Consider the following 1,113,458-nt stretch of genomic DNA (forward strand, 5'->3'; position numbering starts at 1 on the left):
CTGGTCGGGCTAATGCTTATGCTGGTGCTTGAGAAGCCGTTCGCGGTATCGACTGCGGGCGCTAACCATTGAGCCGGCGGACACATGCGGGGATCGCACTATCCTGGAGGATTACTTCAGTGATCACTTTGATCTCCTTTTCTTCACTAGCACCTTTTTTTTTAGATTTGATTACGCATTCTCGCTTATAAACTTGCACTCTCGGACTTTGCTTTATATCAACCGCACGATTCGGAACAAAACACGATTACGCACCACTGTAGATTTTAAGGGATAGCGCTATACAAAACGGAAATTAAAGCACACGCGCGCACACACTCACAACTGGCTGGACACACAACACGAACAGAAAAAGGGACATTCGCACACACCGTCACGAAGAACTCTTGCAGCTCCTAGTTTAACCCAGGTTTCACTCTGTTTTGCACCGCATCTGCACGCAGAACGTGTGTGGGGATTATCGTTTGAGAATTCTAGTGATGAGTTGAGGTGTTTGTGTGTGTGTGAATTTCTAGTATATATTTTTGCTGTAAAATAAAACAATGTGTAAGGAAAGGATGAAAATTAAGCCACAAACAGAAAACAGAAAAAAATCATCAAGCGTATCCGTCGGTGTGAAGATGGATGAGGTGTTGGGCATAAGTGGGCATGTCAGTGATGAGAACCGGTTGCTACCACCATTTCGCGGTACATAAACACATCGCTCGCACATTACTCGCTTTGCTCGCACACACTCTCGCACTTGGCCGTGGAAAACTCCCGCTTTATCGGATAATGACACGCGTTAAACAATTTACCCGGCGGGCTAGCGACAAACCCCATCCCGCGCGAGAACGAAAGGCACGCTAGACAAGAATTTTCATCCTTTGCATCAAAATACCAAGACGGATCAATCTTGCCGGGGCAATCATTTTAAGGCACACTTTTGCACACATCTTTTTTCCATCTCTGCTCACTTTAGCCTAAACCCGCAGCAAACAACGACACACTCGCACTGAAACACACACACAACGAACACAACGCATACTCTTTTTTTCCTATCTGCCGATGCTGGTGGCCCCTGTTACTTGGCAATATCCTGGCGAAGGATAGCATCCTGCCATTGCCGGTCTCTACCAGAGACGCCGGTTCTATGAATGCGTGTGCGTGGCTGTGTATACACTGCGTAGATGTTTGTGTTTATGTGGTGTAAAAGTGAAGTGACTATACAATCGACACGGATTTAATTAAATTTGCTACAACATCTCGTAAAACGGAACATTAGGAAGGCTCATGAAAGTGAGTGTTGTTTAATTGTAGCTGGACCAATTTCGCAGGGAAGCTAGCCCGGAAGGGGGCGGGGTAGAGCTTGTGTCCGGTTCCAGACTTCCAGTTAAAGTGGAAGATGGTTTGATGTTCCGGTGTTTTTCATCTGATGTTTGGTGTGTTTTGCAAATTTTTATTGCGCGACTTTGTTGATTGAGCTGCCACCATTTAGTGTCTCTTTGATTGTAACCGCTTTGTTGGGCGATCTGTCAAGAAAAAGAAAAGAAATGAGAAAGAAATTAATGGGTTTGTTAAGCATCCTTTACGATAGAGGAAAATTTATGAAGAATTTAACTTAGAGGTTGGTGGCGTAAATGGTAGTGGAGTAATAATTTTATTTGTCGTTCTGAAACTTAGACAAAGGAGACAGAAAATTCGTTCCAACGGTGGTATTTTGACTGATTTTGAGCCCATCATCCACAGACTCTTAGCTCCTGACCACAGCAGCTATGCATTCCTCTATCGAAGGACAGTATTAGATATTCAAACATATTGCAGCCCGGAGACGGAGTTCAAGACTGATCATCAAGGTCTAGAGAAGTTGGAAAAAAGTTTCGAATTCCATTTTCTTCAATAGTTAAGGACCCGCTGTTAGCTACAGTAAAATCACAACAGAATAAATGCCATAAGTTAATGGTACATTCTTCTTAGACGTAGAAAACGTTCAGAATTCGATGTCTTTAATTTTAGGTTCTTGTTATACTTTCGCATCCATCTGGAGTCAGTTTAGTTTTCATCAGATGCATACATTAAATACAAGTCTAGTAAGCCTCTCTCTGGTTCATCTGGTAATCAAAAATTGATCCCGATTTGCTTGAAATATTCAAATCATGCAAAAATATTAATAAAACTAAATAAAAGGAAGCATTTAGAATAATTCAAGGCTACATCAGGAAAAAATGGCACAGATACAGACAAAACATACATTTCAAAAACACTTACTTTGCCCTTAAGCAAGAAATCGATGCCAGATTTTAAGTTTATTGAGGAATTCAGCATGGTCCAAAAATCTTGAATTATTTAACACACAACAACAACAGCAAATTATGGAAGTTCGTGTGAAAGAAAAGAAAAAAGTGAAGATATAAAAACACATTTCCAAAATGCTCACTGTGCCACCGCTAAACCATACAAGCCCTATAGGAAATTGGGTAGCTGCAACTGTTTCAAAGTTCTTTCAGTCAAACCCCACCCCAGGATCAATTGCTACTGATTTTATCAAACCTAAGGATGTACTCAAAATCATAAAAGCAACTAAAACTAAATCCTCTTCAGGACCAGACAATATAAACTATCAAACCATAAAGCAGCTTCCTATGACAGCCATAATCTATATTTCCTTAATTTTCAACGGGTGCTTGAAACTAGGATATTTTCGAAACAGTTGGAAACAATCCCAGAAAACCTTTACCAAAAATTGGTAAAGATTTAAGACAACCATGTAACTACAGACCAATAAGCCTATTGAATTGCCTCAGCAAAGTATTTGAAAAAGTTATCGCATTGAGACTAAGAGCACACTCTGAAATATTTAGCAATTATTCCGAATTCCCAACTTGGTTTTCAACCCGGTCTCTCAACAACGCACCACATAACACCGACTCAAAAACGATATAATCCACTATCGGCACTTGAATAAATCCACTGGGCTAATATTATTAGATATGGAAAAAGCTTTTGACACTATTTGGCATGACGCCCGTTCATAACTATTGATCATTAATCCCTCAATCCCTTCCCTTTTCCAATGCCCACTCTAATCACTGTTTCGATAGCTAAGAATAGGTTTAAGCTTGACATCTCTCGTAAGCTGATGTCCTTCTGTAAAACAAAAATATATAACAATTTTTTTCTTTTTGTCCTGCGATGGATTTTGCTTATTTTTCCACCCAAACCAGTCTCCTTAAAGGAAAATATATTACCACAAAAACAGTAAGGCTAGGCAATTATTCAAAGATAATGAGGAAAGCAAAATCGAACCCATTGTAAACATTTCAACATATTCAATGTATACTTAAATCATTGTCAATAAAGAACATTACTACTACTACTACTACTCAAGGGTACATTAAAAAGCATTATGGGAGAATTTCAACTCTCCATTACAATTACATTACATGATTGATAAGAAACTTGTTAACAAATATCTTCAATTCCAAAAGCTCATCCGCATTTCTAGTACAGCATTGTTTGGAAGTTTTGTAAAAACCACCCCCAACAATTACGAATAATATAAATTTAATTCATAACGTGGTAGCATTCTCCCTCCCGTTTGCTCTCAATAATACATTCTCTCGTGGCAGTAATCGTACACATTCCGTGACAAAAGCTGTAGGTGTCCGTGAGTACGTGCGTTTATTTTATTGTTATTGCGTTATTTCACGTTCGTTTCATTGTGCTCTCACCCTTATCCTAACCATTACCAACACACCAGCGCCGTAACACAACAAAACACACACCACCGTCATCGAAAACGTCGAAATAATCGGCTCGAAAGCATTTAAAAATCCAATCCATGACTTGCCGTCGTCTCATGGTGGGTCTCAACACAGTTGGGATGTTGTGTTCTTTGGTTTCCTTTTCAAGCTTCTTTTGCATTCCTTTCTTAAAGCTGTATACCAATATTATTTACCACCACCACCACCACCACCATCATATGGTGCTTCGTCACCCTCTCACAAGGGTGCAAGGGTGTGTGGGTTTTTTTTTTCTCCTCCCAAATAACTTTGCTCCCCCTTCTTCGAAAAACTCATTTGTTGTTAGCTTAAGGCTTACAGCGATGTACTACGCTGGCAGGCTGGCTATGCTCCACGCGGTGCTTATCCTCGCGTTCATCGTTCCGTGGTCCCACCATCATCCCCTACCACTGAACCCTTTTTCCCCCTTCGCAAGGTTTGGGGAACAGTCGCGAAGGAGTCGATCCGAGCGTCTGTCGAGGCACTACCAGAACCATTTTTAGCTCCACAAACGGAAGGAACATTCCCGTGCCTCATAAAGGACGCGGAAACAACGACAAGAACAGAATAGAGAGAGCAATAGAGAGAGAGGGAGAGAGAAAAGAGTGCTGGCAACAACAAAAAAAGCAACATAACATCCCAAAAAAACAACCTTCTGTCTGCCTAGTAAAGCTTTTGTTGCGGAACAGTTGGCATCCGTCGCGATTATGGAACTTTTTTTTGCTGCTGCTGCTGCTGTACTTCTTCGCCACTCTCTTATTCCCACTGCCGTCAACCGACACGATAAAGAAAACCGACAAACTCCTTAACAGATGACGTTCGTTCGGCGGTTGGAAAACGGAAAAATAACAAGAGAACCTCTAACCATTTCCCCCTGCCCCACTGCTCCAAGTGAAGAAGGCTGTTAGCTTTAGCAACCAGCCAGCAAATGAGAAGAAAAACGGCCGGCGAAATATGTTTCGATACAATGTCATTCATTAATTCTTCCGCCAACCGGCTAAGGAAGCCGATTCTAATCGGGGAAGGAAGTCATCAATATGACTTCTGGTTCAGTGTTATAATTTGTTGCTAAATGGGAATTGAGTATACACCGTCATTATTCGCTCCTTGCTAGACAAGTGTGGCGAGACTAGGCATTGACTTTATGTCGAAGAGTGGTGGGTGTTATCACTTGAAGGAGTACTCCTTTTTCGTAAAAATCTACTTATTCATCCCGTTATTTCGTTATATAAAAATTGAGGATTATTTTTCCCACTTGAAAACAAAAACACCAACACTTTCTTACACATTTTCCACAAAAATTCCCTTATACCTGAATGAACTGTCTTTGTTTTTGCATCAAGAACAAAAAACCATTCACATCCACGTTATCGTCCTTGAAAATGGGAATCATCAAACGGAGAAAACGAGTGATGAGAAGGAAAAAAAAAACCCTTAAAACCATTCTTATCATCTGATCACACATCCAAGGGCAGCAGCAGCAGCAGCATGGCCACGTTGAGACCCTTTAGGATTTTACTATTCCAGGTAGGATCAGCCATCAGCAGCAAACCGGGAAAAGGAGGTGAACTAATTCCCCGGTTTTTATGCTGGGCCCCTTTGAAATGCTTTGACATGGCGTGCCCGGCTTTTGTAGTTCTCTTCTCCTCGGTTTCTTCCTACTCCCTTTTTTTTTGCAGCCACCTTCTCCCTGTTCGTTAAGGGTCCCTTGTATTGCTTTTCATTATCATCCTGTTTGTTTCCCCTTTTTTTGCTGTTCTTGTTCGCTTCCATGCGAGAATTCCAACAAACCTCCGATTTCAAATTCCGACTCACGACTCACGTTTGTTATCGTAAGCCGAGCGAAGGAAGGTAAGCATGATGATTTGCGACGATTCCGTTGCATGCCGCCAGGGGTATGCAGCTGGATGAATGCACCAGCCATTGTATTATCATGGTCTATAAATAGGTAGATTCGATAGTTTGCTGCTTCGAGGAGATTACAATAGAACAATGTCTCTGTCGCGCACACAAACACGTGTAAATGCACTGTAAATGGTGTTGCATTTCTTTTTAATGTGCTAGACATGTGATAATTACTATCTTTCGTAGTTTTATTGCTATAAAATGAAATTAGCTTAAAAACTTTTTCAAGAACGTTCAATAGGCACACGAAGCTAGCACAGCAAAGACGTAGATTACATATCACTGCTCACCAAGCCCTATACACTACACAAACAACGATGTCTCTTACACAATATACGAGCGAGATCAGACTGTTCCACCAGGTATCCACCAGCTTGTTGACTCCGCCATTCATGGTCTATATTAGCATCGCACCAAATAACACTTTGATACACACCCTACTCTTGACACGAACCAGATCCAACAGTGATAACGTTTAGGGGTGGCACAAAATAACAATAAAACAATAGACCAAACTGAAACCGCGATCCGCCAAACGAAAAACTCGAACCGTACGACCGCACGGGAAGGTTTAAAAACAACACCAACACTACCCGGACGACCGGTTTCGAGAAACTAACAGTGCACGCCGCGCGCCATACGATATCAGAGGGTGGTTTTTGTTGTCTTCCCTACCACGGTGATGAAAATGCGTGTGAGATAGACGACACACACACACCAGCAGCAGCACCACCCGTGTACGCGATACAAACCCTCTCTGATATCGCTGTACAGGGTGAAGTGGAGTTTTGCTCACACAAACACATGCGCTTACGGCGAGTCCGTGAAGGTACACGGCGTGATATCATAAACCCAAAGGAACATGCTGAGAAAAACTTTAAGAAAATAGAGAGAGGGAGAGAGGTGAAGAGACAGAGAAAGAGAGAGCAAAGAAAATAGATGCCTAGCGCAAGAGAGGGATGTTGGACGGAATCCATCTCCGTTTCGTTCAATGCGGCGATCAACGTTAAGCATGGCGCACATGGCCACAGCGCACAGAACAGCACCCCTAACGCACACCGTCGTCATCTCGTTCGTCATCGGAACACCCTGTTCGTACCATCCGGCTCTACTCCACCTTAACGTTTCGATTACCAAGCTCTCTCTCACACACACCCCGCGCAATGGTAGATCGCTTCTAGTCGGAGGCTGCAACTATTGCTGCCTCTCTAAAAATATCTCACACCGTATGATCGTTATCGGTTAAGGCAGCAGAGCGCACGCACCACCGCCGGCAAAGCAGCGATACCAACCTAACCCAGCCCGTGTCCTTCTTCTTCTGCTGTGGAAGTACTTTCGATTCCTTCTCGTTCGCGTACCAACGCGCTTGGTGTAGAATGGACAAGGATGGCCGAAGTCGAAGAAGTAAGTCGCGCATTAGGGCAGTAAAAATAAACTAAATCCACCCATCCACCACACGATGGTTGGGAGTGGGGGGGGGGGGGGGTTGCATGCATGTGGCACATTGACTTGTGTGTACTGTTTACCAAACAACACGACGAAATGCGGAGTATTCGTTTCCCATCGATCGGTTGCATTTAACGTTCGGCATGGGCGTTCGGTTCGAGCGAACGCGAATTTAAATGCATTCGTATCACGCTTAACTGCACCAGGCGAGAGATGCGACCGAATCGAACTGCTACTTAACCTCATAAAAACAGAGGACCACCAACACACACACACACACACCAGCCGTGACAAACCCCAGGCCAATGAAACAGGCCACACGAAGAAGCCAAAAACAGAAGACATCATCAATTGATAAAACAAAACAGGAGAAACCATCGTACAGCGAATTGAACTGCAACAGTGCAGTGCAAACACACCAACACAGCTCTATCGCACCATACGCTGGCCGAATGCACTCCTACTCACACGCCTACGCACCGGCCAGAATGGCAGCACGGGAAAGAGACACGATGGAATAAGGCTAATAATAACAATAGCAGAAACCAAAGGCAAAGGAGCGTCAAACACGGGCTGCTGGGAGGAAGCGGGGGCAATGGTGGTAACACACTCTGCTGCAGTCGTTGGTGCAGCAGTGTACACGATGCAGTATAACGTGCACCGAAGAAGGAAGTAGAAGGAAAAAAAAAACGGAACGAAGCGAGAAAATTTACGAAATGAATCTTTTGCCTTTAACGCGAAATCTTCAACTGGCAGAGAGTTGTTTACTTGCTTCCTTTTTTTGCAAAGTTTTGTTTTTAATTTTTGTATGTATGTTTTTACTATTCTTAACCTTTCTTGTTTCCTTTATTACTTTGTTATTCTAAATGAAAAAAGAATTTTTCTAAAATTTCTATTCTAGAAAGAAAACTAAATTTTAACACTCTTCAAGTAATACATTTTCTACAATCCTTCCTAAAGCCAGTGGCGAAGATACATACGATTGACGATTTTCATAGACTTACACAGACCATTAAATCTCGTCTAGAACAAAATAAGAACGATTGAATGACGTACGTTGAAAAGGTACATAAAAAAAAAGACAACGCAAAACTGTCTTTTAGCTCAGCGATAGAGACCATCCCCATGTACGAATAGTCTGGTGGACAATTCGGTATAGCGCATAGGACGAGTGTGCTAGAATATCGCATCAACCAGACACGTCTCCCTCGCCACAGGACAGGCCATCTTGGTGCACGGTATGGCAAAATGAACACAAAAAACCATCAGACGACAGAGTCCAGATGCAGTGCTCCCGAGGTGATGTATCTTGCAGCCGCCAACGGTCGTACCATGAAAAGAAACGCCTTTCAACGTCACTTCCCATTAAGCTGTACCTACTATCGTGCACTAGTGTGCAAGCAGATGAGTGACCTTAAAGGCGCTGCCGTGTGTCGGTTGGCTGGGGGGGGTGAAGGGTGAGACAACGCTCAAGGTTGCCTCAGATTTATAGGCTTTGATAAGATCAAACGATGAGTTATATGTCATGTTGATGAATGGAGGTCGACAGATTAAATCGTGACGATTGTAACCAGAAGTAAAATAGCCTTTGGCACAAGAAAAAGGTACAACTATCAATAACACACTTGCTACGTGGAAGATTTGTTTCCATACCTTTTGGGTGTAATGAATTTCTTATCGGTTAGGTGGAAAAGAAGGTTATTTTTTTGCAAATAAATTATCACATTTTAAGAATATGAACGGTGATTGAGGCCGACAGCGACGACGGTTCTGCTGTGTGAAGACACAGCAGAAACGGACACAAATCTATCCGAAGAGGACTGACTATCCAAGAACGTGGTATCAGCAAGTCCTGTAAGTTATCAGATGGCCCGCGTGACTTTGTAAAACGAAACGAATTTCAAGAAGGGCAAGAAATTTCGTGACATTGAAACGATGCATTTTTCGTTAAGCAAAATTAACCTAAACTGAGCACAAGAAATCGTAACTAAAGTAAGCAAACAACAGAACTCACATAATATATGCAAATGTAGCAAGAACATCCGAGGTCGATGTAATTCTAAATCGATAAATGGAATCACTGCCCCGAAGACGCCCAAATTCACCATCTCTCTTCACAGCACGGTGTGATATTTCACAACTTACCGGTCCCTTCCATACCGGAGACATGGACAACTCCAAAACAACGAAATTAATGCAGAGAAGATACAAGAAAAGAAAAAAAATAACAGCCCCTAACACAAAATCCCGTACAATCCCGTCTCGTTCGGGGTCAGCGTCGGACGGAGTACAGAACCCGTCTGGCCAAATACGTTCGGGACAGGTAAGTGACTTGCGCTCGGGGAGACCTTCGGACGTCTTTTGCAATCATTCCCCTACCGTGTACTGTGCTGTGCCTGGGACATACTATCGGCCTCCTACACACTATCCGAAACGGCACCTTCGAGGCCTGACCCGGTCTGCAATTTCTTCTGCCGCAATCCGATGTATCAGCTCGCCCCGTACATGGGGAGACAACAACAGACTTTTATCAGCAGTACCAAAGTCAAAAACATTGGCACAAAACTTCATGTAAATAACTGGCTGTTCGGGAAATGCTTCGGAACCGTACGCCGGGCCAACACTAATGAATGTGATTTGAATGTTTCTACAAAAGTGTCTCGGTTTGGATACGGTTCAACTCTACCAAGCCCTACCCAAGTGCTAACACACATTTCCAGTTCAAGTTAATGTATGCTCAGTGTTCTTCGGTGCGAAATATTTGTTTCCACCACCACCCTCCCCCTCCCCTCATCCCCCCGGCCAGTGTGTCACACTGATTCTAGCTAGCCCAAAACTCCCTTGATAACTGAACAAAAGAAATCAAAAATGGAGAAAATTTCTATTCTGCAAGCAGATATAGCTCAACTTCAAGAATATAAAAAAAGACACCCCACCCTTCTGTTTCGCTCCTGTGAAGGTGATCAGGAAGGATGAACACAAACAAAGAGACAAGCGACACAACTTGGCGAACAAACTAAAGAAGAAGAAAAAACCATACTCAAAACACTGTGTTCTCTCCCTTTGACATCTGCTTTCCAAATTTTCTTAACCTTCAGCCAAGGGTAACTAGGCAGGAAGGGAAAACATCTTCAGCTCACCAATACTATGCCATTATTGTACATCTCCCTTGGTCTTTGCACTTTTCTTCACTTCTCGTTCCCAGCCGACCTAAAAAGTACCGTAATGTTGCTGGTGAACGATTTTCGTTTCATTCCTGCAGTGTGTGCTCTATTGCTGTTTGCAAAAAAGGTCCTGACAGTTCCTGCCACAACCACAAATAGCGTACAGTCCCCGCTCCACATTGCCTTGCGCCGGGGCAACTAGGCAACAGCCTAGTACGACCACAACCACACGGCAAGTACTCTATCGGCTCTATCGCAATAGGAACAGAACCTACCGGCGGCCAGAAAGCATTCGGGTTTAATCCTCAGGGTACCTTCTATCGGTACTATTTGTCCTTACCGTAGGCACAGGTATAATATTTACCTCTCGCTTGCTAGCTTACTTACCACCCGTACAGTCCCCGTACACGAGTTGGCCGGTAAAGTACCGAAAGAACGATGGATCGAATGAAGTACTCGGAGGGATGAAATAATGTAGAGCAAAATAATCTAACAGCACCAACAGCATCTTCCTCCCCCACACACGTGGTCAACCTTCTTCGGTTTCGTACGGAAAATCGTATTTACTTCCCTGTCCAGCTCCCATTGTTTTGCAGTGTGCCTGACAAACGCCGTTTATTGATATTGCTATCGGTACGAATTGAAACCATTCACCGCAAGCCCTAAACAAGACATCCCGAAACCGTACTCGGTACCACGCACGGTAACTGGATCTTTATTGGATCTTCCTTGGGGCAGTGGAGTGGATGGTCGGTATGAAACTAGGTTAAACGACAAAATGCGAGACGTACTTTTCGATTTCCCCTGTAGAAGCGGTGAATCATTTCATGTTGTTGGGAATACGTAGAATAAAATGTTGCTGACGATGGCAATGTTTTTGCTTGTTCAGGTGTCGAATCTTTGCTTAACGGTGGATAGAGTTGTTGGACATTATAAACTGCATTTATAATCGTTGGCAGAGTTAACATCTCAACTAACTATAAATTATGAGCCTATACTGCTTACCTCTTTCACTTTCACTTACTAGACTTGATTCTAATCGACAAAAAAAAATAAGTGCTCAGATTAATGATAAGTCAGGCGACTCCAAAACGTCCAAAGTTGGAGAATCCTGGAGAAGTTGGAGTGACACTTCACGAGTTCCAGGAGCTGCAGTGAGACTTCTGGAGTTGGATACGAGAATCAACCGAATTTTGAGACGATTTTAGTCCAGGAGATTGAGTAACAAACTCGGGACTGAACTTCATGAAGCTCATCAGATGATGGCAACCAACTATTAGGATCTTAATATTTTCTCCACAAGGATATCCTTCGTTGCCTCAAACTAAATCTAACCATAGTGATAATGAAATGAAACTGATATAAGGCTTGATTGTGAAACGCAAACGCCTTCTCAAACGTCACATAATTGTCACTTTGGTATTATGACTTTCCGTTTGGCTATTCGTTTGGCTAAATCAGACGTTTAAAAGTCGATGGCAGATCTTTGTTAGACCAAAAGTTTTCTGTCAGTGCAAGTGCAAAGGAAAGTATAGTTTGAATTGATAAAAACCATGTTTAAGCGTAAATCGATAGAAAAGTGTATAAATTTTACGTGGATATGTTATGACAATCATTTTGAAGTCGTTTTAGTTATTTTATTTCGTGGTTTGTAGGAATTATTCTGAAGCAAGAACCACGAAAGTCCACCACAAAAAGTATTAAACCAAACTAATTCACTAGTTACTGATTTTATTCTAAATTAGCTATTAAAGATAGGTATAATTCGATTGAAATCATCTGTGAATGTATGATCAAAGCTATCCGTAAAGGTACGAATGTATGCAAAAAGTCGACGAAACATTCGTCGACTCTAACGGGAGACCGTTTGGTTAGTTTCCGTTTGGTTAGAGACTTTCCGTCGGAAAGTTTTCCGTTTGGTTTTGACAATGAGGCCTATAGAATGACTATCAAGTTAGGCATCAAAGCATTATAATATAAACGAAACTGTCTCTACAGAATATCTGAATCGTCTATGCTGAATAGTTCCCCAAAAAGAAATGCTTAGTTACCAAACTATTATACTTTTGCTCCTGCATTTTTCCAATTATCACTGACGAAAGAATTGGCTACATTCTACTTGGATAGCTGAGTAGTTTCGTATCAACCATCAGACGTTTATTTGAACGACGAACCATTGAAAACAATATCCACTCCGTTTAAGACCGAGTACTTAACACAATCTCTTTTAAAGCAGCATTTGTTAACCGGATCCGGATGCGCCGTCTATCAGGACGCTTTATTTTCCAAGTATCAATTTCCCAACAAAAACCTTTAAACGACACTCGTCCATTCAACGCATTCAGTCGTACCTATAGAGTAGTACCCATTATTGGCCATATAACCTCCTCAGACACATTACCGCTTTGTTAGTTTTTAGCACAAAACCAAAGCTTCTTAGTCGCCAAAAAACAACAATATCCTACCATTAACGTCAGCTCCCGGGCATCATCGTCATCCTGCACAAAAATCCTCACACTTACACCATTAAAACAAATGGACTCTTAGAAGAAAAAAAACCCTTACTGCTGCCGGATTTTCACTTTAAACCCCAACCGACCGATTTGTCGATACCCTGATGCGGGTGCGTGCGTGGGTGGTGAAAAAACATTAGCTATCTTTTGTCCAAAATCAACATAGCAAAATGCGAACAAAACACACCCGTAGAGTGCAATCATTCAAGACACATCTTTTGCCTCTGGAAAAGTCTCGCCAACATGCGGAACCGTAGCAGTTTCCCCCAAAGGGGATACATGCCTTTCCACAGCCACACAGACAGCCACACACCGGAGGTTAATTTTAAATGGGGTGCCGAGCAACCATCCCGAAGCTTTCGTTATAGACCGTTCCGGCGGGTGACAGGGCTCATTAAATTTTCACGATAAATACGGCACTTTGCTTGCGCACGGTTGCGTACAGGAAAGTCGTCCGGAAATGTTGTTGCAGCCAGGTTTCGATTTCTTCGATTAAAGTGGTGCTTCCTGTGGTAGGATGGTGGGTTGGTGTCTTGAACCATTGTCCCTAAAAGTTGACGACCAGCAGCATGTGAATTTTTGTCCCGTTCGAATAGTGGCGCAGTAGTCGATAAATGATTCTAGACTAGTTCTGATTCTAAGTTGCGCAAAAGCGTACAAAGAAAATGCAAAAAACCGATAATGCTTCAACCGTAGAGATGGAGCACAATTTTATTATCAACCGTAGTAGGATACGTACGATCGTGCAAGGTTCCTTTCCGGCGCACAGACACGACATCAGGATCTGCTTTTGCATGGCTTTAAAGCGCAACCGTCAACTATGGAAGGAGATAGTGTTGCAAGAAAGTGCCTAAAATGCCTTTTTGTTCAGAAAAGCGCACATGCATACACTCACACTTACAGCAGGCCACAAGCCATAAGGGCACACTTACATCTTGTAACCATCGCCACCCCTTTTTCCCCTTTTCCTACATTATCCCTTTCATTCTTCCGTTTCCTAAAAGCCCCAAAACGACCGAACATAGAAGTAACAAGGTTTATCGTTTTACCCAACGCCCGCTGAATGGTGAGCATGAAAGGAAAAAATAAAATTTGCTGGCACATGAAGCACGGGGCACAAGTTTTTACGATATCATTTCGAACGCGCGCCAACCACACACACACACACACAATCCGAAGCTTGGAAAATGGGAAGCTTTGCGAAGCCGTGCGAACGATCGGCAAGGAAAAGCATCGAAGAAAATCCAAAATGCCACAGAGGAAAGAAAAAAAACTAAAGCAAGATTCACACATTTTACTTATAAAAGAGCCAACACCAATGTTCGGTTTACAGCTGATTTCTTTGCCTTTTCCCTTAAACCAGAGCATTTAGATGTCTGCTGCAGCTGACTTGGTGCTGAGCAGTGGTGCCTGGTGCCACCGGGAGAAGGTTGAACCGAGCGAAAAACGAGTTTTCCTTCCTTCCTAGCAGCCGATGAATGGGGAAGAGCAAGCTCATTTTAGATGCTTGGCATACTGGGAAACAACAACAAAAAGCGGGGAAGAAGAGAGTTTTTCCTGATGCGTTTTTTTTTTTTTTTTTGCTTTGCCTGATGTCTCACTTAATACAACCGCACGCTGCTGGATGATCCTTTCTGCTTAATCTCGATGCAAGACGAGAAGCAAAGCTTGCACCGGTGCGCTACTGTAACTATCGCAGTTTTGTAGCCGTTAGCTTTTCGCACAAATTATTCAAGGGATCTCAAAATAATCGAAGGAATGAGAAAAACTGTAAGGGATTGAACGAGAGAAAAAAAGTCCCAAACAACACTCTTGGTTTGAAGATTGCAGCTGCAAATTGTACCAATTTCGTTCAGCTTACTGTATTACATCTTTATTTTATTATTCTCCTCGTAGTGTTGGTAGCAACTTGAGTCACGGTAATGCTAAAGTATACAGTGGTTGTTCAATTATATAAGCTCATCATCATAATTGTAAAGTGTGTGTGTGTGTGTGTGTGTGTGTGTGTGTGTGAATTTAATGCATTTCTTCAAAACTACATTCGCCTCTTGACATTTCGGACATACATCGTACCAATAATTTATCTCTATGTAAAGGATGCTTTAATTCCAGCCTCCTTTATCCACCAGATAATATTGGTTGCTCTCACAAAGTGCTCAAAAACTCATCACCAAGACGCCACATACTTTCCCTGAAAGTTAACATAACCCGGAGTACTGAACATCTGCGTTAAAGAACAAACAATGGCACAGTAAAAGATTTTAGGAACCTTGAGTACACAACAAAGCTATTTTTAGTTGTTTTAAGATCAATTTAATAATTAAAGAATCATTAAAAAGGAGCGCTATCTCAGATATCAACTAAATTTGTGCTTAAATAATAAAAAAAATACAAAAAATGTTGCAAAAAATATGTTTTATCCAGATTTGAAATCCTTCAACCAAAACTTGAAGTACAGCCAGGCATTGTTGATTACCTACTCATTTTATTTTGTGTAAGTAGGTCAGCTCGACGCCGTATTGTCAGATGTGCTCTACGTCGAAAATTTATTCTTTTACAAGCAACATTTAGCGGGAACGTCTCTTTTAAGTCTAAATACTTAAGTATTTGATCTTTACTTATCTTTATGCTCTATTTTGCTGTCATTGATTTTTTACTATATTTAGATCTTTGTTTTATGTAATGCCATCTCTTATCAGCAGTGCTCAAGGAAATAAAAAAAGGATCATTGTTTTATATTGTTGACCACCACTGTAAGTGTGCATTATGCTGGAAAATCTGTTCTCACGCCGGTTACGCTCTTTAAAGCTAAATTTCTATAACAACCAAAACCGTTCCAACAATCTTTTGCTAACAAATACAAAATGGGTTAAATATCACAAACACTGTGTGATGCATCACCTGCTCCCATGACTGAAAATCCGCTACCGTATCTCGTCCACGCGCCAAACCGCTCAATGAATCACTGTGCAGTAGCGCACAGTCGACGCGACGTGGATGATATTAAAAATTGTCCCTCTGCTTGTTACAAAGCAAAAACAAAACCTGATCATCTTTTCGTGCGCTCTAGATCTCTGCAGCCTGATAAAATGAAAAACGCACTCGGCAAGCGGCAGTGGACTTAAAATAGCTTTCATAAACATCTCGCGCGCAGCATTTGGCGGTGCTCGATTTGGTCGTACCGACCGAGCTGAGGAAACAGAAAGGTTATCCCAAGTGACTCACGTTTGACGCTGCACAAAACCGACAGCAGTAACGCATGATATCAGAAAGTGTTTCCCCGGACGGACCATCCCGGTGCGACCCAGCATCTCCACTTCTCTCCAACAGAGAGTATCTTGTTTCGCGGTTTGTGCGCCAACAGACTTATCACACCAGCACCAGCAAACAGATACAGTGAGCAAGCCCGACAGCTGCCCATCGAGCGGATTAGGAAAGTTCCATACAATAAATACGTCATCGGTTATTAGATGTTAAATGTACGCACTATCGCAACACTGCCAGATATGAAAACGATGCACGATCGCACGGAGGCACACAGACGATCAGGCCGGAACGAGCACACATGAGCGTGTAAGCGTGATATACGCCGTGCGCGATCTTCCGCGAGCGCTCATATGGGAAATGTGATTTATCTCTACCATCATCGTCCACCAGAAGCAGCAGCATCAACGCACGGCAGCAGCAGCAGCAGAAGAAGGGATGATCATCGTATGTGTTGTTGTTTTTTTTTTCAAGCCTCCCTCTTCTTCATCCTTTGCATACATACCTTCATCCCTCGGTCCCCGCCAACCTTACGGATCGGGAGCGAACAAAAAGCAGCAGGGTAAATCGTGCGCTTAAAAGCTCGCCCGATTCGTTCACCTTCATCTCTTTCTACTCCAGCGCGCGACGACGCGTACTTTAAATGTTTGCTCGATCCATACGTCGATCCCGCAGTCTCGTCAGCTTCAGCATACCACAATGTGTAGCTTCAACGGCAAAGACAGTCAAAGACAGAGAGAGAGAGAGAATGAGACATGGGGAAAAGTTCGTCGCTCGAGTGACGGATTATGCCGACGTTCTTTCCATCCAACCCAGGCAACATCCCTTCCCTGGTGCTTTTCCTTTCTTTTTTTTTTTCAACTACAGAGTACACACAAAGAGAAGAGATACAACAGTAGCGGGGGAGGAGGGGTAGGAGGGGTGGGGAGGGAAGGTGAATCGAAAGGGTGCTCGAATCGAACGTTCACCTACGTTTCATTTGGATCGATCGTAACGAGAATAGAGCCCTGGCACCATGACTTCGATTGTGATTACATACGGTGTGACGTCGATGATGCTTGTCTCTGCTGTGTGTGCGTGCAGTGGCAGGCGAGATTTGATCGATTTTTTAAATATATTTTTAACCAACATAGCATAAGCCACATTGTGGCTGTCGCAAACAAAAGTGGAGAAGAGTCATTGTCATTTCGATGAAATTAAGGTTGATTAGATGGATTTTAAAATGACTAGTTTTGTTCCGTTTTTAACTAAGCTAATCTATGTTTATGGTTTGAAGAGTTAAGAGGAGATGACTAAAGTAATAGACTACTAAAGTTTTAAGTTGATGTCTGGAAAAGAGACCTCATATGAGATATCCTCATTTTTCCATATTTATTCGACTGTTTGATCTTATTCTAATGACCATCATTGTGAGTCGAAACGTCAAATCATTCGCTGGTAATTTCTATTGGTCAAATCTTCATTTTCTTAATCTTAATACACTCTGCCTGCCTTGATTTTTGACCGGCCAGAAAATATTAAAACCCTCAAAAAAGTCTTTTAAGAAGCGGCTTTACATTATTCTAGAACTTCTTCTTTTAGGTCACGCCTGACATCGAATTGCTTACTAGACTTGCTGATACCAACTTGTTGGGTGGTTACAGTCCTCAGTAGGGTGCAACGGTCCGGATGAGATTTGATACCCAGTTCTGGCGTGTGAAAACATGCACCGTATTCGCCTCTAGCACCGAGTCAACAGAATACTTTACAGCTCTCAATACCCAATAGTATCGCTTCAACAATCTTTACAGAATCTTTACAACTGAGAATAACTAATCCCTCAGTTGTGAAATGGATTTCACCTCATTTAGAACATCGGTCAATGTGCACGAAGCATAAATGCGCCATACGGCATAGAAAGAACATTCAACTGTAGTTTTGTTGGTAGTGAATACTCTCCCATAACATTTGCTGGGTGTTTGGTTACGATGTATACTCACACATTCAAATTGCAGAGACAACCGTAAAAACCAAATCCCTTAAGCCAAAAGCCAACATCTCTCACAATAACAACAGCAACATCATCAACATTATCATAAAAAAGAGAGAATGCGTTGATATCGAGTGGCCGCTTTGTGTTCACTTTTTTGTTTATCTCCACCACAACACTCGTTTAATCATCCCTCCCTCCCCACCCCCATTGCCGAGGGTAAATGTTTTCCCCTGTTTCGTTCTCAACGTAACCTCCCCCATCAACGAACTCCACTACGGATCAGAACACTCATTTCACTGCCCTGTGCGCGTGTGTGCGTTTGGTTGACAGGGGGGGGGGGGGGCTGTTGGTTTAAATAAAATTTAACAACAACAACAACAACAAAAGGCACAACAACCTCAGTCCACCACCACAGTTCACGGCATCAATTCATTCCAGTCACGATCGGTTCAGCCATTTCCGAGTCCGCGGGTCCCGCGAGCACACCACCGAAAGCGCATGATCACACACGATCCATTGTACAACACCGCCGATCGGCGATTCGTGATCCGTGCCGCTCTTTGCAGCTGGAAACCACGGCGAGCGAGAACGACGCAACGCGAACATCACAGCAGCAGGCCGGGCGCGCGATTCGAAATTCTCATGCACGCGCAACTTCGCGACAACAAAGAGCAAGAATCAGGCGTCGGTGACTCCTTGTGAGGGGTTTTTTTCTTTCTTTTTTCTCTCTCTTTACCCGTGACGATACATACACACAACCCCGCCAAACCAGCCGCGAATGTGTAAGCCTTGTTGGGTAAATGGATCGGGTTTTGGATCCCCCCGCATGGATGGAAATAGGACATACATTTTGTATCCCGTGCGGGTGGGTTTTTTTTTTTTTTTTTTTTTTGTATGCCTCCGTAGTGGTAGTTGTGATTGAGTGGGGTAGAATTATTTTTGGAACAACTCCAACACAGCCAGGCGGATGAGATGGGAAAACAACTTCACCGAAAGTAGAGCAGCATCAGGGCGCGTGCGGACCGGTGTGCGTTGGTGAGATGATCAAGCTAGGCTAGACATTTGATTGCAAGTAGAAATATTGAGACTTGCAAAAGGACATTTAATTGGTTTTGTAAAATTAATGTTACATAACTATCCTAATTGAAGGTAACATAGCTTGAAACTATCAAATTTTCGATGGAAATCCCCAATGAGTCATCATCGTTTGCTGCATGAATCACAAATGATGCAACCGCCGTAGAATTTGGCGTGAGCCAGCATAATATGAAGGCTTCCAAACAGCGAGGACTATTTCTGTGTGGAAATGTGACATGTCTGCAACTTCAGTCCCACAAAATCGCAACAAATTCTTTTATTAACTCGCAAACCTTTCTCCCTTCATTTCATTTCCTTCCCATTATTGATATTAACATTTTCACCCACATTGAAACTGCAGCGCAACAATTTATTCATTTGCATTGGATAAAAATGGCACACACGCACACACAAAGACTAAAGGAGAACAAAACGCACGATGAGGTACCAGACCAGACCAGGCACAACCAAACTTTAACTAACAACAATACACAATACTTCTCCCACAATGTTTCCTGCCTGGTGATGTGCGTGTGTATTTATGTGCGTTGTGTTCCAGTTGTGTGTGTGTGTGTGTATGTGCCCTTTGATCGTGTCCCGTGAAGCGTGCTGTTCACTCGCTAGGAACGAGAGCCAGGAACAAATAAACCATTGCAAGACGACGCAACTTCTCAGACAACTTGCAAACAAAACGGTTGGACGTTGATGACCCCGAGACGAGACAGCGCACCGGTCCCATTTCAGTGCGCTTCGTTGTTAGTTGCTTTTTTTTTCCTTAAGTACTTCCCCGCTAGATACTACCGAAATGAAAAGATTGTACGAAAGGAAGCTCCAAAAATCGAAACAGAATCAACCAAACGTCCGGGAGTACTTCGCCAAAGTTCGTGAACTTTTGAAGCTCCTTCGCAAGGTTGCCAGGCTACTCCCCAAAAAGGGCACAGCTTTCTTCCAAACAATCTTGAGACACTGGGGACACAAATTAAATACAATTTCGATGTCGTCCGTACCAATTACAATCACACTGGGTGATGGAGAGACACGCTAGGGAATGGAACGAACGAATCGTCAAAATCCCTGCTATTAAAGGATATGAGATATCACGATGACTAAGAGTAAAAGGACGCAATGCGGAGGATAGCATCATGAAAATCACTAAATTGGATCCGAGTATTGAATCTCCACTCAACTAATGGAACCGTTTTCACACACTTTGGAGAGGTCTTTGGAGATAGGTACGAGTTTAAAGTGACGTATCAATCATGCGGATTGGAGAGGTATTACTCGTCTTACCTGTGAATTTTTCTCTTTAAAAATAAGAGGGGGATGAAACTTCGTCCCCAAAACAGGACTACACATTAGTACCAAACCTTTTCTCGTACAGTTATTATCCTGATACGAATCAGCAAAACAACCCAGCAAAACTGGTATTTTTTTAAAGAAAATGTTGGAACAATTTCAACACAAGGCACCAAAACACGATACTGCGGCATCATCTTGCGTATCCTGTTCTGCTTTGGAAAACCGCACACACTAACAGCCAACAGCAAGCACCACCCCTTAACAACACTGGCCCAACATTCGTTCATCTGAATAATTTGTTTTAATTCTTCGTTCGACACCTCCACTAGGTACCCCAAAACCCCTTAGAGCCTGAGAACCTAACAACTTCTCCAGTACAGTCCAGCCTGATGGTGTGTCATGATGATGATGTTCCTATGTCTGTATCCTTCGTGCACTTCGAAGCCTAGCATCCTGAGTGTGGTTGGGCGGAACACAGCAAAGATAGATATTCGGAAAGTCGTTCCGCAAAAACTTTTTCCTAATCACAAGCCCACTTCCCGGGGTTTGCTGTGTTTGTGTGTGTGTATGTATAGTCTCTCTTCCGGCGTTAGCCGACGATACCCGGGGGCGGACGATGATGATTCATAAGGATATCGTCACCGCCGTCATCGTCGGCAGCGTCGGTACTACAGCAGCTTGATCAACGCCAACGGCCACAAACACGACAAGTTGGCGTTAGTGTTGTGCTAACAATGTACGCCTTTATACTATCCACCTTCTTTTGCCTGCTGTTGTTACCATCCGGCGCTCCGTGTTTGGTTGGTCCTTTGGCCTTAGAGTACCAATTAGCACGCAATGTTTTCCGGGAGCCGGTGGAGCCATCATCCAGCGGGGTTCAGGATCGTGAGCGCCATAACGACACGCTAACCAGCCCGGGTTATGTCGCACCGAAGGCAGTGGCAGTAAGAACGGCGGCAGTTGTGAAAACAGAGGGGCAAAAGCGAACTCCAAACGCAAATGGTAACGGTGTTTGATGTGACGGTATTCGCGGGCAGGACATAACCGCGAAAAACTTACCATCGAACCATGTGGTTCGAGTGAAGAAGACGAAGCAGACGGTACAAAAATTCCGCATTTTATCGGATAATCTCACCTGAAGTGAAGTCATTAACGATTCAGAAGCCGTACAGTGGCATACAGAGAACCAAACAGCCAACAGAGTCGGTGTACGTGCGGACGGCGTTGTTGGGCGGAAAACCCATACGTATCGCAGCGCAAAACGCTCGAATGACACATCGAATTGCTTCGTGGTGTGAAGGATCTTCGATTTGGGGGGTGTTTTTTTTTTACTTCGTTTTTTTAGTCTAGCAACAAGCAAAAAAAACGACGCACTGAGGCATAACAAAAATCTAAACGACCAAGCATGATCGATCGTCGTATTGGCGTGATTTTCGCCACTTGCGTCAAACCTTCATGCAAACATGTGGCGCATTTCGTCTCGGTGGGTGGAACAAACGGGTAGTTTTCATTTGATACGGTAAACGCATGATAGAAGTAGCATTAGTACGAGTAGTAGAATAATTTCTTTGCCTCAAAATTGCCTCTTTTGAAACGAATGGGGAGTATCTTTTCAATAGCAAAATGCCTCACAAAACATAAAATGGCTGCCAACTAAGCAATACTGAAGTCCCCGATACAAACCCTGACTTTACCACCGATAAGATAAGAACGCTCCAATACGAGCTGAATCAGCCCGTGTGCGGCTCACTCGCTCGCTCTGTCCTTGGACTACGGTGGAGCTCACGTTCGGTCCATAAATAATTACAATCCAGCTGAGTCCGGGTGTGCTTTTTATCCTATCCCCAACCACACGCGCTAGCAGAAAACATTCTTATCTTATCGGCACCTCTCGCAGGAAATGGTGTCTATGGGAGGAAAAGGTTGGCGTTTTTAAAAACAACTTCCCTCGCACACCTTCGCCCTTGGCCGCCATTGCCAGTCTGCGATGCTGTTGCGCACCAGCCAACCCGGGGAGGCTGATGACAGCGCGATATGGCAAGTGGGCTGCTCCGAACCGAGCACGGGTACCGTCCAATCGTAGCCAAGCGATAAGACGAACAAGCGGACGGACGGACATCAATTGAATACGTGTGTGTGTGTGCGCGCGCAAGGGTGAGTGGGTGAGTTAATAGAAAACTTCCATTGCAATCATCGATCATAAGATGCAATGAAGGAATGTGTAGCTATTGCCTCGATTCAGTTTACTTTAGGTACAAATGAAAGATTAATCGTAGCGATTCACTTCCATGCTTTCGTGAATTTACAATGCTTCTGAGTTTTTATCCTTTTTTTTGCGGTCACACGGTCAAACTAACATCGTATGCCGATTCAATTTTTCAATTCAGAAAACCAGGTCTTCACTGTAACTGCAGACAGCCCTAGGACTCTACGAGTTGGATCGTCCGGTGTCAATCTCATGACATGACCAGCTCACTGGAGCCTTACGTCAAGCATAAATCATACAGAATAAGTCAAACATCATTCAGACTAATCTCGTCTCAAACACTACTAGGAATCAATTTTGGATAGAGTCCTGAGATAACTGAGACTAAAAATGAGACTATACTATTTCTGGTTCGTCAACCGCGGCAGGACGCATATCAGCTATTTGTTGTTTTATATTATGACTTCAGACTTTTTTTTGTTACTTGATCGATCCTTTAGAAAGCTTCTGCTGTCGCTTAGGAGATCCTCTAATCGATTTTATCTGCGTCATCAGCTAAAGACTTGACGCTAGGATCCAAAACGTCCTTTTAGAAGACGGTTCTTAACCAGTGTCAGGATAACGAGGAGACGGGTCAGGTTCATTCTTCTGACGCAGTCTCGTGGGGATAGCAATGCTTCACCCCAAATGAGATTTTTTCTTCCTTCTTTAATTGACATAAGATGTTGTGTTGGGGTGGTTTGATGACAGAGCCGACAGCAGCGAAGATCTTCAAATCGCCAGGACCGTATTGGGGTCTGCCTATCCAACTACTTGATATCAACAAGTCTAGTAAGCCATTTGATGGCCGCTGTAACCTTAGTAAGTTGATAAGCCAAAATGGAGAAGATTATGTTATGTTGTTACATCCAACCTTGATAGACTTGCCCAGAAACTTCTGAATACTAAATTCTCATAACGATTTTGATATGATAAGATTTTTTTCGCGGAAAATCCAATTAAGAATTTCATATACACCTTAAACGGTGCCAGCAAGCGAAATCGAAATCATGAATGAAATGCCTCTCCAAACGTGCTCTGGTTAATTTCTTATGGTCAAACACAAATAGGATATTTCACAATAAATGTTTAACTCAATTAACGAAGAATGAAAAAACCAAACGCCGTCCGGGAGGGTTGCAATTTGTTGTCTCAGCTGTTTACGGTCCGAGAACCAGCGTGGTCGATCGCGGTCTGTGTTACTTGGAATTAGCTGCTTCTACTTCTCCACCGTTTACTGCTCCCACCGGCTGAAGGTTATTCGAACGCGATGGCCTAATCGAAACTGCAAAAGAACTCCAACAAAAAAAAAACGCCATGATAAAGCGATCTCGATTCATTTCTCTCTTCGTTCTTGATTCTGTTTCTCCTCCCTTCAAGCTTTTATCAATACCACTGTATTAGCCCCCCCCCCTCCCCCTTCCCCCCCCCCCCCCAATTCTAATCTAGTGAAATCGAGAAAGAAGAAACCATTCTTCCCAACATGCCGCAGTTGACTCGTCATCGGAATGGATCGTTCCGCACGCAATCGACAGGAACCGGCCAAATGCCTGGTAACAACGCCTGGCTTTCCCAGCAGCGGTGGGCAGGTGTCACACTTGCATTCTAATGTACACACCACACACACACACACATAATGGATAAAAACGCGGATATTGCCGGCGCAAAGGAGCCAAACAGGCAAACAACATAAAACCCGAACGCATTTTGCCGCATTTATTGGAAAAGTAATAGCAGACCGTTGGTGATGCCCCCTACTTCGTCGCCCAGCCCCCTAACCTGCTTCTCCCTTCATCAACCATCACATACATAACTATCTTTATACACAACCACACGCGCAAACACGTGTCGCACCAGACGGAAACCTCCTTCTCCCCTTTTCAACAGAACTCACGCACACACACAGACGCAGACATTCGTCGCCACCGTCTAGGACGAAAACAGCCCTCTATACCTTTGCGCCACTATAGAAACCGACGCCGAGGTTTGTCCTATCAATGCTGCCCCGCGTACAGACTTAATTAGTGTCCGTTGCACCTGTGCGTGCGTGTGTGTGTGTACATGTGTAGGTAGAAGGATGAACATCACATCGCATACATTGAGTATTCACTAGGTCTCCCACCCTCGCGTATCATTCGCTGAGGAAGCTATTTTTGGACGGTGATTGTAGATAAAACAAGCATCGCGTGCCAGAATGATTCAGAAAATAGAAAGAGAGGCATAATGGCAAAATAACATCACCGCACGGAAACTAAGGATCTTCCCTACCCACGGGGAGCAGCAGCGCATCTCGGGACGGACGAGAATCTTTTTATCAGTGAACGTCGCGGAGTATGCAAACGCGTGAAGATCGACGGATAGCATACAACACTGCGAGCTACAGCATGCATATGCGTGCGTGAAAAGGACACAAAATCAGCATGAACGAGCATGTGTGCGTGTGTAAGAGTGGGAGAGTAGAGACCGTATGGAGCATGAGAGAACAAAAAGAAAAACGCATCGCAAGAGAGTCGTCGCATTGCTTTACACGTGTGTGGTGAAAGCAAAACCTAGCGAGCTCTCTCTCTCTCTCTCTCGCGCTCACCTGCTCCTTCTCTTTCGCACTCGAGCTGCGGTAGCAAAACATCATCCGCTTGTCTGCTCTCTTTCTTTACTCGGTTGGATACGCGGGTGGATAAACTCGCTCAACCACACGGATCGGCCCTTCTCCATTTGTTTCCACCGGTGCACACGCACACACACCTTGGCTACTTCGACAGACAGCGTTTACTTTTTACCAACAGAATTTTCCCTTTACATTGCGAGCCCTTTCGCGTTGCACGTTTCGATGGTAACAGCAACGAGACAAACCGATCTTAGTACACACTGGAAACGGTGATTGTATATCAACTTGTGCAAAATTATATAGAACCCAGCCATGTTTAATCTCTTATCAAAAAATAATCTTTTTTTAAGTACTCACCGGACTATATTACGATATCAAGAATTATCCTCTGCTTCGGATTAGACGCGATGTCGTCCAGAAGGCGGAAGACGCAAAGGGTTTTTCCCCAATTAGTCATCGTCCGCAGCGTCCTTGGTGTGATTAAAACCGGAAGTCGTCCTCCTAAATGCCTTTACCGCTATCCTTTGGGCTTCTACTGCCCTTTCCCTTTCGTGCAAAAAAACACACACACGCACACGCACTTTTTCACACACACACACACACACACACACACACACACACACACACACCAATCATTATAGGCCAGACGATTACGCACCCGATGTTTCAAGGTCTTAAGCGGAACAGCAACCGGCATCGTTGGCTCGGTTTTCTTTTCTTTTGATTCACTCTATTTTGGACAATTATTGCTTCCACCTCTCTGTTGTATCCCGCCCAGTGAACGGTGTGTGTGTAACAAAACGGAATGTAATTGTAATTTTTTTTAACGTGTAGCAAATCGTCTGTGAAGCGTTTTTCACGGCCGGATAATGCGTTGCTAACGAACTAAATATGACAGACTAGCACTAAAACACTATCCCTAACCTCTTATCCACTGTAGCCGGCGAAAGTCTTGGCAAATCGATAAATCTGGTATTTGAATTTAATCTAAGAAATCACCTCAAACTGGCCAATGTTTCTAAAATTTACGCAATATTCACGCACTGCACCAAAAATCGAATCCCCCGGAACGACGGTGAACGACACGAGCACGTCTGATTGGGTTGTAAGTACCGGACAAACTAGATAATCAACGGTTGCTTTGTTTCTTGAGCATTGAATAGCAAACGTTGGCAGTTGAGCGATATACGATAGATTCATCCCAAAGCAACTTCAAAACGAAACGCATCCAGAAAATGCTTGAAACACTTTCGCACATATTACGCACCAAATTAATTCCGGACCCTCACTAGACACTAGTTCCAGCCAGACAGACACCTATTATTACCACACAAAACCGCTGTATTGGCAAGCAAATGGCTACCGATAAGCTGATAGATTTAGGCCCTGCTAATAAGATTAGGACGACGGATACTGGACGGACTGTTGCTGGTACACACCGCACACTAAACCACACGGATTGATAGGTCTAAGGCCCTAAAGGGTATTTCCTCAAACCGTTCTCCCAAGAATCCGTACTCTCCTCACCACACCGAGATTGTGCATTGACCGGAGGGGCCGATGAACGCCGCCGCTCTTATTGCTGGATAACAGTGTGGACACGCAACGACGTTGTATCCGGCGTGACATTTGGGGCCGATTTTTGAATCGTTCTAGCGCCACGATTTCGATGTTAACCATACAATAATATCTGCGTATGGACGGAGGCGAGAACACACAACGCACGGGCACAAACAAAAAACACGGTAAACCAAACCATCAGGTAAAAGTAAAAATCACTGACAATTCGAAATACCGAACGAAAACAACAGTGCGCGCGACACATAACCGGTGTGAGAGCGAGAGAGCAAGCGAGCGCGAGAGTGTGAGAGAACGAACCCCTCGGACGTGTGTGCGTGAGCGAGCATACGAGAGCAAACACTACGTGTGTGGTGTGTTCGGGAAACGCACTGCAGCGCGCGCGTTCATACGTGTTGCTGTGTTAGTGCGAGAGCGAAACACTGTACACAGGTAGATGTAATGCGTGTGTGCGTGTGTATGGTTTGTGTGTTTATATCGGAAAGGGAGAAGGGAGAGGAAACGAGACATAGGATTAAGGGATGGACAGTGGAATGGAGAGGGGGAGGGTGGTAGTTCAGACCGAAGGGATGCACGCACGGTGAACAAGAATAAGAAGAAGAAGTAGTGTACAAAATACTAACAGAAGCAAAAAAATGCACCCCAACACGTACAGAAAAAATAACACGCAAAGAATAGGAGAGCAATTGAAACACGCGGCGAACGAACAAACAGGACGTACGAGAGCGCGAGGACACGGCACGCACGTGTTAACGGACCGGTTGATGATTTGTTTCTCAAAAAGCACGGCACGATACAACCCCAAACTGCACTCGCGACGCGAACACCGTTTTCTGCCGGAGCTTCGTGCCGTGCCGGACATGGTATGCTTCGGGCTGGCTTCGGCGTGCCGAAGCTGGCCGGTTCACGCATGTATGCGGTGCTGTACAGTGTGGGAAAGTGAGACGGCCGATGGTAGGGATAGCCGGTTCGCTTCACGCCAAATGCTTCCCCCAAGTGGGTTGGGGCTGACAGAAACCCCTAGCGCGTAGGGTAAAGCTTTTCTTTCGATGGTTTCGATGGTTTTGAATAGAAAAAGGGGTGATTTTTTTATGCTTTAGGGGAGTTTATTTTTAAAACAGGATAGTTCCTTCTTAGTTCTCCGTAGTAAGGATGACTATCCAACTACGTGGGATCAGCAAGTCTAGTAAGCCATTAAACGAGTGCCGGGTTGCCCTTAGAAGGTCGTTAAGTCAAGAAGAAGTTCCTCCCGAGTTAGTCGACAAATCAAACGTTCAGAATGTCTTCTCTTCTTGGCTCTATAACTTATTAAATCGCACCGATCGTCAAATGGCTTACTACTGACTTGTTAACAACATGTAGTTGAATAGTGAAGTTGTAGTTGAATCACCCGGTCCTGCCGTCCGAAGACCAGCGCGGCTGTCGCCTGTACCATCGGGTCATCATCACACGCATTATGACTTAACTTAGCCGATCAACAAGAGTCCAACAGGTGATCTACGTGCAAAATTCGATACAAAAATTAAAATCAAAAATATCTTCCAGATCTTAACTAAATTCGCCCAGCTGATCCCCATTGTACCGCCAAATACACGTCCCCTCTGAATCCTGAAAGCTTCACGCTCAATTAAATCATCAAATGGCACTCCCGTCTAATGTCGCGGCTTCGTTACGATCGAAGATTTTCACAGTGCCAAGCCTTTATAAAGCATGCTAGCAGCAACATTGTTACGATCCAACCAACTCTCCAACTTTGTTTTGAACTATACACAACAAAGAAACTTCGGCGCTTTTCCACAGGTAAAATAAGTTACTGTTACAATCGCGAAAACAAGGGCCCACCGACCAACCCAGCGTCGACGAGAAAACAAAGGGCCCACCGAAATAATGCCGATAAAAAGGAAGTGATAACATTTTTCTCCCGTAAGCTACACTTTTACATGAATGCGAGTGTGTGTATGTTGGTTGGTGGAAAACAAAAACGATGAGATTCCCTTTTCCCATCGTGTCCAAACTCCAAACCGCGATTGAAAGAGAGGGGCGATCGTGCAATGATCAGATCATACCCTTTGTCTATACACCCATTCCCACCTACAAGCACGGCACACACACACACATACACGTGTTTTGAGTGGGATGTTATGTACCGCCAGCATAAGACGCTGGTTGCACATGCTTTTCTGTGGATCTCTCACTCTCTTCCTCCTCTTATTTTGTCTGTTTAATCTAGCTATAGCTCGATCTAAAAGGGTAGGTGATGAGACTTCATCTAACTAAAAGCAACTCGTATCTATAGGGTTGGTTTCTCGGTTCGATCTATTGGTAGGGTTGGTTGATAAACCAGATAAACATGCTCGGCTGGATGAAACGGTATGGAAGGAATGATTTAAAAATAAAGTTACGAGCACGTGATCGGATTCGTTTAAATGATCGCTTAGTTAATATTGTTCGCGGTTGTCATAAAAACCATAATATTGATTTGAATTTGAATATACAAATATTTACATTAAATATAATTCAATATCTTGCTTAGAAATTGTGCATTTTTAGATTATATTGAAGTGAACCGTTGGCTCAGTATTAGCTGCTCCACATCCTGCCAATGGCAGGAACGGGCATTCAATCCTATCTTTATCGCCTAGGAAAATTAGTCCTAGGCCAATGCCTCTCGAGGTTTTAGCGCCAAAAAATTTGAATAAAACAATCCAATATTTTCTTTCACTTCTTCTTCTTCTTTGTCTCCATGCTCCATGGAACACGTAATTGAGTTGCAGATAATATCTCCCATCCGTTTTCAGGAAATTCGGCCCAGAGCTTGATCCGATTTTTTATAAGTCATCAACTCGTATTGATCCAACCTGAAGTTCGTTGTGGTTGCATTAACGTCTCGTGACGAGCAGTATCACGTGTATGAGCTGGTTCAATCCTTCTCCAAACGCCTTACTCGCATAAACCGACAAAGATAGTCCTTAGAGCCCGAAGCTAAAACACGGCAAGTACAATGACGCCCTCCGGATTACCACAAGGCGTAATTGTCTGCCTCCTACTCGGATTCTATCACCGCCACATAACTTCTGTTAACCCGATACGTAGTCTTCGTTTTGGATTCTCCCTCTAATCCTAAGGACCTCGTGTTTCAGTCTCAGGCACGCCTCTCTCACCGTCAGATAGAAGTCAAGGATTTAGAGAAACCCGACGAACATTCGTAGTCCGGCTGAAAATTTCAAACGTAACCAATAGCCCACAAGAAATTGAAATTAAATGTATGCACTAACAAAGCATTTGGAGCTTCTTTTCTGTATTTACATCCTTTTGTACTACTTACATAGTTTGAGCTTTCCAACGTAGTAGGAATTTTAGACTCCCCCAACATTATGCATAATTTCAACTGCACACGTTTATTTAGCGCATCTACAAACGGAAGTTCGTACAAACAGTTAACATACGGAGGATTCCACAGAAAAGATCTTCGATAACATATAAAATATCTACAACAGTAATGTAATGATGTTTCGGCGTGATTTGAGCATACGATAATAAAGCATTGAGCAACTTAATATAGAAAAAAAGAAGAATAAAACAATGAACCCTGAGTTAACCTATCATCGTTTTAAGATGGCTTCATTCATCGAAAGACTGTATTTATCCCTTTGCTCTGAGATAGAAGACTATTTGTAGAGCTCGTTACAGCCCGATCATTATCCATGGCATCTATGGTTTTTCTCACAGGTCCTTTATTACTCGTTCAGTTCTCTTCCTCCTCGCTAGATCCCTGCAATTCTTCCGACTCGTCCTCATCGTTGCTTATGCTGGAGTGTACAGTGTCGTACTCGAAGCACTCTTCATCCATCACGTGCGGTGAACCTTCCACAAACGATGCGAAGCGAACCGGATCACGCAGCCTCATCATCGTCGTCCACTGCTTACACTCCGGACTGCGGCAGTATTCACGCAAATCTTTAAGCGCCCGATCCGTTTCGATCCGACCCTGCTCCTCGAACTCCTCGACCGTAAGCAAACGTCGGCGTCCCGGGTAACGTTTGCGAAACCGACCCGTTATCCAGCGGATCAGTGCTAGCGGTGTGGCGTGATAGTAAGCCGCAATAACGACGAGCACAAACCCGGTGGCCAGAGTTCGCTGGTAGCTGCTGAAGAACACCATCGTCAGGGCGATTAGTTGCAGCGTCCATTGAATAACCCGTTTGCTCCGATGATCCTTCGGTGGACCAAGCCGATAGCAGACGAAGAAACTGATCGATCCAACGATGGCCAAATACCAAAACACGTAATGTTGGTAAAGGACAAAGATAAGCCGCAAGTTTTCGTACATCATCTGCATGCCGTAAAAGCCAAGCGTCCATCCGCCCACCATCACACCGAGCATGAGCGGTCGGTAGGGCATCATTTTGCTGAACATATACACGAGCGCTAGGGCGAACGAGGTCAGTCCGATGAGTATTCCTCCCGTGTAGTAGAACAGAGGATTTTGGCTCATCGGTAGGGCGATGAAAAACAGCAGTACGCCCAACACCAGCAGGCTAATGCGCCACAGATCAAACCGATTAAGCAGTACCTCGATTTCATACTTCCCGGAAGAAACCACACCGAGACAGCTTTGGTTAAACGGTTCCAGCTCTACCTGCCGTCGTTTTCGTGAAGCAAACACATTAAAGCTAAACAGACTCTGTTCGGCTTTGTAGTGCTTCTTCACCTCTGCCGGAGCACTGCCCAGGTACTGGTTGTAGTTATCATGATCGCAGTGCATTCGTATCGAGACGGTACAGAAAGCGTTCAGCAGGGTTTGCTCTTGGCCCGGGTAGCAATACATCAGCAAACCGGGCCTAGAGATGCTCCACTCATCGTACGCGTACGAAACCAAGCGTCCCGGTTGTAGAAATATCACTACGGAAACAAGAATTTGATGTTAAAATCGTACCAAAAACACTACCATCTTCATCACTTACCGTCTTTCTGTTCTTCGGTTTCTACAGCGCAGCTGGTAAACTGTAGAAGGCTGCATGCTACCATAACCGTGGTCCAACAAACGATCCGCAACATCACGATGGTTTGTGCTACCCGTGATTCAGCTACAGATTTTGTTCCTCGAAATACGCACTATTTGATAACAAACACAAACGGTCCCGTACGCTGTCACGCTTGTACCGGAGCACTTTCTATAAGCATCTTAAGCTAACTACAACTAGAATGCAATGCAGAGCACCGAAACGCGCGTACCGTATGAGGTAAGCATACAAACATTCAAGCAAGCGGCGACCGGTAATCTATGGCAAATAGCGAGTTTTGTTGTGACAGCTCGTTTTCGCCCGCGTATCCGATTTCGCCCAGAGGGTATTTTTCGACTTGTTCTGGATACTCAAGGTGCATAGAGGGTGTTTGAAAAAAAATCTAAATTTTAAAATTATTGATGAATCGGTTGTTGGCTGCTACGGTGGGTTTTAGTTAGAATATTTTTTTGATTGGAGCTACAGCAAGGACCATAGATGACTGCCTTGCCGATAAACTGTTGGCAGTAAAACAAAGAGGCAACATTTTCTCTTCAAAATGCAGCAACGGAATAATTTATTTCTCATTCATACAGAGATCGTCAAAAAAGACCACCTGCTATTGCACATCAGGCAAAAATGAGATTGTGAAGCCGATTTCCAAAACACAACAGACCATAAAATAAGACAACTCATCATTTTTTAATTGAAACAAAAAACCTGCTAACTTTACCTGTATATAACTTAGGATAATATCATCCAAAGCTATATCCGTATGCACATTTTTCTAGAGTCCTATTTCGGGATCGGTAAACAGCTGTGATACAAATGACTTCAGTAACACACGACATGCATTGTCCTTAATGGGCACAAATTACGTGGCCTGTGCTAGCATAGAATCAATTTTCGAACGGCGAGTACTAAATGCTATCTTATGCTGTGTCCGCGAACTGGTTGGTGCGGACAAAGAATCACCAGCTAGCTGAACTTTGTTGGCGGTCCAGATATCCTACCGGAAGTCAACACCGAATCTAAACGAGGAATTGGGCCCTGTGATGAAAAACCCAGATTCTGCACGGTGACGATCAATTCGGTACGAGGCCGCAAGGAGTAAGTGGAAAGTGCTTCCTAAAAAACCCTGCCCTGTATTGAAGCCCTGCCCAACCAAACAAAACAACGAAAGAGAGAAACAAGAGTCCTCATCTCATTTTGAACAAGCGAATCAAGAAGAAAACAATCAAAACCATCAACCAAAAGCTCGAATTCAATTAAAATATACATTTATTTATTATCCACAGTTTCACACAGACCACACGTGTTACTTCTTTCGCTTCCATTTTGTTGACCGGGCCTCGTTCTTGATAAGCTTAACCTGCTCCGTCAATCTGTAACCAATAATGTCGCCAAAATTAGAGCCTTTGAAGCGTGATTCGTCAAGGTACTTCAACATATGGACTTTAACTTTGCACGTTAGCTCCTCCTCATCTTCCAGCGGGGGCAACTCCGCAGATGGTGGAAGGTCCTGTTGCAATGTTGTAAGTGTTTGTGTTTCATCTATTTCGCTATCCTTACCATTTCGCTGTGCGTCGCGACTCGCTGTGGCCATTTCGTTCGTACCATTGGTCTCGATGGATTCTTCCAATTCGCTTTTTTTAGATTTTTTCTTCTTTTTTGTTGGTTCTTCAGCGATGGCTTCACCGATTTCTTCTTTGGCCATCTCATCGATAGCAAGTGTTCCGTTAGTAATATTAACCTCCAACGATGCATCTATTTTACTTTTTTTAGGTTTTTTCTTCTTTTTCACAGGTTCCTCAGCTTCAGCGAGATCTTCCTTTCCCATCTCATCAGTCGCATCTACAATCGATGATTCAGGATCTTGAATTTGTTTAATGGATTTTTTCCTTTTTTTCCCGACCTCAGACAACTCTTTTTCCGGTTCAATTGGAACATCCTCCACGGCTGCAGCTTCCTCAACCGGCTCTACTTTTTCTCGCTTTCGTTTATGCTTTTTTAGCGACACTTCTTCACTGGGCACAGTGTCCTCCACAGGAATTGGTAAAGATTCTTCATTTTTGTTCTTGCTTTTCTTCTTCTTAGGCATACTAGAATCGACTTCAGGATGTACCAGCTCTTTGGTAGATTGTTCTTCGCATTTTGTCCCATTACCACCAGAACTGGACAAACTTTTTTGTTTCATCTTTTCCTTGAAGTACTCCTGGATCGACATGCTCGCCTTGATCGTGGACAAACCTAAAACGGGCCGTTCTTGTTGCGAATCTTCGTCACTCACGTTTCCGGACGAATTATTATCTGCAGGCGCTACAACCGGCTTATTGATCTCGGCAAAAGAACGTTTGCCAAAAATGTTGGCAAGATCTTTTTCGTTCACTTGGCTCAGATCCTTCCCACGGGTAAATTTCTTGTAGTGTACCCGGACACGCGACGTCTTCGACCGTTCCTCAAGCGACTGGAGCTGTGCTTTTGGATTGAGTTCGGTGTCACAAGGATCGTCTGGCACGTCTGCTTCACCATTCAGCTGTTTCAGTAGATCATTAAAACCAGCATCATGCTGTGTCCACTGATCATCGGGTCCACCAACAAAGCCAACACCTTCGGTGTCCCGCTTAAATCTTTGTGCTACCGGTACGGCAATGCCGTTTTCGTGCTTACCCAAACCTTTACCTTCCGACCAACCCAATTTAGCAAGCATGCGAACACCAAAATTACTGGAATCTAAAACCGTAAGAAGATATCATCAGCTGTTCTTTTGCGTGTTTGTTTACGAAAAATCATACCTTCGTAAACTGGCCGGTGCCGCTCCTTCTGTCGCTCTTGGCACAGTCGTTTCTGGCGCTCTTTCATGCTAGGAACCGCCACAGAACTCAAAAGGCCTTCCATTGTGCGGATAGCCTTTGGGATGTGGTTAATTTAACAAATTTTAAATAGAAATCGCGTATGCAGCAGACAAATTTGTTGCGGCGCACGTGTGTTTGCGATTGACGACAGCTCACAAATGTAAACAATTTGACAGTTTCGATTCCGAAGGTAGCTAGAACATTGTGTTACAAGCATACGGTTGTTTATTTTAAAAATTACCCTTCTTTTTGAGAAAAGAATGCAATGATAAATCAAGAAAAAAAAACAAAAGAAACTATTACTTATAAAAATGAATCCGAAAGCAATGTCTGCAGCATTTTCATTAAATTCTATTTCACGGTATACATCTGCCTGCAATCATCTTGATCGATCGAACTGTCATCCATCCTTCAACATGTTGAGAAAACGTGCAAACACACAAACAAGCATTTCTTTGTCGACACTTCGTGAGCTCGCACGTGCAAAATTTAGCTGAATATACGAGTTTCTTCAACAACAGGTAGCGAAAGAATAAGTATTTGCTGTGTAAAAAGATTTCCTGCGCTAATGCACCCCTTCTATAGGGCCTTTAGATGGTGTACCTTGTGTGCGGCTCCGCAAAAATTTACCCCGGCACATAATCTAACCTAACAATTTACTTGCAGCCACGCACGATGACTGAATCAGAAGTACAATCGGCTACTGTGCCAGAGGAAAAACCAGAAGAGAATGATGCGAACAGCAGTGCCGTAACCGCAAACGAGGCAGCAATCATCCGCCAGCTGGAGTATTATTTTGGTGACGCCAATCTGGCGAAGGACAAATTCATGAAGGAACAGCTCGAAAAAGACGATGGCTGGGTGCCGCTCGATGTGTTGCTAACGTTCAAGCGCCTGAAGTCGCTCAGCGAGGACAAGAAGGTGATTGTGGACGCGATCGCTAAATCGGACGAGGGTTTGATTGAGATCAGCGAAGACAAGGAAAAGCTGCGCCGTCATCCGGAACGTCCGCTGCTCGAAATGAACGAGGAACGGCGCAAGGAACTGTACGCGCGTACCGTGTACGTGAAAGGGTTTGCCCCGCAGGGTGGCACCACCATGCATGAGCTGGTGGAATTTTTCCAACCGTACGAGAAGATGGTCAACATCTTCATGCGCAAGTATCTGGACAAACCGACGAAGAAGTATCTGTTCAAGGGCAGCTTGTTCGTGACGTTTGCCGACAAGGAGGCGTGTGCAGCGTTTCTGTCCAAAGGACCGCTGAAGTACAAGGGTAAGGAGTTGCTTTGCATGATGCAGAACGATTACTACGATACGAAGCGGAACGAGCACAAGCAGAGAGCGGAGAAGATTGAGGAAAGGAAGCGCAAAAAGCAGGATGCAAACAATCACTGTGCAACTGTGCTAGCAGCACAGTTGCCGACCGGGGCGTGCGTGTTTATGGAAGGGTTTGGCAGTGAAACGACCCGCGAATCGATCAAAGAAACAATTCGTAAGCTTGATGAGACGCTCGAGTTTGCTTACATCGATTTTCATAAGGGAGACAAGAACGGTTACGTGCGATTTAGCAAGCAGGACGCAGGCAAACAGTTTCTAGACAAGCTGACGGATAAAAAGGTGCGTAAAATAGATGACAAAGAAGTGTGGAATATTTTACACACTATCCTGTCCCATTTTATTTTTAGCTAACCGTCGACGAAGCCGAGGTAACGGTCGAATTGCTTGTTGAAGAGAAGGAAACTGCCTACCTGACGAAGATTGCCGAAGAACAGGCCAAGTGGAAGGGCAACGCGAAACATAAGGGTAGAGGAAACCGGGGCAATAATAACCGCAATCATCACCATTACGCAGGAAACAAGCGTAAGCGGGACAGGGATGGGGACGGTGAGGCTCCCGTTAAGAAGAGCGCTAAGCAGGACTCGACGGTTGAGAAGCAGGCCACGGGAAGCGAAACCAAAGCCGCCGCTGAGTAGGGGAGGAGGTTATCTGATGTTGCGTTTTACTGGGTATTGATTTGAATTCGTATCTGTAAGGAATCGTACTTTTATCGCTACTACTGTAAGGATAATTTCTATTTTACATTTTATAAGACGTTTCACAATGGAGGAATTTCTCGTGCCAGTCCGTGTATGATGGCACAGGGAGAACAAACTGTTGAGTATAATAAATGCGTACACTGTATCAAAAAAAAAAAAAAAATGTCCATACAACAGTATGGATTAGGATACAAATTATTGGAAAAATTGTTTTCTTTGTATAAAAACATAGTTATGTAAGATGATATTTTTTCCCATTCTTGCATGAGAAAATCCATTTCAGTTAGTTTTTGTTCTGAATCAAGGAAGTTTTAAAATTTTTCAATCCAATTGACCCCATGAATCCACAATTCGATTTTTAGCGCTCTCTAACCGCTCGTACCGACTTCGTCCGTGCAAAGTAGCCTCAATATCCTTCTGCATGGATAACACTTTGTACTGTTCGTCTTACTTAACTTTGATATTTGTGCAGGGTACAGTGTCAGACTGTCTGCAAGTTTTAGGATGCTAACCCTTAGATTTTGTTCAATTTTCTGTAGGATAATGAGCATGTGAAGTTTGGTAAGCTTAATTTTGCGGGCTCTAAGGTATGGAGTCTCCAGGGATTTTGTCTTCTAGAAGGTATGAACCATATTTTGAACTAAAGATAGCGAGCCATTTACTACACCTGCAATTCGGACAACCTTTTGCCTTCGTTCCTGAGATCAATGTCAAAAAGTTTCAAATTTACTTCAAAGAAATCTTTTCATAGCGTAACATTGTACTAGAAACTTTTAGAAACAGTGTATATTCTAGAGCTACTAAAATCTTTTTATTGAGTTTCTGGGCTGTTTTCCGTATTTTCCGTCTCATTTGTGCTCTGCGATTGTGCCAGCATGCGTGCTTTTCGCAGTTCTAGGGCTTTCAATCGGTTTGCTTCAATCTTGGCTCGTAATTCTTCGTTTATCGATGGCGATTTCATCACCTGCTGTGTGTCTTTCAAGGCATTTGCGTGAATGTTGCTCTCATCCTGTCGCACCGCATCGAACGCCGTATCGGTGGACAGATTTCCAATACCGGATGTATTGTGGGCAATCGAAGTTCGTCCCCTCGAACGAGCAATCTGTTCTTCCAGCATACTGTCCAACGGATCGAGCGGTTGATTCATTTGCTGATTCTCATCCGGCTCCTCTTCCTCACTCTGTACGGCGGCCGCTTCATCCAGTTCCTGCTGCAACAATCCCGACCGATATTTGTTCATGTACATCTGTACCTGCTTCTTGTGGCCGAGCTTCTCGATCTTAGCCATACAATCGTCAAAGTGAAACTTCGGATATAACCGATGGGCCCAGTGTTCGTAGAGGCGCATCATCCTGTTCAGATCGGATGCTTCGTGGCCTTTGCCGTGAAATTTGAAACCCTTGAAATGATCCTTCAGCGCTATTATACCACGCGGACCACATAGTTTTGCTTCGTTGAGCATGTTTCGGGGATTACGGACAGTTTTTTTCTTCACCTCCAAAGGTACCGGTTTGGATGGGCCGGCCGCATCGTCACCATCGTCATCGCCGTCTCCGGCATCTGGGAGCTCATCATCGGACGGAATGATGCCATCGTTTTCATCCTCCACTGTGCCACTTTCACTGAATAGATAATCTTGTGGATGGGCCATATTTTTGGAAGAGCAACACAAAACACCAATTTTAAGTTCTGTTTGTATTTACACCGATTGCCACAGCCGGAGCAAAAGCGCGCCATTCGAAAACCAAGATTAATAGATCTATCTGTTTTCAACAATGTTAGCTAATTTATTTTTTTGAAAATTGTGGAAGATTTTTTGAAGAAGGATTAGATTAAAAAGGAAAATCAAATCGTTCAAAAAGAAACATAAAAACTTATAAACAGAAAAACTTATAAAAATGTAAAAAAACACGGTTTGTAATGCTGTGAAGCTTTGAGCTTGGCTGTATAAACACATATCAGTTTGTTATTAAATTTTGACAATTCTTCAAAACAAACAAACGCAACGCAATTCGAAGTAAACAAACCCAAAAATTCTACCGCTCTATAACAAAACCAATAATTGTAGGTGAAACACATCTTTTAAAACATGTAAAATATCGGCATTTTCGAAAAGCAAAACACATATTTAAATAGGGTGGAAATAAGTTAACGTTACATTCAAAATTCAAACGTTTTGTATAACCGCCAAACCCAAAACAGGGAAGTTACGCATGCATGCATCGTCTATAAAAAAGCTATACACGGCGGCTCTAAAAATACACCCCATTCTCCCCGATAAGTAGGTAATATTTATGCATTTCACTGGTTTGTCTGTGTCCGTACGAGAGAGACGTAACAGATCCTCTCGCGGAACGGCAACAACAGACCGTCCCAGACTACGGTATCTATTTTCTGTATTATGCGTAGTTCCAGCACATTAACAACACAACCACCGCCGCCATACCACGACATTGTAAGCCGTACAAGCGTTATTTTTAAATTTCGACCACCTTTGGGAGGAGCTAATTAGAACGTACACGGCGGTGTGTGGCGACTACTACCGGGTTGCGTGCGGGAGAAAACATAAGAAAGTGTTACGGTGAGCTCTCTAGTGCTTTGGGAGGCATCTATTATTTGGCTTGTTGTACCTAATCTGGTGTGAAGCTCGCCTGTTCTGTGCTGGGGTTCTGTTCATCCAATTCACTATGAAGAAATTAATCTATCGACGGGGAGATGTAATAATGCAGGAGAAACCGTTTGCCTGCGTGCTCGATCCACGGTACCGTGATTCAAGATGTGACCGGTGCTTTAAGGAGTAAGTTCCTGGTACTTTTATATAGCTTCAGTTAGCTGTAATTTAAGCATACATTTTGTTTTTTTACAGAACGAAGGTGATGAAATGCTCCAACTGCCTCTACGTACGATACTGTGGCCGTTCATGCCAGAAAGAAGCATGGTCGGATCATAAAGAGGAGTGCGAAAAGCTAAAGGCATTGCCGGCGGGTCTCGTCGTACCGTCTGCAGCACTGATGATGGCCAGAATCGTTCGGCGGCTGCTTAAAGGCGGCGATACCTATAAAGGCTACTACACCTCTAAGCTTTACCGCAAGTTCGGCGATCTTATGCCGCGTAAGTAGTGGAGAATCCCTTCAGCAGTCGATTGTTTGGCTCTTTTTCATCAAATTCACCTGCTTTATTTATTTACCCTTTTATTTTCATATTTTATCATACTTATAGTCCGTGTAGGTTTCGATTTCATTGCTCATCGTTTCGTTAAAAGGCACAAATTGAAAACCTCCAATAGCAGAACAAGGTAGTTTATAGTGAGCATCATTAGTACCACTTTGACTGTTAAAATTCGTTTTCTAATTCGGTGTTTTGTATGCGATTATTGTGTAACAATGCTGAAGGAAAGTTGAAGGTTACTCACGTCTCCCGATGTCCCATGTCTTTATAACGAGCGATTCCATTTTTTTAGTACGTACTAGTGATACGAACTTCGGAGTAGATTTTGGATATCCACTCTGAATCCAACGTATAAAAACCGAATTCAGCTCCGGGAAAAAATCCTGGGTTAATTTCGAAATAATCTAGAGTTAAGTTCGGAGTAATCTCCGATATAATCTCCGGAGTGCACTGCGGAATCAACTGTAGGTTGCTCGGGATTACTCCGAAGTCAACTGCGAATTACTTCGGATTCAAAACCGTAATCGAGTACATACAGTTTACATCCCATCTTTGAATAATGATACAAACATTCCCGAGCTATAACTGCATCATCCTGAAAATGAGGGGAAACACTTGAGACGTAAGATGAGCGTTTCTGTTGCGTTGCGTTCAAATTGGTTTTTCTTGCTATTCCCTACATGATCGCGTGTTTGCATTTATTTTCAATTTACTCTATGTCATTTAAATGAACTCATTAACATACTTACGTGTGAGGAGAACGTTTGGCACCGAATCCCGGAAAGAAAGCTAGATGCATCCTCGTGCGCCTTTGTTGTGAATATATGTGATTGTTTTTCCTTTCACGCTACCCGAAATACTAATCGGATGATTCATTTTGTTTCACGCGCAGATGAAGAAAATATCCAACAAGACTCTAAAAGAATGGACCACTTTGCGACACTTTTTGTTGTTCTGCAACGGTTGTTGGATGAAGTGGCAAGACCGAGCAAGATGGAGCTGCTTCGAATTTATGGCAAGGTTTGTAGTGCAGTTTTCCAGGAGTAAATTGATCGCGCTACAAAATCTGCCTATTAAGGCAAATTTGTATTGCAAAAAAAACCCGCCGCTATTAAGGCATTTTCGTCGATAGGGCGGATGAACACACAAACATTTTTAAATCTCATTTTCAGATGTGCATCAACACTTTCAACATTCTGGACAATGAAATGAACACGATCGGGACGGGCATGTACATCGGTGCCTCGATCATCGATCATAGCTGTCGCCCGAACGTGTGTGTTTCGTTCGACGGTGAAACGCTAAAGATGCGCCTGCTGGAAGACTATCCCGAGCAGGAGCTTGATTTTAGCAAACTGTTCATATCGTACATCGATCTAATTGATACGACGGACGTAAGGCGGGAACAACTTGCCGATCGGTACTACTTTCATTGCGACTGTGAGCGCTGCCGTGATGAGATGGAAAAGCAATTTATGAATGCTGCCGCTTGTCCGAATAGAAACTGCCAAGAACCGATCAACATGGACGATACGGGGCTAGAATGCTGCCCTGTTTGTGGGACGTCTATCACTAAGTCTGATCGGGATACGTTTGCCGAAATAAGTAGCTTAACGCGGGACCATTTAGCGCAGATGAAAAGTGTTGCATGTAAGTTTAAACGAGCACTAACGTGTGTACACGAACGATGGGTTTAAATTCTTTACTTTTCCGTTACTTTCTTCCTAAGCTACAGATTTGGACGTTAGTCGGTTGTGTTTGAAGAAGCAGGAACACGTGCTTCATCGCTACAACGTACACCACATCAAAACGCTTGATAACGCGATGGAAAGTGCACTTAATATGGAAAAGTGGCGAGAAGCGACCGGATACGCGTTGAGACTGTTGGACGGCTTTCGCCATTATTATAACCCGTACCATCCGATGCTGGGATTGACGTACTTGAAGATAGGGAAACTGCAGCTGTATGAGTGCCAGTTTGCGGACGCTCTGAAGCATTTGCAACAGGCGGCAAAGATTTTGCGTGTCACGCATGGTGAACAGGATGATCTGTATAAGCGCGTGTTGGTACCGTTGCTGTGCGATGCATCACAAGGTGATCTGGGACATCTTGCAATTGCACCGGCTGATTGAAGTCTAAATATGATAAATCATTGTTGCTTCCGGATCGTTTATGTGCAGTACCATAAAGATTACTTTAAAACATTGGAAAAAAAAATATTGCAAGAATCTAGTCTACATAATTTATCAGGAAAAACAGTCTGTACGGGGTAGTCCTAACCGCCGAAAACTGGATAGGAGGGTCCATCTGGAAACTTTGCAAGAAACTCAACAACAGGTTCCTGGAAAACCTTTGCGGGCTTCGACATCCGGGGCACGATTTTCTCCCGATCTTTACAATTCCTTGGCTTGGATGCAACGAAGACAAAATATCTGCATACCGAGGGCTCTGACCGTGGTAAAGCCCGATCCGGAAGCAGAGTATCTCACAAAGAACAACCGGAACTTGCATCTCTAAGACGAGAAAATCCACTTCTTCCCTGAGAGCTTACAACCCTTAACAGAATAAAAGTATAGAAAATCAACCATATTAGTAATGTTATACCAATCAATTTATTACCCAGTCTGCTGTAATTGTTCTACTATCGGTAAATTGGTTTTGGTTTGTTGTCCACTGCTGGTTGGGACGCCTCTTGCGGTGTCTGGGCATTGGTTCTTGATCGGATTGACATTGCAAACACTTACACACACGCTAGGTGGTGACAATCCGAAAAAGGAGTTCATTTATCACCGAACCGAAAGATTGATTGTTTAGCTCTCGTTCCGCAATTGATACATACTCTGAAACTACTATTATTTGAATTGGGGTAGAAGGGGTAGGGTCCGCCGGTTTAACCGTGTTTGCGATGGAAAACCGAAAGGAAAGTGAGCGGGATGGGAAGGTTTCTAACCAACAACAAGGAGACCATCCTCCGGGAACTCGTAATACGGCACTTCCAGGTTCAGAGGCGCTGGACCCTTGCGGATACGGCCGGACGCATCGTAGTGGGAACCGTGGCACGGACAGTAGTAGCCACCAAAGTCACCGGCGTTTGCAATTGGCACACAGCCAAGATGCGTGCACACACCGATAACGACGAGCCATTCTGGTTTCTGGACACGCTCCTAAAAGGATTAAAACAACAGCAAGCATTAGATGTAGCTGAGTATTTTCTCTCGCTCAAGGACCTTCAACCGTACCGTATCGTTCTGGGGATCACGCAGGGTAGCGACCGCAACCGACTGTTCCGCCTCGATTTCCTGTGCGGTACGGTGGCGGATGAACAGTGGCTTACCGCGCCACTTGAACGTCATCGACTTGCCCTCTGGGATGTCGGCCAGCTTGATTTCGATCTTGGACATGGCCAACACATCGGCGGACGCGCTCATCGAGGAAACGAACGTCGACACGAGCGATTTGGCGACGTACGCCGTCGATACGGCGGCACCTAGAGAAATTAAGTTAATGTAGTGGATGTTACTACGAACCACACATGGGAACAGGAGAAGCAAGTACTCACCTCCAACCAGAAGGTACGTAAAGGCAGCACGATCATCCGCGCTGTCGTTTTTCGCATTCGGGCGCTTGACCTGATCGCGACGGTAGTCCGAGAAATCCGGCACACGGATGTCGGTGTGAGCGCATCGGATCTGTGTTGCTCCTGCAAAGGAAAACAGAGGAGATCTCCTAGTATAAGCTCACAGGGAAACAAATTACACATTGAAATCCGATAGGGAACGGGTTTTGGTTCGTTTTGTTTGGATGATTCCGTGTCATATGGCGCAGTGTACTTGATATGCTGCTTTCGGCAGGAAAAACTCATTCTGGATGCTAATTTCACAACAAAAAGCATATACCAAAACATTGTGGACAAATATTACGTCCTTTCTAACCCCATTATGTGGGAGTTTTAGCATAAAAGGGACCATTTGGCAAGGTAAAGATTGCATTACATAACGCAAGATTTTGCACCGATTTTTGTTTTTCGCCCGATGACTGGGTCCACACGGAGAACTGTCAAACTGGCGCGACCGTGCCATCGTCCTTCGGTAGAACAATTATGCAACACACAACTTTTGATCATTTCTCTACACTACGCCGGAAACGCACAACAATCAATGATATTAACCTGTAACGCCAGAGACTACCCGAACATTGTTGCTCGGAAGGCCAGCTGCGGATGCGGCCGAAACGACGGGGATCGCACCTGCGGCAGAGGCCGATTTGCTTTCCGCTTTGGCAGCACCGACGACGGCTGGTTTCAGCCCATTGGTGACGGACTGCGACACTCCGCGGACAGCGGACAGCTTGGCCAGATTGGTCAGCATTGTCGGGGCGCGCGCGTATCTTCGGCGGGGCAGCAGCAACCAACGGTAGGGGGCTTAAAACGGATTCCCGGACACGACGGTACACACTTTCCCGTTCGCGGTGGTTTGGCAAAGTTTTTCGACAGGAGATGGGTTCGTTTTTTTTGCTGCTGGTGCTGCTGCTGCGATGTGTCAAAACGGTTGTCAAATATTTGACGGCCCGTGTTTGACAGGTTCGAAAATGTTAAGCCGAGCCTAGACGGAGAAGCTTTCGACGGTTGCATTACGAAAAAGCTGTGAACTTGCGAAAAAGTTACTGATATGTTTTTTTTTTACGAAATCCGTTATTAGAAATACTTAGTAACAACAAAAAATCCATAATGAAATTGCTCTTTCTGGTGTATCTTCGGTAGATTCGTCTCAGAGAGAGAGAGAGAGAGAGAGAGAGAGAGAGAGAGAGAGAGAGAGAGAGAGAGAGAGAGAGAGAGAGAGTCCACGTTCTACAAGTCAACCCACATCATGAAATATGTTGATGATGTAGATACGGATTTCTCAGAGTATTTTTAGGATCTTCCGGTTTTTTCTTATGTTCTCGAAGTTTTTGCAAGGAATTTTACTACCTTCCTACAAATCCTTCAAGCCATTATGTTGTACGGTGAGCCATGAGAACAGCAACGGATTACTCAGCACGCGTGCGTGGTTCGAATCTTCTGAACTAGACTTTAGGATTAGTTCGAAGTCTTGGGTCCAGCTTGCGAAGATTTCATCTGTATGTTTAGAACACAATGGTTCTGCTTCGTCTTGGCTTAAGGATGTCCTGGGTCATATCGGCCATCTTGTAGATACTACGTAGTTGGATAGTCAGTCTTCACTACGGGGAACCTCTGGATGGGATTTGAATCCCGGTGTTGCAGTGTGACGAACGGCGCTAGAAGCTTAAGAACTTAAGTAAGCAATCAATTATAGTGTTTTTTATAGTCCACGAGCTTTGGTGGTAGTTTTTACCAAATACAAAAGAGTTTTGACATAATTCGTAATTATCGTAAGTCTGGTATTATAAGCATAACTGAGGCATTATAAAATATGTTCCAGTAGTTGTATTTTAGTCTTCCTCGTAGTCGCTTTCAAACCTGATGGACGAAATGATAACAAAGGCCAAAAATGTATCGTTCGTATTTGATCGCTCAAAGTGACGTTGCATACCAGATGCTTCTAAAAAAACCGCCGGGATATCACCGTTTAACCGTCGTACACTAAGCCACGTGCGAACGTTTAGCACTTAAAGCGCAAACTACACGCAGGATCGACAAAGTTACACTATTTTCGTGTAGAGTGATCATGTTTAGATAGGTAACATGTAGATATTTCAGTACACATGAGCAGAAGTTCAGGTCCAGCCAATCACTATAAATACTTACCTGCATGATTAGAGCTTTTCCATTTATTTGATGTCTGTGGTTCGGAAGGAACACATTTCTAATGGATGGACACGTTACGTTGAAAGTGTTTGTGTATGCTGTGTGCGTCGTTGGTGTGGTTAGCTATCACGTCATGTTTGAAAGTTTCGTGCAAGAAGCTGGATTTGAGATAGCATTGTTCAATATACGGGTGCGAAAGTTTAACCGTACATTATCCGTAGTGAATGGATCGGTTGTTGTACATGATTGGGTTAACAACAGCTTGGTGGTAAATGCAAAAAAACCCAGAAACAATGCAGATTTTAGCTCAACATCTTAGTAATGAAGTGTACGAACAGTTTTCATTGGATTTATTTCACAGTCGGCTCGGAAATCAGCAGTTTAATCACTATCCAATGAAACTCCCATCGTCCGGTTGTTGCAACTTTATTGATCACGTTCACGACTACTATGGGGAGTATTTTGAATCGGTTGAAAATTTTCCCGCAGAAGGCGAATGTCCATTTTCCCCGCGAACAATCAACGTGTATAATATCGCTTTCCCTAAGGATGTAGTGCCATTGGTAATGCCCAGGGGACTCTGGAAAGCGCAAATAGTCGGAAGAAGCGATGGGCAGATCGCGGTGTCTTACTATATTCTTGTTAAATTTGCTGATCATATGTAGCTGTTTGTAGGAGATTCTTATATTGGACGTGAAATTGTATTCTAGGTTGTGATAAATAAATAAAATTAATTTATGAATCATAATTTTCAAAGGCACGATTTTTATTTCTTTCATTGAATGTATTGCGTATTTTGCAGAAGAATACTTAAACAACTGAAATTATACTGCTAAAGCACTGATAAAGAACGACTATGTTGCTTGAACGTGATCGGCGCATTAATCGTCTAGTATCAGGTTATATTGCTGCTTGTTTACTACACAAAACAATAATATGAAAGATAGCTTACATATCGATAAAATAAGATGCAATCAGAAGCTCGTGTTTAATAGAAACATGTGACCTGCCATTTATGTATAACGTTTGTGAGATAGAGTGGGATATAATGCTCAGAGTACTTTGGAGAGGGCAGATAACCGGGGGACGGGATGGCCAGATTGTTGAGGCTTGTTATCTTCTATTTAAATTTGCTGATTTTAAATAGCTATTCGTAGGAGCTTCTAATATCTGATGCAAGATTCTATTGCGTATTGTGATAAATAACTAACAATAATTTATAGTGCAGTATTTTCGGAGATTCGTTTAGTGAGTAAATTTCGCCTTCTGGAGAAGAATGCCTAAGGAACTGGAATCATGCTTCTGGACAACCCAAAGGATCTCGTTGAGCTACCATTCTGCCTGCTTAAAGGAGCTTGATCCACTGCTGAACATAAGTTGTCAGACTTGAAGTCGTTAGCATCAGGATATTTTTCCAGGATCTTGATCTTTGTTGAATTGGTTGAACTTGTCCCAAGAATTTTAATAATTAAGCGGCGCCGGTCTTCAAACGGCACGTCCGGGTTTCACATCCCATCCGGACCGTCCCCCCGAAGTGAGGACTGACTAATCAACTACGTGGTATCGGCAGTAAGCCATTTCGATGGCCGGCATGACCTTAGAGATCGTTAAGCCAAGAAGAAGAAGAAGTATTAAATGGATTAGGGTTACTAGGGGTTAATTCTGGAATTACGATATTAGTTAGAAGTTGGTTTACAGTAAGCTGAATGTTTAAACTTCTCTTCCCAGCTCCACCATTTGGAGCACCATTGTATTATTTTCTAGATTTTGATACAATAACAATTTTTTTTGCTAATCTTTGATGTCTAGACAGGCGCCTGACAAAAAGTAAATTGTTTCAAACCACGTGTTGCACGCCATGCTGTGAGAGCGAGCCATAACGATCGCCTATAAATGTTATCTTACCTTCCAAGCTCCATCCCATTCGTGTGGTGTCGCTAAAGGTAGCCGGAACCTTTGCAGAGTGTTTCATAATGTTAAAAGTATTCCTGTACGCATTGTTTATCGTTTCCGCAGTTAGTTTAAAGGTAGTGTTCGAAAACTTCGTACAATTATCCGGTTTCGATATAGCGCTGTTGGATTTACGCGTGCGCAAGTACAACCGTACGATGACCGTACTGAACGGGTCGTTCATCGTGCCCACATGGATAAATAACAGCTTAGAGGTAGTTCACAAGCAATACACTACGAAGCGATACAGCGAGATGCGAAGATTCGCAAGTGACACTGAGTCGTTTAAAAGCTCTCGTTGGATTTATTTCACAGTCGGCTCGGAAACCAGCAGTTCAATCACTATCCGATGAAGTTACCATCGTCCGGTATTTGTGACTTTCTGGACAACTTGCAGATCACCTACGAGCGGCAGGTGGCAACGCTAGAACACTTACCAGCAATAGGCGAGTGTCCGTTTTCACCGCGTTCTATCAATATGTACGATTTCGCCTTCCCGCAGGAAGTAGTGTCACAGGTCATGCCAAGGGGCCTTTGGAAAGCACTCGTTACGGGAAAGCTCGATGGACAAGTTATAATTACTTACTATTTTCTTGTTAAAGGATATGACGACTTTTAGGTGTTACTGTATTCTTTACATATGATAAATGCACACATATTAAATAAATGAAGCAAAAGAAATTGTGATTGAATTTATTTAGCCTGTTTATGATAGAATTGCTAAGGTAAAACTATAGGACGCGTAAGGATCTTGTGGTTGGCTGAAAAGGCCCATGCAACAGAGGCGTGATAATGTGTCCGAAGGATGTCCGAGATAATGGATTTTTAGACGACATTACTCGACCGCAAAGCGGTTGTAGCGTTCAATATGTTAGTAAGTAATATTTTTATTAAAACAATCCGAGTTGTAATACAATGTCCATATTGTAGCTGAGACTCAAAATAAAAAAAAATCCTGCATTAACAAAGCTTATCAGTTACATGTAAAGGAGAAATTAATCTGCCAAGCTCACGAATACATGATTTTTCCGAATAATAATCATACAATAAACCTGCATTAACTGTACTATAAAACGAATATGGCGATGCACGTGCCGATAAGCACCTTTGCATTTTGACGACTATACAGGTAAAAGCTTTAAAATGCATCATTACATTACCAGTATCATATTTAGTGTCCCCGGATGCAAGCTGTTTGCGCATCATTTATCAATGATGCCCACATTATGGATCGTTGCTGTACTCTACGGTTGCAGTTTCACGGTGCACTGTTTGAAACTATCCTTCGAAAGCTTTGAGCAGACTTTTGGAGAGGATGCGATGTGGTGCGATGCACGGGTACGCAAGTTTAACCGAACGACGAGTGTTTTGAACGGCACGTTCCACATTTTTCATGACACCAGCAACGATGTGCAGGTATGATACGTTCTCGAGACTGCATGCTAACCATATTTATACCTTATTATTAATTTTTTTTCAATTGCATGCAGTATCAACTGGATATGTACTACAGCCGGCTTGGCAATCAACAGTATAATCTGTTGCCGATGAAATTACCGTCGGAGGGAATATGTGACTTTGTGAATAATCTCCACACCTACTATCCGGCCATGACGGAGCTGTTTACAAATTTCCCGCCCAAATTTGAGTGCCCTATTAGCACGCGGGAAATACACGTTTTTGATAGAGAATTTCCAACCGAGATATGGCCAATAGTGATGCGAAAGGTGGGTCTGTGGAAGCTAGATATACGCGGTGTGTTAAGAAACGAACCCCATGTTGCATTCAACTTTGCGCTGAAAGCTTCCAATGACTGAGAGCTTCAATGTGGTAATTTAGTTTACATTTGATCGTGATACCAACGAAAAAATGGAATACATGGTACAAGTAATGAACGATCTTGAGCTTACTGATTAGTGGTGGAAAGTAAATGAACAATGAACATGACTTTAGTTACTTTGACGCACGCTTTAAGACACTGTAGATCTTCATCTTGCGATCGGGGGCCTTTAGTGAGGCAACTAACGAGGCCCTAGGTGTATCATAGACGAGACTCTTAATTGTTTCACAACTGCTCTGGCTGAGAGGAAAGGGGGTTAATCATTCTAAGGCTAAAGGGTTACTCTAGCCGACGGGACAAGCATCCTGGCGACTCCACCCATATGTTAAATGGATTTTTCTTTTCAAACCGCTTGCGTTTTATTACTTACTTACTTATCAGGCGCTACAACCGCTTTGCGGTCTTGGCCTGCCGCAGCAGAATCCGGAATCACTCACGGTCCCGCTCCGTTGTACGCCAATCCGTTATCCCGGCCTTAATGACAGATGATTCCACGCCATCCTCCCACCCCAATCTGGACCTGTCACGCCTCATCTGTCCTTGTGGACGGTCTAAAAGGACTTTCTGAGCTTGGTCGTCGACGGCGTGGTCGAAATACAGCTCGTCGTTGTGGCGGCAACTCAATTGTCCTTCCACACATACGGGGCCAACGATCCTTCTGAGCATCTTTCTCTTGAAAGCGGCTAAGAGGGCTTCCTCTTTTTGGGACAGGGTCAATGACCGGCTGGCCGCCAGCATTCTAGCGCGTAACTCCGTCTCTATGCTATTTCCGGTGGAGACTTCTGGCCCGAGATAGGTGAAGTTTTGGACGACTTCAAATTTGCGATCACCTATCCCTACATCACCCCCACGTAGTTGGTGGCACGTAGGTGCCACCATCAATTTGGTCTTTGCCTCGTCTTAGTCTTTGCCTGCGTTTTATTGATGTTTATGAAGGTTATCAACCATTCCGACGCATTTTCTGTACAACCGATTCAGAATAAAACAACACCTAATAACACTGAACAGAATACTGTACTCCATACGGTTGCAGTCCGCGCGGATGGCTGCTTACGTATGGTTTGGGCTGCGTACTTTAAATTTTTTGGTTGCGTACTGTGATATTTACATTTAAATCGTCTGAACCAAACCAACCGTATTGGATAGCCAATTCGTGAGCGCTGCTGAAGCTGCTTCAAACGCATTCGGAGCAGTAAAAGGGCATCGACATCGGCTACGACTTGGAAACGAAAAAAAGTCCTTTGTACTAGGTGAGACGCAGCTTCCGACACATTCACCACCGTCCGTCTTTTCAACCAGTTTGCGGAGAAATTGCAAGACGGAATGACGTGTATCACGAAAAGAAGCATTCTCCGAATCCTAATGAGCATTTACGATCCTATGGACTTGTTCGGGCTGTTCTAGACCATGCTGAAGATCAAATGTAGATTAGATAAATTTCCTGTGCTTATAAATTATTATGAAATAAAACGAATATGGATAATTATGCACGAGATATATTTTCAAAATAACGTACACATTGCCATCTTTGATGAAGTACGCGTGAACGAATTCATCTAAAAAAAATCATTTTTAGCCTTGATAATCATTTCGAAGCGAATCACCTCGACATCGTTCAGCGAAGAAATAATGAAAACCTTCCAGAGGCCCGGTGGGAAAAAGGGCGGCACCGCTTTGGTCGGAAAGACCATATTCTTGATGTAGACAGTACGTGGTAGGATTGGACATTCGCCTGCCTTAGGTATGTTGATTATATCCTGCAAGTACTCTTGGTAATCGGCGTGTAAGTTGATCATAAACTCACATACGTCTGTGGTGGGAAGCTTTACCGGATAGTGGTTGAACTGTTGATTTCCAAGACTGCTATGGAACAAATCGGTCGATATCTGGGTTGGGATTGGAAAACACTGCATATAAGTAATTCTAAAGAGAACACGCACAGCTTCCTCATTACATACAATTAAGCTTTTGTTGAGTGTTGCAAGAACATCCAATGTACCGTTGAGCATTACTACTGTGCGGTTGTACTTACGCACTCGTACCGTACTGTTATAGTAATCGAACCCCGAGAGCAGTTCGAATCGTTCGAAGTCTATTTGCATTCCTTGCAAGGATATCACGATCAGTGTGAGTGTAAACAAGGTGAGCAGCATGTTGGATCTGGTAGCCAGGGTATGTTGAAGTATGGCTACGAACGAATGGTTTTACTTCAAAGTGTCGTGTGTGCAATGATCGTTGATCAAGAGCGATATATCAAGAGCGGAACAGTGTTGTACATATTAAATGATAATCAAACATTGTTTGCTATGAAATTACATTCTTCTTCTGCTCAGCCCTTCACAGGGTTGGACAAGTAGCGTCTGTTTTCCATGTTAGGGCGGCTGGTTGTCCTTCTGACCTGGCATCCTAAGGGACTCTAATCAGCTAGGACTACCCTCAATCAAAGGACACCAAGAATTTTTGAAGGAGCATATCGAATCGAATCTGTTTATTACTTACAAGTGCAAAGCAATGATTTTACAGAGTGATAAAATTAAAATTAGCGGATCAACACGAAAGAATATAAAATTTCAACTATAAATAGGGCATCAATCATCGTCCGATCTGCAAGAAAACGCTGTCCGAAGAAAGAGCAAAAGAAAACTCGTGTTTTTAATGATTGTGTTCTCAAAAATATGACTACACCATCATAAAATTTTGCTTCTAAATAAACTTCTTTGGCTCATCTCTCAGCCTAGACGTTGCTGATCTAGGTAAAATATGTTGATGTAGTAAAAAGACACAATCATAAAAGATATTTTTTATTAATTGCGTAGTTTAACCTAATATTTGGTAAGATCCTTTTGTACATCGAACATCGCACAATTTACATCAACAAAAGCTACGTACAAAATCATCAGATAAGATCATTTTTAGCCTTGATAATCATTTCGAAGCGCATCACCTCGATATCGTTTAGCCAAGCGATTGCTTGTGCCTTCCAGAGACCCGATGGGAAAAAGCGAGGTACCACATGGGATGGAAATACCTTATCGTTTGCGGCAATAATAACACGTGGTGCGATTGGACATTCGTTTTCGCTTACCAGATTAACTACATCCTTCAAGTGTTCACGGTATTCGGTGTAAACGCTGTTCATAAACTCGCACACGTCTTGGGTGGGAAATTTTACCGGATAGTGATTAAACTGTTGATTTCCACGGCTGCTATGAAAGAGAGCGGTCGACACCTGGTGGGCAGATTGATAGCAATAAAACGTGAAAATAATTATACAAAGTACGGTACAACATACTTAAATTACTCACTATGATGCTTTTGTTGAGTGGTTGCAGCAGTTCCATTGTACCGTTGAGTGTTACTACTGTGCGGTTGTACTTACGCACTCGTAGCGTACTGTTATAGTAATCAACCCCTAAAAGCATTTCAAAACGTTCGAAGTCGACCTGCAATCCTTGCAAGGATATCACGACCAGTGTGAGTGTAAACAAGGTAAGCAGCATGTTGGATCTGGAAGTTAGATTATGTTGCAGTACGTCTACAAACGAATGGTTTTAATTCAAGGTGTCGTGTGTGTAATGATCGTTGATCATGAGCGATGTATAATTGAGCGGAAAAATGTTGTATATAATAAAAGATAATCAAATATTGTTTGCTATGAAATTACATTGGTTCAGTTGGAAACGATCAACGGGTACCAGTGTAATCAAATGCTCTGCAGGCAAGTGTCTTTCCTTTGGGAGCTCACTAAGCAGGTTTCGTTTCGCTCTGGCTATTAATATTATTTCCAGCAGTTTTTGTGATAGAACGTACCAGGAAGCATGATATTTTCTGGATATTCTGGCTTATTCTGGCGATTCAAACCCTCAATTGGGTATTGTCGGTTCTATTTGAGCCTTGTGAAATGTGGCCATCTTTGTGTAATTTAAAACTATCTAACGGCTCAGGCAAATTCCGTTGAATGGAAGATATTTCCTGCTCCCACCATTAAAATACACCTTATCCCGGGTAGACTAGGTTGATAGCTTTGTTGCCATTATGCCTTTCTCTGGTTGGTGTGACGTGGATGTTGTATTTGGATTGTCCCTTCTGCTTGCTGCCAGTTTCCCAGGATGACGTTTATGACTTTGGTGGTGTATTTGAAGACCATAAAGACCACATAAAATAAAATAAAAAAAAAAAAACATTGCTATTTTCCTTGGTTCATAGCACAGGCGCTGCAAATTGGGGTGGAACACTTTAGTAAACTAACGGGGTCGGCGCGGTAGTATACTCTAGTAAACGCCAGGACCTTGGCCCAAATCCCATCCGGAACGATCACCCGTTGTCCAAGTCTAGTAAGATTAAGAACACTATAAATCAGAAACATACAAGCCAAAACATTCGTATCTTCTTTGCATACAATTACGCCTTTGCCGAGTGGTTGCAGCAGTTCCAATGTACCGTTGAGTGACACTACTGTACGGTTGTACTTACGCAATCGTAGCGTACTGTTGTAGTAATCAACCCCTAAAAGCATTTCAAAACGTTCGAAGTCGACCTGCAATCCTTGCAAGGACAGCACGACCAGTGTGAGTATAAACACGGTGAACAGCATCATGGAACCGAAAGCCAGGTTATGCTGCACTACGGCTACAAACGAATGCTTTTAATTCAAAGTTTCGCGTGCTTAATGATCGTTGATCATGAGGGTTGTGTAATTGAGTGAAACAGTGCTGTACATATTACATGAAAAGTGTAGGATTTTCACTGATCGTGATATGGAAGAGACTTGTACTATTTGCGCTATGTCGTCAATGATCTTGCGGGCTTGCCTTGCAGTAAGTTATTGTTTTATTCGTTTGTCCGGTTTACATTTATTTATTTTTTATTTACAATTGAATATGACGGTCCAGTGCCGTATTGTCAACACCACTTGTGTTGAAAAAAAAAATACAATTATATTGATAAGGCATTTCCTCCTTATTCTTTGCCTTATCCCGGGCATACTCGGTTATGGTTGTGGTGATGGTGATGATGATGGTGATGATGATGATGATGATGATGATGATGATGATGATGATGATGATGATGATGATGATGATGAACATGTATTCATGGATGATGGTCCGGTTCTATTGCTGTGGCTATTGTAATGATGGTGGTTGGTTGCATCCAAATTCCGGCTATAGTGGTGTTGTGGCCGTTCTATTGTTGATCATTTTGCTATGGTCTGGACTGTAACGAACAAATAAACATCGTTAAGACAGCACGAACATTCATTTGTCTGCGTACAGTGCTCTCCAGTGCATTCCAGCAATGATATTCCAAGCTCAATGTAGTCAACGTCCAATCAAAGGATGATCGACAAGCTCTATCCCGCAGCAGCGAAAGCGACTTCACTACTCCCGAGACTGAGCCCGCCAAACACCCCGAACCCGACGCCAACGCTGTCAAACTCAATGTGCCAAAACTGGACTGGAGTGGAGAACACTGCACTTTCAACAACGCCTGCCTCCCTTTTACGGCAGTGTTGGAATCGCCCTCGAGTGCTGTTGCCCAGTCATCGGATCACCCGTGGCCCTACAAAAAATACACTTAAAACATAGACAACACAACATTTAACAAAAAAGGAATTGGGGAATACGAATAAGGATTGGAAGGATACTTGGGATGTGGAATCATAGGACAAGACCGTTGTCTCTGGCGAATCGGTAAATGATCCTCATGTAGAGGAGGTCCCTGGTAGCCAACATTTCTCTGATTTCTGTACCCAGGCGTCTGCCGACATTCTCGACTGCGCTCAACAAGGAGGGTCTTGCGGTTTCAAATTCCACGCAGGACCACAGAAGGTGTTCCACATCGTGGAATTCTTTGTCCGGTTTACATAATGTTTAAGAAAACCATGAAAATAGTTCGTACTTCACTGTTGGAATTGATTGATGATAAGCCTGGTGGTTATCAGTTATTCCTTACTTTGCTATAAATATTCAAACAACCATAACCATAATTGTTTATGGACACTCGACGCTGTAGTTTCAGTCCTTGAGCTGATTTTGTACATGTTTCTTTCTTGTAGTTGGTGGACTTCCCTAGGTAGGTCCGCTTGGCCCGATTCTAATGCTGTATCTCTCATGTATATGGAGGTAAGCCGGCTTACGGGAGGGAGAGCAGTGACATTCCAAGCTTGATCAGGTCAGTTGGAGAATAATTTCCGAAGAGCCTGGTAGCCAACACTACTTTGATTTCAGTCCTCGTTCGTCTGCCAATATGGTCGATTGCCCTCAATAAGGAAGGATGTGGAGGTTTTTGTAGTCCAGACAGGACCACAGAATGTGATACACATCGTTGAATACGTCACCGCAGCAAAACACTTTAGACTGAGCCAGAGTAATGTGCTTCACAGTAAAATTGTAGTGGAATGTGTTTCTGATAGGGATGGAATATGCTGCATTAGAAAACGAAAACGAAATCCAATCTCGATAGATATTTCTTTATTATTGTGCTATTTAACATATTATTTGGTAAGACGCTCTACTGCTTCGATTTACCCACATTTTATTAAATAAAATATTACAAAACTTTCCATGAACGTATCAAATAAGATCATTTTTCACCTTTATGATCACTTCGAAGCGCATTATCTCGACATCGTTTAGTGAAGAAATAGCGTATACCTTCCAGAGACCGGCCGGAAAAAAGGAAGGTACTGCTTTGCTCGGAAAAATCTTATTATTTAAGACAATAACGCGTGGTGCGATTGGACATTCGTTTTCATCTGGTAGGTTAATCACATCCTCCAAATATTCTCGATAATCGGTGTAAATGGTGTTCATAAAATCGCACACTTCTCTGGTGGGAAACTTCATCGGATAGTGGTTAAACTGTTGATTTCCAAGGCTGCTATGAAAGAGATCGGTCGATACCTGTGAGGGGTTTGAAAACAATATAAATCACAAACAAACAAGCCAAAACATTCGTATCTTCATTACGTACAATGACACTTTTGCTGAGTGGTTTTAGTAGTTCCAATGTACCGTTGAGTGTTACTGCTGTGCGGTTGTACTTACGCACTCGTACCGTACTGTTATAGTAATCGAACCCCGAAAGCTGTTCGAATCGTTCGAAGTCTACTTGCAATTCTTGCAAGGACAGCACGACCAGTGTGAGTATAAACATGGGGAACAACATGTTGGATCTGGAAGCTGGATTATGCTGCACTACGGCTACAAACGAATGGTTTTAATAAAAAGTGTCGCGTGTGTAATGATCGTTCACATTGCAGTTTCGGATAAAGGAGTTTGGAGACCCTAGGCGGGATGGGTATCGAGTTGACCAGAAGGAGAGAGGAACTAATGGGGTTCTCTGATATGCGAAGGTCCCTTCCCTTCCGGTGAGACCCCTGGTGTCTGTAAACTCCATAGCCATAGGTTAATCCGCCACTGTGATCATGAACATCAAATATACGTCATAAAAGTCAAACACGTGTAAACATTGTAACTGATAATCAAACTCTGTTACCTGTTACCATGTTACAAACTGCAATAACAAAGTTTGAGTACAAAACAGACTTTTCAGTTCGAAACGGTCAACCAGTTTAGTTTATCGTCAACAGTACCGTTCGCATCGACAAGCTTGAAATCACAATAGTATGGTGAACGCTTTCAAACTCATAATTCTGTGCTTAGCAGCAATGGATGGCAGAGTAACATGTTTGGAAACATTGTTTGAACAATTTGAACAATTCAGTGGTTTCGAAATCGTAGATATGAAACTTCGCGTCCGAAAGTTTAACCGTACAATGATGACACTGAACGGTACGATTTACATTCGGCAGCCAATGAATAATGATTTGGTGGTAAGTTGAAACGCAAGGCAATCCAAGTGCACAGCAATTTGATGAATCTTGTTTTCGACTTTACTTCTTTCACTCAGTTCCACACGGATCTGTTTTACAGTCGGCTGGGAAATCAGCAGTTCAATCACTATCCGGTTAAGATGCCCACGAGTGGATTTTGTGACTTTTTCGACCATATGCATAACGTGTACGAGGATCATATAAAAGACATTGTGAACGTGCCGCAGCTAAACGAATGTCCGGTGAAGGTACGGCAGGCGCACATCCTTGACAAAGTATTCCCATCCTCCGTCCTACCCGCGTTTTGTCCAACTGGCTTGTGGAAAATTATCATAAGCGGCCGGTTGCACGAGGAGGAAAAGCTAAGCTATCATATGGTGTTGAAAGTCTACGAAAATAATTATTTTGGATAATTTTTGAAAAGATTTGGTGCTGGATACTTTTCAGAAGAATTTGCTATAATAACTTATGTTTTTATTTAAAATAAAATGTTAGTTAAGAGGAATTTAACATTATTTGAAAAGCCTAGAATATCAGCCTACTAGATCCTGCAGGAAAAAGCGTGTTTCACGTGATCTTTGATTTTATTTTATTTTTTTGCTACCAATATGATATCTTATATTGCCTGTTCGATACTTTAATGCTGAATTGCCGGAGTAAGCTTGGAAAGCATTAAGAACACTAAGACCTATTCAATAAAGAAATGTCTCAGCTTTGACATCTTGATTTGAGGCGTCTGGCGTATAAGACTCACGATCATACAGTGCTTCTTGCGAGCCCTCGGGTATCTGCTTCTCGGAAACGACGGTTCCCAAGTTTGCGATAATGCTCTGATTCTATAGACAGGAGTGCTGAAGATTCACCAAGATCTGCCATGCGTGTTACCGTCTTGGTCCCAGATGCCTGGTTACAGAGCGTCATGGATTATCGTAGGAGAATCCATGAATCCATGGGTTCACCCAACAAATGGTCCCTGCAGTCGAAACTCCCGTGTTCAAGAATATGCTGAATGCAGGCTACTTTCCCGCTGGCATCACTACTAAATGGGAGTCAGGCTTTACCAGCCAGCTTAACTTCATCTTGTGTTATTTGTATTGCAAGTCACTTTAACGGCCGTTCGTCGTTTCGATCATCAATTCTCGTACCAATGCAGAAAATTTATTGAAAAGCTAAATCACACACACTCTCTCCCTCTCTCTTCCTGGCTTAACGACCTCTGAGGTCACACCGGCCATTGAATGGCTTACTAAGACTTGCCGATACCACGTAGTTGGGTAGTCAGTCCTCACTACGGGGGGACGTTCCGGATGAGTTTTGTACCCCGGTCCTGCCGTTTGAAGAGCGGCGCCGCTGTCGCCTAAATTACCGGGCCGCCCCGGTTTAATAAAACACTATTTAAATCAAGTCTGTTGGCAAATAGAGTAAAGTGAATGTAAAAATATGAAGAAAAATTAGCAAAACAGAAGTTATATTCACATTGTTGGCAAAATGATAATTGTTTGAGTGGCGACGCCTATTAGAGAGTAAGATAAGTAGAAAATATTCTGATACATTCAGATTTCTCATTCGTTTTTTGAAGAATACTCTGTTCTTGATTTCTTTTCGCGATAACTGTAGCGGTAACGGCATACCAATCATAATCGGGTGGATGGTTGAGGTGTAAAATAAGACGTGCAAAACTAAAATCTACAATCAAACAAGCGACAATGGTTGCAAGAATGTTGAAAGACTTCTATCACTTTCTATTTATGTTTTATGTTTTCATACGAATTACAAGCGCTGATGCGTAGCAAATGAGATATACGAAAGCACCAACACGTTGTTATGTGTTTACTAGCTCCAACGCTTGTTTGCACTTGGCCATAATCAAGCCACGTGACATCTTTACAGCACACAAAAGTGTTAAAAGAAATAAACACTAATGGGGATAATTTGGATGATGGTTGCGCGATAATTGAGCTTGATCATGAAAAATATTATACTATCCTGTATAGTATAAATTGAAGCACCGCGCTAAACACCAGTTTTTATACAATGTCTGGCATTTGGCAATGGTGTTTAATTTTCTTTATGGTTGGAGTGCCCGCTGCCCTAGCGTTGAGGGCAAATTTTGAGCGTATTGAACAGTTGGACGACAGGGAATTTTTAAACAGTGATTTGCGCGTTCGTAAGTACAATCGCACCTCTATGGTCCTCAACGGAACACTCTACGTCAAGCGAGTCGTAGATAGCGCAATTGAAGTGAGTTTCCTTACCTTTGCTTGAAGTTTTGCAAATAACGCACCATAATCCTTTCCTTTACCACCAGTTCACAAGCAACGCGTTTCTTAGCCGACTCGGTAATCAGCAGTTTGTGTTTTCTCCGATTCGTGTCCCAGCGGCTAACATCTGCGAGTTTCTAGACTATGTGCATGACGAGTACGAGTCTGTGATATCGGATATTGTGAACTTTCCGCAAAAATCGGAATGCCCAATAACGGAACGAGCCATCCACGTTAAGGATAAGCTGTTTCCGGTAGAAGTGTTGTCGAAGCAGTTGGCGGTCGGGCTGTGGAAGATGGAATTCACCGGGAAACTGAATGAGGTTGAAATTATAAAACTTATGGCCAGTATTCGCTTGAGTGACGATTATACGGTGTTTTAAATGTAAAAATTACAACGAGTTTTTTGAGTTCGTATATGCAAATTAACTACTTTAAATAAAATGTCAAAGTACTGCTTCAATAGCAATTTAATTGATGACATAAATTCGAAAGATTAATTTGAAAATCAATGTGTTTATTCACTGTGTTATGTTATTCACTGTATTTGAACATAATCTGATTGACTAAAATGAGTTCTATACTTGTTTTGCTTGGTATGGTTGGTATATTAAATTAGTTGTTTCATTGACTTTGAAATCTTTATAAGTTATTTTATTACCTTTTAAAATGTTTTTTTTAAATTTATATTTGAATAAAATCTCGATCTGCAAATATTATTAAGTTTCTTTCATGTTTTTTAAGTTGTTTCATATTTATTAATTGCTTTTTAAATAGTTTTCTAGCCAATTAGGTCAATTTGAGCTGAAATCAGCGAGCCATAACTAAGGCAGAAATGAAAAGTATTATCAAACCAACGTATGAGTTTGTTCTATGGACGATTTTAATTGTACAGAACTGTTGATAAACGAGCAATTACTAAGCGCTTCAGGGCTTTGCCAATGTACACGGAAGATCAGAGATCATCGGCACGCAACACCACATGATATATCATAACCTGCACCAGCAGTCTTCGAAACATTTACGATGTACGTTTGGGAGCACTATATACTGTTGTGCATGGCAGCTGCCTGTGTTCAGCCGATTTTCAGTATAAAAGTATCATTCGAACGGTTTGAGCAGTATTTTGGCGATGAGTATATGCATTTCGATCTTCGCGTTCGCAAGTACAATCGTACTGAAATGACACTCAACGGGACGATCTTTGTGAATCAACCGGTGGATGATACGATTATGGTAAGAAGCTGTAATAACATCATAATGCACGAGATAATCCACATCGAAAACATTCTTTCTAATTAGTTTGCCAGTGACATATTTCTCAGTCGTCTCGGAAATCAACAGTTTCAACACTACCCGCTACACCTGCCCACGAGTGGGCTTTGTGAATTTAAAAACCATTTGCATGAGGAGTATCCTTCGACAATTGCAGGTATTGCAAATATGCCGAAAATCGGCGAATGCCCATTTACTCCGCGAGCTATGCACATTCAGGACAAAACCTTCCCAACGGAGGTACTTCCCGATTCACTGTCGAACGGTTTGTGGAAGTTGGTGATCTCCGGTATATTAGATGAAAAGATAGTGTTGCGATACATGATAAGCGTTCGCCTAAATGATGATTATTTGAGTTTTTAAGACTTGGCAGCTTGGAGTATTTTTACAATAAAAACGCAACAACAAAACGGTGAAGCACAATAGAATGAAGAAGTGTCTTGGAATGACTTAGCACATTTTTTTCTACTTGAGCCTTACTAATCTAGCCTGAACCTTTATTAGGTGCCTTTTATTATTAGGCTGCTTTGCAGTACCTTAAGTAAAAGTTAATCAAATTTTAATCATATTTTTACGCATGAAGCTAAACTTCCAAAACTACAGAAACAGATAAGAAAAGGGCAAAAGTTGTGCCATAATGGCAAAGCGCGTACAGCAGCAAACAAGGGCAGTCGACTGTTGTTGTTGCTGGTTTAAATTTATTCCCCTTCTGCGTTGGGCATAGTTTCATTCCGTTGAGCTCGCCGCATCCCATTCCCCGGTTCGGCCGTGTATCGCTGTGCTGCGCTGCGCCACTGCTCCAGAAGTCAGCAGAAAACCAGCGAAATTTGGGTCGTTTCCTGCACCGATGTGCCGAGCAACAGTGGAGCACGTGGGCGAGCAGTGTAGTGCGATAAATCAAGTGTGAGCTAGAAAAATAATATCGAAAAACAGCCTACTCGACGACTTTTCCTCGGTCCGTTCTTCGGGGTTTTTGGGGTATCGCGCGTACCCGCGTTTCGCTAGTGCACCCGGGCTGGCTAGAGAGTGCCAGTGGTTGTTGTGTTGTGCGTTTCCGTTTTGCTGGCAAGTAGCGAAACCGGGTTCCGAGCCCGAAGTTGATGTAAAGATGTACGAAAAACAGCCGCCAGCACGGTAGTGTAGGTTCGGTATGGGAAGATGAGCAAGTAGTAGGTGGGAGAAGAAACTCTCTCAAGGATATTCTTCCCACCCGATCGAACCGGTCGAACTCTGCAAAACGTTCATGCTCTTCGATTGTCCCCACACTCTTACTCGAAAAGGATGGCTTATCGTAGATTGGCGTGATGCGACGACAGAGGTTTTAGGGGGAGAACTGGTAAGGTGGACCTTGTCCCAGCAAGGCATGCCTCTTTTCGCAAGGCTTGCTAGAGTTACAATCCCGCTGGAGCACCGGAAGCAACCGTTCGTTCGGACGGGATGATCTACTATTTCTTAAGAGTTCCCGAGCACGAGTGGCGTCATTGGAACGTGGATGGGCCGTGGCATTGTTGCTATGGTAGCTGTGGAGGTGTGGAATATCCATGCTCAACCCCATTTGTTCTCCGGGACGTCTCTGGAAGCTAGTCTTTGTCATCGTGACGCTATTGGAAAGCAGTTTTTCAACCAATTTAACAAAGTTGGCGGAAACAGTGGAAAGCTTGAGGTTTCATCCATGACAAACTTATTATTTCAGAGAGCTCGAGATGGAGCAGCTGAACTGAAATGTTAGTAAATAAAAAATAATTACTATTTTATTATTTAGTAGGACGTTATGAAAATAATTGTTAAATAAAAAATAAATAAAGCTTTTGTGTAAAAGTTGTTGGATATAAAAGAACTTATTTTTATGAAATACAGAGCAACAATAATTTAAAAGAAAAGAAAGATTTGTTAGAAATAAATAGCGAACCAAAACCTTCATAATAGATAAAGACAAAGCTAAATATTTCATTTGCAAATGAAAAATAAAAGCATAATACTAGGAAAACGGGACAATACGATGGAGAGCCGTCATTCTCAAATATAAATTTCAAAAATGAACAAAGAAAACTGAACTATTAAATGGAACAATGTAAACAATATGATAAAAATAAAGAAATCGTTAACAATCAAGAAAGAAAAAAATGTATAATTTGTAAAATGACTTTGAAAAAACGGCACACAAATTAGTTAATACACAACTGACAACGAACAAAAGCATTATTTAAGAATCCTCGGTATTGCTTCCATAAAATTCCCTTCCTAATGGTACCGCACGCAACCGGTATGCGATAAAACTTGCACGAGGTTTGTCATTTTACAGCAGCTTTTCGCAAACTGTGAGCGCATAAAATATGGAGCAGTGACGTTTGCGAGCCTTCCATAAACATGCTCTACCAACTGCACTATGCATAAGTAGTGGTTCCGATGTTTGTTTTGTTCAGTTCGGCCAACGAAGCAACGTGAAGCAACGTGGTGGTAAAAGGTCAAACTTTTGCCACATCCTTTAAAGTGTACGACACTATCCCGTACCTTCTTGTTGGGCTGAAACGCTCGCTCGGTCCCGAAATGGTGCTAAGTGACGAGCAAAAAGGCAAAGGCTTAGTTTCAGCTTCGCTCAGTTTGTTTTTACTCTAGCACTTTTAAATCCATTTCGATACAGCAGGGAATGTATTTCTTGCTTGTTGTCTTATTTTGGTGTTGTGCCATTTTTCTTCAACGCGCTCGGTATACACGCATTCTCGAATCCCCTCGGGAAGAATGAAAGATCAGCAACTAAAGTTTCCGATCGAAAACTCTGGCGGCTGCTGCTACACGGCAAATGTTGCTTTTCCTTCATTCCTTTTTTGTTGCTTTTCCTGGATGGGGCAGGCCGTTTTTCCGGGCAAGCTTTAGCTTCGGTTACTTTCCCGATTAAATGTTTTTTCAAATTTTCCATCTTTCTTTTTGCATCAACGTTTTTCCCAGCACAATCGTACGCATTATCTGGCCGGGGGAGTAGGGTAGGATAGTAGCCAGGCCTGGCCTAGTGTGAAAAGGGCTTCAAGGTTAGGGGTGGCTAGAATTTTTCATAAGATTTTCCATTTTTGCACGCTGCATAAATTGTTAATAAATTTTAAGCTTAGAGCCATGTTTTTCGCTTCCCAAAAGGATCGCGTTGCATTTGGGTCGCGGTGAACGTGGTGAATCTGTGGTGGTCTGTAGGAAGGATATCCTTGCGAAAGGTTACGCGTTACGGTGTCGTCGTACACGGAGAGCAGATAAATATTCTATCAACGCTGCAGCCCTTCTTGTGCTGGTTTCGGATACCTTGAGCGATTTCACCGAGCAGCAGAAGTAGAGTGGATTGAGACGGGAGTGAACTAGAGCTGACTATTGCCAAAGCACCATGGTAACGGCGCCATGAACTAAGCCTCGTTTGGGAAGCGGTAGGTTCGTTTTTCGTGCCTTGGAGGCTTTCAGTGCTGACGCCAAAGTGCGCTTCGCCAAAGTGGTTCGAGACCAGAGGTGCTGGATAGAGAAAGGGTATTTGGGAAAAACTGGTGGATTGAAAAAATGATTTCCAGCCGACGGTAAGGCAATGGCAGTGGCAGCAGCAGCAGCAGCAGCATCAGCAGCAGTGAAAGTTGTTTAAAATTTCATGTGCAAACGATTGTATTGGTAAGGAGGCTGGCTGGAGGCTGCACCGAGGCTGGCGTCGGGGAAGACATCGACAGTACCACTTTGCCTATTCACTCTTGAAAATTAGTTTTCAGGGGTTGCGGTGAAACCGGAATTTTCATCCTATCCCGACGAGGCTACGACGAGGGCGAGCGTGCGGTCGGCAGAGTAACGGGTGCGTTTGCATGCAGCGGTAGCGGATGGAGTGATGGAGAGGAATGGCAATGGAAATGGTGCCAGCTAGAAGAAGGCCCCGAAAGGCACGAGGTACAAAACAGTGGCAAGCAATCCTTTTTGTGAAAAGGTAAGAGCGGGACGTTGGTGACTCCGTTTTGGGGGAAAATCGGTTCCTCGGTGCAAGTGGGAACTATGTCAGTGGTGTGTACTAGTGCCGCCGGCCGTACCACATGCAAACATTGACTATGTACTTGGTATAGCCACACATACACACACGCACATAGAATTGTGTCTAGCACACACTATAGAGCAACGCAGATGGGGCCCCACACTAACTAGCGTAATGGTGGACAATTTTCTTTACAGCGCAGTGCCTGTTTCGGTGCTAATTTCAGTAAACGGAGCGTTGGGCGTAGTACGTAATTGAGCTTTAATGTACAATTGTGATTTTCAGCGAATTTAGCGTACGCGTATTAAAAGCGAGCCAGAAACACGAGTAAAAATATTAATGCGATTATTTGAGTGGTAAATTTTTATTGCGCCTAAATTGCTGCAAGTAATTTGTTGCACGATTTTTGCACCGAATGCAGTGAGGTATCGTTTGTTTTAAAAGGCTAGGTGATGGTGTTACGTTGTGAGAAGAATGAATTTTAATAGCTGTTAAAATGATAAAGCTCTAGCAATTGATTTAACGAGTAGCGTTTGATAATATAGCTGAGGGACTGCAATTTAATATTAACATTTCTGTAAGAGTAATGACGAGAAAATCTTATAGTGGATTCTAGTTACTGAGCAGTGTTATAGAACCCTTCTAATGCACTCGAAGTCGGATGGTTTTATTATTGAGAACATTGAATTCAAGGATCAGGAGCGACATTCAAGATACAACCTAGTTTAGTAACGTTTAATTGCAAACTTTTAACCTGTTTTAAATTGCAACAAAACCAAAGTGGTGACAAATACCACGATTGTGTTCTATATTTGAGGATAAGGTTTTAACAATGCTCATGCAGTCCTAAGATGTGTAAGGTATTCATGCACTCACATCTACTTTTGCATGCCTCACAATTGTTTATAGCAAACTTTATTGTCTTATCATTCCACACTTTCAGCAATTAAATGCTCATGTAGTCGTCCGATAGGCGTATGCTAATCATGTATCGTAACACTGTCTTTTCGTCCAATATACCGGAGATGACCATCTTCCACAAACCGTTCGACAGCGATTCGGGCAGTACCTCGGCGGGGAATAATTTGTCCGGGATGTGCATACCTCGCGGAGTTATTGGGCATTCGTTGAAATTTGGAGCGTTTTCAATATCTGCAATTATCGAAGGGTACTCCTCATGCAAATGGTCAAAAAATTCACAGAGCCCACTCGTGGGCAGATGTTGAGGATAGTGTTGAAACTGTTGATTTCCGAGACGACTGAGAAACACGTCAGTTGATAGCTAGGATTAAAGGAGAATCATTTTATAAGGATCAATTGACCGAAATTATGGTCTATGATAATGCTTTCTCTCTGTGGAATTGCATCAATACTCACCACCATCGCATCATCCACCGGTTGGTTCACAAAGATCGTCCCGTTGAGTGTCATTTCAGTACGATTGTACTTGCGAACGCGAAGATCGAAATGCATATACTCATCGCCAAAATACTGCTCAAACCGTTCGAATGATACTTTTATACTGAAAATCGGCTGAACACAGGCAGCTGCCATGCACAACAGTATATAGTGTTCCCAAACGTACATCGTTAATGTTTCGAAGATTGCTGGTGCAGGTTATGATATATCATGTGGTGTTGCGTGCCGATGATCTCTGATCTTCCGTGTACATTGGCAATGTTGAAGCCCTTAGTAATTACTTGTTTATCAACAGTTCTGAAATTCATACATGAAGATACATTTTTTGATAATACTTTCTATTTCTGTTTTGGTTGAGTTTTTTGATTTATGCGCCATAACAACACTTTCAATTCAATTAAGGAATATTAGTCGAAACTGTTTGCAGAATTTTTTATATACTACGTTATTATCGAGTACAGCTGCATCTATCTGATCACTTACGGATTGTTCCCCTGTAGTTATGTTTGACTTGATCATCGAACTGTATAATAAATAAGTATTTTTATTTTTATTTATAATTAATTATGACGGTCCAGTGCCGTATTGTTATAATAAATAAGTATTTGGCTGTAAAAATAATTCTAGTGACCTTCTGGTTGGCCGGTGTGCCCTTGAAGTTCATTTAGCCTGGATGAAGCAAAATAAAGATCTTGAAAGCCTTTATGTAACCTTATTCCGGCTTCCTATACTTGATTCTTTAATATAAGTTTGATCTGCGAAAAAATTCAAGCCCGCTTTCACATGGCATCATCAACACTAAAATAATTGTTTCATTTAATTACTTACCTAAATTACCTATTAGATATTCATACGACATATACATACAATTTACGCTAAAGTAAATATATCTCAATTACCAAGCAATGGGATATTTACTGCTAACGAAATATTAATCATTCTATTTCACTCATTTAAAATAGCCGCATGGTGCAACAAAATTGTTCATTAAATTCTGCTCATTTATTACAACACCTCGGACAGCAAGCTGACGCTTGTGTACGCATTTTATTAGATGCTCCAAATGGTGGTTGTGTGTGTGTGTGTGCAAGTTAAACTCCTTCCACTGACCTAACAGGGAAGCGTAACAGGGAAAACGGCAAAATTACACCACATCCGGCTGGAGTTGCATTGAATTATATCCCCATTACGGGCGGCGGGAGGCAGTGAATCCGTTTTTATTGCCTTTTCCGGGCGACCGAACGAAAATTCCAGACGGAAAATCGTTGATCCAAACGCCCCCAGTTCACCCCGGTTTTTCTTCTCTTCCTGTGCTGCGCCGGAAACGGGAACGTGCTCGACCGACTAACCCGCTCACGGGCAAACGGTTTTCCGTGTCACACGCACCGTGTGCATCCCTTCCCGTGTCTTCGACCATTCGCTGCAAACATATTTCCTCTTTCACCCACCATCCACCCCTCCCCAACATCTGGTTGTATTTTCATCTTACTGCCAAAAACAACCACCCGTTCCTAAGGCACCCACCGCGTTTTCTTTCACTCTTACGAGCACGGTTTGATCGTTTCTCCATTTCCATCGCACACTGGATCGGCTGTTCCCATTCCTCCCAGCGAATGATTTCCCTCACCTGCGACGCCGTTGTCGAATAACACCCATTCCGTATGAACCACCGTTTTCCCATCACACCACCGGTGCCACCGTCCCAGTGTCACGCCAAAAAAGGGCACCTTTTTTTTTCGCTTGCTCGGTTAAAATGTATGTTTCGGGAAAATTTATAGTCTTCGAAATTTCGGTGCTTCCAGCACCGGGCGCATCAGCGTTTCTTTGGCGACCTACCGAACTACATTGGGCGGTCGGCCCATTCCCGTAGCGCCGACGTGATAAGGAACGGCGAAACCGTCAGCTCTTGCATCACTTGCCTTTGCTTCGATCCCGGCAGGAGATCGGTACCGAATGCTTTTCCCATTGCATAGCGTGTCATGCCGGCTACACGGCTACATAGGACACCGCCAGGACCAGCAGCAATCACTCACTCACACAAACGTACGCTGTAGTGGTTGGGAAGAGCGGTCGCAAGTACATAAGACAAACCCCTTCCAACGTGCCGGGACAATCGAGAACGATGGTAGTCGGTTGGAGTCGGTGGGTGGGAGGCGTGGGAGGCGAAAACCAAGCGATCGAAAGTGAAAGTCTGCCCTTTGTCGTGCACATACACACACACACACACATTGCTGGGCGAGAAGGAAGCGCGGGAAAAGGATCCGGGTGGTGAACGGTGGTGGTTAAGAAAGAAAGACGCTTCGTCTTCAGAATCCCCCGAAGGGCAACCGACACGGAACGTGAGAAAGTGAAAGTGAACTTTTTGGCGCCATCGCCATCGTGCAACGGCACGGTGGGAAATTGTTGGGAGCAGGTCCTCGGCAAAAGCTTCCCCATTCGGGAGGGGGGAAAACTTTCTTTCTTACGCAAGCTCTCCTTCTCGAAGCGTTACCAGAATCGTGCACTCTTTCCCACTTACGCGCTCACCGTATTTCCAATGATTTTCGCCACACTGGTAGTAACCTCTTTCGCTGGGGCTAGTTTCACTTTCACCGTTGGCAGTGACGTTGGAGCAGGAAATGAAAAATGTCGCTACCCGCTGTTTCTACTTGCACACAGTTTCCATTTCCTTGACCCCCTCACCTCCTTTTTGGACGTCCCATCCTTCAACTTCCGGCCAAGACATTTCGCCAAGAAGCGCTCGTTCCCAAGACGCTCGTTGTCTAGCATTCGGGAGGGGTTTTGTACTTGCGGCACGGGTAAAGGGAAAACATGGGAGGGAAGTCGGAGGGCGGACGCACGGTATGTACAAAACGGACGGACGTCAGTTCTTTTCATCCCCCAAACACTGGGTGGGAGAAGTGCTGCAAAGAGCACTGCAGCAGCAGCAGCAGCAGCAGCAACAACAACAGTAATGGTAGCGGACAGTGCGAGGGTAAAACTTTTCCCATCGGAAAATTGCACAGGACACGGGAAAATTCGTCGTTCCTTGGGTTCTTCGTCTTCGTCGGCTTTTCATCGTTAGTATCGTGTGTCTTGATGCTGCGTTGGGTTGTGTGGGCGAGTGCGACTGGATAGGGGAAGAGGTTTCCAGAAGTTGGTATCGGTCTTGGTTGTCGGGATGGCTGCGATGGGATGGGATGCGATCGGTGTCTTGGTGCGAGTTTTGCGCTCGTCTCGCTTCTTGAGCGTGTGCGGATGATTGTTATTGTTGCGGATGGCGCGACGAACGGGGCCTCGATAAAACTGTCATCGTTTTTCGCATCGTGCACGGCCGTGCTCTGGACGTTGTTTTATTTTCCCGCGTCCACCGGTACGGACTATGGGCGTAGTAGTTTGTCGCGTTAACGGGGATTTACCAATGAAGGAGCAATTTTTTTGTAAAGTTATTGCTGAAATAAACTGCTTCACGATTTTTCTTTTTATTTTTAATACAACATGTGATAATCAAATGGCTTACAGGAAACTTAGCATTCAATTTTTTCTTGGATGGCTCTAAAATAAAAGAAAAAGAATAGCTTATACTTTACCAGTCAATGGTCATTTACTCATACGAGAGATAACATATATAAGAATATTAAGTGGTCTTAGCTACTTTAGAAGCCATGTTTAATTTTTTTCTGAACTTTAAGAAGAATTTTAGATGCATAAATAATAACTCAAGAGTAGAGCGATATTTAGTTAAGCAATTTTTATTCTTTGGGTTTTCAAACTTCAGAGGTATGTCATTGCCCTACCGCTTCAGTAACCAGACTACTCCATGAGGGCCTAGTAAGGTAATAATAAATTCCACAAAGGGTATAACGAATTAAATGATAAATTTCTACACCCAGTATGTACTGTCAATATTAATATAAAATATTTATTTGCCCAAAATGAATACTTGGTGGCCGTAACACACAATCATTTGCCCATTGTGTTTATTTGTTTCCAAGTGTAGGCTAGTCGCACGAGACGATTCCGGTCACGATAACGACAGCGGGCGGCTCCCTAGTGGTAGGGGTCGAATTTCCTACTTTTCCATCCTAGCGGACAGGAAAACGCGTAAGAACTGACAAAGCGAAAAGAAGCACGTTGGTGATGCTGGTCCTATTGCCGCTGCTGCTGCTTCTGCTGTGCATCTCGAAAGGCTGTACGTGTATTATGTGGGTCACCAACGGGACACGGGAGAATCTTAGTGGGTGGCACGTCAGGATGTGCGCCGGGGAGGTTTTTTTTTTGCAAAAGTGGAAATGTCGGCCAGGAAGCAGGGTTTGTAGGTGACTGGGTTCGCCCGGGGATGAACAGGGACAGGTGAAACATAACTTGAGTACGAAAGAACGGCAAAGTCTGAGAAGCGTTGTTCGAACGAAAGTAGTGAGATGGTTCAAGTGGATGGCCAAAAAGTTGTCTCCGAAGCTGGGCTAGGTTTGCTGGCTTGCGTTTCCGTATCAGGCTTTCCATTGTAGGCTAGCGCTGCCCTACCGTATTACCGCTCCCCGGCACTTCGAAAGACACCTTTCTTGATCGTTCTGGTTGAAAAACGGAACGGAATGATGATGATGCGCTGGAGTAAAAGCGTGGTGGTGCGGATGTACGCTTGAAGGATGTTCCAAATACATTTGGTAGAAAATAATGTACACGAGCGACAGTGTCACATGATGTCAAGTGTAAGGACGCTCGAGCTGGCAAAAATGGAATCCCGGGATGCATGGATGGGCGATGATGATGGTGAAAAACTTTAGATGAAATCAACAGCATACAGCACCGGTCTGGAGCTGTGTCACCGGTTTGAAGTGGAGCAACAACATTGCAGTTAATGGAAGTTTCTTATGTTTTCTATTGAAAACGTTCTCAACGTTTAGGCTTACTTGTTGAAATATTTTCTCAAACAACTCGTACAAAAGAGATGCAACTGACAATTGCACTAAATAAATTTTCAGATTAAATTTAACAGACAATTTTTCTTGAAAATCTCCAAAACTTATCGTTCAATTTGTTGCCCTCATGCGTCTGCTTGAAGCAAAGCTGCTTAATCGAATTAATCCCATCGAAGCCCGATTGACGTGCTTATGTCTTTTGCCCATCATTTTAATCAAAGCCAACGAGCTGGCTGCTCAAGTGTCTCTGTTTGGGGCATTTTTTGCGTCCGCATCCCCCATCCCTTTATTATGATTGTGCTCGAAAGGTATATAATTTATCTCCGCCCGGGATAGCGCGCGCACCTCGGCCAACCGCCCCAAACTATTTCATTTTAGCTAACCCCAAAATCGAGGCTTGATCGAAAATTCGTTCAGGGTTTGGTGTTGGTGGTGGGAGGTTAGGTGGAAACAATGGTTTTGCGATGGATTTAAAAACTACATAACGAGTCGGGGAGGATTGCTTCGAGGAGTTTGGTGCGTGTATTTACTTCCTTTCTCGCACCGGAAGTGTACCTCGTGCCAGCTAGCGTTTCTTTGTGATTGTACCATTACAGAATGGACAGGATGGATAGGACGCTTGGTAGAAAAGGATTAGTGGGGCCGGTGGTGAAGGGAAGGATTCGAAAATTCATCTCGTATCGGGTAAATTTCGCTAGTAAGCGGTAGATAAACGTTTAGAGGCGAATTTTAGAAGAAGCCTACCTTTTTTTTTGGGGGGAAAAAAGGCTGATGCACATACACCGGATCGAAACCTGTTACCCGATATCACTCAGCCCCAGTCTCACGGGACAAACGGTCGATAGTCTGTGCAATCAAGGCGTACGTGTGCGTGGTTGTGTCCCCCCCGATACAATGGGTGGCTTAAATGCCTAGCCTACCTACGCCTAGATGGTCTTTGGGTAAATCTCGAACACTCGTTCAATCAAGAGAGCATTTTGGTTGAGTTTCACCGAGGTTAGACCATCTCACGCACTGCTGTGCTGAAGCACATGCGAAACTCATCGCACGTACTGTGGGACAGGACGCAACTGGATCGGTACTGAGTCAGCAGCATGTTCCGTTCACTCGTTGTGCGGCAACCATTTGAGCCCGGCGCATCCTTTTCTAGCATCGATACGATGGTCTAATGGCCGCCATGAGTGCGGTGCGTGGCCTGGAAAATCATCTTCTATGGTACTTCAAAAATCATTAAATTGTATATAACTACAAGGCCGTTGGATGGGTCGTGGGGTGACGTGGGGACGGGAAGTTCTGCATCGCTCCTGTCGTCCTTACGCAGTCCTTACATCCGCTTCCACTCGAGCGAACAATAACGCATAGCGGAAAGTTGCTGATGCTCCCGCCTTATATCATTCGCCACCGGTATCGTTTTTCACTGGTGGAAACTTTCACTTTCTTCGACGCTGAGCTGCTCGTTTGCCACTCTGTACCCATGCCGCCCAAATAGCAGCTGTTGCAAAATCCTTTTCCCTAGCCGAGCAGTACACCTTGGCCGTAGTCTCGTTCGCTTCGCGGCAAGGGAAAAACGTCTCAATCTTCTCGCATGCGAAAACCCAAACCGAAGTCCTGTATTTGCGACGACTTTGCTGATGATGATGATGATGCACGAGTGATAAGAAGAGGAAGAACCAGGTACAGTGAGTCGAAACCCTCTGCAATAAAGGAAAATGTGTCGTGCCACACTTTTCCAACAAACAGACCCAGAGATGGATTCTGGTGGACTATTTACTCACGTTCACGTTAGCTCACGGTGGGATCCTGAGTGCTGGCACACTCATTTCTTGGCACGTGTTGGTAGTTGGATGGGTGTATGGATGGGATGTTGCATGTACACCATCCTTATCAACCGTACGCTTCGGACTAGTTTTTCCCCCGAGAGCAGACTGGCGATGCCGAAAAGAAAGTACAGACAGTGCGTTTTAGCTAGGATGGACGAAATGACGTACGGGGGTCGATGATGAGAATGAGGATGACGATGACGGTGGTGCTGGGGTGCGGCACGGGTGTGGACCGGAGAAAAATGGAACTCAAGATTCGCTTCACATGAACTGGTGATTAGAGACCGTTTTCGGGGAAAGTGAAACAGGTATAGGCGGAAGGATGGCGTCCCCTGCTGGGAGCTTGGGTGAAAGTGAAACGATATATAATTACGAAGCGATGCGTTGCTATCGGTCAAGGGCTGGGTACGGGCGCGCCGGCACGGTACGGAGCGAGGTCGTTTCCAATTACGATAAGGGGCGCTTTTTAAATTGCGCGTGGCCTACACCGTGGCGCTCGAGTTTTGGGAAAACATTGCATTAAGGATGGATTTTTTTTTTGTGTTGGGCAGGTGGTAGAATTTAAGGTATGATTATTCTGTGCTTGTAGATTGCATAATGTGAATTGCAGATTTTGTTTTAGGAAAAAGCTACATAGGATGTTGTTAGCCTTACGCGTACAGTAAATACTGTAGAAATTTGTTTTAGGTAATGGTATTAAAACTTGATTTTGATGCAAGTGGTTGTTTAAATGGTTTAGAGAGACTTTGGCCGGTAAGGGTCGGTTCATTCGTCTTTATGATTTTGATGAGCTTTAAGTACAACGCTTATAGCACAATGTGTATTAAAATTGTAATATTTCGTAGAACACTAGAATTTTGCTCATATAATACGCATAACATTTATTAAATATCCAAATAAAATTTGGTATTACCGCAGAAATAGTATCGTATGCTGTGAGAGATATTTTTTATTGTTTTATGATGCCTTATTATACCCTATGCCTTTTTATGCTTTTGTTATATATTTAGCTTATCTTTAATGAATTTCATAATGACGCTTTTTTGGTGTTATTTGTGTGTAACTATAGTTTAATATAGTTACACACAAATAACAAGAATCTTACTGCTAAAAACCAGTTCACTGCTTCGGTGCATGAAGATCTGTTATTCCGTTCAATGATTGCATACATTTAGGCGCTTTCATTGAGATGTTTCGTGCGTTACGTTCGATATAAAATATAACATTTTAAAGAAAACTAACTTAATCATGCTACATGTAAATGCACAATATATTTTGCTCTCATATGAACCACCTCATTAATTGCCTTTTTAAATATTATTTTATTTTAATTTATTTTTCATAAAAAATACCTACAATAAAGCAGGAAGATGAAAGTTAAACATTTATCAACTGTAGACATCGACGTAACACTGACACGCCTAGCCACATTGGAACAGTAAATATAACTTGCATAGAATGTATGTGGAGTGTTTGCTAAGAAGGAAGATGGTCATTCTATTGTGGAATTCGCGGACGGGTACTTCACGTCCCCATTTCACGCAATCACTTCAATGGCACTTGATCTGCACAAAGATTGAAGATGCTTGAACGTATGTATGCAAATGAACGCAAGCTTCTGAAGGGTGTGGGACAATCTAGCCATATTCTTGTGTTCAAAGTATAGACAAGAAATGATTTTTTTTTCTGTTGGTTGTAAGTAGTAGTAGATAATTGTGAACTTGTAAATCTGTAGCTTTAATGCAGCTAACAAAAAGTACCGGTTTTTTCATCATTTAACAGCATGCTTAAAAATACAACAGAACGTACAAAAATAAAAATTAAAAAGCAAACAAAAAAGCGCACAAAAATCCCTTAACCACAAAATGATTGAAGAAATTTCCGGTTTTATTTCGCGCGGAAGCGTATCGGCTCCGGCTCCGCCGATATTCATTGGGCATCGCGAATTAGACACGCAAAAGAAAGCCAAATTAGTGAAGCGAGCCGCTAACGCGAGAGTGCACGGACGTTGAAATGGACAAAAAATATCATTGCGATTCATTTGTTTTTCGCTTTCACGGTTATGAGGCTGTCCTGGGCACTTCAATGGTAAAAGGTTTTTTTTTGTAAAGTTCTGTCTCGTTGTTTTTTTCCCCTTTCGATATTGCCGTACCTTAGGATATCGTGTCATTTTTTTTTAAAAAGCAAAAAGTCCATGGGAAAGGGTTGCCCGTGTTTATGCTGAAAACCGGAAAACAAGGTTTGGGGTACTGGTAGATAATAATGGTTACGGTTGGTGAAACATGAAACGGATATCCACCGAATTTGGTCGAGCCATAGGCATAAAAAAAGGACACCGAATCATCCCCGTTCTAATCGAATCGAAACGTTTTAGGATATTCTCCGCGGCATGCGTATTGTTTCGGTTGCTTTCCATTTTTTTCCGTTGATGGGTTTGTTTTGCTTTGTATGTTCTTTTCCATTCGCGAAAATAGACGAGTGCACGGTTTGGCCACACTTTGGTCAAACGATTGCTAGATTTTATTTTTGGTGTACGATCATCAAACAGGGTGTGTTTGCGGTAAGAGACAGAGAGAGGGAGGCGCATATCCTGCGAATTAATCAATGCATGAGTGTGATCTACGGTAGGTAGCAACTTATTAAAAATTTTGAATAAATTTTAATTTTAGATCTACTTTTTTACTTACAAGTAAAGCTTTATCAAATGATTTTTGTTTCCTAGATCTGCACTCAAAATTTAGGATTATTTCAAATGAATTGAGACATGATGTTTACGCCTTACGGTTAGGCTATCCGCACGCATACACCAGATTAGGAGGAAGATTGGGTGAATACGCCAAAATAAAGTAATAGGATCAGGGACTAGGATGAGGACATATTATTAAATGAAACGCTTAGAACGCTTTCTTACATGTGATAACAATCTACGAACCTTTTTTCATTTGCACAAACAATTCAAAAGGGAAGGTACACTATTGCGTGATTTTTCTGACATGTTTTTTCCCGAGATGTTTTCTTCCTGCATGTGCACAAAATTAGGTACTTGCATTACGAATAACGAACCCGTACGCATTGTTCCCTACGTTCTAATGCCGGTACATCCTTAATTTGAATGCGATCGTCCTGCTTCGGGCATGGAACATCTCTATTCTAGAAAGGTGCAATTTTAGGGTCGTGAGAACTATTTTCGCGCGAAATGGTGACGATGCGAATCTTCTTTCCGGTCCCGAATTCTTTGAGACCGGTACGGTTTACGAAGGAAGCTTGCTTTTTTTGTTTGCTGCTGCTTTCTACATTTGAGAAGCAATGCTTGCTGCAAATCTAGTGCGAAACAGGTTCTGCAACGGTGGTTTTGGTTTGTTTTCTGCTAATTCCTTTCCTATTTTTTGGCATTGTTTTTTATGAAGATTTTCAAGAACGGGGACTTCAAGACTTAAAATCGAGACAGAGAGGGACTTTCTGTAGATAAAGAGATGCATTTCGTTATGGCAAAACAATATGGTGACGGACAGTCATACTTCATAATAAAAAGTAAATGAAATAGTAAATTGAAACAACTGGAGAAACACAAAAAAAAAAACATAATATGGGACAGATTCTGGGCATATACTGGGTGACACATGGATCTGGAATATTGAGCACCTGAATGTCCTGGAAAAGATAGAGATTGTAGTACAAAACCTAGCAAATAGCATTTTATGTCTTAGACGATAGATAACTCATCTAATAGTTGGTCTGAATCAGTTCGGGACAGCATTCGTGGGTGCCTCTCTAAGACACCTTCCATATCAACCAGACGATTTTTTGAGTTTTGCTGTGGTAGAGATCTAATCCCTTGGAAGATGTTGTTAAGCTTTTACGAGGGACCTTCTTACTTCCTTCTTGATCATCATTTCCAGTGTTTGTTTCTAACTCTTTGATCCTTTTCCAGATTTGAATCGCGACTGATCGCTCGCTCCCTCACTGATACCAGGGCAAGCTTGCCCTGCCCTTTTGTGACTCTTCTTCCCTGTCTTTTCCTCTCCTGTTCTAATATTTTATTTGAAACTTTGCAACTGATGTCTTGAAAAAGAAAGACAATAAATGATAATATTTTTATCTTTCTTACCTGGTATAGTTGCCAAAAAAGCTCAACACAAAGGTTACAATATCTGCGTCATATATCACGATGCAATAGTAATGAAAATCATACCTCGTCCATACCGGTCATTTACGTGCGTAACGTTAGTAAGACATGGATGAGTACCGACCGGTGCACATGTGTGGAAAATTTGTTTTTCTCACGTACTACTGAAGATGTCGATGGTACCGCGCAAGCTGTTCTTCCTCCACAACCGAATGATCTTGGTCTCGTCGGTTGTTTAATGACATTCTAATCGAAAACGCATGCGGACAGGTGGAAGTAGTTGGGTTTTCTCTGATGGGTCGCTCGACGAAGCACTACGACGTCACCGTGCAATGGAGGCTGGGCGGGCTGCATTGACGTAATTTTCCGGCGAAAGTCGTCTGGGAAACGGTTCGATTGTCAGCACCGAGGCAACCGTGCGAATACGTGGAACTACGCTAGAACGTACGGTTTTTGCGTAGCTAGTACGAGATCCCCGTTGTAGGTACAAACACACCTACATCGCATCGGTTTGCTAGTTCGAAGAAAAGAAAGCATTTATAAATCTATGCGCTCAAGAAGGTGAAAGTTGCTACGCATGTGGGTAAATGGATTATAATTGTTTAGCAACCAATTAAGCTGCTATACATCACAAAATCGATAGAAGTTTTTGCGTAAAATTTAATAAGAATCACCTAAAAACTATACGAAGAAAAACATCCAAACAAAACAACGTTATTTAACATAAAACCACGATAAATCTTATCGTAGCACGGTTCGAGAACAATTCCATGCAAACCGTTACGGTAGGCAAATGGAAAATTTTGTTTTCATTATTCGAAAGCGACCAGAGCGTCGTAATGTTAAGAAGCAGTTGTAATAACCCTTGCGTGACATACCCTTCGCATTTGCGTGCAATCGCGAAATGACGAAACCGCCTTCGGGCACACCATAATCACGGCATCGAGACCGCATGTTTTTCCTGCTTGCATGAGGGAAATAAAACTAAACGACTTGCGTACATACACGCACACACCGGTGGCACCGGTGATCGGGAGTGAGTGAAAGCTTTCTTTTTAATTCCCAGGAATCGAAGCACCACACAGCAGACGTGGCAGCCGCAGTAGCAATGGCGCGTAATATCACACCACCCGAATGGTCTATCCGCGAAGGATCATTGGATGTGTTTTTCGGCTTTCTTTTCATGTATGATTTGAAGGGTCTTCTGCACCAAGTACCATCGGCAACAACAGACTGTTTGTTGGCAGGATTTCCTATGCCACACCGTATCGGTGCGTTTCGTAACATGGCGCACGGCGGTGGTGGAGCATCGGCCAATCTTATCCGAAGTGAAGTTAATTACACTGATGAAGTGCGTAACATGTTTCTAATAACAGTTAATTACTGTCACATAAAAGGAAATTTCTCCGTTTTGCGACAAGGTTTTTGGGGCAGACGTTGTGCAATGGTTGAGGTTTACATTACGGCAAGCGAAATGTGTAAGTTCGTTGAGATTGCAGCCAGCTAATGTTTGGCTTTGGTGATGTGTTTTGGGTTGGAAGTATTTAAACATAGAACTGTAAATTAAAGCTCACAACTTAGGATTGTAGTGTAACAACACAGAAACAGCCTTCGATAAATGCATTGTAAATCGTATTAGTTTACTCTTGACCGTAGGAATTTTATCGAAGCTCCGTACTGTAAACGTGTTTGTACTTTTCTTAACTGTGCCTGCGTGTGATTTGATTAGATTGTAGACAAATGAAGAATTCTTCTATAGTAAAATGAATAAAATAAGTCAAAACGTAGAGTTAGATCATTGTTTCATAAACGTTATAAGTTGTAGAAGAGGGCTTATCGATGATGAGGTCCTTAAGACTGAAAGCTCGCTTGGTAGACGAAGTCCCTTGGACGATGAGACTGCTACGACTTCCAGATCATGTGGCACGACGTGGTCCTTCGGTATATGATACCAGGGGGGTTAGAAAATGAATACTTCGAGGATGGTTTAGTAGACTGAGTAGGTGAGGCTTCTTGGAAGTAAAAGTGCATTGGATCACTAGCGCCCTTAGACGACAAGGAATGGATTTTTGGCTTTTGGCACGGTTAGCTTTAAGCGATCCTTCAACATCGACAATCTCACGTGTAGTGATGTCCTGATATTCTCTATTTTCTCTTTTTAATGAAAGTTTAACATCAATAACTAAAAATAATTTTCAATTTTACACAAGAAAACATTCACATTTTCTATGTATGATTTATTTCATAAAATTGTATGCCCAACATAAATGAGTACGTTTAGATCGTGCGTTTATTCGCATCATGTCGAGACTTATGTCGAACCATTATGCGATGGATGCACATCTTCAACGTATAGGTAGTGCCGACTCCAAGGTTTGTAGCTGTAGCAACGGATACCACGACATTAACTACATCCTCTGATCATGTGTGGAGTTCGATGCGGCTATACCCGGACTCTTAGCAGCCGTTCGGGCATCAGGAAGATCCCCGGCGGCACCGATGCGCGATATCCTAGGACAGAAGGACTACGAATATGCGCAGATTCTGTTTGACTTCTCCAAAGAGATGGGAATCGTCCTTTGATCCCTTCCCTTCTCCCTTCCCGTAGATTGTACGCACTAGCGTCCTATTAGGCTTTAATGTTGGGGGAATGCGTGAGTTGGATGCTACTGCAGTTTTACAAAGTTGTAGTGGCTTTCGGACTCGTGCGTTCTGGACGGGGTTTTCTTGGGAGACAATTGTCCCGGGCACGATACACCAAAGAGGCGCCAATCCCTTAGCAGACATAGAGAGGGCAACTTTAGAACCATACTTGGCAGTACCAACTATACCTAACTATACTAACTATATATATATATATGAATCCACAACCGAGCTCTCCCGGGATAAGGTGCACTTGATTTCAGGGAGGAGGAAATGTTTACCCTCCAAATAGGATATAAGTTTGATGGATTGTTAAGCTAGATATAAGATTAGATTTTGAGGAATACGGCCGGCCATTACGAAATAAAAAAAAAAATAATAATACGTACGTTGAAACTCACTCAAAATACTACGTACCTAAAAACTAAATTTGTAACAGCCGTTGATAACAACGACACCCTGCACAGCCCCTCAGGTTGGAAGCTATGTGCCAAACAGGGGCAGGATCCAGCATTACCGGCTGGAACAGATTCACCAGTCATAAATCGTTTTAAATTGTTTTTGCAACATTCAGTATTAAAGCAAGTCTTCTGAGACGTTAATCACCGGTAGTGTTACGAAGGCATGGTGAATGCATTTTTAACGGCCCTTTTAACATTTCATCATGTGACACAGTACAGCGTACAGGTTTTAAAGGTTTTCGTTACGCAGCTTCTTACATTACATTGCACGCTTACGCTTAAAATGTAGTACCGTGAGCAAACCATGATTAAATAAGAGAATTCTACTGTAATCATTTCTTTCACGGTATTTGCAGCCTTCTTAAACACGTGGTTTCATCTTCATACTATTCCATATGCTTGCACAAAATTAACGGTCATCTACAATGTGCACGTTTTCATGCTGGTCGTTGACCATCGCCCGTCGTGTCGAGACGTTCGTCAGTTTGCATCTGTTTCTGCTTGTACTGTCCACTATCCATGCGTTGGTCCATTTTGGAAGCGTCCAGAAGGAAAAATGAGGCTAATGCCGAAAAACGAATAATGCTAGCCGAGCGAAACTAACTGGTGCTGTCAGTGATGCGCCATAAGGTGATTAAATAATGTTGCAGAGCTTATATTATTCTAAAGAAGAAAATAAAGGAGAAAAACAAGCCATGGTTGGTCTCTGTTCAGACACAATTTTATGCTTATTTATGCTTATGCTTATGCTTTTCAATGAAAAATGCAGAAGATTTGAGGAAGAAAAATGCAAAAAATTTGAGGAAGATTTGATATCGTAGTGCTTCGATGGAAAATGCAGAAGATTTGTACATCCAATTCTTGGAAAGCAAGGATCACTATGACCGATTAGGAACTTTACATCCAACATCTTTGTTTAAAAATAGTTCTTGTAAAATAATCTAAAAGATCTCACCATAGATCAGACCATACAATCTCAAAAATCTACTTTCAAAGAAATCAAAGACTTTTGATTCAGAAGGCGTATCGCTACTTAGGGTCAGTAACAATATCATGAATACCGCACGATGGCGATCAATCGTTCATACGAAATTCCTCATCACCGATTGCCCACTGCATGCTTAGAAATCACGCTGCAAAGCCGAACAAACCTACGTACCAGATGCAGAAATACGAACCACAAAATACCCCCTCACAGGCATATGACCAAAATAAATGCCATCTCGCTGTGCTTCCCGTGTCAATGACCCCCGTTGGGGTGTGTATGCGATTTTTTGTTTTGTTGGTGCGCCTTCACTTAGAAAAAAGATTGCTGTGTGCTCTCGCATCTTGTCCGCACCCGCACACACGGAGCGTAAAAATTTCTAATCTTTTACCCTGCCAGCATGAATTGCAAACAGTGGTAAAGGTGGACACGACAGTAAGGGTAGAAGGAAAGGAAAAAAGCAACAGACACACACATATATACGCGCCCATAACGCGGGAGAGATAGATTTCCAAAAAAAATGAGCAACGATCGCACCACGCTCGCTAGTAGGCGTCGGTTTACGTGCAGTTGCACGGGGTTCCTTTTTGCAGTTTTCGGGCTGGCCACTGGCAAACGACGGGTGAAATGTTTAGCTCAAACCCCACGCCATGGGCACACGGTCTTCTATCGTACGGCCGAACAGGGCATACATACACACACACACCCTTCGACACCCTTTCGTCCGACTCACGATCGACGCTCGATCAGTTCGTTTGTCGATTCATAGCGTGTTACATCATTGACGAGCGTACGAGGGCAATATTCGCGGTTTTTTTTTCTTGTTGGACAATGATCTTATTCTCCATTCTGCAACACGTTCGGCTCGTTGGGCGGTGTATCATTTGAGATGATTTTCTTTCTGGATGTTCAGCATGTTTCTTTGGTGTTGGTTATGAGATTTTTTCACACCATTTTTTTAATGGATTTGATCTGAGATTGTAGAATGCAAACTGCAGAAAAGGTTTTAAAGGATCTTACTGGGCGTCCATAAATTACGTAACGCTCGAAGGGGGTGGAGGGGGTACCCTCCAGCGATACACCACCGGGAGGCCTCGAAAAAAATTAAAATATTACTCCAAATTACTCCAACATTGTAATAGAACTACAAAATTATAATATTATTTCATAATAATTGAATCGATAGGGGGGGGGGGGGGGGGGGGAAGAGAAGGTCAAAAACTCCCGATTTTAGCGTTAATTAATTTATTATACATTTTTTATTCTGTTCTTGTGAGTAAAATGTTTAAATGATTTAAACTTTCGCATTGATTTATAATATTATTGCAACCCATTCCCTTACCAATGATCGCCGCTACCATGGAAACTATCTTTGACCAGAAAACTGGAGCTGGAAATCGTGGGAAGGAGACCGATATCAACCCCATCCACAGCACAAGTGCAAAAAGCAGATTCGCGAGAGTAAAATAAAGAAACCCACACAAAAACGGAACCATTAGCACTCACGATCATCGTATAGCAAAACGAAACTAAACTCGTGTATGCATTTTCAGCTTTCGACATTCTTCCCATACGATGATGATGATGGTTGCTGGTTCTCTTCACTTAAATTTTCTAGCACTATCTTTGCAACCATCTTTCTAAGCGCACGGCCATTCCCTCAACGACGCCATCCCCCCGAAAAATTTAGGTTCTGCATGTGTTCCTTCTTTTTTTTGTGGAGAATTCGCCTGCATCGCGACTTGCGTCGTATCATTATTTTTTTTGCAGTGGTGTACGTTCGTTCGCTCGCTCCGTTTCGTGGTTTCTAAATTTTCTATTCTTCCAATCGGGGTTTGGCGCACGGGAACTACGGACGCAGCTTGCAGCACCACGCTTGCACACACGCTTGCAGCCTATCAGTATGCGGTTTGTTCGTTGCTTCGGTGCGCTGAGATGCGTGTGCAATCGGGTGGCGGTGAGGGTCGCGGTGTTGTTTAGGCCTGTTCACATCGTGGTTCAACGACCCCACCCAACGATGGGAAGGCAATTTCTTCTAAGGTTTATTTATGCTTGCTTCTATTTCTTGTCAGTTTTGGGGCGTCTTACTCCTTTTTGTTGCTTTTGCTTTGCGCACACAAGTTACTTCGTCTTGGTGGTCGCATTTTTGCATTGGATGCGTTCCCGCGCGAGAGAAACGCGCGCGGCGATCGCGTGTTTGGCGATTTTTTTATGATGTTGTTGTGTTGATGTGCTTTTTTTTCTTGTTGTTTATTTATTCGCTTTGCTGTGGTGCTATAGGGTTAGGTTTAGAATGCGATTTGGTGCTTGGATGCAACGAGGAGGAGCTGTGGGGAAGGGAAATCGGATGTGATGGGATCATTAGCGTGCAGCAGTTCGAGGGGATGCTTGATGTGTGCTTGTGGGATGTACGATGATGATGACAAGCATGTGCATGTGAAGTTGCGTCAGAGTGTTAGGGTGGGAATGAAAGTCGAAGCAAAGAATCGTTTCAATGTCATTGACCTTGTTGCACGACTCGCTTCACGTTGGAAAGCGCTGAACGCGATGCGACGACCGTTGAAGTCGATGGAGAAGCCTGGTAACTCGTAGAAATTGGTTAACAATTTGATGAAGTATCGCAAATCATATATTATTTGCTTTCTTCTTTATTCTTTTTTACATTGCTAAAATTTATGTAACGAATAAAGTTAGTTTGCATCTGATTTCTTCTTCTTTATAATTGGTTATTTCTAGCCTCTTCGTTCAGTATTCGAATTATGTTAATAAACGTATCCAAATTTTGTGAAGTTACATTTGTGATTACGTAAAAAATCACATAAAAAGGTATCTGGTGAAATTGGCTCATATGAATATTAATGTACAAAAAAAAAAACTGTGTCGTTAAAGTTAACCTCGAAATTTTAAAAATTTTAAAAGAAAACTTATTTTGAATATCAATGACATAATTTATTAGGCAATACTCGCTCTTCATGATAAAAAAAAAATTGGCAGGGAAAACGAACTGACATTTGACTGTCTTAGGCAATTTCGTAGCTGATTAAATATAGCATGGAAATCATCTTTCAATGCCAGGTTAAGAACTTGATGTCTGTTAGAATAATCGGAACGTCAAAGATCTCTATTGCAATCTAGCATAGGAAAATATACTGTGCTCTCAGAATCGCTTCACAAAACATCACATTCCTGAGTAATGCTACAGATTCGTTCTGCATTCGTGTTTCTTTAGTTGCATTTTTTTCCATAAATCACTTCACATCGTGTGCATGCAAAATCCAATTTCCCTTACACTGTTTCTATTCCATTTTATTCAGGTGTGTAGGCGTGTCGTGCACTGATGGAATTCTGGATACGTGTCCAGCAATTTACGCTTGGTTGCTCCATGTGTTACCGTACGCGACGGTGCGTAATTGAAAGTTTGATGTCAAAAAAGCAACGAGGGCCAAGGTTCATAACGAAATCAATCAAACATTGTAATGGCATTTGCACAGTGGGTAAGATTGTACGGATATAAGGATTTGAGGACATTTTTGGGAAAACATTTGTTTATCAGAAATGATAAAAGTTTAATTATTATTTTAATTTTTGTCAACGATGAAACCAACAGTCCAAAAAATGTTAAATATTTTGTTAGGTTAAATTTTACTCTAGGCATGCTCTGAAAAGTAATCCCTTGGTGCACCAGTGCCTCCCCATCAATGTTGCAATACTGTATCGTTGTTTGAAGCAACTGAAGCAACTTCACCCATCGACAGTGCAAGATTTATTCCCCATTTTATGTTCACTAGCAACACGCTTCGCCACACAACCAGTCGGCCGGTAGTGGCTACAATTTTTGTATCAATAAAAAGGGCATTTAATTGAAGGGAAGTGGATCTGGTGGACATACGGAGCAAACGGAAAAGGTTCCGTTTGCAAGCATCTGCATGCACGATCTGCAACCAGCAAAATGCACCATGCTGCTACGTTCGATGGCAGCTTCAGTGTATTTTCACCCCACTCAAGCATTCGTTTCCCTATCAAACCGGAAGGAAGGAGGACGTTCCTCGTCTAAGCGCTCCAGTGCTGCAAAAGGGCATTACGCAGAGTATGAGACATCAAAAAGCATGGCAAAAATTGTTCATCAAACAGGGGCACCCCTAAACGTGCGACAAATGGCGATGCTTTGCAAAACGGGCGTACGGTAGCATCTCAGCAGTGGTGGCATGCACAGGAAATTAAAAATGTCAATCACAGAAAACGGTGCGTGGAGGTTTTTTTGTGTGTGTTTGTGCATGTGCGAGTATTTGGATGTGTGATGTACAATAAGATTTTTTTTAAACAGTAAAATACAGTGACAGAGTGTTGTGGAGGGATGGAATGTGAATAAAGTAATAAAAAAGCCCATTTTTCCGATGTGTCAAGAGTGTAAATGAATTTTACACGAAAAACGAGCACACCAGAGCTTTAAACTAACGATCTTTATTATGAAGTTTATATACCTGGTTGGAATCTAGTCTTTTGAGTGAATTTTCTACATTTTTAAAATATACCTTGCATGCTCCAACGCATTTCACAAGTTGAGAGACAGCAACTTAGCCTCAGCAAAAGTATAATGTATCATTGCTTCAAGACGGCTTCGAGACACACCTATGCTGCACCTTTCTCCGAGATGTGTTTGCATATAACGGTAATAGCACACAAGCAACCGTTTGAGGACAATGCAAATTATTCAAATGGTATTATTGAATGGTGATGAGTGGCATTTGGGCCAGCCAGATGGTGAACCAGTCAGTTGAGTGAAGAGAGGAGAAGAATGAGCTCTGAAAAATATGCAAAATAGTCACGTCTTTTGTAAATGTCTTGGTGATAGTTTAATTGACTTCACATAACTCATTCATTATTTTATCGGACGGGAGTAGCATGCATGCATACGAGAGAGAGAGAGAGATTGATGAATTGATTATTAACAAAATTATACCTATGTTAAGAGAAGGTTAGTCTAGCACATAGCTGTAGTGTATAACAAATGGAATTTTTGGTTATTTCAAGCTTTAAGTTATTCAAGAACAATTATATTATGCATAGACGCTCAAACTTCAGCTTGGCGAACGGACAATTCTTGCCAAACGTTTGACCACTGCAGACACCGAACCGACGTATACAGAAATGGCATGACTGATGGTAAATGAAGCAAAAACTGCCAGAAGAATGACGCTTGAATAGCAAGAAACATGTGCCAAAGCAGGAGAAGTCTTAGACCTCAACCTACAGGTTCGCCAGTTACGAGATCTATCGACAGTCGCATGTGCGGCTGTGACGTGACGGGTCGTAACGCTCAGAATCTGCACCGCTGCTGTTACTGCTGCTGATGCTGCCGCTCGTGTGACGAAGAAGCGAACGTTTGATGGACGGCCACTTTTCGCCTGTATGTGTGTGTAGGTGCCCCTGCGGCGGTTGTGTTGCGCAATTTCTGGTTGCGAACTTCGACTTCGAGCAAGAGCATACTGCAAAAGGTAATGGTACGCGGGCTGAAGTTTATCCACCCATCGAGAGGTCATTCACACTCGTACGAGATCTTATGGGACTGATCTTGTACTGGCGGGCGCAGGATCGTCAACATCGCACATGGGAAAGGTGCACAGCTCGTACGATTTGGTATGCTCGAGCAAACTTACACTGACCGTGGTCATTTGCTGGACGATGGAGGAGGGGATTTGTGCAGCCGTGGCAGCCGCAGCAGCAGCAACCGCATTCTTGCCTATTTGGTAGGTTTCGACTAACGAGCTATCCTATTCTGTGGTTCGCTTTTATGCGCTTTTTTCCAAGCAGTGAGGCTGCGAGATGACTACGATGTTTCTCTATTCCCTATGTTCCTGAAAGTCTGCGACCATGGCGAATTTCGTAGGGCACAGCGAGTAGAGCTCCTAGTGCACAGCGCACATAGGTTGAGGAAGTTTGCGGCTTCAGATAGAAGAAATAGAATAGAGAGTAGCAACTATCCGGTTGGAGTGGTAAGAGTTGATTACATACGGTGATACAACGGACCGTTTGTCGTTTCGTTGAACATTAACTTCATGGGTTGGACAGAGCTTAAGGACAGAGAAGAAGGATAGATGAACACAAGTTATGCATGATAATTTCAAGCACATCACGAAGGATAGAACTAGTACTGCCCCATGATCTGGGCGCGATGACGGAGATACATTTTGGCTAGAGTTATGGCAATCCCAAAATGAGGGGTGTCATTCTTTAAATGAAATCTCCAAATACCACTGCCAAATCGTTTTGAGACTTAAGAATATTCTAAGCAAATGAATGGAACGGGATGAAGAAGGCTAATGGATGGGGAAGCTTATCCTGCATACAAAGTGTTAAAATGAGAGCCCTCCGAATGAGTCAAAATCACCTCTAGAATAACCTATAAATCATTTCTAAAAAACCCAATTTTTTACGAACATTAATGGTATCAAAACCACTCTCAACCACAGAGCAGAAATCGCAATCGCAGCAGAATCGAGCAGGTTCTTCAGCGGGTCGTAAAATACTTTCACCACCAAAACATTTGCATCCTTGCCAGAGCTGGCGGCTTATGTTTGAGGTTTGGCTAGGCATGGATTTGGCTTCGAATAATCGGAAACTAGTTATGCTCATTCGGCATTACCTTCCTTCTAGCGCAACGTTTTTTTTGTTTAGTTCTTTGGTTCGTGTTTCGTAAAATCACACTTCGATTGGATCGTAAATTGGTCGCCGTCGTCGTAAAATCAGAAACCCCGCCAGAATGATTTACAACAGCAACGGCTCATCGGTCAGTCAGGGATATAAAATTGGAATGTCCGGCCGATGAGAGGGACGCTGGGTGGACGAATGGGTGGACGATGTCGGTAGAATAAAGGCGCGCGCTGAGGGCAACATCCGTGCAATGACTTCTGCAAAAATCTAAGCGCATTGTTTAGCAACTTTAGAAACGATATGTAAATTCCAGCTCCAGGGTAGCATAGTTGGAGAATAGAAAACTGTGCGCTCTAGGAAGCTCTCCACATTCTAGCTCAGAATGTGTGGACTTTTGTAAACCTGTTCGGGTTTAAAGTTCAGATCAGTTCAGTCGCAAAGAAGATGGTAGATAGAACATTTGAAATATGATACCGTGTAACGTAGTTTACTAATGTATGCAAACCTTGAGCTATTGCATAAAACGATCTGCTTCTTTCACTCCTCCAAAGTATCGCTAAAAACAAATGGAGAGCATATAAATTGCTCATTTTTATTGCAACTACACAAATCTTCTGGAGCCTTTTTTTTCGGGCGTCCACTCGCCTAGCCTCGAGTTAATGATGTCTTGCACACATCTGTAGGTTGAAAAGGTCTAAAATTTACATAAAATTCCTATATCATCCTGTTCGCTGCACAACCCTTAGGGGATGCCTTTGCCATGTGCTAGGTAGAGGCATAATTATCAGCGACTATCGGGCGCACAGTATCGCAGCACACCTCCACGGTATGTGCTGGAAACGAAAAAAGAAGGGCGAAAGAAGATGCAAGCGTTGCAAATGACGCTTGGCGATGCGAGGTGATGGAGAAACCTAGCCTGGGACAAACGAGCGCGTTCCCAGCGTAAAGAAGGTGTAAAATAGATGAACTAGCGAACTTTGGATGCTACGAAGGAAAACGAAATAGATTTCAACGGGCGCATAAGAAGAAACTGTTTTTTCAACATTTCAGTTGTCTCGCTGCGCTAACGATTTGATCTTCAGCATTAGATCGGCTGGCTAGAGTATGGCGGGAGAAGCGCAAGGATCGGTGTAGGTCGATAGAATAGGACGCCGCAAGCGAAACATGGGAATAGGCAAATGAACAAATTTGCAGGTGGCACTTTGTACCGGGGTGTTCGGAGGGAAGGCGAAAAGTGAAAAATGAAGCAACGAAACACATAAAAACATGAAACAAACATACACACACACACACACGCCCGCACATAAAGAAACATTAAAATCTTCAAGAAGAAAACACATCAAAAGCACTACAAATGAGCAAAAGCAAAGTTGAAAAAAAGCGAAAAACGAAACGAGCAAAGTGGCAGTAAACAAAAGGCAACTCTAGACAAAATGATCATAGCCCGTAAGCGAATAGTTCAAAACGCAACACGCAGCCAGCGAGAGGACAGCGCAAGGTACGCGACGCATGGCACACAAAGCGCAGCAAAGAACGCAACCCCAGCAGCAACTGGGTTCGGAACAGGTTTGGGTGGGGTGGGGGAAGGGTATGGCGAAAAACATCCAAAAAGCAACAAGCGAACCTAGAGAGGCTAGAACTAGCCGAATGATGCCTAAGATCCGCACTAGCGAAGAAAAGCAATTTTGGAATTGGCCAAGAAGCCGGGGGGAAGAAAATCCGGCCCGCTGTGAGCATAGCATTAGAATGATTTAATAATTTTCGGATTCCGGCACTATCCATTCAGTTCGCACGCCTACCGACCCCGGGGGCCTTAGGTTCTCCCGTCGCCGTCATCGTCGTCGTCGTGTGGATCCATTTTGGTGATCGTTTTTTGGTTTCTTTTCGCTCTCTCTCTCTCTCTCTCTCTCTCTCTCTCTCTCGCTCTATCTTGCCTATTTTGCGGAGTTGTTTGTCTAGGCATTAGAAATGTGTGAGAGTGTTAGTGGGGAGGGCAGTATTCCGCACATCCGGGACGCCGACCGCCACAACTACCTTGTCTCCCGCTCCTGCATTCACATCGTTACGTGCAGAAACACTTCATCCACAGTGCGCTTTGCGGTGGATTCGACATTAAGCCTCTTCCTACTCTTTAACCATCTCCTTAAACTCTTCACCATCGAAGCTGCTTCGTCATTTAAGCGGCGCACTTCAGGTGCGGCAACGCTGCCCCGTTCCATCTCGCGACGACCTGTCCGCCGGATATGACTATCCTAGAAAACAATTCTGTCGTAGAAGTGTATCTCTAGGCCGTTGCAAAAAATGGCAACTTCACTTCGTTCCTGCAGTCGGTCCCATCATCATCATCATCATCAGTGTGCCCCGTGCCTTTGACTTTGAAGACTTGCGCTTCTCGTCTGCTTTTTCTCCGCGAATTCGCTCTTACCGACGTCCGGAACTGGGCTAACACCGTGCCTTCTCCGGTGCTGGAATACTGGGTGGTGCGCTTTTTTGCACTAGGTTTGTTTTTTTGCACACAAACCTCCTCTTCATTCGCCTTGCCTCCTCTGCTCTTCAGTGTTGCACGCGCGTGTGTGAGTGTTTATTAGAAGGATTAGATTTCTGGAATGGGAGACACCGGTGGCTAGAAGTGGGAACCCTTCCAGCGCATCGGTAGCAGCACACGGTTGTGGTGCTTGGCGGAATGGCGCATTGATTGCAGCAGAATAGTTTTTGGAGTATGCTTAGCCTGCTTTCTTGCCCCCGTACTCGTCCGTCTTCCCTCGTTTCCTCCTTTTCTCCCCGGGTGAAGTTGTTTTGTTTGGCACAATCTTCGCGAAAAGTTTCTGCTACCGCCCGTGATTGGCGGGATGTTTCGGCTTTTGGTTTCGGCTGGCTTCTTGCTACTTTTCCTAGCGATGAGCGTTGCCTTTGCCGCTGCTACTGCTATTTTCTGCACATGTTTGACCTTCCAAAATTTTCGTGGTCATGGGCTTGTTGCGAATTTGATGATTGTTGGATGATGGAGGTGCGACCGGTGGTGGTGTTTGTTGAGATGGAGGATATTTCTTTAAATTCTCGTTTTGCTTTCCTAATCTATGACAGGAAAGAAAGAAAAAAGCACATTTTACGTTGATCTAGAGGTTTTGGTACGCTGATCGTTAGGTTAGGTATGCTTCGGACGGAAATGCTTATCGAATGATTTAGACAATCTTGGCAGATTTGTGGAGAAAATGCAAAGTGAAAGGAAATAACTCTTGGAGAAATTAATGATAAGATATTAGAAAATTAATTGCTGGATTGAAAGGGTCAGTTTTTGGTTGGTAGTTTTGGTTCTCGCATTTTATCTTTTGACTATCGAGTTTAAGTAGATAAATTATTAATAATATAATAAGTAAAATATTAACTTAACTTTATCATCTCGGCTTAACGACCTTCAAAGGTTACACAGGCTGTCTCATGGCTTACTACACTTGATGATTCCTCGTAGTTGGATGGGATTAGAATCCAGGTACTGCTGTACGAAAACCGAGGCCGTTGTCGCCTCACCACCAATTAAAATAATTGATCCTTCCCGTTAAAATTCACTTAAAAATTTATTTAATTTTTAGACATATTCTGAATATACCTTATCAAAAAACGGCGAAACAGTATTTGCACCGTTTTTTGATAAGGTAGAACCTTACAGGACAAGGAGGATCTAATCCCGTTTGGATTGAAACTCGGATTGTTTCGACAACTGGGCTCCCTTGACTTGATTGCACCAGGAGCTGTAGGGTCTGTCCTGCGTACAAAACCCAGCAACCTCTGCAAAAACATTAAGAAAATAATAAAATTATTTTTTTGCAAAAATCATTGTTACTCGAAAATTGCTAGTTGAGACTATCCAAAGCCTTAAAAATCTTTGAATTTTTAACATTTTTCCCTTGTTTTATTTTAATTCCAACGAACTATTTAACGACCTTTGCAAATTAAATAAAAATGTGTTTGTTTTATCAATTTCATTTAATTGCACTTATAAAACCTGTCTCACTTCAAAAACTAACATTGTTTTCCCTATGAGCCCTCAGCATGCCCTTTCTTATTACAAGCAAGAGTTATTGCTGCAACGTTCAGCTTGCCATTCCCTCACAAAGCTGCACACAACCAGTGTGACCGGAAAGGAAGGGTGGAGCATCAACATATCCTATACATACAAGCCTCCACGAAATGACTCTAGCAACAGCATTAGAAGCTTAGGCGATAGCATACATATTCATGGTTGTGCGGCAAAATCCTTGAACTGGGTCATCAACATAGTCGGTTTCATTGCACTCGGCAATTTGGTGCGTGTGTGTGTGTGTGTGTTGCGTTTTTTATGCGTTGATTTAGTAAGTTCCAGCGCGCGTCGTTAGTGTGAGTGTTTCTATGCGAAATGGTCGATTGAAAAGGCTGCACGATTCATGCTTCTTTGGGCCGGTTTTTTTTTCTTCTCTCCACTGTTCTCCACTTGCACGCTGTCCCGGGATGCAAACACATAACGAAATATGTATATAATGCGCTCTAGGCCTATGACGACGAGATGGCGCATTCGAGCAAGAAGTTAAGCGTTGTGTTCTTCTTTTGTCCAATGCTCTCCTTGTATGTTGTTATGCTAGAAACGCACACCGTGCCGTGGTAGCACAGGGTGATCGGACTTCGTCAGGAGGGGGGGGGGGGGGGGAAAGAAAAAGTCAAATTCTTAGACACGTTGCACAACAGCACCAACGGCAAGACCCTCCGCATGGTTTCGCAAGAAAAGTTAATAGTATTTCATCCCTGTTTGACACAGCACGGCCGCAAGACGTAGGAAAACGACAATAGTGCTATGGGATGGGTGTTATTTTGTGAGCCGAAAATAAATCACCTTGAACCTAGCCGGGATGGAAAACTGCAACACCGTGCCGAAAACTATCAGTTTCGTTCGCTAGCTCGGTTGGCATGCGGTGATCGTCCCTTGTAATAGACCATTCCCCGGAAGACCCTAGTATGCACGGGTTCTTCGGATTCTATGCTATGGCATAGCGAAGCATTTCAAGGTCAGTTGCGATGCGCAAAACGCAGGAAAGGTGTTTTTTGTTGTTATTGTTGCTGCTTCTTGCTACGTCCATCGTAGTATGAGAAGCTGCTTTGGCTTGATCGTTTCATTTTGATGGGTTTTCTGCTACTTTTGCTTTTAAAAATGTTTGATAATTTCGTTTTCATTTTCTGTGCATGGATGGGATTTTTTTTTCATTTGTTCGTAGACGATGCAGAAAAGGAATCGAAAATCATCCGATGATTTATGGGCAAAAAAAACATTCGATCTTCTGTGGCTCTTGAAACCAGTTTAGATGTCGTGAATCGTATAGGTTTTGTTGGGAGTTTTAAATTTTCGCTGTATATTGAATATCAGTTTTTCGTGATTTATTATGACAGTTATTAAAGATTTCAATATTGATGAATACCAACATTAAATTAATCCTAAGTCTAACTAGGAGACACAAAAATTTAAAAAATTTATCAACATTTTCTTGAAATTAGTTTGAAAACCGTCGTATTGAAAATAAAAACACTCGTCACTTAATACCCCAACTAGACAAACATTAACCTCAGCCCTGAGAAAACCAGGGCCCACGAAAGGGAGACACTGTCTGTACAGCTGGCGTAGGCTTGCATCCATTTGTTTTAGCACCAACCGTCGCCATGCGACATTCAAAACTGCTTCCAATGTCAAACGCACGAAACTAGTTTCGGGTGCGTATTGTTGAAAGTAGACAAAACGGCTGTGCGTCCACGTACGCACCGATGCGTTTGATGACGCAGTGTGACCTCCATCGCTGGAGTGGCTTTCAATACGATTGCACTGGGGGTTAGTTATGGGACATACAAAAAAAAAAAAAAAAAAACTCCACTGAAAATGATGCCGCGTCTCATGCGCACCAGTTTGGGGTTTTATTTTTTTTTAATGTCAAGGCGCTCGGTTGAAGGGCTCGCGAGCGAGTTTGTGTGTGTAGTGTAGCGTTAGGTTAACTCCCTCCAATTCTTTGGAAGGGCCCAATTTATCGGATTGTTTGCGCTGGTTGGTGTGTTGGCGCACACGGTTGCATACGGGCGGTTTCGGTAGTATCTCCAATGTTGCTTGTTGCGTAGGAATGATTCGATAGACAGACAAAACACGGAACTTGTGCGTAAGCATAAAACTGAAAACCCCCTTTTGATTTGGCTGCATATTTTAAGCTAGTTGACATTGATCCACGGTCAAGTGTGTTGTAAAATGGCATGACGTTACAGGGCGTTACGTGGTCGCTAACGTCGGTTGAGCGACACCTATCAAATAGAAACTTCCACGTGGAGTTTGAGGTTATAAAAATCGCATCAGTGTTATGACGATTTCCATTTATGTAAGCTACAAGTTTTGCCTTCCAATGCACAGCCACACTGTCGAAAAGAAATAAATAAAAATTAACAAATAAAAAACCATTGTCTTGTAAAACTTCCAAAAACTTGTGTCGGCTGCCAAGGTCATGATACTGATACTGTTGTAATGTAGCTGTGTTGCTGCTACTACTCCTTTACCGGCATGTTACACCCTTAAGGGCTGAAGTATGCAGGCCGAAAAGGGATGGCAAATACAAAATATAGCAGCAGAAGGGCACACAGCCCCGTGTGCCGCGCTTCGGACAGAATGCGGAAGTGCGTGCAAACTTGACGTCCATCAGTATGGTGAAGCGATGAACGCGAATTGCAGTTGATAAGATAAGAACCTCGCGGCCAGCAAAGCATTTAGAGCCGATGGCTGTTTAGAAGAAGACCGGGAAACTGAAATATGCTGCCACCCTAAAGCGCTAGCATAAAGCGTTATCTGCTGTTGCTTGGAGCAATGCTTCGTTGGTGTTTGACGAAGGTCCCCACACTATATGTTGGGGATGTGGTTGAAGACGTATTCAAATATTTATTTGTATCAGTGATTCTAGAAAACCTTGAAGTATACATTTTATATAGTGAAACTCTAGGATGAGTTTGATGAACAGGACCGATGTCATAGAATTTATATATAAATTAAGAAAGTAAATTATACATACACAAGAAACTAACTTACTCAGAAATATCAAATTTTCGCAAACGACAATGTTTTTAAATGTTTAAAAATTGTTTTAAAAACCTGTAAAAAATCAGGAAATCAATGCACTGTTCCATGGATATCCGTACTTCAAACTCGTAAAGCACCGTTATTAGACTTTTATTGGTTTCCATTCAAATTACTTACCCTCTCCCGTTTGAAAAACGTTACAGAAACTAGATCCGAAACCATATTGTTTCTCATCCATGGGACATTGAAACTCATACGACGAGCCTGGCCATTTGAACATTGAACGTCCGCTGCACAAGGCCTATTGAACTGTCCGCTAAGGACTGGAAGTTGAAAATAGATAGAAAAGGGAACTAACCGTCCAGGAAAGCATAAACCATTACGACTGGAAGGATGATAATGGTACTAATAACCAAACGCTGCAAGTCCCTTTCCCGTTAGGCGCAAGGGTCCGGCAATGAATCATTGAAATGCGTTCGATGTGTATGAATTGTTTTTGGCATTTTCTTTAGGTAGATTTTATGTTTGAAGCATTAAAAGTTGAATATAGAATGCATGCTGCTGGGGCACGATTGGCCGTGTGCTCGTAAATAGTGCAGCATTTGGTCAATATGTCCACGGTTCATAGAAGGATGGAGCAATTTATTGCAAATGGTGCCTTCGGGGTAACGATTTGGGACTTGTTGGGCGTTCCGGGGAAGCAAATTGCAATTGGGACGATGAAATATGAATATCGACCGAAGCGATATCAGAAACAGGTAGCAAGTGCATAATCTCATTGTCACGTTTACACCTACTTAATTAATATTTCGCAGTTAATTATTTGTAGAAAAATGTTTCGTTAAGTTTATTTAAATTTGCTTGTTTAGTAAACACGCTCAATCTTATCCAAAACGTCTGTTTCACCTCAAATGCCATTCAATTGTTACACTTTCAAACAATTTATAGACCATTTTCGGGGCTTGTACCGAATTCTTGCATGTCCAGCGTTAGTAACACGGAACATGTAACCATGTCGCTAACAAAAATACAACAACGAAAACGCGAACCACCAAGACATACATTAGAGGATAAATTATTGCGCCTCATTAACAATCGCCAGAAGAGAAGGTGCAAATGCCGGTTCGGGGTTCGACATTTAGCAAGGGGTGAAACCTTTCTCTCTTTCGCCACCAATTTATTAAGAAATGATCATTGAATTTCTAAGCAGATAGCGTAGACATGCAAATGGGTAAACATTAATCCAGGGCTCCTGTTACCAATTTCTAAATTGCATTCAAATATTGGGAGGTGTGATTCCTCAACTCTCGCACGGATAATTATTCGCAAAATATTACAAGATTCGATAAAATACTGCTTTATATAGCAGCACCTACAGCTAACACTTCCTGGCCATGTTGATTAGCTGAACCGGCTACTGCCTTATGGACCTCACCAATCATATTTTACTCGGTAATTTCGGCAGCTCTATGATGCTATTTCATTTTGTACTGTACTTTGCAGCGGTCAGAATGAAGGCAACAAAAATATGACCCCAACTAAATCTTGCAATAATCCACCTCCCGTACCCTGTCGGCCTCCCCGAACCGGATGTAGCAACTTTGGGGTACACGCATTTGCACGCAGCAACCAGTACGGTGCGTATGCGTTTGGCGAGCGAAACACGCAACGGCACCGTTTGGCGTTCCAAGCGAACGAAGCATAATTAAAGGATATAAGATTTAATAATACCTGCAAGCGGCGGGATCGTTCATGTGTTGGATTGAAAAGAAGGACGAGTTTGTTCCCAGGCGCCGCAAATAAAAACGTGCTAGGTGCTAGAGTGAAAGTACCGAAACAAGCACAACCGAAAGCAAGTAGAAAGCGCAAAAGGGTAGATCCTTCCCGGCCGGTTGGAAAGTGGTCGGTTGATTTCCGGTGCGTGCGAGAGGGTGCGAGAGTACAGTGGTGGTCCCATGTTCGAATCCTGTCGGTGGGGGCGGTTCGCTACGTCCTGAGACCGGATGTGGCCATTTGCATTTCGTAGGTAGCAGAACATGTTGGCAAATGTGTGTGTGTGTATGAGTTTTTTTTCTCAGTCCCCGTGGGCTTTGCTATCGTGCTACCGCTGCTGCTGTTGGTGGCACCAAAAATACACCTAGCGGCAAAGAATCGTGTTAGGCTGGATGCTAATTTATTCTACCGTTTCGTTATTCGGACACGTTCGTAAAGTTAGCATGGGAAGAGATTTTTGTGATGGAAAAGGATGTTCTGGCCATGTTCACGCATTGCACTGGGTGGGTGTTTTATGTGACTGTTGCTGGAATTTTGATACGAAAAAGTTTTATGCATTTTAAGTGATAGGATTCAACTATCGTTCAACAATTCTATAAACAAAGCTATTCCTAAGTTTTTTTCATTATCCGAAACAAATAAAACCACTGTCAAGAATTCAAGAGGGACCAATAATGTTCCTCACTTTGGTAAATGTTTGTTTTGGCCAGTAGCGAGTCAAAGGATATTTTGTGGTCACGGCACGAGTCATCCTAACGCACCTTGAAACAATAAAAAATAGCAACAACGTCCCCCACGTACCAAAACAAAAAAGCAAACCTCACAATGATCGATCGGGGTGAGGAAAATATAATTACATGGTGCATGTTACTGAATTGGCCATACCTTTCGGAACCGATTGAAGGGGGAGAAAGAACATATTTTAGGCATTTGAAGCTTGAGTTTGAGTATTTTTTTGCGTTTGTTTCGTTTGCTTTCGGCACGGAAAAAAAGCATTTCCAACTGTACGCCGCACAGGGAACGCAAATTTCACGGCCGCGACAGGTACGCGGAGTAAACCCGGGAAACCGTGTGGGAAGGAGGGAAAGCATAAACGCACGTAAAAATATGGCACAGAAAATACATCGAAACTATGACCCACTGGGCGGATAACTTCCGAGAATAGTAAAGCTAATATTTATTCTACAATTTGCAATTCAAGAAGGCAACGCGTGGGGTGGCGCGCTGGCGTGCGGGTGTACCGAGCGTGAGGTGAAAATTTTTGGAAAACGATGTTGATGGAACGCAATGTTGAAGTTCGTGATGCGAGGCCATGGGGTTTTACTGATACGCCTAACGTACGGGTTTTGGTTCTGCAATTAATCGGGACCGGTGGCGCTTTGGTGCGAAATGTGTAGAGAGCTTTGAAAAATAGAAGTGCAAGTGAACGTGGATTGAAAAGCGAGAAGTTTAATATTTTTACACAACTTTTATAATGCGTATAGTAGTTTGAAAGCAAAACATTATTCTAATTTGAAAAGATTTTGTCAAAAGATTTATAAAAGAATTGAATGTTTTAATGAAAAAATTGTCTGTTAACAAAACATTCACAAATATACTGAAACGAATGATTCAGTCGAATTATACGTTAATCACGCGTATAGACAGCTTCATTATATATTAAAAAGTACCTTTTCATCTGTTTTTAAGAAACAAAAATAAAAGAAACAAGGGTATCAATGATAATGACCGATACTTTGTTCTTCCTGTCACTGTGAAATAGCTCAAATTACAATTTTGCCCATTTTTTTAGGTTCTACTCAAGTATATTGAAATAAAATCAAGAATATTTAATAAATTAGTTGCAAAATTTAAATCAATCGTTACCAATTTTTCGAATTTCACATTGTTTGTAACTAGCCTTTGCTGTGTTTTCCGATTGATCGCACATGAAAAAGCCGAAAAAGCGTTACGAAACGTTACGAGGCGTTACAATGAAATATTAAATTTTTGACCGAGCTTATTCTTGTTGTTTTTCGCTCGGGGATGAAACTGATGTAAACCGAATATCTTGTTTGATTAAAATATAAGAAAATGCCAGAACACAACAAATTTAACAACTCAAAATCGTTACAACGAAAATAATTATAAAAATCAATTAAAAATTCCTTCAAAGCTTTATTAAACTCTTTCTTTTTAATTTGCGAGTTTATGTAGGATGTTTAAAGTTTATACAAGAAAACATTGTGCGTGTATTTTTAATTTTTTTATATAATCTTTAACACTTCTTTACCATTAATTCTTCTGCGCCCAGCTACCATAACGATCCTTATTCCTCTCACTTTTCAACCCATATCGCACATGCACATGAACGCTTCGCCTTCCCGCGGGGGTCCAAATCATGATAATGGGTTAGTTAGTTTTTTTTTGTTCCTCCTTCACACTCTCTTCCTCCATCCCTTCTCTCTCTCCACTACACATCATTGCTATGGTTTATATTCGCATTTTTTTCTTCCCTTTTGAAAATGTTGCTGCTTCCAGATTCGGAATTTCTTTTTCTTCCCGTGCTGGCCCAAAATAATTTATAGCCCAATTTCGTTCACCGGACCGTCATTTGGTGCACGCATCGGGAGCACACTGGTCGTTACACTGCGCCACCGACAAACTGGCCGCATACGCATAATGAGTGGGTGGCCACCCTCGTACTTACGTTGCGACTGCTGCTGACTGGTGTGGTGTGTATTCTGGAGGTCCTTTTTTCCACTCTTCGATTGAGAAACGCACCGTTTACAACCTTCGTCCATGCACAAGCAGAATGGGCTTTATAATATGTTGCCCCCATTTTTGGAGGTACGAAGCGAAACAAGAACATTGTTGAATGTGTTGCTAGATCCGGCCCGATATGCTGGTTGCGTTGCGTAATATAATGCAAATGAATAAGGGAATAATCAGCAAGCTGCTGTGGCGGGGAGAGAGAAAGAAGGGAAGGGGGGGGGGGTGGGTCGTCAAAGGGGTGGAAATATTTTTCGGACATTTGGAAGCTTCTAATGGTTGTGATTGTGGGCAGTTGATTTTTGGCTTTGCTCAGTAATTATTGATGATTAATGGATGTGTATGAGCTTTCATCGTCACTGCCAAAATGCAGTCATACTTTTATGTCAAACTTTGCACAATTATAAGAAGAGCCTTTGCCGTTAGAAAAACATTTTCAAGCAGCATTTACCGAGCGTTCCGTAATCTACAGCCACTACCCCAACCATGCGAAGAAAGCCCCCAAAGAGTGGTGAATAAATTTCATTTTCATTTCACCCGATCGCATGGATCGCTGCCCAACCAATTGGCGACAGTGATTTATGTGGCCCGTAGCCCAAAGGCGGCCGGGGTCTTTCTAGCTGCTTCCGAAAGAAAAAAGCAAAGCACCAAAAAAAAAAAAAGTTCTTATCGCAACTCAGCTGCTGGGTGCAAATGGGCTGCACGCAAAATTCGCACCAAAGCGCGCACATGAGCGCTACGGTGGCAAGGAATGCCATGTGCCAAAGGAAAGCTAAAACCGCACCGATTGCGTTTACGATTGCGATTATTCATTTGCGATGACCGCTGGAAATAAAGGTGGTACGGAAAAGCCGAAAGTGGGTTGTGACAATAGCGGCAGCAGCGCCGAGAACAAAAAAAAACGCCCTCATAGTCGACTGAAAATCGGCTTCATGTGGTTCTGACCGGACATTTGCGTAATTTCGTGCGATGTGGTACTTTTGAAGCTTAAACTTTTGTACTGGGTCTTTTTTAGGGACGAAACACAAAAAATAGCATCATTTTGTGAAATGTTTCCATTGCGTTTCCCTTGTGCGAGTGATTATCGGTACGATTTGATCTTGTTCGCACTCGGGTGCGTGGTTGGTGCGGTGAAATGAGGTGCTACCGTTGCTTTTTCTCTCTCTCTCTACAAATCCCACTCAGTTCAGAGTGAGGCAAGGTCTTACGGTGGTACTTAAGTCCCTTTGAATACTTAGCCCTTATCGGTAGCACGCACTTTAAGGTCATTTGTCCTTCTGCGTCGCTTCGCTCAGTGTGCACGGGAAATCGTTTTGGCGTTCCGAGCAAACGATGATGCCCGCCGGTATACGACGTCAGCGCGGTCATTGGTCGTTGCGTAAAGTCCTTGAAATGACCATTAAAAGCCAGCCAAAGATTCAAACTGTCGAGTTGAAGCGAATGCTACCTCCTGCAGTGGCCGGCTGAATGGATAGGATGGATGGATGGTAGTAGAAGTCGATAGTTTTGTTGCCCCAAAGTTCTAGAGTTCTCTCCGCTGCTCCCATCACGACTCGCCCTATGTGCATGTGGACTTTAGGCATTAGAAGCGTACGGAGAAGAGAAAGAAGAATTCTCGAGTACGATCGCCAAAAAACCAGCGAAAGATCGCTAACGAACTCACACATACCCACTGGTAGTCATAAATTGCGGCACTCAGCAGGCCGGAGACCGGATCTATCGGTGCGTTTGTCTAGGTCTAAGCGCTTTATTCAACCGAAGCTGTAGGAGTATGAAACGCAAGACGAGCGAAGCTAAAAACAAAAAAAAAAAAAGCAACGTGGTGGTAGAAGTTCTAAGCAATCTCTTGCGTTTCTCGTTTAGAATTTCAACCGACCAAATTTGTTGAACTGTGGTGAGGAACATCCAGTGCAGAGCATTGGCACACTCACACACATGGAAGTGATGGTCGGTTCACCTATTCAAACAACTTCTAAGAAGTCTTAGAAGTTAGACCAAGAATGAAGGTAATAAAGAGGAGGTTTAGGAGAGAGACAGAGAGACAAGGAGAGAAAGAGAGAGAGAGAGAGAGAGAGAGAGAGAGAGAGAGAGAGAGAGAGAAAGAGTTATGGACTACAATCTTCTTGCAGTTTGCAGCAAATGGTTGTTAAAAGTTGGCGATCACCAGGAACGAAATTTTGTGGGGCAGGGTGGTTGCGGAAACGATGAATTTGCCCGATTTCCATCCATCCATCCATGCACCACCGTCCGCCCCCTCCTTATTGTGGGGTGAGGTAACCTTGAAACATTCGGTACACCTTGGCGTTCCTCCAAATGATTTGGACGACGCCAATGCGCATAGTGGCATTATGCATTGATCAAATTTGATGTGCTGTTGCGGTGTGGTAAGAGTAAGAACATGCCACGAGAAAAGCCTGAAATCTTCCAGCACCACCACCACCACCACCTCCACCATTATCACAGTGCAAAACAAAACGCAAATAATAAACTGTACTGCAAAGTGAGGGGAACAGATAATCTACAAAAGCAAAAATACCATTGCAGTGAAGACTTTGAAAGGCAGCAGCACAACGGATCGGGGTGAATGACCGTGGCCCATGCATTGCACGGTTGTCGTCATGATGTGTCGTTGTAGAGTTCTTTTTTTTTTTTTGGTTCATTCGGTGTTAGAGCTGTCAGTTCAAAACGTACGATACGCTGCGTTATCACTGGGCAATAAGAAGCAAAATAACAGCTGCCTAGCTACATGATAGGATAGATTTTTGGGGTGTGAGAGTGTTTAGAAACCCGTATCTCAATGGAGGTGCGTTTTCAGAAGAAAAAAAAAAAACATCTTGAAGACGCAATATGATGTTTGTTTGAAGTAATAATTTGAGCTGCAAATTGTATTATTTTGTACTAACTTGTGTTCTTATAAATGTTCATTTAAACTCTTTATTTTCTTAAACTGCGTGTGGATGGCATTTGGTGTTTTCTTTGCTGAAACCCTTATTTCATCCCTCTTATTGTACGATCATCGGATGCAACCTCGACGGTATGCGTAAGAGCGAAAAGGGAAGTTTATTACCTTGGTGTTAGTTTTTGCTGCTCCATTCTTGTGGTAAGATGTTTTTGTTCGCTTATTTTTCACTTTTTTTCTCTCTCTCTTCGTTTGACTGTAATGATTGCTTTCTAAACTCGAAACCCGCAAAAACGCATACAACTACAGCTGCTCACATGGTTCCCGTGGGTTTTGTAGACAAATTCTTCCATCAGATCTTCCCCACTCATCTCATCTCACCACCACCGCATCCTGCAAACCTTCCTGCAATGCTGTTTGTCCATCCCTTTTCATTCTTCATGCCTCCCATCACTCTATTCCCACCCATGTCGTGGCTGGTTTAGAAAAAAAAGTGTGTGTATGTGTCAGCGTTTTTTTTTCTCCTCCCCATACCAGCTCACACACTCTTACTCACAGCTGTGTGTACGGGGTTGTTTAAAACCAAGAGGAAGAAAAAAAAATTCTAATCAACCTAGCAAACATATGCCCCCGCCATTCGCTAGAGCACGCTACGATATGATCGTGTGCGTGTGCGAATTAGAAATAGACACCGTCTCCGTCGCCAATGTTTTCCGCTTGCTCCACCACCCGGCACCACGGTCAACACGGTAGCGCTTTGTAAACGAAGGACAGAGAGGCCCATGCGATGCCGAGTGTTCGGGCGTGCAACATCCCGGTGCGACACGAAATATCGTCGTGCAACATTTTGCGTTTCGGCACTGCCGGCTGCGTAAGCCACTTACGCGTGTGGTCTGTTTGCGTTCGGATCGGCGCTGGTTTTGCTGCGTAGAGGAATTTATTTGCGGCGTGCATTAATTTTTTTTCTGGTGCGATCATTCATTAATGTTTAGCAAAATTATTTATTGGCATTTTTCAGTATGAATTCTGTTGAAAATTCTACAAAAGGCTCACATGAAAAACTAAAACAATATTAATACATTATTTATAGCTAAAAAACATGTTTAATGTATTGATTTGGTTTCGCAATTTATCTTAAAATTTAATGCACATTTACCTATAATAATAAAGATATGTTTGAAAAGATTTAATCACAAGCTACATTAAAATATTTTTTAAGGGTAAAAGCTTTAAAAATAAATTTATCTTTGATCAAATATTTGTTGTTGCGAAAAATAGCCTTCGTTGAATTAAACAAAAACCAATATTGTAACAATTTAGATAAAGTACTAGGCGCCTCCATTACTACCATGTACCAAGATTAATATTTATTTGGACGTGCTTAACAATAACGTATTAATCCGTTAATGTTCTCAAACTTATTAAATCATGTTATGTATAATTTGTTAATAAAAAGCCCATTTTGATGGGTGACATTCAATGCATCGCTTCGTTCGTTCGTTACAGGTTCGTTTCATGCACTTCGGTGCAGTCATTCTATTTAATTCGAGAAGTTGTTCGCTTTGTCAAACAATCTAATAATCAACTATTAGACGGTCATTGTTTGATCAATTTAAATGGATTTCATTTGCAGCATGATCGGCAGCAAGTGGTTAATGGCCATTTACTACGACCTTCACGTCTGCAGCTGATCTATATCGGCGCTTCGTCTAACGTTTTTCAATACTTTATATCGATTTGTTGCGTGTATGTGCTATTGCAATCAAGCTGTGAAGCTTAAGACGAACGGTGTTAAGGAAGAGCAATAAAAGAATCTACGATGAAAACCAAACAACGCGTTCCCAAGCGCAGTAACGCAGCTTGGTAACGTTGCCGCTGTTAGCCGCGGTGCGTGTACCGATCATGCGTAACCATGAGATCGACACAACTGGGAAACCAGTTGGCGGGTACGGTAGTGTTAGTGGCAACTAAAACGATGGACAACACCAACCGTCGAACAGGTTGATGTGCGAACTTGAGTGAAGGTTTTTGGCCCACCTAGACGGTGGACTTTCCGAACGATGGTTTAAAAATATATTCAATAAAGGTACAGCTGGTTTAGCGTCATCAGGGTCATCATGGCAAGCAAGAATTCGGTGGAACCCTTCTAATAAATATCGGTAATATCAATGTAAAATTTTTTTTTGTCTTTAAAAATGACTTTCAAGTTGTACAAATAAAACAAAACCTTAGTAAACGCTTCACTTGTTAGCTTAATTGGTGGTGTTAATAAAATACACCTCAAAAAAGGATTATGCTGGGCCGGGCAGTGAATTGTTTAGCAAACGAATGGTTGATGTATTAATAGACTACGTGGCAGTGGAAGTCTTTTACCGCGCATATGCGTTCTAAGGCTGCAAGACATTTTACGCATTTTCAATGTGTTCTCATACCAAAAAAGTAGTTGAAAATAAATGTAATTTTTTCCAAACAAAAACCAGACACTGAAAGAGGGCTGACGAAAGCATACCGATGCGTTTGTGCTAGTGCTCATTATTGGTTCGTTGTTGCGTCATCCAAGCCGATAGTTGACACAGTATGGCAAATAACATAAAGCCAATCAAAACCATCAGGGGCCACGTTTTTAGATTTTTCGCTACAAAAGGCTAGACTTCAAATGCACAATAGATGGTTCATGCATTTTAACAGCATCGGTATGTGGCGGTTTTGAGATAAGATACAACAGGTATGTTGCAATCTTCATACTACACACACTTTTGGTCGCCAGGATGAGTTGCCATTTGATCGGCAGAGGTGTTTATCGTTTGGTTTCTGCGCGCTGCATAAAGCGCAATAAGAGCGCACAGTGTTACGTGGCACGTTTCTTGTTTTCGTTTCTTGTAGGTTTATTTCTGTTGAAGGATTTTTTTTTGATAACGCAAGACCGACAACTATGTTGCTACTTTGTTGTTTTTCTTGATTTAAAATATTTAGCACAAGTGGCGAATACAAAGAAGGAAAAAGGGGGAAGAAGGCCCAAACGATACGGTGCGCAATGTTCGATCTACACACAAACACATACAGGACTTGCTTGAATGGATGCAACGGTGGATCAAAAGTCGCGATTGGAAAGTGGATGGAATCTAGCAGTTGGGCACAGAGGCAGGAGCAATGGCCAAAAAATTTACTCTTATCAGTCATTCAACCGGGAGTTGGTCGGGTTGATTGCACTCTTTCGAATGCAAACAAAACCCAACTGCCCTCCGGTTTGTCAACGTTTGTCTTCCGCCAGCGGTTTCTTCTAAACATTCCTGCCCCTTCAGCTCTTCATGGCTGAAAGTAGCCTTCCCATCGTCTAGTTTGAACGAAATGTTTCTATTCATAAGCGACCGTAGAGAGAGGTGTGATTAGCAAGAAAAAAAAAACCAAACAACTCACACATACTCATCCGGAATCGTTCCGTCATGTGACGTTGATGATTGTGCTTCTGTGCAAATGAGTTAGTATTGTGCAAAAACAAAAAAAAAACAAAACAAAAAATCCGCAACCAACCAATTCATAGAAAGAGATAGCGTGAGGGAGTGTGCCCGAAACCGAAAGAGAAAAAGGGGAACAAACTAAAATTCGCTCTAGTATTTCGCGTCGGTTTCGATTTCGCAACGTGCGTATGTGTCTATTTGGCTTCCACTTTCGCACGCCTTGGGCCGTTTAAAGCTTGTGCGTTTGTGCTCTAGTGTAGGTCGAACGGTTGGTGCAACCCGGGACATGTAGCGCTTAGTTGTACTAGTTCTAAAAGCGCAATTGTTTGTGCGGTAACGATAACGCAGGGAGGAAAACACAGTCCACAGAGCAACTTTCGTTTCTTTGGGTAGATCGAGAGTGGCGACGTGGGTAAACAGGGACGGAGAAGAATGCTTTTTTCACCTAGACTGTCGAGGCATTTGGGGAAGGTGGAGGTCACCACACGTCAATGTGTGGTGTGGAGTTTATTTACCTCCTGCCCTCGAAACACTGACTTTAGGATGCAGTGTTACGTGGATGTGTGTAGTACAATACGGCGATGTTCAGTTGGTGTGAAATATGATTGTTTGGAGAGGTTGTTGCTAGAGGACCGAAGAAGCATATGGGAGTGGGTTTTTAAAATTTACACTGACTACGTTGCACCATGAGCCATATGGGTCGATGTACTCGATGAGGAGCTTTTGGCTTGGCACAGAGTGGGAGAAGTCGGCAAGGGTACAGGGTCGAAACCGATCCTTGCAAAACTGATAAGAGATTGGCATGAACTTGAACTTGTTGCAAAAATAATGGCTTTTTTGCTGGTTGCTGCAAGTAGCCAGCAGAAGTTAGTGTGGGAAAAATGGATCTTTTTAATTATTTTTGAGAGCTTAAGTTCCTGTAAATAAATGTTTTAAAAGTGGATTTGTCTTGTACATGCAATCGAAGCCTTTTCGGAGCTAACCAGTGACATGATAAAATTTAATATTTGTTTAAACGTTTTTACTAACGATTTTGCAGCGTTCAGAATATCTTAATATTTGGTAAATAAATATAAAACCTTCACATATAGCTGACATTCATGACTTTGTATAAATTAAGTAAAATACTTTCCTATTACAAAAGGGTTTTTTATGCAAGTTTTTGACTCTCCCATCTCAAGCGGCTAAAATAGGGGATGGCCGCCATTTTGAGGAATTAGAAAACGCAGCTTGTTGCAAATGAAGAATGCGCGATACAGAGGGCAAAGCGAACAAAGAATAGCACCAGCAACAGCAACCGCATTGAGCGTAGACCTATCATCACCGACCTACGAGTTGACCGTTTTGGGACACATTCGCAGGGTATCGGTTGTGGAAGCAACGGGAAGTAGCAGGACCATGCGGTTGTTAAATAGACGAAATCTAACCTATGGCAGCAAGATGCGGAATAGAAGAAAAAAAAAAAACACGCGTCAGATCGTGCGATTTTGTTATCAAAAGTGTATGCGTGTGCGTAGAGTGGTACGCGCGCGCGCTTGGCGCAACACAAACTTTCCATGAGAGTATGTGGTGCTTGTTCTTCCTTCCAAGGGGTTCTTCTTCTTCTTTTGTCCATTTCTAAGCAACCCTTCGCGGCGTCCGTTACCACCGCACGCCGATGAAGATTTCCGCAACCTTCACCACATCCGAAGTCAGCAGCAGCAATAGCATTGGCCTATTAGCCGTCGCCGTCAACTTGTTCGTGGCGTTGGTCTCCCGGCTCACCCTCCCGCGTTCCGTGCATGTGATCGAATACCCATCAGCGAATCGGTCCCTAATCGCTCGGGGGGGCTCACAGCAAAATGCGTTCCGAATGCGTGACGCTCCCTATCTCTGTGTGCGTGTGCGTATGGATCCCATCGGTCGAGCGGTGAATGCGTTCCGCGGGTACGGGGTTTTGGGATTGGTGGTAGATTAGAAATGGGACCTGGGAAGTGAAGGGCACGGTCGGTTCGGGGCTGGTAGCATTTTGGTGCGTAGTTGTGTGTGACTGTCTCTGGTAACAAACTTCTCGCACACCATGATCGGCATGCCGAGATCTCACGCGTACGGGTGCGTTTGGATTTTTCTTTTGTGTGTTTCTGACGCTTGCTCGTTACTTCCCAACGTCCACCTTACTGTACATTGAGAAGATGATGTGTTTGTTATCGGTAGATTCAATTCCTAGAATTCACCGACAACATCACATGCATGCAGCGAAGGTTTGTTTTTCGTTGCTGAAAAAGAAATAAATGCACGGTAATGTTCAAAATAATGGCGTCATTAGGGAATTTTGAGTCCTAGTAGGGTATGCTCTCATCCAGGAATTGATTTTCATTGGTAGAAAACTGAAAAAAGTAACAGAAATCATGTAAATGAAATGCAATAAAATTTATTTGTACAATGTGAAGTGCACTTGACTGCAATTGGAAAGTCAATATTGGGCACAGGGAAATTACTTTACATAGAGCCCAAAGTAATGTCCCAAAAAGCAACTTCAAAAACGAAAAACTATGTCATTTGTGAGACAAAAATGACAGATTCAATTCTGTTAAATTGTCCATTGCCATCTCAAAGCAACTTACCAAGCTAGGAAAAAATATTTCAAAAGTTAACCTAATTAATGACCACGCAGACGAATGAAAGAGGAGATACTTTCCAATAAAGGCATTGGGATAAGATATGCTACAAAACTATCACTTACCATGACACGTATTTCCTTAACCCTTGGTGCCCTTTTCTGAGGAGTTTGCCTCCAATTCCAGGAAGTCACTCGCTAAAGGTAAAAGGGTTTTTGAGGCCTACTTTTTGTTCCTCCGTTTGCTGGCTTCACAGCCGCTTGGGTGAGTAGCAATTTCCAGGAAGACCTTACCCATTGTCTAAGATCAGCCCCTCCGGAAAGGGGTTCCGTGGGACAACGCACAAAATTACGCACCGCAGACAAGAATTGGAGATATCGCATGGTAGAGATGATCCACTGGTTATGAATTGAAAACCACCAGCTCCCCATAGAAGAAGCCATCCACCAACATTTTGATCGATTAAGGCGCACGTTTCATCGTGCGTAGGGAACGGCACGTCCCTAGGAATAACAATCTAACGATCAAGCGGCAGCGAAAGGATCAGTTTGATCCTGACCCGGGTGGTACAAGATTTATTACGAAGGTCTTCCCACAGGTCAGTGAACCCTTCGGCTCAGCTAGCGAAACACGCATAATAGACGCATTTTGCGTAAAGTTGCGTGATCTATCCTGTGCGTTAAGCGATTCCCATCTGAAGCAACGAGTCTTCCTTTGCAGAATCATTTTCGAGTTTCAGTATTCAAAACATGTGCGTGCGGAGTTCGAAGGAGCTCACTGTATGCGCAAAGCGAGGGGAATAGGCAGGCAAAAAAGAAACATGTTTTTTCCCCTACTTTGCAGTCACACCCGTGGAGGTCCATTAGGAATAGGCAAGTGGTGGTTAGCATATTTTTGAACGATGCTATTTGCGTTTTTGTTTTGCTATTCGATTAGGACCAGCTTTTGAATGGAGCCAGCCGTGCAGCTAATTAACATGTGGGTTTTATTCGTGCCAATCGCACCAGTGCAGATGTGCGTTGGTCGAGTTGCGGTTGAGAAGGAGCGCTAGAAACAGGGGTGCGTGCGAGTTCTAGGAACTGATCGCTTTAGATTTTGTCTTTTCGATGGATCGATATGGCTTGAGCGTTGGGGCTGGTTTGCATTTATAAAGATGACCGTACGCACAATGTATTTGGCTGAAGCCCCTTAGAGAATCCATATACCTGGCGCCAGGAGGTTTTTTTTACCCCTTTGGATGGAGGAGTAGGTAAATATGTATCCCGATAAAAAACGCGAGCCTTTTGTTCTTGCCGACGTGAGTGTAAAAACCTTCTACAGTATTTTAGAGAATTAATTAAGAAGATACAAAATGCGTGAGACTACACAGAGATTAATATATGATTGGAGTTAAAATTTCCTTCAAGATATCTCACAAGAACTTTAACAGACTGCTCACTTCTATTAAACTTGCAAAGAAAACTGTTTGCTACGTTGCTAAAGCAGTATTGACTAAACGAATATATTCCCGGTATTGATTCGCAAACGTGCACTCCAGCACAAAACCGTTGATTGCAGGGGAATTTAATGATACTGCACTTTTCATGCTCTGTGCGTACGGCTCGTTACGCGAAATATGCTCTTTGAAATATCACCCCAAATCACCTCCCGGTACGCCACATTGGTTGAAATTGAATTTAGCCTCACCGTTCCGCTACCGTACGATCCCAGCACGGTACCGTCCAATATCGATTAGGATGACCGTGATGGTCGCAGCAGTACGCAGGACACCTTTTGCTTTCACAGCGAACCATTACATATTACCGCCCATAACTCATAACGTTCGATCTGTGTCTGTTGCGTTCTGACCGTAAATCATCGTTCGCGACGGTGATGTGTTGGGTGGTTTGAAGGTTTGAAGGTACGTTCCATTTTCTAAACGTCCTTTCGGTAGCTTCCGCTACAATCACGGCGCGTAAAAGAAGGAAGCGATCCTAGCACCTGGGGTAGCACCCAACGCCTGATGGAGACGCCTAGTGCTCGTGGTTGGGTGAGGCTTTAGGGAGCAGAAACGTGAATCAAAAATCACATCAAATCACTCGACTTGCAGCACAGGGGGAAGCTTCCCATACCTTTTGCAGGTGAGTGGAAGGACGCGTCTAGTTGCGTCCGCGTTTGTCATCTTAATTGAAAACTCGCACCAGCCCGTTCCGGTCGCACCTGGATGGCTACCGTAGAATTGATTCTTCATGTGTGTAAGCATTTTTTGTACGCATTTTTTTGTTGCTTCAGGCAGAAACAGAAGCCAGCCATCCAGCCAAAGCAAAAGTGTTCGGAGCAGAGTGAATCGAGTGCTTTATTTGTCAGGGGCGAACTAGAAATGACACGTACGCACAGCGCAGGTAGGTACGGAAAAAAGTAGAAAAGCAAAGAAAAAAGAAGGACTATATACACTCAATCATGAGTAGAAACATAAATTTAACGAGAACCAACTTGAAACCTGATAACGCACACCGGTTACTACTAAAGTTTACCGATGGTAAGTGACATACCAGATGGTATCCAGTAAAGGTGCACAAGGACACACGGTGCGTCCGGTAGGCCTCGTCAACCGATTCGATGCGATGGTTATAAGACATGAGACTGGGGTAAATTTAGCAAACATAATTGAATGGATCAATAAGACGTGAAATGATATAAAAGCACTTTAATTTAATATAGAACGGTCAGATGGTTGAGGAATATGATTGAGGTTCAAATCGCATCTGGACCATTTCTCAGTAGTGAGGATCGATTATCAAGCTATATGAAATGACCATGTCTAGTGGTCCATTTATTTACCAGCGTTGTCTAGAGTATCGTTGAGCAATAATATGACTGTTAATTATTAACTGCAAATTGTAAGAAAAACATATTAACAGTTAAATACAAATAAAAAAGCTTTACCTGGTTCTCTTCACTCAAGTATTCGTGTTTTGTGCATTTATGCTCATTCAACGCAAAAAATAGCCACCAGATAGCATTTACTTGACACGTGAAAGCCTAACCAATTCTCATGAGAAATGGGATGCAGACATTGAGGAACATCCCAAATGAAGAAAGTGTACGCATTCCATTAGAAGTAAGAAAGAAAAAAAAGGGAAAAAAGAGCATCGAAATAGAGCTCAACAAAAAGCAAACCAAACCAAGAACAAAGCAAGAAGAAAGGAAAGCTGAAGAATATACCCAGAAAAACAGGAAATGTAATCTAACAGCAGCAGTATGTGCGTGCGAAGCGAATTTCAGGCATCAGGGCACGATAATGACGCCAAGAAAGCATTTTGCATTCTTCACGACCAGTGAAATGCTATTCCCGGTGTTCCTGATCGTACGAAGGCGGTTTCGTTCGCTTTGTGATGTCCCCTTCAGCCCCATACCCCCCCCTCAAGTTAGGGCGACGAGTGAGGCGGGATATCCTTTTATTGCGTACACAACCGAACCGGTACGCAACGCACTGCCGGGGTGGAAAAGTAAACGGGAAAGTGTGTCAGGCACTGTGCAGGCCTGTGTGGCCCACCGAACAAAGCCGACCCGTGGTAAGGATGATGCAAGGAAGAGAGAAAACAAAAATCTAAGCGCGTTCTATTGTCTGCAAATATCTTAAACATTGAGTACCTACTCGCGCGAATGGTGGCGCAAGTGCCGGTCGGTGGCGGTAGTCCTGGTGGACGCGTCTCGCGTCTCAGCTCGGTGCTGTTGCGCGCCGAAAAAGCATCCGGCATTATTTGTCTGCCAACCGTTGCCATGGACACGACGTAAATGTCTTTGTTGCGTATGATTTCTTTACGGTGCGTTTCACTGCGATGATGATGTGGCTGCCCCCGTACGCTTGCTTCGCTCGAAATCCTTCCCATGGTCATTGCTCCTTGCAACCTGTATTCAAGGTCAGTTGGTTAGTGACCCGGAATTGCGAACTCCTCCCTGGCGTCCAAAAGTTCGTTCCTTTTTCGATCGGGAAACGAATTGCGAGAAGCAAAGCGGCAGTGTGGATTGGAGAAGGGATTTTTGTTCGCTCTCTGTGTACATGCGTTTCACATCCTTTTATGTTCGGTTAGGGCAGGACGCTCACAAACAGGCAGTTGCCAACATTGAAGGAGGAGCCTTCAGTGCGATGCGTTTAATGTGCCTTTACTTATAGTGCGTGAAATATGTTCCGACAACGTGCGGGCGTACGATGGATGGCGATGGATGCTGGACTGGAGACCGCCGTTACCCGGGGATGTCAAATTAGTAACGAGCTGGAAGCCAATACTCCTGGATGATGTCACAAAATGAGGATGAAATTTATCGCTACCGTAGGGGCAGGAAGCGTTGTGTGCTGTAACTCGTCCAACTTGGGGGAGAATACAGCACCAAAATGGAAAACGTGGAAACGCAATCGTTTGCTAAATGCCACCACATTTAACCACATCTGACATAGAAGGCAGGAGGAAAAAAAAATCCGGGGACTCAGACTCAAATCTCCTTGGAATCGCTTTATGTGCGTAGTTTGGGAATGTTATTACTATGATTTTTATTTTCCTTGTTATTAAATCGCTTAACCAAAACTATGACCGTGACCATGAACTTTGGGAAGCTGTAGAGTATGTAGACTGTTTCTGGCATGGGGTATTACATTGCACGAGGTTAGGAACGATGTACAACGGCGAGGGGTGATTATGATGACAATAAATATTGAATTAATGAACATAAAACCCGAGGGAAATAGTGTTTGGTTGTGCGTTAGGTAGTTCGAACAGCGAGTTTTGGTGAGCCGTGTGGTTAAGGTGCTGATCTATCAAATTTTCTTTCAATTGTACCGAATACACTAGGGAGAATCTGTGCTCAGTAGTTTTATTAAGATATCCAATTTACGACAATGTATCGTTTCTAGCTTGATTAGGCATAGCGGTTTGCAGAGTTCAAGATACGATAGAATTAACACGTGAGGCAAATTGTTTGATGTCTTGCTTATTAGGTGCAGGAAACACTGTAAAGCTTGTGATGGAAATTCAAATTCATTGATGAAGTTTGAACAAGAAAACGCGTGTTGAATATTTCAACAGCACATCACTTCATTATTTGAACTCTTCTTACGCATTAAATAATGATGCAATAGAAGCGGAGTAGCAAAAAAAAAAAAAAACACGAACCACATCCATCTCCCCATCAAAATCACATTGACCCTGGGACTGGTCATCAGACTCGTGACCTTGAATTAATGTGCGGTGCGCTTGCGTTCCGTAAGCGCACGCACTAGCTAACGCACCATTTTTAAAAATAAAATGCGTTCCCACACGCATTTGCACCGGGACCACCGTGCTGCCGAAGAAACCAAAGATTATTCTTCTTGTGTTTGGTTGTGATCGAAAATGCGTGTGCAGCAGTTTACGGGCCAGCACCAGCAAAGCTGCAGATGTGGCCGACTAGCTGTAGCGTATTGCAGGGTTACTATCCCACATGTGAACGGACAAGGGGAGAATATGTTGTGTTCTGTAGCTAAATTTGAGGAGCTGTGAGTTTGATAGTAGTTGTAAAAATGGACTCCAAAAAGAAGGAAATAGTGAGGAAAACATCGAAAGAACATCTAGTTTAACCTTGAAATAGCGTGCAGGTGGAAAGAGCGACTCACACAACCAAGATTGTTTACGAAATTGGTTGCAGTCAAATACAAAGACGAATGTTGAGAATTTTGCATTCAAAGAGACGACATAGAAAATAACAAAAGATACATGAGAAGAGCATACATTAATGAGCCGCCATCTTAGAATTAAATAAGAAAAAAAAAGATTAATAAGTAATGATACTCCTCCACGAAAAGTATATAACATCTCAGAAAATCTCAAGTAACAACTGTTGCTATAATTGTTGATCGAAACGTTACAATCTTTCGTAAATTTCTAGAAATACAGCAAATTATAAAAATACTTGTGCGCTAAAAATACTTCTATTTATTCAAATTTCTATAAAATTTGTTAGAATACGTCAATACAACATGTATTAGCTGTAAAAAAAATCTTGCTAAATTGTTAAATTTAGCATCTACCACCGCTTTTGTCCACAAAATACGCCTCGCAGACAGGAAAGGCATCGTTACATCCGATGTTATCTATGACCTTGAAAAGACCAGCACAATGCGTTAATTGCAGCGGTGTCATGGGTTATTATTTTCGGCTGATTTCAGAGCAACACCCGAAAGTTAGTACCAACACTACCAACAAACAGCAGCGGACACCATTCCTAAACCAAGCATGGCGGGTACCTCCACACTGCTTCCAAACCTCCACAGATTCAACGCCTCAAGTCGAAATCTCCATTCGAACGCATCCACAAATTTACACACGACTCGCGATACGCACCAACACATCTAGTTTACGCAGTATGCGCGTACAAAACTCCCCTCACTTCCACCGACAGCCAGAGTTCCGAACAGTTGGATGCGCCCAGAGCCAACCACGCACCGCCAAAACACCGAGAACTCACATGCCGCTGCGGCTGAAGTACATCGGATCATAGTATACGTGGGTCCGAGTCATCGGTCGATCTAATATTGCGATTAGAAAACTGCCTAAGTGCGTGTGCAGATGTGTGTACACAAATGTCAGTTCCTTCCCCTCCTCCGACCAACCTAACCTAACCTCCCACCACCGGACAACTTTCCTCCAACCCGGCCTCTATCCTACACCCTCCAAACCCTGCATCACCACCTGAAGTCAGCAACGATCTTTTTGTTGCCGTTGTAGGCAGGAAATGGAATGACTTCTAGCGTCAAACGTACATGGCTCCACGATTCTGTGACCAAAGTCACACACAAAAACTTGCGGAAGACACCAGGGCCTCGCCAGCTCCAACATCTTCCTATCCTCAGACGACCCTGCATGTGCAGTATGGCGCACTATGGCCAACCGTGCTGCTCCAATCCGAAGGCGGCAAGCGAGTTGTTTTTCGAAAAATGTGCTAGGTTGGCTGACGTGAATGTACCACAGCCGCTGCCGCCTCTTTGATAGTGTGTGTGAAGCATTTTTCAAGGTTAAAAATGCTCCCCACCATACAACACTTCATCACCGCACTCAGCCGCACCAGCAGCCTCAGTTGCCCTCAAAAACCTCTGGTCCAACCATCCTGAAGATCCAACAAACAAGTTAACATTTAGACGGCAGGCGGGCATCAGGAGGAACACAGGCAGGGTGATGACTCCACCGAATGCCATTTTTTGCAGTTGACGTCGCATCACATTTGGGGCTGGGTTGGCAACAGTGCAATAGCTCGAAGCTACCAATGCCCCGACGCCATTATGGCCGCCTAAAGTTGTGCACTCTTGCGCCGTGTATGAAATTTACGCCCAAAACGTTCGGATCGCTCGGGAACACCAGCGTACCTCGTAATACTAGGTCCGCACGTGCAATATAGCTGAAATCTGACAGTACATCTCACTAGACAAGTGCTTAGACTAGCTGAAAGATACAAAAGATCGAAGCTGAAGCAAACGCACCGCTGTACAGCCACAGTCTAGGGTGGCGTGGTTTAGCCTCACTGAAATCGCTCAAACTGATAGGCAACCGTTCGGGTGAGCTCTCGACATGCTCGTCGAATGGGGGAAAGGAACTCATTGGGGGCAGACACTCATTGAATCGTGCGTGAGTGCGTGTACGCACCCGGCAACGCATCTACGCACTTACGATCACAGCTACAAACTTCCCCAAAAGTTGCTGTAGGGTGTCAATATAGTGTGCGTGTAGAGCAGAAAGCCAAGCCACGAAAACGCACCAAAAATCGCATACCGTATTGCAGCGTTGCCATGATAGTATTTCATCAAAAGTTGGAAAAAAAACCTTGAGACTGTTTTTTCAAATAGATGACGCAGACGTGAAGTCCTCTGGGCACAGTAAATCTTAACTTTACGGTTAATTCCCAACAATGAAATACAGCCTGCATATAATAAGATGTGATGGTGACGTTGCCCAACACGTCTAGAGTGTTGGTCGGTGTTAGAGTGCCCACATACTGCATGCGGCAGCTGCAAAATCGTGCCCGATCGCTGCAGTCGTAGTTGTACAGCAGAAATCTTTGTCGGAACAGTGTGTTGGTGTGATAGTAGGGTTGAAAATTCAAGGCTCAATCAGTTAGAAACGGTTTCCTTCTTTCCGTATGGCGGCACAGTGAAGAAGATTGTAGTTGAGGTGATTTTTTTGTCTTGTGCCACCCAACTCCTTGTAGACAATGCATAAAGAATGACCATGGACATTCATTGTGCAGCACCTTTGGCTGAAGGTTACCATCGTTAACTTCCTGGTTCTGGAGGCATTAAATAATTTTAACCAAGAACACTCTCAATCTACGCTGAGAGTCATGAAACACAAACATTCTACTAGATCACCTCATTTGTAGCTGTTAAACTACTAGGTACTGTTGGAATTCAACCAGGCATCACACTTAAGGAGTTCTCAGAGATGTTCGGAAATTTCGGAAATTGGTCATGCTTCTGATGAACTCTTATGACATATACAGATGCAGATTGAATTAAAGATCTTTACGCATAGATCACAATTAGTGAAATACACAACGTTTCATAAAAATGAAGTGAAATAATATGTTATCTGTAATACAACCCAAATTTCTACGTAGTTGTAGGGTCTATCCTCACTATGAGGAAACCTCCCGAATGGGATTCGATTCTCAGCCCTGCCGTGTGAAGACCACCAGCACAGTCTTCTTTAGTTCAGCTCTTCAGCATTTAAAAATCAAAATTTCCAACAGGTTTATTTTCCATCTTGTATGCGTGGCATTCGCTCATTTGACATTTGTCGCTTTGACAGGTGACGCCTCTTTAGATTGACTACAAAGCATCATCACGTGTAATGATGAACAATCTGAAGATTCTCTTGTGTTGTGTGAATTCTCAATCTTCCAACAATAAAAATCTTGATGGTAAATGAGCCCTAAAAATCTGTATATTCTTCAAGCATCCCTACCAAACTTCATACCAACGCTACTACAACCTCTCATCAGCTGCTATAGCTAATACTTGAGCCGTTCAAGTAATACTGCTAAGCTGTAATGAGAAAGGGTTGACAAGTGGCGAAGAACATGCTTGAAGCAGTTCTCGGCATCAAGGACTCGGAATGTAAATGAAACCTTCCCTTTACATCATAAATCACTTGAAATTAGGGCTATCGATTCGTTTGATCGAGCGCCTTAAGATGAAGGTTTTCACGCGACAAGAGTTACGGGTTGTTCTTTTTCGAGTTTTATTTTTTCCTCCCGCTAATGTTCTTTTATCTCTCTTAACATGCCAGCTCGTTTGTCTAGGGACGCGACTAGAAGTTTTGCGTTTGGCGAGGAATAAAACTAGCCAGAACATCACCCAAACCTGTCAAGTGACTTTACCGGCCCTCCTGCCGCGTGCCTTACCAACCTTCCCGATCTTCTGGTCAAATCCGCCAAAGAAACCTGCGTTTCGAAAATCGTATGCCGAAATAGGATAGGGGACTGGTTTGTTCGTGCTTTTTTTTTTCTTACTGCGTTGTCTGCATGTGATCTAGGCAGGCCTGTTTGAAGGCGCGCCTATGCGTTGCGATGCGTCTATCCTTTGTTCGCGAGCACGATCGCCTATGATCACATTCGGTTTCCACCCCGCACGCCACAATTTTCGCCACGTACCAACCCACAGTTGTCTAGGGACCGCACAAAGCTGCCAACACGCACATTCCTACGCACCGCAGAACGCACGCACTGTGGCAATGGTTTGCACCCTAGAAAGATGTTTAGCTAAACAGCCGAAGGAAGTGGATAAGAAGGAAGCTAGAAAGGGAAAAAAAAGGAAGAGTGAAACAAAAAATACGCCGATCCCCACAAATTCTTTTGCTTTTCTATGATCTGCAGCTCGGTGCTGCCTGGTGGCCCGCAAATTGGGGAATTGGCCGAGCCGGAGCCGTTTGCTCAGTTTGTTCCTCTTCTTAGACGTTATGCGCAGCGTCTACGCACACCGGCGCATCGCACGCAACGGCCTCCATTCCTATTGCTGTCCACCAGCGTTTCACCACCACCGCAACTCCCGCGTCGAGCTCACCCACCGAAGCTGATTAGTGAAACATCTTGAGCCGAGTGCGACAAGCGCGTTGTGCGTCCACTGCTTCGCGCTGGTTGCTAGATTGCGTTTTCTAAACGTGCGTTGTTGGGGCAGGAGGGCACACGTGGCACGATGCGTAACGAGCAGAGTGGTAGGGGGTTGACTGTGCGTGTTGTGCGTTCGGTAGTGTCAATTCGGCTTGAGGTTTGTCTTGCTTGGTGGGGCAGTTTTGCAGCGACATCTGTGCTGCGCTCGAGTCGGTTGCGTATGCGTGAGTTTTGCGTGTTGACTATACGCACCAGAGGTGGAACAAGTGGTGCGGGAGTTGAGTGCGAGTCAGGGGTAGGGCTAGATGAAACTTGGTGCCAATAAATTTTTCGTTGACCGGTGCGTATCGCAGCGGTCTTAAAATGACCAGAAAGAGTGGCGGATAGTTAGGAGCGTTCCTAGGACTGTGCTGACAGCGGTGGTGCCGTTTTGCTTCTCAGCCTATTCCCCAATGTGGGATGGTTTGCAACCCCAAAGGGGAAGGGATCGTTTCGTTGATTCAATGATAGGTGAAATATTTTTAAATGTTAATGTTTTTGTTTTGCCTGATGACGGGCGGGTCTGGTGTGTTGGACTGAGATGGTGATTGTGATGGCGATGGTAGAAGCATATGCTGCTAGCAGCTGTACCACGCAATAATGCATCAAAGATGTTGGTGGCACCCATTTAGTAATTGTAAAAATTACAGTAAGGGTTTTTATTGGTCTTATCGATTTTTTAAAATTGTGTTTACAATATTTTTACAGGATTTTTATAACAAATTTACTATACTTTATAATGTAAAATGTTAGTAATACGGCCTGGCCTGGCCGTTTTATATGAATAAAAAAAGTATAATGTCCAATGTGTATTGATTTTGTCATTGATTATACTGATTATTACGTATAATTCTTTGAATGAAATATTTATCAAATTTACAGAGATTTGATGGACCAGAACTTTTTTCTAATGAATTTCTGAGAAAACTAAAATTTTGAGTATTAAGAATTCTAGCCTGAAGCGAGAAAATATTTTTATTTTATTTTTATTTGTTTTGAGCGCGACGTGTTTTTGTCAACACCGCATAACAACGTCGTAAAAAAGGATTTAATTACTTCCAAATTTAAGCGTATTGGTACAAATGTGTCACCACCGTGAGTGAATGTGTCCCAAAAGCCCTCATGTAACAACGATTCATTTGATCCGTCAAAGGCGATAAGCGGCTTGCCCTGTCGACAGCCATTGTACACTGAAACATCATCGACCTAACAACTTCACATCCGCTTCCCATACTAATGATGCGCGCGCTAATGGCGAGCCCTTCAATCCTACCTCGAGTGCGTAAGGGCTTAACAAGTCTGCACGATCACCACACAACCGTTTGAAGCTGGCTGCACTCACAAAAATAAAGCTAATTCGTAACCATGCGTACGAAAAGCAGTTTTATTATATTTAGTGCGTTAAATTTTGGCTTCAACTAGCTACGAACCGCTCAAAGTCAAGGCTATCTTGTAGCAGCGACTACGATATGTAATTTACAGCCGATTATCGTACCCGAGGTCGCGCCAACGTGTGATGTAGCGTCGAACTGGTTGAAGTCACCGCAAGCTCGGTCCACGTGTATCGATGCTTGACGATGCGGTGGTGGTAGGTAACGCGAACAACCGATCGCTAGTGTTGCGCTGGTGCGTACGTTTGGTATGTGGGTTTACATGGCAAAAAAAAACAGACATACTGAGAAGGCGGTAGGAAAAGAAACAGGTGGAGCACCAACAGCGTCTTAGGTGTGCTAGAACGTTAAGAACGCTTCCAATCGAGCCTAGTTGTGGTCCAAAGTTATGGTCAAATATATGCTCCCTTGGGTGTTTTAGCTTCTTTAATGAATACCAAATTTTCGATTCACGCCGATCCACCACGATCGTCACCGGCCCGGAGCTTTGCTTGGTTTCGGTTTTTAGCATTTATTTAATTCGTTTTTGGGATTTTATTATCGGTCCCCGTATGCTGACTGTTAAGGGTGTCCAGTTTTTTTTTCGGCCGCTGCTCTTGTATTCTATTTCATCCAGCGGACTAGTTGTGACTCTAGGCATTTTTTTTTCATCCACATTTATTATCAATCCTCCAACCATTTCGCTTGTTTCATGATTGAAATGAGAAACAGGGAACCTTTGGCGGGTGCTGTGCGTAGACGCACATTTTTCATCAAAGTTGAACCTTTTTTCTGGCCTGGGCGTTTCTTTCGGTTCTTTTTTTTGCGTTGGTTCTTTACAGCCAGGCCGATCGAAATGTTGCGTAACTTGTAAAGGTTCGTCCGGGGTGTATGGAGCATAGGAAATGGAGGATCATCAAGATTGCGGTCGTATCGAGCAAGCGACAAGGGACGCGATCGTTGCTAGCTACGCATAGGCTGCGAAATCGCATCAGGTTCCTTGGGGAGTTTCTGTCGGAAATGGAACAAGAGAAATCGTTTGAGCTAACAAGAATGGACGGGGTAGAAGGGATCAGTTAGGATTGAACAAGGCAAGGCAAGCAAGCAAGCAAGCAAAAAAAAAACTCAAACTCCAGATCCTCACCAACTGATCCACACGATACGCATGTTGTTGCGTTGGCGAACCTGTTTGCCAGCTCTCCCGGTTCTCCCGGCATCCCGCCCGCTATGTTCCGGATCTTCGAACCGATCAATTTGCTGCCCTCCACGGTGAGACCCTCCAGCAGGGCAGCGGGCAGATGACGGTGAAGTTTGCGATGGAGATTAGGTGCAGCGTTGCCAGTTTTTTGCTCTTCGCATTCGACCAATGCTGTGTCGCTTGCCTCTTTAGAACTAGCTTCATGCCCGAGCTGTCCCGGGGGCCGAGCGGTTTGAGTTGCACACTTCAGTGCGTCTACGCACCGCACTATCATCGAAGTTTAGCACAAAAAAAGGGCCATCGAAGTGTATTGAGGAGGGGTGGTAACGATTGAACAGAGGTCTAGGCACAAACAATAACAAGAAAAGGAAGAAACCGACGAATACCCTACGGCGACTAGTAGCGCGAGAGGAGAGCGAGAGAAGGAAAAAAAACCCTAGACAACGCACAAAAAAAAAACCTGCCAGGCAAGATTGTTTGCCAGAGTCAACTTAAAATAGTGTGTGGTCTAACGATGGCCATTTGCCGCACCGCTTCCATCACCCGTCCCACGAAACCCTTTCGCCGACAATCACAGCCGACCCTGTCATCTTTGCAGCCCTTTTCCAATGCCGTGAACTTCCACGTTTTGAAGGTTAAGTGGTATCCGCAGTGGGCAACCACCGGTTTTGTAGGTGGTTGTGTTGGTCACCACCGTTTTATTACGATGCGCCTGTACAAAAGCCTCAACACACCCTGTTCCACGAAAGCTCCGCGGTGGTAGGGCCCTTTTTAAGTGGCCTGAAGGGGTGGAGTGTCGTGTGGCAAAAGGCTAGCCGAGTATCGCGAATCTTCATGTTGTTTCAGGGGCGGTTTCGTGCCGATTCGTAGGTGTTCCAAAGCATATCTTGGGCTTGGGATCTAATTTATTATCCCCGGTATCATATGAAGCTAATTGTAGGTTATTAAATTATACAATACTTGCACCAAGCTGGTCTAGGTTCGCGGCGGCCGCGGACGATTCCACTCAGTTGAGTGAGCGAGCGCATCGAAGCAGTAAGCACCAGGAATGGCTTCCGAAATTTACGATAAGATGAATGAGCGTACGGGGTCAGTGCGGGTGCAAAGCTGTGGCAAAAGTTGATGTTTTTGCCGCTCTTTGTTTGGTGTAGTGCGATAAGAGATAGTTGAAGGAATAGACGAAGTAGTAGAGATACTGTATTTTGTTGTTTTTTGCTTGAGTGTTTAAAATGTCTTGAAATGCTCAATATACCGCATAAAATATTTGAGATAAATCGGTAATTAAGTTCGTTACCTCATGCACTTAAATTGTATAAAATTATTTTCTTGTTACTATCGAAAACACAAAGAAAGCTAGAAACAACCTGATAGATTCACTCCCTTTAAGTGGTCAGTTACGAGCACTTTGTTCTGTCCGTCTTCTTGATGGTTTTATTAGTTAAATATATCACATTGCGCAACCGGAAAACGCACTACACTAATCCGAATGCGCAACACCGAATGATGATGGTCGGGCATCGTTTTACGAACCGCTGATGTCTATGTTTAGTGACCGCTAGCATGATATGCTCAGGAACTTCTAAATCGAACCGCATGTTACCGAAAAATGTAGAAAACGAAAGCAAAACCCTCTATTTCTAACCATTTTGCGCCAAAGTTAGCGTCTCGTGTCGCGTGTGTCGATCGGCAGCAATAAAACGATGGTGAACTGAAAGTAGCATCACATGTTATCAACACCCCATTGCTCACTGAATGGCATTGTCCCGGGCAAAAGTGTGGCAATGGTTTACCATTCGTGCATAAAAAACTTCTTGTTTCCATAATATCTTACACGACACAACGACCAAGCAGTCAACACATTTTCGAATGCTGTGCTTCGTGCATGATCTCGTGCACAGGATGCGAATAGAAAGAAAAAAAACCCGATTTTCTAGCCCTGTATTGGTGAGTGAATGCGAATTTTTGCGGTCAACGCACTGTGGCGATTACGCAGCATAAGCAAACAAAATTCACAACAGCAACAACAAAAACGTCACGGTTTAGCATGCTGGTTTAGCAGCTTTTAATACTTTTTCGCTTTTGATCTCCTTTTGACCAACATGTTTTAAAAATAATCTCAGAACAAAACACAATAAAGTACACGCTTGCTGTCGGTGCGACGGAAAGTGATCGAAAATGCGAGGATCGAATAGTGATGGAGACGCCTGGTAGTTCACGCGATTTTTTGGGGATGATTGTACAAAAGGCTCATTTGCATTGAGTGTGGCCTTGTAAATGATAGTTTATTGTATTTTTTTTTTAAATAAAATTGAAAGTAAATTGAAGAACCAAGACGTTATATTTTACAGGAAAGTAATTAACAAATGTAGTTAAATTTACAAAACATATAATAAAAATAAGGCAAAATAACAAAAAAAATGTGGCTCATTCATCTCTAAACCTTTTTTTACTTGTATAGTGCAGAACAATTCATGTGCGAAAGTTTAAAATTCGTAAACACGATCATTTAAAACATCAAAACAGCCAAACTTGGGAGAGGTCGGGACAACTTCACGCTTTGAAATGGGTTTCTCTACCACTACTGCCCAACCGCTGCTCCTACTATTCTTCCGAGACGCGCGCGAATGTATAAGAAACAAATCAAAGTCTATTAATAGCGGCCTTCTCCACTGTTATTCCTTCGTCGGGCCCGATCTCGGATTAGTGTAACAAAATAGATTAGGGCAGTATCATAGTGGGTGAGCCAGATTTTTTTCTTCACCCACAATTTTCCGCTTTCCCTCGAAGGTTGATGTATTCTGCGTTAGAAGAAATGGTTCACGGATGCCGTTTGAAAAAAAAAAACAAGAAAAAAGAAGCAAAGCGCAATGGGGAATGAAACAAGCAGCGCTCTAAATTTATTTCGACGCAATTAATAGTCGACGAAATCAAATCGAATTTTGGGATGGCGCCTAACGTGATTTGGGAGGGAAATGTTGAGAATAGTATGATTCACGGGATGGAAGAATTTTTCAATGATTATTCCCGCCTAAAAAAATAAGCCTACAAAGTGTAAGAGAACGCGGGATGATTTGAAGGAAATAAGTATCATCAGCCGCTTGAAGCGTTTGCGCCATGTTTAGTAATTTGACAGGTGAACCGATTGAACTTTTTACCCAAATTTAGTCTCATAGATACGTATTCCTATAAGAGAGTTATCACACTTATGCATTGGATCGTGCGAAATGATTGATGAAATTATTATATTTTAATCCTCGAGTTCATTGAGCAGCTTTAAGCGATGATATACTTCCGCGCTGTGTCGCTGTCACTCTAGCCTTCAAGCCCGGAAGCATTCCGTAAACTGATAATCGATTCTTCCCATTTGCTTCCAGTTTAAAGCACGAGGGCACCGGGCCACAAGCCCTGTCAGGTACGTTTCGCATAAGATTCGTTATTAAACTACACACTTACGAACCTTCTCGGTGGTGCGCTTTCCGTCTCATGCCGGTTTGTGATTTCTTCACCAGCAACACCTGTACCGATTTTCGTTCAATTCAATCAAATTTCGAACCCAGCAAGCCCTTCTGAAGCTATGCTATGCGAGCTGTCCCACTGCTCGGTGTGGGCTTCTTGCGTAATTTGATTGAAACTTTCGAAAACTCCTCACTTACATCGGAAAAGCGCAACGCACCAGGACGGGAGGCAATCTTAGCCTCATTTACCACCACCATCGGCTGCTTCATTTTGCCGCTGGATTATTGGAAACATTCCTTCAACCCGAGTCCTGAACTACGAGTGCTCCCCAGATTGCGATTGATTTGCGGAATCGGGAGACGAAAACTTTGGGGAAGACCGGGAACCGGGTCTCGCACAGTACCGCGGTGAACATGAAACCAGCCACCTACCACCGCGCAAACCTCATCTGAACAATCAATCTAGAACGGCTTATAGGGTTGATCGGTCGTGCGTTAGAAGAATTTTCGACAAATTAGAAATTTTCGGCACAAACGGCGCGTAATTGCTTGAGGAATGAAGCCAAAGCGTGAAGGTTGATGGGATCGAAGGATATTGTAAGGAAAGCGAATTGAAATTGAGGCGCAGAAGTACGGAGGTTCGTAGTGAAAGGATGTTTGCTCTGTTGGTGGGGGGTTCTGAGACATTAGAAAATGAAGAAGGTGAAACTGTAAGCACTAAATGATGTTCGCATCGAACTTTGGTTCTATTGAGTCTTATTCTACTCGCTTGCTTTTATTTATTTATTCTTTCTTGGTCTTAACGATACGGAAGCTTCAACCTGGACATAGTCCGACAGATTTTCACTTATAATCATTTGCCGGCTAAAATTTGATACTGTTTTCTACAAGTTTCCTTTAGTTAACTGATATCGTGAGTGAGTTTTCTTCCTGTAGACATTTCAATGGAGTACCCGCTCAAGGTGCTGGCCGTCAACCAATCCTATTATAGCTTCAGGAAATATAAACTTCTAAGACAAGGATTGTGTTTTATACTAACAAAACGCTTTTCGCTGAGTTCGAGAGGATTTTTTCTCCGTATGCAGTGAATTAAACTCGCTATGCTTCAGACTTCAGGTCACGAGAATGATTCCGGACGACTCTGCCAATTAAGTTTTTTATGCCATCCACAGAGGAGGTATGGAAGACTGAAACGCCAGGAAAGGTAAAGGTAATGGATTTGTAGACGACTGCATTGAAATCCTGACTGGGTTAAATCGAAGCAAATAAACACAAGAAGATTCTTTAAGAATATAAAAATATGTACAGTTCCTTGATATTTAATGAGAGTTTATGAGACATTTCTATGCTTGATTAAAGTACGTTTTATTGTGTGTTTGAATCCGCATTTTATTAAAACCTTGCCCTCTACTTTACGTCTTACTAGCTTAAGTTTACGCACTGCTTTCGTACAACATCTAGTGCTTGATTTATTGCATTATTTAGTTGAAAGATAATGAGCACCACCGCAAACCAGCACTAATTATTTTACTTGAATGCTTGACATTCTAAAACCTCCTGCTCCAAACTAGCGAAGGCAGCGCTTCGGCGATCGGCTGTATTCATACAGCCGCCAACTAGTGCCGCCGCTACTCCTACATACATTCACTTGCATCATCCACAGACGGCCGCTTGTCGACGTCGTCATTGAAATCGCACCCATTGCCACGAATTCGACCGCCGCTACGCACACCGCACGCACCATCGTACGCATCGCGCCCCCGTTGTCAGATTTTCGACTGTCTCCGTCTCCGCCGATACCCTTGGTTTCGTTTCGTTCGTTGCAGCCGCCTGTTCCTAAAAAAAAACTGCTGATCTCTTGTGCGTGGTCGGTGGCAGCTTCCTCGCGCGACACGTTTTACGGGTCTCGTAACGGGCAGGGAGACCTGGGAGAGGAAGCAAATGGTGGATGAGATGCTAGTGCGAAGAAGTGAAACACCAAATCTATCATAGAGCTAGTGCTGCTGCCGTTGAGCCTTATGTGGGACGGAGAAGGAGTTAGAGATAGCGAAAAGACATGCTGAGAACTTAGAGCCCTTGTGCATGCGTGTAGGTTTTTTTTTTTAAATTATTGCTGGTTTGTGGATTTGAGTTTGTTTGGAATGCTGTTTTTGGTAGGTCGGAAACTTACGAATGTGCCAAATGGATGTGTACGCAAGTGTGTGGTGCATACGCGCTCCACTTACTTATCTAAACAGAGTGTGATAGATATACCGGCACAAACGCCGTAACTGGAATGAGTGAGACGAACGAATACGGTGATGGTGGAGGGATGAAACGAACTCTAAAGGAAGGAAATAAATTTGGTAAAGCCTTGGAGCTGAAACCGTTTTGATCTTCGGTTCGTATCAACGAACTGGGCCTCGAGCGAGCAAGATCGCCGTTCTCTGGAGGCCCTTTTTTTGGCACAAAACCTCGCGGAAGGGTTTTGCTGTACGAAAATCACGTGGGGTTTTAGGGCGATCGAGCTGAAAACACACACAGCGTGTTCACAGTAGAAGAATAGTGCTGTGAACGATCAAGATGACCGAAATGTGGTATTTTAGCCATGTGGTTTTTAATTAAAGGCAGACTAAATGGGCATAAGCAAATAAATTTCAACCGTTCTTATCTTATATTTCAATAAAGAAATTAGAAAAAAAACTCATAGCAAGTGATTCCTTAGCATGCAAACATATAAGCTTCTATTGACTGCAAAAAAAAAAACTGTAGGGCTTGTTTTTATTCTATTCGCTTTGCGATCATAATTGCTGATATCATCAACGAACGCAGCTCAAAGTACCAACGCCGGGTTACGGGTTGATTGCTTGACCTAAAAACGACCGATAAGATGTGCGTAAACGCACACGGTCCTAGCTCAACGTGTGAATGCGTTTGGAGTTTTTCTTATCATGCTGGAAATTTGGACAGCAACTACACGCAGACAGTAAAGCGTTGGTAGAAAAAGTAAAGAAAAAAAAAGAAACCTCACAGCTAAAATAAACATAACAATTAGGCAAGCGAAAGCGAAGATTGCACGAAATTGAGTGATGTTCTTCAGTGCATACCAGCAATGCTCGATTTATTGTCACAGAATGTTTGTAAAAATCTAAGTGAAGACTTTTTACACTTTTTAAAAACCATGCGTTTTTTATGGTAGCTTCATGTAATCAGCAATATGTTTTAAAACTCAACGATTATTGAATTAAATTAATTCATTCAATTATCATTGTTTGCCAGGGAACGACCGAATCGTGTGTTTTATATTCAATATCAATGAAGCCCGTAGATTTGCTTAATGTTTTTGATAACAATCATCCGATCATAATCATTTAAAAACCACCAATTTAGCAGAAATCTTCCACAAAACACCACTCACCCACTCAACTACTCACCGAAGCGACTGAGCGCCGCCAAAGGGGTAGTTCACGCATTTTTAACCGTCCATCTTTCTCGCTCGTACATGCACGCTGATGGATCGCCCCGTGAGCGGTTTTGCTTTGCTACGCGCTTCCGTGTTTGGTGGTGCACCCGTGGCGACCCGTGTACCACAGTCCCCACCACACGGGAGTGTGTGTTGGTGTGTTGCTGTGCACAAACACCAATGCTAGCGCACTGTGGAGGGAACGCACGCACGACGCAAGGACGCACGATGGAACTGCAATTGCGATTGTATGCGAATGTGCGTACGCATTCGATCGGTGAAGAATTGCCTTTCATGGCGTGGATCGTAGGACGGGTAAGGCGGAAGAGGTGCAGGGAAAGGCGAGGTTAGGGGTGTTAGTGCGTTTGTGTTGACGCAAGCCATTTAAATGCATTTAGGTGGCCGTTTTTATTGCGATGGAATAGCCTTATGTATTGGATAATGTTGTGTTATATTCGCAGAAACTTGAAATGGTGGTACAAATATTTGTTTCATATTTTTATTTCAAAACTATTCCACACCGATAGGGCAATGCGTTGCAATTTCTAAGCTAATCAAACGACCAACCAATAGTGTGAAAAGGGGATGATTTGCTCGTCGAATGGTGATAGATACGGTGCATAGTGGTAGTATTTGTACAACCAGGCAAAAGCAAACGAGCCGAACAACGCGATTGGAACGAAAAACAACCGAAAACTGTCCAATTTTATGTCCACCCAAAACCGACCGTAAATAAGGGTTGAAACTACTAGAACCGAATGAGCGAAAGAGCCAAAAGGAGCGAGCGAGAGAGCAAGGAAGCTAGATTCTAGTTGAAAGTGCGTACCAAACGCACCAGAATTGCGCTGACACGCTGCACGACTAGCCGTGCTACGGTACCGGTGTGTTGGTGCACTTGTTCGTGTGGCCTCGTCGCCTTGTACCAGGCCGGAGAGCGCAAGCGAAATAGGCCTCCCTCAATACGAGTGCAGTTTTTTCTCACGCACCAACACCGACTAGCCGTTGGAAAATTGCTTTATGAATGAGGGAAAACTCGCTGGTTGCAATAGCAGCGGGAAGGAAAATATATAACACCCCTTGTGAGTGCCGGTCCCTCGACCATTTCACCGCCCTCCCCATTCGAACAGCGGTGGCCGTTGTGCAATTGGTGAGCACAGTGTTGCTGTTTATGCTTGCCTTTGCTGCGTGAGTGACAGCTGAGCGAGGAGAGAAGTTATGCTACCGGGGGTGAGCTACTCCCCGTGAGTTGCTTAGCTGGGGAAAACGCTCACGCGCGCGTTTGCTGTCACTCATGGGCATACAATTTTGGGTGTTTTTTTGAAGGCTCTCATCAACCTTGACCGATACGCACAGTGGGATTAGGGGTGGCTCACAAAATGGTGCGTGAATATAGTCGGAACTCTCAACTGCTAGAGCTGTGGTGAGCAGATAGCAAACATTTTTGAAATTTAGAATGATTTGGTGAGGCTGTCAAGATTTTGAAAGAGTTTTTTGAAAACAAAAATGCAATATTAAATCATCCAATTTGGCCTTGGTAATAAATTATCGTGTTTATTTTGTAAAAATTGTCGGCATTCATTTGCCTTATTTGTAAAATGTTATCGAACATTAAAATGCGATTGTAAATTTATATTTTCAAAATGGAAAATGGGAAATTCCAGATAGGACTAGTAATAGCCTACTATAGCTAAAAAGCAACTAACAGTGTCTAGATGAAAGCGAATCGCTACACGACAGAAGGTGCACTCACGGCTCATATAACCGCACACATTAGCAACGAACGCACTTTTTAGCAATACGCAGCTACCCAACGAATGTGTGTTGCTGCATCCCTTTCGAGCAACCCCTTCAGTGTGCGCCTGTGTTCGTGTGCGTGAATCTACCCGCACCAGATCAAGAAAGGAACGTGGACACAGTGGAACGCAGGGCGCAGCACGTAGGAACTCATGGGATCACACGGAACCTGGGCTGGCAGAAAGGAATGGAAGCATAATCTCCCAACAGGGCTGGTGGGTGAGCAAAAGAGGGACAAAAACTCCCAAAAATTATGTGCGGTTTGCATCTCGCACGCAGCCCGCAGCTATGGGAAGCGTGTGGTTGTTGCGTCGCTTTCGCTCCTTTACGGCGACCTCACTCTTGCGCTGCATGCGCCGTACACGGCCTACTACGCTGAGTTTTGCCCCTTTCGTTGCGTTGTCAGTGAGTGAAAAAAGCGAAAAAAGCGTACGCGGCCTATGTTTTTTTTTTGTGTGTGCTGGGGGATGTATTGCGTACACAACACAGATGCAGGTTTTTTCGGCGATCGAGCGAGACAGCGCTAGTGGGTGCGAACTTGGTATCATGAGAAGGATGGAGATATTGAGGTGTAAGGGTAGTTGTTGGAATATGGGGTGGTTGGTTCGATGCACGGGAAGGGGACCATGGCAGCAGTAGCAGCAACATTCAGCAACGCACTCACCGACACACACATGTACAAAAATTTACCCACACAAGCGCAGCAATAGCAGTCCGCGGGCAAACTTCCTCAAACCAACACAGTGACACACGTTGAGGGGTGTTTTTTTTTGTCGGTTCTAGCGACCAGCGAAGGGGGTTTTGCCGAAAAACGCAGCGCCAGACGTTTTCATAATCGTCTCTGTTCGGCTTTTGTTCGGGCTAGGCTTTTTGGAGGTGCTCGCGAGCGCGTCGAGCAGTATCGTCATCAAACAACAAACTAACACCGCACCGAAAGACCGCGGAGCGAGCGGGCCAAGCGAGCGAACGTGCAGCAAAATTTTTCGGCGATTCCCCCGAGATCCCCGGTGGTCGACCATTACTGTTTCGAAGTGACTACGAAAGATTCGAGAAGGAAAAACAAAATCTACTGCAAAGTTTTGTGCATGGAAAAGAAAAACCGTGTGTGTGTGTGAAAATCTCGGGTGTTTTGAAAAGGAAAGCCACACAAATTCGACCACTTTTATGTATACCGAAACATCAGCAACATAACGTAACTCTCAGCTCCAGCAAGGATAATAATAATACATCTTTGCTGTACGTGTCAGCAGCAGCTTTCAGTGTTTAATTTGCTGCACAATTTGTTCGGATCTTCTGGTAAGCTAACTGGCATCAGTGGGGTGTAGTGGTTCAGTGAGATTGCAACCGTACTAAAACCGTTCGTAGTGTGGTGTTTGGTTAGTGTGCGTTTACTAGGGACTATAAATTGTTTCACTTTTTTGTGGTTATGATTGGGACTTTGTTGCAAAAATAGCGAAAATTGTAAACTCTACGCTGCAGTGCATCAGTGCTTGTGTTGTATCTAATAATTGGAAAGCAATCAATACACCGGCACTAGTTGAACCATTTAATAGACTGTTGAAAGTGATGTGGAAAATGACTCTGAATGAATAGTTTATTTTTATTTTTTAGTTATATTTTAAGTTAAAAATTCAAATTTCAACAAAAATGATAAAGTCGAGCCTTGAAACCTAACATTAATAACAAAAAAGTCCTTGAAATTTAAAATCAGTACACAAAAAAAAATTAAATAGCATTGTTTTTTTTCGTACGTGGGAAGGAACTCTGCAAAGTGCAAGTGCAACACAGACTTTTCGATTCGCGCAGTGCAACCCATTACCTCCTGTGCTCAACATAGAATTTTCCCTCTACTTGACCTTTCAATTAAGTGGCAATGCAGTAGTGCAAATGAATAAACTGCAATTTTCTAATCGATTATTTTTCCTCTTCTTTTTTCTCCCCAATCACAACGATTGTGTGTGTATGTGTCTGTGTGTGTGTGTGCAGCAAAGAGCTTGCGAAAGCGCATCACTTCCGGCATCAGCGATTGCGAGCAAATTTCCAGTACCGTGGTCAATCGAAAGGCAGAAAAAAAGGAAGAGCTTCTTCCCGGTGAGCGATCCGGCCCAATCCCGGGTCGAGCGGGAAAAACAAAGGCGGCAGTGCATTCGGATGAGTGAAACAATAGGATCGTGCTGAATGTCCGATTGCTGTGTGCGTGAGAGTGAAAACACGCGAGAGTGAGCAGGAAAGGTGACAGAGAGTCCTTGTCCGGTGTTGGAAAATTCTGCACGTGAGCGTGAACGGTGAAAGAACTGTTCCTTTTCCACATCGAAAAAGGAAGACAAAATAGACGCTTTTCCTTTCCCATCCTTCACCCAGCATTGCGCGCTTCTGTGCGGTGCAGTGAGCCCGGGAGACCGGGGTGGAAATCTCTCCAGTACGGCAGCGAAAGAGGCTTTCTCTTTTGCTCGGAACCCCCGGATGAAAAACGCCGGCAATTGCATAAGAGAGTGATTCGACGAAAAAAAAAAAAATTAATACGGTGCAACAGAACGGTGCAGTGCAGTGCAATGCAGTAGTAGTGATTCGGTGTTGCATATTGGTGCATTTCGTGTCGGGTGCAAGGACTGTCCTGCACTCAACACCCGTTAGGGCAAGGCCATATCGAAGTGACTAATCGACGAGCAAACTGGGAAGTGTTGAGTGGGCCCAGATTTAGCCGAAATAGAATTAAAAAAAAAACCCCAACCGTAACACAGCGCGAGTGACAGGACTCGAGCCAAAGCTGTGGTTTTTCCCCGTCGTGGTGTAATCCTGGCGTGCATTAGCGTTGCCCAGATGTGGTGCAGTGATGATGGTGGATTAGTGCAAACGCCCGAACGTGGCGGGAAGGACTGCAGTAGTTGCAGTCGGGTACGGGCTCAGTGTTTGTGAGCCTTCCCATAGTTTTGCACGGTGCAAAGGCAACCCTTGGGTGCGAGATGTGAGATCAGTTACGGAAGCGCTAGTTTGAGTTGACTGCATCAAAATTCAATATCCAACCGGTTCGGTCGTACCGATTTTCGATTACCTCTTTCGGCAGAACGCAGCGCAGTAGCAACGTATTTTCGGTTAATTTTTCGCAACAGCACTCCTGGTCTGGAAAATCGAGTTTCTCGGTAGCTCATTCGACTGATCGTACGTACACGGTGTGGAAAGCAAGGCGAGTGAAATTCGTCGTAAAGCAGAAAACCATTGCGCCGCAGCTACGCGTAACAGAATTTATCAAAAACGCCGGCAAGAAAAAAACTCGAAATTTTTCAAAATTCAAAAATCAAAACGAAGAAAAAACGGCGCCACAAAAAAAAAACCGTACAGCCCCAATTTGGTGAGACAGTTCTAAAGCGCAAGCACAGGGTAACCGCGGTGGAGTTTTGTGTGAAGGGGAAAAAAATTGTTCGTGAAAAAAACAGCAAAACCCGCGTACGGAGTGCGAACAACCTAATCCGGCAAGCGTTGTACCACCGTTTGGAAATTGTGTTTAGTTCGAAATTGTCCATTTTTTAAACCTCCATTCACCGAGAGTTTCGCGTGAAGGAGCAATTATTTTCAACACACATACAAAAAGCAAAAAAAACCCCTATGTAAAGAGTTACTATCTTGTGTGTGCGTAAAAGTAAAAGAAAACGCGAAAAGTCACAACAATAAAGTAAAAGCGGGATCGAGCAACAGGGGAGCGGCACGAAATGCATCAGGATCGTATGAAAAGTGTCACAAAACTGTGCAACGGACTGTCACTGGCAGAAGGATGCAGGATTCGACCGTCGTGCTAAGCAGTGTCTGCAGAATTCCTTCCGGTGGGTTGTAGTACCCGTAGGAGATGGGAGACACATAAAAAGTAATTGCCAAGGGCAGATGTGAGCAGTGTAGTTGTGTGCATTTCCATTTCGGATCATTCGGATCCACCTCTTTGGCGTGTTTTTGGGCGTAAAATATAAGATTAAAATTCAAAAGTTTTGTGGAGAAAAGAATAAAGAAAGTTTTAAATGCAAGAAAAAGAAAAATTCGAGCTCGTGACAAAAATTGTTCTAAAATAAAACAAATAATACAAAAAAAAACACGGAAGAAAAATATCAAGAAATTCGAAGCGAAAAACAGGACAAGCTAAAGCGAGTGAACAAACCGTGTAAACTTTCCTCCGGCTCATCGGGAAAAGAAACGAAACCAGAAAGCAAAAGGAATCGCTCATGTGAAGCGTACGGGAAATCAAGCGCGTATTGCATTTTACTCAAAATTAACACTTTCGGCATAAATACAAAAAAAAACGCGAAACGAAAATCCTTTCTTTGACACACGTCTGTGCGAAATTAAAGTTCTTTGAGTTTAAGAAAGTGTGTTGTGCGTGTCTGTGGGCACAGTTCAGTTGATCTTCGGTTTGGTGCGTCACAACTGTAAATTCAAGAGTAAATTCAAGAGAAAAGAAGAAAAATTTTGGCCAACACGCGAAAACACTTGTGCACAGCATTTTTTGGGAACTTGAAATTTGCAACAACAAAAAAAAAAAAAAACCCTTTCGAAGCAAACCGTTTTCCATTCGATTACGTTGTTACGTTTTGTAAGCAAACGAGTGCGTGCGCGCGTCTGTATCTACGTGAGTGAGTGTGTGTATGTGTGAGAGTGTACGTGCAGTGTGTGCATTTGTGTAGGTGCGTGTGGATGCGTATCAAGGCACGCATAATTAAGCGTGTGCATCCGAGTGAGTCCAGCGATCCATTGATCCTTTAGAAGAAGTCGTAACGTACGAAGTAAAAGAACGTCCTAACTAACCGAGACGAGCCACGGTTAAGCTTTGGGTGGGAAATTCGCGTTATCCAGCAGAATATCGGGCATAGGAAATCATCGACGAGAAAGGTAAGTTTGGAACATGATTCTAGCCGGAAGTTGACCAGTAAACAGTAATAAATTAAAGATTGCCTTTTAAAATCTTAAATTGCAAACACTGGCAACACACACACACACACACACCAAGCTTTTGGGTGGTGTAGAATCGAATAAACAGTTTACCGTCTGCACCGTACCGCGAAATGTTTATGCGTTGCGGGGGTCAGCCGAACATGCCGACCAAACTCACCCACCCACTGCTACACCCGGCCGAACCTAACGGTCCGACCCGGGGGATAGAAAAGAAGAGATGGTGGTGGTAGTTTGTTAGGCGGTAGTTATGCAATTTTCGGCGGTACACTGTTTTTTCCTACTGACCGAAGAAAGCCGTGCTGCAGCTGCTGTGTGAATCGAACGAAAAATAACAGCAGCAGCGTACAACAAAAACTCGAGAAAAAAGCGTAAACGAAACACATAAACAAGAAACAGAGGGAGAGACAGAGAAAAAGAAAGAGAAAGAACGCACAAAAAAAAACAATACGCCAATAAAACACGAAAATACAAATGAAAAAAGAAATGAAATCACTTAAACAAATCGAAGAAGAATAGTGAGCATTGGAAATGAATTTTAAATTATGCACAAAACAAACAACAGCAAGAGCAGTGGGAGCTGCGTGCCTGTGTTGTGGGTGAAGTGAGGGCAAAAAAAAAAAAGCGATGCCAAATAACCGGTAACGGGGACTTTAAAGCTGTTGTTGTGTTTGTTTCGTTTGTTTGCTTTTGTGTTTTGATTTTTCGCTACAGAAATGGCAAATATGTTATCCGGTTTCTGTTTTTATTTTATTTTTGTATTACTAATGCATCATCAATGATGCACTAAGGCTTACTGGAAGATTTTTATACTAACTTGAGCCCTTTTTCAACCAGTTTTGGATTGGATGGGATTTTTGAGTACACTTTTTAAACTTAAATCATTTTTGTTTTTTCTTGGTTGAGGACTTTTTTGACATTTAACGGATTCTGTGCCTTACAATTATTTTTTTTGTTAAAAAAAAAACATGTTGAAATCTGTCAATCCAAGCGAAAGGTTTGCACTACATTCCAGTGTTTCTCAAGCGAGATGAAAGAATATAGCAAATAACTGTTCAATCTAGTATAGTATTGTTGTTTAATTCAAGACATTTAGCCTAAGGTTTTCATGAGTTACAATTTACGACAAACATCTTGTTTGAGGAATCCTGAAGTTTGCCAAAAAGTCGTTCTGTTTGACGAGATTGAAAAATAAGACTTAATAAAAAAGAATTGTACAAATTGAAAGAAGTTCAATTCCCAGCTGGTGTATTCATTTTATGCACAATAAGGACCTTTCTCATACAAAAACCATGCTTAACCTTTACCTTTTAGCTTCCGTTTCGCATTTCCGCCTTGGAAAATTGCATCGACAGTCCAAGTCTTCCTAATTGGTGCCAAAAAGTTTAACCGGAGTTTTAGCGAAGATTTTGCTAGAAAAAAAAGGCGCATCTTGCTCTTACTTTCCTTTAGATATTTCGTCTAAAAAGCAGACAAAAAAAACGAAAAGTTGTATAAATGCAGAATAGACAATCAAACATTTTTCCCCTCTTGACCCAGGCGCCAAAGCGCAGCAACGTGGCCTTCGCCGCGCGGCTAAGCACGCATCGCTAAGCCGATTTCCGGTTTTCCTTTCTTCTAAGAGTTGGTTCTTTCTTTTCGCTTCGTTCACGCTGCTTTTCGCGTACTGGGGTTTTCCCTCTCAGCGTGACCACTTTCCCTTCGGCGAACGCGCTGAGGGACGCCTTGCGCGTCCTGGCGACTTCCGCGTGCGTACACGTATGTGTGAGTTTGTCGCTGGCTTCTTTGGCTAGTCTTTTTCCTTCACTAACATACATTGCGTTGGTTTTATTTCCGCGTCGTAAGAAATTTGCATATGAATTGATCTAATTTTTGAGTTCTGTTGTGTTACGGGTTTCTTCTAGAGAGCAAGAAGGGTTAGTTTTTTTTTGGTGGATTTTTTTTTCTTCTAATGGTTTGTTTGCACAAGTGTTAGTGTAAGTGCTTGGTGTTTTATGGTGAAAAAAAAATTATACATGTTGCAATTTTATGTTAGCAGCTCTTCAGTGACATTGAATCATTCCTTTTTGATTCAAGTAGTTTGGTTTTGAGCGTTGGTAGAAGCGTTTAATAGAAAAATAGACACATAACTATTATAAATATAATTTAAATGAATAGGAATAATTGTGCTTCCAGAACATTGTGCCAAAATCAGGTCAGAAATAAGCTTTGTTATATAGATTTAAACAATTAAATAAATTGTTAATAGGCGTCACCACTATTTTCTCTTATAGTTACTTAGTTGTTTTCCAGCTATTCATAGGATTGTTTAGAACTAGCACGATTTTATTTTACTTTTACGCATTCAATAAACTCTCTAATATCTAAATATGTCAGCAAACCCCTGGCGGTACAGCCCTTGTGCTTAGGCACGATATTTTTTCCGCTGCTTTCGCGCACTGGTCAGTGAACTCTTGTTCCTTTCTATTATTACTTGTAGGATCGCTTTGACGCTGTCCCTCTAGGGAGATTACACCGTGTACACAAACGCAAAAGAACCCGAACGAACAGAGAGAGAAAAAAAAAACGCATAATAAACGTGCATCCAGTGACAACCCTTGTGATCTTTCACCATATTAACTTTTTATCCCTTTTGCTGCATTCCACACCCCCGGGCGAAAGGTGAAAGAGGAAAGCGAACAAGGAAGGGGGATAAATTTTACTTTCACTCTCACCCGCCACAGCAGGGTGCACGTGTTGGCCATATCCCTTGCTTATCCTTGCACCGCCGGCAGGTCCCTTTCTGTGTCGCACACTGCTGCACATCGCAGCATTTCGTTGGTGTGTGCAGTAGTAGTCCTCCTTCGCTTGCGCGCGCGCGCCTGTGTGTGCTGTGTAAAAAGCGACCATCAATAGGTAAAACAAGAACCCTTCGGTCGGCTTTTGGAATTGGTTCCGGTTCGCTGGTATATCGCTTGCTGGCAATCGCGGCATTCGTTAAATCACAACCGTGCTCGGCGTGTGTGTATGACGGACCGAAATGCAATTTTCCCAACCGTTGCCCTACGCACCAAAATATTGGCTGCAGCGTTGTACGAAAGGCCTACCTATTAAAATGGCGATAGAGAGAGAGAGAGAGAGAGAGAGAGAGAGAGAGAGAGGGAAAGGGAGAGCAAACAGGACAGGGCCGTTCACCCTTGATGCAGCGTTGATTGTCCTGTGCTGCATTAGGGGTTGTGCTTTGTCTAGTTCAGGGTGGAAACTGCATTATGCATAGCACGTGTAACGGCGGGGTGCGAGTGCAAAGGGTGTGCGATTGCATTACCAACCTCCTAGACGAGGGCGATCCTTTCGCCGCGGACAAGTGTCACTGCAGGCTGCAGAGGGCAATGAACGCACGCGACGACCCTTTTTCGATTTCCTACCGCTGCAAAAAGGGAGCGTTTGGTTTGAATGTCTCTGTGGAAGGATGAGTGTGTAGGACGATAGCGCAGGAAGGATGTCTGGCCACGGAAATTGAGCAGTTGTGTTAGAAAGTTAGAAAATAATTGCTTCAAAATAATTATTTACAAATAAAAGAAGCCAATTCGAGAGGGGCAAGCGGTTAAAAAGACAATTAAGTATCTCAAAACAAGTATGAAACTTTAACTGTTTAAAAGAGTAAATAATAAAATTTCTATCGCTGTGTAAGCAGTGCTATGATAACAACAATGCAATGATTAAAAGACTCTTTTAAAAACAATAACTACCAACAACAGTATCAGGTGCACCGACAATTAGCACACGCCAGGAAGTAAACATGCAGTGTTGCAACATGCAAAATTTGTGACAGTTTGGAAAATTGGGAGAAAAAAGAGCACCCTCTATTGAGCTGGGCCGGCTCGCGGATGCGATATTTTACGTCGTTTGCTTACGCACTCTTACGATGACAAAGCAGTAATGGTTTTGTGCATGCGTTTGCATCAGTTAATTTTAAACATTGAGCCTGTGCCATCGGTATATTGCCATAACTTTAGCGCACACACTTTTGCAGACGTAAATAAAACAATGCACAAATGTACTGCGGAGGCAAATATGGTATAAATTTTACTGTCCAAGGATCTATGACGATATTGTTGTTTACATCGCTAGGCTTTTCTAGTTTTTGTTTGTGAATTTATTTATGAAAAAGAAATAGGAAAATTGTTTTTGCACTACACTGAACAGCACAGTCAAGAAACAGTCTTATATTTGGATTTGGTACCAATCTTCAAAATGTTCTAAAGCGTCATTTCCACCTCAAGTCAGGCCTCGAGACAGATCTCGAACCGGGATGACAAGTAAAACAAGGGGTAACATACAAAAGCCTACATGTTCCTTGCACGGTACATGGGTTCAAGGACGAATAGAAGAGCAGAAAAAAGTATGCTTCACTAGTTGTCTCCCTAGTTGCAGATGGTGCACAGGACAATTTAATTGAAAAATGGCTAACTTTTTTGTTCTTTCCTTCACTAAAGCCTGCATACCGGTGCACAAGAAAACACGTGTTTTGCTACGAAAAGAACCGTACGCAAAAAAAACAGACACACAAAAGATTCCTACAAGGATATCCGAAAAAGGTAAGCTGCGTCACAACACGTGAAGGTCCTCAAAAGCAGCGGCATTAGTCATCGTGTGGTGCGCGTAAGAACCGGGAGAAGCTATTCCTAGGGGCTTTTGCTGTGCAGCCAAAACCAGGACCCCCGAGGGTAACTTTTTTTTTCGCTTCTTTTGAGCTGCTTCTAGAAAAACGCGACGCTGAATGAGACGTCCCGAAAGTTTGCTTCCCCAAGAAACCGATTGCGTTCTAGGGGGAAACCGAACGCGGCTCTACGACTTCGCGTAGCAACGCTCACTCGCATGCGACGAGTTCAGATTGATTCCATGAATGAAAACGTGAAACGGAGCGAGACGGCGAGTTATGGCCTTGATGCAGTTTGTAATCAATCGGATTGAAGCATTGCAGAGGGCGAGGTTGGACGGAGGAAAGTAGGAGGAACATAATTCAGAACATAACAATAGAATTTATTAGACGAATGTATGCTTGTGCATGGTGTCCCTCTGCCTTCCCATGGCATGGCATCATCTGTGTCAATACTGGTAGGCAGCCAGCTCAAGCGGCACGCATTTGTTGCAAAATAAAACGAGAAAAAATGGGAAATTAAACAGGAAACAGATCGATTTTCTCGCACGTTTCCTTTGGCGATGCTTCAAATTGCATACATTTAGGCGCAATCAGGAGCAACCGTGCAAATCTACGTGTTGCCATTTCTTGCCCGCTTGCCGATGGGGACGCATGGTAATGGACGAATGGAATTTCGATACATGTGTGCGTGTGTGTGTTTGTGTGGTGGTGGTGGGGCAACTGTTGCGTATTAGTGAGTGCAACCGATAAGACGTAAAGGTGGTCCCGCTTTGATTACAATACTGACCCACTGACGTTATCGGTGTTGCGAGTTTGTTTCCTTCATTTCCGTTCGTTGGCGTATAGGTGTCAATTGGTTTTCGATTCCGATGGTGTCCCACGATTTGGTACATGCTTCAAAAATTTAATGGTTATTATTGATGTTTTAATGTCGCTTGCATACTACCGACTTTGTATGTTAAACTTTATGTCAATAATTGTCATTGAAAAACTCTTCTAAATAGCGCAACTATCCATCTTATCAATCGCCCTACAACCGCACTGTTACGTGCACATAGCAGCTCCCCTTCATAATACCTCCCTATCTCACGACCAACTGACACAATGTACTTTAATACTACGCCCGTAAGTACGCTCGGTTGGCACGATTGTCAAACTGCGAAGTAATGATTCAGTTCATGCCGAGTGCGCAAAACAACAACAGAATACCAACGCACAAACATGCACACATGGTGGCGTACCTTAAAATGCACAGATGTGATGGAAAACAGACGATAGAAGGGGGCAAAAAACAAAAATAAAGCAACAAGCATTACACTCGCAAAAGCGCAAATAATCATACACCTCACCATTGAATAGCGCTGTTCCAGCTTTATCGCGAGATTTCGTGCAGTGAGTTATGGCTCTGAATGGCGGAACGGAAATGCCGGTTTGGTGGAGGTTGGAAACATACAGGGAAGCATATTCGCGAACAAAAAACCTGGTCCAAAGTAGTAAATAAAATGTGCGAGCAGAAATGGAACAGTTTGTGTGTGTGTGTGTGTTTTTTTTTGGCGATCGTCATAATCGCGGGGTAAGACGCGGTTCCCGAGGCGGGAAGCTAGATTGCTTCGTGTCGGGTATGTACCGGTAAACCGAGCACACAAACATACGAAAGCATGAGGACATTAAAACCAGCTCTCCACCCTAATATTTGTGAGCATAAGACGCTCGAGCAAGTGAGCGATAAAGGTGAGAAGATGATGGTGGTTTTTTTTTGTATTACACGGTCAAACACATTTCTATTCCTTTTCTTTCGCGTTGATTGTGAGAAGCACACAATCTCACTAGCAGTACCAATCCTGCGATGCATTTCTCACTCTAGAGCGTATTGCGTACCAGCAGTGTGAGTTGCGCTACAGTGTGAGTGAACGGTGAGGGAATGTTTTTTTTTCCCACTTCTTGCGCTTGGGAGGAAGAAAGCTGCCGAGAAAATGCGACAACACCCGGCACGGATGGGAATGGATGGGAATTGGGGGTGAAAATATGACCTTGAAAGATACGATTTGGCAACGAGCGTAATCGCGGTACGACGAGTCGAGCAGCGGGCAAAAAGGGGTGTTTGTAGAGATTTCTTTTCGCCGAAATTTGCGTTTGCTCCGGTTTGAGGTGGATATGGAGTCTTCCTTTTTTTGTGTGTATGTGATGTTGTGGTACGTTGTTGGGATTAAGAGTATGAGCGTTGCGTTTCGAGCTCGAGCTCGAGGAGAGATTTATTCGAGTTTGAAAAGGGTTCGTGAGTAGATTCACTCGAAGGCATTGGTTTCTCACTTTCTTTGTACGAGATGAAGTGTGAAATAGACATTTCCTGCTTTACTTTTAAGCCTTTTGTAAGAGGTTTTATCAATGAAATCAAGTTGTATGATAAGATTTGTAATGGTGCTTGTTAATGGTTGAATGGGACGGAGCGTATCAGAAACATAAATATTTATGTCACCTTTAAAAAAAAAACAATCTTTTCCTTGAGCCAAAACAGATGAGCAGAAGAATATGTCACGACTCCTCAAAACTACAGCTCAAAACAATTATGCAAATGCAAATGGTTTTTATGAGGCAGCGTGTGCAATGATTTAAATTTTCTACCCAATTATCGATCACCGCCAAAAACCGAAAATGACCCAAAACAAACCCCGACCCGGTGCGGAGAAACCGGTGCACGTGACGTAGCTTCGATTTGGGCCGGGTTGGTTGCAAACATTCAACATCCGTCCTGCCCGCGCCCTGGACCCGACCGTCCAACGAGCACGGTGTTGTTTTTTTTTTGCAACCTTCGCCATAATTTACGATTGTGCCTACCGACCATCGAATGTGGACAACTCGGCCCTAAAGATGGACAGCATTGGATGTGGCGTTCGTGTTTGTGGTTGTGATATTTTGGATCGGTTGTGTGCTTGTGTGTAAGCTTACGCTTTAAAGACCTTCACACACAACAAAACAAGACAACAACAGCAAAAAAAAAAAAAACTATGCACACTGGCAGCAAATTGCATCGATGCAGGTTGCGCGAGTGTGCGTTTACGAACGAAGGTTCAATAATGTGGTTCAGCGTTGATATTTGATACGCTTCACAAAAACACATACCGTGGCGTTGAGGTGGGAGGGTATGTGGCGCGATCGAAACCGGGAGAGGTCTTTAAAGTAGGACGGATGAAACCCCCGAATGGAATAACATTCGCGTGTGTACGGATCGATAAACAAACATTATGCAATCGTGTGCATTCTGGCGTCCGATCGAGGCTAGGGGCCAAATTGTGATGATGTGGTGTTTTCGGCGATATTTGGCATGGAAGCGAAATAAAAGTAAGAGTGAATTTGATTTGAAATGGGAAAGAGCAGCGGAAACAGGAAATAAGTTTAAATTAAAGTTCAATGATTCTCTGCGTTGGTTTTTTACAATCGGCGAATATTTTTTTAAAGGGTGTTCCATCTCTTCTTCTTGGCTTAATGACCTCTAAGGTCATGAGGGCCATCGAAATGGCTTACTAGACTGCCGATACTACGTAGTTGGATAGTCAGTCCTCACTACGGGGGGACGGTCCGGATGGGATTTCAATCCCGGTCCTGCCCGTTTGAAGACCGGCGCCGCTGTCGCCTATACCACCTGGCCGCCCTCGGAGATGGAAACGGGTGTTCCATCTCTAGGCATACAATTTGCCTTTAAAAATCGTAAAAAAGTTTTTTATTATAATTTTAGCAGTTAAAGAGCCGATAAAATCTCTTGTTTTTGTAACCCACCTGTCGACGAAATTGTTTCACATGACGCAATTTCACACACAAACGATCTAAGTGACCGCTCTTCGATGATCTTCTAAGCATTCTTAAGGCTAGAAGGTAATTTGCGTTTAAAAAAGGCCTTTTTTCGTTTATTTATAGAGGCTTTGATTCTCTGACTCTACAATATTCGCTTCACTTCTGTTAAACAAAGCCTCATAATTCAAGGTGCGATTTAACGGTATTGGTGTTTTCAAAATTTTAGAACCAGAAATCCATGTCATACATTGACTTTCAATGCTGAAGGGTGTTGCAAGGATTTTTGATGAATTAATATGGTTTATTGACAAGCTTAAAGCTTAAAAATTTCGGGTTCCCGCGGCGCTACGCTAGTTCAAGAAAAGTTTATTAAATAAGAATATTTATCGGTTAACATACAGCGAGAGTTTTTTATACCATAATGGTGTTATACACGTGAACGAAGAGTAAGATAAGAAATCAGCTTTGCACCTGGACCGGAGCCGGCGCCTATGGCATGAATTATAAATCAGTTAATCGAAGGGAAGCTAGATAACTTAACAATCAAAATATTGATAACCGACAGCAAACTCATTGCAACGCGAATTGGGTTGCTCACAACTGCAATATAAAATGTTTCCAATCTACCTTTCCTTTAGTTGAGCTACACACACTTCCGTGGTAAATGGGAGTATCTAAAAATGGGGCACATAGAGTTTGTGTAGATCGGGTAATGCGGTCTTAGCACCTTGAGTCCCCCACTCGACACTTACTGGGATAACTCAACCCTAATAAACCTTGGATTCTCTTTGTAAATAAAAAAATATATGCATCCCATCATCAATAGAGCTGATAAGCGATGCTGAGTAGAGAAAATATTTGCCCCCCGTTTGTGCGTTGATAAAAACTTTCCCAACTTTCCGCATCCGCATCGGTAGCGGTCCGGAAAATCGTGTGGTTTAAAAGATTTGTTACAACTCTACCCATTCCTTCACACCCTTGCACACCGAACCGGAGTTATGATTGTTTTGTTTTGGTAGAAAAAGTTGCATGTACTGTGTATCGTTCGTGGTAGCCCCTATCTTGTTTTCGATGTGCCATCATTCCGTGCCACGACACTTTTGTCAATGACACGCATGAACATTTTTTTGTGTGTGTGCAAAATTAACATCAACACCAACAATGACAACCAACAAAAAAGACAACAACACCAATAATATTGTTGCGAGTTGGTTTAGCCATCCGAACGCGGGCTTATGTGTTGGTGTGTACCGACCATGCTTCTAGCTCATTTAGTGAAGCTTGCGACCACCGGGGGCTCGTTTCATCCGGAATCGTTTGTGGTGCGTTGTTGTTTGGTCGAAGCATTTCGACGATCGGTGTGCAAGATAGACCTGAGCGCTAGCTGTGGGGGGGAGGATTGATGGTGTTGGTATAGTTTTAGTATTTTTTCTGGCAGGAGCTGGAGAGTTGGAAGCTTCAGAGTCGCCGTTCGGAAATAGCATAGATTGTTTTACAACCGTCCCTCTCTCACTCTCTCACGGATGGTCGGGACAGGATGGGGGCCTTCGGTGAAGCAGAGGGACATTGCGTAAACAAAACAACGGAACGCTCAGCCTGGTTACCCTTCCGGGAACTGCACGCCTTTTTGTTGTTGTTCGATGTTGTATGGAGCAGCAGATAGGCCCGTTTCATTCTTTTGTGCTGTGGTTTGGTGCTGTTTTTGCTCAACGATATCAAACAAAATCGTGGCGTTTTTGCACTGTCTGGCGAAGGGTTGCACAATTCGGAGCAGTGTGCGCTGGTGTTTTTCTCGTACCACCGTCAGGAAAATGTGCGAGCTCTTCCCCGTTGGCTCCATGCTACAACCATCATATCGACCCACGGGATCGGTCGGGTGAAACAATCTAAATGCGCGGGTGAATGCCGTGGGTAGAATTATTGGTAACGACAACAAACAACAACCGCGCGAACAACCGATCGGATTACGAACGCAAGGCTAGAGGGTGGGAAAATCGAAAATAATTTTCGATTCTCTTCCCGCCACCTTTCCTCCCTTCCCTAGAACCGTTGGTACACGGGGGAGGATTTTTCCAGTAAGGATTCACGGTTGTGCGGTGGGTTTATGACGATGAAACACGTAGAAGCGAGCAGGCTGGTGACGGGGTTTTTGGGCGGTAGGGATTATTATATTGCAATCAAGATACGCGGAATTGATTCATTACCTTATTTGTTTGTGAGATATTGGATGGGTTAGGACGTAGATGAGAGATTTCCTTTCGGTTGTGGTTTTTTTAGGCTGTTGACTGCTTGAAACTTCAATAATTTTTGCAGCCAGGCACGCGGAACTTTTACGGCTTTAATTTGTACCGTTAGTAATCTAAATCAAGTTCTTCTGAAATACGCCAAATATAATACGTATTGTAAAGGCTACACAGCAACAGAGAAAAAAAAAAGACAAGCTGAAGAATATTAGGAAAGGCTTTGTGAAAGGTTCGTCGCTTAACTTTCAAAACTTTTTTCTGTCACTTTTATGTTTTTAACTCACATTTGCTTCCCAGTCTCATTAAATCACTTTTTATTATTACGTTTCTTCTTTTCTACTATAGTAAAAATTCAAACACTCTGTTTTCTCCTATCTAGGTATACAAACAGTGTACACTAAATATGACAATATTTTGTCATCTCGTCACCATGCTGTGATGCACCGTTGCATAAAGATGAAACCGATTCTATGCACGCTACAAACAGTTTATGTGTGTGTGTGTGTGACGGTGTATTTGTGACCATTTCAAAGCGTGTCGCTTACAGATGAACTGAAAGCCAAGACGCGACCGGAATGAATTATGGCGAGATAATGGGATGATAATTGATGGTGATTAGGTGGAAGATAATGCGTCGAAGGGCGCCTAAAGATTAGTTTTCACTTCCTGTACCAGTGGCCGCCAGTGGAAACTTTTGGGGAGAATTTTTCTGTTGGGGGGGGGGCACCAAAACATCAAACACCAAGCAACAAAAAAGAAAAAAAAAACGAAGGGCTTAAGACAAAAATTTAATTGGTACTCTTTTCCAGCACAACCCTTTCTCGGAGAAGGTTTTTGGAGTGGTGGGTGCGTGCGTGTGTGCGTGTGTGTGTGGGGATGGGGAGAAAAGAGGAAGAAGAAAGTATCTCCGTTAGGTCATTAGATGGGATTGTCTGCTGAGCTTTTCTGCCTGTCTGTCGGGCACTTACGGACGGAAAATGCACATTCATCACCACGGGTTGTGATTCCCTGGCTAGGGTGTTTGGATGCAGTCTAGATCTAGATCTTACGGTTCGAGATGTATGCATATGTGCCAGGTTTGCTGGAATGCCCCGTAGACGTGAAGGATGTCATTATGTGCTATTAGTTAGCCGACCGTTGCAATGGTACAAATTAGTAAACCTCTTCTATTGAGATTGCATTTATCTTGGAGATTTCTTCGTACGAATGGAAATATTGTAAAATCCATGAAGAAATGTTTATAAAGGAGGTTAACACTATGTTGTGGTGTCTTAAATGTTTTCCTAAAGCGCCTATAACTAAAAAAGAAGCTCAAAAAAAGGCAACAATAATGATCTTACCAACGTTCAACGCAACTGACACAAGAAGTTAAAAAAAATCTCTAATGCCGTCCGAATGTACCACAATTAATCACGGTCTTTTGCGTAGCTAATCGATGCATCGTTCCCCACAACAAAAAAGAAATGGGGGCCTAAAGCGATCGTTCGTGTTTTTGGTGTTAGAACATGAACTTTTCAAGTTAACCTTTGCATGACGTTGCTGGGCCAGATGGCGCAACACTTTCATGTGCGTTGAATGCGCATTACTAACGCTTAATCTCCATTGCAGAGATGATCTCCGTCTTCAACGTGGTGTGCATTGTGCAGTGAGCCGCGTCTAGTCGCGTATGCGTTTTTAAATTTAATTCCATTTTTGGTGTCAGGGAATAGGAAAGCCAGAGCAAAAAAACTCCAAAAAATAAAAGCTTAAGAGCCGCCAGGTTTTTTTTTTTTTTTGGTTGCTTCTCTACCAGGTCGTCAGTGCGATGATGATATGCATACGAACCTACAAAACCCAATTCATGCAACCATTAAAATATGCTTTTACCTTCACCTCGAACCCATCCTCGTACACCGTTGGACGAGCACTTCTTGCACTTGATTGGTTCCATCCACGTTTGCACCCTTGCTGCAACGATCTTTCTTTCTCACGTGGATCAACCGCCACCGGCTTTGGCTAAGAGTCGAGTAAGGTTTTCCGAAGGCAAGTTTACCGAGGGAGCGCCCAATGGCAATTACTTTCATGCGGAGTTTCTATCTATTACTTGCGGAGCGCTGTGATCGAACGCAAACGAAGATTAAAGGTCTGTGCGAGACAGGGAGGGAGAGAGAGAGAGAGAGATGGATTTCAAACCTCAAAAATGCACCTCTGCAGCTTCACCATTTCATTTCACCTGATGGACGCAGCACTGAGGTTATGTGAAACTGCACCGAAAGTGGCTGAATGGTGGAAAGGGATCGATCGTGTCGATCATCGATCGGTGTATGCAAGTACGGGCAGAAGAGAAACGTACCGAAGGGATAGGGCGCACACCAACAGCATGCAGCGTAATGATCAGCATCAATCAAAATGCAGCAATAGAAGCGCCAAAACCGAAAGAAACCTTCAAAAGGCATACACCAACAGCAAACTAAACAGCTAACACACACAAAAACAGTGAAATACTCCCTCTAACCAACGTGCAAGTGAGGTGTGTATGTGCATTGTGTAATCGAAATGGGTGGTACTGTCCCTTTCCCTCAGCCAACAGTGGTTTAAGTTACGTTTTTGGGCCTTTCTTTAGAAAAAAAAGCTCAAGGAGGAGGTTGCCGGCCCTGATGCTGTTGCATATGGGTGAGATGATTTTATGTTGAAGTAAAGGAGTAGTAATTTCTATCTCACTCTTTCTCGATCGGTCAAAAAAAACTGGGTGCAACGGTATTGCGGAATGGATGTTATTTGTTTGTCCACGGTAATGTAGGGCTTGCAGGCTAACTAGCCTGCCTTACTTATGATACGCATGTTTAACAATGAATGGGTAGTGGATGAACTATACGATTCATCATTAGTAGGATCGATCGGAGAATGTGCTTTTTTTAAAAATAAAAATGAAATGCTTTGATGGGGAAATTTGGAGCAACTTTAAAGAGCACAAAGGGGGTGGTGGTTTTAATAGGAAAAAATTCGTATAGTGTGTGTTTGTGTGTGTTATACATCAAATAACAAGATTCGAATTATTTCTGCACTCTATTAAAGATAGAGACTCTGGATTCTGTAGCATTTTCAAGAATAATTCTCAGTTTCACAGGAATATTTATCGGAATTCATAGACAGAAAGAATTCCAAAAAATAGTACAGCAAAGCCATACATGAGCTCTATCAGTCCAGACTTCAAACGGCAAGGCCAGGGTTCAAATCCCATCCGGACCGTCCTCCCGTAGTGAGGACTGACTACCCAACTACGTGGTATCGGCAGTCTAGTAAGCCGTTCGATGGCTCTCATGACCTTAGAGGTCGTTAAGCCAAGAAGAAGATATTTTTGGAACTCATTTAAATTATTTGTATTTTTAGTGATACAGCACAGTAAAGATTAAATTGTAAAAGATTTTTATTCTACATTTTACCTGTTCTGCATTAACATCGCTCATAAAATTATATATTGCCTGATTTAATATTTATTAGCAGTGATGAAAACAGTTATTACTTACATGAGCACTAACCATCCGTATCATGAAGCGGAACATCTATATAACAAAGCATAAAAATAGACGAATATAGATATGTTTCTATTTTATGTACATTTCATGTGACTGCACCGTTCATTTTATTAATTTTATTGCTCTTTTTCTTTTCTTCCAGGTACGTGTATCTGATGGTTCATAAAGCTTGTTCGCAATGGAAGCCACTTTTAGCTGGTAAATATACAAACAACGTCTTCTACTTTTAAAAAAAGGGAAATCGAGCATACGTTTAATGAATCTTATTAGGCATCGTAACCGACTCACAAAAAAAAAAAAAAAAAAAAAAAAAACAGTGTCTTCGACATATTCAAATGCAACTTCTCCCGCTGCGTGTGCAATGCATGTAACGCCGGGTCCGAATCTCGTGAACCCCGAAATACCGTTTTCCCACCTGAAGTGCCCGTGCCCGGTGAAGTCGTTCGTAGGCTTCCCAAAGGCCATCATTCAACCGAACCGCAACCGCAACCCGTCTTGCTGCGCCTGGCTTTGACACACACCATGACAGTTTGATGCGTTTCGTTATGCTCCGTGCACCGGCGGGGAGGGGTCGCTCGAGGGTCGTGTCCATCATGGTGCAACAGCTACGCACGCATGCACGTACGCACAGACGTTCGTCCCGCTCGTTTTTGTCCCCCTACGACTTGGCCGGACGCATAATTTGGCAGTTTCCACCTTCACGATTGCTCTTCCACTATCCCTCTTCACCAACCGGCCTCTAATCCGCTTGCGAACCTCCGCCGAGAGACTCCGCGCTTAGGTTAGTCATGGGACCTTTTGCTTTGCCTTGTCCTCCTCCTTCCCCAAAAGTATGCAAGTCTCTCCCCATTCAGCTAGTTCTGTTTCGGCATTTCTTTTATTCAAACCATCCACCTCGCTACTCCTCCACATCGTCTTGCTCTTGGCAAAGGAGGTCTTTTTTATCGTTTGTTTTGTTCCAAACAAACTCCACAAAAGCGAACACCCGTTCCGTTTATCTCGCTCGCACTCATGGCAGAGCCGTTCCCGTTGGTGGTGGCTTTTGTTTTGTACTCGGTTGGGCACGGGCGCCACGGGAAGATGCGTTTCACGGTTGCATCGGCTGTCGCACAATGAGCAGGCTAAAGGGGACGCATCCCGACCCGAATGCTGTTTGTCACGTTGGATTGTTTTGTTTGCTGAGAAGGAGCAAGGGTGAGTGGACGGTGACCCTTTTGAGGAGTGTTTAGAAAATTGCGCCATTTTTTGTTTTTCATCAATTTCTTGTAAGTACTTTCTCCTCCATTTCTTTATCTTGGTTGATCTTTCCTTGACTAGTCTGTGGATGGTGCTGTGTGGGGTAAGTGAAAATGTATGTAAAATACCTGCATTTGCAATTGTTTGAAATGTGGTGTGTAGGGCCGCATTGTAATGGACACTGAGGGGAGTTTATACACTCGCTTTCTTACTTTAAACGCGGAAGATACGGATACGTTATCATAGAAAATGGAAAAAAGATAAGCCTGATTAGAGATAGTTGCAAGCTAATGCTGCCTTTGAATGTTTAATTTCTTGAAGACAATTTTCGGGCAATTTTACTTTCATTTTGATTGCTAAATTTGGAATAGAACCTCTTGATAATATAGACTAGACTCTAACTGGTATTAAATCTCATCAAGATCAACTAGATTCTGATTCTGGCTGTCCAACTACGGGCGAAGTAAGTCATGGAAGCCAAAAATGACACCCAAACAAATTTCATTGTTATAATGCTATTAATAAAGAAACTTATTTTGATTTTTTAATTTTTCTATTAATTTTTTTTTGAGATATTCGCTTGGGGCAAGGAGTTATTTTTTAAATTTTGATACAAATACAGCTATCTTTCTCAAAGTTTTCTAATACCTAACATGGCTCATTTTATAAATGTTTGTATCGGTAATGGAACCGAATAAAACAAACTACTCAATACAAATGCATTCCATTGATATCGTCAAAACAAGAGCTACAAATGACCCGCGTTTGGGCGCGAGGGCCGTCCATCTTCCATGACCTTCGTCGATCAGTCGAGTGGACGCTTGACCACGATTAATGATGAGCGAGATGGCACCACAATGAATCGCCGCCGTGTTGCCGCCCGTAAAGTGTCGGAAAGTGCTCACAAAGATAGATTTGATTATAAAGCAACAACAGCTATATCACCACACAACAAAAAAGCCCTCGATAGAATGGAACGAGCATCCCGCGTGCATGTGAAACACACCGCGGGAAGGGGTACGGGTCACTCGCATAATTGTGCACTCAACAAAATTCCTGTAATTTTGGGCCACTTCAAACCGGCCAGCATCGCAGCATGGGATGCAGTCCAGTCGGTGGTGGTTTTTAACGGACGCACCGCGTCTTTCACGTACTGTGGTCCCGTTCGAGGGAAGAAAAAAAAAGCACCCCACTAAGCGAAGAGAAACCGTAGATCTGGTGGAAGCGATAGGTAGAAGGTAGTTATTTTGGAGAAAAAAGGGGATAAAAACGCACATATCTTGTCCAACGTTTCTAACACACTTGCTTTCCTTGCTGGTACCTTGTACGCGCGCAGATCTTCTGCTAGACTTTGTTTATCTATTCCTGGAGGGCGAAAAATAAAGAAGAAATGCATCGATGCGTTTAAAACAGATTCATGTCCATGGCAAGCGCTTTTATGCATAACTTCAAAACTTTTTTTTTTACAGAAAAACCAAAAATGAAAAGGAAAAAAAGAAACACAATGAACCATTTTTATCGCCCTGTAATACGTACGCATAAGAAAGGGTTAGTTTTGGTAAAATGTATGGTCTATTAGGAGTGGTCGAAAAAGAATGGGGCCCCAAAAAAAACTCATCTCTGCACCTGTAAGATCAGCATCTGAAATGCAAAGCGAAAGAAGGTATGTTTTGGGTTCGCTTTTCACTCGTTACAATTCACCTAGCTTGAAACAAACCCTTCCGCTTCGTCACTGGTATGAGTTATGATGTCTTCTGCCGGGAAGTCAATGTTAAAGTTTCAATGGTTTGGCGGCGCGGTAGTGGCATTTTTGGAATATTTTTCATGCCAAACGCTTACGCTTGTCCGCGTGCCCGCGGTGCATCTTAATGCGCTGACGTTTCAATTACGGTTCCATGCGTTCGTCTGATTGCTGTTTGTTGGCTGTTGGCAATGGCAGATCGTGCAGATAAGTTTGTCAAACGCTTGGGGTGCAGTTGAGCGTTAGCTATTAGCAGAAGATTTACAGATTGAGGGTTCCCCAAGTTACACAAGTTGAACTGTTTCTATTCGGATCGCCGGTCTTGAGCTACACGATCTGGGCGATAGATAATCTGGTTCGTCCCTCAAGACCGCTGCATCATCAACATGCACTAGCCGGCGTACCTACCGGTGGTCTAATATTGGATCATTTCGATTTACGGCACCTTAATAGACCTCTCAACAGAGGTCTCTTCAGTCATAAAAATGCCCTACAAAACGGAACAAATCGTTCAACTTTGCTGGCATGGCAGCCTTCCCTTTTTTCTTTTGAGGAGTGCATCTTCCAATGCACCCGAGTGCATCGGATGCTTACGATGAAAGCTTCGTGGGAGAGAGATTTCCGGGCGATACAAAACAGACGAAAAGCTGTACTGCCATCAATCAAATCGTACCTCGAAGCTGGTGAAATTGTACGTCTATAAAACTACTCTACCCCCAGCAGCATGTTCTCTGGTGCTCCCGATTGTTTGCAGGTTGTAATTATTTATTGCTTATTTATGAGTGAAACGGTAGTTCGATGGTTTGTTAGCACCGGTGTAGCCAAACCTTAGCGCAAGCTTAGCCATTTGCTCTCTTTCTCCGTTCATTTTCAACCATTGACAAACTTTTGCTTCAAAACAAACGGTCATAGCGGGTCGAATCCCTGGCGTCTGATAGTAATTTATGTTAAAAGTGGTTTCACTCTGTGTACGTGCACGCTGCACCACAACGCTCGTCTATCGTTATGTTGGGTGATGTTGCACAACAAGAGCCATATAATGAAGGCTCCCCAGAAGAAGCTGGAAGAAGAAGAGCGAGAGCGAAAAACAAAACGAAAATAAAACACCACCAATAGGAATAGGAAATTGTGGATTCGGTGGAAAGAATGACGGACGAAATAATGATGCACGTAAAGTAGAGCGGTTGAAGAAAATGGTTAAATTTTCGTATGCGAGGACGAGGGGAGGACGGCCGTGTGCCACGAGAAAAATAGAAAAGCAACATTAAGAACACAAGGCAATGAGCATAATAATGCATACGCGCGGGGCCTAGAATTAAGATGCACGAATATCATTCGCCAGCCAACAGCGAGTTCTCTTTTGTGCTAGAAAACCAACGTGAAAAATGGAACGTGAAGCGGTGTGGGGCGGGCGTGGTGGCTGAAGATGCAACCACGGATGTTGTATGCGTACACGATGCTAGGTGGAAGTGGCCATAAAACTGATTAGAGTAGACAAATGCGTAATCATTATTTTTACTCCACTCTCTGGGCTTTGGGTATTGCGCTTTCTCGCTCGAGCACGAATGCTTGCAAATGGGGCAACCGGGCTCTTGGTGCTACTGCTGGATCCACATCGGTGCATACACTGCCCGGTGATCAACCCCGAACAGTACGCACTGACGATGGTAAGGAAATGCCTTCGCCCCTTAACTGATTAAATCGTAATAAAAGGAACTCCCCGAGGTTCGCCGTAAGTTCTCCGGTGAGCAATTCAAATCATGATTTCAAATGACCGGAGGTGATGTTTTTAGTTGTCTTTTTCTTCTGCCACAACAGCTTTTCGATGCTGTCGTTGTTCCTCTCCTCTCCATTTAGCATGTTGCTTGGAACATAAAACTGAAACGACGCGCATCGAACCATTCCGGCCGAATGACAATCTTTCAAGGAACGAATAAACCGCCACCGAACGGACATACCTCTCGTGGAGGAAAGGCTTACTTTTGTTCAATTATTTTCATCAATTCTTCTGTGTGGTTTTGGGTGATGCTTTGGGTTAGCATCGTCGTCTTATTGGGCGAAGGAAGCCACAAAGTGCATTTGTGCTAGCTCATCCTAATCAACCGATAGAAAAGCTCGAAACAGGCGTAATGCTGTATTTAATGCACCGAACACATCGTTCGCTTTGATCGATTCGTTTCAATCCAAGAAGGGGTACGTACGGTGGGCGCACAACGCAGAAGGAATCGCGCTGATGGTGTCTGGAGAAATGGGACGGAAAATTACCACCCCAAGTATCGGGGCCATTCCGTAGGTAAGTCTGTGTCTGTGGTAAAGATGCTTTCCTGGAGGAAGTTGATTTGACCGGGGGTCTATCCTCTGTACCATTGGGGGTTTTTTTTCGGGTTGCGTTTAATGTGACCCTCCACGCTTTGAAAGCTACGATGCGGACAGATGTGCAGTGCACATTGAACTTCCACCAAACGTCCCATCCCAGGAAGTGGCGGTGGAATGCTGGCAAAGGCGACGATTACTTCCCGTGTACCATTTTGGTGATGTGTCGTCGTTGAAATCATCATTATCAACCGTGGTCGATCTTGGGGAATGGGGATCGTAAAAGACTCTCCATGCGGAAACACACTTTTCTCACACGGGGTTTTTTTCCAGTTGCATGTTGTGACGCTCAAAGTATGTCGCAGTGAAATGGAAGAATGGTGTGCTGCCGACAATTAGTGTGGCATCTAAGGGTGAGTCTAGATCTCAAACCCTTGCGGACGACACAAAGCGATTGCATTATCGTCGATCGTGGTAGAGGACGATAACACTTCGCTTTCACAAAAAAGTAAGAAACCGATCCCCAGAAACTGATGTTTGTAGGAAGGTTGAAACGAAGCGTGCCTAACTCTATGACTAAACTGCATTTTGGGGTATCACAGGTCATCTTGGATTGTGTAGAAGTAATTTTTCGCTCATCTTAAACCGTAAACGAGAACCTTCAAGGATGAGAGTTCCGCACCAGAAGGCGATTATCTAATCCGTTTATAACCACCAATTGCAGAGCATTTGTCCCCGAAGGGGTTTGCTTGGTGAAAGACGGAAGATTCGGGATCCATTTTTTGTACTTCTTCCCTACAACTGAATGTGTGTCCTGCACGCACACCCCCATATCTCCCATTCTCAGGATATAGCTCATCTCAGGTGTTCTTGAGATGGGTTTTGAGGTGCTTCAATTTTTCCTGCCATGTTACAATCGCCCACGTGCGTTCTGTTCTGCGTGCTTGAAGCTCGTTGGCCGCAATCGGTAGGAGGAAGAAGCATTTTCTGGAAGCAAGTCAACCTGAACACAGACTGTGGCACGGGATGGAACCATACGGTACGGTATCCCATCATTTCCCGATTAACGAACACGTTGAGCATTGAGGGAGCGAAGTAACGCATGCGAGGCCATACGCACCTTATGCGTGCGTTCGGTCCCGGTGTGTATACGCGAAGATTGCATTATTATCCATAATTTCCATCTAAATTTTCTCTAATTCTTTCTGCCTCATTTGCTCAATTTCAACCCAATTTCCGTGATTATGGTGATGGGTCGGGGTGCACAAGCATCCCTCGCTATGGCAGCATCCTCGTCGAATCGGTACCGGGCCACGGGTGGATGCGTATGTGTGCGTGCGTGTTTGAAGGAAAGCAAACGTTCTCGTAAACGGAAACAGCCACCTAACGTGCTACGGGTCGTTTGCAGGACATTTTTTTTCTTTGGGTTTTGCTTTTCGCAAAACCACAAAGCCCCACGCACTTGGCGGCTGTGGATGCGATTGCACAACGGAGAAAAGGTGGCTAGAACTAACTAGACAGCTTGGCACATCACCATTAAATGGGGAGGGCAATCAGGCAACGAGCTTTAATGTTGTGAGCTGAATTTTCTTCCTTTTTTGTTCTAGTGCAGTTGTGCTCTTTACGGGTTGGAACAGATTAAAAACTTTTCCACCAAACATATGCATTTGAATGAGGATGCAAAACTGTGTAGGCTTCTTCATTTGCATAGCTATCACTTTAACTTAGGCGCTTACTTTGTGGGGTAGCTAGGGAAAACAGAAACATATTTATAGATTAGAAAAAGCTGATTAAAATAATAAACGAAAGGCACACATAAGATGCAGACAGGTAGAAAGCGGAATGCTCACAGGACAGGAATCAGAAGGCAAAGCGTCTCGTTCTTCTCTTTAAAGTAGAGAATGTTTTACTGTCCTTGTGGAAGTAAACCAGCTCTCGAAACATACTCGTAACATACGATTATAATGGATAATCATACCAATAAGCAATTGCTACGGTTTTGTTTTTCTTTTTGTTAACAATCATAACCTTCACATGTGTGAGTTAATTTCTTGTTTATGTGTTTCTGTTTTGTGCTGTTTGATTGCATCTGTTTTGTTCCTCTTCTCGTCAGCTCTTTAAATCAATTAAAGTGTTTGGTGCTGGCGCTTTTGTTTTTCTTGGCTTTTACGGTGTGGGGTTCTGTTACTTTCTTCCTTGTGATTGTGTTCTACGCACGCACAAATTGCAGAACTCGCAGATAACAGAATTGTGTCTGCTTCTGTTATGATCTGTGAAATCTGTTGCTGTTAGCACGGTTAAAAACTAATGACATCTGGTGGTGGTTAGTATGTTTTGTGGGCCATATGCTACATTTAAAATGACACACAATTTGGATTCTTTAGGTGAGAGTTTCGATCGCTGCGCTTCGATGCTTCATAAATGTTTAATATTTTTCATTTCTTTTTTATTGCAACGCATTCTTATTTGATTTTCCAAGTGTTTTATGTTGCTTTTTGTCTTTTTCGGTTATTTAAGTTTTTTATTAGCAACTTCATAACTTTAAAAACAAATTTTCGACTTGTAGGTTAGTTCAGTTTTTACGTAAGGCTTGCGTTTGAATGTAATTGAACGTATTGGGAATTATCTTTCACATTTTTTTTACCGAATCTCTTTGAAATTGTTTACGATTTTAGTAATTTCATATTCTTAGTCCATACACGCCAAAGAACGTAACAAACAATAAACTTTGAGATCAAATCAGCACAACCTGTCTAAAGATAAAATCAACGATATTCATTCTGCACAACTGCAGCACGAATATTACGCAAATACAAAATAATCCTTTAAAAAAGGGGCAGATAAAATGCTGCCTGCTGCAAAACACATTGCAAACATTTGCCAGTTGATACAGTCGACAGTGTGTGCTTTATGGAAACAAAACCCTCCCCAAAAAAAAGGAGAAGCAAAAAAAACTTCAACGCGACCTTCAAACGTTGCCTCTCGCGCCATGATGTCATCACACAAAATGCAACCGACGCTACTGCATCCAAACCTGCACACTGCACACCACCACTGATCAGAAGCGAGACACTGAAACCGAAATTTTGCAATAAAACGGCGCCTGCATGCATGCCACGGTCACCTTCAGCTCTTCCTGCTTTCAGCGCTGCGGCTGCTGCTGCTGCTGCTGCTGATAACGAAACGACTCTAGCGCGAGGGAGTAGCCAAACGTGCAGCGTGAACGCGTCCCATTAGCCAGCAATATATTAACAACTTAACTACCCTGTAGTGCACTCAGGACGGCCACTTGCGGCCACGCGGTCCTCGCAGGAGGGGGATGCAAATGCAAAATTAAATTTCGGTTTTGCAGACCGGTGCCGCCGACCGACCGACCGTGATGATAAATCTTTTCCACCGCACAGAACTGCAGCATTATTTCGTATTTGGGTTTTATTATCTCGTGCTTTGCCACTTTTCAAGGCCACAAGCACTTGTGGTGCGAGGTTTTTTTTTTTTTTGGGTGGGTGGACGATTGCATCAGCTGCACCGACGATAGCGCTCAAGTTCTTGTGCATCAAAAGCACACGATTGTTCCGTGCCCCGGGGCGTGAAATATTGCCACCATTTTGCGTTACTTTGGAAGGTTTTTTGTTTTTGTTTTTTGAGTTGTCGCTATTGTGTTTACGATGCGATTGTCATTACGGTGGTGCGTTGCAGCATTCTGAACTTGACCTTGAGCCGAGTGAGTTGGCGCATTTTGGTTGGCGCAAAAATGCACCTTGCAAAGGTGTTTTGGGATGTGTTATGTGGTGCAATGGCGCATTTAATGTCACAACACAAGGGGAGAATCCAAAAGGATTAGCGAGCTTCTTGGTAACATGCAAAACAAACACGATCACGGCATCGATCTGCATAGTGGTTCTCCTTCAGCAACACAGCACAGCCAACAAACAAAAAAAAGGCCACACCACGAGTCATCCTAATGCCGCTCGGAAGGTTTTCTGATTAAAGGTGCATTCGTTTTGGTCCCGGAAATGGTTCGAATGCGTCCATTTGTGTGTGCGGTGCGCGCCGAGGGTGAAGAAAGCTACAAAATTCCCATTAGTCATTGCCGTCAAGCTAGCAGCGAAGCGAGGGAAACGACTGCTCTCGGACAAAGGTGCCTGGTGGTGCATTGCATTTGGCTGCCCAGTGAAAGGAGGCGAAGAGTTGAAGTGTTTCGATGATGTTACGGCGTGAGAAATAGTTGTTGTCGAAATGTTTCCGACTGACTTTTTTTTCCCTTTGTTGCTGGACGCAGAATGCGGGAAAGAAGCGGTTTGTTGGAAGGTTTGAGGAAATAAAAACACACACCGCCGTATACGTACATCGTAGAAAAGTATAGTTTAAAAGTCCAACAAGATGAGGTGAATGCTAGAGGGCTGACCGCCAACACCCGATGTCGATGAGCTTATCGGTGAGAAGCATCTTCCGGAGGGGCTTTTTTGGGGGTAGAAAATAAGAAAATAAACCAACTAAATTGTGCCTGTAAATACACAACTTAGATTGAGAACGTTTTACGGTAGAAACTGCACTGAATTCCGCTTTGTCCTATCACAACCAAACCAAACTCAACCCCTCAAGTGATGCAATCCCGACGCGGGCGCGCCGTTTACTGTGTCGAGAAATGGCCAACAACAATCCGACACCTTTCCGGTTGACCGTTTGATCCGAACGCAACACGATAGCATCTAGTTTATGTTGCCTGTTCGCGTTTTTTTTGTTTTTGTGTTGTTGCACCTTCCTTCCACCAGTTCCTTCTTGAACCTTTTCTACCATGAGAGTATGTGAGACTCGCCGATCAAACCGAGATCGAGAGCGCGCTCGTTTGAAGACACTTTCCGAGAGTAGGGAAGCCCTTACGACCCGCGCGGTCCGTCTGGGTATGGATGGGTTTTCGTGAGGAAAACAATGTTGCATTGAATCGCATTCGTCACACTACGGGGCGATGTTATTGACCTGCTTTTGGGCCCGGTGGCAATGGTGTTGCATGTGAGATCGATTTTTGAACTTGATTCGGATGTATGATTTAAAGGGCACAATAGTTGATTTGTTTTTCCGTTTTGAAGTTGTGAATCTTTTAAAATATTGTTAAACGAATTTGAAGACAAAGAGGACACACAGTGAGGCGCTTCAATCTTCGAGATCAAACCCAAAAATTTTGAATCGGAAATGTAAAAGCGTCTTTGGATTGCAAAGGTTTTTATTAAACAGTGTCACTGCCAAGTCCGGACAAAGCTTATAGCCTTCTTTAATGTTTAGATTACGTTCTTTAAAATGAGTATGTTATAGTTTTACGCTTTGCTCGTAGTGCGAAAAATTTGTTAAATGAGGTTCATCATTTTGAAGGTAAATATAGTAAAATTTACAAACGATCTTTGATGGAACAATACCCATTATGGAGAATTTTCATTCCAAACTTTTCTTCCCCACTGTGCTGGAAATGCAGCAAAGTCAATAGTGCGTTTGAGTTTCCAATCCCAAATCCAATCAGAAGGATCACAAAGCACGAGCATTCTCAGCAGCAACCAGTGAGGAAACAGCCAATTGAAGCCTGCTCGGTACAGTGCCGGAATGGAAAATCTGTTCCTTTTCCATCAATCTCCCCCGTCCATCCGTCAGCCCGTTTAACTGACCACTGAGGCGCATAATTACCTTCCCTGCGCCGTCACTCCTTCACAGCGCTCCCAATGTCCAAGCTCAACACTTCTGGCCGATGCACGATTTTCTACGCAGCGGCACCAAAAGCGCGCCGATGCATCTCACCGTTCTAGTGAGGAGGATAGCAAAGCAAGAGCAGAAAGAAAAAAAAAGGGTAATCTATTCTCATCATCTGCTGTGCGGCTGGTTCGGCCGCTTCGTCGTTTGCCCTAGCAGACTCTCTATTTTACCTTTTATTTTTGTGTTCGTTATGTTTTGCGCTGGTGCGCTTTCGGTTCATCCTTCTTGGCGCGATGCCCTGCATTACCTGCAGGATGGGCCGCGCACGGGGACCGAGCGAGTTTTCCACTCTCGGAAGGTGCAGCAGCCACAGCCTTATGCATATGGCCGCGCACGCTACGGTTACGGCGCATTTTGTCCAATTTCTTTCATTAACGCACAATAATCGTGTTTAATTATTTCCTGAATCTTCGTTTTCGGGACCAGCGGCTCGCTGCCGCTGCGTCTGAAGGCACGGGAAGGTCAACGAGCTTTTGGACAGTTGATACGTTTACGTGCGTGGTTTTTTTCTTCTCTCCTTTCTTAAAAAGGTGCACAACATTCTGGATCGTTTGGTAAGCGTAAGCTACATTCCCTACCTCTCCGCACGACAAGGGAATGATCTTTGTGCACATTAACTCGTTTTTTTTTCACTATTCATCCACCGAAGTATGTGCTCCATCCACTTGCACCGATTGTGGCAAGTGAGGGGCAAGTGCGTTCTTCAGCTGCACCGGTGAGAATGTGTAGTGTTGAGTAGAGAAAAAGAAAACCACTCTCACACACAAGCACACACCGACGATCAACTGGAAAATGATGATGCCAAGGGCATTAGGGATGCTAGAAATCCATCAATCTTGCGGAGTTGCGTACGGAATCTGGCATTCTAAGCGTAGCCGTAGATGATGCCCCCCGCAGTAGGTGAAAGCCATCTTCCAAAGTGCATTCATTTCCAGCCAGGGCTTTTATGTTTGGGAACTCCAGGCGTGAAAACGAAGCAGCGGCGCTCAATACTTTCGAGGCAGAAATAATTACGGGAGATAATATCGAACGTAACAGCACGGGAGGTGATCTTTTGGGGGAGATATATTGGATGCGTAAAGCTTGGTAAAAAATGTGCATCGAATGGAAATCGATCAATTCTGAGATGGGTAGTTGAAAGCGGGCCCAGTGTGGCATCTTTCGAAATAGTACTGCCATCACTGCCGTAAGGGATAATTACTCTTGTGGAGTAATTTGTACCGAGTGTATGTTTGGGTTATCTACTAACCATCTCATGTAGTTGTGCTGATGTCGATCAAACTTCAACTGAAATTACCAACAAAATAAAATTTATTTCTATCCACCATTTTACAGAAAGAAACCTCTTTTAAATACACCGATAAAAGATATTTTTAAAATAATTTTTCTTTGACATCAAAAGCTGTTTGGATTGATATTGAAAATCTAGAATGCTTAGGTCCAATTTAAATATATTTGAGAAAGTCTTATAAGCTGTGACATAAATTCTAGAAATCTCGTAAGAACCTCTTGAAACAGAATAATTTAAATGTATCTGCATGAACATGCATCAAAATACTTCTAGCTGTCTTGAAATGATTCAACGTAAAATTTTTTCAAACCCAAAATGTGAACAACTTTCATCAAAATAATCATCCTTGCTAAGAGAAAAAGTAATCGTAAATTGTTTGCGTTACAGTTACTGCATTTTTTCGCGTCAACCTTGAATCATATCGCCAAGAAACCACAAACAAAATACCCAGAATCCCATAAATAGTCTAGCCACATCATAGTATTTCTTGTTCAAATAAAAAAAGCACAAAACACACATACCACAAAAACCTAAAATGAAATAATAGCACAAAAACGAACGACAAACACAAATGGTAATTTATATTTTGCCTGCACGTCATTTCCACCAGCTAAGGATGCATTCAGTAACGCACCCGTCACGATCACGAAGATGCTGGCCACCAAAGTGTTACGTAAATGCTAGTTGCCAGCGTCATCCATGCGGCGTGTACCGCACAGCCATCGAATGCACGCGCCGAATTTTTTCGACGCGCGAAATGACCTCGAAATGCATTAGCTTGGTGAATAATTCGGGGGTTAGGGGGGGGGGGGGTAGGCCTGTGAGAATGGTTCCGGTGGCCACAGGGAAGGTGTATTTGTTTAACACCATACACCAACACATGCAGCAGCAATAAAACGCAGATAACAAGACCGGAGGATCGCCGAGCCGGCAGGGCGAAGGAAGCTGGTAGAGGAAGCGAGTACAAATCGGTAGGGTAGAACAAACAACACACACTGAACGAAACTCCACGCGCCAAAAAAAAAAAAGACAAAACCAACCTACACGAATTTCAAACTCAAACAAACCTTCCCCAAAATCCCACTGACACACATATTTTGGTGCCCGCGGCATCCCATCCCTACCGGCCGCAGGTTGGGGTGGGGTTTTAGCTGCAGTTCAGTTCGCCTCTGCTGTCCCGGTGCAACACTCCACTTGTCAACGCATCCCGCATCGCATGGTCGTGGACGATCGGCATTCGTCCGCCAGTCGCGATAATGAGCCTGTGTTGTGCTAAATAGCGACCGCGGAAAGAATAAAGGAAGCAAACGAAAAAATGTTCCTAAAATTTATGCAAGAACAAAAAAGCATCTGCACGCCGACTGCATGGCGTCTCGCGGGCCAAAGTCTTCCGTTGCGCTCGGGTCATTAACGAACACATCTTCTGCCCAGAACGGCAGACGCCAACACAAAAAGCGCCGTATGGTTATTTTTGGGGTGCGCACACCACTCAAACACAGTCAAGCCGCGGCATCGCGGCTACTGGCCGACATCCACGGCGAGCGCAGCGTCATTCGCACTTTTGTAGGTCTCGGAGCTGCATCGACACCGTTTTGTGGTGCGCTGCGTTGTGCCACTTTTTTTTTTTTTGCCAATCATTCCACCAGTATGATTGGAGTATGAAAGTGGGGTGGTCTTTTTGCTTTTTTTCATCTCCCATTGGCCTACCTTTTTTGTGCCTGGCAGTTGCATCGCAATTCAGACCAATGCAGAGCATGATCAGGAGCACAGGATCGTTGGTAGTGCTTCGCAGGGAGTAGCCCCAGCAGCGAACTCGAGCGACTGTGTCGATGTGTGAGGGTGGAAGCGATATCACCCACCCACCCCGGACCAACTTCTTCACCGTAGCTCTTTTTTTTTTTGGCATCTTGTAACGTTGGATGGTTCTACAGGAGCTAGGGGCGAGGGTTTAAGAAGGCGCCTGTGCACTCGTGTGAATGTTTTGCTTTTGCCACGAGAGACCAACACTGCGTTTTGCGATGCGCGTTGAGAATGTTGAATGGATTTCGAATGTGCTTGTGTGTTTGTGAGGGGAGGCTTTGCTGCTGCTACTGCAGATGTTTCGTTACTGATTATCGGTTGCACAATGGATGATAATTTCGGTTCGGACGGGGTTGATGTGCATACCGAATGACGCAATTCTTTGCTGAAGGAGTATGAGAGGAATTTAATTAACAATTTTGCAAAATTATATGAAATAACACAGATATAAGAGCTTTTTTATTTTATTTGGAAATGATTGATTGTTTGTTAAATTTGTATGGTTTTTGAACGCATTCCATACATGATTTTCAGTCAAATAAATATTCATGAAATAGTAAATGTAGTATCATTAACCATTTTACATGAGCATCGATTTTTAAACTTATGATTCTTCAGTATAATTTATTTACAACAGATTTTAAAGCGAAAGCGTTGCGTAAAAAAACTGCGTAAAAAAAGCAGTTTTTTATGAGTAGTTCACAACTAATTTCAACATGGAGTTGAGTTTTTTTACAATTTCTGATAGTTTGACAAGTTTCTAAATTATTTAAAAAAAAATCTCGCACTCCGGGACGGAGTATCCCTATATTTGCCTCCAATGACTATTTGTTAAAATGTACCAAGCGCCTCCATTACTGTTGAACTAACTAATCTGGTGATGTCTATTTATTCATAAACCATAACCTATTTTTCAGTTCTTGAAATGATTTTTGTCATTGAAGTGAAACTTTTTAACCTGCATTTGCATATAGAAAATTATCGTAAAATGTTATTTTTATCGATAATTGTATTATATATTTTTTCCATTCTCGAATGCATTCAGTAACTGCGGTTGAATGCAACCGGTTACTTTTAATATAAAGATGGCCGTATGCTATTCACTTATACCAAAACCGTCTGTCACAGAGCTCACAGCGCCAACACCGATAAGACGACACGCAGCGAAGAGAAACCGAGCGGCGTGTGGCTGTGGGTTTGGTTGTTTGTCTGAAATTTTCATGGTCAAGTTTAAATAGCGGTGGATGGGATGAGATAAACAAAATAACACACAACAAAAAGTCAGAAAAATTTAAAAAAAAATACTTCTTCACATCTCTCTCTTCTCAGTCAACCCTCAAACATCGACGTAACATTTTGTGTGCACTTTTTTCTGTTATTTTGCTGGCGCTGTTAGCTCGTGCTCATTCACAGCATGCACACACATATTAAGCGTGTTGGTTGCTTTTTTCATACGTTCTGTGTCGCTTTTTGTCCTGCGCACACACACACACACACACACACACACCGAGCGCTCATGGTGCAGTTGGTCGCGATGCTGCTGACGTTCGACGGATCGGTTCGGAGGACGTGTAGCGGAAACTGGCTGCATTCTTCGCGAATCGTTTGCATCCGTCTTATGGCGCCGCCATGGGTTTCATCTTCGGCATCGCACCGTATCCATTTAGCTTTTCACTTTCACCTTCAATGTCAATCTTGGTTGGTGGCGCGTGGAAGGCGCAAAGGAAAAAAACCGCCGCCGCCAGTTACGCAAACTGCACTGGCTGCAGTAAAGATTCGCTTTCATTTCACGGCCCGTCCTTCGAGACAGTCGTGATGTGTCGCGTGAAATAATTTTCTTCTCGTTACGAAATGATGAACCTCAACCACGGTTGCATTTATTTATAACAAGCCTCACTGAGTAATGGCAATAAATTGATGTCCCGCTTTTCGTCTGGTTTTCACTTTCGTTGCAGGTACGAAACATCGCGAAACCGGAAGAGCTAGACCAAACCGGCAAACAGTCATTGGGGATTGAATGCTTCCGCGTCCCAGACGAAAATGTGCCCATTGTGATGATGAGCTAACGAGCATCGGTTCAAGATCGGGAGGGGGTTCGTATGCAACCGTGTTTTTGGTGTGTCTCGCCGGGAAGCATATTTTTAGCGTGACGTTTTAATGGTTTCCAACTAAGCCCAAGAATAATTTTGCAGTGTGTGGCAAAATTGATCTGATTCGTCTAGCAGACACGATGTGCTATTAGTCGCTGCAGGTGGAACCACTGATGGAAACTAGTTCCGAGAAACGGATGCTGCATGTGATGATGTGGTGAGAGAGGTTAATGATGTCCTGCTGGGGAATCCAATTTGTATATTGGATGGGTTATTTGTGCGGCAAATATTCTACATATAATTTATTATTTTCTGTATCTTTGTAGCTTTTATAACTTTATTAAACTGTTACAAACTATTACAAAAAATATTTGGATCGCTAATAGTTCTCTATTAGCGATCCAAATATTTTTTGTAATAGTTCAATAGTTCAATCAATCCACGAAAACTTATTTAGGCAGTTCTGGGAGACCAATTACCAACCCATATTGACTTTAGAATTAGAATTTAGAATTAAATATTTCAATGCCGATAAAAGTTTTCGAGTTCTCATCTTGTCCGAGTTATTGTCGTCGCATTCACGGCTTCGCCTTTAGCATAGACAGTTTGGAAGTTTACACTGATACTTGGAATCATGTTTCACAAGGGTCACAAGCCTCATTTTGTGCAGGATCGGTGACAAATACGGTAATGGTACTGATCTTTACAAGGCAGGACCTGGTATCGAGTCCTGTCCGGACCGTTCCCTTCAGAATAAGCTGGACGAGCTATCCAGCTGGGAACAAAACCACAAATCAATGGAAATAGTAATGACAGTTCTTCAGGGCCTCTTGAGAAGAAGAATGACTCAGTTAAGTTAATGTGTGTCCTATTGTACGTATTTATCTCTCTACAGAAGTGAGAATCGGATACAAAATTCGTATTTTGCAATCAAAATTCAATTATTAAATAATTCAAATCAACATGAATTTTTAGAATATTCTACCCACATAGCTGCAATAAAAATAATAAAATTATAAACAGGCTGTAACTAATAATACCTAATAAGGGATACCTGGATATTCCTGAAATTCTTGATAGGAAACACAAAAATTGCTTGTCAGTCGCCTTTTTGCTTTTTTTTGCTGATTGAAAAGTGTTACACGTTAAAGAAAAAAACAAACAATCCAAAAATGCATTTAACCAACGCCCGAATGTGCCGTTGCTGCTCGTAAAAATCAGGCAGCAAAGCTCCTCTTCCGCTCCCCCATTTTTATAACAACCCAACGCGGGGCACTAGCTCGAGAGAGTTCACATTCGTCGAAGCCGTCGAGCCCTTATCGACCCGCATCATAAAAGGCTCCAAAGTTGCATCCATGTGTGTGTGTGTGTGAGTGTGACCGAGTTGGGCCGAAAGAGAGCGAGCGACGTCTTTTCAAAATAAATAACGCACCCGACAAACCCGGTGGGAAAAATCGATTTTTCGCAGTTTCGTTTTCATTTGTGCAGAGAGGCAGCAATGGAGCGTTGCAATTTTCGATAATGATTTTTTTTTCTTTCAAAGGACATTTGAATCCTCCTAATGAAACGGAGTAAAAAATCATTTGATGGTTAAGAAATATATGCGTTTTTTTTTGTAAAATTTACCCAAAGGCTAGTACAGCAAAAGCATTTAATTTCTTATCTCATTTGAACCTCCGCAAGGTTCCGTCCTTCTCCGGGACCGCATCGTAATCGGTGTGCTGGTGAACAGGAAATAATAACAATAAAGTAAAATCAACCGAACAACGAATGTGCAAACACGACCTAAACGGCCATGTTTTCCCCGATCACCGAACGCGCTATCCGAAGCGCAGTCCGGGCTACCACCGTGCAGATGGCACACATATTTTTCACGTACACGACCGAACGTGCAAGCGGGTGCACACCGGACAACCGGACCGAGCAGCGGGAATGGTTGAAGGCGCCTGCATATAAGCGAAACCAGACCAACTCATTCCAATCAAACTCGGGCAGGATAAAACCTTTCGTTTCCGCAATTCCGGCCACCATCACCAGCAGCAGCAGCAGCAGCAAGCCTGATGTATATGCTTCATCCCCGTTACACCGTACAAACAACCTGCAGTTTCCAGCTACACACAAACACACATCTACACTAACACGTATAGAAAAGTCGGTCCGTCCTTCAGGGCCATCTCGGTCGTTATACCCTGTGCACCATGCGTCCGCTTCTCCAGCCGCCATTCTTCCACGGCTCTTCGTTCTCTTCCTATTTACACGAGGGTTTTATATGGATGAAATTCACTTTCACTTTCACTGCATGCCGCGAACCTGAAGGAAACGTACCCATTTCCTTTTGCCAGCTTTTCCCCGCCGCGGGGATGGTTTTTGGTGGAAGAAAAAGGAACGGCGCCACCGATGCGTCCTCACCGATTCGAATGCCTCACAGCAAACACACGTGCGCCTGTGTTGTCTCTGTTTTGTATGGGTGTTTGTGTGCGCTTGTATGCTGGAAATATAGCTTTGTTGCATTGAATTTTCCCTGCTTCCTTCCCCGATCCGTTCCCTCGCGCACGCACGCCCTATGTTGGTTGCGATTTTTCCAGCTGCGTTTTTCCACTGCAGTGCACCCCTTCTTCCTCCACGTTTGAAGTTGTGTTGGTGTGCTGTGTATAAGCGCTCTTGTGGTCTCGCTCTCTTTCTCTCTCTCTCTCTCTCTCTCTCTCTCTCTCTCTCTCTCTCTCTCTCTAAGCACACCTATACCACTGTCCATATTGAGCAGCGTACACTTGGACGAAATTGCATGAAGATGTATTATTTACCCCGTGTTTTCCATGCCTGCTTGGTTTGTGCGCCTGCTGTAGGATGACCGTTTTCTGTTCTCCACACACACGGCTTATCCTTGTTACACACGCACACATCCGCTCTCAGCTGCATGCGAAAAAAGGATGCTTTTTCCTGATACTATAGCGACCATTGAAGGGAAATGGGTTTTTGTCTGGTAGAGTTTTCCTAGATCAGGATGGCTCTATTTTGCCTGCTCAGGGTTTTGTACGGTGACATTTTCTATTTAATCATGCTTTCACAAACAGCATCGATAAGCTGAGCTTAAACTCATGTTTGCGTGTGTGTTAGAGAGAGTTTTTGTTGTGGTCCATTCGTCGATGTGATCCCCGAATGCAGATTTAGGGCCCAGGAGCCCCAGGAAAAGTGCACGCGGGGCAGGCAGTATGGCAACGATGTGCAACGACGTCATTGCTTCTGCGCACCAGCAACGCATGGTGCACCTTTTTTTTAGCTACCCTTACGCTTCTGGTGGTGGTGGTGGTGGCTGGGACGTTCAATGGTGGGAAGGTACCATTGGAAACGCAACGCGAAGGCAATTTCCACGAAGCGAACGAAAAAAAAAACAAACCGACCCGATGCAAGGGATGGAACGGCGCAAACGGCTGTTGAGTGACAGCATACTTTCGGGTGGGCCAAAAATGTGGGCCACGCACTCGGGGATCACGAAGAAGACGAAGAACAGCAACAGCAAAAAATGGTGCGTAATGCGCGTTCTTTCTTCCTTCCTGCAAAAGAAAAAAAAAAGAAACTGGAAAATATAGCCGTCTTTGCAGCTTTTTCTTTTAAAACATTGCGACTAGCGACCGTCGCCGCCGTTTGCCTGAAATTGCGTTTTCTGTCCATTTTTTCTATGCCGTCCGGGAGCATTCGTTTATATGCCAGCGAAGGAGATCGTTACTGGTGGTTCAGCTGTCCGTTTGCAAGTGCGTTTCTGTATGTACGCGCGTGTATGCGTCTTTGTATGCGTGCTGCTTCTTTGACGATGCGTATACGCATGGAATGAAAGTTCAGCGTGTTGGGTTGGTTGCACTATGTAGACGGACTGGAGTGGCGGACTCGGGGATTGTCGAAACGTGAAGTGGGGGAAACGCGGCGAGTGATTTACATAATCGATTTCCTACCGCTCGGCGCAAAATTCCTGCTGCAGGGCGACATTTTCCAGCAACGCTGGCAACATGCAGGCCCGAAACCGACGAGGCAGATATGGCCACACAACTCCCGGACGCCCTGATGAATGCAGTGAATGTGACTGAATTTTTCTTCGCTATTAGAATGTAGATTAAATTGTGTTATCGTGCAAGATATTTGCTTGCGCTATTTGCACGACAGACATAATCAATGCTGCTTGTTTGTTGGTTTATGCTGTCTTTGTATGCTTCCTGGTACATGGGGCTGTTCGATAATCCAGATGTAGCAAAGCCTGTATTTGACATGGCTGAATCTTGTACCCAATTCCATCCAGATCGAATGTAGGTCCAATTATCCAGACAGAAGTAACATTTAGTGAATAAATGAATAAAAAAGCTAATTTTTCCCCAAAAAATTATAAAATACAGTTTTCCAATTTGTACTAAAATAAAGAATAACACATCCACTTAAAACAAATCGGGTTGAATGCATAATACGAGCATCGTTCAATGCCGTATAACTAATTCAAATTAAGCCACCGTACCAACCTCCATCTTCAGCGTCCAAACCCCAAAACTGGATTGCTTCCGGTACGCGCACACCTCAGGGTTACCCCCCCCCCCCCCTCCCTAAAAGCACCCAGGAGAGTCTCAAGGACCGCCCGAAAACCATTTTCCAAAGTTTTTGGATTTTTTTGCTGGTTGTTTACGGCACCACAAAACAAAACCACCAAAAATCGTATCAAAAATAGCCTTAAGAAATGAATGACACGGATGCGTACGATGCGGTGGCGGACAGGTGTGTCGTCGTTCGATACGTTTATGTAAATGAAGCAACATCGGATGCAAAACTGGTGGGGCCTTACATCATGGCCGGTCGTTTTAACTTTAACTAGTTTGTTAACGTTGGACCACACTCGAGCACCAAGGCACTAGACTGACGAGGGGGATAAAGGGGTATAGCCGGATGCTCTGGGTGGGACACGTTCAGCAATTCGATCGATGTCCTTTAACATTTTTGGGAGAAGATTTTTTTTTTTTGGTTGACCTGGTTGATTGTAAATTATAAATCACCATGCACGGCGTTAAATTACACGAACACACATTCAAAAAAAAGGGCAGGAAAAAAGCTTCGAAAATCTGGAACAAATGTTGAGAAGTCGTGAATATCTCACGGTAAAAAGGAAACAAAAATAACACACACACACACACACACATACACAAAAAGCAACAAAAATAACTGTTTGACCAGGTGTGATATTATTGATTTTCCACCCAAAGCTTCCCATGAATGTCTTCCACTAAAAAGTCATCCTCTGTCACATAATAAAGACACATTGGAAAGTTCCTTAAATGACAACACACTGCATGCGTCGTTTGGTAACGTTCCTCTTCTTTCCCAGTGGGATTATTCATTATTCAAACTGGTCGCAGCAAATGGGAAAAACGGATTAAGTTTCCCGCTTAAGCTTCTTCGTGGTCAGAGAGTCCTACGGGGGTCATATGTTCAAAGAAATGTACAAAAGAAAAAAGTTTCGCAGAAAAAAAACCCTTTCAATTTAAAGTCCCTTTGTGAGGTAGCTGGGCTAAGTGTTCTAGGGAAGGACTGGTTTCAGTGTGGTGCAATACGCATTGCTTGAAAGTCCTTTAAGAAATTGCGACAAGCGGTTTGCCAATCGATGCTTCCGCGAATCGTTACATTGAGGTGTAAGACCTTCAACCTTTCCCGGAAGGTGGAAAATCGATGTTGTTTGTGTTTCGATGACGATCGTTGTAGTAAAATTGCTGTTCTACTACAAGACAAGTGCACACATATGCATTCTTGCGATTGCTCAAAGTTTGTAGAAATTGTTGTATTTCTCATCAAATTTATGTATTTCTCATCATAAAATAAATCGTAAACGACCTTTGCTGTTTCTTCCTAAAAATTGCTGTAACACTTCCGTACACAACAACTACAACAGCACAAACGGTTATCATTACTACGAACAACCAGAAATGTCCTTTACCCGGCCCGATTCCATCCGGTTCGATAGCACGGAACAAGGACGAAACGCCACAGAGTGAGTGAGTGAGTGAGTGAGAGAGTGAGTGTGTGAGAGGGAATACAAACGCGATCACTCACGCATTCAACTCCACCGTCGTCACAGGGAAAAGACGTGTCCCAGTGTGTCCCCTGCAGTTTCACTTTCACTTTCCACTGCACCACTACTAGCTCACATGGCACGGTTGTGTGGCGCGAGGGAAAAACACCGGCACAGTTTTACCGCTTGTGCATTCCCCCGCCGCCCCACCCCTCCACCAGCACGGGCTGGGAAAAGCCGCGGAAAGGAACGAAATGGGCTGGTATTTGTGAATGGTATCGTCCGCTCACGGGCGGGAAAACAACCAACCCCATGCGAAGAAGTGAGATAGTGAGTGAGCAAGAGTGAGAAACACTTTATATATACATACATTCGCCTGACCCGTGAGGACCTTCACCGTGTAAAGAAGGTTCACCAATACATGCTCACCCCAACCGAGGCGGAAGGCGGCAAAGTGCAGGAACACCATTTGAGAGGAAAATTGTGCCAAACTTGTGATGTGGCTCCGTTGCTCCAACTGCTTCGCTCCGGATGAGAGTCGAGTCGTTGCGCGAGGTTCTCTGTGCTGGATGAAAATTCTCCCGAATAGCTGGGGTGTCTCTGTCTTTCTTTAATTTCTTCCCAATTTTTCCCAACTACCTTGTTGCAAGTGGGGAGAATACAGGAACGGTCGGTCGGCTACTATGTGATGCGTTCCGAGTGCCTGGTAGTGTATGAGTGTCTGTGTATATAAGCTAGAACTTGCATCCATCGCTCCACTACCGCAAGGAAATAGAGAAACGGCAATAGCAGCGAGATGCCATTTTTTGGTACATATTTGTATGCCGTTTTGGGATGCCCGTTACCCGAGGAAACGCGGGGGGAAAGGATGAAGATTGCGTGCGTGTGTTTGTATTGGATCAGGGTTTGCTCTTGAACTATAAAATACACCCGAGCGCACAAACGAAACAACAAAGAAAGCATTCCGTGGGGCTTCCGCTAGGGTAGGTAAGCCCGGTTTCGGTTCGTTGCAGTGGAATCGAGGTGGTGAGAGAGCTGTAGCTGCTGCTGCTGCTGCTCTATATACCACATAGTACATCATGCTGTCATCGTTTTATTCGGGTTTCCGCGAGGACGAAGGCGGGACAGGCGGGCCTTTTTGCTCGCTGCACATGGTCTCCGTTGGTGCGTTTGTATTGCTCTGCCAGCGGCCACCAATCTTATCGGCGGATTTGGTGGCAAAACTGGACGCGAGGAAGGAAACGCGTTCAAATTGGTGAATAAGAGCGGACGACCGCATGCCGGAGGGCAGGCGATCCGGGTATGTCCTTGCCCGGGGTACATGGAGCAGCGCGGGTGGGAACAAAATGAACTCACGTTGAAAGTGAAAGCGACAGCAGCCAGCAGCAATAATAGCAGCAATGGCAAAGGACTGGCGCTACTGTGCCAGCAGGGATATAATAACAGAGATCAACAATGGACAGAGAGAAAGAGAGAAAATAATAAGAAATACGTACAACATTCGAAGTCAGTTGCGTTGGTTGTTGGTTGAACCAGAACGCGAGCAGGACGAATAAGCGTGGCAGTGGCAAACGGTAGCAGCAGCAGCAGCAGCAGCAGCATCATCATCATCAGGAACAGCAGCAGTAGCAATTCAGCTGCGTTTCCTCATTTCTCGTTGTGGCCACACCAAGGGGTTCGGTGCTGGGCCGGAAGCAAACGGAAGGAAACTTTAGCTTTCGTTAGAGGCTCTTGTTGATTTGTTGGTTGATGGTGCGTTCGTGTTCTCCCAACCCCAGATCAGCGAAGTCGAGCGAAAATGTGGCACGACGAATTGGAATTGGGTTGCGCTGCGTTTGTATATTGAAAGGCTAGAGCATGGCTTTACACCGTGTCTCCACACGTTGTATACCCAGTCAACTGGTTCAGGGCTTATCACCTTCAAGGAGGAAAAACCCCCAAACGCTTTTCTGTTCCAATTTTGAGGATGCGTTGGATTCCATTTACTTTCGGGATGCCTGCCATGTGTTCTTATTTCGTGGTTTATTTCTGTGTTGTTTCCTCTTTCTCTATAAGTCGAGTATATGATGGTGGAGCAGCAGTGGCAAACAAAAGTCCTCATCAACCAAAGACCTTCAGCTGGGAAAATTTTGAATTGCTGATGTCAACCCAGAAGAACGCAACCAAATAAAAGCTGCATGCAAATTCGATCTCTGGTACATCCACAGAAACAAAAGCTGCTTTGCTTGGTCCTCGAAACACGGAAAATTCACCACCCGAGCAATTCTTTCCGGTTGGATTAGTATGGTACAGCGCCCAGTTTTCAATATCCGTCTAGCTTGCGTCGATGCTAGCTTTTAATCAACAAGACTTGTTTAGAGCACGATCGATGTTGCGTTCCGCTGTGTTTTGTGTCCGTTTCGCAGCAGCAAATCGTGCTTCGCTACTCCCTTGCTGGAAGGTGAAAATAATTTCGCTTTAGTTCTAAATATTACAAAACGGGAGCCTCCTGCTGGCATTGCGATAGGCGCATATTTTGGGGGAAAGGCAGAACAACACACAATCTGCGCTCCCCATCGCCACCGGTACACACGCTCACAAAACCCGAATTGGAATTTGATGGAACGAAAAGATGAAAAATATACTTTACTTTTAACTGCTCGGTAACCGGGTGCCGTCGAGAGATGGGTTGAAATTTGAAACTTGCGGCAGTTCGGCTCGGAAAGGAAAGAATTAATGGCGTAATGGGGGTGCTACTGCTGTTGCGTTACGCAACCCCTTTGTCCTTGGTTCGTTTTCCATTTTACTGGAAAATGGTAAATTCGGGAAGTTTTCCATTTTTTTTTGCACCGCTAGCGCAACGTGCATCGACGCGATTGGAAGTTGTGCGGAGAAAGTCGCGCGCGAAAAGGGTTGAATGTGTGGGGTGAAGCGTTGTTTTTGTACGGAATTGAATGGAGTTGGAAGGAAGCAGGATTATGTGTGGGTACTACGTTTAATGGGTCTTCACGTACACCTTTCAGAGGGGTTATACAAGTTGTGTGAGAAGATGATTTATTTTAAAATTCACAAAAAAAAACATTCCATTTAGAGTGGCCAGAATTAATCAATTCGAATATGTATGTTTATCCCTCATATCAAGAATTAAATTACGAGATCGTTATGCTCGGTAGCACTCGTCCTCATTATGTCCCATTCTAAGATGAGTAGGTTAACAGGTTTTCCAAATCACAGCGAAGAAATAACTTTTGCTCCTGGAGGCCACTCGAGAACCGCCTAGAGTCCTTTTTCTGTGCCGAAAGTATGTGTGTTGCTCTTTTAAGAATGCTTTCTGCGTCACGCATTGAAGTACCGACTGAAATTAGAAGGAAAAACGTTCCACTCACCAACCATTAAAGAGTCCTGTAGCCATTCGGCTGGTAAGAACTCGGTACGTATTTCATGAAGGACAGGAAACTGCTACAGCCATGCCTAAGCCTAGCACGGGGAGGGAAAAAGGTTCTATGTTTTACCGTTCCGCCCGAAACTGACTGCAAAGAAGAGGTAGCACACCGCCCGGCCCGCTGAAGTGCAATTGAAACCGTTGAAATAAGGATGCTCCAAAAAACCGTTCGCTGACCCGCTCGACAGATCCTGCCTACGACTACGACCGTGTGAGGTGAAAAAATAAATAAATGTTGCATTTCCGTTCCTTCTAACAAGCGTCAAGATTATGGCTTGTTTCCCTTCCATCACCGAAACCGCCCAACCACGTTGGCATTTGGCTCGTACCAAAGCAACAGCAAAAAAGTTTTCGCGAAGGACACGCAGCAAGAAAAACGTCCCATAATTTATGTCCTTTTTTGCAGCCCTTCTCTGCAGCCAACCCCCAACTGAAAGGGAAAGTTTATTCCCGGGCGGTTCCGTTGTACCGGCTAACGGGGATATTCCAGACCCGCTTTTTTGACCCCATGATTTTTCGGCAATAGGAGCAGCAGTAGTTGTGGTAGTAGTAGTAATTCTAGTAGCAATGGTAAACAGCTACGAACAGTTCGGGAAGCTATTACATGTTTCCATTCCGACTTGTGTACCCCAGCTCAAAGGGATCGGTCTCGTGGTTACTCCCGAAAGAGTTATATTTTAGGGTGCTTCGGTGCGCGTTGCGTAACGAAATGACTCTTGAGAGCGTACGACAAACGTCTTCCCAATGCCCGGGAGTTTTCGGCGCACAGTTTCAAAACCGAACCATGATGGAAACGTGAAAAATGGTAGCATTTATTTGGTTTGGTCGTTGCAAACTTCCACTCCCAGAAGTTAGCACAAACTGCACGGGCTGTTGGTGTGGGTTACTGGGAAAGTAGTTCAAGTCCACCAGAACCCGAAAAGTTCCATGATCGGTTGTTTATTGCAGCGTGTGTGCGACGGAGAACTTCGTGCAACATTAACGGATGTCGCTGTCGTAGGCGATTTTTCTAAATTTATGTTCAACTTTTTCGGTTTCTCCTTCCTTGGTGGCCATTTGAGCGTGGAATCGAAGCGAAACTTCACAGACGCCCAAATGCGAACCAGTTTATGCTGACGGAAGTAGGGAATTTTTCGTAGAATGTTCGGTTCCGGACGGAAGTAAGCATTTTGGAGATTCAAAATATTTATTGTACAATGAATAAAAAAAGCACAAATTGTTTCTTATCAACAACATTCCTGATTTACGCACTTATAGTATATAATATAATTGCTTTGTTACTGACATTGTTTCATGAAAAGGTCATACAAACGCATGCTCTAGTTCTGTTCTAGTGAGAGACTGTAATAATAAAAACAACACGCAAGTCCTAGCGGCAGTTGCATGGTGATAAAATTCATTAGGCGTCTCCATACAAAGGCGCACGAAGCCTCGGTGGCTTCATGAAGCTATCTCAGGTGTATTGTAATACTAGATGAGCTGTAAATCTGGTACAGCTACCGAGGAACAATCTCCCGAGGCATAGTGCTTAATGTAACGGTTCAGCAAATGCCAAAGGTTACATCGACCCAGGCCACCCAGTGTGAAAATACGCTGGCTACGTCTTTTCCCCAGCCCAACCCAACCCAAGCAAAATCTGCCGTCACTAGTAGTGCAATAATAATAAAAGTAATTACCTCTTTTTTTCTACAACATGGGACTCCCCCCCCCCCCCCATACCGGAACCGGGATTCGGAGGAGGGAGTGCTTGCTGGTCCACCACCAGTAGCGCTGTAAATGTTGAAAGCTTTTGTACAGTCATAAAAATTAGTTTTAATAACCGAGGGCTGCTCTGGTGGTGCGTTTTACCATAGCTATATAGTGCTAGTTGGTCGCCGCTCTTCGAAGGCTTTGTGCGTGAGCTGTTAGTTCTTGGGCCCGGGTGAAGAAGTACTTTACGGTGCTAGTAGGTTAATCGGGTGGGCTGAAAGATTCTGGGGGTGCCGGTGCACGCCACGCAAAACATACACCACAAAACCGGGCCAAGCGTTTTTACGAAAGCTCTTCCTAATCAGACATCCGGAGGCATATCCGATTACGACGATTGCTACAGGATTTCGGGACAGCTAAATTAATCCTTCCTACGGGCACTTCAATTCATGCTACTCGGTGTCGGAACCGGCCACCCGGCAGACTCCTGGCATGATGGTGTGTTAGTGAGAATTGACGGTACTGTGGGATGAAGCTCTGAGGTCATTTGATATTAATTTGCAGAAGCTTAATTTTAACGCCGTTGCACTATACTAGCTAGAAGAATGACGAGCATGGTGCGTTTCTTGCGAGTGGCAACGGTTTACAGGACATTACTGCTCCCCCTGTACGCAGGACACACTTTGTGTACTACATGGGAGGAACATTTCGTGTTAATGGAAACGTTGGCTAAGCCTGTGAGCCTTGTTCTTGTGTTACGTTTTTACCTATTTTCCAAAACCATCATAGGTAAAAGTCAGCCGCTTGTGGGGGTGCTTTAGTAGAAACCTTTGGTCGGGACGATGGACAGAGCTAGTTTGAATAGCAGTTTTTTTTTTTGTAAGTTAATTGCTTACGGAAATCCTTTGAGATCGGTTAACATATGAGTTGGACATTAGTTTTCAATTACGCACTTTATGCCGGACCATGCATCAGGGTATGGATCGACCGCTACAGCAGGAACTGGAGATGGTTTTTAAGGTTCGACTTTTTAAGACTTGATGGAATCGAGCCGAAGCTGTAAATGTAGTAAAAACAATAAATGAATTATGATCCCAGGGGTATGGACATTCGATGTTTTATGAAAAGTAGCAGTAAAACATCTACATTTTCTAAATCAGAAATTCCATTTTTTTCCCGAAGAAGAATAGGGATTTCAGTTTGCAAGCAAAAAAGTAAATAAGAGGTGTTTTGCAAACGATAGCAGTATCAGTTGTTTGGCAACCCTGTTTTAATGTCAAAAATTAGGATGCGTTACACAATCGTAACGTTGGTAGTCTTTTGCAGCTTGTGGCAAATAATTGCACAATTTTCATGAAAAAATATTCGTTTTTTTCTGGGAACTGTAGTGAGTGACTCATTTGCATAACTTTAATTTAGAATACAATTACAAAAGGTGATGAATCTTGATTGGAGCTTGGGATCGGAACTAGTAATCCGATCAGCGACGTACATAGCTGTCATTTGATAAAAAATGGCATCATTTTGTTTACCTTTTGCCAGCGAAGTAATGTCAACGCGGAACAACGACGGGTGCACAGTTACCGCGTAAATCACACGCCTTAAAATAGTGCCTGCAAAAAAAATTATCAATTACTTTTCTAAGCTAATAAGATTAAGCGCGTTCTTTCTGGGAATCGGTTCCCAAACGTTTGAAGTGAAGTGGTAGTGCACGGTTGTGGTGCTGACGCGATCTTTTCGGCGAGGACAAACCACCAATTCGTGGTTTGCAATTCGTAGCGGGTGCCAAGCAGTAGTTGGATGGTGCTGTTTGAGGTTGGAATCCAGTGAGGCAAAGCTTAAGAAAATTCCAATTATTGTTTGGCGATATTCTTCCGCTAGCGCGATATTCATCTCATTAATCAAAACGTTCAAGGAAGCTAACAGACTTTTTTCTCCTATTGCTCTCTATTGCAGATCTCATCGTCGACGGTGGTGCCCCCGCTAGTGGTGTAGAGATAGGTAAGCCGAATAGCGTACGAATCTGGATGAAATTATAAACGTTCTGGTATCAATTGGTGCCAAGAACCATTGACAAAATTGTTTAAAAATAATACAGTCGGCCGAAAAGGCAACATTCACACCTAACGTGAGCGGCAAAATTAGCTGAGAGTTGGAAATAAAATGCGATTAAAGATTAGCATAACATGGCGAAAAGGAAACACGGTACATGGTACGGTCGCAAATCGAATCTTTTTGCTGACGACGGCACTAGTTTGCACTATGGGTAAGGACACGCTGAGAGAAGCCGTTGTTCTCGGTGGAAAACCTTCCGTATCCTCTTTTTTGGTTTTCGGAAGGATTGTTTTGTATGTCGAAAATTGAATCACCTACGTGAATTGCGTACCGTGTGACCCATTCCGATAGAAACGATAGAAAATCGACATGGAAATAAAATGGAGCTCAGGAAAACGTCTTTAATAATGAATAATGAATGAATATTCCCCATATTCCACAAGCGACTAGCGATTCTTTTGCGTTTGCCCTTCAACATTTGTATGGCGTTTGGAAGTGTCTAGTAAAATGCCTTACTAGTTGTCCTCCCCCAACCACAGGATATGCAAAGAATATCGCTTAGTCAAACACGTGAAACGTGCTGTTAATGATGATTGTTTCTTTAAGTTTCAAGTTTTAATTACTGCGCCAGCGTCACATACATATATACCCCCTCCTTGTGGGTATGTGCAAATGGAACTCCTTTGACTGTTGGACAGCACAACCCTGCGCCACCGGGTGTTAGTTTTCTATTGACCCAAGCTTGGTGCATGTCAGACATCCATTAGAACGTCGGCGGAATGAACCGTATTGCCCAGCGCGAGAGAGAGCGAGATTTCATTATTTGATAGCTAAGTTTTTGGAGATTTGTTTCACGCTTTCCTGGCTCCGGTTAGGCCACACGGCATTCATCCGTGCGGTTGCATTATTGTTCTTACACTAGCACCGGGTGTTGGTTTTAGCGCGCCCGAGACGTTTGTTATCGGGGTTTTGTTTTTGCTAATGTCTAACTATAATAAACTTGCACCAATAGAAGAAGTTTAGTGTTGCACAGAATGCTTTTACCAGAACTGATTGTGAGTTTGTTGAGTTTTTAAACTTGCAAGCATTTGGCCCGCAAATCCTTAGTTAGTTTTTCCAACGCCTTATCGTTTGAAGTTCCCATTTCGTTCCTGTCAAACGCAATCAGCTTTCTAATCATTGTCCACGTTCCTAACGCGCACCCTTCAGGGTTTTGTGTCCCCTCGATTTTTAAAACCTTATGTCCAATTAGAAGTCCTTAATTTTACGCACTAAGAAGGAGCGCATTTTCCAGCACCAATGGAACTCTCCATCCACGAGGGGTAAATCTTTACACGAAAGGGGCGCAAAAATCCGGTTTTCTCTTCCAGCCGCCAGGTACTCCTTTGACAAATCTTGCGACACAGAAGGAGGCCGCACGTGTCCCGCTCTCGGTGTCCGGTGGTTCGGGTTCGAGCAGTTGTAATTACATCGTTATGCGTACGGTGGACAAGCTGCACGCAACGACGCATCGTGCGCATTTTTCCTCCTGTTTTCTACCATGTTCTTATTTACCCAGAGAAGCCGCCTGCGCCGCTCGACAACGGGTATCGATCGACGGAAGAAAGTGCAGTGGACGCAGAGGCCTGGAGAGGGCAGTAACCTAAAACTGATTCCTTATCGCCTTTCTAGTTGCCCTGGAAGGAGGATTTTCCTCATTCGCCGCATGGACACGTTGCACCAAAGTATGTGTAGCATGTGTGTTCAGATTGTGTGTGAACCAACCTACTAACTGTACCGCGTTGGAAAGCTTCGCCGCTGCGTTCCCCGGCGTGCTGTGTTCCATTATGCATTTTCTCATTTCCGGTATTTGCAAGCGACGCGGTTTACGCACGTCCCCGCCATGTCAGTAGCGCGCGCGGTAAGGAAGGTATCTCATGTCCATGGTTGGTTAGCGCAAGTATAATTAAACAAGTAGCTAAAACGAGTCAAAAACAACATATCTCCCCCCTTCGACCGAGCCACCGTGTGTAACAACAGCGCGGAACAACGACGGGTGCACGGTTACCGAATGCGTGTCGTCGTTCTTCTTTTTGGGTACATTTTCTTCCGCGGTTTGGTGTTTTTTTTTTTGTTTCGAGGGCACAGTTATATATACATATTTAAATATTGTCGCTAGAGTCAGCTCGTGCTGCGCTTTGACGCATTTTCTCCCTTCTCCTCGCAGTTCAACTCCGTTCCGAATAGAACCGGAAGGTGCACTCTGGCTGCGCTAGTTCGTAGGGAAGCGGATAGAGCAAGAGAAGAGAGTTCACACATAGGCCAAGGCGGAGGGTTGGGAATTAGTTGCGTATAATTAACCTAATTAGCAAAATAAGGGGAAAAATGCGCCGCTTGTGGCACAGTGTGTACGCAAATGAGCTCGTCGTTGCACAAGAGCGAGAATAAAACCGAAGTTAGACATCGTTTTTGACTAGGGAAGGTGAGACTAACATTTGATACATATTTTACTTTAAAAACAAATAAAATCCTCAACGATAAAACTGCATAACTACATACATATATATACCCCTGAAAGAAGATGGAAACCTTTTTATCTTGCTCCAGTGGCATTCCTCTAAATTCACATACAGACTTACAGTTTCGCTCACTTTCTCTCTTACAGCAGGAAGCTTAAGATTTGGACACGCATATTTGCACTTTCTTCTGCTTTGTGTCTTCCGGTGCGTGCATTTACCATCCCTAACACGAACCCCGGATGCTCGGATGCTCAGCGTGCGTGATGAATTTTTCCTCCCTCCCATGAAAGGAGCCCCTTACGGGCTACGCAATTTCCTACATAGCAAGGTTTGTGCGTGCCTGCATGTCGCTACTGCCAGAATGGGACAGCGTGATTAGGAAATTCGAGCAAAAGGATAGAAATCCTCCCCCCCCTCCGCCTTGCCATCGGAGAGGAAGAAGGATTTGTGTCGTTGGCAAAAACCCGAACGTCGACGAACGGTGGTACCATTACCTAGTACCATATACCACCGACTGCAAGAACCAGGCACTGTTGGTGAACGAACGTTGGTGGCAGTAGTAGTAGCAAGGAGGGGTGGATGTGCGGTCTCTCGTACCATGGGAATGGGAAACGCACTCTCGCCATTGCGAATGCGTTTGAAATGCGCATGAACCGATAAAATGACGCACAAAAAGCACCACCACTACTTTTGCAGCAGGACAGGGAGCAAGGTGCGATTGATGGGAGACGGAGGGGCGGAGGTCATCGAGTGGTGCAGGAATGTAGGCAGCAGGAGGAGGTGGTTAGATTTTAGGTAGGCCTAGTCAAGAGAACTGGATCGCCTGGTGGTGCCATGGTTGGCTGCTCGTCGTCGTAGCCGCCGCCGCCATGCTGGTTGCTGATTTTCGGGAAGGCTACGAAGGGGCTAGATATGGTAGCACAATGGGACGCGGTACTCTTGACGCCCCACCACCCCACGGGTGTGCTTCATGCTTCTAGCTCCAGGAAAAAAAGCGACACAAAAAGCCATTCGCTAGGGATAGCCCTATTTTGTCACGAGCCTTTTGCAAGTTCTTGTGGAACCTGTCAGAAAGTTTAGCCGGGCTAAGAAATTGGAAACAGAATTTTTCGGTTCCAGTACATACTGTATACATCTGTTGTTGGAAAATCTATCACATGATGCAACGACCGTCGTTATCCTAGAAAGAAACGGTCCTTTAGAATTGTTTTTCTCGTTACGCATTGTTCTGGAATTTAGCCGTGTCCAAAGTTGCGTTCGTCTCAAGTACAGTATCAGAGGCAGCTCGTTGACTTGCATTGTTACGCATTGTTACGCATTGTCCGCCAAGATAATACTCTCTAGGGTACATCGTCGAGTGTTCCTTCGCATCAGAACAATGATAACCCACGTATCGTAACCCACCAGAACACGTACCTAAAGAGATGTTTCCTTAAACGCTACACAGCCCAAACAACCCAAATATCCTAGAATGGAGGTAGTACTGACATGAAACAGAACTGGGGAAATTTTAATGGGAATCGTCATCTGCCAACTGCATTTCGGGCTTTTGTTCTGAAAGGAGTCAAGTCTCCATTGGTGCCAGTGGTACTCTATCTTCGGCCCATCGTACGAAAGCCAGTACGCACCACCAAAGCGGCACAGGCACAAGGAAATGCTCCACATCAGCCGCATCATTGTGGCCAAGTCATCGTTTCGGTTATGGGTTTTTTTTTTCTTGGCGTTGTGGAACTGTGTTTTGGTTGGTGGACCGTTTCTGCAGCACCGTGCGTCGTGTGCGTGTATAGTGGTTTTCTTTGCCCTCAAGTCCTATTTTAGTGTGATTTTTTTTATTATTGGATTTTATTCGGTTTGTTTGTTGTGTTTCGTGTTGCTGCAGCTACCGAGCGGTCAGTAACCACCGGTGGTTGTGCTATTTTGTAGCGTTGTTATGTGTTTTTGTCTATCACCCCTTTTTTGCTGCTGTTATAGTTTGCAATACTGCAATTGTAGGTCTGTCCAAATACGTTGCGTCTGCGTATAGTTTTCCCTTGGAGTAGAGCTTGCTGGTGCAGTGTCTTGCCATATAGGGAGGCCATTTTTTTTTCCTGTGTCCATACGCTGAAAAGCTTTCCTAATATGGTTAGGATATGTACGCATCTTACCTACCAGACAAAAACTCATTTTTGGACGGTTTTAAATGCAATCATCTGACGGACGTGTCCATTGTAGCTACTGGAAAGGAATATAGAGTGTAACAAAAAAAAAAGAGCTCTAAACAAAAATGCTTTTGTTATGTGCAACGCGTTACGCGTTAGGCCTGTGTGCGTAAAAGAAACTGATGAGTGTGTAAAATAATAAACGCTGCGTGGCGGGCGTGTGGTGTTTACTTCCAGATTTCTAGAGTTCCGTTTGAAGAACGGCTTCTTATCTACGTTAGTGGCACGCACGTCTTACACGCGGCTTCTTACGGGAGCAGGATTTTTAAAGCACACACACAGACACATTATGAGCACAGGTTGCAATCGAAATTAGCAATTAGTTGAGCTGGGTTAAATCAGATCAGGCTTTTGCTGCTGGTTTTTCTCTCTCCTTCGTGGATTTATCTATTTTAGCCACTTTCCCATTACCTTGGTCCAGTTATGTTAAGGTTATTGTGCGTACGGTAGGAAAAATGCATTCATTTCATACGTTTGCCCCCTTTAACGGAACTCTCTGCCGGCGGTCGAGTTGAAGACGTTGAATGTGGTCTTCACGGTTGTGTACCTTTTTGGCGAAGGTATTTTGCCAACGCGATCATTGTGCGCGAATAGAGCACACCAAAAGTATAAAAAAGCGGTGCCAAGGCCGGAAAACTTACGCACCCCAGACAGACAGACCCACCATCCCATCCATCCCAGACTCCACGCGTGGTAAGGTTAACGCAATGTTTGCGCCATGTGGCTGGGAGGAAATGGAAAGGGAAATAAAATTGCGAACGCATTAAATGTGTTCCGACGGTTCGTTTGCTTCGTTGGTGGCAACTTGATGCATTTGTGCGTAAGTGTTGCGTTTTGGGGAGGCATAAAAAAGGTAAGCCGGTTGAGCTGACTAAGCAACTGAGTGAGGCTGTGTGGTGGGCAGCAGGTAGGGAGGAACGATAAGCCATTTCTCCCCACTACTCAAAATCCAAGCCGCCGGTCTTCCATGGCACAGATTGACGATCACCCTCTTCACAATCGGCGACGAGCCCTCCTCAAAACGGTGATCGCGAGCTATGACTCAACTGATTTTTAGGTTTCTGTCAGGTGGTGGTGATGGAGAACGGAAAGTAAATATGTCTGGTCTGGCATCGGAGCCAGACCGTGGTGACGGTCGAGGACACGACGCACCGTGAGATGAAGGTGCGTAACACGCACTGTTGCAGCTGCGTCGACTTTGTGCGATTTTTTTTTTCGGCATCAAAGAGAATAAAAGAGAGACCTCACAAAAACCTAGCTGACCTCCCCCGTATATCTGCCCATTGTCTGTCTCTATTGTGGGCCTTCCAATGGGTCGCAATCGTACGCACGGCAACAAGCACGTTTGCTGAAATAGGAAAGCCGCTAGAAACGGAAATCCTCCACCTACCCCTCCCATGATAACCGCTTCTCCATCATCATCATCATCGATATGCTATTGGCCTCGATAAAAATGCGTTTCGGGTCTGGATCTGTTGTGTGCGTTTGAGCTTTGTTGAGCGCGCGAGGTCGATGTCTGGCCATCGTGGTGTTTGTGTGTGCGTAAACGCAATGCGTGAGCCGTTAATTTGGCCAAAGGTGTCTAGCGTTTTACGGTAGAAACAGCAGCACAAAGAAGACCAACGTAAGGCGAAAAAAAAAACGAAGCTGAATGCGTGCGTAACGGGCGAGATTGGACGAAATCGTGGTAGAGTTACGGAGAGACAACGGAAAGATCAATATAAATTGAAAGTCGCATAGATTGCGTTTGATGATCGATCGTTTTTTTGTGCGTGTTGCAAATTTTGTTAGCAGCTGATGGTTAATGTATTGATTTACGCATTTTAATATCCTGCCTTTGGGTTTTCGCGTTGTTCTTTTATTTTTTTCTGGGCGACATCACATTTTATGCACAACGGATTTCGCCTGCTGTCTGTAGCCGGCGCAAGAAGTAGTTTATGGGCTCGTCCGTTATGTCTTAGGTTTTTCGGTATGATGAGATGACATTGGCTGCACGCATTGGAACACCTTTCTTAAGGTTTTGTATTATCCATGTGTGTCAGAATTTGCGACGAAAAAATCAAAATAGGTATCCAAAGAAACGTAAAACAAAAACTCCTATCTTCTCCCAACGCTTCTCCGTTGGATGGTTTATAATTTAAAACGTGCGTATAAATATTAATGGCCTTTTTCGGCCATGTCTAGTTAAGTGCGTACGGTGTCTTTGTTTTGTGCTTCTTTTAATTGTCTTCTTGCCAATTTTCTGTGTCTGTGTGTGACTCTCGGGAAGAAAAAAAAAAAAAAGGTTCCAGTTGGCACACTCTCATTGATACAATCAGAAAATAGGTATGTGTCCCGGCTATAAATGGAATTGACTGTTGCTGTTTGAAATTGGCAATACGTTTTCCCTTCTGTGACTGATGCCTAAAAGCTTCCCGAAATCGATCGCTCCAGACATCAGTATATGTGAAAAGCGACAGAGTTAGAGAGGCAGTCAATCTCGGGGGAAGCATAATTGCGTACATTGCATAGTGTGTGCGTAGCTGGTAGCATAAAGTTGTACGATTTCCGCTTTTCTTCCAGGTAGCATTAAAAAACAAAGGAGGACATCGAACTGCAAACTATAAACCCAATAAGTCAGCTAGTCGTTTATGATGGGAGTCGTTGCAATAAATGAGTTATTAGACCGGCAATTCCATCCAGTCGTCAGCATCCCGTTTGCAGCCGTCATCCATCGATTGGCTCGTTTTCTGCTCGTAGCCGCGAAACAGGGCTGAAAATTGCAGGTTCGCAATAAACGCAACAACACCATCGTCGTAGAAATTTGAAAATAAATAAAAGAAAGAAGAAAAGAACAACGGAGAACCAGCCAAACCATTTTCCGATCGCTCATTAGTGCGTGAGTGCGTGCGTGGGCCTTTGTTTTCGTACGTTGGCTATCGGTTATGGTTATTGCCCTTTTTGAAGTTTTGTTTTAGTTTTTATTGTTGCGATGGAGCTCAAACATTTGGAAGCTTTTGGAGCGGTGGAGTGATTTTAAAGCAAAAGCTAACGAATAAATGAGTGCTGGTGGGTAGATTGATTCTGTCTTTCTGAGTTAAAGCATCTTTATCCGATCCATATAAGCGATCTGTCAAGCAAGCTTGGGTTTGCAATTAGGTTTAAAACGTTCGCGCTTATAAATTCCTTGCCGCCGGAAGCTGTCTTTCATTAGTGTTTATAGTATTTTTTTTAAATTGGAAGTTTGTTCTTCTTAGTCTTGTCTATTGGATTGCTTAATTTGATTTCTCTTGTTGTGAAGACACATGTAAACGATTAATCTGCAAAATAATAACACTACCAACACGCAATACATGTCTGCTATGTACTTGATTTAAGAAATAGAAGAACCTCTAGGCAACTCCATAACATCAACGGCGTCCTTTTCATCAACATCCTCTCAGAAATGCAATCATTCCAAAAATAATGTCTTCAGCATTGCAACGACTAAAACGTCCACATCAAATCCAGTAGAAGATGCTGTGCACGTTGTCATGAAAAACAATCCCCCTCAGGCTTCCTTGTCATCCGATTTTCCCCTTCAACTAACTTCGCCCACAGCTCGCGCGGAGAATGCCATCCATCATCACAACCGGGGTGTTCCGCACACTTTGCCCAGGATCTTTGGTCTCCAAGGAATTCCACGTAGTATGTCCACCTCCGGGTTGGTGGCGGGCACGCAAAGAGGGTGTAAATTTTATGTTTTTAAGGACCAACGATAAAATGCAGTTTTATGAAGCAACATTTAGTGCTGTTGTACCGGGGGTTTGTTTGTGGAAGATTGCTTGCTGTACTTCGGAATGAATGCTTCTGACGGATATATCGGGGTGTGTATGTGACGTCCGTAATGAGATCACAGACACGGGCTCCTGCCAGGGATGCTGGGCATCGGTTACAGTACAGTGCAACGCATTTTACTACGCTTTGTTATGTGCCGCTGGCCATCGTTAAGCGTTGTTCGGTCCTGGTTCCCATTCGAACGGAGAACAGGCTTCTTAAATTATATCCCCGTGACAGTAGCAGCCGGTTGAGAAAAAGGGTGCACTAGAAGCACTTATCCCCTCCCAAAGAACTGGTGCTGATTCGCGTTGGCGGTAGTGTAGTAATTTTCTTATACTTCAGCTCTCGAAATGCGTTTAACCCTTTTTTATGTCATTCGCAAACGAAACACCCCCGGGCTCGTTCCGAAATTGCTCGAAGGAAAGCTGACGCCTACCGCGCAATGATTGTTGTTTTACGAACGCATATTCTTGTGCGCAAGAAGCGCAATAAAATTTGCTGCAGGCCTTTCGATGGTGGCGGAGTCGTAAAATCGGTACTACACCCTGAAGTGTGTGTGTGTGTGCCGACACAGCAATTGGTGCACCAGCAGTGCGTGGTGGTGTGGAAATTAATGCTACTACGGTCCTTTCCTTGCACTGGTTGGCAAAAATCTAGGATGCGCTGTGAGTGGGTATGTGCGGTAAAATCAATACCTGCCCGGAGGTTTGGCTCAGGGATGGTCCATACTTCCCTCCTCTGCTAGTGGGAAGTAACGAAGATATAATAAAATGTGCATGTGGGTGCAAAAGAAGGTCCGGTGCCGGGTGGAAAAAAGGTATAAAATAGTATTTCGTCGGATCGTCCGGTATGGGGTAATGGGGTTCTTCTCCAACATGCAATCGGCACCCGTAGCACCACCTCGCCGACGACGGTGTGTACCGCCTTTGCGGCAGCTATTATATGTGCAGGGTTTGTGCACGTTATACCGTTGGGAAGCGCCGGCAAAAAGCCAACGACCAACACATCCACCGCCGTGCCAGTAAGAAAGTGAAAGTGAAACGTGTGCACCATTTGTTGTTTTGCCAGAAGGGAAGCCGAACATTGCAGTGCAGCTAGGTGGTTCTTTCGTCCTTCCATTCGCTTCATTTTAGTGCACCGCCGGAAAGGGAAATGGCGGCATGGAAGCTCCTTTCGGGGAAATTGAGCAGTAGTGTTGCGGAGTCTTGCAAACGGCACACGATACTTGCAGTTGCGCATAATCGCAAGCCGGGCGGGAAAATGCCGGGAGAAAAATGGTAAAAGAGCCGGGGGGGGGGGAGGTGGTTCAACGGCGACAGTGTGGGTGCGAATGTTTTACGATTTCACTTTCACTATGGCAGGAGCATAGTGAAGCAGGCCGGAGAGAGGGTAAGGAATGCAGACGTAGGCATGCAGCAGAGAGTGAGTGTGTAGGACACTTAATTTTATGCAGTACTCTAGTGCCGACGACGACGACGACGACGACGACGACTACTGCTGCGACTAATAGCATGAAGCATAGGAAGATTGCGGACTTTTAGGAGCGATGCGGTGTACGGTTGCGGTACTGTGGGTGTTCGATGCGGTTGTACGTTGCAACCAGCGGAACTGGGAGAATGCGCTGTAGAGGGCCCACCTTCCAACATTGCTTGCTTAGTCATTCTTTTACGACGTCAGTATATAAAGAGCCGGCACTGACACAGGCGCCAGTGGTAGGAACTGTGCCTTGGTAATGGAATTTCCTCGCTAGCTGCAGCTGCTTATGTAAAAGGCACTTGTGCAAAACGCATGCTAATGCTGCCCCCTCCCGGGGAGGGTTGTTGGGTAGGTGTGTGCGTGTGCTATAAATTGTGGTGTAACCTATGCGTCTTCTTGCAACCGAAAGATAGCAGTTCGAAGAAAATGTATCCATTTTGTGGGTGGGGGATGGAAAATAAAATGGACCCGTGTTTTCCTCTGTGCGCTATTCAGCTGGGAAAAATGTTGTTACTGTCGAAATGGCAATGCGTGCGGGGTTCTTTCTGCTGAGGTTATAACAAGACGAAAGGATCTGGTATTAATGTAGGGAAAATAGTGCCGGAAAACACCCCTTTTTCGTTCTTGTTTTAAAAGGAAAAAACTCATCGTAAGCTTCGTGATGGCGTTGCAGGAGGAATTACCAATCTATCCTGCACACGCGGAGAAGCATACATTATGCAGGCATGTAAGAAGAATACCGGTACTGGTGTGTGATTACAAGAGGGATAGCCACGTAGTGTATAATACGTTGCATAAGAGAGCGCCAGTACCGACCGGGCGCATAACACGACCGTAAAGAAAGGAAGGCCCGGCCAAAAAAAAAAAAAAAAACCACTCCCCGGTAGTATTATGCCTCGTGTTTTTGCACTGCAGTCCTGCCAAGTTGCTAGGTAGGGTGGGTCCGTCTAATGCAAGTTTACTCGCACGAGAGCATAGAATGAGCTCCGGTTGTGCTAACGTGGCAACTTCTTGCTTGAATTAATGAATCTTTCGCTTTATATGGGAGTCCTGCATTTCGTAGCACCAGCCGCATCACCGTTTTTGTTCCCCTATGTTTGGCCCATTCTATAGTCAAATGCAGCTTCTTGCAGATGCGCTTTATTGGCTGGTGTGGTGTGCATGTGTTTTTCCAACGGTGCCTTACCATTTTCATGTGGTCTGCAGGCTGGTTTTGTTTTTATTTTCGCTTTTTTGTGTAAGGATTTTTCATAAAAGGGGCTCTTACAAAACAGTTTATTGATATTTTTCTTCATCCGGCCTGTCGTGCTAAATGCTAAAATGTTGTTTTTTACTTCTCTTTCTGGCTCTTCTATGCATGCTTAATATATTGCATGCATTTTGGGAAATTACAATCTCTTTGTATATCCTTGCCACAGAAAAAAGGGGAGTGGGTTTTAGGCCATGGAAAAGAAAGGAAAAGATATGGGAATTTCTAATTACTTTTGGGTTGAGTCCTTGGTGTATTCATTCATTGTCAAGTGTCAGTTGCAGGGCGGTATTTTGTATGCTCTTGCTGTTATGGTTGATATGAGAAATTTCTATTTTACCAAATGTAATAGCTTATCCAAAGATTGTTTAGCGGAAACGAAAAGACAGTTTAATACTTACTTCAAATAATAACATTTAATACTAGTAAGAAAAATATAATACTACTGAAAGGTGAATAACATATTAAGGTTTTTAATTTACAGGAATAAAACGTTCAATATGCATTTGACAGTGTTAGCGATCAGTCATTGTTTCTTCTTGGATAAACTCCTCGAAAAGAGGTTGCTGCTTAGGTCACTAGGAAGTCTTTTCAGAGTATTTGTTATATTTACAGATTCATCTCAGACGTGGATGACGTGTTTTATCTAACGACGGTTAGTCAGCTGCTCTCACCCCCAAGATTCACTACAATAAAACCAGACCAGACAGTAAAGTCTTGTTTTGCTCGTAAATTTCTGCATTCGAAGGGTTTTACATCACTGTAGGGTAGGGTAGGGATGCTCAGAATTTATTCCTTTTTACATTTCTATCGCCTTTCTATAGAACTTAGAAGTTGTATTTTTTAAGCTGGAAGCATAGTCGGTCATCATGCGTGGGTTCAAATCCCGGTAGTGAGGACTGACTATCAAACTATGTGATATCAGGAAGTCCAGTATGCCATTAAATGGCCGGCCTGTCCTACTGGTCGTTTAGCCAAGAAGAGAGAGGGGCTATTTTATTGATATTTTATACAAATTAATAGATGAGTACGTAGTATTTTGTCTGTACCTAAAAGACATGACACAAAACTAGCGGATCACTGCTAGGATACAGAACCATCACATAAAAAATCATTAAAATCAATCTATTTTTACAATGCTTACGTCAGTATCTACATACGCGACTACTTATCTAATACTGCCATTTGAGCATAAAAATCGGATGCTACATTTAAAACAAACCTTGCATCACACACACGCACATTTAGGCTTTGTTTCGTTAAATTTACCCACCTGTGGACACAGACACAAAACATGTGACTTTTATATTAAGTCAATGAATGAACCCGTTTGGTTGCTTCTTTTGCATTTGCCTTCCGCTTTTGGGCAACGTTACTTCCGACATTGGCTTTAGGCAGGGCAGGTGTTACATCCGCTGGCATTTTTGGCATCGGTGCACAAATGGTTCTTTGCCGGCAGCAATCGACAACAAAAACAAACTGACCGCATAAACCTCCCCCCCCCCCCTCCTTCCACCGCACATTCTTCTCCCCTTTTCCTGTGAAGTTAAAATTCGGCAATCTGCTTTCAGCAACATACATTGCTTTGTGACCAGTCTCGATACCACCACCGAAACAAAATGCCGAAAATGTGACCCGAAAAGCGGAGTGAACGAACCGTACGTTAAATGCAGCAGCACCATCAGTATGTATGTGGCCTGCAAAACAAAGGGAAACAGCCACCGGCACTGCGTTGTTGCTAGTCGGATGCGTCCCGCGTTTCTACGCTCACGCAGCAAAACATGTTGCAGCGAACGGCGGTGGAGCTCATGCATTTTTAATTGCTGATTAACGCATTTGCCTCGCAGCGGACAAAGGAAGGTTCGGGGAAGCGGGACTGCAATAGCGACCAATTTGAATTGTACGAAGTGATGTGTCCAGCAGAAGCAGAAGCCGCATTGCACCGAACAAAAAAGCATCTCCATTTTCGGGGCAGGGAACCGTTGATGCACGACAATTAAGCAACGCAGTTTCGGGTGACTTTAGCCTGTGATTGACAGGGCGGGTATAAATCTGTGTTCAAAAAAATGCATTATGAATCAATTAATTAGTGGATCTGCTGCATTGGTTGGGTCAAGTTTTGATCTTTGGTAGCCTAATTTTGGATTTCTTTTCTGCTTCTGCTTAACCACCTTGTCCCTGCAAAGGTTACCCGTCGTAAGTGCATTCCAATGAATAGAAACGCACTTCTAAAGCACGACCCCGAAGCGGCGGAAGTGGCAACAACAGGGCGCAGCCCTTGCGCCTTTCTAACCCACAGTGTTGGTAACAGCGGTTGTCTGTGCGCGTTTGATGTCATGTTCCCAATCCGGTTGCCTTGCCACAAGGAGGGAAAAACCCCCGTGTACCGAAAAAAGCGCAACCTCGGACGTTACTGTGGTGCGTTGCGTGTGTGCTAGCGCTTCTACTAGCTGCTGCACAATGTTGGTACCAGCGGGGGTTTTTGTAGGTCAAATCTATTTAACCGAAATTTCGACAGTCGCGTATTGTACGCGGCTTTTTACAACGCTGCATCACCGTCGTGTGTGTGTGTGCGTTTGTCGTGGGTAAACGCAAGTGCGTTCCGGATCGGATGCGGCCGTGGCTTTGCAATGCTAAAGTTTTGGTAACGCACCGGTTGGAGGAAGAAGCATTTGGGCCTGCTGACGATGAATATTTGGTTGCATGTTGTTGTTGTGTTTTTTGTTTGCCACTAGAGGAAGGTATATTGGAAGTTGAAGGGGTTTGGGTTTTTTTTACCCTCACGCGGTGTGTTATTGAATTTAATCAAACACAACGCAAACGTATGCGCACGCCTTTGACATGCGTGTATGCAGTGGGGGAGCTCGAGGGGACAGAAGCTATGAACACATTTAATCCATTTACCTCGAAATGTGATTGTTTCGTTTTTTTTTTGGGAGGGGAGGACCGCACGAAACTGCATCGTGTGAGAAAAAGAAAGAGCAGAAGCAATGTAAATTTTATGCACATTGCGCTCGTTTTGGTGAGCAGCACACGAACGCATTAGAACGCCTAATTTCCATCATTAAAACACCGGAACTTGGGATGGGAGGGGAAAAAAAGAAAGAATTGGTGGCTTCCGTGGATGGCAGTGGCTAATTAGCATGGCATTTGTGCATACTGCATTATTTTTGGCGTTCTGTATGAAGTATTGTGCGGCGGGAATCACATGGAGAATCGAAAAAGGGAAAACAAAAGATATGAGAACCGAACAGGAGATTGTTTACAAAATATAGTAAATGATGCTGAGATTTTGATAATTGTACAGTGACAAATGACGGGTGTGATTTTGATCCAACTACGTGGTTATTATTTAGTCAATTATGCCATAATATGTCCCGGATAATCTCGAAGGTCGTTCGAAGACAAGAAGATTATTTTAATCAGGATATTAAGCAAAAGATTAAAATGATAATTCTACTTTCATAAAGTACCAACTATCAATATTAATGTCTCAAATTAGATAAAGATAGCTGGAATTTAAGTCATGTGCAGACGAATACATAAATTGTCGCTGTTTTTCAACTCTTTGCTGGGCGTTGGCAATCAGTTACTACTCCGTCTTGGGTTCTTCTGTGCTTACTAGACTTGCTGATACCATGCAGTTGGATAATCAGTCCTCACTACGCAGGAGTGGTCTGGATAGGATTTGAACTCCGATCCTGTCATGTGAAGACCGGCATCGCCTCCATCACCGGGCTGCTCTTGGCAGAGATTCATTGAATTTATCTTTTTTTTTTTCTTTACCATTGGGACGAATGCTCTTAACCATAGAACACCAGTTAAAGAACGTTAAAAATATCATGTACTTCCATTTCCTGAACAGCCTGATGTATTTCAGGTCAGATTGAAACTTAAGGTTTGCTCAGGAACTGGCTATAATTCTGGTCCGTTTTGTGTAACCCCTGAAAGATAGAAGATATTGTAAGTGGACGTCAAGAAATGCTTCGCCAATTACAACATCTTTACTGAGAAGGAGAATGAACAAAGGTTTTTACTATTGGCTGCCAATTAATTGATAATGTAACATTCTGTCAGTCCATAAAACTTTATAGTTGACTCATGATTAAAGAATCCTTTTCACTGTAACAACTAGTTAGATCGGAAAAGGGAAGAGTTAATAAAACTTCCTAAATATTATCAACTAAAATTTGTTATGTGGTCTTAAGGATTGTTTTCAAATTTATGTAATACTATAAAACATGGATTAAACATTAATAAACTGATCACTGAAATGTACTAGTGAAGTGTTGTTTTTGTTTTGCTTTTCCATGCAAACTGGCGGCAAAACCATGTTAAGAGACAAAAATCGATCGCACCTAAATCGCTTTGTAACTTTTTTTTACGAGCCCACAGAGGATTTGTTTGCGGTAGCTTCTGTTGCTTACGGTTTAGGACGCCAACCACAAAACCAGGGCAAAAATCCGTGCACTAGGCACTTCCCTCGAAAAAAAAAAAAGCAACGGAAGGATCCTTCTTCCTGGGTTTTGAGCTGCTCGTACTACTCTACTCAGTTGTTATGCTTCCTACGGTACGAACGCTGTGGAAGCAGCGAACCTACCATCATTTTAATGGATGGTTTGTTTTATTCTTCCTCGCTTTTTGTTTTGCTAGATGCGTCGCTTTCCTTGCATTCTCAAGATTTATCGTCGAGTTGTTGTTGTTGTGGGTTGCCTGCCGCCTGGTGACGTTGGTGGGATGTTTTATATTTCCGTTTCAAATGTAAGCCGAATCGGAGGCAAGCGCTCCGTTTGCGACCTATGGGTTCTGATCGAAGATAAATCAAAGATTTATGTGGAACGCGTGTAAAGGCACAATCGTCTGTGCTGTGTGGCCTGTGGGTGCTTTTTGTTCGGGGTGATTCCGTTTTTGTTTTACAGAGCAACTCCAACTCCTGCAGCCCCTGTACCCGCCGCCGGTGAGCTTTTGCGCCTCCGTTTGTTGGGTGTGTTGGCGGCGAAAAATGAATTGTCCTTCCAAGTTTCGTTTGATTGCTATTTTGGTAAACGATTTTCTAACCTGCATTCTTGATTATTTCCCATTTCCAGATCGTTCACGGGATAGCAACGAACGGGCGTCAGCGAGAACCGCATCAGGAAGCATCACGGCGTAAACGACGGCCACCGATTCTAATCCGTTTAAGCAATTCAATCCAAGACGGAGGACATATAGTATTCCTCCGATCACACGTGCGGCCCAGCGTGTGTGTGTGTGTGCGCGATAAAGTATCATTCTTTCGATCGCGGGAAGTGTCACTGTCGTAACGCTGTGTCTACGAAAGGCAAACGGCACCAACATGGATCAACAACAGTACTGCCTCAAGTGGAGCAACTATTCATCCAACCTGGCGGCGGCCTTCTCGAACCTGTTCGATTCCGCCACACTCACAGATGTCACGTTGGTTTGTGGAGGTAAGTGTCCACATAGGAGAGAATTTTTATTTATAGAGAGTATGCAAAAAAATAAATTCGCTATTCCCGAAGGTGGTAAGCCCGCGAAAGGAGCTAGGATGAAGGCGTTAGAAGTGAAATGACCATCGGGGTTCTGTTGTCAGACTTGAAAGGATTTTCACCGTTTCGTTGTGTCGGGATCTGCACGTACCCATTATCGCATTCGGTTCCATATTCTGTACTACCGATGCGTGGAACCGGGGTTCGTTCGTTTGCGATTAATCGAAAGGAAAAGCCTCCTCCCCAGACACACACACACACAACACACGCACATTTCTCGCAGTAGAAACGGAAATGTGAAGCGGATTTTCAAAGGATTAGACATTTATTTTAAATTTTCATTTTACCATCTACTGCACACGGTGTCGTCAGTATGAGGCCATTCCGCCACATCGTGTGGCGGTCGATGATACTCGCGGGTATAAAATTCGCGTTCGCGATTTATTGTCCTACGGAAGTGGTGTTTTGTTTGTTGCTTTCAACTCCCTCCTTGATGCTTTTTTTATGCGTGATCTTCTGACGAGACTGCTGCCTAACAAGGGTCAAACCTTCGCAGTATCGTAGATGGACAGTGCGCGTCCGGAATGAAACGAAGCGTCACCGAGTCTGTTGTCGGTGAAACAGTCTCCCGGGCGCGTTTTCTTGTACATGAAGTTGGCCGCGTGTTGTTGGGTCTCTTCCCTAAGGAAAAATGTGTTATAGAAGTGTTGTGTAGTAGAGCAGCGTTTGAAATCGTCCTTTTTTTGTTTGCTTTCGGTTGTAAATGCTTTGATGAAATGTTGATGTTTTGAAAATAAAATTGTTCAACAATTTCTTCTAAAACAATGATTGAATTATTTTTAAATCTTCATGAGTTGTTTTTTTTTGTATAAGTTTTAACTAAAGTTTTTATAATTATCGTTAAAATATTGAAATCTTACTGTTGGAATTGCTCATAGTGACCATGTCCTCCACATCTAGCTTTGGCAGGTTGTAACATGAAAGCAAAGGGCACCATACTTGCGGATCAAATATCTGCTGGAAGAGGTAAGAGCTGCTGCTAGGGCGAGGAAAGAATGGGGATGTTGTGTCACAATCGCGGAAATTAATTTTTCTCGCGACACATATCGTCTATTGGGCACGCTGACGCAGGAGACGAATGGAGTGGATAGGTTGCTTTTTTTTCCTTTTTTGTTTGTTTGGGCGTTGCCTACCATCCCAGTGTCCGGATAGGGTACCGTTTGTTTGCTTTGTCGTTTTATATATTTTAAAAATCATCCACAACTCCCTAGAATGATGTGGCAGGAGTTTTCCGTCCACTTTGGCCAAGGGTGGTGGATTGTGAAGGAAGGCTGAAGGAGTCACTCCACGTTGGCAAGGTCTCTCATCTCGATTCGGGATGTGTTAGGGGTGTTCTTTTTTTGTTGCTGCTCGTCTACTCATCGTAGTTTCCGGTTTCCTGTTGACGACTTCCTTTCGCATCTACTACGGTGGGAAGGTGAAGATGAGAAGGACGTAGATCCGTGCTGTCTGAAGGACGGACAAGCCTTCCAACGGGTGGTCCTTCGTGGTGGTTCGTGGTCTTGGTGTTCTTTATTTTCTGTTGTCGTTGTGGATTTGTTGTTAACTCGCGGTGCTCCATACGAGTCCTCTACACTTTTTTTTTTGCTTCTCCCGCGTACTAATGCCACCATGCATCACCCTAAGATACGGGAAATTGAGTGGAAGCTTCCCCATCCTCCGTGCGCTCATAATACGCGCCGCGCATCATCGGCGTGTGGTCCAGTTAGTATTTTGTTGTTGTTTTGTACTCGCGCTTTATTTGTCTAAATCGTGTCGACCTGCCACTACGCTCAAATATAGTCCTTCCGCAGTGGACGAGTGCGCACCGCGGCGCTGATGCCGCGAGTGTAGCGTCTGTGAATGCTCGCGGGAACAAAATTGAGCTAGAGGATTAAAATTTAATAATGTTTGGCCGGTGTTTGCTTGCTGCGTTGTCACTTGACAATCCCGGTGTTTACGAATCCTGCGAGAGTGAAGCAACTTCAAACTACGTTTCGGCTGTACCCGATCCCTGTCCATTTGATCCGGCTTGACTGCTAGAATTTTTTTTTGGGGATGCCAGCAGTTTGCTGGTTTTGTTATTTGTTTCACATTTCATTCCTGGTCTTTGCGCGATTCTCCATATCAGGAACAACTTGTACTCAGCGGTTCGGATAATTCACCACGTGATAGTCTCGCGAGGTCGTTTTGGGATAGAATTTATGATAATTTTTATTATCTTGTGGCTTTTTTATTCCGCGCCTGGGTGGACAATTGTCGAGATTTTGGAGTGTGTAGCTGGATGTGGTGATCGTTATTGCTGGACCTGGGCTCACTGGAAGGCAAATATTGCGAGTTTCGCTAAATAAGTAGATAATTTCTTGTGCTGATCTGGGCAGAAATATGAAACTGTTTCTGTTGGGCTCCTCTGTGCCGGGATTAAATTTACTTTAAACGGTGAAGGTAGAACATCGAATGCGACTTTAAATGTTGTGGCACTGTCTCAGATATTGCAGATGACCTAGAGCTAGAGCAAGCATTTTGATTCTTGCTTATTGTCAATACAATTATTCTTTCTAATCTATCGTCAATCTAAAGCTATCAATCTATTAGAAAGCGTCAAACAATTCTGCTTCTGATTTAAAAGAATCAATCAACAAAATCACATAGGGCCAACGATGATAACGTGAAACTCAAAATTATTATAAAAAGCAAATTAACAGCAATGGAAACCAGAAACTGCGCAATATTACAGCTCCTGCATACAGTGCAAAGCGTGAGATGTTTAATAATTACCAGTTCGTGACACTGACACGGTTTCGTAAACCTCCATCGGAGAATGGGCACAAACTTTGCAGTCTTTCGGTACCCACTGAGCACAGAACAATTACCGCGGGGCAGATGTCGGAGGGAAAAAGCAAAACGACGGGTAAAGTTGATTCCCTGCCTCTGACGTTGGAATCGGTTCATATTACGTCCATCCGCTACTTATAAATTATATAGATGCCACCTTTTGCCAGCCAGCAATTTAGGCTCGATAAGAAGAGAAAGCAGCAGTGGCAGCAGCAGCACCAGCAGTTTGGACAAGTGCGCACGTCAACACAATTCTATGTCGGCTGTGGACGGCGGTACAATCAGGGAGCCGGGAAGTTGGTTGGATTATTTTAGAAAAATAAATTTATGAACAAAACAAAGCCAAACGAAGAAGAAGAAAGAAAAAACTAAACCACCATCCTGTGAATCCTTCCAAAGCGTCCGCAGAGCTCTGATTGGATGTGCTGGTGCTAGTCGCTTGTACCGTTGGTAGGATGCTATGGTGATGAAAGTTTTAGTCGTAGAGTGAAAGTAGATTCATTGAGATGAGACGAGATAGGGAAAGCGCCACGCTGGTGGTCGCCGTGGTGTTCGCGTACAGGAAGAGGAATTTTCAGAGGATTCAGGAGGAAGATGAAGAGGTGGAGACGCTTGAAAGGAACAGGAAAGAGAAAGGATATTTCAGTTTCAGCACAAAATGCGAACCGAGGCACCGCGGCACCGAACGCGCACTAGTTGGTAAGCGCAGTGGTGTGGAGTACAAGTGAGGCTGGGCGGTAAATAATGAATCCTTTGCCCTGGAAATTCACTTTCGTTGTGTTTTTCTCTCAGCAAGGACGAATCAGAGCCTCACGCGTCGGCGGGGCACTAGGGCACAATAAGGGTGTGTGTGTGTGTGCGAGCAGTGGAGGAGCAAAGGGCGGAAGAGATGCGTGCTGGGAAATGTTGGATGTTAGTGTGTTGGCAGAGTAGTGTTACAGTGTTGCCATCGTCGGGGGCCGCGGGCGGAAATGATAAAAACCGACACGATTTTGAAACACGAGAAAGTTTTCTGCCGTGCCTGCCCGCGCTGCTCCCGCGAACATTCCCATTTAAACGCTCTATCCTTCAACCTGTCCACCATGTTTCTCGTTTACCCTCACACCGCTAACAACGATCATTCCTCATGGCGCATTTTGTCGTCAAAGCGTTGTGTTTTCGTCTGTCCGGGCAGGTCAGGCTGTGCAGTGTAGTGGTGGCGCGGTATTGGTGTGAAAATGTTCTCGGTAAAGCGCACCGAGTGAAGCTCGGGAGAAGGTTTTGCCGTCCATATCCTCGTGCTGTTGCTACTGGTGTCGTGTCCTGCATCCGGCCTATTAGCACACAAGGCTCATCCTTATGTATAGACGGTGTATATATACGCGTGATGAACAGACCTCGAGTTATCCCGAGCCTAGGATCGTTTGGCCCACTGTGTCGTGGCTGCTCTTATCAGCGAGCAGAAGTGCGGTAGCGCAGGAGGTACATCCCAGCATCTCCCTCGTTTCAATGTGCTGAAAAGCCCTCCGGTTGGCCCGTTGTTGAATCAAAAACGCAACTAGAGACGGAAAATAGATGGATGGGGCTAGCGGATGGATGTTTTCTCCGGATGGTGCGTTATCAGTCGCTAGCGTGTCTACGTCCATGGCTCCAGATGCGTATCGTATTCAAAGAGCAAAGTATATGCGCTTGTGTCGTTCGCGCCACGCACCCCAAACCATCCATTTTCCCCCCGTTTTCCGATGGCACTTCAATATAAGCTGCCACTCTTCTGGTATAATTATTTTTCATCTTCACCAATTTCTCTCTCTCTCCATCAGTTGGGAAAGGATTGTTGATCGTTTCCAGCAAGTGGAGCACCACTCTTGGCAGAACGCCGGGGACGCATGGTGTGCGCCGGGTGGCGATGGGAAAAATAACAAACAATTTCACTCCCGCTGAGCTGCCTTGTGCCTTGTGTCCTTTTCGTTCGTTCAATGTGCACCACCACCATTCACGTCCTCTTTTCCTCCACCGCTCCCTATTTCACTATGTCACTTTCACGTTGAAACGTTCCATCCAGGCGTTCCGTGTGCGCGTCCATCATCAGGATCAGATATTGAAATTTCCATCCCCGAATTGCGTGCTTCTGGTCCGAGACTGCGAACACATGACAATCCTTTCTCGCTTCACCTCACTTTGCAAGCAACTCAACACCGAAACGACGTCCGTGGGCTTTACGCATTTTCCGCACACCACGCCAACCATGAATCGTGCGCTTGATTGAAGAGCCCCGATGGTGTGTGGTATGTTGATGAGTTGATGTGAGCGCATGTATGTGCCCACGGAGTGCGGGTATGGTAGCCACGGGGTTTGCGGAAAATGGGCAACAGTGAAGAGGGGTTTTCAAGGGGAACCGGGCGCGAGTAACACAATATTCACACACACGAAACCAATTCTGGCACTCTGGGAAGTGTATGGCACGTGAAATAGTTGTTTCTTTTCGCTCGTTGTTGTTGCTGATTGCAGTGGTGTTTGTAGTCCTTTCGCTGCTAATGACATGCCCGAGGAATGCCGGGTCGTTGATAATATTTGATGCTTTCCCTCCAGAAGGAAGAATCTAACTTACCTCGTCCTCTTGCATCATGCCCCGTGCTGCGGTTTTGGGTTGCCATGCGTCATGATGATAACGCAGATGCTGATCGCTAGTATTTGTGAAACAAAGGTAGGATGTATGGCACAATTGTAGTCATGGCTGGTGCTAATAGTTGTAGAACGAGAGGGCACGAGGACGCGCAGGTCCTGGCGAGCTGACGCCGTAGGTCGTTGGTCTGGTGGCTTACTTTCACTCTCTAAACCTGGGAATATATAATGCTCCAGACCGCGTCGATTTGAATAATGGTGCGAATAAATAATGTGCAGTCTTTCCGGTCGATAGATTGTCGCAATGGTTGTTTGTGTCCTCGGTTGAATTTTACAATGAGTTTGTGATCGATTTTATTTCCTCCCCAGGATTCACGATCGTTTCCGGATGGTGTTTGGTGGATATGTTTGATACCAGAGACTGGGAACTGTTGTTATTTTGAACGTTATTTCAAGTACCAGTGACGGACTACCGCAGGACCAAAAAAAAAAGAACATAGTCCACGGAATATCGTTTAACCTATCCAGAGTTTCATCTATTTTCCAGCCTTGGTCATATAGATATGGATATTCGTTTTTGCTGTTCAGAATTCGATAGAGTTCCAATTTTCCATTGATTTTGAGTGTTGGGAAAAATATTGTACATACTGTGCAAAACAAAACAAAAAACTCAAACCACCAAAAAGCGAATGAAAATGTCAGCAAAAATTCATATTATCCGCTCGCTTCAGCTTCAGTTCTGCTGGTGATTGGAGGCCACCAGAAGCCTGTGGCTTTATATGTTTTTTTCACAACAAAATGGGGAAACATACAAATGGATGGCGCAAACGGTTGAAACGGTTGAAGGGGTGGAAAGTGGTCGAAGCTAGAGATGCCAGTTTTTCGCTCAATATTCTTCATCATCGTTCGGCTGTTCTCTGATACATGCTGAGATGCGTCGAACGGCGGCTATTCTGCGCCGTGTGATGATGCTCGTTCTGTTTTTCCCATTTTCATGTGGAATAAAAAAAAATTGGAAGCATAACGACGACGACAAACACGGCTGGATGGTGATGGTGGGTGGGCTTCGATGCTGTTCTCGTCTGTTTTAGATGAAACTGAGTATCCGGTACTGATGTGATGGCTGGTGGGTGGTAGTAGTAGTAGTAGTAGCATGGCGCATCAGCAGCCATCGGTATCGGTTGTTTTGTTTTTCCGTCCTTTCTTCATCACTCAAAAGCCGCGCACTCAGCAACCGAGCGGGTTGCCGTTTGCTGTCGGTGGGGGCATGAGAAAATGAGAAAACCCCTTTTTTTGTGTTGCAGAAAATGTTGTTTGTTTTCCCGCTCATTGTACGAAGGCTTGACTGAAGGGTTCGGAAGAGGCATGTATGGAGCTGGATGGAACCGGTATCCACGATCGATTGTGTAGTGTACTGTATTCAAACAAGGTTTCCCCTGCTTGCTCCAATGATCATCAGGGAAGGCTTCTTTATCGTGCTCGGGGAGGATCGTGCTGGTGCTGGTGAAATACTTGCAGAACCAGCAGCAAATTGAGCAAAACCTACGCGTACCCTAAACTCCCAAACTATGTGCCCTGCCTGCGGAGGAAACGCTCCGCACCACTGGAACGGCGTTTGCCCCTTACCTTTAGGGCGTCACACGAAATGTGATATTTGCTTTGATGTGGAAATTTATCGAATATCATTTTGCCGAACCGCTGCAAGGCTCAATATTCTCGTTTAGCTTATTTACTCCGCCGAATGTTGGGCGCGTATTTTGCGTAGCGTAGCACTGTTGGCTGCTCTGTTGCGGTTGGGTGAACCAAACGCAAGCGAACGAAACTTTAAAGACCACAATCCAGATCGAAATATGTACGCGGAACTGGGGAATTGTTCTTGGTTCGCAGTTTGAATACGATTTGGAAACGTTTCTGCACGATTGGTTAAGGACATCATGTTTTGGCATAAAATTTTAATTCAATTTTACCCTTCCAATATCAAATCAATGTTTCCTTATAATAGTTTTGCATAGATGTATGTTTTCTAACTTGATTATAACCTGCATAAGCTATAAATCTAAAAATGATTTTATTCGATTTCTTCTACGTAAAATCTAATAAATGTTAGCGAAGGAATAGTAAAAATCGGATTTTCTCTATCACTTCACTTTGAAATCTATGTTATGGTCGTATCCAACCGTCCCAGCCAAACCAATTGATAGCTGCGGTTTTCGTTTATTTTCTTTTTAGTTGCATCTGACAGAATTCCATGCTTTTTTTCAAGGCAACCAAGCTTCTAGCGGTGGGAACGGAGCTGGGAAGGAGGATATTGTGCTGTGGAAAAGTTTCCCTACATTTTAGCAATTTTCAAAGCTACCTACACCCGTACAGCTATGGTGGGTTTAATTTTCCAAATTGAATTCAACTTTTTCTCGAACCTCCGTTCCGGTGTGTTTGTCTTGCTTTTGCTGTCGGAGAAGCCCATTCCTGCTGCTACCGTCATCCGTCAGCCATGTTTTTCTATGTGCTGTTCCGGTCCCGGTGTTTCTCTAGCCTAGCCTTCCACGGCTAGGATGTAGTGGGTTTTTTTTGCTTGTCGTTTTGCAGTGTGTTTGGCATAATTTTCTAATTTTTACTCTAAATCTACCTTCTGGGTTGGACCCACCGAGACGGGGATGGATTTGGGCTGGACGCGTAGAGTATCGTTCTGACTTCTGGTGGCGTATTCCTGTGGCACACTAATTCCTTTCCGCTTCCATTGTACCCGTGCCTCGCCGAGTGCGTCTTCCTTCCTTGCCATCATGATCATCATCGGGCTCTGAATATCAACATGGGCGCACTGCTGCTGTTTGATGCTGCGACGGAAATGGTGCTTGCCCCGGGACGAAGTGATAGCTGACGTCGTCGTCGCCGTCCTGTGCATGTCACTGTTTTGGTTTCGGGGCCGTCAGGTTTTCCTATTTTTGGGGAGCGAAAAAAGTGAAGCCAGGAAACTTTTCTAAATGATAAACTTTTCCCACCGTCCGTCCCTCGGTGTGTGTGGGTGGGTGGCCACGTTTTGCTGATGTCCAAATAAGTATGGAGTAGTGGTTTTGCTTCACCCACGCCCCTCTCCCGTTAGGTTTTTCTCATCTCGCAACCGTAAGCCTCTAAATTGGGAGCTTGTTTTTAGTCGTTCCGAGGGACATCGAGAACGAGCAGCCTCTGAAATGAAGCCTTCTGTCAGGGAGAAGTATTTGGGTGTGGTGTGTACGTACACGCGTTCAGCTTTTTTTATGTGTGTGTGAGAAAGTGTGCAGTTCGCTCTCGTTCGACGAAACACGTCCATTCGTCCTTATCATGAACGTGCGAGTTACTTTCGATTAGGCTCCACCAGATGTTTACACACCGGCCCGGTCGGATCGGTCCTACGCTGCGTGGAATGTGACAGGAACACAAGCGATCATTTTGCCTTTCCATCTTCATGTAGCTTTTTTTTGGTTGGTGCGTGTGTGTAGTCGGCATTAGATACAAGCGGAGTTCCTCTTGTCGCTGGACGAATGATGGAAAATTTCATCCTATTTTAGACTTCATCACTCCAAAATGGCAACTTTCGCTGATCGGTGTGCTTGTGTGCGACGGAAACAAAAAAAGGGCTCTTCCTGTGTTGGCAAAAAAGTCACATCCGGTAGATGGGTAGGGGAAGCGGCGCATAGACGGAGGTTCGAGTTTGCTTGTACAGTCTAGTCTAGTCGTACTATTTTTCCGAATTCCTTGAAATCTGTCGTGCAGCAAACAGTCCTGCGAGTTGGATTCCCTTTAAGACGAAGAGACGGTGCGAGTTTTCCACGGAGAAGAGATTTTTCATTTTGCTGTTAGTTACTGTTCCCTCACAAATTCGTGCAAGAAATAAATTAGTTAAGTTTAGTTCTTTCACTCCGCACTGTTGTATCAGTGAGGTAGCAATTGAAAGTTCCCTTGCAGGAGAAGAGATAACACGGTGGAGCGGCACATGGCCCGGTATAGGCAACTTAGTTTGCATTTTGTTGTGTACCATTTTTTCCTAATGATGATGTGTTTTTCCACTAACGTAGGGAAAATGTACCATGTCGTCAGTGAGCGTTGCTTACCATCTTTTTTTTTTTTTTTTTTGGGACGGCAAGCACACTGGACCCTTTTAGAGATGACGAGAGATGCGTGGCAAGATGCTACTAACTATTCCCCGGGCATGTGGTAGGGTTCGTTCGTAAATCTATGCGTTTGGTGGCAAAAACGCACGGTGTATGAATAATGAATGTGGAGTCATACGAACGGGTTAATGAAATAACAGGACGGATGCTTTACACCAGCAAGGAACCCCGGGCTGAAGGAAACAGCAACTCTCAATGGCATGCGTATGTTATCACGAGTGGCTTCAGGCGTGTCATTCTGTGGAATAGTGAGAACGAGATATGTTTGCACGATGAATAGACGTGCCATTTTTCATCTTCTTGATGCATGGTCGATTAAGGTGTAAGACTACTGAGGGTTGATGTATCAAAATGAAGAGCATAGATTAAGGTACGAGATATGTCAGCTAGGGCTGGATTGTTCTGCATAATGATCTATGATACTAATATCGTTCAAAGATAAAATCTATAGTAATAGAAGAAAGAGCTTACTAATTTCAATTATTTCAAAAGGATTTCTATTTCTTACCCTGCAAAATCAGATTCATTCGAACATGTATGAATATCCTTTTGCGACAGCAAATCACAATAGGATTCGCTTCTTCTGCACGACGTATTTCCACAGCTTTAATCGCCCTAAAGAGGCAACGCGAACCGCAAAATTGACAACAAGAATTAATCCTTTTTTGTCGGTCAGCCATTTTCTGATCCTAATCCTGTAGGGTTTCAATTCTTTCACTTTCCCTGATGATCGTTGTTAGATTGTTACTTTTTCGTGTGATCGACGCATAGATATTGGTGCAGTTTTCACATCAAACATCAATCCTGACCAATCCTGGACAATGATGATTGCAGTGTTTAACGTATTTTCCGCATTGCTGGTAGCCTGAATTTCGGATTCCTCAACGTGTACCAGTTTTGGTCGGTTCGTTTAATACGATCATGGTAGTTATCAATGATGGAAACTTTTGCTTGACGTGAAGTGAATACTCCGCAATGCTACTAAGGCCATGCGTGTAATACTTCAAACCATCAAGCAGCTTAATGTGACGATGTTGCACGAGTGCTGGTTGATTAAAAGGAGGGTTTTGGATAGAATTCTGTAGGCAGCAAGTTTGCCTATACCATCGAGATAACTGTGGAGAAAAAAAGATACCCTACAAAGCTTTCCTGGTAGGATAATCAGAAACATAGAGCGAGCCACATGAAACTATTCCTACTTTTTTTTGTTGGTTTTCGTTACGGGGAAATTTTTTTCCTTGCTAAAAACGAAGCCGTTGCGGGGGTGAAGATTGATAAGAGCAGACAAGAAGTTCTCGCATTGGTGCTGTTCGAAATGGTGAATCATTTTCTGCATTTTGGCCGCACTCTTTCCAGTGTCTCTGAGTCAATTTTCACCGAACCTTATCTTTTGAGGACCTTCTCTTGCACTATTTGTATGTACATGGTTCCATAATGTTTTTGGAGCCACTGCTGTGTGGTTCTATGTACAGAGCGCTTCCATCAAAGACGCTTCATCACGCTTGGTGTAGTTGCAAGGATACGGTAGCAAACAAATAAATAAGTAAGCGGACGAACTGCTGTCGCTTATTTCCATTGCGATGGTACATTTTTCAGAACATTTCACTATTTTCACTTCTCCAGACCCTAATGATATTACTCCCCGTACTCCGAGTGGTGAAGTAGTGTTCTTTTTTATATTTGGAGCGCTGTCTTCTTTCGGTATGTTGTAGATAAATATTGGTTTTCTGCCCTCATTTTCGCTGCTGTGCGTAAAGTTGAGGAATATCGAAAGCAATTGTACGTTCGAAGCTTATAGGCATTTGTGTCCAATAATTGGGAAAAAAGGCCGATACGTCTTCCATAGCCGAAACAAAAATCTTCATTTTATTTTCATTTATTTTGGCGCCGTTCGCTTGGTGCCTTCTGTGTTTTAGTTTTTTTTTTGTTACTCCCAACACTAGACTACTGCGCTGCTAGTGCTTCATTGCCGTTGGGAAGGTAATTGGAGGAAGAAAATTCATCAGATCCGTCGCTGGCAAGGAATGACGACGGAAATTGCGTATGTGTCAAATGATCCAAGGTATCAGCAACCGTACAGATGAAATTCGCCGCCGACTCGCTTTCATTTGCTCGAAGGGACACAGTTTTTTTGTAGCTGCCTTTGGTGTGTGTGTGTGTCGATGGTCTTACTGGATGCTGCTGATGCTGGTGGTGTCGTAGCAGCTAGAACGTAGAGTAGCAGCTAGAACGTGGGGCGAAAAACAACCAACGAGACTGTAAATTTTTCTTCATTCGGACTCCTCCGAAAATGGGCAGGAAGGGGACAGGATTGTGGAAGGATCCGGGTGAAAATTATGGAGGCTGTGCGTGTGTTGTTATGTTGCCTTCGGTTGTGAGTGGATGAGACTCACACTACCCGTGCTCGGCCTTCGCTTCCGTGCGCGCAATACCGATAGACGACGGATGTGCTTCTCGGATGCGTCTGTCAATTCCGTCCATCAGTCGACATTTTGAGCCCTGTGCTCTGTATGTGTGTTTAATTTTCCAAGCAAGTTCGAGTGTGGGTGTGTGTGTGTGTGTGTGTCCGTTCTTCATGTGTAGATTGATCTGTTCGGTCGAAAAATGGACGGTACCCGGAGAACGACCGGGTTTAGAATTGATATTTTCGACAACAGCACACGGTAGTTGTGAGTTATCGGTAAAAATCCAGCCAATGTCCTTGTCGCCAACATTCCGTGGGGAGATACCTTGGCGTAGAGGACAAATAAAACTTTTTTTTTGTGCAAGCAAGCAAGTGGGTGGCTGGAGGGAAGGTGAAGTTGAATCGATTCAATACCTCCGGCTTTTTGTCCCCAGATTTTCCCGATTCCCGGTTCGACAAGGATTCGTTTTTGGCCGTCCCATTCTGCGGGCCCGTTCATCATCTCTACCGTAATGGTGGCGTCGCAGCCTTCTGCTGCCAAATGAACATCGTCCATTTGCAGACCCAGATTCCGCCATTACGTCTTGCTCTCCTTCCCGTACTCGAGAACGGTGGTTTGATGTGGAAATGGAACGACCTCTCCCCGAACCGGATACCTTCGACGACGATGTTTGACTTTACAATTGACAGTGATACGCAATGGGGGTTGTTTTATTTCCACTCTGCTTTCCTTACTGTATGTGCGCTGCTGTGGAATGGTTTCTTTTTTTTGTTGTTGTTGCCACCAGGACACGTTTTCCCAGGACGCTACACTCGGACGTTTGGGGGAGGATTTGATTGGTCAAGTTTTATTTTTCTTGCCATCGGCTCTGATCCACATTTCGACTCGAGTCCGGGTTTCCTATTCGGTAGCAAAAGTGCAAAAAAAAAAAAAATCGAATTGAGTAAAGTTTCATTGAAATGGGAAAATTCCTTTGCGTGCGTACGTGAGTCGTGGGGTGTGGTGTGATGGTTTGGTTTGTTCAGCATCAGTAGCAAAGAGCTCTCGTGTAGGAAGTCTCGCTAATGAGTGAAGGGAAATACTCGTACTGCCGGGACACAATGGACAGTCGCTTTTCATTAGAGATTTATTCCGGTGAAATGCGTTTTCACTTTAATTAAACAACGAAACATTGTTTCTTATCCTGATACTAATGTCGTTTTTTTGTTTGTTTGTTTGTTTTTTCTCTTCTTAGGTAAGCATACAACGCACTTTTTTCTAATCCGTTGCGATGAAGGACTATAGAAAGAATCATTCGAGAAAGGTTGTATTCGAATCTTTTTTCCTCATTCATATTTGTGATATAGCTTTTTTTCTGTGACAATGTAACTTGGTTGTGGATGTTTCACGTATAATATATCATAGGTTTTATACGGTATTGATGCTCTGGCTATATGACTCCCTCTGACGCCAGCATAAACCCACACGTAATATGTCCTGCTTTCTTTGCCTGTCCATTTTTCGCTCATATGATTTTCCTTCCCATCATATCTCGAACGTAACCAAGCTCGGTTGGCGAATCTTCGAGTACAGGTTTGATTGTGCCGACACCCAAACATCCACACAGACATGTATATTCCCACATGATCCTTTTCCAGACGGTGGTGGGTGTGTGGTATGATTGCGCACGGAATGGTGTGCGAATGTGGCACAGGACACAAGGATGTGGTCGACGGCGCGTCTTGAAGATTCAATAAAGCCGTCTTCATTATTCCAAACAAACACGCATAAAAATTCTTCAACTTCCCGGACCTGCTCAAGATGTAATAAAAGGACCAAAATCACCACCACCACTGGCAGCAGTGGGAAAGGAAGAAAGCGAAACTCATTCGGGGTCGACCCGTGTGGTGAATTTTTCGGGGGTGATATGGCGACGGCGTCGTAACTGAGAAAATCGGGGCTCGACCCATAAAGACGGTCTTTTGATGGGAAAGAATGGGAAGGACACAACGGCGAGAGGAAGTGTGTGTATTACGAGGAAGAAGCAAAAGGAAAAAATCTTCAAGTTGTATCGTATGCGCAGACTGTTTATACATTTTTCCTTTTCTTCGAGTGTTGTGTCCCAGTATTTCGTTCTGTTTGGCTTCATTCAGCCTCGATTGTGCGTCGATTGGCTCGGAAGAAAGAATTCGATACAGACCTTAGCGGGCTTGCCGCCTTCAAGCGTCCGGAAAAGGCCGTGCGACGTGAGAATCCAGGGAGCAAAATAAAGAAAACATAAAATGTGAATAAAACGTTACAATTTCCCCCACAGCATCAAGAGGACTGAGCCGATCGTTGAGCATGAACCTTAAGATGGGCTACTCAAGATTGGGGAGGTGTGCAAGAGGACTATAGGGCATGATAGTGCGTGTGCAAGTGAAAGCACGACTTGTTTGTATGTCCTCTAGCCACTTCAGAGTGGGACAACAATGATGGGGCACGCGAGCTTTAGCATTTTGCGTAAAGCAAATCAGCGTGAGGAGGCTTTTACGATGGTGATGGCTGGTATCTTTCACTTTAACAAAGCACGTAAAAACGAGCATTTGTTTGTGGGCACGTGTTTGTGTCCGTTTGGTTGCTGTTGTCCTATCGTTTTGTGCAAGATCCTCAACTCGCGCTCGACTCTTAATGCCCTCGCAGCTACCATCACCGTTCGGGTCGTCCTGCCCGAGTTTCGACGGTGTAGCTAAGTGAAGATATTTATAAACATATGTTTCTTTTCCTCCTTGTCACGCGGTGCTCCTTGTTGTCGTCGTGAAAGCCGGTCGGTGTATTGTTTGCTATTCATCGATTTTATGGCATTAAAGGTGTGTCGACGGGTCGTAAACGTGCGTTTATGCTTATGGAAGTTGTTGGGGGGGGGGGGGGGGGGGGGAGAGTGATGATGCTCTCGCCCCGGTACCGTGCCGTAGCGTAGCGTGGCCATGTGTGTATCGAAACCCAAACAAAGCGTAAAGCGATTGTGTGTATGGCCCAGTTTAGCGTGTGAAAACTGGAAGGACCGGAGACATCTCCATTTTGTGTCGTCGCCTTATTGATGATTTTATCTTTGGACCGTGAAATCAATGAACGCGGCTCCCTCGCTCCGCCGGGACGCTCGTTTCCAACGCTCCACAATGACGTTAATGTCTTTAAGGTCACCAAAGACGGTGGAGTTACGTTGCTTGCCTGGTGGTACTGCGCCACAGGTGTATAAATTTAGATATATCGAGTAGATGGTGGTATATTAAAGTCGAATCGTATTGATCGATGTTTTTTCGACATTAACGAGGGAATGTTTACTAATATATAGAGTTTAAATCACTATTTTGAAGTGAAAATGCATGTCACAGAATCGAAAACAACCCCTCAAAAATTGAGCTAACGTTTTACTATTTTTTCACAACCCTCTTCGGTGCCAAACCACACAAAAACACTTCTCAATTGTTATGAAGGCCTAATGCCTCAGGAATTTACGCCTACAGGACCGCAGTGCTTGGTGGTTTTTTTTTTTTTTTGCTGCTCTTCTACTTGCACTAACCCTCCCATCCAGGCAACTTTTTCAACGTGCCTTTTACTTCCCTGGTACGTTTTCTTTTTTTCCTGCTATTTAGGACGTTTTCAGCGTTTCCAAGTTAGGCATAATCGTGCAAGAGCATTTGTTTGTTCGTTGTACAAGTCAAATCTACGAATCTACGATGCTCGGATGGACAACTCGACGTAGCTGGATGGATACCATCACTGTCAAAAACAAAAGCAACATAACGGAACTAGTGGTGAAGATATTGGCTGCTTTTGCAAGAATACAGATCAGCAAGAGCATTCGCTTCGCGCAAGGGAAGCTAAGTTTTGAGTTGCAAAGATAACCAAAAGAAAAAAAGAAAAAAATGATGCAAAACTCTCATATCGCATCTCTGACATAGCATCTTGCCTGCCATGCTTTTCTTCCTGCACACACGTCATCTCATCGTCGATGAATGTTCCCCAGCCACATTCCGTTTGGGAAAGGGGTTTAGTGCGTGAGCGACGTCCATTTTTTGGGGTTGGTTGGTGCGTTTTGCTGTACAGTTGCGCGTACGAGCCGAGCATGAATACTGCTGCAGTCCTCCGTTTGCTGGCAGCTAAAAACTGCTTTGCTTGATATTTATTTCGATTTATATTCATTTTCCATTTTCATGGAAATGTATGTATTCGGAATTTATTTGCCATCGTGCTTCAGCCGGAACGTGCTTCGCTCTGTCTCGCGCTCACCTACACCCGGTCTTTGGGCCATTTTTCCTACTACAACACTCGGTGCGTTCTATCTGTCGTTATCCTGGCGTACTTTTTTGTTTGTTTGTTTGTTTGCTATTGGCTTCATTGTGGACCTCACAGCCAGTTGAATTCAGGTTCGGTGTTTTTTTTTCCTCGATGCATTGCGTTGCTACGTAGATATACTTTCATAATGAAAAGGATGAGCACAGGATGCTCGCGGGGACGACAAGTGTTCCTGGGGGTAAAGCGAGCGAGAGAGAGAGAGAGAAAAACGCACAACTCCGAGTGGTGACTTCAGTGCAGGGTGGACGCTATTTCCGTTTCGTACATGTCCTGCAAAATGGGGCTTCTTCCTTCAAACCAAAAAAGAACACATCGGCAGCATTTTGCACGAATTTCATTCGGATCACATGTTGTTTGATGGGGGGAGGGAAAGAGTTGAACCAGTAGTTTGGTTGGTCTCCCCCTTGCTTGTCTTGCATCATTTGTTGGTCGATGATGGAATGAATCCCTCTTCGGTGCGTTTTCGTGTTTTCCATTGAGGGAAAGAGGCAAAAAAAAAGAACTCTGTATGCTAAGCTCTCCCCGAGGACCAGGAAATGTTGGCTCAGTATCTCCTGAGGTTCTATTCTCCTCCATCCATACACCGATGCGCTTGATTTGATTTTGAATTCAATCGGGTTATGCTTGCCTATCGTGTTTGGGCGAGCGATGTGTTACTCCGTCGCTGCCCGCGTTTATCATCCAACAGGATAGCCAGGGTATCACTTTCCATTCCAATAGTGCCAAAGATCCTGGTGGTTTGTGTAGTGGCTAGCTCGGCTTCCACTGGCCCATTTAGTCTGGACTCTGTTCCCACAAGCATTGGACATAGTTTTTTTTTTTTTGCAATATCCTGTTTTGCCAGTCCTCCTCTCGAAGCACAGAAGCCACTCATCCGAAACCATCAGCTAAATGAATCCTAGTTTTCACTCGCACGGAGCGTTCTCTCCTAGCAGCAGCGGCAGGACTGCGACATACATCAACCGGTTTGACATTATTGAAAATGGCCAATATTGGTTCGTTATACGGGAGCTAATGGATGCCGCAACGATGACGCCACCGGGACCAAATTGTGTCCAAGCAAATGTCATCTACCACCCCTGTGTTGGCACCTTTCCCAGCCTTTATTGTACCACGAGCAAACGTACGCATGAGTGGTGCACTCCTTCGTATATGGTTGCTGCAGCGTGGAAAACGAAAAGTCATACCAGTTTTGCCACACACACGCACACTGGGGAAGGCAGAAGAAGCAGATAAAGTGTACAAATTGAAATTGATGACTATTTGTAAAATGCTAATTTCATGTATATTGCCGCTATCTGTCATTCATTTGATCGAGCTGTTTTTATCGTTAGTCGTCCTTCCGATGCGATTGAAAAGTGGCTATCGGTTGGTCAGTTTCGTAAGGCAGGCATGGTGATTCTACAGACCCTCTGGAACTTCGATGTGCGTTTGATTCCTTTCACCGGAATTGCTGTATGACGCATTTCTTGGAACTTGAACGACTAAATCCTTCGGGATGCTGCTGTCGCAAGTTATGCAAATGTTGATCAAAGTGAAATAGAAAATGGATTCTGATTAATCAGGATGCTTTCCAGCACAAATATGAACGTGTTTCACTTAATTTATTGCTAAAAGAGACACAAGGAATGATTGCGTTTTCCCTTTCAACTGTTCGTTTTATCTTTAAAATTGTATGTAGAGTGATTTTTGTTACAATTTTCATACTTTAGGCTTTTCCCCATTGTCTATTGGCAATTGTAACGAGATTTTCCCTTTTTTCCGATGTAAAATCCTACCGTCAGATGCACTTGTCTTTGCTATAGATGCGTATGATTGGTTTGACGAGCAAACGAACGTGCTCTTGAACACACATGTCCCTGAATTCCTGGACTGGGGTACAGCGGAAAGATATCGTTAGCTGTGACGAGCTAACACAACCTAAATGAAAGTGTTTGCCGATGTCCTGTTCCCGCATGTCGCAAAGACAATGCCGATGGTCTGATAAAAGCAAAGCAAGCAAACATTAGTGGCCACTGATTCTTCGTCAATCTGCCAGTGACAAAACTAGCCGCATTGTTGAAAAGGGAAAGCAAAAGTAGTAGTTAGTGGCTGGGACCAGCGAAAACCGACGGTGGAATCAATTGGAAAGCGAAATTAATCAACGGGGTTTTGCTTGCACTGCCGGATGGATTGAAAGAACGGGTAATAGAAGATCAATATCGTTTCATTAGTTTACACAGCCATGATGGACGGGCGTGACAAATGTGTGGCAGCTACCACCATTATTGTCGCCGTGTTGTTTGTCCTGCATATAACGCTCGTCATGAGGGGTCTTTGGTAGTTTAAAAAGGTACATTTTTACCTAAAAAAAGGTACATTTTCTTCACAATTGTTCACAATTGTGTAGTATAGTTTTTATTAAAATAAAATAATTCTAAGCTTTAATATCAAAGTTGATTTTACCAAGCACATGTGTAAAGACATCCAATCATATGTGAGCATGTAGTTACAGTTTTTATTGTGCATGTGTCCCTCCAGGAAGAAAAATTGGAAATTAAAATAAAAAGATCGAGGATTTATGGTGCATTCATGATTGCCATCATCGCGTTTGGCTAATTAAGTCGTAGCCTAGGGAGTACACTTTTGTGTTTGGTCGCATGATTTGCCTGCTTACACATCCATCAGTACGGTAAACAGAGGCTTCCCAGGCTGGTGAGCAGGACAGGGGAAGGCGGTGTAGATTTTTGCTTTGTGTCGACGTTTCCTGAAGTGCACGTGAAGGGAGCTTGATTCATTCGAGTTCGTAGGCCCTCCCAGCACAGTTGCTTCGGCATTGTCGTCGTACGCTAATAGTACACTCTGTAGGCGTGCAATGTGTTGTGTTTGGGGGGCGAGTTGGTTGGTGACACTCGGTAGAGTTGTTTTCCCTTTTTTTTTTGTTATTTTTGTTAGGGTCCTCCTTCAGTCACCTGTCTAGAATCTATCGGTTAGGTGTGTGGTAGGTACAACGAATGTTCGGTACCATTCGATAACTCTCCGTCTCCGCCGGTGCTTTGGCAACCGAAGCGAAAACAGACCGCTAGCGAAAACACCGTTTGTATGACAACAAACGAAAACTGAACGGAAAAAATCGAACCGTTTGTTAGCGAGCGCGAAAGACAGGCGGAGTCCTTGCCCGTGGTGTAGCTTCTCGCAATACCGTGTAGGGGATGCAAACGTGAAGCGAAGCACGATAGTAGAATCGTATCTGAGTTCAGTCAGTGATTGGCACAGGGGCAGGAGGAGAGGCCCTGTAGCGAAGTGTGTACCAGACGATGGCGCTCTAGCAAGGGCTACGTTTGTGCCATTATTTCCATATCTTTCTCCGCTAGCGTACGCCATATTGGGTAGCGAATTTTTTTCTTGTGCTGGACCCTGAGAAGGTACACAGTAACTGGACTTCCGCCTTCCACCGAGCCTGATTGTGCCAGTGGCGCGGGTCTCGGTGCAAACGAAAGTCCGTAGTCCACTTCAGTGCCAGACAATAGGGGCAGGGGCTCGGAAAATACGATTTGTGGAAGCACACGGCGTCTGTGTGTGTGTATTGAGTCCATCGATGCATGAAAATCTGCCTGAGAAACACCGGCCCGCGATTCACAACTGCTCTCTAGCGTAGGCCTTTCGAGAACGAGGTTTTGTTCGGGATATTCGGCTGACTGGTTTGCTCTGGGGCCAGGATCGGTACTTGATCGAATTGAAGCGTCCGGTTAGTTTGGTGTGTGCGTGTGTGAGGTAGAGTGTTTTTTTTTGTGTGTGTGTGTGTCCTCGACTCTTGGACGGTGGAGGTGACGTTTGGAATGTGTCGTATGTGTGGGCGCTGTGGCCACATATTCTTACCGTGCGATGACCTGTGAGGAAGCTGATTCCAGGCGCGCGAGCGATGTTGTGCGTTGTAGATTGAATTGGAGGAATATATATTTGCCCGAATGGTAGTCGGGTCGACCGACTGGTCTGGCCTATGATTTGTACAAACGAGGCGAGTTCATTCCCTCGGCAGGAGACTGGGAACCATCAAACCTGGCCGTTCGGAAGCCGTACGATATATTGTAAAATATTTATCATTGTTTCTCCACTGTTCTGTTCTGCTGTTGGAAACCGAAACCTCGATGCACACGTACGGTGATCGATGGATTTTACGTAGAAGGGGTCAACAATTTTCCTCAGTTGACTGATTCGAGAAACGGGGGGCATATACGGCGGGACGGCTTGCGCAAACATTGCCGGGGAAACTCTCCCTTATAGTGCTGCTGTTGCGGGTTGTTGATGGTATAAAAAATGGGCTTTCGCGAGGATTTCGATTGTGCACCAGCGGCCGCCGACGATTCGGTGGTGGTCGCCTCCCAAGCGCTCTATGCTCTGTTGTGTGGACAGGATTTGAAGCATACGTCAATCAATTTGGTCAATCAGCGAATATCCCCGCCACTGGTTGAACAGAATCGGAACAGCGACGGGAGTGTATGGATGGCCATATTTTTCAGCTCACCAGCCACTTATGGGGTTTTGCAGTGGTTTTGGTTCTTTAATTTTTTTGTTTGTGTGTGTGTATTTTTTGTGCTTCGCCCAAAAAGTAAATTAAAACTTTAATCCAATGTTGACGGCGTATTATTTCATGGCATTTGTGTGTGTGTGTGTGTATAATGCATTGAATCGACGTGAATCCTTGTGTTATCTTCGTTTTGCAGGGTATTGAACAAAGGATAGGTTTCGTTCGATGTTCAAAAATAATATTCATTGATTCTAATCACCTTACCACAAAGAACGCTCTTCTGCTAGTAGAGTATAATTCATCACGTAGAAGTTATGAAGGTTCGATTTACTTCATAGCATTTGTGAATACTGTGTTTATGAAATCTCTCCCGGAGAAAATATTACCTTGACGTATCCTTCTGTGAATTTGAGCACCGAGCGAAAGTAATGCCGAGACTCATAAATCCTTCGAGTTATCACCCTTCGCAAATGACCTTGACATAAGAAGATGCTAAGAGGCTCCTTCGCTTCAAGGGAAAACTGCCGCTTATAATAACAATACCAATAGATGGATGGATGACAGAAACAGATACACACACACACACACAAACCCAAACAATGTCGGAACCTTTTTTTCCCAACCCGTCGCTCGCAACCTTTCCATTCCCTTATTATTAACCGCACGGCACTTCCCGGAAGAGCCTGGCCCTCTATTCGTCGTAAATGTCGTCTGCCGCTCGTCTGGAGCAGCCGGAAAACTCCAACTTGGGACGGGAAAATCCCACCCCCGATTGCCGAGACGATGGCCACAAGACACGGGGTGAAAATATGCGGGAAAGGATATAATAAAATAAAAACCTCCAGTATGAGTTCGCGAAATGGAGGCGCCCGATACTTCTCGTCCCGTTCTGGTGGCGGGGTTTGTCGCAATGTTTTCGTACGCTCGTTTGTTGGAGCAGTAAAACGGTGGGTTTTTGTTGATTGTGTACTGCCTTGCTGGGAAGGGGGGTAGGTTTAAGCAAAGACTGAGTAAAGTACAGCCTCTCTGTATGAGAATGTACCACCACTCACCGAAGGACGAAAGAAAACAAGGCAGTATAGGATCACATCCATCTTATTTCCGTGTCTTCCTTCCACAGGCATTTGCCCTAAATGTGTGCTCGTATAATTTCGGGGTGTGTTAGTAGGGGGGTTGAAAGATATAAGTATTTCCTGCGAATATGTAGCAAAACACACAGATTGTCGTTAAAGCTGAAGCTTCCTTCACTTTGTCGCACCGAATAATGCGCGGTTTGGAAGAGAAGTGTCCAAACAAGTTTCATTGTTTTACCTTTAACCTATTGCTCCGTATGCTATGGAAACTTATTGTATTTTTGAAGGTCGAAGGATAAGTATGTCCATTATGCAGAACAAAAAGAAACGAACTCCACCCCTCATGAGCTTGGAACGAAGGAGAAATGTACAAGGGCTCCGTCTCGCACCCGGTCACGTCTTACGCATTTTCCTCATCATGCCTCTCTCTCTCTGTGTCTCTCGACCCACTGACACCGAAAACAAAATGGATTTTCTGTTGTTGTCAGTAGCGTTGGTGGTGGTGGCGAGTAAATTAATCAAATAATACCTAATTCTTCTGTCCGGACCCTTCGCAGTCAACGGAACGTTTGCCTGTCGCGGCGTGCTTTGTCTTGCTGCGACTGATATGCCGGATGAATGAAATTAATGAGGGAACTCATGAGCTGAGATGTCGAAACCGGAAAGTGTAGACACAGCGGGGATCAAGCAAGGGAAGCGAGCGCTAGTGCGTCGCCACTGAAAGGTTGGTTTTCCGTGGTCAGTTATGGATATTGAAAAGGCGCCATAAGAATAGGAAAAGGAGACGCAATGTGTGGTGGGTTAAAATATTTTTCCAACGAAATTTGGAAAAACCTTTTCCGTTTGTTTTTCGGTCGGATGGATAGATCTGTAGCGGGGGTTTTTTTCCGGGTTCCGGCGCGTTCGGGAAGGCGAAAACCGTGTCAACAAGATGGCACCCGTCGCACACCCTGCCAGCGACGTCGCAACTTAAAGATTGTGAATCTTTTTAGGGCATAAGGAAATAAACAGTAGAGCAGGAGGGATCGTTACGAGCTACAATCGGGAAAAAGGAACGAAAATAAAAATAAAAACAAACCCACTACGAAAGGTTCACAATTGGTGTTAGGTGTGGCGCATATTGAAACGAACAACAGACAGGAATAAAATTATCCGCGTGATAAAAGATATGATGAGGGAAAGGGTTTTCCTTTTTTTTTTTTCAATCGCTCTTCCCACTTCCTTGTGAGCTTAGACATGGCGTGTTTTGTGAAGGCAAACGTAAAAAATAGGATGAAATTTACGAACAAAACTGACCTGCCCTTACGCGCCGAGCTCGATGTCTACGCCGGCGCCTGCTGCTGAAGATTAAGGACGGCTTTTTCGCTTTCAAATTTGTACCCACTGAAACAAGAAATTTGATGGATGAAGGAGCAAAAAAGGAAATAGATTGAGGTGCGTTTAAAGTGGTGATGATGATGATGTTGTCGTAATTTTCTACCGCAAAGATTAATGTTGCGGCTCTTGAAAATACAGAGTAAAACATATTTCTTAAGCTATGTGATGCTAACAATGGGATTACTAGCTACTAATATTTCATGATTCTTATGTGCTTCTTTTTATGGGTGAAACCATGGACTAGATAATGGACATTTTTGGTTTTCTACTGAAAAAAAAAACTACAAAAAAAAACTGTTTGAAAGTAAAAATATTGCAACTCCGCTTTGACTTGCACACGTACCCATGCTCAAGCATCAGGCAGCGTTGCGCCATTCAAATGTGCATCGGACAGTTGTACGCAATCGCCAAGACGGCGTTGAGGTTCCAAACAAGCAACAGTGATGCATTAACGCACTACCAAAAATCAGCCCCAGCTAGCTCTGTCTAACCGTGTGATGTACAAACATATGTGACCCATCTACGTATGGGTCTGCGAAGCTACGAGGCAGTGTGTACCGAGAAGCGGGAAGGTTGCGTGTTTGTCTCAGTGCGTGCTCTTTTAATGTTGAATTTTTATGTTGACCGAACCGGACGAAAGAGATACGGAATCGTCTTGAGAAAGAGAAGGGGAGGCAGTACGGTCAATGGGACGGATGCCATGCGCACGCATTTAACGATGGGCAGCGCATCGTGTTGCCGTTTGACGCTCACTATCCAACGGGGATGTTTGTGCGTGACACATATTTTTCACACTTTTTAAAACGTTTATTCCGTCGTTTGGATTTGTTCTGTTTGTATGTATGTATGTATGTGTGTGTGTGGCTTTGTGCGGAGGAAGGGAAGCAAAGTGGGTTGAAACCCATAATGTGTAACGCTTATATGCGCAACACGCGCCTCTAATGCACCTCCTAAAGTTGCTCACACTGAACCCGAATTGCGAAGTCGCTGTGAAGCAACAAGCGTCTGTGCTGTAGCGGATCGTTTAGGCAAAACGGTTCCATGTGCGCATGTGTTGATGGTGCGCACATATGCAGCGATTAAGAACTCCGAGTTGTGTGCATGCGTCTACGCAATTTCGAGGCCGTTAGAGTTTAGAACAGCGTGCCTTACTGGCGACTTGCAGCGACCCGTTTTCGTGGTTGTTGTTTTGTGGGACACACTTTGAAATGTGCGTGACCTACTTTTTTTCGTAGTGAGAACGATGCAACCGTAAACATCACGCATCACGGCCGGAAGAGACGGTCTTTACTCAATGTGCATTGCCCCACATCGCAGGGACGCGGCTTTTTAATGTGTATGTTTGGCCTATGCGCGTTTCTCAGACAGTGCGTTGTATTGATACGTACGCAGTGTGTAGCTGAAGACAATGTTTTTGACTTGGGAACCGTTTTGGTTGTGGGGTACAGTGGACACACTGAGATTGAAAGTCACGAGTGTTGGGTGTCGGTTGGAGATGGAGTGAAAACACTTTCACTGATGAAGAGCATGTTGCAACAAACCGCATAAAGTCTTTGCATTCGTACGATCGCAGCACTGCACAATGTAAACAATCGTTTTACGATTGTTGGTGTCTATATGCGTTTTTGCCAAAGGAAGCTCTATGACGCAAGCTGCACGATCGGAAGTATATGATCTCTGTTTCGTAGAAATTTCGGAGCACTAATAACTTCAATATATTATAGGCGTGAAAAGCCGACAACGGAACCAGTTTTCACATGGCAGAACCGCGGTTCAATCCTCAAATTGATTGTACCCCGTATTGAGGACTGACTATTCAACTCAACGATATGGTATCGGCAAGTCTAGCAAGCCATTCCATGGTTGACATGACCTGCGAGTTTGTTACGCCAAGAACAAGAAGAATGTCTCTAATAAATAAAAAAAATAAAATTTACTGTTATAGTTTTGGTCTTGGTTTGGAGTTCACATGCTGTTAAGAAGATAATTAAGTTGACTAATTTTTAAATTTTCAAACCGTGATTGAGGTTAAATTATCCCAAATATTTCTTGTTCATGGTAGTTGTTGACACGAAACAAAAGCATGGCCAAATGTCACAAACACAAAAACACATTGAATCTGAAACCACACTAACCACATCCATCGAAAGTTCTTGTACCAAAATGCTTCTTGCATCAAAGCTGTTATCGGTCTGATTGTAATGTTGTGAAATTGTGTTTGAAAAAGAATTGTTAACTTGGTTACAAACGATTGATGATTTATTTTTATTTTTGTTTATAATTAATTATGACGGTCCAGTGCCGTATTGTCCAAACGATTGATGGTCTTTGTTAAAAAAATTGTTTCAAAATTGGTGGTTACTATAATAATGCTAATTAATTTAAGAGCCAATCAACGCTCACGTTGACAAAAAATAAATAAATTGAAACATTGTTGATAATTTTCAATTTCAATATTCTTTATATTTTTATATGTGCATTTCCATAGAAGAATCTACTTGAATTTGTTTTTCTTCGTAATATTCAGCATCTTTATTCGACGTCCGGAAGTCGTATTTCCCACAGATCACCACAGTGTTCGCATTTTTATGGTTCGATAGGCGCCATATGTTGTGCTCAAATATGCTCCAACGTTTCAACATGTTCCCATGATGCTCACCAATAACATATCCCAGCAGTGTAGAGGCCCTGCTGTGCCATGCAACGATCATTGTGATGATGATGATGTCATAGCCGCTATCGCGCTTTTGGGCGCCCATTTTCAAGGTCTTCCTGACGATAGGCCTAGGGGGGCAGTTACGATTCTGCCCTTCCCGGTCCAACCACCTTGCATCGGGGAGGGTTAAAAAGAGCTACAAAAAAAACCTACACATTCAAACATCCAGAATTAGGTCGGAAATCGAATGCATTCTGTTCACAACTGCGCCATCGAATTTGGTGTAGGGGCGGCCAAATTTCTTGCTTGCGCATGACCCATTATCAAACCATGCATGCACTGCTGGTTAGTAGTGTGCCTATGTGTGGTCGCTGCCCGTTCTAAGCGTTATTTATAGTAGCGACGCTGTTTGGAGGAGCTGCTGGGTACCCTATGTTTGATGAGTGTTTCTTTTTTTTTCCTCATCTTTGTTTTTTTTTTGGTTCCTAAGCTTCATTTCTTGGAATCGCTTTGAAACACACAATCTTGCACCGATGGTCGGGTTTGCGAGAGATTGAGCGAACGGAACAGAGATTCGTCGTACGTGTAAGCTTGTGTGGCTGTAAAAATTTCGTTGAATTCACGATAACTTTACCGCCACGATGCAAGCCAGCCGCATGTTGCAGACAGTGTGTGTGTGCGGTAAGATTAGACACACGAAAATAGGTCAGTCAGTCAGCCCAACATCAAGCACGTTAGAATATTCATGCTGGTCCGCGTAACATCACGCAACTTGCGAACAATAAATCATGCGCTAGGAAATGGATGGGAATGGCGATTTAACAATTGCAGCTGCAATTAACGTTCTGTTTTTTTAGGGATTAAGCAAATAATATATGAATCTTACTTTGCTTCGTTTTACTGATTATAACGATTTTTCCTCTGCTTTACAGGGACCGTATTCAATGCACACAAGGTCATACTAGCGGCATGTTCGAAAAACTTCGCCGATCTGTTCGAACGGGCCCCGACCGGCACGGGACAGATATGCGTAATGTTGGAAGCAACCTCCGCCGACAACATGCACGCACTGCTCGAGTTTATGTACAAGGGCGAAGTACACGTGTCACAGAAAGCGCTGGAAAGTTTTCTGAAAGCGGCTGAGAATTTGCAGGTAAGTGCATTTCATCCACCATTTCGCTAGGAGGGCAAAGACAAATGCTACATTGCCCGTTACCCGATCACTGCAGGTCAAAGGACTCACCACAGAACATGGCCGCTTTGCGAGCGCCAATGCCAGCCAACCGTCACAGTCGCCCTTTCACGGGCCGCCAAACGATCTGCCATCACCTGCCATTCGCCGCCAGCAGCGCAACAGTCTCTCGTCCTCGATGGAATCGATCAACCGAGCGGTAAAGCGGGAAACCGATAGTATAATCGCAAGCAGTGGTGCTGGTGGAGCTGCTGGTGGCAACGGATCCAGCCACGGTAGCGGTACCGGTGGAGCTGGAACAGGCAATGTAAGTAGCGGTGCGGATCGAGGCAGCAGCGGCACGGATCGAGCTGGTCGAGGAAGTGATCGAGGTGAGGGCGGAGGTGGTGGTGGTGGTGGAGGAGGCGGTGGTGGTGGCGGTGGCGGTGGCGGTAGTACACCAGCATCCAGTTTCTCGCCGTACCTGCAACCGTCGTCCTATCTGCCAGGATCTTACGAGAACCGCAAACGATCACTACGAAGTCCATTCTACGAGCATCAGGAAGCGACGCGGGACAGTGTATTACGAGATGGGAAAGCAAGCGCGGGTAATGGCAGTCCGGTAAGTGGTAGCAAAAACTATCGACCGTCCAGCAGTGGTTCTTCGGCGACACCAACGGAAGCAGACACTATACACACGGATCGGGATTCACCGCAACAGTCCAAGTGAGTTTGGTTTTAGTTGGCTAGTCTGTGTATGGAGGTCGCAGTATAGAAATCATGCTCTGTTTCATTTCTAGTCGGTATGAAAACCACAGTCCCAGCACAACCCACCATGGCCATGGTAACGGACCGGTATCGTCAAACACAATGGATCGAGAGGATCGCAACGATCACAACGGCTCAGTGGATCACAAAGTGAAACACGAAAGTCGGGAAGGCAATGAGGTATCCCGAATCGTGCCAAAAACTACTATCAAAGCGCTCCGATGGTTGCTTCTTAGAGTCGTTGCCGTCAAATTTTGGTCTTGAAGTAATGAATTTTTGACAAAGCGCATCAGGTTTTGTCTCAAGGGGATCAATTTTCGGCTCTTAGCCATCAAATTTTAACACATCTAAGCGACATTTATTTTTGAGTGTAAACTATTAATAATAATGTGCACTCTGTCAAAAATTGATGCCGTACGGACAAAAATTGATGAATACTGTAAAAAATTCCTGACTAAGAGGCAAAATTTAACGGCAACGACTTTAAGGACATTTACTTATCCGATTTAACGTTTGCGTCGTTTTTGCAGGCTGGAGCGGAAGATTTGCGTGTAAAAATGGAAATGCGACCCATCCAATCGCCTCTTAGGTCATCGGCACCATCCACCCCAACCACACCGTTAGGGTTTATTAATGTGAAGGGCGGTCTGGAGGCAGCGATACCGTCAGTGGATATGTTGGGCATGATCAGCACACCGCGGGAAAGCGTCACGACGGCGGACGGTAAGCTAGGCTTGTTTTGCCACCTGAATCTTGTGCTGCGCAAAGAACGGACACGGATTTCACTCATTTAAGGTTTGCTCTGCGTTCCAGGCAAAAAGCTACAGTGTCCACTGTGCGATCGGCAATACGGTTACGAAACGAATCTGCGGGCGCACATACGCCAGCGGCATCAGGGTATACGCGTGCCATGCCCGTACTGCAGTCGAACGTTTACCCGCAATAACACCGTCAGAAGGCATATCGCCCGGGAGCACAAACAGCAGACGCAGTTTATGCCCAGCCAACTGCACAGCTAAGTGCAGCGTGCGTTGCCGGACGTCGAAGTTTGTTGCCCGCCTGTGTCTCCTTTATCTCCTCAACCAATGTCCCTTCTTCATCCCGCTCTCCCACTAAGGCCCAGTTAAGACGGATCTACCGTGTTGGCCCGTTGTTGTTCCTATAAATTAACGAATTGTTGCGGATTATCGCATTTGTAGCCATACCTCAGAGCCCCGTTCTTTGAACGCCATCCAAAGATGTTTCGATACAGCCAGCAGGCCAGCATGCTACAGCCATCTCAGATATCGCACATCCATGAAGAATAGCTGCTGCTGCGGCTGCTGCTGCTTGATCAGCATATCAGCATAATTTCCATCATCAGCATATAACATCATGTTCGGAGTGCAGCTGTCACAGCATACGCGCAGCCAACTTTGCCGTGAGGTCACCAGATTGAAATCCACTTTCCTCATTATATCATTTAAATCGATAAGCGCTGGGTGCGAAGGACCTCCGTGAATCGTCCCAGCTTTATTACTATCGATGAGGATTATTACATTGTCACTACAGTTATGGAACGCTCTGTTCGAATAGCGAGTGAAAAGGTGTTAGAAGAAGAGCGAATGTATCAGAATATCGGAAATGAGTGAAACATTTGGGATGGCATGATCGTCACAATACTTATGAGATAATGGAATACGTATATGTTACAAATAGATGGATTGCAAAATCTAATGGAAATCGAAAGTCAAGTATAACTTGAACTGGATTGGTAGAGAACTGATAAAAGATGGAAATTCAAATCTACGGAAATGGTTTCCAAAGATAGCTGAGATAAACAGAAAAAAAAACATACTATCAACAAGAAACTATGGAGCCCAAATTATTCGTTACAATATCTACAATGGAAAGGAGTTTTGTGAATTAATTATAAATCAGAATCTTTATTTTCTTCAATTTACATCTGCACTATATTTTGCATTTAAAGTATCGTGAAACTTAACGTCAGTTAATCTTTAATAGTGAGCAAAAGCCATTAACTTGCACGTACAATTCTTTTTTTTTTTCTTTTGTAATAGAGACACAAGGCACTACTACTAAACTGTGACACCCAGCAATTGACGGACAATAGCTTTACTTTACACAAGTTACACATGTTCCGCGAGAGATTATGGTTGTTGCATGGATTGACATCCCCTTTAGTCATGCTGAGCGAAACGATTTGCTTTAATTTTACACTTATATCAGCAACTATATTATTACAATCACCACAAGTGTCATTATTCATCCATTATCTTGAGTAGAAGAGATCGTTTCTCTACGAGAGCCGTGAATCAAATCCCATCAACCTGGGATTTTTTTCTAATAGAATCTTGCTTATGTTACAACAATACAAAGCCACAACAGACAGTAACTATAAATCGATACTGATACATATATAGATAGAAAGGAAGGGATTAGTGTAGTAAAAAAGGGAATATATGATAGTTGATTATTATTTTGTTTTTTTTTTATTTTGTTTATTATTTCTAATTAAAATTCACTAGAACGCATCGCAACCAACCGCGGGTTGCATGCTGTTTTTGTTTTTGATAGTATCAGATTTGCATTTCCTTTGAAATAGACGAATTCAGGCGGTTACATTTCATGCTTCATGTGTGTTACATGGCTTTGATTTGCCGCCATTCGTCTTTTCGCTTGATAGTAGTGGTTTTCGTTCCGGGGGTTTCTTTCGCTATTGGGAAAGCGAGAGCGAAGCATTGGTAAGGGAAGTACATGCATATATCCCATATATGCATGTCTTCAATCATGTAATAGTATCCTAATTTAATAACAAAGAAAAAAAAGAGAAGAAACAACGCAACGGATGTAGGAGTAATGCATACTTTTTATGAATAATACAAATGTACCTGCAATGATAAAGAAATAGGGAATCAGATATAGAGGAGAGTTGAAATCGATAGCTTAATGAGAAATATTTAACTATGCATATATGTGAAAGTATATTTAAACCTAATCTACAAAAAACCGATACTACATGTACTTGAAATGTCAGAGCAAACGGATACGGCTTGATGGGAGAGCGTGGTGGATTGGGGTGCTGTTGCTGCATGTGGCATGTGCCTGGATTGTGAGTAACACTCTGCATGCTCAGCACCTGATATGAAAATCTACCAACTCAAAAGACATTAAACTTCCCAGATCAGGTTAAAAGCCTGACCTGACGTGTGAACAGTACCCTCGAGCCGTATGTATGCAAGCAGTAGTGATTTAGTGATAAACAACTAAATTCATGCAAGAAATCAGATTCCCCACTGCACTGATTCGCTGCTGGAATCAATCCTCTGTCAGTAAACAATCTTCAACCGAAGAGAGCAAATCCTTATGGAACAACATGCAATGGAAACTTGGTGCCTATCAAATAGAGAAGATTCTAGTTTAAAAACAATACACTTATTAATGCAAATACTTCTACTACGACTTCTACCGCTACTTCTAAACTAACGTTAAACAAAACTTCTTTTGACTATGCTAAGGTTAATTTTGTTCAGGTTATTCACACGTGCTTTTTTGTCAAGTGAATGTAATAGTTTAAACGCAACAGACATTATTTGCAATTTTTGCCATAATGATCCTAATAGCAAACAATATAATTTACCAATTACCTCAATTTGCAATAACAATAATGAAACATTTGTATTGATCTCATATGCTTATAGCATTACATGGATTCAGTGATCGCACTTTGTAACAATTATTTATCAAACACTTCCTCGTGGCGGGAAGAACCAAACCAATGCAAAGGTCAGAATCTACCAGTTCTATTCAAGTTACTGTGGGTCAAAATCATTCATCAGTGAATAAGGAAATTCCCGTTCCGGTTTTACGGGATGGAGTTTTCCTACTTTTTGGCGAATAAATTTGACTCGCTGGACAATACCGATTTACCGATGCAATCCATCTTTCATGCGTTAATAATAACGATATTCAAAATGTGGTGTAATTTCTACAATATTGCGACATGCGAATGGTAATGAGCGGAGCAGAGCTACAGCTCACAAGAACACAGCTGAATGTATTAAAAAATGTGGACATGAAAAAACAAAGTGTAGCCTTTTAATGATGCAACAAACGCATCGTGAGAGGCACAAGTGCAAGGACATGAACTAGACAATTGAAATGAATGCAAGTTTAATCATTGGTGCAAATATTTAAAAGAGAGAAGAAAGGATAGTAATACAACCGGAAGAACGAAACACGGAAAATGTTCATGGCAACATTTTCAGCTTGGGTGGAGTTCCGTATTTTTTTTTGTTTGTTTTCTTATTTGTATAAATACTACCATTTTTACTGTTGTAAGCAAAAACCGAAGTTACCGCAACATAATAATGAACATACCGGAAAGGTTAGTAGAGGCAAAACAGTAATCGAAAAGATGCTATCAATGTTTGTTATCATTATCGTAGTATAACACAGATGAATTTTATTTTTCTTGTACACAATAGCTTTGTAAGATTTGTTTTATGAGTTTTCTCAACGTTTGTTTATTTTTTCTTTTCGTCTCGTCTCCTGTTTCCCAACAGTTTATTATAGGCTGGATTCGTTTGAAATTTTCATTCGACGATTTATTTAAAAGTGAAAAGTGAACTCTAACACCCACTGAAAATGAAGAGAAATAACATTTAACAAAATATGATGCTTCCCTCGAACCTTCCCTTAAGTATGACGTCAAACGCTTAAATGAAATAGAATCCGTTAGTTCAATTTTTAAAAGAGAAATCATATAGTTAAACACAAAAGCCACATACGCGAAGATGTGTCTCTCATGGTGGAGCGATTGATAATAGTTGTATTTAGCGCAGAAATAAGCTGAGCCGGGTAAGCGCCGCAATATAAGACAAATCTGAAAAGGAAACATCTCTTGCACAACATAATTGCAGGATGCAAAATGCTACCCAGCAGGAATTATGTTTCTTGTTAACAAATAGTGTTTCTGTTTCTGTTTCAACGTGCTACAAACAACTACTGTTTAGTTTTGAATGCACATTTTTTGTCCCCATTATCCTTATAAAAACTGTTTCCTCCAAACTGTTATAAAAAAAAAGAACAAGCGCGACAAAGCCGAAGAAGGCCAGATCGGGTGTATAAATATTCATCGATGAATATTGCAAGCAATTTACAAGAAATGAAAGACAACTGCCAATTAAAACGGGTCTATTTTTTCCGCTCGGGCATTCGCGTAATGCACCGTAAAATGGGATCTATTTTTGTTTTTAATTTATACAACCACCACAACACAACAACTGCTAGGTATTATTCGTTGCGATGCGATGTAAAAAGTTTTACTTCCGATTTCGTTTTCATTCGTTATCACAATCTGGTATACAACTGGTTTCTTCCAAAGCGAAAGCATAAAACAAAACTCTAAGATAAGTCGCAATGATAGAAAACGAAGAAGTAAAAGCATACAGAAGAAGACAAACATACTTTGAAACAAACTCGAAACATAAAATATTACTTAGCCTATGCAGCGATACAAAATGAGAAGACGAGAACATAAGTAACAATACTAAAAACAAAACAAAAAATAGGAAACAAACGAGCAACATTAAATAATAAACGTAGAAATATGAACACGAACGAAAACAAAAAGAATGAACACTGAAATCAACTACCTCCACGTACTGTAGAAATAGTGAAATAGGTGCGTTTAGCAGAAACAAAAAAGGAAAAACGCCATTTTATGTTAATTTTTAAATAGCTCTTGATTTTAAGTAATAAGCACGACGTGTAACGGTCGGAATCAATAATATTACGTACTTCTTCAAAGACATTTACAAAACAGGTTAAAAAACAGCTAAGCAAATCAGCAAACGATAAATAACAAAAGTCAAATATGGGGTTTAGTGAAGCGTAAAGTCGCAGTGGAATGCGAAACTACACTGCAGGACTCAATATTAAAAGAGCGACGATTAATTTGAGATTCCCTCACACCAACCCAAACAACTCTGCAGTGCAGATGGACAGGCACATTTCAATGCTAAGAATCAATCATTCTCCGAATCGTTCTAATTTGGGGATAAAATGTCTTCAACAGGTTATTATTTGAATATTTCGTAAAACACATTGATTGCTCCCATCCCAACCGATTGATAAAATTTGGAAGATGTCACAAATATTCGTTTCGGAAACAGAGAAAGGGTTAAGAAGAAAAATTAAATTGCATGCTGGCGTTAAATGCTCGTAATGAGATTCATGAAGAAAAGGAAAGTGAAATTCAAATGCAACTCACTCACTGCAGATGGAGACATAAGGTTTGGCAAGTTCAAATTCAGAAAAAAAAAAACAAAAATGACGATACTTTTCGCGGACGGCAAACAAATATCGAAGGTGGCGAACGAGAGAATATGATTTGGGCGGCAAAATTTTCGACAGTATATGTGACAAAAAGAAGAAAAAAAAAAGGATCAATGGAATATGAGCGATGTATGTGTGGAAACGACGTGTGTAAAATGTGAGTGAATGCAAAAAAGCGCGAAATTGCGAGCAAATGTTTTCGGAAAGGAAAAGAAAAGCTGATAAAACTCTAAATTTACGAAAAAAGCAAATAATGTTGATAAAACAAAACAAACAAAAGTATAACATATTCAATGGGAAGGCGGAGAATGAAAGATTACACTGAGTGCGAGCACTTTAAAAATTTAGTTTCTAAGACCAAGACAGGCAGGCAGGCAGATGGGCGAGGAAAAAATTAGAATGGAATAATCTCATGTAAATAGGAGGCGTGTGTAAAGGTGTGCAGCAGCGTGGATGTGGAATCGATGGCGCACGGGTGAAATGCACACTTCAATGGGAGATAAATCCATTGCGATTGCGAATCCCGTGATCGCTCGAGTGATCGTCATCATCATCCTCCAGTACAACAAAATGTGGAAAATGGCAAAGCAAATGCGAAAGCTATAAAATAGCTTAAAAAGAATAAAATTTAATGAAATTAAATTTTCGGCAGGAAAAGAGAGGAAAGATGAAGATAAGAGTTTCGGCTATAACCTCTAAAGGAAAAAAAAAAAGAAACCCGCCCAGCCGTGAGATTGTAGAACGAAAGCAAACAACCACTACCAATCGTAACTGTGGAAGCAAAATTTAGTCAGCGGTGTAAATTTCTCTTACGAAAAAGCGTACGAATAGGAATGCAATGCAGAGATGGGTCGGCTTATGTAGAGATGAAATTAAAGGTATCGGTGACACACAGACACACCGGATTAAAATTATAAATGATTGATGGAGCGGGTAGATTGCGAACCGTATAAGAATCATGCATGACGATGATTTAATTTTTGGACGTATCCATTACATACGCAAGATGTGAAGAAAAAAAAACAACAACTTCCGTATGCATCATGAAATTTAGTTGGTATACACGCAAAAAAGCACTTCACCTTTTTGGCAATGAATGTAGAGGAAAAGAAAAAAAAAACACGAAAGTTATTGTGCAAAATGGTGAAAGGAATCTAAACACTATTGTTTGTGGTATTCCTTAAGCTAAAATGTACATAAGAAACGAAAAAAAAAATGATGTGAAAAATGTACCCTTTGAAAGCAAGTGTAAATTAAAATACTGTTTGGCGAAATAATATGACAACAAAATTAAATGCGTAGATCATACATATATCTTGAAAAACATGCAGTAATACACTATACGACAAAATTGAGTGCAAAGTGAAACGTGCAAAAAGAGCCAGACAAACCACACTCGCGGCCCGTGCAGGTGCGCAGAGGATAACAAATCGTCAACCGGAAAGCGAGACAGTAATTAAATTATTGTTTGTTTCTCCGCTGCATGGATTGATGCTTATTGAGGTTTTTTTTGTACTCTTCTTAACGTGTATGAGTATAGACAAAAAGAAAGGAAAAATAAGCTCTACAGGCGCTTCTAAAAATCTTTTGGCAGATCCCCCCTTTTGGCAACTATTACGAGAAAAAAAATTAAATAAGTGAATTTAGTTAGTGCAAAGTATAAACAAAAAAAGTAACATAAAAATAACACGTGTTTAGGCAATACCGAAAAAAAACCCGTTAGGTTTTTTTCAAAATTATTAAGCAAAATTTCTAAGCAAAATTCTAAATTCAATTAGGAGCGCACGTACGCGAAATGTAAGAAATGAGGAAGGATAAACAAATGATCGTTTTCGTTGCTGTTCCTTTTTCGTTGACGCTAGTACGGATGAATTGATACGGACGATGGCCGGGCGGACACACAGGGGAATCACAGGCGAGATTCTTCTCAATATACGTAGAGCAGTGTAGCAAAAGCAAGCTGCAAGCAACAAAACTTTTAGGCAATTAAGACAAAATTCTGCAGGTTAATAACAAGCAAACAAACAAAAAATCTATGTATTCGATAAACATGTAAACAAGTGTGTAAAAGTGAGTGTGAGTTTGTTGGTTTGTGTTTTTCCTTGATCCAAAATCAACATGATGCTTATCGTAAAAAAAATACACGTTTTCAAACAACAACAACAAAAAAAAACTATCATGCAAAAGCCATTTTAGTAAGCTCGATGGTTCGTAATCTAGGTTTTTCGGCTTAAAACGTTTAGAACACATACACACATAGAGCACCCTTACTTTGGAATAACGTATTTGGCGAGAAGAATGTTTGGATAAGTTGAGCAAAAGAAGTCCCCACAGTGATGATGGTTGATCGGTTCTACTATATCTGGCCCCGTGGGTTGGATAGGAGCACAAGATTATCTGTGCGCCGTGCGAGAATGGGTCTGTTTGGAACAGCTTGTTTTAGGAATTGTACTTGATTAATATTGTTTTATTCCCGTTAGCTTTTTGTTCATTGAAAACGGTAGCTTTGTGCTATTATTTGATATTACGTTTATATGTTTGCGAACCTTGCTGGCGAAATCTTATCGAGAAGCTTCACTCAGGCAAAGAAAAAAGCAAAAAACTCACGTTTGTGATGTTTATGGGCCAGAAAAAAAACCTTTTACATCAGGCAGATAAGTTGAGGATGAGGCACAAGGAAAGTAAAAGTAATTGAGAGGCAGAAGCGAACAGAACATAAATAATATTGATAAGAAGAAAGGAAAGTGAGTAGTAACGAAGAAGGGGGATGAAAAAAACTCAGCTAGTCACAAGTGCAACACACTCAGGTACAATAAAAATGTAACGAAACATTGTAGAATTATTTGTAGCATGTATGTAAAGCTGTCGCAATTTGCTCACCGCGATTGCGATGCATGTAGAAAGTCTAATAAGTGGCACGGGCTCAAGGAACCAGCATACACCCATATGTGTAGTCTCCATAGCAAGCAAAAGGCACGTGGTCCGTTGGCCAATGTGGCGAAGAAACACCAGACCAGCATATATTGTTGTTGCTCGATAAGATGCTAGGATGATAACAAAAACAAAGGCGAAGGTTTCGTATTGATTTTGTGGCATTTTTAGGTTTTTCTTTCAATTTTTTAGCTCGACAGTTCCTCAGGCTCCAACATAAGTTACTTTTATTATTTACCATGTTTCGTTTGTTGCCGCATCAGGAATCTTTCTCGGCAGAGAACAGTTTGACCGATGGTAGAGGAACCGTAAAAATGGAAGTAAAAACACAGTAAATTTGCGAGTGGAGAAAATGGGCAAAATTAATTTTAGATTTATATTATACTACTACTATCGTAGCGTGTAGTGAAACGAGATATACTTAAAAAAAAGGGAGGGAACTCTACTGTTGTGTGTGCTTACACACACCCATGTTTGTAAGAAATTTGTAAAGAAAAAGAAAACCCTTTTGCGTCAGCGGTAATGTTACGGAACGGTACACGGGACACGAGATACCGGTACCGGGATGGTAAAACCCTGGGAAAAGAGATACGTAAAGTTATGTGTTTTGTTTCTCGATTTTTTTTTTGTCAATTGTTTGTGTTGTATTTTTTTGGTTTGTTTGTTTGTAACAAAACAAAAATTAACATTGATCTTACAGATCGCGACGAGATACGATACAAACAAATCAACTAAAGCTGCACAACAAACAAAGTGCTAACGCAGTGAGCAAAATACGACACAAGAGATACGGATGTTAAACAAACTAAAAAATTCAAAATTCTTCAAAAACAAAACGATTTTCAAACCGCTTAATTAGAAGCCATTTTCATTATATTTGTGCAAGAATCGCTTGAAACAAACTTGCCCACACAAATCATACGAGACGCGTATACTTTTGGAATACTGTTTTTGGATTGCTTTTCGTACATCAAACACACACACACATACACCATACAATCTTATCTCTACATCAACGTATACCAAAACAAACCAACACACAATGCGTTATCCTGTTGACGGGGACCCACAAAAATGGGAAGAGGAAACACAAAAGAGCTAGGTTGCCGCTATCAGCCCGACCCCGAGCGGGGCGAATGGAAATTCTACGATGTTTCAAATGTATGGCTTAAGGCCGCCACTCCGGTACTATCGATCGAGGCTAACAACAGAGAACTATTCGAGGCTAGATCAACAGCGAATGAGGCTTTCAGATGAAGATGAACACTAAACAACCAAGGACCAGACTTAAGTTAGTCTGCGCATCGTAGAATTGAAAGTTCGTCCGGCTCGCCCGGTGACGGTAGCACCCTCGGCTCAAGGATAATACGCACTATTACCACACAGTAACAGAAACAGTGTAAATATTTTACCATTTTCCGGTCGCTGCATCGCCTTATGCACCGACAGTGGGGTGATAGGCGCTGGAAAATGGTACACTTTGCAATAAGCTAGTCTAATATATTTTCATTTTCAAACGCTGATTATACGATGCAGCGTGACAACCACGTTGCTCGTGTCAGCAAACTGTAAATGAAGGTGTGTACCACAGTGTATCGGAAAGAGGAAAGCTATGTGTGCCATTGCGCTTGGAACAAGGAAGCCGAACTTACCGCCGCTGTCCGGGTGGACGGCGCCCACAAAACAGTGCCGTGGATTTTTCATGGAAGCCGAACCGAAGAGACTGTTATTTATTGTTACCTCAGTAGATGTTAATGTGTGTAAAGGTGGCGCAAGGCAATAGTGGGTAGGAAGGTTAGTTTTTATTCGTCGCTTACGATTATCGTTTATTGTTTGATTTAGTATTCTTCCCGTGTACCGCACACGGGGTGCCCATTAATCTGCAAACACTGCAAACCAATAGTTGTAATCGAACACCACACAAAAGGCACAGACATTGGGGCGCCCCCCTCCCAACACGGTAAAAGCGTGTAATATAGGCAACACCACCGGCGAAGTGCGCACATAGTATTCCTCGCTTCTTGCAACTGGAAACCTCCACCTTCAGAAAGGCCTTATGAAACGAAGAGAAACCAGAACAGTAGTAGCAGTTAAGTACAGTATTCCGAATGTTACATATTATGTTTATTAATTGTGTACGTTTAAACCCTTCCGCCTGATGTGTCGCCTTGGCTTGGAGCTTCTTTTTCGGCCACGAAAAAGAGGTGCACGAGAACGACAGCACCGTTGGCACATCACGAAGGGGGGGTACGGACACATGGATCAGTTTCAGCGTTGACACAAAGTTGAACAACGGTATAAACGGATGGGTATACCTTTAAAGATTATATACACAAAGTAATATAGCAACGATAAACTGTGAAATAGATTTTTTGCGGATAAGAGGGAAAGCGCGTAAAACAAATCGTTCGGATATTGCAAAATGGATGATGATAAGGCCACAAACAATATCAAGCAGATAGGAAGCAGATTATTTATTTATTTAACACACGCGGTTTTTATTGCCCTTTCGAAAAGGGCACACAGGCACCCTCGTATACAAGTACCGAATTCAGGAAGTTTAATATTTTAATTTGCAGACAGGAAAACCCCGGAAAAAGCGCAACACTGGAAATCAGGAGCAAAAGCAAAATGGAAATCATTAAACTTATAACTCACGTAGGAGAATTACTATTTACAGCTGTATAACAAAAGCTACAAAACTGAAAATAGAATATACACAGAAGACCACAGGACAACAATTCAAACAGTACCCTTTTACAGTACTGGGAAAAACAAGGACGAAACGCAGGACGGTTCTGTAAACGATAATGCCAAACAAAACCGTTCGATGATTGGTTCATGTAGATTATTTGCCGAATTGTGTTACATTTGCCTCTAATCCAATGTCCATATTAGTTGAATTTTAAAACTCTGTACTAAAAAAACGAGAAACCCGAGCAGGAATGCAATCGGAAAGAGTGAAGGAAGAGTGGAAAGGAAAAAGGGCGAAGAGAAAGTTAAACGAAAAAAATAGGAGAGGAATAAAGGATATCGGATTCTTGCATTGATCGTACCGATCGTTCACTACTGCATTCACGAAAAAGAAAAAAAAAAAGATCTGATAGAACAGACTTGAAGTTGGCCAGCGTTCCGGCTGGTCATCCAGAGGAAGTCAACACACAACAAAATCCCTGCTTAGAACAAGATTCATGCTTTGCTTTAAGTCCATATCAACACCCGATCATTTGTTTTTAAAAACAAAAACACAATTTCATTCACTACTTGAACTATTCTTAAATAGTATAAGCGCATTACAAATTACAAGCCATCATTTTTTTTTATTTGTGTTTCTTCTTTTGCGTTTGAACATTACTGCGATACCGATGATTGTAAATTGTTCGATGTGGTGTAAAAACACCCGAATCCCACCGTTTTAACGTTTAAAGTAATCATCTAGCGTTTATGAAACTAGTTTAAACACACTTTTGTAATGATACCCGGAATTATTCCCCCTTCACACACACACACATACACACACTCTGTCTCTCTTTCTCTCTCTTACCCCGTATCCGTTCATATGCACTTGAAAGGGCAAGCATGAATTTTATTTTTCCGATCAAGCGTCAACGTTAGTGTCCGCCCTCCAACGAATTATTCAAATTCAAAAAGAAATCCAACAAAAAATCGCTTAATCAACTCGTTTCGGCTTAAAGAGTAGCATGTTTTTGTCAAAATTTAATTATAGCAAACCAACGCACCATACCGGTTGCGACACGGTATCCTTACTAGTTTGATAGAATGTACGTTGGGTTAAAAAAATATTGGTTTTGGGTCTTTTTTTTTTTGTTCTAAATTTTTGATAAGAAATAATTAAAAGGAGAAGAAAAAAACGTAACGTGACAACACACAAATAACGCGCAAAATGAATGCAACATAAGAAGCAAACACAAACAAAGCTTTGGATACAAAAAAAAATTACACTAAAAAGAATACATTAACATAAACTGAAAAAGGCAGAGAGAGCAACAAAACGTATAAGCCTCGGTGTCAAACATCGTCAAGAAGGTGAAAAAGATAAAAATAAAGCGGGATTAATCGTATATCACTCATATAGTTACCATCTTATAAGTTGAATGCGTTTAGGATCACATCATCATTCGGTAAAAGAGAGAAAAAGGATGGATGATGGATGTTTTTTTTTTAATTTAAGCTGCCTTTAAACCCCGAGCTAAAGGTAGAGGCACTCGGTATTGGCAAAGCAAAAGCAAGAAAAAAAAAGCGGCCGAAAAAGCCATTACAATTCGCCAGCGAAAGGAAGCATTGCTCTTCCCCATTACATATTACACACACGCTCTACCTTGGTTATTATTATTATTACTATTGGTTCGTTTTTGTTTTATAAGTTCGCAACTTAGGCACGATGATGATGTATTTGGTTTAAAATGATTGGGATTAATATTGTTCTAGTTTTGTTTGTGGTAAGCTGTTTAGTGTGTACTACTGTCTGCTAAACGCGTAAGCTAATTCAGTAAGCATCTGATAAAAAATGTGTTAATGTGTTAAAAGTATGATGGTAAGGTGCGGAGGGCGAATATAGAAAGTTTACAAGAAAACAAACTACCAACTACCAAGCAAAAAGGGGGGAAAATTGTATTTTGTTTTTCTTCTACTTTATTTTCACTTTGTACAACTAAAAACGATCGGAGTGCGCGCGTGCATAATCGGTATCGCAACGCTGGAGCAAAGTTTATAACGTTATGAAAAGAGAATGAATTTATGGAAGAAAATCAAAGGCAAGAAGCAAAAAAAAACCGTCAACACGAATAAAACTCAATTTTTCGTATATTCTTTTGTTTGATTCGTTTTTTTTTTTGATTGCTTAGTAAATTTCATATTTTATATCGTTTTATTTAGCGAATTTATAAGTTCGATGACATGTGTTTTGTTGCATTTAAATTTCTTTTTATTTCCAATTATCATTTTGACGGTAAGTATATTTTAATTTTTTTTTTGTTTTCTTATTATTGTAGTGTTTTTTTAAATAATTTTTTACTTATACTTTTACAGAATTTATCTTCATGGCGATGCGTGACTTTGAGCTAACGTGTAAGGGTTGCTCTCGAGCAGATACAAAAAACAAACAACACGAAACAACAAAAAACTATGCTTCATCACAAAGCGATCTTCTTTTTTGTTATAATTTCATTCATAAATGGAACGACTCCAATAATATAATCTGAATAAGAAGTGCAAACCGTCCAATGCCCCTAAAAAAAACGAAGATCGAAAGCACAACTCACGTGAAGTGAAAGCATTAATGAAAGAGGGATTGCGTTACAACATTTTATGTTGATTTGACGTTGATTTAACGCTACAAGACGATGGGTGAACGGAAAGCTTCTGTTTGAACCGAACAACACTGTCTCTCCTACAAATACACCTAACGTAAGAACTTTTGTGAGCAAAAGACAGAAAGGGAAAAAGCCACAATCTGAAGGAAGAACGTAAAAATTACTCATATTATACCAGTCAAAATTGTAAAACAACTTATCTTTAGAGAACGAAGGAAAAAAAAAAACATACAAAAACGTATAAATATTAGATCTAAAAGTATATAAGAGTAAGGTTTTTCGGCACGTTTCTTACTCTAGCCCGAAAATAAAATGATAAACTTTAGGCATGTACGTGTGTGTGTGTGTATAACGGTGGCGTTAGGTGTGTATACTTGTGCAATGTTCTAAAACTCACCCCCCCCCCCCCCCTCCCTTTAACTAGTATGCTGTATGTTCACTACCACCAAGAAAAGGAAGTAGGAAACTTCAATAAGAATGCGCAAAGTGAGGTATTGTCTGGCCCCCGGATACCCGCAAACCGTACCGAAGTAGTGTTGGTAGAAAGCGAAGCGCGTGGTAAGGTGCAATTTTGGATTAACATTTTAATTTATATCGTACTATTAGAAGGCGGCAATTTTTAGGCAACTAGGATATATTTTACGTATAAAGATGGAGTAGATGTGGGGAAAAAATTAAAAAATTAAAATTAATGAAAACCAGCAACTATATGAGCATAAGGCGAAGGATTTTCCAAAAAGAAGACAAGAACAAAATCTAGGACATCTCTTGACAAGCTATACCATTACCTATAAACAATATACTCTACATACATCTGCAAAAACCACACACTCACGCACATACACCAGGTGAGAGCAGCTGGAGCTTCTTAGAAGAGGTTATCCCCTGAAATACGCTGTAGAAAATACGAATAAGACCAGTCAGTGTTAATTATCCCTCGTTGGGCGGCATTCCGCTGACGATACGACGATGAGAGGATTTAAAATTATATACCTATATATGATATATATATATACATATATACATATACACATACTTCACGAGAGATACGATCAGAAATATATTAAGGAAAGAGTAAAAATGCGGCAGAACGGTGGATGGAAGTGCTCCCGCCGCCCGCCCCAATTGCTCTCTGTAGCAGAATCTTTCTGGGGCGTTAAGGAGGATATTGATGGTGAATAGTTCAAAATTCGTGGCGGTATACCAGTTATAAGAAAAAAAAAGCATTCTAGAGCGTAGCACTATACACTTTTAGAGTTGAGGTTCAAAATTCGAAATTTGCATCGTGTGTATTTCGTGTGCAAACATGTGAGTAGAGCAGAGACAGCGGGAAATAAGTAAGGACGAGCGTTGCTGAAAATGGGAGGTGAAAAATATTGTACTTAAAAATTATTCCCTAGATGTTTTGGTGTAGTTCAAACAACGTGAGCAATCAGTGTGGAGAAACTTCCGTTCGGGGTGTGGCAAGCATGTGAGACAACCTTTTTCTAATACCGTGTACTACTTCACACAATCATACACCTGCAAACAACATTTTTCGAAGAACCGTTTTTTGGAGAATAGTCCATTCGGTTTCCTCACATTACAAAACCAACACCTAGACGTCATCACATCACCCTTACTATTGACACAAGCTCACGGACGCTTTTCATTGTGGTAGAGATGTTTGGTTTTAGCTCCAACACTAACAAACACGTAGACAAAATTAAAACACACAAGAAAGCAAAGAAAAAAAAGGTAACAAAAGCATGTAAACAATGCAATGAACGATGTTAGCGCTGCTGAATGGCACCATAATCGAATACAAAAAGTACAAAATTGTTTAGGAACAAAACATGATTCTCCTCTAAGGAGAGGATCATTCAAATGGAAAAAAAGAGAAACAAACAAGCAAAACAAACAAATGAATAAATAAATAAAAAAGCGAGAGTTATATTAAGCATAAGACAAACCGATTGATACAAAGAAAAATAGAAAAAAACAGTAACAAACATCACAAAGAAAATATAATGGAGCTTAGCTAACTACTGCTGTAGCTAACTAGCAGAGACAGTGCTGCTTCAGTGCGGAAATGGTAAATTCCACAAACGTGTTAACCACTTTCACATTCAATCATCCCCTCAAAAACGGCTCACAGCAGTACATGAAAAGGTGAAAAACTACAAGCAAATAGTTCAAAATCAAACGAAACATAATACATACTTTTCGGAAGTACAAAATTTCAGGGTTCAAATTAAGAGAAAAAAAAACAAGCTAATAACAACATTAGTCAGTAAAGAAAGAACAAAGAGAAAGAGTTGAAGTACTGTAACAAAAATAAGACAAAAAAACGAAAGAGGTTAATATAGACGAAAGAAAAGAGGAAAACAAAACACATACACACAAACATGTAAGAGAGTAAACCGACAAAGTACATTTACCTTAAATGTAAGTTATTTGTAATTAACCTAAAAAAAAGAACAACAAACAAACCTGATGAACTGTAAAATTGCTGTTGGGAATAGAACAAGTATATGTTTGTAGGGTGAGTGACGTCTGTGAAAGTGGTAAAGGAAATTTATAAAAAGAAGCACGAAACGTATCAAGCAAGAGGAACACCGTGAGGAACCGATGGAAGAAAGATAAAAAAAGAAAATAGTGAATGGAACCATGTAAAGAAATGAAATAATAAGATGAAAAAAGCAAAAAAAAAAAAAGAAACGAGGTAAGCGACACGGTACAGAAGAAGGACTGTACACACGGCAAATGGAAGCAAAGCAGTAAAACACAATACGTAAGATGTAACGTTTAGAAACTTTCAACCTTTGGTAGAGAAACAAAAGTGAAAAAAGAGGAAGTGTTTAGTTGATACAAAAATATATTTTTGACAATGAACCGGGTCGGTGTAAGAAGGGTGTAATACATTTTCCCCAACAAAATAAAAGGGAAAAAAACAAAATGATACAAAAAAAAACAAAAAAAAACCACTCTCTCTTACTCACGGAGCTCACAAAACACATACACAAAATTGTAAAAGAACTTTAGGAAAGATAAGACCGTTTAAAAAATACGAAAAGCATCCAAGACGATCGATCGATAAATGGAAGACAAGATAAATGATTACGTTTGGCCAACACCACGGCAAGATTGGATGGAGTGATTTGGATTAAGTTTGGATTAAAATTTGGACTCATTTTTCGGATCACTATCACCATCAAATCGAATGAGAGAGAGAGGGAGAAAGTGAAGTAAACAGCGGAGGTCCCGAAGGAAGAGCTAAAAATGGGACCCGTTGTGTTTTGTATGTAAAGTTCTGATCCTTCGTAAGCATATGCTCATATCTTTGTTTCAAAATTGTTTAAAGGAAAAGCACCGAAATTGCGCATTCGTTTCAGAACTAAGATCTCTGATAGGGAAGCGAAAGCGACTAATGCTAGCATCAAACACACCTTCAACCGCATCTCATCGTCTGCAAAACGGAGCAAAAAAGCTTTATACAAATATATATGAGTTGTTTAATCAGTCTCTACTCTGGAGGAGCAGCATACGAACGTGAACGTTTCTAATACACAAATGGTACGCGCGATACGAAATCAATATACGCCAATGTCTCTTTTAATCCCCACAATAGCCCCCACCCCGATGCGTGTTACGTCATCAAACAAGTCCATGTTGTGTTATCCTTTTTTACGTTTCTTTATGATGCTTTTGTACGAGTTAACGGTTGGTTTGTGCGAATTTGTGAAACCTTTTTTTAAAACGCACGTGTCCCGGTGCGTGTGGCAATTGCGCCAAGCAACTCGAAGCCTCACCAGCGGTACTGCTGGAATACAGAATCAAGCAGTATACTTAAATTTTCTCTGTATACGAAACGTAATCAATATATTTCATATTGGAGTACCTCTCGGGCCTTACGTTGACGAACATTGTAAACGAACGTGTTATCATACGCAACCAAGATGTGGCATACCGTGGCCCCCATCAATGGTGGTCTTTAATGGTGTTGGCTTTCGAGCTTTGTGAGAGCGAAACCCTTTTTGCAAAGATTTTGATTTCGAGTCGTCTAAGTGCATACAACAATTTTAACTTTTAACCCAAACCCAAAAATAGTATTTTTTCCTTTCTATTTATCTTTCTTATTTCCCTTGTGGTATCTCTCCCCCACCTGCCCACAAACCAACTGTTCAAACAGCTGTGAATGAGAATTATTATTAAATAATAGATTGTATCTGTGATTTTAAATACAATGTAATTAAATTAATCGATGACGTGTGGAAACAGACAAAACTGATCAGATCACAACCCCGGGGAGTTTAGTTGGAAGCGAAACGGAGAATGCAGCACACGAATACGAATACGGTAAAGGGTTCAAACACATTTGCTGTTAACTGAACAGAGAGAATGAGAAAGAGAGAACAAGAAAGAGAGATATGAAACAAAGAAAACGAAAAGGAAAACAACAAACATACTTCAGTTCTGCTTCGGTACAGCGCTGTACGATTGCGTTTCGGAACTTTTTGAGAGAAAATCCCTAAATTATTGTCTTTGGAATGCTTATTCAAAACTATACTATACTTCTTACCTTATCCTTTTTCCAAACAAACAAAAAAAAAACGAGTGGGGCAGAGTGGGAAAAGCTCTCCCATCCCTCCCCACGCATCATATTCGGAAGTCAGCAGCAAAGCAAAAATACTTAAAATTAATACTTATTTAGATGCTATCGATGAACAAAAAAAAGAAACTATTAAGAAAAGAAAAGAAAAGTAAAAAAGTGTGGTGGGAAAAAGTTGCATGAAGAAAACGTAAAAAAGTGGTGTGGTTAGAAGCGTAGAATTATGTGTAAATTTCAAGCAAAATTCACCTCTTTGGATTAATCTAAATCTTAGTTTCGCGTGTGTATGTTTGACAGCTGAAGCAAAAAAACCAAAATACGGAACGATCTTCCGCCTGATCAGTGAGTGGGCCGGCAGGATCAACGGAACACTTTGGAGAATGTAAAATAATTTTGGCAAAAACCCATTTTTTGGTAGTAAAACTCCAGCACAAGTACTTAGTAGGAGAAAGCGAAAAAAATTTAACAAAAACACAAACACTAACACAAAGGATGCAACACAACACTACAAAAGAGAAAATATAGAAGGAATGACAAAAACAAAGAAGCTAAACTACGTACAGTCCAGTGCGCGAAGAGGGTAAACTGATGGAGGACAAAAAAAAAAAGAAAAATAAACAAATACAAAAAAAAAGTGACCAGAAAATAAAACGATGGACCGCGGCACAAGCCAGCGAAACAACCCCGGGAGAGAAGCGAGCGAGAAAGAAAATGAAACAAGTGAGACAAAGAAAGGGGGTTAGCGATAATGAACAAAATGGTACAGTGGGATGGAACAACCGAAACACACTACAATATGATAATTTATATATAAATATTATATAAATAAAATTAATTTGTTGCTAATTGTTTGGTGGCTTTTTTTTCTCAGTGCGTCAAGTCAAAATATCACATTGACATATTGGTTTGGGAACGAAATTATTTCTAATTCTTTATAATATTTTTTTTTACATTGCGGTTGTATTTTGCAGCAAAAATAAAAAAATCTCTTGACTCTACGGGTTACGTCGAAACTGGTAGTCAGTTTTTTTTGAAGAAAATTTTTCAACCAACCAAATCTCCACTCTGCAGTAGATCCCCCAGAAATGTTAGTAATATTAGATCCCCAAGTATCTTCTCCTTCTTCTTCTTGGACTGCTCAGGGTTGCGCACTTTGCGCAGACATGGCCAGGTTGCCAATCAGTTTCCAGGAAACACGGTCTAGGGCTGTAGTCCTTCATCCACGGCTGCATCCGATCTCTGACAGGTTTGACACCACTTGATCCAGCCAACGAGCCCGCTGTGCTCCTCTACGCTCCTCTACGAGACCAGCATCCTCATCACGTGCCCCAGCCAACGTATCCTACCGGTCCTTAACACAGCCAAAAATAGTCCTTAGCATCCGCCGTTCGAAAATGGCAAGAGCATTGGCGTCCTCCGTCAGTATAATCAAGGACTCGTACCCGTAGAGGACTACCGGACGTATCAAGGTGCATCGTGCATCTCGGTTGCTGTTGAAGTCTTCTGAATCGCAGGAGTTTGTGGAGTCCGTAGTAGGCACGATTCCCCTAAACATTGCGCCATGTCCCCATTATCTGTCAAGTTCATTTACTTCAATGCGGATTACGATGGCATCGATTGGATTGGAGCATTACGTAGTAGTACGGAAACATCCAGATAAGGTAAGACATTCGATAGAAAGGTCTTCGAGACCCACCGCGAGTTTGCAATTAGACGAACACAACGTTTCTGCATACAGGGAGGTCTGGTCTAGGTCTAGTAGGACTAGTCATGTGCTATTCTGGCATTTGATGTTGGTGATTTTTGTTTGTTTTTTATTAGGACAAGTTCTTTGGTCGCTGACACATTTGTCCTGGAACAGAGTCGTGTTTAGTCATTGAAAACGATAATAGAAAAAAATCTGTTAAACGATCTGTTCTTGCCTTGGAAAGTAAAACTTAAAGTACAGTAGCGAGCACGTCTACTGATCATCCTCTTGATCTAATTGCAGCGAGAATAAATTGAGCAGTACACACGTGCTGATAAGCTGTTTTGCTGTTGATAAGCAGCGTAATATGAAGGTGGATAGGTGATGAAATGGTGGTCGTTAGCAATCCAGCGTAGCGGATTATAGAAGGTTCGTTTCGAGTATCAAATGGAGTGGTGGGAATTGTCGAATGTGTGATACAATTATGGCTGGTGGAATACACATCTGAACCGAGTTTGCTGGAGCTTGCTATTTCTCAACAAGTTATAGTAGAAGGCTCACTCAGTTTTACACAAAAATCATGTGGCAACCTTTGTTTTTGCAGTGGCATTAAAGCAAACAGAAAAGCCAGTCCTCACTGTGGGAAAAATGATCCCTCCTTTGTTCTACCGCACATTTTTCTACATTAGACATTGCAATTGTTTGCAAAAAAAAAAAAACAAATTTTCTTGATTTTTATTTTAAAAATATCCCAATACTCTCAGTGCGCAACCATTAGCTCGAACACGGGTGTACCATGCGTCTCCATCACATCGCGTTATATTTTTAACGGTTTCAATGTTTCGAACCGAACAGCTGTGATTGCATACAGCTTTCGCCTGCTACCATTGCTAGGCAACCGGAGTGAGTGACTGAAAGGTGAGCGAGGCATGGGATAAAATCTCACAGAATGACTGTCATTTTCCCACCGCTTTTCACCAGATGAGCAAGTGAGTTGCGAGTGGGTGAAAAGCGGGAGAGAAGAGCGATAAAAATGCTTTCCTCACAACGTGAAGAACCTCGCGCCCGGCACATTCTATGCCAGAGTAGTTTATTTTCCGATTTGTTTCTTTCTACCCCATCTTATCACCAGCTGGTTGGTGAGTAAATAAAAATACGAACGGCTTTTACTCTCGCTCGAAAAGCTCTCGCTCACTGCTCAGTTCTCTGTAGTGTCCCTCACGAATGCGGGATGTTCTCACCGTTCGAAACCTTGTACTCACTCACCTGACATGACATTGATGTTTGATGCTGTGTGCCTCCGCCAGTTCGCAACCGACTACGTAGCCAAACGGTGGAGCTTTCCTATTCCGGTGTACCATACTGCAGGAAGTTGCACCGCAGGACGCGCGCGCCAAACGCAAAAGACGAGACAACAATCGCTACGTTACTAAGTGTGGTTTAGTAATTATCTACCAAAACCCAGGCAAAAGGATACGACACTGTGGTTTGTTTCTCTCTCTCTCTCTCTCTCTCTCTCTCTCTCTCTCTCTCTCTCTGTCTGCTTAAAGCTGCTAATACAGTCTGCTGCACCTGGATGGCGATTGTTTGCAATCTTTTACTAGAGTACGTCGATCGCAATCGATGTACCGAAGCTCACATGTGTGTGCATACACATGAGCATCCCAAGCGGTATATATTTATGCACAAAAAAGGGAAAAGGATTTCCGGCCTCCCCTATACGGGTTGTGCTGACGCCAGTGGGAGGAGAGGGGCTATTTCTTTATTTTTATCTTACACCCTTACCCTCTCGTGGATGGTTGGTTGCTGTTCTGGACGGGTTTTCGTCCAATTGTTCTCAGTCTCGGATACCGATCGGGTCGAAATAGTTTTCCCTACATTTGCAGCTTCTCTCCTCTTTCTATTCGTCCTATTCCGAGGGCATTCCGATGCAAAAGAGAGTAAAGCTTTTGGGAATTTTGTGTATTCGGTGTGGGTTGGAACCGTTCCAGAATTCACCATTAGATGATGGTTTCATTTTTCACTTTTACCATTTCCCGTTTTTCTTTCTCGAAAGCCGGGGGAAGTGAGGTCCTTTGGCAGCTTGCCTTTCATGGACAATACATCCATGCGGGTGATTTTCGATAAACCCTAACGAAACGAGCGCATTTATTTTATTTTTTTTGTGGTGAACGGAACGCTTTGCTCCCTGTTCGCTATTTTTACTCATTCTTCTTTCCCTATTCCATCATCCTTTTGATATTCCAATTTTATTGTTTGCTTGCCTTTATAGTTTTCCTTCGTCTCGCCAATTTCTTCGCAAAGGAATGCAGTGGTAACGGTGGAGTGCATTTGAAAGGATTTGGCAGTACAAAGTGAGCGAAATGTGGGTCAGATGTTGGTTTATTGACGGGGTAGAAAATTAGTGTGAAGTAGTGCTTCGCGGGCGTACAATCTATTACTAGCGTTCGTCGCGTGTGAAGAAAGTGTTTGTAGTAAAGCTTCAAGCACTGGTAGTTTTTGGTGCAATAAAAGAAAGGAAGAAAATTGGCCTACAAGTGGGATAAAAATAGTGTTCTTTAGTAAAAATATGAATGTGAAGTGAATGTTGAAAAAAAGAAAATAATGCATAAAAAGTGAATAATAAATAGAAATAAATATTTCGATTGTGCTTTCGTGTCCAATATCCAACCCAAAAATGCTCAGAAAAAATCGTCGTGCCATTAAAATAAAATCCATCTGTAAATGAAACGCTCCGATTCCCCACCCAGGGAAAACAGGCTTTAAAAGCAGAAATAACAGTACTCCAAAAATCCCCCGGAGGTGAGTTACCAAACAACCTAACCAAACCGAACATTTCAAAGCTTGTGCGGTTTGGTTCTGCTCCGTACCAACCTGTGCGTGTGCGTGTGTGTGTATTTACCGGTGACCACAATCGCATTCGATTTCACACCCACCCCGAGGGAGCAAATGAAGGGTTGGTTAGAAGCTACAACAAAAAAAGGCATGAAGATTTAAACCGACTCTTGGTAGATGGTTGAAATTTCTTTCCCGGAAGCTGAAGAAAGAAAAGGGGTGAAACGTGGTGGTGTACACGCACACACGCCTCATCCTACCAGGAATATCGGTGAACCCAACGGACGAGCGAGGGCGTATGCTTCGGAACGGTGCAGTTGAAAGGATTTATTTTGAAATTGAAAAACGGACACAATCCCACGATTAGGTAAGCTCATTTATTGAGATGTTATAGCATTGGGTATGCTGGGCAAAGCTTCCAGCTGAGTGGGGGAAGAGCTGTCGAGGAAAGAGGGAATAAATTCCGTTTAGTATGGGAAGGTGCTTCATCATGTAAAACGAACGAAAGAAAAATCCTTTACCTCCCCATTTACCAGGGCTTCACCAGGGAGCTTAAAGCGAAACCGAGACGCCAACTTACCAACAAAAAAAAAACAAACAAAAACCAGATGGGTTTACCTACCAGCTGACGGTTTGAGGGGGCTCTTGGAAGCCCTTTTGGAGCCACAGTGTTACCAACCTGTATGGCAATCGGGCAAAGGACAACAAACATGTTTTCCGGACAGAAACGCGCCAAAAAAATCAAACTGAAACAATTTCTGTATAAAACAGCGAGCTCCCACCGTTAAGCACCATTGTGTATGTGTGTGATCCGCTCGAGTGGGTCACACAAACTTTCGTCGAGTCTCGTTTTTGAGTGTGAATTTTTTTTTGCTCCATGTTTTTGATGGGAAATTTACTGCCCAGCTTTCCAGAGGTCCAGTGTACCCCTCCCCTCCCCCCTCCCCTCTATACACTAGCAAAAAGGGGTGTCCTTTCACCGTGATGAAGCTTTTCGTAGGTCGTGCTTTTTTAATTTACTCTCCACGAGCATCGTATAAATATTTGAACGAAAAACGGCTACAGTTACACAGGATTCGTCTTTTGGGTGGGCTTGATGTTTTTCCCTTTCCAGCGCTGTGGTCACTTGTATTCACATTCCTCGTTCGTCGGGCGGGCGATCGTGACACAGACGAATGCGTAGAAACACGTACGTAAGGGACAATTTAATCCTTTCAATCGCGGTACGGCAAGCTCATTTCCACCGGTAACAACACGGCGTTAGGCGCTTTGGTTTTTTCGCTTTCCTTTTCCTCATCCGGGCGGTGCAAAACATTTTTATAGCATTAAAACGAATGGTTGCAAACTGATTAGATATAAAGGCTCGGGTTGCAACTAAAAACCTGGCGGAACTCGTTCAGCTCAACAGTTGTGTGCTCCGTGCGGCAGGACACTGTGGCTGAAGGAGCATTATGGGCCACTAAACAAGTTTTATGGCTATCCTGTCCCTCTCGTTCGAAGCCGGGTGGACCGGTCTCGTAGCGTAATGTGTAGTGAAATATAATTGCGAAATAGTTTTACAATTTACCCCGTAATCTGTGGTCTCGCATGTACTGGAGAAGACCCGTTTGTATTGCTTCATTTACGAAAAGGAAAAAACTGGATTGTGCAAAAATAATAAAAGAAAAACATCAAAAGTACATAAAAAGAATTGCCGGGTTGGGTTGGGTTGGGAATGCTACAGCTTTGCTCGTTCACCATTGCGGTGGAAATGCAATTTTGTTGCAGTAATACTTTCTTCAAGTTGGTCGAGAGCGCGTACAAGAGAGACCTCCGATACTAACAAACGACGCAGTATGCAGGTTGTACTGCAGGAGGTTTTAGAGGAAAATGCAAGCATAAGGGATAGAGATTAAGGATATTAAAGTTTTAGTATCTTTCCATTCGGTGGAAGATTTGCTCAAGAAAGTACAAACGTCCCGAGAGCAAGTCCATCGAACAATAACGATGTACGGCGACTAAGCTGGCTTTTGTACTAAAACATATTTTTATGGCCAGTTTTCACGACAAATCGTGAACGTTGTTTGAGCAACATTGTATCGCGTTTGTGGTACATTGTTGTTAAACGTTTGTTTTGCATTAAATGGTAAAAATAATGTGATTGACGATTTATAACATAATTACAGGCCAGGCCGTTATTTATGAATAAAGCAAAACGACTCATTCTCTAGCCATGTGTTGAGGAGAGTCGAAATTAACTTCTTCTAAGTGGCGAAATTATACTTTAAGGGGCACAAAGTGGAGTGGAAATTGGGGTCATTCTAACACATCGAATCTACGTTCGGTAAGTTTCCGATTGTCCACTATCCATGCGAAGCCATGCAATCGGATTTAAAACTAACTCTCCCTACAGATACTATTTTAATCGGTTCGAAGGAAAGATCGGTTGAAGTTGTTCCACAAAAAGATGTGCGACTCAAAGACGCATCGAACAGTATGCAGAACGTCCCGATCTGATCAAAATTGGCCCCAGAAACTCCTGGAAAATTCCACCAGCAGCATTCCCGTGGAATCCCGGCGATATTTCCCTCTTTTTGGTCTGATCGAGGCATTCCGCATACCGTTGAATGCGTCTTAAGGCCGTGCATCTTTTTGTCCAACATATCATCCCGATTCCTTCACCATCCGCCCAATTATTCAACGGAAAAGGGAGTTTTCTGCTGAAAATTTGCAGTAACTTTTTCATTTTCAGCCCGATCGAGGCGTGCAGCATACAGTTGAGTGTGTCTTTAGCTGCTAAGAAATTCCCAAAATGTCTCTGAAAATTAGCCCGTTGAAAATCAACGAAACTTGCTCAGTTTTGGTTTTGGTTTTGAGATGATTTTCTACTGCTTATACTATAATTTGGACTGGTAGTAAAAGGAGAGTATCCATTCGAAGAGTAACTGGTATCGTGCTTAAAATTTTAAAAGTTCGTGCTTACCGGTTCAAATGAAATTTGAACCCCGGTTCTGCCGTGTTTAGCCTAAATACATGGCTAACTCAGCCTGCAGAGCAACGGTAAGCCCATGGTCTAGTACTTCTTGTTTTTGTGGACCGGAATTTGTTGCTTGAAGCCATGCTCGACCTGACCCAATAAATTTTCGATAAATCGAATTTATCGCATTGCAACGCAATTTATCAAAATTAGATTTAGAAAGCAAATTTATTGATTTGCTTGCCCGTGACAAAAAGATAGTGTTTCATTCACTAATTATTTGAAATACTTTCAAAATGGCAAGCGAACTGCGCAATGGGATGGTCTGATAGCAAACATCATTCCATGATTTCTTCATTTGTCAACAAAACCAATTCTGTTTAGTTATGAAATTTTTATTCTCTTTTCCCTAATGAGGTTCCATGCGGGTCAATGTGGGTGAATATTGTGGATTTTTTTCTATTGAAGCTGCTCTAGAGTGTCATCTACTAAACTTTTCATATTGCAAATATCGAATACAAAAGCGAGATTTATTTATTTATTTATTTATAATTAATTATGAAGGTCCAGCGCCGTATTGTCAACACCGCTTGTGTTGAATAAATTTTATAATCATATTGATAAGGCATTTCCTCCTTATTCTTTGCCTTATCCCGGACATACGAGCCCGAGATTTCCGAACTTTTTTTTTGTTGGTTTAACTACATGCTAAGTCATGCCGGCCATATATTGTTCTTACTAGACTTAGTGATATTATGTTTTAGCGCATTCAGTCCTCATAGTTTGGGAACGGTTGTCGTGAGATTCGAGCCCCGGTCTTGCCGCCTGAAGACAGTTGCTGCTGGTTAAAACATAAAATTTATCATAATTAAAAGAAAGATCTTCCACCGGATATTACACTAAAGAAATGTCATCATAAGTGATTGAAAACGTCATAGATTTTTTTTTATTTTCCTTATACGTTATCGAATGAAAACGTAGCAGGGGCAGAACATAATACTTTATTTCATCGCAATAGTAATCTCGAGTCACGCCCCCATCTCTTTCAAGAGGTGAGGGCACGCTTCAAACACAGAACGGAACAAGAGAACATAAATTCATAAAAAAATCATATAATAGAAAGGAAAACTTAAGTAGAGACAGTATCGAAAGACGAAAGGATACGGGCGATGGGAAACAAAGTACGTAATACTGCAATACTGTTCGTCAAAAAACGCATTAAATCTAATCAAGCTAATCAAACAGAACAAATCTGAGTCAATCGAAATGGGGGAGGCGTGCTGGGGAGGCTTCATTCGGGGATGCAGTTTGCTTGATGCGCCACTCCCTCTAGATTACGTGTGCGTGTGTGCGTATGGCCTGAGTCGATGAGTTGCATCGGGGGTCCTTATCATCATCATCGGTTTTGCGACATCCATTATCTTGCTCGTTGGTCCTCGGCGTTGTTCCTATCGATCCTTAGTGATGGTAAAGGGTGTGCGAGAGGACGGGCGCATGCGAGTAGACGGGGGCGTGCGAGTAGACTGGAGCGTGCGAGAGAACGGGAGCGTGCGAAAGGACGGGAGCGTGCGAGACGTAGGTGGTGGCAGCCGGGGCGTGGTAGGCCACTGGAGCGTGGGCAACGGCGACAGCCGGAGCATGAGCCACAGCGACGGTCGGTGCGTGGTAAGCGACGACGGGATGGGCAACGGGGGCGGCGGCAACAGTCTTAACGACGGCGGCATCGGCACTCTTGCTAACGACGGCGTTGAATCCGTTCACGGGATCGGCCGTGTAGTCCACGGTACGACGAGTGCCATCGGGCTCAACGAGCGAGTACTGAAAGTAAGGGTCGGTTGCATGTTGTCAGCATGGGGTTTGGTGCACTTCTTGGTGGTTTTTTGTTCGCGGGCGCAACTTAACCTACCTGACCCTGCACAACATCTCCGTCGCGGGTTTCGTGCTGCTGCTTGTTGTCGCCGGTCAGCGAGTCTTGTACGTCGTAGCTGAAGCTGTACTGTGGGTGAGCATCGTACTCTTCCGTCTGGAAATTGATGGAGGGAAAAGGAAAAAAAAGGTACGGACTATGAATCAACCGATAAGGAGGATTTTTTATAAAACCACTCTTGAGAGTGCGTTTCTTGGATGGTGCCGGTGTTAAGAGCAGGACTAAAGGTACGAACTTTCGAAAAGGTCCACAGTAAAAGATGAGAATTCTTAGAAAAATCACAAGAAGTCACTTGATAGTTAAGTGAGGTACACATCGAAGAACATTTTAAAGTGTGGCATAAAACCATGCTTTGATTGTTTGATTTTGATTGAATGAAATTGTTTACTCTTTTTGCAATTATTCTTACAAATCTAAATCCCACAATTTATAGCCACAAAAGTTTTTCAAGTTCACTTATTTCGATTAAAATGTGAAGAAGATTTCAACTCATTAATTATAAGTCAATTAAAGCAATCACGATCCTTAAATCGATCGATGCTTTCCGTGATTATCTCGTTAAGCGACAGCATCCGATGCCTTCCACTCAAAGCTTCCACAAACCAGGACCACTTTCCGCAGCGAAATCTTCATCAAAAAGGTGGTGTAAATTAATTAAAAACTTTCCAAACGAACAAACACGCCGAGCGCGTTCCAATGGCGAAACAATGGTCACATTCCCTTTGATGCAATGTGCGGAGGGTGGGGGAAAAACGCGGACGGTAAGGACAGTTTACTTTGGCTTACCTTTACCAGTGCGGCCGGGGCGGCGACTCCGATGGCGACCGAGTTGACACCGACGGCGACGGCGGCCAGAACAACGAATACCTGTTGCACGTTGGGGATGGGTGGGTGTTTACATTGCGGGATGTAAATGTCAAAAACAGTCAACACCGGAAAAGCGAAAGGAGGGGAAAGAGAAAAAAACGGGAAAGAAAATAAGATAATGAATGAACATTTAATGAAAGTAAAAGGTTTAACAATGGTGTGTGCAGTGTTCCGTGTTCGGGTCCATTCATGGCACAGTAATGGCGGTGACAATTTTGATATTTGGTTTTCCTTTTAGTAACTGTGCTTTTCGAGATTCAATTCAAGTGATTGAGGTGTAAATGTCGATGAAAATGGCACCATTTTCGAGATTGGCGGTTGTGTTTGCGATATTTTTCGTTGAATTTTCCTTTTGTGGAATAAGATGGGAATGAATTGATTAGAAAATGTTGTATTTTCAAATTGATTTTCATGCACCAGAAAATAATACGACTGTAACAGCATTGGTAGTATTGTGGGTGGAAAATCTGTACAAAGATTGCTATTGCTCGATGGTGCTTCTATATGCTAACCAAGACCAAGAACAAAAGTTTACAGTCCGCTGCTTCCTGGGCGTTAAGGATTTTTCCTATTTTTTGCTTATCTTCGTGTTTTTTCTCTTCCCAAAATCTGACATTGATTGCGCTTGTAGCATACATTTTGAGGGCAGGAATGTTGTGTTTGCCTTTGAAGCTAACAATAAGAGCGTATAACAAAAGGCGGTATTCGGCTTCGGCAAGTCAGCAGTTGCAAAGTGCTTGAAAAGTAAAAAGTAGCCATGCCCTTCCGATGTGTTGAAGAAAACAGCCAGAAAAATAAACAGCACCTGCTATCGACACGTCCTGTACTTGATGGGAGTACCGGAACAATGTGATCACAATTGAACGTGGGGAGTTTCAATTCTCAAGAACCTAGTATTCCCTCGTCTTTAGCAAAGATGGACTAAAAATGAAGATCGAAAGAAACCATTTTCCCCGAAGCTATTGGTGTAACAGTAGCAAATAATCACCATTATTAAATAGGCCGACACGAAAAAGCGTTTAATCACTTTGGCAATACTCTATCGATTACTAAGGCCGGAAGGAAATTTTTGCACCAAAGGAAAAACTTTGCGAACGATTCGCCGAGAGGAAAGCGTCTGGAACGATGGGATTGTGGATTGTGAAGCTTAAGTTAGTTAATAGACAAAGTTTGGATGGGTCAGCAGGCAGTAAGCCGAAGCTTAAAATATATTTAGTTGACAAAGTTTCAATCAATAAGCTAGGGGACGAACCGAACACGAAAAATGGCTTAAGTTGTCAAACAGAAAACTAAAAGAAAAGGAAGCGATTGCCGGATGTTTCAGCGATCCAACACACACAACTGCTCTTACTCATTTGTGTTGCATTTTTTTTTTCGAGAACTGCGGTGTAATTAGCTTCGGGGAGTATTTTATTTTGCGTTACTTTTCGAAGTCACTTTAGTTGACATTAATGTGCCTTAGGACACCTGGCACACTTTTGCTCATTGCGCTTTGTTCCGAGCTGCTCTTTGCCTAGCCTCTTTTCAAAGTACCATAAGTAAAACTGTTAAAATTCCTTTTTAGAAACTTTTTTTTTTTCTTTGTGAAGTACTTTGAAGCAAAGTGCTGAAATGCTTCATTTCCTTCGCAAAGTGATGCACAAAAAATGGTGTGCAGTAAGACAAAAAGCACCTTGTGAAGATTTATGGTCGTTAGCCACAGTAAAGGGACACTTTTTTAGTACATTTTTTGCACGACAAAAAAAAGCTCATCAAAACTTTCAATTCACAAACTTGTTCTTGGTTGAAACGTGTTTAAATCCTGTGCCTGCCGATAAATTGGAGTTTGATGCAATAGTTTTTTAGTGTGTTGTTGTGGTTTATCGCTCACCCGAAAAAGCATTGTATTATTTTATTTTTAATTTGCTTTTTATTATCGTTTTATTGAATTAAAAATCCCAAAACAGCGCATAAAATGCAGCTTGAAGGACAAGCAAAAAACCTCATTGCAATCGATGCCAAAATCGATCGATTGGAATATTTCGATGAAGGCATTAAGGACCGCCAACAGTAGAAAAAAAAACGCAAAAAAATCGCCCGTTGAGCGATAAATGGATTAAACCTATCCACGCGTAAACAAAGATTCCGCGATTTCGGACTACGGCACCGAATATTAAAGTGAAAGAATCGCAACGCAAAACCACACAGCAGTATCCATCCCCAAAAGTAAGCCACGCTCTGGGAAGGAGCAAATGTTTGGCCAAGGCATTAATTTAACGTGGCCGTGGGAGACAAGGAGAAAGAGAAAAAAACGGAATGGAAATCATTGCCCAGGGGTGGGTTTTTTGAGCTGTTTTGTTGTATGATTTTTGATTACGAATCAGTCCACCGATTTGGCCGCATTCATTTTCACCGTTTTGATACACAAATTAGTACTGAGAGGGAGAAAGCGAGACAGGGAATGCCATTTGAAGTCTCATCCGTTTGCACGTTCGCTCAATTTTGCCACTCGAAGAACAGGATGTTGATCGAGAAGCACAAAAAAGGCACCCGAAGCTTGATAATTAAATTCATGTAACGGTTCAAATAGTTGCTCGTGTTTGATGTGAGCGAAAACTCATATTTTTGCATCCCATCCCGTCTTGGCGCTTCGCAAGGGGATGGGAAAATCGTATCATTAGCATTAATGTCATTGATCTGATTCGCTCGTCTAAATGGTAATCGGTGAACCTCAGTTACACCGTCCAAGCTGTACTTTCTTATTTTTTCCTTTCATCAGGAAAAACTTTTCCCTGGTCTCTTGTTTCTTTCCCAATTTCTGCTTTCTTGTAACGCAATTTATCATTTGTTACTTCTGTCACTTTTAATAAAAAAGACTCGAAGCTGTGGTTTTTCCTTGTCTGTAATTGTACAGTGCTTAACGAAAAAATGGTACTCAATTTTGAAGGGATAAAAAAAAAAGAAATGCTTTCACTTTTTGTTCTCGTTCTCCTTTCTCATTCCCGTGTCGGTACGGTTTGTACGTTCCATTGACCGATTGAGCCTGGGGTGGGCGTCGTGAATGGAACGAATTCCATTTCGAAAATGCACAATGACGGTGCACATGATGGATTCGGAAGATCATGCTTTTTTTAGAGCTTAATCTCATGTGTGCGTGTGTGTGTCTGGCATTTTTTCCCTAGTACTTTTGTACGAGTTCATTCCAAATAGCTCTTTAAAAGCACGGCGAACTCACAATAGAGGTACGAAACGGTTTTGGGAAAATTGTGGTTCTTAAAATATGTTTCCCCGTATGAATAACTCTTATCTTCGATTCCCCCGAATAAGACGAGAACTGTAGAAGTGAATGTACATAAGTGTGTCTTGGCGGGACGACTGTGTAATAAAAGGATTACCAAACCGAGCGTACGAGGATTACGTGCCAACCAGAAAAAAAAAGAAAGAAAAGGTTCGGCTATTACAGTTCACCACCTATGCCAACGATTTTTGTGTTCGCTCCATCACCCACAAAGCTTTGCTCAAGCTTTTTCAGCATGTAATGGGATTATAAAGCAACCTTCATCGTGTGGGAAAGCTGAGCCGAATTCCGTGCCAGAATTCTGTGTGGATGAGGTTTTTTTTTTTTTATGTGCTTGCGAAAGAGTGGGCTGCTTATCCAGGTGCGCTTCTTCCTACGTGGCTCAATCATTCGCCAAACTTCACTTAAAAATGTGAAGGTTTGTTTTCCCCGAGAGAACGCGACAGCAAAAGAATAATTCGGTAAGACACAAAACATAAATCCCGTGGGCCGTGTCGCGTGTAGATTTCTACCTTCATCACATGTTTGCTTGAGCGTTGGATTCAAATCGATCGATCGACAGTCAATCATAGAACCACAGTCGGGCAGAAAGAAAAACACGACACAGTTTGGAGGGTTACGTGATGGAACTGATTTGCCATCGACATGCAATCGGCGCGATTTGTATGGGTGCTTTTCGTGCCAATCAATCGAAAACTTCGAAACAATTGCACGCGATTCCGTCGACAGGGAATAAATGTGTAAGGATGCAGGCGGTAAGGTTCGTTTGTATTTGTTCGTGCGCTCGCTGTGCTTCAATTTGGGTAATCGAATTGAATTGTGAGTGATGTGCTTACGGGTATGGATACCGGGCTTCGTTGTAATGTATTGAGCTGTTTATGAGCAGCGTTAGAATTGATGATGGTTATGATTGAACTGTTTGTGCCTTTCATTGCTTACAAACCACCGGCACTAACCCACTAACGCGAAGTAGCAATCAGCATCACCAGCACCGTAGTGTGTGAAGATTACGATACTTGTTCCTGTGCAGTATGACGCCATAATTGACGGATAAATAATTCATCCCTATAATACGCTTCCAAACTTGATGATGATGCTACCTTGCGTAAAGGTATCGAAAGATTGCTACCGGGACGCGTGATTATGGCATATTGGCGAAATAACCTCAACAGCATCATAATGCCGGGCATCAACAATAGTGCCCCAGCTGCGCTACAAACTCCATTAGAAGAGTCATCGAAGCGAATAAGCTCGCGCATGGCCGCTTGGTAAGTATTTTCACCACCAAGGGTGACCATTAAACCATCCGCTTCGTAACAGACACAAACCCGGCTGCTCCGGGAGATCGTTACGGTGGTCCAAATGGACCCTCGTGCTATTCTTACCAGCACGGTAAAGGGCATCTCCTAATCCCGGTTTCGTAACAAACCGTACATATTGATGCGATACCATTGCTGTGCACGTCCTTGCTGGCAGCTGGCCAAGAATCGCTCTCACGCGCGACGGACAGGGAACTGTGCTGTGACTGGCTAGTGAAAGCCGTCACAAATGCCATTATCGAAATTCTCGCGGCAGTTTTAGCCGAAAATAGCACAAGACAAACTGCCACCACCACCGGGTCTGGGTTCTGGTGGTACATTTAATGACCTTCGTTTCCATTCGGATGATGAGCTAAAAATGAGCTTTCGCTTGGTAGGGAGCGAAAGTGTCCTTTCGGTAAGGGACGTCACATTAGCAAAGCATTAACGGAAGCAGTTTCGGGATGGGAGGGTCCTGATGGAACCCGGAGTGCAGCTGTGCGGTGAATCGTATTAACATTCCGGAGAAGATTACTGATACGAGGGTGGGGATTAAAGTTGTTGTTCCTGTAAGGTCTTCAACAATGTAAGTTGAAGCCACCCAATTGTAGGAACGTTGTGTCCTGCAACTGTTTAGTAAATCGTTCATTTGAACAGCTGCGCCAACAGGGAAACTTAAATTTTCCTTAGTTTGGGTAACTGCTAGTACAGCCTGCAATTCCCGATGCTTCATCCTCTTCTAGAGTTCTCCGGTATATGGTAGGGGTGAGTCGTTGAACAAGTTCAATTTAGCTGCAATACACCAATGGGTATTACTGTTTGCAACCGTTCATCCGGACACCGTTTCCTGCCAGCCCGCGCTACAATTTCTTTCAACGCTAGGTGTGAGTGAATTAAATTCTCAACCTCACCACAACCAGGCGTCTCCATCGCGCGCGTTGCGGTGCTTTTGTGCTGTGGGGGGGGAAGAAAATTGAAAAGCTTGCTCGTGTTTTCCACTGTTTTTTTGTTCGTTATTGCCCCCCCCCCCCCACCCTTTCATCGGTTTTACCCATTTGTACATTTGCTGCTTCGGCTATTCGTTTTCGTAAGAAAAGCGGTTGCGCTCCATTAACGGAGAAGATTTGTATCGGATAAAGCCTCTCGGACTGCCCGAAAGCTTCATCCTCGCCTCGAGTCCGCTCCGGTTTGAGATACACAGCATCGGGGAAAGTCAACATTGAGTTTATTGCATTGCAAGCTTCTTGGATCGATGATTGAAATAAATCGAATTCCATTACCATCCCATTTTTGGCACCACCTTCGAGCATGCCGAGTTCGAGTGGTTCGTTGAGCTTTTTTTTGGTTTGAATGTTAAAAATAAAGCAAGCGAGCGTTGCACTTCGTTTAGTGGTATTTTGGGGTTTTATTTGTGGGTGGTAAGATACAAGGCTTTAGCTTTCGTGGGAGATCGAAGTTTTCAACGCCTCAGTACGAAGAACGTATCTTGCTTCGTTTGTACTGCAGATCGTATAACTATCATTGGGAAATGGGAAATTGCATTCCATAAATTTAAGTAACGAGCAGTAGGAATCTTTTCTGGGAATGGGAATCAACTACTGGCAGGACCACTGTTCCTAGGCGATCGATACCTTCCTCAACCAGGTGCAACATTGTCCTCTGTTCGTGTATATCCTTCCACAACGCAAAGGAATCATACTACGCTTTCTAATGAGCGAGTGAAAATTTAATGAACAAACCATCGAAAAGTTGGTTTCCGGCAAAGTGGGAAACCACCAACCAACCGGTAGAATTCAAGATTACACCGGTGTCGATTGTTTGCCGTCGGTTTTCTACAGTAATCTGCATAAAAGGCAGTAACGATGTAGCATCCTCGGGACACAGGATTTCCAAGGGAAAGAACTCGGATCCCGGTCACGGGACAGCAGAGAATCACAGGAACCTCCACTTGAGGTTTGGTTTGAGTGTACGGTGCAAAGCGAGCTTCCTTTCATCGATTTCTACACGGGGCGGATATCGAAGAAAGCTCGGCACTGTTAACTTAACGGGATGGAAGTCAACGACGTTGCGAAGTTGGTAAAATTTAGTAAGAGCATGACGAGCGACGCCGGTCCGGTGCGCCTAGAAGTTTGATTAGGATGCTCCGAAGTGGAAAGCAGCCAGGCTGCCAACCTCTTAATGAGAGCTCATGCAGAAATTGTGCGCTTCCACGAGCGTTTCGGGACAGCGCTTTGTTCGCGTCGGAAGTTTTGCCTTTACCTGGTGAAGAGACTTCTGAGTGTGTTCGTGATACACACTCGGGAAGCAAATTAACCGGTGAAGAATTTGTTGCTTCCTTTACGGGCAAGCAAACTTTTCCGCTTTATTTATTGAAAAGCTTTAAGAAAACGCTTAACAAAAGCGTAACGATGCAGATTTTAGATGCTACAAATAGAAGACATGGCATTGGGGAGGGGGAATTCGGGAAAATGATGAACGGCAGTGGTGTGGAATGGAAAACAATGCCACCCATCGCTCGGTAGGATTATCCTTCCGATAAGCGACAGAACAGCAAATGGATTTGGCTTCTTTGGCGGGTGGAAAAGCTTCATTCTTCACGACGGTCCCGGTGTTGACCTTTCTAAGCTTCGCGCTATGGGCGCTGGGACATTCCGACACTAATCCGACATTGATGTGTCGTGTTGTGGAAAGCGTTTGTTAAATGAAAAATTCCTTCACCAGTTGAGCAGATTCGCTAGCAAAAAACCAAACGAGAGAGCCTTAAGAAGGGTACAAATCTCTTCGACTCTTCGCCCAACAGCCTGTTGAGTGTTGGATTGTCGGATCTGCTAAACACAGCTCATGCAGGGGGAATGGTTGGATGCGCTCGTTGGATAGCGATTGTGTTGAATTGTTATTATATTTATACGCCACGAATTCGCAACGAGATCACGCTTACCAGCGAGCGGTGTATGGCGCAAGGAATCGTTCTTATCTTGCGAACGCGAGTCGCGAGCAAATGCGAAATGATTTACGGCTGCTTTGCCATGGTTTGTTACGTTCTATATTTGTCCTGTCAGCAGACTTCGTTTGCCCGAGCGGAAACGTATCCAAGACCACACTGCGAAGGATCAAATCCAGCATCACCCGATGCACAAATAGAGGTGCAATGGTTGCACAAAAAGTACAGCACAACAGACAGAACCGTTTTTAAAGCGTTCTTCAAGGACTTCTATTCAAGAAAATGAATTCTCGGGGGATGGAAGACTGCTCGTGATCAAATAATTATTCATCGACTTTAGCAGGTAGCACACTGTACAACCGGTACCGGGCTGTGACAAACTATGTCAGACTAGTTCACCGCTGAATAATGAAGCTCATTTCGTAGCCGGCAAGCAGTTGCTTCTCACGCGATGAACAGTGAAGGGAAACTTTAGTTTTACAAAAGGGCCAACTAATCTGATTATTCAACACGTAAAGGGGAGTGGTTGGGAATGCTTTACGTTCGCTGGTTGGGGAACGGGATAAGGAGGTAAATTTTAAATAAATTTATTTGCATTACAAATAAGACAGAAACTTCTTCTCTTTTTGCGTTGCGAATCAACTTTGATTCTGATTCTTTCCATTTCTAATGAATTTAAGAATGATTTGATGGAAAATTGCTGTTTCACTTTAGTTTTCGAAATGTATTAAATTGTTCTACAATAATTTATGGAAGAAAATTCAATTCCACATAGACATACAAGTGGAAAGCTCTCTGATCCCAAATCACAACATATGCGATTTTTTATTAAATGATGTTATTAATAAAGCTCATGTGCCCATTTCATTCCATACACATGGAAGGATTCTGTTTCTTCTTACATATTTTTTACTCTAATCAATCCTTCACGATATCCACTCGGTTCCAGCCCAAAAAAGGAGTCAAATTGCAAAGTTAAAGCAGTTTAATTCAGCCCTTTTATCTGCTTATTTATTTAAATTTCCACTCACTCCTTTTACATTTTTGCACACATCTGTTATCATAATGCATTTCAACGCTGTGGTGGCTGCGAAAATTTCATACCACTCTTCGTCACACTCCCACACACACGCACGCAAGGAAAAGTAAAGGCTGTAAAAACTCAGTTTCCTCCCCCCGGGCCTTGCGTAGGGGAGCCGTTTTTACGTTAAGGTGCAAATAAAATCAACATCCTGCCCACCAAACACGCTCTAAATCACGTGGATGAACAAAATTAGATTTCCTTCCCCATCGTACCCAACCGAGCTGAATGGCCATTGGCATTTTCTGTTGCCTGTGTTCTATTGCTGTGTTTTAGTGCTTCTCTCGCTGCCGGTTTTACGTAAGGAAAGCGTTTCACTGGTACTTGGAAAAGTTGGATCAAAAAAAGCAAAACGAGAAAATCTTCAGCCAGATTCGGGACTATTGGGGCTTGGTAACTGGGTTCCATTTGGCTAACCCTCTTTTTGCTACGATTCGTGGCAAAAGCTTGAGCTGGAGTAAAACTTTTCAACATAGGGATTTGCTTTTTCATTTGCTTCCCGTCGTAGTTGGGCAACACATCCGGCCCGTGGGAAGGATATCGACCAAAAAGGGTTTTTCGTGTTTGTGGCCGTGTTGGTCTTCGAACTGGAGGGTGAATTTTCCTGCTCAACAGCCACACAAGGGTGCCACTTGTTCGCAACACAGCGCAAACATTGTACGGATGCGTACCTAAGACACAACAATTGTGACTCTTGACCTTTTTCACCTCTTCACTTGAATTTCACAAGCTATGCACTGTTACGTGTGCGACAGTTGTCCAAGAGGAGACCCTTTACCTTAGCGAACATTTTGTATGTGTTTTGTTGCTGTTTAAGCCGTTAAGCACGATTGCACTGCACTAGCACACGACTCGAAGTTTAAGAGTTGTGAATGAAACGAAAGCAAACTTAACTTTGATACCGTTTCGCTGCAATCGGCACACTATATATACGCATGCCCTCCCTTCGGTGGGGCGGTGCGCGACCGACGACCTGCACGCACGCACGTGGTGCGTCGATGCGCGTACGCTAGCGAAGGAAGCAACACGAGGAAGCAGGATAGCAGCTGCAGACCTGCACCCGAATGCGTTTGCAATGCGCGTACCACAAAACCAAACCACGCAATTGTGCGCACGTTGGGGAAGTGGTGCGGACGCTGGGTTGAGCATGCAGAAGGGGACAACCAGACAACGATATGCTGCGTTCGGGTGCGTAAATGTCGCTCGATTCGATCGTCATAAGGAACCGGGAAGGGTTGGTAGCAGCTGCAAGGTGAGTGCATTCCGTGAGGCATTTATGCGTCCGCGCCTTGCGGGACCCTTGACATGCGTAAGTTTGTCCCAAGTTCACTGCGGTTGTTGTTGTTGTCTGGCTGGGCGGGGAGGTCACGGGAGATCGAAGCTGGATCGCGAAGCTGCTTCCATTTGCCCGAGCATTGCGCAGGCGTACTTTCGGGACGGCCGATCGCTTCTCCGTCTCCCACCGGAGCTGACTGATTTGGCAGCCGTTAGTGATGCTGTACCAGGCTGGATCGGTGAGTTTGGATGGAGTTATGGACGGCATTGAATGTGACAACCCCAAAATGCATTATCATGCTAGCAGTTGTATTAATCATCGAGAATAATGCACCACCTAACCTTGGGCCAGTGTAACGAGGTTTACATTGCTTCTTATAGTTTCGTGTGAGCAGCTTGAATTAAGTAAATTGAAGACTTTTCTAACTAGAGCGCTAAGTTAGATTCAAATAAATATAATGTAAATAAAAACGAGTGTATAAATTATCTTCAGGTAATTGTTTATAATTTTTATTGTATTATTTTTTCAGTACTCGGTGGAGAAGGCTGTAAACCAATAAAATAATAATATTTATTAATAGAAAAAACATCGAAGCCAGGGGTCTAACGAAGCAAATTTTTTTTTCTCTCCTTGGTCTACGGCCTAGCGCTATCGTCTGTGAACCCTATATCCGGTGAGAACTACATCTAATCTTCCAATATTTCTTTCTTGTGATAATTGTTTCCACGCTTAATTGGTTAGTTACTACCTCGTAAACGGTGTACTAGCAAACCTATTCGATATCGCCACAAAACGATTATTTTATTATTTATGTGTTAAAAGTTTATATGAAAATAAAATAACAAATCAATGGAAGAGCTTCAACAAAAAGACGTCAACTTCCAGTTTCATTTTCAGCAGATAGTTGGATATATAAATTGCGGATGAAGTAAAATTGATCCATCTCTGTTTCTCTCTCCCCCTCTCTCTTCTTGGCTTAACGACCAGTAGGTCAAGCCGGCCATCAAATTGTTTATCAGAGTTGCTAATACCAAGTAGTTGAATCGTCAGTCCTCACTACGGGGAAACGGTCGGGATGGGATTTGAATTCTGGTCCTACCGTGCGAAGACCAGCGCTGCTGTTGCCTACTCCAAGGGCCGACCCAGTGATATTGCACTCATATCATATGAAAAGTTCTTGTGAAGAGCTCTAATAGATTCTAAAGTAAAAAGCTTAGAAGTACACCTCTCAGCAATAATTAATTTGAATGGAAAACAGTGGACTGAAATGCTGTTAGAAACTTTGCACGTCACAGTCAGTCACAGTCACAATTCTACTCAGTACGTCATATTTTAAAGCTAAATTATTCAATCATAATTTGAAATGCGTAGAAAGGTGCAGTATGTTCAATGTCAAAAATGATTAAATCTCTTTATTTTGTTTTTTTTCATAATGCTTTATAAAATGTGACACAACGAAATTTCCACTTTTGAAAAATGACCTTAACCCTAAAACCTCAACCGAATGCTTTAAAGTTTTCTTTAGCACGTCGCCCAGCGATAGCAAAGGGATGTTGCAACATCCAGTACAGGGGAGATTGGAACTCGTACCACGCACCGCAACAGCTCGCTAGGAATTTCCCAAGCTGCAGTGTGTGCGTGTATGTACCCTTCAAGCCCTTCAGACCTCCCCGCCTCCCACGGCGCGGTTCACATTCGTCACCCAAACACCTCGCTTGGGTAAGTTGTGCGAAAGCGTACCGACAAAGCTGTGTGCCCTGCCGTGCTTCAAAGCATTTTGCTTCGGGGAACTTGTACTTGGCACAGTCGCTCGCAGCGCAGCTTGACCCGTTGGAGATTATACGTCCTACCGAGGGTCTCATCCTCACCGTACGTGCAGGAGAGATGGTGATAAATCAAACAGCATTTTCCAGAACCACGGGAGCACAGGATGTGACCGTTTGGAAAAAAGGGGCTTCAAAGCAACGGCACAAACCGACGGCAAAAGCTCCCACACAGCGCGAACTTCGTACGTGCCCACAAAGCCCCTCACCGAGGGGAGGGAGCGAGCGAGTATGGTGGTTCAATTATGAAAACTATTCACCTACAATAATGCGACAAAGCGACACTTTATGAGCGTGTGTGCATGCACGAGACGGTTGAAAATAGAGGTACTGTGATACGATCAGGTTCGGAGACTTTTTTGGAGGATTTATCATCAACAGGCACGACCAAGACCAAGAGCTTTCAAAGGTAGACAGATCGGGGTCACATGATATTAATAGAGAACATGTTTGTAACACGAAAAATGGATTGTTTCCAGGGTAATGAAAAGATTTTATTTGAAGCGATCCTGCTCGTGCGATATACTTATCCGCATGAATGCGACAAAGCTTTGTTTGCAGAACAGCTCGAAAGATTAGGTTAGAAATTCCTTTCCAACATTGATAAATGCTTGCAACAGGACTAGCTGCATAGAAGCATAGTTTTTTGTTTACTTCTGCTTCGCCCGCTGTCGGGATAAGCTCCGTCAGAAGCGCCATCAGTGTGTGCCTGTGCCCATCACGAAGGTAGAATTTAAATTGCTTGCTTTGCACTTACCCTACGCCGCAAGGGCTTCGCTGCTGCCGGGTGCGCAGAGAAAAGTCATTTGTCGTGCAGAGTGCCGTGTGCTGCACCTCTTGTGCTTATTTCTTCGTGTGCGGTGCCTGGCCGGAGGGTGTGCGCAGTGTGCATGCATGCAGAAAGGTGGCAAATATTTGCACCAACTTGCACCGTCCCAACAGACTGACTGGGCGGACATACTCCAGCATCCCACGTGGTTTGTTGGCATGGCGATGATGATGATGATGATGGGAACACGTTGCCTGTGTAAGGTAACCGGTCCGGTGCTGTGCGGTTGATTGATTCGTCAGAAAAAAAGAGGGTGCTGAAATTCGATGCCAGCAACATAAATGCATTTCATTAGCAAAACGGCAAACACCGGAGCTGAGCTGGGCATAAAAGGGTGCACCGCATTTAGTGCCGAATGATGTCATGCTAATGCTGATGCTTAGGTTTGCTCTTTAGTAATGAACTTGTTTGTTTTATGATGAGAATGATGAGAACGATGGTGATGATGGGTGCCCTCAACGCATGTTAGTTTGACTAATGTGTGTTAATATGAAAGTAATTTGATATTTTACACCCATGGACTTTTTGGCTTTAAAAATTTTTATTTCTTTTTATCAAGAAAAATGTTTGTATTTTAATGTGCGTACCCTGAACATATGATCAATTATTTTAGAAATCTGACGGATCTGTGATCTCCCTAGCATTCTTTTTGATTCAATAGTTGTGTCCAGTATCTTCTAAAAAAAAACAATTTTTATGGTTATTTCACTTGTTTTGCAGCATGTAAAATGTTAGAAAGAGTGTGGCTCTGTCTGAAGTCTGATTAAGAATGTTCTTAGTTTAACATCAACTTCTCTCTTGCACGAGAAAGACAAAAGCATAGAATTGCGGACAGATTCCGACCACTCAAAGATTGATGATTAATTAAAGGGTTTCTGCAGCGATGTGTGATGTGCGTTCATCAAATCCATAAAGGATTTGATGAACTCTGAGGCATGGAATAAGCTGAACAAATGCAGTTCATGAACTCCTTTTTCAGAAAAGCTGTTACATTGCATCCGTTCTAAAATATAGTTGAAGTTGTGACATTAGTTGAGGAAATACAAAAATTGAATGATATCAATTCCAAAAAAGGCTGAAAAACACTCATCAGCATCAACTCAGCATGTATCATTTTGCAACAGCATTCAACTGACTGCTAAACGGACTGAGTTTTGACTGCTAAACACTCGTCTTGCTTTGCATAAATCGCACCTCCTAATGACATCCATACAATTACGCACCACCTTACATACGCAACGATGCCCTTTCGGAAAATGCATTGCCTTTGCAGCGGTCAGCATTCTCGGGTCGGGTCTAGCATGTCGGCTTAGAAATATGATCCCTGGCAGCTGTTTGGCTTAGCAGGCCACTAGCAAACCCAGAGATTAAAGGCGTTGAGCGGCGCTAAGCTGCACCGCTGCAAGGCGTTATACACCTGCCGCGGGACCGATCATAACCGATTAACGGTAGCATGGTGCACCGGGCGACACCGGATGATGGATCTGATCCAGTGGAGAGCTTCGAGCAAATCGAGCACAAATCCGGCCACCATTCTCGTGGCCGTGGTTCAGCTGTTACGGGTCGCCCGGTGCGGCATTATGCAATGGTGTTGTTGATATGGCTTGTGGGCTGTGTGTGCCGCTGGTCTGCGTTATTGGAGCAAGGGTAAAGAGATTGAAGAAACCTGATTGATTAATGTTTCGTTAGCAGCGATTGTAAACCTGTTGGGTGACATCCGCGAACGCTAGAACGGGAGTGAAGAAATTACAATGTTTGCCTAATGGCTTTCACAAACCGCCGTCCGCAACACTTTAGTCCATTAAACTTGAATTCGTGAGAAATGGTTTTGCTTGTATGAGTAGTTTGCAAGATTGTTCGAATCGGCATCGGGTGCTCCGGAGCATAATCCTCTCAAGATTTGCTGCACCAGCCATCCTTATCAAAAATGCATTCATCAAGGTGCTGCTGCTCAACTGTATGATTGCCATCTATGCTGTCAGCGTGCAGTAAGGGAAGTAATCGCTCGGCGCACGATGATTGCATTCCACGACGACCTTCAATCGATAGCTCTCGCACCTCGCTGGCATGGGAAAAATTGCGCCCCGACTCGTCGCTCAAGCATGCTAGCTTGCGGTTGCAGTAGCTGCTGACCAGCCGATGACCTTATGGACCGCACAGTCAAGACCTCCAATTTTCCTTTCGTGGCGCATCGGACGCACACGCCAGGGACAGTAGGTGCATTGATTTTTTTTTATTACCGTTTAACAGAAGACTCCAAGGGTTACGATGGGAAAATCCACTAGTAACGATTGCAATCCTTTGCCCTTTTTTGTTTTCATTTGATTCACCACAACACCGTACGGAGCATACGGTACACGGCTGTGTAATCGCATGATCGCTTGCCCGGGTGGGACACGTTTACCACATGCAATTGCGTCAACGGCCATCGATCCGATGGCAAAGAGAAGAATGATCTGATGCTGAATGAACAATGAAACTACGGCACGAAACAAAAGCAACAAATGACAAATCACTTTAGGGCGTCTTGAACGCGCGGAACGCGCCGCAGTTCCACACCGTACCAACCGACCGGACGGGGCGAGCAATTTTATTCAATCAGGTGAAAATTTCAACAATTTTTCATCTGCCGCAGATTCGCGCGGTGTAGGTCTCGGACGAGGAAACGACACGCGCACCGTTGCAGGTTGTGCAGGCGTGGCAGACAATTTAATGATGGCTATTAAAAATGATCCTACCTTGAGTGCGCGCATTGGTCTTGCCCGAAAATGGTACCCATTAATAAAGTGTTTAAGGATATGCTTTCGGCATCGTCGGGCTGCCGGGCCGTGCTGTGTGGAATTCAATAGCATTTTTTGATGGCCTACGCAATCTTCGATGGCATGACTGGCGAAGACTGGGGCCGTTTTTATTTGCTGACCAAACAAAAGGTGTACGGCTTGAGCGCGGTTCAATAGGGCATGAAAGAGGGCATTATTGTATGCCACCGTTTGAGGAATACCGATCGGTTGGTGGAGGGGTTTGTTTTTGTTTATGTTCATAATCGACGTCCTTTTGGGTGTATCGCCTCCTCATTACACATTAATTGATGCGTTTTATTAGCCATTTGATGATTCTTTTTTTGTGATGGATTTTATCAATTTCTTTGATGTTTAGAAGAGGTTGAAAATGTATGAGATAGCGAATGAATGTTTAGTATTCGAAATATTTTAGGGCATTATGAATAAAAGATGACCTTTTCGAGGAAAGAATGATTAGAACAGTATTTTTTTTGTATCGAGTTGAGTTCAAAGACATTAAAAATGCTCTAATGGAGCTTTATTTATTTATTTATTTATTTATTTATTTATTTATTTACAATTGAATATGACGGTCCAGTGCCGTATTGTCAACACCACTTGTGCTGAAAAAAAAAATACAATTATATTGATAAGGCATTTCCTCCTTATTCTTTGCCTTATCCCGGGCATACTTCCCGGGTTAGGCATATGGCCTAACAACAATCTGGGTCATGACGGCCGTCAAATGGCTAATGACACTTTTTGGTGTTGCTAGTTCAATTGTCAAATCAGTAGTTACCACGAAGGAACGATCTGGATGAAATTTGAATCCCAATTCTTCCGCGTTTCACCAACCGGACAATCTTTACTAGTCATCTTATACCTGATTGATACAAAGTGCGATTAGACCGAGCAAGAGCAATATGGTTTAAGAATGTAGCTATCAGAAAAATTCTCCAAAATATCCTGTGTTCACATATTCAAGTGAAATTCGCTCGCTCACTCATCTGTCAGACATTATAGCTTCGTGGTTCTGAACTGTTATAGAAGTCCTCGATGCCGCTAATGGTTTAGCGCCGTCCAATCTGTCATCTAAAATCCCATCCTATTTGACAAACACTACCTATGCCTCTTAGTTCAGATGTAACACATCATCTTTATGTGAGTAATGAAACTGTCGATGTTCTATTCTAACCTAGCATTATCCAAAATAACATACATTTTGACTAAAGAAGTTCCTTCTCTAGGTCGTTTTTGAGGAAATCTAAAAATCGCAAACTTCGAGGAACTTTAAGCTGGTTAAACTGTTGCTCGTCTAAAGCTTTTTCCATGTATAGGATGAATTTCTTGACTACACTTTCATAAAATAAAGTAATAAAATGTATGTCTTATGTCTTATGTCTTATGTGATGATTTACAGGGTTTTCACTGGTTTTATTGACACATTCAGCGCGTTATAGAATCGTTCGAGCATACTATTGACTTGTTCGGCGCGCTATTGACGTCTTCAGATGATTGTATTGATTTGATCGGCAGTGCTATTGACAAAACTTGGTTGGCACATTTTTCCCCTGCTGTTACTGGGATTCAGAAGAAAAATGTGCCAACCAAGGGTTGTCAATAGCGCTGCCGATCAAATCAATACAATCATCCGAAGACGTCAATAGCTCGCCGAACGAGTCAATAGTATGCTCGAACGATTCTATAACGCGCTGAATGTGTCAATAAAACCAGTGAAAACCCTGTAAAGTGTTCGTAAAAGTCGAGTAAATTCAATAGCGTTCAAACTATTATGAACCATCTTCTTAAAGCTAATAATCACACTCATAATCACATCCAACGCGTTGAAAGTGAATCTACTGGTGAAATATATTTTTTCTCTCTCTCTCCCCCTCTTCACACCACCACTCAGCAGCTGACCGGTGAATCGAATGACGCTGTAGCATAATGCACTCGGAAATGGGAAAATCTCGTTACCGCTTCTTGCGAACGAACCCTGGGACGATAATGTGCCTGGCAGAATTCATCCGAATGGCAAGAGAGAGAAATTTCTTGCTGGACGCCAAAGATACCAACGCGCGACGCTAGAATACTGCGATGCTTACATCCAGACAGATCATTTTTTCTTCTCCTCCTGCTTTCTCACTCGAACGTGCCACGGTTGGTTCGGCAACCAACCAGCAGGAACGGTAATGATATGCGCCACCGTGAAATAACATTAATCAAAATCTGAGCCCTGCGCTCGCACTTTGCCTCGGTGGGCTGTGATTGAACGGCTTGAAAATTCATCTTGACAGATCAAGATAAGCATGGAACACGACGAAGGGAGCTTTCGTAGGGATACCGCACGATACCCTCGAGGCCCGGCACCACGCGCTGGACAGCATATCAAGTCTGGCTGTCATGACATGTGATTTCTGCCCTCAGCTCCACACCAAGGTACTCGGTGGCTGTGGGGTTACTTGGTCGCACGACGGCAGAATGACACAGTTTCGCTTTGTTTCTTCTGTACAGTTGCGTTGATGCCCTTTGATACCCTGATGAACCACGATCGCGCGATCGATTAGGCTTACAACTTAATTTGTAAGCATATACACACATACACGCACACGCACCTCAAATGCCCTTATGACACATATATTTTTGGGTGCATGAAAAAAAACTGCATGTCACCCGCGACCAGAACAGGTCAACAGGTTGGTGGGTCTGCCCGGTGCGGTGGAACACAATTGTACCGCACGGTTATCTGTCCTCAAAAAGTTATAACCTACTGAAAAATCACCACCAAAATAATACCAAAATCCGAAGGGCACCTGCAGACCAAAATAATGCAAACGGATTGCGTGTGACTTTGGCGGAGAGTTGGCCTTTTAATCGAGCCTACTTTCAAACGAACATCAATCAAAACAAAAGGGCTTTCAAACGGGAGTGGGTACGTTTTTTTTTTGTGTTGTTGGCTTTGAGAGGCTTTGTTTCATCACCAGCGGCGCAACCATTTTGAAGCCCTTTACAGTGAATGATCGATTTGCGTGTAGTGTGTGCATGAGGCTGTTTCGATAGTTAGGCCCGACTCTATCGCGTTTTATTTTTTGGCGTTGAAACACACCTTCACGCCTGGGCTCTCCATTAGGGTGGGCCAGTTGTTTTGGGATGACTTTCGGTTTTGTTTTTATTCCACTTTGATTCAGCTACGATAAAGAAGAGGACAAAAAACTGTAAGCCATTAGCGACAAATGATTGGTAAATGAGTAACCGAATATGCACTACAATGGTGAGTAATTGATCATCCGTGTGTTTGTAAGGATTAGCGCGCTAAGCTTAAGTTGTACGAACATTCGAACTAGCTTTGCTCATTGGCTGAGATACATATCTTGTGGGATTTGTTTTCGGCCACAAATGATTGATGGTTGTTTGCTTTTAGCTATTAGTGAGCCATGTGCGAGACATTGTTCTATTTTGTGAATGTTAATAAAATTAAAAAATCTAAGTGTGTGACAAAAAAATGATCATTTTTGTGTAACAAAGTTCTCCGGAAGGACATCTGTGACGGTGTGTGATTCGTACTCCCGACTGAAACGCAAGGCCAATAGAATTGCATTGAGGATCCATGCGACGGAGAGAGAGTAGAGGAGTTCTGCTACCTTGGTACGATCGCTGCGATCCAGAAGACTCCAACAACACACGAAATGCACTTTAATTTGTCTGGTAGTCCGCCACAGGAACGGATGCTGAACTATGCTGACGGAGGACAATGCAATCGCCATTTTCGAAAGGCTTGTGCTCAGGACTTTCTTTGTCGGTGTGTGCGAGCAGAGCGTGTGGGGAAGGATAATGAACCCTCAAGCTAGCAGAGCTGTTAGTCAAAGCCGGTAGGATATGTTGGCTGAGGCACGTGATGAGCGTCTCAGCGACCCGTTCGGCGTAGAGGAGCACCGCGAGCCCGTTGGCAGGAACAAGTGAAGTCAAACCTGGTGGAAAATGGTGGATGCAGCCGTGGATGAAGGACTGCAGCTCTAGACCGAGTTTTCTGGAAACTAATTGGCGACCTGGTCATGCCTAAGCGACGTGCGCTGGGCAAAAAGAAGAACAACGATCTCTGAAAAGGAAACTGAAATGTGACTTATTAGGATTATTTTCTTAAATTGATGATTGACTGATTTTTAAAAATGTGCTTAAATATTTGTCTTATTTGGTTCAACCTAATTAAGTTACATTAATTTATACATACTAGTCAAGGCCCGGTAGAACCAACCTTTGTGCCCGCAAACTCCGGTGTGCCTGGAAACTCCAGGATGCATTCATACTCTGAGATGCACGAAAACTTCAATTGCATGGAAACTCTGAGATCCACTTGAACCATAAACTTTTTTTGTTTCATTGGCAGGCTCGTATTGCTAATAACTAAAGGTAGCAATGTTCAACATTTTCCTTGGTTGGAATATTTTTTTCTTTAACCAAATGGCACCTTTGCCTGTTTGTATAGATGTAATTGGTGTCAACGTTTCTTATCGGCTGCCATGGGTTTTCAAATCGTTTCTTCGTCCTGCCAAATTGGAAAATATTGCACCAACGCACGATGTATAAATTTGTCATTATGTGAATTGTGCAAATTATCTAGTAATAGATAATTTGCAAATAGTAATAAATTGCTGTGGATTTTCTTCTTCATATGGTTGTGTTAAAATTTTTGAATCTGTTATTTTTCTATCGTGAATTCAATACTCAAGTCTCCTTCAAGCAATCGACCATTCTCTTTCTGGCATTCTGTGAATAAACACACAAATTCACACCACATTCTTTCCTACATATATCTTGGAGCAAATATTGCTTCGCTTCGAAATTTGGGGAAGTGTTGTTGAACATTTAACCAGTTTGTTTGCGGCTCAACAGTAACTTCTGGGTATAAAACAACTGGTCCTTCTCTAGCGTAGTTCAATACCTCTCAGTGTCTGTGCGTTATTGTTGATTTGCCACGGGAATGCTTTGGTTTTTGTACAATAAAAAGGTAAAAAGTGGAGGAATCAGAAAGAGGAACGGCCCAAAGACGCATCCAACGATATGCCGGACGCCAGGATCGCGGCCCAACCCTGAGCGAGTTATCGATGATTTTTCATGGGAATGCTGTTGTTTTCCGCGATAACTGGGAGGGGGTTGGAGGGATCGGGTTGAGGTGTTCGGCAAAAAGATGCGTACACCCAATACACATCCAATGGTATGCCGGACGCCAGAATCGAACCAAAACCGAGCGAGTTATCGTCGATTTTCCATGGGAATGTTGTTGTTTTCCGCTATAGCTGGGCGGGGGTTGGATGGATCGGGTTGAGGTGTTAGGCGAAAAGATGTGTGGCCTCAAGACGCATCCAACGGTAGGCAGGACGCCTGGATTGAACCAGGAATGGCTGAGTTATCGTCGATTTTCCATGGGAATGTTTTGGGTTTTCCGCTATAGCTAGGTGGAGGTTGGAGGGATCGGGTTGAGGTGTTCCGCAAAAAGATGCGTGGCCTCAAGACCCATCCAACGGAATGCAGAACGCTCGTATCGGACCAAAACTCAGGGAGTTATCGTTGATTTTCCATGGGAATGCTGCTGGCGGAATTTCCCGTAATTTCCCCCTTAGTTCGCTTAAATATTGAAAAACACGTTGTAGAGGACTTTTTAATATATTTTTAAAGAAAGAAACAAAATTGAGGACGAATATCATAAACCTACCAGTCGCTCCTGGTCGGATTTTTGTGCGGTTTTCGATGCGGCAAAATCCGACCAGGAGTAACAGGGGAGCATACCAGGCGAAGAGGTAGCAAATGGAAATTTAAAAATTGGTCAGAAAATAATTTTCGTTTCGTCATGACAAATATTTTTCCGTCCCATTTAAGAGTGTTTTCCAAATTTTATGATATTCATCCTCAATTTTGTTTTTTTCTTTAAAAATATGTTAAAAAGTCCTCTACAACGTGTTTTTCAGTTTTTAAGCGAACTATGGGGGAAATTCCGGGAAATTCCGCCAGCAGCATTCCCATGGAAAATCGACAATAACTCGGTCATTCCTGGTTCGATCCTGGCATCCGGCCTACCGTTGGATGCGTCTTGAGGCCACGCATCTTTTTGCCCAACATCTCAATCCGATCCCTCCAACCTCCACCTAGCTTTTGGGGAAAACCCAAAACATTCTCATGGAAAATCGACGGTAACTCAATCATTCCTGGTTCAATCTTGGCATGCGGCATACCGGTGGATGGGTTTTTAAGCCGCGCAACTTTTCGCCCAACACCTCATCCCGATTCCTCCACACCCTGCCTAGTTATAGCGGAAAAACTAAAGCATTCCCATGGAAAATCTGTGGTAACTCGGTCATTCCTGGTCCGATCTTGGCATGCGGCATACCGGTGAATGGGTCTTTGATCCACGCAACATTTCGTCGAACACCTCATCCCGATCCCACCAGTCCCCGCCCAGTTATTGCGGAAAAACCAAAACATTCCCATGGTGAATCGACGATAACTCGCTCGGTTTTGGTTCGATCCTGACGTTAGGCATACCGTTGGATGCGTCTTGAGGCCACGCATCTTTTTGCCAAACACCTCAACCCGATCCCTCCAAACCCCGCCCAGCTATAGCGGAAAACAACAGCATTCCCATGGAAAATCGACAATAAATCGCTCGGTTTTGGATCGATCCTGGCGTCCGGCCTACCGTTAGATGCGTCTTGAGGCCACGCATCTTTTTGCCGAACACCTCATCCCGATCCCTCCATTTCTCATACATTAATCTATATTTATTCACGAACCGTCTTCATTTTCGTCCTCGCCTTGCGATTGCATCGAGGATATCTTCTGGTGGTGCGAATGATCCGCTTTTGCAAGCAATAAGTTGATTTAGTTCTTATTCCGTTACGTCTGACTGCTCAATTTCCATATCTTCCTTCCGTGCTTGTCTGCATGCACGTCCTCTCTATCTAGTTCATCTCACTGACCCGTTTCCTTGGTCCAATTTAATTTTTTTCTGTGATTTGTTCTAATAATGTTCTTATTCCACAGTCCAGAATTTTTCGACTATATTTCATTACAAATTTATAGTTAACGTAAAACAAATCATAAAACATGTAGCGATAGAGTAGCGCATCCATCCAGTACAAGCTTCTGGATATAATTTTGGATTTAAAATCTTCAATCGAGCAATCTAGTGCTCGTTGGAGGAAGGTACCACCGCCTTTCTTTCCTTCCTTTCTTTGCTCACTGCGCTCGCTTGTTTGCTGTTTCTAAGCTACGACGAAGATGACGAAGTTTGGTACGAGGTTGGTACGAATGTGTCACGCGCTCGGGTGTTATCCTTACGTTCTTTTATACATAGATGACGACTTACCGCCATATTGTTCCATCGACCGTAGTATTTCAATAAGAAAATCCAATATAAATAAAAATATTTGTCACATAATTTTGTGCAGCTTTAGTCGCTTAAAATTCGACATAAATTTTGTTTATATAGTTTATCGTTATCCTTACGTTTTTTATGTATGAAGAAGATGCAATTTATTTGCTCAAATCCGTCCTTTAAGTAATATGAAATGTACCTCCCATAGTAATGTTTTTTGTTATCCTGTTTACTCTTATCATTAAACACAACCCGAACGTTTTTCTTTACAAGTTCTATTTCGTTTCGTTTATGGTTAAAAATAAAGTTCTTCACTAGTAACTGAAAATTTGTCACAAATTAGCAGCTTCTCCAAATACGATATCTCGTTTTCAAGATGCTCCACTGAACAAACGAAAGGCTCCTCTTCTGTGTGCTTCATATTTCTTCAATCTTCATTCATGTATTTTTGCCTTCTCTTTCGTATCAAAAAAAAACCACATAGAAACGACAAAAACCTGCTATGAATAGACACAAAAAAAAAAACCCCTGGAATAATTCAGGAAAACTGTCACACCCGCAAAGTAGTACGAAATCCGACGCTACTAATTATGCTCGATGAAAAGAAACGGCGACGCTCAGTCAGCCCGATCGCTGTGCGCTTTGCCAGGATGCAAATGATACGCGAAGCGTTCGGCAAAAGTGGACCATTTTTGCCGACTGAACAGAACTTTTAAGTGACATAATTAGCATTTTGCTGACGGCAATTTAGCGCAACCAGCAGTTGAAGGGAGTCTGCTTGTCCCTTTCTGCTATTGCGCTGACCTGCCTCGCGGTGATATTTAGCTGTCGGAAAGCGGGAAGGTGTCACAAGGTCCGGAAGGGGAGGTTGGTGTTATGGGGTGGTAAAAAAAGAGGGTGATGAGAAAAAAATCCTCTTGAGTTATTCGGGCCATTCGTGGTGAAAGCGAAATTCGCAAAGCACGTGTAGCAGAGGCAGCGAAAAGAAGCTGCTGCATAGGTAATGATGAATGCCTAAAGAAATGAGAAAAGGAATGATTATATCCTTCTTGAATGATGCCATTTCCTTCATTGCTTATCAAGAATAATAATACTTCCTAATGCAGTAAAAGTCGAATGCTTTCACTATTGATTGCAGCAAAAACTGTTTCCTCAATCACTAAGCTTCTAAATCATTTAATGAAAAACTTTCGCTCTTTTTCTCTCTCTCTCTCTCCAACAACGATGAGTTATTATGGTGCAAAAAAGCCGCGTGTCATAAACGGCACCGAAACGGTGCTAATCAAATTAACCTCAACACAATAAAATCCAATTACAACAAGTGTTCCTGGGGCGCTCGGGCACAGGGGATCATCTACAGATTGGCGTGCGGATCCTTCCTTATCTTCCCTAGGGGTGATAATATGCTGTAATTATGATAGCCCGACGTTGATGCGAACAATCTCCTTTCTGCACCCCACTCGAGGGACAGCGGGAACAAGCGTGAAGATGAGATTTGCTTACGTGTGGATTAATGGAATTATCATTATGTGCTTTCGCGAGCGGTAGACGTTTCTAATCGAGCACGAACTGTGGAGGACTCCTTACACATTTTCGTCAGGTACTTCTACTTGCCAAGAAAGCAGAAAAACAAAAGAAAATCACATCAGGATGCAGCTGTAGGTGGAGAGACATGATTGTTGAGGACTCGAGGTGAAAATCCCCCCCTATAACACACTACACTCAACATAAACAGTGTGGAAGTTCATTCTGTAACGTTTACAGCGGATCGGTTGGCCTAGCAGTACACAACATAGCTATAGCCAGTTGCTAGAAGCTGTAGTAGATAGGATAAACGTTTAGTGATTTAATTAAGCCAGCTTTAACAAGTGTGCTGCACCGATCGGCCAACCGTCTCTCTTACTATGGCAGGCAACACTTCATAGCACACCAAATTTGACTGCTTGCAAGTTGCACGGTTAGATAGGTAAAGTTTTGCGTTGCTTTGTTTGGATGCAAGCAAGGTGTTTGATGCCGACACATACACACATCTACTGTCTCATGGTTCAGTGCTTGAAATGGGGACAGCCCCGGACAGCCCGAAAGTTTGTTTAATTGGAAAACTTTAATCTCTCCTCCAGAATGCTAGGAAATGGGGAAAAATTTGCGCAACAATGGGATTGTGATGAAGGAAATGAAATGTTTGTGAGACGCATCAGAATGGAAATCGAGGACAACAGTTGCGGGTAGACAGGAAACCCTAGGACAAATGGAATGCAACAGTTCTACCAAACGTTGGTGGCAAGTTGTGGGACTCATTAAAGGCGATGTCTTTTTGTGACGATTTGAAAGCTTCTCAAATTTTCTTCATGTAAAACGTGAGATGGAGAATTAATGTATTTATGGATATAGGCCCTCTGGGGGCCTGGTTTAGGCGATAGTGGCACCGCTCTTGACACGAAAAAACCTGGAAGGAGGTTTAAACATTTGGGGTTGAAGTCCTTTTCTCTTATTTCTGTTTGTTATGAGACTTGCTTACACAGTTTGTCAACATGATTGACAATCTTGACTTACTTTAGGAGATCTCGTTACCGTTCTAAGTAAGTGGCCGTCGTCTACCATTAGAGATCTAGACTGTGTCATCAATAATCATTCTTATGGGCTTTTGATGCCTTAATTTGCCGAAGAGACATTTTTCTGATAGCCATTGATTGGAAGGTCGTTAAAAGACATTCGTCAATTTATTCAATACATGCATAACATGTTGTTATAATATAATAAACTCAATTTGTTGAATAGCAGATAACCTAGGTATTTTTTTAGATAATCCTTTACATAAACAGAGAAAGATTTCATCGTTTATGAAATATTAGAACAAATATTTTATCAAAAATCCAAAAACACTCCTTTGAAAACAGAATCTGTCAGGTTCAAAATCCATAAAATTATTTTTATTATAAAAAGTACCTTAAAAGTCGATGTCGATACTGCCTAACAGGAATTAATAATTATAACTTCCTTCCAAGACCATCGTCAAATCCCAAAAACTCGAGTATTTCAAAATGGTGTCTGAATCTAAATAACTGTTCAAGCCGCAATAAATGAATGGTAAAATCAATAATGTATTGTGAATGAACATTTAAATCGTCTATCGTCTGTCGATGCTCGATCACCCTCTCAAATAGAAAAGAGTAAACGATAAACCGAAATCAATTCTATAGCTGTCGGTTTTATTCTAAATTGATTCCAATAGGGATTTTCCTCATGAGAGCCTTTTATTGATTTAGGTGCAACCACACATCCACCGACATGCCATTGTTGAAGCACATCATTGATATCCTTCACCGGTAGCCTGCTTTCCATGCAAGATACGCTTCGTATTGATCCGTCGATTGCAGCGCTTTGCAAGCGCTACGGTAATACATTTCAATTCGTGTTGTCTGGCCTGTACATCAGCACCTCGGTCAGTTTGCACTAACCTTTCCCGTACCGGTGACCTTTTCTTCAAGTGTCCAAGGAAGTTTGAGCAAGTGAGACAGTGAGTGGGAGGGAGAGTTTCGTAAAGTTAAGTCAGTTTCAGAACTCGCCGTGCGTAGGATATGCGAGGAAAAGGACATTCTTCTCCTTCGGTCGAATGCACCAATTATCTGCTCACAATAACTCTTGCACGTCACACAATAAAGCTATTCCGTGGAAGGCCCGGGTGCTACGGGCCTCTTTAGGTTTTGCGTTGCATGCCAGATTGCATTTCGCACCCGGGTCTTCGGTACACGGATACGACGAAATCTTCGGTTGCAGAACAGGATCGGTGTACCGGGAACGTAATAAATTCAAGGCCATCGATTATGCTGGCCAGAAATAACCTGATCCAGTTCGCCGTGCCTTAGAGCTTCAGATGACAGCTTTTTTTTTTTTTAGCGGGGCTTTTGTGCCACTTGAAGCCGTGCAGCATAGCACGCAGACTGGACCATCTTGCGGGTGTTCTGCTGTGTTGCATCGTCGCCACGTGACATTCGTTAGCGGACGCCTATGGGACGGTTGCATTACCAGGGCGAATACCGGGCGGTGGTGCATCGTTATTGCATCGTTCCCTGACCTTGCTCCAGATGGTTCTCGGCGTCGTGCGCCTGACAACGGAACGGTGCGCAAAGTCTTGGGCTCCCCATCAACGGATAGTGAAAATGTGGTCCGTTTGGTTTGAGGGTTTCGGCTTTCGATTCGAGCGAAATGGTGAAAAGGTAATGCCGTTGGGTGGTTGAGCGTTCGGGCGCCAATAGTAGCTGAGAGTTCTGGGTCATGTAACGCACTATGGGCAGGGGAATACATTCTTGGGGTTGGAAAGTGGAACACATAATTATTTAAAGCACTTCTTTAATATTTATTTATCATGCTTGAACTAATGAAGCTTGCAGAAAGAAATTATGAAAATAGATAAATAAAACTCATATAATACTGATGAATACAATTTTATAAAACTACTTCATGAAACGTAATAAAACCAAGCCAAATATCCTAAATAAATTTTTATTCATTCAACAAAAATAAAACAGTCCTTCAAACCAATATCGAATATCATGTATTATGACCAAAACCCCACAAACGTTCGGTCACTGTCGAATGCATCGGCAAGCCAGCAAAACAAGACAGCAACCACTGTGCATTGCCTCACTAACTCCCCTGAGGCCATCCCTTCAACCATTGCTGATAACTGCTCTTTCCATTGGTGGCAGCAGCACCACAGCATCGAACGAACGAGATCGAACCGGGCGTGCACGAACACTCAGAAAGACGAAGAAAGACGGATGACCGCGAAACTGGAGACGAAAGTCCAACGCCGCCAACGTCGACAGTCGATGATTCTATCTTTTACGAGGGCAATTAATCAGAACAGCGTGTGTTCTCGGTCATTTCACGGCTACCTTTTTTTTTCCTGCGCACCCTTTTGCATCCAGCAGAAGCATGGTTCAGAAGGAAAAAAAGCAAAAGAGGTAAATTTTGAGCCTTTTGCAATGGGGTTTTTTCGTTCCGTGGTTTTTATGCATTCGTTCTGGTTTATGGCATGGTTGGCTGGAAGGTTTTTGTTGCCTTTATCTGCGTTGTATTTTATAAGCGGATGCTTATGCGAGCATTATTATTAATGGCACAATTTGCCGCTTTGGTTCCATAAATCAGCTTTCACGCGTGTGATGACGAGGAAGCTGTTTGATTGGATTGATTTAAATATTAAAGCTCCTTAAAGATCACTTCAATTGAAACCAATGATAGTTGTTATTTTATTTATTTATTTATTTATTTATTTATTTATAATTAATAATGACGGTCCAGTGCCGTATTGTCAACACCGCTTGTGTTGAAAAAAAAAAACAAAATTACAATCATATTGATAAGGCATTTCCTCCCTATTATTTGCCTTATCCCGGGCATACTCGGTTGTGGTGATGGTGTTGATGGTGTTGATGATGCTGATGATGATGATGATGATGATGATGATGATGATGATGATGTATTCGTGGATGATGGTCCGGTTCTATTGCGGTGGCTATTGTAATGATGGTGGTTGGTTGCATCCGAATTCCGGCTATTGTGGTGTTGTGGCTGATCTATTGTTGATCATTTTGTTATGGTCTGGACTGTAACGAACAAATAAACATCGTTAAGACAGCACGAACATTTATTTGTCTGCGTACAGTGCTCTCCAGTGCATTCCAGCAATGACATTCCAAGCTCAATCTAGTCAACGTCCAATCAAAGGATGATCGACAAGCTCTATCCCGCAGCAGCGAAAGCGACTTCACTACTCCCGAGACTGAGCCCGCCAAACACCCCGAACCCGACGCCAACGCTGTCAAACTCAATGTGTCAAAACTGGACTGGAGTGGAGAACACTGCACTTTCAACAACGCCTGCCTTCCTTTTACGGCAGTGTTGGAATCGCCCTCGAGTGCTGCTGCCCAGTCATCGGATCACCCGTGGCACTACAAAAAATACACTTAAAACATAGACAACACAACATTTAACAAAAAAGGAATGGGGAAATACGAATATGGATTGGAAGGATACTTGGGATGTGGAATCATAGGACAAGACCGTTGTCTCTGGCGAATCGGTGAATGATCCTCATGTAGGAAAGGTCCTTGGTAGCCAACACTTCTCTAATTTCTGTACCCGGTCGTCTGCCGATATTCTCGACTGCGCTCAACAAGGAGGGTCTTGCGGTTTCAAATTCCACGCAGGACCACAGAAGGTGATCCACATCGTGGAATCCGTCACCGCAGCCACACACTTTTGTCTGAGCCAGAGTTATACGCTGTAGATGAGCATTCAACGCAAAATGATTCGACATCAGTCGAGACATCATTCGTATGAATGCCCGGTCTACAGAGAGCCCATCGAACCAAGGCCGCAGGGACACTTGCGGAGAGATCGAGAAGAGAAAACGCCCGAGTTCATCCGCCTCCCACATGCTCTGCCAGCGAGACAGGAAAAGTTGCTGTGGGAAACGACAATGATAGTTGTATTTTGATAAATTTTATATAGTAAAGTTAAAGCATCATCCTGTTTTTTGGGCGATCCTTGAAGTGAACGGCTTTTAAGAAATGGTTTGGTTAATACTAAAATATAAAACAGTTAATTTTAATGACGGCGCAAAAGAACTACTCATGCTTACCTTGCGCTTAAATTGCCACCCAACCCATACAAGGCACGCTTTCGTTTGTTGGCATCGATTAAAATATTGTATTTTCTTCCCAGAATGGGTATCATAAATGTCAGCCTCACTTACAACCGCTCACCGCTTAACTGGGCCAGGCCCGGGAGCACCAACCCGGTGGTACATTTATTTTCCAACATCAATTAATCGCTCGTCGTTAGCTTTTCCGCGTGCCGGTTTTGGGCCAGCAGCGACTGTTGCCTTTTGAAAGCAAACCTTCGCTGCCTGAAACTGCAATCGATACAGAACGACGTCCTAAATTGCCCATTAAAAGCCTGATTAACAATTAAAACCCTACCGCACTATCCATACTGTCACCGGATCGCCGAGTGTCGCCAGTCGGGAAATTCTAGGTAAGTGGGTGGGCAATGGTTGGGTAGGTAACGGGGCAGGGCCATATTTCAAACACGGACCTCGCATGCCCACGATCCCTGGAAAACTTCTGATCGCAAATTAGGGTTTCGAACCTTCGAAGCAACCGGCACAACCTCACGGGCATGTGGTCACTATGGTGTATCAGTGAACGTGTATCCCGCCCGTGAACCGCGGGACCGCATTCTAGCGATATAGCGGTAACGCCCAAAGAGCACGCTGATGGCGATATCTCTCGCTGGCCCATAATTTTGGAGCCCACTGTTTGGACTAAGGACTAAGAAAACATTTCACGACGGATATGCGTGACCCAAACGCGACCCTGAACGGGTAAGCTTTTAACCCCGGTGTGTGACACTATCACCAACGCTAGCTTTTAACCGCAAGTCAAGGCTTTCGTCATGTTGCTGGTGGCACCAAGTGGAGATATGTTGCAGCCTGATAAAAGTGTAGTGAGGCACAACCTGATTCGCGTTTAATTTTCACCCTTGATCGGTGTTTTATTTATGATTTTCTGTCTGGGTGGTGCAAAGGAAATATGAAACCACCTTGCTTTTGTTAACTGATCGCAGACATGCGATTTACAATGCTTTTCGAGAGGTTTCCCCGCACGAAATATTGTCTTTCATGGCAAATCGATGTTTTTGAAATGCGTAATGAGCGTTTGTTCACAAATGATGCTCAATTTCCCAATAAATAACAAAATTGTTACGAAGCGAAATAATTGTTTCATGTGCATTATTAATGTAGAACGTGTGTATGTTTTTCGGAATTCAATAATCACGCTCACTCTTTCGCACGGATTGCGAAACACTCGATCGCAACCAACTCGCAGCACACAGAGAAAATTGCTGAACACTACCAGCAATCTGTTCCGACATAATAATGAGCCATAAATTGGCGGCGATACATTTGTGCTAGACGTGCAAAGCAAATACGTTCCTAATTGTTTCCGTGAATGGGAAACGGGATAACAAAAACATTTCGTAGGCTCGGAAAACAGCAGGTCCAGCTGGTGGGTGGGCACAAGAAGCGAGCTGATAACAGCGGGATGGAATGGATAGAATAGAGTTGCTAATTTCGCTTAAAGGGTGCTTGATTTGGTAACAGGAAATCGTATCAGCAGAACAACTCGTGGAGGATTGTTTGGAAAACCGGGCAGATTTATTATGTTATGTTTGTTATGCAGTGTGATTAGCGTAAAGGTGATTATTTAATTGATTAAATGAAGTTAACTATAAATAATGGATACTTCAGTGTAGCTATCGACCGTATTGAACTGAATAGAATCTTAATAGCTTGGTTCGTATCATGTATAAATACTGTGTTTGATCAGTTGTCTCTTTTAAACATTTTATATTATAAAGTAACATCGTGTGGATGTGGACCCTTTACACAAGCTTTGTTTGATCAACAAACACGAGTTCTACAGCATTCTAAGAGTAAAGTATTGCATAACATTATTCAGGGGCTGAATGTATTTTTTATTTGTTTATTTCCAATTCTTTCTAACAGGCTCTTTGCCGTATGGTCAACACCTTATCCCGGTTGCAGGGGCTAGTTGTAGTCCGAAACGAAACAAGTTGCAATTATTGGAGGCTATGTCTTTCATACGTTAAGTAACATCCATAAGAAGCAGTGCTATTAAGAATCAGTAACGAATATGAGTCTAATGTCTCAGTGGTTGTAACAATCGACAGAGTCATTTTATCACCCTAAGGTTCCTCGTCACCCAAGGTACTATATTTACAAAGTGACCTGGTCTTCTCAAAGGCTTTGGTTTTCTAAAGGCACACAGCTATCTACAATCCTTTGAGTTTGAGAAAAAGGGCCCCATCGTCTAAGGGACTTTTCCAAATAAAGGGTCGTGATGTGTACGGAGCTCATGAGTTTATGTTATTGTATTCGCCGCTCGAATTTATATTAAAAGCTAGCACTTCCTATGAGAATTGTATATGAGTGCGGAATGGATTATTTTATTTTCGATTGTAAAAATGTTTGGAATGCCCTACATGATGAATTTCTCACACAACGACTAAAATATGACAGATTTAAATCATTTCGACTGGGATGACTGTTTTTACAACAATTTTTAAGTAGTGCTACCCAAGTAATTGTTGATTCTAAATGAAATGTCATTCAAAAATTTAATTACAAGATAAACAAAAGGCTTAGCTACTGATCGTGCAGACATTTTTACGCAACCAACATACGGTAATTGAAGGATCAACTTCATAGTTAAATAATTAAGCAGCGCTTCTGAACGCATTTCCACTGCTCATAGCCCTTCGAAATATAAATTCATGACGATTTCCCTGTTGCTTTTAACTTCCTTTTGAACTTGATTTCATGATCATAAATGAAAACAGGTACTGTACATAATTGATGTTTGATTCATTGCTCATTAATTTAGCGGCTCACTTTAACCCGTAATTGCAGTATACGTGTGTCAGCAATCGTACTACGTCGATTATTAAAGTTCATCTCGGGCAACCGTACGCCCATCACCATGACATTTCCGTTCCGGGCAGAACTGTTGTCATTTGCTTGGAACCGCCTGTGTGACACACTGCCTTCGGATGCTTTCGAAGGACAGGTGCACGAACTCCATTTACCCGGTAAAGAAGAGTCCGTCCGCCTTGCCAGGGCGATAATTATGCAACACATTCAACCTCAGCCGTCATCGCATGCATCGAATGCAGCCTTGGTCGGTGTTCGGCAGGCATCAGCAAACCAATCAACGGCACTACATCCGCCGGCAACCGCAGAGCGTTTAGTCGGTAGCCCGGTGGGGAAAGAATGATTGACATTGCCGGGTTATCGTTTATGGTTCAAACGTTAAAGTGTTCCAGTAGCATGATTAGCGTGCAAACACGCTTGAAAGCTTCAAAGCTTCGACAAACGCTACAAACATTACGTTCAGTTGTTGCAGCATTATAGTACTCGGCTCCTGCCAAACCTTGCACTAAATGAAGCCATCTGTAAGTGAACTTTTTCTTTTGCCATATCCGAACATCATCACTTACAGCTCCGCCCAGAAGCTTCACCTTGAAGCGCCGTTTATGTTCGGCCGCTGCAGGATGCTAATTAAAATCCCATAAAACCAGCCCGGGATGTAAAGTGATACTCCAGTCACCTGCTTGCCCGGGGTTGCGATTAAGCGGGTCGGTTGCCTCCCATTTGACTGTGACCTCCAGACGCACGCACGGTATCATGATGTCCCACGCATCGCCGGATGATTACGTTTTAAACATTGTTTGTCTTCGTCGGCAATCACATCCTTTCTGCGAGCGTAGGATCAAAGCGAATACCGTGCCGGTGGGATACCGGGTTTTTTGATCGTTTGCTCTGTCGAATCAGAACGAAAAGCGGATACAAAAAAAAAAAAAGGCTGCTTCCTACCGTAGTGCTAAGCTTTCGAATGTGAAATGATACTTTGTTAGAGTGGCGAAAATGTCGCAAATAATATTTAAATTATAAGGTATTCGCAAAGGTCGGATGGAGGGATGATATTGCGCGTAATGTGTTCGTTCAAACATGGTCTAGCTTTGATGAGATATCTGTTGACGATAGGAAGATAAACATCGCAATAAGATGCAATGTGAAGATGATCGGGTTCTGCTCTTTCAGCACAATTTATCGGTGTATTTTTTTATAAGATAAATATTTGTTCAATAAACAAGGTATATACTTAACATACTGGGGCGGGCCGATGGTGTAGGCGATACCGGCGCCGGTCTTCAAACGGGCAGGACTGGGATTCAAATCCCATCCGGACCCGTCCCCCCGTAATGAGGACTGACTCCATCCAACTACGTGGTATCGGCAGTCTAGTAAGCCATTTCGATGGCCGGCATAACCTTAGAGGTCGTTAAGCCAAGAAGAAGAAGATACTTAACATAGTGTAGAAAGTAATGTGTCCAAAGAAGGCAACCAAAGAAGGCTTGCACAATATTTTTTTAGCTAGAGTGAAGTGTCATTTGATAAGAAAATGTTTAAAGGGACTGAATGTCCCTCTTTCAAATGAGTACAATATCAATGCTGTCTCTAAAAGCCACGTATTGCTTGTTTTCATTGACACAAAAAAAACCCTAAGATAGATCCCATCAGCGACGTGCAATGACAAGAGCATGCTGCCTGATTTCATCGACTTTAGCGTTCTGTATTTTTTTCGCAACGGAAAAAATCGTCCGTCGGAATTTTCAAGAACCAGGTATTCCCGGTGGAATGCCAATTGTTAAACAGATAAAAACGTCCTTATACAACATGTGAGGGCACTATTTCAGACGCATTGGACTAATACTAAGTTAACCAAATATCATCTGCATCCTTAAAGTGACAGCCCTTATGGATAGATATATATTTATATAATAAAATAAGGCTTGAAAATACGAATTGTATTTTTGAATTGCTAGTTGAAAACGTCTAACGGCAACTGATCAAATAATCTTTAAGTAAAAAGAAATTTGTTTAATTTTCATTAATTTTCCCTTTGTGATATTAAATATGATTTTGACAACAGTTTACAGAAGATCTAAAAGGCACAATATCACCTATACAATAACTTTTACAGACCTTTTGCCACTCACAGCCGCAGCAAAGCTTTACAAAGATGAACACAATTTCAATTCCACTTACTCAAAAATTTTTCCATTATCAGCCTTTAATTAGTGAACACATTTGTAGCACACAGCGTGTAGCGTGTAGCATGGTTCATGGCATGTGCGTGTGTGAGAGGTTCACACCACATGACACGATCATGCTCACCATGCGTTCATAAATAACGATTTGTGGTGTGATTTTGTGTGTGGTTCTGCTGGCTAGTCGCGTCGCAAAACGATACTCCACGTCGCTACCCACCAGCAGAACAAGTTGTAATCTTTTTTGTATAATTTCATTTATGCTGTGTACCAGTGTACCGGGTCGTCCGGCAGTGGGAAACCATGCTGCAATTGCAATGGTACATGATCGCCCCATCACGCTCGTGCGTTGGTGGACACACCGAATCGAAAGTTCAACCGAGACTGATGGTGGTGTGGTCGCAGGAAAAAAAAACGCAAGAACGATGATAAACAAAACAAAAAAATCCCTTCAAACCAAAGCACGACCATGAGGCCGGGTGTTGATGTTGTGCACATTGTTCATTAGCACGTGTGACATTCTTTTACGTGCGAGTTCATTTATCTGTTTGTGTCCTGTTTGCTGGTCACGTTGTGGCAAAGTTTTGTGCTCTGGTCGGGCGTGCAAATTGCACTTTTTTCTACTGCCCTACTGATAGCATGACCTTTGGTAACAACCGTGTGTGTTGATTGAGAAAACTCGTTCCTTATGCTCCCGTGGGAATATGGGATAGAAATTCATTCAACTGGGTAGGAAGTCCACCGCTATCTCGTAATGTTCTACGACTAGTTCATGAAAGTCTTTTGAATATGAGAAAACATCTTCAGATGGTTAAGTGTGCAGCGAATGTCGGTTTACTTGAATTATTTTTAAAAAATCAATAAACATACACTTCTAGGCTAAGCATCAAAAATCCAATCAAACAGTACCCATCTCTTATTCGCCTAAAGCTCTCCGATAGCTTTCAAGACCCTTTTCTTGATCAATCGCTTTGAGAAGCGTTTACATGGCAACACAAAACAATATGTGTTTGTGTGTGCACACATACATGCCATCTGAACGAGCGGGATAATAAATCATTTCAAGCTCACCGGAGTTGTTTTGTTTATTGGCGTCTGTTTGCGTCTTCCACAGCCACGCGCTTCACTGCGCCTCATTTCACTCGGGAACCTTTAAGTTAAGGGCCGGATCGATTGATTCCGTATTTGCGCCAGTTTACGCTGCACGGTGTGGTCATGTTCAATGCTGCAACTTACATGCGTATTACCATCACCTACCGAGTGGCGTACCGTTGTGATGAAAGGCATGGCGAAGGACGACGTACCGCGAGGGCAAGGAAATGATTAAAGCACGATTAATTTATGGCCTATCGGGTTGGCGCGTGAGATGGAAAGGGCGAGTGGACACGTGGACTGGTTTTTCTGTTGCAAAATGTTTCAGCAAGAAAGAAAGAAAAAAACCGTAGGCATAAGGGTGGAAGAAATATGGAGCATCCGAAAACGAAAGCAAAACGTTCCATTGAGAAGAACGATCAGCCAAAGCGTGCTGTAGGTTAAGGTATTTTTTGCATCCGGGCAACGAGCTGGAAACTGGAATCGGTAAACACGACGCCACACCAGCACGAGACAGTCGGGCTTCGCACGCACGCACGGGCAGGAAGAATGCGAAACATCGGGTCTAGGCAAAAGGTGACGGGTGCAAGGAGGTCCCAGCATAATTGAATACTTCAAAACGTTGACATAATTTATTAGCGCTCATTGTCTGCTGCTGCCAAGAAAGGGCGCTTCACCCGCCGTCCGATAATCGAAACGAAAGAGGAATCCGATAGGACGCACCGTTACGAGACGAGACCTGGGGGAGGCTTAGGAACGCGGTGAGATGGTTACGAAGTTCAAGTGGTCTGAGGATAATTTAATATACTAACCCCTCTAGGTCCCCGGGTCGGTCGGGATTCATCTCATCGGGGTCCGAGCTAAACGGTGTGTTGCTCGGGAAACTGGTTCGAAACGGCGAGCTTTTCCTTTCATGGGGCGGATGCGAGCTTTACGAGCGTCGTGTTTGTTCCCGTAACCTTGCTCCAATTTTGATGCCGATGGTGTGACCTTTCCGGGACGACCGGGGGGCAGTAAATCAGACATCGGGCGATGCAATGGCGAGGCCTGGTAATATGCGCTGTAGACCTATTTTCCCGAGCAATCGATCGGGAGCTTATGTGCTTGGGCCCAGCAAATCGTGAACAAATTTATTCAACCAACCTGTTTGAGAAGGTGAGCATGCGGGTTGGGGTTGAAGTTCAATCAGGTATGGATGCGGCGTTATTGGAACAGCTGAAAGGGGTAGATTTACTAGCTCCAAATATTCTCCTTTCCTGTGGAATTTAATCTACCAGTACACAGAGATTGGACAATCTCGTTTGCACTGCTGTCATAAATTTGTGAATTTATTAAATTTCGTTGGGGCAAATTTATTTCCTCTGAACACTGGTTTTTTCTGAACTTGGTCATATATTTACACTTTTTATTGCCTTGAAAAGATTGATTTTCCTATTTGTTATCATCATTTCAATAAAGTCAATAGAAGTTTTTGGAAAAATAATCGGCTGATACACACAATGTCTACTGTCAGTATGCGTGGATCTTCTCGTGGACTTATTTACTAAATTAGAAGCGAGCAAGCTGTCAACACGAGGAGATTTGTATTAAATTCCACCTTCCATCTGGATTCCAACTGCGAGTAAATAAGGTCAAGGAAGCCAAAAACGAAAGTTCAAGACCTCTCAGACAAAATTATTTACAGCATAATAATGGTGCAGTCTCACCTGAATCGTTACTCTGCAGGATATGTGCCATTTAATCTCTCATGTCAGAATGCTGATTGGATATTATTTGTATCTTGTCATTTTCAAACTGATCAATTGATTTCTTTAATCAATATCTGTCACACCGTTTAACTGACAGTTTAAACAATTCTTTCTATTAATCGACCGTTCTCAATAATAGAAATCATCTGAACACCAACCTGTCAGTATCGGTACGCCACCCCACGCAAAACAGCACCAATCGAACGCAAAACGCAATGCGTAAATCGGTCTACAAATAGCTCATTTAATGGCATTTTGTTGCAACTGTGCACCAAGAGTTTGCATCACAAACACACCGAGACCCAGGTGTCCGGTTGAAAGTGTACCTCCGCTCAAATGCTTTAGCTTTCCAACTGGCGGACCACTTGAAATCGATTAATGCGGAAAGCATAGCGCGCCTGGCGTTGGCCGTTCGCTGTGATTTGTTAAGTGACTGGGCGACTCGTTAATCATATCACGATCGCGAGGGCGATCGATCGTGTCGCTATCAGCTGTACAATTCCCCGGCACCTATCCAGTCACTGGCAGTCACTTGCATTTGGAGCAATATTTCGACAATCATACGAAAGCTAGGGGTAATGATTTTCAGGCCAACACTTGGGTTCGGGTTTGATCGGTGGGGAGACGCACTCAATTTGACGCTTGGCGGGAAATTGAATTTCTCCCACCTCCGTTTCCCTTCGCGAGCGCGTGTGTGATAAAATGAACGAATTATTTAATGGTATTATGATTAGGAAGGCGCTCGAGCCCGTTAAGCCCCAGGCATACCGCACACAGAGCCGTGGTAGTGAATTGGGAGCACAACACGAAAACCTCGCACCGTTCAGTTGCACTATCAGCATTATCCTGTGTGCTTTAAACAGGAGATTGAAAACTATTTATCTTTTCATTCCCAATTTGTTGCACCACCGTACCCAAGGGGCAGCGAGCGTGCCGACTGGAAAATGGATTACACGCATGCGGTAGACGGGGTAAATTAATCGAAACTCTGTGTTTTCCATTTGCCAACGAAATAGTGGAAACCTCATTAATCCGTGTTGCTACAGTGTAAGACTTTATCTGTGCTGGGATTGTGCATTGCAATTGTGCAGGGGCACAAAAGGAGGACTGTGAAGAATTGACTGTGAAACTCAACAGCAACTTTGAATTTAAATACAAACATACAAACACACAAAATGCGTTGGAAAAAGGAGGCACATTGCAATGCAGCAACAAATTTTATTCTGAAACTTAGGCACGATTTTCCAGCGATTTAAAGATTGATAAACTTTGATCTAAACAATATCCTAGAGAAGAAATATTTTATTGCTCAAAATGCATCGCCTATGTCTGAGATAAAGCCGTCCATCCTTGCGTCCTTGGACTCGATTTTGATCGGGATGAGTTCTAAGTGAGCTTCGCGTTGTTTAATAAAAATTTGGAGAAATTCTTTATCGGAGCACCTGATTCAACTATGCTTTAATCTGCTAACGCTTAACGCTAAGCGAAGTGAGCGGCCGTGGGGAGCCTCGAGCTTGTAAGGGGCTCCGCATACACAACAACCTTCCCCCCGGTCAGCAGATTCAATGTGATAAGAACTCTGAACTTCCATTCCGCTTGAGGTCTTCGAGGAGCTAAATTCACCACTGACTCTCCTCTATTCCTTACTGTTCAGGGCGTTCGGGATAATTTTGACAGTCACCTACGGAGAAAGAAAAAAAAATATGGAAAAATTAATCATCGGGGATTTTTTTTTTGTTTTAGAAATAGTAGCTTACCATGTATTTTATTCATTTTATTCAAAATATCCGCCCTCGGCTTCTATTACGGCCTCCACCCGTCTCCGGAACCGGGAACAAGCCCTGGTGACAGTTTCGCGGGGTAGGGCCGCGAAAACGGACCTGAGCTCCGCCTTGGTATTGCTGGAGGTTCTGTTGCTGTCCCGTTCCACCGCGCCCCACACGAAATAATCCATTGGATTAAGATCCGGGGAGCTGGGAGGCCACACATTCGGCGCGGTGAAGTCGTTGAAATTGGCCGCCATCCACTTTATCGTTTTGGAGGCTGTATGGCACGGAGCGGAATCCTGCTGGAAAACGTACGGTCTGCCGTTGGCCACTCTCGTGATCCAAGGCTTTACGACGGTGTCCAGCATGGAAATGTACCCGTCCGCATTCAGCCTCAGCCCCTGTTCGAAAAAGAGGGGCGGCATCACGTCCCCTTCCGATGACACGCAGGAAAACACCATCACCGTCTGGGGGAACTTGGTTTACGGCACCCGTGACACGTCCGCCGGGCAGTAAGCCAGCCACCAGTTGTTCTGGGTGTTAACCGTGTCGGCGGTTGTCGCGTCCGGCGCGGATCATCATAATGCATGTGATCCGCTTCCACAATGAAATCTTTTTCGGCATTTTTTTATCACGGGATGTTTTTGCTGCATGTTCCGTACACTTTTAGCTGTCGAATGACGTGTTGCTTGTTTTCTTATGCCAACTCCATCACGAGTTATAAACAAAAATGTAACTGTCAAAATTATCCCGAACGCCCCCCCGTAAATGTTTGATTAGATTTATTTATTTATTTATTTATTTATAATTGATTATGACGGTCCAGTGCCATATTGTCAACACCGCTTGTGTTGAATTAGTTTTATAATCATATTGGTTAGGCATTTCCGCCTTATTCTTTGCCTTATCCCGGGCATACTTGTTAAATGTTTGATTTTGATATTGGAGAAATTTCTTTCAAATATGAAGTTAAATCGAATTCTAGGCAAGAACACATTGTGTACAGTTTGATAGCTTATGACAAACAACTTTGAATAAAAAATGCTCCTACGCAATCCAATGCACAAAATGCACAGTAAACGCAGTACATTTTGCACTGTATGTTGCAATCTGCATAATTCATGGAACGCGAAAGCTTCCACCGTCACCGTCATTGTGATCAATGCTCTTCTTTTCGCTTGGAAACGGCATCTTTCAATCGTACTGCAACTTACTTTATGAAAAGATGACAAACTTGCCACCAAGACGGAGCATCGAGTTTAACGAGCTAGGGCACTAGGAAAAAAGCGTAATCGATAATTGGATTTACAAGCGATTTTTTTTTCCGAAGCAAAACTCAATCGAGCACGAGCACCAACCATCGAACGGCGATAAAAATGTGCACACCTCGGCACAAAACCCAACCAATCTTTGACTAGCTTTAAAGTAATCGATACTTCCACATATCGCAAAACTTTTCCTTCATCGTCATCATCATCATCTTCACCGATCCCATCGTCATTGCGAGTGCCGATAATCGCACCAGGTGCTTCACGATGCGTTCGCCCGATGACTATGGCAAGATATTTGGGTCGATGATAATGTCATTACTTCAGCAAAGTCTTTCCCGCAGTAGATGTTATGACGAGCAAGTTTTGCTACCCATCCTGGGATGCCCACCCGATTATTATGGTGGATGCTTCTAGCAGCCTGACCAGACCAGGATAGGGCTTCGCATACCATTAGACGGAATTATTTGCATAAATTATTCAAACTTCTAGCATTGCCGTCAGTTCGTCAACACACTTTGCGAGCGCGGTCAGAAGACCTGCAGAAGCGCGTGAAGCAAGTGTTTTCACATTGACCGTGGTTGATTGCACACACACACACACACACACACATGCTCACCGCCCCATAAACACATTCGGAAAAGGGATATCCAGTGATATCGATGGGACCCACCTCTAACCGAGTGTGGTGTTGTTGACTTGAAGATAATCCAATTCCACTTGCCTCGTTCCGGCACCAGATCACTGGGGAGTCATGCTTCCACGTGTGTTACGAAATGTAACCACCGTACAGCAACCGTAAGCATATGCAGGCAGGCATTAAAATATTCTAATTGTCAGCAGGCAATCGATCGATTCATTGCCGATGCTGTTCGAGGAGTGTTCGGTGAAGCCACAGTCACTTGGTACGCTTCGTAGGAAGTGGCCATAACTCAATAAACGGCTTCATCAACATGTAATTCGATTTCATGCTGCATCGCCTTTGGGAATGTGTCTCCACCAGTGCCCTTTCGTGCCTGCTTCTCTTGGTCGCCGCGGTGTGCTTGCTGCCTTACGCAGATCTCGAACATCGGTTTCCTGCATCGGGATGGTGTATGATGGATTATGTTCAACTCACGTACTACAGTGCTTTGCGGTAGAGTGATTATCAAAGCAAAATGATCAGGAAAATTGGCTTGTAATGTAACAATACTAATGCCCTGGATTAAGGTTTTGTGGCATTTTATTCGAGAGGCTATGGCATACGGCAGGGGAAATAATGAATGGTTGTTGGATGCTTGAGGAAAAGCGTATGCAAACTGAAAAAGTTTACTTGAGGTGTCCTTGAATTTCTAGTGGTCTAGTTTTTAGAAATCCCTAATCATACTATTATTTATGGTACATCAAATTAATGTGCGATGTATATCAAACATATCCGTAGTATCTTAAATCTTTTCAGCGAATTACCAATCACTCAATAGCAGCCTAGTAGCTTCAGTCGAGTTTTAGAATTGATAGACTGATAGTGAAGAGCGATAAAGTTCTTTTTCTGTACTGAACCGGTGTAGAAAAGGAGTTTTAGAATTATGGTTGATTGAACGATAAATTTGTGGTACACTTTAAATAACTGGGACTCGTCGAACCTCAAATGAAAGGTCTCTTTGCTCATCATAAATTTGTAAAATAATATGCCATTTGGAAAGTAATTATACAAAAGTTGTTTATAGCAAATCGTGTGCGGTTTTAGTGTATCAAATCTCATGCGTTAGGTATGCTTAAATCCGTGCTAAAGGTCGTGAAAATGCTAGAAATTTAATTTCGCAAATTCTCTGAAGAGTATCGCTCATTTACAAACAATAGCAGTAATCCTGATGGACTTGATATGGAAAAGATGTATTTGGGATTGGATCGGATTAATATTTCTAGCCAACACCTTTAAGGAAATATGCTCTTCGACTGGATGAATGATTATAGTTAATTACATGCACACCAAGTTAGCGTTCCCCGCTTAGAAAATGCGACAAAACAGTTGTAGTTAAGTTAATCAGCTTTAAAACGAAGATAAATTTTGCAGCAAAACCTTAACTTGTATGTTGATAAATATTGTTTTGCAAAATTTTGACCAAAAACAATCAAAATACATGTAATACATCATGTCACTTTGCCATCAGCCATACTTAAAGCCTTCACACATTTGTCAATCAATCAATCACAAATAGGTCAACAGTGCTGAGCCGTCGCATGCACGGAAGGTGATGCAAAATCGCCCACTCGTTTCAGATTGTGTGACGCTGACAAGCTCAAACCATCACCATCCAAGGTCCTTTTGTAATGATCTTTCCCAAATGACACGGACTACCGACACCAGCGAACTGACAAGTGTCATCACTCACCAAACGTTCCTATCCGGGGGCTACCAATGGATTGTCACCGTCACCGTGTTGGGCCGCACAAAAGGTCTTTAGCGTTCAGAATAGCGCGTCATATTCGCAAATGCACCCCGAGTCGAGACCAGGTGTGTCCTTTAGTCATCAGCATCAGCTCGACGCGGAGCGGATGCTTGTTTGCCATAGGATTTTATTATTTTGACAAGTGCCACTAACCTTTGCAGCCTGCATATCAGCGCCGAGTGCACTTTCCCTGCTCGAAACCCCAAACCCAAAGCATCTCCCATTGTTCTATTTCTGGGGGAGAGATGACGCAGAGAGGTTTGGTTGGGTGGGATCTCCCCCCCCATTGGGAAGCTTGCCAGTTAAAACAAATACCAAGTCACGAACGACCGACACTGGACGGTCGGTTTTATTCGCAGTTGATTTGGATTTCAAATTTCTTCTCTATTTGCAGATCATTAATGGAGCGCTAAGCATCGATCGGGTCGGTCGCGGTTGGATGAAGTGTGCCGAGCCGGGACACTCGGCAGGACACTGCCTGTGATTTGCAGTGATGGATTTAGAGCTGCTGACCGTGTAGGTGGTGGCCAAAAGTCCTCCCTGATACGTTTGCACTGTGAAAGTAAGAGCGGTTGTAGTGGAAGGACAGTGAAATACAAGCGAGAAGTGGTGAAGCTCATCCCGGGAAATACCAAACTCCACCATGGGCACTGTGGTTTGCCTTCCGGCTGGTCCGGATTTGATATCTCAGTGTAACCGTTGCGCCGCCTGCCTTCCGAAAGCGTTTGGTAAGCGAGGTAAGTTCGTATAAGCATGGCATTTGTCGTCAATCATATTTGTATCTTATTATTGTGCAATTTGATCGTGTAAAATATTGAGGTACTTCTTCCTCTTCTTCTTCGTATTGGCGTAACGACCTACTAGGTCATTAAGGCCATTTAAAAGCTTACCAGAATTGATATCACGTAGTTAAATAATAAATCCACCCTGTGGTGGAAAGGTTTAACAGGATTTCCTGGAATGGGAAGAAATGTGTAAAATTTTAATTATGATGTAATAAATAAAGTTAAGGCAAAAGTAAGTTAAGTAAAATTCACAAAAAAGTTGACCGATGATATTCAACAACTTTAGCCCATTATGCGGAAGAGCGCACTCTAGTGGTGCGTAGCGGAACTATGCATGCATGTTTAGTTACCAAACCCACCACAGCGAGCGCTGTTGAAATCCTTCAGCAGTTCTCCGAACAATTTTCCGTTTGTTTTTATACTGAAAAGCAGATCATTTTGTTATCTCGTTTCGTATTAAATGATTAACGTTGACATTTGCGATTATTTTGAGCTTGATAGTGCTTTCTTTAGCCAGAGCACTTTATATTCAAAATTGACTAGAAACGGACGAACTCAACGTTCGTTAAGTGCTGCTCGTGTTCGTTAAATCAACACCATGAGATATTAAATTAATGCATATGTCCAAACCACAAATCTTTTCGCATATATTTTACGTTTAAGGACTTTTTCCTCATTGTTGAAGGATTGTGTAATTGATTTCAAAAACTACTAAATTGGTAACAGGCTAATGGTATTTGCTAGCTAAATGCTGTTTCATCACCGTTGAAGGAATGTGTAACTGGTTTAATCATCTGATTAATAATTACAATCCAAATTGCTTTCCCAATCCTGTGCAAATGCAAGCAGACAAGTGCATACATCAAATTTTGATAACTTACCGATAATATGGCGTATTATTAATATCATGAACTAACTATTCTTACTCTGAATCGATTTTCTTTGCCTATTTGCATTAAGTTTTAAAGTTTTTATCTCATTTTTTCTTCAAATATATGTTTTTAATAATTCCATATTTGGCAGTACGTTTATGCGACTTCCTCTTTAAAAACAACAACACCATTTATCCAGTCATTCGACGCTTGAATTATAGGTTGATTATAATTTCATTCCAAATTTAAACGTAACAAAATCACCCTCTTTTCTACCTTTTTGCAGGAGTCGCTACGCACTGTCCAACGGTGCCATCAAGTGATAGTGTCTATAGGCTTGCCGTAAGTCCTTACTCGATACGTGCGTGTGTATTTGTGGCCTTGTGTGTATTCTTCGGTGTTATCCTTGCGTGTGAATTGTGTGTGCGTGATAATCTTTCTCTTTCACTTTCTCTCTCTCTCTATCCCTATCTCCCATATCAGTGTGTATCTGTGCTCAAGCGTGTACGTGCGTCTGCATTTGATGTATTTCTTTAGCAAAAAAAAAAAAAAAACTGTCCCTTTTTTGCATCTCTGTGTGCTCCTTTCACTTTTATTCATTTCTGCTCACTTTTCTTGCACAACTTACTCGTACAAAACGGAAAGGATTTTTGCACCCAGCGTGACTGATGCGCTTTACTTACGCTGGAAACCACCACTTCGGGTTTTCGTTGTACATTTTGAAATTAGCAAAGAAATAAAACGTACAACAAAACAAAGTTTTCGATACAAACACCACACCTGAACTGGTGTTTTATCTTTATTTTTTAAGACCTCTTTTGAAGGAGTTTATATCGAGCGTAGACTCTTTTTTCCTCAACATTTCATCTTCAAAATCATATTCTCTTCCCTTTCATGTTGGTCCTTTCGTTAGCAACTGTTTTGTGTTGTGTTGATGTGGGAGGGTTCGATTGACACCTTTTTGTTACAGTTTTTTTCTTTCTTTATCGCCAACCTTGATTCATTTGATGTTGAGTGAAGGGCAAATAAATGTTTCCGGGAAATGTTAGCTGTACCGTTTCTTATATTTTATCATGCAAAACCTAGATGTATAGCTCATTTCCATGTGAATTTTAACCAAACAAACTTAAAAATTGATGATAAAATTCACTATTCAACTCTTCTAGAAATGAAAATAAAAAAGAATGTTGGCTGTATGGCATCGATCATGGAAGACAAATAATTTAGTTAAAAAATCATGTTTATTTTTTGAATAAATCCGTGTTTTAACATGCCAACGAATTAAACAATTTCACTTGATAAATAACTTCTGTTTACTAGCCTTTAAACTATTCTTTTCTTGATAACTTCAGGTCACTTGCAAATAATTTATAATGTTTTTTTTAAGAAGTGAGTTATAAACTGAATTAACTTAAACCTCTATTCTTTCTTGCAGGAAGTTCATCAAAGCAGTGACGGTTCGGTAACTCATCGGCTGATTGAAGGTATGTAACTGACCTCTTCCAGAATAATCTGATATGAACTGGAGTATTTGTTTGATTGTTTAAGATATTTGAAAAGTATGGAAGCTAAACAACTCAATTAAAAAGTTACTTCTGTTCAATTCTAAGTGCTAAACTAAATAACAAATAGACAGATAACAACGCCAAAAGAGGATTACACCTGACGACAACATAAGTCGCAGGAAGTTACTTGAAGCTTAACATAATCGCATCTTATTTCACTTACTAAATGTTATTTGCTGCGTTTACCTTTCACCGGTTGGGTAACTCTTGTAAAACACATCTCAACCCACCCAACAACAAAAAAGCCCAACAAAATCGAACACAGAACCGCTTTACCTTCCAGTTACGCTTTCTTGGATTTCTCAGAACATCGAACCTCCCATTCTACGGCCTACGCGATCCGATGCAATGATTACGATTTGAATAGATTTTCATTTCCCCCCCCCCCCCCCCCCCCCCAAACCGGATACGAAGGATCGTGTCACGTTGAAAGGAAGTTTTGTCACGGTTTCAAAACCTGCTTCACCTTCCTACCGTTACCGTCCCAATTTTACCGTTCGTTTGTCCTCGACAGTCGGCAGGACAGTAATGAATGTCGATGTATTGATAGAGGAAGCAGAAGAAGACGAAAAAAACTTCTCAATTTCCACCGGGATGGAGCTGTTTTTCGGCCGGGCCCTTATTTTACTTCTACCGCTTTCGGTCCCGACCCTTTGACAGCTGCCCGTCCAGCGTCCAACCGAACGAGAAAGCGTTTCTAAAGCCCAAACAAAAATCGGCTTCGATGTCCGGTCCGCTGCTCGGACATCAAACGGCAATCGATATCCTGTTGTTTCAGTATTTATTGCTCCAACAGGCTCATCTTACCGACACAACAAAAAATAAGCTTTCCCGGTTAGAAAATAGACAATGAGGCAAGGAAGAGCAGTAAGCGTACAGTGAGAACGGTGGACGAAAACACTAAAAACAACCCTTCCGTGATGGCTGAGCAAAAAAGGCATCACATGAGCTGGGTGTGATTTCTGCGTCCCTGAGGAGGTTCCGCTTTCTGCTGCTTTGGGCTGGTTTTATATTTATCTTACTATTGGCCGACACCGTTTTGTAGCTTCCCGCAAGGAAAGGGAATATATTCCACATACGGAGCAGCAAATTGGGGACAGCCCGGTGGGCAGCCGTTGTGGGTTGGGAGGAGGGTAATTTAGCTTTACTTTACAACCGATCGGCAATGATTGAGAACGACTGTCCTGTCGCCGTAGGTAGACACAACCCTGTCGAATATAGAAACCCCCGAAGAATCCCTTGGGGGACCCTGGACCCTGCAGGGTAAAATGGCACCGGTAGGAAGAGAGTATCAACTAAAATAAAATAAAATAATACTGCCATAAAATCACGATCACGGTGCACGCATGGTTTGGGCGTCCTTTACGAAAAAGGGGCCAACACAGTTGACCTTGAAGAACATCCGTCTCCACCCACCCGCTTTGCGCGTTATAATCAGCAGCTCTTAGAGTAAAGTAATCCCGATGACGAAAAATGGCTCGACATGCTCACTCACACACACCATTTTCTGTCATTCCTGGTTGGCGTTAGCACCCAGTGAAAGGAGCTTCCAGGAATCGTTCGGCGTCACGCTGGATAGCGCAGAAGGAATGTGTGAAGTTCGACTTTTCGTGGGTTTGGAGTCTGCTAACCACTCGGTTGCGAGTAACGAAGAAGTAAGCACAACCGAAACCTCCTGGAAGGAAAGCAAGATCTGTTACCCTTAACCATTTCCAAAAGTGAACCATCCACCAGGCGCCTCCATCCGAACCGTCAGCACCGTCCGCTCGCTCTGCACAGTCAAATGTTAATTCTATTGATTTTTACGACTGAATCCGTGTGCCCACTACTGTTGCACGCCAAACACAACGGCGAACACGGCCACAAAAGCAAACTCGATCGAAGAGACTCGATTTTCCTGGAAGGAGAACCACCGAGCGAAATAAAAGAAAAGGAAAACCGGTATGCCCTTTTCCAGGCTGCCATAGGGATCGAAGCGCTTCGCTGTCGAGCGATACGGCAGGGAAGAATAGAGAAAATATAAATAATACGAAAACTGGTTCGTATCTTGCGGGGAGCGAAGAATTCAGGACTTTACTCCGTCCGTGCTGTGTGGCTGAGTGATCGAAAGGATAAATGCGCTATTCACTTAATGAATGCAGGGGATGCCTCCGGGAAGGACTTGCTGTACATGAGTATGTGTGTGTGTGTGTGTGTTTGTTAGAGATGTATGTAACCGTAAGGATATCCACGTGCGTTGCGCACTACATCGTACTCGAACGTTGGAGTAAATGCTATGGCAAATATTTTATTTACTGAGCAACATAATCGAATCGAGTTCTTCCAGGTTTCCGAAGTTGGTTGCCTTAGGACGTTGTGTGCTGTATATGTTGTGTGTGTGTATGTGTTTTTATATTGAGTTCCAAAGAAAGAGACGAAAAGAGATTTTCTCTTAGCATTTTCCCCAACAAACAAAAAAACGGACTAAGCTTGTCTGCTACAAAAGGCTCCATCTCGTTACTACAAGCGGTTTTGGGAAATCAAAAAAGCAAGAAAGAAGAACACAACAGTCTACTGTCTTGCTTTTCCTTTTTTCACTGTTCTTTTCGTTGGTGATTTTCGGTACAATCACCTGACCGCAGTGGAATCGATTGGCGGTGTATTGAATTCTAATGCGCTTCCGTCGAAAGTGACGACGATTGTACGTCGTTTCCAGGCGGTGTACGACAACGCAAAATATGTGAGCGCTCTCACACGCACACGCACGTACCATGAAGTCAATGTTGTGATACGTAAAGGCCGTACAAAAGCAAGAAGAGTCGTAAGAAAGTGGATGATTGTGCTGATAATAGACGGACGCTCCCGTCCTCGATGGCGTTTCCCTCGATCTCGTCAGGAAGACGGCGTGTGATGGAATGTGAAAGTCAATAATGAATTCAGTGAATAACTAACTGGCTTCACTTTTATTATTCATTATTGTGTGCAGAGGGTGTGCGAATGTGCGTGAAAGAGTGAATAAAACGGGAAGCTAGAGTGGAACAGATAGGTGAACTGCTGCTATTGATTAGAAAATTCCTGTGATTCGTAGTAAACGATTCAAAGAGTAGTTTATTTCTTATTTTTTGACAAGCAAATATAGTAAGAAGTTTGGATAATTTTTGCGCTAAAGGGACAAGCTGCCAACTGTTGGAATAGATATTTGTGTATCTGTGTCACAGTAAAATTGATTTTTATTTTGAATTTCTGTTGGTTTGTGAACAATTTACTTAATTTTTTGGTTTAGAAAGAATAACTTTAAATAGTATTTAATGGCCTGAAGGAATGTTTATTTGGGCAGTCCGGTGGTGTTGACAACACTGTGTTTGATTAATAATAAGTTTTGTTGCGCAGCTAGTCCTATCATTTCCTGGAAGAATTTTGTAGCCATAATTTAAAAAAAAATCTAGCAACCGAACATGCCTGGGATAAGGTAAAAAACAGGGAGGAACTGCATCGATAATTTAGCTTATTACAATCAACACATGCGGTGTTGGCAATACGGCGGAAGCCGTCATACTAAAAATAAATAAAATAAACTAATTCAGTAAATAATTAATACTTGAGTAACAAAACTTGTCAAGATTCATATGGAGTTGCATAAGAGGATCAGTAATTTAAACAAAAAGTTTATCATTCGTTCTTCAGACGAACATTTTGCATTCGCCTTCTTTACTTATTTATTTTGTTTTATTTAGCCGTTCAAACGGCTTTAAATCATGGGGTAGATGAGGTAAAGCCGATCACTCCATTGGACTCGCCTAATAGCGCTACCCTACCGTGGGACTTAAATGGTGCGTCAAATTAAAATTGACCATCCTTAGCTTAGTAGGGCCGCACGTTCCTGGTAGATGGCATTTGTATCAGCAACTGTAGAAACTGGAACTGAATAGTGCGTTTAAATACTCAGTTCCCTCATACTCTCAAGAAGCATGGATGCTTGAGGCCATATTTTTTAAAGGATAATGAATGAGTCGCTACCACGATGAGGTTTTTTATACGTTTACGAATTAAAATTTTCAGGGTTAAGTGTGTAGGTCATGTCATGAAAATGACACCAAATAATTTGGTGATTAAATTCGGTTTAGATCTCAAATCGACAAGAAGTGATGACGTTCATGTGTCCGTCGTATAGGCTAAAATAACGGATTATTATTAGTAAAAGTATCTGATTACTTGCCTGTAGAAGAACAACTAGAGCTATCAACGGGAAACAATAAGAATGGCATTTGATGTCTGTCTTGTTAAGTTATGCGACCAATGCCGCTGTCAGAAAGCTGTTCGAATATTCTATTGTGAATATTCTCAATGAAAAGAACATGATAAAGTCATTTTTCGTGTTGAGCGGCTCGGACATGAAGGAATATATTATTTTAAAGATTATTCTGTTAACAGCAAAACCAAAAGAATTCAAAATAAAAAACTATAAATTATGTGTCAAACACCCCACGATACGTAGCTATCCCGCAACTGCCGAACCAAACATGAGAGCTCAATTAAACTTTACAACCCATCAACACGCATCATCTGAATAATAAATACACCGGACAGTCCCAAGCTAAATTATTAACCTTCACCCACAGCAACGCGTAACGCGTGTTCGTTACAAATTCATTAGCATTTGATTAGCATTTGACGATGGAAGGTGATACAGACTATCCTCACCCGAAACGTTTTCCACGCCGATACAGGCCTTAATTAATGAGCAATCGATCAGCCGAACGGAACGGAACGTATCATCACCTTGGCCACTACGGCTCATAACGCATCCTCGCATCCTTCGCAGGAGAAAGCATCCGTCGCTCCCTGTGCACATCCACAGGAAGGCCACGGGATTTCGGTGCTTTGATTTCACTGTGCAACCCATCCCAGCATGCAATTTGCAAAGTCTCTTGCCTGGCATGCTCAACTAACCTGCCAAAAGGTCCGCCATAAAACACCGTACAGATCACATCTCATCACGCGCAGCCCCGATGTAAGGGCGAGGGCAGGAGTGAAACCCGTTTACCGAGCCGGGGATATCTATGGCCTTTTTTAATTAAAAAGCTCTCGGGGCGACTTTTATGTTCCTGCTGGTTTTGTAAGCGTGCGTGTGTGTGTGTGTGAGTGTGAGTGGGTGTTAATACAAGCCTATCGCTTCTTTTGTTTCTGCGTCACTCGTCCACATTCACGTGTCCTTGTATCGCTCACAGGAATCATCGGAAAGGCAGGCGAAACTTTTTTTTGTCGTTCTCTCTCCCTCTCTTGCTCGTTGCGCAGTTTTACTTCCTTTCCTAATTGGTTCATTACTAAAACCGGTGACTGTCGGTGTATCTAGGTGCAGCTGGGTTTGTTATAGGTCTCCCATTCCACCCTGTGGCACCCCGGTGGAAGAAAGATGTGCCACCAGCGGCCAGCCTATCACCTTTTATGCCCGTGCTTCAGAAGGGGCTTTTTTGCCAACGTCCACTTTGAATGTCCCGAAGGGTACTGAGCTTAAATGGAGCGTAAAAGACCGAGACCGAGTAAACGGTACGCTTCGTACATTAATAATACCAAGATACGACCGGAGAGATTTTGCGTCTCGTAAAATGACATTCCAGGATCAATTATACTATGCCGAGATGAGTGAAAATCTTTGGTCCGTTTGGTTATAAGTTTCATTCACAGAAATACCACCAACTGATCGTTTTCTCTTCATAGAAGGTTTCTGCATGTTGGCTCAGTTCAGATGATGCTGTGTTTCAACACACCGTTGAAGGATAATCAGGTTTTAACTAAACGTTTCACAACGGGCGCTTGATAAATTATTGCCAGCCTGCATAATTTGACAGCAGCCACAAAATAAGGATCCCACAAAATAAGACAAAAAAGCAAGCCTCCTCCTGTGAGGGAAGAAATTGAAATAACGTTCACGACAACACTCACGACTACAACGGAATAAAGATGGGCAACATTCTAAAATATCCACCCTGTATCCTGCTTCCCGGAGTTTGCGAAAGTGTGAGGCCTGTCTCATTTGACAAAAGCACGGCAAGAATGTTATCCGTGTTTGCTTTCTATCCTTTCCAGCCTTCCTAACTTTATCGCACGAGAGAAAATACTTTGAACCGGGAAGTCGAGCCCTCAAGTCTCTCTTTTCTTACAGGCCGTCACACCTTCTCTCTGTGTAACATTTTCATTTCTTTGCATTCGCTCCTCTGTTTCGGTCTCGAGACATTCGAGTGGTTTCAATCTCCTGATTGTCATCGTTCCCTTAACGTCGGACGAGGACATAGACGAATAAAAAATGAAAGCTTCCTCCCACGTTTCCACACCGGACCATCCTCCCATCCGTTGGTACAGGATTGCGCATCCGTGTCACAAAAGAGAAGCCCTTGAAACAAAAGGCAAAACAGTGGGCGCGCAATTTCATGATTCATGCGATTTGCAACGAGCAAACCGAACCGAACGGCCGAATAACCAAAGGCGGCGAAAAACCGAGTGGAAAAAAAGATCACACAGAAACATTAGGCGACAAATGGCAACATAAGGGAACAATAAACCAGCCACGACACAGGAAGAACAACGAAGCCCGTTGGAACAACTTCTTGGGGAGAATAGTGTGGTGGTTGCGTCAGGTGGTACGTCTGGCTGTTATTGTTAGCGGAAAGTAGCCTAAGCTTAAGTGCTTCTGCCGGGGAAAACTATGGGAAGAAAGTGCCGAACCATTTGCGTTTGTTAGAGGTCTGTCATCGAGCGAGCGCGCGCGCGCACGCTCGTTTCTTCGCCGGGTTTTGGAAGCCACGGTGTACAGGTCGGTACACTCGACTCCTCGGCTCGCTTCTTGAGGCTAACAAAAGTACACTCGACTCGGTTTTGCCTAACGAACCCACCTGGACGTGTCAAGTGCGAACCGGGACAGATATTGAGCTGCTGTGGCTGGAGCGAATTTATGATGGGTTTATAAGAGAAGTGGGGAAGAGAGTGGGATAAGAGGGGACAGAACCAAAGGAAAGGAACCAAGAGGGAAACATAAAAGCACACACATGTATGTGAGCTGCTTAGCAAGGCGTATCACTTCCTGATGGCCGTCGATAGCGTCCGTATAGATGTCACTCATATAGTGGGAAACAGGCCGTTTGCTCCGTTTTGGGAAGAGGCAGTTTCAGATGCTTTTCCATAAATTCTTCTACTGCCACCAGCACCGTTATGGCACTCCAGGTGGACGCAAAAAGAGAACACAAACACACACCCCTCGTTTAATGGCGCAAATGACGATGACGTTCTAGATGAGGGCAGTTCGATGCCGGATACCGAAAATATCTTAACAGTGGAAGCTACTTGAGTATGAGTGCCACGGAAGTACGTTAGGGAATCGGTAGTGGGGGCGAGAGCTGACGGTCACCAAGGGCCCCGCCGGCTGGAGAACCTCTTCCTTCTTAGATGGGTAAATCCAATCAAAGTTCCATCACCGCCAAAGCAGTACTTACCTCGTCTATGAAGATCTACAGGAGGCTCGTTTCAGTTTGTCAATGGCACCCCTCCCGCCCCTCCGCGAACAAGTATGAAAAATATGTGTATAATCGGCAAAGAAAGGGATGGAAATAAGGTGCCGAGTCGTATCACTTAATTTGGTGGTTAACCAAAATTCAAGTTTTTACTTCGACTCCTATCTATAAAATTAAGGAAAAAATCCTTCCAAATTGGAATTATTACTAAAATTTCTTAAATCATTAAAATTGAACCGAGCATGCCCGGGATGAGTCAAACGACAGGAAGGAAATGCCTTGTGACACTTTTGTAAACTTTTGTTTGTTTATAACGCAGTAATCACGAGCGGTGTTGACAATACGGCGCAAGCCGTCATGCTTTAAATAAAGTAAAATAAATAATTACTAAAATTTCATCGTAATTGGCAATACCTAGGCGGGTGGTGGAGGAATCGAGGTGGGGTGTTTCACTAAAAGTTACCTGATCCAAAGACCCATAAATCTGTCTTTAATCTGTGAACGAGTTATCATTGATTTTCCACGGGAATGCTGCTTTTGGAATGTTCCGAGAGTTTCTCGAACAACATTAGCCCGTGGAAAATCAGCGATAACTCGCTCAGTTTTAGTTCGATCGCAGCGTTTTGCACATTGTTGGATGCGTCTTTTTGTCCAACATCTCACATTGATTCCTCTACCATCCGCCGAGTTATTCTATGAAAAAGGTGTTCTGCGGAAAATTGGCGAAAACTCGCTCATTTTTTAATCGGTGGATGCATCCTTGGGGTCTAAGGAAGAAAAGTGTTTATTCGCAATAATTTGGCAGAACCCAGAATGCTGCTCAAGGAATTTTCTGGGTGTTTTTAAACCCCCCTTAGACAGGGAAACTCGATGAAACTCGCTCAGTTTTGGTCCAATCAGGACGTGCTGCATGCTGTTTAATGTGTCTTTGGGTAGCAAATCCGTTCGATCCTACACGGATCGTTTTCCCGTGGTGAAGACTGACGTTGAAATCACTGTATCATACATATTTGAATACTTTCCATTTGAATATTTTCCAATATATGTTGGCTTTGCTTGAGAATCTAACACCATTGAGAGTAGAATTAAAATTCTGCCACTAGCTATGCAAACAGAAAAACTCAATGACAATGGTGAAAGAATTATAGTTTTTGGCGATAGAATCAGAAAATTTGCAAAAAAAAAAACGATCAACAGTACATAGAGCTTTTCATTCCCATTCAATAAAACTTGTTAGTCCCCAAAATTCATACCCAATAAACTCACTGATCGTGTAACAAGTGCGATGGTTGTCCTCTTTTCATTACAACGATTAACAGCACTTCAAGTCCCCTCTTGGCAATCGAGGAACTTGTTGAGTAACTGAAGAGCTCTCTGAACTAGCAAAATCTTCTACAAAAATGTCCAAACCGTACTCATGCTACCGCCCATTTGTCAATAAATAATTCCTCAATTGAATGGCCATACAAAAAGGAAAATTCCATTCTCAGAAAAAAAGGCAAAAAGACCATCCGACACCAATTTATGGACCGTCCAATAATATGGCGAGTAAATAGTTTAAGCCAACAGATCATTTCACTTGCCCGCCGGCAACCCCTCGAGCTCCCCGAACAGCAAAAGCTCAAATGAAAAAGGCAAACAAGCAGTTCAAATCGTTCTCTGGCAATAGTTTGAAAAAAGCAACCGGCAGCCATAGTCGATGCCGTTTGCTGCGCACCAATAAAGTGGTTGCAAGTGTCCAACCATAAAAATGTACCACAACAGAATACTGTGAAGCCCAAGCTTTGGACATGCAACTGGTTGGATGGTCGGGGCGTTAGGGATGGATCAGAGCCCTTTCTCACTTTTCATTGTAGCTGGTAGCTTCTATATTTGTCGAGGAAATGATTGGACGTGATCAGGCGAACACATCTATTTGGGAAGAGCACTTCAAAATGTAATTCTGGTGCAGGCACAGAGGACAGGGAAAGTATACATCGGTACGAGTTAAAATGCAGTTTTGTCCTTCGGCACATGACAGCCGATCGATACAGTGCACTGCGATACTGTAATTTTATTGACCGACATTTTTGGGACCGCAAAGGCACAAGTAAGTGGTGCAGAATATAGTTGTAAATTCGTCGACAGTTGTGCTGTTGTGTTGCCGCTTAGCACACAATAAAACGACGTGTTTTTGTCTACCAAACAAAAAAAAGGGAACCTCCAGCCTCTAAGTGGTTTGAAGCTGTCGAGCAGGAACTTCTCGAAAGCTGCACTGGGGTAAGCGTTTTCGTAGAATGTTGCTCGTGTTCGGGTGAAATTGAGACTACTGCAGTGACGTTCAAGCTTTGGTTCTCGAAATTGCTCATTGCTACAAAGCCGGGCAGGAATGTACAGCTTAAAAAGAAGCAATCCTTGGGGAGTGAAAACCAAAAATCGATCTGCTGGCAAACGTTGGCAGTAAATCTTTGCGTTTGCTGGTAATGCTCTAAATAAACAAGTTTTCGCAGAAGATTCCAGCATGGCCGGAGCAGGAGGATGGATAAAAATTGTCACATCTTGTCGTGGTTCCTCCGAAACGAATCGACAACTTGGTGCGGTTCTTCTCTTTCTGGTCTTCACACCATCAATCACACAGGATTCCATTTTTGGGCTCTTTGTTCTCGCAAACTCGTCGTGTTGTGCCACCGTTTCGTAACAAAACAGCATGACTAAAGAACTTCGTCGCGTACTTACATCTCTCTCGAGACGCATTGCGTTGGAAATGGTTTATTGTGCGATGCATTGCGCAGTTAAATTGTTTCTAATAAAGCACGGTATTAAATTTTCATACTTGTGGCAATCCTCGGGAGGGATGAGTTTCTGCCTACAAAAATTGGAACGAGTCTCAGAGAGCGGATGTTTAAAGAAGCGGAGCTTTCGCTATAAGTAAAACAATAGAATGTGATACCTTTTTACTGGAATTAGGTGCGCCTCAAATGCCTCATTTACAGCCAGAATTTATCACATTTTTTAAGTTTGATTAATTAAACTCAAAAAAATACGTCCCAAAGATAATTCTCAGAAGAAATATTCTAATCGAGAAAACAACTGAACCTCATCAATACATTCGCCCTACCCAATCACTCAAGGATTGTTCTATTCTCCAAAACAGCATACAAAAATCAAAAGAGCCCTTCCTTTTGGCTTGATTGATCCCACGGATCATTTCTGTCAAAGTCTACCTTTTCACATACCTGAAGCGAAACATGCAATGGATTGACATCCGGTACGGACTGAGGCACCGGAAATAGCCTTTCTCTCGAAACACAACGAAATCCTTTCACCAACATTTTCCTTGCCTTTGCACAATCAGCCAAGTGATGTTCTCGATGGATCATCGACCCATCTTTATTTCAAAACAAGATTTTAATCATGTATGACAGCAGGCAATCAAACATGATTGAAAAACGATCCTGAAGCGAGCTGCTCAATCATCAAACAATATAATATTTCGCTTACCCTTTTTGTACTGCACTGGAGAGGAGGACGTCCTCGTGAGGATGTGATTTGAGTCCATAAAAAAAAAAAATCTAGAATCTGAGTAGTACACATTCCTCAAGGCTAATTCTACTTTATAGCAGGCTAATAAATCTTATTAGCCGAATTGGATGACCGTATATAACATCATTGCTAAATTGATTTCTTGAACCACTGTTATGCTACGCTGCAATCGAATGTTGACAAATCATTCAAATTTCATGAACCGAGCATGATACGCGTATCGACCTCCATCCCGGTGGCAACATCCAAATCGACATGGTCACGCGGACGTGAGGGAAATCGGGGAACAAATCGGTAAGTAAAAACAGCATCACCGTAGCAACGAATAGCGAGCGAAACTGCAGCGTGGCTTCCTGTTCCTGTACGGTTGCAAGGTCGTTGCCTTATTCCCCCCGTGGGGGGAGAGGGAATGTCGTGACGGTCTCGAAGCTGAATTTTCTCGTTATACCTGCAGCTACCTTATCCCCGAAATGGCCTTGAAATACAACCCGCGAGCGTAACATCACACAGCATCAATAGCAACGAGACGCGCTGGCAACAGTTTCCTTCGCTTCCGGGCTCAAGTTGTGTTGCTTGCCTTGCGTTTGTGTCGAGCGCGAAGCATCACCACCACCTCCCGGTAGACTCGTTACAAATGCAGGTGAAATGATTTGCCATCGTAATGGATTGGCTTCGGGTCGGTTTCAGGTTTCGGGTTAGCTGCAGGTGGTTTCGCGGAAGCGCACAAGCAAATGAAATTGTACAGGGAATGAAATACATTTTTCTGAAAAACCCCGCAAAAGAAGAGATGGTGCTTGTGTTTGCATAGGTGAGAAGGGAATGTGTCAAATAGGAAAACGGGGTAACAAATATTGGGACGCATCCTGAAATTTCACCGCTTCAACAAGTTGCTTTTGCGGAACAGGTCGCTATTTGGTGCTTTTCGTTTAAGATGATCCCAGATACGATGATTTGGCTACGATGGATTCTTCACTTTCTAAAGAAGTGTTGGTGCCGTTGGTTGCTAATAACGGTCGGATGAATTGTATGCTGTCTCGTTAAAAAAAGTACGATTTTTCCAAGCTAGCTTTCTAGGACTGAAGGAAATCTCCATTGCATTTGCAATAATTATGGCTTACTGCAGAGAAAAGACTAAGAACAATCGTCAGTTTGATGTTTATTACGATTTTTACGCCCGACACGTGGGCTGTTTATTGTCCTAGATTTGTCCTTTTGTTCTAGATTTAAAAAAAGACTGTGGAGAAGAACTCTCTGTAGCAATATTTTGCTGATAGCAAAGGATATAAGCAGTAGTGTAATCGAATTTTTAAGCTAATTTACTCATTCTTTATTAGTTTATTGATCGTTGATTGTTGATCATTGATCTAAATAAGAAAAAAATCGTATTTTGACTGTAAAAACTGCTTGGCGAGGAGCCTAAGACGTAAAAAATAATTCAAAAACATGTCTACTTTAACAAAGGTCGACTTAAGCAACTACTTTTGAACGATTTTTTAAATCATTACACTATTTAGCTTTTTTTTTCAACTTTTTTTTACTGTCCAAAAACAAGTATTCGTATTGTTATGTTAATAATTGGTTTCGGATTTGTGTAGTACGTTAAAGAAAATTCATCGAATAATTATATCATTGTCACAAGAAACCCAACTTCAGTGTAAAAAACACGTTGTGGAGATCGTTATATAAGATATTGAAAGGAAGAACAAAAAAATAAGTACAATAATATAATAGAATAGAATAGAGAATAAAATTTGAAAGCAAACGCAATCGGAACGTAAGAAAATATTTTGATGACGGAGAGAAAACTATTTTGTGTTGACTTTTTAATCTTGCTATCTGCTTGCCTGGTATACTCTCCTGCTCACCGGGTTGAAATTTTGCTCAAAAGGGTCAAAAGTAAATTTTCTACTGGGTTAGTACTGTTAGTAACAGGAGAGTATGCATTAGAAGATGTGTTTTCCCACAAACTGCTACCTCCTGCACTAATATGTCTTCCTGTTACTCGAAATCAGATTTTGGTGCAAAATTGGTGCTGAGCTTTCCGATACAAAGCAGATCGAAATATTTTTCTCATCCAAGGGAAACATTATTTTGCTGCTAAGTGAAAAGCACAAATTAGAATGAAAAATTTCGCTTTGGAATCAAAAACAATCATTGATTTTTTTATTTATAGTAATAAAAGTGAGGACTTGAATTATCCTAACTCTCCCCCTCCGACCAGTTATTAAGTTGCTCATTTTCGATCCTATCAGGGCATGCAGCATACGATTGGATGCCTCTTTGAGCCTTGCATCTTTTGAAGGAATACCCCAACCAGATCCTTCTAACCCCCGCTCAAGTCTCTAGGCAAAGCTGGCTAGCTCTTCAAGCTTAGAGAGGGGTTATCTAGCCGACAAAGCCCCTGCCTGCCTAAGCACCTCTGTCCGGCGAGGACTCCTGTCCGGTGAGGCTCTTAACGACTACCTACTCGGCCTACATGTTAATCCGCCACTGGACCGAAGAAGCTCCAATATTCCTTCACCTGATGTTTGGCATTGGTTCTGATGATTTTTGTTCAAGATTCCAAGAAGCAAAACCTGATATCATGAAAATAATATGAGACAAGGAGTCGGCGATGAAGTTGAGGATTCAGTTCGCGTGCCATAATTTTAAAGTAATTAATTCATTGACTTGTTTACATAATTATCGCTAAAAGAACATTTATGCTTATTAGATGTTAAACTTTTAGTTCAGTTACAACTATGTTTGTCGTTCAATAGCAAATTTTGTTAAGGAAATATTTTGTTATCGATTCATAGTCTGTTAAAATTCATTACCAGTTTTTGTAAGGAAGGCAAATCACGTACAAATTTTCATCCCATAGCAATAAAGGACTTTGACACTAATCACAAATAAACTTAAATGAATCTTTCATGCATTTCAGCTCCATATCTACCCAATACTGTTCGCTTACGGATAGAAGTTTTAATATTCTCATTCATATAAATAACATCCCTTTATCTCGCCAGCTTTGTGCATGGCGTGAAATTGAACACAAAAATCCGTCCTCACTAGATTAGTGAATGCGACAATCACGCTAAAAAACGCTCCGGTAAAATATGCATAGTTTAATTATTGTGACGGAAATTGACAGAATTCGTATTCCCGACGGGAACGAAACGTTCAATGTTGCAAGCAGCCCCAAACTGAACCTGTTCGAGCTTTACGGAACGTGATGATGCAACAGAAGTCGAAGCACTTTTGATGGTCGTAGGTTAATGCTCGTACCACTTCCAAGCTCGTACGCCTTCGTTTGGTAATAAAACGTGTTCTTGGGTGAAATGTTAATGGACTAGAGGGAGGCTAGGATAGGAACCGAAAAATGCTTCGATCGATATTTTCATTAACAGCCAGCAGATGCATCAGGGGCTGGTGGAAGCGGACAAAACAGCGCATAAAGTTTCACCGGCTTCACGCGGGAACTTACTGACCCACCGTAATGGTTTGGAGCCTACTGGGAGCGTCTGTTAGGGTGTTGTGAATTTATCGCAACGTCCAAGTACCGAACGGAACTCACATCACGTCAAGGGCGCATCCCAGACACGAGACGCTGATTCGTCCGAAAAAGCTCGTTAATATCCATTACCGGATCTCATTAAGCCGCCCGGCCCGCGGAACAAGATGCCATGAAGCATGATGGCATATGAGCTGAGTCGTTTCTTCTGATTAATACCTGTGGCTGTGGGGGCCGCTCACTAACGCACCAACAAACTTAAGCATCTGTGCAAAGAAAGCGAATTTCGGGAATTTCATATTGCAACGTAAATACTTATCATTGGGCACGGTACGCTTGGCTTTGAATAGGTAATCCGGATTATGTGGTGAATAAGATTCACGCCACGCAGCAATTAATTATGACCGAAGCATCTAAACCGTAAGCGATTTAAGGTCATTTTATCAGCACGACTTTACTACACCCCCGATTTCATTATACACCAAAACGGTTCAGCGCGCGTAACGCTCATGGTACACCGGGAAAAGATCTGCTCAAAATGGCATCCGTTATTCAATTAGTCGGTTGATTTATAGCGTGTAACGATGGGCAGCCGAAAGTGGGCAACGCGAACCAGGTGAGATAATTAACTTCATCGCCCGAAGGTCAAATCAAGAATCCGGCCAAATAGTTAGCAAACCAAATCTCCCGTCCCAGCTGGTGTGTTGAGCGAAGCAGCAGGTCTTCCATCAGCTTATCCGTCCGTCCGCCCGTTCGGATCGATACTTCCGGAGTGGAAAGGACCTTGGCTAAAAGTGTGCTGATGGAAAAAAGAAAAAAGCATTGAAAAACACAGAAACAAGCGGACAAGAAATAAGTGCTGCAAACAAATCCAACTACGAGTGTGTCCTCCGTTGGCCACAACGTTCAACGGCGCACGGCACAGGATACCCCCCGCCGTGTGCTAATGGGAATAATCGAAATTGATCCCTAATTTATGCGGCAAAAGGAAATTTCTCAGCGCACCGCGCTCTCGTCCAACTCATTTGCATAAATGATAATGAAATTCCGTGTTTCAGCCTGTGCGATAGTTCTTTTTTCCCTCTTGCCGGTTCTTGAACTTTTTCCCCAGCGCTGGCAATGGTGTTTGTCGGTTGTTTGCGGTCGAGTTGTGATGGTAGTTAGAGTATAAAGATCGGTTTTCTTTTCTGACCTTGCACTTTAGCTACGAGAAAGCGTCACCATCGTTGGGGCTTTTGTTGTTTTTCGTACTGCCTCGAGCCGCACGAGATAATCCGTTTTCATTTCAGTTTTGTTAGCATTCGTTCCTCGGGCTTCCAAGTGAAGTGGCACTTGGTAGCGTAGTTTGAAAGGATTGCACTGAATGTGGAATTCATGCAAATGGTGGTTGCAAATAATTTGTAGCAATTGTTTCACAAGAGAAAACTAATGAAGCACTGCTTTCGGTCACTGTGGTGATGATGATGGAGCTAACGCGCCAAATGAAATTGAAGATAGGGGTGACAAGATCCTCGAGACGGTGAAGTCCAAGGTTTATTAGTGATTTAATGGTAACATGATTCTTTGAACGAACAGGCCGTTAAAACGGAATAAAAAATGCTTTGAACTTTCGATTTTTTTGTTCAGATTTTCTCTTGAAGTCTTAGCTCAAGCAATCCGGTGGTAGAGGCGACAGCAGCTCTGGTCTTAATTATTCACTTCCTGACTATCCAACTACGAGGTACCAGCGCACATCTAGTAAATCATTCGAAGACCAGCCTGACCTAGTAGGATAAGCCTTCAAGTAGGCATCTGGATACCGGAATTTTGAGTAGCCTCCCAACCCCCTGATTGACTATCCGGTTTTTTGGTGCATACATTGTAATTTTCTACAACCAGTAAGTATTTTATTTCGATTTATTTTAAACATTACCACTTAAGTTCGCTGCCAGCATACCCGGGTATTCCATACATTTTCTTTGGAGAAAGACGCTTCTTCGTCTATCATATGCCATAATCGCAATAGTATTCCATAACATTTAAGCCACACCAGCAAAAGTTTTGTGTAAGATTATACCACTTATTTATACATTAGAGAGGCGAATGTAGTCTCAAAAGATTCTAAGCCTATATAATAAAACGAAAAAAAAGTTAGTTAGCATGACGCAGTTTGTGGACCACGCCTTAATACATAATCCAAACAAGATTAAAGAAATATTCAAATATCAAATTTTCATACCTCTCATACAAAGCTGAAAGCAACATTTTCATTGATTGACAGCCACAAAATGGCTGTGGATGTGGATGCCATTTTCGTTTTTATTTCATATGCATTACTTCATGTTCCCCAATATCATCTGCACAGCACAGCAGCTTGGAATTTGTTATCATAGCTACATGATGGTATCTAACTCCAACTCTCATCTCACTTGCTACACGCGTGATAGAAACATTGTCCAAAAGCAAGGCCAAATGCACTACAGCATTCGTGTATTTTCATCATTCTTTCCCTTTGCTAGAGAGATCAATCTCTCTCTCTCTCTCTCTTTCTCTCGCCAGTAACAATCCCTCCACAAATCTGATGCACAGCTTGATGATAGATCGATAGCGTAGCTGGCACACTAGCGGCAACTGCTGCCACTTACTATTCATGCATAATACAACCAGTTGCAGTATGGTGGATGGCAGCGAAACTCACACAACTTCCCGCGTGGGAGTTACCGAAACAACGGAAAGGGTCTGACAAAAGGCGAAAGTTTTGTAACAGAAACTGACAACGTCGACCTCCGTATTGCTGGATGCGCAAGAGGTGGCGAAGGGGCGGTTGTACGGGAAAGGACGAATGAAATGGCATTCCAAAATGGGGATAGATGGGGCGTCGAGTCTGTATGTGGAATGAAAAATCGAGACGTTTCGTCGAGGAGACAAATCATCGTTTCCATTTCTGGCAAGGTTACGGCAACAGCACAGCTTCACACGCCAGTATGTAGCGCCAGAAAGAAATGCCCAGGACGCTTAGCATAACTGCCATGGGAACTGCGGGGAAGCGGGAAGGATTATTTACGAAATGCATTTTGCGAGTTGCATCGTTTTCGTTCTTCACGTGCTTGAGTTGTATTGTAGTAGGATTGTATACTGCCATTTGTCTGGCTTATTGTTTCAGCAAGCTGCAGCAGTTGATCAAGCCAAGCGTGCATCGTTATGCGCTCCGAACGCTTCGAGAGTTTTATATTTTATTTTACTGTGTATTATATCACACAGCTGATGGCGTTTCTCGGGCTGGGTTGAAAACAATTTATGATCGATAGGTCTAGTTAGGCGTTGTGTATTGTTTATCGTAGAAATATGTGTCTAGGAGGATTTATTGTAATTTAAAATGAAAGCTCACTAATGTGTGAGCTTTTTAAATTTTTCACGATTTGCCAACTTGAGAGATTATTTTATAAGACATTCAATGCTAATGATAATATATTTTCTTTAGGCACATAAATAATATTATAGCTTATTCAGTTGATTTGAAGCAGATATTGTTAAAACAGGCGAGTAGATGCTGTTGAAGATTAGTCTTTAGAATCATTTTCAATCTCATTGCAAAGATTTTGGAAGTAGATTGATACATCCTGAAGACTTTTAATAATTATTTCAATATTTAGCAGTTTCTCGTTTCGGGCATAGACTGGAAAGCTTTATTAATCACATGTTCGCTTAATTACTAGCTTTGTCTAGGGCTGCCGTCCTTCATCCACGGCTGTATCCGATCTCAGACATGTTTGTTTCTCCCTTATCCAGCCAACGAGCTCGCTGTGGGCTGAAAAACATCTTCCTTGTGGGGTTTACGACTAACGTAAGGATATCTGTACCGCCAAACAGCTCAACTAGCTCGTGGTTCATTCTCCTAGCGTTCTCTGTCAGCATAGTCTAGGAGTCGTTCGTGTGCTGTTGGCGTCTTCTAGATCGCAGGACCTTACTAAACCAATAGATGGCATGATTTCCCTCACAAAGCGCCTTCGGATTTCGTTGGTTACGTTGTTGTGCAGTCATACCAGGACAGCGGAACTCCTCTACCTCCTCAAAATCGTCATCGTCAACTGATACTTTGCTTGTGAGTCGCACTCTATCACGGACAGGAAGAAGATCCGAGTATCCGGACAGAAGGAATTGATCTTCGTCATATTGATTCTCAATCTAATTCTATTGACAACGCATTATGGTCGGATGTGCTCTGTCTTAAATGTGAATAATATCATAGACAAGGATGAGTATTTCTACATAAAACGTGTCATCTTAGAGCAGAGAGCAGCATAGCGAAGAAACTTTCCTTGTCTTTGGAAAGTCTTCTTTCTTCCTTGTCAAAAGGAATCTGTACTAACCTCAGCAGTGATGCATTGAATATTTGGAGCCAAATAGTCATCAGAAGGCTTTACCCTATCATTCTACAGACAGAATGGCGGAGAACCAACTCGATCACGAGAGTCCGAGTGATGAGAGATGATTAACTTAAGAAGAATTATTAAGAATTAGAAAGTTGGCACATTTTTGAATGCTTGCGCTGGTTTTTCTTTATTAATCAAGCTTTATTATGCTTCTTTCACACCAAGCATGCATCAAATGACAGCCGTTGCGGTGTTTCTAATTTATGAGCCACCCAACATGAAGAACACAGATACGAAGACCTACACGAGTGAATCTGCAGCCCGAATTAGACAAGCGTATGAATGAAGTTAGCATTTTTATTGCTTACTCAAACAAGGTAACAAGCGGTAAGCGAAAGCAGCGGCATACACATAAGCTCGCTATCCACAATATTCTGCAAACGGTTCGCCATTCGACGTAAAAGGATGCGGCACGGCATGTTTGCGCTGCTTATTTATCGTCAATTTTATACGCCACGCTTTGCTTACTTTTACCCCAAAAACTTCGTCTGTTAGCGATGTTCTCGGATGCAAATTGCACGGTTGTATGTGATCTGTTTCGGTTCGTGTTTTGTGCTTGGTTTTCCCCTGAATGCCTCAGCAACGCATTACGCCACGTTGCGTGTGAGATTTTAATTAAAAAGCACTCTCTCGACAAACCTTCCATTATCTACGGTGGGTGGCCATTACGTCGTTGAAAAAAAAAACTAAAAGAACAACAAAAAAAAAACGATCTCAAACTACCACCAATACCTGGGGGAAAATTATGCTCACGAGCTATACCATGTATCAAGTGCGAAGCTTTAGTTTTGCGTGCGATTGCCGCGTTTTTATTCATTGTGGAAAGTGAAAGTGTAGAACCGTCTTGAAATAATTTGGTGAGACGCTTTGGTGTGCCACAAGCAAAAAACAGCACATAAAGCTCATTCACCTGCGAACGTTCCATAATGATACAGCAAAAGTAAAAGTCCCACTTGGGCGGTTAATGATACAATTTCGCATTTTCGCATACACGTTCACGTTGGGAAAAAAAACCCGTGGCAAGCAAGCAAAAACCCTGGAACCCTGGAAATGACTCATTTATCATACGACGAACCCCACGTCGTACGCAACATGCTACCGCCAGGTCGTCGATGTCAAGCGTAGTTTCCGTACGGCGGCGATTGAAATATGACCTGCGTATGTTTTTCCTTTTGTGCCGTTTGTTTCCTTCCGTTTCCGTTGCGTACGGTGTGGCGCACCGTGGTGATGGAATGGACCCCAAGGGAGAACTTTCCCCATGCCCGCACAGTGGTTCTATTCTGGGGAAACTACTTTTAGCCAGCAGTGTGGGAGCTATTTTCGGTTCTGGGCTGGGCGAATATTAAGACGGTGGCCATTCATTTCGCAAAGCGAACATTCTTTGTTTTATTCTGGCTAATGACATGATGCGTTCAAATGCCTCGAAGGAATGTGCTGATTAGAGCTTATCGTGGCTGATCGTGGGTAGAATTCAAAATTTGAGCTATATTTAAAAAAAAATTATTTCGAATTTTATGCAAATAAAAAAGCACGAAATTATGTGGCAAATATTTTTATTTATGTTGGATTTTCTTAAAGAAATAATTCGGACAATGGGACAATACGGCGGTAAATGGTCATCTATATATAAAAGAACGTAAGGATAACACCCGAGCGCGTGAACCAACCCAGAACCGAACTTCGTCGTCTTTGTCGTAGCTTAGCAACAGCAAGCAAGCTCACTGTGCTCGGCGAAGAAAGGAAGGAGAGAATGGCGGTGGTACATCCCTCCAACGAGCAATAGATTTGTAATGAAACAAATTCGATTAATTCTTGATTAATGAGAAAAAAGGCAATACGGTATGCTTGACCATGTGTGCGACAAGATTTTAAGGGCTCCAGACCCAGCAAGTGACAGCGTACAGGAAACGACGGCAACACTGAGCTAGAAGTGCCAAATACAATGCACATGACAAAGCGATTGAAAGTCCTCTGAATCCGCTCCACCATTGCAGTAGCTCCCACGCTAGAGGATTACCGAGGTATATTCCAACGATGAGCAGACTAGGGAAACGAACAGAGACTTCAAATACCTGATGTCCCCCGATCAATCCGCTTACAGAAAGATTTGCCTCTGGGATAGATGAGGGAATACCATTAGGACCAGGCGACCAGGCGATAAAAAGAGGACCAGTTCCTTGAGACCCATAGGTAACTGTAGGAGTCGCAAACAAACTGGCTAAATGTTCAGCAAAAAAAACACATATTTTGGAGCGAAGCAATAATTCAAGCTCTTCATCCTCACGAGGCAGCACTTAACCCGCAATATGGAGTTCTTCGCTATGTTAGAGCTCTTCTCCATCACGAGGTAGATCTTCACACTTTTTAGGCTCTTCGTCCTTCACGAGGTAGATCTTAAACCTTTACAATGTAGCTCTTCACCATCTTGGAGTTCTTTTCTCTTACGAGGAAGATCTTTGCACTCTTCACCCTCACCAGATAGCTCTTTGTCCCTCACGAGGTAGCTCTTCGCACTCTTTGAGCTCTCGACCCTCAGTGATCGCGGAGCTACAGGTAAACCTCACCTATCTCACGTTAGTGAGCAACTGTCCTCTTCTATTTAAAACGAACTTCTTTACACAACACCAGTTGTTAGCACACATAGTGTTAACCACTACAAGCATACATTATTTAATAAAATAAAACAAATTGAAACAAAGTAACAAATAAAATCATTTGTTGCTAAAAAACGAATTCGCCACAAATGAAACTTTACGTAGTAATAACTACCAACTTTCCTTTCAACATAATGGCTCAATTTCAAAAGGCTGTCAGTTCTCCACCACACTGCACACGCAAGGAATGTTTCCCTCAACTTATGATCCTTTCACTTCCCAGTGGAGCAAAACACCTGCATTGGCAGAGTGGTAGAAAGGCACACAAAACACAAAATAGAAACATATCTCACAAACAACACCGAAACAACTTCATACCACACATTTCGCCCAAAAATGGGTCATAAAACCGCGTCGTTCGTCGACCAAAAAACAAGCGAGTCATTTCACGCCAGTCTCATGACGGTTGTTTGGCGCTTGCTGTTTCATTTCGCCTTCTCCTCCTTCTCCTCCCTGAGGCGGATGCTGTGTAGGCCTTACTGCTTCGGCAATCCCGTGCAACATGTATTGGCCCGTGCAGCTGTTTTTTTTTTTGCATACCAAAGTACTAACGCACATATGAAAATAAGCTTTACTGCGGTAAAGTTGTTGTTTTCTGCACAACTAAATGTACCTCCGGACGGAATATTCTTAATGATGGTGCTCGTAAGGATCTGTCGCACCGGCTACACCAAACGAAAAGAGCAAGCGCTACAGGGAAATCACTTTTGCGCTTTACCATCGTCGTCGTCATTGGCCAGTGTCGGTTTTTCGCTCTCGCCGACGCTTGTTATTGTACGCGATGCGTGTTTGAGTTGGTAAAGCAAAACACACGTGGCCATGCTTTTCATGTGTTCCTCAGGTGAGGCGAAAATTAATGAATTTATGCTTTTCCGCCCGCGCACCGAACCCTCGCACGTATCGCACGGTCAGAGTGGACTGTTTTTTCACCCATTTTGTACGCCATTACGCGGCTCGACCTTTGAATGCCACAAAACGATTTTCCGCAGTGAAAAGTGGACGTGTGTGCTTGTAACAAGCTTTTTTTGTTTCACTGTGTCATTCGAACTTCAATGAGTGTGGTTGGTGGGAAAATATAAGTACCTTTTTTTGTACGCTCATTTGCGAATGGTACGCTTTTGCTGTTATTTATTTCAAGTTTTACACCTTTCGGCGAACAAATAGAACCAGGAGAAGGAAACGTCTTCACTTACGCATTCACTTTTATTTTCTGTCGATGTGCTGTGCCGCTGTGAGTCATTCGCAACATGACTAAATAAGGTGCGAGGCGTTTGCCGTTCTACCGAGATCAAACACTTGCGAAAGGATGCACGATGTATGCTATTGCTGACGAATTTGCCTTGAAAACACACCAGACAACCATAATCGAGCTTGCCGTGTGAGTTTTGCATACGGAACGAGTGTTACGTACCGTACAAGCCAAGCACGAGCTGTGCCGTCTCAAAACAAGAATTCATAAGCGTGCAATTGAATTTCAAAACCCAAGACCCTGCTAGACAAACTTTTACGGTACGTTTCCCAGTTTGACTTTGCTAAAACTCCCTAGAGCGGGTGTGACGTCACGGTACACTGGGGGGACGCTGAAAATCAAACATCCCTGCCCACAGTTTAAAACGATCAGAAACCCTGTCCTTTGAGTGAATGTTTGTGTGTGTGTCTATATTAGTAGGCGCCCGTATCAACATTTCCGTATCATCTTCCAAAAGACGATATTGTGACGGGTTTGCCGAAGATGCCAAAGTTGTACAAACATCCCTATTTTCTGCATGTTGATTTCAACACCTTTCTACGTTGGGCTCCAGGCACGAATTCTTCCTAGCACCTTGACGATCGTCAAGCTGCAATGGTTTAGTGCAATCGCTTATGCCGGCATTGTGAAGGAGGTATGTTTGAAGTGGGAAAATGTGCATACCAAATGTCAAACAAGTCGATGGAATGCAAATTGCGCTTTTTCCAGATCATTGAGCGTTTTCACCGGCTTTTTGCGGGTGTGTCAGTGTCCCACAAATGACATTGAATGCAAAATTTAGTTTTTTCTAGTTCTTTTTAACAGTGTCAGTCGTATTGCTGTTTTGTGTTTCTAGTTGGATTAAAAATTTGACTGTTTTACCTTATTTTAGTTGAACATGATTGCTCTACACCGTTTTGTCATGACAGTTTTACCTGTGCAGTTAAATAAGCTTTTGTATTTTCATCTTTTTTTGTACAATTCATAAATATTTTACTTATTTAGACAGGTTACCAAACAATTTATCTAATTATTCTATTTTACTTGTTTGTTTGAATTTATTTTAAAGACACTTTAGGGATGTTTTTAATATGTACGGAATGGTTTTACTATTTTGTTTTTTTATACTGTTACTGTTTTAAACTTAATCACAAAAAAAATATAATAAAGTAGCTCAAAGCTAAGTCAATCTCCTCAGTGTTCTTTGTAAGGAAATGTTTTTTTTTGCTCTATTTTTTGCTTATAAAAGAATGAGTAAAACCCTCACACGCGCGCCACAAACAACTTCAAACATCGATGGTCGTAACACGAAACAAAAACTTTTGTGGCAGTTAGTTTGAGAACCCGTTCACCGTTCACGAAAGTCATCGAGATAAAGCACCTAATGACAAAATCAACGACCTCAATTCCATCAGCGTCAAGAGGCAACACATTACCGTTTTAACGATTCCTTTTTGGCTTCCTTCTTTTTTGTTTTTTTGCTTCACAAACACTCTTTCGAACATCATTCGCAACACGGAGAAACGGTTCCTCACTAATGCCACTCAAGTATGGGCAAAACTAATTCTCCGCCACAATTACGCATCCTAATCGAATCCGGTAACTTCATTGCTGCTCCGGTGGTTCGTTTTTTGTTTGACCACACTCACATGCTCAATCCTTCGTCCAGCTTATGGCACTTTTGCGTGGCCAATTTTCTACCTTTGGGCAGAAGATTTTTGGCGCTTAGAAAGAGTGTGCTTCTGTCTGTCTTTGAATTAGCCACTTCCGGTATTCGTTGCTAAAACCCATCAACAAGTGGAAAGCTTCGATTTTCTCCCGTGGCAAAGTGTCAAAGATTTGCCAGCACGAGAAAAAAAAATGAAACCATTTCGGCCACACTACAACCATAATGTGACAATATCAACAGTTTACCAACTAGCAAATGAACTCTTCCAAGGTGGAAAACTTATCTGGTCAGTTAGTTGCGTTTCTACCAGCGTATGTGTGTGTGCGTGAGCACATTAAAGAAGAAAGAAAAACAGTTATTAGCTAGCAGCAACAGTCATGCCCTCGTGCTACCCCTCCCAACCAGCAAGGACAGTGTCAGAATCGGCTACAAAAATGTTCGCTCGTTTGGCCGAACTATTTCGCAGCGCAAAACTTTTCGATGATGAATGGCACCCGAAGTGAATGTGAACTGGCCAGATCTTCGCCCCGTACCTGTGCGCCAATGTCATTAGTCCCGCTCGGAGAAGTGGGGGGTAGGGGGGGGGGGACTATCTCATCCTTCCCCAACAGCCTCTGTTTCACGTGGAAATGTGTCAAATTAGTGGTGGTGAAAGTTAATTTATGGTTGCACTTTCATCGCTCCGAGCGACGATCCAAGGACGAACGACGACAACGATGTGTACGACGCTTGATCCTGCTGTCAATTCAACGACAAACTGGCCAATGGCGTTTGTTTGCGTGTGTGTTTGTGAAGCGAGGAAAGCAGGTGTGCAGTTCGATTATGAGGCTACGTTATATGAAATGGGAAAGCTTGCGCCCCGCCGGTTCGTGCACGCTTTTATGAACTCTTGGTAGGTTTTTTAGGCGTTTTTTTTTTTTCTTCACATTGACATTCGCCTCCCTAGAACTAAAGTTGTACCTTCGAAAGTGTTGTCAGATGGTCTCATCGGGCTGTGGCCGGACTGGGCGACATATTGAGGCCGCTACTCATTTGCTTTGTCGTTTGTATTTTTGGCGCTCGGCCTTCGTTCGCTTTCCCTTTAAGCGAGCGAACACAACATCGCTCCCGTAACAACTAGCGCGAAAAACCGTCACAACAAGATGACCGGAACGAAGATAAAAGCTCGTTTGCTTTCCTCGTTCTTCTGCTCCTGCCTTACCTGGCTCTTTTTTGCCGCCTTTTTTTTAAAGCCCCCCAAAAAAAAAAGGAAAGGTAGGTCCAGTAATGGAAAGCTTCTAAAACAGAAACTCATCCTAGTAAAAGCGAAAAATTAGAACCAAGCAAAAAGGTTTGCCGGAAAATGGTGCCACGGATAGTTAAAGCTACACAAACACACATACGAAACACACAAACACACTAGGAAGCGGTAAAAAAGTATCAGAGAGCAGATGAGACGATAGATAAGACACTGGAAACAGATGCAATGGAAAGAAGGGAACAAAATAAGCTGAAGGTAAATGGTGGTGAAGACTGTCTGATGATGATACAGCAAATCATGGCTCTAGCGCAACAAACGCCGGTAGAAGACTGGAATAAAAACTCCTCGAGGCTTAGACCAGAGACCAGGCGCTAGCGCTAAGGCACTAGGCGAAAGCAAAATGGGTGAATATCTATTATTATGTTGTTAATCGTGTCTCACGTACAACAGCACGACAGCAACAAATCGATAAACGTGAATGGGAAAATGTAGCAGAAAATTAAATGGGGACAGAACCTAAACAGTGGCACAGCGTACAAACACATTAAGTTCTTTAATTTATTTCTTTACTGGTTTTTTAGTTTCACCTGCACGCACTTTATTTAAATTGTAACAGTAATTACTATTGCAAGTTAAATAAATATAATAAGAAATAAATAATAAGAATAAAGAACAAATTAAATGTTTAAAACATGTAAGTAAAATAAGAGAATCTTATTACGTTAATTTAATTTAAACATGAATTAAATTAAAGTTCTAAACTCAATTAAAGGAAACTTAATATACAAATTATAGCCATTAACAATTTAAATCCTTAAATGAAAATTAATTAAAAATGAGAATTTTTAGTAAAAAAAACTATGCAAAACAAAAATAAAAACACAGTCGAAATACTACAAAATCGTAACATTAATCCTTAGCATTTGTTTTATATGTTATTCGACTACTTGAAAACAAAAAAAAAGCTTCGCACAAGCTGGGGAAAAATCAAAATACTTTTTTCATATTTTTTAGGCGAAAAATCACACAAATCGAGCTGTAATCGTCAAAAGAAAAGAAATTCAAGTTCTCTTTTTTACAAAAAAAAAGACTGCAAAAACAAAAAGAAAATTCTTACAGAAAACGATAGGATTAAATTAGTTCATGCAAATTTTCTCACTCTCCTCAAAATGCCAAAGTTCTTCGATAGCTGTTCCATAATTTCTGCTCTCTAATTATAGTCCCGCTCGCAGAGTCATAAGTCTCGGCTGCGTTGTCGCCGTTTGCTGGCTGGTCTATTATTTGTTCGTTATAAATCGCTCGCAATGGCTCGAATAGTCTCGAAAGCCTGCCGGAAGTGACGCACGCAAATGGTTCCTCTAGCTCACACACTAACCCACATACACACATTGAAGGACCCGGCTAGCTGGTTCCGAACGCATTCCCCAAAAAGGATGTCATCAGCGCTGACAGGAAAGAACAGAAGAAAAATATATTCTTTCCTCTTTCACACAAATGGCTCTTAATGGTGAGCCTATGATTTTTTGCTTTTCTTCTTCTTCAAAAAAAAGCTGGTGCTAAATTAAATGAGTGGAAAAATATGATAATGGAAAATGCTTTAGATAGCATTCATTGGTTCTGAATAACTGAAAACCGTTCGTCCCCCGGGTTCAGGCCCGTGTTTCTGATCGAGTCTACCACACTTCACTCACTCTTCTGGGCTGTTTTCCTCCCATAAAAGGGTGTCCATTTCGAATGGCGGAAGGAATTTCGCGAACGGCAATGACAAAAGAAATCGATAGCATGAAACCATCCAACCGTTAGACCGTAAGTACTTTGGACCACAAGCGATGGGGAAATCGTGTAGAGCCCACCGTTGCTCGCCCCCAAACCATCCGAATCGCATCCGATCCGTGCGTTTGGTAACTGTTCAAATGGTAGGCTACTAATAGGTTCAGCCACACGTACCCGACCGGTCGGATGCTGACTGCTCAGTCCACGGTGGATGGGATAATTTCCGGTTAAAATAATGAAGACATGCTAGCGGATCCGGAGACCCATCGATGACGACATGGGAAAACTGTCTCTACCCTGAATATCCCCATATGAATGGTTTAATATTTGTGGGATCATTTAGAGTATGTGTGTGTAGTAGGCCCCAAAAAAGGGTTCTTCTTGTAGATGTGGGAGGCACAAAATTCGAAGTCATCGCTAAAATATTCATACGTTCAATCTCGGTTGCTGTTTCCGGCAGTGAACAATAAAGGGGTTCCTGATGACGGTAGCCAGTGGCATGCGATTTGGCATGGGCGATAAAATGTGTCACTTAAGGACTAACAGCGACTGGTGGTAATATTCTGATCTAGTTTAATGGGCATACAAGGCAAGCTGGACATTGCCATCTTGAGGGGCATGTTTTCACCAAATTTGAATCAATCGTCCAACATCTTGTACTTCACTAACACTCGCTTGCTTTTATAAGCAGTAAAATATAACTTTAACTAACTTCACAGCCACAAACTGTTGCGTACCTTAAACTGTTGCTGTGAACGATTAGTTAGTGCACACTTTTTTTTTATTGTTCGCAGCATCGTAAATATGCAGTACAAAGCCGTATAAAATTTGCCAATGAGAACCAAATTGCAACCAAATCTTGCCCAAAAAACCGAGATAAAACAGAGCTCGTAAACTCTGCCGGCTGTCATAAACCGTAAAACGCACCGTCCATACACCGGCAAGCTCATCTGTCATCTACGGCAGCTTTCGCAACACGCGAGAGCAGATTTTTGCCGCCTAAAGGATAAAGTTTTTCTACAGATGTCAGCCGCTGCAAGTAGCTTTTCACATACAAACTGACTGGTTGATGATGAGAGATCTGAGCAACAGCACAGCTCATCGGTAGCGGTGGCAGCGCATGCAACATCCAGTGTGGGCCAATAAAATTTTCCTTTTGCCGGAAAAGTTTAGGCTAACCGGTGGAAGCTTAATAAAATAATTTCTTTGTCAGACGCACAACGCGCGCACGCCTGTCCTGTCCCGTTTTGCGTGATGTGTGAAACGATTCGTGAAGAGATTTTTCGTCTTAATTAGCTAGATTTTGTGGATGTACGTAGATTGTGAGGGGTTTTTTTTTTCAAGGGAGTTAATACATAAACTGTGGAAGAAGAGAGTTGGAAGCAACTTTAACTCGCTTAAAATTCCGCTTCAGATTAATTTCATATTTGGTAGAAAAATGTGCAAAGCTTTAAAATTGTTACAATTGTTATTTTTTCACTTATTGAGCTTATTCGTTTTGCAAGCTTTAAATTCATTTAAGGAATTAAAATAATTAAATAATTTCTACAAACTCTTCTTCCGCAATGACTCTAAACCATCCAAGGTCATATTAACCTAGTTGAGAGGACATCATACATTCCAGGCTCGATTACCTTCAATTTCTTGGGTCAGTCTTCCTCACTCATCAGCTTCTGAATATAATCTATAATCTTTCCCAGAGGCTTCCCAATTTTTAAACTGAGACGAACAAGACAAATCGAGCTGCCTCGTAATTTGCACAAGCGCATAGAGGATGAGCTACGTCCTAGAGTCTCATATCACATCCTCATAATTGAAGGTCTACCTGAACGAAATGGTTTGGGAAATTCTAGAGTAAAGCTCAGCCGACATTCGTTTGAGCACAACACAATCTGAGATGCTGATGTGTCCACGTGAGGAGTGTCTGGGCACAGTCTCCCCAGCTTTACAAAAGAAATCTTAGCATAAACAATTGCTTAAAACCCTAACTTCAAACCGAAACTTAACAGTCTATTATTCACCAACACAACTCATTTCGTTTTACGCATGTGGGCAAATGGGAAAAAGAGTAACGCAAAGTTACAGTTTCTTGTACAACCATTAATGGATCTTACCTTTTGTTCCTTTGAAGCAAAGTTTTGAACGAAGCGTAAATTGAAGAGTGCGAGCAAAGATACTTTTTCCAAACGAGTGCAAACCAGAAAGCAAAACTTTACCGTTACTTAAAAACATATTTGAAAACTCCCTAAAAATGCGTCCCTAGGTCACGTTTGCATGTGCTCCGCTGCTTAAGAACCTTCTACATAAACGGAACATTTGCTCAGCAAAACTCAACATCAGCGAACGGATTCGGATTTGTTTACTTCCGTCTTTACGCGTTTTGTCGCACCCAAAAAAAAGAAGGTAAAAAAAAAGAAAAGCTGGAAAGAAAGTGAAACGTACGTACCGAAGTGACGATCTTCAAACATTTTTCCGTACGCACACACATACACACGAACACAGAGAAATGACTCCGTCCATGGCCTCTGGATATATCGTGCGCACTTTTGACGCAGCCATTTGCTGGAGCTGCGATTCTCTGGACTCGGTAATTGAGTTTTGGGTGCCGACAGGTGGCGGTTGGATGGGTGGCCACAGTGGCAGTTGGCCACGGTGCTAAAAATAGCATCACCGTCGTCTTCGTCGTCGACGCTGTCGTGAATTTAACTCCGGTCTCAGTCACCACCCGAATGCGCCGAATGCGCCAGGCTCCGTCGACTGCTCGGATGCTCGGCCAAATGCTGTGGAAAAGCCGCGTGCCGCGTTTTATGACAGCTTTCAGCTTCAACACATACACGCACACACACATACAAAGTCACATTGTGCCAAGCGAACGAACGAACGCAGCCAGTCACTCCGGAACCGAACCAACCCAAAAACCCGAACGACTGAACCGAACACTTTCCCGTGCGACCGATACCATACACCGGCCGAACAAACAATTCCCACAGTCAACCAACGACCGGGAAAGCGATCGGGAGTGAATTTTCTTGCACTTGTGAGCTGAGCCGAAAGATACGTGGAAACACTGGTTCTGAGTTTGGACCAAGTCGTTCTTTACCGTGCGTGTTGTGCAAGTGTTGTTACCTGTCGCTTTGCTCTTGCTAGTAAGTGTTGTTCGGTAATGTGGTTACAGAATCTGGAGTTCCTCTTGTGTTTTTGTGCGCGTGTGTATGGCAGTGTTAGCGACAGAACAACCCTTGCGTAGTTGTTCCTTATACCTGGCGTCGTACATGTAAATGCGGGCGAAATCAATACGAAATCGTGTGTTGTGTTACTGTTAGTGTCATGCAATTTTTACTCCAACCAGAGCTGGAAAACATCCTGAGTGGGTCGCTGTAGCTGTAGACAGAGCAAACAAACATTGCATAGTGAATTTTTACACCAAAGAGGCTCCAACTTAAGAAACCAAGACACAAGAAACACTTAAAATAATCATTCCATTCCTCACTTTAAAAAAAAAAACACCTTCCACCAGTGATTATGATTCGGAGTAGGGAAAATTTACACACACTCACACACAAAAAAAGCAACACTGGAAGGAAGCCAACCGAGCGATAAGACAAAACCAAACAACAGGACGTGGAAAATGCCAACTGCAGTGCTTCTTTTCTAGCCGTGCCTTAGAAACGAAACTGTAAAACCAGTCGAAACAACTAAGCCCGCAACTATCTTTCAAACTAATTATAGCTGGAGCTGGAACTTCGTTCTAAAAAACTGTCCCCCCCCTCCCCGCCCCCCGTTTCCGCACAATCCGTTGCACTGCATCGCACCGACCCATTCATCCCTACCACCGCCACCCCGCTGGGTGTTTGGTTGTGCTGCTTTATTTTACATTTTCACGCCATCCCCTGGTTGCGTACCTTTTCCACCAAACCCCTCAACGGTGTTTGCTAGCTCGGTTGAGAAGGTGAATATTTTTCCTCTGTTTTGGTTTGCTTTAATTATTTTTTTTCCAAAAGGCCTTTTGTTTGCATATTTCATTTCACTCCTCTGTACTCTAGGCTTCCCGGTTTTTCTCTCTCTTTTTTTTTAATATTTTCAATAGAGCTCAACTAAAGAGCGAGAAAGGAAAGTTTCCGGCTAGCTCTGTCTTGCAACTCTAGCCTGCACAGTGCACTGTTGACAAATGCTGCTCCAATTTTTTTTTGTACATTATTTTCCTGACGTTCCAGTCACCTTCTGCTCGGTTGTCCGGTCGCGGATTGTTAGCTGCACATGTGGCAATACAAAAATAATTGCAAACCCATCACGAACCATCGCTGTAGTGTGGCCTTTACCCGGTAGGGATTTTGTTTTGTGATTTTATTTTGTCTGTTTTCCCACACTGTGAAAAATTTTTCGCTTTGCTATTTCGCATTTCGTATTTAAAAGCTTTTCAAAAATGAATTGGAATTGTCACTTTATTCGGAATCTATTTCTGTATGTTTTGTTTTTTTCCGAGTCACAAAAAACCATTTACTGTCCTAAAGTGTGACCATTGTTATTTTTCTGCATGCCCTATACTATGTTGATATGTGAGCTCTACGGCTACATTTCCGGTTTCATTCAGTGGCAATAACCATTTTGCTGGCCATTTAACTGGAACTGTGCTGTTTACGAAATCATCTCTCCCGCCTGCCAGCAATCCAATTATCACGATCTCAACGTCATCATGTGCTGCTCTTGCTTTTCCTCTTTTTTTTTTCTTCCAACCTTTATTTCCTATACAAAGAAAATTAGAACGCAAGCAAACTCTACATCTCGAAATCTACATCATTCTTCTGGTGATGTGAACGTATCAACACACCAGAAGGCTTACTCTCGGAGGTCACATCAACAGCCTTTTTTGGCCTAGTTTTTGGTTAGCGCACACCAATATTCCTCTGCACTGCATCAGGATATAACCATACGAACCTGCACGTCCGGAGGCAATTTCCTTTCGTTTAGCTAAATCTTAGAGAAGTAGACAAGCGGTACAGGTCAACGACATGCGGAACTAGTTTAAGGGGCGAGTGCGAAGTGTTTCTGAGCCTTTCCATATCGTACCGTACAACAATCGCGAGTGTCCACGTGAGTGAGTATGAGCGCAACCGGCAATGAAAAGTGCTCCACTTTAGCGACCTTACCAGAAGAATAACTGGGACCCCACATCCACAGGGTCTTTTTCCGATTACGCTCAAGATGGTGATAAAACCGGAAAATCACTTTTCCACTCCTAGGGGAATTAAGAGCGAAAGAAAGAGAGGGAGAGAGAAAAAGATACCGTTGGTAATGTTACGGTTACCGTGTTTTAAGCGCCAGTGGATTGAATAGATAATTGTATTAGTTTCCCAGTATCAAGCTACGTGTGTGTGTGTGTGTGCGTGCAAGTGTTGTGTGCGTACCTGGGTGTGTATGTGGAAAGTGTATGTGTGTTCCCTTTTTTCCTTAAGGCAATTTTCATTCCATTTCGTTCCCGTCACACTCACCACTTTTCTGATACCCTTTTATCGTCGTGTTTGTGTGCTTGTTCTCGTCGCACTCCGTACACTGGCCACAGCCCATCGGAGGGTGTGTGTTGGAATTTAATTTAACGTCCAGATAGATTGGATTTTGATTGTGCAGAAGAAGTGGCGATTTGTGTGCGCGTCTCAAAGTACATCAGCCACTCGAAACCTGCACAACAACAAGTGGCTTCATACTTCACACTAGCAGCAGTAGCAGCAGCAGCAGCAGCAGTAGCGGCAATAGGATCAGCTGGTCACACCGACCGGCACTACACGCCCGAAGGGAAACAGGCACGTGAAAGAGCTGTGGAAGCTTATTCCCCCCTTCACTTTGCAATACGGTCGTTAGGAGCTTGTGTCACATAATTAAGGTACGTACCCGTTGTCGTTCCGGCTCAGCAACTCACAGAACGCCTTCGCCAAAAAGGCAACGGTAGCATCTGTGATATTCAATTTGGTGTCCCTTGTGTCCCAGCACCCGGACGTAATCGATTTTAATCTGATTCTTCGGTTCGATTGAGAGGTTATTGAATTTTTGCAATTAATAAAGCTACATCTTTTTTTTTGTCTACCCCCGGGCGGACCGAACACTCGATCCCTCTCGATGGAGACGCCTGGTTACCGGTGTGGCCTAATTATTCGTGTTGCGAAATGTGAGCGCTACCAGGCGTCTCCATTACCGTCAACCAGCAAAAACAAATGCAAGTTTATACTTGTTATCCCTTGTTTAAAGGTTTAGCTGGTATGTATGCGGTGTGCGCGTGTAGTGTGTTTGTGTGTGCGTTTGCGCGAAACGTATCAAAATATTGAGGGGGCGCTGTGTTTAGTGAATCTGTCTGCGGAGATATCATTAAGCTAATTGATTTAATGTAGCCATGTAAGCGTGTTTGTTTGGAAACGATATTGGCGTGACGAATATTGTAAATAATCCATTTCACATTACCCCAACGCACAGATGTGTGTGTTTATATATGTGGGTTTTAAAGTCTTTTTCCTTAATTCCACTTCTAACACAGTTCATCAGGTTGTGCTTGTTTGCTAACAAAATATGGATCAACAATTTTACTGCAGCAATCAATACGACTTGCAATCGAGTAAATATTTAATACCAATCCAACCCGATTGGCTCGACATCCGATGTTGGTGCCCTCTCGCTACCATTCAACCACACTTCCCTCGCAGAGATTATGGTCTACGTGCGAGGCGGCTACAAATTCATTGCTCAAGCTCCAATCCAATTGATCTCTACCGTTGGCACACGAGATTGTTATTGCAGTCATCGATTTAAATCAATACATGAGCGCTTTTCCGTCCGTTACATGCTGTGCACGGTTGTGAAACGGAAACAAGTGAGCCCGCGTAAGAGGTGCAAAGAAAAATAAATCCTACATCCGGATAAGCGCGAGCTGTGTGTAGCGAGCAAACCGTATCGGATTTCTATGGCAAAATAGTTGACTGCATGCTGCATGTTGAGGGTGTTGAGGGGAATGGTTGCATCTAAAAGGATGTGATCTCGCTTAGTCCAACCATGCATCGAGAACTTGGGTTGGGAAAATGAACGTTTGGTAGATTTACCGACACCGACCGTTCGTAATCGTTAGCTATTGCTTTACACACATCCGCCATGTTTTGCACGATTCCTTGATCGAAAGTTGATCGTTACATCAGTGTTTGCATCATACTACTACTACTGAAAATTTGGTTATTAAAATTGATAACATCTGTTCAATAAAAAAAAAAAACGCAACGTTGGACCGCGCCAAACATCGATTGGGATCTTCTTAAATTTCTTCCTTCATATTGTTTTGCCATGCTTACCAAACAAACTATCATATTTTCGCTTTGCCTCCCAAGAATACCCCACATTTTCTGTTGATTAATTGGTCTCCGGAGGCTAAGGACCGTTACTTCGATTTTGGGAAGGTTTTTTTCCTTACTTACTTTGTCCAGACAGCAGCTGCCCGCTGGGGTTTGTTTCAGTTTCGGATGAATTTGTAGGAAGAAAAAACCGCTCCGGAAATCTTTAGCTTATTGCTTCCCATACACACACAGACAGCACACTTTCATCCAGTTGTTTTCCGATGCCTCCGGACCTGCCTTTCCCGCCCTTTAGTAGCAATGATCGCCGCAGTTCGTTTCCATCAATTGCCGGAAGCAAAGATTGGGGAATACTAGAAGCTCGTGGGAGTTTGATTTCATCATCGGTTAACGATGATTGCTACGGGGGGTTTCCAGCAAGAGAACCCGAACCCTGGCAGCGTGTAACAGTAAATGAGGAGGGAAAAAATATCATCATGTAACCGCCAACCAGGTGGACAAACGCAGGAAAGGAAAGCAAATTAAAGAGCAGCAATCGATGATGGCTGAGCAAGAGAAAAAAAACAGTCCGCTAAAGATTGGCTAAAGGTGTTTCATAACCATCAAATGCGTTGGAAATAATTTATTTATTCTTGCTGTGCGTAGAACGCAGAGAAGCAGAACAGAACAAGGAAAACGAAAAACGCCTACGACATGATTTTTAATGGGAAACTTTTGGGTCACAAACAACGATTTGAGCTGGGTTTATTAAAAATATATTGTTTTGAGTGAATGCATTGAATGCGAGGCATAGTTTTACAGCCACAACTACGCTTTTCACCGTCAAGCATCCCATCTTTCCTCAAAACAGTTGGCCATACTCATTCGCATGCATTTAATGATGATTGTGGATTAATTTAATGCAAAGGTACGAACATTACTCACCTTAACTTTCCCATTAACAAACACTAACATGATTATCACACGCACCGAGTCCTTTTGTGAGATAATTATAAGCTCATTGGCACTCGGCAACGCTTTGGTCAAGTCTTGATAACCCATTATTACGAAAGTCTTGAAGTTCAGACAGTTAAACTGGAGCCTCGCACAATGCACAAACGGTCGATCTAATGGGACAGCATAATGCTCAGCTACACGTTACGTCTAATTTAGTTGATTGATGATCCGCTTACGGGTGTGTTGGCGCTAGATGGCTGTTTCTTTCCATCAATACGCACCTAATGGGTTGGTGTAATGGCTGCCGGTACGATTATAGTGCCATTAATCGTTCGAAGGGGTGGTACAACTTTCACAACCGCTGGATCAATCAAGCTACAAAGCCAACGGTGGCTGGCTGCAGGTCCTTACAGCGATGCTGCCATTGAACGCACAATGTACGCTACACTTGTGGATTGAACTGTGGATAAATGCATATGTTAACACGTTGGTGTGTGTAGTTGTGACGATAGATGCAAAGTACATGCACGACAACATTTGTAAACGACGATGTGCAGCAGAGATATGCTTAACTTATCATGTAATCAGTACGGTTGAACAGATTGCAGCTCACAGTTTGCATTATTGATGTAATGCGAAAAGCAATTATGCGATCGTATAAAACGGTACCAATATTAATATTGATCACTCAATTAGCATAAATACTAAGCACACTGTATTATACAGAACGTATCAATTTGAAAGTGAAGCTTTAATGTTAAACGTTTATAATTTTTTTTGCTACACATGATTTTTGAAAAATAAAAATAAAAATAATTTACGTTAATAATTAATAGAACAAATTAATAGAACTAACTAGAAACATACGAAACCGTTTTCAAGAAAGTTAAATCAAAATTAAGGAAAACTTTTACAGATGGTATCATTGTAACAGAGCTTCTTTCGTACTTAAGACAAACCTTCCTGAACCTGAACCTTCCAGATATTTTCAACACTTAAGAAAAACTTGATAAAACTCGATGATGTTACATAGTTGGTAGAATTCCAATGAAAATTCTAGAAGTGTAACAATAATATTGGAAACTCTGGACTCCTCTTTACTATGACAAAGTCTTTGCAAAGCAATAGAAAAGCAATGTACTCTGCGATTTACTTTTCAAAACATTTCAATTTCTGCCATAACCATCTATCGTCCCTGTCACCACGTAAGTTGAACATGTTGAGAACAAAGCACAAATCACCTCAAAAATTGTGCCATTTTACAACTCGAACACCAAACTTTTCAACCAGTGACCATAGTTTCATTGAACCCTACCCATATTTCATAAGCTTTTCCCGCATAAACACACCTCACCACACACACAAACACACGCACCCATTCACACAGTTTTTGCATAAATTGACAACAGCCCCACTATGGTTTCATCGTAGGCAAATGCAACGCGGTAACGTCCCACTCAAGCATCAGCTCGTTTCCGGCTTTTCCGGCCAGCGCACTGTGTGCGCACGGTTGGTTGGGCATGTGGGCCAACCTTACATCCCCAACGGCGTGCACGGGATGCCGCCGCTACGCGATGACCAACCCTCCAAAGTCCACCGTACCGTGAGATGGGTGGTGTCCACCAACAACGGTCGGGCGGCTAGGAGAACATAAATTGGTTTTTATGTACCCATCCTTCATCGCCCGCCTCCAGCGTGTCGGATCGCATTGCATGGTGGTGTGGCAGCGCCTGTAGGCACTAACAAGCACACACGGTGCGGATGTTTTAAAACATAAACATTGCCAAAGTCATCCGAGTTCCTAAACGCTCCGGAGCGGCAAGTGCTCGGACGCTACGTGTATGAGGGTTTTATCATCTTCGAGCTCACATCCACCCAAAAGCGCCCACTGAGAGCATCGGGCAGGACATTGATTCGTTGATTCGATCCATCCAATTCCATAGTCCCTTTTCGTCACACCGGACCCCAAACGCTTCCGCCGACGAAAAAGGCGTCCTACGCGTCAGTTGGTCTTTTTTTCCGACCAGTATTTATCGTCACCAGGAGGCTGAACGTGTCCTTACCGAACACATCCCTGGTGTGTGATGTTCGTGAGTTTTCGTTCGAACGGCCTGTAAAAAGCCTTCCTGTTTCACACTGCACCACACCGTACCACTGGAGTATGGCATGTCGAAGCCATTTTCCACCATTTTCATCCAACGATCCTGTACATCCTTGCGAGAGTGACTGACGCCTGTTTACTCGTTTGCTGTTAGTTAGCGCCCATCTATGGTTGGTGCTATTTTCGAATTGTTAAAAGTAACACCGAGAAACTGCCGGGAATGGGGATGGCAACATAGCCGAGCACATTCACACAAACACACTCACGGAAAGCTCGTTCACGACACTTGGGAAGCTTTTCATGTAGTTTATGCCTATTTATCGCACCAAACACCAGTAGCGGCTCCGAGTGATTACCTTTACTCCCCTCCCAACAGGGCGAGATTCTTTTCCATTCTATTTAGCTCCTCGTGCGGATATTTATAGCTCTCACGAGAGTACAACCATAGCCCCGAAGTCCCTGTGCCCATTGGCGATGGGATAACGGCCGACAAACGCTACCGGCCAACGCTGTCGTCCTGATAATGGTAAAATCCGACAGCAGCCCACTGTCCCGTGCCACGTGAAATGGAACGAAATTAAATAAAAAAATATGATACATGTCCCGTACCACATGTGAGGTTCGCTCGTTACTTAAAGCAGCCGCTCGATATCTGCAGGCAAGTTCATAGAGACAGACATTGAATCAGGGCTGTTGATCATTCTTGCGTTGGGTTGCGTACCACATGGTACGCTTCTTACGTACATAAATACAGCCGGAAAGCGTACGGTGGAGAACAGGAAAAGTCATAAGATTTCACGATGAAGCAGTGTGTGAATTTTGCCCAGCTTTTAGTTTGATAGCATCGAGCTGGTTAATCTACGCTCGGTGGACAGGGAAAGCGGGATCAACTGGGAATGGCAGCGGCACGATGGTTTGATTGAGGATGATTTGATTATTTTCTCTTTAAGAACCGTTTTCTCCACACGGAGGAGTGATGCTACACAGAATCGATTGAGACGGATTTTGTAGCCAGATGAGGTGCCTCAATGTTGTTTGATGTGATTTGCTTAAAGCAGAACTTTAAGTTTTTCTTGGGAAAAGGTTTGCAGAGAAGTTTGAAGCGACACACTTTGAAGCAGGAGTTTTGAACACTTTACAGTTAATGGTTCAAAAAAAGGCTCTCTCTTTAGTTTGTTTTTCTAATACTTACTTTAAATATTTCTTAAATTATTTTCAAATTATATTGAACCTTGAATCTTTATTCAAGTTTTACACCTTTAAGTTTTACTCAGAGAGTCTGACAACCTATTTGTTATGCAATGTACATTTTTAATTTGTTGTATTAAGCGTAGTTCGTATTTTAATGCGTCATTTTATTTCTTAAATTATGGATTCAATTTCCGAAGCTCTGTAAAACTGTCTCTGTAAATATTAATTTCATTTTTTTTTTATTTATTTATAATTAATTATGACGGTCCAGTGCCGTATTGTTGTTAATTTCATTTTTGTTTAAGCGATATTTCCTCAATAATCCTTCTCAAACCATATAAAACAAGACAATGGCGAGTAAGTTTTCAGTCAAGAATAGATTGTTGCGTTGTTGTCGCTTGAGAAACATGGGTGCGTGTAAATAAACCGTTTCTTTTTAAAAAATCTATTTGAATTTCCGTTGACGAATCTTTGGAACCGAAATATCCATCAGCTGTTAAGATTTTCCATTTAATTAATAAGAAATATCATAGAAATTTTAAATTAAGCTGTAAACCCCTATCAAATTTGTGATAATAATAATAACAAAGAATTCTTCATCAAACGACTAAAGTACTGGAACGAATAGAGTACGCAACGAGAGGTTTACGATTGTATTTCTTTAGTTCAATTTTATAATATACTTGTAATTTTCACCTCTACTTTTACTTTGCTCCATTCAATCATAATTCCATAAAATGTTCACCCACCGCACAAAGAAAGATTTGCCCTGTAGTAACTCCACCGTCTACCAAAAACGCCTTGCATGCCCAAATCAATTGTTTACACGTCTGGTTTGCGTTGCTCATCGCTTGCCCATCGTTTCGTTTTGATAAACGTAACTGTGCGTGCAAAAGTATAGATCCGCTTTAGAGATGCCTTTTACCCCGTTCTGTGTACGTTTTACGAGTACATTGCTGTTCGTCTTTTGAAGAGCGCATTTTCTTGTTCTATCCGGATTGTTGAATGATTGTCGATTTCTTACGGTTGCAGTACCGAATCAAGCAACGATTTTGTTTTTACGATTTCACACCGTGAATCAACATTTTTTGCGTCCTGTTTCGCATCCATCATCCGACACACAATAAAGCAAGCAGAACGTAACATCAAATGTAAGGCCCCCAGCCAAACCGATTGTACCTAAAAAAGATGTCGGTAATAAATTGTTGCTACAATTTCGACTTTAAGCTCACTTAACCACCGAGGCAATTGCTTACACCTGCGGCTAAGCCCCCGGACTGCGCCAAAGGAGATAGATGCGGCACAAAAATGAGCCAAATAAAATCCTCCACCAGTCCAATATGCGGCAGTACACACGCCCGAATCGACCGTTATTTACGACCCGGTACGGACTTTGGACTTCGGATCTGCGCCACCAAACGATTCACTGCACTGTGTGCAAATTGTATTGTGAGAGATTTGTAGGCGAATTCCCCAAACACAATCCCACACAGAGAGCGCTTATGATCATCAAGGGGGACGCCAAATCCCGTCCCAACCACAACTGTGTGTGTGTGTGGGGGTGTCCATGTTCAATATCCTACACAAAGTCACCCAAAGTCCGCAGCTCTAGCAAAACGCACAGCTCCATTTTCACGTGTGAATTGATCCTCTGCAGTGTTCACCGCCATGTTTATGAAATCGTCCCTCAAAATGCGAACATTGCAAAAGGGATTCCTACTTTGGATGGTCGTAAAACGCATCTTTACGCCGGGACGATGATCGTAAAAGTATGAAATAAAGGTAAATAAACGATGATATAAAGGCAGCTAGCAAATTGTTACGGGTTCCTAGTACGAAGCAAGCCCCAAACATTGGCTTTGATGTAGGTTCAGTGCAGTCGGGACGGCGATTAAGATGTCGGCCCAACGATGGTCGAAAGCGCGAAGGTTATTTTTGCAAATATTAGATTCCTTTCGCACCATCTTCAAACATCTCATTTTACTGACTAAATGAGCATGTACGCGAACGAGATCTTCCTCTCGTTGGGTTTCTACAGTTCATTAAAGGGCACTGTTTACAATACGGCGTGCTGCTAATGTTGCGTAGACGAAATCAAGCGTCCAACAGTACATTACATTCGCTTTCAGCTCGTTTCCCATCCAGCTCGCGTTGCCGCTTGACGCTTAGTAGTAATACGGAGATCGAGATTTCCTACTACAGCCGAACCTGCGAACGATTCAAAAAACGTCAATCACGACGCTGTGCTCCCATCAGACACACGTCGGGTTGAAAGTAAAGTTGGAAAGTCAATCGACCAACAAATTATTCCATCAAAACAAAGCCTTTTTCGCTTATTCTGAACCGACCAGACCGACAGGCCACTTTGGACAAACAAACACACCACAGAGTAGTCCGTTACGAGGCCTTTTATTTAAATGTTCATGGAAAGCGACTTGAATGAACTAAGCCGTAACATTCCTTCCCTGGTTTCGTTTCGGATCTGCCCTGCTTTCAACACGACCCTGGTTCACCCACGGGTTCGGCTGGCAGGACCACAAGGTGAATAAAATTGAATCGTAATTAACTGCCATTTTGAGGGAAAATTGAATTCGCAACAAAAATAAACATGCAACACGCGGTTTCGGGATGGTGGCGGTGGTACTGTTTTTTCTAACGAACCTGAATTAATCTTACGCATCACCGAACACCCGGTGACCGGTGGACACGTTTTCCAGAGTGGTGTATCGTGGTAAAGTGTTCACCGGAACCCGCGGAACGGCTCGCGGAGTTTGGAAAATTGGAAAACGATAGCGAGGGTTATTGATCCGTGCGAGAGTGCTGGCGTTGCGTGCTTTTTAGCTCACTTTTAAATGGAAAATCAGTACAATAGGGAGGTGCTTTAAAAATTAATACCATTTAATTGCTACCAGAAAATGGTGCCACAGTCAAAGGGAAGCATGTTGAATGCTGGATCGCTTTTTTATTCGAACCATTAAAGCTGAGATTAAATATTTGACATCATTGGCGTTGGTGAAATCATTTTATGAAGCTATATAAAATTGGTTTATAGTTGAATGATTTTAGATGTTTAAATTGAAAGCACAATTTGATCCGTTTGGTCTGATTTTGAGTTGAAAGTTCAGCTATTGACTGAGGAAGTTTCGTAGTAGCCTAGTGCGAAGCTGGGATTATATGGAACATTTACACTCCCGTCAATCACTCACTGCATTTGAGCCATGGACATTAGTTAGGTTTGCAAGAAAAATGATCAGAAAGAGTGTTGGTCCCGTGCGTGTAGAATAATACTAGAAAAACGGCTAGAATGACGAGTCTTATCAGCTTTACGACTCAAGGGCAGTGAAATAGACTTGCCAAACTCCGGTGGCTATGCCTTGCGATTGACGCTAGACGATCCAGCTCGTCAAGGCTCTTTAGGTCGTCGGCATGGACATATAATTGTGGTCCTGAAACGGTTATAATGGTTCATCTCGAGTCTGACTTTGTAGCTGGATTGTCAGTTCTGCGCTCGCGGGAAGGATTCAATATTTGGTATTGCCGTGTACGAACTATCGCCACTACCGTCTTGGTCGCAGGACCTTCCCCTTTGTGGTGTCTTAGATGTTCAATAATTGGTGCCTTGTTCTTGATCCCATGGTGGATCATGGATGGTCCCAAGAGAGTTTTATGTCGCTTTAAGAGAACTAGCCCAAGAAACAGGTTTATGTATCGTAGATGATGAGCAAGATGATTAACAAATTTGAGGTGAATAGTGGAAGCCCATTGAAGCCAGATTTAACTCGTTTTGAATTAATGAACAATCAAAATTGATCTGTATTTCTATGTGACATTAAAAATGAGCTGAGTATCATCTCGTTTTCTATAAGTACTCATGATTTATTTCATTCTGTCTTTATTATGTTTTGAAGTTCAAACTAATTCAAGGAGCTTTAAAACTAATTTAATTAAGCAAGATTTTCAGTAAACAAAATCATAAGTAAACACAAACCTTTATTGAAACCTTGACTCTTTACATTCGTATTACGCTATACAAAGCGGAACATAAATCTTTCACTAATCACAAATTAAGCATCCGCCAGCCAGTCCACAATCAAAGCGTTTGATCCAGCTCGCTCGTTCCAGATGTTTCCTCAGACTATTCACGAACACACACACATACAAAAGAAGAAACAAACAAGCTAAAATCAAACCAATTTTTTAATAGAAAATCCTTCAAAACACAAAATTCTTCAAATAACCACCAAACGATTTGCCGATTGACGCAAGAAAGATTGTTTGAACGACCACTGGCTTTCGCACCGACCAACGGCATCAGTCGTGCGGGCTGTGGTCAGCAAAAGGTGTGTACCGTACCATCTGTTCGTATCCATCGTTCAGTCGGGAGCTAGGGGGAGGGCATGGATGCCGACTAGTGGTGGCCCATTTACGCCACCGCGTATCTCGTTTATTTGCTCAACCAAATAGATCACCCCCGGGCCAAAGCCCGAGTAAAAAACGATCGATTTTCCAAAACTCAAATTGAATCGATTTTCACTTTGATTAACATCGCAGCATGTGATTTCCGTTTCGATCCGAGTCGTTTGCAGCCTCAATACTCGCTACCTTTTGCCGTTGTTTTCCCACCCCGATCACCACAATGGGCCTTGGTGCTTGTTCGCTAGGGGGTTGGTTTGGGTGAAAAACAAAATCACATTCTCAAAACATCCATAAAATAGAAGAATGAGAATGAGTACTGTGAGCACATACACACAGTCACAAACAAAACAAAAAACTGGAAGAGAAATACGAGAAAAGTAGCAAAACATTCAGCAAGCATGTTCTCTTGTCCGTGCTCCGTTCTGACAGCATATTCCACCGGGCAGCGTCATTGATGGCATTTGTAAACAAACGTGTCGCTTGCTGGGCAAGTTGCTGGCTGAGAAACACGGAGATACCGGTGGCCGGTTGGCGTAAGTGTAGGTTATTTTTCCTGCTGGTGCGGTTTGCTGATGCGGCCTTTGTTTTGAAACCTTCCGCACGAAGGTGCGTGCAAATGATGGGTGGATTCAATGGCGGTTTCATTTCTCGTTCACAGTTCATTCAGCTGTTCTTGGATCGCTCTTGGTGGCCATTTTGAAGAGGATGAAACAGGAGCGTTCTTTCACACACTAAGACCCGCGAAATGAATGCGTTCGTATTAAAGTTCCCGTTTTCGCACGCAAGGCTCTTTTTTCTTTCAAACTCAGTTGTCTGACTCGCTTTTGTGCAGCAGCTAAGTAAACAGACATTTTCCTTAAACCTAACCTCGCCATTCAACAACCAACAAACCAACCTTGCTCGTAACTATGTTTGGTAGATTTCTAGCCCCATTCTAGGTAATGCCCTTCCCAAATGACGTCACGCACGTGTCTATGTCTGCCGAACGAAACTAAAGCGTAGAGTGTGTAATCCACGAAAATATTCTCGTTCCCGTTCCTTCCCAACGAACCAAACACCGTTCGTTCGTCGTTAGTTACCATCCAAGCATCAGGCAAAACAAAAACCAAGCGCACCCCGGGCACAAAAAACTGCTTAATTTGGCCCTTTAAGTTGACCCGGGCCCGGAAAAAGAATATTACCACGAGCGTCTTTACTGTGAGCAGGGCAAGCAAGCGAGCAAGGGAGCCAAAACCGGCCATTCCGAACCCGATAGGGCGCAGTAGATGTAGACGGATTTCCAATTTATTACAATTAGCTAAGCCGTTTGGTGCTGGCAGTGAAGGTGTTTGTTTGTTCAAAACCCATCCAATGAACCGGCGGGCGTACGGAATGCCAGATCTGGCGCACCGTTCAAGCACAAGCCAGTTCAAGCTGTGTTCGAGGATTTTTGACAATTACGGTAAGCCCTTTGCCGTGGGTGGCAGAAATGGACCTGACGCTGGTCCTGGGCACTACTGGACTGAATGGATGGTTCGGTTGCGTTTAATTTTCCGTCGGGTGTTAGTTTGGTGCTGTTAATTAGGCAGCATGCTTTATGCGTATCGACCGAAGGACACGCTCACAGCCGAACGTGCGAACCGTACCGCTGCTCTTGCATGCAACAAAATCATTCCAATGGTTTATGCTTTCCCTACACAACAGCAACAACATCGTTAATTGTGCGTATTTTTGATGTGCTTTCGTCGTTTGAGCACGTGAGTCAAGTGAAGTAAAGCGAAAAAAGCACGTCGTTCCAAAATTACCCACACACTATCGATTTATGTTTACTTAGTTTCAAATTCCATTCAAACGCTACGACGATTGAAGCAACAATGTCGTATTTTTAGATTAAATGCAATATTTGTTTGTTAACTGAATAGTGCTTATTTTTTACTTTTGCTTCCATTTTGCTTTCATTCCTTTTAAGGCTAAAAACAACTATTTTTTTATCATATTTCGAACCAAATCAAAGCTAAGAGCTATTTATATTCAAGAATCTATTTTTTAGGCATCAATTTTATCCACATACTAACACATAACAGGTGCGCTGATAATAGTTTGTCCCATGATAGTAAAGCATAATTTTTTGCCAATTTTTTGTTTGTGACCGTTTTTTGGCGATTTTGTCCTTTAAAAGCTTCAAAATCTTGATATACGAGTAGCTGTTAATGGTCTTTCCTTTCTCAAAATAGTCGATCAATCGCGAATCCCAAAAAAAAAAAACTGACGCCACAACCTTGGCAGCTGATGGTTGTGTTTTCACCGCTTTGGAGCAGGTTCGTTGTGTCCAGTCCACTCGGATGGTTGTCCTTTGGACTTCAGGTTGTAATGGTGAAGCCAGGACTGTTTCATGGTCCCATACCGACACTAATACTCGTATTTAATTCGTTCAAACAGCTCCAAAAACTACTCCGAATCATCAACTCGTTTCTGCTTTTGGACAAATGTAAGCTCGCTTGGCCGCCATTTTTCAAAGAGCTTTCTCTCTGCCAAATACTCGTGAACGTGTTGGACATATACACGTTCCTCAGATATCTTTAGGGTGTCAGCTATCTGGATCAACTTCATGTAACGGTTGGTTTTAATAATTTTGTGGATATCTTTTATGCTTTTGTCGATGATCATCTGTTTTGCGCGTGTTCACCGTCCTCAGTGCTCATTACACCACGTTTAAATTAAGAATACCAATGCTTGATGATTGATTATGGTGGAGCAGAGTCACAGTTTTTCATCGAGCCAATTTTTGGCTTGCACTGTATTTTCCTTTGAAAAAGCAAAGCTCACGAGAAATTCCGAATGGATTACTTTCAAAAGGCAATACTCACGAAAATGAGATGGATTTAATTTTGCTAACGCGATCTATGTGTCAGGTCAAACAATTATCTGCCGATGTGTTGCGTTTCAACTATCTCTTCTAGTTCAAAAACCATATGTTTGAACATTTCTGTTAAGTACTGTACGTACGATTTACGTGTAATATAAATGTTCTACCATTTCAAAGCCAGTCAGATCGTTCTCTGAAAAATATTGTCAACTCAACATGAACAAAAGCCGCTTACAGCCTTTTCTTGCCGTTCTCAGGAATCGGCTTAAATAATGTTCCTGGCTCAAGTTTTCCCTGTACGTGCAGGAGTACTATTAATATGTAATGTTTTGCGTGGAAATGTATTAACTTAAAATTAACTGCTATTGGGAGACCTTTCCGTCAATGGGAATATCCTTCAAACATGTGTAGCGCTCCTCCCCACTACATAGCTTGCAGCATAATTAAAACTTCCATCAAACATAATGGGTGAGAATAGAGTCATTCATCATAAATTATAATCGAATGTGTTGCTGCTACCAAGAAACAACACAGTCACGAACATTAAATGAGGTAGACAAAAATAACTACACGACGTTTGCCGTGCTACGCCACATCGAGCGATACAAATCATGTATAAATAATTCCTGCGTTCGTGTCAGTCAACGAAAATGAACAAATCCCACCCGGACGATGTGCTTTAGCAGGGCGCGAAAAGGGGGCGAAAGCATGTCGCCAGGGTACAGAGTTATGCTGCTTCATGTTACCCCATCATAACTTGCGTTCCGTTAGTTCTATGCGACACATTCCAGGACACAGCTTTTGTACACGCAAAGACCCATACTTACACAAAAATTGGAAACTTTTCCCATCTCACCGGCGATGCAGTACGTGATAAACGATAGCTTACACTGGTAGGTGCACACGTGTGTACATGGTGGTGGCCCAACCCAACCTGTCACTTCGGGCCGGTAAAAAGGTATTCAAAAATCCAGAAAAGGGTCTTAATTTGACTTTGAGGAACACGTCATGTGTGACAGTGAATTAATGTCAGGTCTCGGGGAATCAATATCTTTTGCAGGAAGGGTCTCCGAAAATTTGGTGCGTCGAGAACTGTTTCCGTAGGACAACAAAACCATTACAGTGGAGACAAAATGAGGGATAGACGGTGTGAATTGATTCCGGGAAAAACCATGTGTTGAAGACATTGTCCAATCTAAGATTGTTATTTATTTAAACCCTTTTGAAAAAGTATAGAGCTGTCCGATTTCTGTTGAAAGACTGCTGCACGAATGTAAAGAAATATTGTAGACAAAAATGAAGTTTTGAGTAATGAAGGTATATCCAACAGAAAATAATTTTGGATGTTTCTTTCGTGAACGAAGAGCCAGTTTTTTTGCTTTGAAATAATTTTAGATTCTCCTGCATTATTAAAATTCTCAAATTTCCTGACTCTGATACAGATCTTACAAAAAAATTAAAATCAATTTCCGTACATATTTCACTAAATGTACCACATTACACGATAAGCACGTACTTAATTTATCACACGTGAAAGACGCACGAACAAAAGAAAACCCCCTTCGTGTGCTCGGGCTCGTGCGTGCGTGCAAGCCAGCGGAAGTGAATTTACGGTTAATTGAAGCTGATGGTAAAATGAAGTGTAAAATATTGTTCAAAAAATTAAACCACTCATTCCTTCTGCAACCGACCAACGTACAGTGCTTGGTCGGTCCATTTTTCATACTTCATAATTTATACACCAGAATCGTGCACTGGCGTTCGTTCTGCACTTTGTGGTTGAAACCCCGCACAGCGTAAGCCAGCCAGCCCTAAAGGTACCGATCGTAGGGTGTGGTGGTGTTGCATGGTGTGGATATAAAATCCATTGCATGTTTACAGATTGTCAGATAAATATTTATTCAACCGCTTTGCTGCACCGGAAGATGCAGCGGCAAATGATAAACGGCTTCATGGGTTTCGCTTAGGGAGAAAGATTCATTGTTCGTTGCACACAGGAATAGGTGGGCAATGTTGTGCATGTCGGGCGAGGAAAATTATGATGTTGGTTTTTGCGCATTTAAGTTTTAATTATTTTACCATCACTCGCTCCATCATGATGATAGGACTATGGCGTGCTATCATGAACGAACGATCAACCTTTTTTTTTTTTTTTTCAAAGTTACAATTTATTTCAGCGCTAAATATGACACTTTAGAAAAGCCTTGAGGAAATATAATTTGAGGCTTTTTACCTTACAAATGTTCAAAAGCTCTAAAATTTTAAACAGCTCAATCTCTGTAATCGTCAAATCATATCACAACCTTCAACCGATTTGATCAGAACTTTCTAAACTTTTCTCATCATCCATTACAGAAGTAAAAGCTTTGTCTTGTTCTTTTATCCCATTTCATTAATTCGATTCAAAGAATTAGTGTGTTTTAGCATATTTACTAGGAATACACATGAGATTCGAAACCTACCCACCCCAGTCTGACAAGTACCAGAGCTCTTGACTAGCCAAAAGCAACAGGTCCATACATGGAGTCTCGTTTTTTGTTTTGCAGTCGAGCCTTCACAACACTCGAGACGAGCGATGAAAAGAATGCTGCCTTAGCAGCCCTCCAGAAGAATGTTAGAACCCGGTGCGGAAAAAAGCCATTCCATCCCCTCGAGAGAGAGAGAGTGTGTGTGTGTTTTTAGAGGGAATAGAAAGCGGAAAACATGGAAAAAAAAGTCCTGCAAACACATTCTATCGAACACGAAGTCCGAAAGGAAACGAATGGGCCTGATGTTCGCGTAGCACTACCCTGTACCCGGGGGCGATAAAGTCTTGCCTTGTTGAACATCGCTGTCGACAAGTGAAGCGCGCGAGTGTTCAATGAATTTCTTCCGGAGGGTGAACATCAGTCTCCTCTACTCCATCCCCCTTTCTCTCCCTCACTCTCTCTCTTTCACTCTCTCACTTTCTCCTTCAATAAGCTTTGGATTGGTGAAAAAGCACACTGACAACCCATCCCAGAGCACCGGAAAAGTCTGTCAGCATGAAGAAACAGTCGAAAAACGTGCGCCCCGGTGCGTAACAGTAGCGCCCAACGTGACGCATCGAGGGATGGTTTCCTGTCCGTGCGTATGTGTGTATATTGTGCGTGTGTTTGACTGCTAACAGTGTCACATATCCACTGCCATCGAGCTCAATCACTCACCACGATGCTTTCAGTCGGAAAACGAATGGAGGAAAAAACGACATCCAATATGTTATGTAACGTGGTCGCGTTCGCTTTCATGGTTCGTCGGCGATGAAATAAATTGGAAGTGGAAATGAAAACCGACCGAAGACCGACCGTCCAGGGTACCTCAAACCAGCAGATGGAGGGAAGAAAAATGTGTGTAGTAGCACAGCCTTCCTACAGCTTGGCAAAGGAAGATCCCATTCGATAGCGATAAGCGAAGATAGAAAATCCTTCCGAATAAACCCGAAACGCGGGGATGATGGTTGATGTCAGTAAAAAAACAGGCACCCAACAAGATCGATATAACAAGGAGAAATCATTTCTTCCCACGCTATATCCTTTTCATCCGCGTTCGTTCCATCTGCCCGGAACTGCCATAAGAAGTCAATGGGTGGAACGGAAACATGTTTACGGTGTAAGAAGATCGTGTTTGTAGAGACAGACTCGCTAGGAAAAGTTGTTGCGGTGTGAAACATTGGATCGTGTAGAAAGTTTTGCGCCACTAATCACTCAACAAAGCGTGCGAGAATGCGGCTCGGGAATGTGCACTCATCCGTATGCCGTGGTGTCCCATTACCAAGCTAGGGGTGAACCGGGAAGACTCAATTCACCATCGGCAAAAGGTAAGCAACTCGTGCAGGGGCACGATTTCTGACACTTCCGATGGGCATAGTGTTTGTGTGTTTTTTTTTCTTCTCCACGGCCCTTCAACTTCACACTTCAAAAGTTGTACAAGATCGTTAAGCTTGCCAAGAATGCAGTACAGCAGCAATGATTAAACGATACGTACAATGAACGGATATGGTTTTACTACCCTTAAGACTTTCGAAGGGTTGATTTCTATGATGAATGAGGTTTCACGATCCATCGCAACTGGGGAATTATTGTTGGAATTGGCGGTATTTGAATTCTAATTATGTTCCTGTGATGGAAGTATGAGCTTTTGCTAATCCCTCAAGGCTTCTTCACATTTGTTCGTGTATGTGACGTGCATTTCATGTAGGATTAGAAGCTTGAGTAATGGATTTGATTTCAAGCAAAACTGACAATGAGAAATTTATTCACTCTCTGCCTCTTTGTAATCAACCCTTTTCCATTATCTTGAAGTTGCCTCCTGTACATACAAAAAATGGTATTGACGTTAGTAAAGTCAAGTGCACTTTATTGTTTCCGTATTGAAAGCATTCATTCAGCTCTACTGAAAATAATCGATCGATTCCACGCGATCATTAAAACTTATCTACGAAAATTCTCTTGCTGAATGTGATGGCAAACCTTACTTCACGCTGCACATTTTTCGGGGAATTAAGTAATGATAATCACTGGTACAGTGAAGGACTTGTTTAACCAACCACAGACCGGAGCTCAAGTCCATCAGGACACCTTTTCTGGAGTAAGGATGCACTGTTAATCACTTTTATTGTGTAGAATATGTTTCGCTTTCTCAGTATTTTCAGTAACGAACAGTTAATGCAATTCATCGAATTCGTAAACTAGAATTGTTTAAAGCGATAGGCTCCAATTGTTCATTCTTGAGCAACAACGAGAATATTCTGTCTTATTTTTGCCGCGGAAAACCTGCTAAGCGTTGATTGTTCATCGTACGTTCTAGATGTTCCCCGTTCATTTGGATAATATCTGAGTCAATCTAGATTGACTCGTCGAAGTAATTCTATGGTCCAACGATCTTTGTTTCGTCTAGGAACAGGTACTATTATTTATATAAAATTCAATCAAATCAAGTAAAATAGGTAAGGCCATAGTGTTCTAGTCATACACAAATGTTTTTCATTAAACCATTTTAAAAATTGGTCTTCAAAAATGAAATCAGAAGCATATGTTAACATTGTTTTTTTTTTTTTAGAATAATGAACCATAAAACATCTCAAAAGTGTATTTTTTCTTCATTCCATGAACCATTACTCCCCAAGAAGAAGGGTTTTCCGTTTAATTAAGTTTTTTTTTCGCTTTCCTATCAATTACTTCCTGTTCGATTGAACAACCAAAGCTTTCCATTCAATTTGAAGCCTTTATATTAAAGTTCTTTATTTTTCCATGAACGCCGCTTCGACCCATTGCCGCAATGAATGGTATGCTCTGAACATCACCATACAAAAGAACAGCTAGCGAATCGCTTTTCGCAGACACACTTTCCATCCTTTTCAACTTTTCGAACGCTTCCCGTACCCCGTTTTCATCACCGTCATCGTCATCACCACCATCACCATCATCATCATCTTTCGGATTGTTCTGGTTTGATTGGTTTCTTTAGAAACAATCAACCGTTCCGAGTGTGGGATCAACCGTGGGCCCGTCCTGCTGCGAAAGACGTGCACGTATACATAAACGGGACCGTTCATCCGCTAGTCTTTCGAGCTTACAAAAGCTTGTACTTTCCATCCCATCTCGTTGTGACCATTCGAGAAGTGGTCGGCAGACAGAACAAAACAACAATGTAAGATAGAGAAAAAATCACACGGCCATTGAGTCGCCAGCATCGTAATCGTGCATCGTGAGCAACCACTGGCAAAGAGCACAAAAACTGTACCCTGGCAAAGCCGCATTTGCTGCCGACAATGGCAAAAGACAGCAAATGGTTCACCAGTGGCTCTGTTCGCAGCAGTGTCACGTCGGCGTTCGATTCCGTGCAGCCTACAGAGTTGGTGTTGGTTCTTCCCGGTGCATCGTTCTGTGTCGTTACATTTACAAACGTTTCAGCGTCAGGCAGTGGAACGCTCTAGACAATTTATGGGCACGTCCTCGTTACCTTTCGGGATGTGGGTGGCAGGCTAGCCATAAGTTGTAAGCTGCGTGCATTTACTATCCTCTTGATGACTTCCCTTTCGATCCGGACCCTGTGGAAGCTTGCTCAACGAATCGAGTCACCAGTGTGCTACATGGCAGAACACAATCGGCACTGAATAATCGATAAGCGTCGGTTGCATCCCACCAAAACAAGCGGGCCCATGACAGAACGCGAGGTTTACACCCGAAACCCCGCAGCTCACCACCGGCAATGCTTTCTAGCTCTGTTTCTCCTAGCTTATCGTTACAGGTGTGCTTAGCAAATTTGTAGGTCACAGCTAGAATGTCACGAAACGGGTTCCAATGTTCACTTGGGCAGAGCTGTCAGGTTGGTTGTATTGCTGCTTCGGGCACACAAACAACCAGAGCAGTTCATTTCTACCACCAATGATTTCGTTTGATTTGATTACGGATTCCGTGGCGATGGAGCTTAGTAATTTGCACGAGCCATGTTGAAAATGGGTCTGTTTCGCTGGGTTCCGGAGCTTACTCTGTAATCTTGCAACTCGTTGCATTCAAAATGCATTGCTGTCAATCTGCTACAAACATATACTTGTGTCAAAGGATTGTGTGTCCGTGCTCATTAATTTGTTAGCGTATTGCGTTACGGAGAAAATAAGCAGAATCGTATTTTGCAATATCATTTTATCATGTACTGTTTTCATATTTTCACCATATTTCTGGTAAAAAAAACCTTTTTTCTTCTTCATACGCGAAACGTACGAAGTATTCTTCTTACACAGTCATCCAGCTCCAAACTAATCTAGGGTAGGAAACATAAAACCCCATCATTCTTGTAGCTCATTAACTGCCAATTGAAACGCCCCGTCAGAGTGCAGTCTTTATAGAAATATCTCTTTAAAATCCGCTGACACTCAAAACCGAACAATACGTTACACAAAGTAGCAGCACAACTTTACAACGCTGTAATAATCGACCCCAACCCTCCATTCCTGTCCCTTCGCTTGCACAGCGCAACTGTGCTATAAATCAAGCGTTTGGTACGATGCATCTTGTTGCTGAACCAGTTCAGTTCTGTTTTTCCCACGTTGATAAAGGTTCTCAGGAGCAGATCGTTCCCCCAGACAGTATCGTAATATTGTGATGAAAAATATCCACAATAAGTAGAATTCTATGTGGCAAGCGGCAAGTAGCTGGAGAGGGGCTGGCGAGGAGAGTAGAGAGGCAAACAGATGGGCAATGAAAGCAATGAAAATAATACTGCCATAAAACTGCCACCGAAGCGGTAAATCACGTGCAATGAAATCTCCATATTTCAAGTGGTTGGTTCGTTTCGTACAGCTTTCGATAGGTGGTTTTGACGTTTGGTTTTGGATATCCAAGGATCATGAAACTATCAAACATAGCGCGTGTTAATATTGTACGGTGAAAGATACGCCGTAAAAAGAGTGATAAAATCCCTTGTAACACGTGTAAGCTGTTTGGGATACAGCAATACAGCCTGACAATGTAATAGAGCTTGATCATCATAGCTGATGTTGTGATGGAAATAACAGAAGCAATAGAAATTGCTTCTGTACGTAAGAAAAGAACTAATGACTTTACCGGAAGGCATGGCGAGTTTTAATGATCAAAACCGGCATAGAGGTTGGTTCATTGCTGCCTTTGCTTCTGGAGATAGAGGAGATAGCGGCACCGGTCATCGTAGGATAAGACAAGCTATGACTCAAATCTTATCCGAACCATTCCCCCGTAGTGAGTGGTAAAAAATACAACTTTTCAGCTGATATGATATATTACAGAGAGTTTTCCTTCAAATCTTTTTACAACCAGCTGTTTGCTGGCTCATTTCGTTTTTAAAACCTTTTTACACTCTTTCCTATGATCTTCCTAGAAATGGTTGCACGTATTGTGTGCCTAAAACTCATCGTAAATGAAATTTATTGATTACCCTCCCCTGATGGTCGTTATCATTTTTAAACCCGCAGTACATCAAATGGAAAACCATATTTTTAGGTCATTTATATTGACAACGATCGATAAATACTCATTCCCATTCCTCCTGTTCCTCCTAGATTGATGATGGTGGTTTAAGTTTACGCTTCAAGCGAAAGCAGTGCCTGGGTTTAAAGTTTCATCAACCAACGAATCGGTTTAGCGCAACCCGAAACCCACCAAAAGACACTTTCCATCCCTTTTAAGCGTAAATGTATGTGTGATTTGGTTAACCAACCAGGCAGACGTTATAATATATACATTTTGCCTAACCCTATTCCAACCACGACAATCTTAAACTCAATCCAGCGTCCCGCGGTGAAAAGTGGCGAACAGAAAGCGAGCTAAAAATAACAACATAAAAAATGCTTTACAAACACACCCAAAACTGATCCCTTTGGCAACGACCGTCCCAACCCAACGTTCGTTTACGGAGGCGATTGACGGACCTGTGAAAGCAATCCTTACCCTGAAGTGCAGTGTAAAAGATAGTCCACCAGTAATTTGTCATAATTATCTGTCACGAAGCGAGCCAAACAGTACCAAACAAAAAAACAAAAACAAAACACACACATTTAGAGAGAGAGCGAGAGCAATCTTTACCACTGTTCCCGAGCTGCATGCGGAAGTTTCGGTAGCACACCAAACCATGCGCAACCAGGCGGCTCCATCTTTACATGCACTCGTCGTATGACAATCATGCTCTGACGAACGAGCGTCGATGGCCCCTTTACGAACGGGGTGATGATTTATGGATGGGCTTTTGGGCTGGAACCGATCCAGCAGCTCACTTGCTTATAATCCTTTGCTTGAGAAAGAAAAAGCCGAAGAAAAACACAGACACCACCACTGAGATGGAAATGGTTTACCACCGAAGGACAAAGTACCGCACAAAACGAAACATCCACGCTGAAGGGCATAGGAAGGAATGTGCAAAGGAGGCAGCTCCAAAACAAATGACTGGTGCGATGCTTTTCGAGCATTTATGAGCAATAAAAACATGCCACAAAACCAACTGTCGGCAATCGGCAGTCCAGCAGCTGGACACACAATCAACCATAGAACGCGCTCCTGCCAAGAACCCACTGAAATCTAACCATCTAATACTAACGAAGATGATAACCAGAACACTCTTCCCGGCGTGCTGGCACCAGTTTGACACGGAGACTAAAGTGAGCTAAAGTGTAATTTTATTGTCACTCAACTCTCATCCCACTGAGTGTCCGGTATCTGTGCACTGTGCGCCGAGTCCAGGGAAAACAGACGACCATTTTCCATTCCTCATGTCAATAGAGCAACATCTACTAATAGTCTAATGGAAGCGGGTCGTAAATATTGGTTTACCAAGCAGTAACCTCCTTCGCTTGCGTTGGAATCGGTCATAATTATCAGCGCTCCTGGGTCGTGTCTTGTGTCCAATAGCGTATGGGCACGTTCCTACCTTACTGTGTTGTCTCGGGCTCAAGGACGACGGTTGTGGCTAATTATCATGATGGTACAAAACCACCACAAACGATGCATACATACCCACTAGCCCAATCAATATAGGCTGGAAGGAAACAAGGATTCCAAACGACAGTTTAAGCTTCACGATTTCCTGTGTTCTATTTATCGGCATCAATGAGCTCTATTTTGACAGCTGTCATTACCTTCAAAATATTCACCCAACCAGCACCCGAAAAGTAATTTAATGTGAGAGCTTTGTTAAGCATCTTCATAGTGCAGATTTTCTTATTGATTCGCTTCTGGAACTACCAGAAGTTCTAGAATTTTTCATTTATTTTCCAAAATTCCCTTTAACTCCTATAAACTTGCATCATATTCAGCGTTCGTACCATTCATTGGATATGATATGTCTGGTGCCATAAGTTTATTCTGCCCAACTCTACCTAACTTAACCTATCCAGTAAAGGTGGCTAGAAAGATTCTAAAAGTCAACCACTTTGATGTTTTCTTTGAATTTTCACCCGAAAAGCCCTCCATCCCTTCAGCCGTGCCAGTGTCAGTGTGGCTGTGTGGCCGTTGTGAATGTGTACATGACTTCTTGATTGGCTGTGCAAGCGGTCCTGAGCCTAGTTAACCCCGACTAGCGGTACCCCCTTACGAGCATCACTCTAACGCATTACCACCGACCAAGGTTAAAGAGTGCTGCGCTGCCTAGTTCTCTTTTTCCTCGCACTCGCCACAGGTTTACAGTTGTGGCGAAAGTTTTAATTAAAGAAGCGGTACCTGCCGCCTCTTCCTAGGGCCACCTCGGCAAAGACGTCGTGCTCAAGAGCAGGACACGAGCATGTAGTGCTTCGGGCGCAGAGAGCCGAGCTTCATTTCTGGTGCTTTTGAGACCCGCCGGGCAGACATTTTGTTTGAGTGTGTTTTCAAGTATATCGCATACCCACGGGGAAACATTACACCCTCTACAAACGCACGTCATCACCAACATCGGTTTGTCTGTGCGAAAGGATGCGCTGTAACGATGATACGTACTGGGATAGGTTAAGCAGGAACGAGCAAAACAGGAAGAGGGGAAAAAACAAAAATGCAAGAAAAAGGTTACATATGAAAGATCCTAGAACCATCGGCCATGGGAGCCGTTGTGGGGGCTGGGGTAGCTTGTGTCAAGCGTAGAAAGAAAACGAGGCGAGGTAAATATACTTTCAAATTTGTTCGTTACGGCTTGCCAAAGCAAACACGCCACAGGCTAATGGGAACCCAACTTTTCAGTTTCCAAATTTCACCAACCAAGCAACAGTTGGATGGATGTTGACTCCCGATTGAACTGGTTCTAGTTAATGCATCGCCTTGCTCCCTACTGTCGCCCTGTATTCTACATAATTATAACGCAGGTAAAGAACGAGCAGAAAGGGAGCACGTGTGAAAGGCGTAAAATCCTCATTATTTAAATATAATCACGTTTAGCTTTGCTTGGACGTGTGGGAACCGCACACATAAAATGTGAAATCACAAGAAATCGAATCAATTAGGCGTCATTTGTGGAAATGATTTGATTAATTACAAACCATTACACTACGTAGGTAGAGCATTTGTATCGTCTTTGACAGATTTCAAGGACAAATAAATATTAACAACCCTCAAGAATCCTCCCAGCTTTAAGCAATCATATCCAAAGCAACGTCAGCAAATTCAACTCGCAATGCAAGTATTAACTCATCCAATTACTCGCACGTTATCTTTGCACCGCAAAATGATCATTCATTCAGTCAGATGCACCAGCAACAAGAGATAACAAAGGAAAAATTGGATTAGGACGTCCAAAGCAAAAATTGAAAGATCTCACAACAACGCATGAAAAACTTGAAAGAGCTCTTATTCACGTGGCATTTTGCAAAACATCGTTCCGGGAATGATGCAGCTAGAAGCGTACCATGCTTACGATGGCGACGACGTAATACATATATTATTCATCCTTTGCTTACCATTCAAAAAAAAAATTGTATAAACGTAAAACATATCTTGTTTCAAGATGCTCTAGACTTGAAAGAAAGAAAAAAAGACCAATCAAAACACGATAAGATGAGAATAGAATTTATGGTTATGGAAATTTAGGGAAACTCTACAATAACTTTCATAAAAAAATTAAGAAGTTGTAATGATTATTCAGAAATAAATAATTTTTTTTGTGTTGAGTGTCTACACTTAAAGATTTATGTAAGTTAATTTAAAACACTAAAAACCATTAAGGATGGAGTGAATTCTAACGGTACGAGTATCAAAAACAGCTTCGATGCAAGATTTCAAGCTTCCGCTAGTGCTCGCTAGATGGCAACACTGTACCGTTTCACTCCAAATAATTTGTGGTTTAAAGAAACGACTCATTGCTCTCCTTTTCGCGTTTAAACACAAAAAAAGAATACTTACTTTCAAGTAAAGTAGATAATTCCTAGTTACACCAACCCAAAAAGATAATCCTAGCTCATATAAAATGTATCTTTAGGCCACTCTAGGCCGGACAAATTTCAGCGACGTACAAAAGTTGTAAAATCATCGTGATCATCTTTCAAAACGAAATGTCTGATCCAATTTCTCTTTTTACTCTGCTGCTGTGTTCGATACAGCTTTTCGATCGATCCTTTCCCATCAGCATCACCATCGTCGTCATCATCAGGCAGCAACTTCATTTTATGGATTAACGAACTGCCCGTGTTCGTACCTTGTGGCGAAACAACAAGATTCACGATTTTTCTAAGAACAACGTTTTCTCCCGTCTTGGCACTTGCACGATACCACCACACATGAGGTTCATTTTTCTGCTGCACACACACACACATTCGCACACCGATACATACGTGCACTGAAGCACATGATAAACATCAGGGATGATATGGTTACTTTATGTCTGCTAAAAATATCGCGCACACCTAAAAGATCATTAGATTCTCGTGTTTCGAAGAGCTGCTCGTTACAGCAGCACTCAATTTATTTCTTCTACGGCAGGAGAACCGTGTTGTGTGTAGTTGTTTTGAACCGGAGAGTGAGAAGAAAACAACAAAAAAATCGGGAACCATTTTTTCGGGAAGAAAGTTGAAAGCATGATGATGTTTTTATCTTTGGAAAACGCCGGGTGAAACAGTAGAATTGAGAAAAAAAACACTTGCGAGTGTAACGTAATTGATTATGATGTAATTGCATCCTACAAATATTGATTAATGTAAGCACTTAACTAGTCAATGTTCGTGTTTGGCTGTTTTAGGAGTGTTTTATTTGCCAATATGTAATCTCGAGATTAAATTAGCACGTAAATGGCTTGTGCAGAAATTAGAAATAAGGAGAAAAGTTGCATAAGTGGGGCTGATATCTTTTTTTCATAATTCTACTCCTTGTTTTGACGAGTACGTCATTTACCAGAAACAAATGATTTTGTAAGGCAACAATTTTCTCTACTTTTCTTCCTTACTCTTACCCAACATCGGCGTAACATTAAAAGTAAATGAAAGTAAATGAAAAGCTCAAAATTCAATCATACAAATTAGAGCTATTCAGGTGGAAGAAAGCAACACATTATTCTTTGACTTCCACTTTCCGCCAATAATGCAGAAATAAGATTTACCTTTTCCCGCCCATGGTAAACGCAACACGGTGCAACGAACCGTAAAGGGTTCGGTTCCCATTTCAATTAGCCCAATGGTTTGTGATTGAAACGAAGATCCTTCAGTGTGGGGTGGTTGTTTTCGATAAACATTCAAGGTCAACAACAGGTCTATGTTTGTGTGAGTGAATGTATAATGTTTATCTTCAGATGGGAGTGAAGCTGTGATCTTTGAAAAGCTTTTCAATTTAATGCTTTTTGAATTGCTATTCAACGTGCTTACAGCGGTAAATAAAAAAAGTTATTTTATAGTATTTAATAGAGGCAACAGTTGGTTTAAACTAAACTAATTACGTTCTATTTTTATCTATTTACAGGTGAGTTGTCCATACCCTAACAAACAGTGGCATATTTTTCTGAATGTAAGTCAATTCATGTTGAAAGATTTTATACTAAATTTAACAACCTTTTTTTATTTATATATTATTGAACAACGAAACCGAAAGCGTATCAATTTATGAACTTTCTCGTGCAACGTAATCTGCATCGAGTAAAACCATTTCCTAAAAGAGGATTTATATTTCATTTGAACTTGTTAATGTGAATTGCCACACTTTTAATGGTTTCTTATTTGGCAATTTAAAACTTTCATGCTCAACGATGGAAATGTAAATTATACTCCGGATTCCATCCAACCAAGTGCTTAATGAAGCGGTTTCGAACGTTTTAAGTTGGTTTTTGCATGGAACCTCATGTTCATCGAATAAGCATTACGGTATGATTGTGACATTCTGTGAATTATGTCACAAAAAGAGCTAAGAGTTAAAACCTTCTTTGCACTACAAACTGCAAACATGTATCGCTGTTAATTAACTAAATGATTCTTAGAAACACATCTTTTCATTTAAATGAACATGTGAGCAATCGGAGAGGACATGTGAAATTCAATCATCAATCATACGCTTAAGATAAACCAACTTAAGCCATGATTATTTCCATACTGGTAGATAAAAGCAGTAACACTTTCCGAATATTTACCACACATTTCTCTGCTTCCTCTTTACCGTGTCTACCAAACAGCTCGTGCCAACTAGTTACCGCGAAGTAAATCCCTTGTCATACAAATAGACGCAACGTCTCCCCGATTCGCCAAGTACCGCCAAACTCTCAAATCCATTAAGGCTCCCAAGTGTCTCCTTTATTGGGTTACCAATGCCGATGGGAAGAATTTCTCGGGCTGTCAGCAAACCAGCGGATTTATTTTACGGCCGTTGACCTTTCCCACCAGCCCTGTGCAACTTCGCCTGGTGGATGTCTTTTTCGCCCGCACGGATGGAAATCAGTAGAAAAGGCACTAAAAATAGCACCGAACGTTATCAAAAGCAAATGGATCTAGGTTCGGTGTCGGTGATACCTGGATGCAATCATCGCCTAGGCAACGGAACCGTACAAGTTACCGTGGAGAACCGTTGTGAGCTGCTAGCATGAGGTATCGTCCTTGATGGTGTTAGCGCGGTACGTCCGTAGGTACTGGACGGTTGAAGATGTTTACCTATGCAAAAGTTTCGCCACCAAAGACATAAAGCATGACGATTGTCGTACTTTGAAATACCACATTCAGTATTCATCCCATTTTTTCTGACGTGAAATGTGGAAATTAATTTTGCTCCAATGAAAATGAGAGTTGTGCTGAGTTAGGCAATTTTCTATCGAAATTCAGATAACATTACTCAAACCATATTTCTTCAAACAAAATATTTTCACAAAAAGGCACTTTAACGATTTTCTCAATCCCGAAGCTTTTTGAAGTGCCATCAGCTCAGCATCCTCAAACGTTGAAAGCTTTTCCCAGAGAGTATCTTTGCCCATCTCGCGCTCTCCTTCTCACTAGAAAACATTTCTTCGGCTATTTTCGGCCCTCAGCGTCAGCGTGCTCGGTTCGGTTGCCATTAGCAGCACCAACCAACACAAACATCATTGTTGCCACACAATCTCATTGCTCTTGAACGCTATCGCGTTTACGTGGATAAAACTTCCTACCATTGTGTGTGCGTTATCGTTCGCAAGTCGACCAGCTGGTAGGCGTTTTCGTATAAAAATACACGTGTCATCATCCCTCTCTGGTGGGTCCCCATGCGTTATGTGATGGCCACGTGTCTGTATGAGTTTGCGTGAAGTAGCGTGTCCCTTCGCTAGACTTTCACCCATCCTCCACATCATGGGTTAAAGTTATACAAAAACGCACGGTGAATCTGTCGTCGTGTGCACTGCGCCGTGGCATTGAAATGATGCTGCTGCTGCTGCTGCTGCTACCTCTGTCCATGTGGTAGTATGAGCGGCTGGCTTTTGTTTTGGTTGCCACAGTAGCGTTCGGTAGCAAACGGTGCAATTCGCGCTCGAGGCTCTGATTTACGAGCCGTGTATTGAATCCGATAGCGTAGCAGATTTTCCGCGAGCGCGTTGGTTGCACGACTGGTGTGGGGACGGTGGCGTGCGGGCTGTCCGCAGATAGGTATAGCGTCGGTTGGTGAGCTTTCCCCTTCGGTTTGGTTCAGTTCTGATCGGGAAAACGGATGCAACGGACGCGCTCTAGGTTGTCTAGATTTCGTTTCCAGTATCCAACGCCGCAGGGCAAGTGACCGAAATGTGACTGAATAAATGTGTGATTGTGGGGTTCAATAATTGCGCAGATAAATTCGTGATCATGCTTGACGCATGGAAGTGCACAGTTGATGAAAAGAAATAATGTATAAAATGATTATATGATATCAGCTGGAAAGTTCCTAAAGTGATACACATTTTGAGAATTGTTGAAGTGTATATTGAAAGGTTTAGTGTCTAGTTCAACTTTTAAATATGTTTAACGATTCTTCATTTAAAAAGTGTCTGGTTTTTTGCTTAGTTGGGTTCTGTTCACTTTACAGCAATGAATTTCGAGTTATAACACAAATTTTTAGGTGAAGATAATTTTAAGACTAGTTCTGGAAAGCTTTAAAAACAATTTGAAAATGTTTGAAGATTTTTAAATTGCTTGCGTGATTCAATAACTATTTCCAACGAATATCAACAGTTCTGAGAACTTTTTTCCTGCTTGTATTACCTAAAGTTGTTCATAAACCACCATCATTACAACACGCTAAACACATTAACCATGCTAGATGATCATCAAACTACGTCAAACTTGATCATTACCATCAAATGACATATCAGTGCGGTTTTCCCTGAACTAGTCACAAAGAGCTCATATAATTTACTGGCAATTGTCTGTGATTCTACACAAACGAACTTCACCGCGCACTGTTGGTTGCGGTTTCTACCATAATCTGTGTGTGTGTGTGTTTTGCGTGGTCAGCTGGTGGACACCTCCAATCATTCCGATGGATCAAATCGTTCGATAGCAATTGCAAACGTAATCAAAATCAAATTATCACCATTGGGATGTGCGTCAGGTGCGTTTGTAGCATTCCGCCGTAAATGAACAACCGTTTGCCATTTTGTGGTGCATAATGAGTGTGTACTTATTTTGAGCAACAACTTCAAAACCACAGGCACGGTTTGTGAAAGTTGGTGAAACTCTTACTGAAACTGAACCAGTTTTTGGTTAGAGTTTTTTGTTAGTTTTGAAAAGAAAAAACTCCATGTTTTATAGCAAATGTTTTTCATACAGTAAATAACATTTATATCATGCAAATCAAATAAGCAAATAGTGCGTCATCGAGAAATATTCAATCTTCCACCGTCGACGCACATCAACTTCACTCCATCATAATCTGTCCAATCGTTCGGTTTTGCTTTCCCGTTAGCAATGAAAGGTTGCGTCTCAGCAGTTACGGCTGGAATGTCAATTTATTTCCCGTCTCGCTAGAAACCTGCCTGGACAGATGAGCCTCGGGCAAAATGACCAATCGAGAAGCGAAACCTGCGCTATCTAGTGCCACTAAACGAGTGCAATTGAAAGCGAAACCCGACCAGGGGGATGGTCTCGACTGTGGTGCGGTGTTGCTGTCATCGATTGTGAAACACAGCAATCGTAACGGTACGAGAAAGAAGAAACACAAGAATGAAAAATCAATCACCGTAGCCAAATACCGGGAAGTATATTTATAAAGATCCAATTTCACAGATTATTGCCTTGTGATCTGCTTTAATGTGAATGTATGAGTATCTTTGAATTTGCTCTCGATTGTACGAGCTTCTTGTCTCAATCCTCACTACGCAAGCTTATACTATTACCGTCGTCTTGTTCGTCTTTGACCCCGTGCCCCACAATATTACAACTGGGAAGCAACGATGGCATTCCTTCTGTCGCACAAGGACGCACAGGACGCACAGGTTTGGCTCGGACGTCCATTTTCATTACTCGAACATTTGTTCACCGACGCGGGCGTTACTTTGCAGTTGTCTTGTCGTAACAAGAATGAAAGGCATTTTTCAATCAAATAAAATATAACGTCATTCACTGCGGAACGAACGGTCGACCGGTTGCTGTTGAAGAGCTGTTCAAGTGATAATGGAGGCGCCCAGTGTCTGACGGTTTTAAATGAGCATTTGCAAAACAAAAAGAAGAAAAAAACAGACAAAAACGTACATTGACATTCCACGAGCCCGTAGCTGCCTGGATGTGTTAGGTGGAATGTTGTTCCGTGTGGGGCAAAAATGGGCTTGCGATATAACATCAGCATTTTTCGCATGTAACTCGATCACAATCGTGACTCGTCAGTAAAAATTAACTACAACATCAGGACAGTTTTCATCCCACTTCTAAACGAACTTACGTTACGATGTACTAAGCTAATGGTAAAAACCATGGATCCATAACGTTATTCTAAGTTAAATATTTTTCACTGTAAATGGTAAGAGTGTGAGACCAAAGCGACCCTTCGGATTAAGGATGATGGCAACAGCCGTTCCGCAACGATGATAAGTGACACCATCATCTCATTTTATCATCGGGTCAGCAAAGTCAAACATATCAAACCATGTTTTATGAGGTTGCGAGTCCTCACTTGACACACTTATGCAACGTTAAGGCTAACTCGTTGCACTCGTGGCGTTCGGCAGACATTGTTGAAAAAGATTTTCCTCCTCAAGGATCATCGTATGCTTTAGAGCGAGTACTGAATTGCCTTTTAAAGCTATGTCTTTGGTAAGACAAAGCGCTGACTTCATAAAAGAGTCCGATCTCACGATGTAGATTCAAAATATCTGAGTAAGGAAAGGAAACAGCTAAAAACTAAATTACACAAGCTTTCTTATAATGACTATCACGTTATGGATGACTATATTCATGCATTTGTGACCGTAGTATGATGCCTTTGGCATCAACGACATTATATGCATCCTCACATTCAAAGCTCGAACAAAAAGAGTTAAAGCACTTTAAAAACCTTGGCCTCTTCCCTACTCCAAGAAGCGCCCTGCATTCAACACGCACTGCAATATCTCCCTAGTGTCGATCTACGTAAAAGCCGTCACCCATATTTCACACGGTTCGGATTTTTACGGCCATGATAAAACGAAATAGAGAATTATGCTTTCAGTAAATGCACCCACAACGAACGCCGAGTCCTTTGCCAAGCGCACATTGTCTACTGAAGAAGGGAACCATCCTTCCACAAAAAGTGCAAATCATCCAAGCCTTTACTCCAGGCAAGGCATATTAACGGGTGTCCCTTGTGCTGCCATAGAAAAAAAACACATGCCCTCTGAGAACGCACATTGACAGCGTGGCACTGAGGGGAAAAGACCCACAAAACAAAAGTTAAAAAACGATGCGTGTGGCTTGCGAAGCAAATGATGTCATAAAGATGGGGTTTTGAAATATTTTGACTGAAATTGGCCCATAAAAAAATAATGAATGATACACTGGTGGAAGAAAGATAGCGGAAGAGATGTGTTATTTATCTCCGGCAGACGGCATTTAGATAGTATGGTGGTGGAAAAAAGGGACAATTTTGTGGCAGTTTAAACCATCGCTACTTAAAAAAAACAGAGTTACCGAGATGAAAGATTTTAATATTGCTGAAATTAATTCGTTTGATAAAATTACCAACAGAATTGATCTTTTGAATGCTCAAGCATTTATGACTTAAAGACTAAAGTTAGCTTGCTAATTAACTTTAAATCATCCTCCAAGACGTAAGTCCTTATGCACAGCTCAGTGCTAAAGCGAATGAGACGTTCGTGAAGTTGAAAAAATAAAACTTCATCAAGTCAATTAAGTTCATCGGATGATATTTCTTCCCTTTAGCCGGTTAACTCGTTTTTCCGTAGGACCTTAGGGCTTTCACTGATACCACGATAAGATGCTAAAACACTGGAACTTTACCACTTCCTAACTAAAAACTTTTAAGCAGCAGAAGGAAAATCGCACAGCCCGAAACAACTTCACTTTAAAACGAATCCACGATTCAACCTGCATTTTACAGCCCGCCAGCGGTGACGCAGTACGCTTCCGATTACGAATTTAACAGGACGCCCTTTTGAAGGCTTTTTGATCATCGACTGATTATAGCCCGTGAAGCTTCTACCGTTTCCTTTACTTTTGAATGTTCCGCTTTTTCTCCACCGATTTTATATATATTGCTGCACACTGAGTGTGGCAGCTCACTGGTATGGAAGCCATTTCGATAAGCGCAAAATAATTGCCATCGATTATTTGAGGTTTCATTCTGTGTACTGGGCTTTTCTCGCGAAAAATCATTTGGAAAGAAAGTGATGAAATACAAAAGCGATTATTATGGTCAAATGAGTTTGATCGCGTTGGGGAACGGCGTTGTAGCGTGACTGAAAAGCGGGTTATTAAAATCGGGGCTACTTGTGAGTATTTCACAAGATTTTGCAAATCATGTAGGAATATAAGAGTAAGAGGATTTGAGATTTAAGTTTTATTGACAAGAACCAATGTTACAAAAACTCGTATAAAAATATCAAAGCGCTGCTTATGCAAATCCTTATAAAATGTTCAATTTTCAAAATTTTGAATTAAAACTTTACACTCTAAATGAATCAAATTTCTTGAATCTTTCCAAGCAAATCATAACAAGCCCAGTCAAAAAACGAATCACAAACCCCAGTAGAGAAAATGCTATGAACGATTGTTTCAATCTTAAACGAGGATAAACAATTAAAGTTAAATTAAAACAAAAACTGCAAAAATGAACTTCTGTTCAAAAATTCTATGATCAAACGTCTGCTTTCGCATTCGATCATATTTCTATCTGAAAGCCATACGATCCACACTCATAAATGATGTTGTTTTCAAGGTTCTCCTTTTTATTAAACCAAACAAGCAGTTCACTGCCAAAAAAAATCAATCAAACACACACTCACAACATAAATCCTAACACCATTGTCGCCAAATCCACCGGCATCTTGTGTTTCGGACATTTTTCGGTACCTCCTAATGATGTGATTTATTTCGATCGTTAGCGATAAGCGACGCGTTGAAGAAAAATTGTGCCGTACCGAAATACTCGCTCCCTGCGTGAAAGCCAACCCGAAGGGCCAGACACCTGAAATGATCGAAAAAATAAATCTTTTCACCGGTTAGCGACCGGCCGGCTTAGCGACAAGGCCGGCCCAGCAGCGAGGAAAGAGATGTTACTAAATCAGTATCAGACTATACTGACACATGTTTCGTGATGAACTCGACAACATTTGCAATATTTCACTGAGTGTGTGTGTATGTGTGCGCGCTTGTGACGATGTTTGTAACTAGTTGAACTTTTTGTTTCGAAAAATAGATTGTGCGAAGCGATGATGTCAATAGTGTGAAAGTGTGTGCTTTTTTTCTCTCTTCTCTCTGTGTCCCTTACATTCCAAATATTCAATTTTTCTGTAACCCGAATAATAGATAAGGATATCAGCACTGACACTGACGCCCCCCCGAAACATGTCACTGATAGTCGAATCGATTTGTGGACAATAATATTTGAAGACACAACCAGGAAGTCGATGCTCATCGCGGCCGCGTGCTAGATGTAGTCGACCTGTGTCAAACTGTAAGCACACCATTTTTCACACGATAAACCCCCTTTTCAGTCCATTATGCCGTGCACTCCCTGGCACGGTTGGCCCAGATTGCGTGGCGCTTCGCGATGACCGCGGAATTGATTTCACTGTTAATTGATTCAATTAAGGTCACCATAGGCATGGTACACACTGTGCTCTGTGCAGGAATGTTTTATCTTTTAATCGATCGGTGAAAATGTTATTAAACTATTAAAGGAAAATCATACCCCTAGGAGCAATTAGCTTAAGTTGTAACTACATTACAACATACTGTAAATTTATTGCGCTCACATGACGGCATTTGGGGTGAATTATGCCCTCGCTTACATTAAAAATTAAAATTTTCATCAAATTACTTCACAGTACAATGATATTTGCGATGCTTTACTCGCCAAATTTCCATCTAATCACATTTTTCGCACAATCACCAAGTTAAGTAACCACTAGCGCCAGTAAAAGTTACCTCGATAACGACATAAATAGCCTGTAGCGGTAATTTAATATTTATGAAAAAACGAAAACCTTACCGCACTAACCGGGAGAGAGGTTTTTTCCACCCGGCCCAGCGACACTAAGCACATCGGTCTCGTGGGATAACGAAACGCCAAGTACATCATAATTTAGAGCATCACATTTAATCAAACGCTGGCATGTGATCTGCACCATGCTTTCGTGTTAGCTCTCCACTTGCCGAGGAGCTGGACATGCTTGTTTTATCGTGGCAAGTTTTTGTGTTCTAAATTTTTCGGCACTTAGAGTTTTGCCACTTTTGCCGCTTCCCGGGACGCAAAAATGCCACATGGGACGCCTAAAGATAAGTTTCACTTTCAGTTTCTCGAGTAAGTTTTTTAATGCGAGGAACGCGCTTAAAAATACTTGCGAGGAGTTTCTTTGCGCTTTACTGTGGCTGTTCGCCTCGCAACAATGCAGTTTTTCTTCACTGGCCAGTGATTTTTTTTATTCTCTTTTCGCTGTACAACCTGCGCAAACTTAAAGAATGTACCTTGTTTGTCCTACGGGTCCTTCCGTGCTGTGTGCTTTTTTGTATGGTTGTGCATTCCGCTGGAAGAACAGCCCACGAAAAACTTTGGCCCGAATGTACATGATTACGTGATAAAATATTTACGCACTTACAGCCATTTCATTGCCCGGGTGTGTCAATACTTGTTCTGTAGTATTTCTTATCGTACCGCGCTAAGAAAGCGGCATTTTCACCTCATCTTTAATTTAAATCGCTTATGATAAAATGGTGCGTGGATACGGCGTTAGTTAAAGACTTGCCAAATAAAAGACGATCGGAGACAAATTGTTCATGGCATTGGCGGAAACAAAGAATTGTAAAATTAATTTAATTTGACGTACGACGAAAACTTGTCACCGTTTGTTGCTTAATTGTATTTCGAGAATTTTTCAAGCATATCTTTTTTATTCAAAGAAATTACAACTTTAAGGAGCAGCCAAAAGCATGATTAAAAAACATTTACAAACGCCCATCTAATAGGATAAATGTTACACTTGACTGATCGAAAATAGAAGACCGCCACAAATCCCTACAAATGTGCTTTTCGTATGCAAACTATTTACATACCGGCCTCCCTTCAAATTTGTATGCGTTTTGTGTTAACAGTACGCTCGATTTAACAGGATTTAAAAATAGGACTTAACAAAATAAATACCTTCACATATTTAACACGTCACAAAATTCATAAACACATACACAGAGATTCATAGTATTGTAAAACGACCCATCGTTTTATGTTGAAAGTACTCCGAAAAATCTAACAAAAAGAGGATACATGAATGTAGAAAACAAAGAAAAATATATGGAAAAAACATAACAAACAAAGGCATATGCTCCACAATTTACGATAGTTTTTTGCTTCACAACTTCAATGATGATCCCAGGAAATGCTAGCTGTCTAGAATTATGAAGAGCTATTTAGTGCATGTTTCTGGTGTAACAGCGTGCGCTTCGAAATTCTATTCGTTAAAATCAAATCCAAACGATCTCATTCGAAACGAACAGTCATTTTATTAGGAAATCCATGGCAAATTGTATAACACGTCCTACAAAAAATCATAAAAATAACTAACAATTCAAAGAGTACAACAACTACAATTACAACAAAAATCTATTCTTTGGTGAAATTTACATTCATGCATTTCGTGACCATTCAAAAAGCTACAGTCACTCTCTTTTACATGAATCATTTGTTCAAAACTATAAGGCTTCGGCGTGGATTTCCGTTTCGGACATGCCCTGCCAGCTACAAATTACGTCAGCTCTTTTTGGTTTAAAATTTAAAACAAAACAAAAAACCTCCACCAAGGCGCCACAAAATCAACGTCAACCGATCGATCCGTTCCAACAATAGTGACTAAATTGAAAAGACACAATGATTCAATTGTCCCTGCACGCAAATAATGCAAACCCATGCTTAACCGCTTGAATGCTTCAAATAGAAACCGGAGAACGTCAAGAGCTTTCGCTTCCGCCTACATAATTCTAATTTATTCCATTCTCCAGCACTGAGACGGTGTAGTGATGGATAGGGCCAAACACGAACAAAAACATTCAAAAAAAAATCTGTCAACACATCCAAAAAAAAGCCACTAAACGAAAAAAATACACCCCAACAGTGACACAATCGTTCGTGCTCAACAATCGATGAGGCTTTTGCATGCTTCAACTTTCTGAGACACACTGCCCGAAACGCACCATCCAACGTTTACCCACGAACGAAGCGTATCGAATCCGTTTTCGATGGTGCTCGTGTTCCATTGTAGCCACCACACAGCGAAGAGAGAAGGAAAGAAAAGACTTATAGATATCCTCACACTTTCACTTGCTTCTAGAGTGCAAGTGCCGTGTTTTGGTAGAAAAAAATCTCAGTGACTCAGTAGCACTCAATGGATTTAGATGCCGGCATCTTTCGTTTCTTACTGGGGGGCTTTTATTGCCAAATTGGAACGAAATTGAACTGATTTTATTTACAAAAAGAAACAAAAAGAAACCTCGCTAGAGTCCGTCAAACCAGTAAAGTAATATAATCCCTTTATTTGTACATCAACCTGATCCTGATAGGGTAACGATTTGTTCTGCTGCCAATGGAACATTTGTATTTGGAATACTATTCTATAAATTTTTATATGTTTATTAATGGTTTGGTAGTAATTTTTCGTAAGTGAAAACATGATTTGTTTCAAATAATTATGAGCTACAAGTGAATCAGTGAAAATGGCTTTATTTGTGTAAAATTTTATATTTTTGTGATATTATAACGTAGTTCAAAGCTGCTCGAAATGTGTGCGTGTGTATTACTGGTGTAGTTAAAATGCTGTAAATGAAATTATAATTTCAAAAATACCAATATGCCATACTTTTGCCAGCCCCTGAACGTTCCGCACATAAAAATGGAACGAAGCAATCATTTACACTGTATTGATGCAGTTAAAACAGCTTCATCCACCTTAATGGAGCCGCCTGGTAGGTGGTAAAATAAAAATTCTTCCACCACCCTTCCCTTCAACACCCACCTCAGCGGCTCAATTAATATTGACCCGTCGGTTTGAACTTCTTCCAAAGTGCGTGCTATACGCTGGCTTCGAGATTCAAGAGCAGACCAACAATCAGTGCTAGTGCTATGCGAGCGAAGTTAAGTTTACCCACGAAGGAGCCCCAAAGCGACGGTGCATAAGGACACGATGGCAAACCAAACCAATCAATCATTGAGAAGTAATAATCCTTCGTCAGTGCCACCCGCTCTGGCGACCAGCGTAGCCACCGCATCCTCGTCCGAAACCGTGACTAAAGATTCCAGCTTCAATCGATCGGCACGGTACGATCGATCTCAGCCGGTACCGTCAAGACCAGCCTCGCTACCGATGGTCTCAGCGTATTCCGCATCGCCGGGCATTGCCATGAGTTCGCGACCTTCGCGAAGTGCTACGCGCCCGGTGGGTGTGGGATCGAATCCGTTCACCTCCCAGACGGCCGGTATGCGTGTGTTCAAGAAGTGCAAAAGCGCCACCTTCCAGATCGATGGACACACCTACACCATAGGTAAGTAATGTTGGCAAAAGGGTTGCGCATTCGGGTGGAGCGTTGCCAACGAAGGAAGGCTTCGGTTGAGGGAAAACTTTCGCCTACGGAAAGCGGATAAAGTGCGTAGTGCAGAAACCGTGTACCGCTCACTCTCACGCACACACACTCCGCTCACTTTTGAGCAGGGTACACTGAGCTGGGTAGGATAAGTTTGGGCCATGGATAAACTGCCGAGGCGTCATTAATCTTGCGGTGAAACAAATAGCTGTCACACGGGGGTGATATGATAACGAACAGATTTAGGATCGACCAGCACTCACCATTCTTCACTAGCACAAGGCGTGTGACGAATCGGAACAACCGGAAGAGAGGGGGAAATATTTGATAAGTTTTATTCGAGCCCCCTGTAGCGTACCGATTGGGTGAGATAAAGTTTCGCTTTAGCCGGGCGATGTTTAACAGACTTTCTGATGGGCTTTCGATGTTGCTGTGGCCGTGGGACTGTTACGCTCCGGTGTCTGGTAATGGTCTCCCCTGGGGGGATACAGTTTGAAATGACAAATCTGGCTGTTATGTATCCCTCCCGGGGCCTTTATTAATGAAGGACGAGCAACGCACAACACCTTCATCAAGAAGGGAATCTAATAATAATCAAAGCAAGACATGCTGCTCTACGATGCCATTGAAGTTATAATAGCGGTTTGCAGTCAATGGAAGGAAGCAGTGAGTGAGACTTAAGAGAGTTTGAAGAGTTATTTCCATTAAACTGTCCATGATTTCCGTTGGATTTTTACATCGTCATCAACACATCATATTCTGAGAGAATTATTAGGGTGAATATCCATTACTAATTATTTTACATACTTCAACGACCGTTGAGGCCTCTTACAACAATATTTTGATGTCGCTTATAGTGATCAGGAATAGCAAACCTTAAGCAAAACAAAACATCTTCCGTTTCCTAGTCAATTTGAAAGGACATTATCAACAATGGAAAATAGAGCAACGTCCTAGTCGCTTTTAACCATGCGTAACATCTACTACTACTTTTACTACCACCTCTGCAAACACACAGCACCCAACAGGGCACATTGTCGACACACATCCATCAAATCGTTATCCGATTGTTATCACTCACTCTCTCTCTCTCTCTCTTTCTTACCATCCTTGGCCGGGTTCTTCCAGTCAACAAGTCGGACCATCCCTTCACATACGGAAGGAAGCTGTTTAACGCTTCTCGGTGCTTGCTCAACCATGAAACACATCGCACATGGTAGACGCAGCAACATCATGGATGACGACGCTCCGTAAGACAAACGAGCGACAGACAAACCGGTTCTGTACCGTGCTACAGTCCGATACGCCCTCAAGGATGCAACTCCAGCCATGTCAGGCTGTTATAATGGGAACACGGAGAAAAGAAAAACACATTGTGCTTCGAGATCCTGTCTTCAAGCTATCTCCGTTCGGTTTTGTTTGTTTCTCGCTTTTCGGACGGATTCTCGCCTGCAACCCCTGTATCGTTCTTTTTCTCCGTGTTTATCCATAACGCACGCTGGTCACGCAAGCCGTGGGTTGGAGATAATTTGCTCAATCATCATCAGTTAAATTTGTTTGCCGTTTGTTTGTTTGTCTTTTCCGTTTTCGAGTTGTTTGTGTGTTCACGTGCTGGTGATGCTAGACCGTACCGTACCTTCAGTGCTTAAAGTGTGGCTTTACTATTCTTGGTATGAAGCTGTGGAAAGGAAATCCTTACCAAATAATCCTTACTAAGAATAGTTAAAGAATCGTTCTTTTTTTCTATTTCCGTTGCGCCATGTGACAATTTTTGCTCCACGTGAAACATACACGAGTCCACAAGACACTTACCAGTCATCAAATTCCCAGCTGATGTAAGCTGATTAATCTTGCCCATCATTGCATGCGCAATGAAGGGCATAAAAAATAATTCAGTCTCATCACTTCAATCACGCGTTTATGCTCACCGAAATGCTCAGCTGCATGACAGTGGCGAAACAAGCGGTGCGCTCGCTACGTCTGCTTTGAAGCTGAATGCTAGGCAGCGTGATTAGGGTATTGATTTTCTTTCCATCCATTAGGCATCCCGCAGTGTGTTTGTTGAAGCACTGACTGCAGAAGGAAAGCCCGTTGAGCCAAAGACTTTCACGACTTCATTCACATTGCTGATGGCTGCCCGTCTCGTGAAAGGCAGGCCAGTGTAACGGAAAGCGTATGAAGAGTGGGAAAAATGACAATGTGTAAGAGATGAAAAATCTGTCTACCACCCGCTGGGGTCGTAAGCAAATCTCATTTCGTCTGACAGAAACTGACTTCTGTAAACGAACAGTGAAGAGTAAGAGCTTCTGGAAAACACGGCGAAACGAAGACGTAGTACGAAGAAGGTCGGAAAACAATCTTTGATTATGTAGCGAGGGTACACTTACTGCTACGCTAAATCAATCGGATCAGCAGGCAAATGCAAAACACAACCGTTTTCATGCAAACCTTGCTAGAGAGTCGAGAGTGCAAGCTTTCTTCTAAGAAACTTTACAACACCCGTCTGTATGTAATATTTATCTTATTTCACTATTTTGGAAGAATCTTTGGTCGTAAACAGAATACATAAGGTGCTTTTTTTTCGTTTATTTATAGAGGATTTGATTCTTAGAGGCTACATTCGCCTCTCTACTGGATAAAAAAAGGATGGTTTAATCTAATACAAAACTATGGCATATGTGGCTTAAATATTATGTAAAACTGTTGCCTATAAAACTATGGAAACTATTATGGCATATGGTATAGGAATACATAAGGTGCTGATCAAATACAAGAAATCAATAGAACTCATTTGTTGTATTTTCTGGTGTTGTAATTCTGGTTTCTGATGCTCTACTGTTATTTTCATATTTAGTAAATAAAAATATCATTTTATGGTCTATTTTTAGGAGTATAAACTCTGCTCAAGTTACAGGGAATATTTTTCCGGTATAACATCGATTTTTTCACATCCTTTTTTTGCTATGCTCCTTTAGATTGTTCAATTTTAATTGTAAATTATCGTCTTCATCATGAAGTCAGGAGGCACAACATTACGAAAACTAAAGAGAGGAAAGTTGAATATCAAACGAATCAGTGTTGAAAAGCATTATAACTTATGCCACTACACGTAGAGTTGTTCTATCCTCATGCTCGTATGCCTCAGTTTTTCGATTAATGCTTTGAGAGCCTTCGGATCAAACCTCGTCTGGAGCATTCCCTTTGTAAAAAGGACAAATATACTTAAAATACAACACCAATGCGAGGAACACAGAGAGTGAAAGATCAAAAGGAAAAACTAAAAACTAAACATACTTTATATCACCATACAAAACTATGTTATTCGCTTAAATTGAATCCATCAATCTTACAGTTCACCCTTACCACGCTATACACCTTTAAGCTTTCATTCCATTCCCCACATGCCAAAGCTCACAACGACTGGTGAAGTTTATTTATCTTGCAAATCACTTTTCAAGATCTACAAATACCATTCCATCTTCAGCACGTTCTATCGCTACACCTTCGGCTTCGTTCTTACAATGGTGGCCTACCATTCTACCTTGGCGAAAAATCAAACCTAAACACCCAAACATGCCACGTCAAGAGTACCGTGGATATCGACCAACCTGATGCCCGTACCGGGTTATGGGAAATTCTGTTCCCCCGTTACGGTTGACGCTAAATTTCGTGTAAACAGACCCTTCGCGACAGGCGACGTTTTCGGGTGAACGGAACTCGTGACACGCTGTCGCACGTTCACGTTCGCTGCTCGCATGACTCCGGGATGCTCGCAATCATGCCAGCAAACGCACCACACCACGAACGGGATGCTGTTTGTTCTGTTTCCTAGCACCTCGGATGGGGATGCTATACCATACGGACTAAATCTAATTTCACGTGCATGTTATTCAATTTCGTAGTGATTTTAATGAATGAAATTATAGATTACACGTACACGAGCACGGTTGGTTGGTTCGGACGTTGAACAGTACCCACAAATCGGGCGCCGGGTGGAACATCTCTTATGTGCTTGGGTTCGCATGCTGGAGTTGGGTTGAAGTGTGTGTGTGTAGTAAATTTGTTTCGCTTGTAAATCAGAGCGATTTATTGCGCTTTGCAGCAAATTATTTTGCCAAGATAACACATATCTTCTTGAGTTCTTGTGGAATAATAAACAAATGTTGGTTGTTGTAGCAGGTTTAGATTAATAACTTTCACCAGTTAGGTAAGGAACAAGTAATCCAAAGTCGTTCGAATGAGCTATACCGTGTTTAATGGGCTGTATCATTGTTTATGGTCAGACAAGATTTTTTAAAGTGTTTTTTACAAGAATAAAAAAAATACATGCTTAAGCATGGGTTAACCACAAATTTATTATACATTCCTATGTTCTCGATCTCCATCTTCTACAGTTGAAGTTTTCAGTCATTTTTGGCAAAGTAAATGTATGCACACAACACTCCAGCTTGAGCTAAACAGCGAACCTCAAGGGTTCCATCATTCAAGGGCAAACTGATTACTTAACCCTCTCCAAAACATACCGCAACACTCCGTCCGATGACTACGAGTCTTCGGAGGACATCATGCCACTTCTATCGTTTATCACTGCCCTCTCGTAAGCACCAAGCATCTTCTCTGCTAGTCACACCTAGATAGTGCTGGAAGTAAATTCTTTCAATTCTTCCCCCGGGTGTCTGGCGTTAAAAGTCACCCATTGGTGAGAAACCTTTTGGACGAGCAAGACAGACTTTTGTTTTATTCACAGCTTTGCTCTATATTAAACATTCCATAGTTTGCAATTTAGATGCCATCTAGAAGGAACTGGTCGCTCCTTCTGTATCTCTTTCTCTTTCTCTCTCTCTCGCTTTCTTTGTCTTTTTAATACGAGGATGAAGAACATAGTGCCTGCTTCAAAAGTGGTGTCAGAGGTCACTTGCAGTTGGAAGATACTGCACGCTCTATTGGAGTTGACAATGGCATGAGATGGATGTAGAATCATGTGGTGTAGGATGGAATGCTAACGCTCAGCGCATAGTAAATCAGATGTGGGTCGATAAATAATCAAGGTTAAAGGTGTACAGGGCCTGAGATGATTTCCTTCATTTATTATCACTATTGACTTTAATTGAGCAGCTTCAATTTGTATCAGAGCGTTTTTACACTCAGTATTAAGCCATCAATAATTTGCAATTAATTTCTTTTATAAAAGATTGACACAAGATTAATGTCATTGTTTTTCTATTTACTCTATTTTCAGGTAAGATGAACAATCGTCGTCACACACAGCAAATATTATTGCAAGTAAGACTTCAGTAGTAATCATAATACCAGTAATATTTTTGTCACACGCGAATCATCTTTGAGTTTTGATTAATACAGAATATTCCATTAAATCAAGCCGATAACGAAGGCAAGTAGAAAGGTAACAAGTTTTTGTTCCATGCCACCGGGAACGTATCGGAACTAAGAAACGAAAATGGATAAAATTCGTTCTGAAATATGCTCATGACGAGGTTCATTATACAGCACACAGGCACCGGAAACCATTGTGATAGTGAAACGTGTCGGAACATGAGCTGTACGTGACCACTGGAATGCTCGCTTTCCGCGTGATAAATGCACCAGCAAGAGTAAAAATTTATCGCTAAAAATGTCTTCGAACTTTTTTGTCTTTTAAAAATTAAAAATTCTTTCTTTCTCATCCTGCGCCGATGATTTTCAGAACCGGTAGCTTTTGTTATAATTTTCCAAAACCGGTAAGGTAGTACGAACAGTGCCAAGCACAGAACTGATGAAACTGAAGAATGCAATCAGAAATGCTAAAAATGGTTCTATGACCTTCTGCAGCGGCCATGACCAAGAGAAAGTTTTCACATAATAGATTGCGCTCTATAGAAAGTTGAAAGAGTTTCACACAAAGACACACCAGTTTCGGGGGTCAATGTTCACTTTGTCTTTCACGGTGCTATATCTGCATGTTTTTCAATAGAATTCCCAGAAACCGTATGTTTTTCATCCTTTCTTATCGTTCTTGATGAGATTTATTGCGAGAACTTTTTGGGTTTTTTGTTGCGTATTGCCTTCTCGCCAAGAATTTCTTGGTAGAATAGGCAAATAATGTTTCAATATTTAAACGGAATATGGTGGACAAGATGAGAGGGGGTTTGTACGCACTACAACTAGTATTATTTTTACTTTAATTATTCTATACTCATCTCATGTTCTCACTCAAATCAAGCACATTCATTAGGATTTCCATTTTTCATGTACCTTTTTAAAAGCCGCCTTAAGGCTGTGATTAAATAATCGGTCACCACTCTAGCAGCAATTAGAGTTGGACAATCCGTCAGTCAGCCGGTCAGTCAGTCAGCCAACCAGTCCAGCAATTCAGCAACCGTGCAGTTAATCCACCATTAAACTTCGGTTTTCAAACGTTTGTGACAAACTGTAATTGCTAGGATAAAGTCGGGCTCGAGAAAAGGTACGGCACAAACCCTTCGGATACACGTTAGCTGTTTAGCTGCGTCCCAACCCCATCCCAACGATACTTGAAACGCCTTCCGGCCAAATGGAGGACGCAGCCGATGGGTTTACCATCTGGACCCATTCCGAGTACCTAACGAGTCGTGGCACCGGAGCATCACTCACCAGTGTGCCGTAAACCCTGGTCGAGCAATTTTTCATTCCTCTTCATCTTGTGGGTTCCTGTTTGTTCCGGGTTTCCCTCTACCTTCCTTGCCCAGCCACACCGAGAGCGCATAATCCTTAAGTGAAACATTTAATCCATATTACATTTATCCTGGTACCGAGCGCACCACCGCTGTCGTTCGCCGTGTCATCTTCGCGTGTGAAATGGCACCCAAGCGATGGAGCACCGGGAAAAACGAGTTGCAAAGCATTCAACGACAGCGTGCGACGATGCAATTTAGTTTGCTGTTTCGTTTTTTATCGCCATCCAAATGTAACCAGAGTTGAAGTATCTGGTCCGGTTGAGTTGGGTCGGCCTGGAGGGCCATGGAAAGCTTTCCGCTAGCTAGCGGAACGGGTAATAGAGGCCGGCAAACTCACTAAGCCGTATCAGAAGCTTCAGGACACTTCTGCCAAGTGTGCGATGGTGGTCATTGCTACAAACAAGGTTACCATTCCGTTCGTTTTCAGCGCAATGGAATGCTGGCAAACCATGCTTACACGTCCTAGCTTTACTGTTTTTTAAGCTTTTCATCATTTCTCTCGTTGCTTTAACTCTTCAAAAAATTGTAAGACAATGACGCTCGTCGCAGAAATGTAAATCTGAGCGATCAAATATTTATACCGCCAAGCAATCAAATCATAATATCAAAAATGAGACCCCTGCGTGCAGAGTTCTTACATCCTGTGAAATCAATTCATAGAAAATCAAATAAACCCACCCACCCTCGAGAGCTTGTGTTTTTTTTTTTTTGCATAACAGATGGTTTCATGTAAAACCACAAGGTACGGTTTCGTTTTTTGGAAAAATTCATTAGAATTCGAAGCATGCAATAAATAAGCATGTACGCGCTCTGTGTGTTACTTTGGAATTCCATTTCTCAACGCACGCAAAAACGGGGCTACTCCGCATGAATGATGGGCGGCGGCCGTGGAAATGGTAATGCTCACGTGCAGGGGGCGGCTGGTTTCCGGTCCTAAGGCTTCCTCTTGATGAAATTTTACATGATCCTTCGGGCGAATTTGTATTCCCCCATAACAAAGGATGTTTTTCGGCTCGAGCCGCAGTGAAGAAATTCACTAACATCATCCGAAAATTGAGCATTCTATTTAAGCGAATCGACACGTGAGAACAGTTCAATAGTTGTTGTTATTTTATGAAATGGGATGTAAAGGAAAAATCAATTTAAATATTGACGCATTCATCGATTTATTTGCGATGACACTTTCCAAGTTCCATAACCTATTGTGCAAGGAAACTGTTCTTACAGTGTTGTTTTCCTAAAATTTTCCAGTAGGAAAAGTCTGCTCAATCTTCGCACATTTGGACATACTTAGCACAATTATTTCAATAAAACAAGCGTCCCCCATTCTTGTCGAGACCTTTTAAATACGATTTATCGAGCCTCTCGCTGTCTAAATTAAACTTTGCAAAATTAGAAACGTACACAATTGAAAAGTCAAATAAAAACTTCCTCTATATAAAATCACCCTCCGAAACACGGCCAGAAACGCAGCCCTCGCGCCATCAAATATGTATCATCACAGTTCTGGACGCGCGCGTAGAAACACGATGGCAATCATGCTGGCCGGTAACCATTATGGAAAACTTTTCATCGCATCCCAGAAAATGACCGAAGGGCATCGGTGGAACAATTATATCAACACTTCAACGGACTCCAACGTCAAACCGGCGGTACCGTGACCGGCAGAATTTCTACCCATCAATGGCTTCCTACTTGATGGGACTGTGATGAAGCACCGGCCAGGTTGTCAGTCGTAAGGTGAACTTTCTGCCCGTGAAAAGGTGAATCGTGTCGAGGATGGCAAAAAAAAAGAAACAGATATTGTCAGCGGCATGACAAAAATCAACGGAACTTGGTGTGAACATTAATTACCTCGGTAAAGTGTGCTTCCGTGCTAACTTGCTGCCTTTTTCCATTTATGATTTATGGCGCATGATTAATGATGTGCGAGGTAATTGATTTTCAGATGGTTCATTTGTGCCATGAATAGTGGAACAGAAATTGGATCTAAATAACGTTTTTTGTAGTTAAATATTTACGATAACCTCAAGACCTCAAGGAGAAAGAGAGATTGTAAAATGGAATTAATTAGAGCACAATTGACAAACAGTAGTCCTTTTCGAAAGCCAAAGAAATTTTGTAAAATTTACATTCAATTAGAACTTTTCCTTCCTGTATTGTGCAGCCTTTCAATCTCATCTGCAAGTCTAAAAATAAAACTAGTTTATTTGAACTGTATTGGACTTGACTAAACCCCATCGTGAGACTGTCGGCTTGGCTTGTCTGTAGCAAAATAAATTGTTTGGTCATCGGCATGTCTATCTCAATTATAACTTTAAATGGAAATTATTCACTAAGCATGTACCTGAACCGTGAATCTCTTTAAGGGCTGATGTATTAACTTTTCAAACAAATTCAAAACAATGCAAATGTTTTTAAATCAAGCATACGCTAACCATGAAGGACAATTTTAGGAGAAATGCTCACCAAAATAATAAACATATGGAGCTAGCCTCGTACTACAATTCTTTAAAATTCCTTTTACTTTACTAGTAAACACATTTTATTGTATTGTATTTCAATGAGCTCATCGCAATAAATCTGAATCGCTCTAGCATTGCCTGCCTTCATAACACATGAAGAATCATTATGCACCATTTGCAGGAAAACTAATTAGCCCATCTGTCACGTGGCCCACCAGTTGGATAGGTCAGACTCGCGTAGGTCAAACTGCCACCGGCACTCAGAGAGCGAAGATTTACGAGATTTCCCACCCGTTTTCACCCCACGCCCACGACCGCAGGCAGACGCAAGCATCTAAACGGAAGTTGCATGAAGCGACACCTGTTGCGCATTCGATTTTTCGCTTCATTATTTCCGAGATGATTGCGTTTCCTGCGAGAAACTTTAACTCCGGAGAGCTAAACGGGAGAGACAAACATGAGAGACAGGTTGATGGTGAATGGTCTTGAGCTTTACGAATCGACGAAAGCTTTCTAGAATCAGGATGTTGGTGCAAATGGAGAAAAACGCAACCGAAAAGCTTTTAGAAACGTTCGAACGAAAGCTTCCAGCTGAAGCTTTAATTATGCTATAAAGCTTCTCAATTGAGCATGCTATTAATGCTATTTCAAAAAATGATTTACTGAGTTTCAAGTTTTGTAAAACAATTTTTAAATAAATGACAGCTTTAAGATTTTAATTCAAAAACACAAAACAACAATTAGTTTCCTGAAAGCTGCATAAGCTTCTGAACATGAGAACGTTACCGTGCGCTTACATAAAAGACATCAATCGCCAACCTTCATTACTCCTCACGAAACCAAAAACAATTGTTTATTGCCCTTAATGCCATGTTAACGCAGCGAAAATAGCAAACAGAAGCGAACGTCAATATCAATACAATCAATCAAATAAACACCACCAATTACATCGGATCGAGTGCTTTCAGTCGTGTCATTTCTCGCGAACATGCGATGATTTTACGAAAAACCGCCAGAAGCACACGACGGTGATAACAAAAGCAACATAACCGACTCTTTTTGTGTGTGTCTTCTTCCTTTGTTTCCTTTTTTTTTGCATGACCTTAAACATTTATCATTTTTTCTGCGGTTTGTATTCTTTTTGTCTTTCGCCTCTTATTGATATCGATCTCGTTCGGTTGCTGCCTGCGTGCCGCGTCCCACCATTAAGGATCCCCGTGACAAAAAACGCACCGCACTGCCAAGTGAACGTTACTTCGGTGGTGCACCCCCATACCGGTGGCATGCTTGAATAATGCATTCGACGAAATGTACGGCCGTACAATTGCTGGAAGGGAAATAAAATGGGCAAATATCGAAACTGCAACCGGCACGGAACCCCCAAACCGGTTCCCAGCGTGAACGGCGAGACGGTGAATATTTCATCAATATTTATTTTCTCACTCTCCTCGACAAGCTATGGCTGGGGTGTTGCGCGTGCAAATGCAACGACTTAACACAAAAAAAGTGCAACACCAACCAGATACCAGATCTTCGGACTGCTGCACACTGCCAAGCGGTGTGCGTTACTGAGTACATGCTTGATTTACATGCGATCGTGCGTGCGTGCGTACGAAACACCTTCAAAACCTCCACAGACGATCTTCGCTCGACTGCTGCAGCATCCAAGGTGCGTTCGTTTGTGTGTGAGCGTGTGATGGAAAAAAGAGCCTGAAAGGAAAAAAAAACTGACCACTCGCGGTACCATGCGCCCAGTTGCAGCATGGACGCGAACACAAGACACACCGGCAATGACATGCACGTTGGCGGGAGCGATGTTTTGCGTATCGCCCGACACTAATTGGCTTAATACCAGTCACTTTGGACTGATTACGACCGAACACGTGTAAGATGGTTAGCGGGAGAGATGTTTTAAGCAGATTATTTGAAAAGATAATCACACCAGCGGACTGTAACGCGGCAGCGACGGAAAAAGGATGCGAAAAACCAATGATGCGCTGTCGGCAGTTTGCCATTCATTATGTGCTGGCAACGGACAGAAACACACACCGTGTGGTGTAGTAATTTGTAAGCAATTATGTTCCTGCTTTATTAATCGCTATCGATGAAAGGGGTTCAGATGCACGTAGACAGAATGCTCAACACCTTGTTGCATCTCGCTTATTGATTATTGTACAATGTTGTCTTGCAATCACAGATAACAATGGGGCCTAGTCTAGAGTCAATGTGTCTAAATAGCCATAACGTGCTCTTTGGCTGATCCTCATGGAATCAGGGCTGAAATTTACTTGTCCTTAGTCCCTTGTTGGAGCATCCAGACTTAACGTTTTTCATATTTAAACCCCAAATTGAACACAAAGTGGCCTATCAAATTTCTTCGAGAAATTCAATTAAAATTCTTCTTTTCCTTTTCTTCTTCTTCTTCTTCTTCTTCTTCTTCTTCTTCTTCTTCTTGACTTAACGACCTTCTGGGCTAGGTTGGTCCATATGGAATTTGAGCCCCGGTCCTGCCGTGTAAAGACCAGCAGGCCGTTTTAATCTTACTCGAAGGGTTGCCCCTCGTGAAATTATATTGATTCTTTAAATTATTGTGCCCTAAGTGTCATACAAAATTAAGTAGTTGTTGGAGGTATATGAACATTTATCACTTTATGGATTGTTTATAGGAGAAGAGTTTTGTAGGGCTTGTCAGGCAAATCTGGATACCAATATTAATATCGTTTCATTGCTGTAAAACTTAACTTTAATTTTATGTCATTCCAGAAATCTATAAAAAGAACCTTCTCTCATTTCAAAAGCAACGACTATAAGTCCTCTTCAGCTGGAAGAATTCTGGTATTGGTTAGAACTTTTTAAGTTCTTCCGGAAAACTTTAAATTCTAGAAGAAATTTCTGCGGAAATTCCTGGTCACAATTCACCATCGACAACAATATCCCACAAATCAAGGGATATCTTAAAAGCTCCATTAAATCAACGAATTACACCTATCCATCATAAATTTCCTTCCAAACAACATTACTCAATGACTTTGAAAGGGATTCAGCACCCAGCCAAACATACAAACATCAAACTCAACTCGTTCGCCTTGGCTTAAGAGTCCCCTGCACCTGTGTGTAGAAACAACTCCTTCGACAATCATTTGACGATCAATCCTTTAATCCCTTCCAGTAAGCCCCCTAACGCTACGACACACAAGAACAAAACAACAACCCTTCCAAGGTCTACTTGACACTCGTACCAACAGCCCCCGTTTGGTAGCCTATGTTGTGACAGCCTAAAAATGACAGAGTATTCACCACGAGTCACCAACCAACCGCGCCACGCACATGGGAAAGCACACGTGCAAATGGAACTTGCGTTAACGTTTAATTGGTTTCGGACGCAAGGCATCGAACACAATGTTTCAACGGCAATCAACCTGCAACCTCAGCAGCACCAATCTCTGACTCGGCCGCTATCGAAACTAATCTATCTATCGCACGATGTCGAAGAATGGAAAAGGGCTGTTGATAGACGTGGGCAGCAACAACAAAAAAGTGCGTATCGTGCCGTGATTGCATCGCACACACAGTGCTCCCAATGGTTTTGGATTAGCCCGGGCAGCTAATGAGTGATGCTGGCCGAGTTTGGGACATTCAAGCTCGTGGTAGCAAATGGGGTTTTGATAGCCGAAGGAGCTCTTTACCAAGGACAATTATTTCATGGGAACCTCATGAATAAGGGCATTCATCGTACGTGTGTCTATAAATGGAGCGTGCCATAAGCTATGCCAAATTAAACGTGAAATTTAAACCATTATCTTTGTAGAAGAGCATTGAACCTGCATCTCTTCATCGCTTCAAACTAATCCTCTTTTTACACGGATTTCTTCATGCTGCTCGCGTGTTGTCAGTGTTTGAACAATATTCATTACTCACACGGACAGCAAGCGCAATCCGGGTTGCTGGTTCCATTGTTCTACCGTCCCACGTTCATTAATCCTTCGGTTAGCTGTTCGATTGCAAAGTGCATCAAAGAGCAACCACATTTTCGCGTGCATCGATCACCACAGCCGGATCAAAAGTCACCAACGCCAAACAATATGCCAGACTTAATTAATATGTGCTAATCTGCAAACGGACCCTGGCGGACACGAACGTGCTGAGGTGAGATTATGTGCCCCCGGTCCCCATTTTACGCCCGTCCGTCACCCCCAATGTGACGGACGTACAACGGAAGGTTTTAAAATGAAAAATTGATTCATTACCCGCACACGACCGTCAGGCAAAGCGGATCGAACAGCTGCGGGGCTCGCCAGCTGATCTCGGGTGTGCCCCGTTTGCCACGCGACATTATCTCTCCCTGCTGCCGCTGTTGGAGCACTCAAAAAGGCCTCTCCCACTTATAGCCGCCCTGTTGCTAGCTGTCTTACTGGGGTTTTGCTGAGGCTTGCCGGCGTCAAGCATACAATCGGGCCTTTTCTTTCCACCTTTCCGAAGCTGTGTTTTGACTCCCAGCTTCGAGATCTAATGGCACGCAACGGAGTGGACACAGTGGACACAGCAGCCGTGCAACATTAATGTGCGTGTCATGAGCCACACAACGACAAAAACCCCCCAGCACTGTATGCATTCCCGACTCGATGATCGAACCGAGCTGTACGCGCTAGCCAGGTGCGGCTGGCGTTGCGTGTGGTTTGAAATGATTTGAACAAGCTATTTTTTGCCCACATCGTTGCAGTTTTGTAGTAAATATGTGTGTGTGTGTATATTTGTGCAGTTCCACATGCCATGCCGCACCACAGTCAACCGTTTTTGGTGTGTCTTAATCTTGGAAACAATCACTGCCAACGGGGTGTAGTACCTGGGTGATGATGTTTTTCCCTCTCGACTGTTACATACATATTTGTCGGTGGCCTTAGAACCGCAAAATTTTAATCTACCATGTCTAAAGGTGAACGATTCGTTCGTGTGATGCTGTGGTTTTGCGGTGTTTTTGGTTAGTGTGAATGGTGTAAAGTATGCCGCCCGGCCACACCCTTGCTACAGTGGGGTTTAGCAAAAAAAGCATAATTAATTTTAAATTTTATTCTAGAAAACAGATTTATTTATGCAAAAACAAAGCATCATTGTTATACAAAAATAAATAAAGTGCAATAATCTTTAGATAAACCAGTGATCGCGAACTACTTTACCTTCAATTTGCGAATGGATTGCAACAATGGAATCTTTTCATATTTTCGGTCGTTTTGTTTTAAAATTTCATACTTCATATTTCATACTTATGTAGGTTGACTGTTCTTTATACATCATCTAGCTATTGTGAGCCTTCCTACCACGTTATGTGCGTCCAGCAACATTTTCACTGGTAGTAGAATATTAAACAACCAAACTCACGTATTTATAAGCTACAAACCAACGAAAACAAGCCGGTTGATTTAAAAAAAAAGTAGAATAACTAATCCAACTACGTGGTGTCGGCAACGTGACCTAGCAGGTCAGACCGTTAAGCCAAGAAGAAGAAGAACAAATTGTATGTTCTAAAGAATTTCAAACCTGTTTTTCATTTTAATGAGAGTTGATCGTTGGAACCAATCCAATTAGTGCTCAAATTTTCATTCTGAAGAACTGTTTTCTTAAAATGTGAGATGCCAAGCTTAGCTCCTAATTTACCTTGTGCGAGATCTAAGAGATGCTCGTTTTTAGAATGTACAGAGAGTCAGTTATGCAACCGACACGCTTAAGTAAAAATGAGTCTTCATAATGAAGGTCTTCACACAGTATAATACTAGTCCAAGTAAAACGCACGTGATACAAGAAGGAGAGTATACGGTTCAAACAAATCAAAACACAACAAATCGCGCGTTTTAGCTCAAATTCAGAAAATTTCATCTTGAGACGGTTGAAACGGATCCAATAGAGCTGGTGGTGGCATGCCACAGAAACTCCTTAATTTTTAAATCCAAAAAAGTAAAACAAATGTTTCTATCGGATCAATTATATATACACATGTTGAAAACGCATGTAATTAATCTATAATTGTAATAACTGAGTGTAATGAAGTAATAAATCTACAGCAATTTCCACTAAAACAGCACAGCCTAATTCCATATACTTCACCAAAGCTAACAACACTTTTGTTGCTCGACGAATAACTTGCTACGCAAATAAATATCACACCACATATCCACGTTAGCTCAGTGCTTACAGAAATAGTTTCCCCTTTCTTCAGAACCGTCATATGCACAGCCGTAAACGATAACAAGCAAGCCTGCGCTCGTGCGCCATTTAATAAATGTTAAATATGACAAAACTACTAATCAAAGCACCGGCAATGGAAAAGGTACACACAAAGGGTACACCTTCTCTCTAGCCACGTACGACACACAGACACACAAACATAGGGTGACCCAGTGCTCACATGAACACATCCGCTGGACCCCAACCCTCCCCAACTGCGGCGTGCATTTTGTGCAACCAAACAGAACAAGTTCGCGTGTGCCTTAACACTCGCTGGCAGTGTGTGATTTGAAATTTTGTATGCTGTTGTTATTTTCTTCGGCGTGCGTTTTTTGTTGTTGTTTTGATACAAGTTGTCCCGCGTTTCGTTCTCCCTTCGTAAACGCATGTCTCGTCGAAACGGTCCGAGTGATGTGGGAGAAACTCTTGGTGCGGGCTCGGCACAAGTGCTCTTCTGCGCACGCGTAAGATACGCGACGTCTCCTTACGCAGACACCAAAACCATCGTTACCCAAAGAACCACATGCCGGTACTTAACCTTACTAGCTACAGTGCCACCTAGTGCTGCCTTTCATTCAGCACCGCACAGCACCGGTCTGGCGCATGGTGCCGGCTAAACTTGCAGCATCCGATTTACACTGATTAACCCTTGATTGTGTGGTTGATTTAATACTCCATCGCCCAACTTATTGTCATTATATGTTCTTCCTACTATAAACTGCTGTAAAGACAGATGCATGCTCTGATAAGTAAATGTTCCACCATTACCAAATATACACCAGTATCTCAATGGTGAATCGCTACCCAAAGGGTTGACGTGCCAAAGATGATGAATTGATTGAGCTTCAGGCGGTTTTGCAGTGCCACCCTTTACCGTTCGACTCAGGACTAGGGAGACAATGGGTGAGACGTTGCTGCCCCGGGACAGGCAACCGGGAGTGGGTTGGCGACCCACGAGGTGGCATTAAAAGTGACAACAATACCAATAGCACCAGCAGCAACACATAGCGCAAAACATCATTAAACCGAAAAGCTTACGCCACCTCGCCACCTTTGCACACTTTAATAAGATCGTTTCGATCGTACGTTCATCCGTTCATGCCATTCGTTCGTTCACTCGTGCTCTCGTGAACCTGATCTCGCGTACCGCCGCCCGGTCTGTGTCTGTGTCGTATGGAGATAAGTTCAGTTTCACTTTTTAGCGCAACTCGTGCGCACTTTCAGTACGGACGCAGTTTATGTTGCCCCATTCGATCGTTTAGTGCGTCGGGATTAGTGCGGCTTTGATTTACACTCCGCTCTAGATGCTGGAGCCAAAGGGTCTGCTCGGTGTAAGTTTTGTGTGGTTGTTTGTGGCCTCCCGCTTTGTGCCTTTGTGTGCGATTGGATGTGCCTAAATATTTTTCTTTGTACAGCCGTACAATTAGCGAGGCTCGCCAAACGAGTTCTCCCACGTCAAGGGCGCATCGAGGCCCCAGTAATGTGCATGTTGTGCGCGTACAGAAAACCAGCTCAAATATGATCGTTCGACATTTAATCATTCTACCATCAACATTGTTGCACACAGTGTACGCCATTTGCTGCATAAATGCATGCATCGTTAAATGATTTTTCATAGTGTACGCCTACGGTGAAGTGAGTGAAGTGCAGATAGTGCGAGTTATCGAATTAATAATGAGGTTGATCGTCTACTTTCTTTCAATTATGAAGGATGAAGAACTAGAAATCTCGATAGAACGTTTGAGATTCTTTTGCAATTATGCAAATAAAGATATACAAACGATAGTGAACGTTACTCGAAAATTTAGCTTAAAACGGCAGTTGGAAAAATCGAGTCGAAATTATCGAGCAACATTTCAGTGTTTGAGGACTCTGCAATTATTATCAGCTCTGCCATAGTGAAATCGATATTCAACAACAGAAATCTTTATATATTTCGAAATTAAATTAATGTGCTTATTTTGGTTATAAAACCACCACGAAAATTTGTCTTTTTTGCGTTGAGCTCACTGTCTACGTTTGTTTCGCTCTCTTCTACATCTAAATTCATGCCCAACGCGTACACTGTTCGACCGTGCCAAATCTAACAACCACGCCACAGCCAGGAAGGGAACCGAAAGGCATTTTAATGATGTGCCACAGTTAGTGGACCAAAACTCGCACGAACTCACCGTAAACCGGCCCCATACCACATTCGGTGACTTCTTAATTATTTATTTCAAAAACCCGGTTCACAGTACGGCTGCAGTACTGCACATGCAGTACCGGAGTTGCTGGTCAAAAGCACCCGAACGCGATAATGTGATGCCCGCGAATCGTCGAATTCCCCCGCATCGTCAAACAACGTCGCGTACCGCATAAACAGAGATACCTGAATATTGAACATTTCGGCTGCCCGTGAGCAACGGTGGCGAAACGAGCGACGCAGTATCAAATAATTAGTTTCTGTCCGCGATCGCTTCGAGCAGCAGCAAGCCGAAGTACGACCAAGGACTGACCCCATGCGACATGCCAGAAAGATTGGTCAAGCCAACGCGCAAAACCTACCCAAACGAATGCAACACCGTTCGGTAAAGGGTGCTGTTGGTGCGCTCAGTACGGGCCCGATTGCTTTGAATCGAGCGGTGTGAAAATTCGTTTAGCAATCTTGAAGACGGCTACCTGTTGCGCTGTGCGCGCATTTTCGCTGTAATAAACTTGTTAAAATTTCTTCCCCAAACAAACTCGATTACTGCTCGAGACTAATTGATTCCCTCGAGATGACGGGCAGCCATCGTTCCTCGTTCGGCGCCCGAGTAAAATTGCGATCGTAGCGATAGCTATCAACGCTTTCCTGTGAAGTCATTTGTTTCATGATGGGCCGGAGCACAAAACGGGGACCAAATTATGCGTTTGGGTAAAATGTAATGGAAAGAAGAAGAAAAAACACAGCAACAATGTTGATACGATTTTGATTGGGTGCTTAATTGAATGTCTAAAAATTGCAACGTATGTGTAGCATAAGAAATTGAAGCATTAACCTGACATTTTGAGACTTAAACAGTTCAGTGAGATCGATCTTTTTCTGTCTAAAATTACTACAGAATTACTACAAAATATTTTCATTATGTTGTATAGTAAAGTTTAGTGCAAGAGTAAAGAAATAGAAAATTATTTAACTTCAAATTTCTTCACTTCCTAAAGACCGTTTACGGCCGTTTCAACTTTTTGAAACATTGTTCATTTTTTAATAAAAACCAACACGTATAGCAAACAAAAGTTTGTGGCCACTTCTAAATTGTTGTTCCTGCTAATATTGATCAGAAGAATTTAGGCTATATCACCTGCTAACTTCATTATTTGGGTCTTAACAACAGTGCTAGCGCAAACCCTAGAATCGAATCTCATCTAGATCGTCTCACCATATCCAAGACTATCCAACTACGAGTATTTTAAAATCAAGGAGAGTCGAAAATGGCAGGACAAGAACCATTCGAGCCTTTCCTATAGCAAAAAAAGAAAACGGACTTCATCTTTGTGAAACTTACAGATTCCATCTGAACCGCGAAGAGAATTTTGCATAAGATTTTTTATTATCGAAAGCCTACAGTGCTTTTTTAAAGTTATTTAAACATCTGTAGAATCAGCTACAAGAATTAACTAAAGGCATTTGTAACGAATGTGTATTTAGAGCAAGATCCGTCAAAAGACCTTTGCCAACTATTATTTAACCTTTGTCATTCCGTTTCATTGCCATTTCAAGTGAGTACATTTGAATGCATACGTTACTCAACATGTTTAATAAAATTTATCATACCACGAACGCTCTAGCACATCCCGAAGTTTAATGTCGCCTAAGAGGCTCTTCGATTCAATTTCAACCCACGCTTGGATGTGCAATAAGAGCATTACAATCGAAAACTACTCCATAAATTCAATAAAACCACATCGTTAGCCTTCAAAACAATCGTTTCCCAACTCGCTCTTTATCGCTACATCACACACCACCAAGGATGCTGCAACCAAGAAATTCAAATAATAAAATCAAATTAAAAAACTCACAACTACGATGACTAGGGTTCGCCCACATCCTGCTGTTGCCGAACAACGCTACCGAAAGGATCGTAATTCTGCAGTGATGATTTCATTATTTCCAATGCAATTGCTTGCTTACATACACGAACACTGTTAAACACACAGTACACGCGCATTGAACGGAATTGCATTCACAAAATCAAAGAAGTAGAACGAAAAGCAATCCACAATCGTACGTAAAAGTTTACGTTTTCGCAGTGTTTGTAAGTGGTACGAGCCCAGAGAAACGCAATAGTGCTTGGTTTGGTAGGGAAATTTAAGCAACGGCACCGTTCGAAAAAATGCCCAAGCGAGTGAAACAACAGTGTCGCAACAAGGACATTGTAATTACCACCGACAAAAACGAAACCAACGTCACGGCCAGCAGCGCAGACAACGGTTGCATAAGCAGCAGCAGCAGCAGCACTGTCAAATGCAGCCACATCAGCGATATTCCAGCCAGCACGCCCGGAGGTCCGGCCGGTGCCAAAGAAAAGCCAGCCAGTATCCTCGCAGCCAGTGCGCCGCGCTGCTGCGATGCACCTCTGTGCAACAATAGCAGGAAGTGCATCGTGCGTCAGAAGTCACAAAAAATTGTGCTGGCACCGTCAAGCGGAGAAGATCACATTTATCACATTTACGGTAGGTGTGAGGTTTTCCCCCGGTCCTTGTGGGCGAATGAGAGGTCGGTTTTGGAACGGCGAAAGGTGGTAAAGAAGGACACTTTTTTCTCTCGGCTCACAGCGTTCGAATACAATGTAAACACACCAACGAACCAAAAATGGAAACAGTGATTTTAATTGCATTAGTTAGACATATTCACGCAAGTAACTTGTTTTTTATCTACCACCAATAATCAATACTGCATAAAAATAAAGCCGAGTAAACCATACATCGGGGTCCTTTTTGCGTAATTGAAACTGTCTATAAAATTGCTATAAAAATTGTAAAAACACATTGCACTTGGCTGTTTTATTTTGCCATGCGAAAGAGTCCTCACAATTTGGCCATTTGTTCTCGTGCGTCGTAAATTGAAAGTTGCCCGGCACGTTTATCATTACCCATTTGGTACAAATTGATTTGCGCAAGAGTGAAATTGAATAATTGCACTTGCATCGTGAAACATTATGTCATCAATAAAGGCACTACATTCCCCGTTTGTATTCCCTGTGGGTTGGGGGAGGTTTTTTTTATCACTGCACAAGGTGCCGTGATTTATGGACATTAAACTTTATGTGGCCAAGTGGAAAACAGTCGGTTGTAAAAAAAATGCACTTGCTGGGTTCGTACATTGAGAAACATTTTGCATGTTTTATCATCCATTACAGTTTACTGTGAGGCTCGGTTACGGTATGAAATGGATTGTGGGAAACACATTGAAATAGCTCTTTATATAAAGTAACTGCCTAATTCAATCTCTATAACCTAAAACTAGTCAATAAAAATCCGTAAATCTGTATAAAGACCGACGATTATTTATTTATAATATGTTTTAGTTCAATTCAAAAGTACCTAAGCAACAATTATAGCTTTATAGCTATAACATTTTGCATTAATCCTAATAAATTATGGCTATGTGACATTTGTTGTAGATTGGATCAACAACCCTATTTTGAGCCCTGAGGCACTAAAAAGGTAAATTTGTATTGAAAAGAACCTTAGTAGTGGTTATTAAAGCAATTTTCAGCAAGCAGCAAGGGAAAAAAATATCTTTTGAAAACAAGTATCAGCAAGTATAAAGAGTTGGTAGAGCCAACTTCAGTTAGGATTGCTATAATTATTCACTTGGACGAATGTCTTTTCCTTAGGCAGCGGAAAATTTCAGACCGTTGAAATAGATGAGATATTGTAAAAAATTCTAAAAATTGTGACTATAGCCTTTTCTCCATTTTGTCCTGTGTAGGTAGATTGTGTATGCACCAGGTTCTCAAAAAGCGTTTTCAAAGCTCGTGAGAACCTACGAGGGCTGACAATAAAGTAAGGTCTCCAATTTTTTTTCATGGAAAATGACATTTATTTACAAAAAGCGATACTTCGTTGGAAAGGCCAAGGTCTTGGCTACTTTTCTACATAATCGCCATTTTTTCCAACACCTTGCGCATCCGCACGATGAACTTGTCTATGCCGGCAGAATACCACTCTCCGTCCGCCTCGCGCAGCCAGGTGTTGACCTCTTTCTGAACCTCCGCGTCAGCTGTTTCGGCACCCATCGGGCAGAAACTTTGTGATAGTGCAAGTTGTTCACAAGAATATGACGGATTGTTTCGCTACTACACACTCCTCCAAGCTTCTCTTCCAAGTCCCTAATTGTCGCACGGCGGTTTTTGAGCATTTCTGCCTCCACTGCTTGAACAATCGCATCCGAGACCGACGGTCTGCCACTTCTCTCCTCTTCGTGACCATTAGTGCGCCCGGAATTGAACTCGCGTCTCCACTTACGCACGTTTTTTATGCCCATACACTTTTCCCCGTAAACTTCAACTAGTTGACGATGGATTTCAATAGGTGTCACCTTTTTCGCACTCAAAAAACTTATTACAGAACGCAATTCGCACTTGGACGCTGACGCGAGGGGTACCTCCATCGTTGACGGCTGCTCAGCCAAGACTGAGCGGTCGGGGAAGCCTCACCCAGCAGCAAAGTGGTAGTGGGGGAACCAAGGAACACGGCGGTGTTGCCAGATTTCGCCTAGCGCGTGATCCGGCGAAGTTGCAGCGTTGGAGACCTTACTTTATTGTCAGCCCTCGTATAATCCCCATTTTGAATTTTAAAGTGGTTGTTTCTCAAACTAAATTAATTCTCAAGCAATTTTACCCTTCACTTTCCAAAAGCAAAATGGAATAAAAATTCATTGAAAATTTATTATTAAAATGTATTAATCGGAACACCCAACACTGAGGAATTACAATGCAACTACGTGGTATCTCTTTGTCTCGAAGGCCTTCAGATGGCTTACATGAGGCTAGCATTCGTTAAGCCAAGAAAAAGAGCTAATCAAAACACATGATATGCTCGTTACTTATTCAAAGCAATTTATGATTTATTGAAGAAAAAACTAACGTCCATATTTTTGTTTCTTTTTACAGGTAAGCGAAAAAGGACTTTGAACCTTTTATTGTCGCGGGTAAGAAAACTCTTCTCCACTAGAGAAAAACGGAAACCAATTAAAAGATATTTATTTAATGAAAACTGAACCTATTTAAAAATTTAACCCGTAATATGTTACATTCCGTTGGGAAGCTTCTTTCATTGGAAAGCAAATTGTGCGACACACTCTTCGTTACATCGATATTGTGCAAGGCGAAATCTCCTATCGATTTTCTACCACCAGCTTCATCACCACCATCATCATCATTATTTATTTTTAACCACCGAGTTCAATAATCTGCCCTCGTCTTCGATTAATTACGACCAGCCCAGTTATGGACACACAAACACATACAGCTTTTGCACTTTAAAGTATGTTTTTGTACAAAAACAAAGTGTGTTGTTGGTGAGCGGAAGCCAACGAAGCTTTAAAAGCATTTACCAGCTAAAGCTTCGGCTGGATAAAGTTGCCCTTAATTATTCGTACACTGAATCAAGAAAAAACTATTCGTTGCTTCGGGTGTACAAACAAAAACCCACGATTTTCCCTGGTGAACCCGGCTTCATCCTGGTTTTCCTTTCTTCATACTTTGCCTCTTCTCTCCCCCCCCCCCCCCCCCCCAATCTGGATGGAGCTTCCTTCTGGTGAAACTATCAAAGGGCGCAAAGCGGAAAAAGAACAAACATATTAACCGTCCGGGAAGGTAGCTCGCGTTGCCGCTTCCATCTTCCACAGCCAGAGTCCAGTTCCGATCGATTCCTGCTCTGCTCGGTGCTAAAGCGGGACCAAAGCATGTTGCAAAAACATATGATTTGCGAAGACGCGTAGCGTGCCAGAGTAGGATGGATCTGGCTGACCGTGGGGGGAGGCGTAAAAGTTTGCTAGAAAAACGGCGCTTTGCGTCGGAAAGCGGAAACAACAACCTGCTGCATGCTCGGGGAAAATGTTGTACGAAATGAACTGCGGAATGAACCTCTCTCATTACGCTCGATGTGTAAAGCACGGGAGAGAATAAAGAAAAGCTCTCTTGGGGGTGAAACATAAAGGTTCATTCAATGCACTAGCTTTTATCAAAATATTTAAACAAAACAGGATTTAAAAATGTTAATACCACATTAGTGCTAAACCGTGTTTTTATAGCAACAACATCAAAAGTAAATAGATATTTATGTAGAAGATTTCTTCCACCTCGAATCATTTCTCTTCATTGATGTTGGCAATCTCAACATCTCAACATCCTCCGGGAACTCATGCATCTGTGGCTCCCTGTCTAACCTCACACTGGCTTCCATACTCACTGGCGCCTTATTCCAACCCATGGCCTGCCACAATCTCCAGCTTCAGCTTCCATTCGGCAAGAGAGCCATCGTCTCCTCGGCGACCTTGTTCTTTCTTTTATGTGTCGTTCCATTCGTTCCCCCTCGCTCAGCTCGATGATGCCGAGCCGTCGTCGTTACTCAAGCGCATGTTACAGTTATGTCATGTTGGCGAACGTTCGCTTTCCCTGTTCCAATCAACAACGGCTGCACTAGTAGCACCAGCACCAGCAGCAGCATGCAAAATCGAACGATACGGAGATTAAAGAGAAGGAAAAAGAAAACAAAATTGAGACAGGTTTGGTTGAAGACATGAAACACAAAATGAAACTAAAGCATGAAAGCTATGCTGAACCAAGGCGCGAACATGGCACGGTTGCGTTGGTTGAGCTTAATCCACCTAGGGGAAGCGTTCCACATCCTTTCCTAAAAACAAATCATCTTATACTTAAAATGTAGACCACAAATTGGAAACAATTCACCTCATACATGCCAAATCATGCTCCCCTAACCAAACTCAATCAGTTACGATCATGGGTCGATCGTAACAAAAACAAAAGTGGTTATTTCCGGAGTCAATTAGATCGGCCCCCTGCGGCCAGATCGTGCGTACCGTACGTATCAAAGCAACACGAATTCGTTATGCTATTATTGCTTTTTAGACACTCGCCGTTAATTAAGTGGCCAGTCTGTATCTTACAGTTTCAATTGTGTTATTTATTGGTTGCTAATTCATTTATTTCACAAATTTGTCTGAATTGCCCTAGCAAGTCATCAACTGTCATGTGTGTTTAAAATTACATTTATCACATTGAGCAACGAGATTGTGTCGTACCATCGTGGGTAACACCTTGTTGTGAATGAAAAATAGAATAACGTTTTAGATTGAACCTTTCTAAAACCATTCCATTCTTTGGTTTAAAAATTACTTTAGACAAGCGATTGTTTTGTACTTTACAAATGATATTAAAACAACCAGCTTCAACCTTTCTCTCCAACCAATTCCCATAGTGGGGAGCTCACATCGGGAGCAGTTCATTTTGTCCCTAGCAAATCATTTCTACCCAAGCTTCTCTCTTGCGCACATACACACACACACAAACGCAACCCCATCGGGTGTTCATTTCTCGAGCATAAAACCCGTCATCCAAAGAGCTCTGGCCAGAAAGAGATGCTGCACGAGCCAACAACCCCTAGCCTGGCGTGCGTTCTCTTTGAGCGAAACCGCGCTTGTGCGTGCATGAACTTCAGAAGAGAGACCGTCCGTTCGGGCTGGCAGCAAGTGGCAATGCTTATACAGCAGCAGCACCAACAACAACAACAAAACGCATGGCCCTAACGAGGACGTCTCGCGACACAAACCACGCGAAAGAAACAGTTTGTTTCAAGAAAGCATCGCGTTCGCGTGCACCACAGCCTCTCGATTGAAACGGGCAAACGTGGGACTGCTTTTCGCGCGTTTAATTCACGGTCGCGTGCGGATGTTTTTTTCGGGACGAAATCGATCGCATACTGGTACGTGTTCTCGGGTGTCAGCATACCGCACCGAGTGTTGATTAAAAAGACGAGATTTGGTACAGATAAAACCAATTATTTTATGCGCACAACACAACGCAAAGCAAAATCGCAGCAAAAGGACACTTTCGGGCGCCCGCGCGCGGTTCGTTTAAATCGGCATATTTGCGGTTCTTACTTTCGTGACCTTCGCAACGGATCGATTGCACGTTTAATCGTAAAAATCTTCTGTTTGCTTGCCCGAAAACACTCAAGACTTAAATTATCCCCGGGGAAAATGATTAAAATCCATATCGCAACGCTCATCCGTTCGAGCGGTGCCGCTGGCGGTCATTTGCCGGGAATGAAGCCACACAGTTAAATGAGCGCTAGTAAAATAAAACTACCAAACAAAAGCAGCAAAACTGCAACCAATCACAACCGGAAACATTAAACCATCGAATTGATACGGTGCTTCGGTGGACCGGTTTTTTTTTTTCTTGTGCTGTGCTGTGCGAGAGTAAAATTACATCCCAAACGGAACGTCCAATCCCATCGCAAAAATTTAAAGCTGGCATGGTTTGGTGCGGTTTTTGTGTGTGTGTGTTAATGAAAGGTTCGAGCAGAAAAGTAAACAAATTATTGTATTGAATAATGCTCTTTAAATCAATACGATCAGTGTTGGCCTATTTATTCGTACGCCAATAGTTCCAATAGTTACACCATCGTGGTGCAGTGTGTGTGTGTGTGTGTGTGTTTCCGTGTGAGAGTGTGTAGCTTCAACGGTTGATAAAATTATGTGAAAGCTTTGTGTTTTGCTTTGCTGACCACTGCAAAGCTGTATGTGAATGAGGAAAAAGCAAATAAATAGTGCTAACATAATATCTTGTGAGACCATCCATACGGTGGTGTCAGGTGAAAAAAAGGTGCTCTTGTTTGTGAGAATGAAGTCAGAAAGGCCCATTCGCTCTAGCTGTATTAATTTAATGGCGAAAAGAAGATCAAGAGAGTAGCAAACAAAAAACCCACTCCAGACGTTTTCTTTACTGCGGGGAAATCCTAGGATCGGCACACGAGAAAGATCAATTTGGGGAAAAAAATCGAAATGTTCAATTTGGTTCAATGTTCAACCCATTATACTCTGTATGAAATTCCTTCCAAACTAGGAGGGAAATTGTTTACCACAAAACAAAGCACAACAGTTCACGGAGACGAATGTATCCCATTGGGCGAAAATACACAAACACGCCCCGCTAAAGTAACATTTTCCATCCGCTCTTATCAAGAGTAAGAAAATCTGGATAAAATATCCTCAACCCCGACACCCATTGCAATATGAAATATTGTTCCTGTTGTACACCATTTTGCTTACGTACTTCGGAGTTCAGCAATTACAAGATGCACCTTGCTTTGGATGCTCCCATTTTTTCCTCTCGAAATTTGAATCAAATCTAAGCTTACCGGGGCCAAAGTGCGCACTTGTGAGGTAAACAAATAAGTAAACAAATTAGTGTCAGTAACACACATACGCACGGTTAAGTAAATAAACCAATCCCCATCCCCAGAGCATGCCAAATGGCTTGACCAAATGAAAGGGAGAGAGAGAGAGAGACGGAGCGTAAAGAAAAGTAGATCTGAACGTTATCCAGGACCAGAAGATGTTGTGTGTAGACTTGGTTGGGAATTTTAGTCGGGAAAAAAGCTTGTTTATAGTTAACCTTTCGCTTCAGACACGTTGGCCAAGATACATTTTTTACGTCACCGGATGTTTTACGGATGAGCTACGCGCAGGACGGGCTAGAAGAAAAACTAGACAATCTTTTAAGCTGAAAGATTTAGTGCGGGTTTGAGCATTCCTTCTTCTCTTTTGTTGATGTCTCAATACTGAAGCAAGTGTTGGTATTTTTCCAATTGAACGGTGATTATTTGCAACTTAAATAATTCTATTCTACCTGTCCGAGAAAGATTTTTACATACGTTTTATAACTAGAAATTGGATGCAAACTATCCCTTTATCTATCAATTATTATTATTTAATGCTCATAACCACTCAGTACGGATTAGTTCCACTTCTTGCGCATAAAAACACATTATCCCGCCGTTCGCACGCATGAAACCACTCATGATTAGTGAGGTAAAACTGTTATCCACACACCAAACAATGCCCGATACGCTAAGCCTAATACGACCAGAAACCACTTCATCAATCTCAATACCACCAGCCGCGAATCGATGAGTGAACGAAATGGGCAGCATTAAATCATGCTTTTTTGACAACAACAGCCCTGTCCAGTTCCACCCAGCTCCAAACAGGAGGAAGAAAGCACCCTTGCTGTCAAAAGCTGATTGACAAGTTGTTGTAAAATGGTCCAAACCTAGATGGATGTCTATGATTATGCCTTGAAGAAAGCAATGTTTTTTTTCTTCTTTTCTACTTCATACAAGCAACATATGTTGTGAGCACAGATTTGTGTCTGTAACATTTTCTTTCAACACTCAATCGAAACCAATGGCGCCTGGATAGTTGTGGCCAGCAGGTTCCTTGGGTTTGGCCATCCAAAAGTCCTTCTTTTTTTGTTGTGACTGTAGCAGGCAACGAGCTGCAAGACCATTTGCCAAACCGTCGTTTGCGCACCATCTGTGTATGGTACCTTATTAGGGATGGTTGACCGTAAGGGTAAGGTGATTGTGTAGCATTCGGGTGCACTAATGATGGTCGTACAGTCACAATATCTGTCTCCAGCCGCCGTCCTTGCATGCGGGATTATCAACTCGCATAACGATGATAGGTGATGAATGTGAAGCAATTTTGGATGGTGTGGAGCCAATTTCGTTGAGCCTACCTTGGAGCAAAGCTGTGGTGGCATCCCTTTAACAATAGCTATTAATAACGAGCGTCCCCGAGCCTGGCCAACATTCAATTTGCCTGGTAGATGAGTCGAAAATTAATAACAGCCTTTGCTAAGCCGATCATTTGTCACGGTGAGGTTAATTTGGCTGACATAAAGACATGTCTGCTGAACATCTTCATTGATTAAGCTTCATTGAAGCTCAACTATCTGAACAGTTCAAACTTCTGTGTGTAGCAAATGTTTAGGATATTTGAGAGATAAAATATTGAATCAAAAAGTTCAAAAAGTTTCAAAACCCGACTTTCAAATTCGTCTCTAAGGCAATCAACTTCTCGTAATTTAATCAGCCGACAGCTTTATGACTTTCGGGGTTTGGACAGACCTGTAGGAAAAAAAAACACACAAACAACAGTTGGCAATCTCTACTTCCATCTGACAACACACTAATCACCATGTTTTCTACAAAACCGTTTCACTGTAACCTCCTGGTAAACTTGGGAACTAATTCACCTGTCTCATAAAATTCCTACCAGCTACCCGACCCGGCTCGATTATGTGCTGATAATGATGTCTAACTACCCCGCCAGCATTCCTTTCCGGGCATCAAACCCCATTTTGCCAGCACCAACCATTGTGTGTTGAAGTCGTTGTGCACTAGTTTTAAGGTTTTTGCGAAGCTGCCGAGCAAGTTAACCGTAAATCACGGATGTGCCTTCCAACCAAACGGCTGCGGGTGCGTGTCTTAAAGGCTAAGTCAAGGGGGAAACATCTGGGGGCTGCCGGTATGGTTTGGTTTCGGGTGCAGGAAACATAAAAAGTCCTTGCTCGAATGCTTCAACCTACGCTGTGCCCCACAGGCGGATATGGGTGGGAAGAAACCAGCAAAACAGGATAACAACCGCAGAAACACATTAAATCGTTTGTGGTTTTGTTTCCTCATTTCAATTTTCAATTTCCCAACCCACTGCTTTGGTGCTCGGATGTCTGATGGTTGGTGCGGTGTGGGAAGCAGCAGCATAATCGGTGGGAAAACGGTTTCATGTGCCGACAAAAAGGGAAACACTAAAGAATGGATGAAAGGCACGTTTCTGGAAGATAATAAGGCTGAGATTGAGGCAAAGCAAGTGCCACTAGCCGACTGAACAAGTGGCACGTGCGTTTTGCTGTTCCAGTCATGGGAGGAGTTTATTTTTATTCCAGCATGATCCACAAACAGAACCCACAGTTGTTTAAGACATTGGGCTTTAAAAAAGTTTTCATTTCATTGCTTGAAAATGATTAAAAATGAGTAGCGATTTCACCACAAATTCGTTGGATCCTCTTCAGAAACAGTTACAACCCAAATAAACGATTAATTAGCATGATCTAGCCGATGCACACCATGTTGCAAAGCCGGTCCATTAAAGTTCGCCAAATATTGTGCCCGAGTAATTTAACACTTTTACTAATGAATGTGTCAACTCGCTTGCCAAACTTGAGAACACCCGTTCTTCTCATTTGCATCTTCAACCGAGGCACAGCACGTGAACAGATTTCCGTTTGCAGATAGCAGCAGTACATTCCCATCGCGCTATCTCGATTCACTCCCTAAGTTTCCCTTCACCAAAACCATTGCCAACTGATCATTGGTCGACACCGATCCGATCACTAAAATCATCAGTGATTGTGTCCGTGTGTCCGTGTGTTTCAATGCATCACCAAGTCTGAGCGCCGCTCATATCACATGGCTTGCCAATTAAATCACCGGCATCGGGCAGCTTCTTGCGCTTAAAACTAACCGAACGAGCGAACTCGTGACTCAAAAACCGGACGCCGGGTTTTGGGTTTTGTTGGGTCCTTGTGGAAAAGCTCGAGCTGCCTCTATCACGCGACATCTCGACATCGTGACGAACGAACGAAAATGGGACAAAAACACACAGCGACGGGGAAACCACGCTGTAACAAGGCGGACCCCATTAATCAAGCGGCCTTTGGCATAAGAAAGGTAACACCGGCACACGAGTGACAACCCTTTTTGTTTTGCTTGTGTAAACCCGCGACAAACCGACCGAAGGAGGAACACGGAGAAGTGTTTTCAATTAATTATGATTTTATATTGTCAGCACCGCTGTGAGCGCTGATCTTGTGGACAGCGGGGTGGACAGCTATTTACAAAAATAGTCCCTTTTGGTCAATGTTGCCCTTGGTGGTTTTAGGGTGCTTCCATCCGAAGAACATTAGGGAAGGGCAGCTAGGACAGGATGCAACAGATTAGGTACAAACTAGGAGGTTCATTTTTCCCGCCCCAGGAAACCACCTTGTGCGCAACGCCGGTTTATCGTACCAAAAAACACCCAGCGTAGAACACCACTAACGGATATCGTGGTGTTTGAAGATCGCTGAAGAATTCGCTTGTTTTTGGTTTGGTAGCGGCGGGTGAAACAGCGAACAGTGAAGGAAGGTAGCACCGTATGTAAACAAGTCGTAAAATTAGACTTCACAAACCGAACCGATCGATGACCGTGAATGGGGCCAATGTTAGGTCTGGCTCGGGACCGGGCTCGGCTCGAGTCTGTGATTTGTTGATACTGACACACAAAGGCGATCTGTTTTCTTCCTCTTCCTGCTTCTACGACGTCTTTTGAAGTAACAGACCAGTTTTATACGTTAAAAGTCTTCATTTTTATCACATTAAGATATTACTAGCATGGGGAAGTTATCGATGTTGACTTAAAATCATGCTCAAGAGGACTACTTAAAAAAATTAAAAAATTTCGTCAGTCAAAGGGTTCAGTCTTTTGAGGACTGTATAATATTTTTGTCGGATTAAACCTCTCCCAAAGCATTTAACCATTCGATACAACAACCACATCACCAAAACAACTGACCTTGCCGAGGCGCTTCTTTCGCATGGGCTAAAATTAGCACTCTCGACGATGCTTCGATGTTTTTTTTTTCTCTCTTACATTTCACCATGTATCATCACCCAGCTAATCGTCAGCCCCATCACCTTGACGGTGTACCGTGGGATAATCATAAAGGCCTTCATCCCATCCCAACGCTTAAAAGGTGAGGCGACTATGGTGGACCAATCGACCACTGATACTGTCACCACTAGCGTAGCAAGGCACAAGTGCCATTTACCACTTCCCGCCAAAATTATCAAACTTCCTGCCCCAAAGCCATGATAGTTTTGCGGCCAAATTCCGGAAGGGGACAACCGCGACGCTTCGCGTACATCGTCAAAAGCGTCATAGCATGGAGCGCGTCATTGCTAATGTTTTATTTCTTTTGGTGTTTTTATTGATTTTTTGTTACAAAATTGTGTAGCGAAGGGAACGTGTAACGATTGGATTGGATACAATGTAAGTTGGGCATCGATCGGTGATTATCGATTTCTCATGGTTGAAGTTTATTTTTGCGAATGTATTGTGAATGAGAGCTGAGGTTGTAAAGCAAGCTTTAAAATGTAAAAGGGTAGTGAAAGAATTTTGATATGTGGTTTATTTTGTGCTAATGTTTATTATTTTTTGGATAAAAAACCTACATAAAAATATTTTATTTTTAACACACAAAACAGTGCAAAACTCAAGATTAAAAGATAGTCGTGTCACAGTTCATCCATCACGTCGCGTTATCAATTAACTTAATTGACACGATCTTCTCATACATGCGGATTTACTCGTGACACGAAACGCTCCGAGCATCATCACTCTCGAAATGGAGACTCCTTTTTATCGCGCAGTTCCATTGAAGCTTTGCCAAAAGGGATATTCACAAAGGATGTCAGTGTCGATAGCATTACACTCGGTTCCATCAAACTTGACGTGGCCGGTACAAGCTAAGCCTGAAAAAACATGGCACACATTTCATACACAAACACACGCGCGCACGCTTGGTGTCCTTGGACACACAAGACGAGCCTCGCAAGAAAAAGACCCATTGGTTATCGTGAATCCTCGTTCGACACCCTTTTTTTCATTCGCCAAAAAGAAGGATCAATCAAATCAATTTTAATCGTGTGTCCCATCGGTCGATCTATTTGATATCCGTCGTATCTCCTTTTCTCCACAATGTTGGGAAAAGCTTTGCAAAGGTGACAGTGTTATGTTCCATTTCGTTGATTCCGTTTCTCAGATTCCTTTTTACTTCGTTTACTTCATATGTGGTGAACAATTTTCTTCCCAGAAAGAAACAGCCTTGAGCATCATTTTCATCTTAAAGCATATTATCGTGTGCCACAAAGCCTGGGCGGAATGGAAGAGCAGAAAATTATTGATATTCCTGATTGTGATCGGATCATTCTGGTCGCATCAAAAGATCACACGAAACGAAGCAGTTTATACCCATCCCGGCTAAACTACTAACGCTAACCATAATAATCTTCCTCGTCACACGCAAACCACGTGTAAGTGAAGGCTGGATAGAAAAACTTCCAACGTAAAGAGAAAATTTAAATTTTTGTCCACCCTGCAAAAATTTCGCTCGACCAAAACTGTGTCCAACAAAGCGAAGATCGGCTGTTTCCCTTTTCAACAGCGTGTGAACAAGTGGCGCACGTTTGCACGAGCGACTCAATCTTCCTTCCAGGTGTCCTTGAAATGTTTTGCAAACATTTGCCGGGGCCATCACTTCACAGCCCCAAAAGCACCAGGAACGGCCTCAATCTGATTTGATCACAGGCAAATCATCAACCGAGGACAGTATTTTTCTAGCCACCTTCTGCACGATGTCCTTCAAACCGTTGAATAGCAAATGTCGAAATCTCAAGTTACCTTCCACATCAACCGTCTAAGGAAGCGGAATGTTTAGATCCTTCCCTCGGCATGTAACGAGAGCGAGGAACCTCTGCCACACGATGAGGAGGGTTTTATTAAGGGTGACGCATTTCGCATGACATATCTTTACATCCTCCAAGATTGTGGGGTGAAACAAAGCAGCACCACACGTCGTGTCAACGGAGATGAAGAAGATGGACTACTTCTTCCATGAAGGATAACATTATAGCAAGATGGTGCGGTATTATTTCTTTCCACAATATGTATGCATGCAGGCCACCGGAACACTGGCACGGGCAAAAGCAAGACAAAGGAAAATCGAGCGGGAGATAGAAGGCTGACAAGGTTCGAGGGTAAAGTGAAATTTCAAGCACGTCGAATGATGAAAGATTTGTACGATGTGATTTGCGTATTTCTGCTTTTAAGTTCACGCGTCAAGTCGGTGTATCCGTCCTGTCCCGTTTCACGTGGTTGGCTAAATCCTGCAATATTTAAAACGGGCTTCCTACGAAAGGATGCCAAAATACAGTATTCAGTGTTTTATGTCACCGGAAAAACGCTCATCCCATTTGCAAATTTCAAGAATCCACAAGAAATACGCATCATGTGTATCAGGATTATTTACTGGCAAAATCAAAGAAGAAAATGATTTTACTGTAAAAACTGCTTGCTTCTTTTAGGAAGCGTCAGATGTGACTCTTGTTCATCATCTCATCATAAATTCAATAAAATACAGAATAAGCACGACTGTGGCTTATCGATCTTCATAAACCGCCAGTAAGATTATTGTTTAAAAATGAATCTCAAAGCTTTCCTTGTGAAGGATTGATTGAAATTTCATTGGTGATTGTAAAATCAATAATTCTACAACAAACGCGTACAAGCTTTACACACTCAACTTAACGATTCATTTTGCACCTATATTAAACCCTTCCATAAAAAGAACGCTTTTTTAAAAGCCATGAAACCATCTCTCAAGTAGGTAATCGAGGGTCAAACGCCATGACATTTTATTGATGGTTTGGGTGACTTTCCTTTCGTTTTGCCAAAGCATCAAAATGATCAAACTACACTACGGTTGTGTCACCGGTTGCTCAAGTAATCCGCTTTTCCCGTGCCACATTTGTTCGTCCGAGACCGGATCTTGTAGAAATAAATCCCCTCTTACAATGTATCGTAATCCTACACACTCTTGCTTTCACCGTGCTCTGTGCCGCATTGAAATTATGAAAATGCTGACAGATTTCATGCGAAAGCATGCTACCATGTTAGAAGCGGCTGTGGAGCTTTTTGTGGCTATGCAGGTGTGTTTAAGGTGGTGCGCAAGTGTTACATTTTAAGTCGGGCATTAAGAGTTGCCGAAGTGCTGTGAATAGAGGCGCCTGCCTCTATAGGCAACAGCGACACCATTACATGACATTAATCGTGTTGTACAAACAGAATTATTGTTCTATTTCGAGGTTGAATGATGTGACACGGTGGCAAAGAGGATGCTTGAATTGAGAATTGCTTACAGGTTTCATTGATTAATGAGGGAAAACGTCTTTTTTGAACTACTCAAAACTATCTTTTTAAGGGCCAAATAGTTGTATTCACAATCCGATCATCAGTTATTTGAGTTGAAAAAGCTCCCCACAAAAAAGCCTCACATCATCAGCCTCTGATAAGCTAAAAGATATTTTCTTTCAATTATTAATCCTAAACGACTCGAAGGCTGCTACTACCCATTAGACCGTGCAATTTAACGAAAAAAGTTACATTTTTTATCAAAGAACGCTTTCTTAATGGCCTTTTATGGTAAACTGTTTTTACGCTGCTGTGTCTACATTCTTTTGCCAATTTTCCACCTTAAGGGCAGCATTCGAAACTTCACGACTGTTTGCGGATCGATTTTTTATCTGCCTTCCTTCGGTGCTGTGTGATGAAACGATTGTTTCGAGGGTTCACATCGCATGCCTGGTTGGCTGCGTTGCGCCGGATGCCGAATATTGTTTTACGCAAAAACCAAGTACCCTCGAAGCGGAGAGTGGAAAACGCCCGCAACAAAACGTACTTGGGAAAGGCAATGAAAATCAATATCCACACTGGTGCAATGAGAAGGGAAAGCTTGACAGCCAGCAGGCACATGATAAAACATGCCCGAGAGGTGCCAAGCAGGCATGGCAGGAGGTGCGAGGGACATTTGTGAAATGTAAAGCAGAATGGAGCGGGCAACCATGGACCGGGAACAGCTAGTGGCAATGAGCTTTTGAATTTGTTTTTCCTCAAATCGGCTTCTGTGTCGAGTACGTCCCGGGGACGTACGGGGATAAGCAATTTGACACCTTGCTTTGATATAAAATCGTGCATTGATGGCACCTTTTCAATAAGGGATAAAGTAAGCGATTTAACGTTGTTTTCAGAGAAAATTATGTACAAAAATGAAACATTGAATTTCATACGAACCAGAAGTTGAAAAATGAGCAAAGGAAAAAGTAAACATACACCCACCAGGAGGTCACAGTTAGAAGCACTTAGTCTGATTAAATCGTTCTCTACCTCAATCAACACCCTACTTTCCCATCAATTTCCTTCCTAGATACCATACTGAATAAATCTAAAACACTGTCAGTCGCTCTAACCCTACCATTGCTCGTGTTCTATTCTATTTTACATATTTCAAACCAAAAGCTCTATGAAACCACAACCACAAACTGTTCAACACACACAAACGTATCCACCAGCTCTCAACACTTCTGTTTGCTGAAGCTGAAAAATCACGCCTGGTTACGGCTGAAAGCTTAAAAGTAGATTCAAGTTTCACGACGCTCTCGAAGGGCACGTTGGAGTCACCGAAATGGGTCTCAAAATTTTATTACATTTGCAATAAAACAAAACTTTATCTTCATTGTCAATTTCTGCAAACGTGTTTGTGCCATGTTCGCTCCGGTTTGCGTCACTCGGGCGTTACATGGCAAGAACCGAGAAAAACTTATTATCAACAGTCAACGATGCTGTTTGATATGGGCTTCTGGCGCATGGAATATGCATATTTATGAGTAGCGGTTAGACCACAAGGTTACACAACAATATGAGCTTTGATATTGAAAATATTTTTGTAGGTTTTTTTTTCTAACATTTTAGGCTACTGCTTACAGATTTTTTAACCGAAAACTTTAAAGACAAAAATATTTAAGTTGAAAGTACTTGTCCCAGTATCGTTTAAAAATAAGTCACATCAAATAGAATCAATATTTAACCAAAATTCAATTACCACATTCACTGTGCCACATATCGCACAAACATAACCATAGGAATGGGCGCGAAAACCAACCCTTACACTCGCCACAATCAAACGAATCGATGACGACTGGGCAAAGATGTCATAAAATTATCATACTCACAATATTTGCTGTTAGAAACGCGTCATTTCCTTGCGCCACGCTCAACCAAACTCACCCGTCTCTAGTCCAAAGTTTTCCAATCAGCTACAAACTGGACCGAACAGGAAAGCCACTATCAGTAGCAAAGGAGCGCGAATGAAAGGGTTGTGGGTTGTAGCATTTAAATAGCAATGCCCTTTTTCCCTTCCTGGACAACAAACTTCCCCGACCCCGACCACGACTAACACCGTGCTATTATACCATTCGCCGCCGCGCCTATCGATAAAGGGTGGAAAATGGGTAAAGTTTTTCTCTCAATCGATACGCACGACTGCACCAATACTTTGTCCCCCTGGAGCATAGTAAACTGCAGTCGAGCTATGCGCCACCACCACCACCAACACAACTGGATACGTCGTGAGCGGGTGTGTTTGTGTTTTCTTGTGGCGCAGACAGTATGGTTTGTTGTAACCTCGTTATCAGTTTCAGCAACTATTTTCCCTACACGTTTTCCTCGCGGTTTCTAATACAAACACACACACACAGATACAATCGCGTTACGAATGGAACACGTGTTTCACAGAGACTGTTCGTCTGCTCACGATAAATTGCTAGCAGGTATTTGTGATGAATTGCTGGCCCGATTACAGCTGTTTCGTCCGGTCCGGAAGATTCTGACAGGGTGAAAATCCTTCTTTTCTGCCTCGTTCATCGAAATGACCTCTACTGAACTGGCATACGAGCATAAATCGTGACACGTTTTGCCTTCATGTTTTTCTTCCATTCGGGGCTTTTTTTTTTGTTTTGCTGCTTCGCTTGCTTCCGTCCCAATGACAAACAATCGTCATGCTTGTACCGGAAGTGGTCCAGCGGCAGTCTATCATCGTCCTTTCAAACATTCAAACGAAACCAGTTTCAGTTACCAGCCTAGCACGCGAAAATGGGGCGGCCTCACACAAACTCGACCGATTGTCCGGAAAATCGGACACTCAGAACAAAAGTGTCGGAAGCGCGTTGCAGGAAAGCAGAAACGATGGCACGATCCTTTCCTGTAACCGTTCCGGTTAGGCTCATTCAATCGCCACTCTCGCCATTTGAGCCAGAGGTTGCGAATTTTGTTCAACGCCACGCCAAAAAAAAAACACACACAAACGACATGCTAAAATAAAAACAAACAGCAAAAGAAATCAACAAAAACCCGAATGACCCAAACCGTCGACGTGAGGTCAAACTCACGGCCCGCCGGTACGGAGGACGGAAAATAAAAACATCTCCCTAGAGTGGTCAGTGCTTAAAAGCATTCAGGCAGGAGGTGGAAATGTGTAGCGGACTACGTTTGTACGGCTTGTTCAGGGGCTTGGGTCAGACATTTTGCAGGGGTTTTTTTTTCTTCTTTTACTGTTATTCTTGCAGTATTTTATTACTTCCGCACGATTTGCTCGTCACAGAAATGGTACGACAATGAGAGCAACAAAACGAAGCAATGGTTGTTTTCCTTCCCGATCCGGGGCACTCCGTATCGTTATCGAGCAGTGCTTCAGCAGGCCATTGAGATGTTAGTTAAATCGAAACTGAAACCTTCTAATAATTGCTTTATTCTGTTGTGAAATGTCCTTCTCAATCGATGCTGAAATCGATCTTTTTAGTTGGGGAAAAGGATGAATTTATTGTGTGTTGAATCAATTATTCGTTTAAAAATGCTTCGAAAATTCGTTTTTTTTTTCCAACACGAGCACTCTTTTTTCCTTATAAAATAAACCACCCATAAGTCATTTTCATTACAACCCTACAAAATTCCTCTACGCCCAACGAAAATCTAATTTCTCTTATTACATTTCTTCATAAATTACATCTCACCTGCGCTGAGTTTTTGACAGCATAACACCCCAGGAATTAGCTTCAACATTTTCTTTCGTGTCAAACTATTTTTCCAAGCCCAACCCATCTGCCGTCCAGTGCTTGATCTAGATTTATTATTGCCATACCCTATCCTACTGAAGAAGTCTTTCCTTTTCTTTCTCTTTCTCACTCTCGGAATTTTTTACACATTTTTTTCACTTTCATCATAAGCTGGCTCAAACTTCGTAAACCACCCAAAACTCGCCTCTCCCACAGACTACAGGATGGGCATTATGAAACGATCTTAAACTTCAAATCCCATTCCACCCGGAATGATCCATCATGGCCAGGGCGAATGATTTAGCTTCATACATATTGCACCGTGAGCTGCCACAACCCTAGCACAACTTTGCCAAAACCCGAAGCTCCCCCCGAGTTCACACTCAACCGCACGGTCAAGTACAAGCAGTCCCCGGGAAGCTACATTTCAGGCACAACCTGCACTTGTACCCCCAGCGGGGCAGCTTATGCTGTGCCCAAAGATCCACATCGTTGTTGTAATTACTCTCATAACGCCCGCATCCGCCGATCGCCCTCTCGCTTCACCGGGTTGCCGGGAGTTCACTTTCTCGTGCAATCTTGTTCTTCCGGCGACTGTCAGTGTTCGGTTGTCTGCGTTGGCACAACACAGCTTGCACTCCCCAGTGCCCTCCGTCCACAGAAGAGGTTTGTTAGCTTCGGGCATTAGCGTTTTTTTTTTTCTTGTTGCAACTCCACCAAACGCGTGCCACGCCGCACCGAACGGGTCTCTGCCGGAAACAATTAATTACGCGCGACAGCACGCGAATTTCTACGCCAACCGGGCGCACACGAAATGTGGCACCGACACTTCTGGCACACCGGTCTGGAACGTTGTGTGCATACTGCACTGCTCACGACGCGGGGCTGTACGTGCAACGACATCGCCGCAAGTTGCATAGCCCGGGCCGGTTGTTTCGTCACGCCGCGAGTGTCGCTCAAATTGGTAAAGTTTAAATAAGTACTCCGGGCGAACCGATTTCAATTAGGTTTTGTTTGGTGAAGGGAATAGACGCGGTACCGTACCGAGAGAAAAATTCCCTCTCATGATGATGTGCTAAAAAGATTGTCACAATTAATAGCATGGTTCGTTTATTAAACATTTTAACGTGCTACAACAAAATTGCTTTAAAGCAGGTGCTTGATAGCCACCAAAACAACAGCAATAATTGACAGCTTCAGTCCAGCCGCTCCAGAAACAACAGCACGCAACACAACCGAATCATAATTCAGCAGGGTCAGCTGATGAATATCAATCTCATCCCTAAACATAAGAAATTAATTAATGACGATTAATGAAGGGACTATTATCAATTGTTCACCAACTTACCCATCTTTGTAGTTGGAGTTCGGCTGCGCTATCTCCACCTTCATACGTTCGGGCAGGTTGACAAAGTCGCCCAGATCGACCGTTCGGCTACTGTCGGCCATATTTATCACGGTGACAAGCGTATCCTCCCCATGAAGCTCTCGGCTAAACGCGTACACATCTCGCCCTACGGTACGGTGAACAAACTCTCCGTGCACCAACGTTGGATGGCGCCGCAGTGCCGTCAGTTTACGGAAATGTTTCAGCGTACTCTTCTCAGCCGCCTCCTGCATCTTCACGTTGCGCGTTGGATAGTCGGGATGCAGTGGTAGCCAAGTGGTACGATTGCTACTGAACCCGGCCGATATCGTACTGTCCCACTGCATCGGTGTACGGTTCGGATCACGGTTGTCATACGTTTCGGCTTCCTTGTAATCGAACATTCCGATCTCTTCGCCCTGGAAAAACAAACACCAGATAACCAATTATTTGCGAACTTATACAGATCTAGCGTTGCGATCTATTCTTACATAGTACGTGATGCTTGTGCCCGGTAGCGTGTGCAAGACGGTCATCACCTGATCAACATGCACCAGTCCAACACGTGTAGCAACCCGCGAATGATCGTGCGATCCCGCCACCCAACTTGGCGTATGGCGAGCCGGCATATGGTTCAACCAAAAGTCGATCGATTGCTTCAACCCGATCGAATTCTGATCGTGCCGGAAGTCGTAGATCAGCTGAAAGTTAAAGGGCATGTGTGCACCTTGCCGCGTGCCGGTCGCATCCTCATAGTACAGCATCGTGTTCTCAATCGAAGCGTACGCCTCCGTCATAATGATAATGGTTTTGTTGACACGCCGCCCATAATCTTCACACAGCTGTCGCCATCCGTACACCACACCGTACGTGTCCGGGTTATCTTTGGTGTAGATGTGATCCAGCTCATCGTACGACCCGGGAGCTCCCCAGCCTGGTGGCTCATCGCGCAGCTCCGGATCCTCGAACATGTGATTGATGGCGTCGAGCCGGAACCCATCGACACCCTTCTCCAACCAAAACGTCAGCATGTTTGTCATCTCTTCCACCACGGCCGGATTGCGGTAGTTCAGGTCGGCCTGTTTTTTCGTAAACTGATGCAAATAGAACTCCCCACGCCGTTCATCGTATGTCCAGGCCGGCCCACCAAACACCGAAATCCAATTGTTCGGTGGCTCTAGTGCTCCCGTCACCGGATTCAGTTTCCCTGGCCGCCAGATGTAGTAGTCTCGGTACTTTGCGTTCCCGGTTGCAGATTGCACGAACCAATCGTGCTCGTCACTGCTGTGGTTCGGTATAAAGTCCAGCATCAGCTTGATGCCGTGGCGGTGCGCTTCCGCGATCAGCTCCTCCATATCCGCCAGCGTACCATACTCCGGCTGGATGTTATAGAAATCGGCCACATCATACCCAAAGTCTGCCAACGGCGACACGAACGGTGGGCTGAGCCAGGTCGCATCGATGCCCAATTCAGCGAGGTATTCGATCCTCGAGGTGATTCCCTTCAGATCGCCTATACCATCACCGTTGCTATCTTGAAACGAGCGTGGATAGATCTGATAGAACGTGGCATGCTGGTACCAGTCTTTATCGTCCACCGCCTGCAAACCACACACAAAAATCACCACCAAACCGACGGTGACCACTGGTCGGAAAAACGTCATCCCTGCCTTTTTTGTACCGCACGGTACGGTAGTTGCACTGACACTGACAGATGGGACCTACAGCCAGTCCGGTGAGTGCGGCGGCCCGCACATCTATTTTCTGCCCCAAGTGGATGATGATAATGATAACGACTTTATTAAACTTTTGTTATTTTCACATCGATCCAAGGATCTGGTGGAACCGATGGAGGGGGACCATGGCAGCGATTACAACGCTAAAGAGCATACCGATAAGATAGCTCGGGCTGGATGCTAAATTGCACGGTTTTATGGTGGCAGACAATCATGTTTTACTGTGCCGAAGCATAGCGCGGGGAATCGATGCGTCTGAAGCGTGAATTACGATTCAATTCCGTTTGTGAATTGTTGACGCTGTAATGGAATTTATAGCTTTGAGATGCTTCGCTGTTAAACTGTCTTTTTTAATTTATCTCGGCTGATCTCGATAAAAGCATAAGAACTGGTTCACTACTTAAGCACACAATAAATTGGCTGCATTGTCAAGAACTGTGATACTTCTTAAACACATTGTTAGCAAGTAGTCAACCACTCAAGACATGAGCACAGGACAACATAAATTGTCGAGCGGAAGCACTTATTGGCTGATCTTTAAAATGTTGTACATCGGAAAACATAAAAAGGCATGTCATAGTATGACAAGAATTGGAACATTTTCATACGAAAAAGACAAAAGCACCAGAAGGGTGGCCATAAAACATTGCCGCACGATGAACGCACCCCGTTTTTTATTATGCTGAAAGGCCAAACTTTTCGCGGTCAAATCAAGTGGTTAAGATTATGAACTCTTGCGACGAAACTTTCCTTCGTATGAACGATCGCTCACACACAAATTTTACCCCCCAACTCGTGTTGGCCTTCAAACAATCCCGCTGAAGGAGGTGCTGACACATTTTTCGCTAACTTTGTGTTCTTTATGAAGGGGAAAACTCTTCTGTGCGACATCTGGAAAGCGCTATATCGGCGTTATGGAGTCTCCGAGTACGTAACAAAAAATAACAAAACTGTTCTTGGGTTATTGGTGTAGGTTCCACGCGATTTTTTTTTTCTAGTCGCGTTCGCTTTATCAGGAAGTAGGCAAGATAGCTTCAGTATACGCATCGATTCTTCGGGATGGTGATGATGATAATGGTTGATGATTGTTTTTATGACCGAATCTACCATTTACCAACGAGATGTCATTTTCACGGGGAGAGAGCAAAAGAGGGGGTGGGTGGAAAGGAAGGGAACCTCCAACAAACTGGGTACCGTGGACAAACGTGCACGTATAGTGGAGTCGTTAAAGAAATTTATCTCACCCTCATGGAGGCAAGCTCATGGAGGAACGCGAATGGATAGATAATTGAACAATCGATGCGCGAGCTACGAAGGCCTCGGGATGGCACTACATCTCCCCTGAGAACCATCGCTTGCTCCACTCTCGATATGGCACTATCGGGTTAACCACGATTGATCACCACCGGCTAGGGTACGAAATGTTCCCGCGATTCACTTTCACCATTACGGAGAATTATTCACAGGAGAACTCCTGTGCCAATTATGGAGCTGCAAAACAGAAAAATTTCAGCTTTTGTTTTTCTAGTTCACAGCATTTGGCCAGCAATTAGCCACCGGAGATGGTGCATAATAAGCCACCCGGACGAAGCTTCCCCTTCGGGAGAAGCCGTTTCGTTATGCGCTACTCCTAACACACAGCGAACTAGCACCTTCGGACGCGATGGCTATCGTAATCAATTAATTAATTAGTCGATTAACCTAGAAATCGAGTTGACTGTCGCACATCGCACAAACCTGTCACTGGCTCCTGACTAAACCAAGCGATAAAGTTGAGACAGAAGATCGCCAGTCGGTGCAGTTTCCCAAACCGCTAAGCGCTCGCCACCGGCCCAGTGAGTGGTACACCCGTGCTGAAGATGAATTATTGATGACCTAAAGCCGTCAGTCGCACAAGATAGTCCATTGCTTTCCCGTACAATTACAAACCAATTACCGGGTACCCTGCGCCTCTTTGTCGCAACGTGCCGCACTTTACTACGGTGAGGCCAAAGGCGATCATCCAGTTACATTCCCGGTAAGCTAGCATTAACTGGCCCGAGAGCTGACGGGCGGAAGAAAAGAGACAGCCAGTCTAGGTGCCGGTGTACATTCCCAGCGTGGAATGAGAAAATGCACTGCGCTGCCAGTGAAAAGACTATCCATATGCAGTGCCGGAGGTGATAGGAACTGCAACAAAAGTACTTTCCACCTGATGATTAATGCATGACCGCCGATCCGGTCCACACGGTTAGTATTCGGAGTCATAAAACGGCTCTCTACACTGGTGTGGTGCATCTTTACTAGCTTCACAGTGAGCACCTATTTAAGATTTCCCTCGAGTATCGTCTATAACCGCTTGGGCGATTAACTTGACGACGTTTCTACGACGATTTTGGGGCTTTACTCGTTTGCTATTCTAAGGGAATTTTAAGCACTCTACGCGAGTGGGTCATCGTTTATTTTCGAACACAAAAATTACAACCCCACACTAACGGCATCGTAAACGGACGTACCGCGTCAAGTTCTATGAAGTTTGAAACCATTTAAATCAACAGCACTCACACACGTTACGGTGTACCTTTCAAAGTCTTGTTTTCGATCACAAACAGGAACTTCGTTTACAATTTAATTTTGTTATTCCCTCGATACCCATCCATTTTAACGTTACTAGAAGGGTAGAGTACATCACTACACTCGAGGGCAGCGTATCCTCAAAACATACCCCGTCCGGAGATGAATATTGTACACGACCCGGTAAGTTGTTACCAATACCCGCAAGTACTGCCACTTGTCCGAGGTCTTTCAAGGTCTGGTGCACACTTAAGTGCTTCTGGATTTTCTTAAAAAAACGAATCCAATCACTGCACTGAGCGGACTGGCCTTTCAAAGCACTTCAAGCTAAAGGGTCAATCATGCCAGCAGAGTATGGTGAATCTATGTTCTACCACCGGCAATACCTGACCTAAATTTTGATCGAGTGTTTTACTTACTCTCACTCGAAGTCGACAGATCGAAAACGATTGAAGCAACCCATGACGAAAAAGCTGCATCAAGTTGAAGATTTCAAATGGCACGGGAATAGCAGCTAAAGTGAGGTTAGCGTATTGATCTTGTATGGTTTTAGTATCACAACAATTAAGAGGTAGTTTTTTCACTCTCTTATTTAAAGCTTTCCCTTAATGCTTTTCCGTTTGACTGAATTGGATTGAAATGTGACCCAAAACCTTCTGCCACACACAAATCTTAGCCTCATACTTTTTATTTACAGCTTGCTAAGCAAGTTTCGCTTCGAGCAAGTCGCTCCAAAACAAAGCATACGCGTCACAACCTTAGGAGTGCTGCACACACTATTGTCATGTGCCTGGATATCCGAAAGGGTTTGGTTTTCCCCACTCCCCCTTACAGTCGCCATCTCCTTGCAAAGCCGTTTTTGGACAAAAGTTATGCTGTGCGCCATTTTTGCACCAACGAATCGAAAGCTTGGGACTGTTCCGTCGTACCGTTACGGCCCCGTAGCGAAACAAGCCACCCATGACATATTTATGACCCCGGATGGAAAGCTCTGCAAGAGAATAAAACTACTGGGAATGGGAAATACTAGAATTCCTACACGAGTAGCCCGAAATGTCGTCACGAAATAGGATTGGTTGGTTCGTTCCTCGCAAACGAAATAACAAGAAGTTGAAGAAGGCGAAGAGTCAGAAGGACATAAGACAAACGAAACTGGCACCAGAGAGTCGTAACACGCGCACGGACGTTCGAATGGTGCCGTAAACTACACGCGTCCTTTCGTTTGGCGTGTGTATTAGTAAGGGACTGCCCTGGCGAAGGATTTTCGACGACGAATTTGTTTATTTTATTGCCAGCACTTGTGAATGCGGTGAAAACGTACACATTCGGCAGTATGCCCGTGGGATGGAAGCAAACGGGGAGCTGGAAAAATGGCGAAATAGTACAAAAACACATCCAAAAGAGAAGAATGATCGGCGTAAGTGTTGGCGCCTTGAGTGGCATCGTAAGTGGTCCATTTTGATGATCACGTTTATGTTCACCGCACGAGCATGTTTTCTAGTGACAGAACGATGCGTCTTTACTATCAAAACTTGCCATAAATTAGTGGAACCAATTTTTGTGTATGATATTGTGAAGCTTTATTACAAAAGCAAACAAGCGTGTGCTATCAACACTAAACATGCTGACATGCTAAAGTGTACCAAAGAGAGGAAAAAACTTTTTCGAATCAATTCAAGTCACCTTTCTGACTGGGGGAGAACTTTTCTCGGGACACTTACAATTTGTCCATCAAGCATGACAAACTGTTGTACCACTGGAAGAAGGCAAGACTGCTAATTACCATGCCATATACTTTTTGCCATATACTCTTCTAACGCCAGACGCCGTGGGGTAGGTTTCGAGTGTGAAAGCAAGTTGGTCAAACCCCATAATGATCAATACAGTATGCATGGCTAGTTTGCAAAGCATGCTCGACCGCTCTAGCCATTCATGGTGATGACATGGAGTCGCAAAGTTCAACTTTTAATGGGTCGTTTAGAAAACTTACTCATCGTACTTGCCTGACTTGTCGGAAAATGTGTACGGGTATTTTGGAAACAAATGGTTCACTCTTCTTGATCGTTAAAAAGTCAATGCATGGTTTGATCTTTCAGATATGTTTCCATTGCTTGTAATATGGAATAAATTTGTTGTATAATACAATTTCCGTGTTGATTTTAATTTTTTGTACACAGAACACCATCATCGACAATAAATATTGTGTCATTTTTCTTTACGCCTTTCGGAGCAAAGTGCTTTTTATTGGCGCTTGACACATTTTACTGACTCATGCTCTGCATCGCTCAAGCTTTCATCCAATCCTATCGCACCAGATTCAATAGTCTTTCATCCCAAAAGTATTTGCTAGCGCCAAATAAGCTTTCTCATCATGTTGATCATTAATCGCTAGCTAGGTAGAAAAACATGAGCAATGACAACACAATTGCTTCTTGATACCATGTATTATGGTAGTTAGACAAACAATACGAACGAGGATCGTGTTTCTGAAAAAAAGATACAAAAATCAAATTTTTAGAAGACGATTCTTTTTTTCTTGACTTGACGACCTGCTAGGTCACGCCGGCCATCTTCTAATGGCTTACTACACTTATCGGTACAACGTAGTGGGATAATCAGTTCTCTCTACGGGGGAAGCGGTCCGGATAGGATTTGGAAACCGGTCCTGCCATCCAAACCAAACCATAAATTTAATACCTTTAAAGATAATTTTTGTAACTTCATTTTAATTTGTAAAAAGAACAATAAATCAAACTGCTTATCGTATCTACTAAAATTATATTAATATCTGATAAGAAATAACAATACGCCTATACAATATCATTCATTGATCATTAATTTATCTATTTAATCAATTTATCTCTAACAAATCCCTACAAAACCGAGTGACCTTTTCCTATCATTCAACTTGTTTTTGTTTCTCCGTGAGCTTACCTCTGTTTCTCCCTCGCATAACCAGTTTGTCAGATTATCGAATCTTTTATTTTACCCATCCGAATGGGTGTAGTTTATGCTAGTTTCGTGCCGCAGCATATTCGACTCGATTATATTGGTGCAAAACAAGCGAAGCATACATACATCTACATGCATACACAATCAGCTCAACAAAGCGGGACCATTCTCCCGGCAGTTTTGTGCTTTTCTCTCGTTACAATCTAACATTTTACCAAAACACCCACATTCACGCCCACCGAAACCATCTTCAAATTTCGTGCGCTCATACCATTGTCTCGTGCTCAATCGCATCCGAAGCATGCTACAGTTTTGTGCCTTTTTTTTTTTGTTAGCCGAAAAACCGTTTTCCGATGCTACGCTTTTGCATTTGGAACGATTTTTCCGCACCACGCACACCAGCCGCACCCGGCTAGGCGCTCGTAAAAGATCCCTTAAGTAGAGTGCTTTGTGCTTTTTGGCTTTTGCGCTTCATTCCGTTTGGCTGAAAGCTTCCGATTTTTCCATTGCTCCTTGCATGCTGGCCGTTGGGTACCTATTGACGCTTCTCCCAGTGGATTGCCGGTCTCTTTAACGTTTCCTTAAAAGACGAAAGTAGCTTTTGACTGTGTACCGAAGTACGAAAGTGACCGAAAATAATAGCACCTTTGCACAATAGGATACCGGGATGCAGAAGCAGGAAAAAAAGGCCCCGTCACCGGTTCATCGCGCCATGATTACGCAAATTATTTATGCTACTACTATCCATTTGTATTCGGCTTTAGTTTTTCTTGGCGGGAAAGTTGTTGTTTGCCCGAAACAAAAATAAACTTCTGGCCATGTCCAATATGCTGGGTGAGTTTGTTCTCGCTAAAAGTGAATCGTAAAGAAAAGTTCCACTCAAATAAGTATGTTGTCTAACAGTGACGAAGCGAATTTTATCGGCCGCTAGAAGCCCGAAAACAGTGCTTGTTTCGAGTGGATTCATTAAAGATATGACGTGTTATCATTGGCTTTCTTGGTAAATATTATTAATGGAAGTTGGTTCGACGTTAGAGGCAGGCGAATCGTAATCACGTAATCACGGTAAAGCAGCTGTATTATTTGTTAATTATACAGCTAAACTTTCACCCCAAAACAGCTTTATATTGGATGATTTTTCTTACAGATTCGTCGAGCGGAACGAAAGCTGCAATTTAAAAAGCTACACCAGCAGTGGATAAAGGTCAAATTATACAAAGATAAACCTCAATCTTACGCATTCATTCTGATGAACTTGCTCCAATGATTGTTACCACTGTAAGACCCATCGTTTTGGGGCCCTCCCGTTTCGGTACTGCTTAAAAAGCATCGTAGAAAGTATCCGAGCGACCCCATCATCAGATAAATGGCAGCGTGATAACAACATGAAACGATTCGCCCCTAGCTCCACAGCAAAAGGACCCTGTAGCGCTGGTTTCTTCAGTGCTTTCCACCACCAGAAAGTATCCGGCCTTGTTGCTGATTCGGTGCTTCTCTGCCCGTCTCGGAATGAAAAGTGTTGCTAGGCACGCAGAATCCTTCTTCGCAGACGCTATTCAGGCCAAAGCGAAACACAAGAGCGTATTAATAAATTATACGACGAGCTGTGCGCCCGATAACGGGCGAGCAATTTTACCAAACGAAGAACCATCCTGTTCCGCTGCTGGCCGGGCGCAGTCTTTTTGCGATTTCTTCACTCGCCAGCTGTACTTGCGTTTGGATGAATGGTTGGTGGAAAAGGTGTGCTGTGTAGCTTCGTCCAGAAAAAGGTAGCTTTTACTCAGTTATCCTCATTGGTTTGCTTGACGATTGAAATCGCGGGGACAAAGCGGTGTAGCCCCGTCCCTGGGGAAAAAGGGAAGGACAATTTTCAAGGATATTTAATGCCCGTCTAACCTTATCACTTATTCCATCCAGCGTGCCTGGGTGGACTTTTAAAGACAGGATTGGTGAGGTTAGAGTTTGAAGGTAAAAATAATTTACTGTTGGCCGCGTTCACGTTCCATTTTATTACTTCAAGGATAAGGATGGTACATTTGCAAGGGTTTATGGGTGCCATGAAGTCCAATTAAATTCAAACACCGGGTACAGGAAGTTCAATACGCATGCCGTGCTTGGAAGGAAAATCAAAAATGCAAAGCATTGTGTCGTTGTCGTCAATTCCAGTGTTATTGTTATGAGTATCTTTGAGCTTTATAATCATAACTGATGACACACTTTAGAATTCTAGATTTTTTATTTTATTTGTTCCGGGCATCTACGCCTGAAGATCTCACCCTTTTTTGCCTTTTTGCACTTCCAAGAAAGTTGATCCTTTCTGTACCATTTTCTGCCTTACTTTCACCTCTGTTCGAAACATAATTTTTGGCTGAGGCCCCCTGTTACGAATAAGCCGCTTTACGAATTGTTCCTCCCATTTCCCCGAGGGCTTTTACCTTGGTCGGTATGAAAATCTCATCAGCAGCGGACGTACGAAAAACACACCCACATACACGACATGTACACGTAAAAAGACGACACACGCACATAAAAAAGTTAGCCTCGCCACAGGCGTTACAAAAGTGGATTTTCAGTTTGAAATACTTTACTGCGAGCGAGGAGTCGGTTCTGTGCTTTTAAACATATTCATATTCCTGTACGAAGCGTGGTAACGATCAGCCTGGGTTTCACATTCGAAAATCAAGCTCTGGTGAAAAGACACAGCGCTGTAGACGAAACAGAATAAAAAAGGGACAGCCTGAAATGTAAAACATTCAGCAAGGTAAACACACCAAAAACGAACACACATACACACAAACCAAAGAAACGGATTTCTTTTGTGGATATTTTTGACTTTCGCATGCTTTGCAAAAGCCTCGAAATGTTGAATTAGGGCCTGGCTGAGCTTGACTTTGTGAAATTGAATTGCAGAAAGTCATCCGCAAGCCGCTAGCTTTCGATACTTTCTTTGGAAGCGGAGGTGGTTCGAACCTCCGTACAACAATTCCCAAAAGGAATATGCTCTTCTCGAGTTCATCTCCACAGAGACACACTGCTGTGCCGTCAATGCGGTACCGTTCATTTTCAGTCTAATCAAATTTTCCCCTAACGCCGGATAGAAAAATCGAGAATACAGTAAGATACAAAAAAACACACACACACGACACCAGTATCTGGCCATTAAGCGTTTATGTCTCAATTTTCACCAGCAGGGCAAAGTAAATCCCATGTGTTGGGCATTTTTTTAAATCCCTCCTGGGGAAAGGTTAACGATCGCTACGGATCGCGAATACTCCACTAGAGCGAAAGCGAATAATATAAGCTTTAAGACGATGGCTCTAGCTCCCGTGACAGCAAACGATGCGTTGTTAAGAGATCAGAATGAACTGAGGAAAACGGAACACGACGAAGATTCGCGTGGGAGCATGAAAAAAGCAGAGAGACAAACTGTCTTCACTTATGTACCTACATGGAGGAAGTTTGTGTGTTTCACGATGGCACACGATCATCCCTTAGACTCGTGGGACAAATTTACCATTTTACCGCAAACCTCGTTGCAGGAGCAATAATTTACTTGACACCCAACAGCACACCAGCAGCACTGCGCCTGAAGCAGTATTGAGAGGAGAAAGAAAAAGCAACGGATAACCTTCAGGCGGATGGGCGCACACGCTGGAGAAGACAAATTGTAGAGCTTTGTTCCTTACCTTACGGGTTGGTTCACCGCGCTGGCTAATGCTTTTCATCAGTAGCGAAATATACCATCAGCGCACTTCATTTCCGACGAAACGATGCCTTTGAAGGCTTTGATTTTATGTTGCCTTTGCATGCTATACAGGGGGGAATGTTTTTCGGAAAAGATGAGCACCTTTAAACTTATCCCTGATGTGTCCGATTAAGAGCGGATTTTTACCGCATTTTTGCAGAAAGAAAATCGTTAAACGACCTGTTTAAAATAATTTAACTCAGTAGAAGTACGCCATTCATGCATCACTTTCTCGTAGTCTCCATATCCATTGTTCTCCCTAACCGCAACCAAAGCGTCTGGAGTGTTTTCATTTGCCTGTGAATCGATTTGCGAAAATTCAAATTCTTTGTTCCATTCCTGTTTTGCGCTCAGAAGTCATTACGCGTTCGGGTATATTGTGCTAATTCTGTCGCTAGTTAAATAAAGTTCTACACGTGGTGCATGTTTCAACGTCATCTGTCATCTCTACCCGGTGTATCGACAGCTGGCACAACGAGGGAAAATTCCATCATTGCATCGCTCATCCACAACGAGGGATTCGTCCATTTTCGTCCATTTCTACGCATCTCCAATTGTCCACTCATCATCCCATCGCGAAATCGGTCGCACGGATCGCTCGTTTTGTTCGTTTAAATCGCGTTGAAATCGGTGCATGCAGTGTAATCCCGTAAACCCGTATTGAACTAAGATTAAGAAAAAAATCCATCAAAATAATCCCTCAAAAAATATTGAAACTGTTCAACAGTTAAAAACTACCAACAGAAAAGATATACGATTGTGACGCGGAACTTCTCCGAATTTAAATACAAAAGCACAAAAAGCTCCTTCCGCTTTTCTGTTTTCTCAACCCCGGTACGGTTCAGTCCCACCACGTAGGCACGTAGTCCGTCCTCAACGAACAGAGACTGTGCAATTGTGATTCGATTGGAGGTAGTGCGCTTGATTGATTGTGATTCGAACGTGATGTGATTCGATTGCTATAGTTTAAAAATCGAAAATTGTGATTTATGTACGACACGTACATGTGTGAGACAAGATTGCAACCCAATCGCAGCCAAATTTAAAAGCAAAAATACAACAAAATAACGCTCCCTCAATGCATCCTGTCGTGGTACAGTGCTTCTGTCCCAAGACCCCACATTGAAGCGTGTAATTGAAAAGCCTCTGCCAAAGAAACCAAAGAAAACACTAAATCATGGCGGGCGATTCTAACTCGAGCGACGAAGAGCTTCAGCAGCTGGCCCAAGCACTGGAACGTGGTCCTGCCAAGTGTCACGAGTGTTACGGCGATTGTGTGGACTGTGTGCCGGACTGCTGCAAGGATACGACCGTGCACAAGTGCCACCTTGAGGGTGGACCGGGTCGTTTCCAGACCGGGAAGAATCTGCTCACTCGAGCGCTCCGCTACCCGCCCGGTACCGCCACCAGGAAGTGTGTCCTGACGCTTGACGGTTACTCGTACGTAATTGGTAAGTGATGTTTGTCCTGGGTTACGATTGATTGATTACCGGCAGTTGATTACATCAATCAGTAGAGGTGAACCTACCGAGCGTGTGTCTTTACGAGGAGTTGCTCAGTTAGTAAATAATGCAACGAATTAGGGAAAAGTTTTATTAGTTTTTCGGAGCCATCGGTGCTAGTTTCGAGTGGATTCATATTTATTGTCCAAAGGTAGTTTGTAGATATAATTGGTAATAAATCCAAGAAATACTTCTTCACTTCATTAACCACAAGCTCCAATGGACACACAAACTCCAGGACATATGCAATGAGGCTTATTTCGAACTTGGGAATCGCATCTAAATGTGTTCAGTCATTTGAAGAAAAAAAAATTGAAGTCAGATAGACAACTGCTAGCAAATACGGCTGTTTGAGAAATCCTTCCTCTGCATGGCATATTGAGATTCTAAATGTCATTCTTCTAACTTTTATTTAAAATTCTTCCTTTTGATTTGCTCGAATGGCGCTTATGTGACCAGATTTTTGTACGAAGAAGATGTTTCCAAATAAGATTTTCAAAGCAAAGTAGTCTTGTAGACATGTTCGTTAGCACAACAACTTCAAGCTGTCTTAGTCAGCCATTTTATGATTTTCTTAACTTGATGCACATATAGCTAGGATATTCTGACTTACGTGCAGGGAACAGTTGTTTTAGATAATCATCGGACATCGTCTTGGCCATGCCACCAAACCGATCCATTGATCTTAGCGAACGAATCTTCTGCTTCTTTTGTACTTCATACCCCAAGCGGTCTTGCCTACCGTTTTTGGCTTTCCTTGACTTTATTTTACCACAAGCTGGATTGTCAGTTTTGACTAGACAGACTAGTTCAGTGAAATACTCCACAAAAACTCATTGAAATTGAAATTCTTGTTATGAGTCATGTTAATAACCCTATTCACCGTTTACTGGTGTGTCTGAATCACCTTTAGTCGTATTACTAATTTTCAGCTGGCTTCGAACAACAGAGCTCTGTAATAAATAGCCGAATTTATAGAATTTATTGTACTTCAAAACGTATTTGCAAAAACGTTTGTTGATAATAGCTTTATGACTAAAAATCACGTCTACATCCCGTGACATGTAGATGAAAACGAACAAAATTCCCCTGAAAGCACCACCAGCAGACAATAATCTTATCTAGGATAATTCCAAAAGTGCTAGTAAACAGAGCAAAAAAATACGTTCACCTAATCAGATTAATTTGTATGATAATAACATAAAGCAGATAACATTATGGGCGCTTTTCCACAAGGGTGTTGCACCGCATTCCTTTTCGCATAAGTCAATCTACGTCTACTGGGGTGTAGATTTGGCACAACGTTTATGACGGAGAAGAGAACGAAAATCTTCACGTTCCCTGCAGGACTAAATGATATTTCATGATGATGATGGTGAAAACTTTTTCTTGGAAATTTCTGCTACGGGCAGAGTCGTTTTTTTTTCGTGCCATAGCTGGAGACAAAATTATGAGGCCGCCAACCACACGTTCAGTGACTGTTGAACATCGTATAACACTGAAAGCTCGCAAAGATGTTCAGCTTTAAAAAAGAAAGAAAACGGAAACAGGTTGCCGATAAGCGGTCCCGTGAGGGTGCGGGAAAACATCATTCAGCTATAGTATCGATTTTCCACTCGTTCAGTTGGGCCCAAGAGTTGACGAAGACGAAGCCACACGCTCAAGGAACGGAACAGCAAACAGGCGCGTATGTGATAATAAATCAACTTCAAGTTAAATTTAGCTCACATGAAAGTGTCATCATCGAGCGGGAAGACCACTAAAGAAAGCCTCACCGGACGAGGTTTAAGACTTCACCCACTTGCCAGATACCGTCCAAAAGCTTGTCCATTTCCTGCTAAAGCACTTTGAGAGAAGGGCGCGATGTTTACAAATAATTCAACCTTCATCAATTTTGTACCGGACGATGATGGGTTGCCTGCCTTGAGTTGCGCGACGACCAAAGACACGCATACATGCTCCCAAAACCTTGCCACGTCATAGTGTGGCGATATGGCGTTTACGATGACGCCACGGCAATCAAAATTGGGAAAAGGAATTGTCATCCACGCCACACATAGATATCTAACGAAACAGCTTAATCTTCGACGCAATACTATTGCTATTCGCGCGAAATCGACACGACACAATAATCTGTAAGGGTATTTATTATTACTGCCATCCTAATGGGTGGCAAACAACCAAAGCAAACTGATAGAATGTCTAGAAAAGGAAGGATCTTATCAACGCAGCGATGAGTAATCCGAAAGACAGTACAAACCGTACACCGCCCGACACTGGTCCCAGCACGAGCGCGTCCCACGGTCCGAGTGTGACTTCCTTGGCGTCCAGCAGATGGCCGACCTTATGTCTAGATTCCGTACCCACCAGATACACCTGCGTACGGTTGCGTATTTCATACAAATCGTTTAGATCGATCGTCGTTCGCTCGCCCCAGAAATTGATCAACACCACCCGGTAGGGATCGTCCATCCGGTCTTCGTTCTCGCGTAGATAGCGCACAAACGCAAACACACCGTCACCGAATGCGTGTGATTTGAAGTGACCGTGTGTGAAGATACGATGCTTACGCATTGCCACCGCATCCAGATAGAACTTGTAATGGCTATAGTCGGCTTCCTGTTGCTTCAGCAGATTCCTTTGGCGATAGTACGGATGTACCGGGAGCCAGGTACGGGGTGCTTTCGAGAACCCTGCATTGTACGTATCGTCCCACTGGAACGGTACACGCTGTGGGTCACGCGAAGCATCCCTGTACCGATCTGGACCAAGATTACAGCCCTGCGGATCGAGCGTATCCTCGTACGAGATGTCCCGATGGTCGATCATGCCCAGCTCATCGCCATTGTACGTAACGGCCACACCAGGCAGCATCAGCACCATCAGCTGCATCCCATCCGTGCGCTCCTCACCGTACCGGCTTGCAACACGAGGCTTATCATGATTGCCCAGCACCCAGTTGGTAGTTTTGCCACGCGGCAAGTTCTCCAGCCAACGGTCGATAACGCGCTTGAAGTCTTTCGCCGTTGACCATGAACCTAGCTCCTCGATCATGACAAAGTTAAATGGGAAGTGAGCCCGCTGCGTCCTACCATCGTCCGACTCGTAGTATCGTAGGGTCATCGTAAGGTTCGCATACGCTTCCGTCATCATAATGCTGCATGAAACAAACAGAACGATCAGCACTTTCACGCGCGGATCATACCAATCCCCAAACCTCTACTCACACAGTATCGCTTCCCTTTTGGCGCGCAAAATCATCCAGCACCGTGCGCCAGTGGGCGATCACGTCGTACGTTTCCGGGAGATCTTTCGTGTAAATATGATGCGTGTACCCGTAGCTGTTCGGATCGTCCGGAATGTTAATGGGCTCGTCGATAAAGTCCGGATGCTCGAACATGTGGTTGATGGCATCGACGCGGAACCCGGCCGCACCACGTTCCATCCAGTACTGCAGCACACCATCAAACTCGGCAATAACGGCCGGATTGCGGTAGTTCAGATCCGGTTGTCCCTTAGCGAACTGGTGCAGATAATACTCACCGCGTAGTTCGCTCCACTCCCAGGCAGACCCGTAAAATACCGATTGCTGCGAATTTCGAGTTCGTAAGCTGTACCTTCCTTTCACTGTCTCAAAATGCCGACCTTACCCAATTGTTCGGTGGAGTGCGCTGACCATTCACCATCTTTGCCGGGCGCCACACGTAGTAGTCTTTGTACGGGGCAACGCCTTTCTCCGAATCGATGAACCACTGGTGCTGGTTGCTCGTATGGTTCGGTACGAAGTCCAGTACAATCTTTAGCCCCAGCTTGTTCGCTTCGGTAAACAATTGCTCGAGATCGGCATTCGTACCGAACAGTGGATCAACCTGCTTAAAGTCTGAGACATCGTATCCGAAATCTTCCTGCGGTGAGCTAAAGATAGGGCTCAACCACGTCGCATCGATGCCCGTATCCTTCAGGTACTGCAGCTTCGCCGTTACACCGCGAATGTCTCCAACACCGTCATCGTTCGTATCGTAGAACGATCGTGGATAAATTTGATAAAACAAAGCCGTTTCCCACCATTCCTTGTCAGTCGTGGGAGTCTCTTGGGAATGCACCGTACCGGTGGCGGCGACCAACGCCAATGACAACAAATACCAGCAACGCGCACCCATCGTTCTCTACGGTCGAGAGCGTACTGGCGCTCGTACTCTCCTTCAATCAATTGAACAATGCTCACGATCATCATCGGTACACGGCTGGCTATCGCTTGTCAATTGATGTAATTGGTGCATTAAATCGTGCCTTTTGCCGTTTGGTAGTTTAAATTTGATTGTCTCACGGATATTGCATCAACGTATCTAGAAGATGCCCGATCCAAACCAAGCATAACTGGCGACATGTTCGTATCAGTCTTCTATTTTCGCAGAGTCGCGACGATAGCGAGGAGACGTTTGAAACGGCCTGTCATCGTTATGATCCTTTGGCCAGTCATCATAATACGGGTGATAACAAAGCTCTAGTCAATCTATTGAACGCGATATCTATTGAATAGCACATGAGATCTTTATCAAATGAGATGTTGTAAACTGAGCTATAGTATCATAAATAGTCCCAGAGATCGTTGTATCAAAAATCTTTGTTAACATAAAACTTATAGCGGCATATATATATAAGTTCAAATAAGTTTTAAATCGTACATAAACTATGCTCCGATGACTAATTAATGGGTATTGTTTACCCCATAAATTAAGTTACACTTCCAGAGTATTGCCATCAACCAAAAAGGAATAAATTACAAAATGGACTGGAAATAAAAATTTGTTTATAGATCACCTCTGGAGAAAAACATGATGATTTATTGAATATAGAACCTTTTTAAGTAGAAACACTCTCACATATACTAATAAAGAAATCATTCTATCTCTTTACGTGTTTTACAGGTAAGCTTTTTGAGAAGACCACCATCAAGCATCTGGCATTCTAGACATTAAACTCTACATTACCCTTGAAACACTCTACCCCGTAAGTACACTGCATTATCCTCTATTTCACACCATTTCTCTCGAATGAATTAATGACCACAACCGATCGATATTCATGCAAAACAAAAGTCAAACAAACAGGCCAACTGATAAACCATCCCATTATATATAGCCTTGCTCTTCTGCGATTGATGAATCTCGTCCAAATGTGAAGCCCATCCCCATTAGGGTGCTGTGGGCCATCTTTTCCGAAATCCGAATTGCCTACTATCGATGGCGGCATTAATCTTATCTTACCACACCCCATCCATAATATCATAACGACGCTTTGCCGATTGATCGGCTGTCAAGCTGTCCAATATAGGGAATTGTTGAAAAATATGAGACTCTTTTTTGTTGTTACGGCTGCACCCGGTGCTATTATTGCTGCTCAATCTATTTTCATCCAGCAAATCTTGTGCTTGTCGTAACCGAGTCCCTCCTCTAGTTGATGGTGCGTGACTTAAAGCAGGTTTCGGATGATAACGAATCTAGCGCGCCAATTTCTTCATTAACGAACGACCACTTCATCAAATAGGCAACAAAGCTAGAGGCAAATTTTCATCAGTATATCTTCTTTAATCTAATAAATAAAAATTACACTAGCAAGTGGACTCAAACAAGAACAGCAACTTAGAAAAGCGTTCGCAGGATCGTTGCCATGATCAGCATGATCATCGAAGCGCCGATCGTCGCGGCAGACGATGCAATTTCGAACACAACCGCATCGTAACGGCCCAGAATGATGTGGAACACTTCCGTCACCTCTTCGCCCTCCTTCATGCGGGCATCCAGTGACGTTAGCGTTACCTTCGCCGATTCAATATCTTCGTGCAGCTCCTGCAGATTCACGTTCACATCGTTATCGTTCATGTTGACCACTACGGCGTACGATTGCTCTCCATCCATCGTGCGCGTGTACCCAAGCACGTTGTTCAGCAGCACCTTCGACTCAAAGCTGCCGTGCATAAAAGCATGCTCTTGCCTCAGCTTGATCAGCTTCTGGTACAGCTTGAACATGCTCTCGTTGGCCGCCTTCTGTGCGGCGAGATTAACCTCCCGATAGTTCGGATGCACCGGTAGCCAAGTTTTCTGCGCAGTGGCAGCCGTAAATCCGGCGTATGCCGTAGCGTCCCACTGGAACGGTGTGCGGACCGGATCGCGCGTGAACTGCTGGTACACTTCCGGGTTCGTGTTGGCGGCCTGCGGATCCTGCGTTTCCTCGAACGTTATGTCACGGTTGTCCTCCATACCGATCTCCTCTCCGTAGTACACGACGGCAATGCCGGGCAGGGTCATTTCCAGCACCGCCAAGCTTGATGCACGGTCACGGCCATAACGCGATGCAATGCGAGGACGATCGTGATTACCCAGTACCCAGTTGGCCTGTGCACCGGCCGGCATAGCTTCCAGCCACTCGTCGATAATCTCCTTAAAGTCGTTCGCTCGCGAGTCTTTCGACAGGCGGTTGATCATGGCAAAGTTGAACGGAATGTGGGCACCCTTTCGGTTTCCATTGCCGTACCACAGCATCGTCTGTTCCAGGTTGGCGTACGCCTCCGTCATCATGAGCCGCGTCACATTATCGGCTGCCTTGTACTGGTCGAACAGATCACGCCAATCGTAGATCAGATCGTAACATTCCGGCAGGTTCTGGGTGTATTCATGATCCATGTTTTCCCAAATCAGCTCTCCATTCGGATCAATCAGTCGTTCATCGCGGAACTCCGGATCCTCGTACGCATGGTTGATTGCATCAATACGGAACCCATCGATGCCCTTGTCCAACCAGAACTTCACCATATCAGCCATCTCCTGCTTTACCAGCGGGTTGCGGTAGTTCAGATCCGGCTGCTTCTTGTCAAACTGGTGCAGATAGTACTGCGTTTGACCGGGCAGCAGTGTCCAGGCAGGGGTATGGAAAACGGATTGCTGTCGACAAAGAGCATACAAAGAAGGGTCACAATAAGCTCGTGGTCAACTTTTTCCCCGCACTGCACTGCACCACTTACCCAATTGTTCGGAGTTCCTGTGCCCACACCATTGCGCCACACATAGTAATCGCGGTAGTTTCCTTCGTTGTTTACGGACTTGATGAACCACTCGTGCTCGTCGCTCGTATGGTTCGGTACAAAGTCAAGAATCACCTTGATGCCGAGTTGCTTCGCCTTCGCGACCATCCGATCAAGATCGGCCATGGTGCCAAAAATCGGATCAACGTTACGAAAGTCGGCAATATCGTAACCAAAGTCTGCCATCGGCGATTTAAACACTGGACTGAGCCACACACCGGTCACACCCAGGTCAGCCAGATGGTCGAGCTTATCCGTAATGCCGGTCAGATCACCCACCCCATCACCGTCGCTGTCTTTGAACGATCGTGGATAGATCTGGTAAAACACGCCCGATTCCCACCAATCCATGCCCGCATTCTGTTTGCCGGTAACAATTGTCGGCGATTTGCCGCTGACCGTGGCCAACAGACCAACGGCCACTAGCACCAGAGCACTCACTGCAAACCGCATCCTTGACGAACTCACTGTCTCTACACTGTCGCGCTGTTCAAAACGCAATCGTGCCTGTGGATGTTGGGCAGACTTTTTATAGGCTACTAGCTAGTCCTCTACTCCCAGTATCAAATGGGACGCTGCGTTATCTTCCCCCTGGTAGATAGGCTGATAACAATGGCCAATCGCGAGAGACGCTCATGCTCGTGGTGAGATATCGTACGGAATTTATCAAACAATTCCCACGAGTGTGAATAGTACTTTCTGCGAGGACACCCTTCCAATTAGTCGTAGCTTCCGTAGCACCATTTGATGGACGGCCATGAGAAAGTTATCAAAATCGATACACGTTCAAATTTGGATCGAATGCACAATCGGGAATGGACCAACATTTTTTGCCTTCCACTTTGTTCCTCGAAGGCCCGGCAAGTAGTGTACAATAAACATTTGCCCTGACTCATGCTATCTGCTATAAAACGGTTTCGGAAACGGACAATAAATACAGCTTATCAAAATCCGGTTCTCTATTCCACCGCAAACAGCAGCGACTTGTGATTCAGATGGTTGGAGAATATACATTTCTTTGTGTCTGATGTGGTGATCCACACAAACGGATTTGGCCAGATATCAATTAACTTCGCAGTGTGGTTACTGAATCCCAATCCAATGAATAACCAATAAACCGGCTAGAGTTGCAACCATCAAAACATTCACGACTCTGCTGATCCACGTTGCACCTGACGAAAGCTCTAGTATAACCGTTTCATGTGCCCCTAGTGCAATGTTCGTAACATCCTTCATACACTCATCCACCACGTACGTGCCTTCGGGAGATGTGAACGCTACTCTTGCCCGTGTCGCATATCTATGCACCCGGCTAAGGTTGAATGTTACAGCGTGCGCGTTTACGTTCAGCACCGTGGCGTACTCCTGCTCCCCAAGCAACGAGCGCAACACCGCAAACACATTGTTCGGTAACACGAACGATTGGTAGGAACCGTAACGAAGCGTGACAGATTGCCGGTGCCATCTTATCAGCTCGCGGTACAGATTATACATCGACCGGTTGGATGATTTTTCCACGGCCAAATTCAATAAAGCGTAGTTCGCGTTCACCGGGAGCCACGGGTCCTTTTTCGTTTCGGCGGACGGCGAAGAAAATCCTGCCCATTCATTGCTGTCATCCCACTGGAACGGTGTACGGGCAGGATCACGCGAGTGTTGCTGAAATACGGATCCGTTCGTGCTGCAACCAAGTGGATCTTGCGTTTCTTTCCACGTAATCTCATCGTTATCTTCCATGCCGATTTCTTCACCCTAGAAAAAAACAAAGTCGAAACCAGTCTCCATTTAATTAGGATCTGATTCTTTGATTCATCATCAAACCTTCCCAACAACTCACATAGTACACAAACACTGTCCCCGGCAGGGAGAAACAAAGCATCGCCAGTCCGGCTGCCAGCTCCCGACCAAAGCGGGACGCAACGCGACGATAATCATGATTACCCAGCACCCAGTTCCCAACACCATTCGGTGGCAGGGTGTTCAGCCAACCATCGATTACCCGCTGCAAGTCTTCCGCCTGAAGTTCGCTCGAAACTCCTCGCACCAGGCCAAAGTTTTGAGCGATGTGTGCACCGACCCGGTTCGCCATGCCGAACCATTTCATTGTGCTTTCAACACTACCGGTATAGGCGGACGTTATCATGAGCTTGCTGTCAGCGGTGGTAGCGACTTCTGCTGAACCATACTCGTCAAACAGGATACGCCAATCGGACACAAGGACGTAATTTTCAGACTGAAACATATAACGGGATGATCACGAAGCGCTTGAGGAAAGTTAGCAGGAAATTGCCTACCAAGTCACGTGTGTGAATGTGATCCAAGTTTTCGTAGCTAAGGGTAGCTTTGGTCGGATCGATGAAAGGCTCGTCGCGAAATTGTGCATCCTCGTACAGATGATTGACCTGCAACAGCCGCAATCCATCGACGCCCCGATCCAGCCAAAACCGCATCACGTCTTCCATCTCCTGCCTTACCTTCGCGTTACGATAATTCAGATCCGGTTCGGTCAACCCGAACTGATGCAGATAGAACTCTGTCCCGCGTACATTACGACTCCAGGCCGGCCCATGATACAACGATTGCTGTCACACAAAGAACCCATAACGATTTACAGTCAAGCGTGCCGCCAGAACCAAATCCCCCCCACATTTCTACGAACCCAGTTGTTTGGAGGTGCCCCGTTGTCTTTGTTCTCCTGCCGGTTTGCTCCCTCTCGCAGGATGTAATAATCCTCGTACTCCTTATTTTTACGCACACTGTTCTGGAACCACTCGTGCTGTTCGCTCGTATGGTTCGGGACAAAATCGAGCACCACCTTCATGCCGGCAGCTTTGGCCCGTTCCAGCAGCTCCTCAAAATCTGTCATCGTTCCGTACATGGGATCAATGTCACGAAAGTCTGAAACGTCGTACCCACCGTCACGCATCGGCGAACGGAACACCGGTCCCAAGCAAATACCCGTTACGCCTAGTTCGATCAAGTGATCGAACCGTTCGAGCAAACCACGCAGATCGCCATTACCATCGCCATCGCTGTCGCGGAAGGAGCGGGGCAACAGTTGGTACAGCACGGCCGACTCCCACCAGCTGCCGACGGTCGGTAGGTCCTGCCGTGGGTGAGTGCTAACGGTGGATTGCCCGCTTGCCAGACAAATACCCTCCAGCACGATACCAATCACAACCACTAGTCGGAATGGTCCCATCACGGGACTGCGAAATTTTACTTCTGACAGTGAAATTTCATCGACCCTAGACGGGAGACACGCTATTTATATCGGTATCCATAATGCCCGTGGGATGGTTTAGCATCGGATGTCAAATGCTTAAACGTGCCAAAAGCTTATCGCAAAATTGGATATTCTTTGACAGGTACATGTCCAATAATGTTTCGCTTTCGGATGCTTTCGGGTACGTCGAAATGCTGCGTGATGGTTATAACGATGCGTGATTAATGTTATCCGTCGGGATAGGTTATCAGACAGATTTGGATACGTCTGGACGTTTATTCCATAATGCAAGATAAACGCGTTCATGCAAGACATTACATAAAATTATAATTGAGTTCAATTTGCAATGAATTAGCATTCGTTAACAACATTTAAGTCATTGAATGATTATCCAGTTGGCTTGATTGGAAAGGTACAATCCGATATCGGTATCGAAGCGTAATTCCATTCCTCACTAATTCTTCGATAGTAGATTTAACTGATTGCCTATCTTATCACACCGCTCCCATTTGATTCACGTTCTCGGTGCCTGATTATTTCCTGTCACGTTCCAGTTCGATTACCTCAAACGGAACAGCCTACACATCCGATTGCATCCAAACCCAAGCGCATTTGACCGGCGGGCAGGCTGTTTTTACAATTTAATTGTCGATTATTTCGATCTTTTCATTGACCACTTTGCACCACAATCTTTGCGTGGTCCACCTCACCAAATGGGGTCCTTCAATCAATCAAAAACGATAGCGATACTGCCATACATGACCTCTTATCGGGCGATTATTTGTGGCACACTCCCCTGCAGTGGTCCTTCGGTGAGGTGAAGTATTTCGCAATCGCTAGCGGTTTAATCATTTGTTTTAACCAGATCGAAGTTTCGCGAAACGGCTGGTCGTCTGGTTGGTTTATCAATTCATCTCGTGACAGAAAATTTATCTGTACCCATTATGGACCCGCTGACGAGAGCATGAAGTGTGTCATAAGCTTGATTAATTGGGCTTTTTTTATTTTGATACCACGAAGCGAACTGTTTGATGCCTCATGCTTGTACAACTCAAATATAGTACAAACAATTAAGACACAACGCATTGTTCACTCACCGCTTCAACCGCAGTGGAGTGGTGAAGTAAAATTAGAATAAATAATGGTAAAATTAAGCAAAAGTTCTCACCACACACAAAAGCACTGGTAAACATGCAAATACACTCCTCCAAACATCGCTGCCAATTGCGGAAAGAAATGAACAATAATGATTATTTCAATTGCAGGACACTCGTGTGTCCGGGCATTTGTGCGTCTGTTCTGTTTTTCCTTTGTTTTCTTTCCATATAAACATTGCCATCCATTTTCCGTTTGCCCTACAAGCACTTGCGCTGCTTCACGCTCACCCTATGCCAGCAGCACGCATCCCGTGTCCTTAATGTGCACGGTACCGGGTCCGCATGATGGTTGTCATTATTTTTTTAAACTACCGCGGGCAGTCCACTTGCCGAGGGTTTGCCATGGCTGAAGCCCGTAGAAGCTGGAACCGAGCGCAATTATGATAGACGCAATTACTGCAGCGTCCTTCACCGTACGCCAAATGACAGCTAAATTTGTACCCGGCAGCGTATCGCGTTCCTGTGGCCTGTGATAAAAAAACAACAAATACAGATGGAAGAAAAGAAGGCGAGTAAGGAAAAATTAAAACGTACACACGCAAACGCACACGTACAACGGGGAAATGTGAAACCAAGAAGAATTGTCGTACCGTAGAGGTCAGGCAGGACTGTGGGTGAACAAACGGGGAAAAGGATAGCATTTTTCTTAGCCCCCGTGCGTCTAAGCAAGCCCCACAATGGCCATTCACTGGAGGTGCAAAGAAATGATAGATGATGAGGGCTCCGAGGTCGAGAAGGTGTCCTCTTTACAATCGCGTATCGTGCAACCTCCCGGTTGCCATTTGCAAAAAGAAAGCTGAGCTTATTTTTTTAATTAAAGCACACCCTTTGCTTTGCCCTACACCATCTTTAAAGGCAGCGTCTCAGGTGGACGACCCAGGCAAACGATCCAGGAGACGGTGGCTTCGGTGTCGTCTTGCACCGGTAGGCAAAATTTGAATTTGCCAGCACATTCGTTTTCTGCTCGGTCACCGTGAAAAGAACAGCAGAACAAATCTGTTTTCTTGCTTTATGAAGAGGCCGAGCCCTTAAAAACTGTCGGATTAAGGGTAAGGAATGGAGGAGTGCCACACGTGCCAGTGAGAACAACAAAAATCTCCCACCGTCAAGCGCATCCTGCGGAAAGTAGGTAATGAAAATGTCAAGCTTCATATTTTTCCACCGCCAACAGTGTGCAAAAGTGGGTGGTTGGCGTGTGCTTGCCACCTTGTCTTGTTGAAGAAGCTAGCAAAAAGTTGTTCCAGCGGAAAAATGCACCAGAACACGGTCACCGTCCCTAGCAAGCTGGCCTAGCAACAGCTGTAGAATTGAAGCGGTCCAATTAATTTCATCATTAATTTTCTTGAGTGAGATTAATGAGGCACCGTATATTCGATTAGCGATTGGACCATATGTCTGGATCGGTCACGCGAGATTGATTTGCTGAGCTTTCATAATGGTTAGTCGAGTACCGGAACTTAAAATTTAAGTAAACTTTGCATGTAAAGATCGGTGGAATAATTATTTAATTTTGCGGATTTTGTATGTCCATGTAAACGGAATATCCATCGAAATTGAATATTTTCAACATAACTGAATTAAATTATGTTTAGCTCTTGGCCAGTTTAAATCACAGGACTTTTTTCTAGCAACACAATAGCAAGCAATAAAACAATTTTCCCAGCACAATACTCTCCACAATATGATAAACTTTTAATTTGCTAATGAAACTCGGAACAGTTCCATTCCCATTCAAAGACCCACACCGGTCCCAAGCTCAGCCACCAGCAAGAGGTCAGCATTACAGCATGTTCATAATTTTAATATAAAGCACATTTTTAACATTGCTTGCCAAATTGAAAAAACAAAACTCATTCTAGAATAAAGGTAAAACTTTCCTTATTCGACAGTGTTGTTTTGCTTAGCAGAATGTTGCTCCACCCATTGTTCCACCCTCCGTACTGGCCCTAGGCGTATGTTTATGTTTTAAAATCTCGAACTCGATAAAACTTTGCTACCCGCCAACCCGGCCAGTTGCGTGGAAATTTAATTAGCAGGTGATTTTTTAATCTAATCACAGTAACTTCTTTAGCAAGCACAAAAACCCCGCCTTATGTTGCTGCACGTTCTCACACGTGTGCATGATGTACAAAAATAAAATAAGAGCGCTCTGGTGCGATAATTGTATTCCACTTGTTTTCCCCTAGCGTACAAACTTTGCTCTTGCTGCTGATGTATAATTTACCTCGACGTCAACGGCAGCCCTCGCAGTACGAGTCCTTCATATTCACCTACGACCAGCTTGTCCGATTGCACGATGTCCCTGGGTGGTAGAGCAAGAAAGAAATCGAAAATAAACTTATACTTTCAGCATGTTAAAATATTAACTTCTTACACCCAGCTACCACCGACACTTACCCGGCACGATAGCGGGACGCGGATCCGCTCGATGCTACGGTTAGTTCGGGTGAAAGTCTTGGAAAAACTGAACTCAAATCGACCGTTCGATCGATACCACCGGCCAGGTTGATCACCACCACAAACGTGTCACTATCTTGCAGCTCACGCACGTACACGATGATGGTGTTTGAGTAAGGGACAAGCTGTATCGAACCTTTACGGAAGGTTTCGTGTGCTCGCAAGCGTACTAACGCTTGGTAGGTTTTGTAATGGCTACGGTCGGCACGCTTTTCCGCGGCCAGATTCAGTTGACGGTAGTTTGGGTGAACTGGCAGCCAAGTTGTAGGACCGGTGGAGAAGCCTGCATTCGCCGTTTCATCCCACTGGAATGGAGTGCGTTCCGGATCGCGCGAAAACACAATAAATGCATCACCCGCACCACCGGCGGCAGAATCACCCTGTCCGTTTGCGCTGATCGCATCCGGATTGTCTATCATTCCAATTTCCTCTCCATAGTACGTGACTGCGATGCCCGGAAGGGTTAGAAGTAGCGTATGGATGGCATCAATCCGTTCGGCCCCATACCTAGTGCCGACCCGTGGTTGATCGTGGTTGCCTAGAACCCAGTTAGCTGTGGCGCCCACCCGTGGCATGTACGTAAGCCATTTATTGATCGTAAACACAAAATCTTGAGCGCTCGAGTCCCGATTGAGGTCAGTGATGAGCAGAAAGTTAAAGGGCATGTGTGATCCTTGCCGGGGTTGATGTTCCTCACCGGACCGATAGTACTTCATGGTGAAGGTGATGTTTGCGTAAGCTTCTGTCATAATAATACGACTGTCTCCACCGTGCTCTCGAGTCCAGTCGTCCAACAGTTCTCTCCATTGGTACACCATATCGTAGTCTTCGAGCTGAAATGGAATACAACTATTAATTCACTAAGCGACTCCCATTACAGATGTATAATTGGACTTTAAATCTACACCAGATTTATGGGAAAGGGTTGAAATGGGCCACACTTAATTGAGTGCCTCAAAATTCGTGACCAGAAATCGAAAGTTAATTCCTTATCAGGGTGCAACTGCTAGCGTCCTCTCCCTTACCAAGTCCTTCGTGTAGATGTGGTGCGTAAAGCCGTACGAAAGTGGATCCCGGTCGGTGCCCGTTTCCGGCTCGTCCGGAAAGCCTTCCACCTCGAACAGATGATTTACCGCATCGATGCGAAAGCCTGCGACTCCCTTGCGCAGCCAGAACCGCAACACATCCCGCATCTCCTCCACCACGGCCGGATTGCGAAAGTTCAGATCCGGTTGCTGAGCGGTAAACTGATGCAAATAGTACTGACCACGTACCGGATGAAGCGTCCAGGCCGAACCATAGAAAACCGATTGCTGGTGGGCGAGATGGTTAAAACAAAGGAACCGTTTCGTTAACTTTTGGCACTCCATTTGAAACCACCATATGCGAGTAGAACGAGTGGCCAACTTACCCAGTTGTTTGGTGGCAAACGGGTCCCATTACTAGCGGATGGATCCTCGCGACCATCGTGCCACACATAGTAGTCGGTGTATGGTGCTTCACGGGCTACCGAACGCTGGAACCATTCGCACTGGTCGCTCGTGTGATTCGGCACAAAATCAAGGATAATCTTGATGCCGAGTCGGTCGGCTTCCGCCAGCAATGCTTCGAAGTCTTCCATCGTACCGTACTCCGGCTGGATGGCGGTGTAGTCGGTAATGTCGTACCCGAAATCTACCATCGGCGATAGGAAGATGGGCGATAGCCAGGTCGCACCAATTCCGGCATCCTTCAGATGTACCAAGCGGCTCGTAATCCCGCGCAAATCGCCTACCCCATCACCGTTCGAGTCCATGAACGAGCGGGGATAAATTTGATAGAAAACGGTCCTTTGCCACCATTCGTCGCTGTCCGACGTATGCGTTGCGCCGGGTTGACTTATTGCCACCAGCAGCACAAAGTAAAGCCACCCTGTGCCGCCGTTGGTCCGACGTTGGTTCACCATCGTGCGCAAAGAGCTGCTCCGAGATTTGCAGTGTCACGTAGCTTGCGATGATTTATGCAAATCGAGAATCAACTATCACCTCAACCTCACACTGCACACACCGAGATGAATTTCTTTTCTATCGGTTTCGGGTTGAATATGCACTCACAAAGCAAAGGCCAACAGATGGCGAATAAATTTAATCACACGTTCGGTGTGATTGCTACCACATGCCACAATGCACCCGACCGTGATGCGCTCGCTCGGCACACTGCAATATGCTTCGTTCCGTCCCTTACGAGCGAGAAAATAAAACTGAAATGAGATAGTGTAAACGCTTGCATTGGATTGTGTTTGGTTTATATTGTCAACGGATCAACGTTCGTTGGTGGATCGATCTCAGGCATGGGTGAGTTCACGATTACGGTGACGGGATGGGAATGAAAATGCAATACCAACACTTTAAAGTGTAAATCAAAACAAACAGAAAAGGCTATCAATAGTTGCATCGAGCGATGATGCAGTAGAACTTCATTCGCTACGCTTCGATATGGGTTCACGATCGTGGAATTGAAATATTTCGTGAATTATTTCATTTAAAAAATAATACTAACTAACTAAATATTAAACACAATACCAAACTATACTAAAATCTACAATTTATCAAATTAAAAATCATCTTAAACATACACACATACAGTTACCAAACCTCAATAAGTACTTTAACATACATTTTCCATTCCGTATTTAAGTGCGCTCAAGCGTGCAATGCCGATAACTACAATTTGGTGATTTATGGTCAAGAATAATGCATGAATCCATGGACACTACAAAGCGACATGTGTTCAGCGTCACAGACAAGACCCTCCATAAGAAAGATATTTCCTTCAAGACGCGTCCGAAGCATAATACAAAAAAAACTCACACAGACACACTTCAACTCCCTATACGAAACGATTCATTTTCGTTTCCTGCTGACATTCCGGTAGTTCACTTCCGTCACGCATCCGTTCCTTTTTGCACTGTGAAGTGACTGGAAGAGCGTCCAACCATACAAACCAACCATGACGGGATGCCGTTGCCGGATGGTGGCCCGGTTTTAAGGAATGTCGTCGCAACCATTCTGAACAATCCCAAAAACCGGGTCGCCACTGGCGATGCCGTGCATTGGGGTTTGGTTTCGGCACTGAACTTTTTTTTCGGTGAACTTTCGTTTCACCGAATGGACTACAGACGCGACAGAGAATTAGTTTCACGAGTGTTTTAACATACTAGCTCTTGGTATAGAGCTAGCACACCAGTCGATGGCTAAACTTTCCACTCGCATCCGGTTTTGCCAAGCCAACGATTATTGGTTCATGTTCTGCATAAATTCTATATTCACTAGCGTAACCATAGCATCATATCGACCATCATATGCATAATAATCCTTCTAGCGTTAGTTTAGAAAACTCATCAATCCAAGATGTTTGCACCACAACACTAAACAACAACCATGCGTCCCCATTCGAGAGAGCAACTTTGCACCTTTAGAGGCTTTCTGTCGGAAGTCTTTCAACTTTACACGTCCAACGTTCAGCAGCCCAACGAAGCTGCTACCTTAGTTCCCAGAAAAAAAAAACTCAGAAACTAACTTCCATGCTTCGGTGCTTTTCTGCAAGAAGCGGACTGTGTGCCGGCAGCATAGTCTTGTATTCGCTCGTGAAGAGAATATCCATGATGCTTTGAAGCTTTCAGTTTTTTGTTGTACTGTACATTCCGCTCCAAAGCATCATCGAATATAATGCAAATTTATGGAATATTTCACTGACGAAATTATCGTCCCGCTTTTGCTGATAAAATCTTGCCCAAAGTGGACTCACAGGCTCGCACGCCTGTGAGGGCTGGAGAACGAAAGCACACCTTTACACGCATGACAAAGAAGGACCGACCAAAGTTCAAAGCGTTCCGAGACAGGTAGCGTGTGTGTGTGTAATTGAAGTTTGATTCCTGTGCGGTGGCCGAAACGACTTATTTAGGATTTTTAGTCCCGCAGGGCAGACATGTTGGTAAGCGCAACGTTAGACGCATGATAATACTGTGGCATAAAATGTGTGGCACACAACGCCAAACCCCAAAACCCAAAGCAAAGTCTGTCCCTCTACCACCCAGGCTTGCTGCGTGAAATCGTTTTAATGGACGAACGCGGTGCAGAAGACTGTAGCGGCCGTTTCGTTTATCTTCTGGATTTGGCAAGAGGGAATTAAAAAACTTTTGCGCTACTGTCATGAAACACGTACAACATGGGACGGTTTTTTTTTTTTTTTGTGCTGTCGCCGGCCACGGATTTTGCAACACTTTGCAGACAATCATAAAGTTGCAGCGCTAAACGAGATTATTATATTTATCGTTCACCAAGGCGGGGCTATTTTTATGCCGAGCTTGATACCAATCGAAAGAAATGCTAGTCTGTAAAACATTGTTTAAAAATTTATTCAGTTAAACTCCCACTACGCTACGTTAATTTCAGTTGGAACCTTGACTTAGTTTTTGCTAAAACTTACATTTAAGTTAATGCTATATTACACTTAACACTTCAGAAGGGTTTAAGGATCGAATGAAACATCTATTGAAATTTTAGGTACTATGCTTTCTTAGAAAATGGTTACCACAGAAAGATGTATGGGAATCTTAAGCCCTAATCCGTTCACATAACAATCAAAATACATGCAGCAAAAAGCAAGTAGTTTACAAGTAATAAAAGAAAACATTTAACCAACTTATCAGCCCATTTCAGTGAAGCATAACGAGTATTGTATCCAGCAAACTTTCTCGACCAATCTTTCCAACACAACCGCTGCTGTGCTTACTCGCACTTCGCAAAGACTACTTCAACCTGTCCTCTCCAGAAAATCTTCACCTACTTCAAGTGCGAGATGGTGGTGATGGGTGATGGTGGCCAATCAAAAGCATTGCCTCAGGAGAAGACCGCTCGTTATTAGTATCATATCGTAAACGAATTTATTAGTATATTTTACGACTAGCGGCTCACTGTGCTGACGGTGGCGAGAAGTTGCAGAAGTTGTTAGCCAACTTGAACTGGTTTTTTTGTTTGGCGTTTTGTTTGCTTGCTGTGTGAAAAACGAGTAAACGCTCGGCATGCTTCCACTCCCACCCCGTGGTAGTGGCTACAGTCATCGTATTACCAATGTTTGACCATTATCATCAAGATTCTCTACTCTGTCATCGTGATATACACTCGGTATCGGTATCGTCCTAACAGCGGGATATTGCCCAAAAGCTCCGTGCGGAAAAGTGTCCTCTGTGGGCTACCATCATTTTCATCACCATCATAGCCACTTGGCTGCTAAATGACCGACACGCAATAATGAAAAAATCGCTACCGCCATCAGTTTTTCGGCTGGTTTGAGGGCGTAATGTGAGAATCCGTTTTTCAACCGAAATTGTGATGAAACTCTAAACATACCCGGCGAAAAAGCTCCGATATTGTATCAAATCGCGAGCTAAACCAGTTATTCGTTACCCAGCTACCAATCATTTATCGGTCTGACGGGTTTTTTGACAGCTCTTTTTACCAGCTTTCTGATCACAGCCAGCCTTTATAATATTTCCTACCAGTCGACACAGTGTCGATGCTTTAAATGTGAATACGATTGTGTAGCAACAAATCTGGCAAACGAGTGCATGTCGAAAGAACGTGTGCTTCAGTGATGGGTGGCTATGGCTTTGTATGGATGTTTACAGTGCGAGATTTCTCAAATCTATCCAATCATTCGAGACGGGGAGTAATCTCGTCTCAAGCCGAACATGAGTGGACAGGCGTGCATGAGGGTTTTGGCAAGCTACGTGATGAGAATTCGGTTCTAATTTTCCCTTGAACCATTCACTGCCATACTGATTCACGAAGATGCTGGCAGCATCTTCAGCCGGGATTGGTGGATGGTTCTTGTTCTTGCTTTTCATTTGCCACATTCGGCATTGATTGGATTTTGATTATATTACTTAGAAAAGGAACGAATTTTTAGCTCTGCTTGTGCATGGCTGTCACGATTACTGTATACTGTGCTATCACCGGAAAAAGTTAATAAAAATAATAATAATTTCTTCGAGCTAGGTTCAATATTGACTGCGTTTTTGAAGCAATTTTATTTGCTGAGCTTTTGTGGAGCTTTTCTATTCATTTGTCTTTTTAAAATCAGCCTCAGTTCTAACAACGGTTTCAATTTCTACAAGAACATAACAGAAGAAAATTCTCGAAACACTATCGCTACAACAGCACTTAGAACTCTTCTAATAAGTGAATACTAAAGCAAGAAGCACCACGCTCTAGAGCCAATGCATTAAATTAAAAGAAAATCATTTCGTCTTGGTTCATTGAAGCCGTTGTTTTGTCTTGCCATTCACCACTCAAACGAACTCTCCGCACATCACGCCCAGAAGGAAAACTTTTGCCCCAATGCTGAAAGAAAGCCAGCAACTTTGCCAACCGACAGCTTCTTTAGAACTGGGGCACTAGTGACCGACGATGCACGCTGCAATATGCAACCACTTAAGCATGCTTATAACGCATTTTCGTTCACCGTTCAAGCAGCGTCAGCGAGTGGGTAAGCGGTTTTCTGTCCGTCTGCACCAACAGTCAAGCAGGTGCATTCAGACTGTTCAGTTTTTTTTTTTCGCAAGCGCTTTGCCACAAAGCGTACGATGCAGCCCAGCACCGGTGGTGCTTTTGATGGATGAAACGAGAGCAAGCGGAAAATGACATTTATTTACCGCAAAAAGTGAAAGAAAAATGAGTTCTCTGCCAGCATTTGGGGTGGGGTGAGAGCGAAGCGAGTGGGTTGCATTGATGGCAGTGACACTTGACGGAATTACTGGCTGGCGTTTTGTGTTAAGTTCATATTGTTCTCATTTCACAGAGTTTATGGAGTTTAACTAGTTGCTGGCACTGCAAATAGGGTTCTGGAGTGAAAAGCTCGTCAAGAAGCTAATTAACATTCTTACGAGTGTAAAAAAAGTTATTATATTTCATATTAAGCTGGCGAAATTCATATAAATTCTATAACTTGAAAGAAAATTCATTAACCATTCAATTTTTGTTATGCATTTCGCTCTTGTTTTTGGTCTTACAACAATTTATGTAACGTCCTGCGGGAGCTGTCTAAACGAAAAATCCTCCTCGTCAAGTTTGTTGACATAAAAATAAAAACACGTTGACGTATTCTTTGAACTGTACTTGCTCATGCAGCTTAATTTAAAAACCCTTTTACTACCAACATTTTTTTTTCTGCTTCACACATACCCGGTTTGTAATATTTTAACACGGCTCAAGAATGCGAAACAGCAGGCGAACAATTTTCCCGATACTTAACCTCTCCCTAAAACACTTTCCACTTCGCAAACGAACTTCGTTGAACTTTAGCGATCGATCGTATGTTTGGAGTGTTCTTGTGCGTTCTTGTGCGTACTTACCCACCCACCAAAGCGAAGCCGATTTCCGACCTGCCTGATGGTGGTAACTGAAAACAAAACTTCCGAGACACCCGGTCGTTTCCGGTCGAGTGGAAAAATGCTGTTCCCAATCATAGGGAAACCCTTTTCTAGCCTAGGTTGCGTACCGCGCTGCCGCCACACGTTCAATACCGGTCCAATTTTCACAGCATCAAATATGCGCGACCGTGCGCTGGGTTCCTTCCTTCCCTCTTGGGTGAGCCTTCGCAATTCAAATGCAAACAACCGTAACTTCCATTAATGGGTTGCATGCCTGTTTAGCGGGCCCAGCTCGTCGGCCTTTTACCGCGACCTTCACGATACGCGAGCTTCAGATTCGTGAGCATCAAATATTAATAGTCCTCGTAATAACTTTGCCACACTTAAATCCATCACGTTCTGCGAACCGATGTAAGTGTGTGTGTGGGTAAGGTGCGCTCGGTACGACTTTAGCGCGACCTTTTCTAACGTCGAGTACACAAATTTTACACAAAACCTTTTTGCACAGATCCACACTCGCGGATGCGATAAATTATACCATATTTCTTTGCAGAGCGTCGTGCCTTGGGAACAAGTATGGGAAAAGTCTCAGCTATGTTGTGGAATATTCACGCTGAGTCAGCAAAGGGAACGGTTAGGCGGAACGAATTATCAGCACCTTTCCATCAGGTTCCAAATCCTTTATCCTTAAGATAACGTGAAGTGTTTGTTACGATGGTGAATTCACACCACCGCTGTGCTCGGAGGAAGAAATGTGTCCGTGTAATCCGAGACATGATTTTAATTACTCATGAAATATTTAGTCATATTTCAATGCTAAAGCGCCCATTTGTTTGTGTTAGCTTAATGATTCCGTCATAAAAATTAATTTTGCTTCAGTATGTTGGGTGTTAAGAGATCATAAATTTGAATAAAATTATGATTTAATGCAGGCTTCTCAATGTCTTAGACGTATTACGTTTTAGAAGAAAGTGTTTTACTGCCTAAAAGAATGTTTCAATTGGTAGTTTCATTCCTAATTTGAATTAATATTCAAAACTACCTAGGGAAAAAAACAAACTAATTGGTACAATATTGTTACAAGTAATCCTTTTCGACCTTAAAACTTATTAGGTCCTAATTAATCTGTATCTTCTAGTGAAGTGAAGCGTAATGGTAATGCATCACACAACTCAATCCAGAGCAATAATATGACGCCCTCTTCGGAGTATAACAAATCATATCAAATCTAAGACACAAACTCTCGTATTCCAATCAATTAAAAGCATCCATTGCTTATTGCCCTGAACAAGTTCCAGCAATCTATAACAGACTGAGGCGAAACCGTTTCAACATTTCCGCAAACATCCACTCCATCCGATATAATCCTCATTCACAAACTACGTTTCGTTTTGTTGGACGAAGAGACTTGACTCACAATGAAAAAGCTCCCGATAAAGCTGCTCCACCGTCAGTGTCTGAACAGGGAGACAGCACCATAAGAAATCAGCAGTCGTGTGCGATATCTAAAACTAACATTTCATAATAATGGTCAGTCCAAGAGCCAGACAATCTTATCCACTAGCTACCATACGGCAGTCCGAACATCATTTCTGAGGAAATGTAATGCCTCTGCTCTGTGCCAAGCGAGCAAGATGTACTCTCGAATCAACACCCGTGTAAACGAGTGCAAAGAGGAAATGTTACATTTTCACCTCGAGCAGAAATTGACTTTGCACCGTAAGACAACGTATTGGCAAATGACTGAAAGCGTCCAGTAGCGTCTGAGTAGTTCATTGAGTCGCCAAGAACGCTCCTTGTGCGCTCAGTCCGACCTGTCATAAAAATATGACTTTATTTTTCCCGAGAAAATGAACACATTGCGTCAGAAGGAGAAGATATCGGACACGCTAGTGCTTGTGTCCGGTGAAGGTTACTGCTTACTCGGTGGATGATTTATAAGGATGTCCGTTCGGTAGCTATTCTATTGCCAGCTGTCCCGGTGTGCGAATGAGTTCATAAATGTTTATGAGCTAGTTACTATATAGCCAATTTCTGTACTGAAGACTGCCAATTGTAAACAATCTTAAAATAAAGACACATTTCGAAAATTGCATTCTTTAATGAAAATTATTGCACTTCCAAAAATCTTTATCATTTAATTTGTGAAATATTATCCATGTTTGTACATGACCAAGTTAAATTTAATACCTGAAGCAACATGAACATCCCGTTCAATTGACCATTAAATAATACATCATCATTTACTCCCGTGCCGTCACAAATAAATTGTTGAAACACATCCCTGACAGCTGTCGGGCATAGTTTTCACACATAATCGTGCGTAATTGTATAATGGTTGCATCAAACAATTAGACACATGACACACCACCACCAAAACGAACAGAGGTACGGGAAACTAAATGATACAATCCGATAATAACGAAACGGAACTCGGAGTTCAGGAATCGTCGGAGGCATGGAACGATCGTTTGCACGCTGCTAATTAAAACGAAACCGAGTTTCACATCGACCACAGCGCTTGTGCCATTTGCATCTCAAATGAAGAAATACACCGATCACGATTTGTCACAATCACAATGCTTCCTCTGAATGACCTGCCCGGATGTGTTGCTAGAAACTGTCAACAGCGGCACAGTGGCGCAACTGTACTTTGGATCATTTAATTCCACTGAAAGCGAGGCTTGTTGTGATAATATTTCAATCGCCAGATAGGCTTAATTCCAACACCACTAAACAATACTTCAAAACCGTTCTAGCTCATTCCTGTTTCCAATTGGTGGTATCTCTCAATTAAAACACTATTACCACAACATGTTGCGGTTGGATGTTAAAATAAATCACGACCGCTAATGGAGACGCCTGGTTGGTTTTAGCAGCGTTCGAGTACTTTATATAATTAAACCGATGCGTAGTGTATGCGATAATGTTCAAAATATTGCTTCAGATAGTTTCAAGATATGCTAGATTATTATACATTGCTTCCTCTAGTTCTATGCTTGCTAGTAGTTTGATATTGTTGATTAAATATTTAAACGAGATGCATAACTGTTGCAAATAACTTACACAAATAACCATATGCTGCGATAGTTTGTTATATTATAGTTATAGAAGCTGGTAAGCTGTAGAAAAAACATTTTGCAGTACTTCTTATGGTAGACGTTGAGAATTTGAATGATAGCATTCCATAAATTTTGCATTAAGAGTAATCAACATCAACATTTTTAGCATGAAGAGTGTAAGAAGAGATAATTAAAAAGGTAAGAACATTTTCAAAGCAATACATTTTTGAAGGATTTTCTAACAACTAACTATGTGAGTGAAGTATAATTTTATTTCCTTAGTTAACGTGGTACTATTAAACTTATTTGAACCTTAAAGAATGCAAAAATTTTCAACGTGAAGCAATATTTCCCCGAATAAATTCGTCTTTTGAACTTCAATTATTTTAAACTTTACTATATTTCTTTTCCCGATTTGATGTTTAATATTCAAAACTGCACCCAAATGTTCCTGGACTTTTCCATTTCAAATATGATATTACCTTTACACAACATCTTATTTCAACTTACCGTTTAATGGTTTCGAATATGAATCTTTGTACATTACAAAAGTCACAAAAACAAATCACACGATACATTACAGTCAAACTTCCCGATACATTACACAACACTTCCGTTTTCGCATCTTATCGTGTACATTTTTTTCTATTTTTCTTTCTTTTCTCTTGTTCTCTTTTATCACTCTCGTATTACGATACCTCTCTGTATCTTCTTAATTCATCGCATGCATTGGGCATTCTTCGCAACAGTTGCAAGCTCGCCAGAGAATAAGTTTACCAAAGATGATATAACGCTCGCCGGTGCTGGCCCGGGGCGCGAACAGTTGCCCTGCTGCGATCCGGCCACGTGTCCAGGCGGTCCCACCACCAGCTACGGATCGTGCGGATCTACCGGACCAATCACCTCGATTCCACCGGCCAGTATCACATCGGGCACCGGTGTCGGCAGCGGTAGTGGTGCCGCATTGTCGCACACCCAACAACAGCAATCATCATCATCATACCAACAACAGCAGCATTCACAACAGCAGTCCTCTGGCAGTTGCTATCCGTATCATCACCACTTTCATCACCACCACCATCACCACCATTGCCATCAGCCAGTGCGAGCGGATTGTCACTCACGGAACGGACAGATAGCAAGTAAGTGTTTTGTACTATTAATTTGTTTAAAGTTTGGTATGCTTGTGTGAGTTGTTGTTTGTTGTTGTTGTGGTTTTTTGACGTAAATGTTGTGCCTGTTTGCTATAATTATTTGAGTAGAATTTTTATAACCAGTACCAGTACTTTGGCATTTTTAAATATTCCGATAGAACAGCCTGACAACAGTACTTTGGCATTTAATTATAAGAACATCTAAGAACCCATGACGGTGTTTGGTTGTTTGTTGCATTGTTAATATTGTATGCTAATGACTGACCGCTTACTTCTGTTCCACGTTGCAGGAAACAAGTCCAAAACTTAGATCGAAATCCAAAATTTTCAGCCCTGAATCAATTACTTATAGAAACTAAAAATTGCAACTTTTTGCAGGCCATTAGTATGATGGATTTCTTTCTCCCTTCTTGGTTAAAAAAGACTGTTAAGACGCCGGTCATCCAAACTTATTTGTACCTTGTCGTTGGATGGTCAGTACTCACTACGAGGAAACGGTCCGGATGTGATTTTAACTACGGTCCTGTCCCGTAAATAATGGCACCGTTGGAGTGTGTATCATTGGACCACCTCAGATGCTTAGTTTGAATCCTCAAAATGCACATTCAGGGTGAACATCTTCATCGTTAAGATTGCCCGAATATGCGGCAGCATTAATTGTAAATGGCTTTATCCAATCGAATTTTCAAATTGTATATTTCCTTGGCATGTCTGCCCAAAGAAAATATCGCGTTTTTCACGATTCTTCGCACTGTTCGATGGATATCACGTTTGACATGTTTGTGCTTGAAAATTTGAGTGCAAATCATTGTTTTTAACGTTTATGGCCTTCAAACCCAAACATGAGTGTGACAAAACGCTTGAATTTGCGTTCCATGTTTGTCGTTCTTGCAGTGCAAGATTTTCGAAGCATTTTTCACAACATTCTCAATAAAGCAGAACAAAAATAAAATGTTCTGACACAAAAGCAAATATTTCAAGGGCGACATGTGTTTAAATAAGTACTTTACCACAATATTAAATGCCTTCCAATGTTTGCAGAAATTATCCAAAACTCCTTAACATCTTACGTACGTCTGAGGCGTCACAGTCATAAAATGCAACTGTGCAAAATCAACACCACTCAATTAAGCCCATTTCCCAACCTACGAGCGTAATGCATTCGCAGCTTATGCACGTAGTCTGCTAGCCTAATGAATGCTACCTCTCTGTTTGTCTCCCACTTTCGCACACACACACACTTCCTCACAGTGTGTTCAAGTGCATAAAAGGAGAAAAAGCATCTCCGCATTGTTCTTGCGACCGGCTACACGAAGCACAAGCTGCTGTAAAGTGATATTCATTTCAATTAAGCACACTCTTTCACCTCTGGTGCAAGTGGCTGCCTGCGTAAGACTAACCTTTTACTAGCAGCCGTGAAAGGTCCTGCTGCTTCCCGTCGTACAGTTTGAGCTCGAGATGCTGTTGCTTGAGTGGTCCAAACGAAAAATATTCCTCCTACGTACGAGGAGTATACGCACGCTGAAGCTAATCGGATACGATCGATATGCAGAAGCGTTTCGTGATGCATTTCACCTCACAGTAAGGCACAGTACCTGGTGCCCCTGCATGCCACAAAACATTGACCACACACCACAACATGCAGTAGAATATCAACCGAAAGTTAGAGCACACAAACACTACCGCTGGGAGTGCATTGTACGTGGGAAGCAAAAGTCAAAACCAGACAACGGCCACAATGCTAATCTCAACGTACCGTCACAACCGTTCTTACTGAATCGAAAGATGACTTCCTAGCTCCTACGGGCCGGTGAACTGCCTGCCGGAAGGCATTCGCGTACTAATGAAAGAGGATGTAATCAAGCGAAATGTTTCCAACAGTCGTCGGTGGCCGTGTTGTGCAACAAAGCAATTTCTCATTAAGCCGGCGTAGAGTATGTTCCTGGCATTAGCATTGGGATTAATGAGAATACTGCTCGAGGGATTCTTGAATCCGATGGAGCTTAACCTTGTTTGTTCTTTCGAGCTTTCCTGGCCAGGGCTATCAAAAGGCTCGAAGAAATGAAGACCCTTACCGACGCAAGCTCAACGAACAACGAGAGCACAAGTGCACAGTATCCAGAGAATTTACTTTATTAAATTTAGCTGGCGCAGCAACACTGGCCAGCTGCAGCATCATCAAGGTGTTTGATGTTCTGCCGACTGTCGACCAACAGTCGATCGAGAGGTAAATCTCTTGATACTCTCTCGTTAGAAAGCAATTACAATAGGTTGAGACAGTAATGTGAGGTGATAAATTTTCTTGGACCGGAACAATATCAGTTGTTGAAGCAAAGAGTCAATACAATAATATTAAAATGTCTTATATATAGGTATAAAAGAATGGTCTTGCTAGAAAATAATCACCAACAACATGTGGTTCAGCTTTGTAGCAAATTATGCTGTACCAAAATTGACTTCCTTCAATGTTTACAAAACAAAAAAAAACTTTTAAAATTTATACTATACAAGGGAAGCAAGAGTAATTTGAAAATAAAAGAGAGTATGCAGATTCTGTTAAGCAACACAATTCTACCTACCAGCTGGCAGATTATAACCACACACCTAAACCAAAGTACAAACCAATGCTAACGAACCGTACCATAACTTCATTTACGAAGGTGTTGTTGTTTGTCTACAAACTCCTGGAAAACAACATTGAAGCTAATTGAAATTAGATTCTCTTTTGTTTGCTGAAGCTTTTGTACAACTTTTTCTTGGTTGTTTAACTTTTACGCTGTACGTTTACAAATTTTAACTTGTATACCGTTTGAGATATTGATTTTGAATATGATTTACTCGTAGCATGATTTACTCGTAGCTGCGTATGTACACGGCTTCACGACCTACGAAACATTTTTCTATAAGTATTTACACGAGCTTATCATTTCCCATCGCATCATATTCCACATGCAAAACCACACTACCCATTCAGCAGGGAAGCTCTTACGCACCAAAAAGCTACACCACGGGAACAAGACAACATCATATTCCCAAACCAGAACAGCACATGATGTACCGTTGCAAGTCGGATTAGTTTACAGTTCCGGCATCCGATATAATGGTCAGCGTCGTCAACAGCAGTCACTTGGTTTAAGTTTGCCCGACTCCAGTCGTGCGGTTTCGTTCCAACGCAAAAAGCGTTCGCATCAAATATGCGTAACAAAGCTGCAACGCCCGATGGTTTGTAAATTGAAATCCGTGGTTAAACCTGCAACTCCCGGATTTCTATCACATTCTATCATTGACAAAACGAGCTTTGAAGTCACAGTTGGATGCAGAAATGATGCTTCTGCTGGATGCTGGTGGTTACATTGGTTGACTGTAATTTCCACGTATGGTTTTGCGATGGGATCGAAAGTTGTACCCAAAAACGCTGAGGTTTGTTTCATTTTGTGGCTGGTTTTAATATGCATTATGTGCAGCTTTTGCAAATTGGAGTAGCGCAAAGAGCTTTGGTAATTAATCCTTTTTAATCAGCAGCACATTGGCGTAAGCTTCATGAAAAATGCAATCCTTGAAGATAAGAGTGAAACATAATAATACATGCACGACTGAATTTAAAGCGTATCAAATAGCTATAGTTATTTTAGTGCTATGCGAAAACTCTAGAAAGTATCGAAATTCCATCAAATATTTTAAAACTGAGAACAGTTTTAGTAACGACAAGAATTCGATTATACTATGTATAAGATTCGATACAACACATAAGCAAACCTTAAATAAAATTTGTTCCTCCAAATCTTAACAGTATTTTGAGAGAAAAAAATTACAAAAGGCCTAATTTACTGTACGTAATTCAAAGCTTTTTTCCCTCAAAAACAAAACCCAACCTACTCATAACAAAATCATCATGGTATACAACCAAAGCAGCAGGAGTTCCACACACTAATCATCAATTAATTAGTGTTCCGTGAAGAAAATCCTCCCACCACGAAGCCACGCGCCACGATCGGAGAATAATAAAACCAAGGTTACCAAGCCACGTTTAGCAGAAAACTATTGGAAAAGGAAAGACCCGGAAATGTCTGGAGACGGATGACTTTTGCGTAATTGATCGTTAACCTTCATCGCCAGACCAGCTGACAATCGTTTTATGACGGACCAGGCGTCTCCATCATAATACACAACAGCTGCCACGATAATGATGTCCATGTGACATTATAAAAGTTGCCAACTAAAAGTTGACCTAGACATGAATTGAATAGAAAATATGACATTTAATGTAGGACGTTGGCCGTAACTGTGTCACATAATAGCAAGATGGCAATAAAGGATTTCCAACACGTACTGCACAAAACGTATTGAAGAATCGTTTATGTGTTTTTTCCAAGAAAGTATAAATAATATAAAACAGAAACGGGAAAAATCACTACTCTCCACAGCCGAATGCCAGTGTGAAGTTAATGACGTGGTCAATGTTTTTTGTGCTTTTTGTAAATGTTCATGCTGTGCCATGTTCTATAATCGAAGATTGCTGATTGATGATGCAGTTATGGTGCAACAAAAAGCAATCGCAGAGAGGCAATCAATCTTTCTGTTTATTTTACGTGTTTTTCGTACTAAGTGCTTAAGAACAGGCAAAAAATATGCACTGTAAGCAGTTTTGTGTTACAAGATAACTAAAAGCATTTTAAAATAGCTTCCATTCTCGCTAATCGCTCATGCCCGAGATTCGAGAAATGCTCTGCCAGGTGACGTCTTAACCATTTTTTTAATTTATCCATCGTATTGGTGTTTGGTACTGCATCAGATGATGGATTTGTTGATTTGTAGTTCATTCAGCTTAATAGCTATCATCAAATCTGCATTTCCAGTGCAGTGCGCTAACACAGTCATCACATGGAATAAAAATTGCATAAAGCGCGAAATCCCGAACTGTAATATACAAGTTATGCAACATTAATCTTAATCAATCTTGAATAATCAATCAATCTTTCTCCAGTAGCTTGATCTTTTTAAATCACAAATGGGTAGATTAAGGACATTTTGAGCTCATGATCCGTATCAAAACCAAATGAAATCATCAGCCAAATTGACTCATCGGAACCGACAGAATAATATTCCAACGCAATAGCTCCAGTGACTCTAGTGCGGATAAAGAAAATATAACCGACGAATCTAATCTCAATATATTAACAGATCAATGAATCCCTATCTCTTCTAATCCATAACTTGTAGCCCAAAATGCATATGTGCTGCTTCTAATCGCTAATGTTTGTTTTCTTTTCTTTCCTCTTCCTTCTCTACGCAGAGCAAGGTAGCCTTACGATCGTTCGGCGAACCAATAGCAGAAAAAATACCAACGTCCAGCAGCAGCTCCAGTACCAGGAAGCGTTGGACGAGTCGGACTACCAGCAGCAGCCCCCATACGGTAACGATTCTGGTGCCGAAGGTAGTGGTGGTGGAAGAGGCGGAGGCGGAGGAGGAGGAGGAGGAGGCGGAGGGGGTGGAGGTGGCGGTTCGGAGGCTGAGTACGGTCAGCAGCATCCGCCCCTGTCCGAGTCGGAACTCGCCTTCGTCAACAGTCAGCTAAGTCGGGAGCTCGAGAGCATGCAACCGACGTCCGGGACCGTGAGTGTCGTCGCGCATCGTACCGATTCGACGACCGGGGATGAGCTGGACAATGTGGACCTAGCAACAGACAACCTGCCGGCTGTCGATACACCAGATGCATGTGATAAGGCCGCAGTCAGGTGAGTTCGACCGTTCGATGTGGTTATCGAGGTCAATGTTTTCTTAAATGATTAAGGTTTAGAAAATGTTTGCTATATCTGGTACGGTTTTGGCACAAAAAAGCCTTATTTTTTATTTATTTATTTATTTTTTATTCATAAAGGACGATCAGGCCGTATTGCTAAATAAAGCCATATTGTTTTTAAAGTAAAAAATGGAAAAGATACCGGTCTAACTTTTATTGAGGTAAAATAAACACAAATAGTTGTGTATTTAGATAGGAAAATATAAAATGTTCAGTACACAAGAAAGCAAATCTACAATTTACAATCAGATAGATTTTTTTTGTAAACAATTTTAAAAACTCTCACTAAACATATGACAGATTCATTTAGGGGAATCAGTCTGACAGTATTCACTAAATCTCCACCATTTTTCTTTTCCCTTCTGTTTTAGACTACGATGTCTGCTGCGGCAACTGCAGCGAGGCGAAATTTCCGCCGAGCTGCTGCAGAAAAACCTTCATTACGCCGCGCGCGTACTTGAAGCCGTTTTTATCGACGAGACAAAGTAAGTATGAAACCATTCGCTGCCTACCGACCCATCAGTATGAATTTACAATGCAACGGATAATGTTGATTTATAAAGCATTTAATACGTGAATCAATCGAGCTCTCGTTCGTGGGATGAGATTTTTCATCTCTTTATTTAAAAATAAAAGCCTTCAACATGTATCGCGGTCAATTAGTGCCACACTTGATTGCCATGAAACTAGAGCAAACTGTTCGTAAAGCAAATTAGTTTGGAATTTGTTTTGACGTTTTTCGAACTACCATATTCGCGCTATAAAGTGCAATCGCTCCAGAAAGGGTTCAAATCGGTTTCAGTGTTCGTTTTTCTTGGCTGGATAATCAAGTCTGCTGAGTTTTATTAGACATCCAAACACCTAGTCAACTCAATAAAACAATTCAATATTCTAATGTTTCATGCTGCTTGACAGTCAGTGCAGTGACTCGTAATCCGCTGTACCTACGCATTAGGTCCTTAACAACCTTGTAACTCAAGCGCATGGCCGATTCATCACCTCATCTCCTGTAAGCTTCCTTGGCGTGGTAATCAAATTTACACACCACATGAATTTGGTAAATGGTGCGCATTTTGCAAAATCCAATTTTCGCGATCCTCTTTTGCAAGATTTTATCATCACTCACATGGACCAAAAGCACCAGACGCGCTGATGCCTGAGCTTTATCCGCAGGCATTAGGATGATGGTGACTATAAAAAAAGAACAAACACACGGGCACACAAAGTATGGCATTGTCTGGTAAAGCTGTTCCCCTAAAATTAATGACACTCTGCTCGGCTAATTCCCTTACGAGACTAGCCTGGTGCTAGAAATAGCATCAACATTAGGATTGGTAGAATCTACTTCAATTTGATAAGTAAATATCACCATCAATCCCCATGATTCCGCGGGTTTTTGGAGCGCTTGGGTCCAGGAGCTATGGAACGCAACTGGAGATGTCGATAAAAATACACTCACATTGGGATAGGAAGCAGTGCGATCCATTTGCGATTGCGTTTGGCGTTGTGGCGCACGCACACACTGGATAGCATCACGCGCCAACAACACTAATGGCGATCGTGGTCTCGTGTGGCAGAAAAAACGGACGAAGAATCATCGGTTCGCAGCATGCAATACTTTTCGTCCCGTCCGATCGTACCCCGGTCTCCCGTTTTTCGCCGCCCAAACACCTAACACAACGGTAACAATCCAATTCTGTTGAAACAATTTTAACATCAACCTTGCCCGATGCTTCCGATGCTCGTGTCCCTGCGATGTAATGTAATTTTACCTATCTCAAGCATTGTCCTCGCTGCTGGATTTGGCATCGGCTGGGAGAGCACCACACCACACCACACCATACCGTCGGAGTTGACAGACAATCGTCCGAGCCCGCCCTACTTACTCCTCCCTGGTTGTGTCCCGCCTTCCACCCTGCAAAACTGTCAGCGGCTGCAAGCTGAGCGAGCATTTATTTTCATTTAAAAATCATTCTCTCTAACTGTTATTGTTTCATTCGCTTCCACTCAATGTTGGCGTGTGACGGAATGGAAAAAAGGACATTCTCTAGGAGCGGTGGCAAGAGGAATCAGCCCAGTAAAAAGCACATCTCCTAAGCTGCAAGTCTTTTTTCCCAATTTACACGGAGAAGCGTGTACTTCGTGTGCCTTTTTTCCATTTCTATGCTTGCTTTCTTCACTTTGCAACTCCAATGGGATGCCACTAGTCGATGCTTTGGCATGTAATTTGTGTGAAATGTATGAGTGACATAATGTTCCCACTCAGATGCACGTTCCGGTGTGACTCTCGAACGGATGTAGAAGAGTGATGATGGTGTAGAAGTTATATATTAGCAGTGCATTTAGCTAAGCTAGACGTCAGTAAAAAAAGGATGTATCTTAACGCTTTTATTTAGCATTGAAACACATTTGAACCCCTTTCGGTGTATGATTGCTTTATTAGCTGCTAGAAAACTATTTCCTTTGAGAATTAAAGTGATCAAAAAGCTTTCCCAGGCATATGCTAAACCTTTCACGTACAGTATTAGGGAGTGAAATATTTTCATCGTCTCTGTGACAAACTAATTAAATTTATCAACATTTCGATCTACTGACGGGTAGATACACTGCTCTACAATGCTATCAACTACACGAATCATTTAACCTTTGCAACGCGTCGACAAGGATGCTAATCGAAATTGAATTATTTTCTATCCAAACTATCCGCACCCCGTCAAACCCCGTGGGCAACCAAAATCACAATACAAAATCCTCTCGCTATTCCTCGTACACGGTCGTCGCGAATAATTAAATCGTACTTGCAATTTTGGTTTCAAACCGCTTGCAAAAAAAAAACCTACCACCACTGACTCCACTGATGTTGTGAAAAAAATAAAACAAAACATACAATTAAATCACACAAACAAACTCGAACACTCGCGACGGTAATGGGTAACACACATTTAAAAAATCCGATACAGTCAGGATGGTGGTACCGGTGGAGGCAACGGTGGTGGTAGTGGTGGTGGTACTGGTGCTAACAACGCTGGTGGCGGTAGTGGAGGAGGTACTAGTACGGGCGGCACCAGCGGCGCGTCACCAAATGTCAACGCGAGCGGCAAGGAGCCACACCAACGGGGAGCAACGACGTCCGCTCCGCCAACGCACGGTGGTCCTACGGGGCCACCGGCCAACAAAGGTGTCATACAGAGGCGACGCTTACGGGCCCCAGTGTGGGCTCGGTCCATGTACGGCAAACGGCAATACGAACGCCACGTTTATCCTCTCTTTCTCTTTCTTTTTGCTCTTTTGATTTGTCCAACTGTAGTGTACTGACATTTGTTTTATTTTAAGTTCCTGTGTTGCTAACACACTTGTTTGTTTTGTTCTTGACACCTTAACAAAAATTTTGTTTTTATTCATTTTGCACGTTTTCCTTTTTGATAAAAAATGTTCTGCTAGCAAACTAAATTTTTTTTATTCAAATTTTGACTCCTTTTTCTGTCGAACTTACGATGACTTGACTAGAAAATTGTTTTACCCGTGATGTTTAGACAAGAAATTATTGTCAGTTTAGCTTCCATTATCTAGACCTTCATGACTAAACTTTATGCACTTAAATGATTTTATCAAGCAAATCTTGCTTCTTCTGCTGGTCCTATAAAAGTATCTCCATTCCCCCCGGAGCATCATCCCTCACTTGCTGCGTACTTTCGTATTACCATTTTTACAACTACACCCGTCACATTTCAGTACCGACAGCGAACTTCTCGCACAATAAAACTCCCCCCGAGACGCTTTCGGTTGTAAAACTTTTAATTAATCTCGAAATGTCATCTTCCTCGAGAGATCCTAGCGCAATCAGCTAGCGCTGCTTTAAATATACTAGACGAAAGTTTTTTTTCTCTCTCTGCGAGGGCTTCAACCCTGCCATGGAATCGAAGAAGCTTGGCAGTGGATCCGCCGAACAAAGTTCAACATCTTTTGTATCACCAGTAAAGGTTTTGAGCAACTTTTGTTGCCTTTCTGCAATATCCTTCCTTTGCGATGGGATCAGCTGGCTGGATGATGATGGGATCCCGTTAAACCTTGGATAGGAAAGGTTAAAGGAACACCTTTTGGGATGATTGGGATGATCCGTTGAGGTTTGTAAAGAATGACAAACTGAGGTGAAAATGAGGATGAGGAAAAGTTTTGAAGAACATACAAAAAAATCATGCTCCTTTCAACCTTAAACAGGGATTTTCTTTATTATGATTCAAACTAAGAAGAACGTAGATGTTGATAATCACTTTTAATTAGTTCCAAGATACCAGGTTGGATGATAGTTTTCCGAGTAATGAAATTAAATTTTTACAACTTGACTTCATCTTTTGATTGCTTATTTATTAATAAGTACAAACGAGTAATATTCAATTTTTAAATCTTATTCATTTTCCCACGACTATGACAATCAATTTCAACCAATACTCAACCCCATGCATATCAGATCCCCAGCCATAAATTTACCATCGAAGACAACGACTCGCAGCTTTATCTGTTCACAAACAAGTTTCGTTCTCATGCCCAATGAAGCATTAAATTATTGATTCCATGCGCCTGCTGTCAACAATCAAGACGATGAATAAATCTTCGTCATGTTCCACTGCCAGCCCTACGGACATATTCAAATAACATGCCGTCGTTTCCGAAGCAATTACACACCAAACACAAACTCAACTCCAAAACCGCCGGAAGGTTTAAGAATTTTGGGTTTGGGCAAATATACACACTCACAAGCATGTAGTGAAGGAGAAACCGAATCACACCATCTTGGTGATTCGACGAAGGGATAAAGCAACCTTTCCCTAGCTGTCCTACGGGCGTTCGAATGTCGTACCCAAATTTGCCTTTGCCTAGTAATCGAAGGCAAATAGAATCATCAAACCGGCACAAAGCCCCGCAGCAGCAGGGAACACCGAACGCCCGAAAATAGAGGTGAATTAAATTTAACTTCTTAATGAAGTGTGATTGGTTTTATTTTGTTCGAGATTAGACTACATTCGGAAAGGGAAAATGTGTGAGCGAAAATAAAATCCTGCCCACCAGCGAAAGGTTGAAATGGACACATCAGGGCATTTACCGCCCGAACGGCCAACCAATCACACCGACACATTCGAGTGGTATTTAATTTGTTTTGTCTTTTTTTGGGGGGCGAAGGATAAGCTCGTTTGGTTGGTTTCCTTGCCCTTAAGTTATGCTTTCGCTACGGGATTTTTTTGTTATGTTTCCTTTATCTTCCTGAAACTTTTCTCCTGTTCCACAGACCCATCCATCGACAAAAGTATCATCCGATAGGATATGCACGAGGCCTGAGCGCACCACCGAACGGTTCGACGAACGGTTTCGATCGCTTACCGCGAACCAGGTCTGTTTACGCTTCTCCGTGCCCATGTAGTTGTTGTAGTTGGGTCCAGCAAAACCAATTTGCTGTGCCTTGCAAAGGGCGTAAGGATTGCATATGGATTGATTTTCCTCCGGCCAGCAATCGAAAACTTTGCAAAGCCTCCCCTCCCCTCGAAGACAAGGGTTTCCTCGACCGGCCGTGGATAGGGGTTTGGCTTTGTTTTGTGTGCCGTATTGTTTATTGTGTTGAAGTTTTTGGTATTGAATCATTTATGGATGTGTTGAGAAGGGTTTCTCCAAACAAATCAATCGCTTTTTAGATGGGAAATCAATACAGTAGTGAGATTATAACTGCTTTTCGTAACATACGTTTAATTAAGAAACATTCTATCCATTGTAAACTCAATGTCGTGAAGTAATTCAGAATGAAATGTTATTAGTAGAATCCGCTTTATCGTCGCTACATATAACTATGCACCGATCCAAAACGAAAAGAAAAATCCACACACAACGGACGTGACACGGTTCGAATTTCACTGTCACTAACATTAACAGCTCTCTACACTTGATGTTTGATATTTGTGCCGATTTGGCCAACAGTCCGCACATTCCGATTGTACAATATTTCCAATCCATTATGTAGCCCAGGTCCAAATGCTTTTGCACCACACCGCCCGTAAGTCCGTGCATAGCGCGGGTGCTTAAACATCGACAGCTCGATCGAATATGGACTATGCTCCAGACTATTAAATCGCTGATGCTTGCACAAATCCAATCAAATACTACACACCCACGCCTGCACACGTACGGATATCGCACAAGCACACAGAGGCACGCAACCGACAGCCGCCACCGGTTGGACATTATTTGGCAGCGAGAAACTTTGGGTGCAAATATTTACACCGCGGTGGCTTTTCACGAATCGTAATTTATGCCCAAATGGTGTGAAACGTGTTGGTGTAGTGGGAGGCAAATTAGTTTGGGGTACGATGACCAGGCCGGTTTTGTGCATTTCGTGCGCCAGTAGAAACAATAACACTGGTACGTACACTTGACCGTTTGAATTTTGGCAGGTACGACGGGTAAAGTGCACTCGGAGCTTGCTGCGAGCTACTCAGGCGAATGTCCATTGTCGATAATGGAATGATAAGTTATGATGAGTTTTGTCCTCGGAAGTAGCTACAATATTTTTCTTTTTATTGGACCATAAATTAGTTAAAAAGAAAGTTTAATAGTTCGTCCTCACTACGGGGGATTCGGATTTGGATCCAGATTGGATTTGTTTGACCGGTCCTGCCATGTGAAGATCGAAAATTATATTTAATGGTTTCAAAACCAAAATAAATGACACTTTACACATTAATTAAACGTTATGGTGGAACTCTTATAAGTTTACTTATGTAATAAAAGCGCATTTGTTTCTTGCTAAATATTATTCATGGCGATGGTGAAATTCGATGATTTAACAAAAAATGCTAAAACTTTCGAGTTTTTAACTCAATTTTTTTGGAAATAAAAAATGTAAAATCTTAATTCACTCAACTTATCATTTTACTAGAGCAATGTTATTGTAGCCATTTAATGACCATCGAGCGTCAGACAACTATAACTCTTGATCACGCCATCAGTGCATTGCGATCATTCTGCATTTATCCACGTGTGACTGTTTGCGTTCAAACTGCTCTTGTGGACCGCCATTGTATGGAAAATATTTACCCATCGATGTATAGAACATGATGTTTTCATTCTTAACATGCATTAGCCAAATAGGAACGGTTTGTTTTGCTCCTCCATCTGAAAGCCGTTCGTAATTGTCGGATACAAAACATCCCCAACATCCCAATGGGTAGGTTTTGGCATAAAGTTCGAGCAATCGAGGTAGCTTTCACAAGCAAAGTACCTCAATTCATAACAATTATTCTGCTGTTATGTTTTGTTCCATATTTTATTTTCATTATTGGAGCTCTTTTAAAAGCATAATGGCACACATAAAACAAGGAACCAAATCACAACGTTTCGTAAAAGTTGGATTATATATTTGAATTGCTTGTTTTCCTGTTCCCCCTGGTATGATGGCAAGAACATATCACAGGACAGAAAAAAAAAACATTACCCATTAATAACACCCATTTGTCGCACGGTTGAAAATCGTTGGCCATAAAAATAAATCGTGCATCAAACGATGTTTGCTTCTGCGTCGTAAACATTTGCATGACGCTGGACATAATGTAGGAGTGACTTATTCCCTGCTAGTGTACACGTGTCCAACCAATCGGTCAGTGGGCAGTTTGCGTCATACCGCTAATAATCATAATCATTCGAGGAATTTTCCATTTCACGACTATTTTTTTTTCGTCTCACGCTTCCACGCCTAGTGAAACATTGTGCTGGAAGATGATAAATATATCTCAATTTGTGATTTTAAGCAAAGAAAATAATGTTGCCATGAAAACGGTGGTTCGGTTTTAGATTTAGATAAGTTCACAGGAAAAAAAATCTCCTCGCTCTTAATTGGAAAAAATTCATGAAAAGCTAAGCTAGAGAGAATGTGGAAAGTCCTATGAAAAAGTTCAAAACCACGCATAACCTAGATTACCTATTTTCTAGAAAGAAAGAATCACATCAACAAGTGATTCACAAAAATAGTCCATTCTCTGGAAATAATTTGATGAAAACATTTTTGACCGACGCCCATCACATCGCACGCAAATCACTCGACGCAAGCTGGAGAAAGTGGGCAGCTAACAAAAAATAAAATAAAAGGAAACATGTTTGGAATGTGCAACGAATAATTTTGTTAATTGGTATCCTTGGTATCCCCAGTGCCCTGCCGAGCAGAAATAGAAACGGGAAGATGGTAATGGGGGATAAAGGACAGACATGAAACCAACAAGCAGCAATTCATATGGATTAACAAAACTCCCCAAACGGGGCGAATACAATTGGCATATCCGTTACTAATGTGGCGTCGTTTTTACGGATTATGAAAATATTTTCACTTTCCCTTCATTTTATTTTATACACAAAGATTTTTTACCTACTGTAGCAGTAGGGCGGTAGTATTTGCTTTTTCATTTATTTTAGGCAGAAAGATTACAGTTGTGTTTTGTAAGCTTGGCGTAATGCTAGATAAAGTAAAACTTGAAGAGTAAATTAAAATAGAAGCTTTATGTAGTAGCATTGATATTGATTTGTGACTGACTTTTGCATTTAAATAATTCAGTCTTTATTTGCTATTAATAAAACAGCAATAACATAACCATGTTTTTTTTTGTATAGTAACAAAGAATCCCGGAGCAAAACAATGTATTCCTGGAAAAAGAGATCATTCTACCTCGTATTTGTCACGCCAGTAAACCATTTATAAAGAATCATTACTTTTAATTGCTAGCAACGACACAAATCGCAAGCTAGACCCAACCGTTGTTACTCGTATTCGTACTTGATTGAACTTTTTCTTGAACAGACATTATCGATCTTGACAATATGGCGAAGCGTCGAAGAGTCATAAAAAATATAAATTAAAGAATAAAAAAATATAGATCTTACCGGTAAAAGGTAAAACTACTTTATAAACCAATTAATTTTTTGAGCAATTTAATGTAAAATAATTAAATATGCAAATTTACAGAGATAACGAAGGTACTGGCAACTTTCTTTAACCTTTCTTTTTCCTTTAACATTTTTGTTAAAATTGATTAAACAAAGTAAGATATCGGTAGCAATAAAATCATTTGCTCCCTTTAAAAAACAATATATTTATTTTACTTCGAAAAACTCTTCTTCTTTTAGACATTTTTTTAAATTTTATTTCGAATGTAAAACTGCATTCATCTATTGCTTCGAATTTCTTCGAACGCCGGATGTTCAAATATTTCAATTCAGTTTCCAAAAAATGGATTTGATTGCCCGTGCTTCGGTGAATTTTGAAACACAAAGCTTACATCTCAACAAAGCAGCAACCAACCGAATAAAGGAAAAAAAAATGAATCTGCTTACAATCAAAGAGAATCAGTTTGGACGGATCAAACCGTAAAGCCACAGAAGATTATTTTTCAAACTGAATAATGTATTACTGCACAATCCCAGCAGCATCGTTTATTGAATAGTGTAAAAGTGTTTAAGCTTTGTTTGATAAAACAAAACAAAAACTTTATTTTTTGTAAATATACCAACAATGCGTTGTTTTATAGAGTGAACCACCAGGCGCCTCCATCGTCAAAGTACGTCCAGCGACCACGTGTATTTATGAAGCGGAAATCTATTTACCACATGCGGTAAATCAATTTCATTCTTTTGATAACAAGATCGTTTAAAAAATTCATCATTTTCACTGCTTCTTTCTTCAATTGATTTTTCTTCAATTTTCAAGATTGAACAGATTGCTTCATTCGAACTATAACCTACACATCGACTCGAAACTACATCGACTGTGCCCTTAGTCGTCACGAGTTTATCCTTCGTTCAATCGATTCGTATCAAGCAGAATCCACTCTACCCCATCGTGTGCATCAAACAAGCAAACAAAAAAATTCTTATGGGGCACAGCTTTCCGTTATCCCAAGCAGGTCCTTTTGATTTTACCTTTCATATTTCACATACCGTCCTCGGTTCCGCGTACCCTTCCACACCTACTTTACATGCCCCTTTTTTCTGCACACTTCAATCACACGAGCTGCATTCACTTCACTTCCGCTATTTCCGCCTGAATTACTGCACATTCCGGAGGTCTGATTCCGGAGTGCCCGTGCTCCAAACCGAACGGGATAGTGTCACCGTGTGCCTGTTTGAATCAAGAATTCTGTTTGACTTGTCAACGGCAGCACGGTGCTCGGTCCCAGTTGCAGCATAAAGATACAGGGCAAATTGTATTATAACAGCAAGAAAAAATGGAAGCTTGAACATTGCCGGAAAATAGCTATACACGCTAGTTTGTAACGATGTGCCCTAGCTGTGCCGGGGAAAACCAAGTGTAGTTTACCGTTTCCTTCATCCATTTATCCACGCTAGACCACGCCAGAAGAAAAACCGTGTAAGCCCCGTCGGAAGAGAAATAAATCCTCCACACTTACATAATTTTCCGTCAAACTCAGCACGGATATTGTATAAGTTGCTCCCAATTGGATAGTGGCTTCGAGAGGGGAATAGCAAAAGAGTATACAAGCACACCCGAGTACGTGCAGTAGCAGTGCACCATCATACAGACACGATTAATTCTAGTTTCAATGTACCGGAAGTATACCCGTGTGGGAAGGACCCAAAAACAAAGCTACCCAATTTGTTTCCGTAATGCAATTTAAATACGAACTGCTACAGTTGACATGACGAGAAGAATTAATGCAAAGGTTGCGACAGAAGGGACCCGAAACAAGCGGCACTACAGCGGGTAAACTTTTTCGAACCCCAGTTTGGAGTGAGGGAAAAATTATGCAAGCAGGTGTTCTCATTTTTATTCCCTTTTCCTGACATTCACTCAAGTGCCACTTTGTGCATTCCATTGTAAAGTCAATTTAAACTACAGAAAGCCTCGTGCAGATTTCTGTTCGCGTAGCAAATGTAAACATGGACAGTCGGGCCATTTAAATTAAATTGAATATTTAATACGGAAAAATCGCGAATATTTATTCAAATGTTTAAACAAAAAAAAAACCCTCTGACGATTTCGTCAATATCAATTTGTTCAATTATTATTCAATTTCTTGCGCTGCAATGTAAATCGCAATAGTACGGAATGACACTAAGGTCTTTGGTAAATAAGCTTTAGACCAGTTTTTTTTTCCTCCAAAAATGTTACAATCAAACAATAACACCCACAAATGTCTCATATCTAATTGGATAGCAATCATTTGGAGCATTTGTTCACGCAAACCATCTCCTGTCTATCGAAACTATCTGTTCCGAAATACTTTTCTAATTACAGTCTCCCAACCTCCGACAAAGCTTTTCACTTACTGGCTAGTAATGTCCATCTTCCCTTATTGCCGGATCAGGGCAACAGGCAGCAACGAAAAAAAAAACACACAATCCAGGCATTTTCTTTCAAACCTTTCTCACGAAAAACGTCTCTCAGGAAAAAGCAAATATTTGCCTGTTTGTTTATTTGTTTGCCTACTGTTTGCGCTGACACGTGGCAGACCACGTTCGTGCACCAAGCCTGTCCGTGCGGGCTTAGCAGCCGCACCGAGCTGGGCTAAGAGACGATGCCTAATTGCATACTCGATAGTGAGTTTCGGTCCAGTCCTAAAAATGGTATCAAATGGAAGAAAATGGGAAAAACTAACACCCGCTCTCGACGTTCCGTGGAAGGGTTGATTAATTTCTAGATATCAAACACGTTTTGTGGTGTCTCGGGAGAAGACTGTGTGTGTTTTTTTTTTTCTTGCTTCGCTGTCTCGTCTCTCGCTTTATATCCATTTAATTTCATTGCGGTCGGGTACCGATTCGTTGAATCACTCTTGTTCCTGCACTCTTGCACGTTGTAACTGTCTTAAACCACCCAAGGGTCAATAGTGGAGTAGTCAGTGGGAAGTGAACGCAAAAAAAAAACGGATCCAGAACACTTGCCCGGTGTTCAGTTTAATTGAGAATCAATTAGTACCTGACACGGCACGGGTTCTATCCTTACATCACCGCTACACAGCTACAGGTGTAACTTGTTCCCTCTTGATGTTTGTCGAGTACTTTTTTGCCTTCGAAAGCAGTCGATAGTCTCCTTTTGCGACCTAAATATACTCACCATGGTCCGATTCAATCAATAGATGTCTTCCAATGCTACTCCGCTGCTCAATGTCCAGTTTAGTATTACATCGCCCTTTTTTCTCTCGCAAAGAAATCGATTTCCCATTGCATGACTGATGGAAGATTCGGTCGTCCTTTTACCAATAATTTTTCCCATCTAGGAGGCTTCCTTCTCCATTTCACTCGCCCTCTCTGTTGGTGTCTTATCATGTGAATGTTTTCCTTCTTTTACCACTAATACACCATTACAAACTAACCACAAGCGATCCCAGCAACAATGTATTCGTGTAATTACAATTCCAAACGGAATACATTTGCTTATCCGGTTTAGTAGTGCAGTGGACGTCCAAGGTGTCACACAAAATAGTTTGCTTTTTTTACTCGCGTACAAGCATTTTACCGTTCGCCGTTCATACCCGGAACAGTTTACGCGGACAGTCGTTTCGATGAGCCACAGTGTTCGGTAGTGTTGAGAGTTTTGTGCCGAAATTTCCGTACAAAGTGAACGATGTTTAGACGCCGCGAACTAACGATCCGTACAGTGGATAGGCTGGAGAAAGGATTTTCTTCCTCCAGTACGATAACAACCGCGACGACCATTTCGATGAGCAAACGTCGTCACCATGGTCCGGCATTTTGTCACGAGCACTGTCGGTCGGTAGCGATAGATCTGGTGAATTTTCTCATCCGCTACCAGTACGAAAATAGGTAAGAGTGTTGACTGAACGCGTGCAATATTGCGCCAATAAAGCGTGCAATATTGGGTTCTTGTTAAGGACTAAAGACAGTTGAATGTTTTCCGAAGCAGGCGGTATGGTCTTGCCAATGTATTGACGGTGGTGACATTTGTAGAATTGTTTCCTCCAACTGTCGATGTTCTATTTGTCCTTCAATTGAACAATCCAGTAGGAGAGAGCCCCAGAATATTCCATACTGGCCACTCGGAAGTACTTGAACCGAGCCCGGTACATCTGGAAAGTTCGATCAGTTATCAAATATTGGAAAGCAAATCAAAAATAGGACCGGTGCAGCTGATGGACGAGCTACCCACAACGATGCGACCGCACGCACTGAGTATGACATTTTCATCGGCCAACAGCTCGCACCACTAACCCATTGAAAACGGTAAAGTTTCACGTTGTGACCTACAATCGTACGCCGTGTATAAACACAAATCCAAAATGTCAAGCTCAATTGACAGTTCTTGCTCGATGTGTATACTTCGCTCGATTGTATGCTCTTTGCTCGTTGCCATAGCATCATCGTCATGACCTATGGTGGTTTCCGACCGCCGAACAAGAGCGATACTTTGTTGCGGACCGCATTGTTCAAACGGGGAACAACTGCTCCAAGCTGAACAGAGGTGAGAGTACCTATTGAAACGGTACAAAAGCTTACTTTTCCGTTCTGAGCGATGCGCTACCGTTCTCGTACTGGACGTGCTTTGTGGTTTCATTTTTCATTAGAAAAATTATGCGCACAATTTCATTTAAACGAAAGCACATTATTGAAATTAAATGAGTGAGAAATATGCTACGAGTTGGAATAATATTGAAGAGGATATTATTCACTGTCCAGTGTCATTAGGTCTTATAGATTTGTGAAAAAATGTGTTAAAATTGTGAAGTGGGGTAAAACCATGTTGCTGCACAGAACAGTAGAATTGTAACAAATTTTTTTTTTCATTTTATAAACAATAAAAACCATGTATGATAATCTTCAAGTAAAGCCCTATTACATAAAATAAACACGAAATTGGTAAAAATTATGTTCCGTCCAAACTTTTTTGCCAACACCGTCACCAAACGGTGTATTATTAGCGCGAACATTAGCGCACAAATTACCATGAAATAATTTTCCAAATTAAGAAAAATGTCTTCTACCTTCTACCGCCGATCCTTTGAGTCGTCGTATCCTTTCAGAGCATCTCTCGAGACACAGCAAGGTAAACTCACTCGAGTGAAAGGTGCTAATCCCATTGGTCCAAACTGTAATCACAATGTAGAGAATGGCCGTAAATGTAATTAAAGCTCTACGACGGCCAGCCGGTTGGATACATTCTCCTCCTTATTGCCTTAGGCCGACAGAAGGAAGAAGAAAAACAATAATTACCTAAGAACACCGTGACCCGAGAAGAACATCCCTAGGCCGATGTAACGTGTAGCGCAGCTTAATTCGAACCCAAAGCCAAAAACCGCAGGACATCCAAACCGGAAATCCCTATCAGACGAACAAAAGCCTTCCTATTTGCTGGCGAAGCTTCCAATGGACGCACGCAATGGAACGCTTATTAAATTTTCATCAACCGACCACTTAGGTACCGGTCTAATTTTTGGCATTAATCAGAAAGCTTAGGCCTGACCTAAGCATTTGGGTACGATGGGGCCATTGAAAAATCTTTACTCGCGCTGGAGTTGTTTATATGCTTGATAACTGAAGATGAAGAGGCTTCTTCAAGCTGTTAACGTAATAATGCACAAAAATCCTACTCGAAAGGCTTAGCCGAAAAGGATAAAGCCACACAGGCCGCTGATGATAGATCATCGGTGAGGGTGTTCTTTTGTTTTTGCCCATCAATTTTCACGTGCTTGAATAAATATTATTTGCTCTAAATATCTCACCCCCGCCAATTTCATAAGTGCACGCGAACATCCATAATACTGGCCCGCTAACGTTAAATACGGCGGGCACCCCAGACTACACATCCCGTACATGGCCTGTCAGAAAACAATGATTTATGGGTCTACTACTAAAGCAAGCGTCCGTACACCCATCGCTTCCGGGTACTGATTCTGCGTAATGTGCCGATATCCTGAGCAAGGGAATTATTCAGCAAAATGCCCCTCCCTAATGTCTGCCGTCAACTCTTCAAGGCAACACGGGCTTTACTTGCCGATGCGGTGAATCGTGGCATGTTCTAGGCCATAAAATAGCTCCTTTCCACCGCCCGCTTATAATCGATGTGTAGAACAGACAACAGAATCGATCTGTCACGATGCTTTTATTGGACTAGACAAAGCTTTCCGCTGGCACGAAAGCTACCGGAAGCTTCATACTGCTGACGATGGAGACGCCTGGTGCCGTTCGGGTTAGTGATCATGGTAGACATTGAGGACACACGCAAAACAATGCCAAGATTATTCATGAGCTCATAAATCAGTCAATGAGCTGGAACACGACGCATACAGTTGTAAGCGGCTGTAGAGCGCGTCCGAGCCCGCAGCTGTTTGCCCTGTAGCACATAAGCCTTGTACATGCGAAAGCATCAAGCATATTTTGGTCTGCTCCTGCTTGACCACAAATCCTACAACAAAGCAGAGCTTAAGTCGTACAGTACCACTCGATCAGGTCATAGAAATGGATGCAAAGTTTTGTATAACTTATTTTAGAAACATCCATATTGGTGTGCCTTCATGCAAAACGTTCACAAGCAAAAGTGGTATCCTTTCCATTGATTCGATTGTGTTTTCTATTTCTATCTTGCCCCCGTGCTGTGTCGATGCTAATCGATCAGCAACGCCATTAAATCCACCAACAATAGAAGCGCAAAAAATAACAAATCAAAGTAAGTATACGTTTACGAATTGTGTTTGATTATTAAATCAATTAACTCTCGTTGAATGCATTGTAACCTCCAACCGCAAAATCCACAATTTTATTCAGCCTTATAAAACAGCTTGTGCAGTAAGTAACTTTGAATAGAAATTTCATAAGAACGCTCCCGTCACGTACAGTGCGCTAGTAGTACACAGCTAATCAAAAACAATCGCTAGAAAGCTACTTGCTGTGTAGTAAAACTTTGTTAATAGTGATATCCTTGGCAAAAGGAAAATTGAGTTTTGAAGTAAAGTTTCTGCTGCGACTGTAAATTATTTCCAGCAGAAACAACTCTCCTAGTCAAGTGAACAGCACTCTCCGTCCAGCGGTTATTAGCGTACGATGGCGTACTGTACCGTTGTGTTTCGCGCTCTAATGAGCACTAACGCTGTAGATCGAGTGATGTACCCCATAAAGGGAACTTTTCACTTTAACTCTAGGAAGAAGCACACAATTGCCCAATGCAACCCCTAGTCTGATACCAAAACGTATCAAAAACTACGAAAGATACCATCGAACAACGGTTGCTGCATGTTTATTTTAATGCACAAAAATTTGGCATTCTCCGCAGGGATTTTACTGAAAGGAACGAACAAAAACCAGTCATTGGAAATAGAAGAGAAGCAAATACTTTGTTAAAAGCTTTTGTAGAAAGCAGCCAAAACTGTCATAATAGTGAAACAATGGTCAGCGAACCGAACCGAAGTGGTAATGCACACAACAAAAGCAACACTTAGCGTGTAGGGTAATGCATTAGTACTGTGTGATTCTTTTAGGATGCTTGCCATCCACGTAGAAAAGTGTCCCGGTGATCCAACGAATGTAAATAATGTCTAGTTATGAGCTAAAAGCTTTTCCCAAACCTCTTGCTGTAAATTACTAATATGCTATCGTTAAATTTATTATTTGTACAAAATACAAACAAAGCAAAAGTAGTAAGCCTTTTGATTTTTTTTCTCAAAAATTTGTGTAGTGCCACAAAGCAATGGCATTCTATCATAACACCAGACCATAACGAGCTTTCAGAGCAAATCGCCTCACTCAAACTTTTTTGCCAATTGAGCACTTTTCTAACCAACCATTTTTAGCTACACAACACGTTACCCGTTTGTGGTGCCAGCAGTCTTTTGCCAAACCAAAATCGAATCACAATCCTTTCAATGGTGGTCAAAAGTTAGCCGTTACCGTACGGGCACTGCGGGTGCTGCTAAACGGTGATTGAGCTTGGCTAAAAGTTCCCGTGCGGTTACGTTCCGGTTTGGCGATCGCCACACTTTGCCACGTCAATTTGGATCGAAAAGTTTGGTTTGGGTTGGTGCTGGGAAAAGCGCGGACGTAAACGATGTGAAAATTCAATTTGCAGTTCTATGCGCACTTTAAATTGTGTGCTTTTGTTTTTTTTTTTGCGAAATGGGGAGAAGGCGAGCAAAAGATGTCTTTGAAGCTTTAATTTCTGATAATGTAATTGATTTTTTATATCAAATCTGATGGTTTTAACAGTTGCAAGAATTATCACGCTATTCAAAAAATAAGAAAACAATTTTTTCTTCAATGACCTGTTCAATGTCATTGTTCACACGATGCTCAACACACATACCCGCGCAGACGAACATTTTTACGGTAGGTGTGCAATTGCTTTCCATTATTGTGTCTATTTACCGTGCGCCATTCACAACAATTTTAATACTAAACACGAATAGCCTCTTCGTTCCGTTTTATATTCATCACCGGTAATTTTACACTCTCCTTAAGCATAGCATTAACCATGGCAATGACAATGAATTTTACAGCCCCGAGTGCAAAATGGCACTCGAGGTCGAACGTACGGGTACACCAAAAATGGCACACATTACCGACCTTCGTGCTGTAAATGTAATTGCCAAAAACAAGAGACAGCCAGCGAAACAGCTGAAAATATATGCTCTTGCGCGTGGTGTGGATGATAAGCCTGTCGTCACCCATTTTGCACGTTCGAGCATTTCGAAATTTCCATGAGCAAGGTCTCAAAACAATAAAAGCGTACCGGGGGCCGTTCGGGGGGCCAAAAATTACAGCCAAGTGTACTTGCGCGATCGCACCGTTTATCCCACCAGAAGCCAGTCCGTGAATCACGAGCAGAACGATAATTTATGCTTCTGTGGTTAAATCGAAACGACCCCAGGGCGGACCAACCGCTGTCACTTGCTTTTGCATTTTGGGACTTTCATTCGATTGTGTTTAAACAATGGCAGCGAGCTTAATGCCTGTGTTCGCGTTTATATGAAGCATTTTTTGTTTTGTTTCTTTTTTTATTGTAGAGAAGGAACAGCTCAAGCCAAGAACGGCGCCAAAACGTTTTTCGCGTAAGGGCATTGGACCCGCAGGGGCGTACGAAACCTAACGAACCCGAAACCCGACAGCCTCATACTTTCTCCCACATTTCTCCCGAGACTTATCCCATACAGTCAGTTGGAAACGTTCCAAGCAGCTGTTTTCCGTGCAAACAGTTACGACCGACAGTAGCAAACGGGGCCACCAGCCAGTGAACTAATAAATTATCTCGCCTTTACTCTACCGGAGTATTCGTTCGCTGCCCAAAAAATAAAACCAACCGAGAACGCTTTGCAAGTTGCACACGTCCCGAAGGCGACAGTAAAACTGGAACACTGGTGTTTCGGGGAAAACTGAATTCACCAGCAGCGCTAGGAGAAGAAAATAGGGTTCTTTTCTTTCTGTTTGCTTAATGCTGGTAGCGTTCTAGCTAAGAAGGTGAGATTTCTTTTGCTTTGCCAACGGAAAATGGTGCTTTTTCTCTGCGCTTCTGCGAGGCGAGGCAGCTGTAAGGTTTTCGTCCGTTGTTTTTTTAAGTCACTTTAGCATGCAAAAAGATGCAGCAATGGAACTGAATTGCATTATTATGAAGCAATTTGGAACACAAATACATTTAGCTTCCCTCTAGAATTAGCAGCTCTGATCCACAAAGGAAAACCGACGGTTCAAAGCAAATAGCTTTCAACAAGGCATGAGTGTTACACCCAAACAAAAGCTTCATACGCCAACCACACGTATTGAAATAATTTTCCGGTGCTGACATGAAGTCAGCATTTTCGGAACCTGAAACCGGCAGACAAAACCAACTGCTCATAGCAGCTCCAAAAATTGAATTACCACGAACGAAGAAAGGTAGAGTGAAATTCATTCCACTGCAAAGTCCCTTTTATCTCTGAGGCGAACCGTGTCTCGCCCCGGATTCAGATGAAGACCGGAAAAAGCCGTTGACGATTTTCCAACACACCGGCTGCTGCGGCGACATACATCAAGCTGGGTCTCAGTTTCCAACGTATCGTAAGCTCCATCATTTGAAGGAAGCACACAAAATCTGTTCCACGCAGACCCACAACTTCATGGCAAAAAAAAGGCACCCCGAAAAAAATAATAAGAGCATTTGGTCCTGAAACCGATACCTAACCACAAAATGCAAAACGAACCTGCCAGACTCGTACAAAACTCAAACCTCTCAAAATCGAACATCGATCCATCCAACCGGTTACCGATCGTGTTCTGCATCATGTCGAATCTTTTTTTTTTTTTCGCTGCCAGAATCTGAAATTGAAAATCTTAACTATCCTACGCACCGTCCTTCCTGTTCAAGTGGGGATGGCCAAATTGGCCAGAAAATGGCCGGGGCACGCCTTGTGTGCGGCAAGTATGACATGAACTTATAATCCCCAACAAGTGAGCCATGCTGGGACCGGTACGAGGGACCTTGTTTTTCCAAAATAGAACGCTTCAACCAATGATGGAGCTTCACATTCCCATTCACTTTCGAGGATCGTCCCGGGTTCTACGAATCATTAAGCTCTCGGTCGCAGGAAAAGGGAACAAAAGGAAAGGATATCGCCGCTACCCACCCCAATAAGCCTAATGAGGATCAAACGGGTAGAAGCGTGGTTCGCTTTTTTTTTTGTGTGTTTTGTGTGCCACTGACAATGTCGCCACGACTTCACCGTTCGGTGCTGTAAATGATTAATTTTCAGCTCGAAAAGCACTCAACGCGCGCTAAGGTTCGCGTATTGTGAGCGTTTTAATTAGATGCGACGAGTGAGAACAGTCCACCGTTTAGCAAGTATTAAACAACACTTAATCTTCCTGGCGTCCCGAGTTCGAAGGTCGCTCACAACTAATCCGGTACAAATTAATAACGTCAGGAATGAATGCGTTGTGGCTGAAGCTTCCCTAGCTTATTGTGAGAAAAGTCATAGAGCACAGTACGTGCGGAAGAATTTCTATTAAGCGATCAATGTACCCTTTAAGAGGATCGAAAGTTGGTGACAGAAAAGAAATTGCAGTTATTAGGTGATGAATTAAATTTATCATGAGAATTCTATTTTATCGACAAGCAGGCAGTCAGATTAAACGAAATTCTTTATTGTTCTCTTTTCTTGTGGGATTATTATGTTGGAAATCAAACTCAATTTAAGAAAGAGAACAGAGAATTCTGGGAAAAATTATCTATTTCACGGAGCTGCTCCATAGACAAGTTGAAATTAGACTGATTATAAATTTAAATTTAAGACTGATGAATCCTAGATTGATAACTATTAGTCGCTCCCGAGAAGAATAAATCGAGAGCTAAATAAAAATATAATTCATGTTTAGTTAAGTTTGCTATAAAATTATTTCAATGTACTTATTTCGCAGCAGCACTGACAACCTCGAGAGGTCTTGCTGAGGTCTTAGTTAGTACTGAAACGTTTTGCTCTTCATAATAACATTTAAAAGACATTTGTTACTCAGTCGTCTAACTTACCCAAATTGTGTCGCCTTGCAAATCAATGTAAATTCCAAAAATGCTATCGCTCTACAAATGACTCCGTATAAAGCGATTCCTTGCACAATGTTCCTTACTTTTATTTAAACCTCTACGTACGACTAATAAAAGCTCAAGGACAACTTGCGTCCATGACTTCCATCGCAATGATATACACATCATTACAAAAAGCAAACACCATTTAGATCTACAGCGTATCACGTATCGAGCGAACATTCTTAACAAAACAAAACCAACAGAGAAAAAAAACGCATACAAAAATACATCCGATCCAATCATGAGCAAAAACACGCTCAATTTAGTCGGTTGCACAGAAAAGACATCAAAAGCGACATACCGCAGGGCCGGTGACGTTTGTAACGTGGTGGAAACTTGGGTACAAATTCCTGCCAGGATGGAACGTCACCATCCTCCTATTACTCCGAACTGGAATCTGCCTGTGCAGCTGTGGAATAATTTCATTACAAAAACATACCAAGCTCAAACACACCCACCAACAACGGCGCTCTCCGCCACGAGTGCTTCCCTCGTGGGGTGCGAGAAGATGAACACAGTTTGCATACTTTCAGGCGCCTTCATCCCAACCTTCGACTGTACACCGAATTTATTCGCAATAATCACTTAAGGATATGGAATTTTAATGGCATATGGAGTACTCTCGCACGTTGTACGTGCGCGTACGCTGTTCGGTTCGGCTACAGCACAAACGCTGAGTATGTCGCCCTGATGTAGTACCGTGTAAACGGGCGAACTACGGGGCGCGGTCCCCAAACCCTGGGATGAATATGTTTCGCATCTAATTGAACGAAGCGTTTAAATGTAAACATTTCCAATACGTGCCCAACACGTACGCTACCGGTAGGAACACATTGAACGGGAGCCTTGTAAATTACGTCCGGAAGAAGAACGGTTCTGCAAAAACGACTGACAAGATGTAAACGGCTTGGGTGTGCAACGGACATCCGGTCATCCGGTTGAAAGTCATCGTACGCTGTTTTTCCCTTCTGGTGGTTCCTCCTTTTTCCTAGCTCTTGCTGGTCCGGTGCCGGTGGAGCAAGTTTGACGTTCCTGGTTCAGTCTTGAAGCCCGCTCACTCTCGCAACGATCGGGTTCGAGGGAAAGCTTTCAACGATGTTAAAGAGACAACGCCCGGTTCCCCCAGGAGAGCGCTCAACATGCGGACAACGTTAAATCCAACGTATATGTAAAAACTTCACCAACTTCCAGAGGGCGATATTTCAGATACTTTCCACCGACCGAGCATCGGTGGTCACATGCATGTTTTCAGTTTTTCTCTTTATTTTTACTCTTCTACATCACCGTTACTCCCCAAGGTACGATGGATGTACGTCTAGCCACAGAGGCTGCGGTGTGTAGCGTGATACCGGCACCAGCACCCAACGTGCAGGCACTTCCCGGCACCAAAGCATCCAACTACAACTCGTGAAAAGGAGATGATTTAAAATTTATAACGAAATACCAAGAACGAAGATATGGCGAGATGGTTTCGAATGGAAATCGGGAAGAAGATTGGTGCTCTGAGGGGCCTGCTTTGTGTGTATGTGAACTTTTGCAGCACGTTCCCTCAACCTAAACCGAAAGTTCTCGTGAAGTGGATCTCGATCCCGAGCCGATGGGAAGGTAAATCTTCACGAAAATCCACACATAAGACATTCACAGCCGACAGACAGCCGGTTACGAGGCTCAGGTATTTTTTAACGCCTTTTTTCTTTTAAGGGAACGCTGCCGGAGCCACTGTCAATGATATGCTTTGCATAACTCATAAGCTATTCGGTGCGAAACGAGTCTCTATCGTTGCGTGTTTCATGCCTGTGAGAGCTGGAAGTAAGCTCAACGCAATTCCCAGGGTTTTTGTATCCTGCACTTAGACTTTATCCTTGCTTAAGACAGTGTCAGGTAAGGCACAGTAATACACATCACTGCAGAGTTTCGCTGATTAAAAGCATAATATGAAGCTGCTGAGCCCGCTAATAGAGTGGCGTATTTGTGTGGAGATATTTGTATGCTACTTTTGAGGTGAGAATTTTCACAGACTGTAAATCTCGTTATAATTTACACCTATCGAGCGGAGTAGCCTGATTCGGTGGAATATAAGTAAGCTCCGTAAGGATAAAACAGTATAGCTCGCAAGCAGTTTTAAAATAGCAATAGTTAAATTAATACTTTGCAGTCTGGAAAAAAGGATTTTGACATTCACTAGACGAAGGCTGAGTCCACAGTGAAAACGAAAGCTTAAATCCGGTGCAAACGATGATAACTCATCGCTTTTCCTATCCTTAATCCCGGCTGATCCGTCCTTCGTCAGGATTTATTTAATACATTCCGTTTAATTGAAGCTTATTTCATCTTCATGGAATTTGGCTTCAAAGTAGCTCCTCTTTTACCGACTGAAAACGTTTAATTAAAACTTCATTTTTTGAGAAACACAAGCTCAATTCGCCTCTCGTTTAGCAATTAGCATTGATTTATGCCGCTCAAATTCTTTCCCATTGACGCCAAGCACGCTGCAAATCAGATTAGTATATTTTTCTCACATTACCACTCCATCGGTAGTGGCCAGGAGTGTGGCAGCATTGAATTAATGGTACACCTTATCCCCCATCCACTCTGGATATACTTGAGATGATAAATGTTGAACAAACTCAGTTTACAGGCCTGCCTCTTAATTACACCCGTCGGCAACCTAATTAATGATTCTTTGATGAGTTTAACATCAACACCGAATTGGTGCACAATCCGATGAAGCACTGCTGCTGCTGCTGCTGCTGCTGAATTGCTCGACAGGCTCGTGAGAAACAAACAGGGTCGAGATTGAAATTTTCAATTCCCATTAAAGCTAATGATTGTGTGATAATGTTTTCCCTCGAATTCTTGTGCTTTGATTCGTAAGAATCGGGACGAATGTTACATTTTGAAGAACAAAAATCGCAAATGAACAAAGGAACGTTTTGCATTTCCTCGTTGTCAATAGCATTTCAGCCATTTCTTTCTCTTGTTGTCTTAAAAGCAACATTCACTCAATACAAAACAACTTCACTGAAAAGAGGTGCAAAACATCAGCTTATTGTTGAGAGGCGTCTTTGCGATACAACCCAACCTCACTAGCTCACTAGTTCAACACTTTCCTATTTCTTGCTATCAGCTTTTTTTTACGCTCAATACGCACGGCTATTTTTATGACTAAACACTGGTGTACACAATAGCGCACAAAGGCAACACTTTTGTTTCGAGCTTCATGAATAGTTTTTGTGCAAACTTTTCATGCGGAAGAGTTGAGCGATTCCTGCACTTGATGGATGGCTAGGATGAGATATAATCCACATCTTTCCTCCATTTACTGGATCTTTTGTGAGGATGAGACTTTTTTTTTGCTTGCTTCAACCACTGACAAGCGCTTAGAAAATCACTGAACCAGCCCAACGATAAGGCATACTCGTGCGAAAACGTTCCCAATTCGGGTAAGAAGGAAATGATGCTTAGCGTCGAACTTGTACCATCCAGCAGTACAGCTCTCCTGTACGTCACGGTTGGTTTTGTACCAGGAACTGGCTTTGTTTTGGATGTGAGTAGTTGTGAGCCATTGTATCTGATCTTTTTAATTCATCACCAGGTAACTAACAAAGCTAAAATATGCATCCGTTGAGAACTTAACTAGTGATGAGATCATGACCATTAAACTAAACTTACCTTTAACAGTGAGTGCCACTTGAATCTTATTCCAGCAGAACTAACTACTCTTCCAAACAACGTAAGAAGTCAATTAATTCTTGCCACGGGATGGTTCCTGTAAATTAGAGAAAACACATTCTAAAACATTCCAACTTTCCAACAGAAATATCATAATTTTTCCCTTGACAATCTCCAACTTTACTCTCTAAGCACGATCAAAAGGCTAAACTTCAAACCCAAAATGTACAACACTTTAAAAGTGAAAACAAAAACCACACAAAGCTAAGCAAGGGGAGAAAACTTTAACCAACTAAATAAACTCGGTAACAAAACTTCCCATACCCGCCATGCACAACCCCTCAAAAAGCTCCGGAAATTCAGAATCTGTTTTTCGACATTTCCGGTAGGTGAGTAAGCGATCCAAAGGGCAAACTATTGCAACGGAACCACCACGGCAGCTCGACCGGAAGGTGAAACTAAATGTGGCTTAAGATTTCGTTTTCCGTGCCACAACTTTCACCGCCTCGGGTATGAGTGGTACATCCGTGGGTTCACGGGGTAATAATAGCAAGATACGTTTCCCTACAAACAGGACAGGTTTAGAACTGCAAATATGCATGCTGCACATACACACGCATGACTACGTATGGTTCAGGGCGAAAGCAGATCAACTTGGTGTGTGGTTACACAGCACAGCAAAGTTTAATTAACTAAAACGTTCCCGGAGCAAGCAACGATGATGATGGTTGGTAGAGATATTTTGCCTGGGGTGATAAACAATAGTGAAATACTGACAACTTCCAACGGAAGAAACAATCAAATAAAGAGCTTTATAAAAGAACAAACCAGCTTGAGTATTGCGAGATAGAACAGGGCTTTACACACGCTTGATAGGATGGGTGAATTAAGATCGTTTTCTGAAGCTATGTTTTGAGATATCCTCAAGTCTCTTCTAAGGTCACGCCAAATAGCTTACTATACTAGACTGCTGATAGATACCACGCGTAGTTGGATAGTCAGTCCTCATTTCACTACGAAGGGACGGTCCGAATGGGATTTGAAATCCGGTCCTATCGTTTGAAGACCAGCGCCGCTGTCGCGTACACCACCGAGCCGCCCATCAGACCAACGATCAATATCATGTTATCAGCGGCGAATCAGCGAAGGAATCGATTATTATGAACTAAATCTCTTATAGAATCGATAAAAACTGGTCCAATAAGGTACAAATCTTTTACATATGGGTTTTATTTACGTTTAGATGTGTGTCTAAAAAACAAGTTCGACATATTTCCATCGGGCCAACGATTTCACAACGATAACCAACAGTGAGGAATCGATAAGATGAAGATGTATTTTCAAAATAAAGCGATAAACCCAAGTCTAGACGTCATCCAGAGATGTCATAAAACCAGTCTATCATAAAACTTGAGGATTGTTTAAATATAAAAACCTAGCAATCATTTATATTGGCTCATTCTATACCAAACATGCCGAGCTGAGACACAGTTGAGCGGCTAAGAGTTCTTCAGGTTGTTTTCAATGCCTTAAAAATGGCGCTTCTAATAAACTCTTATTAAAATGTTTATCTGATATCGTAAATTCAAAACTATGGAAGGATTTTCTATCATTGTTTTGAACCGAGAGCCTCACGTAAAATAATGGCCATCAGGTTCGATTGGTTTGAATTGCATGAACCGAGACTCTTCTTTAATAAAGGCAGGAAATACTGTGTTGGAATCATAGAAAACTATGACAAAACAGTCTGAAATATTTAAATGTTATACTGATACTTTAAAAACCAATATCAGTGTTATAAATTTTCCTAACGATAAATAGCCATAAAACGGTAGCATATTGTTAACTGCAGTAAAACCAAAACTACCATTAAAAGCAGCACCAAATCTGAACTTCACCAGAAACAATAGCCCATTGAATGTTTTATAATAATTTCAAAATGTAATAGCCACAACCGAACAGCCATAATGAACCCGCTGGGCAAGCTCCATCTGTACGGGGTCCCTCCTAATTACCGTGCCCGATGGGTGCCCGGCTCACTCACAAACCGTATAACAAAAGAGTGAGCGGCGTGTACGCTTCCAACAATGCTAAACTAAATATCATTTTCCGCAATTACAAAGCCCCATCCACGTACATTTTGTCGCCGCACTGCTCGCGGGATGGGTTAAGACCACCACCGCCACGCTCATTATAAAGCGATTCTGTCGAAACCGTGTGTTCTACTGGCGGTAGCTCGAGTCGAAAGCATACTTTTAATACCCACCCAGCACAATCCAGCACCGCCCGGTAGCAACCCGCAGGTGCCCATGGGTCATGCAATAAAAAATCGCACAAATCGGACCCTCGCTCGGTGCCTTTCCTCTGCCCATCTAATGGCCCATTAACGCGAACCGGAAGTTGTCGTTAATTGCACCGGCTGCGTTCTGCGCTGTGTGGATGTTGGTTTGTGTCGGAAGCAATCGACTAAAGTACGGACCTCGGCGTGGTACTGGGGCCAGAAATTATGTACTTGTTTTGTTGATTGTTTTTTGTTTTACATTTCTCGCTCGTAGGCGACCTCGAACTTGGACAGGAGGTAGTAAAAGCGCTCGTAATATCGCTTTTCCTAGCTTCCGGTGTGCATTTACGTTGTTTTTTTTCTTCTTTGCATGTCACTTTTAATGAAGCATCCGCAGGATTCGTGATTATAATGTGAAACACTTCACTTTAGATGCGGAACCATTGTGTTACTTCCGCCATGCATCAGGATACCGCAACCAGTTTCGTTCAAAAATGTGCAGCTCAAAAATCGCTTTACAAAACAAAGCATCAGTTCATCACCTTTTTTTTGTATAATTAATTCCACCCACCGTGCTGGGATCGAATCGAAATGTACGAATTGCCGGAAACAGTTAAAATAATATTTCCCCAAAAAATCATTTCAACCAGCACGGACGGGTCAGCGAGAACTGGCGGTTTTTGGGGAAAGAGATTTATTTCACTCAATCTTTCTTCAGAACACATGACTGCGCACTGGTTCATTTCCATTTTCCGGAAGTGTGCAGATAAATGAATTTATTTTGTTACTCCTTTGGTTTCGGTTTTTCACTTCACTTCATTTATTTTACATCACAAATTCTCCATTGGTATACGGGTTTCGTTTATTAAAACGTTCACTCAACCGTCACGTTTTAAATTTATAAATTAATTGATGCAAGAATTTTCTTACGAAAAAAGTGCATTGGAGAGGTCAATTTTGTGCAAAAGAACCACAAACCAAATTTTAAAAAAACTGGCTAAATATTGTAACAAGAAAAATCGCTTTTACTGCAAATTACTGACCTTTTCGGCCACCTGGCAAGCATCATCGCACCGATTTTTTCATTTACCATAGGAAAAAAAGGGATGAAATTGAAAAACGCAAATTAAAATGTTGGTTACGTGTTTCTTTGTCAGGCTTCATCAATTGATTGATTGCAGAAAATGAATCCTCAATTTCAGGTAGTTAACGGTGAGGTTTTGCGGCATCACAATGCTACCCAGGTTGATGCGATTAATAGTTCCGTTTTCTGTTGGGCAAATATTTTGTTCATTAAAAATTTAACAACCCAATTACTTTCTCATTGTAAACAAATTTTTCAATCGAACCGAAACACAATACAGCTCAATACCGAACTCATTAGTACAACTTTCTATCGTCGTTTGATCGTAATAAAAAAAGCGCAATAAAAAAGCATAAAATTTTCGCGCCCTATAAAAAGACATAAAAACTGTAATATTCTAACCGTACGTGGGGATGCTCCTTGCTCCTCCTGTAACCCGTAGCGCGTCCTGTTTGTTTCGCTGGTCGGCAAAGCAAATTTTATGTTTTACCAATCAGCATTTCAATCCATCAAAATGGCGTTATTATGGCGTTTGCTTGCGGCCGTGCATTTCGTTCGGCCATGCTTCATGAATATTACAGCGTACGGCTCAATTAGAAAACTGGAAAATTCGCTCCATCGCCGCGCGTACACAGGAAATTAAATTACAGCTTAGCTTTTGTGCGAAGAACCACTCTCGTCGGTTTTAACGAATTTTCAAAATAAAAACCTTCCATGCAGGGAAAAAAAATAAAAATTTCATACAAAAAGTTCTTGGAAATAGATATTAAATAATGCTTTTCTAGTGAATGTTTAAAGTTGTTTCCTGGCAAGGCAGCAAACATCACACGACATCTGTAGATTACTAATCCACCCATCGGAAAGTATCCAAAATCCTCGTATTTTACTCTAAAAACACACACACAAAAACCCATTTGAAAAGTTAACCCAACCGGCTAGGGAAAAGCGTTCACAGTAAATTCAACAATGGAGTTCGAACTGTGAAAGAAAAATAAATATCATTACACACGAGCAGAAGCAGAATCCCATTCAGATCGAGTGTGGTTCTATAGAAAGTCTACCGAGTAAGCACCCATAAAACTCACCCCGACCGGTCATCGAACTATCCCACCAAACGATGGGTCACGACAGACACAAACACACACCGCGCGGTACCATTGCGCCGCTAGACTTATAGACACTCGCTACCAACTCCTAATAAACTGCACTTTTGCACGCCATTTCAGAACACGTCGAGCTAACTAACTGGTGGGGCCAGCAGCCCCACCAGTTCCCATTTCCTCAAACACGTTGATGGAACGTGTTTTATTGTACAACTCTTCCTGCACAGCCGTTATCCGTTATCGTTGTTGTGGTTGCACTTTTCTTATGCGAACTAAACAAAGACACTGAACGAGGATGACACATAACATGCAGGGCCGTCCTACTAAACCCTGCCCAACACGATCAGGAACTCGTTCGTAGGAAATATTGTGTTTATAGCCGTTTTTGTTGCTGAACCCTTCTCCTTCATCAATGCAGCAGGCTGGTTTGGAGGCAGTCAGCGTCCTTTAAACTGCAAAGGACACAAACAGACATAATGACGATCTTCTGTGTGTGTTATTAACTTTTTTTTTCTATAGCCTTTTGATGTTCAAAAAGGAAGCCATATTTTGTTACCACTATCTTTACGTTCGTTTTTCTGTCTGTTTGCTATATTATGTTTATTTTTGTTTTTAGTTTATTTTTATATTAGTTTTAGTATTTTTTTAAAAAGCTTGTTACATTTTTTTCTAATCGCTAGTTTTATGTGTTTTGCTGCTTTATTTATGTATTGTTCAACTAAAGTTCTCTTTTGTGTTTGCTACTCTTTCCATTAGTATTCTCTTACCCACCCGGAGTGTACGTTATAATTTACTTATCCGTTTTATTTTTCCTTTCCTCCTTTTCCATTCCTCGTTTTGCTCTCGTCGAATTTTCGCTACATTTACTAACTGCAAACTTTTCTTCCTCTCGTTTCTTCCCATTTGTTTTTTTTTATTTTCTCAAATGGTTGCATTCATCGCGAAACCCATTTGTGAAATAAAAAAAAAACGCAAACACACACACATACAAAAAACAACACAAATGCAGGCGCCTGGCGGACGAAGATGACGAACTATCTGAGGTACAGCCGGACGCAGTGCCGCCCGAGGTGCGCGAATGGTTGGCTTCCACCTTCACCCGGCAGCTGGCAACAACGCGGAAGAAGTCGGACGAGAAGCCCAAGTTCCGGTCGGTGGCTCACGCCATCCGGGCCGGCATCTTCGTCGATCGGATCTATCGGCGCGTTTCCAGTACCGCCCTGATGCAATTTCCGCCCGAAGTCGTACGCGTGCTAAAGGTGAGTTAAGAAAGCTCCGCGAAAGCGCGGTGCAATGCAAGTAACCCACCATGTAAAAAGGGGAAAAATACAATTTACCTTTGCCGGAGCACAAATCACATCACAATGAATGCACAACACATCTTTATAGCGAGAACAAAATCAATTACACACTGGTCCATCGCTTCATCTTGGTCGGTTTCAACGGAGTTTCAACAGTGGCAAGCATCCTTTCGATTGCTACCCGCTATCTGGGCAAACCTTTTGTACCTTTTGGTTCCTTGAAAACTCACCCCTGCTGGTTCGGTTTGGATGGAAAAATAGTTTTTCATTGTGTGTTTCATTGTTCAGCGTGCATATCTTGTCGACTAGTTTTCGCATGCCAGCGTACCTTCTGCACACCATTTGTATCTTTTCTCATCGGAAATTGAAAACGATATTTTTCCTGCTTGTCTCTTGTGGCACAAAGATCGAGGACCCCAGTAAAGCAAAGTGTGCAGCCCTCTAGTTACAGTACCGGCAACCATTTATCAGCGGTGATAAATGTTTGCGTTTGAATGCACTTCCTGTGAAAATTTGTTACATTAACTGGGGGGGCAGTGAGCAGACAATAGCTTTTCTTTTAGTTATGGACAATTTTCTACTGTCCAAAGTCGATAGAAATATTTCCGAGCTGGTATAAACAGGAGACCGAATATCTAGTTACTTACAACTGTTTTGCGGCATTAGCCTGCTGCAAAAGTTTTCGACGCTCGTCGAAAAGTTTAGCGCTGTCGTCTACAAATTAAATATTCCGGGCAGTGTGGCGAACCGTAAATTGTAGTTTGAATAAATTCTTCGGATTGGGTTGTCCGGTGGAATTTTTATGACATGACCAGCTCCAGACAAACCACAATTCTTCTGAGCATCTTCCTCTCCAACGCAGTTTCGGATAAATTTCATTCCTTCAACGCCTAGGACACCGATTGCTGCCTCGTAAAAGGAGTCCCTCGAGAATCAGATCCTCTGATGTTCGTTTTGGGGCCCCATCCCAGCAAGAGGTGTAGATTACGGGGACTCCGGTGCAGCTTGTCTTCATTGTAATCGCCCCCTCCCCACCACACGCTCGACATTTTTTTAATGGAGATGGGTCCCGATAACCTATTCCACTTTGGACCTCCAAACAGCTTGATTCGACGCTGAGTACGTGTACATGTAGGCTGTAGCTTCCGCTACATAGGAAAGCCTCACGCAAATTATGTCTATCCCATCAGCGTATGCCAAAAACTGAATGTACCTGTAGAAAATAGTCCCCGAAGATTCGGCCTTCGAGTTTCGGAAGGTCTTCTCTAGTGCCAGACTGAAGATGGGCTTCATCTAACATGTGGTTATGCTCAATGTCATTCGTACGCCAGCAACAGCAACAACGTGCTGCCGTATGCATCATTAAGGGAAGAAAGGAGTTCCGCTGATATGCTGTATACACCTTGTAGGCTGGAACAAAGCATCGATTCACAATTCCATGCCTCTGTATTAATTTTCTTACTTCCTGTAATAAGATTGCTAGCTTCGACGTCGACGGACGGCATTTTCTATACATTTCAACGATCTTTAAAAAAAACCACTGCTGAAAAAGCCAACAGAACGATAGTGATATTCAAGCAATGAAACAACACCCCATTTGTTTCCTTGTTCAATAATTGTGTTATTATTTTGCAAATCATTGTTACATTATTTCCCACAATTTTCATTTTTTCCACGCCGCTTCTAGCGTGCCATGTACGTTCATGTCTTCCACGTTAAGTGTGTGTGTGTTTGTGTTGGGATTTTAGTTAATTGATTCCAAATTTTAGAGATTAATCATGTATCATTTTTGTTTTTTGTTTTGGTTTTGCGTCCTAGAATTATTCCATTAAATGCATTGTATTTTAATACATAAGAAGGTTTGTTTCGTTATCAATTTTTATCATTTGTTTTTGTTTTTATTGTTTTAACTATGTCAAAAAGTACAACGTTCCACAAGAGTACACAAGAAGTGATTGAATTTTTGATTTAATACTTTGTTACGCTTTATGTAAAATGCATTGCACATCAATCCACAATTTTGCTTAAAGTTTTCCTTTCTTTTTCTTCATAAAAGATGTTTTGTTTTGCGTCTCACACACACTTAAAGCGATTGACATTTTCTTCCTCATCGTGTTTCACCTTTGTTCCTCTTTATTAGGTAGCCTTTACTCTCAAACAAAAGCTCCTTCATCCTGTTTTCTAAGCATTTTTTATACAAAAATAATACGAAAATACTTGGCTTTGCGCACAATCGTTGTGCGTACCATCAACACAGTTAAACGCACCACCAGCCCGCAAAACCTACCCAATAGCTCTATACTACCACTTATTCCATTGCTCACATACTACGCTTACTTGTACAAACATTCAACATATATACTGCCTCCAATAGCGATACTCGTTAACGGCTTTTTTACAGCGTTTCGTGCTGGAAGCAGTCGGTTTAGGAAGCAGGGGGACAAAAGAGGGAGAGAGAGATGGCATTCTATAAATTAATGTTTTCACTGTATGATGAATAATATCTTTGTTTTACTTTTTTACCTTAACAAACAATGACCACCGAACCACTGAAACACGAAAGCAAAAAATTCACAACTCTACCTACAACGGAAGTACTGGTTCCAGAATCTGACTTCCATCGTGACCGTTGGTGTGCGTTTTCGATTAGAAATGATCGCCTCAAAGGAAAACACAAATCCCCAACTGAATTAAATATCCGGTGCGTTGCCTATTCCTGTCTTCCTGAGTCTCTGTGATATCATCGTATCGATTTAATACACCCCACCCCTAGTGTGCTATAAGATCAATAATTTCGCAACCTTCCTTTATGGTCAATATTTTTCCTCTCTCAAAAACGAAAGAGTTCCTTTCAATTAAAAAAAAAACCTTCAGTACATTCCAGTATGTTTCGGTCCAAACGTTTTGTTTGGTTTCTGTTAGAACGATAGCGATGTTATTTTATCATTTATTTTCATAATCAAAAGACATGCACACCCACCGGATAACCATCATCCAACCATTCAAAGATTTCTTCTCCTATTCGCCTGTAAGAGCGAAACTAAAAAGTTTAACAATAGCTACCGAAATGAAACGGGGCCACGTTCCCTCCTTTTTTTGCTCAGCACAAACAGAACTCAATGTTCTCTGGTTCCCTGTTTGTTAAAAAAATGACTGTATTTCTTTTTGCACCATTTACATTTTACATGTTACAAAGCGCATTTAACATTCAGCACGCGACTTGGTATTGGTCCGAGTAGAGTGGTCTCTGGTTCCTATTCCTATCAAACTTTAAACTTCCTGTAAAGCGTTGTTACAAGCTATTTCGCGCCGCAAAAAGCTACTCATATACCGATGCCTCTTTACTGCTAGCACGAATCCTGCCTCAGTTCATAAGCGCACGTGTCAGCTGTCTCAATCACGGTTGATTTAATTTGCGCTTTTTCAGCATAAGCATCAACACGTTCCGTTTGCGTTTGCCTGGCGGCATTTGCTGCCTCCCGGATGAAGATGCATTGAGACAAAATGATGATTGATTGGCGTTGGCCCGATGAAGAAGGAACGTACAGATCATCTTTTCCCGCTCTCGATGTCTCGACGAAAGGCTGTGTCGATAGTTGTCGGCTTGGCTACCCCTACCCCCCTCTCTGCCATCCCTCCCCACAACGCTTATTTGCGCTCCTTCAGCCGCAACTTCAATCCCTTCCGCCTAACCACGAGTCACAGATTCGAGGCGGACCGTTTGTTGGAGGCAGTTGTGTTGTTCTCTGTCGGCAGAGATGGTGAGAGAAGAAACAGAAACGGAAGAAAAGATGCACATCCCCATCAAGAATAAAACGCAATTGCCACCCCAACTCCCAAAATCTTCAGGATGGAACTCAAAATCACAACAAAAAAAAATCCAAAGAAACTCACGGCGCGACACGGCTTCTCGAAATACGGGCTCCACAACACAAGACTAACCTTTCGAGTCGAGCAGCCGCTGTCGCTTCGCTTCCGAAGCATTGCTGTACAGACTGTTGAAGCCCGGTGACGAGCTGCGATCACCGAACCCGGTACTGTTTTCCTGCTCCTCTAGAAACCGATCCATATGGTCGGTCAGGCCGGGATGCAGGTTGTACTTTTTCTTCTCCAACCGTGCCTTGCTGGCGAACAGATCGTGCCGCTCGGTTTTCTTCCACAGATAGTAAAACTGTACCAGCTCACCAACGGAACGAGTGCGAACCTGTGGAAAACACGACCGGGATGAATGTATTTTAAATCTGGATTCTTCTTTCCGACTCTCCTCTGTCAAAAGCTTCCCAGGCTCACCTTCGTCTGTTGGATCAGGTGAAAGTCCTTCCCGTGCACACGCAATCCATTCTCAAAGTTTCGACACTCTTCCTCCGACCATATGCTCATTTGCTGTTCGGGCACTGGTACGGCATTGTTGCTGATACGCTTCCGGCGTAACGCTTCATCAATGTTGTGCCCGCACTGTTGGAGTAGATAGAGCGATTGTTCATCGTCTCGCAGATGATTCCCGAGCGGTATCGCGTACACACTGTTCGACTGGGGATCGCTTGTAGCGGTACCGGTAGAACCGGCTGCTGTTCCTCTTGGCTGTCCACCACCACCACCACCGGTGGCAGCACTTCCCCCACTTCCTAAACCTCCCGCAGGGCCAGTTATTTTCACCAGATACTCCTCAATCTCTTGCTCGTTCAGTATCGTCGGGTTCCAGAGCAGTTTGTCCTCGTTCTCGTACGGTAGCGCATCATCGTACCTACACAAACCCTCCGGTATGACGGCCTGAAAGTCGCTCCCCACCATGATCGTCTTCTTTACCTCCTCGTCCGGTATGTAATCTCCATCTTCCTCGTCTTCGCTCAGCGCCTGAGAATCATCTGAATGTAGACACACAAAAACAAACAGTTACCGAATGGAAATGGGGCACCTTTCCCCAACTTTCGGCGATCCTACGAAGATAAAACTCACTGATCGGTTCGAACAGCTGCCGCAACTCGGACGGTTCCTCACCCTCGTCCTCTTCGTCCTCTTCGTCATCCTCGTAATACTGACCACCGGTAGGGGTTTGAGATTGATCCTGCCGCTGGTTCGCTGCATTCTGGTTCGGATCTTCCTCATTGCTGTAACTATCTCCCCCATCACTTCGCTCTTTGTTCACGCGCTGTTGTGGTTGTTGCTGTTGCGGCTGTTGATGCGATTGTTGTTGTCTCTCCTCTTGGTCCTCATTATCACCCGGATCTTCGTCATCTTCGTCCTCCTCATCATCGTCCTCGTCAGCGCGACCCGCTGCAACAGGAGTCGGCAACTTTTCCACTGTAGGAACTGTATCCGTTGATGGATCCGTTGCCACATGTGGCTGCTTCTGCTGGGGACTAGAATCTGTTTGTTTCGCTTGCAGCAAGGGATCTGTTTTCACGTACTCGGACGTGCCGCTGCTACTATCGGCTAAAAGTACATCTTCTGTTTTGGATTCCTCTTTTACAGTGGAGTTGTCTGAAGTTGCGGGTAATGCTTCTGGTTTTGTTTGTGCCGGTTTACCGTCCTGCTCGGACCGTTGTTCCACGTTGGATGTGTCAGACTTGTGTTCATTCTCCGCTTCCACTTCAATGGCAGGTTTTGTGTCCGAAGCTTCTTTGCTGGGGGCGGGCGTCGCTGTTAGCTGATCTTGCTGTGGCGCATCGCTTATCCCCGGATGTTCCTCCTCGGTAGACATATTTACAAGCTTAAGCGATGGAAGAGGAAGAGAAGGAATGACAAGACATGAAAACATTGACTGGAATAATTTTATTTATTTCCCACCGCCACCATCTATTAAAGTGTAGCACTTTTAAAATCCTACTTTCCCCTTTTACTTCACAGACCCTTGACGATTGGTCGTTCGATGTGTTTGCATTGGCCGAAGCGGGCAACTGTCAGCCGGTCAAGTATCTTGGCTACGATCTGCTGAACCGGTACGGCATGATACACAAGTTCAAGGTACCGCCGGCCACCCTCGAAACCTTCCTGACGCGCATCGAGGAAGGGTACTGCCGGTTCCGGAACCCGTACCACAACAACCTGCACGCAGCCGACGTCGCACAAACCGTACACCACGTGCTCTGCCAGACCGGCCTGATGCACTGGCTGACCGATCTGGAGATCTTCGCCACGCTGCTGGCAGCGCTAATCCACGACTACGAGCACACGGGGACAACCAACAACTTCCACGTAATGTCCGGCTCGGACACGGCAATGCTGTACAACGATCGGGCCGTGCTGGAAAACCATCACATCAGTGCGGCGTTCCGCGTGCTCAAGGAGGATGACTGTAACGTGCTGCAGAACTTGTCGCGAGACGAGTACCGCGAGCTGCGCACGCTCATCATCGACATGGTCCTGGCGACCGACATGTCCTTCCACTTTCAGCAGCTGAAGAACATGCGCAACCTGCTGACGCTGGCCGAACCGCAGGTGGACAAATCGAAGGCCCTCTCGCTGGTGCTGCACTGTTGTGATATTTCGCACCCGGCCAAACGCTGGGACATTCATCACAAGTGGACGATGCTGCTGCTGGAGGAGTTCTTCCGCCAGGGCGACCTGGAACGGGAGCTCGGTCTACCGTTCAGCCCACTGTGCGATCGGAACAATACGCTGGTGGCCGAGTCGCAGATCGGTTTTATCGAATTTATCGTCGAGCCGAGCATGACCGTCTGTGCGGATATGCTCGAGATTGTGCTCGCACCGATCGCACCGATCACGTGCAACGCATCGAGCAGTGCCGGTGCGGCATCGACCGGCAACAGTGCGGCCAACAATACGTTTAGTAGTAGTAGTAGCAACAGCAACAATAATAATAATAATAATAACAATAATATTAATAGTAATACCAACGTCAACAATAATAGTAGCATTAAAAGTACTACCAATACTCTTAGCGTACCGAACAACAATACGAACAACAATGAAGCAATAAGTAGTGGAACGGAGAGCAAGGGCGGTACCGATGGGTCGCCGGTCGCCCAACCGCAAAGTGCTGGCAGCACCTCCTCGACAAAGAATGGCAGTGCCGATCCGAACGAGAAGCCGAACCGGTTCAAAATACGCAAACCGTGGACGACCTGTCTGGCGGAGAATAAGAAAATCTGGAAGGAACAAGCCGTCCGTGGTAAGTAGCTTATAACTGATGAGCAGTATCTGTGAGCATAGAATACTGAAATCCTCCCATTTCTTTCTCCAACCTAGATGCGGAAGCAAGGGCAGCAGCAGCTGCGGCGGAAGCTGCCGCTGCGGCCGCAGCAGCAGCGGAATCAAACGAATCTTCCGACGGGCAGCCAACGGCCGGCGATGGTGAAGAAGCGAAGCCCGATGAGGCAGACACAAACTAAGTTGCGAAAAAGTAGCAAATTTATATGCACATGAAAGTACAGCGAGTGGTGTGAAAGTATAGTAAAGCAACACAACCACAACTAATCCACCAACCAGGCACGAGAAATGGAGTAGAATTGAAGTGGAAGAGATAGAAAAGTGTAGTAACAACAGCAACAAAAAATACAACAAGATGATAGTAACTTTAAAAATACTAAACTTTATTGTGCGTGTAAAGAAACTGAAGTAGAATTACACGGAACAAGAAAATGGAGTAAAACTATTCTGTTCTAGGTATTCCCCAACTGCTGACCAGCAAGAAGAGGAACCGGCATGGTCAAGAATGGACGGTGGACATAATCGAACGACAGTTGAATATTTCTTGGTACTGAATAAAACGGAAAACTCATCACAAGCTTATTGTGTTAGAGTGTACCTTAGCCAACACCCTTCGGCAGGATGAGTCCTCTCAACCAGATTACGAAAAAAAGCTCTTGGGGTACTGTGGACTAGGCTGGGCAATCCGCAATCCGAACACATTATGTTGCAGCAAAGCAGCAACAAGCGAGAGAAGAGGCAAGCAGGAGAGGTCAGAAATAGAAAGAACTTATTTACAAATTTCTACATTATATAGTTACACACCACATGGGACATTTAACACACGCACACATAAATTATTAGAGATGAAGAAATTAACGCACCAGCTCACAAACAGCATCAGAACACTCAAAACAGGCGGCAGCAGCTTGAGAAAAGTTCACTTATAAGGAGAACAACACTTCCGGATCAACCTGCAAACTCCTGGTGGTGTTAACGCGCACTAGCAGAACTCACAAAGATTTGATAGGGACAATGACTTCTAGTAGCTACCTGAGGCGTTGTAAACGAAAGTAATAAAAAATAAACCAGAGATTCTTCATCTAATTGCGAATCGAAATGTCTCTTTTAACAAGCGACGCAGAGGAATTATTTTCAACCTCCAACAATTGATTCTTGACAATCAGCAGCTGCAAAACAAAAACAGGATCAGCGTTCAGGATTTCTTTGACTTTAAACTTGCAGAGTTATTTTCGTCTTCAAAGCGGTAAAACAAAAAGCGAACATAATTGATATAATTAACGTACTCACTTCACTCCTACCCATTCTTATTTGACACCCCCAATGAGGCTCCAACATGTTCCACCCTATGATAATTAGGCATGCTCGCTCTCTTCGTTTAATTAAATTTCCGAATTCAATACTTCAGTTGTCAATGTTTGCAGCACTTCAGCGTGAGAACACGGAACGTCCCCTTTTAATGATCGTGTGTGAAAATGGTTCAAATATCAAACGATTCTGAGGTAACGAAACACCGGGGGAAGTCTTAGTCCTTCCTGATGGAAGTTATTAATTATACACCATTTTCCAATCCCATTGATTCACGAGATCGAGAAAATGGTTACAATTGGAACCTTTATTATCGCTTTGAGAGAAAGTAAATGCTAGTAAACACAGAACTACTCAAAGAGCCCTGATAACGTTTAATACGACTAAAGAAACGACTAGTTTCAGGTAGCGTTTTTGTAATTTTTCTGATACCATCTACACCAAGAGAGCGCAAGAAGTTAATCCGTATCCAGCTATTAAATTCCAACTACCGAGGAATATTTTTTTAAAACAACTTGTTACTTTCATACCTTACTCCCAATACACATCCAAAGAAAATATAAACCTGCCTGCCGTCACAATAAACGTATACCTTTGTAACAAATCAAATGATCAGTAGCAAGAAGAGATATCCTTTCAGAGCCATTTTTTCTTTTGTATGGTAGAGATAAATTAGCAGATTAGCTTTGTACAAAACTCGTACTGCAACTCTACAACAATAATCTTAAAAGCGTTAAAGATAGAGACCACACAGCTGAAACACTTACACTAGACAATGGAGAAAGTAAAAGAGATATAGAGAAAAAAAAAGTGTATTCATCACAAACGATTCCGGCTCAGAATCGAATTCGAACGGCCTTCTAATACTAACTGAAATCTATGGTTAGGACACTATTATTATTATCACCCTCAGGCTTCCCCGGTATTCTCGTACCGCAAACGCTACTCCGCGTGTGTAGGACGATACTTTCCGGGAGCATGGAATGAACATGGAAAGAACCTTTAAATCTGTTATTGTTTGTGCAAAAGAGTTTACACATTGGAATACTATATCTTCGTAACTATCACACAAATCCTTCTACGAAGCTAACGAACAAATAAATTAAAATCAACAAAAATTATTGTTATAAAAGGCAGAATTGTTATCTCATTGTTACTTAGGGTAGCGCGACACGACTCTACCCGTACACTGTTTAAAACAAAAAAAAAAAGAAAAGAAAATGTTTAATTCGTTCCTCTCTCCCTTTCCCTGATCTTTAAAGAGAAATATATAAAACAACAAACTTAAGAAAAAGAGAATAAATTGTATTAACATAAAAGCACAAAATGAACACAAGACAGCGAAAGAGAAGAAAAAAATACACACACGACCACGCAAGCAAAATAAACAAATAAAGTACACGTGGTTCCGAAGAGAAACGCAAAAAAGGAACACAAACATTGCAAATAGAAATATACCAACTCATGCATCATCCCTCTGTTACATGTGCTACAAGCCCTCAGGAGGGGAAGTCTCTTTTGCTCGACTTAAGCGGTGATCGACGTAGCAAAAACCCTCTCTCAATTGGAAATTTCCCAAAAATCAATCACCCCATTACAAATTGTTATCATTTTCGCTGTTTGTCCTCCTAACGGCCAAAGATTGCGTCGTTGAAGGTGATACACAATAAGCAAAACAAACCCAGAACCCTGTAACCTAATTCCCCGCAGAGAAGAACACGACCAGCATAGGCCTAAGTAGATTTGGTGTGACCTACAAGAAGCAAGATTAGAGTTTTGATGCGTGACCTTTACGAAAACTTCCCGCAAAGTTGTGAAGCACACGCTCGGTCGTATGACCTTCGGGTTCAGTTACAATTTCTAACGAAACTCTGAGATACTCTGGACACACACACTGGAATCTCTGCCTGGCGTTGTGCATTGAGTATAATTTTAAAAGCCAACCGGCCAAATCCCCATCTTTATGTTGTAAAAGCCATCATCACACCAGCTTATCATATTCACGGATCACTGTTGGACCACCATGCTCAAGTCTGACCGACCGTAATGTGCGCTTTGTTTACTTTTCGTTATTGCTTTATGGTAATTCGCTTCGTTTTTCTGCGTTTGTTTTACATTAATTCTGTCTCGGATGTGCAAACCAAATCATCACGCACACTCTTGGCAAAGACCTAGACCTTACTATCAGCGTCAAAGAAGCAAAAATATGTTTCTAACAAATCTCACAAAAAATGTTTGAAGATTACGCCATACGTACTCGTATTTCTAATCAAAACCCCGCCAAGGTAACCTGAACCACATAGGGATGGGGTCAACCAGACCACACCGGCAGAGTTGTACATATTTAAATGAGATTGACGGACGCACAGTATATTCCAGTTCGGTCCCAACCGTCGATCAGTGAGGATCACTGTTATTCCTGTCGAAATTTAAAAACAATCAACAAGACATCATGAAGTTGCTATTTCTGTTGAGCTTCCTGCTGTGCGTAATCCTGGCCGCGGCCGGCAAATACTCGTGCCCGGCCTGTCCGGCTAACTATCTGCCGGTGTGCGGTACCGATGGAAAAACGTACGCGAACGAGTGTGCCCTGGAGTGTACGGTGGCACCACGAGTTCAGGTGGCCCGTTCTGGAGAGTGCTAAAGGAGAAGGACGAATGGACTAGAGCAACCGGATATTACGCAAGCAGAAGTCCAGTACAATAGTACATTATCTCAGTTATTATTTTCTTACGTTTGTTAAACAAATAAAATTAATGCGCTGATAGCCAAACGCTGCTACTTTACAATCGGTGTGAAAGTTTGGGAGTGCGTGAATTGGTCCACATGTGAACATATCCTTTGGAGGAATGTTAAGCTTCAAAGAAAGAAAACAAAAATTTGCAAGGCGATGTATAACAACGATGCTAACTTTAGCAAGGCAAATGGTCAGGTGGAGAATTTAGTTTTGCTTCTTCGAAAAGCGTGTCCAATCGTCTAGGATCCAATCATCTCCATTCTTGTGCTTGTCGTGTTCTACTGCAAAAATTAAAGTAAAAGAAAGGATTTCCCGCTGCTTAAAAAAACAAAATAAAATTTTATTATATAGATTAACAAACTCTATAAAGCACATGCCCCAGACTGGCTCTGTGTGCGTGTGTGCACAGCACACACGTGCAAAAGAAGAAATGTACAGATCTAACACTAACCTTAATCTAATACAACATAAGCTAGCGTTTAAGTTTTTCGATGTCCTCAGTTCGATTATCACAAACAGACAGCCGAATGCGTGGATATTAAAAGCCACAGGAAAAGACTCATACACTTCTTCACCACGAGCATATAGTATATAGAAACAAAAACCATGTATAAAACATAGAACCATAAGTCCATCTTCAACACACATTTAAAGAAAAAAAAACACACCTCTCCACAGCTCACACACATCTACACAACTACACTCATTTTTTTCTAACATGTCTGATTGAGGGACCAGTCTTTTAAGTTTCGCCATTGCTCATTACGCACCTCAAAATAATTATGCCTTTCTGCTATGTAAAGCCGACAGCGAAACACGCAAGCGAAGAACATAGCCAAACAATCTTTCATCGCTTTTTCCACTCAAACTCCAATTTTTAAGCACCGTTGAGTGCACGGGAGAAAACGGGCCACATCAGCATCTATCAATCTTCAGCAGTTTCTTCAGCAAATGTGCTAAATTCTTCAACTTTTCCAAACAAAAGCAAGTAGGTTTAAGGCAACAACAACAACAAAAAAAACACTAAAATTACAAGTAGATTGTACTGCATGAGACAGTGTGTGTTTTCTTTTTCGATACGGAGTTTAAAGCCGACTATTCCGATTTTAGAGACAACTGTACTAATTATCCGGTTTTTTGAATACAACTCCAAAAACGTATGATACTAAATAATCAGTAGTAGTTTGAGACACCAGAACTCACAACACATACACACATTGTGAATATTGGAGGGTTCCTCGCTTAAGGGAAAGTTCAGAATTCCGATCGTAACATCCCGAAGTGTTTACAGAACACATCATTGCTAGCGGGAGAGTCTCATCGTACCGACTTGATACAAGGTACGAACGGCTCTTCATAATCGACAGCATTTTGTCAAAGCTTGTCTTTAAGATGGCTCGACAAGACACATTTTTGTCTGCACGAGTCGGTACACCGATTCTTGCCATCGGTGCACCCATTTTGTTGGATAACCAAAAACCCAAATTTTGATGGCCCCGTGAGCAATGGTGACGTAGCTTAGCAGTAAGGTGCCGTTATCAGCTGAAATTGGGATCATAGCTTTATTACAATAGGATTAGCAGGGTCTACAAAAAATAAAAGTGGGACGCGAGTGGGAAAACATTACACGAGACGGATAGGATGGATAGCTGAGGATCAGCGAGATCAGAGAGAGAGAGAGAGAGAAAGAGAGATCGGTGCACACAATGTAAATAGGACTGCATGCTCTAATGGTCACTCAAATGCTGTACCCGGCTGCTAGCGCAAAAGATGGTCGCTATATGAATAAGCAAGAAAATAAATACTAATACATATATATTAACTAACCCGAATATGTATAAAAGCTCCTCTATGGAGCTGTCTCGCAAAAACAATATGCACAATGTGTAGAGATGAACTAACCTAGAATAAACTAGTGTTCGTGTGAGTGTGTGTGTATTTGTGTAAGTGTATGTGGTACTTTTACTATCACCAGCAGCTCCAAAAAGCAAGACAAAAAAACTCCAACTCCTAACCCCCAACCTGATTGTGTCCATAAATATTTTGCAGATAGTGTACAGAGAAGAATGTTTGAGCAAAAAGTTGTTGTAACGAAAAATGGCGGCAAAAAAAATTGACAAGTTTGAAAGCAAAAGAATATGGGAACTGAAAACTCCAAACACTGGAACAGAGAAGAAAAAAAAACACTCAAACCCGAACGAATATCGGTCCGAAATCCTAACTAGAAATGGTAGAGTTTTATGTGTGTTGAGATTGGCAGGCGGAAGAAGCAGCAAATATATAGAACACTGATGATAGTAGCTAATAGAAGAAATAATTATGCCACCCCGCTGGTAGGGATTAAATGCATTAGATGAATAGAGAAAGGGTATGCTTTCTAAACTTTACATATAAAATAATAAAATCTGCAACAAACACAAAACTTACACACAGAAAAAATTATTAAACTTCATCACATGCATAGCTAAAGCTGAGTTGTATTGAAGAAAAATCACACTAGTAGCATGTAACACACAGAGAGAGAGATTTAAGATATTTAAGATAACAAAGAAATAGGATTTAAAAAAAAGCTTGCAGACGCAAGTGTGTGGAAACATTATGCACCAAGATGAAAAATAAAGAAAAGCAACTAAAAACCAAAGGAAATTCAAATGTTGGCAGGCGAAAGCATCGGAAATTCGGAATGGAACAATTGCAAGAGAGCTTCATTTGTACGAAACTATACACACGGTTATATATGCGGACTGTATCGATTGGGAGAGATTATTAACTAAAAAAAAAGCAAGTAATTAAACCAATGCTTCTTCTACAAGGTACCGAAGCAAAACAAAAAGGAATGATTAGATTTGCATCACACTGACTCATTGTCAACACTAGGAATTGAATGTGTTTTCCCCTATTAGGCTAAACTTCAGTACTTCGTACTTCTGATATTGCTGAGGGCCCGAGTAAATATGGATCGATCGAGCAAAACTAACCTAACATTCTGGTTCGAAATAAACGGTCCGAACGGGGTGATAACGATCGGCATTGGCAGAGCAAAAAGTAAAAAAAAAATTATTCTCTTCACGAATGAAAAGTGTGTGCTGCAAATGTCCTATCGAAACACCTCCGGTGGACAGACAGCTGTGTCATGGTTAGCATGAGACGGATTAGAACAAAAAAAAAACGTTGCACTAGCAAATTACACTTTCTATACGCCGCGCTTGCTCACGCTTTCCCGGTGAGTGGAGCTAAACTGTAGGTGAAAGAATATATTCACAGTCTAGACTATCCTAAAACTCTGTACATATTTTGATTACTTTATAACTGACGAAATAAAACATCTATTTAATTTGCTTGCGGCTTGGTATGGTTTTATGGTTGCCGATGACACGGGGGAATATTTTCGTCGTGTGTAAGTATATGGGTAAACACTTTACGATCAGATGTAATCGATCTAATTCAATTAATCTTTAATGTAAATTTTTCATAAAACTGTAACGAGTACTCCAAAAACCATTCTAAGGCTGGAGAATTAAATTTTATGTTTAAAGAACTCAAAATATTTTGGAAAAAAGGATTTTGCACGGCTCAAATTTCCAGAACTCTTACAACAAATGAGTATAAATCAGTCCTTGAAGCTCGATCCTGCCGTGTGAAGACCGACGTCGTTATCGCCTCACCACACGGACCTGTGGCAACAAACTATGAATCGATTTAATCCTGTGGACAATTCTGAGGGATAAAGTGGAATGTGCTCAGCCAAGAGAGAGTTTCGTCGCAGCAAGCATTTACTCGATTAGACCCTCTGGGTGGTTCGTCTTGGGAAAACAGACGAAGCCCTGTTAGCCACATTCGAGCGGGATATGCTCAGGACTATCTTTGGCCCCTTTTCTGGGCACATACTCGAGATGTACGGTCACCATCGTGCAGTGAATTAGATTCTCCAGGCTCCGATGAACTGGTCAGGTCATGACAATGGCATCATACAACTCAGCCCGTGAAGTGCTTACTGGACGCTTGCATGGACCTCTAGGGCTTAACAATAGCATAACAAACAAAGGGGCAAATGAAGGAAGACAGAGCGGATCGTTTATTGTGGTGACACCAGCAGGCGTGCAGGCGACCTAGACATAGTCCAATACAGGACGCACCCAGTAGCAATACAAAGCCCTTATACACAAAGGATGGCGGACATTTGACGCCATTCACACGATGAAGCCCAGTCCTTTGTTGGTCCACTCGATGAAAGAATTGATATGAGGCCGTAAAAACAATTTGTCCACGAACCACACTCCAAGGACCTTGACCAAGGAAGCAAATGGGGGCTTCGTAGAAGGGAATTATATTCGGGCCCCTGATGTTGTGGCCCCGTTGAAGAAAAAAAAACCCTCGATCACTCGATGTAGATGTACAGCTTTTCAATCGCCAGTAGTAGTGAGACAAGAAGAAGAATATAGGAATAACATAATCGAAGACTTCAGACATAACACAAATGATAGAAATACCTCTATAGTTAGCATAGATAGGTACGTACGGTCACCTCTCTTCAAGATCGGAATCATGCAAAAGCTGATCTCCAGAGAGAAATGGTCCAAAAATAACCAACCTCTTAATGTTTAAGATGGAGAAATGGCATTGATGTACATGCCAGATTGGCCAGGGTAATAAATACTAGTCATCAATACAAACATGATACAAGCGGTTTGAGTGTATTATCCATGACTTCATCCGTAATAGGATTTTGCGTGCAAGGACACGATAACCACTCCTCTTGTATGAGTAAAGTTGTCGCAACTACTATGCCGATGTCGGCCTGTTGTGCTTCTTCTTCGTTTTTGATTCTACGATCTCGCGAGGTATTGAACCATCTTTTCTGGCTTTTCTTGGCTCACTTTTTGCTGTATATTCAGTTCTGCGTACGTGGGGGTTATCCGAAAAATTCTCGGAGATAATTAGCCCCTCCACGATCTTTTGAGATACATCCTTTGCATATCCCCGAAAGATTACATACATACATCCTGGAGTTTGCGTAAATCCTGTAACCGACTTGAATGTCACCTAAAGATCTACTAGGTCATGCGAGCCATGTTAGAGTCACTAGACTTACAGATGGCACGTATTCGGAGAGTCAGTCCTCACTACGTAGGAACAGGGTTAAATTTACTTTGACGTTTACCATTGCCATTCATACATGTGTCATATGCATAAGCGGAAAGAAAAGATCACATTACATCTTGTTCTTGTTATCGTATCGCATGAAATCCTAAATTACGGTAGATAGGCACATGAAACATCTCATATCACATATAATATGGATCAGGATGTATCGCAAACAAGGTTGATAGTGTTCCCCTATGATTAACCTGATACGAATGTAAACAATACTTCGTTCCCGAGTGTTAAACCATTAATACATTAAGATGAATAATTTCCCACAATAATAACACCATCCATACACCGTCTTCTAAATTGTTGCGGCTTCCGATTGGTGCATCGAATACATTTCCTTATCCTTCCCGTAACATGTTCCATTTGCCTCAAGACAAAGAAGCCACTTACCACCTGAAATGAGAACAAAGATATAAGCAATATGTTTGGATGCTGTAGGATTAACACCGTGTACGTACCAACTACACCGCACCAGACGAGCTGCCGTAACAGAAGTTCTTGCTTTTGAACTGATCGGTTTAGCACTAATAACTGACCGGGTGGTAACCGTGGAACTCCCGCCGTGGTAACTTGCAATCGGCAATTTCCCGGAACACAACAAAAATCACGTACGCCCGCCGCTTCACACGGACGACGACGGGTGACGGCGGCGACGGCGGGAGCGGTAATATAATCTGAGCGCGCGGTTTTACTTTCACTCGCAGGAACTGCTAGGCTGCTATTTGCGATCCCACAATCAGATCACTTTACACACGCAAATAAACCAATAATAATGCAATTTTGGCAAGAAATTGCAATTTGAACGCACTTCTTGACCAGCAAAGAAATATAAACATCGGTGGCTTGGTACAACACGTTGACAGTTCCTGAAAAATCGCTCTACCCCAGGGGGCATATTGCAAAACTCAATTCTGAAGATAAAAAATCAAATTGTTTAGCTCAGAATGATTTTAAATGTGGTGTCATTTATGCTAATGAAACAATATTAGTTTTTCCGTACAACCAAAAGTTTTTTTTTAGAAAAATTCTTCGTAAAAACAACGAAAACAAAGTGTATTTTGAAAAAGTAACGCGTTTGTAACGCCTAGCTGTCATTTATCATATTAAATATCCCAAGTAACAGTTTCGTTCTTTCAATAACTAACAAATTATTTCAAAAAGCCACAATGCAAAATGAAAATGTTGCGTGTTGTGAATATGACGAAAACTAACTATTAAAAAAAAAGTTGAAAAAAATCCATCAACAATTCTTGATAATATCCATAGAAGAGAAAACCTGTAAAGACCCTTCCTAACCAAAGCTGAAAATGGGGTTTTTGATAGCTTTTTCATTGAAGTAGTCAAAACCTTTTTAATAGTTATTTAAAGGGTTTTTTAGGGTTTTTATGCAAGTAGAATTATTTTACTAGCAACTCAGCATGACCGGAATAAGCAAATCGGTAAAAGGTATTATAAAAAATCCAAACACAATTTTTTTCTATGACAACCAATGAAAGGCGTTACATGTTTAATTGCAGCTTGTATAAGTGCGCGATCAACAGGGGTTTCTATTGACAAAATTGCCTCAAGTAAGGGTTTTTTGAATACAAATTAACCTTAATAAGCAGACTTTGTCAGTAGAAGTAACGCTTATCTATATACCTTGGTCGCATTGCTACTCGGGGACTGGCAAGCCGCAAACTTCACCACCCACCGATGGGTACACAAATGGTGCTTGGGTGCGTCAGCATCAGAAATGTCTTGACTTTTGGAACAACAACGGGATGTTTGTGTGCAAGGAAAAAACGGTTCGTAAGTGAAGAGAAGAAAAGCAACAAAAAAACGCGACCCGAATGGTGTGAAAACGGTGCATTTTGTGGCAGTGAACGGGCGTCAAACGTAAGCAAATACCTCGCATCAGTACCGTGTCCGTGGGACTGACCGTGCACCAATCACAGCGGGTGAAGTGAAATTTCGGGCCAGCCTTGCAACTCCCGGACCGCATTCGCGCAACACCACCCAAGCAGAAGAGTGTACGTCTACGCCACCCCATTCCGGATTCGCGTGTGTGTGTGTGTGCGTGTATGTGCTTGGTGCACGTTCCGCGAATCTTCTTCTAATTCTGCAAGTTTGCGGTGGGTGTTCTTTCCTCCCTCCGGATATCGAACGTGCAACCCACAGGAGCCAACTCGATTTCCACCTGTACAATGATATTATGCTTCTTTGTTTGGTGGACCATCGGAAAGGCAGCATAATGTGCGAAAAAAAGGACACTCTGTGAGGGAAAGTGAGATAGAAAAAAAAACCAAGAATAAGGAATTGTATGACATGTCCTTTGTGCCGCAGATAGCGCGTTTAGCAGGCGAAACTTCATTTCAGCAACACCGGTACAAATTATCCATTCCTACTACTACTGCTATGGCCACCGGGACCGTATCGATGAGCACCGTGATGATGATGATGATGATGACGATGGCATACGATGGGTGGATGCACCACCGTCGCATCGAAGCATCCTTCCTGTCTGTCCAGCAGTGCGCGAAGCGCGATAAAACTCCGAGATGATGCGAGAGAAAAAAGCGTGAAAAGTAGTGTAAAGTGGCGGAAATAGAACGCATCTCTCTGGCCAAGTTGCGTTATTATTGGAGCCTGCACCGTACGTCTAGTATGGCGAGGTTCGGAATAGAAAACGTTCGAATTATTCCCCACCGGTGCTATTTAATGGGAGCATGGATACCAGAAAGCCTACTCCAATGCATGAAAGATTTATACCGCAAAAGATCGTCCAAGTGTCGTTTAAAAATGATTATGTTAATAGTAATATGTAGTTTAATTGAAATTACTTTACTTTAGTTATATCAACGTTCTTTCTTTATGTTTTTGGTGAATTATTTAACTTAAAGTGTATTTAAAAAAAATTTATATGTTCTCTTCTACAATGAAGCAGTTTATACCAATTATTAGCTAAGCTAAATTAATCCTTTACAAGATATCCGTGATTTGTGAATTTTTACAGCCTAAAATATTACCAAAAGCATCAAGAAAAGAGTTTAAAAGAGTGTGTGGTGTTTTCCTTAAATGTGTCCGCGTACTGAATTTTAGTGAAAGTGTGTAAAGTGTTTATGATCCTGCGTCGCTTATCGTGCAAGTTTTAAAAAGAAGCCAATGTTCAACAACATTCGTGAAGGTTAAAGTGTAACCAATTTAACCAGTAAAAACAGCATAATCGCAGGACATCCGTTTAACGTTGGCAGCTTTAACGTCCATCCAACTATCCGGTAAGTGTGTGTTTCAATGGGCTATGAATCATTTAAGTATTATTGCGCCAGTTAGCAATATTAGTAATCGCGGTACATGGTTGCGAGGAATTTTTACCACGCTTCTTATCGAACGAACAACGGTGCACGGAGGGCTTTGGGTAGGCATCGATGATTCAAGGTGTAGATAAGCAGCGAAATGCGTTTGACCCACAGTGGAAGAGCTTTCTGCCACAACTTGACGCAGCTGAAAGTGAAATTTGTTATCGTTTGTTTTTACTTTCCTGGCCAAACCTCCTCTAATGCGCTACGTTCAATGGCATCGCTCGTGGCATAAAAGGGCGTATTGTTTTACAATAAAAGTGTGTTTTAACACACAAATGTTTGTACACGTACGTCTAAACGTTGTTCTTAAAGCAGTATTCAATCATGTTCTTTGTTCGTTTTCTTTGAATTCTTCATTAAAATTCTTTTTCTTATCCTTGTGTGGCAAGATGGCTGAATTGAATAGGCAAGATGTAAATTAAATGAAAAATTTCACATCTTGCCTATTTGCAAATGAGATCGTTGATGACGCACGGCTCAATGATACATCCGGTGTGGATTAAAACCAGGATTTTGGCAACAAACGTTGGGATAAAATTAGTTTTATGTGTTGAAAGCCTTTTACATTAGTTTTTCGCCATCCTCCCGCCTCAATCTGGGCCTACCACGGCTCCTCTGTCCGTGTGGACGGCATAAAAGGACTTTCTGGGTCATATAGGTCGTCATACAGTTCGCAGCGGCTCCTCCATTGTCCTTTCACACATACGGGGCCAACGATCCTTCTGAGCATCTTCCTCTCGAACGCGGCTAAGAGGGCTTCGTCTGTTTTGGACAGGGTCCATGTCTCAAAGGCGTATGTAAGTACTGGGACTATAAAGGTACGATACAGTTCCAGCTTCGATCGTCGCGACAGATTTTTTGAGGTGAGATGTTTCCACAGGCTGTCGAATGATCGGCTGGCCGCCAGCATCCTAGCGCGCAACTCCGTCTTTATGCTGTTTTCGGTGCTGACTTTAGACCCGATTTAGGATTAACACCCCTCCAAAAGTGGATATTTTCGAGCAAATATTGATATAAAACTTGTTTTATGTGTTTAAAGCCTTTATCATAGTTTCTGTATTAGGCTGTTAGATCAATTTTTTTAGGTATAAACTTGTTTTTCAATATTCCTATGAAATGAAATTCCTATGAGATGAAATGTTTTAATGTAACAGAGACAGAAACAGGGTATCAAATCTTGTCCAGACTGTCTCCTTGTACACAGGATTAACTATCTAGCCTATACAGGTAAATCCAAGTCAAGGTATCCAGAACTGATAAGCAAACCCTAACGAGATTTCAGGTTCGAAGAAGAAATACGAGATAAAAAAGTTTATTCAGCAGGTTTGGAATGACCTTGGCCAGAAGATCAGGCAGAATCATGCCCATCCAAGATTAGACACATCCAAACTGAAAAACTGAGTCATTCGCAAAGCCAATATAATTATTCGAAGAAGGGAAAATATCTTTCATAAACGATCCATTAAGAGACGTTCAGAAACGTGAGCATACAGAATCATGAAAAATAGTTCAAGAATTCACAAGGATACAGAAAAAAAAGTAGGTGTACTTTCCGAAGTTTCAGATAAAAAGCTTTTGTTCAAAGAAGAAATGATTGGAGATCGCATCCATCCGTAGTAAAGCCTGACACTCCAACTGCTTGGTATAAATAAGTCTAGTAAGCTATTTAGATGGCCGCCTCAATGACCTATATTAGGTCTTTAAACCACGAAGAAGTTTAGTCAAAATTTACATGCATGTTAGCAAAGATTTTTAACGCCACAGAGGAATCCTAACCTTAATTAAGACGATCTAGGTGGTGTAGGTGACAGCGGCCCCGGTCTTCAAACTGCAGGATCGGAGTTCAAATCTCATCCGGACCGTCCCCCCGTATTGATGAGGACTGACTAACCAAATACATGGTATCGGCAAGTCGAGTAAGCCATTCGATGGCCGCCGTGACCTTAGAAGGACGCTAAGTTAAGACGTAAAAGCAGTCTGATTTAATAGATCAAAGGTTGGTTAGGACACGATATGCCTCACAAGCCCTGAAGGAAGAAAAAAGACATCAAAACTTCTCGGAATTAGAACATTTCAAACCCAGAATTAACATCTGCTCATGTAAGCCTAACAGACACAGGTGGTCGAGTTGTTTTTAAAATCAAATATTCATTCACCTTTGCTATTCAGACATATCATATTTCTGGCATGTACTCCGCCACCTTCTGGTATCGAGCATCATCGAAACCGCAAACTTCTACACATCCGGGAACGTTTTTTGACTTGCTCGTCCGACGTTTCGTGTCGCTGCTGTCACTAAATTGTGATAGGCCTGGCCCGAGGCTAGTTCGGCAATGATCACACAATTTCAAGCGACAGAAAAGACAAAAAAACAAATTTCATGAAACATAATCGTTTCTTCCTTCGTTTTCTGCTTTCTCCTTTCGATTGGACGGCGGCGAGAGTGTTAGGCGAGTGTTTTGTTAAAATAGACGATGAAGAAAGTGGAGAATTATATTGTTACTTATGAATAGAAAACTTATTAAAGATTGCGATCGCTTTCGCTTTAATAATTGAACGATCGTCTGTGTCTTTGGAGGTAAAAGCAAGGGGTTTTATTTACTCAAAGAAAAGCAGATACTTTACATTATTAACATCTGCAACTGCATGCTAAAATGAATTGTTCCAAAACGCGACTTAGTTTCGCTTCCGTTTCTTATCTATAAGCGCCTTTGGTAGTAAAACATGCTTCCAGCGCGCACTCCATTCCGTTAATTTTTATGATGTCATAACTTCAAAAAAAAAACACTGCCGCCCGGCGAATTGTTCTCTCTTTAGATGGGTTGTCCCCATTCATACCGAACCCACCCTTCCACAGATTAGTGGCGAAGTTTGCATAGCTTTACAGCGAACGCTTTCGGCTTCGATGAAGCTTGTATGTTTAGCGTATTTGCATTTGCGCCGCAATATGAATTGATAACGAAGCAACGGTGCCCAACGGTGTCCATTTACAATGTTGGCACATTTGCGCGACATTGGAAGCATCGGCTGCTGTGGAGGAGGATCTCTTTCGATGAAACAACATTAACGATCGGTGTCAGTTTCGTGTGCTCTGTTTGTCCTACTTCCAACGCCAACGCTGTTCTTATCACTGCGTCTGGCTACCGTTGGAGCGTGACGAAAAGCGTTTTGCTTCGCGGAGAATGCACCCGCGTGTACATCCACCCACCCACCCACCGGTAGTGATTAAATTAGATTCCGTTTTCATGAAAGATGAGGAACGCTCTGTCCCAGACTCAGGCACACTTTTGGGGAAGAAAAAAGTTTGTGATGCATTCGTTTGAAGAATCGTTTTCTGCTTTGAGAAAAGGGTTTTTTCCGGAGGGTTTATGTATATTTTCGGCTTAAAATAACTTAATTTCACAAACTATTTTTCACAAATAGTCAAGGAACTGCAACTGCAATGTTTTGTTCTTTCCAAGAGTTTTATACATTTGTATGGATTATTAAAACATCTTCTAATTTTTGTTATAAGTGGAAAATCTCTAAAGCTAGACTTGGTAGCTGTCCTGCAGTCCTCCATCCACGGCTGCATTCGATCTCCAATCGGTTTGGTTCCACCTGATCCAACCAGCTACCATGTTCTTCGTATCCATCCAGCTCGAACTACCGCCAGAATGACGGCTCCGCCAAGCAGCTTTTCTAGCTCGTGGTTCATTCTCCTTCTCCTCACGCCCTGCTCGCACTCACCGCCAAGGATAGTCCTTAACGGAAGCGTCCTGAACTCGTACCCGTAGAAGACTACTTGGACGTAGTCTTGTATGACCCTTCAAATGTAGAATAATTTGTCGAAGTTAACCGAAGCTCTATTAATTGTGAAATATCTCATGGAGCAGAGCATTTCTCGAAAGGGTGAAGAATATCTTAGACAACACGCCGTTCATGCCTTAGACGAATTCTTTCATGCAACAATGACTCAGTTCATCGCTTATGAAAAGTGTCTTCTGGAAGGCGTGGCCTCATTCGATCGACGAAGCTGCTGTATTTTTTTGTTTTTTTTTTTTTTTGGGCTAACCTCTATTATGCAGCAGTCAAGAATGAGTCGAGCCAATCGATCGTCTAGGTTCAGTACGTGGAGAAAAGATAAGAATACTTATTTTGAAGTCCAAGGTCCAAGAACCAAGTCTCAGTCAATTGCTGAAGGATCTTATTACCGAAGGGAAGGGTAGTACCTTTATCATTCCCGTTCAAAGTGTTCCATTGTTAAATCCGTACAATAATATCTATTTCCAACCTATTCCATTAACGTTATGTCTGAGGATGTAGTATAAACAGGAGGATAAATTGATTCAGGTTAAATCTCTAAGCATACACGACTGGAAAGTCAACCGTAACCAATTAAGCTAAATATGTTTCCATGCAAAGTACGCAACCTTATTGCAACAAATAGCATCCTCTTTCCCGTCTGTCGACTCCAAAGCACTTACGCCCATGCCCATACCTTCCGTCTGAAGAACCGACGACGGCAACAGTCTGATTGAATTTAGTCCTACGCTGTTTTTTTCTACTTATCGAGGGAGAAAGCTTTCACTGTCGATGATTAAGGCAATATGTACTCTGGCGAATGAATTCTTTTGCTAATAAATAGTACATTAAATTATCGTATCTCCATCAAGTAATGGTTCCGGCAGGAAAACAGCCACAGTGCGAAACGATCTCGTTGTCATCGACGTCGAGTCTTTGGTGGAGCTTTCTTTCGCTCTGTTACGCAGCTTTCAGTTCCTCAGACACATTTCTTAAGGTGTGACGATGACGTCAATACGTCATACAAACGGCGGTACATACGCATACCATTGGCAGACATTTTCGTTACGTCGTCCACCTTTTTCAAGTCTTATGTATCAAAATTGTCTTTAATATAAGAGTATATTTTGATGTGCATTAAATTATTTATCATTCCGTGTCTTTTGAAGGTTGTAGCTCTTACTTTGAAGGGAGGAAGCGTCTAGCAATTCGAAGCTTTTATTCTAATTTCTAATCAAATAGAATGATCAAATCTTAGTACTCGAATAGCGTAATCCACATCCTGGGACACACAGTATCCTTACGCAAACAGAAATATAATGTTTCTTTGTATGCATACGGCGCACGGTCGTGTCTCGTCCGTCATATAATGGAGTCATATTATGTCCTTTCGAAAATTTGCTATTAAACTGTACCGTGCGAATGATCATCACGTGTCGGAAAATCATTTCCATTTTCCACCAGCAGGTGAAACGTGACTGGTGGTGGCGGTGGTGGTGCCCTCACCTCGCCCAACTTTTCCTGTTATAAATACAGAAAAAGAAGCACACAAAAACTAGTGATTTTATTCGCAACCTGTAGCGCGCATCTGGAATATATTTTTGTACACGGGCAGTATCGGTGCGACATCAAAAATCGACTATTTGACGTGACAGAAGACGATTCCGGAAGGTTGACGAGTATATAACGTTCCCCAGCGTTCTAGGTTCAATGTTGGAGTGTTTTTGGAAGCTTTTTTTTTGTTATATTTCGAACCACCCACGAGTTACGCGGCTATTAGACGGCTGCCTCAGTGAACGGTCGTGACATCCAATTACCTTTCGACGGTAGTCGTCGACGGCGAAGCAAAATCCGCAACCAAAACACGCTCACACCCTGCTGCTGCTTGAGCCTGTTGTAGCCGGCTCGTTACGCGTGAAAAGGCACTGGGAATGTACGGATGGAGGAGGAGGAGGAGATACATTTGGCGCCAGATAAATGACCTTCGGTTTGGCGCTGCTTTGCATACGTACCGACAAGCGTTGAAAGTGTCAGAATAAATAGCATGTTTGCATGTTTAAAATAAGGCAAGACACACCGTTATACGATTGCGAATCAATGTCCCTCTCTAGCTTTGAAAAAGCGATTAGATAATTGAACCAAACAATGATCACAGCTAATGATCCTAACGATCTCTCCGCCCCACTTCTGCTATGGCCCAATCGACACATACGATTGAGAGGATTCCGCAATTCCGCAAGTACTCGTTTTTGGGGCCAATATTTCAATCATCGTCCATTAAATCGCAACACTCGGCAGCCAGCCCGCTCCCTATCGATCAACGGATCTGTCCTGTCCTGTGCGTCTGACAAGCGAATACTCTTCTTGCACTCTTTCCCATCTCATTATGGCCGCTGATGGTACTTGGCTGCCCTGGTCTAGGACATAGCTTTCTGTGTCATTTATTGGATTATTTAGATTTAAGCTTTTAGCTGCCAGCAGCGTAGCACTAGCAGCAGCCATCGTCCGTTGTTTGGTCGGTTTTTTAAAGCTTTTTCGAGACCAGACTTGCTCCCCGGTTTTGGACCATTGCCAGCAGTTGACGTTACGATTTCGTTACCGGCTAATAAACCAACGCTAACGGTACAGCGACAGGATTTGTTTTTTTGCAACTGGGCGCGGGATGGGCGTTGATGATGGAATCGATCGATCAATAAAGTCCGATCGCGTTGGTGGAGTGTTTTAGTGCTATAGTTAACACGTGTGACAGATTGATAGCTCGATTAATCTAGTTATTGCTTGTGAGCAAGGAAACCACAAAGCATTGCTGTGGTTTATCATAAAAGCAGCTGTAAAAATTGCATTTTAAATTGGATTTTTAAGAACGGCTTTTAAGTTATTCTTCTTGGCTAAATCCTTTCAGGACCATAAGCTATCCAAGGTTAAAAATGCCAAAACAACACAATATTTTTGCTATTGGTGGTGTGAAATGAGAGTATATCACCTAAAAAATATTGCAGGCCGTGCAAGTTTTTAAAATAATTTAATGGGAAATATTTTTCTATACGTAGTTTTGCACAATTTACGCCAAGTCTCCTCAAATCTAGTTCTTGGTTTAACATAAGCAATGAAAGGAACACCCACGTCCTCAACAGCGGACCAGTAATTCCTAAGAGTTGGTAAAATATTACAACTCATTAAAAAATCCATGCCCCAAAAAGCCTTCATTTTTCATGCAAGCCGATTGTAAAAGGTTTTCCACTGTGTTGCGCGTGTTGGACACTTTCTGGTACTGATGATGTTGGACACTAACTGATCCATTTGTTTAACCTCGATGAAAATGTCCATTGGCAACAACATGCCATAGTCTTCATGTCTAGTAAGCCATTAGATGGCCGGCGTGTCCTTAGAGTTCGTTAGGCCAAGAATAGAGAGATAGAGAGAGAGAGAGAGAGAGAGAGAGAGAGAGAGAGAGAGAGATAGGTGGACGCTCCTGTTTGTTGTTCAACATCGCTCTGGAGGGTGTCATGCGAAGCGTCCGACTTTGTCCGGGATTTTCACCCGATCTCTCCAATCCCTTGGATTTACGGTTGACATCGACATCATCGGATGGACAACTGCGGCGATGTGCGAGACGTTCACCCGATTGAAACGCGAGGCAAATAGAATTGGAGTGAGGATCAATGCTACGGAGACAAAATACCTGCTTGCCGGAGGCTCTGACCGTGATAGAGTTGACGGCGACGATCTCGAGGTGGTAGAGGAGTTCTGCTACCATGGTACGATCGTAACTTTGGACAACAACGTAATAAACAAACAAACATAATAAACAATACACGAAATGCACTTTAATGCGTCTTGTAGTCCTCTACGGGCACGGGTGCTCTATGGACTGGACTATGCTGACGGAGGACGCCAATGTACTCGCAATTTTTGAACGGCGAGTGTTAAGGACTATCTTTGGCGGTGTGTGCGAGCAGGGCGTGACTCATGCCCCACCAAGAAGGTGCTCGTCAACGACCCGTTCGGCACGAGGCGTAGAGGAGCACAGTTGGCTGGATCAAGTGAAGTCAAAACTGTCGGAAATCGGATGCAGCCGTGGCATGGCAGACTGCAGGCTGAGCAGGCCAAGAAGAAGAAGAAGAATGTCATCAAAACTGTCAACTTATTTAATCTATAAAATCCCATAAAAAAATTGAATAGTCCTACGATTGAGCAATGATTTCAGCTCTACTAAGCTTATTGATACCACGTAGTTGGGTAGTAACCATTCCTTCCCTTGACTATCCAACTAGGTGATATCTGCAAGTCTTATTCTTCGTGGCTTAACGACCTTCTAGGTCACGCCGGTCATCTAATGGCTTGCTATACTTGCTGACACCGCGTAGTTTTAACATTAAGTCCTCAATACGGGCGAAAGAACCGGATGGGACTCGATCCACGAATTCCTTCCCTCCGTAAATATCTTTATTTAAAGTGTATATCACTCGAGCTTTACCTCCTTTTCTTCATTCATTACTGCCTCTACATTACCGAACCCTTTCCGATATCGTTAGCGAAAGTTCAATCTTTATATACCCCGCAGCAGATTGGATAAAGAAAGATGTTCGACTGTAAGATGTTTCCCCGGGGGTTCGGCGGTTTGGTTTCCTTCCTGGAAACAGCATGTGAACCATTCATATCAACAGATTGATACGCTCGGTTGTGTTGTTTGGTTGATTGATTACAAAAGAAAAACGAAGCCTTTTCGTGAGACGAGCTTTCTTTCCGCATGAAACGATCCTTGTACCTTGCGTTTTCTTCTGAATTCCGATGTCCGTTTTATTCCATTGGTTTCTTAAGGCACACAAATGAGCAGTAATGTGACAGTTAGGAAAGTTAGGTCCTTACTGTGAGCCAAAAACTGGGTAGGAAGCAACCTGTTTACATGTTCTGATGGATTATAGAAAGATTGCTTGCAAGCACATTACATGACCAGGCATTGATAAGGCATCAGTTGCGATCACGTGTGATTAATGTTGTGAATCGATTAAAAAGCCACACTAAATCTTTATTTTACGTTGGTCACCGATCTTATCCAATCGTAACGATTATATTGTACAACAAAACCAACACGTCCCCTACGGCGTCTCTTATTCGATCATGTTTCGTCGAGTGCCCATCGTTAACCTTACCTATTAAAGTGTTGACACATCTCTTAACTACTCCACAACTGGAACTGGAAGAAGAAAGAAAAAAATCTAACCTGACAACATCGTCGCTAAAGTGACAGCGGGCTCCCACAAAAGGGACATGTAATGATGATGTAATAACAATATCTTGTACCCACCCCTTGTCCACACCTCTGTTCAGCGCCATCAGTGACCAACTTTTCATGCACAGTGGCGAACGCACCAGCAGATAACCAGTTTGTCTGCATCACTTATGGCGTATGGCCGTACGGCGCGTAAGGTTTCGTTTCCTATCCGATTTGAGACGGGTGGCACAAATATGTGTGTATCTATGAAATCAACCGGCATTAGCGGTAGTCGTGTACTGGGTGTATGTATCACTGTTGGCGCTAACAAAAGATTTGAAGATAAGGAAAGGAGGAAACCCATCGTCCAGCCCCTCCCGCCGTCCCGCAGACGGATGTACATTACTTCCTGCTATGTGAGTGAGGGTTTTTTTTTGTTTAAAATTATCTACATCCTGATAATGAGGCAGGTTCTGTTGGTTATCACTGTTGTCACGAGCCTACGTTTTACAAGATGTTTTCTACAAACATTCAGCGTTATCGCATTCCTATTTTTGTTGAGGTGAATTTGCAACGTGTTTCTATCGGAAAGATACTGCAAAGATCTGAATAAACTACTCAGCAAAGTTTTTCTTCCTGCCGTAGCGATCAGCTGGGCGATGCCAGCTATCTAAAGTGTCATTCATTAAAAATTTGGTCACTCATCACATGCAGTAAAACGAGAAATTTTTAACGTAAAATTATAATTTCTACAATAAACGAAAGGTTTTTTATTGTTCTTTTATCACAAAATTTAAGAAAAATATATTTGTTTATATAAGAATGAATAAGAGCAATTTTCTTTGGAAATACCTATCATAAGCTGCCGCCACACACTTTTCCAGGCTCTGATCTTTATAAACCGTCGAGTTCATAGATTGGTTTGTTATAAAAACCCGTGTTTCGTGCCCTCACAGCTGCAGATGGCTTGCAATGCCATGAGTTGTCAGCAAAAACGAACTTATATTTGTTAGGAACTTCGCCTCGTGCTATGGCAACATACAATTTTTGGCCAGTACCCGCGTACCTCGTCAGAATCTGGTCATATCATTATTGGGGCTCGTGGTTTGCGCGATGTAATTATGCTTGGTTGCTTTGAGGCACGAAAAGAGCGGTAGCCTGCACCGTATTTTTTTTTTTTTTTTTTTTTTGCAACATCCCCCTCCGAAAGTCCAAGGTTAGCCTGTAACGTTTTCAACATCTTCCAGCTCAGCTGACGATCCACTGTTCCTCAAGGAATTTTCCTTTTTTTCTCCCAGATCTAGTGGAATTTTCCAAGTGGGTATGCACAATTAATTGTCTACTTTGTAGCTCCATCGTTAATAACAACTGAAACCAAGCACGATCATGCCAAAAGCACTCCCTAAGAGGGAAGAGTGCTCCAATACCTACTCATAAGTGTCAAAAATACTAGGGAGAAAAAGGGATTAGAAACAATATGGCTGAGGGTGGTCCCATGGTAAAGCGAGAGCGGTATCGGTCTTCACACGGTGAGACCGATGATCGCCCGCAGTGAGGACTTGACTATCCATCTATGTGGTATCAGCAAGTCTAGTAAGCCACTTGATAGTCCCGGTGTGTCCTCGGATAGCTAGTTAACCCAGGAAGAAGATCAAATTTAACAATTTAAGCTCTGGGTTTACGCAAAAATGCGTCAAACAAAGGTTTTTTAGTCAAACTAGCGGACAAAGGTGTTTAATGTTCAGAGGCCCTATCATGGAAATTGTAGAATTTTTGTTACTATATCAGCTAACTAATGAAAGCACTTCTTCATTAGATTCCTTGACTTAGTCATGTTTCTACGTCCTATAGATGAAGATTTTTGTTGCAATGTCACGAATAGGAACAACAAGCTGGTAACAACGTTCAGAACAGTCCAAAGGGTTGTTTATCTGATACTACGTTTCTGGCCTAGTTTAGTTAGGGTTAGCATTTCCCCCACCCTCACAGTGCTGCCCGTTGGAAGCTCCGATTAGTTGCTGCAACGCAACAGAAACAGTCAATCCTTTACCTCACATTACCTCAACGAGCTGTGGCACAGTTCGCGGCAGTTTAATGAATTCATTTAATTCAACACATTTTTTCCAACTTATAACCCTGGTGAACCCATGACTGGCGGTAGTAATGCAGCTAGACATCTCTTCTTTTTCGTGTGCCTATCTACAGTATGACAAGGGTTGCTACTTTTAAGCGAAGCGTTTCTGTCGGAATCGTCCAGCAGCTATAGGATGGAATTACCGAGATTTCTGGCCCGAAACTAAACCAATTAAGAAAAGTTTCAATTTTTAATAGAACAACATCCAGCTTGATTTTCTCCCTTCACTGTGTGTACGTCCAAAGTCGTTCAAGCAAATTGTGTGATCGGTCCGCTGTACTGCATCGTGTACATTATTGGTGAACATCCGAGGTTCCGCACTTAAAGTCATTGGGACGCAAATTTATATCTTTACACTACCGCCGCCCATCAGCTGATAAGTCTATGTATACCTTTTCCGGTAGCCATTGTGGCTAAATTACCTGTTTAGCGCAAAAGGTGAAAAGTTTTACCTTAACCCACAGGAGAGTACGACACGTCCTTTTTTACCTTTTTAAGCGTAAAATGCCGAACCGGACCTTCACGGATACACACAGAGTGGTGTGGGGGTTTTAAAGTTTCCCTTTTTCTTTCAATTTCCCTCACACTTCTATCATCCCATGACCCAGTTGGTTTGGAGTTGATTTTTCGCCAGCAAATTACTCCCACTTGGCTCTTTTTTAGGCTTAAATATTTAATGTGTTTCTTTGGGTTTCCTTTTTACAAGGAAAGCATAATACACTCCGTTTCGCTTATTCTTTTTCTCTTTGAAAAAAAAAATACTAACAGCCAAAGAGGTTCAAAGTTCATGCAACACCTTCTCTACCCTGCCAGCAACCTAACAAAGCGCAAATGTGGGGCTGTTGTGTACGGCCACAACTTTAACCCTCCAGGGTAGGGGTTATGCATTCTTCCACGGACGGGTGCATCCCGAACAAGAATACCGCACCAAGAATAGGTTTGCACAGGTCGGGTGTATATTTTTGACCTTTCCTACCTTGGGCTGTTTAGCTCCAACCTTTTATACTGATGCGTGGATCATGACGGGTGGATCAAAGATAGCAGGGAGAAGCGAAGGAGCGCTAGGGTTGACTTTTATCGGTCTGATGTTCATGGTACCCCCCATGGTGGTGCGCTTTGGAAGTTGAGGATTCGCCGATCCTCTTCCCCTGACATCGTCGTGACGTAATGATTTCCTTGGACACGGAAAAGGAATTATAAGAAACGGGGTGGAAAAAGGAAACTGGTAGCTTGTGCTGCTTTTTATCGGCCTTCGCTAGAACTCAATCACCACGTGTCCATTTCGAGGTGGTTTGTCCTTGTTAGCTCAGTAACGACTGGAACTGGAAGTGAAGGAAAGGGCTAGCCCTATAACAAGTGTAATATTATTGTTTGTAGGATTGGGTTCCAAGCATTCCTGACGACAATCGAAGGTGTAACTTCGATTCGTAACAAGCATACAACACACACACTTTCCCTGACCAATTGGACAAAAGCGCTCCGGGAAGCACCCAGGGTTTTACGATTCGGTTTTATAGATCCAGTGTTCGATGTTCTGATGAATATTTTGGTCAATTTTGTTGCCTATTTTATTAGTGGAAAATTTTAAATAGTAAGCAATGTTTTTTCATAGATGAATCTCTTGACTTTCCAATAAAATGTAGAATAAAATCAATTTTTTTCAACAGTGTCCTTTCATAATCCTGTTGGCCAGCTCTTTTAAAGAGCACGCCGTCGTAACATCACCCGGTCAACAATAGTTCTCCAAGAAACTCGATCCCTAACTGCAGCTTCCCATCCATGTAGGCACCCGCTCTCCGACAGGTCTCCCTTCACCTGATCTAGCCTACGAACTCGCTGTGCTCCCCGACGCCTCGTGTTGAACTGGAGGTCGCTGACGAGCACCTTCTTGGCGGGGCATGAATCCAGCATCCTCGGTCTTCGCCACCGTCAGCATGTCCGATTCTCCGTATGGCTCATCAAGCTCGTGATTCATCCTTCTCCTCCACACTCCATGCTCGAACACACCGCCAAAGATGGTCCCGGAGGATGCGACGCCAAGAGCGTTTGCATCCTCCGCTCGGACGATGCAAGACTCGTGGTCTTATAGATGACCACAAGGCGAGTGTGCAATATATATGCAACCTATAATATATTGCAATATATATGTGCAATATATCTCGAATTTTTCTGGATCTCAACAGACAGTGAAGGCACGATTCCCCTGCACAATGCGTCTCCGGATTTCGCTATCCGGACATCGTTATCCGAAGTTACTACAGTCCCAAGATAGCAGAACTCCTCTACCACCTCGAGGTGTTGTAGCCGTCGACTAACAGGCTGCTTTCCGCTCAGGCTCTATCACGATCGGAGCCTCTGGCAAGCAGGTTATTCGTCTTCCCAAAATCGTCTTGCCAACGATATCAATGTCATCCGCGAAGCCAAGAAATTGAAGTGACCGATAGACAATCGTTGTCGGTTGTCGTTGTCTAGCCCCGCGCTTCGTATGACACCTTCCAATGCTATATTGAACATTGTACGTAGAAGATTGGATATTGAAGAAAAAATCTAAAAAAAGACACAGGTTTCGACCACCAAAAAGTATTTTTGGGCCATTGGCGAACTTAGCCCCTTGGAGGCCCTAAGCGGAATGGAAGATGAGAGCCCCTACCGCATCGAATTTGCTAACCTGCAACATGAAATCTGCTGGGGATAGGTTCTTTGTGAGCTCGGGACCCCTTGCCGTCTGGAAAAATATCCTCGGATCGGATGGACACAGTGATACAAAACTGAACGTCCATATCTGCGAAGAAATCCACCCATGTGCTAAGGCACTTCAAGGCTTAATCGATCGAAGAGCCTCCGAACTGATTCCAAACTTTATATTGTCCAAATCGTGTGGCAATCATTCAAATATTCAGTTATCTGTTGCAATCCAGAATAAGTTCATTTTTTATTGCAAGCGTCACTGTCGTATGAATTGGCACAAAACTACACGCCCGCATAATGCTTACAAGACTGTTGTTAAAATTAATTACGTTTTGATTCGACACTGGCCCCGGCGATGGAGTGTATGGTGCGGTTTTGCTACTTTTATTTGCTAACCGCGCCCCGCACAAACTAACAATCGACCTTGTTTGGCGCTCATGTTGGATACAAATCCCGGTTCTCGGTGCTGCGGGTGCACACAACTGGCCCCCTCTGGTACCTTAAGCTAGTGCAAGCAGCCCGGCGGCGAACAACCCTAGCGAGAGGTAGCATTCTGCAGACTGCCAGTATGAATTCTGGCTTCTGGTGGCGGCGACATCATTAAGTTATGTTTGTGCAAGGCCATTCATTAAATTGATAGAGCAAATGAAGCAAATCACTTAATTATTTTTGCAAACACTAATGCCTACCAACTTTCTGCTGGGCGTTCGCTTCTCGGTGGCTGTCTGAGAAGAGGGGGGGGGGGGGGGGAAACACCTGCCTGCCCACCAAAACCTCCACCGGATCAGACTTTGGTTGGAGCAAAAAGTTGCCCCAAAGTTGCCATTTAAACTCGAACACACTCGGACGCGCGATACTTTTATTCCGTTTTCGCTGGTGTTCCGCCTTACTGTCTCGGTGTGGTGTTATGTTTGCCCGAAGGTGGGTACTTTCTCAACCGACGTTCGGTTGTACTAGTACAAGATGTGCTACCAAGGCACACCGTTGTGGGAGGATTTCGGTAACGGACTACATCGGAATCCTTTTTTTTTTTTCGTTTGCTCGCTCGGGAAATCGTTCTGTTCGCTGCGGTCCAGCGTGGATACTGTGGTTTTCATAATTAAATTCTCTTAACCAACCAGCAGATGGAGAGCCAGGGCACATCATGGTCATCGGTTCTGGCGAACGAGGCGGACGACTGATATGAATATTTCATCGGTTTTTACCATGAAAGTTGCTCGTAATATTAAATTAATTTTCGTACGAAAGTGTCAGTTAATTGGAACTATCAATTGTGAGATAGGATTTATGTTTTAGTGCAAAATGACTTCACAAAAGTAACGTCTTTTTTATATCGAAATTGATTTGTTGTAAATTTATTTAGGAAATAATTACTAAACGCTTTGCTTTCTTTAGTTTCAAACTTATTAACTTCAAATCCGTTCCTTAATACTATTATTTATAATTCATTCCATCTTTTTCTGTTTAAACTTTCACCTCTTTCGTGGCTTACCCCATTCGAGTTTGAAATTCAAGACATCTTTCTTCCTTTCTTTCCCTACGAATAGTAAATAAAAACGATTCGCTTTTCTAACTACAAACCCCACCACCAGCATGATCGTGAGATGGCGTAATTATAATTTCTTTAAAAATAAACTAACCGAAAGAGCGTGATGTATTATTATTTGCTTTGCGTTTTTGTCGGTCTATTAGTGCACGGTTCGTTGCATTTTTTCCACTTCGTGTGTGTCCACTATCTTGTCAAGCGAAACCTCCCGCTCGAAAAACGCTTTTGGTGCACGTTGCATCCATCGATTGTTTGTGAGGTTTTGTTCCACTTTAGCGCTGGGTAAGTTAAGATTTTAGCAGTTGAAGTTATGATTTTAAACACGATCGTCCACCTAACTCATCGGTGAAGGGCAGTAAGCAAGTGGAAACATATTGCGGTCCGTTTCAAACATCAAAAGGTGTCCGTCCCCGCCCTGAGTGCGGTTTGCATCGGAAAGCGGGTCGATAATTGTCCGTTGCTGGTGTTGTAAAATCTTCTATTTTATGGGAAAATCAAACGACACTTACGATGGTTTAGAGACACTGAGTGTGTGCATTTTCCTGTCACGGAGCGTGCCGTGTAAGTTACACACGGCGGAGGAACGTTCATTTTTTCCACCTCATTCGCTCCCGCGCCATGTACATGGGAAAGGTTGCACGGAATGCACCAAGTAAAGTCACTTTTTACGACATTACCTCACACAGGTCGTGCCTCACCCATCCGTTGTCGCTTTCTCTCGGCGCAGGAATCACTGTGCCGTGCAACTGGGTAACTTCCTTCCAGTGTTGGGTTTTGGAAAAGGAAGGGTGTGGTGATGGTGATGGAACAACGTTTATGGATCGTGACACCACTCGAACACAAAAGTCACGCAAGTCGGACATACAGTTGGGAGAAGCGAAATCGTCCAAATCGTTTGGTGAGTCCACTTTCTGTCTGGTTCCAACCCCAATTCGTGACAGTGCCGGATGGTTGTTTGATAAGGCGCTATGTTTATTCGGGTGTATGAGTTTCTAAACTTTCCCATTGCTAAAATTGGAGACAAAAGACATGGACAAAACTTAATATTTGATTAAATTTTTTTAAAGAAAAGCAAATTAATAAATAATTTAAATTATACAAAAACACTCCAAAAATATGATCACTTGGTTACAAGTGCCTTTACGGCAATGAGGTGACCCTTTGGTCATTGCTGTTTTAAAAATAAATGTCGGAATGTTTTAGCTCTTCGCTGGGCGTTGACAATCAGCTGTCCTCCGCTAGAGATTTATCCAAAACCAGTATTTCGGGCGTTTCTAGGGACTGTCTCGATCGACGGTTTTTTTTTTTTTCATGCAAAATCAGCCATTCTTTTTGAGCGATATTCACATACCTAAAAGGAAGGAGTTGTGTTTAATAATGTCCATCTTTTCTAGGATATTCAGTCCTTCTTGACTGAGGTCGCTTAAATCCCTGAATCACAAGGTTCCACCAAGCAATTGCAAAAACCCTCGGCTTTGCATGTCAGTGTTTGCTGCACATGAAAACTGTCGTACAACGATTTTGGTTGACCGGAAGGCTGTCCCCGGTTTGACATTTCCGGCTCTCACCGGAAAAAGAAGCGGTCTTATTCTTATCCAGTTCATCAGAAGAAGCCTCACTTTTTCCAACTTCATTGCTCTGTATTTAAAGCCATATTATATGAACAAATCTTCAATTGTAGATGCTTCGCTTTAGTTGGTGGCAATTGTTGCTACCAAAAAAACAAATTATAATGCTTGAAAACTTCGTCAGTTCGCTGGGATACTGGATAAATCGAATAAGGGGGAGCTTCTGATCATAAGAAAATTTAATAAAAATTAGAAATAAATTGAATTACTTCCGCACAAGAAAGCTTCGCAATCGTTAAAAATCATGCACTCCACATTCAAATATCTTGCTACTGAATCTTCCATTTAATTTGCGCTATATCGTGGAATCATTTCCAGCACAAAAAGTAACAAAAACGGAGAACAATTTCCTATCGGTGTGATACCAGTAATGGCATGTGTACACATGGGGGTACCACCGGTATCAGGCCGCATCACTCACAACCCTCGGCAGCCCGGAGTACATATGCGACACCTGTTAGACTGGTTGGAGAGTTGGTGATAAATGATAATTATTGGTAGCTCATTAGTACCTCTACGCTTAACAGCGTAGTGTGATCGATGTACAGTGTTTACTGCTGCCTCGCTGCCGTCATAATTCGTTTGCTAATTCTTGTCTTCTTGTTTTTCTTTTTTTTAGGACGAAACCATTAAAAACCGAGGTCCTGTTGAACAACCAGTGTCACTTAAAACGGAACGAAATCTTCCCAAAAAGTTTCGGCACAGTCAACGATCACTGGAAACGGATCTTTTAAAAAATCAAGCACAAATCAACCGATCTGTGGACCCATCGCTTGTACAATTTCACCCTTTCCCAAGCAACACGAACCTTGCAAACGCTTTATTTTCAACCGTCAACATCTCCAGGCCATACAACGATCTAGTGCCAAATTTTATCCGTTAAGAATCAGCTTTAGTCAGAAGAAGCACGCGCGAACAGCACAACCCGTTCGAAAGGTTGTTGTACATCGGAAAGGATATACCAATTGAATCAATGAGCTAAGAAAATTGAAAAGCGGATACGAGGTTGGAACGATAGAAACACAATCCATCCCTCGATAAAGCAAAGAATCTAACATAAAGTGACGTCTTAAAGACAATTTTGTCACAAGACTTTTTTTCCCACGACGGAGCGTGGATCAGCATAGCAATAAGAGGTCCTATCCTGCAAGAGGAAAAGGAAGCTAAACAAAAGCACAATCACACACACCCAGACATACCAAGAGGAAGAAAAAATCTTTTGCATCCCTCATCTTCTAGTCATCGCAAAAGTTGAGAGCAATACCGCTCTACTGCCAAATTTTACTTCATTCCTAAGAGCTGCAGTACATGGGATAATACGTGAACAAAAGCTTGCGGCCGCATGAAGTAGACTGCAGAGAGACATTTCTTTCTTCTCATCTTCCATCATCAATGCGTTTAGTGAATATCCGGATGATTTGGATTCGTGGGTCGTTCAAGCCTGTTGTATCGAAATAGTCGAAAATAGACCGCGCTTCAGCTGAAGGAAAGATAGAGAGCACATCAGGGTAAAAAAAAGACTTCACCAGGATTCAGAATCATTGCGGAATCGTCTAACAAATTATTCACATCTGAGTCGTGCCCGAATTCGTGTACTATATTTATACCATTCAAAAGCGGATAGCCGAGAATCCATCGGGCAACGTTGGTCATTATGCTGCAGGAGAGGAAGCACTTTTGATTCCTGCCAAAAATAAACTTACACTCGACGGCAAAAGCTTTAAAAAGCGCACACAAATAGGAAAAAAAAGTCACGCTAAAAAAAAGAGAAGCAAGTTGGTACACTACGGGACAGGATGGGAAACAAAACGTCATGCTGCTCGTACTCGAGTCCACCGCCGACGCGCAAAGCAAAGGAAGCGCCCGTCTTCGAGGAGCATCTGCCCGAGGGCGAACTGTCCGCCAACAATTTGCAACACATTTCCGAGCGCGAAGGCGACGACGGTGAGCACGATCCGTCGGTCGATCCGTCCGCCGGCACCATGTTTCTCGAGCGCTCGAAACAAAGTCTCGAAAATGGTATGACGCGCAAAAAGTCCCAGCATCAGATCGTACCTCAGGGAGGTGGAGGTCCTGGTGGTGGAGGGGGTGGTGGTGCTGGTGGAGGCGGCGTCGGCGGAGGTGGTGGTGGTGGTGGCGGTGTCCTAAAGAAGAGTAGTAGCTGCTCAACGATCTACCTAGACGACAGTACCGTGTCGCAACCGAACCTCAAAAACACGGTCAAGTGTGTGTCACTGGCGATCTACTATCACATCAAGAACCGTACCAGCGAGCGGCGGATAGACATCTTCGACGAGAAGCTACATCCGCTCACGCGTGACCCGGTGCCGGACGACTACGATCGACACAATCCCGAACATCGGCAGATCTACAAGTTCGTCCGGACGCTGTTCAATGCCGCCCAGCTGACGGCCGAGTGTGCCATCATCACGCTCGTGTATCTGGAGCGGCTGCTAACGTACGCCGAGCTGGACATTGCGTCATGCAACTGGAAGCGAATAGTGCTCGGTGCGATCCTGCTCGCGAGCAAGGTGTGGGACGACCAAGCCGTCTGGAACGTGGACTACTGTCAGATCCTGAAGGACATTACGGTGGAGGATATGAATGAGCTGGAGCGACAGTTTTTGGAGCTGCTACAGTTCAACATTAACGTACCGTCTTCCGTGTACGCCAAATACTACTTCGATCTGCGTACGCTTGCCGAAGCGAACGATCTGTCCTTCCCAACCGAACCGCTGTCGAAGGAGCGTGCCCAAAAACTGGAAGCGATGTCGCGCGTCATGCAGGACAAAGCGACAGCGGAAGCGCTTAAGAATGGGATGAAGAAGTGGTCCTCGATCGATAACATCCACCAGCAGGGAGGTATCCGGCGCAGTGTGGCGATCCTGTCGTGATTTTCTTCCATCCCGGTGCCGTCGCACGTGAGCATCCTGATGATGATGGTTAACGCATAAATATGCAACGCCTCGACCAGAGCCATAACACCGCGCGTAGACATCCGTGTAGAGTTTTGGAGGATGTGATAGGGAGCGCGCGCGCGCGTTTGTGTCCTGTGGTAATAGGATCACTGTTGTGAGCAGCTACCCAGCTATAAACTAGACTTATAGTTTGTACCTATCGTCGTTAGAACGCAACGCTACTCTTACTACTATCGCTATAACTGTAAAACAAACGATACTTCTATTGTAATTATTACACACACATACACACACACATATTGCTAATTGCTTTTCACAAAAATCGGTCATCTACAGGACGCTAAAGTGTTGTGTAAATGTAGAACGTCGTCGCCACCGAGTACTGTTACAGTGGGGGATACAGTTTTCGGTTAGAATGTAGGATTTGCAGGAGAATACACTAGGCTACAGTTAATATACGCGTGTATACTCTTTCACCCACACACACCTTTTGCTATCATGAGCTTTTTTAAAAAAGGAAGGACAAAACATAAACTCACTTGCACTCCACCATACACCTCGTCACATCCAACTCTGTACTCGAAAGCAAGGTAATCGGATAACGATTTTCTGTATCGAAGCGTTTGAAGAGAATACATTACAAGGGTGTTTTACTTGATAATGTAAAATCATCAATAATTTTGGTCCATACTTCAGTAGAAACCGTCGACTAAGCTAGCTGACATTGTAATGGCTTCAGATGACATGGTAATCAATTCGCTTTTATTGTAAAGCTACCAGATGATATTGTAAGCGAATCTGATCAATCACAATTGAACACCCTGGCCCCATTCATACCTGGTTTAGACTACGCACCTTCCCGTGCGCTACAAGGCAGTGGTACAAAGTCATCTGATTCGATTATAATATCAACCCTTGGTAGCTTTACAATAAAAGGAGATCGTTTATCATGTCAATCGAAGTGTTTATCAAATGCATTGATGCTTTTACACTGTCCACAGATAAACTCTGTATCGAACGAGATACGTTAGAAAATTTAATATCCGTAAGCATCTGTGAAGATTGCAGCTACGCTGGATTTCTTTGGATTGTAAGCCGATAATGGTCCACAATAGTATAGTTTCGGACAAAAACAAATCAAAACAAGCTAGGGGAGAAAGAGTTGAACAAATTGTGTCAATTTATAACATTTTGCAGATAATGGAACAAGCCCCCGGTAACCTCCGGACACGGTAGAAGCAATCTCTACATGTGTTTACTTTTAAAAAGCTCACACAATACAGTGCACACAAACTACTAAAAAAAGAAGAAAAATCACACAAAAAGATATCTTTGAAAAGGGAATGCAATATTTCTTCTATAACAAGGACATCGAGCGAGCGAATTGCAAAAAAAAACCGAATCAAACAGCGATGGAACTAACTATCTTACTTTATTTTAACCACGCTACAGTTTTTGGTTTAAAGTCGCACTAACTTATATTAATTTTCAATGAATGCTTTGCATGCTTTTTTATTTTTTAAATCCCTTCTTCATCATATTTGTAACACTTTACTTGTTTGTTTGAATATATTTATTTGAGCTGTTCTCTTGCTCGTCTCTTGCTCCGAACACCGAAGCGAACTTTACATAGCTTCCCTTAGAAAACTCTAAAATAGGTTTGAAAAAATTTTCGACCCAAGTTTTGGCCAAAGTTATAGGCACCAATCCTTGTAAAAATGAAAAGAATGAATGCCCAAAACTGGAACGATTTTTTTTTTTTAATTTTAAATTTGATGAATGGTCTTATTTGATGGTCTTATGTGTGTTCAGCCATATTTTCATGAGAATCGAAAAAAATTACTTATAATTGATTTCATGATTGATCCGGACAGGAACGTGTTCTTAAAATGTTCAAGTAACTTCTAAAAGTAAACTAAGTCGATTCGATGAAAATTTGCTTCACAATCTCTATTTTGCTCCTGAGCGACGGTAAATATCGCCTAATGAGTTTTAAAGATCCCTCAATCCGCAATACAGGATGAAATGTGTTCGCTTATATCTATCAAAACTATCTGCATCGCTTCGCAAAGCACAGTTTTTTCTTCTTCTCGCGACTACCTGCTTCCCATTTTCCGCCCGCTTGCTCTCACTGTGGGTGTTAGGATGGTAGAGTGCATTTTCTAGTGATATTTCTTAAGAGCAAACTAAAAGCTTCTTACTATTACTGCTACTATCGCGTGAAGCAGTGAAAAGCTCACAATGGCATCTTTATTTAAAGCTGTAAAGGAACTTATTTGTAAAAAAAAACGAAAAAAAGTATAAGAATATACAAAACAAGAAAAAAAAAACACGCACGGCAAAACCAGATTATAGTAGCAGTAAAAATCTCAGTCAAAAATGTGCGTGTGTGTGTGGGCAGAGTCAGTACTAATGGACCCGATAAGACCTTTAAATGTGTCGGGGCACTTTTTTATAGTGAAATAAAATGAAGCATGTGTCGATAAACATAAAGTATAAAGTAAACAAACAAAAAAAAAAACATGAACATAAAACAACGGTAGAACCTTAAGGAAAAGCGACGAAAAATGCAACACTTTCGGGACGGTACGGGGGCGAAACTATACTAAATGCGCAATAGGTATATTACAGAAAAAGGGTATACAACAATTTAGAAAATGCAACATTGTTTTCGAAGAAATGAAAAGAGTAGCAAACGGAGATCAGTAGTAGAACACAAAAATCAGAAACACCATCCTACCGGGTGGTATATCTAAAGTATGCTAGACGAATGACCAAACAAAATGCATTATAAAAAGATTTTACCAATGTTCGTGAGTGTGCGTGTGTGTGTACGGGCTCATATTTCAAAAAAGGAAACTAAGAATGATTCTTTAGTCATGTTTTTTTTTGTTCTTGTCCTTGTTTCAGTTTGCATATTCACAGTAACACCGCTATAACTAGTCGATCCCTCTAAATCTACACATTCTAAGGTTGTTTTTGTTCAGTTTTGTATAGATATTATAGCCTCCCTTCTGTCGCTTGTGTGTGTGTTCTTTGTTTAATTATCCTCCGGCCTAATTACTTTAGCCCCACTTATCTGATTCATGTAACTAAGTCATATTTCATGTTGCACTTACCAAACATACGGAATTGCGTGGCATGGAACGGCGCGCAAACAGAGGCAAGGACAAGCGAAAAGCGATGAGCGAGTGGTTAAGGAATTTTTAATCAACGACGAAACAAAATTCGGTTCCATTCACTTCTCAAATCAATTAATCTTCCATAGGGATTCAATAAAAAGTATCCCCAGAATGCCTCAGAGAATGTGTAAAAAGTTATATAAATTTGATTTGTTTTTTTTTCTTGATTTAATCATTTCATTTAACCAAAAACTGCACAAGAAAGTCAACAGAAATTTTGCTAATTGATGCAAAAATGCAACCGAGCGCTGACTGAGGTAAAATTAAAGATTGAAGCATTTTATGTGCTTGTGTGACATTTTAGAAAGGAAAAAAACGTGAGAGTGTGCTAATAAAAGAAAAAAAGAAGAATCGGAGAGTGCGCTAAGCAAGAGAAACCCGAATAGTCATAGAAGAATGGTCGCAAACAACATACTTTGAATTCAGTAAGGATGATCGAGAAACGAATCGATAACACGAGCAACTCACAAAACAATGAACACAACACGAGCAACATACAAATTCCGTTCGAAACCGATGATAGCGAATCGAAGAGAGAAGAGATATTGTCTAATAGGAATATAGTAAACGTATAACATACAAAATAACAAATGGGAAACCCACAAACCGAAGCGAGCGCGCGATGAGAAAACATTCACCGGAAGGAGAGGGGATGTGATCGGATGGATGGAATATCGTACCAATTTATAAAATGATCGTAACTTGTAAGCCTATTGCGAAGGACGAGTGTGTAGTCTCTCATGATGGATGATAAATGCGCAGAATAAAGCGAGAAAAAAGGAAAAAAATAAAGCCGAAGGAAAACTAATTTCTCAATTAAACGAGTTTCGGGTGAGGCGTTCACACACTGTTGGTTGTGGGATAAGGAATTACGCCTTTATCGGGTGAGTAGTAGTAACTGAAATACTATACTATAGTTCCACTTTTTTATCCTTTGAATTAAACTCTAAAACATATCAAAACAGGACCTACATGATTTAATTTTTTTAATCGCTTCGGGGAATGTCTGAGTGGTTTTGAGGAGAACAACGTAAAAACTCTTTTTGGGATGTGTTTTTCTTTAATATCTGATGTTTATTGACAACCAACAAAAGCAAGATTCACTTTCACACAAATTTTAACACGTCAATCCTGATCAGATGCTGTCTCCATTTACGATCGCCAGCTGGAAAACGACGATCCACCGAATTGGGTTGGTTTTTGTGTTTGCTGTGCGGCTAAACCACCGAACGACACGCCAGACGAAGATGATCCCAGCTGCTCGAACAGATTGTTCGAGGGCGTTGGCGATGAACCGATGCCAGCCGGCGAACTTCCCCCACCGAATGGTGACCCACCGCCGAACGTAGCCTTCGGACTACCGAACGTGGGTGCACCGCCGAATGTGGGCGCACCGCCAAATGTGGGCGCACCACCGAATGTTGGTGCACCGCCAAACGTTGGCGCTGCACCAAATGCTGGCGGTTTGCTGAATGCGGACGTACCACTGGTCGGTGAAGCGAACGCATTCACACCGGCACCCGTACCACCGCCGCTGCTGAACGGTCCTGGACTGCCGGTAACCGCAGCCGATCCAAACGCTCCGCCAGAAGCGGCTGCACCACCACCACCGAAGATGGATTGTGTTGAGGAGACGGGTTGCTGAGCACCGACCGAACCGAACAAACCACCAGTACTACCACCGGGCGATGGTGCCGCTGCAACCGGGCTTCCGAATATGTTGCCACCAGCAGCACTTGCACTACCGGTTGCGCCGAATGCGGATGAACCTCCGAAAATCGATCCACCGGGTGTGGTGTTTGCTGCGGTGCCACTACCGAACAGGCCACCGCCGGAGACCGCACCTCCTGTAGCAGGACTGGTGGTCGCATTACCAAAAATATTGGTCGTAGTTGTGGCCGCGCTCGATCCAAAAATGGAACTTGTGGTTCCTGCTCCACTGCCAAAGAATGATCCACCACCGGACGGGGCTGTACTGGTGGCTGTTGCTGGTGCTGCTGCGCCGGCACTGAAGAAACCAAAAATATTACCACCAGTAGCAGCAGAAGTAGCAGTGCTGCTAACAACGGTTGCGGTCGATGCAACGCTTGGCTGTACAACAGAAGCGAACAATCCTACCGGAGCTGGAGAAGCGGCAGCCGTTGCACCGAATGTAGCCGTAGCAGGCTTCCCGGAACCGAAGATAGAACCGCCGGAAGATGAAACAGCCGCACCACCACCACCACCGAAGATACTACTGACTGGCGTATCCGTTGATTTAGGTGAGCCAAATGTGGCCGAAGTGAAGATATTTCCACCCGTAATCGACGAGGAGGCTGGACTCTTGGGAGTTGTAGAAGTGGCCGAGCTTGGCGAGCAGATGCTAATAGAGCCGAACAAATTGGACGTTGCGTCGGTCGCTGCTGTAGTGGCGGTGGTGCTTGGAACGGAAGCTGTCGTAGTAGTCGTTGCTTGAACAGTGGTAGCAGCAGGAGTAGCAACACTGACCGAAGCGACCGTTGTCGTTGTGGAAGTGGCTGAGGTTGCAGCTACAAGAGTCGGTTTTTCAAGTGACAATTTTCCAAAAGAAAATGTGCCTATCGGTGAAGCGGTAGTTGAGGTGGCGGAGGAGGACGTGGTGGAAAGTGATCCAAATCCAAAGCCAGATGTTGTTGTAGAAGTAGTAGTTGTTGATCCGCTTGCAATAGTTGTCGTCGCTGCTGTATCAATTGATGCTACTGATGGCGTTGCTTTCACTACACCAAAGCCAGAAGAGGCAAAGCTATTGCTTCCAAATGTTAAACCAACGGAGCTGCTACTTGTTGGAGCAACGTTTCCGACATTTCCATTCATACCGGAGCTGCTAGTGATCGTTGATTTCAAAATGGATTCGCTTCCAACAGTCTGACCGGAACCACCGGATGAAAACGTTGGCGTTACGGTAAGTGATCCGAACGATATGCCGGAAAACAGACCCGCAGCAGCTGGCTTTGCTGATTCATCGTTCGTCGTCGTTGCTGTGGTTGTGCTGCCGGAAATTGATGCCGTCGTCGTAGATGTGGCCTTACCTAAAGTACCGAAAAAACTTTCCCCGGATGGTTTCGCTTGCGGCGCTGAGCCACTCTTAACGCTAAGATCCACCGAAGACGGCGACGAGTCGACCTTCTGCAGCAAACTCGTCAGAGCCGGTAGTGGTGACTTTGTGGCCGGTTCCATCGGTCCAAACGAGGGTGGTAATGGTTTATCCTTCTGTGTTGCCTCATCCACCAATGGAAGAACATTTTCATTCGGCTTCGGTTTGCCCAAGGATAGCGATCCTTCCGACGGTGCGCCAAGATTGAAAGAAAGCCCTGTTCCGCCGGACGATGAAGTGCTAACGGCTGTTGTGGTAGCGGAGGATGGTAGATCGAATGAAAAGTTTGATTTCCCAAGGGAACCGAACGCTATTCCCGACTGGCCGTTGGTTCCGACGGTACCGAACGAGAATACCGGCTTCGTAGCAGCGCTTGCCACTGATGAGGACGTCTCAGCCGACGTGGATGTTATAAATGATCCTCCTGAAGTTGAAGCAGCAAAACTGAATGGACTCGAAGTAGGGGCTTTAGAGATTGGAATGTTCTCTTTACCGCCAACTGAGATATCCTTTTTGTCTTTATCGTTGTCCTTGCTGCTGAAGTTGTTGGGAGCTGCAAAGCTGAGTCCAGTGCTAATACTTCCACCGTTCGGGGTTGGTTTCATTGCCGGTTCAACTGCTGCAGACAGTGGTGTAATGGTGGTTTGCCCAAAGGAGAAGCTTCCTTGAGGGCTTGGCGCTGCTGCCGCCGGTTCTTGACTACCAAAGGAAAACGCTTTCGTATTAGCTGTCGATGTTCCCAACGGTTTGACCGGTTGAGGTTTGGGTTGTTGCTGCGGTACCCGTTCCTTATTAACGGTCGTTTTGAACGCAACTGGCTGTTGCTGCTGCGTTGCTTTAACCTGCTTCTCCTGTTCCACGTTTAGCTTTCGTACTTGATCGCGACGCTCACGGACCACCTCCGAACTCAACCCAACACGATCCGGACGTTGCGGTTTCACCGTGACCACCTTCCGGCCCACAAGCACCCGCCGCAGGGTGGACAGTTTCGATTCGCTTAACTTTCTCGTATCGGCCGCCACCTGATCACCGAGCGTAAGCGATATGATCGAATCCGTTAACGACTCGATCGCACTCTCGGACGTGTCTGTCGTGTCTTTCACACGGTTATTTCGATCATCCAGCCCCTTCAAACTGCCTCGCAGCCCAAGCTTATTCTTCAGGTACGCCAATTTTTCGCCCTGTCGGTTCAAAATGTCCTGCTGCTTGGAAAGTGTCTGGTAAAGTACTTCCAGGCTTGGGATGTGCATACGCTGCTTGGCACGGGCCTGCTTTGCTTCCTCCAGACACATCCACTGTGCTTTCAGCTGCTTCGTAACGGTACGCAGCTGGTTTTCGTTTACTTGCAGCATATTTTCCAACGCACTCAGCTGACGGCGACTCGTCTGGGACATGCCGCCGTGCGCTTCCTGGTACTGGTGCAGAGTCGGATTGTTGTATAACTCGCTCTTGCTGTTCGCTTCCGCTACCATCGCAAACGCTTCGTTCAACCCGAGCCGTAACGACTGCACATCCGACACGAGCGATTGGGTGCTTTCGTTCGCTTGCGCAATTATGTCCTCCAGCTCACGCAAATTGCGTATAATTTGAGCCGATTCTTCTTTCACGCCGATTTGCACGTTCAGGGTGCGGTTACGCTGCTGCAGAGTGTTGAGTTCGCGCGTAAAACGATTAATTTCATCGACCATTAGCGTACGTATGATGGCGTTACTGTCTTCCGTGGAAACGTCGGATTTTTTCGGCGCAGCTGGTTGCGGTCGTGTGGATGTGGTAGTAGCATTTGAACCATTATTTTGCTGCGGTGCGTATGTTAGGGGGACGGTAACGAGCGGTTTGTTATCCGGTCCGGCAGCGGACGTAACACCCGTTGTGGTGGCAGCCGTCGCTTTCGATCCCATCGATGCCATCGCGGCTTGAAAAGGTGGAGCAGACATCATCGGAAGTCCACCGGCGCTTGTCCCCAGCTGTGCGAATGTGCTAGCCGCTGTCGTCCCCGGTGCGGAAAAGCCAACAAACGAAGGCGGAGCTTTCTTTTCAGTTCCAGCTGCCACTCCTTGCGATAATGGGCCTCCTACGGGCGTAGATCCAAACGTAATCTTCTGACCGAATGTCGGAGCAATTGCTGGGGTTGTCGTCGCCTGTTTCTGTTGTGGCTGCTGCCCGGATGCTACACCGGAAGCTCCACCACCGAACAGACTGATCGGAGACTTCTGTACCGCGTCTGGCACTCCGGGATTAAAGAAAGATTTCGATTTCGCAATAGCAGGCGTTGATGTGGCACCGTTCGGTACAGTGAAAGAAATTTCCGAGGGAGCAGGAGCCGGAACCGGAACTGTCGCATTCGCGCTGGAAGTTGCCGGACCCGAATTCTGTACATCCAACTTAACGAACGCTCCACCGGACAGATCTTGGACCGGCTTTGGTGGAGAGCATATGTTTGGCACGTTCGGGAGTGTGTTGAGCACGTTAAACGAAATCAACTGACCGTAGGTCGAAAGCAAATGGATCATTGGCATCACCGGGAACGTCTGCTCGCCGATTACGAGCTCGTGCGTACATCCCGTTTCAAGCACCATACCGATGGGGAACGTTTCCTGTTTGTCGTTCGTTAGTGGCAATTCTGCCCGTGCCTCGTCCGTTGTTATCCACTGGCACCAGGTAGGCGATTCGCCGCTTTCCGTTGTGCCCAACATTCCAACCTCCATACTGTTGGATGATGCCATCAGCAGCAGATTCCAGGGCAGGATGTGCTGCAAAAACACTTGCCCTTTGCGCGGTCCACTCTGACTGTAGCAGATATCGTCATAGTTGATAAAAACCGGATTGCCCACCTTCGGAGCGTTTACGATGAAAAGCGCTGGCACTGAATTGTTCGCGTGCATAAGGAAAACAGCCGCAAACTGGTACGTACTAAGCCACTGGACTGCTAGCACATCGAAGGCACCCTCCACGACACCGGCCGGACAGACGATGGTACGGGCTGGTTTAAGATCTGGCTTGTACTGGATCAGCTTTCCGTTCACGAATGCTACCACCAGCTGCTTACCCTTCGGACTCCAGCAGGCACACTGGGCCTGTTCGGCCGGATTGTTCGTATCGAGCGAATGAAACTCCAAACCGGCCGGTTCCTTTAACGTGTACACCGAAAGCCCACCAGCTTCGGTACGCACTGCCAGCACATTGTGTATGACGGGATTCCAGCAGAGCTGTGTACTCCGCACATTTGGCTGAGGGGATGTTTTAATTTCATGCACCTTCACAACGGAACCGGTCAGAAACGACGGTACCGAGTAAATGTACACAAACGGCACCCCGTTCGCAACGATGTCCACCGCCAGCATTCCATGATCACAGCTAACGGCCAACTGGTACGGTTCGCTCGGTAATGGTACCGTCCGCAACGGTACGATCACATTAATCACCCGGTCGGTGGTGACGTCTTTCAGCTTGAGTACGCGCAGCTCGCACCCGACGGTACCGGCAAAAACGAGCCCATGTACACTGGCGGTGGCAAGCAAATTGCAGCCATTTTTTGCATTACCATCTCCTTTAAAAATCGGCACCTTGCTCTGTAGCTTGAATTTTAATTCCTTTAAGTGCGAAAGTAAATAACACAACCGCGTAAAGCTTCGTTCGTCGTTCGTTGCAAAATGTAAACATAACCTATTTTCCAACTCACCGTAACATCCAAACAAAGCGGTGCCGGTTGAGCCATTTTCACGCTTCACTTTCAGCCGCCTGCTAGATCCACTTAAGTGTCCTCTACCCGATCAGTCCAGAAAAAAGCTGGAGTATTAAAATGGGACACGTTTTGCAGTATTTTATAGCTTTCCCTACGAATACGTACATAAGAACGACGCACCACACACAGCTTTTGTTTCACATACAACCCCGCTTATTTTTTCGCTTCCATTCGTTGACAGTGCTTTGACAGTTCTTTACGAAGAAATCCCAATAAGCCGCATTTACACCTCCAATTTTGAATTCCAGCAGAATAAAGCCACACGCACGTTCGAAGAATCGTAGATCATATTCGTCATAAATTTTTCGTGAAGAGCAACGACGATAGTCTATTGAAGTTTTCCTTTTGCACAAACGAATGGTCCATAAAAATAACTGAAGCTGGTGAAAATAGTAACTATCGGTCGCAGTAGGCTGTGGTAGGAAAGTACAATAGCAAGCTGTGAAAGAATTGGCCCAATTCAAAGGCACTCTCCTCCAGGCAGTCCGCGAAACCGACCGCGTCGAACAAATAGTAATCGAAAAGCAAAGATGGAAAACCATTCGCAGTAATAATTCGTGCACTTGTCACAAAACACAGGCAATAAACGTTAAATTAACTATCTTTATTCTCATTTCTGCTAAGGTACACGATTGACATGATTGGCCAAGCCATGCGGCAAACTTCGGATGATTTTTTGCACGAGATTTTCGGTATGGACGATATGCAGGTCGAAGATGCGCCTACGTCTGGTAGTGGGCAAACAGAACCAACACCAACTTCAATCGACTATCGAAAACTATACAACGAATTACGAGTGAAATCTAAGACACTCATTCGCGTGAGTATTCTCCCTATACTTGAAATGCTACTCTGCATCCGTATGACCCTAATCAACCCTTGCACGCTTGGTTTTAATTCTTCCCAATACAGGAAAATGAATATTTGCGAATCAAACTAAAGACGATACAGTCCCAACTGTTCCAAATTGCGCGTGATCGTAACTACTTGTTGGACCAGCTGCTTACATACCAACAGCACACCAGCACGCCATCGACAAGCTCCAGCAGCTCAGAAACGGATGCAGTGGAGGATGAGGCTTGCGCTACGACAACGAAATCAAACCGTTCACGTTCGAGTGCCGCAAAGAAAAACAGACGACTACAATGAACAGCGTTCATGAAGCATAGTTTGGTTTTATTTCCTGTTCTCACTAAAATGGTATTCAGGCATCTACTGGGGGTTCTTCTAGAGATGAGAAAACTCACTCTTTTTAATGATTTGAATCAGAAAAGAAGATTGGTTAAAACGATTTACATCACTCACTCTGTATGTGAAGTAATACCAAAATAGTTACACACGCAGGAATAAACTTACTCACTCACTCTTACTCTGTGTGCTAATCTCTAGTTTCTTCATTTAATATTACAAATTGTTCCGCATAATCTAAAATTAGTATACGATTCTCCATTCCGACAATGCTGATTGCGGCACGAAAGTCTTTCAGTGCAGTGTGCTCCTCTTTTGATAGCTCTACCGGTACATGACCATTAACCAGATACAGCATGGCCCACAGATCTAGCAGATAGGAACAGGCGGTTAAGAATTCTAGGCTCATTCTATCATACCGTTCCCGTCTACTGGAAACAAGTTCCATTGCATATTTCTGCAAGGCAGAATGTAAAAAGTGGTTCATGGTTGCATGTTTCGTGTAGGTGTGCAGTATTGCGTCCAGTACGTCGGCCTTTGTTTGATTAAAGCCTACTAATGTTTGTTCGCACCTGTCATATAGTGTCACAATTCGTTGGAAATCCCTGTCCACTGGAAATGAAAAATTGGAATGTAAATGTTATACTAGCAACAAAGTGGTAGTGGCGTGCAACTACAGTTTTCCATACTTACCATATTCTTGATCATCATCCATTTGCTCAAATATTCTGACCCAATCGGTATCGATTGCGGCGGAACAATGGGTACAGAATACGCTGTTACCTGCCAGCAAGTGCTCCATATTTAGCTCCATGGAAAACTGCTGCCAACAAACACTACAACAGATCACATTGTACTTGCTCAGGAACATATCGTCTCCACCGCGGCATCGATCACAGTAACAGTCGAAACAGTACTGCTGCTTAAGATGCATTAAGCGCATGTCCCGCGGCATAAGCTTATAATGGGGACCGTAACAGTTTACAACTTCACTGTCTTGTGGTATTTTACGGGTAGCATAAACCGTGAGCGTAGATCGATCAAAGTGATTGCGAATGTTTGGATTGCAATCATGGTTAAACATACTTATTTGGGGAAATATCGCCGTGAATATACGCGAACTGCTAAAGCAAAGATGCAGCAATCCAGCTTGCGGAAGGAAGTTATCTTCCTGCAGCAAAACAAATGCTTCCCGGTGTCCTCCGTAGGAGCTGGCACATGACGATTTTGCACGTAGTTCGCTGATCGCATGCCCATTGCATACCAATTGACCAATGTGACGCATTATTAGCGCTGCACAGCAATGGCGCAATCGATCGATCCCCTGCGTTAAACCATATGCGCTTAAAAATGGTGTAAACTCGAACAGATAAATGGAGAGCATCAGACCGGCCTAAAATTTAAAATAAAATAATTAAAATTGGTCAGTCCAGCTTATAAAGCAATTAAATACACACAATGAACGGCTTGAAATCGATCAAACTTAAAGACAACGCCCTAACGATCATTCGATTTTTTCGGATTTTTAGCAGTATTCTTAGCCTATTTCTTAAAACCAATGTCAGTCCATCTAGGTCCTAGACTTGTGTTGTATAAAAATGGTGGTTCTATCGGTTTCAGACATATGAAATTGCTGAGAAATCTTCTTAAGCGTGTAATAATTTGCAAATGACCCCATAAAAAATAGTTGAAAAACTAGTGCTGAGAAGTTTAGTTGGAAAGATCTACTGACTTTACTGACTAGTGTTTTTCTGATCGTACATTTCCGCGGTGATCAAGTCGATCTTACGGATCCCATGCGAATATTACCCATGTGCTAGAACAGCTGATCGATTGCAAGATATTCGAATATGAGCGTTGAACGTATTTTGTACATAATAACATACTCACCAATGCATAACGCAGCACATCATCTGGGTCCATTCGGTGGAAGTTAGTTACCAACCCCAACACCTGTTTATAATGGCCAAACTGTTTTTCTCCACCACTGGTTACATCCGTAAGCCACACATCAAATTTTGGATCACATTTTTCATCGCATAGCTTCAACATTTTGCTACGAATCGTATCGAATCCGTCCAGAAAGCTGCGCATCCCTAAATGTGCGATGCCAATGAAATGCCACAAACGTTTCTGATACCCGGTACACTCAAAACGGTGCACGGGCCGGTGATCGTCTCTGCACTGGATGCTGCAGTAGCATGCGCTTCCACAGGTGGAACACCTAACAAATGGGGGTAGTGAAAGAAGCAATGTACTCCAAATGCTAATTCAATGCAATCCATGTGTTCTTACGGAAAAGGGATCACATTGACTTTGGCACACTTTTGGCAGTCGTACGTATTGCGTACGTTAGGATCATACACTGGCACGAAGGAGACGGCCGTTTCCCTGGCAACGATATGGTCTGTAAGAAGTGTGTCCTGCGCAATAGCATGGCGTCCTCCTTCACGGTTTGAACATCTGGAAAATTTAAAATGCTGAATTTGATTACCCCTCGAGGAAAAGAAGGAAGGTTCTACGTACATCTTAACGTATGCAAGAAAATTACTATCATCACTCCGTGTTGCAGCTTCAACCGAACGCTTCTCAACTGCATCATATTTTGTCTGGAGTGTTTGTAACTTGACCCGTTCGCCCTTCGATAGCACTTGTGACAGATCGCCATCTGCTATCTGTGATATACCGTCGACAATCGGACCCAGCTTACTGTGATCGTTCATACTTTCTGCACATTCCGCCTGGCGGAAGTAAACTTTGAGGCGCTTTTCCGCCGGATAATCTCCATCCAATGCTAGCTGACAATCCTCGTACGCTTCCCGATACCGTCCTAAGCGAATAAGCACAACGGCACGATTGGCATGGCTCAATGCCAACGCTCGCGAACCGGCTGGGGCAGCAAGGATTGCTTTGTTATACGCTGCAAGTACCAGATGATTGCTGGATTTGTGTTTGAACATCGCGTTTCCCTTTGTACGTAGCTCGTTGGATGATGCTTCTCCAGCTGGAAGAATGTTTGGCAGTTGGCAAAGCCAATCTTGCAATTCGGCGCTGAAAGTATGGAGGAAACAATGTACAAAAATAAAGAAAATGTACCAACGGTACAAGAATATTCACAAGGAACCAACCGGGACGTAAAGTTCGATAAGCGTTGTATCACGTTCAGCTCATCAGTGAAACGTTTCGGAAGGTACTGGTATAAGTTCAAGCTCGTAATGGCCCCTTCGATAAATGCATCCCATTCGCTTCCCATGTTTTAAACTGAATTAAAATTTCTATGACCAAGCACCGCTGTAAGAGCCTCCGGAAAGAAATCCACAACTTCGATCCAACTTCTTCTCCTTCTTTGCGAGGATATATCCCGGTTCGGTACAAGAGTCCAGCTTCCTGGGCCCTCCGGTACTAGTCCGTGATTGTGAAACACGATACTCTTAAAGCTATCAGGACCGGCTACTTATGGCCATATGTCCTTATCGTTTCTAGTTAAGTTAACTGTACTGCTCATCTATAGTTAACTTCTAGGGAAGCTTACAGAACCTTTCTTGTTTTTGATTTCTCCCGAGCGTTATGCTGTCTGTGTATACCTTGTAGTTGTAAGCTATGTTTATGTTATTGATTTGATTTGGCCGTTGTATTTTTTTTTTCTTTGGATTTTTTCTGTGGTGTTTTTTCTTCGTTTTTTTTTGTGTGGCTTTGATGTTGTTTTTATTTTAAATAATTAATGTTATCATTTTTTTAAAAATGTTATTCGATTTTCTTTTATGAACTTAATTATTTTTTATGCCATATTTTTTCTCCTTTAATTTCATCTAATTTCATTTTGTGTAACCAGTAATTACTATAGGCATTTTTTACGTCTATAAAAACTATCGCAGTGTACTTTTTCTTTCTTGTGTTATTGTTAATCATGTTAACAAGTAAGTCCACTGCTCCTATTGTGGACTTGTGCTTTCTAAAGCCAAAACTGGTCCATGGCAGCAGAAACTGTTTTACGATATGACTTGTTATCTTATCTAACACTGCCGAGTTTGCTATTTTTAATAGTGTTGTTAGAAGTGAGATCGGTATGTAATTGCGAACGTCGTTTAGATCCTTTCCTATTTTGCCAATAGCTATAATTTTAATTCTTTCAATTTTTGGTTGGAACTTTACCTGTCTTGTACGATAAGCCATCGTATTTCGTACGATAAGCCATCTACCCCCGATGAAGAGTTTTTTTTGTTTTTGTTTGAAGGATTTGGTGCCATTTGTCAATGTTTAAAAGTTCTGTGTCTTGCTCATATCTTATTGTTAGATACTTAACTTTATTCTTAGACGTAGGGAAGTTTAATTTAAGGAAGTCTTTGGCATTTTGTACATTAGAGTCGATTAAATTAGAGTTTTTAATAAGTGCGGTGTTTACCGTGGCATTTGCTAATAATATTCCACAGTTCGTGGGTCGAGGTATCCATATTAACTTGTTCTAGCCACTTTTCGAAATTTTTCCTCTTCTCCTTTTTTTTAAGAATTTGAATTTCTGAATTAATACCGATTATTTGCCGGTATTAATACCGACAGATTGTATAAAATTGCTATACTGGTGAATGTGTATTTTTTCAAATTTTATGTTTTTATGAATTAAGATACTGCTACCTCCATATCCATCTTCTCTTGTTTCGTGAATATGATTGTAATTCGGTATCTTAAAATTCTTTGCAGTATCCTCATTTAGCCACGGTTCCTGAATGCACACAACATCTATATTCTTGTCCAGTATTATTTTGATAAGTTCGTCGCGGTTGTTGAGCATGCTTTGGATGTTAACTTGCATTGCTCTTAGCTCTGCGATTGGGAAAATGGATATATGTTGACTGGATTCTTTTTTTTTTCAATAGATAAGTGTTTTTGCGATGTGGGTTGTGGAATGCGATTATTTAAAGAAAAATCGCTTATTTCTTTATCGGTAAGTGTCTGTCTGTTTAATTGTTTTTTTTACAAGTGTTGAGTTAGAGGAACCATCGGTAACCTCTATGTAGATTGATTCCTTTGAATCATATGATCCTGCGGAGAGATTATCGATCTCGTTAGTCTTAATTACTGTCTTTGTTGGGGATTTTGTGGTGTTAAGGTTATCGATTATGTTGGTCTGTGTATTCTGTGAAGTTATGTTTGTATCTGCGTGATTTTTTTTTCTGTGTCGATCTTTTTGTTTTCTGTGTTGAGCGCTATTGGTGTTGAGCGCTGTATGTTGGGTGATTTTTTGGTCTGTTATGTATAAGTATGAGAGTCTGTTGTTAGTTTTTTAGGGACAGCGGGGCATTGCTTCCTTCGTATGCGTCTGGCTTCGCCGTGCGTTGTTCTGTTTTCTGTTTTAATTTTGCTTATTTCAAACTCATCTATGAAAACTGGGCAGTTTCTGTCCAAGGTGTGATGACCTTCTCCACATGATACGCATTTGATTTTTTAGTATGTGTCAGTGTGTACTGGCTCACTACAATTGGCGCACGTTTTGACTCCTCGGCACCATTGTTTCCTATGTCCCAGCTTCATGCAGTTCATACACCGCATGGGTTTAGGGACGTATAGCTCCACCTTTACTGGGTACAGTCCAAAGTCCACCATCCTTGGCACTTTACTGGTAGTGAAAGTAATGATTGCTGCTCTGGTATTTAGGATGTTGTCGTTTATCCTTCTCTGAATAATTGTCACTTTGCACCCTTTTTGATCTTTTAGTCCTTCCAAGATTTTGCTTTCTTCCATGAACTCAATATCGGGGCTCTTGATGATACCCTTGGATGAGTTAAGTGTCGCGTGTTCTGTCGTTTCTACTAGGATATCTCCTTTAGTGTCTGGGATACGCACTATTTTTTTCAGTTTATCGCACTGTTTTTGATTTGCCACTTTCACCAATAGTTTACCGTCTCTTAATCTATCCACTTGTAGGGGTTTTCCGTTGATCGCGTTTTCAATGATTTTAGACAATAGTAAGGGATTAGTTTTGCTCAGATTCTCGCCCTCGATTATTGACTGCATGATCAAAAATTTCTCTTCTTCATGAAGTTCAGCCACTTTTGATAGGCCGTCTGTCTAGTTTTTTTCCTCATCTTTCTTTTTGGCTCCTCGCACCACTCCAAGGTACTGTAGTAATTACTGACGCCCTCCTCCCCCCGGGATCCTGGACCGCCATATCCACTGGAAAACACTCCACTAGATTCGTCCATTTGCACTCTTTATTACTAGCCGGCGTGGATTGCACGAAAAAGGTTTAAGTTCTTTTCTTGTTCTTGTTTTAGGTTTAGGAACCAAACTTGTTTAAGGAACCAAACGAGTGTTTTGGTTCAATATTTGACATTTCCGATGGGATGCCGGTAATCGATGTTTTTTTTTGTTGTTGTTGTTTATCGCTGACAATACCCATGTAGCCATAATAGCCATGATACACGAAGCGTAAACTTGAACGTTAACTCAACATTTGACCAAAAGTGTATAGCGTTCTCAGGTATGCTGAACTGGTGTAAACTGTGTTGTGTAAACGTACCTGAGTTTTCCGAAACTCATGGGAACTTTAGCATACCATAAAAATGAAAGGTAACGAAAGAGAAAGTATGATTACAGAGAGCCCTCTAGTTTTCGACGTATTTTTTTAAAATATGGATGGGCAACTTACGCAGCTCATTTTTTTCTAAATGTTCTCGTTGTCGGTGTCATAACTGCGTAAAGTGCATGATTCTTCGGATGCTAAAGACTGACGCACAATAGCCCCAAAATCGAAGGTTCATCGACCTGTGAGATGAACATTGCCTGTGCTCATCGTGGGGAATGGAACCGAATGAGGCCTGTGTGGAGCTGTATCACCAGCCTGACTTTCTCACGAGTAGTTGGGTATTCGATGAATTTAATCTTTGACAGTTTTTGCTACATGTAGCCGTGTAAACGCGTCTCGAGCGCTGTCACCTGAGTTTTCATCACGGCAAAAGTATACACGGCTTGTGCAGTGAACAGAAAATTAGCAGCATCATACCGAAAGGCATCATTTAAGCAAACCCGGTACGATTGCTGGTTTTATTTTGTACAGTAAATAAACTTACTAAACATCTTCACATTCGTTTACTTGCAGCACGGACAGTCGAACGGCTACGGGTACATTTGCGGACATTAGAAAGGATACGACCATCCGTATACAGAACAACACCACCAAGTAGTCAATCCCAGAGATATGGCTTTTAGCTTTCCCGCATTCAGCTACATCGTGGCGTTAATTATCGATGCATTTCTAATATTCTTTTCCATCTTCCACGTGATTGCGTTTGACGAGCTGAAAACAGATTACAAAAATCCGATCGACCAATGCAACTCGCTCAATCCGGTAAGTTAGATGTTCCAAATGCTGTGCTAAGCCGGCGGTCGGCCACATTACGCGACCGACGACCGCTGCCCCGATCGATACCTATTAACAAACCGTTTGGCCGTTTTATTTTTAGCTCGTCCTGCCGGAATATGGGCTGCACATACTGTTCAACTTGCTGTTCTTATTTTCGGGCGAATGGCTATCGCTCGCCCTTAATATTCCGCTCATCGCGTACCACATTTGGAGGTAGGCGCGCACCTTATCAGCTTGTACCGCCCTCTGCACCTCCTGTATTTAAACAACTTTTCAAACAAATATTTTGTTTTTTTTTTCTTACTCTTCCCTTGAAATACGCTTGTTTAGGTACGCGAATCGACCGGTTATGTCGCAGCCGGGATTGTACGATCCAACGAGCATTATGAATACCGATGTTTTGCGGGCATGTTTGCGAGAGGGCTGGATTAAGCTTGCGGTGTACCTGCTATCGTTCTTCTACTATCTTTACGGGTAAGGAAGTGGTGGTTCACAAATGGGTATTTCATTTATCCCACATTAATTTAACTTCGATGTTTCTTTTAGCATGATAATGGCTTTAATCGCTTCGTAAAAGCTGGACGAACACATTATGCTTACGAACGAATACGACAAGGATATATGAGTAAGTTTTTGTTTTGTAGTGAAAAATGAGCTAGTTTCACTCAAAGCCATTGTTTCGTGGTAACTAAGCAGGAAATATGTAAGTGCTGCATCCTGTCGTGCCACAATGGTGTACGTTTAATTTCGATTGAGCCCAACCGAAATGCAGTTTTTTGTTCTGTTTTATTTGTACACCTTAATGTTTCATCCAGAACCAAGCCGGGAACTTCTCACTCGATCATACGATTGCTTTATGACTAGTGAATACTTATTTATTCCGTTCATTCATTTCTGTTGGAAGAGGAGGTATGAGGCAAAAAGGGGACGATCTTGACGATAATCAAAGGCGTTTCGTAACTCAGAATAGATACAATACGACGTGTAGCCAATTCTAATGACCATATATACATACACACACATAGTTTATCTGTTTGAATAAATGAGAATTGAGCGTTTGGAAATGTGTACAAACGCAATTGCTATAAACTATCCTCTACACTCTCTAATCGTCATTTAGAACGAAATTTTTGTATTAAATTTATTTTGTTTCTTTGTTTCACTTTTTACTGAAAGAATATCCACTTGGGGTGGAATACGTCGTTCTCTTTTCTTATTTGCTATTTAATCCCTGCAGCTAGCAAAACGAATTTAAGATAACAGCTGAAACAACATCGGTAGCTAAATTTAAACTATTATTTAAGCCTATTAAACTTTACTAAACTTATTAGCCTAAGATAAACTATTAATTGCGGCATGTGACATATTATCGCATGCCGCAAATAGTGACATTACTATTAAAATGCAATTTTAGATGCTATTTTTATTTATCTTCCATACCCTACGTATAATCTTCTTGGAATTAATTCCGTAATTGTTTTCAGGAGTAACAATTCCGCAAACGCAATCGGAACCCTAACTGATTCCGAGCGCGGAAGCGGAACCATACAGTTCCGACTCCAATTGCCCATCACTACTCTTGGCGGACTATTTAGCTACGGGATATCATTAAAGCCTAGAAAGCCAGAAATGGTAAAATTTCTCTAGCTTTTAAAACCAAAAAAGAGCAAAAATATTACCTCTGGAACGAAAAAGTAACGTGAGCGTGTAATTTTGCTAGAGGCATAAGAGATAATGTGCGTCAGTATGCCCAAGCCAGCTAAAGATAAGAATAGCATCTGCATGTTTTCTTTCTGCTTGATGCGATAAATTTAAGTACAATTAAAGTGAGAACTTCATACCAAACACTTGAACGAGAGAAAGACTGGATATCCTAGAAGCGTACCTTACCATACATAATTTAATTAATTCATTTTCCATCACTTTTCGGATACATCATGAAGGCACGCACGCAACACATCATTACACAAAACCGGAGGCTGATTCGATAGCTAACAAACATTTGCATATTCGTTTTTTGTAACTTTTTGTTTTTTGTTTTCATTTATTCTTTAGAAAAAAGGTTTCACTTAATTGGTAGAAAAATGTTCTATAAATGGCCTAACATCATTGAATGTTCGCATACTTCACTATCGCACATAAGCCTTGCTGTTTCGTGGGCTGTATAAAAAGAGATTTTATTTTGCTACATGAACTCCGCTCGCCTATCCTGTCCCATGTGGTTCAGGGAGTAGCAAAGTTTAATTTAACTCTAAATTGTAAACATATTTGTATACATCTGCCTAACGTGCGGTATCAGCAAATCATGCTTGTCATATAAACTTAAATTACAATCAGAATAGTTCAACCGATCGCGCGTAAACAAAAAGGTTCCGTAAAAAGTTTTCCTTTTTGAATTCCTTTCCAACTGCCGTTTTTCTCTCAACGGGTTGGGAAAAGAGCGAAAATGGCAGGGATGGAGAGAGTAGTACCAGGGCAGAGTGCAGCTAGTTGCATGAAAATGCTTCCAGAATTGAAATCACTTCGCCTCGTTGCTTCGCTACGATAAACGGGGACTATAATTCTTAATTTTTTCTACGTTCTCTAAAATCTAAAAGCTATCGCAGTTGTCCTTAAAATTGCGCCTTACGCATCATGGCCATACACACATCTATAAGTTACATGGGTTTTTTTGTTGTTGTTTCAAACTTAAGCATCAAATAATACTAGTTCGTTTGCCGGCCCAAAGTACGGAGCGCCGAGTGTTTCGTTTGCGCCGTGCTTTTTTGCCGCAACTCACTCTTAATCTAAACGTGCGCACGGGGGATAGACTAGTTTGCCACAACTTACAACCTATGCTTCTGCGGTTCTATACGATCATTGCGGACTATAACATTTACAATAAAGTACTATATTTACGATATAAGCTAACGCCGTACATTGCGGGCTATCGCGTGTTTTTTTTTTTTTTTAGATTAAAGTGGTTTCTCTCTGGTTGGAGTATTTCTAACATATAAGAGTCCCTATACCTATACCTATACCGAGCGGTATTACTAACTACAATGAACAACAAATACTTGGTAACTGTTCAATTTTGGGATCATTTGCTTATCCGTTATTGAGCAAGTGGGAACATGCGCGTGTCCCTCACCTGTTCATCAATCGGATTCAAACACACTGGGTTCGTTCATGCGTTTTCATTCATTCATTCACTAACTTCCGCTGGAGGGGCTGTTGTAGTTTTGGCCCGCGCCCCATAATTTTCTGTCTTTAAAGCTACACTCACATGCATACGCACACACGTTTACCAAGACTAAAGGGGGTAAAAGGTTTTGCTGAAGGGCAAATTTCTCCTTTCTTTTGACTGCGGTTCGAATTTTAACACAAAACAATTGTTTGCAGTGATGCGCAGCATCATTTGTCCAGCTGTTTCCCCCTATTTTTCTGACCCACAACTTCCCAATGCTTCTGTATGCCCTGCCGCACTTGATGTTCATCTGTTCCGTTTTGCAGCGTGCTTTTGCATCATCATGCAGCAAGCAAAAGGCGCATTTCATCCATATTTCGCTGGTTACATTCTTTCAACTTTTTCTCTACAGGCTCGAGCATTGCATACACGCGTTAGTGGTGGGAGCTCCAGAGTGGATTCATGAATCCGAGCGTATAAAAATCGGATTCAACTCCGGAAAAAAATCCGGAGTTGATGCCGCAGTAATGCGTAGTTTACTCCGGAGTAATTCATAGCTAAATCCGGAGTCATTTCCGATATAAACTCCGGAGCTGCTCCTGAGTCTGCTGACGATTAAATTTCCGAAGTAATTCCCGAGACGCCGACACAGTTTAACCAAACAACAAAAGGTTTAAGTTGGATTAATCCGACTCCGAAAAAATGAGGATTCACCCATCACTAACACACGTGTGGACACACTCCATTTGTCACGATACACCAAACACTCCCCCCCCCCCCCCTTTACGGTTCCCGCTTCCTACTGCTTTAAGTTCTTCTTAAGCAAATACGGCCGTGGTGTTTAAACGACGACTCCTCCTGATCTCTGAAATTCTTCAGAAATCGAAGAGAACACTACTCGTTTGTCCCCTTTTTTTAAATGTTTTCATTACATCGATTTTTTCTCGGTCTGAGGTACGCTTAAATCAACTGCCCGTGACCCTCGCCCCCTCCGTGGTGGTCAGCATATAACGGTAGTAATGGAATGTATGCACACATCAATTTGATTAAGTCGAAAAAAAATGGGGAATCTATACACACACCGAGGATGGCAACGAATGAATCCGAAAACCGAATGAATGACACTGTTGCAACGATTTGCCTCTCTTGATGATGATTTAACTATCTGAATATTTGCTACCACGCCTAATTGTTTCCCTTCTTTGTTTCTCCTAAAATAAAAACAAAACTAAAACCTTATAATTATTGCTTCCCCAACGATCTTCCTCATTGATAAGTTTTGCTAACGAATTCGCACAACACCATCTCCCACCCTATCACTATAATCAATATCGATGAGGGTGATAAATACTTTCACTGGCATGTCCAGACACACGCTAAATTGGTCTCGGTAAAAACTGCACCGCAAGCTTGCCTAACCCGATCGTCTGTAGTGTTTCATCAGTCGTTGTTGGTTGTTTCCTGTTCACTACTGTCCAGATATTGCGCGTGTTTCACGGTGGTTTCGTGGTGTTTGGTGCCTTTATTTATTTATTTTTTTTGACTCTGTCTGCCGCCCAACGTATGCATGTACAGATGATGTCACGCGTTGGAGGAGTTTGATGATCGGGAACTTCGGTGCACGATCTGTCGCACGCATTAACGCGATGGTGGAAGATACACTGGAAAAGCAAGGAAAGAAAACACATCATTAATTTATTTGAACGTTTGCACTGGACGATGGTTGAATAATATTATGTTTTAATACAAAATAAATTTATTTTTTCCAATTTATTTCTTATTTTGAACTGTAGTTTCCTTATAATTAAAAGCGTATCGAAACCAGCTGACCACAATTGGAAGCTTTAACTTGAACCGGCCATTTTCACGACCAGTCCTTTAAATGCATCATTTTATCACACTCACTAGACTTGCCCCCCTCTCTATGCGGCATACCACACTTTACACAAGTCTAGTTTTCCCGTTTCGGATTTTCCATCCAGAGAAGAAGAAAAAAGTTTTCAAACAGAGCAAAACAGTTATCGGACGCGTTGCGTTGTTTAAAAGAAAAAGCAAAAAGCAAAAAAGCATTTTCCAAACCTCCCGTTCCTCCGTTAAACCGTGCCCTATAACTTAGAGTATGATGATGGTCTGTTCAACATTTTCCCGGGAACGATAGCGCTGGGACCGGGTGCAGTAAAAAAAGCATTCCAGAGATATTTTTACACTTCACACTCCAAAGGGGGTTTGCTGGCTTGCGAGACTAGCTTTGCGTTGGGTGTTCGTGTCGAAGATCACACGTGCAAGGGGGGGGGGGGGGGGGGGGGGGGTAGGAAGAACTGGCTGGTATGAAAAACGAGTTTTTCTTTTACCACCTTGCATATGGTGTGCGTTGTATGCACATGACCTGATCGGAGAGATTTTCTAATATGTTGCCATGGAAGTCCACCAAAGTTTCAAGATTCTTTTATATTATTGGTGAATTTTAACATTATTTTTAATATCCCCTTTCAGCATGGAATCAAATAAGTGATTAGCTAATGAAGTATTGTTTACGTGAAGGTTTACGCTAGGGCAACAAACATGAATGTGCCTATTTGGTGGAGATAATATCCTTGAGACAAGAAGTGGCTAATGTACAAAAGACTAACAAGCTAGTCTGCTATAACATTGAGGTGTCTTGCTATATTACTAAGTGGAAACTTTACAAGCTACTGTTTGATCTTGGGTTGCTAGCGACACATTCACAAACCCTCTTGCTTGAATCTAAAGTACTGACGTAGTCTGGTGTTCGGCGACATCGGCGCCGGTCTTCAAACGGCAGCACCGGGATTGAAATCTCATCCGGACCGTCCCCCCGTAGTGAGGACTGACTATCCAACTGCGTGGTAGTCTCGGGAAGAGTCTAGTAAGCCATTCGATTGCCGGCGTGACCTTACGGTCGTTAAGCCAACCAGAATAAGAAAAAGAAGATGTAGTCTGCCAACGCTTTAGCTCGAATCTTTTATTAGATACCATTTCAAACAAGGGTGGGTGTACGCGAGTCCTAGGTAAGAGTCAATTGGTAAAATAATTATACTCTTGGATGTACTCAGTAGATCAGTAGCTGATCAGAAGCTGTCTTCCAGAAAGGTAAAGTGGAGTGTTTTTTTTTCACAATTTCCCGCCAAAAGTCCCGTCGCTCTTTTTAATAAATAAAGAACTGTTCTTTAATTACAGAGTTCCCATCGAGATGGGATCCTGTCCACGACTGAAACTGGATGTAGTGGACATTGAATCATGAGAAACTAGAGCTCCAATTTCCGGTTTCTTATGGGGTTTAGTAGCAAGCATCCGCATGGGAATTCTGGATCCCCCAAGTCTATCCGTCTCTCCTCTTACCCCGCTTATCCTGCGCTTATCTAGGATTTCGCAGCGATACCGTTTCGAGGTACCCTTGCATGCTTTTTGGATATTTAATACCCGTTTCTCAGTCCCCATTACGAATTTTCTAAATCATATCTGTTTCAAAATCTTTGTCCCGAAAGTCCCGCAAGATATAAAACCTTGTGAATGTTGTAGGTCTTCAAAACTGATTGCTGTCTGGATTTTTTCAAAAATATTTAGGTCAATAATGTTGAAACCTTACCTTTCGAACATAATTGAAAGTAATGTGTCCGCATCAGCACCGGCATCCTCCCACCCCTTGGCGCACTCATATGGCATGGATTTTTATGATAATTTACTACAAATACACACGAGACTACACCAAACGAACGGTGTACGCACAACATTCCACCATCGGCGCGGACGCGAAGTAATAACGGACGTAAAAACCTGAACACAAGTGGGGTCACCCACCACACCACACACACACACACTCCGTAGAGAAAATATTGAGGAGCAATAGCAATGAACAGAGGAAAAAAAACGTCACCGTAACGCACACTGACCATTCACCTTGTTCAGCAAACACACGACCGTTTCCGTAACGCATGAATAAATAACACATAAACCACCGCTATTAAACAAAAAAACCTATAAAAATGTGACCCAAGAAAACGGCACACCGGACACAGCATGAAGTCACACAGTCACTCGCGGCCGGTCCGAAAAGCGCGCCATCGATCGTTTCCGGCCTATTGGCCCGATTGGTGGTGGCATGACGTGAGAGGCTGGCACATAGAGCGACCACAAGAGTGGTGGTTGTGGTATGTGGGTGTTTGCTCACACACTCTTATCTCTCACACCCGCACACACACACACTTTTCCTTCCGGTGATGCGTTCGTAACAGGCGCTTTACGCGGATCTATTTAGCACTTGAACGCCGTTGTCCATCCCCTCGTTCGTACTCGTCAGACAGGTGAGACAACCGGGAGATGCCACCGGGCGAGATCTCACCCCGGTTCATGGTACCAGGAATGGTACAAACTCACCGGACTTTAGAGCGTCCGGTAAAACGCTAGCGGAGACGGTGCGGCTGATGGGTATGACGTAGCGGTTGTGTACGGTGGTGCAATAATTGCTGATACTGGAACGTAGGATGCTGATATAGCTGGGGCAAGCTGTAGTGCAGGGTCGGCTGGCTGTGGTACTGAGGAAAGTATTGGTCCGGCACAGCCTGCTGCTGTTGCTGCTGCTGCTGCTGCTGCTGCTGCTGCTGGTAAGGATGGTAAGGCCCATGGTATCCATGCACCCGCACCGTACGCATATTCGATGGCGCCATCGTGAGGAGATCGTTGTTTTCGTTTCAGAATTGCCGGACCTGGAACATTGAAAGAGACTAAGATAAATCTAAATTATAATTTGGAGTTTCACACACCCGCGTGCGGCAACCGAGAACATGCATGCATGAATGAAGGTGTGAGGTCCGGTGAAGGATGAGCGCAACATCGTCGTTGCGTGCAGAGTACGACGAGAGCGAGTCCTGGTGGTGGTGTGGTGGTAGTCGTTTAGTAACCAGCAAAGCATAGATTTTCCCTATTTTTCCTTAGTAGATTAATAGCGGCTTCACTCAGGGTGTTTTTTTTTGTGTGTTCCCGAATGGCTTTGAGGTCAGTAACCAAAGTGTAGTAGTGGCGGTAATATGTGTTTTGTAACACGATTCGACGATCTGTAGCTTAAATTGCCTTAAGCAAGCTCGTTTCCATATGATTGGTCTATCGTTAGCACGTACAACTGCCACCGCTGCAGTAAGTCACGCGTCTGTCCTGACACCATAGAAAAAGCCAAAGCAAGCAAAAAGCGCGAGGAAAAACGCCGAATCTGTATGCCCCAACCGCTAGGTGTGATGACGTATGAATGATTTTCACTGCCCCCGACCAGATATCCTATCCTAGCGCGTTCCCGTAAGGCCCCCACGGTACTACCGTTCCATTATTTGCTGTAGAGAATTGGTGCTAAAATTAAAACCGTTTTTAGGGTAATCACTGCAAGTGTGAAAATTAGCGGCTGCTCCGTATTCCCGGGCCCAGCAGCATTTGTTGCAAACCAGCCCGGAGAGAGGCCGGCCAGCAGAGCTTGCTGTGGCCGATGGGCTGTCGCGCACAGTTGGAGTTAACCTACGCCCCACATCCCCGGGGAGTTGGAATGTTCAGCACATCCACTGGTAGTTTGGTGTTGAGTTACCGAGAAATGTAACTAATTTTGCGCATGAATGGTTCTTCACTGACCGTGCGGCGCTGGTAGCAAACAAACGGATCCAGTACCGTTTTGGATTGTACAAACGCTTAAAAACTCGCTTGGGTATGGTGATCGCGTGTGATCGTCGAACACTTTCGTCGTTTTGAGTGACCAGTTGGTTTGCACATTTGAACATGTGGTTTTGGAGATATTATAAGAGCCATCTCAAGAAGCTGTTAACCTTCTAAAAACGCTACTTCAACGAATGTTAAATAGATTGGGTATAATTTTTTGACGTATTTTTTATCCATAGAAAAACCTTTACTTTAAACCAATTTCTCATTCAACTACCAAAAATTAAAAAAAACCCCACGGGGTGCTCAACGAGTCAACGGAGGCGGACCAACCTGACATAGGGCGGAAAGCTATCACCAGATCACTACTAGAACTATTTTTAATTCACACCTACGCCAGTCAAACTTGACTGCAGTGCACCAGAAACACCTCACATATTTCACGCCCGAAACATGTCCCCACCGACACCCCTACGAAGATGTGTCGAATGTTCTCAAACTCAAACTACCATCATTCATGCCACACCAGATGCGTTCGCTTCATGCTTAGCAACATGCAACACTCTAGCCTTAAGAACGTCGAAACCACGTCGGTGTGTGTGTGTGTGTGCATACGAAATAATTAGAGAAACAAATGCTCTACAGCAGCAAATCACCATTTGGAAGTGGAAAATGAGGGGAAGCTATAGACATTTTGGAAATCCCGCCAGGGTTTTCATAAACTACAATCTTGCGGATGCATTTGTGTGCAATAGAAAGGAACAAGGCACAAGAAAGTATAGCGCATGCAGGAACCTATACACTAGATGAGAGTATCTTACTCCCCTACAACTACCAACTACGGAAGAGTCCTACCGTTTTGAAGCTACAAATGCCAAGACAAAATCAAAAGAAAAAAAAAGGACAAACTTCACTAAACCTTTTCAAAAGTAATGCGAGGGCAGGAGAGATGTTTCTTTTGGGATTCTTGTATCCGTTCCCCGTCTGAACAGATTTCCTTTTTCTGTCTGCCTGTGTAGTGTCTGTCCCCTCACTCTCTATCCCTCTTTAACCCTCATATCCATTCCACAGCTGGGATTGTGGATCATTTTACGCTTTGTGTGCGCCGCCGGTCAGACATAGTTCACGAAGAAATGGACGCGACGTGCAAGGTTTTTTTCCGGTATCCGGAGATCCAGAAAACCTGACAGATGATCGATGGGGGGACGCGCACATGCAGCAGCGTACCAGTGAGCAGTAGCAGTAGTAGAGTGTGTTGTGCCAGCAAGTGCTGGGGCGTCCAACACGGTGGGAAGTTGTGAGTTGTGAATGTAGAGCAATAGGATGCAAGGGTGGCGACGATGGGGAGTGAGTTTTCTTTGCCTATGTCTTTCTGTTTCTTAATCAGTATTTTGGGGCGGGGTTTTTCGCCGGTTTTCCTTTTTAGACTTTCATCTGCCCCTGGCGGGGTCCAGCGTAGCACCCGAGTCGTGAGAACTAGAAGTATAATAAAGAAAGAAATAGAAAGAAGAGAGAGAGAGATTGCAAATACCTACAATCATGATCACACAGATTGAAGTTATGGTGAGAACACGCCGCGTGGCGCTTGTGGAAAAACAATAGGGGCGCGCAATATGCTAAGCCTGTACTGTTGGCGGTGAAGAAGTGGATGTTTGAGGGTTTTTAAATTAGATTACAAAACAAAGAAGATGCTATAACTCTTAGGCAGAGATGAACTCAAGCAAGAGGAAAGATATTACTAGGAAAAGAAAAGTACATAAAACTCCGGAACGCGCAACGCTAACAATGGCTTTCACACTACTTTCACTGTTGCATTTTTCTACTAAGTCAACAGATCAAATGACGGGCATATTTGCGTCTCCGCCAGTGGAGCGCAAGTAAGCAACGCGAAGAGTTGTTCCTCAGTTTTTATAATTTAATATTTTTGCGACATGCTATTAAAGCACATGGCATCATAAAAACGTGTGTTTTTTACACAAACACGGCACGCGAAGAAAATCGGCTCGTTGTGCCGTGTCCGGCAGCTAAACGGGTGGATCGGGTACGAGGCAACAAAGCTGATTCGCAGATCGTATGGTAAACATACATGCAAGAGAAGAAAAGAAGAAAAAACGGAGCAAACTCCACCACCATTCACCCCGACACAGGTGGGAAAATATGAAAATTCTATTATTAAACTTTTTGGGGCAGCAACCCCCCCGATCGCTGCCAGAGCTGCTGTCGGTGGTTGACGAGGGACGACTCTGACTCATGCTTGGTCCCTCATGCTTAGGTAGTACGTTACTTAGCGAAACCACGATAAGAGAGAGGATGGGCACGTGTTGGGATACTGTTTGAAATTATCGTTGCTACTCGATCGTACCTTCTTGCTGAAGTTGTGGTGAATGTAAACATATCGGCTAGATTTTGGTTTCTAGACACCCAAAAAAGTAGCGTTTAATGTTTCCACGATCGTTTAGTACTAAAATAATCTTCCAAGGCGATAGCTTTTAATTGCAGCATGACGCGCACATACCCGACGATGCTGCCGGTGTGACTCACGCAAAACCCCCCCAAAAAGCAAGACGACAAAGATGAGCTGAACTTTACGGCTCACATTTAAAACATTGCGCCGCCTATGGGGGTAACTGACGGGGAGCGGGAAAACACAAAACCAGTGTGCCTATCTGTTGAAAGGTTGATGATGAGCCAACCGACAAAAGGCTTCGTTCGACATCGGCGGCATGTCTAATGATAAAAATAAATGCCCCACTACACGTTTGCGAGACAGCACCACATCCTCCCGTCAGAATAGCTGAAATGTCCCTAAAAAAAAAAAACTAAACCGAAACTAATCGTCCCAAATTGGCCACCGAACAACGGGTTCTTAGTAGATGCCGGAAGCATAGCGTGCACACTGTTTGTACAGCGATTAACAACAAGCGGTTGAAGTCGTAGGACATCTACCATCACCGATTGGCAACTGGTTGGTTGATGGGCGAGAAAAGTTAAAAGATGCCTACATCAGGATAGATGATTTGTTGGAAATGATAGCCATAGGTTGTTGTGGTCAAACAGTAACCGAACTTCAAAATTTCGGCAACATTTGAAGTCTCATCAGTTGAAGTGGTTGTTCCAAAACTCTCCCAGCAACACTATGCGCACAATAGACGCCTCCATGCTTTTTGGGCAAGTGATCGCCACCCACCAGAAGCTCTAAAAGAGGACAACACCGTGGGTTGACTGTTACAAACCGTCACATACCGGCCCCAGAATTGTAGTGATCTCAGGGAGCGACCAATGCCTGAAGTTGTGATGCTGAAGATCGCTAATCGATTCGCTTCACCCAAAAACGTTTCCCAACACTCAGACAAGTGCGGACCGGTGATGCAATCGTAAAGTTTTTGGAGCACCCACCCACAGCTGCTCATCCTTGTACGGTCGGTCGGGAAGCCCTCACTCTATCTCAACCCAAAAGTGAAACGATCGAGGGCAATGAGCATTCCCCGTAAATAGTCCTGCTCCATGGAACCTGTGTGTCAGGTCCATGTTTTTAACCCCCGCACGGACACACACACACACACATACACATGGCAAACGTAGTCGTTAAGGTGACAAATATGGCACGGAGAAACGATCCGAAAGTTCGAGTCACCCTCTGCCTGGTGTTCGAGTACGAGTGAGCTCACTGTGAGCCGCTGGATAATCGCCAAAAATTGCATATGACCAGCCATACACTATTACGACCGTGGGTGAGTCAGAAAAGCGGCCTTCAACAACAGCCGGGAACAAATTAGTTCTTCCGAAATGGATATTTTACTGGCTGGATCTCACACCAAGCAACTGACTGACTCTTACGCAAATAAGGTTCATCTTCAGGTTCAGACAACTAAGATGGGCTTAGGTTTAAGTTGTTTGTCTGTTCTCAAGTTGTAGCCGTACCGTGAAAGTCTACCGTATTTCAACACGCTTTCTAGTGTTCTGTGTAGTCTGGTGTCGTAACTGTCCTAACAAATTCCTTCGAGGAATTATGTTGTTCAAAACATTGCGTGGCCATATGTTGACGGTGCTCTGGTTATAAAATTCCGATATCCCATACCGTATGGGACGCCGCTTGCCAGAAGGGCCGCAGATCAAGGAGCTACACCATTAATGCTCCTTGATCTCTACAATTTATCCCACCATGTATACGTCCCTCGTGATACGTTTCTTGGTGTAGTCACACGGCTCGAAGCGAAAGCCGGTTTACTGGGCACTTTTAACATATTTTTGAAGGCAATTTAACATCTTCAGTAGGAATAAATTACATCTTTGTCCCTTCTACCTCGAGATACGATTCGCCAAAAAAAAAACCCCGTGTTCCACCGAAGGGTAAATTTGTCTACCAGGTGGGTGGTGTCCATGGCATCGTCCAGGTTATGGGAAAGGTAGATCTTGTTTTCGTGTGAGGTACGCGTGGGAATACGGGAATACTAACCGGGTTTCGATTCGGCGCACAATGTAGCGCCAATCGTCCACAACACCCGGCGTGTGTGCGTGTAGGTGTAGGAAGGATTTTTTTGTTGTATGCTGTCCCATGGGTGAAATCCGGATCGTTAACATTGGTAGGCTCACACGGCAATGGAAGACCTTGTCCCGGACTTTTCGACGCGAAAGACGCGAGGGTTTAGCGGATTAGTTACGCGCACGAACATTAGTGTGGGCCACCAAGTTTGTCTTGACGGGCGTACGGATCAATTTGGTGCCGTCGTCCATGTCGTATGCATGGGCGGAAGCAATTTGGCGCCATCTGGAGTCGGGTACCGAGGAGCAACAGTAGCAGAGGTGCTGAAGGAAACGATTGTGCAATCACGCTCTTCGTCTTAGAGAGCGTAGATGCATTTAGAACTAACCGAACCCTCTGTCTCAAAGTGGACATCGATGAATGCACAAATGATGCAGAAGGGAAGGACAACACACAAAAAAAAAAAAACAACAACGATTCTCCCCTAACGCCTGCGCACATTACGGACACAGCATATTTGATGTCCGTACCTGTGCAGTGGTCCCTATACAAGGTGCGCAAGCCAATACCGGTGATGGATTTGTAATACCCTAGGCACGTGTAGCGCGCGCGGAACGGCGGGGACTTGTGTCGCGCTCCGAGAAGCACACAACACAATCCACGAAGCTAATTTGAATTTAATTAGAGTTGAGCTTTAAAAAGCAAGCGATGTCGAACCGGCGACTTTGTCTGTTGCCTTCTGCCTTCTAGGTTTCCCTTCCGACAGGTAGATCGGGGTGCTGGTGACGGTCGATCGGTGTTCCTCCCACGGGTTGCGGAAAGGAGACCTCGTTTTTATGACACTGAGAGTCGTGCGGCGTAGAGTCGATTTCGACGCCTTTACCGCCTAATGGCAAATGACTTACGATGATGATTGAGACGGAACGCTACCCGTAGGCCGATACGGCGACCGGGGGTTTTAGAGCTCAGACGTATTGGTGTATTGGATGATAGATTTACGATTTGCTGGGACCTCGTTCGCTAGGGACTAGGACGGCGCGCCATCCAATTGGTACTATGGGTGAGTGAAAAGTTTGACACCATTTCACTCCGGGTCAGAGGATGACCATAATTTCTACACAGGAACGTTAAATTTTCTGCCAGTGTCTTAGGGTTTAGCTAGTTATCCGATCACTAGTTTCTGTTTTTACTTTCAAAATTTAATACCAAAATACCGTCTTCTGAAGATGGAATACAGCCGCGCAAATGGTGAGTTCCGTTCCAGCGACATAGATTCGCAACAGGTGTGCGATGGTAGGATCGTGGCAAGTAGGTCGCCGTTCCGGTCATAAACTATGCGAACGACCCCTTTCAATCAGAACAGGTGTAGTAACGCAATGTTCTAAATTGGTTTCATCTTCTTTTTGGTACAGTTGGTGCGTGTTTTTACTTTATACCCCCCCACAAATACCCCCAAACGATGGCAAAAACCCTGTATCAGTGAAATACTGCAAATTGTACTTAAATAGCTTGTGCTTCACAACTTCTTAGTAATTGCAGAAATTAAAACTAACAACAAGTGTGCGGCGCAGCTGTGTCCGGTTCGTTTTAGTTTCGCGTGTTAATAACACTGCTGTGAGCCTGCCAAGCCAAGATAGTCGCGCATCGGCACCGTCAGCGCGTGAAAAGGATGGTTGGAGATGAGAATGCGCACGCAACTCACCTCGCACGTGGTAGAGTGTGGTATATCGGTGCCGCGTGGTTTGTTGGAAACGATTAGTAATACGATTTTAGTGACGAAAGACGAAGAGACAAACGCAACCGTCAGTTGGAAAACTAAAGGAAAGACACACACACACACACACACATAGTTACTCTTCTAAGTGTGAGGACGATCTCTATTAGCGATCAGTTTTTCCGTACCGGATGGCCAGGCGTAACGATAAAATCGCGATACACCATTTAAACCCGCCAAGGGCATTCGGAACAAAAAAAAATCGAGAGTCTGTTTTTCACGATACTGGTGCGCGCAGAAGATGATCAAATCGATGTTAGGCCACAACGGCAGATGATCGACAGTGAGAAAGAAGAAGGGAGAGCGTGAGTGGAAGTGGTTTGGTGGGAGAAGAAAGAAATTGTAGGAAAACTTTGATGGAAACCGTAAAACATCGCGACCAACGAAACAAACTTCTTCCTGTTACAAGGGATCGTTCGTCCTCCCCTTCTTTCTCAATAGAACGCATAGCTTAGTGCAGTTTTTTTGGGTCAATTTCTTTCTTCTCCAAAAGAGACTATGTACCGATAAATAAAGAGATATTAATGTGAAGTACAATCGACCAAGAAAATCAAAGAGAAACCTCCGGTCCCGGTGGATTGCCTTTTTACTGTTGGCAAATGGCGTTTAATCACAAAATGGGGGATGCGTGATAGGATGCTGCACGATCACACAGGATAGCGAATAGGGTGAAGAGTTTCGGTGAGATCTTAGTTCCGAAAAAAAAACAAAACAGAAAGAAAAATGCAAGATCAAGTTAGATCAACAGCAGTACAGTGGATGCGTCTCCACCTGGGACACCGTGGAGTTCGTGTTCGTGGAGGGTGGTTTTTTTTAGGCAATGTATATAAAGGGTGGCAACAACAGGGTACGACAGGGTTGGAGGGAGGTCTATATCAGAAAGGCATGGGTTAAACACGGCGTAAATTAAAAACTAACAGATGAGTGAGTTATTTTTATTAAACGTTTGAGCAAACTGTATATATTATATTATTATTCCAGTGAGAAAGAGAGTAATAGAGAGAGAAACAAAAAGTAAGATTATTAATTAATATTATTAATATTATTGTTCTTTAGCGCTGGTTTTTTTTAGGTGGTTTGTTGGTGGTTGGTGTGGTTGGTGAATTCTCTGTTTCATTCCTGTAGCTATTAAATTATTATTAATTATTAATTTTATGATTATGAATATTACTTGGTTTCCCTTTCCTATTGCTAGCGCTCAGACACACACACCCTCTATTCGGGAAGCTTAACGTGCGTTGTGATAATTTTTTTAATCTATTTGGTTGCTTAAAAACATTTATCCCTTTTTTTTGTCCTTAAAAATGCGCTCTGACATTCTGGCATTTGCTACGGTATTATTACATAAGTTCGTTTTTTTTTGCCTTTTTGCACACAGAGTATTAGGGTGGTTGTTTTTGTGTGTTAGGGAGGAGTATTGTGAGGTTTGTTTCTATTGTTCAGCACCGCCAAACGGACTTTTTGCGTATGTGTGTAAATGGTTTGTGATGAAGGTGAAAGTTTGCTCTCCGTGTAGGGTGTTATCACTCTTCTCGGAGTAAGAAAAAGAGTGTGAATGGCTGTGTAAATGCACATGTATGCAGGTGTCGTGTGTTGCAGATGTTGTTTGGTTATAGAATAATCATAAAAAATACATATTATTACAGTACAACAATACTAAGTGTAGCAGCGACAAATCATTTAAATCAGTGCCAGCATTGAGGGCATCTATTATATGGCGCACACAACATATCATACACAATTTCCATTCCATGTTGCATTTAAAGTTTTGTCATGTATAATTTGTCAGCGAAATGATGCCAAATGCACCACAAATCGGACGGACGTGTATGGCAATCCCACACTCTCATTTTCTACGCGTTTTTGTTGCTCCCCCCTATATATCACGGCTTTCTCACTCGCTTACACTAAACACATTGAGTTAACACTTAATAACAGAGTGATTAATTATGGCATTCGTTGTGTTTTGTTTTCTGTTCTCGGGTGATGCGTTTTTCGCACCTCAGACGCGTATATTCTTTTTGCTACATATCAAAGAGTTGATAGACGAACGCATATATCTCTCTCTCTAAGGTATGCGATCGGATGGCATTTTTTGCGTTTAAGTAATCACTCTCTACTGATTCATAGTAACATTTAAAAAAAAGGGGATAGTGTACACATTAAACCTTTTTTCGGTTCATTGTACACGGTACTCTACTTCTCGCTTATGCTTGCTTCAAATTTCCTATACTATCATTTAAACATATTTGAACTATTTAAACAAAAATCAGGTAATTTAACCTGTTTTGCTGTTTCAAAAGGGGAGTAGAAGAGGGGTTGCTTAATTTGCAACTAAATATAAACTTTTTTTTTACTCAATAATAATAACACGACAACAAATGAAATAAATTAGCCATTCAAAAACAAAAAAACCACAAATATATGTTTTTAAAACCACAACTATGCACACGCATACACACCCTACAGTTAAAAATTCGTCCTAACGATTGTACTGCCTTATACTGTTCGTAGTAAAAATACAATTAAACATTTTGCGCATAAGGATTATGTTTGTTTTGTTATTAAATAGCAAAAATAAAACGCTCAAATAGCCACCTAGGTGTTTAAAATTGTCTAGCGCTATAATATACGAACAATACAAAATTAAAACCGTTTACATTCCACCGGCGGTGTTAAGTAGATTATGCTTACATGTGTATATATTTGCCTAACTATTTATGTTGTACATTAAAATTATTACTTTTTGTCTACGCTAATACACGGCACGGATGGCGACTGGATGGATGCGTTGGTTACACTTTTCCCTTACTATTGCTAATGGCGTTCACTTCTTTTTTTTGAGTTAATCCCGTAATAACTGTTATCATGCTAGGCGGTCTGGTCTGATGGCGGTACGCATTCAGTGACAACAAACAGCATAGAAAAGCACACACAAATACAATTGTAAACTATTTTTTTTTAAATGTTAGGCACGAACGGAGCAAACGATTTGTCTTCTAGAGAGTCCTTCGCGTGTGTGCTACTTTACGGCCGCCGCCGTATCTCCATCGACACAGATGATTAGTTTCTTTCGCTGCTATTTATATTAGAACAATCGATTAATTGCTTTTACTTGGCCTGTGCGCGCATGTTTTCTCTGGCATGTTGTGTTATGCGTGTTTGTGTGAGTGTGTCTGGGATTGTATTGGGATTATCAATATTAATCACAACTATTTTTTGCCTTCGTTTAGTGTAACCTCTTTTCTTTAGTGCAATAATTGAGTCGTGGTGTACTCATTTGCTGCCTTCAATTTAATTGGTTATGATGATGTAGGATCACCGCCACACAGACTTCTAATAAACAACTTTAGCGCGTTTATTATGTTAGATTGAGGCTGATGATGGGTTGAGTGATGGAGGAGTATTAGTTAGAAGGGACGCACAGCACGAGGAAAACGATGGAAAGGAAAAAAATATATAAAAAGAATTTGGAAGTAGCAGAGCGTCATGGAAAGCTGTACACACAAAACTATATTGACAGTTTGATCGAGAATAAATCGATCGCGATCGCCACTGGTTATGCTCTTTACGACGCAGCACACGTGGCGTCTATAAAGTTCAAATAAGAGAGATATGTGTTTGTATCCTGTTTGTATCCTGTATGTACACATGTTTTCTGGCACCAAGTGTGTCGGTTTAAGCCGACACAACAAATATAACATTCGAGCACCAATATGGGGTAGTTATATATCTAGTACGAAGCTGTGATGTAAATATATTAAAATCTAGTTTAAAAAATAGAGATTCATTTAAAATTTCCTTTAAAAATGTTTTAAATAAAATAAATATGACCTATTTTTAATAGATGACTTAAACTTTAACAGAGAGACTTTGAAAGGAGAAAGAGTGGGCAAAGCCGTGCCGTTTGCTTTACAAACAAACGTTTGAGAAGAGTCGAGCGAGAGACCTGCTGTAGCTGTCGATAGCAACGATTTTGCGACAGAATGCGGTCTCATTGCCGAGACTGTGGGCAACTCCCATATCTCGGACGCGTGTGCACCAGACCCAAACGATCAATCATCGATGCGCGAAGAACAATTTTCATCATGCAGTAATATTTCTATTTATTTACTGATCCCCACCAAAAGGGTTGAGGGTGGGGTGAACGACGCAATCGGGTTACAGTCGGGCGACACACACAAACGTGTGTATATGTAATATTCAGTTTGTGTGCTTAAATGTGTTTCACATACCCCACAGACACACACACAAACACTCGAGCACGAGAGCATGAACTACGATAATGTGTCTTCCAGATTCCGGTTTGCAAGGGCGTATCCAAACTATGCAGCTTGGTTGGTAATAGCGTGCCCTCAGCATCTGTGTTGGAGGCGTAGAGTAGCAGCAATAGATAGCTTCCACTGTTCAATAGCTCCATTGCGTAGAGATTGGATCTTTTGCATTGCTCACATGGCTCAGGACAGGAATGTGACTTCCTATCGGTGAAGATCTTTGAAACTCCTGGACTGATCAAGCACATACTGCTCCGGAAGGAGTTCACAGTATCGATCCTAACAGGTTCGCGAGTTCTCGCATATCTCTAGGAGCAACATTAAAGCTGTCTGAAATGCACGATCTTTGCCCTTTTTTTGTTATTTTGGGCGACATCCTATTTGCATACCAAGAATTGCTTTTCCTGTTTCCTTCTCGCACCCCTACCCCGTCGTCGGTTCTTTGCAGCAAGGCATCACACCACATTGGGGTGGAGAGGGGGTTGGTCAACACTCAACACCACGGAGCATATAAGAGTTCCAGCAACGCCCGACCACCGTTCGCCATTCGTTCTGGACAGAGGAAAGTTGGAGAACGCACAAAAAAACGAGAAAACATACTGACCTCCACCTCCTTGCGTCCCTTTGGCCGAGGTTCACGCCCCAAACGACAAACAAAAAGTAAAGGAGCGCGGCGGTCCCAAGAAGTGCTTGATTAGTTATAGACCGGTTTTTCTCGCTTCAAAAGCTTAACCCCTGGTGCCACTTCCACCGCTGTCAAGCGCGTAGCGCAGCAACCACCACCAAAGGAGACACAAAACTCTTTCAAGGGGGAGTCTGTTTTTGGACCACAGAGTCGGTGGCGGCGTAAGTCTGAGAGAGACTCGCGTGACATACAGCAAACTTGTCAAGGTTATCGTGCGCGGAGCACTCTGGGGCACCGCGAGAAGAAGCAACTAGGATTGATCGGTATTCACTTATGCAGCATACCAGCTCGGAGCATTGGTTGGAGGACAAGAACTTTGAAGAAGTAAAAAACACAGGTACAAGATCGTTTGAATATTTTGTCGATCCTCCTCCTATGAGTGATCGTTATGGATCATGCATTCTTAAGGATTGGACGAAATTATCAGATAAAAACGATGCCTCACCGCGCAACTATGCGATCGTATCCTGCGCTGTCAAAGCCTAAGAATCACCAAGAGAGTTGTTATTAGTGTTTCCACAAGTGGGAGAACTCTCGAATGGATGCTGTGTTTACTCTAGATGGAGAACTTCTGGCCCAGTCTAGGGAGTAAACATATCGACTATATGTAACCAGATGAAACGTGCTTGCTCGACCGGGAAAGTCACGGCCGAGAGAAGTGCCGGTTCGCCTGACACGTGAGTGTGGATTGTCACTGAGCTGTAGAACAAGCAAGCCGCAGCTTAATGGGTCTTCTTACTAGCTACTAGAGCTCCATTCGCAATGTGTATTGTCTTCATCGTTGGCCAAGTGTATACATTCCGGTGAAATGCACCCATAACTCAGCATCGCCATCTCGCTTTGAGTGAGCACTTTGTTTTCCTTTTGGTGCAGCAAGGCATTTGCACTACTATGGCTGTCGCCTTCCTGACGGGACGATCTCTGGATGTATCTCGGACGATGCTAGTCCGGCTGCCAGAGTGTGGTGTAGAGAAATTTGCTTTGAAATAACAAGCACATCATTAATCAGATATCACATTTGCCTGTACGCACAGCCAGCGATGTGTAGGTCAAGGACTGTGTGATCCCTGCCGGGTTTTCTAGTGTGATGCACATAGTGGTGTAGTGATGACAGTAAAACCGTCGCACACCCTGCACACAGCACCCTCGGGGCCGGCAATTATGGGCTGCTCTTTTTACACACAACATTCCTCGCGCGATCGAACTCGATCGGATGCTGATGATGATGCCTTTCTTCGTTGCTTAATTAAACCGATTGACCCTTGACGGGTGCGCGAGCGCTCTGCGGTGGTTGCATGCTACAAAAACGCGCCTCGATATACTTTTGCTTCACGATCCCAGTCGGGGCTGTTGTTTGTGGTTTGCTTCTCTTCGTGTTCGCGGCGAAGGTTCTATTATCAGCCCTTTGGAGGCGCAACCTCGGCAACAAAAAGGGCATGTAAACAGCGACAACACACGCGCCCGGCTTATTACTTCAGCGAGGAATTAACCGCGCGAGTAGTAGTCGGAATAGCAGCACAGGCATAATTATTCATTACTATAAAAAATCCATTTTATGGAACATATTTAATGCTCAAAATGACTTCTGTTGTCAAAATGAGGATTTCTTTTTCTTGCATCTCTACTTTCGCCGTAATTCCGCAATTTAAAACGCAATTCTAGTGTATTCAGGGGGCAACATCTTAACCACCGACATTCTGCAAAGCTGGGGGCCAACGCGTTAAATGTTAAATTGGATTTCGGAACCTGGCCCCGCGGGGCAATGTTCTGCACATTAGATATTTCTCTTCATCATTCAAAGCTTCACCATTCGTTGCATGGTGGGAAATGCGTTGCTCAGCATTTTACTTGCCAAAGAGCAGCGGCAGTAAGCTAGAAGTTTTTTTTTCTTGTGCCAGGCATTTTACGCGCCCTCCCTTTTTTTGCTGTCCGTAGGTGACTGCTTCCTGTTTCTCTACCGTAAGCCGATGACGTACACACATCACACCCTGCTGCTATGCTGAGACCCTGAGTGTAGATGTTTTCGAACCGAAAAAACCGGATGCCACAATACTTCGCGAAACCCGCCAGAAAAGCAAAGCGGGAATCGCCACCACGCGTTACTCACCGAGTGTCTCCTCCTCGGGGGACCGCACAGCAACAATGCATACACACAGAGAGGGGCATCGTCGCGCGAGACACGCAAAAAGACAAACGATATGTCCAATGACCTTTTTTAATGCTTGTGCGCCTTCCGAAGTTCCGTAGAACGGCAACGGCACAGTACTGTAGGGCGTACGTTGGGATGCTGCTTCATCAACCCCGGGGTTCACCGTATGCTCTCCTTTTCCCCTAGTGCGGTGTGTGTGTGTGTGTATGAGTGTCACGGGCTATAAATAATTTAGCGCAACCGCCACCACCACTGGCGGTTTTCGTGGTTCTAGCTATTTTGGATGCATGGTGGCCCTTCCTTTCGGCTTCCCCGTTTTTGTCCCTTGTAGCGTGCCCCGAGAATGTGCACACGCCCCACACGCGCACGATTCGAGCGATCGTTCACTGATAGATTTTGCCTGTAACCAACCCGATGAGGTACGTTGAATCAGGCCGGTCAAATGAGTGGAAGAAAACAATAGAAACACCCTCGAGTGTCGACATAAAATTGGCAATTCGATACGAGGGATCCGTCCTCCCTCTCTAACAGGCGAAAGCAGTTTTGCGTTTCATCTTTGAGCATCATTTTAATCGATCTTCAAGCTAGTAAATGAAGTCATGTTGGAGCCAATCGTGACAATCGTATTAATGTAGCGGAGAGACAACACAGAGAGATTATGTTACATTAACGGATTCTACGGAAAATCGTTGAACAAGCTGTTTTAAATACCGCAAAAGGGCGCAAAGAGAAGACTTCCGGGAAGCTGTGGTGTTCCCTTCAAAAGCATGGATATTAACCTGAACTGCATCGAGCACAACGCTATGCAGAGAACTGTGCTTCGCAACCAACATTGGATCACCGAAATGATACGAGAAATAAGCAAACATGTATGTGCGGGAAATCTTCATTTTTTGGACAGCAAATAATGCTTCCTTTCTTCTACCCCAAGTAACACCAAGATACGGGCCAGTCCATCCCAATGTGTGCTGCTGTTGTTATGCTAATTAAGATAACTTTCGATAAGTCCGTCCGGCTTCTTCTTCGGGGCCAGCGATAAGCAGAGAGCACGGCGGCACCCTAAACTGTTATAGCATGCTGTTCTTCGGGACGTTTTTTTTTTAATACCGTCGCCTGTCTGCTCTTATCATACAAGTCAAGGTTATTATTTTCGTGGATGGTTTTTTTTTCTCGAAAGAGCTTTTAAATTACCTCAGAAACCGAAAAATTGAGCAAATTGTTTAAATCGTCCCTATAAGAGCATCAAAATCTTTTCACGCAACCCCCCTATCCTGTAGCAGAGCATGTGTGGCATTGGTGTTAGCAAAGTAAATTATTAGAGAAAAAAATCCCACCATCCAGACATAAGAAAGTGAAGCTGATTGCGTAGAAGTAGTCATAGCAGATTAGGAAGAGTTTTGTGTTGGTTGGTTGGTTAATCGATGGTTGATTATTTTCTGCGGATGGATGGACACGCAGTGACCGTCGGCCGGAAGAGCTAGAGAGACAGAGCTATTTGCCAGGCACAAATTCCGTGGTTACATTTCTTTCAGGCTGAGGAAATTTTGGGAAAATGGGAGGATCGATGCAGCAGATCCCGTGCTTCGGCCATTGGAAAGCAATTGTGGGCATTACACTTAAGATATAATTGAACAGGATCTGCTACCTCATACAGGATACATTTTGAAGGGTAAACATATCAGAAGTGAATGGTTGGGATCAGGGTGTGGTAGGGTTTGTAGTAATTTTGTTATCGCGCACGCACGAGGAATAAGGGTTAGGATACACATATATCATTATGGCACAAAGTCATGAAAGCGATCGCGTTTTTAATATATTATTAGGAAGTGGGTGAGCAGATGAAGGGAAGATGATACATATAACTAATAAAAACTAGTCCGGTTAAAGTTTTGCCAGCAAAAAAAAGGTTATGCTTTATTAATAATTGATGGTAAGTAGTGGATAGTAGTATTTGTTGCTGGTTTGCTAGCAGAGAAGTAGCTCTAAATAGTAATTAAAAACAGTAGAAGTAGATGATTAATAATAGTAGTGCAATATTAAGCTTTATTAAATCATAAGTTTTATTATTTCTTTGCTTGTATTGTTTACCTCATCCAGATTTTGTTACCAGAGACCAGAGAGTTGGGTTGGGATGGTAGTGATTATTAACTGCAATTATCCTGATGCAGAGCTGGTTGCTGTTGCTGGGTATACATATTAGAAGCGATATTAATGTGTGGGTGTGTGTTTTTTTTTTCTTTTCATACCACCAACCGGTTAGAACTGCACATATATAGTTGTAAGTTTTGCATATTACATTGCTGGTTCGTCCATTAAGACATATCCTATGCACAGACTGGTGTTATTTCATATGTTGGTCAGTAAGATATAAAAGGTTACCAATTTACTATCTTTTAGCGTCTTGCAACCTAGGAAAGGTTAATAGAAAAATGTTCTATTGTTGTGCTTGCTGTTAAAAACTCTGCTCAATTTACGTTCGCTTACACAATCTGCAGGGATTAATCAGTTGCTATGCATTGTTTTATGTTTTTTAAGATTTGTTGTCGGTTAGCAGTAGGTAGTATTTTGTTTACAAATCGAGTTCAATAATTTGTTTCAGAATAATTACTTCACTTTCTGTGTTCATCTAGAGCACAACCGTCCGAACGGTTTTACCATTGCACGCTTTACGAAATTAATATTGATGAACAAACTTTTTTTTCGAAACAGTTTTCAGTATTAAAAGAAAGTTTCAAGCGATGAGTATATGTTAGTAATAAGATGCTTACTTATATGTGTAATTTGATTTCCTTTTTTCTTGTATTCATATTCGCTTGTGGAGCTCATCAATATAAATTATTGCTATCTTGTTGTATTACACCTTATGCTACTGTTTTGTGCTTACTCTTTCACACATTAATTCGAGAAGAAAAATACCGCCAACCGCACACAGGCAGCAAAAGGCACAAAATGGTGTACGTGTGTTTTGTTAGAAGTAGGTTGTTAAGGACTAAGAATAAAATTACTGTTAATATATAAAATAAACTACCTATACCGTACGGAGCTTAGCTACGGAGGGTTGCAGAAGAGATTTCGCATTTCATTTAGATACTTCACTGAACATTTCCTGGTCATTATTGTCACCATAAACATGGTTCAATAAAGATTCATACTCGCACTACCGTAGTACCACACCACCGTAGATTAGCAAATGTAAAAGACTTCGTTCGGCCCATCGCTACAGCGACATACAGTAGATTCTACGCTAACATTAGAAGACGATTCCATAACTGAGATTACTTCATATTGGTTACGATTATTAAAATTATTAAGAAAGCACACATTTCTTTTGGCAACCGCAATCATTTGGGCTCTTCCCGTAACGATCACCTCTCTCGTGTGTGAATCTCAACTATTCGCCATAAATGTATATTGCCACAAATAGGAGGGGGGCGGGGGTCTGTTACTCAATCGCAAGCCGGGCGCAATATATAGTGCCGATAAATGACACCGAAAAGGTATGATATTACGGAAGCGATTGAAGACGATAAAAACATAAACGACTGTGCACACACAACGCTATCTTAAAAGCTGTTCCGGCTGGCAAAAAAAAAAATGATCGGGACCGGACTGGAAGCATTTGATTTTGTTTAGGGAAACTTTGTTTCTCTGATGAGCTCCGATTTTTCCGCTAGTCATATTGTAGTCCTCCTTATCCGTGTGTGTGAAGTGCATTAAAAATCGAATCAAACTTATTTTGATATAAAAAAGGGAAGCACATATTCAAAAACTATTACTTCCTTATGTGCATGATATGATATGAGCGGTTGTATCGTTATCCTTATTCTTATAGACGAAAATACATTAAACGATTCAGCAAAGTATGCACTTGGCGATTGCGCAGCGCCCTAAACTAAACCTCCAACATGCTGCGCGCTTGCGTGACGATGGCACCACAAATTATTCTCAAAAATGCATTGAATCTCGTTTCCGTGTATTTGGAGGGAATAGGGATCCTTTGTAGTGAAAGGTTGTATGATATTATGCGCTGTTTGTTTTACATCTTCTCGATTTAAAGGTTTAATTTGTAGAACTTTTAATTTTTTCCACGCACGTAAACCCATAAGCTGCAAAGGGAGCCACAGCTTAGCTGGGATTATAACCCAGACCGGAAGAACTAATCAATCTGGCTATTACTGCCCTACCAAGAGTTTTTACGTGACTCATTTACGAAAATATCGAGCATTTTGCAGTCTTGACTTGCAGCACAAAACCTCAATACCGCCCTGTGTGGCCGTCCGTATGGAAATGCGACATTTCGGCCTTTCTGGTGGACACATCAACGCATCATCATCACATCGACACTATTTCCCTTTTCTTTGTACTTTTTGCTTCGCAAACAACCGAACCATTCATCCGACTAACATCCAACAGTCTTTATACGCTCTTCTCACAACGTTTCGGTCCTTTTTTTCTCGTAACACCTCCACTAGTGGCAAAAACGGGATCAATCTTTGTAACCCCACCCACAGTTGTGTGTGGGTCCAATGTACACCCAAACAACTGCGTTACATCAAAGAAATAACGCACAGCGCGTATGTATGAAGCAACATAAAATCCCAACTCACGCCGGAAGCTGCCGACTGATCGCTCTCGCAGGCAGATCCGAAGATCGGTCTGACGAAAAAAAAAAGCGGGTGTAGCATATTTTGGTGAAGTTTCACCCCACCCCCGTTGAAGCTGGGAGTGATCCAACAATTCTTCCTCCTCGCTTCGCCCTCCAACTTCTTTCCTTTGTCCACTCTTTCCTCCTTTCATCTCTGATTCTCCTGCTTTCATCGGGAGCGAGTTATAATAATACTTTGGCACATGAGTATAATAAATGATGTTGCAAATAGAACAAACAAACCAAAAACCAACAACACACCGACCCAACTGCGTTGGCAAATAATATATGATCGAACTTAAAATCACACAAACACATCCCAAAATCCATCCGATCCCAGAGCAAGAGAAGAGAAAATAAGTTAATCGTGTAATTGGGTTGGGATATTTGTGTTACAGCTCTGCTTGCGTGTTATCGTTAATTATTTTAAAAAGGTATTACACTATTTTCCATACATAAACATAACGACTAGTAAACTCTCATCCAGTAATGGTTGGTGGGTGGGTGTTATGCCGTAGCTGGGGATTACATTATTAATAAGACGATCCCAAAAAAGGCTTTTTAATTCCTACGAAAAATTCGCCCGGAGGAGTGTTTCTTGTGCATGATTGTTCGAATTTCATTCGGTTAAAGAAAAATCATCAGTGCTATAAGCTGCTAGTAGTAGGTTGATATTACTTTAAAAAGGAAAGCAAACGTAGAGAAAAAGAGAGCGAAAAACAGAATTCTGCAGAAGTTAATCAGATGAATGATATACATATATCGGGGTTTTAGAAGCATTTGTAGAGTGTTGCGTGTGAGAAGAGAGGGAGACATGCGCGACGTTATCGATTCGGAACCACTGTGACGCACTTTAAGTGCAACAGATCTGCGCGCTCTTCCTCCTCTTGTGCTGCATCGACGTGCTCGTAATTTATGTAAATAATAAGCCATTTTTGTTTGTACAGAAGGAGGGTGATAGGCATGTTCGTATACAGCACGCGCGCACATTTGGGTTGGTGTGTATGATGAGAAGTATCAGTTATCCTTTTTTTTACTTTTTCAGCTACCACGTGCATTCTTCCAAATGATCCATATTGACTGTACGTGTGTGCAAAGTACAGCTTTTTGTGTACTTGTTACTTTAATAAAAAGGATAAGGAACAATCGGATGGGAAGAGCAGTGGGAGTGTGGCCGGGGAAAGGACAAAATAGTTGTTATATTAACGATAGCTGTGGTAGGTGATGAGAGAGTAATACAGCTTTAATTGTTACGCTTTAGCTGTCATTTAGTAGTAGTAGTAGTAGTAGTAGTAGATGAGTTGCAATAGAGTGAGTGCTTACGAACAGTTCATTTGCTATACATCCTTTAAGTTCCAGTTGTTTACTCCTATGCTATTGTTATGCGCAACCGCGTTGTTAAAGAATTCCTTTTTCCCTTCCTTTTCTGCTGCCTTAATAACCTAATGACGCGCCTAGACAGGACACCACGTGCTGTTGGACAGTTAAATCTCTTTCCGCCATGCGCTTTTCTAATGCTATTTGCTTTCATTAGCTCAGATCTATATTATATGTTGCACCACAAATGATTTACAACGTACAGAACGCGTGTGAGATAAAACAAAGCATTATAAATGAGAGAACAGAGTTAAGTGAGAAGGAAAAGTGAATTTTAAGTAAACTATTTAGGTCGGTTTAAAACGTTTCCTCTTACACAGGCGCTTCTTTTTTGCGAAATTAAATTTATAATAAAAGGGAGAAGAATATATCAGTACAAAACACATGTAGGGTTACTGATGAGCTTATATAACTTTTCCTATTCACACACACACACACACGTTGCGGTGTGTTAATGCGTTAAAATTCATTCGCACTCTAGGTTTTGCTTGAGATAATTATTGTTTGCTTTCTCATCCAGCGGTAGATATCGCTTATTCTTGGCGTTATTGGGTTTTGTGCATATTGTTTGTTTTTATGTTTATGCGATCCCTAAGAACTAGCTGTTACTTATATTAATTATTTATTATTGTATGAATATTATTAATATTCGAAACAACGATAGTGGAGATAGAGCAAATCATTAAACAAATATAAGTAATAGACAGTGTGTATGTGTTGGAGTGTGTATGTGTGGGGTGGGTGCGTGAAAGTTGTAAATTAATTTAAAAAACAAAAAAAAAAGTATTTATAGATAATGGTCATATTAGATAAATTATTGCCCCACCGCCCGGGTAGTGAATAGTAGTAGGTAGTAGTGGTAGTAGTACTGCCAATTAACAAATGAGTGATTTTTTTTTTGTAGAATTATAATGCTAAGAGAATATGCATCTTGTTGTTGGTTGTTGGTTGCAAGGCGTATTGTTTTTTTTTTTTTGTGGTAGTTGTTCTAGTTGAAATTATTATGTTCTTGTAGTTTGCACAGCAACTCGCACTGCTTCGTCGTCGTTGTGTTGCACGCGCGCTATTGATTTGTTTTAGATGGTTGTTGTCTTAGTTTGTTTTTTGTTTTTTTTTTTTTAAATAATCGTGGGGAAAGTGGTTTTAGTAAGGATGATCGCGAGGCGCATATTGCCTTCTTGGATTTTTGATTGCACCTACGCTGTGATCGGCGTACTCCGTGAGCAGCGGATTGCCGGCGGCCGCCAGCGCGTAGCTGTAGTCCGTGTAGGGTGACGACGTGTAGAACAGCCCGGTCGTGTGGTCGATCGTCGGCGGCGGCCCGGACCCCGGTATCAGGCTGGCGGCAGTCGTCGGGACGGAAATGCGGGGCGACAGGATGATCGGCGCACCGAGCGGGTTCGGTGCGGTACGGGCGGCCAGCGAATTAGCGGCAGCCAGGTTGGCCGCAGTCAACGGATTAAGCATACGAGAGTCGGCTGCCGCAGCCGCCGCTGCCAGCTTCCACCGCTCGTCCGTGTACTGTTGCGGGTCGAAGTTGAACGTCTGGTCGGCGGGCGCTACCTTGGTGGTCGAGTCCCGGTACGTGCCGTTGATGATGGCCAGCTCCATCAGCTGGCGCTTCTTCAGCTCATCCTCACCTTCCGCGTGCGGTACGAGCAACTTTTTCACCTCGTCCAGCGCACGCTTCAGCTTGATCGTGGCCCTGTTTTCCGTGTCCTCGACCGTGATCAGCACGTGCAGATCGTCCGACAGGTGCTCCCAGTTCGGTTTGCCCCGGTTGGCGTCCTCCTTTTTCTTGTCCCGCATCGAACCCTTCCCTCGGACCATAATCTTGCAGCCGGTTTCCTGCTCGAGCTGCTTCGCGGTCATACCGCGCGGTCCGAGGATGCGCCCGACAAAGTTAAAGTCGGGATATTCCTTCACCGGGACGTACACTTTCTCGTTCATGGTGACCGGTTCGCCCTCGGGTTCGGGCAGCTGTAGCGGTTCCTTCGTTACGCCATTGATGTGAAACAGTGAGGCACGAACTTTGGAGATTTCTTCGTCCAGCAGACGCTCGATGTGGAGAAAAACGTTCGGGAAGGCGGCCAACTGTTTGCGGTCTTTCAGCAACTGTGCCAGATAGTCGGCAATGCTTTGTGTCGACTGTTGCTGGTTCGAGCCACTGTTTTCAGTGCTGGCACCGTACGAGCTCATGATGTGATGATTGTGCTGTTGATTCATGTGACAAGCTGGGGTGGGCGCTCCGAACAAGGAGTCTGGCCGTTGATTTTGAACAATTCGTTACAAATGCACACACACACACACACACACACACGCACGCACACTTTACCGATCAGTACCGGTATACTGAGGACCACGGATGAGGAGGATTCACAATTTCGACGATCGTCAAATTTGAATTACACCGTGGCGATGATTGCTCGAGGTGTGTGTTTCACGGGAACTCTAACAACAACAGCGACGTATCGGCATTGTTTTTTGAGGGGATACACTTGTACACTTTGATTAGTTAACACCAATCGGGTTGCTGTACTAGGGGGCGTTTTGTTAGCCCAACAATAAAATTACACTCACTCTTGCACTGTGTGACCCTTGATGAACGCACTTTTAAACCTTGAAAAAAAAGGGGTGGGAAAGAAAATAGAGCATTCGCACACACATACACACAAAAAAGGACAATTCCAAATTTAACCAGCACTTGTAACTACTAAACGATCGCGAGTTGTGTCAACGATTTTAAACTTCAAGTTCACGTTTGCTTAGGAGCGATCGTACCAATCGATCGTACGCGGTTGAGAAGAGAGTACAATTTGGCGTCGATTATTGTCGTCCAGTTTTCCTTTTCATTAATCCACACTATCAACCACTATTTTTGCTTTCTTCCACAGCGCCGTGCGATTGTTTCGCGTGGCCACTAATGTCGATATTATGTGCAGTAAATGCATCAGATTTCTACCGAAAATTTCATCAATTGCAATCGTCTTTTGGAGGGTGCTTTTTTGTTGTGGATGGCAAAACAAAACACTTAAAATGACGATCAAGAGATGTCATAAAACAAATGCCTTGATACACGCAAACGTGGTTCAAAATTAAGGAAAAAAATTGGCAAAGGCAGAAGTGTGCGTGACGATTTCGTTGTTTGCTTAAGACAGCCCAGCCGCTGAATTAAAATTCGGCGAGTCAGCAGAAAAATGAATCAAAATAAGCGAGCAAAAAAAAAAACATACAAAAGATATGAAAATTGAAACAGTTTGCGTGGATAAAAAAAATGCATTGAAACTTTTAGTCAGTTGAAGTCCAATGGAAACATCCTCTCCACAGCAACAGCTCGCCAAATGATGCTCCGCCGCTAGTGATCGCTACACAGGCGCTAAGCTGAAGTCTAGCGGTATGCGCAAAAAACTCCTACACAAACACACATACAGTGCCGCCTAATGGCTGACTCGCTCGAGAATCACTAGCACGCGCAACAAAACACACGCAGCATAGGAATTTTCTCCCTAATCGTGTTTGTTTCTACCACACGCGGAGAACCCTTTCATCATTAACCACCCCCCCCCCCCTCCCTCTCCCGAACAGAGACTAAAAGCAACAACAGGCTGATACTGCATTGTTTTGTTGTACCCTGCACACTCGCGCACACACAGGGGGACAACAATATCACAATGGAAAGTACATCGATTCTACACTTCCTTCCATAAACTCATACAAGATCGTGTGAGTGTATGCGGGCGAGTGCTCGCGGGCCCTGGAAAAGTTCTTGGAAAACAGGGTACCGCGTAAAACCAAAAAGAAAACACCGCGCGCGCTGCAATAAATTTTCACGAATCACGGAACAAACACACAATTCCCGTTTCCACCGAACCAGTTTCTTCATCCGCCGAGCAGCACGCTCGCTCTACTTTTCTCCCTCTCTCCTTCTCTCTCTCCGACTGTTGGAAATGTTTAACTTTTTATTAGTATTATTTAAGCCTCCTTTGCGTTAAACCACCCTGCTACCGTTTTACACTCACACACTCTACAAGCAGCGAAAATGATCACTTTTTCTACTTCGAAAAATAAAACTGACTTTCTTACTACGCGAAGACGCACTTGGCTCTGATCGTGGGTCTCACGCACAAAAGTGTGTCAGGAAGAAAAGAAAAAAAAAACGTCGTCACACACAGTTCTTTTCACTTGTTTTGTTGGCTTAAAGATGAACGCTATACAATCACATCAATGCTGACGCTTCACTACGTTGCGTACGCGAGAGAGAGGGAGAGAGAGAGCGACGGTTTTTTTTTTCCAAAAATGGATCGTAACACAGTAGAAGTTAAGTCGCACACGTCACGCGCGATCACGATCACTTTTCTTCGGCTTAAGCTTAAGCGCAGGGCACCACACAGTAAGCCACTTAAGTTTACCTATTTAACAAATTATTTGTCAAGTTGCTGCACACAAGCCGCAAAAAAAAAGAACTCCCGACCGCACACGTACGGACAACCGACTCAGCGTAAGGTTCAGTTTGAAATAAGCGCAGGCGAGTGTGCGTTAAGGGCTTACGGCTGCATTTGAGCGTTTGGCTCCTTTTTTCCGTGCAAAAGAGCGACGCGCTGCTCCATCTCGCTCTAAGTGCGCTCTCGCATACGTACAGTGTGCGGGATGTGGGAGGTTTGCTGGGCAAAAGATTATTTTTCGTTTAAATTTTAAGGTGTATGGGTATGTAATCTTGTTGAAAAATTTGGTATTTATTGTAATTTATTCAATTAGATAGTTTTTAGTAACTTTTTTTACCTCTATTGCTTGGGATATCAATTACATGAAGGAACACTTAGTAAATAATTTCAGCTATATCCCAGAGTGCTAATGCTCATCGCGTGGCCTCATTCCAAGCGATTACTCTCTCTCACTCTCTCGTTGCACGATTTGCTCCCCTCACACGCACACACTGATCGGGAAGAAATTGTTTAGCTGAGCCTCAACAGCATGCTTAACCGTACCTTGTATTGCTTGTCATGTGAGAATGATAGGGAAATCAAACGTGTTGGTACTCTTTTTGCTGCTCTTCTTCTACCTGCTACTACTCACACATATATACGCATTCAAACGCACCCACACAAAAACTGAGCACGCCTGAGAATGTCAGGTTTTGCTCTCTTTTTACTTATCCATTCATGTTGCCTCTTTGTTTTGCATCATAAAATTTCACCGCACCGTAACATTCCGATAGAGCAAAAGAATCAACAATTCAGAGTAGAAGAATTCCGCTCCCGCGCGATGAGTCATGCAGTGTTGCCAAACTGCAAGAATTGGTTGTCAGTTGTTTGATGGCACATTAGTAGCTCTATGTCACCGCGCGATGGTGAAGCGACAAAGACGACGGTTTTCAAACGGCAAGACTGGGATTCAAATCCCATCTGGACCTTTCCCCCGTAGTAAGAATTTACTATCCAACTACGTGGTGTATCTAGCAAATCTCGTTGGCCGGCGTTACCTAGTAGGTCGTTAAGCCAAGAAGAAGAAGATTTCACCAAAAAATTATTTTATTTTGCTTTGAAATTTTTGATGGAAATTAAAGCAATCCTTGACAGAAGAAAGCTAAAAACTTTTTGATCAGTATGAAATTTGTTTGGAATTAAAACACGCACTATTCCGTCGTAAACCTTACACCGAACCCTACCGAAAAATGAGGCAAAGAGTGAAAGAAACCCGGCACATCTGCACCATCGAAGAGACACGCATTTCACAAGCGGAAGATCGTGCCCTTCCGAGGCGTATGAAATTTTTACGTGCCCTGCAAAAGCTACGACTTGCCTCGGAACGCCACCCTTCGACGGAAAAACACCTAAAGAGTTCGTACCAGATCATCAAGGAAAACGAGCGCCTTTTGCGATCGTATCCTTCCTTCATAGTCCATCCGTTCAGCTTGCTGCGAATGTCGAGCGATGTGATTGTTTTCATCGTGATGAACCTTCATCTTACGCTGCTACCGTTTGCATTTAGTTTTCTGGCTTTCGATTCACATCCCACCCGCCATCTGGTGGAGTACATCGATCTGTTCCTTTGCCTGATCCTGGTGGTAGAATTCGGGATAACGTTCTGTACCGGATTTGTGGTTTTCGAAACGAACGAAATTGTTCTCGAGCCTGGCAAGATCTTCTTCAACCGTTTGCGACCGTTTCGGTTGATGTACGATCTGTTACTATTTTTGCCGTACATACTACTGCTAGAGGTGTTTGATGAGTTAATCTATGAAGCAGGAGCGGAAAGTTGTCTTGTATTTGTGTTGTTCCTGTATCTGTGCCACATTGCCCGGTTCCGGGATAGCAATAGATACTTTCGGGTGATCGCAAGATCACTGCAAATGCCCGAAAGCAAAACGCGCATTGTACAGGTCATTATGAACACACTGTTCGTACTGCACTGGACCACCTGTCTCGGGTACATTATACCGATTCTACTGCAAGCGAAACCATCCACTCGAACCTTCGACGAGGAAGAGCTGCTATCAGTGATGCGAATGCAACTGCAGCATCCGAACGTTTCGGCCGTATTACAGCACGTTGCCAATCCTTTCGTACGACTTCGAGTAAGCGATGTAGAAAGCAATGCCTCTACAACCTACCGATACTTCCGGAGCATGATGGTAACGCTGCGGGTCGGTATGGCAGCGAGCGAAAAGAAGGACATCGAGCAACATTTCGTGTACCATTGGATCATGATGCTGGTAATGTTTCTGGGCTGGCTGTGGTTCAATTACGTGCCCGTCGTACTGTGCCGGTTTTTCGATTCGCCCGAAATGGCCACCGATCAGTACGACAAATTTATGGCCAATCTGAAAGCGTTCGCGCACAACAAACACCTCAGCGGGCCGCTGCAGAAGAAGCTACGAAATAACTTTGCAACACGTTTCCGCACCCGGTACTTCGATGAGGAAATGATCATGGGGTTGTTTCCGAAGAATTTACGAAGCAGCATACGGATGGAAACCTGCCGCCATCTTGTGGCGAGTGTAGATTTGTTCAAGAATCTTCCCTACTTCATACTGACGGACATTGTGAACTGTTTGCAGCTGGAGATTTATCTGCAGGACGATGTGATTATTGCGGCCGGCAGTTACGGTGATTCGATGTACTTTCTGGCAATGGGAACGGTAGCAGTTTATGCGTTGAATGGAAAGGAGCTGGGCCACCTAACGGATGGTGCGTACTTTGGTGAGATATCCCTTATCAAGCGAAATCAGCAGCGGACGGCTAATGTGATTGCACTGGAAGCGTGTGAAATCTATCGTTTGTCGCATGAAGATTTCCAGAACGTTATTAAACCGCATGCCTATCTGTTGAACCGGATCCGGAAGCAGGCCGAGCAGCGATTGTCTGTGATGAAAAAGAAGAAAGATAAGATGTATGGCAAAAAGTTTATCGAAGCATTCCTGCAGTGATCTTTAGTAATATTTTTTGTCTCTTTTAAAATCTTTTCCTCAATATTAGTTTTACTAAATAAAAACATTTTAAACTGAACTGTTTGGCAACCACATTTTCCGTTCTGTTTCTCCATTTGTAGCGGACGCTCAAGCATAAGTGAGACGTTATATTGGCTCTCGATCCTCACCCTAAATCACGCTGACTCAGTCGCTCTCTGGCTGATGCTGCCCACTCTCACGACTGCTCACGATCTCTGGTTCGTTGTTAGCGGCTCTTCCCACGTAGCACGCATACCAGCATAGCTTAAGTCATCGACCAAACAACACCCCTAGCTGTGGGATGCGTGAAAAAGCGAAAAGACTCAACATATTACCCATACACTCTCCTCCCTCCCCCACCGCCTTTTTTTTGTGGGAGAAAAACATGTTGCGCATCGAAAAAGGGGTTCTTCAATATTTTATGCTTCTACAGCTGCTGTGGCTGTATTGGTGGGCTTCCAACCAAACGGGACGGTTCGTGAGCCCGTTCTACAGAAGGGTAGGTCGAAGGCAAGAAGTCAAACATAATTCTGACGTTCTGCTTCTTGTCTTCGAGGGGATGATGCTCAGTTTTGTTGTTGTTGTCCGTTGCTTCTCCGAGAAATGTGTTTCCATTTTTCCCCTTCGCCGTTCTTCCCCGGCATCTTTCCCGCCAGGAACTTTCTTTTCCGCATTTCTTTCAACGATCGGTTCACGTCTGGTGCGATCTCGCGACGGGTCGGTTGGGATGCGTTTGCGACTGCAAACAACATTCCTTTGGTGTAGTTGTCGTTTTTTTTTCGGCTGGTAGTTGCTCTCTTGCTGGAGTCTCTGGATGCTCAGAAAGAGATGATACCAGAACACTTCTCGGTTCCAGATTGCCGACACGGATATCTGGCATTGCAGCATACCCCGACCAGAGGCGCCCATAACTTAATCCCTAGGGCTGTACTGTGGAGAGTGTAATGTTTTTTTCGTTCCTTTCCTTGGTTCTTGATCGCTCAGTTTCGGTCCATCTCCCTGATCATCCGATTATGTTGCCCCGGTTTGTCCAAGTACTCTGTACGCGCACAACTATATAAAAGATTGTTTTGATTGTAAGCCCAAGGTAAGAGTGTACATACCCCTCCCGGTTTTCAAAGTCATCGCCGGTAAACATGATGAGCTTTCGAGAGGATCAGGTTTCCGATGAGTGGTGGGCTTGCCGATCAGTCGATACACTCGCTTGTCGCCTCTTTCGCCTTGCTATTCGCCTGACCTTATAAAGAGGTGCGTGTACTTGCTGGCAGGCTTTCCTTGCAATAAGAAACAAAATATAAAAACACACACTTTCGTGCGAAACATGAATATCGTGTAGTGTTGCACGATGATACCTTTCTTTCGTATCAAAATACCGCACCCAACACCGCATCAAGTGGATGGCGTACGTTTTGAAAAGATTTATCGAAACCAGTATTCAAGCATAACGGCACCAAGGCGGCCCAAAGAACTAAAGGGCACAAAACCTATGTGTACAAGTGTGTGTGTGTGTGTGAGAGAGAGTGCGTCTGCTACACCCAGAGCCCGCTACGCACTTTTGGTTTTGCACAATCTTGCCGCTGTTGCTACCTCCAGACTTCCAGAGAAGAGTCGAGAGTTTTTGTATCCACTTGAGATAGGGCCAAAGGCGGATGATGTTCTTTCAGCCGATGGGTTGATTAAAGTTTTTCTCGACGGCGCGCGCAATTTCCAGAGCACGCGTCGAGCGCGTTTCGACAGCTTCCGCGATCGTCGATGACCTCCGCTGACCGTTGAACCCGGTGTAAGAACGTGGCAAAAGGGCGCATGCAAACTCTTGGAAGTGTGGATGGCCATTTGGATTTCATCAGGAGGTTGAAACCTTGTAGCACTTAGGCCGACATATCGGAAGGATTCGGTGATAGAAAATATGGGATCCAGCCTATGTCGGATGGTTTTGAACTCCCTCGATTAGGGTCCTTTAGTACTGTAGGACCCTGACAATGTATCAAATAAATTTATCTTGTGTTGTTCAAATGATTAGCAAAGTTACGCTGGTATGACCTACCATACTGTGACTCACATTTCGCATCCGTAATATTTCCCTATCACTCCAACGCACTACACGTTGACGTGAGTCTCACTTTTCTCTGCTAAACATCACGGCACCGGTCTAGACTACCGTCGACGAACAAACAGCGTGAAAATAGTGCTAGGGTGGAACGAATAAAAACCCGATATGCGATGCGCGCATCCGGGAGGGCCGTCTGCGCATTCAGTGGGGGAATTATGGGCACAAAAATAACTCGGTAGCATAAAAACAACTCCCTTCCTTCTTCCCCTTTACCCCATTCTTCGCTCTTTTCCCTCAGTCACCCGCATCGCAATGCCGGCGAGTGAGCACTTTTCCAGAGGGGATTTTCTTCAGCGCGAACCAAAAGCAAAACAGGCCGGCTCTCAATGTGGGTCGCAACAAATCCCTTTTCAGGGATGCGTCGTTCTGGCGGTCTGTTTGGCACGGTGTCATGGGTGTGTGTGTCTGAAATGCTTGCACTCAAGTACGAACGTGAAGGCGTTTTTGCCGTGTTACAAAGTAGCCGTGAGGCAACAAATAATAATGTGTAAAAATGGGACCAGAAATGTGTGAAACGATGCGGGTAGGAGAGAGGCATCGGAGTGAAAAATCAATTGGCTAAGGACGAATATTTAGAGAGGAGTGTGTGTACCAGCAGCAGCAATTGGATGAGGGTCACGTGTCTCGGATGGATGAAATAGAGCTTCAAATATCCTGGCTATTGCCATCAATATTGAAGTTAATTAATGTGATTGGGAGAATTTGCAGTTTTTGCCTTTTTATATCTTCTGGTTCCTGGAATCCAGTATCTGGATGACTTTTCCAAGGTTCCTAGAGACTTTTGTTTAAAAAAAAGACTACTTTTTCGATCAGGCAACGTACATTCAAGCAACTATGCAACATTACATATTCATTTAGCCCCGTAACGACCTCATTTCATCTTCGTTCGCCCTCAAATCACTATCACCGAAAGGTCATGGAGCCACTTGGCGTCGCCAGCGGCCTAGTAATTCGTGGCGACAACAAACAAAACCTATTCGCAACCGATCGGTAACGTGCAGCTGGGCTCAAAAGCTGGGTACGATCATTTGCATTTCAATTAGCCCGTACGCTCCCTTCAGCGTAATGGGTCCGGTTGCAAGTGGGTCTATGTGCAGCAGTGGGCCGCATCATCGCAAATGAACATCAAACACGAAGCCGCGATGGAACAAGGCTACAAACATCCCACCAGCGCTCGCACAATTTAGATGACCAAGGAAGTGGATCCGTCCCCCACATCGTTTACACCGAGCACCGGTTGAGAAGCAACGTTCAACCCGCGCAACATCAGCTGTTGCGATGTGCAATCCGACGCCTGGTGGATCGTTTCTTCGCTCCTGGAACTGCTGGATGGTTGCAAGTGGTCCGGAAACGATGCTAACCATGCGTTTTCTCACTAGAGCTACCGAGAGTGGCAAGATAGCCGGTGGGCAAATTCCGGAACTGCCCGTTCCAGAACAAATGGCAAACAGATGGTGCGGAGTAATGCTGGTGTGTATGCCTTCGGCGGATATTCTCCCGCGAAACCAATCATCTCCGGCTCGCTCGCTCGCTCACTCACATACCTACGATTGAGCCTTCGATTCGGAGTTGTGACTTATTTTGCATACAATCCGTCCGGTGCGTGAGTTTCCATCGGTAACCCTTGGTTGGGAATGGCGCACTAAGTTGACGCGGTATTATGCCGTATTTTGTAGCTGTTATTTATATGATTAATTTCTGATGGATTGTACCTGGTATTGAGAGCCAGACTTGCATAATTTAAGATTAAATCAAGATCAAAATGGTTCACCAAGAATACATATGATGCGGGTCATAATTTTCAATTCGTAGCAGGGTTTAAGGACATATTTTTCACCATTTTTTTGTAAAAACATATTAACATTGATGGGTTAATCCCAATCACAGCAACAGCTACGCGATCAAACTAATGGTTCCGTACGACGGTAACATAAAACTTTCGATGCTGAGCTATCGTCTGTTCCCTTTGGGCTTCAGGGTACGGACAGAGAACGGGACACGCGAAACGCCATCGAGGAAACGCCTATTAGGAAAATTTAAATAAAACACAAAGCAAACACACGCAACCGCTGACCGGAATCCGGATGGGAGCGTTCCGCGGACCGATCGCAATCCAAATTCGGTACGGAACTGCGTGACGGATGCGCTCCACTCTCTGCACTTCCTATCGGAATGTCACCGTAGGCATAGGCATTCACCGAACGCAATGTGATTGTGATTCGGAAAGTGATTCCAAGTCCGCGGTACGCATGCCCTCACGTTGCGCCGCAATGGCGGATTGATGCATGGATGCACTTTCGACGTTCCTAAAGCTGCTCGCGCGTCGAGTCGCTTTATTTTTGTCGCTCGATTCGCCCATGTGTAAATAAATGAGCCAACGATGGGAAACCTGGTCGGGACGCGGGCGTGGAATTGGACAACAGAATAACAGTAACGAAACAAAAACCCGACCCCGAAACAATTCTTCGGTCCATGACACCCACACCCAAAACGTAAGCCGTACGCAAATGGCCCAACATGGATCGGCGAACATATGAGCCTACACACACACACACACACACACACACACGTGGACTCCCACTCACCCACAACACGAATGGCCCACACTTTACCGCCGGTCGATTGCTCCATTCAGCCGAACAAAGCCAATCAAGCGCGCGGTATAAAATGTGCATAAAATATGTAACGAAGGTGAAACCGGCCCGCGCACGAAAAAAGACCTAAAATCACTCGCAAACAAAACAAAAACACTGTTCCCTCCTGCTGGAAGCTTAGTTCTAACCCCGTATGCCCCGAAACTCGCTGGACGCAGCTTCTCGCACAGAGCCAAAGAAAACCGTTGTGTGGGTTGAGGGTGGAAGAGAAAAGGCAAAACAATAAACAACACATTAGTTATCGCGCACACCCCCCTCCCAAACGCGGCCCCGCGGGAATGGGTTGGCCTTTTTTTTTCTTAAGGAGTACGGAAACGGCCAGCATCCAGGGCCGTGACATAGTTTATCTATGCTTTACCCTACACCCATCGCGCTGTAAGTTGCCTGCCGTCAATCAATGGTGCTACGAGAGGTGAAACATTTGTTATTTTCAGATAAAGATAAATATTTTCAAAACCGTATGAATAAGTGTACAGCATTGAGAAAAAGGTTTTTAAGTGACATTTATTTTTTTGAACAAAATTGCAAAGAGAATTTTTAGCATAACACTGCTTTGAATGTTTTCAAATATCCATCGTATCAATCGTAATCAAACAGTGATTTTAAATATTGTGCTAATTTGCTCACAATGGAATTTGAGATTAGCAAAAAGGGAGAATTATGGATCACATCCAAGTTGTGAATCGATAATCAGATTGTGCTTTTATATTTTTAATATTTAATTTATTTATTTATGTTAAGTATAAAGGCTTGAACCGTATTGCCAAGACCATGTGATGGCAGTGATAATAAATTTATTATTAATTTATTTTCAAGGTTTGAAAAGCAATAGTGCTGTAAAGTTTTGAGTCCAGAAATTGCATTAGAAATATCAAAGAGGTAATATAGAACCGTTTATTTTCTAACTTATTACATCGATGGACAAATAAATAAGACCACTTAACGTTGTGAAAGCGTAAAAGCTAAGTTATGTTGCAGATATCAACAATTCATTTAGTTGTTCATTTATCACTAAATTAATCTAACATGAATATTGAATTCAATTATCTTCTTTCCTTTTCTGATGGAAACAAAAGCCAAACGGCAAGCCAGACAATAAATTACGACCATTCATCGAATTTAAATTTTTTAAAATTATTCTTATATTTTTAAGATACTTTTCTTTGCATTTTTTCACTTTAATTAGGGGTAGCAAAGCTATACATAAGTTAGTATTGTTAGTTAAAATATTCTGTTGTATTCTGTGAACCTTTTCAAAATGCTTGTTTTACCCCTTTTTAATCTATTAAAATTATTTGCTAATAACTAAAAAAACCCGAAATTGCGATATAAAGTTGGGATGCATCTTACGCTTGTAACATATTTTGAAATAATTTTACCAAATATGAGAATCGAAAGCAGTTTCTTTCTATTTTTAATTCAGTTTGTTTCTATTTTTAAGTACATTTTAAACTTGTCTTTATACTGTCTCATATTAGCTTTGATGCTTTGATTTTTCATTATTAAATAATTATTTTTTATTTTATTTTAATATTTCTTTACTTTTTATTTTGTTTTATCTTATATGATTTTTCTTAAGTTTAAGTTTATTTATACTGTGCCGTATGTTCAACACCGTAAGTGTTCTTATTTGATGTAAACTTGTAATTATTGTAATTAACTAGTAATACTTACCATTGTTACTTTTTAACTTGTAATTATTTATGATTTTTTATCATACACTTATCAAACGATAGATTTATTATTTTTAAACAATATATCCTTAAAACTTTGTTTTAATAAGCTCAATAAGATTTCACAGTTTTGAGCAACTTTTTGCTAACTGATTTGGATATAATAAGCCATTTTTGAGGATAACGGCTCTTCGCTGTATTGTCAAGCGATTTGGCTTAATTAATTTTACTTTGAAGAGTATAAATTTCTATTAGCTATATCTCTAAATAAGCGAACCAAACCTCAACACAATCCTTCTTTAACATAAAGAAATGTTTTATTCCTGCCAACGCTACACAACTCGCCAGGACTTTTCCCCAGCCCTTTGGCTGTTCGGATGGGAAAATAGGACAACGCTTTGATGCGTGTTAAAAATACGGTCCGAATTCACCTGAGACCGAACCGAACACTACCACTACACTTCGAAGGGCAAAGGACCCCTAACAAAGAGTTTACGTAGCATGGTGGAAAATGGAATTGGCGTCCCTTTCTCCCGATGTGTGGATCTTTAAATTTGATTCTCACATCGTTGTGGAGTAATAAAAAAAAATCCACACACACACACACACACACACACACACACACACACACACACACACACGCATTCAGTCTTCCGCACCATTACATGCATACATTGACTGACCTTTCGGTTTTTCCCACACCGTTCCGAAACACCTGAAGAAAAGGGTCCGTGAATCCAATGGGACAAGTGAATCTTTCCCTGCTTGATCCTGTTTGCTTGCTTTCTTACGCCTGAGGGTAATTAATTCCCAGTTCCAGTTCTCGCGCTTACCTACGCAATATCGCGTCACCAGCAGTTGTGTGGTGGTGTGCACAGCAAGGACGGAAAGAAGATCTCGATTAATAACACAATCCCGTACCGATTTATGTGGTGCTTTTTTGGGGGATGACGGGATGGGAGGGTGCTTGAGGGTGAGGGAACGGGTACGATCAAGAGGTAGAAAAGAAAACATTGTGGCACACCAACACCAACCCACCGGCAGGTCTCTGGAAAAGGGATTACTATCCGCAACGGAATGAAAAACGTATGTTGAATTGTTGCGATCGCTCCGGGCGGCGATCGCTTCACGGCATGGAACGGTTGTTCGGTAGATCTTTAACTTTCCTCACTTTCGGTATACGGTCGCGTAAACATCTCATTTCTGGTGCTGCTGCTCAGCACAGACACGCGGTTGCCTTTTTTCCGGCTGTGTGTGTGCGTGTGTGGAACCGTTTTCTTCTGTGAGCAGCATCCCTTCTTCATCGGTTAGGCACACATTACTTTTCGTTTCGTTTGACTTCTGTTTATGCTTTTCGGTTCCATTGGAGTCGGTTGGCGCTGAAAATGTGTGGTGCAATGCTAAAAATATCCCAAATACAACGCATACATTGGCTGTGCCGCGACAACGGCGTGGTACGATTCGGCTGGATGTATCATTTCTTCGCTGGGACGATATGTTTTTTTCCATCGTCCTTCCGTTGCCCCTTACCAACGCAGGCTGCTACCTCCCAGTGGGACGGCACAGGTTTGGTGCGGTGGTATCGGTGAAGAACGTCAGGAACAGCATCCCGCGATCGGTGAGATTGCTAGCGTGTTTGGAGTACGTCCCGAGTACAGAGAGATATCAAGATGATTGTGGTGGAAATTATTATTTTTATATAATTTTTCAAGAATGAAGAGTCTTGATGGATAAACCATGGATTGCAGCATGCTCTAGTGGTCAAGATAATAGAACTGACAAACCCAGCAGATCTTAGCAACTATAACTCCACAAACTTGACTGCATGAAGCATGCAAATGAGATCCAATCTAGCAAAAGGTTTATGGCAGCACTTCGGCTCGAAATGATATTCTAACAGACTGTAAATTCATTTGACAATGTTTACAGAACGTATATTAACATTCAACATTCCACCTCCAACGTCTTACCTCGATGCTTACCTCCATTTTCTCATTTACTGGAACACCATAAAATGTTATTTACGATATGGTTTACATTCGATCCTAGGTCGACGAACAACGTGCGCCCGTGCGCTAGAGAGCACAGAACGAACCCCGAAACATGCACATAAAATAATTAATAAGCTTGGCAAATATTACGTGTGGCAGGAAACGGATCGTTATGCAATTTCTCCCCAAACCCACACCCCCGTTACCTTTGAACAGCGCTCGTTTTATTCTTTTATTTGTGTTGTGTGTTTTTTAAACCTCTATTTTCATTCCATTTTTCAAACATTCTACCGCAAAATGGGCGGCTGCTGCCCGGTCGGAAGCTGTTTTTGTACGGTGTCAGATGACGGGAAGCATCTACATAAACACGGGGCCATGCGTAACGCGTGGATCCGTACTTCGTCCATATGGTTGCAGATGCATTGCGCGCATTTCAATTACGCCATTTAGGATGGGCCAGTTCATCATCATCAGCATCATCACCGGTAGTAGCATCCTCAGGATCGTACGCTTCCCAAAACATCCCGCCGCAGCGTTAATGAATGCGAAGATGCTTGGCTAGAAATCTTCGCTTTCTTGCGGATGATGACGGGGCGCAGCGAGGTGGGCGCCAATGGTGATTTATTTTGAAAACGCAAAGATGCACACTCATTTCTAGCTGGAATGGGGTTGCTGCAGTGCTGGCTGCTTCAAGTCATCGAGTCAGTAAATGGGAGTCACAATTTTGGAGAATATGCACAGTCAGAACTTTGGAGATTTTAATGATCATTTCAGTGTGATCGTACAAAGCAAGTCATATCCAAAAGATCAAGCTTGCATGCCTTAGTTTCATAGTCTAAAATTTATCAACAGTATGTATGTGCTGAATCAACTCTACAAGCCAAAGAGTACCTCCCGACTCGAAGATCTGGCTTCCAACAGCGACAGTACAGCGTTCCAAAATTAGATCGAGCATCGATCGGGCAACCGGCACGGTTCAGTTCCCTCCGCTAGCGTCAGCTTTTCGAGGGTGGTGTTAGTGTTTATGAATCGTGTGCGCTTCAAGTGCAATCGTTCGATCTCATTTAAGATAATTTTTCAACACCAACTTCAAGATCGTATTGGTTGGCACATTGGAAGGTTTCATGGGCATTGATGTGATGTCTAGAAATGTTTTCTACTGTCAATTGATGAAATAATTTTATGGTTCTCTCTAGTCACATCGCTTCCTTAATAATCGTTGAGACATCTTATAATCATTCCAAAAAACTATTTGCCAAACCATCCATCCGCGATAAAGTGAAGTCTTCGAACGTTGTGTTTGGGCAGAATATAATTTGTGTCATTTTAAACCATCATCAACAAACCTCGACGTTGCCTTTCTTTCTCACCATTTGCCGACTCCTCCAAAACGAACGAAACGAAACACCCAAATCGAGCCGTAACAAGCGTTTTGCCTGTTTACTGTGCGATGATGTCATGATTATCTGTCGATGAGGCGAAATACGCCAAATGAGCTCAACCAGTTCAGGGTATGAAGCTACTTCCTACACCACAAGTTATTCCGGAGTTCCTTACTGGGAGACGACAAAAACGGACGTTCTGGCGCTGCTTCCTTCTAAAAAAAATCCTTTCCATCTCATGGGTTTATTTTTTGTTTAAAATGGAGACATTTCATTAGAATAGCCTTAAACAGTGTCACCAATACACACACCACAACGTGGATGCAAATTCATAAATGCTTGGTGTGAAAAGCAAATGCTGAAATGATCCATTAGACGGGTTGAGAGAGGATGCTGCCAAAGATCAAGTTTTACCTTCCTTGATCGCACAATATCGCTCCGCCATTTATGCAACGAATGTTTGAGGTTGAAAGTTTTTTTTAGGAACCAAAATCGGAGGCAAGTAAAAAGATGAAAATAAACCCAAAAAAAAACAAAACAAACAAAAAAAGTGAGCAAACGCAATCGTCGTCGATTGTCGATGACAGTTCCAGCTCCGGGACAGAATCACTCCAACACCCCGCAAAGGCCGCAATAATGTGAGGAACAACCGATCGGTGGAAAGAAAACAGAAAATCGAAAGGCAAAAAAAAACGTTGCGTTGATTTGAATTCCTAATGAGGAATACCCATTCAGGCAGGCGCTCACGCACCAGGCGTACGCGCGCGGTTCACTCTGTTTGTACAAGCGCGACTTGTTTGACGTCTTGCTTACTGTGACATCTCCCAGCGGACTCGAATTTGGGGTTTTCGACGAAGCACAGATATTGTCGCGTCTCAAGGATTGGAAAAGATTAATAAGCTTTTGGAGTGCACTGTTTGTACACGGGCTTAGCGTGTTCATCGACGACGGAGCAAGCTAGGCCAGCTAGGAAGCTGCACGATTGGGTGACGCTTTGTCCCCTGGTAGACCTACTAATCTATCGATCGTAAGCCCTGCCAAGTTCGGCGTCATTTACCTGTTTGCGTATGTTATGCTGCTGGGGGTTCGCGGTGGGATGGTTGTGGCGGGAGTGTGTTGTGCTAATACAATCACACCCACAAGCATGGGCCCTTATACACGTCACCCATGAACACGAATGGTACGTCTATGAGTAATGGATCGGATACCAATCAAAAGTCACTCGAGGATTGATGCCAGAGGTGATCATTTCAAAAGCGGTTTCCGCTTAAATTGGAGGGAAATTTCATGCTTTAAAATGGGATATTAACTTTTTCACTTTGCCGGCTTATTGACGATCGAGTGCAAAAGTGGTTGGGACTGGCGATCGTGCAAGAATCGCTCAATGTTGGCACATGTGTTCTTGGGTAACGGTGAGTTACAAACGGATGGTAAAGAACATGCACTGGGAAAGAATGTGATATCAGCTTATTGTAAGAACTACCCCACGGTGAACAATATTGCTCTCCGACAACACCTCAGAATCACCAAAAATCAATTGACAAGAAAAAAATCTTCAAACTTCAAAATTACAGAAAAAACTTTCAAAATTAATCGTTTTGTTTAGCTTGATCATTTTCGTAAATGTTAGTTAATCAATTACATCAAATAGGTTATTAATTCAGTTAAAATTAAGTGAAAATGTTGTTTACTTAAGCAATTTACTACAAAATTCGGCTCAAGAGTAATATAGGCCCTCAAATTGCACGCAGCAAACTCACATGCAAGCTCCACAGTCGTTTGTGAACATGGCTGAGTAGGACATATTAAAAATATTAAAGCTATTGGTTTTTAAAATCCAAAAAAATATTATTTTAACTAGTTTTAATAAAGTTTTAGTAAGTCATTCAACTTTCTACTCAAATAATGTTTATATATTATTTTTTTCCGAATATTGAGCCATTTAAATTCAATATGAATATGACTCACTACAGAATTATTTCAATTACAATATGCACTTTCCCGTTTAAATGACGAAATAAGTTAGTGATATGTTTTTATAAATTAGTCTTATACATAAGCTAACTTTTGCGACACTTAACAATAATTTCGAATAACTTTCCTCATTTTAATAATGATTTATTTAAATAATATTTTTATGTCCTACGCGTAATGGTCACAATCTACCGTGATATTTCACCCAAGCTTGCATGAGATGAATCCCGTACAACTTGAGGGCATTTATTACTCTTTAGCCCAAAATTCTAATAAAAATAATTTTAGGATAAGTAAAAGATCATCAAAATTAGATATGTTCAAAGGTTAAAATGCAAGAGAAATGGTCAAAAACCAAGAAAATAAAGGAAAATCATGCTTACAAAACATAATATTAAAGCAATTTAGAATCAAATAATTCAGATCAACAGGTCACTGTAGTAAAGGCACAAAACATTTTTAACAAAGAAGAAATTTAATGAATATTTTACTTTTCCTCTAAATGTTTTCTTGTTCTTTGTTCTGACCGTTTTAACCCAGCGTTACATCTCACCGTTTTCTTCTAATTCGTGCATTAAATTGTAGTCAACACGTCTCCGTTGCAACTGCAATGCCATGCAAATCAGGGCCGCCAGCTTAAGCTAGGACAGTAATCCTCTAAACACGAACCACATTCACACAAGAAAGTGAACCCCTATTGTCGTCTATGTAGCTGCAAAACTATCCCCTTCTTAGTGGTCCTCCTCACGTTTGCAATGCAAGCGCCACCAAGAGTCAGCCGGTGGCGCGAAATGGGCCACCAGCAACACAATGATTTACCAGTGTTGCTAGGATGGCTGCGGAAGCATCCGACGTGTGGAGTGCGGGAACAAAAAGTCCATCCCCTTCCCGCGCATACACTCATACACTCCGTCACTTGATTTAAATAGCATATCTTGCTGGCGTCATCTGTAGTGGCGAATCGGTCATAAAGCGTCGCGGTGCAATTTATGCAGCTTTTACTTTTGATCACCACCACCACCACCACTAACTCCCGTTTCCGTGCACACTCTCCCTATTGCCACTTTGGTCCCACGAATTACACGTCAATTACATGCCGGGCAAGCCAAAAACGGAGGTTGGCGAAGCAGCATGAGATCGTCTTGGAGGCGCATGTGAAGTGGCCAACCTTCCATCGGCGGTTGGCTGTCTGTTGGAACAGTTGGAATGCTTCAATTTGTGCATTCCACAGGGTGGGTGAGCTGTACGTTAATTCGCACAACGACCACCGCGATGCGTACGAGACCGTGCCCGCATAAAGCTCCTCATGAGAGTGTTGCACTTTTATCCCTCGGTTGGGTCGGTCATTGTTGGGTGGTGTTGATAGTTGGTGTGGGAATAGGAATTCCGGTCACAATCAGTGTCATTTTTCATTAAGTTTGTTATGGTTTCTGAGATACTTTTAAAAATATTTCACAAACTTAGATACACAGGAACATGGAGGTATTATTGCTAGTTCCTTATGGTACTCGGTTTCTCACAGTGTGATTCGTTTACTTCGCTCGTACGCATTAAATACCTGCTCAGTACGCAACGCACACACTATTGAGACATGTCGGTACCATCAATTTTATCAGATTCACTTTCATTCGTTGCTGATCTTCTGATTATCGTGAAGCTCAGTGAAACCGACAAACACGCGTCTGTTCAGTAATATATGCAGACTGATTTGCACATTTTATTCATTTGTTGGCTCTGTGTCCTAACAATCCACCAATTTTACGGTGAATCCTCTTATGAACTTTATCCCTACGCAAAAAAGAGGGAAATAATTAGATACATCCTGATGAGTGGTTAAAAACTGCTTTAAATTTTAAAATATAACCTCACTTCAAGGGAGAAGCGAAAACGTCTTGTAGAGACTACCATTTAAAAATTCTGGCTGCTCTTAATTGTTACGTGAATGTAAAATGAATGGCTTTATGGCTATAGAAGGAAGTCCTAGATGAATTTCGCAGTGTCCTAAGGAGTTCTTGAAGAGTTCCCTATTGGAGGTTCAGTAAGAATTGAAAAAAATCGAACACTTATATTTACGACAATCAACGCTTTGGTCCCAGCGTATTTTTGGTAGGACGCTTGGTAAAGGTGGCAATATTTATGCAGAATTTTGCTTTAGTGTACACAGCGGGTCATTAATTTTCATTGCCATCTGAAATCAACATTTTTTACAAAACACCATAATACCATAATATCCAATCGTTTTAATGCATCAATAAAACGTTACAGCAGGCCAAACTCGGTTACGGCATGCACAACACATTGTAATGAAACGATCACTGTCACACGATCTTTCGCCGCGATAACATTCCGTTTGGTAAAGAAACAAATTGTCAACTCCAACTAACAACGGGCTGCTGCTGCTTTAAGCGATCAAAAAGTTTAACGAGCAAGATATTAGAATCAAATCAGCTGTCAGCAGCGGCAGTACGGCCCCGTATAGGACGACGCATTATGATTCATGGCGACCGGTTTCCCTGATCTGTCTAGAGCATTCCCATTTATGGCGGCAACGTGAGAGATCGCCGGGCAGTTAATATGGGTGGACGATCGTAGGACGAAAAGGTTACGAAATCCCAGGCTTTGGCTTTGGCTATTGCAAATGAATATTGATTGTTACCCGTTCGGGTGGCAAGTAAACGAATTATAACCGGAACAAAACGCTATTAAGAATATCAATAGCCGGTTCGATGTGGCAAATCAATTTTGTGACGAAGAATTAAGTTATAAAGTGTGGAGCGTGTGTGGAGCGTGTGTGGAGCGGAGCCGTTTTTCCTTGGGTGTTCGGAAATGTGATCTTTACGAATTTATTGCTATTGTTGCATATGAGTAGTAAAATTTCTTCACCGCACCATGAACTTTTGCGAAACATTCGTCGAGCGTTGTGATCAATCGTTGATTTAATCGTGCCTCCTTCATTCTAAACACTTTCGGCAACCGCACCCCTTTGTGGTCAGTGTTATCTCGCTCGGGCAATCGTGAAGATTAGCGTGAAGGTTACCAGGGTCTCGAATTGCAGTTTAAACTGCTTCCAAAAGCATAAATCATCGCCCAAAAAGCCGTGATCCTCCGTGAGTGTGTGTGAGCAAACCACTGAGCAACGAACGTAAAATGCCATTTTCAAACAAAAGTATTAAAGTACGCTTCCCGCGTATGGACACAGCCCGACGAATGCAGCGTCCCACCCACAGTGTTTGTGAAGATTCCTCCTTAAAAAAAAAACTCCACCAAGTGGTGATGGCCTGGTGAATTGTTGGCGGTTTAAAGATTAATTCCCGGTAATAAGATAGCCAGACAATTTATCTTAATTGCCGCTCTCCTTAAGGCAACTGGCAATCGAAACGGGTGAAACAATTGTTGCAAACGAAAATGGAGCAAAATGTGGAGATCAATATGGAACTGCTGCGATGGTTTCATACACTGAAAGGAAGTGAAGGCGTGAAATGACTCACTTTGGGGATGGATTTTACCGACCGCCGACCTGATTGATCCTAGGTCAGTGAAAACATTTTGGGACGCATTAAAAACGCTTTTAAAAATGTCTTCATACGCATACTCGCTCGGTGCACCCACACGTGCGTGTCGCAAGACGGTCATGTTTACCGAATGGACACAAAGTAGTCCACCGGGCACATGTGGGTGCGAGCAAAAGTTGGTCCGATGACGCTCGAAATCGACCGTGCAAGACCGCAATGTTGCAACTGGATCCGGGTCACACCAGTTTATTGAGAGTTTATTCGGGGATGTCTACTTTTTTGCATTCGTTTAAGTGCATTTTTCAAAATTGACTGACTTATAAATAATTATTTAACTGACAAATATGCAAATGGAGGGGTAAAATGAAAAAAATAGGAAAGAAAACAATTATTTTCTTTAAAGAAATCGGAATGCTTCTTATATTCTCTTGTCCTACACCATATGCAAGAACTGAAGGGCAATAAAATAAGGCAGTGCATGTTGCTGTACACAGTTTTCTTCTAAAGGCCAGAAAAGACCCGTACGCTTGATAATGTATGCCAATACCTCGGCAGTGAAACCAACTCTACCATTACCCTGAATGTGGTGAACATATGTTTTTCATCTTTACTGCCCATCCTCTCAGCCGGGAGGGAAATCCCACGGATGCATTTGCATTGCCAGTGCGAGATGCAGACACAGTTTTATTACAAAATTTTACCCACTTCTAAGCACAGTGTGATTGCTACTGCAGATGAACAAGAAAAGAGGCTAATAAGCGGAAGAAGTTGATGCGAATGTGAACGATTTGATGATATTCATCCCGGTTTATGCCACTGGTAGCTCCAGGGATGTCATTAGGAATAGCTAAATAGATGTTATATCAATCGAAGTCTTGCCTGATGATGATAACCATCGTTCAACGGCTGATGGATGAGTAGATCGGGATGCAATGTTTCACACAAACAATTGACATTTGAAGCGAACTATGATTGGTCCTATTAATTCGTGCCCTTAAATGAGATCCCTCTGCTCAAAGACGCAAACAATAAACACACACACTCAAACACGTGATATATCACCATACTTTACGGCTCTTGAAAGCACCGACTGTCAGCACAGTCTAACTCACACAATGCTCGATCACCCGTTTGCACGATCGGGCGCGAACACGATAAAAATGATTGGAAAATTGGCTGTGGAAAAAGCAGCACCCGAGCAGAATGATTGACGGCCGGGAAAATATGATCCATTGCGTCGTCAGCGCCGTTCGACCGATCGTGCGAAATGTCAGCCAAAAAAGGGGTAAAGGAATGTGGGAAAACTGACCCCATTCTGGAGCCGAACCGAAAGCGATCGCACCCCGGCGCATTGATGGCGTACGCTTCGGTTGCACTTGCAGCGCGGAATGCACTTTGCTTGTCGGTGTGTATGGGAAGCATAAAGCGGATCGGACAGGCTACACGAACTGACATAGTGGAATGGCAATGCTTAATCTTGATCGGTTTTCTGCAACCGCCACAGTTGATTGCTGCTATGAGTGGATGATGCTAAGCGCACATAAAGACGGTGTAGTAAAATATGGCGTGTAAGAGCGGGAAAAGTGTATGGTAAATTAATTAAAATTTTATTAGCCATTCTCTCTAAATAACCATTACAGAAATTACTGTCCATCTGTGATGAAATTTTTCATTCAACTGCTGTAAACACATCCCTTCTGAATGGCATACGACAAAAACGATTAAATTTTATAACTATCACGTAATCTCACACCAAGCAAGAGGGTACACGAATCCTCATCACAGCTCGCTGTGGTTCATCATACGACGATGATCTCAGCGTCCCCTTTTTCGGTCAATTATATCACCGGGCAGGGCTTGCTGCTTGTCAAGGAAGATTCTTTTAATGTGCCAGTGACGACTTCGCCGCTAGAAAAAAATCATCCGGACGACACTGGCAACATCTGCACCACCATAACTGATAAGGGATAACGAGTGGATGTGTCTTCTGATGTCATGATGGTTTCGCTTTTTTTTGTGTTTGCGTGGTACAAGACTTCTTGCAAGAGTGAATAGTTTCTCTGATAATACAGAAGCGATTGCATCCCCAAGACATTCGAAGCGATTGGAATTTAGAAAGACGCTACTGAATGAGGTAATCGGTTAGCAGCGATGTTTAAATTTAATTTTACCATGACCGAAACGATCCTATTAGGAAGGAACGTCCATGGGGAAAGACACTCGAGTATTTGTAAGGCATCAAGGAGCAGACCAAATTAGTCAGTAGTAGTTTCTTATAGCAGTTGCTAATTCTTATGCCTTCTTTTAAAGGATATAATGTATTATGAAGTTATCTCGTCTCTCGTCAATTTTTTGACATGGTTTCAATGTTTTCCCTCAGTGGATAATTATTCATAAACAACAATCAACGCTTGATCGCTCCTCTCTGGTAATTACATTATTTCTAATCACTTCTCCTCCCGCTTTCTGACGCAAGCTCGTCAAATTAACTTTACTAATACATAATACGATCACATTCCTACGCACTTCCTTTCGATCGCGGACCAGAAGGACCTCACCGGCTAACGCCCGCGGCCGTTCGCTAGCTCCAGTCATTAAAGTCATCTCTCCCGCGCACAGCTGTCGCTCACGGCAAAACTCGTTTCAAATGCCAAACGCAAATTCATTCAAGAACTGCGTGGACAGACAGGTAGCACGGGCGGGCTCACACTTGCTACTTACACACTAGCGCGAAAGTAAAAAAAAAAAACAACTTGAAATTCATTCATAAAAGCACCACCCGTTGAACTTGATTCATCAACCCACGGCATCCGTTGGGCCCGTTTGGGTGAGCAGCTTTTTTTTTTACATTGATGCTGTTGTATGTTTCGCTTTGTTTGCTACCCCGGCTTTGTCTACGATCGATCGTAGGTGGGTTACGATTCTAAGTATCCAGGGCTCGTGGCACCGCACAATGCCATAATGTGGGCTGATTAATCGATATCGTTTCACCGGTTTGCCAGGAGAACACCTTGATCTGGCGCCCGTCAGCTGCTGTCGATGTTGGAGTATGGTACACCCGGGAGGAAACCCTCAGGACTTGGACTATGGCTCAGCCCCAAAAAAGGGATCTCTCGGCTAAATGGTGTCCCACAAAAAGCTCCCAGCGGCGGGCCTAATATGGGTCGCCGATGCTCCTTATCCCGGTCGGCATAGGCTAGAGCCACACGGGTAGAATATACGCTCGTTCTAACGCTTCCTACACGCGATCGTTAATTGAAGTCAACTTGCGGGGCGTACGCGGGCATACCGAGTTTGGTAATGTCGTCACCGTCGACCATTCCGACTGATCGATTAATATTCATCCTGACCATATAGAAACGCAGATCAGCACACACATAGACACAAGACAAACGAACCGGGCCTGGGGCTTTGTGCGTGGTTGCATGCGCTCGAAGGAACAATAAAAATGTATGCAAAATGGAGTGATTTTTTGGCGATAAACCATTTCAACCTGTTTGACGAGATACACCAGCCGAGATAAGTGAATATGGATGTACTTTTTAAGTTATGACGGGCTTTCTCGAAGGAGCCTTCCGTCCCCGGTGTGTCATAGGCTTAATGCAGCGGCAAAACAACCTACCACTGATGACATCGAGTATTTTTAAATAAAAATCGCTTCTAGACAGCTGGCTGGTGTGCAACAATCTGTCTAAATTCAGCAAAACCGCTGTAATCGGTTCCCATTATTCATGATGACCGTTTTCGGGAGAAACGCCGCCAAGCGAGCAAAGCCGCTGAACACGTTTGTGAACATGACATAATACCTATGTTTAGTACACCCGTTTCATCGCTCCATCCATCCGCAGGGGACTATATAAGCTTTCCCTTTAACCGTGGTCCCTATGGTGTACCCACTCCAGACGGCAAAGTCTTTTACCGCACACCGTGTCGTCAAAAACCCTTCGAGCAAAACGTTTCATTTCCCTGGACCCATAGCGAGACGAAAATTTTCCGCCTAACTGCACATTGGCGCTTTTTCTCGTCGGCTCAAATGCCACTTTTGGGCATTCTTCGCCGTGTACCACTATGCAGAATTGTGTTACGGACCTTGTTTGGTTAGTGGCAACTATCATCAAATTATCTGGCAGATAATTGTCCGATCCATGTACTACGATGACCGTGGTTTCTTTGTAAGGGAGTGATCAGCCCGGACCGGCTAATATCCTTCCCTTTAGATGCAATGAAGCGCCATCTAACGAAGAATGTGCACGGAAGCAGGGTGCGTGTACTGCGAATCGTTTAGTGTCTTCCCGTGGACACTCAGAAGGTGTTAATGGTGCAATCGGTGGCGTTGCAGTGCGCTGTAACTGTTGGTATGGATAAATTCACCTGTTCCGACGTGGATCACCTTGAAATGGCCATTAGTGTGCACAGGTGTGCCTGGCTAATGTCAACCTACCGAACGTGTGGCGTTGGCGGACGGTTCGGTAGGATTGCAAATCAACCCTCCCAGCGTTCGCGGTAAGCGAGTGGAATGAGGAAAGCTGCGCATTAGAGGCCTTGATTGGTTGACAAACTTCGCTCGGTGAAGGGATAGTAGCATCATACGGGGTGTCCGTATAGCTAAGCGGACAGTCAATCGGGTCGGAAAGCGGCACCGAATCTGTGGCGTGTGGTAAGCGAGATCGAAGGTAGGGTTTTTGTGTGCAGTTGGTGTAGGGAAAGGAACGAAAGAAAAAGAGGAATGAATAGACAATTTCTACCACGGTTAGGCTACACTATGTCCGGTGTACGCACATTCCGGAGCGGTTTGGTGAAGCTGATGATAGATCATGCCTTTGCCCAAAGGGCTGTTTGTTTAAAACCACACCATCTGTTCCCTCTAGATGGAGGTGGTCAATGGCTAGGTTTGTCGGCGTCTCTGCCACGATCGGACGGCGTCGGTGGGAACTGTTTCGCAATCGGACGCATGCTGTCTCGAGTTTACAAATACTGTCCGCATAGAGATGATCGGTAATGAGCTCAGAGGGCGGGCGGGGCTTGAGAAATCGTGTCGGTCTGCAGAGATGGGAATAGAATTTCAAATGCCTAGCGTGTTTCTTAAGCATATTAGATCCTCCGCTAATAACCAAACTAAGATAGGGTAGTTAGGTTCTTTGTGAGCACGAAAACGGAAACTGTAAGAACACGCTTGTGTAGTGTCACGAATCTTACTGAGGTAACTGTCCCGATGGAACAGTAGGAGAAGACTTTCTCGGGTACGACCCTTATGAGGATGATACACGATTTCTGGTGCACTGAAGTAACTCTCGGACCTGGCGGTATGAGCGATTCATAACGAATGGCCCTTCTGTGGCTGTGGCAACATTAACAAAGATTTCGCTTAAGGGAGCTAATCTCGCGGGCATGTTACATTAGGAATAGCGCAGGGACAATAGCAAAGCGGGAAATGTGTTGTTCCAACTTGTCAGTAAACCAACACAAAATGAAATCCCCAACACACCCGTGCTGGAAGAGGCAAAGAAATTCGGCATTTGCTGCCGACACAACCGAGCATACCGATTTGGCAATGACCGGTACGCAATGTGGTTGGCATGTTGGCGTCGGGGCAGCTTTTTAAAGCTGTGTGGATGAACAAATTGTTTATTTACCGGTTACTCGAAATGTTGAGCTACGACTAATCGACTACGACTTTTTTTTTCGCCGTTTCAGCTCCGGGTGTGTATGTTCCCTTAACCTTCGCCGGCAAATGAATCGGTTGCTTATTACACGACGTTCGCTGACGTCCGGTCCTGGGGAAATGGCTGTCCAGCATCGGCTCGATTTGTTTATCAGCGTATGAAAAATGCACGCTAACACGCCAGTAACGTATCGTGCGTTAGTATGACCCAGAACAGGCAGAGTATCCCAGGTACCGAGAGCTGGTTACTCACAAATTCTAATTTTCTACCGCATTTTTCCCTTTTGCTTCGCCGTAACGAACGCTTTCAGCATCAGTTTGACAGCTCTGTTTGAAGCCAATTTGTTTGGCACGGCAATAGCTCGGTGCCAACGTACAGATGTTGCAAGGTTGGCAGATCGTTGGCGCTTTGTGGCAAAAAGGCATGAGAAAATCAGTTTCTTTTTACCTTTTTTTGTTAGACATGTAGACGAAAATGATTTCAAATCAACAAACTCGAACACATGGCTGGCAGGCGTGGAAGGATGGAAACGCGCGAGAGAAAGAACTGATTGGAAACATTACAAACGTCAACGATGAGCGGTGACAAGTTTTTTGAGACATTTTGTTATGTTTCGACGTGTTTGTAGGTTAATTTGAATTAAATAATTGCCTCCCAAGTAGTTTTTACAGTAATCATATTCGTGAAGAACTTAACTATACATCTGATGTGTTCAGAAAGCCTTCTTTACGATGAATTGGCAGCGGGTTTGGCACATATTGCTAGCTAATAATATCGATACCAACGGAGGAATGTAATTAAATTAATGTGATGATTAATCTAACCTAATGATCTCCTTCGACGGTGGTGATGATGCATTTCGTCGATCATTGAAAGATTTGTTGGTTTGTTTTTCGCACCGCGTGACTCAAACGATATTTATTGGAAATGTGTACTTCTATCGTCGATCAAGAAAGAAGTTAATAAGCCTTTAAAGAACTGGCTTCGTTTGTGCAGGAAATGATGAGTTTAAATTATTTTCCTTTTTTGGTGATAGCGTCAGGAAACTTAAATTGATCTCTTTATTTAATAGCTCTTTAAAAACATAACACTTTTCATCGATTCATGAGGTGATCCTGATTAATGGATCACCTAAAGGTTACCTCTTAATAGATAAAAAACTCTTAACTAACCAACCCAAAAAAGGGCTGGCAATAAATAGGTTCCAAAATAGAGTCATCTGAAGTGAATGTTTGATGGCTCCAAGTTGAAGTAGCTTACCACTTCCATTTTCGGATTCAAGCCACCCGTCATAATCTGTCACGACACACTCTACGACACCGGATAGTGCCAGTGCGTTGGACAGATTTAAATGGCTACCGTAATGAACGTGCATCCCTGGTGCTGGAGTGCACCGACCCGGCCAAAGCACGTAAAACAGTACGCCACAATATGCAACAGTGCCTAACTAGGAACTCAACTCGTCGCTTTTACTGGTAGTCTTTTTTTTTCGAATCACCCCAAGGAACCCCTAAGCGTGTGAACCAATTTGCTGTGCGCTCATTAACATAAACGCTACCCCAACCTGAGATGCTCTCGAGGTCGTGAATAGCCCGATTAGGAGTGTGTGTGTGTGTGTGTGTGTGTGTGTGGTGGGTACATTGGCGCTGGAATAAGAATTGGATACACCTCAGTGCCTCGCAGAAAACGGGTGCCGCATGAAGTGACCATACTGTGCAGTCGCTTTTTTCAATCCCTTAATGTACACGGTGGAGATGCAGTTTTGTCGCACACACCCACCAGGGCGAATTGGAAATAAGGTACCCAATTTAAGGCTCCCAATGGAACACCGAAGCTCTCAGACGCTAAGGATTTGCTGCCGATGGTGGGCGACTATAAACAAATATTGGACTCGTTAAAATACGACCCGGAATTGGCGCCTTGCGCCAGATTCGGATGGTTGTGCGGTAGATCCGGACCCCGAAAGGGAGTTGCACTTCTGCAGTCAAGGTTTATCTTTTCCTATGCCTTAATTTGACACACTCGAAGGTCCGCCATCCCACTCAATAACGATCAATTTGTATCGACCGAGCCCTTGGGAACAGATGGGGTTTTGGAAAGCGACCTTAATGATCAACAAAACGTTTCGAGTGTTTGAGGGTGAATGAGAGAGAAAGAGCGCTCTAGTGACTTGATGGGTTATTAAAGATTTTAGGGGCATTCGCCCTTGCACAAGGATGGGTCGGTTGGGTTGCGGTTTAAGAGGTTTTCACTTTAGCGTCATTGTGTGGCGGACGGTTGAGCAGCTCGAGTGACATAAACCAATATTGACAGCCATTATTCAACCGATAAAGCACGCGGCTGCATTTAAATGCCAGCTACGATGTCGAGATGTGTCGAAGATTGATATAGATTTGGGGGGTGCTATATAAGCTATTTAGAGCAAGAGGTCCCGCCCAATAAAACCAAAACGATCATGATACCTTCTAAAACTATCAGGTACAATATCACTACAATCTTCATGTTAATTTTTACTAGATATAGAACTAGTTTAAGCGAGATCTCCATGGTCATGGACAAGCTCTATACTTCCTTCAAAGCACTTAAGTGAACCCCAACGCAGACGAACATTTCAAAAAAAGAGATAATTTTATTTGGCCTTTTCATCAACTTTGTCCATCTTGATTACTTCTCTTCAGCTAAAACGCACAACTATCCCGGACATCCACCAAACGAAGCATTACTGACAATTCTTACGTGAATCCTACATAGAAAAAAAACGTCATTAAAATTGCACCGCTCACCGAAATGTCCTCCCGAAGCATTTGCCTTACCGATCACCATCGGGCTAGAATCGCCGCCCGGTTGCCGGTTGAATTTAACGCTAAAATTTATGAGCCTCGTCTGTCTGATTCAATTATTCGCCGGGTGAAACGGAATCAATGTTGAGCGTGTCTACGGTGCGTCCTGTTGAATCAACCATTTTGCATGTTGATTTTCCACAGCTTTCGTCTGGTGCCGAAAGACGCTAGGCACTGGATGAAAACTGCCAGCAGGCCAGTCAGCGTGCGCGAGTGTATCGGTCGGCTAGCTTAAGCCGACACCGAGCGCAGCCCTGTGCACGTTTGCGATGAAGATCGCGATCGTCAAGATGATCGACTTGGCCGCGCCTAGAATCGGTCGTGAGGGATGAGTTTTTGCACGTTGCAGTTTACAAGCCGCACCCACTCACGGGACGGCCGATGCTGATCCGTTCGATCATCGGCAGCGTCTCGACACCTGATGCACCCTAACAGCACCGGGCACGCTAGATGCGAGATGAATAGGAAACCGCGCGCGCGAATGATTGATGACTCGGAAGTTTGCCTCATCCGTTGGTTAATTTGTGTCTAATGATTTTGTCGCCGTACTCGCAGCCGCGGGACTCGCTGTGGCATGTGTCATCGGTTTTTTGTTTTGTTATTGCTTTAGAAATAACCATTTTTAGAATGTTGACTGTTGACTGAATTCAGTGACGCTTACTTAAGAGATTAAGAATCGGTTAGCGAACAAAAGGGGTCTTAAATGTAAGATCGTTTTTTTTTATTTGCCAGCAAAAAGAGGAATCACTTGAAAAAACAATCCCACTCGTGGGGAGATTTGAAAAATGATGAATATTCTTTTAAAACCGTTCGTTACGAAGTGTCATTCTTTCTAACGTCTACAGTAGTGGTCCTACGAATCCTAGCTAAACGATCGTTACTGCACGAGAAAATAAAACCACAAACGGAACCGATTCTTCCGTTCGCTCCTGTACTATGCTCACAGCAGCGCAGGTTCAACTGGGGTCACATCAAATGAAACCAGAAGACGGAATGATGTCTCGAGACGTGTGAGAGTAGCATTTAATTTTAGGTCAACCTAAATTTAGTCCACTTCCTGTCACGCTTCAAAACAGTAAGTAGGAGAAAAATAATAAATATAACCCAACACGTGTCCCACACCGCCATTTTGAAGGTGGAATTTTTGTTTTGAATCTTACCGGGCGAAACTGATCGCTAATAACGATTGTTTTTATTTTCCAATCAGTCGGCATGATGTGCAAGCCATGACGATTTGAGCATCGGTATTGAATATCACCAAAAGCAGCTGGTACCACGCTTTGCTCGTAGTATTCGTGCATTTTTATCGCACTATAATTCAACACCGAATCACAAGAACTGTAACGGTTGTGACCAGAAAGAAGAGAATTTCTCTTCATTAGTAGATTTAAAAATTGAGAAATGTTTTGGTGGAACGGAAATTTAACGCCTGTTCTTATGTGTGTGATGAAAAATGTACATTTAATTGATTACTGTTTCGATGGTCCTTTGGGAACTGCTTTTACGACTGACCGTAATATCGTTTTGTAGCCCCATCGAAATGTGTTTCGGTAAAGGAAAAATCACGATTTAAATTTAACTACCACAAAAAAAAAACTCGCCGTGTTGCCGCGTGTCCTCGGGTCGCGTGCACAAAACGCACACGCTGTATGAAAAATCCGTTCCATTAATTTCAATCCATCACGGTTCAGATACACTTTGAAACATTCACCCAGCCAAAAGGTTCCGCGCGCTCGTGAAAGTGAAAATCATCTTCATCCATCTTCTCCACCCGTTGTAGGTGATCGTACGGCGAAGCATTTCGGCGCATGCAATGATAATAAAAGCCGAGTAGCCGCCGTCTAGGTACCGGGATCCTCGATCGTTGTGACGAAACATACGTGGTTCGCATCGTGGCTCACCTGAACGAAACGGTTAACCAGCGAGCAAGGAAAGAAGTTGCTCAAGAAGTCACGCAGTACGCGTAGGAGTTAGGTCTCATCGTGCGACCCAAAAAAAGACCCGAAACGAGTATCTATTTTCTTGAGACATCTCGTCCGCGTCTTCACCCTCCTTCGCTTACCATCATCCACCGGTGGAAGGACTAAATGATCTGTCACAAATCACACCGTAATGAATGTGACCGTCTGACGATGACGGTGAGCCGAGTTGCACAAAATATATATTATAAGATGGTGGCCATTTGAGCATTTTGTCGGTACAGGAGCAGTCAGGCTGGGCAGGTTTTGATCAGCAGGGAACACACACTAATTGAGTTCCTCGCACCCCGTGTGTTGGGGACTGCCGGGTACCCAGGCAATAATGGCAAAAAGCATCAACTACGGTAGCCCAGTCTGCACGGAAGCAACGAGTGTGGCTTTCGTCCGCAAGGAACGTGATACTGTTACTAATTAAGCCATTTGTTGCCATTTTATAAATATCACGACAAACGTGGCATCGTCCACTATCAAAGTTTGTGTCGTTTCTTTAGCCCTAGTAGTGTGCCGTAGTTAAGGGAAGCGATAGGCACACAACTTATGTAGCTGCCCTTCTGCCTGCGAGTGCATCCGATGGACGGCACCATAAAGCACGATGGCAACATGCATATTTGCACCTGTTCGCTTTCCGACTGACTACACCCAAATAGAACCCTTTCGAGCATTTCAACTTAACGGGTCGTTGAGAGGGGTAGCATGGTTCCCTCGAAAAAAAAAAAAGTCTCCTTCAGATAAACCCATAAATATCTCCATAGGCCGGTCACGCATAATACTTAAACATGGCTGTTGTTTTTTGTCGCTTTCAATTCACCATTTTCACTTGCTGTTGCTCCCGAACCCCAATGGGACAAAACAGGCACATAATGCAAGGGCGACCTTCACCGAGGCGTAACCGAGTGTTAACATTGACTTCTTTCTTTTTTATTAGAGGATTTCTTGGGAAATATGAAAATTTTATGTACTCCACTTGTTCGCATTTAATTAATGCAAAACTTGTTATTGCAATATTAATCCGCATAGGGGTATGAAGTAAAAGAGAGAAGATTTTTTAAAGAATCAAGCAATTCCTCACATTTTTGCTACAAAAGAAGTTCGACCTGGTGTCGAACTACACCGAACCCTTTGTCCGTACCAAGGAACTACCATACGTCTTCGTGGTTTTGAATAAGTTTGGTAGACTATTCTACGGCCGGCAAGACAAAGCTTTAGACAAAGACACTTTAGGACAAGGTGAGGATATCATATTAGTGAGAAGTATTCTTGGGACATTAATCCCTTAATTCTATATCCAATTCAAGGACAAAAGTCCTTGTCACTAAATCAAAACAATATTTACATTATTCATGTCTTTCTGGGCCTTGATATTAGGTGCTTCTCCGCACTGGCTACTCACTTTTTAGATTAAGTCTCCTGATAAGATTATGAAATCCAGGGATGTTTTGGCTCGAATCTAATAAATCTTTGGTTTTACTCGTCAAGTATTGGTCACGAGGTCCGAACCTCTGCTCTATTGTACGTTAAACTCGAAGTATTTGTAATCTGTGATGTGGTAGAACTTCATTTACTCCAACTCATATATCGATTCTGCCCATAGAAAGTATTACACAAAAAAGCGAAGGAAATTTTGAAGGATCACTAGGACACAGCATCATGGAATGGAGTTCTTAAAAAATATTCTGGATTTTATTGCTTACGTAGGTTAGAGTCTCTGTTGGAATCAACTAGGAAAATAGAACAGGTGATATGAAGTGTCCTTTAGCAGCTCTAGATAATTGTAACGATAATTTATCTTATTTTAATCTCTAGCTGCATGATGCATAAAAAACTTTTCAGTAGTTAGTCTTCGATCCTTGTAGCAAATGATTTGAATGGATTACAAAATCAAGCACTCGACTGCTTCCTTGTTAAATTAACGCCAAAATTAATTGCTCATGTATATTAATATTGGTATGCTGAACAGAAAGTGGAAAAAGGATTGAAAAATTAAGAGCAAATCGTTCAAGAAAAATTATACAAGCTATTTGAAACTTCAAGCGGTATTAATATCAGTTTTTAGTATGACAAGTTCGTCATCATATCCCGCTTGATTAAATATTCAACAAGAAAACAACAAAGTAACATGATGTACAAAAATAAACCAATTATACAAACCTCAATTAAAGTGCCTTTACGTTACCTGCAACCATACCTAAGCCTTTGCTTTGAACTTCCATTGGCTTATGCTTTTAACATTTCAAAACCAACCCAATTACGCCCTATATGCCACACGAACCACAATGACCGGGACACATCTAATATTCCAAGCTTGATCGATGGGATCAACCGTATAGTTGATCCAAACTAGAGTACTAAATCTCGTCCCGCACCCAGACCACAGCCAAATTGATCGTAGCTGTGGCGCTCGGGTGTCGGGTGATTCGTCGTTCGGTTGATGAATTATCTCACTGCCACAACCCTTTCATCTTTCGGGAGATGTATGTTTGGAATAGCGTTTTCAAAATAATGTGCATCCTGTCAGCAGTTAGTGATGATTTACGCCCGGTCTTAAATGCAATCGGTGATGGAGCAATGACACTAGTGTTTCTTGTTTGATGTGGATAGAGCATTCTAGGAAGTGACCATAAGACAAATTTTGCCAAGAATACATTCTAAGTGGATGAATATGTTGGGGGAAAAACGATGTTTCGCAACCTTCTGGTGCATGAGTGTTTTGGATTGCTTCAAATGAACACAATTGATAATTAGAGTAGACCCATTGATTCGAAGTCAGGAATCGTTCCCATGCGCCTCGGGTCATTTTGCTGCAGCTGCTGTTGCTGCAGAAAACCAGGATGCATTGTCATGTTGGGGACGGAGTGATCGAAGGCTAGTCTTCAACCACCGCTAATGATAGCTTCTCGAAACGATCGAAGACAAACGATGCCTCCCACAATAATCGGCCTCGTCTGTGTGGTTTTACGGCTGATCGATAGCGTTTGATCGATACGGCTTCTAACGCGTTTTGCTTCGTACAGTGCTGTGCTGCTTTGGGAGCAGCATTGAAAGAGTTGTGCACCGGTCGACAACTTCGACTCATTCTCGTGCTGTATGTTGCCCATGTGCCTCCGATTGATGATGGCTGGCAATGATGATGTTGCATCCCGCCGTCCCGTGTACTTCACCGAACATCGATCCGTGAAAGAAATCAATAATTGGTAGGAAAAAAGTCATGCTCTCGATCACTTTATCTCCATCAACACCGCCATCGTCAGTCGGGCCGGGCGTGTTTCGCACTGGTGCCGATTATTATTTCATACTGTTCCTTCCGACACGCGATTGATGGCGACGACGACGATTATGACGACTGGCGAAGGCGCTTCGCCGGTCGCAATCTTGCCCAGTTACCCGATGCGTCATCCACTTCCACACTCGAAGTCACCTTGCGTAACGCTATTAATAATTCCACTTCTAAGCATCACATTTGGCATGCCTGGGACGCACTACGATGGACGGAACACCTACACACAGCGGTCTGAGTGGGACCGCTTTAACGCGAATGCCGAGCGGAAACGCCCACCCACCGGGATGGCGAGCTGGTGTGCACAACTACCATACCGAACCATGCGGATAAATAATATGTTGGGAAGGCTCAGCTCAACCTGCGCACATATGCTAGGGGGTGATCGATTTCTTTTATGCTAATTTCGGTGCACCGCTTGGTGACATGGTTAGGAATGTGTGTGTCAGCAAAGTAGGAGGAAGGTCCATGAAGAGGCTGATTTTGTTTGGGTGACACAGATTTGTTGCAATACGTACGCCGGCACCCGGGTTGACATCACATTAAGAATGTCCCCAGACAACGCCGAAATGATGCAAAGCAAGCATTATCATAACAAACATAATAATTTGTGTCTGTAAACAAATCGAAACACTTTTATGGGACGCTGCGTGTAACGCATGTTTTGCGTCTGGAAACATTGATTGAACATGGATGACCCATAAAGAGCGTGTCCTAAATTTGTAACATCAATCAGCTGCATTACACATTTTACACATTAGATGTCATAATCCTGCCGGAAGTTGCAGTAAAATGTATTTCATTAATGATTTAAGAATGATTCAAAACATTCAAAAATCAAGACTAAATTGTGGTAGTTTGTAGTACTGTTTATACTAACTTTAACTCTCTCTGACTCTCTGAACAACTGACGCAAGGTGTGATATTACTAATTATTAGAACTCTAACACACATGTATTAAGGAATGATGTTCAAGTACAGCAAAGAATTCATGGATATCTTAAATTTCTTCACATTGCTATTCGCAGTTCGATATCTCAAACCAATGCTTATTTTACGAAAATAAGGTCTACAATTCATTGGGTAAACATGCAACGCTACATCAGCAACCAAATTTCTTTGTTACTTCAAAGCATTCATTTCGAAAGCTTCTACTTCAGCCTCTCTAGTACACTGCTGTCAACATTAACCAAAAAGAAAATCCTTATAGAAATAAGGATTAAGTTATAGAAATAAAAATCATGATTTTCCAGCTCTTAGGAAGGAAATTTTCCACAAAGTTGTGCAACTGCTCAATACAAAACAATCGTTCAAATATTAATAACTGCATATTTGGCATTTTTATCTACGTTTGTACAAGAGTTTCTAATTGAACCGTTGTACGTTGTGTACTAAAACAAACGTACCACGTGCTCATTTGAATAAGTGACAGCTGTCAAACAGTGAGTGATCGTTAGCGTGAACGCGCCAAATTTCGAGTAATACATTCGTTATTGTCAGCGTACTACTTTTAGCAGTGCAGCATTGCGTAGTAATTTGAAGAATTTCAATTTAAAAGCAAATTGGTTTGACAAACAGTAAAGAATGTGTGCCCTACATTGCTACCGAAAGTAAAAAGTGTGAAAATGGGAAAACGCAACTCATCACCAATCGTAATGATGCTCAAGTGAAAATTGGGAATGTGTGTACGCCTGTTGAAATTAATTAATCAATTCTGGTTGGCGTTTTGGTTGGTTGTTGTTAGTCGAGTGGCAGCACAGTGTTGGTGTACGCACATTTCCTTGAATCCTTTAGCGTCTCGGATACCGCTAAAGTTAGTGGGCAGAGCGCTCTACGAACTCCAACAATGCGCTCCATTATGTGCGCACAGCATACCACCGACCGCGTACGAAAACTCACTGGGCGGCAATGTTTGAAGATTTGATTTCACAGTTGGTGCTCGTGTTTGTTTTGCGTTGGCAGCGTTACGAATGCAGCAACGTGTGTGCTTCTTGGTAGCTTTCTGCTTGCGTCGTCGCTTGCAGAGATCCATGAAAGATTCGATCGTCGCCGATCTGCTGATGTGCTTTGGGCCTTTTAAAAAATGCATGCACACCAGATTTAGAGTACTGACATGCGTGGCTATTTCAAGCCGCTTCATACGCACCTGCTGCTGCAACGGCTGGAGACTTTGGTTAAATCAATATTTAGCTCAGATAATGAAGCGGCCGATTGAGGTGTTCGCATTCACGCAGTGGACAGAAATGGACAAATTTTTGAACGCCCATAGACCACCATTTACCGTCACTTTCGAGGGCACATACACACATTGTGCAAGCGCTCACCGTAGATTACTACCGAAAACAATGGCAAACAATAGCTGCGGTTTAAATTTGACCGTTGAGCCGTCCAAATATGGTGACGGTAATGTTTGCGCTTCCTTGGCCTCAGACGGGTATTGCCTTGAGGTAGGTTTGTTATGAATTTTTGGGCAAAGATTAGGCAGGTGTCTGAAGTGTTTCAAAAGTTTAGGTGTTACATATCTCACTAAAAAAATCTTTCTCCCGCCTTTTAGAGCAAGTGAAGGATTAATACATTTGAACTCGAGCAAGCATTCAGTGCCTCTATAGAAGGGTAGTCCATAAGAAGAAGGAACATTCAATAGACTGTGACAAAAATACACTTAACCGTGCATGCCCAAGCAGCCTCATCTCTAAATGGCCAAAGTACACATACACACAGACACACCTTCCGTGAATAGTTGGGAGGCCATCAGAAATCGCTAACCGGTGACATCAGACGCATGGCGACGCATGATTAGTTACTTTGTTTTTAAGCCTTCGCAGGCTCCAGAGAACAGCTTGAATGGATTATTATAAGTATTGTGATACCTATATTTCAAATAGAAATGCCAAAACTTCTCTAGAAAATGAATGTGTTATTTTATGTGGATTTTTGCGTGTCCTTACATCCTTCTGTCGAAGAAATTTGTGCACTTTGAAAGTGGTATGGATCGATATTACACATGTTCTTTTGAACAATTAGATCATATCACGCGAGAACCTGGAAGCTGCTGTTGAGTACTTGAGCATTATATTTCGAATGTGTACTCAAACTAAATATTTTTGTTGAATGCTTCGTGAAATGAAGTGAATTTTTATTTTGAAAATTTGTAGTGGAAATGTATAATTTACTGTAACATGAAAAACCGCTGTACTAAACTAAATTTTGAATTTTATCCAACACACAAACCGACAGCAAATTGATTCGAGCAGTTACAACATTTTCGAGCTGCGTTTTCTACTCGAGCAAATTCTTTTCTCGCAATGTAAATTGTTCATAATGAAAATGAAAAGGATCAAAACTCGATAGAAATGTATTTCCTTTAGCTTTTTTCTCATTGCAAGGTTTTTCCCCCAATTGTTGGCTTCAGAAAGAAATTTAAACCGAAATAAAATTTCTGCTCGAATCTCGTAAATCGCTGTCAAATGCTCGATGTGAACCTTTTGTCCACGGCTTAATTGTTTGTTTGCTTTGAAATTAATCCAACACGCATTCATTTGTGATTGCGATGGCCACACAAGAGCAGCTAGAACTATCCGGGCTTATAAAATCGGTTCACCAACGTCTGCGTGATTCAGCGAAACAGCAAGATCCGGAAGCAGTGTGGAAGGAACATGTGCGTGATGAAGATTTGTTGAAAAGCTACGCAGAAGCAATGCACAAGTTGGCCACCTGCTACTGGGACCGCACGATGGAGGTGAGCTGCAAACGATCCAACAGCCGTATTGAATGGGTTGTTGCCTCGTGTCGAAGTTACTTCCACGGTGCCACACCACTACTTTACTTGTTCCGAGAGAAGGATGATAAAGTTATGCAGGCAATCGATGCCGGCTACCGGCACGAACATCGCCCGTACACAATTGATCGAATAAAGCTGCTGGATGTTGGTAGCTGCTATGATCCGTTTGCGTGCTTTCCGGACTTTGATGTAACGGCAATCGATATTGCACCAGCACGTCCATCGGTGTGGCATTGTGATTTTCTAGAGGTGGAAGTAAACCAACACCTTACGACACCATTCACTTCAGAGGAACATCTTTCAATCACAGCTTTCCCGGGCGATCATTACGATGCGATTGTTTTTAGCCTGCTGCTTGAGTATCTCCCCTCATCGGATCAACGATTACGATGTTGCCAGAAAGCGTACGATTTGCTTAAACCGGAAGGTATCCTGCTTGTCATAACGCCGGACAGTAGACACCAGGGAGCGAATGCAAAGTTGATGAAAAATTGGCGCTACACGCTAGGATTGATGGGATTTTCGAGGATCAAAATCGAAAAACTGGAACATGTAACGTGCATGGTATTTCGGAAGTGCATTTTTCCAGCAGTGGGGAAACGATGGTGTGATATACATCGGGAAGCGTACATGCAACCAGTGTTGAATATTCCTCAAGATTTTAATGAATCGAAGATAGACGAGAATAACGACTGTGTGATGGAGGTCTCTCGTACGGAGGAGGACGATGGAGCAATAAGGGAAGCATTTGCGGGATTGCCGTTTGTAGAAAGTTGAAACGATTAATAAACTGTGGAAACTTGAAACTAAACTGTTTGTAATTCGTAAAGAAAAAAATGTGTTGGCAAAGTCTATCGTAAACCGGGAGAGATGTGCGTATATTTTTATTTTTTAATCTCTTTGGTTATGATGAAATAAATTAGAAACAAAATATAAATAGTTCTATCCAATAATTTTATTGAAAAAAAAATAACGGTCTTAAATTATTTTTGAAATTAGTTGTCAACAATCTGTCACCACTAATGACCGGCTGGTGCTACCATGGTGCCGTGTTGTAGTTGTTTATTAGTAGAAATCGAGCGATATTTTAGCGTAAGAAAATCACAAAAATTTACTGCAACTCTTGAGCGAACGTGACCCGGAATGTTACGAATTGCTTTCGGAAGCGGCCAGCGCCCCGCAGCGTATACAATACTCGGTGTACGTGCACAGTGAATGTGGCTTCTGGTTGCGGAAAGTTTGCATGGGCAAGCAACAAAGCATCGTACTCCCGGGGGGAACGGGATGTGTTCGTAGTTTGTTAAACTGGTTAAAACAATACTCCCCGCACTGAGGATTCGTGTTTTATGTGAGCGGTGCACGAAACTGCAAATACTGTTTTTGGAATACTCTCGTCATCGATATTAAGCGCAACGTCTGAATCTTCATCCGGTCGTATCTGCAGCAAAACAACAAGTTGCTGATGAGAAGATGCTTGTTTAGAGCATAGGAACATAGGTGTGAACGAGAAAGTGAACCAAAAGCGGGTCAGCTGCAAGAGCGAAAGGTGTGCGGAAAGCGAGAAACAAACAAAAACACCACACCAAACCGTCTTTTCGCAAGGGAAAGTGTTTTTCTTTCGGCGAACGTGAACGGATCTTTTTTTTTTCCTAAGCTGCCGTTGCCAAATTGAAAATCAACAGCCGCAGCTGGAAACCATCATAAAAACAATCCAGCGGTCCAACATTCCGATCAACAACGTTACATACGCCCCAGGCCACGATGTCGTCACTTTCGGCCAGTGCTGAAAATTTATCCAGTGATCAGGTAATGTATAGTGGATGCAGTTTTTGCCTTGCTCTACTTGAAGGCAAGATGCTCTTAATTGAAAGACAAACCGCTAGTCTGTTTTTCATTTGTCTCTTCTAATCTCTCTTTTACCCCCTGCCGTTGGTCTTACTAAAAAGCGGTGAATCATAATTGGTACTGGTGTTATGGGGTGACCAATGAGGGAGACGTTGAACAGTGGCAGGAGAAGCACACAGATGAATCGCTGCGTTTGTGCGTCGAGGGCGCCAAGATCAATTAAGCTTGTGCACATCTTATCTCATCGTTCGTATTTTCTTTCCCTGCCTGTTCTTTCCCCAGAACAACGATGGTTCTTCGATGTGCCTCGAGTTGGCGCTGGAAGGAGAACGGCTTTGCAAATCGGGCGATTGCCGGGCGGGTGTGGCCTTCTTCCAGGCCGCTATCCAGGCCGGTACGGACGATCTGCGTACGCTCAGTGCCATCTACAGTCAGCTGGGGAATGCATACTTTTACCTCGGCGATTACACGAAAGCCATGCAATACCACAAGCACGACCTCACGCTAGCACGGTCGATGAACGATCGATTGGGCGAGGCGAAATCATCCGGCAACTTGGGCAACACGCTGAAGGTAATGGGCCGTTTCGATGAGGCGGCCATCTTCTGCCAGCGCCACCTGGCCATCGCCCGTGTCCTTGAGGATCGACTTTCGGAGGGGCGCGCACTGTACAATCTCGGCAATGTGTATCACGCCAAGGGTAAGCAGCTGGGCCAGAAAGATCCGGGTGAATTTTCGTCCGAGGTGCAGGATTCGCTGCTCAAGGCGGTCGACTTTTATCAGCAAAATTTACGGTTGATGCGCGAGCTGGGGGATCGTGGCGCACAGGGACGTGCGTGCGGTAATCTCGGCAATACGTACTATCTGCTCGGACAGTTTGAGACGGCCATCGAGCATCATCAGGAGCGGTTAAGAATAGCGCGCGAGTTTGGTGATAAGGCGGCGGAACGGCGCGCAAACAGTAATCTGGGCAATTCTCACATCTTTCTCGGTCACTTCGAGCAGGCAGCTAATCATTACAAGTAAGAAGAATGTTACGTTCTGTAACGAAATTTTTAAATCCTTTCAGTAATCAGACAAGAAGAGTGGGTAAATAGATTTAAATCACTCACTCTTTTCGGTTTACACTCAGCGAGCAAAATCTGTCTTCTCACTATAGTGAGTTTGTTCCTAGGGCGAGTATGATCCGAAAAGCGTCGACATAAGTCAGCCCAAGTGAAAACAATCAGAAAATTCCAGGAGCAAAATGTCATATCTCACTTTAGTGAGAAATAAGATTTTGCTCCCAGCGAAGAGTGAGTAACAAAAAAGAATGCCAAAAACTCTTTGAGCTGATTTGAATCCATAGTTTCACGTGCAGGATTAAACTCACCCACTCACTCTTACTCAGTGCGCTCATCTCTACCTACATCATATGATCAAATTATTTCCCATCTTTAGGCGCACCTTATCATTAGCGATCGAGCTGGGTGAGCGAGCGGTCGAAGCGCAAGCGTGCTACAGCCTTGGCAATACGTACACACTGTTGCGCGATTTCCCCACGGCGATCGACTATCATCAGCGGCATCTGGCTATTGCGCAGGAGCTGGGTGATCGCATCGGGGAGGCACGTGCCTGCTGGAGCCTTGGAAATGCTCACACATCGATCGGAAACCACGAGAAAGCGCTACATTACGCCAATTCGCACTACCTGCTGGCGAAGGAGTTGGGCGATATGGTAGGCGAAAATACGGCCAGCATGAACATATCCGATCTGCGCCGTATGCTAGGTCTTCCGGAGCTGTACAATGCGGACAGTGCAGCGAGCGATGCGGTTGCCCATACTGCTGTCAGCCATATGAAGGGATCATCAGAGGGAGCTGAAAATGACACAGGACCGTTGCACCACGGCCAGCAATCGATGATGCATGGTCAAACACAGGCAGCAGCGAAGGTAGCGTCCCTAGCGGCAAGCAAACAGCATCGCTTACGTCGGCAGAGCATGGAGCAGCTAGACCTAATTAAGGTATGCTTTACGATGTTTGATCGAAAACTCGCGTAAACATTGGGGTAACGGGTGCGAGATTGTTATCGCCTAATGCCCTGGTCGGTTGGTCTATCCAAATGCAAAAACAGCCAGTGGCAGCTATAATCAAGGGCAAACAATGATAATCGATGGGAACATGTTGGATGCGTAACGACCGGTGTTGGGTAGTAGGATCATGGGAATGGGACAATGATAGGGGGAGCTGGGTCAACCCTTTAGCAACAGCAGCGGGTTTATTGTACGGATTGAGGCATCAGTTCACTCCGGGAATATGGTGCAAGTGAATGTTGTTTTATCACTCGTGTCACATGTTAGTGTGCTGAGACAGCAGGAAAAATCGTAATGCGGTCTTATCGGACCCGGTGAGATAAGACTGTTTTACCCCAAATTTTCTCCAACTTTCACCCGAGGGATGGAGATCATAAAAAAAAAACAATGGAGTTGTTTGTGCAATCTATACTGGGATCGAGTGACTAATGAAGTGTGGTTCTTCTGGTGTTTTTTTGTCGTTGTAGCTAACGCCGGATGGCAAAAAGCTGGCACAGCATAATAACGTGCAGGAAAATCAAACCGCCAATGCGCAGGTCCCACCGTCCCAACCGTCGAAGGTGAAAAAAAGCGAAAACAGCTTCAAGAACAACGACGAGGATTTCTTCGATTTATTAACACGATCGCAGAGCAAGCGTATGGATGATCAGCGCTGCACGCTGAAGGTACGTATGGTGGGCATTCTAATCGTTGCATTCTATGTCTTAACCGTTTTAACCTTTTTTTGAATGTAGCTAACGCATGCAGAAAGTGTTGATTCGGCACGGAAACCTCTGACGCAACATAACAGCAACAACCCACCGGCGGGCAAAGAGAACAGGTTGTTATTTTAATCTTTTACTAGGTCTGACTGTCCTTCCGTCTAACCGTCTTATCTCTTCCTTTTTTCAGGAACGTACTTCTGGAAATGATTGCACATTTTCAATCAGAACGAATGGATGAACAACGAGCACTGTTGCCGGGCTTGAAGCGAATATCGCTCGACAATGCCAACAATATTAGCCGTCCCACAAACAACAACGAGTCGTCGTCGACACCCGGGTCGACCACACCGAAAGATACGGTTACTCTCGGTACACCGCCGGACGATGCATTCCTGGATATGTTGATGAGATGTCAGGTAAGGTTTCCCTTTTTCTGATCTTTCCACCGAGGTTTTTGATACGTTTTTCTAGATATTTTTGCCATTTTTCCAACGCATGGATTAAAAAAAGCGACCATATTTCGATATGTTTCGATTTTTCCATATTTTTCGATACGCGTACGCTGCCACTTGATGGTCGGAACTTTATCTCTTAGTTTCACAGTAGCTAGAATGAGCACAGTAAAAGTTCTTTGCGCAAAAGTTTGTTCTTACCGTCTGCTCATTACGGTCCGGAAAAAAAGTCGGCTGTTATGTCGCATTTTCTGTCGGCCGGATCCGTCCGGGCAAATATCTATCAGAATCTGACCTTTCTGGAGAAGGGAAAGTTTATAGAGTGAGAGCCTGGATCTGTTCATGTTCATGTTCACAATCAATGAAAAGGACGTCACATCCTGTTTTTAATTTTTTCACCAGGGATGGCATTGACCAATGTGAGCATTAAATAGTACCACAAAGATGGCGAGTTCGTGTTTTTTATCTGCTCGAAGCCAGCGCTGGCAAAAGGAGCCTAAATGTGCCGTCCGATCACAATTTTCTAGATTAATTTTAAGTAGAGAATCCATTTAAATAATTGCATGGTCAAAGTCAAGGATGAATTTAAGAAATAGGCGACCTTTGACAGCATAAAGCGATAATTTATATTGCAAATATATTTTTTTATTATGTTTCTATTACTTGTTCCATTCCTTGCTAAGCATATTTTTATTTTTTTAATATCATCATTCATATTCTTTTCACAAGATTTAAAAAATGCTAAAAATCATTATACGAAATCGAATCGTTCGTCCATCTTCTCTGATTGGTCTGTTTGTTGAAGACCTAAAAATATTGTTTACAACCCGTTAAAAATTGTAGAATGAATTTTGAAAAAGCATCAGGAATAGACTGAACAATTGTGGAAACCGCTAATGTATGTAACATGTCCATCTAATTCCCAGGGTTCACGGATTGAGGAGCAACGGTCCGAGCTGCCAACGCCAAATATAACGCTCGACGCGGAAGCGAGCGATGTGCCGGTCGTCGCACCGGCGAAATCAACCTCGAACAGTGGTGCAACCGTGCCGGATGAGGATTTCTTTTCGCTTATCATGCGCCTCCAGGGTGGCCGCATGGAAGATCAACGTGCCACCGTACCGCTGAACAACAATCCGAATCGTGGTGGATCGGCACCAGGCAACCAGCCGCCAACCCAACACAATCATTCCGATAGCAGCAACAGTCATAATGGTGGCAGTGCCATTAACAATAACGGTGGTTCGAACAGTGCCACCAACAGTAGCAACGTCGCGAACGGGAATGCTCAAAGCGGCAGCAACAACGGCAGTACCGGTGGAAGTAGCAGCGTTGGGAAAAGTTTAAAATGATTTTACTCATTCGATCGTTAGTGCTTGTTAATAGTGGGCGCTAGGCGATCGCAACTTTGCGTTTTTAGAGAGGAAAAAGGAGGATTTTGTTATTTTAATTATTTAAACAAACAGGTCAATCAGATTGGTTTCGTTTCGGGTAGTGGATTTTCATCGCAGGTACACTTCAATTGTAAACTCTATTTTTATTGTGAAAACAGTTTTAACCGTAATGTCCCCCCACGATTTCATATCATTCAATATCAAGGCTTTGTGCAACCATTTCAGGGTGTGGACGATTGACTAAATTTTAATGAATCGATTTATTTGTACGATGATAGTGCGGGATAAATATTTCTTATTTTAACATTCATAACAAGCATCCTGTGGGGCTTAATGGCGAGTTAGAAAGACATTATTTTGGTGTGATTAGAAATATGAGATCAGCAATGCGTATTTGACTTGAATTGATATAAGCATGCACTTTTTTATGCCTTGTCCCGTCCAGTCCACCTGCAAGCAGTTTTTAAATTGTTTCTGCAAATGAACGACTTATATGAATTGATTTTGTGGCAAAATTCTACTGTATTTTAGATCTTGTATTTAGTATTGTATTAAAGCATTCAAGGCAATCATTTTTCCCCCAGGTAGCTCCTTTTTTTGGGCAAGTGTTTTTAAGGGGAATATTTTTTAATACTGTTGCTCTACTTTAAAAGGGTTTTCTTTTCCACCCCAAGTAAGATTTGTCTTAAGAATAAAGCTGTGCGAGCTGTGAAGTAGATTGAGAGTTTTAGGAACAAAAACTTAATCAAATGATAAAGGGACTTTAACGTGTGAATTTTTTTTTTCGTGGAGAGATATTTAAGCATTTTAAGACAGGTAATCGTTCTTTTGTGTAGTGTCATGTGAAAGGTTTAAATATGTATTTTAAAAATGAAATGGAATAATTAATTTTTAAATTTACTAACTGCACCATCTCGGTCTTACCCCTCTTCTTTTCTATTGTAGTTATCGTGCACTGGTCTATCATTGTCTTGTTAGAATGCTACTTCCCGATATACATATAATGTTTAAGTGAGCAGTAGAGCAAAACCGTATGCCATTGGTAGAGAATAAGAGTTAGCAGGAAGCGAGTTCCACCCATTTTTAATTTGGTTGGAAAGTTATTTTCAGTTCGTTTGTGGAATTTGTATTACAAAGCTTCTACAGCTTAACGGAAGCGAAAAACAAAAATGAACATTAACGAGAATGAAAAGTAAAATCCCCGTTAGATGTGGCTTACCGTATACGTGGCTAACAATGCTAACAATTCTTCCAATTCCCACTTCCTATTGAAGTACACGATGCAACTGCTAGACATTCGCACAGACCCGACCGAGCAAAAAGGGACCCAAAACCGCCCGCCAGTGGAAGCTATGAAAGCACCCCGTATAATTGCTACCTCCGCTTTCCGATTGGGCTAGAAATTAAATGATATATTATCATTCCGCTATATTCGACTAAGTAAGAAACCGCGGAGGATCCATTTGACGATCCAGCCAGACACTAGGTGAATAGAAACGTACTTCCTTCCAACGAAACGAAAACAAAAAACTAATATGTGTGAACCTCTCTACCTGGTAGGAAGTGGAGAGAGTGGACACTAATTACTAAATCAGGTATTAAACATCTCTCTAATAGCGAAACACATTTGGAAATCTAAACGTCCCGCCTAATGACTCCATGAGCAGCATTATCTGTTGATATATACGAAATTTATACATATTACATACCATTTCTATAGAACATACAAACAATCACACACTACCGATCCATTGCGCACTCCTGCATGGGGGGGCCGTTATCCGGCTTCACAATCAACCCACTAAAGGCACTAGTGTGCGCGCCAAATGCGAACCCATCTAAAATATCAATTTGTACGATGTACAATTATCGGCCTTTAGACGCCATATTTAATGATTCCGTAAGGACGAACTAGGTCGAAATGGTTTGGTGCTTTTGGGTGGCGAGAAAGCCAAACGAACGTTCATATCATTCGTCTTTGGATAGGTTTCGATTTTGTGTGCTCGGCTGTTAATTTATGACTGCTCCATAATGCTAATGTAATGGATGTTTTGCTTCTTAAACAGTTCAAGTTTGTTTATACACCTCTTGATAGACAGTCTATTTGATGCAAAGATAAGACCGTCAAACTATAGAAAAATCGATTGATTGATTCCATCTTACAAGCTGGCTTCTTTTAATGTTGAGGATTATAGTAAACAACAATAAAATAATTCGATAGTACTGCAAACAATGCGAACACACGCGGCAGAGACAAAACAAACCACCATGATAACTAAGCTATACTCGAATAACAATATATTCAACTAAACGTAAACGAATCTACACGAGATACCAATCAAGAGAGCCCTATTTCTATAATGGACGACATTATCACGAGCTGCTAATGAAATAATGATAATAAAGTATCTACAATTTTCCAAATCCCATTACCCCTTTGTGTTGAAATAGTTTATTAAGAAATCTTTTCGTTCTATGGAGCCCCTAGGACGATGCACTAATGCAAAGCTTCTTTCTGAGCGCGGTCTCGGTTTCGCCATCATTTGTGTAGTACGACTAACGCCGTTTTCTGACCGGTGAGGTCCCTGGTGGCGGCCACCTCCGCGCATAACTTAATCCGTCACTTTCAACGCCTCGTGCCGGTGGGAGATAGACCGAATAAATATCACAATTAGCTAGTAGCTCATGCTGCTTCGAAAGCGAGTTTGTTGGTGTCCTCTGAAAGAAGAGTATAAGGACACGCGCCTCTTATCTCAACTGATGCTTGCCTTCCCAGGTGAGCTCTTTCACGCAGTGGCAAATCAATCCTCTTGGAGGTCTCAGTATGGACGTTGGAGGACCATAAGGCATCGAATTAGCAGAGTACGAGTCGGATCCCTAGACTCACAGCAATCCTATCCACATTCGATGTACAAACCATTAAATATTACTCTGATGAAGTAAGACGGGCACAGAACCAAGGACAGAAGTACCACAACAGTAAGAGGTACAAAGAAATAAATTATTGTGTCAGCGATATCGATCACTCAGGTATATGATATCAGTCCTGCGTAGGCATCGCGTGGTCTCTGCGTTTCAGATTTGGGCAATGGTGGATATATCTTCAGAAAGGTGGTCTTCGGAAGATTTTTCGGGTACGAAGCTTATAGGACACTTAGGACGGTAATGGCTTGTAAGTTAGTACAGTTCAGACGTTTTTTTTTGTAAGTTATAATGGCAATGAATTTATTACAAAAATGGCGCAATTATTTTTTGGGGTATTATTTAAACATAATAAAAAATAATACTATTCAAGTGATATGTAATTATTGCAACTAACCAAGTCATTAGGAGGATTTTAATAATTATTACTTAAATTAAGCTGAGGTGTTACCGTCGTTCGCATAACCAAACTGTTGTCCATTCCATACCAAACAACTGAAGCAACCGAAAACCGAAGTGTTTGAAAAGTAAATATTTATTTAAATTATGAATTTATCATCACGCGCCTACAAACACTGGTGCGCATAAATCTCACCAGCTATTGGAATTATGTGCCTGATTTATGCTTCAATTACTTTTCCAATCGGGTCGCTTAAAGCAAACAATAAAATTAAAACTTCACTCGCCCTGTAGCCTTTCGTGAATCGCATCTTTCACTTACGACCCTTTTGTGGTGGACCGTGGTACTGCAAGCATAAGGTGTCCGCAAGATGAATGCAGAACGCCGCAAGGCAGATCGGGTTCGATCGTCGATCGGGTGAAGGGCAAGCGATGCATGCCGGTTCCGATGCAGTGCCTGATGCATCCCGCAGGCATTGATTCATTCGCTTATCACCTCGCCTGTGGATGGGTGTGTAGTTGCAAAAAAAAGCATTCCCGCTAAAACCAAACAAGAATCGATACGTCACCTCCCCCCGGAGGAGGACGACGGCGCTTGCACTTTTTTTCTTCACACGGGCGCGAGAAAGCGAGCAACCCGAATGGATAAAACAATTTACACGTATTCGAGTGGTAATATCAATATATTATGCTAAAAACACCTCACTCGTGCCTCCCACAAAGGTGCGATTGGCGACCAACGTTGCGGGATTCGATTGTTGCGGTCCATGCAGTTGTCCACCGAGGGTGGGAGCCATCCCGGTGGCGGGATTGAGGTTTGGTAAAATAAATAATAACATCGAAATGAACCGTTTCGCATACCGACCTTGTTTCTCTTTCGATTCGATGGGGATATTGCCGTTTTGCTTGCACAGATCGATCAGAAGGAAGCGTTGGGAAGGGGAGTCGAGGGCGGTTTTTCAATATTTGCAAAGCGAACGCTCTGAGCGTTGGGGAATCTGTCCGACGGATTATTTATCCATTTCAATTTTGTGCGCATAACCGATCGTAGTGCTTCGTCGTGACCGATCAATGTATGGGACTGTGGGGTAAATCGTATGTGTTTGATGGACATAAGTAATACTATAAAGCTGTTTTATTTTATATATTTACATGTATTGTAAATTTTTAAACTGGTATTTGCATTAATAAGAAGAAAATAGCTTTTTTATCAACATTTTTCTATTTTAAATTTTTTCCCTTTTTATTCCTATAGAATGACCTGGTCGTATATTCTCTGTTTTGAAATATTTAAGGTTTTAAAGGATATTGGTTTAATTTAATTTTATGGTAATATTATTTTGTGATATTTAATTAACAATGTTAACAATAAGCACTACGTTAGGTGATATCAGTTATTCAATTATGAATTTCAAATATCCAGATATTCACGATTTTTGAGCCTGAGTCTTACGATCCACACAGCTATTTTATCTCTTTTATACCATGCCTTTTGTGTACGGCTAATATTTAAAGCGAAATCCATCGATTTGAAGATGCTATGGCCTTAACAGTCGAGGAACTGCGAACAGGATTATTATTTTTACTATGAGTTATTGCCATGACCAAGAAAATTGGAAGAAGACGATGATCTGCTCTCTTTGGGAAAAACTTCGAATAGTAGATAGATCCCAGCCACACTATAATCACCCTATAAAACCCTATAAATCATTATTTTTTAACTGTCAAAAGAAGCAGAGTCTGGCAAGGAAATTCTTCGTCGTAAAGCTTGGATCTACGGGTCAGAGCTTTTATCTAAACGATGAAGAATATTATGGACATGGAGGACATTGTTATTCAAGTCTTCCATGTGACAATCTCTGAAAAAGAGCGGTTCTTGACACTTATGAAAATAGTTTTTTCAATGTCTACTTGTTGCCTATAACAAAAAGTCCTAACATGCTCAAAAATGTCAGAAAACCTGATTCGAATAACTTTATCCAATTGTTCGGAGTTCAGGAAAGAGTACTGTGTTTGACGACCATGGACTAAACTGAAGTAAATAATGTGAATAAAAATGTAAATAAATATTTTTACTGCAGACATGACTCGGTATGGGATAGCACTGTTATTGAATTGCTTCTTAATATTTTAGGAATCCTTTAACAACTTAGAAATTAATTTAGTTTACTTTGGGAATTAATTTAGAAATCACCTTAATTTTGTAGAAAATTACATATTAAGTCATGTATACTAAGGACCAGTTAGTGCATGAATTATCTCAGTTTTTAAGGTGACAAGATTTTTCAAATTTTTATTTTCCATAAACCTGACTATGATAGCTTTCAGCATGGCACTATGGGACTAGAGGTGAAGGTGTTAAAGTTAAAGAATTGTATGATAAATCTTTACAAGCTTGTATTGTAAAAGATGAATATTGAGTAGAGTTGTTGGAATATTTCTTGTCCTGTTTGAAGTAATTTCCTAGCTCACAATCAACTCTAGGGGGAGCCAGCACAATCACATCACCAAGCATAAGTGTATCAGAGCGCTCTACCCCAGGCAATCGCACTTCATTCACACATTTCTACAAGCCATATTTTGAATGAAGCGGTGGAAAAACAAATTTAAACAGGCACACAAGCATACCAAATGTACCATCAAGCATGGTGAGAATCGATCGAGTGCAGAAGGCAGCTCACGAGGCAATCATAAATTTCCATCCTCAAATAGGATTTCCAATTCACCGCAGGGAAGACCAGCCAGCCAGCCAGCTAGGGTGATATTGTGGCAGATATGCAAATGCATGGTGCATGGTGAAGGGCACCGGACTGAGTGTGTGAAATTTATTAGCGAACGGGCAACATGCGCTTTCTCGCGCTTCCAAACCACCCGGTTTGTTGCACCTGACCTGATGCTGCAGGTTACATGCGAGATAAATTTATGATCTGTTATCGATAAATAACACCTCAATTTTCAATAAACTAGCTAACAAATTGTCTCGCTGATGAATGTTTGCCAACATTGGCTCGATCTGCACCGGTGGTTCGATCGTCGGTTTGTTGTGAGCTTCGTTCAATTACTTCAATGACAGATGACCTTCTCGGGCTCAGGGAACCGCTAGTACGACATCACTCTAGGATTGGGGCAGCCTGTCTAGGCTGTGGGAAAGAACCCGAGCGAGGCTTCTTGGTCATCTTCGCGATCGGATGTGCTCCAACAGCACGACAGACGCCATGTTCCGATGGCTTTCCGTTCTAACGCCACGCCGCGTTATGTTGCATCGTCATGCTGTGTGCTGTTTCATTGTCTTAATTTGTAGAATTACGCCTTCGGGCACCACCTTCTTTTCTGTAGCTGTGGCTCCTCGTTGCTTAATCCTCGCGTTTGTTTCTAACCATCCCAAGACGGGCCGGACAGAACTGGTAGGCAGGAAGTTTTTGGACACCTCAAAATTATCGGCTCGTGCATGATTTTAATTCCGTGCTGGACTGGCTGCTGGCTGCTCGGAAGGGCATGCCACATAGCACTTTTTTATGAGCTTTAAAATACTTGCCTAACATGCTACCGGATAGTAAGTATACAAAAGAGCAGTGGAGAAAAAAAAAACCACGAACAATCATTTGGTCTATAATTTTCTCATTGTGTAATTTCACTTTCCACCCTACCGTGCACCCGAGAACGGTCAAGAATGCTATGGCCGCGCATTGGTGGGGAGCGAATTAATTGAATAATCGACATAATAACGATGTGAAACAATGATTGGTCCGCGCGCGAGAAACCCTGAACCAATCGATCGATCGGTCCGGGCGCGTAGTACCGTCACGCTGACTCAGCGGTTCGTTCACTTCGGGAAGGACCAACCCGCCACCGAAGACGCCAAGATCCGGCATGTCTTTGGACGTTGTGGACGGTTGGAAAAAGGAAATGCCTATCGGTACGGTTGCTTGCACGAGGTCGCCCAGACGCGCTGACACATGCTTGGACAGGGTCAGTAAGGCGTCCAAAAACGGCTACCGGAAGAGCAGAAACCATCCCACGAGATAAATACTTCCTCGAGAGTGTTAATGACAGGGCAGGTAGCCGCGAAGGAACCACACAACTTCCTCACAACCAGTCAATCATCGCTAGTCAACAGCGTCGGGTCCCATAAAATCGTCCCATTCTCACCAGTAAGAAAAGATCCCACCGCGTCGAAAGGTTTTCCCGCTAATTAGGATCATTTTGCAAACGCGGTCCGGGAATAGTTTTTTTTTTTCGGGTGGACATTTTTGTGTGTGTGTCCGAATTTCATGGAATTACCCTTTCGTCAGCCGGACGAGTTAGTTGCGCTACTCGGGAGCGTTGGTGGTACATGTTAGCTTTTTAGTCGTTATAAACCATCGAAACATTTCTCATGACAGATCGCACACCGACTGTTCCGTGAGATAGGAATGCCGGCTGAAGTTCGAAATGGTTGCGCCCGTTTTCGGGAACTATTTTCGGTAGCATCTTTAGGCGCAAGATAAGCATCTTCGGAAATGATGTATGGCTAGCTTCCTCTGCGGGCCACCAACCTCACAGCGTGGGGAATTGGAACGGGAAGCGATATAAATTAAGAAATCGATTTCTACCTGACTTCTGGACCCAGGGCCCGGTGGGTTCCACGTTCTGACAGATCCTGCTCCTAACCATGCGGCTGCGATGGGAATGATGTACGGGTTCATCGGTACATCGGCACGAAACAGAAGCGATCGTTGTGTCACCAAGTCGCAGCGTGAGAGAAGGCTGTAGGATGCTATTTCATCGCATCAACTATTTCGATCGGGAACCGTTCGAGGGTTGATCCGAGGTTGAAAGATAACGTCCGCCCGTTCTTACAATCCACATTTGGTACGGGCGAGTTGAATTTTGGTGCCTCATTTCGGTAGCCACCGTTTCGACGCACAACCGGTTGTACTATTGAGTTGTTTTCGTCCATTTTTGGGCGATCGACACGCGGTTGTATGCTTGCCGCGGGAGGATTTATGTACGCTGGAGAGATTTATGGCGCTAAGGAAAGCATACAAACAAACGGGCTTGTAGATTATATTCTACTGTTTTGGTTTATTTATGTTAGCAAGGGTTGTAGAATATCTGTTTAAGGAACAAACCGAAGGATCTATTTAGAAACCAATTAACACTCATTCAAGCGAATGGAAATAAATGTTTAAAAAAAAGTGTTCTTCGGACGATGATCATTAAAATTATAAACATTTTTTTGAGAATTATTTAACTCCTTTAAGTTTTTAATCAAAATACCGAACGTCCATTTTTCTTACATAAACAAACTACTTACCGTGTCACTATCAGTCGGAATGGTATAATTTTCGTCGTCAATATTATAGATAAGTTTTTTGGGATTTCTTTAATTTGATGCTTTCGTGACATCTTTTTAGATCGTTTATTCGTCCTCGTTTGATATTCCCTACCTTGCAGCTGTTAGATATTATCTAGGATGATTTGATCAGATAGGATTTCTGATTTTCTGATGTGCATTCCTGCTTTCTACGCCCTCTGAGACATAAGAAAATGGGATAAACTCCTTTGAGACTTTTAAAAAGAGTTTTTCTATGACTCATTAAACATCCAAAGATCAAATCTTTAGGTCTCTCTTTAGGTCTTTAGGTTGGATTACTTTTCAGTGATCTATTAACTGATTAACGCTTAGAAGTATTCCAAAATTTTTACACCGAACACGATTAAATCCTTTGTTTGATACACGTTTGAGCATGATAATTGTTGCTTTGATTCAATAGCTTGACTTATATTACATTCTTCTTCTAAGCTTAACGACCTTCTAATGACACGCCGGCCATCGAATGGCTTACTAGACTTGTCGTCATAGTTGGATAGTCGGTCCTCACTACGGGGGATGGTCCCGGATGGGATTTAAATCCCGGTCCTGCCGTTTGAAGACCGGTGCCACTGTCGCCTGCACCACTGATCCGCCAGATCTACCGAATTTCAAAGAGTTATCGATCATTATTCGTCTGAAACATTTTACCATAATATAGTCGAAATTTGGGCAGCCCGGTGTTGTATGCGACAGCGGGGACGGTCTTCAAACGGCAGGACCGGGGTTCAAGTCCCATCCGGACCGTCTCCCCGTTGTGAGGCCTGACTCCATCCAACTACGTGGTATCGGCAGTCTAGAAAGCCATTTCGATGGCCGGCATAACCTTAGAGGTCGTTACGCCAAGAAGAAGAAGACGAAGGCGGAATTTCAAAGACAAGATAACTTAAATTTTAAAAAAGTTCAGAATTTAATTGTAAGCCAAACAAAGTACAAGAATGTTAACATTTCGTGTTACTTTTCTTGCATGATTTATATTTCGGCACATCCAATACAGTGACAGGCAACAAAATAAGGCCACCAAATTTTTTTGAAGCTGGTGAGGATGTAATGTCGCATAGCATTATTGCAGTAAAACTTGGTTAAAGATCTTAGGACACTTAGACCTTATGATTTTTATTTATTTATTATTAAGTACGACGGGACTTCGTCGTATTGTCAGACCTTATAAATTCTACTAAAAAACCTATCGAAATTTCTAAATATAAATATGTATCAAAATCGGATAGTTCTATAGATAGGCGTTCTATTCGCTTTCTAGCGTATTAGTCGTTTCTTTTTGTGTTTAAATTTAAATCACTGCTGCATCCAATTAACGACCAACAAGTTCTGTATGTCTCTATGTTGAGCTTAATTCATGATTTTTCCTCACATAGAAAAAAAACGAAAATCTTTCTTTCTATTCCGATCATGTCGACCTGCACGGTACCGCATAAGGATAGAAACGATCTTCCATATGCCATATCCCGCTTCCGGCACGATAGCGGTACCAAATAAGCGGCGGCGGTACCACATTCATCCATCCCCCACATGCCATGCCGCACCAACGTGACGAGGATTCGTCGGTGAAAACCGTTTCACAATGCTGCCACGAGTCCGTTGGTGATTTATGTAGTAGGAAATAACAGGAGGAAAATTCAGAGCAAAGCATAAGCAATAAAAAATAAAAAAAACTTGCCACTTATTAATTTCTGTCCTGCGCTACAGTACAGTGAAAAATGCAACCGGCACCTAAAAGGAAGTAATCAAATTTGTAAAATTTTAAATACTTTCAAAGTACAACTTAATGTAAAGTCGCGCGTTGTTCCCGAGACACGAGCTGGCGTGGAAATCCGTAAATGGAACGCTAAGGAACGCATGTGAAACACTCCACAGATGAGGACGGCTCGTTTTTTTTGTGCCGAGTTCCGAAGAAAATCCAACTGCTTCGCTGCTTATTTTGGGCCAAACTTGCCCAATCCATTTACCCCAAAAACGGACGCTTCCCGGAATGCCTTAATTACGTCAAATCAGGTCGCCATAATTTGTCATAATTTTGGGCTTCCGTTCGGTTGCGGGTTGTCGCGCCCAGGGATTCGGTCTGGTGAAGGATGATATCCTTCCGATTATCGGGGTCCCGGAGATTCCGGAGCCGGCTAGCGAGCGTTTGGTGTTGGTAAGGTAAAAGATCACCCGCAATAGCAGCCGTGGAAGTGAGATCTGCTTTTGTTTTGTTTTTGGATTATTTTCCACGTGCGTTGATTCCCTTTTTGGTCACTGGAAATAACCTTGCGGAGTAGTTCAGAATGCATCCAACAAAAACGGGTTTGTTCTATAGTTGTAGTTGCTGTTATTTTACGGTGCGTTTTGATCATCCTTCCGTCCTGATCGGCAGCTAGATTTGTGGTGGAAAAAAATCGTGAAATTGAATTATTCGGTATTTCGCTAATTGGTCTGATTTTGCTTTGTTCGGTGGTGAGTTTTTCGACAGATTTCCGATGCATGTTCACCATTTGCTCGTTGATAATCCTCCTGCGTCCTGTTTGGGTTGATCAAAAAGTGCTTGGAGGGGTTTATTTTTATATTCAAAACATTAAAATAAAGTCGTAGAATTATGAAAACTTCTAATATGTTCCATTCCTTGTAACTTGTTTATGTTACAATTTTTCGAAAAAAGCTCCATTTTGTACGTTTTCTCCATTGCTCCTTTGAACACTTCCTTCATGTGTTCCGTTTTCAGATTTCTTGCCGTACATAAACGATCGCGACTTAGATGCTTTTGTTTTTTGTTTTGGGCAATTATGTAAATAGAAGGAATGCTCATGAGAAGAGGAAAGGATGTTCGAATATAATAGCAAAAGCTAAACTGTGAAAACATAACCACAACCCAAAAGGAAAAGTGAAACAGTTAAAACGAAGACAACAAAGAGTGTGTAACAAATCAACGGCTAAAAGCAAAACAAACGCATTTTTGTACAGCAGCAGAAGCATCAACGGTACAAATAAAAACGAAAAGAAAATACAGCGAAATATTTCGCGATAACAAAGCAGAACAAAGAGGAAGAACAGGAAATAAAAAAAAACTAAAGCAACAAAAATGAAACTGATCCAGTGTAGCAGCAGCATCACGATACAGACAGAATCCATGTGTAATCTTCATTTGTTCTCTTTCGTATGTTTTTTTTTTTCATCTCTTGTGTTTTCTCTTTCGGTTTGAGATGCATTTTTCTGTTGACTTTTGTTTCTTTTGTCTGTTTTTTTTTGCTATTTTTTTAGTTTCTTTTTTCTCTCTTTTTTACTTGCATCTCAGTTATCATTTTATTTCCCAATGTTGTACTGAAGTGTAGGTGGATTTAAAAGAAAAGTAAAAAAAGAGGGATACAATCTTTGTCAAAGGCAAGAAGGAAGAAGCTTTCAACACGATCGATATGTTTTCCCTTTCTTTCTTGCAGACATTTTTATGAGAATCCAGCAAACAAAACAAAAAAACAAAAAACGCGCACGGAAGCCCACTTTTTTCGATATGGCCGCTTCTGGTCCTGCCGCTAACCTCGAGTCGCATAATTCTCTATTGTTTTCGGAAACTTCACGACCAAAACGATCCGGTCGTGGCTCACAAATCCTCGCACGTTTCCAATCCGGCATTGTGTGGCTAACACGGGCGAATCTTCGCCCAATCGGTAGCGGATGATCACCGTCAACGCCCTACCAGGAATTGGGGTTGCTATAGACCAAAAAGCCCTGGTACGCTCCAAACGGAAGAAAAGTATTCCTTAATTGGATGCAAATTCCATATTGAATTTTTACCACGATTTTACTGATGCGCACTGCACACGTCGGATGCCTCGTCCTGATTCGGGAAGGATATTAGGGTTGACCCACACCAGGTACGGGATGTTCGATTTATGTACCACGATAACGGTACACAGGTTTGCTTTATTTTTCGGGGTAGTATGTTTTTGTATCGAAATATTTGTACTGCATAAACACAATTCTGCACCTTGGTTTATCGTTTTGGTGGCATCTTTTTACTGGGAAGTGCAGCATCTCGTTGCATACTTGTTGATCGTGCGTTCGGGAAGGTGGTCAGGAAGATGTAACCGTTAAAGAAAAAACGAAACGAATTTTTATCGAAAAATAGCAAAACAATAGCGTGAACAAGGCTACGTGTGATCAAGTTTAAGTCTTGTTACTTTATTATTGACTACAATGTACAATCTACGGCTGATCGAGGTCCTCCAGTGAGAATGCTTGCATGAGGTTTTTGTTGTGGAAAACACAGACACAAACATCGGCACCAACGCCATCAACCCTAAAGATCTATTTTTGATTTAATTTCCTTCTTCTTCTACTAATGCTGGTGCTATAATCACATACATATTCACACTAAATACTACGCGTAATACCTGATACTACACAATGTACTAGTTTCTACATCATACTTCTCTGAGGTTCTCTAAATTATCGGATCTCGGCCTATCTACAACATCCCTTCACATTTTTTTGTATTTGGTTTCATCGTCCTCATCAATCTCTCCATTGGTCATAGCGCACATCGCAGCTCCATCCTGCCAGTTACTTCGAGTTCCAGAGACAACACGTACTGTTGCGGACAGTACACAACACATGATCGCAGTGCATTCTACAAAAGCCTGTGGATCAGTAATTATGCTGACCATGTTGTGTAGGATACGGGGTCCTCCAACTAGCCTGAATACACACGCAAACATCCCACATCACCGATTCCAGATTCCACCAGGACGCGTGTCCGTACGTGCGACATGCTCCGACTGGTTGCGCACAACTGATTAACGGTGACGCATGTCGCTCGTGGAGACACACGCACACACACACACACGATCCCCATCCATCCATCCGGATAAGAGTGGGCTCAGGTTGAGGAATCTTCCGGACACGAATTAAACGATCGCTTTATCGCTGCTACCCAACCGTTTTGCGCTTCAGTATGGGCTGGCTAAACATAAAATAAGCCATTTTATCGGTGTCGGCTATTTGGCAAACTATTCGCAAGGAGGGATTCTGTACGCGGTACGCGCTTGGTAACAGGTTTTTTTTTCGAAATATGCGGTTACCACTGAAATAAAATGAGCTGGCATACAGAACTGGGCAGAACTTTGCCCCATTAACAAGCTATAATTTGCGTATTTTATTCGAAAAATGTTAATGCAATGGAGTGCATTTGTTTGACACGGACCGTCAGGTTTGCTAGCAGATGGAGGGACATGGGAAAATGGAAGAACCGGGTAAAGAATTTACATGAAATTATAGGTGCTTTAGAGGTGTTTTTTTCTTTTGCTTTTGTTTTCAATGTACGATGCTAATACCGAAGGGAGCAAAATATGCAATCAACGATAATTGTCATCGTTATGGAATATGATGACAATGATTTTGTGCTGCGTAATGTATCAGTTTAGCTTTGTTAGTTATCTTAAGAATTTGTTTTTTTTTTTTGCGACGGCCTGAAAGAACAAAAACGTGACAAGGAAAAAGGTTAGTTTAATTAAAACAATCGATTGTTTTACACGCTTATTACAGGTCTATTCAATAAGGAAATAGTGTCATGATTGTTAACACTTTAAAGAGTTGTTTGTGTTTTGTTCTGCTTTTGCTGAGATTTTTCCTCTCCATTACTTCAATATGAAGAAAGCAGAGATGTTTATGGCAACCATATTCGCGCTAGAGATCGTCTTTAGAGCTCACCAAGTAGACGAGATATTGGAAAAGTAACAGGATCAGAAGGGTGTAGTCTATTATGCGCTACTAAACAAAACTAATTGCAAGGGAGGTTTGCCGGAGACAGTTGTTGCGGATGAAAAATAAGTTCGTGATGCTAATGAGACACTGGTCGAAGTGTACTTAAAACCGCTGAAATGTTAAATCCTATCAACACAACCGTGTTACTTAGACATTATTCCTTGGAATTATATTTGATCTATCCGATAGAACGAGAACGAGATCATTGGTTGATAAAGATATTTCCAGTTACGATTTTGTTAAAAATGCAGCTTCTTTTTGAAGAAAGATTTTAACGAAATAAAATATCCCATGTTCACAAGAAAGCGTCAAATTTCGATAAAGAACTAATTTTTTCTTCTAATATCTTTAATCAGAAACATCGCATGCGAGGTGTCTCACACGAACGAACTAGAGAGGACGGTTCTATATGGAGTTCGATTCTAGCACGGTCCTCCCTAGTCGTAGACTGGTCATAGTCTAGTCTATACTCTATTATCCATGTATGGCAGGCATGACCTAGCATGTGGCTAACACAAGAAAATTACCCCTCGCATCCAATTCATATCCGCTGTTAAATGTTCCATAAATCGTAATGATTCGTCTGGCTTTTGAAAAATATACCATTAGCGTAATCAGCAAAACGATTGAAATCGGAATTTATTTTGCAACAACTATCCTGTCGGCTTATTCATTTCCCTCCACACTTAGCGTCAACTAATCGTGTCTCAATCGCGACTTCTAATACCATCATTAATCATACACCTACGGTCTGTCTGTGAAAAGGTAAGAGACGAAGAAAGTGCTCCGAGCTTCAAGCGCATGCAAAACAGCACCAACAATCTCTGCTGCACCTGTCATACCCGACGATAGTGTGAAGGCTTTCCCGCAGAAGGTCTTTTACATTCCACCAGCAGCAGCGATCGATGCTCACGGTGCACAACACAGAGGCCACTGCTGTCACAGTGATTTTGCATCTCAATCCAAGTCCCGGGACGACATTATTCACACTTTGTTCGTTCGTGTGCAGCTGCGAGCTCCGTGCGCGACCCACCTGAGCCGACCCCTCATGCCCATACCAGGTAGTTGTTTCCGATAATTGGTCTTTAATTGGATAATCAGATTTGTATCTGGTTGAACACACCGCGGGAGCGGGTCAGAGCGGGCAAAACGATCATGTCCGAGTGAGGGTGACTGTTTGTTTTGAGTCGCGATCGCGAATTCGGTTGGCGGCCCGGCGTAATGAATATCATTAATACACTTTTCAAATCTACCCGCACCAAGTGTCGCGAAGAAAATGGGGGTTGCTGCTCGTCAGGCATGGGGAAGCTGCAACGCGGGCCCAACTCGTGTACCGGTTCATTAAAAGTTACACCGTGTCATTCGCTTCCTGCTGGGTGAGTGTGTGTGTGTGTGTGGGGCGAGAGTAAGGGTCGTAGTATGAAAGCAAAATAATTAACCCTTTCTCGCAATGGAGAATGTTACAGATGTGGTGCGGTTCGTTGTAGTACGATCTTACTGTAATTGGTGCACCTTGGTACGCGATGCGACCACCATCGATGCCAACCATTACCTAAAACCCCGTAAGAAACAATCGATAAATCGGGTGTGAAATTAAGCTAGAGCAATTTAAGTAGCTGTGTGTTTGTGTGCACTCTTTTGCATGGTAAATTAATTTGTACCACTAATTTGTACCAACGAGGGCGCCTGCGACCGGTGCGGATTTGTCAACCGTGGTAACAAACGATCATTACGTTTTCGGTATGTCCTTCGATCGATTAAACACTTTCCTGCTCTGGGAACACAAATACATCGAAGGAGCATTTTTTAAAGGGGAGAGAAAAATTCACAAAAAGGTGACAGTTGATCGTTAAATTATTTCACACTTCCGTTCGTCGCTTGCTTCCGCGTAGAAGTCTTTCGCTCTTACACGTATAGACGCATGGATGACAACGATATGAAAAAAATAGTAATTTAGAGAGAATGAAAAAAACAATATGCAAATCAATTTCCTCTCTTCTGCACAAAATCATCTTGATGCGACAGAAAACGCTCCGTTTAGTAATCGTTTTACACCCACTTAAGTTCAAACCGCAACAACTGAAGTTATGTCGTTCGGAGTGCTTTTTTCCAATTAACATAAAACATCCATCTGGGTGCTTTCATCCGGGAACCCGTTTCAAAATTGACCTTCGCACTGGAAACTCTGTTTTTGTGTGCCATTAGTTGGTGTGCAATAAGCGGTAGCAAAATAATGAAACATTGTGTACACATGTTTGTTCTACGTTCGGCCGACGAGGCTACTATTAAATCAATTACGATTTACATTTTAGCTCTCGATCGGTCTCGAGCGAGGGTACACGGGGGAAGCCATTTTGTTTCGCATGGAGTATGGCTGTTTTGTTTTTCCACCCTTTAATGATGGGGGACCCCGTCTTTGGGCCCCCGTTTTATTCGCGGCACCGTGCAGCATATTCACACTTTCGTCACTAATCGTTTGTTGGTTTATCGTATTAATTAATTACATGGCTGACCCAAAGGGTAACGGGCAGAGCGCACTACCGTCGGCATGATTATAAGGTTCTAAAAGAGGGAGAGAAGGGAGAAGAAGGTGGGAGATTGGAGGGAGGTGCAAAGAGCGCAACACTTTTGCCATCATCCGCACCAGTTGGTTGAGTGGAGCTGCAGAACGGAACAAACCGTTTAGTTCTAGGTGGGAAGGAAAATACAAAAAAAAAAGAGGAATCGAGTGCAAAAACTCGCTTAGAGCACTCTGCTGTTTCTGTGAGTTTACTTTTCATTATGAAATCGGGACTGCTGGTGTCGGGCGTATGGCACACTTAAAAACATTTCCGCACCTTCAGCACCAGCTCCGGCGAGAGAAACCCGTAGAAACGGGGCGACAAATTGTTCGGTGCATCGGCTGCAATTTGAGCTCCGTTTGCTTGTTATCAAGCATTATTTCCTTTACGATGCTGGTGTGAAGTTGACGATAGTAATAATGATGATGATGATGATGATGCACGCTGATGCCATATCGCATCCAAGGGACCAATTAGTGCGGAAAGGCAAATGCAAACAGTAAGCCACTTACGGAACGCGTGTGTGGCTACAAAATTACCATTCTCGTGGCCCATTTTGCAACGGCTAACGAGGCGACAAATCGTTTCGCGGCTGAGCGCTAAGGCGAGAGAGTGAGAGAAAGATGTGGCAAGACTGGTCTGGTGAAGAGGTTTAAAGAACGCTACGTCACGCGCTTATCCTACGTAACACTTTACTAATTACAATCGCGCATTCTTGTGTGTTTTCTCCCTTCCTACGCTTCGTCCAGCAGCGAGGTGCAGCTCGTACCATCGAGACATCCCATCGGTGTCCACCCACCAGCGTCGGAAGCAGCCTCAAGGGTCATCTCGTCTAGCAACGGTCCACCGGGATCTGCCTCATCCAGAAGACCCATACCCGGGACGGTTTCTTCGCCGGTGTGATGGTGGAGCTGCGATCGAAAGCTGCCATGATCAACCGCGTCCTCAGCCACAGGTCCTGGACTGGCCGGCGATTGATTGCGCGACAGCTTTATCACATTCGACAGGATCATGTTTTTGATCATCAGATTGTGTCAGTACAGCTCGGCGAACGTCATGTTGTGCATCTCCTCGAGGACCTGCGTCGAGGAAAGGTCACCGATGCTGCCGGGATCGTTCGGTCCGTTCGGTCCGTTGGCACTGTGGTGGTGAAGGGTGACGGCACCGATCGATGGTAGACCGCCGAGCGTTTGGCCCGGATTGCCCATGCCCACGTCCTGGCGCATCACGTTCCGGCGCCATTTCGCGCGTGCGTTCTGAAACCACACCTAGGGAAGGAATAAGTAATTAGTATTTAGTGATATTTGGAAATCACTCAAGGTGATAGGTGTGATCTATCTCCAGGTGGGCTCGATTGGCTCTCAAGTCACGAGAGTTCTTGAATACGTCGATTCTTGAAGTTTGTATAACAATTTTTATGGTTGGTTGGAATTTCGAATTCATGCCTTCTTCCATGCTTGTTAAATCAAGCTTGCATTAAAAAAAAAAAACAAAAATCGATTAGCTTACCTGCAGCACACGCTTGGACAGGCCCGTCTTCTGTGCCAACTGTTTCAGATCCTTCGCGTCCGGGTTCTGATTGATGGCAAAGTACGACTTCATCGTGCGCAGCTGATGGTGCTTGAACGAGGTGCGCATGCGCTTGGTGCGACAGTTCGGTGTAAGCGCACCGCCCGACCCGGGCGACTGGCTACCGTCGTACGTGGACAGATCCAAACTGTTGACGCTCAGCTCCTTGTGCAGAAGATCTATCGCAGAGGGAGAGGGAGAGAAAAATGCAGTGGGTGAAAATTATGATCATCACCATCGTTGCACCGTACGCTGATCGCTGTCTGTAAATCGCTGTCCCGGTTGGGTATACATTTGTACACACTTCACCAACAGGAACGTAAATTTCTTCCGTACGACTAATTTTCCACAAGTCGTTCTTTACCACCCTCAACCGGCGAACAAACTGCTTGTCGGCTTTGTCAGCTAGGCCAGCTTTATGGCTAACTTTTGATGCAACTCGCTTCACATGCAGCTTACCGAGCAAATGCACGAGGGTGCGAGACAACAAAACGATTTATTTCCACCCGCCAATATCACTCCTACCTACCGGCACCGACTCGGGAGCATGTGTTTAACATATTTTCCAACAACTTACCCCGAATGGAACGGGGGCATGCTGCTAAATAATTGCTGATTTGCGCGGAAAATGCAAAAATTTACGACTGCATTGACAGACCGCGCGGATCGCGCGGTAGTTTTGTTTATTGAACCCCTGGCTTTCCGGGGTGACGGTGGGTGGTACCGTTTTGTGAAGCGTTAACGTTGCGCTACCACCACTCCCTCGGCCTCGTTATTCTTCCTTTCGCTTCGATTTATATCCCTCTACTTTCTCTTGCTATTGCTATTTGTTTTAATTGTTGCTTGCGTTTTCGCCGTCATCCGTTTGACGAGAAAAACCACCCTCACTGGCATGTATCTATTGTTTCGGCCGCTCAAGAAGACAGTGTAACGGGCCTGGAGCAGGCGGAGCAGGTATTCAAAGTAAAAACATACTTTACATACAAACATGTTGCATTGTGCATCTTGGAGTGAAGCTTAAATTGTGCTCCAGTGTGATGCATATGCAAGAGGCGAGAGAGACAGACAAGAGAGAAAAAAAAAATCGCCCTGCCAGGGTACGAGTTGGTGAGCTTTTTTCCAATACATTTCCCAGAACCGGTGGAACGAACGGGATGCACGAAATCTCGACCGAAACGAAACGCTATGCACCCGCGGTTTTTGATGGTTCCAGCTGCCATTATGTTTGCCGGAGCTGGATGGCGAATTTTACGCGGAGGCGGCAAAACTGCACCTCGTAGATTTGCATTGATTGGCTGTGTGTTTTTTTTTCCCAAGTGGCATGTTTATTTGCCTTTTTTTTTGCTACCCTGACTGGTTCTGGTGGCTGGTGGCGTGGTCATATTTATCGAAAATTAGCGTTGTTATGCTGCACGGCTGGCCTGTAACCGAAGGCCCGATACGTATCTCGGTTCGTTTGGGACGGTTGGGCTGAGCTTGTTTAGCTTTAGTGCGAAATTAGAGTACTGACCGAGGCCTACCCGATGCCTAGTGGTAGGCCTCGGCGAACCCGTTTAGTACGGCAGTATAAAGTTCTTGGAACTGGCGAACGAAGATGATCGTTTTTGTTGGAGGTTTTTTGTTGTTGGGTTCGTGGTGTGTGTGTTTCTCGAGACGATTCCGCTGGGGGTGTGCTTTGTCTTTCAGTGAGTGGTTGCTTATCTTCCTTAAGGTTCGAAGTGATTAGGCGTTTTTCATGTAAGCTTGTTTTTGTTTTAGCAGCAAGAAAAGCTCAACATGCATCAGCAGCATGCAAATGCACCGATGGGAGGGGCACTACGAAATGGTTTATTACTGCCATAGTTAAGGGCAAATGTATGGGATAAGAAAAAACTGGAGTAAGTAAATGAAAATAATGATGTGTGTGTGTGTAAGTCCCACCTAGTTAGATAATCTGACATCGCCATTCCAAACCCTTCGTGCAGTTCATTATATGACCGAAAGGGTGTCGATTTTATGACGAGAGAAAAACATTTGCAAGCGTACATAATTTATCGTTTTTATTCATGGGCAGCATCATAAGTTATGCTCTTGATTTTATGTTGCTAGCATACATTTAAAGTAGTCACCCATGGTTAATATTGAATATTAAATATTATGTTATTGTATCACAAATAAAACGGCAAAATCTTTCCACCGAAGTAAATAGAGCAAAGCGTCCGAGGATGTCTTCATTCAGCCACGGTCTGAGCACTGCGCACCGAGATCGGGATCGGTATGGGCTCATATTTATTTATTTCCTTTTAATGAAGTTGTACGTTCGCGCTACTCGACCGGCCATAATTTTAGCACGATCTCCCCATTTGCCCTGATGATGATGATTTCACGACCGACGCGAGAAGATCGTGTCCGGCCGCCCACCCATCGTGGGACGTCCAAATGAATCTCATCAAGCCCACTCACCCCTCTCGGACGATATTTTCCAAACTATTTTAGCAACAACATTTAAAAAAAAGGCTGCTACTTCCAGGAAAGCGGTCGGGGTTCGTTTGCTACCGTGTTTCGCTTGATTTTTTGCCATTATACTGTGCCAATATTTTCCCTCCAGACTGGGTGTTATTTTTTTCTTACTTTCGATTTAGTTCTCCTCATTCTACCAACGGCATTCTGATAATATGTTATTTTTGTGCTATCTATCTCTTTCTCTCTCTCTCTGTTTTTGCTCCATTAGCAGCAGTAAAAGAAAGGGCGCCTATCGGTGATTTGATATATGGTGTCGAAATTGTGCATGCCTCCCACTTGAGGCTCACAGTTTTGCATAAAGCCAAACAAGAAAAAAAAGGGAAGATGCATCCCGGGGCGCTCTGAAGGCACTCCGTAGCTAATTACGGCCGGGAATGAAGATGCGATACACGAATCATTAGCATAATAGGAAGTATGAGTGATTTATTTTAATTTAATGATGTGAGCACTCGCCCGAGCCTCACACCGGGCCAGAGTCTTGCAGTTGTTTGCTTTCGGAAGTTCTTTCTTCGGCAAGCAGACAGTTCTGGAGCTAGATGCCGCCCGTTTTGTTTGGCCGTTATCGTGCAGTGAGGGTTAATGAAGCCTCGAAAGGTAGTGGGCACGCGAACAAGCGTCGAACGCTGCAAGAGTGGCAGAAAAGCTCGGGCTTGCAGCCAAATGCTAACGAAGGCACACTGGAACCATCCGATAGGTTCGAAATAATTTGGAGGCTTTTCTTGGGCTTGTTTTTCTCGCTTGCTCCGTAAGAGCACGAGGGAGAGGGCTTTATGCCTTGCGGAGGTTGGTTCATGACCCAGTGGTGTACTCATAATTGGCCATTTGCTACTGATACGAGCGTGGCGAACTGTGTAGGATGGTTTGGATGTTGAATTCGAACCGAGGCAGAGCATCCGGTGATTGCAGCGGGCCGATATTAAATCAATTACTCAACACTATCGTCTTGCCATTGTCAGTTTAGGAAACAGTGCACAAGAAATTAATTAGTAATGTAAATGAAATGGGTTGTTTAAGGTCTAGCAAACGACTGCGGTTTTATTAGGTTTGAAGTGGTCATTTCAATCAGTTTAAAATAAGTCATCTTTATTATTGTCAATTATTGAGCATGCCTAATTTTAGGGATAGCCTCTTGAGAAAATCTGATTCTACACTTCATTTACATTTTTGTAGAGGATGACTCGATGACTTACATGCTGTTAAAAACAAACCTTGATAGTATTAAGCGGAGTTTCTTGATACATCCAGATTCCGTTATATGTTGTCGTCACATTCCAGGATGAAATTGAAACATTCAGCCTAAACTAGACAAGATATAACGTCAACTATGACAGGATTGCTATATTTTTGTGAAGTTCTGTGGTCCATTTCGTTGTACACAGAGTCTAAAAATGCCTGGAATATTGGTAGATTATCTCGAAAACCTTGCATCACGGAAACACGGAATATAAAGTGTTGAGCTTGTCAGCAACCAAAAAACCTAATTATTAGAGCTGAGTTGTGTCCTCCTAAGGCCTATAAGGTTATAAAGTCTATCTAATTTATCTGCCTCAATTCATTATATTGGACTTATATTAAACGACTTATATCAGACTACGCAACGATGAGAGTCTTCACTCGGCAGGCCAGGCCTGGGGGTTCAATTGTTACACGACCGGCGTCCTCTAGCAGTTCATTAAATCAAGAAAAGATTTGGAATCAATAAATATAATTTTTTGTCTCCATATTGGCATCAAACGCAGACAATCTGGTCCTCTCTTGGCTACATCCACTTTCTATGATCCTTGCACTCGCCCACCATACCCAAGCATGGCTTCAAATGCATAAAACCGCAGTGGCGCGCTACCAACGAATCGACTGCAGCGCGTTACCTTACAACTTAACTTTCCGACCATCCCCAAGGATCGCCCTATGGTCATCCCACCGCAAAAGGATGTGTATTGCCCTGAGGGTGAACTATTCCAGCCCGGTCGAGCGAGCTTACTGAATGCCGGAAACCCGATCGCCTCGAGCCGTATGTTCAGCGTTCGATAATACACCAAACACCACACCAAAACGGTTGTTATAGGTTCCTTCCCTCAGGGGAACTCTTGCCAGTCGAGACAACGTAAGCTATGGCGTCTTTTTTTTTTTGTAATTGCCCTTTACCTCAAATGCAACATCCGGTGGTTGCACTTTCGAGAAATCTTCCTGCATCTTAGCCGCATAGATAAAAATAAAAAGTGCACGCACGCAGCGGTGGGCAGCGCTCGAAACCATCTTTGGCTCACGCATGGCGGTGGGCTCCGGATATGAGCTTGGGGATTGACACGTGATTGAAATGCCAAAGGAAAGATGGCAAACACGGGCGGGCAATAAACCGTGCGTTGATTGCCTCCCAGGAGGATTGGCGCCACCACGACGATATCACTGAAAGGGCGATGCGGCGCTGTGCGGCGCAGGGTTTTGTATATTCCCGTCGCGGGTGGCTATTGCAAAGCGATTCCACCGGGACCGCTTATGGGATGGGGGTTGTCTTTCCCGTTAAAGTGAGCCCGTAGGCCACCTAGAAGCTGGCCTCGAGAGAAGCTTGTATTTGCAGTTGGGGGCAAAAAATGGCTCCTGAGTGGACCATTCTTTAACCCTGAATGAAAAGTGATTCATCTTGCGGTAGAACCCGAAAATGACACGTTCCACGACAGTTGTGTAGAACGATGATGGGTCCTTGAATGCAGGTCTGTCAAACTGAAGTAGAAGCCAAAATAAATAATATAAATAGAAAAGTATAGAGATAAAATTCTCATTATTATGACAATATGGTGACGTGCCGTCATACTCAATCATGAGTAAATAAAATAAAATTATTCAACAGTATTGCGATAACGTTGAATTCTACAGAATAAAGAATAAAATAAGTTTTAAAAAATGCTCAGAAAAAACAATGCTTCTACCGAGACCGGGCTTGAATATTTGAGTTCTTAAATATCTTAAGACATTATATCTTATATTGAACGGTGCCCAAATAGTGCAACAGAGTCCAGATCTACCCAAAATTGATCTATTTCATCCTGAAGAGATTCCATAAAAAGTGATCCCGGCGACGAACTGCTGGCGGCGAGTTATTCAGAACCCAGAAATCGCTCGACTATTCCCGATTATTGGTCCCGAGATGTAATCAGGATCTCTTTCGAAGTTCATAAAAGTCTTCTCACGTTTTGACACACAATATGCTGAAGAGAAGTGTTTGACTCTCATGCACGCTATTGTCTTCAGCCCAGCCTACTTCGGTCAGCTGCACTTTATCGCGCTCATATTATCTTCCAAAAGTCACGTAAGTGTTGTGGCTCTTGATACAGCCACTTTGGATGGTAGACACAACTGCAAACATGCACGGGAAAAGAAGTAAATATCCCTGTTTTTAACCGAGAGCCTCTTGAGGCCTCATGGTAAGTCCAACGGCGCTATACGCTCACGCTCATCAACTACATTGTCGTACGGTGGGCACAACTCTCCGATAGTTGGTGACGAAATCCGACCCCCGTGGGATGTGAACGAAGGGTTGTGCCGTTGATAAGCGCATGTGAATCCGTGAGTTTCGTACCCATGCGAAAAGGGGGCGAAAAAAACGTGAGCATACACGTACTCCGGGAAGCAGTTCCGGCACGGGTTTGGCCCCGCTTCCCCGACTTACCTAAACGTAGAGGCGTACCAGCATCGAGTGCCTCGAGCGGCTGTGGTGGTGTCGTTTGTTGTGTCTGCAGTTGAGGTGCTTGCGGTTGCGTTGGCGCCGACTGTAGCGACGGGCAGGTGGTGGGATGCTGTGAACCGCCGCTAGGATCTAGCAGGCCCGGTGGCTGCGGGGTGGCGAGTTTTCGCTTCCTCGGTCGTCCTTTCTGCGACGATTGTACCGCCATGCCGCCGGCCGTCGTTACGGGGAAAAACTGCGGTGAAATGGTTTCGGGTTCACTGGTTGGTGGTGTGTGGTTGTGGTGGCAATGTGTGAAGCAAGGTACATTACATTAGCGTATCGAACCCGTCGAGTCCATTGTTTTGGGGTGTATTATGGATTTGTGTTTTGTTTCGTAGTTGTTGCATGTGGATTTATCATTCGATCGATTGATTTTGTTTTCCGAGTGCGGATTGGTGAGGATGAGATCGGGAACGAGTAGATTAAAGAATAGTTTAAGCATAGTTTAAGCGAGCCAGATGGAATTAAAATGAAAAAAGAGAGAAATAGAGATATAGAGCGGGAGATAATGAAATGAGACATAGAAGTAGGGACAAGGAAAGAAAAACCAGTGATTGCAAGTATATGCGAAGGATAATAATTTCTATTTTAAAAACTATTCAAAGTTGAAACATGCAAACCCAACGTAGAACATCTTCAACACTCACCTTAACACCTCTGACTCGTAATGATCGCCACAAAACACACGCCCATCACGTATACCGGCCGTATCACCACCGCGCAGCAACTGTCCACAAACGAGGCAGGAAAAGCAGTTGACATGAAAGATGAGGTCCTTGGCTCGCATCACCAGGTCGGAGGCGCTGATTCCGTTACCACACCGGGCACACCGTCGCACTGAGAAGTGCCTGTAGTGGAGCAAAAAGGAGGAGTTTTTATTTTTCGTGTGTTTTTTATGATTTGTTTGGCTTTGATCTAAAGATGCTAAGACAAGGAATAAGTATCACAACGAACGAACCATTTTATTTTTCAACGAACTCATTATTGAATCAGTTTACTTATTGCCATGGCCATGACGTACCGCGCTGTAGCTAAAATCGTGTTTAGACTAGACGAAACTCTGTATACGTAGCATGTGGAATGAATGATAGTAGACTTGTTTGGTGCCAGGGCAATATGTCGCACGCGACGATCCGCCTATATATTGACTCTCGCAAATCAATATTAAAGGTAAAAATAAAACAAATTCAACCAGCGATCGAACAAAACCAATCGATCTAAACATACGTTTCGAAAACTTGCAGACTTGGTCAGAATTTTCATAGCATAAACTAACATGTAAGAATTTAAATAAAGCAGTATTTTAACCAATCCCATAAACGAGGGCTGACAATAAAGTAAGGTCTCCAATTTTTTTTTTTTTCATAGAAAATGACATTTATTTACAAAAAGCGATACACCGTTGGAAAGGCCAAGGTCTTGGCTACTTTTCTACATAATCGCCATTTTTTCCAACACCTTGCACGATGAACTTGTCTATGCCGGCAGAATACCACTCTCCGTCCGCCTCGCGCAGCCAGGTGTTGACCTCTTTCTGAACCTCCGCGTCACTTTCAAACTTCTTCTCTCCGAGATGTTTTTTCAGGGCGGGGAACATGTGGTAGTCACTTGGGGCCACGTCGGGACTATAGGGAGGGTGATCGATGATGTCCCAGCCAAATTTCTTGAGCAGGTCAAGGGTAACGTTGGCTGTGTGCGGGCGCGCGTTGTAGTGGTAAAATTTCACTCCCTTGCTCAACAATCCTGGGCGTTTGTTTTTATGGCGTTTAAGGATATGACGGATTTTTTCGCTGCTACACACTCCTCAAAGCTTCTCTTCCAAGTCCCTAATTGTCGCACGGCGGTTTTTGAGCATTTCGGCCTCCACTGCTTGAACAATCGCATCCGAGACCGACGGTCTGCCACTTCTCTCCTTGTCGTGACCATTAGTGCGCCCGGAATTGAACTCGCGGCTCCACTTACGCACGTTTTTTATGTCCATACACTTTTCCCCATAAACTTCAACTAGTTGACGATGGATTTCAATAGGTGTCACCTTTTTCGCACTCAAAAAACGTATTACAGAACGCAATTCGCACTTGGACGCTGACGCGAGGGGTACCTCCATCGTTGACAGCTGCTCAGCCAAGACTGAGCGGTCGGGGAAGCCTCACCCAGCAGCAAAGTGGTAGTGGGGGAACCAAGGAACACGGCGGTGTTTCCAGCTTTCGCCTAGCGCGTGATCCGGCGAAGTTGCAGCGTTGGAGACCTTACTTTATTGTCAGCCCTCCTACAAGAAGGGAGATATGTTGGACTGCAACAACTACAGGGGTATTACGGTGTTGAATACCGCCTACAAAATATTCTCCCTGATCCTTCAGGATAAGCTTGTCCCATTCGTAAAAAAGATAGTTGGAAACTATCAAAAAGGATTCCGTAACGGAAAATCTACCACTGATCTTGGAGAAGATGACTGAACAGCAGTTGAACACTTACCATCTCTTCATAGTTTTCAAGGCCGCATATGATAGCATAGCCAGGGCAAAACTCTACGAGGCCATGAGCTCTTTTGGAATCCTGGCCAAACTGATCAGGCTTGTTAGAATTGCCATGACCAACGTCACATGCCAGGTGAAAGTGGATGGAAAACTTTCAGGGTCCTTTGCTATCACCAAAGGCCTGTGACAGGGAGATGGGCTTGCCTGTCTCCTATTCAACTTGGCGCTAGAGAGAGCCATCCGTGACTCGGAGGTGGAGACTTCGGGAACCATCTTCCATAAGTCAACTCAGATCCTGACATACGCTGATGATATAGACATCATTGGTCTGCGGCTCTCTCAGGCAGCAGAGGCCTACCAAAGGATCGAGCAGGCGGCTGAAATCTTCGGGTTGCAGATTAACGAGGCAAAGACCAAGGCTGGCGGCTAGCCGGTCATTCTACAGCTTAAGGAAACATCTCCCCTCAAAAAACCTGTCACGACGGTCGAAACTGGGACTGTATCGTACCTTTATAGTCCCCATACGCCTCTGAGGCATGGACCCTGTACAAAATAGACGAAGCTCTCTTAGCCGCGTTCGAGAGGAAGATGCTCAGAAGGATCGTTGGCTCCGAATGTGTGGAAGGACAATGGAGGAGCCGCAACGAACTGTATGATGACCTCATCGTCGTGCAGCGGATTAGGCTCGCCAGGCTCCGATTGGCTGGCCATGTTATACGCATGGCACCGGACGACCAAGCTCAGAAAGTCCTTTTAGGCCGTCCACACGGATAGAGGAGGCGTGGTAGGCCTAGATTGAGGTGCGAAATCATCATGGCGTGAAATCATCCGCCATCAAGGCCGGGATAACGGATTGGCGGACGACGGCGCGGGACTGTGAGCGGTTCCGGATTTTGCTGCGGCAGGCCAAGACCGCAAAGCGGTTGTAGCGCCTGATAAGTAAGTAAGTAAGTAAGTAGTATTCTAACCAAAATCTTCGACTGTTCATTGAGTTAGGAGTTCAATCGGGTGAGGACAAGGACCCGGCTCAACAACAAGACTGCTAAAAAGATGGATTTCAGAATCTATAGATATTAGTAACGAAAGAAGTAGCTAGGTTAATCGAGTTGTTTGATGAATAGTCTGGGGTTTAAATCCCATATGAACTATTATCCCGTAGGTCCCGTGAGGCCTGACTATAAAATTATGTGGATTCGATTAACCTTATAAGCTATGGATGGTTGGCGTGATTCAGAAGATCACTAAACCATAAAGTATTCAAGTCGATCAATTGTATCGATTAATCGCTAGACTTGTATGAAGTTGAATTAGCACATTGTTGTTTGAAGTTGTTTTCAACAAGAAACGCTACGCTATTCTTCCAAAGATCTAGAAAGATCGCGTTTCATCCGCTTAGTCGATGAGAATTTGATATCTGTTGTGTAGTTTTCGTTTTAAGCTCATTGAATTGAGCAACAAAATCAAAATAAAGACAGACAATTGTGCAAAGAGTGTAAGAAATTAGAAGAAGAATATAGCTAACATGTAGTTGAATAGCTCCAAGAGCATGTGTTCTTTGCACATTTTACACACATTACACATTCCAAAACAATTTAGGTCAGCGTTCTGGTCTTTCCCGGGGTGAACAACGTCAGCATGCTTTCCTCGGTGACGTGAAACATTTTCCCATAAAAGGGACAAACCGGTTGAAAGTGTTGAAAAATTTATGACCACGACCACCGACAAACTGTGTGGTGGATACACACCACCCGCATCAGCTAACCGTCCCTTCCGGAAGCTGAAAGCTCAACATTCAAGTCAAAGTTCTACGCGTCCCAAAAAAGGATTGAGTGAAGAATCGATCGTACAAACCACCGAATGATTCATGTATTCGGTACGAAAAATCGATTGTAACCAAATCGAAGCTCGATCGATCGCTACGGAAGGGAGACATATAACATAAAAACCCCCTAAACAAGATGCAATGGCAGGCAACCAAAAACGTGACCTCCGCCATGTTGAGTCGAAAAGGCTTTTCGCGTTGGGCTCCCGAATGGTCGTCGAAGGATTGCGGGAAGGAAAAAAAAATCGTCACATAAAAACCAAAACAAAAGAAGAGGGAAACATTTATCCCGTTCCGAACTTGCTACAAAATTCCCGATAAATCATGCATGTCCATTCAATCGATTCCAAGGCAGAAAACGTCAAACTTGTGAGAGCAGTGGGGAAAAAAATATCCTACCGAAGGCGAAGTCCCAAGTTCGATGATGTCGAATATCTCTGTTGGCCGAACCTGGACCCGGTTTTCCAGCTGATACACTCGGCCATCGCAACGCACACCGTAAGGACCGAAGCAAGCGGAGGACAATTCAGATTTCCGCGAAATTTTCGCCATTGTATTCGTAACACGCTGGAGCGGCTCGCTCATGGATAGCGGCTGCTTGCCGCGCTTATCGTGCTCCCCGGTGTGTTTTACGTGCATGTCGATGCTGCAATCGACATTCTTCGTCGTTCCTTGAGTCCCCATTCGGGACGACTTGTTTTGCAAACAATGGTACCTTCGGTGCGCGGCAAATGGCTTCCGCTGGCGCGAGCGAACCGAACAGAACCACGACGTGCGAGGGGGGAAGGTTTTCCTTTTTTGGACACAAACGATCGTTCGCGTACTGGCACTGGCTGGGCAATGGCAGGCTCATGATCTACATGGTCGTGAAGACGTCACCTTCGCATGGACACCGCTTTCAGCTGTGCTTGTGTGTCGAGTGCAAGCGAACTGCATCGGTGCATCGTGCTGCCGGTTGAGAATGAAGACTAAAACCAATCCACGGTCGCCTCGAAAGCCCTGAAACATAGTTTTCATGTTGTCTCTTCCAACAATCACTTCCGAACAAACGTTGCAAGCCCGGCCACAAACTGTATCGAGCCAGGCCGAAAAGGACGTCGGACGGTGGCTATTCATGGTCGGGAACAGAAAGATGCTACAAGAGGACAAGAACAGGCGGCAAGCGCGACGGAATGAAAACGTTTTGTCGCGATTGCAATCCGGATCGAGCCAAAGGACGAAACGCTTTCGGTTGTCTGGCTCTTACGTTTTTGTTTCCGCCGTAAGCATCCCTCCCGAAAAGCCACTGCACTACGGCTCAACATTGATACTCATTCAGGGAGGGATGTTAAAACCACAAAACACAAAAACGAAGCAAAAATGTCGCAAAACGAACGAAAGTGTCGTCTTCTTCCCGGTACGCGATTGTGTCCTTCCTGTACGCGCTCTACACCCAACGGGGAAGGCAACATTTTACCGGTATCGGATTGAATGGAATTGTGCACGCTGACAGTCCCGTTGGGAGTCCCTTACTGTGAAGCGGGTCCCAGACACCACCGCCACCACCACCACCACCACCAAACAGCTACATCTGCTCGGTGGCGTAAAGGCGCGTTTGCTACGCGAAGGTTGACATCCTGGCTTTCGTACGGTGGCTGGTATGAATTTTTTAACAATTTTATTTTATTGTTTTCCAAATTTATACGGTTACGGGAATCAGTTTTTTCGATCTGCGAGCCATTGGAAAAACCGGTTGGTGGTTGATGGTGGTACTGGATGGTGGCGTTTGGTGGCGTAAAATCGATCGTGAAACATGACTGTCGTTGGTCGAGATGGTCACCAAATGGTTACTTGTTGGCTTGTTGGCAGATAAAACTGCGAAGAATAAAATAGCAAAAGTGAGTTTCAATGTATTTCTTGAACGTTTAAGCATGTTTTGCTCTTTTTTTTTGCGAACCATTTTTGTATGTGATGGTGTTTTGCTGAATATTTTATGAAGCTTTTTGGTAGCTGGTTAAAAAGGTATATTGTATGAGGTGTTAGTCACGATTTTTGTACTCGATTTTCGTGCAATAGTATACATATTTGAAGCTTTTTCTAATCCTCGAAGATTGCGATTCCACGTTGACGGCAGAGTCTTATAGGATATTGCTCGAAAACTAAATCTTGGCCACTGTTGTTGACAGTTGGAAAGCTCTCAGAATATCAATCGCGTTAGCAGCTTTGCACTAGTAGCTTCGTAGTAAGGTTTTCGCATTGGAGGCCTCGTACGTGTTATGGTCCTTTTCAAAAGGATAAGATATTCCCTTCCTCCGTTCAGCCCATCTAATATGGATATGACATGGGGGCCAACATCCAAGCCACCAAGTAGGGTCTGTAAAAAAATTGATCCGTCACTGATTTTCACTGGACGTTAACGTTGCCAACTCATGTTTCAACCCGGAAAAAAGATCTTTTGAGCTTTTAGGAAAAAATATTTTTTTAGAAAATCCACGAGAAGAAGTTGACAACAATGTTGATAAAATTATGACGTTTGCTCGAGACCGGCTTGATTATGTGTAGCTTTTTATCACTTTTTATGAGAAAGTGTGCGCGGAAAAAGCAGTTAAGACGCTGAAAATAGCGACGACTCTTGATGGAATTTATCAACATTTTCTCAGCTCTCGTGGCCCTGCACCTATAGATGGGACATATTTGTTGTTCCAGTGCGATTAATAGTTTGGTCACCACTGCTTCAAATTGACAGAATAAACTGGCTGTGTAATATTTTGGCTGTATTTTGGCTGTAAGAGTGATAAAGACCCTCAAGTTGTACGAGGGTCTCATGCAATCTTGGGTGAAAAATCACGGTAGATTGTGTCCATTATTCGTAGAACATAAAAATATTATTTAAATAAATCATTATTAAAATGAGGAAAGTTTTTTGAAATTATTGTTAAGTGTCGCAAAAGCTAGCTTATGTATAAGACTAAATTATAAAAACATTTCACTAACTTATTTCGTCATTAAAACGAGACAGTTTATGTTATAATTGAAATAATTTTATAGTGAGTCAAATTTTTTAATTTAAGTGGCTCAATATTCGGAAAAATTTATATTTAAACATGAATTGAGTAGAAAGTTGATTGAATTACTAAAACTTTATTAAAACTCGTTCAAATAAGATTTTTTTATTTTATAAACCAATAGTTTTTATATTTTCAATGTTCAATGTTCAACGTTCACAAACGACTGTGGAGCTTGCATGTGAGTTTGCTGCGTGCAACTTGAGGGCCTATATTACTCTTTAGCCGTCAGTCCTCATTGCGGGGGAGGTGATTTGGCTCTACTTCAAGGATACGATACAAAAGCAAATGGATGTATGGAAGCAGAGTCTTCTCATGAAATATTCTACGCTTTACTACTGCTGTGCATAATTCGTGCTTCATATAAACCAGCTTTGATTTATTCAAAAACATTGATTTATGCATTGCAAATGAAAAGACTCAATAAAATAAGGTTCAAATTACAGATAAACAGTAACCAGAACAATGCGTTAAGCTTTAAACAAAACGTTAAAAAGTACTGCTAACGTGTCATACATCTACTAAACCCGCTTTACCACCCCAAACACTCTTGCATGTCTTCACTCTTACACACTGCGTCCCGATGGAACTGGTGCTTGTTCGAATTTCTTGCGCTCGCACATTGCGTGAGTAACGGCAACTATTCCACGAATGATTTAAATGGCCATGGTGCGCACGCAGCCACGCATCCGATTCGCGTTCCGGCGAAGCGTACGCGTACGTGGGTTCGCACTATGGCACCGTCCGGAATCCGTTCCACTGCTGGGAATCCATCCAGTCGCCACCGGCTCGTATCGTGGCGCGCCAACACAAAAGAACATTCGAGTGCAATTTTATGGTAATCCCGACGCTTCCCCGAACGGCCACAACGACGGAGGTGCAGCACGTGCAAACAGCACGGTGGCCTTCCATCTGTATGGGTGGCTTAACACGGCACTCGCAACCAGTTTCGCCAGCAAGCAGCCGCCGTTGTACGCTTTTTCTTGCGATAATCGCGACCATTGGCTGGTAGTCACAACAGCAAGGAAACAATTGCCTACCGTTCGCCGTAAGGTCGGATTAATATTCAGTCATGCATTTCGCCTGTTCGGCTGGATATCGCTGGCGGCTCATCTCGCGCGAGACCTCCGGTGTGAAACCCTGGACCCGGAAAGTGTACCAGCAGCAAGAAGCGTCTATCGACCGCTGCATGCAAGAATGGCAAGAAGCATTCCAGCCACCATCTTGCACAGCTTCTGCCCGTGATAGCATTCTGCCGAACCGGGCCCGGAATCGGTTTGCCTTTTTCTCTCATTTGTCACGTACCACCCTCGTATCTGGGTCACACATCTCGCGCTTGTCGTCCTGCAGCCGTTGCTTCGCGTTCCCTTTTTCGAACGCTTTCGTTCGTTGTCCAACCGACCGGATGCTGGTGTGTGGTGCTTGTTCGTTTTTGGTGGATGATGATGTAGTTCCTTAGGTGCAGAACGAATGGAATTGCATGGAATCGACCGGGTTGGAGGCTTTATAAGTCTTACGTTTGAAGGACTGATGAAAGATAGCGCATATGGTTCTTTCACCCTACGGCTTGGTTGGCTTGCCGGTGGAAGCGAGCCACCCACCGGAAAATAAGGGCTCGTACATTCAAATGGTGCAAATCGTTACCAGGAAACCCGCCCACGATATCCTCACGCGATGCCGGCAAGGAATCATGCATGCAAATTGACGCCAAAGACACCCGGGCGAATGAATCGCTGCCGTCGTCGTCGTTGTCGTCGGTGTCTTCCTGTGTGGTATCATTGGACCACCAGGCGTCTCCATGGTTTAGAAATTCAGTGTGTTGGATTACTTATTTGAGCTCGCTTTTTCGGAGTGAAGAACGGAATTAAATTTTACAAAACTATATTTTAAATAAATTTAAAATGTATCCTGTTTGTTATATTTTCACTGACATTAAAGTAGTTAACTTAGGATAAAAGAATAATGTCTCCTTAAAGGTCTAAACAAATATTTAATTGCTGCTTTAACGGAGTGGAAAACGAGTCCATCAAATAAAGATGTTCTTGAGGGCGATTGTTGAAGCAAGAATTTTATTGCTTACACACAAGATCGCTTCAGACGCAACTCGCACCCTGAGCAGTACAAGCCGAGCGTGGTTCAACAAACGGCGAAGGTTGTCAAATGTGAAAAAAGCACCAAACGAAGAAGAACTGTTTACTTTAGCGTTCCAAGGAAAGCAACAAAGCGCAGACCTACCTTTCCACAAAGAAAGCTAATTTTTTATGCATATTTTCGTTTCATTTTGTTTTTCTTCGCTGTTTAATACACTTAAAACTTCTACCACAGCGGCTACGGACAGGTTGTTGAGATGGATTCAAAACAAAATTCGTAAGGAAGAGCCCAGCATTCAGTCCGGTGCTGTCGCGACAAGCCAAACAACAAATAAGATATGCACATAATATATTTTCCAGTCAGAACCACGGTAAAACTCACATCTCCCATCCCCATAGCCTGGGTACGTTTGTGGTGTGGTTCGGGAAAAGAATAAAGGTACAAAAAACGTACGGCGATGACGGAGCGACGCTATTCTATTTTCTTTTCAGATTTATTTGCACTCGCCGATGTACGTTTCCGCCACCGGTTGAACATAGAGCCTTTCCCCTTCCGCATTACGCAAACACTGATTTGCATTCTGCGGATTCAGCAGGACTTGGATGAGAATGGGTTTTGTCCCTCTAGAAAAAAAAGCAAGAAAAGAAAATCGTTTGCCTGCCAGGAGTGGTTTGCGTTTCGGTTGGGTGAAGCAAACTGATTGAATTGAGCGTTTGAGGTTGATGGATGTGATAGGAGGCGAAGAATGTTCGACAACGACGACGGGATACATGGATGCGACAGGTAAAAGCATATTTTACTTTCATTATTGTAACGGTTTCCTTTCTTGGGTCTTGGTGCTCTCGAATGTGCTCATTATTTTCTACCCGTAGCGACATCTTCATCTTCGGTTGACAAACACGAAAAAGGATTTCTTTACAAACTGCGAAACGAACTGTTAGGACAGGTTTGCATTCATTCGTGGTTTGGTTTTTGTCAGAGCGACTTTTTTGTCTTCTAAATTGAGGCGTAGGTGGTGTGTTTTGTAGGCATAAATGTGGCCGTTGTAAATTGCCAATGAATATGACGTCTGTACGCTAGAAGAGAGCTTAACTGCGTCAATAGTAGATGGTGCCCTTTGCACTTTTGAACCAGGACTGCTTGCACTGTACGATGACCTTTAGCAGGAGCAGGTTCAAGCTTCTTGAAAGGTTTCTTTAGTACTTGGAATTGAATTTGATTTCATAACGAGATGAATGCATTATGAAATTAACTGGCAGGTCGAGGAATATTATAAGTTGTGGTGCCAATTTTGAACGAATCGACTTAAGTGAAAAATCGACTCGTTTTGCCTCTTTTTGCCAATCTGATGCAAACACAACCAAAACACTTCAAACTATAAAAATATTCCATTTAACTTGAATTGGTCCTTTAACGGTCATTTTGACTTAATTATTTTTCCAAACAAAACACAACGCTCGTGCCACAACCCTGTTCACTTCTTGCATCATTAAGACTTCTCTCTCTCTCTCTCTCTCTCTCTCTCTCTCTCTCTCTCTCTCTCTCTATTGCTTGCTTAACGAGTTTCGCCCCAAAAACAAGCGAAATTACAGAACACAGCAGCCGGTAAAAAAAATCCCATTACTTTAAACTGTTTGATAAAAATTGCTGCTTGCATCGTTGACCAAGCCGCGAACCAGCGCGATAGTAATTACCGCTAATTGCAAGGCACGTGCAAATGGTGCATGAAAATGTGTGTCCGTTAGGTACGAAAACTGGGCTCACGAAACGTACCGAATGTGCGTTTTTGTTTTCATTTCGATCAGCCACTTAAAAGCTGTCCGTGTGGTTAAAATATTTCGCTTGAATAATGAGCGCATCTTTCCCGGCCAGGCTCAATTGTAATAAACCAGCGAATCCAGCCTACCCCCCTCCCACCCCCTCCCCCCGCTTACCTGTAGTAGTCGTCCTTGCAGTAAATGTTTCCTTCACGCGAGTAGCAGCTCAGTTCCGCTTCCAGGTTGTGTAGACACTTGCAGCACCGTAAACATTGGTTGTGCCAGGCACGGTCCGCCACGAGGAGGTAGTATCTGGCAGTTGGTGTGGGGTACGAATGAAAAAAAAAGCGTGTTAAAAGTCTAGAGACAAGTTTCGGAAAAAAATGGTAATCTTCTTGCGCCTGCTTCTTACCGGTCTCGAATGGAAATGCCACATCCGGCACATTTTTCCGGCGCCACCGCTTCGGCGGCGATGAGGTCCTTCAGCATGATTCGATCGGTTGAGCACGGTGTATGCACTTCCGCCTTTGGTTTTGTCACTTTCCTCGCTGTGCTGGTCGGTTACACACGTTTTATGCACACGTGTTTTTTTTTTGATACGGGTTATTAATTACCACACACACATACACACCGATACAGTTTTGGCGGCTATAGCCGTTGATTAATTAGCGCATGTAGATGGGAAATATGCGTAATGTAGTTCATTTGGGTGCTTCGATTAAACACAGCTGCTGTGGAAATATTTTTGAAAGAGTTGAGTGTAATAAATGGTTGGATATTTCTTGAAACAATAGTCTCCTGGTGGAATCACATTGGAATTATCGTAAGCTACATCCACAGCTATAATAGTCAATTTGTGAAAAAGTTGAATACTTAAAAAAGGTTAGGGCCGTTTTGAAACGTGCACAATGGAGGCAGGTTTAGTAGGTCCGGGTTCTCCAAACAATCTAATCTCCAGGACTTCTCATAATCAGATGTTCATCTGATTTGACCATGGACAAAAAGGAAGAGTTGAAAATTTGAATGACTTCAGTCCAGTTTCTAATAGCAGTCCTGTTAGTCAAATTAAGCATTACACTCCTAACTGGAAAGCTAAAACTCTTCAAGCTTTTCTATTTCGTTGATCCTACAACCCCGAAGAAAAGCTTGATATCTTCCTTTCAGCGAAGGATTAACCAATGGGTGGAGGTGGCGTCCGCCAGGGGCCGACCAGGAGAGCCTCGTCGACTAGAGATGCTTCGCCGATCAGGGGGATCCTCATTGACCAGGGGTAGGGAGGCCTCGCCGGAGAAAGGAGCTTCACCGATCAGAGGACCTTCCCTTCGCTTATTGATCTACGTCAATCTTTTTTAAGTCCAGTTTTGAGGTAAAGTTGAGGAATACTATTTATGATAACCTCGTCTTATTGTAATTATCCTGTAGTATCAACGTATGGATTTTACTGTGACCGAATAAATGAAACTTTTAAGCAGAAAGTATCATTCTCCACAAGTTGTTATATTAATAGTCCTCCAATGGATTGTCTACGTCTTGCAAACTTTCCATTCGAATTGTTGCCTCATCCCCAAGCACTACTGTCTGCCACCCGGTGCGTATTAATATGCCTCAGAAAATCTTACCCACCCGATTTCGCCGAGCATCAAATCGATAATCGAGAGCTCTTGAGCACGCACTACTACCCACCCTGCCCTTGCACACCAACCCCAACGGGGCAAATGTTTTATTCAAACGTCACGAGTTTTGCAACATAAATGCGTACATTGACAATCATCAGTCGAGGATGTGATTCGGGTGGATGAAAAGTTGTTCCCCATTTTCCCGGAACCGCTCGTGAAAAGGAGCTTTAGCGAAGCAAACTGTAAATAGATAAATCATTCACCAGCTGTCACCGTGCTGGCTGGCAGTGTAGCAGATGAGCGGCACCCCTTTTTAGCGATGCGGACGGTGAAGGACGCCCTTTGATCCAGTCGGCATTCGGAAAGTGCATTCACTACGCAAAACTCCATTCACGATCCATCCATCCGGCTGACGTTTCAAACAGGTCCCCGATGGTACGGCAAATCGATTGATCGATCGCACAATTCGAACCGTCAATGCGAGAAGCCTGCAAAAGGTATGGAAGGGGCTTTGATGCTCGCGGGCGGGAAGCGAGGCGTAGACTTCCGACAAAGCATCTGGGAGATGGCCAGGCTGGAGGCGTCTTTTGGGTGCACCAACGTCCGAAGTAGTTTGACATCGATTGAGATAATAATTGGCATTCCAGGGGGTTTCTCGGTATGCCAAATCGATTTGAAACTCTTTCCTTAACCCCCACGGAGTGTGTGCCTGTAGTGTGTGCATGGGTCTTGCAGAGACCTATTCTTCTTGGAGACACATATGTGATAAGATACGCCCAAGGAAACCGAGACGGAACGGTGCTAGTTACAAAAAAAATCCACCAACCAGAGAAATGAAAACCTATCAAGTCCATACGATCAGTGTCGCGTTTAAATGGTTTCACATCGATTTGCGTGCCGGTGGAAGGTTAGTTCGAGTGCATGTTCACGTGCAAGTGGCAGCACGCCCGTAACATCCTACCGTCTGGCCACACCGCTTTGCACACACGAGCTTTATCAACCGACACTTGAAATCCCCTTTTCGCGAGTGTACGGTGAACGGCGTTTAATCTAAAAACGCCGCACCACGATGGAGCACTCGTTTGTCACGTTGCTCCTACATGGAGTAGGAGCTTTTTATTAAATTATAACGTTTAACAACACTCTCGCCCACCTCTTATCGTTGGGCAAGTAAGCGCCTTACTCGGCCCGTTTCGCACGGCGATATCCCTTTCCGAGCCTCGAGCTCGGGCGGGATGAGAGTAGAGTAATTGAATTATCTTTTCCCACCTCTCAAAAGTCCACCACTACTGCCACCACCGCATCCATGCGGACAAACCATGAGGACGCATACGAGGGCAGAACGTTTATGCTAATTTCATGCAAATTTCCCACACACAAAACCCCACCACGAGTTGATCGTGGCCGGGCATTAATGAATGAAACCAACAGCCCCAACATCGACGGCACAGATGCCGGTGGACAGCGTACGGTAAAATTGTGAACAGTGTTTACAAAACCAACCTTCCCGACCAGCCAGGAAAACCGGACTGAGGCGCCATCATCGATCGATGCAACGTTCAACGGAGCATACGGGAACGGGTGGTGTCACACCGTGTGGCGCCAACACATTGGCACGATGGCAAACTGTTTCTCGGGCGAAGACCTGCGACAGGGACCTGTAGCCGGCACCGGTAAGATTAAATCAATTAAGATTGTGCAGTATCGGGAAGAAGCAGCGATGCCTGTTTCCTCGCCGAGTTTCCACGCGGCAAATATCCCACCAGGTGGCGCCTGGTGGAAGCTGCCATGTTTCGAGCCTACGGGGTTTGACACTTGTAAATCGTCCCCATCGTTCGCCCAAGCACTAGCAGCAGCACAGCCCTTTTGGCGAGATGATGCTTTTTATGTTGCCTGTTCTTCCCTCAACCGAAACCCGTTTTTCGGGGTGATATGTTGGGGCCAATTAAACCAAAACCTTCCGGACGGGCGGGAGCGTGCTGCTGCGCGTACCTTCTGTGCATCGCACGGTAGTGTACGTGTTCAATTAAAAATCATAAATTATTTGTTCCCCGTATGTTCTGCACTGTGTGGCGTCTCGGGGCGTCCCGCAGATGATAACCACTGATTGCGGTTTGGTAGAAGAATTCTTCTGCCATGCTTCTTCTGCGGTGAGCCTTCTGCGCGGTACAATGTGGCAGGGTGAGTTGGTTTGGCTGTATGCTGATCGGTAAACTAGGGGAGTTACGATACGGTACAAAAATGACACAGCTTGAGCTGGACAGAAATGCATCTCTTTTAATTATGATTCATTACATTAGCCTGACATGTAAATCATAGCGGTGTAATGTGATCGTTTGTTAATGGGAAAAGATATTTCTTTCCCTTTTGGTAAGGTTTTTAGCAACATTGGTTTGCTTAGCTTGAATTACTTCCAATTGGTTGTGGAAAGTTTTTTTTTCTCACACAAAATTAGTTCCCATGAATTTGTCCATCACATGTCCCAAACAACGAGCAACAATCAAGAAACGAAGCGAAGAAAGAAATTTCCCCGTCGGCAAAAGGCATCACTTATCGAACACATTAATCGATCGACAACCATGTTTTTGCTGAGGAAAAACAAACTTTTTGGCGTGAGATGGTGCACATCCTGCGCTAGACGCGCGCTGGACATTCGCTCCACTCCAAACACCAATCTCCGGTACGGCCTGGGAGCGTTTGACAGCCAGGCCAAAGCATCAACCTGCTACCAGCAAGACGCAAGCGCACTGGTAGCGCAGATTTCGAGCGAATCCGAAGAGCGCGGCCAAACATGGCGACAGCATCGAGACCGGAGAACAGCAGCAGCACGTTTTGCTGAGCCGTGTGGCCGTACCGGTGACGTTGCTGCCGGTTGCTTTCACAGTTCGCAGAGCGCGAGAAGTGAAAGAAATCTTGCAGCGAATGGAGAAGCCACCAAACTTCAACACCACACGGTATGGGCACGGTCACATGTGAGCAGCTGGGAAAAAATCGATGGCAGGTTGCATTAAAAATTCAGCATCATGAAACGTACAATTATGAAAATTAAACCATCCATTTGCAGACATTAATTAATTGATATCGTATCATTATGGAATTATAAATAAATTAAACCCGATATGTGGATGAGAGGAATGGATGTGGGCAAAGTGGACGGGGAAGGTTGGGCGAGAGGGCAATTGGAGGTTAATGTAATTCCGCTTCCGGGGCGCTACGGCTGGCTGATGGCTGGCTGGCACGATGTATCGTCAATCGCTGGTGTGAACAACGATCAATAGAGGAGATTAATTGTGATAGAAAATTTGCACTGCCAAGCGGAAGGAGGCATCTAGTATTGTGGAAATGAGTTTCTTCGTGAATTTGCGGAAAAGAGCAGAATAATGTAGCTTAGTTGTGTAGAAATATAAATTTGAGGTAATTTTGCTTTTCAGTTTTAGTTGAAAGTCTGCTAAAAGGTGGATTAAATGGTTTATTTTTGAGATCATTTTTTCTACGAAAAAGGCAGTTTGGCAGTGTAGTATTTAAGTTCAATTCTTCTACTTCTTCTTTTTTCTGAACAAAAACCAAAGAAATACACAAAACATATAGCTAACGTTGAACATAATGTTTCAAAGTTGTGTAATGATTAGAATGTCTGGTTGTCAAATAACAATTGTTTTTCTATTAGAACTGCAAATAAGCTGTAATATGATTACTTCTTCTTAATTAATTTTTCCAAACTATTTATAAATTTGTCTTGAAATTATAATGCAAATCTATCTGATATTTAGTAAATTATTCCTAAATTTCATTCTGCAACTATCAACTCATTGCGTTCTATTTAATTTTATTTATTGATAATTCTATCAAATTTGAACTTATAGAACGTTTCAAACATATAAAAAATAAATTGATATGAAGATTATGGAAATTACAACAAAATACAAAACTCCAGGAAATTTTCAACACAAAGTTAATAATTTAATTTTTTAGAAGGGAAATATTTTGGAAGCGATAATTAAAAATATTTCTTGTTTGATAATAAGTTTAGCAACAAATGATTAGAAAAAAGTTTTAATTTAATTTTAGTAAAGCGCCAATACCGAAACACCAGTAGAATGTAATTTTTTTACAAGTTAATTAAGATTAAATTGCTAGTATATAAATACAGTGGTGATTAACTTGTTTTGTTATTAAATTCGTCATAAACGATAATACCAATCGCCTCAATTTGTAGAAAAACGTGCATAAGGAAATCCACTAATGTGACACTTCCGTCTCCTTACATCCCGACGGTAATTCAACACAACTACCAATTGTCGGCAAAAGATCAAACCAACCTTGCCGAACGGTATCTTCCCGACGCATTGCCATCGATCCAGCTGTTGTGATCTTCAAAAAGAAAAAAAAAGAAGCTTCAAGTGCGACGAGAAACACACTTCAACACAAGGATCAGGTTCGATCGATGGAAATATGCATCTGTTACCGAACATACAACATTCGGCCAAAATAATGATGAAGAAAAACCACAACACAATCGACGAAAATTTTCAACAAACACATTCAGCTGATTATCGATGACAACCGCTACAGACAAACGAAAGCGATCGAGTTTCCCACACGGTCACATTACCCAGCGGTGGTGTAAGTGAATTAATTAAATTCACAACCAATCGTACAGACGTGCGGCGGCATTAATGTGCGTTCCCGCTTGGTTGATACGATCAGTTGGCGGAAAAGCGGTGTCACCAGTGGCAGCACAGAAACATCATCAAGCGTGGTAAAATTCCAAAATCCACTATAAAACCCACCACACGCACAAACACATCCTTCGAACTGGACAAAAACACTTTACAGGGATAATTAGAACCACCTTCACACTAACACACACGCACACACAAAGACACTACCACTAAAACCCACCACCATCTTCACCCTTCACCCACACGCGGACGCGGGAGCTGTGTTTTTGTTGTGTAAATATCGGCACTGCGTTATCATCCTTCCTTCGAGTGTGGGTGTTTAGATAACCGCCTTGGCACCACCAATAATCACTCTCACTCGATGTAGTGGTGTGCTGTCTGGATGCTGTGTTAATTAGTATCCTCGGTAACGGTCGCGAGAGAAGACAGACCGACGATTTCCGCTTTTTGCCTCTCAAGACGACGACGACGACGAGGACAACAAATCGCCTGCGGAGAAAGTGTCAGCAAAGTGTTGTGATTGCGTGTCGTGCTGCAAATGCTGCGTTCGAAGGACGACCTAGTGCTTTGGGGCGGAACTGCATTTGGGTCAGGTCACACAGAGCACACGGGCGCGAATTTTTGAAAACTGCGTGAATAATTGAATCACCAAGCACACTACCTATTCACTGGCAGCGGTACTGCGAGGTACGCGTCACTTCTCTTTACTGGCCGTACGGTTGCGAACTTATCACAGAAAAACCCGGATTGTGGATGCGAACCTGCTCATCACCATACACTGGCAGAGAAAACAATGGTATTGGGGTAAGTTTTTCTCCGCCAGTTTGGGGCGCCGATTTTTCTACATTTGCTCAGCGTTCGCTACTGGGGCGCACAGACACCATCACACCTTTCGGTAGGCGGCAGGCACACCGATGCCCAGACCGAGGTGCGTACCATCTTATCACTGAAAAAAAAAAAAAAACGCGGGCGCACGGTAAGCGTCCAGTGGTGAAGAACAAGAATCCGAACTCCGAACACTGTTGGCCCCGTTTTTCACACACACAAACACACACATCGTCCGGGGAACGTGGGGCAAGGAATACAACGTCAGTTCGTACCTTAGTGGAGAGTTTCTGAACCGGGGCGGGAAAAAACACCGGGAAAGCAGCAGGGCCTAACGATAGCCTCCGAGCGTCAAACCACCGTTACCGGTGCGCGTCACAATAAAACAAAAATGCACACAAACCGAAGACCGAATTGGTAATAGTATTTCATGCATTCACGGTCCTCGGCAAAGCGGGAGGAATCTCTCTGTGTGTGTGTGTGTGCGTTCTTTTTTTTATAACCATTTTTGTTATCGCCACCAGTCATATTCAAAACCATAACCAACCCGCTGGTGTGTACCGTCCTACGACGGGCTGGATGATTGTGTGGCGCGGGCTGTTGTGTAGAAAGAGACAGCGCAAATAAATCTGGTTCGGAAGGGTGGGTGGTGCTTTTCCAAACGCGCCCAACCGCCTGATATGTGCCACGCATACGCGTCCTGCCGCCCGGGTGCCGATTCGACCGATTCGACGTGTTTTGAGTAGTATTCAACGTGCGAGTGTGCGTAAGTGAGGGTGTTCAGGGTACGAAAGGACACGCTCGTCGGTAAAAAAGCTGTTGGAAAAAATGAGTATATCAGCATGAATTGTGCTGTGTACAAGCGGAAAAACAAACTGCATGCGAATAAAGGAGAGATGCGATGGTTGGCTGTTTTGGTGAAAGATTTTTGAAAAGGGGAAGCAAATGACGTTCGTCCGTGTGTGAAAGGGAGAGAGAGAGAGAAAGAGAGTAGTGCACTTTGTTGGTGAGATGAATTCTCACACGTGAATACAATCTTCCTCCCCCTATTGGTATTTATCAACCCGAAAGTTTGCTGACATGCGCAATCAGGTCCTGCCGACAGAAGAATGCCTTTTGCTGATAGGATTGCAAATTGCGAAAGTTATTTCTTAGCACTTTGCTAACGTTAAATGAGAACAATTGAAGTGTTAAAATAATTTTACATAAATTAAACAGATCGCTTCTTTATGAGTTGTCTTAAAAAAAAAAATGCAGAATCCAATCGCCAGGAAAACTGATAAGAATTTATCCCAAACACATAGTTCTTGTTCGCTTGATCCCACCAATACTAAGGTCTAAGTCTCTTAGTATCGTAAAAACACGGAGAAAAGGCTGAATCCTCTCCTTGTCTTTTATTATATTGTGGTGGAAAACGCGTCGGAAAATCTCCCACCCATTTTCACTCACACAAACACACCAATATACCCATCCTTAGTGAAGCATGTATGTGCGCGGAGTGGTCCTCCATTTTTCCCACCTCTTTTTTCTTATGCTGCACCCACTCCGACAAGACGTCCATTGTTGTTTGATGGAAAATCACCTTCCAACAGCTTCACACGAAGTGTTTGACAGTGTGTCACTCTCACCGTTGGAATGATAGCGGCAAGAAAGAACTCGAACAAGGGCCACCATGGGATGTGTGAGATTTAAAAGAGGTTTTAGCACTTAAGCTGGCATTTGAGAGTGAAAAATCAAGCTCATAAATCGATATCCTGGAAGGTTTTGCAATTAAGTTTAGTCCTTATTTAAGCGAAGTTGGAGAAAGGTTTTGTTGGTTACTTAATACACGCTTCTTGACTGCTGAAATTGTAGTAATTTAAATTAAGTCAGTTTTTATTAAACTATTATTTTCTCAAATTAAATATTAAAACGAAGTTTTGGAACGCTTCAGCCGGTCTAACGAAGAATTCCCATCTTCCAACACTCATATCGACACTGCTACCGTTTATGGATTTGTCACGAAACAAATTGTCACTCACCCGCACGCTGTAACTCTTGCTCGGCGGTGTCCATATCTTCTTACCAAAGCATCGTTTTCCTTTCGGAGTTACATACTAAAAGCAGAGGTTGAAGAAAAAATCCCCACTTGCCTCCCGTAAATGGGGTTCCCGCTAGGGGCTGTCCTTACTCCTTCCAGCTTTGGGTGACAGTCCCATCTCGCTGCAGCCGACCGGCTGTGGTTTTCTGAGCTGAGTTACACCGAGGGGATAAATTTGTTGTTGAGACAATTAATTAAGATTCTTCTTCGCGAGCACCTTGTTCGGATGGTTGATTGAGCGGATAGTTCTCGCGAGGTTCGCTGAATATTGCAGCAAAAATCGCTTCATTGAACTACGGTTGATACAATTTTGTTTCACAATTCGATCGGAGAAGAAGCTTTTTTTCGGAGAAGGAGGAAACGGTCTGTTTGTGGACGATCAGTTTTAATAGCAATGATGAAAAATGTGTCAATAAACCGTACATAGAGGTACCTAACAAAACTATGACTACAATGCTGCTTCATAGCAAAAATTCTTCAATTTTTTTTTAACCTTGTAACCATCAACTCAGTTTGTTTGACTCATCTGATTGCTCTTGCTGCTGATTGAGCAAAAGGAAAACAATTAGCACCTTTGTAAGAATTCAGCATGAAATTGATTTCCGTGACAACCGACGTCTCGTCGAACTTCCTTCTTTGGATCACTTCCGAAGCTACTAATATGCGTTTCCATTTATAGATTACACATTCTTCCAGTGGAAAAATTTGACTAGAAACATACAGATCATTCCTAACCCCAACAGCAAACTTGCGAATAAGTAATTTCCCCAACCATCCCCAGCTCCATTTGCTGATGAGCAAAATTCCAGTGGGTTGTAAAAATGTGCTCCGGGTGTTTACACTTGCACTGTTGCAACTTTTTCGCCGAACTAGTGTAATTGTTTTACGAAGCTAATTGGCTGCGGGTGTATACTGTTGTGAGCGCAGTGAATTAAAAAGAAACACATTTTAAATACAGCGTTGTGTTTACTTGGCTTTTTTTTCCCACCGTTGCCATGAATCCAGTCCGACTGGCAAATATCGGGGCTATTACGCTAATTTGTTTGCTGATTAGACCTGATAGAGTCGACCATTTTGTTTGCAGGGATGATTTGATCGAAATGTACACATTTTTGCTGATGCGATAACTCGTGTCTGTTTGTTTGCTTGCTTTGGAATAAAATTGGGACACAACAAAGAAGGGAGCAGTAATCGAATCTACTCACAAATATTGGATAAGGGCATTTCGAGCATTCGTTCTGGTCTGTCTAGTGTGGCGTGTTTAATTTTGTTTCATTTTTAATTTAACATATAGAGTGAATGTATTTGCTTTTTAGCGCAGAAATAGCTGCATCGTATTAAGTCGTCTGAGCGCACCAGCGTTAACAATGAAATCAAACATCAATGAGGCACACACGGTGGAATAGAACAAGACTTAGCATAACTACCCATCAAGCTAATTGAAACAGCCGAATAAATGTACGAAGCATCATTAATTATTGCGCTCCAAGCTCATTCCCACAAGCAGTCGAATGTCTGATGAATGCTCTGGAACACTCGAAATTATTCAAATAGAACGCTCCTATTGACAGCTAGGCATAACACAATCGTTACAAATGAATTAAGGATAAGTTTTGGCTGGAAACTATTTCCCAAACACCGAAACCCCCCATCCACCCGTCTCACCCGGGTGGTTGTTAACACTGTAATGATAATCAAACAAAATGGTGCTCCACTCAGCACTAGATTTCTTTAGGGAATCGCAAAAACAAGAATCGGAAAAGCCTCACACACAAAAAGAAAACATACGCGGATGCTAACAAAACCCCCGGTTGAGCTTGGGCGCACGGTTTCGGCGGATGAAGTCGACTTAATTCAATTACCAATTATCGCCCCCGAAAACGACCCATCAACAGCTTGGCCGGTGCAGTGGCAAGCGGCTAGCAGGCAGGATACATTATTTATCAACCGTTCTAATGCCGTCAATCGCCAGTTTCTAATAGGTTCGCTCGGCTTATCAAGGTTGGTGTTTGGCGTACAAAGTGATCCGAAACTGAAACACGGCCGGAGCGGGTGGATGAATATGTATTCGTCTGTATCCGCAAGTCTGGCACGCAAGAATTCGATGAAACATGCCACTTCCGAATTGGGAACGAGCGACGGCCCTGACATTAGAAGAGTAATGATTTTCTTCCTGGCGACATAGCTGGGTTTTTGTGCTTGCTGCTGGAGCTTTTTTTTTTGTTTTGGCGCTAATGCGTGAATTTCCTTCCAGAAAACAAAAGAGCCACCGAAATGGGCCTGTGGTGCCAGTGGTCGATGATTTACCGTTTGAGCGGTTCGGAGCGGGGTTCAGGCTAGGTTGCGTGAACTCCGATCGTCCGATCGTGTGGTGGTGAAGCATACACAAAAAAAAAAAACGAGTCAACAAGATCCGAATGGGGAAGAAAATTAATGAATGAAATCTGAGCCGGTTTTCGAATCTTGGTGGAAAGAATCGAGAATTAGTTTTTGGCTTACCGTTTTCTTTCGTCCATTCTGACAAAGTGCTTACTTCCTTGCGTTGCCGTGTAGAGCTGATGCTAAATTGGGCGATTAACTTGATGAAAACGCCATTTTGCGGTAAGGCAATGAATGATCGTGTTGGATCGTTGGTGTTGGAAAAGGGGAAAGGAGGCGGTGTGCAGAGAACGCAAATCTCTCGTAAATTGGACATATATGTTTGCCACCGATAAAATCTGTCTTGTGATGCGATATTCGTTTTAACAGTACGAACGATCGTTTGATCTCACGTACCGAAAGGATGACACCTTTGATTTGTTTCACGTTTGAATGCGATGCTTCAGTGTGATCGGTGTAGATAGCTGCTTCTCGCCAAAGATTCAAACAAGTGCCAAAAATCGGGAACCAAGACGAGAAGAAGCGTAAAAGCTACAACAGAAAGGGCTCCCTCCTTCATCAAAGCGTCGTGTTTGGTGGGATAATTGATTTAATTCCTACCAACATCTCCGGTTGGGTCGATACTTTACGAGCCACCTCGTGTCTCGTGTCAGCCGTACCCCAGCTGTGCTGGTCGATCGTCCCTTTCGGTCGACGAACTGGCGCGTCGGTAGCAAAGGTTAGCGGTAAAGCTGCAGCAGTTTAAGCGCCCGTCAACACGCGGACGCACCATAAATTGGCAGTAAATCGAAATTAACCGACTAAAGGTACATGAAACTTAACGAAACGAAGGTGAGCATGTGAAGACAAAACTCCCCAAAGGCACACGCACACACAGAGACCCATCAAGTGATGCTCTAAATGGTGCCGCGTAATCGCGGAAGCACAAAACGGTAGCACCGCATTCACCGGGAAGAAAATGGTGCTTACGCGGGTGCATTTATACGTTTTGAAAATTAGTGTTCCCGAGCCGTACGGTTCATTTCCCCCGCCGCAGCGGCGCGTCCCAGCAGTTCGTTATCAACGGCTACCGTTCTACACCATGAAACTCGACGCGGTTGAAAAACCGCTCAACGAGATCGAACGTTGGAAATGATGATCATCAAATAAAGTGAACATTTAATGCTGTTGGAACTGCCGCCGTCAAGCGTCAAGTTTGGGTTGACTCCCTCGGTTTGTCTGGGAAGGCATTCTCATCGTTTGCTTGCTGCATTCTAAACTGGTGTGCGGTGGAATTGGTTTTCCACCGTATGTCGATCGGTAAATTGCGTGCTACTTAGATATTAACCAGGTCTGCATGAGGATGGCGACGACTTTGTGCTAATTAATGGATCACAACAAATCGTGTTAGATAAGATAACGCTAAGGGTGGAACAAATGGTACCAAAACGGAAAACAATGTTGGTGTCGGTGCAATGGCGCAGAATGTACTTTATCGTGTATCGTGTGGGTACAGATGATCGGTAGGTGTGAAAAGGTGATCGTCGTTAAAGTTACTAGTTGTTTTCTGTAAATCCAACACTTTTATGGACAATTGTTCGATATTTTATGTGTATAAAAGCTTCATTTTGTCGCATTTCTTTATTTTATCATTTTTTCATAAGACTTTACAGAAAAGTGTTTTATCTTGATTGTTTTCAGTAAAATAAGTCAACAAGATTTCTACCACAGAACCAAAATTAGAGATGAACGAATTACAAATAAGATTTGGATATGGAAAAAGTTAAAGAAAAGGCATGTTCAAACCATAAAACAGTTCTACAAAATTTAGAACATAAAGATTGAACATCACGGCATAGTTGTTTCGAGGAATGTGGCTAATGTTATTTGCATACTTAGGTTAAAGTTCATTATAAAATCGTAATGCTATTTTGAATAAACACAAGTAAGAGTATGGGTTGGGCGGCCCGGAGTTTAAAGCGACAGAGGCGCCGGTCTTCATACGGCAGGACCGAGTTTCAATTCCCAACTCGACCGTCCCCCTTCGTAGTGAGTTACTACCAAACTCCGTGGTATCTTCAGGTCTAGTAAGCCATTAGATTGTGGTGGGAAGAAGAAATAATTGTATTCACAGTCGCCATGTGGTGGGAAGAAGAAATTCACGGTCGCCATGTGGTGGAGAAGAAGAAACTCGGACTTATAATCGCGACGAGAACAGAACAACGTGATTGCTAACTGTGCGGACCAATATCTTTCTTTTATCTGACTGTCCAGGCAGTCTGAAGATTCTGGATGAGAATCTTCCTTACAGGAAAGTTGGAGACATCGAGGCCTTATCTTTGGTAGGGGGACTCTCGATACTCATCGGCGGAGCAAGTCGGCCAGGTGACTTTGGATGTTCAGAAGGAATATCCCATACAGGCATGTTGGAGGTTTGAGGCCTTACCATGGGTAGGGGGACACTCAAACCTCTAGAAAGAATTGAACGCAAGGTTTAGCTTGTTGTACCTTCTCTCTCCATCTGCCTGTCTGGCTGAGTGTCGAAGGCTTCCAAGACCGCTTTATTTATACCCAATTCTTACAATAGTTTTTGCTCGTTTTTGTAACCAAGATTGTTTCTTAGTGGTTGTTCTTTTTGCTATTGCATTTAGTACAAAAATATTTACGTAAGCATAAAATGTGTCGCGGTGCGATCGATTGCTGCATTTGCAAGAAATGTGTCGGATATCATTCGTCGTTGGATCTATATGCTTGCTATGCATGAAGTTACTTGTTTGTGTTTTGTTGTTTTGTGTTGCTGAGCACTGTCTGGACTCGCTGGTTGTTTTAAACTGATATCATATTGCATTGCGTCACTCGCTAGCCGGGTGCGCTGGTCAGTGTTTGAATGTTCATGTTGAGGCGTGCGCGTGGTCAAAATAACTGAATGTACATTACTTACGTTCTTGGCTAATGCATGTTATTTGTTAAATTGGTGAATTTCTGCTCACTGTATAATGCTACGTAAGGCTTGTTGTATGCGAAATAATGTTTGCCCTAGTGAGATGTTTAGCAGATATGCTACAAGATGACCAACGTGACCAATAAGTTCTTTAAGCCAAGAAAAAGAAGCATGGGTTGAATGTTTATGGTATGATTAGGAGCGATTTTACAAACGCTGTTCTGCAAATATTATAAATTCTAATGCTTGCTTCACAACGCTTTAAGCCTAAGAGATCCTAGATCATAAGGATCATACCTGTGCTCTTAAGTTTCTATATGGAGTCTGAGACTGAGTCGGATGGTTTTAAGTAGATAATTGCTTTATACCACACTATCAACAGTGTTCGTGGAGCCTTATTTTTGTACTTACAAGACATGTATTGTTCGTTGACTTGATGATATTTAGCTAACGCTAAGGTTTTGCAAGACTTATTGCCAAACAGCTGAAGGTGACTTTATGGCTTTAGTTTTTAATTCAATAATCATCAGACATTTCAGGGGGTTTCGTCAAACATCAGGGGATTTTTAAACATCAAGCATGATGGGAAGAGCTTTTACATGCTTTTCCCAACGTTTTTCATTGATTGTTCAACTTTTCTAAAAAAAACATGAATTCATCATGAATTTGACTAGCTAATGACATCTAGAAATGGTTGGACTGGAATTTTCGTTCTTAAAAAAATGTCTGTTCGTTGTTTCTATTTATCCTATAATGTAGAACTAAAATTTTAGTTTCAATATATTAATTTATTTGTTTGCGAAGAAGGTAGAAACCTTAACGATGTATTGTTAAATCGACATAAATAAGTTCCAAACATGTTTTAAGGAAATAGTCCAACAAAATCATTAAAATTTTTGTTGGTTGATGAGTCTCGTGTGTAAAGATTTTTAATGAACGGTTCTTCTAAAATTTTATGGAATCTTTCCTTATTTTCAGTGTTTTAATAACATAAAAGCTATAGAATTTTCTAAAATTAAACTTGTAAATTTCCTTGGTGTTAACCGAGTATGCCCGGGATAAGGCAAAGAATAAGGAGGAAATGCCTTATCAAGATGATTATAAAATTTACTCAACACAAGCGGTGTTGACAATACGGCACTGGACCGTCATTATTAATTATAAATAAATAAAATAAAATTTCCTTGGTACAATCTACAAAAAAATATATACATATATTTTCTTCAATTTGTACAAACCGCCGTTTGACTTAATGAGCGTCTCGCTCATTAGTTGCTGGCTCCTTTGAAACCTTTTTTGTACATAAGTTTTTAGAATAAAATCACGTATTGGAACCATCGTTTCAACCAATCAAGCAACGTGGAAGCTGCCCCACGTTAACTCATATAGTAGAAAAAAACCCACCTAAAGCGTATCCCTCACGTTTCTTCATTGGCATTGGTGCTGCTTTGGTTCGACACCGGCCAGACACCCGGTACCGTGAAATTGAACAATTAGTTCGTAATGCCACGAGCAGTAGAAGGGAGCGCATCTACAATCGCCCACAAATCGGCCTGCCCTAAGGCTCTGGCGATCGCGATGGCTGAAGAGGGGGGTAATTTGTTTTTAATTGTAACCAGTGTCGCCCGTTGTTTGGTCATTTTTACACCATCAGGAAACGGAGACATGTGTTGCAGGCAGGAGGAAGACCGGGATGAAACGGAAGCAGCTCGAAAGGGAAACAAAGCGGTACCAAAGATCGACATATTTGTGATTGTACGCAGCAGCGCGATCAGCAACGCTAGGTTTGTTGATTTGTGTTCCTTCCCGATTGCAGTGTTTTCGTTTTTCTCCTGACTGACGTTTGATGATGCGGGCCCCGTTTTCTCGCAGTCACCGGCAGCCGCCACCAGGAATACTTCATTCCGTTGTGACAGTTTTACCGTCAGCGGGCTTTTGTGATTCGATTACGGGCACGGCCAGACGCGCCCGGCTCCGATGCGAAAGCTTGCCTCGATTCGATTCGGTTCTTCGGGTTCGATTGAAGAGTTGCGCTTTTGTGGCAGCAGCTATTATTTTGCACGCGGTAAACGTGCCCAGTTAAACAGGCCAGACCGTGCACCCCGTGCTCCCCGTCCATTTCGAACGGGGGGGGGGGGGGGGGGGTTGCCTTTTCAGGAGCGGAAATATTTGAAAAATGTTTCATTTTTAATTCGCCCCATCCACGATTGCAGCGCGATCCATCTTTGCGAACCGGCGTATGAATAAAAACAGCACCGCTAAGGAACACATTTTCCCGCGAGATTTTTCTTATATGTCGATCGACGGTGTGTGTGTGTGTATGTGTGTGTAGGTGAATCAAATCGAAAACAGGCAGCAGAGATGGAAGCGGCTTCAACCACCAAATGCAACGCGGACGATAGGAAGAGGAAAAAGGAAGAAGGGAAAGGTCGGTTTTTGTTTCCATTCCCAACGAAACACGTTTTGTTCGGATCGTCGCCTGGACAAGGGCATCACAGCGACCGTGCGTCTGGACCGTGCAGTGCCGTTTGCCTACTTTAGCAGTTCGAATTGCGCGAACAAACACACACGCAAACCGATCGGAACACAAGAGAGGATGGGATGACCTTTTTTTTTGTAAGGAATTGTGAAACATTTCCTAAATTTGACCAGCTGATAAGTGTGCTCTTATTGTCTATGCTGGAAATTGACTGTAAAAAAAACCATTTGATGAAGTTTAAAGATGCATTTCGTTGTTGCAGTTTATTTTGCTCATTTTTAATACTTCTTTAATTTATTCTTATACTCTTTACATGCTGTTATGCTGTACAAATGTTTTCTAGATTTACCAAAACAGTTTAATATTCTTTATTTCAAATAAAATTTTCATTTAACCAACAGCTGTTTTTCTTACTTGTTTTCGAAGGCTATCATTCTTCTAAACGAAATGCAAAAACAAATGCATTTAGGATGCACTTTCGCGCTGTTACATTTACCTTGTCGCGCAACAGCTCGAACGCCATTGCAACATAGCAACGATTTCATTTTGCGTCTTCTGCGGATGTGTGCGTGAGTAAGCGACAGTACACGCCCCTTTTTTATGTTGCCCAGAACATATGAACGTTGCCCACTGCGCAGTTATGATTTCAATTGGAAAGCACGTGGCTTTAGTGTTGAAAATAGGTTTTGGAAAATGAAATCAAAAGTTTTTGTCAGTCAAATGAAATACAAATATGTCCTTTAAATTCTGTTTTTATTAGTGTAGTTGTTTCTTCACAAAATTTTTGATTGAAAAAAAGAAAATAATTATACACATAAACATAAAACGTGCAGCTACAGCTTCCGTGCCGGCAGTTCGGTATGCAGTTTATGTATTTTGCTGCTGCTTTCCACACACTTACACACATACAGTCTTCGTTCTTCTCGCAGAAAGAATTTGCGTGGGGTGACGGTGCTAGTCGCACGGCGGCGCAGTCATAAACAAGTTGACACAAAAAGCAAACTCTTCATCCCTACCGGACCGGAGTGCACATTGCATGCGTCCGAGGAGCAAACACAATGAATGGGCGAGTGCAGTGACGGGCAGAGTTTTGTTTTGAGTCGTCGAAACGTTTGCCACTATACTGGATTCCTTCGGGATTACCGTTGCCAACAACAGCACAGCCACCTACACGGATAAATCTCGAGACCCCCATCCGTAGGTGTCTATGGATGGCAGAAAAAGTTGTTCGTTCGGGCCTTTTGAGTCTTTATGCAGTCGTTGGAGGAGCATTGTTTATGTTTCACTTTTCACTGAGCGTGCGTGTGCGTGTGTGCGCGCCCTTTTTGTGTTCGTTTGCTACTATCCGAGATTCATCGCTTCCTTTTCACCGGGTGATGATGATTTTTACATTTTTCTTTCCCCATTTCATATACTTCTCTTTTTATGTGTCGTTTGGTTGTTTCCTCAGTCACTTCCTTGCGTTGTTCGACTATGCTGCGAATTCAGCTTCTTGCTTCTGCTTTGTGTGTGTGTGTGTGTATCTAACACCAACAAAAAAGTAAAGCTTGCTGTATATTTCATGTTCATTGTCCCTCCGGTGGTAGGTAAGTGGAGCGACTTTAAATAATGCTGACAGGTTGCGAATGATGGGTAACTTTTATTAAAGCCACACACTAAACGTCAAACGAGCTATCGAGATGGAGGGGACGCGCATCTGATTTCCCCCTTTCCTTTGCTCAGCTGGACCATCAACCGTCGTCATCCGATCGACGGTATGTTTAATGATGTTGATGCTACTACATTCACAAACACACACACACACACACCCATACACAAAGCGGATAGCACGAGCCCTCACCTTTTGGCCACGTTGACACGAGCTGTGTATTTCTACTCGCTTTTACGGGATGTTTTGTTGTTGTCATGTACCGGGTCACCCTGCCACACTTCAACCCATCTCTAGGGTGCCACCGCTCGAAGGACCGGGTGACACCCACGACCGGCCGGGATGCGTACTATTCAGCGTTATAATTTATTTGTTGCGTACGCTGCTTGTCCAAGTGGCTGCTGTTTGGTTACCAATTAAAGCTAGGCGACAGTGACAACACGAACGTAAATGTAACGTTCACTGTTTAAAGCTGCGTTTTCGGATGTTATCTGATTTGAATGGGGAGTTTGGACACTTTTTCTCTTCCTCTCCCTCTCTCCCTCTGACGGGTGTGCTTGTAATTTAGTGCTCACAACAGGAAGTACTTAAACACAGATTTATGGTTAAATGAAATTACTGTTACGTAAAGTGTCACTAGCGGCTGGAAGCGAACGCTAGATGATAATGGGATTTTTTATGTGATGCTGTTGAGGTGTAGTACAAAGCTTAGGCATAAAGCTAACCAAAAATCCTACATTATAATGTTAAATGTTGAATTTATTCCATGTGGGAAAAGTTAAAAAAGCTTAACGTAAGGTTTTGTTTAACAAAAACTGTTCCAAAAGTTGAACAATAATTTTTGATAACAATGGCTTGGCATAAGGTGGAAATGCCTTATCAACACAACTCAAAATAATCTAGTCAAAATAAAATAAATAAATAAATAAATAAATAAATAAGAATGACTTGACAGTGTTGCTTCTTGACATTTGATGTAAAAAAAGACTGAGTTTCTGATTCTTCTTCTTCATGGCTTAACGACCACTAAGGTCACGCCGGCCATCGTAATGGCTTACTAGACTCTCCGATACCAAGTAGTTGGTTAGTCAGTCCTCACTACGGGGGGACGGTCCGAATAAGATTTGAACCACGGTCCTGTCGTTTGAAAACAGGCGCCGCTGTCGCCTACACCACCAAACAAATAAAACTAAGAACCTTAATACATTCATAACCTTAGTTCTTCGCTATTTTTATGATTTTTATGTTGGATAAAATTTTGGTTTATTTTTGGAATCTTATTATTAAACGTCATCCACACCAACGGTCTGTCACCGAGGGTTTATATCAGACAAGTAAGCCGCCTTGAACTAGGTTAAGAAAAGTAACTACCAGCGATATTACTTGAGCAAAGAAGTTGAACTTAGTGAGGTATTTTCTGACTTCTCACTATGGCGAATTAGGTTATTATTATATCTTTTTAGTTCTTTCGAACAGCAACTACATCGAATGGTGGTCACCTGGCTATGAGTAAGACCATAGCACAAGAAACTTTGACGGAAAATCTCTGATGATTACGATGGCTTTATCGTTCCAGCTTGGGAGCCAACAGGGATGAGAGCATTTGTCCCAAAGTTGTCGAATATTTTGAAAATAGTCGCCACTGAGCGGTTATTCTCAGCTTTGTTAACCAGTTTTAGGAGTAGTTTTGACCGATTATTACTAGCGACCTTGTGCTATAATTCTGTAATCGAGAAAATCGGATGACTTGGACTCTTAGCAGCCGTTCGGGCATCAGGAAAATCCCCGGCGGTGCCGATGCGCGATATCCTGGGACAGAAGGACTACGAATATGCACGGATTCTGTTGGACTTCGCCAAAGAGATGGGAATCGTCTTTTGATCCCTTCCCCTCTCCCTTCCCGTAGATTGTACGCACTAGCGTCCTATTAGCGGATTGTAGTTTGTTATTTTTGCGTCGACATGCGCCGCTCGCTATTTCGGCCCCAGAATCGATAAAAGTTGGTTTAGGAGATCTAAGGTCGCAACTGGAGGCCTTGTCGTTGGCGGGATGTCTGGGTTCGTGTCTGCAGTAACCTTACAGGGTTATTATGGCTGTCGGCTTCTTGCGTTTTGCTGGCGTCAGGGTCGCCAGTGACAACATAAGATCACTGAACCAATTGAATTAGGTTTGGAGGACGTGCAGTTGTGACTGGCGGCTTTGCTGTTGGCGGAATGCGTGAGTTGGATGCTACTGTAGCTTCACAAAATGTAGTTGCTTTCGGACTCTTGCGTTCTGGACGGGGTTTTCTTGGGAGCCAATCCACGGCACGATACTACAAAGAGGCGCCAACCCCTTAGCAGACATAGAGAGGACAACTTTAGAACCATACCGGGCAGCAACAACATCCGCTTGAATGCACTTGAATTGAAGGAGAAGGAAATGTCTATCCTCAAAATAGGATATAAGCTTAATGAATTGTTAAGCTTTAAGATTAGATTTTAAGGAATACGTCATTACGAAAAAAAAATCCGATGACTTGGGCCGATCCGGTGGTGCAGACGAAAGCGGTGCCAGTCTTCACTCGACAGGATCGTGCTTCAATCCCCATCTGGACCGTTTCCTTTGTAGGGAGGACTGACTATCCTCACTAGGTGGTATAAATGAGTCATAAAATACGACCAGGCCGTTCCTAAAAAAAATCCGATGGCTAGAAGGCTAACAGTTCAAAAGAGCTTAATATGTCTTCTAAACAATAAGCTTACTTCGGCGCATACGAAGTGGTGACAGTAAGTACTGTAAATATTTTTGAAGAATACTTCTTAGGTAAAGTTTTAGCACCATCTGAAGTTAAACAATTTTTTAATGCGCACGTTAGCTCTTGTTTATTTTTATTTTTGTATTTCATCATTAATGACACACATTACGCCTAATATGTCTTAACGGACCCTTTTTAAACCAATCAACTCATCAAAATTTACGGAAGAAATGTGTACCTTCCATTCCCCCGTCCTTTCCTTTCAAGGACTTCCCAGCAAAAGTTTTACGAGCTCCAAAAGCTACACGGTCAAAGAAATGCCGACAACCAATTTTAATAAAACAAAACAAGAAACCCTGCCAGTGCCGGTGTACAAAAATGAACAAATTGCATACCGCGCCGATAAGCCGTTTTTCGTTCGCGAAATAAAACTTACAGCCATAAACCGGCCCGACCGCGCTACACCTGGAACCGGGTGCTACACATACTGCTGCCAAAGCTCCCAACTAATAGGCAGCATTCTGATGCGCTCCCAGCAACGGAAGTAGCCGGAAATGGGAAACTGTGCGAGGAGTTGCGCTTTTTTTTTGTGTGTGGTTGTTTCCTAAGCTGCTTGCACAGTGGCTTCAACAAATGGGCTCATTAAGGTGTTGTTTACTAAAAAAGCACACACACAAACACAAAAAAACGCGACCGGTGTAAATGCACCACACTCCGCGACTGTAACTGCAGTGAGCCGGAAGGTTGAAATTTTATTTCGGACAAATTTGCCTCAAATGCTACCATCATTTTCTTTAATGTTTCAGTTTAATGCTCGCCACTTAATGGCAGATGCAATCGAGTGGTAGCCATTATTTGTATGTATTTTCAACTGCGATTTAGGAATGGAGGAGGTTTAGGAGGCTTTAAGGTGTCATAAGAAAAAAGAATCATTCAACACGGGGATTCCTTTCACCCGTGGTAAAGGATGCGGCAGATGATGTAGCGATTTGGTTTCGTTAATCAGCAGGTTGAAACTTTTTTAAAACATTTGTTTGCTCATTTTGATCTATTACAAACTCATGAAGATGTTGGGCGTTTTTATAGCAGCAAGCGTACATCCATCTTATATTTGTAATTCATTGAGTTTAAGAGGGCGACCGAGTGCACGGAATCCAAATGGACGACGGTACACATCAGGTAGCTGGGGCACAATTTATTTAGTGACCAACAGAAGTGACGTTGTTCCCGGGGAGCTTATCGGGCCGGAATAAATTCATATTTATCGAAGCGATGTGGTGGCAGCTCACTTTGTATTGTTTCGTTTCGTTCACCGTTTATCGTTGTTTCCTACAGAACACACTCATTCCACCTTCCCCGTGCTTGTTTGAAGTGATATTAATCTATCTACCCAGCAGGAGCTTGATATGATGCAGATTGTGCAATGAGAGTTCCGGTTTCGACGGGAGATTGGTTTGAATGTGAAAGAAGTGCACAAATCAGCACCGAACCGATTCATCTATGAATGCAGCTTGTGTACATAAAACTGCATACACTTCGTCTAATTAAAAGCATGCAGTCAACGGATCTTACGATGTGATACTATCGCACCTTGGACTTTTATTGAGTCGAATAAAAGTGAGTTGCAAACTCATAAACTCATGCATGCGGTTGGATTTTTAATGAAACCACATGTGGTGAAATAATTTTCATAATTATATTCGTGCAGTTTTTTTCTTGTTGCGGTTGCTATTTTGTTGATTCGACGCATCGCATCTTCCCTTCGACATGCTCCAAATTTGTTTAAAGTTTGCCACTGACTGTTGCGCCGAGTTGGGCCAGCCTCGGTTCGGCCGAGCTTTACAATGCTTGATCGTAATCGGTCGCCGGTCACTCTGCAACATTCTTGCGCGCTTTTGTTCATCTTTAATCATTATACTTTTATTGCGCTATAGTGTGCTGCTGTGTGCTTCCGTACAGTGATAAGCAGGCCGAAAATCTGATAACAAAACAAACGTACCCATCGGATGCACCGGTTGCATCCGCGTTAGGGCGCAATGCATAATAATAAAGCTTTGATTGACCCAACAGAGCCCCCACGAGCCGGGAGACGCGCACATGGCAAACTGACTTGAATCGGGTGCAAGCTTTAGCCGGTCTTTCCGGCTAACCCACACGGACTATTTGGGAAAACAGTCGGTGTCCAATCAGCACCAATGGCCCTCTTTGCTTCCCACTACGGTGGTGAAATAGTGTACAAATTTTTTCGTACCTTCAGATTGTGGTTTGTGATACATTTTAATTGTGGCGTGGTGGTGTTCCTGCTGCGAGTGCAAGATGCATTAAGAATGAATTTGTGGATGATGGTTTGCGCGAGTTTCTGGAAAGACTGGAACTAGTTTCGAAACTGGATTTGATGAATTTTATTACGGTTTAAAGAAAGAAATTGAGCTTTAAAAGATGAATTTATTAAAATTTATTAAGAAAATTTGTATTGATTTAAATCTTACTGCATTAGATTTAGATATGAATTGTTTCGCTTGAGTTTTGTAGAAAATTTAATTCTACAACTCATTTGTAATACTAGCACATACAATTGATCAACTGTGCTTGTAATTGCTTTAATCCCTTATGAATTGTCGATATTCTTCGTTAGTGGTTGTTCCAATGATGTTGATAGAGAATTTGTCTCTCTATTTGGCCTAAGACTTTGGCCTCAAATTTCCTTTTTGCTTCTCCAAGACCTCCAAGAGACTTGGAGCGTCTCTAAGCCTTTTTTAAAATCAAGTTTTTTGTGCTGCGAATATTCAGACACTCGTACAAACAAACTGGGATTTATGTAAAAAGAATTATTGCATTCGGCGCTTTCAGTTTCTGATGCTTAGACGAAATGCTACTTGACTCGAAAAATAAGTTTCTCTTAGCTCAACACTGGGAATTCCGCTAATTTTTTTATTGGTTATTAAAATCATAATTATTGCTTATTATGATTTTTCAGAGTGAAGACACTCACTCAAACATAAACTTTATAACTCCAATGACTCTTAATAGTTAGTGGAAAGGCTTTTTTCTGTAATTTTTTTTTAAATCTTATTTTCTACTGTTGCCAGCTGTCTTGTTGGGCAAGTGCAACCCGGAGACACGTTTACAAAACCTAAGTTTAACCCTTTAACGTAAAACATGCTACCGTGCTGTGATCGGCGATCATCTGCCTCAAGCTTCCAGTGTTCGATTTCGTGTTACCATCCACCCAACTCGATCCTGATCCTGCGACAAAGCGAAAAAAAGCACCTCCTCGAAGCGGGAAAAGTAATCTCGCTAACATAGCTTCTCAATTAATTTCCATTTACTCGCGATTACGCACCCCCAACGGTAGACGGTCGAGCGGCCGGGCATTGCCAATTCCGGTCCGGTTGTATACATCTATCGCTTACGTGAAAAAGCCGCCGAACCGTTGCTACCGAAGGGGCAACCGATATCAAGGCCGTACAGCTCGGGAGCAGCGGATAGCGACAGCAATAAATACACTTCGGTAGCGATGCGCTTCGACGCAACTGGTGTAACTGCATCTCTGTTCGCTGGCTTCTTTTTGCGGTTAGCCCAGGGAGGGAGACGAAACGGACAATGACACGATTTCGAACCCATTTCGATCGAACATCAAAGTTAGTGTCGATGTGTGAGCAATCGTATGGCAGGACGGGTTGGTGAGGGTGGTGGAAACCGAAGGACGGGGAAATGCAATGATAAAGCGTCGTTTTGCCGTCGGCCATAGTTTGGGAAGCTGGGCGATTGCAGTTCGAAACGATAAAATGCAGCTCGGTTGAGGTAAGCGAAGAAGCACACACTTGCAAGAACACTCAATAGCGGGAGAGATGTGCAGGGCGAGGGCGCAGAGATGGGGTTCGTTTTCGAACTCCTCGATCACCCGAGGACCCGGCATCCAAAGACCAGATGATGAAGATGAATTGCGATCGTGTATTGTGATGATTTGCTGCCTGATTTATGTGCGATCGGGTGCATCGAAGGTAAGCGATGCAGCAAACCTTTCGATTGTGGATGGTGCATTTTTTGAATTATTTCTTCAGGAGTTGTACAAATATTGAGATGGAGAAGAAGTGATTTCGTAATTTCTTATCAATTCCATCATTTCCAAGCATCGGTTTTGCGCGCCGGAGGACTTGAAAAAGAGAGAAAGCTTGTAACTCTGTAAGCTTAAAAAACTCTGTAGCATTTTTACAGCAAGGTTTTAAAAAAATATTAAATTTTGTGAAAAATGTCAAGAATTGGGTTTGAGATTCTCGCTTTTCGATTATTTCAGTTGCAAAAATCGCTTACCCGATAATAATACACTGCAACAGACAATCAAACAACAAACAATAAAACATAAAAATGTCACCCAAAATAATACACTTCATCACTGCAATTGCACAGAACCGGTTCCGAAGAATGTCCATACCCAGCTCGGTTGCAGAATATTGCTCCCAGCTCCGTACCAGAGCGATTCGTACTCCTGAGGGCCCTTTTCCAATTGCACCACTCATCGCCGCGAACCCGAATGGCGAGCTACTTTTGGGATGCAGTTTTGATGCTACCAAATCACCATTTATGATCACCCGTTTCTGTCCTTCATCCAGCGATTGCCCAACGGCAGTGGTCATTCAGTTGATAGCTACGGTGGGCATGCTCATTCACAAGTTTTACCGTAAAATTTTCATTGCAAGCGACGAATTCTCCCGGGAGCGACGAATTCATCTTGTGTCCGGTTGTGTGCCAGTCACTTTTGCCACATCTACCCAGTTAATAGGCACCCTAGAACGAATCGGCGGTCGGAAGATTTGTCAGTAGGTTGGTTGGATGGGTTTTTTTTTTGTCTTATTTCTGTCACCTGAAGGGTCTAATGGCGCCTGGGATGCAACACCGGTGCAGCACTTTCGGTGTGTAATTATGAGTGCTAATGATTATTTATGACATCATTTTCCTACCGAGTGCCGGGAGCAATGGAGGGTACATTTAGGGAAGGAAAGGAACAAACATGGAGTAGATCACTGTGAGAAGAATTCGAGTGGAATAAAATTGTATCTTGTGTTCGAAATTTATGATCGTGTATTTAACTGTGGTTTTAGTTATTTATAAATAGGTATAAAGACCTGTGAGGTGACTTGTGCTTTGTGCAACATTTTGGTGCTCATTATTTGACCATACGGATGTGAGAGTATGCAGAGATCAGTCAACAACTTCAGCAGATAGTTCTTTATCCTCTGATCAATCATCTTCAGAGACAAGGGCATCATATTTTCTTGGTCAAACAACTAGAAGTACCGAATCAATACTGCATCGTACAGGAAAACAAGATTTATTACAGCTCTCTCTCTCTCTCCATCTTTCCCTCACTCACTCTATTCTCCTCTCTATTTTCCTTTCCAGTGGCCCTTCCAACCGTACCTCTTCTCGGCAAAAGGGTGATGACAGTTTAATGCAAATGAGACCACTGTTGTAGGTAAATACGAACACACAACCAGGGCTCATCGCTTGGGATCGCTCATTCTTATTCTAATGAGGTAATTTATTAAAGTTTTTTATTAGCACCCCGTTAATTGCGGTCGGGAAGCTGTCGTCACTGGGTTTTCAATTCCGGTGTCGGTATTGTTCACCAAAATTAGTTACCCGTTAATAGTGTTGTAGGTTCGGCATTTGGAACCTTCATTCAGGATTGTGTCAATTGTCGCTCTTTTGGGACTGGCCATAGAGATAAACCAGTTCCGGTTGCTTTTTTTTTCTTCTGCTGGCTTTTCGTTTATTGAGATGCTGCTTAGGTGGGGCTGCGTACAAACATTATGGACATATTATGCGCAATTACGCATTCTGGTGCATCTCTCGAGTGGTCATAAATCGTTTCGGAGTCTTCCAAATGAATGCTTTTTTGCAGTAAAAGTAATGCACGTGGAAAATTTATAACTCCCTTTACGACCCGCTTGATACTACGTGATACACAGCCAAAGAACAAGCGATAGAAAAAATAGGATTTATGTTTAAAATGAAATATTAACAAATTTACATTTTGTTGGTTGAAAAAACGAATCATAACTTATTAATTGCAGTAATCCTCTTTTGAAAAGTCTTGCTTTGCTCATTTTTAGCCGACAAAAAAATCCATACGGAACCAATCTTCCGAGCAATTTGGTGTCTTTCTTTCGCCAACTTGATAAAAAAGTGAAGCAACAAATCGTACCCGACAGTCAGTCCGTGGCGTCCCGTCATCCGTTTCCCGGACAACATTATTGGGCATTAGTCGGCCGAGTAAGCGTGTCAAATTTGAGCCTTTTTGGTGCGATTCTTGCAACCCAACCCGGCACGGCCGGGATGAATGAGACGGGGCAGAGTAAGCCTCCCGGTTCACTCGCTCGCAGATTCGCCACGGATATACGGCTTTCTGCAATTTGATTTCTGTCAAAAATCCGTAACCGGATATCGGACGGAGGGCTCGTTGGCGAGTGAAATGCGAGTGACACGAGTGGGATTGTTTCGGTTCGCCGACGTACCACACACACACTCGCGGGCGGTATGGTCTTCTGGCTGGAGCGGGGCTTGTGTAGGAGACTTCAATCAATGGGAAAAGCACACGGGAAATGGTACGGAAGCGCCATGCAAGGATTAAATGTTACGCCTGACTGGAATCGAAGGCACTCGGGCGCATCCGATACGGTGTTGCTGCTTGGGTTGCTGGTGTACGCTAGGGAGGATTATAAATCAGCAAAATCACAAAGTAACGTTCTGGGACACCTGCAAAATGCTTTACAATTAAATGTTTCATCAGGTGTCACTGGTACGTGGTACACGGTCTTGCATGAACGAAGTCTTTGGAGGGATATATTTATAGACTAGGAAAACCCCACGCTGGAACAGTTGCTGGAAATAGTTTGCGGATGTCAGATTATTTTTTAATGGTATATTCGATATTTTTTAATGAAGCGAAAGATTTAAAGAAGTTTTATTAACTTTGAAGCTTCTCAAATGAGAAAGATTTTTAATAGACTAGGATAGGCAAGGCTCTCTCTATGATAATGCCCTTTGGGTAGTATGACTCCTTGGAACTATTGTGTTCCAAGGAGGCTCCTTTGGATAAGGGGATTATTTGGAAAATAAATCCTTTTACACCAGGAAGTTTCTTGGTCAACGATGCCCATAGAATGTAGAGAAAGTCCTTGGAAGACGACCACCGTTGAGTGACGAAGCTCCAAGCGAAAGGCATCTCTCATCATACAAAAAAGCTTAGCAATGCGGTTTAGCATTGTTAATGAGCCAAACAGTTGTTACAGTATAACTCTCATTCTAGCTTTCTTTTCCTACTTAAGTAAAAGCATTTGATTTCAATCCAAAAATGAACCATCTCAAGAAACTGTTTCTCCAGCAGTAAAACCACAACGACGCGTGAAAACCACAAGTATAATTCGCCAGTTTTTATGCACTTTATGCACATTTTTCACTACTCATTCCCTGCTAATGTTCCACCAAATGAACACAATTCCATGCATCGGTTTTCGCACCTTTTAGCACTCGGATTACTTCTCAAGAGGCAAAAAAACTGAAAAACATTTTCAAGTATTTGCAGTAAAGTTTTCGCTTTCCATCAATCATGGCTAAGCTATTAATTTTTCATGCCGGTTTTTATGCTTGCGTGAGATGGAATGGTAACGAGTGTTTAACTTTTTTTGCTACTAGCGAATGCCATCCATCACCTGCTGAACTTGACGAAAGAATGTTCGAAGTTGTGGCTTACCTTAGTCGTGTGTTGGTGTTTTTACTTTGCACTGGCGAAGATGGTAGCAGCTGCTCTTCATTTTCAGGAAAAATAATCAGCGCACCACAAGTTTCGTTAATTTTTGTAACAAAAAAGGCGTTTTATAATAAGTCCAGCGTTGAGGTGCGATCGTTTACTTTCAATTTGTTTGCAATATATACAGCACCTGCGTTTAGATTAGCATTTTTTTTTCTTACAATACAATTGCTGCAACAGTTCTTCAGCTCATAAAGCATTCAAAAATGTTGCAACCTTTCCGTTTCTGCAAGCGAATCGGTCAGCTGTGATGCCATTGGACCGTGGACATACATGGAAAACAAGCGCACCATGTGACCGAGTGCACGATTTCCATCGCAAACAGTGGAAAGAAAAGGGCAACCCACCATAGTATCAGTCCAAAATTGATAAGTGAAAAACTGGTCGACCACAGTGTACTACTGCTGCCACCGCTAGTAGTAAACGTTCCTGGCGCTGCGTGCGCTTACTATGTTACGAATTAACCTCACCATGCATGGTGCGATCGGCGACGAACTGCACGCGTTTACCTCGTTCGGGATAAAAATAAAAAGCTCATCGCCATTTACGACCGAGAACCGATTGAGCAAACTGTCACTGCGTAATTCGTCTCATTTCGGTTACAGTCTTCGGGGGGAGGGCGGAAAGAGAGGAAGGTGAAGGACGATGGATGAATCCGTCAAACAATACCGGATAACTTAGGTTACTAACGGTAGCGAGCGAGCGTCTGGGAGGCTCGTGTGTCCAATTCCGACCGTGCACGGTACGCGACCGCCGCGTTCATTTTCGGTAGCAACCAGTTTCCATTTCAGATGTCCCAACCCAACGCTCCTTCCGCACTTGCGGGCAGCATGGGCATTGCTTCGCCCAGTGCATCCCACTTTAAATGCGCACGAAAGATGGCGATCGTCGCGTTGTCTGGTTTGGGCTTCAATGAAAATGTTCGTCCCCAAGATGGGCCGATCACGGTATCGTCAAACCGTCTGACGGGTACGCTCGTCCCAGACAAAACGGTCGCTCGTTGCACAATCGCCACCCAAACCGGGTGGAGGGAAAACGGAAAATGCGATGCGAATGGTGAGGTTTTTCCCCTGCCCAACGGTTGATGTGGTGGACAGCTGGAAGACAGCCTAATGACTGATACGATCGATCGACTGATCAGCTCGCGCCCGGTAAATCCAATCAGCGAATTCGAGTGAGTATGCCTGAAGCGATTTTCCCGGGATTTAATCACGGAGTCTCGCGCTCAAGTGCGCCGTGGATCATCGTTAGCTTTTCTACCAAATTGTTGACATATGGTTTGGATCTTGCTTGTTAAGGAAAGAAAGGAACGAAGCAGAAAACCTTGCCAGTGTAGCCCACCGGGGAGATTTTTCTAATCTAATCGAACCACTCATCGCACCGCTATCGCGATGACCGTTGGAATGGTTAAGGGCACCCGCTGGTACGCAGCCAATAATAACCCCTTGCTTTCATCAGGGGAACGCCAGGCAACTCGTCGTGTCAGGAAGGACCTCTAGCAGGCTAAAATAATCACTTAGTGATGGAAAATTGTAACCAAACACATTCGAGATGTTTATCGAGCCATTCATATAAATCACAATTACCAGTGCTCGAGGTACACAGTGGCGTTCTACGGGGCTCGCTCCATTGATTGGTACATCAAATGGTAGTTGAAGGTAACATATGCGACATTTGTGTTGATGGTGAGTGGGAAGAGAAATGTTTGATTAGCTGGTTAGCGGATGTTTGTTCGGAAGGAGTATGAAGTGGCGCTTCTGAAAACGAAAAAAAAAAACGGGAATAATAAATTATTGACAAAGTAGATTAATCAAAATGTAAAAAAATGTACAATAATATTTTTGTGTGAAAATACTGAGTTTGTTTTAAACAAAAACGTAGTAAAACAGCTACTTTTTATGCTGGAATGTGAGCGAAACTGACGGATAACTGACACGTGTGCGTGTGATGTGCGAGAAAGGAAACAATATCTTCAGCGAAAGACATGATCCACCATGCCACCAGATGATCGCTTAAGACCGCAAAACATTTCCCCATCGCCGGTCGGTATCGTTTCCCGGTTCGGTAACGCCCCGTCCCGAGGAGAGAGGAAAAAAAAACTTTCACGCCTTCTCAACCACAGTGATCTCCGCTATGCAAACACCTATCCGTTCCTCACCACACATCGATAGCCGACATCCGACAGCGAAGATCATAGACCGAGGCGATGAAATTCGATGCCATTCGAGAATGGTGTTGCCGTTTTCTTGGGCGTACGTTTACGCTGTACTGTATAACATCGAAGCGCCACAGTTCAGCATGCTCACAGTGCGGCAACCGGCAAACCAAACCAAACAGCTTAAAACACCCGGTCGGAGGATGGTGCGGGCATCGTTTGAGCATCATATTTCACGCAAATGGTAATATTTCATAGTTTTATGATCCTTGCCATGTCTCTCCGGACCGCAAGCGCCGCAGGCACTGGTTTGCGGATTGTCAGCGTGCGAGCGAGGCTGGGAAAGCGTGGCCAAATACTGTGTTACTGTGTGATGTGTGATGGAAGGATGCTCGCTGAAGGTTGGTTCTGAAGGGTTTCACATTTGGCGGACGTTTCATGGCACATTTTGGATATTCTCTATTAATGTACCATTTCTTGCAAGCATTTGAAGAGAACCGCGTGTTGGATTTTGTAAAAAAAAATTTGCTTGAAATATTGGAGGTCTGTTTCGACTTGAAAATTAATATCAATATTTTCAAGTGCTTCAAACTTTTCAGAATACTTTACTAACTTCAAGGTTTCTTTTCCTTAATAAAGTTTTATGACTTAAACTCAAGTAGTTTTTGAATCAGAATCATTAGAGTATAATCGTTAGACAATAATGCAGGCTTTACTTCATACAACCATTTTCGAAACTTTTTTGATAAAATTAATTTTCTGTTTATCCTTAATACTATAAAATTTCCAGTTCCATGTAGGCTGGTAGGTCCAAGACCATGTGAAAAATTGCATTTTTTTAATTGGTTATTCCCAAAAAATGGAAAGAAACGATAGAAAATATTACAGTTTACTTGTATTATTATTTTCTCTTGCTCTAATATTGATATATCCCACAAATTTCTAAAGAATAATTTATCATAATTATAGTATAAGATTCTCAGAAATAATTCTACTCGGAAAATCTATTTTACATCCCAGCTAACGCACTCTATGCGTCTGTGCACCTGCGTACGCAATTCTCAAACATATTGTTTACTAAAGGTGAACGCTAATAAGGTAGCTCACTGAAAACCCAAACATTCTCCCTGTCGCTTACCAACCGGATCCACATCCATCCACTCCCGGCTGGCCCTCGTGTCCTAAGCGCACCGGTGCGCACCGTCACGTGAATGTGCCTGACAGATTTCCACACGTCTGCACTTTGATCTCGTACTCATTTCGCTTAACGAGAACGGTAAAGCGAGCGGGCGAATTCGAGCAGTGTAGGCCACGGACGACGGCGCGTAGGTCCAGTGGATGCTGGAAACGTACGACGAACGTTCCGGATCGTTTGTCACAGCTCAACGCCTGCAGTGGCACATTGAATGTGCCACCCTGGCTGCCTCACCCAACCGGTCGTTGCTATTCCGACAGCCATTTCCGACGCTTTTCTTTCTCACATGTCGGAAAATTTGATCCCCGCTGAGTGCGGCCGGGTTGACTACACGCATGTGGGTGTTTTCTTTCTTCCCTTTGTGTCAACTGCCGGCTGCCGGTGCTCAAGTGTCATTTTTTTCCCCGGAGGTGTCGCCGTCTTCGTCATTATCCCAGGCGGAAGATAAATAATAAATAACTTTCTAATCGAACGATGCAAAACCGACGCAAGTCGGTTCGGGTGAGGAAAATTTGTTTCGATTTATTAGGCACTTTTGTAAGGGCCGTAACACATCTCTCTTTCTCTTGATTGTGGACATGTTACTTCATCGATCAAAATTTCCAAGCGATCTCCAACGCAAGCCTCCTGACATGAACGCAAAACCAGCCGCGCGTTTCACGATCCCGAATGATCGAGCAATTTCAGTTTCAGGATCAGCGTGGAAATGATAAATTATTCACCGTGCGCAATGATCCCATACCCAGCCGCGGCGGGATAAGAAAAAAATGCTACAGAGATTATTAAAGTTCCTTCACAACTAGCAATTGCTCGGTCTCGACTGCTTGGCGAGTGATCGAGCGCGAACCTGTTGTCCGATGTGGAAAGGCTGGTAAGCGCAGCAAAAAAAAAAAGTCGTCCTATTGGCGCCCACTGTTGACTGGCTGGCTGACTGACTGTGTTATCGCTTCCGGTTCGGGGTTTGGTGCTATCGAAGGAATTCGTGCGTATTTGAACGGTAGATACACGTGTGCACGTCGCGCAGATAATAAACTATCCATTTGGATACGGTGGACATGGGAAAATGTTAGAAAAACAGAACTAGTTTTTCCTGCAGTCTTGGGATGCTCGTGGGCTTTGCAGTAAATAAATAGTTCAATGTGCATCTTGTATCGGGACTGGATATTTGAATTTCTAATGTTATGTCTCGCATTTCTGACATTACGGTGCTAAACCATAATTCTAAAATATAAATAAAAATTACTCAAATATATTTATCAATTTGAAAGGCATTTTGAAATTATTCGTTTCATTAAAATTATTCACACAAAGTGGAGTTTTTGAAGATTCTTCATGCACAAAAAACAGCAAATTTTATTAAAATATTATTAAATGTATAATTGGAAAAGATTGAATTCATTTATTCAACTATCCAAATTATTATTATTAATTTCAGATGTTATCAAAAAACTTGTCCAAACATACTCCAAATTTTTTATAAAAACTGTAAAATATAAAATCTACACACCTTCTCAGCAAGACTCGTTGCAGTAATCCTTTGGGATAAAACAAAAACACTCACCACAGTCCAGCGTTGCCCACGCCTATTGAAGCAACATTAAACAATAAATAATAATCGTCGACGATCAATCTATGTCCGTCCGGTTCAATTCCGCTACGATCGCGATACCGGACAGTTGTAACCGATACCGCAAATCCCATCAGCCAGTTGCATCGCAATGGACCTAGTGCTCGCAGTCTCTGCCGGTGTTTTTTCTCCATTCGACAGTCGGTTAAAATCTGGACAGGGCAGAAGAATGAAAAACACCAAACTAAACAGCAAAGTCTCGCAGGCCAGAAGCACGCACCGGCACACACGCGGCCGAACGGATGATAGCTAAAAGCAAAACAAGACGACAAACGTCAACAGCGAAGTAACAACGATGCTGATCGATACGATGAAGGATCGACCCCGGGATCGATAGAACTGTCGCGTACACGAGGGACGCGAGAAAACTTTCCGAGAGCGAGAATGAACTTGTTCTGCGATAAACAGGCCTACCCCTAGGGACCACGTTGGGCCTGGAATGGCTCGTTGCTTCTGGAAACAGCGTTTGCCGTGGCACACTCGCGCACACACCGGTTATGAAATGCGATACGGTGTTATTTATGATTTTTAGATTGATTCGAATTGATTGGTGATGATTGTGGAGCCGTCAGGGATGATTAGACGAGAAGTGTTGATGTTCGGGTTTTGGCCGTGAGGAGTCTCCGTGGGTAGGCGGACAAGGACCGTAGCCGAAAAATGAATGAGTAGGCCGGGATCGTATCCGAGAGCTGGGCAGGTGAGATGATGATCGGTCAAGTGCTGTTGTGAGTGTAGGGACAACGTGAACACGCCGAGCGTGTTTAGTGAGCTGTCAACCGATTGTCAGTTTCTGTTCGGCTAACATGTTAATATTTTGATAGATCCCAAATTTGTGGTCCTTGTGTGATGCTGTGTGTGTGTGTGTGTGTTCTGGGTTTTGTTTTATCTTTTTGTCTTTAAATCATTTACTTATGCCTGTTTCAAAGATAAAAGAATACGAATGATTGTACGCGGTAGGAAGTGGGATATCTCCAAAAGAAATTCCGGACCATGTTCCTCAAAACTTCTACATAGTTTTATCATGTTTAAGCTGTCTGTAATAATCGAAGAGAGTGGATTATTCAATTTCTCACATCCATTTCCGGTACGATAAGATCCAAGCAAATCATAACAGTATGCAATCATTTCCTTTCTAGCATGAACGATTTTCTTGTGAACCCTTCACAAAACATCACCACAGTTAGAATTACCGCAAGTACCTTTTGCTCTAGAACAACTGGTCCCAGAGCCATGTAACGCAAGGACACACCCGACCTATTTCACAAACCCCTTCCGAAAGCCACAAACTGCGCTCACTCCCCTGTTTGTAAGCTCGCGCACATCATCATCACCCTTCGAAGCGTCTAAATTCAATTGCACTCTAAAAACACATGGAAATTCCAAGCGAACGATTGAAAACGCTGAACAAGCTCGCCGGAATCAACCACTTCGGCCCGAAAACGTGTCGCTCCTTGAGTTCCTTCAATAATCAGTTCCACCGTATTGGTTTGTTTGCTAGGTCCCATTGTGGAAAAAGGGGAAAACTCTTGATGGAATAGAATTTGCGTACCAAAGCGCCACGAGGGCTTGATATGAATCATATGTTTTTTAAGCATCTTAATACCAACGACTACCACCGACCGGTCCTCCGAGCCACCCACTTGGTACGAGCGTTTTGCATCGCATTAAGTCGGCTTACGGGGTAGAAACAACAATGAGGAGCAAAACAAAAAAACATGCATCACATGCCTGTCCTTTCTTTATGACCCTTCAGAAACTAAACTGAAGGGATGCTGCAACATACACCCTTACTTTCGGGCTATTCTATGGTTTTCGCATTAGAAAAAGGGAATGAGGATTTGGTAGCTAAGGGTTACCCTTCACTATGCCTGTACGAGCCGCTCCCTGCCCGTCCCGACGTGACAACGTTTCGGTGGGATTTATTTGCTAAACTTTTTGATCCTCTCTCCAAACATGACTGCTGTCAGATTAGACCAGATACTACTGAATGATTGCTATCTTTCCGGCTCACTATCCTTTCGCTTCTTCTAGGTTCGTTTGGTGGTGCTGTTTGGTTAAGCTATTGAAACATTTGTTCCCGTATTGATACAACTAGTTATGAATTTTGATGTTTACCGTAACGTAAATAGAGCAAAATGTTGAACAAATTCCCAACATATGTTCAGTAAATGTGTGTAACATAAATGAATTCAAAAAAAAAGGCGCCCTTATTTCTCCCAATTTAATATTTGACGATCGCTACCGCACACGAGTTGGAAACATTAAGCCTTTTACTTTCATGCTCACCGCCACAAACCATCTGTGACCTGCCGTCTGGCGATGGAAGATCCGCGATCCGTTACAGTCAACGCTCCGTGAACGAAAGCGTGCACTGCCCCAACCATTATCAATTGCAATTATGCTAATAGTTTTAATGGCAATTTGGGTGCGAAAGCGAGCTGCCCTCACGTACGCCGGGGAGAGTATTTTTGTCCGTTCTGTTCGGCCAGCAAAAAAAAAAGGGTACGCAATTATGAAGCGCCAAAGGGTGGACAAAAACGGATAACGATTAATTCTTTCATTAAAATTCTTACCGATCATTACCTTTCGGCTCGGTGCGGTGCCGGGCTTTACGCTCTTGCTTTGTGACTTTTATTACGCATCTCGCCGGCTCCCTCACACATGGCGATAAAATATTGGATTAACGCACGAATATCGTGTGCCAGTGCCGGTTTGCGTGTGCCTTTCGGTTTGGTGTGACGGATATGGACCCCCTGCATTCCCCCCGGTGGGTGACGAGTGAATTAACACCGATTGGCACGAGTTTCGGTGGTTTGGGCGGGTGGTATTAACGATTTTGTGTAACAATTCCACACGACGATAATGGGACATTTTATTACTACCGGAGCATCCATCGAGCATGGATGCCAGTGTCCGTTGTTCAAGAGTGTTGTATTAAATGGTTCGTGATTATATTTTTGCACATGCATACGATTAATTAGAATATTATTTAGTTGCAACATTAAGCAGATTGTTTTAAAAGATATACTTCACTAAATGAATATTTATTATATCTTTTATACAACATTTTATCATTGATTGACGGATATGCTTCTGAAGTGTGTTTAATTGGTTAAAAAATCTTTTGTTTTCTAATGAAAACACATTTTTATCCGTTTGAAAATAATATTACTGGTTGTAGCTAAATGCTTTGAATACTATTGTTGTTTAAAATTCCAGAAGCAGTCCAAAAATGCTCCCACTCTTTTCTGAGGAAAGTTTTATCAGACCTGAAATATTGCTTTCCATCAACAATTTAATTGTTTTTCCCCAAGTAAAAACTGACAATTAACTGCTTCATTTTCTTGTCAAAAACATGGTACGCTGATAAAGTTTTCTTCGAAAATGTGAATAGAATTTTATTGAGTGTTTAACACATGGACAGCAAGGCCTCCCTAAAAATGAAGGCTCCTATATATTCATCATTTGCTGCTTTATTTTGTGGTCCAACATCAGTGTAGTTCAGTAAAGAAATATGTGAAGTGATAATGAACAGACGCCAGGATGTTCCTTAGTACATCTTCTTTGCTATCTGTTTCATAATAAATTCGATGACGGCAAATAAACGGATGCTATTTTAAAGCCTCAATATCCTCCACCTGCTTGTTCGTGTAGCTTAATTGAACTTCACTCTACTCACCTTTAAAGAGCCGTAATTTAAAATACAAAATCATGAATCTATTTGCTGCCGCTGGGGGAAAATTCCTGTGCAAACCCGATCCGGATAGCACAATTTTCCTCCGCCGGTGCTTGCTATCAGGTTTTCCGTTTTCGTTTTAGTAATTTGAAAATTCAACTCCGATTTCCGCTCGCCTACACAGTTTGCCCCGCGGCGTACCGATTTTTAAACCACCCAAATCTGCTCCTCACTCCTACCCAGCCTTTCAAAGTCGGATTATATCGGCTTACACCGCGATAGGAAACGAAACGGTGCGCAGGCACAACCGATCCGTTGAGCGGATCGGAAATTCCGGCTCTCTTTCGTCCGCGTCCATCTCGCAGCCAAGCGTCCCGCGGGACAAGGACGCCCGCCACATAACAAGCATCCCGAACCGGTCGACTTACCGTCAGGACGTAATGCGCCCTATTGGCATATCATGTAACACGCCACTAATGAGGAGGCGGTGGCCACGTGGCATCGGGCAACGTTCCAGACGAGCCGACGGCCGCCAATCGATTGTCGTCGTCGTTGGGCAATGGGGCGAAGGATTTCAAGGGAACGCGTTCCGCTTCCGATTTGCCGCATGTCTTTCAGGGTCTTTTTATTGTGTGTGTTACCCTTGTGCAAACATTTGCGCTTGTGCCGGCTTTCTGCCCTGACAATCGGTGGCAAATTCCGTCCACAATCTGGCATGCCGCCATTCAAAGGCAAAGTATGTTTATCTTTCCCTCGAAAGCCTCTCCCGTACCGACGTTTTGCGGGGGAATCGAGTAAAGGGCGGGATGCTGCATGCCAGCCAAGATCCGGACGCGAGAATTACGCTAAATCGGATCGGGTTCTTTCCGCTTCGCGACCACAAACCACATGACTGGGCAGATCTCGGATCTTGGGCCCATTCTTTGTGGGTAGCGTTTGCGGCAGATGAACATTCCTTCCTTTACTCCCTCTGGCGGCATAATAACACCGCATTGTCTGGGAGAGGGTCGATGGTTGGCCGATGTGTTCTGGGTGCTAAATTGTGCTTGATCATGCAGACCGAGCGTGTACAACGCCATTGAGCCGCTACCGACAATCGAGCTTCCAAAAGTGGCCGGAACATGTGCGCAATGAATACGGCTTCATCCGGAGGAGTCCGTTGGTTCGAAATAACAGGTCAACGGCGACAGTGACGCAGTGACGCAGCAGCTCTAGCGAAAGGTATTTTACATGCCAATAGCTTTACCGCCCCAAAACCTGCCGAACCTGTGGAGTCTTGCCCGGATCCAGGGGGCTGTCATGTTCGCCGACAGGTTTGTGTTTCCTTCGTGTATTCAGCGTAAAATGTGAGGGGCAGGCGGGTATAGAGATGCACACAAACACAGACACGGCCATGGAGCATGTCATAATCTTCAAAGCCAAGTAATGAATGAATGCGGCGATCGGTTGGTTGTATGAATGAAAGCCGATGAATTACACCAAACGACGACGGGTTGATGGATGCCAGACGAAATGGATGTGGTCGTTGTTGTGTTTTTTTATACATTTTTTTTCACTTTTGGTTCAGAATAGAACAAGCAAACGATCAACAAAGAATAGCAAGGAATCAACGGTGGATTTAAATCAAATCTATACCAGAGGAAAATTGAAATTAAATATTGCAACTGGTCCTATTTCAAATGAATTTTTCTCGAACAAAAATAATAAAAGCGGTTCTAGGATGTTTCCTTGGAAGTCATCAGGAATATTCTTGAATGAATTTACAATACTTTATTTAATTTTTTATATTTGAAAGGGGAATTTCAAGAGTGACAATATTTATTTGTCGAATTTTTAAAAATGCCTTTTTTAAGAGTAAATTTCAAAGAGTTCAAAGATTTAGCCAGTCAACGGTCGAGTAAAATTTTGTGTTTTTATGTATAAACTTAAACTAAATTTTTAATTTTTTCTGAGACTTTCCAAAGTACGATTAGACTTTTTAAATTAGAAGACAGAAATAAATTGTAATATTGCTCATTACTTTTACGGTCATTCGTGTGACCAATGTGTTGCTTGTATTCCCACGAGAACTCATTCCAAGCATACGTTTCTTTACTGAGCATCCGTCGCCCATTATTCTAACAAGCGCAAATATTGCATTATTATCATATTTATACCATTTAAGACAAAAAACACTTTTTTCCTCCCAAAAAACAACCAGAGCAAGTAGTGCAAACCCTGATAACTCATGTGTCACATAATAAAATTATCATAGTTCATTTTTTATTGTCCGGAAAAGTGGCCGCATGCTCGGTACCGCACAACCTAATAGTTATTTTATCGCAACCCAAACCACCACACAAATCTTCGCAACCCGGGTCGGGCACACGACTCGGCAGCCCAAATTGAGCCATTCCAATTCCGGTAACATGACCGGCCGGCATGACCCACCACCGACAGCAACACTGACCCTTGCCATAAATATTTTCAACACGCACAATCGCCCCATCCTTGGGCTGAAGTGCTCTTACGGGTACGACAGCTAAATGTGACACGTTCAGTGAATTCATTAGATTGCATCGCGTGGAGGGCGTTTTTGTGTGCAAAAAAAAAAAAAAACCCCGACTACAACGAACGCACCTAAACGGAAACATGTGTCGACAGCACTTTTCCGGGACTTTCCGGCTTCTACTGGCGGCGGGTTGACATAATTTGGTGTACGCTGTTGTTCCGGGTTTTCCCTTTTACAGTTGTACTGGACGTAAAGGACCACGAACATCCGAAGATGGGTGAGTGAGCAAGTGAAAGAAATAGCTCACATTGATATCCCTTTGTCGAATGCTTGTTGTTATTTGTCATTTTGGCTAGTTAGCGAGATAACGATCGGTAGCACGGTACAATCACGGTACAAGCGGGTTTATTTTCACCCTCCAAACATAGTCACCCTTGGCAGGGTGGGTGCAGCCAGCTTGAAGGATTCAATCGGGCGTGAATATGTGTTGTGATTTTCCGTACACCGTCCCCTAGGTTTTCTTCTTGGGTCCCGCATTTTATGATAGAATTTTCAAACCGTAACAGTAAGCCACATTCTACGCACGAGGGGTGGGCATACAACCGGGGAACATTCCCGCTAATGATAGGACACGGTTGATCGTCGATGTTGATAATGTCCTTTTCAATTTCCGCAATCAACAATAGAGGTACCGACTCGCTGACAGACGGAAAGGATTTTATGGGCGAATTGTTGACGATGGCATAGTGCGATTGTTTGGTGTGTGGGTTAGATTCCGATCAGTTGAAGGTTTTGTAGGAACATTTTGGACATTTGAGAGCTGTATTTGAGGACATAAGAAGTACTGCGGAAGTCAAAAGGTACTTAAAAATGCTTGACTTGTAAAAGTTTAAGTACATCAACATGGTTGCATTAAGATTGCAACAGGAGCGGTAGCTAGTGCACGATCTCCTTAATTTATACTCGTGGTGAATGTTTTGAGTTGATCTTGTACAATATACTGCTTGATTGTTGCGACTTAAACCTCACTTGCCATCAACTTGGTGCCCTACTGGATGCATGGGATCAAACTGATGCCATTTGTTCATTTGTTTATTTGATACACACATACATTCAATGGATAACAATGATCCTACGAACGATCCTAAGGGTAATCAAAATATATTTATAAATGTTGTCTAGTTTTAAGGCGTGTTTTGAACGATTCTATCGGTGAATTAAAGTCAAAGAGCTGATAGCTTTCATTTCAACGCAACAGACATAACTATTAGAGGGTCTCTAGATCCATAGTTAGTACGGCTGCGGGAAATCCCTAACAACGGACGTGGTCGCAAGGTATACCTTGGAGCTCGAGTCGTTGTAGCAATGTTGAGCAGTCGATACTTCCAGTGAGAAGGCCAGCCACTAACATTTGCTGAGCCATTCGACGTCTATCGCTGAGTGATTGTAGGCCCAGGAGCAAAAGTCGAGAATCGTACGATGGGCCTTTTTACGTTTACACGCATTTTCTGGTAGATTTCGACGAATAGATCTTCAGAACGAAGATCGAAGCCCGGAGATTCTTGAGTTATTAAATGAATAAATGAATTAAAACTGTTTCTACGATTTTTATCGGAAAATTTAAGCCTCAGAACGTAATTTTACATGTAATGCTTTGTGAAAATTATCTTAATTTTTTTAACACATTATACATGCCATTACCAAATCCGTAATCTACCTTATTTTTAGAGTCCACTCAACTAACTTTATAGAGAAATTTTTGTTTCATTTTACGCCATTGCCATCCACCGTGGAGCTTCTTGTTTTAAACAGCTATTTTGATCCGATCCTAACACTGTCCGTCCAGAAGCGGAAGTCAATGGCTTAAGCCCACGGATCAGATATCGTTTTAATGCCGCATCCGAAAGCCATTTACGCAGCAAAGCTCCATCCAACAATGGCACAACATCGTCCAAACTGACCAAATCGCACTCGTCCATCTCGGCTCGATCCAACTCCGTCGAACATGTATCGAATTCCTATACATCTCGTGTGTTTCCGCACGGTTTCATCCCCCTTTCTCTACAGTACCATCAGCACCCCAACAACTGCCTTCGCGTGTGGACAACTTATCTAAACACCATCATTCTAAAAACGATAAACTTTTATTTTATTGATTCTGAAATCTATCCACCGCTCGGTGTGTATAAAAATCCACCGAGGATCCATTTCGGGCTCCAGCAACTACCACGCAGGGACGGGGTCGGAAGACGACGGGGTTTACGATCCCGAGAACGACCGCCAACCACCGGGATGTCATAAAACGGGGCCGAATAGACACTGTATGGCTCGGTGCTGGCATCTTGCCAGATCGTCCGATCCGGCGATAGTGAAAAAAAAAAAGGAAGCTTCTCTATGGCCCTGCCCTTTCCGTGCTCTTCAGCTTTCGACCGTCTAAACCCTAACCCGCTTAACCGGTTGGAGATGATTCGCGGGCTTTGTGGTACGCAAATCGTAGTCCCGCGCGCAACAGAATTCGGGAATGCGGGATATGTAGAGTGGTGGCTCCGAAATGGTGGCCATAAAATGCTCAAATACTACCTTTCAATCGTACCGCTCGGTACTCGGTATAAATTTTATTACACCGTCGCGACCGTACCCAGCGGTTCCGTTTTCCTTCTTGACCCACGGGACAAGGACTTCTTTCTCACTGCCCAAAACAAATCTTTGGTGGTTGGTTGGAAGCACACCGAAATTGAGCCCATGAATCTTCGATCGGCGTTGGAAAATTATTATATGCCATTATTGTATGTTGCTGTGGCTTTTTGGACTCGGAAACGCCTCGGGCATATGACCAGATTCGTCCTCCAGGCGCCTTTTGGGGGGGCGTTTCTCGTCACTTGCAGTTCGCTCCGGTGTCCGGTTCGAGGGATTTATCTTACTGCAATCATAGCGCCTTAATACCGCATGCAATGGTCCAATCGGATTTTTGTTGTTGTGCGCTGGAAATATGATCAGTCAACCATTATTTATCTACGGCAGATCTAAAGGCAACCCTGCGAACTGAAACAAATGTTAGAAAGCATGTCAAATGCAAAACTGTCCTTTAATCGCTTACTTTCCTTTTCAGTTGTCATTTCTTTTTCGAAAAAATAACCCACGAAACAAGTGCCTTTTTACACGTCCGCTAAGCGCAATGGTAAACACCCTACATCACAAGGCTCGTTACGCATCGTTTTTGTGAATCGTGTAAAGAGATTTCTCGAAAGGGATTCTTCGCGTGCACTTGCCCGCGTATCCATCAGGGAGAAATATGAGACTGATAATGTCGTACGATGGTTGTGGTTTCCGATGGCGTGTAGTGTTTCTAATTTATTACACCAAGACCACCATTTCTGTGTAGAATGTTCTACCAGGAACCCTTTGTTTGTTGTTTGTAGGTGTAGATTATGAATATACAAGATAAGGGAGGATATGGGAATAACAATACTTTTGGAAATTTTTAAATGCATGTGTTCCGTAGTTATAATAACATTAAAAGTTGCTTAAGAAATAGCTATACGTTCTTTTCGCTTTGTTATGTTCTTGAGTGTGTTTAAAGGCAGATAAGGTACAAGTTTTATTTAAAAAAATCAAACTTTTTGAGATTTTTGAATTGTTGCTTTTTCTTCTTAACGTCATGTTAACGACTTAACAACTTATTGATACCACGTAGCTGGTTACTCAGCTCACGCTAAACGAACGATCCGGATGGGATTTGACCTCCGGTTCTGCCGTGTGAAGATCGAACCTGCTGTCCTCTTTTTGGAAACTACGAATCCTTGTCGTAAGATAGTGATTCGATCCATATAACGAAATGATAGAATTACTTACGAGAATGTTTCAAACAGATAGTGGAAAATTGCGAACATATAATGGAGCTTCACAGAGTGGGAATTAGCATAGAGGCTGCGGAATCTTGTAATCAGCCAATGACTTATAGCAGCAGTAATAAGAAAAACTTTTTCGCTAATTTTTGCATAAAACCGTACAAATTATTTAAACATATTATTAGATGATATTTTCCATTTTGCCATTTCTAAAAGAGAAGCTCCAAACGCTCAGCACAAATTCCACTAGATGATTGTAAAGATCCACAGAGGATTAGCATAATTTTCTCCAAAAATAATGCTATAGCCCACAATTTCATTACAGAGCTCCACAAGAAGCTAACCACATTCCACTATCTGTTTGGCAAATTACACTAAGTGATTCAAAAGTTCCATTTTACAGATCAAAACCCTGTAAAGACCTTGTCGTCCCAAATGTTTTGTCATCCGTGGGATCTCATCGACCAAAAACCTTGCAGTTGGAAGAATTTTTCTGAACGAAAAGGATCTAGAACTCCGTGAGAGTCAAGGGTTATCTTTTGGCGGGAAACTCTAAAGGCATCCTATCAAATGGATGATAAGAAAACTGGATAACGAAATCTTCTCCTTCATTTTATTTATTTACAATTGATTATTACGGTCCAGTGCCTCGTATTGTCTCTTCTCCTTCATTAATAAGCCATTTTTTGCTTTGTTTGACTCCCTTGGATTCTTACTCTCAATAAATGTATTCCATTTTTCAACGAACGTTCGTCGCTTTAAGAGGACAACCAATTGAATGGTTGAGTAACACTCTAGAGACAGCTCTAATACGCAATATAATTGAATTGCTCCATAAAATTGAAAAGAAATACTTTATAATAGTCATGATCGTAGGCAGCTGTGTTGAAACATTAAATATTGTTCCATTTCTTCTAGAAAACGATTCAATTCGATTCGCATTTTTGCAAAACAAGCGCCTCGGTGTGATTAATCATCATCCCTGAAGCTCCTTCCGAAAAGTCCTTCAACAGCAACATCCCACATGATGCACGCACATACACCTAATGTACACCTTCCGATCAGTAACGATCCTCCTGAAGCATCCGGCACAAGGGCACCAAAATGCCAGTCATTCAAATAATCATAACGTCCGGCGCAACCCCGAAAAGGACCCCGATCACTCCTCGAACCCTATAAATTACTCAATGAAACAGCAAACGACTGATAACCGTTTATCTGAGATTTCCTTGGAAATCGAACCGTGCTTTTGCAGACGGAGGACGCACACCACAAATGTCATTTCATTTTGCAGACAAAAGTCACTGGCATTGGGGGACAGGGAAACGTTACACGTAACGATCGATTTCCGAACGATGCGAACGGTTGCCAGCCTTTCTTCCGTGTGTGTGTGTGCGAAGCCGGTCACAGTTTCAGTAGCTTGACAATTCTATATTATTAGGTGGAAATTATGATCATTTTCGTGTCTCCACTCGACATTCATAGCTACCGCAAGTTGCCACCGACACACTCCCTGGCATGATCGTACGACGCACAGATCGTCGCATTCGTACCACAGGGGATCAAGGGGCACATCTTTCCTGTCCTCTCTCGCTGGGTAATTACTGTAATTTGAGGCATCTTTTCTTTGGCCTCCGGGTGTGCCATCTTCCGGGGCACCCAGCACTCGATTTTTTTCTGCACAATCGAAGAAGGTGCACGATTTTTTTTTGCGTCCTTTTTCGACCGTCTCCCGTCCCGTTCTTTCTCTGCGTAAATTTTAAAACTAAAAAGAATCAATGCCGACTGCGATCGGCAAGCGTCTGCCCAACCGATCGTTTTACGCTGGCAAGTTTCAATTTCAGTTTTCGAGTTTGAATGTCTCTGTCTGGGTTATGTGTTTTGTTGAATTGCACTGTTTCTTTTTGTTTTCCATTTCGTCATTTTTTCTTCTTAATTTTAACTCAACTTCTAGGACCTTTCTGTTCATTTCTCGTGAATCTGAAGCTTTTTTTTTGTAGTACATCTCATCGGTTCCTTCTGGTAAAGAGGCTTATAATTAGAAAGCGCTATATTTTGACCAATATTAACTGGGCCGACTGTAAAAAAGGGAATAAAAAAAATCATGACTCTCTGGCAGTAGAACATTCGAACGGGGTGGCAGGGTAAAGGTAAACGGGTGAGAAAATATAAGGAAGACTTTTTGTGTTTTTTTGGTTTTTTCCTTCTTTTCATTCTTCAACGGATCATTTCGTTTCGTTTCATGTTTTTTTTTTTACCTTTACTGCGCCACACTTTTAACTGCCCGCACTGAACACGACCGTGCCAGTGAGTGATATTCCGTTTGGCGTCTGGGTGGACGGTATTGAGATGAAATTTTACAACTAAACCCACCGAAAGGAGAGGCCACCATTTACGCAAAACAGATTACGTTCTGGCTACCGTACTACACAGCGTGGGTTTCGCCGTCGAAACGAGCATGAACACTGCAAAAATAATCACTTTTGTTTGAATCAGTTTCAGTTGAAGGGTGTTTTCCATTTGCAGCTGTCTTTACCATTTCCTTGCGGAAAAAGAACTATGAAAGGAAAGAAAGCGTTGAGATGAATGGAAATCAACACAAAATTAGGGTAATAAAGCTGAAAATAAGTGTTGCAAAAACAAAACGAACGATCCTCACCGCTCTAAAAGTAAAGTTAAGTTTTGTAAAAAAGGTTTTCAATATTTTAAATATTTTTTTCTAGAGCCAAGGCCACCAAACTGCGACCATTAGCACATATTTGCTTCAAATAAAATCCCGGAATGAAATAAATATTAATTTTTTTAGGTTTTGAGCAAAATCGTCTAATAAAGAAGGCAAAATGGACAAAAGAATGAATTATTCAAGAAAATCAAAATTAAGAATCATCAAGAAGAACCTAAACTTGCCCTAGAAAAATAGATGAATGGGGATAAAAAATCAATCAACCTACTCCTACAATGGTAAAACTAACATACTATTTAATGACTTATGAGACTTGTTGATTACCAAGTAGTTGGATAGTCAGTCCTCACTACGAGAGAACGGTCCGACTGGGATTTGAACTCTGGGTCGGCCGTATGAAAATGGAAAAAATCTGAAAACGATCGAAATTTAACCATCACTCTGATTAAAAATGCTTAACAACCACAGGTAAGCTTCCGAATTCCCACAACGCTACATAGCCACTTAACATGGGTGTAATTATTTTAATCTCCCTGACTCAGTATGAACTACCACAGCACTCGGCGTTCCCGTCACCATATGAGCCATTGAATTATTCTCTGATTAAAATCGTATCAATGCACACCCACCGGATTGTCGCCCGTAAACTCGCCGTTCGACTGTAGTCATCACCTTACAAATTGGACCAAACTTACCAACCGTCCCGTTTGATCCTGCACGTGGCTTCGTTGCTACCATTCTGGCCTCCTCCAACCAGCGAGGCAAACCCACTCATCCTCGCCCGCCTGTCACCCAGGAGACGGACCTGCGTTTTTTTGTGTGAATGCGCACGATACGAAAAAAAAAGTCCTTCGACTTTGTCCCTGATCAACGGGAACCACCGGCACGGCGGGAGATGAGTGCGTGTACACGTGCTAGGTGAAATAATGAGCTCTCCATGTCGCCCATGCCGGTCCGTGGTTGGTGGGGCGTGAATGAGAAACACGTGCGACAAACATAACCTCCCGAGGAGGTCCTGCGCCACTTCAGTGAGCATTTACTTTACTCCAACCCTGGCACGGTCCGTGTAATCTTACCTGACTTTCGAGCAGTCGCACCTTCGCGTTAGGGAACGCGATAAGTAGGAAAAACCAACATTTATTAAAACTCAAGCACTTTGTTTGTTTAATTTCTGTTTCTCTTTATTTATTTTTCATCTCTATTTCTTGCCATCTTTTTCCCTCATTTCGTATCCATTCGTGGGAGTCGTATCGATAGGAGGAAGAGTTTTTGTTTTGTTGAAAATGTTTATCACTAGTTAAATTCTTGTTTTAATCCCCGGACACACACACTTCCTTAAACATAGATTGAGTTTTATTTTCTTTACCGTATCCTACCTTTGCAATGATATAAATAAGAATCTCTTCGTGCCTTTAGGATATCCTTCACACAAGCGCGTGTGTGCGCGACGCATTTATCTTTAGCTCTTAAACAATATTTCCCTATTTTCCCTTCTTCTAGAAAGAGTACGATCTCTAACGTCTTATGTTAACTGCTTACACACTAGCTGACACTGTACACTACGGACTTACTGGTTAGAGCTTGATCCCGGCCCTTCCACCGAGCCCGAGCCCGACTGTTTGAGCATTCGGTTACGTTACATCGGACAGTTTGCTTACACTCAATCTCAATCGTAGTGGCGCCACCACATCTGGCGGCGTAACAATAATTATCCTAGCTTCTGCACCCTAATAGGACGATATACACAACACGGGCAAACACGTGGAGAAAGCCGGATGGGAAACAGCTCTCCAAGCATCGCGATAAATTATGAGCTATCTAACTGCTGTTTTTTCGGGGACCTTTTTCGTGGTTCACTCCTCGTGACAGAGCATTATTTATACTTGAATTTTTACCTTTTTTGAGCATTATGCTTCCTTTACTTTTACCATTTCCTTGTAGTGGAAAAGCAGAAGGAACACTGGGTCTGATTTGTTCCATGAAATTTTACATTTGCTGCCTTGCCGTCTAACACGACAAAGGCAGTGTCAAGCGAGAAGAAATAAAGACATCCCTTGGCAAGGAAAGTGAAGCAGACACCGGAAGTAAATTAGGAATTTGGCTTGATTTTACGTTGTAACTTATGTACTTTACTGGGGCAAATGTTTCATATTTCGAGGTTTGTAGGTACAAAACAGAAAACAACACTACACTCGCTGATTGGGAGGATTATATGCATCAAATCGTTGTCATGAAAAATACATTTACTTAATGCTTCCATTCAATGGAAATCAATACATCGAGCCGTTATTTTCCTTAACAAGCAACAAGAACGATCAATTCGGTTCATCGAAATTGTTAGAATAAAAAGAGAGGGAGAGAAAAAACGACACACATCCAGAGCAGAGGTCTACAAGCTTGGGCTCCAAATCGATTGTCTTTTTATGTAAACTGAAGTGAATTTATTACGGTGCGACTCCTGGACAACGAGCAACAAAGAAAGGCAAAGTAAGAGCCTTGTGCGATAATCGCCATGCGTTTGGATTATCCTTCCCCCAGGAAGGTTTAACCACGCTCACAACAACACGGTGACACAGTCTATTTGCAATTCATGAATCCTGATTCTGCTTCGAAAAAAAAAAATCCAGCCCCGGAAAGGAGATTGATCAATCAACTCCGATTCAAATCAATGAGCAGAACGTCACAATGCGAGTGGAGATTATCCTTGTGGGCAGTGGCGGGTTCTCCCGGGTTTTCGACCGGTTAAAGCTGCCACTGCTTGTGGACCCCAACTCTACGCACCCCGGTGGACATCAGCGACGTTCAAACCTCGAAACACTTACCTTCCGTGGACCAACACGATGGGAGGAGAACAAAAAAGATGGCCGGGGTCAGAAATCGATAGATCAACCGCATGGGAGCAGCCTGATGGCGGCGGCAGAACGCACCGCACAAACGGTTTTGTTTGAACGATCGAAGAACATGAGAAAATCATACAACTATGCTGCATACAGACGTGGTGGTAATCGTATGTGCATACATTATTATTAAGAGTCTCGAGTTCCACAAGCCTAGGAGCGGGTAACTACTACCGCCATTTTTTGTTGTTGTTTTGCTACACACACACACACACACACACACTTACTTTTAGTTTTCTTCACGTGCGTCTCTTTCCTCAGAGTATGAAGAAGAATTTTTCCTGCCCCAACCCAACTGGAGTCAACTGAATTCAACTGTTGGATTCGTTGGTTTTGTGCTGAAATGTACTCTTGCGTTTGTGCGGTTTTTTTTTCACTCTCTCTCTCTCTCGCTTGTTTCGTTTACTCTTGTCTTGTTCTATCTTTTCCTCATATCTCGGCGCGTATGTAGCACTGTTGTTGTTGTTTTTTATATGTTTGCTTCTACCTTTTTTTTTGTATAACTCCCGATACAAGTTTCGTTATTTTTTTTTGCACTTCAAACTCCCTTCTTCATGTTCGTTTTTGTGTGTGTGTGCGGTTTTTGGTTTCTTCTTTCTTTTCCTCTTTGCTGCAACATTTTTGCTCACTATTGCTTCCTGCATGATGTTTTTTTTTTCTTTTTTCCTGTTGCGTTGAATGTGGTGAGATTTTTCCATCATTTCAAACCCGCCCATACTGGCTGGGCATGGGCACGAACAAAACGCCCATCGCAACCGCACATGTTGTCTTTGCCGATGCCGAAAGCTTTTACCCCAAGCAGCCCCGGCGACGTGTGCTCCTGGGGCTGGGAAGAATTCAATCCGCTGCGGCGGGGCTAACGGGGGCGACATGCTTACTCTCATTTCGATACATCCATTGCATGTTCGGGTAAGTATCTTTTTACTTCGGGCGCATCTCAGCGCCACCCTACAGTACGCTGCACTCTGTTTCGTTTCTCTGGCCCTTTCTCTCTCTGCTTATGAACCGAATAATCGGTCGAAAACAGCCGAGGAGGACCGTGGGGGACGAAAAAAACCAAATTTGAATATAATAACATCATTGTTGTTCCGCGCGACATGACTGTGGGTAGGCACATGGGGCATGGGCATCACGCAAAACATGGTGAGCAGAAACGCACAACCTGTTTGGGGGATTTAGTTTACATTTTCATTTCCATTTTTCCCCTTCTGTTGCTTTTTGCACTGAGATGTTGGCTGAACCTATTTCTGTGTATACGTACGAATGTGAAAAAAAATAACACGGACAACCTATCGCACACACACACGTATAACACTTTAAGTCCGAATTTTTCACCGATCTTTTGGTCGAAGTTTCTTGCACAATTGTCACACAAACTTGGGATGGTTCAGTTCGCTGTACCATCGGCTTTCCTCACAGCGGACGATTCGCTGGGAGCGTGACACACCGGTGCGGTTACGCCAGCGGACACACCACCCTGGCTGGTCGCCATGCCACCGAGCAGCCGTCGTATCCAGCGCCGAAGATGCACTTGCCACTGCATTCTCGACTGCGAGTGTTGCTAGTCGAGCGACGAGGGGCTACCGGGGCCACCCATAATGTACGAACCGGGGCTGTGCGAAACGTACCCGTCCAGATCGAGCGAACCGTCGCCCTTGTCCGAATCGATGATTTTGCCTTCCTGCTTCATCATCATTCGGCGCCATTTTGCGCGTGCGTTCTGGAACCAGACCTGCAAAAAGGGGATGAGATGGGGGGGGATGAGAAATCGATTGCGTTGGAGATGATAAGGAAATGGTGGCAGCTTGGTTTTGATTGCTTTTCATACCTATTTTTAATCGAATTTCATAGACAACCTATACGATTTGGATAAGGTTTTGGTTGCAATTTACGAAAAATGGATGAAGGATACAGATTTTCAAGGAGTATTCTTCCATAAAATATTAAATTGTTGTTGTGCGATAGAATATAAAGTCCTCTTCCTAGTCTTTTCTCCTAATACCTTTGTTAATTCTTCACTATCACAACTGAAGAATTTTTGTTCCCTGGGGAAGATCATTAGTAAATATCGACTAGAAAACTAGTCGCATCTCACATCTCAGAAACTCCTTTAGTAGCTGGATATCTTGTGCAATGCATTTTTAGGGGAAAATTTATATAGAATTATTATTAAACCGATACATTGGCAGCCAGCTATGGAAGCCCAAGACCTCCAGAAATGTTATCCAAACAAGAAGAATAAATGCATAATTTAAAAATGAATTTGTTTTAATGTTTTAACAATTTTAATGATAACATTCTAGTCTATAAAAGCCGAGAAAATCTTACCTGTAACACACGCTTCGGAAGTCCCGTCTTCTGCGACAGCTGCTTCAGATCCTTCGCGTCCGGATTGTGGTTGATTGCGAAGTAGGACTTCATCGTGCGGAGCTGATGGTGCTTGAAGGACGTCCGCATCCGTTTGGCCCGCGACGATGACCCTAGACCCCGGCTAAATCCCAGATCCAAATACTCGGTGTTCAGGTCTGCAAGGCAAGGAAGAGGAAAACCCGAAAACGGAAAAGATTAAAGAAAATGGACGAAAGCATCACGACTGGATTAGCCGGCACGTTGCCGGTGTGTTTTGCGTATGTCTAGCTTTATTGCTAACTCACTCCCAGGCAGCACCCACCCAGCAGTGGTGCTGTTGCCAGCAATTTTATTCTCTTTTTTTTTCTGCCGAGAGCAACAAAACATCGAACATAGGAAAGAAAAACCAGGAGAAACACACCGATCCACCCTGTCACTCCGTCTAGCTGGGTGCTACTTGTTCATTGTGTGTGTCGGTAGATATAAAGGCCGTTTTTATGTCGTAGTTTTCTCGTACGTTCCCTCGCCCTCTCTCGACCTTCCCTCGGCTAAGGGCCACACTTACCAGCGCGGGGTGTGACTATCCCTGAACTCAATGTGCGTTTTGTAGCTGGTCAAGCACCATAAAACTGAATCGTAAGCCAAACCGGCGCACCTACCACTTGCCACGTTGGGAAGGAAATTGTACATCGTAACCTCTCGGCTTTGGGATGCTGTGTCGAGGAGTGTGTACACTTGGTCAGCATGAACAGCACACTGAAGGAGCACAGTTCAACAACACGGTTCCAACCTTTCTGAACCTGACCGGAGTATCTGTCTGTAGACAACATCGGCCGTACGTATGTACGCACACGAGCATATAATAATCGTAAAACCAAACCGATGTCTTTATCGGGGACATCGTGAGTATTGCGAGAACGCAGCACTGGGTCTGTTCCTGGCTGGATGTTTGGAGTAACGTGATCACAATTTTTGTAGCCCAAGCCTAATGTAGGTAGCGAATGCAAGAGGTGTAAAGGGACAGTAAAGCGAACCAAAAGCTCCATCCCTGAAGGTCATGAAAACACAATCCCAAAAATAAAACACACACGCAAGTGACGCAAAAAAAACGACTTGCTATACCTTGGCTAGTTTCTAGATTTTGGAGTTTGGAAAACTCCTTTAACAACAACAATCAACAGGTGAAACTTGAGCTCGCAGATGTGCCTTCAAGCAACGCAAATGTGTGTAAAACGAACTCGTACACTAAAGAGGTACCAAATGTTTACAACTTTGTGTCATAAAATGTGCCCCATCTTCCCACCCAACCCGAGGAGCGGGCCTGTTGAAGTGGACGTACTTCTAGCAACTAGATTTCCCACGCTTGAAGGTTTTGCTCGGATTTGGTTTCTTTTTCTCTCTTTTTTTTGCTTTGATTGCTTTACCTGTCCGCTTGGATTTCTCGCCCCTTAAAGCTGGGTTGATCTGCTCCGGTCTGAACTCGACCTCTGACCAGTAGCGCCCGACCGAGCTACCTGATGTTACGCAAATCCATACCGGTCCTATCAACGTAAAGGTCGGCTGGATCAACGATCCCAATGAAGGGTGGGTGCTGATGCTGATCGGAACTGGCGAGCTCAAACTTCCAGTAGCCTCAAACTTCCACACAAAAGCCACAAGTAAGCGCTCTACATAACAACAATGTTTAAAAAATCATAGACCATAGGTCCGTACTGCTTTGTAGGTTCGGCGCTATTGGCCCCTCCCGGAGATCGATACAGAATCGCCCACCGAAGGTAGCACCATCGTCTCAGACAAATTACAGTGTCGAGCCGGTGGACGACGGTAGCGAACCACCCTCTCCGACGCTATGGTTTCGTGAGCCACAACCACAAAAACTACATCCTCGGAACACTACAATGGCACATGATCTATCCGATCGGACTATTAGAATTATGCTACCGCACTACCAGCACGGTGTATGTTATTTTTTCTCACTTGAAGGCGATCAAGACTGGCCGGTTAACCGGTAGCCATGACGCCGTCAATAGTAGGAAGGAGGAACCTGGTGGGATAGGGCGAAGTCGTGGTGTAACTCCCTTAGGGTACCGAGAGCAAATAATAACCGGGTTCAAAATGCCCCGTCTGACGCACCAGACAATGATACTGTTTTCCTCGTCGGCTCGGTTTTTTTTTGAACGCTTCTGTTTTTTTTTTGTTGGAAATAGCGGTCAGTTTGGAAGGTTTTCTTCGCTTACTATTTGTTAAGCGTTGTGTTCTTTATGGCTTACGGGTTGGTTTTTTTTTTCACTCTCTTTGCTATGTCTCTGTCTTGCTTATTGGTCGATGAAGAGATATCGGACGTATGCTGCGTGTGCTTCCTTCTTTTGCACCCTTTATGATCATCGCCAGTCAGGGCCTTGAGGCGCCTGAAGTTGTCAAATCAAAGAAATCAAAGGGAGTCAACGGGGGAGGAGATCACGTAAAAGATGAGAGGGGCAGACAAAAAAAAAACACACAACGAACAGAGCCACAGGAAACGAAAAACGGACAAACATCTACCACCGGAGGGCGTTAAAGTCGACGGCGTTGAGCTTCTGTTTTATTTTTCGGGTCTTCTCAATATCCCAGTTGGCTACCGATTCTGGTCAGCAGCCTGAAGTGAAATGGTCACTTTAAGTTGGTATAGAAAATTGCGTTCACGACTCTTAAGCCAAAAAAAAAGGTGCGTAATTGTAGTCGCCTGCTGGATCTCTAGTGGGCATGACTTACCAAGCTGAGGCTGGTGAAAATTGGATAAATGGTCCTTCAGGATATACTATACACGAGTCCTTGTGTTTTGCAAATTTCGCAACAAAGTAACGTTGAAATAGTTTGAGCAGCACTAACAACCAAAGCAGTTCTGTACTTAGCAGGACACATTAAAGCAACAAACGGGTCTCTGAAAGTAAAACCGAAACCGTTTAACGAGCTGATCGCGCTTCTCTTGCGGAAGATGTCTGGCATTGTCTTCTAAAAGCCTGCCTAAAGAATGCCTCCAGAATGAGAAGGAGGAGCTCTCGTTGATTAAACAATCGAAAACCGGTTCGTGGTTCGTCCGCGGAACATCGAAACAAGACTTACGACGCGACCGTGTAACACGGTTACCTGCCAACCAATTCGATGCACCCATCCAAAGTGTATCTTACCCATTGTGTGTACCCACCTTCGCCCGGTTACTGGCTGCCAAAGCAAACCGACGGACCCCACCAAAGCCTCCACAAAAGGGTTTCCCGCCTGGTGCGCGGCACCAGTCGTTAATCATTACAAAAAACAATGGTACGGTGTCTGCCACTTCCTTAGCAGAGTTTGATTTCCTTTTTATTGTTTGAGGCTTGTTTTTTTTTTTTTGGTGTTTTGTACTTGCTTCGGTGCACCGGTGCTTTGTGCGCCGACAACGCGACCCGGCCCGGGTCTATCGGTCAGTGGGCAGTACAAACATAAACATTGACATAAAAACGCATTGACTGCATGGAAGCCGATGATGATGCTCGGCCGGATGCGCAAACAGATTTCCTTTCCTTTCGACTGGTTGCTCCATTCCAGCCGGACAGACTGATTGCCAATCAACCGTTCTGTTTGTTGTATGGCCGCGGATCGGAGGAGACCTGAGAACGACCCGAACGTCATCGTTGGCTCTTTTGTGGTCCTTGAAGTAGCATCGAAACGGAGTATCCTTTCATCGTTGAAAATGCTCGGTGTTGAAGGTTGTTATTAACATGTTTAACGCCAGCACACAAACAGGACGATCGCTGTGGAGATCATAAAGGGATCGTAAAGCCCCGAGCAAATAATAAAACGTTTCATGCCAAGTCCTGTCGGAAAGATGGTATGTTTTGGGGAGGCGCAAATTCTTCCTGAAGTCTTGCTTGGATGTGCCCTTTTTTATGTCCTGGTTTTATTGCAGAATATTGATTAAAATCTTGAACGAGAAACACGATCACGAAAGCTCAATCGTGACCAAGTAAGGAAGGAATATTCAAAATGATGTCTAATAACTGAAAAACCAATCAGTTTGAGACTTTAAAATCATTGTTCGTGGAACGAGCGCGCGGTTTATGGTGCGTTCTGTGAACCACAACACACAATCCCCATAAGCTTTCCGTTCTTAAATATTGCTTTCCCAAATCATAAAGCGATAAATTAATCTATTATGGAACGGGTTTTTTCTATTCTTCTTATTCAACAGGATCAGGTTACATCTCAATGTTCCTAAGATTACAGCGTAAAGACAAAAAAAAACACACACACACAAACGAAACGGAACGCGTTACGAAATCAGGTCATACGTTGGGTTCCTGCTAGAACGTTGGGAAAGCAACTGTTGCGATCATAAATTAACCGAAAGTAATTCAATCCAGAACTAAAACACACTGCCCGACCAGATGACAAAAACCTGCGCATTCGTCGCATCTGTGTCCTGCTGATCTATGGGGCCGGTCAGCGTGTGTGTGAGCAGTACCAAAAAAATCAACGGAAAGCTCGTCCGATAAGAATCTTCTCTACGAACTGATCCGTTGGTGATCCTTCGAACCCAGTTACAGTACGTCGCACCGTTTTCCTAACACCGTTCCCCTTTTCCGCGACATTCTCAAGGACTGGTATATCTTGCCGTGGTCTCCCTATCACAACACCCTTCTGCTACACCCGACAACCGAGTGACCCGCTGGGCATGCCGTAGGCTTCGAGCAAACCACGGGCCTTTTTTATTGAACCTACGACCTTTTACAATCTCTTTCTTTATGATATGTTTATTAACTTTTCGACTTCTTTACTACCTTATGGGCCACGGATGAAGGAATGATCGCACACGAGAAACAACAAAACTTCTCATCTTCTTCCACCCGCCCGCTGCTGGTCGTTGTTGCCGTTCGCCAAGAAATAGGAGGGAATCCGGTACGGTAGAGCAATATAATCGTGAAACCATCCGAAGCAGTTGAAGACGTGAACGACGCACACACTATGGGAGAAATAAAACAAAACAAAAAAAAAAGAGGTGCGACCTCGAGACAAGACATGGCGGCCTTGCTGGGACTTGGCCGGAACCCTTCCCGTGAGGGCAGAAGGCGTGCAGCGCGCATTTGTCTATTTTTCATCCATTTCGAGTGAGTGCTAATAGAGATAAGCGGGTACCGCCGACAGGCCCAAGTATTCTTGGAAGCTGCCTAAACGCTACTTTCCGCGCCCTCGTTGTTCACCACCGTATGCCCACCTGCCGGTACCGGTAGCGAATGGTGATTCCTGTCCATGCGATGATCTCTCTAATAGACATCACAAACACTGGCCGGAATTTCGAAAATGGTCGGATGTTTCGGACGATTTCCAGCTTCTGATAGCTGAGGGGTAAGAACTTTCGATCTTGCCTTTGGTTCCCAGGAAAAAAGCGGGGCACCTCGGGAAACATGCAAAGCAACACGGAAGCCATTTCCGGACCTCTGGTGATATTAAAGAGGTCTTAAGTCCCCAAATTGAGAACGTTGAGCCTGGCTAAAGCGCTGGTAAAGGTCTCGGAAGCTTTAGACCTTTCAGCCCCCGAATGGGGATTAAGCATCAAATCACGCGCAATTAAGCTACTGGGTACGCTCATGGATGGAAAGATTTACGCACGTACGTGGAACACCTTCCCAAGGGAGGAAACGACGCTTGTTCCTAGCGTCGATCACCGAATGGCGTGCCCGAAATGGAAAACGTTTGTAAATGGCACATCATTAGCACTCGCAAACTGCCACCGTAGCAGAAAGGGAACCGATTTTTTGAGCTTTCGAACTGTGCTCTAAGAGCCACAATCAAAGAATTCTTGCAATAGATTATTTCTTCCAAGGAACCGTTTCTACAATGTTTTTTTCTCCCAATTTTCTTGAACAACGATGAATATTTACACCGTGTTTACTATCAAGTTAATCGGCGCATATTAATCATGCGCCCTGTGAAATGTGCTCAAGCAGCCATGTCTTGTTTGTTGCAACACAAATAACCACAAGCCAACTAAATAATAATAAAAAAAATCCTTTCATTTTTCATTCTATTCCTTAAGTCGCCTTTTCGCTGCTGCACTACCGCGGATCGCAAAAAAAAGCGTAACAACATTCCGCGACATGACCTGTCACTCAAAACGCGAACACACACGCGGACCAAAACCATCTGCCCGGATGGTTGTTTACGGCCGGCACCGTATTTGTGGTGCGGAAGGTACGGTGGCAAGTCTGGTCAGAAAATAATACGATACAGCAAACGAGAACTCAAACGGAAAAGGTCAGCCCGGCGAGCACTGTGCTCGGTACGTGCAATGAGAGAGGAGTTGGAATTAAACGCGATACGGCATAAAACAATATCTGCAAAAGCCAAATGGATAAACCTTTGCTACTCCCTTGGTGGACTTAGCTTGATCTTGTCCCACCTCTTCTCCACCCTATTTACCAGCCCCCTTTGCAACCCCACCCTCGTGAAGTGGTAGCTAAAAGCTCACCGAAGCAATTACAACGATAGCCATCATTCGTCCAACCAGAGGCAGGTTCAGAGATCGCCACGTTTTTTTTTTTTTGCGCGAACCAAACCGGCGCGAAACAGTTGCCCGCGAAAAACCCGCCCCAACACCGGTTCACCGATGGGGCAGATGCCGCGGAACGGCACATCGTATCTGCATCGTTCATCACTCCGCACAAACGTTACATACTAAATATTTATTTATTTCTGTCACCCCGGCGCTCGGCCCGCAAAAGCTACCGCACTCACCCGCCAGAACAGGTCCCACCGCCTCCCGCCCTGGAAAATGAAATGGAAATGGAGAACTAAGGGGTAGCGAGGGCTGGGTTGTCTTGGGTAGCATCATAAATTTTCACCGAACCATGTTGCGTAGAGGCGTGCGAACAGATCCACATCCGATCGTTCGCTTGTTGAAACACATTTCTTCCCTCGCTGTCTCTCCATTCCTTTCTCCAGCGCAAGGCAAAAGGCAGCTTATCTAAAGCTAAGCCAGTTGATGCACGCGATCATAACACAGACAAGCCACAGACAAGCCGTTCAGGGTAGCCGAAGTTGGAAATTAAATGAAGACAAAATAAATGAATCTATGATGCCGTGCGTGCCGCGGTAGCTTGTGGAGCGGGCTTTTCGCGGGAGGTGAAACAACTGTATTACAAACTGGGCTGCCGCTCTGCCACCGTTTTTTTTTTTCTCTCTCTTTAATCCAAAGCCTGATCATAAATTCATAACTTTTGCGAAATTCAAACGCTAGCGATCGTTATCAGACAATGTAACATATGATACGGTGAGTTCATCAGACCCTGGTGGAATGTTTACGTGTGAGCGTACATTTCGAAACATGACCACATGAGAGGGTTAACAATAATAACAGACACAAAAAACAAAAAAAAAAAACTTTTAACAGATGACCGTTTCACAACATTTCTTATCTTAACAGATGTGGTTTAGCTCAGCAAAGTGATACATATGCAACGAAACAACAGGGAAACACTACTTACCGAGGCTAGCCGTCATGGCTTCGATGTCTTTGGGCTTCCGCTTCCGGGGACGACCTTTCTGGCGTGGTTGCTGCGGCAGTCCGGTAACGCCATGCGGTGGGTAGTAGGTGGCCGGATTCAGCTTGCCTCCGCTCGTCGTCGAGTCGCTCGGGCTGAGCGGAGCGCTCGGGGACGTGCTGTACTGGCTCTGGTAAGGACACTGCATCGGCATGCCAGGTAGCGATGTTGTGGCCTCAAGCGGAAGCTCGATGTGTGATCTGAAGTGCGGATTGGCAAATGCAATGTCACTTATGTGTCCTGCAGGTACAAAACATTGTCTCAAAACTCGCGCTAAAAACTTACCGACAGAAGACGGCCGAGTCCCGTATCGTGAAGTGGTCGCCTTTGTTAAGCGGGGTGTTGCAGACGGCGCAGGAAAAGCAGCGTATGTGGAACACCAGGTGCCGGGCACGCATCACCAGCTCGGAGGAACTAATCGATGCCAAGCACTTGGAGCATCGTCGCGAACCGAATACCCTGCGGATGGAAGAGCGACAAGACAAACGCCTTATTAAGCGAACCATTATCGTTTTGGGCCGGCAGTCCTGGTGATTTTTTTTTTCGTCTCTCTCACCACAATAATATCCGTTCCGCTTTTTATCCCGTTTCCGATTCGTCTCGTCGACAAGATTCCTACACACATCCGAGACGCCGTCCCATTAATCTTTCATAATGCTCCAGAGAGTCCGTAACAGTCGCGACTCACATTACGCGTTTCGAACAACAAGTGTCCTCAGCAAATCTGTTGGGCCCAACGAGCCCACCGGCGTCGAACCTGGGAGCATAGAATTTGTTTTCCCAGAATTCCAGACCCGAACGAACTATGCCCCGAAAAGGCAGAAGGAACTGTTCGAAATACCAATGCGTACCCAACAAGCTACAGCGAAAAGCAACCCCTCACACACAACTTCCAAATGTTTCAGCCGATTCTTCGTTCCAGTTCGGTGGAAAAACGGAACGTTGGAAATTTATGTTGTAGGCGGTATGCAACATTTTTCGTTCTACATCGTTCGACCGAATGCTGCTATTGCGTTTAATCATATTCGTCCGGATTTTCCAGCGAACCCTCCTCATTTGCCTACGTCACTTGGGTCCACCGATGTGACCGGATCGCGCCCATCGATGCGCGAAGGGTTCTTGTCATGTGCAGGGACCCAGAACTAAAGCCCCGTCGACGGTGAAGAGAACGATGAGTTATGATGCTTGCCGCAAGGAAATTAGGGGCGTTACGTTAGGCGTGTTTGAGAAACCTTAGGAAATAAATTGTAAAAGATGGCGCATTTGCTTTGTCATCAGTCTCATACGTGTAAGTTAAGGATTGCTTGGAAATGTGTTAGAATCTGCAGCTGAGCCTCGAAAATGGTGATCGAACATCCATTTTTGCTGATTATATTTGCAATTGTTTGTTTTCAATTTAAATGTACATATATTCGTAGCATTTTTTTATGGCCGAAATTGAGGTAAAACATCCGATTTGCGTCCCATTCTTTGCATCTCATATCGTAAAAAGTTGCCCCGCCGTGTGCGTACCAGCGTAGTACGTACCGGCGATCTAAAAACTGACCCCAACGAGTCCCCTGGTCGTATCGCTGCTGGATACCGCGTTTTATGGGTGAAATTTTATTCCAAACTTTATGTTTTCCTGAGCCCACAGCATTCGAGAAGGCGCGACGGGGCGACGAGGCGTTGTCTCGACACGGGCTCCTAGGCCAGAAACAGCTGACGTACAAGCAGCGGGTGCCCTTGTCACGCTGAGGATGCTGATTTTATGATCTTATGATTTAATCTATATTCCTATAAAATTGCCCACCACGCAATCCACTTGTCTGCTTGCCATCCGGTCGGTTCCTGCCATTGCCTTAACGGCCGTGTGCACCTGCAGTGTGCAGACCTTCTTAAGACCGTCCCCAGCCGCCGCATGGATTCTTCTCAATTGGACACAAAATTATACGCACATTCCGGCCCCGGGTACGAGGTTTTTGATCTTCGCCCCCGATGACATGAATTAAAATGAAAAGAAACCGTTTGGCGTTTCGTTTCCTGCTCTGGTCGACCGCGTTCGCCAGTCACAACTGACAACCCCGCTTGAAAGCATTCCGCAAACCAGTGAAGTGCAAGTTGCAATCAAAATGCAACGAAACCCAAACACTCACACACGCGCGCGCAAAGAATGTGTGTGAAATGTGTGTGTATTTCTTCAGGAGATTATGCGACGGACGGCAGAGAAGGCAAGTGGCGAGTCACACAGATATTCATAAATAGAGACATAAAATATTGGGTTTTACTGTTATCGCTCGCTGGCTCTTTAGCAAGCTTATATGGGGTATTTAATGTTTTGTTTGTGGATCGTAAAAATTTCAATAATATCGCATCCACGCATACTCAGCGCGTCGCGATTTGGATGCAAAAAAAAAAAACGAACGAAACCTAAATCAGGGCCCCCATGATGTCAGGATGTGTTTTGAGAAAAAGTGTGTGAAAAGGGGAAGAGCGAAAACGGTGATGATGTTCAAGCGTCGAGGATCCGTTTCGGGACGATGAAGGTAGCAAATGATACCGGTACCGTACGCGTATTGCTTATCCCAAATTTATCCATCACCTGCTGGGTCGAGCATTCGTTTTACGATCTTTCTTTCTGTCTCGCCAGCTCGATCGAGTGGACCGGAGGACTAGCCCGCTTTCTGCGCAAGCTCCCGCGGATGCGTCAACGACTTTGGGGACAGCGAACGGCGTGCGAATACTTCCAGCGGGATCATAACTCATAACTGCTCCCAACGTGGAATTCGATCCGCTCGGAAGCTTCCTGCCAGCAGCACTGACCTCAAGGTGGGCCACAAGGGCGGGGGAACAAATCCCGCCGATTTGCCCTGCTGGGAAGTTCAAGCTGATAGCTAACAAATTTTCTTATTTACGGTCCTTAGCTCGCGTAGGGACGCATACGTTTTTGGGGCGTGTGTGTGTGTGTCTGTGTGCAAATGTGCGATCGCTAGATTCTATCTCCGATCCGGTCTACGAACTTCACATTGAACCTGCTGCTCGACGGTTTCAATCTTGACGACAAAAGGCAAACGCTGTGTGCGAGGTGACTGATTTAGGGAAGACCGATATTCGCCCAGCCCAGTTGGGGAAGATTTCGCTCTGCAAACACATGTGGCCAACATCGTGTTTCATTCATAAATCTGCCAGACGGTTTCGGCATTCATAACAAACGCTGTACGCTAATTCAACGGGTGCGAATAGAGCATCTGTTAATAGAAAATCCTCAAACGTTGTGACAGACCTACAGAGACACATTGGATGGCTGACAAATGGTACTTGCCAAAGGGGATGTCATTTTTCTAGAGCATGCAAGCATCAGCAACAGAACAACTTAAGCAAGACGTAAAGAAGCGACAATACAGCGCATAGTGTACTTGCTAAATTACCTCAGAAACACCAACTCGAATCGATTTGAATCGCCTTCGCTCAAGCAAACTTGCCGGTAATCATGTGTTAAACTGTCACATAATTGCCTTTCCTGCTGGCCGGCTCATAGGAAATCGTTTCTAATGGTAGAAAGCTTCCCGAACGGGATGCTCGAAAATGAACATCCATATTTCAAACAGCTACCGATGGTTAAGTATCATCATAATGCTTTCTTTCAATAATGATCTGACGCTTATCTGCGGTGTAGCCGGTACGGCCGGCCGTAAACTAGCCGACCGAACGCTACCATCTTTGGGGTGTCATTTGTTTGTCTAACTAATTCACTCCCCGACGGACAGAGACACCTGCAATCTTCGTACGTGTTTCTTTTTTTTTTTGTTTCTCCCGGTAGTGATCGATGAGAATGAGCCTGTGTTTGCGGGAAGTCGTCGAAAGATAAAATGGCCCACGCCGTGAAGCTGTAAACATACACAGTTAATGTTCGTAGAGGTGATCATGTCAGTTACACTAGTGGACAAAAGTGTAAGGGAGAGTATCAGTATTTTTTTAACAGTTTAAGAGATAAATTTTTTTTTCCTAATATCATCGTTTACTTAAGCTGGCTTCGTATATCATGTTATTATTTTTAGTGCCAAAAAATATTTAAATTACACATTAGCAATCATATTTCTTATAATAATATTTTTAAAGTTTCTCTTTCATCGTTAACTTTACATAACCAAAGTAAGATCTTCCTATAAGAAGACTGAAAGGTTCGAAAGGAGCCCTCAGCTGATGCCAGAAACTAATAGATGGAGACGAAAGGAGCCCTGAGCTTATGTCTGAAATTAATAGAAAAATACTTGTATCTTTTAGGCTGGAGTCACTGCTCAGCCGCACGATCTTTGGTCGTACAATTATTTAAAATTGTGTATGGGATTTGACAGATGAATAAAATGACAATTTTCATTTGTTCGACATTAGAGATTGTAGGACCAAAAATCGTAAGGCCGAGCTGTAACTCCAGCCTTAGAATGTCTCGTATAAAGAGTTTCTTAGCAAAAAAATTATACTGAGGCCTCTGCTTGTTATGAGTGAAAAAAATCATATGAAATCCAGAAAAATGCAAACCAAGCATGTTTCATTTACTACCAAAATCACAAAGATAGCATAGGATACTAGAACACGAAACATGTCGCATTTGAACCCAAACTTATTGCCACTCCTGCAGCTGGCCTAACCATTCACCGTAAGACTTGAGAACTCGTCTTGCATGAAAACCATTTAGAGCTCGCCTACTTATTCATTCAGTAAAATAAGCTGGTAAAATCTACCAAGTCTACTAAATTTCATTCAACACGACCTGTCCGATAAGCATGGCCATCATCGTCACCGTGACCGGTCCCACGAACCCTATGCCCAAAAAGCGCGAACATACTTCACCGAATTACGATAATGTGAGCGCTCCCAGAACGGTCTTCACGTTCGTTTATCATCGCCGATAGGAGCACTAACGATGTTGATTAAATTATCGTCGCAAAAGTCTCGCGAGAGCATGGAAAAAACCCCCCCAAAAAAAAAATGCCACACCGTATATTAAATTTGACACATTATCGAGCGGCTGTACCTCACATTTGCGTGGTGGCGACAAACCACCAAGTGCAACGCTCGGACGGTTATAAATCGGTCGTGTCTGAAAAAATTAATTGACCCACTTAGCACCCGAAGGAAACCGAAACGGTGGAAGCCGTCCCGTGCGCATGCAGATGCAGAGAGCTGCACGTTACTTTCCTAACAGAGCCATTTACTTCCTTCCCGGCTTCCCCGGGGCTTCACCACGAACGGGATGATGATCCACCACCACCACCGGAGCAAGAGTGGGAGCAGAGGAACAAAAGCCAAGATCACACACAACCACCGTTCACCTTTGCCGCGCACAAGAAGCCATTTCTCGTTTTTCGGTTCTTATCTTTATTAAAAGCTCAGAATACAAATGAGTAGTATCGTAGCCTGTCCTCGTATATTTCGTTGATGATCGCTCTCCCTTGTACGCTTTCGTTAATCTGTCCCAGCGATGTGAACTTTTTTTTTTTAAATATTGCTGAGACTGGGAAACCTGGTTTTTGGGCCAAATCTGGAAGAAAAACGAAACTTGCTTCACGCGCTCGCGATCGCTCTCGTGTAACATCGATTCCGGCATGCCGGTGCAGGAAGTGTGTTTCTCAACAGTATTACTACACGAGAACTTTTGTTGCACGTTCCTTTCGTATGACTTGTAAGCGGGACTCGAGTGAATGCGATTTTTCTGCTTTCGTTCTGGTTCTCCTTTCAGTGGTTTGTCGTTGTTCGCTCTCGACTTATTCAAATTTTTCAAATATTCATAAATTACTCGTTGATTAAATAAAATTAACATTTAATTTGCATAATTTTTCAATTTTCAACTCGTTTTCTTCGCTCGCCTGTGTCAGTATTTTGTTTACGTAGTGTGTTTGTTTTAGTTTTCTGCCTCGCGAGTTTTCCCTTCATCCTACTGCTTTTCGTGTTCCTTGGCGAGCGTAACTTCATTCAAAAGGTGGCAATGGTGGGTGTTCTTCCTAGCGCATGTTGCGTCTTGTTGTTTAGCCCCCTTGTTTTCTGTTGCTGCTCCCGTTTCATGCTGTTTTGACTAGCGATCAGCTTATTCGCGGCGGAAAGCTGTCAGAATCGTTTTCGTTGACCGGGAGATTATGATGATGATTCGGGGAGGGCAAGAATGGAACGCAGGGAAAGTAAACGTTAGCCAACAAGATTAATCGATTTTCGAGAAGGTCGCTCTATGGTTCGATTTAGGTTTTATAGTTTAACACAAAAACCTCAAAATTTATGCATAGAAGTTTAAATTTTTGTATGCTAAAGTGGGTCTATCTTAATCGACGACCTACCAAACTCAGTGGCTCATTGTTCCTGAATTCCCATTTACACAGTGTGCGGTAAATACATCAACCACATCATCTGCCCACAAAACAGACAACGCCAACCGCGCATTCTCCCATGGATGCATATGCACATTTGCATTTTGCACATCATATTTTGACAATCGTTAACTTCTTCGCCTTTACCTCTTCGCATTGTCTGTGTCGGGCGGTATTAGTTCCTTTTTCTTTCGCGGAAAATTTCACTTAGCCGTACAAAGGGAGATGGCGCAGATTTCTCGCCTCACTGCATCCCGCTGACGGTTGGTAGCTTTTCCGAGCAATTTTCGTTGCATTGTTTTTGCCGCCCTGCCACGCATGCTGCTTGACGTCAATTTTTCGGCTAAATTAACTTCCACAATAACAAACGGCGAAAAAGATAAGTATTTCAGTGCAGGAAAAAGAGGTTTTGAACTCAAGCTGCCGAAAAAATTCCCTGGAAGTGTCCCTCGTTGATGGGAGCCTCATTTGCATGGTTCAGTTGCAGTTTAGGATTTGCAAAATATTGCCTTCTTTGGGATGGTATTACGAGGCAGTCTGTAGGGAAACGGTTCTTCACACAACAGAACCAGATATCGAATCATGTCCTGATCGTCTATAGGAACTTTACTCCGGAAGTTAGAGCAAAGAGAGTTTGAGTTTTACAGTCATTTCCTAATGAATTTCCAAAAGCAACAAAGAAGAAACGGTTTTCTCCGACTAAACGCACCCAACATTAGGCGTGAAAATTGAAGCATCTCTACAGCTAGGACTCATCAAGGCACCGCCATCAGCACAAATTTCGCGTCAGCTCACGATGTGATAAGCCCGATCCCAGGAATGTGACGCCACATCGCAACCAAACAAGGAATGGCATTTTTATTTGTTATTCGGATGAAAAATTTGCTCTGATTCCCGGAACACGACATTAAATCCATCTCGCACTCGCGTCAACCGATGGCACCCAGAGCCGACTGGAGTCGAGTCTTTGCTTTAGCTTGTCGCGGAGATGGTTTGGTTTACGCGCTTCTTTTTTGGAATGATTTATAAGCTGCATATGTCACCGTTTTCGTAAGAAACAGTTTTACTGCTCTGTTTTTGCAGTTTTTTTTGTTGTTGTTGTTTTGTTTTGGGGAGGTTAAAATTTTTATGCTCAACATATTGTTGCCATTTTCCTACACTCCGTTTCACCCTTTCCACGGGCAGGAAAATTGCATTGATGCAGTTTCTGGGGCGATATTTTATTGCCCCACCTCTAGATTTTGCACAAGCGCGAGAAGAAGACGCCTGCGATTGGTTGAAGGCAGGGCGGATCGCAGTGCCCACGGACGCCACGATGCACCCGGGATCAAATTTCCATCAGACGCGGAACATTAGGCACCCATACAACAACACAAAAAAGGAAAAAAGAGCAAGCAAGGTTGAGACAGATCGCTCACCGACACCGAAACCGAAAGCAGTTTTTGCTTCACGTGAGGAAATTTATCATTCCCCACACTCGTTTTCTCTCCACCCAGAAACGCACACACATACATACGCATGCCGGCAAAGGTAGGAGAAGGGTGGCGAACTGTAAAATATGATATCTAAATTGAGATATCCGTAAATCATGTACCCGTTCACGGAAGACGAATGTCTCGGGCTGGGCCGTTCATCATAATCCCATTCGCGGTTTGTAGCTGCAGCACCCGGGAGAGCAGGTACGGGCACGGGACGAGATTCGTTCCGGTTTTGGAACACGGGGCATCAGCGTAAAGGAAACGATCGCAGACCAAACGATTGGGGTGGTGCGCGTTAAGGCGACAAACGGTTTGCAGGGTTGCGCCAAGATTTTCGGATCCAAGAAGATCCGGCCGGACCAACAAGTTGTACGTACAAGCCCGTCCGTTCGTCGCCGGACCAGCCTTTTACTGTCCGCCGGTCGGTCTGATTGGCTGGCATTGGCTTCGGGGAGAGTCGTCTTGCCGCCCGAACGGCAGATCAAGTCCATCTTTAACTGACTGACTGACGGGCAGAATGGCCGTAGTCGCTTAACTCATTTCGCTTGGATTACATTTTTTTTTGATTTTCTACTCGGATTTCGTTCTGCAGTGTACTTCTTTTTTTATATTCATTTCACCCCGTGCGAGGAATGATTTATTTGTCGTAAATTTAAGCTTTATGACTTTAGGAAATGTGCCCAAGATGCGTTTAAATGCTCGCCCAACGTCTGTGCAGTGCTTTTTTGTGGGCGCAAACGCTACAAGTCAGTTTACTCGCGCCTCGTTCTGCCACACTAGAAAAAGGGATCGTTTAGGATGGGGAGTTGTTTTTTTTTTTTTGAACTTAAACTTGCGCTATTTGATCTTAAAATTCATTGCTAGTAAAACTGTTCATTATACCGATTTATAAGACAGTTGGCGAAACTACGCACTTTACGATCACGCTTTGACTCTTTCACAACTGAGCATTCAAGTTTTTCGTTTAAATTACGCACAAAACATGACATGATTCATGTGGCAAAAGAATCAGAAAAAAACGCAAAACTAAATGAAAACAGTTCTGCTTGATCGATTGACATTAATGTATCGGTTTGTGCGCAAACAGCACAAACAAAACACACTTTGTTTCTGTCCCCAACCAACGTTGACGTCCTTTCACGTTCACAAAATCCACATCCACCAATGTTCCGTGACCGTGCCGTGACGTTGGTCAAACGATACAGAGCCGTGAATCACATCCGCCAAATGCAACAGCTTTACGATGACACCAATCGAGGTGAATTCATATTCGCAACAAGTAAAACGAAGGCCCAGAACATCCAGAATTTATGGTTCAATGCGTGAGCTCGCGGGCGCGCGCGCGACTGCTCACACTCGTTAACGATCACTAAATGGCCTATGAATAGGTTTTATAGCACTGCCAAAGTCGTGCGCCTGTGGGTATTGTGAATAAAACGTTACGCTTCGAACCGATTGGAGCTTTGCAGACGTTCTTTCAGTTACAAGAAACGAAGGCCTCGAGGTGCAGGTGTAAATCTTGCTACTAAACCAAGGACTCTCTGTAGGTATAATAATTACAATCGAATCCGATTCGCTCAATCTGGTGAGAATACTTGGCTGTAAATAAATCTTTCCCCCAAAGCTCTGCTTGACCTCATAAATAAGATCTTTTCGTGCGTAAAAACAGCTCAACCTTGTAACCAAAACCTTCTCTGTGACGTTTGTTACACGGTCATCTACTACAAACTGGAAGATTCACCTCATTTCAAGACGCTCGCATGAGCTTCTCGGAATGAAAACCTAAACCCATCGGTCACCAGCGTCACGTAAAGGGAAGGAAAACTAGAAAGCTTCAGTTTCACTAGCAGCAAGAACTTCAAGACACTTTATCACTGGACACTATCGCTATCGTTACTCGATCTACAAAACAATCCAACACCAAGCGCACTAGAGATTCAGTCTGAGTTCCCTACCCCAAAAAACCCGGCGAGGCAGTGTGTGTGTGATCGCAAGATTTTGTGTCTATTTGGTTGATTTCCGAGTGGTGTAGAGATCACTCACGCGTAATAATAACCGTAAATTATTTCCCTAAACGATTCCTTAACCACCGAGACCGAGCATTTTCATCCGAGACAGGGAGAATGGGTAGGAATAATTCTTCAACTTCTTCTCTTCAACTTCAACTCAACCACCGTACGCTATGGACCACATCGATCTTCGGTGGAAGAAGGTGGTCGCTCTCCCTGCAGCCGGGAGACACGCGCGTCCGAACACAAATCACCATTAGCAGCGTTGTATGCGGTCCACAAAACCCGGCGCGAACAACTTCCCAAACGCTTGCACGCCCGGGCACCATTATTCGGGAAGAAAGATCTAAAATTAAGATATTTTTTATTGATTTTCTTATAAAACGATAATAAAAAGAAACAGAATCTCTTCGAGCAGGTTTGGCACCGAAGCAACCGGAGACCGATCACGAAGAGCTGCTGGAAGGAACCGGAGAACAAGCGCTGGGAATGGAAAGCGCCCGCGATGGTGTAGACCGATAGCGATGATATCTGTCGCACCGGCAAACAACCAGAGGTTTCTACAGCGGATGGTTGCTGTTGAGATTGCTGCATGCTGCTGCTTGCTGCTGGTGCTTCTGATGGGAAACTGATAAACGCTAAACAACTCACTAAAACGACACAACCCCAGCTACAAGCCGTATGATCGTCAGCTTCTGCCGTACGATCCTACCCGAGGTCCAGTGGGCCATTGGTAGAGCGAAGATGGGTCGAACACGACAGAAAAAAGGCCATGTTTTCTTCCACGGCTGCCCAGTTGAAGCAAGCAGACAAGCAACAACGAACCTAGCTGAAGCTGAAACCCTTACGGGAGGACCTAAACTGTCACACGCCGCCTTGTGGCGTCGATATAAAAATGAACACTATATTGAATTATAAATTAACTTTATTGAACCATTCTGATGTAATGCAGAAGGACGGAACCGTGTATCGTTTTTCGGAAATTTTGGGACTCCTGGCTGCTCCACGCCAATGATGGGTGAGTGATTTGAAGCTAAGATTTGTAACCTAAACCTGCCAGCGCCTGTGTTCATACTTCTTCGCCAACAAAGCAAACACATCACATTTTGTCACGGGTCATCGTGTCGTCACGTAATAGTAGCCTTTACATTTCCCATCGGCAAACACACGCACAGGAAAACGTTCCCACCGCTACGGCAACGTCGCTCGCATGGTCCATCTCCGCGTCGTACCAATTCAGCAACTGGACGGTAAAATGTCTGATTTACGACCAAAGGCTCGCGCGCACGAAAGCGAAGGACCTGCAGCACATTCGGGACGCTTACGGGCTCGTTCGTTCGTTCGCTCCTGTCAGCTTGTCGACGAGTGCTTTAATTTATTGGGTGATTCGCACCGTTCCCTTCGGTGCTGTACCGTTGCACGGTGAACTCGTTTCAGATTTGTTGCCGCCCGGCGAAATGCGATACCAGTTCCGTAAGCGTTTTGCTCCACCCGGCCCCCGGGGCTGGGATCGCAAGGTCGTTCTGAACTCGTCGGACTGATCGGGTGAGTACCGATCGTGACTCAAATCACCCAACATCAAAACGCACAAATAACGTACACGCCACACCGTGCCGATGGGACACCGTGACCGTGTTCAAATGTGTCAGAAATGTGGATGAGAGTTTTATGCGTCACCAAAATGGAATAATATTGGTGCATATCTGGCTACCAAGATCTGGTAGATCCTTGTCGAACGTAGTACGCAAAGGAATGAGAAGCGAAAATAAGACCGTATCGTTTGCTTTTCGAAAGGATAAAGCAACTTGCACGGTTGCGATGCCGAATGTGCAGCTGCATAAATCATACTTTTTAAGCTGCTCGTAATCTCCAACGATGCATCCGCGCGTTGATACGGTGTGCTGATGATGTTCGGCATACCACATGGGCCTGTAAATCTGTAATCTACACGCTCACCGTACAGGAGTTCTTCTTCGTGGAGCAACGGACACATCCTGCACCGCCATCTTGACGGATGATATATATTTACACGTGTTGTATTATTTTTGCGTACTTGTACAACGTGTGTTTATGTTGTTGTTGTTCGCGCTGATCTTCCCCGGTTGCCGGTATGATACCTGTAGCACACCACAGCGCACCGGGGAATCCGATAAGGATCTAACCGGCCGCAAGATATCCGATTACGATTTCAAAATATCGTTCGCGGCGCCGTTACGCGTTAGCTGTCGCCGGATGCTCCACGGGACCTGATACAAGGACACACTGACTGCGCTCGAGTTGTCCCGCTTGATAGACGGCAGTACGCCCACTGTACGGGCCTTGTCTCCAAAATGGTCGGTACGGTACTCTTACACCGTGCTCGATGTGCAACGTCAGCTTTATGGAGTGCATTTTATAGCCACTGCGAGCGAAACGTGCTGATTATGCAAATAGCAACACAACAGCCCCGTTGCGTTCGCTTTGGACACACTGTGTCCTCCAAAGAGTTGCAAAGACGCCCATACTTGAAACTAGCCAACGAGGGAGAAATATGAATGATGGCCCAAATACGGTCCAAACAGTCGTAAAAATATAATCGCCAACTTTGCGTCTGTCGGCCATAAAAAAAAGCGTCAATGGTACAAACTGGATATTGTAGAATGTGCTTAACCCGTAAAGTTGCTCAGAATATTGGTAAGAAGCAAAAACTCTCTGAAGAATCAGCGTTAGTTTGATACTCAATACATATTTAATGAAGCCAAAACATACCCTCAGGCAATTCTAAAACCACCAGAAAGCGACCGTTATCGAAACCGCAACACTTTTGAAATAGTTTCATCCTATTTCTGGTACTTCATTCCCATACGACAGGAGCAAACTTCAATGGTTTTAAAAACCAGCCATTTCTAACTCTATAGCCCAGACTGTCCAGAACAAAAAAAAGGGGAAACGAAATTCATCCGAAATCATGCGTGACAGTGTTTATCCTTAAACAAATACCGTAATTATCGAATTTATTCAATCGACCCCTAGAGACCCCTAGTAAATCGAACAACACGTTTGCACCTCAGTTCAATATCTGTGAAACTTGTACCGGTGTTGCCAATGGCGCTTGGTTGAATATTTCACAGCAAGACCCCCCACCGGTGCTCACCCGGTCGGAAATTGGAACCGGAACCGGAGACCCTAAATACGTCGTAAGGGTAAACACACACAGACGCCGTATTTCGCTCCGGTAGGATCTTCCACCGGACACAACCCACAAACAATGGATTACAATAACAGGAAAAATATGTTTTTCAAGCTGCACCGCCATACCGAAAACGCAAGCGGTTGATTGACACCGACCGTCCGTCTGACGTGTCTTCTCCCCTCACAATAGTAATTGAGATATAGCATAAACAAGCGACGCTCCCGATACCGGCACATTATCACAGCGGGAAGCACCGACAAGCTTCGTGATGAAACGCTCGGGGTTACGAGGGCCAAACCCTTCGACCAAAGTACACGTAGCATCCTGCCGAGCAGGGCGAAGCAATGGGCGGGAAACGCATCCCGATATGCTCGACGATGTGACAAAACACGGGAGTCTGCAAACAAGGGACCGCCAAGGGCTGGGAAAACGCGGCCTCCGTACAGTGCCGTGCTGCCATAGGTAGTCTGTTGCCGGAGGCGATAGTTTTGATCCCGTTTGCTGCTTAAAACTGAGCTCCGCCCGAACTCGAACCACTGGCTCGAGACTTCCTAAGGTTACCCAATGAAGTGGTTCCCCGCTTACGACGTGGATTTAGCATTACTCTACCCGTCCGAAAGCGGGTGAGACAAGGACGCGGTACGGTATTAGGGAAACCCGCAAGGGTCAACTAGCGACCTATATATTTTCTTCTTCACAAAAAAAAAAAACAAATCCTCCATATTCCTACCGCTTAATGGGGAAGGGATTGACAGTATCTCTTCATTCTTCAACCGGTCCCGGAGACTCTTGTCCCGAACTCACCGCTACGAAAAAAAGCAGGGCTCCGAAGAAGTGATAATTCTTAGTCACCATTAATGACTGGTAATGAGATTCATGTCAATAATTCTCCCGTTTTTTTTCTGTTTTGGCCCGAATTGAACATTTTTACCAACAGATTTCGCTACCAAGATAAGCGCGATTCGCGAGATTCGGGCGCATACATCTCCTTCTCTTCGCATTCCAACCGTGGTAGTAATCCTGTAAATTCTAATACACACCAGCATCAGCATTTTTCACCGCCCGGGGTGAACGCACAAGGATCGCCAACACCCGCTTGAAAACGATCGAAGGGGGCCGCAAGAAAAAAACAAAAAAGGAAGGCCCCAGAACCGCGAGCAAAAATTTGAATAAATTTCCGATTTATCCAGAGGCCCACCTGCCTGAAAGCGGGTGGTTCGGGCCGGCCCGGGAACTCGCATCCAAACGGCAGCATCATCAGCAACCGAAAGGAGTGAAGCCATTTCCTGTCAACGCCTAATCTTCGTACACTAATCTCTACTTTGCGCGCGCTGTTGAACGATGTCTGCTAAACTTCCCCTTGTTTTTTTTTTTTCGGTCGGTTAGAAGGATCGGTCGGAATGGACCTTATCAGACCACCGCATCACGAGATCGGTTTTTGGCAATGTTTGGTGTCTTAAAATAAAGTTTCCGCGCAACAACTCGAATCCGTGCGCAGGGGTGAGGTGGCGAGTTAGTAAAATTGAATCATCAATTAATGACACATTGATGTCCTCGGGCTTTGCTGATCATCGATGCTGATGAAAGATCGTTCGAGCATTTATCAATCCACAAGGATCCTCTTTAGTGTCTCTATTTTGTATGCATTTCGGGTGAAAATTTATAAGATTGTGTATTCTAGGAATTATGAAGTTCCTGGTAGGAAATTATCGTCTTTTTTTAATGTTCAAAATTGGATTTATTTACATATTTATCCGATATTGCTATACTGGTGTTCGTATCAAATTTGTTTGATAAGGATTTCTATAAAGTAATAATCATTTAGATTCATATCTATGGCTATAGAGCACACGTGAGGTAGTTTATGAAAAAGATACAAATTTATTTCCCATATATCTTTCACATTCCATTTCAACTACCCTATTCAAAAGATTCCCAAAATGTAGTCTCTTCATAAGAAAAACCATCCTACTACAAATCGTACACTTTGTCGCGCATAATCATAACTGTCATTAAATTAGCACAAAGTTCCTCAAACAGCGCTCAGACCCGGGGGGAAAAAAACAAGACGCCGCCAGGGTGAAAACGACTAGGCGTCCGTGAAGCCACTAATCTCGCTCACGGGCGGTGATTTGATCAAATCTTTATGGGTCTAATAAAACTTAACCAGCCCATTTACCGACGCCGATGATCTTCCGAAACCATCTCTCAAAAACCACGTCACGAATCGCAACGCAACGCACCGTTGGGACGGGAAAGGCGCCCGCATGGGGGCATAGATTGAAGGCACTGTGCGGTCTGTATCTTGTCTGTGGGTTGGGAGTCTAACTGAATCTGGGCAAGAGAATTAAAAACTATTCTCCAAAGACTTGGCTCGAAAGTTACCTGATCGTTGCCTGTGCGCTTGTATACGGCGAGACGTGGCTACATCGCATCATAAACCGCTGGGATGAGTCTCATAAAAACTTCCCGCCGGAATTGGATCGCTTTTCGCCGCCGATACCGACAATGAGTCGCGCCGATGGATTGAATGTCGCGCGTTCCCAAGGAAAGCAGTACACCCCGACCGTCTAGCCGATGGCCGGGAGAGGCATGACTTATCTTTGCATAATTTATAATACAACAGTTTGATCAACTAGCTGGTTTGGGTTTGTTTTTTCGCTGTCTTGTAAAACTTGTATCACCGCAGCGTCAGTGTTCTTGCTTCGTTCCCGTTCCCGGTTGCCCTTTAATTAAGTTGTCAGCTTGGCTTTGCTAAAGAGGAAAACTTCTCTTCTATGCTTCGCGTTTCTTGCGTTTCTTGCTTGCGATTAGTTGCTGTTTGCCGATGGCATCCGATCATTTGTACGTGCCTGCACAGAACCATGCAAAAGCAGAACAAGCGTCCGAAACGTTCCTCCGGTGTAAGGGAAACACCTGATAGTAGTTTGCTATTAATGATGTACTTGGCGTGCTTTGAAATGCAATGTCGGTGATGATGATGCAAAACTACAAACAAAAATAAAACAATCTTTTTCCACAGAACTGTCACATTCGAAATTCTCACATAAACAATATCCTGTCGATCATTAGCAAACAGTCTATTGATTCGAAGCATTAGTCAGCTGACGTTGAAACCGTGCCAAAGTAAATATTGCCCTATAATACCTGAGAATGTTTACACCTTTTGCAAGATACGCTTTCCCGCATGCCACCTTTTTATTCCCCTGTCGACCACTTCAACGATGACAACAAGCACTGGATGAAGTTTGACATCGTTTTGATTGCACCAAAGCCCCAGCCGGGTTTGCGATGACATGCAAAAAGAACGACTTTTTCTTTCATTGCCAGCTGCTTCGATTCACACGAACGGACCCCGGAGTCCCCGCGTGATACCCAACATACCTTCTTATCAACCTGTCATCCGTGCGCTGTGAGTAAAGGCTGCGTCCCGTCCAGTTAACGGTCACTTTGGTCGCTCAACGTGTCACGGTTCGTGGGCCACATTTTGACAGAAAAATCAATCATATCGAAAAATGTCGCTTCGACTCCATTTATCATTCACACACACACACACCGTTCGTACTAGCGAGGGGAAATCCAAACGGCTGGTGGTTAAATCTCCTTCATCCACTTGTGTTCTATAGTTGGTTGTTGTTTTTGCCATTATAGTGACATCCATCTCATTCGGAAGAGGTGAGCAGAATAAACTTGTTACGAACGCCGAAGGGTACCGTCCGGACGAGTGACGCGACTGTACATCATAAAGCTGTTAAAAGGCTATGAATCACATAACTGATACGGTCGCCGCATGCACAGGAGTATTCATCATCACCGTCTGGGGAGATGTTAAAAGCAAACGAGCATGCCCTGGAAGTCATTTCATCCATTAACTTGAGCGAAACATCTTCATCTTGCTTCGAAGTGTATTGAAGTGTAAAAATAAAGATATAACTCCAACTTTGGGGATGACAAAATGGGTAAAGAGTAGTTTTTTTTTAAGGATAAAGCTTTAAGTGCCAAGTACTTAATCGTGAAAGAAGCCACAGGGAGTTGAGATCTCCAAGATCGAAACCCAATAGATACATCTTGTGTACTAGATCGATTTTTAAATCCATTTCTGGATACAAGCTTAGCGAAGAGCCTCAACGAATACTTTTCTGCGCAACATAAAGCTATTAAATGTAATTTCATTCTCTTATTCCACCATTACCTAGAACAGTCAACCAGAAGAGTAACTTCGCAAACGCACCTGAAAGCAATCACCCATGAGCTCGGGTGGAAAAAAAAGAAGACGCTCAACGCACACGCATAAAGTACTTCCTCTAATAAATGCTTGCATGTTTTACGCAAGATTAACATCTAAGCGGATAGCAACCGCTGCGGGACAGACTACCGAGAAACGTTGCGTCTTCAGCCTGGCGGACACGTTGAGGCGTGTACGCCCTTCCGCACAGCTGCCGGCTCCTTCACGTCACTTTGACTGTTCTTTACGTTTTTTTTTTCTTCTCTTTCTTATTTATGCTTCACAGCGGAGCTGACAGGTTCGGGGCGCTTCCAAAAAGTGTATAAATTTTACTGCCCCACACTAAATGAATAGGCCACTGCGCCTGTCCATCAAGAAGGCTCGTGACGAACGGGGTTGCATACAGTGTAAAAGGGCGCCTTCGGGTGCGTGCTGGTGTCGCTCGAGGTCGAGACACACATCACCCAACAGATCCACCTGCGACGAAATGGATCGGTTTTAGACTTCATACGCTCATGACTCGGCCCATGGTTGACAAGTCACGAAAACGTTTAAAAGGATGTGATGTGGATGTTGGATTATTTTCTTAACCTTGTTGAGTACCCACAATGTAGGTTCCTGTAAGTTGAACATTTCTCTCTCCAAGACTTGTTAACTCTGCTGTTTAACCCCAGACCACAGACATTACAACACCGAGAAACCAAAACAACCCTCGCCATTATATGATTGTCCACGCATACACACACACACACATATACACCTTCAAAAAACTGACCGCAAGACGTTACATTTATTGATAGCCCACAATGGCACCGCGGAATAACAAATATCATAAATGGGAAAACCAAAAACGGAAAACTCATCCGCCGTTCAGCCCTTCGGGGCACATCCGTTCGACGGGGCGCCACGTGCGTTTTTTTTTTTGTTCCTGTGGTTTCTTCTTCTTAATATTTTGTATGTTTTTTTTTCTTCAACCCTACTGCATCGCGGCTGCTGCATCCGGAATGCACAACACCACCACCGTGTAGCTTATTACACCCGCTGCCGGCGATTCTGCGTTTTATGGTGGACTTTCGAAAACGGCCCATCTGAAGACCAATGCCGAGTGGTCATAAAATCGAACCTCCCAAAAAAAACAAAACCCCCTTGAAGAACCTTAAGCATAAAACGAATATCTTTATGAACAGAAACCGTTGACTTTATGGTGGACCAGCGGTGGACCCCTTCGCAATAACCGACGCGAACGCACGTTGTACACATCCCTTCTAATAAACCTCCCAAAAAAAGGGTTGGCAATGCAGTTTTCTACACGCCGCTACGAACGGCTCATGAGCGCAGCAGCATTGGCTCCGGAACACCCAGCATTTCGTAACCATTCGCAGCAGAAAACAAAAATATGTTCACAAACGCAGGGAATGGCAGGAGCCGCCGAGACGTCCCGGTGAGTGAAGGCCCGCGAGGGAAGATCGGCGATCCGCACCGAGAAGGCTGCACTGTTGCTGACTTTCTTTATCGCACGCACAAAATCAATCGCACACAAGTCAAATTATCATTTCAACATTCAATTATATGCTCGGATCCCGGTCCCTATCTTCAGGGGACCGTTATGGAAAGGCTTTGCAGCCGTCATCGGGGACTGATGTCCTCGGAGCAACGATCTGTCCGAGTGTCCGGCAGACAGCAACTGCCGATGATGATGTTGATGACGGTTGATTATGATTATTACGATTATTTGTTGTGCGGATGACGATAGGTTACGATCGACGCTGTGGAGTTCTTCTGGACGTTGGGTTCTTTCAATCTCCATTACCAATAACCTTTGTGAGTTTGCAAGGTTTTCGTAAAATAAATGACAATCTCGAGCGTATGGAGAGTAAGATAAGAAATCGGTTTGCTGATCAGGAGATGCATAGTTTTGAATTAAAGTCAGAAGGGAAGCAACGACCACCGGAAGTCCGATACTAGGCGATACTTCGTTTGAAGTTTAAGAAATCTGCAATTCATTTGTCATAATTCGCCCTAAAAAGTGTTGTTTATTGTTATCTTATCAGCTGTTTTTAAGGAAGAACCTTTTTTACATACCCCATCAAACATTCGAAACGGAAATAGATGTCGTGGCCTACAAAACCACCCTAACGTTCTTATTCACTGTTTATGGAAAACAATCCGGCGGAGAGAAGAAAAAAAAAAGACGGAAAACTTGAACCTTTTAGGCTCATTTCACGCACGGTGACTTATCTGACTTTCTGATGAGCTGCTGGCCGGTGGCTTAAAGCCACCCATGCCACCGGACCGAACCAATCCATCAATTGGCGCCGCATCACGTGGGGTCGCGCCCACGCCTAAAATTACTAAATGACTTATTAAGTCAATGCCGGGTGCGTTAATTCATGGGTGATCTTTTCGGGGAATTTGTTTTTCTTTTTTTTTCCTCAAAAGCTGCTCAAAAGCTTTGAATTCACCTCACGCATTATCCGGCCACGGAAGCGCTCTGGCGCGGTGTCTGGTCAGTGGGCCGGCAAGTCATTTGCGGGTGACGATTTCACCACGAAATCGCAGACAGCGCTAATGTGCTTTAATGTAACATTAGCAAATTAAACCATTCGTATGCTGGTCTGGTGTGCGTATGTGTGTGTGTGTGTGTGTTATTTATTTAAAACCAAATCAGTTTTTTTTTTCGTGGGGTTCAGCTATTTGGGGTTGCTGTTGTCGTAATAAGTCATCTGTATTACGCATCTGTTTCGGTAGCGGGCGAAAGTCCAGTCGTCTGCTTATCGTCCGCTGATAGGGCGAAGATGATGGTGAGCAAAGCAAAAAAGGTTAGCCTAATGAAGACATTTTCCAATTCCTCTCCGTTACTGGTAATTTGGTTATCAGCGCGATGGGTGGTATATTGGAAAATCATAATTAATTAAGCCACGGCATAACTGGCGCGGAAGCATTTCGGGCGGGGCCCATTTCCAAAACACAAGCCACAAGAATTCAATTATAATCATTACGTTAAAATTATTATTGAGATGAATCGATTCCTCGCGGCTTTATGCTAACAAGAGTTAAGCAATGAACATGTTAAGAACTCGCCCACATCCAGAACACGTCGGAAAACATCTCGTTCACTTTAATAGCCTTGTAATTTGGCCAGTTCTGAACGTGGAAAAAGCCAAACACAACACAATCTCTGCAATGGATAATATATTTAAAACCATACATTACTCTTACCATTCGAATGAAGATCATCTCCCCCAGAACATGGCCCGCTCCCAAAACCCCGCACAGTTTCGTTGCCGAGTAAGACGAAACGCATAAATTTTGCTAACCATTTTGTCGCCAAAAGGAACGTCGTGTAAAATATCCACTTTCATTCCACTTTAGCGTTGTTCTCGTGATGTTGGTCAGAGCGAATGCATACTTTCCAGCACTGCAAGTGGTTAAAATATTATTTATTAATATTTTCTGTTATTTATGATGATGGAAAATGCACCTCACAACAAGCGATCTCCTCTGTTTCGCTCCCCAAGGTGTCCGATACACAGCCGGCAAATGAACGTACTGGCGCACAAGAAAGAAACAGTCCCGTAGAATCAACATGAAACTGTGACAAGGTTTGAAACAATCGTAAAAAACAAGATTGTTTCCTCGAGTGGAGCATAATCCATAGGGTCCATAGGGAGTCACCCGGCACCTTTACCACTGGCGTTGATTATTTTATGTATGATTTTTTGCCCACTTGTTTCGTTCCCGTTTTCTTTTTTTCGATACGGTCCGACCAAAAAGGGTTCAACGTGCGTCAAATACTTGTCGTAGCGCCGGGCACCACATATACCGGGATAAGCCGGGAAAGGAAGAAGACGAGCATTCGCGCGACGTTAACAGGATTGAAAGATTTAACCTGCAAGATTCGAACCACCGCATCTGCACCTGTACCGGAGCGCACTAAGCATGGAGAGAAGGGCGGGAGAGATCGCACGAGAAGCGCGAGTAGGAACCCACAACGAGGAAAATGATATTTAAATCAAGATAAATTAAATTTATCTAACTCTTTTATTTATATCCCATGTAGCTACACATGTTCGAAGATTGTGGGCCGGGATAGGGCGAATGGTTTCATTCGGACGGAGCATGTTACCGTGTGTCGCATGTGCATGCTGTGGGCCGACGATATTCAAGATGCTTTTTGGAAGATAAAATATGAACACACACACACACGCGCACACAGATCGTCGTTCTGTTGGAGCAGTTGGACGCGTACGCGTGTGGTCATTGGCTGTAACCTTTCGCGCGAGTTGGGCACACATTTTCACGTTCACTCTCGATCTGTACAGGACGGGGCCGCCGTTTTTGTAGTCACTTGAACCCGTTACACCTAGGCAATTCGCGGTCAGCTGAGGAAAAGCTTCGCCAGGGAGCGAACCACCCCATCTATTGTCTGCCGTGACCTGTGACGAGCCGGCGTGATAGGGTTTCCGTGGTGGCTATAGTTGGGACGTAACACCACCGTTAAAAACGTTTAGCATAAGCAGCAAGCGATGTCTAGCAGAGGGATGTCTAACCCTTCAGTGCCATCCAGTAGAAGCAGTCAACCGAAGCCGAACCTAAGCGAAAGGCGAAAGATATGCGCGCGGACAACTTGGTACATCTTCATTGCGCTTGAGCTGGAAGTGCATTGCGAAGCCGTGAGGCACCATCATTTGGCACAAAAGGTTGTTTTAAAATCAATAATAAAATGCCTCTGGAATCGTAAAACTGTTCACTCCAGAGCTTGTACCAGCTCAGCAGGCTCTATGGCGCTTGTAGCTTACGTTTGTTTATGTTTTTAGGTAAGCATAGCTTTGCTAGGCACCAGCTGTTTTTCACCCATTCTTGGCGCTGGTTTCGTTTATGATAATTTCCTTAACGTTTGAATTTCAAAGCAGAAAACTATTAAACTCGAGCCTACCAGACAGTGAGAAAACGAAGAGGGAACGCTCTAACAGTTCAGCCTGGCCCGCCCTAAACCCACCGATTCAGCGAACAGCCAAGGCGTCAACTGCGATTCAGACACGCGCGAACATAGGAACAATCCGGCGCTACAACCATCATGAATGAACTTCCCCTTCCCTGTTCCACCAGCACATCCGATCCAGCATCTTATGCTGTGGGGGTGATGTTTAGTTTTTGGTTTGTCGTTGGTTTGAAACGGACTGAACCAGCGTCGTGGTAGCAATAATTCACCAACTCTTTCACGACCTCAATCCCAACCTAACTGTGCCTGACGTTTGGCAAGTTTCGGAGCAAATTCAAGCAAAAATCGGAAGCATTTATGCTACCTTGCGAGCGCGCGTGCTACGGGACCTGGGAAAAGGCAATAAACGGTTGCCCGGAAGCGTGTACGTAGGAGTCGAAAAGAAAATGCATTGTAATCGCAGTGGTAAACCGAAAAACGAGGTTTATCGTTGGTGGAGCATTTTCGGAGCAAAGCTCGTTCTGTACGTACGAATAAGTTCACTGGTTTAATTAATAATTTCATGTAAGATGAAACAATACAACGCGGTGTTTGTTCTAGTGAGCTACTTTCAGCGATGAGCAAAGGAAACGAAGCGCGATCGTTTATTTTAATTATTTTGTCTAAATTGACTTGGTAATGGTGAATGCTGACTGTATGTGCTGCAGTTGGAGTATTCCACATGTGTTTTAAAGTTCAGATGTACGTATGTCTCACCTGATTGTCCCCAATATCGTACAGCGAATAAGCCTCATCAGATTTCAATGTGATGGTCTTCAGAATGATGCCGGATTCCCCATCCCGCAGGGTGTTTTAAGCCAACCTAAGACGTATCCTGTTCTTATTTTGATTGCCTTTACGACCTACTAGGTCTTACTGATAATACCACGTAGTTGAATACTAATCTGGATGGGCTTTGAACCCCAGTTCTGCTGTGTAAAAGCAGGCTCCACTGTCGCCTCAACCTTCGATTAATGTGATCATATGAATTGGCAGATGAAGGCGTTAGACTGTGAGCTGTATTGAAGACTGCTGCAAAGACTGCTTTCAACTGCTGACAACAAGAAACTAAGACACATTTTTTTAGGAATGCTTTAGATACACCGCCAGCTACTGATGTCACCACAGAAGTATAATATTCCGAATATTTACTTAACACTCCCTCATTGTGTCAACTCAACGCTAGGTGTCATGTTAATGCTCTGCGCAGGGAATGTGTCAAACACGAGTGCCGCCTCTAGAATTCCAAAATTTTCTCCGTACTAACGGATTTCTCAACCATCCTCAACCTGGTGGAAACGTTCCCGTTCCTTCGCCTTACGTATGGATGTGTCAGGAACGTACGTTGCACTTTACTTCACGCTTGATCGAACCTGGTGCAAGTGCAAACGCACCAGTATCAACCTCGGGAATGTCGGTTAGTAATTGAACAATTACTACGAGCAGATAAATGAAACCCTAATGAAATAATTGCTCCCGGTCGGTCAGGTAAGTACCGCATGCAATGCTACACTGCGGCATGGCAGATAATTGGTGCATAGTGTCAAAGGCCCTTCACCTGGTTCGTTGGTTGGAACAAAAAGATCACCCTGGTAACCCTGGCAAGAGAGCATTGGAACAGTTTCCAGCGGAAGGAAATGTCAAGGTCGTGCAGAGTGAGCAGTAACGAAATGGTAACAGTAAATTGGTGAGCTTCAGCTCAAAATGATATCTCTGTACGAACTAACCTTTTGGAAGCAATTTCCCTGATGATTAAGTACCTGTCTAAGTATTCATTGCTGTGGAAAATCATCCAGAATAGGAAGGAAGATGTGACGATTAATGTGCTAATTTAAGCAAAATTTTAGTTACGATTCGATGCATTCTATTCTTCGACCAAGGTAAGAGAAGATGATTTATCTTACCGGTCGTAGTTTGACGTAGTTATCTAAGAAAATTTGCAAACCAATGAAAAACAACCGTTACATCTTCAATCGTTCACTTCGCTGAATATTTATCTTCACACCTTCGCCTGAGCTACCAACAAAGAGCTAACACAGGTGTTAAATAAAATTTGCAATCACAGCTAATTGGAATTGGTATCAAACAGCCACTTAACCCAATTCGGGACGGGGTCCATTTTTGGCAGTGTTGCTTTTGCAATTCTATCTATAATTAATCACACCCATTAAGTGTAATGGTTATCGCTGGAGTCTATGGCGGCGCATTGACAGGTCTTCTTTTCCACGGTTCACATCCGGCTATCAGCAGCTGCTACGGCTGCTAGCTCAAATCTTAATTGGTCTCGAAATTAGCTAACCAACACCGAAAACCCAACGGTAATGCGGAATGGTAAGAAAATTCTCTTCAAGATCCGACACCAAGTGAGAGAGAGAGCGAGAGAGACTCTGGCCTGTTTTGTGACTAGGTAATCGCCGGCAAGCAGCACGGTTCATGAATACTTATCAGCCTTATGAAAACCTGCCAACCCAACCAGACCATCGAAAATCGGCCGATTTGACAACTTCACTTCGGTTCGGTGGCTTGTCTTGGGGTTGCATGAGGCTCCCGCCATCCAAGGCGCCTGTCAACTGTTATCATTTTGGCACTCAACCGTACCGATCGGGCCGATGCCTTAGCCAGTGGCTTCCGTTTGCCGCTCGCTACACCCGGTCAGGCGTGAAAGTCACGCGCCAAGCGTTGATTTGATGTCACTGCGCGAGTAATTAGTGCATTAATTTATGAGATCTCGAACGTCGCCCGATCTATCGACGGACGGGCCCTCTTGTGGCCCGTGGTTACAGCAATGGTTGACCATCGTGAGCCCTACTTCTTCCGGCACCCCAACCCTGGATGGTCACATTTTTCATTCCATTCTTGCTCCTCCAACCGGACACTGAACTGGACTGTTCTCAAGCGCTGAACTACTTGCAGTCCATTCGAGCGCGGCATCTAATCTCGCCGGGAAAATCAGAAAATAACAAATATTAATAACAAACAAAAGCCTTACCACGGCATTCCCGTTTCCCGGCCCCAACACCTCCACCTGCCTTCAATTGCCTTTAGATCGCACGGGATCGAGGTGGCGTGCCGGTGGACCTCGCGAACAAATAATAACACAGCTAATGCTTTAATAACAACAAACAACAATCTGTCGCAACGCCAGTTGACGATGGCCGGTGGTCCGAACCGGAACGCGATTGCCGTCTAATTTCCACAAGCCACTGTGTCCGCTGTGTGTGTGTGTGTATGTGTACATATAATCAAATTTGTCACCCTAATTATCACATCGTAGCACGCGCGTACAGCATATAGCCCCGCCGTACCTGGCACGGGTCGCTCGACGGCCTCCTGTCCCGAGAAAAATCTTCGGATGAAAATTATGTGCCAATTGGCTTCCCCGGTGTTCCATTCCCGAAGCACAATGATTATCGCGCACTGATGATGATGGTTATGAGATCGTTGCAAGGAGGGCTGTAATGATTCCTCCGCCCAGACCGGGAGCAGCACTAACCAGCTCGGAAGCCAATGTTGATTAAGTGAAACACCCTGCCGGCCGGCCGGTGTGGAGCTCGAAAGATTGCGGATTCGAGGGCCGGGAGAAAATTATTATGCCCCGGGTAGTAAGTTTTTCTTTTTATTGCTAAACAACTCAAGTAGCACTGAAGACCAGAACCGACATCTACTCGTTATGATGGTTTTGATAAGTAAAGAAATGATTAAGACGACTCGATAACAGCGAATATGGCTATTTTTTTCAACGGATTAACGAGGCAACTCTGCCGAGAAAGAAAGCGAAAACTACTTGTAAAGGTGAATAAAATGACAAGAATACGTGAACACAGCGCAAAGATCGGTTCGATTTGATTGATGATGAGGTAGAGCATAAACAAGGGAATGGTAAGACAACTTAAATCAAGCCGCAAGGTAAGCGGGCCGGATAAATTGAGCAGATAAGCACCGAATAATGTGCACCAAAAACCGTTTGATGAATTCATTTCAAAATTCTAACGACCACTCACACACGTGGTGCGATGATCTTTCGTTGTACTCTAACAACTCAATGCGAGAAGTTCTCGGAGAAGTTCCGTCGGGTCCGAATGGGACGGTTTTCCACGGTGTAATTACCTCATAATCATAAACAAATCATAAACAATAATTTTTAAATATTATACTTACACTTTCAACAACTGAAATACCCATCATTTCAATAGCTGAAAAATGTTATCCTCCTTCTCCTGGGTTTTAATGTCAAACCACATCAAGGCACTGAGTAGATCTTTCCGGCCAGATACAGCGTATGCTTTAATTATTTTAATAACCGAACCTTTCTTCGACCGTCGATGCCGTACCATTTCTAGGCGAGTGCAACGAACCACCAAGGTGTAATTAATTTTCGAATCATTCTCGCCGACAAATGAAAGCCCTTTTTAGCATTTTTTTTGTGTGTCCTCTGTGTCGGCAAAAACAGCGGTTAAAGCCACGGGTGACCGAAAACCGATACCGAACGCCATTGTCAAGATGCACCGAAAGCGATAACGGGCTCCTCATTTCTCTCAAACCCCGGGCTGCGGATCGAGCGAACCTGACTCCGAGTGCACCAGAAAACGTTCTGAGTGCGTACACTGCACTGGCACAGGTGGATGCCGCCATCGCGAACGGTTGTTTTCTGCTTCTATTAGGCCTTTTTGTGTTGTTTTGTTACACTATTTTCTTAAGGTGGATATTGAGGGACGACAGAGTGGAGGAATTTTCCCAGCGGAGGGAAGCTGTGAAGGCTATGCCCATGAATTATGGAAACCAACCAAAGGCGCCCTTCTACTAAGGGCGGTCCCATCGATCTATCGATGGGCCTGGGAGATGATCTTCCGGCAGTCGGAAGCGGACACTCACAATACAGGAAGCTTCCGTCTCGTTTCAACACTGTTCGCAGGCGTACACTTCAGTCGGAGAGTGTAATGGTAGTCGAAGAATGTCTAATTGCTGCATTAAAATGCAATCGGTCGTCCGATCCCGACGCCAACCGCCGAAGTAAGCCGCTTGCTGAATTATGTATTTATAGCTTGTTAGACCACGATCTTAACGACTCGTTTTACTCCCTTTAATGGTCATCATCCCACGTGTGTCCACCTAGGGGGGGTGCAACACACAGCTATGTTGATTGGTGGCGCGTTCCACCGGGTTTTCCTTCACCAGCGGAACCCCTGGTTAATGAGCATCCAATCGAACGGACCTTTATGCTGCCACCGCCTGCACACTGCTCCCGAAGTTGGCGTTAATCTCAATGAAATGCACTTCGGCACCGATACCGAGAGAGCTGTGTTCATTTCGGTAGAGATATAAATTAAATGCACCCTCCCGGAGCACACGGGGAGAATCTAAACCACCCAAACTACTACCCGCTCTAATCATTCTGCGTTGCACCGCCACCACCACCAGCAACGCGATATCAATTTTAATAGCTATTTTATTGTTGTTTTTTTGGGGCGGTTTAGCGATTTGAAATTGTAATTTCTACATCACCGAGCTGCTCCCGTTGCTTATCCTGCCCCTCGTACAATAATCGGAAAACACCAACTAAATGGGCTTTATTGGATAAACATTTTTTTCCCGTAGCTTCCGGTGTTGATTGTTGGTTCTGTACCATGTTTTTCTTTTCGATTCAATGCACGTTTCACATGGTTTTCACATGGAGCACACAAAAAAGCCATTTAAATTGTTGTATTTTCTTTGGTACAAATGAGCAAACGAAATTGAGGCGCAACTGCTTATCGAATGAAAGTCCATTAGAAATGCACCAGAGATTCGAAGGTAGCTGGTAGCTGTGAATTTATAAGAATCATCGTATGAATAAGACAATAAATAATAGCAAAAGATTCTTTAATTAATTTATGTCAAACAAAAAAACTGAGATGAACTCTATTTTAGGAGAATGTTGAAAGATTCGATACAGTATTGCTACTAGTGTTATAATTAAAAGTCCTCAACCATTTTACAATACGATATCCAGGCATTTCAGGCGGTTTCATCTACGCTATCCGACGTAATATTATTGCGAGGCTTCTTCGTTCTCCGTCTACACTTACGGAGTCTCAAATTCGCTGGAGCATTTTTGTCTCGAACGCAGATTTCGTCAGTTTGGATTGGAGCTTTGATTTTTACCCCGATATGATGCGCCTAGAAGCTTTTTCTAGCTATAGTATAGTCGATTGACAGCCCATTACGCGTATTTCAACATTTTTTGAAATTTTGGAGATGGATTGAATGTTCCTCAACGTTACCTGCCCTGAGTGTCGATTGCAGACAGCCACTTGGTGATAGAGCAAACGGCAAAGCCCTAAGAATTTTCGCTTAAATGTCAAGTTGATCAAGTTGAATAAGCCTGGCCAACTCGGCCTGGGCTTCAAAAGAGCTCTTATCGCTTCCATATTAAAATTTATATCTAATAGTTTCCAACGATCTTTTCTACGAATGGAACAAATTGATCATCACCCTTTATCAGGGTGAAGATCTTTTAATCTGTATGCAATAACAACAATACTCCTGTAGCTGCTACAGTCAAGCGGATCTCTCTTCTTGTATATGGGGTAAGTTATGCCAGAATGACAATGAAGTTCGTATTCAGCTACTTTGAATTTTACATTATTTATCACCTTAAATACTTTGTATGTTTTTGAAATACTTCATTTATAGAATTATATTCAGACTCGAAAGCACAGCAACTCTACTGTTTAACCTATTTCGCAACACCTTCCTGAACTGTAAGGCTTGTAGGAGTTGTGTTTTATTTATGAGCCTTGAATTTTCAACCAACCATCTGCTTCCAACGCCACCACAAACAAAAGCAAACAAGTAAAATTTATACAACCCAACCGCGAAAGAATGGAAATCATGTCAATATCAATTTAGCTACCTAGTGTATTTCTCCCACCGGACGATGTCTATTTTGTTACGAGCAAACGGAATTTCTATTCCGAAGCAGCTACTGTGTGTTGTTGGGATTGCTATCTTTTACATCGCAAGCTCACTTTTCTGCAACGTTTTTTTTCTTTTTTTTTGTTTTAATCAGCGTGGTAGCGTGTTAAAAATTAATAATCATCACAAAACATCAAACGGAAGCAAACAAAAACAAGCCCATGGCCTTCTTTCGTTACACCCAGTGATGGCTTTTTCGCCTAATGATCGTAGCTAGAAGGAAAAGCGCATACTTAGCAAATTGATATTTAAAGCAATTCGAAGCATGTCGCAAAATGTGATCAACGGAAATGCTATGCTGGAGTTTGTTTGCATTACATACAAAAGCATAAATTTTATTTTAATCAACTCACACGTGCTGATTGTTTTAAATCGCATCGAAACATCTCTCAAGATCATCTCGAACCAGCAAAACACAACGGCTCGAACAGCAAACGAATGAACACCGTGACATAATGATCGTGTCCACTTGTATCCGCCATGTTTCACCGTTAAATCATTGCTTCCGTTGTGTGAGTGATTCAAGCAAACGAGGCGTGATTTTCCTAATATTTAAGAGTTTGTTGTATTTTGTTTCGCTTCTTACTTCTGCAAACCCCTTGCGATCAGTGTCTGCACCAAAAGCGAACCCCCCCAAAAACAATCACAATCTGTCTGCGTAACGTACCGGCGGCGTACGACCGGTAGCAAACGGCCGTTGCTAGCGCGCTGCCCGGGTTTTGTGCCACTAAATTAATAATCCACCCCGAGAGAGGAAAAACTCTGAGGCCAGCCAGCGAAGAAACTGAAAACCGAAAAATCTACCACTCCCCCCCACCCCACAAACCACCGCACCCGCCAGCGAAAGGGACAGCCTAATGGGCGTAAGAAATAGTTTTCTACAGTTCAGTGCACCAGAAAATCACTTAATCGTGCATTCGTGCGCTGCTATCGCTGGTGTTCGGTGTTGGTCAAATGAGAAGAAGAAGCTAGCACAAAACCGTAGCCAAAAAAAAAAACGGGACGCAACAAGCTACCTCACACCTAAACGCAATAAGCCACCGAGAAGCCACCGTTCGAAAACTATGGCATGATGAATGGCCATATACTCCGAAGCCAATTTGTTTCCAATTTGCACTTGAATTGCGTTAACGGATGCCAGGGAGCGGCTGGTGTGTGTGTGTGCGTTGTGCCGAAATGTTTCTGGAATGGAAATAGCACTTTTCAACTTCAACTTGCGGAAGGATTATGCCACTTTGGTTGAGAAAAAGCTTTCCTCATCTTTTTGGTCTATAAAGTTGGGAGGGAAAATTGTATATTTCCTAGAGCTGTGCATGGAATGCGCCTTATAAAATTTGAATTTACATATTTCCACACGGGCTCGTTAGCATGTTGTTGGTATTCAAAAAAGTTAAAGCTAAATAGACATGATTTGAACATTTCATCCCGCGTCACATAAAAACCCCAAAACCCGCAACTTTCACGCGCAACTGGGCATAAATTAGGTTTTTTTCCTACTTCTAATTTTGCTTAATCCAGTGGCAATTTTTTAAAGCTCTTCTACCAAAATTCTAAATACGAAAAAAAAGGTTTGATAAAGAACAGCATCCTCTCGCGTGCTGTTGTTGTTGCTAGCGTGTAAATAGGTACATGTCGATTTCAGTCACATAATATGATGTTCTGACCCTCCAATCTTTCTCGATTGCACACCAGCTAACCCCCAAGATGCGGTGAACCACACCGCACCCTGATAACAAGCGATAATAAGCGCATTTCAGCGACGCAGCAGACTAATTACGACTCATTACAAATTAATCTGCCCTCTGGGAGGCAACATCCCAGCGCGTAATGTGTCAGTCAAAACATCGCCCTCGAATCGAACCAGACGGAACGGCCAAGACGTGCATTCCGTGATTGACAGTTCCGGCGTCTACCAAATGTCAAACAAGCGTGTCGTTCGATGAACGTCAACAACTGGAACAAATGCATCCATTAATTTCTGTAGTGCACATTGGCGACAGACACACTCTATCTTGGTGGTGCGATAGCGTGCTTTCGCTGTTGTTTTGATAGTGAATGTATGCTTGAACTGGGGTGTCTTAGAATGCAACCCAAATAAGTGCATTAATGAGCATGATCACCCGGTGCGCTTTTATTGCACGCTTCAAACAGGTCGGCCACATAAATTACCATGTCCAACGCTACCATACCGTTCGGAATAAAGCCTCAGTGTGTCGAAACCAGTCCGCAGTGGTGTGTTTTTTTCGGAACCAAATCACCATAAAACAACCCACATTTTAAACGATCACAAACTCACATCTTACACTGAAACCGAAACGATCAAACGATCTCATTTAAATACGATCAATAGACAAAGCGAGCCAAAGCGGTCGGATTGGAAAAGTCGTTAAATTTTCTTGGCGCCACTGTGTCCATCGTGCAGCGTGTACGTCTAACAGTGTCTAAATCACCACGTGATTAATGCAGTAGTTTGATGGGAAAAAGTGCGTAAGAAGCTAAACGTTGCTTCCTTGAGACAACAAAATTTTACGCTCTTTTGCGGGAAGGATAATTTAACTTGAAACCCACAAAACTTCGTACGAAAACTGAGCTCGATCAACAATGAAATAAATCATTATCACCCCCATGCTAAACGACTATTAAGATTACAATTACTGAAGGACCGTCTTTGGATGCTCTCAGAAATAAAGTCATGACGTGTGGCATTGTACCCGCATGCTCGAAGGATCGCTGATCCTCGCTAAACAAAAAAGAGGAACCATCAAAGCAAGGGCTGAGAACTCAATTGAAACGTGTCTTTCTATTGTTTTCCATGGAGCGTGTGAGTACGGAAGGACTTGCTGTAAGAGGGCGCCTGAACAGAGAAAACAGGAAGGAAGGCCACGCCATTATATTTTCCCCTAGTTTTGATAAATGAAACATAAATTATCGGCCACCGAGGGTTTTGCCCGGTAGGGTGCGATCCTACGCACGCAATGCTAGAATACAACGGGATGCGACACAGTGCGGGGACAGGTGTTTGTTGCTGGTTTCCTTCCCTTACCTTCGGCAGTATCGGAATTGGGACACCGAAACCGCACCGGAGCGTAAAAAAACGACCTAGAAAACGGATCTCTGAGCTATGAGTTTTATCTAGCAGGACCTACTGCTTGATGGCGATCGGCGATCGGATAAGGAAATATAGCACAGGCAGCAGCGGATCGAAACGATCTGTTAAGGTCCTTGGCAAGTCAACGGGAAGGGCACATCTTGCACAACACGGTGGGGTGTCATAAATTATTTCTAAAACTGACAGAAAACCCCGGAATGGAAGAAATTACAATGTCATATCAATCGCGCTACCCCGTGCACAGTGACATTTGTTTCCCAATTCTCCTGTGCGTTTAACAAGGATATTGGTATTGTGTTTTGTTTTTTCATTCTGAACTGTTAGCATTTTTCTTGCACTCATTCGATCGTACACGATCATTGTGGCATTGTTTGAGCAGGGAAAAAAAAGAAACGTTCTTTAAATGTACATCATTTCTGCAGCAACAAAAACTTCACCTTATCAAGGTGCTAATATGTAAAATCGTGTCACGAATATTAAGTTGTACGTTGGATGTAAGTTGTAGCGAACAAAAAAAAAAACACACACACACACACACACATGAAAAACGGGATTACATCTACTATTCCCCGTTGGCACAACATGTTGCAAATTCATTTGCAAACTTTGCTTGCTGCTTGCACCTCGGTTTCATGTTCGGTTTAGCATATCTGTTGTAAATTCATATCGTGCGTTTGATGGCTATTACAAAAGCAATTTATCATTCCTTGTGAGTAGCCGTTTTTTTTTTCCTTGCGTGAAGTTTTTCTTCTCTTTTTGCTTGCATTATCATTTGTACATTCCGAACAGTCCGACAGTAACTTCGGCGAGCAATTTCTTTTCCATTTCTTCCTCTCTCGCTCTCTTGGTTGTTCTTCTGCTTCCACCATGTTGCTTTCGCTGCGCTCATATGCATACCTGTGTGTCAGCCCTTCATGCACTGTATCTACATTGTTGTGTGTGATCCGTGGTATTACACTCGCTTATCGACACTGCCGGTGTATCATTTAGAGGCTAGTGTATCATTCGCCAGTGTTACCTCCCGACACGAAAGGCGTTGTTCACAAACGCGTGCAATCTGCATGGGGTACCGAAGTAAATGAGAAAAAAAAAACGGTACAAGACTACGCACAACGGCTTAACATGCTAAGAAAAACGATCTATATGTGCCGTCCCCTAGTCGGCGAGCAGCACCAGACAGTAGTAGAAGTGAATCGAGTGAAGAAAACAACCGAACGCTAAAAGTCGATCAATTAATATTTATGATCGGCGATCCGCGATCGGTGCTATGTAAAACACGTGTTCGACAGCTATTTAAATTCTGACGCAAAACGACTTTACCACTTTACCGGTCGGAAGCGAGCGAAAAATCCGGCAAGATGCTATTACGTTCCCGGTAAGCTTTAACCGTGCACCAAACGAACGACTACAACGATTCCGCAAGCGAGGAACCTTTTTGTCGATATTTTTTAAATATTAAAGTTTTCTCTCGCACAGTACGTTGTTGGATCGCAATCACTTAAATGTGATTCATTTACTGATCCTGGAAGCTCGCTTGCAAGCGGTGATAGAACAACTCTCGATGCAAACATTCTCCGCCAGCCACTCGGTGTATGATCGGTGAGAAGTCGGTTACGGTTGTCAGCGTTCAACGGGTGAGTCGTGTTTCATGGCTGGTTTACTGGCTGGAACTTTTGCAGTTGAACTACGATTTGCTTCATTTATATTCTCGGAGTTTTTAGTTATTGTTCAGTAGCTGCACTTTTTGCCATGGAGCAATGGAACAAAACGAGTGATTTTTGAAACACACTTTTTTTCTTAGTTAAAGTATTTTAGTTTCTTAACACGCTTCAACCCATTCAATGCCAAGTCTCTCTGCTTTCCGTTCTCACTCTCTTTGATTGGTTTTTTTTTTTTTGTTTCATATGACTTATGCTGTCTATTGAAAAAAATAAGATTCTGCAGACGATCATCACCAGCAATGGAAGGTCTTGCCAGTGATAAAAACGTAAAATCAAACGGTGTCGCGGCATTCGCCGTATTCGAAATTCATTTTACACCCCCAAAAAACCAGATCGTTGATGGGAACCGGCGTGCAATAAGTGCAATAAAAGTGTAAAGTAATAAATTTCGGCAACAATTTATTGCTATTCTTTCGTCGCTCTCCCCCGTCCTTCCCACCGTTCGGCTACAAATGTGTGCCACCCCACGGGGAGCTCCCACCAAACACCGGTCGAGTCGGTATTTTGCTGATTGCTATTATTTATAGCACGACCTGGTGATATGAGTCGAGAAGCTCATCCGTACACAATCTGCAAAGCTTACAGAGCTAGATTGGAAGCTACGTTTTTTTTTGTTTGTGCTAAGAAATGTTTTTATTTTAAGCATCTGCAACATGAGTAGTGTAAGAAAAACAACTTTTTTTAAGAAAGTCTCGACAAGAAAAAATAAGGGTAAAAATACTCAAGCTCGTACAAACGTTCATAGAGAAGCTTTAAAGAAAAATTTTCAATAATAGTCGATAACGTCGTATATATGTAAAAGTTGCTAACTTGCACACGAACACTTATGTCTTGATTTCTATAATCCACAAGAATGCGTTTTACAACCAAAAAGTCCTGCCCCGGGTGTATCAATCACATTTGCATCATTCACTTCTCTTTAAGCCTCGTCTAAGCCGCTCAAGAGTTCTTACACATTTTACCACTCCTTCTGTTCTTATCTACCATGATCTACCGCTTCTTTATGAGCAACCGATGCGGATCAATCCGATCATCTCACTTCGTGGTTGGCAACATTTTTCCGGGTTATATAATTTTATTTGCACATTACTTCCCGGACGAGCTCGACGGGTTTGAACAGAAAACGTTTCAACGGCTCGGTAGATTGAAGCGTATAATCCCTCTCGGGATGCATGGATTTGTGTTTGGGTAAAGCTTGATTTTGTAGAATATATTTTGATACTTTGAGGCTTCTGATATTTAACATTTTGTGCTGAAACATCTACGTTGAAATATGATTCTTTCACTTATAATTCAACATTCCATGCGGGGAATTTCAAAATAACCAGCTACAGATGTGGAATCATTCTGCTAGTATGTTTACTATATTGCAAGTAACCCCAAGCCACATGCAGCGCATTGGCTGACCCCAAAAGACAGTGAAACACCCAACAAAAAAAAAAAACCATCACAATAAATTTCTCATCGGGTTTTGTCACTCGGTCGAAGAAATTGATAATGCACACACCGCACTAAATTCATTACAATCAACCCAGTTGACAAAGCGTTCCGTCAACTGTTTACAAACTCGCTAATTATTTTGCAAATACTATGCGACATCCGTTCGCCCGTACGGCTTTGATGTCCGTACAGCAAAGTTACTGTCCTGCTCGTACTGAATCTAGCAGCCGGAACCACGATCTGTTGCTCGTGTATTTTTGCACGAAATGCCCTTCTAATGGACCCGTTCCAAACAATCGCACGAGCGAGTCGGTGTTTCAGAGCCCAGATAAGAACGCCGGCCACAATCAACCCAAACCCGCAGACCGATGGTCCTATTGTCCGTACCGCGAAAGCGCGTCCAGTCGGGCTGAATCAATTTATTTCACACTTCAATACCTAGCCACAGCATTGCGGCAGACGATCGCCGATCGATAACCTTGGCAGGCCTCGGTGAACCGAAAGGGGTCTTATCACATTCGCACATTTAACGTTTAGCGAAGCAGTACGGTGAAGAAATTTGTAGGAGTTTTTTTGAAGACTTGATTTTTGTTCTTCCTCTAGTTCATTATCTACAGCCATAAATCATAGGGATTTTTGCGGAATTTGTTTAAGAAAGAAGTGCATTGTGCATAAAATTTGCCAATAGAAAAAAAAAAAACAGCTAACCGATTAATGTTCTATTGCAAAAGCTTCACGCGCGCTTCGCTTTTAAATGTGTTTGTGTCGCAAAATAATTGATCGAAACCACAATCTTCAGTAGCTAATAAATTTGAGGTAAAGCTGTACTTTTGATAACATTTAAACAAATATTCATTCCAAACGTAACGTTAAATTGTCTTCACATTTAATGACAAAATTGTTCGGAATACTTCAGATCGTTAGCGAGAACCCGATCGCCCTTGAAACGGTTCGTGACGCAGCAAACGTGCATCATGCAATGCACGCAGCTCCAAACGCACTTCCCGACTCCCGAGACTGGACTTCTCCGGCCTAATCCATCGGACAATTAGACCCACCCGGTCGCGGATACGATGCGTTACCTCGGGGGAGGGGGCCCGGTAATTTATGCTAAATGCCCATCCCTAGCTGCCCTCTAGCTGCGCTCCGCATCTTCGCGTCTCACTCACCTGTAGTAGTCCGTCTTGCAGTAGATATTGCCATCGCGTGAAAAGCAGGAATTGGCACCTTCAAGGGTTTGCCGGCAGATGCAACATTGTAGACAGCTAGCGTGCCACTTGCGCTCCACAGCTGACAGGTAGAAGCGATCCTGTGGAATGGTGAAGAAAAAGGAGGAAAAAAAGCGCATAAGGACAACGGACGAAAGTGAAATCAATTTTCTCACTAGCAAAACACTCTTATCCCCCCAACAAAACCCATCACGCACACGCCCAACGGAAAGCGCTCAGTTACACTAATCAGTCTCTCTAAGCAGTTTTGCCGCGAGCGATGATTGCAATGGAAAGATTATGTAATTTCGCCAACACTTCGGCAAAATGCATAATTACTGCTGCACCCGTTCCCTAGCTGGTGATCGTATGCGTGCTTTTTAGTTGGGTTCGAAGCGCTCGAAGTAAAAATTTGTGGCAGCGTTTTTGTCTTTTTGTGCCTTTCCCTTTTCTCTTAGCTCAACCGCCCGCCAGCTACACGGGGGCATCATTGTAGCCAAAATGCAATTCTTTGTTGCTACCGAATTTTGGGCGTGCAACCCCTTAGCACGCTTACACAGTGAAAAAAACGAAACCCTCATAACCCTTCAAATGACCGAGCAAAATCGTGCACGGGCATCCTGTTTTCCTTTCGACAAAATCCGACCGCCAAAGTGTAGATAAAAATTGGTCAATTATCGGCTCTTGACCGGTGTGGATATCGTATATTTGTGCGGTAAGGTTGAATGTGAAATATAACAATTTCTTCAACATACAACATTGGAAGAACCGATAAGCTAACCCAAAACAAGGGACAATAACTGTTTAACCTCAATCACAAAGTTGTTCCCGACGACAGCTGACTTGCTACAGAGGGCAGAGCTTCACGGACCACTATGCCTTGAACCGATACATCTGGAAGGTGTTATGATTTTCATGAATGAAGAAGTGTACGTGCAGAAAAACAGGCAAATCAATGCAAATTAATACAGAACCACACCACTCGGTTGCGGTTAATTTAATGGTAACAGATTTTGCTGCGCTGCCTCGTTTTGACACTTAATAAATTCGCAATCCACATGCGGTGCTCAACAAAAACAGTTAATTGAAAGTTAAACAATTGATGAAATGTAGTTTTTGCTTGAAGTTGTTTTTTTTTAGTATGAAAGCTCTTCCTCATAATTGACGGATGTATTTTGCTGTGGTAAGTTTTAATTTTCTTTGCAACTTTTTTGCTCCTTCATTCTAATAAGTTTGGTTGCGGTGTGAACAGGCATTCCGGGCAAAAAAAAAGTTGAATAAAAGATGAAACACATAAAAGGCAACCGCAACCATTGTAACAAGGTGCTGAATGTCTGAAATGTAAGACAGTCTAATCGATCAGATTGGCAACACCTGTTACGAAAATGTGATGATACATGAATCTCGGCAGACAATCGCAAGAATTTATGGGTTTTTCATCAAAAAACAATTCAAAGCAAAGCATTAAAAAGATCAAACGATTTTTCATGTTACTTTCCATGTGTTATTGACTGTCTTCAATTAAATCGGCGATGGCTCATTTTCACGTAGTTTGAGCTTACGAGGCTGTAGATTGAACTATTCCACAGGCAGCAGCTGTAGCCAACACAGTCAAGGAGTTGCAAATGCAGATTATTTCGTCCTGTGTTATATCCAGTGGCGGGCTTAACAGTAAGCGGAGTGAGCGGCCACGGGAGGGGTCCCGAGCTTATAATGAGAATCCATTCCACTAAGGGCCTCCTAGGAGCTAAATTCACTACTGGTTCCCTCTCAGTGAATGGGTTAGAATTATTGAGGTGGGAGCATATTCCAGCTGCCAATATTAGCCGCTTTGCGGCACAACTTATGGAGGTCCTATGGAGGACAACTTATCAAGGGCACCCAACTCAAGTGTTGTATGACTCAAAAAGTTAGCTCCAAAGTTAGCAGATGACTATAATCTTTTGAGGCTATTATAAAGTAAATAATATACTTGACAAAATGGGTATTGCTATACATAATTAGCCGACCATGTCTACGGTGAAACTACGGCTAAAGAACTTTTTCTTGAGGAGAAAACAGAGCTCCGCTATAAATACAATGTTCTGCCCAACCTCAGAAGTCGTTAACCAAGCTACGGCCTATACAAAGAAGCGATTGAGGTCAAGAGTAAAGGAGCGAATTTTGTTTTATTTTATATAAAAGAGACTTTGAGCTGATATCAAAAACTACATTCGCCTCTTCTATAAACCGTTGTCGAGTCGCCTAGCAAGTAGTGGGAAAATTTTTGTAGAATATTTCTCTTGCTAAATTTCAGTTCTTGAACTTCTGTTGTCATTGGTTTCTTTGACAAAATTATTTACTTATAGAACGAACTAATGTATAGATCTAAAACACCTACCTGAATCGGCATATCACAGCCCGCACACTCGTCCAGCCCGGTCGGCGGTAACTCGTTGGAAGATTCCGGACTGCTCGGACCGCCCGGTGGTTCCGATTTGAGCTGGATGCAGCTATTCAGCACGCTGGAGCTGTCCGAGCAGTCGCTCCGGTTGAGATCGGCATAATAATTTGGTCTATCCGCTATCAGCCGATCGGGTGACTCAAAACTAATTGCGAAATGAACGAGAACCGGCGAATGCGTTCGATTAGTTCTAGCGTCGCTGTGTGCTCGTGCAGCGTTAGCTACTCTTACCTGTGGCAGCTGTCCGCGTACAGATGGTTGACACCTAGCAAACCGTTGCCACCGGCCACTTTTAGGCTGTGTTCGCACGTATCCGTGCAGGAGATGCAGGTCCGATGGTTGAGGTTGTTGTTGTTACTGTTGAGCTGGCATGCATTCGACAGGTCCGGGCTTCGCTCCCGCGGCGGCCCCAGAAACCGAGCACTCGGGTGCTGTGGGCAATGAAGAAAATAAGAATTGAAAAACTATTCTGTTTACTGTTGAGTGTATTTGAAAAGAATCTAGCCACATATAAAACCACAAATAAATCTTCTAAAAAGTACCCTTTTGTGTTGAAAGGGCAAGCAAAAAATCAACCACCAAAGGATAGATTGTAAAGATATCAAAGGCACGATGCTTAACTCGGCTTAGGCCCGCCTGTCCACTTTGATCTTTGATTATGTCAATTAAGCGTCATATATGCGAAAACAATAAATGTTGTGCATGCATAATGCGTTCTCAAGCGGGACCACCCTTGTTTTATTGGACGTACAATTTGAATGAAGCTCACAGAAAAGACAGAGAGAGAGAGAGAAAGGGCGAGAAAAAACAAAACCATCAACCCTTATTGTATCCTCAAATCTACCGGGAAGTTTTGTTTATGGTAGATTATTGTTTTTTTTTTTGTTTTTTTAACCTCAAAAAGTTTACCCAGCCAAGAATCGTTCCCCCAAACTTTGTTTTGTGATATTTGCAACACTTTTTTGTTCACAAAAGTGCAAAAAATCTTTCGCATGAATGAAAAAACGCACAGGGTTCGGTCCCTCCCAATGCCGCCATCAGACCGTCAGTGGGGCGAAAAAAAAGAATTAAAATAATTGTACATTTACAAATCCACACTGCGGACAAGTGTGCAAGCATTGGGCCAGCGGTAGCATCGGCAAGCGTACGCAGAGAACCGAGAAAATGTTTTTGCAAATCTGCTGTCCCGTTTGCTTATTTATGCCACCACCACCACCTTGAAGGTGATTCATTTTTCTCTTTCACACTTTCCGCATCCTTTTGCGCTTCCTGCCCCTCATACTGCACCCGTTGCAAAAAAAAAATGCAACAGAAATGCAGAAATGCAACTGTTGGACGAAAAATCGGAAATCGGTTGAACGAACGAGCGGGCAAAGAAATACAATTGCAGCGAAAGAATAAATAAAAGCTGGGTTTCCATTGCCCCTGGTCTGCCTCGACCCGCCACGGCCATTCGGTTTGCGGGATGCATTTTCCTTTTTACACTCGCACCGGGTGCGCCTTTCCGGCCAAGGTTGAAACCAGCGTCTGCGGGCCTGTTTGGCATTTGTAGATAATATAAAAATTTCATGCTCCAATGAACGCTCCCGTAAACATACTGTCTGCCGCGTCTGAGCTGTTTATACATTCGCATTCATAATTTTCCATCCACACAGTTCCATCTGAAGCAAACGATTCAACTCAGAAGGAGAAAAGCCACTTAAAAAGCGATGTAAAAAGCGTAAGAAGAAACGTATGCAATCGGAGATAGGATAATCCAAAACACTGTGCCTCTTTCAGCTCCAGTTTGTTGATAAGATACTGAACTGATGCTCGAATAATGCTCGGATGTGAGCTTTTTGCCCTTAGCAACTTTAAAGCCACCGAAAATCCACTGCAACCGAGCGTAGCGTCGTGAAAAGAGGCAGATTAGGACATCACTTCCGGGAGCATGATTTAATATTTATTTATTGCGTATATGAAACGATCTTTTCATGTTCTACTTAAGCAAGCAGATAAAAATTTTGCGTTGGCTAATAAGGGAATAAAAACCATAACTTTTATAATGTTCCAAAAATGGAACAAAATAGAGCAAATCAACATAACCCAATGGTGTAATCTATAGTTCAAGTGTTCTAAATTCTGTTTTGAATCGAAACACACACACACATGCTAAGCGATGCCAAAACAACAGTTTTTTTCCTCCTAACTCGCTCACGAAAATGACTTCCGCGGGTCAACTTCAAAACGAGCCGCAAAACGTTTGTAGATAATCTTCAAATTGCGGTTAAAACTTACAACTACAAAAAAAACAGAAAAATCAAATCTATTTAACTCTTTATAACATCACACATATTCAAAGTACAGCAGGCGGAATCAAAGGCCGAGCGATAAGTTTTAAAAATAGAGCAGAATTTGAAGCCTCAACTCGTTCGTCATCAATTCATCAAGCGTCCTAATGAAGCCCTTAATCAATTGGTTCGTAATTTGTTTTTCAATCAATCGGCTCCCGATCGGTTGGTGGGTTTTGATGGTTTGATTAGTAGTTTTTAGTATTTATTTTTTGTTTGTTGTTGTTTTAAATTAACGTTAGGAAAGCGCATGTTTTGCCTACGGGGCGGCTGGGTGATGACATCGGCACATTTCTAACTTGACCTGGTACAACCAGCCGTTTGTGCCGTTATCGATCGGTCCATCGGTGCTGGTACGGAACACTGACCTATGATTTCGAGAGCATTGTTTTTACACGACACAGCCACTCGCCAAACCATAACACGAACACAGGAAGGCAGAGGACACACGCCTCTGAAGCTGATAAGCGTGATTTATGCAGCTTTGATAGCGGGATGGGGTTGTGCGTTGACGATCGAAACTACTGCTTCGTGGGCACTGTTTTTCTCAGCGTTCGGAAAGGAGCGTTCGTGGAGAGAGGTTCATTTTAAGTCGTTTAAAGATTAAATACATATTTTTTGAAGTGCTTACAAGCATCTCTTTAACACTTGTTCATCGCTATGTTCTACCACTTTTCAGGGCCAGATAATCAATAACTTTTTTTTATGTTACGCTCGTTAAATACTAAACAATGTTTTTCCCACTAGGGTACGATTATCGGACATTATCGTGTCACTGATTATGTAGACCGATATATCACAATCGTAACAAAACTCGACATGCATTTCCCATGTCATGTCATGTCAAATTACCATGCCGCCACTCTAACGAAACCAACACCCACACCACAGAAGCCGTACGCAAATGCACCTTGCCGCAAAAAAAACAACATGCCACAACTCATCGGGCAAATGATATCGTTCGTTCCAATCGATCGTCAATTAATAACCTCAACCTGTCAAGCATTCGTTTTCCCACCCAACCGGGGATGGGGCGGCACACAGTTTGCTGGGGCAAGGTGGGGGACAACTTTTCCTCCTCAGAACTAGTTTGACAAGCGCAAATTAGTGTCACATGGTCCTTTTTCAATGCGTTTTACTGCACTGGGCCAGACTTCAGACGAAGTTACCCGTTTGACAGTTGGAGTTTGGATGGAACGAGGCTTAATTGTAGCTTCTTGCTGTACAGGCGCGCCCGTACAAAAAAGAGGGAAGGGAAAAGAAAAATCTTGCCCCCGGAACTTACATCCCGGCCAGATTGATAGCTTCCAATGTGTCAAGCGTCGTATATTTGAAGGTTTTCATCCAAAACTCTTCTACCAGTAGAGCAATACACTTCCTATACACGAAACATCTGTTCCCGGCGTGCACGGCTCTCGGTCTATTTCGGCTCGAATTGTCGATTGTCGGCAGGCGTATAAGGCGCCCTTAGCTAGCAAAGATGAAAATGAAAAAAAAACTCCACTTGTTCCACCTTTTTCCACCGACCAAAACACGCTAAGAACGAGAAAGAAACAAGCACAGCTACATGCTCGGCAGCTTGTCTCTATTTCCCGTTGGTTCCTACGACTGAAACAACCGGAAGCGGGACATGAAAAATCATCCACTCCCCCCCACAACCATACCCGCCTTAACCATATTTATACAAATAATTAAATGACACTTCACAAATATTTGTCTAACTGTCTCGGTTTTGCAACGAGCTTGGCCCAGACGGTATGTTCGTGTGCCCCGTTCGAATCGTTTGTATCCTTTGCTCCTTGAGGCGTGGTACCGAGGGGGTGGGGAGTACTGCAACAAATCAAAGTTAAATAAGGGGTGTCCAAATGTGATTATTCACTTTTATCCAACCTTCCGTCTTCTCGCCACAGTGCCAGTTGCGTCCAAATGCTCGCCAATAGAGAGCATTCGAGGTGTATTGTGAACTTGAGGCCGGTTTATAGTCGCTCCACTAATGAGTGAAGCTAGGGTTGTGATCGGCCAATTTATGCAGTGTGCAACATTGTTAACGGTGATGTTACAGCGTGTGCCTGGTGTAGGACAAAAAAAAACGGAACAATAACAGACATCATCCTTTTTGGCAAGTAAAGTAGGTAAAAGGTATAAAATTTTTGCACTGATTTACAGCGTGCTTACTCCGGTGCCTTGTTGTAACGCGATCTGACCGAACTACTACTGTTAAAAGCTGTATGAAATATGTGTTTATTAAATTTTTCAAGTCACAAATCCTACCCTGCACAAACTCAATCATTACTTAGCATTCAAATAAAAGCGTCAAGATCTTGCAGACCGCTCACACCCCTCTTCATTTCTCATAAACTAGATGATGTGTTTTAGTTTTCCACCACCTTTTCCCGTCTTATTTTCCCCTCTAGCTGTGCTGTTTGCTGCTCACTTCTGCGCTTCATCTAGGCTCGTAAATTCACACACAGACGCGAGCGCGCGCGCGCACCGAGAAAGATTGTAATAAATCTAGCGGGACGATATAAATCACAATTTTATTTCTCGTTACTGTCACGCGTGTTGTATCACATGTGGACGTACAGTGACAGCTTTGAAAAGGCTCTTTATTTCACCCAACCCGACGCGACCGTTCTGATGTACCATTTTCTTGGGGCCTGGTGGATGCCCTCAGTTCGCATTCCTGGTTGATCTGGAATCGGGTGGCGCATGTAAGCTATTTACATCGAGGAGCGGTTTCTAGACAATTCCTGGTTACTTTAGAAATGTCTTCAGTTCATCATTTTAACATGCATTTCATTGATGATTTATTTACATTTTTTAAGGCTCTCATTTTTTTTCCTTTTGCCATTAGTGAGACTTACGTATTGACTAAATTTGGATTGAAAAATGGTTGATTAGCTACCCTGAGTCTCACATATCAGAAGCATTCTTAAAAAATCAGCCAATCATAATCAGGCGTCAGTAAGACCTCTGTACCCTTCGGCAATCAGTGTAGACCATGGCAAGATTATGTCATAAAAGTAAAGTTTCCCATTTTTTATCAGCTTATCCAGGGGTTTGCCTTTCTGTTAATTGATGTATGGATAAGGCGTCCTGATAGAGATGTGCGCAATAATTTCAATTGGTCGTAACTAAGTTCAGTTTGAATACCCTTAGATCAACGACTCGCTTACCAACACAAGTTTTTCGTCCAAGTGCCATCAACCACTAAGACCACTAAGCTGCTGCTGAAGAAAATGCTGAAGACTCAGATATTCACGTCAGATTTTGCGGCATGCGAAGAGCCATCGACAGCGTTGTCGATCTTTCTCGAAAAATAAAAATATTGCATTGCACTTATAGTAAGCGAAGAGCTTCAAATTTAGTTCATCAACTGTATAGCTACCCTAAATAAATTGATAAATGTGTGGGCTAAACACTATACATCATTACGTGGATCGCTAGGACACATAAACATCCAATACAAAATCCAGGATATCAGTCCATTAGTTTAAAGTGTACACCTTGGCGAGTTTTTCCAAAAATGAACCAAATTACTTTCCGTTTTTCGATACGATTACTACACCTCTTACTCAATCCCATTCCCCAGTTTTGGCACATCGCGTCACATTACTTTATCAGCTCTCTTCCTCCCGAACATTGGCATCCTCAAGCGAATCGATACCGTCGAAACCGAATTGTTACAAAAGTGTCTACGCGTCGCGTAAATTATCATTATTTCTCACTCCGGTGAGCAAAACCGTAGCCTTCTTGGCAGCAGTTTTCGCACTCAATTTGGCTCTCTGCTGTTCACTGCGCTCCGTGCCCACCGTGGTAATGCTCGTCTTACTCATCGTCCATCGGTCAACCAATCGATTCACTATTCGCATCACGACCGCTGCACGATTATGGACCATTCCCAGGGTTTCGTTTCGAACGCACGTTACGCAACACTTTGATCTGAGGCATACGGATCGGCCCGGTCCGGGTGCCGACAACTACCGCTCGCATATTGCTCTCGAATAGTTTTTGTTGTAGTACATTTTACGTTGCACGGGGGGTTTTTTTTTCGCACTTTGCGGCAAAGTCGTCTTAAGGGTTTGTTTCCTTAAAGTTCAGCTTGAGTTCGAGCCCGTTTCGGTTAAAGGGACGGATCAGTGTTGTGCGTTTTCGACACACACACACACACACACGCAGCCATCCAAACCCTCCATCTTTGCCCTACTTTTGCTACATCGAAGAAGCCCCAACGTTGGACACATTTGGTCACACGGCGCAAACAAACGTGATCCGTCGTGTCGTGTAGCCTTTTTCCGAGTTTTCCCTGCGACCATCGATCAATCAAACGCCCGTTCGTGTCGCGTACCGATCGACCGATTTGTACACCACCGATCGCCGACCTATTCGATCATCAGCACCAAAATCGATCCATATCGGATCACTCGGCCGCTCGCCAGTCTCCTGCCCTCTGTGCGACATCCTGCACGGAGCTGAAAGGGCATCCATGCCATCGAGGATAAGCATCGAGCTGCGCTTATCATCGTTTATGGTCAACCGGTGCACACCAAAGAGGTGCACATGAAATTGCATTATTTTTTTTTTCGCTCTTTCCTCCTTTCTGGCGCTGCAATGCAATTGGGTAAGACTAGATAAATTTATCTTATAGGGTGTTCAGAAAAAAAAAATAAACCCTCCCCAAAAGGGCACACACATGGACGAAAATCTGATCATGAGCCCGATCGCAATCGGTATAAAAATATGTTTTCAAAAACCGGCCGTCAAAACCCGCTTGCAATAATGCACCGCCAAAGGCGCTGGCTTGCGCAATCGCGTTGATCGCAATTTTTGCGCTCTCCTCCAGCTACACTTGCACCGATCCTGCACATGAAATGCGCGTGAAAAATGGCAAGGATGCACCGGCTGAAACCGTTCGCACCGTTTACCCTGGCGTACAAATAAACAAACAAGCGTGCGCGCGCGTGAACGATAATATTTAGCCGGTATCCCGTGCCGGGCCCCGTTCGCCCTGAAGACGGGAATCGTACGCACATTTTGCTCTGCGCGCCATTTCTCCAAACGATCCGCGGCGAGCGATGCGCGAAGATGACGCGCCACGCGCCGTCAACTTTCCATCGACTGTTTCGCCCCGGGAAATTGCCCGAACGCGAACTAATCTTGCGGTACGGATAAATCTCTGGCAAAACGAAGGAAAAACAAACAAGGGGAAAAACACTCACTTCACAGAGAAAAACACACCGAACAGAAAAAAGCAAACACAATTCCAAGACTTCAGATTTCAAGCAATACTCCCGAATTCAGCCTCAAATTTCCAAATGGTACCGCAGACACTGAAGCGGTAACGAAAATTGTACGCAATTAGGACAGGATTCGTGAAAATTGCGGGTGGCAAAGGGGAAGGGAGAGAGAGAGAGAGACACTCGTAAGGGGCAACAGAAGTGGCGATTTTCCACGATAATTAGCGGTGCGTTCGCTTTGCGCTAGAACTTCTTGCCCGCAGACGCTGCAAGACACTGTGGTTGGGCTGGAAAATGATCGCTCTACTTGGTGATTATTTGGGGAGTTTTCCTTGGTGGGAGCGGCTACCGATAGGGTGAGGAAGCGGGAAACGGAAAACTATGAAAATGAAGAATGAACATTTCGATGATCCGTTGTGTTGTGCACACGGGGCACACACACACTCATCGGATGCACCCACCAAAACTGACAGGTTTGACACGATCAGACGATCGTGCGTGAAGAAAAGTATTGTGTGGTTTAAATTTCTTTTTAGTACAAAATGGATTGTAAATAATATTTCTTTTTTTGTGCATTTTTGCTTGTTTACAATTACATTTTTTTACCTCGCAATAAAAAGACTAATTGAAATGCTTAATCTTCCAGCGCTAATCAATTCACTCCAAACAAGCGTTGTATTTGAAACGCCTGTTTTTTTGCTGTCCCACCATGTGTGTGATCGCCGCTAAATTACCCTTTTCTTGCCACTAATCTCAGCCGACATTCCACAATCGCAAAGTGCGTTGCAATGACGGTACCACACGCGTTTGAAGTGCGTGCCGGCTCACCAAAATTTTGCGGGCATTAAATTTTTTACCTAATTTGCCCAGCAAACAGATTAGATTACGGGACAAAACAGATTCGATGGATTTTTTTTTGGAGAGAATCGTTCGCTACCGTACTGATGGATGGAATGTTTCCTTGTGAAAGTGTGACATGGCTTTTTCAGCTTGTTTTATAGCGATGGATTGCCGCGGGAAAAAGGTTGGAAACTTCTCCGGTGGTTTTTGCCCTTGTTTGCCAAATGGCACGATTGCTGTTTTCATTTTTCTGTCAAAAGGCTATCAAATATTAAATTTGCTACCGGGTAGAAGCATTTCAAGGACATGCTAAATCACGCGTTTAGGCCGACTGATAGGACAGTAAGCCTAGAACGAATCAAAAGTTAGTAAACATACATTGTTTCTAAATGCCACAAAACGCAACTAACTGATCGTTACCCTCCCCAAGAGAACAAAAAAAAAAGGCTACTCTAGGTGGATTCGAGTGTTTCTATCGGGCGAGTTCCATCGGTACGCAAATGTGAGAGCGTTCGCGCTGCAGCCAAACGAATGTTTTCAATTCTAGTATGAGCGCAACGAATCTTTGATCATGATTTAGATTCCTGCTATTTTGGGAAATTCGGAAGCGGTATCCCATATTTCACCGGCACCGGCCCGCCTGTTCCCAGCAAAGTCAAAGGTTGGCCTACCGATTTTCTCCCGGCAATGCATGGCTGTCTTATCACATGGTCGCATCCGTTGTCTCGCTCCTCATCGTGTGTGAGCTGCCAAGGGAAGGGATGGTACCGATCGTTGCAATGTCGCCATCACGAGCACATTGCTGACATTTAATTAGTGCACGGAGTGCCAAAGTGTGGAATGTGAAACATCGCCCTAAAACCTGCACCGTGCCGTGCTCTTTGCAACGTAATTCACCCAGAACCTTCGGCGAAATCTGTGACACTCTGTCACCCGAAAATGCAAGGTTCTGACGCGCATCGGTCGCAAAGGAAGCGCAAGAGTTTTGGGGTGATGAATTTTACAAGATTAATCGAGCTTCCGGCAGTCCGGATGGGATGGAAGTGGTCGAGTTTTGCATTGCTCATCGAATGTATTGGAATTGAATAAATGTGACTTATTTTGACGATGCATCGATTGAATTTGGATAATAATAACAGCTGATTTAAGTTCTTTTTTATCATATTTTTTACGCACCGATCGTATGTTGTTATGCAATTTGATTTTTTTATAAATTAATTTTAATCAAACAAATTCTCCTGCCTGAAAAAATCTAAGATTATCGAATTGAAACCTTTCCTGATTTTTTACAATTTTTATAAGATTTTTTAAGATGCGTAGAAGCAGGCCGATGGAAAAAATCGAAACCCATGGTGAACTTTTTCTCCTGCATCTTGGCCGTAGGCGTATTTGTCGATACGATAAAGAAGCTTCTGGACAAAATGGATACTTAAATAAAAAAAATATTCTTCAAAACCGTTATTTTCTATGCAATTCTTTATAAGAAAACCTCAATTAGAGGAGCAATTGATCCACCATGCCTTGAAAAAAAAAATCTAGAAAAGTTACAGTTGAGGAAGCGATGCCAGTTTTCGCACGATAGGATCGAGGATTAAATCTCTTCTCGGGATGTCAGCCATCACTGACCAGATGGCTAGCATTTCCGAGCATGTCACTAAACTATTTAAGAGAAGGATTGCTTTAATATTGCCTTAAATCCATTGAGCTGTCTATCTCAGTTACTGAGTAACATACGTTGTTAAAATATTTTTATCATAAAGCCTTGCGAAGACAAGGAGTTAAAGTAACAAAGTAAAAGAATACAAAGTTCTAATGCTTTTAAACATACAATTTAGAACCATAATGGTACTTCCGATGTATTATTACAATGCCATAATGTCTTTTAAGTCTCTATCATAGCTATACTGCCTGGACATTCATCAAAAACATCAAAACTATTGATAATTTTTGTTCACTGGTAGAAGCGACGGTGGCTCCTGTCTTCACATGGTAGGACCGAGGTTCAAATCCCATTCGGACCAAATCCATTCGATGGCCGGTATAACCTAGTAAGTCGTTAAGCTAAGAAGAAGAGGTTCACTTTCAGAGCTTCTCAACTTCGAAAATTAAAATAGTTTATTGGGGTAGGTCGCTGGTAGGTAGGTTGAAAAAATGGCGGAGGCACTAGTTTTTCATAGGACATTTTCAACTTCATTGCTAGCCGTTCTTCTAGAGTGCGGAACCCAGAATTCAGAATAGTTTAACTCATGTCAAAGAAGTCAAAAAACCTGGACCATTCGCCCATAATGTTGACTAGCTATCCAACTATGTGGCATCAGCAGGTCTAGTAAGCAAATCGATGGACGGCGTGACCGAGAAATTCGTTAATCTAGGAAGAAGCGGGGTCATAAAGTGCAGGCCAAGTGCACAAATGCATGCCAAACTATCTACCTTTATAACTTTTATTTTAATTTCCTCTCTCAATAACACTCCTATCATTAAAGCCTTTCTTTCACTTAATTTGCACTCCAAATATCCCCCATTACGCAACCACACGCAAAACCAACCAATTGATAACTACCGTCGGATCAGAAAACAAAAAAAAAACGACCAATTAAACACTCCTTAACCTTCCGTTTACCACAACTGCCGCCACCGTCCTTGATATGCGGGCACACGTTACATTTTCGCTCTCTTCACCAGGAAAAAAAAAGCCAAAGCTCGGTGATAAGATGCTACACCTCAACCGTTGATGGTACGTCACCATCCCAACAGGCAGCACCATTGCCTAGGTCGGAAACATTTCTTAACTTAATGTTACTTTCGGTTGGGGCCCCACCAACAAACCAAAAAAAAAAAAAACATTATTATCAGCTCTCAAAACATAGCACATCGTTACAGCCATTCTTCCTGTTGGTTCGAACCGATTTATGTTTTTATTTTGTTGTTTTTTTTTTTCTTTTAACCGTTAATCGGCGTACCCCATCCGGGCATGCTTCAACACCATCTATGTGGCCTATCACATTTTACCAAATTTTAAGATTATCTGGAAGCGACTTCTGGTGTGGTACTGGATGAGGTAGGTTCGAAGCAGCTGTATCCGCTGTACCATTTCACCCTGTCAGTTAGTTAGATTTTGGGACCTGTTTTGACCTCTGCTACGCCGTAAGATGCTTCCCTTGGGTTAACGCAGTTGCAAGTTGTCGTTGGACCGGATTCATTAGGAACATTGGCAAGCATTTGCAGAAGAAGCATGCTGGCAATTGTAAACAATAACCCAAATCAATGATTTGCATCCGGCAGGAAACGAGAATGGTTTGCAATTTGTTTTCCTCGCATTCTATTCCTAGAATTGATAAACAGCTTTATCAACTAAATACAATATAATATTTATTTGCAACATCACTTCCTGTCTGAAATGGGCAAAATGCAAATAAAACAAAAAAAAAACAGCATAAGAACATAAAACATAGCACAAGCTGTTACTGTCCTCCTCGTGTGCTCTAACATGCGATGCTGCCATTCATTGGAGTTTTTTTTTTAAATTCTTCTTTTCCTCTTCTTAAGGATGAACATTTGACACAAGGTTATCAATGAACCAGAGGCATTGTGCAGGCACGTGTAAAATCTTTATTGCTTTGGTGTGTGTTTTATTATTTTAGCAATGGGTTGGGTGGCCCATGCCGACGGAAACTGATTGCTTAACTTGATGCGCTTGAAAGCAAGAACTTTTCACATCTTATCAACCATTATCACTGCGCGACAAACTTGTACACGATTCGCTGTTCGAGCGGAGGAAAAAAAAAGGAACCTTCGAACTGCACTCACCCAATGCATTATAGGGCGCTCCTCCGTGCACACGCCCATGTGAGAGATCGGTGGCTGGTTGATGCTGTTGACCGGTACTACACCCAGCGGGGTCCTCGCACCGGGCACCCCGTGTTCTGCCGTGTGCAACGTCACCGTAGCCACCGTGTCGTACGTGTTCACGAAACGGTCCCGCACAGGAACAGGCTGCCCACCCGTTTCCCGGTAGCTTCTTCGGGATAGATCGAACCAACTGATCGGACGACGTACAGCAATGGGTTCACGTTCGTGATCGAGGTTCGATGACGATGATTAAAAAACAGTCCTTTCTTTGCATACACTAATTTGCCGCACTTCTACACGCTTCGACGGTAGTTTGTTCCGTTTTTTTCGCAAGAACCCAGTAGAACGTCCATTTCTTTGCACTTGAACTATTTCACTGAACACAGAGCACTTGGGCTGGGCCTAAAATGCTTGTATAACGCTTTCCTTTTGAGAGATTCTTGCACAAATAGACTGAAGTCAGCTACAACACAGAGAATGACAGTTCTCACACACGAATCCACTGTTGCTTCTAGCAACCATCCAAGGAACCCAGGGAAAAGCCTGCTGTCCACTTAACGCGACCACTAGGCACGGTTTTCGGTTACCAATCAACGTCACACTTGCGGGTGCTTAAAATCACGACATTAAAGTGATTGAAATCATCCATAGTTCACCTCGGCTGCATAAAGGTCTCAGAACTCTGGGAGATTCGTGCTGGATTTCCTCTTCTTCCGTTCCACCACAGCGTAAGCACCACTATCACACACAAGCTACACACTCTTTCACACTCAATTGATTGATTTTATTTTTTTTTTTTTGCTGTCGCTGCTTCCTTAGTAAGACGATCCGTGTCGCGAGCCTTATCAGTAAAGCATTCCCACACAGCGCACACGACACGCGAAAAGTGTATTCGTGAGAGAACGCTACAAACGGACACTTGTCGCCGAATGCAAACACCGCACACACAAAAATCACTGCCGGCCCTGTCTGGGGCTGGTACTGCCTGCCGGTGGACCGGTTGTGTTGGCCGCGAAACGGCGGGGGAACGGCACAGCAATCACACAGGTTACAGTGACCCACCAAAAGGGGTAACACTGGCAACAGGGTAGCGATACACCATTAGCACAACCAGACGAAAAAAATACCGAAAACGTACACTCTCCTCTATCACACTAGTACACCGGGAGGACACCGAGAGGAACTTACAACTCTTGGGGAGGGGGGGGGGGGGTTTACAAGCAATAAACAAAAGAAAACCAAAGCGCACCCACCAAAAAATTCTCGCAAAGATCCACACGCGCGACACGGGAAAAACACTTTTGCTGATGACAATGACGGTTAGCGGCGACAACAACGGCGACGAGAGTTTTTGTTTTCTGTGACCGACGGGCGCGGGCGCATGCGTTGTTGCGGCGTTGGTTTCCGTTCGACGAGCGCGACGTGAATGCCGAGCCGTGGAAAAAGCCTTTTCGGAAAACAGATGGCGAACGCGACGCGAGCGAGAGATGAGACGAAAAAGTAGGCGTGGCTTTCGGAAGGGGTTGATTATGCAAACAAAAACGAGGGATGGAAAAATGGTAGCGCAAAGCAAAGGTAGAAGAAACTCAAACGAGTTACGCACAGGGTGGTTCGTAAGCGTTTTTCCGTTTGGGGTAACCTTTGGGGAGAAAATTCAGTTTTTCTTTAAGTGTATTACATACTTAAAATATATTTTTATAAAAATGCTATTCACATACGTTTTCCATAAATTATGTTTCTTTGATATAATTTTCTAAACATAAATGAATTATGCTAAGATAGCGTAAGCAAAGCACATGAATGAATTTTCGTTATTTTTATCAACTCTCGCTGCATGTGCTTTTCTTGGTGCATCTTTTTCCCCTTCGACTTCGTACCATTTACCTTTTTCCTCTTTACTTTGTTATGCTTCTTCTCTCTTTTTCTTACAATCCCATTTGCTCTCTCACTCTCTTTAAATCACAACCACATACATGATTGTTATGTATTTCCCTGCAAAGACGCATTCGAATAGGGTTTTTATGTACGTTCGCCTCTTGCTTTGCGTTCTTTCGTTCGCTCTCGGCAGCCGTCGCTCTCGATGAGAAGTCCCAACAGCAACAGTGCGCTTCTTGCGATCTTTGCGCGTGTAACGCCGTTTGCGGTGGTTTTTATTTTGCCCGTGTTCACGCGTTCTATCGCCGGTCACATATGCTGCATCACCCGATGGGGCGTTTGACGGTGGCGTTCACGATCAATGCAAGCAATCGTCCTCCATCAACACAAGGCCTACTTGCGGTCGGTAGTAGTAGCACCGGAGGGTGTTAAAAGAAAGAGATGAGATGAAGCATGTTTTGTTTTGCACTCTATCGCCCTTTATTTTCTGATATTTTGGCAATTTTTAAAAGTGATTTTCTTTTCACGTAGATTTTTTTAAATTTTTGTTTTTTTTTCTAATTTTTATTTAATTTCTTACATTTCATTGGTAACGTTTACATATTTTTGATGCCCTCACGCGATAAAACCCTCACTATGAACACGACTTTGGCTTTGGATGACGGAATTTACGCAACGGAACAACCGAGCACACCCGGGATATGGTGCCCTTTCACAGCTCGGAGAAGGAAATGTCTCCCAGCAAAGATGAATGGAGTATACTAATTTTAAGTTTATTGTAAGCAATACGGCCTGGCTGTCCTTTATAAATAAAAAAAACAACAACGTTTACATATTTTTGCATTCAGTTTTTTAAGGTTTTATTTTTATTTTATTTACTTTAATTATGATAGCTTGCATCATATTGTCAATACCGCATGTATTGATTGTTTTTATAAATTAGATTATCAGGGCATATCCTCCCCGTTTTTTGCCTTATCCCGGGCTCGGCTTTATAATTTTTTCATATTATATTATATTTCGCTACTTAACATATTTTACTTTTAATTTTATAGTGATGTTAATTTACTTTGTTTTAAGCTTTAAGCTCAAAACAAGCTTTAATTTGTATAAAAATCTGACCTAGGGAGGATTTTATTTGATTATAGTTTTTTAACTGAAAACTTTAACTGAAAGCAATACATTTTGAGGTATTTTTGCTATTTTATTTTAACTCATTTTTAGTGTTTTATCACAGCTCGCTTTTATTCTTCAAAATATATTCGTACTTTTTTTAGGTTTCAATGGCATTGATGTCATGAAATTTAATTATTTTAATACTCTCAAAATTGTTTAAAGCAAATATTTTTAATAGTTTTTGTTTATATTTTTTCTTTGCCACAATTTTTTTTTTTTGAACATTTGAACCATATTTAAATGCAATTTAACAGGTTTACAATGAAACATCAATCACAACAATGAACAGTTATGCCCTCCATCGCATCACAAAACTCTCTCGGGAATGAATCCTTCCCGTGGTTTCCCTTAACGAACGTCTTTCGATGACAAGTGACGCCGAATTTGGTACCGACTTCTTCGACTACCGTACGCGAAGCGCCTCGCCGACAAACCGATCGCATAACATCCGTGCTAATGATCAAACGGTACATCAACAGCCGAATGGAATTCCTTCCGAATAACATCACTACCGGTGACAATGCAACACACAACCCGCGGTCCGTCTGTTTCGCATGAAAACTACTGCATTACAAACCAAAAAACGACGAAACAAACCAACCAAAAAAGAAACAAAACCACCGTTCGACTTTGCATTTTCCCGAGCCATCATCAAGCATCCAATAAATATTGGACCAATGACACCAATGAGCGAGATTTGATGGAGTTGAAGTTTCAGTTGCAGGGAGGAGGGAAAGGAAAAGCGAGAAGAGTTTCAAGCAGTATTTTAACCGAAAAAATAGGAAACAAAAACCATACTAATAGACAGATCGGTTGGGGTTGGGTACAGTCCCCAAGCACGGGGACGTTGAAACCAGCCGGGTCTCCACGAGAAACGGTTCCAAGAGGAGATTCCACTACATAAATATGTTCCGTTTCCGTGCTACGAACCACAATCGTTCGCCAGTTCCTCCAGTGGTCAGGTTTCGTAATTTATACTTCTAATTTTGTGCCACCGCGAGTGCCCGAGTGCAGAAGGCGATGGAGGCGCTAATAAGCTCACCGTGTACGAACCCCACCGTTGTGGCGAGGCGAGAAATGAAGGCCGCCCAAACACGAACAACACTGTCACATTGACGGGACGAGAAAAATCTCATCCAATCAAACGATAGAAGAATGTCACAAATGTCGCAAAATATTAATGTTTCCCTGGCCGTTTGGTGGACGTTAGAAGAGCAGAAACAAATCGCATCTCCGCTACGTCCATCTTTTGGACAGAGGGAATGACTTCATTTGGTATCCATCTTTATTTTCTGCTCACGGAAGTCCGTTTCCATCCGTACATTAGGTGGTTGAAATATGCATAAATTGTAGATGTTGTTGTTGATGATGATGATGATGATGATGATGATGGGAGCTTACGATAGATGAAGACAATTTTCTCAAGCTCCACACCAACACACGCATCACTCGACACAAAAGAAGACAAAAGAAACATTTTCGGGAGCTATCGATCGATGCCACGATCGGGTGTCTGAGATATCACTGTCATTCCGGCAACTTCCTTCGCCCGTGCGGAATGAAGCGATACAAAATGTATGGAAATTCGGTGGCATCGTTATATCTTAATGACGCATTGGTGCAGGAAACCCATGAGATATGAAACGGTGTTCGAGCTGCACCAAATGAGAGGACAAATATGTGCGATCAATCGAAACCCTACGATCGTTATGGTGCGTCGCAGGCGGGAATATCATAGCCCTTTTCCTGCTTCTAGTCTAGTTAAAATTTTAACACAAAAGGGAGTTTATGATACCAGATAGACAGCAGCAGCAGCAGCAGCAGCAGGCATCACTTGTTATAGTTGACAGAAATGATTATGAATGCGTTTTTCCCATGTGTCGACAGACGAACAAATGTTTTATCTGCGGGGTTTTGACCGAGGAGAGCTTTAAATTCAAACAACCAATTTTCGATCACCATTTTAAGATTATTCAGGAATGCGACGCTAGTGGGGAGATATGTGGCTGTAGACTACCTCACAGCGTGAAAATTAGTTGCAGGTGGAATGGTGGAATGGAAATCACATTCCCTCGATTTCGGAGATATCTAAATTAAAGAATCAGAGCACAGCATCGATCACTATTGCTGTACATGTGTTTTACTATATTATTTGATTTGAAGAGTGTCAAGTACATGACTGGAGTTCTGGTTGAATCAGCCTTACGTAGAATGTACTTTCCATTAATTTATGCAATAAAACTATGCTTAGCAAGGCCTCGTATCCTTATATTAAGGATGATAAGGCTTATTGGGCCATAGAGAAAACTTAAAAGATTGTCTTTTGGATCTACTGCCCATAATGACAGTCATTATTCAGACGGTTGTTTTGGCTAATGTCGGATTAAACTCTCTCTCTCTTTCTCTCTCTCTCTCTCTCTCTCTCTCTCTCTCTCTTGCGTTAGCCTCATCTGCTTCGGATGAAGCATTCCCAGCAAACAGTTGGTTTCTGTAAAACACAACTTCCCCAAACAACGCACTCATATTCCCAAACGTTGAAGAGAATCTTCTTTTTCGATCCGTCGATCCGTTTTTTAACGAATTAAAGCATCGAACATTCTTAGTAATTTATTTATTACTTAATTTAACAGGTTGGCTGATAAGTCCCCGGTCTGACACATAGATGGCGCCGCTAGTATTAAATGCATATTATTTTTATATAGCACCAACCTTCAAATGATTCGTGTCAAAATTTGACGTCTGTATGTCAATTAGTTTGTGAGACAGAGCGTCTTTTGTCAAGCAACTTTTGGTTGCTTGACGAACGAAAAAAGAACGAAGAAGAAAAAAGTGTTGTTCCACCAAGACAACGCACCGTGCCACAAGTCATTGAGAACGATGGCAAAAATTCATGAATTGGGCTTCGAATTGCTTCCCCACCCACCGTATTCTCCAGATCTGGCCCCCAGCGACTTTTTCTTGTTCTCAGACCTCAAAAGGATGCTCGTAGGGAAAAAAATTGGCTGCAATGAAGAGGTGGTCGCCGAAACTGAGGCCTATTTTGAGGCAAAACCGAAGGAGTACTACCAAAATGATATAAAAAAATTGGAAGGTCGTTATAATCGTTGTATCGCTCTTGAAGGGAACTATGTTGAATAATAAAAACGAATTTTGACAAAAAAATGTGTTTTTCTTTGTTAGACCGGGGACTTATCAGCCAACCCGTTAACTGTATGAAACTCCAATGGATTTGAAATAATCCAAGAGAACATTTACCGCCAGGAGGACAAACTACTGTGCCCGAAAAATAAAGTGACTTTGCGTTTTTTTCTTGATTTTTTTTTATTAGGCCAAATGAAGGTTCCCCTTCCCCTTCCGATGCAATTCAGCTCTTCCACCTCTTCTCCCACTTAACGAAACAGGTGGAAAATGTGGATGCTGGGATGTCCTTTAGTTCCGCCGTCGCTGCGGCTGCCATCTCCTCGATAGTGTCAAAACGGTGTCCCCGAAGCGGCCGTTTTAGCTTGTTGAACAGCCAGAAGCCAAATCTAGCGAATACGGCGGTTGCGGAACAATATGGGTGCCAGTTGTTGCGAAAAACTCTCTCAAAATGATGGCCGTATGGGAGGGTACATTATCGTGGTGCAAAAACTAGCTGTTGTTTTTCCACAAATCCGGCCGTTTTCGCCGGATAGAGGTTCCGAAAGGTCTCGTCTCGTCAGCCAACGATTGTTGACCACCAAATCCTTGATTTGGACGACGTGGGCGTCGTCGGTCGAGGTCGAGGATGGTCTACCCGGACGGTCCTCGTCTTCGACCTTCTCACGGCTGTTCTTGAAATCTCTCTACTATTTGTACACATTTTTCTTCGCCATAGTTTCTTCCCCGAAGGCTTTTTGTAACATCCGCAATATTTCTGAAGCGTTTATTCCATTGCGCAAACAAAAAAAAATTGATATATGCGCGCTGCTCCACAAGCTTGGACATGGTCAATCCGGACAAAAACGTCCAGATCGGCGCAGCTTCGACAACAAATTGTCACTCCTAGCTGGGTTGATTTTGTGACATATTGACAAACGGAAAATAAAAACATGGGGCTTCTTTTGGCGCGCGAAATTTGACATCCAATGTCAGCTTACTTTTCGGACACAGTAGTATAGCTTCGATTGACCCTAACCTATCCTCTCCTTATCGCATCGGATTCTACTTTTAAAGCTGTCAACACTAGAGTTAAAATCAAAATTATCAAAATGCTGATTGAAAACTTAACTCATATCTGGTATACGTTCATGGGCAGCGTAATGAGATGAAGTTCATGTTAGACGAACGAATTGATCTAAACGATTAATTCTTTCGGGTAAGTTAATTCTCACAAAAAGAACGGTAGTGTCGAGTTCTCCTTTTAAAATTTTGGTCACAAACGCACATTGAGCTATTTCATATCTATGTTCTAAAGAAAATAGCCCCAGTAATTTTCTAAATTAAGTTTGTCTTATTGGCACAACAATAAAGACCAACTTCTTCGGGTTCCGTACTTCCCAAAATAAGTAAAAGTAATCATACTTTTACAACAAATTACACTATTTTATTTGATACGTATTTTAGTTTTTCTTTGTTGTATTGTATTTGCATCTAACACCGGCACTGAGTTTGCAAGTATTTATTTCGAGCTGAACAAGTGGCAGATAAATTATGAAATCTTTTTGTAAGTACCTTACATTGGTTTACCCTAATTTCAGTTAGTTTTTTTGTTCTTTTAAATAGTTTTTATAATCATTCTTTCGTTTTTAGAATGGTTTCTCATACTTCAATTTTCTTTAGTCCTTTTACCTGCAAAACATAACCGATTTTATTCCACAAAAAAAAGGTTTATGCAACATTATGTAATGTTTGTTGCATATTTATTTTCGCAAAAAGAATGATGCGACTAAAAAAGTTTCCCATAATTTCCAAACAACAATCAGGCGTCAGAAATCGATAGCTCAATAAACTTGAAACTGTTTCAAAAGCCCTCATTATCCTAGTCAGTCCTGTCCTGTGTTTCGGCTTACCATCGATAGGAATTAAAACGATAAAAAACCAGCTACCATACACATACAGAATACAATAACCACTGTGAGTGTTGAAGCTTTATGCCATTCAGCAAGCGCAAATCGGAATGTGGCTCTTGTTTCACATTGCAAACCATGTGCAACGCCTCCACGGATCACGTGCATCACGTACCTGGTGCCGTATCCGTGTTTGAAAATAATTATTAATAAAGAATAAAGGTGCAAGGAAAGGAAAAAAAACGATCTCAATCACATCCCCAACAATATCGACCCACTCGTGCGTGCACCGTTCGTATCGGCTTTTATGTGTTTTTTCGCTCTGTTTCTCTATTAATTTTAGAGTTTTGTTTTTCGTCTCTCTTTTTACAGTTGTAAAATCGATGTGAAACGTGCTTGAAGGCGAACTCTTTTCGTACTTGAGTGGAGAATTTTCTGCTAGAGAACCGGACAAGGGTGGTCAGGTCACCGCAAACATCATGTAGCATTCACACTTTGATTTCTGTATGTGTTTGTGTGCGTTGTGCACATTCTCCAGTGGATTGTTTTAATGCTTTTCGCTTGAATACTTCCACCCGGTAGCCCCTTCGGCTAACCATTGAAAAACGGTGGCATAAAAGGATTAACCATGCTTTTCCCTTTACCCTCAGTTAGCTCCCTCTCTCTCTCTCTTTCTTCCTCTTCATAACAACCACCTTCCCACACAAACACGTGGGAGGAATTCGCGAGAAGCACGATGCGCGTGATAAGTGTGCGATCGGTTGAGGGGAGGGGAGGGGGGGGGGGATGTTTTATTGATTCCGCGGAAAGCCCGTAAAACCCCATCGATACAGAACAGAACCGGCAATGATTTATAGCACTTCATCAACGTTTCAAACCGAGCGGTCTGATGGGTTATCTCTCCGCACGTTCACGTGGGCATTCACAAGCGCCGTGTTCTCGCCGCTGCCGCCACCGCCGAGGCCAAGAATCCTTTCAGTTTGCGGCTTTTCAGGTGTCATCGAAGCCGTCTCGGGTCGCACGTAAATGTGGCGTGCTGGAGACAACCTTTCGATCCAATCGGCTAGGTGACGATTGATTGCCGATTGATCTTGTCCAAGTGCGTTCCGAGAAAACGCCGCTATATCGGTACGATCGGTACGATGCTTCCGAAAGGGATCGAAATTGAAGTTAGCGTTTCGTTTTGGTGGGGTGTGAATGATGCTTGGGAGGTGATTAGTTTGAAGAAAGAGAGAAAAAACTCCATTAGAAAATGTGTAACACAGAAAGGAGTTCTCAATCTTGCCCATTTTCACCTGAATATTATTTCACCTGATTTTATTTTATTAAAGTTGATGGCTTAATTTAGAAGGACAGTACAAGAAGACTCTGATTCTGATATTGTATTTTTGTCCCCATAGCCAATAGTCGTATTGCTTAAAACTAATTTACAGATTAAAAAATTTGTTCATTTGCTCATCCGAACCGTGAAATTTGTGGCACCTTGTCGGTTGTTTCGTTGCGTGTTTTCCCGTCATCTACAGGCAAAGTCCTGTTCAAAGCTAACGTCCTTATCGTGTCCAAATCCGCCGTTTAGTAGCTTGGAGCGCTAGGTGTGACCATCTTGTCTCTCCATGCTAACTTGTCTGACATTTAGGACATTTCCACTGATCTAAAGAAGAGTATTTTAGATCTTTTGATTCTTTACTGTGATCAGGTCTTACCTATGGGACGGTTCTGGGAGTTTTCGAATCTCAATTGACACAGTTGGCCCTTCCACCCAATCGAGGTGGATTCAATCTTCACATTCGCGCCATTATCAGCGTTGCTGGTGCATCGGTACGTTGCTGAGCAGGGATGCCATAATTACGGGGCTCAGCACATTGATTGTGCTGGAAAATATAGGCTCTATTGCCAAATCGTATCCTTGCCTTTAGACGGTAATCCTGCAGCTCGCATACCATCCGCTACCTACAGTCGCAACCAAAAGTTTGCGTCAAATGATGGTCGACAGACTTCCAAACTCTGTTCTCTGGCTGTTGGGAGTTACCTTCCACGGATTGGCGATGGATCTGGAAAAAATGTCACCAGCTACAGCTTTCATCCGACAACGCTCAATGCTGTATTTGCTGGTGCACAACAAGGTGCCACAAGGACTGCTGCTCGACTGGATGAATCGGTCTCCTAAAGCTTGCTCAGGCTATGGAAACCATCGTCCCAAACCACAACCTCAACGCCCCTTCCCTCCTCTTACCTATTTTATGTCACATTAGCTTAAGTAAGAGGATTCCTACCCTACGTTGGTTTGCAACAATGCTGTGATTGATGAAAATATCCTTCAATGTTTTTTATTAAACCTGTATGTCGTCCCTGCATGTACCTCACTTTTCTTTTGTAAACTAGATTTTAAGTTGTTTCAAATAAACAATTTTAATAAAAAAATAGTTACAATTATATAATCGGAGCATGGACCAATCGATTGCATCGAAACAAATCGTACCAGGTAAAGCATGAACAAAACTTTCGCCCCACTCGATATATCTCTTTTTAAACGTATGTTTTCATCCTTCAAACTAATAAGAGAAAAAAAGATCAAATTTTCCAACATCTATAATGATTGATTGACACAACTAAACCGAAACCAAAGGGCAACAAACTCACATCATCTTGCACCGGCGGGTACACGTTGACTAATAAGGGATGAAAAAAAGCCCTCAAAACCCTCAAAACGGCAACAAAGCCTTCTTCACCGGTTGTGTGGGAGCGTTCGGACAAACAAAACTATCCAACTTTCAACAAGGTTTTGTTCCACTATCGTGGATTGAAATACCTGTGCCACTACCGGGGAAAAAAGGAAGGAAAACCCAATCCACAACTCGTACACATCTAAGCCACACCACGCATAAAAAAAAACAACATCACTTGAGCCGATTTGTGGAGTGATTTGTAAATAGCATAAAAATGGAAGGTGAGCACGTGGCGCGCAAAATTCGCGCATTACTTTTATCCTGCTGCAATGGTTTACTTCCGCTAACGAAGGGTCATTTCCGGAAGAGTGTTTTTCCCCTCGATAGGTTGAAGGGAATAAAACCGAAGCGGTTATAGGGAGAGAAAAAAACAACAAATCCCCGGGACAGATATGTTACGGTCCGGTGGGAAAACGTGCCTCGCATGTATGATGTTCTTGCGGCTCTTGACATGAACTAGAATACGTGTGTGTGTTTTTTTTTTCTTTCATTATGTTTTTCACCTTTTTATCGAAGGGATTCCCCTCGTGTCCCACAGGCGCACCAACATCCGAAGGTCTACCAAACATCACTAAATGGCTTTTGATGATGTGCTTAATTGTTGCATAAACAATAGAGCGGTACCGTTCCCCCGTGTACATGTTATGTGAAGGACACGTGACGGATCGTGCGCCTGCCTTTTGTTATACTCCCGTGCAACCGAGTGCACTATCACAGAAGCATCCTTAGCCCTCTCTAGTTCGCGAATGGTGCACGGTACATTCCAACGGGGCAAGGTTAATAAAAAAAAAGGACCGATAACGTTTTCCCGACCGATCCCATCGAGTGGTTTGATCAACCAAGAAAGGAGTGATGGCTCAATTCCCGACTCTTCTAACAAGTACACCACGGCAACAAAGCGTTAATCTGCATAACGCCAACCCGACTGCTTGTGGCCAAAAAAGTGTGAGAAAATGTTTGGATTTAATTAAAAAAAAGGGTAGGACTTTGCATTTACTTGGTAAAAGGTAAATTTTTGATTTAGAAGATGATTATTTGGTTGTATGATTCATTGCAAATATTTGCATTTGACATCTTATCCCGATCTTGACAATACGGCACTGGACCGTCATTATTAATTATAAATAAAATCTTATCCCGATCTTGGTGAAGAGTTTTAAGCTGCCAGCCCATAATGTAAACATAAAACAGCACCTGTTCGTGTCCACAATCGTGAGTTTAGAAGTAGTTTGGGCTGTTGGAAGGTTTACGATTATTATTGATTAAATATCGATCGGGGTCCCAAATATATCCTGAGAGACAGTTGACCCACTTTCCTACACAGTGGCTGTCCTAATGGAACACGGACTGAGCGGCCTCGAGATGACAAATGGTGCCGAAACCGCAAAGAATCTTCAACCGGTCATCAGATTCTATGCTGAATGGGCCCTTCAACTTCCACTTCACGTAGAGCTTCTTTATCTTCCGCTTGGCTTAACGACCTTCTAAGGTCACGCTGGCCATCGAATGGCTTACTAGACTTGGCGATACCACTTAGTTGGATAGTCACTACTCACTACAGGAGGACGGCCCTTCGCCACTTCTCCTAGCAATCATGAATCTGTATTTAACGATAGAACTTTCAATAGCCCTCCCTGTTGAAGATTAACTCCGTATCCTTTTTTCCCCATGTCGCCAAATGTGTTATATGATCCAGCTTTCGTTAGAAAATATAACTCAGTAAACGAGAATTCCAAGGATAAGACAAAAAACGGGGAAGAAATAACCTATTAATCCAGGTTATAAATTGATTGTTTATTGTTATGTAGTTTGGATTGATCCGATTGATTTTCTGTTTTCGTAATTAGCAAAGTTGGGTCCCCTAAACTGCTTGGTGGGTCTCGTCCACAAACCTTTAAACCAATAATGGAATAATCCAATAAGTTTTTTTAAAAATAAGCATAGCTCTCTTTCCTGCATGTTTGAGCAAAAACGAGTCCACCATAAAATTATTTTAGCGTTGACATTTGCAAATGAATCTTTACTAATTTCACCATCGTAAAAACTAAACGACAAAAATTGCGGCCAACCAATAAAACACTCACTCAAGCTACTCCTTTCAGCACATAAATCATCGCTCATCGACGTATTGAGCGCTATGGGACGCACAAAGGCAACGGCTAAATAAAATAAAACGCAACCATTAAGCGGCCAGCAACGGAGGGCCAAACCTCGTTTCCATATTCTGGAGCTCCTGACGTTTCCTAGCATTTTTTCCCCCGCTAGAAATGAGAGTTTCTATGCGTGTATTTCGTTGTGATTTACGACCCTTTAAATTACCTTAATCGCTTGTTGTACAAGCCGTCGTAATAAAACACTTTTGATAACCATCCGCGCTGACCGCGACGATCGGCAGCAAACGGACTTGGACTCATTTCCATACTTCCTACTCAACACCAAACAACTACCTTTGATACGAGTTGATTTGCTGATGGACATCGAGCTCGAACAAAAAACGAGGCACATTAAAACACTCCAAACGACGGTCCAAACGTTAGCTGCCTGGTTTGCATTTGCCACTGGTCCTTAGAAGATGAAGTGAAACACGATGGTTGAAGCCTTTAAAAATGATCAAGACGTTACATACTTAAACGTGCGATTAATTCCCGTACCCAATACGCGTTCGTTGGACGTCGCATGCATGCACGAACACATTCCCAGCGAGTAAAGTCGAACACATTTTCTGCAAACGGTACCTTTTCTGTGCTTTTTTTCTCACGCCAATACCGTTCGCTAACGTTTAGGGCCTTTTTTTTCTTATGATTTGTTTGTTTTCTGTTTCGTCTCCATCTTCAAGTCAAACTTTCCCATCAATAGTCCTACCCAAACTTGCTTTGGAAAAGCACACCACATCATCGGAACAAAAGCGAAACAAATCGTTTCAGAATCCCGCTCTTCAAGCAGCTTCCAAACTCCCAAAAAAAAAGGCCTTTAAAAATGTCAACCGGTTGGTACGAGCTGGAGAAGTTGTCCTGGGGCTCCTTCACACACGAGAAGATGTCCACCACAGAGACGCAAAACACTCATAAAAGTCGGCAGTTTGAAAAACTATCCACCTGTTTTACGATCGGTAATAAATATTAACTCCATTTACTCTTGCGCGATCGCGACGCAGGCAGGGACCAAAAAGTTGGACACAGACTCCCGGCGAAGCAAGACGAAGAAGGGGAAAAAAAGTCTCCAAAATCTTCCCATTTGTCCCTGGATTCTTGAACGATTCTGAAGTCGAGTGAAAGATGAAAAACGATGCTCGTTCGGTAGGCCCACGGTTCCGTGTTCGAAATTTCGGCACCAAAACCTCAGGGACCTGTTGGAGACTGCGAGCGGACGAGCCGACGAATGGCATAAAATATATAATACAATTAAACTCATGTTCTTTCGCAACTGCTGCTGCACGTGGCTGGGCTGCATCCATCTTGGCGTACATCAACCCGATCAGTGAGGAGTTTCCTTTTCTTTTTTCTCGTCTTGACTGCTTTCTGGAGCTCGAGCTCGTCTTCAATCGTCGATCGTCACACAATTCGTTCAAAGTGGCTTCTGGTGTTTTTGCTCTTTTATATATTTTTACGCTGGTTTCGCCCAGGTACAAGCACCCTCAAATAAACCCAAAGAGTAAGGAGCTCTCGGACGGAGAAAGCCATCCCTCCAACAGGCGCAGACGCAGAGAGTTCAGCGCACACCGAAGTAATCCATCTTCATCAGCCGGGCGTGTAGTTGTCAAAATATCAAAACACTAGACAATTTATATCTCTTTGCCACCTCGCTCGATTAGCTCCGACGGCCATTATGAGGCGGGCCGGGCACCGGATGGACACTGCCAACGGCCGTGGAGCGGTTTTAATTGCGAATTAAATAACTTTGCGATGAAATGCACCGCGCAATTCCCCCTTACCGATCGTACCGAAGAAAGGGCACCCGGGCGAAGGGCGAACACCCTTAAATGAAACATTAAAATGAAAAATGACCAACGTGGACGTGTGTTTTTGGAGGTGCTTCGTACGACGCTCTCCCCAAAGGACGTCACGCAAAGGATGAGCTGAGCCGCCGGCGACTCATCCTTCCTAAATGGGAGCGTACTGTAGGGAGCATGAGAGGGAAGCTATTAAAACGTTACACATTGCTACCGACGAATAATAGACTCGTTTGTGCAGCAATCTCGGCCGCTCTGGCCGCAGCGAGGCCGGAAGTGAAGCAAAGCCAATTCTGTACGCGCTTCACGCCGCTAGTTTGTTTCGGCCGATTGTCAGCCGGTTGTGTCCGTGTAGCAACGATCGTATTATGCGATCAGTTTTCACGTTTTCGGGTGTGAGTGGATTTTCACGATGCGCGGGAGGGGTAGGCTACGATACCGGGATGTTGCCCGTGTGTCGGCACGTTGCCAACTACTCATTAGTGCATTTTCCGAGCCGGTAAATTCCATGAAAATGTCAAATCTTACGCGGGGTACGAGTTTAACCCTACCCGGGGAGACGGTTTGTCGGTCGTCGGATGGACAAAACCCGTGCCGGTTCACACAGGACGATGCAAAACGATGCGATGGGGTGAGCTGGTTGACTGGTGAAGGTGACGTGCTGTGTCGGCGTGTGTGCTCCCAGTTTTTTTGGTGAGATGCAACTCACCAAGCGTCTGCCAGTCCGTCAATCAGACTGATTCGGTAGACGAACGGACGGATGGATGGATGGATTGATGAAGGATTCTAACACGCACGTGCTTTTGTGATGACGGGTTCCTGCTGGGAATAGGCGATGAGACACATTAGGTGTAAAGGTGCAGGGGTTAGGGAGAGGAGTCTCTGATAATAGATTGTAGGTTCATATTGAAGAGTCTTTAGTAGGAGGTGCTATAAAATTCACGATAAAATTCCTAGAAAAGAACCTTAATTTGTCTAAAATGATTTAAACGAGTGATTTTAAATAATTTTTTTGTGAAATTTGAATTTATTAATAATTTTATTATATTTATTAAAGTCTGACTCCTGACTGTCCATTCATATGTGGATAATAAAATACTGTTCGCCTAGAAGTGATTTCATTCAATCAGCTTTATATGTCCTGATGTTGCCAGATATTCAGCCGATTGAAACTTGGGTCGAAAGAAAAACTCTTTCAACTAACCAATCTTATACCAATTGAATCCCATTCGTCCTTCTTTATTGGTTTAATAATAAACGGATTATGAGATTTTTCAGTTGAATAAAATGAATAAAATTAAGGTTAATAATAGAAGAAAGATCCTGGACAGTATGATAGATGTCGAGAGACTTCTAATCATGTTTATGGATGAAATGAGAACTTGCTTTGTTCTGAAGAAATTTGCTTGGAAAAATAGCATTGAATATGACACACTGTTTCTGATCAAATTATTGATAAAGATTGATTATTTAAATGATTGTCAAAAATCCCACAACTTTCTGTTTTCCAAGCCACTAATTTGAATTGAAGCATAATAATAATCAACATAAATTTATTAGTCTTATGCATAACAAAAAAAAAAAAAAAACGATCGTTTAATAAAAAGACCAAAGGTTCATGTCAAAACTGTAATAAGCTTTCCCTCGAAATAACTACATTTGTTCGAACGGCTGATATTCGATGGACAATTTAGTTGTATTCAAACCTACTGACAATAATCTACTTTTTAAAATATTTTCCTATAAGATAATTCGTTTCTTATCATGCTTTTGGTTCATTTTTGGGAAGATCTGTAAGCATTGATTGTTTATTAACTATGTTTTGTATTACTAGTCTTCTAGTGAAAACGAAGACCAAACCTTCTATTATCTTACTAAACACTTCTAATTTAGTTCAGTTCGTTGCACGAGACTGAACACCACTTCAACGATATCAGGACTTACAAGCTTGTTTATGAAGAATCGAGAAAGTATTTTTTATCGTTTATTACTTTTTGGAGAGGTGAATTGTCTCAGAGACTGAAAGCCTCTATAAATAAACAAACAATAATTTATTTACTTTTTTCCATCTTTTTGATAAATTATGTGTGCTTTCGAGAAAAAAAAAAATCAGGCTTCTTTGAACTCTGTACATTTGTCGATCCATTTTTTCACTCTTCCAGAATTGCAGAAGTCCTGCTCTGCTAAGCCATGCTGCCATCGATCGGAAAAGATGCAAATCAGAAGGCGTCTTATCTGAGCTGTTACGGTGGGTAGGGTAGGAAATTCCATTTCAGTGTTTTTAAATATTTTTTAAGCGGTGCTATCACATGTGGTCGAGTTTTCTAGAATATTTGGCCTGGGTGTCGATGATCCCTTGGCTTCAGTTCGTACGGCATCCAATGTCCTATCTTGCGGATCATCCCCATAATTTTTAAACGTTGGCAAATGGCTGGCTGAGTTACCTCGAAGGCCTTTTCAACGAGCGTTGCTTTGAAGTGCTCTATCTCCATATTTCAGGGAATCTTCTTCTTCTTGGTTTAACGACCTTCTAGGTCATGGCCATCGAATGGCCATTACTAGACTTACTTAGGTTTGTTGGGGCCCATATTATATTCAAAACGAAAGTACTTAATGGGGGCGATGCCTTATTTTCTTTTGAGGAGGCTCCTAACACGTATGAGACCCTTATCGCCGTTTTCGGAGATACGAGTCCCTTACTACGAAGCTACTACTGCAAAGTTACTAAGCAGGGCCTTTTTTTATTAGACTCCTTGTACCAATCAGCTTCCGGTGCCCTAGGCGACCGCCTACTCTATGAACCATTAGATCCGCTACTGCTTTCTACGAGGGAACGGTCCGGATGAGATTTGAGTCCCGCTCCTGCCGTGAGAAGAATGGCGTCTCTGTCGCCTCTACCGAACCATCCCAAACATATTAAAGTTTAAGTCTCAAAAACAAAAGGCTTGTACAAGTTTAAGCCATGGAAGTCTTTGATGACTTTGTTCCTAAATTGTTCCTAAAAGTTACCTCGCAAACTATACATTGCAGTGCATGAATTAAGATCTATAATTTAAATACAAATTTATTGCTTCAAAATACAGAAAACAATGTAAAACATGAAGTCTCCCAATAAAACAGAAAGGTATCAAACAAAGCACTTTTCTGTTACAAACCCCCATCCTTGGAACATGCTCACCTCTCGGCAGGCACGGTAAGCGTTCGCTAACGAAACTATTCCCACCTTTCAGCACGTACACACGTTCTAATAATGCGCTGACATCGGTCGGTTTGTCATTCGACCGTCAATTCTCTTTCGACACAAAGCCAACGGTGACATCTTCATCTTTCCCGGGTGCGCATAAGACGCGTACCTCGGCCCACGCGGTACGTTACGCCGCAACACATCTGTCCGCAAACGGGATGCATCCCATCCGCGCCCAAGCATGGCAGTAGCACGTTTGTAGCTGGCTGGCACACCAACACCGAGCACATCGTCCCAACCGTTCAACCGTTTTGCCTGTTTGTGAGGCCAATTTAATGCTTCCAATCCACCCTTTTGCCTAGAAACCGTTCGAGGTCCGGCACCATCTTGCCCTGGGGGCCGTTCGTTCGTCGCGCCCATCGTCTCGGCAGCGTTCCCCCAAAAGCAAACCAACTGCAGTCACATTTTAATGGTGCTTCGTTGCGTACTTTCAATGTGCAATGTTTTGTCTTTAACGGCCTCACATTAAAATCCTGCAGCTCCACAGACACACGTGGTTCTCCGCCCAGCGCATGGTTGCAATTTTTGTTTGGTGGATTTGTCTTTACGACCTGCGTTTGGTCGCCACAAACTGCCCTTCGCCTTGTTGCCACTCGCTCTCTCACGGAGGGCCTGGGCCTGCAAAGGAGGCACACGGGATGATCATTTCGGCGAGGATCAGTTTTGGTCGGGTAACAGGAATTGAAATATGAACATGGAACGCTGTTCGCTTTCCAGTCTTTATGCCGAGCTGTTGACGACCGAAGAAATATTAGCTACTGTGTCCGTTAAAGAAAGGAATCGCTATTGAACGGGTGTGGACAGGAAAGGACGCCAGTTACGAGCCGTGCAGCAACATACGATCGGGTGGAGCGGGTGGACAGTCGGGTTAACTCGTTTCTGCTACGGGCGTATTCGAATGGATTTTGGCGTAAAATTCGAAAAGGGCAATGTTTAAGTGAAGTTGTTATGGCGCAGAATTGCTTGTAAACTGTCCGGCTGGGATGCTTGGGTACCGAAAAAAAAAGAAAGCAGCCAACACAATGACATGGTTCAAGTAAATGCTACGGAAGTAGCTCGCATAAACGGAGAACTCCTGAACAGGTAGCTTAAGAGCAGCTTGTTCTATTCCTGGCCTGGGTGTTTGGTCATTATTGATGAGGCATAATAGTAAAATTTATAATGAGAATGTTTCTTCCTCTGAGAAAATCGCAATATTCGAGCGTCGACCAGATCTTTAAATATATTCTGCTTCATTCGTCAAATGCTTAAAACATTACTTAAATGCTTAGATACACTCTTGCATATTTTTGAACCCTTTGTGCTTCTAACTTCTGCATCCATTAGACAACAAACTAAAATTGATTCACATTGCAAATTATCATTTTAAACAAACAAACGATTGTAGCAGCAGTTGGCCTTCACCGAAGTCTACTTTTTCTTTTCCAACTCTAAGATCGAATTTAAAAATTTTAGGCACAATACAAGCTACCTCCTCGAACGCATGCTCTCCTGTTACTACCAGGTCGTTCCAGCGCCAAAAATCGGCCGGAAAAACTGGCAAATTTTGCACCAAATTTCGATTTCGAATAACAGGAGAGCATACCAGGCGAGGAGGTAGCAAATCGACGTTTAAAAAGGTAATATAAAATAAATTCTTTTCGGCATGACAAACATTTTTCCGTTGCGTTTCCGTTTTTTCAATTTTATGTCATTCATTCTCATTTTAATTTCTTTCTGATTTATCTTTTAAAAACGACCTCAGCAATGTGTTTTATAATACTAAAGGATACTAAGGGGGATTTTCCAAAAACTCCCGGAAAATTCTGCCAGCAGCAATCCGTAGGCAAATAAAAAATAACTCGGTCATTCCTGATCCGATCGGGACGTTTCGCATACCGTTGAATGCGTCTTTCGACCGCGCCGATCCCTCCACTGCTGGAAGAATTTACGAGAGTTTCTGGGACCAAATTAGCCCTTGGAAAATTGGCAATCACTCGTTCATTTCTGGTCTGTTTGGGGCGTTTTACATAACGTTCGCATCTTTCTGTGGAACACCCCACCTCAGTTCCTCCACTCACCGTCTAGTTATTGCGGAAAGTCTTTTTTTTTTTTGTCCGATCAAGGTTTGCCGCATTTCGTTGGATGTGTCTTCGAGCCGTGCATCGTTTTGTGATACAACTTAAACCGTTTCCTCCGCCTCAATCTCTCTGCAGTTTTTGTCTTGTTCAACGATCATTAAAATAGTAAGTGTAAAGAAAGTTAGTTATAAATACTAATAAATAAATAAAAACTACATGGCTTCACATGGGTAGCAAAAATCGGACACTTACCTAACTTAGATTCAACGTGATAGAGGGATTTCCTCAATTTCCACTCTGCTTAGGGTCCCAGAAAGGCAAAATCCGTTACTAAAACGAGGGGGGCGTCTGGCGACTGCCAACCCAACTTAACCTATGGGCGATTCCGGCACTGCAACTGATTAACTCTGATGGAGCGTAGTACTTAAATATTACCGATACTTATACCCTTATAATTACATCTCCTATTAGCTTTATTTTGCATGTTTTGATTTAAAATGATTCTGAAAACACATCCCACTAATTACTTAGGAAACAAGAAAAACAACACTCCCAAAGACTTTGCATGTGCTTCCCTCGCTTTTAAGGATATTTTTGCCCACATCAACTACACCACTGTTTTCGTACGTCTAATTGCCTTGATGCTCTTATCTCAGATGCTACTGATTAATCTGATTAAATCCAGTCGCTTTACACTGCACGATCCTGCTGCCACCGAAGTAGTAATGATCACACACAATAACCGATTTGCGATGGACCGTCATTTACGATGTGCCAATTTGCATTGACCACCGGTATTGAGCGCTAGGGCTGATGTTTCCACGCCCCAATACTTTGGTGCCTTGTCCCAATTACTCAAACCTTCTGCAACCAGGGCGGTGCGCAAGATTGGCTCCAGCCTTCATTAGCATGGAGCTGCTGCAGTCGGAAACGATGTTTTAAGCTTAAGGAAGAAAAAAAGAAACAAAAACGCTGCAAATTATTAAAGGGCTTGGGGTGCGGCTTCATGAGTCCTTAACGATCGGTTTTTGGGGAGAGAAAAAATAAAATTGGGAGAATCAATATATTGACGCAGAAGTAACACGGCACGGGGTAATGCAGACAATTAAAACGATTTGATCGTAATGCTTTACTGCGTTTAAAAGTTGTTCTTCATCTGAAAACAAACATTTTCAGGATCTTGTCATACTGATTTGACAGGTTAAATAAAAAAAAGACGAAATTGACACATTTTTTAAACCTTCTGCTTGGCTTAAGGATCTTCGCAGGTCACCCTTTGAACTCTGGTCCTGCCGTGTGAAGATCGGCGGTCGTCAATACCCCCGGGCCGCTCCTTATAATCAGCTCCTAATAAATTATTAATCCTATTCCCACCGAAAATCAGACATTTCCGTAAGAGATTGTAGCTGAAAAATCGATATAAAAATTATTATACTTCTGCCTTTGGTCCAAATTGTTGAAACGCGATCACAACGAATTTATAGCTAAAAATAATATTAATTATAGCATACTGTTACTTTCTTTGCCATAAATAAAAATTGCTAAAATGTGACCAAATGTGCATGAATGAGAGCCACTGTGCACGATCAGAAAATTATGGCCAAGGGAACGACCGGTGTGATATTATCAGGATCTATCCAATTAAAAAAAAACAAACGTATTTCTGCTTAAACTAGTTTTATTAAAATTATGATCATATTTTAAATTAGCTTTAATTATTTTATACGCATAACATAAGAAACTATCTGGTCCACAGCATTTGTTCTGAAATTTGTGCAGCATGACATGCATTTTGCATACCTTTAGGAGCGTACCACGTAATTTAGAATCGTTCGTTTATCCATGCGCTCAAGAATTCCGCAAATCACACCTATTTATAAATATTAAAGGTTTAAAAGAAAATCAAATCATGCAGAACGCATTGTTGCGATCGTATCATTCCGTGTGCAGCAGCGAAAACAAGGAACATTCATTTATAAATTAAGACGTGATAAGCAAACTAACCGCTGATTGCTAACTTCTTCAGCAGGTGTTAAATTTCCATCAACCCTGAGCGTACCGCTCGAAATACAAAGTCCATCGAGTCAAATTTTGCCCCGTTTGGCATGTCATCAATTTTCTCGAGCTGAAATGCAGACAAACATCCGTACGATCATCTACCCCAGACCGTGCATTTCCATGTTGACTTACTAGACATTGTTCTAAAAGCGAACGCCAACAAAACGTGCACGGCAGTTTGAACTGGACCGCCAAAAAGTGATCACCGCATCGGGAGCGTTCAATCAGGCTCGGTCCAACCGACAGACAGAGAGAGCGTTGAACAGTGTAAATTGTAACCCGGAGCAGTAGTGGAGCGACTAACAGGGCCCGACAATTCAAACCACTCATGTTGTTACAAACTGTTATCACATTCGCCTAAACCGCCACCAGCTCTCGCTCTCTCCCTCTCTGTCTCTCTCACTGATACGCAGCTACTGCGCCACATTCCCTCCCTGCATGCCACTAGACAAAGCTGGTCCAAGCCTTCTTTCGTGGACAAACCGCAGCGAACGACGAACCACGGCCACCCGATACGGCGGGTGTGGAATATAAAAATTATATCAGAACCCAGCGCACCCGTTATTGTCGTGCCACCGTCAGCTCAGTGAGGTTCGCGCGCGCCCGACTCAGAGCGCCATGCGTGTGAAACAAGTGCAAGTGAACAATTTCCACATATCCGCAGTATAATAGCCGAAATTCGGTTCCGGTGAACCTCGGGAAATTAGCACGTGTGATAGATCCCACGCGATACGCTATTTTATGCAGTGATCATGTGCAATCGGCGATCGTGAAGGTCGTCCCGGAAAACAAAAGTATCGTCAGTATCTTCAGCAAGCATCGGCAGAGCCATTTCGAAAAATTCCCAACCACAATGTCGGCTACATACATCGAAGTGAGCATACACTCGGAACCGGAAGATGATGATCACGATATGACAGATCTCGAGTTGCAGCAGAGCAGCAGCAGCAGCCGACAGCACTTGCTCCAGAGCATCACCAACGTAAGCGAAACCGGGCCATCCCACCTGTTCACTATCTAATCGAGTTCCTTCGCCCTATCGAATCGCGCTTAAATTGTCCATATCCCGATCATCGTAACGTGACATCGTACAGCGTTGTGTAAAAGCATTGACCAGTCTGCGTCCCAATCCCATGTGCCATGCGGTGGACGATTGGCGAGTGATAAGCACCTGATAGTCGCGCAGGGTATCTTAAAAAAACAATGAATTGCCCCCAATCACAGAACGTATTTTAGCGTATTTGTTTATGTATCTTACGACCCTCGCAGGTTCGGACGTGGGCCGCGTGGAAGGGAAGCATACGAAACGAACCGCAACAACAAAATAATGAACCATCATTCCGATTGTCACTATTATGTACCGACATTTTGGAGCCCTTTTCTCGTAGGCGGAGAAGGAGGAGGAAGGGGGGGGGGGTGATTGTGGGGAGACCAGTGGGAAAGCGTGTAGGAATTTACAAAATAGCGATTGGTGGGGTGAGAGAGTGTGTGGAATTAGGCTCACCGTCAGCGTGTTCAGCACCCTCTTTGTTTAGGTTCTATTTTGAAGTGTTATGCCCTGTGCGTTCCATTGAAATGGTTCTGCTCGTGTTGCAGGTGGTTTGGGCGATGATTATTAGACATCGGTTGAGTTGGTTAACAGTGGAATGAGGATTAAACTGAACGGCACGACAAGTGACTATAAGACTCTGTGCCTTATGAGTACAACAGAGAGTGACTGAGACCTAACCACATAACCGCTTGTCTTGTGATGTCTTGCCTATTCTAAGATAAGAGATGAGGTCGATCCCATATACGAGACATTAGTTTTGCTGATGTGTTTTTATACGCACTTGATCCATCCAGTACAGTAAGACCCTACACTTCAATTGTTGCTTCTCGACGATTTTAAAGTTCCCAATCAACAAGCAGCTTATGACCAGCCTCTGACGCCCTTGTTTGTGGCGTCCCCTCCACAAAAAACGTCACTTTGCAGCAAGCGACCTCACACACAGTGTGGGGTTGGCGCAGAAAAAGTGCCAAAATTATCACCAACTTCAAATAGTGAGCTGTAAAGGGAAAATCATCCGTTGGCAACAAAACAGTTCGCACAAATCTTTCTCCGGTAGCTTTATTAAGGCAGGGGCAATGTGGAGTCGCATTTCGAAATGTACGGCTGATAGCAAGATATGTCCGTGGAGATTAATTTACACGTTTGAAGATCGAGCTACGATCTACGATAGCTACGATCAAATGACGATCTTAGGCATGTTGTTTGGTGGGACCATTTTCAACAGGGAAATCAATAAACAAGACCACGGTCAACAATTAATCTTGACCATCACCTACAAATTACGGTTGCTCTGTAGCGTGCACTAGCAGAGCGCGCTAACCGCCCTTAGCCGGAAGATGAACAAACTTGCCGTGTGCGTCAATTTGGAAGTGTCAATAATTCACCCCCAAAGTCACGCGTCCAGTACGCGGTATATCTCGGCGTTTAATCCCAGTGCTAATTGACCACCGCCGAGAACTGCCGAGTGATGTTCAAGTACCGATACTCATCGAACCAACGAGATCTAATCCGTGTTATTCCGTTGAGGGAAATTAGCGCATCCCTCAACGGATAGATCGCGCACGTTTGTGACCGTAGTACAGGGGATTCCACACCCCTACACAGTCGAATGCGTCATTAGGGCAGCGAATGGATCAAAATGTGACTAACAAAATGATTCTATTCTCTCCCATATTTGCCTTTACACAGCTTTCCAATCCTGCCTGTCTGTTCGCACCTGCAACGAAATCGTCCACCGAATCTTATGGCAAGGCGGAGAAGCGAAAGCTTATGTGGGCCACACTGTTTACGGTGGCGTTCATGGTAAGAGAGCGAGATGTTAGTATACTTACAAAACATGAGATATTAATTTCTGTTTCTTCCATGTAGACGGCCGAATTTGTTGGCGGCTATCTGTCAGGCAGTCTGGCGATTATGACGGATGCCGCTCATCTGCTTTCGGATTGCATTAGCTTTGTGATAGCGATCATCTCGATCTGGATCTCGAACCGACCGGCAGACGCACGGATGTCCTTCGGGTATCGACGAGTGGAGGTTCTCGGTGCCCTGCTGTCGATCTTTGGTATCTGGGCACTAACTGCTGTACTGGTGGTGATGTCCGCTAATCGATTGATCGAAGGTGACTACGAGATTGATGCAGACACGATGATCATTGTGGCGATACTGGGCGTCGTAATGAATATTGCGTAAGTTGGCACACGTTTTGTTAACATTCTGGAAGATCTGGGAAATTTAATCTCTCCTTTCTTCTATCCGTTTACAGCACGGCGTTTATTCTACACGGATCCTGCAGCGTCGTTGCACATGGACACAGCCATGGCGGGCATGGCCATAGCCACGGTCACGGTCACTCACATGCCCATTCACACGGTCACAGCCATACTTCCCGGCCGCGTTCGAAAACTCCTCAACTGCTAGCACCACGGCTCTCACTATCCCGGTCCTGTTCACCCATTCCGAGACGGATGCTTCGTGCCCAGTCCTGTGATGAGAAAAAGTGTGATAAACTTGAGCAACTGATCATTCCCAACTTCCCACCCAGCCCGCAGACGGCTAGTCCACTTTCTTCGCGCCAAAACAGTCGCCACAACTCGTTTGCCCTGACGGGTGATCATACCCAGCGACCGAACCTGGACACGATACTCAACAATGCACGATTGAAGCTGCACAAGGAAAGCTTGCGCCATCGGATGAGCATCGATGCGGGACTAAACTCACCGGATTTGATAAGCTCGAGTAAGCTGGCTTACTCGCGCATAAGCACCGATCCGGAATCGTCCACCCGGGGTCATAGCGAGGACGAAGGACACAGTGAACGGGGGGAACATTCTTCGTCGGAGCATTATTCTCATCACCACCATCATCATCATCATCATCAGGAGTGTTCGGAGACGGTCGAACAGGATGATAGCAGTAATCTTAACGTTCGCGCCGCCATTATTCATGTGATCGGTGACTTCATACAAAGCATCGGTGTGCTGGTAGCTGCAATAATTATCAAATTTGCGGTAAGCGCTCTCTCATCTTTCTTGATCGAAATATTAGACTCACGCGTTCTGTCTCAATTGCAGCCCCACTTAAAGGTGTTTGATCCGATCTGTACGTTTGTGTTCTCCTTGATCGTGCTGGTAACGACGGTACGGATCTTCCGTGACTCGATGCGCATCCTTGTGGACGCCGTACCCGTGGATATCTCGCTGGAACGACTCTCCTCCGAGCTGTCGTACATTGAGGGCGTAAAAACGGTGCACGATCTTCACGTGTGGAGCGTTTCGACCGGGTGGAACGTAATGACAGTGCATCTTATGATCGGTAAGAGATCGGGGGTTCGAAGTGTTCTAAGGCGCGTCGTAATTTCTATTTTCTCATTCACAGATCCGTTAGCGAACGCTTCGGAAATTCTTGCCACGGCAGATCGCATCGCAAGCCACGATTTCCACATCAAGCACTGTACGGTCCAGATCGAGAAGATGCACTTCTGACTTCCTGGATGTTCTACGTACATATACAAATTGTGATTTCACAGCTTACCGTCCGTGAGAGAAGAGATCTTCAGACTTTCCACCACATGCGTGTTTCGCTGTGTTAGTTTTTAATAAAAACCAGTCAAAACAGTCCGCTAAGCATACAAGATAGATAGTTAAGATGTACTAAGAAGTGTTACAAAAAAAAAAAACAAGTTAAAATAAAAGCCATCTTATCGGCACAAAACACACAGCACAGTTGGATCGAGAGTTTTGTTGTGGAACGATTTATTTCAAATCAATTCGATTCGTTACGGGAGCTTTTAACGGACGACGCCCATATGGTTTTTGCCTGTCAAACATCTACACATAAGCAAGAAGGAACCGTTTCGATTAACCGTCATTTTAAATAGTTTTTGCGTACATTTTCCTCGCGTTTTCTACTAGCGCGTTGAGCACCATCTGTATGTCTGCATAAAAGCACAGCTGGAAAGCTACTTTTTTAGCATTCTGCCATACCTATTCTCCTACGTGTTCGGCTTCCATCCGCCAAACAACGACCGCTGGTGGTTAGAGAGAGTGTTTTATTACATTAAAACGTCTAATTTGTGAAACTTTCGTGTGTGTGTGTTTGTTTTATTGATTTAATATGTGTGTTGTTGAATATTGGTGGTATTGTGTATTTTTTCTTTTCATTTTTAAATTCATTTAATTATGCTTTCTGAAACACATTAAGCATACGTGGGTTCATTGCCATTCATTTTATTCTACCATTTGAATGTTTATATCCGTTTTGCTTACCGTACCGCTATAGATTTTGCCCTTCATTTGACTACCGCTGGATTACCGAAATTCAGCAAAGTGCTGTAAAACGTGCAAAAAACTGCTCAAATCGAAAAATAAACGCAGAGAAGCGACTGCGCTACGCCGTCTACCGCCTATATACTTTTTTGTAGAATCATAATTGTTCATCCTCTCGTTGTTCGTCCTCAGCCATCGTTTTGCAATAAGTTTACAACATAAATTCCCCCAATTACCGTACCACAAACACAACAGAGAGATGACACATACATAGCTGTGTACAGTACTTTTTGTATAAGTATAATGTAATGACTTTTGTTTTGCTTTTCCTTTTCTTCTCTTACTCATCTTCCCGTCGCTAACTAGCCGCTTGAGCAACAGAGAAAAAAACCCTTCAAAATAGATTCGTTTGCTTGCAAATATGCGTATATTTCCTCTAGGTAAGTGTTTTCATTTTTCTTGCCATGGAACGTCATGGAACGATAACAGGCGCGTTCTATACCGTTTTGCCCACATAAAATAAAAACAAATCGCTTGATGACTAAACAATTTATGAAAAGGAATAAACTGATTTTACCATTACGAGAAATAAATGAAAATTCCATTTTAAATCTCAAATGAACAGTACGTAACAGAACAATAGTGTCTTTAATTTTTTGGAGAATAACTGAAAAAGTTGCAACCGAGTATGCCCGGGATAAGGCAAATAATAGGGAGGAAATGCCTTATCAATATGATTGTAATTTTTTTTTTTTCAACACAAGCGGTGTTGACAATACGGCATTGGACCGTCATAATCAATTGTAAATAAATAAATAAAAACTGAAAAAGTTGAAACGATAGGTAAAAGTGATGTTCTGCAAAGTTGTAGCGAACAAAAAGATACGTTGATTCACTTTTTAAACATTTAACTTGGTTGAAAAAAGCCTCAAATATTTAAATTAAACGACTACTTAAGAAATTTTTGTGTTGTAAATCATCATTTTAAAGTAAAAAAAAACAAAGCTAGTAGAAGAGGCTCCTGGACAATGTAAAACCGTTTTACTGTTTACATCGTTATTTACTATCACTTCAACTTTACCAGTTATTTTCAAAACAAACTAGGGACACTTTTGCATCGTTACGCACTTGTATATCATACAATCTAACTGCAAAAAAGAAGCAAATATTTGTTGTTAAGAAACGGAAGAAAAACATACTTTATTTCTTTTTGTACTCATACGCGCGCATCAATCGGAACCCCTCGCCATTCTGTTTTCCATGTCTCTCCATCTCCTTCAAGAACAATATCGATAAGGCACTCGCTCAGTGGATTAAATTTTTGCTAACGCTTTTTTGTTTGTCGTGTTTTGTGTTTGCCTATACGCTCTCTTCGTATTTTGTTTCCATTTCGTTTCTTACGATCGATTTGCATCAGTATCTCCTTTTCCAGGATTGCCTGACTATCTTCACCATCACGAATCGTAAGCTTCGAAATGTTATAATGCTTTCCATTTAAAAAATAAGCGAGGAAGCGCGTAAAAAAACCTAATTGTCTGCACACGATAAGAGCAATAGTAAGCAACAATCTCATTGAACGACGGGATAGTAGTACTGCACCTATATATAGCTACAGTAAAATGATTGGTAGCGATCTTTTGGTACGCTGTGGCGCAAATGAAAGGCATGTTAAGCTCGTGCGAAAATAAACTTTAATCCATACATCAACTGCCACTCTGCCTCCAAAAAAATAGGTCGTCTTTCCTCCCCACTGTAACAAGAAGCAGCAAGCGATTGTAGTGATCATAATAATAGTTAATTAGCAATAGATAAATGGTTATCGTCGATTATCGGTTTGGTTAATAAATAGAGATTCGTCTCATCTTACACATTTCGATTGGTTGTTTTGTGTGTTTTCCCATTTTTCCCTCCATTTTCCTAGCTTGAGGTTAAACAGAAAGAGTCACTAAAAAATAATAGTTAACACGTGCGCAGTACATCAGCAAATAGGGGAGCAGATAGCACGTTCACCTCTAATCTTCTACAGCAGCGTCTTATATAGAGTATATGTATGAGCTTGTCTTTGTGTGAGTGTTTCTTGTTTCCTTCTTCTATCCATAAAACAAATAATTTGTCCCTTTTTAAACCGTGCGTACTTCACATTTACTAATCTTTCCCACTTGAACACAGTCCAGATTAGCGAGAACCTTCCACGTCTTAACGGTCGTGCAACAATTTGCAACGCGCCTCTAAATATTTCTTCCGCCACTGCTGTCTGGGAGTTGGTGAATTCGTTCGAATGCTTTATAAAAATCAATTCGTGTCATTTTACATTTAAAAGTAGTGCTTACATATAACAAGAATAATCATAGAATTATAGTATTCGACAATAATAAAAAAATGTATTAAATAATCACAATTTGTGTACGGTTTACCGGCGCGCTCGGTGCTACAGATCCAGTGTCCAGATCCAGATGAAATGAAGATGTTACTTGAATCTTCGCAAGAAGGATTTGTTTTTTCATACTAATGACATCCGAGAACCAGCCCGTGCTAGACAAACCAATTGGGTGATGATGATGAGATGATGGGGCGACACGCTGTTGCTTCTTAATTCTGGGGGGGATTTTTTGTTGTAGTGGCCAACTTCCGCAACTTAACAAAATTGTCAAACAATATAAATTCAGTCCTGTGTGTAGCTAAATTACAAACAAACATGTTTGTGTCCTGCTGGAAAACTTATGCTCAACCGGATACCTTTTCGGGAATTTTTTTTTTTTGTTCCATTCGTCTTTTGCTTCTTCTCTTCCCAATTCCTGTCTGAATGAGCCCATCTCATCGGGTATTAGGATTGAATGTGGATGGGCGCGAACGATGCTTACAGCAGTGGTACCGACGCACGAGATCAACTCGTATCGACCAGTGCCGAAGACGCGATCAGCACCGAAGCAGCGTTGTCATTACCATTTTGTGCTGGTTCCTCATTCGTCGGGGCATAGATTTCTACTGCCGCCTGCTGTTGGCTGTTGGCCAGCTTCTGCTTGCGCTTCATTTCCATCAACTGCTTCCGTTGCGCTTCACGTTTGGCGGCCGCCAGCGCGGCGGATGCCTTTTTTGCTTCGACACCATTGCTGCCGTCCGTCACGGTGGAACCACCGTTCGATGCGGTTGTCTGCGTTTTGTACGGACGCTTTACCAGCTTGGTCGTGCGGGGCGCTGTACCATTGCGGGCTGGTGGTGGACTCTTAGGAATTGGTTTCTACAATGACAACAGGCATAACGGAAATGAATCAAAATTGTCCCGCCAGCTCCAATTACATTAGCAAAGTATTTCTCCAAAGCTCCAGAACCTCTACCTCACACTTACCCGCCAATCGTTTTTCCGGAACGAATCAATTTCGTCAAAGCTGGCATCAACGTTGTTTACCTGCAGCATCACCATGTCCCAGAATCCTCTCAAATCTTCGCCAGTCGTTTGAAACTTTTCGTCCGGCGATTGGTTTAGGTTCGTGTAACACAAATCTAAGGGGTAGAAAAGAAAAAAAGAAAAAAAAGTTAATAAGTAAATCAGTATGATTAACCAAACTTGTTTATGAGCAGTTTTTTTATATATTTAAAAAAAAATCAATCGACCTCATAGTATGCTAAATGAAACAACCGCCACCGGTCGTAATAATAATTAATGCGAAAAAGCAAAGCGTACGACGAAATGAGAATGGTCACGAATTGGAAGGAAAAATACAAGAAGGAAATGATTGCCGATTCAACACAAACCAATCGAACGCGGGGCGCGGTTTGTTTTGACGGTTTTACGGACAGCGCGCGTTAGCCTTTCATTACCAACTACGGATCGATGGAATGTTTGGTATTGTTTTGTAAGCATTCAGTGTGCCAAAAAACGATAGGAATATCCGCCGTTAAATTATTTTGCGCTAATTTTTTTTGCCTGTATTTTTACAAATACAGGCTAACCCGAGATCTTTCTATCAATTCCCATACATTTTTGTAATTATTCCGAGGTTTTTGACGCATTGCCAGATATTTTTGTTCTTATCCCATAATTTTTTGACACGTTCCCACACGATATATTTTTAGATTCTACTATTGATCTTCGATTTCGTTTTGGTATACTAGAACTTAGAGTGAGTTTTTCGTATTAAATTTTATGGGCACTCTGAGGAACGCTGTAAAACTGTAAATATAACTTGTTTGAATATACAAATACAAACCTGGTGTATAAATAAATTTATTTGCAAATAATTTTACTAATGGTGAATCGAATCTAAAGTGCTGGTTGAATTTTAGATTTTATTTTATCTATTATCATTTTTTTCAGTTTCATCTTTTACATTTCCGCGTTTCTCGTAAAAAAAAGGAAAACATGAATAAGGATTCAGAAAAAGATTAACTGCTTAACGATTGGCTTTGAAATTTCGGTATTTCTACTGCAATAATTTATCTTATCAACTGCTACGTCATGTGCAGAGACATTACATAATGTTTAGAAAAAAGAACACACTATTTCTTATCAACAACAACAACAACAAAATCTGGTGGAACGTTATCAAAAATGAATTAAAAAAATATTTATCGGCACGTGACTCGAAAGCAACAAGTATCGATACAAAAATATTGAAGCTGTGCAACTTAATACCTACCTTCAAATTGTTTCATTTTCTGGGAGCATAGCAGACGCGCCTTGCCAATGGCAACCAGGATGTATCCGTTTATGTCCTCGCCGAGCACCACAGTACCATCAGCCTAAAATTAAAACAAAACTATCAGCTGCCAAACCTCACCACCACACAAGTACACACATATATGGGGAAAGGCTGGGACAAGAAAGTGCGATTGTAATGCGCGCACGGTACACAGGTGACAGATGAAAATGAAAATAGAGAACAACCTCCCACAGTAGTGTCGAGGTGAGTTGAAGAAACCAGATGATTGTTATCAGTACCGCACGCATACACCGCCAACGCAACGCTCACTTTCTTCACAATGCGTACCTTCAACTGATTGATCTCCTTTTCCACATCGTCAGCCATTGTTCCAAGCCGCTTCTGTTCGGTTTTTAGAATCCGCAGGAAATGGTTGCCATCGAGTACATTATTATGATTATTGCTGCTGGTGCTGCTGCTGTTGGTCCCATTCGTGGTTGCTTCGATTAAGGACGTCTTATTACTTGATTGGTTGTCACATTCCGCCTCCAGATGCTCTACGCTATCCATCGTCGTGCTGCCGTTCGAGGTGCGCATAGTATCCACCACGGTCACTGCCGGCTGCTGCTGGATTTTACTACTATCACAATTTACAATTTCTCCACTGACAGATTTTTCAAGAGCGCACAACAGTTCCTGATCCTTTGCTGCTGCAGGTACGTGTTCAAGCCCGTTGCTAACGTTGTTATTGCTGCTGCTGTGGTTGCTTGGTTGGACACTGTCGTTCTGCTGCTGGCTTTCGATCACACTCGTGGCGACTACTGTCATCGCATTCTGCTCGTCAGGTACGGCGTTGGTGGTTGTGGTGGCGCTACTGCCATCGGAAGTCGACATTCGACCAACACCGATATCGTCGGTGCTAGTCGCCGACACCACTACCAGCGAGCGCATCTTTTCCTCCACCATCACCGTCGATGACGATGATACCGTCGACGAGACACTGCTGTTAGAACGGTAGCTCTGTGACGCTTCTTCGTGACGCTGCTGCTCTACTACGTCGGTTTGCTGTGGATCTGCGGAACGTGCACTAGCGTTACTATGGTGACGGCTGCTGCTGTTTAACGTATCTTCCTGCTCCGGCTCAGTATGCCGTTGATTGTTGATAGTAGTAGTAGTGGTGGTGGTGGTGTGTGTAGTATGCGAAGAAAATTGAGCACTTTTCATCACCGATCGATGAGTCGTTGTACCGTCCGTACCGTTTAGATTCTTGTGGTGATGGTCTTGCATTTGTTCCTCCCGCGAAACATTTACCTGCTCGAATTGATCGGTGTAACTGTTACCATTGGATTGCGGTGCATATCGTGGTTTCGACACCGGGTGTTGATTCGCATTCTCTTCCGCAGTGTTACCATTCGCATGCGTTACATTGCCATTGGCGGCGCTGGTGGCCGTACGATTTGGTGATGGTTTCGGTACTTTTTTCGGGGAAAAAATTTGCAACTGTGCACGAAACTCAGGCCGCAGATGTCGTAACACTGGTAACGAATCCACATCCGCATCCTCACCAACTTCACCGCCATTGATTTGCTTGTTGTTTTCATCCACAGAACCGAACGGCGTACCATTGGCGGTGCCGTTTGTCACGTGCCGAAGACTATCCGCAACGTTCGCTGAACCATTTCGTGTTGTTCCATTCCCGATCGATGACGGATGCTGTCCAGCCAGACCGTGATGATGCATCAGCATTTTCACCGGCGTTCCGCCATTATTTTCGTTCGCAATGTTATTGAGGTACTTCCGTTCACTGCTGCTGTAATTCTGTTTGTTGAGCACCACGACATCACTCGCACCGTACAGCTTCTCGACGCGCTGCTGGATAAAACTCTTTTTCGGCTTCATCAGCTGCGCTTGGCCTTCGTCCCGCATGTGGCTGCTGATCTGTGACTGGGAGGAAATTACCTTCGTTCTCATGCTACCGACAAAACTGCCATTTCCGTTAAACATTCCAAGCGATGCAGCATTATCGGTCATATCAGTACCACCGCCCGGGGGTGACATGACCGATCCATTGATTCCTCGCATCCTTCCCGCACCATTCACAACACTCGCTCCGTTCATTTTGAGCATTCGATTACCACCACTGAGTCCTGTTGCACTACCACTGTAATTGTTGTTGTTGTTGTTGTTGTTGATGGTGTTGTTCATGCTAACGTAGCTAAGGGTGGGCGCCGTTAGCAGATGCCCACCGGTACCGGAATCGGTTCGGTTGTAATGCAGCGTCGCTATGATCGGACGGCTGGGTGAAACTTCGCGCGACTTATTAATGTCCTGGCGGAGTTTCGAATCGTACGTCGTCAGGTTCGAGTAGCCATTGACGCAGCAGGCCAGGTTAAGATAGCTCGGTTTCTTGTTCGTGGCTGCCGTTGGTGAACTGTCCCCACCACCAAGCAGAGGTTGTTGTTGCTGCGTGTTGGCGGCTGTGGTTGTCGTAAGCACGGTACTGATGTGACCGGTTACCGGATCTAGTACGCTCGTGACTGCCTGACAGTTAATTACCGGTAGCATACAACGCTCCTTGATGCCGGCCGTAAATTCGCGCGTAATGTCCTTGCCGGATATTGGTGTTAAGAAGTTTAGCTCTCCGGAGGTATCTGCGGAGAAGGAGAAACGTATAACAAACTATTAACTCACGCAATGGATCAAAGGAATTATGGTAAAAGACAATAGATAGCCCACGTAAAGACAACCAAACTTTACAATCCACTCGAAACAATAATTAAATCCTTTGGTTTCTTTTTCAGCACAAAATATAATCAGAAAACTGTTGGTAATAAACCTCTCACAAAAACGTTAAGCCCATGGCATTTTAAGGTTACTAGCAATTGGTGATTTGATTGAGCTAAAATGACCCACTTCAACCGCGCTCCTCACAGCCACACAATGTGCAGAATGATAAGGTTTTGGAGTCATGTTGAAGAGGGTCTTGTAGGCCTGAATCTAATATAAAAATCCTTTAGATTCTAACCCAGCATCAAGAGGAAGAACTAACTTTCTATTGATGTTGGGACAAATGAACCGGCTCCCTGACCAAACGTCTGGTTCCCAAATTCTTAGTCCTGATCGCTCTTGTCTCTTCTGGTCTGATGACACTTCTTCTTCTTCTTTGCTTAACAACCTTCCACCAGATAACGCCGGTAATCTAATGGTTTGCTAGACATGCTGATACTACGCAATTGGTTAGTCAGTCAGAACCGTCCGAATTGAATTTGAACCCCAGTCCTCCGCGAGAAAGCCGGCGCCATTACCGCCGCACCACCGGACTATCGGGTCTTATAACACTATTTTTCTGAAGCTAGTGAGAAATGGCCATACAGTTGATTCGAGTTATATATATTCAAACATACAGAAAACTGCCCATTATTGTAACAAATCTATTGCTAGAATACACGACGCATCGAAACACTAACCTATCTCAACGAATTTTTTGCACTACAAATTCATTAACGCTCAACAAATTCCATACACACGCGCCAGTGACGTAAGCTTTTCGCCACACGACAAACGGGCAATCCTTTGTCGATATCTTTACGGCTACCAGTGGACCATTAAAAATACTTTCCAGAAGGACACGGGCAACAAGCAGGCAAACTCGTGTCGTAAATATCGTCTCAGAGGTCCTGCTGCACGCGTGAGAGTTTCTTCTGCTTCGTTTCAAGTGGGTGTCAAGGAGGCTAGGTGTCGTTCATTTCTCTGGCACTCGGGCCACAGTTCCAGGGTTTATTGCCAATGCCAATCGTACTGAGCATCAGGCAAGGTTAACGGGGCACGTTCATGAGAGCGATAAATTTATACAATCTTAAGGAACGAAATGACAATAAAACAAATTGTTTGCATTGTTGTAGCTACCGTTCGATGCGTTTAAAGGCGTGCCATTTAGATGCATTAAATATTTGTCTAGATTGAGTCTAAAACTATTAGGGATCTAATTTTTACGATGAATGATTAGAGAAATGAATCGCCCTTCAACATATACCACAATGTCATCACGGTCGTACATGTTCGGGTACAATTGGCATCGATCAAACTGTCGTTGTACTGTAGATAAATTGCTCTTGCTCTTTACGGCAACCACAGCAAAGTTACTTTGATAAATGAGTCTTTCTTTAGATGGATCATTCGTTCTCCACCCCTTTTTCACACCCCTGTATCGGTTTTCGTAGCATCGAATCGCAGTTGTTCATGACCGATAAACTTCATGTGTGTGAAGTGTGTGGAAACGTTTGCCTGGTCGACCACTTATTGACATTTTCAATTTAACCGTCAGGATGCTTCTACCGGGATTGGAACACAATGACCGTTTGGTCTGAGGGTCAGGTGAAGAAATACTCGTTTGTTATATTGCAGCAAGTTTTCTTCACACAATTTTATGAAAAACTTATTTAAAATAAAAAACCATTTAAGATTGTAGTGTTTAAAACTCGTGAAACTGCTTAACGTCCACAAATCCTTATCAACGAATTTTGCCGAACAATCTTAAGCACATACACAGCCATACTTTCTCTTACACGCTCTTATCAGACAAACATTTTTTTTTGCGTTTCTTATTCCATCACAAATCTGGTAGTAAAACACGATTAATTCAATTACTAGTACTAGAACAACAACGGTTGTACATACTCTCCACACATCGATGCTTCACAGACCGCAAGGAACCTACATCAGCTGCCGTTCCGAAGCATTGGATGGCGGCCAAATGCTGCCACACATAAACACACATAAGAGGCAGAGATAGTAATGTACGAAAACAACGATGCACCATGTTATGATAACTCTCTGTTATGCTTCATTTTCTCGCCCCCCGTCCAAGTCGCATCCGAGACTGCGTACCGAATGCAACCGCATATGTTTGTACACAAGAGGTGCACCTTCTTCATACGTTAGGCGGGGTTTGCTCAAATAACATGATAACAACGACATCAACACAGTCATCGTAATGCACTGTTAACTTCCTTTTTCTATCAGCTTCAATCGCACTCAACACAACACACAACATGAAATCAATCGGGCACACAAAACTGTTCAAAGGGTAGGGAAAATTTATTCCCTTATTCGCGGAATAGCAGATGAGTCACATTGCATTAGTCACCGGCACCAGCAGACGTGAATAAGAGATAAACCATTTAGCACATCACATTTTTACCAGAGAGAGTACACCCCAGGGCGGTTTTAGGTTTTTTAGACAGACAACATTGTAAACTCATTTTTATGGATAACCTTTAGCTTCAAGAGATCTCTACTCCGTTTACTCCACACATCGACGCACCTACATTGTCACTGATTTGAAGTGCAATCGCCGTAATGAGTAGGTGTCCCTGCACCAGCCGGTAACAGTCAGACATTCACCACAAGAATATGAAGCGTGTAGGAAGGTAGCGCTAATGATGTCTTTATAGCAGAGCAGCTTGGGGTACTAAATACTGGCCGTTTTAGGGAACAGAATATATGAATTTCTCTGAAGAACTCTCTCAGAATCACAGCACAAAACTGATACCTTCTAATCTACGTTCTTTGCTAATTACTATCAAGAAACTATGATCAGTATGTACTGGAGATCACTTCAGGGAGCCTTCCTCCCGTTGAAACTTGAAACGTTTTGCGCACACGTTGCGTCAGCGGACAGCTATGCGTGACGCGTTGTTCTCCTTGCAGCGCTAACGTGCGAACTGGTTTGGCGCGACAAACGCACACGCACACACTCCCTCGATCGGGCGAATCGATGAATGACGGCTCAACCGCTACCATTAAACAATTGGCCGACGCATTCCACTTTACCAAATGCGGAGCGCTATTTTGCATGCTGCACATTTGCAATTTACTGCTCATTTATTCAACTTAGCCTCATACATTCGCGCATTCTTTTATGCCATTTAACCTACATTTTTTTGTATAAAACCTCGAGACGTCGATCACACTTGTTGTTGTGCGATGCGTGCGGGAATAACAACACTCTATCGCGATAAGAACACACACTTTCAGTTTCAATCTTTATCAACACACACACACGCGCATAAGGGTGAAGTTTGTGCTGCCTCAACCCCCACACTTATGCTCTGACTCCTATGGAGCGATGCCTTTGGTGAAATGTAACAGCAGTTACACGAAAGGGCGGTCTGATCCACCAGCCAGCGGAATACAAACAGCACAACCGCTCGGACCGACTGCCGAACGCACATTGGAGCTGTTTGTCCGATGGTGCGGCACTAGGAAGCCCTCTTTCGCTCGCTCTCCCTAGTACTATATCGTATCGCGAGCAGCACGCGAACGGGTAGTAGTGGTGTGTGTTAGTGCCTTAGCCGCGAAAGACCGCCACCAACGGGAGGGAGACTCCTTCCTTCGCTTCCCTCCCCACCCTCCCGCCAGAAACACCTTTTTCGACTTCTCTTCTATGACGCAATGTTCAATGGAGGCGCCCGTACAAGGGATTAAGCCTCGCGATGCATGGGGAAATGGTGCCCCATCCGTCCAGGCCAGTAGCTGTTGAGTCTCTTTACCTTGAAGTCAGTGCATTACACCAGCCCACTCGTATAGCGGCAAAAAAAAAAACAGCATCAGAAGGCGTCGGCGGACATTTGTATACACCAACGCACGCTGACAACACACGCGCGCGCGCGTATATTATTGCCGGCGCAGTCTACGCGCAGACGGACGTGACACTCACGCATATCGGCGTCAGAGCGGTGGCGACTACGGTAATCGGAGGAGTTACATAGGGCTTCATTGCGAGTGGCCGAGTGGGTAGGAGATGCACTGGATTAAAGCGATTCGTTCGCTCGAGACGGATTTCCAACTGCTCCGTTTCCCATGTTGGGAACTGAATGAAAAATTCATTACTTAGTGGACAGTGTAGTGGACTTTGCTTAAAGCTAGTGGCGAACGAGACAGAGGGAGAGAGAAAAAGGAATCGGACACCAACCTGAGGGCTTTAATTACGATAGAAGTGTGTAAGCAAGTCGGTTGTTTTGCGATGCATCGGAGTATTTAGAGTATTAGATGGGTTGTGTTGTGAGTAAAGGGCTTTAGGGGCGGTCCGTTGACTATGGCCGGCGTGACCTAGAAGGTCGAAGAAGATAGCGAGAAAGGGTTTTGGGAAGGATTGGTAATTTTCGAACCAATGAAGTGATATATTTTCAGCTAGAATTGGAACCGGCGGCCCATCCTTGATGAAGTTTTGGGCATTTTTGGACTTCGATCAGTACTGGTTTAGTGCTTTCATGGTGGCCTCTTTACATGTGCAAGCGTTTTGTGTTTGCTAATCCACGAAGCAGCGCAGAAAGGTCCATGAAGCGGAATTTTTGCGTCGTATTGTGTAATGAATCACCAAAGCAAGATGTGGATGACTATTATAACTTGAAAAGATTCGAAGAAATAAAACATTATTCATCTGAAGCTCGCTGGATATTACACTTAATGTTGAATAAAATTAATAAATGGCTCTAAATCAGCTAGTTTCTCAAGAATTTTTCGGTAAAGGTGCTCACTCCAATGGTTCACATCCAGTAAGAAATCGGAACTGCTTTGTGAGGAAGGCGTAATAACCGCAACAGCAAAAATTTGCTGATAATGTCCCACACGCGCATTTGCTTCATTAAAAGCTCATTAACTCAATGCTCAATAAAAAAACAACATAAGTATACATCACATAAAGCCGGCGCTAATCGCTGTCAAGCATAAAGGAAAGACTTTAAGTACTTGTATCTTACAGACAACATTTTGGATTCTTTGGTTATTTTGAAAAGTGTAACAAAAAAAATACCAGACTGAATCGAAAAGGACGTTTGCAACTTTTCAGCAAAGCTTCAACGAGGAATGGATTCGTTTTCGTGACAATCTTTTAACTGTATTGATTCCTATTTGCATAACACGCTTTGCTAACTCACTTTAATAAACACAGTATCTCCACAAGAACCCAACAAACAAACACATGTTGTCGACCGCCGTCTGTACGTCCTTGAAAACAAAGGGTAAAACATTCAGGATGCGTGCATAATTTAATCCACAACAAAACACACGTTTTGAGTAGAAAAACAAAACAATACGATAGAAAAACGGATTCCGAATCATATTGGGGCAAAATGAAGAGAAAAAACCCAACTTAAACTTCAACCGTCCTTGAAGGTTGAGTATGTCGGACGCCCCCAAAATGCCTTCAACTCGAAAGAACTCTTTTCCAACATGCTATAAAACAATCTTTCAACGTCACTAGCAACAAGTCACAAGTCGGAAATCCAAATTTCACCACGCTATTTGCGTGTGAGAAGTAACTAACCGATGTCCTCCGATGGGTTTGAGAGGCCAAACTGGAACCTTCGCTTCGGGTGAGAGCAAACTATTTAGAAAAAAAGGTTTGTCGACCTTCGAGAAACAATTCAGAGAGACATGGATAAGTGGGTTCTTTGCAATTTTTATTCAATGGGAATAATTTCTGTAAAGCTAATCCAATTGAAAAAAAGAAACAAAAAGCTCCAAGAATAAGGAAACGAAAAATGGAAAGTAGGTCTGCCCACGTGAACGAAACAAGTGAAGGAATTTAAATTTCCGTTTGACATTGACCTTCGCCTACAGCTTTGAAAGGAGGTTTTTAGGGGATGTATTGTCCTCAGTTTTTTTTTTTTACTTCATTGAGACTTACTGTCAGAAAAAAACAGAGAAGTACAGAATGAAACAATAGCAACTACTGCTTACCTTCCGCCTATGCGACACACGCATGCAAACGCGACCTTTTCACTGAACCACCGGCAGAACGAATACAACATTCCAAAAGCGGATAGGAAAACATATTGAAAAACAAATCAATCCTACGCTTCCACCATGCCACAAAGTCAAGCGATCACGCGCATTACTTTTACCGAAGGTGGCCACATACACACACGTAATCCCTGTTTCCGGTCCATATGGCTCGTGACGGATAGGAGAAAAAGTATGATAAATGGATGTGGACGACCGTACGTACCCGAGCGATCTAGCTTTATTGTGCGAGTTTACACGTGCACAACGCGCGTGGGACTCCTTTTCCGCGCGTTCCAGTTCCATTTCTTTTGTGGCAAGTGTTCGGTGTTCTGAACCTAGGCCTCTGAACACCCCTCCAATTAAAGACCAACAAAAAACGATCCAATTTTTGGCAATCGTCACCCCATCCGGGAATGGTACATTTATATGGTGTTTGTGTTTGAGTCGGCGGTGGAGAGGTCCCATTTGATTTATCTCCATTTTGTTGTTTTTATACACCCGCGCCACGTTCACGCGCGTTATACGACCGGTTTGGTCGACAGCAAAATTTCAATGTCACTGTGCGCCGTAGAAAAGCACAACCGGAACATGGAGTTGTTTACCGGTTCCATCCTTATCGGGGGGGATGATTCGACCACCAACAAACTCCCCCCCCCCCCCCCCCCCGTGTCCGTTGGACGTCATTTTGCCGGTTCTTTGAACACTAAACCGGCCCATCACCACATTTGGGACACCAGAAATGGCCGTGAAGAAATGGTTTCCTGCTTGCACCGGAATCGCCCATGGGACACGTCCACCCACCAGATGGGTGAGCAGATTGTATCGGGATTGATTTTGTGTTTTTATGTATAGGAAAAATACTTTAATTTGAGTGAGTAAGGTTACGAATGCTTGGAGCAACAGTTTTTGTTTTTAAGCTGATAATGCTATAAATTTTTAACAACAAAAATCCTTTGGCCTTGTGTCCTAGCGATCCAAAAAATGTGTCCATCTTCTTTTGAATTTTATCTTTTTAACACCGACGAAATATTAAAACAATTTTAATTGATTTGCAGATTTTAATGCCACAAGAGTCAAGGGACTAGTCACTGAGGAAATAGTGCGGCGCATCCTGACGACTAGAGCCATGACTACCTCGAGCCTTCGAGGCAACATCTTCTCACTTCCTGAGAAAGACGAAAACGTCTTTTAGGACGCAGATTCTGCCTGCTGTTTGTACAGTCCTATAAAAGCAGCAAAATCTTACGAAAAGTTCTGAGGTTTTATCGTTATTACGCCTGGACCCAGACGTTAGAGCATCTGTCAAAACGATGAATAATACCCAGGACAAGATGGATATTGTTATCCTAAATTCTGATGTCTGATAAGAAGTCGTCTATTTGACAAACATTCAGAATGATCGGTTGCAACATGTTTTCAGTATCGTTGATCGACGCCCAACTCACTGTCCTCAAACTATAATCAGTAGATTTTTTTTTAAAAAGAGGACCTCATCAAATAATACCCAATTTTACATCCGAGAAGAAGTTATCTATTCGACAAATATTCTGGACGATCAGTTGCAGTCATTCGTAAAATAAATAATTTTAGCGGAGAGTGTATACGCGGCCGAAGAACAACTTCTCAACTGTCCTCATCTATAATCAATTGGATTTTTTTGAAGAAAACTCAATTGGGATTCCTCATAAAATTATTGTACTGTGCTTAAAGCAATTTTGATCAAAACACTGTTACTGTCACTGATTGAATTTTTATTTAAAATCATGAGTAAATGCAACATGCACTAAATTGCATTCTGTTCTGTTTATGTCAAAACGATTGTATGTCACGAAAATCATATTTATCCACCCATCCAACCAAAACAATCCCTTGCCTCACCTGAGAAATCAGTCGAATCAGCATCAACATCAAGCGAGCAACTACCGATGGAATCTACACTTCTATCCATATTCCAACCGCGGGGACAGAAGAGTAGATCGCCACGCTGTCTCACTTTCTCGCGGTACTGGCCACTAACGTTTTGGCCCGTACTGCCGCCGGCACACCCTTCTCGGCTCGACAAGTGGATACGAGTCGAAGAAATTAATAACAACACACCACCACAACGCCCAATGCGAAGTCCATTTACTTCGCCACCGCCAGGAACGAAGGAACGACTAAGTTACACGACGTTATCAAATTAGGGATGCATATATGCATCAACAATTGGGCCACTGTTTGACTGCGCCAAAATTTTATCACACCATTTATATTATTCACAAACACTACACAGAAACACAAACAACTTCAACACTTTTCGACATTAAAATGCATTAAAACTTTACCAGCTTTAGGTGGCCGACCTGTTTGCTCTTTTGATGAACCCACTGTTCACAATAAATTTTCACCGGACGCACACGCTACATTTCTAAAGAAGTAGGACGAGAAAATTAGTATTTAAAATGCAGTTTAAGAAAAACGGAAGTCAATTACAGATTTAAGGCACAGAAGAAAAACACAACACAGACACACACGCTGGTATAGCAGGGCCAAAGACAAACTGTTGAAATATTAAAATCCACTTCGCTTGTGACAGGCTGCAGCTGTTTCAAAGAACTCAGCACGCAACCCAACTTCAATGTACCCAGGGCAACACACGGCTGTGTGCTTGGGGCTATTTAGCTTCCTCCCGAATTCCACACTTGTGGGGTCGCCTCTACTCTTCTGCATGACTTGACTGCATTCGTTTTTGCGGAAAAAGTAGCATCCCTTAGTAGTAGAACAGAAATAAAACACAACTCTAACCGGATGTAGGATTTAGAGCACCGCTGGGATGGATGGAAAGAAGCTTCCTTTCCCGCTAGGATTCAGAAGGGATCGTTTTTTCGTTGTTTTTTTTTGTTCAGACGATATAGCACACGACAAAATTCAGTAGCGCGTTCTGTCCCCCGGGAGGGAGGGACCATACCGGCGACAGTTTGCACAAGTGCCCTCCCAAGGGTGGACTCAATATCCGTTCCGAAATATCTATTATGCCGCAGTGTGGTGTCCTGTGGTAGCTTCGGGAGGGGAAATTCTGGCAACACTGCACTGCCGTGCGCTTCAGCTAGTTGGCCGCCCGATAGCACACAAGGGCGTAGTAGAACGCGTCGCGCGAGAATTACCGTTCGCAGAGTTCGTTAATTTAACGGAACATTCTATGACGGGAAAGGAGATCGCGAGCGCCCTATCATTGCGCGGAGTGGCTTTCGTTCTGGTGCGCTGTTCGTTTCGTCTAAATCTGGAAAGAAAATGAAAAATAAATAGTGCACCACATTAGTAAAGCCCGTTTGTTGCCCGACACCGGTACGAGGTAAGATGGAAAGGTAAATGGGGAACTATTAGCGGTTGGTAGTAGTAGTGCAGTGTGCTTCACAGGGAAAAAGAGAAACGAACGGTGGAAAAGTCATTATAATTTAAACCGGGGGAAAACTGTCACGAAAAATCCCCAGCGCCGGTAGAGAAGGAAGAGAGTTCATGAGAGCTAGAGCACGAGTTTGTTTCGTAGTGCTGTAGTTGCTTTGGTAGTGCCATAGACGAACGAAATCTAATGATAGAGTGGTTCCCCGGTGACAAGAACGGAGCTAAATTGCCGACGAGGGTTCAAGATTCTGAACACTGTGTAGTGTACGAACACCACGCCGCATCTTCCAAATACACATGATGCGTGTTTGCTACAATTTTAGAATCACCTTCCCATCCCGTGCCCCCGATTTCCCAAACAACATCCGAGATTCTAGATGAACTAAAGAACGCGCGTCTCATCAGCGACCAAAAACGACAAGATACCCACCCTGGCTGATTATCTTCAGCGCCCACTTCACTCAACATCTCTGAACGAAGATGGCAAACGAAACATCACTGCAGCCGACCTCCACTTCGCTTAAAATGCATAGCGTTGCATTACAACGGTGCATTGTGTGTGTCGGAATGCCACAGCGAGAGCAACCTTTGAAATCGGATAGCCGGATGGGTGGTACCATGCGTTTTTTTTTTAATTTCTTCTACCCATTAGAATGTCATCTTTTGTTCTCGTTAGGTACGAAGGCGAAAGGTCATTTGTAGTTCTTCCCCCAAACCGCTGGGACGCATCTCATCGGATACATAATGGAAAATCGTTATTTTTCCTGGCTGCAGCCAGGAAGCGCGCGCGCGCGCGAAAGGTCAATTAAAAATGGAGACCTTCCTTATCGTAATGTTTTTCTTTCAACAGAGTTAGGGCACATTAGGCGCTCATCGCGAAGGTAGAACGCACTCTGGCTCATTTCTTGATTGGTCTCTTGTTTCCGCTTTTCTAACTTTAATTCTAAACTCCAAATCCCAACGCACAACTGTAAGATACGCAGGAAAAAAACGCTCACCCATGTAGCTCTCTAAACGTGCCACGGTACACGCAGGCACTTAAAAATAGATCATTCTATTTCGGGCCCGCCTGCGCTAATGTAACTGCACGCTGTTGCAGCAGCGATCGCTTATCCGTCAAGAGGGATATAGCGAGAACAGCCAATGCACGGGGATGTATAAGATGGAATGAAAAATGCACTACCAACGGTGCGGTAGAACGTGTCGCCCTAAAACGCTTCTGCTTGTTGGTTCTTGACACACCCCAAAACGCGAAATGTCAATGCAGTTCGATGCATTTTGAGCCGGGGGCGGTGTGCATCTCGGTGTTAAAAAAGAATTCAAAACATTTTCATCAAACACCTATCCTCCACGCTTAGGACAAAGGTGTGCTTGTGTCCTAAAAATATAAATGCTACAAACCCGTCGTCATACCTTATTTATAAACCTAAAAACCACACGCTCAATTTGAGAGTGGTTTTTGGCGAAATTAGCTACCTCCATTTAATGCATCGAAAGTGTGAGATCAGGACATTATTACAGGGAATGGTAACAATCGAAAAAGCTGTAACTAATTTGTCAATTTCGAGCGACACTCCCCACACTAGAGAATTACGCTGACCACGACGGCGAATGACTGACCCAATCATGACGCCATCCTAAGTGTACGAGCACAAATCCACCGAGCACTGGCTAGGTGGTGACAAGCAGTAGATGATGATCTCATAAAGGCCTTCAGAATCGCGTACATTGCGTCATGAGAGGGAAATATTTTCTACGAAATTTGTAGTTAAAGACTTCAAATTATGTGTCGTGTGACATTTATAATCTCCACAAAACGTAGCCAAAAGAAGCGTTACCAAATTAGGAACTTTTAAGGCAATCCTTACACTTCAAAACTTCACCCAACGGTTGAGATTTCACTTTCAACCCCACATGCAAGCGCCCACACACGCCACGCCACACTCCTTTCGCCATCAACGCCGGACGGCGGTCATTCACTCCTCTTCACTATTTTTTCCCCTATTTCGGAATTCTATTCCAACATGACTCACAGACGCGTTTTGTGGCAAAAGCATTTTAACTCTCATCGTGCTACCAGGCAGGAAGGCGGAACACAGAGGCGGCTCCCGAAATCCAATCATCACGAGGGCGTTTTTCTTCACACCTTCCCGCCCCCACGTGCAATAGTTGCATCCGAATGCACCCAACAAAGCTAGGAGCGGCGCCCCAAAACAACTTCTGAAAAAAGACCTTTTGGGGCGACTCCTCGCAGAATCTGTGTTGATGACGATCCCAAAAAAAAAAAAAAAACTAATACGATGGCAAATCCCGTTACGCATAAAAGCATATTTTTTCATTTGGAGACTGTTTTTGATATTTATTTGGGAGCTTAACTCACTAACTTATGCTCCTGGTGCTTCAGCTTGGTGTTGTGGATGTCGTGTTTTTGCGTAGGGTTTCCCCGTTGCCATAGGGAATGGGGAAACCCAATAAAGGGAACCTCTCTCCTTGTAGGGGTAACAACTTTCACAAAGTCCACTTTTGCAATAAAAAAAAAAAAACAATGCAACAAGGATGTTCAAATATGGAACAGCAAACATAGTACGATGCGGAATATATTATGTCCGATTGGGAGAAAGTACTTTATGATGCGTTGATGGAATGCAATACTATCATATGATACATTTTGAAGAAACGCCACAGCAAATTTTGACCTTTGAGTTTCGCTTTTTCTGTCTGAAGTTGGAGATAAATTTTAAGCATCATAAATCCAGATAGTTAGGAATGCATGCTACTTAATTATAATTTAACATTACTCTTTACTAATTGGATGTTTACTGACCACTTAATGTGGGCTGAAAGCCCGGCTTTTTTTTAAACACAATATCTTGAACCCAAGCTCACGGTTTATCTGAGGTTGCTTGCTTGCATATCAAAATCATCATTGATAATAACTCACATTGAAATGATTGTTGTAGTTTAACAGAAGAAGCAAAAGCTAGCCTCCATTCCAACACTCTTATCTTTGTTTCACTGAAACTGTCATTTACAAACAATTTAATTTGCGTAACATTAAGATTCGCTCCAATGTTTAACCGCGCGCAATGCAATCCATTATTCATCAAACCGATCCTTTCAAAACAGACGATCTTTTTTTGTTTGACAGTCGCAAAAAAGGCAACAATCAATTGAATAATGTTTCAACACCACCCTTGAGAAAAGGCAATTAAGGCAAATGCAAACAACGGTTACACACACACACACACACACACACACACACACACACACACACACACACACACACACACACACACACACACACACACACACACACACACACACACACACACACACACACACACACACACACACACACAACAACAAAAAAAAGGTAACAAACAGAAGCTACCTTTCGGGGCACAACCGCATGGAGTGAAAGTTTTGATGAAAATATGTTAATTAAAGATCATTAAAGTACGGTGCAAAAGAGAGCAAAAGGTAAACTGTGCGCACTTCAGTCACATCGGCGCAGGTTTTGGAACAGTTTTTTTTTTTGTTGTTGTTGCGTGTGTTAGTTTTACCTTATTCACCGGCTCAATTTGCGTGGCCAATTTCACACTCACCTCAAGGGATGTTGCGCTCTTCTTTGTAATTATAGTGCGTCTCCCTCCGCTTCGGAGAGGAGTAATCTGAACGCAAATTAGTACTGCATATGTAAATTGCTTGACCGTGTAAGGAAGATGGTGGATAATCTGTTTATTTTATTACAATACGAAGCGTATGATTAGTATTTACACCTTTAAAAATTGGAAGATTCAAATGATGTCGTAACTCTCTGCGCATACGCTGGATGACGGAGATTTAAAAGAATTGAGAATGGAGAAGGAAAGATGAGTTGTACCACACTGCTTGACTCTGAAATTATATACTAAATCAAGCGCGTTCCAGACAGGAACAGAAAGCTGTCAATCATTCTATGTTTAAACCATCTGATTGCATGCTGCGTAGCATCTACCAATGGCGTTCTTCAGCGCTGAATCTTTCTGAAAGCGACAAACGACATCGTTGACACATATTTCATCACTTTTCATAATTGCCCCTAACGTCCCTTGAGACGCAAACATAATCGATATTCGTTGAACAACATTAGCCTCCAGCAGTGGATCGATAATAACAGAACAAAACACTTGACAGTTTGAGTCTTCTATTCTTGGAACGTCTATGAATTTGACTACCCTTTCAAGACCCCAAATCTTTAAGTAGAAATCCACTTTTAAAATATTAAATGCATCGTTATTCCTATTTTTAATGCCCTCATCAAAAGTGGTACATGTTGACGAGCTTCTTCCGACTGCCATTTGTGTCGTCGACTTTTAAGAGGAGTAATTCCAGCCTCTGCTATACATTTCTATACCCAAAATCTCCCAGCTATAGAGGTTCAAATGGATATATTGGAACATTCATAGCAAACACGTGTCTCTCGCGTGTCATGTAACGAATATAATCGCTGTGGAGGTACATAATTTTCTCCACTAGGAACGAGTGACTCATCCCTTGAACGGAATGCTTATAGACAAGCAGACGTCCAGACACTGTCTCCTTTACGAATCTCAATCAACACACTTCAGACACTTTGATAGCGAGGCCAATCCCATCACCGATGAAGCCGCAGCCAAGCAGATGAAACAATATCGAGATTTATGTTGCTCTTAAACTGTTCTTCTCGTCCTCCATTCCACTCTCTATCTCAAGTTTCGTCTGGTCAACCAAAGATCGACCTCTGGCCAAATGAAAGGCACAACACAATCAGGCACATCGATGAGTGCAATTTTCATCACCAACACACGAGCAAAATTTCACTTTTTCACGCACGTCACATTGACCATCGTTGTGAAAAGGAAAACACAACGAGACCGGATACCGGAAAAAGCTTGCACCGCACGAAAGCAGCATGCAACGGACGCGCATTATCGATCGATTTGATAAGTTCAAAAAAATTCCCCAGCACGCAATCGTTCCACTTTCTCTGGTACCCAAATCGAACACACACACACGGTAGCCGCCACGCGTCCGTACAATACAATGCGTCACTCTATTGGTTTGTACTTTTCACCTGATTAACCATAACAAAGCTTTAACGGTTGGTACACGCATAAGTCACGTCACATCTTTCACACACTGAACAGTCAAAGCAACTGTTTGTACTTGACGGTTTCCCTAAAACGTTGGCTCGTGGGACACAAGTAATCCGTACACGACACGAAGAGGTTCCAGTACAAAACCGAACGGCAGGGAAAGAGACACAACACGCACCGGGAATGTAAAACTTCCGGCGAAAGTTGACACTGACTGGCGGCGGTGATCATCCGCTTGTTGTCGCCGACGACCAGTGTAGCTGACCAGTGCCAAAGTTCAACGACATAAATATGTGGACTTTGTGTTGCAAAGCTATGAAGATGAATGTCTTGCAGATATTGCCATCCAGGATGACATCAAGACGATAGCTAAAATACAGGAAGCTTTACGACACTTTACGCCTACGCCGGTGTCTAAATCAGCTTCAAAATTGGATTTCAAATCAAGCGTTACTAAACTCTGGGCGGCAACAGTTGACTCTCTTGGGTGCGGTCAATGGTTCCGTCAAACCGAAAAACGTAATCGAATTAGTTGATGTAGCCCAACCGCCCCACAAAAGAAGCCATTTTATGCGATGGGAATATAATACAATGTTATGCGTTGCTGTTTAAATATAAACCATTTTTAGCAGTTCAAAATTAAATAAAAAGGGTTGAACACAAAAATAAATTTCTCTGTTATTAGAAGAAAAAAAACTGGACAGTTTGTATGTGGCGGCTTATCGTTTGTCACTGCATTACAAGTGATTTAATTTAATTTTTAGGATAGCTTTTCTTTTCTTGTTTTGATGATAATATTTTTTCAGACACCAAATCTTCAATTCATTCGAAACCTCGCGCCCAAAAACCTCAAACAAGCGTAACAAACTGGCTCTTTTAATGTATCCCACAAGAGATCTACAAACACAACTCACCCATCGTCCCACTTAGTAATGATGGATGTGGAAAGTAAACTATTCTCTTGCATAAAACGTCACACGCACACGAAAAGTCTAATTTCCTGTCCTTTCACAAACTGTTCCACCGTGTATGCACCACGAATGCTGCACCACCCTTCGAAAGTGACCTCACACAACTGTGTGCTACGGATGCAGAGGACAGCGGGTTGGCTGGTTTCGCATTTGGGATTAATTTCTTCTGTAACTCTCCCAGTTCCACTCCACGAGGACGGGGAAAAAAATCAAAAACCATTCGCAGTTGTGTCGCGATAGAATAGCTACTGCTGCTAAAAACCACCCCAGCCCAGTATCTGCTCTAGATCTAGACGGTACTTTTTTTTCAGTAGCAATAGGTGGGACACCCCGTTGACCAAACCCGCACACCATGCCTCCCAGCAAACGATTTGGGCACACACTAAACACCGTGCAAACGACGGCCGTGTCATTGCAGCAATGGTTTGGTGTCACCATAATTCCTTCGACACGACAATTTAGGAGATCGTCGATTGCTTTCCCAACTGTCCACCCTTCCCCCTTAACCCGGACACTGTCTGGAGCACGTCTACTGGCGACTCAACACAGACTATGCTGCTTCGGACATTGGCCGACAACAACAACTTGAGCAACAGAACGAATGGAGGAAGTAAGGATTTATGTCATTTTGCGACGGGTGGCTAGACGGCCGACGATGTGCTTGGGTGGTGACGGTCGATGTAACAGCAGCAACAACAACACCGTGACCGGAAATGGCAAAACTTGCTAAAGAAAATTGGCAAACATCCACCTTTCTTAGCGATGGAAAAGATCCAATCCAATAGAAATGGGTTTATTATGGAACGAGGTGGTTCTTAACTTTTGGCAATGTATTACTAAAGTTTTCAGGTAAAAGTTTTACAAGCACGGGTACGTCGAACCATCTTCACACAAAACTTGTGTAACCTAAGGCGATGTTGGTGATAGTGGCGCTTACAGAAATGAACCACAGTTACGGTAAGAAATGTCAAGTTTGTTTGATCAATACCCTGTTGACTTCGAGGTCCACTGTTTGTACATGATCTTGTTGGGCGTTTTTTGTGTGGAGTGCTATTTACCCATCCATCAGCTTCAGGTTTTCGACAGCGAGAGTATATTGCACACGATACTGCGCATCAACTAAACACACGACTATGCGGGACGGGAATCTATGAAGGCAGCTACTTCAACACAACAACGCAAGCCGCACGCGACAATTTATGCAATCACATGAATCTTCTTACACGCGACTCACCAGTCGCCTTCCCTTATTCGTGCCACAGAAGAAGAAGTAAAAACCAAGCCACCGACAAAATGATGCCCATTTCGAGAAGACGAGGATCGCGACGATCGACGTGTACGGCCGGGTTGCATCATTGCCGATGGAAGGAATCTCCGGTACAGCTTAAGTATCATCGCGTGCATTAACATATGCCCGGGTGTCGGCAAGATGCATATTTCGACGTTCTCCAATCGAATGTTACCGCGAGCGAGCGTGGTTTGAGGGTGGGGAATTGTCGTGATCACACAACATGACATTAATTGTACAATTTGTTGCCACTAATTGATGGACTATCTGAAGCCATCAATCTGTAGTTATGGGCTGTTGTAGCAGCTGGCAAATCTTAGCTGAGGTGTGTTGTTTACGGCTTCATATGGTATTCTTACAAACAACAGAAAAGCTTAAAGAAACAGAGCATATGGGAAACATAAGCGTTTACGACGATCTTCCAACAAATTAACATAGCATAAGTAGTGCAGTAAAACAAACGGATATTCTGTTCCATACCGTCCAATCAAGTACGTTAACATAAATGGTCCCTCCGAATTGAAGCCGGGTGGAGCCGACTGAGCGGACTGGGATGAGCGACACGAACCAAACCAATTTCGCGACTCAAGCGACACTAATCAAGCGAAACGACCTCTTGACTCCGTGATTAGCGTAATTAGAGAACCACCGCAGAAGTCCCCCGCTAATCTTCCAGCGTACGATTTAATTCACTCAGTCACCACGCCGAAACCATTTTTGCAATCTATGTCATTAGAGTTGCGCGTTTCATTTCCTTCTTTCTTCGCTGCCCTTTTGAGGTTTGGGAAGGGAAAAAGACCTGTACTACCGTCTGCCAGGTACAGGTGTTTGGTACTGTTTCCGTCTTCCCAAGTTACCTAATTCCAGTAATGTCTGGGGCCGATTTGAGGGCGGACACATTATTACAGCATACACCAGAGTTCATGTTGCCCGCCGGTGGTGAAGGTAGAGTTGTGCGTCGTGTGCCGATCACGGATCTACACACAACACACGGAAAAACAGCCTATCTTCTTCGAGTCGATCATGCAGAAACTACGAGGAAGTCAATATTCCCACCCTGTACATGGAAAACAACAGAAAAAGTGGAATTCAAAACCGAAAAACAAAACGAAAGACAAGTGCATGCTTTCGTTGATAGTGAAACGTTCGTTCTACGCTCGAAACGATTGCATGTGTGCGCTGCAATCGACAAACGTTTCAGGTTTCCTGTATCGAAATGTGGGAAAACGTTCATTACCAAATCAAAGAGCGAGCTGGTCATGAAATAAAGCTTACATTTGTAATGGCTGTAGTTGTTGAGCTTCATATTACTCGTTTAACAGTTATCTAATAATGGCATAAGAATAGAAAACATTTTCAAAGCTTACAAAAAGGTTACAATTTGAGCCTCAGAGCATATATTAGTGTTGGATGGAGCACTCCAAGGGTTCTCATTTTAAGCTTCTCTTCAGGCTGGTGCATGATAGGTTCATCTGTCTGTAGGTGAATCCTGGACCCTGCCATTCGATCCCGATAAAGATATTTTTGATTTCAGTATCTCCTGTGTAGTGCAAGTTTTGCAGATGATCCTCAGAGCATTCATAGTCCCAATTGGCATACGCTCCATCTAAAGATGATGAAATCCTATTTTGTTGAAGGATTCCTTCTTTATCAGACACAATGACGAGCTCCATGAGCTCTAACATTGAACTCATTAGTTATGACGTTGATGCGACCACCAGAACCGCTGGGATCTGAAAGAGTTATTCGAAGACTTCGACGGCAGACTCTCATCACGAAACGATTTTACTGTCTGATAAGTAAGAATTTAATAATTTTAGGTAATCTTGATGCAGTCGAAAAGTAAATCAAGCTGATATGAAACGAACTAATGCAGCATCGCAAACTAGTAAATTAAAGAGCGAGAAACCCCTTTGTGATCCATAGAAGATAGAAATAATTTTAATCAATCTTGCAAGATAGAATTAGAGCGATGCACTTTTACAACACGCTGTTGCAATTAAGATTAACTTTTCATTTCAATCTACTAATTTAAAGGGCCCTCCTTTCTGCTCGTAAACGAATTTACCCATCTACTTAACTGCTATAAAAAGTTTTAACGATCGAAAGATTTTTCTCCACCCCAAAGCAGGCACTTTGGGAAGTCCCCAACATTAGATCCATCCCCTACCTCCGTCAGTTTAGCTGCTAATCAGCATCGGCCGCACAATAAAGCACCATTAGAAGAGAAAAAGATACACACACTTACACTCATTACGCCGATGCCCAATCAGGCATGGTTACGGCAGGAACTCGACCGCAATCCGCTGTGCCAATGGGGATCCGAAGTCCAGTAAAATGCGCGTTGGTAACAAAACAATTCACAGCGATTTCACGAGCGCTACTAATCTGGGTTCCGATGACGCAGATGACTCATTAAACCGTAACTGCATTTCCCTGGCACTGGGACATTGGGTGTACACTCCGTGGAATGGGGGGTTGGTTTCTTCTTTTCAGACAGTGTTTTCGTTTCTATTTCTCTATTTTCCTATTTAAAGACGATCTGCTTGGCTTGGGGTGAGTGAACTGACGTGTAATCACCAAATTCATTTCCCAAAATTGCCACGTGCGTTGGGGTTCAGTGGAGGAAATGGCGATCGGATCTTTCGGGATGATATGATGATCAGACTGCACTTCCGATAGCAAAGTATAATAAGCTAAATGAAATGTTAAATGAATCCCATGTCTTTGGTACGGATAAGATTTTTCCCTCGAGTAGGTGGAAAACACGACAGGAAAATAATTGGAATGACGGAAAAGAAAGACAAAATATTCAAACTAACTTGTGGTAAAATAAGTTACTAACAAGATCATCGAGGCTTTGTTTAGATTTCGAGTGTTTCGAGATACTAATTAGGGAACGCACAAACTAGTGACTCCACGGAAAAAATCAACCCACGGAGCCCATCGATCGTATCATGCAAGTATGACACACCCACCCACAACACTCGCCTGCCAAACTGTGGTTTCCCACCACCCATTGCACATTTCCACGTCTTTCATCATCGTTTCCTCGTACAAATTATGGGAAAGTGAAAGGTGACGAAATGAGATTGCGTATAGGGGAGGTTTAACAGTTGTTGCTCTGTTCCTTTTCTTCTCCCAAGCACTAAACTTATACAGCCACCCGTGTTGTTGGACAGTGTGATCAGATTGAAACTGCTGGTGGCATATTCTATGCTTCATTTGACGTATCTAAATTACGCGACAAGCGTCATTGCAGCAAACATGTCAGCGCTGCTTCAATCAAATAGAAAGTGGTGTTTTCTCCACCAGAAGGCACATACTGTTTGTTGTTCCCATTGAACAATCTAAACGCAAATTTGAATCAATAAATCTTTCCCTTTCGTTTGAGCAGCGCTAGGAATGCGTTTCCCACAAAACCCCCTCTTGCTTGCCGCCGAGCTTCCAATCACTTTCACGCTGCTAGAGCAGTTTAAAGTTGCACCGGTACCACAGTAATTAACACAACAGCATTATGCACCACTTTACCAACACTACCACCAATTCTGGCGGTGGGTCTCCTTCGAAAGGCTTCGTCTGGTCTACTGGAACTGGTGTACGAAAAAACAAAATACTAACCTAACTTCTCCAATGAAAGCGCAGCGGAAGCTGTGCGCATTGGGAACCGTATGCGCCGGTGCGAAAAAATTAGCGACAGGCACATGCGGCCTCTAGGGTAGGAAACAGGGCGAAAGAGTTTTCCCATGATCAGCATTAACGAGTCAGCATTTCCATTGGATCGATTTCTCTTTATTCAAATGAATGAGGAGAAAATGAAAATCTATTCCAATTCATCTCGTGCATGGTAAAACAATAAAATATGCGGAGACCATCATGAGTTAATAGTAAACCGCTTTAAAACTGCATATGCGTAAAATTGTAATGCACTGGGATTTTCCAAGAACGTCAGGTAAGTGAGTGAATGTATAAAAGACAAACGTTAAAAATTTAAAAAAGAAACAAAACCCTATCAAAAAAAAATTATAAAATGTTGTGCCCTAACGAATTAGTTCGGGTTGACTGGAATTAAATATATACGACAACACCATTATGAGATCTAAGATTATCGAAAAACAAAACATAATTTAAGCATTAAAACCCTAAACACCAGACTGAAACGCGACGCCAATAGAATTGGATTGAGCATCAATGCGACGAAGACAAAATACCTGCTTGCCGGAGGCTCTGACCGTGGTAGAGCCCGACTCGGAAGCAAAGTATCAGTTGACGGCGACGATCTCGAGGTGGTAGAGGAGTTCTGCTACCTTGGTACGATCGTAACTTTGGACAACAACGTAAGCAGCAAAATCCGAAGGGGCATTGTTCTGGGGAATCGTGCCTACTACGGACTCCACAAACTCCTGCGATCCAGAAGACTCCATCAACACTTGATACGTCCGGTAGTCCTCTACGTGTACGAGTCTTGGACTATGCTGACAGAGGACGCCAATGCACTCACCATTTTCGAACAGCGGGTGCTGAGGACTATCTTTGGTGGTGTGTGCGAGCAGGGCGTGTGGCGAAGGAGAATGAACCACGAACTAGTGATACCCTGACGGTAATCAAAGCCGAAAGGATACGTTGGCTGGGGCACGTGATGAGGATGCCGGACTCATGCCCCACCAGAAGGTGCTCGTCAGCGACCCGTTCGGCACGAGGCGTAGAGGAGCACAGCGAGCTCGTTGGCTGGATCAAGTGGAGTCAAACATGGCAGGTCAAGTCAGGCTGAGCAGGCCAAGAAAAAGAAGTCCCGTTTGAATGGATAGTTCATTGTTGATACATATTTTTATGTAAAGGTTTGTTAATATTCGAAAGCCTTTTTACCATAAAACGAATGAGTAAATCGATCCATGTGGCCAACGAAAAAGTTTTTCGCATTCAATCCAGCGAGCTGTTGACATCAATGACCAGTTGGATCACATCTCTTAATGCACACAATGTGTTATAGTTTTATCAATTAATTTGGAGTAATTGGAGCAAGGCACATCTTGATGATCAGTTATAACCACAAGGATATTCTCGTCTTTAACGCCTGTAGATTTCATTGTTATAAGACTTGGTTCCAGTTGCTAGAAAATCAATGTATCAATGTGAAGAATAATCCTGAAAAATGGAAATTTTCACATAAAACTCGCTGTGTATGTCTGCGATGAAGATGCTAATATGAAATTTACACACAGTTAGTAACTGATGGTGCTTGTGACTAATATTATTATCGACCGGTGGGCAGCATATAAACGATCTAACAAGATCATATTCTTCTTGACTTAACGGTCTGGTAGTTCACGACGGTCGTCTAATGATTTACAAGACTTGTTAACACCACGTATCTGGAAAGTCAGCCCTAAAACCCCGTTCCTGCCGTGTGAAGATCGGTGCCGTTGTAGCCTCACCACCGGGCCGCTCGATTGTGATCCAAGATCATAAACATCCCTATTTACTTCAGCAGCGACCAATTAAATTTTAAATTAAATCTATATCGGATGATATTGAGGATCCTAGATTCCAGTATCTATCCTTTATCCTAGAATGTATTGCAATCAAAATGGACTTCATTGGTTGCTGTTGCTTTTTTATTTTCATTGTCATTAGAGATTATAAGATGTTTTACTAAGGTTTTAATATTTGGAGCTATTCTTTCTACAAATCACTAACTAGTATTAGTAAACAAGTTAATCAGAGGTTCTTATTAAAGCGCACGAATAATTCTTGAACAGTACTGTAATGAAGAATTAGTAATCGTCTGTCGGTAAACCGGTAAAAAAACACCACGTTCGCGATACCCACACGAACAGGTACGTGATAATATTTTTGGCATAACCCATTTATGGCACACGACACTCAACCACGAGCAGCAAGTCTTGACAAAAAAATGTGTGTCCCACCAACCAGCGTCAGTCTGTTTGAACATTATCCTCAAAAGCCCGTGACAAGAACCACGCGAAGGAATTATTCACTTGCGACGACGTTTGTACGTGTTTTGTTCCCCTAACGGGAAAGACAATTTTGCGATGGAAATCGTAGATTTACATCGTTTCCTCGTTCGCTGTAAAGGCAGCCAATTTGCAACAAACTGCCGTAAGCAGTGCTGCATCTGATTGCATCTGGCTGGGACCGTAAATGGATAGGCGGCCAATGTCAACCGCACTGCGACACAATTCCTTCGCTGTGTAGATTTGACAACGCATTTGAGCGTTTTCGTTGGCAAGGAAATTGTTATTGTCTTAATTTAACGAATGCTAGTTTGCATTTATGTAGCAGATTCGATAAATTAAATGCGTCTGTGGCACTTTATAAGGATATGACAATAGTTCAAGTGCGGATGATTGATGTGTACTGAGGAGTACTTGAAAATCGATCATAAATAAATAAAACTTTACAATAAACATACCTACAAAAAAACGCGAATAAGGTCATTTGAAATTTCAAATTCGAACAACCGCCACGAACAAAGAGAGTTGTCTCAAGGCGAAATTAACACTCAACCCCCTATTATCCACCGACCCATTTTGACGATTTTTACTATTTTCCACAATTTTGCAGTGGTGCAGAGGTGTCTGTCACATGCTAACAGTGTTCACCAAACGTATGCAGTCATCAATTGTGCTAGACTCAGTCAAAACTGGGTCGTGACCTTTCTATCTACAACAGTTCTGTTGTATGCCACCCCACACGGTCCAAAGCAGTGTATTACCATACAAACATACGATGCACAACGCGGCCTTCGATTGTTGACACCTATCTACGCCCTTGAACTGTGCTAATAATATAATGCTGTTGTCCAAAACAAAAAACCAAATCATAAACCTCTACACGACGGAGACTTTGCTGACATAAAAATCATTAGTGCTATGGAATAGAAATTGATTATTTACTCTTTTATTTAATTAAAAAGCTTATATGCAATTACAGATTCCAGATAGGCGGCACCTCTCTTTAAATTATTACGCAAGTCAGTAAAAATGCAAATAAAATTGTACATTAGCATAACTTAAATCGCATGCTCATCACACGCCCGAATGCACCATAGTTTTTCAACATTCCAAGAAATTCAATTCAAGCAATGAATTTCATCAACCATCATCATTATGCAGCCGCAGGTAGAATGCAATTATATTTACTGTGCGTATGGATTTTACCACAACTATTGAATATTAACCTTAAGTTTACAGAAACCCTCTAGCGAAAGAATGGTGCTATACCGATCGAATGTTCCGATCAAATGACATTGCAACCAATGAAACCTTTCTCTGAGGGTTGCTGCAGTACAACATGTGCTTAATCCACTCTAACGTATTCAATACTTAGAGGTACGTGCACATACAAGCAGATAGCAATTTAAATCGCCTTACGGCACACCACACACTATGGAATGTACCGATGAATGTTTAATGAAGTAATTGAACAGTGGAGCTCTTTCTGGCTGACAGTTTGTCTCCTCTGTCTGTCTGATTGTCTCTGATAGCAATGCAGATAGCAATGTATCTATGTCTTGGGGTGGCCGTTAATATAAATGCTTTGCAACTTTGCGACTATTCGTGTTGAGGGCTGTGAAGAATTTTATGATAAATTAACCATGTTTGCCCTCAGAAAGAAATTGGACATAAGGATCTTTGTTCGAGGACAATACTGATCTTTGTTCGAGAGTATTTTCATGCAGAAATAATGGACCAAATTCTTACAAAATTCTTAAATACTTTACGCACTATTAATTAGCTCGCTATTGCTAATGCTATTGCTATGACCTCCAGATTGGAACTCCTTTTTAGAGGATCTCTAGGTGCTATCTAGCCTAGGATTGCTACGGTGGCTAAAAAAGTGGCCTCGCAGAAGACGCATTTAGCAACCGTCTATTCTCGACCCAAGTAACCATCGTTGTCCCGCTGGTTACGCATCTGGTTTAACTCTTCGCAAATATGTCTGATGCCTGGATTCACAGGCATCTGTAGAGTCATTAATTTGAATGATGTTTCAATTCACATCCCAGACGAAAGCGCGTAGCTGCAGTGAAAGGATCTAGACGATGCAGATCAACTTCTTTGGTCTTCGTCAAGTTCGTCAGGGACCCTAGATACATGAAACTTATCCTTCAATTTACCAGAGATAATGGTTTAATCGTATGATTCTGAATTATCCCAATGCTCAAAGTTCTTATCCTTTTCCTAACCTAATTTTATCATAAGTAATCTTGATCTAGACCGACAGGATACGATGGATGGGGTATGTTATGAGGATGACTGTACTCATCCCCTGCCAAGAAGGTGCTCGTCAGCGACCCCCAGTTTGGCACGAAGCATCGGGGAGCACAGCGAGTTGGTTGGCTAGATCAGGTGAAGGTAGGCCTGTCGGAGATCGGGTGCCTACATGGATGAGAAGCGGCAGCCAGCTATTGTAGACAGGGCCATGTCACGACGACGTACTTTAAAAAAAAAAAAAGAGCAAACCAACATGATGATGATGATGATGAATCTTGATCTCGTAGATGAAAAAATCATCTTCAAAGACAACAAAACTATGCCATAAATAGACGCAAATAAAATCCAAGATTCATCTGAAAATAAATAATAGGATTTGCTATTAAACTTAGGGATGCACGCAAAGACCTTCCCGGAGGAGATCTTTTCCTTTTTTGTCTCTTAAAACTCAGGAGGAGCTCTTGGCCTCCCTCTGCTAGCTTTGCTTGATTTAATTATACGTGTAGCAGCACACTGAGTCCTCCTTACGTAGAGCCTTAAGTAGATGGGATACGATACTCGTTCCTGTCATGTAAAGACCAGCTTCGCTGCTGGGATAAAGCAAAGAACAAGGATGAAATGCCTTGCAAATGGCGTAAATAAACTAGCTGCTTTCTAAACATTGGATGCAAAAGTGATGTAGTTGATTGAATAATAATTCATCTGATAAAATATTTGCAACGATCATTCGTATGAAGCGTTACGATCATTTAAAAGTTGTACTTGTAGCAACAGAAAAAAAGCCAGGAGATCCAAAAATTCATTCATTAATTAAGCATCATAAAAAAACCACTGCAAACGCATAGCTTTTGTCATCCAGTGCCGGCGTCACAATGGTAAAAATATACAGTTTTTTTAAACGCCGTAAAACAACACCGTAACATCAAACACGTCCGCCTCGTTCGAAATGATTCATCAATCCAACAATCAACTGAAACAGCAGCAAATGGGAAAGATCACATCACGTGAAGTGTGCGTCCATATTTTGTTCACGCCATAACGCACACAAAATGACACTCCGAAAGAGAATTCGCGTAACAAAAAATGCGTCTCGTTCCTTTGCGTGAAACGTTGCGAGACGAAGATCGCAATCACGGAAATGTCAATAAACTTTGACCGGCGTGCTGATGCGCGGTAACGAGACACGGTGGCGGTTCCGTACGGGAAAGCACCGTTTACCGAAATTTTAACTAAAACAAACAAATATGGCAACCTATTGATACGTATTTGGATGACTCAACAGGAGCTGGATTTAAATTGATGAGATATTTTTAAACGCATCCTCCAAGAGAATTGTCGCAGCAAAGATAAATTGGCTGGCAAATCTGTGTCTGATCCTCAATAGACCGAGCGACGACTTCAGTTGCTGTCTTATTATTTTTTGCGTTAAAATAAAGCGAATTTTAAACGTTTCATTCATCTTCCTTCATTTAAACATTTATCAAAACGTAAAACTCACTCCCGACTCAAGCAAGAAACATAGATTTTAGCAGATGATAAATGATCACAACTATAGTATTTATTGAGTTCACTTCCCGCCCTTCAAAAACTCATTACATTGCGCCATGCGCTCTCTTGCGGCTTCTTGCCATCGTGTTCCAACATCCTTTCTTTTGCAGTCGCTCGCCTCCATCTTGTTGATTTAGCACAAACGCAGTCAGAACAGAAATCAGTGGTGCGGAATGGTTGAACGCCTGTGTTTACGCCTTGCTGGGCACAACAATCTAGCCGGCAAGCAAATAATAAGCCACCAATTCATCCTACCACCGGGTGGAACCCACTATAGGCGCGCGATTGATTCTCTTGCGGGGCACTATTACGAACTAACGGAAAGCCAGCATGAATGCGTCAGTCACTGCGGTAGACTAATGGATGATATGATCATAAATTTATTAAAAAAGAATCATCCAGCGTACGGGATGATCTCGGCTGTTTGTAATGCCCATCAGATGCTGCTCGTCAGTGCATAAGAGAGAGGTTTACATATGTGACGACGTCTAATATGCTCCCAATTGAGGGCTCTAATCATTTACAAAAATTGATTAAATTTAAAACACCTCTATTAGTGCCAACTTTAAGAACGAAAAATAAGAAAAGTCACATAAATGGGATGTCTAAACCTGCAACACGGAGGTCCACTCTGCAATAGTGCTCATCTTCTAGAGCTGTTGTTATGGAAGATCCATAAAAGAAGAATCTGTTCCACCTGGTGCCGATCGTTCCAATTGACTGATCAACGATCAATATGTAGAACATTACGCTTCGCAAAACTTGAGCCTAGTTACGTCAGCAGAAGCCAGGCAGCCGCAAAAATGTAAAACAACGATTGCACACTATAGACTTGAATATGAATGCAGATAATTAGTAGCAACGAGCGCAAGAGCATCAAGAACTCTTCCTTAATCATACACCAAGAAGTCTATAAACACAAATTAAATTTATTCTTCAACTAATTCCACATCTTAGTCATACATAAACGCAACCGCAGGGAAGAAAACTCCACCATACCTAGAAGATACTTGACCGTGAATTCTTCCCGTGACTGCCAACGGAGCAGAAGCATTTGTCCTCATTGCTCGTTGGGCATGTTTGGTAGCGCGCAATCCCAACCCAAATTATGGTCTATTTAAAACAAAAGTCTACCCTCGCTATTGTTTTGTGTTATGGTTCAGAGCGTTTCACGGGTGAAAAACGTCTCTGGACCTAGGATAAGAAGAAACCGTTGGCGATGAATTTCGTATGCTGTGTGTGTGTGTGTGTGTGTGTGCTGTTTGTTTATCATACGCAAAAGAGGTGCCATAAAAAAACGCCCCTAGAATGAAACATACCTATTAAATCATTTTTTAAAACCTGCTTTAAAATCATCTCGCAGCTTGTTTCTACTGTTGCCATATGAAAACATATGGTGATGTGTAACCTTGTAGATTCATTGTGCGAAAAATAGAGAATATTTTCTCTGTTGAGTGTGTTCAGCACCAAAAGTAATCGTCTATCAGAGTCTCTAAACTGAGGATCGCAAAGCAATTTGGTTATCAGACAAAAAATCCAATTACCGAAGCTTGATTAACAAAATATTGTTAGTTTCATCTGAAAACGATGTTAATACGACTGTTGTGGTTTGTCCGGACGCCATTCCCATGACATGACCAGCCCACCTGAGCTAGGCGATTCTGATTCGCTGTACGATTTTAAGATCACCGTCTTGCTTAGGTCTTGCTGAGCTTATCCTTGTAGCGAGTCTTCCAACAATCCTTCTGATCATCTTCCGGCCGTGCTTTTTGAACAATGTCCATGTCTCAGAGACGCGTTTGAGTACTGCGAATATACAGGTTCTTTACAGTCCCAGCTTCATCCGTCGTGAAAATTTTTTTGAGTGGAGGAATTGCCTCAAGCTGTAATATGTACCAGTTGGCAGTTAGCATTCAATATAGATCTTACACCGAAATCTTTGGAGACTCCAGACTTACAGTAACCCGATGCTGGTCTCAAGCTTTCAGCAACACAAATCATCTTTCTCTCACGAAATGCTCAATGTTCGCTCTCCCCAAACAGCATCAATGAAAGGTAACCGACCAACCGGCCTTTTCCACTCGCAGTCCAGAAAATGTGTACGATACGTTGAATGAGGGAAACACGAATCAACCCGAGGGGGGGAAACCTTGGAAAGCAAACCGGCAAATCGAGAAAATCGGTAGGAATTCCGTCGACCTAACGGTACATTTCTAATGTAATGTTACTTGCCACCCTCATCCGCGCAAACGATTTTCCATCGCGCGCTTCAAACTCGCCGGGCGTTTGAAAGAAGAAGCGAAATAAAAAAAAAAGACGCTGGAGGATCCATTACGGAAGAGGTGAGTGTATTTCTTGCTTTGCTCGGGTTTGGCTTTACAGAAGATCAGTGCTGTTGTTGTTGTTGTTGTTGTTGAGTGAGCTTACTCACTCACCTTTTTCCCAACACTTTATTTGTGGGGCTCTAGCGTTTTAGCGTTTTCCTTCCTACTCTTGGTCGATCTTCTAGCGATTCCATTTCTAATTTTCCCACACCAATGAATGCTTCCCCGCATTGGGTGTTGGATGGTTTTGATTGAAGGCGAGTGTTTCTTTTTTTTTGCAAACCACAATTCAACTATCGGATACACAATCCGCTCGCTGGTTTTAGCTGCTTCATCCCATCAAAACCACACAACGCAACGCAAATTATTTCGCAATGCTTCCCTCAATCGGGTCCGGAAATTTGACCTCGCGCTAGTGCGGAAAACTTCACGCAACGCTGACAAAAAAGCTGGTCTATCAGTTAGTGGACAATTTAGAACGTGCTGCTTATCCATTATTGGCTTCCTTCTCGTTATCGTAGCGTAATGGTGAGGCGAATGCCAGAACCAAGCAAAAGGCACGAACCTCTTTACCCTTTACGCCCGAGTATTGTAGGCTAGGTCCGGTTGAGGCCCAGATTCCCTACACAAACACCGATACGCAGGTGCAGAAAATAAAGCCTTGACCTGCTGGTTCTGTCCGTCCGGGGGTAGATGTTGTGGTCGATGCAGTCAGAACTGCATTATGCTTCAACCTCCCACACAAACACGTGGAAAGAAACATTGAATCATAGTGAAAAGTCCTAATTATGATGCAGGATCAACTCTTATTTCTAATCGCATCGAGCTAGCCTCTAATACCCCAAGTTAAACTAATTTGTTCATTAAATTTTTTATCTTATGTCCAGCAGAGTACTTCATAGCCATCCCTCCGGTATGAAATTCAGAGCACCACTCAGTGTGTTACTTTGTGCTTAGGACTTGCAATCGGACACACAAACCACCCCTAGAAACGAGGCAAAAAGAAGCCAGTTTTATGTTGCCGGTTCTTGTGTTTTCCATCTATTTGATCATGTTGCAGTCCTACCCGTCCCATCCCTACCCCATATTTACCGACCTGTACTTGAGCAGTCAGGTAGGCCCCACACGCAAAGGAAGTTTGCTGTATGCAAAAGGTAAACAAAATATGGCTTCGATGTTTGATAAATAAACAAACTAATCACCATTAGGGGTGTGCGCTCGGGATGGGTTCGATTTCCTGGAGCGAGAATTGGACGGTTTGCCCTGCAAAGAGTTCAAACCTAGCTCTGATGCACCATAACTATGTAGCAAAAATAATTAAGTTTTTCTTGGTGTGAATTATGTGTTTAAAAATTAAGGTAAAAAAGTATGTTTCCACTTACCAGGTGTTAAAACGAATTGTGGTCAGCAGTCAGCATGTTGTGTAGCAGGCAGCCACGCTGGTAGAACTGTCAAATTCATGCATGCACAGCAACAAAGGAAGCCTTGCCGACTGGGATGAAGTCTAGCTCTGATGCTCCTTTGTTTTGCCAATGTTTCTGAGCATAGCAAGCCAAATCCTGTTTCCTTATGTTTTTCGAAAAACGTTCGCACACACACTACTACAGAGCGACATACCAGAGCACACGCAACAGCGTCACATACACACAATCACCGAGTCGCCCGTTTTTTCCCTGTTTTCTACCGATGCTGATGTCGATAGAAGATTGGATAAAATTCAATCCTCCCCAAAATTGCTGGCACCGCACACGCGAAAACAAGGTCACTGCACCGTGGGAAGGTATGTTGGTTGGATCAGCAAAACATAGCCCATTCGCTGAAGAAGATGATGGATGTGACGCGCCGATTCGCGCGAGACCTAAGAAACTTTCGGAACGAACACACAGTGACCAAATTTACTACGGCCATAGGTAACCTACTTTCGTCTCCGGGGCGTTGAATTTGGGAACGCTTTCCTTTCACCTTGCTGCCGGAGTCCGCTTGTGTCGCTTCTGCTTTCGCTTCTGCCGCACAGCGGGAACGAGATTCCGGGAGGTGGATCTCTAACTTCCTATGCTAGACCCCCCACTCGCTACCTTTCACTGCTCCACAATTGTTGTCGAATTCTTGCCAACATCAGCGGATGTAGAAATTCCGAAACACTCCCACATTTGCCAGCTGCGTTTAACGGTTCGTCCGAGTTACGATATTATGCACCACACGGCAGGGGAAACGTCTTTCTCATCGCCAACGTCATCACCATGTACCAAGCCCGTTTAGCTTGTTTGCGAAATTATTGTTCTGCGCTTTTCCTATGAACTGGAGAAGAAAAACTCCCGCACGGGAAAACCTCTCCAGCAGAGCCACATTGACGACGCCAACAAAAATAAACCTTCGTCCACTTACACTGGTAGAAACTCTTATGAGATTCAGCTCCTCTTTGCAATTTCCTCTACTTGCTCACGCAAATTGGAGTCGAGATTTTGAAGAGGGGTAAAAATCGAAACACTTGCGACAAAATTTACAGGAAACAAACTAGCCTCATCAACCTGACGTTTATCCGAATGCGAATTGACGTTTTGGATGCTTGCGCAGCATGCAGCAGAATTTCGAATTGTGACTGAATGGTGCATAGAAGCGTCCAGTGTGTTGACGTTTTGTCCAGTATGAGTGGATGCTTTTCCCAACAGTGTGCATAGCACAAAATAGCTGTCAAATGGGTTAAATCAGGCAGATTGACAGCTATAAAAACACAATCTTAAAACACGAATTGTGATGAAAAATACCCGAAAATACCATAACTATGTATTGCAATTAGAGTTAAATGTGTTTTAATTAATTCTTTTTCCAGTAAATTTTCCCAACATTCGGTTATGTCAACCTTTTTGCATGTCCGTGTTTTACGCCAATATGTCATCGTAGCGCACCCGAAAGAACAAAAACACCACACATAATAACCTCTAACTCCTATATACACACACAGCATCAGCCGTTCCCGTATAACGCGCGGAGAGCGAGAGGCTATTTATTTACTCTTGTGCAAAAATTTTCCCTTCCGTAACCAAAGTGGGTGACACAAACAACAAAATTCCGTGTGTGCGATTCCGTGTGCTCGTGTTTGGCCCCTGGCACCCTTGTTGGTAGGACAGTAAGGTGTATCGTTTGCGTGTAGGCGCCTCCTCTCCAAAAAACCTTGTGCAAGTTCCGCGACGAGTCCGATATGTCCGATACGGTTATCGATCTGGTAAATGATTCCGAAACGGAGGATGTGATTATGATCGAGGATCAACCGGAAACGAGCGTGCCGAAGGTGGAACGGGAATCTGCAGCGATGGAAACGGCCGAGCCGGAAGTGACGGTCGGTGACGATCAGGATTCGGATGAGGTAGAATTTGTGCCGGTCAATATCCAAATGTGAGTACCTAACCAATGCGAAATGCCAGTCTCGATGGTGCAAATTTTATGGTTATGATTCGACTGCTTGCACGGTTCCATGTGTGTTTGCGGTATGGAGTTTGGTTAATCGATTGCGGACAAATGACCCTATTTTTCATATGATGCGTCTCTCTATAAGATCCATACATAAAAAAGAACCATAAAACAAATCAATACTGAATAAGCAATTGTAGGACAAGATAACAAAGCCTACCCACCTCAGGCCCCAAACGCTCAGCTCAGCTCCATCAGTCCTCTACGGCACACCTCTTTCGTTTGTGTTCACACGGTCCCCGTTTGCCAATATTTTCGAGGCCAATTACGCACTGAGGTAGAAACAATAAAGGGCCAGTTGTAAGAGAGACCTGGATTCATTGTTTTAAAATGAAACAGTACCGGTTTAATCTGGCTTAAAACGAGAGACGAAATGAAACCTCTTGCTTTGCATCGAATAGGCAACTAGTTAATTTGTTATTACTGAAATAATTTAAAAGATAACCACAACTTTGCATTGTGGTTTGTATGTCACAGAGACTTTGTTTCCCTGGGGATTCTTTCGTGCTTGCTCATCAAAAGATGAGCTCTTTTGGAGCCCTGGTTAAGCTTGCCAAATATGTTAGTATGGCAATGCCTATCTTCAAATATCTGGTAAAGATGGATCGAAAATCTAGACCATACTGAGCCTTTCGCTACTGTCAAGGACATGCGTCATGCGAGAAGAGACCGTTTGGCAATCAGACGCTAACCTTGCCACACGCTGACATGGACACCTACGATGGCACCTCCAGCAGCCCTGGTAACAAATACAGATAGGTGATGGCAGTTTCGAAGTCGTCGTAACGGACAGCTTGAGGACTGTAGAATTCTCGTCTCACAAAGCATCTACCTCGTCGGTTGAGGCTGGAACTGTATAGAACATCTAAATTTCCAGTTCTCACTAAGAAATCCTCTAAGCCGAATCCGTGAAGATTATGCTCAAAAGTTCCACAGAAAAAGAAGCTATTCCGACTTTGCGTTGAAAGTTTTATCGCTAAAATGTGTTTTTATCTGACCGTTCTGTGGTGTCCCTCCACCGAACTGCTTCCTCTCCTGCGGTTGATGTAACAATTTAGCCATATAATACCATTTGCTCAATTGCAAGTTCTGAATGTGAAAAAAATCATATCAAATTCCCAAAACAGATTTTCTATTTTAAACGAATTTATTGTTTAAGTAATTCCAATTCCATCTTCTTCATCATTCGCGTTTTCGCTCACTTTTACGTAAATTGTTAACAAAAAGCGCAATCAGGTATAACCTTGAATGGGGGAAACGTAACAAAAAAAAAAAGGTTGACAACTTTTAATCACCCTTTCCTTGTGCGGAAGGTAGTTATATCCAGCAGCGCTGCTCTCGCTTAAATATGTACCGGAACGTGTAGGATGAGCTGTGCTCGATCATCAAAACAGGCAGCACAGATCGAACATCGATAGTCTGCTCCATCACCTGAGGTAGTGGTTTCGTTGTCCCCGTACAGGCAGCTATCGTCCGGATCGTTTTCATCTTCAATCTTCTGTACACCTGGCAATTCCATCATATGCAATGATTCTGCATACGTTTTGGAGCTGAAGTTATCTTGCTGTTGATGGTGGAAAACGTTGCTGATACTGCTATCACCACAACCGCTGTTACTGCCGGTGCTGCTGCTTTGTGTATCGTCTGGTGGTAAGCCATCGTTTAGCAACATTGCAGCTAACCGTTCGGAAGCATCCACCCGTTCCTCCGGTGTACTATTCACTATGCTAACCGAAACCCCTCCATTGTCCATCACTTCCGAAGGCAGAATTGTACCGGGAGTTGGGTCATTATCCTTGCCCGATTCTGGCACACAGCTCGGTACATTCGTTTCGTACGCTTCCTTCAAGAAGTTGACCTCTCGTTCGAGCTGACGGCGCGTTAACCGCTGACTGCGCAACACTGCTGGTGGAGATGTTGGTGCAACGACTTTCTTCGCCTTCTTTTCGACCACTTTCGGGGGCTGTTTGTTGGACGATGATGCCTTTTTATTCTTGGCTTTTGCTTTGCCTTTCTGGCTCGTTGATTCTTTTTGCTTGTACGGGACACTCTTTATCGGTGAGCGTAGGATTTCTTCCAGATCTTGCACGGTGTCACTGTTGAACCGTTCCGTGTACTTGTTCTTTTGAGAAATTTCCATCAGCAAATCATGATCGTCCGAGGAGCTAAATGACGCAGTGCTTTTGCGCGGTTGTTCCACCATCGTCGTGGTCGTCGGTTCGTCCATCGGATCGTCTGTGTTTCCATCGTCCAGCAAAGGAAATCCTACGGACGAGATCCGATGTGGAGATATTTCCGGCAGCAGCGAGTTCCTCTTGCGGCTACGGAAAAATGCTTCCATCACGTTCGTCATCGTACCAGTAGCACCACAGTTCGGTGGTGAAGATCGATCCTCACCATCCGTCAGCTTTTGATCACCTTCATTGGGAGAAGCTTTGGTGGCAAACGAAGTCGAAGGCCGTTTGCAGGCAGGTTTTTTTCGCGCTAGCGCAACTACCTTCAATTTCGGTGCTTTCGCAGCAATACGGCTGCTACTTGGCAGTCCCGGGTTCGCTTTGGAGGTTTCGATTGTTGGAGGAGATTCCGGAGGATGATTATCGTGCTCATAATTCGACGGTTCGTCCTCTTCCTGTTGTCCATGAAGAAGCACAATATTGGTCAACAGATTAATGCCATTCGCATGTAGCATGTCATGCGCCGAAGGACGACGTTTGGGTCCTCGCAATTCTTCACTCCGTTTGTTCTTGAGTGATTCGCCGTCTTGGTTCGTCAAAAGTAGCGAAGATTTAGTACCTTGCTTCACACTTTCCTTAGCACTATTACTTTCCTCATAACCACCCTCCTCCAGCTCATCCATATCGTCATCCTGTTGCTTGCTTTTCTGCTTCCGTCGGCCACTCTGCAGTCGCTCCAGCTCGTGAGGTTTTAGCTTTCGTCGTCGCTTGTACTTCCGTGGAAATGTTGGTGGTTCGCGCTTCATCGCTGTGTTCGTGTCACTATGCTCGATTAGATGCTGCACCAGGTCTCCGGTCGTAGAAAATGGCGAACTGCAAACGCTACAATAATACGGCTGATTAGCCGAACCACGCTTCGAGTCAGCTTGCGAATGATGTGCCCGGATGTGTTCCCTCAGCACCACTCGCTGATTAAACGCTTTCGGACACACCGGACATGCGTACGGCTTTTCGCCGGTATGAATTCGCTCATGCTTCCGCAGCGTTCCACCGTCCGCAAAAGCTTTCCAACAAAAGCGACACGCGTACGGTCGTTCTCCGGTGTGAATTCGCATATGAATCTGTTGCGATGACCGGGAACCGAACGTTTTGCCACACTCATGGCACGGATATTCGTTCGATTTCGTGTGCGAATGGCGATGATTCATCAGCGTACGTCCGTCCGGGAATTCTTGCATGCAAACCTCACACCGTACCGTCTTGTTGCGATGTGAGTCCATGTGCCGCTTCAACCGTGCCATGTGGTGAAACGTTTTGCCACACTGTGAGCAGGAGTGTGTCCGTTCGCGCGAATGATCCCAAGCGTGTTTGATCAGTGTCGTTTGACTTTTGCACCGTTTGCCACAGATTGCACAGGATGTGGCCGTTAGTTCGTGTTGGTGGCGATCCTGCACATGCTTCTTGATGGTGGCTTCATCGAAGAACTTTTCACCACACAGCTGACACTCGTGCGGTTCATACCGGGTTGTGTGCGATTCGGAGTGTTCCAACAATTCCATCCCACTTTCGAACGAATCTCCACATTCGCGGCAAGTTAGTGGAGCGGTCGAGTGATCCGCCGTTTCCTGCTCGCTAGAACGATTTTCGTAGTGTTCCTCGATCGTGTAATCTAGATCGCCGTAGTCTTCTTCCTCGATTTCCGGATCAGTAGTAGCTTCATCTTCGAGCTCCCCGTAATCCACGCTAGAGGGCGGTTGTATCAGCTCCTTCTTTACGGCCACACTACGCTCTTCGCTTGTAGTAGCTTCGATCGAGGACGACACAATGCCGTGTGCCTGCTGGAGATGGCTAAGAATGTGATCCGATTGGAAGAAAATAGCGCTGCATTGATCACACTTAAAGCGCTTTTTGGAAACCACCGCCGTGCTGGATGTTCCTCCGCCACCAGAATCGTGGTGATATTCACGATTGCTGCCTTGCTCCGACGAATGCACACGATCAATATGCAACTGAAGCAGCGACCATTCGTAAAACTGGGCATAGCAATAGTCACAATCGTACTTCGTTTTGTCCGCATGGGTACGCGAATGGGCCTGCAACGCTTTTGCCCTGCCAAACGAGATGCCACACTGCTGGCAGACAAATGGCTTCCGTTCGTCGAATGGGGGTGGGGCCGCCGCTGGTGTAGTTACAGTGTCTTCCGGTTCCTTTTTGATTTGACGGTTAGCAGCGCGTGGTGTGGTGGCTATTTTAGACGTTAATACGGCCGGTTTAGTTCGTGCCGCTATGGGTGGTTTACGCTTCCTTACAATTCGTTTCTCTCCAACCGCTGAAGAACCGGTTGGATATGGGTTATCAGTGTCCGTCAAACCGTTGGTAAAGGACGAGCTCATCTCGCTGTGCTCGTAGGAAGATACCGTTGTGGCAGAAGGCGTCCCATAGTTGGTAGTGGAAATGAGCTGCATCGGCGGCTGCAAATTGTAGCTCACCATCGCGTTCTGGATATACAGATCTTCACCCTCGCTCGAGTGTCTGATGCGATGTTTGATGTTACTCGTCGTGCTGGCGAGTTCCGGGAGTTCGTCTAGAAATAGGGAGAGTTAAAAAAAAAAGCACGATTAATAATGACCTCAATTTCGTACCAGACAGTTCCTTGTACGCACAATCAGCATCCTGATCACCTCCGCGCAGCGATAACTCATCCTGATCGGCGTACGCATGTTGTTTCAGATGGTTGATTAGATCGGCTCGTCGTCCATACTGTGCGCCACACAAATAGCACACATGCGGCCGATCGTTCGAATGTGCCATTAGATGGTTCTGCAAGCTGGCCTTCTTGCGGAACCGCCGGCTACAGAAATCGCACGGATATGGGCGCGAAAGTGTGTACTGGTCCTGATCGAGCGGGACCGAAATGTCATCCTCCACCGCGATCGCCGTATTTACGCCAAGCTGGTCGACTGTTACCTGCACACACTCTTCACCCTGCGATTGGACCCAATCGTCCGTAATGATTTCCTCCGTCACTTGACACTCTTCCGCGTACTCGGCTTCGGACGGTTGCTGCGCTTGATCCGGCTCGTCCGGTGACGGAACATAATCAACGTAATCGAGCTGGTTTTGATCACCGGACTGTAGGGAAGGAGTGGTCGAGGAAGGGTTCATTGTTCGGCCGGTGACCGACGGTTCGGCATCCGGCGATGTAACGTAGATTAAATTTTCCGGTGGAATCTGATCAATGTTCTGTATCGATCGTTCATCCACCAAATAGCCCTGACCGTCGGCCGTTTGCAGCAGAATGGAATCGTTCAACATTGTTGCGGGTCGCCGGGCGAGTGGTTGCTGCGGTTCCTTTGTCACTGCCAGATACGAACCATTATCGATCGTCGTTTCGTACAAAAAGGTGCCATCGCTACTGCCGCCGGTCCCTGAACTTTGCCCGGGGAAACTTATAATTTTCACATTCTGCCGTGCGTTGGTCACATATTTTAGCGTGGAAAATTGTCCACCATTGTTTTGGTTGACGGCGGCGGCAGCATTTGGCTGTCCTCGCGTAACCGGCTCGGCTGTTGCCACTTGCCAAACGGGGATCGTGCTGTTGTGGTTCATCACTGTGCTGTCACAAAACAGTCGATTTTTTCCACTGCAAACAGAAAGCACAGTTTTGCTATTAATTACTCAATAAAAACGGTGCCGAAAGGGTATCACAATTTTTGCTGGTGTGCGCACCGTTCCTTTGCATTACGATAAAATTCTGACAGTTCCTTCTGAGCTTTACGGGGCGCACACACACACACACTCTTGCGCACACGCATCGTGGGAGATAAAGTGGTTGGGGTCGTACGCCACCAGAGGGCGTTGTCGCTCGATGCGTTTCTATGGGGTGGTTCGCGGGATGTTGCGCTTTTATGTGTACGGCAGCGAATCATCGCTTTTGTTTGGTATCGGGAAACTTAGGTTATGGTTAAAATTTTTGAGGTTATTCTATTAAAACCGACATCAAAACAAACCCCACAAACAGCTGATTTGTGTACACAAACAGTGTAAGGATCAGAGGGGGAGCGAAAGGGAAGCGAGGAATGAAGGAGAGCGATGGAACACGAGGTGATGTTGCCTGTTCATCACTTTAATGCGACGAATGTGCCATTTAGAACATATTGTTGGATTCACTTGTTACGCTCTTTATAATACACACCGGATTCGCCCCGTGAAAGCGATGCGCCGGGAGTTGTATACTTTTGTACGTTAGAATCGACATAAACTAATCATATTTGCATTGTGTGTGTTACCGTGATGCCTACTGGCAAACGGTGCCGTAGCACCTAATATTGGTCACAAAACTCACTTCACTTTCGAGTGTCCTCGGGAAATCAACATACACGAAGGCCAATGGAGAAGCCGAGTCGCCTACTAGCGTACCTTATTCTACGCACGTTTCTCGCTCTTTGTTGAGGATTCGTACGTTGAAAAGTATCATTTTTGAATATGAAATGAGAAATATATCGTGGAAAAGCAACTAAAAACAAGTGCAAATGGTGCTGGAGAGCAAAAGTTATGCTGATATTTTTTTCTCTCTGGCTATCCTTCACTTTGACAGCCAGATAGGAACGGATCCGATTGGATCGCTGGTCGGAGTTATAGTTCTGAATTGGAGTGGCCATCGCTTGTTATGGTAGAAAAATAGCAATATGGCCTGGCCGTCCTATATGAATAGAAATAAATAAAAATTCAAAGCATATTGCCATATTTCAATAATTACCTTGTTGGTAATTATTGAAATAAAGATTTAGTTTTACATCACATGTCACAAACGTCAAAACCAGTTCCTTCAAACGCACCAACCATGCGCCGACCTCCCCGATATTGCACTTTCATTCTGTCCTTGCACGGTGCTCGTGGTGGTGGTGTGGTGCAAATTTGGTTGCTATTTGGAAACAATTTCTCTCCCTCTGGGCGACCAAACATTTGCGGGGAAAACAATTGTTTTTGTTAGCAAACAATTTTCACCTCAGCCTGCTAGGGACGGAATCGGTGCTAGTGAAAAACTCTTCGTGTCGCGTTCTCCAATCGCCATTGTTCTGTTGCTCTCTCGCCCCCTATACGTGCATCATTCACAATGGAGGAAGTGGTGACGATCGCAAGGTGTGTGTGAGCGCGCCCGTATTATTACGTCGAATAAAATAGTTCAAAGTGTAAAATTTAGTGAACGTTTCCCTGCACGTTGCTTTAATTATAACATTTATTTGAGGCAGTAAAATGGTGTCGCAAATATCGTTCGATTGTATGCCCGCGCCTACCTCTGTACCCCTGTTCCTTCCACCGTCCTTTACCGTGAGCGTTTATTGCTGATGTGAATATTTATAACTGAGCTTCAGGTTGAATTGCGCAAAAAACGGGGCAATGTTACGTTAACCAGGCCGCTGTGTGACCTTTTTTTGCGAATGGAAAAATATAAAACGCGAATGTTTATTCTTTTCTTTCCCTTTGTTTTGTTGATGTAGGTTGGCCGAGGAAAAGAAAAATTCCGGCAATGATGAGTACAAATCGAAACGGTATGAAGCTGCCCTCCGGCTCTACTCGGAAGCGATACACCTGAGTCCCGAAACGGCCGCTTACTATGGCAACCGGTCCGCCTGCTACATGATGCTCGGTGACTATCGGTCCGCGCTGAACGACGTGAAGACGGCCATTAGCATCGATGAAAAGTACGAGAAGGGATACATCCGGATGGCCAAATGTTCTCTAATGCTCGGTTAGTGTTCGGCTAAGATTGTATCAAATTATTTTTAAAATGTTTCCTTTTGGATATTCCCCCATTCCCCCTTCTATCAGGTGACGTGATCGGTACGGAGCAAGCAATCCGAAAGTTTCTAACGCTGGATCCATCCAACACTGCACTAAGGGAGGAAATAGCTAGCCTGAAGCAGTTGCGCGATTTGAACGAGAAAGCGGCCAGCTGCTACGATAAGCAGGACTATCGCACCTGTCTGTATCACTGCGATAATGCGATTAAGATTGCACCCGGCAGCATACAGAACAAGCTGCTGAAGGCAGAATGTTTAGCAATGTTGGAGCGTTTTGAGGAGGCGTGCAACATCGCGATCGCGATCATGCAATCGCACAGCACCAACGCGGATGCAATTTACGTCCGTGGGCTAACCTTCTACTACAGCGACAATCTGGAGAAGGGTTTGCTACACTTCGAGCGAGCACTGATGCTCGATCCGGACCACAAAAAGGCAAAGGCGATGCGTCAGAAGGCGAAACAACTTAAGGAAAAGAAGGAGTCCGGTAACGAGCAGTTCAAGGCGGGCAAGTACCGGGAAGCGTTGAACACGTACACCGAAGCGCTCGAGCAGGACCCACAGAATAAGGACATCAACAGCAAGCTCTACTACAACCGTTCACTGGTCAACTCGAAGCTCGGAAATCTGCGCGAAGCCATTACTGACTGTACCAGCGCCCTGACGCTGAATGAAAAGTACATGAAAGCACTACTACAGCGTGCCAAACTGCACTACAACATGGAAAATTTCGAGGAAGCGGTCAAAGATTACGAGAAAGCGCTCAAGAACGATCGTTCGTCGGATGTGAAGAATTTGCTGCGTGACGCCAAGTTTCAGCTGAAGAAGTCGAAGCGCAAGGATTACTACAAGATACTCGGCGTGACCAAGCAGGCGACGGAGGATGAAATTAAGAAGGCGTACCGCAAGCGTGCCCTCGTGCACCATCCCGATCGGCACGCCAACTCGACGGACGAGGAAAAGAAGGAGCAGGAGCGCAAGTTTAAGGAACTGGGCGAAGCGTACACGGTACTGTCCGATCCGATGAAGAAATCGCGCTATGACAGTGGACATGATCTGGAAGAGATGAACCATAGCGGTAGGTTGTGTGATGATGGTCCTTCGGGCCATTTCTACATGGGACATCGCATTCAATCACTTTTCTTCTCTTTTGCAGCTGACATTGATCCTCAGCAGATCTACCGGCAGTTCTTTTTCCCGACCGACTACGGATTCAGCAGTTTCCCGGGCGGTGGCGGTGGTAATAGCTCCAACTTTTCGTTCCATTTCGGTTAAGGATATATATAAACGGTGCGCGGTACAAGTTGCTGGAGATATTAAATGTGGCGTATACATATAGTAGCAACCAAGCATTAAGTCCTCACCTTCCCCGCAGTCCGTGGTGGATAGCGACCACGTGCGTCGTCGAGACACGGACTCAAACACAAAACGTCCTTCCTTGTTCATTGAAAATCTAGTAAATGTACTGGTAAGAAACACATACAGCCACACAACAGCAACAAAACTGAAGCAAAAAGTAATGAACTTAAAAAAACCCTGCAACAAAAATCATTTTTTTGAAAACTTTATACATCAGTTTTGTTACTAATGTTTGATACAGTGATACTATTTCGCTTAGCTTTAAAATATTGTACATTGAATACGTTTTATTTGAAAATATCTTACCTTACACGTTGCCCGTTCCTTTGATCCTTAAACGAAATGAAAGCTCAACTCCTGTACCAAAACAAAGCAAAAAATGCCATAAATATGGTTGCAAGTCCGGCATTTCGTCGTAACCGTCTCAAGATAAAACAATATTTCGATGTATTTTAAGCTATTCTTTTGTACGATTGTAGTAGGTTTGAATCGGCAATTAAACAATTCTTTCGTCTGTCGGTCATCTTTTCGGACCGTCTTGATAACACGGTCGAGTCGTGGTTTGTACTCAGACTGGGTGTTACTGAGCTTTCGAGATTTATTGATTCACATTTAAACTTAACGATCGTATGTAGGTAGGACCTTATCGTCGAGGGACATACTGATCTTGCTCTTTATCTGTGAAACATATGGTTGAGCGTGCAATGCAAAAACTAATCGTGAAGAATGCTTTCACAATGTTAGTAAATCCTTTTTTTACTTTGTTTATGTATCTTGGAATGCCTGTGTTTTTTTTATACATTTCTATTTGTGATGTATGCATGGTTCATCACTCCTCTGCATCTCTCAAGGACAAGGAAGAACAGTCAGTCAGTCAGTATAAAATAACAAACAAAAAAAGGAAAATGTGACCCTATATGTAATCTGATTAAGAAATCACACATACAGACACTTACACGCAAAACACGTACCCATAATTTACAAAAAAGAAATTAATCGTTTAAATCGGTATGGGGGCAACTGGGTGACGTTGAAAGAATAAAAACAAAATGCACCTATTGCTGCAACCGTACAAATATTAGATACTATGTGCCATTAACGGCAGTTAGTTTTCGAAAGAAAATAGCAAAACGATACCCAATGCCAACAGGTGGGTAAAATGGAACTAATGGTGGAATAAAATTATGTATATTTTGAGCAATAACAGAAATTGGAAGGATCGTCCAGCGGCGCTATATAACGCTGTACTTCAGGAAGATTCCATCCCGCTGGTCATTGCGAAGCGTCCTGTGTGTCTTAAGGATGTTAAGCAGTTCCGTGTTACATCGTCGTATCTACTTGGAACAGACGGATAGGCATTTTTGTCTATCCAGGCAAAAATACGATAGGACTAGCGGATCCTATCGGTGGATCCGCGTATCTTCTGACAACGCGTTGTGATGACAGGCGTTAACATTTTTCCCGGGACTAGCCGGCGACGATTTACCCTATTACTTCCGACGCAGTAGAGAGACACTGCTGGAGTGCGGGACCAATATCCGTAGAGAAGGCACAAGCGAAACTTTCCCGAATTCCCGAAAGAGATCCTCCCAAAGACATACAGAAGGGGTTCAAGGGAATCATTTCATGTCTACTTCGCCAGAAGAGACCAGGTAGACTTCTAAACTGAGACAAAGTGATGGCGAAGAAGCATCGTGAAGCCAGATACCAAGGACTTTTGCCGGAGTGGTGGATAAGTAGGTAAGTACATTGAATTACCAATTTTTATAAACCTTTTTGCTGTATGCTTACATGAATGAATACGTCGTTTGTTACGAAGTTATCAAGCTTAATATCAAATGTTGGGCCAAGAGCTTTATAGGTTGTAATGCATAAAAAAGGAGGCGCCTGGTACCTGGTGTACCACATAAATCAATAAAGTTATCATTGTCTAATATTCACAAATACATATATATTTTTTTGTAATAAAGCAAAAATATTTTGAAAATTAAATCAGTTTTCAGTTCGTTTTCAGAAATTAGCTAGGATAAGGATACTAGAGTTTGAATATTTCCTAGTTCCATCTCACCAAATTCCCAACGTGCAATGGAAGAATAAGGAAGAAGAATACCTTGTTTCATCGGTTTCTTTTTTCCGGAAGATTTTTAAGTGTTTTATTCATTTGTTGCTAATATTTTCACGCACCTTGCATCTATATATATAGTCAAACCACACGTGTGTCTTTTGCTGGCCAATCGTGCACACAAACGCTTAAGTGTTGCTATCAACTGTGTTGTTCTCTTGCACAAGCCGATCTGTGCACGCGAAGAAGGATTCATACGTATCAAAGAAGGGAAAGTAGTGTCCATTCTCTCGCCCATCGACACTCGATAAAGGGATACTACACAGCCATTGTTGTTCACATCCAACGTTCGCATTCGATCGATCCCATGTAGAGCGATATTGCTTTACCTTACGCAAGGCAATAAGGAGGAAGAGTACGCAGTTTTGCTGATCGTTTTGTCACTGTAGTGTGTTTATCATTATATTATTGTAACAGTTGTTTGGGTTTTTTTTTAATTGTAAGTAGGCGAACATGCGCGGGCAGCGAAACAGCGGTAGGGGGAGATCATGTCCTATGCTGGTCCCCTTCGATTCTTAGGAGTGTTGTGGTGTATTGCACTATCATTATAATTACTATTACTATTATTAGATTAAAAATACGGACAAAATCGTCCATACAAAGGTTACAAAAATAGTTTACAAACACGTAATAACGCTTGCTTTAAAACAACTCTCGTGCACACGTGATCTCTATCATCCGTTAACTGATAAATTTGAGTTTGATAAAAAAAGTATCATGGACAGAAGTTTTAAAACTAAAATAAGAAAATTACTAACAAAACTTCTACCACGCCATAATGTAGTATTCGGGCCCCAAGGAGGGCAAACAAACTCCGATCAACAGAGACACACTAACAACGCTACCAAAGAATGAGGCATCCGATCCGTTTCGCAGGACGTTGGTTTGCAACCATTCTTCTTTTAACTATCACTTGACTTTTTCAATTTTCTCACTACGAATACATTAGTGAACTAGGGAAGCTAACGGACCTACTAACCTGCTTCGTCTACGTTTAGTATCACGCACTAGTCACTAGTGAAGTTTATGCTAAATAGAGCTACTAATAATACTGCTGCAAATTGCGCGGTGTAATTTGGTTCGATTGCTACTCTCCACCACTACCACTACTAACAGTGTGTCCTCTCACTCATCATCACTTTGTGTCTACTAAATAGTTTCAACTACCAACTTTTATGGCTTTTTTGTGTGCCTCGAGATCTACCTGCCTGCTTCCTTTCTACGATATCACTACCATTGCTCTAGCTACCTTTTATTTACTCGTCTAAACTATGTGTGTTTTGTGTCGTAGAAAATTGTTGTGTTGTCGCTACAGTAGTGTTGTGAAAAACAGCTCCCGGGTTCTGATTTTGGTTTTTTTTTTTTCGATAAAATACTTAACTAATTGCGGGCTTTCGCGATTCCTGGGATCAAACGCAAGCTGGCAGTTGTTGCTTTACCATCCTTCTGGCCATCGATGGGCCAATCACTTTTCAATGGGGGATCTCCAGCTATAACCATTCGTAGCTATAATTTGGTGATAGAAGACAGTTTAAAAAATACATCAGTAATAGGTGGAAATCTTGTACCTTATTATTAGTAGTTTTCTTACCTGGCGCGCTTTGAATGTTGCATAGGAAAAATAAAACTAATCAGCTCAATTTGTATCATTAAAGGGAAAGCGCTGATGTTTCTCTTACCTTACGATGGTTGTACTGATTGTAACGATTATGGGATTTTCTCACAGCCTCTATTACAGCTTCTCTTATCCTACCGACATCCATATGGTCCTCCCAGGCCACTAGCATACAGAGGGAAACGATTTAATAGTCCTTCGATCACTGCCCTTACTAAGATCTACGACGCTACACTTACCAGCCATACATTCGGTGAATAGTAACAACGTTTTTAGTGGTCGCTTGTTGTACTTGGGCGAGATGCCATCATAGTTATAGTGGATCAGCAGCCTATCCGCGAACAACCGTTGATATGTGTCACTGAGCGAGGTATCGTGTGTTTTCAACCGCCGGAGGATGTTTATCTAGAATTTATAGTGACCGTCAAGCTTAGAATTTATACATTGTCTTTAGTCCACAGAACTTACATAGCGTTCCCTTGCAGTATCGCACGATCGGACCAATCGTTCCAGCTGCTCTAACTGTTCGATCGTTTCGATTGGAAATTTCACACCACCGATGTCTTCGAATTGTTGCTCCTCACCCGTACTGCAAGCATCCAGAAGTTCGGCAGGAAGAAGTATCACCTCTTCACCATCCTCTGCTTCGCTAACGGTAGCTAGAGAAGGTAAAACAAATGGAGGTTAAGAGTGTCAAATTGCAGTAACAAATAAAGATGACGGTATGCCTTGGTACTTTCATGCAGAAGACGTTGGCTAAGTAATTTGGAAGATTCTGAGCAAAACAGACATTAGTTTTTAAAAAAGAGTAGTGGGAAATCAACCACAGCTTTGCTCGGAAAGGCTTCTAGGTAACGAAAACTATTCTTGGATCATCAGTTGCATCAACAAGTCTCTCTCTCTTCTTGGCTTAAAAACCTTCTAAGGACACGCCGGCCATCGAATGGCTTACTATTTGACTCCCGGTACTGCCTATGTGCATCGACAAGTACACATATTTAATGAGGGACATAGAAAATCTACGATAAATCCACCAAAAAACTTTACATTGCTAGAAAGTCATGTTTTTTACAGCATTCTTGACATCGGCATGGATCCTTGCTTTTTTTCTAAGTTGGCGAAGTCCTCAACAAGTTTCTTCTGCTATAAAGTTTGCCGTTTTGTCGCGAACTATCGAAACTAAAAAACCCAGCACAGTAAAGCTGGCCGATCAATCAATAGCCAGCATACTTACTGTCCGTTTCATCCACGAGAAGTACCACAGGTGCGGGAGAAAGTCTACCAGTGCTTTCACTATCGTCCGGATCAGGCGGTGCTTTCCACTTCGGAATACGCTCATCGTCTGGTTCATCAATCCCCGAGGAGGATCCTCGATGATTGCCATTACATTCCGTATCTGTATCCGGTTGGCGTTGCATGGATGATAAAGCCTCTTCTGGTTCCTCCTCTACACCGTTTGCCATCGCAGATTCCATCTCTGTCACATCAGTTCCATGCTGTTCCGTCTCTATAACCGTGCGACTTTGCTCGGAGCTACTCGATGCACTTGCCTCAGCAATAACGACCGTGGGAACTGGGTAAGCTAGAGGAACCACCGCTTCCTCGGCATTACAAACCCCACCAGCCTCCGGTTCATCCGTCGATGCAGTCGATTCTGTATCCGGTTTATCGCCAGCAGCACCGTCCTCGTGCAACGGTGGCGGTTTCCTAGTGAAGAGCAACCGTTGCTTGTGAAGCCGATTGAAACGATAAATCTCGTTACTACGCAAACATTTCGTCCGGAAAAGCAAGAACTCGTCCAACTTTAACGCACAGTCCTCGCATATGGGTGACGGAAAGTCGTAATCTTTGGAGAGCTACAAATCGGGAATTATATTATTGTCAAGAAACACTTTCAGGCACGCATTGTTGAAGGGCTAACCATAATTGCGGTACATTCGAATATTTTCTCCACAAGCGTGTCGGTCGTTTCCTTACTGTTTTCCGACTGAAATATTGACTGTACGATTTCCTTATCCGACAGGCACAGGCGACATTTGCGCTCCAGATTAGGGATCAGGTGTTTTCTGGCACAACAAGAGAAGCACAATGTAATTCCTTGTAATCGACATCTAACTTATCTCTTCGTAATGTTACTGCTAGCTTACTTGAAGATGCTGCGTAACTTTGCCATCCGGAAGCTGGTGACGCAAATGCAACGAACCGCGTTGGGGATGGTGTAATACAAGGCTTGGAAGGTGGAAATACGGTACGTAACCAAACTCGTGTTGCTGCTGAACGATGGCTGATGGTCCAGATGCACAGCACAGAACACAGGTCCCTTCGTTTAAGTTGGCCAGCCTTACAAAAACCGCTGCATGAATCTGTTGCACAAAAGCTTAACTTTAAAAGCAAACAAAACACCCTACAGGGCTATTACATGGAGCTGACAAAAAGATGCACAAAACAGAAAACTCGAGCTGGAAGAACTGGGCCACAGAACCAATGTGGCCTTTTTTACGTTTTCACACGTTTGTTTGTTCTTTATTTTCCCCACGTGCTTTCTATCCTTTTCGAACGCATTGTGTGTGAGTGTAAACCCGTTGTGTAGCGAAGGAAGGACATTTTGACAGCTGCAGGTAATGGTGTTTCACTCACACTAACTGAAGGGACGACGACGAAAAGCACATGTGTTTACTAGATGAATCAGAGCGCTCTTCCGGAGCAATCGGAACAATTTTGAGAGAAAGAGAAAATGAATTGAGAGCGAGAGAGGAGAGGATTTCTTCGGGCAATTTCCACAGCGATGCACGTTGTTTTATGGGCACGTGGGTAAAGTTGTGATTGGCGGGCGTACACCACAATTAACCAGCAGCACCAGCTTCAGCAGGTACTTAATGGGCACAGTGGGACACTGCTTGCACGGCCCGTATCAACCTTCGCCGACACATTCTGGAACCGTTTCATCGTAAAGCGTTCCTTGGGCATGACGGCCGTTTTCGGTTTACGGTCGGAGTAGACGGGAAATTTCTTCTTGGTCGACTTTTCCCGCTCGGTAACGGTTCGATTGAAGCGGTAATTTTGTGCCTCAGCCTGCCAAATACGGGCGTAGGACCATTCGAGCAAACAGTCCATCGTTGGATCGGCATCCTGTTGAGGGAAAGATGTGTTGATCCATTGGGACGTGGGTCGAATGTGGCCACATTTTCACTCTTCACTTACCTTATCGTACGACGGACGGAATGGTTGCTTCAGTTGACTGTCAGGATGGGCAATGAGATGGTCCTTGGGACGTGCCAAATACGTCTTGGACCACTCGTGGCGGGTTGGTGTTGGAAAGGATACGGTTTTGCTTAACTTACATCGCGACATTGTTACGATGTGCGGTGTGCCCGTTAAAACCTCCACGAAGCTGCCTGTCCGTATGGGAAATGTCGTGTGAAAAGATTAATCAGGTTACTTGGATGCGCTACCTCCATGACAGCTATGATCTATAGTCATTCAATGCATAAAATCACAATGAATAATATTCATAAATCTCGTATGTATCCGTATCCTCGTTACTTACCATCATTAACCGGCCACGCCGGGTGACGCATCTGTGCACATGGCAAATAAGCTTTCCCGGACATGCTCGTTGCATGCGTAAGTGCATCCATCCTGTTTCCCATCATCTGAGGGATTGATCATGGAGGGTTGACCTCATGCATCAATTACATCACCATCACGTCCACACGGTGACAATCATCCATACGTGACCACATGTACCGTAACCAGTGCAAATGAAACTTTTCCACTCCACATGATTCCACCCCTCCGTCGAGGGTATCCTCCATCGGGCTTTCATTAGACATTCCCACCACCACACGTCATTACACACACAGGTTTTGCTGCCCGCTTATCCTTTCAACCGTCTCCCAAGGACGGCGCCGGTAACAAAACGGACGGCACGATGATTAAAATCTGTTAGCCATCCACCATTCATTGCGGCGATATGTCTAGCACGCTTTCTCATCTTATGTCTTTAGGGCACTGGTATGCTAACAGTGACAGCAGCAGCAGCAGTCGCATCGTCCCGGCACGAAAGACGGACCACACCGTCGCCGCCGGTAATAGACCAACTAATTTGATCCAACAGCATAAGACTCGAACCCCTTCCCGGCATACATTGCGAGCCCAGTATTTAGATAGCCGCTTCCCTTCCCACATTCAGCGGGTGACCTGTTCCAGACGCTTCACCTCAGGCTTTTTATTGCGTTCGGTGCGGGATGTGAAGGAAGCTACCGCAGCCAACCCCCGACCAAACACTAATCATTAAGTGGAGAGAGAAATTAAATAACACCTTCAGTTCCCGTGTTGCCGTTTTTCCACGGAAAATCCTAGGCCTGCTAGCGGGGACAAGAAATTGGCACTTGGAAAAACAACCGTCAACAGTAATCGAATAATTGTTTTCCTGAGCGTATAGCCTCATCCTAGTACAGTCGCTTGGGATAGGAGATTTGCCACGTTAAATCAACTCGTTTCGAGCATCGTGGCCCCATTTTGTGGCTTCGTGGCTTCTGTCACCGTGTAATTAAAACTTTCGCCTCTTAGATGGTCATTTAAGATACCTTCGCTTGGCCAAAATTGGAACCCGATTGTGGTTCGCTCGTTTAGGCATAGTTTTGTAACTAAAAACGGTGTAGCATTAATTAAAATTTCATGTTTGGTTTTTGGCGAGCTTCCTGCCAGGCCTCTCGGCTTCAGTTGCACAGAAAAAGCTTCCGGAGTTGGAGGATTATTGTTTGCTTTTAGCATTCCTTTGTGGTGGCGCGAACGCGGTTTGCGCGGTTTGGCGCAGCTTAGTGACGAAATGGACCACATTAATGGCGTTCTGTTCGGGGAAGAAAGATGAGAAAAATTCGACCACGACTCCGGTACGTACGCTTTGCGGAGAGGAGGAACAGACATGCGCGGAGAGGGTTCGCGACCTCAAGCGGATTAGTGTCAATTACTTCAGCTACGAAAATACGATAACGGTGTGTGATTTTCGGTGTTTGGTAACGAGAAGTTAAATATTATCATTCTCATTAAATTAAACACTTTTATCGATAGTTTTTTAGTTGATTTTATTTGATGTCTTTAACTTCTTATGATAAGTGGTCATATTTATCAACTTATAACGTTTTTGATGCCCTGTTTTAGAGATAATGATAAATCAATTTACCTCGCCCTTGCCCGAATATTGCTGCCAACCTTCACAGTTACGGTTGGACAATTGACTTTCTGCCCCTCTCTCTCTCTCTCTATCACTATCCTGGGCGACAGCAAACAACTTCCCACAAGACGTCAGATTTACCGGAAGTGCCGGATACCTCGGCAAACCACCGTCCGTCTCGCCCAAACTGAAAGGCTGAAACACAAACACGAAAGTCATCGTTGGTGAAGCAGTTTTGGGCCACAGTTTCGGGCCACATTATCCTATAAATAAAGAAATCATGATTACCCATCGTGGTTCGAGCTGAGCGCGATTGCTCAACGGCTCCCGCCTTTCGTTACATCCGTGATGGGATGAAATTGGCAAATTGGCAATGTGACGTGCGGTCCGCGCCAATCGCGGCAACCGTTGCTTTGGACTGTCCCATTTCATTAGGTACACTGCTCAACCGTAATTTAGTGGATCAATCGAACGCTGCAACACGGAACTGGAGAGTACTTTGGGGGAAGCTGTTTAAGGGTGGACAATTGAAATAAATCAAAGAGGTAGAGCAAGCAGCCGTTTATAACGTCCAATTATGTTTGCCTTTAGAGTTATATCTGTACGAACAATGATGTTTTATTTAACGTGGATAAGATAAATAGTGAAAGTATAATTTAACGCATAGTTTAAGTAATATAATTTAAGCAAAAATAAATCCTAACCGTTTAAGCACATTTTTTACGGTCAATTGTACTGTACACTCAAGAACTTCCACCCCAAAACAATTGACCGGGAGGTACAGTGTGTGGTAGGTCCAGTTTTGATTCGAAAATTACCACCAACAACTCCACGGTTGGAAAAAAGGCCAAGGTCATAGTCGAGCGGATGTGTTTGTCCGTGGCAGTGACATGTGGTCCTCTTACGTGTTGAACCGTTGCATGCAGACATCGTCGAGTGTAGACGATACTGCATTTGTGTGATTGCGGGTGTACGTGTGACGAATGTGAAGAGGAAAAGGGTCACCGACGATACCGTTTAATATCCAGCAGTAGAAGCGCTACAAAAAAACGCCAGTGTGCAAACATAACCTCACTGAGCAATGGTCCTATGTTCACTGAGGGTTTATTTAAACGGTGAATATATATTGGTTTTCCCGCCGTTCGGTGTACGGTGTACGCTTGCTTACCGCTTTTTGACCTTCATTATCTCTTACCTGAGTTATCATACTGCTGTTATCAATCTTGAGCATTTTTTGATAAAAAACAATCAACGGCCCTGTTGGTGCGAATTTTAAATTCATTCACCTTTTACGCCTATTTTTTCGCCCGGTGTTTAAAGTGCAGCCGATCCGATCAGTTAAAACTCGTTTACACCTTGACTGCACTGCGCACATTGTATCAAAGTTCGGTCTCAAGAGAGGTACTAAAATTGTGGCAGGTTTTGTTATCGATGATGATTTTTGGTGGTAAAATTCTCCTTCCTCATTGTGGGAGTGACTTTTTGCCATGCAGCTAGAGGTAGAAAAGGTGGAAAAAGAGCAAAAGAAAGCAATCCCATTGTAGCTTATCTTAAGTATGGTCAAATTTGCTTATGGTGCTCCTGAGAGCTATTATCACTGTGGAGCGTTAACGATTTGGTTTAAATGGCACATTGTTTAAATGCGCCTTTTTTTTGGGTTGACAAAAAAAATTGGTACTTATTTTACGTCACTTCCATTGCTAATAAACTATTTTTAAAATATTGTAATGTGGATAGCTTTCCAAAATAAGGCACATTATAAAGTTTACTAAGTTTTTTAAAATATTTTTTTTTAGAAAAGCCATCCCAGAAATTTAGCTCAAATGTCGATGAATGTCCTTAAGACAAAGAAAAATATAGACTTGTTGAAAGGTTCCTCAAAAAGATTATCTTAAACGAATAATTATTTCAATCAACTTTGAATCCCAGTGCATTATAAGCGAGCATCATCTGTGCAACTGATTCACAAGTATAGTAAGCGGCTATGATTTTAAAAATCTTTGCGAGATAAGACGGCTAATGTTATCCAAATTGATGTCTTACTTAGGAAGGTATTTAAGTTCAATTGAGGATTGTAAATATTTTATATCTCTCCTTAAATTCATTTTCTATCATAACTAAATGCATTACAACCCATGCGCTTTCTAGAATTTAAATTAATAAAATAATTCGCCCCTTACTTAATCAACAGTCCGCCATCAAGATCAGTTTTGGCGCGCTCTTTCCCACATGCACATGCTGCTGCTCCATGCAATCGTTGACGGAATTGTGCACCCACGACTGTGTTTCGCGCTTGTTTCGGACGCCTCGGAGTCGCGCATCCCATGAACTCTCGGTACGGGCTCGGTCGTATTCCATCGTCACTTGTTTAGACGCCGACCCGTGGGTGAACTCTGTGACGGTGAACCGTCGAGCAAAGCATCAGTCGTTTCGCACATCTCGACCCGTTTGGTCCGATAGCAATCTTGCTCGAGTACACATACACGGTTCGAGTTCCGAACGTTTCGAATCGTTTTTAGCGAAGGCACAATAAAAATAACGCCGCGTAATCGCGTTAGCTTGAAACCGGGCGCGCGCGTGCTTCCCGCTAGCGTTATCTTCCAGTCACGCGTGCACCATTACTTGTGGCTTAGAATTGGTTTTGGTTTTCGGCTGACGAAGCGCCAGATTTACACCCCAAAACGATGCCGTCCATTCCACCGCCACCGATTCGCGATCTGGACGGTTTGCTAGCAACGGTCCTGCCCGAGGGCACGCGTGTGCTTGGTTACGAGTCGGAGTTTCTTACCGCACCCGGAGACAACTACGGTAGCACGATGCTGGCCGTTACGGTGCGTACAACAACGCGCCCTGCTTCACCAACATCAACCGCGGAACTCACCGAGCAGAAGGTAAACGATGCTGCCTGCTAAATGTCTGGCAAGGTGATTGCCCACACTGTCGCCTGAAAGTGTAGTTATTTCCGTTCTCTGACATCGATGACATCTTGATTGTGTGCGTGTGTGTGTGTGTGTGGGCTGTAAGTGTGCTTAAGATCCTCTTAGTTAATGCTGGACGAGGAGTAAATTAATCAACTGGAAATGAATGGAGGCGCCTGGTCCCTCACCAATAACTCCCTTGCTCCATGAGTGTTTCTGTAGAAAAGTGGAAAGCAGCGTACATGAGTAACGATGTAAACTTCAGCAGAAAAGAAGACGACCAAGTCAATGAGTACATATTAATCATAACAAAAATTCGTCCCCTAAGGAAACGATCGGAAGAAACACCACCACGTGGTGAATGTGATGGAGGCGCCTGGTAGGTTTCAGATGAGTGCATAGGCGAGCTCTGTCACTCTATTTCTGCAGCTGTTCGTAAGAAAACTGCCATACCAATTAGTGTGCTCGAATGGACAATCTTCACTAGATTCAAACAATCGGAAAGCATCGCAAAAAATGAGTAATTTCATAGCAAAGCTAGAACACTCGTTTCCCCTAGTTCCAGTGAGCTGTTAAGTGGTTATCAAGAGTGAATGGTTAATCGAATTAAAACCATCCTTCCCTAACATCTTCAACATCGTGTGCAGAGTTTCTCGTGACGCAAGAAAGTGGTTACAACGAATCACACACACACCCACACACGTATTCGTCCCTCCATTTTTACTGTGCCACCACACCATAATGCTGGGTGTCGGGTTAAAGCATGTGATAGGAAAAGCAAAAATCATCACCCCCTCCGTAAAGTCGTAACCGTAGCCTCGGTGTGTTGTGTCATCGGAATGGGTTGGCCCCATAAATTGTAAATTAAATCCTCTCGGCATCAAAAAAGCTCTTTGCGCGCTTTTGCTCCTATTCGGGACAGGGGAATGGAAGAGGAATAAAGGGGCATCAGTTGTGTCGAAGATAAATGATGTCGTCTCCTGTTGCTGATGCCGTATGCTCTAGAAAAGTGGCAGCAAGGCACGTACCTACATACATGGCAGTGCTGACAGAATCAGAAGCGTTGTTGGTTTATGTTGGTTTGAAAAAAAAAAAAAAACGGGCAAACTGTTGAGCTCTCGCTGCTCGCTTGTTGCTGATATGTGGCCATGGTTCATTTTTCACTCCCGATTTCGATCGCAAGACAGAAGGTTTATTGTTGAACGTATAAAAATACTATGACCGTATAATTTATACCACGCCATCGTATCTTTGGAATCGAACTATCGATTGCAATTTCAGTGTCACATCCATCTAGTCTAGCTGGTACGCTAGATTCTCCTTGTATGAATGGCGTGTGAATGTGTATCTACTTATGTACATTCTATTAGATTTCTCGCCATCTCAAGGGTGCTTATGATTGCGTCTTTCACTTGTGAAGAAGGATTCTGGATTTTATCGGATTTCTCGACGAAGTCCTTGAAATTCACCGACACGTTTACTTGCTTTCATCACAAAGCGGCAAATGGAATGATAAAGTAGTCGGATCGAAGAGTGATGTTTCATGTTTTGTTATCTTTAATTGGCATTGATCAATACCTTGCGTTAAAATTTTGACAAATGGATACCAAATCCAGACGGGAGCCAGTGCGTGCGTCAAACACAAAGACATTGAACATCGATACAGCAGCATCTTCATGAAATCAAGAAGCGAGATATGGCTAAGCAGGAGATAAACACGCCTTTGGGTGGCGATGGTGATGGGGGAGGGGGGGGGGGGGGAGGTGGCTTGTAAACGCCATTCAAATGGACATATAATGTTATTTAAAGACGTAATCCGTTACGTTTTTTTCCTGCTTCGGAATCTCGATGTTTCACGTGTTGCTTCATTAAGAAAGGCGTGAAAATTGCAGCGAAACAATATTTCAACCCGAAAGGAAGGGAAAAACTTTTTCTGTCCCGACTAAACAGGCAACAGGTGAATGCGTGCCATGAAAGATGATTTATCGCTCTTCCCAATTATATCCCTTTCCCCCGGGGCTCTCTTATCCATCGGAAAGTATTTCGAAAGACCATGTGTTTTTTATCTTTCCCTGTCTTTGTGATTCTACTGGTAGCAACCGCTCCTAACCTTGAAAGGGGAGCGACCTGCAAAAGGGCTGTTTTCTGGTTTTCTGATTTATTTTCCATTCTTCTTTCTTGGACGGAAAAATAGAAAGCACGTTTCACTCGTGATAATGACGTGACGACGATTGGAGGAACTGAAGCAAAGAGAGAGAAAGAGAGAAAAACATTTCCTTCCAACCACGTGCTAATGGGCCGGAAAACATTTTCGTCCGAAGGCGCAAGGTGGTTCGAGTCGTATACGTCTTGTTGTGTCTGTTGCGTGTAAGAGAGTGTTTGTGGGAGCTGTACAACAGTGTGGTGCATTGTGTTGTACTACGAAATAGATTTTCTATTGCAAGTGTTTATTTATTTTTGAAGGAGAAGTTAAATACGGACAAAGTTTTTCCCACAGCCTGTGCCATTTTATTTGGCGCCATTTTTCGGCGAACCGCTGTCTTGCTACCTCAAACCAGAAGTACACTTAATTATTTTCATACTAATTGACGGATTGTTTAATGATTCACCGGAATCAAACTTGATGCTGCGAGCCAACACATTTTTCGCGGAATTTCGTTTCGCGTTCGGATATTTAAAACGCTTTTCACGGAATGCTAGTTGGTATGCGTCCTTCGTGCGGAGCAACAAAAAAAAAAAAGTAACAACAGACCGTAACCTCCTACATCGAGAAGAGTGCAAAAATAACAACAGCATGATTATTTTCTCTCCCTCTTTGTGCATCTTTTCCTTGCACGAACATGTACATATTTCAAAAGTCCTTCCTTCAGGGCAGCCATCATCGCTTTTTTCTGCCATTATGTTGCCGTAAGATCAGCTCTTAACAGCCCTTCCCGCTGGACATGTGGCACGTGGTAGTGTTTTTTCATTAAATTTTTGACCTGCCGAAATTCCATCCTGCCCAATTCGGATTGAATCTGCCTATCTGCGGTGCGATCCGTCTCAGGTTTGGGTGCGATAAATAAGTGGAAAAATCGAGTAATAGGTGAAAAAAAACGGTAACAGAACGAAAAAGCAGGTCAGACTCGAACTGTACCAATCAAAATTGGGAAGTTCCTTTATTTTTCGTTTCTCACTGCTTGACTGCTACCGTAGGAAATGACCGGAAACAGCTGCTTATAGCAAGACAGCCAGCACGCCCACCAGTTAGCCCCAAGCGGTAACTTCACTTACACTTTGTACCGAGTGTCGAAGTGATTTATTGAAAGCATTTTTTCTCAGTTTCCTTTTTTTCTGTGTCGTTGTTCATATTCCTTCAACTGCACCGTTTACGGTCGTTCGTCTCCGTAAAAATGTGATGCTTCAGTTGATGCAAATGGAGCTTTTTTGTTGTTGGTTGGGCCCGTTTGCCTTTTCAAAAGCTACTTTAAAGATGTTTGTGTGCCCTTTTCGGTCTTCGTTGATGATGGTCCAGGCGATTGGATATGTTTCTTTAAGTTTTCCGCTTTCTGGGAAACTGAAGTCCTGAGTAGCGTAGAGTAATCTTTGCGATTCTTCATATTTTTGAATATTTTGTCGATAAGCTTGTTACTTCAAATTGAATGATAACAAGCTGCACAACCTTTAAGTACGATTTAATTTTTAGTTTTCTTCTAGCGTATGCTAGCGTAAAAACAAGCGTGAATTCGTACAGCAATACAGCATCTTATGTATTAAAAAGAAAATGGATTTTTTCTAGAATTTTGGTTAAAACATAAAAAGGATTTAGTCGTCCGGTAGGTTCTCTCGATGAAAAGTCTATTGATCACTAATCAGAAAATCACCGTAAGCCGCACATTTAGGATGATTACCACTTGACCAGCTTCGTCTTAGACACGAGCAGCGAGTTTTCTATCCATCTAACAATATCTATTTTATCCATGATCTTCTTCACCGTTCAAAAGATTTTTGTGGCCCTTGTGACTTATGGGTTCAGAAAGATAAGCCTTCTCTCGGTGTCCGTAGAGTCTCCTCATGAAGTGTCTACTAAATTTTACACTTTAAGAACTCTTTTGGGAGAATAGCATTTATCCCCATCTTACTGCAGAAGCTAAAAAATATTGCAAATCTCAAATTGCTTATAAATTATAAATTACACTCGCTGGACAATTAACAACAAGTCAGATTCCACAGACTTGACCAGCATCACCTGTGCCAGAAAATATAACTTTTTGGAGCATTTAGAGCATTTAAATATATTCAAACTAATATACCCAATTGGGACACATCGCTAGAATTGAGGAAAAGGTATGACAAACCAAACAAACGGCAGGCCCTTCCGTGTTGCCGGAAAAAAACTTGATTTTTCCGATTCCAGCCATCACAGCGTTGTCCCTCCTTTGTAATCATATCTCATAGCACATCTTTACAACACCAATGAAGCCTCCAGTCGTTCGTACTATTCGTGTTTAAAGATTGTAGTTTAGCATATGTCAAGCCCTGCGTCAACAAAAGCACCGTTGAGGATTTAGTTAAAGCAGCGTAAGTTCATCCAGATAGCAATGTTGCGGTAAAGATATCACGAGTACTTTGGAGGAGAGTTTGGATAAACATTGTCTTAGGTAAAGGATATCTTTGTTTTCTCGTGTTAATCGTAGAACAACCCTAAAGTTCTTGCCTTACCAATCGGACGAAACAATAGAGAATAAATTTTCCACACCCGACCGCTGTTCATGCTTGAAGATATCGGCTGTAAAGTACTGATTACTTCCGTCAATATATGAGATTACCTTTTAAACATTTGCATATTTGAGTATTGTTTGGAATAAGCCCAATATTGTCCTGGCGGTCCTTTGGTAACAGCGCCGATCTTTACAAGACACGACCGGGGTTTTAGTCCCTGGTGGATCTTTCCTCAATAGACAGTCCAACTACGTGGTTTGAAAAATATTTTCCTCCTATTCACGTCTTGCTTCAACAGGATGCAACAGATACGGACGTCGAATTACTGCATCTCGTAGCAAAGATGCGGCCGAGCAGCGAAGAATTCTTGGAGATCTTTCAAATCGACACAACCTTCGTGAAGGAAGCCGCCGTCTATCTGAAGATCGTGCCCACACTCTTGGCCCTACAGCGCGAACAAGGCTACGATGGGAAGGATGAGCTGATCGATGTGTTCTGCCGCTGTTACAACGCCCGCGTATCGCTTGACCCATCGGTGGAAAAGGTGGACCAGGACGGTGTGATGTTGTTCGAGAACTTAAAGCTGGCCGGATACGTTACGGCCGACCGTCGCCAAGGGTTCAATCGAGAGCTGGCCCGGTACGTGCTGCAGGTAAGCGTCACAAGAAGCGTGGCTGCATATGATTGGCTCCGTCAAGTGGGTCTTTGTTTCACACCGTTTCCCATTTTAACAGAAGCTGGCCCTGTTCCATGCGATTCCGATAGCGCTGCGCTACCTGAAACCGGAAGTGTTCGAGGCGGGCATCCATAAGTACCTCGTTAAGATTGATATCGATGCGGGCCTGAGTCCGGAGACGCTGCGACAGATGATGGATGTGTTTCGGCAGGATATTGTGCGGACCGGCGTGGAGCGAGGGTTAGCCGACCGGGCCTACGCCAAGATAAATGAGTGCCATCGACGCCAGGCGCAGCTTATCTCGGACCAGCTGACCGTCTACTGTACGATGCTGCACAACGACCTGTGGGTGAACAACATGATGATCAAATATGGTAATGTGCTTTTCCAATTCCCTGTCGGAACGGATGGTCGACGAAATGGCCTAGCCGTTAAGATACTGTCGCCCCTATCAAAATCATAAAACTAACAACGCGAGTGTCCTTTTCGGTGCTATTTTTACTTCCCTGCTTTTGCGAACCCATTTCAACAGATACGGACGGGAAGACACCGTGCAGCTTGAAGTTTGTCGACTTCCAGCTGATTCAAATGGACTCACTCGTACGGGACGTTATTTTCTTCATCATCACCAGCGTCAACGATCCGGAGCTGGAAACGCAGCTGGACAGCTACTTCGAGTATTACTTCCAGCAGCTGGCCGCAAACATGGCACGGCTGCAGTTTCCCAACCCAGGGGACTTGACACTCGAAAGGTGAGCCTGTTTGTGTGTGCTTTTTTAGATTGGGATCGAACGCATTAGGTTTCCGCTGTTTGCCCAAAAGTGTTTTTTTTTGCCTCCCAGGGCAGGCCTCTTGTTTGTCGGCGGGCGAAAACGAAAGCAATTAATTATCGGCACGCATGACCGCTGACAAACTTGGTGGGTGGGACATTCTATTTTTCTAAATTAATTTTTCTTTTCTTGGCCAACGACCATTTGCAGCTTTCGGGAGGAGATCGATCGGGTGGCTCCGTACGAGCTGTATCACATCGTCTCGATGCTGCGTGTTGTGTTGGCGCGCAAAGAATCGATCCCGGACCAGAGCGAACAGGACGCGGCACTGTTTTTCAACGATAATCTGGTGGAGGAGGACTACTACCGGCGGCTGGAGGTGACACTAAGAATGTACGATCAGCGGGGTTGGATTTAAATTTGGATCAAATGATGGATGGTGGAACGAAAAATGAAACGAACAGTTAAATATATTTGAAAGAATTCGTTCAATTAAGCATAATAGAGGTCCCAATGGAATGGTTGATTGGATGTAAATATAGTAGCAGAAGAGACGATAAATAAGAAATAAATGGTAATTTATGTCACGCAATTAAGTAGGGAAAAATAAAAATATATTCGTAATTATCTTAACTGTTATTCTGTATTGCTAGTTTTGCATTGTATAAAAGCGCTTGTTATCACATTTTCATGTCTGAAATTTTGAATAAGATCACCAAATTTAGCTATTGAAGGTAAGTAAAGCAAAACAAAAAGATCATCTACTCAAGGTCAATGAACAATAAAATTTAATTCAGCCACTAAATACTACGAAATCCCATGTAGTTCGAAACAAATTAAAAAGTGGAAAGCCCAGAAGGACAATCCTCTGGGTTGTAATCTTCGTTTATAGTATTTATTTGGAACCCATTTATTGCTGCTACCAAGAACAGTGAGTCTGTACGTTAGGTACGCTCTTCAACGCTTCAATTCATCAGAACGGTGTGTACGGTTGTTTAAAACGGGTTTTTTCATTTAATTGGTTTCATAGTATTTTTTCAAGACAAGATAGTAGTCTTTAAGTGTGTAAGAATTTGTCTTTCTTAGGAACTAATAAAAAATATAGTCTTTTTTTTTTAAACTTGAAGCTTTTTAGTATATAAATTAAAATTTCTTTTTCTTCAATTTATAATAGTTTTCAATAATTTCAAAAAAATTTTTTGAATTACTATTCATTTTTATTTTTAACATTTAAAAACAAATTTGGTTATAATTTTTGTTGTCATTATTCTCAAAATAGTTTGCTTAATTGCAACTAAATATTCTGATTGCAAAAGACACATTATTTTACAGGGAGATTGATGATAAAACCGGTAATTTTGTGTCTTGGGTGAGCTTCAAAGCTTAAAGCTTATGTCCATCGAGCTTAAAGCATCAACGTGAGCTTTTCTGTTTCTATTTCAGCGCTATTGTCATCTCTCTCGACGCGACGTAAGACGTTTGAATGGATTTCAAATTAAAAAAAAAATGTAGTTCCTTCCTGCATGTAGAAATTGAACACAATTTCGTCCGTTATAAACTTTATACGTTGACTTTTAATTAACTATATACAGCGGCTTTAACCATGGGTGTAGGAACTCCACCGGATCTCGCTTGTAGAGGGATCTTTTCAAAGGGGAATCCGATTTAATTCCTTCAAGGGGCCTCAAATTTTTGACTACGCTGTAAACACCTTGTCGCCAAATATCTTAAATGGGACCTCATCTGAAGGACCTCGTGTAAGGAATCGCAAACAAGCAATCTCTCTTACTCAAAACATCTCCTTTGACAAACCTTTCGGAGGACTAGTCACCCTCGAAATCATGTTGTTCAAGTAGTAAAAAAATATCTAAATTTTCAGTGTTTGCATAAAATGTTGCACAACCCATGTTTAAAAAAAATCTTTTTGGTACGTAAGTTAATAGTAAATTAAAATAAAAAATAAATAGTAAATAGTTAAATTAAATTGAGTGAATTAGAGCCACGTATCATCATGCTTTTGCGTCTAATATTATTCGTTCCATATCCTTTCCTATTATCCATTAATTATTGCAGATAAATGAGAAATCCTATTTAGCCAAGCATATCCGATGATTGAGAATCACGGTTATAAGTTTTCTGCTCTAGCCCTCGTCCGCACTGTCGTCAAAAGTGTTCGGGTAGGTCAGGAAATGGACACCATTCGAAACCGTCGCACTCTGCTTTGCTAACCCGTCCCGAAGAAACAACCCACACCGACCGGCCGTAACCAGGGAATCGTTTATTTTTATCTGATTTCGTTCCCTTTCTCTCCGGCAGCACAGCTCTAAACGTCAGCAGACCGTTAAGAAATACACTTTCATCGATTCCGTCTTCTGGCATTGTCTAGCAGCCGGATCATTCTTCTACCGAGTCTGGTCGCTGAGTTTGGGTGCGCGTTTGAGTTCTCACTTTAGGCGCTTCGTGTTTGAAATTGAACAGAAATTTAAATGGTTTCATTTAGCACGCCGGCATCGTGCATTATGTAACATACGATCGCAAAACGGAATGTTCGCTGCATAATGATGGACTCCGTTTCTGGACTTCGAGGTCAGCGAAGAGTCGCAGATAAAGCATTGGAGTAAAGTTGGAGGAGCAGAGAGCACAGCGATGATAGTCTGTCCCATATAGAGGTTCCGTTGCCATTTATCACAATAAAAATTATCACACACATTCATGGGACGGCGCGAATCTAGCACGATGCCCTCTGCGAACGTTTTCGCGCCGATCAAGCTGGCAATTAATTTATCAAACCTGTTTCTTTTTGCTCTTGTTTTGCACTTTTCTAGGGAAAAGTGAAACAGAGAAGAGAAAACCGTCATCAATTTCATGCTGTGCATGAATGAAGGATGATTAAATGGGGGGAGATTTAGTGAAGGGAGGATAGGATCATGCGGATAGGTTACGAGATGTCGGATGCAATTGACCCAAGACTGAGTCCCGTCGAAACATGAGCACTGAATGCATAATGAATGTAGATAATAAATGGTGGCACACGTCGGTCACACACGTAGCGACAACAATGTGTAACGGACCGATGATGCCCTATCAGTTCTCGGGAGTAGCCAGCCAGCGATAGATTGCTATTTAGTGCATTATGATTATGCTTCAACTCAATCACAAACCGATGGATGATTATAAAATTCATTGTAAGATCATTAAAAATTCCATATACACATCGATATTGAGGAACATATAATTATTATATTGATCCAGAAAAAGCACACTGACCGTACGTAGAATAATGAGCCACAATCGGTGTGCGATTCAGGGCAAATTGAGCGCAAAATGAATGACTTTTTGCTGAACTATTCACCGCCATTATCCTTCACCATTTAACGAGGTCAACGAACGGCGCACGGTACGACAAGCGACGGGTAGGAAATTTTGGTACAATTATACGTGAAAAACCAATTTCAGTTGCACTTTTAAGGCTGTTCAATTGTGCAAAAGTTGGCTAGAATCGTTCCAGACTTTCCAGCTCGTAGGCGTACTGCCGTTTGCAGACGGCTGCAAATTTAAATCAATGTAAGAAGGGAAGCTTTTGCTTGGGAAATACACTGGAAGTGCCGATTAACTTCTTGAACTCAACCGGGTGGCCTTGAAAAAGAATGTTTTACTGGGATCTTTGACGCTTCAAGACTATAATATTTCGAAGAAAGGAGAAGCATCTTTCTGTGTTCAATTGTTCCTGTCTTGCAAGAGCGCGGTAGCCTTCAAGAGGCTTCTTAAGAACGATAGTGTAAGCTTCCGGGTGATGATAAAACTGATAGCTGTCGAAGTCTTCGGTGCCGGAGGCAATGAACGCATTATCGCCGGAGGAAAGAAAACGAAGGCTACACATGGACACTCGATAGACGAATGGCAGCAACAAGATGGTGAAGAAATACGCTTTTTTAAATAATTAATAATACTATAAGTGTCATCAATAGTCATTTTATTATCATCTTAAGAAAGGAAAATAAATGTATTTTCATTTTATTGTCATCTGCCAGAATGTAAACAACCATCCGGTTGGGAATTGTTTATAACAGAACAGAAAATAAATCAATCCATGGGAGAAAAAAGTGACCCCACCGTTGCTAAAGTAGTGGTCCACTGCCCTGTCAGCTGTTTAAGCAAAACAAAAACCAATAAAATATCGTTAGCACCTCGCAGTCGGTTGACGCCAGTGTGGGATAAAGCAAAGCATCAATATTGGGTAACGGTGTAATGCAATTTTGTTTTCTTACTGTTTTTTCCTCATCCGCTTTGTTCGATCATTCAAATATGTCCACACTGAATGGTCAGCAACCTCAGCCAAGGTAGCGAAAATGCACAACAGCACCATCCCACAACCATCCACGTCAGTCAAGTGCAGTGGCGAGAAAGTAAGCAGCACTATATGTGTGTCACGTCATCATCTTCGGTCGTTTGCCGTTGGAGGTTGTGGCGTCCTTGAGTCGGCTCGGTCGGCATGCATCGGAGGGATGGATTTTTAAAGGATCAAGGGCTGTTAATACCGCTTGAGTATCGTACACTTGTTTGCGGGGAAGAAACATATGCGCCCAGCGGATGGAAGAAGCCGTTCGGATTAAATGAAGGGCATCATCTACGGAATTACTTCCACAATAGAGAACGTGGATGAGGTTGGTGCGTGCTGGTGCGTTGTAAAACTCTTCAGTAGATTATCGATACTCCATAGGAATGGAGAATGATGAACGGGCTTTGGCAACTGCTGCTATCTAATCCTCCGCAATGGTATAAGAGGCTGGTCTACTTCGCTTGGAATTGCTTTCAGACGAGTCGAGTCGGATGTGAAAATGGTCCTGCAAGTTATAGCTTGGCACAGACATTGTAGGATTAAATTCATCAACATTATTCGGTTTATTTAAAAGCATACAGAATACATCTTTAAGAATTGTAGTATGACAACTCCGTTACTTTAGCATATTCAAGACGAGCTTTTTCTATTAAATATTGTCCTTCCAACTCAAGTCTTTAACATGGCTTCGAAATCGAAAATGGTGCGATCGGTTTTGGAATATGCTTCAGTTTGAGGATTTTGGAATGGTTCTCTAATGATCGTCCGCTGGCCCGGATTGAACCAATTCTACGTTGGACGCTGTGCGTTACAGGGCCTCAAGTCGCTGAACCAGCCAAATTGTAACTCCTAGAGGTTTTTCGTTGCGGGATTCCTGGACAACCTTAGCCTATACATCCCCCCGGAATCACTCCGAGCAAGATCGATGCTATATGTGAAAATTCAGTAGCTACTGGAGCAGCTGAATGAACCAAAACTTCTTGAAAATAATACTCGAAAAGACAAGTGAAAGAGTACTGATGACTCAAGACATTCAAGACCCCAAAAAGGAGTAAAACTCGGGTTTTTTATTTGCTGAGGGAGGCCTTAGTGCTTATACTTGGGTGTTTAAAAATCCACCTTCAACTTGGTAGGATAGGTGTAGATCCATCCAAGAAATCCAACCATTGCTGAAGTAAAACAGTTATCAGATCTTTATAATATTTTTTTGTCTTTTATCTCGAACCTTCGTGATGTCTTGAGATACCAATTTATACATCGAGTTGTAAATTATACATGACTTTTAGCTTATTTTTAACATTTATCCAACGAAACCTTCTAGAATTTTCACAACATAGTCAAATCACGCCATACTTTTGTAATCAAATTATCATAATTCTATAATTTGGGAAACAAACAAGGAAAAACCCCTCTAGCTTACTCAAATCCGATTAAAAGCGTCGCTGGACCGTTGATTGGAAGCTGCAAAGTGCCCAAAACCAGCATGAAAGCGTCCAACGTTCGAGCCCACACCTGAAATTGTGCTGTCTCATTCCGGTGCAAAACAAAACGAACCAATTCAAACGAGTTTGACAAGCTTATGGACAGGCTAGGGGTAGAGAACAAAATACAAAACCAAAATAATACAAAACACTGCAAACCCAGCAACATCCGATCACAGTGGGGAATTCAGGTTTTGCGCAAAGCGCGAGCCAGCGGTTCGTTACCAGGCGCGAGCTCGAACGCGCGCACAGCTCCACGTGTGTATTGCGGGTATGGGCAATGTTGGTGGGATCGGGTTTGCTAGTATGTGTGAGCAGCACGTTATGTAATGTGATTATTTTTAGTGCTTTTCAATCTACCCACACCAGCAGCACAATTCGGTCACCCTTCCATGGATGGCAACTTTTCGGACCGCGAAATAACTTTTGAAGCTCGGTTTTGCTAATGGTCGCCGGTTGTAAAACACAAAGGTCATTCTGGGGTCACCTCGGTGAAAGATATGTAAAGGAGACTCGGTAGATAAGAACGTATGCAAAAACAAACTAAGAAAATTAAAGTTGCGCGTTGTCCAAGTTTGTTATGGTGTCCATTTTACGCTGGGAAGATGCGAGTGAAGCTGATCGAAAATAAGGTGGCGTGATGCTGGTGGCTTGAAGGTCATCCAGTCTGCTGATCAATGATCACGTTCCTGCTTGGAGTTGGGATAAACAACAGGGCAACAACGAAAAATGGTTCCCAAAGAGTGTTGTGAGAGAATTAGTAGCAGAATAGTCCCCAGTTTTAAAAGAAACAAACAAATAAATCTTCTCGCTCAACGATAAGCTAAAATTTTCAATTCAAATGAAACGGAAATTCTAAACACTAATTCTAAATCACTTCAAAATGCTAATCACTAGGCGGTGGAAGATCTCTAAAACAAGCCATTGATCAATTATTTACATCACGTCCATCATCAAACACTATTCACGTTCGAAAATTATGATCAACGATTCAACACCCATTCCCACCTTGGTGCTGGATATTAATAAAAAAGAAAGCGAAAACTCACTCCCTCGTAAATAAAATGCATTCGGGGCCGCAAGACCCGCAGCAGTGGCCACACAAAATCGGAACCGATTTTAACGAGCATAACGCGTGTTTTATGTGCCGCAACCGGTCGCTTTGTTTTGGCATTTCGATGATCCATCCATCCTGCCCGGCGTGATCTACCCAGTGCCGCCCAATCTTGCGGTTTTATGACAATTTTACGGGACAGTTTTACGATCGTTTAATCGGTTCGAGGGGTGGGATAGTTTACAAGACAGTTGCCGGTTGGTTTTGGGTAGTTTTGGGGCCGCTATTACAATATTTTCGGCATTAAATTCCACTCAAAACAAGTGGAAGGGCGGGCGCGTTTAACTAATTGCTCTATCAGCAGGCCGGACCACACGCAACAATGTTGGGGAAGTTAGTTAGCAGTTCATTGAACTGACATGATTAAAATGGTCATAAATTATGGCTTTATAAACATTTTTCATGTTTCAAACAAACGGATAGATTTTTATGGAGCATATAACTGATTTTTGGTAGCTCTTAGGACCCTTCCTGCGCCATTCACACGAACGTCATTGAAGCGACCAATGTGGCCAAACACAGGCGTAAAAACAGCTGAGACACAACAAAAGGAAAAATGACCGAAAGACATTTTTGACCGCTACACCTTGCCATCTGTCCGTCGGCATTCCAGCACCGCTGCCACAACAAACTTAGGCGCCGTTACGGTGACACAGCTTCGCACTCTGCTTCCGTATATTATCGCCTACGATGAGGGTTGCACATTTGCGCCGACGTTGCACCTTGAACGGGCGTTCTTTCTTGTTGCGTTCTTTGTGTCCCCATCCCCGTTGTGTTGTGTCTTCCCGTGCTTGGTTGATGTGTCCGCGTGCAACGCCGTGCCTAACCTTGGCCGATCGAGGAACGTGTACGCATGTGACATTGGGTGCCGAGCGGTTGAGTGTTGATTTTGTTTACGTATCGTTTCGCAGAACTAAATTGAGCGTGGTGCACCGATGATGCAGTGGATGGGATTGTACATTACGGGAAAACTGGTTACGTTTATTTAACATGTTTTTATTTTAGCTACTTTTAAAGATGTTTGATAAGCAATACGGCCAGGCTGTTTGATGTGGCTTGAGGAATGTTTGATGATATAAGACATCTATTATTTTTGTTATTTATCACGTTTTTCAGCTTTTCAAATAAAAAATTTACAATAATTAACTCTATGGAGCTGTCATTACATAATTTTCATTATTTTGTTTGTAAATTATGCTCTTTGCGACTGCGTAGGTTTGATTACATGATACTTAATATATAGTAAAAAAAGAAACGAAATATTGCTAGTACCACGTGTGAAATAATGCAATTACTTTAGTTTTACTATACCTTTGAGTTATTTCTTGTACAATTGTGTGATTTGATGGTTTGCTCGGTGCTAAGGCAATGCCTTAAGGCCCTGTCAGTTTTAATAGACACATGAATTTGGCATAAGCTTTTGATCTTCCATGGACACAGTTGATCATTGAACTCCAGGCTTCTATGGAATTCTGAGTAGATATTTATTATAAAGGATAGTTAATCGTTCAAACTAGGATTTCATTATATTGTGTATAGATTTGCTGCTTTCCGCATTATATCTTGCATTTTTTTTTGTAAGAGGCGTTCACAATCCCATTTCACATCCGAAGTATTTTCTCCATACTTTTTCAGGACATCAGGGACCTATTAACGCTTACTTAAACCTTACTGACAACACGTTTTCCACGGTTTTCCTAGTCAACTTGCAAAGGATCTACCTGGGAAAAATGTTTCCAAGCATTTTGGAAATGCTTGTTGCATCTTCGCACCGAGCTACGAGTCAGGACGACTGTTTTATTTAAAATTTTAAATAATTATGATTCAATTATGTCTTCAAGCAGCAGATTGAATATATGATTGCATGGTTTTCTTATTGTTGTATCCAAATTACCTTATCGTTCACCATTTATTTTTTTCAGGAAAATACAATTCAAGTGCCTTTGTTTGACATATCCAATATCAATTTAATAGAGTTGTGCTTATTTAAATTTTAATACTATTTTAATTTTCCTAAATATTTTATCTAAATTGCAAACATTAGGTTCATTGAAGTACCAGGGTCGCATACCATTACTAACCTTAAAAAAGTTTTCAGGTTCAGACTCAAGATTCGACGAGCTAAGAAATACCCAAGGCCAATTGATAATTCATAAGACAAGCTAGCGCTTGATGATCATCTTCATCTTTCTTTACTGCCTCAAGTTCATTTTCACTTATAGAACAAAACAAACACCTTGTTTGTTTGTTCCTTGAGAATTAAAAAAAAAACAAGGAACATCTCTTCGTATTTTTGTTTGTTATAGATTTTTGGCTTTTATCAATTAATGCTTTTAGGTTACTTTTATTTGTAAATAAAGGCCCAAAGCGGTTGTTTGTTTGCAACAACCGTTTGTTTGCAGCGCAATTAGAATTCAAAACCAACTTCAATGCTTCACTTGTCTATTGCCATCACAAACAAGCTGAATTCTCGCGAATGAAAATTATTTACCACTAAACCTTCCAACATCCCAACAGGAATTGTCTGCTCAATCTATCTATCAACCAACATAACCGGCTCGGTTACCCATCCCTTACTTTGTTTGTGACGAGTTTGCAAATGACAATCACACGTCTTCCAAGTGGCCGGTCCGGTTTTGGAGCGCCCTTAATTGTGGTCGGTGTTGCCTTGGAAACACACCCCTCGGAGCAGAGCCGATCGAAGCAGAAACAGGGCTAGCAAATGAAAACCGATCGAGCTCCATACATTCTTTATCATTCCTGCTTCAATTATGCTACCAACCGTGGAGGTGGCTTATCAGTATCAGACCTCAGCAGTTGTTTAATTAACGCGTGACAGTATTTTGACAGGGTGTGATTTAAGCTCGAAGGTTAGTTTGGATTTTTGATGCAAGAAAAAGGAAGGGAAAAAAATTCGAAAATCAAGTAGAATGTTCTAAATAATCCTCAAAACTGATGTTTGTCTCTCGTGCTTTTATTTTCGTCGGTTAAGAAGACATTGGGTAGGTTCAAGGTTGTGTTATCGATACAGCTGACGACACCCTTATGAAAAGGAGGGTTTCATTCATTCGTGTGTTTTTCTCTCGACTTACCACAAAACGAACACTGGTGACACAGACGGACTGAGCGTTTCGGTAAATAAAAAATCCAAAAAGCCTGTCCGAAGAATGCTTTGCCGGCATGGTGTGCCCGTACTGATAAGAAGTAGTTTATTTCACATTCCCTTTACTTATACAAACGTAACGAAGCGATGGAAACGTGCTAACGTCGCCTGTGGTACGTTACTACAAACGTGAGCAGAAAGTTTTGGTTCCCAATTCCGATGGAACCGTAAATACGCTCGGTATCATTTGGTCGTCCTTTGGCCAGAGTGAAATGGTAATCTTTTTGCGTGATTTTTTGAACCACGCACTGCACCAGCGCTCGCAAATGGCGGAAGGTCATGTCTGGCCGGACCGAGATTATCTATTCTGTTTTATGACACAAATCGCGTCAGCTGTCGTAATTTTTATTGCATTATTTGCGTCGGTAGTGGTGTACACTCGTACAGCCCGATGCTCCCGGCGTTTGGAAAGGAGGTCAAGCTGGCGATGCTGCGAAAAAAAGGGTGGCCCAAGTGAAGCAACATGAAGAAAGAGCCACATTGTTGAATTGAAGCAAAAATGTGTGTTGGTGAAGAATCTTCTTTACTTTTCTTGCAGGCTTGCTCTTGCTTGCCGGCGAAACAGTTCCCAGTTCTTGTACGATGGACTAGCGTAAGTGTCTCCTTATCCGGAACCGACAAATTCGCGTCTTCCAGTCATGCAGTGAACGGGTGTCTGATGAGTGACTGCTGATAAGTTTGCTTTTTTTTTTGCACGACACGAAACATGGCTTTCGTTTTTGGTGGATTATTATGAGATGAGACATCTTTCTTTGGGGTAACCGTGGTACCGCGTTCAGGGCAAGGCCCTGCTGCACGTTTTCGAACGCATTCAGATGGATAAAAGCTTTCGACGCTATGAAAGCGATTTGCTGGACTGATGCCAATTGTTGAGCGACGAGACGAAGAAAAAAACACGTTTCTCGAGACTGCAAGGAAACGTGCTGCTCACGTTCTTCCGATGATGGTACGGCGTCTAGTTTACCGAAGTGGTAATAAGCGGCCGGTCTCGTTTCGAGCGGATCGAGCAAGATGTCAGCTTCCCCCAGGGGTAGAATTGTGATCGACAGGTGAAGCGTGTGAGATCGGTCGATGTGTAAACCGCCAATTACAACTGTTGGCGAGCCTCCAAGCAACCGGCACGAGACCAATCGCTGTGTTTATCGGCGTTAATTAGTAGCGTTTAGTAGCCTAATGGAGGTGATGAATTGCTTCGATGGGAATCGATTCGTTTTCTGTAACAGTTTGCCACTATTAGCGTTAATTTACACCCGACATTGTTGACGGAAAAATGGCGTTTTTAAATTTTCTGTTGAGTTCCACTGGCAAGTACACGCTAGTTCCAGAAAACGCACCAACACCACCACATCCTGTGCTGTAATTAATCGATGTAATCGATCAAACCGGCGTAGCAGTCCTGCAGTAACCTCTCGTGATCGAGTACGTTGTTTACAACGCCTGGTGCAATTCTTGCGACAATCGATGTACTGATAAGACTGCGTTGCAACTGCGACAACAAAAGCGCATCTCGTCTGTTTAGTGTTTGCACATTCCAACCAAGCATGTTTTGCATGTTTCCTTTTGCAGTCAGATTCAATTTCAATGCTCAACAAACATTATAATCGTCGAGTCCCCCTCGTCGGGCATGGACACCCGCGTGGTGCGCAATTGATGTGGAGCATCAATAGTCGCCTTAACGTAAATAGTAGAACAACTTGCAATGATGTTGTCGACGCCGGGGGAAGACCGGCGCGCGATTTCTAATCAGCAATTGACTACCGCGCTGTTAAGTGTCGTTCCTTCGGTGGCTCACATTTTACGATTACGAGTGGCACCCAAAGATGGGAAACCGATCGCTTACCGATTCCCATTCGTTGCTCCCGTTTGGGATGACTTGGTTCGCTGCGTCTGAAAATTCCAACATCGTAGTCGTCATCAGAGAATCACGTAGCTTGCACTATCAGTAATCCATTCGTTTTATTCATTTCCAATCCATTTCCAGTGTTGTTCTTGTACTCTCACAGCTTTTACAACTCACACGATGCCCTCCTTAGCTACCAACCGCCATTTGTATCATCGTAAATAATTGGAAAAAATATAATTATTAGCTTCTTTCTTGCGGCCGAATATTTCACATACTCTACAGCCAAAAAATTCGGTAACAGAGAATGGCTCTGGTCAATTTAGCGTTATCGGTAATTTGTCTTCTTACCTCACGCGCTACTTGAAGGATTTTGTTTCAAGTCCCTGTACGTGGCAAGGTATTACTCCCCTTGCTACCCCATTGCTCCGGATCATTCCAGCCCAATCTTCAACCCGGGTTCGATTCGGGAGTATCGAAGACAGCGGCTGATAACGGCTGATGGACACATATTGGTAAACAATGGGCCTTTGAGATGTCCCGGAAAGGTCACGGAAAGGGAAAACGGGTAAGATGGCGTAATGATGGATAGAAACAACAACAAAAATCGTCTCAAGACGATCAAGCGCAAGATGCTTGCAGAAAAGGGGTTGGTTCGAAATCTGGACACACGCGAGGGTGTTTGCCAACAGTTTGTCAAATCAGTTAACACTTCTATTCAAAAAAAAGGTGACGAATTTTCAATATTGTTAGTTTATATTAAGACATTAGCGCGTGTAAATTTGCCCAGCCTGCCAAAAGGCGTTAATTGTAGCTTTAAATTTAAAATTAAGTGAATAAATAGGAGAATGGTTCAATATTGTTTTAGCATTCAAATAGTTTTTTAAAATCGTTTAGTTATGTTGAAGTAAGATTTTGCTATGCCTAGTAGAATTTCTAGCCATTCCGCCGTATATATAACGGCAATATTTTCGGCTGTCCCATCTCAAATCGACACAAACGCATTTTAACAGCACGCCCCGGACACCACCATCAGTCATTCAACCGGCTGACAAGAGCTATTTTTGTCATAATGTCTATTCTGCGTGCCGCTGCTACTACGTGGTGCCCATTGAGAAGTGTGTCCGGTCGTCTAGCACCTCGGAAACTACCGCTCCACGGACGCGAGATAAAAATGGCTTCACAGCGAGCCACCACGAGTTCAATCAAACCTTGGCAATGGCTGTCTTTGGCCATTGTACGTAGCACCTTCCCGGTGGGATGTGTTTTGCGGCAGATCATATCAACACACTGGGCGGCCAATTCCACAACAGCAGGCAAACGACGATGCTTACCAATGATTGATTTTCATTTTTAGACGCGTAATAACTACGGCGTCACGCTCAACCGTACTGCCCCCGGTACTGATAGGAGAGCAGATCATACGATCAAAACAAAAGCCACAAAGCGAGAGTAAAACCGTGGTGCGAATAATTTAGTTGTAGAGCTGAAGTAAATCCAAAAGCAACAAACAGTATGAGGATCTTGGTCTGTTTTGTTGGCGTTGCTTCGTTGCTTTTCATTTCAAACATCTTAAACAAACAACCAGAAAAACCGGTTCACCCACTCGGGGTGAGTTGTGTGCCCCGGGAGGGGATGCAAATATCAAAAGATGAAAATGGGGTGTGTGAGTGTGTGGTAAGAAGCAACAGAACCGCAAAAAAGCAAAATAATTTAAAAAAAGCGACCACAACACAACAAATTCATTCGATCGACCAGGAAACGATTGTACGTACAAGAACGACGGTTGGTCGATGATCGTTGATCGACGTAATGAGTCAATATGGATTCGAAAGGGGAAATCCCCCCCCTCCCCCTCCGGCAAACTATAAGGAAGAGGATCTAGTTCAGTATGGGTCGCGGATTGGTTCTGCGTGTAGCATAAGTGAGCGTCCGTGTGCGTCTATTGCGAAAGCGAAAGGATCGCCAAAACCGTGGATAAATATTTGCCAAGTCATCGTATAGGTCGGGTTTTCGGATCGGTAAACCAGTTTTATTGGGCCCTCAAATTGTGGATTTAAAGTCGTTGGGGTCTTTTGGAACTTAGCACACAGAATAAATCTCCAACGGGGAAACCCTGATAAAGCTGAGACGATTATCAATATATCCCAGCCTGCATGTTCTGTCATCTAGTCAACCAGTACGATTCTGACGATCCCGATCCAAGCTAGATTAAAAATCGGGACGTCTTCTATTTCTGTTTCCCGTTCACAACACACTATGGAATACACAAAGAGAACACACTTAATCACGGCCTATATCAAGCAGCAGCAGTTGGCTAGCTTGTGGCGTTGTCGTCGTCGTCGTCGTAAAAAGACAGATATTTTAGACGGGTTAACCTAGATTCGATGACACGCATTTTAAGCATTATCGCCCCGAGCAACATTCATCAGCCAAAGTGGGGTTCATACATTCGCTGCACCCTAAAGCCGCGCGGGGAATTTCTTCACTTCGTTCGGCTGTTAAAGCAGCAGTGGGTTTGATTTGTTTTTATAAGGAGCTTTACATCGGTCTAATAAACGGTGCCGCTTGTACCCTAGAAGACGCAAACTCTTGAAGCTAAACGCCAAAGGCCACAAAGCAATAACCTACATCTATTGCTTGTCTTTTTTTTTACGTACCAAAACAGTAAAGCCATCCCGTGGTGTTTGGGTGATAATTTTGCCCACTGATAATGCATTTTATCTTCCTTGTCCAACATTCGGAACATGCAAAAATTGGTGTCTTTCTGTGTGTGTGTGCGTGTGTGTGTCTTTCGTTAGAAAATGTTGCTCCCAGTTTGAACTTTACCCAAATTTCGATCAGCTGGTAAGATGGGGGCAAACAACAACAAAATCCGCCACCAAAACCTCAAACACTGCGGCTTCTTCCTGAGCTGCCCTATCACAAGTTCCCTCATTTAGCGCTCTTTTATTATTATCATATACAGCACTTTTTCTGTTTTTTTTTTGCTTGCTGTTTTTGTTTCTTGTAACCAGCGCTGCCCCGCTGTATGTTTTGACGTATCGCGCGAGTAAACCCAACGCAAAACGCTCACCTACTTGCGCTCAGCGCAAAGCGTGCTACGCTCGAGTCTCCACCAAACACGCGCACCCATTCGCTTTCGTTCAGTTCAGTCCGCGCGAAATCATCTGATTACCGCGTGTTCGACTGTGCGGTTGTACAGCGTGTTCCGTTACCGTCAGAGGCAGCTGGTTTCTAAAGGGGGTTTGAGATATGGAAGGTTCTTTTGCGGAGGGCCGGGTCGGGGAGTTTTAGTGTGGCGTTTTTATATTTTCTTCTTGGTTGTCAGTTGTCTTACTCTATGAGCTCATCGATATCGTTGTCGTGTGCCACCGTAATGGAATTGTAATGGCAACGCAACGTTGTTTTTGTTTGGCATTTACGGAGGGGCGAAACAAACACGGGAACTGTTAAGGGCTTTGAAGGTGTTTCCATCCGCGGATTGAAGGTGTACCTTTGTTCAAGGGGGTTTTATTTTAAAATATTCGTTTTAGTCTTTGACTGAATGTCTTGGAGACATAGAATTACTTGTTTTAGGACATCATAGGAATTGAATGATCTCGAACTTGGTGTGAGGATAAATAGATGTCACGAAATGTGACACTGCAATTGCTAGAGACAACGCCATTAGGTCTTGCGAAATAGCACATGATTCTATCGGAAATTGCAATGATAACAGGTTTGCATTGTTTACCGATTAGTCGTAATGTGAGGACTGATAATATTGGCTATAAATTTTTCGTTTTTATTTTCACCCATTACTCACCCATTACTCGTACCCATTGCTACGTTGTTGTAAATCACAAACACAAAAGCCAGCCAGTATCTCGACTTTCTCGAGTGTTACTGATTTGTTTTAAGACTGGGAGTTGGGAGCTATTACATCACCGAAAGACTAAAAAGGAACACCTTCACCTAAGGTCATTGATCGATCTTATGTTGGAGTACGCTAACAAAACCATCCGTTCCCGCCTCCTCGCTAGGCTTAAAGTTCCAACAATCCTTTCCGGAACGTTCGGGGACCTTTCGAGCGCCATTTGGCATTGCATAAGCTCGGTACAACAATCGACGCAAATCGTTATTTCGGCAAACCCGTCCATCACACCTTCGATGGAGGCAACATCGACGAGCGTAGTGAAAGTACTATGTGCTTGTGTTTTGTTTTTGCTAGCTTCAGCTCGTCGACTAATCAGAGCTGTCAGAGTTGGTTTCGTTGAACAATGTATTTGGCGGGGGTAAGTTGGTACAATGTCTGGAGGTGTGCCACTAGACGAACCCTTCCTTTTTTTTTTTTGAAACCTTCAACACGGAATCACTGACAGCAAAGGCAGCAGAGAAGGACACGGTCCATGCTCTTGGAGAGTTCAAGGAATCGATTTCGATTTTTATGACTAAATGTAAACAAACATGGAAAATGCACGGATAGGTAGAAATGAAGAGGGCCTCTTTCACAACTGGAATGAAAAATGAACTACACAAACTGGCCACTGTCATCTGATCTGTTATACGATCTCACTGGTCACTCTGAAAAAAAAAAAAAAACATTTGAAATGGTGAGAAGGTCATCCGGCTTACCGGTGATGATGGGCATCATTAAGTCGGTCTCTCCTCACAGTCGCTGGGAGGTTAAACTTGGTCGCAAAGAAAAAAAAAAAAGGAAGAATTTTCCCAACTGCCAAGATGTAGATGAAGAGTGTCGCTTGAGTAGAAGTGGCGGACGGAAGACAGTTATAAATAACTTCCATAGAGAAGCAAGTGCGACCGTGGCCGGCTGATCGGACGATGTCGTAGTAGGAGGAGGAACATTCGCTTCACCTGAGTAAATATATGCCGATTTCTCGAAAGAACTGTAAACCAGAGAAACAACAGGCCGTTCAAGCTGTGATTTAAAGAGTTGTTTTATTAATATTTTTATGCTAATTTTTTTTACGTTTCTTTTGATATAGTTGTTGTGGTTATTTGCTGCCAATTGGACATTCAAAGACAATTTGTTTTTAATGTAGTGATGATTTGATTTATTAGAGCTCCGCTTCTTCCGCTGCTGCACTCTCGTTTAAGTGTTTTTCTCTGCATAGAACCTTACGCTTCAAACTGGACTTACATTCTAAACAACAAGTAATTTAACGGCTACGACACACAATTTTTATCTTTTTTCTCTCTCTCTCTCTCTCTCTCTCTCTCTCTCTCTCTTTCATTCTTGCTCTCTTTTTTCCACTCACACAATCACTCAATATGTCTTTCTTTTAATTATGCTTGATAGAGTTATTCGCTTTTAATGTTCCTTCGCTTAGTAACGAGGATCGGAATTTGCGAAGGTTTCTTTTTTTAACGTTTTCTTTTCAAGCTTATATCGTGTTTTCTCAAAAATAATGCACATTGCTGTCCCTCCTTTTGTTTCAATATTTCTCTCTTTCTCCTTCTTTTTTCTTCTTAAGACGCACGATTTGTCAATGAGTTAAAACGAGCTCCATTGATGAAATGTAGCGTTTTTGTTATTAAAAAAAAACACATAAAAATGCACCATTCCCGTTTAAAAACAAGGTAGTTGCCCGTAATGAGTTACTTAAAATCTTTCCCATTCTGTCGTTTCCTTTGCAGATAAAACCGTTTTGGGCCTCGCTAAACATTTTGTACAATTGCGTTTTACATGCGTTGTAAAATAGAAAATACCTCCGTGTAACAATTCTTGTAAAAAAGAACAACACATCTACTTCAAAAAGCGGTTCATAAAAAGCATCTCACAAATATGTACGCTATAATCCATTCCGTGCACCATACATTCCACAGGCTTAGTCGGCTTCATCCTTTTTTTTCAGTCCATTGAGTTTGCATCGTGAAAGTCTTGACATGTTTCACGCATACTATTGACGTTTCCCCTCCCATCAGTGGGACTTTCCTACTTTTAATGGGGTTTCTTGAGTCATGACCCTATGGAAACATAACTGCACAATTAGTAATGTCCTTCGGCAAACGAGGTAACAGCAGTTAAAGGGCGAGTAGAAATTAAACCGTATACATATAATTTTGTGTTCCAGCCGGGTCTTCTTCCTTTGAGTGCAGTTTTCTTGTCTGGTCGCATGTTCTACAAGGTTTCGCATATTATAAGGGCAGGGATCGCTTATTCATTCTGTGCTGTAACGTCATTGCATCATCTTTCCGGAGCAGCGGTGGGTTGGCTAAGGAAAAGGGGAGAGGGATGAACAACGAAGGCCGGGAGGTGGGCAAAAAAGGGAGAGCAAACGGCTTATTCGTCCAACAGGCAGGTCGTGAGGATGGCATTGCACACCGCGTACGGATCGCAGTTCGAGCTCGGACGACGATCCTCCAGATAACCCTTCTTAGCGTCCGCCACACCGCGCGGAATGCGCACCGAGGTGCCACGGTCCGCAACACCCCAGCTAAACTTGTCGATCGATGACGTCTCGAGCCGGCCGACCAGCCGACGCTCGTTGTCCTTTCCTCCGCGCGGATCGTACGCCTTGATGTGCTTATCATGCTTCTTCGACAGCTTCTCAATCGCCTGCTCGATCGCCTTAATGCCATTCTCAGCACGCATCGGCTTCGTGGAGAAGTTGCAGTGCCCGCCGGCACCGTTCCAGTTGCCCTCCATCGGCTTCGGGTCGAACGTTACCACCACGCCGTAATCTTCCGCGATGCGCCACAGAATGTAGCGCGATATCCACAGATCGTCGGCACACTTCATGCCAAGGGCCGGTCCGACCTGGTACTCCCACTGGGCCGGCATTACTTCCGCGTTCGTGCCGGCAAACTGTACGCCAGCGTACAAGCAGGCAACGGCATGCGCTTCAGCAATGTCGCGGGCGACCACATTCTGGGCACCGGCAGCACAATAGTATGGGCCCTGTGGTCCGGGGAATCCACCAACCGGCCACCCAAGCGGACGTCCGTCAATGTCCAGGAAGGTGTATTCTTGCTCAATACCGAACCACGGTTCCAGATCCTTGGTACGGTTGTATGCGTCCTGCATTGCGGCACGATGGTTCGATGCGGTCGGTTTACCATCCGGCTGGTACGTGTCGCACAACACAATCACATCATTCGCACCGGCCTTGAACGGATCCTTGTACAGGGCACGGGGCACCAGCTTCATGTCCGAGTTACCGCCGAGCGCCTGGTAGGTGGAGCTGCCATCATACTGCCAGGCCGGGACATCTTCCGGAGCCTTTGGCACGTAGTCGAGGACGCGATCCTTTAGCCGAACGTTCTCACCGGTACCGTCGATCCAGACGTACGTGGCCTGCACATACTTGGGATCGTACTTTAGCCGGGTGTACCGATCGAGCAGCGTTTTGTTCAGATGCGCATTCGGCGAGTGTTCCAGGATCTTGGCGCAATTCGGACCGCGGCTGGTGCTGATCATGCGCACCGACGGTTTGCCTGCCAGGCCGGACAGCTCCTGGCGTATCATGAGACCAACTACACGGAGGGCCATTTTGAGATTGCTCACACACGGTCAGTTAAAACACCGGGAGATGATTTAGAAAAGAAGAAAATCACTTCTCACTTAAGGTTCGACGAACACCACGGACGGAGTTAATAGTTTGATGAAATGCAAAAAAAAAACGGGACAAATTTTCTACGCGGGCACGAGATTTCACGGGGATTAATTTAGCAGCTACCGACTACGCTGAAATTCTATCACAAAATGAAGTGTCGATGTCCCGAACAGGTCTACTTGGATTGGTTTTGAGATGCGCACACACTATCGACGGCTTTCCCCGTAAGATACTCACTCACACTAACACACGCACGCACATACGTTTTTAAATGCACTACACAACTTTGGAGTATTCGGTAGTAGTAGTAGTAGTAGTAGTAGTAGCAGGTTGTGATGTGTTTGCTTTACCAGCACCCTCGCGTACGGCTTTGGCAAGTGTTTTTTCTTGGATGCGGTGTCGTCTGCTGTTACTAATAAACCGCTTTATTTCAAAGCCGTTCAAAGTTGGGCCGCCAGGATGAGTACGGTTCAGTAGCTAGAAAATCCTGCGAAACAGATGGTAAGGAGCGTGGGAGAGAGAGAGAGAGAGAGAGGGAAGAATTAGAGTTTGTTTAAAGGACTTAGTTTGTAAAGAAAAGAACTCGGTCTGGACATGACAGCATTCGTTTAACAGGGAAAAAATTCAAAGACCAAAAAAAAAGGCCGCTTTACGGTCGTCTGGGCAACGTTGCACTGGTCAGACAAAACACACTCACACACACACATACACACGCTCAACACGCACGAGTACACTGTTGGACACACATGCACTTTTAACGATGGAGAAAAGTTTGGCCTGGAAGAAGCCCTACACATCACCACACAAAATGGGGCAAATGGATGTCAAAACACTCCCCTTGAGAATTTCTCCCTTTTTCCGTGTATGTACCCGAAAATCGGAAGGGCAGTTCAAGGATGCAAAAACAAAAACCAGGAGCAAACACACTAACCAGCTGAAACTGCCACTACAGCTCCCTCCCGGTTGAAGAAGTTCTGCTGCTACGAAAGCACGCCACTGCTGCTGCTGCTGCTGCTGCACGGTACCGCTGCTGTAACTTAAGTGCGTTCGTTTTAAAGCGCGGTTCAACTACTTAAATCGCGTCGCCCTCGGCTGCTGTGGGTGTAGTGGTGTGTCCGGTGGATTTTTAGGGTGCAGCAGACGGCACGGAAGCGCGCCCCTTTAACCAACCCCCTCACGGTTACACAGAGAAGGGATGCGTAGTAGTAGTGTGGTAGCACGCTCACTCGCTCTCAGTTGTTTTCTTCTCCTTTCCATTTCACTTTCGTTTGAAGCCTTCTCACTCGCTCTCTAGCTATCGCTCTCCGGGACCGGCTTGGATTAAAAATCGATTCTCCCCTAAACTGCCTACAAGCTCCATCTAATCTTTCACGCGCTCTATGTCCCTGTCTTTCTTGAAGCCTTCAGAGGCTTTTGTGCTCTCTTTTGTGCACTACATCTGTGCCAACAATAACAATTCTTTAAGACCCACTGCCATTATGCAGTTTTTCAATATCAAACGCACTCAGCGACGTGGAGCCGCTTGGAGGCTTGTTTTATCGGTAGAACACAAACACAAACACACAAACCAGAACACAAACAAACCAGAGTGTCAAGGTTACATTAAGGGGATTTTTAAATTGTTACACTAACATAAAAAATTAAAGGATTGTTTAAAGAAAAACTCACTAAAATACTCACCTTATGATAGTTTTATTAATAAAAATGCAGCCAGAAAAGGTAATCCACAAGAAAGTAAGTAAACTTGATGCTCACCCCATGAACGGGTGTGCGAATAAATGCAACAGTCACGCACGCACTGTGATGGTGAGCGGAAAACAGAAAGAAAGCACCCTCACATTAGACGAACTAACCACCATTCACAAGTTTGATGAGCACAGAGAGACAGAGAGACAGAGAAAAAGAGCGAAAGAAGGAGAGCCTAAGTCTAAGGGATGCTGCGAGATTTTTCTTCCGAAATGGATTCCACCCCCACAGCTGAAGGAAATTTAACCTCACAGAACAATGGGAAGATGGGAAGCGATTTTTGGTTACAAAATAATGTATTTCAAGTTAAGAAAGTACTAGTAAGATTACTGGAAGTAATATCTAAAATAATAGATTTAGTTGAGTTTAAGATCAGTTAAATAAGCTTTATTAGTTAACGAAAGTTTCTGCAGGGTATTTGCTCAAGTGAAGAGTCTTTCCCATCTGGATGAGTTTATTTTAACCGATAAATGCAAATTGGTTTGCATCGTTTATACCCCAAGCGCTGCTTCCAATGATTCTCACCCCCTAGACATCCCCCCACAAAAGCTGGTGGCGTTTAATCTCTTGAGAGAATACATTAATTCAACTGCAAGAAAAACAAAACAGTAAACCGGAGAGCCTCGAGGCGAAGTCTGCTTAGAGCGTAGGTGTCACCGTTATCTGTCAGTGAGAACGGAACAAAGGAAATCACACCCACCAGTTAGTGAAAAACCGATCGCAAACAATAACACGAACACACACACACACACACACACACACACACACACACACACACACACACACACACACACACACACACACACACACAAGGGGGTGAGCGTGGCGTTAACACACAAACGTACCGTGGGTTGCAATTTGAGCGGAAGTTTGAGTTCTTTATTATGATGCTTTTTAATTTTTGCTTTCTTTCATTGGCACGGCTTCATTGAAGCCGGCGTTCGCCTGGTTATTAATTTCATAGCTGTTCTGGGAACTAAGATAGAGTTCTTATTCGCTATATCATGTGCGAGGTGGAATACATTCTGACTTTTGGCTGACCTCGGCAGGTCTGAAACGTGTGTGTGTGTGTGTGTCTGGGTGCGAAGGGTGAGTCCGAGCAATAAACCGGTATATGCAACAGCTGAGCAAACGCGTTCCGATACGGACGATGCGTTACAAAGAGATATAAAAGCAAAGCGAAGAAAATCCGAAGAATTGGTTCATTTAAGATTAACCCTCGCAACGTCAGCTACTTTTTAACTTTTGTTTTAAAATTGGAAGTTATAAAAATAGAGGTTTCTTGGTTTTAAATCCTCGAGAACACTTGGCTTCATCATTCGGTACATCATAGTTAAACAGTCAATTCTGTCTACAATGGGTTGATACGAATGAGATTTGATACCGGTTTTGCTTAGAAACAAGCGCCTTTTCTGCTGAACAACCAGGCCACTCCATCGTTTGATTTATAAAATTTTCATAACAGTTCGTATGTGCAAAAAGTGTAAGAAAATTTGACAACAACATCGTCTTTTCTAGCTGTTTGGACGACTTCAAGGTATTCTTGTTTACAAAATCCGTTCTAAAATGAGGTATCTCCAAGACGAAGCTTAGACAACGACGATTTTTAAACTACGAGGCTTCCTGGGAAATTTGTACGACGCGGTCGTTTGGTACAAGAGTTCTCTTCGATTTTGAAGTGAGCAGAAATTCGAGGCCCTTGAAAGACGGCAAGGTATTTTTTTTTAATTAGAGTTGAGTTTCTTTTGACTACAAAATACCTAAAGTTATTAGGTTTCTGGTAAGACAAGACTCCTTGCACGATAAGTTTAATTAGAAGAGAAAGTCTAAAGAAGGGAAGGACTCTAACGGTCCCTCTGAACAACGATTTAACTGATTTTATCAGTTTACTGTGTAAAACCGTTCTAATTCAACTAGAAATAATACATATAGGTTCAATTTACTCCCCTGCTAAGCCACAGAATCCGCAGGATATCAATCAAAATTTTCCTACTATTCATTTTACTGCTAAATGTGCCCACCCCAGCTGGTACAACTGCAACTGACAGTCTATTAAAACAGTGGCACTGGAATGCAGGTAACCGGGCCTACACACATGCATACACACTCAAAGTGCACGGTTCACCTTCCACCAGTCCATCAAGATTTAAAGCCTCTCGTATCGACGCTTATCATGCTGGCATCCATTAGTAGTGGGCTTTAGCATTTTGTTATCGGTGGTACAAGAATTCGAAACGAAGACAAGGTCATATCTATCCATTTGATGAAGTTGGTTCCTTCTTTTTGCAGCGAGACGTAGGTGGAAATGATGGTAGGAGTTGACTATAGATGGGCCGCAGTATTAATTGAGTTATTGGTTATGGTAGCTACTGCTAGGAAATGTTTAGCAAGCTTCGTATAGGACGATCCACCTGGGGGAAATATAGTCTCCGTACTCCGTGTGTGTCTCTTGCGTTATGATGATTGACAGGGCAGTATCGATGTCAGCGGACTCCTAGTGGGAGTCTTATCACGAGCATGCATGCGCGTGTGTGTCAATGTTGAGCTGGGTAGCGGGTAGGCAGATAGTATTGTTTAGCTGTTGGTTCATTTTGTTTGCATTATACATGTTTGTATGATTTTTTTTGTACGATCAATTTTATTTCGTCGGATCTTTATGTACTTGTTTTGGAAGTTACTAAACAACGTATGGAATAGAACGAGTCGATAGACAGTCAAAGATGCCGCTCCGTAATCACCGTTTCACCAATTACCCAAGAGTCGAGGCAATAAATTTCAATATTATAGCCGAATCATCTGCACAGCACAGCTGATAGTGAGCTCAAAGTGCGAACGGCCACCGCAGTTAAAAACGCGAAAATCCTTTGCATCGTCCCAGTTTCCAGCAGGGTAGGCTGTATGGACCATCCAATCGCGCGAGGCTCAACCAAATGACGCACATGAATCGTGCTTTCCTGTAAAAAAACAAACCGTTTCGTTCGGCCAGTGGCCAATGTGCAGAGTGATAAGCGATGGTTGACCTTTCTGCTTTGCATTTTGCGCCCCACGGACGTCTCGTGACCGATGGCGGAGTGGACTCAACACGGCAGTGAGAGTGACGCTTGATGATTATTCTGCGTTGCCCAAAAAGGCTGATGAAAGGTGGCTTATGGGTGCACGATACGAAAGAATCTCGCATGTTTCAAGGTTCCAGCTGATTCCCAGCACACCAAAGCAACAAATTACCATCACATTAAACTGCCGTTTAGATGATAACACGAACGATTGGGAAATGGGCCAAAAAGAAAGAAGGAAACGGTCCAGAAGATTAAAGAACGGAGTGGTACGAGTAAGACATTAGTCGAGCTGCTTGTGCCACGTAATGAGAAATTTGTAGTGAAACTAATCCTTTTCCTTGCACTATAATAGAGAGAGAAAAAAACGGGAGCGTTTTATTGGTTCAACTGGTCCTGATGCGGAAGCCCGATAGGTAAAATCGCAAGCAATAATGCAGCACTGCAGCTCAGTGGCCCACATTGATGGATGTGACCTCTGAGGATGCATTCTACATGGGAAGAGACGGCTTAGGGGCGGGGGAAGAGCTGTGGGGGATACCTTGCGCGTGGCAAAACTCGATACAAGACACCGTACGGCCTTTTCCTACCTCACGCAACGCACGGAAGGTAGCTTATGTAATGTAGTTCAAGGAAACTGTGTTAATTGATCGGAAATGCAGTCAAGGGATTGCGGGAATCGAAAGAGATCGTCTATCCTGGCTGCCTGGAGTGTGCAGCATCGTAAAGCAAACGATGGGGTAGAGGACAAATAAATCCAAGCGTATGGGGTAAAGCATTATCCATGCTTTGCTGTGGTGAAAAGTTTTCCCGCTCGGTGCAGTGTGGTGGATTGCATACTGGCAGGCGGAATTGAGGATGGTGAGGATGGATAAAGTAATCGAGTTGGGGCATACCGTGCTGTTAGCAAGTGTGGTTTTGTGAATTGATCGGCTTCGGCAGTGGTTGACATCCGAAGGAAAAACTAACCATCAAACCGACAATATGTACCTGAATTACCATTTGAAAGGAAGGCTAAAGAGAACCCGTTTTTTTGTTATTGAAGACACGGCACAGTTCAAGGCTTAATCTAGCAGAAATGCTGTGCTGTGTTGGTGGTTACTGTGTGAAATATTGTACACCATCATTATTACATCAACAAACATTCGAGTTGAATTTCAATTTAAAGGGATATTTGACACTGAAATACCCGCTTGGGAAGAAAAGCTGTTCTGATTCCTTTAGTGTTAATTATTTTCCCATTTCAGCCTGCCGTTATGCAATACACCAAACACGAATGAGTAGAAGCTGATCGTAATACCAGGAAAATGGGTTAAATATTACATCCGAATGCTTACAAATGTAACGGGTATGCTACTACTGTGTGAGTGCGTGTGTTTTCAGTTGTGGAATGTTCTGGAATGACTACTCTCGAAGGTGTCAGAGTGTTAAAAGAAAAAAAAATACACGTAGATGATGAATTGTGATAATAATGAAGGCGAAACGCAAGCTTTATTAGGTTGACTGCCTTTTTAGTCAGGTTATATAACATACACCGCAATTTTGCAGGTTTCTTATATGTTTTATTTCTATCCCAGATTGCACAACTTTGGAACGTTTTTCATGCTTGTGAAGAAAAGTTTGTTGTGGTATAATTTTAACAATTATTCAACCGATCGTGAGAGATTTCTTCGTTGTTAATTCATATATAACTTCGACGCAACAATATATAGGAGCACGGCCGGCAATACCTTTCGACGTTGTAGAGTCAAAGAAGCATTTCGAAGCCAATTCGGCTCTTCTTAACAATTAATTATTTGTAATCTAAGTACTAGATTTTAATGTTCAATCAAACATTGTCTTCAAAACTGAAACTGCTTTCATAAGGCGAAACAGTTATGTTCAGGGACCCCTTGCGAGATCTGAGCTCCCCGGTTAGCAAGTATATCGTTAAGCACGCCGCTGAGATCATAAATCATAATTATTATATTGCACTACATTCCTAGATTCTATCTTTTGTTGGGATGAAGTAAATGCAGATATTAACTGCAAAATCTACATTAAAATCTTGTAAAATCCTTTCTGTCGTAGTAGATCAATGACGATGGTTTTATTCCCAAACGTACAACTTCCTCCAACCTTTTGTGTCTTGTATCTTTTGCTGTGTTTACACCGATTTTAGTGCTGCCTCAGAAAGACTCGGGATCGGAGTACGGTTACTGTCTTGGTTGTCGTTACTTTTCTAACAGAGTGTACACAGTCAAAGTATCCTCGTGCTTGTCCGACTCCTCCGTAGCCTCCTCGGGAGTTTTTTAATGTAGTGTCATCAGTCCTCTTCTATTTACCTTATTTGTCAACTCTACGCGGATGTGCTCAAAATTTTCCTTCTAGTCCTTCTAGTCTAGTCCTTTGTGCCGACAAGTGTTGCGTGATTTCGTTTAACAGATCCCCTGTGTTTCTGTTCAGTTACACCCTCTGTGATACAGTTATATGTACGTGGGGTATCTTCTGTAAAGGATCTAGGTGTGTGGCTAGACGAGCCACACTCTTTCAACACCCACGATGATTACATTATTAGCAAAGCTAACAAGTCACTGGGCTTCATTGTTAGGCTACCGTCCAAAATCCGTGATCCCCTCTGTCTGAAGTCCCTGTCTGACTGTTGTTGAGTTCGATCTTCACTGGACTACGCACCTGTGATCTGATCTCCTCCAGACTCAACCGCGATGACCAGACGCGAGAGTGTTCAATGCAAATATACGCGTGTAGCTGTTCGGCGCTTTCTCACCGATTATTATCTGGATCTCCCTCCCTATCCTGTGCACTGTCGCCTTCTTAAGCTTGAGCCCATGGAAGAATGAAATATCCATATCCGTGGTAGCTTCATTGCAAGACTCCTGTTAAATGAACATGATGTCCCGTCTCTTCTTGACGCCTTCGCAATGGACCTAATTTTGGTTTTCTGTATAAAATCTTGTGCATTAGAATCCTACTGAATTTAAAGTTTACTGTATACTTCTATTGAAAGTTCTGAGAAAACTATACTGATAACAATTTTTCCTACTAATTACATTTAAAAATTCGTTGAGCCATTTTACGTTTCATACACGCCTGTCATTCTTCTAGAACATATTATTCATTGCAATTCTAATGCAAGCTTACGGAACAGTTCACCTAGCAACATTATGCATAGCAGCATCTCATCGAAAGAGGAATTGTGGTAGAATATTCTACTAAAAGTGAAAATTAACTTTGGTATGGTGCAAAACTTTTCCCTGCCTATTAGCCTACGGTTGATATGAAAAATTTCTTCTCTCTCCCTCGTATGCAAGGAAGCAATATAATTTCTATTTATACTTCCTTCCGCATAATTCATTATATGGACTGTTTGCGAGGGCTGTTTCAAGTTATGACCTATCCCATGATGCTTCGGGGGCATGGTTTACGCCTTCGTCGTCGTGTTTGCTAATGAAACGATTAGAAAAATACATTTCCACGAATCAGTTATTGGATGATAATTTGTTAAAATAATTAGCCAAACACCATGATACGTACCCACGTACTGATCTGGCTGGCCGGCTGTCAAGAAGCGTTCACGTTAGCAACGGAACGGGTTTTATTCAACAAGTTTCACACGATTACAACTCATGCTTAACCTTACCGTCGAGCTTCGTAAGGTGCCGCACCATAACCGTCGTCTCCGTAAGTGCAAACCGGAAAGGTCACCGGAAGCAGCAGTCCACCAGGATTCCCATCGTAACACACCGTCTTTCCACCGTACACATCCTTTATGGCGTAATTTGCTGAGCACGCGTTTTCTCGAAGCATGGCATAAGTGAATGATGCTGTTGCGAGCATTAAAAGCAAACAAAAGGATTTACTCGGACGCGGGGAAAACGCGACCACTCCGCGAAGGAACTGGCAATCAACGTGAAGAATCTCGCCGGGTGGGTTTGTCATCGCAAGACAATTTTCTTCGATTCCATCAGCGAAAGTACGAGCAAAGAATTCCGTGCTGAAGCTGATGCCAGCTGCAGATGTGTCCTGGCAGCGCGTACCTTCACCAACAGTCACTACAGGCGAACGGGTGGAACCCGCTGCCAGCGTCTTTCACCTGAGTGTCACTGACATAATATTGTGTCTGATGCGTAGCAATTGTTGTACAGCGCTTCTGCGGGCGCCTCGCGTAAAACTCGGCATAAATACAGTCTTATCGTTTGTTATGATTCACCGAACGGATCCTTACCGTGCACGGGTGTAATGTTTTGTTATGCGAGCGTGTTGTAAGTATTATCGAATGTTTCACTTTTTCCCTTTGAAGCTGTGTCTAAGGGAAGCTGAAAGCGACCAACGGTCAAAAGGGGGAAAGCGATTTTTAACCTTTCCACGTTCAGGGACAGCTCCCACCATTAGTACACCGGTTGAGGGTATTGCTGGCGACTGTTTACAATCGATATGAGTTCATCTTCGATCGATCTGCCAGAGCGGAATGTAAAAGGTCATCGGGAAAGATCGATAGCAGCGAACGGGGGGGTGGAACTGTTGACCCTTAAGATCATCCCGAGCGCTGTGTTAGGTAAGTCGTTGCTGTGGACCAATTGGGCCGCGTGTAACTAATCGCACGAAAGCAAGGGTGAGCAGTTAATGGCCTATTTGGTCAACCTTGATCGCCTGTGAAACGGGGTCGATTGATCCACTTAGTAGTTCTAGGGCAGATTATGCGTTTGGGTAAACTATGTCGTGTTTTGCTTTTCACACCTTTCCCACCCTCCATTTCCATCCACGTTTGCATTGATCAGTCGATCTCCGGTCGTCCCCGGTTGAATTGTAGCTCTCTTTCACTGAAAGCACGATCACCGGATGTTTCGCTTTGCTGGGTTGGTGCAATGCTAGGAAGGGAGTAGAAACCCCTTCATAACCCTTTGTGTATGAATGGGGAAAATGATTACATTTTGACAGCGCTGAACACGGTGAACGGTCACTTAAAATGGTGCAAGATTTACGTCTCCATACATCTCGCTGCAGCTGGGCAATGTATTTGTTTGCACTGTTGCACGTTGCCCTGTTGGACTGTGTTGCTGGGTACAGTTTGGTCGAGCTTGCAAAAGGCGAGGAAAATAAGAGAAAATCATTTGAGGAACAAGGAAAGAAAAGAAATAAATGCATCTTTCAAAATGCCATTGGCCACGGGGTTTGTTGATGAAAAATTATTGTTCTTATAGGGACAGAAGATATACATTGTGATTTATAAAATATTATCATGTTGCTTATTAATTCACATTCAATCAAGCTTAAATTATATAAAATAGCAACGAAATAGGAGCGGCCCGGTGGTGTAGGCGACAGGGGCGCCGGTCTTCAAACGGCAGGACCGGGGTCCCCCCGTAGTGAGGACTAACTATCCAACATCGTAGTATCGTCAAGTCTAGTAAGCCATTTCGATGGCCGGCGGAACCTTAGAAGGTCGTTAAGTTTAAGTTAAGAAAAAGAAGAGGAAGAAGCAATGAAATGTTATGTAGGTAAATTTACCCAGATAAATCTAGAGCAAACCTGATATTTTTACAAATTAATTGATAATTATTTGCTCCAACCAACTTCACTTTTAAACATCAGTCTCTTAACAACGACCTTATTCACGTTGGTCATTGAATGGCTTATGACATGGGGTTTGAACCCCGGTTCTGCCTTGCGAAGACCAATGCTTCTGTCGCTTCAGACTCTTAGGTACTCAATAATGCCCGTCAATACTGATAAATTTCCAAATTAAACTTCTTATCTATAATATACATTGTGGAACTCAGGCCATTTAACTGGAAATAGTAGATTGAAATATCGAAAAAACCTGTGTTAGCACTTTGAAACTGCTACACTTTTAGCCTAAATTGTTTTAGCCAATTTAGGTTCTACTTTTTTGTTAAGCATTAAAATATTTGTATAAAATATCTTCACTTTATTGTAGATCCACAAATAGTATACCACTCAATATGCTCTTCTAGGGGATTTTATCATTTCGAACATCTTAAGGCTGGTTCCCGGGTCGGCGGAGAACAACACTTACAACTGGCCTACCTTACGCTCCATTCACTGCCATGCTACCGGGCGCAAAGTAGTCGACCTCGTTTGTTTACGTTTTGAAACCGATACGTGACTCTTTCGCTACCAAGGCAAGAACCTGGGATCCCCTGGGTGGGACAAAAGTAATGGAGTTTTGGGGGAAGCGAAAGAAAAAGGCGGCTCAAATTGAGGAAGTTCGATGATTTCGACGATGTCTTGACCCGAGCCAATGGGGTGGTTTGTTGCCGGTAACGTGTCATTCGCTGGAAATGATTTTTTTTGTTCACGTCTTTTTCTTTGCGAAGAATTGATGTGCGCCCCCTTGGTAATGGGTCACTAAAAGCGGCAAGACTTTGAGTGAATTGTTTGCGGTGAGTGTGTTAAACTGTGCAGCGGGTTCGGTAGCTACATCGGCAAACGATCGGTGGCTGGTCGTTCAAGGTAATTAGCAATGGAAGAGTTGGTGTGAAAGCTGTCAGACGTGTTCGATTGTTCATACAACTGAGTTCATGCACCTGAAGGAATTATTAAATGTAACCAGAGATTGAGTCTTGTTTCAACAGTCATAAGATCGTGTTTAGTTGATGAACTGTAATAATGGAGGGGTACAGTTGTTTACACGGCTAAAACTTGGTTGTCAGTCAAAAAATACTGCATTAGGAAATAGGATACTAGCTAGCCACTCGTCAACGCGCTATTGCTTTAAAAGGAATGGCTGGAAGAAATTCTAATCACGCTAGAAACAGTCCCTAGCACGGTCAAGTTGAATGATCTTGGTCAAGTTCAGTGCCATTTCATAAACATAAAACACCGCACCGTGCTGAGCCAACTGAGTCTCGTTTGTCTGTATGTATTTCTGCAAACCAGATGTCCAGCATGGAACGCAAAAGCAGATCAGTTTTTGGACCGATCATGTTGTTGCAGAGTGTTTTATGATCGATTTAGTTATTACTTCCACTTCCTGTTGAGTGAAGTGAATTATTTCATTCACCAGCCCGTTGCAAAAAGTTGATTTGACAACTCACGTTGGCGTGTGCTTGCTGTGCGACGGACTTCTCCGCAGCAGGGCCACAAGGTTGTCCATTTATCTACAGATCCACGTTTTGCATTACACGTTTTCAGCAAGATAAGCAGATCTTGGATATCAGCGACTGGACGGCCGTGTTCGTGAGCCATATTGTCTTCGCTGACGTTGACGGTGGTGCTGAGGCTTATCACAGGCGCAATAAACACGTAAGGGTGTCGGTGAAGTACAGCTTTTGTTTATTTCATTTTTTTTTCGTTCAGACGATGTGTTTGCTTTTTGATGAACTGTTGCGAGTTGCATTCCTTTGCTAATCCTTTGCAGTGTGTGGAATAATTGGTCGCGACGCAGAACGAGAGAATGAGTCGGGGAGGTGCAAAATAATAGTACGTGTTATTAACAAGTTCACCTTAAACTGGAGACTGTAGATCGTTTGGTAATTGGAATGGAATGTTGTGGCTAGTAATTTTATTGCTCTTAAGACTAATGCCATCCTTAAGAACTTGGATCCTTTGTTGCATATGCAAGGCTTTTTTATTTATTACACCAAGAAGGATTAGTTTAATTATTTATCATTTTACCATACAATTTATTGTTGACAAAATTGCATTTAGATGCCATAATTAATAATATACATTAAATTTTCAGCCTATGAGTGATTTTACTTTTGGCAGTAACATTTTTAACAACATGTTAGAACCTTTAAAAAATGAATTGAAATACTTTTTTAGGCCAACTAACTAACGGCCAAGATTTTATAGGAACTGCTATAAAATCAGCAGCGCTTACAAGCAAACAATATCTCTCCTATCTCTTCCTACTCAAAAACGATACCAAGGAAAACCGCTCACCATAGGAATTTTTCCTCTCTCGTGTTGATGCCGGCACAGAAACGAAGCATTTTCTATAAATGAGAGTCCACATCGGGAGCCGGCTTCAGTTGAACAGCGCAGTTTTCCCGGTGCACACAGATCACACCGTCTACACAGCAAACACCCTCTCACTAGTGGTACCAACTGTACCGGTTATTTTCCATATGTACGAGTGTATGTAGTTGAACAATCGTCTTACCCAACACAGTTACCACAGACGTCAGAATCGCTCGGTGTACATTATCTTTAGCATCCGTGTGTGCGAGCGAGCAAGCAGTTTTCTGTGTGAAGTGCAGTTTTTTGGGAAGATTTTCTATTGCTCACGGGATAACTCTCCCAAAAGTGCGTGTGTGAAGTGGTGTTCACGGCTAATAACGGCTCATAGGAAGAATATAAGCAACAAGTTGTTTCCGGGGTGCTGGTACAAGCTAAGCGAAACCAAAACCGCAACGGATTTGTGTTGTGCAGTGAGCAAACAGGACATTTATTGGGTGATATTGAAGTGGATTGAGTTGGTATATGAAACGTAACAAATATGTTATCAACTATCCGGAATATTGAATCAGTTTAACAGTTCTTTACGGAGTTTGTGTTTACCAAGTGTGAGAAGTGAAGACTTGATTTTCGATACGGACATTATAAGTGCTACGGTGGTATTGGATGGTTTTTTGAACAGTGAACTGCTATCAGCGGACAAGCAGTAGAAGTTAGCCTTTCACCAACTCAAGAATCAGTGTGAAAAGTCAAACCCCGCAGGCGGTGTATTTGAAACGCCTTGACAACATTCTAAAGCCCGTTGGAGCTATAAAACACGCACCACAAAGACAACGAAAAGGTAGGAGCAATAGTTGTAAATGTATGGGTTTAATTGTTTTAAAATGAAGATTGCATGAAAAAGATCCCATCCTACACGTACTCGGCAAAAGTGTGCCGAGTCGAGTATAGGCTTTTCCATGAAAAGGATTTGCTCTCGGTCTCAATTTCTGCTAGCGACAATGTGTCGATGTGGTGGGCTTTGTGAAGAATGAAAAGGGTAACCCAAATTCAATGGAACGTTTTTGCGTGCCTTTTTACCAAGCTACACGTTTTCCGAAACACGAGCAAAAAAAAAGATGGATGCCGGTAGAAAGGGCGCACGTGTTCGTTGGCTCTTTAAATTATAGTATTTGAGGCAATTTGTAGGTTCACTTGATGGCTTTTACTGACGACTGTCTTTTTCAAGTTACGCAGAATTTACTGTTTGCTTTATGTTCTTTTTTTTCGAAGTTTTGCTACCCTTTACTTAAGGTTGTGGTGTAAGAAAGAAAAGTATTTGAAGCTGGTAGAATGGTGGTGTTTAGTTTAACTTTTTTCCTCCATCCCCATTGAGCCGTAATAAAATTCGGTTGGTTCAATTTAATGAATGAAAATTCGCCCACATGAATCACTCATTACCACCACCGGTGCTTCCATCGACCGGATACTGGTGATGGAAGTCAAACTAAATTAGATGATTTGCTAGCGTGTGCACAATTTCGTACACGTATTGGACTCCGGTTGGAGAGATGGAAACGGGAACAGCATTGAGGTAACGATGGATGGATCCTAAAATTTATTAAGCGTGCTCGTGTACGTGGGATAGTAATTGACCGTAATCCGTACATTATCCCACTGGTATTTTGACGTAGTGAAACCCATAAATGGTGGTTTATCGTGAATCTGTAAGTGTAATGCATTTAAGCGAGGGTGAGGGGGATAAAAAGCAATGAGAATCCTAACCGTTGCATTTTAAATCATATTACGTTGAGAACTTTGACCGGATTATGACATTTTGGGGAAAATTGTGCACAGTTTCAGCTGGGGCAATTAAACATTTCTTCAGAAAGATATTTAGCTTTAAACTAAAATATTCTCCATGATTTTTTAGCAGGAAAGGTATTAGTGAGCATTTATAATAATTTTCAAGAAGAAATTTGCATCAATAATTACAGAATGGTACTTTCTGGATCATCTTCAGCGCAGTAGGTTCTCGCTTGAGAAGAGGTATATACAGCATTAAATAATATTTTGCTATGTACAAGCATCCCACGTGCAGTAAATGATCGAGAACGGCATACATTCCAGAGCGTTCTGTCGGTGTACATGTGTCCTAAATGTCAAGGTTAACCCGATTCACAGCTGGCTCCTTCTCACTAGCATTCGTTATACGGTGCAGATGAACGGATTGGGGCTTTTTTATGTTTATGCTCAACACGACTGCCCGTTGAACGGACACCGTTCCGAAACAGCATAACCGCAATTCGTGTATTGTTGTAGCGCTAGTGTACTACCATTGTCATGTTTGATCATTGTCATGCTCATCAGCTCATCAGCCCACGACCAGGCGCCTCCATTTGCAATGAGCTAATTGATGTCTCTTCGCAGACGGAGGTCGGTCGTTGATTTGGGTATCTCCATAAGGTTTCGCTTGATAGACATTAATCATTCAAAAGTGGGCCGAATTTGCTTGCAACGCTTCAAGAGAAGCGCATTTTCCACTAACACCCCATACGCCTATGATTTCAAGATCGCACCGTCCCTGGCGCCATAACGATTTGCGTTGATGAATGTGGCTTAAGATCGGGCACATTTCCGACGGTGCTTGAATGGGTTGAAGGGTTGCATAAGGTTTCGAAAAAGTAAATCCCGTTTCAACTAAACCCCTTTTCGTTCTTGAGAGACGCCCAGGTTAAGCAATCGGTGTGCAAAGCACGCGTATAGTCTGTTGAACGCACACACACACACACACGATACTGCACACCATGGCACAGTTTGATCAGGTCCACTTGAAACACAAGACCACTCTGCGTGCGTGCCGGACCAATCCCAAACCGAACGTTGTGTGTGTGTTTGTCGCAATAAGTAGTGCGCAACGAAACTCGATACGAGTCGAGGAAGCAAAAGGGACACCGACAGAAGAGCTGAGGCGCTGGCGAAATGTCTGATGTTTAGACGCGGTTTACTGAGTCACGCAGTGGAGTTGGTTGTGGACGTGTATGGAGACAGCATGAAGTAAGGGCAGCTATCCTAGGTAGATAAATAATAATTGCGAAAATTACATTCCTTTCGCTGAGGGCTGTGAGTAGCTACGGTCCGCTAGTAATAAACGACCAGGCGTCTCCATTGGACGCTTCGTCTTTCTTCAGCTTTCCGAACCTCATGGAAGAAAATGCCGCCACCGACTCTTGTGCTAACCGCGGCATTTTTGGGGTGGTTTGAGTGGAATGTTTGTAAACACACACGTGAAACTTCAGCGCCGCAGTTCGTGACTGGGAGCGAATAATGGGGGTAAGACTATTGAGAACGACTCTGCCCGAAATCTATCTCAAGTCTATAGTTTACGGAGTATTCGTGCTTTTTTTTCTGTGGTGTGGTTCGTAAGGGAACATTTTTCAGGCGGTTTAAGCTGCCCGTTCACTCGTTTGCTGGTTGATTGAGTAATCCTGTCTGTTCGGCACAGCTGTAGTACGATCGGTTGTTGAAGTTGAAGGCATGCGTCGTCTGCGTTGAACTGATTCGAGCTCATTATCGGGAGCAATTTATCGTTTCGACCCAGAATTCAGCTGGCTCGGCTTTCGTACGGTATTTGATTTAGTGGAAGCAACAGTTAGAAGCAAATTCCGAACTGTATGAGACATTCCAGCGGAATGCACTAACAGGCCAGATAATGGTTGTTTGATGCAAATGTTTTGAAGCTAGGCAAACTTGATTTGATTTGGTCGGTTGCATGAAGTTAAATGAATCTAAAGGAATCTTTACCTTATTTGGTTACGCGCTTGATTGAGGAGAGCGATTAAATGTTCACTTTCACATGTTTCACTGTCAACATCAATCGATCCTCCTTCCAAGAATACACATCATTTTAAGGCTTTGCAAGCCTTGCGAAACGAACAGATCCTTTTTCCGGTACGCTGGAAGCGTACAAATGTTCTTGAAACCGTTCGATTCTTTTGTGATGTGCCCTTGTCAGTTCTTTTTCGAAACCATGGAAAACACATGTATTCTGTACGCTGCAAACAAAGCATCGAAAGATTATTCGATATTTCCTTTTTCGCATTGGACTGCTGTATGTTTCCCGTTGAACCCGTCTCAAACGTCCTCCTTCGATTCATTTTGATGTCCAATTCTGCTGTGCTGATTGATGAAGAGCTAGCAAATTGGCATGTGTGTCTTCAGATACGATGAAAGTAAAACGGACGGAGTTCTAAATTAATTCCCGAAGGTTGACAACCCTAGCTTTGATTGCTGGCGGTAGGGACGGTGCTGAGCAAATTCCTCACAAGTTTTGTAAGGAATTTCCGCTTGTTTTGCGGTCGGTACATGCGTGCCTAATTGTCACGCTGCGTTACTGGCTGGTGCATGTGTGCGTGTGAGAGCGTGGCAAAAGGTGTAGAATCTAATCAGTGAGGTAAGAAGAACCAACTTCATTGAGCGTGCTTTCTTTTTCTACCGAAAAGCGTAAAAGAGTCACACTTTTTGCTTTGAGCGAAATCAGTTTCTGGGTTGCAGTCGACTGCATTCCAAGGGTATTGCAGTAAGAAAAAAAAAAACGGGAAGGGTGCATTTCCCCACATCCCATCGACCGTGCATCGTGCCGAGACGTTTGCATTTCACGCACACCGAGTCAAGAAGTCGTTTAATGTTGGATTTGGGAATGCTATTTTCGAACCCAATACGACGTACGGACGCCACACGGGATGCATTCACTCGGAGGTGCACCCGTTTTGGGGACGCTTGATGGCAATCGTCAGCTCGGCGCACAATCACAACGACTAAGACGATGATGATGATGATCAGGCCGACTTCACTGTAACATCACGCTGCATATTTATGTTGCTCTTTGATGCGCTGCTCATAAATTCCTTTCCGGACGTATAAATAGCACCGAAGGGTACAGTGCATTCCCGGAACGATGCCTTGTCCCGTCGCTCGTTCTAATCTTGGATTGTATCTACGCATTTTAGCATTCGCCCCACGCATGGATGCCAGTTGGATGTGATTTGCGGATAAGCAAGCAAGATGCAAATTCTCCGAGAGAGAGAGAGAGAAAGTAAGGAAGGAAAAAGCATCCAATCGCTAACGTCACAGATCAATAGACAACATCGCAGTTCCAGGTGGGAAGCAGCATGCGTAAACAATTAGCGAAAATATGCTGCCAACCGCGTGTGCCTGGGGTGAAGTTTTCATTCATACCACTCAAAATCCAGTTTGCGCGAGGTAAACATCGTAAAATTGCGCCCAAATATTAGTTTCACTCATCGGATGAGAATGTGGGGAGTTGTTTACTTCAAAAATTGGGGATTTTGGTGTTGGTTTTTTGTATTTGTGCTTGTTTTTTTTTCGTGTGGAGTGGAACAAAATCTGCAATAGCAGTTGTTGGTTATGTTCTCCTGTAATTATCGCTACCTGTGTGTAGTGAATGCCAGAAAAAGATGGCTAGAGAAAATGGGGATTTACTTCCTGATTGTATGCAACCGGGTTGAATGAAAGTAAGCAAATCATCACAAACTGTTCGAATGTTTGTGTGTGCGTGATCGTTAATGATCATTGTAAAAAGGGATGAATTTGTTATTGCCTTTTATGTGTTGCTCATTCAAAACATTCTTTGCTATTTATTTTCACGCTGACTCAAGGGAAAACAATTTTCTTGCAGAGATGCATGATGCTTCGGTTTACTTAGACAAAAAAGGAATTTTTAGTGAGTGTAAATGAAATTGATATTTCTTTTAGAGAATTTAATTATTCGCTCTAGTGGAGCATGATTTTCTGTGTAACGGTGACTTGAATGGGTTTTCCAGAAAATTGTAACACAAAGCGTCATCGTTTAAAACATCGATTTCATTCACACGTGAGAGATGCAGCATATTGAAGCACGGCTATGATCGTATGTCACTGTTGTGTTGGAACGCTCGAGCGGCTTGGATGACGATAGGACTTTTTCCATAAATTATATCCCCCAATACAAACGGATTATTGTCAATGAAATTCCACGCTTCAATCGATTGTGTGCTACCACGAAATAAATCACTCACGTGTGAGCACAAAATCCGCCGTAGAAGCAAATGGAACAACACTTCCCGGAACCGCATGTTTCTCATCCAACTATTTATTGGTTTGAAGCTGTTTGTTACGGGGGATGGAACATCGCTGGCTTTCTTGTACGCTGAACGGCAACCCACACACACACACACTGCATCTGGAGGATCCCACACGTGTAGGGCTGTGGCTGTCATCTTAATTACTGTCGTCTGCTCAGGCCGACAGCTGCCGGTAGCGAGGCCAACGAATTTTTACGACAATTCGCTTTTCCGACTAAGTGTGTTGGATTTTTTTTTTTCAAAACGCTCGCATGCATTGAGCTGTAGGGCCAAGAAGCAGAGAGGAAAATATAGTGAAAACATTTGATCAATTTAAATGATTGGGATGAAGGTTGCATTTAAAATTCCATATCCCAACCGCAGCTCATCATTCGGGGCATTATGCAACGGCAGAAGTTTATGACAGGACCAATCGTTAGCACTGATCTTTGGAGGGAGTTGCTTTCCCACTGTACTAGCTCTCCGAAACGCTGGCAGCTTCAGCTTAGTCTCTAATCCATCTAGAAAAGCTGTAAATCTTGCTCCATCCATCGTCAGCTCAATGACACTAGTATTTTGAGGTGGAAAATGACTGGGGAAAGGTATAATGGGGCAAGAGTGGGACACGAAAAAAAAAAAACTATTCACGGCCTTCAGAAGCTGGTGCACTCGAAAGGGAAATTAGGCCACAGCTATAAAACCTTTTATCGGATCAACGCGCGCTCTAGTAGTCGCCAATGACGACGATGGTGTGGACAAGTGTTTTCAACGAGCGACCATTTCTGTGTTTGGCAAGTCCTTTCGCGGGCACGGAAGGTGCGAAGGGCATCAGGTGTGTCAGGTGGTCTCTTGCATGAATCGTAACAACAGCAAACACCGCTTGACGGTCATCGATGGTACTACCGACAGCAAATGAAGAACGTGAGGCCAAACTGGACTTCCTCTTTGCCCTTGTTATGGGGATCGCTTTTACCTTCGTTCCGGCGCTAAGGTCAGATTCCGTTGTTAAACATAATGCTTTAATTCCTTTGTCCCTGAGCGAGACGGAGGCAACCAAACGCGAGAAGAAATAAAATGGCATAAAATAGTGGATAATGATCAAACCCGCGCCAGAATCCTCGTCAACAAACATATCGATCGATGGTGAAATAGAAACGATGAAATTTGAACCGATGGACAGAAGAACTCCGGCAGCTTATTGGTGTCACCAGTGACGCAGAGCATTTGCAACAATGTTTCCCCAGCATGAAGTGGATTACAATTTGTGCGCTTTTAAAAATAGGCAAATTAACTCGTCCACAACGTGATGATGAATGCACAACGTGGCGAAGGTGAAATTATGCAAGTTTATCCGGTGTTGATCCGGAGGCACGATTTTTACACCGATTAGGCGCTGGCAGCTGGCGCTTTCTTGTTGTTTTGCCATTGCCACAGGGAGCAGCAGACCGCGAGGAGGATAGCGCGCGGACTGGAAGTTAGTTTATGCATTATTTATGAGGCTAGTAGGTAGCTCAGCCGGACAAAGGGACATGTCTGGGAAAGCGGATGGGATGTCCATGGGCGCTTGAGGCAGGTTTTAGGTTAGTATTATGTTTATTATCGATATATTACGGTTACGGGTTACTCGATTCAGACGGCCGTCACAGCGTGACTGTGAAAAAGCAGACACAGATGGGTGCGTTTTAACATGCTGGAAATGCGCCAGCAGGACGCACCAAATCGAACGTCAAGAAACATCTTTATTGCACCTAAGAAACCGTTCACCAAGGAGTTAGCAGAAGGCAAGCATTCGAGCAATACACAGATTAGCGGTAGGGAATATCTACATGATCTTTCACCGTCAAGCCGGAATGAACCGGCGCACCGACGGTGGACCACCAAATGCTTGTTTTTATTGATGCCGAGTGAGTCGTAATTCACTTCACACGGGGTGGCGTTGTGTGAGTAAATACGTCGTCAGTTTGTCGCCTGGCGCTGCGTGACGAAATTCAATGCGTGTAGCAGCTCTTCACGATAATCGCCATCAGGTGAACAAAGATGGGACCAACGACGGGGCGAAGATGTGAGGTACGTTCGAGAAAACCGGCTGGCGCCAGTTGACACTTTCCTACAAATCGGTTCCCCTCGCCTAGATTGGTTGGTTTTACAGCTTTACGTTGGTTGGCGTTTTCTGTCCACCGCGCTGAAGCTGGACATCTGAAGCGATGCACATTTTCCCGCTCCAAAACACAATGCAATAAACAGTGGCAATAGTGGCGAAAACAAAACATTCTGCTCGTAATACATAAATTGTCCACTATTGCCACAACTTGCAACTGTTGCGGGTGTAGCTGTTGGCGCTCTGCAGCTAAAAAGGGTAAGCGAGAACGTGTCCTTATGTGTGTGTGAGTGAGCGTTCTTCGTAAGTGTTAAATTCAATCTCACAGTATCGCGATCTCGATGACAAATGAGTCCCATTAAGGGAGGGATGAAATTTTCACTCGGTCTAAGATGCGGTTGGCGTTAGCTGCTGACACCACCAGCTGGGGTATGGGCTTAACGTAGCTCTTCTTAGCTGGCTGCTTCGGGTGTGCCTGGGGTTTACTCGCATTCCTCGCACGGCTACACCAACACTCACACACCCTGAGATGACAAATTGTGGTACCATTCGCACAGCTCAGATACATCTTTTTTTTTCCCGCGCACTGCACTTCGGCCCGTGGAGCAATATTTAATTTTCATTCCGGCTTTGACTAGCGAGAGTAGCTTCCGGTATTGCGGGTGGATTGGTAGAATATTGCACTTTAAATTGCGTTGTCCACCTACGTGCGGGAAACGGTGGTTTCTTTATTGTGTTGAAACAGAAAGAGCGCAATTTCTGCAAGACAATTTGCGCAGACTATCTGCAATAATTGGTACTACTTTTTACTGAATAAGTTTGGCTCAATTTAGCAGGTTATGGATAAAATGTTTTCTTCTTGAATAATTGTAGAAAATTATTGTATCAACATAGCTCATAAATTGAGTGCACATAAAGCATTATTTATTGATAACAATTTCCGAAACAATGGCTGGATCGTGCTTAAGAAATGACTTGGCGTTAATCCAATTGGTTCGTTCGTGCAGGAAGCCATTATTCTTCCCACAGAGGGCAACAAACTTTATCGTGTGCACTATTTAAAAAAATGAAATCAATTTCCAAATTTTTTGGGTATAAAAATGACACACTAGCATGCGGCCAACAAAACCGGTTGATGAACAGTTGCCAAAACTTTTTCCAAAAACTAGGTTAATGGCCATGTTAGTAAGCTATTTGTTCGCGAGCTCTTTTTCATGACATCGATACAGTATGTTTTGACCAGCTTTTCCGGGGCTAAAATGATCCAGCCATCGGTGTTGGAATGTGTCCAGCAGCAGCAAAAAGGATCGAACCAAGGAGGTAGAAAACAGATTTGATTGGGTCCTAAAAAATAATGATGTGGTCGTTGACAGGCGAGGTGTTTGGATATGTTTTGCCAATTCTTGTTTCTTTTTTTGCTCTACTTTTGCCTGCCGATTGGATAATTGATTCAAAGAGGTTGTTGAAATCGAGCGGAATTTGGATTTTCCGCAAACCCTTCTACGTTGGGCTGAGCTACCTTTTCATCACCTAATCTGGTCGTTCAAATGGTCTCGACTATCGTGTTTGTGCCTCTATGAATGTAATTTTATTTTTTTTATTGTGCGTGATTTGTTTTGGGAGATCCGCAAAACATGATCGAGAATTCAAACAAGCACGCCAACAAATTTTCTCTAGAAACAGGCCTTTTTTTATTTGAAAACACCACACTGTCACCCGAACGGTGAGCAGAGCAAAAATAGCGATCTTCTCAGCGTGTTTTTTTTAAATGTTTTGTTAACTGCAACTAAAAATAGCGTCATAATCCGGTTAAAATGTAATGCTGAGCTGCGTGCACACTGTTGACGATCATTGAGTCAGGGGGCCTGTTCGGGATCACTTCAGTGTTGATGATGAGAGTTTTGGTGTCGTTTTATCGCAAGGAATTTCCTGAAAGCGAACGATTAAAAAAACCGAAAACTGCACAACAAACAGCTCCTCTGGCACGTGTGTTCACGGCGTTTCTCATTCTCGGATAAAACCATTTTTCCCTGTGATGAGAAGTAAAATTTGTCTCCCAAATTCTGAACCGCAAACGCACACTCACTCACCGGCCATCGAAGCGAGCAAAGAAAATGCAGCCGAACGAACAACGGCACGCCAAAAAATCCGTGCGTTTGTTTATGTTTATGGTATTCGCATAAATTTTGCACAACATGAGCAAAAAATACTGCCTCCCTCGAGACCGATGTCGCCAATTTCACAAGCGTAGGACAAATCAGATTCGAATTGCGTCGTGAGTGATACTCGTTCTGGTGGGGGAAAATGTTTCATCAGTTCGCGCTGCAGGAATGCCATGCCCTCGGGAATGTGCCATCGTTGTGTGAACATCGTCATAAGTGTGGTTAAATCACGGGCATGTAAAAAAGAAAAAACTCAACAACCCGATGACAGCAGGTGGAACATGTACTTCGATAAAATATTTTTCCGTCGAAACAATGCGCGAATGATCCGGAAAAGAAATGACACTGATTCAACGATTCCATCAAACAAGGGGGAAAATGTGTTGATCCTGCCTTCGTGTGGGATTTATTTTGGGTAAAACTCGTCAAACATCAAACAAAATTCCATACTGGCTATTTTTGAATCCACTGGCCGTTTGATCCAATGTTCCGTTGCCCGTCTGGTGGACAGTTTTATTGAAACGGACAACGATGTGCATCCGTCTCGAGCAAGTATCAAAATAAACTAATATGTTGCTGTTTTCCTGCTAACCATCAAATGAGTAATGGACTGAAGCTGGACAAACTAGAAAGGGGGCATTTTGTATCTCTTCCGTTGAGCCCGCACGGAGGAATACGTTCCAGGAAGAAGGAGCGTGTTATGCCTGTACCTCTTGACGCCATCCGATGCCGATGATTAGTTCGATATCAAAAGCATTTTCACGCCCACGTACGAACTCTCTCTCGCTAGAGTCAACTCGAACGAAGAGCTATTGTGAAGCGATTTGATTGTGCTGCCAACTGACAGCGCTGCAGATGGACAGGTCCAGAAACTTGAACATTTAATAACGTCACCTGTATCGGGCGGAATAGTCGGACACTAACTTTCCCACAAAGTCCCACAAGGATTAAGCCTAATGAGAGCAGCAGTAGCGTGTTTGTTTGGGCAGAATTGTGCCGGCCATCCGATCCGGGCGTACTGTAACAATGCGAGCACGTTGCTGAAGCATCCGTACGGCGTGCGCCTTTTGTGTTGGCTGTAGAGCGAACGAACGAAGCGTACCATTGCCTGCCACAAGACTTCGCAACACAAAACCCGCACGTGACACGAATAGTATGGATTAGTGAGTTCATACGCTTTCCGTTGGTTCATTTTCGAACATTAGTCGTCATTGCAACTGTCGGCTCAATTTGGTAGCGTGTTTTTTTATTTTCACTTGTTTCTACAGACGCGTGTACTACTCGGTATGAAGATTTACATCCTCGTCTCGGGAAGAAAGTGATAAGCTTAGCTGTAGGTCGCTACTTGTAATCAGAAGGTAGAGATGAAAAATTGAAAAACACACTACAGCCCACACCGATTTTTCCATACAGCAAATGTCACACAACACTATTCCTAAGCGTCATAGCAGCAGCAGCACCAGCATTCTGAGCAAAGTTTATCGAAATGACGTCACTCCAGCATCCATGACGTACTGTCGGCACGTTTGCCCGGTTGACAACGGCATGCGGATGGGTTATGAGCCGAGGGTTTGACTTTTGCACGGAGGAGTAGGCACCACCAAACCAAGGAGGGCCCACGCTGGGAAAACAATTACTCAGTTTGCTTAGTGCAGAGGAGAAAGGCAGAAAACGAACGCCCGGCGATTGTACCACACGCAGGCTGATAAGTTGCTCATTTTGCCATGGATTGTGTTGGTGGTTATGGTTTTGATTTTATGTATTCTGTTCAAGAGCAGCATCGCTGTTTTTACCAAAAATCGAGGCAGCAAGCATATTAAATTGGAACAAATAATTGGGCACGTGTTTTCACAGTAATGGAGAATTGGCAAATGTTGATGATAGTGTATTTTTGAGCGTATGTTTTTTTTTCCAGAAGTTGTGGTAATTTTTATGCACGAGTTGGTAAAAAATCTCTTTATCAAATTTACCACTGCAACACACGATTAATGAAATTATTTTTCGGAAACTCGGTCAAAAGTACCATGCGCCTCCATGTGTACGCCTCCTTCATGCTTTGCCTGCATATTTTGCCTGCGGGTATGGTAGGGAATAGAACCTGATTTTCTGGTACACTTTTATTATTGACGATGGTGTGCGAAACAAAAAGTATGTAACCTCGATTCGATCGTATTGAAAAATTAAATTAAATCGAACGGTGGATTGTGTGGGCAACAGCAGTTGGTGCCGATGCTGCGTAAAGTGGCCTTGGGTGAGCGTGGAAAGTTAATTAAACACACCCATTGGCCAGGCACACTGTTCGCTAGCGTTAAACGGTAGCGGTTGTGGTGCGACGAACAAACACAAGCAATTGATAAAGAAAACAGATCCAGCGATGGTGGTGATGAGACCGCTTTTTTGCGTTAATTTGCAGTGGGAAATGATCAGTATTCTATGTGGAACAGCTCTTTGCGAAATAGAAATAGAACACAGCCAAGGCTTGTTTGTATTCCACCCTACAACCATTAGCAAAATCATTTGTGTTACTAAACGTAGAAAAGTTATAAAAAATATCTTATAAATAACTTTACTTTCCTTCATTTCAGCTTAACCGAAACTAGTGCACAACAATAAATACTGTTCAATCGTCGAGCCAGCAACTACGAGCACGATGAAAACGGAGGAGAAAACAAATGTGCCACGAGTGCGGATAGCCGTGCTCGGGAACGTAAATGTAGGAAAGTCTGGTAAGTAGTGTAACATTGTTTTGCTTCATAAATGCCTTTTTAACAGACCAACAGAAGATTACAATGAAAAGCCTAACCAACAAAAGATACTTTTGTCTAAGGAAAATGTGGTATATTGTAGTAATATTTCATACCAATCCAATCCGTGTGTATGAATCAACAAGGGTAGATAAACAGACACACAACAGGAGGAGGTATTAGGACCCACATAAAACAATATACATGTCTCGAGGAGATGTTTGGGACACACGGCTTGAGCTTCTCCATTTCCACTCGATCAATTAGTACGCCAAAGTCTTCTGTATGATAATAAACATTGGATCAAGTTCGGGAAAATTTTGACCATGTAAACCACTCAATTGCTAGATTGATTCTTTCTTTTTCGCTTGCTACTGCGCCACCGTATGGGCGCAAGATGTTTTCCATTCACGAACGGTTCTTATGCAGCTAATCGAAACACCAGTTGAGAAAATGAAATACGAACGCATCAGTCCTTGATCGTGCCCTCCAGAATCGTAGGACCAAAACGCGATTGTTGGTTTTTTCTGTGTTTTCCAAACAATCACGCTTGCTTTAGCGTGGGAAGACGAAGTGGGAGATGAACGAAAAAAAGGAACAGTTGTGTCCTTCCGTTTCGTGTGGGCCTGTCCGTTTGACCGTGGACTTGGCGAAGATGATGGTCACAAAACGATGGACTGATTTATTTTCTTACACAGCTTACTTCACAGAACAATTGGATCGGCGGGTGAGCTAACAATTATTGACACATACAAGCACACTTCACTATTCACCATAAGGAAGACTTTCGGTGTGCACTATTTTCGAGAAGAAAGTATTAAAGGTTCGTAACTTCATTGAAGAAGCGTACGTGACTTGTAACGATATCCACCCACAGATACATTGGGTTGTTTGGATTCAGTGGTGTGACTTTAAAACGCTTGGTTCCTTCAAACGTTACGCTGCGGTTTCGTCGCTTTTTGGCACGCTGGTCTGGACTATGGCGCTGTTGTTGTAGTTCGCGCCCTCGCAGTGACTCATCTTGCGTTGAATAGATACAACCGCAAGTATACACATCTGTTATGCTCAAAAAAAATAATAAAAAACCCCCGGGCAAAAGAGGACTTTAAAATACACAGTTTAACGGTACGAGCATGAGCAATGGCAAAAAGGAAAGCAAAATTCAAGCGAGTGTGTAAGCGAACGTTTTGGCGCCCTTTCAATACAACCGGTCGAAGAATATTGTTCGCGATGGAAGTGTGCAAGAGAGAAAAGAACGAAAGGAAATCTTGCTTTGCTGGCTTTCTTTCCGTAGACAACGGCAAAGATTGCTTAAGTACATTCAGGATTGTTCTTCGCCTCGAGACGGACTCGTTTCTTTCCTTCTCTGTTAGAAAAAAAAATTGGGAAAAACATCGTGCTGCTAGGAATGAAAAGAAGATTTTCCACCAGTTGGCACGACGGTTCGCCATTTTGCGACAATTATGAAACCGTCACTCATCGTCACACCCGACGCTCGATGCCAACGCCAAAGCAGGATGGTGCCAAAAAAACTGTGATCCATCAATTCAACCCGGCACCCGCGTAACCGGTGCCAAAACCGAGCTGATCGATTTGTTGGGAAATTTTTCATCTTGCTTCCGATTGGTGGAGCATTTGATTTTCGGGATATTATTTTCACGTTATGAGTCGTGCTTGGGAAATCTCCGCAGCGGGGGTTTCTGTTTCAGGTGACTCCGTCACACCAACTTGAAAGCGACCTTCAAGTGCCGTGTGCCGGATGTCTTTGGAAGACTGCAGGTAGAAGTGCAGTGCATCATTCACGGGATGGAAAATATTATTTTTAAACAGGTTGATACAAAAAACGCTTTTCAATCGTTTGCAGTCAGCGAATCGATCGTTGTTTGTGTATTTTCTTAACATTTTTGTGTATTTTGCTTGCTTAAACGATCCCATAGCTTGGAAACGCTAGGTTGAAACGGAAGGTTAATGTATGGAACCTTCACACCCTAAGGAGGAAGGATCTTTGACTTCCGAAACGATCAGATGTTTTGGAAACGTTTGAACGCTAATGACTCTCGGTGACGCAATCAAACTCACTACATCCGGGATAGCGAGAGCGCAGGCAGAATGCAGGGTTGGATAGCCGAAAAAAAGGTGGGGGGATGGTTTAAATACCGATCAGAATCTGTCACCCAGCAAACGTTTTCATTAGTTTAGCTTCAAATTTCGTACGAAGGGCGCCCCTCAAACGGTCTGAAAACAAATGCGAGATCTATCCGCTGTGGAAAGAGACGGATCGGAGCGGCTACAGCCAAACAAATAAACGTTCTCCGTTCGAACCGGTTTAAATGATGCACCGAATTGTGCATTCATGTGCAGGTGGACGAGTAGAAATTTTCCATCACTATCTTACCGACTTGCTCGCGCGCTCATCGAAAACGTATTGTACTTTCCGTTTCGTACGAACCTCAGCCGTAAACAGCAGCCATTTGTTGTATCGAGCGCGTTTTGTTTACGCGCTGCATGTGTGCACATTTTATCTCAATGAAGCTACATGATTTTATGGGCCCACTCTTCCCGTGCAATACTGCATTTCCGACCCAATCTTGAACCAATCGTGAGAGCGGGAACTGTTTGAATGGAGGTTCGTATGGCGTAATTTAACGATGGTAACAAATTCGAATCTTATACGGTGAGGTAAATGTTGTATTTGTGTGGAAGAGTACGATTTAAAAAATAAATACTGAGAAACAAATGTTGAAAGCATCTTACAAAACTACGCCTTCTTTTAACTGACGTGCCAGCAAAAGCGCATTAAGCGCAACGTGTGATCGTTTAGCAAATTTAATGATTCTTTTACGTGTCGATCGATGTATTTATTTTCTATTCCCCCATGCCGTACACAACGCAATGCCATCGGAGTTCGGCTAAAAACAATCCCGATAAATGTTCGATTAGATTGTACGAACATTATTCGTCTCGCCCCGAATGGTTTACTTACATTTTCCATGACCCGGCCAGCGCAAGACTCGAAGTTGACACGACTTGAAAGGTTGCAAATAGTAAACATATTACGCGCCGAATGAGCTGCTTTAGTGCAGCGATCACGCTGTGCGAAGATGCTTTTGCACTTGATGCAAGCCGGCCGCTTTTATCCGCCTCAGAGTACAAACATCGGAAGTGTCCAACCTTTTGCGTGAGTGTTAGTGGGAAAGGGTAAGGGATATTTTGAAATTGATTTATTTCTACACTAGCCAGCTGCTGCCAGTGCTGTGGCCCGGATTAAACGGGCCGATCAAACGCAATTCAATCACTCAGCAAGGGGTCTCTCGTCGACGACTGTTGGAACGCAGGGCAAACCATCCGGCACTCCACAGGGAGGTTTGACATTGTGTGTACTGCACATTGTTCGATGGAGGACCTACTCAAGTGAACACTGTTGTCAACACCGGTGAGTCAAGGCTCAAAGAGCAACAAAATCAAAGCCGGACGTTTTACGCACCCTGCCCATGCAAGTGGGTACCCAGGCAAAGTGCTACTTCCGGTCGGGAAGTAAGCATTTGTCCTGGTTAGATGTCGTTTCACTGCTGGAAATGAATAAAAATGTGCATGAAGTTTATGTTAACCATCCTTTGTCTTAGCCGTCATTTCTAAGGGCCAACGAACTGACCGGACGACTAGAAAACTATTAAGTGTCCATTAGTTGTGAACACGGTGAGCAGTCGTTTCCGCTGTTTCGTGATGAAGGTTGTGACTGGGGCGTGTCACACCTTCGTGACAACTTCCGTTCGACTTTTCGCATCGAATCGTGCTGATAGTTTTGGTTACTAAACACGCATATGTCTAATAACCAAAACACGCACACACACACGCGCGTTAACGCATACATCAAGCCTTACAAAGCAGGATGATCGACTAGCTGATGATCGAACCGAACATTTCATTTATCTTTCACGGCACCGTAGTAGGCGGCCTCTCGTTGACAGCTTTGAGGCCGTCGACCTCAATTATTCTGGCCCCCCCCCCGGTTTGCCAAAACGAGATTGATGGGAGGATACAACGTTTTGAACCAAACTCACTAGACTTTGTGTGTTTAACCGAGACCTCCTCTGCCTTTTTTTTGGTGACGAACATTGGGCCGAGCTGATGATTGACAGCTCGATTCGTTGGTGACACACGGTGGTATGATGACCACAATCTGGGACGTTCTGCAAGATGCGCGAGCGCCATTTGGAAGAAGCTTGTTTGTATGGATGTACTGTGTGCGTGTATTAGGAGGCCTCCTGCTTGTCCCAAGCAACTGACACACTTACTGCCGATCGGTGTATCACTTTTCACTGACACTCGAATCTTCTGATCCGTTTGACTACCATCGCTTCCTCCATAACCGATTGTGGAACATTGCGCGTTGTTTTGGAGAAAGTCAGAAAGAAACCACATATTCTTTAAGTTGCTCAAGCGACCCCTTTTGCTTCTTAGCTAGGATTGTAATGGTGGACATGAAAGTAAATTTTACAAGGTTACCCGCTGCCGGCAGATGTTTGTCAAATTTATCAATTAGCTCAAACAAACCGACGTACCGACGGTCCGTATGTACACTCACACGCTGTCCCATGGCTGTGGGCGAACAGTCGAACGCGTGCGGAAAGGACCGCTTGAGGCCTCTTTTGCTATGGAAAAATATGATACTATGAAGCATAGATGGTAGCGTAGTGCGTTCAGCTATCGACGCGTCTTTGACCTAGATTGGGTCCACATTTTGTCAGTGCTGCGGTCGATTTGTTTGCATTTTTCGTCTGTTGTGTGCGCTGCTTAACGTCGTGTGGGTCGTAAAAACGTTGGGTTGAGATATGGTATGCCACACTCGTCGAAGTGATGGGCTAAGTGGTACCGTTTTCCGCGTGTCCGTGAGTTTTGCGAGTGAGGAAGTAGGAAATTTTTCATCCCGCACCCACAGTAACCGCTGCGTTTGAAGTGGACTTGAGTCGGTTGAGAAATGAAGCACGCAATTGGGAAGTTAATCTGAGGATTGACTGGGGTCTTTTTTATCTTTACATCGTGCATGCAAGCAGTGGTTGAATTTTTTAATACACTTGCCCGTCATTGGTGGACTGGTGGTCGAAAAGATACCGAGAGAAGAAAAAAACGAGCATAAGCGTCAGCGAAGCGTACCACTAATATTGAGGTTAAGGAAAGCCATCACAGTTTGCAGACGTAATCGACATAAGCTCAATGACTAATGCGGTGTCATTTTCACTTTCCCTCCGGCTGACCTCGGTGTGTAGTTAATCATTGAAATGTTAACGATTAGCCTTCGATCGTGACGGGTTCTCGGGATGAACCGATCATTCACACATTTGTAATTTCACTTTAAAAAATATATTTTTGCTTTTTGCGAAAAAGAAAGCAAATGCTGATGTATCTCATCCGTACTGCATAAGATTGCTAAGTGGCGTCTGCCTGAAATGACCAACAGCAAACTCCCACTGTTGCGTATGCTGCAAACACTGTCGTAAGCGTAACCTCGTGTTTGCCACATGTCAGTGTAGATTGCAGCAGCAACAGCAGCCGCAACACTGGCACGTGTGCCCTCCGGCAGTAACTGGCACCAGGGTTCATGCAGTGCGGCAATGCAAAGGGCTTTGAAATGAATCAAAATTGCAGTAACTGCCAGTTACAGGATGCTCTCGATTTCCGAGGACCGTAATAAGAAAGGATAGGAAGCAAAAGCAAATCACACTCAAGGATACGGGTTTAACTGATGTACATTCATTTTCTTCATTCGCTCTCTTTCTAGCCCTCACCGTACGCTACCTGACCCGACGGTTTATCGGCGAGTACAGTTCCAACACGGACCTGCTGTACAAGCAAACCGTGACGCTCGACAGTGGCGTGCTGGATGTGGAAATCGTCGACATTTCGGCAGAGAACGACAACGGATTCCCGGTGGAGCAGATCCAGTGGGCCGACGCCTGTCTCATCGTGTACAGCATCACCGACCGGGGCAGCTACGAGTACGCCCAGCGGTCATTGGCCGAGCTGCGGCAGCTACAGAACGCACCGTCAGCCTACCTGGTCGGTAACAAGGCCGATCTGGATCACTTGCGCGAGGTGAGTGTACGGCTGCTTGGCTGCCATTGAACCCACTTGAGCACGGAGGTACCGGTACTGGGCCGATTAATTGGAGGACTCCCACTTCGGAATGAGCTCCCGGTTCGCATCGATGCGAAGCGCTCGTTCTCCAGGTGGCAACACGACGAGCGTACGGAAAAAGATCCTGTTGGACATTGGGAAGGGGTGCGAATGGTGCGATAGAAAACTACTTAGACTCACCATCGCACACCGGGCATGTTGATTGCGTTGAACCGACAACCGTGTTGTCGTAGGTGACAATTGGCTGCATCATGATTGTGCAAGAGAGTGCATGGTAACCCTTTGGTATTTGAATAGTAATTTGCCGATGGCACTCCACTCCTTGAGACTCTCTCCAACATTCGATGGCTAGCTTGTTGCCCTTTCCATGCGAAAAACCTACACACCTTTTGCTTGTATCGATGCACTCATGTAGTTCCAATTTATCGCTCCGAGCACTGTTGCATCCATTGCTGACGTTTACATTTCGGAATGAACTTTCAAGCAAGTGGAACAAACTAATCGATAAAAGAAATGACTTTCTATCAACCTTCGGCATTTTATGTTTTTGAGACATTGACTTGTGTTGCAAAGTATAAAATTGATAATTAACCTAAGACCAACGATCCAACCCGCCTCCAAAAATTCGAGACGAGACTAGTGCATGGTTTTGAACCGTTTTTTTTTTGCTACGCCGGTAGCTTTTCTTAGGGCAAACGGTACTCAACCTTCATGGGTTGCGTCTGGATTATGTTGCGAAAATGTTCATTTTTCACCAATCCACAGATGGGTCGGCTAACGAAGGAAAGGAGAAGGGAGAGAGAAAGTAAACCAAGAAGCAACAAAATGCCAAACGTATGCGTATATGCGTACAGCAATTAGAGCGTGACGTGAAATTGAATGGAAACCCGAGATTAAAACGAACGTCAAGGGATGGTGGGACCGACGTTTTTTTTTTCTCGAAAAATTCCGAGGCACTCCGACGTTGGAATTATTTTTCTCTTCTCGCAAGCTGACAGCTGGTAAAAGGTGAGCGAGACCAGAGCTAATGGAAATGTTACACTCGTACACTTTCTTTCCCATCGAATGTTGGTTAGCTGATCAATTTTCAGATAGGGCTTCGATCGTTCCAAATTGTTCGACCATTTTTTTTTTTCTTCAGCGAGTCATTTCACACCGGCTGAGAAAATCGCGAATCGACAGAAGAACGGTGAAGGTTGGATTTGCTTAATAGACGTGCTATCGCACATCGCTCGATATACTTCCCGATCAACGTTGGGAAGAGCGAATGCTCATTGAAACATTCTCCACGCTGCTACATAAACATTCACGCAACATGGGTGTGCTCGGTATGCATATGCTGTCCGTAACATTGATACTGTTGCTGGGTTATTAGTGGTACCGCGAAAAACACCATGCGTCTCCACTGACAGCTCCAAACGTTTGGACAATGGTGATCATCGATGAAAATCGGGAAAGTCCCTCGTGAAGGAATGTTCGATATGCCTCTTCTCTTTTCAAAACCTTGTTGCACGTGATCATTTCGTGATGATCTTGGGCGAAATTTCGATCGTTTGTGGTGAGGAAACTCCACTTGACTTCTTCCCTGATTTGGTCTAGTCTTCAGCTTTCGCAGGAATAAATCTATTATCGATGGGTTGCAAAGTGGTCCACGGTTTGAGAACTGGGCAGTGGTGTGAATTGGATTGGCAAGTGGCCGTCGACAACTCATGAAAACATCGATTGGGTTTTTTGTTGTTTGCTTAACCATTTATCATGAATATGGCATTTTTCTTTAATTTATTTTTTGAAAATTTTTTTAGTACGTGAGTTATTTAGTTACTACGCCAACAATACTGCTTGAAAAGTGTTTTATTCTTCTTGATTACCATCTATTTTTGTGTGTAGCTATTAAAGAGCACAAGCTATGATGAGTAATATGCAAATTGTTGCATCATTTGTATTCATTTTCACTAAGGAAGTTTCGTACGCGGGCCGCGTTTACAGTCGAGATAAATATTTAGGAAGTAAAACGAATAACCGCAAGCACGAGAACCATGCTCACCAGTTTCTGGAGCAAAAATGTTGATATTGTTTATACAAGCCCACACTCGCCAAGGAATTATTTATGCCCGGATGAGTACGTGATCGCGTGCAGGAGATGCACAGTTGCACCAGCGCTGAGGCATGTGCATCGTGCATGATCTTACCGAACTGACGGGGGTGAGCTGTCGATCGATCGACAAATTCGACAATCAGCACACTTGAGCTTCGTGTAGGTTTATAGGATTAGAAAAAAAAACGCTCCGTCCCAGAAGGGAACACAGCATCAAACCGGATTGACCTCCTTTTTTGAGCACGGCAAGCGCATAGGTTTATCGCATGGTGTGCAGTCACCTGTTTGTAACGCTCGCTGCGCTCATTAGTCACGGTTGCAGGATGCATCTTTCACATGAAATTAACCTTAGCTGGTGGCCGTTAAGCAGCTCTTAAGCAGCCGAGGACAAGAACTCTCATTAACACGTGTAATTTGGCAACGGGTTTCTGAGTGGACAGAAGAAAAGAAAAGCGAAGAAGCAGAAACAGCAGCAGCTGTGTCGATGTCGATGTCAGATTTGCAATGTCGACAGTGGCAGTGCGCAGAGAGAAGCTTGTTAGTGGCTAATCGAAATTAATTATGATGCCAATCGGCTAGTCGGCTCATGTCGTGCGCGCCCCAAGAACACCATCAACTAGAACTGACAAGCGGGTTCAGCGAGTCGTTGGCGACGACATTATCCAGACTGCTATCTGTTTGACCTAGTTTTTGCTAGTACAGTGAGTAATATCCCCGAGCTTGAAGGGGAAGGTTTTTTTCTGGGCAAAAGAAAAAATAAATAAAATGAGTCGGTTGTAGATTTGCAGACGATTAAGATGTCACCGAAAGCTGTCACGGTACCAGCGGACACTAGTGTGAACACTCGGTGGCAGTTCGTTAACCTTGGTCTTAGGATACGGCCAATCGGTGCCAATTTGTTAGTCCGTGGCAGTAGTGCAAGATCGAGCGAGATCGGGCAGGAACGTGGATTTGACTAATGTTTTGTTTTCATCCAAGAGCCAAGCGCAACCATTTCGGAGCACAGTGCTCCATTAATTTCTCATCACTAAACGAACGCTTAGGGTGTGCCAAAGGCCGTGAGGGAAAAATTTAAAGAGGAAAATGTATGCAAAAAATATGATAAAGAAAACTCATCCCCCTGTACAGTGAAAACCACTTAACCCAGTTTCCTGGTGTCACGTTGCTCGATTCTGTGACTGTTTCGAAAGGAATTCGCTCATGGGAAAATATTCAACAACAATTTCTCTCATCTCTTCAGGTCCAGGAAACGGAAGGAGCATCGTTGGCCGCTTCGCACGCGATCGGTTTCTGTGAAGTTTCGGTTGCCGACAACACACCCGCACTCTACAAAGCTTTCGAGCGTCTGCTGGTAGAATCACGGGCCCGCCCTGTCAAGCCACGCAAATTTTCCGTCAGCAAAATGTTCGGTAAGTGTGTGTTTACGAATTTGTTGTAAAACAGATTGCCAAAGTTTTGCATTTTCAAAATTATTTATTTGTTGTTCTTGCTTTTACTTTTCCGTTTTTTTTTTTGCTGCACTATAGGCACGCTGATCGGTAACAATGGCGCACGGCAGCCCCCAGTCAGCCAGGGTACGGTTGTGCCGTGTCACAAAGGTGAGCTGCACAAGTCGCGTGTGATGAAGCGACGTCAGGCCTTCACAGCGACTGCCTCCCTATGACCGACGTCGACCACGGCCGAGGACAGCAATTAAACAAAGCAGCACAAAGCAGCGGTGTGCCAGTGTCGCAGTATGCATCGCACAGTATCACGCTCAATCTCACGGTGATGAAGAAGGTGTATGCTAGACGAGTTACAGCACGTAAGCCACGGTATGACAGACGGATGGATGTTTTGGGGCTAACAAAATTTGTGATGATAGAAATAATATTGGAAGTGATCGTAAGCTCCATCCTTCCACCATCCCGTCGTACTGGCCTTGTTCCTTCCTACCAGGCTCGGTACAGCAAAAACCTGTATCGTCCGCCCGCTTGCCTCGACCGGTTCGATTCAATCGGTTCTACTATCAGTAGCCTCATCAACGGAGCCGATTGCATGCGTTCTTGATTTAATCCTATTTAACCTTACTTAACTCACTTCCCCCCACCCGGAAAAAAGGCCTCTATTCCGCTTCAGCGCACCTCGAGGAACGCCTTTATCGTTTTAGCTAAAGGTAGTGAATCCTCAGACATCGCGTAACAGGATGCAGGATGGTGTTTGTGTGCGCACGAACGTGTTTGTTTGGTTGATCATTTTGCAAATCATTTTCTTTTTTCATCCCGCGAATCAATATCAAGCATCGGTAGAGCGTGTGATTTTCGCCTTTTCTTCAAACCAATAAGACTAGCAGAGCGTTTTGCCAGTAGAATGCTCGACATTTGCCACGGCAACTGAAAGGGCGGACCATCGGTGGGATGGGAGAAAAAAGCGCAGGTCGTCCTTTTCGAATGGAAAATTTCCTCACGCTGAGCGTTTTTTTCCACCCAATCGAGCCTCATTAGTGTCGCCTGGATGCGCCGACTGTATGGGTTTGGGTTGATTCGTCGTTGTAGCTACCACTACCGGAAGCTGCCGGGGTGAACTTAGTCGTCGGCGTAACTTTTTTTTGTTTCGGGAAGTTGTTTTTCCCATACGGTGAATGAAAAGAAAAGTTAGGCAAAAACTCTCCAAACTTTGTTCCACGTGGCATTCATTTGATATACGGTGGTGGTAATTGGTTATCTGCTTTCGTGTCTAACCGAGGCTAGCTCTCCCTTGTTTTCGTGCAATTATGAAAGTAAGGGATGAGTGGAACATTAGCAGGAATCTGCTTCTTTCGCATCATTTGCTTTTGAAGGTGAATCGTGGTGCGAGGAAGAGTATCCGAATAGCAGCAGACAACCCGACAGTCTCACCTTCCCTTGGGGTATAATCAGATGCATGTGTTTGAGCACATGGGGCAGAGCATATGTGGGCGGCCGTAATTTTCCACACCGGAGCTTTAGAGGCCAGGATACGTAAACAGGAGCGCGAGTGAGTGATAAAGGGATGGAAACTTTCCACTTGCTTTTTCTCGCTACTGTGACAGAAGTAGGATATGGGATTTTTCCCTTAGGTTAGATGATAATAAGAAGGCGATGTAAAGGATGAGTACGAGTAACAATAAAATTGCTTCCAACTCGCGAAAAACGATTAGCACAACGATCAAAACAACAGCTCGTTAAGCTCAAAATAAAGCTCTGCTTTGTACGCTGAAAAAATATTGCTTGAGGAACTTACGAACTTCATTGCCACTGATTCCATTTCGCAATACCACTCAAGTGACTGTTTGTGGAATTGGTCAAACTCAACCTGAATCTGAAAACAGGGAAACAAAAACAAAAAGGCCCCAAAAGCGTTTTGGGACCGATGACTGCGCTGATTGATTCGCGGGAAAATTACATTTTGCTGGAAATTTATTCCTGGCAGTGTATTATACTCTATTCCACCTGGATAAAGCTGTGTTTTGAAGTAGTGTTTCTGCGAGAGCTGATTGAATCACCAAATCGTACCAATTATCGAGCTCATCCAGTGTGGGGGGTGTTGGTTTTGCAGCTAGTGGTTGTGCCCACTGGGCGAAATTTTGTTTTTCAAGAACGTTCCAATCATATTGAAGCTTGTTATCTTTTGTTTGTGAAAACAAAGTAGAGAAACGGTTTATAATGTCCTGTTTGATTATTGTTCATCGCACTACGCACTATAGTTACAGACATTTAGTTTGGGCGAATGACGCTCCAGAATTAGCAGGTGTGTTACGTATTATTTATACACCAAAAACTGTATTTAGCCATTTCAAGACTTCGTTGTCACTGTGCCACCTACTCGCATAGAAGGCGTGTGTGTGTGTGTATGATACAAATCAAACGTGATAACGCCAGTTAAAGCGAAGGCGTTCGGTTATGATCTGTACCGTATGACGATCTATTTCCGATTTCCGTCCCAGACTGCGGATTGGAAGACTATTATTTGCTGCTCAAATGTCTACCGCAAATCGAGCAATAAATAGCGTAGCGCATTCGAACGCAATCATCAACGTCATTCAAAACAAACAGCACTACTCTAAGCTTCCGAATAAAAATGCTTTATAAAGCGTAGCGGGTCCTACCCGGCCATTAAATCATTCTCGAAAAAAGGGGGATGCATTGCTTTCGTCGACTCTTTGTGAGCTTACCGGTTTGACGCAAGTGCGCATCCGTCAAGACCCGGTTGATCGCAGACTACCCCACCATAGGCCTGTCAGTGGCAGAGATCTTTTCAATAATTTCCTTTCTTTCCCCGGGTTCGAATTCGTCTGGTTAGTTCTCATTTACCTTCGAACAAGGTGTACGGGTCTATGTGTGGACGCGTATTAGACGGCGATGCGAGTTTGACTGTGGTTGGTTTGACTCATCGTAAAAATAGATCCCTCCTTCAGCAGTCCGGTACGGTACACTGGTCTGTTTGGGGATTTTTTCTCTTTTTTATTTTTACGTCGGTTTGACCGGTCCACGGTTGTGGGCCGGCTGGTTTTGCTTCACCGGAACCGATCTGGGGGAAAAGGTACGGTAAAGCAAACTTGTGACAAACGTCATAGCGAAGGAAGCGGTGCGCTCGTGGGGATGGGATGTGCCTGTGGAGGGATGTTGGCATTTCCGGATGATGATTGTAATAAGCAGTAGATAGGGAAGATATTGGAGACAGTGGGGTATTTCGTTTAATTCCAGCAGTTGCCGGTCGTACGTCACGTCCCCTGGTTGTGGCATTGTTTTGAACGCGCCTCCTTCTGTGATCTGTGTGACGAAGTTTAACTATTTTTGAATTCCTTTCTCTCTCGTGGTGGAAAGTTATGCTTGAACGGGGTTTGCGTTGTTTCCCCCCCCCCCCCCCGCCCCCGTTTTTCTGTTACCCGCACCGATGGGACGTGCCAGCGCATCCTCAGACGTCATACACTTGGGATGGAAGTAAAAAAAGATAGAATTGATGTTCTTCTGCTTCACAAACCGGCACACTGATCGACGGTTTTCGTGCGATTCGATCTTTCGTTCATAGAGGTTGTTTTTGAACGGTTTTTTCCCTTTTAAGAGATGAATGAGTTTGTTGTTCTGTTGGCAATTTCTGTCATTCATAAATTTGTAGTGAAGGCCAGGGGTATGCCATTGGGTTGTGTAAAGATAGTCGAATTTTGTTTGCTATAAAGGAGAAGAAAATTATACTCAACCAGAATGCTGAGCGATGATTTGCAAACGATCAACCAAGAATAGGCTTATTTATTAATACTTTCCGCTTGTTTTTGTTAATCTCTGAATCCTATCAAATGTTTCGTAAGCATTTTACTTTCTTTTTTTTTCCCCTCAATTGGACGAGACATGGTAGGGAAGGATAAATTAAAATTTCAAGTAAGGCTGTGAGTAAGGTTAAGTTTCTTTCGTCCAGTTTTCCTCCCTACATATTGTGCAACTTCAACTCGAAGGAGTGATCGTAAATGAGGAAAATGTGTCCAAACAAACTACAATCTGCATCCTGTATTTATATCAAAGCGCACTATACTGTTAGGCACTCTTCAAACACACACACACACACCCTCTGAAATAAATAATATTATATCCCGAGTTAATGGATGTCAATGTAAGAAAATGCGATAAAAATTCCCATTACAGGAAATGAAATGTCAGTTAACACATAGTCCGTGCTTCAAGCGAGGTACATTAACATTAAACTTCAAATAAGAAATAGGATGAGACAAATTGAAGAAAAAAAAACCCCTGGAAAGGGACATAATATTTGAGATGGTAAACGAAATTAAATCACTGTTACTAATAGTGCCAGTACGCGTGTGCGTGTGGGTGAGCCTGATATCAAATTATATTTACCCTGATTCGGATAGAAATTATTGAATGGTCAAGCTGGAGCCTACCGTTGACATTAAGCTAGGGTAGAAGGAAATACATATTAGAAAGAAAAAAGCGTACTTACAACAATATACAACTGATGAAGCTCAACCAGCTGTAGCTAGCGAAAAAGCGAAAAAGGTTCTAAACTTAGTACAGGGTATATCAACCACTACCCAACGCCTAAAGCGAGCGAGAGTAGAACGGTATTCAACTATTGTTGAATATATCATAAGTACGCTGTAATACGATTACAAATCGATTAGGCTAAACGATGAAAACAGCCCCGGGTTCGGGTGCTGTACCTTCGCCCTGTGTATTACCAAGAAAGAAGAAAAAACTCCCCAACGAACTGAGACTCCTAGCTCTCCCCTAGATTAATTTCGCTAATTGTTAACGGTGTGGGATTCGCTGATCTAGTTTGGTAAGCGTGATTGATAGCGTTAATATCTCAGAATGGGGCACGGACAACAGGAATCAGTGATAAGCGCGAAAGCATTTTACACGATCGATTTGATGTTGCTTTTTCCTCTTTTACCCCTTCAAGTCCCTTGAGTACAGTACCCGTTCTTGTATTATTAATTGGTAAGTGTTGTAGTTGTGTAAGCGGTTGGTACCGTGTTACCGATGTTTAACGATCGATAATGATTTCTCTTTCGATATCGGTGAAATAAAGTTTAGCATTTGTATTAAATAATATTAAACGAGTGGTTGGACTATGAAAAAACATGAAAGAAATATGAAATTTGTATCCGAAAGCTATAAATCTATGAAAAGTTCATTTTCCACCGTTGGCGAGTTTAATGGCTGCCAGTAGTGGTCGTCATGATGAAACAATATACTCACTCAACTGTGGCTATGCAATGATGCAAATTTTTGTGTACTTACGGTTGCATCGAGGTCGCATCAAACGTGATACGCAGTGTATTATGCACCAAGATCGTTTACTCTGACCTAGGCCACGGTCGACCAACCGCTGTCACGTTGCGAAAATATCTATATCGGCGACTCGTCCCTCATTATCCGTCACATCAAACAGGATGAGCCTTCATTAGGCGAGGTACATCGAGCGGTCATACGTCGACCCCGAGGGGATGGTGTCAAAAAATAAATATTTAATTCATATCCTGCGTGTGCGTGTGTGTTTGTTGGTGAGCGTCATGAACATGCATTTGGTACACTAGACGGAACCACGTGATTGTATGAGCGAATGCATTGTGCATCCACGTGCATTCGACTGGATTATAATGGATATCATTCAATGCCAGTCCATTAGGCTCATCGTAGTATCTGGAAGAGATTTGTTAATGATAATACGATTGTGACATGCTGTGTACCGTTTCTGTTCGAATGAATGGTACAAAAGCGGCTTTTAATATCATTTTAATGATATTCGGGCCTTCGACCTCCTGGTAGAATGGAAGAAAAGGAGCTGAAGAATATAATCAGGTCCACAGCAAGGGCTTGGACGAATTCATCTCCGCCAATTGGCCTGGGTGTGAATGTCATTTAAAATATGACGAAATCAAGTTCGTAAGATATTCTTGCTTACGATGAAAATACAGTGGTACAGGTGACAGCGGCACAACTTTTTCAAACGGCAGGACCGGGGTTCAAATCCCATCCGGAGATCATCTCCCCGCAGAGATGACTGATTGTCCAACTACGTGGTATCGGCAGGTTTAGTAAACCATTCGATGACCGGCGTGACCTAGATGGTCATTAAGCCAAGTACAAGACTGTCTTGTTGGGACCTGTTGAGCCATATTCCATGCATCATGGATTGATCTTCCCGTACATCATAGAGTACGTCATTGTAGCGGCTCCTCCGAAGGATTTATGTTATTCACACATTCCACGTCCCAAAGGAGTATGTTAATAGTCAGAATATTAATCAGCACCATACTAGCAAAACTCACTAAAGAAACTTCTAAACTACTGCTAAAAAAAAGGATTTTGACAGCTCCTATATAAAATCTGTCAAAACCATTCTTTTGAGCGGTTGTTTAGAAGACTCTTTAAAGGGGTTTTTTGTTAACTTGCAAGGCAATGGCAGTTACGTTGAGGAGAGAAATTCACTAGTTATCTCTAAAATATACCTACAGACAAAAATATTTCATAAAAAGATCATTGCCTGATCAAGGTGGTGTCACTTTAACTTCAGTGTTTGTTTTATAAGTTTTCTCGATTTACTGCTAAGCATCTGATACATAGGAAGACCTAAAATCAGAATCTAGATTGGTTTAAAGCAGTTAAAGCATCCAAAGTTTTGGATGCAATTATTACATGATAAATTAAAGAGGAACCAGGAAGGACCCTCTCCTTGGTGCTTTAGTGCCTGGATGCCTTGAAGAATCAAAGGGTTTCCCCAAAAGTTTGCCAAATCTTCATGTTGCTAATTTCTATCGCACTTACTAGGTCATGATGTCCTATTGTGGTAGTTATAGCGGTCAAAATACAAGTTGGTCAAGCATAATTTCTATTTGGCCATGGACCAGCCTCCCAAGCGCTGGACAGACTATCCAGCTGAGCGTGAATCAAGTCAAGGAAATCAGAAATCACAGGCCTATATCTTGTGGAGAAAGCAACGACAGTCATATCTTGCTTACTAGACATGACATGTCTTACAGAAAAGAGTGTTAATACATCTTACGGCAGGCAAATCCAGCTGAGATTTAACCTACAACCTACGGTGCTAATGTTCGTCTGATTGACGGTCATTTTGGATGAAGCTTCGGTGTGCTTTTTGCTCCAGTTTTCATATCTAGATCAGTGTCCTTCTTCCTGCAGCTGTTGATTACCCTCGTCATGCTAATTGAACACGCCGTTAATTTGCATTGACTGATTAACAGGCACCAGCGACTTATGGGAGCGTTCCTATCGTCCTCGCTATCACATATATATATAAATACAACTTTGTATCCAATTCGTTTCGCATCGTATTTTAATGCATAATTTTAATTGTGTGTGAGTAGATAGGTTTTGCACCACAAACAACAGCATCTCTCGAAAATTAGATTATTACGACACCATTAGCTTTTGTTTTGCCTACATAAAACACACATCAAAGAGCTTTGCTAACAGTAGTCGATTACGTCTTTCACCATAAAGAGTATAAGGCACTCCAGATGATAAGGAAAGGGACAAACATGCCAACCACATATCGTAACGTAATATCGATCAAACAGGGCAAGAGGAACGATCGTAAACAATTTCACGTAAGCCCACACTTGTAGCTCACACCTTTGCTCACCCTTTGCTCCTGTGGCCCTGCCTTTGTAGGCTTCGGAATAGCGGAAAACTCGTGGAAAACATGGCACGCAAAACTTTTCCTATTACGTATTATCGTCCCGGTTGAGGTGGTACACACGCGTGTGCATGTGTGTGCTTTGTTTTTGTCAAATGTAGCCTCCAGAGATGAGGAATGAGCCGGAACATGGGATTGGGATCATGTGTTTTAGTGTTGCTAAATGATTGGCAGTGGTCACAGGCCGTATCCATTTCGTAAAACACTTGCCTAACTCTCGCGTCAAGGTCCTTTTCTTTCGGGGCAGTAAGTTCATCTCATAACACCTAGTCCATCCAGAACGAGAAGTCACCAGTGGAGAAAGTTGATGTTTTGCTAACCGAAAAACTTTATGCTCGGAACACGGAAGCCACGGTGGTTTTGTGGTGTAGTTGTTTGCGACGCATATAAAGTTCCGTCACAGCCAACGGTCTCAACCTCTGTGGTCCGGGGATGCTGGAGCTAGTCAGACACAGTTAGGTAAGGTGAATGTTTACGGGTGCATTTTTTTCTGTACTTTTCTAAACACCGTTACCGCATACGTTTGGTTGCATTTGTAAGCTTTGTAGCATAATTGTTTGTGAGCTAAAAAATATTTGTATTAGCACGCATTAAGAGTTCTTCGACCGAAGGAATAACACGAAAAATTCATTACGCGCACACGTTGCCGCTAAAAAAAAAAAAAAAACAGACGACGCAAAAAACGCGCACAAACTAAGGCTCATTACGCGGCCACCGACCGCCAACCGTACTGGATCACGGGAATTGGCTTTCGGTGAGCTGCTGTGAAAATTGCATTTCAAACCCCTTTGCTTTACACAGCCCACGTGATACGTCGATGGTAACTGTAGGGTCGAGTCGAGCCGCCGGCATTTCGCAGCCTTTGCTTGCAAGCACGTGGCCTCGAGCATTGCCGATGGGTGAAAGGGAAATGACCGGAAAAATCACACACTCACCCATATCCTGTTTCTTTTATTGCTCTCTTCCTTTAGTTAAAAAAAATACACACACACATAACTATCTGATTCCGGATCGGAAGCAGTACTTTCAATGGAACACACACACAAAGATAATAGGTTGGTTGATATGTGTTTGCCCCACGTGCTTCGAAGCTAACGACGGTTGTTAGCTACGGCCATTTACGTAGTACATATTCCAAAATTTAACTCCTCAAATAGGTCGTGACATGCAGCACACGTGCTATTTTTACCATCCATGCAAAATCTTCCTACCGCGTGTGGGGTTCGTAACAACAACATGCTCGTTTTCGGAAAGCTTTGCTCTGGACAAAAGGAAGAGAGCTTTTCGTTTTCAAAATGTTCATGTTTGCTTTGCTAAGCTACTGAACAGATTAGTTGAAGGTAATTTGCATCCCCTCATTTGCATTTTGAATGGATTTAACTCGATCGGTTACAGCAGTGCCTTGTCTGAAGTCTGTAAGAACAGTTTGGCAACCGTGCAGCCCATGCTGCTGTCTATCAAGTTTGCTCGTGGGAACCACAGACGGAAAAAGGACCTGAATTCCCCCGTCCCCCTCAATACTTATGATTTAGATAATGATAGGCCCCGGATATCCATTCCACCAAAGGCCTTCTATTCGCCTTTACAGTGACGCTTTTCACCATGGGAGAAGTGGGTTAGAGGACGTTCATCATCTAATGCTAGTCTCGGCTTGAGCCTGATTTTGCCGTATTTGGGCCCATGGCGAGAGTTATCAAGAGTTCATATCATCCAAGGTGCTTCACCGATCAAGAAGCATTGTCTATCTCGTCGTCCAAAGAGCCTCTTTGACCATGATACATCGTCTACTAAGGAAACATTTAGCCTTAGCTAAGGAACTTTGTCTACAAAGAGACCTTATCGTCCAAAGAATCTCGCTGTCCAAGGAATTTTGTTGTCAAGTTCGTACTGAAGTCTTGACGCCACTGAAGCTAATGTGTATTCTGGATAGAATTTAATGACCCCTGTTGCTATATTTTGTTCCAAGTACAATACTTCCAACGAATAGATTTTTTTATGTACGTAATATGTGATGTTTCAATATTTAAAAAAGTGTACATCATGAGAAGTATATTTTCAACAAAAGCATAACGTCGTTGTCACTACTATAATCAATTCTTCTTTCAAAACACTCTCGCGTATCGTAAATGCCACAACAGACGGTCTGGAAATATCATCCAGAGACCGGTGACCGTCGGAAGTATTACGTAAGCTGTACGCAATTCATGCGCTGCGCTCGTTCTGCTATTCCAAACCGAAACCTAATCGTTCGCACATTCTACATCCCGCCAGCGGTTCTAGCAGGAAACCCAGCAATTGAAAAGGTCACTATTGGCTGAATTTATCTGTTATACCGGGGTATTGCCTTACGTTGTGCAAATACGTTTGCAGACAGCATGTCCTGTCGCAGTAGTACCGTGCCATTTCGTTGGAGAAACACACGTCACTGCCGTTTATGCGGATTGTGCAATCGAAACCAGAGTTTGCAATTCGAACGAACGCGATGCAGAGAATAGGCTTCATGAGAAAACTTTAACTTCAAGGTAGGTTTTATTGAATTTATTTATCAGAACGGTGCAGTAAAGGAGTTTATAATGCTAAACAGCCCAATGCTAAACAGTGGATGAGATTCACGAACAGTACAAGCATCAGCTTCAATTGAACTAATAACACTCGAAGGAACCAAAAATCACATTATGGTCTCTATTTAGTCTTTGAGTTTGAGGTTTGAAGTCATCTTGAGGTGCATCTTTCGCTGGTATGGGAATGGAAAGCAAAATTGATTTTTCTTTGCCATGGAAGGATAGTGAATAGGAGGGGCTGTAAGAGGTATGGCACCACATGCAGTAATCATCTTTGGACTGTGTTTAGTTAGTCAGATCCGACAGCAGCAGACGTACGATGTTATCGATAACATTTACATCGGCCAGTATGCTCATGTGGTCGGCGCCAGGGAATTCTTTGGTAACGATCGGTTGCTTCTGTTGCTTAGTCCACTGCTTGCAAGCCTCTAGAGAACGGGCATTAACTGTACCGTCTCCTTTGCCCATCTTCAGTACCGGAGTGCCGCTGAGATCGTACGATTTTTGGTAATCCAACCTGCGGGCGGAAAACAGGTATTATTATCAGTCAATTGTAGGGCTCTTTAGACTGATATTACAAGACACTTACGATTCAACCGTATTAATGTTGCTACCGTACAAACAGTGCAATTCCACGCCGGGAGCAGTAAAGTTAAGCGTGTACGGAAGCGAATCCTTGCGCATTTCCCACCCTTCCGGGAAGTCGAGATCGTCAAAAAATTCGCTCATCTGTTCCATGGTGTAAATGCGTGACTGTGTCCGTGCGAGCACCTCGTTTGGTTTCCAGAACAATGGTGACGGTAGCAGCCAGGCCAGCGAAGGGTTAGTGATCTGCTCGGCACGCATCACCTTGCCGCTCAGCGCGAACGCACCCAGATCGTCTCCGATCGCGTACACCTTGAGGGCTTTGACACTGCCGGCCCAGGCTCCAGCAAGCGAAATTACACGCTTTATGTATTTCGCTTTCCATTGCGCCGTTTGCTGCTGCAGGAAGTGTAGCGTCATCGGGGCACCCATACTGTGCACAATGAACGTGACCGGTGTATCGTGGTTCAGCGTGTACGTCTGCTCGACCAAGAACTTTAGCGCGAGAAAATATTCTTTATGCTCATCTATGGGAAGAGTAAGAGAAGAACGAAAGGAAATAAGAACAAAACAGATGGGCGTTCCTTCGATCATCTGCATCACTTACTAGGACCCTTCCGGAAGTCATATGGAGCGCCAATGATTGATTTGTCCCGCACGTACCCATTTGAAACGAGTGCATTGGCAATGTTGACAAAGTACGCACCGACCGATGCATGGGACGGATCGATCCATTCGACCGTTTCCGACTGTCCGAAGCCTGGCACACGCGTTACAACGCCGGGAGCGTTATGCGAGGTGCGCGTTACATTATCATACACCAGCCGAATGTTGTCGATCCAGCAGTCGATCACAAGCGGAAGCAAAAGTTCTTTATTAAGCCAGATGTTGAAGAAGGTGGTTGTGTGCTTCTGACACAGGATCGACACCTTGCTGGGCTTATCGATCATTGCATCCATCTGGCTTCCGCCATCGCCCGGAACTGAAGTTTAAAAAAAAAAACGACGTGTTTAAAATAACGTTATATTTGAAATTGAAAAGAAAGGATTGCTTCGATGTGGATGTTTGTTTTTTTTTCCTACGGCAATTCAATGCTAACATGATTTGTTTACGCGCAACCCCTAATGCTTTGCCTCCCATGGGGTGGTACGATCATCGTGCGATCATTTGCGTAAATCTGTTTTCTTTATTTGCTTCTCAACTCGTGTGACTCACTTGCCGTTGTTAGGTTGTTATTGATAAGCGACCTTCTCAGGCAATCACCACACCATTTAGCTGTAACTCCTGCTTCATACATTTCGCACAAAGCAAGGCAACAAAACATACTTACCAAAAATAACGGGCGATAGGTAGCGTTCCGATTCTAGCAGATGGGCATACTTTCTGAAGATGTGTTTCAGCGAACCCAAGTAGGTGCCGCCGTGGTTGAAAAACACTCCGGTCGATAGTGAGCAGCAGCCGAACAGCACAACGCAAAATACCAACAGGAAGCGCGCGTGCATCTTAATCTAGTTATAAAATTAATCACAGAATCGAGCCTTCAGCACTTTACCTGCGAATAAGGATAAGTACGGGTTTGAAGAAAGGGACCATTAATTCACTAATTTAATATTTTCTGGTCTTATTCCTATCGATTCACGTTACGAAAGCAAACAATACGTAAGAGTAGCCTCGAATCGATATCGTCCGAATGTTCACCACCAAATGTCGTATAGGAGGACTTCGCTTACCTTCACCACACAAGCGGACGGTTATGTGGCCAAAAAAAAAAAATGCTAAACACGCAAAAACTACCTTTTTTATGTTCAATAATGCACGCGATTTGTTTGTCTCGATTTGTGCTTGCTTGGGCGAATTCTTGAATGCGACTGGCTCACGGTGCAAAGAACACCACGGTCGATGGCGATAAGAGTCGGCCGATTGGCCTTCGAGGGAATCCGTCGTTGGGATCGCGGGATTTGATAACATACAGTGAAATTGTTTCTCCCGTTCTCCGCGACCAACGACCGATTCCGGACATCACGCGACTTATGTGCTCTGTGTGCTGTGGCTGCGTTTCATACTTACACCGGGCAATAGATTAACGAAAGTTCACACGATGACAAAGTTTCACGAACAAAGATAATTATACGTATCAGTAGAGATTATAATCTTGTCTTTTTTGTTGTCAGAAATCTTTGTAAACGGCGGAAAAAGCTGTTTTCTGCGTGTTATTTACATTTGACCGCTTTGATGCCGGACTAGAATAAACAGTGCCGCTGTACGAAAACGTGTACTTTTAATGCACAGCGGTACGGATATGGTCAGGTTACACCATTGACAGCTGCGATGATTTTTGGACGATGAAAAATCATGAAATTTTCATATTTCGAATGAGGCATGATTTGCATTTCATGCTTAAAATTCCCATTTTAGTTGTGGAGGAAAACTCCTCTACTTTTTTATATCTTGGTTGATTTCAATGAAAATTAAATAGTGTGTTAATATGCAGCAGCTTTGACCACAGACTCACTCGCTTGGCAGCTGCCAACTGACATTTGACGTTACGAGCCGCTCTCTGTTATTTTTTGCGCGGCAAATGTAAACAAACATTCTTTCTTTGAGCAAACCTGGTCGCTGGTTGGAGATTTTCTGTTTTCTTTTAGCAATATTCTTCACAAAAGCAAGATAGCTGCCTTACTCATAGTTTGAACAAAAGAGCATTATATTTTTAAGCTACTGTAGTGTAAAATTTCATTTAAAATTTGCTTGTAACCCACCGGAAAAAAACCTTCAACATGGATGACCAAGTGTGCCCGCGTTGTAAAACGACCAAATACCGAAATCCCTCCCTGAAGCTGATGGTAAACGTTTGCGGTCACACATTGTGCGAAAGCTGTGTAGAGCTGCTGTTCCTGAAAGGGTCCGGTTCGTGTCCGGAGTGTAATGTGGCACTGCGGAGAAGCAACTTCCGTGTGCAGCTATTTGAAGATTCCAACGTCGACAAGGAGGTACAGATACGGAAGCGCATACTGAAGGATTTCAACAAAAAGGAGGATGATTTTGCATCGCTGGACGAGTACAATGATTATCTGGAAATGATTGAAGAGCTCGTGTATAATCTCTGCAACAACATCGACATCATCAACACGAACAAACGGATCGAACAGTACAAGCGCGACAACAGGGACGTGATAATGAAGAATAAGAGCAAACTGAGCAAGGACGAGCTGGAGCTGGAACAGATTGTCGAGTACGAGAAGGAGCAGTTTGAACAGCGCCGCAAGGAACTGGCCATGATAGAGGCGGAGAATCGGAAGCAGAAAACGAAAAACAAGGAGGAACTGATCGATTCGCTGATGGCCAGTTACGAGGATGCGAGTGCGATTGTGGACAAGTTTACCCAGAAGGCAGAACAATCGCAGATTCAGTTGCCGAAACCAGTCGCTCCGCCACCTGTTGCAAAGCAGACACACTTTTCGTCGGGTATCGCGACCGGATTTCAAGGACAGCACGGGTTCCTGGCTGTTCCGAAGCTGGAAGAGGGGCCACTGTTTACGTATGAACCTCAAGGATTCGAAACGGATGGACCGACACCGCCCGCGCTAGAGGAAGTGATCGAAAGTGGCTACATAAGGCATATACGGTAAGTAGCTTTAGCTGGCGTTGAAGGTAAAAGTTAAACGGGTATAAATTCATTATCGTTTATTGAATTTACAGACTGGAAAATCTGGCAGAAAAAGCGGGTGGTTTCCAAACGAACATTTCTTGTCTACGGGCGATTCAGGAAGCGTTGGCGGGATTATACCACGGATAAGTTGATCAGTTGCTTAGATATGTTTAAAAAATAAATTTGCAATTTAAAAAAAATGTAAAATATTCTTACATTAAAGTGCTTGCATTGAGACTCGATACCAAGTCGTATAATAATCATTGCTTTGAACTCACAAAAACCGGTCATCGCCCCATTTAAACTACTTTTGTCGTCCAGAAACACGTGCAGCTTTGAACTGATGTGAACTCTAACGGCTATAGAAGCGATGCCTTTTTTGCAAACAAACAGTAGCAATGGTAATATCCGTTGCCCATGGCAACAGATTATTGAGTGTTGTTTCGCTCGGCACTTCAGAAACAGATGGTTAAAAGAACTCGAGTGGTCGCGGATTTTAGTGTGTTTAGAAAAGGATGTTTCGGAACCGCATTTCAGTTGTGCGGAAAACAAGGGTTACACCGAAACCAAGCACTACTACGCAGTCATCTCTCGGATTGGCCAGTGCGGATGTTGAGAAAGGTGATGGACCGATCTTTTTTCAAGCAGAAAGTGTTCCACTGCCAAGCTGTGTCAGTCTAGCAAACGTTACGCCCTCGGTTGCTAACGATTCCGCTGTAATCGAGTGTGCTAAGCCGGACGAAGGTATCTGCATCGATGAAACGGTATTTTCGATGGATGATAGTTGTGAAATAGGCGAGAACGAGTTACGGCTAGCGGAAGAAGATGATAACGACCTTACAAAGGATCTGGATTTTAGCCGACCATCACCGACACTGTTTTCGATAACGTCACCAAAAAGAGCCCGAATGATGTTGGAAATTCAAAACTCGGTTGAACGGAATGCTTCCGTTAGTAGCTCTACGGCATGCACATTGATGGTGACACCTTTGGCGAGTTCCAGTTCCATTCAAACAAACATTCCGAGCACATCACAGTCGGTGTTTCGGTGTACTAGTGCCGAAACACCAAAACAGACGGAGCAAAACCCAATACCGTGGAGCATCCGTTCGTCAGTACAATCGAAACAGGGTGGAGAAGTAAAGCGCCAGTCGATTGCCGGTGCCATAGACGATTTGAACGAGATGACGGAAGAGTTGATCGATTTTATTCGGTGCTTTGATGAAAAGTATACCGGCGCAATCAACTGACCGATGTTCTATCGGGTGTGGTAAGATCATTTGTTTCTTGAAAACAATTTATTGAATTGAGTTGAGTTTAAAATGAAAATCCAGTGGTTCAAACGGATATCCGGACACCTGGAACAATCACTCGATTTTTAAATATTGAGGACGATTTTCTTAGTCAGCGGCTGGACCTACTTAACGACCAACTAGGTCAGGCCGGCCATTTAATGGCTTACTAGACATATTAGTACTGCGTAGTACCCAACCCAGCCCAAGTCCGTCCTCTTTTTAGGTAATCGGTCCCCGATTGGTAAGGATCTTTTAATACGTTACGTCAGAATCAGGTATCGAATACTTTTCAGTCCATGTAGGATTCCTGGTACGAATGAATTAAGTCAAGAAAGCCAGGAATAGCAGCCCAAGATCTCTCGAGGTTCGTATTGCCCATTGCAAATAACCATAACTGTCTGGACATAGAAAAAAAGGTTATCAACATGGAGCAATTGTTTGATTTATAGGTGTCTGGATCTGCGTTCTAACCACCGACTAAGGTCTACAATAAATATCACCATTTTTTATCATCTCTTTTTAGGGACCCACAAAACAGCGCAGTAGTTGAAGGAATAATACCAAATCTACATTCGGTATAGCTTTTAACGCATTAGTTTTCGGATCCAGGTCCTGAAATAAACTACACCGGTAGCTGAAGAGATGTACACATATAGTTTCTATTTTGGGTTTTCATTCATAATTTGTTATCTCTTTTAAGGGGATGCAGGTGCTTTGTTTCGTACCCACGTTTTACGTACGAAACACGCCACCGGGTAATGGAAGGTTCGGGATTTAGAAAGCATGGAGATTTGCCCTTTGCATTAATGAAGAGTTAGTGATACAGGGAGTCATGCTTCTGTTAAAATGTTACATTAGAGGGGCTTTTACAGGGAAAATTACGGCGTGACTCGTGCATAGAACGTTGGTGCAAAACAATTGCAACGGCATGGTAAGTAGGTCGTGTATTTCGTGGTACGCTGCCATTCTTCTAGCAAGGTTACTCGTTCTCGTGTGAGTCTCTGGGGGTGTGGTTCGTGTAAATCGTTGATGTCTCATCGTCGTCTTATCTTAAGTCAATAATTGATATGTATGCAAGGTGCGATTCAGGGGGCTTTACTTCTATTCAACAAGATTTTTCCTCACATTTGTTAGCCTGCAAGCGCCAGCTTGGCATAGAGTTAGATATTATTTCACGTGCATTTCTTACTGTCCTCTTCCAATCATGCATCCTTCTTCGTTTTGCTCTGTACGTAGATGTATTTGATATGTATATTGATTTAGGCGATCCTTTCCTTCGCTCTCTCTCCGATTCTCTAGCAACAGCAGCATGTTTAGTGTATATATGTAATAGTGTCGTGTAATGTGTAATGTTAGTTGTGGAATTTTGTGCATTTTCTTTACACGCTGATATGTCGTTTGATAGTAACCACATAAGTTATCTGTCGCATTCGAAGGGCTCACTCATTAGTATAGATGTAAAAAGGTTATTACATATTTTTTCTTTCCGCATCGATGTACGGCTCCCCAGGCTTTGATCCGGGTCACGCTGAATGTCTCCTTCGCTGGTCGGATCCATTGGGACGACTTGTGGGTCTTGTGTCGCGGGGCTAGAAGGTTTCGTAGTGTATCGAGATGGGAAAATCGATGCCGCTCGACCGAATGGGGAGAACTTTTTCGATTTAGACTTAGCAAGAGAATAGTGTCGCGAACGAACGCGCTCAGCAAAGGAGCCACTCGGATACGTGCGGACGGTACCGAACCGAGAGCTAAAAATTGTTTTCCGCTCACACTCGACAACATATCCTGTCTCTCGCCGCAGGAACCATTTAATTGATCGCTTCGATCTAAAGGGGCCCACCAAAGTGCGCGCCAGCAAACCGACATCGATCGTCCTTCCCCGTGTTTCGCGATCGTTTTTGAATGGAAATATTTGTTACATCATTTGGGCTACGAGCATGTCCGCATTGTGGCACGCAACGGTCGGCCAGTCGACCGAAACCATCATTAAAGGGCTCCTAAGGATAATGAGTGGGCGCAAAACGGACGTTACAGGTTAGCAGCTTTTTGAGAAGGTCGCAAGAACAACCGCAACACAAAAACGCACCTTCGGCTAAGCTTGAAGTGAGATGGCGGCGTGTACCGATGGGTAACGTCTTGTCATAAGTATTTTCCTCCTTTTTTTCGATCACCCACACGCGGAACGTGCTTCCTGGTAGTAGGGATACACGCATACTTCAATCTTCATTTCTCCTATCGTAAGAGTATCGTCATTTGAACCATAACTTCTTCTTGGGTCACTTCATGCCACGCGGATTCATCCGGAGCATGGCCGTTGCTTTTTTGTTTCACTCACTTCACAACGTGTTTGTTTTGCTTTAACGCCAATTTTTAAAACACTTAGCAACTCATTGTGGGAAAATTTTACATTAAGTCTGTGTGTATGTGTAGAAGATTAAAAGTTCAAAATGCCTCAGCCAGTATGAATAATTTGTAAAGGTGTTTTCTCTTTTTTTGTTGAGTTTTCTTAGTTTTTTGCTTAGTTTTCTTCCACTTTTTTGCGATATTTTTTGGGAGTTTTTAATTAATGGTATTTTTTGGTTTGTTTACTTCTTAACTTACGATAACTTGTTAGGATCATTTTTTTCTCATTATCATTCCTTGCATTCCTTACACCTAGATTGTGAATTGTTTGCAACCTTTTCTGGGGGAATTTGACTGCTGATTTGCTATATATATTTAAGTGGGTTTTTTGTTGTTGTATATATATATTTATTTATATTCATGTATAACGATATGTATTCATTGCATAAGAACCGATTATATCAGCAAGGGTATTTTATTGTGTAGTTCTCAATCAATGTAATGTGTGTTTGCTTTGTTTCGGTAGTAACTTGTATGCGATGTAATTGTAATGGACGAAAAACAGTTAAGCAAGCTTCCAGGCAGTTCTACTTTCTCTTTCTCTCTCTCCTTTATCCAACGTTCATACAACGTTCTTCCGATCGCTATCATACAAGCCAAAAATTGAGTTCCCAGGACGAATGATAAACGACACAACAGCTTCAAATACATACACGCTTAAGACGGTTTAGCAGTAGTATATCGAGAAGAGAAAAAGATGTTTCATAAGAGGAAAATACAATCTTTTGGGTGTGTTCATAATGTGTGGACTGTACACTTGGCGTCAATCACAGTGGAACATCTAGAAGGTGATAAAATATGATCCCAACGCTTGTACATGGTTGATATCGTTTCAAATAATATGTTTCTGTAAGATGTGTCCCTTTACGGAACACAGCGTACCCTTGATTAGCCCCTCAAAATTGTAAGGCTTTGATAATATAAGTGTTAGAGAACAGAAAAAAATGTTATCTGAGTCATGTAAGAAATAAGAATATTCATTCTCTCACTAGCACATTAGCCCTCTCGTTCTGTGTTGCTTAAAAATGTGTCTGTGTGTGAGTTTGATATGTATTCGTTCCGATAGTTTTGTTCCTTAGAATGCACTAACTGGTTTTGCTGCTGGATATGTTTCGTTTGTTGCACTTTTCGCTCTATTTAACAAAGCTTTTTTTTCTTCATCTTTATGTTACTTTTGCTACAATATAACGTAACTGGATATTTGATTGATTTGCTGAACTCTACATTATTTCCTTTTGCTGGGGATTTTTTGGTTTTTGTTTTTTTGATTGCCGTTTTTGACTGATCGCGGATGGCCGGTAGCTACGTGTTGATTGGGCGTGGGGGAAAACAATATGACTTTTCATACAAGGATTCAGTAAGCATCAGCTTTCGCACGCTTCCAGCATGTGTCGGAGCTGTCGAGAGGTTGCCTGGATTAAGAATCATAATATGTTGCTGTTCGATCGGAACTGATCGTTTGATTTTCTTTTTGAGTTGCATGGTTGGGCTTTGGTTGTTTAGTGCTTGTTGTAGATGATGCGCTTCTCACCCGCAGTATGCTCAATCTGGTGTTTCACCTAAGTGCGAATTAAACGAAAACGAATTAGGTTATTAGTTAACAATTGATTCAGGCTCCAGGAAAAAAAACATTAATATCAAGATCACACACTGACCTGATCGGCAGCAACCGTTCCAACGCACAGCAATGGATCTTTGAAGTACGAGCATACCTGTCAGATTAAGAACAAAAAAAGAAGAACATTTCAGTCATAAAATAGGGTTAAGCAAATGGACGTCAATTCAAAGTCAGCTGCAGAAAGAAACCCATTTGTTGACAAGGATGTTGCTATAAAGGTCAGCTGAAGCGTTTCCTTCGTTAGGGGACACACATTTTTCCGAAAAACGAATAGAAGAAACGACGACAAAAAACTATTGTTATGATCACTCTTACCTTGCGAGGCACTTGCCGATGTCTTCTCTGCACCTGACAGCACAATCCTCTGTAGGTTGAAGCCAGTGAAAGGAGAGTAACAAAATGGGGAAAAATGTGTTACGAAACTGTGTTGTGATTCGTGATTCTAACGAGCTACGTTTAACTGTTACTTTTTGGGATGGAAAATAATGAAATAAATAACAAAGAAAACCCCTAACCCTTATCTTTTATAAATTGAAGCGTATCGGGAAGCATCTTTTAATTATTTTTTTTACTTTCAAATGTTTAGTCACTGATTTATAAGTTGTAAATTATAAGTTGTAAGTTATAATTACTTTTGAATATAGTTGAAATTTGACAACACTTGAGTTGTAGAAATTTTCATTGCTTGATATATTTGTTAGTATATAATTTATGTTATAAATTTTACCTTACACTGGCTATAAAACTCTAAATATCAATTTTTTGATGACAAATATAGGGGAATTTTTTGAAATACAGTTTTAGGTAGACAAATAGGCACTGATCTAACATTCAAATTACTGAAAAGTGCCTAACCATGTCTACTAGTGCTCAAGTAATTTGAAAAAAAAAATCATCAGATAACTTATATTATCTCTTCTAATGCAGTGCATACACTTTCCATCTCATATGTGCAGTGTTTGCTAATGCTAACTTACCGTGTAATTTCACAGTCACTGGAAGTGATGCAATCTTCACCGTACTGCTTGGCCACGATGGTTGGCGGTCGGCAGACGCTCGCACCGCTCAGGGCAGAAATGTCACAGATCAGCCCAGACTCGCAGTCGGAATCGTGTCGACACAGCTCGCCGTACTTTCGTCCATAGAGCGGCATGCACGTACCCCTTACAGAGATTGGTGAATCTTTGGTGGAGAAAAAAAGGGACAGAGAAGAAAACAAGTGAGAAAACAGTTACATAAATTTACACGACACTACAGTAAGGGAAACAATATCCTAGAGATTTGTAGTGAGGCGAATGTAGTCTCAAAGCCACATTCATTTAATCATTTTATTATTAAAATTAATCATTTTACGATGATTAATTTCATGAACTCATCAAGAATGCATGAGCCAATATTTCAATTTTTTTATGTATATTAAGTTTATGGCTGTAAAAAAAAGCTATTGTGGCCATAAACTATTCATATTAGTCTCTCTTTTTATTGAAAATTGTACATATTTATTGTAAAAGTGTGTATGACTTCGATGTAATTCCAATGGTTGAACCTAAAATTCACCTTAAAGCTGCGCTGCTAGGAGCGACACCGTCATGAAAAGTGTCCATTTATTTATTTACACCGATATGGCAGACATTTTTTTCTTGCTATGAAACAAAGCTTACATAATATAAAACACATTATGTCTGGTAGATTGTGATGCCAAAAAGATAGCAGTGGCTTTACGTGGGCACCGTTTTCTAGCAAGCGAACCGTTCCGGCATAATGACAATGCAATCGATCTTCGATGGAGGCGCCCGGTGGCTGCTGTCGAGGAAGGATGAATGAGATATTTTTAGCATTTGCTCTGCCCCAAACGGTTTGCCAACGCACTGTCAAATGCTGTCAAATTCGGTTCGGGGTTTTGATGTTTGATTTTTATGGCCGATGGGAAAAGCCTTTCCAATAACGAAAAATGGATGGCGAGTGTAAAAGAAAAATGTATACCATTTGCTTTGCCAAGGTCGGAAAAGCTGTGCTTTTTTTTTGGGAAAATGAGTGATACTTTAGATATTTGCTGCGGAAGTTATAAACATATTTTTCTGTCAAACGATACAGCTTCTTGTTGTGTTGTAAAAAAAAAATCCCCATCTGCCTCAAGGATTCACTCATCCACATTTTCGTATCGTACAAATAGAAAATATATTTATCATCATTTTCCACTCAGTTTCCACTGCCCCTAAAGTAAACTATACTTGACGCCCGGTATCCTTCGGGATATGTGTTTCAATCGAACGTATAAGAAACGGTTTGCCATAATTCAATGTTTATCGTTTTGCTCCGTTGAAATACGGGATGATGTTCCGGTACAATGAAACGTTGTGTTTATTTCACTGTAACTTCCTTTGCTATCATATCTTTATACTTTACGACAGTGCTTGGTAACACCAGCTGTATCTCTGAAACAAAAAAAGCTGTCTTGCTCAAGAGTGCTGGTGGTCTGTGTTACACGAGCACACAAGGGACATGTCATAGTTGCCGTGATGCTTATCGATAGAATTTAGCTCGTTGAAACACAGAGCGTCCTGCTGTATGCAGATACACGTAAACAGTTGACACTCCCTACATGCGTGTAGAACATCAGCGGGAACTTTGAGCGACACAGTGCAATCTTTCACTTATTATTTCAACCGACCGATCATACTGAATATAGAGCTGTCTGTACCGAGAAGGCGAGCAAAAGTGAAGTGTATCCTGTCCGTATCGTAAAGAACGCATGGATGGGTTGGTAACAACAAGGAAGCAAAAAAAAAAAAGGATTCCCCGGGGGGGCCTTGTAGTTGCGAGCGTATGCAACATGGTCGGTTTGGTCCTCGACGCTCGAAGCGCAGTAAAACAGTCCAACCCATGGAATGGAAACCCAAACCATGGTACGTACCATCAGTGTTTGACGAGAGATGCCCCCCAACGATAGTCCTACATGGTCTGATGTGTACACAACGAATGAGTGTACTTTCATCTGTGCGGTTTTTTAAGACAATTTTTGGTTGTGTTTGGCTCTGGTAGAGACTTTGGGTGATGTTGATTGGCCCGCAGCAAAAGGGTGCTGTTTGTAAGTGGGCCCTGTGATTGTTTGTTGTCTGTACGCTCTTGCAGTTGCGGAGGGTGTTGTTTTGGCCTCAAAAAATGGGTGAAAATCAACTTTATGGACATGGTGGTGCGATGTTTTGCCGCATAATATTTATGCTTTACGTGCAACGCACACATGGTCCATCGAGTTTTTGGTTTGGTGTGCCTTTCCAGGTTGTTTTGCTTGTTTGAGGCTACATAAATTAAAAATATTAGCTAAAACAAATCAATTCTGTCTGTATAGAAAGTATTTTTATTATATTTCCAGTTGTACTAAACTATACGTTGAAAAGTGATTAATATCGCTCTACCTGTCTACAACACATTCTGAAATTGTTAGTGATTTTTTGCTTCAATCTGTTCAAGATAATAGCATCAGCGTGTTAACACCTATCAAGGAGGATTTAAAAGATCTTAATACACCTCAGTTTATAAATAAATTACGATCCTTCCCATTACAGCAAGAAAGCCCCGAGATCGTAATATCATTATCTCCATGGTCGCGTGCATCGTATCATACCGGGTTCTTGTCAGCGCGATAAGCGCTATCGATTCGTTCCCACAATCGCTAGACAGGTTCAGCTTTTGTTTCGCTTCTTTTTCGCTATCCGAGTCAAAGGCTAAATCAATGTAAGCCAGTGAAATGATGCTTAAAAGATGAAGGTTTAATATAGAGTGACGTGCTACAGACGATGACTTGCCGGCCTTAGACATCGTTGCGCTGCTAGCAACCGGGTAGGCAAAAAAGAACAATAACGCTGCCAGCCGGAGCAGTGGCACGGTTACAAAAGAAAAACTCAAAATGACAGAGGATTAGGGTCAAGAATATAGGGTAAGATTGAGATTTGTGCACCTTGTTACGGTACGTACGGCAAGGATCTACCCAAACGTGGGACTCCCAAGCACAACCAAGCCACAAAAAAAAAACACTTCTTAACCTTATATATGGCGTGAATGAAAGAATTTTCAGGGATCGTAATAAAGAGACCCCGGGAAAATTGATCCCCATAATCCAATCGCTGATGAAACCGGATTACCTTCGCTCGTTTGCGCTAGTTTGCGATTCTTCGTGTTCGAGAACAGGTTGATCCCAAAAAAAAAGGGATCGCAAAATATCACTTCGCTCGCCAACACAAATCAAAATTAATATTACACCTCTCGGCATTACATCTTCGGTGGCGTCCCGATTGCTGCCATCTTCCATTGGTGGCGACGACAGACAGCAGCCCGTTACAATGGTTGATTTTACACAGGTGGTAGTAGTCTGGGCGAAATTTCTTTTCCAATTTTACGAGGAGCGATAAAATGTAATTAGAGTTTAATTTGGCTTCCCTTTACGGAGGCGAACGTTGGCGCGGTAGTTGTGCTTTTGATGAGCCCTTTCTGGGTAACTGATTTTAATCATTGCTCGTGAACCGCAACACAGGAAAATGGAACGAGTGCATTGGTGGGTTCTTTTTGAAGTTCTACTACTGCGGGCAAGCTTAATTGCTTTCGGTTGTCATAGTGGTGCCACGCGGTACGCGAACGCCCCCATTCAACCCGTTCCGTGAAGTAAGTAAGTAATGATAAGCCACTACAAAAGGTCGGAAGGACTTCTGGAAATCATGACACATTACTGTTTAGAAGCAGTTTGATGTGGCTTCATGAGCGAAATAAAGGACTAACTCACCGCGGTTAGTGGTTGCGGTTGAGGAAGGTTCAGAGATGAATCCTTTCGAAATGACTGTTTGAAATTGTGATCCTTCAAGCATAGTATTTGTAGTACTTCGTTTTATCGCATGTACTTTTGTTTTCTTGGAAACAATAAACAATTATTTGGAAATAATTCCATATATTTTTTAAATATCTTTAAGAGATCATAGCCTGTCGTTATTGGCTCACTTGACTGGCCTTTACTGGATCAGTCAGTCCTGCGTTCGGAGCAAGTACATAGTCTCTACCACCTTGGCCTTCCGCCCGCTTCCAAATATTGTTGGATAGCATTATCTACATCATAGCTGTAGTCTGGAAAGAATAATGCTCTTATTCTTGCTTGAATTTAATTAATATCTTTCGCAAACAGAACAAAAGGTCTTTCCATTCGCTTAGAATTACACCAAGAGAACGGAAGAATACAAGACAAATCGGACTAAAGATTTAACACAACACGCAGACATAATTAACAGCGCCATATTAGTGAGCTGATGCATCTTACCATTATCCATGATTACGCAGATATACCCTGGACAGCAATATTCGTTAGCGGAGCACATGCGGGGATAGCAAGGGTCCGGTTCGTAGCGGGGACTTTGCTGCTCCTCGTCTAGAATTTCATTCTGCAATCAGGGAAAAAGACCGTGTAAAATATACATTAGAGGGGTGAGTCGGAACTTGAATTATATTTACAACCAAAAAAAAAAAAAAAACGGTGTAATTTAGCACAACTTGTATGTGTATGTGTGTTTAAAACGTGAACCTTTCTCGATTGGAAACGAAAATGTAACGAGAAAAGTTCATCAGATCCAGAAAACTCTAAATGAAATTAGACAACCGACGTGCTCAGTCCGCGTCTCAAGCGAATAGGTGATCGATATTACGTCCGTCCTGTAACGTACGCGAACGCTTCATAACGTCTACCTCACAGGACACATGCCTTTGTCAGTTTCACGTGCCTCATTTACATCACGGCCAACAAGGGAGTAGGTGCGGCACCTCGAAGCAGATAATGAAAGCTACCCGACTCGTACGCTTCAAACACTGCCCGAAGTTTGTGTGAGTAAGGTGGATCCAAATTTGGAATCACCCAAAACATGAAACGCTTGTAATGGAAGCGTTCTCGTTGTCGAACGGGGAGAGAAACCGGGGAAGGAAAACTTTCCATTCCGTGGGAGACAACCCAGAATCCTCGCTTCAATCAACAAACTCTCGTTTTGGCTTTCTTTTTTTTTTTTTTGGTCGCTCGCACACGCAAACAAAGTGTGGTGGAAAGCAGGGTGATTTTTGGAGGCGGTGTGTGTGTGTGTGTGCGATATGTGCGTTGGTGGTTGATTAAATTACCATGTAAATGTTATTACCCTTCACGTGTGCCGTCCTACCCCACACGGGCCTTCGCGTTTTCCCTAACTGCTTTGGTAAATTGGAATGTTCTTTGACATAGTTTCACGCATTACTGCGCCACAGCCGCTACGAGGACGAGCAGCCGATGGAGGTTTGATGAAAAGTTTAAAAACATGTTTTGGTGATTAGTTTTGCGCTGCCAGTAGAGTGCAAATGGAAGTTGCTCTACCTGTCGGTTTTTTTTTTTGCGAGACGTATATATGTCAGATCGAAAATGTGGTTAAGGTTAAGTTCTGTTTGATTTGTTGCCGTAAGGTAAATGGTCTGAATATCCCGGATCAGAGATTAGGAAGTATTGATTCAAATCTGAATTAACGTTTGGATTTGAGTAGCTCAATTACTGGTAGAATCGATCACACTTTTACGGTGATTTAATGGCTTTTTTGATGGGATCTTACGGTGACATAAACGTTAGAAATCGACCTTTGCAATTTGTGGATTTTAAATTTCGATTTAACGGCAAGAAATTCGTCTCTAAATTAATTTTTAAAGCTCTTATATACTTGTACCACCTCTTTATAGATATTTAGAAATAATCGATTGCCTCTCTTACTAGTTATAAAAATCCAACAAACGAATGGAAAAGAAAGGATCACTGTATCGCACCCAAAACAAACCCGAAACAGCGTCAGCACAGGACGTCAGCTTCTATTCCATTTTATTGAGTCAATTACGTGGGACCACACTGTAAATGGCGAATATTATCTTGTGGTTTTATCACATTATTTCAAAGCAAATAAAACTCTTTGTGTATATACGCGCACATACAAAGAACACCAAAGGAGACAGCAGAAAAAAGGGGGGGAAGGAACAGAAAAAAAGAAATTCACCGAAAAGGTAATAACATTTTATTGGACAGGCGGACAGTGTGTCCTGTGCATACACATTTTGCAGGGCGATGGAACATGCTGGTGCCGCTGCTGTACGTACGGTGGTTTTGTTAGTACTGGGCTTGTGTCAATATTTATTTTCTGCCCGATGGCGCAGATCGAATGGATGGATAGTATGCTCGGGATCGTAGTAGATGGAGCATGATAAAGTATCGATCCTGAAACAATGCACACAAAATGGTAGCGATATCACAAGGCGTATTTTTTATGAAAAGTTTTCCATGAATTTATAAGTTGTGCGGGGGAAAAAAAAAGATTCTTGTTGATTAACATTATCGAAAAGGTCTTATGGAAGTATGAATTTCAAATTACGTTCTTATCGTGCTATAAAAAAAGTTTTCGCTTTCGTTTCCATCTTCTTGGTCTTCAACTACCAAATTTAGATCTAGCGAATATTTGAATTGAAATATGATTGTATGCTTACCTGCAGAAATGTTTGTGGCCGAAAGGATCCTCCGTGGCTACCGTAGCCCATGTTTGCTAGCATCTCCGGCGAGAATCTGTTGAACAGTCCACCCCATGCGTTCACACTTCCGCCTAGGAGTAGAATCGCACCGATGGCCATCCACAGGGCAGGGGATTTCATGTTGAAATTGAGGCGCTGATGTGTTAGAATAGAAGAACAGTCAATAATTATTATAAATATTTATAAGAAATTTCAATTTTATTAGTATCTAAAAAAAAGACAAATGTTTGGTCATAAATGTTCAAACAGTTAAATTAAGTGGGATTAATTTTACAAGGTCTGTAGAACATCGACAAGTCTTAGTCTTGGATTACAATATGTAGAATGGATTGTCAGTCCTGAGGATGGATAGACAGACTGTTGGGATTCTTTGCACGATCCTGTTGTGCCTGGAACCTCTTTTTGTACAAAAGGTTGACCTGAAAGGTCTTCATGAGCTTGGTCTGTAGAGGCTGTAGAGTGCTCCTTTGGCATTCAACACCATTGCACCTTGCAATTTTGCAATTGCAATTGCAATTTTTCGGCGCTGATTTTTCGCCTAATATAGCCGACGGAAGGTAGATTGACTATTCAACTACGTGCTACCAATCAAAGTATAGGCCGTATAAAGCAGTCAGATGAAGTAGTTTTTAGCAGCAATTTTTGTATGGTAAAATAATTTCCGGCTGGTAATTCAGATGTTAGAATTTTAAGGCTAAGACTTCTAGAGGAATGTTGTAGTAAGCTTTAACGCCTGATATAAATCTTAGATATAGAGCTTCAAGTAGAAAATGCATCTTAGAAGAAGCTGCTAATACACCAACCCTTGGGTTTCTGATTAAAAAATCTCTCATGAAAAACGCTTGCCTAGAAAAATAATAACCATCAAACACGTGTCAATCTAAGAGACTTCTTACAGATCGTTCCAGATAGCCTCTACAATTTTTCGAATAACACATTTTTGGAGAACCTCCAATCCAATCCAATAATTACGTAGATTCACACGTTCAATTGCTCATATATCATAAAAAGTTTAATTGACAACATAATCTTTAAAAAAAACTTATGTCATAAGCTCGTGGGCATAGAGTTAAGCACAAAATTTCGAGTATTGTACCAGTAACACAACTCTTAAAAATGTGTCTTAACTTGTCTGGTACAGATCGCATTTCGAACCGCCTGAAACTGCAATCAATCACGATAAGTCAACTGGGACAGTTTTTACACCAGCACGTATAGCGTGATCCTTCCTCTGCTTTTTTTTTGTGCCCGCTATGTGTCCATATCACCATCAACACGAAGCTCTCACTGCAAGAAATGCAGATTTATTTCTCCTCAGCATGGATGGTTGGCCCCGGTTAGCCCGGCAACACAATGTCAACTGTTAGGCAGGGTATTTATGTGGAATATATGCAAATTACTTGCCCGTTCAAGTGCACACAGAGCCAACCATAAACTCAGTGAACTTGAATCTCCTCGTACAGGTCGTGATTCTGTGCTGTGTTCGTTTGCCATTCGCTTCGCGTTGTGTATGGCAGAGGTAAAAAACCCGCCGCCATACGCCTAGAGAAAGGCTGTACGCTAGCATTGCACCTTTTTGCTAGGAACGTACGAAAAGTCTAACAAAAAAAAGCTCTGACCGAAGAAAAAAAAACAGAATGACATTCAAACGAACGGGCACCAGGTCTTGGGCACTATGCAGAAGGAAAAAGATTCATGGAAGTCGTTACGGTGACGTATGCAGCTGTTACGATGCATGGTAGTTGCAGGAAAAGTGTTGATACCAAAAGACAGCCAAAGTTCGACGGTGACGAAAACTTTGGGAAGACTTAAAATTTTTGGTAGAAGTTTTTGATACCGTAAATCTCTTGTTGGTTTTTTGAAAAGATAGTTATGAGTAGTGAACTTGTTTAATGTGAATTAAAGTTTTAAGTAAGCTTATTTAAGCGAAAACTATTAGATGTTCACAGAACATTGAATTGAGAATTTGATCTAAAGCTAGCAGTTGATTTGATTACAAAAAAAAAAATCGTAACTAGTTCTGGAGCATTTTTTATGCAAAGCTAGTAATAGTAATATGGAAGTCTATCCTCTTCCAACATAAAGACGACACTGGTGATTATTATTCAGTTAACAATTACTAACAAACCAACAGTCTGTTAATTACACAAGTAATTTAACTGCTCCATTACTTTAAATATACTTTCGGGAATTATTCCAACATAATCCAGGAAGCTATGCCGGCCTGCAAAAATTTATTGCCTTCTTGAGCAACTCTAAAACAATATCGACCTTTTGGCAAAGTAATGGAAGCTAAGACTGCTTCTGTGTATGCAAACTTTTTCCATGTCCCTGACATGACTCATCGAAAGAATGTGTGTGCGGTACGCTACTACTGTAGATTTTTGTGCCCCGGAAGTATTACAGGAAGTGTTTGCAAAGTTGAACCCCATTATGACCTTTGCATCGTCACCTGGTCCACCGAGCCCAAACACCAACAGTGGGAGGTCAAGCAAATGAAAACGAACTGCCTTGCTGGGTTTTATGGGTATTTTAATTACAATCCTAACCACCTAATATACTACCTTTCCCTGGGGTGGAAACTCCTGCTGTGGTGCTTATTTGTTGACTTCCGCTAAAAGGGGATGGCATGATAGTAGTGAAGACAAAATTAGTCTCAACACATCCCAAGGCTTTCCTGGCAAGCATGGCAGGTCGAACTTTTGCATGGTTTGTGCAAAAACCCGTATTTGCAGTCCTCGGTTTATTTAGACAATGAAATGCTGGTAAAGGGAGTGAATTAATTATTACGTGACAAAAGTATAAATTAATAGTTTTTCTCAGTTATCGATAATTGTAGATGACAGTGCAAAATACAAGTATTTTGTATGATAAGATTTTTGACCGCAGCTAAATGAGCTTTTTTTTGGCTTTAATAAAACGGAAAAAATTGCGCAAGAGAAAATCAACTCGCCATATTAAGATCGCTATCATGGTGAGGGACTCGCCCAAAATAAATACGTCTGTTAAAAGAGTACACTCATCAATCACGCGGTTCCGGCGAAAACGGAACCCATAATGACAAGGGAGCTTTCTGCGTGTAGATCAGGACACAGCTCATCAACAAGTGAAAAGGTGTGTGACATGATGAATGATGTGCAGCTTTTTGGAGGGTTTTTTTGTTTTTTTTTTGGTACTAGAAGTTTGAACCGTTTTGCACCGTTTGTGTGGAAGTTTTGTTTGGAAACACTTTTATTTTTTTTATTACTAAGTATGACGTCGTCGTATTGTCCTGGAAGCTCTTCTGAGTGTTTAAAAAAATATTTTTAAATACATATAACTTTCCTACACGTGTAGTGTAGCGTCAGATCGATTCTCAGAAAAAATCTCTATTGCATTCAAATGATCTCGAATCTCTAAAATTGATCGTAGCGGAAGTTGGGGCAAGTTTTCGATTGGGGCAAGTGAGCCTGTTAGCATTTTTCAGTCAAAAATCAATTATACGACTAAGTGAGTATTTTTTTCACTTTTAAGATTTATTTTAAGATCTGATAAAACATTGAATGTAAAATTGAGAGTTGAACTATAAAAAACGTCACCTCGAGATCTCAATTCTGGATTGAAATTCATATCCCGATTGATTTCGATCGAATTGAATACCAGGTATCGAGCCGGGTTTTTTCATTAGTATTTTATAGCAAAATAGAATTGTGTGCGTTAGCGGGATCCTCAAAAAGGACTCCAGGAGCTAATTTGGAATTTTGGCGACACGAATCGTTCAAGAACATGAAGTTTTATCAATCAAAGCTTAGAGAAGGAGCTTAGATCTGATTGTTAAGAAACTATTTTAATGCACTGTTTGAGCAGTAATTGGTGAACCTCTTTTACCCCTATTTTCTATTCTTAACTTTGCTTAACAAAGACAGAAAATGGACCCTGGGAAATAATCAAAATTTGTTTAAAAATGAATATTTTTTAAATATAATTTACAATTCGAACACCAAAAAGGTCAGGCCGTTACTTATAAAATAAAAAAAAAATCATTGGATCATTCTAAGCACCCAATCAACGATAATGGAAAGCAAGAAACATCGATTTTGCCATTTGAAAACTGTGCATGAATAAGTAAGAATAGTCCTGCACCGTGGACAGTTTACATTAGGCTGTATGGAATGGGTTGGGACACATACGTTTTACAAACGTTTTGTTTTGTTCTCTCGAGTCTCCTTTGCGCTTTTCCCGTAGTGGAAAATGTAAATGTCAACGTTAATTATACATTTTGTTCCCTTTTCTGTGTCGAAGAGTACTCGCCAGGCAATTTATACAATGCATTTGCTTAAAGTGGTAAAACTATCCATTATAAATTTAAATACCAGTCCTTCAGCTGATGTATTCGTGAAGTTTTGTTACGTTGTTTGCTTGTTATCATGAAATAATTTTTATATTACAAAGGTATAACCACAATTTACCTTTTACAAATTATTGAGTAGCTTCTTCCACTTAACGCTAAACGATTCTTGCTGCCGCAAATCTCTGGCCGTCCGTCGGATGTGGATCCTGAACAAACGAGTCGCCTGCGTTTTACGATTTGTTGTTCAGATTCTCCAACACTTAACTTCACTTCTATTCACTTTTGTATTTTTGGAATTGAATTTTCACCCGCTTATCTCACTGGTCGCTGGTCGTGCAGGGCAAGAAGACGCACAAAAATAATGCTTTCTAGGGATAATCGGAGCAAACGCGGTGACGTTGTAACACTTACACGTACAAACACACTTACGCACTCACAAACACCCCTTTGCACGTGGTGTGGATACACGGGGATACACACTGAAGAACCACCCGCAACACTGACAAGCTGCCTTGGGATAGGGCAATGGCGAAGGAAAGCGTCTAAGACCGTCGAAACGTGTCAAAGAGCGTACGCTTTTGCTCGCTCCGGATGCTCGGTACCGGATGCTTACCGATTAAAAGGGTACCACGAGACGTTAGCCCACGGGTTGGTTTTAGCTTTTAGCTCCGTAATCGTTGCTAGCTGCCGTTTTATCAAGCACTTGCGTTTTAAGCCACGTAACGACAACAACAAAAAGCTCACTTCCGGCGGGTAGTGTAGGTATCCTTCTTCTGCACTAGTCGATTCACTTTCACAACTGGAACTGGAGCGTGTACGGGTTTTGCGGGAGCTCTGCCAAGCGAGCGATTCCACGGTCAGGAGTAAACTGCTTGTCAATGGCACGGGCTAGCTGAGCTAAATTGTCCGAGGACGAACGTAAAAGCTCGGCACAAATATCCTTGAACTGCGAGAGCGACCGTAAACGAGTGAATGGGGGAGAGAGAAACCAAGGATGCCAACGTAAATGTCTCTCGGAAAAGTGAGAAAGCTCGGGGTTTTTTTTTAGGAAAGATAAACCGAGAGAGCGAAAAGCAACAAAAGCACAAACACTTAGAATAAGCTCTCAGTTCATCACAGCAAGTTGTTTCTGTCTTTTGATATTGTATGTGAATTGAATATTTTATTTTAAAATATTTTTAAATAAAAAATATTATGTTCAAGTTCACTGAATTGGGAAGACGAACCAAGCATCAAGAAAGTTTTATAAATCTTGCAAAAAGTATGGTTTTTTATAGTTTTAAAATTTTACATAAAAAGAAAAGATTTATATAGAGCTTATTACATGACATGAACTTAATAAGAAACTCCAGAAATGTATTTTTGACCTTCACAAAGGCTCTCCATTCGAACAAAAAAACAGAATTTCCCCTCGATCATCTTCTAACAATGCTTAACAACATAAAAAACGCCTTCTTGGGGTAGGCTAAGGCAAACCCTCGCTGGAACCATCCTTGGGATAGTCCATTTGATGTGATTTGTTTGAGAATCGGCATTCAAAAACATTTTTGTCGGCTCTCAAGTACATGGAAAGCAAGTGGCCCAATGAATGGCACTCGCATCATGAGCATTAAAGAGCATAAAGAGAGTTGTCCGGAAAATTGGACAACAACAAAATAAAAAAAGCCCCCACGAGTCAGGGCACAACGAGTTCCTTCAGAGCAGGGTGCTTGTGTATGATGTTGGTGTGCGAGAAACCAAACGAGCAGAAACGTTCACAGCAGAAGCATGCTCGCGGGATGGATGTGCGCAAACTCCACCTCGACGGCAGACAGCACACGTTCTACCTCACTAGGACGCTTTTACGTGTACGGCGTAATGTTTTCGTAAGCGATGATGGGAAACGGCTCACGGTTTAGGTGACGGTTGATAGGGTGCTTTTTGGCTATTTCTTGGAACGAACAAGACGCTGCGAATGTGCTCTGGACACGCACCGAGCAACAAAGCGGCAGATATGTTGTTATGCTATTTGTGTGGCTGTTTTGTAAAATCCTGCCGTTGGGTATGACGGCGCATGGATAACACACGGGAATATGGAGATAGGTCATGCGTTGTGGGAAATGGTAGAAATAGCTACAAAGACTGGAGGCTGTGTGCAGGTCAGTACATCGGTGTAATTCTGGGAAAGTGCCCCGGTGGATGGCCAGTTTGACGAAGGACGAACATGTGGCTTGTAAGATCTGAATGTGTCAGAATTGGCAGGTGATCAAGCGCACCGGGACTGAACTTCACAAGATAGGAGTTTCTTGAAAGGATAATAAGCTATTGGTTGAATTAATATCGTCAATGTCAGCATCGGCTAGGGTCTTTATGGTAATTTTCAGAGATTTAAAGTTCTTTAGTGTGGAAAAAGTAGACATCAAATGAAAGTGCTGTTCTATATACTCTTCAAAAGATTCTTTTTTTGTTAATATATCAAAAAAGATTCATTACAATGCTCTACATTATCGAAGGACCTTCTTGTTTAGAGCTATTACTTTCCATGGCCTTGAGTCAGTCCATCAACCTTCTAGTCCAGAGTTGAATTTCATAAAATTTAAAGATCTTTAGCCAGCATAGGCTTTTTTGAAACCTGTCAGTCCTCACTAAGGCGAAACGTTTCTGTTGAGATTTAGTACTCAGTTTTGTCGTGTGCTGATCCCCGCCGCTGTCGCCTTTACCACCGGTCAGCCTCGAATTTGCTAACATTGATTGACTTCACTTTAAATATTTCATGTATGTATTTTACTTTACTTTTACCCTACTTTTCAAATGACTTTTCAGAGAAAATTTAATGTTAAACGACAAGAGAAAGAACCTCATGTTCGTCATGCAGTAAACTATCTCCTTTATTTCCGATTGCACCTATACGTAAGGCAGTTAGCAGATTTAGCTTGACATCCCCAGTGCTCACCACGACTTCTTGCAAAGTAAATAACGCTCTCTCTAACGATGACGATGATTGCGATGGCGATAGGGATGTGACGTCGGTAAAAGATTGCTCCGTTGTGTCGGTTTGTTGGATGTGTTTTCAGGTGTAGGTGTTAAAAAAAGATTGAAAACTGGAGCTATTTTTGTACCACATGAAATATGAACAAGCATAGAGGACGATCTCGAGACAATTGGTTGATTCAAAGAGATTCAAAAAGGATTATTTTTCATTTATCAGGGTGAATTTATTTTAGCAAATGAATATGTATTTCGAAATAGAGAACATTTCGTCCATTAAAATATGCCACCATACGCATTCAATTTTATAAACACATTTCGATTACTAGATAAACACAGGCGTTGATTACGTCTTTTGGCAAATGATCGTCTGTAGTATAAGGATTTTTCAACAAACCCTCTGACGATGCATTAAGGCAGTGCATGCATAATTTTATAGTGCACCATAGATGTCGACCGAAAAAAGCAAGCGAAGAACACGCTTGCCTAACCGCACTTCAGGAAGGATAACTCTGCAAGGGTTTGAAAGTAAAACCGCTATATGGCAGAGAGAACCATTGAAGAATTCTCTTATCCGCTCGATACATTTTGTATCCATGTCGTGTTCTCCTGTTTTTGTGTAAATATTGATACCAAGCGATCCTTTGCTCGTTAGCAGGAAGCCATTGTTCTGAACGGGTAAGTGCTGCAGGAGCCTTACGCTAGCGCGGTGATAATAAATGTTGGTTGAAACCGTGCAAGCCGTACAAGTACGGCACTCGGATGCAGAATATTCTCGTTACCGTGCAAGTTATGCGGATACGTTTTCGCCCGCTGCGAGGGCACTGGGTAACGAGCAGGCACAACTTTTCATTTATGCAACAAAAAAGAACAAAAAAGAAGCTTCCACCAAAGTTTTCCATGCAACGCGAACCATTAACGGTGGTGTTGTTTTCGAGTTGGGTAAATATCGTAGTTGAACTAAGCGCGAAAAGCGAAAAGGTGTTATCGTGCGGAAGGCGTAAGTGTTTAACTTTTGCACGGAAAGAGAGAAAAAAGAATGTTTTAAGTGGAAATTTAATATTAAACTTTTTATGAAACAATGTGCCACACTGTAAAACGATTCGTACTCAATATATATTTTGTTGGCTTTCTTTTCCAAGCGATAAAAGAAATATTTTACCGCCTGATTTCATGCTACTACTGTATTTTTAATTTCCGTTTAATTAAGCCTTATCAAGAGCTACCATCTTTTTCAAACAACGGTCCTTGAAAATGAAGAGATCTAATTCATTACCCACAACTTTTCGTACGAATTATCAGCCGTGTATTTGCTTTAGCTCCAAAAAAAGAAAGGAAAAGCGTCCGTGTGAAACGTAGTACGATTTTGCCAGCTGCATCTATAAATCGCCTTAAGCTTAATCGATGCTATTTCCACTTTGTATGCTTCTTCGTTAGAAGAAGGTTGGTCGTCGATGAAGCCACACCAAGCTTCAAGCAATGGCTGTCGTTTGACTGTTTTTGCTTTGCATTTTCATCGAAATGGCAAGAGCCTTTTTCTTGCAGAAGGACCAAGGAAGGGAATTAGAGCAAGTGTTTGCTCTTTGCTGCCGCGTTAGGACGTGATTCGTGCTGGTAGGTAGGTTAAAATCTGCATCGATCCCAACGGAGCTTCATCGGTTCATTAAATCTATGCATAGAATTTAAATATTGGTTTTTGAGGAAGACGTCTTGATTGTATTGTGTTAAGTTTTTATTCCCTAAAACACGAGAAGTAGTAAAACAAAATTTTTTCTCACTGTTTGGACGATCCAAGCTGGATTGATATTTGTACGGCAAAGACTTCTTCTAAGATAAATTAATATTTCGCAATCAATCAACTAAATCTCTTTATGAACAACCTCCCCAGCCATCTTGCAACAGGTTTAGCTTTTCATCATAGCTTCCCTTAGGGAAAGCTGACCCAACGATAACCATCGCTGACCAGCTGCGTCCAGTTTCCAGAGCCGGGTGAACTTCAAACACACACACTGCCTGCACACGAGGAACATTGTTTTAAATGGTAATCCTACATTATTCAGCATCAAGTGGCCGTGAATAAGTAATCGCTCGGTGGCCGCCGGTGGTAGTTAATGCAAAACACTCAAGTTAGCTCAGCCAGAGCGGGAAAGTCCTTGGAAGCATTTGCCCGGGGAGCAGTAAACTATGGACTATCTCAGCATAAAATGCAACCTGTTGCGAAACAACCGTTTACAAATGGAAGAAACCAGTGCTCCCGTAGCAAAAGCCGGACCGGGAAAAGTTTGTCGTTTCGATTAAGCCAGTTGAGTAGCAGAATCATCAAAAGTTAATTAGTATGCATTTTTTATACCGGTTTGCAATGTTCCGGAGCTGTACGTTCGGAGAGGAGCTATCTATGGATGTGCGTAGGAGAAATAGATATTCTTAAAACATTGTTCGGACAAAAGACGAAACGTACGCCTCGAGGAAACTTATTGTTTGTAACTTCTCTAAAGTTTTAACCATTCTATATTTTAACGTGTTTGTTTTGTATGTTAAATTAAAATAATCACATGATCGTTTTCTACACCGGTTTGATTTTGTTTTGCGCGCACGTTTCTGCTCTCCTGACACCAATTTCCTTTTTTTTAGTAACTACCCTCTATCGAACTGGACCCTTGCGGCTGGTCCACCTAACATTCAACTTGCTGCTTGCTGCGTCACCGACGCAGAAGCATCCAAAATAAATACATATATCCATTAATAAATAGTTTGAACCACTAACAACAATGTTTAATAAATTAATATAAATTACGCTTAACAATGACTCACCGAATCACATCCTAACAGATGCCTATGAATGCAATTTGTCGCTTCCTTGCTCACCTTAGCTCCATTCACACACACTCTCTCACTCGCTATCCAACATTTTCTATACTACTATACTTCTGCATTTGAAACCATTTTGTGCAATTTGTGCGGACGACGACTACTTGCCGTGCAATCTGCCTGTGCCTGTGTGCATACCGTACTTCTTAATGTGAAGCCAGGTTAAACCTAATCTTTCTGCCATGTGTTACACACTTCCTAAACCGTTGCTATCGCACACATACCGAACCCGTACACCCGGGATGCACTCTCGGGGTTGGGTTTTTTTTTCTTAGTTTGCTGGGGGCCATAAATCCCATACTCAAATACATACATATAGGTGGGCACACATACACAAATTCTCGCGCATACATTCATTCATACGAAGAGGCACACATACAAACACAAACACACACACAAATATAAACACGTGTACTCATGCAGCACCGATCCTTGTCTCGTAGATGCACATGCACACTAGCACCATGTATCTGTAGCCGTGCTGTTTGGCAGAACCCAGGCTAGGGATGTTATTTCACGCCAGTAACGCTTCGTAGCCAGGGTTTGTAGAAGGTTGTTCGCATGTAGACACCGGGCAGGTAAGGGGCGGCACACCGGATACCGTGGGACACGGTACCGACCAGCTCGTACCGGCCATCGGGACGCTGTAGGACCAGCGGACCACCGCTGTCACCCTGTCGTAATCAAAAAAAAAACAAAGGAGGAAGGGAAAGCAGGTATTTAATTACATTACAAAGATTCGTTGTTGCCATCAGGCTGCAGTCGTACAGCAGACGATCGATTCGTTTTAATTATAAGCGTAATGTCATTTTTATCACATGCACACGATACGTGCGTGGTTGGGTTTGTCGTGGGATGAATTCTCAAATGTTGAATTTGGGGAGGTTGTTTGGACGGTATTTTGGTAATTAGAAGCAGCTAGGATGCAGCCGGAATCATATTAGAGCCGAATAACGATGGCGGATTATGCAAGGTAATTGGAACCAGTGTGTGAAGGCGTATCGCAACATTGTGTAGCGAGTTTCAGGTGTGTCCTGTATCAAACATTCGGTCTGTTTTTATAGCATGCATGATGCTATAATTTAATTTAAAGCAGAATAGATAGCCTTGTTACTAGCTTGCAGGATCAATTCCCATCTGCCGGGTCAATGGTAAAGTAATACATTTTAATCAATTATTATATGTAAATTACGATTTCTATTCAAAGAACTCGAACGAAAATAACGTGTTTGAACATTTAAACAAAAAAATCGAGCACATAATTTGTACCATCATTATCACACAAAACAAGCACCCGATTGCAAGCGCATAAATTAAACATTCACAGCAAATCCTTGCCGCTATCATCCGCATCGCAATTTGTGTCTGCCGATGGAAGTAAACTTCCCTGCAAACCTGAAAGCACGTACATGCCACGGTTCCCACGGTCCCAGGGACGTGGCATTCGTAACACCTCCCCGGAACCGTTCAACAGAAGCGGCAGCAATTTTTGTTGATTATGGTAATGAAATACTTTCAGAAGATGACGGAAATTAATTAACCGAAGCTCCCAATCAATAATACTGGGCCCCGAAGCCCGCCGTCCACGGTCGTTCCGTGTGGGTGGAAATCAACCGTGATGGACGTGGTCCCGGATGGGACCATCTTCGTACCTCGCAGGAATCTCGCTTTCCATTTGCGTAACCGGCACAGACGAACGATGGTAGGATCTTCTTGTTGTGTCCGGCCATGTGGAACATCTCCTGGCAGACGCTGTTCTCGATGACCGGCACCTGAACGTTCGGCAAACGGTCGGTACGGCAGGCACGAGCAGGTGAGCGATGGCGCCGTATGCAAATGAATGTTCCGGGAGGTACGTGCGGGAGGCAAGGGAAAGAAAATCTCATTAGTTGTAATGCGAGTTGTTGTGATGCGAATGCGATGATTTAATGTTTAATTACCTGAACTTCCTGCAGGACGGAGGGTACACCGCCACCGTAGGTTAGCCGGCCCCAGCCCGTAACCGTTGCCATACGCCCGGTAAAGTCAGCTTCATCGCCCGGCATACAGATTGGCACTAGGGGAGGGGTGGAACATGGAGAAGACGTGGACGTTAGACAACTGAGCTTGGTTCGAATAGCAATAGGGTCAATCGGATGTAGATCGGAGGGATGCAGGGCTGCCGTTGCTGCCCGACTAATGGGCGAGCAATCAGTAACGACCGTGTGCCGGTTGGCTGTGATTTGCCCACGTAATGGAGTGGATTAAGTTGATTATGTAAAGGTTTGGGAGCAGGGAAGTTAGCAAAGCATATAGCCGGATCACTGGAGAAGGATAGTTCTTAAGAGAAACAGTCCACCCGGTGTGGGCGTCCAAGGAAGTTGATTATGAAGACAGAAGTTCGCACTGGCTGCATACAAACGAGCTAAGTATTTGACATTTCTACGAAACGCCGAGAAAGCCGAGGAAGTCAACAATCCGGATGGGAGGTGAACAGTGGCCCTGGAAGGGAGGGTGGATGGGTGGAAACGTACCTATATGAACGTCGTAATGGATGGGATTCTCGAGCTCCAGGATGGCTAGATCGTTCTCGAAGGTGGCCGCATCGTACTGCCGGTGAACGATGACACGTTTCACGTTCTTCGTGACGGAACGCTTCGTTTCCAGGTCGCTGGAGATGTCGAACTCCCCAAACACGGCCACTAACGAGGCAAGGAAGCTACAAAATGAAGGGTACAAAAAGTGTTTTATTGCAAGGTTTTTGAAAAAAGGAATCAATTACGTGAAAAAGTTCCCAGAGCAGCACATTGAAAGCTTTCTGTAGTGGAGGGAAATTTTTTTGTTTTCCCCTGCATTTGCCGAAGAAAAATTGGGAGATCTCTCGGAATGCAGCTGAGGGATGCTTTTAGGTTATAACGCGTTTTTTTTTAACTTGACTTTTGCATACATTTTAATTTTCCCATAAAGAAAGCTTTTTGTGCTGCACCGGAGGAAGCTCTTTCTCGTCGACATTATCGACGGCAACGTACCCCGGTTGACAGTGAGCGGCAGTGATGACGTACTCGTTCGTGATCAGCACACCACCGCACTTGTTCTTGGTGAAAAGTCCGAGCCAGGTCGACTCCCGAACAAGCACCTGCCAGGGCCATTCGCCAAACTTCGATGCCTTACCGCCTACCACGCGTCCACTCTTCATCAACGGCCGCTGGCCACAAACTGCAAGTCGAGAAAGGGTTGCATCAGAATTAAGAACCCCGGTACAAATTCGAATTTCCCCATCTTTCCCATGTGTTGCATGCTTACGAATCTTTCTCCCTCCTGCCGACTGCTGGTCTACCGTCTCGTTCGTCTCCTCACCAACGTCCTCGTCCTCCTCCTCCTCCTCGTCCTCACCGTCCACGGCGTTTTCCTCCTCGTCGATCGTTTCGTCTTCCGGGGCGGCGGTGGTGGTCGTCGTCGTCGAGGATGGGCGTTTGGTGGGGCGCTTCGTGACCTATAAGAGTGGTTTTTTCAACTGATAAAAAGTGGAGTTGCTAATTTTTTATCATGCATGCCTAGTTGGTAATCGAACCTACTTTGGTGGGTTTGCGCGTCGTCGTCAGCTGGGTGGTGGTGAGGTCCGCATCGGCTAGCGTCGGCCGGGTGCTCGGTTTGCGCGTTGGCCGCTTGGTGGTGGACGCACGGACCGGTTTCTTGGTCGTGCTGGTAGCTGTCGATGGTTTCGGCGATGTGGAGGGTTTCGGCCGTGAGCCGGACGCTGTACTGGCGGATGTGGAAGGTTTCGGCTTCGTGCTGGACGGCTTGGCCGGTTTTGCCGGACTATCGTTGGCGATCGGTTTGCTGAGCGTTGTTGCGGAGGTTGGCTTGGATCCGCTGGTTGGTTTGGTGGAGTTACTCGGACGTCGTACCTTGGTTGGTTTCTTCGAAGGACGAGACGATGGTTTGACGGAGGTTGCGTTACTGGCAGCACTGTCAGCCAACACGGTGGGCTTAGTGGTTGGTTTCTTTGTGGAGCTTCCAGAGCTAGTGGTGGTACCATTGGAAGGCTTCCTGTTGCCACTCGGACGCTTCTTCTTCTTCTTAGGCTTCGGAGTGGTGCTGGAGGTGGGAGCGGATCCTTCGCTAGTGGACGAAACTGATGCAGGTGCAACTGCAGTGGTCGCAGCAAGCGATCCAGCGGTACTGGTAATGGTAAGGTTCTTACGCTCCTTCAGAATTTGTTCCAGTTCCTCAAAGTTACCATTGAATGTCTGCACAATCTTGTTGACGAGCATGTTAACCTTGTCCTCCTCGCTCGCCGGTGTACCGTAAATACCGTTCTCGATCTTCGTAATGTTCGACATGGTGGTAGGGTCGGTCAGATTAAGGTTAGGATTGCGCACCGGTGGGAAATTGTTGATATCATCTGGCGTAGTGTAGAGTTCGTTCTTGAGTGTGGACACTTCAACTACTGCCGGTGGTCCGTAAGTTTGCAAGCTAGGCTGTTTCGGTGGTACACGGTTTCCTATCGGATAGGATGGAGTCGAACCGTACGATGCTGTCGGTCCATAAGGAGCATAGGTGGACGAAGCGAAGTTACTGATTTTGTTGTTATTATTGTCCACAATTGTGTAGATAGCGGTGGAGGTAACAGTATTGTCTAAGGCTGGCCGGCTAGTCGATCCAAAGTAGCCCTCATCCTCGAAATCTCCAATCGACGACATGTAGACGGGTGGTGTGTTCTCGTAGAATCCGGGCCGAGAACTGCTCGGTGCTACCGACGATCCTATCTTGTTGTTGTGATTGTTGTTCCACGTGGAAGACGTTACAAGCCCAACGACAGGCTTCGGCGTGATGTGTACGGTGGGCGATGGATTATCGGAGGCACTTGCAATTTGAATGTAGTTAACGTTGGCCAACGTTGACGGGTTCTGGTGGGACAATGTCGAAGACTGTACAATGTACTCTGGCAGCTTGATCGTGGTAGCGATAGGACGTTTGGTAGCGATCGTCGTGATCTTTTTCGTTGGTTGCACGGAAGAAACGGAGACCGTGGATGCGGGCCTGGTTGGGCCGGTATAATAGCCACTGCTAGCTAACGTGTCTGTTGTGATAAGAACCGGTCGCTTGGAAGTGCTCGATGACACTATAATTTTCGTCGGTGGTGGTCGATGTGTCGAGGAGGGCAGAGATTCGCTTTGCGGTGAAGCAGATCCCCCATAGGAGACGGCACTGTTCGTTAGCAGGGTGGCTTGCACTACAACCGGTGCTAAAGTGGGCCGTTTCGTAGGTTTTGGACTGTAAACGTAGCTCGTGGATGGAACATTGCTGGTGGTATGTGTAACCGTCGGTGCGTCAGTCTTTTGTGGCTTTGTGATGTAGAAGCTGGTAGGTCCGTACTTGTCGTAGTCGATTGAAGCCGTTCCATAAGTGGACGGCGCGGTAGATGCCTCGAACGAAGCCTTCGTAGCGTTGGCATCGTCGGTTTCGTACTGTGGACCAACGTTCGAATCGTTCAGCATAAGAATGATCGACTCGATCGAGGGAATGTTGTTCATGGAAACAGTCGGCTTGGACTGTGTGTCGTTTTTAGTGTCATTCGAGATTGTCTGCACCAAAACGTACTGGCTATTGCCGGCAGCTTCATTCGAGCTCGGTTGTGTCGGTTTCGGGCGAGGCTTAAACTGTGGCTTCGGATAGGTTACCTTTATAGGCTTTACCGTTGGTGCTGACTGTTGAGGCACCGCTTGAGACGCTTGCGGTACGCCGGAAAAGTCATTCGGGTTGGCATAGCTCTGGTCAACGGCACCGTGCTCGTTGAGTAGATCCGTTTCGGCAGCGGGATGTGTGATGTCACTGTGGTCGAAAAATTGGCTGTTCTCCTGGAAGATTTGGTTGGCAATTTGTTGCACCCCGGTAGCCGTGATGTCGGTGCTTGTTTCCGTCGATATGGAGGACGATCCGGTGCCGCTCGTTTCACTCGAACCCGTTTCACCGTATGCACTCAACAGGGAAGGAATTTCGGCACTGTACACACCATCCTTGTTCACCTGCACGTAGTGCGTCTCGTCCGATTCCGTCGTGGAAGGGTAACCGAGCGAAGATGAGGGCAGCTCATCGCTTTCCGTCTTAATCTTGTTGGTGGAGGGTGAGTACACAGACACCGCATCGCTAGCCACATCGTACTTGTTTGCGCTGATACTGTTCAGCACGATATCCTCGTCCAGATCATCATTTACGATGTAGTTGTTGTTTTGGATTTTCGTAAACAGTGGTTTGATTTTTTCAATGCTCGCCGTGTAGCCACCACTCGTGTCCGTTTCCAGCGAATCGGGCTTTGGTGGGTCCTGCTCTACATGCACCACACCTTCCCCATACCCACCGCTCGTCATCTGGCTGCCAAACTTTTCGTACTGGCTGGCGATGGCTGAACTGAGCGACGATTGGGCCGACTGTTCGGTGGTGTTGATTTGCTCCATCAGTGCGTCCGTCGCCACGGTGTCCTTCGTGAGCGGCAACTCGCAGCAGGTCCCGAACAGAAACCCATCCATGCAGGCACCCACTACTTCACCCTGCCGCTGGAAGCATTCGTGATTGAACATGCAGATCGTAGGGCCACGTCGTTCCGGCTCACGTTTCAGCAGCGACCGCGTAGCATTGCAGAACTTTGGCGTAATTCGGTACCCACCGAAAAGTTTTCGGCTCTCTGTACGCGGGCAGGGCGAGAAGGAAGCGAAAGAAACTGGTTAGAAAGCAGAGCAGTGACAGAGTGAAAATATAAAGGCAGCGAGAAAAAAAAAAAATTTCCGGTTGCAAACTAGCGCCTGGGATGTTGAGAAGCTGTCACAACGTTGACCCAGCAAAATGCTAGAATCGATAGGAAGAGGGTGGAAAAGGAAGCGTTCAAGCTGGCTGGTACGTGACCTGAAACGAGCAGCAAATCTAGCACGAGTTCTTCGAGCCTTCCATCTGCAGTGTGTTGCTGCAGCGTCGGGTAAACAGTAAATTTTACAGCCCACTTTTTTTTTGTCGTAGTATTCTTTTCCTAAAAACGGAACAAGGTAAAAGCACAAGGTGGGCACAGTCACATTTTCCCATACGTGGAAATCTCCTGAATGATTCCTGTATGCGCAGCATCCTACTTGCAACACTGGATAGGGTTTTGCTCTTCCGGCGTGGTTGTGTGTGTGCGAGTATGAGTGTTCTTGAAAAAAGTATCGATTTTTCGTAGGCGTCAAGCAAAAAAAAAACAAAGGCAATGTAGTAGACACAGTGGGAAGGATCGGATTGCATTTGTTACGGTTTGGTGACCGTTTTAAAAATGGCGACTCAACCTAACACAACTCAAATGCCACCCTGCACACCTACGGGAGGGGGAATAGCGTTCGATCGATGACGGGACATAAGGGGCAAGCTTCACTCTCGGGCATTTCGTGCGTGAAACGTGTAGGTCCTGTTGTTCTAGGGAGTAGTGTAATGTCGGGCACAATTTCTGATGCCGACATGGTCACGTAGAATATTGCATCAGGCTTGCGGGCTACACACTCCGACGGATGCTCAACCATACGTGGGAGGATTGAAAAATTCAACGAAAAGCGGTGATTGCAGCAATCAGGACCAGACGCTTTGGAGGTTAAGCTTTTGCACGTTGTCGTCGGTGCTTTTTTGCGGTAAGCGAGATTTTATGGTAGTAACGTCATGCATAGAAAGTGTGTGTGTGTGTGCGTAGAACCAATTTCAGTAGCTTAAGGGGAATTATTTTTTCATTTAGATATCAATAAAGTATGTTTAATAATTTTGATAAGCTTTTAGGGACGATGTGTCTTAAGAAACAAAAAATCCTCTACTTCATCTCATCCCATATCATAAGAAAATTAAAGACACGCAAAAAACAATTTATTAATAATGGTTAAACAAAAGAAACGTGATCACAAAACAAACATAAACTACTTATTTATAGTGAACTTCATTCGGCAATCACCTTATCATTACGAACCAATCGTATTCGGCAAGCGGGTAACCGTTTACCGTTCCCAATCAATCCTGCAATGGCCGGAAATGCGTGGCAATATTTATCCTTGAGTTTACTCTTACTTCATTTAAAAAAAATCAGCCAACATTTGCTGTACGTGCCACCAGCACCAACCGTTCTATATTAATAAACTGTTCGCAAACGTGTAATAAAATGGTAACAGCCGGTGGTGGTGATGCCTTTCGCCCGTCGATTCTTGCCGGCCATAACAAGTTACCTCATCGGCACCCCCCGACCTGTTAAGTGTGTTATCCCTGGCGTAATTCAAACGATATGCGTTGTGTATTTATTTTATTCCTCCCCGTGCCCTTTGTTCGCCTGTGCTCCTCTTTCCTGGCTTTTCCCCGGAGCAGCGGAAACCGGAAATGGCAAAGGTAAACGTTTGCCAAGAATGGTAGGGCATGACCTCGTGCTCCGTGTTTGAGTGGGCGCAGCAGCAAGGTTGGGAATAAGGATGGAAAATATAGGTGTGGGACCTAAAAAAAAAAAATACAATCAATGAACACACACGAACAGCGGTCCACTCTAGACACGTGTGTGTGTTGACGTCATGCTCCGCATACGTTAGTGCTGAAGTGGCATCAAGATTAATTCTACACGAAGATGTTCGCACAAGTTTACTCCAAATATGATGTAAATTGAACAGCCACTTGAAAATGCGGGAAAGCTTGCAGGTGAAGCTTTTTTCTTGTCCTTCTCCCTTGTTGCCTTATTAAATATTGGCACAAAAGGAGCCTTAAAATGGATTTCCTTTCCTTCGCTACTTGGAACTCCAGTTCAGCCGTACGAGCCGTACGATAAGATTCATAAATCGTCCATGGCTGTGACGCAGGATGAGTTTTCGCGAGGCACTTGGCAAACAGATTGGACCTCTAAAACACACTCGAACGTCAGCTCGGTAGAGCGCACAGGAGCCTTTTGCTTCCCAGCAAAGGTAGAGGTCGATCGATCAACACGGCCAGAGCGGGAGGAAACCGGTGACGCTAGCAGAACCATTTAATCGCGTGCCCGGAGGGTGTAGGCAATTAATTTTCTTTCCCCTTAGGGGTCGTGTTGCGTTGCTGGTGGTGGCGTACGCCCATAAGTGGAGTGTAAATTTTGCAGACCCTCTCCGCCCCCTCGGTAAAGTCGGAAAGTCTGGATGGCACGATGGGGGCACAGTGTTTGGCCACAGCGTTAATGTCGTCACTTTCGTCGCCGTCGCCGGGTGCGTGGTGCGCAAAGGTGGGTGAGAATTTAGACTTTTGCCATGCAAAAAAGGGCGAAATCCGGTGAGAAAAATCCGACCGGGAAACGTGGTGGTGGTTGAATTGCAAGAAAGCTTCTGCAGCAGCAATTGGTGGCAGCGTCGCAGCGGGTGATGTGCATTATTAATTTCAATGTACATTCTTTGTTTTATGTGACGGTGAAAAGTGAAATTCCGTACGAAAGTGAAATGGGAAGCCCTCGCACGAATACTGTATTTTCCCAGGTATAACGCAATCGTTGAAAGATTACGGCTGCGGTGGTTCCGTTGATGGTGGAGAAGAAATTAAGCTTTTATTTTATAATTTATAGCTTTATATTGTGTATAACTATTAAAAACTGGAATGTACTTAACAGCAAGAGCATCAATTTATCTCATTAAGCGATTATGTTAGCAAAAAAAGAAACGAATTGAAGAACATTACCATAGATAGTGCATACCGAAACACCGCCTAATGACATTCAAAAACACAATTATCTCTCCGAGAAGGGTACTAATTCCACCATAAGCTTGAATGGAATGAGCTAACTAGAGACACACACAGTCCCCAAAGGCACATCTCGCCCGAACGGCATTCACGAAACTCTAGCTCGATAGTACGACCTGTTCGGTCGAGTCCCTCCTCGAGTGGGGTGACCTGAATATTCTTTCATTAGCTCGTTTGCCTGCATCCATTTTCCGGACCGGTGTGCACTAGGTAGAGCTTTCGATTGTCCTTTCAACCAAATCCCTACACCTACACCAGCACGACCACTCACACGGGCACATCGCTCCGAGGATGTTGCCTGATCTGAGCCCTCTGCAGTGTTTTGTGGTGTTGATCTAATTTTGAGTCACATTCGTTTGGGTTTTTGGTGCTGGTGTTACTAGGCAAAAACCGTAGTACGAAGGGTAAAATACCTTTGCCACACATAGACACACACACACAAACACACGTTCGTTTGAAAGCCATTCCGATCTGTCTTCATCTGCAAATCCCTACCGTATAATCCAAAAATTGGTCGAAGCCGGTTTGAGGGTCCCGTACCGGACAAATGGCAGACTTTTGTTTCGTGGTTTGTGCAAAATAAAAGCAAAAAGTCATCCCTCCTTGCCGTCTTTTCTTCTCGGAAAACTAACTGTAGCAACAGAATGGTTTTAGTTATCGCTTTTACTGGCTCGTTGATAACCTAACGATAATCGTTTGACTTTCATGAATAAATATTTTCATTCCTGCACGGAGGACATAAATTTCGTTCGCGTGAACGCGGTGCGCAAGTGGCTGTTAATGAGACAGGCTGTGAATGTTGTCTGTGTGCCGGGGCCTCAGAAGCCGTCAGAAGTCGAAGGATCAAACAGCTTTCGCGCGATTTGGCTCGGTGCCAAAACAATTTACCTAGAAGTGGTTTTACCGGTGCTGGAAATCGTTTAGGAAACCGTTTTGCAAAGCGGTCGTACAAGCCCTTACCGTTGCTCCTTCATACGGGATGCAAAGGATCCTTACTGGGCTGAAGTGTGGTGGTGCGGTCTGGCTTGAAAGCAAATTATCCTGCCGTTTTCCGGTTGACGGTTTCCGTTACGGGTGAGCCGTTATTATTGGGACGAAGATAAAGTGGATAAACGTTTCACTGCAACATACTTTGGATGGCAATTATTATTCATATCGTCGAGCTGTCGTGGATTGCCGTAAACAGTAGGGGAAGAAAAATGAGGATTAAGGCATGATTTAATTTAAATTTAACAAGACACGACATTATGGATGCTTTAGTCGAGGTATACAACGAGCCGTTTCAGGTTGATAAATTAATTATAACAGTTGAGCCTTTCCCAAAAGAGCAGAAGTGAATGTTACTTTATGGACCGCCCATAGGATTAGAAGAGTATACGGATGATAAGGGATGTAATTTCATTTTCCGTTGAACATTTTCCTCCATAGCCCTGCTCTCCCTCCTGTTTGCAAGAAACTTAATAAATGCATTGATACTCTATTTTCAAAGGTCCGTTGGAAGGTGAGACGAATCGTCTGTAAGTGGTAAAAATCAATCTCAAAAATCTCTTCCAATCACTCGGACCCAGACCTCCTAGCGTTTGTTCGAACACAGTACGTACAGAGCTCTATTAATCATTTCACTTCCCGAGAACGTTCAGCAGCCTTCGAGATATGGAGGAGACCAGTAATTAGACGTTCCACTAAAGGTAGGTAACTGCTCCAATATAAAGATATTACGAAAAGCGTTACAAAGGAAGCTACAATAAATCAAACAGTTGCTCCTATTTCGATCCCTCCCACAGCTTCTTTACTCTCGTAGCGTAGCAAATTTATAATAAGGCTCCCGTAAAACGATCCACTTAAAGCCGCAAGATCGTTGATCCTGGCGTCGCTACGTGCGTGTGTGTCCGTTTCGAGGGCGGACGATTTCAACCGAGCAAAGGTTCATTAATCACCCGAGTAATTGGGCCAAGGGTTCACAGGTTGAAAAATCGGTCCCATTCTTCAGTGCCTCCAGACATCGGGAAGCCCAGTTCGGAAGCGGTTTCGGGCGGGCAGGAAAACGCTCGCCAGTCAACGGATGGTGTATGTGGTATTGTGCTTGTTCGGGGCCATATAGAGAGACACCAGAAGTCTTGAAAAAACAGGGGGTGAACAAGAAATGCGAAAACTGCACCATCATCCTTGAAAAAGCCTTGGACATCAATTGGGCAAATAAGCACAATGGTAAAACGACGTGGGTGACTCCGTCGGGGGATGAGTTTTGGAGGTTTCGTTTTATGCGCGTTCTGAGCTGCTTCATACGGTAGGCTGTCCGAAGAAAACTGTTTTGATTAGATACTTTAGTGAGGTCTTACCTCAACCTTTATCCTCAAGCAAGCTAATCCCAACCGATGTAGTTGCCCATCCCAAAAGGTAGGTAATGATCTTTTATTTGGATAGGCAGAGAGAAAATGTTATCTCAGCTCTTCGGGGATTATTATTACAGGCCAGACACAAACACAAATGATTCATGCTTGTGAATGAGACGCAAAAGACAAATAAAATCTTTAGAACTGGGGATCATCGTAAAAACAATTCGAATTCTTTTGACCTACCAAAGAAACGCCAGCGAAAAGCAGGACCTTTTCAAATTTTCATTTAAAGCTTTTTTTCTTATCGTCTATTCTAAATTCGGAGTCCGAGTCCGAAGCTCCCCACTGGCACAGCGAGGCAAATGAAGAAAGGACGCTTTTATGTGCCTTGTTCGTTTTCGTTTAAATCTTGGATAAAATGATGCGGAAAATTACTAGCTGGGAGTGTGGGTGGCATTCTATTTGTGAGGTGTTCGGGTTCTTTGTCTTATTGGTCTGTTTGTTCAGTTTGACCTTTGCCTCGTTGGGTGTAGCCGAGAACAAATAAAAAACGAGGATACACATTTTCCAACCGGCGATCAACAGAGGCTTAGTCACGTTTAAAATTAATGTGGTGCTGAGCGGTTGGGTAGACAGAATAAATCTTCGACGCTGGCTAAAAATAAATGTTTGCACTTTTCCTCGTTTAAAGTCAAATAAACGTAATTTGAGCACTGGAGCAGCGCTGTGTTATTATTGTTGGAGACGCTTATAAACGAGGTTTTGGGAGCATGTTTGGAGATTACTGAGCTAATCCAGATGGATGCGCAAGGTTGCTTAATTTGTTTATCGTATTTTTAGATATACTATTTTGTGAATAAAATGTACATATAAAATAACATTAGAGGAAATATTAGAAATATGATGGTAAAATAGTATTAGAAGTAATGTGAATGATACGATCACAAGATTATTGCTTTGTGCACTGAAATATCATGTATCGATTTCATAACAAATGATGAGAAGTTATCCAAATTCTTTCATGTTTTATTTAAATCAATCTCCAGCCCTTATCGTCGTGACATGCAAAACATTCTTGTTTAAAGATCTCTCGTGATTCTGCAAATAAACCATAAAAGAGATCACATCTGAGCGCCAATCAAATCAAAACATTCATTGTCACTGTTCAGCTACTACGCACCACGCTGAATCCAAACGCCAAACCTAAAACAAGCTGCTGGGTGGAGCCCGAAAGAAACAAACTCACATTCCTAGCATTCATCATGCTTTTCTAGCACTTCACCGGTGAGTCAATTGGGCGATCAGAAGCGTAACCTTGACGGTTACTGTCGAAAACTCAACCCCCAAACAACAGCTTCCCCAAAAGCAAAGCGTCTTCGCTACTCGCTGTTGCTAGTGCAACTGCGTGAGTCTTTAAGCGGCTTTCTCTTTTGCTGTCATTTCTTGCTCTGTTTATTTTGCTTTCCATCTTCCGACCCATTCCGTTCCGATCGCCGGTCCCGAACCGAACGGGTGTGTGTTGTCGTCTTGATATCAAAGGAAAATAAAAACCTATTCCACCCACCCAGTACTGGATACTGCGTTGCAGGGGTCGCTGTCTACTAGTTTATGAAGGAGGGGAAAAGATCATCATCGAGCTTGCCCCTGAAGCAAGCGACGGTTTAAAAGACGATGCGTGGAAGCATAATTGATGATAAGCGCAGCGTGATGATCGCAATTTGATTTCTTTTGAGGAGAAAAAAGGCCCCCCATATCTAGGCAAGGCGTAAGATAAGCTGTGAAGTTGACTGACTGACCCCGTGCGCTCGGAAGTCATAAATAAAGTCGACCAAGCTAAAAAAAAAATTAAACATTTTCTTCCCTGAGGGCCATAGGTGTTCGACATCGTTGGTGGTTTTGGTAAGCGATCGAATCAGGAGAATCATTTGTCTCGCTGGGTCTCCCAGGCACAGATCATTAGACACGGTGGGAGTTATCGCCCTCGCGCGATCAAACCAACCGGAAGCACCGAATCGTCTTGGTGCCAAATCAAACGCCATCATCTGTCTATTCCGAAGAGATGCATAGAAGCGTGCCTGCTTCCTTCTTTTCTTTTTTTTTTTTTGGATCCGGTGTGATAATCTTGATCAGTTTTGCACCTTCGACGGACGCTTGCGTGAAGCTTCTGGAGCATATCGCACTCCCTTATCTGTAGCCAGTCGGATGGATCGGTTACTTTGAGCAACTAATTTACGAAGCTGCCACGGGAGGCCTCGCTTGGCACACTATTGGGGTCAACATTTGGTCAGAAGTGGAATAGCTCACACGCCGGCCGGTGACCGAGTTATCATCCTCACACATGATGGAGGAGAAGCGTATGGCGTGCGTGAAACCGGGTCGGTCCGGAGGAACCGTCCGGTGGACAATGTGTTCGGTTGGCGAGCTGAGGTAGCTAATTGGGGGAAAAAGTGTTAGGACGAGCGACGGAGACGGATATCTTCAGACGAGAGACTTGGAGAGTTTCGGCAGCATAATTCGCTGCAGCGGCATAACGTTTGAAACCCTTCTACTGGTGAGCTTGCTAAGGAGGGTGGTAATGAATTTGGGAACATGTGTCCGCTTAATTGCAAGTGACGTTATTGATGAGATGTGAGGGAACGTTTTTTGTATGTTTTTATGTCTAAAAATATGGCAGATTTATTAGTTATTTATACCTTATGTCTTAACTCCTGGAGACCATTGAGTCTAACGTTCGTTTTTCTTGGACACATATCTAAATGAGTTCTTCATTACATCAATACTTTTTCAACTATCTTTATCGGTTCCTCCAGCGTAATTGAATGAAGGTTTCAATTCAATGAATCTTAATCAATGAAGGTTTAATTTTGATGGGAATAGGTTTGTTTTTTGGGTTAAAAGCTCTACCTAATTTGGTTTTAACTAGCCACCATTGTTATCAGCATAATGATGTCTGGTAATAATACCGGATTCCTCATCTTCACACGTGGTCCAGTTTAAAATGTGTTAAACAAAATAAATCTTTACGCACGAAGAGAACGAACAATTATATACCCTTCCAGAGGAAGCCACAGTAAACAAAAAAAAAAAAACTGTACAAATCGTAAAAGCGTGCTGCTAGTAACAGTATTTTCTGATGAGCGTATTGTGCCCTGGCGCAGCTTTATATCTCCATAAAATTGATCCATTATGTGCGGCCCGATTACATCACATCGCGGGCTAGAACGTTGCCACTTCAAACCACTGACCCAGTTTTGTCCTCCATCTGTTTCTGGGTCAGGTGGTCTGTTTGATCTTCTCTGGGTCTGGGTGGGGATGTTATTCTATTATTCAGTAGTGTTATCGCAACGGTATACAACATCGTTCTTCGATATTATCATGATAGTTGATTGCGCAGAATGAAGATCAAGCCGGCTAGCGGTATCGTACTGATACCGAAAAACCGATAAACTGACCGGTGGCCAGTGGGATAAACGTCTGCAAACTGGTGTTTCGGCCGATTCAATAGAGCCAAACTGAGTCGGTAAGCTCACGGCAACTCAGTTGCTGATAGTGCCCGAGATGTGCTTGGAAGAATTAATAATAACAAATTTAGAAGCATAATTTCCTCCTCCATGGTTTTCTTTGATCCCGATGCGGGACGCCAACGCGTTGCTATTTCGGGCGCTATAATGAAGTGATCGCGAGTTGAGCAAATGTTCATGGCTCATTAACGTCATCTCGCACCGAATTGCTGCGCTTTAGTAACGCATCAGCGATGTGGGAAATTTGAAATTTTCGATTAAATTTTGCCAAACTTCTTGGGCTGTGCGAGCGAAGGTTCTTCCCGGGGCAAAGCGTAGCCAAGAGGGCTAACTGTTTGTCCGATGATTTGAACGATCGATCAGTATGCAGAACACCAAAAAGCCAGCACGGTTTGCAAAATTGAGCGAGACATGGGATCCAATGGTGGCTCTAATGAGCGACTGGGGCGAAAATCTAGCGTCGAAATTATGTAGAAACCGTGTCGATACGAACGCGGATTCCAAGCTATCATTTATAATTTTCCCAAGAACGGTGTAAAATGGGGGTGTTTTAGAATTTTACCGTTCCTCGCTTGAAAACGATTAGAAATGCGACCCCTCCGAATGCGTCCGCTTCGCACGCCAACATTAAACTGGGTCACCTGAGAATGTATCTCGGCAGAATCACCAGCGGGCAGCACAAATCGAGTGTGTGATAATTTGCAACAGCTCATCGGTCGTGGATTTCAACCGGTCGGCAAACAAAAACTCGAGTGGTTTTGGCGTGAATTAGAAAATTGTAACGTCAACCTTCGCCACCCATCCCGGTGGCGTTACGAGTTGGGTTGCTTTCCTTTCTAGGTCACCCCACCCAACTGTGCCGCACTACCAACAAACCGCTGAAAGTGAATATCATTGAATCGAAACGGGAATTTGATGACACATTGGAAGGAAAGTTGGATAGCGTGTGGATCGTGTTCGGGTGGTGGTGGTTTGGGAAGCGATAAAAGAATTTCTTCGACAAATAAATTCCACTTCACGATGCAAGGCGCAAGAGCAAATCTTCACCGCATATGAAACACAACAATCGATTCGATTGTGGAAAGCAACGTAAAACAAAACGGTAGAATCACTCTATAAATAAAGCTGCGTTATGCGGGCAGGTGGAATAATTGGGTGGAAAAACTTAATCTCCCTCGTTCGGCAATCATCGTCAAGCTTGACCCGGATCTTGAAGTGTTTGGAAGAATTTCGGGAGAACCATTTTGAGCATTCAGAATGAAGGCTTCAATTGCAATAGATTGGCTAGGAAAGGAGAAGAATTAGTATTGTTTTCACTCCAGCATTCTGAATGGTGTTGAAGTTTGGCGAAGCTTAATATTGCATCGCTCACTTCAAACGAAAATATGTAAATTAATTGATCGAACTAAGGGTGATGGTGTATGGTTCGGTGCGAGCAACAGACTGCACGTGTGAAGGTGTTTCGTACGTGAACGATACAGGGTTCGTCCGTGTGGTATTGTTTGGTAGGGAATTTTTAGAGTGTAAAACAACGATTGCGGCTGTGTGAGTGAAGGGAGTAGAGCAGTGGGGATTGGGGAGGTTTTGAGTCTCAGATACTACACTAGCCTTTCTAGTTGTGATTATTTAATACGTGCTATATTTTTCTTTGTTGCACTCTTACATTTTTAACATAAACTTCATCAATAATGAAGACTGGACCTTCATTAATGTAAGTCTTTTAAATTCTTCAAAGCATGTTACAACATCATGGTTGAGCAAATTTAACCTTGACGCTTAAACTATTAGGTTCTGGGCCACGAGAGCTGGGAAAACCATGATAACCTTCTCAAAAAAGAGTTTTTAAGAAAAAATATTCTTGTAGAAAACTTACAAAAAGTAGTTGAGAGCAATGCTGATAATATGTTAACCTTTGTTCGAGACCGGCTTGTTTTTGAGTACCTGTGAGTACCTGATAGGAAGCTGTGTTTGACACTTCATATGCTTTCAAATTTTACTCAGATCTCTTGGCCCTGTGCCTATTTCCGTGCGAAAAACCCTACCCACCTTAACGGGTAGTTCTTCAATGGTTTTCGATTTCGAACGATAGCACCCGATAAGCGATCCGCGTCCGCTCAAGCAGCTAAGAAAACCGGGCAGGGTTCCACCGTCAACGGCACGCAACGGGGAATGGTGATAGTTTGTCAAACCGTTCAGCACGTCCGATGCGCATCCCGTCCGAGTGCAGCATATGTGTATGCTGCCTCCCCAACCGACCAGTTGGCTGCAAGCGGGCACTAACACGCACACGGTCTTGGGGAGAGGCATACAGACCGAGCTTGCCCGACTCGTTATTCCCGTTATGTCCTGGATTCCTCTGCCCGGTTTTCGCTCGAGCCAAATGGTCAAATGTGGGACAACCACGGGCGGGGCAGGGGCACGGCAAACGGCGCAAGTGCGCCATATAGCCGCATGTTAGCTCGCAAATGCGTTTGCGTACCGTGCGACAAATGGTTGGCTCACATTGATGTTGGCGTTTCGGTGGCTATTCGATCTATTCTAGGCACGCAGACCGTCGGGTTGGGTTGCACGGGTTGCATCCATCACCAATGAGGAGAACACAACTGGACGTGATTGATTGCCACCCGTCTGGGATGGGATGCAACCAGAAGTGTCCTGGACGTGTTGACCGGGTGGATAGGATAGGTAGGAAAAAGAGCACGGTTCTAAGGTGTAATGGATATTGATCTATTGCGGGGCGAAAAGGGATGGGGTCCAGCATTTGTACCTTGGTCATGAGTGATATGGCTTCACCAAGAGTCACCGTTGTCCATTTAAATTATTATATTCTTGGGCTGGTGGATTTAATTGAAGTTTTCCTCTTCATTGGCTTCGCCAGCGACCTGTTTGCTGAAGTTATGCGACGTATGTAGAGCTCAGTTCTTGGCAGTACTGATTCGTATTCTGGTAGTGTCCGTGGTAGCATACGTCTGGAACATATTTTTACAACCGTTGGGCATATTGTCGTTTAGAATACTCACAGATCAATTGTTAGAGTGTGAGCTAGTGTTTAATATGCACTGTGGTCGTTTGTTTTTTTAAATCATCATCTCACCTGAAAGTAGAAAGAAAGCATAAAATAAGGTTAATCATGAGCCCATCAATATTATTCAGATTTGGTGGCGTCTTCATGGCGTCTATATATAATGCGTAATTGACGAACAAAATTAATTTTCTTTTAAAGTTTATTCACTGCAACATAATAATGGTTTTCTCAGTGAGTGCAATCAAACAAATATTGTTTAGCCCAGCTTGAACTATTAACAGTTCCCTTTACTCGCTTTACGCTCTACACAACGATCATGACCACACCGTGAGACAAAACCCCATGCTAACCGTGAACAACGGTGGTGGCCATCCTTTTTATTATGTCGTACGTAAACATGACGCACTTCTTTCAGTCGGTCCGTTATGATTGATTTTGTACTTTTGTTGACTAGCATAATATAGCTGTGCATAAAATGATGAATTCGCTACGACATGGAACGGCATATTCGTCCCATTTTTGTAGCTAAACTCAGTTCAGTGTTGGGTTAAAATTTACCGATCAGAGCAAAATATGTAACGCATCGTCTGTTGCCGAAAATAGTGATGAGAAAAGGGTCACCTGCAAACGGACCCAACAAGAGCAATGAGACCGTAGCAAAATAATACCCATCATCACGTATCTTAGGCGGGTATCTTTGGGACGCGCAGTGGTTTTAGAAAACATAAAACAAAACTACCATAAACACCCTCCTAAACGATACATTTTTTAAAACTCTCGTTCAACTGCCACAGGTAACCGATGAATGCGAAATAAGCACAGATTCGGTCAGGTGCACCGCGTTTAAACAGCAGACCACCGAAGGAAACTTTGAAAAAACCCCTAATTTTGTTACAACAAAAAAAGGAGAGAAAAAAAACTTTCCCTCTCCGATAAGCCCACCCATGAAGGCGGGCTATAACGCACAACCGGCGGAATGGTGTTATTTTTCGAAAATAGCAAACCCACAAAGAGACGGAAATTGACCGGTTGCTAATTTTATAACCGCTTCACTGGGTAAAGGAAAAATAAAACACACAAAAAAAGCTACAGCAACCCACGCGAACCTCGCGCTGGTCAATGTTTGTTTTGCGGTTTTCGTTCGACCGAATAATTTTTGGACCGGATGCAAAAATACACAGAGCACAGGGCGTACATCGTAAAATGGTACACCAGCAGGGACTACACACGGTGCACACGGAAACATTGAAAGCTGTCACAATAAATGATTAACATAATTTCGGGTTTTGTGGAAACTTTGGAACTCTTTGAATCCACCCCGATTGGAAGAGTTTACATCGAAAAAAAAAAAGAAGTAAGAATCGTAAAAATGAAAGGAAAAGCAGTATTGTGACCTCTGTTTAGATAATCGTTCAAAGCCCAGAACAGTCTGCAATTGGGCTCGCTTCGAAAGCGGCTCGAGCCGATGGCTTTTACTTTCATCGCTAGAAAGCGTTACGCGTGCGTTACTACACGTGCGAAAGAACAAACCGAGAAAAGGATTTGAAGCATTACAACTAATCTTTCTTCCCGGCGGCTAAACACGATCATCATCCAGCACCGCGATTTGTTCACTTTCGGGCTAGTGGCGGTGTGAAAATGGATGCGCACTGTGCAACCGTAACGTGGAAAAGTGAATTTTTCCTCTCCGGTTCCGGACGAAGGGCTGACAGAATTGGGGCGAGGCTGAATTAGATATCCGCGCTTCCTGCTCCGTTTCCTTTTTTCTCTCTCCCTCTCTACCCATCTCTCTGGGTGTTGCCCTAGTTGGACAAATTGTGATGAAAGATTGTGAACGAAAAAATCAATCGGTAAAGTGGTGTTGGATTTCAAAGCGAAAGAAAATCAGCGCTCAATTTTCCTCTGAAATTAGTGATTAATTAAGTTTGGGGTTGAATTAATTATATGTTTGGTTAGATGCCGGATCTGGGGCCGTCCCAGGAGATTGTTTTTCATAATAAAAAATGTTATTAAGTAGTTCGTTTATCATGAATATTTTATTTACTTTTCGTGATGAATATTTTAATGGAAATTATTTTAAATTGTTTTTGCTTTCAAATACTCACTTTCATGATTCACAAAAAAATCCTATTTTTAAACTGGATTCAGAAAAAAAGACTGATTTAGATTTCTTTATTTAATTCTCTCATTCAACGTTTATTTTTATCGATTCGATATCGGAAAGCAAACGAGGAACTGGAATGGAAGATGAGTAAATAAGTTGAACATAAATACATCCTGATTACAATTTACATCCACTTTGTATTTTATACATTCATTTTCATGCTTCTGCTGGTAGTTGATAATGTCTCACAGAGCCTTACAGGGCAATAAAAAGTGAACAAAATATTAAGAAAATATCAAAGGGTTTGTAGAACTTTGCTTCAACTTTAATTTGTGGACATTGTTATGCAATAATTGCCATCCTAGGCTAAGAATCGACTCTCAACTAGCTACAGAAGCATTAAACCCCTATTGAGACGACTAAGGGACAATCGTAGCTGATGGTCTATGCCCAGTATGAGAGGGAAAAAGAAATATTTTAGTAAAATGCTGCTCTCATGTAGGATTCAGCTATGTAGAAAGCTAAACTGAGGCAATTGGGTTATCTAAAGCGTTCCATTTTTAATTCATTTGTACTATAAACCTTTGTGAGCAGTAATTTGATTGACGGCCCAAAATATTGCAAGAGCAATTATTCCTAATATCCTAATTCTTAACCTTCAAAGCCTAATGTAAAGAGGAAAAAAGCTCACTGCAGTAGCGAGTGACGTTCGATCGTTGGGAGGCGAATTTGGTGCACCTACTCAGATGTACCTGTACCATTCAATGGGTGGGAAAAAGCTCAGCTGTCGGTAGTAAAAATCAAAAATGGTGCAATCAGGCCTCGAAAGAAGTGTTAAAAAAAGCCATAGCCCACCAGAGAGCTCATTCCGCACGCCGACTTTCATACACTAAAAGGAAGAAATAGGCAAAAATGGTACCACAATAGGAGGGCCCACAAGAAACATGCCAACCAAATGTAGTGGACAAAAATCATGTCGTGGCATAAAATTTTTAATGTTTCCCGAGCAGTAGCAGTTGGATGCTTCCGTAACCTCGACCCCGGGTTGGTAGTACGGCCAAGGCAGGCGTGCAAAAGAAAAACCGTGCATGGCGAACATAAAATCACCCTGTGCTATCCGTCCCCCCCCCCCTCGCCATTTTTCCCCGGATGACATCCAGTCTAGGTCGACATCACGTGAGTGCCTTTGGGGAGGTTTTTCCTTTTTTTTTGCTTAAGAAAAAAAAAAACACCACCAAAACACACTCGCTACCTTGAATCTCGGGCTGTTTTCCGGTTGCCTAACCATGCCGGTCACCGAAAGACAGCACAAGACAACGAACCACACGATAGTTGTCTCTGCTCGGGCAAGTCAGTCGGGTCGGCGCGACGCAGATCCGTTTAATGGTGCGGTGTTTGTTCTGTTTCGTTTTCCTCGCCGGCACAGCTGTTGTTGGTTGGTTGATTTTCTACGAATGGTCGGCACGAAAATTCGGTCTCGGGATGGATTTGACGGTTTATGATTTCGGTCATTCGGAGCGGCGCTTGGTGTGGTGATGTAGGTTAGTAAAACAATTCGCTGCGTGGAGCGAAGAAGGGAGGGATGATGGGTGTTGCCTTTGGAGGCCGTTGCCTTTTGGAAGTTTTATTTACGTCCCAGCGGAGATCTGTGACAAGCCGCTCGGGAAAGCTCAGGCTGAGAGTGTGCGAGGTGTAAAGGTGGATGATTCTTTTGCTACCTTTGAAGAGCGTAATGAAAGGGAAAACGTTTTGCGGGAGATGATTAAATTAGGAATAGAAGTGCTTTGAAGAGCCTCGTTGGCTACAAAATCTGAAGAAAGGTGAAGTGATTTTGCGCTCCTCAAATAGTTTGAAGTGTAATAACGGTCTGAATTGTAACAGGTGATAGCCTTAGCATATAGCCTTCACTGCAGGAATGCTGGCATTCCGGATCGAAAGCAATAAAGTTGTATAATCTCACATTCGTTTGATTTTTTTCATTTTGTGCTTCACTGCACTCGGAACCCATTCCGGTGTACAGTCGGACGCCACACAATGCTGCACCCGGTTGTAAGCAATAAATCCAAGACTAGTTTTTCAAAAAAGACCCTACCAATAAAGCCAATACCAATGATGGTTCTCGCCCTGTTCGCTATGAGTTGGGTCAGTTCGATTCCTTCTATCGCCACGTTCATCCCACGCTGGACGATAAATTCGATGTTGTTCGTGTTTGTTGTGAAGGCCACTTCATCGTAGCGGTTGTGAAGCAACACATCTCGAGAACGGCTGCAAACGGAACGTCGAACGGCATGCAAAGCGCTCGTTACGTTGCATTTTACCCTTTGTGAATGTTAACCGGCAAGTCATGTCTAGATTGGATTCGTTTCACGTTGTTTTGGTACAACTTTCTCCACGTTGCTTGAAGGGAAGCAAACGAAAAAAAGGGACCCAACTTTCTTGGGAAACAGGACATTCACAAACTCCGGCCCGTAGAGAAGGTGGTTGTGGTTGTTGCAAGGGTTTAAGAATGGACCGGTTTTTTACTTTTTTTATCATCATCGACCGGGCAGCAACGCCCGTTTAGGAAGGCTTCGTGTGCGATAAAAATTTCACACATCGCTTGTGTCTGATAAATGCACAAGCCAAAACATTTGCTTTGACAAAAAATTTGCTTGCACCTTTAACTAGCCTGATGGAACTAGTGAGAGGTGATGGCGAAATTTTGATGCAGGAAGTTGTGACGTAAATAAAAATTAATCCTTCACTCTTCGTGACGGAAAGGACAATTGTGTTAAAGCTTGTACCTTTTTTTTGTATTTTCATTCCACCGTATCGCTATCGTACCGTAAGTTATGGATAATTATGGGAAATTTTTTTCTACAAAAGCATCCATCATAATTCCCTTTCACGTTGCACAAACAATGAGTGAAGTGCTTGCTTTGGGGACTCAACATCCGAACAGGTTTGACAGCCTCAAAGGAGCGCTGTAGAAAAATAAGATGTAAATAGACAACCATAACGAAACATCCTCTTCTTCGCAATGAATGATTGATCGTCACAAAACAAAAAGATCGGTAATGAAATCCAAAACAAAAAAAGGATCATGAAAGAAGTTTGCACACTGGGCTGATTGGAGAAAGAGATGAACTCATCGGCTGCCGAGTGCCCATTATCACCGAAATGTCCGTTTTGTTCGCTCGAAGATGGTTGCATGTACAGAAAAGGCTAAGAAGACACACACCAAAATAGCTCCCGGACCGCAGACAGTTTTCACTTTCCATTGAAATCGCACCGTAAGCCATTCCGGTCATCAATATGGCGCCAGAGCCGGTAATTTTGGACATTGACTTTTGCGTTTTTACTGGACTGAAGTTCCGCTGTGTGTGTGTGTGTGTGTAAGATCGATCGATTGAAAAGAAATCGAAACCGATCATCGCGAACCACGGCATTCGTGTTATGGAACGATCCGCAAAAAAAAAAAAAACACTGCTTTGCTGATAGATAGTCGCGAATGAGTTGGGTAGCAATCATCGACCATCAGGTGACCCCAACTAGCGGAATATAGTGGATGGACGAGAGGACCGGAGTGAACAAGCAAATTCTCAATTTCCCGTTTTTTTTTTTGGTTACTATCAGGGATGCATTTTAAATTGAGTTTTCCATCTACCACAGCGTGCGCTCGTTTCCTATCCGTGATTCGGTTAAATCTCGAATCGCTTGCTCGTGCGCTTAAGAAAGGCGAGGGAGAAGAGAAATTGAAACCGATTCCAAAAACAATCAACTCTAGTCGATCGATGCAGCAGTGTGCGCATTGATCGCGATAGTAAGGGTAGCTTTAAGAATGGAAAGTTTTTCCCTTCACGAACCGTGCCTACGGGATCTTTGCGGGAAATGGGGTGAAAATGTGAGGAAAAAGCGTGACGCGCCTTATTCGGTGGTGTCTTCCCCCCGGGGTTGTTCTCTTCTCTCGGTCCAACACTTCCATCTCTAAGCTTCCGCTCCAATGGATGGTGATGGTTAATCGTGTGGATTGAACTAAACTCGATTAAAACCTACGAACCTTCCCGCTATCGAAGAATAGGTGACCAACAATACCTGTACTTGGTGCACTCTGGCGGTACCAAGGTATCAAGAGTTTTTAGCAACACAGGAAAACTCGACGATGCAACAGACCTTTCGGAGTCTTTTCGCCGAGTTTACTCCAGAAGCGGCAGCGCTACATACAGTGCGCAGCGGTGGGTGGGTTCAGTTTTCGATGCCAATTTCCAAACCAAACGGAAGCATCGATATCTACGCTTTCTCTTCATTGGCAATGCACGGTGGAATTTATGCTCCGGTTTTTTTGTTTTGTCTTCTGTAAAGCAGTCGATTTTTTATTTTCAATTTTCGTTTTCGGAGGCGAATCATCATGAGCGCGACATTTGGAACGTGTTTGTGCACCGTTCGCAAACATATACATTTTACGTGACGGTGGCAAATGTTTTGTTCGATAGCTGGTTGGGACATTCTTGGGGAACGAAAACGGCAAAGACAGTTCACACTTCGCCTAGCATTTGTTTGTCCCGAAAAGTAAAAGTCGTCATATTTGCATACAACCAGACGGCAGCTGGTGTAGAATAGCAACAGCAAAAAGAAAAGCCTACCATTGCCCACACTATATGTGACATATTTATTACTCAAATGGTTCCGGATTAGTAGGACCGACAACACCGAACAAAAAAAAAAAAACACTGACCTCAGAGTTTATTTTGTCCTCCGCTTCGTACAACATGCGCCCATTATCCAACTGATTGATTGGGGGCTTCAGACCGCAAGTTTTGAGCCGCTCGCTATGGTAATAAACAGATTCACAGCTTTTTTTTTTTGTTGTTGCTGTTGCGGCTGCTCCCAACCAGGCAGGGTGGCGTCTTGGGGTGGCATGAAAGCAACCCCGCTCCCTCTTTTGCGCTTGAGCCAACGAGAGCGGCCAGGAAAAGCATCTTGCATCCATCGAATGCTTCCAAAAGCGCGGAAACTTGTCCGGCATTTCCCAACGGCCGATCGCCGGTCTCGCTGGAAGCCGTTAGAAGGTATTTGACCTCGCACGTTCGTTTGGCGCAAACAAAATCAGGCAGCTTCATTCGCATATTCGGAGGCGCGAATTTTCTCCAACGGAACGGTCCATGTGTGTAAGTGTGTGTGTGTGTGTGGTAAATTTTTTTCCCTTTACCAACCGGATTCTGGCGTTGCGTACCCAGATTCTAGACTTCTTTGGAGAACCTCAGGGGTAGCGGTCCCGCTAGCGTGGATGATTGCTGCAGTACAATTAGGCGTTATTATTTCACGAATTAGTGTGTACAAATCAGCTAGGAACCTGGACCGGATCTACCTGGTTTGGGAGAAACAACACGTGGAGCTTGTTTGAGATCGAGCAAAGTGATGGAGCTTTCAAGCTGAATAGCGACGATGCCCTGAGAGCGTTCTTAGGGTTTAATGCTATCAAAAAGCGCCAAGAAAATTCGTTAGGGTTCTGTTGTTCTTTTGGAAAAGAAGTGAAGTTTTGATTGATGTTCCAATATTGAAGAGGTCTTGGAGACAGGTGTAGCTATATTACTCCAATTCCCTTATCAAAATCTTCCTATGCATCCCGTTACTAATTCCACACCAAAAAAGCGTGCTCTGTAGACACACGGCTTAACGCTTACCTCATAATCTAACGAAAGCCTGTGCATAATTTATTTCCTGCATGTAAAATTAAGCCAAAGCCGTCATCTCTCCTTCGCAGCACTTTCTATGCAAAACACAAGCACGCAAGATAATCTCCACATCGCAAAAAGCGCCCAGCCGGATCCTGCCTGGCTGGTTAGCAAATGTTGATTCTATTGTTACCGATTTTATGGACTCAATTTTACCGGCGCGTCTTGAGCAAATATCGATTTCCTTTGGGAAACGCCAATTTCGGCCTATATGTGTCTATTGTGCCAAATGTCGCCGCCAGTGTGTGTGTGTGTGTGTGTGTTTTTCGTTTCCCCAAACCGTGCGGCGGTACAAGCATGAAAGGGGGCTTTCACTTCTGTGTCCGGGGCCTTTTTCGACCAGTCAAGCGTGCAGGCGTAGCGTACACGGTTGAATTCCGATCGGGAGAAGGATGACGCATGTCACCATCTGTGTCACATGTCGCGTGAAATCAACCCATTCACAAACGAAACGGGACCCGGGACACACACTGTTGCGGCAGGGAACGAGCGGGGCTGGGGCTAATCATGTGTGACGAGGGTTAGGCAAATCCTCTGGACGATTTTGTGCCCGTACCGGTGCGGTCGTTGTGTTGCGCTCGCTAAACCACCAAACCACGGCCGGGTTTTCTATGTTGCCGAGTGCATAGCGTTGCGGCCGCCAAAGTGAACGGCTTTCAATGTCAATACGATGGAAACGATGAAAGTGAGTTAAATATATGTTTATCGAATCGTATTTACACACACACACGCGCGTGCTCGCGCTCGGTTAACGGCCCGATCCGGTAAGGTTCGCGATTTACCTTCCCGTTTTTCTTCCAGTTTCGTTCCCGTTTGGCCAACACCAGCGAGCTTCCTGACAGTGTGGGGCCAACTTCTTGCACCTTGTATCCCTTTTTTTGCTTTACCTTTACCGCGTTACCGAGCAACGTATTTCGTGGATGGAGCATTATTTTGTACCGTACTTCCCCGTTGCTTGGTACCGTCCACGTCCATCTGGACAGGGACGCTGATGCCGTGGCCCGTTGATGTAAAATGTGAAAGTGAACTCGCGTGAACTTCGCCGCCAACTGTGGCAGCTTCTGAATGGAGGCGCGTTTTCGATTCACCCGCTGCACTGGCGCACTGGCGGTAGGTACAGTTCGATGGGTAGCATATTAGCGGATAGAAAGTTGTGAGCGAGCGTCTCTCGGTCTCCCGCTTGCACAATGCTGTGTAATGCTGCTCCATTGTATACGGCCGTTCGGATTCGGGGTTTTTGCTGGGGTACGGGATGCAAGTAAACGCATCGGATGCATCGTGGATGCATGCAGGAGAACGGGCTCGGGATGCAATTTTGTGTGAAGGTAGAATTCGTAGCGAAATTCAATAACCACTAAATCAAACTACGCGTACAATCGTTGCCATTTGGGACTCATAATTCAGTCGATTGTAATAGAGAATGGAAGGCAAAGCAAGAGCACTTAGAAAGTCACTGCAGAAGAGGATCAATTGGAAATGGAAAGGATTGCTGTGAAATCTATGCGCAATTGCACATCTCACTTTTATTCCCTTAAATTGTACATTCGAGAATTAAGAAGAATAAAAAAAATCAGAGTTTTTCATCATATTCGGGGTTGTAGAAAATTTGCAAACCGTTGAAACTCAATCTCAGCTAGGGCGCTTGTCATTCCCATGACATTGAAGTCCGCTTACGCAAGGCTCCCATCAAGCCGTGCGTCATTTTGCAGCCGTTGTCAATTAATTTTACCCAATGTTAATTAAACTCGCTTTCGCGTACTCTCTGACGCATCCCGGCCAGACATTTGGTAAAGACTACCTTATCCCCCCAAATTTATCCCGACTCATGTATCCGCGTGTTGGCAAAACTTTCCAAGTGCGTCAACCTTTTTCCAAGAAAATCTTCTCCCATGACTCGACGGCACACTCATTCACCGCGACGCTGTGTTTCGCCGGCAACGGTCGGCGAGAAAGGATGGCAAACAGTGCCAGGACGTGCTTGGGCGGCGTGTCGGCTGCTCCAATCAGGTGCGGTTAGATCGCTGGCTGTTGTTTTGTACCGTTGTAATTTCTTGTGGCGTTAATTCCTGCCTGAGGGGCAAACTTGCTTGGGTGCGGGCACCTTTGGTGACAGTTTGCGGAAATAGCTGTTCACTGTGACGCGTGACGTGCGCTTGAGGCATCCTAAGCTGTGGTGTTGTGTAATATCCGGCACACCCCGGCTAAAGCCGGTTGAGTAATAGCTAGATAGAGAATATGCCCGATCGACCGTGCTGCATGAGTGAGGATGCTGAGGATGCACTAATTGATAACATCCTTTCGGATGGGGTGAAAGGGAGAAGGGTACCGGGGATAGAACAGGAAGCGATTCTCAGTGGTGAGGAATGCTAACAGTAGATAGTTAGCCCCCCCGCACTGCCCAGGTATGCCAGTACGCTCCGTGCGCACCGTTCGAAAAGTAACGGGTTCTGGAATGCTGTTGGAGGTCGTCCCATCGGTGGGGATCTCACGGCTTGCCATTTGCTTGCTCCTCAAGTTGCTTGATAAGAACTTGTTCGCCAAAGTAAACGACTGGCGTCCGGTGCCGGGGATTGGTCTGCCGACCTATATCCATCCAACGCCCAGAATCCGTTCTTCGTCCCGTTCCGACCCACCGTCCCCCATGCCACGGCGACCCAGTCGGACGGATCGATTGGAGATGCAAAGAGTTACCACAAATCAGGTATGTTCGGTGCGCGTTGACAGTTATAGCTTCATTGAAGGCGCCCGGACGGCACGGACCTAATCGTGCGATCGGGCGAAGTACACATCCTCCCAGGTGATTAGTGCCGGTGCGGCGGTGAAAATGACTTCACTAAGTAGGGTAATCAGTGACTCATTTATTACGCTGGTACGTCCCGGTCGCTCGCACGGGAAAACACCGGTGAATGATTTATTGATGAATGATTTATGGTTGGGTGCGATGGTGGGTTGGGACTCGTGACAGGTGGGAATGTTCGGGACGATCGTTTGGCGATCGTTGCCGTCTTTCGGCTCGTTAGGGGTGTGATTTTGAGCATTATTGTGCTATTGTTTCCCGAAGCAGGGCACAAGCGATGCGGTGTTTTTGCGATTGATTCAAAGCAAAGATTAAGATTTCACTCAATTTTGGGATGATTTATAGCAGTGTGACGCCCGCGCTTGTCCCGCCTAAACTGGTGTAGGGATGATGGAAAGTGCTCTGCGACTTTACAAGTCCGAAATAATCTTGCTTCGAAACAATCGAAATAGTTAAGTCGTCAATCGACGTGAGAAATTGCGCTTGATGATTGATGTATCTTTAACAAATCATTTAACTTGAGGCCAAAAATTTGAAGCATTCGTACCGGTGATACGGTAAACGATCGTCTTATTGACAAGTTTGAGGAGAATATCGCTTAGACTACGGGATGTTCTTTTTTTAAGACGTCAGCTAATATTTTAAATCGTTTAAGATATTTCTAGCAACAATAGATATTTCTACCGACGTGAATAACAGTTGGAGCAGTTGAGAACATATCACATTTATCCACCGTTGCTATCGAATCAGATGATCTTTAATCTATAAAGAGATAGTATCGAATAACTGGCAATCCTGAACGACTGTTGGTCAAACGAATTTGCAACAATAGATCGTATTTTCACGACCCCGGGGAATGTTAATTAAACAGGCTAACGAGTCTCTCCACTTCGTTCGCGATCACCCCATTTCATCGTCCGGAGTCCATGCAAATCGCATTTGCATCAGTTGTTGATAGCTCTTTCCCTTCTTGACCATTCCCGACACCAAAAGCTCCCTCGGGATCCCTTCTAAGTGTGCTTTCCCGCGGTGAGCGTTTCAAAATGCACAAACAATCTCAGCAACTTCAAGAAAGCAACAGACAAAAAAAACGCACATAAAAAAGCGACGATCGAAGTCCACCATTGACTGGCGCAAAAATTACCAATGCCAGACACGAACTTCCCCAATTCTCCAAACGTATCTTAATTTCAAATGATTTGTGCCATTTCGGGCGCGACGATGGCGCTCGAAAATGAAAAAAAAGCCCGCGGTACCTATACCCATCCTATCGATTGTGCACCGAAAAAAACCGGAGCCATCAGAAAGCGAAGCAGCTTGGGCACGATTGGAACTCCCGTAGTGTGAGCGCGCGCCCGCACGCTCGCGATGAAGTGGCAACGAGTGGAAGGGGTGAAAATGTTTTCAACTCGACACCGAGACCTACTTTTCGGGTGGCTTCTTGCGGATGCGCTGTAGGGCGGCCGGTGTGCTAGTGGCTCCCGCGCATCATTCCGCGGTGTGCGGGTGGGGAAATCGAATGGAAAAAAGTGGATATTACTTGAAGGCAGGCAAGCGCATCGTTGGAAAAACCTCGATCGGTAGGAAGCTGGGAGGGCACCGGCTCGGTGCAACTGGTCGGCACTGGTCGTCGGTTCAATCAGATTGTGCCGATAAAGTAGGGGAGGAGTTGTTCTCACGACCAGCGCCAAAAATGCCTCAAACCTTCTTTATCCCACCAGATCACACGGCTCATTTCCAAATCCCTTAGTCTTAATGTACGGGCACGGTACGTCCAGATTAGGATGCGATCGCAACGATACGCGCCAGGAGGTTTTTCCAGCTGCCCGAAACCTTGACCCTGCACGGTGAAGCATAATTGACCCTGGTAGGTCTGCTAGCTAGGTACCGAAAACTCTATCGAAAACCGGATCGACGAATCACACTGCCCTTTTCGGTGAGGTGAAAAGTGGTTGAGTGGTGGTTTCGACCGCCGTTACGAAAATCCGTAGAATAGAGGAGGCACGTGAAAGGAACGAGATGCAATCGTTATGGAAGCGATTAAAGTTTTCCTCCTTTATTTGGTTGTTTGGGGATATTGTGTGAGTGTGTACGTTTTTTTTTTTCGGTGAACATTGCTTTCGCGCCCGATCGAAGCGGTTCGATACGGGTGCGTTGAATGGACGGCCCGTTGATGAGGTCTCGTTCGAACTGTACCTACGAGCTGCGCGCAGTTTCATCTACGGTTCCATTACGTAAAGAAAATGCGGATGAATAACCAAGAAAAATCAGATTAGGTCACCGAATTCTTGCGTCTCGGAGCCGTCAGCAGCAGCAGCAGCAGCAGCAGCAGCATGTATGGCAATCAATTTCTAATCAAAACCCAAACAATTACCGGTGAAATGATCCATCCCAGTGTCACGTCTGAGGGGGGAGTGGTGGTGGCGAGGTGTACCAACCAGGAGATGCTGGGCGGTATGCTTTCCCATGACCATGGGGCCAGTTTCGATTTGGCTGTGTAGCGTGAAAACTGCAACGGATCGATTCGTGATCGTGTTAAACGTCGGTAAATTCGCCTTGGCCTTGGCAGCGTTAGATTGTTTTGGGCGAAACAACCCCATACGTACAGTGGCATCCTTCGCCGCCGTTTACCTGTTGCGTTGCTGCTATTTTGTCCATGACGCCCGTGTGGGATCCGTTACATAAATTGATTCGGGTGATCCGAATAATGGCGATAATTAAAAGTAAGCAAGGAAAAAGAAAGCGCAACCGATGAGCTTGTGATTAATTACCTGGACCTGGTGCGCAAGCTGCGTAAACACGGCCAGCAGTACCGGGATGTGCGGAGGTGTGTAGGACGGGGCATTTGGTGCCGGACAGTGAGAGCAGAGGCTGGCGTTTCTGGAGCATCGGGCCATCTCGTCGGAATCGGGGTGCCCGTGTTTGCGAGCGGGTGATCGATGATCACCCTCACAGATGAGTGGGATATGAGGGTGGTGGAAAATGGGAGGCGAAAAACACACGCACAGGCAAGCACGCTAGCCTTCAACAAACTTGTTAGATGGCACCAGATAACCTCCTTCCGGATGTTGGCCCATGTACCTGGTTGGCTCGATGGCCCTCCTAGGTCTATAAACAGCTGCATGAGCGTTTGCTGTGCAGATCGCTTCCTGTTTCTGTTTTTTTTTGTTTTTGTTTTTTGCTACCGTGTTGCTGTTGATGAACCTGATCGACTGCATCGATCAATTATGTGCAGATTGTCGGGAAATTCTGGTCCACCTTACCTAGTTTCCTACGCGGTACCCAGTGCTCGCTGCCTCATTAGAGATGAGCCAATACAGCAGGCAACTTGTTTGCACAACGGGTACGATTTTCCTGCCGAGCGTATGGTGCTTGTCCGACAAAACCGTCAATTATCGTTATTGGCTGGGACAGCGCTAAGAAAACGTTCACGGGCCAGTTCGATCGAGTTCGATCGTTGTATAATAGCCTAATCGGGCAGGAATCGTTGAAGCTCGTTGAATGAGCCTTCTCGGATGTAATCTGCGGACGTGATCTAATAGCGGGCGATTGGTGCTAACTCTTGACATAGATCCATGATCATAGCGACCTGCCGGTGCGTTCGCTTGAAATTGATGCCTGCTGTTTTTGTTCAAAATTGCATACTTATGGTGGTGGAAGGTGTGATGTAAAATAGGTCGGGCGTTTTTGTTTGTGTGAGACAAGAATGGAGAAAAAGGTGCTTAAAGATATCATTGTTGAAATAGGCCGATAGCTAATAATAATTAATCGCTGTAATTTATAGCTAAATCTCCTTTGCTAAGACAAACGATTATGTTATAAAGATACTACTTTACTGGGCTAATGTATTCAATGCTCTCTGCTCATTTAGAATGCGTAAAAGATATTGGCGATCTGTGAGGTAAGTTTGAATATGGATATCTGTTTTGTTTTTGGAGCGAGCTGATAGTAGTGCCTGATACTTAAAGAAAAAAAACGGTATCAAATTCTACTCGGACAGTCCTTCCATACACAAAACTGTGCGGTGTTTCTCAAATAGCTGGAGAGATTAAACCAAGGAAGCTAAATTTGGAGACGTAAACTTGCTGATGCTGGAGTATCGAGTGGTTTTTTAGTGTATATTATGTTGCATAACAGAAGTATGAAATGATAACAACATTTAAAAAGGGACAGTCCAACCGCAGTTTTAAGTTCGTGTAAGTTATTGTCACATTTAGCAATAATAATATGGGAAAGGCTATTTCCTAAATTAATTGAATATGCATCTATGGAGAAAAGAACTCTGAAATAGGATAGATCTAGGAGATCTGGGGAATATTATCCGAGATTTAAGATGTATTCAACTAAGTTTATGGCTTGCATGTATGTAGATGTAGTTTAAACATCAAACAATTTCTCTAAAAAAACTCAATATTAAAAACAGCACAGCAAGGACAAGCATTAATTATTTTTAAAAGAAATAATAATAAATGATTATGTTCTGGATTATGGCACAAGATTAATTTCTTCGTTTCTCAGGTACACAAAAGTCCTGTTAACTAATAGTATCACAACTTATAGCTCATTAGCCACAATTTTTCATCAGTAGAAACCAACCGAGGGAGAAACATATTAAAATATGATTATTCCTCGAGTTTGCAAATGAGCAACATTAGAAAGCGCCTCGGTTTTTATCAATAGCTGGCGCGATAAAATATGTTATGGTTAAGGTCAGGGTCCAGGCCAAAATGAGCATAATATTTGCATACGTACGCATAACAAGTTTTGTCTTGACGTTGCAGATGCTGCCGGAAAGGAAAGCGATCCGATTTGATCAAGAGATATTGTTCACATTTAACCTTTTTGTGTGCGTTTTGTTTGTCGATGGTTGCAAATGTGTAATGCATAAATATTCACCGGAAAGTTATTTGCCACATAAGGTCGTTGTCGCACATTATTCAAATTAATCTTTGAATTGAAACTTAATTTCACATATTTGCATGTAACAAGAAACATATCTTGCATAACTTGTGCGGCCCGTTGTGTACTTCGATCTGCTGTTTACAGAAGCGTGAATAGATCATTTAAGAAAACACTCAAGGCACACATTTTTTTGACAAGAAACTTCAACACTGATGATGATAATCATCGATGATCCGTCTTGATGCTCTCGGCCATCCGTACCGGAATGCGGGAAGTGAAGACCCTTCATTCCAGCGATAATCTTTCATTCCACCAGACAAGATCACTTCACAAGAACGACCGAAAGCGAACCCAAAACCCAACTGACACACCTGATCGGTCGAGACCGGTTTTTAGCAACGGAGCATGCTTACCTCTTTCACCTGTTGAACTTAACCCATTTACGGACGCGGTCAGCAGAGCGATTCCAGCCAAGACAGCTACCACCAGCGGCAGCATCCAGCTGCCGTTGGCCCCTTGCCGGCACTGAGCAGTCGCCATCGCACTCCCCGTTCGAGGCAATTGTTGAGGGGTGTAAGTTATCACACACAGTCACTGACACTGGCACCGGTCCGGGAACTGGCGAGCACACAAACCGAGTAAAACACACAAACACACGCAGCGGGTGGTATAGGGTTCTCCCAAGTTATAGGACGCTTTAGAGGCTAATGAATCCACCCCGGGACGATACAATTTTCTACACCTCGAGTAACGTTTGGCTTTGTTCGGTTCTTTACCTACAGATTCTACGGACAGTAATCACACCCTCCTGTCAGTTAATTGACAGCGGACGGGCCGACACAATTTCCGATGGTACGATAAGACGTAACGTCTCAGATCCGGTTTTGGGCGATAATTCTACTGCCCCGAGCACTTAGAGCGATGTTCCCGGGCTTCCTGATGGTACCGAAATGTAATGCCCCCGGATCGTCCGGATCGCATCCGGAAGGTATCGCCGAGTCCGTGGGCGTGCGTGTGAGTACGTTCGCCTCTCAGCCCGACGGTCACTTTCACCCGAGATTCCAAGGAAAGAGAACCTTGAACTTTCCCTTAGCGGGTGGAACGCGTTACAGTTCCTGGATGTTCAGTCCAGGCTGAAGAACGGAGGGTTCGTATCTTGCACGCGCGTTGAGTTCTTTCTCCGCTTAAGACCACCACAGCAACACTTTTGCAGAATCTCACTAATGCCTCCGTGCTTCCGTGTCACGTCGTTCGTGTATCGTGGATGGCAAGAAAACAAAGGAAAGTTACACCAAACAGAACAACACACACGGGGATGATAAAACAAATGGCACGCGTGTACTAAGCGCGTGCACTGTGGCTGGCTTGACGTTGATTCTTTCTCCGCACACTATCGCACACTCGGTCGCCTGCGCAGAAGCGAATGCGTAAGACCGCGAAAAAGAAAGTAGCACTCGCGACGCACGTTCCCGGTGCTGCTCAAGACGGTCTTGCTCGTATGCGTCTTGCGTCGGAATTGACCACACTGCGCCGGATCGGCACCGTTCGGAGGCCCCAGTTTTGGTCACGATCGCGCCCGTGGAGTGTGCGGACGCTTTCTTTTTACCGCTTCTTTCAGCCGGGCTGTGCGGTCTCTGTTCCACTAGATGGTACCACGCATACTCGCAATTTCACTTCTCCTTCGCACGGTTTATATCTCTCGGTTTCTCTCACTCTCTTTGTCGTTCCCTTCCCTATATCACACACTTGTGCAGATCGCTTTCTCCGGCTGGGTTGATCTTGCTTTGGTACGGAATCCCTCGCGCTACGTCGCGTTACTGGCCGTGGCCGTGGTGTTGCGTCGTCTCGAATCTACTAGGAAATAGAGCCCACGGTCGCGCAACATATATAATAGAACTCCAAGCAGCCGAGAGAAAGCTCAGCTATGCTCACGCATGTTTGTCGTCTTTCGCTCGCACCTGCTGGCATTCGTATCTGCCGGGAATGTCTGTCTTCTTTTTCCTCCACCCCGGTTGATGCTCGGGACGGTGCTTCTTCAGATCGGCTGCAGAGCCGATCGGATATTCTCCGGAGTTGCCCATCCGATAGGCTCTCAAGAAATTGAAACATCATTGACCGATCGTGCTACAGCGCAGCATCGTATGCTGCACGGCAAGCATTGGAAGAAAGTATCGATGTGGACTCTCCCTCTCAACACCTCTCAGCTGTGGTGTCTTGGCGCTAACGGCGCGCTTCTACACCGAACCGATTCGGCAGGCGTTTCCTTGCGCTCGCTCTTCTCTACTGCTGTCTTTTGTTTAGATCGCCTGGCTGTGGCACTTGTGTAGCACAGCTCGCACCGATCGACAGGTTGAAGATGCCTCCGTAAGGATTATGAAGAGCAACTTATCGATGTTTTTATTTGCAGCGCGGGACGACAAGTTGTGCAAGTGGACGAAAAGCGCTCGGTCACTTACGGTGTGTCCTGCTTTGTACACCGGTGTCCCAAGAAGCTATCCCTTGTCAAGTGATAAATTAGAAAAGCACTCACCATTTGAAATCTGTTTCCTCAAGTGTTGTGAAACGACGCTCTTAGGTGGGAGACGGATGGAATGTTTGTGGGATGATTGTGTTTTAAGTTCATTGGTGAGCAGCTTTAAATTGGCTTTGAATGGATATTTCCTCGTTAGGGAGACGGAATATGCTCTCGTTTAATGCAATGCGAGGCTCAGAGAAGTCATGGTGCTTTTGCTATAAATGCTAAGAGCTAATGTTAAACTCAAGAATCTCGTAGCCTAAAATAGCGTTTCTAATAACATCTAGTTATGTTCTTGCGATTTATATGTAAATATCGAATGTTGTTCTCTTCATCTGAAACATTGTCCTATAAACTCCCACGTAAATAGATCGTAGTCGAGCCATAATACTCGAAAAAATGATCAATTAAAAAAGTCCTGAAGACTGATTCCTCTTTGAAGCACACTACTAACTAACCTACAAGGAAAATGTCATATTATTCTTTTTTTTCTTCTTAGTTTAACGACGTACGACGTAAGTCACACCAGTCATCGATTAGCTTACGTTTGACACTTTTCATTCTGTCCCATAGTTTGTTTATTTATTTTAACACGTCAAGAATATAACCCGTGGCTTTTGAAGATTGGTTTTTTTGGTTGTGTTTCTCTACTATTTTTAGTTTAATCTTAATGATTTCAAATAAATTCTTTTTATAAAAGTTTACCTAAAGAGATGGAAGACTTTTTAGAAAGTTAATACGATCGAAAAAAAAAAAAACTTTTATTCATTATTTTTGCAAGATTTCTAATACATTAGTTATACCATGTACAAAAAATCGGTTTTGAGTGAAATCATATTGCCATCTCAGGTGAGGATATTTCGCAAACTACTCCCGACGATAGCCTAAAAGAACGATCCATTCGAAGTTTAATTCACCTGCCTCGACAAAGCCATTCTGTTTGCTTCGTGCAGCTTGAATGGCGTGCGGTCCGTGCGATAATGGCAATGACTTGAATGGTTATGACGATGGTGGTTCGGTACTTCCGATCATCATCGCGATCGGCCGTTATTATGTGTGGATGATGTATGCTCAACCGCTTACCGCTATAATGTGTACCAGTGGCCCATATTTGGTCGATCGATTGCGTAGATTCCGCATGGCCCCTGTAGAGTGTTTGTTGTTTTACGTGCTGGCCGTGATCGGTTGCGTTTTGCTGATTTGCTGATCAGCAGAAAGCATACTTTCTGCCAAAGGGTGTGCGTTATGGAGATGATTTGCAGAAAATGGTGGGCGATAATTGAAAAGGGTGCGTTTTTATGAATATGAGAGTAACATTTTACTACTCGTTTAAAGATTAATTTCTAAACCTTTTTTTGGAACATCGTTGAAACATTAAAATCCTAATAAAACATACTCACAGCACATAATGTTAGGCGATGGTCAGAGATTTAACTCTCCACTTAAAAACCATTTTGTATATGCCATTTATACTTGTACTTGTGTCAGTCATTGATCGCTCGGTTTGCACTCTCGCATCGGAACTCCGAATCGAGTAAACGCACCATCGACCAAACCGCATACGAAACGGCGCGTCACATCGGAATCGCTCTCGTTGGCATTTATTTACGACAATGGGTCCACGGTCACGGAAGGAAGAAAAATGTGTAGAGAAAAATATATACGATATATGCACGTATCGCATGCATAAATAGCGGGAAAATGCGAATTTTCTGCTCACTAGCAAAGCGTTTGGGGGAAGGAAGGTATGGAAGGGGAAAAAAGGAAGCAATGTCATGGTAGACGGATAGGAAGGTAGATAAAAACCAATTGAACCGTTTTTCAGTGCACACAAACTATTTCCCCGGGAAGGAAGACGGGCTGCACTTGAGAGAAAGTGTATAAACACTCACACAACAACAGCCATGTTCATGTTTCCGGCAAAAAAAGCACATGCGGGCGCGGGGACGATTTTATTTGTGGCGTAGAACAAGTTTCCGTCCCGGTTGTTGAGTGTTTTATTTGTCATTCAGCTTTTCATATCGTTCTTCAGAAGCTCGTCGTTACAGATCGTATTTGGATGATCAAGTTACAACTTTGTTGGAATTTATTGTTGAAGCTGCTTTCCATCTGTTGCGGATTAGTGTCTTTTTTTAAATACTACTCATAGTAAGAAACTAAACTAATATTAGGAAACCCTTACATAAACATTTACTAGATACGTCAAACAGTAAAAACATAATCCATTTAAAGCACATTAGTCACTAGGGGAAAACTTTTTTTTTCTTGGCCTGATGTGAATCCCACCGAAGGAAAGTGTCCACTCGGGTCGTTCGTTTGCCACTGAACTTGATTGCCCAGTCGGATCGTGCACTTTCCCCTTTAACGGAACGGCTGAAACATGGTGCATGTGCTGCAGATAAGTGGATAATAACATTATTTCCAAACGACACGACCAATGAGAATCACAAACCTTTCCGCACCGCACACCACACCAGCTGGCGGGTGAGATTCGCCGACATGCACGGAACGGGGGAAGGCAAAAATTGTCATCGAAAAAATTGATGGAAGCAATGGGCCGGTATGGCGGCGAGAGAAATACGATCGTTGTGTTGTGGATAATGACGACATTGTTTAACGTTTATTGCCAACAACAATAATGAGCTGGCCATTCGGTTTCACTTGATTTCCGCTGGAGGTGTGTTTGGGAAGCGCTATTAGCGTCTTTAATGTGTTGTTCACTCTATCGTAATGTACGCTTGAAGGGAAAAGATTTCTTTTGTATGTGATTTGTAGGTATGAATTCAATTTTTGGTATGTTGTAAGTATGTATTTACAGAAATTTAAGTACAGTGTGTTAACAATGCAACTAAAATTCTTTAAAAATATTTTTTCGAGAAGGAATTTTAAAAGGACTTTTCAAATAATATTCTTTAATATTTCCCTCATGGGGCTCAGCTGATCCAGTAACGGAATCATTAGCGGCGAAGATCTTTCATACGAGTAAGCCAATATTGCCTTCCATCTGGGTCGTTTCGCTGTACAGATTTAGCAAATACAAGTCATCTCAAGTAAGTCAAAAAGATCAAACCAAGGCCTAGAGAAGTTTTGAAGCCAAACAAGAGGAACATTCTGACTTTGCTATGAACACGATCCCCAAGACAACGCTTGAAGTTAGCAAACGTTCCGCGAGTGTAGCTTTCACAAAAATCTCATGTGATATACTAGACTTCGGAGTTTTCTGAAGTGAAGTTTTATGCAAGACTTTGATTGTGCTTCAGTTTTTTAGCAACAAATCAAATTGTACAAGAAAATACAAGTAATTCAATAACGCTTGAATATACAGACATGCTTTCCTATTCCCAGACAAGGAAAAGGTCCTTAAAAAACACAGGTTACGCATTTTTACACTTGCATCGGTGATGATACTAACCGGAGACTTGGGCTAACGACTCGTAGTAAGGACTGACTATCCAACTACGTGGTATCGGCAAGTCTATTCGATGGCCGGCGTGACCTAGAAGGTCGTTGAGCCAACAAGAAGAAGACTTGAGCTAAATCCTAGACTTCACTTTCTCCGGGATGTTCTCAAGCTTGTCTGTTATGACAAACAAATGGCAAACTTCCGGGTCCCATAAACTTGAACTTAAAATCACCATACGAGGTGATGGTCTAAGTTATCACAAGGAGCTTATACTTTGTGATGAAAGCTGTAATGATATTTCATGAAAACTTTTTATTTTAAATCAATTTAACCTTTCACATCTTTCATATGAATATCAATAAACTGCCCCAGAGCAAAACCTTTTACACGCTTTTAGTGGTACTTCTGTTGTACATAAAGAAAAATCAGCTGCCATAACTGAGTGACGATCATGTGCTGTGCATCGGTGCAATAAATCTTAAATTTACCTCCCCGGGGCGTATGTTACTTATCGTATTAAAAGGTGAGAACTAAACAGTTGGCTGTCATATACAACCGGAGGCGTGATTGCAAGGCAAAAAACAAAGCAAGATGTAAAAAGGAAAAAAAAAAACACCGGCAATGGGAAACATCTGCACGGGATGCAAATCGTCTTCGAGGGGAAAATGTGCTTCTTTAAACGCTGTGCTGAACGGTACGAAACCGCAGCTCGACCACCATTGCACAGGTGGTTTACTATCCCTCCCGTGCAAACGTTATATGCTTTCACGCAGAAAAAGTAAAAACCATTTCTCTAAAGTTCCAACCCACGGAACATCCCGCACCGGCGCACGCTTCTTGTATGCACTTTATACGACCGAGTAATGCATCGCGATTGTCGTTATTTTCTGCCGCTGCTCGCTGTCGCTATTATTGGCAATAAATTTGCATCAAAAACATCCCATCGCACGCATGTACTGGTTCTGGTTATGCAAATAGTCGCAGCTTTCGCTTCTGTGCTGCGGCCTTTACGTCGGTCGGAATCGTTCGCGGTGAGTGCCATCATATCGGTGAGCAGATAATTGTGGTGGGAGTTTTTGGACAAAAGTAAGCTCGCGTTGGTATTTGTTTTCCGTCGTCTGGTTCCAGGTTGACTACTGCTGGGTACGATGGTAGGAAAAATGTGGGGCCGTAAAGAATGTAATCTTGATGCAAACAGGTGGTGGAAGTTTTCACATGTTTTTCGTTGATATTGTGTATGGATTCCTGGAAAATAGAAGGTGCATGCGACCTCTACCAAACGGTATGTTAGGTTTGTGGGAGAAATGTTTCTCGATAGTTGTTTATTGCACGGCTTAAAAAGTGTTAATGAGTTATTTATTTATGACACGATGATGTACGATAACATAAATACGATTTATTTCTAACTTCTATTGAGAATTGGTACTCGTCGATTTTAATCTTTACAGGTTTGAATAAAATAAATTCTTCAACGCTTAAGCATACTCATTTTTAGCTAACAAAAATAACACATTAAGCTGTCGATTGTGGTAAAAACAATAATCTTTGGAGCTTGGGACTTGGGACCGGGGTTCAAATCCCATCCACCGACCGTTCTCCCTTAGTGAGGACGGACTATCCAACTACGTGGTATCGGCAGGTCTAGTAAGCCATTTGATGGCCGGCGTAACCTTAGAGGTCGTTGAGCCAAGAAGAATTAGACATACATTTATCTTGATCACTGAGTATATGTGGTGTTCGCCTGGCGAATAGAATTGGATTGAGTATCAAAGCGACGAAGACAACATACCTGCTTGGCGGAGACACTGGCCGTGAAAGAACCCGATTCGGAAGCAAAGTATCAGGTGAAGGCGATGATTTCGAGGTGGCAGAGGAGTTCTGCTACCTTGGTACGATCGTAACTTCGAACAACAACGTAAGCAGCGAAATCCGAAGGCGCATTGTTCAGAGGGGAATCGTCCCTGCTATGTTCGATATACCGCACTTTGATACGGGTACGAGTCTTGGATTATGCTGACGGACTGATGCCAAGGACTATCTTCGGCGGTGTGATCGAGCACGTGTGGCGGAGGAGAATGAACCACGAGCTTGCAGAGCTGTTAGTAAAAACAGGTCGGGTACGTTGGCTGAGGCACGTGGTAAGTTGTCAGTGACCGACCGAGTTCGACACGAGGCGTAGAGGAGCACAATGAGCCCGTTGGCTGGATCAATAGAAGTCTAATCTGTCGGAGATCGGATGGAGGACTGCAGCCCAAGACCAAGTTTCCTGAAAACGGATTGCCTAAGCAGGCCAAGAAGAAGATATGGTGTTACAGTTGTCAGTAGTTTGGGAATGGTGACTGTTTCTATCAAACACAGAATAATTGTGACTCCATTATCACTTACGAAGCTCCCAATTGCAGACTTCATAATCGTCTGCAATCAACTGCATTAACTGCAAGAAAAAATAGTTGTTCGTAATGCCAACGATCGAAGCGAATAATGAGATATAAATCAATGAGTTAATAACATAATTAATTAATTAATAATTTAATAATGAGCAAACTGAACACCCTACTGCAAAAACTGTGTGTCCAAATCCAAAATGTGTGAATTTTGTTCAAAGTGAACATCGGTCGATTCGAATAACGAAGTTCATAAGTAACTTGGGGCTCAATAACTTGAGATTTTAAGACATTATAAATAATTCGTTAATGGTCTTTTTAACATTCGAGAAGTCCTTTAGAAGACTTCTTGTTGAAGACTTACTTATTCCTTTAAAAAAAATGAGACCAAACGTTTGCTTCACTTTCCACTTACATAGTTGACTAAATATGGAGCATCATATTGTATCACTTCCGAACGCCCGCCATTACATTCACTGTGCGTGTGCTTAAGACTGTCGATTGAACATCGCCAGCGAGCAATTCTGCACCCATCCCGGTATGTGTGTTAATCGATTAAGTCCAACTCTCCGTGACCGAGCCAAGTGCTACCGAGCCGTCAATTTCCCGGTCCCGCACAGGCACAGGTGTGAAAGCAGTTCGATTGGTTGGAATTTCGTACTAAAGCCGCTCGTTCCCGTCGAAACCAAATGGCACGTTCGATAGGTTTCCGAGCGCAAACATCACTTTTCCGTGTAGATGTTTACCGATGAAGATGATTTTAAACGAATTTCTATGGTGGAAAATTGGATCGTTAATTGTGCTGTGAGAGGAGCCATCACGTCTGGAGCGCGAGTAAAATGATTGCTAAACTACGTTACACAAATGGTTGGTAAATAGAGGGTCGAATGGAAAATAAACGAATGTTTACTGATCGAGAACGGTTTTAGCGCTGATTATTACTATGATAAACCGATGGAATTACTAGAATATTTGAAAGTCATCGTGGGTGCTGCTGCTTACCGATGGCATAATGAAGTGGTGGCATAGTGGAGAAACCAGTGCTCGACTTGCAGTTATCAAATTGCGTCCAAACTTAAAAGAGCCAAAACCACTCCAATGAGGCGAAAAATCAAATACCTAAAAACTACCTTTATTTCGACTCGAAGTCCCTTTACTTTCCTAAAGATCCTCTCAGAAGTTCCTTCGCGTACTCGAAATTCCTTCACACGAGACGGAGGGAAAGTTTCACTCGAACCGAATCCAATACCATTTTTTCATACAGAACTCAACCGATCCTTCTGGACAAGATTGGCACTTTTACCGTCCGGTCTAAGAGCACCGAATGCATATAGCGCGGAGACAAGTAGCAGTTTCACTTTCCCGTCATCAGCTCCCAATCGAATCGAGCATTGCTCAGACCCGTCGTCACGTGTGCCGGGTGCGTTCACTTGACACGCATCGCAAAGGGGTGTTGATGTACAATTTTTATTTTTTTTCTTTCTCTTACATTTATTTTCTCAGCCAGGGATCACCCCCGGTTGGTTCCGGTTCTTCCGGGAAGATCGTGAACAGCCACTCGGCCAGTACAATCCACGCTTTTCGTGCGCATTGTACGGAATCTCAACGAGCGCGGATAAGAGTCGTGCCGTATCTTGATTTCCGGAAAATTGAATGGTCGTTCAATTGGGTTTGACGAAGTGAAAGAAATGCACGTGGACAGGCGGACACAATTTTTGCCATCCAGCCCTTTCTAATCCGTGCAGGGTGCGAACGCTCACGATCCGTGCGAATTGGTTCCGATTGTGAGCGTTACTGTGGTGAGCACGACGGAAATATTCTCAGGCTGATTATTGTATGCCTTCGGGGTTGATTTATGGCAATATTCGGTGATAAAATGAATGGTTTAATAATTTTGCAGTTAAATTAGGATTCATTCTAGCGAAAGGCACTTTTTTCCTTCGTTTTTGTTATTAAATTGCTTAACTATACATGTCTTTGTCAGTGTCGCAGATACTACTTACACAGATTTCTAGAATTGCAAAAGAAACATTACTTTGAACGTCGTTGAACGGCAAGTGACTTCTATCGAAGGGCATCACACATTGGAGGGCAAGGTTGGTGCGAAAACAGTCCTACACATTATGATAACGAAAACGGGTCAAACACCACCACGAAACACTTTCCGTCCATCAATCGCCATTAAAATCTATCGTTTCGCTGGACACTTTCAAATGGAAAACAAAATCTTCACCAACGAAAAACCCCAAAATTTAAATGCTACTTTTTAACTATCGTTTTCTCCATTAAAGCGAGCCGCGATAGAGCTCGATAGCAGCTGACGGCTTAATGACTTCGAAGGCTAAACCCTTCAACGTATGGGGACGCCTTCTTGGCAAAGCTTGGCTTGTGCCAGTGTCAACAAACGAATCAGTAATGCTTTTGAGAGTTTGTATGTATTTTTTTTTTTGCGTTTGTTTGTTGTTGATTTGGTTTCGGTTTCTGTTGCTTCTATCCGAATTGTACTGCGACGCACAGATGACTTTCTTGCAGTGCCGGAAATTGACATCCATCCAACCTCTCCGCGGGATGGTAGAAAAACGGGCGAACATTCCGAATGATCCGTCAATTGATGAAGCACTTTTATTTGCTGTATCTATTTTCAGGGGTAGGTTTTCTTTGTTTGAGCATGGGTTTTACTTTTTTCTTTTTCGTTGCATTGGATGATGTTTTCTTTTCCTGTCGTATTTGACAATCGAAAGTTTTCCCTAGATTCCACAAGAAAAAAAAAACGATGGCTTGAAAGCCCCATCATATACTCAGGCTAGATATGAAAAGCAAAAGTTGCAGCGTGATAGCAAGTACTTTGTGTGAAGAGCAAGGGTTCAACAGAAAGGAAATACACACGTTCAAAGTGTTATTTTGCTAAATGGTTCTGTGTCGCTTACTTCAGAGAGAGAAATTAAACTTTTGCCATGCAATGGAAGATTGCTCCAGGGAAGATTACTTTATTAAAACCCTTTGAATTGGTGGTTTGGAGCACCTTAAAGTAAACGACTGAATTTGGACTCTGTTGAATGCATATAAGTTATTTTTACTTAAATCACTATATATTTTTAAGTTAAGGGAGAGGTTCAGCAACTGTTGATGAAAAGCTGTCCTCAACCAATTTAATATGTTTCTCTAGTTAACGCCTCAACGCCATCATTCGATCATAGTTTAAGCTTATCACGCCTCTTTTGACCGCGTGGATGGATTTAATAGATTTTATGTATTGTCCAGCACCATTTTAATGACATGATCAATGTTTTAATGACATGATCAATCAATGTGAGTTTGAAGGACTTAGAACTTAGACGGATTCGCATTGATGAAACCTCATCAATCTGTAAGTGGTGTATGATTAGATGACATGTCTTCTGACCTCAGTACCCAAGCATTGGAGAGGTTTTATTTAATTTCATGTGCCAAATTGTTAAGCTTCTATGAGAGCATTAATGATTTGATTTGTTCATGATTTCTTTTCTAAATCATTAGAAACACTTCGGGTTAAAAGTGTTCACATTGAACAAGACTGTTATAAAAATTAACATAAAAAAGGTTTAAAATTGGCGTGAAGCTTGTGCAAGCCTTCGAAAGATGTAAAAACATTAAATTTGTTAATTCGAGCAGATTTGATCGCGCACATGTTCGAATAGAACAGTAGCGACCCTAGCGGCAATATGTTGAAACTTATTTGCTAGGAAATTGCATACTTTCGAATTTTTGTTTAAATTTAAACACGTTGCTGAAGAGGAAAAACAAATCGTTACACGTTTGCCATGGCTGATAGTAACACTTTGGTAAAAAAAGAATACCCATACGTGGAAGGGGTCCTAAACTCAAAAAGAACCTGCTCACACGTCAGCAGATTCGTTATGGTAGGGGTTTCAAACTTACATTTCGCTTAGAGCTTCCAAGAAGCAATGTACACGACTGGCGGTGTGTCTGTGTGAAGGACTACGAGCTAGCTAAGCTGTTAAGCATTGCATATTTTCTACCAGTGGCGAAGGCAGAAAGGATACGATGGTTGGGACACGTGGAATATATGCCGGACTCATGCACCAACAGAAAGGTGCTCGTCAACAACCCTTTCGGCACGAGGTGTAGAGGAGCACAGGGAGCTTGTTGGCAAGATTAAATGAAATTTGGCAGAGGATATCTTCCATAACATTGAAGAAGACAATTATAGAATACGGAAAGACACATTTGTGGTTGTTTAAAATGTTTTATTTCAAAGTATAGTACAGTCGAATTTAAATAGATGTTAACGGAATGGATGTGGCGTCTTATTTTAAAATATGTACAAGAAATTGTCGCACACTTCCTGAAAATCTGCTGACAAAAAAATGCTCACCGATTACACACTTTTGACTTGCACTAGCAGAAGCACCCTATGCGATTGTTACTAAACATGTCATTATGGTCCCTCCGTTTCGTACCGTTCCGTCCTTTGTATTGTTGTTATCTTAATCTGGTCATGCGACTGTACCAAGTGTATCTAGCGGCATATAAATAAATAAATAAAGACCTCTTACCATGTAACATCATGTACTTTACTTGTAAAAATAGTGTCTAACTACCGATAACTGTCGTAACTCTAGGTTCGCATCACTCATCCCGTGCAGCACAAGTGCACTGATCCCGCTGACGTTCAGTTGCAATGCTTGCGATGATGCATTGATTTATCACAACGTACTTTTATTAAAACCGGCGTACTCTACTACTGTCTTGTTTCCTTCTTTTCTTGTGCTAGGTTAAAGTTACTGTGTGTGTGTGACCCTAATGAGCATTTGTAATCGAAATGCGTACAGCTTGCTGTGTGTTTGTAACGACTGCAGTGTCTACCACCGCTTGCAATTAAATAATACCTTCACGAGTGTCCTTGAACTCACTGGGTTGTGGATGCTTTGAGCAAAACTTCGGGACGGGAGAATAACTTAACGCAATTTCCTCTAAACTTTACCGTGCCACCCCAAAAAAAAAAGAAGATGCACCCGCCATCGAGTTTGCTGTGTCGACGATCCACCTGCCAGTGGGTCATCGATCGAGCGATGGGATCGAGCTGTTCCGCTGGCAGATCGATGATCAAAACGGCACCTTATAAAACTGAATGCTATTAGTAAACAAATTATCAAACATCAACAACTACACGCTCAACTGCCGAGAGTTGACCAGGCTGATCTGGATCAGATCGACCAAATTGTAAGTCTTCCGAAGCGCACTGTTCCAAGGATCTGTACACCAAACGAGTAGTGCATGGCTACTGCATATGTTTTGTCCGTTTATCACCGCACGGTTTGCGGGGCTGGTGCGTTTAAAACTGTAGAATCTGATTGATCCAATCTCGGAACTCGGATATCCTTGTATAAACACCGGGTTGATTTGGTTCCGCGCATCCGATACCCCAGGAAATGACACCGGCGAGCAGGAACCGCTTGTCTGGGCGTTGAATTACCATCGGACCACCGGAATCACCTACATGGAAAGAAGGACGAAGGAAAGAGTTGTTTGATTGACTGTAGCGATGATAATTTCTCTTACGACGTGTTAGAGCCTTATGCTTACCTTCACAAGAGTCGTATCCTCCCTTCTTCCAACCGGCACAGATGAAAATGTGTGGAATGTGCTCAATGTAACCGGCGCTTCTGTACATCGTTTCACAGATCTTGTTCTCGATCACCGGCACGGTAACCTCCTGTAGCACGCTCGGCAGTGGCCCATCTGTGGTCGATGTAGAAAAAAATAGCATTACTATACCGGCTTTTCATTTTCCATGCCCCTATCGCCCTCTCTTACCTTCGTAGAGACGACCCCACCCGGTAACGAATGCTGTTCGGCCGATGAAGTTCTCATCGTTCTCCGGCACGCAGACGGGAATGATGTTCGGTTGGAAAATCACCGGTTCGTAGAATCTAAAGGCAATCGAAGTGTTAATACCCTTCACTATCGCTCGATCGGGAGGGTTCAGAAAGCTTTCTCTTACCTCAAAAGTGCCAGATCATATTCGAACGTTCGTGGATCGAACTGTGGATGGGAGGCGACGATCTGCACCCGGCGCTCCTGATAACCGTAGGGTTCCTCCTCCAATGCCAGATCGTACTCGCCTAACCGCAGCAACAGATCCGACGGCGGTACACTGTGGTGGTGAAAGGGGTTTGTGTATTAAAGTGACGTGAGAACGGCACCGTGTACTTACTTGTCAACACAGTGGGCAGCTGTAATGGCCCAGTTTTCGTTCAGCAGTGCCGCACCGCACTTGTGCAGATAGGTGGACGTTCTCCACTGACGCAGCGAGATTTGCCAGGGCCAACGGCCAAACGCTGCCTTGGTACCACCGACGATACGCGGCTCGGGGAACATCCGTTTGCCGCACACTAGCATAAGAAAAAAAAAGAGAGAAACAAGAAAGAAACAGAAAAACCGTATAAATACATGCTCGTAACGCAAATCGATAAAATGAAAGGAACGCGGCAGATAAATAAGAAAATCAGCTTCATCGCGAAACGAAGATGCGTGCATTAATGAGTTGTACGGCACAGGGTGGATGAATGAATCGTAATTATGCTGCCATAAAAATTGTAAATGATCCTAGCCAATCAGATCCGTACGATCTTGATGTGCGCGGTTTGTGTATCACTTAAACTGCGTTCTCCAGGACCAGCAAACGCACCGCACCGAGTGGCCTGCTGAGTGTGGGAACCAGTTCTTCCTTTTTCTTATCTCGTGCTGACTTAAAGCTACGCACCGCGCTAACCGTGCACCGGGCGCATCAGGAAGAGCCGTACTGCAGCGGGAAGATTAATTTGCGGCCAACCGATCGGAAGGGTCACTCGCACGATCGAAACGACAGCGTGCATAATATGTAATGAAATATTCACTTCACGCAAACGAGAAGAGTACCAGAAAGCGAAAAGGACATCCGATTATCATTAGACGTGCCACGGATAAGCATATCGGCCTGTTCGCGCACTCACTCGACTGGTGGAACTCTACAAGGAATTCGCTGTCAACGATGGTTTTATGTTTCTACCTATGGCACAGCATTGCGCACCGTGAACGATCAATTCGTAGCGGACATCAACAGTGTCGCCTTTGCTTGGCAAAGTAATTGAATGTTAAAACAGCGACCCCTACGGGGTTGGTTTTATGTATGATAAATGATCATTCGCACTGCGTGGTAATACATCTTGCAGGGATGAATCTATCAACACCACCCACAATGGCGTGAAAACGTTGATGTATGGCCAGCTATTGTACCAACCTGACAAAGGGGCTACGATTTACTTAAAGGTGTAATGGATCTTTATGTAAGCATTGTAGCTTAATTTCGGGATCCTACGGTAAAACATCACAAACACATGTAAGCTATCGATTCAAATCGATCGCAACAGTGTCAGCCTCCATTTCTCGCGCGGTGCGGATGTCAAAGAACTTGATCGGTTTTCCTTCCAGGCAAACAATACAATGTCAGTAACCGGACACCCCGTGCCATCGTTGCGTGCTGCCTACACATAAATGTGCCCTGCGGTAACAATTAATTACATAATGTTTACATGTAAGCGATAAGCCACCACACGGGAGACGTGAACGGCACTTGCTCCGGCTAAATTCCAACGCGTAGAATCGATGCGTGCGATCCGAAAGCAAACGAACGTCTTACTATTTGCGATCCCCTCGGTCGTAGCTAAACCTGGATGTTGCTACCACGGGCAGGCCCGCGGACCGGAGACCCAAGCTGCTTAACAAAGTGTGAAACGCGAGTGAAACAAAAACCGGATAACAAACGACCTGTGAATGCCCTGCATGACCACGGTGACAACGACGCACTAGGCCTGGAAGGATCACGCAACGCGCGCGTACCGTCAAAGTTAGTGCCGGCCGGATATAAATCAACATTACCAGTGTGATAGTAATGATACCATTAAGTAAATATAAATAATTTATTTTATACAAGCCCGAAAAACCAGTAAATCAGGTGTTCAGCGACATGTTCACGGCTTACATATCGGTCCGTGGTTGTGCTCGAGCGTCCACTTTGCTGCACAGGACCTTACGAACCTGAATGGAGCTGATTGTTGCCTTTGGTTTTTCTTTTCAGGCACGTCAAGATTCGATAATATTTCATGCCGTGTGGGGGTGCGATTCAATTTAATGTCCGATCGCAGTACAGTGATGGACGTTACATTAAGATTGCTCTTGAGGCTTATCTTAAGGAGATGCTATTAAAAAAAAGAAGCATATCGTGGTTATGGATTGTATGTTTTAATGATAGCTTTTAAGCTCATTCGCTCCATTCAAATGATTTCCTTCCAGCGTTTGCCAAAATACCGATTCCCCTTTCGATGTTTGGTTGAGCTTGAAACCTCACAGCGTGGGGCACTTAAATACATAAAGCTAATTTATCACACTATCAATCATCCCTGCGCCATTGTGTTCAGCCCAAAAGGCCTACAGTAAATAGGATCTACCTGTCGATAGCGATCAGTGTATAATCGATTTTGAAACAGGTCGTGTCCGTCTCGGCCTCATCCGATCGATGTGCGCCTTGGTGCTTCGGAATCGTGAAAAGATGTTCGCAAATCTTTCGAGGGAGAGAGAGGTATTGTTTTTTTTTTTTTCGTTCAATGTACAGCATTAAAAAATCTGCACTACCTCCGCGTCTCTATCGTTCCTTAGGAGTACAAACCCTGGGTAGGGTATTCCTGGTAAGGAAGAATTCTTGCACGAAGATGATACACTCATGCAACGGTGGAAGCGGACCTTGTCTTGTTTTTTTCCCTTCCGTAGCGCGCGTACCGGCAATGGCAAACGGCAAGTGGGATGCTCGTCCGGTTTGTGCATTAGGCAATAGGGACACCCGACACCCGCAGCCAATGTTTGCTACCTAGCGTTGCGAAACTGGCCCGGGCGCGGTGGTAATGACAAAGATCGGCTGAAGAAGACAGGGAAAAACAGAGCCACAGCGGCAATGAGCATTGTTGCTCGTCTCGATCCTTTCGGTGCGGTACGTGCGAGAGCAGAAGGAGCAATGCCGATCGGATCTTCGTGACCGCAGCGTTTGGTGTGCTGTGTGGTTTTCCCTTCCCGCTGGTGTGATGGCGTGCGGAGGAAGCATTGAACTTGCTTTCAAGGTTGAAATTGTTTTATGTTATTATCAATTATTTATGTTATATTTTTATGACCATCCACCGACGGATCTCACCCCAAAGGCAGTGTTGGGTGTGTATTATGTGCGCTGGGAAGCAAACAAACATTCAGAGCAAATCGATGCCCGCTAGGTGAGATGGGCAAGGATGAAATGAGCCACTTAATGAGACATAACGTGGTGCTGGTGTGCCGTACGTAAGATGAGATAATTTTTGGCGGATCGGTAATGGTTGCGATGTTGCGTGTGCGATATAATTTAGCCAGGTCAAAGGTTTACTCACCCGATCGATAATCAATGCCCTCGAGGGTTGGCAGGGTGGAGGTGGTTAGGAAGTCGGGTGCCAACGTTACTCCGTCCGTGGTTACGTTGGCGAGCATCGCCAGTGTGGTCGTTGTCGGAAGCGCCGTCTGATTGCTGGCAGGATGCTCAGGGAACTTGATGGGCATGCCGGTCGTCGTGCCCTCGGTAGTTGGGTCTCGGTTCGACTGGGTGGCAGGTGGCAGTGGTAATGCTGTCGTCGTGTTGCCTGACGTCGTTGAATGCACCGATGAGGATGAGCCTGGGCTCGTCATGCCGGCAGAGATCGAAACCGGTGACAAGGTTGATGCTGTCATAGTGTTGGGCTCGAGAGATGTCGAGGTCGAGGACACTGTTGTGCTTTGCGGTGCCGAAGAGCTTGCGACGGTGGAAGACATCACTGTGGTGCTTTCGTTCGTCAACTTGCTCAGGGAGTCGGTAACGTTCTCGACCGAGGCTGTGGTAGCATCGGTAGTTTCTTCACTTTCATCAGTTCCTTCCTCTTCCCCTTCTTCCTCTTCTTCCTCACTGGATCCTTCCTCGCTACCACTGCCGGACTCTTCCTCTCCGCTGCCCTCCGTTGCGCTTTCGATCGACTCCTCAGCAGCCTCAGTTGTGGTCTCACGGACGAGCATTGTTTCCGTGGTGGACGTCGTGTCGATAGGTCGTTTGGAAGACGACCAACCATCGGTAGTAGACGATGTGCCTATGATGATAGTAAATGAGCGGTTATTAAAGAACCTACATTTAACGTCAATACTTCCAAGCTAAATAAACCATGTCAACATGTTACGAGCCGATCTACTCTGGGAAACAAAACAAATGATGATCGTAGCATTGTGATCAAATGTGAATGTCCTGCAAATGTGACTTTGGAATGATCTTTTGCGACAACTATTTTGTCTTAACCTTGGATTAGGATGTATGACAAAAGCGAACCAAAATGAATCATGTCTTCCTTGCTACACGAACAAACGAATAAAAGAATAATTGACATCTGTTAATAGTGCTATTTATACGTGCTCTAGGCGCACAAGCTTGCAGTGATCGCGGCAAGGAATTATGTTATTAATGACTGCATTTATATGGAGCTTGTATTTGGATTTACGTTCCACCCCGCTCACGTACAGTTAGTAAGAAAATGAATGAAGTTAGTGTGCGGTTCGGTTAAACCGATTATTTTAAAAGCCATGCAATTTACCAGATTCCTCACTAGATGCTGATGATGTCTGTTCGGATACGCTCGCAAACATATCACTGGTCGTTAATGTCGGTGCGACGGTGGATGTAAAATGAGTCGAAGCAGCACTCGCGGGAGGAATCGTCGTAGTCGGTGTGGATGAAGCGATGGTCGACGTCACGATAGTTGGTGTCGTTTCAAGCGATTCGGTTATCTCTACCGCGACACTGGAAGAGACTGATCCTTGTCCAGTTACGACGGTAAGACTGTCCGTTGTCGACAGCACGATGGATGAATGTCGGACCGTGGTGCTTACAGGAGCTATCGTACTTTGTTTGGTGGAGCTACCGGTACTGACAATGGGACTCTCCGTGGTCTTTGCCTGTACCTCCAAGGATACACCATCTGTCTGTCCGGGTGTTCGTAAAGTGGACGTTACTTGCGAATGTACCGAGAGTGCGTCAGGCAACAGGAGAACGTTTTGAGCAGGTTCCTCTTGAACCGTATTGTACACGTAAGCCGCTTCCGGAAGAAGCGATTCGATCGGTAGCTTGGTGTCCTGCGAGAAGGACACCTCGACGGATGCTGGTGGTATGTGAGTGGAGGAGGTTGATGGTTCATGCTGGTTAGTTTGATTACTAGCAATGACCTCTTCGGGGGTTAGTGTCTGAATGAGTATCCAGCTGTTGGAAGTGGTCGGGCCTGTCGGGATGCATGATGATGGAGTGAATAAGCATCATGAGCGAATGAAAAGTTTTGTGAATGAATAACCATTAACCAAAGGTACCTACCTTGATTCACAGTGGGACGCTCCGTGGGTGTGTCTTCGAGAATGCTTGTCCACGTGACAAGACCGGGTCGGGAGAGTGTAGCAAGGTCAGCGGTATCACCTAGCTCCAGGGAAGATTCTGGCATCTTTACAGTCGATGTTTGTACGGATGGTTCAGATTGAGTGGTTCTCTTGGTGGAAGAAGCTGGTGTGGGAGTGGGCGTTGGTGTAGTGGGTTGCGTCACTTTGATGGTTGTCGCTGGATAGGTCGATCTAGTGGTACTGCTTGGTACAGCAGCAGCACTGGAGTTGATTACAGAGCTGGCAGAGTTCGTCTCGATCAGGTGATCTAACGAGGTAGCCGGTACGGTTGCAACCTGTGACGTTGGCTTAGGTCTAGGTCGGGGAGCACGAGTTGTATCAATGGGAGTCGTCGTCGTCTGCGTCGTTGATGTGGTCGTGGTAGTGGTAGGTCGTCTTCGGTTTGATGTCGGTTTTGTTAAAGGCACCAACAAAGGCGTTGTCGTTGGTCGACGAGAATACGTCACGGAAGGCGTTGTTGATTCGGTCTTCGGTGAAGATTGGTGAGTCGTCGTTGGCCGTCTCGAGGCAAAGGTGGTTTGCGTTTGTGAAGCGGCAATCGAACTGGGTGGCTTACGGGATGCAATGGTAGCTGAAGTCGTTGGTTGTCTTGTGTTCTGGGCGGGCACTTTCCTAGTCGTTGAGGGCAGAATCGTGGTTGGAATATCCGTGGTTGTCGTTAGCGGTTGAGGAGGTCGTCGGTTCGGTGGTCGTACTGTTGTCGTCTTATTAGCTGTAGGACGACGATTTTTGTAAGGCTTAGGAGTCGTTGTTCTGATGGTTGAAGTTCGGTTATCGTGCGTAACTAAACTAGGACTGCTGGGTCGTGCAGCAGGACGTTTGCTCACTCCGCCAGTCGTTGTGGATGTTGATTGACTGCCAGCAGGATTCTTGCTGCTTTGTACGTACTGAAACGTTGTGAACTCTTGATACTCCGTAGTCGTCTGCATATCGTCTTTTTGCTGGACCTTTAAAGGAGCTTTCGTTGTTCGTACGGTACTAGTTGTGCGTCGATTGTTCTTTGCAGTCGTTCGTCTAGTAGTCGTAGAGGTACTGAGTAGTTCGTACTTGGTCCCGTTGCTCGCCGCGGTTGTTGGTAAACGCGTTTCCGTCAGTGGTGGTTTTCTGTGCGTGTTCATTAGAGAGGATTGTGGGAAATGTTGGAAGGTACCGGCCGAATTGTGATCTATGCTGTTATCCGTTATGTCTGGATCGAAGAGCAACCGATCATCCTGTGGGAGAAAATGTGTGGTCAAAGCCGAATGGCTCGATGCAAAGGATCAGTAAATGGTGATACTTACATTGACCTGACAGCACGATCCGAAGAATATTTTGTCGATGCACACGCCCAGATGCGTACCGTTGGACTTAAAGCAATCGATAGCAAACATGCAAATGCCTTCATCGCCAGTGCTCCGTACCACACAGGGAAGATGTCGAAGGTTTCTGCTAGCTTGAACTAGAATGATAAAGTGTAAGAAAAGAAAAAGTGGTAAATATGTCTGTTTGAACATGGTTTTCATGCGCTCAGTCTTAAAACTACGTCCTTAAAACGACATTAAGAATGCATATGTGTAGCAACAGTTGTAAATGCTATCTGTCGGGTGCGCTAGTGCCCAGATTTCAGTTTGCTCCGTCGTGAACATTTGGACTTCAAGACCAGCATTTCATCTCGCCGGGTGGACTAGGTCAATGTGTTATGAGTTTCTTTCAGCACCGTATCGCACGTTAAAATCTTTCCCCGCAGCAATGACACCTGCAAACCCCCTTGTTCCATTTGCATACTCTCTAAAACCATTCGATAAGCCCCAGGACGGAGTACCTTCGAGCGTTAGAAATGGCGGATCATGTAGAGGTAAGGGCAAATGGCAATAGAGACACGTTCCGTGTGCTCATGAATTACTGAATGTCCCGTGTAGGACACGCTTCCCAGGAAATTGTTGGATGCTGGATGGAATTTAAAATGAAACCGTTCCATCCGCCGATACACTCGATGCCTCTTTCTCGCCCCGTTCTGCTTGGTGTTTGGTCCATTAGTCTTGTTTTCTTGAGCTCCAAAACGGGAGCCCTCGAAAGTGGGTCAGCCCGGGGTATCGTTTACCTCGATTTATGGTTCTTATACAATTGCCCCTTTGTTGGGCAGGATGATGGCTCTCCGAGCGGCGCTCAAAACTGCAGTCGCGAATGCGCCAATGGACGCAACGAGAGAAAGGGAAGTGGTGGAGTTTTACTTTCTTCGGCGGCAGAAATGTTTTCAGGAGATTTGGGGTTTTGCTGGCAGATTACTTTCTTTTCCGTTGGTGGAAGCGGTGGATACTTTAAAACGAGATTTCCATGCTTGTCAATGTTTCATGGGAGTAATGAAGATTGAAAGATTTACTTTTCGTTTAACTTGGATGAATTGTTGAACATTACTTAAGGTACGGATGTATCTGATGATTTGGGGATGTCCCCGAGTAAGCGTACATCACTGTGTCGCTTAAGAGATGAGTTGTATCGAGGGAAACGATCAGCAATTAAAAGGAGTTATGAAAGTTGTCAGCAGAGGCGTAACACTATCGCGATCACTACCGGTGATACCCGATGGTATGTCTGTATGCTCGGTGTGATGAACTAACGCACCGGTTTACCCACGAAACAATGCGTCGTTGCTTCCGAGCCGGATCTGACACGTCCCACAAACACATGCATGATAATTCTTCGCTCCAACGAAGAGACTATCCAGATGTTTTCCCATCGTTGCTGCCACTAACGGAACGGTCCGCGGAGGTCATGCGCTAACAAGAATGCCTCCTACCAACAAGAGCATTAGGCGCATCTATCTAGTCGAGTCTCCAGCTGTCAAAGCTCGTTACAGAACTGCCGTAGCGAAACGTTGCACCGCATGGGTGGTGGAAGAGCTTTGCTCATGCGTCGGGCGAAAACAAAAAAGCAACCACATTCTGCTCCCTCCACAATGGGCTAAATTAACTTTGTTTGTTTTCATTGCTACGACAGGTCGATTCCGTGCTACAGGCTTCTGATCATCCCATCGTTCCGGTTAGGCTGGAAACGGCTCTAGAATCGGTCGTTTGGGGGTTTGCATAACCAAAACCCGTTTGGTGGCATCACCGGATGAACGGAACGGCAGTTGACCAACATGCGACCAGCGAGCAGCAGACTAATCGGAATGGCAATGGCCGCTGGACGGTAGCGAGACATACCGCGGGAAAATGGTAGAAGTTAGGTTTTTTTTTATGACAGCCACGAATGCTTGGCTACGGTTGTATGATCTCTTTTGTGTCATTTCAGTTCCTTTTTCCTGAACGAGCAAGTTCAGTGTCAAGTTCAAGCTAGAGTCGGCTATTTATTGCCGTCTCGCTCGTTAGAATCATTTCCTCAAGCATTTAGCGGAGAATGCTGAGGTTTTGGTGCTATGTGGGATAGCAGGGTGTGTGATAATCATTGGAGGCAAGTCATGCTAAATTAGAAGTTTGATCGACAGTTGATGCGACATTATAAATCATTCGCCTCGTTTAGTATCCACATCCTTTCGGACCTAGAAATACTCATTCTCAATATAGTTTTATATTTTTCCGTGTGGCTGTGACCCACTTTGAAAGCAAAAAAATTGATAACAACATACGTTTTCAACAACCCAAGCAACAGAAAAGTTCTCTTCACAGTACAGAAGTCCCTCCTCCGCAGGGACTAGTAATACACACAATTCATCAACACGTCCTTGTACCTTTCCATCCTTCCCATCTTTTGCCTGTCTACAGCTACACCAACCATGCCACACCATTCCTATCTGTTTGATCAGCAAACCGAGACAGGAATGTTGGCAGCTAGGAATACTTGCGCTTTCGAATCGAACCGCGTGACTCACGTGTGTTCCCCAAGGGTGCCATTTATGTCGCCGCACAATTCGCTTTTTCTCCCCGAACGACACTTTCTCCGGGTGACGGTTTTGACGTAAAGTGTGAACATAATCCGTGCCGTGCGTCACCCTCGGAATCCGGTTTGGTCGGTGCCGCAGAATTGGCAACCCGTAGCCGCGTACACGCGCTCAAACTTTGTACAGCAGACAAAGTTCACCCCTTTGTGGCTTAATGATCATCGGCCGGGTGACCGTTTGGCTTGTTCGAACGAAAGTGAACGTTCGGGGGCTATTGGACCGGACCGGACATGAGGTGTTATTGTTGTTTGACTAGCAATGCTGGTTTGCGGTGAACTGAGGTTCCTACCTTACCAGAACTGCAACATTTCCTGCTTTCCCTGCTGCTATTATTGCTTGCTGATAGTGCTCGTTTGATATCGCCACCACGTTGCTCGGTGAGGGGGTAGGGCCGAATGAGAGGGCGGTGCTTTTTGGCGGAAGAAGAAAGTAAATTAAAGCTGCCCAGCATGGCCCACCAACTGGCCTGCCAGCCAGGTTTACCCAGTGACCTCAAAATCGCGTGAAACGCGTGAAACTCCCACCGCCCGTCCCAAGGGGCAGCTTAATGCCTGCAAATGGTACGAGAAATGGCCGCTGCTCGCGAACGGCCGATACGATTCGTAGTGGCGTGTCAATTACGCGCATATCCCCGGGGCGGCTGATCACGACCGCCGAATGATGATGATGAGCAATGATGATGGTGCTAATGTAACACAAAGAAAGCCACCGCCGGGCCAGACGAAATGATACGATGAGGACGATTTTTCCGTTGCAGGTAACCTCAATTTTTGGGAGCTGCCCGATTCGCACCGAAATGGCCAAATTGGTATGAAATGAGCAATGCTTCTAAAAAGCAAACTTCACCATCCACGCTGCCTCGTACCACGCACGTTCGGAGCCTCGAGGGACGAATTGTTATGATAAGCAAAGTGCCGGAGCGTGGAACCAGGAAGGAAGAAATGTTGACCAAAATGTTGTACGGATGGGAAAGAAAGAAAAGAGAACAAAAAGCTAGAAAGAAAATCAGCAGCAAAAAGCGAAATCGAAATTTACACGCAATTGTCCAGTGCATTTGTTGAGCGTGCTGGCGGAAGGTAGGAGGGTGAGGAATTTCCAAGTTTCGTGTAAAATGTGCTTCCCCTCGGGGAGGACACATCGTTCTTCTCTTGTTTGCGAAGAAGCTTTTCTTTCCCTTTGCTGGGGTTTGTTTGTGTCTTTGAAAGCCGCCGTCCAAGTCTGTCACGCTAAAGGAAGGTGCGTTCCAACAAAGTAAAAGAAAACTAAACATGGGCACATGCTTTTGGCGATACGGTGCGGCCGGAACGAATCTATTTTAGCTTTCGGATATTTTTTATATTGTGCAGAATGGAGCAACGTCGCACATTCGCTTTCGTTTCCATGACGAATCCGGTAGTGTTGCACTAGAATGGGACATTGTTTAGCCCCTGTTGGTTGGTGGGTTGTTTCGAATGAACCCCACGCAAACCACGGCTACTTTCACTCTAAATGAACTCCGAAACTGGAACTGGTACGCGGTGATTTCGGAACTCCGTGCAAATTGAGTTAGATGAGCTTGGGCAGGGGAAAGCGAAAACACCGCAACAAAGAGTACGCAGGAGAATGTTTAGGAGCTCGGACAGAGACCGGATAATGGTCCGTCCTTTCACGCCAAGAATGGTGTGGGTGTTGGGGTGAATTGAGAGTTGAGGTGAGTGTTGGATTGTTTGCTGATTGAAAGTGTAACAAAACCATACTTTCCGTCCAGTAATATCCTACTGAGCCTTTTAAGAAATGTTAAAGCGCTGTGGATGCACAACTGGCAACTCCTTTAATGGTTTTAAGCTCTCTTCTAATGGCATGGGATGTTTATGAGAGCATATACGCTTATAAGTCCTACAACGACTGCACTTATTCGCATGCGAGTAAGCTGTTTTTCCAGTATCAACCTCCGTTTAATACTGAAGATAAACGATGAACACCTACATCGACTTGCTTCGGTAGCTATTAGGGCAAAAGCAGCCATTCAAGAGTAGCTTGCAGACAGTTTACAAGCTTCTTTGCTAACGCCATCACCATCCTGGTCGTAATAATCATTTCCATAGCCATATTTAATAGCGCTTTTTAGGAGCATAAAAAAGGCACACCAGACGCTCCAGCCACCGGTCCCTCAGGGTACACACAAAAAACTGTTTCAAAAAAAAAACTTTAAACAACTTGGTTTTTCGAGTTGAGCTATCCTGTCTGTTGTGGGTCTTGTGAGCACAGTTCACTTCGTGCGAAAGGTCGATAAACTGCATGCACCAAAATGTTCCACTAACGCTTAGCCACGAAAGCACAAAACGAAGGCAGCCCATTGCAGCATAGATGCGGTAGGAGTTCGCCCTGCGCCCTGGTGGTGGGTTGTTATTATTCTACCAGCATCTACCGTACCCAGGGTGGCACGCGTCTTTTGCGTCACGCAGTTCCAGGTGGAAGTAGCGGAAATACGAAAATAATAGAAAAGCACATGCTCACAGCAGGGAGAATGTAACGCATCGTTATTAAAAACCGACTCGCCTGTCATAACCGAGGCACAAGCGGATCAACGTTTGTTTTCCATCATGAAAATGGGAGACTGTTCTTGCTTCTGTTTTGAAGCTTGATTGAAAAATGAAAAATAAAAGAAACATAATGAGAAGCACATCAATAGCTAACAGTTCCGACATGGTGGCTCTTTCGTTGAAAAAAAAAAAACCGCCAAGAGGCAATCATCGATTAGAAGTTCCGGTTCGGAAAGCGTGATAATTTCGGCCAGCAGCGGCTTCTGGTGTAAAATTTTTGATGGTGCGCATCACTCCGAGGAACGGCCATAGATGGTCAACGGGAAACGCTCACTTTCGCTTTGACAGCGTGACTACGGAACTGGATAGAAGACTACCGGACGTCGACCACGGCGTGTCTCGACGATGCCAATGAACAATAGCTACATGCGGTAAGAAACCATAAACCTCACTGCTGCCCCCTACACACACCTTAAGACGCACACTTGTATATTGTCCTCGGTTCGACAGCCACCGTACGGGACTCGGGGAGGAAAACTGTCCCCCTAACGGTTCTTGGCACTTTATATGCTTTTCTGCTATGCTGCTTTTTCATTATTATAACTTTTTGTTCTCCTATTAACGTTGTTGTTTTTGTGTTTTTTTTTTGGGGAGGGGGATCGTTGTTGCAGTGATACGGTTTTGGGTTGCTGCCGGTAGCAGTCAAAGTTTTAATGGTCACTTTAGATGCGGATGGCGCGCCGAATCGTGGACTAGCTGAGCGTGTGTTTAAAATTCTATCCAGTCCAGTGTCGACGCTGGCTCGCTGGCGAGGCGACTGGCAAAAGGTTGAACGAATTGTTCGCTCTATTTAATACCGTTTTGATGGTAAATATTGCATCGGTTGATACTGACGAATATTGCCCAACGGTGGTATGAAAGTCGGAGGCAAGAGTCATGATGAAAATCGTGGATAAATTTAAAAATGGCATGAAGTTTAAGTAGTTTCAAGTTTAATCTCATCTGTAAGCAAAGCGATTGGAATGATTTCCTTTAATTGTAGATATTCTTTTACATTTAAATCACAATTCCTGGAATGATTAACTGAACCATAATCCCGTATCAATTTTTTTACATTTGGAGAAAATCCCTTGTGAAGTTAGTAAAAAGCCAACAAACACTGTGTCCACCATACGGCAATTAGCTGCCTTTTTAAAATAAAATAAAAAATAAAACATTCAAACGAATAACAAAATGCTCCAATTTTACAAGAAAAGAGATTTTTGGAAACAAGCCTACTAAGGAAGTATGTAAAACTCTGTCTCCAATTAAATATGATGCCATCGACCCACATTACCGACATAATTAAACTGTAAAATCTGATATCCACTAGTCCACTTTTCCAGATTTTTTGTTACCCATATCTGATGCCTACCCAACTGACTGACCAGGCCGGTCCGGTGATTGGACTTCCATGTTCCACGGACTCTGCCCGTGTTATCTTACCATCATACTGTTATTTCGAACTTCATATGTGCGTATACTTACACGATGTGAACGGGAACACGGGACTGCTGTATGCCGACGGGAGCAAGCTGACGAGTAGCAGGGCAAGTGAGGTAGCGTACTGGACTTCGGCACATCGGCGACTCCATCTCACCGTCCCCCGACGTAGATCGACACTGGACATCATCTGGCGGAGCGCGTGAAGATAAACAGAACAAAATTGCGAATGAAAACGGGACAAATTAAAACACTCGCACGAAGGAAGGGAGGGTAAAAAAAGGTCATAGACAAAATTTGCATAATGTCTTCAAGGTTTCTTCTTTGCCGAGCAGAAGAGCGGCATCGATTGTGTTGCCGCTGTCTTTTTTCTTTTTTTTTATTCCAAGAGTGGGTTTTGTACTAGCTTTACATCTGTGTACGACGTGGATTGAAGCTAGCGCAAACTTTAAGGGCTCCAGGGTTTAGTTTAGCTGCTTGTTTCGCGAGGAAGTAGGAAATAGACGGGAGCTGCCAGCAGCTAATTGAAAACATTGTCGTAGACTAGTGCACGGATTATGGTGCCTTACGGCAAGAAATTAGTACAAGCAAATCGCAAGCCGAACGGGCTGCGATTCGTAATTAATTGCAAATTAAATCAACCTGTGATGGCCTTTCTGTTCGTTGGCGTGACTCTCCGTTGATTAAGGAACAAAAGTTTATCGTGACGCGAGCACCATGAAACGGTGCAAACTACGAGACGCTGAGCTGTTGGAGGGCTTCAATCGGTTTGCAGCACAGTGCTAGTGTGCAGGTGATAAAAGCCTCGCGAAGAACGCTGCAAGTTCAAGTTGAAGGTCATGCTCATGTTCGGAAGTTGCAGCTGCACTGAAGACATTTATTTCTTCCCAGGCGAGTAATTTTACTTTAAGTTTGTAAAATCGTACTATAAATCACTGCTTCTTGAAAGGCTGTTGTTAGCAGCTTAAAGTTTTGCCCTTAAATCTTCTTACTTAACATCACTTCTGTTCTGCGGGAACTCCCAGGGCAATCAGCGGTATGTGAGTGGTTCCTTTTGTTGCCTTCTCATCACAGGAAGCTGATTAAGAAGTCAAACATTTGAGTGAAATGCTTGTAACGATGCCATAGCTATGGCTCCAAAAAATGCTGCTTGCGAATAATTTTCACGCTTTGCTACGTTCGAATAATAAGGTGCAGCTCCTGGACAAGACGCACATACTTTCCCAGGCAGATTTTTTGGATCCCCCCCCCCCCCCCCCCCCAAAAGTGGCTACCCGTACATACAAAAGCTCTTTTGAAGATGTAATAATTTTGAGGCCTTTTTCTGCGTCCCATTTCAAAATCACCACCAGCCCTGTGTCGCATGGAGCGGGGTGCATGGGAACCCGAAGAGAACGAAACGCACTCACTCACGGACACCAGTACACGGGTATGCGAGTTCGGGTACGGTGTGACTGCTGCGCAAAATCCTTCCATCGTGTGGCCGGTCACCGGCAAAGTTGAACGACCGAAATATGTATGTGCGTGTGTATATTTTCATCATTTTCCCGTTTTTCACCGTGACCAAGAAGGCAACCGTGGCACACCCGGGCGCTCGGGCTAATCTTCCCATGAATGAGTTGCGTTCTCTCGCACCCCAAGAGTACCAGAATCGGTCGGCGTCAAGAAAAACTGGCAGAAAATCTAGATTAAAAGCCACCTTCCCCCGACCAGCAGCAGTTGCGATTTGCGAGCACGGACGCTGGAGCGAATGAGAATGGAGATGAAATTAAGCCGGAGTGTTGGAAGACCACCGAGCTGGAAAGAATTTCCGACACAACCCAAACCCACTTTCACGTGTACCGACGAGGCACGGGGTAGAGGCAGATGAATTCTTATTTATTTTTCCTTCGGCTCGTTCCTTCCTTCGCACTTCTCTAGCTAAGAAGTTGGATGTTTCAGTTTTAAAGTATCGTTCGCTTGATTTTTTGTTGCGTTACATTTAAGCTCACGTTGGAAGTGATACTAGCGCGAGAAAAAAATGGTCAAAGAGTGCGCGTGTAAGAAAAAAGTGCTTTTTAAGCGTATCTACTGCATTCGCAATGGAAGATGAACTACGTCGGACTAGGCAACAAGGCGAGGCAGTTCTCAGCTCAGGCAGCAAATTAAAGTGCAGGAACAATTTTCTACGATTGTTGGTAGACGATAGTGAAGCTACAGCACGTAAACGATGCTCACATCCGCCCATAAGCCACTCTCGCAACCGAAAGGATCTAGCCAGTTGGTGGTGGTATGATGGATCCTCTAGGTACGATAGCAGTAGGCATTCGGTAGGAGGATCAGCAGTTGAAATTGCTTTCAACACTTGCCGGTAATTGTGCCTGACAAGATTAATCAGATGCAGTTAATGGTGAGCCTCCGCCTACATACCTTGTTTGCAAGAAAGAATGCAGGAAAATTACGCAGAGCCTGCAACAACTCGTGTAAGCTAAGGTACATCGGTATAGATTCGTTTCTGTCTCAGAGTGAACCGATTAAAGGGCGTTAACAAGCTGCCAAGTTTCGTCACTTCTGTAAGTTTAAAGATTGTAGCTTAGCTGGAAGCATGCAATGAAATTCGAAATAGGATACGACTATCATGTGAAAATGCCCTCAAAACGATCATTCCTGGAGCTTTCTTAGTTGTCATAAAACATGGAAAAATCTCGCATAAATGGGGACTTACCGGACATTTTAAAACTATCTTTTTCTTGCACTATCTCGAATAATTAGAAAATAAATTCATTGCTTCTTGAAACTGGAAATATTACAAAATCAAACCCACGGTCACGACCATGAGAAGATGCCTTAAACACAACCGTTATCAGTGATCCTACTTGTTCAACATGGACACGCTTCCTGTCACACTCGCATACGACATAATCCGTTCGATAACCTCAATTTAGTGCTATCAATCTGTACGACTTGACATCAACGCTCACGAACCTGAACGCAGGCGAGGGAAAATTCCCCATTTTAAAAGATTGCTTTTAATTCATCCCATGCTCGGTGTGAACGAAGAATCGAAAACTACTCCCAAACTGTCCTTCATCATCGTTCAGGCATGGGTGGTTCGTAGGCGCCCACCAAAAATAAAATGAAGCCACCCGTTCGGACAGTGACACGATCCTAAAGAAGAGCAAGCAAAGCAGTGCGACGCGAAGACGTCGACGGATGGCATCGGGAATTTGACCTAATTCGATGTGATAATTTATTATTTCACCGCAATCAGCGAAACCGGTTCCGATCACTCCGCGCATTCGACCGCGAACGAGAACGGATGTATTTTTGAGCACCGGCTTAAGCCAACCCCTTTGGTGACGTTTTCAATGTGCAATGGATGATTTTCCGCCTGCTAGCCTACGTCCAATGGCGTCCTCGAAAGACGGACTCCGGCGTTGGCACAGGTACATTCCATGCCGAAAAGAAAAGCATCCCGGCTGCGTCCGTGTAATAATTACGCTCCGGAATCATCCGGATCCATTAACGGCGACTGGAAAGCGGACGCTGGATTGGATTTTCCTAAGAAAAGAAAGCTACTGCTCGTCGATTGATCCCGGTTCACCGTAACGGGCGGGTCTGACGATAAATCTGTTCCACCGGCCGTAATTGCAGCATTGCTGTCACGCGTCTAATGTATGCCACCCAGTACTTAACCCCATCCCGGGTGGTCTGCGACGAGATTCCCCGGGATGGGAATGGGTTTGGAACAGACATACACTCGCACACATATGTACGCTCGAACCCGGCAGTGAGATTGAAACGAGATCAGTGCGATTTGTGCGATGATCAGTTTCTAATTGTCCGACGGTGGAAGCAATCGATCGTGGAGCATGCCATAAAAACACACATACATCACGCTGACGGGTTGCTGGGGACCATTTTCCTCGTTTCGCGCATTCGAGGTGCATCATTAATGCGTCATTATGTATGCGCCCGCTCGCGTGTGCCACGTCTTGGCGCTTCGTCGCGATGGATTCGATCGTATCGGAGGCTGCGGGCGCGTATGCTTTCCCGCTCAGTTATGAGTCGCTCGTTGGTGTGTTTGCTTCTCATCTGCAATCTTCACGTCGAAACTGACGGGCGTGTTCCGTCCGAACGACTTCCAAAACGATTAATCAGCTTTTGGTCGTGGGGGAATGCCACGAGATGGAATTGGAAATTTGCATTCCTATGCTGGTGGTCAACGACATGTCGAGATTGTGGCGAAGAGATGCAGACGTTCTGTTCGGTTCTCCTCGACTGGTTTGACAGAGAATAAGGACAGGGTTAGTGAAAAGTGGAGCAAAGGCCAACCTGTCATTATTTGAAGTGGCCGTGCACATGTGCCTGTAAGATACAAGCAGATGTGTTCGGGCGCTTGAACTAACTTGTAATACAATTTATTCGAAGAATCTTCGTTTCTACGATTCAAGGTTTCTTAGGCATTGTTTAATAGGGCTTGCATGTAAGTTTCACGGAGCTTATTGATCAAATGAAAAAGGCTTCCACATAATTTTTGCCTCATAATTATTTGTTTCCGGAGAAAATACCTTCAGTTTACCCTACGCTCTTATAACCATCGCTAAAGCAACACTCATTCCGGTAGCAGAAACTCTGCATAAATTGCCCATATGCAACGACCCGTAACGAAACCGATGCTCACCCGGTGCTGCGCAATGCAACACAACAGTCAGTGAGCAGAAAGCTGCCAGGTGGGGATTTCTTTATCATCCCGCACTCACGGTTCGATGAGTGTGAAATGGAAACTCCTGGGCGAAATTGCAATTGCATAACGAGCCGGAAAAGATGATGACTAATCGATGCCATAATCCAGTGATGTGTATCAGATTCCGGGGGCTGTGAGTCAGCAGCAGCATCACTTGCTGAATATCCTTTTGCACATGGGAAGGACCTCGCGCTCCACACGCTCCTATATTACGGATGACAAAGTAAACCAAATCATCCGGAAGAAATGATGGCATCAAGGTTCGCTTCCTTACCCTTTTTCAATGTGACCCTTTAGGGCCCGGGCTCATTATGTCGTCGTTTGCTGGAACACCCAGGCACTCAAGGACGGTCACGAACGACCAAGCCGCAGCATCGCTTCAAAGTATTATGTAAAGATCACAATAACCGACAAGCCTCGTACCGGAAGTGCGACGACCCGTTGCTGAGGGTGATGCGAACGATTGTCGGTTGCTGATTGATTAGTTGACTGTTTAATGATAGCAGCTCGACGGTTAAGCCGACGGCCATGGGAGCGTACCGACGGCAGACGACGTCAGCTGCCCTGCTGGTGGTGGTGTTTTGTGCGAAGCAAGGCGTTCTAAATTGCTACCAAAGTTCAGCGCAAGATTCGAACGCACATGTACACACGGCCCAGGGAGGTGTTAACAGGTCGGTCAGTAATTATGCCCTCGGTTGTTTGCTCGTGCAATTACGTACTCCCGCGTACACCTGTGAGCTAAGAAATGAGTGTGTATGTGCGCGAACGTTCTATTCAGCATGCCAAAACTATGGACGATCCTCCGTGCGGGCCGCGAAACTTGTGTAGGATCGTTTCTCGAAGATTGTTTGTCTGCAAAACGTGCCCAATACTCATCACGCTTCCCATCCATAGAAACATCCTGCAGGAGTTCCGGCATGGGCAAGGTAGTTTGGTTCTTTGTTCTAAAAATATATCTCTTCTCTTGCCGCCGGTAGAACAAGTGATAAATTTCCGACCCATTGAAGATGCCTCACCAGCAAAACCCAAGTGCCTAGTCGTGCGGTGCGCATTCACATCGATCCCCTAATGAGCTAATGTATCTAACAGCGTGTTCGTTTGTTGGCTGATCTAACTTGTTAAAAAAAAGGTCGATCGTACGCTTTGGAACCCGTCGACCTGCGATATTAATTAGTCAACCGATCGCCGAATGATAGCTTACCTTGAAGCCGTAAGCTGCAGGTTCTTTGCTTCCCTTCTATCTGTTTTCCAACCGATCGCCGATTCTTGTCCGGTGAGCCGTTGAGCTCGAAGCGAATCTTTGTTTTTTTTTCTCCTCCCGACGCGTCGCGGATGATGGATGGATTGGCCTGGTAGGCCGGCGTTTGACGTGGAAGTGTTGCTACTGCACCGTTAGATCACACCGGAAACCCCGCGGAGTCTGTGTGGATGCGAGGATGGAAGGTGGCTGATGGTTCTGATTCCACCAGGTTCGTCTGCTGGACGCGATCATGCGATCTTCCCATCAAACGCGCATCATTTTTCGTCGTCGTCGGAGGCCACTGAAGCCAGCGCAGAGTTACACTCGAACGGTTCACAAAATAATTGTAATCACTCAGGCTCGGTTGTATGCGTGTGTTCTTCTAACGGCTCATCATGCTTAGCAGACGATCTTAGCTACCCTGACCGTAGCCAGCTTTAGTTGGACCTTTGGTAAAGATGATGAACATCGGTACGGATTTTAAAGGACCAAAAAGCACACTCTCACGGAATGGAAATTAGATTAAATTTTCCATAAAAACACTTCCTCACGTTACGTTTAGAATCACGATCTTCAAGAACAGAACCCTGGTTGTTTTTCCAAGTATGCTTTCCAATTTGTAGCAAGACCAACCGTTAAGGGGAAGCAAAAGGGAAGAAAATGTTTTTCACCTTCTTCTCCAGAGTCAGAAAAAAACCGAACGAACCGGACCGTTAGTATCTTGCTAAGAAGATCGTTGCCCACATTGCTTGACCGGCTGGTTCTGGTTGAAGTTTTCCGACCCTTAACACAGACACACACAGACGCACGCACTTAGGCACACACCCACTACACTCACAAACGAAGCACACGCACACACGGCACACTGATTCTGCTGGAGATTGCACTTAAGGTCGGAACTGCAACACTGTATCGCTTTTCTGGTTCTGGATTATTACTCTGTCGAGCTGAACCCGCCGGGAGTAATTGCACTTGAATCCGGTGAGATGGTGGCCTGCTTACGGACGACACAAATACCAATACTTCAACGTTTGGTTTGGTGATCTGCAAAGAGATAGAAAAAGGGTTTTTAGCTAAAGAAGCGCATTGCTTTAATCGATCATTATAAGTGCATAACTAAAATGTAATAAAAGGAAGTGTTTCCATGATTCCCTCTAAGCTCATTATGTTCGCTCAAGAATTCATCAACTCAAGCGAATCCTCAGCAAATGTGCACTCGAATGCTTGCGCACGGTATTCGCCAAGAATTTTGTTGCGCCAGGTGTCGATCGCGGGATGGCGTGTGGTAAACGGTGTTTGACTCAAGCACCACCCACCTAGCCTGTTGTCCGGTGCCACTGTCGTTCTGTATCCCGCTCGCCACAAGTAGTGGACCACGTGAAACTGCAAAAACAACAGCATAAATACGCACACATACACGGCGTAGTTAGGAAGTGTTGGAATTTATAATTACAAAACGATGGCATGAGGCGCGTGCAGCGGTGTGTGCAAAGTTATGCCCGGTAGACAGCACCAGCAAGAAGGTGAAATAAATACAGCAAACATTTATTTATAAACGATCTACGTACTAGTCGGGCAAGGGTGGTGCCGGTGTGGCAATGCTGAGCATAATAAACGGTTATACCGGTAACGGTATTTAATTGAAAATCAATTTGCTGCCATCGGTAGGGCCAGAACGGGAGCTGGAGGTGGGAAAGGGGTCTTACGTTCTGTACGGATTCTTTCTCTTTAGAACATCGATGGCATTATCGATCTTTATAGTTCGAGTTCTGGTGTGCTGTGTGATGGTGGAAATGGGGGCGCAATTTTAAAATTTTTTGAAGTCTGCAGTGTGCTGCTGACTTTGAAGCTGCGTGCCGATCCATCGAGCCTAATCTACTGTAATGGTCAGTACGGTTAACTAGCGGAGCATGGGAATGAGGCAGAATTGTTCTAAGGTTGCAGCAGAACCAGAACGAATCTAGAACAGGTTCTCATTACCGTAATGCGCGGTACATTGATCGCCGGACGAGTGTGGCTGAGTGGTTAAAAAACGGATTGGTTTTTAATATTGGAGCAAAAGGATAGCAGTTGTACAGTTGTATTTTGGGTAAATCGGATAATTTTCCTCTTCGAAACCACGTGCTACAATCAATTAGTCAAGATTGTTAATTTTCTTTAACCCTCAATAGGTTTGCGAATTGAATGCTTGTTTTAAACATAAACTCCTCGTAAATGTTTATATTTGCGAAAACAATATCTAACTCTGAATATATTATCCTCTTCCTGTCCTCTTCAAAGCAATCTCTTCACAAAGCAGACAAATAAACCAGAAAAGTGCAATTTCGCAACCACTCGTCTAAAAAGCCCAACACTCGCTCTCTCTAGTACGATCATCGCCAGCAGCTGATTGGCGATGGCTCTTCCACATTATCAGCATAAGCATTATACTTCGCCTCGCATACACTAAAAAAACCCACCCTCCAAAACCACACACTAACGGTTTCCGCGTGGCGACGCCATCAGCATCTTCGATCGCCATTAACAACAAAAAAACCGAACGAAAGGAAGCTAACCCACTACCGCTATGCGTGTATGCTAGTGTGTGTTGGTGGCGCTGGTTAGAAAACGGTTAATTGTGCTGTGACACCGACACCGAAAGACGCGTCCGCCCGACGGTGGTGAAAGCGAGCGAACGCGAAAAGAACGCACGCAGTGACCTCATACGTCCCGAACCAGCCCAATCTTGCAACCCCGCATCGCATACACTGGCCGGGGTGGTATAACATGGTGGTGCTCATGACTAAGCTCACATAACCTCAATACGGGAATCTCATTTCCTTCTTTCTCGCGTTTCGTCTGATGTCCACAGGTGTGGTGCGTAGCGTGGTTGGGCAGGGTATGCAGAATATACGCTCGATGCAGGTGTCCCGAGGGTTTGAGGAGAGGCAAGTTGTGGTAGATAAAAACAACAACCCTTGGTGGGAAGAGTGGCAATCAGTAAACCAGCACTCAGTGGCCAGATGCGGGAGTATTGCTACTTATCTGTGATGAAGTTTTGGTCCTCACAGCTCGCAATGTTGGAAGTAAAGATTCTCCTTTCCCGAAAGTACACATACCAATGTCGCTTATATTGGCGAACGAAAGAGGTCAGAATTCACGAACAACTAAATAAAGGCCCTCGTTGAACCGGATTATAGCAAGAAGCACTGCACAAACTTGGTGTATGCATTTCCAATGCATTCCTTCAACCCCATTCGTGCTCGTTCTCTTCCCAAATGTGGCCCATTTCCGAAAGACCTTCGATTTGTATGACAAAAACCACCCGCTCAAACAGACCTTGGTCTTGTTGGCGATCGTGTTGCCACGGCAAGACTTCATCTCTCCATCATCAGCGTGAACCCGACCCAAAAACGGAGGGGACGTATGTGAGAAGAGAGAATGACCACGCTGGTTCCCTTTTATTTTCCTTCCCTTCGAATACCCTGAATCTCAAGCTCACCCGATATAACTCATTTCTCACTCTTTCCCAGTACGCTTAAGCTACGTTCCAGCCAACGCTTTGCGTCGTTCGTGCGTTCTTCGGTGGAAGAGTGCCACTTTCTAAAAAATAGGTTAACCGGCAGTGTAAACAAGTGTGGGTTTTTTGTGTGTGCATGCTGTGGGCCAACCCGCCCAGCTTTCGCCCCAGCTAACTCCACCATCCGCCCCCGGTCCAGCGTCCTGATGCGATACGATCGAGGTGTGTTGGGGTGAAAGAAATGTTTCCTCCCCGTGCGGTTCGTGAGTTTGTGCTTCGGGACACCACATGCGCGGCTACCACGGCCAAGAAAGGGGTGTTGAATTCAGCAGCTCACATCCTGCCCCGAGAACTAATAGATACCTTCCCAAATGCCCGTCTACCGTCTAGCACACATTCCCCTTCTGTCGGAACAGATTCGGGGAGTATGACGACCGCGTTTCAATTTCGTTTTCGCTGCGCAACTTAACTTTCACAATGCGTCGTTTTTTTTTTTTTTTGCAAGATGGGTCCTCGGGGGGTGAGTGTCCATGCGGGTCCATTGAATGGATTCACGGGCGGAGAAAGTGTGCTTGTTTTTAATCCTTAGCTGCTGGTTCTTGATTTCCCAGCGTTAGAAAATGCGCTGCGAGGGAGAATGTATCTTTCGAGCCTTTAAATCTTTGCCCTTACGCGAGGCTGCGATATGAAAATAATGGTCCAGACCACTGGGCACCGGACCTGTTCACATGAACAGGTCGATCATGAGGATGCCTCCATTCTGGACCACGGTTGGAGCGACAACAATGGAGCGACCAGCGTGTGTAGGTAATGGGCTTGGGCATGGTTCGAAACGGGTTTTTTACTTCTCGGCTCATTTCATTCTCCTCTGCGGGCGATCGCGATCGATCCCTTGCTGAGGTCAATGCTATCGTCGCTATCACGATGTTGCCGATGACGACGATGCTACGCAATGCAACAGATTCTTCCTTTTTAAGCCTTCTTCATGCTTACTGCTATATAAAACGGGCGGAACTCGGGAAGATCGAGGCAAGTTTATGTAACTCAACGGACGTGTGGACACAGTGAATGGTCGACTAAAAACAAAAAAGAAGCATTGTTTAAAAAGTCACTCGATGCGCAGATCGTTCTGTATTCGCTGGCTTCACAAGACACTTAATTATGGCGTTCAACACGTGACTTGTTGATAGGATGTCCGAAATGACCGCCAATATTGTGGCCAGTTTTCGCAAACAGTCAGCGTTAATTTGATCCACTTTAAAAAGACTGTACCGTCTGTTGGTCCCGAGAAGTACTTGGGTTGTGCAAACAAGCAGCATCCCTTTCGAGGTGGCTACAGTGTGTCCAATTTCCAACGATGACTCTTTTAAATTCTTTCCTCACCATCCAACAGCTACCGAAGGGGTTCTTCTGGGTTGTAGTTCTGCTTATCCTGCTGTTGCAGGCACACAGGGAGCGGCACCAGTTGGGGGCTGCTTCGATCAATCCGAAACGACCGATCGATAGAGACGTTGATTGGTTTCGTACGACGGTGGATCAATAAATCCGGGCAGTAATTCCTAATTTATTGATGAATCTTTCGGTGGTACGTGAGATTTTTCACATCGGAAGGGAAGAAAATAGTTTGTTCCCCATTTTGGGAGTTTTTTTTCCCCCGAAGCTCATCCAGGCAAGGAAAATAAACAAATTATTGCTTTAAGCGAAACAGGTTTTGATGCTTGAGAAGCTTTTGAGAAGGATTCTATCATGCGAACCAGCAGTACTCCGTTCCATTTAGATTTGAGTTAAACGATCTGGGAACATAATTCAACATCAAGAAGTATCAAAGGGAAAGGATCTCGATGCTCTGAAAGTGCCTTGGGTTCTGGTAGAAAATTCTTCGAAGTAATCATGATCTACTTCGCATCAGAATTCTTCCCATCCACCACATTTCACTCGGCCAGGGTTTGGTTTAATTAGCAAAAATCACAATCAAAATCAACGCCATCAGTATCGGCGACACAAAAAAAAATGCACCACTGCGATGAAATGCCATACGTTCTTTGTGCTTCCTTTATCGGCCATTCCATTGGGAGCCCCGGTAAAGCGAAAGAAGAAAGGCCCGTCACGGATAGAAAGTTGCGCGATTTGTGGGGTAACTGGTGGTCGAAGAACTCGTTTCTTTCGCTTAGCATCACATGGATATATTCACAAACGCGCACATACACACGCACATACGCACAGATTGGACGTTGTCTTTGGATTCTGTTTTTCCTGCACTGTTTGCTCGGTTTTGTTGTGAAAAGTATCCCTCCCTTAACGCCACGGGTTACCAGAACCATTCCACAGGACGCCTCTCCGTGTGTCGAACAGGGTATCCAGATTCAGACCGTTGTGCGAAGACATTTTTCACCTCAATCAACATTCACAGTTATACCAACATTCACAGTTAATGATGAAGCTCACTGAATTGCCGATCATGCATCGCCGCAGCGGATACAGAGATAGAACCAGAACTGGATGCACACTACATTCTCCGGAACATGCATGGGAACTTACGTTAAATTCAGTGCCTTTCAACTTGAGGCTTGACACCGCTACATTCTCTTCTTGCCGTGTTTCGAAACGGGTCGTCGTCGATCTTAGTTTGCTGAAAGGTTCCGCCTTACTTTCACTTGACCAGTGCGCCGTTCTGATGGATCCAAAAATTTCTTTCACCTAACTGTGTATCTCACACTTTGGCCAGCACTGGATCGAAAAAAAAAAAAACACTGCACTCTGCCTTTGCCACACGGTTTCGAACACTTTTACGAATGGTTCCGTGCTGTTGTGGTGCTGGCGCTGCTGCTGGCACCGTTTTTTCTACGGTACGCACTCGGTCAACGGACGACGCGAAAATACGGTCAGCACTCAGCCGATCGGTCTCTTAGATCCGGCCTGCAGAGTGCACTCACACACACACTCACACACAGACAAACTCAAACAGCGGAGATGAGCCGCCGCGAGGACGGACGCGGAGTCTGTGCAGTGTGGTCGCAGATCAAGAGCCTCACAGGAAAGAGACCTTGACACTGAAGACGTTAGATTTATACTGACGGGCTGTGCGCCAGCCAAACATTGCCGTTGCCGACCGTGTTAGCGCGATCGCGCACTCGTTTGCTAGACGAGCGGGACCGCCAGCGGAAGGGATCGACGATAGGGTCGGTCGTTGGTGTATAGAGAGGAGCCCAGCGAAGCTAACCAGCAAACAACCTGACGAACACACTCCAGTCCCGGACTCCAGCTCGTCGCTGTGTAGTGGTGTGCTGCCTTGAGGATCGTGCACAAGCGAGAGACACCGAATGGTTAGCATAAGGGTGCGTGAGCTGGATGGCACGCTACCACCCATCGGTTGTATGTTGAGCTGCGCAGCCGGAGAGCGAGAGAAACGAGCGCGATCACCGCACCGGAGAACTGCAGGCAGAAGCGCCCGGGATCGAAAGTATGTTGCGGCCAGCGAAATGGCCAGCGATCTCGTGCCCCGGTCAGTTCATGTGGACGATCGGCCGTGCGGGCGAAAGAAGGCTAGCAAACGGTGCAACAGGGAAGGAAACGGCCCGGGCGAAACGGAGAGCAAAGCAGTACGACAGAGCGAACGGCCGAAGAAGTAACACTTTTGAGGGAAAACGTTTTTATGCTGCACAAATGTTGCGGCCGTGGTGTTGGTGTGTTGAGTCTTCCGGCCTCTTCCACGGTGTGTTTCTTTCGTTCCGCTTTGTTGTGTACTTCGTTATCTGCTTTCTGCACCGGGTATCGCGCACCGTTCCCGGGAAGGAAAATTTGTATGCTTTGTCGGGGTTCGTCGCTTGTTCGTTATGATGCGTGAGTCACTTGAATTTTGGTGACTGTAGAGCAAGGATAAAAGTCCTTTTTCTGCTTGGTCAGTGGTGATTCGTACTACTGTTACTTAACATGTGGATTTTTGAACCGGTATTTTGGATGCTGAGTAATTGGTGTCATCGCAGAGCTCGTAAATGTGAAAGGCGTGTGTCAGAGATTTTTGATAGCGTGTACAATCTCTACCACATGGACTTTGTACAAGTATCGTAATGCTTGCTTCCTTCACTGAGCTGGTTCCTTGGCTGTTCTATTTATTCAATGATCGAAACTCCCCGGTCACCCGTATCCCGAGGGCAACCCGGTATGCGACCTGTTTTGTAGATTGGCATTTGCAAGCTTGAAGGGAAAGTATGAAGGAACACTTTCCAAGCTACGCGATGCGAATCGTTTCTAGCGAGCTGGCGCAAGCTTAGCAAGAAGGTAACCCGTAAAACCCGAAGCCCACTGCATAGGCAGCACAGATTCGTTCCGATACAGTAGCCGATATAGCAGCAGCTAGCCCGACAACGGGTGATCTCGGCTCGGCCAGATAGAGAATCCAGAAAGAAAGGGCAAACAGTAGGAAAAGGCTTGAAAACCGCCCCAGCCACGGCACAGGATAAATGGGGTTGATAACACGCGGGTAAGACGCTCAAAGTAAAGGGAAAAAGGGGAAAAAAAAGGATGGAAACAATTCCAACAGCAACAGTGTGGAAAAGTGGGATAAACACAACCACACGGGAGAGAAAGAAAATGCGGGGTAACGTAAGGCAGAAGCAAGCCGATCGGTCGTGTGCTGTTGTTGTCGCTGTTGGTTCGAAATTGCATTCTTTACATCAGGTTTTGCAACCATTTTCCCAAGTATTACCTCTCCCTGTTTTTCATCTTGTCGCAAAAGCTCCCGGTCTGGGGCAAAGATCCTAATTAACGCAACCATTTTCCTGCCCCGGTGTGCCCCATCTTCCCATATTCTGCCACGGTGCTGTGGCATTTGCAGCAAATGATGCAAGATGATCTCTTCTCACTCGTTGACGAATCCAAATGTATGAAGCTGCCGGTTGAGATTGCACTGCAGACCGCTGATGCAGACCGGATGCATTCGATATTACGTCGTGTGGTCGAACGAACCGCTTGAACCACGAGTTGTTGATCGTTGAGTACGGGGGAATCTCTGAGAACGGGGGTACGCAGCAAACTCGTTTCGAACTCGGCGGCTCGGCGGGCTCCCAGGCTGATAACTGTTCTTCTACGATTTATAATTCAATTCTTCAAAAATCAGGTTTCGATGCGGGACGATTTAAATGAGCTGCTGACGAATGTGCACCGGGTCGGCAAGTGGGACAGTTTATCCTCATTAGGCGAGCGAGGTCGGGATTTAATTCGTCCGAGTCGGGTTTACATGGACTCTGAACAAAGCAATTAAGAGAGCGAGATTCAACAAAGTACGCACTTTTAAAATCAAAATCAAATACATGTGAGACTCGATTGTTTTAAAATAAAGCTTGTTTGTATCATTAATCTTATTGTGAGCACTTCTAGCGCAAATTATTATTATTAGTGCAATGAGTAATTGAAGGCTCATGCGAAAAAGAGGGCAGAAAATCGTGCTACAAACGTGCCTTAATCAAATCAAACCCCGAATCGATCACTGCTGGGCAACCGCAATAACCTCGCAATGATTCCCTTTTCATACCAACTTCTCCCACTTGGAGGGCTGGAAAAATCGTACGCTTCCGAGCCAAGACGATGGAGGTCACTGTAGATAAATTAATAAAATAGAAAAATGAATAAATGATACATATGCTTACCCACTCTGGATTTCTCTGCTCTGGCCGGTTTCAATCGGACCGCTTCATTTTGCATTTTCTTACGATTCAAAGGATCCCTTGGGATGTAAAGGCTTGGCCGTTTCCTTTCTTAAGCGAGGGTAGAGAAACTACTTTGCGATGAAGCGATGAACGATAGTGCAATAGGGCAGCAATACACAGAAATAGTGGAGCACGAGCATATGTAGCTCTGTTAGATGGACTGTATCCCAATGCTCGTTATGTGAGTGAGATTGAATCTGAAACTAAATTATAGGGAAAGAAGCACTGGCGACAATACTAGAACGTATTGTTTTAAACAGGGAATTGGATCTCACACCCTATTTCTTGCAAATGAATCAATTTACTAAGGTGCAGTCTTTTGCCTAGGGAATGCTAATCTCTTACTGTGTCACTTCCACGATTCCAGAACTAGTTGTCGATTTTATGCCACTTTGCTGAAGCAGCATAAACAACATAGAACATACTTTCTCGCCATCCCTCACAATGCACCGCCGTGTGTCGCGCTTTGCACGACGCTGCTCGGATGGTGCATATTAGTTGAACGACCTTAAAACGATCATCAACGTCAACGTCAGTCATCGTTCGGGTCGTAGTCGCGCATCGCACTGTTGGGCTGGCATCGGCAGTGCTATCAATTTTCCTCGCCGTCGACAGCGACAGCGAGCGATGATGATAATGCCCGAGAAGCGCAAAATGCGTCTTGGTTCCACGTGCGATTACCTACGCACACGGTCCGGATAAATATGTTGCGTGTAGAGCGCAGATAGGAAGAACAAAAGCAAGCCAAGTATGCGCCGAGTGATGAGCAAGAAATGTTCTTTAACGCATTTCGTCCGGCGTGTGTTGAGCATGAAATCGTTTTGCAGGATTGGGGCTCAAGAAGATTAAATGGGGGCGAGAAAAGTTATAATTGTACCATGCGTTTAGTGATGGTGGTGGCGGAACAGAAAGGAAGGAAAATGCTTTATAGAGTTTAGTATCAAAGCTGATAATTTATTTTTAAATTGCGATATTTGATATTGTTTCTTGTGAAGAACAATAGTGCAAATGCCTGGCTGAGCTTGAAGAGTTATTCCAAGTAATACTAGCACGTTAATAGGATTATACGCTGTAGAGTAGAATCAATTTTAAGATATGATCGGTCGAGCGCTCTTTATTACACCTTTTCAACATCGGAGTGTGTTGTATTACATTGTTAATTTGCTTAGTGAGATATCAAAGCGATTTAAATGATTGTTAAATACAGGAATAATAACCATATCAAATACACACGGTACCAGTAGCCTTGCCGGGAATCACTTCCGCGCACGAAATGTTATCGCCAATTTTCAATAATAAGGTAAATAATCGTTTTTGCTCACATATCTAAACGGAAGCGAAGTTTTGCAAAAAAAAGTGAGATGTGGAAACTTATTTTTAAAACATAAATGCCAATGGAAAATTCATGTTTTTTCGTTTAAAAATTGTGCCGCTGTACGAACATCATAATGTGCAATATTTGCATATATTTAGGCGCTTTCCCAAACTGTGGCTCTAAATCGATTTCGCATGGTGCTAAAGTTAGATTGATTATTCTTCTCGATTGTATCGTTTTACCTATTTTAAACTTATTGGTTTGATACGAGAAATGATTATTTTAATGTTTGCCGTATTTTTATGGCCGATAGACTATTTATTTGTGTCGTGCATTCGAGGTAATAGACGTTCTCACATGGCAACAGTTTAAGTATTGCATATCATGCTGTTGTTTTAAATTTTTTAATGATATCGTGGCCGTTTTGTTGGTTCATACCATTTCTTAGTATTGAAAATATTTATGATATTTATTCTTTTAGCAACGTTTAAGCCACAGGGGGTCTTAGCATTTCATTTCGGGAGCGTTTTCTTCAAAATTGGCCAGGATGGGGTTTTCATCGATTTCAGCACAGATTTGCATAGCCTCAGGCGTAGACCTAATTTTTTCATGAAATTCTTCCTTGTCAAATGTATGCTAGTCGCGTAAAAAAAAAATTACATGATATTTAATGGCCATTTGCACCGAAGATGAGTTTTGCATCTTAAATCACTGAAAGTTTTGTGTACTTGTGCATTCTACGTACTCAATGTCCAAGCCAGACTCAGAAGTTTTGAACATGATTCCAAAGAACAGGGTGGAAATGTGGCATATTGATCAGGTACATATTAGCAGTGGCTTCACCCCCAATTTCTCCACATTCTGCCCAGTTATTCCAGGATATCCAGTAGAAAATCAATTGATGATTGATTTCGTTCACACCCCATCCAAAAAAAAAAGGGTAACAAAAATCGGCAACTTATTGATCTTAGATTCAATGCTAGTGGGACCCAATTTCCACTCTGCTTAGGGCCCCAGAAAGGCCAAATCCACTAAAGTTCTAAATCATCCAAAGGGCCTCAGAAGAGTTTTTCCATTACTTCTCATCATTACTTAAAGCGCAAAGATTCTTTCAAGATATTACATTAAGTACGCACTGTTTGAAATTTCTATCTGGTCTCTATTTTATTTGACTAACGTTATCAGTTTTATTCGAAAAAATGACATTACTTCTCAATGCGCGGCATCATGTACAAACGTGTTGAAATAATTTATCAATAAATTACTATGCGCATTGCGTTCTGCTTAAAGTCCTACCAGCTTAAGCTTAATATCATCTTAAATTCTAACCGGTATGTAATGCATTGCTGTGCCATTTTGAGCGTTCCCGTATCGTTGCTGAGTTGTCATGTCTGAATAGTGGAGTCTTAGTGGTTGTTGGACGTAAAATAACCTTATCCTAATACTCCTTGCCCATCACCTTCTCGATCCAGGGCACAAACTTTTGGATGTTCGTGTACACCCCGGGTAAATGTTCCCTACCGCATCCGATACCCCATGACACGAGCCCAATAAGCGTTTTGCGTCCCTCGATCGAAAGAGTCAGCGGTCCACCGGAGTCTCCCTGGCAGCTGTCTCGACCTCCTTCCTTGTAACCGGCGCACAGGAACACATCGTGAATAGTTTCGCGACGTCCGGCCGCCCGGAACCATCGCTGACATCGCTCGTTTGGTATCACTTCAACATCCACTTCCTGCAAGACGAAATCGTTTTTGTGTTAGCTAAGTTGTACGACGTTCGTCTTGAAAAATGCTTTGTGCAGGAAGTTTACCTGTAGCACCGAAGGTACTGTGCTCTGCCCGTGCCGTGTTCGACCCCAGCCAGCAACAGTTGCCATTTTGCCCACCAACTTCACACTCTTTGGTGGTAAGCAGACCGGTAGTATGTGTTGCCGGAACACGACCTTTCGGTCAAGTTTGACCTGTACGGAGAAAAAAAAAGTCAATTAGTTAAATTCGCCTTTTTGAGTAGCAGGGAAGAATAACTTACCAAAGCTATATCGTTCCGGAAGTCACTCGGAGAATAATTGGGATGCACTTCCTTCCTTTCGATCGAATATTCCTCATGTGTTAGTCGCTCCTCTTGATCCCGCACATCCCACTCTCCTAGCCGTACCTTTAGATTGCTGTTTGGTGTTCTAAAATCGGTGTTCATAAATAAGTTTATTAGTACTCGCTAGCAAAACCATTCCTCGAAAAATGAACTAAAACCCACGTGGCGACGCAATGAGCAGCTGTGACGACCCAGCGATTAGAAACCAATGCACCACCGCAGCTAAGCTTCTTCGTAAGGAAGCCCGATTTGATGAGTGCCGCCTGCCAAGGATGCGTTCCAAAACCACTCGAGTGACCACCGACAATACGGTTCGTGCGAGTGTACAGCTCACCACAGCCTGTCAGGAGAAGGATATTGGAAAGTTTGTGAGAATTTGATGATCAAGGATAAATGCTAAAGATATCTGAAAGAAACAATTCTTTCTTAGTGCATCTACATTTCATAATGTTAAAAAGAAGTTCTACAGGTGAATTCCTTTTCGTTGGTGATTGATTGTGCTTTGTTGGTGCAAAAAACCGTTGGGAAACTAGAAGCAACTACTGCAAGCGCGTGAAAGGTGTAAACATGGTGCACAATAGTTGAGCAGAGTGCACTAAAAAAAGGTGCTAGAACGCAGTTGGTGCAGTTGTGTAGAATTTTCAAGATGATTCGATTCTACCACAAGGAAAAATCAGTTGAAAACATTTTTTGAAATGAGCTTAATACAGTGTTCGGTAGTTTAAACCAGTTACTGTAGATATTGCTTACAATATTAGGATCTGTATTTAAAAGTCCACTTCATTTCAAGTAATGTTTTCCAACAACTTTCCAAACTGCGTCTCATCATACCCTCTCAAAAACTCCTAAAATAACACACGAATTCAGAAAGAAAGAAACAACTTGAAGCGGTGTAACTATGCGTTTGACAACCGGGAACCGTCCCCGTTCGCTACGGGTCTCCACAACCAAGGAGAAGGAAATCTGCACGGGGAAACACTACGTAAAGGGATGCTGGCAGACATTTCGGGTACCATTCTCGATGCCGTATCCATCGTCCTCCTGTGCAGGATATCCAAACACTGCCGATGGTGGTCGAATCTGTCCGCCGGAACTGGAACCACTAGGACCACCACCGCTGAACAATCCCGAAGTCGGACGGTTGCCGAAACTGAACGGACGATCATGATCGTTATCGTCGATCCCTCCAAAGTGTGATGGTGGTGGTGGTGGTGGCCGAACTGAATGTCCTCCGTGAAGTAGAGGTGGCTTTGCTGGTGAAAACGGTGACGAACCGCTGCCAAGCTGATTACCGTCGAAGCCCCACTCTGGCGGAGGAGGTGCACCGGTAGGGTGGTGTTGTTGGTGCGGTGAAGGCAGATGTTGGTGTGGGTTCACTTGATGGTGACCATGGTAGAGGGGTGGAGCGTTGAAACCTCCGCTAGAAAACAGTGACGTCGTTTGTGTGGTCTGTGGGCGGTTCTGGTGTGATCCCGGTGAGCCCGAAGCTGACGAGGACGATGAGGATGATGATGACGAGGAGGAGGAGGAAGACGATGATGACGGCGATGAAGCGGGTGGATAGAAACCGAACAGGTTTATAATGTCACCTATGCATAGAAAGTTTGAGGATGTAGTATGGAGGGCGAAATTCTCAGGAAAAATCATCAAGCGGGAGCCATTTGGTATGCATCAGTTTTCGTTATTGGGTTAAGGATTTTAATGTCCTTTCTATAAAGCTAAAAGCTGCGATACGATGATCTTGTGTTCAAACAGCTCTCTCAACTATCCATCGCCTTCTGTATGATGTCTTTTGTGTACAGAAAAGTGTTTTGTTCCACGCAGTTTCGGCCCAATCCGTCTAAGATCTGTTTTTATCCCTCAGAAAAAAGTTATAAATATGAAGATACATGATCACATGATCGCAGCTAGTTGTATAACTTATTTTCACTTCTATAGAAAGACGAATCCATCGAAAAGGCTCCATATCCCACCTCAAAGAAAATCCGGGGCAAGATGGAAATGTTTCATATGACAAGGAAATTGTACATATGGCAATCACCCAGAATTATGCTCAGATTACGCTCAGATGATGAAAAATAACTTATTCTTGAGGAACGCATCGTTTAGCAAAATGACTTATAACTGACCTTAGATGGTTTTCGCGTCAAACTTCTGTGCAGGACCTTGTGTTTTTGTTGTCATGATGAAAAAGCATCAGCAAGAGGGTTGATTTGGTCGTAGAAGCGACAGCAAAACGGTCTTCACACGCCATGCTTGGGGTTCAAATCCAATTTGGACCGCTGATACAACTACAAACGTCGATACTTCTCATCCTGCTTCAATAAAGATCCATTATCACAAATTCGCTTAAGCTTCGAAGTATTTAATTTTGTTGATCGTCGGTTTATAATTGAATATACGCCAACAACAATATTACGTTTAAATGAAGGCTGTATGAACAGCTTAGCTTTTGAAACAACATTGTTCGCACGTTACCGCATGCCGTTTTTTTCCATTTTCATTTTTTCTACTTTAGCACCCTTTGGCAAGCCGTCATAATTGAGTAGACGACACCCGGCAAAACCCATAAGACCGACACCTCAGTTTTGTTTCTATCCAACGGGTGTACGCTACGGATGATAAAGCGTCACACCTCGAGTTTTCCTTTCGATGAGTTATGAGCCACATCGGGCTGAAAATGTTTTCATTTTTCACCAGCACTTCTTTCGTCATCCTGCACACAGCTGACAGCGCTGTGGCATTCGTTGCAAAGCATAACCATACCGTTCGTCACACGTTTCTGTGGTGAAAAGCACAGCTGGTAAGGGGCAAAGCATTCGCGACACCACTTTCCAGCAAGCCGTGGCTGAGACTTTAGCTTTTTGCTTCGGTTTAATGGCAAAAAGAAGAAATGACACAACACTCATTTTCGATTACCATTGCAGAGTGCGCCGATTGCGTTGCGGAATTTAATTACCGATTCATTCGTGTTGCTTCCGTCAAGGTCGCTCCTATGTGGGCATAAATCTTTTATCGACGTGAGCTGCGCCGGTGCGTAACTGACCCATTTAGATCAACGGCGAGAAGTGAAGTAGGGCATGAACTATGGCCCTAATTGCTCAACGCAGCACTGATCGCTGGATGTCGTGGATGCAACCAAGTGCGGGTTCGGTTGGCGTGCTAGCTGGGAAATGTATTTTCAATCGAAACCCTTGCCGAAAATGAAGGGCCTTGCGGACCTGGTAAGCATTCGATAAAATGTTTATCGACAAAGGAAGACTGGTTGATAGTAACGCAGTGCTTTATTTAATTATCCAAGACAAACATGAAAAATGAAAGTACATTAAGGTAGTTACATAAATTCGAAATCAGGATTTGATGTCAAAACAGGCAAAAACGTACGATATCCATTAATCCGGTTGCAGATTAAATGCAACGATTACTTTCACTGAATCGTAGGCGCACCATCATGAAGTCCGAACTTCGATTAACATTTCGTTAAGAAAGTTACTGCAATGCTAAAAGTTTCGCAATAATTTATGGATTGTAAATAACGTTTATCGTGTATAGAAAATTGTTTTTTCACTATAAATTTCATTAACAATGAAGGCTCACCAAAATATTTGTTACCTGACGAGAGCAATCTATAAAAATAGAATTTCTCTTCTGTTGAGAAACCAAGGAAAACGGCTTTCCATTTATTATCTGGCAAAGGCTCTACCGTATCATTGGTGGACTATAAATGTAGTTTGGCAGTGAAACTAAAAGCTAATGCGAAAAACAAGCCTGTATGGCTTCAAGCCTCAACAATGCACATGCCAGCAACAGCCCGTAAATCATCATCACCACGCATGTGGCAGAAAAGCGTGCGTCTGTAGCAGAGTGACGCTGATAATTGTTATCACCCCAATCCGCCACAGCATATTCCACCGTGGGTGGGATCCCCTGGCTGGCAGCCAACCCAGCAGCCACTCTCTCACTCTCTTTTGCGGACTGTATTGTTTATCGCTTGACAAACGCTGGCAGCACTAATTTGACTCCTACAGTCGCCTTAGTAACACGTGTTCAACATCGCGGGTGACGTTAGCCAAAAGGAGACACAAGCGTTACACACGGCCGGAAAGTGAAATGCAATGGTGGTTGGTGGTTGATGGTTTGGCGCGCTTTGCAATACAAAAGCGAGCGATCTGCGCAATGATCGTGAAATGGTCCCTTTTCGCGGGGAGACAATTCGTACGGAAAGGCAATGCACCATACGCATACGAATAACAGTATACAAGGATTAGTCCATAGCAATCAGTCGAACGATTTACGTGTAATGTTGATTTATGAAGCAGTGCCTGGGAAGGGATAGTATAGCTGGGGTATAGCGGAAGTATAACCTAGCAGCGTCACGTGCGCGAAAGTCAACATCGAATTTTGCGAGTCATTGGGAAAGCGGGCAAATAGGTACACCGACCAGCAGTTACATTGCACAGGCTCAGCGACATAAAATTGGTGTCGTTTTTCCCGTTCGTTACCCTGCGTGCGGATGTTAAAGTGTTCCCTAGACGCACGGAGCACATTGATCCACGGTGAGCCAATTTTGCTAGCGTTCGTTTTGCTCTGCCCGTTTCAATAAAGGTTTTTTTTTCTCCTGTTTCATTGTGTCATTGCATTTCGTGAAGACATAAATGTGCGTTGTTATCCCGAGCCAGGCGAGATTAAGTCGTTTCAAACGGCTCGCTGTCAGGTGTCAAACCGTTTGTCAAGTGTCGGGTGTTGTCAACCGTTGGCAAACAAATCGATGAAAGGTGTGGTAACGTGGAGGTGGTCGAGTTTGCTGAGGAGGATCAACCAGTCGACCGTGGGCATACTTACTGGCATTATGGACGGCACCGTGTTCGGGATCGCTTTCCGGTGCAAAGTCGCGATCGATGCAGCAGGACCAGATCATACCACCGGAACAAAGATCTAGAGGTTTGCCACCACCGAGTACGCAGGACAGTGATAAGCCACATTCGAATTTACGTCCTTTATGGCGGCATGTTTGTGGAATCACTGAAAATAGCGTGGAATAAAGTGAAATTAGTGAAATGAAATTTGATCAAATTAGTCAAAAGATTATGAATGTAGATAAAATAGTAAGTACAAGATACACAGCAACATAAAAACTTACAAAATTGTACAATAAATAATGATTAAGAAAACACAAATCATAAAGGACGAATACTAAAAAAAGGGTGAGTTAAACATGTAAACTCTCCATATCAAAACTTATGTGGCAGATGATGAAATAAAATTTTAATGAAGTATTCTTATAAACAGCTTAACGGTAGAGATACCTGATGTTACTTCGAAGGTATCGATATAAACTATAATCTATAACGTTATCCCATCCGAAGGATTAACCTTCTAGCTGCTTCTAAATCAAGTCATGAAAGTTCTTGAGGTTGGCAAATACCTCCTGTTATTGAGACAGCACTGAGTTCGAAAAGATTTGGATTGTGTGAGGCTGAGACAATCTAGATAAGATTCGATATCCAATCCTGATTTATGGAAGGTAGACGCAGTTGCCGTTTGTGCTACTAAACTTTTCAAATTTGGTTTTGACACCTAAACAAGAATAGATAATATGTGATAAATTTGTGCATATTCATTAAAACATAAAGAACGTTGGTCTTAGTAAGTAACTTTTAGTTAATTTCAGTTGAAATCTGACTGGAATCATTAACCAGTATCTGTCAAAAACATACAGCAACCATACAGTGGTACACACTAAGTCCAAAATAAACCAAAGAACATTGAGAGAAAACTTATAATTGTGTGTCACTAAATGCTTACTAGTTTTCGATTTTTTCTTAACTAATTGTTAAAATACAAACTAAAACCAAGTCAAGCAATCGTAGACCACATCGTCGGTTTCAAGTCTTAATCATAGCGAAAAGCATCACCTACTTCTGCCCAGCAGCTCTATGATGGAGTTTTGACCGTAATCCTCATTGTTGAACGTTTGCCGCTTCCCTAGCGCATCGAGTATCAATATATCCTGTTCCTGTTGAGGCGTAGGTCCACTTTGAGCACAAACCGTACCCACGAGCACGATCACAATGATCAGCAACGGACACGCAAGGGTACACCACGCTTGTCGCAACCGTTGATCGTTCCGCTGCTGTATTGTAGCCACCGGCGCTTTCCTCGTCGTATTTTCTGACAGATGCATTTTGGATAGCTTTTTCTTGATTATTTCCACCCACACGTTTATCTTTTCGCCTTGTTGCCTTTGTAACTTGCCTGTGCGCACATTTACTTTGCAACCAAAGGCACACACGCTTACACATAAACAGAAGCCAACGGAGTTTGTAACGTACTAATGGCGAGGTGGAACTAATTTACGCAATTCCCTCGCATGTAACACCCTCAAACGAAGAGATTCTCGGCCGGCAATCGCCTGACAGACGTTTTGGTAAGCGGTGAAAGAAATCGCATCCATGGATTGCCGTAATTTTGGGGACGCAAGTCAACGTAACACGCGTATTATCGTCACCGGAAGCATTATGAAATGACAAGATGCGCAAAAAAAAAACAAGCCACAACGACTGAAAACAAAACAAAAATCACTTTCTTCACAAGGTAACACTTTTCCAACGCACACTGGAGCCAGACTTTGGGGAATTTTTTCTCTGCCTTAGCAAAGCTCTTCCAAGCCGTAGACCGGAACAGTGACAATTCGGTTCACCGAAAAGAAAACCGTACACAATGACTTATGGGGAGGAGGGGTGCTTCTTCTCGCGTTTAGCGTGCTTGAATGGCGTGATGGTCAAAATTTCCCACCCAGTTCCGGTGTTACATTCGACGTCTCGCTGTGAGCAGATTATGCAATGCTCCAATTTGCTGTTTTGCAGAAAAGCAGAAGCTGTACTGCTCTCGATCCGATCCGCGGTGGGATTGTAAGGAATTGCACAAGCTGATGATCGCACCGATTGCACACTATATCACTTCCGGGCTTACTTTAAACTGCCCTAGCGCATGCAACTTTAACGATATGAGCGGAATCATTAAGACACATTGCAGCTCCTTGTAAGCAAGGAGCACTTTGCTCGGATCGGTACAATGAACTCTCACTGAACTGATGAATCTTTTCATACACTAGCATAAGCATAAAGCGTACACATACACTCGCAATGCAATCTTCCAACATCCGCACCATGCAGACACGGTCCCATTTGCGTTTGAACGATCTATATCACCATCGAGCGGCACTGGCTCGAGCTAGGTCTGAGGGGATGAGAACCTTTTTCTCTCCAACCTGCACGATCGCGCCGAGAGCAGGTACTCGACCAGCGCAGTAGGTTCCCACGTATGGGGGATGATGTATGTCTGTAGCGACGCAGGCAATTTCACTTTCTGTTGCAAGAAAACCTTTCTTCGGCCTCGCTGCCGCAGCGTGACCGTGGGACCACGGTCAGCGGTCTCCGTTTGGGGCGTTGGGCTTCTTGCTACGAGGCTTTGTGCGGTTCGTGGTGGATAATGGGACGAGGGCAAGATGAAGACGTCGAGTTCAGTTCAGGTTCAGTGAGTTGATGTTCTTCATTTTGACACGCTAATGACCCTACGAACTCGTGCGATCGTACAACCGACGTAGAGCTCCAGCAGGACCGCTCGCATCGGATGGAATGGGTCTCGCAGTGGAATTAATTTCAATTAGATCGGTTGGATCGGTCACTGGATTTTGTTTTTGCAATCACACATACACACGCACGGCTCAGCCCAACTGAATCGAGTCTACTGCAGTCAACTTTCACGCGGATCCGTGCACGCTTTGACACAATGCGGGAGAAAGGAACTTCGTCACGATCGGGCTCGAAGGAGCAGGAAGGAAGGCAACGGAAAAACGGCACACACAAAAAAAGCAGATACAAACACAACAAAAACGCACACGCGTCTTGGTCGAGAGTTGCCGATGAACTGAGGCGGCTCGTTGCAACAAGATGCCATCCATGGTACAAGCTTGCGATCGCAGTTGGGGAACAAAGAGCCATCGGAGGATGAACTGAGTACCTTTCTCCAGTGGGGGGAGGGCTTTTCTTAAGGTGGCGTTCATTGGCAGTGAGTTACTTCAGGGTGGGTTTTGTTTGTTTTAATCACGGCAGAAGGTATCGTTCGGTAGCAACAAGGGAAGGCATGTGCGAATTAACGGGGTTTGTCGCTTGTCATCAGTGTGTCGGGCGTTGAAGTCTTTTGTGTTTTTGTTCAGGCGCACACCCTGCTAACGTTCGTCTACCGTGTAGCAGTTGAGCCGATCGGGACGAGCCGATAAGAAATGGTGGGCAGCAATTATGTGCGAGCATAGGTGCTTCCGGAAAAGTGCATAGAACATACGGCCGATCTTGACACGCTCTGTGTCGATTCGGATGAATGTGTTCCGGTCGGTAACGGTTTCTTGCGCGATTTAAAGCAAGTCGTTGTGCGTTATGTTGGATAATTTTCTCATGTGGCATAATTGGGTGGAATGGAAGCAGTCACAATGTCAAGATAATCATTTTGCAACACAAAAAAAAGCAAAACAAATAATATCATGTTTTCTGGTTGACCTAGTAAGATTTAATTGTTAAAGATTTTAATATTATCTGCAGTTCTTTCACTCACGAAGTTACATGAAAGGTACCGGAAATGGGAATTGCAAGTCTTATAAAAAGCAATATATTAAACTGTTAGGAACGAAAAAGTAATAATAATATCAAACAGCATCCTTATATTTACTTATATAGGACGGCAAGGCCATATTGCTGTACATCATCGATTTGCTCGAATCCAATGAAATTACATTCCTCCTTCTCCTTCTTGACTTAACGAGCTACTAGGTCACGACCACAGACTATTCTACTAACATGTGGATTCAATAAAGTTTTCCATTCTTCAAAACAAATACACCATTTTGCTCTAAATTAGCTTAGCGTCAAACGAAATTACTGGTTCAGTAATTAGCATGTTTCACGGCACCCTTTTTCTAGCGAGAAGGAACCCTCTTTCTACGTTTTCACTTTAATTACTCGACCAAGGAGGAAACTGTCTGAATTCTGGCTCATCCAATTGCTGGATTCCACTTGGGCAAACAAAGAAGCAATGATAGCAATTTACCTTCCCTGTTCCGCCCTTGTTTTCGTTTCTGTCTCACTTTCTGCCTCGCGCAACATTCGGTCCGAATCTTAATCCGAACCGGAGCACATCTGCCACAAAACGAAAGCATCTCGTCCACGCCTTGCCAAGCCGTTTGCTTTATTATATCACCTCACCCAAATACGCGTCAAATGCTTGTATCGAGCCACTTGCAGCTCGCCGATTGTACATTATGCATGTATACTTCTTTTTTTGTGTGTTTTGCTCCCTGGCTGCTATCCTTCCAGCGCACCTTGAAAAGGTGTCGAAAGTACTTCAGCGTATCGGTTGTGGTTTGGCTGGCGGATAGTGACAGCCGGATAAAAGAGAGCGGTAAACGACACAAACGTTCAGGAGAAAGTGTCTGAAATTGTACGGCGTCTTGTTGTGCGAGCCGGTGGCCTGACTCAGGAATAGTGGTGGAAGTTTTTGCGCAAAAATAATTCCACCAACCGACACGCGCCCGCTAACATAGCGTAACACGTAGTTTCGTGGTTGGTCGATCGTACAGGAGACACACTTTGCCGCTGTCATCACTGTTTTCCAGCCACTGCGAGTATGAAGATGCAAGAAGAAGCCATCAAAACCCGCATCAAGACGCAAGCGAAATCCGATACGATGCTCACATCGGCTTTCATTGTTAATCCGTTTGTAATTTAGTTGTCCAATTTCAGATCCGTCGGTCTATCGGGTGGAGTGGATTAAATAATTCTATACGCTGTCACTGTTCGCAACATAATTACTCAAACAGACTCGCCTGTCCACTATGCCATCCGTGGCCACCCCCGTTGAAGTTTCTCACTTACATAACGTCACTAGCGTCTTTCTCGCTCTCTCTCACGCGCGTTCTCCCTCTCTCATTCACTACCGCACGATAAGGTCTTGCCTTGTCTGCTTCTCAAGTTTTTCGGTCAAATTTATCGCACGATCGCCACTTCCGACGGCCCGGCAAATCGGTCTTGAAAGAAAGCGAAAGTGAGCGAAACATTGAGGCCGCCTAGTTTACTTTCTCTTTCGAGCGATGCGGTTTATTTGGTCACCTTACCGTCCGCATTCCCTTTGTCCCCAGATGTTTTTGGGGGAGATTTGGTAGTGGTTTTAGTGATCTTGTTCGGACACTAGCTGAAGGGATGACTTTGCGTGAGTGCGTTTATTTTTGGTTAAGGTGTTCAAGCGCCTCCGGTGAGTTCCATTGGAAGTTGATGTTTAACGGCATAAAAGCGGTACGAACCAATGTGTCTGTGTCAGTGGAACAGTGAGCAACAAAACGCTCTGACAATAAAAACGGCGAGACAGTAAAGTTATTAAAAAGTCCGATTCGCACATTAGTATTTAGTGCTGTGCTATGTCTCATTCTCTCATTCCAATGTGATAATGGGGTAGTTGATATCATTGCATAAGTGTAAATAACATTTTGGACATGACGGTAAGTTTTGGATTTGCGATGAAGGATAAACAGGAGCCAGTGTTTCTTGATAGAAACAACGAATTAGCTTCAAGATAGATTTTTAGATGATTAAGCTGGAGTGAATGCTTTCATGAAATAATGTAAAAATTGTAAAAATAAAATAATTAGTCAAAAGAGCAACAAAATCTATGACTCAATACTACACAACAAACCACCGATTGTCTGAAATGTTATATGTAATCGTTTTATGTTCAATTTGAATTCTATCTAATTAATAACAGCAGTAGTCACAATCACGTTAACAGCGATGGACCGGATTTTAAGATCACCTTGTGTTGTAGCAAGATTCAAATAAATCTAGTTCGAAATTTGTCTCAAAATTTTTGATGGTAATGCTATAAAAGCTGATGCTGTGTTGTCATAATTTCGCTTTAGGTTTAGGACCCAGTGGTAATACGAAAACGAAATCGGTCTTCACACGGAAGGACTGGTGTTCAAATCCCATACTGAGCGATGACTGACTAGCCCACTACATAGTATTTAGTCTAGTAAGCCGTTCGATGGCCGAAGAAAAGGTGGTCTTATAGTTTTATCAACGTCTGTATGTGCAACGTATTGTAGTTAATTCTTTTTAAAAAATTTTCATTCACATTACCACCACTTCGAATCAACTTAGCTTGTTATCAACCAAAAACCAGCCAGGGTTAAAATCTATCACTGTTTCCAGTCATCAAGAGTGTAATCAACCAGACCGAGACCGTAAGCTCGTGGTTCCGGTATGCCAAACCATCTAATTACTTACTTCCGTCGAACTCTTCGAAGAATCGGCCCTGCTTCGGTAGCTGCCGGTTGATGAGTGTACGCAAATTTTCTCGGTCCAGTACCTCGTTGAAGCGTTCGTTTGCACTGGCCGAGCCCGGACGTTCCGAACGGCCATTGCGTGCAATCGATGGTTCCGATGCGGTGACAGCAGCAGCAGCAGCAAGCACGCCTAACAGCAGCAACAGGATCCAACCGAGATGCACTCGCCGCAGCGGAAATCTGAAACGCATAGCGAGCCTCGGGGACACGACACCCGCACAGGCCGAGTTTTCCGGGGAGGGTGGTTTAAAGGTGGACAGCCACACGTCGAACAGCTGCAAAACACCACTTCAACACCCCTCTTTTGCGGGAACCGGTTTCGAAACACACAAACACCCTCGGACACGATAGCACGATGCGATCGCGTAATCACTCTCACTATCGGGTGGATTCGGAACCGCGGTGAGAAGTACCGGTGTCGGTAGGGGGTTTGTTTTTGTTTTCGAGGTGTGACACGCGATTTGCGTTGGCGATTACGATAACGACGCGACACTCTTCTATGGATTAGAGCGCGAGCAAGAGAGAAGCAGACAGCGTAAGGTGAAGACCTAAATTTGGGCGATTAGGCAAGTGAACTTGGAACTGGAAAAAGCCGACCCAGGTTCGGTATGATTGTGTAGTGACAGCGCCGTCATCAGCTGGGAAGCGTGCAGTGAATTAAGCTGTCACAAAAATGGGAGGTGCGTATTGAATCGAATTGAGGCCACGAGGAGTATGCATCGGAGGACGAACCGAACTCGCCAAAGAAACTGGATTCAAATGATGGGATTTCACTTTCACAAATAAAATTCACTCGCACGGTGTGTCTTGGGACAAGACGTCGAAATACGTCGTGTTTTTTATTAGTATTTCTACTAAAAGAATCACCACCTTGAATGAAATTTCCTTTTTCTTTTAAACTCACACACACATACACTCACAAACGTTCTTCACGCGCACGTTCGTAATTAGCGGAAGGGTACGCACATCAAGACGACTGACACTTATCCCTGCGTACGGGCTGATCTGTTGATCCGTTGGTAGATCAGGTGGGACCACTTTCCGGCACCACTTCCGGACGGGTTAATACACAAAAACGAAAGCTTTTTCGTTAGCTTCACTTTCACGAAGCTGCATACCGGGAGCAACAGCAGCAGCAACAGACACTTCACCACGGGCACACTGACGCACGAATGAATGACCTGTCACGCTGTGCAGAAATATCACGCTGGCACTAATGCAGCTATGAACCTCTCTGCCCAAGCTTTGTGTGGGTGTTCCTCGTTGGGAGTGTTATGCAACCTTTCTTCTGCGAGCCAGGAATTATGATTCACCCTCCGGGTTGACTGACGCGATCACGTTTGGAAACGTTGCTTCAAGGTTGCGCACCCGTTTCGGCGGACGAACACAATGTTTCGGCTGTGGAAGCGCTGGTTGCGAATCCGGTCGAAGCAAGCGGGGAAAACCTGGTACCACGTGCGATCGTGGTGCTGTCTACCGGGATACTGTGGACGCATTCGGACAGTTGTGCGAGGCTCGCGATTCGATCGCGTTCCACCACCTCGCTTCCAGTGGCGACCAGCGGTTGTCAGTGCAGCCAGTGAAGCCCACCGATAAGCATGGCAGTTTTGTGGTTTGGCTGGCGGTTATAATGGTTACAGAGAAAAAGAGGGAAAAAATAGACATACACACACACTCTCACTCGTATGCCACCAGCCTAACGACGCGCGGAAAAGTTCACGATCGCACCAAACATCAGCTGGGAGGAAGCAAAACGAGGAAGCCTTAACGATCATCCAGCCAGTAACGGTTGCTATGCAGGAAAAGGTTTTCGGAAGGGTAAAGCACTACGGTTGGATTTGTTTTTCAGCGCCCGACCGGTGAGGGTCGGTGTGGGAAATTAAATCACATTTTATGCCTTTTCGCACTATCATTCCTATCATGGTCTGATTCTTGCGCTCAACAACATTAGTACTCCAATACACTACCGAACGGGATACGATTTTATGGCGTAACGTTGTTTTTTTAAAGGTATGGTCAAACTTAAAATCAGATTAACATTTAACACACGCGGTGTGAAACTCTAATGTTTTGCTTTAAATCCACCAAGCTTTGTTCTTTCTTCACTTTTGACTTACGACCATCCAGCGGCCCACAGAGCTGAACCATATCATAGCAAACAGTGCACAGAGAGCAGAGCCCATAAACACTTCCTTCCGCGAGTACCAGCTGCAAACCCTCCCCGGGGCGGACAAATATATCGGAACTTTCGCAAAAATGTTGTTAAACATTTCTCCCGAACAGGCCAGTTCCTTATGCCATCAGCGCCAGCAGCGCCGTTTGACCGTGACGCGATCCGCGGGTATCAGATTTGGTCTAGTGTGGGAAATAATTAGCCAGCCTTTGCCAGGCTCGCAGTGAATTTGATGACGGTCGGGTAGGTAGATTGTTTGGGGAGGGGGGGGGGGGGGAGGGGTTAGCGGGAATGGATAATTTCACTTTGACTGCTTGGTGGCGAAATGGCGAGAAGACAAAAAATAAATAAAACTAGAGGAAACAAATGTATCACAAAAGTTGGCAAAAGCAATGGAGCGTGATATGGGGAAGGGATGAGTATGAAGAGGGTACCATTTTTATAGCGCTTTATATTTTCTTTGTTTTTGATGGGTGTGTTATGCTGTTCTGAGTGGAAATTGTTGAATTTGATTTTTGAAATAGAACGGGTTTGTTTGCACAATCATGAGATCAGCAAGCCATAAGGCGTACAATAATGGAAGATATATTTTTCAACTTCGACCTTTATCTGTTCTGGCACGCCAAAAGTGTTGATGATCCACGAAGAACTCTAAAATGTGTAGAACGGTTTTACAGATCCGGCCGTTGGCATCCTATACGAGTACGTTGGCTGTCACGATTTTAAGGTTCCACTTTATAATTGAAAATTCACTTTCCTGGTTATAATTGACTCATACGTTTCCTGGGTAGTGGTTAATAAATTCGAAATTTTCCAATCTATAGTTGAACACTGCTGTAAAACACTGGAGAAATTAAAACTATCAACTGCAAGATAAAACTTAATGTTTGAAAAAGACCAAGTGAACGTGTAATGCGGATTGCATAACGTTCGGTCGGCTATAACTCAACGTTTTAACGAAAGGTATGCAATCCTCCATACAGCTTGAAAGGTTGAAATGGTTTGGATACGTTTTTGATGGCTTCTTCAATTATAAATTTTGAATTTACGGATATAGTTGAACCAAAGTTGGAAAGAAATCTTAGATAAGCATTTGGTGTTTGTTGCAAGCCCTGGTTGATTTTTAGGGTTTACTGAAAACCGCTCATCAAACAAACATTTAATTCAAAGTTGTTGTTAATTACATCGATAGAGAATCCATTTGTGAATTAGATTCAATAACCAATTGATATTTTATGTCGTAACCATGTAAACGAATTTTTTCTTTTCTGTCATATGAAAACCAGACGTGGCTAGTTGTGGGCAACCGAATCAAGCGGATTGAAGATAGTTTAAAGGTATTTATTTTTATTTCAATTTGAGTATGACGACTGTCCGCCGCATTGTCTTAGTCAAAATATAGGTAGTTAGTGGTTAATAAAGATAGGACAATTTTTTACCATCAAAACCAAAAATAACTTTTATCATGTGATATTGAATTTCATAACAATTGTTTGTTGTATTTATTACATAGGGTAAATAATTTATTTCATAAAATTCATTGCTTTATACGATCGCGTCTAGCTCAGCGTCTTGCAGAAAGAGAGCATTCAGTCCAATGTTAAAACAAATAAAATCTTCTTAAGAAATGTACCAGAACAACAACTTGAGTGTTGCCACTGGTTAGAATCGGTTTACTAGCGACATTAGTAAGTGAGAAGATTTTTGTCGTTTTCAAGGTTTACTTTTCGTTTTTTTTATATAAAAGAATCACAATAGCGTGCGACATTCGCTCTCGTCGGTTGATTAAAATGCTATCTCAATAAATAATCAATACTGTTTTGCTGCACCGTTGGTTTGCGTACGCGCAAGAGCACCGAAAAGCCAGACAGTCTATCGGACGTGCGTTACGCGTAGATTACGCTCTGTATCCATTTGATCGTTTTCTGCACATTGTGGTAGATGCCTGGCTGATGGTCGACCCCGCATCCGAATCCGGCACTGGTAATACCGATCAGCGTGTACCGTCCACGATCGTTGATGATCAGTGGTCCACCCGAATCGCCTGCAAATGGAACGTAACGCAGCGTAACGGTTAGAAGGGAGTTCGAACAAAAAGCGGCGTTTTTTTATGCCTACCAAGGCAAGCGTCTTGATGACCATCAGAATGACCGGCGCAGAACATTTCATTGAAGAGCTCCACGTTGATCTTCTTGCTGTTGTGCCATCGTAGACATTCTTTTGTACCTGTGGAATAGTCCAGATTTAGCTATTTATTAGCATATCACTGCTGAAAACATCAAATCTCACTAATGATAGGAACGGCTGCCGTCCGCAAGATGTTTGTTCCTGTTTGGCCCATGTTAGCGTTAGTTTTCCCCCATCCAGCGATGATACCCTTTCGGCCGACCAGTTCCAGCGGCCGCATCGGTAAGCAGATGGGTAGTATGTGCGATTTATAACCGGCGGGACGTGTTAGCTTCAGCAGTGCCAAATCGTAACGATCCGGTTGCGTCATACGGAAGATAAATTTCGGATGAACAATTTTCATCTCCACCCGATGCTTTTCCGCTGGCAGTGGTTCCACAATTTTGCCCGAATTTTGTGTGTCCAGCTCGCCGAGATAGATGAGGATGTCTTTCAACCGTGCCTGTTGTATGCAGTGGGCCGCTGTTGCTACGAACCGTCGCGATACGAGAACACCGCCGCACTGATACTCCGCTATTCGAATATGCGCTTGCCAGGGATACTCTGCAAAGTTGGCCGTTCGACCGCCGATGATGCGCTTCTGCAGGGTGTTCTGTGATGTTTGAGGAATTCCACATTCGTTCTAGAAAAATGGAAAGGAAAATAGGTAGGTCAAATAATGAAGGCTCAACACAAACTACGGAAGCTAAGTGCTTACCTGCATCAGTTGATCGGAACGCCGGTGGAAGAAGCTTTTTTGCTTGCTGAAGCTTTGCGATGGAACAATCATATTTGGTCGACTCACCGGAACAATGGGCTGGATGATTGGTACCGGTACCATTGGTCCGGCATACGCTAATTTCGGAGCAATGATCGCGTTCGATTGTTCAGTCTCGTACACGCAGCAGGACATAAGCCACCGATTGTCACCACATCCGGAAACGTGTCGTCCACCTTCCAGCCAGCAGGAAAATGAAAGCCGACATGCTCGTACCTGGTTCTGGTAGACGCAGGTATCGGGAAGACCCAGGACATTATGTATGATGTCTGAAATAAAAAAGGCGTGAGTAAGACATATCGATTATTTTAAGATTTTAATAAACTGTCAGTATTTAAATGTAAATAATCAAGTTACGCACGTCTCCCATTACCTCACATACCCTGTGTTGGCGATTTTCCCACAAAGCCTAACCTTAGTTGCATTTAATTATTTAACAGAACATCATTAACCATACACCGTACAGGCACAAGTTGGCATATTGACCATCCATCCTTTTTGGTTGAGAAACAAGTGATTAAAATTCCAAAATGGAAAAATAATAACCATCACCATACCCAGATGGTGTAGTGATTGTATTGAAAGTGCAAGTTAAGTTGTTAGAAAAAAAAATCATTAATCATTTCTGTAATTACAAAGCACCGTGCTCGTCTAACGTAATTTGAACGATGCAACAGCTGTGCGACGAATTTAAATTGCTTGCAAAATTCCACTTACAACAAATGCTGTCCAGCTTCTTCCACGTGATTGCAAAACTTAAATTTTACGCCCAGCAAGAAGCAACGGTGATTACTCTTCATATTTCACCTGTCACAACGCTACAAGCTACTAAGCTTATGCTCAAACAGGAAGGTGGGTAAATAACTGACTGTTATGGCAGGTTTTCCTCCTAGCAAGTGTCTAACTTAGTGCCTGTGATTCGGACAAAAGAAGCGAGAGAAAAACAAAAACTACACCACTGCCGGCACGGACGCTGTTTGATCTTAATGTTGCAGGATTGGTCCCCCCCCCCCCCATGGCATGGGCGTGAATTGGCAATATTTCGTAGCACCCGCTTCCTAGGTCTCATTAACCTACATCCGAACGATCGGATAGGTTCCTCTTTATCCGGTACCTCGGAGCAATTGCTTTCGTTCGATGGCCGTTCGATCGGGTAAGATTTGCGGTAAGATCGCAAAAGCTAGTGGTCGGCACGATCGCTGATGATAGTGCAGCGCAAGTGACCTCGAACTTGATCCACGGATTTGGAGAGTCAGCGGTGTGAAGCATAAAAAAAAGTTGCTAAGCGTGAAATCTATCACAATTGTCCGGTGTAGTTGAAGTGTGATGGGATGTCAGCTTTGAAGTTGTGTGAAATAAAGTACACTTGATCGATGGCCTAATTTGTATCTCGTGGCGTTTGGTGTGAGATCGCTGTTGAGCTGTGATTTTTTTTTTCCTTGGGTACAAAACGTTAGACATTCAGCAATGTTCGTTGAGCAACTCAAGCTGCATGGGGAGGCACGAGAACGCGAATCTATCGTCACGTCTACAGCAACAACGGTGTGAAAAAGTCCCTTAAATGCTCGTTGCAGCAACATGACCGTCGTTTTATATGTTAGCAGTTAAAAAAAATATATGTTGTGCATCAAACAGCAGACAAAACAGGTGAGACTTACTTGCGTGTACGAGCGTGGTAAAGCATCCGAGCCAAATCAGCAACCCTACAGCGCAGGTTGTTGGGAAATGCCATGAGAGCATCTTCTTCTGTTTGCCGGCCACCGATTGCGTCGTATTTTCATTCTTCTGAAATAAGACATTGTGATGTGAGAGATGAAATCAAATTCAAAAGAATAGGTAAATCGTGATGCTTTGAATCAGTTGGCAATGTCGTGAGAGCTGAAATCTCGTCTCATACTGGAAAAAAGGTATTTGAAGAATGAACCTGAAACATGACAGAATTAAGCCACAGACTTGTCGGAACAGACAGCGTTTGGACTTCTATCTTAAAAATTCGAACAAAATCCTATCTGGCCTGTTACAGTACCAAAGCATCAAGTTATGCAATAGTGCGGAGGTAGCCATTTACATATTTTATGAAGGTCTCTGATGATAAGCGTCTTAAAAGCGGGGCAATCGCGTACGATCGCGTCGAACATAAATCAGTCCATCAGTCAGAAACCGTTACCCAAACTAGACGCATTCCGATCAAAAGGCACGAAAAAAGGAGACCAAACACTCCCCACATCGGTCAACGCGGTCGACAGACAAACGCAGCTTCCAGTATCAGCTGGTCCGAGTCCTTTCAGCGTTGGCGTCTTCGTTTTACACCGCCGTTTATTTTGTGTCTCTAGTTTCGTCTGGCCTTGACGAAGGTCGACGGCGGCCGTGGCCGGCCGAGATCGAAAATAATTTTCCTCGTTGCATGCCACTGCGTTCTTCATGGCATTTCATCACCACCCCTCGGGCCGACCCGTCGGCCGCAATCAGCGCTGGGGACGCACGTCGAACGTACAAATATTTTTTCTTTGCATTTTCACTCACTCTTCGCGCATTATCTTTCACATTATGTTTTTATGCCTGTCCTTCAGCGTCGGCAAAGCCACCCACTTTTCCCCATGTCCATTTACGGCAAGAACGCCACGGGGCGAACGGGTCTCATCACAGATTACAGGGGGGATGGATGGATGATGGGTTGGTTGATGTTTTTTTTTTTCATTCTCTTTCCCTACTTAACGACAGCCTCACTCACCGACGTGCGTAATTAGTTTGTGTCTTCGTTATTCACGTCGTTTTCATTTACGGTTTGTGCTGGCTCGGTGCTTTTATGTTGTGCACCCAACGAGCTCAACTAAAACGGAAAATGTGCGCTAGAAGACCTTTGATGCTTGAGAATAGCAAACTCACGCACGTTTATTGGTAGAATGTGGGTTTGGATTTACAGCGCAACACCAAAAACAGGCCTGTTTAAGGTGGCTGAAAATGAATCATCTACTTTAAACGGTTGTTTTTAATGTGTGCGAAACGGAAAGGAAATTAATTATTATTGAATGAGTCGTTTTTCCCAGTTTAAGTAATAGCTAGGTACTTTAGGCCTATCATTGGATGGTTCTAGTCAAAAACCATCTAATAAAATTGAATTTTATTTAAAAAAGTAATTATTCACTGACGGCTAACCTGATTTTTTGTCTTCTCACAATCATCACATTTATTGACGCGTGAGGTGTTGAAAGTGGAACTGACTCCACACGGGCAATGTTATCTTGTACATCTTTTCGGAACATCGACCACTTCCATGCTCATTTCCATAACCGACCGGATCATCGAACTGCAATGTGCTGAGTGCGTCCATTTATTGCAACTGTATTTTCCGCTCGGCAGCTAAGTGGAAAATTGAAGCGCTTCTATTGCAACGTGCTCAGGAAAAGCACAAAGATAAGAAACTGACTTTCACTGTTGTTAGAAATTTTAATGTTAATTGATTTCATTATTGACAAGATGTTTCAAGATTACAATTACAGAGTATAATTTCAAAATAACGATTAGAATGAATTTGGAAAGAGGATTCATAATTCATTTCCAGCTAGATTAAAGAAGTCATCCACACTAGGCTAGTATGAAGCATTTGATTGGAAAGATTTTCATCTGGCAACAATAGCGTTCTATAGAATAAAAACATACTTCTGTGGAAGAAGCCGATTTAACTACTTAGTAACAGTAAAGTAGTAAAAGTAATAAAAGAGTTGAAAGCTGCGATAGATAAATATTAAAAAATTAAGGTCAAATTATAGCTGCTAAACATAAATACTAAAACTGTGCAAATAAATACTAATAAAAGGATCAAATAAATCTCATTAGCAGTGAAAAACTTTTTTTTCCACTTTCCCAATTGGGTTTAAATGCTCTAAATGCATTTGTTTATCTCACACGAAGAGGCAATCTGTTTTAAAATAAAAGAAGGAATCAAAAGCTCAAATTTAAAGATTGCGATGCTTATTTATCTTATAAAAATTTCATGTTTCATGTTTACAATGTTGAACAAATTTGTATTTATCCATTCATTAGCCCATTTCAACCTCTTCAGCTTGAATGCTAATGTACAAATGATTCATCACAAATAACGATTTTCATTATTCTTAGAGCATAAGGCCACAGAGAGTGTAAAGCAAACGTCGCTTAATAATCCATTAGATGCCAGAAATGAACATTATCTTAGCGTATTTCTTCCCACAATCTCCCATTAGGAAACCAAACGGCACGTGCTTGATTATCAAACATTTAGTATTTCTTTACAAAAGCACAAAGAAAATGCACACTTTAATCTTTTCCTCCCACACAAACAGCCAGAAACGTTGTGCTATACAGTTAATAGAGTCTTCTGGTCCCGGTTTACCGTAAAAAGCAACCGAGATCCGGTAGCATCCACAGAAAAGTGGCCAAATTAATCAACGACTACCGGTGGCCATTTGATAATTTCGCTACCGACTCTTATAGCAGAAGCTAACGGAGTTTGAGTTGAGTGGAGGGTGAAATAATTATCTTAAAATATCCTCGAGCAGTTACTGTTACTACCAGACGCGGCCACGATAAGGTCCTTGAGTGACTTCATGCGCGGGTAAATTGTACTGTTTGGCGCCACCGTTTTACAAAAAAAAAAAAACAACACCGTAACCCGGTAATGAGTGTTTAATGAATTTCAGCCAACCCCAATCTGCCTTGCTTCCACACCAAGCGAAGGATAACTAATCTAAACCAGGTCCAGCATGAGCTCTTGCAACTGTGACGCACCGAACGAAACAAGCTAAACGGTAGATAATTTCGACCAGCTGTGGCGCATGTTTGCTCGAGAGCTCTCCCACAGTTGTGTCCCGTTTAGTTCCTTCAATGCGCGCATTAAAGGATGAAGGATGGAAATCTTCCTCCAAAGACCGAACGACGGTATGTAATCTTTCATCGAGCGAATTTCTCCAAAATGCTCTCTGCATCTGGTTGCATCTCCGCCCAATTCTCCTCCCGCCGGGAGGCACGGATCTCGTGAGGGCATTGACGCATTAATACGGTGGTCCGCCTCTATTCCGCTCCGCGTTCCTGTTGCTGGAGCTTTGCTAAGCACGGCCGATTATTCGCCAACGCGCCAAACCGCAACCATCGACAGACCGCAGCGAAAACGCAACACTGCGTCATCGATGAACCTTTCTCCTACGCCTGCGGGCGTTCGGTGCCAGCACAGCGTCTCTAGGAACCGGCCAGCATCAGCCAAACATCACCATCATCATCATCGCCATCATCGTGTTCATGGTGCAAATGGAGCTGTGGCTCACAGGCTTGCCTTATTAAACAAACAGATTATCGGGCCCGCGTGTCGTGCTGGCACCGGCCCCACGCCCCCTCCGGTGCTTGCCGATGTGCAGTGCAGCGATGAATTAAATTACGGGAAATTAAAATGGAGAAATTACAGCCACGATTGACCTAATCCGCTCGGGCGGAATGCTTTCTACGATTGGTCGACAGGACGAACGTGCGCACCGTGGAACCGTGGAGCTGTCCGGCAGACAGTAGTGACGTTACAACGAGCCAGGGAGCGTTGAGACGCGCGTAACTGAGGTGCTTTCAGTGCAGCAAGAAACAAAGAGAACGTGCTCGGTTTGTTCCGCAGCCCTCCCACGCCCGGGTGCGTGCCACGAATGTCAAACACAGTTTTCCCTCCACACGAAACAAAACGGTTTTCTGGCGCACGGATTAGCAAGCAATTCAAGAGCGATGAGCACAGACAGGGTAGGCTTCGATGTTCGTTAAAAAAAGAACGGCACTCTCTCCCCCTTCTGGTGACGAATGCCGGTGGTTTTTGGTTTGAATAAATTATGACACTATGCTCTACGCTCTACCAGTGCTTCACATGTCAATTGCCACCAAAAACGGTTCTAAATCCTCCAGGTGCCGCCATCGTTACCATTATCATGTCATGTTAATGGTGATGTTTTACCCCTTGATCTCACCCGCCTGGAAGAGTGAGAATAGAATAGAATGGGACTCATTAGCGGTACTGAACGACCGTACAGAATTAAGGGTTCTGAAGCGAGTGTCATAAAATCTGAAACCGGCAGAAAATTAGAAATCCCGGTCTGATTTGATTTGAGCGATAAAGCGGTACATTTTATTCGCAAACATATTGGAGCTTGGAGCCGTTACTGCGGGGAGGCAAATTTTGGCAAATGACTCCGTTGATTGAATATGAGTGACGGTTCGTTCGAGTGGTATTACAGCAAGAGAAGCAATTAGAATAGATTGTGTGAACGGTGTGGTCGTAAAAGTTGAACGATGTGTGAATTTACAACTTCATTTTCAAATTTTGTGGGTCGCCGGGTTTGGTTTAGTTACTGAAGTGCGATATTTTTGGTGGAACGAACGAAAGGTAGCGGCGATGGATGATAGGAACCATGAATGAGGAGATGTTTTTTTAGGCAAATCGCTTATCAATAACTGTTGTTTGTAACCGATATATCTTGTCAAGCTCTTTTGGCATAACATGTATCATACTGCTTCATATTATTCGACAGTCGCCAACATAAATTAAACACGATTGAAAAAAGAGGATCTAAAATGCTTTTAATATTTTTTAAAAATTACTCCATCATCAATGTAAGTAGTTTAAAATAACGAACAAAAAAGAAGCAGTATGATGACGTTGGTGAGAACGAAAATTTGTGCATGCTGTGCTATGAATATGTACGTGAAAAATAGTTTAATAGTAATAAAGGCAGCGACTTTCCCTTTACGTCGACGAGTTCTACCAGCTGTTTGATTTCACTTGATGAGAAATTACCAGACAACTTGGCTATTAGATATGCTTAAATCGTTCTCTTGGACACGGTAGGCATTGTAGATCGAAACTGAAAAGGAATCTAGGCGTTGATGCATTCTCTACAACGGTCAGAATATTAAATTTAATAAATAATAGATCAAAGAGTAATTGATTAAATCAAGCAAAATTCTTGCACACAACTTTAGCGACCTTCTTCAGTAGTTACATGGTAGTTGGCATATATCAGCACATTTTAGTAGTAGTTGAAACCCACATATTCAAAAAGACGGTCCAATTATAGAGGCGACAACAGCTTCAAACAGCCTTTTAAATTGATGATGCTTTAATAAATTAAAGCTCAAACTGAAATTTAGAAGTGCAATTTCAAATGGTTCTTGAGCCAATATTAAAACATTTCAATTGAATTTTGAACCATAAACCAGCATAAACATAATGCATCATTCAACTCTTCGATGTCAACTGAACACAACAAAAAATCTTTCATTTGTATAACCTAAATAGCCATTTATGGATATAAATCAATCGTCTTCATTGTTCCACGCCTTGTAAACCCAATCACAAACAAACTTTGCAACAAAGACCAAAAAAAACAAAAACGAACACAATGATTCAATCCCTTCTTATCCGAGCCGCCACCACACCGACCTATCACTTATGGAACGAAGGATACAAAAAAAAATGTATAAATCGCACCCTAAATCGCAAATTCAAACACCACGCCGTACCAAACGCCGGGGGAAAGTACGTGCATCAAAGAAAAAGTGAAAGAGCGCAATCGCAAACACCCAACACAGCACAATGCGCAATGCGCGCCGGCCACTGTACCCGAAGCCGATTGCGTTTCGCACCGAGTCCCGCATTGTCCACGGGGCCACCCCATTTTGGGGGTGGTGTGGGCGCGTTCGGACGGCTCAGACGGCATGCATTATGCTCCATATTCAAATCGATCGAACGGACACCGGCTGCAGTAACCGTCCGCCGAGAGGAAAAATCCGTAGCGAAACAAAAACACTTTCGCTCCAACGATTCGGTGGTTGGGCGGTTGTTGGAACCGGGGAGAGGGAAGCATCGCAAATGATGATAACGCGCCTGCCAAATATAATGCATCCGACAACACCCGCCCGCCGGTCAATGCACTTTAAGCGTTGTGGATTTTCCCTTTTGTTAAGCCGGTGGTCTCCATATTCTCATCTACCATGCTCCACCGAATAGCTGACCCGGCGAATAGCAGCTCGCATCTCGTTACGGTCATTTTCCATGTCAAAACTTATGCTTTCGAAACAAAAGCTTTACACAAAGCAAGTGTACTTGCTGCTTCCTTGCCCTCTTGTCCTACTCGCGCGTACGGTTGTCGCTGCCGACAACCGTGATCCTATTGTTGAGAGATTTGTTTTTTATTGCTTTCGGTGCGCTCGGTCTTTCTTTTTGTACCAAATTATGCACGAAAGCGATAAATTGAGGAAAACTCAGCTCCAAAAAACGGAAACGCCTAGCATACGGTGTACAGTAGAGTGCTCGGTGACAAAACGATGGGATCACCATCGTCCGAGAGAAAATCATGCAAATGTACACGCGGAAAATGGGGGCCCCTTTTGTTTTGTGTGTGTGTGTGTGTGATCGTTGTGGGGTATGCTGTACTTTTCTCAGCGAGGTCACATTGTGTTTTTCGCGAATGGAGCGCAGGGATTTTTTAAGTGTGTTTTTGTTTGCGACTTGTCCATGCCTGGTAGAGATGACAGGAGAATTAATCTTGACGAGTGACAACATGCAACCCCAAACGCCAAATGTAACCAGTTCCCAGGAGCTCGGGAACTGTGCAAACCGCGACCCGCCATCGGCATTTTACAAGCTGCCGTGGAAAAGGACAGTTTTCATTGGCGCAAAAAATAGTATTCGTCCAATTTTTCACAGGCGTGCTTTTACAAACACTTGAGCCGAATGTTTTGCCGACCTATCGGTGGCAGATCCACTGTTACATTACGTCAGAAGCACCGCAACGCTGTGCAGAGTTTGCAGAGCTCCATGGGAAGCATCAGTGGAGTTGCATCTGTACAAAACCGGAGTGAGCAAAAACCCGAAACTCGGTCACATTTACATGAACCGTACTGTACCGCTCCACGAAGCTCCCACCGGTACGAAATTGGGTGCTGTTGGGTGGCTGGTTTAAGCTTGTTTCTTGTGTGCGTGTGTTTGTTGTTGCTCGTGCTACATCGTAAAGAACTCCAAAGCGTTCGCAATGTGCACACCTCGTTGCGTACGAAAATCCCGAAAGCTCTGTCATGCGACGGGCCTGGCCTGGTTACTCCGGGGCGGTAGGTCTTTTGCTTCCCACATGGCTTGGGGATCTATGCCCCGTTCCTGAGCCCCGTTAGCTCAGGAACAGGAGCGGAAGGAAGAGCAACAGTTTCAACACACGCACTGCCAACAAAAGCCACAATAAATAGCCACACACACACACACACTCCGTACCCTTTACTGGAGCACTATGATTTATGAGAACTATATCGCCGGAACCGGTTGGATTTAATTCTTGTGTTTTGTTTCCGTTTAGGCTTCAGGGCAAATGGTTCGGGGGCATGTTTTCGCTTCGGTTTGCATTTCTCTTCACCAGCGCGGAAGGATCTTCGAGCGATCATCAGCTGATGATGCTGAAAATCTCGTAGCAAAGTTGCGTTCTTCTTCCATTTACCAACGGGAAGCGCATAGGTATCACTTACAATCCGCGCTAGACCGTAGACTAACAAGACCAATCAAACCAACGCGAGCTGAACGGGGCACGGCAGAATGATTCGAACACCCCACTAAACAACGTAATCCTCCACACACGCTCGTTCGCTCGTTTTTGCCGTTTTGCGTTTTTAATCCACTTTATAATTAGAATAAGTAACTGGTTCACCGGTATGGCTCCATTTTTCACGGCCGCGTGGCTCCCATTATTGCGATCGCTTAGCACCACCGCCGGGAGAAAGCACCCAAACCGAAACGTGTGGCCAGAGAAGACACCACCATCACCGGTGGTGATGTGTAGCTGCGGAAGAATGGATGGTTTCGCACCTTCGCAAGGAACCGTCTGCACTCCAGGTGGGAGGTTCATCGGTACACCGGAACGGATCGGGAACTGGACCACACCTCACACGAATTCGCGACCACCAACCAACCGTTCGCGGACGGTTTGTCAGCGGCACGGGCCACGGCAATCTTCTGTCGAACGAGAGCGACTTGTTTTTGTGCTGTTGTAGTAATTCTTCTTTCGCTTTTCTAGGACTGATGCAGCTCCCGGGATGTGCGAGCCGCAAGAAGTCGAAAGCACCGACCCGGCAACACAGAAGCGAACGAAAACATACACACGGTAAACCGGTTCGCACCAAAAGGGGGAGTTTCGAAGGGAAAACCGGGACTCGCCCCGGGAGCCAAACGCCAAGTGTACTGCGCGATCGATCGAGAACCGAACCGAGCGGGCCGCGGTGTTATGGCAGACTGAAGGCAGTGTTCCAAATGCCGACCGGAATGCGCCCATACCCAATGCGCAGGCAAAACTCGCTCCGCAGCGACGCACCGTCGACGTGCTGCGAAATAAAGCGGCGCGCGAGACCGTGTGCGCCGTTTTGGTTCGATTCACCTAGAGGCCTAGAGCCAGCGGCGAGCTTTAGTTGTTAAAGTTGAAAACATCAAATCTGAAAAAAAATTAATTCAACTGCGGTTCAGTCTGTCTAAGATGCGCGGCCTAACGACGCATTCAAGGCACGCCCCGATCGGTTAAAAAATGATTGAGTTATCACCGATTTTTCACGGACTAAGAGGTTCCGAAAATTCCAAACGAATTCGAAACCGATTTTAAACATTACTTAACATAACTTTAAACAATTTGGGGGCGGCCCGGTGGTGTAGGCGACAGCGACGCCGATCTTCAAACAGCAGGACCGTGGTCAAACGGTAGCACCGTCCCTGTAGTGAGGACTGACTATCCAACAACGTGGTATAGAAGAGATCTTGGATTAGAGGTCGCTATGTCAAAAAGAACAAGAAGAAACGCATTTTTGAATCATTTTATTTATCGACTTTGGTTTCTCGTCAATCAGATTTTACAGTAAAAATGCGATTTTTGTCTTATTTGGAACAAAGATCAACGAAGTTAGATTCGATGTGATAAAGCATCCCAATTTCCACTTCGCCTAGAGCGCCTGAAAGGCTAAATTTGCAACACTGACCATGTCAGCATCTTGGTGTTAGTCCCTGTCAGTGTCATTGTCAGTCCGGTAGCAGTTCAACTCCTATCTCTATAAGCTCTGTAAACATTTTTCCCTCAAGCAAACGTATTTTTATTCTGATTTATGATAGAGTAGTTTGCCCTATAAATTTTTTTTCCTGTTACGTTTTTAGCAGCATCGCAATACTTTTCCACAAGACGAGCCAAACAACTGTACGCAACGGACGAGATGTAGGTGCTTCCTACTGCCAGGTGAATAGTATCGTATCGTCGATCAGCTGAAAAGTTGTTGAACATCGAGAAGCAAGAGTAAGACGGAGACGATCGAGAGTGACAGATAAAGATGGGAAAGGCGGAGTTGGAGGGAAAATGGAAAAGAAACGAGCGCGTGAGCTAGAGAGTGAAATAGAGACGCAAGCTAAGCAGCATGACTCAAGCAGCTCATGGCTCCGTGTCGCCGATCGTAAAGCGGGGCTTAAAATGAATCGTAGAACAATTCGCGTCTTAAACGGTAGAAGTGGTGCTCAGCAAACGAACAACCCCGACAACGGGAAAAGTGTCAAACGGGCAGTCGATCGTATAAAGTTGGTAACAGAAAATAGGTGGGAAAAAGGAAACGACATAACTGTACTACAGGTGTGCTGCAAAAGCAGGTACGCGTGCCATCAACATCGATCAGGAGGAGGACTTTTCCTGATACTCGATCGTGTGCTCCACCGACCCAGCATCGCCCTGGCGCTACACTCATGCTTTCCTTGCCAGCTGGAATCTGTGACACATATAAGCATCGGCGAAGGAATGCTGTTACGGAGCAGGAAAAGACAGACAAATCGTACGAGAGAGAGACATATTTCCGGCGTGGAAAACATTCACGAACTCTTGTCCAAAGTTGTGTGCAATTTTTTTTGGTTTGGTTTTGTTTTCGTGAACATGTTTTCGTAGCAGAACACCACCGGCACACGCTGGAAAAGGCAACGTTTTCCATACCTTCGTTGCTCATTTCCGATTGATGGTGTGCTGCGGTAGTGCTGATATCTTCCCACGGGCACTTTTAAAGCACTCGACCATTTATAGACGGGGAAAGAATTTGGCAAAACAGACGAAAGCTGAAAACGGAAAATGTACGCTGAAAAATAATGGAAGCAATGCATTGGTCAGATGGTACGACGAGGGGTTTGGTGTGCCGAGAGAACCTGCCGCAGAAGGTTAGTGGTTTATTAGGTTAAGCATGCGGAACGGAATGAAACAAACGCACGCGGGTAGGACCACCAGGAAAGGGGGGCTCTCCAAATTATAAGTGGATAAATTATTTCCGTTTGAGGAGATTAATTTTGATATGCAAATGGTTGGCGTCGGTGCGGAATGCTGGAAACGATCAAAACGATCCAATATGCAACGGGAGTTTCGGATAGGGCAGAGCCTAAGTGGTGATTGGAATCAAGGGGGAAAGGGGAAGGTTTGTTTGTGCTGAATCCTGATGATCTGACATGGTTGGGCGTATATGATCAGCAAACAATGGATACGTTAATTATCGTAAACAGTTGCGTGAGCCATAGGTTTGATGTTATTAATGTAGCTTACTGGATATTAGGGCAAATCCTATTGAAAAAAATGTACACAGACAGGGGAGTTGTAAACTATAGACAATTGATTTGGTATAAATTTAGGGCGTTTTAAAAAGGAACAAAAACAGTTAACATAACGATAACGATACATTCAATGATACCAGGCTATCAGGCAGGCATTGGTGTTTTCATCAGGGTGCATTGGTTGAGGCCTTCGTTATAATGGCCTCAAATAATCGACCGAAGACAGCAGACACTTTCAATCAAGACTTACAAATTAATATAATTGAACGATATAATAGATAATTGTCGAAGCTCTTAAGCTACCACCACCAACCTACCTCAAAGGAATGGGCTTGCCTTCTCTTCAATCTGGCGCTATAATGACGCACATACTCAAGACTCGTTGGTGGATAGATTTTTATTAGTTAATTCTGAATCCTGGCATACGCTAATTCTTGTATGAGATTTTCCTTCGAATTTCCTTCGTTAATGCACAGATAAGTGATGGAAATCTTCAAATGCGTCCAAGGGTTTAAGGCCTATCTAAGGACGAAGGACGAAGCTACATAAAGCCTGCACAATTTCAGTACTTACGTATGTCTCTGAGGCTAAGGATACTTAAGGACCGACCGTTTGGTCCGGTTAAATCTGCCACTACACCTCGGGATCGCTTCAGCTCAAGGCCCCAAGAAACTGCTTAGTTTGGCACTGGCGAAAGGCGAGACGATCCATGTCGTGCAATTTTTTTTAAATTGAAATGCAGCGATTTAGTTTAATGCGTTCGCCACAAAATCCAAGATAATGGACTATGAGACGACGGCGCTAGATCGTGAGCAGTATCGAGGATTGTGACAGCAGGTGAAAACAACGAAGCGGATGCAGCGCTTGGGAAGTTAGTATGTTAGCCTAGAACGTATTTTATAGTTATTTCTAGTGACATTTTAATCCTTCTTATCTTAAAAGCATTGGAATAAAAAGGAAAACAAATACTGTGGTAGATTATATTCGACGTACCGTTTGTCAATAGTGAATGCACAAAACATATTCATACAGCTCGGTCTCCTATTGTGATTTTTTTTGCACGTAACTTTATGTTTAAGCTTATGATTTATTCCAGCTTTGCGGTAAATAAAATATTAAGAAGAATGCAAACGATTAAAAGGAGATAAATAGGATGACTTGTTTGAATATTCCGCTAGAACGACCTGAATAAGATGACATTATCTGTAGCAAAAATAAAAACCCCTGACATACTTCCTCTTACTTCCAAACCTCCCTATCAAATCATTCTACGCTCGAGTGAAACGTCCTATAATTAAGAGAGTTTTAACGCTGTTGCAAATCCTTCAAACATTCATTCAACTTCAATCTCACTTTCCCCTGGATGGACATTCAATTGCGCCCGATCACTGCCGCTCGGTACACGTGCGTTTCTGCGCAACATTGTACGTGGCTTCAATCCATCGCCAACACGTTCTTGTCGCTTCCGTCTCATCGTCGTCGCTTTCGCAGCATGGCTTGGCGAGAGCTACGCCTGCGCCACGATGTTGGCCACGATCCGCGATGGTGATGAGTGATGGCTTTATAATAGAGAAAGAAAGAAAGAAAAAAAACCGAACCCTACTCTAGCTGCAGACACTTGCAATGCATCCTTACCGTTCGTTAACAGTCCGCCACCACGGTACCCGGTAGCGATCGAACGGAGCCGAGCTGCGTAAAGTCTCGTACGATGAGTGTCAAGATGAAATGGACAGTTGACATTCATTACTACCCTGATTATTATTATCCTCCCTGTATCAACATCGCGCAGAAGGGAACCACCATTGATACATAATTTATGTTCGACCCTCCCACTAGACGAACGGGAGCGAGCTCGACAGCGCAAACCAAGCGTCTTCTCTTCAGCTAGTCTCTTTTGAATTGATTCCAGTGAAAACGTTTCACGTGCCAGCCACTAACGTTACGGGAAAAAAAGATTTGTTGATTTATAACCGCGTGCAAAGGGTGGATGTCTTCAACCGAAGGAACATGGACATGGCCTCATGTCACGATTTCTTTCTAACGAACCGTTTTCGCAGCTTCAGCATCGGCAAAAGCAACATGAAAAACGGTTTTTGTGTGGTGCGTTTGAAACCGGGCAAAATGACGTCACCTGCAGCAGCGAAGAAAAGCAAAACAAAGCAAAGGTCAGCTTTACGAACCCACTCTCACAGACACACACACACACTCCCGCGCTCGGGAACCTTACATCACACGCACGCGGAGGTCATTGCGAGATCCGGTTCCTTTCGCTGACGCGCGGTGCACAGGGTTAATCAACGTTGCGGATCCTTTGGCCTCGCCGAGGGCTTCGCAATAATAAAAAATAATAACAACCCGACTCTCGCCGAAAGCCATCCGGGGATAATCGCTTTTTACAATTCCATCTAACGCCATCGCCACGGCACGGCAGGACGCATAAAGAGTAGGGAAGTACATTATCGTACTCATAAACTGTAGGTTTCGTTTTGAGGAGCAGGATGTGTAAAGCTGGGACTAGAAGCACTCCGTGCGTGTGTGTGTGTGTGTGTCGAGCGTAGCCGGATGCGACCCGTGTTGGTGGTGGGCCTTCGGTGAAAGAAAAGGGCGCCATTTAGTGTCTCGGTGGGGTGGTGATTTGGTCCAAACCCCACGAATGGGCAAGATTTTTATTTCGTCTTCTTTTCTCCCCTTTTGTCCGCGGGATAAAATTGAGCAATAAAACCTCGACAAGGTCGCTTTTCGCCAGCTTCGCAAGGTTGTAATCAAACCCATTCCGAAAACTTCATCATTCTGCCCGCACGGACGGCAACGGACATCAAAATTGGGAACGATGCTTCTGGCCAAGGTGCTAGAGTGTTTTTCGCGTTTTCATGCTTGCATCTTTTCTTCGCTCCCAATTTTGCATGATCGGTCGATTGATATAGCTGCCATAAAGTGGGTAAGTCGATTGGCTGGGAAACGGGCAGTGCTATCCACTGTCTTTAACCACGGAACGTGCACTTTGGGATTGAAGTTTCGAGGTGATTTGATTTTCGTGTCTCTTTGTTTCCTCTTGAGCTGCGGCGGAAGACCGCAAAGGAGGAAGGCTGTATGCGGTGGACGTGTATCAAAATGATTTAAAATAATTGGGCCAACGAGCAGTGTTGATGGTTGCACTCGGGGTAAACACGGTTGCAAATTCCGTTTCGCGAATACATCCGGAATAAGCGCCAGGACAACGCACGCGCGCATATGAAACCAATTAGTGAGTTCGCGGGAAGTACGTGCCAGGAGCCAGGAGCTTTAATCACATTCCCAGTTGGGTGATGTAAATTCATGAATTTTTAATGAGAAGCACTGTTAAAATGCGAGTGTAGTGGAAAAAAGAAACCACAAAAAGCGAATGAGTTATTATATTTCGGATAATAGTTTTGAAAATGTAATGCATGGTACGTGCTGTTTGCATAATGGAATGTGAAGTTAATTTCAACATTGTTTATTATACATAAACGGAGGGAAGAGATTTTTTGTCGAGCTCTCCAGTCGCACGCTGGTGTAATTAATGTACAAATAAATTGCTAAATTTATACTGAAAACGCTTAAATTATTTAGTAGCAAAGTAAAGGAATAATATTCTTAACAGTTCATTGAAAAAGCAATGAAGCAAAAGTATCTGATGAAATAAAGAAATTAAATATTCATTTGAACCGTGAAGCTATAAACGAGATATGCCATAATTTTTGTATTGCATACTTTCAGGCGTAAATAGTTCAGTGGTGGTAAATCGTTTTTACTTCCAAACGCACAATGATTCAAAATATATTTTTTCTGTGATTGTTTTCGACAAATTAATTATGAAAACATTTTCTTACTTACTTCTAATGCTAGTTTTGGAGTCGGAAAAGTTTTGTTTCAGTTATATCTGATTCGCGAGAGCTCGAAAAGAACAAGAGGGTAATACCCGAGCCCGAGACGCACCCGAATCAACCCCGAACCGAACTTCGCCTTCATCGTAACTTTGCAACAAATTAGAGAGAATTATTAAAGCATTTCACTATTTGTTTTTAAATTTTACCAAAGGAGACGAGCACAGAAGGAATATAGGGAAATGAAGAAGTCAAACAGATTGGCAAAAGAATTAAACCAACAATCATTCGCACCAACTAAAGATATACTTGATGCAATCGCAAGGGGAGAATGAGAACGAAGAAGGTGCGTGGATACATCTAGCTTGATGGATAAGAGTGAGGAAAGAGCATCAATGGCATTCATTAGAAGGGTCTCGATACGGTATGCTTGACCATGTGTGCGACAAGATTCTAAGGGCTCCAGACCCAGCAAGTGACAGGGTAGAGGATACGACGGCAATGCTGAGCCAGAAGCGCCAAATACATTGCGGCACGGCATAGCGAGTTAAGCCCTCTGAATCCGCTCCACCATTGCTGTAGCTCCTACGCCAGAGGAGGACCCAATTACTACTATCCAAGAAGAATGCAAGCTCCTGATGTCCACCGAACAGTCCGCTTATAGGAAGATCCGGCTCAGGGATAGATGAGGATATTCCATTAGAACCAAGCGAAAAAGAGAGTTTAAGATTGAGTAGCGCCGTGTGAACAATCGGTATGCTCAGAGGGATGCAATGATCTTGAAAGGTCTTAAACTACCCGCGATAAGGACCAGTTCCTTGACATAGGCAACTGTAAGAGCCGCAAACACGCTGGCTTAATGTTCAGCAAAAAAGGCCACATATTTTGGAGCGAAACAACAATCGCTCCAAGCGACATTTAGGACGGAATGTGATACGAATTTCTGCAATTATTATAAAAACGCCACAAAGGGGAGGGATTTGATCATAGGGGTGATTGCATCAAGGATACATAAGTATTCAATTGGCGATGGAAAGATAACAAATTTTGAATTTACAACAAGCACGTGAAGAAGATTTTTTTATTTATTTATTTACAATTGACGTGGAGAAGAAATACCACAACAATTTATTACCAGAAACCGTGACCATTTTTTGAAAACTCTATTTATTTTGGCAAACCTTCACTACATGTTGGCACGTTCCAGGCCCTTTTAGTTATTTGAGGTAAGATAAGATAAGATTGCTAATCGGGACGCTTTTCATAATTTCATTTCCTTTTCTATTGCCGGATAATTTGCACAATTCACATAATGACGAATTTATACATCGTGCATTTGTGCGATTTTTTCCAATTCACCAGGACGAAGAAATGTCTTCAAAACCCCATGGCAGCCGACAAGCAATGTTAGCACCTAATACACTTGTACAACCAGGCAACGGTGCCATACTTCACGACCATTTCGTTGAAGAACATGTATTGAAATCAAGGAGAATGTTGAACATTACTATCTTATGTTATTTGCAATACGAACAGGCTGTCAACTGAGTAAAAAGGTTTGTAACGGAGTTTACGGGTACAAAGGTAGGTTCTACCAGGCCTTGACTAGTAATATAAAAAAATATACTTGAAAGCACTTTTTAGTGCACAATCATATGGAAGAAATGTGTATTTGGAATTTTATTGACCAACAATCAAAAGCTTTAATTGAACGTTGTATGTAATTAAAAGGGTCCTTGGTAGGGATGCTTGGTTCTTGGTAAAAAAGTGAATTTCCTGAAAAACTAATGCACGAAAGATTCAACGACAACACAATGTTCCAAAATATTTACTAATAAATGACGTAAAACACAGTAAAACACCCTCTTGTCAGGATACATTTCCGTACTTATTTCAGTTTTATTTTGAGGAGGTTTCATTCGAGAGAAGCAAAAAAAACATTCTTCAATAGCTATCCTAAAACAAAAACATTATTGCCGTGAAGTCCATTAAAAGTATGCTACATTTTTCGGTGTTTTCAGCCGGTACTGTTTACCGGCTTTACGAAGCAATCCCACCCTTATCATCCTGTTCAAAAAGGTCAACTGTAGCGCTGCTGCACGTTTGCTAGTTGCGTGTTTTACGTGTGAGTGTTTTGCTTTTTTAAGTACTTTAATAAGCGATTCTTACTTTGCTTCTTTCTTTACGCGATACACAACAAATTTACAATTATTCCTACAACAACAAAACAGAACACAAAATCAGAACACACCCATACCGGAACACGCGTCAAAGGGCGCGTGTTCTTGGGCATGGCTGTGAGGGTTGTTGGGTGAGTGGGTAAGGTTTGGGGTATGTAAACAACAACAGGCAAAATAAACTGGGCTCAAATTCTTTCGCACACAGCACATCTTGTGACTTGTCTTTCACGTGGTAACATCAAGCTTTGGCAAGCTTTACATAAAACATCCCTAGCCGCTGTGTGTTTTGTCACCGTTCTGCATATGATTTTGGCCGTTGGTTTGGAACACACGAAACGATTATTTCTACGCTATTTTTCTAAGCGCCGCACGCTATTTTTTGCGTTTTTCATTTTTTTTTTATTATTGAGGTTGAAGCTCTTCTCTTAACGTATAGACCTTGTTTGGGTTTCATTCATGGTGACGCTGCTACGCGTGTTTGTGTGATGCTTCCTTACACAAGTAGTTTCATTTTCCAATTTTCCAGCAGCACTGGCAACAGTATAAAAATAATATTTACAATGCGCATCATTTAACGCACGGCTGGAGCACAAGGACACGATCCGTATTTGCAACGCGGCGCGGGATTATACACATTTATATATTTATAGCTTTATATATCGGTACGCACATTGCACATCCAGTATAGCGTACAGGGTGTGCGCGTTCTCGTACGCTGTCGTTTCGTTTTATCTTCAATGTTAACATTTATGGTTGTGTACCATTTGCTAATTGTACAGTTTCACAGAAACGTGTAATTAGCGTATACGATAGTACACCGTACCGAGTAGTATCCGAGCTCCAATCGTCTCTATCGTAGTTTGGTGCTGTTAGTTCACTGTGTTCGGTTTATACAACTGGTTTTCTCTTCCCTCGCAAACTAAAGTGTCGCCAGCTCCATCTGCAAGCGCATCACTGGTACAGTTCCTAAAAAGTCACCCTCGGACGGGCCACATCACTGTGTTCACAATCAGGATGCGTTCTTCTTTAAGCGATTATAGTCACTTTTTACATATCACATTTTCACTGCGTGCGCGTGTTTTTGTGTGCGTTGGTGGCTTAGTGTGTTTCCAGTGTTCATAGTTTTTTATGGTACTTTGTTTTTCTTTGCTATTGTAAGCTCATCTTGCTTCTCTGGCTCCCTTCCTCCGTACTCCACCTATTGCTACTGCTGACTTTCGCATCCGCTTTTGCTATTGAAATTGTCACATTGAACGGGCAAATGAAAGAGTCTTGTAGACCGAAGGCAGTACAATAAATAAATGTTGCATAAATTAATTCCACCAGCGGCTGAGAAGGGTGTGCATCCTTCCGTTTCCTGCGTTTGAAGCCAACCAACACGTGGAGCTGAAGAACGTGGAGCATAATTCTTTTTCCGCTTCGTGATTCCTATGTATGGTCCTGTGAGTCACAACCATTCCACTCGAAATGGCATCCTTTCGCGCCCTCGAGTTCTGTGACTTGGATGCTCTTTATGTGCTCTTTAACGGATACATTGGCAATCCTACTGGCTCTGCTCTGTGCCGCTCTAATCAGCTCTCAGCTGCAGGACGTTGCGGAAGGATTACGTAGAAATTTGTGTAATGTGCGATATCCAATCGACCGTGTTGGCAACCCGATGGTAGATACCCGGTTGACCTCTGGTGGCACAGGAATAGCCCGCGGATACGATGCCTGTTGAAGTGTGAAGAATGCAATAGTTAGTGTCGGTGTGTGATGTTCTCTTCGCACTCTTTCTGGTGCACTGTTTTCTCACTCACCGATTAAATACCATCGGCCAGTCTTCTCGTGCATCAACGGTCCACCGGAGTCACCCTGGCAGGAGTCTTTGCCACCGCCTCGGTATCCAGCGCACAGCATCTCCGGGTAGATGACAACGTTGATGCCGTTCGAGCGATGCCATCGTTCGCAAACCCTGGTGAAAGGGGAGAGCATGAATGCAAGTTTGTTTAGTTTGGAGGGGTTTTAGTAAAGCTGTAGCTTTGTCTTGAAGTTTTCGAGCAATGTATTTAATATCTAGAATGTATTGCAGTATACAGCAAATCCGTATCATAAAACCTAGCACGGAAAGGAAAAAAGCTTATACCCGCGAGCTTCAAAACAAAATCCTCCTACCGAGAGAACAGATAACATTTCGCTAAGAGGATAAAGCCCAGCCATACGTTAAGCAATACTTACCGATTATCAAGCACCGGGACGTCGACCGCCTGTAGCGTTTTGGGTCTCAGCCGCGAACCAGGATTCAGTGCACCCCAGCCGGCCGCCCAGCCAAACTTTCCGAGGAAATCTTCATTCTTCTCCGGCAAACAGATGGGGGCTGACGTACACGGAAACGAAAACAGAACGTAGCGTACGCACGACGTACAGTTCGACGGCCGAACCGGTCCGGGTTTTCCGAGGGCAAAGGGTTCGCAGGCAGTTTGTTGAAAGAGAAGTTTTGTTTTCGTAAGGGATTCGTTTGTTTGTTTGTTTCCGTAGCGAGATTCAGTTAGATAGACATCACGCAGCGGTTGGAAGTAGATTTTGCACCGAGAAATAGGGAATACAGAATGGTTGGAAGAAAGAAAATAGGGATGTAAAAAAAATCGATCGAAATTTTGCGAAATGGCAGCAACTTTTTCCATCAAAATCGGGCTAAGGAAACACAACTGCCTCACTTAGGGATGCGATTAGAAGTTATGAGAGGTGTGGAAGATTTTGGGATTATTGGAAAAGGTAAAATAGGATGAAGCATAATATATGGACGGGGTACTGTTTTTGCCGAGGGTCGGTTTCACTTTTTGTGTCGGGAATGATCCTCTTTCCTTTCACTAGACACGTTTGAAAATTGGATCCTGTTACACAATCTGGCGGCAATCTGAAGAGAAATGGGGAAAAAACACAAACCCACACAAACACACACACGCACACAGAGCCAAAAAGTGAAACTGACCCCCGACGAGAGGTCTTACCGATATGGGGCATAAAGTGCACCGTCCGCTCCAGCGTCAGTACGGCCACATCGAACCGATCGGCCTGGGGTGTGAATTTGAAGTACGGATGCACGTTGATCGTCCGCACGCCGAAGGTGTAGGCCGGCAGGGGCTCGACCGCCGAGTTGATCACGTAGTCGCCGAGGGTCACGTGCACCTGCCGTGGGGTCGCTCGCGCAACGCAGTGGCCCGCGGTCACCACGTGACGCCGCGAAATCAACGAACCCCCACATCTGGAAAGCATAGACCTGTGGTTTTAGAGTGTGTCGGAAAGAAAAAAAAAAAGGAGGTGCAGGCAGAACCCATAGCCATCACCGAATGGGAAAGGAAACGGGGAAAGGGATCAACGATCGGTCACGCACACGATCGGGGCAGCGAAAGGAGAACCATTGCAACATTGAGTGTGGAGTGCGTCAACGGTACGAAGGCGAAATGGTGCCATAGAAGCAAGAAACATCGAGCGTAATTGGTGTACAACGGAACAGTACGGGAAATTGGAAGGGATTGAGAAATGTAAGAAACCAAAACAAGGACAGCGAGTAAAACGACACAACGTCCCAACATAAAACGTGTAAGAAGAGTTTGAGATGAAGAAAAAAAGGAAAGGTGTAAGACACAAAAGGAGGAAAAACAAAAGAAACATGTTAGAGGATTAGTTTATGATTAGTAACAACAACATACTGATTAATGATGATAAGGAAACAAAAACACAACGTTCACAGATACACGAAAAATCGACTTGAAGCTGCGAAGGAACCGCAACGCCATCACGACCGACCGATCAAGTCGGCACCACGGACGACCACGACAACGCTGACTCCCGAAGAGAGCTGGTGAGAGTTAATTAGTGGTTATGTTAATGAAATTTTCCTCTTCAATTGGCAGCTGCAGTCCGAGCGGGCGGCACCGTTGCACCGTAGGCATCATTTTCGAGCCATTGTTGCACATCGTAGCCGTAATTGGTCGCGCTAGCTAAAGGTTCTACCAAGGCCAAGGGATCGGCTGCCGATGTTGATTAGTTTTTTTTGCGATTTGATTTGATGTCGTTTTATCTGCAGTGTATGAAGTGAAAGTCTTTCCTTAGGATTTGACACCCTGGCGGGTGCCGTAGCGTGACCGGATGCATCCATGAAAGATTGGGACATATTTTTTTCTCCCTGTTATGAACTAACGCTTATAAACTTTGGAAGTCTTTTGATGGGAAGTAGCGAAAAGCAAGATGTTAGAGTATTAGTTCATTATTAAGCTACATAAAGTCGCAGTCGAAATAATTAGGATGGATGGAATTTGGGACTACAGTGAGGATGCTTTTCTCAGAGCTCTTAGTATCCTTTTTCTTCCTGTTTGCTTTATGACCTAGCATGTCACACCGACCATCGAATGGGTCGCTAGATTTACGTAGCTGGTTAATCAGTCTTCACTACGGAGGGATGGTCCCGATGGGATTTAAACTCTGGTCCAGTCGTGTGAGGATTTGGCCCGCTGTCTCCTATCAGTGTACCGTCCATGTTTAGGTATCTAAGTGCTGCATTTTTGCCTCAGCTGATATTTTCAGAGTCAAAACGGAACTGAGCTGCTTTTATTTTCTTCGTATAACATTAGGAATTATCAAATTTGAAAGTAAAGTAAATCGATCTATTCATTATTGGTTGTGGGGAATAAATAGCATATCTCGGTTTGTTCCCATAAGACAAGGGTAAGCGTCGAGCCATAGTCATCAATTATTGGCACACATAGTTTGCAATTGTTGCGGCCGAGTTTTAGTCATTAACACAGTTGGTAGCCTGTACAAGATTTTGCTGAATCGTTTCTCTTATTTCATCAGCGCCAACACCCTCAGCGGCCCCACTAAGAAATCCGGAGCTTCGTGGGTGTGATGTACGGATAGGTGACCGCAAATTTGAAGTCGTCCAAAACTTCACCGCATTGAGACGGAGTTGCGCGATGCTGGCAGCTAGCCGGCCATTTTACAGCCTGAGAAAACATCTCATCTCAGAAAACCTGTCGCGACGGTCGAAGCTGGGACTGTATCGTACCTTTATAGTCCCATTACTCACATACGCCTCTGAGATATGGACCCTGTCCAAAACAGACGAAGCCCTCTTAGCTGCGTCCGGGAGGAAGATGCTCAGAAGAATTGGCTGTAAGACGGTCTGCACGAACGGTATGACGACCACATAGTCGTGCAGCGAATTAGGCTCGCCAGGCTCCGATGGGCTGGTCAAGTTATACGCATGGCACCGGACGACCCAGCTCAGAAAGTCCTTTAAGGTCGTCCACATGGACAGAGGAGGAGTGGCAGGCCCAGATTGAGGTGGTAGGATGGCGATTGGCGGACAACGAAAAATCAAGTACTTAAAGCTCGAGGCTGGTGGATAATAACAAAAAAACCTTGCCAAAATTGTAGTCAAAGATTATTATGTGTTATGAAGAATTAGCTAATAAAAGAATAATTTTAAAGTCAATTTTAAAAATTGCAATATTGATAGTCCTTTTTATATTTACTAAAGAACGGCCAAGTCGTATCGCTAAAATTGTTTATCCTATCACACGATGAATTGTACAACATAAATTGCAAAAGATTGAACGATTTATTAAAAATATAAGATCGCAAACATCATCACGTGAAAGTACCAAAACCAGCGTTTTTTCGACGACTTTTGGCATTAAACTGCTGTAAAAAATGGCCATTCCATGTTGATCCTAGCTCGTCAAACATTTGAAGGGAACACTGTTTGCTCTGGAGTCTTGCTGTTAATTTCTCGTGCCAACTTAAAACTATCTTTACTCCTGTGTTTGTCCACAGTAATGATCTCATAGTGCCGCCCCACTCGACCATTTGCACACCACTTGCGCAAATTAATCAAACACACACACCCACCCGTCCAAAGGGAAAGCCTCCGGGCTAGACCCACTCCACATCTTCCGGATTGCTAGTTGTGCTGGCAAAATATTTTAGTTACTCGTACGATTGATGCAATCGAAACTGTTTACTTAATTGAAGTAATTTTCTACCGAATCAACTTCCTTCCATTTGGGTAAGCCACACCGTGCGGAAGCATTTTCACCGCTTTCTCGAACCAACCCGTGTTCATCCGGTCTACCTTTGGGCGACGGCGGCCCGGGCGAGTGTGCAAACAAACAAGCAGCCGTATCCAAATGCAAATGAAGCCTCTCGTTGTGCCACAAGACAACCATTTTGCAGTAAATCCGTGTCAGCTGACTGTGCTAAGCTGCTATCCGCTCCATCGTGTACACCCGCTCGCGGAAACATGCCGTCGGAACTGTGCCACACTTAGTGTGTGTCCTACCCGGGAGCTAATTCTCCTTGCTTCCGGCACTCCAACCCGGTTTCCTCTGTCTATGGCCGCTTCTTCTTAGCGCGGCGTAGCAAATTTGGCTGAATTTAGTCGGTCACCGTGTGGGGGGCTGGCGTGGGTGGCTGCGGTGTACAAAAGCAAACGCACTCGAAACTTTCGATTTCCGAGCCGAGAGGGTTCACTTTCTTCTCGCAGCATCCGCATCCCCCGGATGGTGAGGGAGTGCAAGATTTCACCCGAAGGAAGGTCGAGAAAACGGAACCAAAACCCGAAATCGGTGTCAGAGGCTATTTTACATGGTTTCGGCTCATGTGGGTCATGTAAAAATGTTGGCACCGTTGACATTATTTCCCTCGCCCCGGGGATTGCAGCTCCCCCGTACGTACCACACAACCACCAACCCAAAACGAGCGAATTGGTTCATTCTTGCACGAGAGTATGGCGAAAGGGCGACAGCGTTTTGCATGTCTCGAAATGGAGCAAAAGTGCATTACCATAAATCTCTTACGTCCGGGTTAAGGCAATGTACACACGTACTAAACACACACACACATAAATGGGTTAAACAGAATTGGGATCTGGGTGGAAAACACGGTACACGATGGGTCTGGCTACTGAAGCTAAAAGAAAGGACAACAACATTACCTCGAGGAACCTATCCGGATGTACGCCTGCCAGGGAAAGGAGCCGAATCCAGCATCATCTCCACCGACGATCCGCCGCTGGGCTGTCTGCTTTGCTAACGATATTCCGCAACCTGTGCTCCCCGACGGGTGATGGGGGAGAAAGAGAGAAAGAAAATACAAAACCAAAAACATTTTAGACTTCAAACGTCAAACGGCTTTATTTGTTTCGGAAGATAAAACTGTCTTCACAAACGCAAAGAAACAAGATTGAAAAGGTCAAAACAAATCGTGCGTGGGGAAAATAGAACACAAACATGGAACATAAACAGAAAAGGCAATCAATAACAGTGAAACTGTGAGTACTGTCAGCCACAAGCAAGCTTAAGAATGCAAAACACAAGTGAACAAGTCTGTCAGTAAAGGGATGTGAGCGTTTGTTGTGATGGCGTTGTTTGTAGCTTGAGTTGAAAAGGAATTGAGTAAATGTGTGTAAGTGTGTGTTAGGTAATATGTTTATCAAGAGGTTAGTTTATCATAAATGAATACAAAAAATACATAAAATACAGTTTGATAATGTATGAAAAATGTAGAAATTATATTACAGGAAACAGGAAGTAAGCAAAACTTTTATTCTTCAAACCTATATTAGTATTTATTTACAAAATGCTGTTGGGGAGTAGACATCAAGGCCTTTAATTTGCAGCAAAAGAGAGCCGCAAAGAAATTGAAATGGAATTTGTAGGACATTATCATCCATTCTAATTGATCCTGAAGCTATTTATTAATTTCCGATTTGAGGCACGTTAAAGACTTCAACTATCTTTAAGTTCATATGTACAAGTGTTGAGGACCCAAAAATTATAAATGCAAACATTAGGCCTTCATTGCAACAAACCGTCAAAGACCACCTGTACTTTGATCTGCCAATCGCTGCCAAAACACCAATCCCACCATCACACCTTGCCACGTGAAAGTAAACTCAAACAATCAACTATACGATCGCATCGAACAACACCCGCTGACCAACTGCGATCACAGGGTGCCCTGTGACAATTACCAAACCACGGCGCCGTGTTCAGTTACGGCGATCAAGTTGATGTAGCAACGTGTGAGGAAGAGAAAGCTTTCCTTGTTAGATAACTACGGGCACTGCCTAAATCGCTATCGCTTTACCCAAAGTGATGTCAAATCGGTTTCATTACCGTTCCCCAACGATTGGGACCGGCCCGACCCAGTGAGCGTGCTCACGTAATGGCGCCTAAAGAAGAAAATCGTTTCATATGTTTCTCGGCGCTTCCATGGGGGGACAGCGAACGATCGGTTTGGATGGAACTAATGAGTAGTACATTGGTGTTTCATTTTTCCGCATCATTTGCAATGTCCTTAATGAAGGATCGAATTAAGGTGACCGTAAATGGGAGGAGGATCACATAGTAACCGGTGGTATAATGAGGAATCGTGTAATGGTCGCCATCAAGTCCAATTCAATACGGGTAAATACGTTCTTAAAGCTATCTTTCTCCATCTCTTCCATCACATAACCGCATGCAACCCAACCTTTTGTCAGCGATCGCCTTGTGTTTTTTAAAGTTTAAAGTGAAAACCCTCAAGTTGTCCGTTGTTGTTAAAGTGTCTGTCTAGTGTTGCCATCAGGTGATACAGTAAGGACACTACCAATAACCAGGATTCCATTCCGTGACTTGGATCGGGGAGGATATAATTTCCGCGCGAGTGTGTGTGTGTATACATGTATTGGGTTGGGTTGGGTGAGATAAAAAAAAACACGGGAAAATGGGAACAAACTCTTACTCGAACCCAGCAGCACGCGAAACGTCACACATCACGAATCGGTGCAGTTTTTTTGTTTTTGTTTTTTTTAGATCGAATGTAGTCACACTCACTGGGATCGTTCTGCACCGGACCGTACTCGAGGGCGGGCACGTTCGTTAGGTCGACGGCCGTACTCGCATCGATGCCGATGTTGGCCGATTTCGCCGTCCGATGGCAGCATCCCTTCAGCATTCCGCCACACGTGCCCTGCAGCAGCCCGCCGGACATCCAGCAGAGCAGGAAGAACTCGCACGTACCACCCTCGTGCTGGCACTGTAGCTCGCTTCTGACACCGCGATTGTTACCACCGTCACCACCGACTAGATTGAAGTCTGGGAGTTAGTTATTGTTGCTGTGGTGATTCTATGTTGCTGATGATGATTGCTGTTGTTGTTGCGTTGGTTTCACGGGTTGTTGATGTTGACGTATATTTGGTTTTGTGTTTTGTGTGTCGTGTGTGAGAACGTAGATCATGTGGCTGGTCGTCCGTGTTTCTGAGCACAGCACCGAGCAAGAAGTAATCCATAGGATTCATTACTAAAACTTTTGCCGAGCCAACAACGAGCAGCATTGTATAGAAACGATTATAATTCAATTATAGTTCAATCAATGTCAAGAACACTAATTCAGATTACTGAATAATCAAGGATTCAAGAAGCATACTCGTTAAATATCTATTAACATTCAGCCAGGACCGAAAGCCATGGTTGTCGTGAGAAAAAACGTTCAAATGTTTTCAACACTGGATCAGAGGTTTCATCCCGCAACAACCTACTACAAACTACATCTTCAATTCCAAATTCTTATGTTACAAAAATCGACAAATTAAACTGAAATTGATGGAACAAATTATAAAAAAAGATACTTTTGATGTGTCTATTTTTGAACATAATTATTGGATATTTGCTCGGTGCTGCTGCTCGTCCAGATGTTCTGATTTTCGTGTATTCCTTCGATGGTCATCGTTTGAAAGAAATGCATCCTAACCAGGGATAAGTTATTCGTAACACCACTCGAACTTTTCCCAGTGCCAGCAATCATTGGGTCCGACCCATTGGTCTGGAGATGATTTGTAGAGATGACGTAGCACTAGACAATGCATAATCATGGTTCAGATAAAACCGGTTCAGAGTGTGTGTGTGTGCGCTACAAATCCCTTTCGATTGTGCAAAACATAAACAAACAAATACACGCACGCACGTACATACTGGAGCATAGGGTGGAACCGTCCCATCGCTTCCCCTTCCGTTACGTCCGGTCGGTTAAATGTCCGTCCCCGTCCGCTCGATTACACGGACCACTGCACAACGCTCGTTCGTTCGCGCGTGCGTGCATTCGCAAAAAGAAATGTAGACGCTCGATGGCCGAGTAGGTTTTGTATTACATAAAACGTTGCATACTTCGTCTTTCCTACCACCAGTCATCTCTCTCTCTCTCTCTCTCTCTCTCTCTCTCTCTCTCTCTCTCTCTCTCTCTCACACACACACACACAACACAATCCCTTTCCCTCGCATCGTCTTCACTGTTGCAGTGCGTCCTTCTTCAGCAGTTACCTTCTCCGTGTAGGGTCAAACAACCGCTCACTTTCCGCGACGCCCCGTATCGCCGCGCGGCGGCGCGCGCTTCCTTTCACGAATCACTCTCACTTTCATTTGCTTGGTTTGGTTACTCTTTTTCCATCCTTCCGCTGGCAGCCGGCTGGCCCGAAGCTGACCGGGTTCGACTTTTTTTCTTTCGTTGTTCGAACGGACCCTTCCGCGAGACGGTCTGTGACGCGGGGACCGGTTTTTCCGAGCTTTAAATTGATCCATTCTGGCACAGAAAGCAGCAGGAAAGGTGACCAGGGATGACGAGCACTATTGGCTTTGCCACGTGCTTGGGTGTGGGGTTTGGTGTGACGAAGGAGACGGAATGGACTCAGATTGGGTTGCAATTGGTGGTTGGCGATTTTTGGCAAACTTTAGGAACATTTGTTACGATGAAAACTAAATTGATTCTAAATGAATGCACTATTTGCATAAAATAATGAGACATTCGATGTGATTTCTTTTAAAAAAAGCATCCTTTTCCTGGGGAATATCGAAGAATAAGCATAATTAGCTCAACAAATTAAAACCAACTGAAACGAAACGCGACGTAATGGACAAACAAGCAATTTTTCCAGCTTCCTGCTGATTGATTTTAATCTCCTGTTCAATTGCAATAAAATCATTAACGGATAGCAATTTATGCGCCGGCCTTGTCATAAACCGGTAGCCTGTCCGCTAAATGCGATCTCCTTTTCGCAGGGATGCAATTTTGCAAAGTATAGGTTTTCATCCGCACCCCGCCCGACCACATCGTGGCGGCGCCGTTAGTCGGAAGGCTCTTGAGCGCCGTTGTTGTGCACTTAAAGAGCGAAAGTTTAATTAAGTTTTATAACGATCGAAGCATAGCGAAAGAAAAACTTAAAAAAATAAAATGAAAACCCGGGAAAGATAACGCTACAAAAACTGCATCCCTTTCTCTTCCTCATTCCTGCCCGATGCGGGAGAGCAAACCAAGGGGGACCGGGGCGTGCGCTAAACTATTCTCCATCGCCCGATAACGACCCATTTCCTTCCTGTGGGCTTTTGCACAACGAAGCAGAAAACTGTGCCGAACGGACGTTAAGTACCGCGTGCCACAAGTGCCAGGAGTTCCTCGTTCGAGATGTTTGACTTTTTTTTTTCGTTACGTTACGGACACTCTGCACGTTGGTGCTGATCGTTTGCCAAACGACGAGCGACCACGATGTGGTGTATTTATTTATTTATTATCATAGGTTTTTTTTCATCTCTCGCTCTCTGCATCGTAACTCTTCCGCGAAAGGTGTTCGCGCGCTCGAAATCGTGACAAATGCTTCGGGCAAACATTATGCAATGGGGAAAAAGCGTAGCAAGAAACAGCTGGATTGCACGTACGATTGGCTATGCGTCAGAAGTGGCCTTGTTTATGTGATCGAATGGCGCCGGTTTCAGTTCCGGAACTGAACCTGGTAATTTTGTACCGCGTGAGGCTATTTTGTACATGTGTGTGTGCGTGTGTGTGTGTGTTTATGAGTAGGATGCTGCGTGCTTCCTCGTAATCATTAAAGCTTAAGCATTTCACCAATATGAGTTTAAGGGAGAACGAGCGATGGAGAGGAAGTTATTCAAATGTGAACACAGAATCCATTTTTAAAGGTGTCCCATAGCTTTTGTGCTTTTTTTAAGCCTTTATGTCTGTCCGTCTGTCTTTCATGAAAGTATGTTCTGTCGATAATGTAAAGAAGTATTGTATTTCCTTTGTTGTAATTTTTAAGCCTTTCTTTTGAATCTTTTAATTACTTTTAAGTTTTGATTTGAAATTTGAAAATGTTCTGTTCGATATTTGCAACCAAAATACGAAGTTCATCTGGTCTGCAGCCAGCACCATTGGAGTTTTTTTTAGCGTAAGCTCAAATAGAAAGACAAATTACGAAATTATTTAACAAAATTTTCGCTCGTATGATAAACCCTTTCGACATATTAAAAAAAAAGTTAAGTTTGACGGCACATCGCCGTATTTTCAACACCTTAAAACTTAAGTTGACATAACCTGACGGAAATTAACATCCGTACTGTGGCTTTTCTTCTTTATTTTTTGACTTATAAGCCCTTTCGATAAGAACCATAAATTTTATGTTACAAACGTCCACTATGTCCAGACGAAACGGGTCATCTGAACTATGGATTAAAGTTTCACTAAGATAAGGACTCAAATCAATAAAGCATTGTACAACATTGTTGCGCGGTTCGAATCTGCCCCTGACTGTTTTCTAAAATGAGAACATCACTGAAGTCAATGCTTAAAATGATCGTCAGGATGACCTTCTCTCTATCTTCAACTCATTCGCTCACGTGGAACACAGAAAGAGTTCAAAACCAAATTATTTAATTACGTTTTCATTCTTTCTTTGTATAATAAAAAATACTTAAAAATTGCTAGGAAAAAAATTCAGATCGTAATGCCATGAAAAAATGTTGAAAATACGTCCAACTTGTAATGTCCAAGACGTCGTTTCTGAACAAATCTTGAACATATGGTTACAAAGAGTGATATAATTAGTTCTCAATCAACGTCTCCAATGAAGCAAAAAATGCATTTAAAAAAGCCAAGCAATAACATTAAGAAACAGTCAGTTTTAAGCATAATTCAAAATACCACGACTTCTTGCCTGGATTGCAAGAGGTATGGGAAGTATTTAATTTCGTTTTGCCGTCATGGCAAGTATGTAGAACTGCATTGCAACACCTCGTGCACTGCAAGCTTTCACTCAATCGCATTTCATACCAATCTGCAACGTGTGAAAATCCATCAGCCGCAATAAGCTTAATTGAACGGGGCTACTAACGAATTACTAACCCCCTTAGTCACGTGAAATGGGAGCAAAAGTCTTAAAAATTGTTTACACCCTCCACTTGCCAACTTTGGTTTCCCATTGAGGCGTTCTTGCAGCAATTTTGAATTTACAAAATTTTTCATATCTCGTCATCGCTACACAATTCTGCTTGCAGTTGGCCCTTTTATGGGTTTCAGTAAAATTGAATTTAGTTCATTTTCCACGACCCACGACGAAATGGACGGTTAGCAGGAGTGGTTTGAAAGTTATGAATTGTTTTTTTGTAGCTTTTTTTTTTTGCTTGATGCTTGCACAGAAAGCTCCCTCAAGTTCTTTTTACAGCAAAAGAAAGAGCGAATTAGAAGCAAAAATAGCTTTCTCCACGTATTAGAATGTTTGAAAATGAAATGATGACGCGTATCGTCATTCTCGCTGTTTTTTTTCGTACCAATCTTCGTGGCAAAAAAAAAGTAAGATGGCACACGCCGTCCAAAATCGTTACGCAACGAGCGCCTCAGAAAGTGTATCAAAACCTACGCCAGGGAGCATAAGAAACAAAGCAGCAAAAAAAGGCCGATAAAAGCTTTACGATTTATTGTTGCGCGTCGTTCATTATGTTTTTATGTAGCACTTTGTTCCAGTTAGCCTCCCGGCCTGCTGGCCCGATGGCCCGCGGCGATGCTTTTACTCGGTGCGAAACCTTTTGGGCGCACATTTTTTCGCGAGCCAGCCTTCCCAACGATGAGTTTGGTGCGCGAAACGAAATCCGAAGTGTGTTTGGATAATTTAATAAGCGACTCGTTTCGTTTCCTCGGCTTATCACGGCCCAATCGCCACAGTGCAGGCCGTGCAGGTGTTGGTGCGATGATTACATGATGCGCACAAACCGGTTGGTGGCGCGTGAATAGCTGAGGCAGGACCAAACAGGGGGGAGGGAAGAAAATTTCACCGGAAAAATCAATAAGCCCAAACGGTAGCTGTCCATCCGGAAGGCGAAGTAGTGGCCACAGAAAACCCCCCACCAGAGGAGAAGAGAAGAAAACAAGATAAAACAGAAAGCAAATCAAGGCGAAGCGGGGAAAAGAAAAACCCGCTCGACAAACGCCAAAACCCATCGGAAGCAGCCAATTTACGGGGACGAAATGGAATCGAATTGGGCACCCCGATGGTGCGATAATACACATCCGGCGTGAACACACGTCGTGAGGAGCTGGGCAGCGACTCCCACCCGCACCACAGCTGACCGCAGCTGATAACGGTGCCGATGACATAATCAGTCACGATTTCGTTGGAAAAAGTTGCCCACGGAACCAGTTTCCGTTGCGGTTACGGTGGGCAAGGGCGCGCGGTGAGACGGAAGGGGCTGCAGCTTGTGCAGCGCTGTTCATCTCCACCTCATCTTCGCCGTTGCGGTGGCGTCGCGTCATCGACGACAAAATAGCAACTTTCACTCCATATTTTATCCACCGAAACGAGCGAAACGAACCTCATCGGTCGGCGTGAGCAATGTGGCCGCCGGCAGGGTTCATCGCATTGCACGAGATGTGCAGCGAAAAGGGGGGTAAGTGCATCCCATTGCAGCGAGACGATGAATGTCACGAGAATGATACGCGGGAAACGTCCAAATGCAGTGCGGATGGCACTGCGGGAAGCGATTCCGTCAAAGAGCTTTGTTGCGTGTGGGGAGAGATAATCGTGATGGAAGACAGTTGGGCATCTAGGGGATGATACGTAACGATGCACATATGGTGTAATAGCGGAGAAGCAGTAAAAGTGCAGTTTAGCCTTTTCCGAGCTAACGATGGACCATTCTACAGATCAGCCATCTGAACTTTTATGTGAAGTCATTATGTAGGATCTTTCTGATTGGTGTTGCTTGCTCAGACAGCGTTTGCTCGTAATTTTGGATGCACAAAGAGTTGAGAACTTATTTTATGAAGGGCGCATGTTCTTGATGGTATAACTTTAAATTTAAATTTCAGTTTCAATAGAGGAAGTCCAATGAATTTTTTTTGTGGTATAAATTATACTGTGTAATAATATGAAGTTCATGTTTCCAAAAATGAGAGTTCCTCCAATCGCTACAATTGGTAAATCATGAACCATTCCACCAACATCGCCACTACTTCAGTTGAAATTGGAAACAAATTGTTTCTTTGTTACCAAATAACACATCCATAAAGCGCTTGGCAAATGTTTGCCGTCAGAAAAAAAAGCATATCCATTTAATGTAAGACACTAAACAATCGAATGTTTCTTTGTGTTTGTTTTTGTTGTTTCTGAAGATTTGTGTGTGTGTGTGTCCATAATTTTTTTTTGTACGCTCTTCATCCCAACCGCACGGTGTTCGTTGTTCATCCATCCGCCCGAAACGAATGCGGAGAAAGTATTTTAAGTGTAGCAATATAACGCCTTTCGCGCTGTGTTTAAGCAATCTGCTGCCACCATCCGAATGCAGGCACGGACTTTGTCTGGACCTCTCGGTTGGCTTAGCCGCCAAGTGCCGCGTGGTTGTGTAAGAAATCATCGACGGAAAAAGCCTGGGCCCTGGCACTACAAAGTTCACGCCATTTGCGATCGCTCACCCGAGGAAAACTGAACCCAAAGGTACCAGCCTTCACACTGTAACACCATTTTACGAGGTGGAAAGATTAAGCTATAAAGATTAATTTTCTCCCTGGGAGTTCGGCAGAATGGAAGCGAGGTTGGAAGGAGTTGAAGGTGGATTTTCCATTCGGAAAATGAAAAGTTTAATGCGAGGTTTTTCAATGCTAGGTAACAAAACTGTAGTCGAATTGTAGCGCTCTGACTGCTGAAAGAGGCTGCTACCAAAGTTTGGTGCGTTGAGTTCGTTACTCAAAACACACTTGCATGAGTTGTTATATTTATAAAAGCCCGGGAGCAAGCAGGTTCGTTTCATTTCACCTAGTTTGCTGCAACGAGCATAAGAGGATTTGTGATGGCGTTTCGCTCTGGTTCTAATGCAGCTTTGCAATGCTGTTTGTTTAGCGGGTTATGCCAGCAAACGATCGTTCAGTGATCGGCAGCAGTAAGTCTATTGCCCATTTAGATAGTAACATTCATTTTTCTATACATTTTACAGTGTCGAAAGAGTGGCTTAGTAATACATAGGGCGACAGAAGCGTTTGGAAACTCGGAAGGCAACTTTTCTAGTGCGTGATGGATGATCGATGAGAATGAATAATGGATTCAAGAGGAGTGATATTATTTACCAATGATGAATGAATGAGATATGTATGAAGCTCTTATTCCTATCACAAATGTACCCCAATTTGAAAGCTCATTGTACACCATCATAGGCAACAGTAACCAAAAAAAGGACTAAGAATAAGATGAGATGAGTTGTCGAGATGCGATGAATCGTTGCATGATCCTGAACTAAGGCCACAACCCGTTACAGTCATCTTTAGAATCTGTACAGTTCCCAATAAAGGGCTAAGAAAGAATGAGTGAACATTGCATGAATATGACACGGAAAAAAAACATTCTTTACAACCACATTAGCTTGTTCGCGAGCAGTTGCTTCGTCGGAACAACAGTACGTGGACAACCCACTTCCCACAACAACAAAAAAAACGAAACACCTCTAGTAAAGAGACAGACAGAGGGAGGATAACACAAAGCCAAGAGAGAGGACTGGAAAAGAGCACACGCAAAATGAAAGTCGAGAGAGAAACGCTAAAAGGGTGATCGGCACTTACCACGATCTTTGCTGGTTGTCGCCGGCTCATCGTTGATGTCGTCCTGGTTGAACTCGTTCCGCACGTCCTGGATGGCGGCCAGCTCGTTCAACCCAAAGTTTTGGTCCCTGTAGGCACGGAACGTTAGCAATGCTCGGTTGCGGATCGGATGTGCTAGGGACGGATACTTACCGAAAGACGACATTATCTACCCCAAAGCCGGACGGACCGGAGGCGAGATCACCTTGCGGAAAGACAACGCGCGGTGAGCGAGTCTTCCAGAGCGGTTGATAAATCTTCTGATTCGGCTCGGTGTATAGCTTGGCCGGGAAGTAGGGTGGGGCCCGGTTCGGTTGGTAAGGGCTGTCGGTGTAGTAAGCTGGATCGAACGTACGGAAGTTTTTGCCTTCACCACCGAAAGCGTCCCCGAACGGACGCTGGATGGCCGTTACGGGACCGGAGACGTCACCAAACTTTGTGACATCGTCCCGAAACGGTTGCTTGACGTTCACGTTGCCGGGAAATTCGATCAGACGGCTTGGCCTCGGCAGAGACTCAGCGGGGCGCAGATCTATCGGCGCCGGTCGGTTAAAGTCCCGGAAGTATCGATTAGCGTACAGACTGCGGGAGAACTCGTCTGTTCCACGACCTTCGTGTGTGGGTTCTCCATCCACCGGTCCGTACTCATCAGCAGTACTGACAGGCTGCTGGAACAGTCCCAAGTTGTCACCGAGTGTAAGACTCTCCTCACTGTACCCTTGGGGAGTGAAACCGGTAGCTGCTTTTAGTGGACCCGGGAACTGAATGCCCGATCGCCGTGCTCCAATAACTGGCGTATCGGACCGTGCATACTCGTCACCATCCTGAGCTGCCTGATCTTGTTCTTGGTGCTGTTTTGAGCTTGTGTCCGGCACCTCTGGCTCATCATTATCGGTATCCTTTGGAGGGCGACTAGGACCGACGGGTTTCAGCTCGGATGGAATCGGTTGTGCTTCCTCCCGGTAAAAGTAGCTGATTGGAATAATCTTGTACCGATGTTGACGCTGTGCACGACTCACATTTTGATAGATTGGTTCTTGCTCGGGTGAGGGCAGTACCGACGCACCAGGCTGCTGGTCCAGCGCCAAACCAACGTCCGGGGCCACCTCATCCGAACGGCGCATTTGAAACGCTTTAGATCGCCGTCGCTGTATAGCAGCTCCATTCGGTGACTGTTGCGTTGGCTCGTCCGCTATCCGGAACGCTCCGAACGTACTCTGCAGATGGCGACTGTTCGGTGTCCGGCTGTCGATGTACCGGATGTTGTCCACGCGGGAAAAAAGCTGATGCGGGACGAGCAGGTTCCGAGCCGGTATGTTCCGACCGGTACTCCACGGACTAATCTGTTCGATGCGCAGCCCGAGCTCGGGATTGGTGAAGGTGCGCACCTGTGCATTTAGCTTGTTACTCTTACTGGTCGGTGACTCGATCGCATGGGCTAGCAGTATACCGGCAACGATCGTTAGGAGTCTCCATTTGGTAGGTCCTAACATTTTACCTCATTCGTGAACAAACACACACACACACGCACAACCCGCCAAAGGATACACGCGCACGAACCTGTACGCGACACACAAACACTCGCGCGCTCACACACAGACACAAACACACCACGCACACTGGAGGGAATGGGATTGTGGGTTCTTTGTCGCACGAGAATCGGTTCGTTAGTTTCTTCTGGCGGGTCGCGGAGTCGCGGAACTCGGTGTTGATTTTTCGCGATCCACTATTCTTTGATCTCCATTTATTTAGGGCTAACGGTTTAGCAAGGGTTAAAAGCAAAGAAAGGTTGAAACATTAAGTTTAATCAGAAAAAGTATACTAAGGATAACGGGGGACATAATTTAGTTAGATTTAAGTATGAAATAATTATAGCACATTTATAGCACTCATTGCAACTAGACCAATTCTGCCGAAAGCCGAACGAACGATCGTTATTCACATTTTGTCTATAATTAATAACAAAACTTTCCCACAAAGCTTAGCCCTTCGATGGTTTGTTGTACCCAAAACTATGCAAATCAATCGGCTCCTTTCGCCCACCCTTTAGCAACGACACAAACGCACACTCTCGCACACACACACACATTCAGTTCCTTTGCGCTGCGGAAGGCTTCCTTCGAGTGCTGGGTGTAGGCACCAGGTGCAAGTTTTTCCGCTCGTGTACGTTTTCACTTTCGTTTTTCCATCGTGCACCGCACCGCACCATTCGCTTCCCTTCCCGGTGCGTTGCACTGGCAAAACACTGTAGCACTCTAGTAGCACGGTGTGCTTCGCGCAGGCCGTTTGCCAAGTTCGTTCGCTACACTTTATGAAATTATTCCGATTTTTGCGTCCCTTAATATTTTTTTTTCGCCTTTCGAGCGGTCGTTCGCTTCACTTTGAGCCCGCATACCCGGCAGCACATTGGTCCGTACGCTCAGATTTACACATAATAACACAAACACACACACACACCGTAAGTCGTACAAGCACACAGATACAGCCGACTACGATAGAGGAACACTTGTGGGCAAACAACGGCACACCTGCACCCACCTGGAAGTTTAAATTCAAACCACTTTCTTTTTCATGCCACGGTTTTGATTGCCGTCGCTAGGTGATCACTTTGTCGATTGATCGGTTTATTTTTACTGGTTCATTTTGTGATGTTGCAACCGTCCTGGTCAAAGCGAAGGGTATCGCAAGGTTTTGCCCGTTGCAGCTGATTGCATTGAAAGCAGTTGGTGAGAATATCATTCCAGTTGTGCGGGGGGTTTTCTTTAAGTGAGCCTTCGCTCTTTACCCCTTTTTTGGGAAATTTAAGAAGCATTTGCCGAAAAAAAATAACAGACACATAGAGTGTCTGTTATTTAAACTAATTCTATAGTAAAATAAATAAAACTTTGTCTTCACGTTTTTCGCTCTTTATTTCGTAATTCACTTTGGGTTCTGTTTTTAAATTGTCCATCAACAGAGATTACCAAATTAATTGTGAATCATTGTATTTTAGCCAACGTTGTAATGATTGCTCACCGCATAATGGAGCTCCTTTTTTGAGAAATTTCGCATCGTTATGCTGTTGAAAGCAGTGACTTACGAATGTCAAGATACGCGCTTACATGTGCTCCGATGCCGGATGCAACCATCGTGTCCAGAAGCCACAGCGTGTAGTGCGAAACCGTCGCTCGACTTCATTCGATCATCTCCATCGCACCGCCTCCGCACGAGAGCGATGGAAATTAATTTCACTTTTAATTTTCGTACACCGTACGCACCTTTCTTCGTGCCCACCACCGTTCCACGGCTCACAGCGATCCGTAACCGTATCGCATCCGAATCGTTGTCAGCCGTCCAGCAGCTGAGCGCTCACGGGCATGTGACTGCAATACTACTGCTGGTTGCCAGCCATGGAATGGGCTCACATAACACACATGACGGCAAGATGATGCTTCACCGCCGATGGTTACCGGTCGTTTGGTATTACGAAATCAAGTGCTCCCCAGTGCTCTCCGTATACCCTTCGCAAGTGGATCGATGACTGGGGGCTGGTGATGGACGAAGCTTTTCCAACAGTTGTATGAAACATCGAAATGAGTAGGAGAATTTATTTGTGAAAATATTCACCACATTTCCCTGCCGGCGTAAGGAATTCGTACAGAATTCGATAGCTGGTGTCGTCATGCTCTTTTTCGCATTGCCGTCACTATTAGACCGTTCGGTGTGTTATTAACTTTGGCCCCAAAGCCTAAATCGGTACACTGGTACAGTAATGATTTAGGCGCGTCGACGAGCAGATAAATTACAGTGTTTCACTGGCTACGTTGTTTTCCCTGGCTTAGGCTGAACATTTTCATGTGTTAAAAGCTGTTCAGGGCGTCATGTGAATTGTTCAAAAGTATACAATCGTAGCTAAATATTCTCTAAAGTCTAAATTTTTGGAGGCATAAATTTACTGCGGATTGCTCTCGAGAAGCATTGAGGTTAGGTTACATTAAATTAATTTTTAATACTTCTACTTTCATTATTTTGCTTTAAAATTTCTGCATTGATAAGGCCTCCTTTACATAAATCATTCACATTTTATTCTGCTCTGAGGTCGCTGCTTAGAGTTTGATCTGAAAGATGGCAATACCCTGCCGAAAAGTAAGTCCTAACAAATTAAAATTTCATTTTATCGAAGCTTTATTCAGCGAAATCAGATGCTAAACGAATACGAAAAGACATCAGCCTTGTAAAGTATCCCAAAAATCTAGGTTTGCTGGCTCAAATATTTCTTAACAATTTTAAATTTATCTAGTGCTCTATCGAATGGCACTATTAAGTAGTATTGGGTTGTCGAAAAATTACTGACCCGTACTTTTTACTGACACATAGATAAGCATTAAATGTTAAGTTACAACAACTATTTTTTGTTTCGTAAGAACGGCATGCCCGTATTGTTTGACTTTATAAATACCACGTAGTAAAGTAAGTCAGCTCTCTCTACGGGGGAACGATCCGGATGGGATTTTAACCCCGGTCCTGCCATTTGAAGACCGCCGTTGCAGTCGTTTATACCACCGAGCCGCCCCAGAACAATTACTTTCAATTCGAATTAATTAGACTGCTTCGAAAGAAATGGTATTTAATGCCTGTTAAGTGCAACTGACCAAATAATTCTTTCAACGTGTTCCAGAATCTCTTTTGCAATCTCTCTTCTAGTGCCTTTATGTCAAGGCTGTTAGATTATTGCTTTAAACAACCAATTTGTATTTGTCGTCAACAAAGTCTTTAATGACACCTGACTATTGCCAAATAGCCCCTTGTGTGTATGTCAACGGCTAATTGCTGCTCTTGAGCATTCATACTACCACAGTTCAAGTTTCAAGTAAGAAGACACTCGCCACTTTTCAAGCAACCTTCTACCGTTTTGTCGCATGTTGATTGAAACCAAACATTGGCATGCCATTCATGCCTCATCAAACACACGCTTCCTGTGTTGAATCAGCGGTCAAGCAAGCACCACCAGCATGTACACATCTTAGCAGAAGAGTATGCAAAGTTTGATCATATTTAAACGTTTCCGGTGCAAAGACCGCTCGCAATGCCTTTTAATTGAGCCCTGATTAATATTAATAGATCTAAAAAAAAAAGAGGGATGACTCGCACGTGTCCTTTCTGCGTGGATTCCATTGCACATCTCGTGCCACCCGTAACGATATCGAATGCGGTAAAATAACATCCATCGTATCTACCGGTTCCTTGCGTGCAGTTTCCGGTTCCGGTATTCGCATTAAAACGTACGCCATTCCATGGCAAAGTGAAAGACCTAGACGACCACGAGAGGAACCCATTTCACTTTGCCAAACTCCCACACGCGCCGCTAGGGGCGAACAATTTCTCCCACATTGTTTACCACAACATCCGTTTAAGCTCGTTTTTAACGTATTGCTTCGAGCGGGAGACGGAAAGGAGTGAAACCTTTTCGCAGCTCGTTCGCTTGCTTACAGGCGAATGGAAATAACGCACCACATTTATGGTGATTTCGTTCCGGCCTGTCCCATAATAAGTGCATTTTCGCTGTGCAGGACACCATCGCCCCGGGAACGTATGTCGAGGAAGCCGAACAGGCAAACTGCATCCAGCTGCAATTCGACTTGTCACCGGCAAAAATAGCCACACCATATGCAGCCTCTTTATGCAGACAGTGAGCCGGTTTAAGGCCTAACGCGAAAGCGTCCGGCGACCGGCAATTATGCAGCGTGGACATTTAAACATTGCTCAACATGTTGAGCGCTCCCTTGTTGCCGATCGCTGAAGATGGTAGCGGTTTGTTGTTTAATCTTTGTTGAAAGGTGCTATTTAGCTGTGTTGCAATTGGGTTTCTCACGAAAAAATAAGATCACAACTTAAACAACCGATCCCTCGGCAAGAGGTGTGCTATTGGTCCGGCCATGGCTACTGTTTTGTGGTGTGGTCAATTTGAAGGATGTCATCTTGGGAGTACCGTGTGAGGGGACTGCAACAATGCGCCTTACAAATGGGACGGTCAAGATCGCTATTGTCGCCCGGCTCGACCTCGACACAGCTAGTCTGCTTTTATGGCGCCGAACAAAAATAAAATCCGTCCACAAACCAAATGTAGCTAGGCGTACCGTTTGGATGGGATGGGTCTAATGTCCGAACATCGGTACGCACCTTGTTCTCACGCACTCTGCTCCCAATTACCATATTGCACCTGATTCTTGCACTTTTCCGAGGGGTGGCCAGTGGATCGCTTTACTGCCTAGCTGCCTCGCAATCTTTGACAGTGAAAAGAAGAGTTTCGAAACTCTAGGTCAGCAAGCGGTCCGAAGATGAACATTTGTCTATCTAATTGAAGGTTAAATGGCACCCAAACAGGGGCAACGGTGGCAATACTATCATCGCGATCAACGGCCAATGCCAAAGACACAAAGCTATCGTGAGGATCAATGTTTCAATGTGTTCTTTGTGATTTAATTTTAGGTTGTCTGATATGAATCGACGGCACAACTATCGGACCACGTATCCGTTACACCAATTTCGAAGTAAGTTTCAAAGTAATCGTTTATCCCAGGTTTAGGATTCGCAGCTCGAAAATAGCGACAGCCCACGCTAGGATGGAACTGTGCATGTAAGAAAGCAAAAGCTCGGAGAAAAATAGTACACAACCACACAACCGATGTAGACTAGCAGCTATGGCGAACTTTCCACGCCATTGGAAAAAGTGAAACTAGTGAAATGTAACGATAGCGTTTCCGAAGCAAAGGCTACCCGCGCTTCCCGCCCTTCGTTGCCCGTTGCTACATGCAATATACACAACGCGGTACAACAACAATGGGCGTCGCGTTCAACTAATCCGCACATTCCGCACGCTCGTGCCGGCCAAACTGCTCTCGATCCAAAACGATTTTGCGCGCGGTGAAGGCGAAACGAGCGCACAAATGAACTGTCGCCCAGGGTTCAAACTGTACGCGTTCAGCGAAACAGACACTGTGCTGTGGCACGATCGATCTTTAGTTAATTTAGCGAAGCGAAGCTTTATGAAGGGCTGGTATAGGGCAGGCCTTGATTGAAGAGCATCAGCTAGGGCGAGCATGATTCCAACAGACAATTGCGACTTTATGCTCAATAATTTAATAATGTTCCAGGTTAAATCATGTGTGGTTAATATGGTGAGTGCTTACTTGCTTTCTTGCGATATGATTTTAATCCCTAAACATTGATTAATTCAAAAGCATCAAGTCAAGGAACATGTGCTGCGAAGTATGTTTCTTTGATGAACAGATCAATTTTCAACACTGATTGTTACACTATAAATAATTGTTTTTATAGCAATTATATACGAAAATTTAAATGACTGTTACAAAAAACTACAATTCACACATCACAATGCACATCTACTGAGATACCAATATGCCATTATTCATCGATTTTAAGCGTTTTCATGACAATGTCATCAAATCATTATTTCTTGTCTTTCGCCTTTTGTTATATCCGCGTCTAACACTTGCACAAATTTTTGTAAAGACCCTTTGTTGTGTGATTCACTTTTAATCCTTTCACCATTGCACGGTGCAGTATCACTGTTCGTCGTTTAACTCATGAAAATATTTCAAATAGTCACTGTTCTGTTGGTTTCTGGTCGTTGCTCAAAAACCAAAATAATCACACAATTGTACAAACAGCTTCCAGGCTACGGTTCACTTTGGTTCACATTGCAAATCGTTTCACTAAACACAACTACACATCCAAAAGATTCACTGCACTCAACTGCACTGCCGATATAGTTCAACTGAACTTAGCTGAAAACTCGATCGAAACTGAAAGACATCAACGCCCGAGCAAGCGAGAAGCGAGAACCCTCGACATATCGTACGAAACCTTCACTCACGCTTTCTTCGAACCGGAGCAACGGAAGGGTTCCGCAGGTTTGGAAATGTTCACACTTCGGTACACACTACAGGGTCTCCGTCTGATGAGATACGACACCGCGCCGGATCGTCACCTAGCTACAGTACATCACTGACGGACCACTCGACGTTAACTGAACGATAAACCATAAAACAAACGCAGGTAATCCGCTCCGGCACCGATTGCCCTGGTGCCATTTCCCGGCCCCGATGGGAGGGAGGCTTTCGTTCGCTTCGTTCGCTCCAGCTGAGCACTACTCTCCCCCTCCCGTCTTCACCGGTGGCCCGCTGCGTTCCACTCGTATGTGGAAGTGTTCCGGTTGCATTGCTGAGGTGGGGTCCTCGATCCTGCACGTCGTGTATCGTGGCCTCTGGTCAAGCACACACACACACACACGAGAGAAGAGGGGGAACAAGTGAGTGGGGAAGAAAGGAGATAGTCCATACTCCCCGATTAAGTAATACTCTTCCTCCTTTGTGTGTCGCTCTTTCACCCCGATCGCGTGTACCGTTAATTGTAAATTGTGAAGGATTTTAATACTTATGAACTTTGAATGTTTAAAAGCAAAACGAAAAACATTATACCCAAAGCTTATAAAACAATAGTAAATCCCCGACTACGTAAGCGAAACGCACAAACAAAATGCAACCGATTTGGGTGGTAGTAGATGGGAGACTGTTTGAATCGCGCAGCACGAGCATTAATCCGCTGCTCGGAAGAGAAAAGTGTACGCAGCCTTCACGTTTGCAGACGTATGATCCGTACAACCTTCACGCTCACTCGCTCCTTCTTTCTGTCTCTTGAAGGAGAAATGCTTCTTCAGCCATCTTTTCCTGTAATCTTTCCATCTTCGCTCGGATACAAACGTCTTTCTTTTTCTCGCGTCTCGTGTGAATTGCATACTTTTTCGTTCCTTTTCACTTTTCAACACCAGCACAGCCAGACGCGGTCGCAATCTCTTTCCTTCCACCTTTAACAACACTTATTTCTGCTCAAACATCGCAAGACGCATGAAGAGAAAAATAAAGCACCATCTCGCGGTCGTAGCACTCACATGATCGCGAAGCACCACGCGACCAGCGGTGCCCTCAGCCGCTCAGCTGCGCACGCACAACAAAATCCTCTTACGAACCACCAACACAAACACGCGCTAGCCCAACAGCCCAAGAGTGACTGGGATCGTGACGGTGCAATAAACTGTGTGCTTGAAAGCGAAAGATGCTCTTTCTTCTTTCCATTTTCACCTTCGCTTTCATCGATCGCTTTGCCTTCCATTTTCCACCCAGCTCCACCCACCAAACCCGCCAACGAGACCTGGTCCGAGTTGTCGCTTTGTTGTGTGCTGCTTCTCACTCTCACTGAAGGCAAAAAAAGCATGCTTCCACTACCCACAAATTCGATACACTTTTCTACAGGCGCACGGAAAAACGGCTGCTGCTCCGGAAAAAGTAAAGATTGGCTCCATCCGTCCCCCCTGAGCCGTGCTGCACGCGTGCTTCGTGCTTCCGTTCCGCATCCGAACCACACTCCTACACATCGCGCAAAGCTCAAATAGGAAGAAGAAGTGTGCTGGGGTTCGGTGGTTTGCGTTTGTAGGCAAGAGATTTGGGGAAACTTCCTTATACAATCGATACGGTTGTGTGTTATGGTTTCGCGGATATGCGCGTACGAACAATTGTGCCGGACCAGAAGCTCGATGTTGGCTCGGTTTGGTGCGTTGATAACACGTTGTGCTACGCTATAACATTTCCCCGATCCGGTGAAGGAATTTTAACAAGCAACGGAAGTGTTGTTTCGATGTCATTAAACTGGTCGCGCTGTAGCTGATAAAGCAGCTGTACGAGGGACGGAAATGAAGCCTCGCCGTCCTCTTGAGCAAAAACAGAGAAAAGGAGCTTAAGCTAACCTGTTTTAGTGTGTTCCCTTCTACGGCAGTACTCCTTATGCTGAGAGGTGCATCATCAATGATCTCAACCCTGTAATCGATCAAACGCCAAACGGCGAACGATCACCTATGCGGTAATAGTTCCTTCCTAAACAAAGCGACGAACCCGCTTGACGCTACACACGCCGTCTGCTGGATGTGTCCACTTTCTTTTCTTCGCTTATCAACCGGTGCGTGGCGCTCGCCACGAAGTTGCATAATCTCGCTAAACAGACACAAACACACACTTAAGGAGAATCCCTCCGTGTGTATGTTATGCTCGGACCCACACGATGACGGGTCGAGCTTTGGAATCATAAATCCGAAATCGAACCCCATGTTCCCTATCGGCGTACAATCAGCGCACAGACGAACGTTTTGACGAACGATCTTGCAGGTGATCGTGTTGCAATGTTGGGGATGCTGCTGGCCAGCTTACAGGCAACGAACCCGCCTGCATGGAAAGTGAAATGGACCTGTTGCGTACAGCCCTCAAACGCACCAGCAATTGCTGCCTTCCTCGAAGCAACATGAAGCGATAGGCGTTAGATGGTAGCGCATGGAAATGGGAGGAGTATTCAAGTGCTCCCCCGCTGCCAAGGTTTAGTTCAAGTTTGCTCGTAACAGGCAGCACCAGTTTGAAGTAAGGCAGGAAGCAACGTGAACGAGCGCACTCGCACGTATGTATCGGCACTGGCAATCGGAAGCCGTGCAGTTGATAGGCGAAGCAAAACCTTCAGTCAGCTCAGTCTGTCCGGAGGGGGAAGAGAGGGACAGATGGGGCGGATCATTGGTGGGTGGCGTGAACGCTAGCCTCCATGTGGGGCCTCCATGGGTGAAGGCGTACCATAGCACAAAACCCTTTCTTCAGCGACATTTTATCCTCGCGTGCACACATTTTCACACAAACACTTTCTCAGGTTACACAATTGTGCAGTTGGACGAAAAATGGTGCTCTTTGCCCTCCCCCTTCCTGATCAGCCACAACACACGGCTCGGTGTAGGTGCTAGTACGGAATGACATCAGCACAAGCGCAAGGATAGTAGTAGCAGCAGCTCGCTGTTGCCGGTTGTTTTTGGAGCTCCCGGGAGGAACTTGGAATGAAAGTGAAAACCATGAGATGAAACGTCGCAACACGAAACGGCACTAACGAAGGCCACAATGCGGTGAAGGCAAAAAAATCACTGGAAAAGAAGCGGTATTAAATTTGACTATGAAACTGCAGCCAACACCAAGCGGACGCAGCTTAACGGGGATGACCTCCACGATGACACTGGTCGGTGTGGATGGCGGAGGAGTTGGGAGAGGCAGAAGGAGTGGAAGAAGCATGCTGGTTCAAAAGAAAGCGACATAAAAGAATGGAAAGGATTAACGGTGGACGGGCACGGTTGAGAATAATCTCTTAATGTGTTCGTTTTCTTCAACCACACTTCGTTCGTTTGGTAAGTGATCGAGCGATCGGCAGCTTTTGTGAGGGCAATCAAGCGATCGTTGGCTTCGGTGGGCACTCGAAAAAAAAAAAACTCCCCATTAGATCTCGGGTTCATCGCCACCGGAGTAACGGTATTCAAATTCTAGCTGGCTGTTCCCGTATTCGTCTGCGTCCACACGAAAGACTTGCTCCAAACACAAGCGACGAACCCCAAGCCGAGAGCAAAGTAAAACACGCGTTTTGCTTCGTAGCCGTTATGTGTTTTGTCGCGTGAAATCATCTTATCTTTTCGTGACCATTGTCTCCGAATCCGGCTCAACTTACCTTCGAAATAATGCATTTGCCTGATGAATCATCGCGTCTGTGAGAGGCATAAGACAAAAACCCAAAACAGAACGGCCAACAGAGAAGAGAGCGTTCGATTAAAGCTGGGTGGCTCATACAGAGTGGTTGGCGAATCATTCAAACATGCACACGGATCTCATCTCGTGCGGAATTAACCAGCAAAAGCCCCCAAAAATGCGCAACCTGAAAACTATTGACCTACTATCACGATTGCGCCGCTACGCCGGGCAGTACCGGAGATGGGAAATTTTCACTTTTGCAATCGATGCGAGCACCTCTCACACTCATTACTCGATCGCTCCCTCATCCGAAACAAGGATGTTATGTGGGAAGACTGACCAAAGGTCCGGGTTTTGCGGTTGCTCGAAAGGAAAATTCCCCAACATTTTCGTAACGCAGTAAGGCAGCAAAGCAAGCAGCTGCAGTTATTTTTTTCGTATTTTGTTGACTAAATCTTACGCTTTGAGGTTTATAAATTTTAAAGCTTTCATCGCATCGATCGCCATTCATTGCTCGTTCGGAAGCCAAGTGAACAGATGGACTCATCGCTAATTAGTTTACGATCGTCTGATCGGTTTTGGAACGCTGAGAGCGATTAGATAAGCAGGCGGCTACCGGTTGCAAGCACAAAAAGCAAAAAAGAAAAGATCGACGAAAGAAGTACTTCCACAAAAGTGATTCAATGCATGAGCTATTCATTTTTAATCGTTGTAAAAGAAATGGATTTGGAAGAGCACAATGGAAATAAAATAATGTGCACTTAGTTGGTGGATCTTCACTATGTTTCTTTAATGGGAAAATGGGAAACAATTCATAGCTTGATTGATTGGTCCATGAAAATGTGAGTGATTATGAAAGATTGTGTAATTTTCTGTATCACTTCAAAAACTCATTCATTCGGCATTTCAACCTCGTTCGAGACTTACTAGCTACAAATAGGAAGTAAACTATTACGAACCCCGTTTGCCAAAAAAGAAAACCTCACCAAGCGATAAACGATCGACGCCAGACTGGGCCGACCGAACAATTCATTAAAATGGATACATTGATGCTGAGTGAAAGACAAAACAAACTGTTGCTAAAGCAAAAAAAAATTAACACCCTACTTCCAGCATCAACACTTTTGTAACCGAAAAACTGCATCTTCACGAATCAAACGACAGTAATATATTGCCAGAGATGGTAAAAATTGAAAACGAGAGTAAAAAAAAAAACAACACTCTACACATCCCCAGACAACCCAAAAGATGTGCCGCACGAGTGAAAAAAATCAAGCAGCACACAAGTGAACAACAGACGAAAGAAAACAATTTCACTTTCGCACATCTCATCACACTTTACACGCCGTTGGGTCGGCGTTGGAACTGGGAGGGCATACAAGGGCCACTCGTAAAAACAAACGACCATCGTAGATATGGTACCGTATTGTATCATTTTTCACCTTTCCAGACAGCCGGCGCTTCCCATCCGGGAGTTGGCCTTCATAATCGGTGCGACCGGTTGAATGCAAACAGCACCGGTAACCTCACCCGACCACGATCGCACATCGCAAAATGGTGACGAGTGGCGTTTAATTCCTTTTTATTGGCTGCGTAATCGGATGTCTTTCCGAAGGCTCGCATTTTCTACGCCCCTCGGATGGGATTTGGGTGGAGTATGATTTAAAGTCTTCTCAACGGTTGTTGTTTTCGGATTCGTTCCATGAAATTTAATGGAAACAAGCAGGAACCGTGTGCGTCACGGCGACATCTCCTGGAGAGAAGGGATTTTGAAGATAAAAAACAGTAAAAAAAAAAACAGCAGACGAACGCTTTAAAGTTTCATCGATAAATGTGTTGATTGAGATTTCGTGTGAACATACGGGTAGCGCCGATAAATACATAATTAATTATCGGGTAAGCTGGAGCTACTGCAGCAGGAACCCAGTGAAGCGTTAATGAACGATATCAATCTATTTTCCTGCAGTCGTTGTTTGTTCCATCGTATCATTTTGAAAAATAATACAATTTACATTTTATTACAGGGATTCTTATAAATGCAGTTTAGAAGATGCACATCGGTTGTGTAAGTATTGTTTGTGATGGCTTTTTTCTCCTTTTTCTCCTAATTCCAAAAGCTAAGGACATAGTCTTTTTAATATTTTGTTAACTGGGATCGCTTTTAAATCTCTCAAATTTTCTTCTTTTCACATACTTAAGCTACGTCAGTAACTGTTGAGTAATAGTTGTGACTCTATTGATCGATTAGCTCGATCATTATTTTGGCTTCATTATTAGTATGTCAAGCAAGCCAAGGTACATTATGAACCAAGTAGTCGATGAGCGCCAACGCTCTCGCCATTTTCGAACGGCAGGTGTGGCGGAGGAGAATGAACCACGAGCTAGATGGGCTGTTTGGCGGTGCAGAATCCTGGCGGTAGTTAGGGTCGGAAGGATGCCATGGTTATGGCACGTGATGAGGATGCCGGTTTCATGCCACACCAGGAAGGTGCTCTGCAACGACACGTTCGGTACGAGGTGTACAGGAGCGCAGCGAGCTCGTTGACTAGCTCAAGTGAAGTCAAGCCTGTAAAAGATGGATTAATTTAATGTAAGCATTATGGTGTAGTGGATTAATTGTTATGAAACTATGTTGAAGGTGTCAGAACATCCATCAAAGGGTGGAATTTATTTTGGACAAGAAGGACTTTTTAAAGACAAATCTCAGCATTGATGCACTGAACGTGACAATAGCTCCGAGTGAACTACTGGTGATATTTATAAAAAAAAGTTCTTGAATGCTGAACGCATTACCAATCTTCCAAGCTTCGGTCGGACAAGTATTCGGAAGACTTCTGCTCATCAAGACCCACCGAGAGCTAAAAATGCGATGATTTATATTTACGACTGCAAATTGATTCGAAAAGGATATTTGTTCAAACTGTACAGATATCCTTTTCGAATAGCTGATTATTTTAATGAACTTATCAGAATCTTGGAATGCTTTATTTGCCTTTAATCTAAATACAATTATTTACATTATTACGTTATTAAAATGTGTTGCCACACCAGCCTTGTAGTTGAAATTTATATTACGTTTCAGGCAGGGCAATGAATAAATTATGAATAATTGCGAATGAATGCTATCCTGACCACCGACCTGAGTAAAGCATCACCGAATGGTGTTGTATTGAAATAAACAAAATTACACAAAAACTACAACTAAGCAACCGTATAAGATGGAGCGATCAATTGATCGTTGGTAAATAGTAAACCCATCGCTTCCAACTACTTTCCAAGTCTTTGTATTCCTACAAGATCACTGCTTACTGTATCCACTCAAACGTTTGTTATGTTTGCAAGAGTTTACTTTACCTGTTCCACCTCTTTGTGTTGCAATGACGGTCTTTTAAGCCATTTCACCCATCATGACAAAATTGATCACTTTACGGAGCTGTGCAGACGAGGATCTATTGGAAGCAGATCGTAACCGAGTGGGATAAGAGTGTGCCTGTGTGTTTTCCTCTTCCATTGAAGACTAGTAACACACACGTACACACATGTTTATGAACAATAACCGCAAAAAAACACCAACCTCGAAGTTTAAAAAGTACTTCCCAAAAAAAAAAAAACGGACGCTTCATCGTTACGAAACGGCACATTTTAATATCGAAAGTAAACGATCGAAAGGCGACGAAAGATCGAACCAAAACCGTTTCCTTTCTCTCCTTGTGCGCCACTGTATCCAGGTGGGGTTCGATGTGTTTTCGAGGTTTCTCGGATAGGATAACACCGGAGCAGACATTGGGCCCAACCGCACCGCCTCGAATCAACGTAACATACACAAACATACGCTCACAGTCCTTCCTAAATTTCTCCTTTCTGTCCAACCAACGAAAGGTCATATGAAAATAATTCGATTTTGATTGGCAACTGGCGTTAAGTCGGATGCAGTGTCGACGGTTGTAGTCCGGCGGAGTGTAGTCCCGCGACACGACGAGTGGAACGCGGGTACTCGACGCGTCACCGGTGGGTTACGGTAATTATCAGTCGATTTGGAAGCCAGCCAGGGCCGTTTACGTTTGTACCGTTTCACTTTTCCCTCGGTTGTGATTGCTTGGAACGCGGCAGTGGAACTTGATCGCCATCCCATCTTATTAAACTGTACTCCCCCTTGTTGCAAGGCCTTCAGCCTTAACCGGATGCAAAACCCACGGGAACGAAATGCAGCTGCCGGGTTGCCGTTTTGCTGAGGGACAGTTTTATTCCATACCGTTTCATGCGGTACGCAATGTGTAATGCTTGGCGGTGCCTTTACGAGCCGAGCCGAGCTTTGGGCCGTCTGTTTGGGTGAAAGGTTATCAAATGAAAGTGCGTGCACTGTGCATGGCAAACGTACCTGCTATAATCGGTAATAAAACAAAATAATAATCGTTGCGCTGCGTACCGAATGAGACTTGGGGGAAGCAGTAGAAATGACATGTAAACCACCCGTGAGGTGTCAATAAATTTTGAAGAGAAAATAGCAAGAAAGATATCGAATCTCGTAGGAAGGTTTTGCTTTGCTGAGAAATTCATTTTAATGGCGCACACGCTCAAATAAAATTATTTCAATTAAAATAAATCGAAAGTTACATTCAAAAATCATCAAACCAGTGGGAAATCAAGCATCAAGCTTATCATATTGAGAAAATAATTTATGGACAAGTAAGGTACATTCTAGCAATTTTCTATGTCAAACAATCAAGCCTATTGATCTCTTTCTATGTAAAAGAAGCTTATTCCTTAAAGAGCATCTTGCATCAAAAGTAAAAAGTTGGACTATAAGACAGGTTAGACAAAAATTCTGTCTAAATAGTTTAATCAGTCAAAGCGAAATTTACTGACTTACATCTGGGTTTAATATTCTACTCGTGATCCTTCTATGAAGAGTACTGCAGATCTGTCACGGTTCATCTTCGACATAATGAGGATCATCATTTCTTTCACGTTTACACTTCACATTACTTCAACGTCCAAAAACGTATCCTGGAGTAAAACAGCAGACCTCAACAGGATTTTCTCCATAGTAACAAATACCATAAATTTGACAAGAAAATGTTCCTATCCGTAATATATTGTAGACGTAAAATTTCGGAAAACATCAGAAATTAGATTTAATCATTTTTAAGGCAAAATTAGAAGCATCTTATTAAACCCTTCTCGAATGTACCATAAAAGTCAAACAATTGGTCTACCTACGGGCTATCAAACAAAATCAAAACTACTTCTTAAAACAATAACTCATCAACTCATTGGTGCATCATTGTATCGTAAAACAGGATTATAACATTGTACCCATATCGTGTAACGAACCCAACCGCACAGCATAACCACAATCAGAGTTGTAAACGCTCACATTATGCACGAAAAGTGTGTCGTTTCGTTCGCGAGAGCAAGCACAATAATCGCAACGCGCTAGACCTAAGGCGTCCCCAGCAAACGTTGGTCTGATGGCCAACGTGATCGGTTATTCATCGCACACAAATCGGTGACAAACGGTTGCACAACGCTTCCGAAAAAGGGTAACACGCGCACGCACTTAGTGTGCATCGAGTGTGAGCACGCGTCGTCCGTGGATCGTCGTCGTATGTAAGGCTCCCTTTTATCCGCGTTTGACATTATTACGCTCCGGCGCAACGTCATTTCATAACTATCACGCGCCACTGTGGCTCGCTGGAAGAAAGTGGTGCAAATTGTTCCAGTTCCCTGCCGGCCATTGTTGTCCGTGGGCCAGAGAAGAAGCGCTAGATAACACCAACCAACGTCAAAACATTACTTCCTCACGAAAGTCACGTCCATCTTTGGACGGTTGTCGTTTTTATTGATTTTATTAGTCGCTTCCACGGCGCATGACGCGACACACTTACCGTGTTTCAACCGATCGAATGGTGTGAAAGTGAAATTTGGCATACATATGGACGGGGTAATGCTCATCCTTTCATACCGCGTCGCCCGGGAATGAGTTGCCTACCACACGAGGGAAGAAAAAATGTAGTTCAGCCGGAAGAAAAATTATTGCCCGTGTGTTGGTGGTGTTGATGCAAATGCAAATGCACCACAAAATTGCATTCGGAACAGTGCAGTGAACGAACCATTTTTTACATCCCGACGAAGATTTGTGGCGTTCGATAAAACGTTTATCAAGACAGCTCCGTAGCCCATTCGAAACGTGCTCACCTTTCTGCCGCGTTTGACAGCTGAAAGAGGACCATTTTCTTTCCCGCGCCTGACAAGACAATGGCCATTTTGGTGAGAGAAAACAACACCGTTTAAAGAGGACTGGACTGATCGGACGCAAGACTAGACTGGGACCGAAAGAAAGCAGCGCGGAATGGCTACCCGCTGGAAGGTTTTCATTGGCATCGTTGTTGTTGATTCTAAAACAAGAGCAGCGGGATGTTTGTTCCGTTTTCGAACGAAATGCATTTCAAGTGCATCTAAGAGAAAGTGAATTGTTCTGCATTGTAGGTACATGAAATTGTTTGTCACTAAAGCAGTTGGCAGGGAACGATTCCAGCGATGGATGGATTCCGCATTATGTCGTGCTGTTTGTTCTGTAAATAATTGCAATTATTGCTGCTTGTCTGCAACAAAAAAAATCAATGAAAATGAAGTTACAAAAATAGTAAAGGAGTTACAATAATAAAGATAACTTGGTTTAGAGGGATGTCTCCTGAAGGGCAAAGCCGCAAAGCGATTTCGTTGAATTTTTTCTCGTTATTCTACAACTTGGTTACAAGTTACAAGCTATCTTTATTGGCCATTCGATAGAATACTGAATATTGAGCGAAATCTTATCTGCAGCCAAATGTTTAGAACTTTGTTGTCTTATATTATTCGTCATTTTAGCTGGTTTTGCGTCATTATAACCGTAATTAAACTTTCCCAAAGATCAACTTGATACAGGAAACGAGATAACATTCTAAATGGGTGATAAAGGCCCTGCCATGTTAAAAAAACGTCAAATTTTAGCTCAGTACTCAATTCTTTCAATTTCGCTAAGCATCATGTCCACCGAACCTCATCACGACTTCAGAAATTTAATCATCCTAACAAATAGTAGAATAACTTGAGAAATGTATTATGAAGTTATGGATGAAAGAGTTTCGGCTTATCAAGATAAGAATTAAATACTCTCGGAAAAGTGTTGATTGAATATAACAAAGACATTCAGCGTACCCAAATTTCGGTAGTAAAAATTAAATGGCTGTGGCGTAACTTCACCCAGCACGGTGCAGCACCCACGCCCCACAGCCATGGGTTATTTAAACATTACAAATTAATTTAATTTTTAATTTTCTCTCCCGTCCAAAGGGAAAGTTGTTTGCATTTCGAGCCCTATTGAGCGCACTGCGTCCACGGTCCCTTTGTCTCCGCACGGACTGTGCGGGAAGATGGTAGGACACCATTGTCTGGTGAAATTTTAATGGCCATGTTCGGAATTCCACCCGATGGGGTTGCAGTTTTCCACCTGCAATGTGCTGCAGCCGACCGTTTCCCGTCCAGCGCCAAGCGACAGTACGGAAACGAAGACGATTTCGATTCACGATCGCACCATGTCGCGGGTGGTGTGATAACAACAATGCCAACACCCGCCGCGGGGCGACCCTTGGATGCGGTTGGCCAGCTGCCTAATGAGCTACCGGCAACCGGGCCCACCGAACTGACGTGCCTTTTTAAATGGTCGCCATTCTCCCGGGGCCTTAACCAGCGGGTAAATCACAACGCCAAAGGTGCGTTACTTACTTGTAATCACTCAACTCCTTCTCTCCGTACCATCGCATTCAGGCTCCGGCTGTCCAAACTACTTAAAACTGTCCGCTGCGAGACAATGCGACGTATTCAGACGATCGGTGTGATTTACTACGGCCATGACCGCGGACCCACAGGGATGGGTGGGTGTCATTTTCACAGCCGAGGGTCACGCCGGCTGTTTTTCGCCATGCTAATGTGTTTTCCATTTTTTCTCGAGCTTTTATTCATTTTATATGCATGCACAAATTTTCGGTTTTTGTGTTTGTCTACTGCTAGCGCGACTCGAAACACCTTTCCGACTGACTTGTGGCTGTAGCTTGCCTTGAAGGCTCGCTTGAACTTATGCTTTCCCTGAGTGCTCTCGGTCGCCACCACATTCCGCCTGTTAATTTCACCTACAACAACAAATCCGTCAGTTGCCACCCACACCCAGGCGTAATTTGTACTGTCGGAACCGTTGAGGAGCGTCAAATGGGTTGTTTTTTTTTTTCTTTCTTCCGTCCACCATACCGTTCGTCCTCCGTACGTCGCTTGTCGGCTGTGTTCGAAGGAGCCTTTCCACCTCGGTGAGGCTTGCCGGTCAATTAACGTACCTAATGACGATAATGATCGTTTCCTTGTGGCGTGTCAATTCGGTTTCGAATCGATTTCAAACACACCCGAAGCAATGCAAATTCCTTGCTGAAATAATTTCTTTCTTCCTTGTTCTTTGTGTACCTATTGAACTGTGTTTGTGTATGAAGGTGCGATCTATGGTTGGACGATTTAAAACTATATCGGTTATTTGAGATAAATTTGATTAAAACCAATTCTGCAGTTCTACATAACATTACTAAATTGTTTATTGCATGGTTAAAATAAAAAGAGCTTTATCAAAAAGTTTTTTATCTACTATCATTAAATGACTCACCATTAACACTCCCAACCCGTCGGCAATCCAAAAACAATCCTTCACTGTGCCCACAATACAACTAATTACACCACCAGCCCATGTTGTTGAGGATGTTCAACCTTATTGTGACCCATCCCATCAACGCTCGCTGACCAGCTGACGAAAACACGTCGAACGATTGCTCATACTTACCGAGCCCAAATCCAAACACTCCCCCATTACGACCCTGGCACCGGGTCCATGAAGTCAACCACGATCCTCGTACAATGCAAGAGAATCAACGTCAACTATCCACAACCACAACGCTTCGTCCAACTTTACCGCTCGATCGATATATTCAAGTCGTATCGACACTGACAGCCCCAACAGCAACCATTCCTCAACGCCTCCAGCAGGAGGTCATCGTTCGGGCCGGGTTCGAACGGGAAGGAAATTCGAACCAGGGAACAAAGCACCTCAATCGAACCGATACTGATGAGAGGATGGTTAATGCGAAGAGCACGACACAATGCCCGGTCCGGTTACATGATCGGTCATGATGATGATTCGCCTGTTTGCGGATGTACCGGAAATTATCTTATCATGCCGTAATTTGGTAATTGCCGGAAAGCGCTGGCAAGCGTAGGCAAAGAGATGCTCGTATGGTGTGGGGCAAACATAATGGAGAAGGAAGACGGAAAAAAGGGGGCACTATTGAACTGTGGGAGGTAAAAGGTGTATAATTTTTTCATCAATTTCTACGATCGCTGATCAGTGCTAGGAATTGTTAAGGAATTTAAATATGAAACTTCAACTTAAATAAAATTCATCTCGAACCAATCTGCTAGAAAGACCCTTAAATTTTCAGATTTAAAGGTTACTAAAATATGTTGGTTTGATATCCACTCTTTAGCTTTAGGCTAGAGAACAGCGCTCAGCTTCCACCGAAGCATCACCATCCTTACTCCAAAAGCAACATTTCCTTCCGAGCGCCATATTTCCGGCCAGCTCTTATCGGTGTTAACGCTTTGCATCACCGTTCGATAACACATCTCACCTGCTTACCACTTCAACAGGCGCTGTCATCTCGAAACACAACGCAACAATGATGCTCCGGGGCGTTCTCCTCCTCGGTAGCATCTCACGCTACTCACGAATGCGATGCGCCTCAAGAGCTTTCCGCACGGCAGTATGAACTTTCGCTTTTGCGCATTCGGACAAGCAATCTGTTCGTCCGTCCGATCCATCGATAGCCCGTAACCAAGATGTTACACAATCGCGGCAAGGCGCCGTAATTGGTACCGGTAACACCACCGCACCTAAATTGAAGGTTATTGCATGATGGATGTAGCATCGAAAAGGCTTCACCGGAACTGGCCCCCGGAAAAGATGGGGACGACCGATGTTTGTTGGTGTGTATGTGTGTGCAATCCCTCCAAAAAATTACCAAAAAAACGTCCAATCCCGTTGACCGATTCCAAACTTCCGAACAAAAACTCCGGATTACTTCCTCGATCGTTTAAGGTGTGCGCGTATGCGAGCAGTCTTCTGAACAGAGCCGGTTCGTAAACGTAATATCCTAACAACGCACCATTTCGCCATTTTCTCCATATTCTCAAGTCTATGTGTTTAAAGGTAAGATGGTACGTAACAATGCCCGTGTACCATGCAATTGACCGATCGATCAAACGATCTTTTAGCGCACGAGTGGCGGCCTCGGTTGCCATCGACAGTGAAATGAAGTGGCGCTATTTTTGACGGTTAAGTGCAAGGTTTACAAATGTGTTTTCGTTGGTTGATTGGATGGCACGATCGATGATCTGCGAGGTTCAAATGGCGGTAAGTATTCAAACACCTGCATAACACTAATAATTGGTTATGGTTTTCCATCGCTTGTGAGCATAAGCTTAAAGAAGGGTAGAAATCTGTTTCATTTTTTCCCCCAGAGAACGATCTCAATGTCAGTATGTAAAAGATAAGGTCAATCGAGTGATTCTGTTCTAATTGAGCAATTTTGGTTTTTTTTCCACCTCCCAAGAACATTTTTGTAGCCAATCTGCAGATTTTGTATGAACAGTGGCATTCATTGCTCCGTAAATTTAATTTTTGTTTTATAAACTGATTGTTATGACATTGCGAAGGAGTAGTAGTAGTGGCACCGTATTTTACACGTTAGGACAAGATCTGATCTCATCTGTCAAAACTGACTATCTAAGTTAAAAAAGGAGTGGATGACATCATTTGAAAGCGAAATTACAATTCCTAACGATTGCTTACTATATATCTTTGGGACTTACTTCCATCCTTACCAGGCACTACAACATTGCATCTCAGTCTGCTCTGCTGCACTACTGCTGCAGAAATGCTCGATACAGCTCACGTTCTAGCAATGTCATATTACAATCAAATATACGAAGCTTTCTGGCGAACACATCATCGTCAACGCTCCATCTCAGCCTACCACGTGTCTTCTGTCCATCTGGCATAAAAAATCTTTACGGAGAGAGAGTTCCCAAACAAACGGGACAAAAAATCCTTAGGCAAACTCAATGTCTCTAAACTGTGTCAAAAACACAGTTCATGCCCTAGCTTGGTTTATCATGACAGGTGTTTTAAGTAGACAATGTTCCTCACACTGGTTGCTATTTCCTTATCGGTTAATATATTGCTCCCTTAAGCCGAAATCAATGTTCTAATTGTGACCAGTGCAGACTTTTTAAGCAAGATAGGTGAACTTTAAAACAGCATCTTTGTTGGTGTCTCCTATCAGCACTGTATTGAAAGGCAGCAATTCTTGGGCCTTCATTATCTCAAAGATTCCAATTTGATTTTGTAGCGTATTCTCAAACATGGCAAAGTTTATCCACAAGAAATCCTCAAATCAATTTTGTCTACATTTCCAGCCTTTTGCTTCTTCTTCTTCTTCTTCTTCTTCTTCTTCTTCTTCTTATTCTTCTTGGCCTGCTCAGGATTGAGCACGTCGCGTCGACATGACCAAGTCTCCAATCAGTTTCCAGGAAACTCGATCTAGGACTGCAGTTCTTCATCCATGGCTCCATGGCATCCAATCTCCGACAGGTTAGACTCCACTTGATCCAGCCAACGAGCTCGCTGTGCTCTTCTACGCCTCGTGCCGAACTGGGGTTCGCTGACGAGCACCTTCTTGGAGGGACATTAGTCTGGCATCCTCATCACGTGGCCCAGCCAACGCATCCTTCCGGCTTTGACTACCGTCAGGATATCAGCACCACCAAACAGCTCAGCTAGCTCGTGGTTCATTCTTCTTCACCACACGCCCTGCTCGCACACACCGCCAAAGATAGTCCTTAGCACCCGCCGTTCGAAAATGGCGAGTGCATTGGCGTCCTCCGTCAGCATAGTCCAATACTCGTACCCATAGAGGACTAATGCTAGAATGTCGATAATCTTGTAGAGATTTCACATCGAAATTGACACCAAATTCTACAGAAATGGTATTCTTCTTCTTCTTATTCACAACACAACCAAATGTTGGGCACCAATCATTTGGAATGACGAGCATCATCAGCAAGCGATTAAATCAAATACACACTTGTTTGACAGCTAAACCATCCTAGAACTGATTGCGTTATCGAATCAACTTGCCCTCCCCACACCTGGCGTATGACTCAATCTTTTCGCATGTCTCGTTGGCCGCGCTACCGAATCATACCGTTGCAAAGGATGCAACCGACCGTTGCCTTCTGCACACTGGCTCGTGAAAGATGCTCATTAATCTTTTCGCTCGCCGACGGCGCGTCGGCTTCCGAATCCGTTGGAACTTGGTTCCGCTTCAAGCTGTCAAGGGGTTCAGGAAGGTATGGAAGCAGAGCGGTCACAGTGGACTATATCGTGCAGCGTACAAACACACACACAGACGGGTGAACACACACATTCACAAACAGAAGCTTCCATTGTTGCGCCATTGTTTTCTTTCGCTGGCCATTTTTCTTCGTGAACCATTGCATCGTGCAGGCGGGAGTGAACATGCAATTGCAATGTTTACACTGCGCTCCTGCATTTCCTTCGCCCGTGCGTATCACTTCACGCAAAACATTTAATCAACGAGCCACGATCAATGAACTCGTCCGCTGCACCCGCTGCATCTGTGCCGCACCGCCAAAGGGGTTTGCACCTCAGCTGCATGGGGCTGTGGTGTGTGTGTGTGTGCATGCCTGCGCTTTAACGCTCGTGATCAAGTGCTACACACTGCACAAAGGCTCTGTCAGGCTGTAGGTTGGGCAAGGGAAACCAGTGGAGCCATTCGCCCTGCTGCAAGTGCATCACGTTTGTGCACCTGTTGCAGTTAGTTTCTTTAATAATTTAATACCCTTAATGAGGGTTCGATGGACAGTTGATAACTTCGTGGCTTCATTTCGTGGACTTTGCAGCCGCGTGCCGGCTGGCGGTCGGCGTGGCACGCATCCTCAGTTGTGCAATCACAGCACCTCGACATTGCGCACCCAGCGAGATGATATGGCCAACCTTCCGGTACCTTTGCGGGGCCCTATTTCCGCTGATTTATTTGCCAGCTTCATCCTTCGGTGGTGTTGCTTTGCTTGTCGGTGGCAGGAGTTTGTTGCACCGTATCGGTAATACAATTCGTCTATGGCGTGACGGTGGAGACGATCGGAAGGTGCAAGCAGCAGGACTATTTCGGATGTTGGTTGAGAGAAATTCGTGGAATCATTAGGCAGACACTGGCTGGGATTGTATGGCAAATAATTATTTTAATAATAGTAGGTGAACGAAGGTTGATATTGAAATTGCTTGTGTTGATTGTATAATGCAGGGTTTCTCTCTTATGAAAACGTTCTTGGTACTGATTGAATTTGTTAATATCTTCAACTAATTGGAAGCGAATTTAGCAAAGCAAATCTACTTGAATATTTTTCTGTTAACGCATACGGACGATTTTATTAATCCTGAAAAATACTCGTAAGAGTAAGCTTTTTATATCTTTTTTCGAGCACCTGATTTTGCCAACAACAGTAAATACGTGCAACAAGGATTAAAGAAAAAAATATTGGATTCACTTTTGCATCAGTTGGCTCCCGATGGATGAGCTAAGCTGGGTTTGGTAAATTCAAACCGAATTTAGTACAAGTGTAAACAAGAGGCTATAGTATTCACCAAACATTCATCGAACATGTAAAATCCGTTTTTGTCTTACTAGTTCTTAGTTGAAGCTCTTACAAATGCTTATATATTTTGAATGAATCAATAATTTTACTCTGAGTCTCTTGATATCATTCTGATATTTTAGAACTGATAAAGAGAGAAATTGAAATGTTATGTCGTTTTTAGTATATCAACCGAAGGCTTGGAACAACCTCTAAGGCATTCTTTCTGCTTTATGGCATTAAAAGCTTGATTTTTATCGTTTAAAAGTCCTCAAAGAACACTTTTTTTGTACACTTTCGACATGCTTGTCATGTATCTTATTTAAGAAGTAGATTAAGAAAAGTTTAATATTTTAATTAATAACTCAATATTGTAATTCTGTAAAATGGTCAAGCCGTCTTTCAGAAAATGAAGAAAATTCAAATTATTGTATTTTACTTTTTGCATTCTAACCTGCAATATAGATTTGTTAGGCAGCCATTGCTTAATGTGTGCCATGCGAACATCAACAAAAATGCACTTCAAACTATGCTCAAACGCTACGTTTATGCGTTTATCATTTCCTAACACCTCTCAAATGCCATCAGAAAGACTGCAACACTCAACCTGGTGTTGGGTGATGCACCCTTTGCATTGCTCGACCGGTACCGCCGAAAAACAAAACACAAAACAATCCCCCCAACCATCCACCTTCCCGGTTCATTTCGTTATACCGAAAGCAATGTGCAAGTGCAACGATCCCACCTTTCCCGGGCCCCGATTTCGTGCGATCGCAACGTGCAAACCCCGCACGTCACCTAATCATAACAACCCCTCACCCACGGTGAACCCGTCCTGGTGCACCCACCTTGCCGGCGTGGTGAGTGCAAAACGCTGCGCTGCACCATCGAGTGACAGAGCGAGAACGATAGAGCCGAGTGCTCGAAACACGTTTGGCCCCATGCTGCGTACTGCAGCACCGCCTGAGTTTGAACTTGAAAGCGAAAGTGAATTTTTATTATTTGTTGCATGCATGCAGCTGCACCGGACGCTTGGGTTTGGTTTTGTGTGCACGGATTTGTGGTTTGTTTTGTTGTGCTTTCATGCCCTAGCCTGCAGGGGTGTTTCCCCCCCCCCCCCCCCCCATTTCATTCCAGACGATAGAGGGTTGCCTATTGCACTTTAATGCACTTGAATTTCCTCGTAACGGTGCATGTCCGAAATTTAGTCCGAACGCGCGAAGGGAACCAAAACAAGCGTCTGTAACTGCAACGGTTGTGTTCGGATTTTTATTTTGCTCGTGAAATGTCTTTCTCTTTGCTTCTTCTGCACCTTCTGCACCACCTTATCAAACGATCCACACGTTTGCCCTTTTCCGTCGTGTCCATCATTTCCTTTTTGCAAACAGCAAATAAGCAAACCGGAAAATGGATTGCGGATGCAACGGAACCTTGTCATGTTGTTGCATTTCTGTTTTGTATGATGTGCTGCTGAACTTTGCATTTCCTTTGCGATGATCCCGTGCCAGAGAACGCTACCCTCGAAGCAGAAACGGCTCAGACGTCACTGCAATGCGTGCAGGATTAATGAGCCTTTTGGTAAAGGGAAAACAGTGTCGGATGTAGCGATCGATTTCAACAGCGGATTTTTTTTTTTGCTTCATTGTTTGCAGTAATTGGTCTACATTAGGTAGGCTTTAACACTGGATGCATTTATTTGAGTGTAGTTCATGTGGCGATAATAACTGATTATTTGTAAGTACATTGCTCACTCTGTTACATTTAACTTCCTGCGGTTAGCTGGTGTAAAGCTTAACGGTTAGTTTTGCTGATGAGTGCATGCTTGAGCTCTGTTACGGTGTCGTAACGTTGTTCAAAGCATTGTATTTTGTGTTTGATTTTATTGACATTCACAGCAGATTTGAGGGAAAAGCTATCGGTGCCTCTGTGTCGATGTGTTGTAGCATAAGCTTTTATCATTTTCCTATGCTACGATTGACATGAAATTTGTTAAATTACTGTTTTAGACATTGAGATTGGTTTTGTGGATATTGTTAGATAAATATTATTTGCATTACTTGCATTCATTGTCATTAATGATTCTTATCATCTAGATACCATGTCATTTGGAAAGGGGAAATAACTAATTTCACTCAAAAAACCAACGGTTGCATTTGCCAACAATTCCACAACGTTACTTCTTAAATATATAATAATAATAAGATTATTTTCAGTGTATCTGCACAACATTTATACTTTTTTAAATTTCTTTGATGCAACTTCAAGTAAGCTTAGTCAAATCATATTAAACACGTTAATCTTCATCGTCAACGTAGAAGTCTGTTTAGTGCTTTGGTGAATCCATGGTGCGATTATTATAACAATTAAATTACGTCTCCATATTGTTAAAGTAACAAGCCCGTTTGGCACATGTAGATAACACCATAATCAATACTACCGACGTTTATATAGACTTTGGTAATTGTGTTGATAAAGCAGCGGTCTCCCAACCAAATAACACACCTCACACCCCTTTCTCCTTTGTCCAGCCCGTAAGACTCCCAGTCGTCGATATTATAACTTAATTCTTTGATGGCCACACTTCCGACAATGTTTCACATTTTCGTAAATAACTTCATCGCTCCCCTCGTTGGATTTCGCCAGCCCACCATCACCAACCGTCGATGCCAGCTCATCCAGCACCCGTTCTTCGATCGTCTCGAGACACAGTGAATCCGGCTCGGGACAGATCTGTTCGCATCGTTCGACGAAATTCTCCTCAAACCGTAGCGCGTCCCGCAGTATCGCTTCATCATCGATCGACGCCATCGGACAGGGCAGTACGGTGTCGAAATCGATACAGTGTCCCGATTCGTCCGCAATACAGTAGCGAAACGGTGGCACTAGCAGCTTTGCCCGCCGCCAATCCTCATCCGGGTCGCTAAGATTCAGCTCCGAGACGGTGGAAACCTGTCGCCGTAGCTGCCGTGTGCGGGGCAGATCGTTCTGCGATAGCACACGCTTCGGCGGCGGTGGACGTGGTGGACAGAGCATATCGAAACCACGGTTGTAGAAGGCACACCGAATCGCGGGCTCAGACTGACGCTTTTCTGGGTAGACGTTCGGACGGGTGAGTGAGAAGAGATGTGAGTTATCTGAGCACCGGCGCTTGCTGCGTGGAAAGTTTTCCGATGGTCGGTTCTCGTCGATACTGTCTAGGTGTGATTCGCAGGAGATCTTAGGGGTGGGACCGACGGGTGGTGGAGTTGGTGTTAGAATCGGAATAGGGGATGAAAGCGAGGGTTGGCTGGTTAGGGAGTCGGTGGAGTAGCACGGTTCAGAACGGGTGAGGGCTTCCTCCCGCTCCAGGAACCAGCTGGCGTTGGGTGCGTTAGCATGGGCACGAATAATGCCGGTGTCCACACTTTGCGACCGACCCCGACATGGCCCTGTTATGGGGAGTATCGGGAGTGGTTCGATGAAGTGTGGTTCCAACTTCGATGGTGGCTGCGGAGATGGGGAACGATGGCGTTGATGGTGGGGTGTGGTGTTGTTTGGTGGGTTCTCTGCAAGGTAATTCAATGGATATTTAAACCTTTTCAATAGTTATTAAACATTATTATGTAAAAAAATGTCCAACGTAAAAATTGTCAGATCAAAACTTCACTAAAAATCCGATCCGTTCCAATAGGCATCCTAAAACAAAAAGCTCAATGCTATACTTACCTTGGTCCGTAAGCTCCATCTGCTCACAAGCTGCTCGATTGTATGAGGAAAAACAGAATCGTCTATTATTCGAACACCATCGCGTTTGAAAGCGCGCAAGCTTCAGCACTAAAAGCTTCCCCGAGCAAGCTTTGCGAAAGGGTGCAGGAGCTTTCGGGAAAAGCACTACCAAGCATTCTCTCGCATGCATCCACACTCTCTCTAACGCACACACACACACACTTCAAAACGCAAGGACCAAGCAAGCACAGGAAAGCGACGGAAAAAAGGAATTGAAAAGCCTACACTACCTTCCCTTCGTACCTTCCCAGACCTCCTCTAAGTCTTCGTTAATGGCCTTCGATTCGATGCCGTTGCGCACCTCGCCCGGACCAATACCGTGCACCACCAGGTCCATGCGTGAATCGAGTGAAAATTGTTTGCCAGACATAAGGATGCCCCGGACGCGACGCCTCATGGCCGGTGAGTCCTGGTTCTGGAAGCAAATGTGACGAACCCGTCCAGTAGTCACTACGGCCCCCGCGGGACACACACACACACACCGTGCGATACTTACCGAGATGCGTATGCCGGCGTACACCTTGGCCAGGAACTCGTCCGCATCGAAGATGGCCGCAAACGAGCCGTTCACGATCTTCGGCGACATCGGCGAATTGGCGAGCAGAAGGCTCGATCCGAACGCTTCGTTCTTTTCGCGCGTATCTAAACCGCAGAAAGGGGAAGACAGTCAAACAGTTGGGTGGTGCGAGTGGATGAGGAAGAGTGATGCGGGTCGAGAACTATGTATATGTACATGAGAGGTGTTCGGTGCTCACTAGCGTAATGGAGTAGCAGCATTGCTACCGACGAATTGGCTTTGGCTAGGCATTATCGCATGACATGAACCAGATGAACGTCCCATACTCACCCTTCAGTGGCACACGTGTGCGATCGACCATCTGGACATTGAGCTCATTGAGTAGATCTGTCGTCACCGTGCGAATTTCGTTCCAATCTGCCAGAATATCATCGTTCGAGGTGTATGTAGAGGTGATGGTAAACCGAATAACGTAGCGACCCTTAAGCGAGGCAGGAACAGCGTGCAGATGGCCACGATGGTTGAGCCGCTTCAACAGTTTTTCGGTCAGCTCATTTTCGCCCTTGATCCGGAACACCACCATACCGAGATGACGAGTGGCCGGGATCTCAAAGCGATGGTCCGCCAGTACGAGCGCTTCGAACTTTTGCGCCAACCGAACGCCTTCGCGAATGTGCTTCTGAAGTCCCCGGGTGCCAAAACTACGCAGCACAAACCATAGCTTCAGCGCCCGGAAGCGCTTGCTGAGCGGTATCTGCCAATGCTGTGAACAGAAATTGAAGATATCAAGAGAGAAGCTCAGGTAATAACACTCACCATGTAATCGATGGCAAGACCCGAGTTTTCGTGCTGTAGGTACAACGGAGCCACGTTGAACGTTCGATGCAGGGCACCACTGTTCTTGACCCTACCGGAGGCCACAAATGGGCAGATGAGAAATCCATTATTCAATCCGTTTAACGAGCGATGGAAACTTGGAGACTTGGAAAACTACACCTACCACATCGCCGTGCAGTCAAAGTGC

At 43.4% G+C, this 1,113,458-nt stretch overlaps 52 protein-coding genes across 58 annotated transcripts in view; 22 read left to right on the forward strand and 30 right to left on the reverse strand.

Annotated features, from left to right (window-relative positions):
• Nucleotides 1-30,551: 30,551 nt before the first annotated feature.
• Nucleotides 30,552-31,908, reverse strand: LOC126564759 (nuclear envelope integral membrane protein 1). The gene is made up of 2 exons (XM_050221858.1): nt 31,794-31,908; nt 30,552-31,731 (listed from the first exon to the last, which is right to left on the reverse strand). The coding sequence occupies exons 1-2, from the start codon at nt 31,885-31,887 to the stop codon at nt 30,575-30,577; spliced, it is 1,251 nt and encodes a 416-aa protein (XP_050077815.1). The 5' UTR covers nt 31,888-31,908; the 3' UTR covers nt 30,552-30,574.
• A 1,242-nt stretch (nt 31,909-33,150) lies between these two features.
• LOC126560428 (PIN2/TERF1-interacting telomerase inhibitor 1) lies at nt 33,151-34,730 on the reverse strand. Its single transcript, XM_050216387.1, has 3 exons — nt 34,628-34,730; nt 33,450-34,565; nt 33,151-33,317 (listed from the first exon to the last, which is right to left on the reverse strand). The coding sequence occupies exons 1-3, from the start codon at nt 34,728-34,730 to the stop codon at nt 33,151-33,153; spliced, it is 1,386 nt and encodes a 461-aa protein (XP_050072344.1).
• A 632-nt stretch (nt 34,731-35,362) lies between these two features.
• LOC126560429 (la protein homolog) lies at nt 35,363-36,660 on the forward strand. Its single transcript, XM_050216389.1, has 2 exons — nt 35,363-36,304; nt 36,373-36,660. The coding sequence occupies exons 1-2, from the start codon at nt 35,363-35,365 to the stop codon at nt 36,658-36,660; spliced, it is 1,230 nt and encodes a 409-aa protein (XP_050072346.1).
• An 874-nt stretch (nt 36,661-37,534) lies between these two features.
• On the reverse strand, nt 37,535-38,374 carry LOC126560430 (protein TIPIN homolog). Its single transcript, XM_050216390.1, has one exon. It carries the CDS (start codon nt 38,372-38,374, stop codon nt 37,535-37,537), a length of 840 nt encoding a protein of 279 aa, XP_050072347.1.
• A 1,036-nt stretch (nt 38,375-39,410) lies between these two features.
• On the forward strand, nt 39,411-42,024 carry LOC126565879 (histone-lysine N-methyltransferase SMYD3). Its single transcript, XM_050223089.1, has 5 exons — nt 39,411-39,520; nt 39,590-39,834; nt 40,784-40,911; nt 41,064-41,541; nt 41,621-42,024. The coding sequence occupies exons 1-5, from the start codon at nt 39,411-39,413 to the stop codon at nt 42,022-42,024; spliced, it is 1,365 nt and encodes a 454-aa protein (XP_050079046.1).
• Nucleotides 42,025-42,818: 794 nt separating this feature from the next.
• LOC126565233 (cytochrome b-c1 complex subunit Rieske, mitochondrial) lies at nt 42,819-44,361 on the reverse strand. 2 transcript variants are annotated; one of them, XM_050222391.1, is made up of 4 exons: nt 44,139-44,361; nt 43,452-43,592; nt 43,132-43,379; nt 42,819-43,056 (listed from the first exon to the last, which is right to left on the reverse strand). In XM_050222391.1, the coding sequence occupies exons 1-4, from the start codon at nt 44,257-44,259 to the stop codon at nt 42,838-42,840; spliced, it is 729 nt and encodes a 242-aa protein (XP_050078348.1). In that variant the 5' UTR covers nt 44,260-44,361; the 3' UTR covers nt 42,819-42,837. The 2 variants fall into 2 exon arrangements, with proteins under 2 accessions (XP_050078348.1, XP_050078347.1); XM_050222390.1 differs by having other exon boundaries at nt 44,061-44,361.
• A 1,356-nt stretch (nt 44,362-45,717) lies between these two features.
• Nucleotides 45,718-46,321, forward strand: LOC126560431 (uncharacterized). Its single transcript, XM_050216391.1, has 2 exons — nt 45,718-45,924; nt 45,995-46,321. The coding sequence occupies exons 1-2, from the start codon at nt 45,718-45,720 to the stop codon at nt 46,319-46,321; spliced, it is 534 nt and encodes a 177-aa protein (XP_050072348.1).
• A 1,308-nt stretch (nt 46,322-47,629) lies between these two features.
• Nucleotides 47,630-48,225, forward strand: LOC126565522 (uncharacterized). The gene is made up of 2 exons (XM_050222708.1): nt 47,630-47,821; nt 47,899-48,225. The coding sequence occupies exons 1-2, from the start codon at nt 47,630-47,632 to the stop codon at nt 48,223-48,225; spliced, it is 519 nt and encodes a 172-aa protein (XP_050078665.1).
• Nucleotides 48,226-48,821: 596 nt separating this feature from the next.
• On the forward strand, nt 48,822-49,423 carry LOC126560432 (uncharacterized). The gene is made up of 2 exons (XM_050216392.1): nt 48,822-49,022; nt 49,097-49,423. Exons 1-2 carry the CDS (start codon nt 48,822-48,824, stop codon nt 49,421-49,423), a joined length of 528 nt encoding a protein of 175 aa, XP_050072349.1.
• Nucleotides 49,424-51,002: 1,579 nt separating this feature from the next.
• On the reverse strand, nt 51,003-51,599 carry LOC126560433 (uncharacterized). The gene is made up of 2 exons (XM_050216393.1): nt 51,405-51,599; nt 51,003-51,332 (listed from the first exon to the last, which is right to left on the reverse strand). Exons 1-2 carry the CDS (start codon nt 51,597-51,599, stop codon nt 51,003-51,005), a joined length of 525 nt encoding a protein of 174 aa, XP_050072350.1.
• Nucleotides 51,600-52,342: 743 nt separating this feature from the next.
• LOC126565512 (uncharacterized) lies at nt 52,343-52,946 on the reverse strand. The gene is made up of 2 exons (XM_050222697.1): nt 52,752-52,946; nt 52,343-52,675 (listed from the first exon to the last, which is right to left on the reverse strand). The coding sequence occupies exons 1-2, from the start codon at nt 52,944-52,946 to the stop codon at nt 52,343-52,345; spliced, it is 528 nt and encodes a 175-aa protein (XP_050078654.1).
• A 3,072-nt stretch (nt 52,947-56,018) lies between these two features.
• On the reverse strand, nt 56,019-56,613 carry LOC126565514 (uncharacterized). The gene is made up of 2 exons (XM_050222699.1): nt 56,419-56,613; nt 56,019-56,348 (listed from the first exon to the last, which is right to left on the reverse strand). Exons 1-2 carry the CDS (start codon nt 56,611-56,613, stop codon nt 56,019-56,021), a joined length of 525 nt encoding a protein of 174 aa, XP_050078656.1.
• A 460-nt stretch (nt 56,614-57,073) lies between these two features.
• On the forward strand, nt 57,074-57,693 carry LOC126565494 (uncharacterized). Its single transcript, XM_050222676.1, has 2 exons — nt 57,074-57,280; nt 57,358-57,693. Exons 1-2 carry the CDS (start codon nt 57,074-57,076, stop codon nt 57,691-57,693), a joined length of 543 nt encoding a protein of 180 aa, XP_050078633.1.
• A 2,868-nt stretch (nt 57,694-60,561) lies between these two features.
• LOC126565750 (uncharacterized) lies at nt 60,562-61,179 on the forward strand. Its single transcript, XM_050222956.1, has 2 exons — nt 60,562-60,777; nt 60,844-61,179. Exons 1-2 carry the CDS (start codon nt 60,568-60,570, stop codon nt 61,177-61,179), a joined length of 546 nt encoding a protein of 181 aa, XP_050078913.1. The 5' UTR covers nt 60,562-60,567.
• A 4,568-nt stretch (nt 61,180-65,747) lies between these two features.
• Nucleotides 65,748-66,385, reverse strand: LOC126560434 (uncharacterized). The gene is made up of 2 exons (XM_050216394.1): nt 66,179-66,385; nt 65,748-66,083 (listed from the first exon to the last, which is right to left on the reverse strand). The coding sequence occupies exons 1-2, from the start codon at nt 66,353-66,355 to the stop codon at nt 65,748-65,750; spliced, it is 513 nt and encodes a 170-aa protein (XP_050072351.1). The 5' UTR covers nt 66,356-66,385.
• A 117,223-nt stretch (nt 66,386-183,608) lies between these two features.
• On the forward strand, nt 183,609-616,238 carry LOC126564164 (G-protein-signaling modulator 2). The gene is made up of 8 exons (XM_050221119.1): nt 183,609-183,613; nt 611,505-611,595; nt 611,917-612,656; nt 613,075-613,639; nt 614,176-614,373; nt 614,443-614,528; nt 614,600-614,828; nt 615,791-616,238. The coding sequence occupies exons 2-8, from the start codon at nt 611,551-611,553 to the stop codon at nt 616,214-616,216; spliced, it is 2,289 nt and encodes a 762-aa protein (XP_050077076.1). The 5' UTR covers nt 183,609-183,613; nt 611,505-611,550; the 3' UTR covers nt 616,217-616,238.
• On the forward strand, nt 194,791-223,954 carry LOC126564501 (zinc finger protein chinmo). 2 transcript variants are annotated; one of them, XM_050221564.1, is made up of 6 exons: nt 194,791-194,967; nt 221,897-222,117; nt 222,194-222,861; nt 222,936-223,083; nt 223,434-223,626; nt 223,699-223,954. In XM_050221564.1, exons 1-6 carry the CDS (start codon nt 194,853-194,855, stop codon nt 223,920-223,922), a joined length of 1,569 nt encoding a protein of 522 aa, XP_050077521.1. In that variant the 5' UTR covers nt 194,791-194,852; the 3' UTR covers nt 223,923-223,954. The 2 variants fall into 2 exon arrangements, with proteins under 2 accessions (XP_050077521.1, XP_050077522.1); XM_050221565.1 differs by having other exon boundaries at nt 223,717-223,954.
• On the reverse strand, nt 251,034-257,201 carry LOC126560435 (cuticle protein 21-like). Its single transcript, XM_050216395.1, has 4 exons — nt 257,076-257,201; nt 252,289-252,369; nt 251,482-251,598; nt 251,034-251,393 (listed from the first exon to the last, which is right to left on the reverse strand). Exons 1-4 carry the CDS (start codon nt 257,199-257,201, stop codon nt 251,034-251,036), a joined length of 684 nt encoding a protein of 227 aa, XP_050072352.1.
• Nucleotides 369,278-490,447, forward strand: LOC126563964 (dual specificity calcium/calmodulin-dependent 3',5'-cyclic nucleotide phosphodiesterase 1). The gene is made up of 8 exons (XM_050220835.1): nt 369,278-369,650; nt 446,905-447,297; nt 452,603-453,044; nt 453,481-453,594; nt 456,070-456,336; nt 482,804-483,053; nt 488,943-490,227; nt 490,305-490,447. The coding sequence occupies exons 1-8, from the start codon at nt 369,293-369,295 to the stop codon at nt 490,445-490,447; spliced, it is 3,252 nt and encodes a 1,083-aa protein (XP_050076792.1). The 5' UTR covers nt 369,278-369,292.
• Nucleotides 409,054-410,974, reverse strand: LOC126564813 (alpha-glucosidase-like). The gene is made up of 3 exons (XM_050221926.1): nt 409,765-410,974; nt 409,256-409,692; nt 409,054-409,189 (listed from the first exon to the last, which is right to left on the reverse strand). The coding sequence occupies exons 1-3, from the start codon at nt 410,935-410,937 to the stop codon at nt 409,054-409,056; spliced, it is 1,746 nt and encodes a 581-aa protein (XP_050077883.1). The 5' UTR covers nt 410,938-410,974.
• On the reverse strand, nt 423,897-425,930 carry LOC126564365 (maltase 2-like). Its single transcript, XM_050221393.1, has 3 exons — nt 425,412-425,930; nt 424,989-425,350; nt 423,897-424,918 (listed from the first exon to the last, which is right to left on the reverse strand). Exons 1-3 carry the CDS (start codon nt 425,919-425,921, stop codon nt 423,964-423,966), a joined length of 1,827 nt encoding a protein of 608 aa, XP_050077350.1. The 5' UTR covers nt 425,922-425,930; the 3' UTR covers nt 423,897-423,963.
• On the reverse strand, nt 427,404-437,627 carry LOC126565930 (uncharacterized). Its single transcript, XM_050223132.1, has 10 exons — nt 437,094-437,627; nt 436,708-436,995; nt 435,623-436,515; nt 435,450-435,527; nt 431,502-432,090; nt 431,137-431,424; nt 430,680-431,075; nt 429,995-430,594; nt 428,783-429,313; nt 427,404-428,702 (listed from the first exon to the last, which is right to left on the reverse strand). Exons 1-10 carry the CDS (start codon nt 437,625-437,627, stop codon nt 427,404-427,406), a joined length of 5,496 nt encoding a protein of 1,831 aa, XP_050079089.1.
• On the reverse strand, nt 486,708-488,805 carry LOC126564994 (mesoderm induction early response protein 1). Its single transcript, XM_050222128.1, has 4 exons — nt 488,052-488,805; nt 487,386-487,960; nt 487,038-487,299; nt 486,708-486,841 (listed from the first exon to the last, which is right to left on the reverse strand). Exons 1-4 carry the CDS (start codon nt 488,794-488,796, stop codon nt 486,795-486,797), a joined length of 1,629 nt encoding a protein of 542 aa, XP_050078085.1. The 5' UTR covers nt 488,797-488,805; the 3' UTR covers nt 486,708-486,794.
• Nucleotides 494,020-494,222, forward strand: LOC126565734 (trypsin inhibitor ClTI-1-like). Its single transcript, XM_050222941.1, has one exon. The coding sequence runs from the start codon at nt 494,026-494,028 to the stop codon at nt 494,215-494,217; it is 192 nt and encodes a 63-aa protein (XP_050078898.1). The 5' UTR covers nt 494,020-494,025; the 3' UTR covers nt 494,218-494,222.
• Nucleotides 521,596-848,436, forward strand: LOC126564902 (cyclin-Y-like protein 1). The gene is made up of 2 exons (XM_050222027.1): nt 521,596-522,741; nt 848,427-848,436. The coding sequence occupies exon 1, from the start codon at nt 521,596-521,598 to the stop codon at nt 522,691-522,693; it is 1,098 nt and encodes a 365-aa protein (XP_050077984.1). The 3' UTR covers nt 522,694-522,741; nt 848,427-848,436.
• Nucleotides 527,052-532,742, reverse strand: LOC126563767 (nuclear pore complex protein Nup214-like). The gene is made up of 2 exons (XM_050220492.1): nt 532,691-532,742; nt 527,052-532,601 (listed from the first exon to the last, which is right to left on the reverse strand). The coding sequence occupies exons 1-2, from the start codon at nt 532,724-532,726 to the stop codon at nt 527,052-527,054; spliced, it is 5,586 nt and encodes a 1,861-aa protein (XP_050076449.1). The 5' UTR covers nt 532,727-532,742.
• On the forward strand, nt 533,391-533,902 carry LOC126560437 (INO80 complex subunit E). The gene is made up of 2 exons (XM_050216396.1): nt 533,391-533,573; nt 533,666-533,902. The coding sequence occupies exons 1-2, from the start codon at nt 533,391-533,393 to the stop codon at nt 533,900-533,902; spliced, it is 420 nt and encodes a 139-aa protein (XP_050072353.1).
• Nucleotides 534,132-537,194, reverse strand: LOC126564193 (SET and MYND domain-containing protein 4-like). The gene is made up of 6 exons (XM_050221161.1): nt 537,070-537,194; nt 536,468-536,992; nt 536,237-536,404; nt 535,832-536,165; nt 534,635-535,334; nt 534,132-534,553 (listed from the first exon to the last, which is right to left on the reverse strand). Exons 1-6 carry the CDS (start codon nt 537,192-537,194, stop codon nt 534,132-534,134), a joined length of 2,274 nt encoding a protein of 757 aa, XP_050077118.1.
• LOC126565575 (protein cornichon) lies at nt 541,130-541,875 on the forward strand. Its single transcript, XM_050222766.1, has 4 exons — nt 541,130-541,286; nt 541,402-541,514; nt 541,632-541,775; nt 541,848-541,875. Exons 1-4 carry the CDS (start codon nt 541,137-541,139, stop codon nt 541,873-541,875), a joined length of 435 nt encoding a protein of 144 aa, XP_050078723.1. The 5' UTR covers nt 541,130-541,136.
• On the reverse strand, nt 548,885-571,748 carry LOC126564798 (protein held out wings). Of its 3 annotated transcripts, none has more exons than XM_050221907.1 (2): nt 570,710-571,748; nt 548,885-549,068 (listed from the first exon to the last, which is right to left on the reverse strand). In XM_050221907.1, exons 1-2 carry the CDS (start codon nt 571,733-571,735, stop codon nt 548,889-548,891), a joined length of 1,206 nt encoding a protein of 401 aa, XP_050077864.1. In that variant the 5' UTR covers nt 571,736-571,748; the 3' UTR covers nt 548,885-548,888. The 3 variants fall into 3 exon arrangements, with proteins under 3 accessions (XP_050077864.1, XP_050077865.1, XP_050077866.1); XM_050221908.1 differs by lacking the exon at nt 548,885-549,068 and adding an exon at nt 549,111-549,209; XM_050221909.1 differs by lacking the exon at nt 548,885-549,068 and adding an exon at nt 549,123-549,191.
• Nucleotides 575,181-576,935, forward strand: LOC126564407 (potassium/sodium hyperpolarization-activated cyclic nucleotide-gated channel 4-like). The gene has a single exon (XM_050221446.1). It carries the CDS (start codon nt 575,181-575,183, stop codon nt 576,933-576,935), a length of 1,755 nt encoding a protein of 584 aa, XP_050077403.1.
• LOC126565004 (S-adenosylmethionine sensor upstream of mTORC1) lies at nt 609,542-610,566 on the forward strand. Its single transcript, XM_050222140.1, has one exon. The coding sequence runs from the start codon at nt 609,559-609,561 to the stop codon at nt 610,564-610,566; it is 1,008 nt and encodes a 335-aa protein (XP_050078097.1). The 5' UTR covers nt 609,542-609,558.
• LOC126564843 (LIM/homeobox protein Lhx9-like) lies at nt 634,163-652,794 on the reverse strand. The gene is made up of 6 exons (XM_050221964.1): nt 652,646-652,794; nt 652,411-652,545; nt 641,690-641,890; nt 640,986-641,260; nt 634,757-634,995; nt 634,163-634,515 (listed from the first exon to the last, which is right to left on the reverse strand). The coding sequence occupies exons 1-6, from the start codon at nt 652,720-652,722 to the stop codon at nt 634,282-634,284; spliced, it is 1,161 nt and encodes a 386-aa protein (XP_050077921.1). The 5' UTR covers nt 652,723-652,794; the 3' UTR covers nt 634,163-634,281.
• LOC126564658 (protein apterous-like) lies at nt 703,484-763,399 on the reverse strand. The gene is made up of 8 exons (XM_050221746.1): nt 763,182-763,399; nt 751,199-751,398; nt 750,905-751,112; nt 748,486-748,625; nt 712,175-712,348; nt 711,833-712,089; nt 704,313-704,509; nt 703,484-703,716 (listed from the first exon to the last, which is right to left on the reverse strand). Exons 1-8 carry the CDS (start codon nt 763,218-763,220, stop codon nt 703,546-703,548), a joined length of 1,386 nt encoding a protein of 461 aa, XP_050077703.1. The 5' UTR covers nt 763,221-763,399; the 3' UTR covers nt 703,484-703,545.
• On the forward strand, nt 786,192-789,871 carry LOC126560438 (uncharacterized). The gene is made up of 6 exons (XM_050216397.1): nt 786,192-786,320; nt 788,079-788,192; nt 788,259-788,575; nt 788,653-789,397; nt 789,461-789,701; nt 789,765-789,871. Exons 1-6 carry the CDS (start codon nt 786,192-786,194, stop codon nt 789,869-789,871), a joined length of 1,653 nt encoding a protein of 550 aa, XP_050072354.1.
• LOC126564002 (probable WRKY transcription factor protein 1) lies at nt 793,539-806,110 on the reverse strand. The gene is made up of 5 exons (XM_050220897.1): nt 805,960-806,110; nt 795,643-797,945; nt 795,292-795,394; nt 794,001-794,155; nt 793,539-793,892 (listed from the first exon to the last, which is right to left on the reverse strand). The coding sequence occupies exons 1-5, from the start codon at nt 806,027-806,029 to the stop codon at nt 793,539-793,541; spliced, it is 2,985 nt and encodes a 994-aa protein (XP_050076854.1). The 5' UTR covers nt 806,030-806,110.
• LOC126565858 (dnaJ homolog subfamily C member 7) lies at nt 830,147-839,669 on the forward strand. Its single transcript, XM_050223067.1, has 4 exons — nt 830,147-830,340; nt 838,091-838,341; nt 838,422-839,471; nt 839,550-839,669. Exons 1-4 carry the CDS (start codon nt 830,147-830,149, stop codon nt 839,666-839,668), a joined length of 1,614 nt encoding a protein of 537 aa, XP_050079024.1. The 3' UTR covers nt 839,669.
• On the reverse strand, nt 831,756-836,198 carry LOC126563835 (uncharacterized). The gene is made up of 2 exons (XM_050220606.1): nt 835,253-836,198; nt 831,756-835,173 (listed from the first exon to the last, which is right to left on the reverse strand). The coding sequence occupies exons 1-2, from the start codon at nt 836,196-836,198 to the stop codon at nt 831,758-831,760; spliced, it is 4,362 nt and encodes a 1,453-aa protein (XP_050076563.1). The 3' UTR covers nt 831,756-831,757.
• On the reverse strand, nt 843,255-845,708 carry LOC126560439 (uncharacterized). Its single transcript, XM_050216398.1, has 7 exons — nt 845,637-845,708; nt 845,411-845,555; nt 844,724-845,345; nt 843,958-844,148; nt 843,729-843,894; nt 843,554-843,654; nt 843,255-843,380 (listed from the first exon to the last, which is right to left on the reverse strand). Exons 1-7 carry the CDS (start codon nt 845,660-845,662, stop codon nt 843,255-843,257), a joined length of 1,377 nt encoding a protein of 458 aa, XP_050072355.1. The 5' UTR covers nt 845,663-845,708.
• LOC126565604 (uncharacterized) lies at nt 846,352-846,840 on the reverse strand. The gene is made up of 2 exons (XM_050222798.1): nt 846,691-846,840; nt 846,352-846,618 (listed from the first exon to the last, which is right to left on the reverse strand). Exons 1-2 carry the CDS (start codon nt 846,838-846,840, stop codon nt 846,352-846,354), a joined length of 417 nt encoding a protein of 138 aa, XP_050078755.1.
• A 2,881-nt stretch (nt 848,437-851,317) lies between the features above and the next one.
• On the forward strand, nt 851,318-858,148 carry LOC126565870 (uncharacterized). Its single transcript, XM_050223080.1, has 5 exons — nt 851,318-851,556; nt 856,583-856,936; nt 857,019-857,334; nt 857,493-857,712; nt 857,941-858,148. The coding sequence occupies exons 1-5, from the start codon at nt 851,350-851,352 to the stop codon at nt 858,146-858,148; spliced, it is 1,305 nt and encodes a 434-aa protein (XP_050079037.1). The 5' UTR covers nt 851,318-851,349.
• A 17,779-nt stretch (nt 858,149-875,927) lies between these two features.
• Nucleotides 875,928-877,186, reverse strand: LOC126564794 (glutamine synthetase 1, mitochondrial). Its single transcript, XM_050221902.1, has one exon. It carries the CDS (start codon nt 877,160-877,162, stop codon nt 875,954-875,956), a length of 1,209 nt encoding a protein of 402 aa, XP_050077859.1. The 5' UTR covers nt 877,163-877,186; the 3' UTR covers nt 875,928-875,953.
• Nucleotides 877,187-902,940: 25,754 nt separating this feature from the next.
• On the forward strand, nt 902,941-912,981 carry LOC126565325 (ras-related and estrogen-regulated growth inhibitor-like protein). The gene is made up of 4 exons (XM_050222497.1): nt 902,941-903,035; nt 908,833-909,146; nt 912,524-912,692; nt 912,810-912,981. Exons 1-4 carry the CDS (start codon nt 902,960-902,962, stop codon nt 912,944-912,946), a joined length of 696 nt encoding a protein of 231 aa, XP_050078454.1. The 5' UTR covers nt 902,941-902,959; the 3' UTR covers nt 912,947-912,981.
• A 10,280-nt stretch (nt 912,982-923,261) lies between these two features.
• On the reverse strand, nt 923,262-925,123 carry LOC126564717 (phospholipase A2 group XV-like). The gene is made up of 4 exons (XM_050221811.1): nt 924,934-925,123; nt 924,211-924,585; nt 923,608-924,130; nt 923,262-923,535 (listed from the first exon to the last, which is right to left on the reverse strand). Exons 1-4 carry the CDS (start codon nt 925,103-925,105, stop codon nt 923,304-923,306), a joined length of 1,302 nt encoding a protein of 433 aa, XP_050077768.1. The 5' UTR covers nt 925,106-925,123; the 3' UTR covers nt 923,262-923,303.
• A 1,217-nt stretch (nt 925,124-926,340) lies between these two features.
• Nucleotides 926,341-927,441, forward strand: LOC126565081 (CDK-activating kinase assembly factor MAT1). The gene is made up of 2 exons (XM_050222219.1): nt 926,341-927,228; nt 927,303-927,441. The coding sequence occupies exons 1-2, from the start codon at nt 926,381-926,383 to the stop codon at nt 927,397-927,399; spliced, it is 945 nt and encodes a 314-aa protein (XP_050078176.1). The 5' UTR covers nt 926,341-926,380; the 3' UTR covers nt 927,400-927,441.
• Nucleotides 927,442-927,767: 326 nt separating this feature from the next.
• On the forward strand, nt 927,768-928,502 carry LOC126565294 (uncharacterized). The gene has a single exon (XM_050222459.1). It carries the CDS (start codon nt 927,768-927,770, stop codon nt 928,500-928,502), a length of 735 nt encoding a protein of 244 aa, XP_050078416.1.
• Nucleotides 928,503-932,431: 3,929 nt separating this feature from the next.
• Nucleotides 932,432-940,264, reverse strand: LOC126565368 (ITG-like peptide). The gene is made up of 6 exons (XM_050222538.1): nt 940,087-940,264; nt 937,871-937,991; nt 933,546-933,750; nt 932,884-932,932; nt 932,606-932,662; nt 932,432-932,509 (listed from the first exon to the last, which is right to left on the reverse strand). The coding sequence occupies exons 1-6, from the start codon at nt 940,246-940,248 to the stop codon at nt 932,450-932,452; spliced, it is 654 nt and encodes a 217-aa protein (XP_050078495.1). The 5' UTR covers nt 940,249-940,264; the 3' UTR covers nt 932,432-932,449.
• Nucleotides 940,265-950,797: 10,533 nt separating this feature from the next.
• On the reverse strand, nt 950,798-984,955 carry LOC126563849 (serine protease filzig). The gene is made up of 8 exons (XM_050220625.1): nt 984,829-984,955; nt 953,848-956,957; nt 953,576-953,765; nt 953,302-953,488; nt 952,807-952,991; nt 952,234-952,349; nt 951,946-952,065; nt 950,798-950,967 (listed from the first exon to the last, which is right to left on the reverse strand). Exons 1-8 carry the CDS (start codon nt 984,953-984,955, stop codon nt 950,803-950,805), a joined length of 4,200 nt encoding a protein of 1,399 aa, XP_050076582.1. The 3' UTR covers nt 950,798-950,802.
• A 12,272-nt stretch (nt 984,956-997,227) lies between these two features.
• On the reverse strand, nt 997,228-1,012,344 carry LOC126565787 (mucin-5AC). The gene is made up of 10 exons (XM_050222997.1): nt 1,012,200-1,012,344; nt 1,005,515-1,005,672; nt 1,004,155-1,005,445; nt 1,003,385-1,004,065; nt 1,002,167-1,002,889; nt 998,935-999,112; nt 998,722-998,874; nt 998,535-998,650; nt 998,304-998,459; nt 997,228-998,213 (listed from the first exon to the last, which is right to left on the reverse strand). Exons 1-10 carry the CDS (start codon nt 1,012,342-1,012,344, stop codon nt 998,053-998,055), a joined length of 3,762 nt encoding a protein of 1,253 aa, XP_050078954.1. The 3' UTR covers nt 997,228-998,052.
• Nucleotides 1,012,345-1,029,814: 17,470 nt separating this feature from the next.
• LOC126560440 (uncharacterized) lies at nt 1,029,815-1,057,147 on the reverse strand. Its single transcript, XM_050216400.1, has 12 exons — nt 1,057,093-1,057,147; nt 1,048,895-1,049,021; nt 1,047,177-1,047,505; nt 1,046,582-1,047,101; nt 1,046,411-1,046,518; nt 1,046,183-1,046,336; nt 1,042,061-1,042,407; nt 1,035,573-1,035,752; nt 1,030,893-1,031,070; nt 1,030,668-1,030,815; nt 1,030,450-1,030,599; nt 1,029,815-1,030,371 (listed from the first exon to the last, which is right to left on the reverse strand). Exons 2-12 carry the CDS (start codon nt 1,048,974-1,048,976, stop codon nt 1,030,078-1,030,080), a joined length of 2,490 nt encoding a protein of 829 aa, XP_050072357.1. The 5' UTR covers nt 1,048,977-1,049,021; nt 1,057,093-1,057,147; the 3' UTR covers nt 1,029,815-1,030,077.
• Nucleotides 1,057,148-1,067,462: 10,315 nt separating this feature from the next.
• Nucleotides 1,067,463-1,084,339, reverse strand: LOC126564184 (uncharacterized). 2 transcript variants are annotated; one of them, XM_050221149.1, is made up of 8 exons: nt 1,082,921-1,084,339; nt 1,082,750-1,082,856; nt 1,074,718-1,074,966; nt 1,072,836-1,072,947; nt 1,068,850-1,069,103; nt 1,068,077-1,068,215; nt 1,067,659-1,067,813; nt 1,067,463-1,067,572 (listed from the first exon to the last, which is right to left on the reverse strand). In XM_050221149.1, exons 1-8 carry the CDS (start codon nt 1,084,258-1,084,260, stop codon nt 1,067,463-1,067,465), a joined length of 2,466 nt encoding a protein of 821 aa, XP_050077106.1. In that variant the 5' UTR covers nt 1,084,261-1,084,339. The 2 variants fall into 2 exon arrangements, with proteins under 2 accessions (XP_050077106.1, XP_050077105.1); XM_050221148.1 differs by lacking the exon at nt 1,074,718-1,074,966.
• A 26,366-nt stretch (nt 1,084,340-1,110,705) lies between these two features.
• Nucleotides 1,110,706-1,113,458, reverse strand: part of LOC126564042 (histidine decarboxylase) — a 5,266-nt gene continuing 2,513 nt past the window's right edge. The window contains exons 4-10 of one of the 2 annotated variants that reach the window (XM_050220950.1): nt 1,113,435-1,113,458; nt 1,113,251-1,113,341; nt 1,112,765-1,113,197; nt 1,112,414-1,112,559; nt 1,112,161-1,112,332; nt 1,111,858-1,111,887; nt 1,110,706-1,111,697 (exon numbers count right to left, since the gene is read on the reverse strand). The exon at nt 1,113,435-1,113,458 is cut by the window's right edge and continues 206 nt beyond it. In XM_050220950.1, coding sequence (XP_050076907.1) covers nt 1,110,706-1,111,697; nt 1,111,858-1,111,887; nt 1,112,161-1,112,332; nt 1,112,414-1,112,559; nt 1,112,765-1,113,197; nt 1,113,251-1,113,341; nt 1,113,435-1,113,458 — 1,888 coding nt within the window. Of the gene's footprint in view, nt 1,111,698-1,111,857; nt 1,111,888-1,112,147; nt 1,112,333-1,112,413; nt 1,112,560-1,112,764; nt 1,113,198-1,113,250; nt 1,113,342-1,113,434 lie in introns of both variants that reach the window. The other variant, XM_050220951.1, reaches the window with a different exon arrangement.

The sequence above is a fragment of the Anopheles maculipalpis genome, chromosome 3RL (assembly GCF_943734695.1).
Source record: "Anopheles maculipalpis chromosome 3RL, idAnoMacuDA_375_x, whole genome shotgun sequence".
NCBI classification, from domain to species: Eukaryota; Metazoa; Arthropoda; class Insecta; order Diptera; family Culicidae; genus Anopheles; species Anopheles maculipalpis.

Excerpts from the sequence above, each read along its gene's own strand:
- LOC126565514 (XM_050222699.1), bottom strand. The coding sequence starts at position 56,613 with ATGTTGTTCCCCATGTTTATACTCACACTGGTCGTGCTGTCCTTGCAA. Across the intron at positions 56,349-56,418 it reads CACTCAGCAAAAGTGTCATT|GTATCGACCGATCTCTTTCA; the intron begins GTACGTAATGAA and ends AACCCCTCACAG.
- LOC126560435 (XM_050216395.1), bottom strand. The coding sequence starts at position 257,201 with ATGGCATTTGTGACGGCTTTCACTAGCCAGTCACAGCACAGTTCCCTG. Across the intron at positions 252,370-257,075 it reads GTATCGCATCAATATGTACG|GTATTCGTTGTTCTGGCCGC; the intron begins GTTTGTTACGAA and ends AACGTGCAACAG. Across the intron at positions 251,394-251,481 it reads GAGATGTTGTGCAGGGTCAG|TACTCGCTCGTTGAGCCCGA; the intron begins GTAGGTTAAGTT and ends CCTTACTTTCAG.
- LOC126565294 (XM_050222459.1), top strand. The coding sequence starts at position 927,768 with ATGTTTCGGAACCGCATTTCAGTTGTGCGGAAAACAAGGGTTACACCG.
- LOC126565522 (XM_050222708.1), top strand. The coding sequence starts at position 47,630 with ATGTTAAAAGTATTCCTGTACGCATTGTTTATCGTTTCCGCAGTTAGT. Across the intron at positions 47,822-47,898 it reads GGATAAATAACAGCTTAGAG|CTCTCGTTGGATTTATTTCA; the intron begins GTAGTTCACAAG and ends GTCGTTTAAAAG.
- LOC126560431 (XM_050216391.1), top strand. The coding sequence starts at position 45,718 with ATGGATGGACACGTTACGTTGAAAGTGTTTGTGTATGCTGTGTGCGTC. Across the intron at positions 45,925-45,994 it reads GGGTTAACAACAGCTTGGTG|TTTTCATTGGATTTATTTCA; the intron begins GTAAATGCAAAA and ends GTGTACGAACAG.
- LOC126564164 (XM_050221119.1), top strand. The coding sequence starts at position 611,551 with ATGTCGTCACTTTCGGCCAGTGCTGAAAATTTATCCAGTGATCAG. Across the intron at positions 611,596-611,916 it reads AAAATTTATCCAGTGATCAG|AACAACGATGGTTCTTCGAT; the intron begins GTAATGTATAGT and ends TTCTTTCCCCAG. Across the intron at positions 614,529-614,599 it reads CCGGCGGGCAAAGAGAACAG|GAACGTACTTCTGGAAATGA; the intron begins GTTGTTATTTTA and ends TCCTTTTTTCAG.
- LOC126564184 (XM_050221149.1), bottom strand. The coding sequence starts at position 1,084,260 with ATGTTAGGACCTACCAAATGGAGACTCCTAACGATCGTTGCCGGTATA. Across the intron at positions 1,072,948-1,074,717 it reads TCCGGTGCAGAACGATCCCA|GTTGCGGAATATCGTTAGCA; the intron begins GTGAGTGTGACT and ends CGGGGAGCACAG. Across the intron at positions 1,067,573-1,067,658 it reads TGGCCGATGGTATTTAATCG|GCATCGTATCCGCGGGCTAT; the intron begins GTGAGTGAGAAA and ends ACACTTCAACAG.
- LOC126565750 (XM_050222956.1), top strand. The coding sequence starts at position 60,568 with ATGTACGTTTGGGAGCACTATATACTGTTGTGCATGGCAGCTGCCTGT. Across the intron at positions 60,778-60,843 it reads CGGTGGATGATACGATTATG|TTTGCCAGTGACATATTTCT; the intron begins GTAAGAAGCTGT and ends CTTTCTAATTAG.
- LOC126560433 (XM_050216393.1), bottom strand. The coding sequence starts at position 51,599 with ATGCTGCTCACCTTGTTTACACTCACACTGATCGTGATATCCTTGCAA. Across the intron at positions 51,333-51,404 it reads CACTCAACAAAAGCTTAATT|ATATCGACCGATTTGTTCCA; the intron begins GTATGTAATGAG and ends ATCCCAACCCAG.
- LOC126560438 (XM_050216397.1), top strand. The coding sequence starts at position 786,192 with ATGTCGGCTACATACATCGAAGTGAGCATACACTCGGAACCGGAAGAT. Across the intron at positions 786,321-788,078 it reads TGCTCCAGAGCATCACCAAC|CTTTCCAATCCTGCCTGTCT; the intron begins GTAAGCGAAACC and ends GCCTTTACACAG. Across the intron at positions 789,398-789,460 it reads CAATAATTATCAAATTTGCG|CCCCACTTAAAGGTGTTTGA; the intron begins GTAAGCGCTCTC and ends TCTCAATTGCAG.
- LOC126565233 (XM_050222390.1), bottom strand. The coding sequence starts at position 44,259 with ATGCTGACCAATCTGGCCAAGCTGTCCGCTGTCCGCGGAGTGTCGCAG. Across the intron at positions 43,380-43,451 it reads TACGTACCTTCTGGTTGGAG|GTGCCGCCGTATCGACGGCG; the intron begins GTGAGTACTTGC and ends TAATTTCTCTAG. Across the intron at positions 43,057-43,131 it reads GTGATCCCCAGAACGATACG|GAGCGTGTCCAGAAACCAGA; the intron begins GTACGGTTGAAG and ends TAATCCTTTTAG.
- LOC126563849 (XM_050220625.1), bottom strand. The coding sequence starts at position 984,955 with ATGGCGACTGCTCAGTGCCGGCAAGGGGCCAACGGCAGCTGGATGCTG. Across the intron at positions 953,489-953,575 it reads GGCAGGAGGGAGAAAGATTC|TTTGTGGCCAGCGGCCGTTG; the intron begins GTAAGCATGCAA and ends CTCGACTTGCAG. Across the intron at positions 952,992-953,301 it reads GCCGCTCACTGTCAACCGGG|CTTCCTTGCCTCGTTAGTGG; the intron begins GTACGTTGCCGT and ends TTCATTTTGTAG.
- LOC126564902 (XM_050222027.1), top strand. The coding sequence starts at position 521,596 with ATGGGAAACAAAACGTCATGCTGCTCGTACTCGAGTCCACCGCCGACG.
- LOC126563964 (XM_050220835.1), top strand. The coding sequence starts at position 369,293 with ATGGCAAACCAAACCAATCAATCATTGAGAAGTAATAATCCTTCGTCA. Across the intron at positions 369,651-446,904 it reads TGGACACACCTACACCATAG|TTGCAAGCTCGCCAGAGAAT; the intron begins GTAAGTAATGTT and ends TCTTCGCAACAG. Across the intron at positions 456,337-482,803 it reads CCAGTGTGGGCTCGGTCCAT|GCGCCTGGCGGACGAAGATG; the intron begins GTACGGCAAACG and ends ACACAAATGCAG.
- LOC126563767 (XM_050220492.1), bottom strand. The coding sequence starts at position 532,726 with ATGGCTCAACCGGCACCGCTTTGTTTGGATGTTACG. Across the intron at positions 532,602-532,690 it reads CGCTTTGTTTGGATGTTACG|GAATTAAAATTCAAGCTACA; the intron begins GTGAGTTGGAAA and ends TCGCACTTAAAG.
- LOC126560439 (XM_050216398.1), bottom strand. The coding sequence starts at position 845,662 with ATGGCAAAGTTACGCAGCATCTTCAA. Across the intron at positions 843,895-843,957 it reads ATACTGCAAGGGAACGCTAT|ATAAACATCCTCCGGCGGTT; the intron begins GTAAGTTCTGTG and ends TATAAATTCTAG. Across the intron at positions 843,381-843,553 it reads ATCAGTACAACCATCGTAAG|CTACGAATGGTTATAGCTGG; the intron begins GTAAGAGAAACA and ends ACCAAATTATAG.
- LOC126565325 (XM_050222497.1), top strand. The coding sequence starts at position 902,960 with ATGAAAACGGAGGAGAAAACAAATGTGCCACGAGTGCGGATAGCCGTG. Across the intron at positions 903,036-908,832 it reads CGTAAATGTAGGAAAGTCTG|CCCTCACCGTACGCTACCTG; the intron begins GTAAGTAGTGTA and ends CTCTCTTTCTAG. Across the intron at positions 909,147-912,523 it reads ATCTGGATCACTTGCGCGAG|GTCCAGGAAACGGAAGGAGC; the intron begins GTGAGTGTACGG and ends TCATCTCTTCAG.
- LOC126565879 (XM_050223089.1), top strand. The coding sequence starts at position 39,411 with ATGAAGAAATTAATCTATCGACGGGGAGATGTAATAATGCAGGAGAAA. Across the intron at positions 39,521-39,589 it reads TGTGACCGGTGCTTTAAGGA|AACGAAGGTGATGAAATGCT; the intron begins GTAAGTTCCTGG and ends GTTTTTTTACAG. Across the intron at positions 39,835-40,783 it reads GTTCGGCGATCTTATGCCGC|ATGAAGAAAATATCCAACAA; the intron begins GTAAGTAGTGGA and ends TTTCACGCGCAG.
- LOC126564813 (XM_050221926.1), bottom strand. The coding sequence starts at position 410,937 with ATGACGTTTTTCCGACCAGTGGTCACCGTCGGTTTGGTGGTGATTTTT. Across the intron at positions 409,693-409,764 it reads GCACAAGCATCACGTACTAT|GGCGAAGAGATCGGAATGTT; the intron begins GTAAGAATAGAT and ends TTGTTTTTCCAG. Across the intron at positions 409,190-409,255 it reads AACTCCAACTACAAAGATGG|GGATGAGATTGATATTCATC; the intron begins GTAAGTTGGTGA and ends TCTTATGTTTAG.
- LOC126565494 (XM_050222676.1), top strand. The coding sequence starts at position 57,074 with ATGGTGAACGCTTTCAAACTCATAATTCTGTGCTTAGCAGCAATGGAT. Across the intron at positions 57,281-57,357 it reads CAATGAATAATGATTTGGTG|TTCCACACGGATCTGTTTTA; the intron begins GTAAGTTGAAAC and ends TCTTTCACTCAG.
- LOC126560434 (XM_050216394.1), bottom strand. The coding sequence starts at position 66,355 with ATGGCAGCTGCCTGTGTTCAGCCGATTTTCAGTATAAAAGTATCATTC. Across the intron at positions 66,084-66,178 it reads CGGTGGATGATGCGATGGTG|CTATCAACTGACGTGTTTCT; the intron begins GTGAGTATTGAT and ends CTTTAATCCTAG.
- LOC126565368 (XM_050222538.1), bottom strand. The coding sequence starts at position 940,248 with ATGAAATCCCCTGCCCTGTGGATGGCCATCGGTGCGATTCTACTCCTA. Across the intron at positions 932,933-933,545 it reads AGTGACTGTGAAATTACACG|AGGATTGTGCTGTCAGGTGC; the intron begins GTAAGTTAGCAT and ends TTCAACCTACAG. Across the intron at positions 932,663-932,883 it reads ATCGGCAAGTGCCTCGCAAG|GTATGCTCGTACTTCAAAGA; the intron begins GTAAGAGTGATC and ends TTAATCTGACAG.
- LOC126565787 (XM_050222997.1), bottom strand. The coding sequence starts at position 1,012,344 with ATGATGTCCAGTGTCGATCTACGTCGGGGGACGGTGAGATGGAGTCGC. Across the intron at positions 1,005,446-1,005,514 it reads GATCGTGCTGTCAGGTCAAT|GATGATCGGTTGCTCTTCGA; the intron begins GTAAGTATCACC and ends TTTCTCCCACAG. Across the intron at positions 998,875-998,934 it reads GCTGCCCACTGTGTTGACAA|TGTACCGCCGTCGGATCTGT; the intron begins GTAAGTACACGG and ends TCACCACCACAG.
- LOC126565604 (XM_050222798.1), bottom strand. The coding sequence starts at position 846,840 with ATGTCGCGATGTAAGTTAAGCAAAACCGTATCCTTTCCAACACCAACC. Across the intron at positions 846,619-846,690 it reads TCCGTCCGTCGTACGATAAG|GATGCCGATCCAACGATGGA; the intron begins GTAAGTGAAGAG and ends TTCCCTCAACAG.
- LOC126560428 (XM_050216387.1), bottom strand. The coding sequence starts at position 34,730 with ATGGAAGGCCTTTTGAGTTCTGTGGCGGTTCCTAGCATGAAAGAGCGC. Across the intron at positions 34,566-34,627 it reads GCACCGGCCAGTTTACGAAG|ATTCCAGTAATTTTGGTGTT; the intron begins GTATGATTTTTC and ends TTACGGTTTTAG. Across the intron at positions 33,318-33,449 it reads AGAATCCATCGAGACCAATG|ATGAGGAGGAGCTAACGTGC; the intron begins GTACGAACGAAA and ends CCCCGCTGGAAG.
- LOC126565858 (XM_050223067.1), top strand. The coding sequence starts at position 830,147 with ATGTCCGATACGGTTATCGATCTGGTAAATGATTCCGAAACGGAGGAT. Across the intron at positions 830,341-838,090 it reads GTGCCGGTCAATATCCAAAT|GTTGGCCGAGGAAAAGAAAA; the intron begins GTGAGTACCTAA and ends TTGTTGATGTAG. Across the intron at positions 839,472-839,549 it reads GGAAGAGATGAACCATAGCG|CTGACATTGATCCTCAGCAG; the intron begins GTAGGTTGTGTG and ends TCTCTTTTGCAG.
- LOC126564407 (XM_050221446.1), top strand. The coding sequence starts at position 575,181 with ATGAGGCAAAGAGTGAAAGAAACCCGGCACATCTGCACCATCGAAGAG.
- LOC126564501 (XM_050221564.1), top strand. The coding sequence starts at position 194,853 with ATGGATCAACAACAGTACTGCCTCAAGTGGAGCAACTATTCATCCAAC. Across the intron at positions 223,084-223,433 it reads AAAGTCGGGAAGGCAATGAG|GCTGGAGCGGAAGATTTGCG; the intron begins GTATCCCGAATC and ends TCGTTTTTGCAG. Across the intron at positions 223,627-223,698 it reads AAGCGTCACGACGGCGGACG|GTTTGCTCTGCGTTCCAGGC; the intron begins GTAAGCTAGGCT and ends CACTCATTTAAG.
- LOC126565870 (XM_050223080.1), top strand. The coding sequence starts at position 851,350 with ATGCCGTCCATTCCACCGCCACCGATTCGCGATCTGGACGGTTTGCTA. Across the intron at positions 856,937-857,018 it reads TGGCCCGGTACGTGCTGCAG|AAGCTGGCCCTGTTCCATGC; the intron begins GTAAGCGTCACA and ends CCATTTTAACAG. Across the intron at positions 857,335-857,492 it reads CAACATGATGATCAAATATG|ATACGGACGGGAAGACACCG; the intron begins GTAATGTGCTTT and ends CCATTTCAACAG.
- LOC126565734 (XM_050222941.1), top strand. The coding sequence starts at position 494,026 with ATGAAGTTGCTATTTCTGTTGAGCTTCCTGCTGTGCGTAATCCTGGCC.
- LOC126564798 (XM_050221907.1), bottom strand. The coding sequence starts at position 571,735 with ATGAATCAACAGCACAATCATCACATCATGAGCTCGTACGGTGCCAGC. Across the intron at positions 549,069-570,709 it reads CGGAGTACGCCGATCACAGC|CAGCAGCAGCAACAGCAGCA; the intron begins GTAGGTGCAATC and ends CAGCAGCAGCAG.
- LOC126560430 (XM_050216390.1), bottom strand. The coding sequence starts at position 38,374 with ATGGCCCATCCACAAGATTATCTATTCAGTGAAAGTGGCACAGTGGAG.
- LOC126564794 (XM_050221902.1), bottom strand. The coding sequence starts at position 877,162 with ATGGCCCTCCGTGTAGTTGGTCTCATGATACGCCAGGAGCTGTCCGGC.
- LOC126565575 (XM_050222766.1), top strand. The coding sequence starts at position 541,137 with ATGGCTTTTAGCTTTCCCGCATTCAGCTACATCGTGGCGTTAATTATC. Across the intron at positions 541,515-541,631 it reads ATCGCGTACCACATTTGGAG|GTACGCGAATCGACCGGTTA; the intron begins GTAGGCGCGCAC and ends ACGCTTGTTTAG. Across the intron at positions 541,776-541,847 it reads TTCTTCTACTATCTTTACGG|CATGATAATGGCTTTAATCG; the intron begins GTAAGGAAGTGG and ends TGTTTCTTTTAG.
- LOC126564658 (XM_050221746.1), bottom strand. The coding sequence starts at position 763,220 with ATGGGCGTGTGCACGGAGGAGCGCCCTATAATGCATTGG. Across the intron at positions 748,626-750,904 it reads GCTGTGATATGCCGATTCAG|GATCGCTTCTACCTGTCAGC; the intron begins GTAGGTGTTTTA and ends ACCATTCCACAG. Across the intron at positions 704,510-711,832 it reads AGCCATGACGGCTAGCCTCG|ACCTGAACACCGAGTATTTG; the intron begins GTAAGTAGTGTT and ends CTTGCCTTGCAG.
- LOC126565081 (XM_050222219.1), top strand. The coding sequence starts at position 926,381 with ATGGATGACCAAGTGTGCCCGCGTTGTAAAACGACCAAATACCGAAAT. Across the intron at positions 927,229-927,302 it reads GGCTACATAAGGCATATACG|ACTGGAAAATCTGGCAGAAA; the intron begins GTAAGTAGCTTT and ends TTGAATTTACAG.
- LOC126565930 (XM_050223132.1), bottom strand. The coding sequence starts at position 437,627 with ATGGTGAACCAACGTCGGACCAACGGCGGCACAGGGTGGCTTTACTTT. Across the intron at positions 429,314-429,994 it reads GTGCAACGTGGATCAGCAGA|ACAGTGAGTTCGTCAAGGAT; the intron begins GTCGTGAATGTT and ends GACAGTGTAGAG. Across the intron at positions 428,703-428,782 it reads CAGGAACTCCGAACAATTGG|CAATCCGTTTTCCATACCCC; the intron begins GTAAGTGGTGCA and ends CTTTGTCGACAG.
- LOC126560440 (XM_050216400.1), bottom strand. The coding sequence starts at position 1,048,976 with ATGCTCTCATGGCATTTCCCAACAACCTGCGCTGTAGGGTTGCTGATT. Across the intron at positions 1,046,519-1,046,581 it reads GGCAGCCGTTCCTATCATTA|GTACAAAAGAATGTCTACGA; the intron begins GTGAGATTTGAT and ends ACTATTCCACAG. Across the intron at positions 1,035,753-1,042,060 it reads CTTCGAAGAGTTCGACGGAA|TGATTCCACAAACATGCCGC; the intron begins GTAAGTAATTAG and ends CGCTATTTTCAG.
- LOC126560432 (XM_050216392.1), top strand. The coding sequence starts at position 48,822 with ATGCCCACATTATGGATCGTTGCTGTACTCTACGGTTGCAGTTTCACG. Across the intron at positions 49,023-49,096 it reads ACACCAGCAACGATGTGCAG|TATCAACTGGATATGTACTA; the intron begins GTATGATACGTT and ends AATTGCATGCAG.
- LOC126564994 (XM_050222128.1), bottom strand. The coding sequence starts at position 488,796 with ATGTCTACCGAGGAGGAACATCCGGGGATAAGCGATGCGCCACAGCAA. Across the intron at positions 487,300-487,385 it reads ACCTGATCCAACAGACGAAG|GTTCGCACTCGTTCCGTTGG; the intron begins GTGAGCCTGGGA and ends TGTTTTCCACAG. Across the intron at positions 486,842-487,037 it reads GCGGCTGCTCGACTCGAAAG|AGAACAACACAACTGCCTCC; the intron begins GTTAGTCTTGTG and ends CTCTGCCGACAG.
- LOC126563835 (XM_050220606.1), bottom strand. The coding sequence starts at position 836,198 with ATGAACCACAACAGCACGATCCCCGTTTGGCAAGTGGCAACAGCCGAG. Across the intron at positions 835,174-835,252 it reads AGGTGATCAGGATGCTGATT|ACGAACTCCCGGAACTCGCC; the intron begins GTGCGTACAAGG and ends CCCTATTTCTAG.
- LOC126564717 (XM_050221811.1), bottom strand. The coding sequence starts at position 925,105 with ATGCACGCGCGCTTCCTGTTGGTATTTTGCGTTGTGCTGTTCGGCTGC. Across the intron at positions 924,586-924,933 it reads CCTATCGCCCGTTATTTTTG|TTCCGGGCGATGGCGGAAGC; the intron begins GTAAGTATGTTT and ends TTTAAACTTCAG. Across the intron at positions 924,131-924,210 it reads TGACTTCCGGAAGGGTCCTA|ATGAGCATAAAGAATATTTT; the intron begins GTAAGTGATGCA and ends CTCTTCCCATAG.
- LOC126565004 (XM_050222140.1), top strand. The coding sequence starts at position 609,559 with ATGGCCACACAAGAGCAGCTAGAACTATCCGGGCTTATAAAATCGGTT.
- LOC126564843 (XM_050221964.1), bottom strand. The coding sequence starts at position 652,722 with ATGCTGAAGGACCTCATCGCCGCCGAAGCGGTGGCGCCGGAAAAATGT. Across the intron at positions 652,546-652,645 it reads GGCATTTCCATTCGAGACCG|ATACTACCTCCTCGTGGCGG; the intron begins GTAAGAAGCAGG and ends ACCAACTGCCAG. Across the intron at positions 641,261-641,689 it reads TACGAGTCAGAGGTGTTAAG|TGAACCCGAAACCATTTCAC; the intron begins GTGAGTGTTGAA and ends ACCACCAACCAG.
- LOC126564759 (XM_050221858.1), bottom strand. The coding sequence starts at position 31,887 with ATGTTGCGGATCGTTTGTTGGACCACGGTTATGGTAGCATGCAGCCTT. Across the intron at positions 31,732-31,793 it reads AACCGAAGAACAGAAAGACG|TGATATTTCTACAACCGGGA; the intron begins GTAAGTGATGAA and ends TTGTTTCCGTAG.
- LOC126560429 (XM_050216389.1), top strand. The coding sequence starts at position 35,363 with ATGACTGAATCAGAAGTACAATCGGCTACTGTGCCAGAGGAAAAACCA. Across the intron at positions 36,305-36,372 it reads ACAAGCTGACGGATAAAAAG|CTAACCGTCGACGAAGCCGA; the intron begins GTGCGTAAAATA and ends TTTTATTTTTAG.
- LOC126564002 (XM_050220897.1), bottom strand. The coding sequence starts at position 806,029 with ATGGATAGAAGTGTAGATTCCATCGGTAGTTGCTCGCTTGATGTTGAT. Across the intron at positions 797,946-805,959 it reads TGATTCGACTGATTTCTCAG|ATACCTCCGGAGAGCTAAAC; the intron begins GTGAGGCAAGGG and ends CCTTCTCCGCAG. Across the intron at positions 793,893-794,000 it reads TCCGGAAAAACGATTGGCGG|AAACCAATTCCTAAGAGTCC; the intron begins GTAAGTGTGAGG and ends TTGTCATTGTAG.
- LOC126564193 (XM_050221161.1), bottom strand. The coding sequence starts at position 537,194 with ATGGGAAGCGAATGGGATGCATTTATCGAAGGGGCCATTACGAGCTTG. Across the intron at positions 536,993-537,069 it reads TTATCGAACTTTACGTCCCG|CGCCGAATTGCAAGATTGGC; the intron begins GTTGGTTCCTTG and ends CCATACTTTCAG. Across the intron at positions 536,166-536,236 it reads GTCAATGTGATCCCTTTTCC|GTGTTCCACCTGTGGAAGCG; the intron begins GTAAGAACACAT and ends CCCATTTGTTAG.
- LOC126560437 (XM_050216396.1), top strand. The coding sequence starts at position 533,391 with ATGATTGGCCAAGCCATGCGGCAAACTTCGGATGATTTTTTGCACGAG. Across the intron at positions 533,574-533,665 it reads AATCTAAGACACTCATTCGC|GAAAATGAATATTTGCGAAT; the intron begins GTGAGTATTCTC and ends TTCCCAATACAG.
- LOC126565512 (XM_050222697.1), bottom strand. The coding sequence starts at position 52,946 with ATGCTGCTTACCTTGTTTACACTCACACTGGTCGTGATATCCTTGCAA. Across the intron at positions 52,676-52,751 it reads CACTCAACAAAAGCATCATA|GTGTCGACCGCTCTCTTTCA; the intron begins GTGAGTAATTTA and ends TCTGCCCACCAG.
- LOC126564365 (XM_050221393.1), bottom strand. The coding sequence starts at position 425,921 with ATGGGTGCGCGTTGCTGGTATTTGTTGTCATTGGCGTTGGTCGCCGCC. Across the intron at positions 425,351-425,411 it reads GCACTCCACCGAACAATTGG|CAATCGGTATTTTACGGGTC; the intron begins GTAAGGTCGGCA and ends CGAAATTCGCAG. Across the intron at positions 424,919-424,988 it reads CAAAAGGGAAGCGATACTGT|CATTATGATGACGGAAGCGT; the intron begins GTGAGTAGAGGT and ends TGTTTCATGCAG.